General features: G+C 44.6%; 2 protein-coding genes and 1 long non-coding RNA gene across 8 annotated transcripts; 2 read left to right on the top strand and 1 right to left on the bottom strand.

Moving 5' to 3' along the window:
* Positions 1-21,281: 21,281 nt before the first annotated feature.
* On the top strand, positions 21,282-89,767 carry LOC138261680 (putative nuclease HARBI1). The gene is made up of 3 exons (XM_069210926.1): positions 21,282-26,540; positions 82,364-82,600; positions 89,355-89,767. Exons 1-3 carry the CDS (start codon positions 26,483-26,485, stop codon positions 89,735-89,737), a joined length of 678 nt encoding a protein of 225 aa, XP_069067027.1. The 5' UTR covers positions 21,282-26,482; the 3' UTR covers positions 89,738-89,767.
* Positions 89,768-187,675: 97,908 nt separating this feature from the next.
* Positions 187,676-834,190, bottom strand: NBEAL2 (neurobeachin like 2). Of its 6 annotated transcripts, none has more exons than XM_069210922.1 (55): positions 833,869-834,190; positions 575,516-575,604; positions 516,742-516,906; positions 491,572-491,653; positions 488,455-488,582; positions 482,238-482,320; positions 474,582-474,667; positions 473,434-473,740; positions 470,674-470,780; positions 460,540-460,626; positions 433,548-433,631; positions 429,296-429,394; positions 421,157-421,737; positions 418,877-419,009; positions 414,180-414,299; positions 400,183-400,507; positions 399,461-399,537; positions 397,160-397,252; positions 388,346-388,517; positions 384,154-384,287; positions 383,316-383,475; positions 369,553-369,655; positions 360,759-360,912; positions 357,145-357,303; positions 348,494-348,653; positions 346,777-346,865; positions 345,087-345,815; positions 342,488-342,666; positions 341,484-341,643; positions 336,043-336,180; positions 332,283-332,588; positions 320,413-320,562; positions 319,315-319,472; positions 318,889-319,013; positions 317,558-317,684; positions 314,823-314,980; positions 313,651-313,784; positions 308,792-308,899; positions 302,202-302,297; positions 300,467-300,591; positions 299,999-300,139; positions 299,482-299,612; positions 297,220-297,329; positions 276,448-276,565; positions 274,053-274,150; positions 272,686-272,802; positions 270,628-270,717; positions 268,536-268,645; positions 262,017-262,189; positions 253,379-253,473; positions 252,301-252,417; positions 251,580-251,741; positions 248,571-248,719; positions 212,038-212,173; positions 187,676-194,546 (listed from the first exon to the last, which is right to left on the bottom strand). In XM_069210922.1, exons 1-55 carry the CDS (start codon positions 833,917-833,919, stop codon positions 194,445-194,447), a joined length of 8,370 nt encoding a protein of 2,789 aa, XP_069067023.1. In that variant the 5' UTR covers positions 833,920-834,190; the 3' UTR covers positions 187,676-194,444. The 6 variants fall into 6 exon arrangements, with proteins under 6 accessions (XP_069067023.1, XP_069067024.1, XP_069067020.1 ...); XM_069210923.1 differs by lacking the exon at positions 833,869-834,190 and adding an exon at positions 831,674-833,715; XM_069210919.1 differs by lacking the exon at positions 833,869-834,190 and adding an exon at positions 634,858-634,974.
* A 13,284-nt stretch (positions 834,191-847,474) lies between these two features.
* On the top strand, positions 847,475-854,398 carry LOC138261678 (uncharacterized). Its single transcript, XR_011199136.1, has 3 exons — positions 847,475-847,659; positions 848,407-848,558; positions 853,021-854,398. It is a non-coding gene; the product is annotated as an uncharacterized lncRNA (long non-coding RNA).
* Positions 854,399-865,403: the final 11,005 nt, after the last annotated feature.

Genomic DNA, 865,403 nt, shown 5'->3' with positions numbered 1-865,403 from the left:
AAGAGCTGGATGCAGTCCAGTCTTTTCATGGAGCTCTCAGGACAGAAGTAGAAGGCCTTGGGAGGGATAGGGTGCTTTACTAGGCAGGGGAGGGATGTTAGGAATTTACAAAAGGGGTTGGGCGGATCAGCCTCTTCGGCGCCAGCAAGTCACGCTGCGCAGAGGTTGGCCACCCACCCGCCCTACATGTGAGAATGGAGAGATGGAAGGGTGGGGAGTGAGAATGAGTGACAAGGATGGGGGGGAGCGAGGGTGTATTGTTCATTGTCAGTTTTAGGGAAGGTTGCTCGGCACGGGCAGTGGATGGGGGAGGGTGGAGAGTCAGATGCAGGCTTGTCCACCCTTCCAGGGGGAGAGAAAGAAGCATGTGAAGGATGACAGACGGGGGGGGGGAGGCCAGAGTCAGCCAAGAGGTAAAAGGAAAAAAGGGGATGTGTGGAAATAGAAGTAGATTTGGTGAGATGTGAAGGATAAGTGGAGGTTTGAAATGCTAATGGAAGAAAGAGAGTTACAAGGTTAAAATAAATGTTGTTATAAAGTTCTGTTTATATTTAACGTGTTATGATCATTGAGCAAGCCTGTCCTAATAAATGGCCTTTTACACTAAGGGTGTTGGAGTCTATGTCCCGAAAAAGCTTTATTTTACCTGTCTCCCGTTTGAAATTGCCTCTGATTCAATGTATGTCAATAGAGAAAATGCACTTCCCCAATTGATTTGCAAAATCTTACTTCCCAATTGTAAAATGTTGCCATGTGTGTGTTGTGCTTTGTGTGATCCTGGGCTGTTCAGTTGTCCTATAGCCCACTTGCTAAGGCACTTATGTCAGATACACTGTACAAATGGCCTTCATGTGAAACGGTTTAGCAACTTCTGATATTATTTACAGCCTCCTGCAGATGTTTTTGTGTGTTGTGCTTAGACTAGATTAATATGGCGGTATTAATTGCAAACTTCTGAAAAGTAAGTCTCACAAGTATTAAGCGCAGATCAAGTCACATGTGTCTCAGTTTTGTCATACTCTGACACCCAGGCGGATTTGCAGATTGTGAACCACGAGTTTTCTAGATTTCGTGTTACATTGTTCTTTTTTCTGTCAACGGAGTTCAGATTCTGGCAAGTAGCACTTAGGCTTCCATCCGTCCGAGTCCAGCAAGTGGAGTACCATTATTGAGCAATGTAACATTTGTTACAAGGTTGTTATAAAGGATTTTATGAATAAGCATTAGCAAAGCCAGTAAATAGGATTTAAAGTGCTAACGCACGCAGTCAACATTTTTTTGCGTACCTGTGTTTTCAAGCACAGAAAAGGCAAGCCATTTGGCTTTGCCAATGCTTGATTTTTTAAGCTTTTGATTGAACTTGGACCGCCTGCACTCTGAACAAGCATTTGCAATGCAACGGGCCTCACGTTTGCTCATGTTAGAGCTGATCGCGTTGTAAACTCCTAACCCGACTTTTCACCTATCGGGCAAAAGTGCATTTACAGGGAGTGCAGAATTATTAGGCAAATGAGTATTTTGACCACATCATCCTCTTTATGCATGTTGTCTTACTCCAAGCTGTATGGGCTCGAAAGCCTACTACCAATTAAGCATATTAGGTGATGTTCATCTCTGTAATGAGAAGGGGTGTGGTCTAATGACATCAACACCCTATATCAGGTGTGCATAATTATTAGGCAACTTCCTTTCCTTTGGCAAAATGGGTCAAAAGAAGGACTTGACAGGCTCAGAAAAGTCAAAAATAGTGAGATATCTTGCAGAGGGATGCAGCACTCTTAAAATTGCAAAGCTTCTGAAGCGTGATCATCGAACAATCAAGCGTTTCATTCAAAATAGTCAACAGGGTCGCAAGAAGCGTGTGGAAAAACCAAGGCGCAAAATAACTGCCCATGAACTGAGAAAAGTCAAGCGTGCAGCTGCCACGATGCCACTTGCCACCAGTTTGGCCATATTTCAGAGCTGCAACATCACTGGAGTGCCCAAAAGCACAAGGTGTGCAATACTCAGAGACATGGCCAAGGTAAGAAAGGCTGAAAGACGACCACCACTGAACAAGACACACAAGCTGAAACGTCAAGACTGGGCCAAGAAATATCTCAAGACTGATTTTTCTAAGGTTTTATGGACTGATGAAATGAGAGTGAGTCTTGATGGGCCAGATGGATGGGCCCGTGGCTGGATTGGTAAAGGGCAGAGAGCTCCAGTCCGACTCAGACGCCAGCAAGGTGGAGGTGGAGTACTGGTTTGGGCTGGTATCATCAAAGATGAGCTTGTGGGGCCTTTTCGGGTTGAGGATGGAGTCAAGCTCAACTCCCAGTCCTACTGCCAGTTCCTGGAAGACACCTTCTTCAAGCAGTGGTACAGGAAGAAGTCTGCATCCTTCAAGAAAAACATGATTTTCATGCAGGACAATGCTCCATCACACGCGTCCAAGTACTCCACAGCGTGGCTGGCAAGAAAGGGTATAAAAGAAGGAAATCTATTGACATGGCCTCCTTGTTCACCTGATCTGAACCCCATTGAGAACCTGTGGTCCATCATCAAATGTGAGATTTACAAGGAGGGAAAACAGTACACCTCTCTGAACAGTGTCTGGGAGGCTGTGGTTGCTGCTGCACGCAATGTTGATGGTGAACAGATCAAAACACTGACAGAATCCATGGATGGCAGGCTTTTGAGTGTCCTTGCAAAGAAAGGTGGCTATATTGGTCACTGATTTGTTTTTGTTTTGTTTTTGAATGTCAGAAATGTATATTTGTGAATGTTGAGATGTTATATTGGTTTCACTGGTAATAATAAATAATTGGAATGGGTATATATTTTTTTTTGTTAAGTTGCCTAATAATTATGCACAGTAATAGTCACCTGCACACACAGATATCCCCCTAACATAGCTAAAACTAAAAACAAACTAAAAACTACTTCCAAAAATATTCAGCTTTGATATTAATGAGTTTTTTGGGTTCATTGAGAACATGGTTGTTGTTCAATAATAAAATTAATCCTTAAAAATACAACTTGCCTAATAATTCTGCACTCCCTGTATGTACATAACCCGAAAAAGTGAAATTAATTATGTAAAGCGCTCGACTTCTGCCAAGCGAGATCGGGCTCGTAAATGAGAGAAAAAGTAGTCCACGAGCCAGACGGAAAACAGCGAGCCTCGCATGTTTTCTGTACTTGGTTGCTGCGCTGGAGGAGGGCTAGCCCCCGGAAAAGGCATGACGTATGCGTGCCTTCGACTAATGAAAGCAAGCAGATTTTATTAGGCAAGCCCACGAACCAATAAAAAACACTGACATGACGTTGACAGGGCTCCGAGCCCTTTTCTAAACACTAAAGCGTCTCGCTGCAATACGCATGCACGAGCGCATTCAACGCAGGCTCGACCCTAATAAAAATGGAGCGGCCTGGCAGAAGGCAAGTGACAGTGCCTGCCGCGAGCGAAGAGAATAGAATGACCAGCTGGGGCAAAAGAAATAGCTAGGTGCTTTGGAGAGGGAGAGGCCTAGCTGAGAGTCCTGGCTGCACAGCCGCAAATGAGCAGAGCGTCCAGTGGAGGTGAAAGAAAGCCACATAGGCAGCTGCTTTGCAGAAAGAAAGTAAAGCAAACGTGCACTAGCATGGAATACTGAGTGTCAAATAATCAAAGAGTCCCTGTAAGTATGTAGTAGAAAGATACACCTCCATTCAGTACCCCCTTATACCGAAATGTTCCTGGATGGGACACATCTTAGAATAGGGAGGAAGGACATATAAAAAGGGGCAGACGATTCAGATAAACAACAAAGCCATTCAATCATGAGCACGGGACTGTCCCAAAGCGCACTTTGTGTATATGCTATTTGTTGGAAACAAACAAACCCACCAACAGCAATATTTTAATATGACTAGAACAAAAGTAAAGAATGGCCGTATATATTGATCATTAACTTAAGGGGTGCCTTTAAGTTATGCTGTTTCATTATTTCATTCTAAATCATGAACTTATTTTATACTGCATTACTGAATGCCCTACAGAATGATTTCAATGACTTAAACATTCACATTGCTCACACAAAAGCTCCACAAGGAGGATGTATAAAATAATCATTTGAAAAGTACAACACATAAAGAGCGTGTGTGGAGGGGTGGGTGTGTGTATAAATGGGGTGAATGTGTGTACATGTGGGTTGTGTGTGAATGTATGTGGGCAGGCACGCATCTTTTGTGGGTGAGTGGGTAGGTCTGCCTATGTGTGGGTAGGTGTGTTTGGGTTAGTGTGGAGGTTTACATATGATTGTGTGTGTGACTTGGGTACAACTGTAGTAGGTGTGTAGCCGTCGGTAAGTGTGGGTGTGTGTGCATGTTCGTGAAAGTGCATAGGTGGTTTATATGTGGGTAGGGTGTGTGTGGTGGTGTATAGGAGTAATTCTGTCTGTGTATAAGTGTGCATGTGCTTACACACAAGTGTTTATGTGTTTGAATGTCGGAGAATAGGTCTTTTTTTAAAAAAAATGTGTGTGTTTACATGTAGGTGTGGCTGATAGGTTTGTGTGCTTGTATGTGTGTGTAGAATCTTGAGCACAAAGAGACTGTACTGACTGTGAGTGTATCTGGAGCAGATTGTATGAACAGTGAATGTGTTGTATACTGTGTGTTGGCATTTGGGGCTGGGATCTGGAGTATGGAATGTTATGGTCTGGTTTACTTAGGCAGTTCTATAGATGAAAGTTATTTTTCGAGGACTGTAGGGTTAAGCTGCTGTGTAAAGTTACTGCTAATGACCTAGAGTCTATTTCAATAAAGCAGCGAATGCTTGAACTATCCCAGCTTTTTCCATTTCGAACAGTACCCTCTTTCGGTGTAGCCTAAGATCTGGGTGGAAAAATGGAGAGCACTATGGTGCTGACAAACCATGGAATTCATTGGAAATTAACATAAGGGAAGCAGGCAGAATGAGGAATCATCCTTCAGGCATATAGTGCAGGGGTACATTGAGCTTACATTGTGTGAGAGTATAAAAGAGTCATTTCTACGGAGAAAAGGACATCAGGGTCTTCAGTATGTGGGGGCGACATGATCTACAGCGTGATGGGCCTTCTAGACCTACAATGTTGAGGAAGCATCCTGGCCTAGAGTGCAAGGCAGCATCCAGGCCTAGAGTTCTACAGAGTGAGGGGACATCAGGATCTGCAGTGCCAAGAGACAATATGAACTATAGAGTGAGAGCCATGCAGCCCTATAGTGAGAAGGCACAAGAAAGAGTATCAAGTCCAACTAAGCAGGCTTGCTGAGTGAGGGAATATTAGGTTTTACAATGGGAGTGGATGTCAGGTTGTACAGTTGAAGGTGCCAACATGAACAACAGTATGGGAAGGTTTGTGAACTACAGTGTGGGCAGGCACCCAAGGTCTAAAGTGTGAGGGGGCGTTACAACCTATTGTGTCAGAGTGCATCATGAGCTACAGTGCGAGGAAACATTCATGCCTATAGTGTAGGAAAACATAGAAGCAGTAGGTCTCCAGTGCGAGGGACATTAAGGTGTACAGTGTGAAGTAGTGAAGGGGCACATCATGGTCTATAACATGAGGGATCACCCGGTCCTACTGTGTGAAAGAGGGTAAGCAGCCATCATGAATGACTGTGTGGCAGGACACCACAACTACCATGTGAGTGGGCACCAAGGACTACTGTGCAAGTGACCACGAGGACTTAAAAGTGTGAGCGAGCAAACAAGTGTATGGTGCAAGAAAGCAGCTGGGCAGTGTGAGGGAACAATAGGGCCTGATGTGAGAAAGTGAAAGGGCTATAATTCGAAGGAGTGGTAGGGCTGCATTGTGAAGAGTCATCAGTGGTAGGTCTAGGAAGCATCTGGGTTGTGAATTTGGGATTGTCATGGCATAAAGTTTGGATCTACTAGTCAAGGATGCATAGTAGCATCAAGCATACAGTGTAAGAGGGCATCAGAAAAAGCACTGAGATGGAGACCCAGCTTCACTAAACAATAACGCAACACAGCCCAGTAAGTAAAGCTGTGCTGCGTGAATGGGAGTGAGCAGAACAGCACTATGGTGGTCATTCCAACCCTGGCGGTCCATGACCGCCGGATTGGAGGACCGCGGGAGCACCGCCGACAGGCCGGCGGTGCTCCAATGGGCATTCCGACCGCGGCGGTAAAGCCGCGGTCGGACCGGCAACACTGGCGGTCACCCGCCAGTGTACCGCCGCCCATTGGAATCCTCCAAGGCGGCGCAGCTAGCTGCGCCGCCGAGGGGATTCCGACCCCCCCTACCGCCATCCAGTTCCCGGCGGTCCGCCCGCCGGGAACCGGATGGCGGTAGGGGGGGTCGCGGGGCACCTGGGGGCCCCTGCAGTGCCCATGCCACTGGCATGGGCACTGCAGGGGCCCCCGTAAGAGGGCCCCTAAATGTATTTCACTGTCTGCTGCGCAGACAGTGAAATACGCGACGGGTGCAACTGCACCCGTCGCACAGCTTTCACTCCGCCGGCTCGATTCCGAGCCGGCTTCATCGTGGAAGCCTCTTTCCCGCTGGGCTGGCGGGCGGCCTGAAGGCCGCCCGCCAAGGTCAGAATGAGGGCCTATATATACTAAGATGTGACGCTGTTCTGCTCTCTCCCTTGTGCTGGCATTCTTTAGGCAGCCATGTGCCAACGCAGACATCATTATGCCATAGTGCAAGGGTTTATGCATTGTGTAAATCATAATTTTTGTACCGGAAGGAGACTGTTCCAGCACAAAAACTTTGCTTTAAGGCACTCCCTAGTTCATATGTGTGCTGTACAATGCAGCACACTCGCAAATGGGGAAAATCGAGGAGAAAAGACATTTCTCCTCCTTATGCTTGCCTCCAGGATGCACAGTATTTTGGTACAAACCCCTGCCTACAATTCTGTGTAGATAGGGATTTGCATCTAATGTGATGAGTGATAGCAGGGATAGGCCCATGCACCACTCACGGAACACCCCCTTAACACAAAGTATCACAGTCTTGAATGGATTGTAAAACCCACCACAACACTTTGTGTTATGTATGTGTTAAAAAAAAGTATGGCAAAGTGTTTGTAATTCTCTTGATTTCGTTAGTGGAGGCATGCATACGTCATGCCTTTTCCTGTGTTTAGCCCTCCTCGAGCACTCTGGTAAAGTACTGAAAACGTGCGAGGCACCATGTTTTCCCTATGGCTTCTGGACTACTTTGTCTTTTTAGTTCATTGTCAGCCCGATCTCGCTAGTTTACTATTGGTGTTAATTTACGCTACTTTATTTTCAGTGAAACAAGCTTATACTTATAATCAGTGAACCGTAACTACTTACATTTAAATAAATGGATATCTTATAGGAAAATATAGATATATTTATGAAAGTTTGGAACAAAAAATGTGTTACTTTCCAGATGCTCCTGCTAACAAAGGCTGTGTCTTTTCTGAAACGGCAGCACAGTTGAGGAAGGCATCAAGCGTTCTAGTCCGCTGTTGATAGTGAATCGCTTGAATATCACAGCCATCTTGGGGCTGTCACCGCCAACTACACCGAATTAGCTGTAAATACGACATTAACTTCAACATACATAAAGCAACCTATAGCACTGGCTAGCAGGGTCCCAGTGACACATAACAAACATACTGAAAACATAGGGATTTCACTATGAGCACTGGGCCCTGGCTAGCAGGATCCCAGTGAGACAGTGAAATCACTTGACATATACTCACAAACAGGCCAAAAGTGGGGGTAACAAGGCTAGAAAGAGGCTACTTTCTCACCCCCCCCCCCCAAACGAAGGACAATAAGGCTAACCTTGGCCAGTTGAGACTTTATTGTCTAAGTGCTGATAAGTAGAGAGTAGCTCTGCAATAGACTGGTTACTCCCTTTATCATCCACTATATGGTTACTTCCCTGTGGGGATGTAAACCACCCTGTTTGAAGTTTTTTAGCTAAGCAACAATGTGAAGATATATTTTCAGAGTCTCTATCAGTAAGTTTTAGTTTAGAGCAGTGGGAATTGTCCACTGAACCTATTTGTAGTGATGAAAATGCCAGACAGGGATGCTGTCTCAGTAAAGCCGTAGCTGGGCAAAAACTTTGTCCATATGGGTGAAAGAGAGAACAGGGATGCTGTTTCTCTTTATTTGGAGCAGGGATGCTGTCCCATGAGCTCCACACTAGGGCAGGGATGCTGTCCTAAGTGTTGTGAGGCAGTGCAGGGTTTCTGCACTAAAGTTTCTCTGAGAGGGTTGGAGGGATGCTCCATGTTAACTAAAATGGTGCTCTTTTTCTCACCAATGTTAGTTATCCCACAGAGAAGTACTTCCACCTCAGGGAGTACAGCTATGCCAGCTGATGATTCCCTTGGAACAGGTGCCACCCCTGGAGAGGTTCCTCCCACCACAGGAATGGTATCCTGAATGGCAGAGTGGTTAGGGGATACTGTGATACCCTTTTTACCTGTTGATGGAGAGGGATCCTGAGTTTTCAGGCCTTCTCTCCTTTGCTTTTTCATTTCAGTAGAAATGAGAGGGAACAATTCCTCAGGGATACCCAGCATGGCTGCATGGGTATAAAACTCTACATCAGCCCAACCTGAGGCCTCTAGGTCATTACCTAAGAGACAATCTACAGGTAAGCTAGGTGATACTACCACCTGCTTAGGGCCAGTAACTCCACCCCAACTAAGCTGAACTATAGCTAAGGGAAGAAACTTAGTGGAGTTATGGACATCAATAATCTTATACTGTTGTCCAATGATGTGTTGTTCAGGAGCCACAAGGTTTTCAGTCACCAAAGTGATACTGGCACCTGTGTCCCTGTAGGCCTGAGCCTCAACACCATTTATTGTAACTGTCTGCCTGTACTTATCCATTGTAAGGGGACAAGCAGCCAGTGTGGCAAGGCCAATGCCACTAGGTGTGACAGAAACTGTCTTGGGACTGACTACCCATGTTTCTATGATGGACCCATAAGTGAACCCAACTACACCCTTAACCTGACTGTTGCCAGCAGTCCCACCACTAGTACCACTACTGCTAGGGGCACTAGAGCTTGATGTATTAGTGGTGGTAGGCTCAGGCGGTTTACCTGGACAGGACTTATCCCCTGGCCTATGGCCTCTGTTTTTACACACAAAGCACCAAGGCTTTTTAATGTGTGTGGGTTGAGAAGAAGTGGAAGAATTTGTTGTATCCCCACCCCCTGAAGAGTGTTTAGGATTTGAAGAAGGATCTTTGGTTTTACCCTTGTCCCCATGCTTATCCTGAGATTTCTCACCATCTTTCTTCTTGCCATCCTTGTCACCACCTGTATGAACTTTTCTGTTCACTCTTGTTCTGACCCATTTGTCTGCCTTCTTTCCCAATTCTTGGGGAGAGGTCAGATCTGAGTCCACTAGATACTGGTGCAACAAATCAGACACACAATTATTAAGTATATGCTCTCTCAGGATTATGTTATACAGGCTTTCGTAGTCAGAAACTTTACTGCCATGTAACCACCCCTCCAAGGCCTTCACTGAATGGTCAACAAAGTCTACCCAGTCTTGTGAAGACTCTTTTATGGTTTCTCTGAACTTCATCCTGTACTGTTCAGTGGTTAAGCCATAACCATCTAGGAGTGCATTCTTAAGAACTTTGAAATCATTGGCCCACTTTCTTTTACAGTAAGGAGCCTATCCCTACCCTTTCCACTGAAAGATAGCCATAGGATAGCAGCCCACTGCCTTTGAGGGACCTCCTGTACAACACAGGCCCTCTCAAGTGCAGCAAACCACTTGTTAATGTCGTCCCCCTTCTTGTAAGGGGGAACTATCTTGTGCAGATTCCTAGAATCATGCTCTTTTGCAGGATGACTATTTGGAATACTGCTGCTGCCACCATGGGTATCTAAACCCAATTTCTGCCTTTCTCTTTCTATTTCTAAGGAATGCCTATCTAAATCCAGCTGTTGCTTCTTGAGCTTCAGCCTGGATTGTTCCACTCTCAATCTATTGAGCTCCCTTTCTAACACTCTGTCATCAGGGTGGGTGGGTAGGGCATGTCTTGAAACAGAAGAATGGTGAGAATGAACAGAAGGAGACCTGGCACTAACAGATGTCACACTAACATTCTGGCCTATAGAAGTGATACTTCTACTATGATGAGAAACAACACTATTACTGTGATGTGAGACAACACTCTTACTGTGATGTGAATTCACATCAGTACCAGCCATGCTAGGTGGCTTGCTAAGGGGCAGGTTGGAAAGATTCCCTCCCAACTCTTTTGCTAGGGGTGCCCCAGAATCAGAATGGGAACCATCAGCTAATTTCTCACCAGAAGTGCCAACAAAAGTCTTGTCTTGTTCAACTAGCATGTTAACTAATAGTTCTCTAGAGGGGTTCTTCCCTACCCCTAAACCTCTTTCTACACAGAGACTCCTTGCTGCCTTCCAGCTAAGGTGACCATAAGCAGTCTTGGACAGATCAACAGTTTGGTCTGTGCCAGACATTATAGAAAGTGTTTAAGGGATAGAAAAAGAAAGAAAAAGTTTTTAGAACTTTTTAAAGAACAGGAAAAAAACTTTTTAAACTTTTTAAGAACTTTTTAGAAAGTTTAGAGGTACTTTTCAGCACTTAGCAAAGAAGTGAGAGAAGAAAAGCAACACTTTTTGGTTAGGAGTACATACACTGAACTTGTTTTGTATATTTTTCTCTTATGAAAAGTACAATGACAAAAGTGGTAAGTAGTTGCAAAGTACTTATCCCACCACTGCACAACCAATGTAGGAGGCTGGACTGGCTTGTAGTGAGTACCAAGGGGTACTTACACCTTGCACCAGGCCCAGGTATCCCTTATTAGTGTAGAGGGGTGTCTAGCAGCTTAGGCTGATAGAAAAGGTAGCTTAGCAGAGCAGCTTAGGCTGAACTAGGAGACGAGTGAAGCTCCTACAGTACCACTAGTGTCATATGCACAATATCATAAGAAAACACAATACACAGATATACTAAAAATAAAGGTACTTTATTTTTATGACAATATGCCAAAGTATCTCAGTGAGTACCCTCAGTATGAGGATAGCAAATATACACAAGATATATGTACACAATACCAAAATATGCAGTAATAGCAATAGAAAACAGTGCAAACAATGTATCGTCACACTAGAATGCAATGGGGGCACATAGGGATAGGGGCAACACAAACCATATACTCTAGAAGTGGAATGCGAACCACGAATGGACCCCAAACCTATGTGACCTCGTAGAGGGTCGCTGGGACTGTAAGAAAACAGTGAGGGTTGGAAAAATAGCCCACCCCAAGACCCTGAAAAGTGGGTGCAAAGTGCACCTAAGTTCCCCAAAGAGCACAGAAGTCGTGATAGGGGAATTCTGCAGGAAAGACCAACACCAGCAATGCAACAATGAAGGATTTCCAGACGAGAGTACCTGTGGAACAAGGGGACCAAGTCCAAAAGTCACGATCAAGTCGGGAGTGGGCAGATGCCCAGGAGATGCCAGCTGTGGATGCAAAGAAGCTGCCACCGGATGGTAGAAGCTGAGGATTATGCACGAACGACAAGGGCTAGAAACTTCCCCTTTGGAGGATGGATGTCCCACGTCATGAAGAGCCGTGCAGAAGTGTTTTCCCGCAGAAAGACCGCAAACAAGCCTTGCTAGCTGCAAAGCTTGCGGTTAGGGTTTTTGGATGCTGCTGTGGTCCAGGAGGGACCAGGATGTCACCAATTGCGTGACTGGGCAGAGGGGGCGCCCAGCAAGACAAGAAGCCCTCTCAGAAGCAGGCAGCACCCGCAGAAGTGCCGGAACAGGCACTACAAAGTGGAGTGAAATGGTGCTCACCCGAAGTTGCACAAGAGAGTCCCACGCCGCCGGAGGACAACTCAGGAGGTCGTGCAATGCAGGTTAGAGTGCTGTGGACCCAGGCTTAGCTGTGCACAAAGGAAATCTTCGTGGAGTGCACAGGAGCCGGAGTAGCTGCAAAACACGCGGTTCCCAGCAATGCAGTCTAGCGTGGGGAGGCAAGGACTTATCTCCACCAAACTTGGACTGAAGAGTCACTAGACTGTGGGAGTCACTTGGACAGAGTTGCTGAGTTCAAGGGACCTCGCTCGTCGTGCCGAGAGGAGACCCAGAGGACCGGTGAAGCAGTTCTTTGGTGCCTGCGGTTGCAGGGGGAAGATTCCGTCGACCCACGGGAGATTTCTTCGGAGCTTCTAGTGCAGAGAGGAGGCAGACTACCCCCACAGCATGCACCACCAGGAAAACAGTCGAGAAGGCGGCAGGATCAGCGTTACAAGGTCGCAGTAGTTGTCTTTGCTACTTTGTTGCAGTTTTGCAGGCTTCCAGCGCGGTCAGCAGTCGATTCCTTGGCAGAAGGTGAAGAGAGAGATGCAGAGGAACTCTGATGAGCTCTTGCATTCGTTATCTAAAGAATTCCCCAAAGCAGAGACCCTAAATAGCCAGAAAAGGAGGTTTGGCTACCTAGGAGAGAGGATAGGCTAGCAACACCTGGAGGAGCCTATCAGAAGGAGTCTCTGACGTCACCTGCTGGCCCTGGCCACTCAGAGCTGTCCAGTGTGCCAGCAGCACCTCTATTTCCAAGATGGCAGAGGTCTGGAGCACACTGGAGGAGCTCTGGGCACCTCCCAGGGGAGGTGCAGGTCAGGGGAGTGGTCACTCCCCTTTCCTTTGTCCAGTTTCGCGCCGGAGCAGGGCTTGGGGATCCCTGAACTGGTGTAGACTGGCTTATGCAGAGATGGGCACCATCGGTGCCCATCAAAGCATTTCCAGAGGCTGGGGGAGGCTACTCCTCCCCAGCCCTGACACCTTTTTCCAAAGGGAGAGGGTGTAACACCCTCTCTCTGAGGAAGTCCTTTGTTCTGCCTTCCTAGGACAAGCCTGGCTGGACCCCAGGAGGGCAGAAACCTGTCTGAGGGGTTGGCAGCAGCAGCAGCTGCAGTGAAACCCCGGGAAAGGTAGTTTGGCAGTACCCGGGTCTGTGCTAGAGACCCGGGGGATCATGGAATTGTCTCACCAATGCCAGGATGGCATTGGGGGGGCAATTCCATGATCTTAGACATGTTACATGGCCATGCTCGGAGTTACCATTGTGAAGCTATACATAGGTAGTGACCTATGTATAGTGCACACGTGTAATGGTGTCCCCGCACTCACAAAGTCCGGGGAATTTGCCCTGAACAATGTGGGGGCACCTTGGCTAGTGCCAGGGTGCCCACACACTAAGTAACTTAGCACCCAACCTTTACCAGGTAAAGGTTAGACATATAGGTGACTTATAAGTTAGTAAGTGCAGTGGTAAATGGTTGTGAAATAACGTGGACGTTATTTCACTCAGGCTGCAGTGGCAGGCCTGTGTAAGAATTGTCAGAGCTCCCTATGGGTGGCAAAAGAAATGCTGCAGCCCATAGGGATCTCCTGGAACCCCAATACCCTGGGTACCTCAGTACCATATACTAGGGAATTATAAGGGTGTTCCAGTATGCCAATGTAAATTGGTGAACTTGGTCATTAGCCTGTTAGTGACAATTTGTACAGAGAGAGCATAACCACTGAGGTTCTGGTTAGCAGAGCCTCAGTGAGACAGTTAGGCATCACACAGGGAACACATACACATAGGCCACAAACTTATGAGCACTGGGGTCCTGGCTAGCAGGGTCCCAGTGACACATAACAAACATACTGAAAACATAGGGTTTTCACTATGAGCACTGGGCCCTGGCTAGCAGGATCCCAGTGAGACAGTGAAAACACTTGGCATATACTCACAAACAGGCCAAAAGTGGGGGTAACAAGGCTAGAAAGAGGCTACTTTCTCACACCTGGTATAGGTGCTCACCACACACCAGGCCAGCTTCCTACACTCTCTACCTTTGTTTACGGTTGAGCAAACACCGCTGCAACTCCTTTGTCAGGGCCATCGGTCTGTACAATGAAATGCTGACTGTAGTCAGGTGCTTTCAGTATAGGTGCATTGCATAGCGCCTTCTTCAGTTCCTCAAATGTTTTCTGACAATCAATCAATCATAGCATTTGTAAACTGCCGCACTATCACCCCTAAAGGTATCTGGGCGCGGAGAGTGCTGAGTCTCTGTCAAAAAGCCACGTCATGAGTCTCCTTCTGAAGTCTGCCAGGGAGGGAGCTGTTCGGAGGTGGAGGGGCAGGATGTTCCAGGACTTGGCTGCTATGTAGGAGAAGGAGAGGCCTCCACTGAGGCTGTGATGGATGCGGGGTGTGTGAGAAGTTTAGCAAGGCGGAGCGTAGTTGTCATGTTGGGATGTAAAAGCTCAGTCGATGGTTGATGTAGGACGGCCCTAGGTTGTGGAGAGCCTTGTATGCGAGTGTGAGTATTTTGAATTGACATCTCTTCTGGATAGGGAGCCAGTGGAGATTCCTGAGGTGTGGGGTGATGCTTAGGGAAGTTGAGGATGAGTCTGGCTGCAGTGTTCTGTAGAGTCTGGAGTCTTTTAAGTAGCTGGGAGGACACTCTGGCATGGAGAGCGTTGCCATAGTCGAGATGCCTGGTGACCAGGGTGTGAGTGACTGTCTTTCTGGTGTCGGTAGGGATCCATTTGAAGATTTGGTGGACCATAAGAAGGATGTAGAAGCAGGAGGCGGCAACTGAATTTACTCGTCGATTCATAGATAGCTGGCAGTCCAGGATGATGTAGAGGTTTCATGTATGGTCTGATGGAGAGGATGTTGGTCTGAGATCTGCTGGTCACCAGCTGTGGTCCCATATGGAGGTGTTCTTCCGTTTTGTCTGTGTTTCGTTTGAGGAAGCTGTTTGTCCATGTTGCTATGTTGGTCATGGCGTTACGAAAGTTGGCTTTGGGGTTGTGGGGGTCTTCGGTGACTGTTAGTTAGTTGAGTGTTGTTTGCGCAGGAGACTATATTGAGTCCGTAGCAGCTGACGATGTCTGCAAGGGGGGTCATGTAGATGTTGAACAGGGTTGGGCTGAGGGAGGATCCTTGAGGTTACGCCGCAGGTGATGTTCTTGGGTGTTGAATTGAAGGGAGGAAGGCAGATGCTCTGCGTGCGGCCTGAGAGGAAAAAGGCGACCCACTTAAGGGTGTTTTGTTGAATGCCTATATTGTGCAGTCTGTTGAGGAGAGTGTGGTGGGAGACTGTATCGAATGCTGCGGAGGGGTCCAGAAGAATCAGAGCTGCTGACTCTCCTTGGTCAAGGAGAGACCTGATGTCATCTGTGGCGTAATCAGTGCAGTCTCTGTGCTGTGGTTGGCCTGGAATCCTGATTGTGAAGTGTTGAGAAGGTGGTTTTGTTCAAGGTAGTCGGTGAGTTGTTGGTTGATGGCTTTCTTACGCATTTTGGCCGGGAACGGGAGCAGGGAGATCGGTATGTAGTTTTTGAGGTCGCTGGGGTCAGCAGAGGGTTTCTTTAGGAGGGGTCTGACCTCTGCGTGCTTCCATTTGTCTGGGAAGGTTACCGTGGAGATGGAGGTGTTGAGGATGTGGGTTAGTTCCATGCTAATGGTGTTGACTCCAAGGTTGAAAAGCCAATGGGGCAAGGGATTGATGATATGATGGCTGCGGTGGTCTGTGTGGTAATAGGGGACCAGGAAGCTATCCTGTGGCTGGTGTTTGCTGCTTGGGAGATGTTGTCTAAGCTGGAGGTGGAGGGTTGGTGGTCGCAATTGTTGTATATGGTGGTGATCTTGCTCTGAAAATAGCCTGAGAGGGTGTCGCAGAGTTCCTGGGATGGGTGGAAGATGGTGTCTGTGGCTATTGGGTAAGAGAATTCCTTGATTATTCTGAAGAGTTCTTTTGTGTGGTTGGCTGCGGTGTCGATACGGACAATGATTGCTGCTCTTTTTGCCTCCTTGAAGTGGTGGTGGTAGTTGTTGTGGGCTGCCTTGTAGGCCGCACTGTCAGAGGAGTCCTTGGTCATGCGTCATTGTTTCTCGAGGTGGTGGCAGTCACATTTGGAGTTTCTGAGCTCAGGAGTGTACCATCTCACTGGCTTGGCGGTGTTGTTGGTTTTAGCTGGTTTCAGTGGGGCAACTCTGTCGGCAGATTTGGTGATCCAGGTGGTGAAGATTTGGGCAGCATGGTTGAGGTCGAGGTCTGCTGTGGGCTCGGGTGCCTAGGGCATGGGCCCATAGGGTCTCGATTACCTTGCCCCATCCTTGGAGGGGGTGCTGAGGTGTTTGGAGGTGGTATGCTGGAGATTGGAGATGGTAATGTGGACAATGATGCGGTCAGTGCAGGTGAGTTCACTCATCTGGGTGAAATTGATTCTGTCACTAGAAGTGAAGATGGCATCCAATGTGTGTCCAGCTTTGTGCGTGGGTTTGGTGACCAGTTGGGTGAGGACAATGCTGCTGAGGTTTGCTATGAGGGAAGTGGAGTTGGTGTCATTGGGGTCATTGGAAATGAGTGGAAAGTGGAAATTGAGATCACCGATTAGGACGTACTGGAGGGAGTCAATGGCGAGGGGGGCAATGAGGTTGGTGATGGCGTCGCAGAAGACTGAACAGAAGGCGCAGAAGTCTGGGCGTGGTCCCAGGGGTCCTGGGGATCCCGAGGGTCTGTATGCGAGGGTGCCTCACAGCGTGGTGTTAGCATCAGTCTGGAGTCGGAAGTTGAGGTACTCCATGAGGAGCATTGGGTCATAGTCGGTGATGGTGCATTGGATGGTTTCCTTGAAGATGATGGCCTTTGACACCACCATGTTTGTTGGTGCGGTTTCGATGTATCATCTTGTAGTCGCCAGGGGTAGCTGTGGCGATGTCGGGGTTTGAGGAGGGTGTTAGCCATGTTTCAGTGATGAAGGCGACATCTGGGGCATGGGTAGTGATGGTGGCCCAGAGTTCCATAGCGTCTTTACATAAGGAGCAGGCGTTTAGCAGGACTGACACTCCTCAGTCAGTATCACTTTTCTGAGCTGCTTCTTGGAGGTCAAAGCAGTCGATGAGGCCACCATACTTCAATAGTTCACCAAACATTCCTGTAATACCCAGTGAGTCCTAAAAAAGGTCCTCACTTCAGTTTGGGTAGTATACATGTTCCACTCCATCACAGACTGAATCTTGGCATCCAATGGACGAATCTTCCTGTTCTCCACATCATGCCCAAGGTAGACTACAGAGGACTGCCCCACCTGATGCTTACCTTGATGGTCAGTTTGGCATCCTGTATCCTAGCCAACACCTGTCCTAGATGTTTTGGGTGGTCCCACAATGAATTGTTGTACACCATACCAGGTAGGACACACAAAACTCTTGCAGCCCATCAAGAACATGGTTCGCCAGGTCTGAAAAGTGGCAGGAGCATTATTTAACCAAAAGGGCATCAGCCTAAACTGATATAGCTCTTCTGGTGTAGAAAATGCTGTCTACTCCTTGGCATTTTGTAACAAAGCAGTCTACCAATATCCACAGGATAAGTGTCATGCAAACCCTTAATTAGCCCGGTAGCTTGACACAGAGCAATCAGTCAGGCTTAACTTAGAGGCATTGTGTAATGTATTTGTGCAACACTTCAAACAGTAAAACAGTGGAAACACCACACAAAAAGATTCCACAACAGGTTAGAAAGACAGAACTTAGTTTAATAAATAAAACAAGACCAAAACAACAAAATCCAATAAGAACTTGGGTCATTAATTTTTAAATAATAAACGGTAAAATAGCGCTTAGAAGCAAGTAGAGCTAAACGGGGATATCTGGTGATGCCGGAAAGGGACAAGGTCAAATGCTTAGAATGTCAGCAATGGATCCTGGTGGCAAAGCGTTGCATGCGATCTAAACACAGAGGCATCGTGCAGCTGATGCAATGCATCCTTTCCAATATGCAGCAAGGCTGTGGTACGAGGTCCTGTTGACTCACAGAGTTCAGAGTGCAGGTGTAGGAACAGGGTGGTTGGAAGCCTTTTGTATCCCTGAGACGTCTGATCAGGAGGCCAGCCAGCTAGCCCTTGGAGTCATTATGGGTTCAAGCAATGCGGTCCAGTCCTTCTCACGCAGGCAGGGAAACAGCAGGTAGCAGGACAGCACAGCAAGGCAGGAGTCCAGTCAAGCAGCAGTCCAGCAGAGTGGCAGTCCTTCAGCAGCACAGCAGTTTTTGTTCCTGGCAGAGTCTTCACTGGTCCAGAAGTATACTGAGTTAGTGGTGTCAGAGGTCCAGCACTTATACCCAGTTGGGACCTTGAAGTGGGATAGACTTTAAAGACAGGCCTTTGAAGTGCACAGAAGTACTGCTGTTCCTGATCTAGCTCCAGACGCACTACAGGGTGTTATGCAGCCCTTTGTGTGGGGACAGGACACAGCCTATTGTGGAATAATTGAGACTATACCCGCTTATCCCTCCCATCCTCCCAGGATCGCCCATCAAGTCACACCTAAGCTACCATTGTGTATGGCTGTCTAGGGAGAATACACAAAGCCCAGCTGTCACCCACCTCAGACAGCAGAGACCAGCAGCAGGTACCAAATTGATAAAGTCAGAAAATGCCAACTTTATAAAAGTGGCATTTTCAGAATTGCAATTAAAAATCCACCTTCACCATAAGTAGTGTTTTTAAATAGTGATATCAGAGACACCAAACTCGAAAAGTTGATCTCTTCCAGATTGTGAATTACGCTTATAAAATGTAATAAGGTAATCCTAATGTTATCCTATGGGAGAGATAGGCCTTGCTGTAGTGAAAAACAACTTTGGGAGTTTTTACACTACCCGGACTTGTAAAACCTAAAAGTAAATGTCCTGCCTTTTGAATATACTGCACCCTGCCCTTTAGGTTGTCCAGGGCCTACCTTAGGGGTGACATGTATAAAAAGGGAATGTTGGGCCTGGCAAAAGGGTTACTTTGCCACAGTGACCTGACGGTATAAAACTGCATAAAACTGGTATAAAAATTTACCGGCCCTGAGCACATGCAGTGCACCATACTAGGGACTTATAAGTCAATTGAATATGCCAATTGGGGATAAGCCAATATTACCATTGCCATGTTTAGGGAAGAGAGCACAAGCACTTTACAACTGCTTAGCAGTGGTAAAGTGCACATAGTCCTAATTCCAGCAAAAACTAGGTCAGAAAACTAGAGGAGGTAGGCAACGTTTTGGGGTGAAGACCACCCTAAGGAGGGTCTAACAGTGCTCAGGTTTTGGTTACTTCATTGAGGGCTCGGTGGTCCACACAGAACCACAAGTCAGTTGTCTCTTGTTTTGGTACTAGAACCACAGGACTAGACCAAGGACTACACAATGTCTCAATAACCCCATGCCAGGCCCAACATTTTGTAAATCTTCTGAACTACCTTGTATGACCCACACCATTTGTCCTCAAAGCTCTGGACAAATAAGCTTTAGCACCTGCACCTCCTGACCTTCTTAATACCGAGTCAACATAACTTTCTGATTGTTCCATTCCTTCATCAGCCCTTAGCTGGTCTGAAAGGTTTCGTTTTGCCTGACTCATGTATTGTGCCATCAACTTCCAGGGGCCAATCTCATAGTCCACCACACCCTTCTGTGGAGACTCTGAGGTTGCTTCCCACCCTTTTTTGACTTAGGTGAATGATCCCTGCACTGGATGTCCATATAGAAGCTCAAAGAGACTGAACCCTATCCCCTTCTGCGAAAACTCTGTAGGCAAATAAGAAAAAAGGCAGGAGGTGATTCCACTTCCTGCTGAATTTCTCAGGAAGAGTTCCCATCATACTGTTCAGTGTCTTGTTAAAGTTCTGCACCAAACCATTGGTAGGTGTGTGTGGTATGCTGTGGAGAAGTGGTATGTCACACCGTCTTGCTCCCACTTCTCTCTCATGTAAGAAGAGAGAGAAGAAATTGGATCCCCAGTGAGAAATTACTGTCTTTGGAAATCTGATACAAGAAAAAATCCGCAGGAGAGCTCTCTCTACTACCCATGTACTCATGCTACCTGATGACCTGATCCACCACAACCATAATATACTTGTTGCCTGACTGTGAGGGGGTTTGTGGACCATTTATGCCTATACCCACCTGTTTGAATGGAACACCTACAACTGGTAGAGGCACAAATGGTTCCTTAGTTGTCTTACCACTCACCTGGCAAGTGGGAAAGGCTCTGCAGGACATTGTTGTATCTTTGCACTTTCCTGGCAATAGAACAGAGGGTCCAGCTTATTCTTGGTTTTCCTAATCCCTAAGGATCCTACTAAGGACACTTGATGGCCAGTAACAACAATAATGGAATCATGGAACTACAAGCCTCTTGCTAGTTCCTGGTTCAGGATTTACTGGCTCACTATAAAGTAGGAAAATATCACTCCAGAGAGGTAGGAGAACAACCCTTACAAGCCCCACTCATTCCTAATTCATAACTCAAACACACAAAATGTGGGGCTGGATTCTATTCCACTTCTGATACTTTTTTTAATTCTTGCTCTATACCAAGTACTTGGTCTTCCAGGAAGATATATCCCTTTTATGGATGGAAAGGCCTCACCCACTTTGTAGTTGCATGCTTCATCATAACTCAGTCCATCCCGCTGGATTAAGATAGTACTACCCTGGCGTCTCAAATGTAGCCCCAAAGGAGAGCTAGCTCCTTTTGGGACAGAATAAAGTATCTTCTGGTCAGTAGGGCACCAGTATCAGTAAAAAGAATAATTAAAACTACCGCCATATCTATCCAAAAACACTGCTTTATTCAGAATGATGCAGGGCAGGGTTTAAAAATTGCTAGTCCCTCCTATGCTACTGAGGGGCTGCTAATAGGTGTGCTAGTGATCTGCAGTGGATCGCTACACCTTCTCAAATACCAACATGTATTGACCTACTAAGGTACCTGTCTGGATTTTTTATCCTCAGACCTTTATTTCTCCATGTTACTTCCTCCTTATATGTGTGCTGGATTTTGCAGCACACATGAATATAAGAATATGCCTCAGCGGATTACAGCTCAGGAATATGCCTCTGAGGCATATTCCTCTTTCTATGTGTGCTGCAGAATGCCTCTCTGGGGCAGAGTAACGCAGCACAGTGATTTGGGCTGTGTTGCTTTACTCCTGATTTTTAAAGCCACTCAGGACCAGGCAACGTAGCCTTGCATGGCTTCATAAATCTCATTTTGGGCTTGCATCATCCTTCCACCATGTTGCGTGGTGCAAGAGCAACTCAGCTGGCTCCATAAACATGCCCCTTTGTTTCTGCATATGGCAAACCACATTAGGAAGTCAGTTACTTGCAGCTGGAATTTTATTTTTAAACAAACCATTTTATCAGAAGAACAAATAAAAGTGAAATTTAAAAACAAGTCCATTCTTTTCACATAGATGAAATTTGCACATCGTCCAGTTTCTACAAAGTAGTTTGTCAGAGTGTTGCATCAATAAATAAGCACATTCAGTTCTGTTTCTGGAGTTCTTTTTTAGCAAAATGTTGCGACATATTTGTGACATGTATCACACAAGAATTTATGAGCTGCTTTGTGCTATCTTATAGAGCAGCTGCAGACCCTTCACCAGTACAACTTGTAATCAATCAGTAGCGAAATCACAGAGTCAAAAGGTGCAGCAGCATATCATAATGTATATACTGCACTTAATAATGTGTGAGATTTTCTCAAAGTGTGCCCCCCTGGATGCAAATAAAACATGAAAAAGAAACCTGTTACCTTAAAACGAGGACAATAAAGGGAACATCTGGTTTATCGTTATATGCATGCTCAGAGCCTCGTATTACACAGCATGTGGAGGAAGGCAAGGCGGGTGCGCATCTTAGGGGGAACACTGCAATGGATTTACTCCTAGAATTGGTGACAGTAGTACCCTAGAAATTCAGGGAGCTCTACACACGTGAGGTATTCTAGAAACTAAAGGTGGTGAGAGTCTTGATGAAATTCTGGAAAATGCATTAGCGTACACACTCTGTGTGCCTGGGATAGATCTGTCCTGAAGGGGATCTATGAGCTTGGATCCACAGTGCTCTCTTCCTGGATTCCTACTACTGTTCGCTCCCCAGAGTTATCTACAGCCTCATCCCTTTGGCCCTGTGTCTCAAATGTGTCTCTAATGAAATTAGTAAGGACCGCTTTGTCCCTACTCCTGGGGATCCTAAACCCTCTCTTCCTACATATATAATTCATCTGATCTATGGACATGGTGCTAGGGTCTATTCCCAAACCTGTGTTTTCCATTGTCTGTGTGTCACCTTTGTGCTTAAAAAATAAACACTATACTGTTGTAGTGCTCGGGCAATCTGGAAATGGCCAATGGTACTCCTGCATACAGTCTGCTAAACTTTAGGCATCCCACTTCTGCCAACAGTTGTCAGAATGCTTTTCAGTGGGCTACAGGGCACACAGGTTACTGGGCCCAACCAAGGTGGTTTAAGCCGTTTACTACTGATGTCAAGGGGCTCGACCTATTATGGATCCTGAGCAACTGACCAAAGTACCCCTTCAGCACTTAACTCCCAGGAATAGCATGGTTCTAGACTTCCTCGTGGGAGGTGGGTACAGAGGAGTGAACACAGGCTCAGAACTCAAAATGTGCTCAGCAGCAACAATAAATCAGTGTCCAGCCAAAAACTCACTTTTATGAAAAAAGAGAAGTATTTTAATTTTACCACTAACAAAGAAAGGAATAATATGACATTCACAAACAACAACTCAGTCCCCCTTGGGTCAGGGCTCTAGTGTTTCTTTACACGATCCCTTGAGTCCCACTCTCTCCTCACTCCTAACAATAGTGGTTATTCCCTATTCACTAAAGGCAACATCCAGGGCAAGTTCCAGTCCTAGTCCGAGTCTCAAGAGTCCACTCTGACTGTATTTCAAAGTCAACAGTGTACAAGCATAGCAGCACTAACTAGCAAGCAAGTTCCCAGAGGCTGACTGGCCCAAAATCAGTCTTATCTGCACCTGCAGGCTTGGTGCGTTCAGAGGTCCTGATTTTGTCACATCAGTGGGTGTTCAGAGTAGCAGCAGCTGAATCAGGTGAGTTCTCTGCAAGCTGCCCGGTGGATTGCACTGAACTGGTACAGTGGCTCGGAGTTCCTCACATGGGGTCACGTTACCAAAGCGACTGGAAGTTCTTTGCGGCTCCTCTTGCAGGCCAGGTGTCTAAGTGATCTGACCGAGGTTCGGGGGGGGCTGTTGCGGCGATGCTGAAGTGGGTCCTTGAAGACGGTGCACAGGTGGTCCCGCGGTGGCCTCACTTCTCTGGCGGGGGGTGTCAATCAGGTCACAAGTCTTATTGCTCCCTGGGACCCCCTCTGGCATACGGACTCACAGTATCCTCCGTGTCATAGGCTCCAGTCCGTTTGGCACCGCAAAGTCCTCACCGGCATCCTCTCCTGGCATGCAGGTACGGCCCTCACAGCACAGCAATCTTCTTTCCACATCCCATCCTAGCATACAGGGGTGCTGGCTACTCACTTCACAGGGCTCTGGCTCGATCTGTGCAGTGATGCACACAGCTCAATTTACAGCAACCCACCGCTTTCATACAAGGATTTCCGACTTCATCCTGCACACGGGCAATCACACAAACACTGCAGCAGACATCCCGTCACACCTCGCAAAGGGAGTCCACCTAGCAGGGCTCCCCACTGGACCTTGTAATGTGGGGCCCTAGGCCCTCATGCTGGTAAGTAAGGGACGCAGACACGGTGGTAGGGTGGTACTAGACTGGCCTCAGGCACGTGCGCCTGGCCTCTTTTATTGGCAGGGTCACCTGACTGGTGACGCCTGTGTTGGGTGGGTGTGGGTTACATCTGTAAGACCAGCCCTCAGCAGAGTGGCTGGCAGAAAGACTAGAATGAGTCCAGCTGGACTCTACATCCCTCCCAAACTTTATTGAGGAACCAAACAAAAGTCCAACCTGTAAAAGAAACAATAACAAAGCACCACAATCAGTCTCTCGGCCTCGAAAAGGCAGACTGCAGACTTGCAGTGGACATGGTGCAGCTGGGAGCACCCGGACACCTCCGCACGAGTCCATAATTTAACCAGGTACAGCTGGGCACGAACACTGCGTGGACGAAGTCCAGATACTTCAGTTGCTTGTCCACGACCTCACAGTTCGCTGGATATTGTTGATCGGGTCCTGCCTGGGCTCATGTGGTCAAAGTCTATTTACAGTTTCTGATGCAGGTGCATCTGGAGCAGTGGGGAGTCCACTGTACACAGTTCTGGACGGCATTCTGACTCTGGAGATTGTCTACCTCCTCAGACTGCAGATGACGTGACGGCCTGGGGCGCCTGGGAGTCCAGCGGCAGAGAAGCGGCAGTCTTCCCTCTCGTGCCAGATCTCCATCAAGCAGGAGTCTCCTCGAGGCCCTTCCGCGGGCTTCCACGGGACTGCGTGGGCTGTGCTTGCCTATCTCAGGCCCAGCAAAGACGTCTCAGAGGAACAGCCTACAGGACCACATCCTAGTCTCGCATGGAGCCACAAGGGTTGTTGATGCAGGGTCCGCTTGCTCGAGCCATCCGGATTCAGGTGCTCTGGCCATAGTGCAAAGTCTTCAGGTGACCAGTCTCTCGATATGAGACCTCCATGCTTCCGGATGCCTGACGTGGAGCTGTCTCAGATGCATTCTCTCTCAGCGATATTCAGCTCTCACAGGAATTTGTTGGAGGCCCTTGTCCCTGGATTGCGACGGGACTGCGTGGGCTGTGCGGGCCAACGTTGGCCACGCCAAAGGAGTCTCTCTGAACTCCCAACAGGGCCACGTCCTAGTCTTGTGCAACCCCAAGGGTGGATGATCCAAATGATCTGGTCTGCTCTCACCGGCAGGTGTCTGGTTCACGGAGCTCATGGCAAGTGTTCAGATGATAAGTTTCTACGTTGCCAGACATGCCTTGTCAGCGTCGGTTCTTGTTGCTGACTGTCTCCACTCGGGTGGTGCTGTGGTCCTCCTTCGATGATTGGGCGATGCACCACATCATGATGATGATGTTTTTTTTCATCCTTTTGCAGATCAAACAGGTGGCGGCGGCTTCGTCAGCGGAAGGACCACTTGATGGACATAGTGGCCACGGCGGGTCTTGTGTGGCCTGTGCAGTCGGCGTCAGGGATGCCATCACAGCCAAGCAGCCGGTGACAGGTCGGTCGTACTGGGAAGCGTGGGGGACCACCCGCATCGCTGTCTTCAGTGACGTCTGCTCACCCCGGTGACTGTCTTGTACTGATGGGTACCTCCTCATCTGCTCGCACGAGTCCTCAGTTGTCACTCTACTTCCTTCCACTTTCACACCTGCGATGGAGTTGATCTGTGGTGTGACCGGTCTGTCACACTCCTCTCCTCATTTCTTGTTGGCATCGTGCCACTCTCTCTTCTCCTTGGTGTGGCGTCGTGCCACAGGTCACATGTTGTGGCACATGGACCTTGCGCTGCACCTCTGCTGGTACATCTTCCTCTTTGTCCTCGATGTGGCGTTGTGCCACAGGTCTCATGTTGCTTCACACGGACCTATCACTGCACCTTCGCTGGTGCATCTTCCTCTTCGTCCTCGATGTGGCGTTGTGCCACAGGTCGCATGCTGCCTCACATGGACCTATCACTGCACCTCCTCTGGTGCATCTTGCTCGGTCGCAGCCTCTCACGGGCTGAGTCCTGAGGGTAGGACATGATCTGCTCTTCAGGCAGACCTCTCCCGGTGTGGTCCGTTCCCGGATCCTCTTGGTGGACCTCTCTCTGGCAGGAGGGTCCCCGCTCTCTTCCTCCTTCTCTTCACTCGAGGGCGCCGCTCTTGCGCCTCGAGGCTGCGCTGTTACGGCGCTCACTCCTGCCATCTGCTCTGGCAGGGTTGGTCAGTTCAGATGACCTGCTCACTGATGGGCAACAGTGGCCATCTTCCATCGCTGCGCGGCCAGCTGACATGGCCTCTTTTCCCGTGCGTTACGTCACGCTCTCGGGTACTCTCTCCATCTTCACTGACTTTACCCATGTCGTCACATTCTCGGGCGCAGCTCTCTGTGCTCGCTGCGCACGTGTCAGTCTCTTTTTTTTTTTTTGGGCGTCCTGTGGCAACGCCTGGCATGTCCCTTTCTTGTCCTGCGGTGATGACCATCACTGCTGGGGCATGTGGCGTTCTTTCGTCGGTGGCGGCGGACGGCCACCAGGGGCTGCGCAGACCATGCGCGCTCTCTTCGTACCTCATGTGGCGCTGCGTCCGTTTCTCACCGTTGCAGCTTGGCTGGGACAGCTGCAGTCTTCTCCTTCCCTTTTGCAGCGTCGCCCGCGTCGCTTCCTTCTCTTTTGCAGCGTTGCCCGCGTCGCTTCCTTCTTCCTCGCCGTTTCCGTCTTTTGCGCCGTTTCTGTCCACGGGCGCACTCTTGGTTTGGAGCAGTCACTTTCTGAAGGTGCTGCTGTAAACTTCCCTTCATCCAAACTTCTTTTACCTTTAAAACAGAAATAGGGTGCAATACCAACTCTGGCCACTGGATGCCAGTAGTGCACTTTTTTTTCTAGCTTGAAAGACAGTCTTTCCTGTTACCGACTCGTTTGTTTCAACAGATGCCGGTGAGGAGGGCATGCTGCTGGGAGGACTTCGTCATGCTGGTGGGGGCTGCAGGTAAGTTCAATTTTATTTATTTTGTCACTTCTCTCCCTTTTCTCTTCCTCTTTTTTTTTCCTTTCTGTCCAATTTTTTTTTTTTTTTTTTTAAACTGCACAGCCTCGTTTGAAGAGGCATGCAGATGGCAGGACTTCAGTGAGGTGGGTGGGGGCTCCGGGCACTGTTTTTTTTCTTTCCTGTAGGTGCGTGTGAGCACCTCTCTTCTTTACTCATTTCTGGGAGGTGGGGTCGCGGCCCTGGGCACCTGGTGCGTGTCTGCACCATGTTATTTCGGTGCGTGTCTGCACCTCGTCCTTGAATTCCTGCTGGGACAAGGGGGGGGGGAGCCCCTGGGCATTTTCGTTTCATATTTGGTGCATGCCAGCACCATCGGTGATCTCAAGTTGCGGCCGCAGCAGTCCTCCGTGCTGCGGCCGTTTTCCGGCATTTTTGGGGTGGGGGCGGCCCTGGGCAAGTTTTCTTCGGTGCGCGAATGCACCATTATTTAAAAATGAAACGGGGCGACCGGCCCGGCCACAATACTTCTTCCCCTCACTGCGCACGGCTTGCTACAGCGCCAAATTAGAAGGACCAAGGGGGGAAAACGGCCCCGTCATCTTCCCTGTTGTCGGTGCCGATCGCCCCACATTCTTCATACGCGGCCGCAGCAGCACGGACACGCTGCGGACCGCGTTCATTTTTTTTTCCGGGGGCGGGGGCGACCGGGACCCAGTCATGGTTGGGCACATTCTCCTCTCCTTTCCACGGCGCGCAACAGCGCCATTTCCCCCCACATACCGCGCGGACCCAGCAGCTTTCTCCCACGCTGCGGGCCGCGCTGCATCCGACTCTTGGGGGGGCGCGGGGAAAAGCAGCGCTGCGTGCCTCGCATCGCTTTAATTGTTTTCGGCGCCCGCAGCCGTTCTGGCAGTGCTGCGGACGCTCCGATTGGCAGCACTCACCCCCTCATTAAAATTGGTGGGGCTGCGACAGCCTTCTTCTCCCCCAGCACATCGCAGAAGATACTCCTTGCCACGTGGGATCAAACCCTCTCGTCGCCAATGTAATGTGGGGCCCTAGGCCCTCATGCTGGTAAGTAGAGGGACGCAGACACGGTTTAAGGGTGGTACTAGACTGGCCTCAGGCACGTGCGCCTGGCCTCTTTTATTGGCAGGGTCACCTGACTGGTGACGCCTGTGTTGGGTGGGTGTGGGTTACATCTGTAAGACCAGCCCTCAGCAGAGTGGCTGGCAGAAAGACTAGAATGAGTCCAGCTGGACTCTACAGACCTCACTCCTGAGAAATCCATTCAGTATAGCCCATTAGAGAAAACATGACGCAGTACATGAGCAGATTCCTTTATTAACTCCAATGTACCACGAACCTGGGCAATGCTCACTCCTCAACAGACCCAATTCAAATCTCTCCGTCAGCCAATGTTCCAGATTCTAAAGAGATTTATGGTCATACATACCACATTACAACATATCCCTCTTCCTTAACAATGAACTACAAAAAAAATTAAAAAAGATAGAAAATATATTTAAATGGCGCCTCAAGGAAGCTTTATGTAAGCTAGTACCCACTAACCAACAGTTTACAAAATGAACAGTTGATACAACAATGATGACAAAAGCAACAATAAACTCCAACCCTCAAATTGAGCTTGCACGTTTTATTGTAACTACTGCCCAAAGAATAAAAGGAAAGACACGTTACTACAAATTCTTCCAACTTCTTGGCACAGTAATTCGACGTTTGCTCCTAATTGTAGTATTTTTCCTTGTGTCAAATTTCTGATCAGAATTCATTTTTTCAAATTTAAATTCAGCATCATTACGCTATGTTATATTTCTCATATTCCATCTTTTACTATCCTCTGGTGTTGCAGATTGTTCAAACACATGTTTTATACGTTTTTAAAGTACACCACTTAGACACACATTTTGTATGTCATTCTTTCATAGACCCAAAACAATTCTCCAATTCTGAAATCAAGGTTCTTCTTCTTAAACTCACTCTTCTCACTTCTATACTTGTCTTGCTTCTCCTTCACTCTTTTGTACACATCGGAAACATTCACCCTCTACACTCCTGTTCTTCCCATCCAACCAGCGATATTTTATTGCCCGGTAGCTAAACAAAAGGGGTCTCATCCGTCAAAGAATGTGGAGTAATTGTATAACTCCAAAGCATATTTTTGACTTCCTTCCTCTAGTGTAATCCAGCACAAACAGCCAACTGTACACACTCACCCAGTACCCAATGAAAACACTCAGCCAAGCCATTCTGCAAAGGATGATACAAACCCGTTCTATGCTGTTTTACATAATTCTCGAATTCCATGGAAACAAACTGTGGTCCATTATCTGTGACCTCTTCTTTGGGATAACCATCTCTCTGGAATACCTCCTGACAAGAAGCTACCACATTACTTGTTTTCACCTCATTCACAAAACTCACCTCAGACCGTTTTGAAAAATAATCAACTATCACAATAGCATACCTTTCCCTCATGCTAGTAGCAGAAAATAGACTACACACATTTACAGCTACTTTCTACCATGCATGCTCAGACACTTTTAAGGTACTATTGATGTTCCCTTCTCACGTGGGATTTCTCACTTGACGCACATGAAACAGCATTTCTTACAAACCTCTCCACTTGCTAGTCCATTCCAGGCCACCAGAAATCATTACTGGCTTTCCTTTTCATAGCAGATTTACCCTGTGTCCCTCATGCAGCAAGGTGAATAATCTGTTCTGCAGACCTATGGAAACCACTAATCTATAACATCTGCGTACAACTCTTACAGCATCACACATTTCTGACCACACAGCTTTATATTCATCCATACCACTTATAGCGGCCAAGTTCCTAGACCATCTGTTCGATAAATGTATTTTTATTTCACTCTTCACACCATCCTTTTCTGTTTCACACACCCATTGTTCATGTGTTGTTGCACCTGGACCTAGTGCAGTAATTTCCACCACCATTCTTTCAACATTATCATCCACCTCATCCAGTGTTTATACAAGCAACCATGATAGACAGTCAAAAATTTTAACACCAGAAACATATTGAATCTCTAAAGTATATTCTTGTAGTCTGTACATCCATTTGGCAAGTCTTAGTGTACCTTTCCCACTTCTTTTTGTGAGAAATAGGTCAATCAAAGGCTTGTGATCCATTCTTAAAAGGAAATTAACTCCCCATACACAATTCTGGAAATGTTAGATGCCGTACCATCATGCCAAAGCTTCTTTTTCAATTGTGGAATATGTTTGTTCTGCACTTTTCAAAGACCTAGAGGCAAATGCCACAACTCTTTCACGACACCCATCAGATTGCATTAATACCACCCGATCATGTTCAGTAGCTTATGTCACCACAATTGTTTGATCACCCATGTCTAGTGGTTTTTAGCTCAACAGTGCTAACAATGCTCTTTTTAATATCTAATAAAGCATGCTGACATTCCTCAGACTATAGGTACATTTCACCCTTTTTAATAGTACTCTTAAGGGTTTAGATAATTCTGAAAAGTGATAAACACATTTGGCATAATAATCTGCTAGGCCAAGGAAGGATCACATTTGATTCTTGTGTGCTGGACAAGGTGCCTTCTCAATTGCTTCCATTAATAGGAGTTTGGGTTTAACCCCATCATAAGACAAGATGTGACCCAAACAATTCACTTCTTCCACTGCAAACATACACTTATCAACTCCAATTGTCAAACCAGCATTTTCCAAAGCACTCAATGCCAACCTTTTATCATGATCACTTTTGGTGAAACTCTAAATAAGCTCACTCTCCTTGTAAAATTTTACATTATCCAGAGTGGCCAGTAACTTATGCATCAACCATTAGAAAACGGCTGATGCAAAAGCCAATCCAAATGGCATCTGAATGAATTGGTAAGCACCTTCATGGGTTATAAAAACTGGTATCCAACACCTCACATCTTTTGATGCATTGGACAGATCTATGACTGAAAATTATCTAACATCCTTCACACTCAACAACATCTCATTGATATTCTGTAAGGATATCTATCTCCCCATATATTCTGATTCAAATCCCTTAAATTGATGCACATGCATATGTTCCCATCCTTCTTCTGAGTGATCACTATGGGACTTAACCACGCTGATGCCACAATTGGCTGTATGACTCCTTGCTCACCCAATCTATTAAATTCCCTTCTTGTGGGTTCTCTCAGAACCAAAGGTACATTTCTCATTTTGTGAACCCTTGGAACCATTGTTTCCTTCAAAACAACCTGATGAGAAAATGTTTTACAACACCCTAACTTGTTATTAACCAACTTAGGAAAATACTGTTTCCATCTCTCAGCCTCATCTTGAATTGTCACCAATACTTGCTGAAGGTGATTAGGGTCCAACATGATTCCCAAAGTACATTGTTCCCTCCAGCCATAAATAATTTTAGCTTCCTCAACAACATACACCTCAGCTTCAATACATCTACCTTTGAACATTAACAAAGTGGTCAAATAACCCTGCATTGGCAACTTCACTCCACAATATCCTTTCGGTTCCACATCAGTTTTCAAATGCTCCATTCAGCCACTGCCACCTAAATACTCTTGTCAATATGTGTATAAGGTGAACAAGAGTCTGCAAACACAGGAATCTTTACCCCACATACATCAATAACACACGTAGGAGACTTATATGGTTCACATACTACACTCACCAACTATAATACCAAGTCTCTCTCGCACATCTGTGTCACCCTCATCACTATCAGTGTCACTCTGCTCCTTTAATAATAAACAAGCTTTATTCGGTCCATTGGCCTTCAAAGCAATACACGACAGTACATAATCCTTAATTAAATACATCATCAATATAATATAAAAATAATAAAAACAGAAATACATACAAGCCTATACAGTATCAAATTACAGTGAAAAAATTCATCTATTTTTGGTTAAACGTAAATTTCAAGCTGCAACTAAAAATGTACTAACTGCTAAAACTAAATCATTCGATTTATTGGTTTTTAAAACCCTTAATGAATGATTACAGCTGGTTAAACCCAATTATAAGCAGGTTTTACGGATCCACTTTGACCGCGGGATAAAATAAGCAGGGCAAAAAAACATAAAGTGCTCGATGGACGCAATCGCATGCAAGACACATATCAGTTTTAGAGGGCTGTCCCCATTTACTCATCAAGGATAATAAGGGCAATGCTCCAAATCGAAATCTTGCATATAGACTTTTACCCAGTAGATTTGGTATAATATCAAGATAGGGCTCATACTGCGGGAACCACTTAAAATCAAGAAAGGAATCGGTCAACCGACCATAGGAGTTACAAGTTATGTAATTGGCCCTGATATAGGACCAATAACTTGTCTTCAGGACATTTTTATGGCGCCTTTCTAGATTATGGGGGTTTTCCCAGTAATCGGCCAAGCCCAATAATCCAAGTCAATAGGAAACATGTCTAATTCAGGGGATAGTTTTTACATTCTGTCTTTTTAGCAAGTCGACTAGTGATGCTTTGTAAGAGGTCAATTTGGGGGTAGTCCATATCCTTATCCAAAAGATTAGGGGCCAGATGTAGGAAGCACATTGCGAGTCGCAAACGGCAAAATTTGCCGTTTGCGACTCGCAAATGCGTGTTTCCTATGCAGAAATGCATTTTGCGAGTTGGGACCGACTCGCAAAATGCATTTCCGAATCGCAAATAGGAAGGGGTGTTCCCTTCCTATTTGCGATTCGCAATGGTATGCAATTCCATTTGCGACCGCGTAAGCGGTCGCAAATGGAGTCGCAGTTACCATCCACTTGAAGTGGATGGTAACCCATTCGCAAACGGGAAGGGGTCCCCATGCGACCCCTTCCCCTTTGTGAATGGACCCCAAAACATTTTTTCAGGGCAGGTAGTGGTCCAAGGGACCACTACCTGCCCTGAAAAAAACCGAAACAAAAGGCTTTGGATTTTTATTTTAAGTGCAGCTCGTTTTCCTTTAAGGAAAACGGGCTACACTTAAAAAAAAAAAACTGCTTTATTTAAAAGCAGTCACGAACATGGAGGTCTGCTGACTACAGCAGGCCTCCATGTTAGTGAGTGCCCATAGTCGGTATGGGGCCGCAATTTGCGACCCACCTCATTAATATTAATGAGGTGGGTCTTTGCGACCCCATACCGACTCGCAGAAGGTGTCTGAGACACCGTTCTGCATTGGAAATTGCGACTTGCAATTTGCGAGTCGCTCCGACTCGCAAATTGCAAGTCGCAATTTCCAAAGTTGCTACATCTGGCCCTAGGGGTCTTAAAATAATCAAATCTGCTACACGTTTCAACCCTAAGTCTAAGAAGAGAGGAATCAAAGGTATACTGCGCGGGCACGCTATCAGGGCCCTAGCAAATGCATTCTCTCCCACTGTAATTTTAGTACTGCCCCCCGTGCCTTGTCTGTATAAATTTTGATTGCTGGAAGAACTGCTTTAATGCTAGAACTTTGATAAAAACGAAGAATAGAGGCAACTCTGTGTTGCAGGAGCCCCGAGCTCTTCGATATCTGATCCTCCCAGGATAGTTTACTGGATAGTCTAACACCCAAATAGTCAATAGAATTAACCTTATTCAATGGGACTCCATCGATAGTAATGGTGCAGCTTTTACTAGGCCCAGTGTGAAACACCATTAATTTAGTTTTATTAACATTGACCTGCAGTCCATGTTCTCTGCAAAAAAGATTAAACTTATCTACCAAGTTTTGAAGCCCCATTGGGGATTTTGATATGAGCAACGAGTCATCTGCAAATTGAAGAATAGGGATTTTTTGAGCATCAAGACAGGGGGCATCATTTTGGCAATGGGTCATGTACTTCACTACCTCATTAATGAATAAAGTAAAAAGTAAAAGAGCTAGCACACAACATTGGCGAACGCCCCTCTCAGTTGGAATCTGATCAGTCAATTCACCATGGTGCCCCCATCTCACTTGCGCATAGGTGTTTTCATGAAGTCTTATTAGCAAGTGCAATAATTCAACTGTGACTCTCAATTTTCCCAACACTTCTCACAGCTTATCTCTGGGAACCAGGTCAAATGCAGATCTCAAATCAATAAATACTACGTACAAACGCTGCTTGGCAAGGGCAACATACTTCCAGTACAGTACTGCCAACCTAACGCCTGATCCACTGTACTGGTTTTTTGTCGGAAACCTGCCTGGAGTGGGGAAAGAATCTGGTGATCCTCGACCCAATTAGTTAACCTCTGCAGAAGTTGTTTTGCAAAAATCTTCTGTAAGTTGTCTAAGAGGCTAATAGGCCTATAGTTAATCAGGAGGTTTACATTGCCCTTTTTGTGGATGGGTATGATTTCTGCTCCCTTCCAAGTCTCAGGAATTGGTCCCCCAGCAGCTATACTATTTGAGATGGTGTTTATATACCATGACCATAGATGTGGTTCAGATCTATAGAGATCACCTGGAAGCTTGTCAGGACCTGGTGATTTACCTGGTTTGAGGGAACTCACAGCTTCCAGGGTCTCTTCCAGAGAAAAAAAGATACAGTTGTTTGAATCACAATCACCTCCCCTAAATGGGGGCAGGCTTGGACTAGAATCTAAATTCATCAAGCGGGGATATAACCCAGAAGCTTCCATAGGGTCTATTGGGAGAGCATAGAGACTAGTAAAGTGCTCCACCCATCTTTCTGGTTGAATGTGAATGGCTGGAAGTGTCCTACCTCCTGACTGCCTTTTGGTCAGGAGTTCCCAGAAGAGCTTGTTGTCATTTGCTCTTGAGGATTCTAAAAGTTCTTGCCACATTGAATCTTCCCACTTTTTTTTTGCCTGGGTTGTGGTTCCTTTATAATTACGTCTTGCTTGCTGTACCTCCCCCTGCGAGCCACTAACTAATGCATCTTTTAACTCAATCTTGGCTCTTGAGCAAGATTCATCAAATCAGCCACAGCGACCCTTGTCCTTTCCATGCGACCCAAGTCTCCTTTCTTTTATAGAAGAACTTCTGTAGTTGTTTGGTCAGATTAACATGAATGTCAAAAATTGGAATATTGTCTACAGCTGGTTCTCGTATACTGCCAAATTATCTATAAAAGCCTCGTAGATTCCTCTAATCGCTGAGGGATTGGTCATCACTTTGGGCCATGTGACCTTAGTGAAATTACTGGTCCATCGCAGAGGGGGAGCCTCAGTTTTTAAGATGTTAGAAGTTCTCCTGAACATCTCCCCCGACAATGTAAGTAGCAGAGGAAAGTGATCTCTCTCACTTCTGGCTTCCACTCTCATATCCCTTAAGTGAGGCCATAACCTGACATCCACCAAAATATAATCAATGGTACTTATAGACATGCCCCGTTTGAAGGTCGGGGCGAGGTTTAGATCAGATAATGTCCTACCGTTGCAAGCCCTTAATCCAAATTTTAAGCAAAGGGAGGCGAGCTGAGTGGCCACACACGAGCGAGTGCCAAGTCGAGAACTGTTTAGCTGGGGTATCCCCCAGAGCTCATCTTCCTTGTCAGTTAAGCCACTGAGCAAGGAAGAAGGCTCAAAGGTGCAGTTCATATCCCCAGCTATAATCAATAAGGTAGAAGGATGCATGGTCTCCAGATAGCTAATTAGTGCAACTAAAATTTGGGATTCAGTATTCCGCGAAACTGGTCGATTGTACACATTAATGATAGCTATAGTTAAATCTTGTTTAAATTTAATTCGAATGCCCATTAAATCTACAGAGTCTATATTTAACAGCTGGAGGTCACATTGTACATTCTTGTTTATGCATAGCAAGAGCCCACCCTTTGCACGGCCCTTACCCCTCCCCGAAGGAGTCGCAGGGACAGAGAAAGAGGAAAACCCGTCTAAAACCTTATCTCTCTCTGCCCAAGTTTCCTGGAAAAGACATATGTCTATGTGTTTAATAAAGGCACCCCAGTCGGGGTCATCCAACCTCTTGTCGAGACCTGCTACATTCCAAGACAATAGAGTGAGTGGGTTATTAATTTGATCTATATTACAAGACAGCCCGCTAGTGGCCTTCTGTTCCATATCAGTACTACCTATGTCCCTCGCCTGTCCCCTGTTGCTCTCGTCGAAATTAAATATCTCATGGTTGATCATATTAGGTACCTTCGTAGCTAAGGACAGTCATACAGGGATTAGCTGTGAGGTACAAGATGAACCGTCTCTTCGTGTGTTACTTAGTGTATCGAAGTTTACTAAAGTAGGAGAATTACTGGGATCTATCATAAGCCTAGCCCCCCTTTCTTCTCCTCATACAGTCTGGTCCGCAGATCGAAGTCCATGAGCTGTGTAACCAGAAACTTATTAGCTAGGTAGATGGCAATCTTGTCCAAACTGGAACCAGGGACACTCCTTCTGTCTGCTGCCAATATGTCCGAACGAATAATAGAAAGGCAATTTCGTCGAGTACGTAACCAATGAGTCACTTTGTTGATCAGAGAATCCTGATTCTCCGTTGTGCCTGATGCTAATTTAGGAACATCTACCAAAGGGATGACATTGTCACCCTTCCTCTTATCCTTAGCCTGGGACATGTTTGCTACTTCATTTTGTTCTATACGCAAGGAAGAGTTATAGTTGCGGAGAGATTTAAAAAGTCTAGTACATTGAGAAGTAGTCGAAACCTCTGTTCTGGCTAGGTTTAATGAATCATAAACCCTGTCCCCTCCTCTTTCTACAACACCATCAAGGTAGTCTTTATTGCTTGTCCTGGAGTTTAATGTTTTGTTGTATCTAATAGATTTAACAGGTACTTCTGTATGACGTGGTTCTCCAAAGAGATATGGTGGATAGCCCCCGTTCCTGTCTAAAGTAAGTAAAGAATCACTGGCTATAGGCAGGGGCATCCCTCTCGTCGTATCCCCCATAGCTAGATTGGTTACTGTGGATGGTCCATCCCCTTGAGTCTTCCTACTGTCTCCAGAACATAGACAGCTGCAATGGCAAGTTACTTTCCCTTTTACTAAGGTGGTGAGAGCCAGAACCAAATCCCTGACTTCGTTAACTCTCTGATTGAAATTGAGGCCATATCAGTTCTAATGTTCTGGGCTTCTTGGGTTTCTGAGTCAAAATTAGGACTATATGACCTCACGGCTGGAGTAACAGATCCCGGCAAACGCGGCGTTTCATTAGTCTCCTGCAGTTGTTCAAAGCGATTAGAACATAATACGTTAGGAACGACCTTGATCACTGGACTCAGGGGAGGGGGAATGTACTTATCAACCTCAAGAGGAGGCTCGTTCCGTGGCTCCATAGAACTAGATACATTAACAATGGGGGTCCGCAAAGGTGCTACTAAGGGAGATCTATGGATATCGCTGTTCTTACCGCCGTCGGTCTCGGGAATAATGTCTAAGGGATGATTTTTGCCCTTCTGGTTAAAAATATCTGGTATTTTCCTTGCCCTTGTCTGTCCATCTTTATGATGCTTTTGATCAATTGAATGAGTACCTAATATAGTCTCGACCTCCTCAAAGAGGAGGTCGATAGCGTCTAGCGCATTATGGCCACTCAAGGAAGATTGATTAACATATTTGCCAGGACGTTTCTTGGCTTTCTTGGTTCCCTTAGGCGGAGCTGGCAAGTCTACGGCCTTCCTCTTCCCCATGGTATCTAAGTGGGGCGGGACAAAAATATAAGTAAAAGGCTTTACTTGAATTCAGCACAGGAAAGTTAAAAGGCCCTGCCCAGCCTCCTCGGGCGTTGACAGTATAATCCCCAGCCCTGTTGTATCGTGTTCAAAAGCCTCTTAATTACAGAATGCAGCAATAAAGAGATGGGGCCCGGCCTGGCCTTAGACGGACGAAGACGGGCGTAGACGGGCCCGTCTTGGCCCGGTCTTCGCCCGAGCGCACGCCAGGGCAAATCCCGCGGCTCCTTTATAGTGGCTGCGGCAAATGGGTGGGCTGGGGAGAGCGTCCTGTTCCCCCGGCAACTTTTGCAGTGTGTTCTGCGTCCCGCAGGGGGCGCGGCTCCTTTATAGTGGCTGCAGCGAATGGGCGGGCTGGGGAGAGCGTCCTGTTCCCCCGGCAACTTTTGCAGTGTGTTCCGCATCCCGCGGGGGGCGCGGCTCCTTTATAGTGGCTGCGGCGAATGGGCGGGCTGGGGAGAGAGTTCTGTTCCCCCAGCAACTTTTGCAGTGTGTTCCGCGTCCCGCGGGGACGCAGCTCCTTTATAGTGGCTGCGGCGAATGGGTGGGCTGGGGAGAGCGTCCTGTTCCCCCGGCAACTTTTGCAGTGTGTTCTCTGCTCCTTATTTCTCACATTGGAGCATGATGCATTCACATTGGGTTTGCTCTCACATGTTCTACTTTCACATGCTATAGAAAAGTGCCTAAATTTACCACATTTGAAACATTTGGCTCTTATCGTTAGTCACGTGGTACAAGTAGCAGATGTTTAGTGCTACCACATCTGAAATAAACCTTGTTATCACAATCAGTCACTATTTCTTTCTTGCATTCTCTTTTAATTTTGTTTTCTAAAACAACTTGTGGTTCCTCCAACACAGGTTGTGCATGTTTATGATAAATTTTGCACACTTCTTTTTTCACCTTCAATTCATTGCTCGAGGTGTTTTCAGTACTTTTGGCAACACTATTTGTTTTTTCCAAAGAAGGTTCCTTGAGACAACAATTTTTACTATGCTTTCAAATTGGAAATTCTGTTAATTAGTAGTTCCCTTATGTTATCATCACAAAGATCATTAAACTTGCAAGTTGCTGCTAACGTATGTAAAAGAGCCATATACTGTCCAACTTATTCAGCAGGCATCTGAGTTCTAGAAAATAACCGATATCCTTCTTCCACTATGCGTGTTTCCTGCCAACAAATTTCCTTCAGTGCGATAATAGTTATATTAATCACCAGATTCTTAATCCATGTCAGAGTTATGGTCACATTCAATATTTATCCTATTCACATTGGGAAGTGTTTTAATACTTTCCTGCCATCCATGCAAAGGCAGTGTTTCAAAATTGCCAGTTTTCCTTTTGAGACAAAATCATCACCACCCATAGCCTCCAGATATGTCTCAAAAGTTTCACACCAACCCTCCCAAGGAATGTGAGGTTCACCAGTAGACTCTAAAAAATTGGTGGACAAGACAAGAATTGCATTGCAGAATACATCTGTATTACATAGGCTTATTACTTTGACTTTGATTTTTGATAGAAGCTTCCACTACATATAGTAATTTATTAGCAGCTCATTTTCGGGATAAGATTACTAAAATATACTTGAGTTTTCTTTCATCCCCCTCTCACGACCTGTCAGATGAGCATGCCATGAATCCCCCTCTTGCTGGGACTCAGTTAACTAATTTTCCACCCCTCACAGATGCTTTAACTCTTTAATTTCTCTCTAACATTAAATCTGGCTCCCCCTTCTATTCTTTTGAAGGCTGCAGATATTATTGTCTCCCCTCTGACAAAAATACTTAATAGTTCCTTGTCTTCAGGCATTCTCCCCAAGTCCCTTAAACATGCTATTATAAAACCTCTTCTGAAAAAGCCAAAGCTTGATCCCTCCGTCTTGGACAACTACAGACCTATTGCTCTCCTTCCTATTCTAGCTAAGATTCTGGAGAAACATGTAAATTTGCAACTGACCAGTTATCTTGAGAGTCATGAGCTCCTACATCCTACTCAAATGGGCTTTAGAGCTCAACATAACACGGAGTCGGAGCTCCTTACGGTGACTGAGTCTGCTCGTCAACTTTTAGATCAAGGAGGTCATGTTGCTATTATCCTTCTTGATCTTAGTGCAGCCTTCGATACTGTTGATCACACCCTCCTTTGTGATAGACTCTCTAAGACAGGGTTAGGAGGCATGGTGCTTTCTTGGCTTTCCTCTTTCCTCATAGGAAGATCTTTCCAAGTTTTGGATCGTTCTTTTTTGTCTGATGTTGTCTCTCTGACTTGTGGAGTTCCTCAGGGCTCTTCCCTGAGCCCAAATCTTTTTAATATTTATTTATCATCTTTGGCCAAAGTAGTCACTCCCTATAATCTTTCAATGGTCACCTATGCCGATGACACCCAATTAGTGGTATCCCTTTCTAGTACTGGGGATTCTTCTTCCGCTAATTTGGCCTGTTGTATGAAGGATATCGGTGATTCGATGACCCAATCTAAACTTAAATTTAATGATGGTAAATCGGAAGTACTGATTGTAGGCAACGGCCCCCCTGCCTCTCCTTTGGCACCGCACTCGGAGGCCTTTAATAGTCTGCCTCCTCCAAAGGCACATGTAAAAAGCCCAGGTTTCCTGCTTGACCCTCGTTTGACGATGGAGTTGCAAGTCAAAAGAATCTCCTCGGTCTGTTTTGGTTTTATCAGAGCTTTTAGAAAGATTCTTAATCTTCTACCTTTTACAGCCAGAAGAATTCTTGTCCAAGCATTGGTTCTTTCCCGCTTAGACTATGGGAACTCTCTTCATCTTAGTTCCCCAGAGTACATAATAAGGAGGCTGCAGATTGTTACTAACTCCCCCCGGCATCTCTCTGCCAAACCGGCGCTTGTACCACTTCATTGGCTTCCGATCGAATAGCGTATTCATTTTAAATCTATGTGTATCACCCATAGAGCCTTACATAATAGGGGCCCTCTTTTTTATAGAAGGCGGATCTCTATTTATGTTCCCTCTTGACACCTGAGATCACTATCTACTCGACAGATTTATATACCTTGTGTCAAGAGATCATGGGGAGGTAACTCTTTTACCATCAAGGCTGCCCGTCTCTGGAATGCTCTGCCCTCTGAACTTCGCCACGAACCTTCAGAACTTCTTTTTAGGAAGAAGCTGAAAACTATCCTTTTTTGTAGTTAATCTGTTCTCTTTGGTCTTTCCAAGAGTCGTTGTGTACCTTTAGCACTGGGATGCCCCAGGGTAGCTACGCGCTTTATAAACCCATAAAACTAAACTAAAACCTTTGACTGCTTGATAAGCTGCAATACTGCTGAATAACCCTTCATTTGCACATTGGAAACACACTGACTCTATTTACTCAAGACTGTGAACAAGTTGTTTCACCCCTGATGCTTGCTAACTTTTCCTCAAGAAAATGCTTAAAACTGTATACAATATATTTACTCCATCTGACTTGTAGTATCCACAATGACTATTGTTCATGAACTCACTTGAACTTCAAGGGATCAACTGGGCATGTCCAACATCCAAAGGACAAAATTGCCCCAAAACAGAGGGCCTGGACTTAAGTCTGGGGGGATGAAGAAGGTGAAGTCCATTGTTCAACTCGTTACCACCAAGAAGTCCATTCAGTGTACCCCATAGAAAAAATAGGATGCAGTTAATGAGGAGATTTCTTTATTAACTCCAGTACACCATCAGCCTGGGAAATGCTCACTCCTCAACTGACCCAATTTGAATCTCTCCATCTGTCCTTGTTCCACATTCTAACAAGAATTCTGGTCATACATACCACAAAAACACCCTCCAACGCTTTCCTCTTCCTCACAGGGCACAGTGATCGTGGCAAGCAGGTAGGTGTGGTGCTGCAGGCTCCAGAGCATGTAGTCTAGGATTATCTGAGTGATGTCCCCTCACTCAGCAGAAAGACTAGCAGGCCTTGGACCCCAGTCCTGGTCACAGACAGAAGTCCTGCAGAGCTGAATGTCGGGACAGTGAAATGTATCAAAAGGTTAGCCCAGGACCACGACCCTACTCTTTATGATTCTTTTACCAGTCCCATCCCCTTCCGGAAATGTGCCCAGGCAACTTCACTGTGACCTCTCACTGAATCAAAGAGCACCCTTTGAGGTTTACGCGCAAAGCTTGGCTCTTCCCTCTCCATTGTGTGTCCCACCCAGCGTACAGGAATGCAGCAATACATACGTCTGTCTGGGGGTATTCCGCTATCTCCTTTCCTCATATTTCACCATGCAGGCTTGGGTCTCCCATAATGAAACTCAGGGTTTTCCAAATATTGTACCATTCACAGGCACACATACTCCTCGTGCATGTATAGAGCCTACAAACATAGCACAGCTCTGTATCCTCCCTGTTCTGTACCACTTATAAGCACACATACACTGAGCACATACATTTAACATGCATGCATTGCACAGCACTTTATCTTTCATGTACTGTACCACTTGTAGGCATACATACATCTAGCACATACATTTAACATGCTCGCACTACACAGCACTACATCGTTCATGAATTGTACCGCTTATAGGCTCACATACATCCAGCACATGCATTGAGCATGCACACACTGCACAATACTGCCTCATCCCTATATTGTACCCTTGCCAGGCACACGTACACCAACTGTACAGTAATGTATACATAGGAATGACCTGTAGTTGGCTGCAGTCAACACACCAGGTACCAGACTGGGGCACAGATATCTGAAAATAGAGATGCCAAAGGGTACAGTAAGTGGGCATTGAAGTGGGAGAATCTGCCTGCCATGTACAATGTCAAATACAAAACTGTCAATGCAAAGTGAAGTTACAGAGTCTTACCCCTGGGTCACTGGAAGTACTGTCGTATAATAGCTGTTCTGTTGTCCTCTTCCTCATCCTCTGACTCCTCATCTTCACTGTCCACAGGGTCCACTGCTGCCACACGCCCATCTCCAGCCTCATCCTCCTACAGAAAAGGCACCTGGTGACGTAAGGCAAGGTTATGCAACATGCAGCATGCCATGATTATCTGGCACACCTTCTTGGGTGAGTACAGGGATCCACCAGTTAGATGGAGGGAACGAAACCTGGCCTTCAGGAGGCCGAATGTCCTTTCTATGATTCTTCTTGTTCACCCATGTGCCTCATTGTAACGTTCCTCTGCCCTTGTCCTGGGATTCCTCACAGGGGTCAGTAGCCATGAGAGGTTGGGGTAACCAGAGTCACCTGCAAATATCGAGGGATACCTGTTAGCCAAACACTAACCCTTATGGCCAACACCATACCCATGCACCAACACCAACTGGGTGTGAACCATGGGCTCACCTATTAGCCACACCTGGTGCCTCTGGAGTTGAGCCATCACATATGGGATGCTGCTATTCCTCAGGATATAGGCATCATGCACAGATCCAGGATACTTAGCATTGACATGGGAGATGTACTGGTCCGTCAGGCACACTATCTGCACATTCATGGAGTGAAAGCTTGTAGGAGGCTGGACTGGCTTGTAGTGAGTACCATGGGGTACTTACACCTTGCACCAGGCCCAGTTATCCCTTATTAGTGTATAGGGTGTCTAGCAGCTTAGGCTGATAGATAATGGTAGCTTAGCAGAGCAGCTTAGGCTGAACTAGGAGACGAGTGAAGCTCCTACAGTACCACTAGTGTCATATGCACAATATCATAAGAAAACACAATACACAGATATACTAAAAATAAAGGGTACTTTATTTTTATGACAATATGCCAAAAGTATCTCAGTGAGTACCCTCAGTATGAGGATAGCAAATATACACAAGATATATATACACAATACCAAAATATGCAGTAATAGTATTAGAAAACAGTGCAAACAATGTATAGTTACAATAGGATGCAATGGGGACACATAGGGATAGGGGCAACACAAACCATATACTCCAAAAGTGGAATGCGAACCACGAATGGACCCCAAACCTATGTGACCTTGTAGAGGGTCGCTGGGACTATTAGAAAATAGTAAGGGTTAGAAAAATAGCCCACCCCAAGACCCTGAAAAGTGAGTGCAAAGTGCACTAAAGTTCCCCAAAGGACATAGAAGTTGTGATAGGGGAATTCTGCAGGAAAGACACAAACCAGCAATGCAACAACGATGGATTTCCAGTTGAGGGTACCTGTGGAACAAGGGGACCAAGTCCAAAAGTCACAAGCAAGTCGGAGATGGGCAGATGCCCAGGAAATGCCAGCTGTGGGTGCAAAGAAGCTGCTACTGGACAGTAGAAGCTGAGGTTTCTGCAGGAATGACAAGGGCTAGAGACTTCCCCTTTGGAGGATGGATCCCCCATGCTGTGGAGAGTTGTGCAGAAGTGTTTTCCCGCCAAAAGACCGCCAACAAGCCGTGCTAGCTGCAAATCGTGCGGTTAGAGTTTTTGGATGCTGCTGTGGCCCAGGAGGGACCAGGATGTCGCCAATTGCGTCTGGGGACAGAGGGGGCGTCGAGCAAGATAAAGAGCCCTCTCAGCAGCAGGCAGCACCTGCAGAAGTGCCAGAAACAGGCACTACGAAGATGTGTGAAACAGTGCTCACCCGAAGTCGCACAAAGGAGGCCCACGTCGCCGGAGGACAACTTAGGAGGTCGTGCAATGCAGGTTAGAGTGCCGTGGACCCAGGCTTGGCTGTGCACAAAAGATTTCCACCGGAAGTGCACGGAGGCCGGAGTAGCTGCAAAAGTAGCGGTTCCCAGCAATGCAGTCTGGCGTGGGGAGGCAAGGACTTACCTCCACCAAACTTGGACTGAAGAGTCACTGGACTGTGGGAGTCACTTGGACAGAGTTGCTGGATTCAAGGGACCTCGCTCGTCGTGCTGAGAGGAGACCCAGGGTACCGGTGATGCACTTCTTTGGTGCCTGCGGCTGCAGGGGGACGATTCCGTCGACCCACGGGAGATTTCTTCGGAGCTTCTAGTGCAGAGAGGAGGCAGACTACCCCCACAGCATGCACCACCAGGAAAACAGTCGAGAAGGCGGCAGGATCAGCGTTACAGAGTTGCAGTAGTCGTCTTTGCTACTTTGTTGCAGTATTGCAGGCTTCCAGCGCGGTCAGCAGTCGATTCCTTGGCAGAAGGTGAAGAGAGAGATGCAGAGGAACTCGGATGAGCTCTTGCATTCGTTATCTAAGGAATCCCCAAAGACAGAGACCCTAAATAGCCAGAAAAGAGGGTTTGGCTACTTAGGAGAGAAGATAGACTAGCAACACCTGAAGGAGCCTATCAGAAGGAGTCTCTGACGTCACCTGCTGGCACTGGCCACTCAGAGCAGTCCAGTGTGCCAGCAGCACCTCTGTTTCCAAGATGGCAGAGGTCTGGAGCACACTGGAGGAGCTCTGGGCACCTCCCAGGGAAGGTGCAGGTCAGGGGAGTGGTCACTCCCCTTTCCTTTGTCCAGTTTCGCGCCAGAGCAGGGCTGAGGGGTCCCTGAACTGGTGTAGACTGGCTTATGCAGAAATGGGCACCATGTGTGCCCATGAAAGCATTTCCAGGGGCTGGGGGAGGCTACTCCTCCCCTGCCTTCACACCATTTTCCAAAGGGAGAGGGTGTAACACCCTCTCTCAGAGGAAGTCCTTTGTTCTGCCATCCTGGGCCAGGCCTGGCTGGACCCCAGGAGGGCAGAAGCCTGTCTGAGGGGTTGGCAGCAGCAGCAGCTGCAGTGAAACCCCGGGAAAGGCAGTTTGGCAGTACCCAGGTCTGAGCTACAGACCTGTGGGATCATGGGATTGTGCCAACTATGCCAGGATGGTATAGAGGGGGCAATTCCATGATCATAGACATGTTACATGGCCATATTCGGAGTTACCATTGTGAAGCTACATATAGGTAGTGACCTATATGTAGTGCACGCGTGTAATGGTGTCCCCGCACTCACAAAGTCCGGGGAATTGGCCCTGAACAATGTGGGGGCACCTTGGCTAGTGCCAGGGTGCCCTCACACTAAGTAACTTAGCACCCAACCTTTACCAGGTAAAGGTTAGACATATAGGTGACTTATAAGTTACTTAAGTGCAGTGTAAAATGGCTGTGAAATAACGTGGACGTTATTTCACTCAGGCTGCAGTGGCAGGCCTGTGTAAGAATTGTCAGAGCTCCCTATGGGTGGCAAAAGAAATGCTGCAGCCCATAGGGATCTCCTGGAACCCCAATACCCTGGGTACCTCAGTACCATATACTAGGGAATTATAAGGGTGTTCCATTAAGCCAATGTAAATTGGTAAAATTGGTCACTAGCCTGTTAGTGACAATTTGAAAGAAATGAGAGAGCATAACCACTGAGGTTCTGGTTAGCAGAGCCTCAGTGAGACAGTTAGTCATAACACAGGTAACATATTCAGGCACACTTATGAGCACTGGGGCCCTGACTAGCAGGGTCCCAGTGACACATACAACTAAAACAACATATAGACAGTGAAAAATGGGGGTAACATGCCAGGCAAGATGGTACTTTCCTACAAAGCTCTTTCGATTTCTGAACACCTGTTCATTTCTCCAGGGGGTGGGGGGGCAAGGGCAATATGTGTACTATCAATAGCCCCAATTATGTTGGGGATATGTCCCATTGCATAGATGTCAGCTTTCACTGTGGCCAAATCCTCCACCTGGGGGAAAACAATGTAGCTGCGCATCTGTTTAATCAGGGTAGCCAACACTCTGGTAAGCACTATTGAGAAAATTGGCTGAGACATCCCTGCTGCCAAGCCCACCGTCACTTGGAAGAAGCCAGTTGCCAAGAAATGGAGCACAGATAGGACTTGCACAAGAGAGGGGATCACAGTGGGGTGACAGATAGCAGATATCAGGTCTGGCTCCAATTGGGCACACATCTCTGTGATTGTGGCCCTGTCCAGTCTATAGGTGAGGATAATGTGCCTGTCCTCCATTGTTGCCAAGTCCACCAAGGGTCTGTACACGGGGGGATGTCTCCATCTCCTATTCATCCGCAGTGGTTGTAATCTAGGGGGCAAAACGGTGAGCAGATGGTCAGTATTCCACAGTCCCAAACACTACACTGCATTGCATGTTGTGACTGTAACAGCATATTGTCCGATTGGGCCAAATGGTTCCTAGGTGTACTGTGACACAGTTAGGTGCCATGGCCTGCCCCCTCCCTGAAATGGCATCCGCCTGTCCTGTGTGGATGGACATGTGGAAATGAGGTAATGCTTCTGACGTTGTGCGCCGTTGCGGGAGGTGGTCGAGTACTGCCGTGCAACTCCTCATTGGTTGTCATTGGGCCCTATGGGTTACAGTGGCCAATGGTGATGTATGCCGGTGGTGACGGTATGCACCGCCGTGGGTGTGACCGCCATATTCTATCTGTTCACTCACTTGCTACCTGACCTTCAACAGGAGAGGACCTTCACTGCAAGTGCTGCTGTGACCTGTGCCTGGAACCGACCATGGCTCGTGTCACTGGGGAAAGGGCCCCTGCCTTCACCACTGCGGAGTTGTAGAGACTGGTGGATGGGGTCCTACCCCAGTACCGAATGCTGTATGGGGCTCCAGACCAACAGGTGAGTACACTGTGAGCACAATGCAAGGGGCATGAATGCATGGAGTGCTGTGTGTGAGGGCCTCATGTGGGGGGGGGTTGGTGGAAGGGTTCTGGACAGCGTGCTGCATGTATGTTTGGCCATGTCTTTGCGTAAGGAGATGTGAGGGCTATGGTGGGCCATGAGTGTAACAGGCCACACGGTATGACTGATACTTTTTTGTGTGTTTCTTTTCCTGCAGGTCAACGCTCATCAGAAAAAGGGTATATGGCGTGCCATCGCCAAGGACGTGCGGACCCTGGGGGTCTACGGCAGGTGGAGCACCCACTGTCGCAAACTGTGGGAGGACCTGAGACACTGGGCTAGGAAGACGGCAGAGGCCCAACTGGGGATGGCCTCCCAATGGGGAAGGGGTGCCCGTCGAACCCTGACCCCCCCTGATGGCCCGCATACTGGCAGTGGCATATCTGGAGCTAGATGGGCGCTTGAGGGCATCACAGCAGCCACAAGGGGGTGAGTACAGTTTCCCAATATGCTACTTGCACGTGGTGGGGTGGTCTCCCGGTGGGGGATGTGGACCTGTGGGTGCCCCTAGGCCAAGCCGGACATGCAGGGTAGGTCCCATGTGGGCAGGGGCTGATGAACACCACCTCCTACCAAGCTAGTAGGCATCCACTACTGGGCAGGGTTCTGTGGGTGTCAGGTATGCTGCTATTCGCGTTAGGTATTCCTGTCCATGGCCTGATGACTAGCATTGTGACTGGTAGTGCTTTGCCTAGTGCGTAGGGCTGTTCCATGTGTGTGTGTGTGTCGTGAATGCCAACAGTGGTGTTGTTGCTGCCATTGACCAAGTGTATCCTTTGTCTATCCCCCCCTTTTTGTTTTGTCACCCTGTCCTTATGTGCATTAGCATCATCTGGCAGAGGAACAGAGGTACCGGCGACGGAGGGAGCTGCATCCCAAAGGACCCAGGAGACCGAATCCACTGACGGTGAGGGCACCAGTGGGACGGAGGGCGAGGGGAGCACCACGGTGCAGACTGGAGGGGCTAGTTCTGACAGTGACACCTCCTCCGATGGAAGCTCCCTGGTGGTGGTGGACACCTCTGTGCCCACCCCAACTACAGGTACAGCCACCATCCCCCATACCAGCACTGCCCTCCCAGCAGCCCCTCAGAATGTTTTCCATGCCCGCTCACCCAGGAGGGTGGGCATCTCCTTCACCCCAGGCACCTCAGGCCCTGCCCCAGTTAGCCCTGCTGCCCTGAGTGAGGAGGCTATTGACCTCCTGCAATCCATCTCTGTTGGGCAGTCAACCATAGTGAATGCCATCCAGGGACTGGCAGCCCATTTGCAACAAACAAATGCATTCCTGGAGGGCATTCACTCTGGCATGGCGGCCCAACATAGATCAATCCAGGCTCTGGCCCCTCCCTGATGGCAGCCATTGTCCCTGTTTCTAGCCTACCCCCTCCAAACTTCTTCTACCCTGTCCCTTTCCCCTCTACCCCAACCTATCCCAAGCACACATTCAAACCAGCATGCACCCACGACAACACACAGGAGTGGCTCAGGCAAACACAAGCACCACACATCATCCCACAGGCACTCACAAAAACACCATACAGATGCAGACATACCAACATCCACTGCCTCCACCGTGTCCCCCTCCTCCTCGTCTTCCACCATCCTCCCAGTAGCGTCTCCACTCACACTGTCCATGCACTACAACGTAATCCACTACCTCCATCACGCCTATCACTACACACCCCTCACTGGCAATCACCACCTCCACATCCATGCACACATCCCCTGTGTCCTCCCCCACTGTATCTATGCCCCCTCCTCCCAAAGTACACAAACGCAAGCACTCAGACACCCAACAGCCGTCCACCTCACAACAGCATCCAGCCCATGCACCTGCACCCAAACACAGCAGACAGACACCTCCTACAACCACTTCCTCTTCCTCCACTCCCAAACCTTCTCCCTCTTCCCGCCCCAATGTCCCTAAGAAGCTTTTCCTCTCCACCGTTGACCTCTTCCCTACTCCTCCCACCTTCCTTCACGTCGGGCCAGGGCCAGGGTGGACAGAACCCAGGCAAGCACCTCAGCCACCCAGTCCACGGCCACAGTAGTGTCAGTAGCTACTGCAGGTGGAGAGGCTCCAGGGAACCAGCCATCAGCACTGAAAGTGTGCCTGCACCAGCTGCCAAAGGGAAGGGCAATGAGGCACCACCAGCTGCCAACCGGAAGGGCAAGGAGGCACCACCAGCTGCCAAGGGGAAGGGCAAGGAGGCACCACTAGCTGCGAAAGGTAAGGGCAAGGGGCCTGCAGGCAGGAAGGACAGGAGGCTTGGTGCTGGGACTGATTCTTAGCCGCCGCCACCAACCATGGCGGATTAGCCATCCGAGGCTGCAAGGGAAGGGCTGGAGCCTCCCCCCACCACCGCCTGCACCACCACCAGCAGCAGCAGCCACAGTGGGCAGCCGTCCGAGGCTGCAGGGGAAGGGCTGGAGCCTCCCCCCACCACTGCCTGCACCGCCACCAGCAGAGCCACCAGCAGCAGCAGCCCCAGTGGGCAGCCACCTGAGACTGCAGGGGAAGGGCTGGAGCCTCCCCCAACCACTGCCTGCACACCCACCATCTCCCACCAGCAGCAGCAGCCCCAATGGGCAGCCGTCCGAGGCTGCAGGGGAAGGGCTGGAGCCTCCACCCACCACTGGCATCCCCGACACCAGCACCACCACTGCCACTGCAGTGTGTAGTCCTGCCTCCATGGGCTGTAGTGTGTCCTGGACCCTGCAAATCCTGTAGGTGTGACACCCAGGTGAGAGACTGTGACCTTGCACTCCCCAAGTGCCTCATCACAGGGCACAAGGCCCCCTCCAGAACCAGTGGAAGAAATCATCCACTCACCCCCTCCTTGCCAGGATGAAGCACACTGGGCACACGGCCCCCTCCAGGACAAGTGGATGAAGCCATCCACTCACCCCATCTTTCCCAGGATGAAGAACACTGGGCACAAGGCCCCCTCCAGAACCAGTGGAAGAAGCCATCCACTCACCCCATCTTTCCCAGGATGAAGAACACTGGGCACAAGGCCCCCTCCAGAACCAGTGGGCAAACCACCCACTTGAGAGACTGTGGATTTACACTCCCCAGGACCAATCAGTGGGCAAACCACCCACTAGAGAGACTGTGGCCTTGCACTACCCAGGACCAAGCAGTGGGCAAACCACCCACTTGAGAGACTGTGGCCTTGCATTCCCCAGGACCAAGCAGTGGGCAAAGCACCCACTTGAGAGACTGTGGCCTTGAACTCTCCTGGACATCGCACAGGGCATGTAGCCCCCTCCAGGGCCAGTGGTGTTGTACCATCTTCCCCCTGAGGTGCCTGTGTATTTTGGACCTGATGCCCCTGCAGTGTTCTCTCCGTGTTGTTGCAGTAGTGAGGTAGGGCCTTGGCCTATGTGATGTGGCCCTGTGGCCCATGGACATTGAGGACTGGGCAGTGTCCCACCATTTGTATATATGTATATACTGTTTTGATTTTGAAGCATGTATTTCTACTTATTTATCTTATTACACTCACTTTAATCAATTCCTTTTGTCCTTGCATTATTCCTGAGGGGTACAGGGTGAATATGTAATGTTTGTGCATCTGGTTGTGTGTATGGTGTTGGGGGTGTTGCCTGTTGCGTGTGTGTGTGTCACTCTCTTTTTCCTCCCCCTTCCCTTGTGTGCTAGGCGGCAGTACTCACCGTGGTCATCTTCGCCAGAGGTGAGTCCTTTGCCTTCTGTGTAGTGTTTCCTCCGTGGTTTTGATGTCATTGGTACCGCCCCGGAAAAGGTGGCTGAAAGGTGTGTCATATTACTGTGGGTGAAACATTGCCTTCCGCCTGGCTGTTGACGGTTACCGCCACAGTGCTTGTTGCTACCGCCGTGGCGGTCGGTGTGTTGAAGTGGCTGTCTGTGTGGGCGATATCTGCCGTGGTCATTATTACAAAAATGTTACCACCGGCCTGTTGGCGGTATTACCGCCGCTTTATCACTGACCGCCAGGGTTGTAATGAGAGCTTATATTCTGTATGACTGTACTATGTGTCCCAATAATTTCTTCTGTAACATTGGAAAGCTGTGTCATTTGCCAGCCTCTCAATCATCGCTTCATGTTCTCACCATTTTTAAGGCATCCACTAGAGAAGGAACAATTGCTAAAAATATGTCAATGTTGTCTTCCCTTCATGTACCTCCTCTCATGATAAAAATGTGTACACCTCAATTGCTTATTGTAACATAAAAGTGGTGACACCAGATCCATTTAACAGAAGTCACTCTACCCTGCTGACAATCAAAAGTAAACTTTCTTTCCCCAACAATGATACATCTCTGTAAGGTTCTGTTTGACTAACGCATTACATTTTTCAGGCATATGAAAAATGTGTGAGCAATTACTCCCACCCACGTTAATAATCTCTTTACTTATTATTCAAATTGTTCCTATTTTCTGACACCAAATATTTAGAGTCAGATGTGTTAGTAGTGAAGCATTCTCTTTGGACCCTGTTCAATGTGAACTCTCAAAATTCCTCCTTCCATAGTCGTCTAGTGTCAAGTGTATTTTTTGTTCGGTGCCAAAAATCCTTTCTCACCTTGAGATATCGTGCACTGTGTGTCCTTAGGCATCGTAAACATATAATTCCTACTTTTCTCTTCTAAATTTTTAAACACTATGGGGGTCATTCTGACCTCGGCGGTAAAAGGCCCTTACCGCCGGTCAGAAGACCACCATAACACCGCCGCGGCCGCGGTAAACCGCCACGGTCATTCTGACCCACAACGGCCAAACCTCCAAAAATCCGACCTCCACTGCAGGCCGCCACATCAGCGGGCAGCGATAAACTGGAGATGACCAAACCTCCACCGTCACGCCAACAGAAATACGCCCATGCCATTACGACCCACGAATCCACGTGGCGGTCATTCAAACGCGGTATTCCATTGGCGCTACACACCGCCGCGGTCAGAATACACACACAGCACCAAAACACAGCCACATTGGACAATTTGAAATACACACACCTGATACACATACACACACCACTCCCACACAATCAACCAAGTATAAAACACACACCCACATCACCCACAAACCCCTGCGACCATAATAACTGAGAGAAGGAGAGAGAGACACAGCAGACAATCCATAGCAAGACACACTGAGGCACACTACACCATCACACACACCACATAGTAGCACAAAGCACCACTCACCAACATACTTATCATCACATACACCACCCCACACCTCACCCACACCACCCCATGGCACCCCAAAGGCACCCACGCTTTTCGGACCAAGAACTCCGGGTCATGGTGGAGGAAATCCTAAGAGTGGAACCCCAGCTCTTCGGCTCGCAGGTGCAGCACACCAGTATAGCTAGGAAGGCGGAGCTATGGCAGCGGATCGTGGACAGGGTCAACGCGGTGGGACAGCATCCCAGGAATAGGGAGGACATACGCAAAAGATGGAACGACCTACGGGGGAAGGTCCGATCGATGGTCTCCAGGCACAACATCGCGGTCCAGAAGACTGGCGGCGGACCCCCACCCACCCCTCCCGAATTTACATCGTGGGAGCAAGACGTCTTGAACATCCTGCATCCTCAGGGCCTCGCTGGAGTAGCCGGAGGAATGGACTCTGGTAAGTCCAATCTCAACTACTACATCCCCCCCACCCCACCAGCATGCCAACCCACACCCCCACCCTCACCCCCAAACCCCCAGCACACATCCTCCCTGACAATGTCTCACCAGCACAACCCACCCATCCCAACACCAACTCCTGCATGCCAACACAAATCATGGGCACCCATCACCTAAGCATGACCACTGCACTAACCCCCCCCCCCCACTAACTACCCTCACAACACCTCCCTCAAGGGAATGCCTGCACTGGGGGACAAGGGCACCCATAACACGCACGCTATTGCACACACAGAAACAATAACCAAACTCTCTTACCCCATGCAGGACCCGAACGACAACACACCAGCCAGGAGGGTCCAGAGATGTCCATCCCACCACCGGAACAGGCCCACACTGAGGATAGCAGCTCTGTCGACAGTGAACCTGATGACCAGCCCGGACCATCGGAGACCTCTGGGCAGTCGGTTCCCCTCAGGCAGCCACAGGCCACACCAGACCCGACCCCCTCTGCCAACACCAGCACAGCTCCCACCCAGCGGGCCCATGCCTCTGTCTCTAGGACAGCTCAATCAGCGGTGTGTCTGCCACTACAGGGCACCCAGGCTAACCCACCACCCCAACAACAACAGGGACCTGGGGGCAGTGGTAGCGGGCACACCGTCCAGGAGACAGAGGCCGGGGGAAACCGGGCAGCTCGGAGGGCTGCTGTGCGACAGGGGGGGGAGGAGAGGCCCAGGGAACCCACTCTCCAAAAGGCCCTCACCACCCTCATGGGGGCCTACCACCACTCCCAAGAAACGATGGCGACGGTACTGGCCAGGTTCACTGAGATCCAGGCACAGCAGGAGGAACGCTACATGGGGTTCAGGGAGGAGCTGAGAATCATCGGGACCGCAATGGGGACCATCGTCCTGGCCCTCAACAGGATAGAAGACGCGTTGCGGGACCATGGTGCACCACACAGGGCCCCTGTCACTAGCCCGGACCAGGAACAGCCTACCACCTCCGCCGGCGCTAGTGGACAGGAGGCCCCAACACCACGACAGCTCACCAGAACCCCACCTCCTGCTGAAGAACAACCACCCGGTAAGAGGAGCCTGAGATAAAAAAAAAAGACAGAGTAGGATGTCAAGACCCCCGCCAGCAGGACATACCCCCTCAAGTATTCCCACTGTCCCACATTGCCACCCTGTCCAACCATGAACTGCCTATGCTCCATCCTTCCACAGGCAAAAGGACAATGCACCTGTGAGACTGAGAACTGGACTCTGCCATGGATATTCCTCCACCCCCACCCATCACCCTTAGATTCACATGTACCGATATCTAGCACTGTAAATAAATCACATTTTGCACACAAATCAGTTTTGAGTCATGCTGTATTATTAACAAATGTATTACATATTACTGTTAAATATCTGTTCTGTCAATTAGTCATGACAACATACCAATGTCAATACGCTGTATTTCATGGGCAAACCAAGCAGAAGTCAGGCACTGAGTCATACAGCACTGAGAAGGGAAGGGAAAGGCAAAAATTAATGACAAATATCTGGGGGGAACCACAGAAAGTACAGATGCAGGAGGCGATAAGCAATAGTGAAATGTCGTGGGTGATTCTTACCTGTGTGTAACTGGAAATACTGTAGTATCACTCTGTCCCTATTGTCTGTGTCGTCCTCTGAGTCTTCCTCCTCTTCACTCTCCACAGGCTCCACGGCTTCTACAACACCACCATCTGGGTCATCCTCCTGCAGGAAAGGCACCTGGCGTCGCAAAGCCAGGTTGTGAAGCATGCAGCACGCCACGATGATATGGCACACCTTCTTTGGTGAGTACATTAGGGATCCACCAGTCATATGCAGGCACCTAAATCTGGCCTTCAGGAGCCCAAAGGTTCGCTCAATCACCCTCCTAGTACGCCCATGGGCCTCATTGTACCGTTCCTCTGCCCTGGTCCTGGGATTCCTCACTGGGGTCAGTAGCCACGGCAGGTTGGGGTAACCAGAGTCACCTATTAGCCACACACGCTGTCTCTGTAGCTGTTCCATCACATAGGGAATGCTGCTATTTCGCATAACATACGCGTCATGCACTGACCCAGGGAACTTGGCATTTACATGGGAGATGTACTGGTCAGCCAAACAGACCACCTGGATATTCATAGAATGGTAATTCTTCCTGTTCCTGTACACCTGTTCATCGTCATTTGGGGGGACTAAAGCCACATGGGTCCCATCAATTGCACCAATGATGTTGGGGATGTGTCCAAGGGCATAGAAATCAGCTTTCACTGTAGGCAAATCACCCTCCTCTGGGAAAATGATGTAGCTCCGCATGAGTTTCATCAGGGCAGACAACACTCTGGATAAGATCTTGGAAAACATAGGCTGAGACATCCCAGATGACATGGCCACTGTTGTCTGGAATGAGCCACTTGCAAAGAAATGGAGGACAGACAGAACCTGCACTAGAGGGGAAATTCCTGTGGGTTGGCGGATGGGGGACATCAGGGCTGGCTCCAGCTGGGCACACAGTTCATGGATGGTGGCTCGGTCAAGTCGGTATCGTAGTATTATATGGCGTTCTTCCATTGTCGACAGGTCCACCAGCGGCCGGTACACGCGAGGATTCCTCCTTCTCATCGCTAGTCCCAGCGGACGGTGCCTAGGAAGGAGAATATGGAGTACAGAGTCAATCCACTCACAGGTACGTACAACACAGCTTGCACAGTACAGGTAAATGTATGGTTTGATATGTTTGTATGTGTGCCATTGCAAGGCCTAGGCCTGTGTGACGCATTAGAAATTAAGCCATGTGGGCCCTTGAAATGGCCGATGCCTGACCTGTGAAGTGGGACAATGGGATGTGAGGTCACTGCGCTGGCGGGGCACACCGTGGCGGTAGGCGGTCGAAGACCGCTGTGCGAAGACGCATTGGTTAACATTGAAGCCTATGGGTTTCAGGAGCCAATGACGATGTGCGCCGGCGGTTGCGGTACGCACCGCCGCGGGCGTGACCGCCATTTTCTATCTGCTCAATCACTCGAGACCTGATCATCCACAGGAGAGGACCTATACTGCAAGTGCTGCTGTGAACTCGGTCTGGAAGTGACAATGGCTGCTGCTACTGGTGAAAGGGCCCCCGCCTTCAGTTCAGAAGAGTTGGAGAAGCTCGTGGACGGGGTCCTCCCCCAGTATGCGCTACTCTACGGTCCTCCAGACCAACAGGTGAGTACACTGAGTGCACATTGAATGGGTTATGCCTGTGTGGAGTGGGGGGGATGTAAGTTGGTGGGGTGTGGAGGGAATGAGGAGTGCAATGCACGACAGATGAGAGAATGGGAACCATGGCAAGGTTGGGGAGGGGGGGGCATGTACTCCAAACATGCAGATATGTGACGTTTTCTCTTTCCCACCCTGTACATGTCAAACAGGTGAGCGCCCATCAGAAAATCGATATTTGGCGTGCCATCGCCAAGGAAGTCCAGAACTTGGGGGTCTAGAACAGACGGGGCACCCACTGCCGCAAGAGGTGGGAGGACATCCGCCGCGGAACGAGGAAGACCGCAGAAACACTGCTGGGGATGGCCTCCCGACCTAGGAGGGGTGCCAGTCGCACCATGACCCCCCTGATGTCCCGGATCCTGGCGGTGGCCTACCCTAATTTGGATGGGTGCTTGAGGACAGCACAGCAGACACAAGGGGGTGAGTATCTGCACATTCTCCTATCTGTATGCGCATTGGAGGCGTCTGGGTGGGGGAGGAGGGCTTTGGGTGACATTAGGCCAGGGCGCTCTCTGTAGTGTAGTCCTCTCCCTTAGGCATGGCCCTGTGCCCCCGCCCCCCACCTCTGTAGGGTGCCAAGTGCAGCTACCCATGCTCCAGCATCACACATGTGCGCGTCTGTTGTCCCTAGACCTGTTTGCCTAGTCAGAAGTACTGAGTAGTGTACCCCAAGTTCGCGACTTAGTGCACGAGGCACCTGTGTCTGTCCTCTCCGCAAAGGGTAATGATAAGGCATGCACTCAACTTTGTTTAATTTCTCCCCCCACCCTAAATCTTTGTCTTCTTGTGTTTTAGCATCATCAGGCGGAGGAGATTTGGCGTCGGAGCAGGAGGGAGCTGCAGGTCACCAGGCCCCGGTGGGCACTGACACAGACACCGAGGGCACCAGTGATCCAGAGGGCGAGGGGAGCACCACAACGGGGGCCTGTGGAGACACCAGCGACACGGACACGTCCTCGTTTGGGAGCTCCATAGCGGTGGCGGCAACATCTGTGCCCCCCGCAACAACAGGTACAGCCGCCACCCAGCGCACCAGCACCGCCCTCCCAGCAGACCCTCAGTCTTCGCTCCGTGGCCGCTCGGCCAGGAAGGCGCGCGTCTCCTTCGCCCCAGGCACCTCAGCCCCTGCCTCTGTTACCCCTGCTGCCCTCAGTGCGGAGCTCATTGACCTGGTGAGGACGGTCATTGTTGGGCAGACTACCCTTCTGAATGCCATCCAGGGGGTGGAAAGGGAGGTGCATCGGAGCAATGCCTACCTGGAGGGCATTCATTCGGGTCAGGCTGCCCATCAACGAGCGTTCACTGCTCTGGCCTCAGCACTGACGGCAGCCATTGTCCCTGTCTCCAGTCTCCCTCTTCTATCTGCCTCCACCCTTTCTCTGTCTCCTGTACCTCAACCTATCCCATCCACACCATCAGACCAGCCTGCACCACCTCAACACCCAAGGCGAGCTCATCCAAACATAAGCACCACAGAAAACACAAGCATTCACCCAAGCAACACCCAGATGCAGACATACCAACAGTCACTACCACCTCTGTGTCCCCGTCCTCCTCGTCTCCCTCGTCCCTCCCTGTGACGTCTACACTCACACCTGCATGCACAACAACATCAGCTGGTTCTTCCATCACCAGCACACCCTCCACTACAGTCCGCACACCTGCAGTCACCACCCCCACTGCCATTTACACGTCCCCTGTGTCCTCTCCCACTGTGTCTGTCACCCCCTCTTCCAAGACACATAAACGCAGGCAGACACCCAAACAACAGCCAACCACCTCACGACAGCCTACGTCCCAGTCACTTGCACCCAAGGACAGCACACCTGACCCTCATACAACTTCATCCTCTTCCTCCACTTCTCTCACCACTACTCCTACCCCTTACCTTGGTCCCAAGAAATATTACCTCTCCAATTTTGACCTCTTTCCCTCCCCCGACCCACCCCCTCCAACTGGGAAAAGTCCCAAGGGCACCTCAGCCACCACCAGCCCAACTTCTAAAGTGCAAGTGGTGCATGGCATGTGGAGTCCACCCTTTGGCGGCAGTAACACTTCGGTGAGCAGCAAGGGGACAGCCAGCCCCCCCCAGGCAAGAGGACCCGGAAATTGAAGGTCCGCCGTGAGCGGACAGAGACGGCTGCCCCCAAGGAGGTGACTCCGGCCACTTCACCGGCCACAGCAGCCAGGGGAGGCAAGGGCCCGAGAGCCCCATCTAAGGAGCGGAAGGACAGCAGGGCGGAGAGGACAACCACCAGGAGCGCGGAGCAGGAGGGCCCCACAAGCCCCATCCCGGCTGCAAGGGCCCAGGACTCCGTCCCCGAAGTGGCCTGACACTGCACGGTCGGAGGGCGAGTGAGCAGGGTGTCCAGGCCAGGTCTGACTCCCTTGACATACTGCAAGAGCACCGCTGAACAGGGCCCCGCCGTGCAGAAGAGCACCGCTGAACAGGGCCCCGCCGTGAAGACAGGTACCGCTGAACAGGGCCCCGCCGTGCAGAAGAGCACCGCTGAACAGGGCCCCGCCGTGAAGACAGGTACCGCTGAACAGGGCCCCGCCGTGCAGAAGAGCACCGCTGAACAGGGCCCCGCCGTGCAGAAGAGCACCACTGAACAGGGCCCGCCGTGCAGAAGAGCACCGCTGAACAGGGCCCCGCCGTGAAGACAGGTACCGCTGAACAGGGCCCCGCCGTGCAGAAGAGCACCGCTGAACAGGGCCCCGCCGTGAAGACAGGTACCGCTGAACAGGGCCCCGCCGTGCAGAAGAGCACCGCTGAACAGGGCCCCGCCGTCTCAAGCACCGCTCCGCTGGGCCCTTCATCTCAAGCACCGCTCCGCTGGGCCCTTCCTCTCAAGCACCGCTCCGCTGGGCCCTTCCTCTCAAGCACCGCTCCGCTGGGCCCTTCCTCTCAAGCACCGCTCCGCTGGGCCCTTCCTCTCAAGCACCGCTCCGCTGGGCCCTTCCTCTCAAGCACAGCTCCGCTGTGCCCTTCCTCTCAAGCACCGCTCCGCTGGGCCCTTCCTCTCAAGCACCGCTCCGCTGGGCCCTTCCTCTCAAGCACCGCTCCGCTGGGCCCTTCCTCTCAAGCACCGCTCCGCTGGGCCCTTCCTGCAAGCACCGCTCCGCTGGGCCCTTCCTCTCAAGCACCGCTCCGCTGGGCCCTTCATCTCAAGCACCGCTCCGCTGGGCCCTTCATCTCAAGCACCGCTCCGCTGGGCCCTTCATCTCAAGCACCGCTCCGCTGGGCCCTTCCTGCAAGCACCGCTCCGCTGGGCCCTTCCTCTCAAGCACCGCTCCGCTGGGCCCTTCCTGCAAGCACCGCTCCGCTGGGCCCTTCATCTCAAGCACCGCTCCGCTGGACATCGCCATGTCATGCACCGCTGCGCTGGGTCCCGCTGTCTCAGGCACTGTTTATGGTTCACTGTGCCCACCATGCCTCCTCCTTGACCAGTGGAGACTGTCATCCACCGGATGGACTGTGGCTTTGCACTCCCCAGGATGGTACAGTGGGCAGCCCACCCACTGTAGAGACATTGAGAGACTGTGGCTTTGCACTCCCCAGGATGGTGCAGTGGGCATGGTGGCTCCTCGTGGATCTGGCGTCGTGGACTCATGTGGCTGTGGTGGCCCCCCCTTCCCTTCCCCCTGAGGTGCCTGTAGTTTTAACATCAGATGCCCCTGCAGTGTTCTCTCCAAAGGACTCAGGTCTCGTGTGTGGGCTTTGCCCTTGTTTCGCAGAACATTGGCCCACGGACATGTTAGATTCGTAGGATGTGCAGGACTTGTTACTTCAGTGATACACTGATGTGTATATATTTTTGTTTTTTGTAAATATTTATCACGGTTGCTCAATTATTTCCAGGTGCTTTTTTTGTACATAAATATTTATTCCAAATTTGGTTGTGTCATTGTATTTTTTACGGGTGTTTGGGTGGTGTCACTGTGACTTGTTGCTCTGCATTGGTGTGTACATATTGGGGGGGTGGGTGTGTCGCATATGTGTATGCCCGTAACCTTTCGTCCTCCCCCCTCCCGTGTGTCGTAGGTGCAGTACTCACCGTTGACGTCTGCGCCGGAGTTCGTACTCGTGGTAGATGAGCAGGTAGACGAGAGCAGGTATGATGTTCAATTCGGGTTCCATGCTGTCCTCCTTCCGCGTGGAGTGTCTCGAGGTGAGCGTTTTCCATTGAAAATGTCTGTTTCCGCCGTGTTTTTATCGGCGGGGCTCCCGCCCCGGAAAAGGTGGCGGATTGGTGGGTCGTGATAGGGTGGGCGGTACATTGTCTGCCGCCTGTCTGTTGGCGGTGACCGCCGCGCTGTTTGTTTGTTCCGCCGTGGCGGTCGGAGTGTTAAAGCGGCGGCCTGTGTTGGCGGTTCCCGCCAGGGTCAGAATTGCATTTTTTGGACCGCCGGCCTGTTGGCGGATTGGCCGCCGCTTTATCACCGACCGCCAGGGTTAGAATCACCCCCTATACCTCTTGAGGTTTAATATCGGTTGCTTGTAAGTCAGTATGGAAAGATAAATGGTGCAAAACAAAAAAAGAAAGAGGTCTTTGTGAATACACAACCTCTTCCACCAATGATGCAGGCATATGAATACATATCTAACAATACAAAATGATTATTATTGAATAATAAGTCAGAACCAAACTATTGTATTTTTTTCAATATTCGATCTGACCGTGCATATGCCTTCTCTCTTTTCTCAGTGTCCTTTATCCTGCTGAGTTTCATTGGGGTAGAGGAATTACTGCATGTATAGTGTTAAATGTACCATGTGATATAAGTTTGGGATACATAAAAGCCTAGGCGTGTCCTTGATTTGAGTCTTGCACAAACAGAACTGTTGGATGGAGGGTCCGTACCATTCACAAACTCAATAGAAAAGGATTTTACATTGTGAACTTTCTGACAAAAACTGCAGGAATTTGTAAGGAAAAAGGGTTCTGTCCCTCAAATCCACCCTGATTTTTTGCTTTTTGACCATCTGGTATGTGATATTTTTACTGTAGGTGAGCCTCACCTCCTGTGACTCATTCATGGTAAACTCATGATGAATTGACTATGTGTTTACCACCAATGTCTGCCTTTTAAGACAAGGCCGCTGCGACGCAGCAAGGGTAAAGGGCACTTGGCTGGTTATATGTGAACATGTGTGCACATGCATGTGCACATGTGTGAGGGCTGCACATGGGAGACCCCTGTCTCTGACATTCATAGAAAATACACATCCTTACGTAGAGACATTTTCTTAGAACACCAGCTGTTTTATTATAAAAACACTTCCCTGCCCCTTACTTGTTAGAGGGAGATTCCAGCCAGAGAACCACGACTGCTGATTGCCGAATGCTTCGCTACAACTGTTTTGCAGACTTCAGGCCTTTGCTCAGGTGTGGGGGATGAGGTCTTCCTAGGGAAACCTGAAGGGCAGAATTAGAGCTTAACACACTGTGCTCCATCATAGCCTAGGTAGGAATTAGTCTGTTGACTCTGGTGACAGTATGGTAGCATTATTTTTATGTTTTACTCTCCCTGTTACAATTTTAATCTTGTCATGCTGTATCGTCCTGGTTATTGCAGTCCACGCTTTGCTATCTAAGATGCAGTCGCTTTATTAAAGCATTATTGAAATACACACTGCCTCTTTTTGTCATTGAGTATGTAAAACTAATGTAACTGAGAGAAACAGATAAGACCTCAGTGACCACGGCTTCCCTGAGAAACCAGTTATGTCATGCACTGGGCTGCCCAATCATCCCTGTCCTTGGGTAGAGATGAGGCATTGCTAGTTAGCCGGAGCAGAACCTGGATTGGAGCGACAGGTGCACCTGTAGTGGGTTAGACTCAGTGTCCCACACCGCAGGCGATTCTTCCACTCGAAATCCAGTAGTCTCATTAGAATAATGAGAGCCTACATGACATGGCGCCGCCAACGTTTGGTCAGGCTCTACTTTTCGGGTCCTCCTGAGTATCTCGGTCTCACTATATACAAAGACACCTCAGTACTCTATATAAGGAGACGTCTGTGGTATTGGGGATTTCCTCCTTGGCTAAGTAGGTCGTCCTATCTGATGCTGGAGATTGTTCAAGCTTGAACCCTAAAAGGATAATCCCCAATTGGCGTGCCTTCTCTGAACAAATTTATCATCTATTATGGCGAATCCGCAACAGGTAGCAATTTCAGTCAATATGAGACAACCCCTGACTGCACATTTATTGGCAAATGGCCAAACGGCCAGGGGGGGTCCAGTCACATTTGTTGTTGACGCAGATGCAGCTTATAGAACAGAACTTTTCTACTCTTGGGTCACATTTCTAGCAGTTGATGGGAACACAAACACATCACTTGCAAACGTACCTGGACAATACAGAGCATATGCATATTTAGAAATACCTCTATCTTATCAAGAACATAATAATTGGCTTGATGGTGCCCTACCCCACACAATTTTACCAGTTAGGTTAGGTCCTTTAAGTAATGATGGTCCTACCTGGCCTTTATTGGCCACTTATACACTTCATCCTGCAGTAGCAAATTTAGCAGTAGCTGAGGTTCGTCGCATATATACTGAACTGACAGCAATATACAGACGATTAGTACAGTGTGTAATGCAAACATTGAATACAAACCCAGCAGGTGCTGCTCCAGCGCAACCACATGCAGTGACGCCAGGTATTAACCCTGAAACTGTACATTCAGTTATGGGTAAAGTACCCGCCAAATGAGAGGAAACTCCATTTTGGTTAGCTCAAAAAATAAATGCACTGGAAGCAGTATTTCCCCATACAGAACCTCAGGATAAACATAGAATTCTAACGATGGGCTTGCCATTTGGGATGGTCCCCACAGTAGATAACTGTAATACCTGGGGCATGGTACGCCGACACTTGCCAATTTACTGGAAGTATTGAAGCAAATTCAAGATGAATACGGGGCTGCCCTGGCCCTGGACTTGGGGATGCAATTAATGGGTAATTTTGCCATGGTATCCTCCATTATTGTAAGCAAACTTTTTTTTATTTTTATAAACAAATTTTTATTGTTTTCTGAGAAAAGGAAACAGTAAACAAAATAAGAAAGAATATAAGCACATCGAGCAGTCTAAGTAGAGCGATCATGAAACATTGTGACATTACAACAAGAGTTAGGGTCTATAGTAACAATATTGATCACAATTGCCTTTATGGTTGCAGTTGTGTTGCCTAGGTAATAACGGTGTTGGGACGAAAGTTTGAGCCAAAGGGTGGGCCCTAGTATACGTTTCAGTACTACATTGCTACAGTGTGAGGCCCGTCCCCATTACCACCTACTACATCATATCCATCCATTTCCCCCATATCTTTTCAAATTTTCAGGGGCAACCTCTTGATTCATATACCACTTTTTCTTGACTCGCACACCAGTCAACTCCCCTTCTCCATTTTCTAAGTGATGGGCCTTCGGGAGAGCTCCAGGCCGCGGCTATGTCTCTTTTGGCTATCAACAGGGCCGTGGCTACTAAAGCCCGATGTGCCCGTGGTTCACCCATTTCATCCATTACTCCCAGCAAAACCATTTTTGCAGAGCTCTGTATCGTCTTCCCCAGGACTCCACCCAATTCCCGGAGCACCCCATCCCAGAATGGTCGTATCACTCGGCAGGACCAGACCATGTGGAAGAAGTTTGCAGGCCCATCCGGGCATCGTGGGAATTGGGAGGCGGGGCGTAAGCCCGCTCGGTGCAGCCTGTTTGGTGTTAGGTAAGCACTATGTAAATAGTAGAATTGCACTGTGCGGAGTTTGGCCGATATTGCCAGCGACCTGGGTGCCATCATGGCTTCCCTCCATTCGTCTCATCAAGGGCGCCGACCCAGGATTCCCGTTTAGTTCTAGTGGCACCCAGGTCACCGGGCGTGTTATTTATCAGTGTTTTATAGATTTGGGAAATGCCTTTCCCCCCCAGGTTCCCCAAAATTAATTTGGCCTCTATTGGGTTGAATTCCAGGAGGGGGCCTGTTGTTGGTAGGTGAACCTTTAGGGCGTGTCTAAGTTGAAGGTATTTAAAAAATGGTGTTGGGGTGAGTTGGAACTCCCTTTGCAAGTCTTGGAATGATTTCATGGATTCTTCGGACCATACATCTCCTACCAGAGAGATGCCCACCAGGTCCCAATCTGTGAAGCCCTTTAGTGCTGCTGTAGCACTTATCCATTTCCCTCGCCCCAGGGGGGTCTGTCGAGTGATAACAGCATTCCAACGGGTCATTCTCAAGGCAGCGCGCCATGCTAGGAAGACCGCTTTTGATACTTCTCCGGTCCCCTGCGGGAGGGGTGTCCCATACATTACATTTAGGAGGTGTGGGAATCCCAGGAGTTCCAGTTCCACCCGGTAGGCTGGGTCCCCCCCACCCCCCATTAAACCAGTCGTGAATTACTATTAATTGAGTAGCCAGGTAATACAGGTAGGGGTCTGAGGGCGCCCAAACCTCCATCATATGTCCCTCTTTTACAGTGGTGAGCCGCTACTCAGTGTCTGTCTCCTTTCCAGAGGAATAGCCCTGTAGCGCAGTCCAATTCCCTGAACCAGGAGCGGGGGATAGGTTGTGGAAAGTTCTGGAAGATATATAGAAGCCTTGGCAGGATCTTCCTTTTGTATAGGGCTACACGGGCCATTACGTTTAGCGGTAGATTGTGCCATCGCTGCAGGTCCGTCTTGATATGTGTCAACAACGGTGCTAGGTTTTTGGCCCATGTCATCTTGGGCAGTAGGGACACCCATATACCCAGGTATTTGAAGCTGAGTCTGCACAGAGGAATCCTATCTTGCCAGTCAAAGCAGTCTCTAGAGCTTGCCAGTGGGATCAGTATTGACTTGGCAGGGTTCATTTTTAGTCCCGAGACCTGCTCATAACACCACAATATTACAAGGCTGCGTGGACCCGTTGTGCTGGGTTCCTCCATGTATAGTAGGACGTCGTCAGCATAGAGCGCTATTCTGTTCTCCTGTATATGGCCCCAGTTCCACCCTTGGTATATCGAGTTGCACCTGATCATCTGGGCTAGGGGTTCGATGGCTAGGGTAAATAAAAGGGGAGACAAGGGACATCCCTGCCGCGTGCCTCGGTGAATCTCTAATGTTGGGGATTGTGTCCCGTTAACTTGCACCCGGGGAGTGGGGCTAACGTACAAGGCTTGTACCAGACGGCAGAACCTCAGGCCCTGGGCTGCACGGCGGAGCACCAGCAGGAGAAATCCCCAATCTACCGAGTCAAATGCTTTTTCAAAGTCGATAAATAAAAGGGCGAGGTCTCGGGGCAATCGATGACCCTCGTCTAGGGCCACATGCGACGGATACAATGTCTGGTGCTGCGAGAGGCCATGAATCCACATTGGTCTGGGTGTATTAGGTGGGGCAGAACCCTCTTAAGACGGGCAGCGAGGATGGCAGCAAAGATCTTAACTTCAGTATTAATCAGTGAGATTGGCCTGTAGTCGGCATAGTGCAATGAGGGGGGTTGGGTCTTGGGTATTACCACAATGGTGGCGGCATCCAATTCTCGTGGGAAGGTGTCATTATTTTCTATTTCTGTAAAGAGATTTAATAAATGTGGTGTTAACTCTTCCTTGAAGGCTTTGTAATATTCTGAGGGGAATCCGTCTGGGCTTGGGGTTTTCTCAGTGCCTAGTGTTGAGATAGCTGTTTGTATTTCTTCTGCGCTGATGGGGTCTTCTAGGACTCGCATCTATGCCACTGGTAATCAAGGGAGGGGAGTGCTGTCTAATAGATGGCGGGCCTGATCTAGGTCCACCTTGTCCGATGCCTGATACAATGTTCGATAATATGTGGCGAAGGCGTTTGCTATTTCTGCGTGCCCCGTTACAAGATTGCCCTCCCTGTCTTGGATTTCGGGGACGATCCTGGAGGCCTGGTGATGTGACACCAGCCAGTATAACATTTTCCTAGTTTTGTCTCCCCAACCATAGATTTTCGCCGAGTTCGCCCTCCTCATGTGCTTTGCCGCCTCCAGGGATTGGTCCCTAATCTCTTCTCGGGTTAGGAATAGTTGCTGTGTTACCCTTTCACTTGGGTGGATTTCTTCCTCCCTTTCGAGGTCTCTGGCCCGAAGCTCTAACCGTTTGATATGTTGGGCCTGTGTGTGTTCTCGGTTGCGTATCAGGCTCTTTGCCGAGCCTCTCAGCACTGCCTTACTCGCCACCCATAGGGTGCCTGTGGAAGTAACTGACCCTACGTTTAGGTCAAAGTAATCCTGTATTGCCCTACGCAGCTGATCGGTGTAGTTTATGTCTTGGAGATAGAAAAGCATTCAGCCGCCACACTGGGCGGGTCCGAGACTGTGTTGGACCTATTATAAATCTAAGTGGAGCATGGTCAGAGATTCCCCGTGTCAAGATTTCGATGTGGGAGAGGGCTGTACAGTCTGAGCTTGGGAGCAGTACCAGGTCTATCCTGGATTGAGAGCCATGGGCTGCTGAGGTGCGGGTAAACTGACGCCGTCTTGGGTGCCACACCCGCCACGCCTCACAGAGCCCCGTCGCAGAGAGCCATCCCGTGAGCCCTGCCGCTGCTGTATGTCTGTGTGTGGAGAGTGGACCGGCTGCATCCATAGCCGGGTCTGGGGTAGCATTAAAATCACCGCCCACCATCGTGAGCCCCGGTGGTAGATCGAGAAGCAGCTGGGAGAGATCCTTGAGGGTTTTTTGGGCTAATGGCGGGGGGGGCGTAAACACTGACCACATTAATCATGTTCCCTTCAATCTTACCCGTGATAGCTATGTAGCGCCCCTGCTGGTCTCTTCGCACCTGGATGTGTGTCATGGGGAACAACGGATGTAATAGTATAGCCACCCCTCTCGAGCCACGAGTGAATCCAGTGTGGCATACCCTATCAAAGCCTCTACGTGTCAGGAAGGGGCAGTTGTCTCCCAAGAGATGAGTCTCTTGCAACAAGAGTATTTCTGGTTTATATCGGTGTATATATGTAAATATAGCTGTGCGTTTAATTTTGTCCAAGAGACCGTTAACATTCCAAGAAATTACTTGTGTCTGATTCATGGGGATATGTGTGTGGAGAGGATGTATTGTGGCTCTTAGGGCCTCCCTTAGTCAGCCCTTGGGTTGCAGAGGGTCTTCTCTTATGTGTCTGACCCTGGGGGGCATACGGTTCTCTAATGTCGGTGGAATCTCTATTTTTCTTACTCTGAGTGCTTGACATAAAACAAAAATGATATCTTACTTTAAACATCGTAACTTCGGCCTTTGGAACTAGGCCAGAACGCCCAATCCCCCCAACTCCCTTCCCTTCCCATACTTCCCCCCAGAAGCATCTGTCGCCCTTATACACCATCCCACTCTGCAACTAGTGGGATGAAACTTCAACTGATAGGGTGGTGGTGGCTGAGGTGGTGGACCCCTCCATATTTCCGGATCTGATCTAAGTAACACATAGTGTGCATTCGTAAGTTAGTTTTGGTGTAACCCAGGCCTTCCCTTCCCTGCCTTGCAATGTCTGTCTGCCTGGAAGATGTTGTGCCGGTGAAGTCACAGCACTGGACTGCGAGACAGGTCTGTGTCTTCCGGAGGTCCCGAATGGGCCCCCCCCCCTCTCTAGGTGTGTCCGGGTCTCATTCAGCATGTCCAGCCCCTTGGTCAGAACCCGGGCTGTGCAAGTCTATCCGGTGGGCTCCGGGCCGCGGCCCCACGGGGGAGGGACCCCCTGGTGTTCTGCGCCGTCTCGAGCGCGTGTGACGGAGTCGGTCGGACTGCTGGCCCCCCTGTCGCTCCGGCTGCGACCCCTGCTGGGACCCGGATCCTTTTGCACCACGGCCCAGGGGGATTTCCTCTGTCAGCCAGGTCCAGGCCGGAGTTGGGTGGTCAAAAAAGTGAGTCTTGTTTTTATAAATTACACAGAATCTTTCTGGAAACAAAAGGCGATTTTGAACATCCATAGCTCTTAGTTTTTGTTTCACTTCGGTGAATGACCGCCTTTGTTGTTGAACCTCACTTGTGTAATCTGGGAAGAGTAGGACTTTTGTTCCATTGCATATGAGATCGCCCTCCACACGTGCCTTTTGTAGCACTGCATCACGGTCCTTAAAATTAAAAAGACGGAGTATCACCGATCTGGGCGGAGAGCCCGGAGGAGGACTCGACTGCAGTGCCCTATGGGCCCGTTCAATCGCGAACCATGGCGTGAGGCGATCAGTTGGCATCCAGGAGCGGATTCAGTCCTCCAGGTATTGGGCCAGCGAGGACTCCGCCGCGCCTTCAGGAAGGCCCACCACATGGAGGTTATTGCGTCTAGATCTGTTCTCAGCATCTTCAGCTCTCCGGTGTAGATCGGAGGTGCGAGCCATCAGAGCAGCGACTTGGGTTTTGAGAGCGGTCACCTCGTCTTCCACCGTTGAGATCCTGGATTCGCCTCTGTGAGTTGGGCTGTGGCATTCCGGAGATCCTGTCGGACCAAGGCCACGTCTACCCTGACCTCCCCTATTTTAGATTCAACTGCCGCTTGGGATGTCTGGATCGCCTGGAGTATTGTCGCTAGGTCTTCAGATGTTGTTCGTGGTTCGCTGTTTCGGCCTTGAGCGCGGTCGTCAGCCCGGGCCCGGTGGCTCCCGTGGTAAATTGGTCCATACGCGTCTGTGCCGTTGTCTGTCGCGTTGGTTTATCTTTGCCCATGGTGGTGTCAAAGGGATTCTGGTCCCATAAGACCGTCAGGTGTTGATGGCGTATTGCAGCTCGGGGGGTCAGTGTTCGCAATTACGAGGTCAGGAGTGCTTTAGTTTGGTGGCCAGTTTCTCGGCATCCATCTGTGCCCAGCAGACCCACGGAAGGTCCAGGGGGCAGCAGCAGCTTCCAGACCCCAGTTTGCACCAGTCAGACACTCTATGGTCCCAGGTAGAAGGAGACCCAGTCACCACCTCTCCGTCTGGGGACACGGCCCCGGCTCGGATGTCCTCTCCAAGAAAGGTGCAGGGGGGGGGGGGGGGGCACACCGGAGAGCTGTCTTCTATCCCACAGCGCCGTGGATCTTGGTTCAGTGTTTGGGTGGTTATCCCAATCTATAGGTCGTTCTTGATTGGGGCCCTATAGAGTTTCCATTAATGAGGTGTTGTGCTCTTCATGTGTTGGGGGTGTTCTCATTGTGCGTTAGTCTCTATCCCTCCTCACCTTATGTTGCACCGATTGACTTTTGGCTTCGACCCGGGGTCCACCTCCAAGCCTCTCCACCGAGATGAAGGCCCGGGCGGCGGGGGAAGAGGGGGGGGGGGCCCACGGAGGAGCCTCCCTTGGCCCACGTCAGTATGGGTCACAGCTCAATGGTGAACAGATGTCCCGGTTCTTTATGCCCCCTCCTTGGGTGCCCCCCCGGAGCTCCGTGGAATCGCCGCTAGAACCTGGCGTCTCCTGGTTCATCAGGGTCACAGTGAAGGTGTCCCCAGCCCGTTCTGGGTCCGGCGTCACTATTGAGTCCTCACGCCGCCTTGGGCCGTTCAGGGCGCCGCAGCCGGCCAGGGAATGGCTGCAGGCCGCCGCCACGCCACAAAGCTGTGGAATCTTCTTCCCCGGGAGGGGGGGCGGAGAAAGAAAGGGCACCGCGGGCCCCGGTCCACCGCCAGCCCCGCCGGATCTGTCGGCCTTCCTCAGCGCGACGCTCCTCTCACCTTAGTTCAGGGCCGCGCGCTGCTCCAGTCGAAGCCGGGCCCCCACCACAAGGTATTCCGCTCCCCTTCCTCGGGGTCGCATGCCGTCACAGGCTGTTCAGGGTACCGCGGCCAGCCAGCGATTGTTTGCAGGCCTTCTCCACGCCAAGAAGCACGGGATCTCCGTGCGTCCTTATCCATGGTCCACCATGTTGGATGCGGGCGGCTCCCACGTCCCGGCAAGGGCCTTCATCGTCGCAAGTTGGGAATGATAGTTGTTTGTTTTCCCCTTGTCCCGGAAGGCAGTAAGGTGTCTGGAGTCACTCCATGGCTGTGATGGGATTGGATGGAGTGTTTGATGGAGGCGGATGACGGAGGGGTCCGGAGCACTATGAAAGTGCGACCGCCATCTTGACGCCTCGGCCATGCCCCCTATTGTAAGCAATCTTAAAGGGGAAGCAGTTGCACTAGCGATGCACATGCGGCTCCGTGATGTTCCTCAACAGCATCAGGAACGCGAGCTGCCCAAGATTATCGCAGAAACCTATTCAGGTATTGGTCGAGATAGCCTAGGGGCCAGACCAACTAAACCACAATTTCAGGGCAAATCTAATAAAGATTTTTCCAAGCAAGCTCCTGAGAGTAACAAGAAACGCTAGGATAAAAAACAACAAACTCCTAAAAAAGAAAGGGGAGAATCTCCGCATATGGAGACCCTGCAGAATAGATATAATCTCCGCAATAGAGATAATATAAAAATGCCTGATAGATATCAATATACTGATATACTGATACACGCCAATCTTGTTCCTTTCAGGACTCATCGGAAAAACGCAGTGAAAGAGGTGGGTGATCAGAGCGAAGAACAGAGTACGTGAAACCGAAACAGGAATCACAACGCTCTTCGGAGGTTTCTGTAAAAAAAGGAAGAGAAATTTCTCCAACAGAAACCCCAAATTAAAAAAAAAAAGTGGCAGCAGTTGCAAAACGACATGCCACTCAAGAAGAGGGTCCTCTTGAGGAAAAAGGAAGTGGGCACTAGCGCTGCTAGACAGTGCGGCAGAGGTCACAATAGTTCGCCGGAGTCTTCTAGAGCATCTGGAGGTGAAAGCAACTATGCCTTTCTACAAATAGAAACTCTGGACATGCGAGTCTCCATGACTTATAGGGTGTATAAAGTAACTACAGTTAGAAGGAGACATTGAACGCACAATAGACTGAATCTTTTGGGATTGCGTGGTAAATATATATGATATTTTATTGGCCGAACAAGACTGGCCACCGGAATTTGTCCGCACCTGCCCATATGGGGAAGAAGTTATTAAACCTTCTTTCTCGCCTCTTGTTCTGGAGGAACTCGCTGAATCCTACGCCATCGATTGGGCATTGGCGCAGGCACTCGCGTTATATCGCAACCATGTAGGATGGGATAAAGAATCCCCCTACCACGTAATACCTATTAAAAATGAACCTCAACCTCAGTATCCAATAACACATGATGCAAAAGCACCTGTGAGAGAAATCCTCATACAACTAGAGTACCAGGGCGTAATTGAACCCTGCATCTCCCCAATAAACAATTCTCTATTCCCTGTAGCTAAACCGGACCATTCATACAGAATAGTCTTAGACTACAGACACTTAAACAGTCATACACGCACATATGCTATTCAAAACTCACATAGCACAGCACTAATGAACAACATAGTGCGCAAAAATACAAAACAACACTGGACATTTCCAATGGTTTCTTCTGCCAGAATATAGCACCTGAGAGTAGAGACTTAACAAGTTTCAGCGCACTGGGCTCTCAGAAAAAATTCTGTTGTTTACCTCAGGGGTACAAGAACAGCCCAGGACTGTTCGCAGCTCGTGTGACTGCAGTTTTGCACGACATTGACCCTGAAGCTTTGTCCTATGTAGATGATATCTATTTTACGGATGATTAATTACTACCACATTTAAGACTGGTAGCCTGCATTGTTGTGGGATTTGCTGAATTTGGCTACAAATTCAACTTAAAAAAAACAAAAATAGCCTTCCTCAGCGTCCTGTTTCTGGGATATGAGCTATCGAGTGAAGGGAAGAGCCTAGCGCCACAATTCTTAGAAAAGTGCGCACAATTACAACCTTCAAATACGATTAAAGAAACTCCAATCTCTATTGGGTTTCCTAAATTTTGGCAGAACTTACATTCCAGATTATGCGTCACGCATAAAACCATTATATGACTTAATACGTCCTGACTTTTCAAGTAAATTTTGGACAATCAAACACACGCATTCTCAGAGACCTGCAGACAGACATGCTTGCAGTACAACATCTACACACAAGGGACAACAAAACAAACTTTGTCATCAGAGTAATTGCTGGTGCCATTGGTTTCACCTATGATGAATGAGCTTTAATGAGGGTGAGATCGTCCCGATTGCATACAAATCACATTTATACTCAGGAGCAGAACAACGCTTTGCTCCCACTGAGAAAATACTCACTGCTGTTCAGATGGCTGTCATTAAAGAAAGACCTCTAGCCCAGGGCAAATGCATTATTGTCGTTTTTCCCATCCCAGCCCTAGAGGCTGTCACAAAAGCCAGCCTTCCAAACGCAAAAGCATCACATCCACGTTGGATTCAATGGGCCACGTCTTTGACAGCCACTGATGTAGATTACATTTTTGACCCAAAGTTACAAACTCAAGAATTTTTGCAATACGAACTAGAATACCCACTTCCAGCAAACACACTGCCTATTGAACAATATCATAGAGTCATGTACACCGATTGCTCTGCACAACCTGCAATTGGCACAAAGCACCAATACTCTGCTGCTTGTGCAGTCGTAAGTGGCTACAAGGAGGATAATAAATGTTGTCCCTTACATACATTTACGCAAGCCATAGGGATTGCACAGCACAACTAGCATACCTGAAAGCTCTGGTGATGGCACTGGAACATACGGATCCTGCACAGCACACGCTGATTGTTTGTGATTCGTACTATTGTGTCCAGTCCTTCAATGAATACCTGCATTATTGGCACCAGAATGGGTTCAGAGATTCTAAAGACAACACCATTAAACACAGATTATTGTGGGGGAAAGTAGCGGATCAGAAGGAAACGCTACCAAATGTCCATGTTGTGCATACACTTGGACACCAATGCGTTGAAATACACTTGGCTGGGAATACACTGGCTGATGAAGCCGCAAAGACAGCAGTTGCTATGGCTACTGTTGCTTCAGTAACCCGCCCAGGAGCAAAACCGGATGCAGACATATGGGCTGCCGTGAAAGCTACGGCTAATGGTATGCCCTATCCAAAAGCATTTCCTGCTAAATATTCTTACTGAATGGGATGCTGTCTAAATACTAAAGTTAAGATACCAGGGTTCGAGAAATTCCCAATAAAGATAAAAGACCAGAGTTGATTAAAGCAGCGCATGAGGGGCCAGCATCTGCCCATGCTGGTGTGGCGGCTACAGTATCATTACTACAAGCCTGTTTTTAGTGGCCATGCCTATAGAAGGAGGCCAAGCAGTATGTCCTTTGTTGTGACACCTGCCAACAAATCCAAGTTTCCACTGCTAAACTCCCACCTCAGACACCCCTCCTAATTTCTAACAAACCTTTACAATGTGTGTACTTGGACCATTGCGATCCCCTAACACCGGATAGTGCATACAAATATATCCTAGTCGCTGTGGACTCCTGCTCCAGATTTCTATGGGTGTGGCCACAAAGCTCAGCTGACTCTAAAGATTTGTGAGTCTTTATCGGTACATATGCAGTTGCGGCTTTCCACTCAGACCAGGGCCCTGCTTTCGCCTCAAGGGCTTTCAGGGACGCCATGGCTTCATTGGGGGTCCAATTCCAGTACTCGCCTCTGTTTCATCCCGAGGGAAATAGTGTTGTGGTGTGATTAAACCGTGATTTAAAGCAATCCTTAACAGCCAGAGTCTTAGGTACAGGTTGTAGTTGGGTAAATCACCTGTATCGAGTCCAGAGAGCACTTAACAATCTGCCTAGAAGGTCCCTGGGGGGTCCTACTTCATATGAGTGCCTGTTCGGAACTCAACTGTATGCTCCAGATCTTGATGGTCCTGGCGTGGAGGCGGCAGAAACACCTTTTGACATAAATGAACGTTTCACTGTCTAACAGGAATTACAACAGTTCCGTGATGACAACTCTTCTGCTAGTGCTGCCTCCATAGGAATTAAGGATGTACCTGTAACTCCTACCGACTAGATTCCTACAGTGGGGGATCTAGTGCGTGAAAGAGTTGCTGTGAAAAAGGAATTTGGGCCTTCTTATCGTGCACTGGCCCCAGTTTTGGGAATACACGGTACCAGAACTGTCATTCTACCACCGTTGGCTGGTGCCAAAGAAAATCATTTTGTCTGCATCAACAATGTCAATCTACACCATGTGGCCGATCCTGCACAGCCCACCAAAAGGAACAGCCAGTAGTTCCCGAATCCCTCTCACTACTGGTCAAGAAGTTCCTCTGCAAGTTGTAAGCAGCAACACTGACACCTCTCCGGGCTTGGGGAGGCTGGAAAATGATCTTGCATTGGTTCCACTGAGATCAAATAATATGGAAATTACTGATCGATTTGACACAACTTCGACACAGACAGATGGTGCTATTTATTCTGTGCCACCGTGGGAAACCCCAACTCCACCAACAAACACAGCTCCAGTTTTTGCACAAACTGCTTCTGGATACTTCGCTGACATCAATGATGACTTTTCGGACTCATTCGCCTCTTCGACACCTGAGCTGTCAAAACCACGAAAGCTGATAAATTGGCTTAAAATAACTTACTTCATTCTTCCATGGAACTATCTGTGGCTTTCCTTGACTGTACTAGCCTTACTGCTTTGGATTGGGTTTGTCATCACAATCTTTTTGTTAATACATGGTCATTTTCTTCCTGAAAAATCAACAGTCGAACTGGTGGATGAGGTCCTAAAACCACATTTTTCTTCTCATAAGGTCCGCAGAGACTTGTCTTTTGTGAACATTTCCACTATATCAATTCCTGATGGGATTGTTTGGGATAAAGTAACTTTTGATATATACGGCCCTACTGAGGTCATTCAAATACCATATGTGTTTAAACTTTCAATGAACGATATAATAATACCCAGTTTTGTTTCTGATGATTGGGATGTGAAAACAGTTGATTCTATGATGACTGAATTGCAGTATTATACTGTATTTGAAAACGAAGATGTTTATCAATCTACAGAGAATTATGGTGATATGTTTTGCATAATTATTATGGGCACCATTTCATCCACAGAGCAAGCAGCCCAAAGACTGTTTTTAATTATACACAATGGGAACATTGTCCGACTCTACCACAAGGGAGTTCTAAAACGTATTCTGAAAAGTTTACATATTTTTCTGGGCACGATGTTAAAAATGCTGAGTTGTATTATTTTAAATAGCCACCTACAGAAAACATATGCATACTATTGACAAATATGAAATGTATATATTCGGATACCTTTGTTTCTCGATTGACTATAGAAGGCTATGAATATTGGCTAAAGTCGATTGACTTAAAAACTGCGTGGGGAACTAGACATTGGCAAATACGGGGGAAGAAAGCTTTATTTAGAGCATGCCTGATACCTGTTCAAATGATATTTTTAAATGAAACTGTACAACAAACGAGAGTTGTTTAGGCATAGAAAAGATTAAGGAATTGAACACGCTCAGTATACCTGCCCCTGCAAAATTTTATAAATGGCAGAAATATATAAATGCAACTGAAGATCAGCTCGATGAATGGGTCCAGAATGGCACATTTAATACTTCACTGACAAATCCTGGTGGGTGGTTATTGTGGCCAGTAGATACCAATGGGTGTCACAACCGTTTTGTCAACTCCTCAGGGGTTTTAGAACAAGTAGGCCAGACCCTCGCTATATATCGTCCGAACATGCAGGTATAGTAACAACGTACAGTGTAGGGAAACTATGCCAGCAATGGTTAAAGACTTCCTCACTAGACGCGGTTAGAGAACACCTCAGTCTCCTGTCTAATAACACCGACTTACAGGACTTCCTGTTAGGCCCCAGAAAACAACGTAGAAAATGCTTATTATATGAAGTATATAATGAAATTGGGAAGCTTTCACAACAAGAAGCTGCTGCCCGGTTAAGGCAAATACTCCAGGAAAATTTAAAGAAGGCATTAGCTGTTGTAGATAATGGGATTACTACTCTGTCCAACTGGATATATACCTTAAATAACATTGTCTCTTCTGCTATAGACATTATACAAACAGATATGTCTTCCTTACATCATGGACAGAGTCAGCTAAGGTCCATTATGCAGTTCAAACACTGAAGGCGGGTCGCGCTCCCTGGCAATATATCAGCGAGAGGGAGACATTTTCTTCTTTTAATTTTATGCAACAACAACAACTAATGGCTAAGAAAGAAGTGGCTTACGTCATGCTAAACATTGAAAAATTAGAAAAGTTGCTTTTTGCTGTGGCTGAAATACCATCTGCTGAGTGGTTAATGCGCTGGGTCATTAGTCTGCCTATTTCCACACTACAATTCACATCCTGTTTAAAACACATTTCGGTAGGCAGATACAAAAAACTGGGAGATAGTTACATCCATGAGGTGTGGGAGCTACCCTTCGCATACAAATGTCTCAGTGGCATGAAAGAAGTCTTTCTTAGCGGTAATGAATGCAAGACTTCTGTCAGCCATTCGATAGTTTGTAAACAGCTGTCATTGCATGGGGCTTGTAATGCGTCTGCAGCAAACTTGGCTTGTTATCTGAAGGGAGTTCCTGTCCCCATGATTAGACCTACGTTCCCGGTGCTTTCAAACGGCAGCTATGTTCTCCTCAATGGTGAAGACTGTTTTGGGATGCGAGCCGGAATAGTTTATGTTGTTTCGGTCTCTAAGATTGTTACATGCTGCGGGAATGTACTTTTTCCTCCCACTAAAACAAAAGAGGTAGCAGACATTTGGCCTCATATTGCTACTTCTAAGGTAGTTGAGTAGACTCAAGGCTTTATTGTAAGTTATTATATTACATGTGACTCTTACGCACTTCAGGTGGCAAGGTCATCAGCAGAGATACAGTCCCCTTTAAGTTCCATCTTTCCGAGACACTTTGATGAACTCGTGGGACGGATATTTAATGCGTCCAGTACTGTTGGAATCACAAATCTCTTTAAGGCTGTTGGTTCTGGTTTCGTTCACAACTTCTCCTCCATATTCGGTTTAATACCATCAGCCATCCACTCAATATTCTCCAGTATTTTCAGGGGATTTCCAAGAACTTTGGCTATATTAGTTGGCGCTTTGCTGTTGCTATTTTTTATACGCAATGGCTGCGCAATGGCTGCCCACCGCAATTAGAAGGAATAATCAGCGCAGCTGTGTCGTGAACGCATGATGCAGTATTTTGGAGCAACACTCCTGGAGCAATTGGAGTGTGGCTGGTCTCTGTCATTCAGACTGGTTTTACATTGTGTGCAACCAGTGTTTCGGTGCCTCGGGTGCTCTTTGGAATATGCACTGGAAGTTTGTCTTTCTACGCAGCACTTGCTTTCTTTGGACGCTGATCTGTTGATGTTCTCGCTGAGGGCTCATTGCCAGACATGCGCGTTAAAGGTGTGTTTGCTACTGGAAGCTACTTATGAGTTGCCCTTCCTGGAGGATGTGCCTCTTGACTCATCATTGGGCACACCACGGAATGCCGCCTTGGCTGAGGCTCAGGCTATGAAACACGGCTGCTCCTTGGTCCTTCTCGGCGATGCCTTTCCAACTTTAACACCTGCTGAAGTGGAAGATTTCCTGTCCTCCATTGTCCCGGAATCGATTGGAAATTCTAAAAATAACTCTGACTCTTGAAATTTGGTCCCTTTTATGCCGCATGTTAACAGTTTTAAATTGCCCTTTTATACGCTCATGTGTCCTTTTAACTTGACATTATTGACATTTTTTACATACATATCTTAGGTTGAGCTTAGTAGCTTTTAAGTATATTTAGGCTTTGAACCACCTTCAACCGACAACAGGAGGGTGTTGTGTAGCCATTTTAGTTATAGCTTCATGCACGTTATTTTAACATACTAGGCCTGCCGCTGTGCACTTTAACCTAGATATCTTTTATTTGGCTTTGCTTTATAAAGTGTTACAGTAGCCACTTTTACAGTCTTGTTTTATTTCCTCTCTATCTGACAGTTTTTGCCTAGGCCGGCACTCTGCTCTCAAACAAGACATTCTTGCTCACTCTGTGCTTCTTCCAAGGCTGCAGTAAGATAGGTTGCCGGTGAACGTGGTATAAGTTTAGTCTCTGACATTCATAGAAAATACACATTCTTACGTAGGGAAATTTTCGTAGAACACCAGCTGTTTTATTATCCAAAACACTTCCCTGTCTTTTACACGTTAGAGGGAGATTCCAGCCAGAGAACCACGACTGTATGCTGATTGCCGAATGCTTCGCTATAGCTGTTTTGCAGACTTCAGGCCTTTGTTCAGGTATGGGTGATGATGCCTTCCCAGGGGAGCCTGGAGGGCAGAATTAGAGCTTAACACGCTGTGCTCTATCATAGCCTAGGTAGGAATTAGTCTGTTGACTCTAGTGACAATATGGTAGCATTATTCTTATGCCTTACTCTCCTCGTTACAATGTTAATCTTGTCATGCTGTATCGTCCTGGTTATTGCAGTCCACGCTTTGCTATTTAAGATGCAGCCGCTTTATTAAAGCATTATTGAAATATACACTGCCTCTGTTTGTCATTGTGTATGTGAAACTAATGTAACTGAGAGAAACAGATAAGACCTGAGTGACCACAGCTTCCCTGAGAAACCAGTTATGTAATTCGCTGGGCTGCCCAATCATCCCTGTCCTTGTGTAGAGATGAGGCACTGCTAGTCAGCCGGAGTAGAACCCGGTTTGGAGCAACAGGTGTCACCTTTAGTGGGTTAGACTCAGTCTCCCACACCGCAGGCGATTCTGTCACTCGAAATCCAGTAGTCTCATTAGAATAATGAGAGCCTCTGCGACAACGCTTCCCCTGCAAGTGCTGGAAGGGGCCCAGGACCCCATCCCAGGGCCTCGATGGTCAAGGAAGACAGCCGCCACAGGATCGGGTACGGAAAGAATGAGCTCCAGCTCCAGTGGACGCACAGCGGAGTGTGACCGCATGGGAGCCGGCCTGGGAGCAGGCAGGGGTGGGCTCCCTGGACTGCCCCTCAACAAATGGAACACGCAGGGGTCCAAAAGAGGCAGGTCACACCCTTAATAAAAAAAGAAAAGGGCCACACAGTTGGAGCAGGATAACAAGGAAAACAAAGACGCAGCTCTCCCCGGCTCAGTGGGAGAGCCGCTAATTAAATATTCACTGCTCCCAGTGGTGCGCCCCAGAATGCCCGGCAGGGCTGATACTGACAAACACCTTTTTGCTGCATGTAGTTGTCGATGGGACCACCAAGAAGACCTAAAAAAAAGGCTCAGGGAAGCTGCGGAGCACCACCGCTTCCACCAAGCACCCAAGGAAGAGTTTAGGAATGTAGTGACCCTGAGTCTGCAGGATCTGGAACAAAGATGGCTACTCCAGGCTTTGGAAGTTTTTTTAAGCACTCCCCTTGGTGGATCATGGGCTCTACAGCTGGGAGTGCGGCTCATTCTTGGGGCAAGGTTGCAATTACTGTGGCTTGATAGATGATAAAAACTGTGCATGTTGTGCAGCACCTTGGAGGGGCAGAGTCTAGGGTTATGCTGTAATGTCCTCTGGGGGTTATTTTTATAATTGCATTTTCAATATTGTAAGTTTATAAAAAAAGTGCACAAATACATATGAGAATCATTTGTAAATGCTTTATTCAAAAAATAATGTTGACAGTTTTTGCTGCTCAAAAGTTATAAGCTGTATTGCCATTTTAAATGCTTTATTTAAAACTTAATGTTGACAGTTATTACTGATCAAAAAGCGCATGCTTTATTTTAATTTTTAAATGGTTAATTGTCGGAATAAAGACAACAGTGAATATTGATCAAAAGGTATGGGATTTATTAACCCTAATAAGTGCATTTACATAGGATTATTTTTGATTCTTGCATTCACTACTAAAATGATAATAATATGGCATGTGGTGTGTTGGTCTGGACCCCATTGGTAGGATCCAAAGTTTTTACGCGATGTCATCAAGAAGTATTTCCATCTGCCTTATGTATATTTATAAATTACTACATAGTATTGAGTAGTGTGTGTGTAATACACATTCTTTACCTTTTTCAAAAGAAAAAGCACAGACTGGACAATCATTTATTGAGTGCTATTATTGTATACATGTGAATGATGATTACTAGCCCACACTACCTCACTTGAGTAGGCCTTGGACTGCTTTTCTTTACAAACCTGAGAGAGTCAAGTGCTATAACGGGATGTTTGGTTCCCAGTGGAGGATAAATGTGGACCCATTACTATGCAAGCCACATACGAATGGCCTTTTTTCTTACAGAATTGCATTTATTTTGTGAACACTGTGACAAACACCAGAGAAAGGTGCAATACATTGCAAATCTCTAACAAATACAATATCAATTGATATTATAGTCTGTCTGGTAAATGCACCAGAGCGGTGAATACTCAGGCAAATGTATTAGTAAGGGGTCTTACATTGTCAGCTCAAGTACAATCAACGTGGCTTGTCATATTAAATATTTGACAAAAGCAAAGGTCATTGTATACTTTGAGTTTTCTTATAATGTTTGATGGGTCCACATAGTCATGTTTTTTTATTTTAACATTTAAGACAACAGGCTCGCTTTACTGAGTACTAAATTTGGTGACAAAGGCAGTAGCTCTCTCATTTAGGAGTTTAAATGACTTGACAAAGGGGCTGATTTAGATATTGGCGGTTGCACTGCCAAGCTGCATCGGCCGCGGACCCAAAAAGACCATCAGGTCGACTGTCTTCCACCCGCCATAGTGGCTGAGCTTCAGACCGTCATGACAGAGTCCACTCCATCACACAAGCTGCACCCCACAGGTGACGCGGTGGACTTTGATGCTGCCAAGCAGGCCCTCTGTCGCTGTCTTAACAGTGGGATTCTGCAGAGTCAATTTAGATCACACAGCCGTGCTGGTGGTGTTTCAGCGGCGGGCCCATGACAGCGGGAGTCCGTCGCCAGACTCGTTCAGTATAGTACCGTGGTTGTGGCCATTGGCTGGATGCTAGCAGCCCCCACCTGTTGTACATTGGACAATTGTGAACACCTGCAAAACACACTATAAAACACACTCCATTTCAGACCATGATCCTTTGCCATCCCAATGCAGCAGGCCATTTGTATGCAGGAATTGCCACACATGAGCTAGTTTTATTTCTCTGTGTTACTGTCCCTCTGTGTCTTTTGTTAATATTATTTTTGTAGATTATCCTTCATTTTTGTGGCCACTAGTTGTTTCCACAATTATTCACTATAGAAGGTGGAAAAATCCCAGTTTTTCAGAGTGAGAGTTGTATGTCATGATAGATGAAATCATAAGAGTAGAGCCACAATTTTTGGAGCATAAGTACAAAATACAACCATATCCCAGAAGAGGCAAATATGGTCCAGAATTGTTGACAAAGTGAATGCAGTGGCTAACAATCTGTGCATGCAGGAGTTGATTGGGAAGATGTGGAACAACCTGTGGGGGAAAGTCAGTTTACTGGCCTCCAAGCCCCACCTGTTTTCCAAGAGGACTGGTGGTGTTTCCCCCCTCCCCCATTACAACTCTTTCCCTGGGAGGAGAAGGGGTTGCAGATCCTACATCCAGAAGGCTTGACTGGACTCCCTAGTGGAGTGGAGTCTGCTAGGTTACACTTAGCAATGTCTCAACAATCACAAATGGAGTCCTGCTTTTAAGTCTGACATTTAGAATGCTTCAACACCCTTTGCAAATCAGATAAATCTAAATTTGACTCCACAAAATATTTTATTTCATACCAATTACTAGCATCATAATGGTACATGTCCTTTTAATAGTGTGCAATATGTATAGTCAAAATGTGTGTTGTTCCCCATGGATCATCCCTTGCATTTGCTCAACTCCATGCTTTCTATCAATGTTTGTTGTTGGTCTCCCCAAAACAGGTTTAAACTTGATCCATTTGCACAGGAAAGTATATTGTTTCTAAGTGGTATTTTCTCCTATTCACATCATACCCATATGTGTGTTCATGTTGCAAATGTGTGTTCATCTCCACTGTAGTCACTGAAATAGATATGTGTAATTCACTTTTTAAACAAGCATTCTCTATGGTGTCAACAGATGACTACGACTGCCAGGATGCCCTGTTTCTGGATCTGCCAAACAATAGTGCAATGCAATGTTGTTCCACCTTCCTTTACTTCCATATGTACACACATCCCAAAACAATAGGGCATTTGACAGTCACCATGTCATGCTATAGAATAAAATGTCACTTCTTGTGTACCTGAAGCATGTTGACTTATCCTAGCTACATTGAAGTGATGAAAATGCTCACATAATTCATTGTCTTTTGAAGCAAAGATTTCCAACAATGTGTTGTGGCATACTGAATAGAAATAGTAGCCACACACAAGTACATTTGTGCTGTCCATATCATGACCATATACAGTTTTATTTGTAAGTTGAACCACTTTGATTCCAATGTTTTGTAGGCTGCTAGGCCTTGAAATGGTCCAGTACTCCAATTTACTCACCACTGTGTTGGGTTGAATATCTGCTACACATAACACACTATTCTGAAATAACACTTTTGCATTTCAGGACATCTCTACAAGGTCAGCACTGGAGTTGTCATCTGTGTAAATCAGGCTGCATGTGTAAAATAATGAAAATCCCACAAAGACCTCATCAGTCTATCACTCTCTTTCAACTTTTTTGGGTTGGTCCATTTGTAGACAAAAGTCACATAAAATGCACATACTATATATTAATTACATATTCTCTGCAACCTTCTTAGGTCCAACCACCCAGGCTGTGGACCACTGTCTGCCAGGAAAGACACCTCTACTCCAGCCCAGGAGCAAGCCTTCAGTGAGGACTCCGATGCTGCAAGTCCGGATGTTCAGAAGCCACCTGGTTCATCTGGCCTGTCTGGCCAGACAGCTCCAGTCAGTCGCACTCAACCCACATCTCCCACCACAGCTGCAACACCATCTCAGCATGAAGATACCTCCACTCTCTATGTACCAAGGAGGTAAACACCAATCTTGTGTCCCCCAGTCCTGGCTGCTGTTGAGACAACACCAACACAGGCCCCAGTTCTGCCAAGAACCAGTGGGATTGGGCACCCTGCCTCCAGGGCACAGGCTAGTGGGGGTAGAGGTCATAGGAGGGAATCTGTGGGCCAGCAAAGTGAGGACCCTGGCGTCTTAGTCAGTCAGACCACCATTGGCCAAGTCTTGGGAGCCGTGCAACAGTCCCAAGGCATGATGGGTGAGGTTGTAACTGAACTCCAGGAGATCAAGGAGGTGTAGAGGGAGCTCATCTTGGAAATAATCATTCACACTGAAAAAATGAACTGCATGACTGTGGTGCTTTACGACATCTACCACCTGTGAGTAGGGCTTTTTCCATTCCATTTGCCTAGGTCTATGGTCCCTCGACATCTGGGCCATGTATACCACTACCAGCCACAGAGGTCCTGCCACATGAGCAGCCTGCTCCTCAAACCCCAATCTCTGCACTTGTGTCCCCCTGACCCGCAGAGGGGACAGTCATCGAGACCTCCAGGTTAGGATGACAAGACCACTACCACCACCTCAAAGACACACAGATTCTAATTACGACCAGTGTGTATCTATCATTCACTCTGTGAACTATTTCATGGACACATTTACCTTTCTGAGGAAAGATGTATTTTGTACATTAGACTCCAAAGTGTTTTTGGCTCTACCACCATACTTCATTGAAACAGGGTAAAAGTCATGTAAATAATAACTAAAGTGCTGAGTGCTTTCGTCAAGTTGGTATGGAAATTCGATAATCAAGTTGAATTGGTTCCATCAAAAGAAGTACAAGAGAACAAAATAGAGAATAAACAGACCTTAAACCACGTGCCATATTAAAATACACTTAAGAATACTGAACGTCAGAAAGGAAATGTTTATATTGTAAATTATTAAAGACACTCCAATAAAAGATTGAAAGGAGTGTTTATTGACAAAAGCAATGACAGCCTTTCAGCCACATCAGCTGTTGATAACATTACCTGAGAACCTTGTCAACTGTCAATATCAATGGTTCATTGAATGTTTGTAAGTACTAACTAAGAGTACATGGGGAATATGGGTGAGGAAGGAATAGTACATAAGTATATATTTAAACAGATAGATATAACATCTAAAATACAAAACTAAGGTTACTGACAAGGTTGTATTATTATATTAATATGTTAGACAATTGTGCTGTGGATAAATTACAACACTTCTCCTTCCCATAAATGAAAGAAGACATGACTCTTGTAGCATAACTCAGAGCATTACTCCTTCCAGAATTTTAGGGGAAAATCTAATCCTTCTGCCCAGCAGAAACTGCATGAGCTCCCACTGAGACCATGTCCATTACCACTTGACCCTCCGTGGGACCTTACATTGGTACACACAAAATCTTGAGCTTGGTTACATGGTGTTAACCTGTCCATGCTCCATATTCTACCATCCTCCAAAGTTACTACATTAATCTTCACATCTACCATTTTCACTGGTTTAGAGAACTTGCAACCACATCTTTGGATAGAATTAGGCAGTTTGATAATTACCAAATCCCCGACTTTCAAAATACCTGTCTTAGATCCCTGTTAATAATCATGCCTTTTCCTGTACACTTCCTAATACATTTTGACTTGATCACTCATTTTGTCTATGTATACCCATCTAGGTTCTCCACCACCATGCCATTTCAGGGTCAGCTTTATGCCTGGTATCCTACCCCTGAGTGCTAAAAATGGTGATACATTAGTGACTGAATTCTGCGAAGTATGATAGGACCAGAGCATTTTTTAAGGACTTTCTGACATGTGTGCATGTTGAATGTAATCTTTAATCATACGGCTAACACGTTTCTCTAAACAGTTTGCTCTTGCATTACAAAGCTGTTTTATGGTGTTCTGTAGACAATTTTTCAAAAAATTCTCGCATTTCATATGATGTGAATTGAGCATCATTATCTGTTACAATGGTGCGTGGTATACCTTCTGTCATGCATTGGTTAAGAATTTCACGAGAGCGCCAGTGGTGATGCTACTAACTACTTTGGTGATAATCCAATGGGAATGATAGTCTGCTAGTACTAGCATAATTTTACCAGCCCACATGGAAAATGTTAATGGACCAATGATATCAAGGCCAAGTTTGTCCCATGGCTTTGACAGAACACTCACAGGAGATAAAGGTGCACATCTGGTAATCTGGCTTTTATCTCTCAAAACACAACTAAGACATTCCTTGTCCTTGTTTTCTACCATCCTATCCATACTGGGAAACCAGTATGTGGGTCTGACTTTAGTTAGACCCTTAGCCAAATGATCTTCACTATCCAATTCTGCTATCCTATCCCACAAGTCCTTAGGTGATACCATCCTGTCCCCTCTCAAATTTTGTTATAAATTGTACCCAATTCTTGTGGTGCGGCCCAATAGTTCTTGAGGTCTTGATGTAAATTATTCTCCATGCAAGAGTCCCACTCTTTTGTGATGCCAGGAATATTAATCAAAAGCATAGGTTCCTCTGTCTTGTTTCTATCTATCTCTTCCCCTTTGCACGGTAACCTGGATAAGCAATCAGCTATGGAGTTCCTTGTACCTGGGACATATTCAGTTTTGAAATTGTATCCCTCCAATCCAATAAGTCATTTAGCTATACGAGTAGCATTCTCCCTCCCTTTTGTGGTAAATATATAAATATATAAATCAAAGGCTTATGATCCGTGCAAATGTGAAAGGTAAACCCCATAGAAAAAAATGAAAACGTAAAATAGCCCAAGTACAAGCTAGTGCTTCACGCTCCACAGTAGAATAGTTGCATTACTAGCATCAGTGGTTCAGACTTGTCTTCATCCTTGACAGAAATCAAATGCTTCACAGAGGTCAACAGACCTTTTGACCCAAAAAGAAGTGTGATGAACCATACACAAATTTACATCAATACTACGCCAACACTTTAGATACCATGACCAATGTGGCCATGGAAGGAAAATTCCAACCAGGAATAAAGTTAAAAACTTTATTTTACAACCACAAATTTAGTGTCATAAAGACAGTGTGTTAAATCAAATTATAAAGGTATATAAGCACCATAGGCTGCCCAAAGTGACAAAACAACTTCACATTAATTAGCATTAATACAATTAGGCATTCAAGAAGAACCATGCATATCATTAATAAAATTATCTGAGATGCAGAAATATTTCTGAGGTCAGATTTTAACAACATTTATCAAGTTCAATTAAGCAGAGTATGACATTTTCGGCTGGACACAGGCTGTCCCTACAGCTAATCAAATTAGGAAATGCATGTGTGGGGACAGACACATGCGGACAAAAATACCAAAGGAGACAAAAATAATTTGAAAAATATATCTCAGACTAAAGAATACTAGCTAGAAAAATAAGAGTGAGGGTCTGCATGATAGATTCTATTCTAGAAAACAGGACATGTCAAGGGGCAATGGCAATCAGCTGAGAGTGTACCTCTCCAAAGAACAGCATTCAGGGATTCTTCATTAACAAAGCGTCTTGATAAGCGGCAAAATTCTGTCAGGAAGGAGGCAGAGAGAATGAAGAAAGGGTCTAAAAAAAGTCTGATGAGGGACTGATCTAAACTTTTAAAGTTCATATCTAATATAGACACATAAATCATGTTGATTCACTGGACTGATGGTGTCAGGTCATGCAAAAGGGACATCATCCAATCATCGGCAACGGGTGATCTTGAAGTTGCTTAGTTATTTCCACAGCCTTCTTCAAGTCCAGATTTGCAGCCATTAGCTTTTTCTGTATTTTGAGATTGTTCGTGCAACAACCCGATTAGTCCCTAATCAGGGAGTCACATAGCAAGCCAAAATCACACACACCAGCCAACCCTTTCAATACTGCAATACAGATGGATACTTTACCATTCTTCCCTTGTACTCTACAGAATAAGCTTGTCTTTCTAACACAATATTCACTCTTTGACCAAAATGTTTTTCCAGTTTGGGAAATGTATTATGATATACATCTTCCTGGCCCTCTTCTTCTTCTTCACACTCAGAGTCTGGTAAGTTTCCCTAAACTTTCCTCTCTTGAATGCCTAAATTGTGCAGAAATATATGCTGCTTTCTTAATTGAGAGACTTTTTCACCTTCAATTGTGATGAGATATGAAATGAACAATTTTTCCCATTCCTTTCAGCGTATTACTGAATCACCTACCTCATCTAAAAATGGTGGGTACTGAGCCATATTTGCTGTTAACAAGTATTAATAGAAAATCAGGGAATGAATACTAAATTGGAAGAATACTGAGTATAAGTAATATACTGTGTGGTGGTTCCGGCTTCCTCGCTCTTTCCCTTAACTCTTGCTGGGGTTTTCTGGACACATTAAGTGCTAAAGTCCACTGCTTTAACCATAGTAAGCACTAAGGTCCACTGCTTTAACCATTTAAAATCTATGTCGCGCACAGCACTCAATAAAAATATGGACAACAGCTGTGCAGTCCACAGCAACCCTTCTTCTCCTCACCTCCATGAGGATGGTGGTGATGCTGTCACGCCACACATAGATTCCGGCAGGAGATTAGGAAGAAGTGGCTATAATAAATAGGGGAAAAGGCTGTCGATGCTGTCCCCAACACAGCAAATCGTCACCAATATTGTAAATTTTAAATACACTCCAATAAAAGATTGACAGGGGTGTTTATTGACAAAAGCAATGACAGCCTTTCAGCAACATCAGCTGTTGGATGACGTTACCTCAGAACCTTCTCAACTGTCAATGTCAATGGTTATGGAAAGTGGGTAAGAACCAACTAAGAGGACAATGGGAGTGTGGGGAGGAAGGAATAGTACATTAATATATATTTAAACAGATAGATATAATATCTAAAATACAAAACTAAGATTTTTGACAAGTTTGTATGATAGTAATATGTTAGACAGTTGTGCTGTGGATAAATTACAACAGTTTAATTGGACTTGCAACAGTCCAGCTTCTAACTGTGCGAACACCAATAACTTATTGTGGAGCAATATATTATGCAAGCAAAAAATTCAGGGGCATGTTTATACTCTGCTTGCACCGGATTTGTGTCATTTTTTTACTCAAATTCAGCGCAAAACTAACACCATATTTATATTTTGACACTAGACCCCGCTAACGTCAAAATATGTCAGTGTGCCCCATTTTCTGGATGCATGAAACCACCTTGCATTAATGACATGCAAGGCAGGCGTTCCCGTCCATAAAAATTACTTTAACACCCGCGCAAAAATTCCGCACGGCTGGGAGGCGGAGTCAAAAAATGACACACAGACAGATTTGAGTAAAAAATTAACACCTGGGTCAGGACAGGCGTTAAAATGGGGCAACCACACCAGTACTTCAGGAAAAGACTCAGAAGCAACATCAGAGCTCCAAAAGGAAGACTTGGAGGTGCTATTCATCCAGCATGCACAAAGACGCAGAGCACAGGACCAACAGCAGCAGCTTCCACCACACCAGTAGGGACCCCAAAGGCAACGCAGAAGGCAGGAGAGGATATTCCGGACCAGGACAACCTTTCAGGGCCTCAGGGCACATGACATCATCCAGAGGTATAGACTAAACTGGCAAGCCATACAGCAGCTGCTGCGCAACACTGAGCCACAGTTGGCACCCAGCTTCAGTCACCCAACATCATTCCACCGGAGACCAAGCTGCTAGCTGTCCTCCACATGTTGGCAAGGGGCTCTTTTCAAACAACTGGTGCCCTGGTTGCTGGGATCTCACAGCCCTCATTATCTGGCCGTACAACTTGGAAGATGAATCTTCCAATATCACATCAATAACACCCAATCACACACCCTTCCAAGCAATAAGTACTGTGTAAGGGGTGTGTAATGTGTTTTGCTGCAGGTCAAACACCATGAGACACATAGCATGATGATGATGACTCTAATGAAGGTGACATGGAAACATTGAGGCAGTACCAACATCTCACATCACTCCTGGGGTGCCATTGTCCGCTACCAAGAATGAATTGGAATGTGACAATATTGCAAAGTGCACATAGCTACACATATGGATTGAGACAATTACACATATACACAACAGCTGTACAGGCGCATGGGCCTTCTGACACCTAAACCTTCACCCCACAACCAAGTTAGCCAGCTTAACTGGAGCAAGTTCAGTAGTGTAGGTACACGTTTGTACAAGAGCCAACTTGGTGAGGGCACAAACATAGGTTTGCATAGAACTTGTCACACATGGGATATTTGTGCATTGTCAATTGTGAACACTTCAGTGCTGCAAACTTATGGAGATGTGTTGTACATTGTCACCTAGCCAAATCTAAGGGCCTCGCTGTGTTTTTCACATGCTATTACATATGTTGAATTGGATGGGATGTTCAGGCCATATAGTGCAGCCGTGTTACCACCACAGGGGAATCAATTCTGTGTGTGGAAGTATCATGTCACCTCCAGTGAAGGCACATGGACACTTCTTTCACATGACATAATGCATGGGAGATACACAATTAACTGCAAGTTTACAAATATACAGCTGATATCAGGGCAATCAGCATAACACCAGTTTAGATAAATAAACAACCCAATGCAGAAAGAACATCCTAGAAGCCTAGGGCCTAGGATCCCACACAATAACACAAACACAGATGAGTCGCAGACGACACAAAATAACAACTGCCATGCAAAGTGATAATCAAGGTGCAAGCAACATCCAAATATTTACACTCATTTTCTCTTTCAGCTGATCAGGGTTATGGGATCCAGCCATGGATCATGACCCCATTTGCCAACCCAAGCACAGCAGCAGAGCGTGCCTATAATGAGGCACATCAGAGGGCACGCACCATAGTAGAGAGGACATTTGGTATCCTGAAGTCAAGATTCAGGTGCCTCGACATCACCCGAGGCACCCTCTTATATTCACCTGAAATTGTCTGCAAGATCATTTTGACCTGTGCCATCCTGCACAACATATGTGTAAGGAGTAACATTCCCCTCTATGAACCAGACCCACAAATGCCTGAAGAGGAGGATGCTGTACGTCAACATGAGGGGGACCATCCAAACACTGCTGCGGGATTACGTTGGAGAAAACACATTGTACAAAACTTATTCGAACTATAGTCAGCATCACCACTTTCTTACCATGTGTCATTAAACACCTCACTTCATCACTCAATCATGCTCTGGGTTATTTTTTATGCATCACCTTATCCCTAGGAATCATAATCAGAGTTTAGCCTCATGGAGCATTGCAGAAATACAGAATAGAATACTGAAAAAGCAACATCACATTTGATGGGTGCGAATGTACACCCAACATCACACACAGTGGAAATGACATATGTCCTGTCTATTTCACATGTGAAGGGAAAAATCAGAGGACCACAGTTATGACACACATCCTTGATGCCAACATGGTGCATTGCAGCACATGACACACAACTAAGACACCATCAATCATAAGTTAAAAAAGTGTTTCATACATGAGGCAGTGGATGTGCTCTTGCGTTGCTAACAGGAATGTATGACAAGACCCTTGACAGCAGTAAGTGTGACATCAGATATCTTTGCAAGGAGCATGTGTAACAAGGAGTCCAACTACACAGAAAATGGATAGCACGAGTGCCCCAGGTATGACAAGCATTGCTCACAAGACATGCCCTCTGCAGTCCATCCCAGGTAATACGTCCTACCACTGCCATGTTTTCAGTCCCTGCCCACCCTTCTCTAGGGGGCCCTGTAAATTGACTCTCCTTACCCTGATCAGCTTCATCAACACACACCCAGACTCCCATTCTGACTCCTGTGTGCGTCCCTCTTCAGTATGGCATGCCATAGTCCTAGTTCAACAGTCTGCATGGACTTCAGCTCCGATAATGCACTGCCTGGTAGTCGGTAGGACCAGTAATCAGCTGTCCATTGCTTCCCATGTGAAAGGTCCACTTGGCCCTTTGAACTTGATTGTCAACTACAGGACTTGTGAGAGACTGAAGCTGCATACACCTGTGAGCACTTCCATGCAGACCAGCCATTTGGACCTGCACTGCCATTGCTGCTGCCTGGAACTGCTTAGAAGCTGCCATTGTCTGAATATCCTTGTTGTGCATTGCCGTATAAATCACTTGTGTAACACAGCCCTTGGGGGATTGTGTAATGTTGCAGCCTACATCGCAAATACAGTTTTTAGTTCCCACAGTGTTGTTCCAGCTTTTCCCAGTCAGAGTCTGCTCACTGTGTATTTGCCTTGTTCATGTTTGTTCCTGACAGAGCCTGCATCCTGTTAGCCTGACTGGTTCCTGTCTTTGTGTTAACCATAGAGGTTCCCTGTGGCTACATTTGTCTCATAGTTGCTTTCCACGCCCTCTCTTTCCTCATGGGGTATTGTGTCTGGTAGGTATACGATGAATCCTCAAATAGATAGTATAGTGTAATCAGTTTACTTATCGTATTATGGCGTGGGACATGAGTTCAAATTGCCTAATCCAGCCCCCATCCCTTGTCTGGGTTTCATGTATTCACGAATGACAAACAGTGACAGTGTACTATGGCTGTATGTATGGATTTGGTACAGTGCCTCCAGCACAACAAACAACGTTTGCAAATGTGTATGAAAGGACAAAACATGTTTGTGCCCTGACGGTCCACACACTGATTCACATTGGCCGCAACCTATTGATGGTGCTTGCGTGGTGAATAGCTGTGAGAATAATTAGCACAGAGGCACTGATGTTCCCTGTTGCAGTGGGAATTTTAGAGGCCACCCTGTGTACAAATGCTGTGATGAAACCTGCCTGTTTCATATTACTGATCCATAAAGCTTTTGAGGACACCAAGGTTGCCCTGTTGTCAGCCTTATAAAGGTTCTGCAGTGCCATAGCTGGACTATCCCCATGTGTGTCATCAATTTATCTTTGGCTTTAGGTCAATTCAGCTTTGAAGGATACTCTGTTAATGCAGGGAATGGCTCCACAGACTCATGACTAGACCTGCACGTAACTGTGACAACATGGAGGCCAATACTGACACAAGGTACACATGACCACACATTTGAACTGGACACCTTTGTGTAATGAACCACTAGAAATATGTGAACACATGCAGCATGGTCTGCTGGTCCTCCACTGCCACAGGAGATACATAGGTCATTTATATGACTCAAACTGTGGTGTAACATAACATTTTTGGAATGGTTTTGGGACTCTGTGTCACAAACACTGTACCTACCTAGCATGTTCAAACGCCTGACTCATGGGTTTTATACAAACAAGTGACCAGGAAGTGGTATCCAACATTCCAGTACATGTGATGGCTTACCCTTGTAACATTGCCATTATCAACCGCCCTCTATCTATCCTGTGCATAGTTTGTCACGGTAGATGTTTTGTCCCCAAAGTCAGGAAAGTTTGCACAGCATTAGACTCTACAGGTATGAAAAACACATATCCTGACTGTTGTACCACAATGAATGGCATCTGATGGTTATACACATTTACAACACATGCATACATGCACATTATTCAAAGCATGTCTTGTGTCACACAGAGGCACAACAACAATTGAAATAGCCAATTCACAGACATATACACACAGGCCATGAGTGAATGTATTAAGTTGCGTAGCCTTGCTATCCTCTATTGACGCCCCACCTGCTCAAACTAGGGAATACCAATTTTTATTCCAAATGTTTGGGTTGCTGTTGCGTCAGTTAAGAGTGCTAATCCAGCACAACAACATGAGTATTATGGTCCGCAGTAGTGTGGTCTGCCACATGTGCCCAAACACTGGAACACACACAGCAGGCCCTAACAGCCTATCTCTGTATAGTTACAGCTTTCATGTACATTAAAAATGAGAAAAATGACACAAACACAGTTAAAGACAGATATTTTGACACAAACACGTCAAAAAAGACGCATATGCATCAAATTTGCCGCATATGCGTTAAAAAATGATGCTCACAGCCATTATACATCCATTGGTCCCTAGCAGTAATTCCAGCACTGCACCCCATGAAATTGGTTATCCATAAAAAATATATTGATCTTTGAATGCAGGGGAATTTTTAAGCATTTGCGTCCAAAAAGTTTGACGCAAAGCCCGTAAGCGTCATAAAATGTTCACACATCAGAATATAAATGCACCGCATTTGAGACAGGAAGTGATGTAATAGGATATCCTATTACAGAAATGGTACAGTGGGTGTACTTTCACTTTGCAGTCTGTGATTCGTCTAGACTGTGGCTGTGCTGAGAGTTTTGTCTGTCCAAATTGTGCTTTTGTCTCCTGTATGCCATTCCAATTGTCATCTGTTGTTTTTGTAATTGTCTCAGTGAATCAGTGTAAGTGTGTATTTGTCATTTTTTGAGTCTGATTTTGTCTTTGTACTGTTGGGAGTGTGTAGTGGGTATTGTTAGTTGGGGTATAGTTGGGCAGTTTGTGGGTTAAGTTTCATTTTCCTCCCTCCTTTCCGTGCTTTTTCCCTTTTTCCTTTCCTATCCCTATTATTTTTGTCATGTGGGAAGGCCACGTCTGGGGAGAATGGGTGAGGAGGAGCTGGGGACTTTCATTTGGCTGGTGTGCCACTTCCTCCCCCTGATGTTAGAGGCTGGTGGCAGGGTGATACAGGGGTATCACACGGAGGTGAAGAGGCTCAGGTAGTCCAAGGTGCTGGTCCATCTGAAGAGAGTATTCAACACCCAGCGCACCGACCACCAACTCAAGCATCGCTGGGCTGACCTTGTTGCCAAAGAGCAAGTCCTGCTGGACCACCTGGATATGGTGATTGGTGGCCCTGTTGGTGAGTACAAATCAGACTAATGTGCACATTTAAATGCTCTGTAATGACAGTAGCAGATTTGTTGATATGCTGCATGCAATGTTTGGGGACATGTGGAAGGCAAGTTAAATATACAGTTGCCCTGATTTATACAATATTTGCTACACAGTACCGTCATTTGTTGACGCAAAACCTGCACAAACTTACAAAACACAACTTGATCTTGTCAATTAGTGCTGCTTTGACATCAATAGATGATGGTAATGCGGCTCAAACATATGTTTTATTCATGGTCTGTGAGTGTACCAGGAATGAGATGTATTTCACATGCTAAAGCAAGCAATGAATGTAGTCCCCAATTATTTGGAATACGTGTCTGAACTGTATTCATGGCCATACGTACAAAGTTCTTCCTAACCTCTGGTAATCTCTTAGGCTGATACTTTGACTTGGTTTGTGCAGCATTTAAGTTAGAAATGAATGCCAAAGTAATGCACATGGGATGATTTCTAAATGTTTGGGGAAACTTTGCATAGCTGTAGCGTAAAAACATGAAGCAAATGCTACACATTGAAGAAAAAATATATATCTTGCCCTATGTTCATTGTTCCTGTGTGTTTTAATTTGCCTTGGGCACAATTGCTGGAACAGAGCTGATGCATTTGCCATCTGTGTCACTTTATAGCCATGCAATTCTCATAAGTTAATGGGTCATCATGGGATACCTGAACTTGGTGAATGCATGGTCACAAACTATTACTTGCATGATGTTGTGCAAGGGACCCCTGACCGCTTTCATCATATATATAAAGTGACAAAATAGTTTGATAGTTTACGTTTGGTACACCCCTGCTGATCTAGTGCAGCAAATGTACAATAGTTAACTTCTCAGTATGAAGGCTATCACAGTCATGTGTGTATGCTAAGATCAGCAGACCAGCATTCCTGTGACTGCTGCCATTCCCAAGGTACATACAAATTGAGACCTACCTCATCAAGATTGCCACAGAAGAACATATGCTAAACCATGTTTCAATTAGAGGACAGTGTCAGTTAGTTGTATACCCACAGATCACCCAACTTGGCAAATGTAAGATGATGAATGTGGCTGTGATTTACAATACCTGATATAGGTACACAGGGCAATGAGTAACACATTTCAGGTGCAATGACTACACCTTTGCCAATGCATTTTGTCACGGATGATCAAAATAGACACTGTCAGCATATATTTCTTTGTCGCTTTGATTTAGATAAATGGCCAATCCATGTTTAACGTAAGATTGTCATCAAGTACCACACAGGATCCCTGCCATCGTGGTGTCATAGGGGGCATATACGGTTCTGGGCACACTGGCAATGTGGCATATGTAACCTACAGACAACACAGGCCCACATATAATGGACCATAGAAAGCATAATAATTCATGAGCTAAACTCAACCCACATGAGCATCACACAGTAACTGATTGTCCCTTGATGCGCAAGCCACAATACCCGAGTGACTGGTATTGCAGTGCACCAGGAATGTGGCTTTGCATGTCTCTCATAACAAATGAAGAAATGGAGTACCCTCTATAAATAAATCTGCACCCAATTGAGTAATCATGTTTGTCACCACATGATTGTTAGGGCCACTGCATGTGTGCATATGTGTGTGTATCACTCACTGGAGTGACAGGGTCAATACATGTTTGCAGTGGTATGTCTGTTGGGGTGTCTACATGCCTGAGGTGCTGGTCTATCATATATAATGTCAAAACAGTGAGTTTTTGTTCCAAGTGTTGTACAGTGCGCAGACATTGAGCACATTTCACCCTTCTATGTTTTACAGGTGGACCAGCCCCCTATACAATTGGAGAATTGGCTCGATTTGAGGACCCAGACATTTCCAGTAAGTGTTGATATGTTAGTTCTGTGTTGTGTTTGCAGCTGTTGTGTGATTGACTCCTGTGTGTCGGACACATAGCAAGGTATGATGTGCTGGCACATGATCTGATATATGACTTGACTGGAGTTTGACTTGTTTTCCATATTTGAGTTGGACAATCAGTGGCGGAGAGTCATATTTTGGGAACTAGTGCTGCGCTTTAGGCATGGGCGTGTGAACAGGGTGATATTTGTTGCTACATTTATGCCAATGAAAATTTTGGAGGTAGCCATTTTCATGATTTAGTCAGCAAGTCATACCCTGATTCACACAGAGCAGTGATGCCAAAGTATTACCCACAGACTTGAGCCTCCCTGTTAACTAATGAACATGTAGGACTGTATGTATGACTTCCTAGCAGCATCTAGCTCCACATGTTGTGCTATGTTTATGTGGCACTTGAGTAGAATGTCATAGGTGTGCACGCAGCTCAGGTCCAGATGGGTGCTTGCATCTATGTGCTTGTTTTTGGAAAGGTATTAGTGATATCAAATGATGTGGACAATTGTCCACAATTAGGAACATAAACATGGCTGTGATTGTCCAATGTTTGTGTCTATCCTAGTTGGAAGCCCTCCTTACCTGTGGTGGACTGCCTAAACCCATGGACAGCTGTCCACAGCTTCCTGGCTGTCCTTGATGTTTGAAAGTATGTGTTGCATGTCCATCACCCCCTGAGACACAGGGTAAGGTTTATGAAATATGTGTAGCTAGGTGTGAGGATCCCAGTGTAGAAGACAGACATGTAATTCCAACATTCATTTGTTCCAACCTAGGATACCCCCTCATGATTAGCAACTGCATACCGTCCTGGCAATTCCATTTACAAATCATAGATCTTGTGGCTCTTGATTGTCATCCAGAGGATAGTCATTGGTTGGCCTGTCACATGTGGACTACTTGCAGCATTTGTTATGTGACTAATGGCAGAACAATGATGCATAGATCATTTAAGTAGGTACACACCTTTTTGAGCATTGCTGTGCTGTTAGATAGGATATGTGTAGGCTACATTGGCATGTAATTCCTCGGGGACAATCTATGATATGTACTGTGATTTGGGCTGTTTAAGCTAATATGGGAAGTGTTTGAATATCATCAGTAGATGTATCACACAATGATGTAACTAATGTTTGGCTTTCTCTTTTTTTACAGCTGCCAACATGGATGCCAATAAGATCCGAGAATTCCAGAGGAGGGCGATGCGTTATCGCCACATTCTGGATGTGGAGTCGGGGTTCCACAACATGGCACGGCGTTATTGCCATGAGAGAGCCACAGGGGTCTGGAGGGCATTTGCCCAAGGGGGGCCATCCGTGCCCACAACAGCTGCTGCCACAACCAGCACCACCACTCCGACCACAGTGGCACCAAGGATGACGGCCACTGGTGCAGGTCCCTCTACATCATCAGCTCCAGGCCCACAGACAGCAGATCCTGCACCTCCCCCTCCATGCACGGCACCGGCACCAGCACAACCATCGACTAGTGGCACACAAACAACCCCTGCTGCAGTCATAGACAATGCAGAATTTATTAACATGAGACGTGACTTGCAACGGATGTTGCGCAGGATGGACAGGCTGCAGCAGGAGGTGTCCCGCAATAGCAGGAGACTGCGTGGGATAAAGAAGATCCGGCGGAGGGCAAACTTGTGACTTTGTGACCCTCAGCCATGATTCCCTCCCCTCCCTCCTCTTTCCTGGTTCTTATATTTAGTGGGTTTAGGGGGCTTAGTGGTAGGTTAGAATAGGCTATTAGTTTAGTTATTATAAGTGGGTTGGGGGGTGGAGGGGATTATATTTTTACATGTGTTTTGTTTGTGGGTGGCCGATGATGTTGGGGTTTTTGTGTATAAAAATTTAAAAAATACAAAAAAACATTAAAATATATATATATATATTTGTTTAGGATAAGATAGTATGTGTTTAGGTTAGTATATGTTGTCCTACATGTGTCCCGTCATATAAGGGGGGTGGAGAGTTGATGTTTAGAGTGTTTAGTTAAATGTGATAAGTACGTTTAGATTAGGGTAGTTAGGGGCAGTTGTGGGTAATGTGTAGTTAGGATAGTTTAGGTAGTTAAGGTGTTTCCCCTAGTTTTAGTATCCTTTTTTACTGTTGAATAAATATTTAGGTACTCCTTTACAGTATGTGTCATATGCTTGGGGATCAGGGCCTTGGCATGGGTTAACAGTGTCAATTTAGTATTAGCATTTGTGTTCCATCCTGCATCCAAATCCCATTATTGACATGGTTATTCCCACTTCCAATTGAGCTGTCACATTGGCAGCTACACCAAAGCTACTTCTCTATGCATCTGCCATCCATTGCACCCACCACTCAAGGTTACTATGGTTCCCAATGTGTTGTTAAGTTTGGATGTGTGTTTTCAATCTGTCATCGTTTGAGACCCGATTTGGAATCTTGGGCACTGTAGTACGTCTGCCTGCAGCCTGATGTTCATGTGAACCCTGATAAGGTGAGTGATGTTATAATCTTATGTAGTATTGTATACATAACTTGCACCCATCATTTCTTACATTGTACTCCCAGGTCACATATTTGTCCATACACTCGTACACATCCATTCCTGCTATATGGTGTGTGTGTGATGAATGTTTATAGTCAGATGTCACATACATAAAGATTGTCTAGAAGGGAATTTTGAACAGATTGATTTTCTGCTTAAACATCCCTTGAAACTGACTTTTTCAGTCCAACACAGCATTATACTGTTAGTTTTCTATTTACTTCAGAAATAAGCATCAGGAAGCGCAGATGATGATACAATCCAGACCCCAGTGCATAGTTATCAGCCCACAATCTTTCAAGGCAGTTGTCTTGACATTATATGGCCATTGACGTGTGACACTAATCTCCTACACGGTTGATGTGTCACATTACACAGAGACAAAGTGGTTGTGTAAGTGCTATTTATTTTAAAGTGCTGTACTGCAATATTTACATAGTCCAGGATTGTGAGTCCATTAGTGCGACGCATTCGATTGTGATACTATACAGGTGCAATGGGACATGTCATTGGACATGCTGGGGTGAAGTATCATACAGTGCAGAGGAACATGAATTGCCAATGAGGTAGTGAGAGACAATCACAGAGCATAGTGTCAAGGTAAACAGTGGGCTGGAGAACAGTGCATGTGAGCAGCTGTTGCAAGACTGGCATGTTAACAAGAACAGGACCTAGGATATAACTGCCCATTTGGCATGGACTTCTGCTACCGGGTACTCTTACGGGTGAAGGTGATCTGTTCCACGTCTTGTTCTTCTGACGTGTGTGTCGTCTCCTCTGCCCGTGGTGGTGGTGGGTTTGAAGGGGCAACACACACTTCAGTGTTTGAAGACGTGGAGTCCGAAATCCCGGTAGCTGCCAACTGTGGGGCTATTAAGGGCAGTACTGCAGCTAGGAGGAGCTGCTGGTGAGGAACCGGGAGAAAATGTCGCTGATTCTCTCTCAGCGGTGGAGGGACACCCTAAGTCCTCAGGGTATATAGTCATACATTACACAAACCAGACGGAGTCACCAACTGTAGGAGAAAAGATACGTTTTATTAGATGGTTTACTAGCCCGAGCCAGTACAGAGTCCCAGGACAGTCATAGAGACTTTCCTACGGAGGCTGCCCCTTCACTCTGGGGCACCCAACCTTATATACACACAAAACTGCTTAGTCAGAGGACAACTCCACCCCTAGTGTATTCACGGTCCTCTGCGGCCTTCAGAATATTTCAGGGATACACGTGTGGTGGGAGAAAGTACAGATGCAGCTGGCAGGAGGTGGCAACGACCTGTACGAACCTGTTCTGGCAGTTACTGATTAGGCACAAACATTCTCGGAACTACGGTTAGAACAAGTAAATTACAGCGATAAGAAGATTGCAGCCCAAGGCTGCGAGCACAAGGTCAATCATCAAAGTTCAGGAGGTTTGTCGAGCACATGGCAACATAATAAAGATAAACAGATGCCTAGCAGCTATGGTGTATGATTAACTTTATGTACATTTTCTCAATCCCTCCTTTTGCCATTGTGAGGCAAGTTTGAACGTCATTCAGTGTCTATGTTAATGGACATAAGGCCTTTTATCTCCTGCTCAAGGGACAGCATAGCCATGTGTTGAGGAGGGCGAACAGGCTAGGGGGCAAGGGATGCCATACAGCAACTGCACAAAGCAGGTAGGCACTGTACACAAAGACAACAGGTGAGGAATACAGCAGCGAGCACAAAAAGGAATATTAGTATCTTCCAGCCCCATTGGGAAATCAAACCCCAAAACCAGTCGGTTAAGGACCATGTTCCTTCGTCTTGGTATATTGTGGAAGCTATCGTATGCAACCTTTGAACACTGAAGGGGCATTGTCTGGTATATAAATGCAGCAGCTCGATCTGATCAAAGTACAGACTCCACCACGGTCTGCTAGTATGATGTCAAGTACCATTCTATTTTGAAGAGTAACAAGGCAGTCAGCAGCGAGTTCTGCAGTGATGTTGCTCAGGGCCCCAGCAGTCTCGTTAATTGTTGCCTCCACAACTCGTGTGAGATATCTGATATCCCTACTGTTCGTCATAGGGCCCCAAAATGGAAGGACTCCTTTAAAGTAGTCCAATGCTTCTTGTGCTGAGGTATCTTCTGCAGATATTACCCCTCTCCGAGTCCTGTGGTGTTGAGGGCCAGCTGTGTAAGTTGGTGGTAGTAACCAAGCAATGTAACACGTACCGGTCCAGGTGGGTACCAAGGAGGTGTAGGCATTATTACCACAAACAAAATACGTGTTTCGTGACGGTATCATGGTAGGCCAATCAGTTCCATTCAATATTATTGTAGTATTACAGTTGCTGGCACCTACACTTCTATTACCATTTTTCTGAAAACAAAGTGGAGCCTTGACCTGTATTACAAAAAATCTTCGGCCAATCCGGGGTGTGGTATTAAAGGATAAAAAATATATGTCAGTAGACCTATTTCGTCGGTCAGCATACTCTGACTTTTCTTCCTTTGTTCCATAGACTCTCGTTCCAGTAGGCCAACATAACCGGTATAGGTGGGTGACCAATAGTCCAGAATTAGTAGCATCCATTGAGGTAGCCCAGATGGCTGATAGTTCATAACAGGCGCTGCAGGAGCCATCGAAAGAAAAAGGAAATGAAATATATGGCAACCCTTTTTGCACGGAACTTGGTAGCAAGCCACATACCCAACAATTTGTTCTATTTACAGCCAGCTGATGTTGATGTAACATAGATATGAAGGTATTTTTTTTCATATTCCTTGCGTCGTCCTTCCTCATTGGGTGGTAAGAAAACATGGCTGTGTTCTGGAGGCGGTGACAGAGTTGGAGAGGCCTTTGAGTCAGAATCATGTATCAACCATCCAATGCAGGCCAGAAGTACCAGACATAGCACTGTTATGGTGAGGCAAGCGATACGCAGGCCCAATAGTCTTTTCCGATATTTTATTTTCTGCATTTTCCTCTTGTCTTCCTGTATAACGACCATTTCTGTTTATTGCTTGTCCCACTAGCAGTTCAGTCCAACCTAGGTGCTGCCCGTGACTGTTGGTTTCTTCACTGAGGGGTGATTCCAGCAGTCCTATTGACACACTCTGGTCCGCCCCAACAGACAAAATCACGGCCCTGCAGCCATTGTCAGACTTAGTACAGGGGACAAGCAATTAGTTCATGTTCTTATTTTCTAATTTTTCGTGGGCGAAAATTGTATCTGGTGGAATTCGGTACGGTATGGTCAGGAAACAACTGTTCAGTGGGACCAGGATCTGGAGAGGCCCCCTGCAGGGCACTGTCGTTCTGTTCTTTATTTCTTTCTGTATTTCTATTGGAACTGTCCTTCCTTGTTGGGCAGTCACCACCTTTTATGCCTTCACAGGATACAAACAGAGGTATTTTCTTGCAGTGTGAAGCATGTATCCAGTTCTTGCCTCCCTCAACTTTGACTGCTGTTCGAGTAGCCAGGAGGACCTGTTGCAGACCTTTCCAGCGGGGCTCAAGACTCTTTTTCCGTTGAAAATTCTTCGTGAGGACCCAATCACCAGGTTGCAAGTTGTGGCCTGGATCGGTGGGCACAGAGGGTAGTGCTTCGTGTACCTGCTGACGAATCAGACGTAAAGAATTAGTAAGTTCAGCGAGATAATCCAGCAAGACAGGATGCTCAATGTCAGAGTATCGACGAGGACGTGGAACACCCCATACGTTCGCCGGCCTCCCCATCACTATCTCGTGTGGTGACAACCCTGACCTAGAATGGGGTGTCATCCTAACAGATAATAATGCTAGGGGCAGTGCGTCTGGCCATGTAATACCGCGATCAGCACATATTTTTGATATTTTCAACTTGAGTGTACCATTATAATTCTCTACTAAGCCTGCTGATTGGGGGTGATTGGCTGCGTGAAACTTCTGGCGGAGACCTAGACCTTCGCAGACCTTCCTCATGACCTGTCCAGTAAAGTGACTTCCGTTGTCTGACCACACACATCGAGGGATCCGAATCGGGGAAAGAATTCTTTCAAGAGTATTTTAGCTGTAGTAATAGCAGTGTTGTCTTTAGTTGGGTAGGCCTCCACCCATTTACTAAACGTACAAACCACGACCAGGACGTATCTCACATTGTTAAACCTTTCCATTTCAATATAATCCATTTGTAACACTTCAAAAGGATAATCTGGGGGGCCAAAATGTCCGGGTGGGACTGGTGTACCTTTTCCTGGGTTATGTTGTAAACATATCATACATGTTCGAACCAGATGGTCTGCTGTCTTCCTGATACTATCATTAGCCCAAACAGGGTCAAATATGTCACAGATACTTTTGGCACTTATATGGGCTGGACCATGGGCCATCGTTACTACTGGTAAGATAAATGCATCAGGGAGCATCCATCTTTTGTTTTGCGACAGGTCTGTCTAACACTGTATGTCCTCGTCAAACTCGGCCTTTCCTCCCTTCCATGAAATCAGCTCTTGTTCAGTAGCCTCTGCCTGAATCCTTTGTACACTTTTCAGTGTGTTCCCAAATATCTCATGCTCAGAGACCTCCTTTCTATTTTCCACTATGTACATACATCCTATCTTTTCACGTGCTGTTTCTTTCGCTATCTGGTCAGCAAAGGCATTGCCTTGGCCGACATCATCGGTCACCTTTTTGTGTGCACTACACTTGATGATGGCCATGGTCTGGGGAAGTGCAAGAGCGGACAAGAGGTTCAATATCAGTGTCCCATGTTGAATATGGGTACTGTGTGAGGTCAGAAAACCTCTTTCTGCCCATAATCGACCAAAATTGTGTACCACCCAGAATGCATACTGGCTATCTGTGTAGATGTTGACATTCAGTCCTTTACTCAGCTCACAAGCTCGCGTCAGAGCTATCAATTCTGCAGCTTGAGCCAAATTCTTTGGTATCATAGCAGCCTCTATTATCTTTTCCATTGTTGTTACAGCATAGGCTGCAGAGGTGGTACCATCGGGTAATTTAAGGCATGAACCATCCACATATAGTGTTCCATCAGGATCATGTAATGGAGTATCTTGCAAGTCTACTCTGCCTTTTGTCTCATCTTCTGTACGAAGGATGCAGTCATGTAGATCAGTGAGGGTATCCTCAAGCTCCTCAGTGAGGGGCAGCAGGGTGGCAGGGTTGAGTGTGTTACACCTCTGAAGTGTGATATGGCTAGCCAGAAGTGTCAATTCATACGTGGTCAAACGGGCATTTGTGAGATGTTGCGTTTTTGTCTTATTCAGTAATGCACCAACAGTATGTGGAACCAGTAACATGAGAGGGGAGTCCATTACTATCCCAGCAGACTGGCGCACCGCAACTGCAGCCGCAGCTACTGTGCGCAAACATCCCGGGAGAGCACGGGCCACAGGATCTAACAGGGCCAAAAAATAGGCACACGGGCACTGTTTGCCCCTATGTTCCTGGGTCAATACTGACAGGGAACATCCGTCCTTCTCACAGACATACAACTGGAAGGGCTTACGATAGTCAGGTGTGCCTAGCACAGGTACTGTACAGAGTGCGTGCTTAAGGTCGTCAAAACTGGATTGGAAATCATCATCCCACTCGATGTTCTCAGAAAAATCCTTACGTATGAGAGACAAAAATGGTTTGATGAGAAGGGAATAAGTTGGAATCCACGGACGACAAAAGGAAGTGATGCCTATAAAGGCTCTCACATCTCTCTGAGTCCGTGGGACAGGTATGTTTCGAATGGCTTGTACTCGTTCAGCAGTCAAGGTACGTCCCTCCTTAGACAGGAGGTGACTGAGATAGGTGACCTGCTGTCTACAATACTGCAATTTAGGGAGAGAAACCTTGTGATTATGGTGAGCAAGGTGCTGTAGTAGAGACACTGTGTCCACTAGAAAATTACGAGGAGTACCGTTGACTTGTACTTCAACGTGAGGGCCATTCTGTTTAACGGGGATAGAGACCGGTCCCACCCCCCTCTGTCCTACGCCATCCTAATCAAAAGAGGACCCTTGTCCCTCCATTGGGTCATAGTCATCATTAAAAAATTGGCGCTGTGGAAGTTTGGAGGAGGGATTGTCAAAATAGTTCTGTCGCAGAGTACTGTGCGAGCGCGGTCCCTCTTGCTGTCTGTTTCTGTCAGTATTCTGTGGGGAAGGGCATGCGCGCCCACGTACTCTTTTATCCGGGTGGGTGATATTTCGGGAGGGGCCAACTTTATTTGGGCAATCATTTTTCCAATGGCCCTCCTCTTTACAGTACGCACATTGGTAATACCCTAGAGACGGGCGGGAAGGTGGTAGTAGTTGTTTGTTGTTAGATGGGCCCTGGGAATGGGACCTGGAAGGCTGTAGACGGGACGGCAGATATGCCCGTTGAATTATTATTTTTGTCTTCAAATTTTTTGTCTTTTTGTCCGCTTTCTCTTGCACCTCTATTTCCCTAATCTCGTAATATTGGGCCATTGTCAGAATACCAGTGGATGTTGTCACTGGCCAAGTACTTTCACAAAGTTTCAATTTAGCGTTTATGTCAGGTAACAGGTTAGCAACAAATTTGTCCACAAACAATCGGAGTCCACCTTCGGTGGCCATATCCTACCCACTAAAGTCAGAGAATATATTCTCAAACCTAGTGAAAAAGTCTAAAACACTCTCACCCTTTTTCTGCTTACAAGCTGACAACTTATCCCAATTTATTCTATGCGGCGTTCACATTGTTTTCATGAAATCTACAATGCGATCTGGGAGAGCTAATATTATTCGTTCAGGTTTTGCTCCCCCTGTTCGTGCACGCTCAGCTCCTTCAAATGCTGCCCAGGTACCCCCGAGTTCAGCAACATGGTCAGCACAGCGTATACGTGTCCAAATGTCAGGGGGAACTACCGCAGCCATCAATATGTCAATATTGGACAATGTCATTACACAGGAGTCTAACGTCTGTTTCAACTCCTTATAATAACCTGCTGGATTCTTTCGGGGGTTGGGTAACGCTGCTTTGAATGCATAAGTTTCGGTCCTCTTCCATGGGGTATGGACCCATATTTGTTGGAAGTGGCCAGGTACTGCTGTGTTGTTCACAACCGCCGGGACTGGTGCGTGCCAGACGGGTGGGACCTCCCTCATTGGGAACATGCTGGTGTCGGGACTGGAGTCGCATAAATACAGACGGTCCCGAAACGTAAGAAGGGTGACAACATAAGAAAAAAGGTCTGTCCCGAAGGGGACTCCGCCGGAGGCACGGTTTCGGAGGGCGACCAGGCACTCCGGGGTCGGTATTCCAGTATCTTCGTATTCGTGATGACTAATTTACACATAAGAGTGGCCGCGTGAAATTGTACTTGGGTCCTCCACTGCCTTATGGTCTGGTAAATATCCCGTGCCCCATACTCATTCCATTTAGTCATCCATCGGCGAGTCAGCTCGTCCACCACATCCTCCTCATGAGGACTGGAGAACAACTGACTCCGTAAAGTACTCTTTCGTGGAGTGGTGGGACGCGGGGTGTCTCGAAGGGATGGAGAAACTATTGACCCAGAAGTCGTAGGGCGTTCCGCGGACCATGAGACGGGTAATCTATTCAGAGGGGGAAGAATAGTAGCAGGAGGAGCAGTGGGACCATATTCCTGAGGCGTCTGTATCACAGGAGTGGTAAGGGGCTGTAGGGTGCGTGTATTAGACTCAACGGGAGGTGTGACAATAGGCGTGCCTGGCACCGGTGGTTAATTAGGTAAAACAGGGTATAACGGGGCATGTATATTGGTGGCTTATCTAACAAGTCATTCATAAGTGGGTCTTCTTCCATCGTTTTTTCCTGAAGTGTCTGGGAAGGGTAACATTTATCAGTATTCAAGCGGTGTGTCCTGTCAAACGCCATAATGCCTTGTTCACGTTCTGTCCTGTCTAATTCACCTGCTTTATCAGTCAGTGTCCTAGTCATATGTCTTTTAGCGTCCTTCTCCGCCTTTTTGCGTTTCTGGTTTGCTTCTTTCTGCCAGATCCGCAAAGAGTCAAACATGCCTGGTCTACTTTTAGTTGCAAACAATCGTTCCTGTGAATAATTAAGTTTACTTTCTTCAAAGATGCCATGAATAGGCCATTGTAGGTCTGAACTAGTGCTCGTTCTTTTCCTCCATATGTCAGACCAGACAATAGGGCCTATCTCATATTTAAAATACAGGTCATGGTTTGGAGTCCCGGCCGGAGGAGCAGGACACGTTTCCTCCAGGTGGGAGTCCTTGTTACACCAACAACAACACCATTTTCTAAAACGACTCAGTACCGGCATTATGTATATAGTACGATAAATATTGTTGAAATAAACCGTTCAATTACTTACATCAGTGGTGTTCAAAACAACTCAAATGCAAATATGCTTTCTCCTACTATATCATAATATATATATCAGACAACTTAGGTCAGTTTTACCACCGACGTCGATCTTTGCAAAGAGCGATTTTACCTTTTTCAAAGAAACAGATACAGACAGTTTTAGACAGGAATTTCAAATTCCTGTCCTTACCTGACACTCTATTTTCTCCGTCAGTCAGGGACTCTGATTACTCACAGAAGACAAAGACACCAGTCCAGACAGCGCCAGGAGGTGTCTCAGGCGACCAAAAGACCCAGTAGTCAAAGTCCGCAGGACCACAACAGAGAACGGTGCTCAGGATCAGATGTGGAGCGCCTCCCTTGGAAATTCGTCAATGAGTCCTCCGTCACCAGGACAACCCCCTGGATGCCTGGATGGTGTCCCTGTTCGGGCGCCAACTGAGGAACCGGGAGAAAATGTCGCTGATTCTCTCTCAGCGGTGGAGGGACACCCTAAGTCCTCAGGGTATATAGTCATACATTACACAAACCAGACGGAGTCACCAACTGTAGGAGAAAAGATACGTTTTATTAGATGGTTTACTAGCCCGAGCCAGTACAGAGTCCCAGGACAGTCATAGAGACTTTCCTACGGAGGCTGCCCCTTCACTCTGGGGCACCCAACCTTATATACACACAAAACTGCTTAGTCAGAGGACAACTCCACCCCTAGTGTATTCAAGGTCCTCTGCGGCCTTCAGAATATTTCAGGGATACAAGTGTGGTGGGAAAAAGTACAGATGCAGCTGGCAGGAGGTGGCAACGACCTGTACAAACCTGTTCTGGCAGTTACTGATTAAGCACAAACATTCTCGGAACTACGGTTAGAACAAGTAAATTACAGCGATACGCAGATTGCAGCCCAAGGCTGCGAGCACAAGGTCAATCATCAAAGTTCAGGAGGTTTGTCGAGCACATGGCAACATAATAAAGATAAACAGATGCCTAGCAGCTATGGTGTATGATTAACTTTATGTACATTTTCTCACTGGTTCTTAAGTATAGCAGCTACATCACTGTGGTAGGCAGCCAGGTCAGCCCTGAGGGGGTCATTATTGCATTTGTGCACGCAGTGAAAGGTTTGGTGTGCGAGGTGTTGTGGCAACTCCCTTACTGCAGTGCTGATTTTCTTTACACTTTGTTAAAGTTCTTGCAGGATAGATGTTCGCGCTTGCATGGCTGCTGCCTGTTCTGCAGATGACATCATGCTTGAACGCACCACCTCAAGGCAGGTTGCCATATTTTGCATTCCCACCCGCACCTCCTAGGCCAGCTCCCGCTGTACTCCAACGACAGATCCCCCTAAGCTGGTGCCAGTGTCCTCAGAGTCCTCATCTGGGTTGTACAATTGGGGTGGTGGGTGGGTCCTCTGTGATGGCTGCTACTTCTGTGCTCCTCCTTGTGACTGAAGGTGGGGTCTGGAGGGTTCCAAGGACATCTTGGAGGGTCTGTTGGCTAATGTTTGTCAGCTCGTCATCAGGGAAGACCAGGACAGGCATATACCCAGGAGAGCCATCGTCCTCTGCAATGAGATATTGTACAATTAGTGTGTCTGTGTTGTGGCATTTGTCATGTGACGTGCCTGACTTCCTATTAGTTGCACATTGTGATCTTGGTTCCTGTTCATTGTTCCTGTCATTAAGATTAGCAGTCTCCCAGGCATATGCCCCACCTGCATGTCACATGTAGTGTGGGCAGTTTGGGGAAATGACTGCGTCACATCCTCTAGGTGTAGGTTCTGCCCAAATTGTATGTTGCCACCTTCTTGTCCTACTCAACCCTCCGTCTCCTTCCATTATCATGGTGTGGCCTTGTACTGGCTGTGGGTGTTCTGATGGCACTTGCACCACACTTAACAATCTGGAACTGACTCAGTCTCTGATATTTCACATCCACCTATATGTTGCTGATACCTAGCATATACTATGTATAGCATTGGCATGGCACAATACAGGTGTCAGCATTGGTAGTGTGTACTGCTGATGGTGGGCAATGTGTGGTACATTAGATTGCACTGATGGTCCTAGCAGTGTTCAATTTCCTCTTATGACTGTGCGGGTGTGTTTCACTAGCTGGAAACATATGTCCTCCCCCTCAATGCTGTTGTCTTAGCACTATGACACTTGAGATGTTGCATGGCGGCATTGCCGCTATTGTGACACAGGCACATGGTAGACCCTGACACGTGCAGCATGGGTATGACATTACTGCTGTGTACCTCATAATGTTACATACAATACCTGATGTTTGTAGTGCCTACAGACAAGAGCATTTGACAGGATTTACTCATTTTTATTCATTACAGGGTATTGATAAGGTTGTCATCCTGAACCCTCTATTTTGGGTGTGTTTGATCCATGGGCACGTAACTGCCATTGGCTACTTGACCTGCACACACAGCAGAGGTGGTAGTGGCAACTGTTGTCATAGGTAAATACCACTTGCGGATATGGCCTGAGACTGGAAATTGAGCCCTAATTCATGTAGTGACAATACCAGCTGCCAAGTGACAGCAGGACGGTTTTGCGTTGTACCCTACCCTCCTGGACTGGCTTTGCTTTTCCAACATCCTTAGCAGAGTACCCCCATGCAAAGGTTGTTGGTGTAGTGATGTGCTGTGCCCCAGGTTTCCCCAGCACAGCCCATGCCCCCGTGCCCCCGTGCCCCTTTGCCCTTTCCACTACCTGATTATTATGGCTGACATGTATTGTGTTTGAGGTATGCCCCCCGCTTGCAATTAACAAATATGCATTTTTATTCCCCGTGCCACTTACCCTGCATCTGTGTTGTATCCTGGTAGTCGTCGCTGTCCTGTCCTTGAATCCCTGTGACGATCTCCTCTGGGATGACAGCTGCCACCATCTCCTCAATGTGGTCCAGGGCCTCCTGCGCGGTGCTGGACTCCCAACTCCAGTCTGCAGTGCTGCCTTCCTGTTCCTTGCCATCTTTTCCTTGGTCCTGGGCTTGCAGTCATGCCAGCGTTTCTTGCACTCAGTGACTGTTCTCCGTACTTCTGCCACACTGTTGATCTTATCGACAATTTGTTGCCAAATTGCCTCTCTCCTACCAATTGGCAATTTAGAGGTGACAAATAGTTGGTGCTGGTGTTCCGTCACCTCTTTCACCAGCATTTCATGCTCCTCTGCACTGAACTGACACTTCCTTTTCTTCTTCTCCCTCTCCTGGGTCTTGTGTGGGTCCTCCTGGCTGGTTCCTGATCGGTTGTCATCTTCCTGGGGTCTGTCATGGCTTCTGGGATCCATTTTGGGGCTACTTTGCACATTTTGCTGTGTTTGCACTGCTTTTTGACCCTATTGCGGGGAAAAATGGTGCGTATCCGGTTTGCGACATCGTAAACCGGATTAAAATCATTTTCTCCGCATTAACGTTGTTTTTCTTTACGACGTGGCGCATTGGTTTGAGTGAAAAAAACTGACTCTAAATAGTGGGTTGCGCCGCCGAGCATCAAAGTATAAATTTGACGCCCAGGTGGCGCAAGGAAATGGCGTTACCATTTTTGGCGCAAAACTGCGTCGGTGCAGTTTTGCGTCAAAAAGTATAAATATGTCTCTCAGTGCTTAACTAGTGTCTGTTCTGCTTTCCTGCCCTTATCTCATAACCGAGCTTACAGAACCTCTCTGGAATGCACTTCTGAGTTTAAAGAAGACATTTATTGTTATTAATTCTCCACCACGAGGTTCTTGAGAGACGAAATTAGTAGATTGGAAGCACACGTTCAAAAGTAGTTGCAGCAATGAAAGCAAAATATATCAAAGTACTTCTCAGTTGCAATGTACACAGCAAATATATGTGATTATATTATAGCCCTGTCTTGCATGTACCAGATCCAGTGTATGATACTAGCTTCCTGTGCCTGTCCTAAACTGTGAGATTTAGGTGAATTCATCAACCACTGCATGCTTGATATTTCAGTTTCCATACTCCAAAGTTCCAGGGGCACTCTTGTCTTCCTCTGTTCCTGATTTACATGTAAATCAGTGTTTCCCTCTTGCACTGCGCAGAAACCTAAAGTCTGAATTATTTCATTTGCCAAATCACAAGCACGCAGCTGCTCATGTTTTTTTTTCTAGTTACTTTATACCAAGGTATTAAGATTTCACTCAGATGAGGGCTATACTGTTTCCAAAAATCAAACAAGCTCATGAAACTCGGTGTCTTTTGCTTAGTGCAAACAGTAAGAAACTCTAAAATCTTTTGTTTTACTTGTGCCAGTAACTGCACATTTTGCGACGGTACTACTGCCATGTCCTAATAAATTTTTCTTTGCAGAAGCGGTCTGTAAATAACATTCTGAGCTCTGTTCTCAGTGTTATCTGTTAAGGAATGCGGGGTGTTTTGCTCTATGCTCTGCTCACACAGAGGCTCAGACTGGCTCACAGCTGTCTTAACCCCCTCATTACTGGAATGGGAAAAGCCAGATTCTTCTAAAACAGCAGTTTTATAGATTTCAGCATTATCTTGCATTAATGTGTCCTGGCTAATTTGCTCACGTAAATTCTTATTTTCATGTTCTAACTGCCTACATCCCTCCTGCATTTTTCTGTAAGCAGATAAAAGTATCCAAACCCTTCTGCCAAGAACAAAAGGAACATAATTTCTTTCAAAAGGCACATTTTCTAAATATGCTTTATCACAGCACTCATTTGAAGACTCATTCAGTCTTGATAAACAAGAAAACATGTTTCTCACAGCACCATAAGGCAGTTTAACTTCACATGCATTTTCAAACATGGTCTGCCGTGCTTCTTTAATTCGCTAAACCACAAAAAAACAATTACACTTTTAAATAGTGCACTTCGAAACTCCAATTTCCGACTCTGAAAACTGATGACTAAGCTAAAATGTTCTGCTTTCCTGCCCTTATCTCATAACCGAGCTTACAGAACCTCTCTGGAATGCACTTCTGAGTTTGAAAAATACATTTATTGTTATTAATTCTCCACCACAAGGTTCTTGAGAGACGAAATTGGTAGATTGCAAGCACACGTTCAAAAGTAGTCGCAGCAATGAAAGCAAAATATATCAAAGTACTTCTCAGTTGCAATGTACACAGCAAATATATGTGATTATATTATAGCATAACTTCAAAGCAAAGCATAAAAGTCAAAATTCATCACCGTATGGGCAAGGCTGTAGGGCCTATATTCAGCTTCATCTTTCTGGGGTCTGCAAGTTGATGACTCCGGTCAACTGCGAGAAAGAGATTTTCTACCCAAACGGGAGACAGGCAACTGACGTCTCCGTTCCTGTCTGAAGTCAAGCAGATTCAATCTACCCCTGCTGTAGCCCAGAGTCATCCTTAAAAGCAAACTCAGTGTGAGAACCGAAGAATCCTGGAGAGTGGCCAATTCTCCCGAGCTCCCTCGCTCTCAGACTGGATTGCGGGGTAAACACAAAATCTACGTGCTCTTATCAGCTAAGGTCTGGTGTGAACAACACTGCTTGGTCTACCATGTGGAAAAACACAGCTTGGAAAAACACAGCTCATCTGCAATGTCTCAACTGCAATGTCTAACCCCACGTTAAAGCCAATAGGCAGCTAACCTGAATACAGAATGTAATGGCTAACTCCATGTTAAAGCCAATAGGCAGCTAAACTGAACAAAACATAATGTGCTACTGGTGAACATTGAGCAACTAATATGCACAGTGGTGAAACACAAATCATTGGTCAAACACAATTAATAGCATCACAGTGTCTCAATGTAAAGTCCTGGGCCAGTACTGGCACAATTAACAGTCATCATGTAGAGACATTATAAGTAGAAAATGATGAACCTGCATTAACCTAAAAAGGTGTAGGAGGATGGACTGAAAGATCCCGAAGCTCACTTGTTCCAAGCAGATGCAATGGCAGTGAATAACAATGTTTTGAGAGTCAGGAGACGCAAAGAACAGATGTGCCTTGGCTCAAATGGGGCACACATAAGGAAAATGAGAACCAAATTAAGGTCCCACTGAGGTGTCACAAAGGGTGTATGTGAAAACATATTTACTAAACATTTAAGAAAGCGCACCACAACAGGTGACTTAAACAAGGACGCTTGCTCCAGTAAATGCAAACCGACAGACAAATAACATTTAACAGTGTCCACTACAAGACCTTGCAGGCTAAACATAACACAAAACGCAAGATAACCAACAGTGTGTAATGGGTCTGTATTGCAGGAACCACATCAGGCTACAAACCTAGCCCAGGGCCATGCATAGACAGATTTTTTTACTTGGATGCCTGGCCACCAAATGACGTTCATGACTTTGGGAGAAAGGTTGAATGTTGGCAACTGCTGCTGCTCCATCGCCACACATGGGGGTGTAAAATATACAGGCCCAGATGCAACACTCTGCCCTGCAGATGCTACAGAAGACCGTTTTGCAGCAGCAGCCTGATCGGATTACAGATGCTCATTCCCAGAAGTTCAGGTAACACCTTCTCCTGGCCCAATCCAAGCCACTATAATGACTTGAGTCCAGTTTTTCCTGATCTTCTTCAGAATTCTGGGTAGGAGAGGCAGAAGTGGGAAGGAGTACACTCAAGGAGGAATGTGTCTCCAAGGCACAGCCTTCTTTGGAATTTCAGTGTGTAAAACTGTGGACACTGCACATTCCCAGCAGTGGTAAAGAGATTGAGCCAGGGTCCTCCTCATTGCAGAAAGGTGCCCTGTTTCACCTTTGGCTACAACTGCAATTCCTGATCCGTTATCTGTCAATGGCGAGTTAGCCCCCCCTGGCATTCAAAGACTCGTTCAAAGATTCTGCCAAATGATTCACTACCAGGACAGTGCTGTGACTGCTCAGGCAGTTCCAGAGGCACGGATTTGTCTGGCACAAGACCTCAAATCCCACACATCCATGCTTTTTGCAATACCACACGGCTTTCATGTTGTCCTTTGGTACCTGAATCAGCCTTCCTTTGATGGTCAGACCATCGTCTTTGATGGTCAGATGGGCTTTCAACATCAAGTGAGTGGCCCACAACTCCAACAAGTTGACGCAGAGCCAGGTCTCCACATGAGACCAGATCCCTCTGACTGCCACCTCTCCCAGCTGCCCTCTCCATTCTAGCAGTGATGCAGCTGAAACATTAGGATCATAGTCCAAATGTCCAATACTTGTTAACCTGGAGGGAAGGCTCAAAACTGTACCATATCCAAAATGACTAAGGTGAACAGGAGCATCTTCAAAGGAGTCAGGTGTGATTTCTGTACATTGATCAAGAACTCCAAAGATGTTTGGAGGTGCAACATCACGAGAGGTGATCCACAACTTCCTACAGCTGCCAGTTGCTGAGGTAGGTGTAGATGGGTATACCCAACCTCCGAAGATGTGCTTCAACCACTGCCTTCACTTTTGGGAACACATGCAGGGCACTGGTGGCCAAAGGGGAGCACGGAAAATTGAAAATGCTCTGGGACCACCTTGAACTGTAGGTAATGCCTGAATGGCTGCAGAACGGGAAAATGAAAATAAGCGCAATGCAAATTCATCGCTAACATCCCGTTTCCTGGGTCCAGGGCAGATAGAATCTGGCTTAGTGTGAGCATCTTGAATTTGTCCTTTTTCAAGAAAAAGTTGAGAGGGTGAAAATCACAAATAGGATGAAGGCCTCCATTCTTCTTTGGCACCAGCAAATAATAGGAGTACATCCATTCCCTGTTTCCGACGTCAGAATCCATTCCATAGCATTTTGTCCCAAACAGCAGGACTTCCTGCTAACAACATCAACAAATGGTCCCCAGAAAGCTGCTCTGATGTAGGTAGATTATGCAGAGGGTCAGACAGGAAAGGCAGAGTGTAACCCTGCTGGACTATTTAGAGGACCAAGTTGTCAGATGGAACGCTTTGCCACCCTTTGAGGTAATAACTTATCCTTCCTCCTACAGGGTGGCCATATAAACTAAAGCAACTTGGAAGCTAAAAGGTGGGGGTTGAGGGACTGAGCTGTACTTTGTTCATGTTGGCCTAGATGTTAGCTGAATCTCCAACCCCGGCCTTGAAATGACTGGGGTGGCCTGCATTTGAGGTGGTGAGCTTTGATGTGGTCTGTAAGCCATACTCATTCTGAAGCCTCAAAGAGGGCAGTGCTGTTGGGGACACTGCCTCACAGATGCAGTGTCCCCAACTGCACTGCCCTTTTTGAGGCACTCCAGTGCCCAGTCTGCTCTGCTTCCAAAGAGGCAACCATAAAACCTATGGATCACCACCCGTGACACTGAAGCACCACGCTGGTACATGCTCCCCTGCCTAAACAGTTGGCAGTGTCCATTTCAGAACAAATGACATACTTTGCCGCATCTTGGCCCTCCTGAATAATTTATAGTATGTTTGTGTAGAATCATCAAGGACTGCTGGCAAGATCACGTTGACCATGTCCTGCATGTCTGTGGTCTGAATCTCATTCAAAAAAGGTTGAGGGGTGCTGTGGGCAATTCTTAGGTAATGGCAAGATTCTCTCTGAAAGAGGATGCACTAGTCGAGGTTGTGTTAGATTTGTTTTGGAGTCAGACAGAACTATCAAGTCCACCTCTGGCCCTGGTGATGTCGGAGTTGGCATCGACATGGCAGAAACTGGCATTAATCTTGGTGTCAGAACCTAAGTTGAATTGGGTGACAGCCCTAGAGTCAGACAGATCCCATAGTGTGGTCAGGAGACATAGATGTCGCTAAAGATAGACCCACTGATGGTAATCTGACTGTAGGCCTCCTTGGATCTTTGGGGCCGAAAGGCATGCCTGAGGAAGTTTGAATGTGCTGAATATTCACAACAAGGCTTTTTTGAAAGCATCTATGTGCTGGGATGTCACCAACAGACCCGGGAATTTGTGTTGCATTGGGATAATAGGGAAATCAGTTCCTTGGTAGGAGACTGAGACACAGAGGGACCTTGACGTCCACATGACTTGAGAATGGTGTGACAGAAAACAATCCTGCTTCGATTTGTTACTTTTTTTCTTGGAGTTCAACTTGCCTGTGGATTGCAAATGCGAGGAAGATCTTTCATGGGAATGGCCTCGAGAGTGAGAGTGGGTCCACACTCTAAACTTCAACCGGAAGCAATACTTGCGTCCCTTTCAGTGGGTCATTGCAACGTAAAGTTTGGCTCTGCATTGCTGATCATTTTGGGGCTCATCTGGGAGCAGGCCTCACAAAACTGAATCATATGATGATACTAGGCATCAATTACAGTTTGTGGCAGTCCCTACAAGGCTTAAACCCTGTGGTTTTTGGTGCAGACATGTTCTCTTGCACAGTGGATAATATTTTGAATAAAAAAACTTGTGAGAGAGGAGGAAAAAAGTTTGGGAGAGTTCCAGATCTGCTTCCAAAGGTGTGGAAAGAAAGGAGTAGATGTCAGCATGCAGGGACAGTGCTTATATGTGGCTCCAATGTCACTTCCAGTTTGGGACAAAGCCGGCGTAGAGCTACACAGCACCACTTGCTTGCGTGCAGGAGTAATACTCCTGTCTGTCTCCTGGGGGTTCTCACAATTCGAGGAATCTGTTTACAAATAACAATCAGAATGGGATATACTCCCTTGTATGGACCGAAGTTTTAATTATCTGGATTTCTTAGATGTTTCATCTACATAGAAACTGAGGCCCATATTTATACTTTTTGACGCAAACCAGTGCTGGCGCTGGTTTGCGTCAAAAATGTTACTGCCGGGTAACACCATTCCTACGCGCCATGCAGGCACCTTATTTAAGGAATTACGTTAGCTGGCGCGGCGGACTGGTCAGAGTAAAAAAATAAATGACTCAAACCAGGCAGCGCCGGCATAGGGGAAAATGGGAGTTGTGTGTCAAAAAATGGTGCAAGTCAGGTTTGAGGCAAAAATCATGCCTGAAACCGGACTTGTGCCATTTTTTGACGCACAACCCCCATTGAAATGACTACTGTCTTAGCAAAGACAGGAGTCATCCCCCCCTGCCTAATGGCCATGCCCAGGGGACTTCTGTCCCCTGGCCATGGTCATTGGGCACAGTGGCATGTAGAGGGGCCCAAATTAGGCCCCCCTATGCCACTTTAAAAAAATAATGGAAGTGAGCCCACAGGTCCCTTAACGCCTGCCCTGACCCAGGCGTTAAACAGCGCACATCAGGCTGTGCGCCGTTTTTTAAGGCCCGCCCCCTCTTGTGCGTCAACATGACGCTGGAGTATAAATAAGGCGCACAGGCCTTAAAGTAATTTTTTTTGGCAGGAACGCCTACCCTGCATGTCATTAACACAAGGCAGTTTCCCGCATCCAAAAATGACGCACACGGAGGAATTTTGACGTCCGCGGGGTCGGGCGTCAAAGTATAAATATGGGGCAAGGTTTGCGGCGAATGTGCGTAAAAAATTTTTTACGCACATTCAGCACAAACAGAGTATAAATATGCCCCTCAGTACTTTGTTAATGAGCCACCTTAAGGATATAGGCCAAGTTTGAAGGATAACATTGGGCACTGGAGTTGAGATCTAGACATATGTCACAATTCTGACAATTTGCTACAACTAGGCTTTGAGCTAATAGTGTGTGGGCACGCTGATACCATGAACTCTATTGACTGAATGCAGTGCATGCTTGAGACATAAAGTAAGTTATTGAGAGGCTCAAAGGTCCAGACGGAAGACTTCCTTTAAAGAATGCCGTTTTATAAAACTGTGGGAACTTTTCACCGGAGGGCCTGGGCCCCAGCCCTCCTAAAGTAAAGATACTGTACTAGGAATTAGTGAGATCCCACTTGAACAATATCAAAATACAAGTTCATCAAGTAGTTTATTTGTGAAATGAAAAGCTGTAGAGTAAACACACGACTTGTCGTATAGTCTTGGATTCAGAGTTCATAGAAGTATCAGCCTTAATCAACGAAATCAAAGGCTGTAGAATTTTTTTACAAGTTCATCAAGTAGTTTATTTGTGAAAGGAAGAGCTGTAAAGTAAACACACGAATCGTCGTATAGTCTTGGATTCAGAGTTCATAAAAGTATCAGCCTTAATCAACGAAACCAAAGGCTGTAGAATAATCATACGAATCGTGATATATAGTCTTAGTTTCAAAGTTCATTGAAGAGTCAGCCGACACGTGTTTCGCCCTTTGTTGCATGTACGCCAGGGCTTTTTCAAGGCTGTAAAAATATACATTCAAAAGTATGATGAAACACTGAGTAGAACGATGGTGATCAGCGGTGCTACCAAAAACCGTGAGTGGTGTATGTACATGCTGAAAACCCCAATATAATTACACTTTTAGTGCGTCCCATATGGTGAAAAAAGTGCTAGTCACTAAGAAAAGCTCATATTAGAGACTGGAGAAGCCCATACAAGAAATGGGAAAATATGCATTATAAGTGAGTGTATTGATAAGAAAAAATTAGGTTAACACCATGGTTTGAACTACAGGTGAGTTCTTTTAAAAGAAGAAATGAATTAAGAGTATAGGTACTAAGTCTTGCAAAAAAGGATACATGCTGGCACACTCATAATTTATCAGTAAAAAGGTAAGTGTTATATCTCAATATAGCAAGAAATGATATAGGTAAAAAGAAAGAAGTAGAGCTAGTTCCAAAGGAAATATTTTGCATACCAATTCTTATGAGGTGGAAAAATCCTCTGTTACAAATATCACATGTATTGAAGGTAATCTGGGTACAAAGTTGTATATAACATTTTAGATTTTTTTTTTTAGAAAAAATATACTGCCCCACATAGCATTTAAATAGACATACAGTTTTACAAATACGAGGAACAAGAAAAAGAAAATCCAAATAATGTAAAGCCCAAGGCTAATCAATACAGTTGAGGTTAGTACGGCGTCAATAAGATATTCGTTTTTATGGAAGTATTTGAAAACAAAAGAGAACCGCAATGGCAATAACAGGCGGGGGAGAGAAAGAAAGGACAGCGAAAAGCTCGGAGCACTCTGCTCCTTATGGTATGAGTTAATATAGCACAACGAATACCCATTATAAATTACTGGCTAACTTGATTAACGGATACACTTGCAGAAAATGCTCCATTAAAACGGACATTAAATCATTTCAAAAAGAAAAATGTACAGATTCGGCACAATTCTCTTACCGAACCATGAACTCGGAAATTCCTGATAGCGCGTCCCGCGGTAAATCGCTAGGGCGCGAAGGCAAGTTCCTGGTTAAGTAACTAATGTCCTTCCTCTGGAAAACGTTATGGAAACAGAGGAAGGACTAAAAATCGTAAATATCGTCAGGAAAAGTGCCGCCATATTTAAAGGCAGGAATTGGCTTACAGCTCAAGCTTTGAAGAGAGAAACAAATAAAAAAGGAGGTTTGGACAAATGAAAAAAGCGCGAAAATAGGAGAAGAAGAAAAAAGGAAAACGAGAAGGAAAAATAGAGGAAAAGAGAGAATTTTTTTTTTCTCCAACCAGATTTCTTAAGAGTTAACCCATGGCACGGTCTAACATGAAGATGGAATGATCGAGAGAAACCCGAGCCAAACTTATAATAGATAATGAGTCAAACGAATATACAGGGGACCATCAAGACAAAGATAACATAAATAGTAACCTACCAATACACAGTTACAGGTAAAGCATACACATCTAATGTATGGACACCTACAAGGATCTAATAATCATTCGAATAAAGAAAAAAATGAAGGCTGCTGAAATAAAAAATACAGAATACAAAACAAAGCAGTGTATCCATATAGACATAACAGGTCACGCAGTTGCTTAATCGGCCCTACAGATTATAAGAGCCAATAGTGCCATTCATGATCCTGGTTTAGTCCTTGATATACTTGTAATATCCTTTGATAGAGCCTTGCTTAAAAATGAGTAGTATATTCAGCACATGCGTAATTGGATACAGGAATTTCTCCAATTCAATAGAGGGAGTACTTCACCAGAGATAGTATGGGACGCCTTTGAGGCCGGAGCCAGGGGGTGACATTAAGCTTCCGTTCTAATCAGCAAAGGAAACAATCCCAGCTGCTGATGGCACCATAAAAGATACTAGCTGAAGCAGAAGCTCAAATAATATCCGCAGTAACTAGGGGTGGCAGCATTGGATAGTGTACAGCGGAAGGTGGCCCTAGCTACGGCACATTTAACAGTATCTCTGCTAAGAAAGCAGACAAAAAGTTCCTCGCCTGGCAGCAAGAATGCCAGAAATATAATCAGTGGGTGGGTCATCTTTTAACGGTGTGAACCAGACAGAAGCAAAGTCAAGGAGAAATTACAGAAATCAGGGACAACAAGGGCAATCTGGTGACGTCCCGAAAAGGAATTGGGGAGGTGTCTCGGTTTTACTATTAGGGGCTTTATTGCAAGAATAAGCAAAATGTGGCTGATAGCGGTACCCAATATTTAGGATCCGTACCAGTAAAGAAGTTAAGTGAAGGGAATTGAGCGTGTTTAGATGCCCCAGTGACAGGGAAATAAATTTTAGCAGCTCTTAGTAATTTGGGATCTGAAAAAGCGTCTGGTCCTGACCAAATTCCACTTGAATTTTATTACGTTTTTTTTTTTTTTTTAACAGTCTGAGGATACAAAACAAATCTATTTGTTCCGGCATAGTGGGCATCTGCCAATATTGTAGTCTTATTTAAAATGGGGAAACCCTCCCCAAGAACCCGGGTCTTACAGACCCATTACTTTGATAAATAGTGATTCCAAAGTTTACTATAAGGTGTTCGCCTCTAGACTTATCCAAATAATTGGCAAGGGTGTTTCACCATGGCAACATCGTTTCAGCCCAGGAAGAGGGACCACTGACCACACCTGCAGAGTAATCATGCTTTTAGAGGCCACCAAAGCCTCTGAGGACCCTATGGCCCTGATTTTGTTGAACACAGAGAAAGTGTTTGATAGGGTCTCCTGGAGTTATCTGTGGCAGGTGATGGACTGGGTCAGAATTGGATCACATTTTTATACAGGCAATGCCGGCTGCTTATTCTGAGCCAACAGCTACGCTGCAGATGATGGACAGACAATCAGGCCAGATTCAGATTCAGCATGTCACGAGGCAGGGGTGTCCGTGTCCCCTCCCCTTCTTTTTGCCCCCTATAAGGACCCCTTCCTTAGGAAGCTGGAGTTTTATAACTTAATCGTACCTGTTTGCTGTCAAGGTGGAGATACAAAGGTACTATCCTATGCAGACGACATGGCCACTTTTATGCTGGATCTGGGAGGGACCTTAAAGGAGATAGAGCAGGAAGTACTCCTGTTTGGGGAATTATCTGCGATCTACTGAATTACAGGAAACCCCAGATTGTGATTACAAGGAGCACAAAGTTTTAGGATACACGTATAGCCAAGAAGGTAGTATATTTAGGAGTTACTATTTCAGCCAATATGGACTCTATTGGGGTGGAAAATTTAACCCCAGTTATCGAAAAGACAAAATGTGAATTCTACTGGATAATTTACATCTCTCGATCATCAGCCGATGCAATATTGTCAAGATGCTCTTTCTCGCCAAAGTTCTATTTTCTTCGGGCCATACCTCTCTAATTTGAGGCTTGCTAGTTTCAGTTATTAGACGAATTGGATTCCTGATTTATTTGGGCCTATGCCAAGCCAATGAGGGCCCTGATATTTCTGACACTCATCAGGGACAGGGACAGGGGGGCTGGACAGCCCCAAATTTTAAGCTATATTATTGGGTCAGCTACTCTGCAGCCTAGCTGTGTCTTGATAGGGTATTCGGGAATAAGATAGATGGACAGGGGGTTTTGTACCTTCTGCTTACTCCCTTTTGATCGGAGAAGAAGCCCAGGGCTACTTTTTGAGACAACTGGAACACAGCTACTTCAAGAAAGTCTGGTTCAAAACCCTTCAAGCTACAGGTAAGGTCTGGATGGTGCTGTGTAAAAAACTTGGGCTGGGGCAGCTAAATCATACCCCCCCTCACAGGAACCCAATGCTCTCTGATATATCTAATGATCCTTGTGTGCAAACTTGGGAAGGTCACAGGTTACAGAGGCTGGGCGATTTTTATGATGGGGACTGTTTTATCTCCGACGAGGAATTACGAGAGAAGTTTAATGGTAGTCATGAAGGTCTGGGGTCACTGGAGGACCTATCATGACCTGCAGGACACACATCACACCGCAGTACTGGACACCCCACTTGCCTATCAGCCGAATGATCACCAGGCGAAATCAGATGTGACTGCTCTGGTAACATAACCCTCTAACTGCCTGACAAGCAACCCTCTCAGTCTATTTCCTGGCCCTAGTGTTAACAAGGAAGACAAGAACTGCACAACTGGCACTTTAAATACTGTTTCATCAGCTGGGTCTCAGGAGCATGTCTCCTTGAATGATTGAGAAACGTAATTGTTGTACTGTATTATTGCCACATTACTGGTTCCCAGGTTGCACAGAACTTAATGGACCCATGGGCATGATGGGACCTTACATGATTTACACTTTAATACTTCCAGTTAGTTCGCCCACAGGATTTTAGCATTCTATTTTTCACCAAATTGTATGGTTTAATGTAGTCTCTTCTTGTCTTACTGCCTTATAAAATCAATAAAAATATTTAAAAAATAAAAAAAGGATCTCACACCTTCATCAATTTATCCTCTGAAATAATATCCGGATCTTAATGACTATTTACCTTTGATGATTATTTAACTACTCCATATAAATAGGACTGCACATTTCTGTGTACTGCTGTCTCAAATCATCTGATTAGGCAAACGTACATTTGTGCGTGGCGATTGAAATACATTGTTTTGTTCAAATTTTGTTTCTAACTAAATGGTTTTTATGGGATTCGACTAATGTTACCATATTGTAGAATTGTGTAATTTTGTATATTTTCAAAAGATTATTCATTTAGGGTTTTCTTTTCGGGACTACCTGTTGAGTGCATTGGCAGCCGGTTTAGAGAGAAGAGTGCCCTTGACCTACAGTGGAATACCAATGTAATGTGATGTTCTAGTCATTGCGGTTTACCTGTAAATTAGTTTATTTTCTAATGAGGTATATAAATGTGGATTCTCTTTTGTTATGGGTCAGCTGTTCCCTCAATTCTGGGCTGCAAGCCTTTATGTCAGATGTCACTTGTTGACTTACACCTTATATCTTAGCGGTACAGGTCCCCGCCCAGGGCAACCTTCTTGCCATGCCATGCCATCCCATTACTCTGCTCGTGGCCGTGTCCCAGTTTCCCATTAAATGTAGCCCATATCTGTCCCCAAGTCTTTATGAAAGGCAGTATTTTGTAAAGAATCTGCTCGTAGTCATCTAGCCCTTTGTCCACTCCCAGTGTATTGCATAAACTGTGCTTAGTGATCTAGCAGTGCTCTGCCCATATAATATATAGCGCCTGTACGAGACGATCCGACTAATAAATGGTCTAGCCAACTATATATGCTAAGTAGGGGTGAGTAAAAAAAATAAGAAAAAAAAATAGTATATTCAGACTCTAGGGTGAGTCTCCCACCACACCTCTGCCAGGTGCATGAGCTTTCAGGTCTCTGACACCTGCTTTGAACATTTTGTGTACGCCTCAACTCTGGAAGGAGTGGACTAGCTAATATTCCGACATCACACAATTAAAATACCCTGCGTGAATCATTTGGATGTCAAGCCCTTGAGTACTGTGTTTGGGATGAAAGAACACTTGTCCATCAAGGACTCCATCCATCAGGATGGAGGAAATTAAGAAAAATAAATAAGATTACACTTTTCTTTAAAAAAAAAAAAATGTTATTATTTTATATTAGGCCGTATTTGCACTAAGCTAGATAAACCTTGGGCTAATGCCATCCTACCACTTCTATGTAATTTCTTGATACGTGCCTTAAGTAGGCCTGTGCAAAGATCACAAGCATTTTCCTTCACATCTATGTTAAGGTTTTTTTTCCAAACCTTGCAAAATTTATGAAAATTGAGAAGTTTAAAACAAACCAAAAAAGAAGGAATAATGATATTAGCAAGAGACTAGAAAGATACACATCCATCTAGGAGTATCAGTGGTTCCAGGAACTTTTCAACCAGTGTCCTATGGGGTTAGTCACCAGGTCAGAGAGGGGAAGCAAACGAATAATTTACATAAATGGGCACCGCTTAGTGACGGCATTTATTGGCGATTGGTCAGTAATGGCTCAAATGTATCTAATTAATTGCTCTCTCCCTTTCCCTCTCTTCCCTTCTCTCAGCCAGGGACAACCTTTTTATCTAATTTTTTCCTATAGTTAATTTGTTTTAAAAATGTTTTTGAGATTTATATTACTTCACAGAGGAATAGGGGGAAAACGTGATAAATGTGCTGCATTTGCGCATTTTGTGAATATTGTGAATTTTCCAGTTATTCAATAAAAATAGCACATTTCCTTCTGCTTGCTAGAAAAAAACTGCAAGAAAATAGTTTCAGTGGGAAAAGTCTCCTGCAAAAAAAACGTTTTATCAAATGTTTTTCACTCTTTTTTTGTTTAAAACATTTGTTCCTAAGTGAAGTTGTTAAACGTTACAACCTGTACAATGTGGTAAGTTTGCTTTCATCGCCCACCTAAATGGAAAACACATAAACAGTTCACCCACCTCTAACTCTGAAGCTTTAGGCCCTCTTTTCATAGGCTGCAAGAATCCTGATTCAGAACCAATAGTAGGCTGGTGCCCAAATTGAGATTCTAAAAGTGCAGTACTTACCACGTACAATGGGTCTTACCCTTAGCAGGTAAAACTGGTGTAATTCTTGCACTGAACACTATCAAATTCTGAGATTTGCATTTCAGAATGCCAGGAAAACACACAGTTTTACTTCGTTAATCCTCTTTCCCAGGAATGGCCTGCAGAATGATGTGTTAATACAACATCCAGTAAACACTACACACTATACTATTGGTGTTCACCAGATGCGATACCTCTCCACCGAAATAACGGTCCGACTGTCATGTAGCCAAAGTATTAGTATTGTCCCTCATGTCACAATGATCATCAATATGTGACAGTTTATGCATTACGGTAATCGAAGTACTAATAGTTTGATTATAAAGTGATGCACCGAGGAGTCGTAGTGTGCATTCACTCTCTAGACTAGATGTTAAACTCTAGGCGGTATTGAGACTGAAGAATTAATTTATCATTATGTTATTTTTTAGAATCTTAACTAATAGTCTACATTGTTTTATGTTAAGTGTTTTTAAATTCATATGCAAAAATAGAGAACTGCAGTTCTGCACCACAGTAACAGAAATGTATTGACAACGTTATTACATTTTAAAGTTATTGTAACATGAACGCTAATGAAGATTTATTAATGCTGAAGTTATGGTTTGCATATTAAAACGTGTACTGTTTCAATGATTCATGTGCTTTTCTTAATTCACACATATTAGCCTAAGTGAGGTTTGCTAGGCCCGGTATTCTTGACTGTGTAGAAACTGTCAGTTCATCTTGCTAACATGAACTTTTATTCCAGATTTTGCTCTCATGAGAAACCTAGTTTGGTAATAGATTTCTATTGTCTTACCCATAGTTTGTAAATTTGACCTTGAATAGGGAACATTTAGGACTGTGGACTGACAGTATACACAATTGTTGCCATCCCAACATGAAAGAACGTTGATGGACACTGTTATCATGGGAATGCCTGGGGATGTTTCAAGTTGTAGTTCTATGATCAATTTCTATTGGATGTTGTCCCTTCAACCTCAGGTGGGTGGATTTACAAACTGACAAATCAGCTTGCCCTATGAACTTTAATATACCTTTCGCCAGCTGGACTATGGGTCAGAGAATCCCTGGTGCTCCGAGAAGAACCGATTAGCTCTTTATCCTGTCATTGATTGCTGAACCCCTTGAACTCAAAGTTATTCCCCCCCTCTGCCCCTGCCCCTTTGAAATGCTTTGCAGAGATTTAGAAAATGTTCCCGTGACCAAGACGACGACTCGTGGCTGAGCTTCTAAATACTGATGCTGATGTGGAATCTCATTTTCCTGGGACCCATTTTGGGCCTGTTGGGCCCTGTGATACCCAATGACACCTAGGCCTGTTTCTGTTGAACAACTCATGACTTACACGAACTATGATTACTGATATATATTTTACTGTTGCTCGGAATGCATGTTAGAACAGCCTCCATGAAATATCATTGCATACCAGCTGAAGCAATCTTTCTTTAGAAATGTACCATCCTGTGTACGTGTTGTTCTTAGTTCTGTAGGAAAATGTAACACGCAATATTAAGACACGTAGGACATATTCTGCAATTTTCTTGTCTATGCTTTAATTTACTACATATCTTGCGTAATGAAGCATTAACGGTAACACCTTTAGCAATGTTGAAGAAATGATCATACGTCAATGTCAAGAACCAATGAAACATATGAACTTCTTTGTGGTTTGATAGCATAAAAGATCATGTATTACTTCCTTCTTTAGACTGTTTGGGCTTGATCTCACAGGCTGTTCAGTCTCCGTGTGCACGTAATAAATTACTTTATCTCTAAACCCAAGAGCAGCCTGGTCTTCGGTTTCTGAGCTGAGCTGAGCTGAATTAGCTTCAACATCTTTGTGAAGAATGCAGTGTTCGGATTGACGTTCTCCCCGGGCCGGCTCTGTGTGGGGGGGGCTGCACCCGTGGCTTTCCCACTGTGTGTCAGAGATGCCCCCTCCTGGACAGGGAGCCGGGGCCTGTCCTGAGTATCGGTCACTTCTTTGGCCACCTCTCGTTTTGCTTTTCTTGGCACCCAATTTGTGGGTTGCGTGGTGTGTTTTTGAAAGGGTGGATAGGGCTGGAGCATAGTGGAGCACCTTTGTAACTTCTTAAATGGAGCTTGGGGTTCTTTTGATATTGACGGTTTCTGTTCCATTAAGCCTGCTCTTCTTTCTTGTTATGTTCTTTATTTGCCTTCACTGGCATGCCAATAGCTCTGCCCCCACTCCAGTGGCTGCTCCGGATTTCCCGTTGGTGGCCATATGCCACTCATCGGATTCTGTGATTATGTATTAATGTCATTATTTTTTTCTCAGTAGAACATTTCCTCCCCCCTTTCATTTTCAGTGCTTAGTTCCCTTTTTTTCTTTGTCATTTTATATTTGGTATGGACGTCCTGTGTGGTTAACACCAGCCGGTGGGGCTGCGTGTTGTAGACAGCTGGAGGAGCTGTTTAGGGTCACAGCCAGAGGAGCTGTGACACCAGTGCCTCCAACCGGGAAGGGTTGGGTTGCAAGGCACTGGCATCCCCAGCCAGAGGGCTGGGGAGGAATACTCTGGCCAGAAGGGGTGGTAGTTTTCCACCCTGTATAATGGGCAGGAGGTGCCCAGGTGTTGTTGAGTGGTAGTTCTCCATTCCAGGGTTGCGGGCAGGAGGTGCCCGGGTTTATTGATGATTTTTGATTTATCAATTGCATTGAAGTTTCAGGATTATTGTTTGTTCTATACAGGTTTGTGTTTATTTGTGTGCCACTGGTGGATTGTGCGTTACTTTGAATGGCGTGGGAGTATGGGTGACTTCTGAGTGTGTTACATATGGTGTGGTGTGCTATACTGTTGACGGTTGCCTGTGTTTCATGATATGGATGAGTTGATAACATGTGCCTGAGGGTGAATGTGAGTGGGTTCCTGGTAGAGGAGGCTGACAAAATAAAATGGGGTATATTGGAACACAGTAGAAACTGACGGACTGAGGCTGCTATTATATCAGGACCACAATTTATGTTTGAAATTTTCATTATGAATATTGTGAAGACAGCAACATGGAAAATATAACAGATATGAGATTAAATACCTTTTGCCATCTTGCAATTATAATAATGAATTGTGTGATTATTTCCCTCACATTGTGGCTCCTGTCTGAGTTACTCCACTGTTAGGAATTCCCAGTGCAAAGGGTAGGAGGCACTGTGACGGTTCAAGACTAGCCCCCCGCTTTTTGTGTTATGTTGGCCTGATTGTAATTGTGTGTAGAGTTCACCGCCTATGCCCTGCCTGTGTGTAAACACCCCCGCCCTCCTCCCCCACATGGATTTGGGCTGGGTTTAAATTCAGGCAGGAGCGCAAGAGTGTGGAATTTTGAACTTCTTTCCTTACCTTTCTGTCATCTTTCTCTTTCTGGTCATACAAGGACGCCGGTAAGACAGCACCTTTGGCCTCTATCTCTTTCCAACTTGTGAATGCTTGCAGTGAACAAGAATCGAGTGTAGTGTGGTAAAATTGAAATGCACTCTGTGCTTCACTAATAACAAACACTGCTGATAGATGACTGTCTGATTGTTTGAGAAACCCATTGTCTGCTCCCTCATGTTTTACTGGGAATGAGCGGCAAGGACAGCCTGCCGACATCCTTTTGTTTTCCCACGTCAAGTACAACTGAATTGTTTATGTAGCGTCTTAAGGGACAGTTGCGGATAAGCCTCGGGGAACCCTCTTAGTAAGGAACATTTGGATACACAAAAGCCCAGCTCCCCTAAAGAGTCCCCAGCGCTTCAAGTAGCCGTTAAACAAGGGCTTCAGACATTACTGTTCCTTGACAAGTGGTATAAGTTGACGGCCAGGAGACCAGATTTGCAGTTTCCTAAGACTGGCACTTATGACATGAATAAGTTGTCATATTTGCGACAGATGCTGATTCTCAAAGGGAGGAAAGTAAGGAGTTTAGAATGGGACGCCTTCTGGATGTAGGACGCCATTTTGCGTGATTTGCGTGCGACTAGCGATGTGAAAAAGAAAGTGCATAAAGAATTGTTGGAATTGAAAAAAAGGGTTTACTCAGAGAAAAAAGGGAAAGAAAAATTGGAGGGATGGAGAGAAAAAAACACTTGAAGTAGTGGGACATTCCCATCACTTCCTGTGGTAAGTGCACAATCACAGGAACAAGATGCACAGGGGATGAAAGAGGAGGACAGGAGGGCTCACTCATAGAAGAAATATTAATGGGGAGGCTGGGGAATAGCAACAAGACGGTTGTTACTGATAAACATGAACAGCCCAAGCGCTCAGTGACAGGGACACAACCTCCTCAGCTGCCTTCAGCTGAGAAGGCGGCAGCCTGTGCCTTGGCACAGCACCTGGTAAAAGAGGAAGCACAAAGAACAGAACTCGAAGCTGTCACAGACCTTTTGTCGTTGCAGAAAATAAATGAGGAAGCAACCCATGCTGCACGAAAAATGAGCAAGACTGGCGAACAATTACTAGGAGACAGTGAGGGAAAAGGAGGCAAAGCGGCAACACTGTTAAAAACAAATTGGATGCAGAGGTTCGAAGACACCTCTGGGGATTGCGACATGGGAATTGCGGAAATGAAGTTGGTGATATTGGACATTAGCATATATGCACACCATACACAACACAATATTGACCTCATGAATAACTTTCTACAGAAAGTTGCAGCGACACCAGGGCACAGGGAAAACAGCATATCAGACACCCAGTCAAAGGGGAATACACCGCACAGCTATCCTGCAATACAGAAGAAAATGTTTCTCAAATCAATGCAAAATGCCATGCCACACTAACAGATATGATTGATAAAAGGTTGACACTTGCAGACATGGAAAGGGATAATACCAAGGTAAGCAGGGAATAAATAATTACCCTAGCACGGGCAGAGCTAATGGCCCAGGCTCCTCAAGTACACCGGAAATTCACACAGCACACCAAAAGTACAAGCCCACTGCCCCAGGAGTACAGCTGGGACACCTCCCAGTTAAGTTTTACAGACACAGAGTTGCATTCCTGGGACAATGCTAAATTGGCAGAGAAATTGAACTATGCAGTATTAAAGTTGATGCATGATGGGGGGCATCAACACAGCATTGTTTATCAAGGACCTAGAAGCAGGAACAGATTCGGAGACAGAAATAATTCTGTCCCTAAGAGAAGTACCAACGTTATCTACAGGGGAAGATGATCCCATACCGTCTTACGTCCATATACCTTGGACTCGGAGTGACTTATTTTCATTCCCCAAGGACTTTCCCAAATTACCAGAGGAGCCCTCCAAGTGGTACACAGAATTGAATAGGATAGTGGCAGTGGGAGGGTTACTTTGGAAAGACCTGCTTACATTATTTAATATAATAATACCAAGAGACTTATGGGAGGATGGCAAGAAAGTGGTGTTGTGGCCAACAGAGGAGCCACAGAGGGAAAAAGGGGGTGCACCAGGAGAAGAAGAGAAGGAAGAAAAAAGGTACTGGAATACATAAAGGGAAAGGTGCCAGAAGAAATGGTAGGTTGGTAAAAAATAATACATACGAAGCAAGAGAAAAATGTGAGTGTAAACAGTTACTATGATCGTCTCCTTCAGGTATACCAGCAAAGCAGTGTGATGAAAAATCCACTAGGAGAGGCAATGCCAGCGCTTGTCACTACATTTGTATACAGCCCATTCAGACACACAAACATCCATCGTATGCTGGCAACAGGACCCTTTAGACAAGCTATTAGCAGCAGCCAGGTACTGCGCAGACTATCAAACATATCTGCAGAAGGCAGATGAAGAAAAGACAAAAAGAGACAAGATTAAATAATGGTGGCGCAGGAACGGTTCTTCAGCGGTAGCCAGGGCAGAGGACAGGGCAGGGGGCAAAATGAGCGAGCATCCTCCCAACCACCTCTGGGCACCGCATGCTTTCACTGCAACCAGCAGGGACACTCGAAAGCAGAATGCCCCCTTTTTCGCCAGGGGACAGAGAGGTAGGAGTCAGCCGAGACAACAACACGTAGCACCACCCCGCCTTACACTGATAATGCATTTGATGCTCCTGCCAACTGCACACATCAAGACAGACCACAGACATCTCAACCCCCACTGCCACCTCAGACCAGTGGGGGACAATGGAACAGGGAGGACAATGGGCTCCCATATCCGCCTCCTCCAGACACATACTTCATGGGTGTGGTATTATCACTGGATAAAGACGGCGTATGTAGATGGGACAGTGTTGAGTAAAACAGTACCATTCTTAGTAGATACAGGAGCAACCAGGTCAATGCTGAAAGCATCCGACATTCCAGATGCACCACTATCGGGAACACAAATAACAGCTGTAGGAATGACAAGACAGTCTGTGTATGAATATCTAACACAGCCACTGGAATTTAAAGTAGGCTCTATCATTGTAAAACATCAATTCATCTTTGGTAGACATTGCCCAGTCAACTTGCTGGGAAGGGACCTCCTATGCAAGTTACAGTGTACTATCAGTAGCTCACCTGAAGGGAAATTTCTGGAAAGCAAGGAGAACAGGATAATGTTACAGGCATTTATGAGATGCGATCACCAAGAAAAAGTGCAAATGCAGGGCCTCCCACGAGAGTTACAAGACTCGATCCCTAGCGATGTCTGGGCACAGGGACCGAATGATGTGGGGAAGATATTGGACTACCCACCAGTGCGGGTGACACTGCGCCCCGGAGCGTCACTGCCACAGGTACCTCAATACAAAATAGCTAAAGGGCGGGAGGAGGGCATAGCCCTAGTAATAGAGGACCTCCTGAAGAAAGGATATTGCGGGAAATTCAAAGCAGCCCCTACAATACTCCAATTCTCCTGGTGTACCGATTTGTTCAAGATCTGCAAGAACTCAGTAAGGCAGCTTTACCATCATTCCTAGTGGTTCCAAATCCAGCCACCATCCTATCCAACATTCCAAGCACAGCCACCCATTTCACTGTCTTAGACCTCAGCAATGCTTTCTTTTCTGTGCCTCTCCATAGGGAATCCCAGTATCTTTTCGCTTTTACTTTTAAAGCAAGAAGACTAACATGGGAAAGGTTAGCCCAGGGGTTTTGTGACAGCCCCTCGATATTTTCCAATGTGCTACAAACAGATATGGCATTTTTGCATCTACCGGGAGGGTCCACGTTGGTACAATATAATGATGACTTGTTATTGGCCTCACCGTCATGGACATGTGTTCAAGATACAGTGGCCCTATTATGTCACCTAGCAAGGAAGGGCCATAAGATTTCCCCCAAGAAATTACAGTTCTGTCAATCGAAAGTGCGATACCTGGGACATGAACTGTCCCAAGGATCCAGGAGATTGCTGCCAGACTGGATAGCGACTATAACACAATATCCAAGGCCACAAACACAGAGGGAAGTTTTCAGGGAGTCCGGATCCTCAGGGTTTGCGCCTGTTCCCGATATGTCCAGTAATCAATGAACACATTGGTTATTTGGAATAAACTGTGAGAAGCTCATGAATGATACCACAAGGATACACTTTGTCTAGATCTTCAAGATTCAATTGCTTAAGAATTATTATACACTTTAAATATCAAAAATGTGCATCAAGATTTCAATGTCTAGAAATGATCGCGCTTTCTGCCGATCTGAAACACAAGGGTTAAATGCCAAGAATGACTTTCACACTCTGTCATTGATTCAACCATCAAGATCCAAATGTCAAAATACGATCGTGCACTCTGCCGATCCGAACTGTGAAAGTTAAATACCAAGAATGAATCGCGCACACTGCCGCCGATTCAACCACCAAGGTTTAAATGCCAGGATACGATCGCGCACTCTGTCATTGATTCAACCATCAAGATCCAAATGTCAAAATACGATTGTGCACTCTGCCGATCCGTACTGTGAAAGTTAAATACCAAGAATGAATTGCGCACACTGCCGCCGATTCAACCACCAAGGTTTAAATGCCAGGATACGATCGCGCACTCTGCTGATCCGAACTGTGAAAGTTAAATGCCAAGAATGAATCGCGCACACTGCTGCAGATTCAACCATCAAGGTTTAAATGCCAGGATACGAACTGCAAGAGTTAAATGCCAAGAATGAATCGAGCACACTGTTGCCGACTCAACCATCAAGAGTTAAATGCCAAGATAAGATCATGCACACTGCCGATCCGAACTGCAGGAGTTAAATGCCAGGAATGAATCAAGCACTCTGTTGCCGATTCAACCATCAAGAGTTAAATGGCAAGATACGATCGCGCACACTGCCGATCCGAACTGCAAGAGTTAAATGCCAAGAATGAATTGAGCACACTGTTGCCGACTCAACCATCAAGAGTTAAATGCCAAGATAAGATCATGCACAGTGCCGATCCGAACTGCAGGAGTTAAATGCCAGGAATGAATCGAGCACTCTGTTGCCGATTCAACCATCAAGAGTTAAATGGCAAGATACGATCGCGCACACAGCCGATCCGAACTACAGGAGTTAAATGCCAGGAAAACCATCACACATGCGATGTAACCAAAAGGCCCAAAACTCGAGTATTTCTGAAAACGGAGACGGGGGCCTAACCTGACCTCCGCCTTACCGCCCTGCTTGAAGAGCACCAGGGAAATTAAGACAGGGCCTGGAAATCCTAGGTAGGCCTTCGGAACAGGAGCTCAGGAAAATGCTGCTGCTCTGCACCGGGACCTCTGAATAGTGAGCACGTGGAGCTGGGTTGGGTCCCTTAAATAGACCAAGGCCCCGCCCACGTGCCACACCCAGCCAGGCTGCAGGAAGGGATTCTAGAAAGGCTTAGAATAGGGACCACACCCTAACCACACCTTGTAATACTGCAGCAAAGCCTTGAAAATGAGCAATACATAGCAAACAGCATTAATGATGTTTCAACATGAATCTCTGCATTGCAAAAAGTTAACATACAGCATTAATACATAATGCATGAATTATTACATTTCACAAGAGTTAGTTTCTTGCATTACGTCGCACGTAGAGCGTGCACTGTCCTGATGTTGACAGTACTCCCCCCTCCCGCACGCGCTCTAGGGCCTGGTTTGTCTGGGTTTAGGCGATGAAAACGTCACACTAGTCGTGGAGCATGAATGTCAAATGCAGCGACCCATGAATTGTCTTCAGGACTGTAACCTTTCCAAGAGATTAGATACCAGAGATTACAACCTCTAAGGTTTGAATCCAGAACCTGTTTTACTTCGTATTCCAATTCTCCCTGTACTATAACTGGAGCTGGTTGTGAGCGAGTTTTTTGGATTGCTCTTTTCAGGAGAGAAGTATGAAATACTGGATGAATACGTAGTGATTTTGGTAACTGCAGCTTATATGTTACTGGATTGATCTGCTGAATGACTGTGTAAGGACCTATATAGTTGGGATTAAACATATGTTTTTTCTTTAAATCAATACAGCGTGTGGAAAACCACACTCTGTCTCCTGGCTTATATTGTGGTCCTTTACAATGTTTTTTGTCATAATATTTGTTATACATTTGCTTTGCTTTCTCTAGGTGTTGATAGATTTGTTTCTGGGTTTGATGGAGTTGTTGTATTGTTTCTGACACAGCTGGTGCAAGTGAGCTTTCTTGTGGAATTGTGATTGGCAAAGTAGCAGGATGATAGCCAAATAGGCCAAAAAAAGGTATTGCACCAGTGGAAGTATGATACGAGTTATTGTAGTCTAGTTCGGCTAACCAAAGCATTGATTTCCAGGAATTAAGTGCTTTCTCAGCGTAAGCACGTAGATATTGTTTCAATGTCTGATTGAGTCTCTCAGTTTGGCCATCTGTTTGAGGATGATGAATAGTAGATAGTGTAGATGTAACTTGTAGTGTTTTGCACCACATCTTCCAGACGCTAGAGGCAAATTGTGATCCTCTATCGGAGAGGATCACTTTTGGTAATTCGTGATAACGGACCACTTGGTTTAAAAGTATTGTTGCCAATTAACTGGAGGTAGGCAATTTCCTGCAACCAATTAAATGTGCATACTTAGTGAGACTATCTACTACCACCAGGATTACTGAGTGAGATTGAACAACAAGCAGTCCTGTGATAAAGTCTAAGAATATGTGTTCCCAAGGTCGGAGTGGAGTTGGGAGAGGATGTAACAGCCTTTTTTGGTTTTGAGTGACTTGTCTTGATACAAGCACAAACTTCGCAAATTATCTACCATTTGCTTGACGTCTTTTGTCAAAGTAGGCCACCAAAAGTATTGTTGTATCAGTTCAAGAGTCTTAGGAATACCTGGATGACCTGCCATAGGTATAACATGTAACCAGTGAAACACTAGTTTGCGTAACTTGGTAGTTGGAACAAATAAACATGTACCATAAAAAGGTAGGCCTTGTTTGATTGATCTTTTGGGATCTGCTTGAGCCCAGTTCCTCCATTTCTCAATGGTGAAAGAGTTACGAATCTTTTAAAAAAAGTCTTCAGTTTTGATGATACAGAGGATTTTCTCTGGGGCAATGATAGCTTGTGGAGATTGGATTGCGGGTAACATGGTGGAATCTTGTCTGGACAAGGCATCCGCTTTACGATTTTCTTTACCGGGATGGAAGGTTACCACAAAATCAAACTCAGCTAAAAACAACATCCAACGCAATTGTCGAGGAGTCTAAAGTCTAGCTGAGCTCATGAACTGAAGATTGCGATGATCTGTGTATACTGTGATAGTATACTTGGCACCTAGCAAATAGTGTCTCCACTCTTTGAAGGCATCACAGATTGCTAAAAGCTGTTTCTCAGCGATGACAGTTTCGTTCAGCTTCATTTAGTTTTCAAGACATGTAGGCTATGGGATGTAGCTGACCAGTATCTTTACTGCGTTGTGATAGCACTGCGCCAATTGCCACATCTGAAGCATCTGCTTCCACAATGAACGGACGATCAGTGTCTGGGTGAGTCAAGACTGGGGCAGTGGAGAAAGCTTACTTTAAGGTGGAAAAAGCTTTGTCAGCTTCTGGGGACCATACAAATGTTTTTTTTCTTTCGTAATAGCTTGGTGATTGGTGCCACTGTCTGTGAGAAATGATCTATGAACCTGCGATAGAAGTTTGCAAAGCCTAGGAAACAATGAACATCTCGAACAGTCTTTGGAATTGGCCAATCAAATACTGCTTGTACTTTTCTTTCTGCCACGACCATGCCTTTAGGGGTAAGAATGACCCCTAAAAATTCAACAGTGGTAACATGAAATTCGCATTTAGTTAATTTGCAATATAGATTATGTTTTCAAAGAACAGTGAGAATCTTCTTGACATGTTGTACATACTCGACTTCGTTATCTGAATAGATTAGAATATAATCGATATAGACTATTGCAAATATATCTAGAAATTCTCTGAGGACATCATTCGAAAAAAATTGGAACGCTGCTGGTGCATTACAAAGTCCAAAGGGCATGACTGTGTATTCAAATAGACCATATCGAGATTTAAAAGCAGTCTTCCATTCGTCGCCTTCTCTCATTCTAACTAACTGGTAAGCACCTCTTAAGTCTAACTTGGTGTAGATTTTGGCCTTATTAACTTGATCCAACAAGACAGGAATCAAGGGTAATGGGTATTTGTTTTTTACTGTGATTTTATTCAATCCTCTGTAGTCTATACAGGTTTGAAGATCCCCATTAGCCTATGGGACAAAAAAAAGAGGAGATGCTGCAGGAGACTTAGAGGGACGAATGAATCCATTAGCTAGAAATTGGTCTAAGTATTTTCTCGGGTGTTGGTTTTCATGTTCTGACAGGGCGTACACACGACAACTAGGGAGTATAGCACCAGGAGTCAGATCAATTTGACAGTCATAGGGTCTATGAGGTGGTAAGGTTTCTGCTTCTTTTTCATCAAAGACGTCTAAAAAAGATGAATACTGCCTGGGTAACGTTACATTTTTTTCAGCGGCTGTGGCTATGTGAGTTTTGTGAGGAACTGCGACTCTCGCTGTCTGTAGACACTTTTCTTTACACATGAGTGAAGAAAACATGATTTTTCTCTCTTGCCAGTCTATCACAGGGTTATGCTGACTTAACCACGGCATGCCAAGGATGATCCCATACTGAGAAGCATGGATGATGTCAAAGATTAGTTTTTCTACGTGTTTGGTATCTTGATTCCCCCCTTTGCAGATCACAGATAAAGGGAGGGTCTGTAAAGTCACAGGACCTCCATCTACGAGCTTTCCATCTACGGCTTGTACTATTTCTGTTGTTTTCTTTTTCTTACATGGGATCCCCCATGTTCGAGTCAATTGTGCATCGATAAAGTTGCCGGTAGCCCCTGAGTCGACTAAGGCTTTCTTTAGATAACTCTTCTTTTTTACTAGCACTTCTAAGTCTAGTTTGAGATGTCTTGACTGTGAAGGGTCCATGGTTACACCCAAGAGCAACCCTTCTTTACACCTTGGGTGTTCTAGTTTTCCGACTCCATTTGTAAGTTAGCTGCCACTTTCTTGGTGAAAATTAGTTTGCCTTTTGGTTTTACTGTACATCCTTTGATGAAGTGACCCTTTCTACCACAGGATAGGCATTGGCCGTTCTTTCTACGTAGATCTTTTTCTTCTTTCGTCAAAGGTCGCCTGATGGTTCCAACTTCACTTGGTTCATGATTATGCTCTTTCTGAACTTGTGATTCTCTGCGTTCGTGAACACGCCAGGAATGTTTCACAGTCTTTTTGCGTGTTCCTTGCCGTTCAGAAAGACGATGGTCTATTCTTAAAACAAGATTTATCAAGTCTTGACAATCCGTGGGATGAGGATCGATCTGAGCAAGAATGTCTTTTAACTCATCTTTGAGTCCTTGATAAAACAGGGCTGCTTGTTTTTGTTCAGGCCAAGATGTTTCTGCTATTAAACGATGAAAGCTAGCCAAATACGAAACCAAGTCTTTATTGTCTTGTCGCAATTCTAGCAGTTCTCTGTCTGTGGATAAAGTGACAGTTCGATCAAACACTCTTTCAAATTCACAGACAAAGTTTCTCCAATTATAAAGCAGTGGACTGTCTTTACGCACAAGAGGAATTGCCCAAGTGGCCGCGTCTCCAGTCAAATAGGATAGCAGGAAGGCCACCCGGGATATGGCATCAGGGAAGGTGTTTGGTCGACAGGTGAAAAGCAATTCTACTTGAGTCAAAAAGGATTGCGCTTTCTGAGGATCACCTGAAAATCTTTTTGGAGGAGCCAAAGGGATGGCTGAGGGACCTGTGAGGTAAATGTTAGTTGGAGGACTTCCTCCTGAACCTTGAGTAGGAGGACCGAACCAACCCGCACCCAGAGGACCTTGCTCCTTCTTTTCTACTCTTTCTTGCAACTGACTCACTCTCTCAGCTAGACTAGTAGCTATATATTTAGATGCTACTACATCCGATTGGAGCTGCGTAATTACTTTAACTAGCTCATCCAATGTGGCTATATTGACAACGTAGCGCAAACCAGGAGGATTACAAATTTGTGGGCTCACTATTCTGTCAGGGAGTCCAGATCCTCGGGGTTTGCGCCTGTTCCCAACATGTCCACCTCTTGGCAGCTACAAAATCTACTAGCCGTTTTAGCACAGAGTTAAAGAATGGCCAAGTGGGGGAAGGGGTTTTAGGTTGGGAACAGCGTGGAAGAAGACCTGTGGAAGGAAAAGTTAAGAACACAGTAATCAGATTATGCACTTTGACTTTCATAAGCTTTGTTCAGGATAGTTATGGACTGATAACATGAATGATCAAGAGCCTTCATACATCATAACCTTATTAGCTCTGAGTACCTGGAAAATAAATAAGGATTCTGCAAACTTTCATATGAGAGTTTCTTTTGAATACAATCTGAGGCTCAGAATCTTGAACTAAATCAAGTTATTCTTTGAATAGAAACTACTTAATAACAGTGTTCAATCAACATATTAGTTTTCAGGAATAATATGTGTTAGGTTCATGAATGACACTGCAAAGGCACACTATAACAGTAATCAATGAACACATTGGTTATTTGGAATAAACTGTGATAAGCTCATGAATGATACTGCAAGGATACACTTTGTCTAGATCTTCAAGATTCAATTGCTTAGGAATTATTATACACTCTAAATATCAAAAATGTGCATCAAGATTTCAATGTCTAGAAATGATCGCGCTTTCCGCCGATCCGAAACACAAGGGTTAAATGCCAAGAATGACTTTCACATTCTGTCATTGATTCAACCATCAGGATCCAAATGTCAAAATACGATTGCGGACTCTTCCGATCTGAACTGTGAAAGTTAAATGCCAAGAATGAATCGCGCACACTGCTGCCGATTCAACCACCAAGGTTTAAATGCCAGGATACTATCACGCACTGTGCCGATCCGAACTGTGAAAGTTAAATGCCAAGAATGACTCACGCACCCTACTGCCGATTCAACCATCAAGGTTTAAATGCCAGGATACGATCGCGCACTGTGCCGATCCGAACTGTGAAAATTAAAGGCCAAGAATGAATCGTGCACACTGTTGCTGATTCAACCATCAAGGTTTAAATGCCAGTATACGATTGCGCACTCTGCCGATCCGAACTGTCAGAGTTAAATGCCAAGAATGAATCGTGCACTCTGTTGCTGATTCAACCATCAATAGTTAAATACCCAAATACGATCGCACACACTGCCAATCCGAACTGCAAGAGTTAAATGCCAAGAATGAATCGAGTACACTGGTGCAGATTCAACCATGAAGAGTTAAATGCCAAGATACGATCACGCACACTGCCGATCCAAACTGCAGGAATTAAATGCCAAGAATGAATCAAGTACAATGATGCCGATTCAACCTTCAAGAGTTAAATGCCAAGATACGATCGCGCACACTGCCGATCCGAACTGCAGGAGTTAAATGCGAAGAATGAATCGAGCACTCTGTTGCCGATTCAACCATCAAGAGTTAAATGCCAAGATATGATCGCGCACACAGCCGATCCGAACTACAGGAGTTAAATGTCAAGAAAACCATTGCACACACGATGTAACCAAAAGGCCCAAAACTCGAGTATTTCTGAAAACGGAGTCGGAGGCCTAACCTGACCTCCGCCTTACCCCCCTGCTTGAAGATCACCAAGGAAATTAAGACAGGGCCTGGAAATCCTAGGTAGGCCTTCGGAACAGGAGCTCAGGAAAATGCTTCTGCTCTGCACTAGGACCTCTGAATAGTGAGCACGTGGAGCTGGGCTGGGTCCCTTAAATAGACCCAGGCCCCGCCCACGTATAACGCCGTGCTCAGACATGGCGTCTCTTTCTGTCCTCGCGGATGGAATGTGCTACTGATACTCCCTTCCCCGCGTTTTTTGATTATACATTCTGGGAAGCATATATTTCGCTCCCGGTCACGCTACACCTACCTGTAGCCCTTTTTTCTTCTTTTTTGGTGGTGGGTTTGTCTGGTCTTTGTCTGTCTCTGTCCAGGTTGTGTCCATCTTGTCTTCTTCATGTTTTTTTGTCCCAGCATGCTCGGTTTTTCTTTTATACTACTTTCTTTTTTCCTATACTGGTCTATGGGCTCTTCCCAATTCAAGAGGGGGTTCTTTCCTTTTCCTGTGATGTCACTTCCCTTTTCTCAGTATATAAGTCAATCAGTCTTGTTCCACCTTGCGTTGCAAACACTTCCTTCTGCTTGTGCTGCTCGCTCCTGTTCTTTGTTCCTGCTTTTTGCCTCGGGAGAATTTTGCCTGTTATTTGTTTCTGCTTTTTGCCTTGGGAGATTTGCCTATTTTTGTTCCCTGTTGTCAAGTCCTGTTTTTTCTTGTTTTTCTTCAGGAGTTCCTGTTTGAGTTTTTTTCCCCAGTGTTGGTTTTTTTTCCCTCTGGGACTCCTTCTGGAGGGTACAGTCTGCTTTGGCGTAGCCTGTCAAGCAGCACTGTGGCTACTAGAAGGTGTTGCCCTTATCTGGGAGCATCCAGATCCTGTAGAAGACTTGGTGTACTCGCCAACCCGGTATCCAGAGGTGAGAAGTCCAGCGCAGTACGTAACAGATTGCAACGCCAAAAGATTCCACGTTGCGAGATCGCCATGGAAGATCCACAGGGAGAGGCGCCAGAAAATGCTCAAGCCATGTTGCAGGCTGTCCAACAACAAGCGCAAGACTTACAACAGTTACGGGCAGAGAACAGTGTGCTACGACAGGTCTTGTCTTCCCCATCAATGGACATGCCACCTGTATCTGCCACTACTCCTCAATATTCTGGAGATCCTCTAAAGATGAAGGAATTTTTGGACGCCCTGACAGTTTTCTTTGTCTTTTGTCCACTTCAGTTTTCTTCGGATAAGGCTAAGGTGGGCTATCTGATCAGCGCCTTGTCTGCTCCGGTGCTTGCTTGGGCGACTCCTCTGGTTTCTGCAGAAGACCCAGTCCTGGCTAACTATTCCGCTTTCCTGACTCTTTTCAAACAAATGTTTGGGAGACCTGGGGTAGAAGCAGCAGCTGAAGAAGCCTTATGTGACATTCAGCAGGGTAATCAGGATGTTCTGCAGTATATAACCCGCTTCAAACAGCAGGAAGCTGAAACCTCCTGGGTGGAACGCACCTTCATAACCCTTTTCCGCTGAGGCCTGCATGAAGAAATTAAAGATGAGCTTGTACATTCTTCTCCAGCTTGTTCTTTGAAGGAATTAATGGATCAATCTATGAACATCGAATATAGACTTCGAGAGCGCAAGATGGAGACGTAGAACGCGAGCTCCATACCAGTCTGGTACCTTTCGTGCTAGCAGTCGGCGAACGGAAGATATTCCATCCGAAGCCTCTCCACCTCCCCCTGAAGAACCCATGCAGATAGATCTGGTTTGTGGGCCATTAACGGAGTCAGAGAGGGAGGAACGACGACGAAAGGGACTTTATCTGTACTGTGGTAAGGCTGGCCACCTGATCCGTAGTTGTCCGGTACGTCCCTCAAGACCTGCGGGAAACACCAGCTCCCGTCCCCTGTAAGGAGTAAGGAGACGGGAGGAGCTGAAGTACCATCAATATGTTCCTCCAAAGAAAGCATGTCCACCCTGTTTATCCTCTTGGTCAAGTTAAAAGGTTCACAAGATCAAGAAGAACACCTTCTGGCTCTCCTTGATTGTGGAGCCAGTGGACTCTATCTGGATGAGACCTGGGCTACGAGTAAAGGAATTCCCTGCATTCTTAAAGAGACTCCTGAGCAGGTTCACACAGTGGATGGCTCTCCGTTAACCTCAGGACCTGTGATGGCCTCAACTCCTACTCTTTATTTGACATTTGGGGGGCATCAAGAACATGTTGGCGCTGATCTCATAGCCTCACCAAATCACATAATGATTTTGGGAATACCCTGGTTAGCCCGACACAACCCCTATATCAATTGGGACACAAGAACTATATCCCTAACGTCTTCATTTTGTCAACAGAATTGTTATTCCACTACTTCTTATTGGACTCCCAAAAGGTCCTGTCAGTCAACTAAGGATAACACTAACTCTATCTATATGATCCAGGGAGTTCCAGATTGTTATCAGGAATATATCAGGATTTTTCAGAATCCTAGTAATCCTATTTTGCCGCCTCATCGCAGTTATGACTGTGCTATTCCTTTAATTCCTGATGAAGTCGTCCCCTTTGGTCGAATGTATTCTCTGACAGACCAAGAAAAGAAGGTGCTAAAGGAATATTTAGACGATAACTTACACAACGGTTTGATTGCTCCTTCCACGTCACCTGCTGGGGCTCCTCTCTTCTTCGTCCCAAAGAAGACTGAGGATCTGCGTCCTTGTGTTGACTTTCGTGAACTCAACAGAATAACGATTAAGGATCAATATCCGCTGCCTTTAATCAGAGATATATTGGATGCCATTCAAGGAGCCAAGATGTTTACCAAATTAGACTTGCCTATCATCTCCTTCGGATCAAGGAAGGAGATGAATGGAAGACCGCTTTCCGTACCCCTTTTGGGCACTATGAGTACCGTGTTATGCCTTTTGGACTGACCAACGCCCCTTATGTTTTTCAACGATTTATGGATTCGGAGTTTTCTGATGTACTCAACCAATATGTAGTCATTTATTTGGATGATATCTTGGTATATTCCTGTGATCCTGAGCAACATATAGATCATGTCCTGCAAGTCCTGGAAAGACTCAAGAAAAACCAATTGTTTTGTAAACCTGAGAAGTGTGAGTTCCATAAATCTGAAGTAAAGTATTTGGGGTTCTGTATTAATCAACACGGAATATTCATGGATCTTGACAAGGTCAGTGCCATATTAGATTGGCCTTCTCCAACGTCCATTAAGGAAACGCAATGTTTCCTTGGTTTATCAAACTTTTATCGTCAGTTTATTCAGAACTTTGCCCACCTACAAAGTTTCCTAACACAAACAATTAAGAAAGAGAACCTGGAGAAGGGTTTCGTTTGGACCAAGGATGCTGAACGCGTGTTTCAAGAATTGAAGACAGCCTTTACCCAAGCACCCGTGCTGCGTCATCCTGACAATACCAAGAAATTTATCGTTGTGACTGATGCCTCAGACAGAGCTATTGGGGCAGTTCTGCTACAGAAACAAGACAACAATGGATTGGAACATCCTATCTTTTATCTGTCTCATATCCTATCAGAGGTTGAATGCAATTATTCTGTATTTGAACGAGAACTACTCGCTCTCAAAGTAGCTTTTAAAGAATGGAGGCATTTCTTGATGGGTTCCAGAGAGCCTTTTGAAGCCAGGACTGATCATCGTAATCTCCAATGTCTTCGGAGTTTTCAGTGTTGCAATAGTCGTCAGGCTCGATGGGCTTTCTTCTTTAGCCAGTACGATTTTGTGATCACGTACATACCTGGTTCCCAGAATTCAGTGGCAGATGCCTTATCCCGCAGATATCCTGACATAGCCCAGAACTCCTCTCTACATCTTATTGAGTCTAGCAGAATCATCGGAGCTACTCAATCTTTTCAAGAACGCGTTCAATCCGAGTACAAGTTTCTGTCTGCTTCTGAATGGGATAGAGTGACTCCTTTTTTGCAGAAGGACAACTACTTCTATCATCAACATGCTCTTTTCCTACCTACCAAGAAAGTGCAAACAGAAGCTCTAGAAATGTGCCATGATTCTCCTATAGCCGTCATCAAGGTATCAGGAAGACCCAGAGCTGCTTCAGCGATCTTTTTGGTGGCCTTCGCTTAAGACAGACACTGAAACCTATGTGTCAGCATGCCCAGTCTGTGCTCAGAATAAGACACCCCGAACTCAGGTGGCAGGTTTAATAAGACCTTTACCGGTTCCTTCCGCTCCTTGGTGTACTCTATCCACGGATTTAATATGCTCTCTACCTACTTCCTCTGGTAACCAAGTAATCATGGTGACCGTAGATTAATTCACCAAGATGGCCCATTTCTCAGCCTTAAAGAATCTACTGACGGCCCCAGAAATGAGTTGCATTTTTCTGCAGGATATTTTTCGCCTCCATGGTCTTCCGCAAGAGGTCATTTCGGACAGAGGAACTCAATATGTATCATGTTTCTGCCTTTTGTGCCTTATTTAACATTGAGATTTCTTTATCCTCTGGTTTCCATCCACAAACTAATGGGCAAACTGAAAGAGTGAATCAAAAACTTCAGCAGTATTTGAGATGTTACTGTAATGTCACACAAGGCAAATGGTCAGAGTATCTTGCTCTTGCCGAGTTCTCCTATAACACAATATATAGTGCGACCAAGACCACACCCTTTTATTTTACCTATGAATTTCATCCGAGGACTTTCACTACTGTTTCCCAAACATCCTCTTCTGTGCCTGCTGTCACTTCTTTTTCACAACAGATCCGTCAAATCCAGGGCCTCCTTCACACAACTCTCCTAGCTTCGAAACAAGCAATGAAACGAAAGGCGGATCGTTATCGACAAGCCGCACCTTTGTATCAAGTGGGCCACAAGGTATCTCTTTCTTCCAGATTTCTATCTTCCCAGTTTTCCACCAATAAGTTCAAGCCACGTTTTTATGGACCCTTTCAGATTTCACAAGTCCTGAATCTGGTAGTTGTGCGTCTCCGCTTACCTCATACCTGGAGGGTTCATCCTGTTTTCTATGTGTCCCAGTTAAAACTCTTTGTTCCTGATCCATACCATCGCCAGTTCCAGTGTCCACCTCCTCTTTCTATTAACGAACAGCCTGAGTATGAAGTCCAGGAAATCTGTGATTCCAGAATTTTTCAACACAAACTACAGTTTTTGGTCCACTGGAAAGGATACACTCTCTGTGACTGTTCTTGGGAGGAAGCTTCCTCCGTCCATGCTCCCCGTTTGGTCCGCCTGTTTTTTGACAGTCATCCTGACAAACCTGGTGCCTCGGGGAGGTGACCTACTGTAACGCCATGCTCAGACGCGGCGTCTCTTCTGTCCTCGCGGATGGAACGCGCTACCGATACTCGGAGCCCCGTTCCCCGCGTTTTTTGACTACACATTCTGGCAAGCATATATTTCGCTCCCGGTCGCGCTACACTTACCTGTAAGCCCTTTTTTCTTCTTTTTTGGTGGCGGGTTTGTCTGGTCTTTGCCTGTCTCTTTCCATGTTGTGTCCATCTGGTCTTCTTCATGTTTTTGTCCCAGCATGCTCTGTTTTTCTTTTATACTACTTTCTTTTTCCTATACTGTTCTATGGGCTCTTCCCAATTCAAAATGGTGTTCTTTCCTTTTCCTGTGATGTCACTTCCCTTTTCTCAGTATATAAGTCAGTCAGTCTTGTTCCACCTTGCGTTGCAAAGACTTCCTTCTGGTTGTGCTGTTCGCTACTGTTCTTTGTTCCTGCTTTTTGCCTTGGGAGATTTTTGCCTGTTCTTTGTTCCTGCTTTTTGCCTTGGGAGATTTTTGCCTGTTCTTTGTTCCTGCTTTTTGGCTTGGGGGACTTGCCTATTTTTGTTTCCTGTTGTCAAGTCCTGTTTTTTCTTGTTTTTCTTCAGGAGTTCCTGTTTGAGGTTTTTTTCCCCAGTGTTGGAGTTTTTTTCTCTCTGGGACTCCTTCTGGAGGGTACGGTCTGCTTTGGCGTAGCCTGTCAAGCGGCACCGTGGCTACTAGAAGGTGTCGCCCTTATCTGGGAGTATCCAGAACCTGTAGAAGACTAGGGTGGTCATTACAACCCTGGTGGATGGTGTTAAAGCGGCGGTAAGACCGGCAACAGGCCGGCGGAAAAAATGTGCTATTACGACCGTGGCGGAAAACGCCAACAAAGACAGCCACTCTAACACTCCGACCGCCACAGCGGTACAAACAGCGCGGCGGTCACCGCCAACAGACAGGCGGATGACAATGTACCGCCCACACTATTATGACAGGCCAATCCACCACCTTTTCCGGGTCAGATTCACCGCGGATAAAAACACGGCGGAAACAGGAATCCCGAAGGAAAAACGCTCACCTCTACACACCCCACGAGGACGCCATGGATCCGGAACTCCAAATTCTACCTGCAATAGTCTTCCTGCTCCTCTACCATGAGCACGACGCCGGCGGTGAAGACCATGGTGAGTACTGCACCTACGACACAGGGGAGGGAAAAAACAGGGACATACACACGCAACACCCCCACCCTCACCCACTACAACACACACACTAATGCATATCAATACATCACAGTTACACCCCTCACACCCCCCGGAAGAATGCAAAGACAATAGAAAATGAGTGTAACCATTGTAATATATTAAAAGCAAGTAGGCAGAAATATATATATACACCATGTACAAAATATATACCAAGCATAGTAGTCCAGGTAGTGCTCTAATAAAGTCCGTGGAACACTGGGACTACACGGTATGGGTATGGGCGAGGCCCACACAAGATCCCCGACCATGACGGAGGGAACACTGCAGGGGCATCAGAGAGCAACTAAACAGGCACCTCAGGGGGAGGGAAAAGGGGGGCACCTCAGCCGGTTGAGTTCACAACGCCAAATCCACGAGGGGGCCACATGCCCACTGTTCTATCCTGGGGAGTGCAAAGCCACAGTCTCTCAAGTCTCTACAGTGGGTGGGTTGCCCACTGTTCAATCCTGGGGAGTGCAAAGCCACAGTCTCTCAAGTCTCTACAGTGGGTGGTTTGCCCACTGTTCAATCCTGGGGAGTGCAAAGCCACAGTCTCACAAGTGTCTACAGTGGGTGGTTTGCCCACTGTTCAATCCTGGGGAGTGCATACCCACAGTCTCACAAGTCTCTACAGTGGGTGGGTTGCCCACTGTTCAATCCTGGGGATTGCAAAGCCACAGTCTCACAAGTCTCTACAGTGGGTGGTTTGCCCACTGTTCAATCCTGGGGAGTGCAAAGCCACAGTCTCACAAGTCTCTACAGTGGGTGGTTTGCCCACTGTTCAATCCCGGGGAGTGCATACCCACAGTCTCACAAGTCTCTACAGTGGGTGGGTTGCCCACTGTTCAATCCTGGGGATTGCAAAGCCACAGTCTCACAAGTCTCTACAGTGGGTGGTTTGCCCACTGTTCAATCCTGGGGAGTGCAAAGCCACAGTCTCACAAGTCTCTACAGTGGGTGGTTTGCCCACTGCTTTATCCTGGGGAGTGCAAAGCCACAGTCTCTCAAGTGGATGACAGTCTCCACTGGTTCTGGAGGGGGCATGGTGCCCAGAGTGCTTCATCCTGCCAAGGATTGGGTGAGTGGATGACAGTCTCCACTGGTTCTGGTTCTGGAGGGGGCATGGTGCCCAGAGTACTTCATCCTGCCAAGGATTGGGTGAGTGGATGACAGTATCCACTGGTTCTGGAGGGGGCATGGTGCCCAGTGTGCTTAATCCTGCTAAAGACAGAGGTAGTGGATGGATCTCTCCACTGGTTCTGGAGGGGGCATGGTGCCCAGAGTGCTTCATCCTGCTAAGGACAGAGGTAGTGGATGACAGTCTCCACTGGTTCTGGAGGGGGCATGGTGCCCAGAGTGCTTCATCCTGCCAAGGATTGGGTGAGTGGATGACAGTCTCCACTGGTTCTGGAGGGGGCTTTGTGCCCAGAGTGCATCATTCACCCCGTGACAGACTCAGTTGCGTCAGTGCCCTTGCCGCTCATGGGCCAGCGGTACTTGAGACAGCGGTGCCCTGTTCAGCGGTGTTTGAGATGGCGGTGCCCTGTTCAGCGGTGCTTGAGACGGCGGTGCCCTGTTCAGCGGTGCTTGAGACGGCGGTGCCCTGTTCAGTGGTGCTTGAGACGGCGGTGCCCTGTTCAGCGGTGCTTGACACGGCGGTGCCCGGTGCAGCGGTGCTTGAGATGATGGTGCACTGTTCAGCGGTGCTTGAGATGGGGGTCCCTGTTCAGCGGTGCTTGAGGCGGCGGTCTCCATTGCAGGGACTCAGCTGCTAGCGGTCCTTCATGGCCCAGCAGGGCTTTTGCTGGTGGTCCTTCATGGCCCAGCTGGGCTTTTGCTGACGGTCCTTTATGGCCCAGCGGGGCTTTTGCTGGCGGTCCCTCATGGCCCAGCGGGGCTTGTGCTGGCGTTGGCCTCCTAGGCAGGTGGGCTGGTGCTGGCGGGCCCCTCCTGGGCAGGTGGGCTTGTGCTGGCAGGCCTGTCCTGGGCAGCTGGGCTTGTTCTGGCCGTCCTGTCCTGGGCAGGTGGGCTTGTGCTGGCGGGCATGTCCTGGGCAGCTGGGCTTCTGCTGGCGGGCCTGTCCTGGGTAGCTGGGCTGGTGCTGGAGGTGGCCTCCTGGGCAGCGGGGATGATGGCGGTCTTCTCCGCCGTGCTGCTCTTCCCAGACTTGCCGGGTTTCTTGTGGCCCTTCCCCACCTTGGAAGGTGTCACAGCTGACTCCACACTCCCACCAGGACCCCTGGGAGCGGCTTTGGTGGCTGGAGTCTTCCCCCTCTCCCGCCGGGCACTGGCCAACTTCTGATGCTTCACAGGTGGGGGACTGTCTGTGCTGTGGCTCCGTGCCACACTGGCTGCCCTGGTGGCCGGTGCACTCCTGATTCCGGTGACTACAGGCACCACTGGTCCCAGAGATGTTGTGGCTGAGGTGCTAGTTCGGGACCTAGGAGACGGACGGGGTGGGGGAGGTGTGGGAAAGAGGTGAAGGTTGGACAGGAAAAGTTTTTTGGACACACTGGGACAGGTAGCTGGAGGGGGTTTGGGAGTGGAGGAAGAGGTGGTAGGAGGTGTTCGTTTGCTGACTTTGGGTGAAGGTGCATGCGCTGGAGGCTGTCGTGAGGTGGATGGCTGTTGGGTGGGTGTGTGCCTGCGTTTGTGTATCTTGGGAGGTGGCGTCACAGAGGACGTGTGAATGGTAGTGGGGGTGGTGACTGCACATGAGCGGGGTGTGGTGGTGGGTGTGCTGGAGAGGGACGTAGGGGCTGTAGAGGTAGTGCATGCAGGTGTGAGTGTAGACAAGACTGGGAGGGAGGAGGGAGACGAGGAGGAGGGGGACACAGTGTAGGCAGAGGATGTTGGTGTGTCTGCATGTGTGTGATGCTTGCGTGAGTGCCTGTGGGATGTGTGGTGCTTATGTTTGCCTGAGCTTCCCTTGTGTGTTAACGTGTGTGCATGCTGGTCTGTAGGTGTGCTTGGGATAGGCTGAGGTACAGGGGATTGGGTCGGGGTGGAGGAAGTTGGAGGGGGGAGGCTAGACACAGGGACAATGGCTGCCATCAGTGCTGAGGCCAGAGTCTGAAAAGCTCGCTGAAGGGCCGCCTGACCAGAATGAATGCCCTCCAGGAATGCATTTGTTTGTTGCAACTGCCTTTCTACACCCTGGATGGCATTCAAAATGGTAGACTGCCCAACAGTGAGGGACCTGAGGAGGTCAATGGCCTCCTCACGGAGGGCAGCAGGGGTGACTGGGGCAGGGCCTGAGGTGCCTGGGGCGAAGGTGATGCCCACTCTCCGGGTGAGCGGGCACGGGGCGAAGGCTGCGGGGCTGCTGGGAGGGCGGTGCTGGAAGGGGGGGTGGCGGCTGTACCTGTAGATGAGGGTGGCATAGATGTTGCCACCACCACAAGGGAGCTCCCATCAGAGGACGAGTCCGTGTCACTGGTGTCAGCTCCTGTCCCCGCCGTGGAGCTCCCCTCGCCCTCCGTCCCACTGGTGAAGTCCGAGTCCGTAGTGTGGCCCTCCATGGCCATGTGGGATGCAGCCCCCTGGTGCTCCGGTGCCACTGCTCCTCCGCCTGATGATGCTAATGCACACAAGAACAGGGAGACCACAAAAAGGGTGGGGGGGGGCGACAAAAGAATGATATGTTGAGTGCATGCATTACCGCTACCGTTGGCGGACACAACAGACACAGAAGCCCCCTGCATTACGCTGCGCTCTTGGGCTCCACTGTTCAATTCCTGGGAAATAGCCTACAAGGCTATGGATGACATCTTCACACATAGATGACACAGGGGCATGACTAGGTGTACTTGGCACTCTACGGAGGTGGGGTGGGGTGCCACATGGCCTGCCTTACGGAGGGACCTTGCTTACGGAACTCGCCCTGGCCTAGGGAAACCCACAGCCCACCTCCCCCACCCAGACACCTCCACTGCGTGCAAAGTCAGCAGAATGTGAGTGTACTCACCCCCTTGTGGCTGCTGTGATGCCCTCAAGAGCCCATCCAACTCTGGGTAGGCCACCGCCAGGATCCTGAACATCAGGGGGGTCATGGTGCGACGGGCACCCCTCCCACGTTGGGAGGCCATCCCCAGCTGAGCCTCCGCCGTCTTCTTGCTCCAGCGGCTAATGTCCTCCCATCTTTTCTGGCAGTGGGTGCTCCGTCTGTGGTAGACCCCCAGGGTCCGGACCTCCTTGGCGATGGCACGCCAAATATGTTTTTTCTGGTGGGCGCTGACCTACATGAAATGTACAGGGGGGAGAGTAAGTAATTCCCAAATGCACCGTCAAACTGATTGGCCCCCATCCCTACCCTTGCCACGTGGCACATACATTCACCGTCTTTCATGCACGCAGCACTCTCCCCCCTTCCTTCTTACATCCAGCCCTCTCCACACAGGCATAGCCCATACAACATACTCCCTGTGTACTTAACTGTTTGTCTGGAGGACCGTAGAGTAGCGTGTACTGGGGGAGGACCCCATCCACGAGTTTCTCCAACTCCTCTGATGTGAAGGCAGGGGCCCTTTCCCCAGACACTCGAGCCATTGTCTTTTCCAGACCGAGGTCACAGCAGCACTTGCAGTGTAGGTCCTCTCCTGTCGAAGATCAGGTATCGAGTGATTGAACAGATAGAAGATGGCGGTCACGTCGTCGGCGGTGCGTACCGTCACCACCGGCGTACATCATCATTGGCTCCTGGGACCCATAGGGTCCAATGTTAACCAATGCAGCATTGCGCTGCGGTCTTCGACCGCCAACCGCGACGGTGTACAACGCCAGCGCAGTTACCTCATATCCCATTGTCCCACTTTAGAGGTCAGGCAGCCGCCATTTCAGGGGCCCACATGGCTTAATTTTCAACTGTGTCACACATACCTAGGCCTAGACTCAACACACATACAGGCCAACTTTTGTGTATGAATGGAGTTCTGTGTAAACTGTGGGTACGTACCTGTTAGAAATGGGGTTTTTGGTTGGCAGTCAGGTTGTCCTCTGTCCAAGCAAGAACCCTCACTCTAGTCAGGGTAAGTCACACACAATCCAAAATCAGCCTGTGCCCACCCTCTGGTAGCTTGGCACGAGCAGTCAGGCTTAACTTAGAAGGCAATGTGTAAAGCATTTGTGCAATAAATCATACAATACCACAGTATAACACCACAAAAATACACCACACAGTGTTTAGAAAAATATATATTTATCTGGGTATTTGCAGGTCAAAACGATCAAAGATGCAATATGAATTTGTAAAGATATCACTGAAAAGTGATATAAAGGCCCTCATTCTGAACTTGGCGGGCGGCGGAGGCCGCCCGCCAAAGTCCCGCCGTCAGGTTACCGTTCCGCGGTCGAAAGACCGCGGCGGTAATTCTGACATTCCCGCTGGGCTGGCGGGCGGCCGCCTTCAGGCCGCCCGCCAGCCCAGCGGGAAAGAGGCTTCCACGATGAAGCCGGCTCGGAATCGAGCCGGCGGAGTGAAAGCTGTGCGACGGGTGCAGTTGCACCCGTCGCGTATTTCACTGTCTGCGCAGCAGACAGTGAAATACATTTAGGGGCCCTCTTACGGGGGCCCCTGCAGTGCCCATGCCAGTGGCATGGGCACTGCAGGGGCCCCCAGGGGCCCCGCGACCCCCCCTACCGCCATCCGGTTCCCGGCGGGCGGACCGCCGGGAACTGGATGGCGGTAGGGGGGGTCGGAATCCCCTCGGCGGCGCAGCTAGCTGCGCCACCTTGGAGGATTCCAATGGGCGGCGGTACACTGGCGGGTGACCGCCAGTGTTGCCGGTCCGACCGCGGCTTTACCGCCGCGGTCGGAATGCCCATTGGAGCACCGCTGGCCTGTCGGCGGTGCTCCCGCGGTCCTCCAACCCGGCGGTCATGGACCGCCAGGGTTGGAATGACCACCAAAGTGTCTTAAGTCTTTAAAAAACAAACAAAGTCTCTTTCAAGCACAAAGTACCTGGTTTCTGGTGGGAAATCTCCGCAGAGGGCCGCAGAAGAGGAGATGCGTGGAAAAATTGTGTGTGCGTCGGTTACGCCCCTTCACACATGGACTTGCGTTGTTATTTTTCATGCGGGGAGACGTGAGTCGTTCTACAGGAGGAAAAATGGTGTGTGCGTTGGTTGCACCCCTTCACACACGGACTTGGGTCGTTATTTTTCACTCGGGGAAGACGTGCGTCGTTTTCCGGCATGCGGACCGTCTCCTTCTATGGATCGCGGGGATTACCAGATGTCCCGGGTCTGTGCGTGGATTCTCCTGCTTGTTTTCAGGCTGCGTGTCGTTCCGCGGGGCTGTGCGTCGAAATTTCACTCTCACGGCAGGCGTCGCGTCGATTTCTCCTTGGAAGTCGGGCGGCGTTGTCCTTGAGAGGCCGTGCGTCAAAGTTTCGGTCGTCCCGAAGGCGTCGCGTCGATGAGCGTCGGTGTGCGGCGTTTTTCACGCCGCGGAACAAGCTGTGCGTCTAAAATTTTGGCGCACGAAGCGTCCAAGTGAAAGAGAGAAGTCTTTTTGGTCCTGAGACTTCATGGAACAGGAGGCAAGCTCTATCCAAGCCCTTGGAGAGCACTCTTACAGCCAGACAAGAGTTCAGCAAGGCAGCAGGCCAACAGCAAGGCAGCAGTCCTTTGTAGAAAAGCAGACAGGTGAGTCCTTTGAGCAGCCAGGCAGTTCTTCTTGGCAGGATGTAGTTTCTGGTTCAGGTTTCTTCTCCAGCAAGTGTCTGATGAGGTAGGGCAGAGGCCCTGTTTTATACTAAGTTGTGCCTCTGAAGTGGGTGTGACTTCAAAGAGTGTCTAAGAAATGCACCAAGCCCCCTTTCAGTTCAATCCTGTCTGCCAGAGTCCCAGTAGGGGGGTGTGGCAGTCCTTTGTGTGAGGGCAGGCCCTCCACCCTCCCAGCCCAGGAAGACCCATTCAAAATGCAGATGTATGCAAGTGAGGCTGAGTACCCTGTGTTTGGGGTGTGTCTGAGTGAATGCACAAGGAGCTGTCAACTAAACTTAGCCAGACGTGGATTGAAGGGCACAGAAAGATTTAAGTGCAAAGAAATGCTCACTTTCTAAAAGTGGCATTTCTAGAATAGTAATATTAAATCCGACTTCACCAGTCAGCAGGATTTTGTATTACCATTCTGGCCATACTAAATATGACCTTCCTGCTCCTTTCAGATCAGCAGCTGCCACTTCAACAATGTATGAGGGCAGCCCCAATGTTAGCCTATGAAGGGAGCAGGCCTCACAGTAGTGTAAAAACGAATTTAGGAGTTTTACACTACCAGGACATATAACTACACAGGTACATGTCCTGCCTTTTGCCCACACAGCACCCTGCTCTAGGGGTTACCTAGGGTACACATTAGAGGTGACATATGTAGAAAAAGAGGAGTTCTAGGCTTGGCAAGTACTTTTAAATGCCAAGTCTAAGTGGCAGGCCTGAGATAAGGTTAAGGGGCTACTGAAGTGGGTGGCACAACTAGTGCTGCAGGCCCACTAGTAGCATTTAATCTACATGCCCTAGGCACATGTAGTGCACTCTACTAGGGACTTACAAGTAAATTAAATAGCCAATCATGGATAAACCAATCAATAGTACAATTTACACAGAGAGCATATGCACTTTAGCACTGGTTAGCAGTGGTAAAGTGGCCAGAGGTCAAAAGCCAACAACAACAGGTCAGAAGAAATAGGAGGAAGGAGGCAGAAAGTTTGGGGATGACCCTGTCAAAAAGCGGGTACAACAGTACCTCTGAGTTGTTTGACTCTGTGCTCGCTGTTGTCCTTCATAGGCACCGTCCGCTGGGACATGTGAGGAGATGGCGGCATCCTCCGGTGTACCGACCGTTGGTGGACCTGTCGACAATGGAGGAGAGACATGTGATTATCATATACACGCTTGACCGTGCCACAATCCAGGAACTGTGTACCCAGTTGGAGCCAGACCTGATGTCAGCAATCCGCCATCCCACAGGAATCCCCCCTCAAGTGCAGGTGCTGTCAGTGCTCCATTTCCTTGCAAGTGGGTCTTTTCAAACAAGAGTGGCCATAGCATCAGGGATGTCCTAGCCTATGTTTTCCAACGTATTGTCCAGAGTGTTGTCTGCCCTTCTGAAACACATGCAGAGCTACATCGTTGTTCCTCAGGTGGAGGATTTGCCTACAGTGAAAGGTGATTTCTATACCCTGGGACACATCCCCAACATCATAAGTGCCATTGATGGGACCCATGTGGCTTTGGTCCCCCCCACAGGAGTGAACAGGTGTACAGAAACCGGAAGAGTTATCATTCAATGAATGTACAGATGGTATGTCTGGCAGACCAGTACATCTCCCATGTGAATGCCATGTTCCCTGGCTCAGTGCATGATGCCTACATCCTGCGGAATAGCAGCATCCCTTCTGTGATGGGTCAACTCCAGAGGCACTGTGTGTGGCTATTAGGTGAGCACCTGGAAGCAAGACAGTGGGAATGATTGTCTGGGTCTGGGGATATCCCTACAGGTTAGTGCGTGTCTAACAGCTGTCCCTCGCCATTTGCAGGTGACTCTGGTTACCCCAACCTGTCATGGCTACTGACCCCAGTGAGGAATCCCAGGACAATGGCAGAGGAACGCTACAATGAGGCCCATGGGTGCACTAGGAGGGTGATCGAGCGGACTTTCGGCCTTCTGAAGGCCAGGTTCCGGTGCCTCCATATTACAGGTGGATCCCTATTCTACTCACCAAAGAAGGTGTGCCAGATCATCGTGGCCTGCTGTATGCTTCACAACTTGGCTTTGCGACGACAGGTGCCTTTTCTGCAGGAGGATGGTCCAGATGGTGGTGTTGTGGCAGCTGTGGAGCCTGCGGACAGTGAAGACGAGGAAGCAGAGGAAGAAGACATGAACAACAGGGACTCAGTGATCCAGCAATATTTCCAGTGAGACACAGGTAAGAGTACAGACCTGTACTTTAACACTACTACCTCTCTACTGTGTCGTTTTCACCCAGTGTATGGTCACTGAGTTGTCACTTTCCCTTACGATTTCACAGATGTGGGTCCCACTGTGTGACATCTGCTTAGATTCCTCATGGACTCGAGCTGTGTGACATAGGTATGTTGACATTACAATTGAAAGAGCATTTTGTCACTGTAATTGCTAATACACTATTTCGAAATCACAGACAGGCTCCAGATTGTTTTGTGCTTTAAGTGTGTTTATTTAAGTGCTCAATATTGGAGGGGGTAGTGAAATTGTGAGGGGTGATGGTGGAGGAATGTCCATGGCAGAGTCCAGTCTATTAGTCTCACAGGTGCATTGCCCATATGGGCATAGGAAGTGGAGCTGGGGCAGTTTAAGGATGGACAGGGTGACAAAGTGGGACAGTAGGATGACAATCAGGGTGGTCTCATTTCTTGGCGGGGGTCTTGGTATTGTGCTCTGTCTTGTTCCTGGATCTCAGGGACCATTTGCGGGGTGGTTCTCCCTCTGCAGGGGGTGGGGTGCTGGTGTGGGGGTCCTGTGGCGGGGCGTCCTGTCCACTAGCACCCGCGGAGGTGGTGGGCAGTTCATTGTCCATGCTAGTGTCAGGGGCCCCTTGTAGTGCCACAGTGTCCCTCCTGGTGTTCACAAGTTCCTTCAGCACCCCTACGATGGTGCCCAGGGTGGAGCTGATGGTTCTGAGTTCCTCCCTGAAGCCCATATATTGTTCCTCCTGCAGGCGCTGGGTCTCCTGAAACTTGGCCAGTACCGTTGCCATCGTCTCCTGGGAGTGGTGGTAGGCTCCTATGATGGAGGAGAGGGCCTCGTGGAGAGTGGGTTCCCTTGGCCTGTCCGCCCCCTTTCGCACAGCAGCCCTCCCAGTTCCCCTGTGTTCCTGGGCCTCCGTCCCCTGGACCGTGTGCCCACTGCCACTGCCCCCAGGTCCCTGTTGTTGTTGGGGTGGTGGGTTAGCCTGGGTGCCCTGTAGTGGTGGACATACAGCTGATTGACGTGTCCTGGGGACGGAGGTATGGGCCTGCTGGGTGGGTGCTGTGCTGTTGTTTCCAGAGAGGGGAAGGTCTGTGGTGGCCTGTGACTGGGTGAGGGGAACCACCTGTCCAGAGGTCCCCGATGGGCCGGGCTGGTCATCTAGATCCAGTTGGACAGAGCTGCTGTCATCACTGTGGGCCTCTTCTGTTGGTGGTGTGGACATGTGTGGACCCTCCTGTCCGGTGCCGTTGGGTAGGGGTCCTGCAGGGGTATAAAAGGATGGTTATTACATCTGTGTGTGGCATGGTGTGCAATGGGTGGCTGACCGTGTACCCCAGTGCTTGCATTCCTGTGTGGGACCTTGTGTGATGATGGTTTAGGGGGTTGTATGGGTATGTGCAGTGGGCATGCTTTAGTAATGGGTGTCCATGCTTTGTTGTTGCATGCAGGGTTTGATGTTGGGATGGGTGGTTTGTGATGTTGGGACATATGTGAGGAGTTGGAGTGCTGGGGGTGAGGGTGAGGGTGGGGGGATGTGCTGGCATGCAGGTAGGGTGGAGGATGTAATAGTTAAGATTTGTCTTACCAGAGCCCATTCCTCCACCTACTCCTGCGAGGCCCTCAGGATGCAGAATCGCCAAGACCTGCTCCTCCCATGTTGTTAGTTGTGGGTGAGGAGGTGGGGGTCCGCCGCCAGTCCGCTGAACCGCCAAGTGGTGTCTTGAGACCACGGAACGCACCTTCCCCCATAGGTCGTTCCACCTCTTCCTGATGTTCTCCCGATTTCTTGGGTGCTGTCCCACTGTGTTGACCCTGTCCACTATTCTTCGCCATAGCCCCATTTTCCTTGCAATTGAGGTGTGCTGCACCTGTGATCCGAATAGCTGTGGCTCTACCCGGACGATTTCCTCCACCATGACCCTAAACTCCTCCTCCGAGAACCTGGGGTGTCTTTGCCGTGCCATGGGGTGTGGTAAGTGATGTGTGGGGTGGTGTGTGTGGTGATAAGTGTGCTGATATGTAGTGGGGTGTTGTGTGAGGTGCGTGGAAGTTATGTGGGTGATGGTGTTGTGTGCCTGTGGATGCTGTTCTTGCTGGTGGTGTCTCTCTCTGGCCTTCTTTCGGAATTTTTGGTAGTAGGGGTTTGTGGGTGTGTGTTTTATATTGTAATGGGTGTGTGGGAGTGGTGTGTGTATGTGTATCAGGTGTGTGTATTTCAAATTGTCCAATGTTGTAGTGTTTTGTAAATGTGTGTGTATTTTGAGCGCGAGTGTGTACTGCCAATGGAATACCGCGGTTGAAAGACCGCCACGTGGATTCGTGTGTTGTGATAGTGTGGGTGTATTTCTGTTGGCGTGATGGTGGAGGTTTTGTTTTCGCCAGTTTATCACTGGCCTTTGGTGTGGCGGACTTGTGTTGGTGTCTAGATTTTGGCGGATTCCGAACTGTGGGTCATAATAGCTGTGGCAGTATTCCGCGGCGGTGTGTTGGCGGTCTTCTGCACGGCGGTAAGCGGCTTTTACCGCCAATGTTGTAATGAGGGCCTTGGTGTATTCACCAACCCGGTAACCAGAGGTGAGAAGTCCAGCGCAGTACGTAACACCACGTGCCACACCCAGCCAGGCTGCAGGAAGGGATTCTAGAAAGGCTTAGAATAGGGACAACACCCTAACCACACCTTGTAATACTGCAGCAAAGCCTTGAAAATGAGTAATACATAACAAACAGCATTAATGATGTTTCAACATGAATCTCTGCAATGCAAAAGGTTAACATACTGCATTAATACATAATGCATGAATTATTACATTTCACAAGAGTTAGTTTCTTGCATTACATCGCCCATAGAGTGCGCACTGTCCTGATGTTGACAGAAGTGAGGGCTTATCTTGTGGTGGCAAGCTACTGTAGACATGGGATCCCAAATTTTTCCCCGATTGCACGCCCACTCCAGAACCTCACACACAAGGAAGTATCAGACAAGGGACCATGGCCCATAGATTGTGAGGAGGCTTTCCAAAAGTTGAAGAGGGAACTGCGCGCGTTACCAGCACTTGGCCTCCCAGATTATACCAAAGCATTCCACCTATTTTGTCATGAGAAAGTAGGCTGCTCCTTGGGAGTATTGGCACAGAAGCATGGCTCCTTCTACCGCCCAGTGGCTTATTATTCGGCCACCTTAGACCCAGTAGCGGCAGGCGTTCCGCCATGCCTGAGGGTGGTAGCAGTAGCCACTCTAGCAGTAGAACAATCAGAGAATATTGAACTGGCACACACACTGGTGTTGCATGTCCTGCATGCAGTTGACCCATTATTGACTACCACTAAGACTCAACACATCACAAATGCTCGTCTCTCTCGATATGAGCTAACATTGCTGGCACCGCACATCATAATTAAGAGGTGCACCACATTGAATCCCTCCTGCCTTCTGCCTGCAGAGCATGACCATGATGACCCCTCCATATACAACTCATTCCACAACTGCATTATAGCGGTCGACAGACAAACGAAGGTGAGACCAGACATCAGATACTCCCCGTTCCCAGATGCAGAGGGAGACTTGTTTGTCGATGGGTCATGCATTAGGGACCACACTGGGACGCTGCAGGCCGCTTATGCTGTAGGGACTGCATAAAGATTATTGGAAGGACGGAGGCTACCCACAATAAAAAGTGCTCTGGCAGCGGAATTAGTAACACTTACAAGAGTCTGCAAGTTGGCAGAAGGAAGGTCGACAAACAGTTACAAAGACAGCCAATATGCTTTTGGAGTCACACACGATTTTGGCCAGTTGTGGGCAATGAGGGGATTCCTCACATGGCCAACACATACGGCATGCATCATTGATTGCTGATTTGTTGTAAGCTCTACTTTTGCCAAAAAGGATTGTAATTGTAAAATGTACAGCTCACACCTCCGGTAGGGATTAAAGTTCCATAGGAAATGCACTCGTTGACAGGGAAGCAAGGAGGATAGCACTAAGCGGGTGTGACTATGAAATGGTACAGGTCATGCCTGCCCCACTGGCTAAGGAAGAATGTGCATACTTTGATCCCAAAAGTGTTCAACAGCAGGCTGGGGATTGAGAATTAGAAGATTGGTGGAGGGGCAGCTGCAGAGAGAATAAAGAGGGAGTATGGTAAGATATGTTTGCCATCCACGTTACTACCTTCCATGGCCCGCCTTTTTCATGGGCCCTCACATGTGGGGTGGGATAGGATTATCCGTCTGTTTTCCCAGTTTTGGTTCAATACCAAGTTTCGGCAATGTGCAAAACATTTGTGTAAGAAGTGCATTATATGTGCACAGTACAACACTGGCAAGACTGCACCCACTGTTCCAGGCCACTTCCCACCCCCACACAGACCTTTTGAGATTCTTCAAATGGACTTCATTGAAATACCACCCACGCACAAATTTAGATACGTCCTCGTAATAGTTTGCATGTTCAGCAAATGGATGGAAGCGTACCCCACCAAGAACTGCGATGCACAGACAGTTGCTAAATGCCTTTTAAAAGAGCTAATACCAAGCGTTGGGGGTACCGACTCTTAGGTTCTGACAATGGACCAGGATTAATTTCACATGTGATTCAGAGCCTTTGGAAAGGGTTAGGAATAACACAGAAGTTGCACTGTGCCACCTACCTGCAGTGGGAGCTGTTGGAAGAAAAAATGGGATACTAAAGAACAAAATAGGGAAAATATGCACTGTGACTGAACTGTCTTGGATTAATGCACTGCCACTGGCGTTGCTTGCTATGAGAAGCACCCCTGACAGGGTTACAAAATTAAGCCCCCATGAGGTGGTATTCGGACGCCCTATGCACATACCAGGCCACATGTCCGTTGCGCCACTGGCAGTGACAGATCTATTGTTACAATACTGCAGAAAACTAAGAGACATTACGTTATTTCCACTGCCAGGTGCTGCAGGCCTGGCCAGAAGAAGAGACACCACCATATCACGGACTGCAGCCTGTGGATTGGGTGTGTGTCAAGGCCCACACGAGGAGCCACTGTCTACAACCAAGGTGGGAGGGACCCTACCAGATCCTACTGACAATAGCCACAGCGGTCAAGTGTGAGGGGCTAACATCCTGGACCCACAGCTCCCACACCAAGAAGGCCGCAGGACCAACGGATCTCCAACAGCCACCTGCAGTGTTGCTAAAAGACCAAACACAACCACAGGGATACAATCTTTGATCAACAAGCCAGACAAGTCAACACTGAGGCGACTCTTCGAGCTGCACCCCCTACAGGAGCAGGGAGGTGCAATCGGGTCCTGCAGTGGCTCTTCATACGACTGCTCGTGCTACACACCTCAGAAGACACAGGATGCAAGCGGGACTTGTTTGCATACATCTACAAAGTACCTTGGTTGGCATCAAGTGCTAGTTAACCTCTGATATCACATTGCGAGGTACCACTGAGGGAACAAGAGGAAAGAAGACATCAGCATCAGGATTGCACTTGAGACTCCAGGTAACAACCCAAGAACAGCTACAGACCGTGATACTGTTTCATCGATAAGAAGGATAATTCCTGGAAGAAAGAAGTGGCCTACATATTATTGACTGTCATATGTACCCCAGTTCCAGGAATAATATTGACAATAATAATAATAGTATATGCAAATGAAATTTATGTACCTTTGTTAGGACAATTACATAAATAAAAGTGAACAAGGGCATGTGAATACTTCAGAGGGAAAGGACACAGGCCTGCTGGAAGAGGTGGGGAGCAGGGGACAGATATCGTGGTGCAAGGATGAGGAAACCTATGCTGATAACGTATTTGTACAAATGGGTAGATTGTATAAAGAAGTTGCGAATGTCTCGGATTGCTATATATGCACCCACCTACCCACTACTGTCCAGGGGACTACAAAATACACACATTTCCCGCTTAGCCAATATGTTGCATGCCATATAGTGAACAATATTTTAGAAAAGAAACTTAAGGGAAAGATAAAAAGCCGCACAAGAGTACGAAAGGAGATGGAAAGCGGCTTTACTGGTACAACGATTGAAAAGCTTTTAGAGAGTTTTAGACATCTGAAGAGGTGGACACCCCATCCTTAGAATAAATGAGAAGAAAAAGGCATCATGGTGCATTCGGTACCACATGGGCAATGACCCAGTGAAAAGTAAGTTGAATAGTGAAATATGCCCAGCACTTACATACTTACACCAGTTCTCTCCAACATCAGTAACATGTATGAATGCCGGTATATATTACAATATCAACATAGATGTGGGCGTCAGCGAATGCTACAAATATTCCAATTTAGACAAAATACGGGACGGTCTTAAGGGCTTCTCAGTGAGCCTCTCAGCGCCCCGGGATATTTTTTGTGTGTGAAATTCCATACTTTAAGCTGCCAGCAGGATGGCGGGGCAGCTGCTACCCAGTGTTTATATTGCCACGCATTTCACATGTGACAAGTTTGTCCCAAATAATGGATAAGGCCTCCCGGAGCATGCGCAGAAGGAGGACCCCGTCTTGGATAGGAAAGGCCATAGCCACATTAGGAGTACTGATACCACCAATATGGGTTGTCCATTCCGAATATCAGATACATAAGTTGGCGGGGTTAGTGGAAACATTGGCGAGCTCCACAGCAACATCCCTGGGGAATATTACTGAGAAACGTACAGATCTAAGAGCTGTTGTGATTCAAAATAGAATGGCGTTAGACATCATTCTAGCAAAAGATGGTGGTGTCTGTCACGTGATTCACCCAAAGTGCTGCGTGTATATTCTGGACAACAGCGGTAATATAAGAGGGGCAATAGGAAATATAAGGAAAGTAGAAAAGGGGGCAAAGAAGTGTCAGTTTCAACAGAGGTAGGAGGAATACTTGGGGCCTGGTTCCTTGGTTGGGGAGCACGGCTGATAGAAGTGCTGGTAATAGGGATAGTGGCACTCATAACTTTATGTATACTGATAAGGTTTTGTCCCTCATTCTTGACAGTCCTCATAGAGAATGCCTGCAGCAAGGCTACTGCACATCACTGCCAGCTAGGAAGCGAAGGCAATGCCAGAAGTGGCGACACCACAGAAATGGAAGTTTAGGTTGTCATTGAGTATCAGAGGGCAGAAAGTGGAATCGCATTTTCCTGGGATCCATTTGGGCGTGTTGGGCCCCGTGATACCCAATGACAACTAGGCCTGTTTCTGTTGAACAAGTCATGACTTACATGAACTATGGTTACTGATATATATTTTACTGTTGCTCGGAATGCATTATGTTGCAAGGCTTGCTCATAGGACCGCCCTCACTAAATATCATTGTGTGCTAGCTGAAGCAATCTTTCTTTAGAAATGTACCATCCTGTGTACGTGCTGTTCTCAGTTCTGTAGGAAAATGTATCACGCAATATTAAGACACGTAGGAAATATTCTGTAATTCCCTTGTCTATGCTTTAATTTACTATATATGGTGCGTTATGAAGCATTAACAGTAACACCTTTAGCAATGTTGAAGAAATGATCATACGTCAATATCAAGAACCAATGAAATGGATGAACTTCTTTGTGGTTTGATAGCATAAAAGATCATGTATTACTTCCTTCTTTAGACTGCTCAGGCTTGATCTCCCAGGCTGTTCAGTCTCCGTGTGCACATAATAAAATACTTTATTTCTAAACTCAAGAGCAGGCTGGTTTTTGGTTTCTGAGCTGAGCTCAATTAGCTTCAACAATATCTATTGTCTTACTCATAGTTTGTAAATTTGACCCTGAAGAGGGAACATTTAGGACTATGGGCTGACCGTATACACAATTGTTGCCATCCCTACATGAAAGAACGTTGATGGACACTGTTATCATGGGAAAGCCTGTGGATGTTTCAATTTGGAGTTGCATGATCAATTTCTATTGGATGTTGTCCCTTCAACCTCAGGTGGTTTACAATCTGACAAATCAGCTTGCCCTATGAACTTTAATATACCGTTCCCCAGCTAGACTTTGGGTCAGAGAATCCCTGGTGCTCCGAGAAGAACCGATTAGCTCTTTTTCCTGTCACTGCTTGCTGAACCCCTATGACTCAAAGGTATTCCCCCTTCTCCCCCTGCCCCTTTGAAATGCTTTGCTGAGATTTAGAAAAATGTCCCTTGACCAAGACGACCACTCCTGACTGAGCTTCTAAATGCTGATGCCTTCCCTTCCATTATTACTTACCTTTTGCCTACTTTAGTTAGTGACCGGATGCTTAAAATTTCCTTTTTCAAGTTCCTTTTTCAAGTTCCTTTCGTCCCTTTTTGTGTTCTGCCCAGCACATGTTAATCCCTGAGTGGCTAATTTGTAGGGTTTATCCTTGCCCAAACAACCGTATGCTAATGATCTGAATTACCTTAATGTTTATTCAAAATAAGCAGTGCTTGGTTTCTGTACATCAAGTGGTTTTATTGATGTTTTGTATGATCTTTGTTGATTGTCTTTTTCACTAAATGTAAGTTTGCCTTAACTGGTTTCATTTCCATGGACAACCCTTGGTGATACTGTATCTTTACAACTTTGTCTTGAGAATTGTCTACATGATTGAGCTTATGTTTATTGTTAGAAATGGGGTCTCTAGTTGGCAGTGTTTGGCACCCTGTCCAAGTAGGGGCCCTCACTCTAGTCAGGGTAAGGGAGTCACACAGCTAAGATAATCCCTCCTCACTCTTTGGTAGCTTGGCACGAGCAGTCCAGCTTATCTCAGAGGAAATGTGTAAACTATTTGTACACAGACAGTAACACACACAGTAACACAGTGAAAACACCACAGAAGTACCCCACACCGGTATAGAACAATAGCCAATATTGATCTGAGTAAGACAAGACCAAAATGACAAAAATCCAACATACACAAATAAAGATACATATTTTCAAAGATTTAATTTTAGTAAAGTGCTTAGAAACACAATAGCTCCAACTGGGGCTATCACAGCTTCTTGACGGAGTAGCTCCCAACAGTCCAGCACCAGACGCGATGGAGTGCAGACCAGACACAGAGTCAAATGGACCCCAGATACAGTACCTTGGAAAATGAAGAGGAAACAAAGACCTTGCATGGAGACGGGGAGACGAGATGTCGGTGAAGCCGGTGTGATGTTGGTTCCTTACTGTTATTGGGGAGGTGAGGTGTCGGTTCCTTACTTCCAGGCAGAGGAGGTAAGGTGTTGGTTCCTTACTGCCAGGTAGGAGACGTGAGGTGTTGGTTGCTCACGGTTGCAGGGGAGTTGAGGCGTCGTCTGTGGTGAGGCATCAGTTCCTTACGGCAAGGTAGGGTCGATGAATCCAGCAGGTCAAGATGCAAAGTGTTGACTTTGCAGTGTCGCGATCCCACCACAGCCACAGGTGCTGCAGCAGAGCTGTGTCACCGATTTCGGTGACATGGCACTCAGAACTCATGCTGTGGCGGGACTGCAGCCGTATCGTGCCTGTGCTGAAGGTCGCGGTTGTTGCACTCAGCGGGGACCCTGGTTCTGGTGCAGGCAGCGGCACAGGGTTAGACAGCTGCACCAGTTCTGAAGTCACTCTGGAGTCAATGTGGTAGGCAAACTTCAAAGAGAAGTTTTTATAGTGCACAAGACCCTGCCTTTTCCTGCCCTAGCCCCAGACACACTCCAAGGGGGTAGAGACTGCTTTGTGCGAGGACAGGCATGGCCCTATTTAGGTGCAAGGGTAAGCTCCTCCCACCACTCTAGCTCAGGAAGACCCATCAGCCTGGTGATGGGCCATCAGAATATGGAGTATACACCTCAGCTCCCTTTGTGTGACTGTCTAGAGTGAATGCACAAACAGCCCAACTGTTATCCTGACCCAGATGCATATTCCACAGACAGGCAGAGGCACAGAATGGTTAAGCAAGAAAATGCCCACTTTCTAAAAGGGGCATTTTCAAACTTACAATTCAAAAGCCAACTTCACCAAAAGATGTATTTTTAAATTGTGGGACCCCAAACTCCAAATCTCTATCAGCTCCCAATGAGAAATCACACAATGATATTTCAAGGCAATCCTCATGTTACCGTACAGGAGAGATAGTCCTTGCGGTAGTAAAAAATGAATTTAGCTGTATTTCACTATCAGGACATGTAAAACCCACCAGTACATGTCCCATCTTTTAAATACACTGCATTCTGCCCATAGGGCTGTCTTGGGCTTACTTTAGGGGTGAAGCGAATATATAGTAAAAGGAAAGGTTTGGGCCTGGCAAGTGGGTGTACTTGCTAGGTTGACGTGGCAGTTTAAAACTGTACACACAGGTGCAGCAATGCCTGAGACATGTTTGTAGGGCTTCTCATTTTGGTGGCACACTAGTAGCAAATGATTTACAGACCCTGGGCACACCTGGCACACCATACTAGGGACTTACTAGTAAATCAAATATGCCAATCATGGAGAAACCAGTCACCAATACAATTTAGACAGACAGCATATGCACTTTAACACTGGTTAGCAGTGGAAATGTGCCCAGAGACCTAAAGCCAACACAAAACAGGTCAGAAAAAAGAGAAGGATGAAGGCAAACAGTTTGGGGGTAACCCTGCAAAAAGGGCCAGGTTCAACATTTGTAATAAAACCTGCTAACTTTATTTTTGACTGGAATTTTCCTTATATGACCACATGGATCATATCATGTAAATTAAATGATTTGAAATTTGTTGTTTGGTTCTACCACACCCTTATGCTGGTTCCAAAGATCCATTGACTTTGTTGAGCATTGATTCCTGCAAAGGAAGAAAATGCTCAGCAGATCTGGTAGCAGACTGATGGTTTGTCCTACAAGGGGGAAGAACCATTTAAGTATAGTGCTAGGGAGATAGGATTTGTCCCATGCGATGGCCCAGCTCAAATGCTGCCCACCCCAAATTCTGTCCAATGGTTTGTTCTAAAGACTGAAGACGTTCCAGTGTCATTCCTGCGACAAATGGATGTGCAAGTATTAATAGGGTATTTGTGCTTGCATTGCCTTTGGCCTGAAGATTGCAGTAAAGTGTGATGGTATGAAGTGTTTTGCAGAGTCATCATACTTATGTGATTGTGACGCTTGTTGCTACAAAATGGCAGCAGATGCTGTTGATGGGTCTGTCCTGGCCTAAGATCCCAGGATAATGCACAAGTGTAGAAGACACTTGGTTAATTTATTGTCTACCATGAGGTGCTTGTTATGAGACGTCATTGACAGTGCCAATGGCTTCCCTTGAGTGAGTGCGGGTTGTGGTTGGTACTAAGTGAATCATGAGGGCCCATGGAGGATCTGCACCAACTGGAGTAAGAATTGCTGGTCAAGTTTCACTCGCTGTGTAATTGTGAAAGCTACAGCCAGAAAGGGTATCACTGTACAGCTTTGAAGTGTTTGAATTCCTACCCTGTAGTGTGCAGACAGGTTGTTGCATTTTACCCGTAATATTTATACATTAGGGGGCATATTTATACTCTGTTTGCGCCGGATTTGCGTTGTTTTTTTTTACGCAAATCCGACGCAAAGCTAACTCCATATTTATACTTTGGCGTTAGACCCGTCTAGCGCCAAAGATCTTGGAGTTTGCGTCATTTTTTAGCGTGGACACCTACCTTGCGTTAATGATATGCAAGGTAGGCGTTCCCTTCTAAAAAATGACTCCAAGGCATGTGCGCCTTATTTAAACTCCCGTGCAAAAATGACGCACAGGAGTGGGCGGGCCTTAAAAAATGACGTCCAGCTGCTTTTGCATCATTTTTTAACGCCTGGCCAGGGCAGGCGTTAAGGGACCTGTGGGCTCGGAAGGAGCCCAGAGGTGCCCTCCCATGCCCCCAGGGACACCCCCTGCCACCCTTGCCCACCCCAGGAGGACACCCAAGGATGGAGGGACCCATCCCAGGGAACTTAAGGTAAGTTCAGGTAAGTATTTTTTTTGTGGCATAGGGGGGCCTGATTTGTGCCCCCCTACATGCCACTATGCCCAATGACCATGCCCAGGGGACATAAGTCCCCTGGGCATGGCCATTGGGCAAGGGGGCATGACTCCTGTCTGTGCTAAGACAGGAGTCATTTCAATGGGGGTTGGGAGTAAAAATAAATGGCGCAAATCGGATTGAGGCCAATATTTTGCCTTAGACCTGACTTGCCCCATTTTTTGACGCCCAAGCTCCATTTTCCCCTACGCCGGCGCTGCCTGGTGTGAGTCATTTTTTTTTTACGCACACCAGTCAGCTGCGCCGGCTAACGTCATTCAATAAATAAGGTGCTTTGGAATGGCGTTAGCCGGCGTTAAAACTTTTGACGCACAACTGCGTTGGCGCAGTTGTGCGTCAAAAAGTATAAATATGGCCCTAGGTGTGTGTGACCGATTGTATGAGAGACAACTGCTAAGCGGCTGTGTTTCTAAAAGAAGTGAGTGTGACTTCATCATGCGACGTGCTGCTATAAGTCGGTTGGTGTGAAGCTGCTCTATGATTGGTAGACAGTGCTGCTTTGCTATTAGTTGAGAGCACTTAAAGAAAAGGACTGTGGGATTGAAATAGACTTCCTGATTCGAACAAAAAGTTATTTTGATTTATTGAATTTGATTGAAAATGAAATTCTTTAAAGCGTTAAAAAGTGCATTGAAAAAAGATGGGGTATTCCAGTGAGACAAGGTTCAGAGACCCTGCCCAAAGATACTCCAAGTCATCATGTAGCATCTGTTATGTTTGTGGCTTGAACAATGGTGCAAGATTACTTAGAAAGAAGGAGCTTTAGCATTTGCCCAAGATGGAACTTTTAATTTAAGAATTCTAGATAATATGAGATGAGTGCTTTATGAGATGAAGCAGCCTCCAAGACCCGCACAATCTGAAGCCCTTAGTATTTGGAAAATCATAGCGCATCAGAAAATGACAACTAAATATGAGCACAGAATGTACAAATCAATAAAGACACTTGCTGAGGCGAGATGGGATGCAGAGCAGAAAGTTTGGAAAGCAGACATAATTGAGGGAGTCAGAATGTATTAAGCTATTTCTAGTGAAGATGGGGAAAGTACTAAACCCAAGACTAAAAGAAAGACAGGAAAAGCAGAGCACGCAACATATACTGAAAATAAAAAGACTGCGACATACAAGAGTGATTCAGATGAAGAGTTTATAAATCAGATCTCATTTGAGGTAGGAGCAAGAAGTGAAGCTGCCCCAAATGTAACCCTGAGTGTGCCTACTGCTCCAGCTGCACAAACCTCGATTCAGAGGTACACCTGCAAATTCAATGACAAAGATTCCTGAAGCAAATCAACCCGTTCAGAGCTTTAACACAGGTCTGTTTGTACAGAATTCTATTGTGAATCAGATTGTGCCAAATTCTAATGTGAATCAGATGGTGCAGTCACCTTATGTGAATTAACCTATGCCAAATGTTGTTCTGAATTAACCTGTGCCAATGTTTAGTCCAAACCAATCAATGCCAAATGTTTCACCAACTCAAACAGGGCATAGTTTCCGTACTGTCTCAACAGGACATAGGGGGTGATTCTAACCCTGGCGGTCGGTGTTAAAGCGGCGGCCAACCCGCCAACAGGCTGGCGGTAAAAAATATGGAATTCTGACCCTGGCGGGAACCGCCAACACAGACAGCCACTTTAACACTCCGCCCGCCACGGCGGTACAAACAAACAGCGCGGCGGTCACCGCCAACAGCCAGGCGGCAGACAATGTACCGCCCACCCTATCACAACTCACCAATCCGCCACCTTTTCCGGGGCGGGAGCACCGCCGATAAAAACACGGCGGAAACAGACTACGAACGGGAAAACGCTCACCACTACGCACTCCAGGAGGAAGGAGGACAGCATGGAACCCGAATTAAACATCCTACCTGCTCTCGTCTACCTTCTCATCTACCACGAGTACGAAGTCCGGCGCAGGCGACAACGGTGAGTACTGCACCTACGACACACGGGAGGGGGGAGGACGAAAGGTTACGGGCACACACATATGCGACCCCCCCCCCCCCAACTATGTACACACCAATGCAGAGCAACAAGTCACAGTGACACCACCCAAACACCCCAGAAAAATGCTAGGACATAATCAAATTTGGAATAAATATTTATGTACCAAAAAGGTCCTGAAAAATATCGTACAACCATGAAAGATATTCACAAGAAAACAAATGACATACACATCAGTGTATAACTGAAGTAACAAGTCCTGCACATCCTACGAATTCATCATGTCCGTGGGCCAAAGTTTTGAGAAACAAGGGCAAAGCCCACACAGGAGACCTGAGTCCTTTGGAGAGAACACTGCAGGGGCATCAGATGTAAAAACTACAGGCACCTCAGGGGGAAGGGAAGGGGGGGGCACCACAGCCACATGAGTCCACGACGCCAGATCCACGAGGAGCCACCATGCCCACTGGACCATCCTGGGGAGTGCAAAGCCACAGTCTCTCAATGTCTCTACAGTGGGTGGGCTGCCCACTGGACCATCCTGGGGAGTGCAAAGCCACAGTCTCTCAATGTCTCTACAGTGGGTGGGCTGCCCACTGGACCATCCTGGGGAGTGCAAAGCCACAGTCCATCAGGTGGATGACAGTCTCCACTGGTCAAGGAGGAGGCATGGTGGGCACAGTGAACCATAAACAGTGATTGAGACGGCGGTGCCCAGCGGAGCGGTGCTTGAGATGAAGGGCCCAGCGGAGCGGTGCTTGAGAGGAAGGGCCCAGCAGAGCGGTGCTTGAGAGGAAGGGCCCAGCAGAGCGGTGCTTGAGAGGAAGGGCCCAGCAGAGCGGTGCTTGAGAGGAAGGGCCCAGCAGAGCGGTGCTTGAGAGGAAGGGCCCAGCGGAGCGGTGCTTGAGAAGAAGGGCCCAGCGGAGCGGTGCTTGAGACGGCGGTGCCCAGCGGAGCGGTGCTTGAGAGGAAGGGCCCAGCGGAGCGGTCCTTGAGACGGCGATGCCCAGCGGAGCGGTGCTTGAGAGGAAGGGCCCAGCGGAGCGGTCCTTGAGACGGCGGTGCCCAGCGGAGCGGTGCTTGAGAGGAAGGGCCCAGCGGAGCGGTGCTTGAGAGGAAGGGCCCAGCGGAGCGGTGCTTGAGAAGAAGGGCCCAGCGGAGCGGTGCTTGAGAAGAAGGGCCCAGCGGAGCGGTGCTTGAGAAGAAGGGCCCAGCGGAGCGGTGCTTGAGAAGAAGGGCCCAGCGGAGCGGTGCTTGAGACGGCGGTGCCCAGCGGAGCGGTGCTTGAGAGGAAGGGCCCAGCGGAGCGGTCCTTGAGACGGCGATGCCCAGCGGAGCGGTGCTTGAGAGGAAGGGCCCAGCGGAGCGGTCCTTGAGACGGCGGTGCCCAGCGGAGCAGTGCTTGAGAGGAAGGGCCCAGCGGAGCGGTGCTTGAGAGGAAGGGCCCAGCGGAGCGGTGCTTGAGAGGAATGGCCCAGCGGAGCGGTGCTTGAGAGGAAGGGCCCAGCGGAGCGGTGCTTGAGAGGAAGGGCCCAGCGGAGCGGTGCTTGAGAGGAAGGGCCCAGCGGAGCGGTGCTTGAGAAGAAGGGCCCAGCGGAGCGGTGCTTGAGAAGAAGGGCCCAGCGGAGCGGTGCTTGAGACGGCGGTGCCCAGCGGAGCGGTGCTTGAGAGGAAGGGCCCAGCGGAGCGGTCCTTGAGACGGCGGTGCCCAGCGGAGCGGTTCTTGAGAAGAAGGGCCCAGCGGAGCGGTGCTTGAGACGGCGGTGCCCAGCGGAGCAGTGCTTGAGACGGCGGTGCCCAGCGGAGCGGTGCTTGAGAGGAAGGGCCCAGCGGAGCGGTCCTTGAGACGGCGGTGCCCAGCGGAGCGGTGCTTGAGAAGAAGAGCCCAGCGGAGCGGTGCTTGAGAGGAAGGGCCCAGCGGAGCGGTGCTTGAGAGGAAGGGCCCAGCGGAGCGGTGCTTGAGAGGAAGGGCCCAGCGGAGCGGTGCTTAAGAAGAAGGGCCCAGCGGAGCGGTGCTTGAGACGGCGGTGCCCAGCGGAGCGGTGCTTGAGAGGAAGGGCCCAGCGGAGCGGTCCTTGAGACGGCGGTGCCCAGCGGAGCGGTGCTTGAGAAGAAGGGCCCAGCGGAGCGGTGCTTGAGACGGCGGTGCCCAGCGGAGCGGTGCTTGAGAGGAAGGGCCCAGCGGAGCGGTGCTTGAGAAGAAGGGCCCAGCGGAGCGGTGCTTGAGAAGAAGGGCCCAGCGGAGCGGTGCTTGAGAAGAAGGGCCCTGTTCAGCGGTGCTCTTCTCCACGGCGGGCCCTGTTCAGCGGTGCTCTTCTCCACGGCGGGCCCTGTTCAGCGGTGCTCTTCTCCACGGCGGGCCCTGTTCAGCGGTGCTCTTCTCCACGGCGGGCCCTGTTCAGCGGTGCTCTTCTCCACGGCGGGCCCTGTTCAGCGGTGCTCTTCTTCACGGCGGGCCCTGTTCAGCGGTGCTCTTCTCCACAGCGGGCCCTGTTCAGCGGTGCTCTTCTCCACAGCGGGCCCTGTTCAGCGGTGCTCTTCTCCACAGCGGGCCCTGTTCAGCGGTGCTCTTCTCCACAGCGGGCCCTGTTCAGCGGTGCTCTTCTCCACAGCGGGCCCTGTTCAGCGGTGCTCTTCTCCACAGCGGGCCCTGTTCAGCGGTGCTCTTCTCCACAGCGGGCCCTGTTCAGCGGTGCTCTTCTTCACGGCGGGCCCTGTTCAGCGGTGCTCTTCTCCACGGCGGGCCCTGTTCAGCGGTGCTCTTCTCCACGGCGGGCCCTGTTCAGCGGTGCTCTTCTTCACTGCGGGCCCTGTTCAGCGGTGCTCTTCTTCACGGCGGGCCCTGTTCAGCGGTGCTCTTCTCCACGGCGGGCCCTGTTCAGCGGTGCTCTTCTCCACGGCGGGCCCTGTTCAGCGGTGCTCTTCTCCACCGCGGGCCCTGTTCAGCGGTGCTCTTCTCCACCGCGGGCCCTGTTCAGCGGTGCTCTTCTCCACCGCGGGCCCTGTTCAGCGGTGCTCTTCTTCACGGCGGGCCCTGTTCAGCGGTGCTCTTCTCCACGGCGGGCCCTGTTCAGCGGTGCTCTTCTCCACGGCGGGCCCTGTTCAGCGGTGCTCTTCTCCACGGCGGGCCCTGTTCAGCGGTGCTCTTCTTCACCGCGGGCCCTGTTCAGCAGTGCTCTTCTTCACCGCGGGCCCTGTTCAGCAGTGCTCTTCTTCACCGCGGGCCCTGTTCAGCAGTGCTCTTCTCCACGGCGGGCCCTGTTCAGCGGTGCTCTTCTCCACGGCGGGCCCTGTTCAGCGGTGCTCTTCTCCACGGCGGGCCCTGTTCAGCGGTGCTCTTCTCCACGGCGGGCCCTGTTCAGCGGTGCTCTTCTCCACGGCGGGCCCTGTTCAGCGGTGCTCTTCTCCACGGCGGGCCTTGTTCAGCGGTGCTCATCCAGCAGGTCAAGGGAGCCAGACCTGGCCTGGACTCCCTGCTCAGTCGCCCTCGGACCGTGACGTTTCTGGACCCTTCGGGGACGGACTCCTGGCCTCCTTAGTGTCCTCCTTCCCAGCTGGGATGTGGCATGTGGGGTCCACCTTCTCCGCGCTCCTGCTGCCCTTCCGCTCCTTTGAGGGGGCTCTCGGGCCCTTGCCTCCCCTAGATGGTGTGGGTGGTGAAGTGGCCGCACATTGCTCCTTGGGGGCAGCCCTGTCGGTCCTCGCACGGCGGCCCTTGTTTTTGCGGGTCCTCTTGCCGGGGGGGGGGCTGGACGTGTCCTTGCTGCTGATCGATGTGTCACTGCTGGCAAAGGGTGGGCTCCAGAACCCATGCACAACAGTGACACCCGAAGCTGGGCTGGTGGTGGCTGCGGTGCTCTTGGGACTCTTTGAAGATGGATGGGGGAGCTCATCGGGGGGAAAGAGGTCAAGGTTAGCCATGAAAAGTTTCTTAGGGCCAAGGTAAAGGGTAGGAGAAGTGGAGATGGAAGTGGAGGTAGAGGAGGTGGTTGTAGGAGAGTCAGGTGTGCTGTCATTGGGTGAAGGTGCTGGTGCTGTAGGCTGTCATGAGGTGGATGGCTGTTGGGTGGGTGGCTGCCTGCGTTTGTGTGTCTTGGAAGAGGGGGTGACAGACACAGTGGGAGAGGACACAGGGGACGTGTAAATGGCAGTGGGGGTGGTGACTGCACGAGTGTGGACTGTACTGGAGGGTGAGGTGGTGATGGAAGCACTGGCTGATGTTGGGGTGCATGCAGGTGTGAGTGTAGACGTCACAGGGAGGGAGGAGGGAGACGAGGAAGAGGGGGACACAGGGGTGGCAGTGGCTGTTGGCATGTCTGCATCTGGGTGTTGCTTGGGTGAGTGTTTGTGGGATCTGTGGTGCTTGTGTTTGGATGAGCTGCTCTTGGGTGTTGAGGTGTGTGCAGGCTGGTCTGATGGTGTGGATGGGATAGGCTGAGGGACAGGAGACAGAGAAAGGCTGGAGGCAGTAAGAAGAGGGAGGCTGGAAACAGGGACAATGGCTGCCGTCAGTGCTGAGGCCAGAGCAGTGAACGCTCGTTGATGGGCAGCCTGACCCGAATGAATGCCCTCCAGGTACGCATTGCTCTGTTGCACCTCCCTTTGCACACCCTGGATGGCATTCAAAAGGGTCGTCTGCCCAACAATGAGCGTCCTTACCAGGTCAATGAGCTCCGCACTGAGGGCAGCAGGGGCAACAGGGGCAGGGGCTGAGGTGCCTGGGGCGAAGGAGACGCGCGCCTTCCTGGGCGAACGGGCACGGAGCGAAGACTGAGGGGCTGCTGGGAGGGCGGGGCTGGTGCGCTGTGTGGCGGCTGTACCTGTAGAGGCGGGGGGCACGGATGTTGCCGCCACCCCTAGGGAGCTCCCATCCGAGGACGTGTCGCTTTCGCTGCTCTCACCAGCGGTCCCCGTCGTGGTGCTCCCCTCGCCCTCCGGATCACTGGTGCCCTCGGTGTCTGTTCCTGGGCCCACCGGGGCCTTGTGTCCTGCAGCTCCCTCGTGCTCCGATGCCAAATCTCCTCCGCCTGATGATACTAATGCACACATGCACAAGAAGATGAAGAGAAAGGGTGGGGGGAGAAAAAAGAAGACCAGGTTGAGTGCATGCAATGTCAACACCGTTGGCGGAGAGGACAGACACAGGTGCCTAATGCACTAAGCCGCGCATTCGGGGTACACTACTCAGTACTACTGACTAAGACAACAGGCCAAGAGACGTCAAACGCGCACATGGGAGATGCTGGACCTTCAATGGCTGTACTTGTCACCCTACCGAGGTGGGGGCCGGGGGCACAGGGCCATGCCTAAGGGAGAGGACTACACTACAGAAAGCGCCCTGGCCTAATGTCACCCACAGCCCTCCTCCCCCACCCATACGCCTCCACTGCGCAGAAAGATAGGAGAATGTGCTGATACTCACCCCCTTGTGTCTGCTGTAATGTCTTAAAGCGCCCATCCAATTCAGGGTAGGCCACCGCCAGGATCCGGGACATCAGGGGGGTCATGGTGCGACTGGCACCCCTCCTAGGTTGGGAGGCCATCCCCAGCAGTGTTTCTGCGGTCTTCCTTGTTCCGCGGCGGATGTCCTCCCACCTCTTGCGGCAGTGGGTGCCCCGTCTGTTGTGGACCCCCAAGTTCCGGACTTCCTTGGCGATGGCACGCCAAATCTCGATCTTCTGATGGGCGCTGACCTATTTGACATGTACAGGGTGGAAAGGAGGAAATCATCAATGACCTGCATGTTAGATGTGATTGGCCCCCCCCTCCAACTTTGCCATATGGCACATGCTCTCATCTGTCGGGCGTTGCACTCCTCATTCGCCCCCCACCCCACCAACTTACATCCACCCCAATCCACACAGGCATAGCCCATTCCATGTGCACCCGGTGTACTCACTTGTTGGTCTGGAGGACCGTAGAGTAGCGCATACTGGGGGAGGACCCCATCCACGAGCTTCTCCAACTCTTCAGACGTGAAGGCAGGGGCCCTTTCCCCAGTCGCAGCAGCCATTGTATCTTCCAGACCGAGGTCACAGCAGCACTTGCAGTATAGGTCCTCTCCTGTGGATGATCAGGTCTCGAGTGATTAAGCAGATAGAAAATGGCGGTCACGCCCGCGGCGGTGCGTACCGCAGCGGTGCGTACCGCGACCGCCGGCACACTTTGTCATTGGCTCCTGAAACCCATAGGCTTCAATGTTAACCAATGCGGCTTTGCGCCGCGGTCTTCGACCGCCTACCGCCACGGTGTGCCCCGCCAGCGCATTGACCTCACATCCCATTGTCCCACTTCACAGGTCAGGCAGCCGCCATTTCAAGGGCCTACATGGCTTAATTTTGACTGCGACACACAGGCCTAGGCCTTGCATTGCCACACATACACGCCTTTCAACCCATTGCCATTCTTTAACTGTGCAAGCTGTCTGTACGTACCTGTGGTTTGGCTGACTCTGTGCTCCATGTTGTCCTTCCTAGGCACCGTCCGCTGGGACTTGGGATGAGAAGGAGGAATCCTCGCGTGTACCGACCGCTGGTGGACCTGTCGACAATGGAAGAACGCCATATAATACTTCGATACAGACTTGACCGTGCCACTATCCATGAACTGTGTGCCCAGCTGGAGCCAGACCTGATGTCCCCCATCCGCCAACCCACAGGGATTCCCCCTCTGGTGCAGGTTTTGTCAGTCCTCCATTTTTTGGCAAGTGGGTCATTCCAGACCACAGTGGCCATGTCATCTCCACCCAGAGGAGGGTGACTTGCCTACAGGGAAGGGTGATTTCTATGCCCTTGGACATATCCCCAACATCATTGGTGCCATTGATGGGACCCATGTGGCTTTGGTACCCCCAAAAGACGATGAGCAGGTGTACCGAAACAGAAAAAGTTATCATTCGATTAATGTCCAGGTGGTCTGTTTGGCTGACCAGTACATCTCCCATGTAAATGCCAAGTTCCCAGGGTCAGTGCATGACGCGTATGTGATGTGAAATAGCAGCATCCCCTATGTGATGGAGCAGCTACAGAGACAACGTGTGTGGCTAATAGGTGACTCTGGTTACCCCAACCTGCCGTGGCTACTGACCCCAGTGAGGAATCCCCGGACAAGGGCAGAGGAACGCTACAATGAGGCCCATGGGCGTACTAGGAGGGTGATTGAGCGAACCTTTGGCCTCCTGAAGGCCAGGTTTAGGTGCCTGCATATGACCGGTGGATCCCTAATGTACTCACCAAAGAAGGTGTGCTGTATGCTTCACAACCTGGCTTTGCGACGCCAGGTGCCTTTCCTGCAGGAGGATGGTCCAGATGGTGGTGTTGTAGAAGCCGTGGAGCCTGTGGAGAGTGAAGAGGAGGAAGACTCAGAGGACGACACAGACAATAGGGACAGAGTGATACAACAGTATTTCCAGTAACACCCAGGTAGGAATCACCCACGCCATTTCACAATTGCTTATAGCCTCCTGCATCTGTACTTTCTGTAGTTCCCACCAGATCTTTTTGGGTAATTTTTGTTTTTCCCTTCCCTTCTCAGTGCTGTATGACTCAGTGCCTGACTTCTGCTTGGTTTGCCCATGAACTACAGCGTATTGACATTGGTATGTTGTCATCACTAATTGACAGAACAGATATTGAACAGTAATATGTAATACATTTGCTAATAATACAGCATGACTCCAAACTGATTTGTGTGCAATATGTGATTTATTTACAGTGCTAGATATTGGTACATGTGATTATAAGGGTGATGGGTGGGGGTGGAGTAATGTCCATGGCAGAGTCCAGTTCTCAGTCTCACAGGTGCATTGTCCTTTTGCCTGTGGAAGGATGGAGCAGAGGCAGTTCATGGTTGGACAGGGTGGCAATGTGGGACAGTGGGAAGAGTTCAGGGGGTATGTCCTGCTGGCGGGGGTCTTGACATCCTACTCTGTCTTTTTTTTGGATCTCAGGCTCCTCTTACGGGGTGGTTGTTCTTCAGCAGCAGGTGGGGTTCTGGTGGCCTGTCGTGGTGTTGGGGCCTCCTGTCCACTTGCGCCGGCGGAGGTGGTAGGCTGTTCCTGGTCCGGGCTAGTGACAGGGGCCCTGTGTGGTGCCACATGGTCCCGCAACGCGTCTTCTATCCTGTTGAGGGCCAGGACGATGGTCCCCATTGCGGTCCCGATGATTCTCAGCTCCTCCCTGAACCCCATGTTGCGTTCCTCCTGCTGTGCCTGGATCTCCGTGAACCTGGCCAGTACCGTCGCCATCGTCTCTTGGGAGTGGTGGTAGGCCCCCATGATGGTGGTGAGGGCCTCTTGGAGAGTGGGTTCCCTGGGCCTCTCCTCCCCCCCCTGTCGCACAGCAGCCCTCCGAGCTGCCCGGTTTCCCCCGGCCTCTGTCTCCTGGACGGTGTGCCCGCTCCCACTGCCCCCAGGTCCCTGTTGTTGTTGGGGTGTTGGGTTAGCCTGGGTGCCCTGTAGTGGCAGACACACCGCTGATTGACGTGTCCTAGAGACAGAGGCATGGGCCCGCTGGGTGGGAGCTGTGCTGGTGTTAGCAGAGGGGGTCGGGTCTGGTGTGGCCTGTGGCTGCCTGAGGGGAACCGACTGCCCAGAGGTCCCCGATGGTCCGGGCTGGTCATTAGGTTCAGTGTCGACAGAGCTGCTGTCCTCACTGTGGGCCTGTTCCGGGGGTGGGATGGACATTTCTGGACCCTCCTGGCTGGTGTGTTGGCGTTCGGGTCCTGCATGGGGTAAGAGAGTTTGGTTATTGTTTCTGTGTGTGCAATGGCGTGCGTGTTATGGGTGCCCTCGTCCCCCAGTGCAGGCATTCCCTTGAGGGAGGTGTTGTGAGGGTAGTTAGTGGGGGGGGGGTAAGTGCAGTGGTCATGCTTGGGTGAAGGGTGTCCATGGATTGTGTTGGCATGCAGGAGTTGGTGTTGGGATGGGTGGGTTGTGCTGGTGAGACATTGTCAGGGAGGATGTGTGCTGGGGGTTTGGGGGTGAGGGTGGGGGTTGGCATGCTGGTGGGGTGGGGGGGATATAGTAGTTGAGATTGGACTTACCAGAGTCCATTCCTCCGGCTACTCCTGCGAGGCCCTGAGGATGCAGGATGTTGAAGACCTCTTGCTCCCATGATGTAAATTCGGGAGGGGTGGGTGGGGGTCCGCCGCCAGTCTTCTGGACCGCGATGCTGTGCCTGGAGACCATCGATCGGACCTTCCCCCGTAGGTCGTTCCATCGTTTGCGGATGTCCTCCCTATTCCTGGGATGCTGTCCCACCGCGTTGACCCTGTCCACGATCCGCTGCCATAGCTCCGCCTTCCTAGCTATACTGGTGTGCTGCACCTGTGAGCCGAAGAGCTGGGGTTCCACTCTTAGGATTTCCTCCACCATCACCCGGAGTTCTTGGTCCGAAAAGCGTGGGTGCCTTTGGGGTGCCATGGGGTGGTGTGGGTGAGGTGTGGGGTGGTGTATGTGATGATGAGTATGTTGGTGTGTGGTGCTTTGTGCTACTATGTGGTGTGTGTGATGGTGTAGTGTGCCTCAGTGTGTATTGCTATGGATTGTCTGCTGTGTCTCTCTCTCCTTCTCTCAGTAATTGTGGTCGTAGGGGTTTGTGGGTGATGTGGGGGTGTGTTTTATAGTTGATTGATTGTGTGGGAGTGGGTTGTGTATGTGTATCAGGTGTGTGTATTTGTAATTGTCCAATGTGCCTGTGTTTTGGTGCTGTGTGTGTATTTTGACCGCGGCGGTGTGTACCGCCAATGGAATACCGCGTTGGAAAGCCCGCCGCGTTGATTCGTGGGTCGAAATGGCATGGGCGTATTTCTGTTGGCGTGACGGTGGAGGTTTGGTCATCTCCAGTTTATCGCTGCCCGCTGATGTGGCGGCCTGCAGTGGAGGTCGGAATTTTGGAGGTTTGGCCGTTGTGGGTCAGAATGACCGTGGCGGCTTGCCGCGGCGGTGTTATGGCGGTCTTCTGACCGGCGGTAAGCGCCTTTTACCGCCGAGGTCAGAATGACCCCCATAGTGTAATAATGACAATTGCTCAGAGTCAGACAAATCATATTGGTCCTGATGCATTAACAGCTCCTGTCACTATAACTTCAGTTGTTTCCTTGTGTGCTCCAGGTACGTCTGGAAGAAATGCACATTCTTTAAATGTCCATGACCATCCCTGGCATTCCAGCTACATGCCCATGTGATGTTCCCACATGGTGTGCAGAGATAAGTATATTCTAACAACTCAGAGATGGAGAGAACTCGTTCTCTTGTGTGACCGTTAACCCTGTTGCGTATTGCAGATCCAACCCCAATGACAAGTCAGACAGGATTTACCCCTGATGTGAGGTTTCTTCAGAATGCCTCATCTTTTTTTGTGCCCAGACGAGACCTTGAATATTCATTGCAGCACTCCAGAAGGATGAATACCCTTTAACATGCCAGAGAGCATGTCTATTTTTACTACCCCAAATCATCAGACTGTAGGTCCGTTAAGAGCAGAAGTGTCACAAAACAATTATGTGAAATAATTCTGTGTTTGAGAGGTTTCACTTCACAGCAGCTAAATGATTGGTTAAATAAATTGAATCCTGAAGGTGCAACAGGTATAACAACTTGCAATGCTAGAACAGAAGAGACCCCAGCGAGAGAAAGTTCTGTAAATGTGCCCAGACTGAAACTGGAATTAAATGAGATGATATTAGGAACGTTAGACACAGCCTAATCGGAAACGCACACTGAAGATGAACTATGGTTCATGTGTAAAGATGCTACTCAACGAGCAGGACAGACTTTTAAAATATTAGCTGAAGTAGCTGAAAAATATGATGTGGATTTAGACAAATCAAAGCTCCTAAAGAGAAGTTACAGGCTTGAGTTTAGCATAGAAGACACAGCCAACATGAGATCCCCTGGACTGAAAATGCATATTAAAGAATTGATTACATACATTCAGAAATGGGGAGCTATAGACAAGTGCAACGGTAGATGGGTGAAGAAAAAAGATCAGAAGAAAGCAAAGACAAATGTGCCTCCGGCAGGAGCAATTCAAGCTGAGGCAAATGTAAAGATACTGCCCATGAGAGAAATACCAGGTGGAGGTTATGTTCATGTACCTGGAGTAGGAGTGATATTCTGTCATTCACCAATGATTACCAGAGATTGAGAGAGAAACCAGTGAAATGGTAGAAGCAGAGAGATTTGTGAATACATTGTTAGACATTGTGGTCCTGAGTGATTTGTGGACTGAATGCGAAGTCAGTGTTGATTGGCCAGACAGAGAACCACCAAGAGATCCAGTAACAGGTGCACCATCTCAGGAGGTGATGAAAATGCATTATAAAGAGACTGAGTTTCTGAAAAAACATGGTGTCACCAAAAGGCATTGATTGGCAGAGGACTGACAGGATGGCACAGGAATTGAAGGAGTTGATTCATGCGTACTATGAAAGACTGTTGCAGGCCTTCAAATAACACAGTGGTACAGAAACTATAGAAACCAAAGATATAGGTTATTCTGTATACAGATGTGTGCAGTGATTGAAACCAGAAAAATTAGAAATGATTTAGCAACATTTGATTTGTTGGCAGAACAAACTGATTGATGAGATAATTGATGAGATCCTGCGGTATGCAAAATAATGCAGTGATAAATTGGAATTGAAGCAGAAAAAGTTGAAAGAGAAAGTCATGGTCATGCAATTAAAAGCTGCACGGAAAGTCAGAGCCTGCAGATGATGGTGAACACTGGTGGTATGCAAGGAGTGCAACATCAGTGAATTAATGCCATTCAGCCTAGAGTTCAGGTTTTGATGAGAAGTAATCTGTGTTATAAATGTGGAAATTTGGGTGACTGGAGTGTCCCTTTAATAATGTGATAATAAGGTAAAAAATACTGGGGTTTTTCTAGTAGAAGGCAATAATAAGGTCCAAGTACAGAGAATTCAAAGACCCCAAGTGCAGAATGTAAATGTGCCCCAAGGACATCAGATGCAAGTACCGCAAGTCCCGATAACTCAGCAGCAAATTATTGTTCCCTAACTGAATCTAAATGAAATTGCAAATGCAAAGCAAATCAAATAGCATCGCAGTTTCTCCTAATGGAACTGTATGATGAAGGATTTTCATAACTTCTTTAAACAGATAGCTCAGATGACAAGAATTGCATGCTAGGTACATCCTCAGAAGTAGCTCAATGTGGTCCCTATGTAAATGCTAATGTAATGGGGCACAACGTGTCATTTATGGTTGTCACTGGGGCTACATGCACCACTGTCAGAACAGCAGAAGTACCAAATTTGCCCCTTTCAGGAAAAAGATTACAAGTTGGAGGAGCTACAAATAAACAGTTGACCAACCCTTTAATAGAATCTGTCCCTGTAAAAATAGGTTTATTTAGAAATGAGCACCAAATTGTGGTCTGTGATTCAATTCCAGTAAGCTTGCTTGGACGTGAACGATTGTGTAAGCTAAATTGTTGTATTAGCTGCACACCAGGGCAATTGCAATATAAACATACGAGGAAGATATGACTGTAAAATTGTGAAGCAGTACTCAAGTGTCACATTGTACCCAATGCGGACATGTGATAATTTGCCCGAAGATTTAAAAGACACAGTGACATCTGATGTTTGGGATTTTTTCAGAAAAGGAGCTAGGACTCATTAAAGGAGATGAGTTTGTAAAAAATAAAGTGAAGCCAAATGCAGAGTATCCTAAAACACCCATATATAACATGACCCCTGAGACAATTGCAGAAATAACTCCCCTGATAATTTCATTGAGCAGGGTATCCTGAATGAGATAATGGGAAGTCCATGTAGGTCTCCTGTTCTAGGACTGCGGATGCCCAGTGGAGAGTACTGCATAAACCAGGAGAAAAACCAATGAGATTGTTGTTCCATGTTATCCCATGGTACTGAATCCTGCAGTGATTTTATTCCAAATTCCATGTGAAGCAGAATAGTTTACAGTGATTGATTTGTGTCAAGCATTTTTCTCCATACTGTTGCACGAGAAAAGCCAATTCCTCTTCGTGTTCAAATTTGGCAGTCGTTGTTTGGCATGGCCATGAGCTCCACAAGGGAACACCGAGGATCTGTCCATTTTCAACCAGATGTTGAAACAGAATCGGGAATCACTTAAAATGCCACATCATTCAGTTTTAGTGCAATTTATTGATGACCCACTTGTGACATCAAACACTCGAGAAGCATGCAAAAGAGACAATTGCTCTCTTGAATCACTTTGGAGAAATGGGACATAAGGTTTCCCCAGCTAAATTGCAGTATTGCAAGAAAGAAGTCATTTATTTAGGTCACCACATTGAGAAAGGTGTGCTGAAGGTTTTGCAATGAAAGAGTCTCAGCAATTTTATAAATTAATCCCCCTACCACTCAGAAAGCAGTCCAAATGTTTCTGTGAATGCTTGGCTACTGTCGCTAATGGTTTCCAAACTTTTTCCTTATGGCAAAGCCTTCACAGAGGCTGACACACAAAGATGTTTCTGATTCGGTACCATTGGATGACAACTGCATACGTGCCTTCACATAGGTAAGGAAGCTTATGTCGTGCCCCAGCTCTGGGAATACTTGATTAATAGCAATTGTTTTTCTTTATTTTGATGTCAGAGGGATGGATGTGCTCTCTCAGTTTTGACACATTTGCATGGTAATGTAAACAATCCTGTGGCTTATTTTTCTGCCACATTTGATCCTGTGGCTTCTGTGCTGCCTGGCTGTTTGAAGGCGGTCCCTGCCCTAAGCAAGAGTGCGAAGGCATTGTTATGGGTCACCCTCTGAAAGTTTTGAACCCCAGTCGGTGGAGATATTGTTAACCCGAACCAAGACTCAATAATTAACCAGTGTGCTTTGGACCCATTATAAGAAGATTATCCTTGCCTGTCCAAAAGTTAATCTCAAAAGATGTACAGTTTTGAATGCTGCTACATTGTTGCCAAACCCTGTTGAAAATGTAGATGAAATGGTGGATGACTATGACTGTCTCGATGTGACTTAATTGTGCACCAAACCGAGACCTGAAATTTAAGCCATTCCCCTTACTGAATATGACTAGGTTATGTTTGTTGATGGCTCCTGTATAAGAGACAAAGATGGTACCCTTAGAGCTGGTTATGCAGTTTCCACAATCCCAGGTGTGATTAAAGCCTCCTGGCTTCGAGGAATCCTTTCTGCCTAAGTAGCTGAATTACTTGCTCTTATTAGAGCATGGTATTTCTGAACAACTGAAAGTGTTAATTTTCACTGATAGTCAGTAGGGGCTTGGTGACATTCATGACTCCGATAGTTGTGGTCCCAGAAAGGGTTTTTGACCTCCGCTGGATCCCCTATCCATAATGGAGATAAGATCTATAATTTGTTGAATGCATTACAGCTGCCTACAAAAATTGCTGTGTAAAGTGTGCCACTCATGAAATCTAGTGACTATGTGACCTTAGGTAGTACATATGCTGATGAGGTTCTGAGATATTGCCAAGCTGTACCTCCTTTAAAGGAGAATGGAACAATGACACAAATGTGGGGACAAGTCAAAATGTCCTGTTAACTGCTGTTGACACTTAGGAGGAAGTTAAAAGATTGCAGGAGGAAGTGATAGAAGAGGAAAATCAAAGTTGGTTTAGAGCAGGATGTGTCAAGAGAGATGAAGATGATATTTGGGTTTCAAGTGATGGAAGAGCAGTGTTGCCCAACAGCTTATTGTCACCCATGGCCAGACATTATCATGAACACACACATACTGGTAAGGATGCAATGGTCAGAACCTTTAGATAGACATGCTTTAACCCCAGATTCATAGTGATGGCAGAATCAGTGTGTCTCACGCCTATGAATGAATGTAGGAAAATGTACAGTAATTACATTGAGTCACTTAGAGTTGCCTGTATGCAATTGAACGAGATAAGTCTTAGTCATTGTATGAATTTTCTCGCGTTGGGACGAAGCCTACCCGACAAAGAGAAATGACAGTCTCACAGTAGCGAAGCTGTTACTTAGGGAGCTGATTCCTAGGTCTGGAATCCCGACTTCTCTAGAGTCAGCCTGAGGAACCCACTACAATAATTAGGTCATGAAATTATTATGTGTGGAATTGCACGTTGAGCAGAGACTACATTGAAGTTACAGACCCGAGGCTTCTGGATTGGTAGAGCAAGTTAATGGCGCTCTGAAGTCTAGATTGGTGAAAGTATGTGCATCCACCACTTTGAAATGATGGCCAGATGCATTGCCTCTTGCCTTGATGAGTGTACACAGTACACCCAACAGAAAAACTGCTTTGTCCCTGCATGAAATCATCATGGGGAGTGCCATGAAGTTACCAGCAGCGCCTGCAATTGTGCTTGTGAAAATTACAGATGCCCTGGAGCTGGATTATTGCAAAGGACTGGCTGATGTAGTTTATTCTTTGTCTTATCAGATTGGAGAAGCTACAGTACAGCTGCAGCAGGGGCTTTGCCATGACCTATGCTTGTCACTACCACAGCTGTGAAGTCTGCTGGTCTCCCTAACAAGGTACTTGCTTGCCACACTCACAAAGTTCCAGGTCCCCTAGATGATATAGCACCTGTCCCAAAAGGGTTAGTTACAGTGAGTGAGAGGGATCAGGTTAGCCAAGCTGGTGAGGCTGGGCAAGTGGTTGCTACTGCGCGGTCTGAGCAAGTTAACAGGAGTTGTTGGTACAGAAGGGTCGACACAGAATCCGTTGACTCATATGAGCTCGGATGATGATGAAGTACCAGTTTCTGTAACTAAAAGAGATATACCAGGAGACAACTGGCCTAGAGAACAAACAGTGCCATGAGTACAAGTGCGCCAAACAATTGGTGAAGACACTGAGGACACAAGCCAATTACATTGATGCCAAGGGTCGAGTAAACAGATGATCAAAGACAAAAAAGAATACCAAACCGAGTACCAAGCCGAAAATACTCAGCACCCGAATGGACATATTTTGTTGCCGATTACAGGGAGAAAAAGTTTACAACCTTTTGCGTTAACAATTTGAATCCTGCTCAATATTCTTAAGTGTGAAATTGCAGTGGAACTGAACTTTGAAATCTCACTGCTGCTTGATGAAACAAAACATTATGTTTTGGAAGTGATTATTAGTGTTTACGAGTTGTGCTTTTATTAGAGACAGTTTAACTTTTATTAGAAGCCATTGTGAACATTTGCAAGTAGAGGCATACTTGATTACCTGTCTAGAAAATCAAGGAACTTTTTGCAAATAATTTGAACTTTTGAAGAGACTATTTTTGATTGTCCTTTGCTCACCATTTTTGGTCTGAATTAGGGAGCGCATGGAGCTGAATAGAAATAGTGGTAGTAAGTGTAAATACATATGTGTCAGTCTAGTGGCTGTGATAGACTTCATGATCATATTATTGCTCATTGGACTGAGCCTACCCACAACAAGTGACTCAAAGAAAGTCCAATCTACAAGTGTTCCAAGCTCAGCAAATCCGATAGCAGATCAAGATCCCCTACACAGTGATGAGAAATATTTACACATTGATGGTTCTAGAGGAGATTTATCCACAAGTGTTTAGTATAAGTTGTTATACTAGCACATAGATACCATGGAGGCTAGAGATTGTTGCATTTGCACACTGTTGCCTTCATTAGTGAGTGAGGGAATCACCTATCATAGTTTACCTCTAACATGGAATTTCCTGTAGCCTGTTATTAACACTTTTGTATCAGCAGTATTATTACTCAAATTATGACCTAGTTTCTTCAACTGTCCCAATCATGAAATAGTTGAGCAAAATTGCAAAGATGAAAAAAAGGACACAGTGAGAGGTTGCTTTGAGCCTACATTAACATTTGGTACAGTTTACGCCAATAAGAGTAACTTGACCTGTATTCTTACCCCAGTAGACAAGGAGTTAATTGGACAAGTTGAAAAAGGATAAGAGCTATGTTGCTAAAATGGAAAAGATAATAGTTTTACAAAATTAGCAAAAAGATTAAATACATTCAGTAGCAGGATATCAAGGATTCCTGGCTTTAGGCTGGCAACATGTAAGGACGTTATGTGTATATAGACCCAGATCAAAGACTGACACACTTTTTGTAGGAACTAGTGAATGAAGACATGTTTTTGTTTAAGAGTGTTTGGATATTTATATTAGTTGGACAAGACCCTGCCATAGCAGGTGTTTATTTAATATGTGGAAAGAACACTTATTACAAGTTGCCTAAAGGTCAGTATGGTACATGTTACCTGGCAGTAGTTCTTCCTAAGATTGATCATGTAGACCATTTGAATGATCCAGTCTGGGATGAGAATTCAAACAACAGAGTCAAGAGAGGTGCTACTGCTTCAGATATTGTAGGAGATATTTTTGGCACCATAATTCTATCAGTAGGTGTTATCTTGAATTATCTCATCATAGATAAGTTGACAACTATAGTAGATAAGTTATCTACAGACACTGCAGTTGACATTTTATTAATAGACCCAGAAACAGTTGTTTTAAGATCAGTGGTTTTATTCTTCTCACAAAAGAAGGCGGAGTTTGCAAAATGTTGCAAGCCCAACAGTGCTGTTCTTTTATTTCTGATAATAATGAGGCAAGAAAGTATGTTGTAAATATGATTACCTTGAGAAAGGAGCTGAAAGAGTTAACAGCGACAGGTGCCTGGGAAGCACTGGGTAATGTTTTTACAGCGCTTGGGAAATGATTTGCAAATCTAGGGAAAGGAAATGTTGGAACCATTCTGAGACCCCTATTGATAATGGCTGTGTGTGCCCTAGTTGCTGTGGGCCTTTATAAATTATTCAAGAAGCTGAAAGAGAAAAGAGCCAAGAGTAACAGAGAATGAATAAAGTTGAGATGGAGACTAGAACGTGCATATATTACAGTAACATCAAGCAGTTAGAGGAGTCCAGAAGACCTTACCTGGAGCAACTTCTGACATTTTGAGCCGTCTAATTGAAAATGAGAGTTGGAGTATTTTGTGATGGCTAGATTCGCCATCAGAGTCCCTTATGTCACAATGATCATCATTATGTGACAGTTTATGCATTATGTTAATTGAAGTACTAATAGTTTGATTGTAAAGTGATGCACTGAGAAGTCTCGTTAGTGTGCATTCACTGTAGACTAGATGTTGAAATCTAGGTGGGATCGAGATTAAATTACATGATTGAAGAATTAATGTGTCATTATGTTATATTTTAGAGCCTAAACTAATAGTCTGCATTGAAACAATATTTGTTTTATATTAAGTGTTTTAAATTCATATGCAGAAATAGAGAAATGCAGTTCTGCGCCACACTTATGGACATTTATTGACAAAGTTATTCCGCTTTAAGGTAAGTGTAACATGAACCTTAATGAAGATTTCTTAATGCTGAAGTTATAGTTTGTGTAACAAAATATGTTTTTTTTGAATGATTAATGTGCTGTTTTAATTCACTCGCATCAGCCTAAGTGAGGCCTGCTAGGACTGGTATTCTTGACTGTATAGAAAATGTCTAGCTACAATGAACTTTTTTTCCAGATTTTGTTCTCGGCAGAAAACTAATTTGGTAATAGAAGTCTAATGTCTTATACATAGATAGTTTGTAAATTTGACCTTAAATGGGGGACACTTAGGACTGTGGGCTGACAATATATACAGTTGTTGACATCCCGCATGGAAGTACATAGATGGACACCATTCTCATGACAAAAATGGGAAAGCCTGTTAATCTTTCAAGATGGAGATGATCGATTTCTATTGTATGTTGTCCCATCAACCCTCAGGTGAACTAAATCTGATGAATCAGCTTACCCTATGAACTTTAATATACCATTCCCCAGCTGGACTTTGGGTCAGAGAATCCCTGATGCTCTGAGAAGCACCCATTAGGTCTCTATCCTGTCATTGCTTGTTGAACCCCATGGACTCCGAGGTATTCCTCTCTCTGCCCCCGCCCTTTGAAATGCTTTGCTGAGATTTAGAGATTTTTAACTTGACCCCAAGAAGACAACTCCTGACCGAGCTTCTTAATGCTGATGCCTTCCCTTCCATTATTACTTACCTTTTGTCCACTTTAGTTAGTGACCTGATGCTCAAGATTTCCTTTTCCAAACTCCTCTTGTCCTTTTTTGTGTTTTGCCCACATTTGCTGTCTAGCGCATGTATGACCACCTGGGTCATACTGTGTAAATTAAGTGGTTTAGATTGAAACTCGTTGTTTCATTCTACCACACCCTTATGCCGGTTCCAAAGAGCTATTGACCTTGTCGAGCATTGATTCCTGCGAAGGAAGACTATGGTTCAGCAACTGTAATGAGGACCAAACGGCACCACAATTGGACAACTAATAGCACAAACAGGACAGCTTTCAGACAATATAATGCAGCAGCAAAGCAAGTTTTTGTGGATGAAGTTAAGACATTAACAAAATAAACAAATACAAATTACATAAAAAAGACATTTTATTATTATTTCCAAAGACCACAGACACCATACATCATAGCAAAACCAGCTAAGTAATAAAAATACAAAGTAAGGCATTTGTTTTCAAGTTTAAGGCATTTTCATCAAGATTGTGCTTCTATTTTGGAAAGACAACAAGTGGTTATGTAACATATTTGGTTGTTTTTGTCTGCAAAATGTGAATACCAAATTGTCCTTCTGATACCTCACCATCCCATAGTATTTCACAAATTCTGATTGAGTAATACCTGATGTGCCAGTAGGGAATAATTGCATTTTGATAAGGGGTCTTGGCTTCATTTCAATTTAATACAAAGGCAATGGAGTGTACATGCAAATTAAAACTTTGCACTCTTTCTAGAATGTCTATTATTACCGTAATGTACTGCTCCCCATAATAAAATATTATAAAATCAAATTTTGGGATGTGAAAGCAATAAGTCCTGTGATTTAGCAGACTTGTGCTTCCAAAATGAGCAAGTTTCTGAGTCTAAAACTAGCAAAATTGATGCTAGAAAAACCAGAGGTTGTGAGATATTAGGTTTTGAATTCACTACAACCTAAAATCTAGACCACCATGATCTATGTTCAGACTCACATTCTCTAGCTTCTATAACTAGCTTTAGCATCTAGAACATGCAGAATCAAGGGCATGAAGGCTGTCTCATCTAAATCCTGTAGACTATAGATTAAAAGAAATGTTATGTTGTAGAATTCTAGAACATGGAGCTGCCCTGACAAACCTAACTCAAAGTGGAGACTTGTATTGGCAAAGTGGGCCAGAGGGGAAGCAAAAGAAAGACCCATATAGGAATATGTTTACTTTCTGTGTTTGCATAAGTCACATCTGCTTCGAAGTGGACTTCTGCATGGTGATTAGTAGTCATTTTTTTTAAAAACAGGGGAGCAATAATTAAGGTGTGGAAAATAGGAAACCATTTACTTTATCAAAGATGTGTGCCAATGTCAGGACTTTCCTGCAATGATGCTTTTCTCTTATTGGAAAACACCAGTCTAATGGAAACAGGCAAAAGAAAATTAGCAAAACAGATTGATGGGAGTTCTGGACTTTTCAAAGTTATTGCTAAGGCACCCTGTGGAACGCACAGATGTCACAACAGTCAATGTTACACGTGACTGTATTTCACAAAGTCTAGGAATTTCTGTTTCAACTTTTTTATGATCTGTACATTGGCTTAATCGTCCTTCCTACCTTCTTATGCCATGTGTGCCCAGAGATCTGCCTTCAAGTGTTTTGTGGGTCTCAGAGGATTAGCATATGCAGCCTAGCAGGCAAGTTATTGCTATGGGACCTGGGGAGTTGGGGATTCGGTCCTGTCAACCCCAAATGAATAAACTGTACAATCCTTGGCAAATCACTTTATCTCCCTGTGTCTCTGGTCCTTATCTTTGGAGGCAGTTGAAATCAGCACAATGGACACTATTGGCTGGGTAGGAGTACTGGTGCAAGTATATGGATAATAATGGAGGTTGAAGGGTTGGGCAGACACACAGAGAACAGGGGAAAAGTGGGAGGTGCGGGCAAGTACATGGACAACAAAATGTTTAGAGGGACCGGAGAGCAAATTGACAAGTTCATGGACAACAGAGGGTTTTGCAGGAGGGGATAGTGAAGCAGATGGATAATGCAGAATGGAGAGTGGTGGGGGAACACATGGGCACCAGAGTGTGATGAGGGGCTGTGGGAAGCACACAGACAATGGATGGTTGGAAGGGGAATGGGGAGAAAAAAAACAGAGGGGAGGAGACTGAAAAACACATTTCCCTGTCATAAAGTGCTTAGACAAAAACAAAAAATTAGCGCATAAAAACATAGCAGTGGAAGGACAGAGCAGTGCGTCCAAGCTCCAGGGGAGGGATAACATAAGAAGAGGAAGCAAAGCTACGAAGCTGACAAACAAGAAGCAAGCAAACAAGAGTGACCATGAAGCCAACCAATGGTAAGCAATATGCGGCTTCTAAAGGTTAAAAGAGACACTGGAAGATCTCAAAGAGATCATCTCTATGGACCAAATTGCTGAATCATCCTTCCCAAAGAGTGTACGGTAAGAAGACAACAAAGGATGAAAATCTTACTCTCTGCAGGCCAACACTGCACAAAATATAGTTGGTTTTGAATGCCCAGTCAGTCACATCTTTACTTTCAATCCACAAACAGCAGTGAAACAGCACAAGTAAAACTCCACCTGCATACTCCTTACTCCCACCTAAATGATGATGTTGCAATTTCACAGGCAATCAGCCTATCGCAGAGATGGTGATGTTTTTATGTGCATCAGTTATTCATGACAGGACTTGAGGTATGGTTTTGTTTTGAATTAAAAGTACAAAAAAAACTAATACAAAAGTGGAGGGCAATGTTTGTGGTAGCTGTGGACTAAACAAGCCATTTGGAAGAAAGAGCTTGTTCTCAAGGCCTGCTTTCATAGATTACAGCCGCTCTGTTGTGGAGTCCCATTTACCCTTTTTAGAATAGGAACAAATAGACATAGAAATACACCTGACTCCATTTTAATGTTCACAAGAAATCAATGGAATGTTCAGAGACAAAGCAACCAGGTGGACACCACCAGAAAAGCACTACTCCGATTTCCTAGAAAACGCTCTAAAATTTCCTTTCTGTCAAGAGCAGATAATAGAATCTATAAACACAAGAATATTCTCTTACATTAACTAAATTAAAGTCAAGAACCTTGTGAAAGGCAAAATGCAGTACATCCCAGTGGCTGGAAATAAAAAAAAAATACACAAGTCAAAATCCCTACACTTACAACATTCAAAATAAATGCCTTTAAAATAAACCTTTTTTTAAAACATTTAAATGTCTTTAAGAGACAGCCAACATTAACAAAAAAACAGTGAAAACTATGCTTTCTTTCACATGCAAATATTCCACGTTTGTGTGTATGGAATATTTTCACAAATGTTACTGGGCTATGAATGCATCATTGGAAATCCTTGCCAGAAGTTCTATGCACTGAAATTCACTGATGTCTGCACTTCAGTATCGCTCTACAAAACCCCTGACATACAATCTCATCACTTAGTGGGTCCACCATTCTGACCCTCTCAGGGAACATAACGGGCCAGTGCACAGTCCAGTGTTTATTTGATCATTTATTATCATTGTGATAATAAGCAGCACAGCAAGCTGTGCATCATCAAAAGTTTAGCAGGTGACCAACCAGTCTACCAGGTGATTATTCTCTGCCGTGGAGGACCATGCGCCATATTTAGAGATCTACGCTTTCCTCATGATGCTCAATATAAATCCGTCGGTAAATAATTATGAATGGTGTTATTTTAGAAATATAAAATTGCCATCAAAATGATCAAATCCCTTTGCTTCTCTGCCTTAGGGTGGATTAGTACACAGGATCTCAGTATGTTTCCAAATTGTGTCTGGCATTTCTCTTCTGAGCAAAGTGTTCAGTACTATGGGCTCAACCTAACATGGAAATTCAAAATGACTCTGATGTCACAATTTTCATAAAGTGACAGATTATGCGAAATAACTGATGTGGTAACATGCTGACTCCTTATATAACCTCCTTAAGAATGAAACACACATTAATATTTAGAAGAACCTTGTCCTGTGACAGAAGACCATCTATGGATGTTAACAATAACTTTTTCCAAAATGGTCCAGACATACATTTTTGAATTTATAAAAATAAACGACAGGAAAAAGATTTCCTTAATATAAATAAGTAAAAATCAAAGAACGTGCAAGGTCAATTGTGTACGCATTTCTGGTAACATTGATTTAAAATTATGTTTAGGTTTCATTGCCCTATATGCTATCAAAACGTCAAGAGTAGATCACTAAAACACTGGTCAATTGGGTCGTCTCATTAGTAATACACGAAATGAAGAAATGTACACCCCATTGTCCAACTGTTTGATATAAATGCATATTTCATACAAGCTGTAGAAATACAGACTTAGTTTTACACTGCCCAGTAAGTAAGCACAGTTGATGGTCTTTTTGCCCAGGATGGATGCCCACTCAGTGATCCACTGCCCACACATTTGCATGTTCTGTGGCTCCTCAAGCCGGAAGGCAAGCACACCAAGGATTACGCTGTCAGATAGGATTCAACATTTCCAGCATTCTGTAGAGTTCCACAGTCAATCAGTCTAGTGTCAGGAGCCGATGCACAATTGATAAGACCTACATTGCATAATGGGCAAACCGAATCATTTGAAAGGCTTAAAGGATCCACTTCCCATTGGGCTTGCACACCTGACGGTTCCACAGCCGAATAGGGGAGTACACATGATGGTCCTATATCCATGGCCCCACTTTAAAGCATGGACGTACACTAACAGTTCTAGTACAGAGGCAGATAATAGTTCTCGTAACTCAATGGAGGTGTGCACATACTGGTTCAACCGCCCTACAAACTATGGTATGAATGTCCATTAGGGATGCATACTCATTGCTCCAACTGTCCGGTATGGATGTATACTCAATTGTTTGACTGTTAAGTGGGGATGCATTCTCAGCTGCCCAACTATACACTGGGGATGTGCAATCATCTTTTTTTTTTTTTAATGAATGGATGAAACATTTCCACCCAAATGATCCAAGTTCCCGGCTGGAATGCACATATGATGGACCTGCTGCCTGATACAACACACTGTTACTGGTCCGACTGCCCAATATTGACATAATTCCTAATTCACGTACACAATCATAAAATATATCATAACGAATATCAAAGCAACTTACAGTTCATCAGTGTTAGAGTACAAAAAATATCTTGTGGTCCCACAAACGTACCACAGAACCATGATATTGTACAATAACACTAATAAACTAAGACATTCTTATTAAATCAAGAATGTCGTTGATTTTTTATATAAAACATTCCAATACTGTACACTAAAAAAATGCCCCAACAGTAATACACAAGTTGCAAGTCACAATACCCATAGAGTGATTTAAAACCGGAAAGAAAATAAATCAGCTTTGTATGCTGGTACTAATTTGAAAGACCTACACCTACCCATTCACGGTCCATCCAATCTCTACTACAATTAAAAAATATAGACAATATTTGGGAGGCTTTGGTTGCTCTTTGGATATCTGACCTATGATTCCTTTTGCTTGATTTATCTTTAGTTATGCTGTAAGATTTATCGCCTTCATAGAAGCAAGGCAATGCAAAAGGACAACTTCAAATCTTATGGAAGAGCGGCACTAAATTCAATAAAGATAACAGGTCCGATACAAACTCTTCTGTGGAAAGCAGTGCAATCTCAAGAATTCAACATCTTGCAATGCAAATAAAACAATAAAAGGTTATAAATACGCAAACCCAGGGAAGAAGAGAAATGGACTGGGCCACAGGGAAATGGGGCAAAATCCCAACAAGAATGTGTCTCTGAAAGACATTCATGGCTCGTTTACTGACCGGCGCAGGCTGCCATCAGCCCATCTCTGACCAGGCAAACTAGAATTCATTTCTGAGTAACTTTTTCCATTAGCCTGGAGGCAGAAGTTGCTTATAGTAGGTAATAAAAGGGACCGTGCCAGCCTTAACATTTAGAATGGGTATACACAAACCAACAAGTGACATTCAGTGATATGACAAATGAAAAATGAGGGGAGGAGGGATGGAGCAATATCAGCCACACATTCAGAATGATCATACAGTAGTAGAAACAAAGGACTGAGCAAAATATACCGTAGTATAAAAGGGTGTGCAACAGTACAGCAAATCCTCAAAGGCTACAGAGGAAATCCAAATCCGATATTCTTAGCACAAGCCATGTCTTTACCCCAACAGTGTTTGATCCAAAAATGAAAAAGTGCAAAACATTAAGAAATGGGATTACTTTTTAGAATTCTGAATAAAGGCAGAGATAAGGACGCTAGCCGACAGTGTTCACTTTCTGGAAATTCCTGGAAAACAGATGATGAAGAGGAGCCAAACTCTACCCAGTTAACAGTCAGGGTAAGTGTCAAACCTGAAGCAGCAGGGGACTTTAGAATGGCTTCTTTGGGGATTGTTCCCCTGCCATACCCAATACAAAGCCACAAGTTAAAACAAAAAAAATAAACGTTACAGTGTTCTGACCACATGGATAAAAAGCTATGAAGCAGACCCATTAACCATTAGTAAGGTGTTTTCGCATTCTTTGGTACAGTGTTGATTGTAGTGCAATTCGAGCCCTTATATCCCTTTTAATGCAGAACGGTTGATTTGTTGAACTGCAAAGCATTATTTTGCACTTGATTTCCTCTGGACTGTTAATCAGGCGCACACAAAAAATTCAAGATCCATAAAGGCACGACCATGTGAAATCCATTTTAGGGCGACAGACGCAGGTAGGAAGAGAGAAGCAGCAGATTGCGTACTGTCATTTGTGGTGGTTCTTGATAATGATTTTCAGTCTTCTCCAGAGTTCAGGCCACAGCACCTTGTGCTTCTTTGGATTGATGAGGAACCATCACCACAGTGAGCAGTACAGGGGCTTCAGCCCATCCAAAGGCTGACCCTGAGAGAGAGAGGGGAGGGCAGCCAAGTGCTGCAAGGGAGGCCTCGCTTAAACTACGCACCAATTGGCAGGCTGCAGGCAAGCAAAGGTCCACAACTTCCTGTTTCCTCCATTTTCAATTGTCCTGATGCAGACCCCTTTCCAGATTGTATCTGGATGCGTCCTTAGGACCGTTTAAGGGTTCACTTCCCTGTTGTGTAAGCCAGAGTGTGGATGTGTCTTCTACTTGGCTTCTGGTGGGTTATACTCAGTTTCCCCTGATGAAACCTGGGAGATTCGTCGGGTAGAACCCCATAGTCGTCTGGAAAACTGGCCTGTCTTCACCTGAAGAAAACAGAGCAACAGAGTTAGAGATTGATCTTACTGGTTAGAAGACTCATCATGCAGAGAGCATTTTTACACCAAGATCTTCCCTCACGCGACATTATTAGCTTGCAAGAACTAAACTGTGCAGGTGAATGGTGCATGTTGTCTATATTGGATGTGTCTTCTTTCCATAAAAGGACACAAGTAATACAAACCATGCTCATATGAATGACCAGTCAACAAGACTGACTCGTGCCCAATCAAACGTCAAAAGCTTTATCCTGCAACAAAAGCCAAGGAAAGAAAAGGTTATGCGCAGATTCATAAAAAGAGAGGGTAACTCAAAATTGGTGTTATGATGAGAAAGCAAATTCAGAATATCTGTAGACCTTTCAAGTTATAATTTCTTGGCCAAAATAGAAGACTTGGAATTTGTTGAGACGAGAGATGACAGCACTCTGTCAAATCTTTGCAGATGATATACATGAATAGACATCAAGCACTCAAAAATTTCAAACAGTCTGTTATTGGACTGAACCCCTTTAGACTTCACCCACTACTCTGTCCCTTTGTCCATTATGACTCTGTCTGCCTACATAGCCCAGCACAGTCAGACTGACCATTAACTCACTCTGTGTAGGAAAGTGCCTTTTTGTCATGGTCACCCCCACCTTTTGCCACTGGTACTGATGTTTTTCAACGGATGTGGGCTGGGTCCCTGCAAACCAAGCCCCAGTGCTCTTTCCCTAAAAACAAGGTAAAATAGTCTAATTGTAACCCAATTCGCACACACTTTAGCACCTCCATAAATTCCTAGTAAAGGGTACCCATGGTACCTGGGGTGTGGGTACTATAGAGGGTCCACAAGGGCTGGAGCATATATTGTGCCACCCTAAGGGACCCTCAGACAAATTTCACTCAGCATGCCATTGCAGACTGCCTGTCATGGTGCACTTGTGTGCCATGTCAAAATCACTGCATATAATATATGTAAGTCACCCATACAGTAGGCCTTAGAGCCCTAAGGTAGGGTGCATTATATTTTGTGAGGACATATCTGCACAAGCAGATATGCCCAGTGATGTCTAGTTGTATTCCTAGATGTTGCAAGTGAATAGGGAAGGCATCTTAAGCTATGTACTGGGGACTGGTCATTACAAGTTACCCAGCTACATAATGGCTTCACTGAAACCTATGGTGCTTGGTATCAAACACCTCATCTTCATAAGTCGATACTGATGCCGGTATTGGATTTATTATGACCTGCACCCAGAGGACACCTTAGAGGTATCCCCTAAAAACCTACTAGTCCTCTAGTGTGCTGGCTGACTAGTATCAACGAACAAGTTACTTACCTTCAGTAACAAATTATCTGGTAGAGACATATTCTAGTTGCAGATTCCTGACATTAGAATTTCCCCCAGGCATCAGTCTGGATCCGGAGATTTTTCTGGATGACGTTGTGGGTCCTATATAGGCGCCACCCCGGCTTGCTGACGTCAGTTCTTTTCACAACTTTCTACGGCAGAAGCACGGAGCCATGAAGGACACTGACACTGGTGCGCCAAAACTAGGGCCCTAAAGGGGATGTCTCTGTCCCTAGAAATCAGTTCGCAGAGCAGAAAGGATGGGTGGGTCGGTAAGGAATCTGCGACTAGAATATGTCTCTACAAGATAATTTGTTACAGAACGTAAGTAACTTGTTCATCTGATAGAGACTTCTAATTGCAGATTCCGTGCCTTAGAATAGATACCCAAGCAATGTCATCCCCAGAGGTGGGTTTGCGAACCAAAATTATACAAGGATATCCTGCAAGACCGAACAAGCAAAGTACCCATCCCTGCAGACCTGACTGTCCAGGCAGTAGCGCTTGGTGAATGTGACCACAGATGACCACATTGCTGCCTGGCAGATGTCCAGAACTGAAACTCTGCGTGCTAATGCAGTGGTTGCAGCTTTCCCTCTGGTCGAATGAGCATGCAAGCCTTCAGGGGGTTGCTTCTTAGCCAATGCATAGCATATTGTGAAGCAGAGAACAACCCACCTTGAGATGTTTTTCTTCTGCACTGCCCGACCTTTCTTTGAAACCACGTACCCTACAAAGAGTTGATCATCCACCCAGAACTCTTTGGCACAATCAAGATATAATGCCAATGCCCATTTGGGTCCAGGCAGTGGAGTTTCTCCTCTTCCTTAGAAGGATGTGGGGGTGCATAAAAAGTAGACGAGGTGATGGATTGGCCTACATGAAGGGAGTAACCACTTTCGGAAGAAAGGAGGCCCGTGTGTGAAGCACCACTTTGTCAGGATAGATGATAAGGTAGGGCGGCTCAGATGACAAAGCCTGTAGCTCACTCACCCTACGGGCAGAGTTATGGGCCACAAGGAAGGCTGTCCTGAGTGTCAAAAGCCTGACAGGGCAATTATGAAGTGGCTCAAAAAGAGCCCACATAAGGAAAGTGAGAACCAAATTCAAGTCCCATTGGGGCATGATAAAAGGTGAAGCAGGAAACATGGGTAAGGCCCTTAAAGAACCTACTGACAATAGGAGACGTAAGTAAAGAGGGTTGATGAGGGGGGCTTGGCCAACCGCCTAAGATGGCGGTCGCATAAACGTGGAGCTCCCGACCGGGCCCGCCGTAAAATTGCAATCCGACACATATCGGGGGTGGGGGCGCGACCGGAACCCAAACGCTAATTGGGAGGAGGTGTCGAGAGTCAAGAGGTGCAATCCAGGGCCCCCAAAGAGGTCGGAATACGTACAAATAAGAAGAAAGCTGAATGGGCCTGTACAAGACGAGCAAAGCCGTGCGATGACGGGACCAGCTACGGCCGAGAGGCGCTGAACGGAGGTGACTGGGGCTGCGCTCCGGGGCCGGACCGGTCCGGCACGCCCAGGGTGCCGACCCGGCAGCCCGGGGCCCCTCCCTGCCCCTGGTCAACTTGGGAGCCGGACGGCAGCGTGCGAGGAGTCCCGCAACACCTACAGATGCGGAGAACGAAACAGGCCTGGGGGCGAGGCACGTGGACTGACATGGCAGAGAAGCTTTGAGTGGGGGAGAGCGAGGATACGGCCGAGGGCCAAAAACCAACCGAATAACAGACCTGCTTGATGATCAGGCTGCCGGCGTCCCCCCCCCGCCCTTGAAAACCCCGGCAACCGTGCACACCACACCGAAAGGCCCACAGCATTTACAACCGCAGAACTAAGAGAAAACGCTCTAGTGCTGAGGAGGCGCTTTGGTCTGAGTTGGAAACTGGGCCTTGCTGCGGTTTCATTTGGAGAGCATGGCGACAACATCCTACAGTCGGAGAGTACAGAAGACCGCTGAGACGGTCGGCTGTGGCACGAAGGGAAGAGTGAAGAACTAGATTGCGTGATAACAAATGTTACTACAGTGCACACGAAAGGAATAACTCACAAAACCGTTCCCAAGACCTCCCCCTCCCCCCTGCTACACTCCGCGAAGTGGAATTAAGGTTCTGACAACCTGATTAAATGCTATAAAAACAACAGGATCTGACCCTGCAGTCCAGGGCCCTTCCCTGACCGTGGTCACGCTGGGAACCGGACGACGGCGCGCGAGAGGGCCCGCAGCACCTACGGATGTGGAGAACGGAATAGGCCTGGGGGCGAGACACATGGACTGACATGGCAGAGAAGCAGTGAGTGGGAGAGGCCGAGGGCGGAAAATCAACCGAATAAGAGACCTGCTTGTCGATCGGACCGCCAGCAGCCCTCCCCCCCTGCTCTTGAATGCCCAGACAACAGTGCACATCACACCGAAAGCCCCGCAGCATTTACAACCACAGAACTGAAAGACGACGATCTGGCGCTGAGGAGACGCTTTGATCTGAGCTAGAACCTGGGCCTTGTTGCGGTTACATTTGGAGGCATGACGACAACGTTCCATTAGGCGGAGGACCGGGCACAGGGAAACGCCCCAGTTGAAGAGTGCAGACGACTGCTGAGACAGCTGGAGGTGGCGCGAAGAGAAGGGTGAAAAACTAGATTGCGTAGTGACAAGTGCTACTACAGTACACACGAAAGGAATAAATCACAAAGCCATTCCCAAGACCTCCCCCTCCCCCCTACTATACTCCGTGAAGAGGAAGTAAGATTCTGGCAACCTGATCAAATGCTATAAAAACAATAAGACCCAAGAGCCCGCCAGGAATGAACGTATGAAAACCCGACCTGAGGTGTAAGACAAAAGAGCATTACAGGGAAGTTTGGTAATGGGCCGCACCAAGGGCAAAACATTGGAGGACGGTGTGACCCCAAATCCCCGGAGTCAGAACCAGGTGAAAGAGAATATGGATAAGCTGGACACTATACAAAAAGAAATTAGAGACTCTCGACAAGCCATAGAGAACAGATTAGATATGATCACAACGGACATGAATATAATGAAAGATGACCAAGCAAAACTCTCAGACAGGTTAAAACAAACGGAATCAACAGTGGCAGATACCCTCCCAACACACAATGACAATAAAAATGCCATTGCGAAGCTCCAGCAACAGATAGAAGCCCTGCAGGAAAGGATTGAAGACTCATAGGGGCGCTCACGGCGCAATAATATACGCATAATTGGGCTCCCCGAAGGCAAATAAGGAAACGACCCCATAGGATACATTGAGAAATGGCTGCAATCCATAGCCAAAGACAAACTCTCGATTCACTTTGTGGTGGAAAGAGAACACCTTATCCCTGGCAGAAAACCCATACCAGGAGCCCCAGCAAGACCTGTAATAGCACGAATATTGAACTATAGAGATAGAGACGTCGCCTTACAGGTTGCGAGAGAATTAGATCCCATTATAAAAGACAATGCCAGGATCTCACTGTACCCAGACTATACCCTGGCAGTCCAGAAACGCAGAGCATCCTTCCAAATAATAAAACAAAGACTACGCAAAATGGAGATAAAATATGCACTACTATTCCCAGCAAAACTCTGCATGTGTCACACATAACCAAAAAACACATTCTTTGACTCACCCGACCTGGTGAGTACCTGGCTCGACGAAAACTTCCCATACTCAAGGGCGGTGGAACAAAACAACGGCCACCACGCAGGACAACTTCCACAACATCATAGAGACAAATGGAATAAAGCCCAAACGTCGCAGAAAAGAACAGGCCCAACACTGCGTCAGGCCCTGGAGGGACAAAACAATGCATTAGAAACTGCGGGCTCCCTACAAGAGATGAACTCCTCTCCCTGCCGAACTGCTTCTTCAATAGATAGCATAGCGGCATCAGACTCAGAAGGGAGCATGGCTCTATTCCCAGACATTACTCCACAACTAGCTAGAGACTTTTAGCAGATGTAATCCCATACTACCATTCACAAAATATCTATTATATTTTCTGGTCGACCCCCCTGCCCCCCTATAATAATTGTAGCGGGCCCGGTTGGTAGAGCTCCTTGACATACTTTGAATTTTATTCTCTCACATTATCACTAACAAACCCGCTGGCAGTGGGACATATTCTTGATCCACGCCCCATTGCGTAGGCCCCTTCCAGCACAAATTGGCTGCTTCGTTGTAGCACCTAGGTTATGTATTACGTAATTGTTTGGCAAAGCAAGTTTAGGCTTTGCCTGGTATTTCTATTAGAGTATAAGTATGTTTCTTTGCTATTGAGACAGACATCTACACCTATGCCAGATACACTATCCTGCAGAAACTATAGACTAACATGGGGCCCTAAGCGGATGCACAGAACCAAACTCAAATATGCATACACAACGTGAATATAATATTGTTACTTGGAATGTGAGGGGGATGGAAGCTATCCAAAAAAGACACAGAATCCTTGCACAATTAAATCGCCGCAAAGCACATATTGTTTATTTACAAGAAACTCATCTTACTGCACATGAAGCGGTAAAACTTCGTAAAAAATGGCAAGGCCAGATCTTCCACACCTCATACTCGGCATTTGCACGAGGAACAGCCGTGTGGATAAGAGCTGGTGTTCCCTAAGAAGTGGTTGATACTAAGATTGATGTGGAAGGTAGGTTCGTTTTAATCAAGGGTAACTTAGATGGGAAACCAGTAGTGCTGGGCAGCATATACGCACCAAATACTGGCCAAGACTCCTTCCTAGAACGCCTATCCAGAGTGCTAACACTATGGGCACATATACCCTTGGTAACTGGGGGAGACTTTAATGCGGTTTTAGATGTTGTCATGGACCGGAACACCCGTCCAATGTCAGGAACAAATGCACGGAGACAAGCAGATGCACTAAAGAGATGGCTACAGGGATGGTCCCTAGCAGATGTATGGTGGGCAAGAAACATTAACATATAGGAATATTCCTTCTATTCCCACCCTCACAAAGTACACACATGGTTGGATAGGATTGTCTGCACTGAGGCACTACAGGCGCACATGACCAAAACCACTTACCTTGCGAAGACACTATCAGACCATAACCCTTTAGAAGTGACAATGAAATGGGGACGAACATCCACACCTATCCCAACATGGCGTTTACTCCCCATAATGTTAGAAGACACTGCCCTACGAGAGGAACTAGCGCAGACAATCAAGACCTTTTTCCATAACAACAGAGACACAGCTTCCTCCCCACTAATAGAATGGGAAGCATTCAAGGTGGTTATCCGAGGGGTTATAATAGGAGCAGTGATGGGAGTACAAAAAACTCTGGTGAGGGAACTGACACAGGCTGAAGAAAAGCTGGGTATCCTTGAGAAAGAATCGCTCATAAACCCCACCAACACTACAGCACTGCAGGGTCTCAGATCTGAACACGCCCGCCTGGTATAAAAACTCAAAAAATTTGATCATATTAGATATAAGGAAAGAATGCACAGAGAAGGTGACAGGGCAGGACCACTCCGTGCACGACTAATACGAGAAGAACTAGCCCTCACACCCATACTGCATATCAGGACAATACAACATGGTGATATAACTACCCAATTGGAAATCAATACGGCCTTTGAAGATTATTACATGGCTTTATACTCTACCCCGCCCCCAGTAGAAGAGGGAAAAATTGACTCTTTCCTGGCTACGATGAAACTTCCAACACTTAACGCAGAGGACCGGCAGATACTGGGAGCTCAAATTACGCAAGGAGAGATCAGGGAAACTATAAAAAATATGGCACACAATAAAACGACAGGAACAGACGGTCTACCAGCGGAATTTTACTCACTATTCAACACATAGCTCACCCCACACTTAGAGCGATTATATCAAGCATCCTTAGAGATAGGAAGACTACCAGACACAACGGGGCAAGCACTAGTGACGTCCCTACTGAAACCGGGTAAGGACGCAACGGATATGTCATCGTATAGACCACTATCCTTACTAAACATGGAATATAAAATCCTAGCAAAAATTCTAGCACAAAGGCTCCTACCACACATAGCCAATCTTATACACACGGACCAATGCGGTTTTGTACCAACGAGGAACACCTCCTTAAATGTGCATAGATTACACCAGGTAATGGATGCGGCAAGGGGGAAGCTCCCACACGCGGGATGTCTCTCGTTAGATTTCCGCCAGGCCTTCGACTCACTTAGTTGGGAATACATGATAAAGGTACTAAAGAAGTTTCAGGTTCCGCCGGACTATATTAAATGGGTCAACCTACTATATGCAGCACCAACAGCCAGAGCACGTACAGGACAAAATATATCAGACACTTATTCGGTACATAGAGGCAAAAGGCAAGGCTGCCCTTTATCCCCCTTACTATTTGCCTTAGCCATAGAACCGCTGGCACAGTTATTGAGACAAGAGGGCGAAATATGGGGCATTGAAATAGATCATGCACAACACGTAGTTTCATTATACGCAGACGATATTATATTATATATCAAGGATCTGAACCAAAAGCCTAACAAAGCGGCGTATATATTTGAAGAATTCATGCCCCTGTCTGGACTGGCCATAAACTATAACAAATCCATAGCTTTCTCATTCTAGGAGCCACATAGAGACAGCACGTTACCATTTGGAGATCACCAACTACAAGTTGCAATGGACACTTTCCGATATTCAAATATATTGCACTCCAGAAGACCTCCTGGAAGGTAACCTGAAAAGAGCCCTCTCCTCACTTAAAACATAGATCCAATTCTGGATTACGTTACCAATATCACTGCGGGAAGGTTGGCACTAGCCAAAATGGTGGCACTACCCCGCCTACTATACTACTTCACCAACCTACCAGTGAAAGTTTCGGAATCATATTTTAAACTACTCAACTCTATGTTGCTGGAACTTATATGGGGGAAAGGACGACGCAGAATAAGCCTGGCTAAATTACAGTTGCCGGTAGAGCAGGGAGGGATGAACGCACCAGACTTTAAGGCTTACTGCATAGCGGGGCAACTCCAGTGGCTGGTGTGCTGGCTTAGCGGCCGAAACCTACACCAAATAAACTACAATCAACAGATGCTAGACAGGGGTAATCTGCACTCCTTGTTATGCCCCGGAACCCTGATTCAGGGACACACCCCTCTCTTGTTGAAAATAGCACTCCAATATTGGCAACTAGCACTTCGATACACTTCTGGCACGATCCCATATTCTCCCAATATCCCACTGTTGGGATTACCAGTAACCATAGGTAATTTAACCCCTGCACAACTACAAAAATGGGCACAGGAAGGCGTGGAGTTCATAGGTGCTTTGTTTAAAGACCAACGTTTACTAACACACACTGACTACATCCATGAACACAACCTATCAACTTCACTTTTCCTCCTACATGCTAGTATTATGCATTACGTCCCTAAATACTGGGCCCCGAATAACACAGAACCACCTACACACGCACTGGTACACTCCATATACAGTATACTATAGGCCAAGGGACACATATGGTCAAATGGCTGTATAAAGGACTGAAAACACACCTATCTAAACCCCTGACGGAATTAAAAATCAAATGGGAAACAGACGTAGGAAAAGAGATATCAGAAGAGGAGTGGACTAACATACTAAACTACCCAAGCCAAATATCCCGTAATACAAGATTTAAATTCATTCAATATGCTATACTTCACAGAGCATATCTTACCCCACACAGACTACATATCTTATACCCAGAACTGCCCTCAATGTGCCCTAGATGCAGAGAGGAGGAGGCGGGACTCCCACACATGCTCTGGAACTGCCATGCCATCTCTGAATACTGGGAAAATATAACCAACTCCCTAAATACACTAGCAGGGAAGACTATATACTGTAAAATGGAGACATGTATACTGGGAATGCTCCCGCATCCCCCAAAAAAGAAAGTTCTCCCTAGATGGATAAACCTAGCACTCCTATTGGCTAAACGCCTACTGACTAGGAGATGGAAAGCCACGACAGCACCCACAGTGAGCCAATGGAGGGCGGAGGTAATAGAATGGAGTAAAGCAGAAGGAGTTGCCCTTAGAAGAGCAGAAAAGGCCAGGCATAGGAAATACCCAATAGCCCAGGAATGGGATGAATTAGTAGAAAAGTTCACATCATTGGATAAAGGTGAACATTACGAGGATGCATCCCAAAGATACCCATAAGATAATAATCACTAAGTACATAATAAAATCGACGAAACGATCCCACCCCCCAGAAAACTTTTCTCACATGCATCAATAATGTATAATAATTGATAATAGTCAAAAATGCAGCAATAGAAAATCTATCCTCAACACCAAGATGTCTGATTAATGGTCAACAGTTGGTAGTTAAGAATAATGTTCGATGTCAAGAACACAAGGTGACATAATAACTTGAAAACGCCAACGCGATAATACACATAGTCCACCATATATGACATACTGAACAAGACAGTTTAAGGACAAAAGAGTTGATATGTAAAGACACACAGAATGTAATAGCATATAAACTGGTGAAACATGCATATGTAAAACCATATATTCCTTATGTGCTCTCCATTGTTTCTTATGTTTATGAAAACAATAAAATATGTGTAAAAAAAAAAAAAAAAAGAGGTTTGATGAGGTAATCTCATAAAGGCTGAGATGGCAGACAAATAACCCCTAAGAGTCCCCAAAGCAGAGGCATGCTGAGTGAAAGAAAGTATAAACAAAAGGACCTGTGAAAGAGGGGCGGGGGGGGGTCAAAAGATTTATCTGTGCACCATGCCACAAATGTGTTTCATCTACAGGCGTATACCATTTTGGTGGTTGGACGCCTGGCTGCCAAAATAAAATCACAGACTTTGGGCAGAAGGTCAAAAACTGTAAACTGCCGCAGCTCAATCTCCATGCAAGAAGGCGGAGACTAGACAGGTTTGGGTTGAGGTCCCTCCCCTGCTGCAACAGAAAATCCTCCTGGAGGGGTAGTCTGGTCAGAGGGTCGATGGCCATGCACAATAGCTCGGGATACCAGACTCTTCCTGCCCAGGCAGAGCCACAAGGAGCACATGGGCCAGGTCATTCTTGCTCTTCTTGAGAACTCTGGGGAGAAGTGGTATGGGCAGAAAGGCGTACAGGAGGCCTGAGCTCCACTCGAGATAAAACGCGCTCCCGAGCGAGTGCCGCCTTGGAAACTCCAACACACAAAACTGATGACATTGTGCGTTCTCTACAGAGGCGAACAGGTCTTACCAAGTTTCTCCCCACTGTTCAAAGAAGCCTAGCACCACCTCCAGATGGAGACGCCATTCATGATCGACCAGGAACTGCCAGCTGAGTTAATCGGCTGTGGTGTTCAGGCAGCCCACCAAATGTTGAACCACCAGGGATATGCCCTGCTGATCCAGCCATGTCCAGAGGCGCAGAGCCTCCTGAGAAAGGGACCAGGACCCCACCCTGTCCTGCTTGTTGCAGTACCACATGGTGGTAGTATTGTCTGTGAACACCTGCACCAATTTCCTTTTGAGAGAGGGAAGGAATACTTTGAGCAGCAGTCTGATCGCCCAGAGCACCAAAAGATTGATGGGGAGCCCGGACTCCGCCGGGGATCAGACGCCTCTGATCTCAGCCTCGCCCAATCCCTGGAGTGACGCATCTGTCACTACTGTCAGATCTGATCGAGGAAGGGAGAGGGCTCTGCCTCTGACCCAATCGCTGTTCGTTAACCACACTGCATATCTTGCACAGTTCCCTCTTAGATCTGGACCAGATCGGAGAGATTCCCCTGATGCTGCGTCTCACTGCAGAGCCCACAGGATGCAGGAGGCCATGAGGCCTAGCAGCCTCAGAGTCATTCTCACTGAAATCAAGGATAGAGACTGAAACATTGGTATCATAGTCCTAACATCCTGGATTCGCCGCTCAGGAGGCCCGAAACTGCACTGTGTCCAGAACAGCTCTGATGAAAGGGAGAGTCTGTGAGGGGGTCAGGTGTGACTGGCACATTTATAGTGAACCCCAGCGAATGGAGGCGGTCAGCTATAGAATGGAGGTGGGAGATGACAGCCTGGGGCGAGCTCGCCTTCAACAGCCAGTTGTCGAGGTAGGGGCAGACTGAGGCCCCTGACCTGCGCAGATGAGCTGCGACCACTGCCATCATCTTGGTGAACACCCAAGGGGCACTGGTGAGGTCAGAGGGGAGCACTGTGAACTGAAAGTGCTTGTGGTCCACCATGAATAGCAAGTACTGCCTGTGGGCAGGCAGGACAGGAATGTGGAAATAAGTGTCCTGCAAGTCTAAAACTACCATCCAGTCTCCTGGGTCCAGGGCAGATAACACCTGAGCCAGGGTGAGCATCTTGATCTTCTCTTTCCAAAGGAATAGATTGAGGGACCAGAGGTCTAGGATAGGGCTGAAGCCTTTGTCATTTTTGGGTACCGGAAAGAAGCAGGAATAGCAACCACAACCTACTTCTGGCACAGGAACCCTCTCTATGGCTCCCTTGGCTTAGAGAAATGAAACTTCCTCGCGGAGAAGTGGCAAGTGATCCTCCATCATGTGATTGCAAAATGGTGGCATGGGCGGAGGGGTAGTCTCGAAGTGGAGGAAGTAGCCCCTTCAGACTATTTGCAAAACCTACTAGTCTGGCGTGATGGTCTGCCAGCGAGGCTGGTGAATGTGTATTCTGCCTCCGACTGATCCCTAATGGGAATGCATCAAACTAGGAAGGTTTGGAGGCTGCAGCAGAGGAGGGGACAGTAGACTAGCTAAACCATTGGCTCTCTGATCCATGTGGATGCTGGATTCCACGTCCTCGGCCACACAGTGCCTGTGCAGAATACGCAGCACGGTGGCTGGAGGGAAATGGACGTGATTGGGCACCCCTTCAGTAGCCACAAAAGGGGCGAAAAGCAGAATGAGGTGGGCGAGTGGCAGCTGCTAGCCCTAGGGACCAGGCCGTAGCCTGAGAGTACTTAAAGCACTCAAGCCCGGAGTCTGCTTTGTCTCAGAAGCGACGATGCCATCAAAGGGCATGTCCATATGAGTAGATTGGACATCCCCTGAAACCCATGTGTCCTCAACCAAGCATGGCGTCTCAAGGCTACCCATCGAAGCAACCGATCTGCCCAGCGATTTGTTCGTATCCAGCCCACAACGTATTGTGAACGTAGCTGCGTCTCTCCCATCAGCAACAGCTTGGGAGAGAGTGGCCCGGCTTCCTCTGGGACCTGTGGCAGCACACTGAATATGAAGCTCCCTCTTCCGTAGCCACGGTAAGGGAAGAAAAGCATGGCAGCGTCAGGGGAGGTGTCTAGACCACTGGTTTTGCCCAGTTCCCGAGCCCAGTCCATGGGGCCATCAAGCTGGTATTCTAAAGGGTCCAGGGACTCCTCCATACTGTCACCGTATCCGTGCCCATAGGAGTAAGGGTCAGGCTACTCCCTAGGGAGCCAAGTCCCAGTTGAAGTTGGAATCATAGGGTGACGCCGGTCCGGCTCCATGTGGGAGTCGACAATGAGTATGGGGCTGATGCCAACTGCGGGCCTGGTCATTGTCAGGACCGTCACCGTCGGGACCATCATCAGGGAAGGTCACAGTGGCACCACCGATGCTGGTTTGGATCTGGAAGCAGATCTCAGGGTGCCCTCTGGGGCCGGAGCCACTGGTGTGGAGCCCAGGTGGGCCCCTGCCGACCCTGAAGACACTCCAGCAGGATCGATCTGCCCAAAGAGGAGGCACATGGCCTCATAAAACTCAAGTAATTGGGCAGGGGTGGCTCTGGCTCCTGGAAACTAAGGGAGACGCAGAGCTGACCCTGAAGCAGTCTCTGAGGACAGAGGCCTAGAGCGTTGATGCTCCTTGTCCCGCACTGCGTCATCCAACCGATGGGGTGAAGTCAAAAACATTTTGACTTCAACTTCTTTTTCTTACCCGAATGTTCCAAAGATCTTCAGTGGGACAATGACGAGTGGTGAAGGCGCTGCGAGCGGTCTTGTGACCTTTTTCTCTCTCGAGCGAGACTAGAAGCAACGAGGAGTGGAGCGTGGGGCCACGATGAGCATTAGGGACTGTTCTCTCAAAATACTTTGGGTTCATGGCCCAGCACTCGGAGCACGACTTCAGGTCATGGTCACACTCCAAACACCACAAGCATACAAGGTGTGGATTTGTCACGGACATCATCCGATGAAAGGAGTTGCACGACCTGAAGCCGGTCTTCTGTGATGACATCTCGACACACCAGAAGTCAAAAGACTTCAACAAAAAAAAAAAAAAAAAAAAAAAACTGTAGAGTTAGCTCTTTTCTGAATCTGTGCTTAGGTTGGCGTGAAAAAAAAATAACTGATATCAACGCACCGGGGTGGTGCCTGTTTAGGACCCATGATGACATATCCAGAGACCAGGACACCAGCCATGAACGCGGAGTCGACCAATGCCTGCTGACGGCATGCAGAGTTACTGCTCAAAGAAAAATCTCCGGATCCAGAATGATGCCTGGGAGAAATTCTAAGGTAAGGAATCTGCAACTAGAAGTTTCCATCAGATCAGCCTGTCACCACAGATGAGTTTCTGACCCCCCCCGGAGGTGACAGCCCACGCTCTCAGAGGCCAGAAACAATGCCTACTCTGGAGGAATGTTTTATCACCTCCTCCAGCAGTATGGTTAGTAAATCAGCATATCTGGGTTAGAGGCTCCAAAGCATCTGCCACCTTTTGAGATGCGACAATGGCTTCAACCAGACATAAAGAAAGCCACCCCCTGCTTGGAGTCCCATCTGGCATCAGGACAGGTGGGAAATTAGCTACGCAGTAGGTGTGTTGCACACCCAGGCTAGTCACATTCTAAGACGAGCTGCTCTACAAAGCAAAGTTTCCACCATCTTGTTTTTGGTGTTATTAGGAATTCGGGGATAGTGTTTTGCCCACTCCCCACAGAAAGTGGTGGTGTAGTCATCCCAGGGGTAAGTAGCCCATTGGCTACTACCCTACACTCCTGTTAAACGCTCCTATCTTGAGTATATAGGTGCCCTCCTGACACCAGGAACCTAGATTCGACTGACTAAAGAAGAAGGACACAGAAGTGCCGGCCAGCTCGAGAACGGTTGACCATGTGTGAACCTTTGGTGCCAAACCCTGTTTAACTGCTGCTGTCCCGACAATCATAAGGACCTGACTCATCCTACAGCAGTGCATATTCCAAAAGTCTCGGATGGCTGCCAGCACTTCGCAAACCAGCCAGCATTTCCCTTGGAGTGGAGGAGACACTTCCCTGCAGCCTGCAAGCACCAACCTCAAAGTCCAGTTCACCGATCTGCTGACCACTAAGTCCACTAACGTAGCAGTCCCCCAGGAGGAGGTTGCCATGATCCAGAGGGACAGACCTGTCTCCCCACGAAATTTGAAGACCCTGAGGAGTTGCCCTGCACCAATACCTGGGGTACCAAAGCAGTTCCAAGCACCAAGGCTTGTTTGTGTCTAGACCAGACACCACTGCCCAACCTAGCACAAAAGAGTGTGTTTAGGGTTATTAATTTAAACCCTGTAAGCCAATAAGTCTCCTGTACGATCTGCGTAGGGTACCTCTACACTCAGTACACTGCATAGATAGCCAGTTTCCTATACTATGCCTAGCAACGATGTTTCAAGTTGCATTAAAGATTTTTGGTCCCGCACCATGCTGCTTTACATCTACTCCACTGCTGTTTGAGCTAAGAAACAAAAATGTATTGGGTGCAATGCTTGAATTAATCTCAGCCATGTGTAATTATTTGAGACTGCATTCAAGTACATTTTTTTTTTGCACACTATACAACTCTAGATAATGCTGGTTCAGGGAAACGTCATTTCGTTCATATGCATTTGTTATTAGGGTCCATAAAAATGGAAACATGTTTTTAAAGCTACATTAAGTTGGACACCTCTGCCATCCCAGTCATCTTGTACACAAACAACGGGCTCTCAACTGCACATCACCAGAGCATATTTCCAGAGTGCATCTCTGTAAGAGGAACACCCAGCTGTGGCAAGTGAATGGTCTTCGAGCCAGGTACCCAATATCTGCCACATCGACTCTTCTCCAACTGACCCATGCTGCTTACGTACCCAACTTCTGTGCACTTTCCCATTCATGTTTAAGAACCAACAGAGAAGTGTGATGATTACAGAGTATTGGCCTATCATGAAATCTCCCTATGATAACAACAAAAAATCAAGTGTATGATGGGACATTGATTCCTGAAGCGTCATTACACAGGTGATACAGTTTCAGTAACATTTAATAACCAAGAACGGTTTCCCGTGTTTGAGGCCTCTGGATCCTCAACCATCAAAGTAGCATTGCTCATACCAGAGTCCACTTGTCTCTCCATATAATCATTTTTTATCAAGGGTGGGCTTCCTAATTAGGAGCTCTCCATTGGACACTTGTTGGATATTCTGTCTCTAGCTGAAGGTAGCTTGTGTGTATCGCAACCCTTCGTTAATGCGCAATCTTCATTTCTTGATTATCATGAAACCCTTGGGAATCCTGCATATAACTTAGACAGATTTATATGAAGGTTAAAAAATGTCAGACACGAAGGATGAAAACTGTGCCTATATTCATAATTTGATTCACAAGTTGATTCACATGTTTCAGCCAATATGAAAGCCCCAGACTGGGTCTATAACAGGGTCTAGATCTCAAATGCTTCCTACGAAAAAAAACTATCTTTGTAGGTTTTGGTTTAATACAGTGTGTAGAATGATATATATAAATTCAAAAATGAATAAAAAATCAGTTTTAGGACCTGCTTCTGTGGTGTCACAAGATGTACGAGGACGACAGATTGGAAGGTGACATAGCTTCAGTAGGATAAACTCCTTTACCCTTTGTGTGTTGAATTCAATGGTTTCACCTGCTCTTTCCACAAACAGGTGAATGGTTCGCGTACCAGATGTGTGTCATAACCTCAGCATCCAACATACAATAGCTTTTAATTTGGTGTACCATTAGATCAACACTCCCAACACTGAAATTACCACGACTTCTACACCATCACATTGACCCTGCTCTCCTAAGTATAGGTTGACTGCTAAGACTAATAGACAATCTAATCCCATTGAATAAGAAAATGTAACCAGTCTTCATGCTAAACACAGTATAAAATAATAGTTAATTACATTTTATTAAATGTAAATTATGTAAAGAAAATGTTACCTCACCTTAACCCAAAAGCTAATCTTAAATAAAGAAAGACATCTTATCAAAACACAAGTGCTAAGTACAAAATGACATTCAATAAAACGAAATAAAATGCTTCCTTTACTAACCCGAACCTTTAAATAAATCAAAATATGTTATAAAATAGATTGATCCAATTGTAATGTTAATCAGGAACTAAATGTTTTTAAATTTAAAATAAAGACACTTTACTCAAAAGCCAGTCATAACCCTAAATTACATATAATTTGATTTAAAATAAACGTTTAGTATTTATGAAGCGCTGCTTATAAGTAAACGTATGTAGAAGTAGGGGCAATTCAATAGTCATATGTAGAATTAACGTTCCTCAAATAGTAAGGGACCACTCCCTGACCTATCTTCATTATTAAAGTTCCTGTTCTCACTGATTTAAAAGTATCACAGCTATAGTTGGGGCACTTTAATTGGTAGAACAGATATTTTTCATTTTACCTGTTAAGAGATTACAGAGTGTAATAGGCTAAAGCATAGGAGAAAAGGCAAAGACTCTAGGTGAACTGTAGAAAGAGCAATGGAGAGAGAAAAAGTCTTCCAAGGAGATATGGTCAGTTCAAAAGAAGGCATAAAGGCTAGGCTGAGAGGGTGAAAACAAAGTGGATTCGAGTGTTAGACTATGAAAGGGAAATGAAGAAGAAAAACAAGCTGGAAAACGCAACAATAACTAATGGTGAAATCATGATAAATTTCAGAAAGGCATAGAAAAATTATTAAGAAGAAAGGCAGAGACAGAGGGACGAATGGCTTAGAATGCAGGAAGTAACATCTGAATAAAAGAGAGCAGAAAGGCAGAAAAACAAACAAAATAAGGGGGGGGGGGCTGGATGAGACAATACTTACTCCTCAATATACCCAGCCCCTTATCCCAAGGAAACCGTGCTGAATTTAGTTCTCACCTCGGAAGGCTGCCCAGCGCCGACCACAATCAGCTTCCCATCATCCAGCCCAACAAGGATATGGCTATTTTCTTTGGTCACAGAAACGCAGTGGATTGGAACTTTCATTGGCATCGGAGGCACTGCAGATTTAAGACTGAAAAAAAACAGAAAGGACCCGTGACAAATACTGAAAATCTGCATGGAAAGACAAACAGCATTTATGCACTTTAAGGCAAGGAACTGGAGGGATGCACTGAATTAATATTCTAGAATCCCCCCAGAATGCAAAGTCCACCCTAAGGGTTCATCAAGGATCCCATACACACACTAAAATTTACCAACTAAAAGTACCTCCACTGAACAGCCACGGCCCTCCGTGGCATACAGCCATTAAGGAGACAATGAAAAATGTCTCTAGCCTTTAGAAGAAACAAGGACACAAGCCATGACTTCACTGAATCAGTAGAAACTGTCCATAATCCGGCCTCAAACATCTTCAGCACCAAGAAACCCTTCTTTCCACAAGGACATCCACCCAAGACCACAACCACAATGGAGTCACAGAAAAGGAAGAGGCGCAGAATGGTTTCTCAGAGAGCCACCTCACCAGAGAAGATTCTCACTAACGCTACAAAAGCCTTATAAATTTTGTCAAAAACAGAACAGCAGAATGTGAGTGGGTTTAGGAAAGAACACCAATGGCTCCTGAAATTAATAATGACCTCAGAAAGGTATCATAACAAAGACACCAAACAGAAAATTCTGCATGACTTCAAGAAAAAAACAATATTTCCTACAGACTCAGTTGGGAGAAAGTATAATGGAAGACTACCTGGAAACCACTGAACAAACAAGGTTATTAACAGCCTTTTAAAAGTGTGCACACAAGTACCACTCATCAAAACAAAATATCTGAAGGTAGAATCTCTGGCAAGAAACAGACAAAAACCCTTCAGCATGAGCTGGAGAGTTGGTGGAGGTAAAATAGACCTGGACTGCTCTGTAAGAGGTGTGCATTAAGGTCAGAATTTGCAAATGAAAGGGCCATACTTGCTCCCAGGATTCAAATTATAAATTTTTTCTTGACAAAAATTATCTTTCTAGCATGGGTCAGGAGGAAGAGGGGGTGATGCAATTATCTCATACAATCATCAATGTTGCATCTCCTACGACCTTGTTTACACTTGAAATACCCCATGAACTCAACACTCTGTAATAGACAAAACAATACATTTGCTTTTATTTGGGAACATAGGTGAATCTCTGCTTTGTACAAATACCCTTTAATCTCAGAGTTCCAATTTTACATGTGGGATGTCTAACATTGTGATGTAATAAGTGAGGTCACTGGTGATCTAATGCAAGGTCATATCTGTCAACTTGGAGAATATTAAGGTTCTATTAAATACCAAGATGTATGACCTTTGAGGTTTGCAATGTAATGTTTGCATCTCCCTAGATTAAAGGTTGTTTTAAGCAATATATTCTGCTTCTGTCATAACGTGCTGTCAAAGGCAGTAAATTATGAAACCTTTCCTGTTACACTTAGATTTTTTGTGAATATCTTTGTTTTTTAATGATTTGCTTTGAGAAGGTGTACCTCATTTCTGTACATTTTCAGCAGACTCTGAGACACACATACAGAATAGAGTCTACTTCCACATAACATGTTTATCTTACTTAGATCACAGACCACCTACTCACAGACAAGAATCTTCGTTCCTGGATCTGGGTTCACCTACGAAGAGTTGGGTCTCACTCCACCGACATTGGTTGACCTGTCTGGGCCTCGATTGGATAACTGGGAAGTGGGTCATTGACACCAACTTAACCTGTGTAGACCACCCTAAAAGCAACTACTAGGCTGGGCTGGTGGACGGGGTAAGTTGACAGGCCACTAACAATAAACATAACTGCTGTCAAATCACCTTCATGCAAATACAAGTGCTAGTTATTCTAGTGTTTTAGATTAAGCTACTGTAGAACAATTTATTGCTTCAGGTCATCAGTATTTAATCTGGCTACACCTCTGATGTGTTCTATTCATCGTTGTACTTCATTGACTGTGAACCAATTGTATAAATGTTGTTTGTATGTAAATTTACCTCATGTTTAATAAGTGATTAAGCTCTATAACAAATGACATTAATAAATAAATCTGATTTTGCTGCACATGTACTACTTAAACATGAGCCAGCAGAAGTAGCTCAACCCTCTACAGATGAGGTTTCCTGTGCAAGTCTGTGTCTCACTTTGAACAATGGCAAACCTTGCAATTTTGTTTCCACTTCAGTAGGCCAAACTCACACATTTCACTATGTGGAAAAGTAATCACTATGGCATTAGAGTCTGCCAACACAAATCATATCAGTACCAGCCATAGCCAAGATGTGAACATTGCAATCTTTGGACTGTGGGGAGGAAGGGTAGGTTGAAATGGATAACTTAAATAGCAAGTTGTCATACTCATATCATCTCCACTGAACAATGCACAGTCATAAGAGAAACTTCTCAATGTCCTGTCTCTGTGGAAAAACTGTTCACAGTATGAGATACAATTGTGTGATTTTGTGTGGAACATGTTCTGATGTGCCCATATACCAAACCACACAAACTGTGTTTCATAGTCTGCTAAATAAATAATCTATTATATAGCCTAGGTCCAAATTGGTAGGCTATGGAAGATGTGGTTACAGATGAAATATATAAACTTCGATCTTCATATTATTTAAATGTCTTTTTTTCATTAGCCCCGAGTTTTAATTTTGCATTATCATTTTCCAATGATACACTTATTCAAGGCTGCAGAGCACAGTGCTATTTGATTTTCTTCACAGAATGGCAGGACCACAATATATCATCTCCAGGAAAAAAAGGAACATTTGTGTCAAATTTGTTAAGGTTTTGCTAGCCATTTCTACATTCTCATAAACTAGTACTTCCATGGTACACTTAGTAGGATAGCACAATCTGGGAACTCCCAAATAACTGCCCCACCACCTCACCTCATCAAACACATGTATACATCTACAAATCCACATAACTAATCTACAGATAACGTTCCACAAAATGTAGATGTCTTCTATGGGAAGCCGTTCATGTCAAAATTACAGTTCCCCATATTGGACACCTCCTGAAATGCATAGCGTGCTGCAAAATGAATATGACACGCACCAGAATGAATGTTCTATGTGTCAAAATAATTATGATACCTGGCAGAGTGAATCTGAATTGAACCAAAACAAATATGAAACCTGGCAGAATGAATTTTCTACTTAGTGATTAATATGAATAACACACACACCAAATTGAATAAGAAATATATTGAAATATATATAAATCATACTGAAATTAATATGGCCCTTACTGTAAACAATAAAGCAATCACTGAAAGGAATACAATATTCACCAAAAAGAATGGGGCATTTCTTGAAATTATTCACTTATGCCAAGAGAAATATGACACACTTTGAAATTAATATGGCAAACTGGAAATAATATAAAGTATTGAAATGAATATATTATATTCTGAAAAGAAAACAATGCAGATTGAAACTAATACAGTGTACATTGAAATGAACATTAAACCTGTTGCAATGAATTTGAATTGTGTTGAAATCAATATTACCGAGATGGCAATGAATATGAGACACACAGAAATGAATAGGAGATGATTGAAAATGAATATGGCTTGTGTTGAAATTAATGCAATCTCATTGAAGTTGACATGCCTTCAAATGAGTATGACCACAGCTGAAGTTCACATGAGATTTGTTAAAATGAATATGACACATATTCAAATTAATATGACACATATTCAAATTAAGAATGATATATATTCAAATTAATATGATATATGTTAAAATTGAGAAGTTGCATCTTAAAATTAATATGACAAGTTTTAATATGAATATGACATCCATTGAAATAAACTTAACATTGATTGAAAAGAATATAACACATGTTAAAATGAATATGGCATGAGTTGAAATTAATATGACCTTCATTGAAATTAATTTGGCATGTTTTAAAATGAATACGAGTAACGTTAAAATGATCATGACATTTATCACAATGAATATTGCTTGCATTGAAAGTGATATAATATACATTGACATGATTATGATTTACGTTGGAATGGATATGATTCATGTTAAAATTAAGATGTGTTAATATGAATGAAGCATCCATTGAAAGAAATATGACACATGCTAAGATGAATATGACATGCATTGAAACAAATATGAGCTCCACCTAAATGAATTCAACATGTCTTAGACTGAATATGACCAATGCTGAAATTAAAATGAAACTTGTCAAAATGAATATGTTGTGCTTTCAAATTGATATGATACGCAGCAAAATAAATACTGCATAAATTGAAATTAATATGACCTATGTTGAAATGGATATGACCCGTGTTAAAATTATTATGACAGGTGTTGAGGTGAATATGACATCCATTGAAATCAATGACATTCATAGAAAGAAATATGACACATGTTAAGATGAATATGAGCCACTTTGAAATTAATATGACACGTGGTGAAATTAATATGGCCCACATCAAAAGTAATATGACATTCTGTACATGAATATCACACTTTTTTAAATGAAAATAAAACTGTGAGATAAATGTAACATGCTTTGAAATGAATTAGGCAAATATTGAAGTGAACACAAGACATGTTTAAATGAATATGACTGTTGTTTAAATGAATATGGCTTGCTCTAAACTTATGTTGATTTGCTTTAAAATGAATATTACATATTGAAATCAATGTTACATATTCTCGAAGGGTCGCATTACGGATTTGGCGGTTTGGGCACCACCATGGCGGCGGTGTGACCGCCATCTGCTTGGCAGTCAGACCACAGTATTACGATGCTGGCAGTCCCATAAGGAAAGACTGCTGCAGTCCCACCAGCACCACCAGGCAGCGCAGACCACCGCAGCCACGAGGCAGGCCAAAAAGGCTGACGGAGCCATTGTTTTGGATGGAAACATTATGATGTTGCCTACCGCCAGCATGACAGTGGCAGTCCAACCACCACACCCCAGCAGGTGGAAACGGAAAGCATAAAGGAAGCAACTCACCTGCAGGCAGTGTTACAAGACCTGCCACAGGTGCTGCTCATCGATGGACCCACACAGCACCCACATTGCAACACATTAGAAGGTCAATGGGATGCACACTAGGTTGTGAAACACATATCCAAAGCTCACAATGCAAACAATACCTGCATAATAGTGATGGCGACATCAGGAGCATTCATGGACACATTTCACTTTGCACAAGACCCTAAAACAGCATTTGCATAGGAACTGACCCTTCATGTATCTCAGGGACAAACAATATTTGAGCCAAGTGATATGCCTAGCTGCCAAATGTGTAAGCGCAAGTCAAGAAAGCACATACAACGGCAACAGCATGGTCCATACATCTAGATAATGTAGCTGTAAGGTACACACATCAAAGTGGACACATGGTCAGTCAAATCCAAAGAAAGCTACCACAATTTGACACCCTCCATGAGTGGACAAACAAAACTCTAGCTCCCGCACATGAGACAAAAGTACAGTCTATATCAGGGGACAAATCTACACCATAAATGCTGACATTGGCCAACAAAAGATGAAATACTTACCCTAGCAAGCATACCACAATGCAATGACACCCATATATCCATACAGTGAACATCTACCCTTGTCTTGGGTGACCAACACTTCCCACAAAGTCAGATATTGAAAAACAACACAAATGTGGTGGATGTGTCTGTGGGTGTTGTGGTGGTGTCTGGGGGTATGGTGACTGAGGTGTGTGGGGCTGTGGGTTGTGAGCTGTTGTAGGAGGCTGGCCTGGCTTGTAGTGGGTACCTTAGGTACTTACACCTTATACCAGGTCCAGTTATCCCTTATTAGTGAAATGTAGTAGTGTTCTAGCAGCTTAGGCTGATAGAGGTAGCTGTAGCAGAGCAGCTTAGGCTGAGCTAGGAGACATGCAAAGCTCCTGCAATACCACTTATAGTTACACCGTACTTATACACAATAAAAGACAATACTCAGTGTTACCAAAAATAAAGGTACTTTATTTTAGTGACACAAGGCCAAAATTATTTTAGAGGCAATACTCCTTCTGAAGGTAAGTATTATACACAATATGTACATTAGGCACCAAAATCAGGTAAGTAAATACTCATAGGATAGTGCAAACAATAGAAAATACCATAGAATGCAATATGAAGAAATAGGCCATGGGGCAACACAAACCATAGATTAAGAAATTGGAATGCGAACCACAAATTCCCCCCTAGGCAAGTGTAGTGTGTAGAGGGGCACTGGGAGTGTAAGAAAACCACAAAGGTTGGTAAAATACCCCACCCCAGAGCCAAGGAAAGTAGGAGTAAAATACTGCAAGGTTCCTCAGGACACACTAAAAGTTGTGAATAGAGTTATTGCAAGAACCAAGCAAGACTGCAAGCAACAAATGGTGGATTCCTGGACCTGAAGACCTGTAAAGAGAGGAGACCAAGTCCAGAAGTCACGGAAGATTCCAGGAAGGACAGGAGCCCCTGCCAACATAGAAGATGGTGCAAAAGAGGATTCTCCCGTTGGAAGAAGTCTGCAGGGGAGCACCAAAGAAGATGGCTGTGCATTCCTGCGTGATGCAAAGGATGTCCCACGTGGAGATGTTGGATGCAGGTGAGTTGTTGCGCTGGATTAGTCCAACAAGGCTTGGTTCAAGCAATGTCGCAGATTGTGTCAAAACGGCACTGCCTGGACCCAGGAGGGACCTGGGGGCCTCAACTCAGACTGAGGAGGCAAAGGGGGCTCCCAACACTGGAGGGAACCCACAGATGACCAGGTAGCACCCACAGATGTCCCAGGACACGGGGACAAAGAAGGTGCAAATTCCAGTTGCTGTAGCACTACAAAAGAAGGTCCCACGCCGCCGTAGAACAACTCAGCGAGTTGAGCTTCGCAGGATGCAGTGCAGGGGACCTGGGCCAGTCTGTGCATGAAGGATTCTTGCAAATAGTGCACAGAGGCCTCAGGAGGTGAAGATGATGTGGTGCATATGGGTTCTGTAGCAAACGGGGAAGGCAAGCTCTTACCTCCTCCAAATTTGGACAGCTGGATCTTAAGACAGTCTGTGTCGAAGGCATACATCACCTGTGTTCCAAGGAGCATGCTTGTTATCAGGAGAGGAGTCCCAGAGAACCAGTCGTCATCTTAGAAGGTGCCTGCTGGAGCAGGGAAGTGACTCTGTCACTCCACAGGAGATTTTTTCGGTCCTCCTGGTGCAGGGTGAAGACAGGGAGTCCCCAGAGTGTGCACACCATGGAAACTGTAGCAGTTGCTGGCTGGAGCTGAAGTTACAGAGTCGCAGTAGCCTTTCTGGATACTTTGTTGCAATTACAGCGGTTCCTGGAGCAGTCTGCGGTTGATCCGAGGTCAGAGGATGAAGCAGGAGTTGCAGAGGATTCCTGGTGGAAACTTGCAAGCCAAATCTGAAGAGGAACCCACAGGAGAGACCCTAAATAGCCCTGAGAGGAGGATTGGCTACCTACCCAGGTATGCACCTATCAATCAGGAGGGGTTTCTGATGTCATCTGTTGGCACTGGCCTCTCAGAGATCTCCAGAGTGTCCCCACACCTTGGAAAACAAGATATCTAACACCAGGGACACAATGCAGGAGCTCTGGGCACCACCCCTGGAGTGGTGATGGACAGGGGAGTGGTCACTCCCCTTCCCTTTGTCCAGTTTTGCACCAGAGCAGGGACAGGGGTCCCTGAACTGGTGTAGACTGGCATATGCAAGGAGGGCACCATCTGTGCCCTGTAAAGCATTTCCAGAGGCTCTGGGAGGCTACCCCTCCCAAGCCTGTAATACCTATTTCCAAAGGGAGAGGGCGTAACACATTACTCTCAAAGGAAATGCTTTGTTCTGCCTTCCTGGGACTGGGCTTCTCAGACCCCAGGAGGGCAGAACCCTGTCTGTGAGGTGGCAGCAGGTGTAGCTGCGGTGCAAGCTTCAGAGAGCTGGTTTGGCAGAACTGGGGGTTCATGGTGGAGCCGACAGGATGCATGGGATTGGACCCCAAATACCAGATTTGGAATGGGAGGACAATTCCATGATCCTAGACACCTTACATGACCATATTCAGAGTTACCATTGTGAAGCTACATATAGGTATTGACCTATATGTAGTGCATGCGTGTAATGGTATCCCCGCACTCCAATTTGGCCCTGGACTGCGTTGGGACACCTTTGCTGGTGCAAGGGTGTCATCACACTTAGTAACTTTGCACCTAGCCTTCAGTAAATGAAGGATAGACATCAGGTGACTTATAAGTTACTTAAGTGCAGTGAAAATGGCTGTGAAATAGTGTGTGCACTATTTCACTCAGGCTGCAGTGGCAGTCCTGTGAAAGGGTTTGTCTGAGCTCCGGATGGGTGGCAGAAGAAATGCTGCTGCCCATAAGGATCTCCTGGAACCCCAGTACCCTGGGTACCCAGGTACCATATACTAGGGACTTATAAGTGGGGTCAAGTGTGCCAATTGGAATTGGCGTATGAAGTCACTAAACTATAGTGACTAATTTGGAAGCAGAGAGAGCATAAGCACTGAAGTTCTGGTTAGCAGAACGTCAGTGACACAGTTAAGCACTACTGACAACACACACAGTAGGCCACAAACTATGAGCACTGGGGTCCTGGCTGGCAGGATCCCAGTGAGACAGTACAAATACACTGACATACACTCACAAACAAGCCAAAAGTGGGTGTAACCATGCTAGAAAGAGGCTACTTTCTCACAGGTGTTGTCTGGGTGTATGGTGGGTGGGATGGATGTGTCACTGGGTGTTGTGGTGGTGTATGTGGGAATGGTGGATGTGGTGTGTGGTTCGGTGGGAGTGCCTGTTGAAATGGTGGCTGTTGTGGTGTCTGTGGGTGAATGTTGAGTGCCTGCTTGCCGGTGTGCTTGGTAGAGTTTGTGTCGCTGTGTGCTGCTTGTGTGTGTTGAGGTTGGTGCATGCGGATGTGTCTGTGTGCTTAGTACAAGTAGGAACAGGGAATTTGGATAGGTAAGAGGCAGGTGGTGGGAGGGAGGATTGGGGATGGATTGGTGTCATCATTGAGGAGGGCAGAGCCTGAAAAGATCTCTGCAGGCCAAACACCATCAAAATCATGAGCACCATCCACTCCGGCTCTCCTTATGACCCCTGCACTCACCACATCCTCAGCAAAGCAAGCTCTGTGATCGCACCCCAACTACGGAAGATCATCAACAGCTCCTTCGAGTCTGCCACCTTCCTGGAGAGCTGGAAACACGCAGAGATCAACGCCCTCCTCAAAAAATCCAAGGCGGACCAAAAGGACCTCAAGAACTTCCGGCCTATCTCCCTGCTCCCCTTCCTGCCAAAATTCATTGAGAAGGCTGTCAACAGACAACTAACCCGCTACCTCGAGGAAAACTGCACCCTGGACCCTTCCCAATCTGGATTCCGCAGCAATCACAGTACGGAAATCAACCTCATTGCCGCCACCAACGACATCAGAACCATACTAGACAACGGTGAAAACGCAGCACTCATTCTCCTGGACCTCTCAGCTGCGTTCGACACCGTCTGCCACCACACCCTACGCTCACGCCTCAGCAATGCAGGAATCCGTGACAGAGCCCTGGACTGGGTCACCTCCTTTCTCACCGGCAGAACCCAGTCTGCCTCCCCCCATTCCGCTCGGAGGCCACCAAAATCATCTGCGCCGTACCCCAGGGTTCGTCCCTCAGCCTGACCCTCTTCAACATCTACATGGCCCTGCTTGCTAACATCACCCGATCCCACAACCTCAACAACATCTCATACGCCGACGACACCCAGCTGATCCTATTCCTCACCAAGGACTCCGCCAAGACCAACCTCCATGAAGGAATGAAGGCCATCGCCGAATGGATGAAGAGCAGCTGCCTCAAACTCAATTCCAACAAGACAGAAGTCCTCATCTTTAGCTCCACCCCCTCCGCATGGGATGACTCCTGGTGGCCTGCCACTCTCGGAGCCGCTCCGACTCCCACCGACCACACACGCAACCTAGAATTCATCTTGGACTCCCCATTATCCATGACGCAGCAAGACAACGCCATCTCCTCCTCCTGCTTCAACACCCTCCACATGCTCCGAAAGATCTACAAATGGACACCCACCGAAACCAGAAGAACAGCCACTCAAGCCCTCGTAAGCAGCAAACTGGACTGTGGCAATGCACTCTATGTAGGAACCACGGCCAAACTCCAGAACAGGCTGCAACGCATCCAGAACGCCTCTGCATGCGTCATCTTGGACATCCCCCGCCACTGCCACATCACAGACCACCTGAGAAACCTGCACTGGCTCCCAGTCAACAAAAGAATCACCTTCAAACTCCTCACCCACGCTCACAAAGCACTGCACAACCCCGGACCAGAATACCTCAACAGACGGCTCTCCTTCTACACCCCGACCTGGCATCTCCGCCCCGCCGACCTCGCCCTCACAACCGTCCCACGCATCCGCAGAACTACAACCAGTGGTAGATCATTCTTGCACCTCGCCACCAAAACGTGGAACACTCTTCCCACCCACCTGCGCCAGAGCAAAGACCTCTTTACCTTCAGGAAACTTCTCAAGACCTGGCTGTTTGAGCAGTAGGAACACCCCCTCCTTTCTCCCCCCCCCGCTCCTCAGTGCCTTGAGACGCTCACGGGTGAGTAGTGCGCTTTACAAATTTGTGATTGATTGATTGATTGACATTTCACTATGAATGTCTTCCAGGAAAGCATTTGTCTGAAGTTGGCTTACCAACCCCTGGATGGCATTCACAAAGGCAGTCTGCCCCACAGAAGGTTATTGACCTCCTGATACTCCTCTCACTCAGGAAGTCAATAGCCTTCTCAATCAGGGCAGCAGGAGTAACAGGGGCTGGCACTGAGGTACCTAGGGCAAAGGAGACGCCCACCCTGTTAGATGAGTCGGCATGGCCAACTGGGTGGGGAGCAAAGAGGAAGGTGGTAGTGATAGTACTGGGGGTGGCAGACAAGGATGGTACAGGAACCGTTCCTGATGGGTCCCCCACCACTAGGGAGTGGCTACTGGAGGTAGAATCTAAAGATGACAAGGTCGATCCTGTGTCCTCGGTGGCACTCCCTTCACCTTCCGCGCCACTGGGTCCCTCCGTGTCGGTGGTGTCATGACTGGAGGTACCGTGGCCAGATGCTTCCCCACTTGGTTTCGCCCTGTCTCCTTCACTTGCCTGGGATGATGCTCCAAATACAAAGGGGAAAAGGGTCTCTGCATGTTCCTGATCAAACCTGTACAAAAGCTGTGATTTACAAACAGTACCATGATGTCAAGTAGGCCCCAGTAGCAAACTACTTCAAGCTGGCTCCTACGTGAATCATACATATGCATGTATGTCATATGAACTGTCAACAGTTGCCCACAGGAAAATCAGGTCTCAGATCTCCAATTGCATGGGTGAAGTTGTGCAATCATAATAACCATTGAACAAGTAGAACACCATATCACCTTCAATGCTTTGCCTCATGGAACATACCTATTACCTGTTGTCATACAATAGTAGGCCAATGCCAAGTTCATTCCAACAGATCCCACGCAAGGTCATGCAGACATCTATTTGTCACATACGCAATAACACAACAATAAGAAATGATGCTCCAAATCCTGCCATGTTGCTGACAGCAGTACAGTATCCTGAAGAAGGTGACATGGAAATGCTCACGTCACACTGGAAACATGTCAACAATGCACACTTCATCATGTGTAAATTGTCCTAATTGAGTCATGGAGGTAGTACTAATGTTGCTCAGATATACTACATATTTGGCATGGAAATGTACACTGTAGTCAAAATGTGCAAATTGACAGGGAGATATGATGCTAAAATACATAACACAATGAAACAGCTAGCCCCCGGAAAATCACCACTACTATATGGCACCCCTTACATAGACAAACTCTGATTGCATCAGTAGAAGCCATTAGTTCTTTGTATATTGCCCAGGGATTTACAAGAACTTGTAGAAGGCCCTGGACATGTTGCCCCAATGGGAAGCTACATCACTGTCTCCATTTTGGGCCTGCAAACACAGATGTCCGTGGATGAATGGTTCTACCCACCCACATGTGATTCCAACAAAACTGCAAGTCACTCCGTGATGTGTGCCAACAGTCAGGCAACACATCTTTCCCATTTCACATGTGCAGTGCACTTTGCCACTTGATACCACATCAATGGCATGGAAATGGACATTGTGTGTAAAAACTCTAGTCCTACATGTCATATCTCTCATTGCTACTGAAGTTGTACATGCTAAATGACATGCAATGATGGGTGAGTGTATGTGTGAGCCAAAAATCAATGGTGACACACTCCTGTCTGTGGCACCACATAAAATGTAGCCTCATTGCATATGTCTAAGTCCAAAGACAGGTTGGCATGCAACTATATGTGAGGGAATACAGAAATATTCCTGTGAACACAGGTAGACGAAGCATGAAACAGCAGTGTACACATTTTGTTCAAAGAGAATGGGACACATGCTAACATGTCAGCACAAAGAATTTTGGCAACAGTGATGGGCCATAAATCGTGTCAATGGGCATTACCCACTTACCAAGGGAAAGTTTTAATCTGTAGCTGCACCCAAAGAACAATGTATGCTCTGTCACATGTGCAATGCCACCTTCACATGTCAGAGAGTAGTGAGGCACCAGCACTCATCACACACTGAAAACAAGTGGCCTCCTGGGAACAGATGTCAATTTACTCACTAGACCAGACACATGGCTGAGGACAGTGATCCATCACTTCTTTTTCTTTGGACTGTAACACTGAGGAGTAGTGGTCTGTTGCGTAGAATTTAGACCCACTACAACAACAACCCTTCCTTGATTGATCACTGTACAAAGCAATGTGTTGTCCCTGGAGAGCAATTGATTTGTGGATTGTACTCAGTTGTGTCCTAGGTCCCTGGGCTACTAGGCAAGGCACATCAATATGCACCAAATTACTTATTTACACAAACAATTATTCATCTTGTGTGTCACACATGGTCCACCCCCAGTCATCAGTAGTAGATGTCAGAACCTAACACATTAACTTGGCTGTGTGAAAGGCAGTAATATGTCCTGTACTAATTGTGGCTGCTGTGTTCCCTGCAAATGCCCATCAAGGTCTGGGTATGCTACTGCCAGAATGTGGGCCCTAGGGGGGTCATGCTTTGAGGTGTGCCTGCCCACATTGGGAGGACAGCCCTATATTTATCTCTGAGATCTTCTGGTCCAGCACCTCAGATCCTTCCACCTCTTGCAACAGTGGGCACTTTGCCGGCTATGGACACCCAGGGTCTGCACCTCCTGGGCGATGGCTCTCCAAATCTCCTTCTTTTGAAGGGTGTTTCCCTATATGGATGCAAGAGACAAATCAAGCAATTACAAACACAAGTTTTTGCTCAAATGGTTGTGTCACACTCGTCAGAAACACCAAGCATAAAATGGGGAATTTGTCAACACACCACAAGTGTGAAGCACATGCCAATAAGTACAGGGACATGAGTACACACTTTTGGATTAATCTCCAGACTAACCCACTACCCTGCTCAAGACCTACAATGACTAAGCAAGCCTAATGACATCAGGTATTTGATGCTCCAGCAACATGCACTGTGATGTGAGCCACAATGAAACACCACACAGCAATGTGGTTTCTGAAGGGTAAACTCGTTAGGCCTGACTGGACAAACACATTTACACTCTGCAACACTGACTCAATGCATACAGTCCCTACAGGCAACTATCATAGTACAGACTTCACCCTCACACTTGAGTGACAATGAAAGGGCTGGCATGGTGGGCACGGAAAGTATCTTCCCTGTGCATATGTGGACATGTGGCCTACCAAAGGCAGACTCATGTCACTTCAGAGTAGGTTTCGTGGTATGTACCTGTACCACAAAACACTCCTTTAAACATATGTTTCTAACCTACCAAGAGAACAACTGAGCAAGTTGAGCGTCACAGGATGGAGTGCTGGGGACCTGGGCCATGCTGTGCACGAAGGAATTTTGCAAATTGTGCAGAGGCCTCAGGAGATGAAGAATACGCAGTACACAGGGATACCGTCGCTCCCAGGGAAGGTAAGGTCCTACCTCCTCCAAATTGTGTCAGCAGGACCACAGGACAGCCTATGTCAATGGTGTCCACCCTCTGTGTCCTTAGGAGCACGCTCGTTGCTGTGAGAGGAGTCCAAGGGTAACGGTCGTCGTCTTGGAAGGTGCCTGCGTGAGCAGGGGAGTGACTCTGTCATCCCACGGGAGATTTCTTTGGTCCTTCTGGTGCAGGATGAAGACAGGGAGTCCCCAGAGTGTGCACACCGTGGAAACTGTTGCAGTTGCTGGCTGGAGCTGAAGTAGCAGAAGAAAAGTATCCCTTGTGGATACTTTGTTGCTGTTACAGCGGTTCCTGGATCAGGCTGCGGTTGATCTGAGGTCAGCGGATGAAGTAGTAATTGCAGAGGATTCCTGAAGGAAACTTGCAAGCAGAATCTAAAGAGAACCCACATGAGAGACACTAAATAGCCCTGAGAGGGGGATTGGCTACCTTATCAGGTAAGGACCGCTCAGGCGGGGTCTCTGACGTCACCTGCTGGCACCGGCTACTCAGAGCCCTCCAGAGTGCCCCCACACCTTGCAAAGCAAGATGGATGAAGTCTGGGACACACTGGAGGAGCTCAGGGCACCACACCTTGGGTGGTGATGGACAGGGGAGTGGTCATTCCCCTTTCCTTTTTCCAGTTTCGCGCCAGAGCTAGGGACAAGGGGTCCCTGAACCGGTGTAGACTGGTTTATGCAAGGAGGGCACCGCCTGTGCCCTTCAAAGTATTTCCAGAGGCTGGGGGAGGCGACCCCTCCCCAGCCTGTAACATCTATTTCCAAAGGGAGAGGGTGTAACAACCTGCTCTCCGAGGAAATGCTTTGTTCTGCCTTCCTGGGACTGAGCTGCTCAGACCCCAGGAGGGCAGAACCCTATGTGTGAGGTGGCAGCAGCTGTAGCTGTAGTGCAAGCCTCAGAGAGCTGCTTTGGCAGTACTGGGTTCCATGCTGGAGGCTCCAGGTTGCATGGAATTGGCTCCCTAATACCAGATTTGGAATGGGGAACAATTCCATGATCTTAGACATGTTACATGGTCGTATTCGGATTTACCATTTTGAAGCTACATATAGGTATTGACCTATATGTAGTGCACATGTGTAATGGAGTCCCCGCACTCACAAAGTCCCAGGAAACAGCCCTGAACTATGTGGGGCACCTTTGCTAGTGCAACGAAGATGGTACATTCCTACAGCAGTATTTCATTATCAGGACATGTAAAACTCCCCTGTATATGTCCTACCTTTTAAATACACTGCACCCTGCCTTAGGGGTACCTGTAGTATTGTAAAATAGGTAACTTCAGGTTTCATATTTGTATTTATTATTATTATGTTTTGTGTATTTCGCTTATCTATTATTGTATGTTGTATATGGTATCTCCCATCTCTCCCATTTGGTCTGCTGACTGTTCCACTGTCCGGAATGTGAGGATCACATTCTCTGCTGGACAGTTGGAGGCATTTTGCGAGGCTTAAGAGAAGATTGGAGTTCCTATTTACTTGAGAAGATTCACTGGATTAAACTTTAAGGAAATCATCCTTTGGAGTGAGGACTTCATTGTTCCGATTGGTTTCCCCCAGTTCAGTACCTTACATGTAGTAAAAGGGAAGGTTTGAGCCTGGCAAGTGGGTGCACTTGCAGGTTGAAATGGCAGTTTAAAACTGCACACAGACACTGCAGTAGCAGGTCTGAAACATGTTTACAGGGCTGCTCATGTGGGTGGCACAATCAGTGCTGCATGCCCAATAGTAGCATTTGATTTACAGGTCCTGGGCACACATGTTGCACTATACTAGGGACTTACTGGTAAAACAAATATGCCAATCATGGATAAACCAATCATCAGGTCAATTTAGACAGAGAGCACTTGCACTTTAACACTGGTCAGCAGTGGTAAAGTGCTCAGGGTCCGAAAGCCGGCAAAAACGAAATGTAGCACGTAGTCGAAAACATATATTTATTTTTGTTAATTAACTTGTGTTCATATCATATCCTTTCAGAATATGTAATATTAATTTCAATATGCATTGTTAATTTTAAAGGAAATCAACATCGATTCAAGGCAAGCCATATTTAAACAGTGAGCATTTTAATTTACACATGGCTTGTGTTCATTCCGATATGTGCTTTATTCATTTTAAAGCATGCTATATTTATCTCATATAGTTTTATATCCATTTTAATAAGTGTCATATTAATTTTAATGAATGTCATATTAATTTTGACATGGGTCATATCAACTTCATCAGATGTCATTCATTTGGAAATGGTTCATATCAATCTTAACATGTGTCATATTGCTTTAAATGAATGGTATATTCGTGTTACTGGATGTCATATTCATCTTAACACCTGACATTATAATTTTAACATGGGTCATATCCATTTCAACATAGGTCAAATTCATTTCAATATATGCAATTCTCATGTCGATATGTATCATATTGATTTCAAAGCATAACATTCATTTTGACAAGTTTCATTTTAAAGTCAGCATTGGTCATATTCAGTATAAGGCATGTTGGATTAATTTCAAAAGGGCTCATATTAATTTCATGTCATATTCATCTTAGCATGTGCCATATTCCTTTCAAATAGATGTCTCATTCATATTTACGCATGATATTGATTTTAACATGACTCATAAAAATTGCAACACATATCATAATCATGTCAATGTGTGTCATATCACTTTCAATGCAAATCATATTCATTTTTTTATAAATGTAATGTTCATTGCACATTATATTCCTTTCAGAATAATGCATTTCCATTTCAGTACCTTATATTCATTTCAAGCTGTCATATTCATTCCAATGTGTGTCATATTCCTCTTGGCATATGTCAGTCATTTCAAGAAATGTTGCATTCTTTTTTTACAATTATTGTATGTGTTTCAGTGATTGCTTTATTGTTTACAGTGAGGGCCATATTTATTTCAGTATGATTGATATATATTTCAGTATATCTCTTATTCAATTCTGAGTGTGAGTTATTCATAAAAATCACTAAGTAGCGTATTCACTTTGCCTGGTTTCATATTTGTTTTGGTTCAAGTCAGATTCACTCTGCCAGGTATCATATTTATTTTGACACATAGTACATTCATTCTGTTGTATGTCATACTCTTTTTGCAACAGGCTATGCATTCCAGGAGCTGTCCTATATAGGGAGCTGTAATTTTGACATGAACGGCTTCCCATAGTCTTCCACATGTTGTGAAAATATTGGTGTGGATTAATATTTATTAAATCAGACAACACTTTTGCAGCAAGAAAGTGCTTGTTTCATAGGGAAACTGCCCCACAGAGCTAGAGCTGTGAGATTAATTTGCATTCAGTGATAAGTTTCCTTCTAACAAATAAGAACAATGCAACCCCGGGGGCATATGTTCAGGTAAAAACCGCTGCGCTCCCTATATCAGCTCTTACCTGAACATTTGACTCTTGAGGTTGCATAGTGCTAATTTGTTAGAAGGAATCCTATCACTTAATGCAAATTAATCTCACAGCTCCGTGGAGTAGAATTCCTGGGAAGCCAGTGACATTTCATTTATTAACAACTAATATTGTCTTGGATGCCAACTGTAATTGTAGTTAGTCTAGTAATATTGTTGTACTTGTGATTCGGAAATTCAAAAGTGGGTGGGCAGTGGCATGACCCATACATACCCCTGCGGCAAAGGGTGGCCCCCAAATATTTAGGGGGCCAAACCCCTGAAGGGAACCCATTTCAGCTAAGACCAATGCATATTTGTGAGATATGGGGCCCAGCAGCCGCTCCTCTGTGAGAACTGAGGAGTGCTGTCCTGCTAAAAAAAAAAAATGCCCCCCAGAGAGACGTGGTGGACGTTGTGTGGCATGCTACTAAGGTAAGTGCCATTTTTATTTTATTTGATCATATAACAACCCGTATTTTGCCCGCCCCACCACTATTAATACTCGTCAGCCGCCACTGATGGCTCCTCTCATCACATTCTTCAGGGGGCCCTATCATTTTATGATAAACTACTGGTTGTACGGGGATTTATGGTTTTCGTGAAGCTGCGGTTTAAACAACGAAATGGAGAACTGGCTTTTATTGTTTTTGTGATCTCTTTTATAAAAATGAACAACAATCAGCAGAAAGAAGATTTTTTTCACTGTTTATTTTTGCACATAATTCATTACAAGACAGAAATAATCTTTCGGGCATGTTGCGATTCATTCCGAAGATTTACATAAAAACTCTGATAGTATCTTTTTGAATCAAAGTAACTGCTTTTTGGTGAGTTTAATTTTATACTACAGATCTGTTTTTATTCTTCATGACTCCAAAACTACCATCACTTTCATATGAAGGAGCACAACCTCAAGACAGTTGTGGGAAGAGTGATGGTGTGACCATGTATTATAAGGAATAACATATCCTCTGCCAACTGTTATAAGGATATTATATGTCACCTTGATGTTACATGATGTAGAAAGGAGCACTGCCTTCAGCCTCATTCCTCTATATGCTCAGGGAACTCCTGGGTGACCTGCAATATTTTTATAATGTGCAGCAGGGGTACTCTAGCCCAGTGGTTCCCAACCTGTGGTCCGGGGACCCCTGGGGGTCCATGAAGCCTCCTCAGGGGGTCCGTGACTGCTTAGAAAATTAAATATTATTACTAGATTAGGTCCCCAGCTTTCAGTAATGAATCAGTGGGGGGTCCCCAGTTCCAATAATGATTCAGTGGGGGTCCCTGAGTTCCAATAATGATAAAGTGGGGGTCCACAGAAGACAAAAGGTTGGGAACCACTGCTCTAGCCCATATATATTTGTAAGGTAAGTGATCTTCCTGGGTTTTGGGCTTTTGTCACTTCACAGGGGACTGATCAACAGCAACCCAAACTTTTTATAACACTGTTCTGGGAGAATGAGTTAATAATATTCCTCAACTTAATTTCACAGCTGAGCTGGACACTGAGCCCATAACATTACAGCAAGGGTATCAATATGGTTTCATAATGCATAAGTAACTGGTGGAACTACCCAACTGATTAAGGATTTCATAACAAATTGACCATCTCAAGTCTACTGGTGCCCCACTGTACTATGTAAAAGTGATCTTACATAATGTGCCAAATAGTTAACTCTTTGTTATCTCTACAGCAGTGTTACCAGCACCACAGTTCCCACCTCATGGGGAGGATCTATTCATTACTTTCTGTTCAAGAAGGTTGCCGAGGAGGTCCTAATAACTACTGCTTGATAACCTTACTTGAAAACAAGGAAAAAAGGTATACCAGTATCCTCTCAGAAGAATCAGAGCCCTTTAGCTACATTAGGAGATGTCATTGTTGTAAGCCTGCTTTAAGGACTTCAAAGCTTTTGATGCAGTAGAGGGTAGACCGAGGCAGACTACAGCAGTAGTTGACATATTGTAGTATACCATAAGCTCTTCTGCTGGCCAACACAAGTCTGCACTGCAATATATGGGCAAGGATCAAGTTGGGGAACGGTTCTAGAGTATCAGACAAAATTGATTCCTCCCACTGTTTGAAATAGGGATGAATTCTAGGTCAGGACCCGGAGGCGAGGATTAGGCTTCACTTTAATAAACATAAAACATTCCAACTACAGTTCCCATGAACGTTTCTCGCTCCATGCGGCCATTTTATATTGTTCTAAGGTTCTGGGCGCAATGTGGTTCCCCGACTGCTAGGGGACCCGTGCATTAACAAACGCACTATGCGCGTCCTACCCCTGGGCAGCCGGAGTGTCATTTCACTGTTCTCCTTTGGCTGACGAAGCGCTTCCAGTCACGTCGCACGACTCGGGGCTGTTTGTTGTTTATTTATAGCTACCTGGAGACAGACACCCGTGCGGTGGGTAAGATCAGCCTTGTGTGAGACTTTACACCAGGTCACGTCCCAGGCGATTATTATTAAGGTCCCAGCTATCTCCCAAGAATGCCACCCTTCTGCCTCTATTGGCCCTGAAAGTTCTCTGCAGAGACAGCTTCCTAAAATAAAGGTTTGTCCTACCAAACAAGCAATTCCCCTACACCCTGCATTGTATTAGGGCTACACTTTAACAGTGATTTAGTTTTACCTTAAGTAGGTGTATCACCTATTTACTTTAGAGGCCCCTCGTGAAATATGGAGGATCTGGGGGGAGCGCACGGAGGAATAGAATATCACTTACCTCCCTATTGGCGATAACTTCTGTCACATTATGGGCATTTCTATTTTTAAAGCTGTGTCCCAAGTCGTGGCGCACCTAGAGAAGAAAATACTACAGCTGCAGGCTCAATGCCAAAAAACCCTCGACCTGGGGGAAGACACCTCTGGGACTATGACCCACTTACCTCAGGGGCAGCCCTCAACATCTGATCAGGAGAATAAGCGCAAGCACCCAGAGGACCAGGGAGTTGATCAGGACACTTTTGAGAGCCTTAAAAAGGCTTTTATGAACTCACAACCTTCCCCAGCTGAACCCCAAGTTGCTGCCTCTAGAGGAGGGTCCTCAATCACCTCCTCCCCCCCCCCCCCCAAAGACCTGGAAGATGGGGATGATTCCCCCAATGCTTCCAACAGGGATGGGGAACCAAGTAGACACTGCCGTCCTTTCCCAAACCCTACGTCCACTAACAGCGACTCAGGTGTGCAACTGAATCCTCAGGATACAGCCTCAGACATGTTGGACCCAGAGGACCTTCTACATCCATGCTCCTCAGAATGTTACCCGACTCCTAAGGTGCCCACATACATTGCCAGTTACCTGCATTAACCTTTAGACAAGGAGGTCAGGAGTCACTTAAGAGTGGAATACGCCCTAGGCCTGCTATGGAGGGCAAAGTGGCCCTTACGCCTAGAATTGACCCTGATTAAATTTTTGGATGAAGTTTGTATGCGAACCTAAGAAAGGAATAGATCACTCTTGTTGCTCATGCCAGGACAAATGTCTGGACGTAGTAGGCACTTTGTCCAAGATTCTAGACATGGCTGAGGATGCCAAGTCATCTGGCTGTCTTATATCCCTGGATGCCTTGCCAGGCAGGGCTGAAAGAGCTTAAATATTTCTGGGAAATGCAAACTGTGCAATTTCCGCAGAGCGACTGAGGTCTCTTAATAAAAATAGACCCCAAATTGGGGGAACTTTCCACATCAGAGGCAGGACCCATGGCAGAGGGTGGTCTCTTTGGAGGTCCTATCATTCAGCAAGAACGCATCAACAACAACGCACACAGCTACAAGGAGCTCTTCAACATTGTGAAGGAGCTCTCCAACCCCGGCTCCAACATCAACGACATCCCCCCCATCGCAAGACTTCTGTGACTCCCTACCCACCTTCTTCCACTGCAATATCGCAGACATCCATGACAGCTTCAATACTCAGACCCCCCCCCCGTCAACCACAGACTCACGCCCACCAGCCTCCTGCTCTCCTGGACCCACGTCAACATGAAATCATGAACACCATCCACTCCGGCTCATCATCCGACCCCTGCCCTCACCAAATCTTCAACAAAGCAAGCTCCGTCATCACACCCCAACTCCGGAAGATCATCAACAGTTCCTTCGAGACCGCCACCTTCCCGGAGAGCTGGAACCTGCCATTGCCAAAACTAACCTTCACAAAGGAATGAAGGCCATCACCGAATAGATGAAGAACAGCTGCCTGAAACTGAATTCCGACAGAACTGAGGTCCTCATCCTCGGATCCACCCCCTCCGCATTGGACGACACATGGTGGCCTGCCAAACTGGGAACCGCACCGACACCCACCCACCACGCACGCAACCTGGGATTCATCCTGGACTCATCACTATCAATGACCCAGCAAGTCAACGCCATCTCTTCCTCCTGCTTCAACACCCTCCGCATGCTTCGTAAGATCTACAAATGGATCCCCACTAAAACCAGAAGGATGGTCACCCAAGCCCTCGTAAGCAGCAAACTGGACTACGGCAATGCCCTCTACGCAGGAGCCATGGCCAAGCTCCAGAAAAGACTGCAACGCATACAGAATGCCGCCGCACACCTCATCCTGGACATCCCCCGCCACTGCCACATCACAGCCCACCTGAGACCTACACTGGCTCCCCGTCAACAAGAGAATCACGTTCAAACTCCTCACCCACTCTCACAAGGCACTGCACAACACTGGACCAGAATACCTCAACAGACGGCTCTCCTTCTACACCCTGACCTGACAGCTTTGATCCGCCAACCTTGCCCTCGCCACTGTCCCACGCATCCACAGAACGGTCACTGGTGGCAGATCGTTCTACCACCTCACTGCCAAGACGTGGAACACTCTTCCCATCCACCTGGAACAGACAGAGGACCTATTTAGCTTCAGGAGACACCTCAAGATATGGCTGTTCGAGCAGTAGCAGCCCCCCTCCCATCAGCGCCTTGAGACCCTCAGGGGTGAGTAGTGCGCTTTGCAAATGCTCTGATTGATTGATTGAGAAACTGGGCAAATTCTTGAATACGTTCAATTCACTAGACAAAGCCCAAACCTATATCAAGCGCATTTTCACCCTTGTGTTTTTCACAGAGCTGGCTGTGGTAGGGGGAGCTCTACCGCTTTTCACCAAACCTCCGCCAAGGGCTCAGTCTCTCACCCGCAGACAGTGGCTGGAACTGTCCAAATTCAGGTACTTCTATCGCACCAGATCTTACCCCAGAAAGAAAGGGGCACGAGGGTGAAGCAACAACTCATTCAGTAATCCCCAAATCAAGTGTTCAGATCTCAGAGGGTCTTCACAATGGGGGCAGATTGTGGGAATTCTTTCACAAATGGCAACTGCTCACCTCAGATTCTTGGGTCCTTTAATGATCAGGGGCTAGAGTTTTACAGTTCTTCAACCCAAACTCTTTGGCCAAAATCCATATGTTTTTCCTCTGCTCAGGCGGGATAATAGATGTCAAGATCGGAAACTTTTGGAGAAGTGAGCAATCATTCTGACCTCGCTACATCCCCACTGTTTTCTTAGAAATCAGTTCCTAATGGAAAAAAGGGATGGGAACCAACGCCCAGTCATCAACCTCAGAGAGTGGTTGATTTATCACCAATCCAAGATGGAAGGCATTAACCTTCTCAGGGACTTGTTGCTGCTAAATGATTGTATGGTCTGCCTGGACCTCAAAGATGCCCATCTGACGATGGCCATTTTCCCCCCTTCACAAGCAGTTCCTACAATTTCAATGGAGGTCACAGATATTCAAATTTGTCTCACTTCCTTTCAGCCTGTCCTCCACTCCATGGCGTTTTACCAAAGTGATGAAACCAGTAGTAGAGCACTCGGGATGTCAGACTGACAGTCTACCTTGATGGCATTCTTATCTTCAATCAATGTCTGGGTCGTCTATACCTCCACTTACAGAACCTTTTGTAATCTCTGGGTTTTGTGATCACTGAACAGAAATATTCTTTAATTCCAGGACAGATCACACAGTTTCTGGGGCTCATGATAGACTCAGAGCTATCCTGAGCCTTCCTTCTCAAAAGCTCTCCAAGATCAAGCACAAGCTCAAAAAAACCCTCGCCAAACCATGATCTCTCTGCGTCACCTGGATCACCAATTAGCTGGCGTTTGGATCCCAATGCAGTAGCGACTGATGCCTTTCTCCAAGATTGGAGCAAAGAGAAGGGTTATGCCTTTCCCCCCTTTGAGATGATCTTGCTACTATCCACCCATGTATGTCGTCAGCAGATGGACTTAGTGGGGATTACCCCGGTTTGGAGGTCTCAAGTCTGGATTCCATTTCTGATGGAACTTTCTTGGGATTTTCCAATCCTTCTACCCCTGTTTACAGATCTCCTCAGGGATCCCCAAGGGAATCAGCTTCACCTGGTGCTCTGTCTCATGATGTGGTGGATTACAAGGAACGTTGGAAGTCCCAGGACGTTCTCAAAAAGCTGCTGCGATGCTCTCCAGAGCATGGGTGAATAACACAATTAAAAGATACCCCTCCACCTGGTCAAGATGGTTTGGTTACTGTAGTCAACGGCAGTTGAGTCCTGTGTGGGCAGACATGGTCTGCATCTTGAATTTCTTGGCATCCCTAGCCTCAGAAGGCTTGGCCTATAGAACTATGAACAAATTCAGATTAGCCATTTTTTCAGGCCATATGCCAGTAGATGGACATCCTATTGGAGAACATCCTCTAGTTCGTAAGCTTCTGAGGGACATTAGAATGTCATGTCCACCTCAGCCCGTTACTCGAAGTTGTGGTATGTTAATTCAGTCCTTCGCCTGTTGAAGTTATGGCCCTCCAACAAGTATTTGTCTAGGAAACAGCTGTTGGTGTAACTAGCGACTTTATTATGCCTGATATCTTGCTGCAGAGCTTCAAATGTGAGAGCCCTGGACTTAACAGGTAGAGTATTTACTCTGGAAGGAGTGACGTTCAATATTACTAGGAGAACAAAATGTAATTCAAGGGTAGTGTCATATCCTGCTTTTCCGGATGTCCCAAAATTATGTGTAGTTAGGACTATCCAGGCATATGAGTCAATGACGGAGGAAATCGCCTCCTCCAGGGGTAAGCCAGTTACTCATTGCTCTCATTATGCCTCACAAACCTTTATCTTCCCCTACCATTGTGAGGTGGGTCAGATAAACCATGCAGGGAGCGTAAATTGACACCTCCAACTTTGGAACTCATTCCTTTATAGGAGGCCATAGCCTCCAGACCTTTTTCTTTAGGAGCTAGGTTGGAAGATATTCTTAATGTAGCAGACTGGTCCTCAGATTATTCTTTTAAACAATTTTATTTTAAACCAGCATTGAATCTGGCAACTCTGGTGGTAGACAAGCTTTAAACTAGTCTAATCCTTGCCTCCAGGGTCTGGCATAGAATGAAAAATGTCCTAGCTATTGTAACAGAAAGTTTCAATTCTATTAAGGACTCAGATGCGAGGATTAACCCCACACTGTTACTCTTATGTACTGTACCCACCCAATGTAATGCATTCTAGAAGACGGCATTTGTTGTTGAATCTGCAAAATGGCAATATTGACATGTTTAAATGTTGTTCTTTAAGATGTAACATTTTTTTTGATAAAGACATTTTTATTGATTTTGCTGAAAAAATTAAATAATAGTACATGTAACTTGGTACCAACGGGCACCTAGCGACGGTCGGTCCCTTAGTTCCTGACAGGACTCTATAGACATTGTATGTACAAAAAATCATTAGGTAACATTGTAAATTCAACACCTCAGGACAGGGGAAAGAGGGAGGGGAGTGAAGAATTCCCATTGTCTATCCCCAACAAGGCCCTACTCATTAAGCTGCGTCCCCCCGAGTGGGCCAAGCACATGACGTGGCCTTCCACCTCCCCCACACCCTACTGTGTTTATTTGGGCACCCCCTAGCCTCATATACAAGTTTCTCACGCTGTGCACACCAGTCCACACCTTGTCTCCATTTGGCCAAAGTCGGAGCGGCCCCGGCCTTCCAGTCAACCATTATATCTCTCTTGGCCACCAGGCACACCACTCCCAGGAAAGTTCGGTCAGCTCTTCTCAGTCCAACATCTCCCAGGACCCCCAACAGCAGTGGTAACGGAGCCACCTCTATGTCCTCCTGCAGGACCCCAGAGACCTCCCGCATGACCGCCCTCCAGTAGGTCGTGATGATTGGGCATGCCCATACCATGTGGAAAAAGTCAGCGTTCGGATTCGAACATCGGGGGCAGTCAGCTGTGGAGCGGAGGCCCGCTCTATGTAATTTTGCGGGTGTAAGGTATGCAGTGTGAATGTAGAGGGTCTGAAGTAATCGAAATCGAGTAGCCATTGTCAAGGTCCTGGGGGCCATCAGTGCCTCTCTCCAGTCCTCCTCTTCCATGGGACCCACCCATTCCTCCCACCACCAGTGCAGTTCATCGAGGGAGCAGGCGGTGTTAGCGATCAGAGAGCGATAGATCTGGGAGACTCCGCCTCTGCCCAGACTCCCCATCAGTACCTTTGCCTCCATAGGACTGTACTCGGGTATAATGTCTCCTACTCTAGTGTATACTAGCAAAGCGTGACGAAGTTGGAGATACTTGTGGAATTGCGACTTGTTTAGTGAAAAGAGTCCCTGGAGTTCCTCGGAGGACCGCATATGCGACCCCCCCCAGACATCTCCCAGCGTGGAGATTCCTATATTGTCCCACCTCTGGAATCCCTCCAGGTTTGCAACCTCCTCTAGATATTTCCCGTGCCATAGCGGGGTCTGCCCAGTGAGACGACCCCACCATCCGGACACTCTCTGGGCTGCACGCCAACCCAATAAGACCACTTTAGTTACGTCTGGGACGTCCTGAGAGATCCGACCGCCATATAGGGCATCAAAGATCCGAGAGTAGCCCAACATTTGGAGTTCCAAACGGAATGCCGGGTCCGTCCAACCACCCCCATCCAGTCAATGATTACGAGCAGGTGCATAGCAAGATGATAGTATTAGATATTGGACATTCCCAGCCCTTCGTCATAAACGTCTCTCTGGCAGGTATTAAGCGCCAGTCTAGGATGGGTACCGCTCCATAGGAACTGGTGCGCCACCGAGTCTATCTCCCTGAACCACTTCCTGGGGACCGGATGTGGAAAGTTCTGCAATAGATAGAGTAGCCTGGGAAGGATCATCATTTTGTAGAGCGCTATTCTACCAAGCAGATTGAGGGGAAGGGTCCTCCAGCGTTGGAGGTCGTCCCTAATCCTTCTAGTAAGTGGTGTAATATTAAGTTCCCATGTTAGTTCTGGAAGCAGAGTAATATACACTCCCAGGTATTTGAAACTATTCCTCCTAATAGGGATATTATGTTGCCATTCCACACAGTCCCTGGAGCAGTGCAGGGGGACCAGCACAGATTTGTTGGGGTTTGGGGTTTAGTGTCAGCCCCGAAGCTTCTGAGAAGAAGTCTAGGATATGCAGAATGCGAGGACCACTTTTGGCCGGATTAGAGATGTACAAGAGGACGTCGTCTGCGTACAGTGCCACACGTTCCTCTGGACCAGCGGGCCAGGACCAGCCTTCGATCAGGGGGTCCTCTCGCAGCAGTTTCGCCAGGGGTTCTATTGCTAATGCAAAGAGTAATGGGGATAAAGGGCATCCCTGACGAGTGCCACGACCGATAGGGAACAGGTCGGAAACCACTCCGTTCACTTGTACCTGCTCAGTCGGGTTGGAGTAGAGTAGTCCCACCAGGCCTCGGAATTTAGGTCCAAGTCCGTTCCTTTGCAGGACGCGGTCGAGGTAGGACCAGTCCCCCGTATCAAAACCTTTTTCAAAGTTAAGCAGGAGTAGAGCTAGAGGGGATTGGGACAGGGCCCCGCGTTGTGCCAGGGCCGAATGCAAACATCTAATGCAGTGCCTAGGGCTACGGGTGGGCATGAAGCCGCATTGGTCGGGGTGTACTAACGAGGGGAGCACATCCCTCAGCCTGGTGGCAAGAATTGAGGACAGCATTTTGATCTCGGTATTCAGGACAGAAATGGGCCGGTACGGCGAGCATTGTCGCGACGGGGGTTGGGTCTTTGGGATTACCACAATTGTGGCTCGGTCGATCCCAGGGGGGAAACAGCCCTTTCTCTTTGCTTCCTCGTACATACTAAGCAGGTGGGGGCTCAGGCTATCGCCGCATCTGCTGTATAACTCTGCAGGGAAACCATCCGGTCCTGGGGTCTTGCCCGATTCCAGGCTCGCAATCGCTTAGGTAACTGCTACGAGGCTGATAGCCTCGTCCAGGCTTTCCTTTGTTGCCTGCGAGATTGTAGGGAGGGTTATATCATTGAGGGGGGGGGGGGAATTCCCTTTCCACAAGTGGCCAGGGGTGTTCCGCATATAGTCGTGCATAGTAGGAGGAAAACTTAGTGCGATTTTCCTGGGTGTCCGGGAAAGAGATCCCGAATCATTCATGATTTCAGAAACAACTCTATTGGCCAATGGTCGGGTGGCCAGCCAGTGTAAGAGTTTCCAGTTTTTGTCCCCCCAGCCATACACTCGGGCAGCCGACGCCCTCCAAATATGTTTAGCGGATTCCAACACAAGGTGTTTGAGCTCATCTCTAACCATGGTAAGCTGTCTCAGGCTAGAGGTAGACGCGGAGGTCACCTGATGGCGTTCAAGGCATAACGCCTTCGCCTCATGTTCCGATACTCGTGAGTTACGAGCACATTCGCATATGCGAAGGAGATGTTTGGCTCGTCCTCTAAGATTAGCTTTGCATGCGACCCAACCTATACCCGGAGACCAAACCTATCCCAGGTTCTGTTCTAAGTATTGAGCGAGGTGATCTCTAACTTAAAGAGTGTAGTCATTATCTTGCAGGTACCACACGTTCAGCCGCCACACCGGGCGTCTGGTGGGATCCGCACCACCCAAAAGGATTTGTATTGGTGCATGGTCCGAGACTCCAAGTGCTAATATTTCTACCTCTGTGACGTTAACAATGTCTAAAGCGGGCATAGACACAAGATCGATTCTGGCATGCGTCTGGTGAGCAGCTGACGTGTGTGTGTGTGTACTGGCGCGTCCTAGGGCGCCAGGTCCTCCATACCTCACAGAGGCCGAGACTCTCAGCCCAACCACTGAGGATTGATGCCCGGCTGCATCGGCCGGCAGTGACACCACCCGAAAAATCCAGTCTGGGATCTAGAGCGGCGTTAAAGTCCCCTCCAATCAGTGTGGTTCCCTGGGGAAGTCCTGCCACCGTCTGGCGGAGTGAGAGTAAGAAGGTATCAAGCCCGGTCGGAGGAGCGTATGCACACACAAGGTTGAGTGGTAATCCGTGGAGCGATCCCGAGACCGCTACGAACCTGCCCTGTGGGTCGGACTGCGTAGTTGTAATTACCATGGGCAGTGAACGGTGGAGTAGGATGGCCACCCCCCTGGAGCCTCTTGAGAAACCCGAGTGGTAGACCTTGTCATATCCTCCTCGTGCGAGCATGGGAAACTTAGACCCAAGGAGGGGAGTCTCCTGCAGTAGGACCACTGAGGGGGTGTATCTTCGGATAGTACTAAATAATGCGGACCTCTTGATCTTGTCCAGGAGGCCATTCACGTTCCATGAGAGGACCTGTGTCAATGAGGGCCACGCGTGGCTTGTGTGGATGTCTTAAATTGTCGAGTATCCGTCAGTGGGTGTAGGGATGACCGCTTCAAACATTGGAATGAAATGCTAAAACAGTAAAGGAAGCTTACTAAAACATTACTACTTAACCCCGTATTACTTCTCACCTCCCAACCACCCCCCACCCCATACTTCTACCCCGGAAGCATCTGTCGCCCATCTACCCAACCAAAACAACATAACCAGAAGGACTGTTGTTGGAGTAGAGTGGTGGACCCCTCCTTTCAGTCGGATCATCTGCAATCAATGGACGGAAGCCAATGCCAAACGTGATGAGCAGTAAACGAGATAGTGGGCCGCGGGTAGGGCTTTGGGCAGCACCAATCAGTCTCCGCGCATCACGGAACAGGCCACGTGACCCCCGTCAGCCAAGCACCGGAGATTGGCTCAGGCAGTCGCCATCCACCACCTGCGTTGGGCCCCGGCGGGGATCTCCTCCACCCGGGAGCCGGAGTCCCGATCCACCTCCTTGCTCGTAGGATCGCCACGACCTCCTCGCCTCCCCGGCTGAGATCTTGTGCATCTCCGGCCCCTCCGAAGTCCTCTCTGGGAGGAGGGCCCACCCCCAGGTGGGCCCCGCATCGGGCCCGGAGCCCCCTTCCGGGACACAGTGCCCCCCTCAGTGAGCCAGTCCCATGCCTCCTCTGGGGATTCGAAAAAGTATGCCTTTCCGGCCATAAGGACTTTTAATCGCGCAGGAAAAAAGGAGCATGTATGAGAGTTGCATCGCTCTGAGTTTTTGTTTGACTTGCTTATATGACCAGCGTCGGGTCTGGACTTCGCGAGTGTAGTCTGGGAATATTAAAATCTTGTGATTATCCCAGTGAAGGTCGTCGGAGCGCCTGGCTTCTTTAAGGATGTTGTCCCGGTCTCTAAAGTTGAGGAAGCGTGCAGTCATCGGTCTTTTTGGGCCACCCGGAGGAGGGCGCGGGGCAAGGGCCCTATGGGCACATTCGATTGCAAACCAGGATGAAAGGGTTTGATCTGGCATCCAGGTCCTGATCCAGCTTTCCAGGAATTCAGGGGCCCTATCTTCCTCTGCCCCCTCCGGAAATCCTATGAGGCGCAGATTGTTGCGTCTCGAGCGATTTTCTGCGTCTTCAGTGCGACGGTGCAGTTCACTGGTTTGGGTTTGCAATTGGGTCACTTTGGTTCTGAGGTCGGCTAGATCGTCTTCGGTCTGGGAGACACGACCCTCCATCTCAGTAATTCATCCCACTGCGTTCTTGAGATCCTGTCTAATGAGTCCCACATCTTCGAGCACCTCTCCAATCTTGGTCTCCACAGCTGACTGCGATGACTGAATTGCTTGGAGGATGGCACTTACTCCGTCCAGTGCCGGGGACCCGGATGTGGCATCTCCGTCACCTCGAGGGCCAGACGGTGTGGTGAACTGGTCGATCTTCTGTTGAGAGGCCGGTGGTTGTTTGTTCGTTCTGTCCTTCCCCATCACGCCTCCGGGGGCCAAGCCGGGCCTAAGCTGTATCATGGGATGACCTCCGTCGGGCCCCAATTACCCCATGCCCCCGTGCTCTTGGGGTCTCAGAAGGGGGAGTTTTCCAGGGGAGGGGGGTCCCGAACCAGTCCGGCTACCACCAAAGGACTCGCGAAAACTCAAATTTGTGTGTGGGGCCCAGCAGCCGCGGACCCGCTCCCAGCTCTATCAGTCCACGCCCCCGGGCAGGCGAAGAGGTTCCCCGCGGTCCCCCGGTGCGGGGGCCGTTCACCCCATCACGTCCGGATCCCGACCGGTGTCCCAGTCCAACTCCGTTAGGCGACCCCGGTGACGGGGGGCCCCTCCAATTGACTGTTCCTCGGGGGGAGGAGGGGTTTAAAAAACAGGCGGCCTGAGCCCCCAGTCGATCAACCCACTGTCCCCCGCTGCGCCAGCCGTCACAGTGCCTTCGTACTCACAGGGGCCCTGGGGAACCAACCGCACCCTCGGCTCCAAGGGGGGGGGTCCGTGAGACAGCTCACCCCCGGCAGTCCAGCCGCAGCTCCACTCGATGGCAGGTAAGAAGGGGGAGGGGGGTGGAGGACCTCCCGGCTCCCAAGCAATCCACTATTTACTTTATTTAAGACAGTAGCGGCCTTGGGCCCTGCATGTCTCAGGGTCTCGGTCCTCCTCAGACGGCCCCCGCGGCCGTGCTCACCAGGTCGTCAGTTTCTGTGTTGTGCAGCCGCGGTGGGGGCGGCTCACACCGCAACCTCGCAATTCAGCCCAAGAGGGCCCTCCTCTCCCGGGGCGGCTCCAGGTCAGCCCCCCGCCCGGGGGTCAGCCACCCCGGCACTCAGCACCTGGCCGGCCTGTCCAGGAGCACAAGGAGTCACCCGAGGCCACCTGGGCTCTCGCTCTTGGCTGCCGCCTGCGCCGCCTCTCGTGGCCCGCACGGGGACTCGCCTTTCAGGCCTCGGCACTAGTTTCCCCCCAGTCCTCTTGCGGCCCTCACAGCTCGGCGCGTCCGAGATCAGAGGCCGGCGCCACAGTCCAAGTTACGTTGGGTGGCCCCGTCTCCTGCCGCCATCTTGTTCCGTAGTCCAGATCGGGCCGCAACAAGCGCTCGAGCACTGCCTCCTGCCTCTCCGCAGTTCGTTGGAGTCCCCGATGACCAGGGGATCCACAGAAGTAATCAGAAAGGCTCCACTGGGAAGGGAATCAACGGCTTCCTTAGGCGGATGACGGAGGGGTCCGGAGCACTCTCAGAGTGCGACCGCCATCTTGACGCCGAAGCCACGCCCCCCTTTAAGATGTTAATTTAATAACTTCCTACCGTAGTAATTATTTTATGCTTTAAGGAGGGTATGTTACCTACGGCCATATGTACGAACACATTTTCTCATTGACACAGAATGGGAAAAACCCTTTGCTACATCTGGCCCCTAGTACCTTACACTGTTCTTTGTCTTATCAGGGAAGGATTCCACTAAACAAGTATGACCCTCTGATGGATCAGCTGTGTTTGCAGGAAGAAAGAGGAGGAAAGAGCGTCTCCAGGGAATATTATGGGGGTATTCAAAGCCATGATTGGATGAACTGTTTGTTATATTCCTTTCCCAGTGTCTCATGGGAAATGTAGTTGGAATGTTTTATGTCTGTTAAAATTCATGTCTGCTGGCTGAATAAATTGAATAAAGTGAAGCCTAATCCTCGCCTCCGGGTCCTGAATAGAATTGAAACTTTGTTACAATAGCTAGGAATTTTTTTATTCTTGCAACCATATTAATTAGTTTACATACTGCAGACCCCAGTCACGAGTTAGGTTAGTAAAATGCTTCCCTTCAAAACAAAGCCTGCTCTCGGTGGAGGTGTCACCTCCTCCTCCAAGAAGGATGGCTAGTTATCAGCGTATCAAGGCAGGAGGCTTCAAAGGCCTCTGCCACCTTTGTTATGCGACCCTGGCTTCCTCAGTCAGTGGAGATGCCACCCCTGCCCTGGGCCCATTTGACACTAGAACAGGTTGGACAATTAGCTAGTCAGTAGGCTTGTTCCTTATCAGACTAGTTCCAACACTGAGGTGAGCTACCTGATGTGAACACAACAGTTAAAAATTCCACCATCCTGGTTTTTGGTGGAATTAGGCTCATTGGGTCAGGGTTATGCCCACTCCCCACAGGAAATGGAAATATATAGGGTGTAGTCACCCTAAAGGTAGGCATCCTATTGGCTTCTACAAGTAACTCCACTTAGTGCCCCTAAACTGAGTACCTAGGTGGCACCCCTAATGCCAGGAACTCAGATTTGGCAGATTCAGAAGAAGAGGACAAAGAAGCAAGAACAGAAGACTTGCTGTGGACTTTTGGTGCCCAATCCTACCACCCTGCACCATTCTCGACAATCACAACAAAGTAACTCGTCCTGCAGCTGAGCATCGGCCAAGTACCTCAGTAGACTGCCAGGCCTTCGCAAATGGCCTGCAATCTCCCTTGGAGTAGAGGAGCTACTCCCCTGTAGTCCGTAGGCACCAAAGTAGCAGAGTCCGGTCCATCGTCTTGCAGCTCCCTGGCCAACCTGATGCCAAAGCCACCCAGGAAGAGGTACCTGTGCCCGAAAGTGTCAGACCTGTCGACCCACCAAGTGTGTAGACACCAGGACCAACTGGAGCCGCACAGCACAAAATCCCGGGGTACCGGAACCTCTGCACTAAATCAAGCCTGTGGGAGTCCAAGCCACCCTCACCCAGCAAGACAGACAACCACAAGGACCTTTGACGCACCCCTCCTCTCTACCGGCATAGCGCGCAAAGCTACCAGCCCGACAAGCATCTCGGCACTCCAGGGCAGGCAACAAGGAACCATTGGTAGTATTTTGGACTGTGGCCCCCTAGGGGTCTAGAATTTATTCTTGAGTGTGGGTCTCATTTATTGCCTCTGTGAGTATAACAAATGCTTATGCCTAAACTGCTCACCCACACTACCACAAAAGAAAGCATTTATTATTGCAATTCGCCCCTCTGTAAACCAAAAAGGGTTTGCCTGGGCTCTTTACGCAGCGTACCTCGTTTTGGTCCACTATCTAAAGAGTCAGCTTCCTACACCGCCATCTTGGTATGTGCCATTAGAAACCTTTACACTACCTCAACCCCTCGTCAACTCTCATCCATGTAGTCATAAGAGCTAAATTCCTGTCCACTTTGATGTAAGGGGATGACATTCCTCTATGTTAATCTTTGTCCTTTCCAGACCTGGCCCAATGCACTGTAAAGGGGTATTTGGCTTGCCATTAGGTTAGAGTTCCAAAATGACAAACCCTAAACTAGAAGCCCAATTTTTTAAAACCTGTTTTAAGGCTAGGTTTGGCATCAACACTTTAATACTAGCCACCTTTCGGGTACTGCTACAGCTATAGTACTATTGGTATGATGAATACTGTTATTACTATTTGGACCACAGTTACTGCTTATAGTACTAAGAGTATTGATGTCAGTACTACTAGCCCTACCACTGCAGGACCTGCTATTACTGATACTGCTACTACACATCATATCTTCAATCCTACCAGCACACTGGTATGACTCTTACTGCAACTAGTAGTATTGCTTATATTAATACTACTGATACATTCATGCTACTACTGCAATCGCTGCTGCTACTACACTAAATATTCCAACTCATACTACTCCTAAAATCTGCTATAAAATCTATCAGTGATATTATAGGTCTTCATATTACTAGTAGTACTGTAAAGATCTTCTGAAATTAGGATCATTACAGCTAATTCATTATCAGTACTTTTACCACTACTACTGCAACGTCTCTTACTGACAGTACTGATTGTGCTATTATTAGTACCACACCAAGTAACACTATGGCAAATTGTAATACTAGTACTACGGGCAGTTCTAACAATAGTAAAAGTAGTATAATCTCTAGTACAGCTTGATTCCCAAAAGTGGTACCAATGTTAGCAATCATAGAACTAGCAGTGATACCATCAGTTGTAATAATGTGTGTAGTACTACCACTAGAAGTATCCACAGCCAACAGTAGCAGTAGAATTATAACTAGTAATAGTTCACCTCCAGTAGTTTTAGTGCTGGTACTTGAAGTCTCCTCGGAGGAGGAGCTCAAGCTCTTCACCTGCTTGAAGAGATGAGCTGTGTCTTTAATTCCAAGAAATATGTACAATGATGATCACAAAATGAATTGTACACTGGATAGCACTTCCTGTATACATGACATGTACAAGAAATAGGAAGGAAAGACAAACTTTTTGAATCAAATATAACAGATTCCCATCATGGTGTGATACTAGCTAGGCTAGAAAAAGAGGAACAGGCGTAAGGAGACTGCATATAAATAAAAAAAACAGGATTAGTGAAAAAATAAATGAATGAAAAAGTAGTAGTCCGAATAGTAATACCATCATAGGTAGTAGCATTATTAGTAGGAGCAATAATAGCGGTGACAGGAGTGTAGTGAGCGTACATCATGATTTTCCATTCATTCATGTATATAGAGTTATTATTGTCAACAATATATGCAACTGTGCAAGGGTAAAACTGCAGTGTCTAGAAATCTGCATTGAGGGATATGATTACTAAGTGAGTAAACGTGCTACTGTAAAGAAAAAGAAAACACAGCCCTGTACTTTTCATCATTACTGCTCTAATGGATTTGAATGAAATTATATTTATTAAGGGATTTTATCCATAGGGCAACCTGGTGCTAAGTAGACTCAAAACTGAAGCGGGCAAGAAAGTTATGGCAATTGGAATAGCTGGGATTTAAGTTTTTTTGCCTAAATGTACAGTATTCTACTAGCTCTGTGTGAAGAGGTAAAGAGTGCCAGAGTTTAGCAGCAAGAACCAAGAAAGATTTGCATCTTTGTCTCGAAAACCTGATCCTGGGAATCGTAAGCTGATGAAGGGATGCAGAGCGGACATAAGTGAGAATGTAGCTTGTGAATTTTCTTTTTATTGAAGCAGGACCTATACTGTATACAGCTTTATATGCGAAAAAAGTGTGATGTGATTCTGCACTGGGAGCCAGTGTAATGCCTTGAGATGGGTTCTAACTGAGGATCTTCTAGGGATGTCAATTATCATGCAGGCTGCAGCGTTCGACAACCTGGAGATGCTGAAGGGTGCACTGAGGGATTCTGAGATATGAAGTTTCTATAATCAAGTCTTGATACTATAAGCTCTACAACCATAGTTTTACATGAACCTGTAGGAACTTGAAGGAACATTTTGTGCAATATGTGCACTATTTGGGTACAGGTGGCAGCCACATGATTTATAGTAAGTTGTTTGTTGAACGTTAGGCCTAGGTTTTTAGCCATTCCTCTAGACACCGGACCAGACCAAGAAGATTACTAGCACGCACAATGCACTTATTTCCCTCTTCTGATGTCACTTCCTATTGTATGGAATGGATTCTAGTCAAAACATGAGGGCCAGCCAAAGTAACAAATTTTCTTGTAAGTAACATTTTATTTAGCAAGAATGCCATATAAACAGGAAAAGGGCAAAGTTAAGGCTTTCCAAACTGGCCTGGGAGGTAGGATTTGCTATGTAACCTTACTGAGGTAGTTGCTTTTTGCAGATACGGTTATATCATAGTTATTTCAATCTACAGGAATCACAGCAAAAAGAGGTGCATGGAGCAGTAAATGGACCCAATAGTGAACTCAAGACAAAACCAAGATATATTATTTGGTAATTTTGCCTTGCCCACCCCAAAAATGTTATCCATACCTCTCAATCGCTATTATTTTTTCAGGAAATAGCACTTTACCTCTGAAGGTCTCTGATGTGGAGAGAACACTGCATAGTGCCAAGGACCACATACTCTTGTGTGATGCACATGTCGGTCACCTGCTCGTCCAAGGGAACAGAAGAGAGATGCTTGCCGTTGACAGAGTACAGATGCAGGACATATTTATCCTAAAGAAAACGATAAGGAGGAAACAAAGTAGGTCAAATGGACCCAAAAGGAGCTGCTTTGTAAAATGCCACTAAGTGTATGCACGAAATACTCTACAGCTTAACAATACAATACAATACAGGCAGCCAAGCAGGCAGTGCTTAAAGATGTAAGGACACTTGAATCATAAATACAAATAGGATATACTTTTCCAGATGATCCTTTAATTCAGGTACTAAATCGGCTGCTGCAGCACAAGACCTATTATTTCCAAGGCTCTCCATACTAATATGTGTATGTCGTTTGTTTGTGATTTACATAAATACTTGTCACTGTTGGTACCTCTGTCTTTTTAACATCTGAGAGAAAACAAAGGGAATAATGCCACTACATGCACCAATATGAGGAGGTTTGTAGACACAAGGGATTTCCTCCAAAATACTACTTATGGGCAACTGAGAGCAGCTAGCAAGCAGATGTGGCTCACTGTTGACATCTAGATGAGATTTTGAATCCAGGACTTTTCAGATCCTACTACACAATACAAAGGTACAATATTCGGAATGCTGTGAAACCCCGCCACTATGCTATAAAACGTGCCGTATAATGCATTACTGATCATGCATTCATCACATAAAGTTTCCACTGTCTCAGGATGGTTCCGGGTGAAGCCCAAGGCTAGTCTTGTGTTCATAATTAAGGATGGCAAATAAACAACAGTTCACTTCACAATTTTTTTTTAACACAGTTCATATTCAGGGGATGCAAAATCCACCCTAAAACGATATGCATTTGTGATTGATGCAGTCTCTTTAACTTTGAACAAAAACAAAGGTAAGGCCAGTGCGCTAAACAGGAAAGGGGGCAATGCTAAAAGAGAAAGCTTTTTCATACTCAGTTATGAAATGTTCAAATAGTGATCACACGGGGCAGAAAAAAGTGAACAAATGACAAAAGCCCAGAAAACATGATCTCCTCCCGATTTAGCCACGTTTATAGTGCCAGTCCTCTGCACTAATGACGTCCTACTGGTGATTTATCACTGGTAATGCTCTGTTGTTGCCCTAATTAACTCATTAAATTCATTATGTCACCACCCTGATTACTGAAAGCTTCTTTCTGTGGAAATAAATGTAGGAAGTATTCTCCGTTTTGGTTGGTTCATTGAAATGTGTTTTGATCTAAACTGTTTATAAAAATGTGCTTCGCTTTGGGCTGAATTCTGCATTGCCCAAATAAGAAACGTTATTGATAAAAACAGGTCTACAGTGAACCATTGTTTCTTTGACATTAGCATTGCCCTTTTTCCTGCTTACCGCATTGGGCTTACCTTTGTTTTTTGTAAAGTTAAGGAGACAGCATTAATCACTGAAAGCTTGATTCGATTGGTCAAGTATTTGGGACCAGAATTGTGTAAGGCTTTGTGAGTCAAGCATGCCACTTGGAGCCAGTTGAGGGCTCTGAGCGATGGGGGGATTCGTTCAAAATGACAGGTGCCTGTAGGAAGTCTTGCTGCTGCATTAATTGTCGCTTTCATTGGGGCTAAGCTGGTTTTGAGTAGGCCTATGAGTGTGGCATTCCCATGGTCTAGTCTTACAAGCACTAGGGATTGAACCACCGTTTTGAGGTCTTCAAGTGGTAAGAAGGGTTTTAGTTTTCTTAGAAAGTGCAGATACAGATTGGAGCTTCTGGTAGCAGCTTGTATGTGGGCTTGCATGGATAGATTTGAGTATAGAGTGATGCCTAATGATCTTACGGAGTCACAGATGGTTGGGGTGCAGTCAAGTTATAGGCTAACGGTAAACTGATCCGCTTTGGTCACCAGGCTGATGGTGATGACCTTTGTTTAAAAAGGCTGTATGTTGCTTTGTTGAACAGACGCAGTTTTCCTGCTTATCAACCTAAGCCACCAACGTCAGCTCAGCTACTTGAGACCGATTCCATTGTTTTCCAGTCCCAGACACAAAAACTTGGTAGATGCTGTCAGATGGGTGAAGTAGAAACTGAACTGCACATATTGTAATGTAAATATTTTAGTGGAACACGTTATGCACTTATTAGTCAAATGATAATTTCAATTAATATATTAACATAATCATTGCTTCTTGTTCACTCAACATTCTACTTAGGAAAACTGGACATTCAAATTCCAATCACTGCCTATTTTCTTCTAGCAAAGCTCCGCTTTGTGTAGCCACAATGTGAAATCAAATGCTGTTTTTATCTGAAACCATGTATTTTTGCCTAGATAATAACAATGTATCTTCTTTCTGATACAACCAAATAATAGCATTTAGTATTTTTTCATGTTAATTGCACCTTAATAAATGTATAATCTAAAAAGGTTTACCTCGTGTAATGTGTCCCTATATTGCCCAATCTACCATTCAGTCTTGTGGTTTATGACATCACCAACACATACATTGCACATATGTGCCTTAATGAAGAAACGTATCTCCTTAATTTGCACGTTGTGGGAGAATTTGAATGAACTGCTATTTTTAAATTAATGTTAAATGATTATAAGAATATTATTTATGATGTAAAATTAACCAAAATAAACAATTACTAAACTATATCTCACCCATGAACCTTACGCCTTAATTTACTGAAGTATGTTGTTGACTACTGATTTGTCTGTCATCAAATCCTCCTTAATTCATTTCTGATCTCCCCCAATAAAGAGCACCATTCCATTTTGCCACTTGTCCCACAGTAAATCTCCTACTCACACATTTCTGCTACTTTAGCTTATTGCAGTCAGCATCAAATTGGGTGTTACTACAATTTTCTGTCTACTAATATATATATATTACTTCTAAGTCTTTTTCCAACCCTTTGCCTCATCATATTCAAGCTATATCCCCTCCCCGAACTCACCTTAATAGATGATCTGCCTTCAATGGTGGTTTGGGCCACAATCTGTCCCTCCAACCCAACTACAAGATGAGAGATGGTCATTGGTAAGGTGCTTTCACTTGGAGGTTTTATGGACTTCATGAACTGCCCCCGGCGTAAAGTGTGGACAATGATGGTGCCATCCTGGGGAAATAACACAATATGTTTACACAATGAAGGATAACCAATGACTTGCATGCGCATGTTCTTCCGCAAGAATGGTCTGTTATGCTCAAAATATTTGATCATACTAGAGTTATTTACTGAGGAGCGATCTTGAAAGCTTCTTTCTCTCTCCTTTTTCCAACAGAAATGAAAACAATCATATATGCTGAAGTGAGTTTCCTCTGGACTTTTATTAAGAGAATACGGGGATGCTCAAGAGCTATCTAATTTCCTAGGAAATTGTCCCATTACACAGAAGGTGCACTGAAAGAAAGAATGACCCAGTGAGATTAAAAACATATTTACAGGCCACAGTCATCCCCTCCCATATTCCCAGAAACTATGACAAAGTAAAGACCTCACCGTCTTTGCCCAAGTCCATCCTATCTCCAAGCCCATACCACAGCGTCTATATCACGCCCACAGGCAGCTGTGTTCAGTGAAGTGTTACAACAAAATCAAGAGAGACCAATAGTAGAAATTAAGCCTCACATGCACTTTAGATTAGTTAATAGCACTATTCCTATCAAATCTTTACCTTTGATCCAGACACAGTCATGTCCAGTTCTGTGCTTATGGCAACACATGTGACCTCTTCATCGTGTCCATACAATACTTGCACAGGTTTTGGAGCCAAGCCACAGGAGAAACCACCCTGGGAAGACAAATACACAATTGGAGAAGAAATCAATTCTTATTAGGCTGCATAGCAATCAAGGCATTTAAGAAGGCATATTCTATAAGGGTGCCCCACGACCAATAGACTAACTCTGGAAGTTAATTTTATCAAGTTGCTTCGTGGGAGTAAACCATGAAAACAAAACCCATGCACAAGTGCACAGAAACACAATCCGCAAAAAGGCTAAACACTGGTTATCATACAGCTTCCTGTATCAAAAGTGAAACATTAAGGAAATTAATAGCTATGCACAATTATAACACCACCATATGTGCACCAAAGTTTTCACTCTGAATGACATCACGTATTCCATAGCATACACGGTGGCTGGGTTACATAGAGGGTGTGTGTTGAGTGATCACTAAATGATGACATTATGAACTACATATACCACTACATCTCTTGTGATGTCATATTTGACATCATAGGTATTGTGACAGTTGGTCCCCAATGGGAACAACGTTAAGGCTGGGTAAGAACAGTCATTTTTAATTTCTTTACATTTTGGATTTTGAAGGAAGAACATTGGTGGTATTGCACAAATGTTTTTTTTTATTTTTCATTTTTTAAGAGTTTTCTGATTTTCATTGTGTACATTTTCCACACCTGTTCATCAAACATGCAGAATAATGATAATTCCTGACTTCTGGATTTGTTCACCAACAAACATTTAGATTTATAATGGGCATGGTGATTATGGTCCTGATCCATCAACACACAGTTCCTTCTTTTGATTTTATGGATATTGTAGCAATTGGAGGCCAGATGGAGATAAGAGTTTCTGCAAACCTTAAACCTTTTTTACAATATTTTTAAATGAGAGTAAAACATTTTCTAAACAGCATTTTCAAAAGTAATATGTTGTCAAAAAATGTATGTACTTAAATACCCAATATAACATGTTTTTCAGGACTTAAAACAAGTCTGAGCTCCTCACCTGTTGCAGAACCTGCCACACCATGCAGGTGGTATCCCTTGACCCAGAAATGAGGTAGATTCCACAAAGGTCAAGAGCAAGACATGTGACAACATCTGAAAAAAGAAGGAAATAACAGAATACTTCAAGTCTCTCTGTCGAACAATGAGTTCTTTATGATGAACTGTCAGGTAAGCATATTGTATGCAGCCTGGAAGTGTCAGCACTTTCAAGTAAGTCCAGTCATGTTTGTTGCAGTACATATAGTGTAACAGCAGCAAGGGACAGCATAAGTTTAGGACTCTGTAAACTGTCAAAGTGAGTGTCACAAGATCAGCCTCACCGGTAGAAGATGGACAAGGCGAGTACATCAAATCTAACTAATACACTGAAAGCTGGAGGAGTGGAACACACTGTCAGTGTGACACACAAAACAGGCAGGATTGGTGAGACAAAATAGGCAGGGTTGGTATGAATGGCAAACAACAGTAATAGAAGCAGAGATGCTCAGATTAGATAGCATCAGTAAATTCAATACTGGATATTTTATTATATATATACATGTGTGTGTATATGTATTTGTATATCACCTAGTCGCGGTTGCCACTAAGTAGTTATAGCTAGTTAATAGTTTCAATAGAAAAAACTTTTTAGTTTTTCTAATAACTGACACCGCTTGATGAATCTTCATGACATTTCCCCCAAAAATACGATGCTAAGTTCAGAGGCTGTATGGAAAGTTTCGGGGCAATCAGTCAAGAAGGGCCAAGAAAAACACTTTTTCCCCATGCATTTTTCTATAGGGATTTTGAACAGGAACAGCATCTGAACCACAGGACAAAATCACACCAAATTTGCAGAAAGATAGCTCTTGGTCCAGAAAGCGCCCTGTGTTATTTGATATAGTAGTTTTTGAGTAATTAAAGAAAAAACAAATTTGTATATATAGGGATGCAAAGGCTCAGTGAACCCTCCCGATCTCATGCTGAGATCGGATTGGCTGCCAACGCTTCAAAAAGGAAGTGTTGGCAGCCATGTAGCGACTCAACTTTAGCAAAGTCCCAGAATAAATGATTTAAAACATTTTTTTTTAAAAAGGAAAAGGGCCAGGGTAGGGACACTTAATTCTGGTTCTGGGGTCCCAGAGGGAAACCCCCTCCCCCGGGCAAAAAAGCATTTTTTAAATTGTTGGCGAGAGTCACGGCGAATTAGCCAAAATATTTTCAAAAAGAAAATCACGCGGGGGCTCCCGCTCTTGTTTAAATGCAGCCCCGGATAGGCCAGGGGCATTAATACTGCAAATGCTCCCTGCAATCCCAGGAACTGCCACCTACCCGGGCTGCTGTTTAATCAACTGCACATATGCAAATATAAATGAAGTGTGGGCGGTGCCCGGCCCCCGCAGTCCCAGTGACCACCACCTTCCCGGGGCTAATATCTCATTAAATATGGGGGTGCCGCATGGCCCCTTTGGAGCCACAAGGACCTCCACCTCCCTAAGGCTTTAATAAAAATGATTGTGGAATGTAGGCGGGATGTGTGCCCCCCCGCCAGTACTGGGGACCACCACCTCCCCGGGGGCTATAATCATAATGGGGTGGGAGCATGCAAGCCCACCTGCAGCCCCATGGGCCACCACCTCCCTGGGGGTTTCAACAAAATGAATGCAGGGGTGCAGGGGGCCGTGGGGAGCCACCTCCCCGAGGCTTTAAATACAATGAATGAGGGGGGGCATGTGCCGCCCCCTGCAACCCCGGGGACCACCACCTCCCCGGGGATATAATCATAATTAGGGAGAGGGCACAGCCCCCCACCTCCCCCACCGGCAACCCCAGGGACCACCACCTCCCAAAGGCTGTTTAAGTTGGAGGGGGGCCACATGGCCCACTCGAGGAGCCAATGATGGCCCTAGGGACCGCCACCCCCCAGGGCCAGCTCCTACTATGGCCCAGGGTGTATCTCAAGTAACTATAACTCATTCCCTAAGGTAACTTAACTTGTGCCCTTGCAATGCACTGCTAATTACCACACAAATTACGGCACTCATGACATTTTTGATAACATCATTGATAACAGCAACGTAATATTTGCATTAAAATATTGACGGAAAAACTGTGCATGGCAGGAGAGCGAGTTAGAGTTACTTGTGATAACTCTAACAGATGAATTTCTATGGTTTTGTATGTTTAAAATGTGAGCTGAACTATAACGTCCGTGTAACCTGTTTTTTAAGTGAATATATATATATATATATGGAAAATGTCACTTACCCAGTGTACATCTGTTCGTGGCATTAGTCGCTGCAGATTCACATGCTGTGCACATCCCGCCATCTGGTGTTGGGCTCGGAGTGTTACAAGTTGTTTTTCTTCGAAGAAGTCTTTTTTCGAGTCACGAGACCGAGGGACTCCTCCCATTTCGACTCCATTGCGCATGGGCGTCGACTCCATCTTAGATTGTTTTCCCCGCAGAGGGTGAGGTAGGAGTTGTGTATGCTAGTAATAGTGCCCATGCAATGGAGTGAATACGTATGTACATAATGAAGTTTAAAGTAATATAATTACAAATTTAGAAATGTTTAAGATCAACTTCTAAACGGCTACAGGCTCCTGAGGAGGCGGGTGGGCGCATGTGAATCTGCAGCGACTAATGCCACGAACAGATGTACACTGGGTAAGTGACATTTTCCGTTCAATGGCATGTGTAGCTGCAGATACACATGCTGTGCATAGACTAGTAAGCAGTTATCTCCCCAAAAGCGGTGGTTCAGCCTGTAGGAGTGGAAGTTGTTTGAAATAATGTTCGTAGTACAGCTTGACCTACTGTGGCTTGTTGTGCCGATAACACATCTACACAGTAGTGTTTGGTAAATGTATGAGGCGTAGACCATGTTGCTGCCTTACATATTTCGTTCATTGGAATATTTCCTAGAAAGGCCATGGTAGCACCTTTGTTTCTGGTTGAGTGTGCCTTTGGTGTAATAGGCAGCTCTCTCTTTGCTTTAAGATAGCAGGTTTGAATACACTTAACTATCCATCTAGCAATGCCTTGTTTAGAAATTGGATTCCCTGTATGAGGTTTTTGGAAAGCAATAAATAGTTGTTTTATTTTTCAAATTAGTTTTGTTCTGTCAATGTAGTACATTAGTGCTCTTTTGATGTCTAATGTATGCAGTGCTCTTTCAGCTACAGAATCTGGCTGTGGGAATAACACTGGTAATTCTACCGTTTGATTCAAGTGAAACGGTGAGATCACTTTTGGTAAAAATTTTGGATTTGTCCGTAGAACTACTTTATGCTTGTGTATTTGAATAAATGGTTCTTGTATGGTAAATGCTTGAATTTCACTCACTCTTCTTAGAGATGTGATGGCAATCAAAAATGCAACTTTCCATGTTAAATATTGCATTTCACAAGAGTGCATGGGCTCAAAAGGTGGACCCATGAGTCGTGTTAAGACAATGTTGAGGTTCCATGAAGGAACTGGTGGTGTTCGTGGTGGTATAATTCTCTTTAGGCCTTCCATAAATGCTTTTATGACTGGTATCCTAAATAATGAAGTTGAGTGCGTAATTTGCAGGTAGGCTGAAATTGCGGTCAGATGTATCTTTATTGAAGAGAAAGCTAGCTTTGACTTTTGCAATTGTAGTAAGTATCCTACTATATCTTTGGCAGATGCGTGTAAGGATTGAATTTGATTATTATGGCAGTAATAAACAAATCTTTTCCACTTATTTGCATAGCAGTGTCTAGTGGTAGGTTTCCTAGCTTGTCTTATGACCTCCATACATTCTTGTGTGAGGTCTAAGTGTCCGAATTCTAGGATTTCAGGAGCCAAATTGCTAGATTCAGCGATGCTGGATTTGGATGTCTGATCTGTTGTTTGTGTTGTGTTAACAGATCTGGTCTGTTTGGTAGTTTGACATGAGGTACTACTGAGAGGTCTAGTAGTGTTGTGTACCAAGGTTGTCTTGCCCATGTCGGTGCTATTAGTATGAGTTTGAGTTTGTTTTGACTCAATTTGTTTACTAGATATGGAAGGAGTGGGAGAGGGGGAAAAGCGTAAGCAAATATCCCTGACCAGCTCATCCATAACGCATTGCCCTGAGACTGATCTTGTGGGTACCTGGATGCGAAGTTTTGGCATTTTGAGTTTTCTTTTGTTGCAAATAGATCTATTTGTGGTGTTCCCCACATTTGGAAGTAAGTGTTTAGTATTTGGGGGTGAATCTCCCATTCGTGGATCTGTTGGTGATCCCGAGAGAGATTGTCTGCTAACTGGTTCTGAATTCCTGGAATAAATTGTGCTATTAGGCAAATGTGGTTGTGAATCGCCCAATGCCATATTTTCTGTGTTAGGAGACACAACTGTGTCAAGTGTGTGCCTCCCTGTTTGTTTAGGTAATACATTGTTGTCATGTTGTCTGTTTTGACAAGAATGTGTTTGTGTCTTATTATGGGTTGAAATGCTTTGAGCGCTAGAAATACCGCTAACAGTTCTAAGTGATTTATGTGAAACTGTTTTTGCTGTATGTCCCATTGTCCTTGGATGCTGTGTTGATTGAGGTGTGCTCCCCACCATATCATGGAAGCATCTGTTGTTATTACGTATTGTGGCACTGGGTCTTGGAAAGGCCGCTCTTGGTTTAAATTTATACTGTTCCACCATTGAAGCGAGATGTATGTTTGGCGGTCTATCAACACCAGATCTAGAAGCTGACCCTGTACTTGTGACCATTGTGATGCTAGGCTCTGTTGTAAGGGCCACATGTGCAACCTTGCGTTTGGGACAATGGCTATGCATGAAGACATCATGCCTAGTAGTTTCATCACCAGTTTGACTTGTATCTTTTGATTTGGATACATGGTCTGTATCACATTGTGAAATGTGTGAACTCTGTGTGAACTCTTTGTGGACTTGGAGTGGCAATCCCTTTTGCTGTGTTGATTGTTGCTCCTAAGTATTGCTGTGTTTGACACGGCAGAAGGTGTGACTTTGTGTAATTGATTGAGAAACCTAGTTTGTGGAGGATTTCTATGACATATTTTGTGTGTTGTGAACACCGTCTTAGCGTGTTGGTTTTGATTAACCAATCGTCTAGGTACGGGAACACACGTATTTGCTGCCTTCTGATATGTGCAGCTACTACTGCTAGGCATTTTGTAAAAACTCCTTGTGCAGTTGTTATTCTGAATGGCAACACTTTGAATTGGTAATGTATCCCTTGAAATACAAACCTTAGGTACTTTCTGTGTGAAGGATGTATTGGTATATGGAAATATGCATCCTTTAGGTCTAGTGTTGTCATGTAGTCTTGTTGTTTGAGCAGTGGGATTACGTCTTGTAATGTAACCATGTGAAAGTGATCTGATTTGATGTAGGTATTTAATGTTCTGAGATCTAGTACAGGTCTCAGACTCTTGTCTTTTTTGGGTATCAGAAAGTACAGGGAGTAAACTCCTGTGTTTATTTGTTTTTTTGGTACTAACTCTATTGCTTCTTTTTGTAGCAATGCCTGAACTTCTAGTCCTAGAAGATCTATATGTTGTTTTGACATATTGTGTGTTTTCGGTGGGATGTTTGGAGGGAATTTGAGAAATTCTATGCAATAACCATGCTGGATAATTGCTAAGACCCAAGTGTCTGTTGTTATTTCCTCCCAATGTTTGTAAAACTTGGTTAGTCTCCCCCCCCACAGGTGTTATGTGTTGGGGATTTGTGACCTTGAAGTCACTGCTTGTTTGGAGGAGTTTTGGGACTTTGGAACTTTCCTCTATTCCTTTGAAATTGTCCCCCTCTATATTGTCCCCGAAAACCTCCCCGCTGATACTGGCTCTGGTAAGTGGGCTTTGTTTGTGAGGTTGCGGCTTCTGTGGTTTGCCCTCGAAACCCCCCTCGAAATTGTGTCTTTCGAAATGTGCCTCTGCTCTGTGGGGAGTAGAGTGCGCCCATGGCTTTGGCCGTGTCAGTGTCTTTCTTAAGTTTTTCGATCGCAGTGTCCACCTCCGGCCCAAACAACTGCTGTCCGTTGAATGGCATATTCAGAACAGCTTGCTGTATCTCTGGTTTAAATCCTGATGTACGCAGCCATGCATGTCTCCTTATTGTTACAGCTGTGTTGACAGTTCTAGCAGCTGTGTCTGCAGCATCCATTGCTGACCGTATCTGATTATTGGAGATACCCTGTCCTTCTTCTACTACTTGGTGCGCTCTTTTTTGGAACTCCTTGGGTAAATGTTCAATAAGGTGTTGCATCTCATCCCAATGGGCCCTATCATATCTGGCTAGCAAAGCTTGCGAATTTGCAATACGCCACTGGTTTGCTGCCTGTGCCGCCACCCTTTTGCCTGCAGCATCGAATTTCCGACTTTCTTTATCTGGAGGTGGTGCATCTCCTGAAGTATGAGAGTTGGTTCTTTTGCGCGCTGCTCCCACTACAACAGAGTCTGGTGTTAGCTGTTGTGTAATGTACACTGGGTCTGTTGGTGGCGGTTTATATTTTTTATCTACTCTTGGAGTAATGGCTCTCCCTTTAACAGGCTCCTCAAACACTTGTTTGGAGTGTTTTAGCATTCCGGGTAGCATAGGAGGACTCTGATATTGGCTGTGTGTGGACGACAGTGTATTAAAAAGAAAGTCGTCTTCAATGGCCTCTGAATGAAGGCTGACATTATGAAATGCAGATGCTCTTGACACCACCTGTGCGTAGCCTGTACTATCCTCTGGTGGCGATGGTTTAGCTGGATAGCATTCTGGACTATTATCTGACACTGGTGCGTCATAAAGGTCCCATGCGTCAGGGTCATCTTGACTCATTCCTGTATGAGTTGGGGATTGCATCATTGGTGGAGTGGCTACCGGTGATGGTTGCGGAGAGTGATGTGGGGATGGTGGCGGTGTTACTTGTTTAGCCACCTTTGCGTGTGGCTGTTTGTCTTTGTCTTGGAAGGCAAGCGTGCGTTTCATTTTGACTGGAGGAAGAGTGCTGATCTTCCCTGTATCTTTTTGAATAAAGAGCCGTCTTTGTGTGTGATCTGGCTCTATTGCCTGTAATTCCTGTCCAAATCTATGTGTCTTCATTTGTGTGGACAGTCCTTGTTCCTCAGTGTAGGAACTTGTTTTCGGTTCCGAGGTCGGATATTTCGGTACCGAAACCTTTTCGGCTGCTTTTTTCGGCTCCGACGAAACCTTTTTTACTTTCGGCGTCGTGCTCTCTCGGTGCCGACCCGTTTCGGTGCCGGTGTCTCGGTGCAGAATCTTCTCTGAGTCACTATCTCGGGCCCGAGGTTGCTGTGTGCCGGTATCTCGACCGGAGTCAGATGACTTCGACACCAGCTCGCCCTTTTTCGATGCCGATGAACGGTCACCTACTTTTCGGGTTAAGCCATGGCCTGTTGGCGGTAGCGTCCCCTGGGCTTTAGCGCTTTTCTCGTGAATTATTGGTTTCGACGTCTTACTCACGGTTTTCAGCGTTTCCTCTGGATCGATCTCCTCAGAGTCCGACTCCTGGGTGGAGAATGTTTCTTCCTCCTCCTCGAAACGCTCTTGTCCTGTCGGCGCCGACGCCATTTGCAGTCTTCTTGCTCTTCGGTCTCTGAGTGTCTTCCTGGACCGAAACGCTCGACAGGCCTCACAAGTATCCTCCTTGTGTTCTGGTGACAAACACAAGTTACAGACCAGATGTTGATCTGTATATGGATACTTGTTATGGCATTTTGGACAGAAGCGGAATGGGGTCCGTTCCATCAGCCTTGAAGAGACACGTGGCCGGGCCGACCAGGCTCCGAAGGGGATGGAAGAAAAACCCCGCAGGGCCACCGGAGCTCTTCTTAATTCGGTGTCGATCTGTTGTAACTAACCCGATACCGAACGCAAACAATACCGACGATTTTTCCGAGATTCTAACTAACTTTCCGACCCGAAACACGGAGCGAAAAGGAACACGTCCGAACCCGATGGCGGAAAAAAAACAGCCTAAGATGGAGTCGACGCCCATGCGCAATGGAGTCGAAATGGGAGGAGTCCCTCGGTCTCGTGACTCGAAAAACGACTTCTTCGAAGAAAAACAACTTGTAACACTCCGAGCCCAACACCAGATGGCGGGATGTGCACAGCATGTGTATCTGCAGCTACACATGCCATCGAACATATATATATATATATATATATATAGGTTTTTTTTTTTACTGAAAAGACTAAGATTAAAGGGATGTTATAGTTAGGTGAAAATGTCAGTTTAAATATACCATTTTAGACGGAAAAAACACATAAATTAACTTGGGCCCTAAAGTAATCATAATTTTCACCCCAAACATGCATAGTGGTGTTAACAATGTGATTTCAGATGTTGCAGTGATGTTATCAATGATGTCATAGAGCTGGTCCTGAGTGATGGAACATGTGAGGTAATTAGCAGTGCATGGTGAGACAAGTTATAGATACTTTGGGGGTAAAGATTATCACAAAAGCGGTGAGTCAGGATGGATATTGTCATGTACATAGTTGGAAGTGTCTGTGGCATATGTTATGCTGATATCAGGCATTAACTCATGGTTGGCAAATCCACACAGCACTTTCTAGATCCAGTAAACGTTGGCTGAAAGTTTCAACCCAAGACCCAACATTCATTTCAATATTTGTCCTGGCCACATTATGTTACCTATGTGCCTGGTGATGTGTCCTATGACCTTCCCTTTACTCAGTGAGGTGACACGAAGGCTGTTGTCCCAGTGTCCGGCACTGAAGAGCAGTTTTCCATCATGCGACACAGCCAAAGTTTGCGAAGACAACTCCACACCCTGGGCAAAGGGTCCATACAGGAAACGCTGCATTCTGCTCAAGAGAACAAATAATAACACATCACTGGCTGTATCCAAGACATAATTGTTCCATCCAACTCTTTGCCTCTATTTCACAGCACCTATTCAGCTTCTCTACATTCGTTCTCAGTAGGCATCCTTTTGTAATATGTTTCTGTGTTAGAACTTATGTCACACATATATCTGTTATCAGGAATGATTTACTTCAAACATCAATGGTTCGAAGTTCTATCACGTCCCTTGCAAACAAAAGATGGTGTCAAAGTCACCTAAAATACAATGCAAACTTTCTGGTGTGCCACTGTACCATTAATTGAAATTGACTGTGTTTTATATGTTAGAAGTGTTTTGGTCCATTAAATACAGCTGACACATTTGGAAATGCAGGGAAACTGAATGGAAGCCTAGATGGCATCATCAAAAACAAGGTGATGGAAAGAATATATAAATAAATATCAGCCATTGGTGATGGCACAGGGTCGCATTCCAAACCACTGTTTTTTTTACCCACTTTGCCATATTAGACAGACCACCTTATGTACTATCATCGGCTGGAAAGAGCAAATATTGTGTATTGGATATGTGTAATAAAGAATTAAGGTTTCTAACAGGTACAAATGTTCCTTAGATGTACTTTTTAGGCATCTGCATAGACAAATACACAGCAAAGTGATCTTTACTCAAACATTTCTGTTTGTAAGTTGTATAGATTATGCTACTGGTTTATTACAGTCATTTATAAATAAAATGTAAATTGCAATTATTTTGCGCAGCTGAGCATAATTATTATTTGATAATGTTTTATACATATTTAAGAATCCCATTGACCTACAAAAGGTATTTGCCTTGTGTACTTTAACAAGAATCGGCAGCTGATGATGAGAAATATGCATTTAAAATGTGCATTACTCATATCATTTGCTTTCAACAGGGTGTTATTTCCAAGGAGACTGCATTAGATCCTAACAGGTAGGCATCAATTAGTGAGTGCACTTTGGAATTCAGCATATGAAATAATGTAAGCATATGAAATACTGTAAGCATTGTGCCATGGGAACACTCGAACTCTAAGGAGTAAGTGAGAGAGAGCGCTGATCATCTGTAATAAAAATAAGTCTCTGGACTTCAAAAGAGAATTTCCAGCAAATGAGTTTATAAATAAGATTTCATCAACATGTTCACTCACGCACAGGAACATTTCTACAGAAGTGAACATTCATTACATTAGAGCGGCTGTGAATATTTTTTTGGCTTACAAGAAGGGCAAGGCAGACTCCAGAAGCTGATTGTGTGCTCAGAATTTCTTTCTCATTGAAAGGTGTTATGTAGTCTAAATTGAAGTAGATTCCCTCATGTCACAAAGGTCATCAGATATGCCTTATGTTGATCAAAGCACTGATGAGTAAAACTGCACTACGGATTACATTAAAGTTATAATGTATTTTAGACTCTAGACAAACAGTGCATAAAGAAACAATATCGGATTTCTGATGATGAATGAATTTAAAATGTATGCAAAAATGAGGGAAATGCACTTCTAACAGTCTGGTTAAGAGATTTAACTGCACCTTGAAGGGCATGATCATGTGCCTGTCAGAGCCCTTGAGGCGTAAGAGGGACATCCTCTTGCCATGCCTTCGGTTCACCTACAGGGAGGTGCAACAAAGGCTCTTGGATTTAGCCTTTTTGAGTGGTTGTATATCCAGCCTGTCAGGGAACTTTTGAGACAGGTTAGGGAAGGCTTGGACAAAAGCCTTCCCTAACCTGTATGTATTCAGTTACATGCTGGCTTTTAGGAACCAGACTGCCTGCTTCAGGAAGCACGCCAGGAAGATATGAAATGTAGTATGACCAGAATGCACCTTCTGATTAGTTTCATCCTGGACACAAAGTGTGGGTGATGGCCCCAGTGGAGATGCGTGCTCCCCAGGACAAGGTGACTGGGCCTTTTAAGGTGGTGGAACTCAAGAGTGATGTCACCCATCTGGTGAACTTGCGGACTCCCAGGAACCCTTTGAAGGTTCTGCATGTGAACCGCTTCAAACCTCACTTTGAATGGTCTGAATTGACAATGCTCCAAGCAACAAATATTGGGGTGGAGGAAGAGAGTGAACCTCTTCCTGACCTCCTGTCTGCTCAGAAGACGGGTCTGTGGAGGGTGTGAACCTCTCCCCCTCATTGACCCCAGAGCAACAGAGGAAATGTCCCCAAGTGTTACAGCAGTTTGCCTCTCTCTTCTCCCTGACCCCAGGGGTCACTCATCTATGTACATCAAGGAGTATGGCACCACTGTTGTTCCCTTAACAGAGTTAACTTCGAAGAAACAACCAAAAATAATAATCTGGACTGAGTCATACCAGACAGAGCATGGTGTGGGAGCAGTGTTGTCATAGCTAAATGAAGAGGGCCTAGACCAGCCTGTAGTCTTCATTAGTAGGTTACTTCTCCGGGAACGTAGGTGGAGCGCAATTGAGCGTGAAGCTTTTGCTGAGGTCTGGGCGCTGAAGAAGCCAAGACCCTACTTGTTTGGGACTCACTTCCGGGTTCAGGCAGACCACAGGCCCCTCAGATGGTTAATGCAGATGAGGGGTGGGAACCCAAAACTGTTGAGGTGGTCATCTCCCTACAGGATATGGACTTACGGTGGAACACCGCCCTGGAACAGAATATGCCAATGCTGCTGATGTCCAGATTCTTCCGCCTCAGTGAAGCAAACTCCCATGAGGTTGGGTAGATCTCCCCACTTTCAGCTGTGTGTGGGGGGGCATGTGTTAGACCTGGTATCCTTGGCTTGGTCTACCCTGTCTTTTTTGCCTCTGCTTCCCATGTTTTGACTGTTTTGCTGGTTTTGTTACTCTGGGCACGTTACCACTGCTGACAAGTGCTAAAGTGCAAGTGCTCCCTGTGTAAAAGGTACGTGTGACTGGCTTTTCCATGATTGGAGCATTTGATTTACTAGTAAGTCCCTAGTGAAGTGCACTAGAGGTGCCCAGGGCCTGTAAATCAAATACTACTAGTGGGCCTACAGCACTGATTGTGCCACCTACATGAGTAGCTCTGTAAACATGTCTCTCAGACTTGCCACTGCAGTGTCTCTGTGTGCAATTTTAAACTGTCAATTCGACCTGGTAAGTGTACCCACTTTCCGGGCCCAAACCTTCCCTTTCTGTACATGTAAAGCACCCCTAAGGTAGGCTCTAAGTAGGGTGCAATGTATGCTCAAGGTGGGACATATATTGGTGTTTTATACATGTCCTGACAGAGAAATACTGCCAAATTTGTTTTTCACTGTTGAAAGGCCTATCTCGCTCATAGGTTAACACTGGGCTGCTAATAAATATCTTCTAAGTACAGTTTCCCTTTGGGGGCAGATAGAGATGTGGAGTTTGGGGTCTCTGAACGCACTATTTAAAAATACATCCTCTTATAAAGTTGGTTTTTAAATGGTCAGTTTGAAAATGCCACTTTTAGAAAGAGGGCATTTTCTTGCTTAAACCATTCTGTGACTCTGCCTGCATATCCTGATGTGCCATCTGGGCTGGAGTGAATGGAGGAGAGGTTACTTACACCTGAATGGGCTGTGCTTTCCTCACACAATGCAGTCTCCAACCCCCTGGTGTGAGTCTGGAGCCAGGCCTAGGCAAGGCAGGATCTTGTCAACAACAAAGATTTCCTTTGAAGTTTGCCTTCTTCAAAATCAGAAAGGGGTATAAGTAGTGGACCCAAAACCCCAGATTTTCAGATTACTTCTGGAACCAAGAAGAAGAGCTGAGATGCTGGAGGAGGAGTACTGCCCCTTTGCTTGTGACTCTGCTTTGCTGGGCTGGCCTGCAGTTGCTGCTTCTGCCTGAAAGAGGACAAAGACTGGACTTTGTGGTATATTCTTGCTTGTGAAGTGTCTCCAAGGACTTGGAGACACCACTTTCCTCCTCTTTTGAAGTCTCAGGGCCATCAAAGGCTTCCTCTACCAGCACCTGGACTCTATGCTGAGACTCCTGCCCTGCCAAGTTGTGCCCTATCCAGTCCCTGGGCCCTTGAAAGGTGAAGCTGGTAGAACAATGACTGAAATCCAGGCAAAGGAAGCCCTAAAGAGAGATTTTTGACGCACCACCTGCAACGCGGCTGTAAAAAGGACGTGCCACCCGCCTCGTGACTGAAATCAATGCAACACCTGCATTGCGGCTGGGAAATTGACACATTACTTGCATCACGTCTGGGGGATCAACGCAAAACCCGCTCGTGGCTACTGAAAATGATGCAAACCCCAAGCAGCGCGGTTTTCCATCACCGTGCGGACAGATTTCTCAGCCATCATCGCTGGGCATCAAAATCAACGTAAAACTGTGCGGACCCGAGGTGCCCAGCATGAAAAACATCATACGGCCTCACTTGCGAGTGAGGAAACAAAGCATTGCTGATTTTTTGGATGCACGCTCGCCCGGGAGGCTTTATTTTTTACGCAAACCAGGTACTCTGTGTAACAACATTTCCATTGTATTCTATGGAGTAAAACTCTTTTTACTTTAAAAATTCATAACGACGTGTATGTTGAGTTTTGAGGTTTTGGTCTTGTTTGATTTAGATAAATATTGGCTATTTTTCTAAACTGCTGTTGTGTCCATTGTCTACTGTTTTCACTGCATTACTGTGTGTTCTGGGACTAATGCTTTACACATTGCCTTTTGATAAGCCTGACTGCTAGTGCCAAGCTACCAAGGGGGTGAGCAGGGGCTGTCTTAGGAGTGTAACTCTGCTACCCTGACTAGAGTGAGGGTCCCTGCTTGGACGCAGTGCAAACTGACTACCAACTAGAGACACCATTTCCAACACCATTCCACAAAATAAACGTGAACAGGGTAAGCAAACCAATTGCTAATACTGCACCTTGTACTAACCCTGACAGATGCAATGTTATGCGAAATCCCAAAAAACCTTGACTTGCTAATTTATTTACTGTAATCATTTTTGACTGTTCGATTCTTTAACATGCTTTCTGAATGTACTATTGTTTCCTAAGGTACATTGAGCACTCAGGCACCTCTTTTGGTCTGATTGGTGTGCTATGAAATTGTAAAACAATATAAAATAATTGTCTGGATCAATTTTTCTCTTAACAGTTAAAAAGACAGAAGATAGTGATTACGTAGGCGTGCTTAAATTATCTTAGTAATTACCTATGCATGCTTTAATTATCTATTTTCTATAAGAAGAATTTTCATAGGTGCACCTCATTTTAACTTGGATGTTTTCAAACTAAAAAAAAAAAACCTTTGACTCAGAGAAGGAGCTGGGATAGTTTGTTTGTACATTTATTTACATATGGGGCTACCCTTTGCATAACTTAAATCAATTAACCTATCCCCAGGGTGGTTTGAACTAGCTTTGTGCTCTAATGCTGGATTACTGAATGTTTTGGTTACTAGGTCATTGTATCCAACAATCCTGAACATCATATAGTTGTTACAAAGGCAAGCTGACAGGCATTTTTCTGTTCTTTATGTATGGGTTATAAAAATCTTAATAAAATTAAAAAAAGTCATACCATTTTAGCAATAATAAAAAGTTTGGGATTACTATAAAATAGCAAACATGTTAGGCCATATGAAATTGGGATTATTATTATTTAAACGTTAAGATTTTATTTATTGATTTTTTTGCCTCCTTTTATTTAAAAGAGACTATTGCCTTTTGGACAAAATGTCCCAGTTTGTATCCAATTCCTTTAGCAGCAGTGGAATAGAATTCTGAAATTATGGGACAATTTCACACTAGGCTTTATGTAAGAATCCTAAGTGGGTGTATTGCATCCCTACGCTTGGAAATGGGAGTAAAATTCACCTTTGTGTGTACATTTTAAAGAGTTATAATGTTTCTGTAATCCATTTTATTCTTTGTATATTTTAATGACAGGGATTATATATTGTTTACCATAGAGGTATTTCAGTAACACAACAATAATGCTGGAGTGGCCCATGGTGGCATGCCACTGTTAACGTCACTCATTTGATCATCAAAATATATAGCAGAGTAAGTACAATTGTGGCAGACTCCAGCATATCCATTTTTTGTTGGGAATGTCATCATTCCCTGTTTTTGTTGGTAAGAGCAGTGTCTTGATTTTTAGGAGAAAAAAAAGCAGTCACTCACTATATCTGGAGCCTTGTGTGCGTCTTCCTACAGATGTATGTATGCCGGAACCAGGCCAATTCTGACCAAGTATGTTTAATACCCTTCATACAATATGGAGCATAAGTGACAGACACTCAGGTAACAACTACTCGAACCACCATTGTTACCAACAGAACTGACAATTCACAACCTTCACACGTTAGACAAAATTGCATTTTGTGAACAATTACCTGACATTTGAGAGGGTGGGATCCTTGGTGAAGCTGAAATAGTTGGAGATATTTTTGTCATACGGTAACCACCCATGGGTTCCCAGCAAGCCATTTGCACTAACAGTGACCTGGGATGAGAGAGAGCGAAACAAACGGAGACATCTGAAATTAAGCATTTTTTCTCTCATTGCTTCACTTATTCTGATAAGTGCCTCAGATTTTAAAATGTGGAGGGCGAGAAAGATAAAAATGGTACGCAATCACTTGAGAAACAATAGATGTTTTTGTACTTACAGCACTTAAACTCAGTTGGTTTTAGAGACTCAAACAATAATTTATTTCCCAACTCAATGGTAGTCAATATAGCCTACAAAGAAGGTGATGTAGCCATGCTGGCATTGAAAAGCGGGGAACAGAGGAGTACATGCGAGTCTCATCAGTGGGCCTGCGACCCAATGAGCCTTCTTACCAGTTTTCAGTCATAACTTTAACATCAATTGGTAATGTAATGCTAGATGAGTCTGCACCACGCAGTACCTCAGAAAATTCAGTTACTGCATCCTCCTGGAGAAGTAGTTCTTACTTAGCTGGAAATTTAGAGTTTGTGGAGGACTTTTCTTTGATACAAACTATCAAACGTATCCCCTGATTCCCTTACTTTACTGAAAAAGAAACGTAAAAAGCCATTTTAAGCCAGAACATTTGGGACCTTTTCAACTTCTAACAATCATGAGGACACATGAAAACCGGAAATATTCATACCATTTGCAGCTATGGAAGAAATGCTTCTATCTCAAAGTTCTCATGGCAGAAGATCTACTAAATGACCAGGACTGATAAAAATCTCAATCTAGTGCTCATGTCTCTGCTGTAAATATTGTGCTATGACGGAGCAGTCAGGCCCATCTTTAGGGCAGTGCAACTGGTGCAATGTAAGGTTCACTGGCTATGGAGAGAGGAGAGGCACTGTCGGAGGGTGGCAGTGAGAGAATTTGTGTGGAAGGAGGACATTGAGGAGGCACCAAATAAAGACTGCCACACTAGGCGCCACCAGCACTAAAGCCGGCCCTGGGAGCAGTGATCACACATACTGCCCTCAAGCAGGATGATTGATGAACGTCTTTGAGAGATGTCTCTTTGAAGCCTAAACATTTCAAGCTTAATTAAATGGGCCTTTCACAGTTTGATAACAGCATAAACCCCTTGACAAATAGCCGCATGAGGGCCTGGGTGATATACTGATTTGTATTTTTGTTGTTTCTTCACTAAGCATAGTAGGCATTACCCATTTCCCCAGTATTAGGTTGCTCACAAAAATGCAGCAAATTTGGGCTGGATACCAATGTGTTTAGGTGGTGTAGTGACTATAGGTGTGCTAAAAGCAGCGCTATGGTTGCATAAGGTGACTATGGGACAGTGATAAGAGGAGTTTTTAGGGCCTTCTGTAGAATAATAGGGCACCTTTAAGGACCTAGAGACAGCAAAGGTATGCCTGAGGCAGCACTGGTGTGCTGAGTATAAGTTTTCAGAGGTCAGTGTTGGGAAGCTAAAACACGACTAGATGTAAGATACTGCAACAGGGTGACAGCACAACAGTGCCAGAGGCCAAAATATGGATATTTATAGTAAGGCACTAGGTGAGCCTTGATGATGCAAGTGGGCAGCAATGGGATGCCAGTGAAGTGCTAGACTGCTAGTGGAACCACCAAGCAGGTGATGGCTGCAGAGTATGCTAGGGCAGCACCAGAAAGCTAGAGACAAATGTTGAGTGTGTGATGAAGTGTCAAGATGCTATGTGCAGTGTAGTGGTTACATAGACAGCTTCTTCCCACTATGTGTAGGAGTAATAAGGCCAACCAGTGTGCAAGCGGCAGCACCCAGATGCAAGAGTCATTGCTGATGTGCAAGGGCAGTCTCAGTGTGCTAGCAAAGACACCTCAGTTAATGATGTGAGACTCAAACACAACCGAGCACAGAATGGGCTGCTAGCATTGAGATGGTAGTGGTGGGATGCTAGGGTCAGGGTGGAGGGCTGGAAGCCACTGCTTACCTTTCATACAGTGAATTATCTCAAGTTTCAAGATTCCATTAGAGATGCATTGAAACTTACCAGCACATCTGGGGATCCCTGGGTGATGAAGGAGTGTGCCTGGTTTTTAGGGACCACAGCTTTCACCAGGTGCTCTCCATCAATCATTCCCTGGAGAAAGAACAGTCACAATTAGTATAGTCAAATAAAACCCATCATTTTGACAAAGCAATGTTATGATAGAATATTCAGTTGACCATTCAGAGAGTGTAAACTTTGTCCACAGACACAACTCAAAGCTCCCCGCCTCCCATTTGTGCTTAAAGAGAATGGAAGAAAATGCATGCGCAAATGAACCGAAGGAGTTCTCACATGAGGAAATGAGGAAGTGTGTGAACTAATTGAACTACGCATACACATCTTTGCATGCCAACATTTTCACTTAATTTGTGGTTAGAATTGGGGTTGAGGAAGGCACAGAACAGCATGCATCACATTTTTTAAGGGGATCCAGGACGTTCCAGATACAAATGTCCCCTGACTACATTGCTAGCCCTGACACACCTACATAAATGCAGTAAGTATATTGAGATGGGCAAAGTGTTTTTTGCTGTCTGTGGTAAGAGGAAGCGAATCAAGAGGCAGATCTGACGTTTTCATGGCATCAGCTTCTCTTTACATGAACTATAAAAAAACGGAACAGCCGGCAGTATCCACCAGTGTTCCTCTGACAGATATGAGACTGCCAGCCTGCGCATGCTACAAGCAATCAATACCGGGGCTATTCTGATTGGCTGCCACTAACCAGAATGGTTGTTAGACAGCGTCCTATTCCAATTGCTTGAAAGGGTAATCAATCAGATTGCTGAAGTAAAAAGATGGTTAAGCATTTCTGACTTGACCACAGCGGCAGCTGGCGCAAATCTCAAGGGGAGGGGCAGACGGGAGGAGGGACAGTGGAGGGGAGGTAATAAAAAAAAAAGTAAAAATAAAAACGTAAAAAAAAAAAAAACGTATCTGTTCCTGTCGCCACCGCCTCGCTCCTCTGCTCTTCTTCTGGAGTCCCAGCATTCACTGGAACACCAGCACAGGCTTCACAGCTATTCTGGAGCTGCTTTCATGCTAACCCTAGCATGAGGGCAGTGCCAGGATTGGTCTGAGCAGCTTGTTCTGCTGCTCAGACAGTGCACTGGAGCCTGTGCAGTTTCTCCACCCCGGCTGTGTAGCTCTGCCGGGTTGGAGAAACCTAGGAGACCATGTGTGTTTGGCTGGCCTGAGATGGCCGGCCAGACACACATGCGCACTTAGAAGTGTGCAGACTCCACTGCCCCTATCCCCTTCCCCATCACCCCTCCCTTGGCCCAGCCCCACATTTCATATGCAGCTGGCTGAGCCATGAGCTAACAAATATAACAATAATGATATATCGTTTTATTTTTAAGCTCCTGGCTTACCTGGGGGCAACGTTCCTTCACCATTGCAAAGGAGCCGCATCTGCTTGACTACCCTTTTAATCAAAATTAATATCCAGAGTGGCAGGAACAGACAGAAGAGCTGTGGGTAGTGTGATTCCACAGACCACGTCATGTGGTTCAGGGTGACTCATGCATCCCAAACATAAGCTACTTTCTGCAGCAGGGTATACAATATGCACTATAAATGCGTTTGCAGATGGTGCCAGTTTTGACTGTTTTGAAAATAAATTTCACACTGGCTGTTTGCTAATAATTTCACTGACTCAATCACATAAGCGCAGATGGATAGGGTTTAATTTCCACAACTAATTTAAGTGTAGAAATGAAATGACAAATATTTACATCCACAGTGCCTATATAGCTGTGGTGTATATAGAGAGTAAGCACAGTAAAACTGGTATAAAACGCTATATTGAACAATCATTTTTTTTTTATACACACCATGAACTGGTGTCTAGCAATATACATCTTATCATGTAAGGTACAGTAGGTGAAAAATGTACTGGGTAACAGCAAACAGTATGGACAAACATGAAATTAACCAGTCTTCTGTCTTCCAGTTTGACCCAAAATGATAAGACATTCGTCTATGACTGATAACAAAACTAAAATAAGGGTGCAAGTCCCCTTGCAACGTGAGATAATAAGAAAGAGAATACATTACCTCAGCGAAGAAGGATTTCAGCTCCGCGAGGTTTTCAAAGACGCTGGGGGAATAGGCATCCAGACGGGCCAATCGTTTAGCAGCATGCAAAGCTGAGAGACGCGCTGGGTGCGGTTCCTTTGGGGGTAAACACATTGGAAATATCAGCCATATAATTACTGTTTGTGCTGAGCTATGCGAAAGGCCCCCAGTTTGACTTATTTGGTATTGCTACAACCTCGAATGTCCTCCACAAATGACCGTACACCACAAACCCACGAAGCTCACACAGTGCTAAGAACTATACCTGATTTCTGTCATTCTGATTAATAAAGGGAAGAACACTGCCCTACCAAACCCTCAGTGTCAAATCCCTGTCCTGAAATACTAGTTCAGATTGGAATTCTCACTATCACGGTTGACAAAACGAAGGCGTATTTCCTTTAAATGGTTTCATTTGTCAATGAGGTTAGACCCCCAAGCTCTCTTTCTTCTATTTCCTAACTGCGTATTCTCTGTCCACGAAGCCCTTCTCTTCCTCTGCCACCACGTTACTTTCTTTCTTCTTGGGAAGAGAAGAGAACTCGTTAGTTACACACTATGTACATCCTTGTTTTGCACAAACCTCTCTTCTACTCTGCCCCTTCTTCCCTCTCCTGCAATGCATCCATTTAGTTAATAGTGTGCAAATTTTTTTGCCTCTCTTCTGCCTCCATCACCTTCTTTTTTGTTTCTTACTCCACTCTACATGTTTTGTTCCTTGAGCCTCCATTATGCCAGAACATAGTAGACATAGAACATTTTCTACTGCAGCTCTTTTACATTTTAAGTATGCACTATTCTGTCCTCCTGTCCCATTTTAAATTTATTTTTTTCAATTACTCTTTAAATCCTGGCCTTGCTAAGAATTGTAAGACTGTTGAGCCTTTCTTTAATTGATCCTTAAGCTAGGTCTAGTGCTATTTTGTTCATTTTGATCTTTTGCCATCCTGACATTTTAATTTGTCGAATTGACATTGAGATTCATCAGTCCCAAGGTCACCAGACGATTTGTTCAACAGGCTCATTTGTCAAGTTGACATACCTCAAAACATGTCTATCTGGCGATCCCCCCCCCTTTAGATTATTATATACAGTTGTTAACTGCATAACACAACATCAAAAAACAACCTAATATATCAGGCTAGTGCAATAGGTCACATTGTAGTTACAAATCCCGTCAGACTATTACTAGCCCATTAAACAAATCCAAATGAATTTATACGAGTCAAAGCTTGAAGACATATGGACAGAGGGTGAGCAACACAACCCATGCATCCCAAAATGTTAATTCTTTATTCTTGAATAATTACGCAAAGTAATGACAGTTTTCTCTAAGATCCACATACCTTAAGCAGCTGGCATGGAGTCTGTCCAAAGTTACTGATGATTCCCTCCAAAGCCTTCCGCTCTGTCTCATCTGCAATGGCATCCAAGTCAACCACACCTATAAATTGCAAAAAAGATGCAATTCTGCAGCAGTTGTTTCTTGCAGAGTCTGACATTTTAGGCTCAAATGTTCCCCTTTGTTAGGTGAAGGCCTACCATTAGAGTTAATTCATCACCACTGGTGAGTCTACAGATGATCACATTTGGAGAGTTACCAACATTTCTGAAAGCTATACAGTACACCCTTTGCATTCTGATAGAAATCACTTGTGTACTATAACAGAAAGCTACAAACGTCAGGATTTTTCACACATCTTAATAGTGTGTTTTTTACAATTTGCAACGCTTCCCCACATTAAGCAGCAACTTGCTAGAGCTTCACTCGGGGCTCATACACAGCAGTGTTCATAGAACTTTGACATGCAGCGACATCATATCTACTTCATCCTGCAGCACATCCCAGCCATCAAAAAAGAAGACGATCAGTGAAATCCCCTAGGCACAAATATTATTCAGAGTGCCAGGTCAGAGAGCCAGGGAGATCCTCCATTTTACCTCATCCAGTCTACATCTAGAGTAATCCACATGCAGCCATTCTAGACGTCAATTATTTCTATTCCAGATATATATTGATGATATCCAGATATACATTAACATTTACAACTCTTACATTAAGAGCTGGAAGCGAGTGTCAAAAGGAGAAGGTCTCTTATGAAGTTTATGTTTCACAGTCCCTCCATGTGGAAACAGCTGTAAGACCTTACATGGAAATTGTCCCCACCCTCCTACAGGACAGAAGTGAGCATTAGGCTTAAACTAAGCCACTCACAGTTCCAGTTACCACTTTAAAAGATAGAGAGGCCGAGACTCACTGGTGACATCATCAAATTGGACTCCAAGAGATGTCAGTAGGGGGCATGCGTGCTAAATGACCATGCTGTGATTCGTTTTGGTCACTGTTCACTTTCCTTTGAATTCCACAAGTGAATACTACCCTGGTCCGGAAAACAAGTCAACTCATCAGTGCAATCATGACACTGAACCACTGCTATAGGCAACCTAATCAAGTTGGTTTTCAGAAAAAGGGATTTTAAAGTTTATTCACCTATAGACACACCACTGACTGCTTCACAACAGTGCCCTTCTTGTTCACGAGCTGGATGCTCCAGAGTAGGGAATTTGTGTTGTCCTTCTTCCATGACCCAATACCCTCTTTTTTAGGACAGTGCTGGGCTAGACCAAGCGTAATCCCTATGTGAATGTGTCTGTAGCGTAAACCTATGTAAGTTACACATGACATGGATGTGTCTTATCTCTGCCAAATAGGATTCCATCAAGTTAGACCCCAAATATGCTTCACACACATTTAAGGATGGAGCAGCTACGCTGATCGGTGGAAGTGGATGGTGGCTTTATGACATAATATCTGACCTCCTAAAACATGAATTGTAGGCACTAGTTATGGCTGGCTGGTGAAGGTTCTGGTACATAAAGCGCTACATGTTGTTTGCATCCCTACTAAGGCATCAGTAGCCACCTTTGGCCCTTCTTAAGAGTCAGGGAGCTCTGCTATGCTCTATGACCCTCATTCACAAAGTGTCCGGGGTAATGGATTTCCCACATTTCAAAACTGTGCCCAGATCTAGAAAAAAAAAATAGTATAAATGTTGAGGCCACCCATCCTCCAACTCACTCCACACTCAAGACTATCTGACATTTAGATTTCACTCTACATATTGTGCGAGTTTGTACTGAAGTCCAAGGTAAGCTGACTGATTTGGCGCAACGCACTCCGCAAATAAAATACTTGGGTTCACACAGAGTTCAACCACCAAAGGGTGCCATCAACAGAGATTAAGAGAAGATAGCATTGAAAGACATTAGGATCATGTGCCCAGAATCATCTCCATCCAGAGAGAATAGGTGTATGTCAAACCTACAACAACGCAAAGTAGCTCCGACAGATGAACCATCTCATGCTTGGATTCCGAGTGCCCAACAAATTATCTGTACCATGTACAAATCCAACACAATAAATACCTTGCCCAAGAACAAAAAGATGAATGAAATGCAAGTGAAAGCATAGATGCAAGCAATCTTATGGCAGAAAAAAATACTGCAAGCCCAAAAACTGTAGCATGTGCAGCTTTGAAAAAGTGAATGAATAATGTCAACCCTCTTCAATTAAAAGGAGTTCTCTTCATGGTATTATGTGACCTGTTTGACGCTAGCTTTCCCTGAACTCAAGAGGCACCGACAGTTTGGCATGTGTCAGTGGGAACTGCCAGCTTAGAGAGACTGACTTGCACCCCTCAATAGCTAGAGTTGGTGTCTGATGCAACAGCACCCTCTTACCCTCATAGGTGCAGTAGTAGAAGACGTTGAGGGCCTCCACAGCTGCTGGACCTCGTTGCTTGTACCCAAATATCAAGTCAATCCACTGATGGAGGTGCTCAGACACGTACTCAGATTCCTATTTGAAGATATTTAAAGAAAAAAAAATCAATTGCATAGGGTTCGATGCAGCACCCCGGAAAAGAAATAAGGGTGCCCAATGAAGAGGTTACTAAAATCTGGAAAGCACAAAACATTGACAAGCTTTATTTTATTTACTAAACCACTATCGTCATGTCTTTCATTCAAGTTCATATTTGGATTGTGCAGTGAAAATGTCAATGGCTGTCAATAAAATGTATTCAGTAATTGCTACAATACAAAAGAGGGAGCAGTATATATGATAAGCAAATGGGAGAGAAGACCAGCTTGCTGAAAAAGCAGGCAAAGGTAACCTACGATTCCTTGAAAGGGGATATGAAGCAAGGTTGCATGGGTTCTTTTTGTTGCTGTAAGGTCTGCATTTCTTATTCAATAGACGGTAAATGTAAAGAAAGGTTGTTGTGCCCTTGTATTCGAGTTGAAAGTTAAATGGGAATTACTTTTAATATATTCAATTTAATAAAATAAAATGATTGTACAATAACTTTCTATGTAGTTAGAGCGTGATCAATTCCCTTTATAGGAGGTGGATTCTGTTTTTAGAAACAGATACTGCAGTTGGCAGCATTAAAACCACACACAAAATTCCCTAGATGGATGACTTCTAAACAGAGAACTTCGAATTTGATCTATAATGTTTAAGTCACTATTTGTACCTTTTTCATCCTTTATAGGAAAGTCTGAATGCCCTGTCCGAAAGGTCGGCGTAGAAGATATTTTTAAATGTAGCTTTACTTTCTAAAAACTCACAACTTTGACACACCAGGTAAAGATGCGGCAGGGAGATAAAGCAACTTTCTAAAATTAAAACCATTTATACAAATGCGGAAGCTGGGATCAGCATGTTTCACCAAACATATCCATCTACATGAGAATTGTATATCACTGGTCAGATACCTCATTTTTCTTGGTACCAGAAGCTCCAACATATCCATCTAACATATCACTAGCGATTTACTGGCATGTTGAACTTTACCATTTTCAAAGGTTTGGTTCAGATCACCCACCAATAGAATGGGCATTAATGTCAGTTGCCAGCACATCAATGCCAGCTCATCAATGTATATAAAAACACCTAAATGGCTAAATGAAAATGTGGCAACAATACATTTATCAATAACCATATTCCAAAGTAACCCTTGTAAATACACACAAGAACTAATAATTTTTGTTGCAATATTTGTCACAAAAATATACAAATAAAGCATTTGTAACCATAAATATGTGTTTGAGTCTTTCTTTAACACTCTTCTGGCCACAAAATGTAGTACTATGGTACTGCTGTGGTACCTCAGTAACTAAAAAAAAATATTTTAGATTTGGGCCTCTAGGATCCCCAAGACCTAAGGGGTTAAGGTATACCTCCCCTCCCCCCATATATTTTGTTTATTCTTTTTTTTTCTCCAGGACACCGGGGCTCAGTCCCCAAAGCTGCCTTATCTTTTGATCTGCTGGTCCCGCTGTAATACAGCAGCCTGATATAGCTATACATTTCCAACCTAAAATTCTCAAAAACTACTGGACAGGTCTATAGCAAATCACAAAATGCACACTGTCTGGGTCAAGAAATAGCTTTCCTTCCAAATCTGGTGTAATTCCATTCAGCAATTCTGGCTGGAGCTGTGTCTAAAGTTCCTATGGGAAAATGTGTTATGGGACCCCCACCCCCACCATTTTCTTGGCCCTCACTTGACAGGGTAGGCCAAGGTAGGCCAAGGCTTTCCAGGAGGTAGAGGTGGTAAATGACCCTCTTTTGAAAAGTTTGGTGAACATTCATCTGAAGGTGCCAAAGTTATTAGAAAATCAAAAAAAGAGATTTCCGATGGAAATTCGGTCCCAACTATAACTACGCCATTGTGTGTGTGTAATATACATACATGTGAATATATATTAAATGTTAAGCGGCTTTTAGTGCACACATTTCTATGGTATAAATCACTGTATTTCGCAGGGCCCCATACATAATAAAAGTATTTCACAGGTCCATTATGACAGTCACCAAAGCACTCTGAAGAGCTTTTCCAAGGTTGCGCAGTCTGTCAATAAAGTACGTTTAGCATGCAATATTTGAGTGTCGGTGCGTGTGTCTGTAGAAGACAGGAGGTGGATTAAGCTGTCTCCAGGTTGCCGATGCACCCCTTACACAAATGCATTTTCCCTTTAATATCTAAAAAAACTACTAAACTGATTTACACCAAATAAGCAAAAGTATGATCGGCATACTGAAAGTTAGCTTTCTGCCAAATTTGGTCTAATTGCGTCAAGCGGTTTGGGCTGTAGACATGTCTAAAAGTTCTATGGGAATTAAAATGGGACCACTTTTTTCATCCCCCTCTAGTTCTCGGCCCTCCGCTTGACGAATGACCCCCCAAACTTCCTGTGCCCAACGACAATCACCGCACACATTTTTGGGAAAATGTCATGAAGATTCGTCAAACTGTGCCAAAGGTATAGGCGAGTGGAAAAACACTTTCTATGGAAACATGGCCCTAACTATAACTAACTAGTGACATCAGCCACTAGGTTATTTATATCTATCTATATATGTATGTATATATATATATATATATATATATATATATATATATATATATATATGAAAAAAGGTCACTTACCTAGTGTACATCTGTTTTTGGCTTGTAGTGCTGCAGATTCACATGCTATGCATAGCTCTTCCGACATCTAGTGTTGGGCTCAGAGTGTTACAAGTTGTTTTTCTTTGAAGAAATATTTTCGGAGTCACGGGATCGAATGACGACTCCTCGCGGTTTCAGTGAGCATGGGCATCGACTCCATTGTTATATTGTTTTCCCGCAAAGGGAGAATAAAGGAGTGATAGAGTATAGGAATACAAAGAGATGTCCATGCAAATGTAAACGTATATACATATGTACAAATGTAAAACTTAAATGACTACAGGCTTCCGGGGAGGAGGGAGGGTGCAAGTGAATCTGCAGCACTACATGCCACGAACAGATGTAAACTGGGTAAGTGACATTTTCCATTCAATGGCATGTGTAGCTGCAGATACACATGCTATGCATAGACTAGAAAGCAGTTATACCTCCCAAAAAGTGGTGGCTAGTCTGTAGGAGTTGAAGTTCTTTGAAATCATGACCTTGAGACAGCCTGGCCTACAGTGGCTTGTTGCTGTCAGAAAACATCAACACAGTAGTGTTTTGTAAATATATGGGGAGTTGACCATGTGGCTGCTTTACATATCTCAACCATTGGTATGTTCCCTAAAAATGCCACTGATGCACCCTTCTTTCTTGTAGAATGTGCCTTGGGAGTGATCAGAAGGTGTCTTTTTGCTTTTATGTAGCATTGTTGTATGCATCTAACAATCCATCTTGTTAAACCTTGTTTTGATATAGGATTGCCTTTATGTGGTTCTTGGAAAGCAATGAAAAGCTGTTTTGTTTTTCTAAAATCTTTAGTTCTATCTATAAAATACATAAGAGCTCTTTTGAGATCTAGGGTCTGAATAGCTCTTTCTGCCACAGAGTCTGGCTGTGGAAAGAAGACTGGCAATTCCTCTGTTAGGTTGATGTGAAAAGGAGATACTACTTTTGGTAGAAATATTGGATTTGTTCTAAGTACAACTTTATGTTTGTGTACTTGGTAAAAAGGTTCAAGAGGGAACGCTTGTATCTCACTAACTCTTCTTAAAGCGGTAATAGCTACAAGGAAGACGACTTTCCATGTTAGAAATTGTATTTTACAAGAGTGCATGGGTTCAAAAGGTGGTCCAGTGAGTCTGGTAAGTACTATATTTAAATACCACAATGGAACAGGTGGTGTTCTTGGTGGAATAATGCATTTAAATCCTTCCATGAAAGCTTTAATCACAGGAACTCTGAATAGAGAAGTGTGCTGAATAGTCTGTAAGTATCCAGATATTGCAGTTAGGTGTATTTTGATGGATGAAAAAGCCAAATATGATTTCTGCAAATGAGGTAAATAGCATTCAATATGTTGTATAGATGCTGTAAGTGGATCGATGTTGTTAGATTGGCAATAGAAAACAAATATTTTCCACTTGTTTGCGTAGCATTGTCTAGTAGTAGGTTTACTTGCTTGTTTAATTACTTCCATACGTTCTGGTGGAAGCCTTAGATAAACAAATTCTATGACTTCAGGAGCCAAATCGCTAGATTTATTGTATTAGCGTTTGGATGCCTGATTTGACCTTTGTTCTGTGTTAACAGATCTGGTCTGTTTGGGAGTTTGGAATGTGGTACTACAGACAAATCTAGAAGTGTAGTGTACCAATGCTGGCATGCCCATGTTGGTGCTATGAGTATCATGGTGAGTGAGGTTTGACATAGTTTGCTGACCAGAAATGGAAGGAGTGGGAGATGGGGAAAAGCGTAAGCAAATATCCCTGACCAATTGATCCACAGAGCATTGCCCTTGGATAGGAGATGTGCGTGTCTGGATGCGAAGTTTTGGCATTTGGCGTTTTCGCTTATTGCGAATAGATCTATGTCTGGTGTTCCCCAGTTTTGAAAGTACTCTTGAAGTGCTTGGGAGTGAATCTCCCATTTGTGTGTTTGTTGGTGATTTCTGCTTAGGAGATCTGCCAGCTGATTAAATGCTATTAAATTCATTTGACGGTGAATTGCCCATTTCCAAATTGTTTGGGCTAGAAGGGACAGTTGAGATTAATGTGTCCCGCCCCGTTTGTTGAGGTACTACACAGTTGTCATGTTGTCTGTTTTTATGAGAACATTCTTCTGTTTGAGAAGAGGTTGAAACACTTTTAGGGCAAGAAATACAGCTAATAATTCTAAGTGGTTTATGTGTAGCTGTTTCTGTTTGACATCCAATTGCCCTTGAATGATCTCATTGTTGAGGTGAGCTCCCCAACCGATCATTGATGCATCTGTTGTGATTATGATCTGAGGCACAGGGTCTTGAAATGACCGCCCTTCATTAGATTTCTGTGATTCCACCACTTGAAGGGACATATGTGTTTGGCGGTCCATCAACACTAGATCTTGAAGTTGACCGTGTGCCAGTGACCACTGTTAGGAGAGGCACTGTTGTAAGGGCCTCATGTTTAGTCTTGCATGTAGGACCATAGCTATGCAAGATGCCATCATTCCTAGAATCTTCATGATAAATCTCACAGTGTATTGTTGATTTGGCTGTATGAGTGGTATGAGATTTTGGAAAGCTTGTATCCTTTGTATATTTGGATAAGCTAAGGCTTGTTGAGTATTTAGGACAGCACCTAGGTAAGACTGTACCTGTGCTGGTTGAAGGTGTGACTTTTGATAATTTAGAGTGAACCCTAGGGTGTGCAAGGTTTCTATCACGTAATGAGTGTGTTGTTGGCATTGTGTAAAATTGCTTGATTTTATTAGCCAATCTTCTAGATATAGAAAGACATGGATGTGTTGTCTCCTTAAGTAGGCTGCTACTACTGCTAGACACTTTTTGAACACTCTTGGAGCTGTTGTTATGCCGAATGGCAACACCTTGAACTGGTAGTGTTTTCCTGCTATGACAAACCTGAGGTATTTTCTGTGAGCTGGATGGATGGGTATTTGGAAGTACAATATTTGAGGTTTAAAGCAGTCATGTAATCTTGTTTTTGTAGTAGTGGAATGACATCTTGCAGAGTTACCATGTGAACATTTTCTGACAGGATGCATAGATTGAGGGGCCTAAGGTCCAAGATGGGCCTGAGGGTGCCGTCTTTTTTGGGAATGAGGAAGTATAGTGAGTATACTCCCCTCCCTTGTTGAGAATGTGGAACTAATTCTATTGCTGGTTTTAATAGTAGATATTGTACCTCTTGTTTTAACACAATGGTATGTTCAGGGGACAACTTGTGATATTGTGGTGGAATGTTTGGAGGGGTGGAAATTAATTCTAGGCAATAGCCATTGCCGATAATTGACAAATACCCAATTGTCTGTGGTGGTATTTTGCCAATGAGAGTAGAATTGCTATAGTCTTCTCCCCACAGGAGATGTGTGAAGTGGAAGGGAGGGACGAAAGTCACTGTTTAGGTTGTATTGTGGTCTGCTTAGAGGTTTGGAATTTACCTCGGTTCCTGAAATATTGCCCTCTATAGGATCCTCTAAACCCACCTCTTTGATATTGGGTTTGTTGTCCCTGCTTTTGCGGTATCGGAGTCCATCCTCAGTTACTCAATAGTGGTGTCTACTTCTGGGTCAAAGAGGTGCTTCTTGTCAAAAGGCATATTAAGGACTGGTTGTTGAATTCCTGGTTTAAAACCAGAGGAGCGTCACCATGCATGTCTTCTAATTGTGATGGCAGCATTTACACTCCTTGCAGTTGTCTCAGCAGCACCGAGGGCAGATCTTATTTGATTATTGCTGATAGCTTGTCCCTCTTCCACCACTTGTTGTGCTCTTTTTTGATGCGCCTTTGGGAGATGCTGTATAAGATCTTGCATTTCGTCCCAATGGGCCCTGTCATTCCTTGCTAGGAGTGCCTGAGAATTTGCAATTCTCCACTGGTTTGCTGCTTGTGTGGCAACTCTTTATCCAGCTGCATCAAATTTTCTACTCTCATTAACAGGAGGAGGTGCGTCTCCTGATGACTGGCTGTTTGCTCTTTTTCTTGCCGCACTGACTACTACTGAGTCTGGAGGGACCTGATAAGTGATGTAATCTGGGTTAGTAGGGGCACGTTTATACTTTTTATAAATTCTAGGGATGATGATCCTAGCTTTGACTGGTTCATGGAGACATTGGTATCGGGAATGCGTAGAAGACAGTGTATTAAAGTCTTCTTCTAATGGCTCAGAATGCATAGCTACTCCATTGTAAGCTGCCCCCTAGATATTACTTGGGTGTATGCAGTGCTGTCTTCTGGAGGAGAAGGTTTTGATGGGTAAATGTCTGTATCATTGTCCGGGATGGATCAGGGTCATAGAGGTTCCATGGGTCTGCTGTGTCTCCATGTGAGTATAAAGAATGTGTTGGAGAAGGCGGCGGTGGTGGGCTGTTCTGAGGTGAGAAAGACAGCTGTGGAGATTGAGGAGGAGAAGCATGGAGAGGTAGTGTATTCTCCTTTTGTTTTTGCACCTTTGCTGGTGGTTGCACAGATTTTAATTCCTCTTGGAAAGAAAGCTTTCTTTTGGTTTTTAAAGGAGGTGCAGTGATGATTCTTCCGGTCTCCTTATGAATATGGATTCTGTACCGTCTCTCATCCATAACCTGTAATATTGGTTCACTCTCGGTAGTCTTATGAGATTCCATTATTGGCTTTGCAATCTGTTTTAATATCCTTGTTCCTCTGTATATGAGGATTTTTTCGGCTCCGAGGTGTGTATCTTTTTCGGTCCCGAAAAAGTAGTCGGATGTCTCGGCTCCGAAGCGGATTGCCGAATTTTTGACTCAGAGGAATGGGCTCTTTTACTGTAATCTGAAGTGGTGCTTTTAATGGATTTACTCGACTCCAAGGTGGATGGAAGGGTGGCCTTTTTCGGCGCCGACCTCGAAGACAGCCGCCAGCAGTCTTTTTTCCGGCAGTGGTGTACCCAAGGCCTTTGAATGTTTTTTCTGCAGGGTTGTAGGGGCAGACGTACTCACATGCTGGCCAGCTGTGATGGGTCTGTCGTCTTCCGATTCCTGTTCGGAGTCTGTGTCTCGGATGGAGACTGTTGTCTGCGCCTGCTCTTCCTCCATGACGTCGAGATGTTCGCTGCTTTTCTACGCTATTTTGAGTCTTCGGGCTCTGCGATCTCTCAGGGTCTTCTTTGATCGAAATGATCGACAGGCCTCGCAATCTTTCTCCCGACGGTCTAGAGAAAGGCAAAAAATTACAAACCAAGTGTTGGTCTGTATAGGGGTACTTCGCATGGCGCCAAGGGCAGAATCGGAATGAAGTCCGATCCATCAGGCTTTCCATGCGGTAGGCCCGAACAGGCCAGAGTTGGGCACAAGCACCCCGAAGGGAGAAATGAAGGTGCCGACGATACTACTGGTTCGATTCTAGATGGGAAACGTGATCGAAACAATACAGACGAATAAGAAGGTTTTCTGAGGTTCTCCGAATCAAATCTCGGATCGAGAGGAAACATGTCCGAACCCGACCGCGTAAAGAAAACTATCTAACAATGGAGTCGATGCCCATGCGCACTGAAACCAAGAGGAGGAGTCACTCGATCCGAAAAGACTATGCATAGCATGTGTACCTGCAGCTACACATGCCATTGAATATATATATGGAAAATGTCACTTACCCAGTGTACATCTGTTCGTGGCAGTAGTCGCTACAGATTCACATGCTGTGCACATCCCGCCATCTGGTGTTGGGCTCGGAGTGTTACAAGTTGTTTTTCTTCGAAGAAGACTTTGAGTCACGAGATCGAGGGACTCCTCCCATTTCGACTCCATTGCGCATGGGCGTGGACTCCATCTTAGATTGTTTTGCCCGCAGAGGGTGAGGTAGGAGTTGTGTATGCTAGTAATAGTGCCCATGCAATGGGAGTGAATGCGTATGTACATAATAAAGTTTTAAGTAATATATTTCTAAATGTACAAATGTTTAAGATCTACTTCTAAACGGCTACAGGCTCCCGGGGAGGCGGGTGGGCGTATGTGAATCTGCAGCGACTAATGCCACGAACAGATGTACACTGGGTAAGTGACATTTTCCGTTCGATGGCATGTGTAGCTGCAGATACACATGCTGTGCATAGACTAGTAAGCAGTTATCTCCCCAAAAGCGGTGGTTCAGCCTGTAGGAGTTGAAGTAGTTTGAAATAATGTTCTTAATACAGCTTGACCTACTGTTGCTTGTTGTGCAGTTAGCACATCTACACAGTAGTGTTTGGTAAATGTATGAGGCGTAGACCATGTTGCTGCCTTACATATTTCGTTCATTGGAATATTTCCTAGAAAGGCCATGGTAGCACCTTTCTTTCTGGTTGAGTGTGCCTTTGGTGTAATAGGCAGTTCTCTTTTAGCTTTAAGATAGCAGGTTTGAATGCACTTAACTATCCATCTAGCAATGCCTTGTTTTGAAATTGGATTTCCTGTATGAGGTTTTTGAAAGGCGATAAATAGTTGTTTTGTCTTTCGAATTAGTTTTGTTCTGTCGATGTAGTACATTAGTGCTCTTTTGATGTCTAATGTATGTAGTGCTCTTTCGGCTACAGAATCTGGCTGTGGGAAGAACACTGGTAATTCTACCGTTTGATTTAAGTGGAACGGTGAGATTACTTTTGGTAAAAATGTAGGATTGGTCCGTAGAACAACTTTATTTTTGTGTATTTGAATAAATGGTTCTTGAATGGTAAATGCTTGAATTTCACTCACTCTTCTTAGAGATGTGATGGCAATTAAAAATGCAACTTTCCACGTTAAGTATTGCATTTCACAAGAGTGCATGGGCTCAAAAGGTGGGCCCATGAGTCGTGTTAGGACAATGTTGAGGTTCCATGAAGGAACTGGTGGTGTTCTTGGTGGTATAATTCTCTTTAGGCCTTCCATAAACGCCTTTATGACTGGTATCCTAAACAATGAAATTGAGTGTGTAATTTGTAGGTAAGCAGAAATTGCCGTAAGATGTATTTTAATGGAAGAGAAAGCTAGGTTAGATTTTTGCAAATGTAGTAAGTATCCTACTATTTCTTTTACAGATGCGTGTAAAGGTTGAATTTGATTATTATGGCAGTAATAAACAAATCTTTTCCACTTATTTGCATAACAGTGTCTAGTGGTAGGTTTTCTAGCCTGTTTTATGACCTCCATACATTCCTGTGTGAGGTCTAAGTGCCCGAATTCTAGGATTTCAGGAGCCAAATTGCTAGATTCAGCGATGCTGGATTTGGATGTCTGATCTGTTGTTTGTGTTGTGTTAACAGATCTGGTCTGTTTGGCAGTTTGATATGAGGTACTACTGAAAGGTCTAGTAGTGTTGTGTACCAAGGTTGCCTTGCGCATGTTGGTGCTATTAGTATGAGTTTGAGTTTGTTTTGACTCAACTTGTTTACTAGATATGGAAGAAGTGGGAGAGGGGGAAAAGCGTACGCAAATATCCCTGACCAGTTCATCCATAGTGCATTGACCTGAGACTGATGTTGTGGGTACCTGGATGCGAAGTTTTGGCATTTTGAGTTTTCTTTTGTTGCAAATAGATCTATTTGTGGCGTTCCCCACATTCTGAAGTAAGTGTTCAGTATTTGGGGGTGAATTTCCCATTCGTGGATCTGTTGGTGATCCCGAGAGAGATTGTCTGCTAACTGATTCTGAATCCCTGGAATAAATTGTGCTATTAGGCGAATGTGGTTGTGAATCGCCCAATGCCATATTTTTTGTGTTAGGAGACACAACTGTGTTGAGTGTGTTCCCCCCTGTTTGTTTAGGTAATACATTATTGTCATGTTGTCTGTTTTGACAAGAGTGTATTTGTGGGTTATTATGGGTTGAAATGCTTTCAGAGCTAGAAATACCGCTAACAGTTCTAAGTGGTTTATATGAAACTGTTTTTGGTGAATGTCCCATTGTCCTTGGATGCTGTGCTGATTGAGGTGTGCTCCCCACCCTGTCATGGATGCATCTGTCGTTATTACGCATTGTGGCACTGGGTCTTGAAAAGGCCGCCCTTGGTTTAAATTTATACTGTTCCACCATTGAAGCGAGATGTATGTTTGGCGGTCTATCAACACCAGATCTAGAAGTTGACCCTGTGCCTGTGACCACTGTGATGCTAGGCACTTTTGTAAGGGCCGCATGTGCAACCTTGCGTTTGGGACAATGGCTATGCATGAGGACATTATGCCTAGGAGTCTCATTACTAATTTGACCTGTATCTTTTGGTTTGGATACATGGCTTGTATGACATTTTGGAATGTTTGGACTCTTTGTGGACTTGGAGTGACAATTCCTTTTACTGTGTTGATTGTTGCTCCTAGGTATTGCTGTGTTTGACACGGCAGAAGGTGTGACTTTGAGTAATTGATTGAGAAACCTAGTTTGTGTAGGGTTTGTATGACGTAATTTGTGTGTTGTGAACACTGTTTTTGCGTGTTGGTTTTGATTAACCAATCGTCTAGGTACGGGAACACATGTATTTGCTGCCTTCTGATATGTGCAGCTACTACTGCTAGACATTTTGTAAAAACTCTTGGCGCAGTTGTTATTCCGAATGGCAACACTTTGAATTGGTAATGTTTCCCTTGGAATACAAACCTTAGGTACTTCTTGTGTGAAGGATGTATTGGTATATGGAAATATGCATCCTTTAGATCCAGTGTTGTCATGTAGTCATGTAGTCTTGTTGTTTGAGCAGTGGGATTACTTCTTGTAATGTAACCATGTGAAAATGGTCTGATTTGATGTATGTATTTACTATTCTGAGATCTAGTATGGGTCTTAGAGTTTTGTCTTTTTGGGGTATCAGAAAGTACAGTGAGTAAACTCCTGTGTTTAGTTCTTGTTTTGGTACTAACTCTATTGCTTCTTTTTGGAGCAATGCTTGAACTTCTAGTCCTAGAAGATTTATATGTTGTTTTGACATATTGTGTGTTTTCGGTGGAATGTTTGGAGGGAATTTGATAAATTCTATGCAATAACCATGCTGGATAATTGCTAAGACCTAAGTGTCTGTTGTTATTTCCTCCCAATGTTTGTAAAACTTGGTTAGTCTCCCCCCCACAGGTGTTATGTGTTGGGGATTTGTGACCTTGAAGTCACTGTTTGTTTGGAGGAGTTTCGGGACTTTGGAACTTTCCTCTGTTCCTTTGAAATTGTCCCCCTCTATATTGTCCCCGAAAACCTCCCCGCTGATACTGGCTCTGGTAAGTGGGCTTTGTTTGTGAGGCTGTGGCTTCTGTGGTTTGCCCTCGAAACCCCCCTCGAAATTGTGTCTTTCGAAATGTGCCTCTGCTCTGTGGGGAGTAGAGCGCGCCCATTGCTTTGGCCGTGTCAGTGTCTTTTTTAAGTTTTTCGATCGCAGTGTCCACCTCCGGCCCAAACAACTGCTGTCCGTTGAATGGCATATTCAGCACAGCTTGCTGTATCTCTGGTTTAAATCCTGATGTACGCAGCCATGCATGTCTCATTGTTACAGCTGTGTTGACAGTTCTAGCAGCTGTGTCTGCAGCATCCATTGCTGACCGTATCTGATTATTTGAGATACCCTGTCCTCCTTCTACTACTTGCTGCGCTCTCTTTTGGAACTCCTTGGGTAAATGTTCAATAAGGTGTTGCATCTCATCCCAATGGGCCCTATCATATCTGGCTAGCAAAGCTTGCGAATTTGCAATACGCCACTGGTTTGCTGCCTGTGCCGCCACCCTTTTGCCTGCAGCATCGAATTTTCGACTTTCTTTACCTGGAGGTGGTGCATCTCCTGAAGTATGAGAGTTGGCTCTTTTGCGCGCTGCTCCCACTACAACAGAGTCTGGTGTTAGCTGTTGTGTAATGTACACTGGGTCTGTTGGTGGCGGTTTATATTTTTTATCTGCTCTTGGAGTAATGGCTCTCCCTTTAACAGGCTCCTCAAACACTTGTTTTGGAGTGTTTTAGCATTCCGGGTAGCATAGGAAGACTCTGATATTGGCTGTGTGTGGACGACAGTGTATTAAAAAGAAAGTCGTCTTCAATGGGCTCTGAATGCAGGCTGACATTATGAAATGCAGCTGCTCTTGACACCACTTGTGCGTAGCCTGTACTAACCTCTGGTGGCGATGGTTTAGCTGGATAGCATTCTGGACTATTGTCTGACATTGGTGCGTCATAAAGGTCCCATGCGTCAGGGTCATCTTGACTCATTCCTGTATGAGTTGGAGATTGCATCATTGGTGGAGTGGCTACCGGTGATGGTTGCGGAGAGGGATGTGGGGATGGTGGTGGTGTTACTTGTTTAGCCACCTTAGCGTGTGGCTGTTTGTCTTTGTCTTGGAAGGCAAGCTTGCGTTTCATTTTGACTGGAGGAAGAGTGCTGATCTTCCCTGTATCCTTTTGAATAAAGAGCCGTCTTTGTGTGTGATCTGGCTCTATTGCCTGTAATTCCTGTCCAAATCGATGTGTCTTCATTTGTGTGGACAGTCCTTGTTCCTCAGTGTAGGAACTTGTTTTCGGTTCCGAGGCCGGATATTTCGGTACCGAAACCTTTTCGGCTGCTTTTTTCGGCTCCGACGAAACCTTTTTTACTTTCGGCGTCATGCTCTCTCGGTGCGACCCGTTTCGGTGCCGGTGTCTCGGTGCCGAATCTTCTCTGAGCCACTATCTCGGGCCCGAGATTGCTGTGTGCCGGTATCTCGACCGGAGTCGGATGACTTCGACACCAGCTCGCCCTTTTTCGGTGCCGATGAACGGTCACCTACTTTTCGGGTTAAGTCATGGCCTGTTGGTGGTGGCGTCCCCTGGGCTTTAGCGCTTTTCTCGTGAGTTTTTGTTTTCGACGTCTTACTCACGGTTTTCGGCGTTTCCTCAGGATCGATCTCCTCAGAGTCCGACTCCTGGGTGGAGAATGTTTCTTCCTCCTCCTCGAAACGCTCTTGTCTTGTCGGCGCCGACGCCATTTGCAGTCTTCTTGCTCTTCGGTCCCTGAGTGTCTTCCTGGATCGACAGGCCTCACAAGTATCCTCCTTGTGTTCTGGTGAAAAACACAAGTTACAGACCAGATGTTGATCTGTATATGGATACTTGTTATGGCATTTTGGACAGAAGCGGAATGGGGTCCGTTCCATCCGCCTTGAAGAGACACGTGGCCGGGCCGACCAGGCCCCGGCGGGGATGGAAGAAAACCCAGACGGGCCACCGGAGCTCTTCTTAATTCGGTGTCGATCTGTTGTAACTAACCCGATACCGAACGCAAACAATACCGACGATTTTTCTGAGATTCTAACTAACTTTCCGACCCGAAACACGGAGCGAAAAGGAACACATCCGAACCCGATGGCGGAAAAAAAACAATCTAAGATGGAGTCCACGCCCATGCGCAATGGAGTCGAAATGGGAGGAGTCCCTCGGTCTCGTGACTCGAAAAGACTTCTTCGAAGAAAAACAACTTGTAACACTCCGAGCCCAACACCAGATGGCGGGATGTGCACAGCATGTGTATCTGCAGCTACACATGCCATCGAACATATATATATATATATATATACACACACACACACACACACACACACACACACACACACACACACATACACATACACAAATAACCAGGAAACAAAGATGGTTGCAGAGTGCTACCTAAGTGTCATGCTGTTGCTCAGATGGGCAACACCCAAACACCAAAGTTAGCTTTCTGCCAAATTTGGTGTAATTGCGCCCAGCGGTTTGGGCTGTAGACATGTCTAAAGGTTCAATGGGAATTAAAATGAAAAACACAACTTTTTTCACCCCCTCCCCCTTTTTCTCTGCCCTCCGCTTGACGAATCACCCCTGAACTTTCCGTGCGCAACAACAATCACTGTAACACTTTTTTGAAAAAATTTCATGAAGATTCGTAAAACTGTGCCAAAGATACAGGATAGTCAAAAAATACTTTTTCTATGGAAACATGGTCCTAACTATAACTACCCTAGTGACACCGCCACTAGAGTTTTTCTATCTATCTATATACACACACACACACACACACACATACATAAAATAAATAACCAGGAAACAAAGATGGTTGCCAGAGTGCTACCTCAATGCCCGCGGTATCATGGTGTTGCCCAGTTAGTGTGACTGCCGTCAGCTCCTTAAATTTCACACATCTCATCCTTGGTAGAGCAGAGAGTGGCACTCGATTAGCGGTGTAAGTAGCCTTTATTTAGCTTTGACCCAGTGTGTGCACATACGCATTTCAGGTCTCCCGTACTTGTAAATGAAGATGCACACCTTTGTTTATTTGGAGCATTTCCAAGCTTCCTTCATGTACATGCAAGGTGAAAGGGTTAAGAAAATTGGGAATTGTAAGCTGTGCCGTTGTGGTGAGAGTCAATGGCTTAACTAAAAAGAATCAAATATTTTGTGTATTCTGTCTTTTCACTTTTAGTTAACTGCATGTAAAAACGCACAAAACGTAAATGGAGGTTAAAATAATCAGTAGAAAATGCAGTATTTTACATTATGAAACATCAGTTAATGTGATCACTGCACATGTCTGTATTTGTGATCACAGAGCTTAAGTACGGAATCTTGATTTGTGCAATGGGGAATAGTGACTAATGTATGTATAGTGCTGCGAGGTCTCACCATGTAACAAACAGCACATGAATATGAAAGTCATTATATACAATTCTGTTGCACACAGTACAAGATAGGCTGCCTATTAGACCTGACTGCCTTAGGGTGGTCTTCCCCCCCATTTTTGACCTACCCCCTTCACTTTTCTGACCTTTTGCTGGCTTTAGGACTCTGTGATCTTTCCCCCTGCTAACCAGTGCTAAAGTGCTTGTGCTCTTTCCCCTGAACATGTTAACACTGGTGTGTCCCCAATTGGCATATTTCATTTAATTATAAGTCCCTGGTAAAGTGCACTACATGTGCCAAGGGATGTAAATTAAATGCTTCTTGTAGGCCTGCAGCAATGATTGTGCCACCCACTTAAGTGCCCTTTAACCATGTCTTTCCCCCTGCTAACCAGTGCTAAAGTGCTTGTGCTCTTTCCCCTAAACATGTTAACACTGGTGTGTCCCCAATTGGCATATTTCATTTAATTCTAAGTCCCTGGTAAAGTGCACTACATGTGCCAAGGGATGTAAATTAAATGCTTCTTGTAGGCCTGCAGCAATGATTGCGCCACCCACTTAAGTGCCCTTTAACCATGTCTTTCCCCCGCTAACCAGTGCTAAAGTGCTTGTGCTCTTTCCCCTAAACATGTTAACACTGGTGTGTCCCTAATTGGCATATTTACCAGGGACTTAGAATGAAATTAAAGTGCACTACATGTGCGAAGGGATGTAAATTAAATGCCACTTGTAGGCCTGCAGTAATGATTTTGCCACCCACTTAAGTGCCCTTTAACCATGTTTTCTGCCTGCCAATTGCAGAGCCTGTAAGTGAAGTTTTACCCAGCCATGCCGACCAGGCAAAATAACACTTTTACCAGGCCCAAACCTTCCCTTTTTACACATATAAATCACTCATAAGGCAGGCTCCAGACAACCCAGAGGGCAGGGTGCAATGTACTTTTAAGTAGGACATGTACTTTTAAGTTGTACATGTCCTGGTAGTGAAAAACTCTCAAAGTTGTTTTTCACTACAGCAATGCATATCTCTCCTATTTGGTAACAGGGGGGTTTAACATATTATTACATCTTTAAAGTGTAATTCTTAATCTGGACGATAGATAAACTTTTCGAGTTTGGGGTCTCTGGAATCACAATTTAAAATCACAATTTATGATGAAGTTGGATTTTAAATTGCAAACCTGAAAATGCCACTTTTAGAAAGTTGGCATTTTCTTGCTTTAGCCATTTAGTGTCTGCTGTCTGACTCTTATCACTTGTCTGGGGTGGGTGACAGCTGGGCTTTGTGTATTCCCTCTTGACTGCTACACACAATGAGACTTTAGGTGTGACTTGATGGGCCATCCAGCAGGATGGGAGACAGGAGCTGGCTACAGCCTCACCTACACCTCAATAGGTTGTGTCCGGTCCCCACATAAAGGGCTGCATAGCCCCCTGAAGTGAGTCTGAAGCCACAGCAGTAAGGTCAAGACCTCTGTGTACTTCAAAAGCCTGTCTTTGAAGCCTCCCCCACTTCGAAGGTCCAAATGGGTGTAAGTACTGGACGTCTGCCATCACAAAATGAGTATACTTCTGGACCTGCGAGTACTCTGCCAGGAAGAAGAACTGCTGTGCTGCTGAAATACTGCCACTATACTGGGCTGCTGCTTTGCTGGACTCCTGCCTTGCTGTACTGCCCTGCTGCCTGCTGTTCCCCTGCCTGGGTTAGAAGGACTGGACCTGCATCACTTGAACCCAGACTGACTCCGAGAGGCTACTCGGCTGGCCTTCTAATCTGAAACCTCAGGGACATAACAGACTTCCAACCACCCTGCTCCTACACCTGGGCATCTATGAGTCTGTACAGCCAAATAGTGCCACTCAAGTCCTGGACCCTTGGAAGTGGACCTAAGGTGCCTACTCCAGCAGAACCGATGCATCTTCTGCTGCGTGGGCAGAAACAGCACATCTCTGCTGTTGAGTGACCAGGACTGATGCATCATTGCTGCTGCGTAGAACAGAACCAGTGCACTGCCCTCTGAGCCAGCCCTACAGCACTTTCTTCAGCACAAGGTCCTCACATCCCAGTCAACGACAGCTTCAATGACAACGTGGACACTGCGCATGGCATCCTCTGCGCTATTTCAACTTGATATATCTCCTCGACAGAGCCGAAACCCACACCAGAACTCCAACACATCTCAGCACCGACACATCATCATTGCTGTGTGGGGAACATCGACGCATCTCCTCGACTGGGTGGGGAAAATCAATGCATCTCCTCAACGGCATGATTCAGCACCTACTCAACACTCCAAAGCCAGGATTTAAGCTACTTTTGCCTAGTGGGCCCAACTGGGTGCCTGTAGCCAGCCTGCGCTCCATCGCGGTTGGCCTAATCTGAACTTTTGACTTTGTCTTGGTCTGGCACAACCAGATATCCCCGTGTGGTACTTCTTGCTTCTATGCTCTATTGAATAGTTCAATCTTTAAAAATTCATAATTCAGGTTCCACTTATTGGATTGTTGTCATTTTTGTCTTGTTTTATTTATTAAATCATACTCTATTTTATAAACTGGTGGGGAATAATTTTGTGAGGTGTTTTTACTGTTTGAAGTGCTGCACAAATACTTTACACACTGCTTCTAAGTTAAGCCTGACTGCTCTGTGCCAAGCTACCAGAGGGTGAGCAAAGGATAATTTAGGATTTGCCTAACACCTTAACTAGGATTGTGGTTTTTGTTGGACTAAACTTTAAACCCCAGTTAACCATCAACTCAATTTCTAACACTGCCACAAAAGTATTTAATGTTTATTATAAAACAAGTGCTTGTAATGTGTATATCTTTCACATAAGTGCATAGTGCAAACATTGTTTTTGTGTCAATTGAAAGTACACATTCCAGAACTTTGATAAGACCTCTACATTGCTTTCAGGTAGCAGGCTCCTTGGTGAGAAGGCCTGTCTTCTTTAGCTCTCTGTCCTTTCTAAAACTTCACAGCACAGGAGACCCCAAAACCCTCTGCCACCTGCCCTTCATTCACTTTCACTCAGAGGTATATCAAGGTCTGCTTTCATTGAGGCATGGTTGTGTTTTTTAACAAAACGTATGGGAACTGTATTTGTAAAATTAAAAAAGCATGGGCATGTTGGTCCCAATAGATCTTGCCCACTTCAAGAACTGTCCAGATGTGTTTCTGGTTCATGAAGGGGGGCAATAGCAGGGTGGAGACCAACAGGGTTGCATTCATACCCAGGGCCCTTACAGTACGGACAACTGGGGCCTGATAGTAATATCCCAGGAGATAGCAGAAAAGAGCAAGATCTATGCATAACATCAAAGAGATGGCACAGGAAAGGGGACTATGTGGTGTCTATTTTTTTACAAATGGAAAGAGACAGCTTCCTCAGAGTGATGCCCTGAGGAAGGTAGGGTATTTTGGATCTCATTTTTCAAAGGGCAATCATTTCCATAAGTGCAGCAGGTTCAGTGGCACCAAGGCTAGTGCTTTGAGGGGCCACTGCGCCCAAATTATGACTGTATTATTAGCTAGAACGGAGTGGGGTCCATTTTCCTTACTTGTATTAGGGCCCGGGTCTCCACTGCTGCTCAGTGCACGAGGCTCGAGTAACGGGGTGAAAAGTGGAACTTTTCATTGCTTTTGTATTTTATTATTTTACACAAAGGAGCAGATAGCCTGCTTTGGGCTTAAGGCTTAGGGGTTGTGGCCCAGTGGAATGGGCAGAGGAGAAAGCCTGGGTTGTAAGGATTTAGGTATCATTAGTTCTGCCTGGCAGTGCTACCACAGCCCAGGGGCTTGAGGGGGCACAAAAACCCTATTATGGCTGTTGTACTATCCTTCATAACTTGCGCTAGGCCCAGTGCGCCTTTGTTTGCTAGGTCTGCTTTGGGTACTGGACCAATCTCCCAGAAAGGGAGAAAATTGAAGCAGAGAAAACAGCTTAGCTGGGCCCCAGAGAGATGGCAGAGAGGAGGATGAAGCAAGATGGGGGACCGTGTTTTTAACAAATGGCTGAGAAGACTGTCGGCTCGGCAAGGCATTAGCTATCATTAGTGAAGTAGGTGCAGTGGCACTGGTGCCCAGGAGTGTGAGAGGCCCAGTGCATCACAAATATGCCTGTCGGCACGGGTCTCATTTTCTATTGCTAGCATCAGGGCAGACGGCACACCTGCTGCAAAGAGGGGGAACATATGGGAACTCATTTTTTCTGAAGGAGACGGAAAGCCTGTTTCATGATTGGGGTCACAGCCAGGTATAGTGGGAAAGCCGTTAAAGACGCTGAGAAGACATCCTGCAACCTACAAGAGTGATGGGCTCACAACACCACAATTACGGAGAGAAGTGGTTTTTGGTCAATTTCTTTTTTTGTTCAATATCTTTGCTCTTTTATAAGCCTTATATTCAGTATGTATTATGAACTACAGAAAAGTTTACCCTGAAATTATCCTATAAGCCACACTTCCAGTGCTCGGCCCTGCCTCTCTCACTCCACGAAATTCTTGCTTTAAATTTTTGGAGGAGAGCCCGACTTCAAAGCATTTTACCTAGTGGGGTCACAACAAGAACATTTTTAAGACTTCTGAATGAACTCCTTCACCAAGTTAAAAAAGGAGTACGGAAAGGAGAGGCGCCATTGTAATCCATGTAAACGTACAATGTAATTTAGATTTCAAGGCCATATGAGTGTGCAAAAAACAGTGGCTGACGTGTTTCAGAAAACTGCCTTCGACTAGTCAGTCTATAATATATCACAATGAAAATAAGTGTCTAGTAGAGGAAAAATGAATAAATATTCTCAGGATTGTGGGTGTTTATGCAGGTTTTTTCATGCATAGTAAAATATTGAGAGAGTTTCACTTAGATGAGAGCTCACCACTGACAAGGAAGACACTACGAAGAGTCTGAATCCTCAGGAGATTATTTACAACTTGGTTTCAGATAAGGAGCTTGTTACAAGAAATTAGATTACATTTACACAGTTGACTCAGAATAATAGAATATATGCCCATGTGCCCAGTAATAGCTTCTACAAAAACCTTGGCCAAAGTGAAGTTAGTTATGACATTGCTTTGAAAGGATGTGGTATGTGGGAGTACGAAATCTGGCATAACAATAAGACTGACTGATCTAGAACTAGATACATTCTTCCAGTTTAAAAAGAAATTTAGCCCTTGAGCTACAGTGCTTTTGTAAAAAAAAAAAAAAAAAAAAAAAAACTTGGAGTCATGAAAGAGTGGCAGTCCCAACTAGTTCTCGCCTCATAGTCTGAGAACAGAGCGATAACAGTTGTTTTGGTCAGTTGGCAGAAGTGCATGTATACATGGAGGTCCTAGTATTTGATAAACTATACTGAATACATATGAAAACAACAGAACAACATAGAATGTTCAAGTCTATAATTATTTAACAATTTGAAAAATGTTTAATACTTTTATGGTCTTACCAGTGCTTTCCTATGTTTATAGATAAAATCTTCTCGAGATTCAGCCCACCTTGGAAGTACAACATCATTCACTTTCCCATTCGACATCTGAAGGCATCCAAGATCAAATCCTGCACATGAAATATAGATTAGTGCTCCGAATCACATTTCAAACAAACTGTACTTTTTAACACAAACGGTCTGTAATCCTAAAAATATTTCTATTCAACAGTATTTTCAAACCACTGAAGGTGTTATGAATAGAACAGAAATGCCTATGCCATTAAAGTGGTAACTGTCAGACTTACTGACTAGATACATAAATACTGACCACATAAGGAATGCCTGAACCTCTAGCTAGCCCATGTGCCAGGCTGCTTTAACATAATAGACCATACTACTCTTTGTCTCGCCCAGCTTAATTGTTGCATGTCAGAGTATTGTATACAAAAACACAGTCTGACATTACTATTGTGTCCTAAATATCATTTACTAAAAAAAATAATCTCCTTAAGTGTAGATTTTCTGTTATTAACTTGAATGGCACAATATTTATGTAAATGATATTTAGGACACCCTATTTATGACAGATGGCATTCTATGAAATTCTGGTACTACATTCATCTTAAAATCTGTTACTTATTTTCCCAATACCACCTGAGGTTTCTTTGAATTGCCTCACAAATAAGTGATCACCTAAATCCTTGGAACCAACTCTTCACCTGAATATGCTAATTTCCCCCACTTGATTAACACACCTCAGACAGCTAGGACGTGATTCACAAGCTGCATTACCGCATGTAGTACTACAATGGAGCTACTTGTTTATTACAAAATGCCATTCTCAAACCTACTGGTGCAAATCTTCAATTCTATACGTCAGTACAAAAATAGATATTGTATGCTAAAATATTTAATAACATTTGTATAAAAAAAATAAGTTCACCTATGCTTTGAAAAAATTATTATATTTAAACTAATTCTTTACATAACATTTATTGTGTGTATATATATATATATATATATATATATATATATATACATACACACATACATTTCACAATTCCGACCATATCTTATTTATATACATTTTGGCTTGTGTGCCCCTATAACCCAAAGTGACTTTTATACCATGGTTTGCATATAGGCTTCAAGTATTATGACACAGTCCATGGTTTCTACCAATGCATTTGCATGAGACAATATTATACACACTATAATCTCCCACTATATCTTTTTACACTCATACTAGAATTACTTTCACGCCTATTTTTCAAGCTTTTTGTAACTGAAGCTTGTGCATTATTATTGGTTCGTTCTCTTGTGGAGCGCAGTTCAAAAGGCAAATGAGTTTTTCTCCCTAAAAAAGTAATGCAAACTGAAATAGTTCCATTTATTAACTTAGAAAACAAATATGTTCTTGTTATGGGGACCACTGTCCACCAGCATGGAGTGTGCTCAGAATACGTGAAAGAGGAATATTTAGTTTGAATTAAAAAAAATAATAGTAAAGGGTATTTACTCCACTCATCTGCAATGGAACATGTAGCATTCTACGTTTGCTCCTTTAGCCACCCCATATGGCAAAACTACAATCACATGACGACTTCAAATAATTAGACAGCCAAATACACCAGTCAATTCGATTGGTCACACAATTTGTATCATTGCACCCCAGTAAAATAAGGGTGGGGTGAAAGCCTATCAGACTAGACGTTCATTCAATTTTAAGCCATTCAGATCCAAATTAAAGTCAGCTGTGAACCTGGGATTTTTGGACACCACATAAACACCCCCTTTTTATAAGTCCAAGGTCAACAAAGTATTTTACCTAATACAGTAAAAGCAAATGCCACAACATATATGAGCTGGCGCCATGTTTTATGTTCATGTTTTTTAACATTGGTTTACTGACTAGGTATTAACAGGCCTAGGAAAGAAAATTGTTACTGCATGTCAGCCCTATCATTTTACAAAAACACAGAACTTCCTCCATAACCAGTTGTATTTTGAGCCTGCTTTGGGGTCACAGAAGGTAGAATATCATGTAATGCAACCAGTATGGTGGTGCTAAAGATTCTACAATTTCCTGCATAAATGATTCTTAAATTCTTTTGCAGAGGCTCCTAGGATGGTATATTTGGTTAGGTATAGGTTAAATCTGTCACGTACTGGACTTCTTTCCACCTCCTTCTGAACCCAAGTATTTAAACTCAAAAGAACAGATTATCTGCACAAATACTGGACAACACCCTGTGGATAAAAAAATGATGAGGCCTTTACCATTTCCATTCTCCAGGAACTCTGGGAAATAGAAAAATTCAGGGATTAACTCTTTCACATCCACAGGGTTCTCCATTCGGGCCTGCCAGGCAGCAGGGACAGAGTGAAACTGGCGATCGGAGCAGTCGAACCTTAAATAAGGAGAACAGGGAAAAGAGAAAAATCAGGCAAAAAGACATCCTCAAAATGTTTCAGTTAACCAATTTCATGCAGTAGAGCAGTGAGAGCCAACGGTTGAGCATAAGATAATGGAAGGAAGAGTGGGCAATTTAAGGTTTATCGGTCCCACAGAAAACATCAAAATACCTAACACGTGGGAAACCTGTGAGTAGATGCTGTGGCAGGCAATTTAGCAGACACAGCTCTTTTTGTATCTGGAACTCTGTCCTATATCCAAACCAACAAGCTGTACAGATCTGTACTCAGAAGTAAATATAACAGCAAGGACACAGCAGAGCATAAAGGCATTGGGGTCATCACAAAAATCAAGTCTGCCTGTTTTTTTCCTGTCTTTTACCTTCCACTTTGTAGCTGTATGTGGAGGGTGGTAAAGGGCTCTGTCCGGATCATATAGTGCATCACGCCAGCTGCATTGGAATAGTGGGTCCCATAGTGGAATTTATCAACAGTGCCCGACGGGTCCTCGAAACTCTCATACCTGAGTAAACAGACATTCTTAAGACAAGTGGAATGTCAAAAGGTATTAAAATTAAAATGTGCCATAGGCAAATGTAAGTGTTAATTGATGAGAAGAATATTTATTTACATGACACCCCCAACCTTGTGAATGCGCTCCACATCAATTTAAGTTAAGGTGCACTGTCCAGTGGTGTAAATATCAGAAGTGTATTACATTTCCCTGAATAAATTGACTTCTTTCATCAGCAACCAGTTCATTGTAATAATAATTTTGATTTTGATTAAGAATAGCTGTGTTTCACCTTCCTATGCCATTCATCTAAGATTCACCACAAAAAAGACTCACTTTTCCTTCACTTCCTTTGCGTGCCTCTCATTCACCACACCAATCGGTTTAGAGAGATCCCGAAACACTTCCGGGTTATTCAGGTCCAGTGTTTCCGAGACATAGTCCCGCAATATCCAGGGAAACTAAAGGCAGGTAAAGAAACAGAACATGTGTCAAATACTACCAACAGGCTTTGAACAATAAGCTGAGGGGATATTTAGGCTGCAACATTTTTAATACGTTTCTCAGTAAATGTGAAAAACATTGTCCTTTAATTTCTATTTTTCCAAACTGTAAACTTGAGTTTATATCAACTCCAACAAAACGAAATACATTTTTGAAACATTCCTTTACCCGTTTGGGTTTGTATGATTTATGTATATCCTGCAGTTTCAGCCTATAACGTATTATGAATGTTTTAACACAACCAAAATCAATTCTGAGTAGATTACGGTAGACGTAAGAGGATCTCTTCAGATATATTGAAAACTTTTACCAAAGACTTTAAAGTAATTAGTATTATTTGTTGAAACTTGGTGATCAGACTTTTGTCACCTATCTGACTACTTAGAGCAACACGCTAATTGTAGGGTTTTTGAGCAATACTTATTCATGGGTACTTTGAGAAATATGTATTTATCTTAATTAAACAACAAGACACGTCTTAATAAAACACACTATTTAATTGTTTTGGTATTTTGATGAATAACTAAGATCATGATGATTTGAAATGTGTATGTACTATAGCGTCAGAGTTTCAATTGAATGTATGGCCTTTTCATAATATTGGTAGCTATTTAGAGACGATAGCAAAAGAGAGCTCGGGTTACATTTGAGGATTTAAAAGGAGCCAATGGAATAACCTTTTTTCTTATCAGTTACGCTGCCCCCACCACTACCCAGTGCACTAAACACCCTCCCTAGAGATGTTCACTGTAGTATCCATAATCTCACATAAAAATAAACTATTCAGCTCCCCCAGAAAACAATCATGAGCATCAATATGTGCGTCCCTGCACTGGGAGCCCCCACTCCTATGTCCCTGACCAATGATTGGATCCAAGTCACTCGCCATTCCAAGTATTCCTTCCTGTGGATACGGCGGCTCTGAGAAGCTATTGTATTCCAACCATTTGTATGGATTGGAAAGGCTCCATTGGTGCCAACGCTATGGGTAACCCTTCCATTTTTAGAAGGCAGTGGACTAACCCATAGGTTTGTCCACAGAGAACGAGCCCTTGATGAAACACCTACCAACAACCACACTTCGCCTAGTCAATTCTTGCTCTAGCCTGGCAGTCTGAATCTGATTACCCAGCTATTTAAGGTTGGTGTGAATTCTCCCTAATTGGCGAGGAAGCTTCGTCAAGCATAACGTAACAGTTTATGCACGCAAGTGTGTTGACCTTCAAAGCAAGAGCAATGTGGTAGGCAGAGCCTCTAACATGGCAGCTGGGCTGACCCAGAGTTCATCACATGCCAGGTGGACCAGGGGAAAGTCAATCACGTGCCAAGTACAGGTAATATTTTTGTAAACTCAACCATAACCCAACTTGCAGCTCAGAGATATTAGACGAAGAGATCTCTAAATTGGCCCTAGGACACAGCCTCTTGCTGTAAAAAGGTTGCAGAAAGGTTTATGCTGTCCTACCTATCACAGCAGAAAATATGCTCACCACTGCTTTAAAAGGACTGGCAAAAAAATGAAATTTAAGACAAAAGCATACATGGAAACAGAATAAACTGAGCTTACTACTGGGTACTGAGAGAGGTCATTGTAGGTCCTGCCAGCAATGGTGTTCAGCTGCATCAGATATTCAAAGTTCGAGATCTCCCTCCAGACCCATTTCTGGAAAAGAAAAATGATTTAATATTGAAGTGGAATCAGCTGAGGAATGAGACATGTACCACTTAGATTCTGAGAGGGAGGGCTGAAGGTTTCTGCTCGTTTTGAGAAATAGTCTGCTGTCTCGGATAAAACAGAAACTTAAACAATGGTTCTTTCGTGTTCATTCAAAAACGTTAATCAATTATAATGAATGACAATATAAAAGAATTATTTACCTGCAATAAAGCTCTTTCTATTAGATACTCTAACTACCTGCCGGTTCCTCACCTACACAGCAAATCCCAAGGCGTCCAACTGGACCCAGAAACTTTAAAGCAATGAGGGCCCCAGTAGAGGGCCCTGTACTCAGTTGGTGCTGGAAGTGACGTCATAACGCGCCAACCTTGTGCATTGATGTCAGTTTCTTTCCAGTTTTTCAAGCCTTTGAAACGAGATTGACATTAATGAAGCATTACAGTACAGAAACAATGCAAACTGGGATCTTATTAACTTTTCATATGCATCATCCATCAAACGGGGAGGGGGGGCAATAGCGGTGAGGAATCTGCAGTTAAAGTATCAAGAAAGAGTTACCGCAGGTGAGTAACTTTTTGTTCTGATGGATACTTCTACCAGCAGATTCCTAACCTGTAGAACACATTTCATAGCCATATCCAGATTAGAGGAGGGTTGATGGATGATTGGACAAGGAAATCCTGCAAGACTGGCCTGTCAAAGTATCCATCCCTGCACACATCTGTATCCAAGCGGTAGTGCTTAGCAAAGGATGGCAATTATGCCCACATCACTGCTTTAAAGATTTCTGTAATAGGGACACCTCAAGCAAGAGCAGAAGCTGTTCATTTAGCCCTAGTGGGATGGATCCAGATTCCCTCAGGAGGTTACTTTCGGTTAAGATGTAGCCAGTGTTAATTCTGAGGATGATCCAGTGAGATAGATTTCTCTTCTGAACCACCTTACCCTTTTTTGGCACCACAATAACCAACACAGATCTGGCCTTCTGACTGGTACTCCTTGATGCAGTCCAGATAGTAGTTCACGGTCTGTCTAGGATCCACCTGATGCAGCCGCTCCTCCTATTTTATGGGATGAAACGGAGGGTAGAAGGTTGGAAGAGGGATAGATTGGGCAATGTGTAAGGAAGTCATCACCTTGGAGAGAAAAGCATTCCTGGTTCGCAACACCAAATTGACTGGAAAGAAGGTACTAAAAGGAGATCTATAGCTAAGGACTTGAAACTCACTGACCCTCCTACCAGATGTTACTGCAACCAAAAACAGTTTTGAGGTTTAACATACAAAGATTTCAACTGTGAAAGGGCTCAAACGGAGCCCCCATCAGTTCCACTGAGGAACCACATAAAGAGTGGGAGGAAAAAGTGTTGTCTTGCTCTTAAGAAAGCACATGACAAAAGGGGAATTAAACAGGGTTAGCTGATCCCACAGACTAAGGAACACAGCCAGTGTATCTACATAACCCTTTAGAGTGCCCATGGCACATCCCCTTTGAGCAAGGAAAAGTGAAAATTGCAGCAATTGAGATAGCTTGGTCTGCAAGGGATCTACACCATTGTCCACACATCATGCAACAAATTTGCTCAATCGGCCAGAATAAGTAGGCATAGTGGAGGGAGAGGGATGACATGCAGACAAGATTACATCGACCACCTCTGGTGGCAACTGAAAGGAGCTCAGTTGTCCCTGCTCAAGCTCCAAGAATGTGGAGGAAGGTCTCGGAGATTGGGGTGCAGAACTATTCCCCTTGATTGGAAGATAATGTCCAACTTGAGTGGAATGCACTGCGAGTCACATATGGAGAAACACAGATGGTCAGCATAAAACACCCTTCTCTGCCAATCAAGGGCAATGAGAATGACTCAAGCCTGGTCTTGGTGAATCTTCCTCAGAACCCAAGCTATCAAGGGCATGGGGGGGGGGAATGAGTAATGCAGTTGAAGTTCCACCTCAACTGAAACATGTTCCCCAAGGCTTCCTTCAATGGTACTGGAGGGAACAGAACTGCAGGCATTGAGCACTTTCTGAGGAAGCAAATAAGTAAATTTAAGGAGTGCCCTACTGAGTAAAAATGTCCTGGACTACCTGAAGCAGAAGGTGCAACTCGTGATCCGCAAAGAAATGTGTCTAGGGCTGTCCGCTCTGACATTCAGAGACCCAGCTAGATGATTGACGGTGTGCTAGATCCCTTGGCTGTGTGCCCAAGACCACAGTTTCAATGTTTCCAGGCAGAGGAAGTACCACCATACTTTCTCTTGCTTGCTCACATACCACATTTGGTTGTGTTGTACATCAAGATCTGGCCGTACAGATTCATGATGGAGGAGAGGAAGGCCTTGAGAGCCAGCCGAATTCCCAGCAGTATGATGGACCCACTATTCTGGAGGAGAGGTCCCTCAACTCCAGATCCTTCAGACAGGCTCCTGACCCTAATTTGGAGGCATCCATCACTACTATAGTCATGATCGGAGGGTGAATGAAGGCCATCACATGAATTAGGTTTGGCTCATTACCTCACCAAGCCACTTCCATCGCAGTGCTGGGGGACATTACAATGGAATACAGCATGTCTCTCCCATACTAGACCCACTGCCTGTGGAGGCACCACTGCAGGGCCGTCTTATTTCAACATGTGTGCATGAACAGAATAACAGAAGAAGCCAGCAGCCCTATAAATTGCACGAGTCTCAGGACTGGACTCTTGTGTCTTCTGGAAAGATATAACAATCTCCTGGTTGTAGGTTAATCTCTGTGACAGCACGGAGAAGGGTAGTATCCAGTTCCAAGCTGGAGTGTTGGGAGGGCCACAGGTGAGACTTTGGCTTGTTGACTGAAAAAACGCAGGTTGAACAGCAGAGATGCTATTGACTGCAGCTGGCATGGCACCATTTCCTGTGAACTAGCTACGAGGAGACAGACATCCAGGTACGGGAAAATGGGGATACCTGATCGTCCGAGATGGGCTGCAACCACTGCTATCATCTTCATAAAGAATGGAGGGGCTAATTTTGAAACCAAATGGTAGTATCACAACTTGGTAGTGCACAGACTCCAACTTCCAATGAGATTGCAGGGTAGGAATGTGGAAGTATGCATCCTGCAGATCCAGGGGCACCATCCAGTCTCCAAGCTCGAAACATCAGTAGAACATGAGCTAGGGTCAGCATCTTGAACTTTTCCTTTTTGAAAAGAAGTTCAGGCTCCTGAGAACCAGAATGGGACACCAACTGCCATCCTTCTTGGGCACCAGGAAGTAACATGTGTAACAACCTTGGCTTCTTTCTGCGTCTGTTACCAACTCCACTGCTCCTTAGAGGAGAAGAACTGTCAACTCCTGCTGCAGAATGGCCAGATGGTTGGGAGGTGGAGACAAAGGCAGGAGAGGGGGTGGGTGGGGGTGAAACCCTTAAAAAAGGGAAGAGTATAGTCCTTTTCCACAATATGAAGGTCCCACCAGTCCGAAGTGATGGCCTTGGTAGGTGTAGATCTAGCACCTCGGCAGCCTTCAGCATGACCTTATGCAAAGATATGACCTCTGACATTGGTGGTCCAGTAGGTAGTCCATAGCTTACTCAGGTGATGTATTCAGCCGAAGATATGCATTGGAATCCCAGCAGATCCTGATCTGATTCACCCTCCAGAACATATTCCACCAGATCAGAATCTCTTCCAAAGATTTAAGGAGGTGTGATTTGTAAGCCTTTTCTTACAGAAGCCTCTAGGATTGTCGTCCGGAATGAACCGGAGGTGCAACATTGGGTTGGCGCACCAACAGGGCTGTATTTGGAACTGGAGGAGGTCGCTGTGGCGGAGAAGCTGTTGGTGGAAGTGGGATAGGTGCTGTCCACATTATAGGCTGTTGCATCGTGAGACAAAGTGCAGATCTGTGCAATATGGCACCGAACATCATCGATCAGAAGGGGGAAGAAGTGCAGTAGGCGTGGTGGCTTCCCTGGGCCCAACTGTTCATCAACCGGCACCAAGGCTTTTGCAAAAATCACATACATTACATTTAGAGACGTTGCTGGGTCTGATCCTAGAGCTGAGTACTCAAGAAGAGCCGGGGCCGGCATTGGTGGCTCAAGAGATGATAGCACCAGAGTAGGTGGATGAGGGCTCAAGAGATGATAGCACCAGAGTAGGTGGATGAGGTCTAGCTGGAGCTGGGTCCATGAAAGGAGCAGGGCTGCATTCAGGAGGAATGTTGTCTAACTTCTGTTACAACCATGAAAGTCCTGTTGGAGGCTTACCCTGGAAATGTTTCTTCTCCTTTCTCTTGTCCTTCCTCTTCTTTTCGCTGGATCACGACGATGGACAGTGGGAATGCAGTCTGGAACATTTTTGATGCAGACAGGCGTCTTTACTTGGGCCATGAAATGTTTGGCCTCTCGCTCTTTGATAGCCTTTTGGTTCATGCTGAGGCATGAGGAGCAAGATATGGAGTTGTGCTCGGACGTCAAACATCACAGATCGATGGCACTAGGGTTCATAATGGACACCCGTCCCTACAAGTTTCAAACCTGGACTTTGGCAGAGGATGCTTTTTTTGGTACTGTAAATGTATTTTATGTGCGGTAAAATCCTCTCAGATTTTTACACACCGGATGTGTGTCAAAGAAGCAGAATAAAGCGAACAAACATTGATGCACTGGGCTGGGTGCTTTATGGGTTCCGTGGCATCGCCTAACATCACTTCCGGCGCCAACTGAGTCTAGCGCCCTCTACCTGTGACCTCATTGCTTGGAAGTTTGCAGATCCAGTCTGATGCCGGGGATTGTTCTACAGGTGAGGAATATGCAGACAGAAGTATCCATCAGAAGATAAATTTTGCCATGAGTGGAATAGTCAAGATATATTTCAGTATAAGAATGTGATTGACAGGTACAAAGAATTGGGACTCAACCAACGGAGATAAAGATAACATGAAATAAGTATGGGAATGTATATAATGAATCAAAATAGGGGGCTACAAAAACAAGTATGGGTGATATGGCTCAGTGCTCATGTTCTCAAACCTGCAGATTATGTAAAAAGGGTAACATCTATGAATAAGTAGAACTTCAATGGCTACAATGTTTTGGATGTAACAAAGGATACATGACATTGAAATATCAATCTGAACTCCAGTGGTCTTAAATGGTGACAAATGTAGTCCAAAGATGGATTGATGTTAACGTTTCAAGCCCAAGAGAGTCATTTTTGTGCGGTCATTATCAGGGCTTGGCCAAGGATATTTGGGGGCAAGCAGCTCTTAAAGGCACGAGAATTACAATAATCTATGCACAAGACAAAAAGCAGGGAAGAGTCAACCTCTCAAATAAATCAAGCCAATGAAGTTAAAAGTAGTGGAAAACACAAGGCAGTGCACAGTCACTGAACAGCTGAAGAAACTCAGTGCTTAAGTTGGAAGGCTCCCTCCCACCGAGTTGGACAAGCCTCCTGAGTCCGGGATGTTAGTTCTTTGTCATGTATTCTTTGCTATACCAAAAACATTGTTGCCATTGAATTTGCACATATCTGTGTGCAGTAATTGTTTCATTAAATGTGCATGTGTGCACATTTGATTAGTCCATTTATGGCAACATGTATTGAATTGCCATTCAATTTAATGGCTGTGTGTTTTTTAAATTAACCCAAAGGAACTGCTATTTATGTCTTTCTATTAACATTACCCACATCCCTTTGATATTTAGATCCTTATTTGTGTGAGTTGCTCAGAACAGAAGTAAACTGAATTTACAATTATTTTAATGTATTACATGTTTTGTGAAAACCTTACCATTGATCCAGGACTTGAATATCATCTGTAAAACCAGCCACAACTTTTAAGTAGAGCATAAAGGCTTGTTTGGGGTATAAAAGATAAGATGGATGAAAATGTCTATCTTTGCCTGTGCTGTGGGTGCGTGAGCTACAAGGGACCCAAGCTCCAACCCATCTCTCTATTAGGGCAATAGTGGGGAGGAGGAACAGCTGCAGACTCCAGGAGATGGAGATCCAGGGCTGTAATTCAAGAACCCATCTCTACACTGGTGGGGCAGTATGTTTACTGTTTTCTTGACAACTTTCAGCTAGTAGCAAGCTCCTAAGAAACTCATTCAATGAAATAAACCATTAAAGGAAAACTCAATGATTCTCAGTGTTTTCCTTTTGATGAGGCAGCCTAATTCCAAGACAGAAATACATCACTGGTTTCTACTGAAGTGTACATATTCCCTCTGTCTCTGAAGATCCTAAGGAATGGATCTTCACTCTCACTAGTTCGAGGAAGAAAACTCTGGCAACATAAACAGCTAGATTACACACCTGACTTGCCTTACTCCATAACCCCTGAGTTTATTATAAAACATCCAACTCTGTGTGTATGTGAAGACATAATTTGGGATTTGCAAAATGGGTGAATCGATCCAATGGGCAGAACTGCAACTTCAGCAGAATCCCTCACAACTTTTTGAAAAAAACATGAGAAAAGAGAAATACCTGAGTAAGACCTGATGCTTTCAGTAGCTCCTGCGGAGACCGGCTCCCAAAATAAAACTGATTCTGTGGCTGAAGACCAAGTATCCTGGAGTAGACTTTGTTTCTAACCTTTAAAGATGCCAAAGAGAAAGGACATTAGTTGCTGAAATGTGATGCATGATAATATTATAACTTGTTTTTTATATAGCACTTTGTACCAGACTTCAGCAGTTTCCAAGATTTTTAAATAACAGCGTCAATTATTACCCACTGGTTTCTCATCCTGGTAGGAGAGAAGCTTACTAAAGTCAGCCTTTCAGAATTCCTACTTCTGATCTGCAGATCACAGGCTATCTCAGCAGTGAGCTTCAAGTCACTGAGGTAACCCGCCAGCTTGTTGCACTCTATCTTGATGATAAAATGCTAAGTGTAGCCTCAGGATTAAGACTCTTGGACCAAATGTCATACTGATCCTACTGGATGAGGACACTGACAACAAAACAAAAGCAATGGCTACAACATGCAGCTGTAACCTGTAAAATTGATGTTTTTGAAGAATTCAACTATGTTTAACATTTGCCACCTCACTGGTGCATTACAAAATTAATTACTGTGGTCTTCTAAAGATAATTTTCCAAATTTGACTCTGTGTGCTTTTAGTCAATTCCTATCCACTTGTTGCCTCTTTTTCATTTGGTGACTTTTTAATTACTTGAAAAAGATAAATAACCACCAAAACATATTAGATCAGTATGGCTCTATATTAACTCACAGGTCAGCAGGTTTAAGGCTTGTCTGTATTTGGACCAACCGACTGCCTTGTTTATTAGCCTCCTGCAGCTTATCCCACACTTGAAATGGACACTGTTGGTCTTCCTGGCTTGTACCTGCCGGAATCTGTGGCACTTGAGTGTGCTACTGGCAGGAAGAATGCTAACGTTCTCTTTCTTGCCCTTAGTCTGAGGTCTTTCTTTGGAAAAGACACCAGCTAAATTAATTAGTATTATTAAGGTCTCAGATACATACATGAGGCATTAATACCAACCTATTAGGTTTGGGGTAATAGAACTAGTGTAATTAGAGAAAAACTTCTACGTTGGTTGTAGAGAAGTAGGGTATGGAAGTGACTACGCTTCACATTTTCTACCACAGAAAACAGTGCATCCCCTGCTGTGCATCAAATCCATGATGATTTGAGACCGATACTTTTTTAAGCATATCAATGTTGTCTAGCACAGTTTGACTTTCAGAGAAATGGCAAAGCATATCAATGTTGCCTAGCACAGTTAGTATTCCAGAGAAATGACAAAACAACCTGTATTGATCATTTAGTCTAAGCTTAAAAAAGAAAACTGCATCTGGGAATGCACCAAAGTAAGACATACACATAAGACTAACATCAAGTCCCCCATAAAATTATGCTAAAGTACAGACACTGCTCAGCTTTCCGTGCATTTATTTCATGATGTTGGCCTTCTGTTACATAGAGAGAAATGTACTGATCTAACGAAGTCAAATTCGGTTCTTTCATTGTTTGCAGTCTTTCCCTCTTTGTTCTGTTGTAGGCTTGTGTGTTTATTGTTTTGCAGTTGATACTGGTGAGCATAATATTTTCATGTACAAATGGAGATAATGAATGTCTTAACACTGATGCATGCACTTCATACATTTCTGTCTATCAGTGAATCTGTTGTTAATTACAGTCACTTATTTGTCTTTTCTTCATTTGTTCCTCTCTAACAATGTTAATCTTTTACTGATTCATCTTCATTCTCACTCCCGCTTGTCACCTGTCTTCCTTCATCCCCATTTTTGTTGTCAATTTTGCTACTAGGGTACCCTGTTTCCCCTTTGTATTCCATGTTCCCCATTACTGCTTCTTATTCGTCTTCTCCATATACTGATCCCTCTTCCCCTCTTTTCTGTGTATATTTTCTCTTTCCTGTCTTCCCTCTTTTTCTTATAGTTATTCTTCTTATTCCATATTTGCTGCTGAGCTTTGAGATCCCCCCAACACTATCAGCACTCCATCTCCTCTTCCTTCTTTTACTCTTTCATTGCATTTCTATCTCTCTGCTTTCCTATGCTCTCTCGCTCATTCTATCATGCACAATTCCACTATACATCTATCTGACCTGTTTATCTCCTCTCTCTCCTTCTCTTCATTCAGTCTCCCTCTCCCAAAAGCTGTCAATTGTCAAGAGCCTTACTGTTCCACCTCATACTCAATATTGATATCCTTCCATCACATTTGGGCAGTGTAAGCAAATGCTCTAAAATCAGCGTCTGAGACTTAGTCCATTTACTTCACCGTGCACAAGATACTCTGGTGCCCCACAACCTCAATAAAGCAAGCTTTCTAGACAAAGATCCGTGTTAGCAATATTAAGAAGGTGACACACTATGATCTTCTTTCATGAACTTTAAAAATACTGGAACATGATATCGTCAAATAGGACATTTCTTTCTACCTGTAACTAATATAACAAGGAAAGCACTGCTTCTGTCTGTAACTCTGGAAAATCCTTTACAAAAAATTTAGGCAAATTCTTTTGATTTGCTTCATGAAGTGGCCCTTTAAAAAATACCTTCCTCTTGAAAAATGCAAGAGGCTTTCACAGTAGCACAGTATTGGAACCGCACCGGTCACAAAAGACAACCCTGAACTCTCATCCCTTCCCCACAACCTCAAAACAACTTAAACCCACAACAACTTGAACCTTCAATTTCAATTACTACTTATTATTGGACTCAGCCTTTGACCACTTCATTTTGCCCCTTTCTCTTTTCCCCAGAATATAAATGATATTATATTATTAAATTTTATTAAGAACTTGTACAATTATTTAAAAAAAGATTACAATACCAAAAAATTCCAATAAAGTTAGTATTCGATAAAAGCATTACAATAGCCAGCCGTAACTGGTTACCACTAGGATTCATGATGGTCCAATTGAACAATATGGTTTGATTACAGTGCCACAGTGATAAAGTCCATCATGTTACTAGGGAGTGGTATCATTTGATTACAAAAACACCAATCAAGAACATTAATTAAAAGACACTGCAATAACCAATCACAAGACTATTAACAAAGGTGTTCGTCCTACCACCACAATATAATCTACCTTGATTGGAAGAACATGTACACAAGGAAAATGAGATACTTATAGACCTTCGTGAAGTTATAAAAAATAGATTAAAATTAGGATGTAGCCCGAGGGTCATCCAAAGAAAACAGTTCAAAGTGTACTGATCAAATGGGTCCCCAGTATTCATATAGTATGGGTCTACACCTTGGAGCTGAAAACCAAGGATAAAACCATATCTTAAATCAACTGCGAGAGTAACAAGAAACCGTACTGTAGCCAAGCTCAAAGAGGAGGAAGATCATTTGATGGCTACTGCGGGGGCTTAAGGTGCTGTACATGCAAGGCGGTTTTGGGGAAATACTACTGTTAGTCGTGAACTACACTAGGCAGCAACCCGGGAGGGGTGGCCACTCTATAGGCTGCTGATTAATATGCCAATTAAGGTGCTTTAAAGTGCTATAAACACCAACCCTACATCCTGGGGCTAGTAAGAGGGGAAAGTCTAACTGCTGCAACAGTGAAAGAAGTGTTAATCATCTTTCCCCATTACCACTGTGTCAAATCCTCTCACAGCAAATTGCAGGGAACCTCACAAGGGGTTTCGAGACTCCTAAAGAACACTGTACTTCTAGGGCAGACAAAAGGACTGAAACGGCTACTTTTAGAAATTGCAAGAAACAGGCAGACTACTGGGTGGAGTTCCCCTTTAAGCAGCATTCAATTGCCTCATTGCAGGCATGTTTATACAGTGACCTAATTTAGGGCATAAGCAGAATTTTCAATGGGTTATAACATTTTGCAATTCCAAACTAACTACATGAATAGGAGAATCTGATCCCATGTGACAGAGTCTGCACTGTTTGTCGATGTTACTGCACCTCCTACCAATATGTTTTTAAGGGGATTGGGCCAAATCTTATTCTCATCATCTGTTTCTTCGGGCCCTTAGAAATGGGCAGACACAAGTACACTGGCTGGGTCCTGGGAACATATAAGTTAGCTGCCCAGCTGCCATGGAATTTCTTCTTCAGAATCTTCCTGTTGCAATCTGCCAAGATAATTTTTGCTTAGTTTAATAGGAGTTTTGAGGTCTGTTTTGGCGAAGGTTTGGCAGAATGTATATTAAGGGCTTCTAAATTATTCAACAAACTATCAAAGTACTGTGACCATGAGGAATTCTCCTGAGTTTCTGCCAGCCAAAGAAAATATTTTAAAGTCCAGACAGTGGCCCTTTTCAATTTTAAGCAATAGGACAGGAACTTTGCATTTAATAGCAGATGCTGTCTGGTCAGGTCATAAGTAATCTTCACATTCAGTTTGCACAATGTTGGATTTTGTGAATCCGTCCTGAAGTTTGCATGCAGAGCTCAAAGCTTTTTCCATGCATCAATAAGGTTTTGTCTTAAAGGGCAAAATATTCATGCAGCCTTTAATAAAAAAAATGACCATTATTCAAGTTCCAATCACAAATTCCAATTTTTCATTCTGCTTTTACAAACAGCCATATTTAGGGTATATGATTGAGACCGAGGTTTTGTGCGACAACATTTTCTACAAGGGAAAGAGGAGAGACAGGTTCATCTAGGACATGGCTGACACTGCTACAACCCTATCAGACATTCAGGGATACAACCCTGTCAGCTAGTCTACTGATTTCCATACAGGCCAACACACTTCTAGACACACTGTTATAAGGTCAAGGCAACTGTAAATAAACCATCAGACTTCATGGAAACAAAGGTGTCACCAAACCCCAAGTTTCAACCATCTTAGAAGAGAAGTACAAACCATTTTCTTGAAGTTCACAAAGTAATTTGCCTGGTCAATGAAGAAGAACTCCAGTGCTGATCTCCTGAGGTTATACCTACGTAGATGGACCTCTCGTAGTTGGGACAATGACCGTTTGAAATCATAGCCAATTCCTGGATGGTGGAAAAAACAAAAACAAAAGGTCAACAGCTGCTTTTGACTGCATTAAACATTATAACCTTCTCGATATTGGTGTAAATGGTCCATCTCCAATTAACTCGCCCCTATTGGTGATGAATGTGGGAATTTGTTTTCTGGAGTCAAGTTGCCTAGAACTGTTGTGCTCCTGCAAAAGAACATCACTGTATTGAGAGGTGGATGTCACAAATAATGGTTGCAAACAGGTGTCCACGTTTGAAGGCTTCTCAAGTAACTGAAACCATGAAGTAAATAAGTCAACCACAAAGTGGCAGAACAAGTCACAGCCTACACAATTTGTTTTTCCCCCACGAATAAATCTGCAGGTGAATGGCAAAGCACTAAGCAGGATATCCTATGAATTCACCAAAAGTGATGCACGTAGAATGCATTCACCTCTGCTGTTTGAGAGAAAGAAATACAGAATCGATACGGTTTTGAAAAATAATGGCCTACTGAAAAGTGTCTGGTCTTTTCCCTGGCTGCAGAATGGATTCAATCCCCTGTTATAAGTTTGCTACTTCCATTTCCCCAAAATTGTGAAAGTTAAACAGCCTATTTCAGGAACAGTGTATTCTCAGTGGACCAGTTTCAAAGTATCATCCCGCCACTACCTATGCTACCTTAAAAGTTATTTTAACAAATATTCTAGTTTTTGACAGTTCAACACATTTCACTGTCCTTAATACTGATCAAATTTCCCTCTCTCACCAGTCTCCAAAACCCTCTAATTTCAAACTCTCTTGAAAGCAGCCAGTCAGTCCATTCTACCTTATTGATCTCAAAGCAGTATGGCTGACAGCTGTGATGTACTGCAGCAGAGATCCAAGAAACTGCAGCTCCTAGGCCTAACATACAAAGAACAAAAGGGTTGCTTTGATTCACCATAGGACCGTGTGCCGCCTCCATGCCAATCCACTAGAACTTAATTGGTAGAGAAATCTTGAACAAAAGGCTATGCAACAAAACAAATCTAAAAAGTGATTCTCGACAATGAGGGAAACCAGAGTTACCTTCTTCAGTCTCCTCTTTCTCCACGCTGCAGTCATAGAAATAAACATGCTGAGTGGTGATCTCCAGCCGACCTGGGATCACAGCCACAATGGTGATCAGCTCACAGTCTTCTGAGATCACAAGCTTCTCCTTCTGGCTCTGCTCCTTGGGTTCATGCCTGGTGAAGTAAAATAAAATACAATATGAGATCACAAATGAAGACTGCAGAGCAGAATTGTTGGCTTTCAACAGCTCTCTGGTTATGGTGGACCTCTTCAAGCAATGCAATTTGAACGCCTTTATGATACACCCTAAGATTAAACTATTCCAAGAAACCCAGTAATCTATACAATAATAACGAACAGGGAGAGTTTTTGCAAGTGAAACTCCTACAATGTAAGCACTTACTATTACAGTACTCCAGTTTAAATCAATGACCTTACTAACTCATGTCAACGGGATACAAGGCCTACATTTCTACATCTCATTACATAAGAAATACACAATTTATTGTTAGGACAAGACTACTAAAAATACTATTTAAAGTGAACTCTTCATTTCCACTAGAATATCAATCCTTGAATGTAGCAAATGCCTGAAAAAACGTGGAACTTGCATAGCAGACCATCACTGAGATCAAATTAACAGGAGCAGTACAGCTACCATGTCCAGGCTTGACACCATATCAAAAACAGGACATCCAATAGTGCAGAGGACATTAAAAAAAAATTGAGATGCACAAGCTGAGGCAGCAGTGATTCTGTAAGAATTGGTGTTAAGAATGTTATGTAGGGCTCCAGCGTTCAAATCATAACATCGGCAGGAGCTTTTCCAAAGTACTGCATGGAGTAAGACATGTCATCTCAGCTAGGGTTCCAGTGGCTGTCATATGCTTGCTTATGTGTGCATCATCACACTGTACAGGACTTAGCCCAGCAAACTACTCCTTTGTGAATGATTTGGCTTTTGCTTTAGCTATGGGACTAAGGAACTGTGTGAGGAACAAAAGGCAAATAATATATCTTTCCCACTTTTGTTCAGGATTGTATTCTAATGGTGTTCCAAGAGAAATAGAAAGGGAACATTAAAATAAATGTCCATTTGTTTAAGCGCCTTCTACCAGTCACAAGACCTAATCCTTAAGTGTTGATTAAATCTTTTACCCCTCTGGGGTGCATACAGTCAGTACTTCTGAGGTATTGGAACTGGTTTACTTACAGCTGCAAGCCTGTGGCAAAGATGCAGAACAAAGAGAACACCGACAAGAAGATTAATAACAAATAGAATAAGAAATGGCAGCAAAAGAATAAGACGAGAAACATCTCAAAATAACAAGGCGAACAAGAACAAGACAAAGACCAAAAAAGCACAAAGAGAAAAAGGACAAAAACCGGAAAAAGTGGAAGAATAAGAAAAACAAGAATGGAACCAAAATTAACAAGTTGAACAATTCACCAGGGAAATACAATAGTAGGAACAAGATCAAGAGATAGATTTAGTGTTAACAGCGGACAGGAACCCAAACAGGTTAGTGCCAGTATTATATGCCACACAAAATACCAATATGGACGCAGCGGTGTGCACTAAAACAAATAAATATCCAAGTGAAAAAAGAACTGGCACAGTGTAACATACAGAACCAACTTTTTTTTTAAAGTGAAAAAATGAAAAGCAACATATAAAATGCAAAAGTAAATTAAGTGGAAAAACTTTGGGAAAGAAAAGATCATACATACAAAGTTAAAAGCAATGTTTCAAAACCAGGCACACTCATTAATTGAGGAGACTGCCCCATGGCCAATATGCAACTGTTCTAATACCTGACGGAAAGAGATAAGCAATGCTCTGTACTTTAAAGCTATTATGTTCTAGCTAGGTGCATTTCCTGGCCACATTCAGTACACACATTTTACAGATCAATAAATATAGCTCAATTGAACAGCCAGGTTACATTATTATCATCAGTGGCAGCCCCTTTTAGAGATCTTATGACAAGAACAAACCTGGAATAAGAAAACAACACTGCCACTGCTTATGATGGTTTAATCCAAGACAGAAGTGAGCGACTAGCAGACATTTTTCAACTTTTGGCCTGCAGGTAGAAGTGGCCAACTTATATTACAACGTTTCGGTAACATATGTTTGGATATAATACAACTTTGCTTTTGCCCACTGATTATAAGTGATAATGTACTGGAAACAATATGAGGATCCAGTAGGTTCCCTTGGAGTTCCATGGCTTTTTAAAGGCTCTCAGCCTTCAACCTCGTGCCTCACCTTACAGCCTTGGAACCCCAAGGGGTGACTTGCCATTTAGCTAATAAGAATATGTGTACAGCTTGTGTTTCACTATCTTCAGTATGGTGTCACAATGCAACATATATTAAATAACGTCCAAATAACGACAAACAAAGAAATAGTAAAAATCTGGGTATGAGAAAAGCAGAAATGTCATCATGAGGACATTATGGAGTGGCCTGTAAGATTTTACTTATGCCTAAGACTCCAACCAACAGATGTAAACAAAAACATGACACTGTCCATTGCGACACCACTGGTTACATTTTAGAGGTTCTGTGGCTCTTAAAAACATTCCTTGTTAAAAAGGGAAACCAGTCAGAGGAATATGTCATTACTGCAGTAGCCTTTATGCCCTAAAAATGGTTACCGAACCTACACAAATGCTCCACAATTGCCAATAAATCAACAGGCACTGATGGTAGACAACGCCGATAACATGCAGAGGACAACTTACTGATTAAGGTTATCCAAAAACTTCAAATCCTCGTCCCCCAGTTGGTCATCCTCCATCTCGCTGACCTTTGCCTCTTTGGCTACAGCCAATGGCAGGGACTCTGTGAGGTTCATTAGGTGGTCACCACCTGACAAATACAAAGATCATGTGAAATCTGGGACGTCACTGAGTCTTGCCTTCTTGTCAAATGTGACCACTCAACTAAGTACTGTGCGCATTCCCTTACACCCATTTAACATGAACAATCACTGTAGCAAGTGCCAGGACTCGATGAAAAGGTAAGTAGGTGTGAAATGTGGTACAAGAACTGATAGTAGATGGCCTTAGAAGAACAGCTCGAGACTTCCACTAGCCTAATGAATTCAGAGAGCCATCCAACCACACATCCTTTAGTAAATAACACAAACACTGCAAACTATGACAAACACATCCATATTATATTTAGTGGAGCTGTATTAGAAAGGTGGCCACTAAAATGGTCAGCTAATGAAAATGCCATCTTATAAGTGAGGCCCCACTTTAGACTCAAGGAGTGAGAATTTCCTTCAGTGCTTTAGGCAGATCTACTGACTAAGTATCTCTCATTGTGTTAAACAGACCAATGGGGGGGACAGCCTTCTATTAAGGTGAACAATTAAAACAACAAGTGACAATGTATCCCAAGAAAATTGATAGGTACAGTGAGTCAGGCTGTCTCATGGGATAGTTGGATGGGAGGGGTAAAGAGTGAAGCTGTCTGAATGGATTATGTATTAGGCAGATAGTGAGGACTCACATGTGGATGTGTTCCAGTTGGTATGTGTAAAGAAAGAGAAGGTTTTCAAACTAGTCAAGTAGGCTTACTATGTGAAACTGTCTTACAGCACGCGTTAGGCAGACTCAAGTACTATTTGAGCCTCTCAGCTGTTTTAAAATAAGTTAGGCAGAGTTTGCAAGTCGAAATCTATCAGATACTACATGGCCCGCAAGGTTAACAGGTGTGACTGACTTTCCATGGCAGACTTTTAATGCACATTAAAGTAATCTTTACGAAACACATGTATATATACAGTGATTATCCTGAATATCTGGCAAAGATCCAGCCCTTCGGACCTACACTGGGCACCCATGCCCTATGAGATGAAATGTGGAGACCACATAGAAACGGTTGAAAAAAAGGAAAGAATTTCAGTTCTTTGAGTCATAATTTAAGTAGCTCCAGGATGTCCCATCACAAGCCTTAATTCTAAACATCTGATGACAGAATTTTTTTTCACATTCTGTCTTAAATGAAGTAGTATAGTTAAAACTTGCAGAGTTAGCACTCCTGTAGTTGTCATGTATTCTCTCACCTGAATTGTCTCGTAGGGCACTCGCCTCGCTGTGAGGATCAAAGTTGTAATTTGGCACTAGTTTCAGCCTCATTCTGGAGTATGTTTCAGCACTCGACAACTTCCACTTCACATTAGTAAGGCTGCTGCCAGGGAGGAAGGTAGGAACGGTTTTGGAAAGGTAGGAAAGAGTAGGGCAGTTATTAATTAAAAACACACTTGTCAAGCATCCATCAGCGTTCACAACAGCATTCATTATCCAAGAGTAGAGATACCTTCATATTAGCATGCACACACAGCGATCACAGAAAAGGCCCACAAGACACCCCAAATCTGTCTATTATCCAACCTATCGTAAGACTAACATTCCTCACATAGTAGTCACTTGATGTTCACCATTCAGCCATACATTCCTTCTCATGTCATGACAAATTTACTACAACTCACCGCTCTGCCCAGGCTCCACGTGCAGACATCAGAAGCCGGCGAAGGGACTTCCACTGCCGCAAGACAGCACTGTGGTGGCAGCCAATCTGCTTCAAAAGATTGGCGTACCGCAAGCTTTCATACTTTGCTCGCTTCATTACTGGCTCCAGGACCAAATCCTGGGAGAGGAAAGTAGACTAATGTGAAGGAGGGCAGATTTAGAGATCAAGACAAAAGAGTCTAACTCTGGAGACCCACACTTGCCAATGTGTAAAAGACAGGGAATCCAGACCCAGCATAAAGGGCAACTGTGGTATCCAGCATACGTTGCATCGTTTCTGTGTGCTTCACATTTGTACCCAATGTCCAGCATACGTCTGTCTGTTTTAGGTTATGTCTATGCACTTTGTGCTTCTGTGGTGTTCTGACAACTTGTGTCATGCTAGTCTGAGGGCGATATAGTGATTGCGTAATGATCGCAGAGATAAGGGCACCAAGCAGAAATTACTTGTCCAGTCTGTGGCTTTAGTGGGTTTTTAAATGAGAATGCTTACATAGTCCTATGAGGTTCTCATTGTTTTCTCAAAGGATTAGCCTCCATCAAAAATGACCACCAAGCCAAGTCGAATTTAAATATATTGTGGAACAGTACAATAGGCAGGAGCAAAACTGCAGAACTGAATATTCAATTTTATTAAAGTGACAGCCCAATCTACACTTGATACAACTTGAACTTAAGTAACAATGCTCAGAAATGTCTAACAAGGCCACAGGTACTATTTACTTCACCCTTTAGAAGATGAGAAAAATTGTTCCATTAACTTAATTTCTCCAGGAGGATATTTTAAGTTCAGGAACTATTCACAAAGATATTCACCAACTAAGCCACTATTTTAAGACTAGATGAATTGTATACAACCCTGTGGGCAATAATGGGCTATGATGGTTTGAACCTTTATCTAAAATCATGCAACTGGCAACATTGGTTGGCATATGGTACAAAGAGAAACTTCCACCGTCAGACGCAAAGGCCTAGAGAAGCCTTAGGAGAAGAGATGTAAAAACAATCATAGTGAAAGCCAATTCAAGTTATTCCCAACACTATTTCCATGCATTCACCTGAAATCGGGCCCGAGACTCTGCTTTCTCAGCCTCGCGGCGCTGGGAGCTACTCATCAGGGTATCGTAACAGGAGTTCCAAAAGTTGGACATTTGGTCATGGCTCTTGGCAAAGGTGTCCATCTCAAACTGGGACATGGCGGGCTGCACCTGACAAAAGGATGAGAGGTAAATACCCAAGCAGAATAATTCACTGAAATAAAGGCAGTAGCGATCTACAAGGACTGCAGCTTTGCGTTTTGTTCGTTTCCATCATATTTGAATTTAGCTCTCAAAAACGAATACCTTGTTATTGACCATAACCATTACTCCAACAACTTTGCGAAAACAATTAGTTCCTGTTAGAAATGGGGTCTCTAAATGGCAGAGGTATACACCCTTGTCCAAATAGGGACAACAATCCTAGTCAGGGTAAGTCACACACAATCCAAATTATCCTGTGCCCACCCTTCGATACCTTGGCACTGAGCAGTCAGGTTTAACTTAGAAAGCAATGTGTAAAGTATTTGTGCAATGAACCATACAGTAACACAGTGACAACATCACAAAAATACACCACACAAGTTTAGAAAAATATAAGATATTTATCTGGTTAAATTAAGGTCAAAACGATAAAGATTCAATAAGCACAAGTTGAGATATCACTTTTGCAAGATTAAAAAGAGTTTTAAATCTTAGAAATCAACAGTTGTCACTTGGTTTCACAAAGTACCTAGTTTGCGTCAAAAATAACATGCACAGAGACTGCAGAGGAGGAGGAAAAATAGGTTGTGCGTCGTAATGTCCGGCATGGCACAGGCGTTGTGTTTCTTTCCACGTTGCAAGGGGCTCTGCGTAGATTTCTGGCACGCAGTCTTGGTTTCTCACTGCGATACGTGGATCTTTTGACACCCAGGGACGATGCATGGAAATCCTGGGTGTGTGGGACGAAGTCGCAGGCGTTGTGTCAATCTGGTAGGCAAAGCGTCAAATTTTCTGTTGCGCGGCAGGCGCTGCGTCGATTCTTCAGTCGGGAATTTGGGCTGCGCCATTCCGGTTCGGCTGTGCGTTGAACCGGTACGCTGTGCGTTGAACTTCCGACCGCAAGGCCGGCGCTGCATCGATTCTTCACTCGAGGAGTCGGGCTGCGTCGTTCCGGTTTAGCTGTGCTGTGATTTTCTTGTCGCAAGGCAAGCTGTGCGTCGTTTCTGGCAGGCTGTGCATCAATTTTCGATGCACAAGGAGTTCCTTGAAGAGATCAAGTCTTTTTGGACCTGAGACTTCAGAAAACAGGAGGCAAGCTCTATCCAAGCCCTTGGAGAGCACTTCTCAGCAAAGTCAGAGGGCAGGAGGGCAACAGCAGGGCAGCAGTCCTTCACAGCACAGAAGTCCAGATGAGTCCTTTAGGCAACCAGGCAGTTTCTCTTGACAGGTTGCAGGTTCAGAAGTGTCTGAGTTGGTGGGGTCAGAGACCCAGTTTATATACCCCAAAATGCCTTTGAAGTGGGGGAGACTTCAAAGAGTGGTTTTGAAGTGCACAAGGTCCCCTTTCAGTACAGGTCTGTCTGCCAGGGTCCCGGTAGGGGGTTTGGCAGTCCTTTGATGCGGGCAGGCCACTAGCCTTTGAAATGTGTCAGGTCCTCCACCCTCACAGTCCAGGAAGACCCATTCAGTATGCAGATGAGTGAATGTTTGACTGAGTATCCTGTGTTTGTGGTTGTCTGGGTGAAATGCACAAGGGAGTTGTCAACCAGCCCAGCCCAGACGTGGATTGGAGACAGGCTGTAAGGCACAGATGGATTTTAAGTGCAGAGAAATGCTCACTTTCTTAAAGTGGCATTTCCAAAATAGTAATATAAAATCAAACCTCACCAATAAGCAGGATTTTCTATTACCATTCTGGCCATACTAAATATGATGTGGTTGACCCCTTCTGATCAGAATCTACCACTCAAACAGTGAGGGTAGCCCTAATGCTATCCTATGAAAGAAACAGGCCTCACAGTAGGGAAAAACAAATTTAGGAGTTTTCCACTACCAGGGCATGTAAAACACACATGTACATGTTCTGCCTTTTACCTACATAGCACCCTGCCCTTTAGGTTACCTAGGGCTTACCTTAGAGGTGACTTATATGTAGAAAAAGGGGGTCTTAAGGCTTGGTAAGTACTTTTAAATGCCAAGTCGAAGTGGCAGTAAAACAATAGCAGGCCTGAGACATGGTTAAGGGGCTACTTATGTGGGTGGCACAACCAGTGCTACAGGCCCACTAGTAGCATTAAATGTTAAGGCCCCGGGCACATGTAGTGCACTTTACTAGGGACTTACAAGTAAACAGCTCTGCTCTACGTGTACAAGCAAATTAATTGTTACCCCTTTTCTAGATGTTATTAGAAAAAGTTGCAAATAATAGCACCTCTGTGTCCACAGTGTATCTTCATATCGAAGTAAGTGGCAGGTTTCCTAAATACTTTCTGCCTTTGATTTAGCTGATAGCTGAAGGTAGCCGGATGATTCTCCATTAAGAGCAAACACAAACATTTCACACTTTGGTCGTTTTACATACCACAGAGCGTTGGTTAATATTCTCATACTTCTGACAACGGTCAACAAAGCTATGTAACATACAGTTGGCTTTTCAGAGTGGCTGCTGCCTCATCATTCAATTTGCTCAAGTAAATGAGCTCACTACAACCCTCATTACAGATGATGGGCTACATTCAGATTCCTGTGAAAACATCTGTTTGAAAATGGATCAGAATTATGAGTTGGTTAATTATGGTCATAAATAGGGTTCTTAATTTGGGAGGAGGGTACTCCTACCAACTCAATAAAAACACTCTGGTTAGTTCAGAGCACAGTTCTCCGAGAATCTCTGCTAAACACCTGCTTGCTGTGTAAAAAGGAATAGGCGATCCCCAAAGAAGTGTGTATGCTAAGTTCAAACAGTACCAACAATTTTAAAGTAAAGAACTCAACACCACGAAATTCCCAACATCATTTAGAAAAAAAAGATAACTTTAATGTGCATCAAGATCATCAAAATAGGTTAAGGGAGCCAGAGTACAGATTTAGAAAGTTTTAAGACAAAAATTACCTATAAAAGTTCAAACAGTAAGGATAAATAACAGTTTGTGGTGGACCAGCATCTATTTCAGATGGGCTGCAATGCTGAGGAAGTCAGAGACACCAAGCATGTTGTGCCCGTCAAAGTGTTTAGCATTAGACTAAGCTCCAACTGCTGGGAAAGTTTCTTCTGGTCACTCCTACAGACCTTGACTGTCAGGATGGGTTTCTTGGCACCAGATCTCTCTCCACACAGGTTTCCTCGAGGGTCTTGACCTCTTTTTCAGCTGGACCCTCTTGTAGTCAGGAGTCCTTTTGCTTTTTGTGTCCCTGAAGCAGGTAAACAGGAGGCCAAACACATGACCCAGTGAGATCAGATCCAGTCCATGGGTGCTAGCAGGATTTAGGAGTCCTTGTGTGAGTCCTCTTCTTCCAGAGGAAGCTACAAAATCAGAATTCTTCTTCCAGCAAGGCCTTCTTCAGATGGAGACTTCCCAGGTCCAGCAATGTTCTAAGGGGTTTGTGGTGGAGCTCTCAGATTTATCCCATGCAATAACCAGTGACTGGAGGAATTCTACCACTCAATCCTAACAGTTTTCTCCCAGTCCCCCAACTCTTTTTAAGGTACTTTCAATTTGCATTACTATAAAATTACCCAGGAGCCCCCTCTTTCAAGATGGAGGGTTCCAATGTTCCACAATTTAAGCATGTTTTCAGCTGCTTGGCCCCTTCCCTACCTGATGGGGCAAAACTGTTTTGTCCTCCTTCTGTAACTGGAGCCTACCTCTCTAGGAATTTCCTGGGTATGAACAGAAGAAGCCCTCCTTGGCATCTCTAAGACAAAACAGTAAAGCTACCAACTGTTTCTGTCCACTCCAGGGAGCTAATCTCTGCTACGTGGTAGCAACTAATGCTTGTTGGCCTTTCCTGGCCCAGACGTAAGCCACTGTCCTCTGAGCCAGAGTCATTAAACCTTACAGCCAAGGATCTTTATTCTAGCTCTGGATGAGTGATTACTGCCAGAACATGCTTTAAGAATCACAGTTTTCTGATTTCTTTCTGCAAGAAAGGGTATTAACCAGGCCAGCGTATCTTAAAGACACCCTTGATGTTAAACATCTACTACAAGAGTTTGATCCTACAAGGCAACTCCTAGTGACTATGGATACTGGAGTTCTTATATAGAAAAAATCCACAAGATGTGACACTGGCAGCTGCAGACAAAGCTCTAGCTGTTCAAGAATGGTTCTACAATGCACTTCAGAACTTCGTATTACAGTGCACAGAGCTGGCATTGACAGACTTTATTTCAAATTTAAGGATCAGCTTTACCTTCAGGTATTCCGCTATCAGGGACAATCCATTGATGCAATGTTTGCAACTAGTCTAGACACCATTTATGTAGGCATGTTAAGAATCAAATTTTGTCTATGATGACCCCAACCATTGCTGTACGAAAAGATACATCGATGATGATTTGTGCATCTAGATTGGATCAGTGACTTATCTGAAAGTTAATCAGCTGTAGCTTAAACAAATAGACAAAAATCTACATTTTACGCAGAACACCAATCACCATTCCATCACCTATCGATAGCTGGATAGCAGCTAAAGATATAAGGCTTATGACTTTGCTACATCAAAAGCCTATACACTATGATTTGTTGTTACACTACACATCATATTTTACAAGAGCTCTGAGGGATAATTTACTAGTGGGCCAATTCTTTAGGTACCGCAGGAATTCTTCTGATATGCAGACCTTTGTAGAACAATCAACAATTTTAGAAAACTGTCTGATCCAAAAAGCATACCTGGACACGTTATTAATTATTACACTCAATAGGGCACTTGACACATGACAACTGGCTTTGCCAGAAAATAATCTCAAATACAAATCTGCATTACAGTGGTGACTGCCTACAATCTTTTGATCACTCAAGTGCTCCAGGCTAGCTGCAAGAACTGGTACCTTCTTAACCAGGGTCCACATCCTATCCCTCAACCACCTTTTGCCTTTCAACCCGTTATGCCTTGCGACCTGCTTCCATACTCATGGAGAAACTGGTCCATATAAGGATGAAAACTGAGCCTATGAATGTGGACACCTCTCTTCCCACAATCAGTGGTCATTACCCTTGCTGGGGTTATAGTGATTGCAAACTCACAAAGGTAACCCAGAGTATAACACTGAGTGATGGATGGACTTTGTTCCAGAACAAGATCAGCAACTGTAACTTCTGTTTTGCCAACTATAGACTGAAATGTCCCTGAGGGTTTTCTTAATATTAGATTGACCACCTGGAAAGTGAAGACAGGGATGCAAGAACAAATGAGCACCATATGAGCAGGGGGGACAGACCACGAAATTGATTCAGCATCTCAAGGAAGAACACGCTCCTATGGATTTTGACTGGGCGGTACTTTTAGTCTTGACTATACACTTAAGATTCCTGAAGAGGCACTGAATAGAAACGAGGCCAGGTGGGTCTTTTGTGAGCAAACTGATACATCTGGGCTAAATGATTGGGTGGAATGGCTCACGATACATATATAATGCACCGGGGTCAGTCATAATGACTAGAGTGCTCTCTTGTACACATGATGTTCTCTGGAAGCGATGTATAGGTTTGCTCCTTATTGTTTTTTATACTATCTCAAATGCTACTGCCTTGAGAATTGTTGTTCCTTTGAGATGTCCATTGTTAATGAGAAAAGAGATTAATCTTTTCAATAGTCTTGTGTTTTCTCTTGACAGATCTTGGCTACTGGTTCCTCATTGTTAGATCAGCCATATATTTTTAGGTCCAGTAAATAGTATTGCCCTATAAGTGGATCATAGTTGACTAATTAGGCCCCAGTCTGCCATTGACTAGAAGGGGATTAACACCCTCTTCTCTATATAAATGAAGGGGCTTACTGTATATTGGTTAATTCCTGACTGTTTCTTGTATCCCTCCCTATGCCCTTAAAGGTCTGTTATGAGATGTGGCCATCTCCTTTTTTATCTATACTCCAAAGACAGACGGCGCTGCTTACAGTCTGTGTTCTAGCTGTTGAGCGTGGGTGTGGTCTATTAGCAGGAAGCAATCCAACTATTTATTTCCTGCTGGTGCTGGTGCTGGTGTTTTACAGTGGAAACCAATGCAAGGTGGGGATCCACCAGCACCACAGGTAAGTGATGCCTGCCCTCTTGTGCACTTGTTTTGTATGAGGAATTTCTACTAATACAGAACAACTTTCATGTGGGTTTGCATGTGCGCCTCTTAGTCATATGCTTATGACTCTTGGCGTCTCCACTGGTTTATGAGTGTGTATGAGATACGTTTTTGACTCTTGGCACACCTGCTATTTGATGAGTGTGCGGGTCCTTTTATAGATTATCACACTCAAAACCTATCAGTGGAGGCTCACAGCATCCTCACTCTCTGACTAGTCAAAGATTTGTGTCACCTTTGATGGGCTTCTCTTAGTAAAGGCGTGCAAGCTTCTTTGTGCTCTTGATCTTAAGCTTCTGAACTCCTGTTTTAGTCTGGTATTGACAGAAAACATGCCCATGCCTTTGATTTTTTATAGCACTACGTTTGTTGTTTCATTACAGGTGGTTCAGAAAGCATGCATGCACACAGCAATTGAATCCATTGTCTACTGGTAGGCATTCACTCGGTTGCTGTTTGGGAAATGTACACACACTTTTGTAACAAGCTCCATTTTTGCTTTGTCTGCCAAATATGGGGGTTACCACCTCTACTTTTTGTGCTATTTCCTTCCTTTTTAGGGGCAGTGCACTATTGGGTGACAGTGAGGATCTGGTTTCCTGATGAATCTGCCGCAAAATTCTTTGCAATCATACATGTCAGTCAATCATTACATTTTGGTCAGGGTATGTAATTTGTTGTTAGCCATGCACCAGTGGTCTTGGGGCATATATATAACAACATTTTTGTGGTCGGTAATGGCCTGACCAACTGCAAAATTGCTAGTCCATATGTACAGAGCACAACTTACCATTCAGTAACATGGTACAGAATCGCAATTTGTGTTTAGCGATTCGGTATTGGAAGCGTTGTCTTTAGGGCGCCCCTTCCAAATACTGAATTTTAGTACCATGTATGAATGTTTTGTGACCAAATTACTCTTGTAAAATATTAATTTTTGACTGAAACCTCAAGGGTGGTAGTAACCAATTGCAAAGGAAAGTAGTCCCCATGGGACCCCTTCCCCTTTGTGAGTGTTGAAACAATTATTTTTGCCTAGTCTTAAAAAATGAAACTTGAATGTTTTGTTTCATTTTTTTGAAACACCCTGTCTTCCTTTCAACAAAACGGACTGCATTAAAAAGAAAAAGATTATGTTATTAAAAATCAATCATAGACATGGTGGACAGCTGAACCCAGCAGGCCATCATCCCTGTGATGGCAGCAATTCCTAATGGGTCGCAAATTTTATCTACTTCATTAATATTCATGAGGTGTGTCTATTGCAACCCCATTAGGAATCACTATTACCAACTTATACTTTTTTGTACATAAGAAATTGTGAATTCCTAATTGCAATTTGCAAAGAAACACAATTAGAACTTCCATAAATTCTTTATACATGACTCTTATTTGGAAGATCTAACATGACTAGCTGCATGTTTAAGCTTCGAGACAGTGATAGAAGGTCTCATCATAGATCTACATAAGGTAGACACCACTAGATTTCCCTATCACAGAACATTAAAATCAGATAGGATATATCCCTGCATGCATCAGAAAAAGCCTATGATGAGTTGTGACGCCTGTTGGAAACTTTTCCTAACAAGCTATTGGTGGTTGCTCACATAAGGCATCTCCTATGTTTCATTTAACGCACAACACCTTTGTGTCTGTAGGTTAATGTACACATCCCAGTTTAAATTACTGATTTACACAGGTTTGGGCCCTTACTAAGAAATATTTTGGAGGGGCTTATAACTTTTGTTCAAGAGGGGAGTGTAGGAGTTAAAGGTTTTTTTGTGGATAGAAATTCTTTTAAGCCACCTCTGGCTTGGCCAACCTAAAGTATATTTTCTGGTGATTAAGTAAAATTTTAAAAACTAAGCTTGGAATACATTTGAAGAATTTTTCTAGCCGTTTCCTAAGCACAGGTGGGAGAATAAAGGGTTTAATCCCACCTAGGGCTATTTGAGAAAAGTCTAGCCAGGCCTACACAGTGAAATAGATTTTGTTTTTTTATTTTAAAACTGTGAGGGCACACAAAGCCCAATAAGTAGTGCGCGCTGTCTTTACATATTGCCATCCTGCCCTGTGGGCTCAAAAGGTAGTCTTTAAAGATGACTTATGAATGTGTAAAATAGGCTTTCTCTACATGGCAAAAGCAGTACTCCATGTCAATGTCCATGAAGTAGATTTAAATGGTAGCCTGGCCATAGCACAGTGGTGCTCCTGGCATAAATCTGTTTTCGTCACATATGTGGGTGGTATAAACGTATGGAAGCCCCCAAACTACATTTAACTTTCCATGCTACAGGTGCACTTCATATCAAATCTGCTGCCAAACCTCCCTGGCTTTACAGGGCCCCAACCCTTATATCTGTAAAACAGATGTACTTCGGGGACCATTTACAATGTTTTATGGGTGAGATAAATAAATGAAATAGGGATTTCCAAAGTATAGAGCACATGCTGTAAAGGGGATGCACAGGCACTTTTACTGTTTATCAGTTGTAAAGAGCAGTAAAAATAGGGTCCAAAAAGATCAGAAATCTGGAGTCACAGTGCGGAAAAAGGCACATTTTCAAAAGTTATTAAACCCTCATAGCTTTCCTGATAAATTTTGACAGGTCAAACCTAATGGAATTTATTGGGGGGACAAGACTCAGAAACAAAGGGCAAAAAATGCAGAATTTGGTGTGTTGGAACTTGATTCTACATGTTATTCCACATTTTAGTTTGAAAAACTCACGATAGTAGGTATTAACCATAAGTGGTGAATACCTCACCCTGGTGAAATGGCATTTACCACGTGTGGTAAATACACTACCTTGTTTTTCTCAACATTTAATTAGCTCCTACTGCTACATTTATCAATTCAGTCTGCCTTCCCAGACCCTACTAAGGGAGCAGGGGGGCACAAAGAGACACTGTGGTGGTCGAGTTTGTTGGCCATTGGTGTCCTGGAGTCTGTCCTAGTATGGCTCAGCAAACTAGACCAAGTACACACTTTGCACACTTGACTCTCATGGTAGTAAGGGAGATTAGTCAAAGGCTTCAGAGGGAGTTGGTTTGGATGACAAGAGCTCAGAGTTCAACAGTCAACCATCAGACATAACTTATTGTCCAGTCCAGTGGTTATTTAAATAAAAAATAAAAAAGTACTTCGGTCACACAGCATCATGACTACACCGCACATATTTGGGGAATGTTACAACAGGTTTAAATTCTGTTTTACGATATTAAAGTGCTATGTTCTTCAGTACCCTATTTCCTCTAATGGATTCACCCAGGGTCTGTATTTCCTGACATCTAATCTGGGATACGGTTCAGTTAACGCAATCACCCCCAAGGCGTAATTGTATTGAACAGTTCAGTTTGCTTTTCACCACTTGTGGTTATTCATAAAATGTTTTAGTTCATTCAGCAGACATTTATCTGCTAATCAGTCTCTCTCACAATTATTAAACCCTGTAGTTACTTACATCTTGGAGCAGGTACAGGACAGATGCAATCAATGGTCCTGCTCTTGCATCTGCAGATTCTGAGCTGTCATGGTAGCAGCAGACTTGCTGGGAATGTAAGGACTTTGAAGATTTCAGTGCAACACTTTTCAGGAGCAGCTTCCATCTTCAACGGTTCACCTCTAGACTGGTTGCAGGTGGGACGCGGGTACACTGTTGTGGGCTCAGGCCAATTAGAGTGCTCACCTCAGTGGAGCATTCAGACTCCTACATCAGCAGCACCAGTCTGTCTCAGACATTGCAGACAGCCAGTCTCAATGGATACGTGATTTTTGCAGAAGGCTTAATTCCTTTAACAACCAGAACCCATATGGGGGACCCCTTGCATTCTCTCCGTCTCTCTGGCCATTGCCAAATCAGAAACAGGTTAGGGTTCCTTCTGAACAGGTTTTCCTCCTTCAAGACCATTAACAATCTTTCCCTTTCTCAGCAGGCAGGTTTCTAAGCTGACCCTCAGCTTCTCCTACAGAAGGTGTAGAATTCTCGTGATGTCCCCTCACCTCCAAGAGATTGGCTGTCATGCCGACACCATCCCTGGTCACAAAGCAGTCCTCTGAGTACTCTGCAGTGCACTCTATTTCTTGGAAATCAAACAAAGTGGGGTGGTTTACAAACACAGTTTTATACATACTTTCCAGACAGGCAATGTTGATCCACTGTCTATGGTTTCTGAACCAGCTTCAGGTGGTTCTTATTAGGCAATTCCTCAGGCACACTCTTTGTGCTAGATAATGGCTCTCACAGGAGGTAGCACTGATGCCAGCTCCAAGCATGAGTACCCAAACATGGGCTGAATGGTGTGTAAGATCTCTTCTCCTGGCTGTCATCAATCTTTCTGAATCAATAATCAGGGAAAGACAAATGGGCAGGCCCTACCTAAAAGCTTCCTCACCTTGAATTACAGAAATTGCAGTGGCACTGCTAACATCTACCTAATGGCAGTGCTCAGGAAAACCTAATCACCAACCCTTTGCTAACAAGGTCCTCATTGAATTTCTAAGGGATATCCTGTCACCATCTGCCTTCACTTCAGTGTCTGGGTTTTTACCCTCAGGCCACTAGAATACAGTCAACGCACTTCAGTCGGCTTTGTATGCTGTACGCACCTTCCATCTTCAGTCATCATAAACCAAGTGGCATCCAAAAACTATCCCACTGGTCCCTTTACTTAGACTCTTTCCACATACAGAGTTACTACCATACATGTACTGCACATAGAAACATTCAACATGCACAAAGGATGTCGGTGTAAATCTGGGGTTCAGTTAACAACTCAGCATCATATGAGGGGGTCAGTTGACTAGCCTCTCTGTAAGAGGACAAAAAGGTTCAGTCAGACTATTTACAACATTTGGTACACTGCCACCGCTTTGTGCATCTCACTGCAGGTCACAGAACAGGTTCTGGGCCTCACAATAACTGGGTCCGGCCTAGGCGTCTGTGCACATGCTGGATTAGTGTGATGGCAGGCCAAAGGAAAAAAGTCAGGAAACAAGTTTCATAAGCAGTAGACCACTTATGGCTGGAGTACACACCTGTTCACCAAGCAGGGGACACTCTTTAATTCTAAGCATATGAGAGGAATGTTCTATTCTGTTACATCTCTTTACCATCTTGGCATCCCATTACTTCTAACCAACTGAAAAACATTTTTATTAACTGTGCTATAACTACAAATTATTTCTACTTTCTTAACTGCTGCTGTACATTTTGCTTGAAACACAATATCTTTAATGTATAGTACTCCAAATCAAAACAAACCGCATTGAGCGATTAACAAATATTCTGGTGAATTATTCACCTATAATGCCATACTTGGCTTCTAGTGACATATGTAGAGTACAGGATCAGTAATTAATTATTCTACCATATGCTTCTAAGGCTTTACCAATATGTCATTCGTTGTTAACTTTTCTTCTCAAACAATTTTATTGAGATACATTCGATTACATTTTGGATTCAATGTGTACACAAAAATAGCAAAACTGCAATGGTACGATATATTTTAGTTATGAGAAAGTGTAAAAATGGGGAGTCTACATAAAAATGAAAAGTTTCCATCCATCACAACTGGAAAGAAGGGGGGTTTCAGAAGGTTGCTTACGTGCTTTTCAATGAATGTCTTCCACTCGAAAGTGTGGCAATAATCCTGGAAGTCCTCGTAGAAGGTGGGACTGCCATTAGTGGGTGGTAGGGAGGGCAGGTGGTACTGAAGTTGCAAGGTGTCAAAGCAATGGTCCATCAGTGTACGAATGATGGGAACCAGCCATGAGAACATCTCAGTCTTAGTGTGGAGAGACTGCATCAAAGGGGCTGCAAGCTTGCCAAGCAGATAGCAGGCTTCCTCTTTTTTCGTGATAGAGGCCGTCTGCAGCAGGCTGTGGAGCTTCACATATGCAGAGGAATGCATCTAGGGTTCAAAGAAAAATAACCTTTAGGTTGTGCATTAACCACATGTGCTTGCTTACTTCCAAAAAAAAAAAAACAAGACACTCTCAAAGACGCTATATAGTATTGTAAATTTAGTGTAGGAAAAACATGTCAGGCTGCACATTAATTTCTTATTTCGTGAAAAGCCAAAAAGCAGTCCCTTCAGAAATAAGCATTTATTACATCTTTAAATAAAATTTATAAAATTGAAATGCAGACTATGATTACTTGAACTTGAGACTAATTGCAAATTTAACTTTTATTGCTGAAATGTTGGCAGAGGAATTGGTTCATCAAACCAAGATTACTCAGTATGATATTTCACTGGCAGAGTACCAGCAGCAAATAGATGTACCGAAGCAATGCTTCTTCATGTAAAAGAGTAGCTTATGGTCCTGGAGTGATAGGAGATCCATAGTTGTGGTGACCATACTGAATCCCTCTGCCAGGATTGGCTCAGTGGACCCCCAGATGCTTTCTAAAAAGAGTATCACCCGGGTTGGAAGACCTTAAATTGATGTGTGTTCCTCCAGCAAGTAGAGGAAACAGTTTACAAGTCATAAATACTGGACATTTGAGACTCTCATGCTAATCAAGCTTAGTGCTCCATGACCTTAGATTTATGCAGTTGACACTTGTCTGAGTTATAGTTCCACCCAGGTTTAGAAATACCCTTAAAGATTGATTGAAAAAGAGCCCTCTCTGTTGAATGGAGGCAAATCAGGGGATTTGGTGGTCACCTTCACAACATCAAAAGGATCGGACAATGTTTAGACAAACACAGAAATAAACATTTCAATATTCAGTCTAGACCTGTCCACTCAGAATTACAATATTGTAATGCTGCTTATTTGGGTCTGAGAACAAACATACTGCTATGTTCAGTTGTTTTTGGGTCAGTTGTGTGAACTGCTCACTATTTTTCCCTTATTCTGCCTCGCTTCATGATTAGACTGCAGTTTTCTATTTTTACAGATTTTTTTGTGATGAATACAGACAGAAACATGTGTGTGTTTATTTTAAAAAGTGGACAAGTACAGAAAGATGGGCTTCTTCTGATTGACTCTTCACAAATTCTACGTCAATAGCTATGTAGGTTCACAGCACGGGAAGTTAGAAAACTAAACAAGGGTCCCTTAAATGACTAAACATCTCAACATATGCTTTTGCTATAATGTTAATATTTTCATGTAGGTGAAATTTTTAAATTTATTTTGCTGCATAATATTCTAAAGTAAGGCAATAAAGTAAAGGTGTACATTTATTTGTTAAAAACAATGTGGAAATATACCTATTACAACTTCACTTATGCACAAAACCTAAAATAAATATGGATAAATGCTGTTAAAGGTGCCAAAAATAAATATGGAAAAAGACAGAGGGGCATGTTATAAAAAATACTTTAAAACCTAAATGTATTGGGCCTTAGACTTTCACGGGCATTGGGTCTAGTGTTAGCCAAAACCTTATGATTTTACTAAAATGATATGTATAAATAAATTACTTACTTACACAGAACTTTTCAGTCAGCACTCTATCAATGTGGGTGTTGTGTTGCTCAGTTTTTTCTTTCAACAACTTTAGAATGTATTATGGGACATTGGACCAACCCACTTCAGCCACTGGCTAACTTCACTGTGACTGGTGGCATTCTGTTCTTCATAAGGAACACACAGCCACACAAAGTAGTTTCCTTCAGTGCCAGAGACTACTATGGCAATGTATGGTTTTTTTTTAGATAAAACTTTTTTTTTTAGTTTAGGACAATTCTTGTTGGTTTGGCCAGGTCCCAGCAGCACACTTGCAAAAGCTATGACAAACCACACACTGACAAAAAACCAAAAGGGTGTCAGCAAAACCCAGACCCACTGACTTTACTAATGTTTGTTTATTTATGTGGAATGTAGCACCAACATTTGGTAACCGTAACAAGCATGACTCACTAGTTCTCTATACTTTCCATATTACATGTTATTTTATTGCCAAGATGTCTTTTATTCTGTGTCACATTTGCTGAGGATGTTTATCTAAAGACACTGCTGTAAAAGGTTCATTTCGTGCAGCTACTGCTGATTAAAATGAAGATGAGACCCAGTTCAAAAGAGGGAGGCCTCGAGTCTGCTTATTCATGAACTTAATGATTTAAATGACTCCATGGTTGAATAGTGGAGAACAGTAAGGTTAGAACTATGGTCAATTATACTGGTGGATGAAGGGGCATGGGAAGCCTATGCCTAAGTTCATTCATGAAAAGTAGCACAGTGGAAAAATGTATTATATTTGCATGCCAGAGCAGAGAATCTTTCTGATTGAAACCGGAACTAGGCCTTATTCAAACTGCTCTCGCAATATTATGAAAAGTATGGAGTAAACAACTACTTTAACCAAAAGCCTCAGACTAATCTTGATGGACCTGCTCTCTTGAATGAGGCTGGAAACCTAGAAAGAAACTACTAAGGAAGATCCCCACAATTGTCTACTCTGTCTAAGGATAAAAAATATTTTTAATGAAGTAAATGTCCCCCTCTCTGTCCTCTTCAGGAGTTTCTTGTTGACTATGGTGAGCCAGTAAATTTGTCATATTAACCCCAAGGATGTGTTCTTGTTCTAGACAGACTGGTGGATTGGAGGATTCTTCAAATAGGTGGACAACTCGAGTACTTGCCTCCCCAAACAGTGAATTACATCAGTGTATTTCCACTAGAATCTATTGCTAAGGGAAATGAGCTTCACAATACAATAGCTGAGAAAACACAGGCCCTGAGGGGAGGGGGCAGAAGGAGGGGAAGTTACAGCTGGTGGGAACATACATAGACACGGTGATAAAGTAAGCACAGAAGGGGCCATGGTGTTGCAGGTGGGGAGAAGCAAAGGAAGTCAGACAGAGTAATGAAGGTAATCAGAAACACAGGAGGCTTCTCTACTAATAAAGTATAGATAGAGCCCACCATGAGTTACTCGATAAGTATGAGATCAAGAACACTCAAAGGTAAAAAACACTAATTCAATAAGTAGAACTACGAGCCTGACTTGATAAGTTAAAAACTCTGAGTCAGTGCATGCCCTACAAATAGCCTTCATTAACACACAATTTAAACATTCAATTACAGTAATGTGCAGTTGTTCTTCAATATATTCAACAAACCATATATCCTCCTTGTTTTTTTTTTTGTGGATTTCATCTCAGAATCGATATATGAGCAAATGTTTTGGGGATACACATGAGCAGCATTCACTTGCAACGTGAATTGTTCCAAACACCAAGTTATGTCTAAAGTTTCACCTGAAACTGGTTAGAGCTTTGGTCTTCAAACCAAAGAAACACAAATGGTGAGCAAGTAAAGTGGCATTTCTTAGTAAAGCAACCTGGTAAGGAAGTTGGTAAATTGGGATGCAGCTGCTCACGTGCAATGCTTCCCTGTGAACCTCTTTACCTGAGTGTCTTCCAGCATGATGTAACCGATAATTATCCTTATACCAATCTGGGCCATCTCCTTGAGGTCTGAGGTCCCATTGGACAAGTGATACCACACACCCAGTTTGTCTAGCAGGCTATTCACACCTTCAAAGACCTACACAAAGGAAAAAGAGAGTGTTGGAAGTTACACAATATGTTTGCCCTGACAATGCAAGAACCATCACCTCAATGTCCTTCCTTGTGTATAGCAATCGTACTTTAAAGAGAAATAAGCTATTCTAAGCAAAATCATCAATTCAACACCTACTGATTCCAGTGCAGAAACTAGGAAGCTGTAAGGGCAATAAAAAGGTCTTCACCCACCAGGGAGAGTCTAAACATAAGCCTTAATCCTCCTCGGCCATAACTGTCCATCTACCCGGGAGGCAGCTTTAAGTTTCAATCATTTTTATTGTCAATTTAGCTTTACACAGCATACAGTGTGAATACCAACCTGACTCACTCCTGCTTAACCCAATGCCCCCCTCACTTTAATCGGCCCCTATGAAACCTACCCTCTTAACCTGTTGCTACCCACTCACCTTTGCAACAAGCTTTCTGTTAGTCCATACAAGGTCACTCATTCTAACCAGTCTTTCTAAAAATTAAGGTATTGGTTACTTTCTATTGAGCCTAGTCCCTCCCCCCCCCATTATTTTGTGCATGTGAGGCCCCAGTTATCTGGGTTGACCTAGTCTAGAACTGGTCTCTACAACTTGTTCAATTTGTAGGTCTTATCCATTTTGCTATATGCCACTTCCTCGTCTCCCAATGGTGGTCTTACCTTCTGAAGCCACTGGGCATGTGACAGGACTAGTCTCAGGACCCATAATATGAGGATCAACTGTTTTGCTGCTAAGAGTAGGTGTGATATTGTCTAGCCATGTATGGAATAAATCTCCCCAGCAGCTGCCCCCTCCTAAAATGTTCATCTCTGGGAACCTCTCCATGTCTCTTCCTGGAGCCTGAGAGTTGCCAGACAATAACTCCACCCAGAATTGAGTAAACGTAGGGTGGGGGCATGGAATATGCATTACTGCTCCCGTTTCACCAAGGCATTTCAGTCAGTATTGGATTTGGAATCATCCATTCTGTATAGTCTTGCTGGAGTGTAAGTGGACAGATGATTGTTAGCTCATCCTACCACCATTATTTGGCGAGCTCCTCCAGTACAGCTAACAATTTTAGATATGCACATTAATTAGATACAACATTGGATAAAATAAAGTTAGTATTATCTACCCCAGAGTTGGTAAGGGGTCTTTTGTCCCTGGAAACGCAGAATCCCTTGCAAAATGGATCAAATATCTGTTTTAAAAGCTGTTGGCCTGCAGAGGATTCTTTGACAAGGTTGAACTTACCTGCCCCAAAGGAAACCCCGGATTTACCCAACAAACAGGAGTGTGCCTCCCAGAATGTGTTGCTTACTCCAAGGAGGCTTGCACAAGCGTCCGTGGCTGCAGATATTGATTGACTCCCCCTTGATTGGAATAATAGAGGGTCCTTTTGTAATACAAACTTACGGGCAGAAGGGGCGTTAGATCCAGAGTCCCCCTCTTTTCAGATGGAGGGATCGCCTTTGGTTGTTACAGATATACCATCGGTCAATTTTCCCTCCAGAAACCCTAATGTTAGCCCGTGCAGCTGGACACCTTCGAGGAAGGCTACCGCAACTCAGGAGTCTCTAACTCCAGAGCTCTTGACATGGAACGTGGCTGGAATTCGCAATAAATTAGTGGACCCAGACTGGGGGGAGTTTATTGACAAATTTGATATATGTTTGTTCCAGGAAATGTGGTCGACTACCAATGTTTTCAGACAAGGGTTTAATTCTTTTTGTAAAGAAGCTAGACCATCCTTGGCGGGGAGAGCGGCTGGAAGGCTTGTTATATGGTCAAGGATCTCAGATTTGGGAAAGATTCGAGAAATTTCAGTGGACTCAGAGGACATATTGGCTTTATCTATACAACAAAAGTGTGTTTTTTCCTTGTTGTGTGTTAATGTTTACAATAGATCAGGTCCACCAAACCAACTGTCCAAAACCTTTCAGGTGTTGAATGCCTTGGTGTCAGAATATATATGATTGCATTTCATTTTTGTTGCTGGGGACTTAAATGTGACGCTTGAACCAAATCACGTATTTTCTGAGGTCACGCAGTTAGAAGATGTATCATGGAATATTCCTCCTTTTTCTTCTTTGAAGAAACAGGGTAAATTAAGTGCTAGGGCCCTCCAGATTATACATTTCATGATAACACATGGTCTTCGCCCAGGGAATGGGCGTTTTCCCTCGGATACCCCCGCTAAACCCACATTTTTTTTTAGAAGGCTTTACAGTAGCATATTGGATTATGTGGTAATTGATGCGAGGATTTGGAACATTATCCAAGACATTTGTGTAGGAAATCAGTAGAACAGTGATCATGCTCCAATCCTAGTTACATATGATGGCCTTACTGCTAAAAGAACAGTTATGCAACCAAGTAAGGGAATCTCATTACCCCTAGCAGTTTCTTCCAACTAGCGTGCCTTGAAATGGGATTGTTTTAAAAATTCAAGAAAATTGTGGGGGACCATGCATGATTTAGTCTCAACCCACCAACTAGTGGAAGACCCTTGCTCATATTCCCCAAATGAGGTCATGAGTCTGCATGTGGATCTCTTCTCCACTTTGAGGGATCTCTTCCTTAGAACTGTTAAAGAATCGAAACGCCCATTAGTGGGTCCCCATCAGAGGTGGTTTGGCAAAGCATACAGGGAGTCTAAGAGTGGCTTATTCAAGGAAATTAAATCTAATGATAGATCCCTGATAATTAGCGCTAGGCGTGAGTATGCCCCAACAATAAAGACCTGTAAAAACAATTGGGAAGCGGAGTCCTAGCAGGATTTGCCGGTAGCGGCCAAGGAAAAGCAATCGAAACGTTGCTGGTCCCTGGTGGCTTCTAATGGGCGAAACCAAAACTTTAGAACTGACTGTCATATTTCATCGGAAAATTGGGTGGCCCATTTTACAAAGCTGTATGAAGTTGAAGCCGCTGATAGTGTGGCTCCTAGAATAGATCTCCCCTCTAATAATAGCCTTACTCTGTTCACATTGAACGAATCCAAAATGGCCATTATGGCCCAAAAACCAGAAAAAGCCCCTGGCCTAGACGGCATACCTGCCGACCTATATAGATCTGATTTAGATATATGGGGTCCATATGTTAATAATGTATCAAATGCCGCCTTGGCTAGTGGAATTTACCCTCGCTCTTGGAATGGCGCAATTATTGTACCCATCTATAAAAAGGAGAGTAGGGCTGCCCCGGCAAACTACAGGCCAATCAGCCTTTTGGATAATCTTCAAAAAATATTTTGCTACCAGGTCCTGACAAGGATTACGGAATGGTTAGGAGAGTCTCAAGTCCTCAGTGTCCTCCAAGCAGGATTCAGGCAGAAAATGAGCAAAATTGACCAGATATTTAGGTTCCTTACGATCAAATGGAAGTCTGTGTATCTGGATGGAGGGAACTCCTTTATGTGGCCTTTGTGGATCTTAAATCTGCATTTGACCTGGTCCCGCGTTATAAGCTGTGGGAGGTACTGGATGGAGTCAGATTTCCGAGTCCCTTATTAAACATAATCAAACGTTTTTATACTGAGAGTTTTGCAAAAATTAGATGGGGAGTAAAAGGGGAGGTAACAAGTGAAATTCTGATCAAAAGGGGGGTGAGGCAGGGGTGCGTTTTGGCTCCAACATTGTTTTTAATATATATTAACGCATGCATCCCTTACTTACTTGCCTGGGATAATGAGGCACCCAAACTAGATGGGGTAAATACCTTGTGCTTACTTTTTGCGGATGATACCTTATTATTATAACAAACTGCTTCTGGACCCACAAATTTACTCGTGAAGTTTGCGTCCTTCTGCAAAGATTATGGTCTTGAAGTTAACTCCATGAAAACTAAATAAATGATCTTTGGTGACAAAAAATGCACAGTAAGGAAGACAATTGTAATGGAATGGGAAGTACTGGAGAGAGTCACTGATTTTGATTATTTGGGGGTTAGATTAGAGGATATGCATAGATGGCAGGTCCAGTTACTAAAGGCTCATATGAGATTGAAACAGAATTTGGGTGGCGTTCTGAGATTTGCCAATAGGTCTCCCATATTTGCTATCTCTCCTGCAATGGAAATATATAAAATACAAGCAAGAGGGAGTGCCTTGTATGGAGCAGAGCTATGGGGGCACGGCAACTTGAGGGACCTAGAGCTCACTGAAAACTCATTTATAAAGGCTTTGCTCAAAATACCCACTAGTTCTCCTACGTTGCCTGTCCGGATGGACCTGAATTTAGACTCTATTGCGCATATAGCCGCTCTAAGACCAATATTGTACTGGATTAGGATATGGTCCACGGACATCTTCAGCCCTTTTAGGATATGGTTGAATGCCCTGATTAGCAAAAATGCTACAAGGGAAATCTCATGGTGCAACCACGTTGAAGATAGCTTGATTAACTTAGGATTGGCCCATTTTTGGTCAGCCCCATGTGGTCTTCCTAAAAATGGGGCGCAAATTGTCAAGGATGCATACTGGTTAAAAATGAAAGTAGGTAAATTGGCTGAGGTTTCTCCGCTCAGCTTGAAAGATAAGTTTACATCAGTCAAATGCCATTATGAATTCGAAAATGATATGGATCTGATCTTATCCCCTCGAGCACGTGCACTTTATATTAGGTTTAGGCTGGGATCGCTACCACTATGCACTTTTACCTGTAAATGGTCTCAGCAGGATTCTCAACACGATTTATGCCCTATGGGCTGTGGCTCACCAGAATGTAATGCGCATGTAATATTCCATTGTCCAGCCTGCGACAAACAACGGATTCAATGGATTATACCCCTTTGCAGATCTATGGGCTTTAATAATCGGCTTTTAGCTCTTAGGATATGCAAAACAAATTCCCATGGTATAGTGGTATGTGCGCTGGCTAGATTTTTAGATGCGATTTGGCATGTAAGAGTAAAACGCTTAGAGGCACTTTCTGAATAAGCGTGTGCTCACAGATAACAATGGAAATGCCTTTTTTTATAGAGACTATTTGATATTAATCGCTAACACGGGTGCACTTTTTTATCTTTTAATAATATTGTATTTCCTGTTTCGTACATTTTATAAGTAGAACGTATTTAATTTATGGTTTTATTCACGTTGATATGTGTATTGTGGGATGTGCTTTTATGCTATTGTTATTACTGAAATAAAGCTGATGATGATGATGAGGTACAACACTGTATACAGCAGAAAAGAAATGTTATTCTGTGGAGTTATTTGTTTTCCTGCCCCATTCTTCAGGTTTTGTCTAATAGAATCAGCCCCATAAATGCCTTATTATTAGATGGGCTGTGACGTGTTCAAACTACATACCTTCTCGCTCCACAGGGTCTGATTGTTGTGCCCTTCTGAGAATAAGAAGTCTTGGAGCAGTCGCAGCAGCTTAAGTACATTCTGAGTGTGGCTGGGCAAGGCTGCTGGTGTGGACTCCTTGATGTCTGTGAATGCGGATTCCAGCATCATCTCCAGGAGGCTGCAAGTGAAAAGATAGTGTCACTCAGGGTTGAACAAAGTATTTAAAACTGGTCATTTCACAACTGCACCCCTGTAAACACCCTGTCACTATGATGAGCCTTTTTACTATAGCCTCCTGTTAAGCCCTTTTCACGAATGCTGCTGAGTCAAGTATCAGCCAGGTCCTTGATTTTCCTTCTGAACAACATAGGAAATGGCACCCATTCTGCAGATCTTTCTGCATTCATCAGAAACGTTAGTCAGTGGATGAAAGATGTATTTATCATAAAATCACCAGTTTACTATTCAGAAACCTTTCAAAGTCGAGCCATCTAGAGAGAGGAAAGAAAGAACCCCAGTATTTCCCAAAATAATTCTGGATGCATGGTCTCTGAAAAATCAAGCACTTTTCCTCTGAGAGCTAGAAGAGATTCATTATTACCACGTCGGCTTGATTTTCTATCCTGGCCACATGACCACAAAATTTATTACTGGACTTTGTAAAGGTTAGGGTGCCCACTGAGACAGTGGGTGACTAATAATTCAAATGACCATTAGCTAAACCTCTCACATAAATGTTAAAAGACACCACAAAAACACTAAGAATGGAGAAAGCTGATTGACGAGTTCCTGATCATAGTCTATATGGATAATAAATTATTGTGGTGTCCATAATGTGGAGCAAATAAAAGATTCACTAAGCGCATGGCAACAAAGGACACTTGAAACACATTTCAAAGGTATTTAATGCCCATGACAGCAGATGGATCATCTTGACATAGAGGTTGTCCAATGCTTTCTGGAATTATAGGAACTGCACTTACGTGTTAGCAATTTCAGTTTTAGCTGTGCTGGACACTCACCTTCTTTTGATTTCATCCGGAGGCCGCACCAGCTCACAGGCCATGCCCAGCTTGGTCAAGACTGAAAACACCTGTCCCCTTTCCTTCCATGCCAAGTCATCGTAGCCCTCCACGCCTCGCCACGTCACAGAGAAAATGATGTTTGTGAGCAGGTTGCACAGCTCTTCCTCTGGTGTTTGCTGCCCACAAGAGACCCAGCAGCAGCAGGAAGAAGCAAATATAGAAGGAAATTGAATGAATACATTTGTTTTAGAGGAGTTGAGTTACCTTCACATTGCACGCAGGTTAGAATAAATTGGATTTTCTATCCCAGACACGACCACAAGAAAGATAGAGATATAGGACTATTAGAGTGAACGTAAACACAACTGCGTAGCTGCCCCATCACTGTTAGGTTGAGGCACCCCAATGTAAACAGCTATAATTAGCCCTCATGATATACTTCAAGCCTAACCTTCTAGTGCCCAAAGAAATACTATCAAATGAAATAAAGGAGGCTGGTGGCTAATTCTGCAGGCAATTTAGGTGAATTCTGTGTATAATACATTGTTAGGAGAGTGACATATTCAGTTCTTGCATACATACATCTCACATCAGAACCCAAACAGTTTTCCTTTCTAAACATATGCCTTAATCTACCATTCTGGTGCATAAGCTTTTGCAATCTTGCACATTTGAACAACTCTAAAATACTGTGAAATGGAACATTTTGAAAAGCTTCTAGCATGACAGCTCAAAGTCATGTGCATCCAAGGCAGACATTCAAGTCCGGCCTTCTGGTCACAGACCCTGGCAGGGCTGACATAACCTGTAATTCCAATACAGCCAATAAAATGTGAGTGATTGGTGGCAGTCACTGTTAGGAATAATAGCAGCAAACATTACTAATTTAGTTGAAGGTATGTGCTTTGCAAATAGTTCAAGATATTATTCTACTGTTGAATAATTAGTTTTTATCAGTGTCTTCTGGACAAGACAATTAGTAAATTCAGAAGCACCTCATCTCCTGGATTTAAATTACTGATTCGCAACAGCAAGTACATGAATTGCCTGCCATAGTAACATTTATAAAGTGTGTCCTGTCACCGACAGGCCCACAAGGTGCTCCGATTCGCTTTGGCTTCCTGGGGTCCTTTGTGGTGTATGGTTCATAGGGTAAGGCAGAATCAGTCTTATGTGGGAGGAAACAGGTGTGAGATTTCAAGAAGTCCTTCAAACATGGTGTGGCGAATGTCACAGCATATGAGCATGAGTAGTCATAAGAAAGCGCAAAGAGCCCAGTAAAGCACACGGTCCATATCCCAAAGACGAGACCGTGAGACTGCATAGTGTGTTGATAGGGAGAGTCCACTAATGAGTACGTTATACGGTGTAACATCACAGGCGACAGACTTAACCATTGGTGGCACTGTTAAACACCTGGAGCACATAAACATGCCACAGGATCCATCCAGCACACAACCGGTGGGGCTCTGTGAAACAATCAGTGTACAGACACCATGCCGGACTCACCTAGACAACCCCTCAAAGCCATGTCAAGCTTACAGGATACTTAAGGTGACAGTAAATGGGAATGGGCCTAATGCTGTCCAGTAACGCCTCATGAATGAGGTACAAAATGTGCCTCTGTGAAGCAGCACACAAACCGACACTCAGATGTTTTGCATGTACTACTAGTGCTGTGTTGCTTTTAAAAATGAATCACAAGTAATGCTCAGATGCATGGAATGATACTAACGTGTACAACTATGGGAATAGAATGCAACATTAATAGGTCTTAAATTTATATGGATAAAATGGATATTGAAAAGTGACAGAAGTGTTACTTGTGTATTATTTAGGTACTGCAAATAAACATGCGACACATGTTCATATACCAAATACCATAAACAAAGTGTCTGTATTATAGCTGGTATAAAAATAAAGGAGATAAATTACAGGCAAAGTCATTGTTTAGGTTACCAAGCGACACCTTCATTTTAGTCTAGGCAAAAAATTAACCTATGCAGAGGCTGTTCTAAAACTGGTTGGGGCTCGACACAAATATGTGATCATACCATACTGTATCTTATTCCTCGCTCAATTAACATAAAACATACACTTTTACGGAGTCTATGCAACAAGATTCCCAAATAACAGGCTGTTAGCAAATCAAGTTTTCCTGTCTTCACACATTTTTGTATGCACCATGGTACCACACCTATCTTTCCTTCCTGCTGCCAGTATACCTTTGTACTGTTGGGCTGTTGTGTGCTGCAATGTTTTCAGTTTACTTTATCTTACATTGTTTTCATCTATTTCTTTCCTCACTGTGCAACTGTCCACATCCCAAAAACTATACTTGCTCATATCACCATGATTCAAATATTTATTTGATCAACATTAACTGTGGCAAGCAAATGGAGGCTGAACTCTGATCACATTACTCCAAGCAACATATCATATTCTTGTTGGCTCAAATTCCTAATGTTCAATTCTTCAGATAGTCCTAATTTTTCAAATTCAGTAATTAGAGAAAAAATATACATACGAAATTGCAAAAGTGACAGTGTGGCACATTATCAGTCTTTGAGCACTAGTCAGAAGGGATTTACAGTACCTGGGGATTGCTGGTATTGGAGGTAGTATCGCTAGGCAGTGTTTCTTGGTAACTGTTCTCATCCAACACGTTTGACAAACTGGAGCTTTTCCGAGCCCGCAGGCCTGGAAATGGCTTGAAGTTCTCGAGCGGGGATGGAGTTCCTGGGAGACTGCCAGGTGTCTGGTTCCCACTTTCAATAGTAGCAATTGAGCTTGTGCTGGCAAGATCCAGACGAAGGTCGAAGGGGGACATGGAGAATGGGGAAAGTGGCTGGTACACGCTATCAAAGGGGAGCGTATCAGGTGAATTTGGTTCATCACACCCTGGAATGTCAATAGTGTTTGATGAAGAGTGGCTGGTGCGGTCTAAAGAGTCGAATGATTTGAAGTTATAGGGGTGAAACTGTTTCTCCTTGTCGATAGGAGACATGGAGTGGTCAGAGTACCCTTCAGAGATATCCTGGTCATTGTTTTCAAAGCAGAGCGGCATAAAGATATCTGGGTCTGGAGTGTCAGGCTGGGCACTGAGATTGTCTAGAATCTCTTTCTCTTCCACTGACCCAAAATCCTTGTGGTGGTTTGCATTCTTCAGCATCTCCAGGCAATAGCTGTTGGTGGAGCCCGAGAGACTTAGTTGTCGAGACTCGAAGGACTCTTTTACATAGAGCTTAGTTAATGTGTCCTGCCAGCCAGCTTGTTTTGCAAGGTGTCGCACAATGTCTTGTTGAGAATATATCAAGTGGAAGAGCTAAACACAAAAAAAAATTGAAATCTTTCACAAAGAATTTAAATGAAAACAGTTCATCTGCAGTGTACTACTACTATTTTGCTATATTGGGATTTGGCTACTGTGTTTAAGACATGGCAGGCTACTTTGGACTAAACTTCCAGCAGCAAAATCCAGGTGATGATGCTGAATGCTTCTCTACCACTGAGATAAAATCATCTCTATTGTAGGCAAGACTTTACGTGATATACACAGCAATTATGCCCAAACTAGGAAAATTAAGATCTAGCAACAAAGCACAGGGGAATCAACATATTCTACTCTAAGCATCAGTACACAAAAGTGGGAAAAAAGCAAATGGCAACCCTGAGATTGACAATGAAAACTTCTTCCTAGCCTGACTAAAAATTGTCAAACACTAACTGCGTTAGCATGACAATTTTACAATTCTTGCACAATCCTTTGTTTTAAGTGAGCACAAAGCATAGCTTTGTACACTTAGTGTCAGGTTATCACAAACATTTACATATGTTTTGTCTCATATCTATGTTTTGTGCTGCTGCCAATACTAATAATATTACAATTAATATAAAACTACGTTTTTGGCAAAAACTACAGAAGGCCGATTAGTTTTATCATAGATTATGCATAGTGCACAGGGCAGCTTGTCGGCATAATGCAGAGAAGTTCTTCTTCCTACTTTAAAGTCTGGGGATTAATTATGCATCGTTCTGGTACTTACAATATTAACTTACAACATGTAAAAGTATACACTAGAATAAATTAAACCTCTGAAGAGAAGGTCAATGGTGGCATTTCTAAATAGAGGAACACAGTCATGGCGTGATGGCTGCAGTAATCCTGAGGTACACTGAGAGATGCAGAGGAAGATATTCTCAGGTTCTCCTCAACTTCCTTGAAGATGTCATATTAGTATAGTAAATAATTGTGAAAACCTCTGGGCAATCCAGATTTACTTTACCTTCCGACAGACATCCAGTCTTACAGTCAACTCCGCCCTATGAGACAGGAACACCACGGCCACCAGATCTTTGTAGTTTGGATAGAAGTCTGTGAGAAGAAAATACATTCAGTATCGTAATTCATAAAGAGGTGCCGAAAATGCGGCAATAGACAGAAGCTCCATCCCCATCAGGTCTACCCATTTTCCTACCTATCTGCATACATACAGGAGTTACTGGATTACAAGGTTTGTGGCTCTGGACAAATGTCTTGGCCTTTTGTAAAATTCCAAATCACAGACTACTTCCTGTCCACGCTTCTGCTACATGCTTCCACCTGAATATCACTTGACAAATGAGGGGACTCTAGAGATGGAATTACTGAGGATTGACATACAATGTTCATGACTTTTATAATCTGTGGCTCCTTAAACAACACTGCCAACAACTCTCATCAGCATGTGTTGAACTGATTTGTGGTGGTTGGATATGAGGGTGAACTCTAATCCCACTGGAAAAGCAAACTTAGGTTTACCCAGAGGTCACCACCTGTCAATTCCTGGCCATTCCATGCAAAAACAAACTGGAAACATATCTGGTAGCAATGCATGCAGCCCTCCATCTATATTTTGTTACTAAGTTTTTACCCTATATTTCCTTCCTTCCTTCCTTTTAATGCCTCTGCTCCACCATGTTCCATGTTTATTCTGGTGTTTAAAAAAAAAAAAAAAAGACTCGGCCTGGAAAATAACCTTAACTTTGGTTGAATGAAGAAGCATGCAGGGAAGCTTCATTGTGCATAGTTCAGTTGTGCCTCCTGCAAAATATTTTCTTTTCATTGCATATGCTTAGTATAATCTGAGAACACCAACATGCTTTGGAAGCCCTATGGATCGAGTCTCGTCCCAGCAACAGACAGAGGATCTTTTCTCGGTCTTGACAGCTAAGTATCTATGTGATCATCAGTCATGGCGGCGCACCTGGGAGGAGTTTCAGAAAGAAGACTCGGTGTGCTTGTTCTACCACAAGGCATGACAAGAGACCTACAGCTGGGCATACTCTGTAACCATTATTTCAAGAATCTTTTCGAGTGACTGCCCTCCATGACTTCTGGAAAACCCACAAATCACTTTTTTTTAATTCTTCACCTGACCCTTTCAATGCTTCACTCAGTTTTGCTAGTGTCAAGGAGGTCATGGTCAGAAGGGCCTAATTAGCTTGAAAAATGGACACCAGGTCATTACAAGGTTCTCTGAGAAGATAAATACTGAAAACCCACATGACGGATACATGGAGTAACTCCCCTAAAGGCTATTAGGCTTAATAACACAATTTAAGACAGTTTAAGACACAGGACATTTCATCTAATCCCTCAGTTGCTGTCTTTGTACCTGGGGACCTCTGTTCTAATCATGACTTTGTCAATTGACTGATATGCAAAATTTAGAGCATTTGTAAACATGTGAAGGCCAATGTAATTTGTTAATTCAAATGTGTAAAGTCACAATTATTTGCAGCACTCCATTGCTCTCAATCTTGTTACTCTTTAAAAAAAAAAAATCGCTAGACATCTACAAACACAATGTAATGTGATATGTTTCAAAACGCTTATAGAATTGCCTTGTTTTAATAAAAAGAAACATGAGAAGACAGAATTATTCATGCAGTTCACTTGCAGTCAATTTCTTAGCTTATTTGCAGGTATAAATTATAGTTTTTAATCATTGGTGACCTCACCTGACCCAAGGACTTGCTCAGAGAGACAGCGAATGAGCAGCATTGACACTGAAATTTCATTTAGGAAAGAGATGAGCCCTTGGTAGCCAATGTCCTTCAGCTTCAGTCTGTGCTTGTATCGCTCATGGATCTTCTCAAACTTCAAAATCTTGTACATGATCTTTAGGGGTGCAAATGCAGGAAAGGGAAAGGGGAAGTTGATGGACACCAGTTACAAATGGTTTATTCCTTGTAGAAACAAAGCATGTTTTACAATGTTATAGTTGCAAATTGTTGAAAAGTGTGTACTATTATTTTGGGTAAGTTGAACGGGTCACATTGTTTCATTTTTTAGGAAATGTTACAAATTAAATGGACACTGTGGTAGGCCACTGTGATGATATTACAGAACATTCAGTACATTTAGGATTTACATTAAAGACGTCTTCTCAAATGGTAAATTATGTTGTTCTAAGGAATTTACCAATTGCTTAGGCAAATTCTATGATAATCTATATGCCCATTGCCTGGAAGATGGAGGTAATTGTGTATTAGCACTAAGTGGTAGTGAAGGCATTGTCAAGAAATCTGATCTGCATAAAATCAAAACTAATTCTAATTAGGGAATAATGTTGTTGAGAGTCACATGAATGCCATCTATGTCTAGCCAATGCTGCATGTATGAAAAATAAATGCTCTTATCAAATAATGTCTTATGTTGTATGCTTGTGTTAGTTGGTTAACAGTTAATGCTGCCTGGTACTACCTGATATCCAAATGTGTCAGGCTCATTCTACTGGAATGCTTGTGTTATGCGTTTGAAACCCAAGACAACTCTGGTGGTTTGCTATTATTTAAAGATTAAATATTTTACAAAACATTTTGGTTTAGTACAAGGATCTAAACAAAGGAACACACAGAGTAGATAGCAACTCACTCTTTTTAATAGTGATCAAATGATTCTGAAATAAGCAGCTATTTAATCTCCCATATAAGCACACTCAAAGGCCTTAGACAAACTGCTTACATGTTTGGAACGAAGATCACAATGTTGATTCAGTTGTAGAAACCCGCACGGTGCTCTATGATCACTAAGCCACTAATAAAAAAACTTAAAGCGAAGTTACATTTTAATATGTGAGACCCTACAGAGTTAAATAATTTGATGAATAGTGTAATGGTGAGGAGAAGGAGGGGACATTTACATTCAGTGTAGGTATATGCAGCACTGGGAAATGAGACAGACATTTAACATTTCTTGAATTACACAAAGATTAGATGGAAATATGGAGTGTAGAATGTAGAACTAAGTTCAAAAAGATCTGTAAAAATCATGATTCTTGAAAATATCAATATGTGAAATTGTCACAAAAATAAACACGGGTATCTTTTTCCTGTTGAAAACGATAGGCATGTGACTGCGCAAGATAAATGTTAATAACCACTGAAACAAGCACTGACAAAGGCAATAGGTCTGACCAGACTGTAAGGACAAACATGGGAGAGGAGTTGCGATGGTAAAAGGGCCTCTATTTAATGCAGAACCTTGGAAAGCAGCCACCTTCTCTCCTTCCAAAGTTTTCTGTTGAGGTTAAAATCACAGATAGAGACTTCCTTTCCATGCAATCACTCACTCACAAAGTAGCAATCTGTGTTTTGTTGAAGGATTGACTGTCCTCTTTGCAAGTTCAATTGAGTTAGATGGTAATAACCTCCTTTCAGGTGATTTTGGCTTTCATTAGGATGACTTCAAAGACACTGATATGTCTGAGTTAACTCTCCTGTACAATAATGACCTTCATTAGCTTTTTTCATCACTCCCTCATGTGAAAGATGTGATTCTAGACCTCATTATCTCCAAAATAATTGGAACTACGATTCAAGTGCAATGGTCTGATCAGTGTCTGGTGCCCAAAGATAGAGAGACTTCTCCCAAAAGCTGCAGTACTAACATGCACACACAGGACTATTTGAAAGGTGTCAAGTGTCTCCTTAAAAAAGGTCCCAGTTAGGATGCAAAAACACAAAGGGGAAAAAGATTATTTGGAAATTTTGCAGCTCTTGAATGGATATGAAAGTTAATATTGAAATGATCAGAAATACACCAAACTCCTTCTGAGATCAGGGAAGTAAAAAGATCCAAACACACTACCCAGTAGTGGAATCCAAAAGAAGGTCAAACTGTAAGATGCAAAACAAGAAGAGAAAGGGGGTGAACAATTTGTCAAAAAATCAGGGAACAACTGCACTGCCATGCAGCCATCACTCTGAAATGCTTCCCTATACATGAGTCAAACAGGAACTGATATCACAGGGAAGTACTGTCCTTTTTGGATTGGGAACTTTGGATACCATCCTACAAACAGACTACCATCTTGGAAAGAGCTGTATGTAAGGTTTGCTCAATCCTCTTTCCTGGGATCCATGTCATTTATTTGGCAAATGAAAATATAGCCCAAGTTTGACATTCCTCTCCCTGTTCTAATTTCACTTCTGGGTGACTGTGAGACAAAAACAGAAGAACAATCCAGCCGACAAGGACATCCAGCCATGGACAGAGCAGGGTGTCCTACAGCGAGCAGTCAGGCAGCTTGCGGAGTGTGCCTTCCTCTCCAAGTGCATGTAATCATTGGTAAGTTCTCAGAACTGGTTGCGGCACAGATTTAACATGTCTCCACAAAGTTAAAAGACTACTACAGTAAACCTGACACAAACTCGATGACAGACCAATATATTTAAATCATGACAGAATTAGCAGATTAACTCACCCCTGTCAAACTGAAAAGACAGAAGAACAATTAGTTCAACCAGTAATTTTCTAAACACTGACACAAAAAAGAGGACATTTCATAGGACGGCTGGAAAAAGAAGACGACAAAACACAACAATGCCTAACCTTCTGACCTTATGCACCAAGTAAAAAGCTTATGGAAAACACACATTTAATGCTAATGCATCATTCAGCAAAACAGAGGTTCATGAAGCAAAGAAAAACCCTTGAGAAACTATTTGAAATTGTACACAAGTACTTCAAACCACATGATCTACTAAGCTGCTATTAAGAACAACTGTGATAAATTCTCTAATGTCTTCCAGGATAAAAACACTCTATCAATGCAGAAGATCATATTGTAGCATCTATTAACTTATTAGGCATCATAGTGAAATGTGATCCTCCTTCTAGGAAATATCATAAGCATACCTAATGACCATCTTCTCATCCCCTACCTCTCGACAATGGTCAATTCCTCCCTGCTTTAAGCTACAGTTCTTAACCTTCTGAAAACTGCCCATGCCTGTTTTCTTCACAAAGCAAAGGGTGCAAATGGCAATGATCTGAACAGCTTTCATCCAACATATCCAAACTTACCTTCTGCTTCAAAGTTCTAGCTTGGTGTATCTCGAAACAACTGGACCATCTCTTAGAAGATTAAAATCTTCTTGATGACCTAAAATTGGGCTTCATAGTTGGCTGTAGCATAGAGATCACTGTGCTACACAAGTGCAACGGAGTATTTTGGACAATACAGAGTCATCAACTATTTAGGTGTTTGGACATGATCAACCATGACACACTCTTGAAGACCATGGAACAACTGATAGGAATCAGCAAACCAGTCTTAAGGTGGCTTGAAATCTCCCCATCCAAACTGACCAACTGCTCTCATATACAAACAGCAAACTCCCATTCCAGACCCTCACTCCAATACAGTTCTACAGGATCCATACTTTCCTGTGCCATTCTTTAATCTACAATTTGGAATCTCTTAGTCTTAGGTCATTATTGAGCGCCTCAAACATCTCATTCCATCCAGAGGCTGACAATACCCAACTTTATATGAAAATCACTTTGTCTGAAGGAATTACCAATCTTGCTAAGTATCTGGAGATCCTCCAATCATGAATATCTCTGTGTCACCTTAAACTTGATCTTTCAAGGAAGGGGTTCCTACTAATCGCTTCACTCCAGTTCATTCCTGGCTATAAGACTATATCAACTTACGTTTGACTTGTATTCCAAAAATGTACCTTGCTTCTTTAAAGGCTGCCCTCAATGCAGCTATTTGACTAATTGCAGGAACCAGACGATCAGACTATATAACCCCAGAACTTTATGTCACACAGCAAGGCACTATGGAAGATTTGTAAAATCCTAGTACATGCTTTATTCATAAATTATCAGTGCTTATGTGTATGCCATGATTAAGTGTTCGACAAAAAAGTAATGTTTGGAAAAAAGAAAAGACCTTAAGACAAACCATTCTAGATTGCAGCTTTAGAATTAGAAACCTTCTGTAGGAACAATTTCAAACCATATGGTGCAGGATCATGCATCCATAAACTTTTACAAATGCTAGATGATAAACCTCAAACATTGCCTCACAAATATTTGGGGACTAAAGAGGTCAGGTATGGTCTGGTTTATAGGTGTTGAAGGCATGGAATGCACCAGTTCCTTTCCACTGAGTCCTAATAGGTACATAAATGCTTGCAACATTTGCCGAGGTAGAAGGGCGTACAAGAGAACTGGGGGATTCTCCACATGCCATGACCTTTTAATGTCCAGTAGTGATAAGATAAAGTTATCCATATGTGAGGCTATATTCATTCCTGATGCAGTTTTATCTGCCCCCTTAAAAGCCTTCATCACGCAAAAGGAGCCATCATCTTTATAAATAACCTCACATCTTCACATAGTCAGTCCATCCATCGGAAATCATATGGACACCATAGTGGTCAGGGGTTACACAACACAGAATGAACAGTGCTGGAAATAGGAAATGTTTACTCTGGGTTTGCATAAATTGGGTGGATCAAAAAGCAGTCAGTACCAGAAGAAGTGGAGCCATGAGGGTTGGAATCATGAGAAGTGGAGCCAATGACGAATCAGCCTGTGCATTATTTCGCCCCACACCATAACAAACTGGGAACAAGTAGAATAATGTGGCTTACTTAACTGGTCACTAACAAACAAACTGTATTATTAGATAAATGGGGGGGTTAAGCAATGCTTTAAATAGGCAGAAAAACATGGTGGTCCCTTAAGCAGCTGTGGCCTATAATGAGTAACTAAGAATCATTTATGAGACATGTGGCCTTCTTAAGTAAGGGAGTGTCAAAGTACATGTGGCCTAGAATCAGACTGACCTCATTTTCCTCTTAAGCCCAGTACTACTCCCTTTCATTGGCATCATCACCCAACTGGACCACCTCCTGGTGCTCCTAGTGGTCTTGGTACTTGTACTCCTGGTCCTCCTCTGGGCAGTGGGCCATATACATGGCCCTTGTGGTCCCCCTGGTCATCCTCGTTCTGATCCTCTGCCTTATGGCGACATCCCCCACAGCCCAGGCCAGTGCAGGCACTACTCCCCAGCCTCTTGGTCATCCTCCTCATGGTGCTCCTTGGGGACCTGGTCTTGAAATGATCCTTCTGGTACTGGTCCTTCTCTAAAAGGTACTGGACCTTCTGGTTTTCATGTTCCTGATCTTCCTGACAGCCTTCATTCTGATCTTGATCATCCTCCAGGCCTTTATTCAGTTCCAGATCCTTAAGGTTGTAATCTTTGCCTTTCTGGTTTCACCCAGGGAAACACTATGATTAAATTACCGCCTGCTGAGATCAGTATGTAGAGTAAGCTTCATGGCACCATAGTGGTAAATTAAATCTGGTGGTTTTTGTGCTTACTTGAGAGAGATGTGTGCTCTGTACAAACTGGTGCATCATAAAATATCACAGATGAAGAATATGGAATATGCCTGCTTCAGAACACAATTTATAACATATAGTTCACATATCTGTGTTTTATGTAAGACAGCTCAATGGGCTAATGGTTTGTTGGCCTTTTGTTATTAGGTACCTAACATTCAGTTTATTTTGTGTGCTACATAAACGCGTATCATGACTGTACTAAAAAACATACACATATAGATACCTGAGGGTTCATACACTGCATGTACAGACCTCTTACATACATACTAAAAGTGAGAAAATCTACAACTTTCACATTGTTTCTTTGTCTCTTGGCAGGTTGTGAAGTGACAGGCTGGGCATATTACTGATTTACCTGATGGGCCATGCCTTAGGCTCCAGCTGTGCTGGGTAAGAACTCTACCTCACTAGCCAAGGCACAAGTCGCACAAAAAGGAATTGATCTTATGGGTTTTTTTTAAAACAAAATATTTGTATTAAAATTTTAGCAATTACAATCTGGATCACATAAATAACGAGCATGACCTAAGTACATAATCAACAGTGGGGGCAGAAAATCACAAGTATCATAACTATCCCTCTTCCATCAATCGCTGGCCCAACCTGTGGAACAGCTGACTGTTTCACACTCAATGTTAGTCCTGCACAGGGAGAGCCAGACCTCAAGTAAGCAAAGGATTGTGAGGTTAGTGCTTTGCATATCCCCAACATATTACAATTCCCCCCGCCCGCACCACAAGGCTTCACAGAAGAAGGGAAAATGCACAGCATGAGGACTAGAAGGGAGATTACTAAATTGCATAGGCCAGGACACAGCTAACAATGTGTGTAGCATCGAAAAAATCATTCAGGAATACAGTCCAAGTGGGTCCCAGTAGTCGGGTCCCCACATGGGGGGCTACCTGGGTCTTCTAGTACTGTCACCAGGGTGTGGGTCACCCCTCCCCATGTGAGCAGGATATCCGGCAATTTGGCATCGTGCCTAGTGTATAGCATGTAGGCTTCCTCAGCTCCTGCCCATTCTACAAGGTTGTCTGGGAGTAGGCCCAGTAACATATTTTTATTTGTCTAGGAACCGTCCAGCCAGTCACCGTCTTAAGATGTGTCAGTACCTTCTCCCAGAACTGTAGTATGACTTGTCAGTCCCAGACTACATGTAGAAAGTCTGCATCGCCCTTCACCACAGTGCACACTACGGGGGCTTTTCCATGGATGTATGGCATGGAATTTCTTTGGTGAGAGGTATATCATATGAATATAGTTATATTGAACTAGGTCGACCTGTGTGTTCACTGACACGGTCTTGACCCCCGCATGTATTTTATCCCACTCCTTAGGGGGGGTTCCTCACTCGCTCCCTGTCACCATTCCTCTACCCTGAGTTGCTTAGACTTCTGTCAGTACGAAGTGCCCGATAAATGTGTGTAATCAGTCGCTGGCCACTAGCAAACGCCAGTAAAGTAATCAGTGTCTGTGAGGGGACAGGGGTCTCAGCAAATGATGGTCAAAGCCAGCAGGCGGTAGCGGAGAGCTTTGCAAATGTTAAGAATTGGCCCCAGCCCAGCTCAAACATGTCAACGGCATCCTGCATGGGCATAAAGCGATTGTGAGATACAGATCGGAAAACATAATGCAGCCACCATCCTGCCATTCTTTCAGTGGACATTATATGGGCTATTTGGGCAAATGGATGAACAATCCATATGTCCAGTTTTAGGGGTGAAGGGTGTCCGTTTTATCACCTGCAAACGACATGCCAGGTGAATCACATGGGGGCAATGTGTCTGGGCCATTCCTTCCCCGCATTAGAGTTCTCCTAGCTGGTAGCCATCACAGGAACCAGCCAAGACTGCCCTCTCTCAATTAACCTCCCCATTCAGCCAGTGAACAGCATGTTGGAGATGTGCGGCCAAATAGTAGCGCTCCAGGTCTGGAACCTCGAGGCTCCCTCCTCCGCTCCCTCTTGAGCATGGCAAGTCCGACCCCAGAGCATTTCCCCAGCCCATAAAGGTTGTAATACGAGGTTATCTAGACCACCTCCCGGGAAGATTTCATACACGGCTCCCTGAAGAGCATATAAGCATCTTGGTAAAACCACCATCTTCAGTAGGGCTATCTTCCTCATCAAGGACAGCAGCCATGGGTTTCAAGAATTCTATAAAGGGGCGTAGTGCCTTCATCACAAGCCCAAGTTGAGGTCATAGGTTTGTTGTTCCTCTTGAGTTAGGTAGACACCCAGATATTGTACCTTGTCACATTCCCAAGAAATGCCAGTCACTGGAAGTTGCTCCGGGGGCACCGCACCCAATAATCGTATGGGGAACAATGCAGATTTAGATGCATTGACCAGCAGGCCAGAGAATTCCCCAAACTCCTGCAACAGATTCAGGAGGAGTGTGGCAGACAGGTTGGGCTCTCTCAGGAACATTAGTGCGTTCTCTGCATATAATGAGACCACCTGCAATGTGTATCCTATTGGGGCCTCCCGGACTCCCAGGACCTGATGAAGACGGCAGACAAGGGGTGCCATCGCCAAAGCGAAAAGGAGGGAGGAACAGCAGGCAGCCTTGTCGTGTGCCACGTAGGAAAGAGATCGGCCAGACACACAGCGTCCAGTACGGACTTGTGCAGAGGGCTGTTCGTACAATAATCTAACCCATTTTACACACATCTGACCCAGGTCAATTGATCCTATGCTATGTGAGCAGCATTTACATTTGCATCCTCCCTGCAGGCTGCTGCTCCACACAGGTAGGCACGCCTATGAAGGTATGCTGACCCTGGTCTGTCCCTGTGTCATCACACACTTCCCTGGGGCACAGTCCATATGATTCACTGAACAAAGATGATTCGAGATCGAGCTCACAAATAGCTACCGAATCTGGAATCTGGCTCAACCTCACTTTACTCCAGCAGCTACAATAAGCAAATAACTGACTCCTTGTCAAGAATGGTGCCTCACCTTAAACACCCTCTCGCGTACTTCATCTGAATACTTCTTTTGAACGAGCAGCCAGTAGAAGACCTCCACATTCCCCGGCTCCAGAAGACAGGAGTACAGCTGCTCCTGTGCTGGGCTCCCCTTCAGCAGGCTGTGGATCACCTCAAGCATACCACAGACCTGGAAGGTACAAGCACAGCAAGAGAGGAATGAGAGACAATGCTTTGACGCCATTATGGCCTCCACAGTGTGCATCAATTAACAATGAAAAGAGAGTAAAGTCCTCTTCAAAATACACAAACCAATCAATAAAAAAAAAATAGTGAATTCTATGGTCAGACTAGGGTAAGGGTATTTTTAGATTTTTATGGTGGTTAAGGGAACAGGGTGGTAAGTGTGATTTTAGGATTTAAGAGTGGGTAGGGGTATGGGGTAAAGGCATAGTGAGGGTTTAGGAGTGACTAAGGGAATTGGGTGATAAGGGTGTTTTAAAGGTTTATGTTTGGGTAAGGGAGTAAGGCGGTAAGGGTGTCTTTTAGGGTTTAGGGGTGGGTAAGGGAATTGGGTGATAAGGGTGTTTTTAGGTTTTAGGGGTGGTTAAGGGAATTGGGTGATAAGAGTGTTTTTAGGGTTTAGGGGTGGGTAAGGGATTGGGTTGTAAGGGTGTTTCCAGGGTTTAGATTGGGTAAGGGAATTAGGTGGTAAGGTCACAAAAAAGGATCGGTTTAGGGAGCCCCCCCATTTATTTTTTATAATAATTAAAAAGGAGGGGTGGGGGAGGGTCATTAACCAACTATAATTGACATAGGAATTATAAAAGGTTGAGTCTGTGACCTGTACAGCCAATCTCTACAGCAAATGAGTAGATGAAGACAAAACTTTAGCACATACTAAATGATCCTAGCATTTGGTAGCATGCTCTGAACATGAGATTGATGTGGACTGTGAATGTAGAAGGAATTCCCTTTGACTTACAATGGCATCTAGATAACATCACATGGAATTAAACTATAAGTTGGGTGGCAGAGTATCTCCTGTTGTCTGCTGCTTTGGACAGGAGCAACGAAAAATGAGATAGCCTCGTAAAGTACATTTTCAACACTTTGAAACCCTCCTCTTTATATACAGATATAGGATTTGGGAAATATAATGTGAAAGGCAGCTTTATTAGTGCATTTTAAGGTGAATATTAAAATGAGGTTTTCTCCATAAATCTGTTTTCTACGTTTGAGGGATATGCTAAAGCATTTGTGCATTGCCTTTCTTTGCTGCTACTGAATTTAGACAGTGCCTGTGGCTCCCAGCTTTAAAGCTCTGAAATTCTACCCATGCATACATACAAGGATGTGAGGAAGTCTGGTACAGGCGAAAGTGGTGCGCATACAAACTTGCCCCTTATTGTCCTGGGTGAGCAGTCTAACCATTGGTGGGGAGTTGGATGTGTCTCCCTTTGGGAAAAAAGCTGGACAAACACGGCAATCAAAGCATTGTACAGCACACTTTTCACATACAATTGCCAAAAAGAAAGGTTCCGAGGGTGTATCCCACAGATATTCTACCACTTTCTTACTGGGTTAAGCATGTTTCATTCTCTTCTTACGGGTTGGGAGTTTGACTGCCCAATGAAAATGATGAGAAAATGGTGGTAAAGTAGTGCATTGTTATGCACCTTTCCCCTAAAAATGCATCAACAGTCTTACATGATATCGGTAGTTCAGAAAATGCAATTTCACATAGCCCATTCTTCATCCAAAGCGGTGTTCTTCATTTCTACATTTCACTTTCGTTCATTTCTCCAGCTGCCCCTTTCTCCTAGTCATTCTTCATAACTGAGAATCTGACTGGAAGGGCCATGGTGGAAAACAAAACATACATCTCACGTCCTCGGACTGTAAACAGCTAACAGACATATTTTACGGGATCGTACTGCAGTGGTTTCACTCCAGACACATCCACATTAGAAGTCCAGGCAATAGAAGATACTCAAAATTACAAACAGCAAAAGTGATTATCACTCAAACATCAATATTAGGCAAATATGGAAATGCAACAACTCTATCCCCAAACATCAGATTTTCAGTACACGGTATTAAATACTCATCACAAGGTTTTCGTCTTTGAAAGATAATCTCAGTTCCCCAAAATACAGTTTATCACGTTATTTTTCTATGAAATAACAGGTTTTTATCATTTTGTAAAGAAATTCTTGGTACCCAAACATCCGTTTATCAACGTTCACCAAGGGTTGGCATTATCATGTTAACGATGTCCAGAATATGCCAAAAATTATCACAACTATGCAAGGGTCAAAATTACACAAGAGGTAGACACATCATAACATCTTCTCTTCCTCTCTCCACCATCCCACACACACCCCTGCACGCAAGACTTTTATATACTTAACCTCTGATGTGTTCCTCTGTGGCTCCTTTCTCCACCTTGCCCTGACTATCCTCCTTCACATAGGGCCAGATGTAGCAAACTATTTGCGACCCGCAAATGGCGAAAATCGCCGTTTGCGACTCGCAAATGCGTGTTTGCTATGCTGAAATGCATTTTGCGAGTCGGAACCGACTTGCAAAATGCATTTCCGGGTCGCAAATAGGAAGGGGTGTTCCCTTCCTATTTGCGAGTCGCAGTGGTATGTAATTCCATTTGCGACCGCGTACGCGGTCGCAAATGGAGCCGCAGTTACCATCCACTTGAAGTGGATGGTAACCCACTCGCAAACGGGAAGGGATCCCCAGGGGACCCCTTCCCCTTTGTGACTGGACCCAAAATTATTTTTTCAGGGCAGGCAGTGGTCCAAGGGACCACTACCTGCCCTGAAAAAATCCGAAACTAAAGGTTTCGGGGTTTTTTTTCTAAGTGCAGCTCGTTTTCCTTTAAGGAAAACGGGCTACACTTGGAAAAAAAAAAACTGCTTTATTTAAAAGCAGTCACGGACATGGAGGTCTGCTGTTCCCAGCAGCCCTCGATCCCCGTGAGTGCCCAGAGTCACTATGGGGGCGCAAATTGCGATCCACCTCAATAGCGACTCGCAGAAGGTGTCTGAGACACCTTTCTGCATAGCAAATTGCGACTTACAATTTGCGAGTCGCACCGGCATTGCAAATTGCAAGTCGCAATTTGCTATTTTCCTACATCTGGCCCTTAGTTCCCAGATCCTATGCTCAAACCAAACAAGGCCCTGCGCACACACTGATTGACAGTGCCCACTGGGTAATACAGCCAGTCACCATAACACTTACAGCAAGGGAGAGGAACACCCAAAAGGGGCAACAAAGGGGGGAGGAATGTCAGAAAACCAGTGAGAAAGGGCGAAAGCAGGAATGAAAAAGAACCTGCAGAAGTCATTGGAAGGGAGTTACTGGTGGTGAATTAAAGAAGCATATGGTGGAATCAAGACTACGCAGTCTTGGCATTTGCCACCCAACCACTGCCACAAAGTGCCGGCCCCAGCACTTGTTCTTTTACAAATTAAGCCCTGTGTAATCCACCCGTGGTATCAGTGGAGATCTTGGACTACACCTGTCATAGATTTAAACTTAAAAAAGCTAGAATTTAATTCGTAGCATACACTCCTTTATGCACTCATCAACACACGCCCACAAAACGCTATTAATGGCTGATACCTGGTCCTCATCATTCACTGCCGCCATGTAGCTCAAAGCACTGTGCAGCTCATCAGTTGAGAAGTTCTTTGCAAGGAAGTCTTTCACCAAGTTAAAGAGGGACATTTGAAGTGTCTTTACATCATCAGCTGTGATCTGATTTTCCTTGGGCGCTCTGAAAGACCACACAGAGGAAAGATTTTCATTTCTCATAGGACTCTGTTTGCATTTACTTCTTAGCACACTTACAACCCACTGCATGCAGAAACATAGCCACAATAATTTTGTTTTAAACACTAACATTGTTCATAAGATCTTAGGTAGTTTGGAAAGCAAGCATGGGGATGCACCATTAAGGTATATCACAATGTTGTCTTCAGTAATGACACTGCATCCGGCAATCCCCAACATCACCCATGATGACCATTTCCTCACACAGGTTCCTTTGAATTGTCCCCCAAGATTTTTCTGATCAATGCTTCTCCTTTCTCAGTGAGATCATCTAACTCTATCTCATAGCCCCCTCATTTGTCCAAAGGCGGTAATACCTGGTGCAGAAAAGTCTAAAATGAATTCTGATAGAACCATTTCAATGGACTATTTGTGGCTGAAAATATTCTCTTTACTTAATCAGTACTGCAGGTTCAGCATTTTCTTTTAAAACATACACTTAAAGTTAGCTAATACTTTTAAACTAGATTAATTAGAATTCTGAGTCCACTCCTGGACTATGTGAGGTAAAGTGGTTGCTGTAGTTCGAAGGCCCAGACGTCTTCACTTACACCATACTCTATAATACAAAAATAGTAAAGCAGTATGTTCGTTTGAATAATACTTGGATAGTTTCAATACAGTTCCTCTGAAAATGATTTTAGAGAGGAAATACAATAACGTGATCAAATGTCTATACGGTTTCAATTGTTAATTGTGGTGAAACTAGAAAAATCACTCTTCTAGCTCCAGTTTTAAGGTATTTCTCGCACGATGTATGTCACAGATCCTGGATAAAGCAGTCTTCATGTTGTAATTAATTAATATATAAATATTAGTTAGTTACTAATACTGGGAGATTTATTCATTGTTTTACTTAGTTATTTTGTGTAGAAAAAATGACCAGCGGTTTTCAAGTACTTTGGTTCTTTTCCAAATACTTAATAATAATTGCATGGGTAAAGTCCAACACCATCTGCAAGTTAGAGGAGGAGTCACTCTGGCCCTTTCTCTGAAAATGCTGACTCTTGTTTCCCTAATATTCGCACCCTCGAATTGAAGTCCATTTAGCAGGTTCTTTGTTCCTGTTGTCGATTCTGTCCGAAGTTTTTTTGTTTACATGATACTATTTGGAAATAATGGATAATTATGGCAAAAGAGGCTGCATTTCGGATTTTATACTGCTGCTAGTGGCACACATGGTTAGTGCAGAAGTCCATTTAACCCGTTCTGTGCCTTGGACGAGGTGACCTCGTCCAAGGCTACAGTTCCCATGTGCCTTGGACGAGGTCAACTCGTCCAAGGCACAGGAACTTGGGGGAGCGCTAGCGCACCCCCCCCCTGTGCACCCCCCGTCCCCCCCCCCAAGGCGGGGATGGAAGGGGAAGACCTTCCCCTTCAACCCCGGACCCCCCCCCCCCCCCCGGCAATCTGATGACGTCAACGCACGAACAGCGCGCCGACGTCATCAAGTGTTGCCGGACGCGCTGGAAGCCATTTGCTTCCAGCGCGTTGAGGGGAAAGGACCCATCGAGGTGAGTCCTTTCCTTTTTTGGGGTTTGGGGGGGGGGGGAGGGGGAACAGACACGGGGGAAAGGAAAGGGTTTTTCCTTTCCCCCTGTGCCTGTTTTCACAAGATTCCTGCTCCACGATCGCGGGCGGGAATCTCCACTAGCCACCAGGGATTTTTAGAGGTCTGTTTCTTTTGGGGGCGGCCCCTTGGGCAAGGGTCTCCCCCCTGGGGGGCAATTTTTTTTTAGTATTCTGCCCCGGGGGGGGGGGGGCGAAATCCACTAGACACCAGGGATTTTGTTTTGTTTATGTATTTTGGGGGCGACCCCTTGGGCAAGGGTCGCCCCCCCGGGAGTCAATTTTTTTTTGTGTTTCACCCTCCTACCCACACGCCCCCTCCCCCCACCCCCGGGGAGCAGATCGCCTTTTTTTCGGCGGAAATCCACTAGGGATTTATTTTTAGTGAAAAGTTTCTTTTGGGGGCGACCCCTTAGGCAAGGGTCGCCCCCCTAAAGTGGGGAAGTTCATATTGGCCATCTCTGCCTCCTTTGGGGGCAGATGGGCCTATAAGGAGGGTGGAAACCACCAATACGCCAGGGATTTTTTTTTTTCTTTTTTTTGTGCTGGGGTGCCCCCTTTGGGAAGGGTCACCCCCTAAAGGGGGCACAGAGGTGTTGCCCATTGGCCAATTTTTTTATACCCATCTACCCCAGAGGGGTGCAGGATCCACTTAGGTACCAGGGACAACTTCTAAGTTCTTGGTGGTGGGGTGTTTGTCAACTGGCAAAGTATTTGTATTTGTGATTATAACAATTTATTTCTTATTTTTCTTCTAGTTCAACGCTTTTGCTTCCTTTGCTGTGGATCCTTGCTGTTTTGGCAGTAGTTGTCCTGCGGTTTGCATAGTTGCATGTTTTAGGTAAGTGAAAGTAATTTACTCCAAAGGAGTATTGTTGACATGCATGAATGAATGAATGACATGTTTGTAGGTGGTGTACTAAATGCAGTATTGTGTGTTTGACATTGTCCTTTGATTTGAGCACAGTTATGTTTGTGTTGTCATATGTCTAATTTGCTTTTTTCTTTTTAGTGGGATATCATTGGTGATTGCTGTGTCTGTGCAGAGTAGTTGCTTGGTGAGTAGCTTTTTCAGGCAAGTGAGTGGTATAGTTTTTTGTAGTACATAACACTTTGTGATAAAGCTACACTTTGTTTATTACTTATTTTAGTGCTAGTTGTTGTTGGCAATCCATTTGTTGTTAGTGAGGATCATGGCTAGCCGCAGAGTGACCGCTCAGCAGGTTGTTCGCATGCTCTTTGAGTCGTCTTCAGACCATGATTACGACACTGACTCTGTATCTGAGGCATAGGAGGGAGCAGGAGATTCTGGAAGTGAGTTTTCTGTCCGAGAGTATTCTTCTGATGAGGAAGCTACTCTCAGTGCAGATGAAGGGCCTGTGTTAGAGGAGGACATTGATGTGCCAAGAGTACAGCAGCCTGAGGCTGAAGGGTTTCCCATTAGAAGACCTGACACCTGGATTGCCCCAAACATGGAGCAGCCACAGTTACCTGCATTTACTGGTCTCCCAGGGTGTAGAGTTAATACGGAAAACTTTTTGGCTGTCCATTTCTTTCACTTGTTTATGGACGATGTATTTTTGGAAGAGACTTTGGAGTAGACAAATGTGTATGCAGAGCAATATTTGCGGGACAACGCTGCCAGACTTAAGCCTCAGTCTAGAGCTACTCAGTGGGTTCCCACATATCTGGAAGAGATAAAAAGGTTTTTAGGTTTGACTTTTTTGATGGGGTTGATCAGGAAGCCGTCACTGGCTTCTTATTGGTCTACTAGTCCCTTGATGACAACCGCTATATTTCCTGCAACTATGACACGTAATCGGTATTTGCTTCTTCTTCGTATGCTGCATTTTGTAGACAATGCTTTAGCCTTGCCACGAGATCACCCTGATTGTGACCGTCTTTTTAAGATTAGGACTGTCCTTGATCATTTTGTGGATCGGTCTATGTTCCAGGCAAAGAGATAAGTGTGGACGAGTCTTTGGTCCTTTTCAAGGGGCGTTTAGTTTTTAAGCAGTACATTCCTAGTAAGAGGGCACGGTATGGGATTAAATTGTATCTGCTGTCAGAAAGCAGTACAGGATATGTGTATAATTTCCGGGTCTACACTGGTAGGGATTCCAGTATTGACCCTCCTGGTTGTACGGCCACTTTTGGAGTTAGCGAAAAAATTGTGTGGGAACTTGCTAGACAGCTGTTTAACAAAGGTCACCATTTGTACGTAGATAATTTCTACACTGGAGTGCAGTTGTTCAAGGAGTTGTTTAGAGTGGACACTGCTGCTTGTGGCACAATCCGTTCTAACAGGAAAGGCTATCCAAGGGAGCTTGTCGGTAAGAAACTTGTCAGGGGACAGTGCAGTGCCTTGCGGAATAATGAGCTGCTAGCTATGAAATTTTCAGACAGGAGGGATGTGTACATGCTATTGACCATCCATGATGAGAGTACTTCCTCTGTGGCTGTTTGGGGTCAGGTTGTGGAAGTGCACAAACCTGCGTGCATTTTGGACTACAATAGGCACATGGGTGGTGTTGATAGAGTAGATCAGAGGTTGGAACCTTACACTGCTCTTCGTAAGTCTTATGTGTGGTATAAAAAGTTGGCCCTACATTTATTTCATTTTGCAACTTTTAATGCCTTTATTGTATACAAGGATTGTTCACCTGAGTCAAGGATGACATTTGTTAAATTTCAGGAGTCGGTGATAGAAAGCCTTATTGTGGTGGAACCGGCAAGAGTTCCTAGAGTAGAAGTGGTGGAGGATGTGGCTAGATTGAAAGATCGGCACTTTCCAGATCACATTCCTCCCACTCCCAATAAAGACTTGCCCACAAAGAAATGTAGAGTATGTGCCCGGAGATTAATCCAGAGGGAGAGCCGGATGTACTGCCCCGAATGCCCTTCAAAGCCTGGGCTGTGTGTGCCCAGCTGTTATAGAAGTTACCATACAAAAAACAACTTCTGGGAAATACCGTGAGCGTAAGCTGTCTGTTTTATATTTTCATATGTTTCACGGTTGGCATCTTTGTCATGTATTTAGTTAGAGCTTTTGTGTTTGTAGTTTTGTGCTTATTTTATAATTAGTGGTTTCTTTGTTGTTTATAAACAAAAAAAAGTGATGGCGGTGTGCGTGGGGTGGCGCTTGGCTGGCGGTGTGCGTGGGGTGGCGCTTGGCTGGCGGTGTGCGTGGGGTGGCGCTTGGCTGGAGGTGTGCGTGGGGTGGCGCTTGGCTGGAGGTGTGCGTGGGGTGGCGCTTGGAAGGCGGTGTGCTTAGGATGGGGCTTGGAAGGCGATGTGATTGGGGTGGGGCTTGGCTGGCGGTTTGCTTGGGGTGGCGCTTGGCTGGCGGTTTGCTTGGGGTGGCGCTTGGCTGGCGGTGTGCGTGGGGTGGCGCTTGGCTGGCGGTGTGCGTGGGGTGGCGCTTGGCTGGCGGTGTGCTTGGGGTGGCGCTTGGCTGGCGGTGTGCTTGGGGTGGCGCTTGGCTGGCGGTGCCAGCCAAACGCCAGTGCACACTCCCATCAGCTAGTGTGTGATTCTTGTATCAGGCATGTGGGCGTATGTAAGTGATGGGCCCTTGAGTGGCACGGTCTGTCGATGTGAGTGTTGTAATGTGCTGGGCCCGTGGCTGGCGGTGTGAATGGTCTTGTGCGTGTCATGTATGAAAGGTGTGTGAATGGACTGTAAAGCGGTTGGTGCCTTGTCGCGGCTTTACAGCTCACGAGCTGTGAGACATTGGTTCAGTTTTTTTGCCTTTCAGTTATTAACAGTGCATTTCATTTTTGTGAAATCTGTTGTTAATAAAATTTGATCCACTGAACCATCACTCACCCTCGTGCCAAATCCAACCAGTATGTGTGGTAAAAATGACAAAACCTGCTCCGCTGTAATCAGGCATCGCAGCACAACTGTGACACGCTAGGTGCCTCGGGTGGGACCCCGATGATGAAGCATGCCACCAACTTGGTTGCTGGGTGAGGGGTCTTTTTCACATAACCTAAGTGTGTTTCTTTTCACAATTGTAGAGTTTGGCACATCACGGACGTATGTGCACACATCAAAATGATATATTACAAAAATACCTGTGTTTGGGGGGGGGGGGGGGGGCACCTATGTTTTTGGTCCTGGGTGCAGCCTTCATCTAGGGAAACCTACAAAACCCAGACATTTTTTAAAACTAGACACCCCAAGGAGTCCAGGGAGGTGTGGCTTGTGTGGCTCCCCCAACATTTTCTTACCCAGACTCCTCTGTAAACCTCAAAATTGCATAAAAAAGCATATTTTCCTGACTTTTCTTAGTAGGATCACCGCTCCAGCACGAAATTCCTACTCCCCAGTTTTCCCCTCAGTCTCCCAAGTAAAATGACACCTCACTTATGTGGGTCCCCAAAGCAGAGTCCGTCTAAAGATGAATAAAAGAATATGTCCTTTTAAACTGGCTGTGCTATCCTCTCTATCTCTACAAGTTTTGGGCCTTATTCTGTTGCAGGCACCTGGCCCACCCACACAAGTGAGGTATCATTTTTATCGGGAGACTTGGGGGAACGCTGGGTGGAAGGAAATTTGTGCCTCCTCTCAGATTCCAGAACTTTCTGCCACAGAAATGTGAGGAACATGTGTTTTTTTAGCCAAATTTTGAGGTTTGCAAAGGATTCTGGGTAACAGAACCTGGTCAGAGCCCCACAAGTCACCCCATCTTGGATTCCCCTAGGTCTCTAGTTTTCAAAAATGCACAGGTGTGGTAGGTTTCCCTAGGTGCCGGCTGAGCTAGAGGCCAAAATTTACAGGTAGGCACTTTGCAAAAAACAGCTCTGTTTTCTTTCAAAAAATGGGATGTGTCCACGTTGCGCTTTGGGGCATTTCCTGTCGCGGGCGCTAGGCCTACCCACACAAGTGAGGTATCATTTTTATCAGGAGACTTGGGGGAACATAGATTAGCAAAACAAGTGTTATTGCCCCTTTTCTTTCTCTACATTTTTTCCTTCCAAATATAGGAGAGTGTGTAAAAAAGACATCTATTTGAGAAATGCCCTGTAATTCACATGCTAGTATGGTCACCCCGGAATTCAGAGATGTGCAAATAACCACTGCTCCTCAACACCTTATCTTGTGCACTTCTTGGAAATACAAAGGTTTTCTTGATAGCTATTTTTTACTCTATATTTCAGCAAATGAATTGCTGTATACCCGGTATAGAATGAAAACGCACTGCAGGGTGCAGCTCATTTATTGGCTCTGGGTACCTAGGGTTCTTGATGAACCTACAAGCCCTATATATCCCCGCAACCAGAGGAGTCCAGCAGACGTAACGGTATATTGCTGTCGATAATCTGTCATTGCAGGAAAAAGTTACAGAGTAAAACGTAGAGAAAAATGTATGTTTTTTTCAACTCAATTTCAATATTTTTCTTTTTCAGTTGTTATTTTCTGTAGGAAACCCTTGTAGGATCTACACAAATGACCCCTTGCTGAATTCAGAATGTTTTTTACTTTTCAGAAATGTTTAGGTTTCTGGGATCCAGCATTGGTTTCATGCCCATTTCTGTCACTGAATGGAAGGAGGCTGAAAGCACAAAAAATTGTAAAAATGAGGTATGTCCCAGTAAAATGCCAAAATTGTGTTGAAAAATTGGGTTTTCTGATTGAAGTCTGCCTGTTCCTGAAAGCTGGGAAGCTGCTGAGTTTAGCACCGCAAACCCTTTGTTGATGCCATTGTCAGGGGAAAAACCACAAGCCTTCTTCTGCAGCCACTTTTTCCAATGTTTTTTTTTTTTTTAAATGAAATTTTCACTGTATTTTGGCTAATTTCTTGGCCTCCTTCAGGGGAACCCACAAAGTCTGGGTACCTCTAGAATCCCTAGGATGTTGGAAAAAAAGGACGGAAATTTGGCTTGGTTAGCTTATGTGGACAAAAAGTTATGAGGGCCTAAGCGCGAACTGCCCCAAATAGGCAAAAAAAGGCCTGGCACAGGAGGGGGAAAAGGCCTGGCAGCGAAGGGGTTAAAGGCGCTTTAAGTAATAATTGTGTCTGATATTTTTATGGACAAGATGGAACCATGTAATTTTGAAATTAGATTCAAGTTTTATAAGACTGAAATAGATTTTATTTGAACTTAAAGACAGGACCTCAGGTATGTTCGACAGCATACTGGAACTGATCAACTAACAGAAGTCAAGAATACGCTGTAATTGCAACATGTTTCTGCCCTTGTTTGAATCACCATTGTGGATACTTGGCTTTCGTCAGGACGGCATACCCCGTGTAGAGATTATTTAGAACTGAATGCCTTCTTATTGCGAGTCAGACACGCTGTAGTTTGGCAATAAAATGCATATAAATACAGTCCTGCATGCCACAATACCGGAAAAAACATATTAGTGCCCCTGGCTCTATAGGAAAACGTGGGAGGCACATCCCTGTAGTATAACTAGCGTCATGGGTACCGTGTCACCTATAGTTATGGCCTGCAGCAATCCTGGCCTTAAACAAGTTTTATTATAGGGACATTAAATTCCTAATATTTTCTACACGGATTATGACTTGTACCGATAAAAGCCCAGGATCCACACTGATCTATCAAGTAAGGACAGAAACATGTCTAGTAACTTACTATAAGAGGGTGTAGTGAAGATAATGTCATCTAACCTACCCAGGGAGTGTACGTTTTTAATCATGCCTAGGACTCCAACAATAAAGAGAACATGGGAGTTCCTAAAGGATTTTTATGCAACTGGACCCTCTGAGATGCTTCTTGAAAGTGCTACCTGGAACATGATTGGCCCCTCCAGGTTTACAGGGATCAGGACGGACCTAATGATGAAGCATGCCATTAACAGAGTGGATGAGGCTCTTGATGAAAAAGAACAGGGATTCAGAATATTGAATATCTACAGGATGGGATCATCGGACACAAACTCTGCTGTTGATCAGGACATGACACAGTCCTGCGTTCTTCCACTGTAGAACGATTTTTCCCAGGACAGGATACCTCAAGCCAGTTTCAGCCGTGCAACTCACCCATAGTGCTTCCTTACGGAGTCGAGGATATACTGCACACCATACTTTTTTCGAATCTTTTGCTTGTGGTCTTTGATGACGGATGAGAGATATTGAATATGTCCTGCAGAAGCATGCATAAAGAGCACAACAAGCAGAATAATTAGTAAACATAGCCAAAACATATAGGAGTTGTGTGACTAAATAAAATACAGGTTAGACCTGTCAACTGTACCAAGTTTATCAAAAATAAAACGATTATTCAAATCCCCATGATTTGTGTTCTGCAGCCTAATATAATGTTTTTATTTCCTTGGCCAATGCAACACGTAGGAAGGGTTCAGAGGTGAGCAAGTGAATACATCTTCTCTGACCAACAGTAACTCTTAAAAAATATTAATGCAAAATGTGGAGCCATTTTAATGCCATCTTTCTCTGTCAAGGGGAAACTAATCAGAACATATGAATGTCTGGGGGAAAAAAACAAAAAACATACCGTTAAGTATAGAAGTGTTGTGACTCAGTGAGAAAAGAGCAGACAAACTCAGCAGACTTTATTGTTTTAACATTTCATGCCTACCGCCAAATTCTGCGTTTCTATGTAGATGGAACAAGTGCAACTTCATTAAAAGTTGTTGCAATTTCTTCTCTATAAATGCTGCCAGGCCAGTTAATTATGCTATGTCTGGTTACGATACAGGCCTTTTGTCCTTTTTCTGCAACGTTTAAGAATAGCAATATGAGCATCTGAAAACCCAGAATGCCCTTACTGTAAGCATATACACTCGCACACAGCATGTACTTGTTGTACAGTCATGCACACAATATGTGAGCGCTGATGAACATAAGCTCAGCTACAAACTTATGATAAAGTCGTGGCTAACCAGTTCAGGTGACCCAGAGACAAGCCTTGGGCAAATTGAGATTTTGAGAACGTTTGTGTGCTCCAGGCGGTGCATACAAAAAATATGGAGTTCCTAAACTATTTTATCAGCAACATTCATTGGTTGTTTGGTCTGTTGAAGTTGTAACCAGGAAGATAATATGTTGACATTTGTTCTGCTCCCTAGCCTTTTTCTCTCCTCCTCTATTTTCAATCTGTTTCTCCTTTGATTCTGTAAATTTACAAATATTTTATAATGAATTTTGCTCCTTAGGACTTGAACCCTTTACCAGAGTATCCTGCAGCTAGCTCAACAGAAAGCTTAATCAAAGGCACAGATGAACTTCCTCACTGGGAGGCTTAGAGGCAAAATCGCAACCAATCAACTCGGATTTATAGAGAGCAGCTGATCACCTTAGAGCAGAGGTCTTCAAACTTTTTGATGCCAGGACCCTCTCTCAAAAAAAGTTAGGTGTAAGGACCCCCTCCTGACAAAAATTTCTAGAACCTGGTACTCATCGTCGACAATCATAAACGTCCCCAATTCCCACAGCAAATCATTTGTATGGTTAGGAAATAATATTAAACAATGTTTAGCAAGCCAATGGTCAGTGAGTGTGGGGGTATGGTCAAAGGTATGGCTAAAAATAAAGCTCCTAATTTATGAAGAATTGGCGTAGGGCAGTGCAGCAAGTCTTCTTGCTACACTGCCCTACGCTAATATAAAATGGCACGAATGGACCATATTTATGAAATACAGTTCCCCCGGCACTGGTGCACAAATTGCTGCCTAGTGCCAACAAAGGCAGGATTGTTTTTGTGCAGGAAGGAGTGCCTTCCTGCACAAAAACAATCCAGAGAGGCATTTTTCTCTTTCTATATGTGTTGCAGAATGCAACACACATGGAAAGAGGAAAAAATTAGGAGAAATTAAAACATGTTTCCTAAATATACCTGCTCTGGGATGCGTAACGTTTTGGCGCTGCTCCAGTTTATGTGATTTTGGCAATCTGGGGCAGTGTCAAAACCCAGGGGTGTTGCGTGGGAACACCCACCACAACGCCTATGGAACGCCTCCGTGTCGCAAAGTAAGTAAACACAGTGGCTTGCACTGCATTGCCTTACTCCGTATTTATGAGGCCATGCAAAGCCACGCAGCGTGGTTTTGCGTCAGCTCAGAGGTATGCTTGAGAAGCTTGTGCCACCGAAGCGTCAAAACGAGTGATGTCCCAGGGGGCGCAAGCCTCTAATAAATAAGCCCCAAAATATTATGTACGTTTTTTTAAGTCTTTCACAGTCAGGTAGCTACATATAAAATAACGGCAATCTTAAATGAAAAGTAAATAAAAGAAAGTTGTTACTCATTGGGAAATGTGTTGCAGTGCATTATAAAAACCTCTATTAGTTAATACACTGCAGAGGTCTGTGTGTAACTGGAGAGCAAGAGAATTAAATCTTAGTTTGTGCATCGGTCTGAAATGCCTTCGTGATCCCTAAGAGCCTCCTGTGCAACACAGGTATTCCTGCTTTTTGCAGGGGGCGCTTTAAATGTGCTTGTTTAAAAGGCAAAGCACAATATTAGTGAATAATTACAAAAGTATGTTTTTGTGGCTGTTTAGTACATGTTCATGACTGCAACCCATGACACCCCAAATTCTTGTCCCTAATCCCTAAACTTGGACTTGCAGGGAAAAACCGCCATACGTCTGGATTTGTGATATTACTAAATTCAGTTTCTTGGTGTTCATTTCTGCAGAGCTGAATTTGTGAACCAGAATTACAGAATCTCCATCAATGGATTTCTATTACACCTAATAAGTTCTTTGGCGCACAAAATGTCAGTAAATCCGGCCCAGGGGCATGCATGCACAAATCTAATTCTAATAACAATTTGAATACATTGTGAAAAATAGGAATATTTACTTATTTCTCATTGTCCAAAGAGAACTATTTTGTATAGGAATTTGCCAATGTTCTGTTGTGAACATCAGTTTTATTCTTCGAGAGAACTGGGACACACCTCATGTAGATACAGCATGGTCCTAAAGTTATACTTTGAACGTAAGTCACATTATGAAAATTACTTCAAAATGTGCGTCTGCAAAGTTCCTGTGTGGCTACTTAACGTCTTCAGAGTTAGATATGTTATGTGCCTGATACTCACTGTGCTTTTGAGGGAAATTTTTATTATATCTTATAACGTTAGCAAATTATCCTCCTTTTGAAGCTATTAAATATGAATTCTACTGCATTATGCACAGAGTGCACATATTCGACTTCCAAGAAACAGCAACCACATTGTCATGATGCAGCTCACATCTAAAAGGTACAGTGTTGGAAAAAATTGCTTAATGGGTGTTCTACAGATCTTGACCTTTCCACATTCAAAGTCGCATTTTAATGATCGGACGGATGAAGTGAGGCTGGGGCAATGAGCGACACCCTGCCCATGAGTTCACGGCCCCTCTGGGGGTCGCGAGCCACAGATTGAAGACCTCTGCCTTAGAGGGTATCCAGGTGCTGGGTTCTTGCTGGGCTCAGTCGAAAAGCCATGTCTTGAGCCCCTTCCGGAATTCCTGTAGGGAGGATATTGTTCGGAGGTGAAGGGGGAGGTTGTTCCAGGACTTGGTGGTGAGGTTGGAAAAGAATCGTCCTCCACTTTAGCTCCAGTGGATTTGGGGAGTGTGGGCGAGGGCAATGAGTCAGACTGCAGGTGTCTTGAGGGTTGGACGTTCAGGCGGTGGTTGATGTATGCTGGTCCTAGGTCATGGAGGGCCTTGTAAGCGTGTCAGCATTTGGAAGTGGCATCTTTTCCAAATGGGGGAGCCAGTTGATTATCCTAAGGTGGGTGGCGATGTGGGTCCGTTTGGGGGGGGGGGGGGGGGGAAGAGTTGAGAATAAATCTGGTGGCTGCGTTCTGAGTGGTCTGGAGTCTCTTCAGGAGTTTGGGTGGTGATTCCTGCACAGAGTGTCCAGCCAGCTGGTAACTAGGGCTTGAGTGACAGATCTTTTGGAGCATGAGAAGGGTGTGGAAGCAGGCAGAGGAGACTGCACTGATCTGACATTGCATGGTGAGTTTTCTGTCCAGGATGATGCTGAGATTGCGGCTGCAGTCTGTCGGTGTGGGTCCAAGTTTGGAGGGCCACCAGGTGTTCTCCCACAGAGAGGTGGTGTTGTCAAAGATCAGCACTTCGGTTTTGTCTGTTGCGCTTCAGGCAGTTGGTCTTCTTTCAGTTGCAGACACTCATTATGCAGTTGTGGAAGTTGGTCCTAGTGATGGAGTCATCAGAGGTTGAGAGGATGAGCTGAATGTCGTTGGTGTAGGATATTATGTTGAGGCCATGGGTTCTGACAATGTTGGCTAGGAGCATCATGTAAGTGTTTAACAGGGTGGAGCTGAGTGATGAGACTTAAGGGATACCGCAGATGGTGTTTTTGGGTTCCAAGGTGAAGGGTGGTATGCAGATTCTCCGAGTTCATCCTGTAAGGAATGATGCGGTCCATCTGAGGATGCCTCCTTGGATAATGATGTGGTGGAGTCTCTCGAGCACGTGGTGGGATATGGTGTTGAACTCTGCTGAGAGGTCGAGGAGGATCAGAACTGCTGTTTCCCCCCCAGTCAAGGAGTGTTCTGATGTCATTTGTGGCAGCGATCAGGGCAGTCTCTGTGTTGTGGTTGGCACGGAAGCCAGATTGGGAGGTGTCTAGCAGGCTGTTTCTCTCCAGGTGTTTAGTGAATTGGTGGGTAATTGCCTTCTCAAGGACTTTGGAGGGGAAAGGGAGCAGAGAGACTTGGAGGGTAGTTTTTGAGTTTGCTGGGGTTGGCAGATGGTTTCTTCAGGATGGGTCTGACTTCTGTGTGCTTCCATCGATTTGGTAAGGGGGCCATGGTGATGGATGTATTGAGAATGGCAGTGAGTTCGCCGCTGAGTTCTTTCCTCCCAAGGTTGAGTTGGTGGAGGTAGAGGTTCGTGGGGGCTCCAGAGTGGCTGGAATTCACGGTTCTCTGGTGTCCTGGGCGGTGAGCTGTTCCCATGCAGTGAGTGGGTGGATGTGGGTGTTGTCTGACTGTGTGAGGAGTTTGTAGAGGTTGGTAAGTTGGGGTTTGAAATTACTGTACATAGTGGATAGCTTGTTGTGGACTGCCAGGGGGCTGAAGAATTCCTGGGAAGGGTAGATTGTGTTCTCAGTGGCTGACTGGCAGCAAACTCTTTGACAGTGCTGAAGAGTTCCTTGCTGTAGTTTGAACTTGACTCGGTCTGCCAGAGCGCTTCTTCTTGTGTCAATTAGGCGAGGGTGGTATTTGTTGGGGGCCGATTTGAAGGTGGCTTGTTCTGTGGGATTTCTGCTGGTGAGTCATCTTCTTTTTAGCCTCCTTTAGTTGTGAATCATTGTCCTGAGTTCTGGTGTATACCAGATGGCTTGTTTGGTGGATCTGCTGGTCCTGGTTGGCTTGATGGGGGCAACTCTATTGGCGCAGTTGGTGATCCAGGTGGAGAAATTCTGGACAGCCTGTTCAGGGTCGGTTGCAGAATTGGACTGGATGGTGTTGAGGGTGTCTATCCATTGGGTCTCAGTTACTTTGTTTGAGTTGCCGTCAGAGGAGCTGGGGGGCCTGCTATGGTGAAGTGGACAATCGCATGGTTGGTCTGGGTGAGTTCGGTGACATGACTACTTGACTCTTTCGCTGCTGTGAAGATCCGGTCGAGCGCGTGTCCTGCGCTTTGTGTGGGGCCGGTGACTATTTGGGTGAAGCCAATGTTGCTCACGCTTTACAGAAGGTTGGTGGAGTTTACATCTTCGGGGTCATTGAGGTGGAAGTTGAGGTCACCAAGCAAGATGTAGTGCTTGGAGTGAATGGCGAATGGGGCGATGCAGAAAACTTGGGGTCTCTAGGCGAGGGTGATGGTAGTTTTACCATTGGTTTAGAATTGGAAGTTGAGGTGCTCCATGATCAGTGTGTCATCTTCAGTGGTGGTGCAGGGGATCATTCACACAGCTTCCCAACTGATTCTTAGATAGTACAAGAATAAATGGAACTACAGAGAGTAAACAGGCTATTAGACTCTTGGTTATGTTTTGTTTCTGATGCTGATTTATGACCCCTAAGGTTGGGGGTAGAAAGGGCACTTGCATTACAAGCTACAGTAAGGAGTTGCTATCTCTTGATATTGGAAATTAACTTTCATGTGGGCAAAGTACAAGGAGTGTCACCTCAGTGGTGTATGGTGAAAACTGTGCAAGCTGTTGTGTACATGAGCAGGATGTGTATTATCCATTAAATGGAAAAGCATTGTGCTGTGCTTTCTGTCATTTACTACAACCCAAAAGACAGCAATTGTTTTTTTAATGGTTCACGTCTACTTTATTAGACAGTAATAGAAAATAAAATGTTCTAGCATTGCTGTAGAAAAAACTAATTTCAGAAGAATTTTGGATATTGTGTATTAGAAAAATGTAAGGGATTTGGAAATAGTAAATTCTACAGCAGCGATTCCTAAACTGTGTGTCACGTCCAGACGATTTCAAATGGGTCAAGAAAGAGCAATAAATATAGATGCCTTTACATTTTGTATTTAGTTTGTCACCTTTGCTGTGCTCTGAAGATAGAGGTCAAATGTCTGGCTATGTCTTGAGACAAATTACTGCTTATTCTTTTAACAAGTGATAACTGTTTACTTTTCTTTCTCGGACTACAAAGGGGAGCTTTTAAAGTGTACTATGTGATAATCCTGCTGGGATACAGGAAGTGTGAAAGGAAAGGCTACATGATGTCATTTTTCATAACACACAACAACATTTAGATATCCTAAATAAAACACACATTTCAGAATGTATCAGCAGTTAAGAAAGCAAAAAATGAATCAAGTTTTTTTGGACTTAACTATAACTTGGCCCGCTAACGTGCACCGTGTTCTGATAAATGATGTAATTGGAGATGTCTTGAGTGTTGTTATGAATGCTATGATTTAGCATGCTATAAGTGATGCAATATAAAAAGGGCACAAGCAGTGTATGGGGAAGGCGCAAGTTATAGTTAATTTAGCTTGGCTAGTGAGGTAACAATGCTGTGAATGAAGGTGGGAGAGTTATAGTAAGTTTTGGGTGGGGCTCAAATTATAAATAAGTTCTAACCATACATTTTGTATTTCTAAGGTTTGTGTAGTTTATTTTGGTTTTGTATATAAATGATAGATTAGTTTTTCCTAACCATAACTTATCTTGAACCTTTGCTATTTTCATTGAATTTGTGTTTTTTTTTTTTTTTATTGTTTCAAATCATATAGTGAGTTTTTATGGTATTAATTATTTTAAAGTTTAGTTTTGGTAGCGCTGTACTTCAAGAAAGTTTAAAGTTAATTATGATCATCAGTGTCAGTTTCTCTGTAATATCTTTGAAGAAGAAATAGGGCACTAGTACTTTCCAATTTCTATGGTTATTGGCAGTATTTAGTAGCATTGGGCTGTGTTTATAGCCCAATGTGTGTTATGGACCAATCACATAATGCTTTACTTCTTAATAGTATTTCTTATCAAACTTTATATTTGTTTTTATTGTCATGTGGCCAGAAATGTGTATTTTAAATGCCTAATACTTGTTAAAGGTCATTGCTGCAGACTATTTTATTTTCTTACCTAATTTTGTTTTTGTCATAGCATTAGGCTACAGTAGTAGCCCAAATGCTATTGAAGCCAAAATTTATCCTAACTTCAAAATTAAGTTGTTGGTATGATGCAATTTCCAATTAGCCAATCATCTAACTCTTTATATATCTGGTTAATTGCCTCTATGTTCCTTATTCTTGTATGTCAGTGTATGTGCAAGATGGTTAGGGTTTGTTTTGGTGGGCCCAGTTTAGTTTTTTGATGATTTAGGCTTGAAAGGAGTTGAACATGAACTGGTAAAAGAGGTCTGAAATTGAATCAGTTACTGCTTCTGCTTTACTCTATTAGTATATGTACACAAATTTCAGCCCTTAGGCTATAACTACCCAGATAGCATAGAAAAAAACACTTTTTAAACTGGAAAGCACCAAAGACACTGAAATCTCAAAACCTTCCAGTTGCCTATAAGCCATTGTTCAGAGGATGACATGGAGCCATCTCATAATGAATGCACCCAAGACTGAAATACTCACATGGTGCACTTGGAAAAATTAGGACCCACTCTGCACTTGGCCTGACGATTTGGGACCACCTCCTAAAGTATCCAAGGAAGTAAGAAAACTTGGAATTATCATGGACTTCAAGCTATCAATGAATGCCCAAGTGGATAAATTAGCAAGATCATGCTTGATTACTATAAAAGCTCTGCAATGCATCTTCCCTCCCCTAGGATTTCCACACAAGGGCCAAGCTACTATTGCTCTTGCACTGTCTAAACTTGATTACACAAATGGTTTCTATTACTGAACATCATTATCAACTATGAAAAGACTACAACAAATTCAGAACTCTGCTGCTAGACTACTCCTACATGTAAAGCCACAAGCCCATTTCTCCCCTGCCTTGAGGGCCCTACATTGGTTACTGGATACCAGACGATCCACCTTGAAGCTGGTTTGTATCACACACAAAGCAATACATGGAACAGGACCACTTTTCATCAGGATTAAAAATCCCCAAATACATACAACAAAGGAACCTCTGCCCCAGATGGGCCCTCGCCTAAAAACCTCAGCATACAAAAAAAGAAAATCATGGGTGGTACATCTTTCAAGGTTCTAGCAGAGAAACACAAGATCCACGGATAACTATCTTATCTTGAGAAGACGACTCAAGAGTTGGCTCTTTCCTATATTTCCACCAGACTCAAAATACATTTTTACAGCACATGACTGTGAATGTAAACATGCATAATGTGATTATATGTATGTGTTTAGATATGTGCATCTCTTACAAATACGTATACTACTTCTATTTGATGCATATATTGATATTCTTATAGATCTACTTAACAAATGCATATATTACTTATGGTTAAAATAGAGATATATTATTTTAAGCTTAACATATATTGGCCACTGTACAGTTTACATATAGGGTATTTAATTATATGCTCATGGGTCTTAGTTTTATTTTATTTTATCTATCACAATGTGTGATGTTATATAAGTTATTTTATTATATGCTTATGAGTCTCTGTTTTATTTCATTTTATCGATCACAGTGTGTAAATATGATCATAGTTGAATCTATAAGTGCTTTACTATTAAAATATTGGAGAAAATATAAAATAAAAAGAATATAAACAAAAAACAAAATTATATTATTTTCAAAATAAATATATAAATAAATGATTTAAAAAATGCATAAATAAATTAGCTTTATGTTCAGCAACACTTGAAAGTCACCGTTTCTAACTAGTAACCCATACAGGTACATATAGGACTTTATTTAATACAAGTTTGTAACTCTATAAAGCTTCCATATACATGAATATCTTGCTTTGTAGTTAAGGATCTATATATTTATTACTTTACTCCTGCTGTAGAAAAGGAAAAAGCCCTTCAACTCTCTCGAATTCACTATTCAGTCTCATCCTGTACCTCGTCCAATATATTCTCTACCCCACTCTGATTTATCCCAAACCTCATTGAATTACTGTGATCTCCCTTATAAACCTTCCCTCCTTCGATTCCTACTAACCCTCTATTTACTACTATGATGGCTCAAATAACACTTCCCTCCTCTATCCCTTTTTATCTTATTCAAGCCAACTAACATGCCCACTGCTTGAATTAACAAATTATATTTCCCTATACAAATCCTCTTTGGGTTCCAGAGTTGTGTACTTTTCACCAAAAAGCCCTTCAACACCTTGTCAGGGGTAGTAAGTGCTATACAAATACAATTACAATGTGGCCATCCACACTTTGTGAGTATCCATTGTGGTGGCAATGACATAGGACACTTAACTGGAGCTAGATTGTAAAATGAGATGGATACATTTTTCATCTTAATGTTTATGTTTACATACACACATTTTGCGTTCTCAAATATCTGTCAGAGACAAAAGAGGAAGCAATCTTCTGTAAATGCTTCTAAGTTTGAAAATATTTTAAGACACATGAACAAGGCAATGTCAGAAATCTTTTGTGATTCAAAACTGCCTTCCATTTTTCAGTTAAATATAAATTATGATAATGCAGCACTGTATCATCCTGATGGTGTTCATTTTTCAACCTATCAAAACAATATTTGCATTACGAACCTAAAAACGCTGCTTGACAAACATATATGAATATGTTTACTAAAAAAAAAAAAAAAAAAAAAATCAAAGGCTCTTTCATGAGCTACCCTATATTATGTCTAATTTTATTTTGTCATATATATATTTTTAGATTTCAGTAACACTGCAGTAACTAGATACTTTTGAGAAAGTACAGTGGCACATCGTAAACTTTTTAAAAACATACATACATTAATAAAAATACTTTACCCTAACTCTAGAGAGTTTGCTAAACTCCATCATTTCTTCATATAGGTTACAAAAGAGTAATACGCTATACTTCACGTTAAAACACAAAAGTAAGAAAAAGTATGGTCTAAATAACATGGCTGCATCTTCACTTTGCAAGGGCTTTGATTAAGCAATAATATTGTGTTTCGTCATCACCATGTAGCGCACTTTAATATATCACTAGGTTTTTTCCCTTATTACTTAAAAATAACTGAACAAATTCACATCAAATAACAAAAAGACCCTTTCTACAGCATAATCTATTCCTGCCAAATGTCATGTGAATCGTTAAGCCATTTTGTCACTACACCCGTTTAAAAAGTCTATGGAAAATGCATTGGTGGAAAAACTTGTTTTAGGACCATCCTTTTTTCTTTGCACCCCTTATCTAATCACCAGAAGATTTTGAATGATGAGACAATGTAGAAAAATTGAATGGAAAAAAGAATAGATCTGCCAAGTTTGGTGCAGATTCATCAAACAGTGACAAAGTAAAAAGCAATCAAAAATTTGAGGATCCCTGTCTCTGGGAAACCCTGTCTTGGCCACTGTCTGATAAAGACATACCAAAGGGCAGGGTCTATGTTGTGACATTTGCAAACAATTGCTGTTAAAGAGGAACACAAAAAAGTTGTAAAAACTGTTATTTTGGTAATTCACAGTATTTAGAAATTTTAGCTGCTGGCCACTGCAAACAGACTAAATATGATTGAGCTTGTTGGGCTACAGTTCGTGTGACTTTTGCATTGGGGGTATGGTACCAGTTAGTCTCTATAGCGCCAAGATACCTGTCAGGTGAACATTTGTGCATTACAAATGCATGAAGAAAGAAAGAAAGAAAGACAGAAAGAAAGAAAGAAATAAGGAATAAAAAAGTAATCCGCCTCATGTCCCTCAAAGCTAGGCGGATCACAAAATTGTCATTATAAAAATTGGGTTCTGGTTCCAAAATATATAGGAAGGGCTGCTCTACAGTAAAGCAGAATGCCATTAACTCCCATGGCTACCATAAAACTTACCCTAACACTAGGATTATGATCCTTGATTATTGCCAAAAATATTTCTTTAAAAAATTGAAAAGGACGGGACTGTTTTACCTACATTGGTAAATTTTGATGTGCATTTCATGGGTGGCCTCGGAGGTTTGTGAGAACAGGAAAAAACACAAAATAACGAGTCTGGAATTGACGGCCGTTGTTTATTGCTCAAAATAGAACGTCTCTGGTATGTGCCTACTACGCTACAGTCCAACTATTCTGGTCCACGGCTCTCAAATAGTGGAGTACAGAATATGACCTCATAATCAACTGCCAGCCAAACGGATAGGCTTGTTGCAGCAAGTCACTGTTGAAGATGGTCGCCATATTTCCACTAGCAGGATTGACATGGATGAGAAAAATCACAAAGTTTGCCTTTAGGCATTGCAAAGGAAACGCACATCCAGAAAGAACACTTAAGAGATTCAGAACCACTTCAGCCCAAGCGGGCCATGACAAGGCAGGTGGTAATTAGCCCCTGGGCTCACTCATAGAGGGATCAGGGGTGGCGGGCGGCAGCATTATTTCAGCAACCATGGATTGCTGCACCGGCTGAATGAAGCAAGGCAGGTTATGCCAGGCCTAGACCCTCTGTGCAATATTTAGCACAAAAGAGCACCTCTTAGCAGTCCCCAGCCGCACACAATGAAGACACCCTCAGGCACCCAAGCATTGAGTTACTAAGGTGTCACTTGTCACAGGTGAGTTGTACTGCAAATGGGATAAGGTGGCGAGGGATAGGCAAGTATGATAGCGACCTTCCCAGGGAATATTACCAGCACTTTGTTCATGTTTTGAGATTCTGCAAAAGCCCAGAGATGATAAACAGGACTTTATCAGTCGCGGACCATTGCAACACATATTAAGGAGCATTACTCATAAGTTTGCTGTTTGCAGTTTTAAATGTACGCTGATAAAAGGAAAAATAGCTTTAGGTGAATTTTGTGTTGGGACATTAAAATACTAGCAGGCAGATTAAAAAACAGCCAAGTAGCAATGCTATAGGCTGGTTATGGTCACTGTATCTGGGGCCAGAATGGCTTCAACTGACTGGGTTGGCTAGATATTTATGGTGTTTGAAAGCACCAGGCGGGGATGACTGGATGTTGGGAATGGGCCTACTAGATGGGACTGGGCAGGACCAGGCTGGTTCTTCCAGGGGTTAATTGATCTAGAATGGACTGGGCGGGGCAGTACTGGTTCTGGTGGATATGAATGGGCAAAATAGACATTCAGCTGGCTGGGATGGTTCTGATGTATGTAAACAGGGTTAGAGTGAATTGAGCAGGCTTAGATCTGCTGGAAGTGTGCAGGGTTTCAACACACTGGGTGGTCCTGACTTTCTGATGCTGTCTATGGATTTGGGATGTACTGGGCGGGTCAGGCTACTTCTGATTGGGTGTTAATAATGTTAAAAAGGACAATATAGTCAGTTTAGTGCTTCTCATTGCTCAAAAGGTGGTAATTTGTGATATTTAGCTCTCAGTATTGACTTATTTCTACTGGTGAGAAAGTGTCACTCGTGTCACACATTGGGCAGCAGAATGTCACTCATAAGTACGCTAAAACCAATGAAATGTAACAAATAAGCAATCTGATAACTTGGCAGCTTTTTTCATGATTTTGGAAGGAAAGTAAGTAAAAATGGCACAAGGAAATGATAACACATTATAATAATATAACTTATTTTTCGATTTGAGCTAAATATTGGAGTTTTGACATTTTAAGCACTGTAGTAATTACCAGTTGTTACTTCTGTCCAATTTAACAGCAGTGTCTTCTCTGACTTAATGAGGGTGAATTGCTGAGTTGCCAACTGTAGCTTTTGGATCTTATGTTTACAATATACGTACACATACAGTATGTGAGGTAGCTTACACCTAAAATGTCTGTTTCCATGGACAGAGAAATCCAAAGATATGTGACATATTGTGACTAACGGTCAGGGCAGCAGTACTGACGATAGGAAATAATGTGACATACCAACGACTGCCACCAGATAACTCTTACGGTATCTTACTGAGAGGTGAGTGACAACAGATGTACTATCAATGTTTTGCTGTCATGAAGAAACAGAACACAAGAGACAGATGAGCACTTTGTTATGTATGCGTCGCCCCAATCTGTGCCATATCATTGTTTTGCAATAAAGAGACAAAACAGCCATTATTTACATTGCCGTTGGGGATTATTTTAAAACCAACCAATGCATTTTAAAAGGGATTGAGTCCAATGCCCAAATAATTAATGTGCGTCTCCTGAAATGTTCATAACATAACTCTAAATAGGCTGACACGCCAGAGACATGAACTGATACACTTATTTTACACCTAAAAAAATAAAATGAAGAATATGTGCAAAACCTTCAAAAAGTTGAATCCAAGACAGGGGCCAAGCTTACCTAGCCTCACAGCAAAGTCACTGTTGCTCCAGATGCGGAAGTCGAAAAGCAAGTGTTGGTACATGAGGTGCAACAGCAGGGCATTGCCCTCAGAGGAGACCTGGTCCATCAGTATCTGCGAAGCCATCAACACATTCATGTCCACCATGACACTAGAAACCTAAAAGAAGCAAAGGAAAGATGCAATGAGCCAAGCCAGATGAATGGTGGATCTAAGAAAACTGTATTGTGAACCTCAGTGGATAGATCATCAAGCCACTGTAGGTGCAGGAGTGCTATGTGCTTCCTCAGTTTTTTACAAATGCGGAAGTGGTACTCAAATGTCACTTATAGGCAAAAACAAGAAAGTACAGATTTGAGAAATTATGGACATTTGCCAAAGCCAGCATCTCAAAACTGAAAAAAACTGTCCCAATTGTCACGAGGTCCACCCCAAATTATTGTTAAAACATATCACAACCCCATCTTTTTCAAACCCCTCCAGTGTTTTATTTAATAATTCAAGTAATTTTAAATTTCCCAATCTGAAAGTAATTTTAAAATGATCTGATTACTACTTTAACTGTTTGACAACCACCACCTCAAAAAGCCTCCTAAAGAATTTTGAAAACTTTCACTGTGGCTTCAAAAGTTATATTTGCTTACTGATAGGAGACATTTTGCAAAGCCCTTAAATTGCAGATAAATCGAGGCAAACTACAGAGCAATTCATCAAAGTTCCATAGATGCAAGTAAATCTTTGTACCCTTGTGACATTACTTTACAGATGCCCAGCTTTTCCTACCTATGTGCTACCCACTCTAGCAAAGCATTAGGCCACGTGGTGTCAGTTTCTTACTTTTTGCAGCAAAGCGCCAATGATGGCTGGACCATGGCACTGCAGCATGCTCTCCTGGTTTACCGGGTGGTGCTGGATAAAATTCTTCACCATCAGCAGAAAAGCTGCCACACTATTCCTTTCCAGCCTTCCTTCTAGAGGTGAGTGAACACAAAGATACATAAGTCATCAATGAAAAAGCGAGAGGCAAGTACTTTTGAATGTAAATATGATGAATGTTGGAGAATAAGTGCCCAATTATGAGTTGAGTGGAGTTGAATGTCTCTCTGCTTTATCTGTATTTGCAGCTGTTCCTACACCCAGATTTACGAGGTGTGTGACTGGACCACATTTTTTTTTATTATAGCTGTCAAAATCACCTTGGATAAAGACTAAATTCTATCCCAGCCCCGTTCCCTGGCTGCCACCTGACACTCAGACAAGGCTAAGGAGACAGCATGGAATGTCCTTTCTGTCATCCAACTTTCTCCTCTTCTCTCCCACCCTTCTTCCTAAGCTGGCAAGAGACATCATTTACTAATGGAAAGGGTGCCTTTTATTTCCCCACAGTCTATCTCCAGTTAACGGCCCAACATTATCGCATTCAGGGAGGCTGGGAGTTGGATCCTCATAATTATTTCTATGGTCAACAGATCCTCTTCAGTAATCCTATATGTAGTCACATTTGTATACAAGATGAACCCTGTTGTGCCACATACCTCTTCAACTAAGGCCTAATCTTTCCTTGCTGATAGCAAGGCTGTAAGGTGGTTAAATCACTTTTAAGGGTGGAATGTCATCACACCCTATTAAAGTCTGTAGACAGGTATTTTATTACATCAAATTTCACATACTAATCTACAAGGCTAGGTGTTGGGAACCTGTTGCAAACTATGGAGGTAGAAATTTGCTGTATAATATTCCTTGCAAAATGCTCTTAAGGAAGGGTTGTGTATCGCTTTGCCAACAATAATTCTGTACTTATTTTTATGCATTGTTTTTTGCCAGGCTCTTGTAATTGCAACAATCATTTAAAAAAGGTAAGTGTTACTTACTCTGTAAGCATCTGTTTGTGGCAACTAGTGCTGCTGATTCTTCTATCAGGCTTCATTTAGCGACTGTTGCTGCTTACGTTCAAAACAGAGAACACACTTCTCTTTTCAAGTTTCCTGTTATCAAAGCTTTCTTGGAGAGTTTGAAAATTATTATCCCACCAAGTGTGCCATCTGCCTCTGTATGGAGCCTCAATATTGTTCTAAAAAGGCCTATGGGCACTACTTTTGAACATCTCTACTCTTGCCCTTTACAGTTCCATTCTTAGACGGTAGCTTTCCTGGTAGATATCACTTCCCTCAGGCGTGTAGGTGAGCTTCAGGCTTTTACTCTGGAAGAACCTTTTTTCCAAGTACACCACAATAGTGTGGTCCTGAGGACAAACCCCCAAGTTCCTCCCTCAGGTGGTCTCTACGTTCCACGTTAATCAAACCGTAGAACTCCCAGTGTTCCTCCCACATCCAAAGTCCGTAGCAGAACGAACTTTTCACATTAGATGTCCAAAGAGCACTCAAGTACTAGATTGACACGACAAAGCCCTTCTGTAAAACACAACAGCTCTTTGTCTCTTTTTTTTTTTTTAAACACACAAGGGGCATGCTCCCTATAAGGCAGGTATAGCACACTGGCTTGTTAAATGGCTGTCCAGTAGTTTCCTTTGTTCTTTTTGTATTTCATCTTTACATTATTTCCCTGTTTTAAAGGACATCTAGCATCTACTGGGCTTCTTGCTTGATACTCATTTCATCTGCAGTGCCACAAGACCATTGCTGCTCAGCTAGACAGCCATCTTGGAATAGCGTGCTGGACATTTTAAAGAATAATATACTCTGCACTATACCTTTCGAAAACCGACACCCACTGCTATGTTTAATTTCTACTACCTCTAGGTACTGAAATTTGTTTCCCTACATTTAGCGTTTAATTTATCTTGCATATGCAAAACATATGTAAGACACAACAGCTCTTCGTCTCTTTTTTTTTTTAAACACACAAGGGGTATGCTCCCCATAAGGCAGGTATAGCACACTGGGTTGTTAAATGCCTACAGCCCTGTTATGCCAAAGCCAAAAGCCCTTTGCCTGTCCCTCCCAGACTCCACTCAACCTATAAAAATGGAGCCTCCCTTGTGACATTTTGCCTGATCACATTTGCAGATCTATCTGAAAATTAGTAAGCTTCAGGGCTATTGGAGCTGTCCAGTAGTTTCCTTTTTTCTTCTTGCATATCATCTTTAATTTATTTTCCTTGTTTGCCTACTTTTAGTGTTTACTTTATCTTGCATATGCAAACATATGTAAGACACATATGCTTGAGTTTGTGTGAGCATTTTACTCTGGATGGGCGTGTGGACAAATGCAAGAACGAGTGAGCAGTTGGGTGAATGGACGCATGAGCTTGAGGAGGAGTCAAGAATGAACCACAGAATGAATGAGTGAGGAGTAATTGAGTGCCTAAACATACCGGTAACTGTATGGACACTTTCAGTTGTCAGCCAGAATTCTTGGCATTACAAATGCTTATTTTCCTTGGAACACAGGGTTCCAAGACTGATAACGTGAATGCACATTTCAAACCATAAGAGGTGTTTCCCAAAAACTGGAAGCATAATTTGTACACATTGCATAAATTCATCTTATTTTCACTGCTGAGTAAGGGTTCTTTGATCGAAACACTGAAATTCAAAGCAGGTTAAATATATTGTTGATGACATCTTTAGGTTTGTAACACTTTCAGGAGCCTTACTAGCATACAAAATGAAGAGTATAGATTTTCCCCGTGAGGATGGATGGGGACATTCACCTCTCTGGAGTGGAGATCAGCCCCTGCTGTGGATGTCAATTAGGGGCAGCTTAGCACAGCTGCTGCTACCTCTGACATTCCCCTTGGTACCAGTGGTCTCAGGGCTCATGAAGGACGCAGCAGGAACAAAACAGTTAACAGAGCTCTGAATTGCACTACCTATTGTTTTTAATGCTCACAGCTTGTCCTTGCTCTGCCCATTTGAACTGAATAATAGGCTGGCTGCGGGCAGGAGTTATGGGTGGACTTAGGGCCTGTCAACAAGTATAAGGAAGGGCTGTTGAGGTCTCTTCTTTATGAGGAAAGGGCAGCTCCTCCTAGAAGGCACGGCACATGAAAGGTGTCAAATCGCTCCATAGGAGGTTACAAGTTGGGAATTGAAACCTACAAAGGGGAGAAACCTTGGTAATTTTGCAGCTCTTGAGTAAAGATGAAAGTTAATACTGAAAACACAGCAAGGAATGAACTCACTGTGACATTAGGATGGATAAAAAAAGCTGAACAAGAATTCCAAGCATAGAATCCTGAAGAAAATCTAAATGACAAACAATAATCGGGTACAACAATAGTAACAAATGGGTGAAGAACAAAACAAAAGATATGGAATAATTATATTGTGGCACATCTTTCCATTGTGACGGACTCCTCAATGATTCAAACAGGGACTGACTTCACAGAAAGAGACTCTACCTAATTTTAGATTGGAAATCTCGAATATCATCCTGTTGACAGACCACCATTTTCAGAATGGTTAGTTATAAGTCATGTTCACACCCCTTTTCACAAACACTATAGCATTCCTTAGGTAAACAAAGAAACACTAACTTTGACATCCTTATCTCCAACACTGTAGTCCAAATTTCCACCACTCTCCCTAAATCCTGGCACCCAAGCCAGCTTGTGCAACAGCCCTGTGTGTGACGGGGAGCACAGGCATGTCAGATAGATCTGTGTGGTGCAGACACTCAACCACACGCTTAGAGCAGTGTTCAGGAACATCCTGTGTGAGAAGCACACACATTCTTGTGGTAACATCTTGACACTGCTCTCAACAGAGATGAAAACAAGGTAATTTCTATGACACATTGGACGGAGTAAGGGCGAGGTCAAGAAGAATGCGATGGCCCTTCCACTACACATGCCACTTTTCTGAATAAATGCAACTGGCCACATAGTAAACAATAACAGCTGACGCCCATGTATATAATTTTTGATTAGGAAGCTTTGAACTGTAAAGTTAAAAAGTGTCACAGGCTTAGATTACTTAGGGTTCGAATGTATGCAAAGAAGCTGTCCTTTCTAAACCATCTGCACACTGTCAGTTTCTAGAAACAACAATCAGTGCTTCAGTCTTTACCTGCTGATTTTCCCAGTGGGAGAAGCATTCCTTGGGCATTCTTTGAAGATGTTAATTCTGGGCCAACAAGGTCATGTGTTTCTTGATTTTCGTCTGTTTCTTTCGTCTTAGAAGCCATCTGTTCCAGTAGTGGGAGCAGTACCCCCATGCCACCAACACAGTTCACAACATCCTAAAAGGAGAAATTGTGAAATCAAATCAGGGATGCTATCAATACTACACTAAACATCTTTAAAAATATTCCTCTTAATGTAAAGACAATATGAACATGGCTACTGATTCTGCTGCCCCTGCTTATGAGTACCTACAAATACCCAAAACCGAAAGTACCCTAGAAAAAGAAGGAGTATGCTGCAGGCAAAAATATGTCTAAAACAAGATACTTACATGCGTAGTTCAGTGTGGGAAAACTGGGATGATTGCAGAAGCCCCCTCACTTTTTGTCCCTATTTTTAGCTGATACTGGTGTTTTCTGACTCTGACTGTGCCCTAGGCACTGCTAACCAGTCCCCGGGCCAGTGCTCCGTTTAAAATGGTATGCACAAATTAGGCATAATGCTAATTGGCTCTGACAACCTACCTATAAGTCCCTACTATATGGTAAGGAATGTAGGTTTAGGGACCCCAGGGTAGGTAGGGCACCATGGGTGCACTGCTGTGGTCCCTGATGTAATTGTACAGACAAGTCTGCTTTGCTGGCTGCTTTTAAGTTAAAATAAACCCCAAATTCGACTTTGGAATTAAAAGTACTTCCAAGTCTGAAACTACCTTATTTTTGCATATGTCACCTCTAAGGTCTGCCCTAGGTGCCACCAGGGTTGGGTGCAGCATGAATATAAGCAGGGACCTTATAAAAGATGTTTTATAAGCCCTGTTGAGGGAAAAACTTCCAAATTCGTTTTTCCCCATTGTAGTCAATAGACTCAATAGGCTAATATTGGGAGACTTTATTTTAAAATAATAAAGTCTCAGTTCCAATAGAGATGAGCTAAATATAGCAAGTTTGGTACCACATTAATGTTATAATAAATTCAACAACTTGCCAATGTTTCATTTAATACAACTAACTCAGGGTATGATTTTTATAACTCTTTCTGAAAGTTACCAAATTTAGCCTTGTAGTGCCCTTTCCAGATTGTTCATCCTCTGGTAGCCTGAGCCAGGCTACCTCAATGAGATATGAAGTGGCCTGGACTGAGACAAAGGAAGCATCTGGTGGGCGGGGAACTGCTGCAGCAGATGGCACAGCAGGATGGTGGAAGAGTAGCAAAAGTGGTCCTCAAAGGAAGGAAAGCCACTTGAGACAGAAACTGGACCTCTCCCATTTCCTTCTCCCCCAGACAGATGGGAGCCCCACTGATTAGATTAGGAGAGGGACTGGAATGGGTGTGTTAAGAGAGACTTAGCCACACCAGTTGGTGGACTAAGACAGATCTAACCTCGAAGGATGGATGTTCGCCAGCTTGGATTTTTACAGAATGCTGCTTTCTAGGATTTATTTTTTGCCACACTTCACAGGAAGTGGTCACCTCAGAGGGTGGTTGCCTGCACCCCATTGGGCAGGAGCACCCCCCTGCTTCCCACCCTAGGAGCAAGGATAAATATGGCAGAGCTGCTCCACAATTTAGATCCCTGCTGGAAAAAGATACTGGAGAAGAAGGACTGCCCTGCTTGACCCCTGGCTGCACCTGGAGCCTGCACTCACAAGGACTGCACCAGTTGCACACTTTGGGTTTCACCAAAAACAGGACTTTGCCTTCCTTCTGCATCTCCAGAAGTGGATTCACTGTAAGCTACAGGTACAAAGGAGCTGACCAGAGTCCCCTGCATCAAGTCCAGCAAGAAGAGCCCAGCTGACCAGTGTCCAGAGACCATTTTGGGATTCTGACCAGGTGCCTTCTGGGAATCGCAGTTCTCCCTTGGAGCCCCAAGTTGTGGACACTTCAAGCACCCAAAAAGGACCTCTGGAAGAAGATCCAGAAGTCTGGAGACAATTGGAGCAACGGTTGTAAAAAATATATATATATTAAGCTGAAGAGGTGCATTTTGGGAGTTGTAGTCCCAGACTCCAAGAGGCAAACCAGAGCCTCTGAACCCTTGGCTGGTGCTGTGGACCACTTTCCTGAATCAAGAAACACTTCTGAAAGTAAGTATAACAGTGTTGCATCATGGGTGGCCTGAACTCTGGAATGTTTCCCTGTCCAGTGGACCTTTTTTTTTTTTTTTTTAATCCTTTGAGCGCTCTTTGCTTCTCATCACTAGGTGTACTTTAATCTTAAAAAATTCATATCTCTGGTTCCCCACATTGGAGTTTTGTAATTTTGGTGTCATTTTACAGATAAAAATATTTCCCATTTTGATAAATTGGTGTTGGATTTCTAGTGTGTGTTGTGTTTTACTTAGTTACTGTTTTGTTGATATTAAATGCTTTACACACCTGTCTCTTAAGTTAAGCCTAACTGCTTGTGGGCCAAGCTACCAAGGATTGAGCAAGGGTTAATTTACTGAGACCTTGACTGGACCTGCTGGGAGGGAAGGGGGTTGTGGCCTATTGCTAAGTGCCGGTACCTCCCTGTCATTACCAATAATCTACTTTCCAACATTCAGAATATGTTACCAAGAAATGGAACAAATTTGTGAAAAACAGAAATAATATAACTGCAGGGGTTTATTATTTAGGTCCCAGCTGAAGATGTTTACTACATATTGACCCGAGACACAGAGCACACAAAACGATTGAGGCCCAGAGAGACCACTACAAAGTTACTGATGCAATATAAGGTCAGTCCTGGGGATATAAATATTTGCTTTAATGCTTATCGACAGTTACTGTTGTACTTTAATCAGACTAAGTTATTGTTGTTGGGCTCAAGGACAAGTTCTGAGTATGTTGGTGATGCATTGTTTACATGGTCTAAGTAAGATCTGCTCATCTGTTCTACACATCAGCTACTAAGCCCAAAGCATCCATTGGCAGTTATGTAACAACACATTTATTTTGACATTTTTCTAAATAAGTACTGTTTCAACTGCATAATGACCACAATTATTTTGTTATTCGGACTGTCGCCAAATTAAATTTCAACTACTTCACAGGATATCAATTTTTCTGTCATATATTTAACACAGAGATTAGCTGCAAATATTCTCCCTGGTCACTTCCTTATTTCCACATGTCCTTATGTAGTCTTCCTGACTCTGTATCTCCTTCAGGTATTATGTCCCAATTTATCATGTCATACCCAGTTAATGTGCCCTTCCTCAAACTACCTATTGGAAGTGTCTCAGATGTTGGCGTAATGCATTGAATCGCAACTCCTTTAAACATGAGCATGAACCACATTCTTTATACATCCGAAATGTACACCATTCCGCAAGTAACTGTAATTCTTGGATCTCATGAAATTACTTCTCACAATAGTAGTCACTATCAAATAACCCAACCTCCTACTAACATTCTCTTCAACACCTATGCACAAATGGTGGTCCCTTTGGTGTAATTTGTGTCCAGGAGAAGAGAGCTCTTTTTGGTTTGAATCTCTAGCATTCCATCTAAGATCAGCTGTAGTCGCCCCTGTGGCATTGTCCTCCTGGTGGTGGGCAAAGTGATGTAATAAAAAATGATCTCCCTCTTGCAGAATAGGCTGTGAAATCACATTAATAAATGTTAATTTGGCTGGTTGCAGTGTAGATTCCCCTGCATAGGTACAACATTGTACCCATGTACAGGTACATCATTGTTCATGCAGAACCCAGAGCAAGTGCCACAGCTTTTGAAAAGCATGAAAGAGTAACAGAATAAACTGCTGCAGCATGCTTGTATCTGCTCCTGCCTCAAGATGACTGATGATCTGCGATAAAAACAATAAATATGGGGAGGGTAGAAGATAGAGAGAAAGGAGGAAAGAAGTTGGCAAAAGTATTAGTCTTTATGAGGGAATATGCCTGTGCAAGAGTGTGTGCCTTTGAGGGAATGTGTGTGATTGAGTGTGTGTGTGTCTGCATGTGAGCCACAGAGAGTGCAAGGGAAGTGACACAGGAAGGAGCAGACAGGGACCTTTAACAAGATCATAAAGTGCAGAATTAAGCAAAGGGATCCCATCATAACAGGGCCCTCTGGTATTATTTCAGCAGGTGTCCCAATTCACAGCAGCGCACCTGTTTGCAGTTGCTGCCCAAATTAGCACAACCACCATGTCAGTGTTGATGCTGCTTGTGAAGGAGTGAGTGGGGAAACAAATCTTAATATGCAGAATGAAGTGACTGGACCCAGGAAAACCTGGACCTCCAGTTCTCGCAGGCAACCGCCATTTCTCAGCAGTTTCCCAGAGTGCACTGTGCTGCTCACAAAGAACACTTCAACAACTTAATACAGCACAGTATTAGAAAACATATCTTACTAGTATGAATGATGTCCTCTTCAGCAAGAACTTTTTCTTAGACTTCCATACACTCATGAAGCCATCATGAAATGCAAAAATGAGGTACATAAAGATTCCAGCAAACTTTCCATGTTCACTTCTGCACCATCTACATTGATTTACATGACATTCTCCAAAAGTAGCTGAAATAAGGATATATGCTACCCTGCATCCTAAAATTAAATTATAATAAAGTCATCACTTACATTCTGGAAAAATACAACAAATGGCCTGCATTTCCTTCAAAGTCTTGCAGCTGACCAGAATCCCCTGCATCAAGGCCCACAAGAAGAGCCCAGCTGACCAGTGTCCAGAGGCCATTTCAGGATTCATTCTGGGAATTGTAGTTCTAATTCCCAAGGAGCACCTCGGATTAACACGACAATGCTGCCCACATCAAATGTACATCAATAATGGAGTAGTATGCTTTTCAAACTATCGTCCTCTTTGGCAGACCCACATGTTTCTATATCAATATCTACAGCATGGCACATCTCACAAATGATTTAAATTGTATTTCCATTTTAGAAACACAAATTTAATTATGGTTCTTAGGAAAAATAGGATACACACATGAAAACGGAAAAACCAGATCAGTGTGTCAGCCTCACCATACACATTCTTTGGCTCTCCTGGTGGATTTTATATGGGATGCAATTCACTTCACCAAGTAAATGTATTGAGAGGACCTTTCTAGGTTCATCTCTCAATGCTTCAATTCAATTGTTGCTTTTCACAACTAAAATATTTTACATTTTCATGAATAACTATGAGCAATCCACATCACTGTATTTCACTGAGCAGCCTATATTGTCTAACCCTCTTTCTATATCAAGATATTTAAATACTAATCTGACTTTCAGTGACAATGTATGATGTGTACTATATTTCTGTCAACAACTGAAACAGAATAATTAACACTTGTCTGTATTCAATTTAAACATTACATTTTAGATTTCAAACATTTTAAGATCGATACACAGGTAACTGTCTTCCTGCTAAAACAGTGTATGACTCTTGTGTCCATGTCTCCCTTACATAACTCAAAATGATTTCAGTTAGTTCTGCAAAACCAGCATACCAGTTGGAAGAAGTCTATTTGTCTCCTACATCGAAAATATATTCAATAAATCAACTTAAAACAGACACCTTTGTATTTCTGTCAGATGATGTAACACTATTATTCTTATAGTTTCTACATCACATCTTCTAGTATAACTTTTTAAATGTTACTACAGTCACCCTACTCAATTCATTCTTCATGGCATTCACATCTGAGCAGCTTTACATCTTACCTTACAATTGTTAGACCCGACAGCATTAGGGAGGTCATCCCCCAACTTTGTGCCTGCCTCCCTCCACTTTTCCGACACTGTTTTTGCTGATTTCAGGACTCTGCACACTTTACCACTGCTAACCAATGCTAAAGTGCATATGCCCTCTCCCTTAAACATGGTAACATTGGTTCATCCCCAACTGGCATATCTGATTTACTTATAGGATCCTAGTAAAGTGCACTACATGTGCCCAGGGCCTGTAAATTGAATACTGCTAGTGGGCCTGCATCACTGATTTTGCAACCCACATACTTAGCCCCTTTTAACCATGTCTCAGGCCTGCCAGTGCAAGGCCTGTGTGTGCACTGCCACTTCAAATTGGCATCTAAAAGTATTTACCATGCCTCAAACTCCCCTTTTTCTCCATATGTCACCCCTAAGGTAGGCCCTGGGTAACACATAGGGCAGGGTGCTATGTAGGTAAAAGGCAGGACATGCACATATGTGTTTTATATGTCCCGGTAGTGAAAAACTCCTAAATACTTTTTCCACTACTGTGAGGCCTGCTCCTCTCATAGGCAATCATTAGGCCTGCCCTCATATACTTTTTGAGTGGTAGATTCCGATCCGAAAGGGGTAACCAGGTCATATTTAGTATGGACAGAACGGTAATAGAAAATCCTGCTTATTGGTGAGGTTGGATTTTATACTACTATTGTAAAAATGCCACTTTTAGAAAGTGAGCACTTCTCTGCACTTAAAACCATCTGTGCCTTACAGCCTGTCACCAATCAACGTCTGGTCTGTGCTGGTCAACAGCTGCCATGTGCATTTCACCCAGACAACCACAGACACAGAACACTCAGTCACATCTGCATACTGAATGGGTCTTCCTGGGCTGGAAGGGTTGAGGGCGTGACACTTACATTTCAAAGGCTAGTGGCCTGCCCTTACACAAAGGACTGATAATTCCCCACTGGGACCCTGGCAGACAGGACTGGGCTGAAAGGGGAATTTGTGCACTTCAAAACCACTCTATGAAGTCTCCCCACTTCAAAGGCATTTTTGGGTGTATAAATTAGGTCTCTGACCCCCACCAACTCAGACACTTCTACAGCCGCACTTGAACTCTGTCACAAGACCTGCCTGGCTGCCCAAAGGACTCTCTGGACTGCTTTGCTGAGAAGGACTGCTGCCCTATTTGTTGCCCTGCTGGCCTCTGACTGTGCGGGAAGGAATCTGCCTTCCCCCAAAAGAGCTCTTCAAGAGGTTGGATTGAGATTTCCTCCTGTTCTGAAGTTTCAGCGACAGCAAAGACTTCAGCTACTAGCTTTTTTGCTAGTAGTCTACTCCAGCAACTCTGGAACGACTTCAGCGACACCAGCAATGCCGCAGCCTGCTCCCGCTCCGTGGACCTCGCTGCATGCAACGACGGCAGCCTTCAACGCAAGTCCGACATTGCCGCGACTCTGCTGACATCACGCAGGGTCATCGCGACACTGCAAAGTCAACACATGTCCTGACGGACTGGAACCAGCGATTTCGCTAAGTCATAAGAAATCGACGCATCGTGGACGATGCCTCATCATCTCCCCCTGCATCCAGATGGAACCAACGCCTCACCTCCACCTGCTTCACAGCACGGAATCAGTGCTTCTTTCCTCTGAAGCTATAAGGGACTGACGCCATACCGACCCCAGCGACGCCTCTTTCCAACTCGGTGTGACATCCTTGTTCTTTGTTTTCAAAAGGTACTGTATCTGAAGGTCTGGGTGACTCTGTGACCAGTGGTGTTGGATTGTTGGGAACGACTTAGTCAATGACGCTGTGATAGCCCCAGTCGGAGATATTGTGTTTCTGGGCGCTTTTGTTGGATTTAATCTTTAAAAATTCATAACCTTACTTGTGTACATTGGATTTTCCTCGTTTCAACCATATTTTATTTAGATAAATATTCTCAATTTATTTTTTCACTGTGTTATGATATATGTTCTGAACAAACACTTTACACATTGCCTTCTAAGTTAAGCCTGACTGCTCAGAGCCAAGCTACCGGAGGGTGGGCACAGGATAATTTGGAGGGTGTTGTGACTTACCCTGCTTAAGATTTTGGTCCCTACTTGGACAAGGGTGTATACCTCTGCCAACCAAAGACCCCATTTCTAACAATGAAATCAGAATTTTCTATACAGTCCCTAACGCTATATTTGCTCTGCACCAATACTGCATGTGAACACACAAAAACATTAGGTCTGTACAAAATCTGTCTACATGGCACCAGCATTACATTGCCATCACGCAGCCATTTTAAGATAATACATACATTTTACAACAATCGTGATTGTGTGTGTGTGTCCATAAATATAAGCACACGCACGTCTATACAGCTATATTGAAAATGAATGTAGCTACCTTACTGTGCAGTAAATAATTCATTTTGCATAGATTAATTGTATATAATTATTTGTCTAATACTTCTTATTTTATCGCGTGGACTACGATAAATATCAGGTGGTCTAAGCGAACTCAAATTAACAAAATCCAAATGATATTTCCTGCTTCATAGTTCATGGTGTTCAAGTAATGTTTTGCACATTGATTTTATTTTTTTCTCCACAGAATACATCAAGAAAAACAGGCTTCTGAAGGGGTACACATGTTGTACAGAATGCAGATTTGCCAAGAAATCTGCATTACAGGGTTCCTCTGTGCACACCCTATCCTAGCAACCGTACAAGCTTTATTCCAGCAGAGATCAAAGTGGACGTAAGTGATGCAGAACTCGGCCCAACATAATCACTAAGCACATCAGCAACACATATATTTATTTACTTTCTCTCGTTTTAAAGTTATGAGTGCATTTAATGTTTCAGCAGTAATTAGTAATGGTGGAGACGTCTTTCTTCATACCCAAAATATTGGTAGAACCCAGAGACAATGCAAAGCAAAATCGGGTTATCTTGAGATCGGTTAAATCTCAAATCAAATGGTTTTAAACTGGAGAATTTAGCAGCTAAGTGCTTAATAGCCAACAACGAAGCTACTGGCCCACATTCACTCATTTCACAAATTAAATGCAAAACAAAAGAAATTAGGACACAGAAAAAGGGCCTTACCTTGATGTCCCAATTCACAACTTTGTGACCAGTGAGTCTGCCATCATACAAATGATTTGGAGATAGGTCCAGACAGATGTTATTTTTGCAGGCCTGCACAACAGCAAAAAAAAACCAGAAAAAAACATGAATTTATGCGTTGAGTATGCTCATATAATTCTAACCGGCCTCTGTCTGCCAGCTTCCAAGTGTGATACTACAAAGGAGTAAGGTCACCACATGATCACCAACACCAATGTCACTAATAGTTTGAACAACACCCAGGAAGACAAGGTCAAGTGAAGTGAACTCCATTCGCCACAGAGACTCCTCTTTTTCCGTGGTCAGTGCTGTGCTGAGTCCAGGCTGGCTGATGTAGAAAAGCTTTTTTAAACTTAATACCAAGTAGAACTGAGTGGTGACAGGGTTTTTATAGCACACAATCTTTAGACAAGGATTCCAGATTTTCGATAATACATAATATGGATGCAGAAACCAAGACACTCTGTGTTGTGTATGCTAAGCAAACAGCTTATGACAATCACCTTCTAAATGGGGGGGGCAAAACATGCGGAGCATCCACTGTATGTAAAAATCACAAAAAAGTCAGTGGTCTTTTTGTGCATCTGTTATAGACAGGAACCTGACTCAGCATAGTTGCCAGGTAAATCACAGGTGTGAGCAACAGCAAGCACCCAGAGTGACAATACTATTGGGCATCATACCTGGTAGTAGTGAATGAATGGCCATTCAAACTACAGCCAGATTCTTCAGTGAGGTAGACGGACATTGGAAGATGCAGTAGAGTGACATGCTAGAAAATGTACTGGCTAATCGCCTGTTAAAGGTGCAATCCTGTAATACATCCTATCAGTCAGGCTTTAAGCTAAAGAGAAACAATAACTATATGGAACACTAATGTAAGATGACAGAACCATCAGTTGTCCTCTTGGTGGATGCCGCTAAGGTGTACATCTCTACTAAATGGCTGCATATGTTTAAAGTTCTAGAGAAGATTGGATTTGGGCCACTGTTCTTATCTTGGTTCCAGATGCTTTACATGGACCCCGTGGATAGGGTAGGGGTTAGGGAGGGGTTGTCCGAGACATTTAATATTGGCAGAAGCATGAGACAAAGATGCCCTCTCTGCCCACTGCTTTCAACCTCTGCCGTGCTGGATCAGAGGGACCGGCTTATTTGATGGATGAGGTGGATGCCACCAGAGGAGAAACTGCCGTATGCTGCTAATATCATTATACACATAGATGATGCAGTCCACAATTTCCTGGACATACCAAATCATTTACAATATCAACAATATGAGACTACAAAACAATTACAGGACTGATACAAATAAAACGGTTCCATAGCATCCAATTTTTTTGAGTCCAGCTAATGAGATCTGGGAGGCTGCAAACAGTTCTTTGTGGCAAAAAATGTGAGCAGGTTGCCAATTTTTTAAATTTAATATGGTCATGTCCTAAGATCGGGTGTTACTGGAATGGTGACGGTGGCTACCTGAGGAGGATTCCAGAACAACTCTGAATACAGATGCAAAAATAAAGCTTTTAACAAGTTGGGCTGACGGCACTTTTTAATTTATGAAACTGATACGAGCTATTGGGTTGATAATTGCCTGTTGGGACTTTGTTAGAATCTGGAGACAGTAGACCTGCCAACGTTGAACAAGCATTGATCAAACATTGACTGGTGCATGATAGTGGAGAGGTAGGTATATGAGGGACTCATGATAGAAATATGTAAAAATATAAGGCCCACTGCAGGGCAGTCATGGTCAAAAATAATGGCTACCTCAATGGAAACAGTGCACGTAGAAGATTACGGTTAATGTACAATTGTTAATAAAAAGGGATGTCTTTGTATGGGAAAGTTGCTCTATCACTTGTTTGATGGGCATTCTGAGGAGGAAAAGATGGGGTCAACCTGATAGGCTCGCTTGGGCTGATGACGGTTTATGACTACAGTTTAAAGTTTCTATCGGCCTGGCATTAAATGTTAAAATAAAAACAACATTTAAAAACCATAGCAATAGAAGACTGTATGTTTTCAGCAGGTTGTGAGAAACTAAGGCCTAAGCAGCCTGCAGGGTAAAAATACAGGTTACAGAGGGAGGGTTAGAGCTGAATAATTAAAATGGAGATGGGATACAAAATGATCTCTGCATAACATTATACAATAGTAAACATGAGTGAGCTCAGGTTCCACAAGAGATTGGAGACTAGTTTTACACATAACCAGTCTTATAAAATTATACAGATGCCCCTACAGTCAGTCCTCCTTTTGTGCTCAGTGTTTCCTCACCTGTGGAGTGTAGCATAGCAGAAGCTTATTTGTCAGTTCCGAAAGCTCACTCTCTGGTTTAATTTGTGAGTTTGGTCCTGTAAAAGGAAAGAACAGTGTTGTTAGCGCTAATGAAGAATTGTGGGTTCTGTCCCTGTGAGTTGGTGAATGATCATGGCTCCATCTCATTGCTTCACACTATGAATTGTCATAGCATACCACCTGAAACAGTAAGATAAATCGGCAAAGTTATTTAATACAAAGAAGAATAGCTACCATAACATACAGCCCTACTAGTTTTCTGCAGTGGATAAGTCAGTTGAGGTGTTTTTCATAAATATTTTTCCAAAGGTCAATGAATATTTAGTAGTCTGAAAAGTGTTAGCTTGTTTGGTTACCGGCTACAGAAGATGTGTGCTTCTATGCCTTTATCCTTCTGCCAGAATTTTTTTATTTTTGTTTGGAAATGTAAAAAAATTATTTAAGAAGTGTGATTTCAGAATTTAGATCAACCTAAAGGAGGCAACGTCAAATAATTTAACACATGTCTAATTCTATCTATGCAGGATTTATTTCTGCGAGAGTATGTATGTCTGTTACTTGACTTTTACCACAGATTCAACTCGCAGTACTTTGGAAGATTTGTGGATTATCATTCGTTCATGCCTAATGGTTTCAGTAATTAAATAAATTGACATGATAAAGTGGAAGAACAAACATGGAAAGGAAATGTTTCCTCTCACCTGAGCAATGAAGTGCTTTGACCTGGCCTGGCTGAAGGGCTTCGTGGAAAATATAGACTGATCCCAGTTGTCCTTGCAGAGATGTCGGGGTCCCCCACTCTGTGTCTTGGGTCCCTGCAGCAATGGTGGACACCAGGCCTTCTCTTGGGTTTGGCGAAGTGCCCAAGCCCCACCCATGGGCCGGTGTAGCTGTAGCTGGAAAGGACTGCGACCGACTCAGTGGGGAATGCGAGGAGAAAATAAGGTCCGCGGAATGAGAGTGAGATGTAATGACAGTCGTGGTCGTGCGGTGTCCTGCAGAACCAATGCAGCAGGAAGTAAAGGACTAGGAGAAAAAGAAAAAGTTGCTGAAGATTAAAACATATTCACCCTGTAGGCATGCAGGAATTTGGCAGCCATCTTACAACTTACTTTTGACAAAGCATAATAAAACCCATTGCAAGCTGGCCACTCGTACATCCACACTCATACACACACGTGGGCAGATATCTTTGAATGTTTTTTCTTATATGTTAATAAACATCTGTAAAAGGAACAAGCACTGACCGAGCCAGTAGCCTAGCAGCCAAAACAGGTCCTCCTTGAGTCAAATGTGCTTTGAGTATTTGATGCGATCAAGGACTCTTCTCATCTTATATCAAGTCAAAGTTCTGTGACTGTCCTTTTGCTCTTGCTTCCATCTCATATAAACTGAAACCCACCATATACAGTAGTGAACATATTATTCAGATTTCCAGTATTGTCAATTGTCCTTGTGGCTACTGATGCTTTAACAAAAGGTAGTCTTTGTTATGGATGACTTACTCTTGGGTGCGTCTGTAACAATGAGGGGCTTTGGTCTATCAATGCAGTGGAATGCTTGTATGCAAGTTATTATCTTGATTGAAAGCCAGACTTTGTGACAGAAGGCCCTTCTTTTTCGGCACTCCAATAAATACATTCTATGTGTGTCTGACAAAGGATTATGGTAGTACAAAAATGGATCTAAATAAGCATACCTGAACTTGCATGCTTTTTCTGCTGGTAACAACACCAAATCGATAAGGTGAAATAAGGTCTGGGACAGGCTGAATGCGTTTACGTTTTTTTTTTTAACAAATAATTCCCCTAGCCTCTTTAGGAGTGACCGCTAGCAAGTTTTACAATACTTTTTTTTAAATAACCAAATTTTATTGATTTTTATTAATTTTGAAAACAGTGTACACACAACATGTTCCGACAGTGTCAATAACAGATACAGAGCAAAGGGCACATTCCACTACTGGTCCACCAATATTAAGTATTACATTACAATAGAACACAGTGGTAGGCCCACCACTTCTCCCATATTTTATGTTTTCTGGGCCAGCTGCATAGATCGTTTTTTCTTGATGCGCACACCAATCCACCCCGGCCTCCATCCCGCCAACAAAGGGGCCCCAGGAGGCCTCCACCTGCAGGCTATATCTCTTTTGGATACAAGACATGCAACCCCTACAAATGTCCGGCCAGCAAGGCCTCCCCCCACCCCAATTCCTCCAGTAGCCCCAGAAATGCAACCTTAGGACTTAATTCTATGGAACGCCCCTCTGCTATTTCTTTACCAATCCCCTCCCAAAAGGGCCATATTTGAGGAAAACTCCAGGTCACATGGAGGAAGTCTCCGTCAGGGAGATCACACCTAGCACAGGTGGACAGGGTTCTGCCGGACATTCTTGACATTCTCACTGGGGTCAAGTAAGATGAGTGAAGGTAGTTGAATTGTACCATTCGCAGCCTAACTGAAATGGCTATTAACCAGGGGGCCAGTAATGCCTCCCTGCAAGTTGTCGTCATCCACCTCCCTTACCCAGTGTGCCTACTTCTTATCGCCGGTGGTCAAGCCCATCCGGGGCATTCGTAAGTAGTGACTTATACACTTGGGAGACTGCTTTTCTCCCCAGGTTCCCAGTTAACAATTTCGCCTCAAGCGGGTTATAGTCGGGGAGTTGGGTTTTCGCAGGAACGTGGGCACCCGTGGCGCAGCTGCAGGAATCAAAAAAATTGTGCCTTGTATAGCCCATACTGTTCTCGCAGTTCCTGGAATGACATAAAGCTACTCCCTATATACACGTCTGCCAAGTAGGTGATCCCTATTGAATCCCAATGCTGAAACCCCTTTAGTGTATTGAGTTGGTGCAGCCATTCTCCATGCCACAGTAGGGTCATTTGATTAAAGCACCGGTCCCATTTTATGAGTTTTTGGGCCCCCCTCCAGCAACCCACAGCCACCCGGGTGCAGAACGCTGTCTGGACAGAATCCTGCCTCCATAAAGCATACCCAATAGGCCACCAAAGCACACCTGGTGGATCTCAAGCTGGTACACCGGGTCATCCCAACCCCTGCAAACATGTCATTTATAGGAACCACCTGGGCCGCTAAGCAATAGATGTATTGATCTGGGACTCCCATCCCCCGTTGTCAGGAGACTTCCGCGCAGTGTTAAAAGCCACTTTGTGCCGCCCTCCATTCCATCTGAAATTAGTAAATTTTGATGTGAGAGCTCGGAACCACACCCTCGGTAAATGGTAGGGATTGTTTGTGAGGACATATAGGAAGTGGGGGAGCCACATCACTTTGAGGCGGGCAGTATGCCCAATAGGATTTAAGAGGAGGACTTTCCAGCGCTGCAGGTCCCTCTCTAGATGTGATAACAAGCCCCTAAAGTTTAGTGCCCACACTAATTCAGGTAGAAGGAAGATGTGGATCCCTAAATATTTAAACACATTCCTCTGCACTGAGAATTGGGAGCACCACTGTCGACCCTCAGCATCCCCCCTTACTTCCACCTGTGTTGATTTTTTGGCATTGACTGGAAGCCCAGACACCTCCCCAAACCTCATCAATAGTTCCACACATCTGGGGCCCGACGAAGGTAGATCTCCCAGAAATACCAAGACATCGTCCACGTACAGTGCCACTCTGTCCTCCACTCTGTCCCCCATCTCCAGCCCCACATCAGAGGATCGCTCTGCAGCAGGCATGCCAGGGGCTCAATCACTAGTGCAAAGAGCAGAGGGGATAAGGGACATCCCTGACGCGTTCCCCGCTGAATTGGAAATGTCCGGGAGAACACTCCATTCACCCGAACCTGGGCCGTGGGGTGCTGATACAGGAGACAGATCATTCGGCGTAGCAACAGCCCGAGCCCTATACGTATTAGGTTTATCTCCATGTATTCCAGTGAGATCGTGTCAAATGCCTTGCAAAAATCTATAAGAAGAGCCAGAGGACCACTGGATTGTGAGCCACAGGATAGGGCCAGCTGAACTCTGCTGATGCAGTGCCACATACCCCTGCCTGGCATAAAGCAGCATTGATCTGGATGAATGAGATGGGCCAGCGTACGAATAAGACGTAATGCCAACATTTTGGCACATATCTTTATGTCAGCCTTGATGAAGGAGATTGGCCGATATGATGCACATTGGTCCGGGGCTGTCCCTCCTTGGGCAGGACCATGATTGCGGCCCAGTCAAGTTCAGGGGGAACGGCTGCTCTCGACAGCACCTCAGCATAAAAATTCAGGAGATGAGGTGCCAACAGTGAACGGAATCTTTTGTAGTACTCTATTGGGAACCCATCCGGCACCACGTTTGCCCCCCATTAAGCTCAGATATGTCAGCATCCACCTCCTCCACCGTCAATGGTTTGTCTAAGTGCTGGGCAAGAGTAGGTGGGATAGTTGGTACCGGAAACGTCTCACACTATAGAGCCCTCCTCCACCAGATGCAGGAGGGGGTCTTTAGCATACAGGTCTTGGTAGTAAGTCGCAAAGGCCTGAGCTATTGCTACCAACTCCACTTGTTTGTTCCCCTCTCTATCGTGTATGGCCAGCACAACTCTAGCTGCTGCCCCGCGCATTGCCAGCCAACAAAGCAGCTTACCTGACTTATCACCCATCTCATACACTCTCCTGGTCGATGCCTGCCAACACTGTTTGGCCTCCTCAAGGGATATTTGGCATAGTTCTGACTGCCCCAGGGCCAATTGACGCTGCACCATCGTGCCTCCAAGTGTCTAGTTCGTCCCACCAGCTCCAATATCTTGGCCTCGAGCTTGGCGCCCTCTGATGCAGTTTATAATACATTTCAAGAGAAGATGAACAATGCCATTATATTTCTCTTGGAATATGTATAACTTTACAAAGCGTCACTGATGGAAGTCACAGCCTTGCCAGACTTACAGATGCGCCAGGGCCGGGCTGGAAACCGAAAGCAGCCCTGGCAAATATGTTCACATCAGCCCTGGTCCTTCCTCTTCGCTCTCTTATCTCTTATCTCTCTCTCTCTCTCTCTCTCTCTCTCTCTCTCTCTCTCTTTCTCTTTCATGAAGCCGCCCCCCATACCTGCTTTAACCTCCTCAGGAAGCTAGAGAAAGTGTACGAAGCATCAGCAGAGGCCACTGGTCCAACAAGCATTGGCAAAACCAATAGGTCTCACATACGAGAACTATTGGCTTTGACAATATTTTGTAGCCATGCTGTACTGCAGCATGGATGCTTTACTGTGAGGCAAACAATTATTTAAAATGTGGTATGATGCAGCCAGGGGTAACTCATTTTTTTCCCCATAGTGCATTAGTTCTGGATGTATCACAGTCCTTTTTTATTCTTTTTAGCCACGCTGCTATACAGCATTGTTAGAAATCATTGCCAAAATCGGCAAAGGCCCATGCTGTACAGCATGAACAAAAACCAATGGCAGAGTTAAAAGTTTCAAAGGTGAGACATACTAGTTTCACCAATGCTTGTAAGGTCTCAGCATAATACCCCTGTGATTCTGAGCAAATCAGTTAATCCCCCCCATGTGTGAAAAAGAAAACAAATTTGATGTAGGAAGTTGGCTCTAAATATACTATCTCAAAGTGAGAGATAGTGTGCATAGAGTCCAAGGGTTCCCCTTAGAGGTTGATAGTGGCAAAATTAGATAATTCTAATGCTCTATTTTGTGGTAGTGTGGTCAAGCAGTAGGCTTATCAGATGGTAGTATTAAGCATTTGCTGTACACACACAGGCAATAAATGAGGAGCACACACTCACAGACATAACTCCAGGTCAATAGCTTTTATATAGAAAAATATATTTTCTTAATTTATTTTAGAACCACAAGATTCAAGATTTGAAGTAAATACATAAAATGCAAGGTACTCCACATCGGTAAGTAAGGAACTTTGAATTAGAGCAATAACATACACAGTATAGGTTAAAATGGCAATAAGCTATTTTAAAAGTGGACACTGTAACAAATCAACAGTTCCTGGGGGAGGTAAGTATTGGTTAGTTTCTCAGGTAAGTAAGACACTCACACGTTCAGTTTCCTGGGCATAGGCAGCCCACCTTTGGGGGTTTAAGGCAACCTCAAAGTCACCGCACCAGCAACACAGGGCCAGTCAGGTGCAGAGGTCAAAGGAGGGCCTAAAACACATAGGCGCCTAAGGAGAACAGGGGTGCTCCGGTTCCAATCTGCCAACAGGTAGGTACCTGTGTCTTCGGAGGGCAGACCAGGGGTGTTTTGTAGAGCACTGGGGGTGACACAAGTAGGCACACAAAACACACCCTCAGCGGCACAGGGGCGGCTGGGTGCAGTGTGCTTAGCAGGCGTCGGGTTTTTAATAGAAGCCAATGGAGGGACCCAGGGGTCACTCTAGCGGTGCAGGAATGGCACAGGGGGGCTTCTCGGGCCAGCCACCGACTGGGATAGGCAGAGGGTCGTCTGATGGTCACTCCTGCACTGGAGGTCGGTTCCTTTTGGTCCTGGGACCTGCGGGTGCAGTGCTTGGTCCAGGAGTCAGGTTCTTTGTTCCAGGCAGACGCGGTCAGGGGGGGGGCTCTGGATCCTCGCTGCATGCATCGCTGTGGGGATGACGGGGGGTGTCGTCTCAGGTTACTCACGAGGTTGCAGTCGCCTGGGAATCCTCTCTGCAGTGTTGGATCTGTAAAGCTCATGCCGGGTGCATCAGGTGCAGAGTGTGAAGTCTCACGCTTCCGGCAGGAAGAGTGAGTTCTTTGGAAGTTGCTAAAAAGTTGCAAAGTTGTTGCTGTTTTTGAACAGTGCCGCTGTTCTCTGGAGTTTCTTAGTCCTTCGGGTCCAGGGCAGTCCTCTAAGGCTTCAGAGTTCACTGGTCCCTGTCGGATGCGTCGCTTTGCAGGTTCTTTGAGTCTGGAGACAGGCCGGTAGGGCTGAGGACAAATCAGTTGTCGTCTCCGTTGTCTCTGCTGGGCTTTCAGGTCAGCTGTCCTTCTTTGTGTAGATTGCAGGAATCTCATTTCATGGGTTCTGGGTCGCCCCTAATTACTAGATTTAGGGGTGTGTTTAGGTCAGGAGGGCAGTAGCCAATGGCAACTTGTCCGGGAGGGTGGCTACACCCTTGGTGCCTCCTTCCTGAGGGGAGGCGGACACATCCCTAACCCTATTGGGCGAATCCTCCAATCTCAAAATGTAGGATTTCTAAAGGCAGGGGTCACCTCAGCTCAGGGCACCTTGGGGGCAGTCTTGACTGGTGGGTGACTCCTCCTTGTTTTTCTCATTATCTCCTCCAGCCTTGCCGCCAAAAGTGGGGGCAGTGGCCGGAGGGGCGTGCATCTCCACTAGCTGGGATGCCCTGGAGTGCTGTAACAAAAGGCATGAGCCTTAGAGGCTCACCGCCAGGTGTTACAGTTCCTGCAGGGGGCGGGGGGGGGGGTGAGAAGCACCTCCACCCAGTACAGGCATTGTTCCTGGCCACAGAGTGACAAAGGCACTCTCCCCATGTGGCCAGAAACTCGTCTGGTTGTGGCAGGCTGACAGAAACTGGTCAGCCTAGCACTAGGAGTTGGACTGGTATTCAGGGGGAATCTCTAGGATGCCCTCTGGGTGCATTTTGCAATAAATCCCACACTGGCATCAGTGTGCATTTTTTGTGCTGAGAGGTTTGATACCAAACTTCCCAGATTTCAGTGTAGCCATTATGGAACTGCGGAGTTCGTATTTGACAAACTCCCAGACCATATACTCTTATGGCTACCCTGCACTTACAATGTCTATCGTTTTGCTTAGACACTGTAGGTGCATAGTGCTCATGCACATATGCCCTCACCTGTGGTATAGTGCACCCTGCCTTACGGCTGTAAGGCCTGCTAGAGAGGTGAGTTACCTATGCCACAGGCAGTGTGAGGTGGGCATGGCACTCTGAGGGGAGTGCCATATCGACTTAGTCATTTTCTCCCCACCAGCACACACAAGCTGTGAGGCAGTGTACACGTGCTGAGTGAGGGGTCCCCAGGGTGGCATAAGACATGCTGCAGCCCTTAGAGACCTTCCCTGGCATCAGGGCTCTTGGTACCAGGGGTACCATTTACAAGGGACTTATCTGGGTGCCAGGGCTGTGCCAATTGTGGGAACAAATGTACAGTTTAGGGAAAGAACACTGGTGCTGGAGCGTGTAGGAGGCTGGACTGGCTTGTAGTGGGTACCAAGGGGTACTTGCACCTTGCACCAGGCCCAGTTATCCCTTATTAGTGTATAGGGTGTCTAGCAGCTTAGGCTGATAGATAATGGTAGCTTAGCAGAGCAGCTTAGGCTGAACTAGGAGACGTGTGAAGCTACCACAGTACCACTTAGTGTCATATGCACAATATCATAAGAAAACACAATACACAGTTATACTAAAAATAAAGGTACTTAATTTTTATGACAATATGCCAAAGTATCTTAGAGTGTACCCTCAGTGAGAGGATAGGAAATATACACAAGATATATATACACAATAGCAAAAATATGCAGTATAGTCTTAGAAAACAGTGCAAACAATGTATAGTTACAATAGGATGCAATGGGGAAACATAGGGATAGGGGCAACACAAACCATATACTCCAAAAGTGGAATGCGAACCACGAATGGACCCCAAACTGGGACTATTAGAAAATAGTGAGAGTTAGCAAAATAACCCTCCCCAAGACCCTGAAAAGTGAGTGCAAAGTGCACTAAAGTTCCCCTAAGGACAAAGAAGTCGTGTTAGAGGAATAATGCAGAAAAGACACAAACCAGCAATGCAACAACTGTGGATTTCCAATCTAGGGTACCTGTGGAACAAGGGGACCAAGTCCAAAAGTCACAAGCAAGTCGGAGATGGGCAGATGCCCAGGAAATGCCAGCTGCGGGTGCAAAGAAGCTTCGACTGGACAGAAGAAGCTGAGGTTTCTGCAGGAACGAAAAGGGCTAGAGACTTCCCCTTTGGTGGACGGATCCCTCTCGCCTTGGAGAGTCGTGCAGAAGTGTTTTCCCGCCGGAAGGACGCCAACAAGCCTTGCTAGTCGCAAATCGTGCGTTTGGCGTTTTTGGACGCTGCGGGGGCCCAGGAGGGACCAGGAGGTCGCAAATTGGACCTGAAGAGAGAGGGGACGTCGAGCAAGACAAAGAGCCCTCACTGAAGCAGGTAGCACCCGGAGAAGTGCCAGAAACAGGCACTACGAGGATGCGTGAAACGGTGCTCGCCGAAGTTGCACAAAGGAGTCCCACGTCGCCGGAGACCAACTTAGAAAGTCGTGCAATGCAGGTTAGAGTGCCGTGGACCCAGGCTTGGCTGTGCACAAAGGATTTCCGCCGGAAGTGCACAGGGGCCGGAGTAGCTGCAAAGTCGCGGTTCTCAGCAATGCAGCCCAGCGAGGTGAGGCAAGGACTTACCTCCACCAAACTTGGACTGAAGAGTCACTGGACTGTGGGGGTCACTTGGACAGAGTCGCTGGATTCGAGGGACCTCGCTCGTCGTGCTGAGAGGAGACCCAAGGGACCGGTAATGCAGCTTTTTGGTGCCTGCGGTTGCAGGGGGAAGATTCCGTCGACCCACGGGAGATTTCTTCGGAGCTTCTGGTGCAGAGAGGAGGCAGACTACCCCCACAGCATGCACAAGCAGGAAAACAGTCGAGAAGGCGGCAGGATCAGCATTACAGAGTTGCAGTAGTCGTCTTTGCTACTATGTTGCAGGTTTGCAGGCTTCCAGCGCGGTCAGCGGTCGATTCCTTATCAGAAGGTGAAGAGAGAGATGCAGAGGAACTCGGCTGAGCTCATGCATTCGTTATCTAAAGTTTCCCCAGAGACAGAGACCCTAAATAGCCAGAAAAGAGGGTTTGGCTACCTAGGAGAGAGGATAGGCTACTAACACCTGAAGGAGCCTATCAGCAGGAGTCTCTGACGTCACCTGGTGGCACTGGCCACTCAGAGCAGTCCAGTGTGCCAGCAGCACCTCTGTTTCCAAGATGGCAGAGGTCTGGAGCACACTGGAGGAGCTCTGGACACCTCCCAGGGGAGGTGCAGGTCAAGGGAGTGGTCACTCCCCTTTCCTTTGTCCAGTTTCGCGCCAGAGCAGGGGCTAAGGGGTCCCTGAACCGGTGTAGACTGGCTTATGCAGAATTGGGCACATCTGTGCCCAAGAAAGCATTTCCAGAGGCTGGGGGAGGCTACTCCTCCCCTGCCTTCACACCATTTTCCAAAGGGAGAGGGTGTCACACCCTCTCTCAGAGGAAGTTCTTTGTTCTGCCATCCTGGGCCAGGCCTGGCTGGACCCCAGGAGGGCAGCTGCCTGTCTGAGGGGTTGGCAGCAGCAGCAGCTGCAGTGAAACCCCAGGAAGGGCAGTTTGGCAGTACCAGGGTCTTTGCTACAGACCACTGGGATCATGGGATTGTGCCAACCATGCCAGGATGGCATAGAGGGGGCAATTCCATGATCATAGACATGTTACATGGCCATATTCGGAGTTACCATTGTGAAGCTACATATAGGTAGTGACCTATATGTAGTGCACGTGTGTAATGGTGTCCCCGCACTCACAAAGTTCAGGGAATTGGCTCTGAACAATGTGGGGTCACCTTGGCTAGTGCCAGGGTGCCCTCACACTAAGTAACTTTGCACCTAACCTTTACCAGGTAAAGGTTAGACATATAGGTGACTTATAAGTTACTTAAGTGCAGTGTAAAATGGCTGTGAAATAACGTGGACGTTATTTCACTCAGGCTGCAGTGGCAGGCCTGTGTAAGAATTGTCAGAGCTCCCTATGGGTGGCAAAAGAAATGCTGCAGCCCATAGGGATCTCCTGGAACCCCAATACCCTGGGTACCTCAGTACCATATACTAGGGAATTATAAGGGTGTTCCAGTAAGCCAATGTAAATTGGTAAAAATGGTCACTAGCCTGTCAGTGACAATTTGGAAAGAAATGAGAGAGCATAACCACTGAGGTTCTGGTTAGCAGAGCCTCAGTGAGACAGTTAGGCACCACACAGGGAACATATACATGCACACCTATGAGCACTGGGGCCCTGTGTGACAGGGTCCCAGTGACACATACATATAGGCCACAAACCTATGAGCACTGGGGTCCTGACCAGCAGGATCCCAGTGACACATAACAAACATACTGAAAACATAGTGTTTTCACTATGAGCACTGAGGCCTGGCTATCAGGATCCCAGTGAGACAGTGAAAACAGTAACAAACACCCTGACATACACTCACAAACAGGCCAAAAGTGGGGGTAACAAGGCTAGAAAGAGGCTACCTTCTCACAGAGCGTAACTATGCCAAGGAGGCATTTCCTTAAACAACCCCCCCGCCCAAATGAAAGAGGATGAGACTAACCTTTCCCAAGAGAGTCTTCATTTTCTAAGTGGAAGAACCCGGAAAGGCCATCAGCATTGGCATGGACAGTCCCAGGTCTCTGTTCCACTACGAAGTCCATTCTCTGTAGGGATATGAACCACCTCAACAGTTTAGGGTTTTCTCCTTTCATTTGCATCAGCCATGTGAGAGGTCTGTGGTCAGTTTGAACTATGAAGTGAGTACCAAAAAGCTATGGTCTCAACTTCTTAAGGGACCAAACCACAGCAAAGGCCTCTCTCTCAATGCTGCTCCCTGGGGAGTAACCTCCTGCTAATAAAAGCAACAGGCTGGTCAAGGCCATCATCATTTGTTTGGGACAGGAATGCTCCTATCCCATGCTCAGAGGCATCTGTCTGCACAATGAACTGCTTAGAATAATCTGGAGCTTTCAAAACTGGTGCTGTTCACATAGCTTGCTTCAGGGTGTCAAAGGCCTGATGAGTCCACGGTCCAGTTAACTTTCTTGGGCATTTTCTTGGAGGTCAGTTCTGTGAGGGGTGTCACTATTGATCCATATCCCTTCAAAAACCTCCTATAGTACCCAGTCAAGCCAAAGAATGGCCTGACTTGAGTCTGGGTTTTTGGAGCTACCCAGTCCAGAATAGTCTAGATCTTGGATTGGAGTGGCTGAACTTGGCCTCCACCTATCAGGTGACCCAAGTAAACCACAGTACCATGCCCTATCTGACATTTAGATGCCTTGATAGAGAGGCCTGCTGCTTGCAGGGCCTGCAAAACCTTCTTCAGGTGGACCAGGTGATCCTGCCATTTGGAGCTAAAGACAGCAATATCATCAAGATAAACTGCACTAAAGGACTCCAAGCCAGCAAGGACTTGATTCACCAACCTTTGGAAGGTGGCAGGGGCATTCTTTAACCCAAAGAGCATCACAGTAAACTGGCAGTGCCCATCAGGTGTAAAGAATGCTGTTTTCTCTTTTGCTCCAGGTACCATTTTTATTTGCCAGTACCATGCTGTTAAGTCAAAGGTACTTAAGTATTTGGCAGCACCTAATTTGTCTATTAGTTCATCTGCCCTTCGGATGGGGTGGGCATTTGTCTTGGTGACAGAGTTGAGCCCTCTGTAGTCCACATAAAACCTCATCTCTCTCTTGCCATCTTCTATGTGAGGTTTGGGGACCAAGACTACTGTGCTAGCCCAGGGACTGTCAGAATGCTCAATCACTCCCAACTCCAGCATCTTGTGGACTTCCACTTTGATGATTTCCTTAACTTGGTCAGACTGTCTGAATAGTTTATTCTTGACAGGCATATTGTCTCCTGTGTCCACATCATTGGTACACAGGTGTGTCCGACCAGGGGTTCAAGAAAAAAAACCTCTGGAGGACTTGCCTGCAGGCAGCCTGCTATTGGCCAGAGAGGGTGTCAGAATAGATCACTCCATCTAATGAGCCATCTTTAGGGTCAGTGGAGAGGAGATCAGGGAGAGGTTCACTCTCAACTTCCTGGTCCTCATAATTTACATCTGCCCTATCATGAAAGGGTTTGAGGCGGTTCACATGGATCACCCTTTTGAGTTTTTCAGGGAGCCCCATGATCATGCCTTTCAATGTCTTGTTAAATCTCTCAACAAGACCATTGGTTTGTGGATGTATGGTGTGGTGAATTTATAAGTCGTCCCACACTCATTCCACATGTGTTTCAGGTAAGCTGACATGAAGTTGGTACCTCTGTCAGAAACCACCTCCTTAGGAAATCCCACTCTGGTAAAAATACCAATGAGTGCTTTGGCTACTGCAGGAGCAGTAGCGGACCAAAGGGGAACTGCTTCAGGGTACCTAGTAGCATGATCCACTCCTAGTAGGATATACTGGTTCCCTGATGCTGTGGGAGGTTCCAGTGGATCCACTATGTCCACTCCCAATCTCTCAAAGGGGACCCCCATCACTGGAAGTGGAATGAGGGGCGCCTTTGGATGGCCACCTGTCTTACCACTGGCTTGACATGTGACACAGGAGATGCAGAACTAATTTACCTTCTGGGACATATTGGGCCAGTAGAAATGGTTGACTAATCTCTTTCATGTCTTGGTTTGTCCCAAATGCCCAGCAAGGGGAATATCATGGGCTAAGGTCAGAATGAACTCCCTAAACTCCTGGGGCACTACCACTCTCCTAGTGGCACCAGGTTTGGGATCTCTTGCCTCAGTGTAAAGGGGTCCAGCTTCCCAATAGACCCTGTGGGTTCCACTGACATTACCTTTTTCTTGCTCAGCTGCTTGCTGTCTTAGGCCTTCAAGGGAGGGACAAATGTCTTGCCCCTAACACAGCTGTTCCCTTGAGGGTTCCCCTGGGCCCAAGAGCTCCACCTGGTAAGGCTCCAGCTCCAGTGCCTTGTCGACTTAGTCATTTTCTCCCCACCAGCACACACAAGCTGTAAGGCAGTGTGCATGTGCTGAATGAGGGGTCCCCAGGGTGGCATAAGACATGCTGCAGCCCTTAGAGACCTTACCTGGTATCAGGGCCCTTGGTACCAGGGGTACCATTTACAAGGGACTTATCTGGGTGCCAGGGCTGTGCCAATTGTGGGAACAAATGTACAGTTTAGGGAAAGAACACTGGTGCTGGGACCTGGTTAGCAGGGTCCCAGCACACTTTCAATCTGGCATCAACAAAAGGCAAAAGGTCAGGGGGGTAACCATGCCAAGGAGGCATTTCCTTACATATGACATTTGGCAAAAAAATCCTACCACATAAAGAAAGCAATTATGCCCATGTCCATGTCTTTGTGAAAATACATTTGGAAGCAGATAACATCTGTTGGCACAAAAAAAAGCACATAACATCTGTCACTGTAAACATCCATTTGAAAGTGCATGTGGTATAGTAAAACATCACTATAAATGCCAAGCGGTCCAATAAAGACAACAGGGAAGAAGAAAAAATAAAAGTATTTCCTAAATTGCAGCGCAGTCAGAAGAACAACAGCAAACAAGCTGAAGCATTCAGTGCTTGGCCCTTGCTCTAACGAAAAAAAGAGGAAGTTAGGTCAGTATGTGTTGGCCAATTAGAAGGCAGCAAATAAAAATGGCAATGAAGCTAGCAAATTATGGGCCATAGGCCGGCTGAAAGCCCCTTGTTGAATACAATACTTCTCACAAGCAAGAGTGCATGCGCTGACCTAAAAAAATGACCTCCAAATGCTCAAGCCCACCAGGAAAATTCCCCGTGGAAAAATCTGACAGTCCTAGCCTGGAAGCTGCATTCTGTCTGGTAATCTTCAGGGGCCTCCTTTAAGGCCAGCTCACAAGCATGTGCAAGGACAGACATACCCAACACAACACAAGCAATATGAAAGCACCTCTGAGCCACACCATCACCTACCTCGTTGAGGGAGGGAAATCGCAGCTGTGCTGTCTTGCGCAGTTGCCCTTCCGTGTACACATTCACCAGATTTTGTCCAAAGGGCCGCCGGCCAGCCACATGAACGATATCTACGCAGTGCTAAAAAACAAAGCACACAGAAGATCAAATCATCAACCAAAAAAAAAATATGACCTTATATAAGGTAATCTGGTGCTCATATAAGACCCTCTGATACCTTTGGGCCAAGTTTGTGTTGTATAAAAATGCGAAAAATACAATAAATAAAACCATGTGACATTACATGATAAGCCGCTGTGTGAGTGGTTGCACTCTGCATAGCACTTACCGCAAGTCATATAAACATTTCATATCTTCATATTCTGTGTGTTCCTAATTCGGAAATGACCACCTGGCCCACACAGTCTACATGTCATCGTCCGCTGTAGCGCCTGGAGTCCACTACTCCAGTGGTTCTTAACCTTTGGACTTCTGTGGATCCCCACTTTACCATTCCTGGAACCCAGGAACCCCCACTGAATCATTTTTGGACTCAGGAAATCCTCCCCACTGACCACGACGTAAACATTGTCAATGATTTGAACGGAAAAACAGTACACAATAATACGGAAACAAGCATTCCATCAAACACATGCACAAACGATAACTAAGTTTACTTAATTTGCAAACAAACAAATTAAAAAAAAAAAATAATAATTAATAGGAAGTTTGGAGCTTTTTTAAATTCAACTGCAGCCGCACACCAACCATTCTATATTGTATTTGATGAATCTGCCCATGAATCAATCTGAAGATACTAATCACATTTTTAGCCTCCAATTTTCCAATTCCTTGTCATTTACAGTATGTTTTAAAAATTTCATTTGTACATTTTGCCACTCTAGTTGTGTGCACTTTATTATTCTGTTATTATTTAATTTTCTAAGTCATTACTGACGCCCTGAGGAGACTTCAGGGACCCCGTAGGGGTCCCCGAACTACTGCCCCACTCAAACTCACAGTTTTAGAAATACTGCTCCATTTACAGGTACAAAACATTATGAATCGTGCTCTTTTGGCAATGTATTCTTTCTTATTTAAAGCCACCTTAATTTTCCTGCATGCCTCGACTTAACACATGGTGACCACTTTATTCTCCTTGCTGGAGAAGATGAGGGGAAAAAAGGACGAAAAGTATAGCACGCCTTACTTTCAGATACAAAACAGAAGGTAAAGTAAGAGGACAAGCAAATGACACAGAAGCACCCCAAAACGAGACCCCCACCTTTAAAATAATTATAAAAAAAGGAGCGGAGCACCAAAAATAGGTGATCCTGAGCGTAGCAGATTTGATAAATCGTCACATACTGGGAAGGGATACTATTTTACAACATTGTTTAACTTGATATAACCCAGAGGATGCTTAGTATTATTCATTATTGGAAATCCGTACCCGCATACCGACTAACTGGCGAACCCAAATGCAGCACATGCTGAGCTCCGGGAACATCTTTGAGAGAAATCTGTTTTTGTTTGATAGACTCGTGCTTAAAGACACGCTAGACAAATGCATGGCGGTACACTACGCTTTCACTAGGAATCACAAAGGCTAAAGTGGGCCTTTTACCTCGTGCTTTCATTCCTGAGTAAAAGAGAGAGACATGTAATCTGATGGATGGAAGTTGGGGGATGTATATTTTCCAGCATGGCGATTTTACTTTTACCTCTGAAGATACTTGGCATGGTGACAGTGGACCTGCTCACTGCACAGATATGTAAGGTGGTTTTAACATTGCCTTATGGGGGAAACAACCAAAAGAAACTCCAGGTTGATACGGAAACACAGGTGTGCCCACCCCGCTTGCCTCTCAGCATATAAAGCTCAATGTCCAGCGTTTAGGTGACAAGACCTAAGTTGTCATCGAAAGACCTATTGTGGAACAAAACTTACACTGGCTTTGGACCAGTCCATTGCTTACCACTGGTGGTCTTTCTTATCAATTGTTGCTTTCTTATTTGATGCTTCCTACTTGTGTTTGTCCTTTCCGTGGAGCATAGCTTCTTTACAAGCCTTTCGGTTGGCTGACTTGTTTCCTTCCACTGCTCATATTAGCACTCCGTAAGAGTGCATATGAAATCTTGCTTTCCCTTGTGTGTGATTTCCACCTCAAATATCCAAACCCCCAACTCGAGCGCTCTGTATTGCTCTATCCTCCGATCCCCACCCCCAGCTTATCCATTGCTTCCCACACCTCATCTTTGTTTTTTTATAAGGTATTTCCACCCCATCAACGCCTCAGACTCCTGGTGATGGGAAGGCAGTGATGTAGCTGGAGGGACAATGAGATTATGACATGTAAATGGACATCTACATACATACCAACAGACCTGATTCAGCAAGGGGATTCAATTTTTGAGCCACAAATGGCTTTATTTTGGCTCTCCTTCAATACTAGTCAAGAGATGCGATACATACCCTCCATTATTTTTTTTTATCTCTCACTTTCCTTTCTTAAAATGTTGGCATTTATTCATGTAGAATTTGTCTTGGCACAGTGCTGTTCCCCTGACCAATACACAATGCTCACCCCCAGGGGTACCATGTCAAAATGGCTGTTGTGTCATGATCTCTGCACACGCATGAGTGGTGACTCATGCAAGCGCATACATCATCACATTTGGCTACCATCATCTCATGACATGTACTCGTGGATGCAAGCCATACGTCATAATAATCTTTTTTCATTTTTTGTTTTTTTGCCGGCGCTGCACGGCATCGGCAAAAGGCATTTATTTTTGCCAATGTTCCACAGCATCAGCAAAAAGCATTGCCGCAGTCATTAGATTGAAAAGATGAGACCTTTTGGGTTTGTCAGTGTTGGTTTATATTGCAGTCTATTCAGGGCATTAGCCTTTTTAAATGGCCTCACAATATATGCGCAGAAAAGGGAAATGGAAGCCCAGGCCTATAAATTGATTTCTTTAGGATCACAGTGTGGTAAAGTTGAAAGCACAGGCATTTGGTTTTCTATTTTCTCTTTTTACAGGTCCCCTTCCAATTTGTTCCTCCTCATTTATGTTGCTTATTTTATCCATAGAGCTCTCGGCAGCCAAGCTAAGTTTTACATGTAATGTGAAATTATTTTTGTCCATCTGGTATGAAAATTAAAATGAAATATGCTGGGGCCATACAAAGAGGAACTACCTAGAGCTGCTATTCTCTGAAGGAAAAGGGAGCTGGTCTACTGTAGCTGGAGCCGCTATGGATCTCTGACAAAAACACAATACCAGCTGGGACCTTAGCAAGGGAAGCTCCATGAACAGCCAGCCACTGAGCCACGAAGATCTACAGTTTTGCTGACTTGGCTTTGAGGCCAACAAGAAGTACTGCCAATCACCTTCTAGCATCCAGGACAAAGACAAAAATGATCATAGATAAGTTGCAGAGGAGACTATGATGGGAGTTTGCAGACGTATGTTATCATAGAGATCATCAGCAGACAGCACTAAAGGACTTTTGGCGAGCCCTCAGCCCAAGACCCTGGGTGCCAGATCCAATGCTCCCATTCAGCTCTGAAATTTCCTCTATGAGGTGCTGAGTGAATCCCTCCTAGGCTTCACAGGATATCAGTACCACTCATTTTCTGACCCATCTTATTTATGCAGGTCTTTGACACGCAGACCAATTAAACATTATCCCATGATGTATGTTTAACAAGTTATGTCTATTTAAATGTTTGTTGCCACCCTGACCCTAAACAGTTGTCCCCCTATTGCCAGTGGGGAAACCCTGTGCTCGTAGGTGCATCCGGACAGCTGAGTACCAGCAACACTAATTTATTGATGACGAACAGTAGAAACTAGTATACATACTAGCTTCTGGACTTTCTCTGTACCCTGAAGTGCCAACCACAGGGTGCTGGCCTATTGCTCAGCCCTCCTTGGTACCCCAGATTGGAACTCTAAATCCGTGTGACAACTCTCTTGCATGAATCACGTTAGGTGCCCACCCGGGTACCAGAGGTATCAAACACTTATTCTTCTAATCTCCCAACAGCACCTTGTTCGTAACCAGAAGCATCCCCTAGTTTACATTTACTTCAATCTATTTTCGTGGGAGGCTCTGCATGCTTGGCAGAACAGCTTTGGATATCTTGACACTAGGCTGGTCTCTACCTGGTATCAGGGAAAGGTCATACAGATATAGACCACATTCTTACACTTTCCCTTCAGTCCCTTTGAGTTATAAGCTCATGCTTCACTCCTGGGAGCATAACCAGAGTCTGAAGATCCAAAGGTGCTCGAGATTGCAGACTCTTCGCACTCGTCAGTCCACAAGCTAATACTGAGATATAGTGAATTAACATCTGACATTACGGCTATTCATTTTTTCACTTTTTGATGGGACATGGTGTTCTGGTGTGTATTCCTCTTCTTTTTGATATTGCACACGAAGTAATGCTACTTTTTAAAGGAAATAACGTTGATTAGACATTGTCTTTTACAGCCTAACCTTAATTTATATTTCTTTATCTAGAGCAAAACCGATTCAACCTTATGAAGTAAGCACCATTAAAAAGTCAAGTACAAAAAGTAGGAATTGGCCAAACATTTGCAGAGCACCACCCTGGACCCTACTAATAAATAACAATAACCTCCAAAGATATTGTCCAGCATTCAATGACGGTCCCAGGAACTAGAAAAAAGGCCCTACTCACCCACGCTGAGTCGTTGAAGTGGCACTCTGGCAGGGCCACGGTCATGTATTCTTTTTTTGTGCATACTGCCACGACCAGCATCCCATCTGGAGTGAAGAATGCTTCAAAGCCTGTTCCGCTTGCTGTGAAGAAACTGATGAAATACAAGTGGCTGTTATTAAGCAGTATTATTAATAATGTGCAGCTAAACCACCGTGATCAAGTGGGGCGGGGAGGAACGCCACAAGGGTTCCAAAAGGCATTGATGTGTTTTGCATTCGGGCAGCTTGCCAGGCCCAGGAGAAGTCAAGGAACCCCGCATTGAAATATCAGAGGGTGCCGGCGGATCTTCATGGGTGTTGCAGATGGGTACCTAAGCTGCCAGTGAATCCTGCAAAGGGATATTACGAGCTATGCATGCAGTGTCAGGAAACCCTGTATGTGGAACAAAGGAGAGCCGTTTGCATGGATATTATGGGTGCATGCGAACCTCACACGGAGATATTACAGAAAGCACGCGGCGTAATTGTGCAGTACACACATTACAGTGAGAACTAGAGGTTCCGTTGAGCCACAAAACGTGCACCCGGTTTTCCAGTATGAATGACGTGCCAGGGAATCCAACATAAACACGGTAGAGTACGTAGGCTGCAGCAGCCCATCGATATTAGAGTGGGTACTAGACGTTCAATGGAGCTGGGCATTTATATTACGAGGGCACACGAGGTGCCAGCTAGCCCAGGAGGTGCAAGGGAGCTGCACGGGGTGTTGGGAAAGTGTTCTCCAAAGAACACCTAAATATCTCGAAGGAGACATGCCCTATTGAAGTTAAGGTGGAAGAACGACGGCCCATAAGAGATGACTGGTGGGGCACTGGGCTCAGTTCAGAAGGCATATGAATTTCTGAGTAACAATAATGGTGGGAAATTAAGAAAACTCCCTTTGCACGGGAGATATTAGGACATGAAACTATCCTAATTAAACGGGGCCAAACACCCACCCTCTCCCATGGGCCGGGCCCCCGAGACCCGGTATCTCTGATTCTGATACTGCTCCCAGGTAGACGTGGACCTACTAACCCACCTGGAGACAATGGACTAAACTGATTCAGAGTCAGAAGTAGTTTCAAAGTGAAGTGTTATTACCTTAAAAAAAGTCTCTAAATAGTAGGGGTTATTTAAAGAAACACATCTTGCTGCTTCTATCCACTTCCTAACACTCACGTTGAGCTTAAAGTTGTTTTCACTCTACGTAGAAGTACGAAAGACGTTTTAAGGCTTATAAAAGGCAACTTTTTATTTAAATAAATACAGTGCTTAATTTGTGCTTGTTGTTTCCGGTGCTGAGCACCGGCACTTATTTTTGAGAGCCGGGGCTTATTATTCTGCCTCAAGCATTTGTTGCGAGCAAAAGACACATATGGGAAAGACGGATGAAGTGAAAAACAAAAACGAGCGCACAAAGGGAGAAATTAGAAAGCTGCAAGAGTAAGCTGAAGGGGCAGGGAGTGGCTTTATATGGATTAAAGAGGCCCGAGATGGCTCCAGTACTACGCCGCCTCAGTATTCCATGTTCACAAATTTAATTGCAGGAACCGCGTGTTTAAGTTCCTCTTTGAGCACCGGCACCTTTTTATTTTCAAATTAAGTACTGAATAAATACACTTAACAGGTTAAGAAAAGAGAAAGTAAATGCTGAATGGGTTTTATTAACATTGAAAGTGCTTTCAAGAGCAAATAGCGTTTTTAACTCTTTCCCAAAAACAAGTGTGTGCCAATTTTTGTGGCTGCTGGAAAGATTTTTGATTCCCTAGGCAAAGTAACTTTTTACCCCTTACCTCTGCAATGAATCAATCCCACCCCCTTCTTGCTCCAATCACATCTAACATCTGCCCACTACTAAGTTGTCTTTTAGGACAACAAAACACAATATAGAAGGTATTTATGGGGGTGTCCTTCAAAAATGTTTTACCAACAGAAGAGAGTTATATGGTGCACGTTTAGTGAACTTTAGGATGCGTTTTTCAAAGTAAAGAAACATAACAAATTGTGCTTGGGACTTAGGTTACTATCAGACATGTTGTTTACAGGACAAGAACCTAATAGCAAATCTAGAAAACATTTGTTTCCCAGGTTTTTTTTAATGACACAGGTAAGACAGCAGCCAGATACAAATAGAAAACAAATCTGCTTCATGTGATGTACACCTAACGACTGCCCTTCTGGTGGGGGCCTACACTGCTCTAGATTGGAACAGCCCCATCCTCCCATGAGCGCATGCGCACTAATGATGTCCACTAACCTATAGAGCTGTTTTCGCTTCAGTCCTACAGGAAGCTCTTGGCCATCTGTCACTTCCTCGTTCAAACAAATCCAGGCGTGGAATGCAAACCCACTTCCAGGCCACCGCTGAATTACAGGAACCATGATGCCTGACATACTCGGCATGAGATCAAAGTACTGCAATGCCCTTTCTGGCCCTTCTTTTCTGGCCATGGCCGAGAGCGCACGCACCACCTGCGTAGCATACGGGTGAGTAGCAACCTTGCCTTCCACACGCAGCAACTTGATCATCTGGCGGAGCTCCCCAGGTCTGATGGAAAGCTGGCCCAGGGCCTGTAGCAGATTTATCAGGTTCTCTGCGCACTTGGCATCCAACTCCTGGTTGGCACCTAGTGCTGCTAGTAGACAGCGGACCATTCCAGCCTCTACGCATGTCATACGGTTCTGCAAGGATGAGTCACATAATTTTTTTAACCAATCAGAGATGAAGATCTGGAGATCATGGGAAGTCAGATCCGGGATCCACTGTACCAGGATCAGCAGTGGCTGTTCATTGCGGATGAGTGGCACAGGAGTCGAGCTGTGATCGCCCTCCACAGCCTAAAAACAAACATATTGCACACATAATTAGACAACAAGTGCAAAAAAAGAAAAGATGACAATTGAGGCACATCAAAAAGCATGAAATAAGAAAACAGCAAAAAGTAACAAAAAATGAAAAATGAGTTAAGAAAGATGGGTTTGCAAATAAAAACATGAGAAAAAGAATAAATATAGAAAAGAAAAAACATCTGAAAAAAGCAGAATAAAAATAATGAAGTGGAAAGTTAGTGAAAATGACAAAAAAAAGGTAACATAAGTGAAAGACAGACAGAACGAAAGGAAAATAGCGGAAGAACAGGAGTAAAGGTAGTGCGAAAAAGAAAGAATTTAATCACAGGTCGAATGTGAAATAAAAAGATGAATGGCAAAATAAGAATGGTAAAGGAAAGGGAAAGAAAGGAGGAAAAGAAAAAAGACAAGAGGAGAATATAGAAGCAAAAGAGTGTAATAGAAGAGAATGGCACGCCATTACAACTATCCTGAAGTATGAGATCAATTGCAGTGGAAATGACCAATCTCCCGCAATGAAACAGTGATATCACAACGATCCTGAAATAGGACAAGAACCTCATAACAATCCAGCAACAGGAAATTGCATAACAACAAATGCACAATTATTCTGCAACATGGCAATTCTCATTGGAAATAGTTGAAAGTGCTGCGCGTCTTCACTAACCGACCCCGTAGAATAATATTAATAATAATCAGACCAGGAACTTCAAAGTGAGGAGCAGGTACAATGTGTACAGACTGCGTGACGAAAGAGTACCCGAACGGGTAAGTGCAGCAGCCCAGAGCTAGTCAGGCCGGTGACAACTTTCACGTCCATGGCCGTGAAGCCACGTGCTCTCGCGCATGAGTTAAGAACTGACATTTCTTCTGTTTCTAGTTGCACTCGCAGATGATGCGTTTAGTCTCGCGTAGAAACTCTCCGGGTTACCTATTTTCTTATCCGACTCCGAGGCTTTTTGGAAGAATCCTCAATGTTTAGTTACAATCAACATTGTAAATACATGCCAGCATTTCAGAGGATGAGATTTGGAAACATTCTAAGTAGGAGAATTGAACGTCCCTATTGACTTCTGTTGAAGCAAAAATAATTCCAGCTGGGGGCACCTGTGGAACTTCGGGGACTACGAGTCCCACAAAAACGTTGCCAGCAAGGACCAGGGGGCGGAGCCCATACCCCCGTTAAGCGCTTACAGCACTGGTCAGCTTCCTGCAGCACGGGGCACCTGTGGAACTTCGGGGACTACGAGTCCCACAAAAACATTGCCAGCAAAGAGCAGGGGGCGGAGCCCATACCCCCCCTTCAGCGCTTATTGAACCGGTCAGCTTCCCGCGGCACGGGACACCTGTGGAACTTTGAGGAATATGAGTCCCACAAAAACTGTGGGTGCTTTCTGCGAGGAATCAGAGGGACTCCTGAGGCCCCAGTAGCAACCTGTGAGGATGGGCAGGAGAAGGTCACTGCTAAATGGGGAGCATAGTGGAGGGGGAAAGGAAATTCTACTCTGGATTCTTTTCTTGTACGTGCTGTTGGGGTAGTTACTAGGGAGATTGACTATGCAGAAAGAAGACTTTCACTGGAAATGGGTGACTGGCAAAAAAGTTCCACAGAGGATGGGGGTTTGGGAATTATGGAGGCCGAGGATGGACAGCCTCAGATCGGCCAGGAGGAACTGCTCAAAACCCCAGTACAAGCAGAGACAGAGTTATCAGGGCCTAAGGACTTGGAAGTAGGTTTAAGGAAGAATAAGAGGCTCTTGATGGTCTCTCCATCGGGCAGTAGTAGCCCTCCTCTGAAAAAGAATAAGATGGTAGAATGACCCAGAAACAAAATAAAATTGCCCCTGTCTGTCAAACCTCAGTCAAACCCCCTGGGCCCTGTAGAACAGTGCCCTGGTCTACGTTTAGAAAATCTACTGCCAAAATTCAAAGAAATGATTGAGTCTTGTCTGGCTCCGGTTATGGAGAAACTGCGGGTGCTTGAAACAACAGTTTCCCGGTTGAGCGGCAAAGAATGGCCAAGGTTGGCCCCTGTTATAGAGGGCCCTTTGGACTCTAGGTGCCAAAGTAGTTCAGCTGAGGGGATGCCTCAACAAAAAGAAAACCCCAGTCCCCTCCTGAGAGAGATGCAACCTCCCCCAAGCTATCCTATCCTGGGGGCTGCTAGTCATCGCGTGGAGACTGCTTCTGGAGATTCTTCAGCAACTTATAGGACAAACTGTAGAGGGGGGGTCTGGTGTGGTGGATTACACTGTAGTGGGCTTGCTGGGCTTCAAGACAGTAACAAGTCCCAAACCCCACACTTGATGAAAGCCCCCCCCGTTCGCTTAGAGCTCCCCCCAGCTTGTGTACCTTATGTGGTAGTGCTCACCGATGTCCCCCACCTTAGCTTCGGGCATAAGTGAGTCCATGGTTCAATTAAAGAATAAGACCTGCCATTGGCTGAGTAAAAACTGTGACTTTATTTGCAATGATTTTGAGGATATCTTATTTGTTAGAAGAATTGATTGGGTCGGGCCCCGGGTAAAGGAAAGGAATGGGGATTGTAAACTGCAGATACCCAGCCCTGGCCCAGAGGATCCTTTTGTCACAACGTCTGTCATTCCAGCTGAAGAGCAAGATTGGTATGGTCCCTTTGTTTTTTTTTGTTTTTTTATAACCACATCCAGTCGAGTGGTGAAATCTCAACTAGGGAATTTAACAGAGGCCAGGGTGGTTTGCAGCCAACTAGTATGGGTAATGAGCTCCCTACCTCCTCGTAGCTGGAGAGGGTGGATTGACACCATGTGCAGAGACACACAGACGGGGAGATAGAATCTCCTCTCAATGCCTTGATTATGGAAGGTGGGGACAGTCCAAATTTTAAGTGTTGTCTCATCTCATGGAATGTAGCAGGGTATGACTCTAAGCTCCTGGATAGTAATTGGCTAAACTTTGTGGCACATTATGATTTTATCTTACTCCAATAGACCTGGTCGGATGGGTTGGCTGTGCGGGATGGTTTCCAAAGATTTACAGTACCCACCCGTAAGGTCTCAAGGTGGTCGTCCTAAAGGGGGTTTAGTCACCCGGATTCTATCCTCCAAAATAGCAAGAGCCTATCATAGTATATGTAAACATCAGGGTATCTTAATCACCTGGGTAGTCTTTTCTAACAATTTTAATGTTGTACTGGTAAATTTCTATATTGCTGTTTGGGACGCTGGTTGACAAACTGAAGTCCTATTTTTTGTCTTGCAGAAAATCAACTGTAGACTGAAGGGGCTTGGGAAGGCTTTCTGTGCTGTGGTGACAAGGGACTTTAATGCTAAAATTAGGAGCCATAATACTATGGAGAACCCGTTTGAACAGGAATATAGGATAAACTCAGCTGAGGGATTAAATGATGCGAGGGGTGGGGCCTTGATTAAAGGCCTAAAGAGTTTGGGCCTTTTGAATTTCTGCGATTTGGGAGTGGTGGGTACACAGCAGGCCCCCACTTTTGTAGGTAGAGGGGCTGGAATAACTACTGATTATATTTTTGTGTCCCCACCCATAAGGAACATGGTCAGAGGCGGCGAAGTGGTGGTGCAGTATTTTAGTGACCACAATCCTCTTAGGATTTCTTTTAATTTTCCTGAGACGATGTGGAAGTTAGTGCGGGTGGGCAAGCCTTAGTGAGACCTAAAGATCAGGGTAGACTACTTGGCTGGAAGCAAGTTAACATTCAGCAAGTAACAGAGAGGGTAGTGGGGAAAAACTTAAATATGTTCTTAGGTACTCTATTGGCTGACTCTTCCAGCCCGGGGTAAGTCATGGATGCTATATCCAAAGTAAATAGGGATATCAAAGAAGGTATGACCAAAGTCGTCCAGCCTCGGTGTAACCAACAGGGTGGCTGGTTTAGTAAGCCCTGTTATGAGGCTAAGAAATTCCTGAGGAAGGAACTGAAAGAACAACAGAGAGATATAATTATTGTAAGAGATGCGAGGGCACACTATAAATCCGTCCTGAGGGCCAGGAAGCAACAACTTAAGGAGCAGGCCTGGGTGGAGTTGGAAAGAGCATCATTACTCAAAGACCCTGGCCTGTTCTGGAAGGTGGTTAACAGGGGCTTATTTGAGACGGAAACCTCTGAGGGTTTGGGATGTATTATTGCACCTGAGAGGTGGGTGACCCATCTCTGTGAAATTTTCTCGGGGTGTCGTATAGGGGATTTAAGGGGTGATCAGCAGGGACATCCCCCCGATTTGCCCATTAGGTTTAACCTTGAGGAGGTAAAGGAGGCTCTGCAATGCAGCGCAAGTCACAAAGCCCAGGGCCTCAATGCTATTCCAATGGACCTATATAAATATTGTCCACAGTTGTGGGCTCCCATGCTGCTTAATGTCCTCAACGCAGCGGTTAGTGCAGGAATTCCAGATTCCTGGAGATCGGCATGTATTGTACCCGTTTATAAAAAGGGTAATCGCAATGACCCCAAGTCATTCCACCTGATTTCATTACTTGACTCTTCAGCAAAAATTTTAGGTCAGATAATTCTAAGACGTATTGAGGATTGGATGTCTGACAATAAAATCCTGAGAAGGGTTCAATATGGTTTTAGGGAAGGGTTAGGTACCCTAGAGCAGTGTCTGAATCTGCTTATGCTGATTGGCAAATATACACAAGCCAAGAGGGGTACCCTGTACCTTGCCTTTATTGACCTAAGCTGCGCTTTTGATAAAGTAAATCGCAGTAAGCTCTGGGATAGGCTAACCCAAATGGGGTTGGATTCTCATATTGTGGAGCTTCTGCGTTAACTTCATTTAGGCACCAATGCTAACGTGAGGGTGGGGGTGCATGGTGAGAGTACAGAGCTTTTTTAATCAAATGGGGGAGTGCGACAGGGGTGTGTTCTGGCCCCTACCCTTTTTTTGTTATATACAAATGGATTGTATGATTTTTTAGTTGAAAGATGAAAGGACGCTCCTAGAATCAATGGCAAGAGTATTCCAGTTCTGATATATGCAGATGACGCTATTCTTATGGCCCGCACCATGAATGGTTTACGTGAGGCGGTCAAAGCATATGATACTTTTATGTCAGCCCTGGATTTATACATACATTGTAGTAAATCTCATTTTATAGTCTATGGCAAACCTTTGAATAAGGTGGGCGCGCTGAAAATAAAGGAACAGGTAATTGGAAAGGTACAAGAATTTCCTTATCTTGGAGTGATTTTTGATAGGGTCACCTGGAAAACCTGCATCTCTAAGAGAGGGAGACTCTTTAATTCAACTGTAGGTGCCACGTTCGAGTTCGCAGCCAGGGTGGGCAACGAACCTATCAAACCCCTGCTGGAGATTTATAGACCTAAATGTCTTCCAGTTTTGACGTATGGGGCCCCACTCTGGGGCTATATGGAAAACAGGGTCCCTGGGATTGAAGAAAATCGATTTTGTAGAAGATTATTAGGTGTGGTCCAAAACACTTCTGGGTTCTGCCTGCATGCTGAGATGGATCTAGATTTTATTGAAGATGCTATTAAAATTGCTCCCATTTTATTGTGGATCTCAATTTGGTCTAATGAATTTGCGTCCCTTAACAGGGAAATCCTGCGGGATTGTCTGACCTGCGATCATGCTAAGAAAATTCCCTGGTTGGCTTATGTAAGAAAGGTAGCCAGAGCTTTGGGACGTTTAGACATCTTTGATGCACCAGAGGGTCTATCTACCGCAGATAAAAATGGGTGAAGGAGAATTTCTTAAAAATCACAACAGCTAAGAGGGAGGAGGTGGAGTTAAAGAAGGATTTTATCATGATAAAGATGGGGGTGGGCCCACAGACCAATCTCCTGGAGGTCAAAAATGTATGGGAGAGGATCCTCATTACGCAATTCAGTTTGGGGGTAATTAGAATCAATTTGTATTTCCCCTTAGGGAAGTTTGACCCGAACTCTATAAAATTGTGACCGTGTGACGGTGTATCCCCACAGACCCTAATCCATTTTACTATGTTTCGTGAATTTTATGCACCTTTCAGGCAACGATACTTAGTCCAACTTTTGAGGGAAAGGAGTTTTGTGCGATACCGCCCAGCTTTTATGTGGCTGAGTATGACCTCTGATGCGTTGGTCTGGCATGGGATTGGTTCCTTTTTAAAGGGAGCTATAACCTGGCGGAACAATGTTCATTTTTAACTTTTTAAATTTTGGTTAGTGTTGGTTTTAAATTGTTGCTTTTTATGGAACCATTATTTATATAGTGATTTTGTATGTAATCTTTATTTTCTTAACTGTTTAAAAAAAAATTTATCTGGGGGATATTGAGGCTAGAGATTTTGTGATGTATTGTGTATTTATATGTATTTATATGTATTTATGGTAGTAAATTTTTAAACCGAATAAATAAATTATTGATTGATTGGCTACTAGTGTACATCTACATTGCCTACAACAACTAAGTACATCATAACTGACATACAATATTGAAACTTTATCACGGATCCTTTCCAGCACGAAGGTGACATATCAACTGCTTTGCAATAAGAAGTGGACATCGCAGCTAAACTGAAATGTTATATTTATATTCCTGTTGTCCTACGGCAAAAAGGTTACACCACAACTGTGATTTTTGTTACAATGCCGAATTGTTTTTTTTTTTTTTTTTTTTTTACAAATTAAACACGGGCAAAACATACTCACAAGGACATGGAATTCAGATGCACTTTGAAATGTAAGTCGAGACACCATTTATTATTTGGTGTGGAAAATACAGGACATAGTGGACTAGAGTCACAAAGAAAAGATGTACATTTACACCAGTAGAGGTACCATTACCAACAGGTGTAAAAGTATGACATTTGTGATTTCACAAACATCTCAGTAGTACGTCTGGAGATGAAGAAATTTAGTCCTATGAGTGAATGTAGATTTTTTTCCTTACGGGACATGGCCCTTCCGCTGCAAACTTAGTTACCCCATATCTGGTCCCAGGGTGGAAGGGGGTAAGAGAGGAGATTAGAAATTCCAAAAAACTTATGAAGCAAAAGTGTGGCTGTTTAAAAACTCTTATGGCAAACAATGCCTTGAACCTCTAAGTCACCACACCTTGAGAGGCGTTTAGTACTACATAACTCTATGCATCTGTGGCCTACAATTATGTACTATTAACATTTACGCTTGACAGGTCTGCTTTTGTACATAGGTGTCAGGCACAAATGGAGTCATATTCGGGCTAAAACAAAGGTTTACTGATACAATTGTCTTGTGAAATGAGTCAGTGTATTGTAAGGAATGAAATACCACAAACAGAATTGTGATGGTATCATCAGTTTTCTATGAAATCTTAAATGCCTCAGTGTGGAGGCAAAACTCGCCAAGAAGGGTACTGTCAGCATTACATTTGTTTGCGGACTACTCTATCTACTAAACATTTCTGATGATAGCAAGCACAGACAGGGAAAAGACGCTGTTCAGAGACTCATAACGTTGCTAGAAGAATGCACTTCGGAATCCAGCAATCCCTGAAGATAGACTGAGGTCTTAGGCTCAGTACCAGACCATCCACATTTTGTCTCTGCTTACCATGTTGAGTAGCTCTTGAAGAAGGCTTTTGGTTGGTTGACTTTGAGTCTTCAGGACTTCGTACAAGTGAGGGTAGCCTATTCGTTCTTTGAACACCTCCTGCAAAAGTATAAAGAACACATTAAAACATTTGAATCCATAGAACATTTCTGTACGTCTGAACTATTGCTACACAACCTGTGCGGAACATTTTGAACAATTTGGCTAACTGGCAATTGTGTCAAACCTCGTCCAATCCAATCTAAAATTACCTAGTTATGGTCTATGTATTGTCTATTCAGCTGTTTTCAATGTCTAGTCTCTTCTGTTGTTTACTTGTGTAGTAAACTCTTTGTCTAACCTACTCTAATTTAGTCAACGTCACTGCTTCAGTTACTGTGTGTCCGGTCAAATACACGCTGTCATGTTTTTCAAAGTGTTGGGTAATCTATGCCTATTATTACTGAGCCTAATCTAGTTTATTCTATTCCCTTCTGATCTAGTCAACTTCGTTCTCCTTCACCGCAGTCTATTTTTTCTATGGTGTTCCATCACAGTATATGCAAAGTGCAAACCATTCTGGTGTACCTTATTTTAAACTTTTACTATTTTATCCTAATCCACTTTGTTCCAATTAATCTATTCTGTTCTAGAGCATTTTATTTGTGTATCATTCAGTCTTGTCGCTTGCATTCTATTTTCGGTTATTCAACATTACCATTACAGCATATTATATTATCTCTAGTTTTAATGACCACAACCTAATAGATTATATGCTTTTATAATTAGGTCCCTGCCGTTCAGATGTAAACTTTTTACTCACCGTTTTATTGTTTTCTTTTTCATTACTTATATGGTAATTAACTCTCTTATATTCAAGTATTATGAAATATAAGTCCAGGACTCTATTGCATTCTAGACTGCCCTGAGCAGTTAGGTTCCAGTCCAATCTGATTTGTGCTATTATATTATCTTCCCTTACAGTCAACTATCTCCCAATCTAGTAATTTCAGTTCCATTCTGATATAGTATATTTTGTTGTAATCTACTGTTTTTGTATTTTCCTGTCTCTATCAGTACAGTGCCTCTGCTCCATTGTATTCATTCATTCCGTCTGACATTGCTCTTACCATTTTAGTTCAACTGTTTCAATCCCTTTGCCTTCACTTTCTATCACTTCTCTTCAGCAATAGCCCTGCATAACCTCCTTAACTGTAAACTTTATGTAAGGAAATGCACCTTTTTACATTTTCACCCCCACTGATGCTGCTGGTTTTTCGAATTTGAGAGTGTACTGAGGCCTGCTAACCAGATCTCAGTGCCAGTGTTAACCCTGTACAAAAGTATGTTTAATTGGCTATACCTAATTGGCAAGCACTGCCTTACTTATAAGTCCCTAGCTTATGGTACCCAGGGCATGTAAGGCAGAGTGTCCACATAGGACTGCCACACTGTTTGTGTCATTCTGCATGTACAAAATGTGAAAGACACCTCAGCCTGCCACTGCAGACTGAAAGGGCAGTGTTCCACATTGATAACTCAACTTTGCCATTACCCCTAAAGGCAAAGGGATTACTTCCCCTAAGTATATATGTTAGAGTTGCCTAAAGCAGGCCTACCAAGTCCTATGGCAGGGAGCAATATTTCCAGCAACACTTCCAAATTGTCATTTTCCTGGGGAAGGTTAGAAGCCCCAATGGCCAACACATGGTTAAATGGTTTACACTTAAACAAGTCTAACACCTGAATGGAACCACCTAGGCAGGTCAAGTAAGATTTCAAATTAATGAAAAAATTAAACCTGATTTGATGGCCAAATCGGATTTAAGGTCACTATTAATTTTAAGCAACTTTCAGAAAGTTGCTACCCTGCACTCCAGCTAGTACAGTGGCCTCACAAAGGCCATTCACACAGACTTGTTTCTGACCACCTGGGGAGATACGTGAATGACTTCCAGTCCTGGGAACAAAAGCATTACATGTGGAATGAGATATGACCTCCTCGCATAGGAAGGCTACAAATGGTCTTGGCACAAAAGGTGAGCTTCAAAGGTGAAGCCGCCTTTGAAGGGCTGCTGGTAACAAGACGCCTGAGCAAGATACCTTTTGTTCCTGCAGACATCTAGGAGACAGGGCCAAGAGGGGGGAAACCAGTGTTGGAACTGGTTTTCCTGTGAGCATGTAGCCCACTGGTAGCCACACCCAGAGGGTGGGCTACCCTGCTCCTCATGTCTAAGGAAGGGTTGTGCCATTTTGACACAAATGGGCAAGAATGGGGCACTCTGGGATAGCCTGGAGCCACATATCACAGGACCTGCTTCATTAGAGAGGAAGGGACCCAGTAGCCCATTGGCTAATGACCACATGAACCCCTTGGTGCATGTTTCTGAGACCCTTACCCTTAGTTCACGATTGGAGAAGAAGAAAGTACTGAAGAAGGCTTCTCCTGCTGGCTTTTAACTGCACAAAGAGAGGCTGCACCTCCAAGAGGAATGCACCTGCTAGACTTTTGGGCCAGTGAGGGGGGCCTTCCCTCTGGCCGCTGACCTAAGGAAAACTCTGTTTCCCAGCTTTGCCAACTCCAGTGACTCCAAGGATCAAGTGACTGGTCCCATTGAACCCACTATGAAGACACAAGAGCAGAAAGAGCCCAACTCAACAAAGTAGTTCCCCATGTGGAAGCTTCCCTGTTACTTGTCACCAGGCACACCAACAAAGGAATCTAAGACAGCCAAAGTCTGCACCAGAGTCTGCAGGAACCCGGAGAGCTGTCAGTGACCAGATTTGTTGGATTATAATGGTACAAGACCCCGACCAAAGGTTTTGCCTCCAACCGTGGTGTGTCATCACCAGTAGTACAGCCGTAGCTGTGCAACTACAGCAACAGAGGACTTCGAGGGACGTCGATCTAAGTGACCAAGTTCGCCCCACCACAGAATGAACCTGTTGACTGCATCACTACCAGAGCACCCTTGTGAGCATCTTTCCCTGTATCCCCCAGCATCGGGACGGCTCAGTTTTTCCCCTGGCAGTCTTCTATAAAAGTTGGGAACCTGCTTTAAAATCACTCTGGCAGCCAGATAACTGTGTAAAGTATACTTTCTGACCCAAAACACCTCGTTTCTGTCAGATTTGGTCGGGCAGGAATACTTTTCACACTTTCCAAAAGTTTTCAAACTTTACTTTACCAATGCTTGTTTGCAGTTGCATTTAAAAGTTCTAAAATATGTAATTTCAGAACCCTTCCTCCAATTTTGATGATCAAGCACTCTAAAAATTCACAAAAGTACACTTAATTTATATAAATTGTGGTGTCTTTTTACTGGTGTGTGATTTTCTTATTTCGCTATAAAATGCTGTTAAATGCTTTAAACTAAATTATTTTCTTGAGCCTCACTGCTTGCAGCCACTACACAGAGTTGAGCTAGAGTACAAGTAAACAATACTGCTCTTTCCCAAAAAGGACTCTGCGAGTGTACTCCACTATGAGACTACCTAGCCCTACCATATAGTACACCCAGATCCTCACACTTTACTGTGCTAATCCCTATTTTTAGTTTTTACTGTTATAGCTTCCTGCAGCCTGTGATGTTTTATTCTATTCATTGTATCCTAGTGACTTTCACTTATGCCCATACGACTAAACTCTATAAACAGAGGGCTACATTATCCTATGCTTTTTTAGCCTTGTCTATTCACTTCTCTTCTACTATCCCAAAATATTTCTATTTCAACATATTTTGAGCTCTAGTTTCGTGCCTTTGCCTAGTCTAATCTGTACTTCTATTATATAAGCTCTTATACTGACTTCTAATTTATCCTATTATAACCACTTATATATTATTTTAGTATATTCAATTACAGTTCCATTGGTCTAGTTTCTTCTACCGTTTTCTAGTCTCTATTTTAGTATTGTATTCTAGTCTATTCTTACATTTATTATATTATAAGCTCCTCTACTGACTTCTAGTTCATCCTATTTTAACCAGTTGTTTCTTATTTTTTCAGTCCTAGCCTCATAAAGTGCCTTCTATCAGTATCTAGCCAAATGCAGTCTATGTTATTCTATTGTAGCATTTTAGATTTTGTTATAGCTTCATACGTTCAGCTATCCTGCAACAAATTCCCTGCAATAATTTCATGAATAACAATGCACTGAGGTGTCTTCCTCATACTTTACCATGCATTACACCACCAAGCAGCAGTCCTCCAGGGAGGAGAGAGAGAAACAGATACTGAAGACAAATAGCCGCATGCGCCCAGGTGGAATTACCTTTGCTGATGGGGAATTGCACATGATCGACGTGAGGACTCGGATGGTGTGGACAGTGATGGAGTCGGATCCATTGTCAAACACCTGACGATGGAGAAGAAATTATCAGCACTTGCTGCTACAAGCAACATGTTTGTCATTTCCCAGGCTGCCACCAGCACACACACTGATCTAACAAGGAGCCCAAAACACAGATGTTAGGTTCTACAGAGAAGCAGAAGGATGAGGAATATATCCTAATGTGGGTGATTGTTCACAATTAAAGCTGTGTAGGTACCTGGACAACAATACCTGGGCTTATCCTCTCAGCTCCATGTAAACACAAAGCATCATATGAGATGAATGAGAGAGCATGGCAAAGGATTTTGCTTGTTGTCAATACAGCTTGGTGCGTTGGGTGAAGCTCAATGAGCACAGCATGGCACATGCAAACTGCAAGTCACAGGTTGTAATTCAGGTAAAATTAATTATATTTCCCATCATTTAGAGATTGATAAAACAGGTGCCGCTGTGTTAGGTAAAAAAAGACACCAATAATTTACGGCCAAAATTGGGTTTGTTAGCGGCTTGGCAATATCAATAGCATTAAAAAAAGGTTGAAGGTGGAGTAATACAACCGCAAACAAAAATGTAATTTTTCCTTCCAATTCTAATCCAATGATCATTTTCCTCTATGTAAAGGCACTGTCCCTTTACTGAATCTTGAGCTACGTACACCCACGCTGTAGAAGACATGTTTGGGCCCAACCATCGCTTATCAGAATTCGTAAAACATAGTCAATTAAAGAAAATCTACACATTAAAAGGTGATGATCTGTAAAGCAGATCAAGGTATTCTCATTTCTTACAGGGAGAACAAAAGACGTTTGTTTTTTTACTCCCGGATAATCGAAAAATCCATCATAAAACTATTGAGAAGTACCACATCTACAAGTTGGCAACAAGACCTGCTTGTGTTCAATCCTCTTTACTAATATACTTTACCCGTGAGAAAGCAGCTGCTTTAGATGTCAAGCCACTGGCTACTCAATTGGTACTTGTACTGCAGACTGTTGTGTCCTAGCTGCATTGCTTTACTTACCCTGTTGTCTCCAAGTCTCTTTTTGTATGTATGTATAGCATTTGTAAACGCACTGCGACCAAACTGGTATCCTGGCACTGCAACGGTTGTAAAAAAACAGAGAGGAGCAGATAAGGCTGAGGGATAGTGAGATATGAGCCAGTTACTGTTTCGAGAAAAGCCGTGTTTTCAGGGCTTCCCTGAAACGCAGAAGTTTAGTATGCACTCTCAAGTCGTGGAAGCGCATTCCACATCTGGGCAGCTAGAAGAGAGAAGAAATGGCCACCGAAGGAGGCTCTACGAAATCTGGCAACCTGCAAAAAAACTGCAGTCACAGAGCCCAGTGGTCTCATTGGGACAGATCTTTTCAGTCTGTGCTGCGGCCGCGCAGGGCCCTTACACTGCATGGCTCTAATCATGATGCACACTGATTTAGAACAATGATTCTCTGTTTTAAGGGAGCCAGTGTGAATCCCTGGCAGCACCGGAGGCAGATGATCTATGCGGCCTATTCAGCAACAGCAGCGCAGCAGCAGATTGGACTCTGGAGTCTCTGAATCAAGGCGTCAGGAGTTCCAAGGGGGCTGGCTTTGCAATAACTGAGCTGGCTGAGTATGAAGCCCTGTGCAATTTATGATTTAGCAGGTATAGGTAGCACTGAAAGCAGTTTTCTTAAGCCAGGCAACAGAGCAAAACAAACACCAGCCCCATTGTTTACATGTTTCTCAAGTAAGAGATGTGCATCAAATGTTACACCAAGGTTGCGGAAAGTTTCTGAAGAGCGCATTTCAACTTCAGTGGGGAGTGGTCAGAAATTGAGGGGATGGCGATATCTTAGACGGGGAGCAACAGAGAAATTCTGTTTTAGACCTGTTCAGTTTAAGGGAGTTAATGTTCATCCACTTTACAATGTCAATCAGACAGGCCTAGAAAGAAGTGACTGCTCCATGCTGATTAAGAGACTGAATTAATTGAGTATCATCGGCATAGTTAACTACTAAAATATTATGTATTTTTACTAAGGAAATCAGTGGATTCATATATATATATGTTAAACAAGATCAGACTGAGTACGACCCCTGCGGTATCAGCCCCCCTCACCCCCCACAAGACAGGAGCAGGTTAACCTGCCTAATAGAGTAATTTTTCCTAATGAGTTACCTAAGCATGGTGCTAAATCAGGTAAAATTAAACATAAAATAGGCCAGGTACTTGTTTGATCAGTGAAAGTGAAATTAGTCAAGACAGATCAGCTGAGCTTACTTCCCTTGGTGCAACTGCATTTTATTATTTCAATCACATTCGATTTAATCTATTTCACTGGTCTTCAGTGATTTCTCAAAACCGCTTCTTTTTTAACTTTTTAACGCGACCCCCTGAAACACAAATTTCTGATTCAGCTGAATTCTATGTTACAACTTTCAAAATGCTCACCTACTGTCTGGCTTTTAATTTTCTTTATTATTGCAAACATAAGTTAAAATAAAGAAAGGCCATCTGTTTTACTATAAAGGCTTCATGGTAGTAAGACAGAATGTCATGAACATAAATAATGCTAGAGAACAGCGCCAGGTTACAGAAAACCTTAAAGCCATTAGAGCAAGAAATATTTGTCAATTGCACAGATGCGATGCTGGTCTAATGATTTGCTACCTGTATGGGCTGAACTGTGATGTTCCTGAAATGTTTTGAGTCCTTTACCATGGAGGTAGCTCCATGGGATGGGAAGGTCATTGTTTTTAGAAATCCCAACAGCCCACTAAACAGAAGGGCACACCATGAGCACTAGCTCATCAAAGTATATAAACGAATTCAAGATGTCCATATGATGGAAAAGGGAGAAGCGACTGATAATCATTTTGCTCCAACCCCAACAAACAATATTCACATATTGATATAGTTTTGTGCTCCATTCTTCTTCTCAGAGAGGCTCAGATCTGTATGTGCCTACATTTGCATCAGATGATAAACCTACAACAATTTAATCGAGTGCCCGTAGGGTGTAGCGCTGTGTGAACCTTCAATCAATGTTTACTACAGGATCTGGAATATAAATACAGCCAGAGCTAGGCTGAGATAATGTTTTGGTTTTAATTTAAGATTAACATCCATATCAGAGATTTGGGAAACCCTTAAACCTTGTATAAGATGAGGCACAACTGGATATTCCACAGTCAAGAAGGCTAAATATAGACAGGCTACGTTATTAGCTAAATTACATCTCCATAAACTGAAGAAGCAGCATTATTGAGACACTAGAAATTGACACCCCTCCCAGAGGTGATAATGTGCCAACAACTAACCATGGCCTGTGCTTAGGTTTGGAGAATTATCACAAGAAAGCTGCCGATGTGTAGAAGGTAGAGAGAAAAGGCTTATGAATATAGCAAATGTCAAAGGTGAACACTATCCTTGAAAATAAGGGAAGCTGGAACTGGAAACAGTGCTTTAATACTGCAGGGTCACTGGTAGTCATGCCCAAAAATATTAGAGCAGTGTTTGACAAATGTTACCATAAATTATATTAGAATGTCTAGCAGGTATATTTCTAGACAACCTAATGTAGTTATAGCAAATATTCAAGTGTTGTATGCTGGGCCTGTAGCAGAGATGATACTGATGGGGGCTACGTGAGATTGGTAATGGTGACCCATGGGTACCTGCCCGGGGTGCATGATCTCACCTTTGCATTTATGTGGTACTCTTTGAACCCCTATCTCCTTATAATGAGAAATTTATAAAACAAAATGGCTCATAGAAAGGATTTCTGATAAAGGCTAGAGCAGCTGATGATTATGATATTGCTATGTTCACCAAAAACGTGGACAATCCCCTCTGCCGCAGAAAGGAAAGCCAATACTGTTTGCATATTAACTGGATATTGTCTGAATGCTAATAAAACCCTGATTATTTGTAATAACAGGCTACTCACTGACCCCAGGGCCGTCCATTCCACTACATTCCAAGGCATCAGTTAGACTACTGATACTCAACATCTTTAGGGCAAATTATGTCCACGCTTACAACATTGCTTCTTTTTATCCACATCAGCTGCTCTACCATTGAGAAAATGAAAACAAGGTCTAAGTTTGTGTCTCCGTTTTAGTAATCCTGTTTCTAATCCTGAATGCTTAATTTCAGAAAGTTGATTCTGCTTTTAAAAGTTTTATATGGGGATGTAGGAGACCATGTCGGGCAGTGAAATTTTCTGAAATTAGACTAGAAGGCCTAGGTTTATTTATTTTTGGGCCTCGATTGGGGGAGGAGGGGGTTCCAGTGAGGCACTGGTGGATGAGCTGAGACCTCAATGCATCAAATAACCTACATATGCTAACGTTGGTGCACACAAGGTGTATTGATAATTGATAGGGACCTCCATGGTGACTGACATTTTTTCATAATGCTATTTATTAATTCCAGGTTACACACGTGCAGGAAACTGAGGATCTGGGCCAACTTCTAATTATTTTGGGATGATTTAAAGGCAAGGACACAGGCTGAAATGACTTAGAGAGTTTGCTCTGAAACAGATTAGATCCCCTAGGGATAGAATGAATAGGGACCCTTTCATCATGATTACGTCATCTGCGGAGGTCCTTAACCATATCAGTCTAAGGCAGTGGTTCCCAAACTTTTTTGACCCGCGCCTCCCTTGACCTATTGGCTATTGGCCGCGGCTCCCCATTATGCTATTTTTTTTGGGGGGGGGCCGGTGGGAGGATGTGAGCCGGGCCTCAGGAGTACTTACATTTTTCACGCTGAAAATAATTGGGATAAAGCCAATGAAGGTATTATAATCCTAGATGTATCAACATAAAAATATAACAGTTGTTTAATTAAAAAAATATATAATTGGTTAAGTCAGAAACAATATCAACTATGCTTAGAAACCTGTACTGAGGGGAATGTCTCCAGTACTAATCCTATGCTAGACAGCATATGCTCTCCTCTGCACTCTGGTGTTTGACTGTGCGTCGCACAAAGCAGCCTATTTGTGTGCTAGATCTGGGAGTGACACCAGCAGCATGCAAAGTTTTGCATAAATGGTGCTGCACTCTGTTTTCTCTTTAATGCAACAATGCACAGCAAAATTTGAAGTTTATTCACATTGTGTGAAATCTTAATAAACTTGAGCCTGCAGGTTTTTGTGAATAGAACTAGTGTGTACTATAATTACTACCACTAGATGGTGTTTGAGGATTAAACTTCAAGGCCCTTCCTTGCTGTATTTCAATTTCTCACTCGAAATTCCACAATCACGAGCTGTGCACTCTAAACAAGGAAAACGGCTTCTGACTTTTTTTAATGGAGGGGATTATCTAAGTTCTAATTTGCAGCTGCAGAATTAGGTCACTGCTATCGGTAATGATGCAGCTCATGGCGCCCCTGTCTTGTTTTGATGGCGCACCTGGGCGCCGTGGCGCACAGTTTGGGAACCACTGGTCTAAGGTATAATATATATAATTGTTACAGCTATCCCATACAAATAAAGGAGAACGGAAAGACATTCCCGAATAGTCCGGCCACTTTGGGGCCAGTCCTAAATGGCTCATGTTTTGTATTTCAGCTTTGTGCTTTTGTATTATGTATTAGGTAATTTTCAAACATTGCCGCTTTGCGCAGTTCATATTTTGTCCTTAACTTGCCATGAGCCTCAACTTCCTCTTTTTCTAGGTTCCATTCTCTACTTGGAAAGCAAACCCCTCTTTCACTTGGCGCTTATGTTTTCCACGATTGGACTGCAAGGCTCATGCAGATTTTCATGACAATCTCAGACTACTTAGACATGTGTATCTCTCTCTCTCTCTCTTCCTATCCCTAACGGCGGGTCCGAATTCTGGATACGTAGTTCATTCATCAAAATACCTCCACCAAACTCCTGTGCAATTAAGAAAAAAAAAAACCTCTTTCAATCATTATCAGGTCAACAAGTCTCAAACCTTTTTGTTCACAAGATACTTTTTTATTTGGATTAGTTCAAGAGATCATAAATAACATAATTATATTAACTTTTTATTGTTGTGTTCAGTTCTTTTTACTTTCACTGTATTTTCATGGGATCCCTGTTAAAAAACAAAACAAAAAAAAAAACATAATGGTGGGCACCATTGTTTTTTATTAAAATGACTCTGGGGTATTGAGTAAAAATTGTGAGGGGTGAGTTGGCCCCTGTTAGACTTTTCATCCTTGGCGTGGTCTCCCTTAACTTTTTGCCTCTGTTCCCCAGGTTGTTGATGTGTGCTGGACTCAGATTGTACTGTTTTTGTTACTCTGGGCACTTTACCACTGCTAACCAGTACTAAAGTGCAAGTGCTCCTGTTTATAATGTGTATGTAACTGGTTCTCCATGATTGGCATATTTGTTTACTGTTAAGTCCCTAGTAAAGTGCACTAGAGGTGCCCAGGGCCTGTAAATCAAATGTTACTAGTGGGCCTGCAGCACTGGTTGTGCCACCCACACAAGTAACCCTGTAATCATGTCTCAGACCTGCCACTGCAGTGTCTGTATGTGTATTTTTACACTGTAAATTCGACTTGGCAAAGTGTACCCACTTGCCAGGCCTAAACCTTCCCTTTTCTTACATGTGAGACACCCCTAAGGTAGGCCCTAGGTAGCCCAAAGGACAGGGTGCAGTGTATGGATAAGGTAGGACATATAGTAATGTGCTTTATATGTCCTGACAGTGAAATACTGCCAATTTCGTTCTTCACTGTTGCAAGGCCTGTCTCTCTCATAGGATAATATGGGGGCTACCTTTAAATATGATTAAAGTGTAGATTCCCCCTAGAGAGTAGATGGACATGTGGAGTTTGGGGTCCCTGAACTCACAATTTAAAAATACATCTTTTAGTGAAGTTGATTTTAAGATTGTGCGTTTGAAAATGCCACTTTTAGAACGTGAGCGTTTTCTTGCTAAAACCATTCTGTGACTCTGCCTTGTTTGTGGATTCCCTGTCTGGGTCAGTTTGACAGTTGGGTTGTTTTTCACCTCACACTAGACAGTGACACAAAGGGAGCTGGGGTGTAACCTGCATTTCCTGATTAGCCATCTCTGCTAGGAGGGAGGGGTGGAGTGGTGTCACTCATCTGAAATGGCTGTGCCTGCCTCTGACAATGCAGACTCCAGCCCCCTGGTGTGTGTCTGAGGCCTTGCCTGGGCAAGGCAGGATTTCACAAGTAGGTGTGAGTCCCCTTTGAAGAAAGGTGACTTCAAAGACTAAAATGGGTATAAGAAGGGCACCCAAATCTACAGACTTTAGAAACACTTCTGGAACCAAGAGGAACCTCTGCCTGGAGAAGAGCTGATAGCTGAGGAAGAAGTGCTGCCCTGCCTGTGACTGTGCTTTGTGGAGCTTTCCTGCAGTGCTGCTTCTGCCAGAGTAAGAGGGCAAAGACTGGACTTTGTGTGCCTTCCATCTTGTGAAAAAATCTCCAAGGGCTTGAGTTAGACCTTGCCTCCATTTGTTTGAAGTCTCAGGGACAGCAAAGACTTCTCTCTGCCAACACCTGGAGTCTCTGGAGAGACTCCTGCTCCGACAAGTGGTGCCCTATTCAGTCCCTGGGCCCTTGAAAGGAAAGCTGGTGGAAATCCAAGAAAATCGACTTCAGACGACTCCGGACCGCCGCCGCTGCTGAATCCGGTAACGCCGCCTGCACCTGACGCCGTGACCTTCGCTGGAACGCGACGTTCTTCGCAGGCCCGACGCCGCTGCAGCCCCGCTGAAGTCTGCGGCTCAGTGGAAGTCGCCGCACCCCGTTGCGACCGACGCCGCTCGAAGCGCGTGGATTAAACGTTTCGCACAGACGCCGCGATCCCCGACTTCGCGCATCGGCTTGTTTTCACTCTTCACCAAAGGTACTGTACTTGGGGGTCTACACGACTCCGTGTCCGGCGCCTCTGGTGTCGGCTTGTGGGGAACGACTCCATCACGACGCCGTGTTAACATCTCATCAAAGCATTTTTTGTTTCTAAACGCTATTTTTGAGTCTAACCTTTAAAAATTCATAACTTGACTTGTGTATGCTGGATTTTTGTCGTTTTGGTCATGCTTTGTTTAGATAAATATTTCCTATTTTTCTAAACTGGTGTTGTGTCATTTTGTAGTGTTTTCATTAAGTTATTGTGTGTGTTGGTACAAATACTTTACACCTAGCGCTCTGAAGTTAAGGCTACTGCTCTGCCAAGCTACCAAGGGGGTAAGCAGGGATTAGCTGAGGGTGATTCTCTATTACCCTGACTAGAGTGAGGGTCCTTGCTTCAACAGGGGGTAACCTGACTGTCAACCAAAGACCCCATTTCTAATAGCCCCCACCTCTCCCAGCCGATTTCATCCCCAGGGACCCTATCCCGGGCACATGGTTAAGAAGGGGAGGGGGGTGTTGGCCAATTACTGCCCCTGTGACTCCATTCCTCGGAGCCCGATGAATTTCTGAAAGGGGAGGGGGTGCACAACCCACATCCAAAACCCTGTCTCAGCCCAAGGGACCCCATTTACCGAGGCACAGCACATTTTTAGAAGGAGAATGGGGTGTGCGCCCCCCACACCAAGCAGATCACGGCCCAGTGGACAGCCATATTTGTGACAGGGTGAAGTGTGTGCGGCTGCTCCCAAACATAGAAAGGCCCCAGGGACCCAATTCCCCAAGGCTGCTATTTTAAAGAAGAATTCAAGCCAAAGCCACCATAAGCCCCCATCCCCCGCAACCGACTCTCTTGTTCTGTCCGGGAGACCACACATCCAAGACATTGCTTCCGTGGTCTCACTTGTCGGGAGCTTCAAAAATGCTCCCGCTGGTTGGGAGCACACATTTGTTTCCCTGCCTCCTCAGCTTTATGTATATCATCAAAATATTACTTTACATTTGAAAAAAAAAGAAATATAAATTTAATGAAAAAACTAAGGTTACAGTGACATTATAAAAAGTAATTATGACTTACAACTGTAACTCAGCCACATGCTGCTTATGACCTCACATATTACATCAGTCATTACATGTTTTTGACATCACTGATAACGTGAATGCAACATTTGAAATTACATCATTGATGACAAGAATGCATGATGGGGGATCGAGTTTAGTACAAGAGTTATAGTTACTTGAGAGAACTATAACTGGTGAATTTTATTTGTTTTCTCAATGTAAAATGGCACGTTTTAACTGACATTATCACCTAACTATAACATCCTTTTAACCTTTTTCATTAAAATATTTTAGATATATATTTATACAGTTTTTTGTGTTTAAAATGTGAACCATAACATCCCCGTAAACTTTGCTTTTTTCCAGTGAATTTCTATTCTTTTTTGCGTTAAGTGATATTTAATAACTTTACGTTTATCCAACACCCGCCGCAAACAGCTTTCAGTTGTGCACGGCAGGAGTTGGCCACAGGCCAGGCCATATGGCCAAACCCCCCCCCCTAAGCCACCAACCACGCACAGTTTGCAGCAATGCACAACGGGGGTTCACCACAGGTCTTGGCCCCTGCGGCCAGACCCTCCCCATAGGCACCCAATCGCACTCCAGACACAGCCAGGCCTTGTAGCCACTTCCCAGCAGACACCCACTCCTTTGGCCATGCTCGATGGGGGAAGCCCACCCCCATATATAGTCAACCCAGGAGAGTGTTATACTTATCGGAGGAACTATAACTTGTGCTGGAGAGTAACTTTAGGCCACAAGTTATCATTTTATAACATAAGTATAACTATAAGTGCTAAATTTCTATGGTTTTGAGTGGGTAAAACATGAACATAACTATAAAGCCCTTGTAACCTTTCAGTGATTATATGCATATGTGTGTGTGTGTGTGTATATATTAATTTATATATAACTATTTGCGTTGCTACTAGGTAGTTAGGTCTCATTTTCCACATTTCCATAGTTGAAGCATTTTTTGGTTTGCTAATAACTTTGGCCCCGTTTGACAAATCTTGATGAAACTGTCCAAAAAGAACAGTCCATTCACCACAGCTCCTTCCTGGAAAGTTTTGAGGCGATCCATCGAAAGGGGGCTGAGAAAAAAGGGGGTCCCAAAATGTAAAATCTCCATGCATTTTCTAGACTTCGTTCGGCAGAGCTACAGCAAAAACTGCTGAATAGTGTTGCACCAAGTTTGACAAGAAGCTGGATTTTGGTCCACAGATTGTGCCTTTGGTGTAGATTCCTTTCAATAGTCTTTGAGAAATTAAGTTAAAAAAATAATTGAAATTTTTGGCAGTTGAGCTTGTGAAAATCTCGCATGCCTCCAGAGAGAGCGCAAAATAAAAAATGAAGCCTTGTGTCAGCAGGGCCTTGTTTCCTGTGAGCCTTCACACTCTCGCAGGGGCAAAAGCCTCCTCTGAGTGCTCTACTTGGCTGGCTGTTGCAATGCTAGAAATGAAATGGCCTCCATAACTGTTCACTGTGAAAAATTGGAGGTCATGTGGAAATGAAGTTAAAAAGGCATATAAGGGGCAGCAGAAATTTGTGCTGTGCCCCTAGATTTAGAGAGGAGGTGTCTAAGAAATAACTACTATGAAGACAATAAATGTATGTTGTTTTTAACAAATTTTTAGGATCTTGAGGGACCGTGTATAGTAAAAAGGAGTAGATGAGTTCTCAATACAGTCTTAGTAGTAATGCATATTGTGGTCCTTGTGTTTGAAAGGAAGTGTGTAAGAGATAAGTACTGTGATGAGTAGATGGGTAATTTGTTGTTTAAAAAAGTTACAATCTTGAGGGATTGTGAAAAGTATAAAGGAGTAGGTGATCTTTGAATACACTGTAGTATGCACACTTGCTACTGTAGGAAGGACTCCTATCAGAGTTTACTATTTGCACCCATTGGCTTGGTAAGAGTTGTGAGTAGAGTACAGTCTCTACACCCCATTATACACACCCGTTGTCAAGGAGAGGTATTGTAGTGGGGGGGGGGGGGGCGGGTGCTTCGATAGGGCACACTAAGCACATTCATCATCCAAAAGAGCAGTCTCTGTGGAAAGGCATTTTTCTCTCCACACACCTTAGGATGCACACCTATGGTCTGAGAGAGAGGTGTGAAAGGACAGGCCTGTCCTTTTCCACACACTACCTAGCACACCCGTCATCTGAGAGAAAGAGGTCTGACAGGAGAGGCCAGTCCATCCACACACCAGTCATCTGAGAGAGGGGTCTGAAAGGGGAGGTAGCCATCCACATACCTTACTACACACAACTGTCATCTAAGAGAGAGGACTGAAGGAAGAAGCCAGTCCTTCTCCACCCCCTACCATGCTCAGCAGTCATCTGAGAGAGAGGTCTGACAGGAGAGGCCAGTCCCTCCCCAAACACTACTACATACAGCTGTCATCTCAGATAGACGTGTGAAAGGACAGGCATGCCATCCTCTACACACTACTACGCACACCCATCATCTGAGACAGAGGACTGAAAGGAAAAACCAGTCCATTCACACACCCTACTACACATACGTATCATAATGGAGAGAGGTCTGAATGGAAAGGTTAGTCCATCCACACACTGTGCTACGCACACCCATCATCTGAGAGAGAGGTCTCAATGGAGAGGCCAGTCTCTCTCCACACCACCTGCAATGCACACCCATCGTCCGAGAGAGAAGTCTGAAAGTAGAAGCCAGTCCCTCCCCACACCCTACTACGCTCAGCCGTCATCTGAGAGAGAGAACAATACATAATACATTTTTCTACCTTAAAAACATGTCTAATGTTAAATGTTGTCCAAAAGTACAGCAAATCACTGTTATTAACTTAATTCTAAATGTACGATCTTGCGAGTGGCTTCCAACAGCCAAACAGGAAATACATCATCCTCCGAGTCCATGCAGGGGATTGTGCATCCAACTTCAGCAGCCGTCTTGCAAGAGCGATCACTTTTTAAAAATATATTTAAATCCAACCATCTTTTATTCACTACTCATTATACATTAGCATTAAATAATAACTAAACACATGACAAAGAACCATATACAATAGATGACAATGAAATTTAGAACTTTACAAGCTTGTGAGCATCTCGCGAGGTTCTCACGAGAGTATTGGAACCTCAAAAAAAGATTGCTGGTGACATGTCTCAATATCATAGTTACAATAACTGAACAACTAAACAATTTCAATTGAAATATTGAATATTTATCGGTTTCATACTCACACACATTTTAGAAAGATTTTGCAAACTGTGAACCATATCCTTATATGTTAAATTAAAAAAAAAAAAACTTTTTACTAAAATAATGTCTGAACACAGCATATATTATGGAGTGATTCTACCATACCTACACTCACAAAAATAATTAATTTACTTTAAAAAAAAAGCCCCTAGAACACCACTGAAAAAAAGTAAAAGTAACATTATAGTTAGGTGTAAAAAAGAAATCTGTCTTTGTTTAAAAACAACCTTAGAAATTCACTGAAAAAACAAAGCTTAAAGTAACCTTATAGCTAGGTAAATTTCTCACTGACCATGTGAACATTTTGAATTAAAACAAAATACAGAAATTCAGTAGTTATCGTTAGCAGCACTAACTAAAACTTGTGCCCCGTAAAGCACTGCTTATAAACTCACATGACATCACTCATGACATGCTATGAGATCATCTATGACCTGACTGATGACATCTCAAATGACATGGCAGCATCTTGCAATTTCCTAATTTTTTCAATTGCAATTTCTTAATTAATCATTCATTTATTCAGGTAGCTTTTTCTAATTTATGGACTTTTCATAGATTTAATTGGCTTTGCTTTATTCTTCTGGTTTAATTTTATCTTAATATCCGTATGCCTTAATATGTGGAAGGGGCGTTTTTCTCTGCAAAGTGCCCCAAAATACCTGAAAGAACACCTAGGTAGGAACATCATACGGATCTGTTTGTTGCAAATAACTTTTCAGAAACCTGACCTAATTTCCACAAAAACGTAGCACAGCATTTCAATTCACACCACTATTTAAACACATTTAAAATATATTTGAAGGTATTCTTTATTCCTTGAAACACATACAAGAACAATGGACTTTAATACTAACCCAAGCAACTGGCAATCTGAAATAATACCTTGATCACATTTTGTGCTTTTGTTGTTCTTTTTTCCTTGACATGCATCACAACAGAAAATACCATGTTACCTCTTCCTAAGTCTGTTCTTTTGTTGCTCCGTCAGCCACTGTGCACTCACAGTCTTGATTGTGTTAGGTTGCTCTGTGACCCCATGGCTCACAGCCAACAAGGCTTGGATCACATTAGGCAATGCAACCACATTTAACCAGATCTTCTGGGCATTTAGAATCATTTTCCTTGAGATAAGATACTTGAAATCTCCTTCACAATTCTGGAGTCAATGTCAATCAACACACATGCAGTATCTTCCTCATCAGGTTAAAAAAAAACACACGGACCAATATACAGTTGAGGCCATTCAAATGAACATGCAGGATTAATTTGCCAACGGTGGCTCAAGCGGTGGAACTTTTATTGTGAACACATTCTGAAATGTGATAAATTTAAGAGAATTAAACCACTGACATTGCACATCCCAGCCATGCTTTTTGACTTTGAGCTAATTTTACACTCCCTTGCCTACATAGATCTTCTTTCCAAAGTTTGTAAATTTTTTGTGTTTTGAGCTGAGGCAGAAGGACCAGAAAGCTGGGGCACAATTGCAGAGTACTCCTGTCTGACACAGCCTTACTTGCCTTTTAGAGAGCTGTTCTCCTGGGAACCAGATCACTCATCTCATCGCTGACAGAAATTATGTTTTGGAACTCGGGAATATCTTAAGAAAAGAAATTCACTGTGTGAGGTTACAGCTAAATTGCAGAGACAGTGACTTTTTGTTAAAAAAATTGAGGCTGATTATTAATATTTTGGTAATCTGTGTACAACTCTCTCAACGAGGTGCCCCCGGTCAAAAGATAAGTTGTTAGGCGAGAAAGGGAGACAACAAACTTTGAAAGGATAATTTAGTAACCAGTAGCTGTAAGCTACTCTTTTAGTTATGGTCAAATTCAGCTATGCGAAAAAAGATTTAAAATAAGCTCACGTTGTACTCTTCTAAATTATCCTTAACCAAGCTTGGCCTCGTGTTAAATACCTAGACTCATGGATGGCTGAGAAGTACAATGTGTCAAAAGAATGCTTGAAATAAAGATTAGCCACCCACCTTGCATGGTTATCTCAGAATCCACACAAACACCCTCTGTTAGGCCAGCTTAGTGTGACTTACTCTTGGGAAAGGTCCACTGGATAGCCAGTGCCCAGGAGGGTAGCATCTCAACAAACACTCCAAAGCCACAACAAAAAAGACAAAGAAACAGAAACTGACACAAACACAAGGTCAAGCAGCAAGACACATTAAACGAAACGTGACACAGCAAGAGGCTAGAGCAGTCCCACCCTACACCAACCAGTGATGTCAGCATGCATGGGACAAAGAAATGATGAGCGGCAATGGGGGTGAAAGGATGGTGTTACCGCAGAAGAAACTGAGGCAAGTCCTACAACTGAAACTCTATATGATCTCATACAAACCATTCTCACCCTGTGGGTCATTTAATTTGCTTTTAGTGCATTTCTGCGAGAGTTAAGCACTAAAGAAATATTTGCTTTGCGACAATCATGATGTACCAGGGACAGCAGAATGGCTTTTAGCACTTAAGATGCATGGAAGACACTGAGGTGCTGAGAGGTATGGGCAGGCAGTTTGATCAGTTTGGAACATAATGGAAGAAACATCAAGCTGCTCTGGGTACATGGACAGTGCAGGTAGCTGGTGTTCATAGACAAGTTACAGGCCTGTCACAAATCGAGCACCCACAATGCTGCACAATTTCCAGAAACTAAAGCCCTAGCAAATCAAGACAATTCAAATTCATCTGTGCACTATCTGAAAACTATAGTTACCCTTTTAAATAGGCTACCTTCTTAAGGGCTTGCAGCCTATGACAGTGCTGCTGGATCACCCACAGAATTGAAGGTGACAGATCTTAAGCCCCTCAATGCTAACTCAGTATTACATCCTTAAATTGACAAACGTAGTATTTTAAGTTGGGAATTAATAAAACATATTATTTGATTACCTATCGGATAATTCAACTTGGTTTGTGAGCTTCATAGTGCATGCAGTCAATATTTATTACTATAAATATTACTGTTATCATCAATGTGGTTATTATTGCTATTGTCCCCACAATTATTGGGGCACAGCACTGATATTGGGGGAAAATACTGTGTTTCAATTTTTTTGAAAGTAGATTCACAAAGATTATTTTTGCAAAAATAAACAGGTTGAACTAGATCATCATTTCGCCCTTTTTGAACTCTACTAGCAATCAAAATGTAATAAGTACATAGCTAAGCAACTAAACTATTTAATTACACTAAATATACATGGTTAAGTTCTGTGCAGTTGGTTATCAATACTAACTCCAAAACTGTACTGCCTAGGGCGATACACAACTATTCTAATTATGCAACTATATGGCAAAGCATAGAGAAAATGAGAATGTTAAATAGAAAATCTTAGTAAGAATATTATTGTAAGCTTTAGTAAAGGTCTTAAAACATTCCTTTTCAGAAACTAATTATGTTTCAGTATTTCCAGTATCTTTGGGGTTCTGTTTTTACTGGAATAATGCATGTTATTTTACATTATTTGTAATAGATTTTGGCACCTATAGACAGTCAGTTCTGTAGCGACCCTACAAACATGAATATGTAAAAATAAATAATCTCCATTTTAGGGACATATCTATACTAATGCTAAATGACAAAACCATAAAACTCCCACCTATCATCTACAGATAGAGAGATGCCAATCTTATCCAAAGGCTTACCATTGGAAAAAATTCAGACACCAAAATGGAGATTCTGCAATCCATGATAAAAAAACAGGTTAAATGTATTTTTCCCAGATAAAGAAAACACAGATCTGAAGAGATCATGGGCCTACATAATCAATCCACTTTATTTTCTCCACTTACTACAATATCATTGGAAGCAGTTATATTTGAAAAAATAGTATTAGAAGATCTTCTAAAAATACCGAAAAAAAAGCAGTAAATTAAAACAAATCTAAGGAAGAGTATAGAGTGATTAATTCTTTAGCAGCTAAGAAAGAAAGAAGTAATAAAGCCAGATGATAAAGGTGAAGGCATTGTTATTGATTAACTGAACCATGTAAAATATTAAAGTAACTAAATATGGATACCGCCAGAGAAATACAGGAAGTGATAAATAAAATGACACAGGAAGCATTAGAGAATGACTGTCAGTCAAAACGAATATGATTTTCTAAATATAAAAAGACTATGAATACCAATTCTCTACTACTCTTCTACATTTTACCAAAAACACACAAAACTTTTGAAATGCCCCATGGAAGACAAATATTCTCTGTATTTGATTCAATATTAGAGCCTATCTCTCAGTATGCTGATTTCTTTCTAAATACCTTTGGGACCGATACACAAGCATATTTAAGAGAGTTTATTTGTTTTATAAACATGCAAGAAAAGTACAGATTTTAATCCCAACAATTAAATTCTAACTAGTGCTGATACTGAAGTTCTTTATAACAGTGTCCCACACAATGAGGCTGTAATCAGGCTCATTTTAGGTAAAAGAGATGCAGCACATATGGTTCCTACTGAGTTTATATGTAATCTGCCTAGAATAACCCTTAAAAGCACTTCTTTATGTAAAACAAATACTTCTATCCGCAAATAAAAGGTATGTTCATGAGCTTCATCTTTGTACCTGAAATGGCAAACCAATAAATGTCCTTTTTGGAAGAAAAATAGGTCTATGCAAATTAGAGGCCAATTACAAATCAGATCTTTAAATGGATTCTTGCACTGATACTATGTCATTTAAATGGTCTACAAGACGATCTGCTCACATTCGACAAATGGTTCAATGCCAGAATTACATACTCACATTAAATTATGACAAAAGTGGGCTCTGTTCTCTAAATATTCATGTACAGTGGGAAGATAATATATTTTACTTGGGGTCATGAAGCCCACAAGTGGCAACATATGATTACATTTTCTAGTTACCATCCAACAATTTAAAAGAAAACCGTCTATATGCACAATAGCTGGCCACACAAAGAAATTATACCAAAAAGTTTATATTATGCAAGCCAACAATTTACAGAAACAACTTTTTCAAAGAGGACATCCTACTAGACTAGTTCATAATGCAAAAGGGCATGGTACACCCTCCAATAGACAATACTTAATGGATGCCCATTTATATGTTTTACCACATTCAGCCCAGCCTCTAAGAAGGTGAAATAATATTACAAGCTTGCATATTCTTCAGTCCCCAAAATGAATCAAACGATTGCTTGCCATCAAGTAGGGATGAAATCTGAGAGACTAATTAGTCAAAGCAAATACTTATAAGGAAAAAGAGAAGAAAAAAAAAATTATGGGGTGTAAATAAGATAAAAGATCAATAATTATGTTTCCAATGTAGTGTATGTCACTTCACTGAACATTCTAAGAAGGCACAAACTGGAGATAAAATAGTGTATTAAAAAGACTCCTCAAATGTAACAACAAAATAGTTATTTATAGCATTACTTGCCCCGGTGAAACACCAACACTGGCACAACCACCCAGCCAATAAAAATGCATTATAGAGCACAAAGCAAAGATTACATTCAGATGGCAAAATACTCAATTTGTTAATCACTACATGGAAGCAGGCCATCAGCCAGATGAGCTAAAATAGACAGTGGTGTAAACTTTACACACAGACCATAGTGGTGGCGACAAAGGGACCTAGTGGCCATGGATCTAACTGTATACACGTTAGGTACAGCCACTGAATGTGTGAATAGTTTTGAGAAACTCAACAATTTAATAAAATTAGAAACCCTGTTAATTTAAATGTATCTATTATGTTTAGCACAATACTGTATTAGAGATTTGGAGTTGGCACGCCTCAACATTTTATGTAATTTTACCTTAACATGGATGTTCAATATGGTTTCTTATTTGTTTGGAACAAATAGTTAAGTTTGGAGTATGCACATATGTTCTATTTTTATTCTTTTAAAGTTTATATGGACTCTGCAATAATTAAATGCATAGATTGAATAATTTACAAAGTAGTAATGCTAGGTTTAAAGAATGTGTATACTGGTACCTGGCTCCCTAAAAGAGAAGTGCCTGTATAACAATCACACAAAAAGATTCTTTATAATGTGGTCTCTGAGCTTATATTATAAGATGGTTTATCTATAGATATTACAAATGATTCGGTCTTACATACATAGTGGCTTGGCAAATACTTTTAAGGATGCAATGCCAAGGTGCTTAAAGAACATATACTAATGTAAACACAAATATATATAGGAGCCTTTATAATATCTTAATATCCTCGCCCAAACTGGCCATTAAATATTTATGTAAAATACAAGTTGCATTATTTACATAAAAACTATGCATGCTAAAAGGCTATAATGATGAAGATCAATTGTTTTCTGGTATTTTTTTTTTACTGATGGTATGAATATAACAATTTTATGTCAAGATCGAAGGCTCCTATTATGCTTTTCTTGCTTAAATTTAAAAGCAGCAGTCAAGAACAACAAATAAACTACAAATCCCAGATGGCGAACGTTACAAGCCAATGGGAAGAGAAACATAGTACATAAATGGTAACCAATCAACACATCATACACAGTATTATGACATCACTTGACTTTTTGTGCTGCTCGCAGTCAAGTACTTCACTGGTTTTCTCTTTATAATTATTTAATTTAATGTTCATATTTTGTATATAAAGTATTAGCAATGTTTTTCTAATAAGCGCCACGCGCCATTTTTACTTTGTTTCCTATTACCGGCAGATGGCAAGTTGCCACATTGTTCTCGAGCCCTGCCATTCTCGCGCTCTGAAATCTACGGTTTTAACCGTTCCTCAGACAGCGGTCTCCATTTTATTCCACTTCTGTGGAACGATTCCAGGGTTCTCCCAGCGCTGCATCAGGTTGTCTCTCCTTTTGCCCGTCTTCCCCTACACCGACCTTTTCCTGCTTCTGTCCCGGTGGCAAGGTCTCTCTTAGCCACGCCCAACCACACCCATTCACCGCCTTCTGCTCTCTTTTTACCGCCCATAGGAGTTTGTTTATTTTGCTTTCACCTCCTGTCATGGAGATTGATACGTCTCCTTTGCTGCAGGATGGTCTTGATGAGGAGAATACAGTTAAAGAGTTGAATAATTGTATTCAAGCCTAGGTACACCAGGCAATGCCAGCCTCCATGGACAAATTGTCAAAAAACATAGAAAATTCTGTTATCAATATGATGTCCAGGACGATTGTGGCCCAGTCTGCGGGGGAAAGCAGAAAGCGCCCTTCAGCCAATACTCAACCCAAAAAACTCAAAAATTGGCGTAATGGTTAGTGAGGTTTCCTCACATAAAGCAGAGGACGTGGCTCCTTACACAGGCCTCTTTCTAAGGAGGGTAATATACAGAACAGAGAAAAATCAGGCATGAAATGCAAAACAAAGTCCAGACACATCACGTCCCCTACCCTAATCTCCTCCATTCCAGGTACGGACGACGATTTGGCTGACATGGATTCAGATAATGACCTATCTGACAAGGACAACTGAGTTTTATTATCTCCTCCACCCAACAAAAAAAAACAAAAAAATCTCCACAAGATATTTCTAAGCCTAAGACCGTCACAGATTCGGACGGAACCCCTATGTTTGATCCCAGTCATATTCATCACCCAAACTCCATGGAGTGGGTTGCTGGGGATCATGTTGGGGAATATATAGCATCTAGACTACGTTCTCCTCTGGACAAGCAAACTATGGCCAAGTTACATTCTGAATGCCCGCAACCTTCTTACCCTCAAAAGATCACAATTACCCCTACCATTGATCCAGCTCTCCTGACCTTTTTTTTTTTTTAACCAAATTTGGCAAGGATCCACAAAAGGGTGTGGATGTGGCATGGTCCTTATGTCAGGACAAACTGTTAGATGTGGTTGGTCCACTTACCCGCATTTTTTACCTTGTCAGGGGCAGGAAACACCTGAAACAATGACTCCTAAACCACAAAGTCGTGGAAAACGAAAGCGAAACAACGGTTTCGTTTTCCATGACTTCCTGGTTTTCGGGCCTTAACCACGCAGGTGTGAACAACGTACATGCGTGGTTAAGGCACAGAAGAAGGGAGTCGATGCAGTGAAGGAGGAGGAAAGTTGGGCTGGGACTGGGGCTGTTTTTTTGGGGGTGGGGTAGGGGCTCGAGGTGATTAGGGTTTAGAGGGGGGGGAGGTCAGGGTTTAGGTTTTAGGGGTGGGTTGGGGTGCTTTAGGTTTTAGGGGCGGGGTGGGGACTCTGGTTATTTTTAGTTTTTGGGGGTGGGGTGGGAGCTTGGGGTGATTAGGGTTTGAGGGGGTCAGGGTTTAGGTTTTAGGGGTGGGTTGGGTTGCTCTAGGTTTTAGGGGCAGGGTGGGGACTCTGGGTATTTTTAGTTTTTGGGGTGGGGTGGGGGCTCGGGGTGATTAGGGTTTAGGCGTGGGGGAGGGGGGTCATGGTTTAGGTTTAAGGGGTGGGTTGGGGTGCTTTAGGTTTTAGGGGAGAGAGTTGGGGTAATTTTGGGGGTGGGGGTTGGGGTGGTTGTGGGGGTGGGTGGGTTGCGGTAATTTTAAGGGGTAGAAGGCTAGGGGGGACGCATGCTGTAACCGTGCATGCTGATCACTAATGCCTTTACCAGAAATGCCTTTACTACGAAAAATCGTTGTAAGGGCATTCGTGGTAAAGGCATTAGCGATACCAACGAGTTTGTTGTTCCGATCTCATTGTTGAGGCATGGGTGCTTTAAGCACTTGTTGTTTCAACATATAACCGACAGGGGCTGCTAGGTTAGAAGATTGTGCAATTGATCCTGAAGAGCCTTCACTTTGGATCCAACGAGCATTTTGCTTACTGGGCAACGCTAACTCGGCTCTCACACATGAGCGCAGAAAAGGACTTCTGCTTAAACTAGATCCGAAATTGGAAAATTTGGCAATAGTGGACCCTGGTGTCAAAGCAGATGGTCTTCTCTTCAATTACTCTTTCAAGGAGTTGAGCAAATACGTGTTTACCTTTGCTTCTTTAGACAAAGTCCAGCAGTCCCTGAAGAAAATGTTTTTTCAATGGGTGTTTGCCAGGGCTGGCACAGGCAGGAACCGCTTTGCTGGCTGCAGTTACAACAACCAAGGTTCAAGCGGATCCTTCAATGCCTTTTACCAAAAGCCTCAATTCTATCTACAAAGAGGCAGAGGATTCCGTAGCAGAGGTTTTAAAGGTTCCAGATACACAAACAGGTGAGACTATCTTCTGGCTTCCCACCTGTTGGGGGTTGTCTTTTCTTTTTTCTTCCACAATGGTTGTCAATCATCGCAGATCCTCGAGTGTTAAACACAGTACAAGGTTAGGCTATCAAGCTTTACTCAAAACCTTTTCAGCCTTCCCTACCTCTTCTTCCATGGTTTTCAACATAAATGTTCAATCTTATTTCTTTAGAAGTACAGTCCCTTCTCCAATAGCAAGCAATTGCCCTTTGTCAACCCAACCCGTCGGGTTTCACCAGTTTCATCTTCTTAGTTCAGCAGAAAAACAAAAAGATGCATCCAGTAATCAACTTCAAACACTTCAATAATTTTGTAGTCTATTGACATTTCAAAATGTAAACAATTCTTCATCCCACAGACACCCTGCTCCAAAATGACTGGATGGTTTGTTTGGATTTGCAAGATGCATACCTCACCGTTCCTATACATCCAGATTACAGGAAATTCCTACAATTTCAGAGTTTAAACCAATTCTTCCATTTTACCTCCCTTCCCTTTGGTCTTTCTTCAGCTCTGTTGTGCTTCACCAAATTAATGAAACCAGTGGTAACTCTCCTCAGAGCTCAAAGAGTCAGACTTATAATTTATCTAGAAGATATCCTTATAATGAACCAGAGTCCTCTTTCCCTTCAATCCCACATCATTCTAACGTGCTCAGACCTAGGATTCATACTCAAAGAGAAATCCTTTTTTTCTCCAACCTAACAAATAGAATTCTTGGGTTTCGAATAAATTTGGTATCGGCCACACTTCATCTCCCTTTGGCAAAAGTAAAATCCATAAAATCTGAAATTCTTCAGGTTCTACAAAGCTCTTTGATTTCTCTAGGATCTCTAACTCGAATTGTAGGTCCCTTCTCCTCCCCTATCCAAGCCATTTTCCCAGGACCTCTGCATTATTAGGCATTGCAAAGATGAAAAATCCAACATTTAAGAAAAGGTTTAATGTATTTATACACTATTTCTCTAGATCAGTACTCCCGCATAGAACTTCAATGGTGGATAGACCATTTAGATGCCTGAGTTGGGGGACCCACTGTGGTCCAATATGGATTCCAGGTTGCATATCAATTGTTTAGAGATGCTTGCCGGCTCCTTTGAAATTAGAAGCTTTGCAAAAATAGAGTAGGTTGTGCTATCCTTCTCAGGATGGACAATATTTCAGCAGTAAGGTACATAAACCATCTAGGAGGGAAAAAATCCAATCCCCTAGCAGAACTAGCAAAAGGCTTTAGGGAATTTTGCCTTTCAAACTAAATTTCGGTTCATGCAGAATATCTTCCAGGTGATCTCAATTCTGTAGTAGATTGGCACTCACGTCATCTTCAGGACTCAAACAACTAGAAGCTTCATCCCTTGATTTTCCAGTCATTCCAGAACAAGTGGGGTCCTTTGATAATAGATCTTTTGGTTTCTCATCTCAACTCCTAACTTCCTCAGTTTTACAGCTGGCGCCCAGATCCATTAGCGTTAGCCTCAGATGCCTTTTTACAGGATTGGTCAACTTCTCTGAATTACACCTTTCCTCCTTTCCTCATGATCAGCAGGTTACCTGCACAGGTGAGGCGGCAACAAGCTACTCTGGTACTCCTAGCTCCATTCTGGCAATCCAAGGTATGGTTTCCAACCGTTCTGGAATAGTCCATAGACTTTCCCTTTCTTCTCCCTTCATTTCTGAAACTCCTGTTGGACCCTCTGAATCACCCTCACAACCTAATCTTAGACAATCTTCCTACTCTTTTCGTTTGGAAAATTTCGGGAATCCTCAACCTTTCCCACTCATTTTGTCAGAAGCTTCAGAATATATCAAACAATCCTGGGCTCCAGGAACTACAAAAGCTTACAAGTTAGCTTAGTCTTTATGGCACAGCTGGTGCTTGGGAAAAGACATTAATGCCCTTTCAGCAGATGTAATCTTTATTATTAACTTCCTAGCGGCAGAAGCTAGCAAAGGGAAATCTTATTGTACTATCAACATTTTCAGGTCAGCAATTTCTTCCAACGATCCCTTCATCAATGGAAAACCAGTGGGAGAACATCCTCTCGTCTGCCGGCTTTTGAAGGGAGTAAAACTCTCTAACCCCCCTCTTCCTAAATGCAGTCAATTGTGGGACGTAAACATTATTATAAATCTGTTTTTGTCATGGCCTGATAATTCTATTCTCTCTCTAAAAATGCTATCTGCAAAACTAACAATGTTGTTCTTCCTCATTTCTATTAAAAGATTGTCCGACGTTAGAGCCTTAGACATTTCTTCTCATCAATTTACTCCAACAGGTGTTTTGTTCACAGTGGTTCGACGTACCAAAACTAACCTCACATCGATTTTTTTACCCTTATTTTCCTGATCGTCCCAAATTGTGTGTTGTACAATGTTTAAAGATTTATGAACAGAAAACTGCTGATCTAAGATCTTTCTCTGTATCTAAACTCCTTATCTCCTTTACAAAACGCTACAAACCAGTGTCTTCCCCTACTCTGGATCGCTGGGTAAAATGGATCACTTCCCTTGCAGGTATTGCTACTTCCATTTTTGGGGCTCATTCTTCCAGGGGAGCTATGGCTTCCAAGGCATTCTGGGCTGGTTCCCGTTTGGACGACATTCCTAGATGAGATGATTGGTCTAATGACAATGTGTTTAGAGTATTTTATTGTAAACCTGTTGACAATGCTTCTACAACTGTGATTAATTTGCTTTAAACAAGCATAAAAGGAGCTTCTGGTCTTGACATAAAATGTAGATTTTCCTAGTAATTTATGAAGGAAAGTCTTATTTTATTAAAGACAAGGAGACGAGTATTATCCCACTAAAATGTTTAAACTCTTGTTTTCTCCAACTCTGACAGCAATTCCGACTCCTTCTCAACCTGCCCCATAACCCTGCTGGCAATTTCGTGGATTCCAAACATGATGATTCTCCTTCTTCATGACTCCTTAGGAATCCTGTTGGTTCTGCCTTTCCAGACAAGTTATCGTTTCCTGGATTTATGAACTGTTGTCATAAACTTCTCACTCTTATTATGGCTCTACTTATTTTATTGTTTATTTTGCTGTTATTTTGTTCTTATTAACTTCTCGAGCAAGAAAAGAGGCTGTTCACAATCAAGTGATGCCATAATACTGTGTATAATGTGTTGATTGGTTACCATTTATGTACTACGTTTCTCTTCCCATTGTCTTGTAACGTTCGCCATTTGGGATTTGTAGTTTATTTGTTATTCTTGACTGCTGTTATTAAATTTAAGCAAGAAATGAAAAGCATAATACTCGCCTGCATGTCTTTAATATAATAAAGACTGTCCTTCATAAATTACTAGGAAAATCTACATTTTTATGAGTATGACATCTAATAAAATTTACATAATGGGAGTCATTACAAACCTGGCAGTCTCATGACCATCAGGTTTGCGGATGGCGGTCGGCCTGTCACTGTGGCGGAAGGGCTGAGGTGGGACTGCCAGCACTGCTGGCAGTTGCGGCGGTCCTAATCCAGCAAGGGCAACGCTGTAAGCAGCGCTGTTCTGGGGATTACAACCTCGTTCTCTGCCAGCGATTTCATGGTGGCAGCAACACCATTGTAAGGCTGGTGATGAACGGGTGCAGGGGCCCCCTGGCCAGCACCCTGGCAATAACACTGCGAGGGTGCTGGGGAACCCTGCATCCTATAGCATTACTGCCAGCTCGATTACGAGCTGGAGACAATGTTGTAGGGTGTTTCCTGCTGGCCAGCAGGAGAAAACTTACGTTTCTGCCCACTGACCTAGCAGGAAACTCTTAATGGCCCCAGCGGGGAGGTAGCCACTATGGTTGCTACCTTCCAGTTGGAAGTGCGGCAGAGTGGCAAAACCGTCTGTAGAACTCGTAATGAGGCCCTATATGTTTGTAAATCATGCATAACTGTGAAAAGAATAATAATTTCTTATATAATTCCTTGTTTATTGGCCACAGAGCACCTGAATAGAGGAGTCTTACAAGTGTTAACGTTGTACGATGCCATGTAGATTTTACAAGTACAGGAATGGCAGAGCCATCTCTCCTCAATATCTGCCTGAACAGGCTCTATCACTTCATATTGAAGACCTCCCTGATGGCAATGAAAGAAAGCAAGGCTGTGTAATGTGTGCACCCTCGGCATAATACCCAAGATGCCCTTCGGTGTCTTCCTTTGTGCACAATACGGGCTTACAGCATCTTTTTACAGCTATAGCGGCTTCGATCTTCTCTAATATGACATGGTCATGGATGGCATGGTACATCCAAAGCATCCTGTCAATCAAGTAAAGAAAACTGCTTCCAATTTATTATAGTGCGGAATGATGAGGCAATACAACTTGAACTCTACCCTTGCTTTGTTTTTGATAGCTTTCCGAATTAGAAAAAAGGAATCAGGTCATCCTTAGATGCACCCTAAATGCTTGCTCAAGAAATATAACTGGTTTAACAGTTGTTAGGTCTTCTCAAGAGGGCACTGTCATGTACCACCCAGCCAGAATTTATGAGCGCCATAAAGAGGAAAACAGTAATAAACAAACATTAATGCACGACCTCCTGTGGTCAGTAAGGGTAATGCACCCGTTTCCCTAATTTTTCCAAACACAGGCAGATAAATCTGCCCACTCTCTGACTGTCCCTTGCTTCCGACATTCAGCCTAGAATGCAAGTCTACAACAATATTTAGAGAAAGCATTCTGAACACTGTGATTAGATGACGCAATCTCAATTTTCTAAACATGATGCCACGAAATATTGATGCTCGGTGTTTGTGATTCTATATGCAAGTACAGTTCATCACACTGTAGAGGTTTTCTGATAAGTTTTGAAAACATGCCTGAGGGATCAAGAAATAAAATATTTAAGAGGAGGTGTGACTGGCCCAGAGTTTTTAACAACACGGAGTAATTACGTCACACTTTAAACTTGATCACAATAATAGCTGTACTGCACTTAAAAAAAGTAACAGACACTATAGGCCAGTTCTCTGACACACTGCGCCATGACATATGCACTAACCATTTTTCAGAGGGTACGCTCTCCTGCCCACTTCTTTATGACTGCTTGTAAACACTTCCTTTGTGATGGTGTGTGTGTTTTATTAGCAAATCGACTGGCACACAGGTTTTAATGAGCACAGCATTTTTACAGACACAAACTGTTTTATGTACAAATTCCACTGAGAAATACTGTAAGTATACTAATTATACAACTCTGGGATCTGTGCGGAAATGCAGCTTAACTATTTACTCTAATTACAGCCATGCAACAGTACTGCACAGTTACACTATCCAGCTTTGCTATGTAATTAAACCATCAACTACTTTTACAATGTTTACAAGAGTATATGTAGTACCTATGCATCAATAATACGGGATCTAAAACAACTGCATTAGGACTTGCCATTTAAATTGTAAGAGACGGTTTGTTGCGAGTGTGACACGAATGGTCACTGTTATCTGAACCTATTTTTGTGAAATGATTTAGCAGCCTGCTGACATCACAGGTCCCCGCAGAAGCAGAAGAAAGAGAAAGGAAGCATTTCCCACTATCCCACAAGCAGCGTGCAATACCTTTTGGATATCGATTTCGGTGAGCAACCGAGTGGCGAGGTCACTCCCGCCCTCCTCCGGCTTACGGCAGCTACCACGCAGGTAGAACTGTCAGGAAACGGGGTTAGAAAAGTCATGTCAGGCAACAGGAGCATGGAATCAGCAAAACACATCAGGCAGTGAGGTATGCAGCAGGTAACAATAAGGCGTACACGTAGCATCCACACCATACAAGGGGTCCCAGTGAGGAGGGAACGCCCCTCATCACAGGTGGCTCCGGCAGCAGACACATGTAAAGTATCTCTAGCACAGAATAAACTTCCTGGAAACTGACTTGGAAAAAAACACATAAGGATTATGCCCAGCAATTTACTACCACCTCACCCTCAGCCCACCCCAACCCCACAAAAGACTGCAAAGATACATCAATGCGGTGAACAGCCACTGATACAAGGGACACAGTAAAGAGAGGAGGGCTTTCTACACAAAAACACGTCAAGCTTCTAATTTAGCACTAACAAAATAAAACATTGAGAATGCTATTAAAGATGTTTGTAGCTGTCAAAAACTCATTGCCAGTGCTCTGCTGCTCTCTAATTAGGACACTGCTCCCGAAATACCTAAGCGTATGTAGAAACATAGTAGAGTTTTCGTAAACATGAAACACATTTCACCTTGGTGTCCCTGATTTTATTATACATCATTGGGTTGAAACCATGCCAAAATCTTTTAACATCAATTTACATAATTTAACAGTTCCACATCAGAAACCAATGTCTGAACATTTATCAAAATGTCAGCTCTGCTCTTTGTTACTTCCTTTTACTTTCTCAAGGTTTTCCATCATACATTAATTTATAAATTAAACATCCAAGTGTTTTCAGCTTTGGGATTTGGATGGTGAATTGTCAAGATAGACCTGTACATGAACACCTAAAAGCACAGATAAGGACACATTTATTGAATTGGTATACCTTAGTCTGAATGATACAATTTGCAGCTAGGAATCTGCACACCTGGAATCTGGGGACAATGTTTTGAAAAAGCCAATCAGACTTCCAGAAATTTGTCTGTAGGTGCTTATATAGACACAGCTGTTAGAATGTATCTGATTGGGACCAGTTCTAAAGTCTATTAATCCATTTATGTTTCCTACAGTGTTATGCTGACAACTCGAATACGTCTTACATGCCCAGGGAACCCACTGTGAATCCAGGACTTCAAAAAGCCATTTGAGTGTCCAACTGGTCCATCAGAATCGTACTTCAGTATCTCAATGATGCAGGTTCAGACCTGTCAGCATCCTAGACAAATACAATACCCTCCCATCCTGGCTAATAGTTCGTCCGGATGATCTGTTCTCCCCTGTTTTGTTCACTGTGGGTCCAATTCTTGCATCCAGCACCCTCGTTTGAAAAACTTATTGTATAACAAAAGGTCAGCAGGACTGACGCTGTAGAGGTTATACTAGCAGCCAGGAGTTAGCCACTGTTAGCAGTTCCAGGGAGACCTACCCTGAAAAGCCTGATGTGATTTGTGGGGTTAGTAGGGGAAATGAACCTTGTCACAGTTTAGGTGGGTGCAAGCAAATACAGCTTCCTTTGAGTATGTTAACAGCTGTTCATCCACCTAGGCCCTTTGCTTATCAAGCTAGGAACGTTTATTGATCAGAGTGATCTAATTGTTATGCAAGAAACATGGGTCCTGAATAAACCACACAGACTGGGATACTCTAACTATAGTATTGAGGCAGTACCTTTTAAAAAAAAGGGCGTCCATCCGGTGGGTTGATAATATGGACTAAAAATACCCGTGACCTAGAGATTAAAACAGTAGATGTGAATAGCCATGTCATTTTGGGCTTGGCGTGAGAGGAATAGGGGGTTGTGGGTGCATATTTATAACATCTATAATTGCACTACACAGCGTAATATGGAATCACCAATTTTAGTGGTGCTGGCTTGCCACATGAGTAACAAGAGAGAAAATTACCCCCAATATTAGCTGGTGATTTTAACACCACCTTTGAACCATAAGAGGGTTTAGCATCAATATATTGTGCTGAGGATGTGGCTAGAGGTATCCCTGCTTTACGGTCCGAGCCCCTACTGTCTTGGCCCGTGGCTGCTATTCAGCTTGTGTCCCTTATACTGAAGCTTGGTATACATGCGTTCAATGGGAGGTTTTCCTCAGATATGACGCGCTGTCCTACCTTCTTGCATGGGTCTGTGACAGTAAAGATGGATTACCTTTTCCTGGATTTGGATCTCTGGCATTTTGCTGTGGATTTTGCAATTATAAGACGGATTGACAACGATCATAATGGGTTGCAACTTATGCTGAAGGGTCTTTCAGGGAGCATAGCAGCGAAGGGACTTAACTCAAAAGCTACTTCATCCTTAAGCAACAACTGGAGGACGATTAAATGGATAAAGCTGTGCCTGGACCGGGAGTCCCTGACTGGAATTTGTAATACTTTTAATAGGTGTTTGAGCATGACCAGTGATGGTTCCCATGACAATCTATCAGTAGGTGACCAGCATGCAGTCCTATTCGCCTCTCTAAAACAATTATATAAAGGACTATGCTGGAAAGGCCCCTCTATTGTACTCGCCCAAATGGTTTAACAAGGAATGTAGAGAGGCCAAGAGAGATTATTAGGGCCATTAAGAGTGGGGCACAACAGAGGGTCAGGGTTGCTCGAAAAAATTAGAAACAGTTAATCTCTAATATAAGCAGAGATGGGTAGACACAAACTGGATGGAGCTGGTAGGGGCAGCCCATTGTAAGGATCCCAAGACCTTCTGGCACATATTTGCTCATGGGTGCACAAGATCTAATAGCCCAGTGGAGCTCGTAGTGCAACTTTGCCAATGGGTAGATAATTGCTCGACAATCTATGCTCCTTTCCCCATAGATGTAAGAGAGGATGGAACAATAGCTACAGAGCAAGACTCTGGGATTGGTGTAGTGGCTAAGCCACTATACTTTTCGCTAGAGGAAACACTCCAAGCCATCCAGGCTATGCCCCCAGGTGAAACACCAGGGTCAGGTGGAATCCCTGGGGAGCTGTATAGATAAGACCCTTATTTAAACCGGCTCATTATCATATAGCTGCAGGTGGGGCTCTTCCAGAATCCTGGACAAATGCAGAAATAATACCGGTCTATAAAAAGGGAGGTAGGAACATTACAAATAATTACCATGTGATTAGCCTAATCGATCATGTCCAGAAGATCTTTTGCCGTCAGGGACTGGGTAGGTTGCAGGATTTGATGAATGAGATTTCAATTCTTTCACCCTTGCAGATGGAGTTTAGATCTAGGGTGAGTACCATCGACCACATTTTTCAGTTCAATCTCAGTTTTGAAATATCGGAGGCAGGCTGGGGACCATCTATACTTGGCCTCTGTGGACTTAAGGGCAGCCTTCGACTTAGTTCCAAGGCAGCTCTTGTGGTCCACCTTGGCCAAGATGAGTATTCATGATAATTTGTTGGACGCCCTTATATGACTCCACAGTAACACAATTGCCCAGGTGACGTGATGGGTGAATGGAAATCTGACAGAATCATTCCGGTGCATCGAAGTGTCTGACAAGGATGAGTCTTGGCGCCATCCCTTTTTGCACTATATATCAATGATTTTGTTGATATATTGCGTGAGTGTGTTCATAACTCACCGAAACTGGCAGGCATTTCAATCCCTGCATTGTTATTTGCCGACAATACTCTGACAATTTCCTGTACACCAACTGGCTTTCAGAACCTCTTGAACAAATTTACTGAGTTTTGTGAAGCCCATGGCTTAGAGGTTAACACTACAAAAAAACAAAATCCAGTTTTTTAACCGGCATAGATCTTGGTGGGGGAGATTTACCATGAAAGGGGAATTATTGCAGCAGGTTGATTCATTTTTTTAAATTAGGGGGTAAGGATTGACAAATGCAGATCTTGGAATTCCCATATAAAGAAAAGTGAAATGGGGTTGGTACATGCTGCTTCTGCTATTATCAAGAGGGTTACGGGGACTACCTCAAAATCCGTCTCACCAGCAGTAGAAATATTTAGGGCTAAGACCCAGGCTGCTGCCCTTTATGAGGCAGAAGTGTGGGGATTCTCAGATGTTAGGGGCTTAATCTTTAGAGAAACTAATTTTATAGGTCGCTATTTTCCCTGCCCCAGAGTAATCCAATTCTCCCATTATGTTTTGAATTAGGGCTTAATAGGGTGGACCTGGTGGCCCCTCATACCCCTTTTACATTGGGTTAGGCTATGGTCTATAAATGGGCTCCTTGTCTCTAGGTTGGCTGTGGAAGAAGTATTGAGCCTGAGTATGGCCCATTTATTGTCTTGGTTCAGATTGGTTAAGCATCATCTTGCCAACTTGGGTTAAGGGGAGTATTGGTCTCACCGTAGATCTTCAGGTTTGGGTGTCGGAGGGCTTGTTATTACAGCCTTCTGGCAGATGAACGTCCTTGAATATCATCATAAGGCCAAGCCAGGAAGTTTGGTGGAGGACTTTTTAAACTGTAAGGCATTTTCATGAAGAGCCCTATATGGATGCCATCCAACCATTGGTAGCCAGCACACTTTATGTCAAATTGAGGCTGGGAAATCTCCTAGCCAATACATTTGCTTGTAAATACAAGACCCTGCTTTCTACCTCAGCTTTGTGTCAGTATTGTGGGTATGCCATTGAGGACATAAAACAAGTTATATTTTTTTGTCCAAGGTATAAAGAGCCGCCGCAAACCTGGATCAAACCCTTGTGCAAAACTATTTGGGTGAGAAGTTACCAAGAGGCATATAGGATATTGTGCACCGACCTGGGACAGGTTACCATCTGTTGGGGGGGAGGGAGGGGTCAGCCGTTATCTCTATGCTGTATGGCTGATTAGAAAAAAGGATGGAATGATGTTTTAAAATGAATTAGTACTGCACTGTCTAGTTGGTCTTATCATATGTTTTTAACAACAATTAATGATGGATCGATTTTTTCGACTTATTTTATGATGAATTTTAATTCTTTGTTTTTTTACTTTGGATATATTCTGTACTGCTTAGTTTTAAGAAGTTTTATTGTTTTATTTGAGATGCTGTGTTGCCCGAAATAAACGTATTACTGATTGATATTAAACAAAAGGTCACATGCTTATCATGGACAGACCATTGAATCACCTTGGTGGGATAAGACAAGGATAGGTGAGAATAGGGCGCACTCGCTGTTTCTTGGCACTTTTATGAATTAAATGGAGATACATTTTACTAGGGCAAGAAACCATCCGTCAAATAGAGGATAATGAACCAACAATAACTGCTGTTCATCTGCCCTTTCAATTAAGATTACAACCAACAGGGAACATTTCCATTTTGATATAAAACATACCGTTCCACAGACAGATTCGACCATTATACAGGGGCCAAATATAGGGACAGGGATCCCTGTAGGACTCTGCCCATCCTTAGATTTATTAATATCTATAACAAGCAGGAATCTCATGACTCATAACTTCATTTTGCAGGTAGCCATGCAATTCTGCCTTATAGCACTGCACCCAGATGAACAGTTCTACCTATCTACCAGAGGCAGAATGGCCTGACATTTTTGCATAAGGATGGATCTCCAAAAGGCCGGAGAAGCTGAGACAATCAGAACATGTTAAGCAAGGGGTACTGGGGAATATCCCCATAACACATATAACAGATGTGTTTATCAGTCTCTCCATTATCTTCATCCCTGTCCTTGCTGTAAACCCACTGGGATAACATTGCACACTTAAGAAACATTATATTCTAGAGGGTTGTTCCACCCCTCCCTCTTCTTACCTGCACCCATTTGATAAAATGCACAAACAACTAATGGAACAAGGAGGCATTTCAAATTGAAATCTTACTTTGAATTAATGAGAGGATGGAAACAATTTTGTTTGTACGAAATTCCTGCCCACCACCTCCCCCCTTGAGGGAGAATTGAACTAGTCTGAAAATGTTCACACAGCCATTTCTGTACATGCATGTATTTCAGATGATCACTGTGCAATGAAGGGGTCTATATACTTAAAATGATTATTCACCACAATGTACAATCAAAATCATTTGGGGGAGGTGGGGTGGTCAGGCCTTGAAAAACTCTGAATATGGCCCACATCTACCAACATTTAATATTCCAATATGGAAACTGTGTGATCTTTTCACATGCCAATTGGTAGATTGGGGTTTTTCTACTGAATTATGCAGTTTCCCGAGTCCACATTTTGAAAGTACAAATCTGAATGCTGAAAAATGTACATGAACTGTTAAGAGAACCCTTCACCTGATTTGAAGGCTTCTCAATGTCCATCCAGAACGGAAAAATGATGTGGATGTAACATCTTTTGTTGCACATAGTGCTCATTGTTAGATTAAGGTAGACATAGCCAAAGAATTTAGATGATTAAGGGAGGGTGGTTTTCGTGATAACAGACGGATGGTGTATTTATGGGTGACTAGCCCGAAATTGCCACAATTTTGCAGACTATATTTACTAGTAAGGATGCAACAGGATTGTTCCTTTCTCTCGAATCAAACCCGCACTTTAATTGCACCTATCCATCCCAAATATATATTCTTAACTTTAAGAGGCAATCATAACTCATTACTAAATTAGTACTTGCAATCAAGTGCCTAAAAGCATCTTTGTGGAGAGGCAATACTATTCCTCTCACAGTGGCACATTACATGAAACTAAATCGGCCTACAGCTAACAAAGACAGAACATTGGATTTCTGCATCTCCTACAAAGACTGTGTGAAGCCTGCAGTTCATTGCTTAAAGGCTATAATACCAACTCAGTTTTTCAGCCTTTTAAAATTAAAACTATGATTACCCTGATATTGGTAATAGTCACTCCACAAAGCTGAAATACTGTCAATACATATGATTTAAATGCAGCAGATACGATTAGTTTTGTACCAAATTATGAATTATTATTCACACTCATTTATAAAGTGCACATTCACCTCACAGATATGATGGTGCTACAGCATACCGTAAATGCAATGAGATTGACACAACCTGAAGATACCAAAATTACAGTTGACACTTCTACAGCTTAGGAAACAGCCAAGTTTCTAACTTTCTCCTGAAACTGTACAAGTATCCCTCCTTCCTAAAGAAGGGTGGTAATTTGTTCCACAACTGGGCAGCCTTCACCTGAAAAGATCTGCCACCAACCTTCTAATATCTCGATACAGAAATCAGATTTGCAGATGAAGACCTTAACTGCCTCTGTGGCCTAAACAGCAAAACTCCTTTTTCTGGAGTGATGGACCAACTCCATTTACAGCTTTAAAAACAATACACATTGCTTTAATAATAATCCTTTATTTTACTGGTAGCCAATGCAGCTCTCTTAGGGCCACCGAGGCTGAGTCAAATCTAGATTTGTTTAGCGCAAGCATAGCGGCCACTCTTTGGACCCTGTTCAATCTTTTCCAAAAAGGCTCAGGGACACCTAGTAGCAGCGCATTACAGTCATCTAGTCTGCTAAGCACTGCACTTTGTAGCACTAGTCTCCTCCTGGTTGAGTTACTAAGGCAGTGATTTTCCTACAATTTATCAGTAAGCCATGGCATGTTGCTACTGTTCTATTTACACACGTGTCCATCGTGAGATTACTTTCCATTAAAACTCCCAAATTACGAACACTTTAAGCTGTCAGTGCTCTCAGAAGTGTTCCAATGCCAGAAATTGCTTGGGAGGGGAAATAAAACTTTAGAAGGTTTACAGCAGATGAACTTTGTCTTGCTTTCACTGAATTTTAAATTGTGTTTAAGCCATCTTGCCATCTCAAACAGACAGGTGTGCCTTACCCATGTTTAAGGACTGATTATCGACCTTCAATAGACCTGGATATCATTGTTCTGCCCTGTCTCTCCAGACCCCACGCAGAACAGGGTCCAGCGAGGAGCCAGAGGAAGTGAAAATGGCTAGTTCCCTGAAACACTTTGCCACTCATGGTCTCTATGTTGTTTAATTTAGTACCTAAATCTATTTCCTTGCCTCCTTAATCCAACAGTAGGTTCTCATGACTCAATCTATCTTCCAACTGGAGTTTATGTTTCTCTGCAAGGTCAGATTCTCCATCTATATCCTTCATAATTGTTCCAATTTTATTATGGAAAACGTCTTACAGCTTATAGCATAATTCCTGCAATGGTATCACGGTACCTTTCAAACAATCTGGGTCAGCCAGAACTCCCACAATCCAAAACATTTTTTTTGTTTTATTTTCAGCTTCCTTAATGGTGGTGGCATAATACAATTCTTTAGCTTTCCTGATTTCAATCTTATAAAGAATCAGTGCATCTTCAAAAGCTCGCTTTTCCCCATCTGAGTAGGTTCTGTGCCATTACCTCCCCAGTATTCTACACTTGTGCTTGGTTTCTTTTAAGTTTTTCGTATACCAAGGAGCTGATTGTCTAGATTTAATCTTTACCAGTTTCAGGGGAGTTATTCTATCTAACGTCTCCATGATTGCGGTGCGGAGAGGGTCATCATTTTTAGAATTGTATCAACCTCTTTAAAACAATCTGGTAGGTCAAATATACTAACATCCTTAATCTTATCTAGCTTGAACCAGGCTCTACTGTATCTGATTTTCTTGTTTCCTCTCTCAGCTATTCCTGGCTTGGATCTGTGTAATTCAAATATCACCAAAGCGTGATCAGGCCAGCATAGTGCAGCCAATTCCTTGACTGCAATCAGTTCTGATGGTGCCGTTATGAGGTTTAGGGTGTGGCCTCCTTGTTGTGTTGGGCCATTAACCAATTGCTTCAGACCCAGAGAATCACAGGAGTCTAGCACATCCCGACTCTGGGGGCAGAATCGACTTGCTGCCCAAATATTAAAATCTGCCAATCCCCAGAAATAAGCATGTGTCAGGGCAAAATTGGTGAGCATCTTCAAAAATGGTTCCGTAAATTCCAGCAGGGGCCCCAGGGCTCTATAACATAGAAGACCAGAGAATATTGCTCTACAATTCTCTTTTAGGACAAAGCCCAGTAATTCAGCCCCTTGAATTTTATCAGTTTAAAGGGTAGTCACATCCCACTTATCTTTCAAAATAACAACTAACCCTCCCTCTCTCTTTCCTATCATTGATTGGTGGATTGTTTAATGGCTAGATGGTCAGATAAAGCCCAAGTCAACTGCTGAGCCCGGTGGGATCCAGGTTTCGATGACAAAGAAGATCCCATACATATGACTCAAGTATAAGATTTAATTCAACGTGATGTTGACCTCTAATCTCTTGGTCACGCCACCAGCATTTATTAAGTTGGACCTACGGCTAAATAATTCCTTACTTGAGCAAATGATTATCGGGACCTCCTGTTCTATACACCATCTGAACTAGCAGTATAACTGGCGATGGACACTTAAGGGACGCTGATGGGCACAGACGGCTTGCCTTAGGCACGCCTTTAGCGCCATCCACGCGGTCATGCCAGATTGCTCCTTTTCAAGCCCCTCCAAGTCTCAGAAAACAGAAACTAGACCACAAACCGCTCTCCTCAACAGAAGATGGCGGCCATCATGCAGCAGTAAACAACACAAAAGTATGCCACGTTCACCCACCAACAACAAACAGCACTTTTTAAAGCAATTCCTCCTGTTAAAAAGTACCCTTTAAAAAAATTAAAAAACAGTGCAGGTTAGAGCAAAATCAGCAAGTATTACTGGCTGCGTGGTTGTGCCAGATTGCTCCTTTTCTAGCTCCTCTGGGTCTTCAGAAAACAGAAATTAGTCTGCAAATATCTCCCTTCAACAGAAGATGGCGGCCAGTATGCGGCAGTAAAAAACACAAAAGTATGCCACGTTCACCCCTAACAACCAACAATTTTTTTTTTTATAATTACCCCTGTTTTAAAAAAGTCCCCCTTTAAAAGCTTAAAAAACAGTGCAGGTTTGTGCAAAATAATTACTGGTATAAATAAATCAGCGACTATTACTGGTAAACATACGTTACTGTGAATAGTTCTAGATTCCTTTCTTTAAAAGCCACTAGTACATTGAGAAAACTAATCCAGTCAATTGCTGTATTATTCATAGATGCAACAGTTGCCCATCCCTACCCACGTTATCCTGGATCATCTCAAACTCCTAGACCATATTACCTTGCTGTTCTGGATCAGTCTGATGATATGCTCAAAGCAGTTGTTGCTCAGGAACAGTGCTTGTAGAACAGGCCGGTCTCCACAGTTCAACATTTCTGGAATAGCACCTAGTTGAGGGACAAGTGAGACAGGAAGGACAGGTGGAAGGGAAATGAAAACATGAGCTGAATATACTCTTCTGAGCCACGTCAAAGAAGCAACTTGTGAACTTTGATTAGCACACAGTAATAACAGCCTGGTAGGTTGAGAAATACCTTTTTACCACCCCTATGAAACAAGGTGAACTAGAAAAATGCTTAAGTCACAAAATTCAGAAAAGTAACATAGGAGTATGTCAAGTCACAGATCGCCCCAAGCCCAAACTCCTTGCCTTACAGAGGATCAGGCTTGATGCAAGTTCTCACATCCCCCTATAGCCTTTGTTAAAATAAAATAAAAAGACATGCCATCATACTTCATGATCACAACATACAGATGTAGCCTTTTGCCTAGGATGTGTAAGATGTTTGCCATAGCAATGGAGCCAACGGTGTTGTACCTGCCCTTCTGTTATTAATTTTCTATTAAACACAATGGGACTATTACAAACAATACATTGATTTTCTTTTTTAACACTGAAACTCCATGTCCACATTTACTCATTTCCCTATAAGAAGATATTTTTCTACAACTGTGTATGTAGCGTGTGCCTTTATTTATTTAGTGTTTCCAATTTGTATACCACTCACTGCATAACTGAAATGCTGCTAAGTACCAGTGAGAAAGCAAGAGGAAGTGGAATCGCTAGCGATGTGAGGGGATTCGAATAGGCATTTTTTCATTTGCTTTCTGAATGCAGGGACATTGTTGGGGTTGCATGAGGACTGAGGGGGGTTGTTCCACAGGCGAGGTTCAACAGTCTGCAATTCGTTTTAGTGACTGGGAGGAGGTTGAAGTCACTTGAGCTGAAAGGCTTGGAAGAAGCGTATTTGTTGCCTCTCTGAGCCAAACAAGAGGCAGAGAATTTTGAATGCGACTCTTTCCTCAACCACCAGCAAGTGGAGATTTCTGTGATGAGGTTTTAGCTTATTACTGAGCCAAGGATGAGGAGTAGGACTGCATTTTGTGCTTTTTGAAGTCTGTTGATTCGGTAGAAGGACAAGCCATAGTAGAGCGAGCGTCAGTAATGAAAGTGAGAGTTCACTAGATTGGACAAAGGACAGCTGGTGTTGCTTAGGAATGAATAATAAAATGTTTTGTCCAATTTTAGATGAGAAAGGAGGATTTTACTACAGAACCCATCTGGCAGTTAATGATTAGGTCAACACATCAAAAGGTGCCTATGTTCCTCTGCTAGTTTGTGACTGCTTTTTGAGCAATGTCTGAGAATTTAAATTCAGTCTGTCTACCCCTGTGTCTTATAGTCTGTCCATATTTAGCACTCAGGGGCCTTATTGACCCCAGGAGGGGCTTTGAAACTGGTTTTAGGCTTCTAAAAGCATGATAATGGCAGAAGTGAGAGAACCACTGCACTTAGATATTTGGTACCGATATCTTCATGGGTTTAAAGGGTTTTATGCACTATGACAAGCTGCAATGCTGGAGCTGACAATTCCACAAAGGACTTAGAAAATATGCATGTACCTTTGGAGGCCCAAATAGGGGCTGGATGCCTACTTGCAGCCAGCAAATCTACTTTTAAAAAAAACCTCTATTACAGGACAAGAAGACATGCAGAAACAGGCAACGTAAATGTCACAGGGAAAATATCCCTTTCTTGACAACACAAATATGCTTTCCAGTTACCTTTATAACATTTTTTGAGTGGTGGCCCTTTGACACGCTCTAGGACTCTTCATAGTCAAGTGATCAGAAACTCAAGTCCACGATATTGTGGCGAAAGCTGAGACTAGACTTCCGTGGAGACACTCAGGATGAAACATGAAAAGCCCCAAGACCAGCACCTGTGTCCAAGGATAAAAGTCCAGCTGGTCCTCCTTTACTGGTCTAATGTTGCCCTAAGTTCTGGCCAGTTAGAGTACATCATTTACTACCATTTGTTTTATGGGTCAAGGGCTGGCCAGGCAAGGGTGAGCCAGAATTCAATCCATGCAGGAGTGGAGCACAACAGACAAAGGAAGCAGTGAAAACGCTGCTGTGGCTGGTCTAGGTCACTCGCATTAATGAGAAACTAGGCAACAGTACACAATCACACAGGTACAATTTAGTGAAGGGAGTAAAAATAAGTTAGCTGAACAATTGATGAATGAAACTGAACAGTCTAAAACAGTGGATAAAATTGAGATAGTGATGAATGTATAAGAAATTGGAGTTTCTGGTCACCCCCAATCTAATTATAGACCACGCCAATAGTGAAAACACTCAGGATGCTTTTACACTAATTAAGATATCAAGAACAAGCCACCAAAGAGGTCAGAAATGCAAACATGTAAAATTGTTGTAGCAAATCACAATATCCAGACCCGGGGAGTTCTCGAGCCTCTTTATACTGCTGTTACACAACCTGCCCTCAATAAAGCTTCTAGTGGACTGAAGATCAAACCTAGCCGTGTCCATTCCCTGACACATCCTGCACAATTCTGTCATCTGCACAATGGTGTCAGGGTACAAAATAACATAACAGCCCCATCTTGCTGCTTTTTAACAGGTCAGCCTTTTGTACGCCACTGATCCAAACACACACATCTGCCAATTGTGTTGATTGTTTGCCTTCTGACCTACAACAGATATTCAGACCCACAAGCTCAAAGAAATACGTACTGAGCATGCCGATCCTGAGAGTCAGGAGCCCTTCCTCCCACTGGCACGCAGCACCGTCATCCGTGCAGGCCACAGGGCGATCCGAGTTGAGGACCCTAAAATAGCTGTCCAAAATAGTCCTGATCTCCACCTGCCGCTGCGCCGGGCTGCTGCTGTGCAGGATATGGACTATAGCTATTAGATTTTTTAGGGTCAGCTGCAGCAAACGGGCGTCTGTGGGGTCCCTATTTCCCAAGCAACACCAGCGCCTGAGGACCAGCATCAGGACTTCCACCGTGACTGGCGTGATGAGGAGTAGTGCATTTTGCTGAAAAATAATTTTTGGGAAAAGTCAAAGATAAGTACAGAAACATCATACTCCCTGAATATAATAGCAAAGTAATCTTTAAAGCGGTCAGGCGGCACAATGACCCGGAATTATAAAACACTAATCTGCATAATGACTTTATGATTACTGCATGTAAGAATATTATACAATACGTACATAGCATTGTGACCAGCAGTAGCCACTAATCAACACATGTTCTCCCCTCCCCAACTCTTTAAAGGCATGTGGGTAGATAAACTCTGGCGATGCAGCCATGAGCTTGGAGAGGTACACAGAGGTGGCATACACTGAAAGCGACTTTGCAAGGCCCACCACACACATAGGTTGCTCATAGTTCATGAGTCTACATAGCTTGAAAAACGTGCCCAGAGATATTCAACACTTGCTCTGCAAACACTGGTTGGAAAAGACTTGATTCATTTTGAATATGAACACTAGTGAGGTCTGCATCTGCCGGAGTGCCTATGGTGAACTGGTGTGGGCGTGCAGGCGGAGTGCTCCTCTCCCCCGATGTGTTCATCGACTCAGATCCTAGAGGAAAGTGGAAAATATAACACTTCTTGCCAGTAGAGTGCCTTGCTAGATGGCATCAGTGGCACTTGCATCACTCAACCTTCAATCCCCATAAACACTCCGGTAAGCATGTTTCAAACAATGTACACTGAACATTCGTGGCTGCAGCAGGTGCTGTCAAAGTAGTACAGCATGTTGAGCTGTAATGCACTGCTTTTGCCTCCAGCTATTATCCCTCTCCTTTTTTTCCCTGTTTTAATTGCCTCTAGTTTCTTGAACCCAATACCAACATTTAGACCAATATTACCTTGACACCGGAGATGATGGCGCCAAAAAGATGGATGAGTCGCACCTTGAGTAGTTCTGGAAGGTGCTCCCCCTCCTGGAAGGTTTCTGTAAAAGAATAAGGCTCGAAAGTAATGTGATATGCAGCAAGTGAGTATACCTCCTAATGATGGACCAAATTAATTTCTAAGCACCCACAGTTTTGGCAGATAATTGAACTGATACCAAGGGAGATGAATGGCCCAGAATCACTTAATTTGATCATGGGAGCAGGAAAGACAGTCACTGTGCTCTGCTACCTGAGAAGTAGACAACTCAGTCTCTACATTACATCTCTTGAGCTACGCAACACTGAATGAAGCTGATGCAGACATGTCACATGTGGCCAGCTTTCAGTTCCAGGATTGAGAGCTCTTATGAGTGAATAGTGGTGATTTGTTCCCTACAAACTGTATTTACAGAACGCGATTTGAGAAAGGCACAATAGAAAGGAGAAAATTAAAAAGACAACTTTATCCTGGATGCACTCTGGTCAAAAGGGGAGATTAAGAGATTTTATGGTCAACATTGTCTGAGTGGGTGGTAGGGTTGGAAAAAAGCAGTTACATGTCAGGCTTGCAGGCTGGTACCTCTGGAATACTGACATGTCTAAGGCATTGTTAGTCACATGTCAAAATTAGTCTGATACATAGCTGACCCTTCCTCCGTGCTAACAGCTTTCTGGGGCCCTGGCCATTTAAATTGTCTCCACTTTCTGTGGCCCGAAGGTCTGTTTAGAATTGTAAACCTTTTTGTACCATGGTTTATTCACCTAAGAGTGGCAACTTATCAATGGGTCTGCCTAAACATGCTCTATGACAGTATATCCAAGTATATATGTCTGCTTCATATAGAATAATTACTAACCAAAGAACTAGTCAATAGTGCAAATTATAAGCCTTTTCACGATTCATAAATCTGAGCTGCAGATGACACAGTACAAAGAGAAGGGGCAATAACTACATTTACTAACTAGTGCCAAGATTAGTAATGACAACTGCATGAACCTGGTTGACAGCACTGTTGCTCAATCTATTTACCCCTTCTCTACTCCCTCTCTTACTCAAACAGTTCCCCTCTGCTCTTTGAGAAAACATGAAACAAACTATAATCTGAGAGAAATTCTAGAGCAGCCCATTATCAGCAGCTATAGACCCCATCCTGAGGGGAGTGATTGGCTGCCTATTTTCAGCACTGCAATGACTGAGATAAGTCCTTCTTGTGCCCATAAATGGTCACACCCAATAATACATTTCCACATTTTTTTCTTTATAGTTGAAATTGAAAATGAGAACTAAATTATCGTATTTTATTCTCTCAACTTCGATTTTATTTTTGGGTAAAACTTCATAATATAGGGTTGCACTGGTCTGGGTGACTGCCAAATGGGGTCGGAGACATTGTTTTCTACTCTACAATGAACTGATAATTTCCATGTTAGTTACTCCCAATAATATGTCAGTATTTGCTAACAATCGCTCAAATGTTTCAACTGGTTGTACAGCCCAGTGTAACAACGTAAAATGTCATCAGTGACTGTAAGCCCTATTGTCAGATTGGTCAATATCTGATCCAAAATGCAGGATATTGCTGCCGCTACATGACTATGTCTGGCTGATCTATTGGCGTAGAACATTATTTCTACCATCTAGCCACGGTTGCCCATTCACCCTCCTTTTCTTTCAGTAGATTTTTTTCAGAATTACCATTGTACATTTTAAAGAATTTTTGAGACTTCTGAGACGATGGTCTCTGAAAGCTGGGAGTTTTTGTGATAGACTTTTAAATAATATTTTCGTATTAACAAAATATAGGAGTAATTGAATATAGCTACTTAAGGCTGTTGATGCCATTTACAAAATGTGATTGTTTGACTAAAATGTAATATAGGGTTAATATAAAGTTGGGACTAGCGATTCAAGCATAGCATTTCACAATTTTAAGGCTGTATTCACAAATATAACATTCACACATTGAGTATGCTATGGCTGTAAATATGGGAATATATTTATAACTCTATTTTTTTAAAGTGCTTAAGAGCCAAAACAGTTATAATGGGGCTTGTTAAAGTAGTTTAAGAAAGTTGTATTGGTAAAAGGTTTTACGATTATTTAGGGTGTTAATAAAGAATAGACAACTTAGCCGGCATAAATGTGTGGTAATTTTGTAACTAATTTCAAGCTACTTTCAAAAGTTCCTAATTTCAGGTGTCATTACAAACACATGGCAGAGCGTACTGCAGTTGTCACCTAACTATCTCTGCAAACTGTGAAGATTTTACTAACTACTTTAATAACTTAATAAGATAGGGATGCATTATTTCGGGCCTCTTGAATCAGGTTAGGGGCTATGTGAGTTGTGTGATAGACACTGACTCAAAGAATATTAAAAAAGATTTTAGATTTTTAGCAAATTATTTTGAAGATGTTTTTAGCTTTCTCAGCGACTTCCTTCAAAAGGCTTGAAGAAGGCTTTAAAAACAAATAATCATATATCTTGAAAGGCTTTACTGTTAAATGCATTTTTCTAGATGACCACATGGCCCATCAGTTTTACTATTTAAATCAGTAACAACCGCCCCTCATATATCAAATATTTCTTCTGAAGGCCAAGATGCTGAATCCTAATTTACCCTCTTCCTACTGCCCTAGTTTTCTCACGCCGTGTGCTGTGGTTCATTGATGTGTGCGGTGTCTCTAGTCCAAGTCTCACCTCTTGTGGGATCCTGTACCTTGAAGATTCATGCTGCTAGGGGCTGGACCAAACAATTCACATCAGGCAGAGGTTTCCTCACTAAGCCTCTGCAAAAGGTGAATATTAATCCTTGGTCGCTCTAGGGCGCGATATTCCGCTGCTGCCTCTGCCTTAATAACTGTAATGAATGATGGTGCCTTGGTTGACTTATGGAGGGTGACGCATGGGAGTCAGAGGGAGGGCACGTGTGTCAATTATGTACACAATAGCTGGACCTGTATAGATCGATGGTTGGGTACGAGGGATGTGGAGCTTTGGACACGATCTGTGAAGCACTTAGCCCGGACCCTCTCGGATCACACAGCAGTTAAGCTGGAGCTGGTGATCCCCGGGACCCAGAGTGCCGCGTTTGCTTGGCGTTTGCCGCAGGGGGCCCTCCGATATGTGCTGTTTCGTGAGGAGGTTTGCGAGGCTATTCTACACTTTTTCAATGAGAATATTGGATCGGTGAGCTCTGCCGGGACGCTCTGGGAGGCTTTTAAGGTGGTCATTCGCGGAGTGTGTCTTTCTAAGCAACATGGTGTGCTTCGTGCACTGCGGCGGGAGCTAGCCGAGTTGCAGTCGAAGATTGCTGAGCTGGAGGCGCAACTGGTGGTGGACTGGGCTGGCGACACGTTGGCGGCTTTACGGGGCGCGGTCTCTCATTATGAAGAGGCATCCCTGCGGGAGGTCTGCTTTCTGGGGAAATATGCAAGAGCTCGGCGCTACAGGGAGGGAGACAGAGCCGGGCGGACACTGGCGAACATGTTGCGCAAACCCTGGGCCAGTGGATATGTCACCGAAATAGATGGGCCGGAGAATGAGGGGGTGGCAAGGACGGAGGGCGTCATGAAGGTTTTCACTAGATATTTTATGGATTTCTATTCTGCACCCGCTGAGCTGAACTCTGATGCAGCGCAGGCCTATTTTTCTGAGATTAGTTTGCTCTGGTTCGAAGACGCACATAGAGCTTATTTTGATGAGCCCTTCTTGGTGGAAGAGGTTAAGGCGGTGATTGGTGGACTGCCTGGTGACAAGTCCCCGGGGATAGATGGCTTAACTCCTGCTTTCTATAAAGAGTACTCTGACATTTTGGCCCCCTACTTGCTGGAGGTCTATGCTGAGGCGATGGAGACCGGGGCTCTGCCTGCTTCCCTTCGAGAGGCATTGATTGTCATGATTCTTAAGCCTGGGAAGGATCCACATAGTTGTGACTCGTATCGCCCGCTCTCTACTATCAATGTGGAAAATAAAATATTAGCTAAGCTGATAGCGGTGAGGCTGCAGCCATTGATGCCGCAACTGGTGCTTCCAGACCAGTCTGGGTTTGTACCGGGGCGGTCGACGATGCATAATTTGCGCACGTTTTTTGCGGTGCTGGGCGGCCTTGCGGTGGAGGAGGACGCTGCTGCTGTGTATTTAGATGCCACAAAAGCACTTGATTCTTTGGCTTGGTCATATTTATTTGCGCTGCTGGGTAGGGTGGGCATGAGCACGCGTTTCGTGAAGCTGATTCGCTTGTTGTATACCAATCTTGTTGTTCGGTTGCGGATGAATGGTATAGTTTCTAACCCCTTCCCAGTGGCCCGGGGGACCTGCCAGGGATGCCCTCTATCCCTGTTGCTTTTTGCAATCGCAATGGAACTGTTAGCGGCCTTTCTGCGGCAGCACCATAACAGTAGGGGGCTGCCGTTCCAACAGCGTCCTATAATAATTTTGATGTACGCCGACGACATTGCGTTATATGTGCGTGAGCCGAGCAAGAACCTTGATGTGCTGCTAAATGAGATTGTCAGCTTTGGTGCCTTCTCTGGCATAACGATAAACTGGTCTAAATCGGTTGTGCTGCCCCTTACAGCTGGGACTGTGAGTTTTTCGTCGCGATATCCCATTGAATGGGCGGATGGCCTGGTTAGATACTTGGGAGTCTGGCTGAGTTGTGATTTAGAAACCCTTTGGCTTGCCAATTATGGCAAGTTGGTAGCTTGGCTAGAGGACAGGATTGAGGTGTGGCACTCGTTGCCGCTGTCACTTATTGGGCGCATTGGCATTGCAAAAATGGTAGTGCTGCCAAAATTCCTGTATCTCTTCGTTAACCTTCTGTTGGTGCTTACTGTGGGCTTTTTGCGGCGGCTTCGATCGGCGCTGGTGCAGTTGGTATGGGCGGGCGGGCAGCCCAGGATTGCTTGGGAGAAGCTGACGCAGCCGTTTGAGATGGGGGGGGTCTTGCTTCCCCCCACCTGGAGCTTTATTACTATTGTGCGCAGGCCCATTTCGCTTACTACTGGATCCGCCCCATGAAGTACTTACCTCATGTTGCGCCTGAGAGTGATGCGGTGTGGCCGGATAGGCTGCCGAGGGTACTTGGGTGCATGTCTCGGCCCCGGTCTAGGGGGGGTGAACACAGTTGCATTCACCACCGGAGCTTGGGTGGCTTTGCTACGCCGGTCGGGGACGTGTGAGCCCTTTGCTCCTGCGCTGCCGGTGTTAGATATTGCCGATGAGAGGATGTCCCGGGATTCACGGTTACAAGACTTCCTGATCAATTCCGACCTGGCATCGTTGGGAGACTGGTTCAAGGGTGAGCGCTTGATTTCAATGGAGGAGGTGCTCAGCGCTGGACCCGAGAATGCGTTGCATCGGTTATATGTGTTGCATGTTTATGCTATGCTCCGTGCGCAATTTGCTTACCTCCCGGTGATGCCAAAGATTTGCCAAGCGCTGGAGATGCTGTGGCGCACTCAGGCGCCACGTAGGCGCATTACCAGGCTCTATGGGTGTTTGCAGGAACAGCAGAGCGATGTTGTCATGGCTGCTAAGGCTAAATGGGAGCTGGATGTTGGGGAGGATATCTCCAAGGCAATGTGGAGAAGCTATTGTGCGCACATGAAGTACCGACTGCGGCTTATTCACTTTACATTTTTACATAGTTTGTATTACACTCCCCGCAGTTTGCATGCTATGGGGCTGCACGCAGATGCACAATGTGACAGGTGCTGCGTGCCGGATGCTGATTTCATGCATTTAGGTGGGACTGTGGAGAGGTGCGACCCTTTTGGATGGAGGTGATGCAGGCAATAGCGGGAATGACTGGCTTGGATCTGCCTCTTTCCCCTGTGTTGGCACTGCTTGGACTGATGGATGGGGTGCCGCCAGTGTGGTGACGACTGGTGGGAATGCTGCTTTTGCTGGCTAAAAAAAAGAGTGGCGATGTGCTGGGGAAGAGGCAGGGCACCTCGAGGGGCTGATTGGATGCATGACGCAGTGTTTTGCCAGGAGCAATTATCGCCATTTTGGGAGCTGGCCCCTGAGTGCTCTCGCCCCAGGAACATCTGGGCACCATTTCGCTCCTTCTTGGAGTCCTAAAACTGAAATGTGATTCGCTTGTCTTCCTCTGAAGGGTCATGCACATGGAGGTTTGTCTTATTGTTTCCCTTCAGCATCTTGTGAGTTGGCAGGTTGGAGATCCTGCTGCACGTGGCAGCCCTGCCGCTCCCATCATTATCTTGTTGGTGTTGTTGTTGGGTTTCTCGCCCTGGGAGAGTGATGGCATTGGATTCTATCTTGCGGTGTGATTTAATGCTATTCCCTTTGCTCAGTATACAAGATATTATCTGGAGTCTGATGATTCGAGCACGCTGGGAGTCTATACTTGTTGTATCACATTCTTGGTTGATCCCAATGGCAAATGTATGTACACTGATGGTTTATCGCTGTATGTATTTGCTTTGCTCCTGGGGCGTTATTGTCTCTCTTAAAAAATTGCATAAATAAATAATAAAATAAAAAAAATAATGCTTGGTCGCTGCCCCATCCATGAAATATGCTGCTGAAACAAGTGTCCTTACTCTCTTTGGTTGAGGATCTTGATCTCACACGTGTCAGTATTCTTAAGGATATGCTCCAGCAGTCTACATAGAGGAAACCTATGCACATACCTCTTTGCTTCACAACTGGTCTCCACCAATTATCTCCCATCATGTTCTGCTTTGATCCTGTCTGTACTTGTTTTATGTTTTATTATTGGTGCCTCACATGGAACTGTGGGGAAGTGCTTTCTTCTGCGATCCTTCTTGGATATTACACTTTGCTCCTCCCTGGCACCTCTCAACACGGCTAGTTTTCACTTCTAGAATTCAATTCTACAGATTTCCCCATAAGGTACGGCATTGGTAGTAAGCTGCATTCATTTAAGGAGCAGAAATCCCCTCCTACGCTATGCAATAGCTTATCATGCGTGTGTCAAAGCTCCAGCTTGAATTAATTCTTGACATGCATAAGAATGGGCTACATATCTGTAAACAGCATGTATACATTCTCATTGCAGCCAAACAGGAACTAATACTAGTAGAACACAGGTCAGAGTGCATAGTATGGATTTAGAATTGTACTACGTAATCATGAAGACAGCACTAGATAAAGATGTTTATTTCACAAAAGACCACCTTCCAACCTTCTGTAACAGGGCTTTGAAAGGTTCTCAACCCAATTTCTTTTTATCCAGGCAAAACATACATTTTGCATTACAGTTTAACAAATATATATGCTAAAAGCCATAGATTTTACAGGCCGTTTGAAAGACAAAATATTTAGAAACATTTGAGTTTTGCCTTTTACCCAGGAGTAAACGCTTACCATAGCAACAAATCATATATGTACCTATAAAACAACTGTGTTGTGCATAATGATGACTGTTTTCCAGGGCAAGTGGTCTTGAAGATCCATCTCTCTAGCGAGCCCTGAAGGAAGTCTCCTGTGCACCCAATAACCCAGAGCTCAACTTTTATTTTAAAGGCACCTATGTATCGGTACATATCAGGTTCACTAATATGGCACTGCGGCTTAGCTTTCAGGACTATTCTGCGAAAGGCAGAAGTACATATTTCTGTTTTAGTTTCATGCTTACCTTGGAAGTAAGTGCTAAATTGTTTTGGAAGAACGGCCGGTACAAACTTGTATTTGTTCCTCTCTTTCATGCTCACAACTTCTCTGGAAACATAAAAAGACACAGTGTTATGTGTTAGCAGCAGGACGTGCAAGAGGAACTGTGACTATCAACGAACAGCATCACTGTTGCATTGTAACCAAGTATGATTCCTATGATGACGGGTTTGCAATACCCAAGTAGAAGATTAAGCCAGGAACAGTCAGTTCACCCACCGTTATCTATAAAGATCGGTCTTTTGAGATATGAAATGGTGAATAAAGATCCGTCATCAATTCTATAAGATTCAGGTGGAAATAACAGACTTCTTAGTAGGAGGTGCCTCTTGTGCACAAAATGTACAGGTTACAATTGTGGACTTTCCCCGCCACCCTCTGCCGCATGCTTTCCCTCTTTTTCAAATTCAGTAACAGATGATCACTCAGTCTCTAGTGAACACTGGAGCACGGATAAGGGCATTCTACTGAATCTTCTCCCCCGGAAAGAACCAACAAAGTGTCATGGTCAGGCATTCTCTGGCATGATAACTGATGGTGTGGAAGCCATTTATGGGTCAACAGAGAATGAAGCTATGGACTCGACCCTTCCATTTGTAATTGATATAGCTGCCATTTAATGGTTAGGTAAGATGTTTGAGCTGTTGACTAATTAAAAAATAGTTTTAGGATTCTCAAACGAATGTAGCGCACTCAAGGTATGTCATGTCACTTCTTTGGACATCAGTAGGGTTCAAGGTCATGTGATGTCACAGGGGTAAACCGATGTCCAATGTTGCTACTGCCATAACCCTGCTTTGTTCAAATGAAACCAACAGTCCCTGTGTATTTTGACAGGTTTTCTAAAAAGGGGGTGGGTCATTGTAGTGATCAAGACTACAAGTGTAGGTAAAGTAAATATCTTTTAATCTGTAAATAGACCGCTGCGATGTCGCAGCTACCGCCTCAACCGTCCTCTTGACTCCGAGTGTCTCGAGCTCTCTCTAACACGAGCTCGAGACGTAGAACAGGAGTCACGAGGACGCGGCACTACTACATTATCTTCTTCCCTTACAAACGAGGAAATAACAATTTAACCATTACTCAATAAGACAACAGTCTACAGAAAAACAATAACAACAAAAGAAATAAAAATAAATTTAAAGATACAAATTATGAAGAAAGATGAAATCAAAATCATAACTCAAATACATGACACAGAATTAACGGTATCTCAAAGGTTTCACTCTTTGTCTGCCACTCCTGCGTACATAATGTTCAAAAACAACTTTATCAACATCCGCAGGATTCATTTCATCAGTAACTGGTTCACTGTGAGAAGGTTTGTTGAGACATTCCATAGAAAGATCAGACTTACACATTTTGTTAGGAATTTCCTTAACTTTAACTACCCTGTCAACATTCCACCAATTCCGCAAATTAACCCTAACAGCATTACCACATACTTTGTCAATTATCAAGGGTTCTGAAAATCTCTTTTCTCCTTTCTTCCTGTGAACAGGAAGTTTGATTCTAATCTTGTCCCCTACTTCAAATTCATGGGAGTAGACCCTCTTTGATAAGTCAAAGTATTCCTTCTGCTTAGTTTGTGCCCTCCGGACATTATTTCTGACAGTATCATCAATTACACTCCAATCACTTTGTTTCACCCACTTAGACATCCAACCGGGACAGATCCTTGAAGATGGTTTCCTTCCACGCAACAGTTCAAATGGAGAAACACCTGTAGAAGAATGGGGGGTTGTGCGATAAAACCAAAGCATAGTACGTACAGAAATTTGAACATTTGACTTGTTAGCAATAGCCCATTGTACACAATTTCCCAACACTTGATTCATGCGCTCTACAAGGCCATTGGTTTGAGGATGATATAGTGAACTCCTTATGTGTTTAACATCACCTTCTAGTAAAAATTCTTTAAATTCCTGACTAACAAATTTCACACCATTGTCAGAAACAATGGCCGAAGGGAACCCCTCCCGTAGAAATACATCTCTCAAGAATTCAATCACATTTTTTGATGAAGGTTCACCTATAAACTGGATTTCAGGCCACTTAGAATAGTAGTCAATTAAGACTACAGCAAATCTACATGGACTTGGCAAAGCATAGAAAGGACCAATAAGATCAATTCCCAGCTTTTCCCACGGCCTAGCGGGTAGTTCAATAGGTTGTAACGGTGGAGTCCTCACCTTGAGCCCCTTTTCACAACTGTTGCAAATAACACATTCATCCACACAGACATCAACACATTGGTCCATTCCAGGCCACCAAAACGTTTCACGTAATCTGCGCTTGGTAAGTGTCCTACCCAAGTGTCCCTCATGCGCATCAGCAACTATTCTTTTCCTCAGGCTCTCCGGGGGAACAAATCTCTCACCCCTCATCAGAACGCCATCCTCAACTGACATTTCACCTGACACCTTGACAAAAGTTTGAAATTGAATAGGTACATTTCTTTCTCTGGGCCACCCTTCTTTTATAAATTTCACAATTTGAGCCAACACCAAGTCTTTCGCCAATTCCCTTTTCCACTCACATTCACTTATTGCGCACATATCTTCCAGATCAACAGCTGCTATAAAACAATTATCAACATCATCTTCATCTTCATCCTCACCAACACCCGCACCCTCAACCAGAGGAAATCTGGATAGAAAATCCGCTCTAACATTCTTGTTACCTGGAACATAACGGACTTCAAAATCATATTGCAATAATTTTGTGACCAATCTACAAATGCGAGGTGTTGATTCTCTGATTTTGTCTCCAGTCAGAATAGGAATAAGAGGACTATGATCTGTGCACAACACAAACTTGTTTCCCCAGACATACGGATGAAACTTCCTTATAGCCCACCAACATGCCAACAATTCTTTCTCAATAACAGAAAAGTTTAATTCAGACCCTCTCAAAACTCTTGAGGCATATCCCAAAGTTTTTTCCGTACCTTCTTTCACCTGAGTCAACACAGCACCCACACCGAAACTGCTCGCATCAACAGTTATGATACACTGCACGTCTGGATCAAAAGGTTTCAGGATTTTAGGCCCAACTAGTTGCGACTTAATCCACTCAAACGCTTCCTGACAATCCTTACTCCAAACAAAAACAACATTTTTCTTTAACAAATTCGTTAAGGGTTTAGTTTTAGTAGCGTAATCACTCATGAACTGTGAATAAAATTCACACAAACCAATAAAAGACTTCAATCCTGTTTTGTCTGATGGTGGAGAAGCATTCATAATCGCTTTGACCAACCCTGGTTTGGGTTCAATCCCTTGTTCAGAAACAACATGTCCTAAATATTCGACTCTATTACGCAAAAATTGGCATTTATCACTTTTTAGGACCACTCCTTTCTCCTGCATGATTCTTAACACTTTCCTTACAATGTGATCATGTTCCTCTTTGGACGCTGCATGGATCAACACATCATCTTGAAATACAGCTACCCCTTTTATGTCCTTTAATATCTGAGACATTACTCGCTGAAAAACAGCTGCTGCTGAGGCTAACCCAAAAGGCATCCTGCAATACTGAAATGTGCCTAAAGGTGAAACAAAAGCAGTAAGATGCCTTGGGGCCGGGTCTAGAACAATCTGATGATATGCTGTAGCTAGATCCAACTTGGAAAACCATCTTGATTCACCAATAGTAGCCAGCATTTCCGTAATATTAGGTAAAGGATGCGAGTCTACCCAAATATGTTTATTCAAACTGCGCAAATCCACACATACCCTCAAATCGCCATTGTTCTTCCTTGCAATAACCAAGGGAGACAACCACAAAGAGGAATCTATAGGTTCAATTATACCTTTCATACACAAGTCCTTCAACTCCTTTTCCAATTTGTCCCTCACACTGAATGGTACACTCCTAAATTTGTGTTTCACTGGAATGGCTCCCTCTTTTACTTTTATCACATGAGCAAATCCTTCAATGGTGCCCAACGTTTCAGAAAACACCAAAGGAAAATCCTTTATCAGACTGGCTGCATAATCGTCTGATTCTACAACAGATACCTGTTCCTTAGTGCCTGGCCTCAAAACCATTTGGAATAAACCTTGATGGAACCAACCTAAAATGTTTAGTCCCTTTATCGCCACATAAACCTTGCCAAAAATTCTTCTTCCCTTGAACTCAAGTACATCTTTGAAATAACCAGCCAATTCAATCTTTCTCCCTTCATAAGAGACAGGTGCTCTGTCAGGTGCACAGAGAGTTCTCTCTCCCCAAACCTCCTTGCACAGCTCTTGAGTAATCATTGTGATCCGAGCTCCAGAATCCACCAAAAGTTTGATCACTTTGTCACCAACACCAATTTCAACATAAGGATCCACACACCTAGTAGGATCTCCAGTTACTATGTGATCCTCTGTGACAATCATCACCATGCCTCTGAATTCTTCTTGGATTCTATCTACATCATTATCATCTACTTCTGTAACATACGCCACCCCTGAACTATTTGAAAACCTCCCTGAACCCTGTTGATAACCAACACTCATTGTGCCACTCTGACACACTTTGGCAAAGTGTCCAACTTTGTTGCACTTCCTGCATGTGGCATTCTTAGCAGGACATCCTCTGCCACTCTTAATATGGTTCTGATTACCAAACCGAAAACAGATGTTGCTTTGCTTAAAAAATGGTTTGGAAGAAGTCTTAGTTGATTTTAACATTTTTCCATCCTGAGAATTCACTAATCCTATATTTTCTGTCGTTCTGGATTCCAGTTCCTTCACAGACACTTTAGACGTCTCAATACTCTTTGCCAATCGTAATGTCTCATCCAGTGACGGATTGCTCAAAGAAAGAAGTTTTTGTTGGATAGTCTTGTCCGTGCATTTAGCAATAAATTGGTCTCTGACCAGCTGGTCACTAAACGCCTGAAACTGGCAATCAGCTGCAAGTTTTCTCAGTGCTGATACAAAGGTATCCACGTCTTCACCAGGATTTTGTTCTCTTTTGAAAAACTTGTGCCTAATAACGACTAAACTGGGTTGTATGTCAAACCTCAGTTCCAATTTTTTTACTGTTTCGGCATACTCATCAATCTCTTCTCCTTCTTCCAATACCAAGGCAGGAAGATATTTAAAAACAGATCTCCCTTCAAATCCCAGGGAATGGAGTAAAAGATTTTTTTTTCTTTCAGGACGGAAGCGTGCTGCACCAATTGCTCCTAAGTACATCTCAAATGCATCATACCAATTTTTCCATGGAATTGGAGGGTTACCCGGTGTTTCCAAAAAAAATGGAGGTGGATTCACAGACTGCATTCTTAAAACAGTACAAGTGCAGAAGGTAAGTAATATCACAGGGTGTGTGACGCAGAGGACAATGAAAGCTGAAGAAACCCAGTCAGAATTTTTACTTAACCTCCTTTACTTTTACGCCAATATCAATATAAGATCCACAGCAGATCACAGTTAAAAAAAAAACGCTGAAGTTTCCTTGTAATATAAGCAGCAAACAAAAAAACGAACTGTCAAAATTAATTTCCTTCATAAAATCAAAGTGCAGTACCTCTTAAATCCATGAGATGGCAGAGTTGGACCAAAAATTCCAACTAACTGCTTCAGTTCTTTGTGAAAACAGAAAAGAAATAACCAATCATGAACCTAGATTGACGTTATTATTAGCTGTACTTCCTGCTTTGTTTTGACGAGGAAAATGGGTCCGATGCAGCGATCCCATCCTCGTCGCCAGAAATACTTGTAGTGATCAAGACTACAAGTGTAGGTAAAGTAAATATCTTTTAATCTGTAAATAGATTGCTGCGACATCGCAGCTACCGCCTCAACCGTCCTCTTGACTCCGAGTGTCTCGAGCTCTCTCTAACACGAGCTCGAGACGTAGAACAGGAGTCACGAGGACGCGGCAATACTACAGTCATGCTGTGAAATATGCAACTACCAAGGTTGATAAATGTGCCAGAAAAATGTGGGTTAATTTTGAAAATGGCTGTATTACAGAGAAATATGTCTCTTATCGTTTTAGTGATGAAGTCAAAGACTGCAATGCCCGCTGCTCTGACATTACATTTTTTTCTGAATCTATTTATACTATGGACCACCAAAGGTGGAACGTTTGTGGAATCTTGAGTTGTTCCACTTCTTCGTTCAGCATCTATACAGTGTGTGCTATACAACAAAAAAACACCCATTTCACAGACTTACCCAGTGAGCTGCCTTCTCCAGGTCTGATAGGGATCAAACAGGCACTCACACAGGTGCAATGCATAGATGGCGATGTTCTCAAACTGAGACAGTGGTGGGAAGCCCTCTTTATGGCTGTGGTCCTTCAACTAACATACAGAAGAAAAAGAGGAAAGACTGTCACATACACTGCAACATATCTCCTAAAACGCGGCTACGCACCCATTCCTGTTTTGTGCTTAAAAGTTACCAACTGCATGCATCTAAAATCTTTAAATCCTTCTACAAATTTGCTATGTGTGACTTTGTACATCAACATACTGAAATCTCTTTGTATAACAGCATTGCTGACAGAACTTTAAAGAGAATATCAGAGCAAAGTTATTGGTTATGAAACAAGAACTGTTCTATTGGCTACCTTTCCATCTTATTCATTTTCCTTAGGTTTATCCCTTCCTTGTCTCATGTTACCTTTTCCTTCCCTGGTTGTCCGGATCTTGTCCTCCCATATACGGTCTTGTGCACATTGCCTCATCCCACTTGTGCGTTTTGAGCAGGAGTTCGGATTTTATTGGTAACAGAATGCAAGCAGAAGGGTTGTTCATGGCACTAAGGTATTTTCAGAATAAATAGTTGACTACAGTTTCTGGTCTCCTGACTTCTCAACAAGACCTAAATTCTTATTCCATATTCAACAATTGACCAAATTGTTAAACTGTCAATATTAAGCACTATACAAAAGAAAACTAGGAATTTAGTTATATTCTCTTGTAGTTCAGCTGAATTATAAAACCAGCTTTTTAGCAGGGCCAGCTCCTCCGCTATGGCATAGAGTGTCGCATCACTTCTGAAAGGCAGAAAAATAAAATTATAATAACAGTACTTTATTATCATTTTATTTTTCCACGGACTGTAGGTAGGAGCGGGGCCAGCAACCGCCACGTCACCAAGGAGGAGGAGTGCTAAGTACGCATGTCAGTTTGGTCAGACGCATGAGGCATGCCAACATGCGCACTTAGAACTCTTTGCCTGAGCTGTATTTTACAGTCGGTGGAGACCAAGTGCAGGCTCCCACTCCCTTCCTGAGCAGCATTTCAGCCCACTTGAGCCAATTCCGGCATTTCTCTCACGCTGTGTAACAACATGAGAGAAGTGTCTGGATTAGGTAGGGAGGGCAGCAGAAAAGCACTGAGGCGGCGTCCAGCAGCGCGGGTAAGTTTTTTTTTCTTCTTTATTTTCCCCCACCCCCTGCCACCCACCGCTCCACACGCTGCCCCTTTGGCCATCCCGGGCAGCGGCTGCCACTGCTTCTTAGCTGTTAAAAACATGGTAAGACATCTGCACAACCACGTAAACTTTTCGTGTTGACATGATAGTTGCGAACGAGGCGCAAAACCAAATTGTCACTTTCTTGAATTTACAAAACCCAATTTATCAGGGATAAAGTACCCCATGCTGTACATTATAAAGATATCACAAGTCAGGGAGGGGTTCCTTTATAAGGTTATGGAACTCCAAGTTCAACACCTCAGAGTATGTTACTGGGGGAGAGGAAGGCACTAGCCTGTGTTCAAAAGGGTGCTAGAAGTGCATTCCTGCCATTGGAAGTGTAAATTGGTGTCTGTGTTTGAAGTGAGCACTTGGGTGTTGCTGAACATTGGGAACTAGCAGCCTCTGTTAGAAGTTCCTAATCCTGTGCCTTGGCTCTCAAGAGGTGGGCACAGATATCCACGCTCATGCTTAGTTCACAAACACAGAAGACCGTGGCAGATAAACACATGACATACCCCCCTCGTGGATAGCTAGATTCTCCACAGCAATCTGGTCCATGCCACCTCTCTTCTCAGACTACTTTCCATAGCTGGGCACCACCAACAGACAATGGGAATAAGGCAGGACATTTGGAAACAGGACAGAGCTTCTGGAAAGCTGACTGGGCTACATTAGAAAAGACCCTTGTCATCAGAGGGTAATAGCCTAATTTAGGTTTCTGTTAGCTCAGGCAGACGTTTGCATCACTTCTGGTAGTTCTGCTCACTCCTCAAGCCTGTGAAGACTGCAGAATAATGGCGGTACATAATACTCGGAATTAAAATCCTAAATGAATAGTATTAAATGAAAATATACATATTTTTATAACATTAATCAGCCTCTAGAGGTCAGCTGTACGGTAGAGCTACAGCCTTCAAATAATTATCTCACGTACTGGATCCAAGTTTATGAATATGGCCAGAGTTCTAAAACAGACTATTATTATAGAATTTCTAGCGACAGCTTTAGCCGTCTTGCTAGCCTCACGTAATTACATCAATTGATGAATAAACAAAAATGCAAGTATACCTACAGAAAGCCACTTCAGGCTATCTCTCTTCATCCATTGGTCAACTGTTAATCTAATTTTGCTTTTGCCCATCACAGCAAAAAACATGGGGAAACTGTCAGCCCCCTTTCAGACTGTGAATGACAGACACCATTTGTCCTGAAGACATGCACATATCAGTGTAAATAGAGGTGTCCTCACTGCAGAGGTTCAGAGGCCAATAATTTACTTTCAATGCTTTTTTTTATTTTTTTTTTACTTTCCATTCTTTATCATTTTATTTGTGCATTTAAACTATGCATTTTAGTTACAGTAATTAAATGTCAATATTAACTTTGTTGCATCAGTTAAACATTTTTCCGTGATGTGCATTAAAACTAAAAGAATGTCTATGGCTAGTAAGCACCCGCACAGTCCTACTGAAAATGTATGCAATGGTCATTTTATTTTAATTTAAAATTTTAATTTCAAGTAAGAACATGAGCACCACATTTAGACAGATACAGGTTTATTTTTTCCTTTCTTTTTATTTTTGTGGTATTTGCTTGGAAAAAAAAAAAAAGAACCACTGCGCCAATTCGCGCAGGCCAGAACTACTGACCTTGCCGATGCTTGTTTAATTTTCTCGCAAGGAAGGGGCACGGCTTGACAAAATGAGGCAAGACCACCTCACACGCTTCCCACATTCCACTTCGCTTCCAAATGACAGTCCACACACTCAATTCAATCATGCAGCTGTCCCCTCCAGCTCCCAAGCGCTGCAATGCTCAAATTATGAGAGTCTGAAAGGTGGTGCGGGTAACACCCAGTTTACTCACCCTGGATGTAGAAGCTGAGAGCACGTTAATAACTTCGAAAATGAAAAACGGCGTGCGGTCCCCCTCCACGTTCTCCAAATTTCTGTTAAGGAAAGAAAAAACACGTAGTATTCGGTGGTCTTCTAGCCTAGCAGAGACTCCAAGCTTCCACATAGTGCCTTTGTGCACCGTAAACATCCCCACATCCTGTTTTAGCTGCCAAGTGAAGCAAAGGCAGGTCTGGAGACCTAAAACTAATCATTCTGTGCAACTACCCACACTCAAGAAGCAGAGGATATTTAAAATAATAAAAGAGCAAATTGAAGAATAAAATAAGACCTGCAAAAAATAACAGCGAAGCGCAAATAAGCATGCAGTGCCTGACAAAAGCTACTCACCTGTAACAGCTACATGTATGACAACCATACAATGGTCCATGTTATTTAAGAGACAATGCACCTTTTGGTGTGCACATGATAAATGTATTTTCACCATTCCCTGTGCTTCAATTGTCATCATCATTTTTATTGTTATTATCCATAATAATAATATTTAATTATCAATGTTATTAAGGCGGAAGAAGCATGCGTACCAGAGCATGCCCTGCAGGGCCTGCAATACTTTTCTTAGGGACAAAAGGGGTCATCAATTGTTTTATGGCTGGCCAAGCCACTTTAGCATGGGGTGGGGGGTTATTTGTAGCTGGCTACGTGGACAACCAGGAGGAGTGATGGGCTCCATCCTCATTACAAGAGTTGTGACTTTAAAGGCATTTGGTTGCAGTTTTCAGAAAAGATTCTTTTTTCTTAGAATATGAGCTATTACCCAAAAACTGGACTCAGTTTACCAAAAAAAAAAAACTATCCATTTTACTTGTGAGGTCACTCGCACCCCGTTCTCAGCATGCACAATGGTCAAGTATTTTTTCTCAACATCTACTTTTCTGGTTAACCAGACAAGTGAAAGTGGATATAATGAAGGTGAGCTCCTGAGCTGGCAATCCACACCCCTCGGAGAGCAGAGAGTGTTTCTAGTGTTATCATGATCACTGTGTGAAAAGTAAAGATTTAGACTTGTGTGGGACAATTCCAAAGGATGTTACCGAGGTTTGGAGGCCTGGCGCTGCCAGTCTTTAGTCAGCCACGTTACAAGGATGGTACATGCGGCGCAGCGTGGACGACAACCCATGCTGGCATCGTTTACCTAAACTCTCCTGCAAATGCCCACCACAACATCACAGCGTGTCTGAGGGGGTGACGATGAAGTGCCCCCGCCCTGGGGCCACGCGCAGCCTATTTGCTGGCGCAGCGGTGGGTGCAGCCGCGCAGCTGCCGGAGCCCTGATTTCAACAGCATTGAAAGATGGCCGTCTGCGTTACTACAATGCTGCTCCCAGCGGCCGGCCGATGCAGAGCGCCCCGGGGGAGGGGTGTGGCTTGGGGTGGGGAAATGTTTGAGAGGGTAGCGAAGCGCTGCTAGCAGGGTCATCAGCGCCTTGTGAGTATCGTGATGCCTGACAAGACACACTCCCTTCATTGTGACACAGCTGGGCTCATTTTAAACTTGTTTTGCCGGCAGTTAGACTGCTGGTTACGGGGGACCTTCCCTCGTGGGCTCCTCACGCCGAAAGCTCCATAGCCCCCTCCTCCATTAAAGACGTTATCATGCACGGTGACGGTGCACAGGGGCTGCTGACGAGGCACAGCAGGCGGACGGCGATCCGATCTCTCTTGCCCGGCAACGCAAGGGGATCTCCAATCCTCCTCCAACAGATGAATATGGACATTGCAGCCCTGACTAGAGACGTCATCAGGGCGCTTGCAGAGCTTGACCAAACAGGGAAGGGGATTGAATCCGCATAGACCTGGTGGTGGCAACGGTGGCACGGCAAGATCAGGTGTAGGACGATCTGATAGGGCGTCAGCTCTCAAAACCCAACAACAAGTTCTAGGAGAAACCCTAGAGGACTATGGGAATCGATCCGGCTGCAATAACATCCGGATTAGAAGTGTGAGCCCCTCTGTGTCCAATGCCAAGCTTGGCAGCTACAGCCGGAAGTTGTTCCAGCATATTCTTCAGGACTCTGAGGGCTGTGATCTCATCCTTGAACTCAATCATCATGTTTTTTCCATGTACCAACATCAGAACTACCTGGCACTTGATGTGCCCCCCAGAGTCCACTTCTACATGGTCAAAGAGGACATTCTGAGCACGCCCCGGAAGAAGGAATCCATCATCTTCAGAGGTGATAATGTCTCCCTTTTTCAAGACCTATCCATCCAGACCTTGGCCAAATGTCGCGACTTTCAGGATGTTTTGTCTCACCTGCATAACAAGAAAATCCAATATCGTTGGGCTTTCCAGTGTCCTTGCGCTCCACAGATGAAGCCCGCACTCTACTGCACATGGATCCTCCTGCTGGTACCGGAGGCGTCCCATCTGCATTCCCCCAGGTCCCAGTGCCCAGATAAATGGCAACGACCACCCTCAAAGGTAGACTGAAAAGCTTCTAAGAAACGTACTCGTTGGCACAATCAGCATGCGGATCAGCTTGACCCAGACACTGCCTGAAAGTCTTCTGGATGATTGTTACCTCTGTGGTCGGCATCAGGCCTGAGGAGGAGGCAATTGCGGATTCGTTTGCTTCCACTGGCTAAACTATTCCTCCTTGTGGCGATCATTCTTTGATATCTATGGTCCCTCTGTGGATATGTTATCCTTCTTTTAAGCAACAGCTGTAGACTTGTGGGAGCTCTGGGACGCCTTCGAGAGTGACCCTTTTGCCACAGCCCATGGTTATCACCCAGCTGCCAAACTTTGTTCTGTTTTTTTCGTTGACTAATGTTGTTTGTAACCTGTATTGAAGATTCAGTCATTTCCCTCACACCCTGGTCCAGGGCTCGCACCATTCGCCAGAGCTCAATTGGTTTGGACATGGGATTTTCCTGGGGGGTGAATCTCTTACTTGGGCTACCACTCCTGCAAAAGATTCCTGGGATTCATGGGCTGGAGGTAGATGGCAAACAATATAAATTGGAAGTCTTTGCCGATGACGTGTTATGTTTTCTCACACACTCGAGGCATCACTTACACAGTTATTGGACAAATTAAGATGCTTAGAAGAAGCCTCAGGCATCTGTACCAACTACTGTTAATCCACGGGCATCGGGGTAGGTGACCCAACCCACAAGGTTCGCCCCTTACTCTCCACATTTGGCTTGGGGATCTACTTCTCCTTGCTATCTAGGGATTCACCTAACAGTTCGTAAGCTCCATGACCATAACATTTCACCAGTGCTGGATGCTCTACTAAAACACCTCTACTGCTGGTGGCAAGGTGGAGATATTAATGCTATGAAGATGAACTATGTTCCATGTCTAGTGTACCTGACGCCTCCCTTGTGCCTGAGGACCCCTGTGAGACCATCCAATAAACTCAACAGCAGCTCCTGCACTTTGTGTGGCACACTCAACCGCCCATATACCTAAAACAACACTTTATAACAAGTCTCTAGAAGGCAGGTTGGGATTTCCTAACATAGAATATTATATTACGCCGCCCAATTACAATCTGCCATGGACTGGCAGAGCCCTCCCTATATGAAGCCTTGGGTGCCCCTCGAACAGGGATGCTCATTCCCTTTGTTGCAGCATATTAGTGGGTTGAGGCCCTGTGACTGATTTCCATCTTCTCAAATAACTCTATACTCCACCACTACCCTTCTCAGGCACTGGGACAGTATCAACCATAGACAGGCGGCTACTACTTACCGCTCTCCACTGTCACCCATAGTGCACAACCCGGACTTTATGCCAGGCACTCTTGACGCAAACTTCACGGACTAGGGAAACGGGGTGCCCCATTTATTGAGAGACCTATATCATGATGGAACCCTGCTAGACCGGCATACTTGCAGGTTACGTTTACACTTGACCTCTTCTAATGACTTCCAGCTTAACCAATTGCTACACTGGGCAAATTGGCCCACAATGAAGGCCATGGCTAGGAGAGCCAAGACACCCCTAGAACAACTCTTTGTACAGGGGTCTACTAGGAAGGGTATTACCCGCCTGTACTTAGTTTTCTGTGATGTTTTTCAGCCATGCAACATCCATACCAGTCGCAGTGGGAAAAAGATCTGGGCATCATTCTTTCTAACAACATCTGTCAGTGGTTGTGGGTGTGAGCGGCCAAGACTTCTATCTGGCTACAACACAAAGCAAATTCTTACAAACTCCTTACAAAATGGTATTTAAGTATAGTTCAGTTGCATGCTATGATGGGAACTCCTAACCGTTGGCAGGGCTGTGACATGTGGTGGGAATGTGTACATGTTAAATGCTTTTGGGCGGGGGTACTCATATGGATCTCCCAGATCTGCTCATCAACCATGCCATTGGAACCCTTGGTGCTTTTATTGGGAGCGGCTTGGAAGGACTCTGCCTATTGAAACAACCCTCTGGGGCAAACTCCTTACCTTTTTCTGACTAGGGATAGGATACTATAGCTCCCACCTGGAAAGGCCCCTCCCGCTAAGTCTAGCTTTGTGGTGGACTAAGGTAGGGACATTTACGCCATGGAACGACTGGCTACTTTGGTTGCAGATACGATGTCTAAATTTGAACGCATCTGGTCACCCTTTAAGACATATGTCACAAGAGACCGGGCAAGTGTGAATCCTACCATTGCTGCACCACTTCTTCCGCAACAGGTTCATATGGAGGGTCTTCGGTTATTCGATGGTGAACTGGCGCAAGAAGACTGACTAATGACCACGACAAGCCTTGGCATCAATGTTCCCGTGTAATGATTTTTTATTGTAATGCATTGCACTATGTGCTATTGCGGCACTGTTACTCTTTGTGCTCACGCCTCTTACCTGCTTTCCCCTGAGTACCAACCAGTTAATATCTTTGACTTAATTACTCAGACTCACCATCCTACTGGTTAGGGTCGATTAATTTGTTTCTACATAAAATGTGACGTTTCAAATTCAAATCCCATTAGGTTGTTAGAGTTCAGTTTAAAAAAAAATCAAGTTACCAATTCCTAACACCAATTCACTGGAGGGGAAAATGTGCTGTAAAATTATCTAAAAAGGGATTGTGAACAAGAGCTTCAGATTCTTTCTTTTTTTAATGGAAGGATGGATAAAGCATTATATTCTCACTTCCCACTGAAGCTTAGAGGGTCAAAGGGTGACACGCAGAGAAGCCACCTCTACAATGCTCCATTTTCAAGGTAATGTCATTATTTTAAATAAACAAATCAAGCATGATATACAGAAAAGAGACTACAAGGAGCTTGCTGGTGGTCAAGGTGACAGTCTTTCTTCACAGCAAGCATTGACAATACGTAGACCTAAGGCTTTTGTACACTGCTGGTGGTCCCAGAGGAGTTACTCTGCGTTCTACAGTGGTTAACTTTCTTTCAGTGAAAGTGGAAGAAAAAAAGTGCAATGTCAGAACTGTGTCATTTGCCTTTTTTTTTTGGAAATGCAAGCTTTATTAATGAATGCACTACCATTAAGCAAATTAGTATGTATGGAGGATGACAAAGAATTCAAAACATAAAAAATACTTTAGAAAACGGCGCGATGACCAGTAAATAAAAACCAGGGTGAAGACGAAGTAAAATCAGAAATGAAAAAACACTCCTTACCCTAAATACCATCTGTCGACAGTTTGTTTGTACTCATATCCCCAGAAGTATAGTATTTTGTTAAACCGGACCAGCAGTGACTTAGAGTCAGTTTTTCCACCACCCTTGTCGGCTGGTTTCATTAGGATACCTTGATTTTTGCTTCGAGACATAAGTTCTTCCTTCTCTATTTTGGTCAAATTAAAATCTTTAAGTGGTTTGTCTTTATTCATGTTCATCATTGGTTAGTAAACACAATAGCCTTCTTGTAGCTTTCTTATGATGGGTGCTTCTTCTGCCCCTAGAACTTATTCATGACTTGGTTTAATATTTTAATATCTTGCACATTCATAGTTTTATGAATATTATATATATATATATATATATATATATATACACACACACACACACACACACACACACACAAGTATGCTAAATCTACCCAGCTCGAGGCCACAATTAGCCGTGTTTGGCATGACATGCACACTCATTTTGGGTGCCTTATTACTTAAAAGACAAATAGTATGCAATTTGGATTGTTTCAATGTGATCTTTCTTCCTAGGATTGTGGCACATACAAGTGGCTCAGCCTACCCGTCTTGAGGATCACACTTTTCAATTCCAGGCACTGAGAGGTTGGAAATGTCAATGTTTGCCCTATTTTTTACCTGTTTGTTTTACTTTAAATCTGTTTAATAAAGTTCCCACCCAGGTGCCTCAGTTGGGGAGGGATGAAATGTGCAGTGGCCTCAGTATGCCATGTGAACATGCAACAGCAAGAGGATTCCACCTCTGTGAGGTGCCTCTTCGGGCGCACGCATAACAGAAGGCAGATATGACTGCATCTAAGTGACGAAAAATCTCACAAGAAGAGATTCTTGTTACCAAGACATTGTATATAATCAGGAACCACGGCTTACTGAGCGGTCTTGAGGGCATAAGAGCGGTGAGAAAAGCCACAGAAAAAAGCAACAGTACATCCTCCATGGAAGGACAGCAGGAGGATGAAGTAGTTACTTTCAGTAGTTATGGGCTATAGGCCATCATCGCTGATGCAGTAAGTAAAGCCTGGGTGGAATCTTCAACAAAATTATAAAAGAATGATGTGATCAAAAAGGAGGCAGAAAGGGGAAGTATTTTCAATGTCCCCATTTGCACGTCATAAATGAGTTAGGTTTCCATCTAAGAGGTTGTGCAGGATAACTTCTTTGCTTCTTTGCCCAGAACAATGCACCAATGTTGGACACGTTACTGTTTAATGAAGTGGTAAAGATTGTGGTACTTAAAGAGTGGAATGGTATTGATAAATATTTTTTTTAAGGGTTCTGTCAAAACGATCAAAACGATAGCCATTGAAGGATTCTGAAACAAACTTTCTACAGATGCTGAAAGGAATTCAATTGGGCGAGCATGGCGTCTTCTTCTTTAGCATCTAAAGAATCACCCTTGCTGGATGCAACAGACAAAAGTTGAAGGATTATTGAAGATCATATGCAGGTTCTTATTCTTTCTTTGAAGGAGGCGACCTATAAAGCATATGTGACCCAGGCCTCACTAAAAGATTTCCATTTGGTTTTGGACTATCGCCAGGAAGGGAATAACTCTGCAGGCATTTTAGGGAATATGGACCTTTTATCCAAATTCCTGCCTGGTGTATTGTTTAATATGTTAGTGGCCTCTTCTACGTCGGTGGGTGTAGACGTATCAGGAAGAAGACGCCTGTGGCTTAAATTATGGAAGTTGGACTCTTTATAGGGGGATCTAGTTAAAAAATGTCCATTTTGGGGCAATAAGCTATTTGACTCACAACTGAATTATTTAGTTCAGAATTCAGCAGAGGAAAATAAGATGCTGCAACTTTTCAGCCCTTCCCCTTGAAAAAATATTTTCTTTAAAATAAATCAATATAAGGGTTAGAAGAGGGAAAACAACCCTTTTGTGGCCGTGTTCGAGGTTGGGGGCTGCACTGTCTGAAATGTCCTGACTATAGACCTCCATTAATAAACAGCAAACTCCAAAATCCTTAATACCAGAGCATTAGGGTGTGTGTGTATGTTGGCAGGAAGCAAAATACTGTTTTCCTCAGTGAGAAACTGACAAGTGGGTCCTATCCATGGCAAGGAGGGATATGGTATGGAATGCCACTGCCCTCCTACTAAACTTTGGTTGGTATGAACTCAGTTACCAAAGGTCGGACACAAGAAAAAAGCCATGTTAGCAGAGGGAAAGGACCTGCTGGACAAGGGCGCGATAGAGGCAGTCCTGGAAACAGAGTTCTATCAAGGGTTCTATTCAGTTATATTTCTAGTTCCAAATGTGAAGGGAAAATATTCTCCTGACCTGCAATTAAAGGCATCAGACAAATCTGTCCAGTATGTTCCCTTCAAGATGCTCACCTCAAAGACAGTAATCCTCGTTAATTTTGAAAATGAAAGCTTTTGATAACCTTAGACTTACAGGATGCTTACTTTCACATGCCAGTACATCCATACAGCCAAATATTCCTGTGATTTCTGATGTACAATCATCACTTTAGGTTCACCGCTCTTCCTTTCGGACTCTCATCATCCCAGGTGGTCTTCAAGAAGATATTGGCTCAGGTAGGTACAGCTTTGTACTTTGCGGGAGCTCAGCTATTTTCATATCTCTACGATTGGTTAGTTATGAAAATATGATATGACTTGTCTTTTTGTTGTTGTTTGTTTTTAAGGCTGAGAAGATGGGGAAGACAGAATGTCAACTCTTGGAATCACTGGTTTTCCTAATAATTTCTTAAACATCATAACTAAAACCAGCACAGCAGAGTCATTTTCCACACAGAAAGGGGCAAATGTTTCTCCAAGAGGAGAATGAAATTTTCTCATCAACTAATTCTTCCAAACGCTTCCGCTCATCTTTGGTTAATAGTACAGGCGTTAATGGCCTCAATGGCAGTGGTTGCTCCATGGGCTTGAAACTACCTAAAACCTATGGGCAAACACTTCTTAGATCATTGACCTCCAGAGTCCCAAGACATCAGTCACTTGGTACCTGTTCCATCAGAGAGAATTCAAGATGTTCAGTGGCAGTTGATGCCACAGAACAAAGGCCCTATCCAGAGCCCTCTTCTCTTGAAAATCTCCACAGGTGCAGGCCTCTGGGGATGGGGGTGCAACTCTATATTTGATGGGAATAAAAAAAAACTTTTGGACAGAGTCTGAGAGTTGGCAGGGATATGGTACAATATTCAGGGGGTTCGCTCAGTATATTGTGGAAAACCCACCTCTCAGAAGAAAAGAGAACCAAGTCGCAAAATGATACATAAATTGTCAAGGGGGAACGAGAGACAAATCTCTCTGCTTTTCTGGCAAGCTCCATTTATTCATGGGCAAAGGCACATTTGCTTCCCCATAAGGGCGATACATATTAAAGGGAAAGGCAATACTCATGCGGACCGATTAAGTCAAAACATACTATTTTGATAGTGCTTCAAATCAGCCAACAGGCATTTCAGATGTTGATCGAACATTTCAATCATACTTGGTTAAACCTAGTTGCGTTGCAGTCAAAATCCATGCTTCCTCAATTTTGTATAAAGATCTGGTATCAAGAAGAATGGGTAGGGTAGATGCTCTAGCAATTACACGCCTAGACAAGTTATTCTGTATTTCCCTCCAAATCCCCTCCTCCCACAAGTTTTGAAGAAGATTTGGGAAGAGAGATTGTGCATAATTCTGAGAGCTCCTTTTTGATCCGGCAGGCAGTGGTTCCTGACATGGAGGTTGCCATAATGCAGTCAGGTGTTTTTTTCCTCATCATTCTCCTTCAGTGTAATTTCCATCCCTATCTCAGAAGTAAGTTCTGCAGCTTGGAAGTTGAGAGGACTGGGATGCAATAGTGAGGGTGTTGTGAGGATTTGGCATTAGAAATGCAGGCTCTCAGAAAACAGTCCACCTTGAAACCAAATGCAAAACCCTAGACCAGAGATATCCAACCTTTCTGATAGGAAAGCTATTTCTTATCAATGAAAACCACCCCGAGTCACTGTCTGACATGGATATTAATTGGAAAAGAGTTAATAAAGACTGAGGGCCATATGTATGAACACATTTTCCCATAGACACAGAATGGGTAAAACCCTTTGCTACATCTGGCCCTAAGAAACTTGAACTCTGTCCCTCGGAAGTCTGTACTGAGTTATGCTGCATCCGTCCCATAGCTGCTTAGTAAAAGGTTTGCCCATGAGGTCCCAAGGATCAGTTTTGTCCTTTTCTTCTTGTTTATGAGTTTCTTCTTGTTTGTGACTCACCTCTCAGAGGCAAGCATATCCCTGGGGCTGGTGGTCCTTGTCATCAAAGATGTGGGATGACACTACTCTCTCTGTAAGAGCCAGGGCCAGAAATTCTTCCATTATGTCCAAGGGTCCTGAAGACCATTGCTAGACGTCCACAAACAATCAGGACTTGTAAGCCCATCTACATGACATACTTAGCTGGGAAGGATGGTTAACAATGCTATATTTTGCAAAGTACGTGAAGACTTCATAACTTTCCTCTAGTAATCATATCTACGGATATAGACGTCATGCAATCATAAAACACGTTACCAAAGCGGACACGGCCTCAACATGTAAGCGACTGTGACAAGGAAATGGCACAAAGGTAATGAAAATGATTAATGAGTAAATGATCATTAACCATGAACAACGCATTTATTATTAACCATGAAGTAAATATGTCGAATATGCACAATTGTAGTCTAATTTCCCTAATACATATGGGCAGTGTGGTCTGTTAGAAACCTGTGCTACAATCTAAACTGGTTCACTTCAGCCATTTCACACTTCAATCAATAGTTTATTCGGTCCAAATTTAGGCCATTTTTAAAAGTAAACATACATACATAGAAATAAAAACCATAAACCAATGTATAGTAAAAGAAAGGATAAGAAGGGGTCGTATAGCTAAAATATTTCCATAAATAGTTGTAAAAAGAAGAATACTCAGGGTGGTCTCCGGATCTTGCCCTGTACATAATGCTGGACACTAAAATAATACTAATCAATTATTAAAAAGATAAAAACTGTTCTAGAACCAATCTAATCGATTATTAAAAAGATAAAAACTGTTCTAAGACCAATCACTATATAAAATCAGACATTAAAACTCCAGAAAATAGCACAGATTAAAAAAAAAGAAAGTTAAGAGGTCGGGCCATAAGGAATGGTACCCATGATTGGTCAGTTCTATTAAATAGATTGGTCAGAATAGGATATAACTTAGCATTTATAAAATTATATAGTTGTGGTAACCCACTAAACAGCATACTCGGGGATACAATCTAATATCCATGATAGGTCTCGGTTTTCGTTAGAGTCCCAGACTAATATGATCGAATGCTGGTTTACTGGCTGCTAGACCGCTCTTCAACTGATGGATTGGGATCTGAAATAATCCTGCTGCGAATTTTCCATGCTGCTGCCAAATATTTGGAAACAGAGCACACTGTCAGTATGGAAGTATCATATTTACATATTCTGAGTACACTATTGCGAGATGGCGAGGGCAGTGTTCTGCACAGAGGGGTAATCCACTTCCCTCGAGGACATTTATACAGAGGGCAAAAAAATAGAACGTGTTCATAAGTTTCCTTACATAGGTGACAGTTTATACATTTGTCCGATGGAGAACTGTTAGTCGACCAGCCGGCCGTGAAACTGTTGACTGCCAATGTTCCGTACCTAAGTTGGAGTAATAAGGAGCGAGCGTGGGCTGGTATAGGGAGGTCCAGGAAGCTTTCAGACAGAGGAACATGCTTTACCAGCAGGAACTCTGCTGTCAGCCGACCTGAACTATTTGAGCCGAGGGATTCCTCATAGATCTTTTCCCAATAGTGGTCTTTGATCAGGCGTTTAGCATTGCCAGGAATCATCTCGGGATTCTCCCAATAATGGGATAGACTCAGTTTGGTCCATGCTGCTTTCATCTCCCTAAGCCACCGTACTTTTCCCCATCCATGACGAGGTGGCAGTAGTTCTTTAACTGCTGCCCTGTAGGGTTCGAGTTCATCCGTTTTCCATAGTCTGACCCAGTACAGGAGTGGTCTTAGATATGCTATGTCTTTGATACTGTGTAGACCCAGGTCCAGTCTGAGGGGGAGCATTGGTGTGCCCCTCCCCAGTCTGGCTATGTGTCTGAAGAAGTTATTTTCTTTGGTTTGAAGAGTATCCATTTGTCTGTGGGATCCCCAAAGTTCTGCTCCATACAGGGCCGCAGCACGGATTTGTACTTTGTATATTTCAGAGATGAGGATCAGAGGGGGGCTTGTTGCGGTGCTAGCTTTACGTCCTATTACTCCACATCTTTGGCTGATTGTTAATGCCCCTTTCCTTATAGCTGGATCCCAACCGCCCTTGTCAGATAGTCTGATGCCCAGATAATCATATTCCGTTACTCTCTCCACAAGGATTGAATCCATCTTTGTGTTTGCGCTGAGCTTCTTTTTCCTGGCGCTGTATATCATGAGTTTGGTTTTCTTAAGATTAATGTCTAACCCAAAGTCTCTGCAGTATGCACCGAACTGGTTGACCAGATTTTGTATTCCCATAGATGATTTAGACAGAAGAATAGTGTCGTCTGCATAGAGTAAGCAAGGGACTTTGGTTCCAGCCTGCATGGGGGAGTCATTTGTGCAATTTACTAAGTACTTGATACAGTTATTAATATATAAAAGAAAAAGAGTTGGGGCCAACACACACCCCTGTCTGACTCCTCTCTCGATAGCCACTGGTTCAGTAAGATCACCATTCTTGCCATTCCTAATTTGGGCATAGGTATTCTCATGTAGTCGGGCGATAAGTTTCAAAAGGCCATGCGGGACACCCATGTTGGCTAGTGTCAGCCATAACTGATTTCTAGGGACCAGATCAAACGCGGCTCTAAGATCGATAAAAACTACATAAAGGTTACCCCCTCCTACTTCTACAGTATTCCATTTTATTGTTAGAAATCTTAGTACTTGATCTATGGTACTGATTGCTGGTCTAAACCCTGCTTGTAAATCAGAAATGGCATTGTTTTCCAAAATCCATTCCTCTAGACAAGACAAAGTTTGCTTTGCAAAAAATTTTTGGAAGTTGTCGAGTAAGGAGATTAGGCGGTAGTTAGCAGGGTTAGAGGGGTTGCCTTTCTTAAAAATGGGAACTCTCTCTGCTCCTAACCAGGAGCTCAGAACAGGTGCTCCTGCAGCTATCACATTAGAGATGAGGTTTAAATATGGAGCCCAAACATCTGGGTCAGTCTTGTAGAGATCACCTGGTATTTTGTCAAGGCCGGGGGCCTTTCCCCATTTAAGTGAGACAATCGCAGCCTTGGTTTCTGCCAGGGAAAATTCAATTTTGGGGGTCTCAGTGGTCATGATGTGGGTCAGTTCCCTGGCGGTGGCACCAATGGTCCCAAGATATAATCGGGAAAAATGATCGGTCCACTCTACAGGGAGTATTGAGGCGCCAGGCAAACAGTTAGGTTCATCGCTGGCATCAGCCACCAATTTCCAAAATTTAGAGGTGTCGTTTATTTTAGCAGATTCCAGAAGGGAGACCCATCTTGATTCGTCCCATTTCCTACGGGCTCTAGCTTGTTCCTGTTTATAGGCTTTCCTAGTTTCCCTTATAAAGTCTATCTGACCTCCTCTTAGAGCTCTCAGCAATTTGTGCTGTGCTTCTCTACATGCGGCGTTGAACCATCTTGCATTACATTTCTTTTTAGGTTCTCTCACCGACTCTTTGGTAAATAGATTTTTTAAGGAGTTAAAAAATTGTGTGTGGGCTGCTATAAGCCCACCACTATCTTCTGGAAATTGAGATATATGGTCCATATGATCTGCCAGCTGCCTATACGCCGTTGTCAAAATGGTTGTGTCAGTGTTCAAGGATTCCCATCTGACATTACGTCTATTGTTGGACAGTGCGAGCTGTTGTCCGTAGGTCTTGGGACAAGAGACTTCAGGAAGGGGTAATAAATTCCTAAGAGATAAAATCAGTGGTTTGTGGTCACTTTCCTCATGTTCTACAATGTTCATGTCGACCATATGGCCCCACAAGCGGATATCGAGCAAGATATAATCTATTTGGCTCTTCTGTGACCCGCGCCTAAATGTAGGGTGGAGATTAGGGTCCGAACGGGAGCGACCATTACAGGCCCGCAAGCCATGTGCCAGTGTAATGTCCATGACCTGGTGAGATAATCTATTAATTTTTGGTCTTTTTCTTGACACCAGCTGGGGAATACCCCAATAAGCGTCTTCATCTTTATATAATTCCTGGGCCAGCGAGTAGGGTTCAAAAGTGGCATTAAAATCTCCAGCAATGAGAATAAAATGAGAAGGTGATTTATAAGTAAGAAAACTATCCAAAATAGTCAGTGCGTCGGACTCATACTTGCTGCCCAGACTCCTATTGTAAATATTAATTATTAAAAATGGTTTCTCTCTAAGGGATGGTATTAATAAACCCATTAAATCAGGGCAGCCCAAGTCAATTATTTCAATCCGACATTTAAAAGAGCAACTGAGCCATATTAGCAGGCCGCCTGAGGGCCTCCCTGAATTCGTCTTAATTGCTGGGACCCAGTAGCTTTTATAGCCAATTCTATATTTGGGTTCCAGTGCCCATGTTTCTTGGAAAAGACATAGATTGTGTTCGTCTATAAATTTGCCCCATTCAGGGTTATTCATTTTGTTCTCCAAGCCTGCAATATTCCAACTAAGGATGGTAACTAGGCCGTCTATTTTGTCATGGGGAGCTTCAGCCACAGAGTTCTCTCTTGGAGATCGGGTACCGTGGGGAAATTTTATACCCTTTTCAATCGAATTTGGAATTCCTACTACGTTAATGCCCGGGGTGTTTCTTGCCCCATCTGAATCGGAGAGTAACCTGAGCTGTTCGGATGCCTGGAGTGGGGGCGGGTCTCTGTGTTTGCTACAATCTGGTAAGTCTGTGACTAAGTTAATCTCAGTCACCATACGCTCCTTGTCTGCACCCCCGATAAGGATTTCAGAACTCTTGGATGGATCTAACTGAGCAAGTGCGGGAATTGGGATAGGGTCACTAGTGTCGATGGTAAAAGTATGTTCAGCCGCATGATTGTTTTGCCCAACTTCATAAGTTTCAATTTTCCCAGCTATAGGAGACTTTTTATCCTGGTTGTTTGGGCCTTGGGAGTAGGGTAAACTGTACATAGTGCTTACTTTTAGTCAGTCGTTTTCAGAAAGTGTGGGCGAAGAAGCATTGCAACTTGGCCGAAAATCAGGCGACGTCTGTGCCCTAGAAGGACCTCTGGGTGAGATTGTCACCCCCTTAGTGCTTGGTACAGCTATATGAGGGTAGAAAGCCTGGAGCCTACAGAGTGAGATTACCCCCCCTAGGGGGTTAGAATGACACACATTTAGAGAAAGCTGTTGGACAAGGGAAGGCGTATCAAAATTAATAACGATACAATCCCCTGTACCAGGGTTTTTGAGTGGGCCCACCCAACCCACCCTCCTCACCATCAGTATTGAGGGTATCATATGAAAGGCGAATCTAGCGTGTCTGTGTAACCAATGGATGACCTTGTTTTTCAGTTCTGTGAATGATTCGGAAATGTTGGACTTGAGCTTAGGAACATTCGTAATAACTAGTACATAGGGGCAAGCTTCCGGTGGTAGATGTAAAGTTCTCAGGTTAGTTCCTGGATCCCTACACGTCTGGGCTGCTGGAATATTGGAATGGTTCCTGTGCAGTTTAGTGCCCATGTTTATGGAAGAGGCAATTTCACCTGGCCGCCTTGGGTAAAGGGGGTCACTTTTTGGGTGCCAAGTTTTAGGGGGATTGGCCAGGTTAGGTGTGGAAAGCTTCGCTGGTAGGTGGAGAGAGTCAGAGCAAGGTGGTTGAGGCTTATGAGCCGTACTTGGGGGTAAAAGAGGAATACTGGCACTGTTAACAGGGGGACATGGGAGAGAGTGATATTGCAAATAATGCAGGTCCGATGAGGAGGAGGAGATTGGCTGGTTAAATTTGATGAGAGCGTCGAGTTTCTCCTCAATGGCTGATAAACGGGTTATTATAGGGTGTAATTTTTTTGAGAGCTCATCCTTTATAAAGTCTGTAATGAAAGCTGTGTCCAGTTTGCCGTAGCAAGTAGTTTCGTCAGGTGTGCAATCCTTAGATCGAGTAGACACAGGATGATTGGGGGAGTCCAAAACTCGGGGCCGTTTGTTCTTTAGGTTCACCTCCCCTCGCTTCCTTTTACCCTTTGAGCTATGTTTTGGGGAGGATACGGGCCTGTTTGACATAGGCTGGGTAGTTTCTGAAGGGTGCATAGCTCTGCCCGGGGGTTCTGTATTGGGTGTTCGGGCAGTTAGGATGGTTAATGGTGGTGATGCTGCCGGGGTAGGCTGGGGAGCTGGTGGATAAAAAGATTGTAATGAGGTTTTCAGTGGAGCGTCAGTTGATGGTGGAGCGGTTAGACGGCGCTCAACCAGTTCAATTTCTTTTTCTAATGCCCCTACCGCTTTTTGGAGGAAGCCGTCTAAAGTCTTGTTGTTGGCTACTTCTTCCAAAGGCTTCCCCCCCTTCCGTCTACCCATCTTGATTTGGTAAGGTACTCAGGACCAACCCCAAAGTTTAACAATCTATTTCCAGAGATGCTCTTCCTCGCCCTTTCTCACCCTATCTTGCTCTATCTTGCTCTACTGGAGTTTTTATTAGGAGAGACTGAGAAGCCTGAAGGGCCTAGAGAACTGCTCACCTATATTACAAGAGTGACTGGGTGGGTAAAAGAAGGTCGTCCGCTGGTCAGCTGCCTTGGGGAGTCCGGGTGAGAATAGTGTGGCCCGGCCCGGGCTCCTCAAATCATGCGTTTGGTTTAGTAGGGTTTCTGACCTTCGAGACCTCCCGGGTGGTCTTGGCAGCAGCGTGCTTCCTGTATGTGAAAGAGGGGTGGCCCAGCCCAGCCTCTTTCGGGCAAGGACGGGCCCGCCCTTGGCCCGGGCTTCGCCCGGGCGCCGCCCACGCGCGTCCCGCGACGGCGGGAGCGCGACTCAAGTTTTAAAGGGCTCCTGCCCTGGCTGGACGGCTCGCGTCACTCCCGGGGCTTCCCTGGCCCCAATCAGCGCTTCCCGCGACGGCGGGAGCGCGACTCAAGTTTTAAAGGGCTCCTGCCCTGGCTGGACGGCTCGCGTCACTCCCGGGGCTTCCCTGGCCCCAATCAGCGCTTCCCCTTGTTGGGAGGCCGTACATATCGGTGCAACAAAGTTTGAACTAAGAAAACATTAAAAGACCCAAATTCACTCAAAGCTCTGTTTTTTAATAGAACCCAGATCAGTACGACTATCAGGAAGGAGCGTCGCCCCCCCGGCTGGGCCAGCAGCCGAAAAATAAAACTATAGTTTAGTATCGTGTTATTTTTCTGCTGCTGGCTCAGCCACCGGTGTAGGGAGGGGTGGGAAAGAGACTTCCACGCAATAGTGGCCTTCACAAAGCTGTTTAACAATCGCAGACAGTTTTCACATAGGGTGGCCAACCCACACTGTGTCATTAGAGACACAGCTTCCATTTCTTGCACTTTAACCTATGTATCATTGCTATTAGATGCCCATGTCTAAATAGTTCAAATGGAAAGAAAACAAGTCTACAACACCCAGAATGCACTCGGTTGTCAGATGAAAGTAACCACAGAATCCACTTAGCAAACCGGTTTTATCTTCTTCAGTGGCATTACACACCTGCATCATGAGCTCACAATCACCTTACTGATTACTTCTTGAAATTCGGACAGTGCAACACATGCAGAACCCTGCAACACTAGAGTTACTGTCACATTTCCAGTCTTATTTTTTAAGACCACGATAATTAAAGGACACCAAAAACAAGCCAGCGCCAAGTGATCAACTTCGGAGCCCTCTTCGATGTATACTCACGTTCAGACAACTGGCCCTCTTTGGGGACTTTGGGAGTCCACAGTGGTGATACAATGTGGCACGCACCTTTTCAAAATGTTGGGACGCTGCCAGCCAGGATACATTACTCTGTCTGCTGCCAAACACCAATCCACGTCAGAACACCAAATGTCTAATATAGGTGTCAGCAGGCTTGTCCACGTCTGGCTACATCTGTGCAAGCCACCACTAGACCCACATTAACCAAACATCTACTCTATCTTGAGATCTCTCGTTTGCACTATACCCCCAAAACTGTTTTGGCCCACAACTCAAAAGAGAATCCAACTATTGTGTGCTCCAGGTGTATTATTCCTGGCAAGGAGGACAGTAGTTTAGGGACACTGCCAGATTATGGGATTTGAAGCGCCCTTAGGTACACAGACTCTTTCTTGGGCATGCTGCTTCGTGGGAGTGTCCGCGTTTCGATTCCAGTTCACAATATGCTACGAATGACAAAAAATGTGAGGGCCGCATGATTTTATTCTAAATTCTCTGCTGCTGCTGGATGCCACGACGGCCGAATACCAAGGCAGCCTTGCTCTTGATTCCATCTCATGCTTCTTTCACCCACCATCAAGCACTTCCTATATCTAAATCACTCCTGCAGGTTCTTTCCTTTTTGTTTTCTGTCCTTCACACTCTTACCGTAGTCAATCTGATATTGAACAATAAGGCCTGGTGCTAGGCATCGTAAATTAAACAGTTGTATTAGTTACCTTTCTTAAATCTTTATTTCTGAGTTTCAACTATAAGGGTCATACCTGCATTTCCCCGAAGGTGGCGCCAAAGGATAACACAAATACAGTACTTGGATATATTTTTCTGTACCTTTGTTGTCATTTGCTGCTGAATGTAGAATAGTTGCTAAACTCTGCTCGGTCTCTGAAGAGTAAGGTACCTCTCGTGATCACGTTTTTGTCATGCGGTTCTCGGCTTGTTAGTAGTTTTTTAAAATTCGTAAGTAATACGATTCTGCAACTTTTTTCATTTCTTTGCTATTATTTTCTATTGTCGCTTTTACCATTTTCTTTGACTTTTCAGTCGGTTTGTATTCAAGGTTGATCTTGTCAGATTCACAAATATTACATTGTGGGAGTGCGGATTTTTATGTGCTGAGTCTGACGGTTTAATAGATTAATCAATCCGTTCCAGGGATCTTTTTCACCACAGGGTCACAGGTTTAATCTTCACGGGCCCACTCTGCGTTTCATCCTTAATAGATCGATAGCAAGAGTACCATTGCGTTTTATGGCAAATAATAATTATGTATCTGTTACCAGTCCCAACAGATTCCATAGGGAGTTAACTTGAGCTCGACGCTTTTATGTCAACGAAAGAGTACATGACCGCTTGATTTAGCTACGAATAGTTCAGCATATCGATGACTGGGACTCTAATCCAGGTACAATCAGTGCTTTAAATGGGAAAAAATAAGTGCAGGTACTCACCAAATTAAACCATAGGCTGAGAGTGGGGTTTTGGGGCGGAGTTTGGGGTGGAGCTAGGGGCGGGGCTAAGAGGAAATGCCTTATAAACAAAATTAAGACTTTCTCAGTGCACAATTGTGCACGAGGATACAGAAACATTTCTACTATCTGTATTATTATTTTTGCATGTGCAAAAAGATACATTTAGCAAAGTTTTTCAAATTTCAAACGCGTGCAGATTGTTTCTGCACTTATGGCATCTGAACAACTTTTGAATTTTCACTTATCCACTGTAATGGATACTGTTTGCAGTATGAGAAAGAAACCTAGACAAGAACATACCATGATCCCATTCTTGTGGACAGATTTTGCCTCTCCTTATCTAGATTGTTACTGGTTATTCAACTTTGATGTTTCCTTTAAAGTAGCTTTTGTAATTATCTTGAATTCAATAATGTTTATTCCCCTAAAGTGGTAGTTGTCGGTTTAAAAGTTATGAAATAATGATGCACATTGATGTAAAGTATTTAAAGAACAAAAAACAAAAGTTGTGGTATTCCATGTGGTGACTAAGAAAATAAGCATGGAAGATTTATGTAGTTTTTTTATTTCTTTACTTAATTATTTATTTATCCTATTATGTTGCAAGCCAATTGACTTCCTGGCAAAGTTGAAACTGTAGTCACAGTTTCTCCTGTGTGCTTTTATTTGTATTTAAATGGCCCAGGAGCCTCTTGTGAAGATTTAACATGAATAGACATAATTGATTCATTTGTTTTTCATTTCAGCATGTAACTTTGTAAGAGGACAAGTAGTACTTCAATGAATGTTGGCGCCAAGCTACTTCTTCAGAACGTGGAACCCCTTTAAAGTGATGCATTTTAATTCATTCCAAAATCAAAAACTGCAGGTTTTCCATCTCCTTTTCCTTCATTCTTCCTTTTCCTTCCTCTCTCATCCTTTCCATCAGTCCCTTCCATCCTCCTTTCTCTAATTATATTTCTGTGACTCCCTGTCTGAATCTTTCTGTCTTCTACTTAATAATGCTTGCATTCACCCCTCATTCTTTCTTCTATCACTTTTTCTCATCTGTCTCGGTCTCTTTCATTAGTACCTTTCCTCCTCACCGTCTCCAACCCTTATCCTCAATCCTGTTCCTCCCTTTCAGCCTATCTCCAGATTGTTTCTCTTCTCCTTTCTATCTCCATCTCCTTTCAAATGGTATAAATGTGCACATGCAAAACTCGACTGACATTCATTCATATCATATACCAGAAAGAGCTTTCTGCCAGAGAATCAGTGGCAAACAGTATAAGCCTTGTCACAGGGGTCAAACACCCGGCACATGCATTTCAGGGCACTGGTTTGTAACCCTATTTTCAGGGACACTGGAATTATGGAATTCTGCAGCTCAGGCACTTTCCGTATAGTAATGAAATTGCTCCATTTGTCACATAAACCATTATCTGCTGCATAATCTGCAGATTATACCCAAAATAATTTTTCCAGCTTAAACGGTTCAAAAGTTGCTAAAAACATGGTGACAAATGCTCCTGTGCAGTGGAAGGCCCTTCGCAAAGGTTTGCTGATCATCTTTGAGTTTCTTATTGCTGTTTTAGGGTAGTAAACTGGTACTAATAAGGTGAAATCCTTTCTCATACAGTGTTACTATATGTGAAAATGAAAATATAGTGTAGGAATACCATCATAAAACGTGCCGCTTTAGGCCTCCTAATTTGCCTCTTCTTGCTGCATAATTTAGTTATTTCTGCCGCATAATTTGGTCCTCCTCAGCACCATAATTCCAGTGGCCCTGATTATAGTGCAAAACATCCTTTTAGAAAACACTAGGGCTGGACGCAGAACGAAATGCACCATGCTGCAGCAGAACCAATTTAAAGCATGACCGTGGCTTACTTTGGGCACAAGTGCATCACATGTTTAACGGTTAAAATATCTGAAAAAAAAAGAATGGTGCTGGAAGGGAGCTTAATTGATATTTCACAAAGGGTTACTGTTTGATGAAATCATGCCTTATTAGGTGTTGACAAATTCCATCAGCATGGAATTTGGCTCTTCCTGACTTCACTCCACACTTTATCTCGTTCTCCTCTCATTCTCTTCTCTCACATATTTCTCTCCCTCTCTTACAGGGCTCTGAGGAAAACTAAATGCAGCTTCAATATTTGTCCTTGTAAAACTGTGTCCACACAGAACTGGAATGTTTTTTTCACCCTGTCTTTTGCCTTCCAAACTCTACTGTAGCACAAACCACTTATATCCGCTAAAAAAGCAGAACAGTTCACACGTTGGATTTAATGTCCTGTTTAGCATGGGACAGGCAATGGTCCCTGCATCACACATGTACAATAGGATTAACTGCACATGGTCAATGGACCCTGCACTGTGAATCTCTTTACGATGAAAGCTGTCTGAACTGCAGGGAGCCCTGACAATGCAAATGAGCTTTGAATAACACTGATACGCGACTGTGGAATGTCGCGCTCACGTTCTCACTGTTCCTCTGAGTACCGGTACTCTCCTTTGTGAAGGAGAAGTTCCGGAACCCAGAGGGTTAAAACTGAAAAGTGCCGGTACTCAGTACCGGTGAGTACCGGCCCATTTAAAGCACTGGGTAAAACTTTGTAGCAATTTAGAGGCGGGTGTGCAACAGAAGTCGTGACATCAATCAATACGCTTGTCAAGGCCTAATGTATCAAAGGGTTTTTCAAATTCGGTGTCTTTTAGGAAAAGCTTTGGTACATAAGGGCCTTAGTGCTTTACTAGAAAACGCATTTTGATGCGCTCACTGGCAGACTTGCATAAATGTATACGCTTTGTCAAGGCTACTAAGCGCTGTATAAACGCAATTTTAGTATGGCTGGCAGTGAGTGTAGCGACATGAGTGGTTCACAGCGGGTGGGAAGGCCCATCACGCCTCTGAATTGTCTCAGAGCGGCCCCTTGGAGGCGTGCCCTCCCGCCGCTGCAAAAAACTTGCAATTGACCAGTTTCAAATGGTTTCTATTGTGAACAGTTCAGTTTTTGTTTTTTATACATTTACCTTCATATGTCCTTACTAGGCAAGGTCATGGAGCGCAAGGTTACACTCCATCTCCAAAGCAACATGGTGAGAGCGCGCAGGAGCTTGAATTTACACCCGTGTCCCAAGGGTCAGGAATAGATAATTGAAGTTCAGTTCATGTATAGAGTCGTTGATTACAGATGATTGAGATGAGATGATCGCTTAAACAAGGGTTGGCGTTAAGGTTTGTGATATGTTCTTAGGCCCCAGGAGGTGCTCCCTTTCGATTTCCTACAGCTTTTGGAGTTTTTCTTTTGGCATATGGCACTCTTTGACGTGGCTCCCTTTGTGGATTGGTGTACAGCAGATAAAAGATTGCTGGTTATGTTTTTTGATGGGTCCTGTTTTGGACTGAAGACCCTAGAGAGGTGACCTGTTCTAGCTGCTGTCTGCAGGAACAGATGTGACATGGGGAGTTAGGTGGTTCGTAGTGGGCTGTTGGCTCGGGGGCCATTAGATATTAGTTTCTCAATATTACATTTATTTTTGCAGTTTTTTATAGCGCAAACCTGACTCGGAGATACTGGAGTGCTTTACAAGAGCACCAGTTATATTAAACAAGGTCATATTATTATTATTTTAGGCACCTGGAGGTTAAGTGATTTGCCAAGAATCACAGGATGTTGAGCCGACTCAGAGACTCGAACCTCGTGCCTCAGTTTCATAAGTCGAAGCTCTGGTTGTAATGTCACAATCTATCCTCAATCAGTATATGTACCAGTAAGGATATGCCACAGCTGGTACATGTCACAGTATATGCCGCTGTCCACTTTTGTTTGCTTTCTGCTGACATGTACACCACCGAAGAAAGCAGAATGTGGTATACTCCATTAAATCACAAACAGTACTACGTCGTTAGGTCGATTCGGGAGGGAAAGTGAGCGTAGCTAGGCTTCCAGGTCTGCTCTCAGCACAACAATCTGAAAACAAGGTCAGCATGTAGTTTGTATTAAATGCTTCAGTGTTACCACCTACTGTCAAGGAGGCAGTAGGTGTTATCCTTCAATGAGTGTCTCAAAAACGTACTATGCCTAACCTTAATACTTGATAGTGAGGCCTGAATCCCTCCATTGCCAAATTCACAGCTATCTGGAAGTGAGTGAGGGACAAATGATGGAGGCTTGAGTGGACTTTTCTGTTACTGAGAGAGGATAGTCAGCTAGAAGACACCATTCTGCCATTTGCTCATCTACCTTCAACCAGGCCAGGCATCATGCAGCAGACCACCTTCAGAGTGTATATAATACTTTACACCAGGAGGTTATTTGGCACACACACACTGGAACCCCAGTTTTGCAATCTGTAAAATGCTTTCTAAACACTCCGGGCAGAAGGGCTATGTTGGCCCCAGCTTCACTGACAAGCACGTAGTTGATTGTATTTGGCTATAGCTGAGTAATATGATTCACTCATAAGATTTTGGACCTGATTTAGAGTTTGGAAGTTACTGCATCATACAAGTGCCCAATGCCCCATCCACATTATTGCAAGTGCCTCATATTCTGTAGCATTTGTAGTATGGAAAACCTGATAGCCCTCACTGTTTTGATGAGGTGGTCTATCAGCCAAACTCTACATCAGGACCTTTGTACATAAACATATAATCGATCTATTAGTCTGCATCCTGGTCTTGTTACACATCATCGTTGAGCCCCTGTAACAGTTTTATCAAGGACTGTGTAGCCCTGCTATTCCACTGCAAAACCACGCAGCTTCAGCCTCATCATTACTCGAGATGCAACATCAGTCAGTGTGATCTTCTGACTCTGATGCCTAAAAGAAGATTGGTTGCAAATGGGGATCATCACAAAATATATAGAGCCAATCTCAGATGTTTGTTGCTCCGGACCATCACCTGACCATTAACTCATTTGAGGCATGCCAGAGGAGCTAACTGCATTAAATATGTTGTGGTTGAGGGCCAGATAGATGGCAAGGTATGTGTAAACATTCTTACTAATTAGCATATCTAAAGGTAAAATTGTTCCTAAGGCTGTGTTGTGCAGGACCTCTTCTATGATGCAACCTATCTGTCCATTTACAGTGTAAACCAGCCCTGAGCCATCTGCGGCCCTTATGCTCTGCTCACGTTCACAGGATGGAGGGCTGTGAGGGACATCATGCATGTACGTTCAAGGCTTCTCAGTCCACCCTTGCTTTCTCTTGGTTTGACCAGTGCAGAAGATAAAAGTACCTGGAATGCATGAGGAGAGTACCTCATAATTGACTTGTCAGCAGAAAAGACAGGTGCAACCTGACTGAAGACAAAGCAATGCCTTTGGTGTTAAAACCAGTGGGTCCTTGTTAAGTGGGCAGAACGGATGTCCACAGTGTCATTATCTGTAGAGAATTGTAGGTCTGGATTAGTTTGGGAATCCTTGTCTGAAAGTAAATGAGCAAACTACATGGGGTATGGGATTTCTCCTCACTGAAACGAGAAATCTAGGTGGGTCTGGTGACCTGTGTGTGTAACAGTACCCAAACAGTCAGAAAATGCACAATGAACACACACGTCTACATCATTGGTGTTGTCATACATTCTACATCTCAGTGACTAAATAGCACAGATATGGCTAGGGTGGCGTGTTATTGGCTGTTGTAAGTGGTCAGAATGACCATTACCCTTCTGCTGGCCATGGCCTCAACCTTCAGCGGCAGACATTTTTACCCTTGTAGATCGTTGTGTCCCCGACAAAGAACATGCAAGTGCCATAGTGTCATAGGCAGAAAAAAACAACATCTCAGCTTAAACAGCATGCCAACTAATGGGAAGCTGCTTTGGCAAGCCATCTGATAGCAACTGTTGAAAGGCTGGCTCCATAATGAATACTAAGATATAGAAAGTAAAGCAACACAAAAATGGTAAGCTACTGAAGGAAGAAGTGGCGGGCGCTACTGCACTATGCCACCGTCCAAACCTCACATCCCAGCCAACGACCTCCATATTGTTCAATAATCTTACTGAACTGCCATTAAAGCAACAGAGGGAAAGCAGGGAAGTGGTAAAGTCAGTTAGCAGTGATGAAATAGGGGACAAAGAGAACATTCCAAGCAACGCAGTGCGCGCCAGACCATCATGTACCTGCAGATGATGATAAAAAACTTGATGAGAAGGAGTCCCTGGCAGAGGCCAGCCTCGGCCGACTCCTCGCTGGAGAACCTGTGCACACAGTTGCCCAGTTGCTGGCTGAGGACCTGCAGGACATCCCGGGGCAGAAGGGGTATCTCAGACACTGAATCTTCTGGCCTGTAAAGGAGAGCAAGAGGGAGATGTTAAGTTACCCGTCCGTATTACACAGAAATGGGGTAAGCATGGCAGGAAAAGACACCATGAATGGTTAGGCAAAGCTCGTTGCATGCAGGATATGCAGCCTCTCTCAGTTTTGACTAAACTAATTCACAAGAAACAATTTTCTAATGAATATGTGATAACACAAACATTTTTTATGACATATTCAAAATGCAATAAGGATGTTTATAATAATTCTAATGAAAGGTAAACTTTCTTTAAAAAAACAATTAAACAATTGACATAACTTAATAAGAACAGAACAACCGTGCTGTGACATATCAGTATTTTTACCCTCAATTTCCATGCCTCCGATTGCTCCCTGACAGTTCTCTCGGATCTGGCAATTCTCATAGGGCACCCCGTTTAATCTGGATATTTTCCATGGTAAAAGTTCGATTTTAACCAAAACTGATTTTTAAGGAGTTAGAAAAATGTTTACTCCCCTTCACCAAACCATCACATGCCTCGAAAACATAGTTTGTGATTTACAGAAATCGTAATTTTTAAAAAAATCCAGTTTTCTGTCAGCCATACTACAAATATATACAGCATGGTAAAGTGTTTCAAAGCCACAAAGCATTTTGTTCAAAAGCTGGCATCTCAAAATCTACTCACTGGATTTACACCAGTCCACAAAAAGCAGGCCCTCTGACTAAAATTCTGCTAGGTTGACTTACATCCGTTCAGCAGTTTTTGCTGTAGCTGGGAGCAAAATTTCCTATGGGAGCTAAAATGGGTAAATATGTTTAAATTCCCCCTTTTGCATCGAACCCCACAGCCAGGCTGACCCTCCTCTTCCTCTCTTAGCTTCCGTTTCCCTCCATTTCATGAGGCTTCCTTAGCTGCCGGTTAAAAAGAGTACTCAATTTATCGTCCTTTGCTTTGCCTATCAAGTAATTTACAACGCAGGCGGGATTAACAAATTTAAATTATATTGTCCTTCACGAAAACTGATGTCCACGTCTACCCTATCAGTCCCATTTATTAAGACGGGACTGAGCGGCCGCCCTGTCTCGTTCCTGGCTCCTCAACATTGGAGCAACCCTCCTTTACCCTCGGAGAGAATTCCGGATCGCTTCCTTTTCTGGAAAAACTCCAGACCTGGCTTTTCAAGTAGCCTTCTGTTATTCCTTGTGTCTGCTGTTCGCCTCCTACCGTGTACATCCCTCGGGTATCCGCATGCTTTAGCTATCAATAGCGCAGTAGAACGGCCTTTGCATCTTGGTCAGAAATTGCCTGCACTTGGCCAGATGTGGTAACGAGCTCCACCAGACCTCCACATGACAAGCACAGCCACTAAGACAAGACAGAATATTCTCCATGGAGAGCTTGAGTGTGGGGTGACTCGGTGTTTGGCTCAGCAATCAGGTCAGACTGTGTAGCACAATTTAGTTTCGATATGCAAGTCCCACTGTAATCATTGATTACATAAAAGGAGTTTTAAGTTACTTTAATTATGGCTATGAAATCTGGGCACTTGACAAGAAGATGAAATGGTCGGGGTGTATGGGGAAGACCAGGGATAAAGGAGGCAGACTACAGAGTAAAATCCATAGCACAAGAGTGGGCGGAGTGATAGGGGTGCAATAGTTGCCTAGGTCCACAGTGCATCCTATAGTATCAATAAATTGAAAGATGTACACAGGTTCTGCTGCCTGGATATTCTGTGAGTCACTAAGTGCAGCACCACTTTTCTTAAATATGCCCCCACATGCTTTAGCTGGAGGTGTTTGGATTACAAGTGAGAGGGCGTAGTCTGGTTGAGCCATTATGCCTCTTAAAATGTGAAATGAAAGGGGGGTTGTTTTTCTGCTTCACAAAAATAAATGTTTTTCTTTAATGTGGTACAAGGTAAATCATACAAGCAAAGGGTACAAATGAAGTTAAGATTTTATGTATCCTATATGTTACTATCATGAGAGAATGTTTATGTTACAATGATTCAGACTTATCATTCTTTATAATCATCATATATTTGACATAAGAGACATAGGGGGTCATTACGACCTCAGCGGTCTTTTCAGAAGACCGCCGAGGCCGCGGGAGACAGAATACCGCCATTGCCGGCGGTATTTCTGTCTCCCTATTATGACATTTCCGCTGGGCCACGGACGGTAACAGTGTTACCGTCCGCTGGCCCAGCGGAAATGTCACATCAACATTGCAGCCGGCTCGTAATAGAGCCGGCGGCAATGCTGATGTGCAGCAGGTGCAGTAGCACCCATCGCGCATTTCACTGCCCGAAATTCGGGCACTGAAATGCGCAACGGGGCTATGCCTGGGGGCCCCTGCACTGCCCATGCCAAGTGCATGGGCAGTGCAGGGGCACACCAAGTCCCCTTACCGCCAGCCTTTTCATGGCGGTGTGTACCGCCATGGACAGGCCGGCGGTCGGGGACTCATAATCCCCAGGGCAGCGGTGCATGCACCGCTGCCCTGGGGATTATGACCGCCAGGCGGAATCCTGGTGGCAAAGTGGAGAGGCTTTTCCGCCACGGTCATAATTGCTGGCGGAACAGCGCCAGCCTGTTGGCGGTGTTACCGCCAACATACCGCCGGCCGCCAGGGTCGTAATGACCCCCATAATTTGGTAACTTGAAAGAGTGTGCACTTGGCCAGAGTGAAGGCCTATACAGATATTTTGTGTGTTTTAACCTTCAATGTGCATTCTGTTCTTGAAAGTTTTTCTGAAGCTGCAGGTGTCAGGATCAGAGACAGAGGTACTAAGGGTGCTCATTGTTTGCAGCTTTAACTCTTGTGAAATTTCAGGCCGTGAAGGTGTACCCAGGTCGACACTGAAACCCAGAAGGCCAAAAAGCCAATTAAGTATGTTTGATTTGTGGTCATGTTTTCGAACAAGAAAGAGTTTTGCTCATGAGATAAGCCTTTGGATGAACAAGATTTAAGTGTGGTTTAGTTAGGGGTGAGATTCAGATTCCCTCTGCCCTTAGCTGAGAGCGGACCTATTTTGATATTTCTCCTGAATCTCAATCCGGCTTCATGCTGCCATACCTCTCTTGATGGAAACTTCTCCAGAAGTTCTGTTGTGCCAACTACTTTCCTGAACCCCTAGAATATTAGTATAGTTAGGATTTAGATTAAATAGTTAGGCAGGAAAAAATGGATTCATTATCAAAGTATCAACTGCTTTTCCTTATTTTATTCATTATTGCTATTAAATTAGTGGTCGTTTACATGTTAGTTAAATTTCATATGGTGCGACGTTTTGATTCGCCTTTGCTTATTTTGTATATCTATACAATGATTTTGAGACTCAAATATGTAACTTTGAGTCTAAATAAAGCCCTTTCAACTATAGGTTGGTCTCAAAATGTACCTTGAAAATATTTTGAATAATTTGATTTACTGTCTCCTCACCCTTCCGAGCAGAGAAGAATTTAGAATTATGGCCCAGAGCTGGATCACAAGTTACCAGACAGCAAGAAGGAATGCACTCTCAGAGCTGTCACAGTCTCCCTTTCCCTTTCACCCTACTTTCCCACCCCCCTCTAAGGGGATGAACTGTGGCACTCTATGAGTTTTCATTAGTTGTGAGTGATAGGTTAGTAAGGAAAATGGGTGTGGAAGAATCTAAACTGAGTAAGGCCGTACCTACAGAGACTCCTGGACATTTATATGGCAGTATATCAGTATGGCAAAAGCATATGTTGGTTTATAGAGAATTCCTTTCCAGAGGAAGGCATCTTTGAAATGGAACGGTTAAATAGCCTCAAGAAAAGACTGATGAAGCTTAAAAATAAACAAGCCTCAGAGCAATGGTTGGCCTTCCTGAACTCATATGAGAAAACTGTAAATTTCAGGTGAGGGGTGTTCAGAGCACCCAGGGAAACAGATGCCAAATTAGCTACATGAAGGATAGAAAACAAGATGGTGCAACCCACAGTACGTTTGCTCAAATGACTAACAATATCTTGTAAGACACTGAAGAAAGGGGTAAAGCCTTATCAAATATTTGGTATTTCTCAACAACAGAAGCACGCAATTGGTTGCACCCAGAAACGGTGACGTACCAGCTTATTATGGGCAGGCTGAAGGGTTGCAAACAGAGACAGCGCAGGCATGAGAAGTGCAACTGTGCGCAGCGAGCAGCAGCACGGCAACCAGTAGCGTGGCGGAAAGTAGTGCAGCAAGTGCAAGGACTAGATGTGAGGCTTGCAAAACAATTCCTCATTAACCACCAAGACTTAACCAGGACTGACATGATCTTGACAGATGCCCCACTGCTCCAAAGCATATAATTGGAATGGCAGGGCACGGGACCAAATATCACCCGAAATAATCTGAGATCGACTGCAAAGCAAAGGACTCAAGACTTTGAATGCATTCACTAACATGACATACTAGCTCAATTCCCTTGTAGTTATGACAGTGACAACTCTATTGACTTCTCCAGTGCTCAACCTGATGCAACAGTATGCCAGCCTAGGAGAATGGACTTGAGGTACCATTTATATCTCTTGGTCTGATCTATTGACTAAAAATAATTCCCAAGTTTTGATAAATTCAGGGAAGAATTGCAAACTATTTTCAAATGCAATAGGATTGACAAAAGTCAACTGGTGTGTATAGTTATGCAAAGATGGAGTCTCACCTCCTGCCCATAGTTGAACTTCTGAGCCCAGAAGGGAAAATCCTCCCCACTACCTGAACCTGTGATGTGTCTGGAAGGACCTCTTCACTGCAAGTTTGTTTGGTTGGTTCCTTGTGTGGATGTGTATCGAAAGAATGGGTGGCGGTCCTGAAGAAGTCAACTGCACAAGGCCACTGCCCACTTCTGAATTAAGTTTTCTTTTTACAAAGTCAATACTTTCCTGCAGATCCTGTACCACCACAAACAGGACCCAAACCTTTCTTCATGCTGGCTGTGTTCCCAGGTCCTTACTGATTCCATTAGAGCATGCTCATAATTCTGATTCCTTCCAAATGGGAAGAGCAACATGCTGATCTTCACCTGCATGGGCACTTTACCCCTGAATGCAACAACTGGACAACCCATATTATCCTTGAGGGCCCAGCTGTGTCCTTTCCAAACCATAAACTGCTATGCCCTGTTATTCACTGAGCCTCATCTGCTAACCTCTGGTCTGTGAAGGAGGAAATGGCAGCATCTTCATGGGCCGCTGTCACTTTCCTAAGCGAAGCGACCCTTAGTTTTCTAGTTGTCACCCAAGTTAAGATTCCAAGAACTATTATCTGTTTACACCCAAAGGGGTGTTTACTGTCAAACTGTGACTATATTTGTGGCATTAGAGCTAGCATGTAGCTACCAAAAGACCGGTCTAAACACTGCTATGCTCAAAATGTTGTGCCGGTTATCAGAGATTTTGTCGCACACATTTCTGCTGTGTCTTTTAATAAACACTTTCATACTCAATTGTAATGCAAGGTAGTTTTCTTCGAAAATCATTAATTACTTCAAGCACAAAACAAACATGGAAAACATCTTTAACTGCAAGCGGTCACATGCAGTCACAAATGGCAACTAAAAGCCACACGTCAAAAATGTCACCAGCATCTAGGGACAGATAGAGGCTGACTTATGCTGCTAAAAACGGTCAAAAGAGGTCAAAACAGCCACATGCTGCCAGAAACCCAGATACAATCACAAATCTCGAAAACAGTTACAGAATCCAGAGGAAGCCCCAAATGTTCAGAGTCAGTCGCAAATTATCAGAGACGGTCACAGACTGAGGCAACTAAAAACATCCAGACACTGTCAGAAACGGTCAAGTGTGCCAAAGGGCCAGGCGCCACCACAGTCTGCCAAGCACTGCCACAAACATGCAGGCACTGCCACAAATGGCCAGGTGCTGCCACAATTAGCCAGGAATGGCCAGGTGCTGCCACAATTAGCCAGGAATGGCCAGGTGCTGCCACAATTAGCCAGGAATGGCCAAGTGCTGCCACAATTAGCCAGGAATGGCCAGGTGCTGCCACAATTAGCCAGGCGCAGCCACAATTAGCCAGGCGCAGCCACAATTAGCCAGGCGCAGCCACAATTAGCCAGGCGCAGCTACAATTAGCCAGGCGCAGCCACAATTAGCCAGGCGCAGCCACAATTAGCCAGGCGCAGCCACAATTAGCCAGGCGCAGCCACAATTAGCCAGGCGCTGCCACAAAAGGCCATCAGCAGATGAGATTGACAAGCAACCCAAGCAATAATAAGGTTTAGGCAGGCACAAAGACAGTAATTAATGACATTTTTTCCAATCGGTTGCACATTCTTTCACTGCAGATTACCCAGACTTCCTGTGAGACAGGAACCCCTCCTTTCCCTGAGACCAAAGATGTCAGACCTAGCGTGCTTGTAACATTTGCACCCATACAGTGGGTATTAAAGCAGGAGTAGTGCAAGCATCAGGAGCGCAGACTGTGGGGCATAGAAAGACCAGGCTTTCTGGCCACAGAACCGGCCCAAACTTGTTAAAACAAAACGTACCACACACTGATCTGTCAGATAAAACCCATCGAGGACTGCCTGGTTGCCCTATAGGACAGTCCGAACCTGGAGAAGTGCTACTCTTAAGTGTTCACAGCCTCGGTTGTCATTTAGTACACACGTGCCACAGTGAGAGCTCGTCATCACTGATGCAGTGCATTTGTGGAGCGAGCAGTGAAATTCCTGGGTTTTTATCACGGAAGGTTCTCAATATTGTTTGAGATTGTTATTGACCCTTTTGGGGTCCCTTTTGTCAAAGAGACTGATAAGAAAAGGCATTGCCATTTTAGGTGTGTTGAGCCCCGTTCGTTAAGTCAGTGGTGAAGCAAATGAGGACCCTTTGAGCCTGTGCATTCCTTAATGAGTAGGGAGAGATTGACAGTATCAAATAACACTGAAAGATCTAGACGGCCCAGGGTCAGGGTGCAGAGTTCTTCATCTGCTGCCTGGTGTAATACAGTTTTTGAACTGCAGCCCTGTTTAAAACCGAACTAAAACATATCAAAGAGTTCATTGTTTACATTGTGTTGGGGACTTGTGATGCAACACAGCTCTCAAGAACCTTTGACGGAGAAGACAGCCCTGTGGCAGGACATTAATTGTTGAAAACCCCGCATCAAGTTTCGTTTTCCTCAGCATAGGTGTGACAACTCATTTTTATGAAAATCGGGGACCATTCCTTGTGAATCTTCCTTCCAAAGTTTCGAAGGGTAATAAGTGGTTTTAGGCCTTTAGCAAATTTCCTGGTTACCTGTTCAAGAAATGATTTGAGGGTTAACGTTAACTATGATTTTTTTATAGATCATATTCTGGAACAGGGATGACCTTGGTCCATTTTTTCTTGGATTCATATGAGATTCAGGGCCTTCTCTGAGTGTGGGAGGCGAGGAAGAGATGGTTCTATGGAGTCAAGTTTCTGTTCATAGTATTTGGTGAACTCTACAGACTTGGCAGTGGGGTCTTAACATCTGAGGATAGTAGGAGGATTATTGGCAGCTTTTGCTATATTAAAGATCTGTTTTGAGTCGTTTTCAGTGACACTGATCAAGAATTTTATATGGATGCGTTGACCTTGAAGATATTACCCTTGTGAGTTTGTCTAGCTGACCTTAGGGTTTCGAGGTTATGTGCGGGCGGAGTGAATGGTAGCAGTAGGATTCCTGTGTCCTTAAGGATCTGCGTTCTGCAAATGGGACTTTAGAAAAACAGGGAGAAGATTTTTTACACCTTCTTTGTTTACTTTTAAAAATGGCTAGATCGTCCAGACCATACGCCAATACTTCAATCGCATTAGCAACAGAAGTATTGACATCATCATTAGGTTTGACTGGAGAGAGGTTATCTAAAGCCTTTGCAGCTAGGTAGTTGACATCATCATTCTTAGTAACTTTAAACAAAGTAAGCACCTTTCTTATTTGCCAAGAGGGTATATTATGTTTCAAGGAATCATGTAACAAGTGGACTGATTTACAGGAATTTGGTCACTAGCAGAAATAAGTCCCCTTAGTGAGTATGAGGTCAGTGGTCAACCCTTTGATGTGCAAAGGCTTAGTGCAGTGTTGAGTAAGGTCGACTCCAGAGAGGAAAGATAAGAATAAATTTACTTTGCTGGCATTAGGGTCATTACAATGGAGGTTGACAACCCCTACAAAGATTCTTGTATCTGATAGAATAAGTTGATTGGTCATGTACTCCATGCACTCTTCAAGAAAAGTTGGGTTGTTGTCAGCTGGGTGGTAGATGACGTCAAGCCCAATGAAAGATTAATGCTCTGATTTAATTTCCATGATCAAGTATTGGAATGAAGAGAAAAATGTTTGACTTAGGTATTTTAATTTTTGGTCTAAAATAGCCTTTAAGGCCACTCCATGGGAATTTCTAAGTCATTCTGATACGTTTCCTTAGTGTTGCCAACCCCTACCTCTCCCTGATCAGTGCAGACCTTTGAACATTAAAATCGTCCTTATAAAATGCTACGTTTTAATATCAGCATCATGTTGTAATGTGTGAACCTAACCCTATAGGGGTTTGCTGGGACAGAAAGGGGGAAGGCAAGGCACATAACCATTCTTCCATTTTCTTTTGAAAATGTAACTATTTTAAAGCAGAACATTCTACATACACTGGTTAACCTATGATACGCTTGACTAGCAGCTCTCAGAATATTTTATGGGATTCTCCTAACAATTCAGGTTCTGGCACAGTACCCAGAAGCATAATTTCCCTGAGCAGCAAATCACCTATGTAGGTCTAAAAATATGAGTTCTTCCTCCAAGGATGGTCTGAGGATCATTGGTCCACTCAACCTGGAAAGCAGACACCAGGCCTCAAGTTTACTGGGGTTTCCCCTGCGCCTCGTAAGGTTCATATAGCCCCAGAACCCCCTTGGCATTATTTAAGCAGGGTCGCTGTTGTCATTAGGGTAGTATGTACAATGGCAACAGGGCCCAAAGTTGTGACGAACCACTGTATCCCAATTATGGCTATGGTTTTTCTTTTCACCCATCTGAAGGCTCACTGTCAGGCTTCCTTGCCCATGTTTGCATTATGGCTTATAGTACCTATGTCAAGGTCGTAACTTTCGTTCAGATATTCCTTTGCCCTCCTATCAAGTAAGGGCTTGACACACTACACTAGCAGGGCTGTAAACTGTGAGAAAGAATTCAGTCAAGGGCGGTTTTGTTCACAACAACCCAACTAGCCTGACCAAAGAGGACAAAGAACAATGCCGCTGGCAGCCGACACAGGGCTCTTCTAATCTATGGATCTTCATGATGGGAACGGTCACTTCCTTCCCACATCTAACTCAACTCAAAGAGATTTTATCGCTGTGGCAAGTTGCACACATACTGGCAATACCATTAAACAGCATATCATGTAGAAAACAATGAGTCCAGTATAATTACTCATATTTATATTTCACTAAGCACTCTGTAGTGGTGGTAAGGCATGCTACAACTCACACCACGCTATGCAAGTCTGAATATATATATATATATATATATATATATATATATATATATATATATACACACACACACACACACACACACACACATACATACACACACATATATACATATATACACACACAATTCATCCCTCTGTTTATCAAGTATGCTTCTTTTTCTCACTGATTATATATAGGAAGGGAAAATACCTGGCTTGTAACTTCTCTGCCACACTGAGGGAGCACGGCCTCCCTGAAAAAAGCATTTGTTACAGAGACTGGGCTCACTTGGGATCTCTACTTTCACACCAGTTGCAGAGCCCATCCTGTCTATTACATCCTACAACTCTTCCCAGAATCCTGCCCACCCTGATTCTCAGATGACACGATGGCTGCAGAGTTTGGCCTTGCTTTGTTTCCCCTTCTCTAAAAAGATCTAGTCCATCCTGGGCCTCTGTGGGTTTAAACTTGTGTTTGATTTAGTTTGCTTCAATCTCCAGTTTGTGGTCACTGGGTCTGTATCAGATGGGCATCTACCTAGCTTGACTTTTTCCACAAGCATGGTTGCAGCCTAATAGTCTGCTTGGCTGTAGTGACTGTGTGGTTGTCAGAGTGCCTGACTTTACACAATTCCTTTTGTGTCCTTACTTAGGTAATCATTCACAAGAACCCAGTTACGGACCATTTCTTAATGGTTCCCACGAGGTCACCAGCACAGACCCTCAAGAATGCCTCCTCCACGCATCCTGTTTAACTAACTAAACAATATCATGTGCAACTACCACCTCCCCTACCACTATGGGTCAAAAACACACAGTCCACCCTGCATATCACCAACAAACACAATCGACGACATGTCCTGGAATGCTATTTGAGCTGCTCTTATTCCACTCCAAATGAAACACCAACCCTTTTACCACCTCATTTAATACCTGATCTGCATTTAGTAGAAATCAGGATAGCCCCAGATTTAATGTTTTACTATATTAAGTTCACACTCTATCTACACTGGCCACCTAATTTACTAAATACCACTTTGCAGAAGGGTACAGCCAGACTGGTAACTAACTTGGCAACTGTGGTGCTGTTAGACCTGGCAGCTTTTGGCATGGTTTCCCTGTAATTTTAGCTTCTGAGCTCCTGTTTTTGGATCCTGTGCTGTAATTCGTTTTTACTTGTTTTGATACTCTGGGCACTTTACCACTGCTACCCAGTGCTAAAGTGCAAGTGTTGTATGTCTAAATTATATTGGTAATTGGTTTTCCATGATTGCAATATTTGATTTACTAGCAAGTCCCTAGTAAAGTGCCCTCGAGGTACCAAAGGCTGGTAAATCAAATGCTACTAGTGGGCCTGGAACACTTATTGTGCCACCCATATGAGGAGCCCTGTAAACATGTCTCAGACCTGCCACTGTAGTGTCTGTGTGTGCAGTTTTGCACTGCCAATTCGACCTGGTAAGTGTTACCACTTCTCAGACCCAAACCTTCCCTTTTACTACATGTAAGTCACCCCTAAGGTAGGCCATATGTAGCCTCATGGGTGGGGTAAAGTGCATTTAAAAATGTAGGAAATGTACTGGTGTGTACTACATGTCCTGGTAGTGAAATACTGTCAAATTAAGTTGTCGCAATTGTAAGGCCTATCTCTCCCATAGGTAAACATGGGAATTGCATTTAAATATCTTAAGTGCAGTTTCCCATAGGGAGCAGATAGAGATAAGGAGTTTGGGGTCTCTGAACTCACAATTTAAAAATATACCTTTTGGAAAAGTTGATTTTTAGATTGTCTTTTTGAAAATGACACTTTTAGACGGTGGGATTCTTCTTGCTTAATCATTCAGTGCCTTTGCTTGGCTTCTGCATACACATCTGGGTCAGACTGACAGTTGGGCTGTTTGTGAATTTACTCTAGACAGGGACACAAAGGGAGTGGAGGTGGAGGGAGGAGCTGTCACCAGCACTTGAAGGAGCTGTGCCTGTCTTCTCACAATACAGTCTCCACCCCCCTGGTGTGTGTCTGGGGCAGGGCAAGGGAGAAGCAGGGTCTTATTCACTACAAATGCTTTCCTTTGAAGTTGGCCTACTTAATGGCAAAAATGAATAGAAGTATTGGACTGCTGACTCCACAACTTTAAATTACTTCTGGATCAAGAGAAACCTTTGCCACGGAAAAGAGCTTGATGCTTGAGGAGAACCTGTTACTCTGCCTGTTGCTTTGCTGTGCTGGCCTGATGCTGCTGCCTTAAGAGGGAAGGAACTTGGATTTGCTTTCTGAAAACCTGCTTGTGAAGTTTCTCCAAGGGCTTGGACTAAGCCTGCCTCCTGTTCTGAAGTCTCAGGGACATCAAAGACTTCATCTGCCAGTGTCTGTGCTCTTCTGCTGAGAGTCCGGACTTGCTCAGTGGTGGCAAATTTAGTCCTGGGCCCTTAAAAGTGGAAGCTGGTAACCTGCAGGAGGAAATCCACACACCGCTGTGTGCGTGTAAAAAAAAAAAATCAAAAAAAAAATCAATGCAGTGCCTGTCATGCGGCAGAACATTTGACGCAGCGCCTGCCTTGCGGTTGGAGAATTGACACAGCACCTGTTCTCAATGCGGATCCTTTGCACAGACCGTCAGAATTTTCCACGCATCGACCCTGAGCATCCAAATCTTCAACATCACCACACTGACCTGAGGCTGCTTGTCCAAAAATTAATGCATCCCTTCCTTGCGAGGAAAGAATCGAAGCATTGCTTGCCCTGTGAAAAAAGAATTGACACGAGGCCTCACTTGCGAGTAAGGAATTGACGCACTGCTTGCCTTTCCGATGTATGCTTGCCAGTGTGGCTTTATTTGTGACACATACCCGATACTTTGTGCTAAACCAAGGCATCCATTGATTTTAATAAAAAAAAATCATATCTCTGCTTGTGTACGTTGGATTTTTGTTATTTTGGTCTTGTTTGATCTAGATAAAATGTATTATTTTTTAGTGTGGAGTCCTTTTGGGGTGTTTCACTGTGTTAATGCAGGTGTTTGTGCAAATACTTTACACAGTGCCTCTGAAATAAGCCTGACTGCTTGTGCCAAGCTACCAAGGGGGTGAGCAGGGGTTATTTGAGCTTTGTATCTCCATTACCCTAACTAGAGTGAGGGTCCCTACTTGGAGAGGGTGCAAACTGATTGCCAACTAGAGACCCCATTTCTAACAGCCCACAATAAATTTCTACATCCCTGTGATTAAGCCAGCACAGGGGGATAGGGTTTCCAGGGCTTTTCTAGGCTCTGGGCAGGGTGGGCCACATGTCTTCCTCCCTAATACATGAAAATGTACCGCTACCTTGCCCAGGCCCTGCCTAACCTTAGAAGGGGGTGGTAAGAGTAAGGTTAAGCATGAGAGCCTGTGCTTTTTTCATTATGCCACAGATATGCGGTTTGAATGCAACTTTTCTGCAAAAGTTATTATTTTTATTTTTTTTTATTGTTTTTGGCCCTAGAATGGTTCCCACCCACCAGGTATAAGGGAAGGGGGGGGGGCAAGAGATCCCTACCGTGTCCCACTATGTTATGTTTTATATAGCAGAAGTCTGAGGTCTCTTATACTGCCAGCAGAGTAAACCTAAACAGAGACAAGTTTTTTTTTGTTTTTAAAGACAATTTTAGCTCTGTCCTGAGACAATGCATGTGCTGTTGCTCGCAGAGATCTTTTGTTATTGAAAAAATGTAAAAGGGCTTTGTCCACCCCTTACTTACCATTGGTTGGCTTCATCATCACATTCATTACCTCCCGTCCCTCCCTCGCCTTCCTTTCAACCAATGAGGCTTCCTGCCTCCCTCTAGACCCTCCCTTCCCCTTTTAAACCCCCCCCCCCCACCCCTTGCTGTTTTTTTCTGTCTAGCCCACGCTAGACTTACCTTTCTCTTTTCCTCCACGGCGGGACCTGGGGGACATCGATTCCTGCACTCCTCGGGGCGCGGCGCCCCTCGAGATGTGCTCTGGCCGGTCGCGTCTTTTCCAAGCAGGCGGGGCTGCTCGTGAGACACGTCCTGGGAGTCGGCTGATGAGGTCAGCCGGCTCTTGGTGGCTGGGGTGTCCATTTCCGGTTCACCAGCCCGCGGAGCCGCGCAGAGGTGCTGGTAGGCATTTTTTGGATACAGGACTGGTAGGACGGCGTTCTGCCCGCATTTTTAAACTAAATTCGTTAATTTGGATCTTTATTGGGATTGGTTAATGGATGTTTAGTGGGAGGCCCTGTGCCCTGTATATTTGGGATTGTATTCAGTACGGTGGTAGTGCTATTTGATTCTAACATGCCGAAGGTGCCTGCAAAGCGACGTAGGATTGTTTCTTCCTCCTCCTCAGGGGAGGAGGGTGCTGCTGACATTTCAGCCCCTGGGGGTCACCAGGTTCCGGGTGGTGGTGCTGTGCCACTCATGTCCAGGGAGGAGGTGCAGGACATGATCGAGGTGGCTGTTTCTAGGGCTCTCCAGGCAGGGATGGCCAGGCCTAGCCGGTCTAAGGCTTCACATCCACCTGCTACTGCGGAGAGGTCCTCCTCAGAGGATGAGGAGGGGGAGGCTCCATCTACTTCCTCTGGGGGGAAATATGTCTCCAGGGAAGAGATGTGGGAGGTGATGGCACATGTACGGGACAATTTAGGTTTTCCAGTGTTTCAGCCTACGAGCTCTGACTCCCACTTGTTCCCACAGTATCAGACGCCTTCTAAGTTAGCCATGCCTTTTCAGGGACCTGTGAAGGATATGGTGTTTCGGGAATGGAAGGATGTGGATAAAGCTCAGGTTCCACGATTCCTTCAGAAACTTTATTTGCTAGAGGGGGAGGATGTACTGCCTTCCTCTGTTCGCCTGGATTCTATTTTGTCTACCCTGATTGGCAAGACGGCTGTCAATCCAGAGGATTGTGTGCCTACTGATGCCACGGACCGTAAGGTGGATTCTGGGCTCAAGAGGGCTTTTGCTGCTGAAAATCTGGCCCTGAGAGCAGGTATTTATTCTGCTTATGCGGCCCAGTCGTTGGTGCAGGACTTTGATAAGCTGGCGGTTGCTGTTCAGGAAGGTGCGGAGTGCTCCGAACTTCTGGCTGGTATGGAGCAACAGGCCAGGTTGCTGGCGGATGTCTCATCGGATGTGGTCCGTACTTCGGCGCTGGCATCTGGGGCTTTGATTGGGGCCTGTAGGTCCCTCTGGTTGCGGTCATGGAACGCGGATCCTGGGGAGAAGTCTGCTCTCCTGAGACTGCCCTTTGAGGGTCGTAGCTTGTTTGGTGATCAATTGCCTTCCATGCTTTCCAAGGCGTTTAAGGAAAGGAAGCATGCCTTACCTTATAAAGGGGGATCTGCATCTGGCAAAGGGTAGAAGAAGCATTCTCGTTCTTCTCCCAAGATGGATGCAAAATCTTTTTCTTTTAGGAAACGTCGTTTTCAGCCCTGTTTTTCACCTAAGAAATCTGCTCCTTCGAACCGGGGTGGGTTCAAGAAGTGGTCCTGACAATCACTGTGGGCCTGGCAGAGGGGAGGTTGGGGGTCGGCTGAGGCACTTTCTTTCCGCTTGGCAGGAGAGTGTCAGCGATCATTGGGTGCTGGACATTGTGGCCAATGGTTACGTCATCAATTTTGATGTGGTGCCTCCAGATTCGGGGGTGCGTCCCACTCCTCTGCCTGTGGTCGGGGCACGGAGAGAGGCGTTGTTGGACGGAGTCCGGGACTTACTTTTAAAAGGGGCCATTTCCTGCGTTCCTCTAGAAGAAAGGGGTCAGGGCACTTCTGTTTTGTTTCTCGTTCAGAAGGTGTCAAGAGGTTTTCGGCCTGTGCTCAATCTAAAAGGTGTGAATGCTTGGATCAAGACTGTGCATTTCCGCATGCTGTCTATTCTGACTATTTTTCCGATGGTCAGTCAGGGGGATTTTCTGGCGTCACTGGATCTGCAGGATGCATACCTGCATGTGCCGGTGGCAAAGACTTCTCAGCGGTTCCTACGGTTTGCTGTAGGCCTGGAGCATTATCAGTTTTGTGTACTGCCTTTCGGCCTCAAGTCTTCTCCCCGGATTTTCACAAAGGTGCTGGCCCCCCTGGTGGCTTTGCTTCATTCAGAAGGGGTGTTTATTCATCCTTATCTAGACGATATCCTAATACATGCACCCTCGCAGGGCCAGTTGAGAAGGCAGGTGGCCCGGGTATTGGTGGTCCTGCAAAACCACGGGTTTTTAATAAACTGGGGGAAGTCAGATTTGGTCCCTTCCCAAGATCTGGTTTTTCTAGGGGCTCGTTTCCGGACTCTTCTTGGTTTGGTGACAGTGTCGGAAAAGAGGTTAGGTGTACTCCAGTCCCTGGTGAGGAAGGTCGTTTCGCAGGCTGCCCCCATGCTCTTCTTTGGTTACGTCTGCAAGGTCATTTGGCGTCCGTAATATTTCTTGTTCCTTGGGCTCGGTTCCATCTTCTTTGCTTGATGAACTGGTTCCTGAGAATGTGGGCGCCAGGGTCTGGTTCTCTGATGACGCGGATTCCGGGGTCAGGAATTATTCGCAAGGAGTTGGGATGGTGGTTGGGGGCCACTCATCTTCGGATAGGCGTGTCTTTGTCACCTCTGAGCCCGGTGGTGGTTACAACGGATGCCAGCCTCTCGGGTTGGGGGGCTAGGATGAGGTCGGCACAGATTCAGGGCTTTTGGTCCCCACTGGAGGCCAATCGATCGTCGAATTGGCGCGAGTTGAAGGCGGTATTGTTGGCTCTAATTAATTTCCAAGTGTCCCTGAAGGGAGTTGCGGTTCTTATTCGGACAGACAACTTAGTGGCCAAGGCTTATGTGAACCGACAAGGGGGGACCCGGTTGCGGGCATTGTTCAATCTGGCCAGGGAAATTTTTGTGTGGGCTCAGGATTGGGTTCATTCTCTCCGGGCTACCTACATTCGGGGGGTGGTCAATGTTCGGGCGGATCTGCTAAGCAGGGTGATTCCTTCCTCGCAACTTTTCTCCCTCCGGAGGTCGCTGTTTCTTCATCTTGTTCGTCACTGGGGGCTTCCGGTGTTGGATGTGTTTGTGTCACTGGAGAATGCGAAACTCAGTCGCTTCTGCTCCCGGTTTCGGTGTCCTCAGGCTTGGGAGGTGGACGGGATGTCCGTGGCCTCTGGGCCTTTTATACGCTTTCCCGCCATTTCAGCAGATCCGGGCCTTTCTGTTGAGACTGCGGCTTCTGGAAGCCAGAGTTATCTTGATTGCATCCCATTGGCCGAGAGCGAATTGGTTTCCATTGCTGCAGTTGATGGCATCCGGTCGGATGTGGCCTCTTCCTCTCTGTCCGTCTCCCCTGGAGTTTCCTTGCCTCTCGCAGGGGGCATTGAGGAGGTTACACTTGACGACCTGGAAGTTGAACGCCGGTTTTTCACGGGTCTGGGTGTACCTGTGGCTTTGAGTTCTACTTTGCTGGCTTCATGAAGGCGTTCAACTTTGATTTCGTATGGTAGGCAGTGGAAAGTTTTTTCTTCTTGGTGCTTACGGCATAAATTGGATCCTACCGTCGCTTCTATTTTTGATGTGATGCAATTTTTACAGGATGGTGCACGTTTGGGGTTGTCGGTGGCTTCTCTGAGGGTGCAGTGGGCAGCTATTCAGGCATTTCGGGGTCCTTGGCGTAATCTGTCTGATGACGGTCATTTGATGCCTAGGTTTTTTCAGGGGCTTCTTAATTTGTTTCCTCGCCCTGTACGGTCTTTTCCTTCCTGGGATCTTTCCTTAGTTTTGGATGCATTGACGGCTGCCCCTTTTGAACCTCTGGGGGACTGTGACCTGCGCCATCTTTCTTTGAAGACGTTCTTTTTGGTGGCCATTACTTCGGCCCGCCGTTTAGGGGAATTGGGGGCCTTGGCCTGTTCTTTTCCTTTTTGTAAGATTTTTCAGGATCGTGTGGTGTTTGTTCCGGTTCCTTCTTTTATTCCGAAGGTTAATTCTTCTTTCCATGCTCGCCAGGAGGTCATCCTTCCTTCGTTTTGTCCGGATCCTTCCTCGGATGAGGAGGTTCGGTTACATTCTTTGGATGTATGCAGGGCGTTGTTGGAGTATCTGAGTGTGGTGACTCCTTTCCGTAAAGGGGACTCCCTTTTTGTGAATTTTGGTCCGGCCCGGAAGGGTGAGAAGCCTTCCACGGCTTCATTAAGTCAGTGGGTGAGATCTTTGATTCTGTTGGCGTATTCGTTGAAAGAGGTGGTTCCTCCCCAGGGGATTCAGGGCCGTTCTACCAGGGGTATGGCGGCGACAGTGGCTGAGCTTCAGAGGGCTTCAGTGGTGGAAATTTGCAGGGCCGCCACTTGGGCCTCTCCTTCGACATTTGTTCGGCATTATAGGCTGTCGGACTTGGGTAGTTTGGAGTTGGTGTTGGGTCACCGGGTCTTGTCCTCTATGAGGTAATAGGGGGAGGGTCTCGGTGGTTTGTGTGCACTGTAATAAACTTCTTGCATCTCAGTATCCGTCTCCTGTGTTTCTCTTGCTATGTCTCATTGGTTGAAAGGAAGGCGAGGGAGGGACGGGAGGTAATGCGTCCATTTCTTACGATAATGGCATTACTCCTAGTCCTACTCCCTTGCCTTCCTTTCCGTTCCCTCCCGCCCCCCCCCCGGTACGGACTGTGAGTTGCTGCTTGGGCTTGTTTTTGTACAGGAGGTGGTAGGGGTGGGAGGGATTTAAAAGGGGAAGGGAGGGTCTGGAGGGAGGCAGGAAGCCTCATTGGTTGAAAGGAAGGCGAGGGAGTAGGACTAGGAGTGATTCCATTATCGTAAGAAATGGACGCATTTCTTTTCAATGGTCAGCAGCAACTGGTTTCACGTTGCCGATCTCACTACAGACACCTGTAGAGGATTTGTGTTACACTTTATTTAGATTATAAACACACACACACACACACCAAAGCCAGTGCTTAATTTGAGTTGGTGGTTTCCAGAGTGGAGCACTAGCACTTATTTTTTAGGGTGGGCACTTTGTTTTCTGCATCAGACATTTTCTGCGAGCAAAAGAAACTAATGGGAAAGTCCAAGGAAGAGAAAAATTAAAAAACGTCATAAAAGGAGAAAGGAGAAAGCTGCAAGAGTGAGCTGAAGGGACAGGGAGTGGCTGTAAATGAATTAAAGAGGCCCCAGATTGCTTTAGCAATACACCTCCTCAGTATACTTAGCTTGCACATTTAAAGGAAGCACCCGCGTGTTTCATGGGATAGCTCTGGGCACCGGCACATTTGTATTTACAAATTAAACACAGACCAAAGCACAGCAGGGAATCAGCTGTGTGTGAGTTACAACTCCCTTTCCGTTGTTACGTCCCTGGCTTGTCCTTCGTTGCATCTTCCGTCATCGCGCGCTCTGTCATAGTACGAAGCCATCTCCTCACAAGAGTACAAACAGGAAGAGGCCAGAGACAGACGGGTAAGGACTGATAGGTCAAATACTGAATGAGCAGCGACGCACCGACGCACACAAGATAAAAAGCACCCCCTCGCGGTCCTGAGGCAGTCTTCCAGGGGTTTTGGACCTCACTCCAACGTAAATTGCTGAAGATGACGCTGGCAAACATCCGGTGTCCTGCACTGAGAAAATAAAACATCTGTCAACGTGTTCAAAGACACAATCTCTAGACGTGTGCTCAAGCACGTGTGCTTTGTGCGACGGTGCATCTAAATATATACGCAATATCACGAGTCTGGTTTTCACTTCATGGTCGTGCAGCCTCAAACTCGCCTTCTCATTAGTGCTGCGGAAATCCCATCTGCCTGGCTTCTGCCATACGCCGCCATGAAATGGTGCTGTTCGCATCAAGGCCAGTGGGCTGCTGCCAGGCTGATCCAGGGATACCCCCTCCCTATACTGTCCCTACAGACCACTCACTGTCTAATGCTTCTTCTATGCCAACAGGGTCGGACTTGGACAGCGAATTGGCCCGGACGCCACAATAAAAGTGGCCCTCATTAGATTCAGATTGCTAAAAAAATAAAGTGGCCCACATATACAAATCGGGTCAGTTTTGAACTTATAATGACACGTTCTACAGGTGTTTTACAATGGGATAAAGCTTGCATTTGTGCTTCCCACTGGCAATATTTGTGGTACTACCATAGAAAGAACAGTACAACTGGCCATCCAGACCATATAACAGGCCCACAAACCGTCACAAAACTGGCCTGCCCGCTGACCTCTCTGACCAGCCCTTCAGGCACTGCCTGGTTGCCTTGGAAGCCAGTCGAACGCTATATGCCAACTTGCCATGGGCACTGTGTGACTGTGCCCTTTAGGATTGGTTACAACCTTTCCTCCTACTTATAGCACGAGGAGTTTGAGAAATATTAAGATGCCTTTTAAGTGGTAGCTTTTTTGGCAATGTTGTAATTCTGCTGTGCAAGTATGGTTTAAATAAAAAAACAACAGCATAGTGATTGCAACACCATAGACCATGCTTTAGCGCTTTTATGTCGAGCATAGCAGCGCACAAGCGCTGGTATTCCAACGTGTTATGTATTTGGGCTTTTAGCTACGCCCATCACTATCACTGGTTCATGGGCTTGTCCTTCACAAATCTTTTGTTATAATTGGTAAATGCTTTACACTTGTCCCTGCTTGGTGCGGTTTGGTTACCGCCCTGCATCGACTCTGTTACATGGCTAATTGCACTTTTGCCGAAACGTTTCACTGCGAGCGAACTTTTTTTTCCTTTTGTCTCTCTCCTTTGCGCTGATGCTCACGGCGGCCGTAGCGCTTTGAATCGGCTCACTTACGTGAAACTGTATTATTTTTCGTTTTCAATTTATGTGGTAAGAAAAGTCCAGTTAGGAGTTTACAACGTTAATAGCTACAACTGGAGCAAATACATGACCCATTGCATCCCAAATGCTTGTTCGGCTTTTCACCATGCTGCACAGCAGTGCATTGCGGTACAACATGTATAAAAAAAACACAGTAACAAAGCCAATAGATCAAGCATAGTTTACATGTATGCTGGAGTGCAACACTACGTTTCAGTGAAACCATTTTCCTCTGCACAGTACAAGGGGCAACATTTATAAAAAGACAATCCTGGGATTCCATGCAAGCTAGTATTAGTAATTGTTGGTGAATAACATTTCCAATATGTTCTGCAGATTGCGTGAGGCTTGTGTTATTAATTTTCCCATATGGGCACTACAGCGCCCTCCTCTATCAACCTGAATTACACTTTCTCGATCAATATTAATTTCACAGGCTGTGACACATACCACACATAATTTGCCGTTGTTTCTTACTTTAGTTAGAAGAAGTTTAGGTAGAGGGTGGCGCTGTAGCTGTAGTGCCCAGTCCTTACTTTAGTCATATCTGCCACTCAGTGCTTAATTTGTAAATAAAAATTTGCCGGTGCCCACAGCCCTCCTCTTAAACACGCGGCTGCTGCAATTAAATGTGCCAACACTGAATACTGAGGCGGCGTAATCCTAAAATCATCTCGGGCCTCTTCAATCCATTTACAGCCTCTCCCTGTCCCTTCAGCTCACTCTTGCATCTTTCTACTTTCTCCCTCTGTGACGCTGTTTCGGTTTTCTCTTCCTCCGCCTTTCCCATACGTGTCTTTTGCTCACAGTAAATGCCTGAGGCAAAAGAATAAGCCCCGGCCCTCAAAAATAAGTGCCGGTGCTCAGCACCGGAAACAGCAAGCACAAATTAAGCACTCCTGCCACTCAGTGTAGTCATCCACTGCTGCGTAATTCCAGTGATGCTGGTTATGATGAGGTTAGCCCATTAGGCAGGTTGCGATAACACAGGAGGTGGGTAAGAGGACATTAGAGTCCCTCGATTAAGTATTTATGTGTCCCATTCGTGTAAGGAGGGAGCCTTTTCAACCAGACAGCATCGAGTAAAGGTGCAGCGGTACAGTAACGAAGGAGCAAGTACCATTACTGGCGAAAGAAAGCAGGTATGGCTGTTACTCTACGGGATAGGTGCCCTGATGGAGTGGTTCTACCAATCACAGACAGTGTCTTAAAGGCTGGATGAGTTTTAAGACATTCTGAGGAGCTTCAGTGGCAGAAGACATCCTATGACGGGGGGGGGGGGGAGGACAAGTGTAGTGGATAGTCCATATTGTGAAGAAAAAAGAACCTGGTTGAGTGGTCAGTGATGTAGGAAAATATATCCTATAGCCACACTGGCATATCAGTCCACACGCCAGTATCAAAGGTCCCGTAAACGTCTTTCACCATAAATGTTTTTCTGTTATGTTGGAGAATACTCCTGCAGCGCACCCTGTCGGACGTAGTGAGGTTCACAACTGTGGGCCTATCGGGACTACGGGCATAAAACGCAGAGCTGGCCCTTCTGCTCTCACCACTCAAGGCCCGTGCTTGGTTACTACCAGTGGCTGCAGGTGGTGGGCACTGGCACGCATGTTCAGGAACCAGTACTTCTTTCAGCTCATCTCGGTTTGACTCCACACAAGTGGGTGAAAGGCAGAAAAGGGAGAAAGAGAACGTCAGGAAAACTGACAAATACAGTAGGGATTAAAAAGAACCTTCAAAGTGCGCTAAAGTGACAAAGCGTATAAAAAGCACTCCAAGTTGGTGGATCAGTCATTACCTCCTGTCCCTCCCTTGCCTTCCTTTTAACCAATGAGGCCTCCCCCCTAGACCCTCCCTTCCCCTTTCAAAACCCCCCCCACCCTTATCCCCTCCTGTTCTTTTGTCTAGCCCACGCTAGACGTATCTATTTCCCTTTTCTTACCTGCACGTCGGGGACTGGAGGTCGTCGAAGGAGGCGCTCCTCGGGACGCGGAGCTCCGCGAGGAGTGCTACGGCTGGGTCGCGTCTTGAACGAGCAGCATGGCTGCTGGAGAGGCGTGTACTGGGGGCGGGCTGACGGGGTCAGCCGGTCCTCTGTGGCTGGGGCGTTGGTTTCCGGGTTTCCGCGCCGCGGAGCCGCGAGGAACCGAGGAACTTCGATTTTTGTGTTGCTTCCAGGTAGGACGGGCGTTCGGCCCGTGGTTTTTATGAAATGTTACAAGGAGGTTGACCTTTTTAAGGATTGGTGGAGCCCTGTTGGGGGAGGACCGGGGTCCTTTATATAGGGTAGTTTTTTGGGATGGAAGTCAGTGTTTTTTGATGGTTTACCATGTCTAAAGCTCCAGCAAAGAGACGTAGGATTGTCTCTTCTTCCTCCTCGGAGGAGGGAGGTGAGGGTAGCATTGCTCTTCCTGAGAACCCACAGGTACCTGACAGGGGTACTCCCCTCATGTCTAGAGAGGAAGTGCAGGATATGATTGAGGTAGCTGTTACCAGGGCACTGCAAGCTGGCGTGGCCAGGTCTGGTCAGCCTAAGCGTGCGCACTCATCGGTAGCAGCAAGGAAATCCTCATCAGAGAGTGAGGATGAGGCCCCATCAACGTCATCTGGGGGGAAATATGTTTCCAGAGAAGAAATGTGGGAAGTGATGGCACATGTTCGGGACAATTTGGGTTTCCCAGTGTTTCAACCTACAACCTCGGATTCTCATTTATTTCCTCAATATCAGACACCTTCAAAGTTTGCCATGCCTTTCCAGGGACCTGTGAAGGATATGGTGTTTCGTGAGTGGAAGGATGTGGAGAAGGCTCAAGTTCCACGATTCCTTCAGAAACTTTACTTACTTGAGGGTGAGGAGGTTTTGCCTCCTTCAATACGCCTGGACTCTATTTTGGCTACTCTAATTGGCAAAACGGCAGTCAATCCGGAGGATTGTGTGCCTACGGATGCCACAGACCGTAAAGTTGATTCGGGTCTTAAGAGGGCTTTTGCTGCGGAGAATCTGGCGCTGAAGGCAGGGATTTATTCTGCTTATGCGTCATAGTCATTGGTTCAAGACTTTGATAAACTGGCAGTAGCTGTACAGGAAGGGGTGGAATGTTCAGAGCTCCTGGCTGGTATGGAGCAGCAGGCCAGATTGTTGGCTGATGTGTCTTCTGATGTGGTCCGTACTTCGGCTCTGGCTTCTGGGTCTTTGATTGGGGCTCGTAGGTCTCTCTGGTTGCGTTCCTGGAAGGCTGATCCAGGGGAGAAGGCGGCCTTGTTGAGACTGCCGTTTGAAGGCTGTAACCTGTTTGGAGAGCAATTGCCGTCCATGCTTTCCAAGGCATTTAAGGAGAGGAAGCATGCCTTACCTTATAAAGGGGGTTCTTCTTCGGGTAAAGGGTGGAAGAAGCATTCCAGATCTTCTCCTACTAGGGATGCTAAATCCTTTTCATTTAGGAAGCGACGTTTTCAGCCGCGTTTTTCGCCTAAAAAGTCTGCTCCTGCGACCCGGGGTGGTTTCAAGAAGGGGTCCTGACAATCACTGTGGGCCTGGCAGAGGGCCGGTTGGGGGAAGACTGAGTCACTTTCTTTCAGCTTGGGAGGACAGTGTAAGCGATCATTGGGTAATAGACATTGTGACCAATGGTTATGTCATAGATTTTGTTGTGGTTCCTCCAGATTCAGGGGTACGTCCCACACCTCTGCCTTCAAGGGGGTAACGGAGAAGAGCATTGTTGAACGGAGTGCGAGACTTACTGGTCAAAGGGGCCATTTCCCACGTTCCGCTAGACGAACGGGGTCAGGGCACTTATTTGGTCTTGTTTCTTGTACAGAAAGTTTCAGGGGGATTTCGGCCTGTGCTCAATCTAAAGGAGGTGAATACCTGGATCAGGACAGTGCATTTCCACATGCTGTCCATTCAGACTATTTTTCCATTGGTCAGACAAGGGGACTCTCTGGTGTCACTGGATCTGCAGGATGCTTACCTACACGTGCCTGTGGCAAGATCCTCTCAAAAGTTCCTGAGGTTTGCTGTGGGTCAGGACCATTTTCAGTTTTGCGTTCTGCCTTTCGGTCTAAAATCTTCTCCTCGGATTTTCACAAAAGTGCTGGCTCCTCCAGTGGCTTTGCTTCATTCAGAAGGGGTGTTTCTGCATCCTTATCTAGACGACATTTTGATTCATGCCCATTCACGAGACCTTTTGCAGAGGCAGGTGGCCCAAGTTCTGGGGGTCCTGCAAAACCACAGGTTTTTGATCAATTGGGAGAAATCAGACTTAGTGCCGTCCCAGGATCTGGTTTTTCTAGGGGCTCGGTTTCAGACTCTTCTAGGGTTGGTGACTGTGTCCGAAAAAAGGTTGGATGTACTCCAGGCTTTGGTAAAGAAGGTATTGTTACTGTCTGCTCCCAGAGCTCTTCTATGGTTGCGACTGCAGGGTCATTTGGCGTCAGTGATATTTCTGGTTCCTTGGGCACGTTTCCATCTCCTGTGCTTGATGACGTGGTTCTTGAGGAGGTGGGCTCCAGGGTCCGGTTCTCTGAAGGACAGGGTTCCAGGGTCCGGATTGATTCACAGAGAGTTGCAATGGTGGTTGGATGCAGACCACCTGAGGGTAGGGGTGTCTTTATCGCCTCTGAGACCCGTGGTGGTGACGACGGATGCCAGCCTCTCCGGTTGGGGGGCATGGATGGGGTCAGCTCAGATTCAGGGGTTTTGGTCCCCTCGGGAGGCGAGTCGGTCATCAAATTGGCGCGAATTGCGGGCAATATTCCTGGCTCTGGTCCATTTCCAGGATTCCCTGAGGGGGTTGGCGGTTCTGGTTCGCACAGACAACTTAGTGGCCAAGGCTTATGTCAATCGGCAAGGGGGGACCAGATCGAGGGCTCTGTTCAATCTAGTCAGGGAGATTTTTGTGTGGGCTCAGGAGTGGGTTCCTTCTCTCAGGGCTACGTACATTCGGGGGGTGGTAAATGTTCGGGCGGATCTACTGAGCAGAGTGATTCCTTCCTCTCAACTTTTCTCTCTCCGGAAGTCTCTGTTTCAGCATCTGGTTCGGCTTTGGGGTCTTCCAGTGCTGGATGTGTTTGCGTCAGTAGGGAATGCGAAAGTGGAGCGCTTCTGCTCCCGGTTTCGGTGTCCCCAAGCATGGGAGGTGGACGGGATGTCATGTCCTTGGCCGCAGGGCCTTTTATATGCGTTCCCTCCGTTTCAACTACTCAGGGCGTTTCTGTTACGAGTGAGGGATCTGGGGTCCAGGGTTATCCTGATTGCGCCACTTTGGCCGAGGGCGAATTGGTTCCCATTGTTGAGGCTGATGGCGGAGGGGAGAATGTGGCCTCTGCCTCTTTTTCCTTCTCCCCTGGAGTTTCCCTGCCTCCCATTGGGGTCATTGAGGAGGTTACACTTGACGGCTTGGAAGTTGAACGGAGGGGGTTGACAGGTCTAGGGGTGCCGGTGGCTTTGAGTTCTACCTTGCTGGCTTCAAGGAGACGTTCAACTTTGCTTTCTTATGGTAGACAGTGGAAGGTGTTTTCGTCTTGGTGCTTAAGTCGTGAGTTGGATCCTACCTGCGCTTCTCTCTTTGAGGTGATGCAGTTCCTGCAGGACGGTGCTCATTTAGGGTTGTCAGTGGCATCTCTTCGGGTACAGTGGGTGGCTATTCAGGCATTTAGAGGACCGTGGCGTAATCTTCAGGATGAAGGGCGATTGATGCCTAGATTTTTTCAGGGGCTTATTAATTTATTTCCTCGCCCGGCACGTTCTTTTCCTTCATGGGATTTGTCCTTGGTTTTGGATGTGTTGACGGAGGCCCCTTTTGAACCATTGGGGGACTGTGATTTGCGACATCTATCTTTGAAGACGTTCTTTTTGGTCGCCATTACTTCGGCTCGTCGGTTGGGGGAATTGGGGGCATTGGCATGTTCCTTTCCTTTTTGTAAGATTTTTCCCGATAGGGTGGTTCTGGTTCCGGTGCCTTCCTTTATTCCAAAAGTCAATTCTTCGTTCCATTCCAGGCAGGAGGTCATCGTTCCTTCATTTTGTCCAAATCCCTCATCAAGGGAGGAGGTCCGTTTGCATTTGTTGGATGTACGTAGGGTTTTGTTGGAGTATCTGCGGGTGGTGGCTCCTTTTCGTAAAGGGGATTCACTGTTTGTTAATTTTGGTCCGGCGCGCAAAGGTGAGAAACCTTCCACGGCTTCCTTGAGTCGGTGGGTTCGATCTTTGATTCTGTTGGCCTATTCCTTGAAAGAGGTGGTTCCTCCTCTAGGGATTCAGGGGAGATCTACCAGAGGCATGGCGGCGACGGTGGCAGAGCTTCAGGGGACTTCGGTGGTGGAGATTTGCAGGGCCGCCACTTGGGCTTCTCCTTTGACGTTTGTGCGTCATTATAGGCTGTCGGACTTGGGTAGTTTGGATTCTGTGTTAGGTCACCGGGTCTTATCCTCTATGAGATAATGTTTGGGGATGTTCTGGGTGCAGGATATTAAATAAAGGTCTTGCAACTCGATGTCCGTCTCCTGTGTGTTTTTCTTGCTATGTCTCATTGGTTAAAAGGAAGGCGAGGGAGGGACGGGAGGTAATGCTTCCATTTTCTTACGATAATGGCATAACTCCTAGTCCTACTCCCTCGCCTTCCTTTTCCGTTCCCTCCCACCCTCCTGGTACGGACTGTGCGAGTTGCAGCTTGGGCTTGGTTTTTGTACAGGAGGGGATAAGGGTGGAGGGGGGTTTTGAAAGGGGAAGGGAGGGTCTAGGGGGGAGGCGGGAGGCCTCATTGGTTAAAAGGAAGGCGAGGGAGTAGGACTAGGAGTAATGCCATTATCGTAAGAAAATGGAAGCACTAATGCATCCACCTCAAGAACATGTGTTTGACCTCGGGGTCACAGGTTCGCATCCCGGTGGGCCAACTCAGCCTGTCATCCTTCCAAGCTCAATAAAATAAGTAACATTGAGTTGGGTGAATAAACATCTGTTATTTCAGCACCAAGAGTCCAACAGATGAGCAAACATGTTTTGGCAACCTAGCTATTCAGCGGTGCTGTGACGGACTCTTAATTAAACCCTTGCGCGCCTGCTCTTATTTATTTTACAAATTAAGCTCACGAGGCTAGCCAATACAGTTATGATGTAAATACTATGAAGGAGGACGGACGCTCTGTCCAGACAGAGCCAAAAAGTAATTTTCAGACCATCCCACTTAATTTCAAGATCAGCAAGTATTACTAACAAGTTTATTTCATACAAATCAGCAATGGAACACTGCGCGGACTTTGCCAGTTGAAACAACATAGATCTTAACTGTCTGCTATCGCTGAGAATATATTTTGTATATTTCATTTGATTATACTGAATTTTGTCAACACTTACGATAAATGCTCAATACATTTGAAAGTCGAACATGTCATACAAGGCAAATTGTATCCCATACCAACGTGCACCCATGCGGGGTGGCAGGGAATTTAGATGTGACAGACAAGAATACTTGTAGGGTAAGAATACTTTAAAACACAGAAAGGGCTACAGAAATAACTCCCTCTCCTGTGTAGTCCACAGAGCAAAGACTGTCGTAAGATGTACGTAAAACAGTATAATAAAAATTATGAGATCGATCTATCAACAGAAAGCAAGTAACTAACAACTCTCAAGTAATCTAAGTTACACCTAGATCCACGAGAGAAAAAAAAAATCTATCTATTGTCATAAATCTACTTTGTGCTAAAATGAGGGACCCTTTCATCCTGAAAGATGAACTCCACATTAGAGGCAATTGTTATTCTTAAAGAGGCATTCCTACTGTCTCCATTGCAATATCTCCCCACTTACTGAGTAATGCGGTACTCAGCGTGGAGGACTGCGTTGACACATGTTTATATAAGTTGGTGACCAAGTGGAGTCGTGTAGAAAAATCTGTTTTAAGATTTATTATTTCCGGTTGTGTGATGGGATAGAGTTTCGAGAGGGGTACCCTCCATTTCAGAATTTGTAAATACCTAAGTTTCACAATTCAATCAATCAATCAGTCAGTCAATCAGAACACTTGTAGATCGCGCTACACACCCGTGAGGGTCTCAAGGCGCTGAGGGTAGGGGGGGGTGCTGCTACTGCTTGAACAGCCAGGTTTTGAGAAGCCTCCTGAATGTCAGCAGGTCTTTGGTCTGCCGTAGGAGCAATGGGAGGGTTTTCTAGGTCTTGGCGGCGAGGTGGGAGAAGGACCTGCCTCCGGTGGTCGCTCTCCAGATGTGAGGGACGGAGGTGAGGGTGAGGTCAGCTGAGCAGAGCTGGCGGTTTGGGGCGTAGAAGGTGAGTCGTCTGTTGAGGTAGGCTGGACCTGTGTTGTGGAGTGCCTTGTGTGCGTGGGTGAGGAGCTTGAAGGTTATCCTTTTGTTGACGGGGAGCCAGTGTAGGTCTCTCAGGTGGGGAGTGATGTGGCTGTGGTGGGGTACGTCGAGGATTAGGCATGCAAAGGCGTTTTGTATACGTTGCAGTTGTTTGAGGAGTTTTGCCAGGGTTCCTGCGTAGAGGGCGTTTCCGTAGTCAAGTCTGCTGCTGACGAGGGCCTGGGTGACTGTTCTTCTTTTTTCTGTGGGGATCCACCTGTAGATCATGTGGAGCATGCGGAGGATGTTGAAGCAAGAGAAGGAGACAGCGTTGACTTGCTTGGTCATGGAGAGTGTTGAGTCGAGATAAATACATTTACATGTATTTTCTATCTAGCTCTAATGGACACCATGAGTGGCTCTATAGCCACCAAAAACAATAGCAGCCATACAGGATAACCCTGTCTTATTCCTTGACCTAATGGTAAATTCAGTGAAGAGATCCCATTTACTCACATTATTGCACTGGGGCCACATAATCACTGACATATATTTTTGACCAACCTTAACTTTGAGAATACTACTCTGGGAAAGACCTACAACACTGTCAAACACCTTCACATCTAATGCAAAGGCCAATCAATACCCGAGAATTAACCAATTTTCAATTTTAATTATGTGACGATATAATCTTGTCTCATCACTGCAGTATCTGTCCCTAACAAAACCAGTTTTGCAAGAGTGTATGGTAAGTGGTACATCTTTCTTTAGGTAGTTGGCTATCATGAAGGCATACGTTTTATAATATACGTTTATTAAGAATATCAGATTATAGTTCTTTGGCAAAAAAAATACCTTTCTCTGCCAGGATTTCTTTTCAGCAGAGATGACGAGGTTGGGCATAGGAGTTACACTAGGCTGCACCCTTTCATGCATCCCTCATCTTTATTGTTTACCATATCTTTTCGTTCCATCGGTTATGTGGTTCACCCACCTCCCTTCCATTCAGGTTGTATTGGGTTCTTAGTATCTTCAGATATGTTATCTCTCTCTGGTTTGCTGCCTTAATTCCTGTCCAGTTTGGTTTGCATTGGCATCCTGGGGCCTCCTTCTGGTATTCCGGTTTAGAGTAGGTTTGTCCTCCGCTGAAACCGGTAGTCCAAGTGTTTGCTATGCTACACTTTTCCATACTTAATGTGGCCTCCAAATCCTTTGCAGCTAGTGCCATCCCATACTCATTCTGTACTGCGCCTGAACTGTGCACGATCCAGCCCAAGAAGAAATTCTAGTCCAGTGTTGCTCTTTCGCTTCCTTAACTATCCATCCTGAGTGGTTATAGGGAGCGAGTAGTTCTTTTCCACTAAGTTCAGAGGCAGCAAGAATGTTCAGCAGATCTTCAAACCAGGAACATTATCCTCTTTTTGTAGAACCATAAGCATGGCTTCTGCTGCAGTGTCTAACTATGCTTACATGAGAACTTTCTTGAAATAGGTTCACTGTCATGTGAGCGATTTCTTCAGAGTACAATCTTTGGAAAGGAGCCGAAACCCCATTCAGGCCTAGAGCTTTCCCTTAAGGGATAGAGTGAATAACCTTAGATAGTTACTTGTTTTGATTGATTAATCAGTGTAGTCAATATATCTAAAAAATCACCACTTTCTCTGACAACCCAGGCAACTCTATATGTTATAGATTATCCTCGCAGTTGTGTGCAACTGAATGTCTTTACTTTTAGTGTAAGGACAGGCACAGGATTCTTTAAACCTTGTAGTGATCTCATTCGCTTGAGCATTAATTTTATTATATCTTTTATGATTTTGGTGGCATTATGAATAAAATGATAACTCCCTTTCTCTTGGACTATGTAATCTCCATCTCTTTTACATTTTGTTGGAAGCATAGCTTTAACATCATTTTATGTGATATAAACTGCTGAAGCTTACAAGTGGATTACTACTCAATAGGCCATCTGGTGGCAAACTATAGTCCCTCCACCCACATTAGTAAGTAAGCATCAATACGTAATTCCGTTACCATTTTATTAAGTGCTGTCTAGAAATCTATGGCACATACATTTACCACAGAGCTCTGAGTCATCTTTCTGAAGCCTCATAATCAGCTAATGTTCATGTGTAACCACCTCCAGCACGAGTATTTTAAGGTTAGATTTAAAAAAAAAAATATTAAAGTACTCACTCAATATCTTTTATTCATCAACTGTGAGCACATAATTTCCTCCGCCAAAGAATAATATTAAAAAAAGCACAAGTTTCAGAGATCATTTAATCTCTTGCTTTGGTTCTGTGGCAGATAACTTAATCCCTTGCATCGGTGCTATGCCACATTTCAGTCTTCAGCAATAATTCAACACTCTCCACTCCAGTGGGTGGTTCAAGCCCTTAAGATTTAGGTGATATGACTTGCAGTAAAGCCATCTGTTTGAGATAAGTATGATCCTAAAAGCACAAGTATCAATAGACTAACCCAGCTTATCTTGAATAAAGCCACATCTATCTAATACAGAAATACATGACTTAAAATCAAGGGGTCATTCAAGGTAAGTAACTTAATGTGTCTCACGTTAGTTTCCAAGTCTTGCATCCTCCAAAAAGGGGTTCTAAGATAACGGAATCTGCAACACTTCAGCTAAAGAAGAAAAGGCAATGACACAGCCACAAAACACAAATAATGAAACTCCAGTCTCACAACCGAAACCTCCCCCTAAATTGAACCCCATCTGCTCAACTAATGTCAAGAAAATATATATACAAGACCAAGAGATCTTTAATACAAATAATAATACAAACAAAACTTAGCCATATGACTACAAAAATAACTATTTGCGACACTTTCAAGCTGCAAACAAACCATTATACTAAGAAGATCATACTAAATATCTTAATAGAGCACCTCATGTACATTCTATGGCAATTCCATATTAATTCTGTATCCTCAATTTATAATTTTCCAATCTCCCTCAAATTCAGGACTAAGAATTAATAGTAATCAACCACACCCAGCATATAGTTATTAATAAAGCACATCACATTTACTGACAATTATCAGATATATGTACCTAATCAAGTCATAAGTGAATTGACAATGCTCATTGCAATCCAATACCCACATAGAGGGAAAAGCAGACGAAAGACAGATAAAGGGTAAGTGATAACATCAGATTCTGATGTATTTGAAAGAAAAGCTACCAGGTCAGCAGGTGCCCGGAAAATGTGAAATCTATCCTGATGGGTAATTCTGAACCTTAATAGGTGAGCAAATTAGTAGGTAATTTTCCTTTTTCTATGTCTATTTCTTAGGCCTAAAACCCATTTCTCAACTTCGCCACTTATTCTTGCACTGTCCTCCAAAATACCAGTCATCACTCCTTTCTAGGTGTTTTGTTGCTCTTTTCTCTTGTGGGATAGGGCCATTTCAGAATGTTGATATCTGAGATGTCAGAATTTCATCCTTCTCAGGAATTTAGCATTCTTCAGCTTTTGTGATGGGACTCTGTGTGCCCTCTTTTTCAAAGACCTTAAAGAAAGACAAACCGAGAGTGAATGGTAGCCAAGATTCCAAGAACGCCACACAGGAGATAGCTCTATCTTTCGACCGTTTTCAAGATATCAAAAATTCTAAAATTACCTCTTCTATTGCGATTCTCAACATTGATGTAGTCTTTAAGTAGATTTATGAGCTGCACAATGGAGTGATCATTATGTTTTTTTTTCCCCAGATAAGCTCCTGTTCCTAATGACTTAGCCTAGATTCAGTTCTTGAAACGCTGGATGTCAGTACCTTGAAGAAATTCCCGATTCCTTTCTTTCCACTTGCTTCACATCTGTAGGTTGGTACTTTGAGCAATATTGTGCATAGCTGTTAATGCTTTTCATTATGAAGTGCATATTAGTTGGAGACCTGTTCTTTTTTTCCCCCCAATCGCTGTATCTGCTATCTGTGGTTCAACCTTAGAATGCTTTAGGGCCTATTGTTTCGACTGCTTGCCTTTGTGTTCACCCATTGTATTTTGGTGCGACTTAGCCTAGATTTGTGATATGCTATCAGACTATGCATGGGCCTGTACAGGAGTGTGAGTTTAAAAGTGCTTGTGCTTAAACAGGTTGGACGAAAGTCTGTCCCATGTGCACCGTTTCACATCAGACACTGTTTCATACAAGTATCATATTGATTTTGGTGGTCCTGAAGTAACCAACATGATACATAAACTATGGTATGACCTCAGCCTGGTCTAACAGTGTGGATGAATTAGATCATTATTTTATGCCCTTGATTCATACTTTCCACACATTGACAGGGGTGTTTCAACATCTTTCCATCAGAATATAGTTTTCTTGTCCATTACTTATATATCTCATTTATTTGGTTACTGGGCTCAGTGGTGTGGGTGCTACTGAAGGGACGTGTATTTCTCACTGTTTGTCGTTGATGTGTGATATTTCCATCATTCCTTCAATGTAATCACACCTTCGTGTCTCAGCCAATCCTCCGTTCAGGCGTTCACATTTTGGCGGCTTGAGATTCTCCTCCTTACCATGGATCTTGGTAGCCAATCGTGGACCGGAGCTGGAGCAGGATCAACTGTTTCAGCCTCTCCGTCTCACCTTTACTTGGGCAGTGGCACAGTGGACTACAGCAGGAGCGGAATCGGCTGTACTATTCTCTCTTTGACAAAACCCTCCTTGTTCAGTCATCCCAGTCACTGGCCAGCGTGGGTCCCCTGAGATGCCAGGCTCCTTTACGCATCAGAACAGAAGTCACATATCTTCAAGAGTGATGCATCCAATTCCATCTGATATGTCTCCGCATCGGTAGAGCTCCCTATGGAGTTTGGATCTCATTTCACCCATGTGGTCACCAACTGCACAGCATCACGGATGAAAACTAAACTATGTTGCCATTTCCCTGGGGTCCAGGCCACGCCCCTAACCTTTCAATTGTGCTATCTGTCTAAGAAACAAACACTATATCACTGTTGTAACTTCCCAACTATACGAGTACTGTTAACATACTCTGAAACTTTTTTCATACTTTACTATGTAAGTACATTATGCAATCTTACTGACCAAATAACACAAATGGTACTACTAGGTAACGTGGGACGTGGATACGTCACCTCCCACTTTAAAGCATTTTCTAAGATAACTTGGTGGATTTAGGACCTTACGCAGAGATCTGTGAGTGGTGTTCAGGCACTAGAAGGCCAGTTCACAAGGAACCACTGTGCGACACACTGCTTCTTCAGGGGTGACTCAGTCAAGAGCCACTAAACCAGGGTGAGCTGGAAACTTGCACACAGTATGAGTCTAGATCAGGAATGGCGCTCTGCACATCGGGAATCCAATTAAACCCTTCCCTAAATAGCGGAGGAGGCTCCCGATGACTTTGTTCGTGTTGTGGGAGAAGGTAGGCGTTACGGGCAGTGAAGCGTCCAAAGTTCCCCTTTCCATGACCCTACCCCTACTCCCTGCTCGAGCACACCCTGGATGTATTTCCATAGGGTGGCAGGTCTGAAATGGGTCCACAACAGGAAGGGGCAAGTGACTCAGCCTTTTAACATATACTGATAGTACCCTCTGGTAATTCGTCATGGATAGTACGCAAACATCAATGTCATAAAAATGATCCCTGGCTGCAGGCAGGTCAACTGAGGGCAGACAAGAGTCTTGGTAACATCTTCTGGGTGGTTCTCCGTCACCATCAGATGTCTTCTTGCTATGGTCTTCTAGTATTAGCGAATGAGCGCATGCAGCAAATGAGCAAAACGTCCTTAAATGGGGCAAATCTGCCCTTCGTACTCTTCTCAATTAACACCGAACTTTCACTATTGGAACAAACACCCAATATTGCTTTGCATTAATATAAACTGGTTAAAAGTCTCATTACTTTCCATTGCCTTTGTGCTCTGACTCCAGGTCTAGGAGAACAGCAACAACTGTCTCGCACTGTCGGTGCCCCTGCAAGTCTGGCTCTAGCAGTCATATCTAGGCCAGGGCAGACGGTACAAACCCTTGAAGTATTCATTAGGCCAAATGTAGCGCTAAAATACAACTTCCAACTTAGTAAATAACAAAATACTATGAACTAAATAAAAACAATAAGGAAAGTGACTGTTTCTCCCCCTTACACTGCCTTCTCCTGAAGAAAGAATGTAATGTACATCTTATGAGAAAACCAAGGGAACAAGATTGAGGGATGAGGGGTGCCATAAGGATAATTCACTAGTCAAATTTACAAACAAAAACAAGTTAAAGCCAGGGCGTCCATCACTACCTATAACCAGAGGCTGCATTGGTTTGTCAATTAGCTTTGAAACAGGATCTGAATATATCTACTATCTAAGGTTCCTGCTTCCTCCCCCTCTTTCCTTCCCCCGCAAACTAACATGAGCGACAACACGGTTTGGTAAGAGGAGGTGCAAGTTATTGCCACACAAAGGATGGCACTGCAATGCTTTTTGCAATCTGTGCTCACAGTCCGTACATCTTCATTGCAACTTCCTGGACATGTTGCCGTGTAGCAAAGGCAGAAAGTGCTAACCTCAGTGTGGTGTAGGTCGAAACGTTTTAACTACGCAGGTTACACAGAGACCTAGACAGTGACGTCAGACTAAGGTAAGACCAATTGGCTCATCTTGTCTCTGCGTGGGTGACCCAGTTCTCTGCACAGACAACAGCAGACTGACAAGTACTGCACTACTACAATTAAGTTTAATGTGTTAGAGTCACGGGTACATGTAAAATACTCAAGTGTGAGGGTCATTTGTCTGCAAAATACTCAATTGCGAGGGTGATTTGTAGGGGAGGTCTAAACAAGGGCCCTGTTGCTTTCTAGATATTTTTGTGCTCTACCAAAACCTATACATACATAGAAGTGGAGCCTACCTTACAGGCCTGACAGATGGTCAGACCCTTACACCCACCCCGTATCAAGCACACTGACCAGTCAAATGCGGATGTTTGTTAGCTTCCTCTCTCTACTGGACAAGACTTACTATCATATTTAATCATGCAAGCGTAGGGCACCTAAAAGACTGACCTCAATTGAATCGTGGTGGACCAATGTCAGGTTCTACCCATTCCCCATGGTTACCTGCCGCCCTTCAGGACACTTCTCCCCCTTAATATCCAGAAGTAAAGTGCAGTGGCAGAACAGAGGCATGTAGCACATTATTAAAACTGTAATCAAATCAATAGCATGCACTAGCCAAGCCATAAGGTAAGGCCTTTTTGGGCAAGTATTTGGTAATAGTAGCGTGGCTGCGTGTTGTCCTCGCCGATATCCTACAGGAAACATTCCTTAATGAAACAACACCTTGAAAGCTTGGAGTATTGTCATTTGATTAGCAGACTGAATTAGCAGAGTTAGGCTGCACCCTCACAGAAGAGTGCTATGAAAGGGAGCGAGAAGATGACGTTTGCTCTGTAATGGGCGTAGGTTGCTTTGTGAGAGGTGAGTTTAAAAGACATACACACCAAAATATTGCATTGTAAATAATTTTGACAAATGGCCAGTATTTGTATTGCATCTTAAAGAAAGCCTGTGTGTGCACGTCTTTCTTTAGGAACAAAACAAGCTGTAAATCCAACAACATGTTGTCATGGCAGCAAAATGAAACAAATGAATGTTCGAGGATGGTTAATGAATAGTACTTTGCTTTTATGAAGGGCTAAGGCATCATAACAATCACAACAAAAATGCCATAAGTGGGCACTATGAAAGGGAAAATATGTTTTGTAATCAAATACTCCATTTCTGGTTTATAAATATATTAATTAACTCAAGAAGACTGGTTAGTAAGCGCCTAAACTTAGCTAATACTATTTTATAGAGGAAACCGTGCAGGCAAGGCCTCGACAGAACATCTGCACAGCGACAAATATCTATACATATCCAGAATCCTTTCCAAAATCTCAAACACTTGATGCTCATTCTCACAGGAAATACACTCCTTCACGGTATTAAATACTAACATTTGAGCACAGCTTTTTCCATCTTATTGTGTGAGTGGATAATGTGCATAACGTATTTTCTAATACCGTGTCATCATTTTCGTTCATAATATCCATTGCAAACAATGAAATGAAACAGCGCTCACGTCTGAGATGGGAGACTTTGGGTGGATGAAAGAGCATCAACATAAAAGATGACTGACATTTTAAGCTATAAAGAAAACAGCAGTCTTCTCGGAGAGGTTTTTTTATGGTCAATGAAAAAGCCTAGTCTAAGATGGCAGACAATTGTTTTTTTTACTGAGCGCGCACACTGCGTACAAAGAATTAGAGCGGCACACGTAGAAAGAATTACAGTGGCACATAAAGGCTGCAACGTGACGTGGAAGAAAACCACAACAGCACATGCAGCCAGCGACGTAAAGGCACCAACAGATATTAAACAAACAGAAAAGCAACAGGCCCGACTTGAAAAGGAACCAGCTGCTGCGACTTGGGAGTGAAGCGGGAGCCAAAGGAAAGGCACAGCTGATTAAGAAAATTATGCAAATACCGGATAATATTCAGTTGAAATGATTTTCTTTTAAATTAACAGGACACATACTTTAGACATTTTCATAGTTATTTCAGAAAGCTACTTTCTCCCCAAGATTACCTTGTCATTCACCAAATAGTCGTCGCTTTAAGGTAAACAGTGCAATTAGTATACTGCACTGTAAACGCTGCCTGGAATATGAATGATACAAGAAACAGTCACTATCAGGAGGTGAGCGGTGTATACTCCTCTGGGCTGATCCAACATGTGCTTGAGAAATGGCTAGGTGAGCCTTACTCTCGGGATTTGCTGTAGTATAGTTACGCAAAAGTACAGCAAAACTATGCCAGATTTCACCGAATTATGTGAGGAGCATAACCCAGCATTTAGATCCATTTTCTTAACTCAAAATGCACCCTCATGTCTAAAATGGATCCGAGGACGCATTTTGCAGAAGAAAAACAGCACTAAATTCAACAGAACACGAAGAGCAGCAGCCCCTCGTGCTGTTTGTTGTTCCAGTGCCCCTGCAGGAGGATCTTGAGCCACATTGCTCATAATTATGCAAACAGGCGTAATCAAGTACTTTTAGCTAATTTTGTATCAAAAGCGTAACGCACAATCACTCTTATTACACAGCCATAATTAAAATTTTGCCCAGGGGTAAAAATGACTCAATGAGGCTCACCCAATGGGCACTATGTATATTGAAAATAATAGTTCATGTGGACTGCTGCACTGTCAAGCTGTACCTAAATCAGATCAGAGACTTCAGGAAGGATAAGGCATAAAACCTGGAACAATCAACTTGATGAAATTCTCTTTTCTTGAGAGAATTCCTGTGGGATACAAAGTACCCCAACACACACACTAGATCCTTGGTCTTGAAATATATTTCATTTTCATGTATGTTTCAGGCCTGGCCGTAGATTTTTGTTTATTTGTTGCCCATGCCCCTTCAAGCATAACATACAAAGTTTCCTCTAGGCTCACATCTGACAAAGAAGCTGAAACCCATCACCTTGAAGTCTCCAAAGACATGGCAACACAGGGTCCTATCTCTATTCAGCAGATACATAGCTTCTCCATAGATCAGCATTCGAACCTCATGTGCGGAAGTGCAAACCAACACTTGTTGACTTACCATCTACCTTGCCAATAATGTCCAAATTATGTTCAGCAGACAGATCGCCCCCCAACCATATTCCGCAGCACACCTCCACAGCCCACTGGTCCTTGCATCTCCCATTGTGACATGTGGCAACATAGATGACATAGTAGCAATAGGCGCTCCCCACATACCGTGGCAGGCAATGCCTAATTTGTAGAGCAATTAAATAATAAAAACATAAGCTCAGTTTTTCTTAGGTACCTAGTGGTGATGCTGATGAATGTCAGGATTGCTCAATACAAAGGATGTCCAGTATTAGTTGAACCTCAAACCTCTTTCTTCCACCACCCTACACTTCTCATCAATATTCCACTCTTGAGGATTCATGTCCATCCCTTCTTTGGCCCTTTAAAATTGTTTTCCTAATAACTTGCTCTTTCCTTTTCCGATTTTCCCTAATATGCTTTGGCTATGATGGGAAATCCACAGCCCCTGAACATGAGTGGCAGTGCACACTATGAAGAGCCATGGGCACACATTAATCACAGCCTGCCTATGTCCCAACCAACTTGGATCCTACCAAACCCTGCATTCCTCCTAAATTGTGCTACCCAGCAATGCACATTGAGGGAGCTATGACAGCCCGGTGTGATCTTACACCACTAGTCCTCTCATTGTGCCCTCCTGCTATGCCTGAAGTTGGTAAATGTGTTGAGCTACCTACTAATAGAGCTAGTAACGACAATACTGGTTCAGAACTGAAAATCCGCTGAAGATTAGGAGGAGGATAGGATATTGTAGGAACACAGAAAAATGTACCCAGATGAGCCAGGAGTCTTTAATTAAAGCCCTAATAACAAATTGAGCCCAACTCCACGTTTTCCACCTAGGGGTGGGGTCCAACAGGCCAAGAGCCCATGTTATACTCTCTTCCCCAAGTCTGCAAACAGCACATGTGCTCTATCTGCTCCCGTTGTTGGAGGCCATTTTGAGATCCTATTATGAGCGCCCACAGTACTTTACTTTCAAAACATAATTGCCAGCCCTATCATGATCGAGACCTCAGCATTTCCTACTTTTGGACTGCAAGAACACATGAAAGCATGGCTGCAGACATGCAGAGTACAGAAACAACTGGTGATCTGCTATGACCAGACACAATGAGATGTAAACACTTGCTGTGCTAGAGGTGGAAATGCCCCATCTTAGGTTCATGACAATTAGCCTCTGAAGGCTCATAGTGATTTTTCCATTCTCTATAAACCATCAGTGGTGGAATCATAATATGCAGAAAAATGAGTAAAAGAGGGTGGGGCCAAATACTCATCCAGAGTGAGAGACCGAGCTCTGTTTGACATTTAGGAGGCCTCAAGAAAGCTGAAGGCAAAAAATGTTGATCAGACGCACACAAAGCAATTTGAGAGTGAAGTTGGAAACTGGTAGAGCCCCCAGATGTTGAAATAGATCAGGAAATGAACAGCCATGATTGGCCTTGTGTTCGTTAATATGAGGTCATGTTCAAGGACACTATGAAGGCAGCCATTTCCATTGTATTTCCATAAGTCTACATTACTGCAGGAGAAGAATATTGGGCATTTAAAGATACTTCAATATACCTCCCGTACAAGTATCCAAGCAGTAGGTACAGCACAGAGTGGCCCGACAATTTGCAATGAGAAACAAGTATTGGCAAGGCCAATACGTCCCGCCTATGCAAGAGCTATTGGCTTTGACAATGTGTTTTAGCCATGTTTTACACCAGCGTGCCTGCTGTTCTGTATGGCTATAAGTTAGCGGCATAGAAGAGAGTGATGTGGAGTAGAGGCAGCAGAGAGTGTCATTTATTGGAGTGGCATAGCACGGAGTCGCGAAGAGTGAGATACACTGGAGTGGCGTAGAGTGGACTGGTGTATAGTGCACTGGCAAAGTGTGGCAGAGTATAGTGGGGTAGAGTACGGTGGCACTGAGTGCAGTGGCATTGAATTCAGTGTCATTCAATGCAGGGTCGTTGAATGCAGTGGTGTAGATTAGAGGGGTGCACAGTAGAGTGCAGTGGTGCACAGTAGGGTGGCGCAGAGTGCAGTGGCATAGAATGCAGAGTAAAGGAGTGTTGTAGAGTGGTGCAGAGTGGAGTGGCATAGAGTTGAGTGATGCAGAGGGCAGTGGCGTAGAGTGCAGTGGTGTAGAGTGAAGAGTAGAATCGAGGGGCATAGAGTGCAGTGGCTTCGAGTGGTGCAGAGTAGAATAGCACAGAGTGATGCAGAGTACAGTACAATGCAGCAGAGTACAGTACAATGCAGTAGAGTGCAGTGGCGTAGAGTGGAGTGGTGCAGGGTAGAGTGTAATTGTGTAGAGTGGCATAGAATGCAATGGCATAGAGTGCAGTGGTGCAGTGTAGATTAGAGTGGCGAAAAGTGGATTGAGGCGTACAATAGATTGGTGCACAGTGCAGGGGCATAGAGTGGAGTGTTACAGAGTAAAGTGCATGGACGTAAAGTGGATTGGCATAGAGTACAGCAGCAAAAAGTGCAGTGTTGCAGAGTGTAGGAGTAGAGTGGAGTTTGGCATAGTAGATTAGTGTGGCCTAGACTGGCAAGTGTAGAGTGCAGTGGTAAAAACTACAGCAGTGTACAGTACAGTGGTGAAGTAGGGTAATTATTTGTTTTGATCATATTAAAGTATTTGTTTTTAATACAATTCAGAAGTAGCAAAAATGTGCTCCATTGTGTTCCTAATTCTGATATATTCTGAAATACTTACAGTTCATTTAAATGTTGTTGTGTGCTACACCCAGTACAAAGAAAGATTGTCACATAAATCCTCTCACTTTGAAGTCAGAGAAAGAAAAGTAAACAAGCACCCTCAGAAGACAGAGCCTGACATTTGACCTTGTTCTTCTAATTAACAGCAAATGTAACGAGATAAGAACAAGATTTACAGGCCGGTTTACAGAAAGGGAGCAGTCAGGAGGATACTGTATAAGATTTTGGCTACAGAAAGACTGAACTCAAGCGGGACAGCCTAAAACAAATAAAGTCAGCAAATGGAAAGCAAGACAATGTGAGTTACAAACCACAAAGCCGATGGCAAGCAGCAAGTAGAATGCATTGCCATGTCAACTTTCTGAATATCCCCAAGATGTCTTTACCAAACCAGATAGCTGCACTGTCTGGTAGACTATAACCTAAAAATGACTTTGTGGGGCCTGCACTTGAGATCAATGCTGTCCAGCAATGCAGCATACTACTGCCCTAAACACAAGCCTTAAAGGACCCACATGTCTTCTGAAAATTGATGAAGATCAATTATTTTCTAATACAATATCTCCAGAATCTCTTCACTATCCACGCTTCTCGAATCAGATAGCCCAAAAGGGTCATACAAATGGCAAAATTCCATAGCATATCATAGCATTCTACTTTACCAAATGTCTCAAATCTAGAGATGACTGTGGTGCTATGGTGAGCGGGCAGCAGGAGACATATTACGATGCCCTTTAAAACATCCCCATCTTACACTCATATTGTTAGAGTGTATGTTCCATCACATGCAGCAGACCCAAGCTATCAGTCCAAGTTTGTTTCCTCTGACTATCCCATGTTTGACCCTTCGCCCAGATTTCCTGTCCTCACCCCGGTTTGCTCCAGCTGCTATTTCTCTGCAAGACTAGTATTGTTTAATTCCATGTCGCCCCCAGACCCCTTCCTGCTTTCCTTGCACCAGCCCCCACCTGATCTTCAACCCATCTCTGAATTTCCCATTGTGCACCTCTATTTTTTATACTCATCTCCAGATGTCTTGTAACTCTCAATCAGACTGCTGTAATGAGGGGTGCAGTCAGTAGTAATTACAAAAATAAGTGCAAAAGACCAAAGTTTTCTTTAGGAGAATATATTTGAGACAGTATTCACACCCCATGTATTGTCTATTCATTGCATCAGTATAGCAAACCCATACTTTCTGAATCATAGTGTACATGCACCAAAAAAAACAGAGCGGTGACTGACATAAATGAGTGTGCAAGTGCTATTTACAATATATATGATGCTAGAAACTGAAACTTGATACAACTTTAACAACAAGACTCAAAGTCCGAGTATAATGTGTACATTATGTCCATTAGTATCAGACCAATAGTGATATATAGTAAACGTTTCGACCTCAAAGGAAATGTTATATGGCCATCATCAGGGCCAATGTGGTATTAGCAGAATAAGCTCAATGGCTAGATTTGAGCACTGAAGATGTGCTGGAATAACTGGACACAAAAAAATGATCACAACAATTGATATTGAAATGGGCCATCAAGAGATCAGTGAAAATCCTCCCGCTATTGTTCTGAGTCATGGCCAGACGCCATCATTGCAAGCAGCACTCTAAATCCATCTCATGCCTCTTTCTTCCACCATTCAATAATCCCTGTCTCCATCTCACTCCCATGGGTTCTATATCATTCCCACATTCTTACTTTTTCACTGTATTCCTATCCTTCTATCCTCCTCCTTTCTCCAGATTTCTTCCCATTGCTCTAATTCAAAGTCTGATGATTAAAAGTAAGTCCAGGTCCCCAAATACGAACGTTCATGTCAACTACCTGCAACCACCAGGACCGATTAAGTTCTGGGCACAGCAAGAAGCTGGTACTAAAACTTAAACAGAGTGGAAACAAGGGCCATATCCTCCATGTAAGGGTCATGTGAGACCTAGACATGTGTCCTGACTCTCAGTTTCCAGTTTCACCCATCAGTTTCCAGCTTTATCCCCCATATTTTCTTTATCGTCTGACTATAATTTTCCTATAGTCTCTTCCATCCCAACAAACTGGAGAAACAATCCTTTTAAAAATCACTGACAAATATATGGTGCTGCTCTCACGCAATATTGGATGAACAATCCAATGTATTGAAGAATTATAAAAACATAAGTAATTGCCCCATGGGAGGAAATGATAAAATGAGGAACCCACATCAACAATAAAATAGCATGAGATTTAAGTAGCCTGTCATTTTGCTACCAGCCTCCAATACGTTCTATAAAGAGCAATCATTGTTATTATCAATTTACTGGCAGTCAATTTAACAATCTCCCAAGGATAAATGTCTGCGCTGACCTTGCCAGGAGTCAAACCTGTGGCATGCAGGCCACCACGTTTTTGAGCAGTGAGCACTCAACTCAGTTAGCCACGCTGTTGGCTTAAAAAGGAGCACACATGGGTTCCCCTATACGCACAGGTAGGAAGCTAAATTGACTTTCCCAAAAACTGACAGTCTTAAAACTTCTCTATGTAGGGTTTCAGCTAACAAACATAATTTACTCCGTTTACTCTGCGGGTTGCGGTCCTATGATTGGGAGACCAGTGAATTTCACTGTTTGACTTTTTCAGGTGGCTCCCTTGCTAGCCCGTGGGCCTGGTGTTTGCCAGGGACAAGTAAGCTTGTCCATTATAAAGTATCTGTCCACCTGTGTACCTTTTTGAGCACTATCAACCATACACCTTATTCACCCAGGCCGATTGTCTACAGCGCACAAGATGTGATTTTCTTTCCTTCTTCCGAGCCACACACACATTGATTCAGGTCCTTTAACTATCTCAATGATGAGTCTACTCATCAGCTTATGTGCTCTAACTCTTGTTTATCAATTGATACCACATCTTTGGGTCATTAGATAGTGTGTGTAACCTGCAGGTGCAAGTCCTAGAATTGTATACTTCGACCAATCACCCTTACAAATCTGATACACTGAGCACCACTGAGATGGGTTATGATATCTATGGGTTTATTTTTATAAAGCGCTACTCAACAGGGAGGGATCAGTGTGTTGTACACATTAACATTTGTGGTACATGCATGTGTTATATGGAATATATAACACATTTCGGATCAATAAAAAAAAACTTCAACTCTAAACGTTACAGACATTTCAGAGAAAATTGTCCAAGCGCAGTCAAGCAAGGCTGTTGTGGTAGCAAAGAGAACTCATGGGAGAAGAAAGTGTGTGACTACAATAGGAAGCAGAAGCAAGAATGACGAGGTGGAGAGGTGAGAGATATTATCAAGTAATATTGTCAATCGTAATTTTTGGTCAGCCCCTTTGTTTTACCCAGTTTGGCTTGTTGGCTGCTCTTTGTTTCATCAGATTAAAGGAAGTTGAATCATTTTCACTCTTGGATGTGGTCCTGAACCATTTGCCAGTGACAGTGGGCAGCTGCAGTTTTAGTGTGGTCTGAAAACTTACCTTTTTCACACCATCAAAGAATAAAAGCCTTTGTGGAGTCAACTACATACACACACTTCTAATAAACATTTACGCATGCCCACTGAATAAAGCCTATTCTGCCTTGTGGCAGCCACTTCCATTTGTAAACCAAAGTCACTTGTTTGGTGTTGAGGCACGAGAGGGGAAATTGAAGCCCACGTCCGGTTGTGTCGCCAATGTCCTGCCATGGAAGAAGAACAATGGCTGGCTAGCTTCAAACGTGCTTAACACAAGTGACCCTTCTGCACAAAACGTCGCTTAAACTCTGCTAGCATTAGTGACTCAAGTTAAAAACGTGGCTTTTATTTTAGACAACCAACTGTCACTTGCACCACAAACAATCCATGACAAATCACAAGCCAAATAGCAACGCGAGAAACATAACCCACAACTGTGATGAGAACCATGTTCTGGACAGATTGTTGTAAAGCTGCGAGCACTGGGATGCCCTCCAGACTCAGGACCTAGCGACCCAGAACAGCTACTATGATCCCAATGCCAGAAGCCAAGGAAGCTAGAATACTTTTCCTCCCACAGTTAGAAAAAAAAAATACTAAGAAAATACATTTCCCGTAATTCCCCAGTTTTGTGTAGCTTCTTAATTGGGTTGCAGTATATGCCACTTTACCGTACCCCCAGGTTTTTGTTGTTTAATCTCTCCTTCCCTTGTAATTACATCTAATGCCTGAAAGAACATATCATCTCCCTTACTCACTTCACCAACCAAATGCCTATTTATAAAAGTGTTCTGAAGTAGTCAAAAGACAACATGGCTGCCAGTATACAAAGCAAAAAAGACAAAAACAACAAGCATTGGCAAAGCCAATACGTCTGGCCTTGACAACCGTGCACGTATGCAAGTTATTTATTATGAAAGCTTTGGTAATAGGCACTAAACGTTCAACAATAAAATGCCACTGTCTAAAGGTGACATGCATATATTTGCACACAAAAAATACACAGCGAAAAATAATTTAAAGAATATACCTGAAATGAAAACAGAGTTTGGCCCACCAGCCACGGCACTGAAGTGAACTACCTTCTAGGTATATGTTCATGCTTACAAGATAACATTTCATCACTCACAGTAAAGAAAGCCTATGACTCAAGTGGGTTGACCCACTGTCCCATGCTGTATACCTTGGCGTGCAGAAGTCAAATATATATATATATATATATATATATATATATATATATATATATATATATATATATATATAACATTTGTCGGTGCCTTTACTGGAAAAAAGGTAGTGGCATAAAAACCCAAACTTCACAGGGATCATGAAATATTTTCCAAACTGTGCAGACATTACATCATAATGATAATCTTTCCATAGCCTCCCCACCTCATCACTGTCTATTATTTAATTAGTAATCTCTAAAGCAAAACTGGAATTGCAAATTGCTGGAGAAGCTTCAAACATGTCTGAGCTTAAGCATTGTTTAATTAGCAATCTATTTATGAAAGCTTATAAAAATCTAAAAATTCTAATAGCACTCAGGGCTTATTACTAGTTGTTGGAAATTGGGTTACTGGTTGATGGGGGGTGAAACCCCGCTCAAGCGCTAATCACAATTTCTGTCAGGGAGAAGTCACAAGCAAACCCCAAATTAACCTGTGCTTAATCCTCTGTTAACTTGCCACTAAGCAGTCAGGCCTAACAAAGTCAATGTGTAAAGTATTTATGCAGCAATTCAAAAAGTAATAACGTGAAAACACAAGAAAAATCCCACAACAATTTAGAAAAATTGAGTAAAATGTAATACACTATTTGACACCAAAACAAAAATCCTATCAGTAGAACCAGAGATATGCAATTTTAAAGGTTTAGGTAAAAATAGTGCCTTAAAGCACAAAGCACCAACTGTGGTTACCTGGTCGTTCCGGACCAGGACAAAGTCACATGTTCAGGCCAACCACAATGTGTGTGGGCCAGATGCAGAGACCAAGTTAGAACCGCTGAACAAAGTACCTTAAATCCTGGTTTGATGAGCTTTGTGAGATCCTGCGACAGGGATGTGTCACGCAACAGTAGTTGCGAGAAGTGCAGTGAGGTTCTGCGTCAAAGATGCATTGCGCACCATCAGTTCCCAAAAAGCTGCGGATCTGCGATGTGGAGTTCTGCATTTTCGTTGACGATGGCGTAAACGAGGGGCTCGCGACGTGAAGGCCTGCATCGAGGATACAGTGTGCAGAGGTGGTTCTGAGGAGACTCCAGACTGCGACATGAGGTCCAGTATGGGAAATGTGTTACGCTGCAGCCGTTCCGAAGTGGAGCTGCTATGAGACGCATGACGCTGTGCCGGCTCGGACCACAGCTGGGCTGGCAGATCACATCAGGCCCACTTCTAAAGGTCTAGGAGTAGGGTAGTACCACTTGGATGGCAAGACATACAGCAAGTAGAGCCTAGGTGCTATGTTCAAGATAGTTGGAGCTTTTTCTGTCCCTAAGGCTCTGATCAGGAGGCCAGACAACTAGCTCTTAGAGTATCTATGGTAGTCCTGGAATCAAGATGTCATTCTTACTTAGGCAGGACAAACATCCGGTACACAATGAAAATCACTCCCCAGAGCAGTGTGTGCAGTGGGTCCCAAAAGAGTACTGGTGTTAGTTTATCCAGGAATTCCAGCTGACTAGTGTTGGGAGCACAGATGGCCACTAGTGTGAGGGGAGCCCCATCAAGGTGACCCTCCAAGCTCACAATGTGCCCCTCTGTATCCATCTTGTGAGCATCCAAAACAAATGGGGTCCCAGGAGCAATCCATATGAGCACCCCACAGGCGTCAACCAATACTGATGTGACATGGGAAACATCCTGAACAACTAGGTCTAAACCACTACTTGCCTGAACCACTACTGGTAAAGAAAACCTTACCTTAAAATTAGTTGTTCGGGGAATTGCTATTCAGGCACAATTGTTGTTTAGACAGTAGTTGTTTAGTACTTAGTTGTAGAGACTTTTTAGTTGTTTAGCAGTAGTGGTTTAGACTATAGTTGTTTAGGACCTAGTTGTTCTGTCACATATTCATGTGACATACACCTGCCCCCTCCATTTCATATGGGTCTTGTGCAGATCCACTAATGTGAAAGGAGTTTCTCTGACCATGGTAATGTGCATGTGATGGTGTTTAAGGTATTAATAAATGCAGTATCTTTTAGCAGGAATGGCCAGACCGTGGAAATTTCATGCAAGGGTGTCATATTGCGGGGTGTGTAAGGTAATGTGCCCATCATGTTATCTTGAAAGGGGATTCACGGTGAAGGATATGGTCTCCTGTCAATAGTGACCCACAACCAAAGAGGCACCTCTGGCCAGACAAGATGCCCCCCTAAGAGCACGTGTAATCTCTTAGCAAACTCAAACAAAACAACAATGTGTTCCCCTAAAAACAGCTAGTCAAGACGGCTACATCCAGTCCCAGGAGAGTGGACACATGCGTCCATGTCCAAAAGTCCCCAACTTTCAAACCAAAATACAACAAGAAAGAAAAACAGTCAAACAAGTCCTCACGGAAGCACTGGCAGGACGTGGTGCAGCATAAGGGGTTATTTTCTGTCACCCGGGCCCACCTCGAAGGTCCAGCATCCAACCCACCAAAGCCAACATGAGCCCATACGATGCAGGGAAGACGGAATGCTCCAACTGGGCATATAGGTGAGGGCCCAGTTGTGAGAAGAAGGTCAGAGTAGGTCATCTACTGATTGCGGTGTGATTTTAGGACCTGGTGTGCTGCATGTAGTGGATGTCTCAGAGGTGCCTGTGTCTGATCCAGAGTCCAAGATTGGCTCAAAGCACAATACTGTAGAAGGGTCCATGTTATGCAGGAAGGCCGCCTCCACCTCATGGGCCTGTTCCACAGCTACTTGGTCCTAGGTAGGCTGTGCTCATGCTGCCCCGCACCTCCTGCGTTTAGGACACGGAACCTCCCAGTCTTCTCTCTGCTTGTTCGTTCTCCGCTGTGCGCACAAGCCCTTTTGTGTGGAGCCAGGCTCAGACATCCTCAAGTGTAGAGAAGATGTGGGAGCATTTACCATCCAGGACCTTAAGTTTAGCAGGAAACATTGCATAGTGAAGTTGCAGTTCCCACTGACGTCGTTTCCCCTTCAGGTAGGAGCCCCTTAGGTACTTAACTCGGTTGTGAAATCCAGATATGCTGCTATTTCTGTATTCTCATAGTGACAGGGACTCTTTATGTGGGATCGACAGCACCACCCCGGACGTCGCATTCCTCACCTAGACCAACAACACCTCAGGCCAAGACATCGCCATCCCCCAGGGACACAAGATCACCCGGAAAGACCACCCCAGATGCCCTGGAGGGGAGGAAATCGTCCACAGGTCCAACCTCCGCCTAAATACACACTCTGAAGACTCCAAAGAAGCCACAAACCTGATGGAACACCTTCACTTCAAGCTACACACCATTCCGACATCCACCATCACAGGAACCATCATATACCTCCCCCCGGACCTCGCACACCTTTCATCAACTCCATCACAGGCTGCACCTCTGCACAAGTCATCGCACCCACCAACTACACCCTGCTGGGAGACCTCAACTTCCACCTTGAGAATCTACAAGACCCCAACACCGCATCCCTCCTAGACAACCGCCACAACATAGGACTCCAACAGACATTGACAGAGCCAACACACTCAGCAGGACACACCCTCAATCCTATCCTCACTACAGGAACCTCCGCTACCTTCAGCCACACCATGGAACTCCCATGGACAGATCACTGATGCATCCACTTCACCTTCAACACACCCTCCAGCACTAGACCCCAACTCCAGCCACCACATAGAAACTGGACAAGACTAACCGACGATCAGCCCACCACTGCCATTGCCTTCGCCGCCCCCACCATCGCACGCAACGACGACCCAAACACCGGAGCACGCACCTTCCAAAAATGGATCACGACTGTGCCAACACCATAGCCCCCCTCAAAAAGAACACCACCACCCACGTAAAGAGAGCCAGCTGGTTCACCCCCCAACTCTGAGAATTGAGAAGCACTTGTCACCGCCTCAAGAAAATCTGGAGAAACACCAAAGCCCCAGAAGCCCACAGCAACTTCAGAGCCGCCACCACCGCACACCACCAACTCATCAGAAACACCAGAAAGAAGGCTATCCAAGACAGGATCTCCTCACAAGCACACAACAGCAAGGAACTCTTCAGCATCATCAAGGAGTTCACCCAACCCAGCAGTGAAACAACGGACATCCCACCCTCACAGGACCTATGTGACAGACTGAAAACCTACTTCCACCACAAAATCAAGATCATCTACAACTGTTTCAAAAAGGACAACCCACGTGCAGAACCCCCATTCCAAACCCCAACCCCAACAAACCTACAATCTCTACCTGGACGCCCTTCTCCACTGAAGATACACTGAAAACAATGAAGTCCATACACCCTGGGGCCCCCACAAACCCATCTCATCTTCAACAGAGCTGCAGACACCATCGCCTCCAAGCGCAGCCTCACCACCAACTGCTCACTAGCGGCCGCCACCTTTCCCGATGACTGGAAACATGCCAAGATCAATCCCCTCCTCAAGAAATCCTCGGCAGACCCCCACTGACCTCAAAAACGTTAGGCCCATTTCCCTACTTCCACTTCCTGCGAAAGTCATTGAATAAGCAGTCAACAGCCAACTCACCACGTTTTTAGAACACCACAACATCCTTGACATCTCCGAATCCGGATGAAAGTCAAACCACAGTACCGAAACAGCCTTCCAGGCCGCAACAGATGACATCCGCTCCCTACTGGACAAGGGAGAGACAGAGGCACTCATCCTATGTGACCTCTTGGCAGCTTTCGACACAGTCTCCCATCAAACCCTGATAAGAATGCTCCACGAAGCCGGCATCAGAGACAAGGCCCTCAACAGGTTCTGATCCTTCCTCTCCGGAAGACCGCAATGAGTTAGACTCGCCCCCTTCCTCGCAGATCCCACACCCACTACCTGCGGAGTGCCCCTGGGATCCTCCCTCAGCCCCACGCTGTTCAACGTCTACATGGCCCCGCTAGCCAGCCCTCGTCAGAAGCTACAGAATAAACAATCTCCTACGCCGACAACACCCAACTCATCCTCCCCATCTCCAACGAACGCGAAAAGGCCAGACACAACTTCCATGAAGGCATGAAAGCAGTCGCCAACTGGATGAGAGACAGCTGTCTTCAACTCACACAAACAAGACAGAAGTACTCATCATGGTCCTTCAACCCAACGCATGGAGCGACTCCTGGTGGCCACCCACCCTCGGAAACCCGCCCACCCATGCCAGCCAAGCCCGCAACCTAAGAATCATCCTGGACCCCGACCTCAGTATTAACCATCAAATCAACTCAGTCACCTCCACCTGCTTCCGCACCCTCTGCCTTGTACGCAAGACCTTCAAATGGATCCCCCTCGAACATAGAAAGACCGTCACACACTCCCTCATCATCAGCAGACTGGACTACGGCAACGCACTCTATGCTAGAATCAACAAAAAACTCACCCGCAAATTGCAAAACATCCAGAACGCCTCCACCAGACTGATCCTCGACCTACCCCGACACTGCCACATCTCGCAACATCTACGTACACTGCACTGGCTCCCCACAGAGAAAAGAATCACTTTCAAGATCCTCACCCACACACAAAAAGCCCTTTACAACACCGGACCAGCCTACTCGAACCAGCAACTCAACTTCCATGTACCCAACAGGGCCCTACGCTTAGCCCAGTTCTCTCTCGCAGAAGTACCCTGCATCAGGAAAACCATAACAGGAGGATGCCCCTTCTCCTACTTGCTGCCATCGCCTGGAACACCCTACCCATCCACATCAGACAACCCACCTCCCTCCCAGCTTCATGAAGGAACTGAAGACGTGACTTTTTTAATCCACCTCACCGGTACATGCTACACTCCCCCTCTTCCCCCCCAGCACAGCAACGGGGGAGTAGCTGTGCTTTACAAACACTGATTGATTGATTGAAAGTTAAGGAAGCGTGCAACAAGTGGACAAGGAGATGCTGCAGGAGGTGGACAACCTGGGATGGAATGTGCTAGCTACACTCAACAGCTTGGGGACCATGATCTCCAGCATAGTGGCCATCAGCCAGTCCTCAAGGAAGAGTTCAGCGCTGGGGAGTTCAGACTCCACTGGAAATACAATGTTGCTGCACTATGAGTGCCCCTTGGCATTTTCCGCAAAACGTTGCAAAGAGGCAACTTTCTCTTTGACAATGTCCACACTGTGGGGCCCAGAGAGGTCAGCACGGATTCCGCGTCATCAACCCAGCTCGCCAATTTGTGGCAACCTGCCCTCAGCAAGTTCACGTCCAGAGATACTGCATCAATTTTCACTTCCAGCTATGTCTTTCTATCCAGAAAGGCGTGGAGAACCTTCTCTAATTGCGCCGAGTGCTTATTAAGGGTCGATTCAAGGTGTTGCAGGGTGCCCATAATTTGGTCTGGGGAGGTCGAGGGCTGAGCCAGGGCACCAGGATCGGGTGTCAGAGTTCTGGTAATTCTTGTTTTCCCCATCATGATAGGGTGAGAAGCAACCAGTAAGACTTGCAGAGCAAATGCAGGGGAGGATCTCCTAGGCGTGCTGGCTCCTCAGGCGGATGCAGTGAGCAATAGGGAGGAATTGCCACAGTCACAGCCCTCCAGGAGAGCCCCAGCAGGGGAGCAGGGGGTCCGCTCATATAGTCCAGTCAGGTAGACAGCAAGGTGTGATCCCAAATGCAGCTAGAAATAAGCACCTTATTAAGCAGCAGGGCCCCAGATTCACAGGTGCAGAGTGCCACCAACAGAGTGCTTCAAGTGGGCAATGTCCAAGCCAACACTGCTTCTATAGCACATACTCCAATCTAGAAGGTGCCCATTAACCCATGGAGGTCACTAAGGTGTGGGCACTAAACTGCTGGGTGACAAGGGGCCACTGACACTCCAGGGCACACAGGGGGTGCTCACCACTGTGCTCCTACATCCTGTACCTGGTCAAGTACCTGACAGCAATGCAGCAGGCTCCATAGTTGATGTGGGGGCTTCAGGAAACTGGGCTGGGTCTGTGCAGCTGTGCAACCATGCCACAACCACACTCCCTGCACCTCCACCGAGAAATCTAAGCAGCTGCTAAAATGTTCATGTGATCCAGGAGCACCACAGTCTTCGTGTTCCAGTACTGCCCCTATCTCTTTTGGGGGAAGTCACAGCTTCCTTATCGATTGTCCGAGCCCATGGTAGCCCAAAGGTTTGCCCGCCCAGGCGATGGGGCCACATCCAAGCAGCAGCCTGTTATTTCGTGGTAGGGTTCACCTCAGGTGGCAAAACCACTTCGTAGGGGTCCGGACTGCTGGTAGTGCTTTGTAACCATGCCGCAGCCATTAACTGTTAATGCTGCATCAGGGCTTGTCACAGTATCGTGCTTCAATAGCACCACATTCAAATCCAGTCCAGCAGCAGCAGGCAGGGATGTTTCAGGCCTTACCATCTGTCACGATGCTTCAGGAGTTTGAGTTGGTTCTGCTGGAGGCGTGGTACCACCACAGCTGCGGTCCACATACTGCATGCAGGGATCAACAATAGCGTTGCACTGGAGCACACCCTGTCTAGGGCCTCCATCATCTTCACGCTCCGCCGCCACCTCCAGTAACCACCCACTGGTCCTCAGCCTGCCCTCTTGGAGACGAGGTCTGCAGCAGCACTAGGAAGGGCCGGGACAGATGAGAGGGCCACGCCCCCCATTTTAAAGTTGAGCACCACGACGGTGCACAACGCAAATGGCGGAGCCTCCTGTGTTAGGATCAATTCACCCCTGCAGCATGGCCACGCTCCACTCACTACTCCACAGGACGGCTCAGTGCCACTCGGTGTCCACGGAGTGCTGCTGGCCACAGACTCCAGCGCTGCCTCTGATCATCCCCAGAGGGGTCCCAATCATGTGTGCAATGGTTCAGACATGCAATGGCAGCTGTGCAATGCAGCGTGGACAAAGGAAGGCACGTCAGTGGGCAGATGCCGCAGATGGAACACGTTCAAAAAGCAGCCGATGCAACAGCCATCTTGCCCTTGCCCCCAGTGTTAAACTAATCTAAGAGTTTTTCACTACCAGAACATGTGAAAGTTCAAAGTGAATGTCCAACTTCTTAAATACACTGCACCCTGCCCTTTGGGCTGTTAAGGACCTATCCTAGGGGAGACATATGTATTAATAAGCACGAAAAGGAAGGTTTAGGCCTGGCAAAAGGTTTACTTTTCCAAGTCAAAATGGCAGTTTAAAACTGCACACACATGCACTATTAACATGCCTGAGACATATTTAAAAGGATATGTAAGTGGGTGGCACTATTCATGCTGCAGACCCAATAACAGCATTTAATTTCCAGGCCCTAGCTACGTGTAGTGCCACTTTACTAGGGGCTTACAAGTGAATTAAATGTGCCAATTTGGTTGTAATTCAATTTCACCATGATTGAAGGAAAGAGCACAGGCACTTTAGCACTGGTTAGCAGTGGTAAGTGGGAAGAACCCTAAGGTCAACAAAAACGAGATCAGCAAAAATGGCAAAACGCTTGGGGGAAGACTACCCAAAGACTGACAGGACTAACCCTAGCTCTATGATACCTTCACCAATAACTATTTTTATAGCCAGAAAATGCTTTTACGAAAGCAAAGCCTTTTATCTGAATCTGTGCATTCATAATTGCATATTTAAATGTTTTTATCCTATTTTTAATATAGGCACTCAAAAAAGTATAGTCCTGTATGCCACTTTCAATAAACTATTCCTTATTTGGAAAAAAAGCTTTGTTTTGATGATAGCTGTACCAAAGTAAACAGGTAATATAAAATACACATAATGCGTAACTTGTGTTATATGTTCCTTTATTGCCTTATTTTCTCTTTGGCTAAAAGTACATAGAACTTGTCTCTCAAACAGACATAAAAATAAAAATAATAAACTAGAGAGCGTGTACAATTAAGAAAGCAAGGGCCTACTTTACAAACCTTTGCATCAAACTTAAAATAAGGGTACAAAAGGTTTAATCTGTGTCTCAGTGTCGTAGGAGGGCCTGGAAAAGTATTAATGGTCACATGATTAATTGTTTTTATTCTACTCCCTTGTTATTTATGGACTTAGTCTGAGGAACCACATAAACTGAATGATAAACTACGCGGCCACCATACCGTGGCTGCAAATGACTGATCTCAATTCACAGACTTGCAATTTGGAGACATTTACAGGATCAGGTTGTAGCTACAGAAAAACTGTCGTGGCCAGATTCTCTGCAAGTGAAAATATAGAGAAGGCTTGGGGGCAGGGCAGTGGCCGCTGTGGAAAACATATAAAGTGAAACTTTTGTGCATATCCCCAAACATCAACAATGCCTTTTTTCTTACCCTCAATTCACACAACGTTCTTCCAAGCAAAGCTGAGTGCAACAGTTCGATTAAGGTATTAAAGAGTTCCAAAACCCTTACATTTCCTGTGGGGCACAAGGAAGAGATTTTCCCACATGGAAAAGAAAACATGGAAGTAAAATTGTCGTGTTGACGGTAAACCTGCTGGCAGTTGGGGCAAGCAGGTGTATTGCTGCAATTTTCTGAGATTTCCAAGTATATTCCAGAGAATGCTTGTGAATTTCAAAAATGAGCAAAGCCAAAACTCATAGATCTACTTATTCCTCATGAAATTGGCAAAAGGGATTATACTGCATGTGTCTCTAAACCACTCTGTTGTTTTCCAGGTCAGGCGACTACTCAGATTAAAAGAACTGTCTTGTACCTTGGGTCGTCTGGATTCCAAGCGAGTCCTCCTCCAAGAAGGATTCTTAGCCCAATCGACCTATTTCAATACGTTGTAGGTTTGTGATGAAAAAAACCCTTACACCACTCGTGCAGCACTCAGAGACACAGTCTCACGCAGACAACCCTGGAAGACCACTAGAAATGTATAAAGATTTCAAACATCCAGCCAACTTTAGATTGACCTCCTTTTCTTATTTTATGTCAGAGCCTCCATTGTATCATCTTCTATTACTCTTTGTTCAGCAGTCAACACTTTGAAAAAGTCTCAGGGGTGCAGTAAGTGTCACACAAATTACAGTATGTTAGATGCATTTCGGAACCATTGATGATAACAAAACATTAGCTAGCATTTTATACATACCTATGATACAATCAAGTATGCACGAGTTGGCGCCATTATTCTGTGCAAGTGAAATTGTGAAGCAGAAAATAGCAGCTGCTTGTCCTTTGTGTAACAGTATGCTGTATGTCATATCCCAATATAAATGACTGTACCACTTGCAACACAGTTGAAACTCTCTGTAGGCAAATGCTAAAGGTCATTTATCTGTGACTTCTCTACAAATACTGAGCACAAATCTACAAATGTGGCAGACAAAACATGACCATAAACTGCAATCATGGCCTGGGTGGTAAATGTGCTACCGACACAAATGGTCCTTTCCGAGGAAAACTGATAGAAAGGGCAGCATTCGCCCAGATGTCACAATTCATTGAAGACAATTCCATACTTTCAGACTACCAAACTGGATTCCGCCCAGGAAGAGGCACTGAATTGGCACTCAGAGCAATCTGGGATGATCTTAAAAACACAGTCGACTGCAATGGAGTTGCTGCACTACTTCTCTTGGACCTCTTGGCTGCCTTTGATACAGTTGACCATGACACCCTAATTCAAAGACTTCACGAAGCCGGCATACAAGGGACTTCTCTTCACTGGATTACATCCTGCCTTCAAAACAGAACATTATCTATTCTCCCCCCTTCTCACCCAAACTGTACCTCACAAAAGCAGGGGTCCCCCAAGGGTCAATCATCTCACCTTTGCTTTTCAACATCTACATGATATCTTTACCAGAACTGATAAATGATTTTCAAATCACATGCTACAACTATGCAGATGACACACAAATACTACTTAAATTGGAATGCCCCAGAGACATTGAAAACTCACAAATCTTCAGTTGCCTCAGAGCCGTTGATCTGTGGATGACTTGGAGCCATCTCAAACTAAATACCTCCAAAACAGAAATACTCATATGTGGTGACTGGAAACATTATCACCCACTGTGCGCCTTGCCTGACGATCTCAGACCACCTCCTCAATTATCCGAGGAAGTTAAAAACATTGGAATTACCATGGACTCCAAGTTAACAATGAATGCCCAAGTGGCCAAATTACCACGAAAAAGCTTCATCACCTTGAATAGACTGTGACGCATCTTCTCCCACCTTGGATTTCCACACAAGGTGCAGGCTCCTATCTCTCTTGTACTATCCAAATTGGATTATGCCAATGGCCTCTACAATGGATCATCTCTATCTATTATGAAAAAACGACAACATATTCAGAACTCCACTGCCAGGCTACTATTATATGTAAAGCCACAAGCCCACATCTCACCTGCCTTGAGAGTACTACACTGGTTACCCGTTGCCAGAAGGTCCACCTTCAAGCTGCTTTGTATCACCCACAAAGCTATACATGGAACAGGACCGCTTTTTATCAGAAACAAAATAACCAAGTACATTCAACAAAGAAACCTCCGCTCAAGATTGACACCCCACTTTAGAACACCACAATACAGGAAAAAGACTATAGCTGGTACATCCTTCTCCATTCAAGCAGCCAAATTACAGAATTCATTACCCCCAAATATAAGATCCACGGATAACTATCTTGTCTTCAGAAGACTACTCAAGAGTTGGCTCTTTCCTTCATAACCACCATATTCAAACAGCAATGGGCTGCATATGCCTGTGTTGATAAATATTTTTAACCTGATTATGTGTATATTCTAGATATGTATAGTTCTTTAGGGAATATGTATCGCTACTATGTCATAACAATCAATTACACACATACTCTTCAAACCTATTTAACAAATGTATATTTACTCCCGGTTAAATATATGTGTTTGTATATATATATATATATATATATATATATATATATATATATATATATATATATATGTGTGTGTGTGTGTGTGTGTGTGTGTATATGTATATGTGTGTATATACATGTTTATGTTATTCTATGTTTAACATGTTCATAGGTCATTGCACAGCTCCTAGATAAGTTGTTATATTAGATACTTATGAATCCCTGCTCTCGTTTTTATATCACACTGATCAAATGTTTTATTATCATAAGCATTTCCCTATTCAAAAATTGAGGAAAGATAAATAAATGTTAGAAAAGTACTTATTAACTTCAAATATTACAAATCCTGAAAGTCTGTGTTTATACAATATTACTTTTCTTCTCATATCATTATATCCATTATTATATTCCTTGAACATATATTCCATTATGTATTTACATATCTATTTATCACTTATGAATAAAATTTTAATTATAGGTAAATTAATGTAAAAAAAAAAATAATGAATAAATAAAATAAAAATAAAAATAATAATTTAAAAATGTATATATATGTCTATATATATATATATATATGCATATATAAGTACAATTATAAATAAAAAAATAATATAAATGTACTCCCTTGTAAGCGTTACTTTGTCTACCCATCACCATATGTCATGTCTCTATCAATCTATCCTCCACCCCACTCGGACTCATCCCAAACCCATTCTACTACTTTCATCTCCAAAATAACCCTGTCAAAACTCTTCCCTCCTCTTCCACATCTAGCTCATCCAAACCTCAGTTTACTACCATGATCTCCCAAACAACCCTACTAAATTCTCCCTCATTTATCTCACCTTTGACTCATCTAAAACCCCTCCTGGTACTATAATCTCCCTAGCCCTTTCAACACACTCTTCCCTCCTCAATCTCTCCTTTACTCATCCCAAGCCTCATCCTATTACTATAAACTCCCAATTAACACTTCTGGATTCTTCCCTCCTCTATCCCGCCATAACTCTAGTCAATCCAACTACAAACTCACATATCCTGTGCTCAAATGAACTCATAATAATACTAAAACTGTACTCATATTTCCATATACTAATCCACCACTAAATCCTCTTGGTTTCCGGAGTAGCTTGCTGCTCGCTGAAAAGCGCTTTGACGCCTCATCAGGGGTAGTAAGCGCCATATAAATACTATTACAATACAATACAAATTGTCAAGTCACCGTAACAACACGCAATAGCAGGATCAGACGCACCTTCTTGGTTCCAGGGAGTGCACAGCGATGACCTTTTCAAAGCTTGCCACAAACACCTCCAGCCACTGCTGCAAGTAGTGCAGATCTTTCTGGAAAAAAGAAAATCAGAGTGGTACAGAGGTAAGAAACAGAAATTAAATGCAGTAAAATATGTTATAGAGTAGACAACATAACAGAGAACAATATGAATGTCCATAAATCGGCCTGCAAATTTTAAAGATACCCACATGGAATAATATGCATGCAAGAAATAATTTACAATTAAGGGTGTCCAAAATGGTTCCTGGAGAGCAAAATTCAGGCCAGGTTTTTAGAACGTCCACATAAGATACACATACATGAAATTAATCTATTATAATAATATTTACATAGGAAGGATAGGATTCAGACAGATTTTTAGACTCATCACTGAATACATAAATTAGTTCCATCAAACTGTATTGTATGTAAATTTATGTTATGAGGATACTCTTAAAATGTGGCCCGGGTGTGGCCCTCTGCGACCTATGCAGACAATATTAGGTACCCACACTAACAACATTCCCTTTAATTTGTAACTTTATCTCTGCTTCTTCAAGCTCCATGAACTAGTTCAGAATAAGCAATAGACAAGGCCAGACTAAAAACAAAAAATTTAGAAAGTTTCTCTTATATTTACGTCCCTGGCAACCTTTATTCAAACTCAGTTGACCAGTTGCCTGAAAAAGACAAGAAACTGCACTAATGGCCGACATGAGATGAGATCTTATATTTAAAAAAGGCATCTAGAAAAATCGGTGAAATCCATCTTTGCCTCACAGTTGAGCCTCAGATATCACATAAAATAACTTGCTGGGCCCTGTTGTGATGTACTTACTTAAACATGCATTGCTCCTACACTCCAAGGAATCCTTGGTCGTACTCTCCCATCTTGGGTGCTACCACTGACTTTACATGGAGACCGGTGGAACTGAAGTCCAATGTCTGCATGTTGTATTGATCTAAGGCAGTGCTTAATTTGTAAATAAAAACATGGCCATGCCCAAAGCTCTCCTCTGAAACATGCGGCTGGTGCAATAAATGTGTGAGCATGGAATACTGAGGCAGCATAATCCGGACGCCATCTCGGGCCTCTTTAATCCATTTACAGTCACTCCCTGCTCCTTCCGCTCACTCTTGCAGCTTTCTGCTTTCTCCCTATGTGCCACTTTCTTTTTCCTCTTCCTCTGTCTTTCCCAAATGTGTCTTTTGCACGCAGTAAATTCTTGAGGCAGAAAAAGAAGTGCCAGCCCTCAAAAATAAGTGCTGGTGCCCCGCACAGGAAACCACTGGCTCAAATTAAGCACTGATCTAAGGGTATGTTGTATAGTTAGCGGAAGTCCTTCATTTGTATGATGTCTGCTCAATGCTGTACCCAATACATGGGATCCCAAAGAAATACCACTGCTCTCTACAAAGTACCACACTGAAGAACATGTAAATGACGAACAAGAATACCAACCAGTCTACAAGGAAAGAAAGCCACAGCCATGCTACTAGCTAGCACTGGACACCAGAAGACCACAGAGGCAACAAATCCTATACTCAAACTGCCCATGCCATGGTACTTACTTCCACTACCAACGTGACGGCAGGAACCTCATTTCAGAGACAGTAGAGGTTTCACAGCGAGGTCTGGTGCCACAGTGGACCAATGTGTGTTTGACTCCAAGGCCACAAGTTTGAATACTGGTGGATCCACTCAGTCTTTCATCTTCCGGAGGTCAATAAACTGAGTTCCAATGAGCTGAATAACAATACACTTCAGTTTTTGATCTATATCACCAAGGCACCACCTTGGGAATGAATGCTGTGCAGTTCTCGTCCTTATTATGCAAATGCGACTCCAAGGCTACAACACACAACACTTGTGAGATGCACAGAGCCCGATAGGGGAATAAGCTACAACCTCGATGTAAACGAGAACCCACCTCTACCCTCAATACAAACAAGACTCAACTTGAGGTAAGACACTACACCCATAATGAATACAAGACTCAAAGGAGGGCTAAACACTATACCCTCTATGCACTCCACAATCGATATGCTCACAAAACTTCATCCGAGTATGAAACTCTTAAGCCTTCATGACGAGTAACCTCTTAATTCTAATGCAATTACTGGAATCATCAGAATTAAGTGATCGATTCACTTTTACGCCGTGATTTTGGCTGTTGAAAGCAGCATAAATATCTGGGGAGAAAAGAGGAATTTTCTGGGGAAATCATACCCGAAATTAATGATTCCACCAGTGAATTTCTCTTTTCTATGAGGGGCCTTAGGGTACCACTTGTATTCCTCCAGAGTTGCCAATACCCCTAGAATCTATAGGCAGAGGGGGAAGAGGGAAAAGGTATTGGAATGTTTATTGGGCTACTTGTACTGAGTGACCGACTACTCAATGCACGCTAGAGACTCTAATTGAGTATCAACCACTTAAAAAACTGAAATGTTCCATTGTGTAGAAGTATGAATGTTCAAGAAAAACCATGTAGGATATTGCACTAGATGATACAATTATAACTAACACGAGGCCGAGAGGAAGGGAAACGTTGAAATAGAGCATGCTGCTATTTTCAGCTGGTGTGGGTTTAACTTCTTAAAAAAACAAAAAAAACAAGCATTAGCAAGACCAATATTTCTCGTCTTTGAGACCTATTGGTTTTGCCAATTTTTTTTAGCCATGATGTAGTAGAGCATTACAGCCACCGTGCAGCATGGTTCTAAATGAAAAAAACACATGAAGATACGGCCGCCATCCTCTTTTCATAGATATGCACATGCGTTCAACACGTCATCATATGCATACAAAATGAGACACCTTTTTTTCTTTTATTTACTAATCTGCGATGGATCTGTAAATTAAAAAAAAGTAGGTCAAATGCGCTTTTTTAAAATGTAGCACAGCACACTGTTTTAAAATGTAGTGGAAAAGATCTTTAAAAAATTAGTAGGATGCGTGGGTTGGGGAGGTTATGGATGGATTAAGCAACACTGTGGGGGAGGGGGAAATAGGGCGAGGGAGAGAACACAGGGGCATGGGAAAACAAGCATTTGCAATACAATGGGTCTCGTATTTGCTATTGGCGTTGTAAATTCCTAACTGGGCTTTTTTTGCCACATAAATTGAAAATTAAGTGTAAAACATTAGCTGACATTAGCAAGGCGAGTCAAAGCGCTGTGGCTGACATGAGCAGATGGACAAAGGAGAAATACAAAACGAAAAAGAAGTTAGCTGACAGTCAAACACGTTGACAATTGTGCAATTATCCATGTAACAGGGTCAGTCTGCAAGGCGGTATCAAAACTGCCCCAAGGTGGGCCAAACGTAAAGCAATTTATTTACCAATGATAACTGTTTTTTGATATGCAAGCCCAAGAGCGAGTGGAAGTGCTGGGTGTGAGGTGGGTGTGGTTAAAAGCCCACAATTCTTACAACAGGTCAAAGCGCTTGCACACTCGACCAAAAAAGAAGCAATACAGAGGGTAAGACAGAGCAACTTGAGTGCAAGTGGGTGCAAAGAAGCACATGGGCAAGAGACAAATGTGGAGGGTGGAGAAAAACACACGAGGGAGACTGGTGAAAAACATGTGCACTTTCATGGAGTGCCTAAACAAATAGAAAAAATAAGTTCCCTAAAAGCGAGCAGTGAAAGCACAGAAACCAGCCAATCTGAAAGATGGTAAAATCGCTATGCTCCCTGGGAGGGCCAAACAGAAAATTGACAAGTTGGGACACAAAATCCCATCACATAAGAAACAGGCAAATGAGTGACAGTAAGGCTAACCAATTGTAAGCAATGGGTGGGCTTCCAGGCCTTGTATGTTCTTGGAAAACCCACAATATGTTGTTTGCAACCAGGCAGCTTGCACGATCTGGCATATTCAACTAAAATAACAGAAATCCTTTGCCAGAATTGAGCCCACAAACAGATTCAGTCTTGTAACCAACAACAACCTTCTGGGTATTCCAACGCATTCCACCATTTGGCTTCGCAGCAACAGAGCATAAATCCACCACGGATTGATACTTATAAAGCTTTTGGCTACACATCGCTTCTGGGCGGCATGGGCCCTTTACTAAATGCCTGACGCCAGTTAGTCGCAGGGGCACAGTGGAGCCTGTGTTAGAGGTAAGTGTGGGACTGCAGCGCCCACTTCCTCAATAGTACTTGAGGAAGTGTTTGTTGGGTTATATTTTGTCACTTTAAATTGCAAAATAACGATGAAAAAAGTTGAGCACCGCTATCAAACACCAGGAATGGTGACCACATACTGTCAAGAAACATGCATTAAACAGGAACCTCAGCAGTACTCTGGGCCAACAATTTACTGCCAAGAGTGTTGCTGTGATATTTTATCAAAAGATAAAAACCGCTCAAATGATGAGATCGAGGTTATGTCCTTCAGGCAGGGAATTGGCATGGCCAGTAAGATTGGAGGGGTGTGCGCTTCGAGTTTTTCCAACCAATAGGACAAGCAGGGCGCATGTGAGGGGCCTAAAGGGAGAAGAGTGTGGATTGGCAGGGGTAGTAAGGGAGTGAAAACATAATATTTTGTAAAATAACCAACATTTTTAAGTCACTAAAAGCAGAGAGGGAGAGAGAGTGTGTGTTTATGTAAAAAAATTCCTGGTGAGATCCGACAGACACCTCACTATACCCTACCGAAAGTACCTGTGCTCATCTAATTGCCAGAAAATAGATTTATTAGGGGGGTAACACTCCAAATACCTCCCTCTAAAGATGCACCCCTGTGTCCTGGACTGGTTGTTCTGTTACCAGCATATGAAAAGATTGTGATTTGGCACCCAGTGGCATCTCTAGATGTGATTTTTAGAGGTCATACATACATGTACAAATGCATGCAAAGTCATATGCTCATTTTAAGAAAACTGTGAACTGAATATTACTAAGGTCTGTGGAAGTGGGTCGTGGTGTTCAGGTGTCTCAATGACTCCTGTGCTCCTCTTCACACCAATGTCGTCCGCGGTCTCTGGGTTAGACACTTACAGATTTTTCTCCTGATATCTTCCTGAAACCCTCCATCAGCACATCTCACACTTGAACTCTTACCTCTACACATCCTCTTCCCACTCTTGCCTGCACGTACGTTCTTGCATCTCCTTGCCTTCAACTCCCCCACTCGCCTGCAACCACTGCATTTTCTTTACCTTTCACCCTGGCAATATTTTGACAGCTGTGTACCTTCTTCACACATTTTTGCATAAAATCACAATTACAACAGGTACACCTGACCTTTGAACTTTGCAGAGAGGCCGAGAACTGGATAAGCATGTATTCTGAACCCTTTTATTGCCCACTGATGGGCACAGTAAAACATTTGCACTGCCTTCGGCCTGAAGTCCAACTGTGGCCTGTTATAAACACCCACCCCAACCTAAACTCACACAGAGGCAACTCTTTTCACAGTACGCTCTATACATGAGTAATATGTAACATGAAAAAAAGATAGAAACTACATCCTGGGAAAAGCAAACACTCTTAAGGAAAGAAAGAGCAAGTAAAGCATGGAATGTAAATAGGAACATTGCTTTTCCCAGGCTGAGAAGGCAGTACCTGTTTTTATCCTCTGTGGCTGCCAATGGGAGGGTACAAAGGGAGGGGGTGGGCAAGACAGTTACGGGTGGGGCACAGGTTCCAGCTGTCCCCTCATCACCCCATACCTTAGCAATGCCACTGTCTGGCACAGGGGCTTAGGATGCAGCTGCAGCAGTCCACCTGCCACTATAGGACCTCAACTCTCTGCCACAGAAGAATCCCAGCCACTCTTCCACCAAAGAAACCTGGACCCCTCTCTTTAATCATTGGAGGCCCTGTGTACTCCTTTGCTGCCATACCAGGGACTGAATATCTATCCACATAGTATTTCTCCATCATATCATGTCCTTTCATGACTCTGTCATCAGAGATCCTCAAACATTTAATACCATGGGAAAAGTCTAAAACACAACGTCCTTCCTCTCCCTCTGTCTTTCTTCAAGGGCCCTAACAACCCATACTCCTGTGTTATTTGACCTACATTTCGAAGCATGGTGGTCTGTAAAGACATTTCCACTTGTGTGGTGTTTTTAAGTCGCGCCTACAAAGAACCTTTACCTGTCTGTTGTCGAAGATCTATTGTGGACAATACTAATGCTTAGAATGGGCTTTGTGTCACTCACTGGTTACCATTTCTTGGCTTAGTCACTCATTTTCTTGCTTCTTATTTGATGGTTTACCTTTTATTTCCTGGTTTTGACTTCCCCTGGAGCCTAGCTTCTGTGCCACACGTTTGATTGGGAGATGTGTATCCTTCCACTGCTTACATCCATAGAAACTACTTGTTTCTCTTCCCTTCAGCACTCCATGCCAGTGCATGCGCTTTCTTGGCCTCTTCCACTTTTGCTGCTTCCCCACTGACATGCCTGCCCCAGACTCACTATGCTGCACTGCACTCCCAGCTCAACTCATCTTTTCCAGTTTTGTCTGTTTTTTACATGATCTACCTCTCCCTCAAACATCTTTCTTTGCTGCCCCCATCACCCCCTACAGCAGTTGGCGCTCACAACAACTCCCAAAGACTCAGCTACTCCTCTCTCCTCACTCTGTCTGTTTCTTTTTTTTTTTTTTTTTTTTTTTTAACACGCATTAAAATAATTGAGGACCCTGAAGCTGTAGTTTGCAGATGGGCTGGTCTTTTCTTTAATTAAAAAAATGCGTGTTTTGGCTCAACTTTTGTACTTTTTATTTTCTGCTCCAAAATGAGTGTCCACTATCTTGGAACAGTACATTAAATCAAAAACCAAATGACTGGCTCGTCATGACAGATGCATTATGCGCAGGGCCACTGGAATTAGGCGATTGTGCGACTGCGGCGATTTTTGCAGAGGTATAGAGTTGCCGCATATGCCCCAAAACCCCTCATCGGCAGCATAATTTGCTGATTTTAACAAAACAAATGTTTGTTTCTAACTCTAACGATTCAAAAGTTGCTTAAAATGCAGCAACACGTGTTATCACGCAGTGGAATGCCCTTAACAAAGCTGGACTGGTCCCCTTTCTGTTTCCTATTGCTATATTTGGATGTTAAAATGGTACTAATAGTGTGCAACCAGTGTCCATACTGAGTTACAAAGTTTAAAGATGCAGAAATACTGAAGTTATTCTATTACAAAATGTGCCACATTATGCCACATAATTTGGCTTTATTTTGCTGCATAATTTACTCAACCCTGCTGCATAATTTGGCCCTCTCCTGCCGCATAATTCCATTGGCCCTGATTCTGAGGCATTATAGCGCATATGTATTCCTCACTGCACTGCTTTTGTTTTTTGCCTATGTATTTTGTAATAACAAACAAGCATTTTTTTTTTATTCCAGCCAATATGGCGCAGCCTCAGCAAAAAGCTTTGCTACTGCTTGTTTTGTTACAGCTGTGCTTAGATGTGTGGATTTTGTAGGTGGTCCCTTTGGGTTTACTTTGGTGTTGCCAATGATGATATTTCACTCGCATTCCTTGCTCAGGTTTATTTTGATATTGAGGTTTTGAGTTGCAGCCTAGCTGGTGTTTAGTTGTTGAGTGATAATTGAAAGCAGGCACTTAGCATTGTGTATTTTTCTGGCACTGCATTTGGAACGGTACCTCAACTGTTGAAATGTATTACTCACCTAGCTTGATAGGTCGCCCTTTGCTGATGTTTTTGCTAATGCTGTTTTTGGAAATGTTTCTTTAGCTAGTTTTTTTATTGACATTTGATTAAACACACGCTGGCCGTTGGTATTTTATGTCGGTGCTGTTTGGAAATGTGTTGCATCTTAAAGTCGTTTGCTGATGCTGCGAACAGAGATCCGTGTTTTAATCACTCGACTTATCTGCTCGGCATGAAAATAATTTCCAAAATAAAAATATGATTTCACACCAGAGGGACACATTAAAGGTAATTAAAGGGAGAGCGTGTGGGTGGTCATGCGAGGGACAAGGCGTTCAAGCTCCCACAGGCTTCTTTCGCTGCTGATCCAAGTCATGCCGGCCTGCACACCTTCTGCACTGCTGTGTGGACGCGTGTGATGGACTCGCCGACTGCACGACTCCAGCCGGCGTCACTGCTTACGTGACCATCCCAGCACACCGCTGCACTGCTGTGCGGACGCGTGTGATGGACTCACCAGACTGCACGTCTCCAGCCTGCGTCACTGCTTACGTCACCATCCCCAGCACACCTTCTGCACTGCTGTGCGGACGCGTGTGATGGACTCACCAGACTGCACGTCTCCAGCCTGCGTCACTGCTTACGTCACCATCCCCAGCACACCTTCTGCACTGCTGTGCGGACGCGTGTGATGGACTCACCAGACTGCACGACTCCAGCCTGCGTCACTGCTTACGTCACCATCCCCAGCACACCTTCTGCACTGCTGTGCAGACGCGTGTGCTGGACTCACCAGACTGCACGACTCCAGCCTGCGTCACTGCTTACGTCACCATCCCCAGCACACCGCTGCACTGCTTTGCGGACGCGTGTGATGGACTCACCAGACTGCACGACTCCAGCCTGCGTCACTGCTTACGTCACCATCCCCAGCACACCTTCTGCACTGCTGTGTGGACGCGTGTGATGGACTCACCGACTGCACGACTCCAGCCTGCTTCACTGCTTACGTCACCATCCCCAGCACACCTTCTGCACTGCTGTGTGGACGCTTGTGATGGACTCACCGACTGCACGACTCCAGCCTGCGTCACTGCTTACGTCACCATCCCCAGCACACCGCTGCACTGCTGTGTGGACGCATGTGATGGACTCACCAGACTGCACGACTCCAGCCTGCGTCACTGCTTACATCACCATCCCCAGCACACCGCTGCACTGCTTTGTGGACGCGTGTGATGGACTCACCAGACTGCACGACTCCAGCCTGCGTCACTGCTTACGTCACCATCCCCAGCACACCTTCTGCACTGCTGTGCGGACGCGTGTGATGGACTCACCAGACTGCACGACTCCAGCCTGCGTCACTGCTTACGTCACCATCCCCAGCACACCACTGCACTGCTGTGTGGACGCGTGTGATAGACTCACCAGACTGCACGACTCCAGCCTGCGTCACTGCTTACGTCACCATCCCCAGCTCACCTGCACCGGCCAGCAATGAAACGGCTGTAGACCATAAGCGGCCTAAGGGGTCCTCAAACCTGCCATCATCCCCTGAAACCCATGCCTTACAAGACATTTCAGGGGCCACCCTATATTGTGCTGACCGACTGCCCTAACCAGCCCTGCTTTTACCTTTCCAATACTCCGCTTACTCCGTCGCCGTTCCACTTTAACACTCATTCTTCATCACCTCACAATATTCCTCGCCACATCGCTTTTGAACAGTTGTCTGATATCCTGACACACCAACTTGACAACAGTTCGATTCGAAATCCACTGGGCATGTTGAAACCACAATTCCTAGGATCTTTATGGGCATGCAGTCATCAACAAAGCACTGCCACCCAAGCAACTGCCATGGCACATCCTCCAAGGGCACTGCCATATCCCCCAGTTCATTGCCAGCCACACAATGATCCCCATGGCACTACAGCCATGCAATCCGTAGGATAACTGCAGGGCACTTCCCCTCATGCAACCCCAGGGGACCTCCAACCACTATAAGCTCACTGAAACCCATGCAGTCATCCACAGGGCACTCCCACCCATGCAATCCCTAGAGAACTTCCAGACGTACAATATGCCAGCCATGCGATCATCCCCTGGAGAACGCCACCCATGCAATCCGCAGACCACCTGCAACCACACAATATCCAGGTTACCGCCAGCCACGTAGTGCCCATGGCATTGACAGCCATGGCAATGCCAGCCACACAGTCATCCACAGGGCACTGTCAGACACTCAGTATCTAAGGCAGGGCAGGCATGGCACTGCCAGCCATTCAATATCTAGGGAATCACCAGTCACACAGTCCCGTGAGGCACCACCAGTCATAAAATCCAGAGGTCACTGTCAGACACAAAATCTTCAAAGCACTTCTCGCCACATAGAGCCCATAGCACCACTAGCCAACCAATTCCTGTGCCAACAACAACTTTATATTCCACAGGACTTCCCAGATGCATGGTTCCCACAAAACCCCTACTCTGACTCTCACATCACACAGGAATAAACCTGTTTTCCGAAGCACATGGTTGGTTTCTTACATCAGCAATGAACTACTGATGACACAGCCTCTTGATCACAGGTCCAGGGGACCTAAACAATCCTACCAAGTAGGCCAGTAGCAGTCTTTGCTAGCTGTCCGGGTCTCAGTTTGGGGTCCTGAAGACAGTGCTATTTACCATTCATGCAATGATGATTGCTGGATCCACAACAACATTCAGCCATCAACAGAGCATGTGGCCAAGGTCCAGTCTTGGGACACACACATCAGATGCATAAAAAAGGCGTCACATCCAACACAAAGATGCCTCCATGCAGTGGCAAGGCCTACATTCAATGCGCAACTCCTGATAACCAAGACGTGATGAAAGTGACTAGGATAACAACTCAGTCCACTCAGATTGACTAGTGCCACCAAAGAACATCACAATATACACATCCATTTTTATGGCACACATCACAAACCGGATGATCTCGTGGAACATTAAATAACAGGTGTTATTAACCACTAACCAACTCAATTCAATGTAACTCATGTTATCACTTTCAAGAGTAAATTGCAAAATCTTCCAACCAAGGTGGGAAATCTTGGTGGAGTGCAGTGACCACCGGACCACTGAACTACTAGAGACACCATTCTCACTCTACCTCCAGTTCAAACTAAGCACAGGTTGGTTGAGAACTACCACTGCACTGCTCTGGAATTACCTCACACACTTGGGCGTCCATAGTTCTCCTGTATTTGCCCTGCTAGACTCTTTCCTTCAATAAATGGTGACGTCTCCATTCGCATAGATCCCTCTCTCCTCCTTCCAATGTTCTGGTAATAACGATATAAGGTTTATTCAGTATGAACAAAAAATACATGCTTATAAAAAAAAGATAGTGTGAGTGTGTGTATATATATATATATATATATATTTTTTTTTTCCATTCCACAGCTACGGTTTTCTACGACATTCAATAGAAATTCACTTGTGAGCAATCATTGGGATTATTTACATTCATTGAATGCTGCATGTCATCCATATTAATACTGACTTCCAAAGCCACTAATGATTACATCAGCAATACCATCAATAACACAGAATTGATACTTGTTTTCCATTGTTTCCAAATAATCCACACATTTTTAGGAGGTGAGCGCAAAGCACTCTGTCCCCTGCTGTAATCTCTCTGTGGGCTTCTAACCACGCCCATGTCACTTCACTCACTTTCATTGGTTCGTGGGCTTACCTTTTAAAATTGGCTTGCTTTCATTAGTGAAAGGCACGCATCCGTCATGCCTTTTCTGGTGTGTAGCCCTCCTCGAGTGCACCAACCAACTACTGAAAACATACGAGGCTCGATGTTTTCCATCTGATTTCAGGACTAATTTTTCTCTTTATTTCGCAGCGCTAGCTTGCTGGGCAGCAGTCGAACGCTTTGCATGACATCGATCCTGTTACATAGGTAATTGCACTTTTGCTGGTTATATAGATAATTGCAATTTTGCCGGTTACATGTATAATTGCACTTTTGTCAATATGTTTCACTGCGAGCGAACTTTTATTTCCCCTTGTGCGTCTTCTTTGTGCTGATGGCGGCCATCGGCTCGTTTTATTATAGCGACTAGCCAACGTTTAACGCCGGGATTGAAGTCTCCTAGGCGCATTCATTGTATGAGGGATTTCACATTTGATGGCTTTGTCACAAAGTCTTGCAGCTCCGGCGAGGGCTGTATGTAGGGATGAAAAATAGCACAAGAGACGTGCTGGCACGGATCACGTAGGTCTATCGGCATTGCTATCAAGGGTCGCATTTGTTGAACAAAGTGAACTTTGCGGGCTGTTTAGTGCAAATAGATTATTTTATTTGCCGCATTTCTTGGGGAAAAAGCAGCAGGAGGGCGACGAGTTCTGACGGCTAACAAAGGAAATCACAAAGCAGTTAAGACCAGAAAACCACGTATTTTCTCCTTGGGCAGAGCTGCGAAGAAAACTCGAATGATTCGTAATTGCGTATTCTTCTATCACCCAATATTGACTTCCAACACTTGCCGTTACACTCTCTATTAATTATCAGATTGCTAAAGACGCAGTTTTCAGTCTCTGTTATGATTTTGTTGGTCGAGTTTTGTAATTCGTAATTGTTTTCGTATTGTCAGAGGCAATTTACAAACAAGCATCATCCTTGTTTCTAGGTGAAATTGTCAAGCATTTTTTTGAGCGGCAAATGCTTTTAAAATGGCAGCGTTTAGCATTCATATGTTGTCAAAACAAAAGCAGTAAATCACAAAAGCAGTAAATCAGAAAAGCAGAGATAACTGCATTTGTTTCTGTGGGCTTGGTGAATACTTAAAAATCAAAGTAATGATGTGCCTGTTTTTAGAGGCCATTGCTGTTTTGATTGGGCCATCATATCAATAGAGACCCTCAGGACTGATAAGCCGCGCTATATAAATAGGTAAACACGCGATGCAAATATTAACATTTTTTCTTAACATGCAACAAATGCATCTCATTTTAAGAAGAGAAATATTGTGAAATACGTTTGCTTTATTCTTCTCCCTGTAGCAAATACATATCTCTCCATTCCATATTATACAAGCAGAAAAATGGGTGCAAGTGTGCTTTCTTTTGCACTAGTGCAAAGTTTCTGTGATCCTGCCCTGAACTGATTCTTCCTTATTCCATAATCATGACTCTAACAACATTTATCAGGAGGAGGCTAAGTGTTACAGTTTCCTCAGAATGATTGGCATCTTCATACCCCTCATATGCCACTTAGTGCCAGCATGACTCCAATGGCAGCCGTGTAGCGCTTTCTGACTGTTGGATCCCCTCTTGTAACACCCCCCTTCTCCAGTGCACTTACTGCACTATTAGTTATTGTGTGACGCTGAAACGTCTCAACGCATTTGACAGTAAATATTTCCTGTGTTATTTTGCCCCTAGGCATGTTGGCTGTGCAGCTGTTGCCGTAGTTAGCTAATTAATTGTGTCACATTGTCAACAGTGGCAACGACTGGTTGTTTGCTAGACCTCCACGCAGTATAATAAGCCCCTTTACAGTCATTTTCATGCACATACTTACATAAGATCATAGTGGCATCAGAAAAAAAGCGCTCTAGGCCCATCACATTCTCCGAGTTCCGCAGGTAGGTAGCAACCGCACATTGAATATATCAATACAGACATAAGCACCCACTGGCAGACCAACAGGTCCAGTCTTGTTAGGTCGAGCATAGCAGCGCACAAGCGCTGCTTTTCCCAAAGTGCAGTTCTCTATTTGGGTTTTTAACCACGCCCACCTCAAGCCCATCACCTTCACACTTCCTGGGCTTGTCCTTAAAAATCCTTTGTCATTATTGTAAATGCTTTAAGTTTGCCCATCCTTGAGGCGCTTTGGTTACCGCCTTGGCCATCGCCCCTGTTACATGGCTAGTTGCACTTTTGCAGATAAGTTTGGCTGTGAGCTATTTTTTTTCTTCTTGTGTGTCTCCTTTACACTCATGCTCATGGCGGCCGTCGGCTCGCTTATCTGAAACTGTTTTACTTTTCAGTTTCAATTTATGTGGCATTAAAAGTCCGGTTAGGAATTTAGAACGCCTGTACATCTAACCCGAGCAAACGCGAGAACCATTGCATTTGAAATGCTTGTTTTCCTTCTGATTCCTGTCCATGTACCATCTGTGTCTAAGACAGGCAGTTGTTACAATCCCAAGTGTTAAAAAATGATGGCGATCAACTTTTTTTGGGGGGGGCTGGGGGAGTGGAAAGCATTGGGACCACGTCTCCCAAACCGACACATTTATTACTGATACTCTTGGGTTTGCTCTCAGGGCATTTAGAAAATAGAACTTTTGCCATTTAAATGCATCAGTTTAACAGATTAATTCAAATTCTCTCTAGAGAGGCTGCCATTCTCTGCACCAAAAATCTATATTTTTCCACCGAAGTGCTTTGTGCAACGTGTATACAATCTATGGAGATCACTGATTTATCAGCTCTCACATCGCCAGGTCCGCTGTCCTAAAGCCCAACTCTTATTTAATTTGCTCGAGGAGCGCGCTTCCTCAGTAAAAGAGCGCTTGCCCATATCTTGACTAAATTCGGATTCTTTTTACAATCCAGGTACCTTGTGGGTCAGAATAAACCATGGCCTCAGTGCCCTGAGCAGTGTAAACCTCGCTTTCACGTTCCCCCGCTCTCACGGTTCAAAGCAGCACCAAAAACACTATATCACTAGGACAACACTCAGCGAGGTCGGTAGAAGAACCGGGAATCAGTGTCCAGCAGGCGAGAGAAAAACTGGCGACACTGACAATCTGTAACCGCATGGAGGGATTCAGAGGCCTGACCCAATCCGCACCAAGGATCCGTCTTTGACTCCGTGGTCACAGGTTCAAACCTTGGCGGGTCCACTCAGCATTTCATGCTTCTGAGATTGATAAAATGAGTATCATCGAGTTGGGAAACAATAAATATCTGTTATCCAGCGGCTCGCAGTACACTTTAAAAACACACGGCAATTTAAAAAATAAATAAGTGCAGGGGCCTAATGTTTGATCTTAGAAGCCCTCCACCACGGTACTGTGGTGCTGAATACCAAGGCTGCAGTCTTGATTCCTTCCACCTCAGGCCTTTTTCTTCCCCACCCCCACCTTTACCGTGTCTTTATCTCACCCCAGCAGGCTATTTGTCACCCCTGCTTCCTCTCCTTGTCACTGTGGCGTAACAAAGGCCCCCGCAGCACCCGTGGTGCGGGGGTCCCATAGCTCCTGGGGCCCCCTCAGTTCTGTTCCCTGGCTTGAGAGCTCCTGAGTGAGTTCCGGTGGGGGTGTTTCCTTGTACTTTGCAAGGGGGCCCCCTCAAGTTTCGTTATGCCACTGCCTTGTCACTGACGTCATATAATTCTCTCTGTTCTTTCTTGCTCTGGACCAAACTCTGATAAAGAAAAGCAAGTCCCATTATCATAAAAGATTGCTGGTGCCCACCACCTGCAACCACCGGCTCAAATTAAGCCCTGTCTAAGCGTAACGATCAAGAAGGGCAAAGACATGGTCTCGTGGCCTTGCATGAATTAAGTTTTCTAACACTGGGCCTAACCGAAAGGTAGCAGGCTAAAGGTTAGAAAGCCCAAACATATTTTCACATATACTTTTCAAGGTTATGATTTTATTTTTATAGCGCACATCCACGAAGTACTCGGCCTCTTAGTGCTCTGTGGATTTGACTACGCACCATAAAATAAACTTACGATACCCATCCAGGAGGCAAGTTTGTTTTCTGCCCGCTTCCATCCCACAAGAGCAGTGGTAGAAGGGAAGGGCTATCTTCTGATATGACTATGGTATCACCGAGCCCCTATCAATCACCTTGCGAAAGAGACTGTGCTGTACCGAACTCTGCAGAAGGTCATCCAAGGTCGGGAACACTCTGGCTCGAGCCTGCTCGCAAGGCCAGATCTCGATAGGGCTGTCTGCTGTGATCTGCAGGATGAGAGGACAGCCGAAGACAGCGCGGAGCCTGAAGAAGTTACACCGCGTGGGATGTTTGTTTTAGAAAAGGGGTAACAGAAGACAGATGTTGGACGCGCATTCCCCCTCCCTCGGGTTAGATGGCACAGTGCAAGGGCAATAGCTAATCCAGCTGTTGGTCTGGAGGCAGTGAGGGTGGGGCTGGGGCCCCGGGGACTGTCAATAGAGTGAGCTGGTTCAGTTTAACAATCTAGGAGGCCATTAAGGACAGGCAGGGAGGTGACGTTACACCCAAACCTGCGACTTTGGAACTGGGGCACCAGCGTCCAGTCCTGAACTGGCTCAAAATGCTATGATCCTTGGCAAATCGCTTTCTTTTTCTGGGATAAAATAAATAAATAATAAGCTGACCTCGTGTAATGTAAATGGTGCTCCCCAATGCCACTGGGCAACGGTTGCGCTATATAAAACTGCAAAAAAATGAAAAAATACAAGCACTGGCGACGCCAATAGGCCTGGCTTTAAAGGAATATAGTACAGTAATGTGAAGCACTACAAGTAGAAAGCATTGGAATGGATATGTCCATGTGTGGAAGCAAGAACTGCAGAATAAGATTGGTGTAGGCTATGAGGTCAGGCGACAATTGCACTGTCAAGCCAGACCTAAAAATCCATATCTGTTATGGACTGCCCTTGTGCTTCTGTCAGCGTAACCATAAATTATCTAGTTAGCTAAGACACTAATAGCATTACAATGTAATGTGTGTGGCCCTGAAAGTTCAAGCTCATGTGGCTGGATAAATAAACAAAAAGACCACAGCTGTCTGGCGGAGAAGCACCTTTTTTGTGGAAGCACACAACTTCTGCCCAACTAAAACATACTTCTAGCTCCCAAAAGTGGGCAGAGCCAAAGCCCCTCTTCAGGTGAACCCCACAAAACCAGCATTGGCAATGCAAATAGGCTTGGCTTTAAAGTGTGAAGCATTACAAGCAGTGCTTGAAATGGAAAAATTAAAGTGCAGGTACTCTGTGCCGGAGTACCTGCATGCTTCCGAGAAGTGCCGGCACTCTCCAATTAAAAGTATTACGTTTTTCTTGAGATGTGCCGGTACTCTCCCTCTCAAAATAAAAAAGTGCCGGTACTCAGTACCGGACAGTACCGGCCCATTTAAAGCACTCATTACAAGTAAATAGCGTGACAATAGATATGTATTTCTGTGGAAATGGAGAACTGTAGAATAATATTGGTGGAGGTTAAAAGGTCAAGTGACAGTTGCACTGTCAAGCTAGACCTAAAACTCCATGTAGGTTAATAACTGCCCTACACCCATCTGTACTCTCGCCAGAGAAAAACAACATAAAATATCTTGTTGTCTATGAATTTAATAGCATTCCATTGTCATGGGTGTTCCCCTGAAAGTTCAGGGTTAGACTGATGGATAAATAAAATGACCACAGCTGCATGGAGGGCAAGCACATTTCTTTGTGGATGCACACAACGTCTGCACATATGAAACATGCACTCCTGGCTTCCAACATGTGGGCAGAGCCAAAGCGCCTCTTTGGCGCTCACATATTTGTCTGGCAACAACTGCACTGTCAAGCCAGACTATAAAGAGAACGCTCTTTCACCCAGATGGCATTCACTGTTGTCATTCACAGGGTGGATCTGCATCGAGACTTTCAGTAGCCACAGTATGTTTTTCCCTGGTGGCAAAAGTAATCCATAAGCATTATGGAGGCCAGGGTCTCATAACTTGAGGAGGGATTAACCTTTAGGTTGCCAAATAGCTTCTCATTATCAAGCCTGAAAGTATCCGTTCGAGCCACTGGAAGGCACAGACCTCAAATTGTTGACAATCAAGGCTACGGTTTTGGTGCTTTTGCCAGACCCCAGTGGTTCCCCTTCATCCAGGACAGTGTTCCTGGTGCTTCATCAGAGGTTTGACTTGATAATCAATTGCATGATATTTTTCTTCCTTCGTTTTTATGCCCTTAGAGTCTGAAGAACAACAGTCAGGGTACTGGGTGCTGGTTATGTAAATTGAAAAGCCTTTTGTACCTTAGCAAATCAGGACTATTCAAACACTTGTGCAGGCTCGTCACCACTTTGGCTACTACTACAACGGGCTTACAGGGTTCAATTTATTGTATCAGCTCCAATTCTGCATTAGTTTACTCCATGGCACGGGTTTGTTTACATTCAGGGGTTCATCAGGAGAGTGGTCGCATTTAGTGTGGAGATTCATATTACTTTTCTGTCCCGGAAAGGAGGGCCTGCAACCATTTGCTCACCATTAGTGAGCACAGGAACAAGGAAGTTGGCATTGGAAGTAGTGCTCTGATGACTTACTGGCACTGCTCAGTAAACCTAGTCCAGCTTTTCCTTGCCAAGGTCCTTGACTCCAACCCAGCAGGACCTTCTACTCAGAGACACTATAAGTAATGGGCAAGTGGGCAATTGCCTGGGGCATGACTCCCAAGGAGCCCCCTGAAAAAGTGAACGCGCGCTCTCTCTTTGATCCCCGTCTGTTCTGTTTTGCTATCTAAACCTCTCTTCCTCGGACTGTCTCTTAACCCCGTGTCATTTTAAGGATTTTTGGGGCCCCTGTAAGACATATTCCAACTGTTTTGTATGACCCTGTTGAATATAATTTAGTATTGTATGGCATCATGCGGGCGTGGATTAGCAGGAAATGGGTAATAAAATTCAGAATGTCTTCCTTGCAGGCGTCTCCGGAGTATATCTTGACCAGAGCCCCCCTCCAAACTACTAAAATGACCTTGCTTCTACTGTACATGTTTAGGAAGTTTCTATGATCCCCAGGTGTCATTGCAGAAGTCCAGATTGGATGGGTGCTGCTGAGATTTCATAAGTATTTAGATGCTGAAGTACCTGTCGCGGAAACATGTTGCACCTTCTCAGTAAGGACCGTGATGAGAAAGATGTGGGTTTCGAGTAAGGATGCTAACCATTCACTAATCACAGTATGTGTTGTCACCCCAATCCACCAACTCTCAGTCAACACTATAACCTCCACATCATCCATATTCAGAGATCTAACCCATCCTGACCCTCAAACCTTCTTGGACCCCTAGAAATTCTGACAACTGCCCAGACTATCAAGCCAACCTCATTATTATAAGGCTCTAAAACCACAATGCAGCAACTAAGCGCTAGAGTAAGACGCAATGTTCTCTTCAGTATCAGGGCCACTGGAACTATGTGGCACAAGAGCAGGGATGTGGAATTCCTATCGCCCGACGCCCGGGACATCTTGTTTGGGGTCAAGGGCAACAAGTTTTTATGTTTACTTTGTCCTTGGGACAAGTAGGCCCAACCCCCTGCAGCACAAACCCTTTGGCTGCCTGTTTACAGAGAGTGGAACTCTCTGCAGTTGAGGTAATGTGTTTCCAAAAGATAATGCTGTTCGAACTTGTATTTATGGTTCATTATTTGAAAACCTTCACTATTAGGGTGAGTGCTGTAAATAAATGTTTTAAGGTCACACTTCACTACTGACGTTGGTTCCAGTACAAAAACAAAAAAAAACGTGTATACACATGTTTGAAAAGTTTAGGCTATGAGGCTAAGTATAATGCTCCCAGAATGCTCTCCGATTATATGCAAATGAAGTGTCATTTAGTAAAATGTTTTGATGCATGCTAGTATTTCCCAAAAATATTTCTAATGGAAAATCAGTGTAACCATTTTCAACACGATTATGGGAAGCATGAAAATAAACAAACACTGACAAAGCCAACTGATCTGACATATTTTTATAAGTCTTTTAGTTTCATCAATGCGTGTCTTGTTTTGACATGGCTTTTGTAACACTTTATTGTTGTGGGAGCTACCAGGCCCTCAACATTGTAACAAACACTGGCAAAAAACCCCCAAAACTTTTTTGAACTCTAAAAGCACATGTTGCCACCAGTGGCATAACAAAGGCCCCGCAGCCGCCCTCCAGGGGGCCCCTTCAGCACAGCACCTGCCCTGAGTGAGTCTGGAGAAGGGGCTCCTCCATGTTCTTTGCAAAGGGGCACCCTCCAGTTTCGTTACGTCACTGATTGCCACTGTAGTTCCTGACACTGAAGAAAACTACTTTGTGTGCCAATATGCTCCTTGTGGAAGAGAAGAATGCGATCACTCACAGTAAAGCCAGCCGAAAGAGAGAGAAATAGAAGTTTAATAAAAACAAAATGTCTTTGTTAACACCAGACCTAATTAGGGACCAAGACCCACATGTAGGTAGCTTTTTGCATGTCGCACACAGCGACTTTCGCTGTTTGCGACGTACAAAAAGCACATTGCGATGCACAAACACAGTTTTGCGATTCGGTAACCTGGTTACCGAATCGCAAAACGGGTTTGCGACTCGCAATTAGGAAGGGGTGTTCCCTTCCTAATTGCGACTCGCAGTGCAACGTAGGATTGTTTTGCGAATGCGGGCGCAAACCAATGGCAGTTTGCACCCATTTCAAATGGGTGCTAACACTTTCACAAAAGGGAAGGGGTCCCTCTGGGACCCCTTCCCCATTGTGAATGTCACTGTAAACATTTTTTCAGAGCAGGCAGTGGTCCTGGGGACCACTGCCTGCTCTGAAAAAATGAAACGAAAACGTTTCATTTTTCGTTTTTGTAATGCATCTCGTTTTCCTTTAAGGAAAACGGGCTGCATTACAAAAAACTGCTTTATTGAAAAGCAGTCGCAGACATGGTGGTCTGCTGTCTCCAGCAGGCCACCATCCCTGTGAGGCCGCCATTCGCAAGGGGGTCGCAAATTGCGACCCACCTCATGATTATTCATGAGGTGTGCATTTGCGAAGCCCTTGCGAATCACAGATGGTGTCAGGGACACCATCCTACATTCGGATTTGCGACTCGCAATTTGCGGGTCACAAATCTGAACCTACCTACATGTGGCCCCAAATTCTTAAAGAAAGTCACAAAAGTGCACCCATGGTATATGTCGTACCCCTATAAAATATTTGTGAACTGTATTTTAGCATGGGTAAATACGCATGTGTAGATTTGCTCATGTGAAAATCTATTGAGCATTTGCAAGTTCATTTTCCCTCCAGCCACTTTCTTCCCAACCCTGGAAGAAGTTCTAATCCTGCCATTGTCAGGAGTAAATGTCCACCCTTTCTTATTATGGGAAAATATTAGAGAGAAGCTGGTGAAAATCTTTAAAACATGCAGGTTAGTAGGTTTGCAGACTCAAAGGCATTCCAGCCCTGGAACTATTGCTTTCTGCTTCCTCCAGCCCCAGTATGCAGATCTGCAGAAAGGTGGAAAAATAAGGAAATTGCTACAGTAGGGATTGAAACTGCAAATATTCAAGCCCTACTATGGTAGTAGCCCTGGCATACTCAGAGAGGCTATTATCAGAGCTCTTACATAATGAGATTGCTGCTATAATTTGGCGCCACACTACATGGCACCAAAGGGACAAGTAGATCTTTTTACAGGACAAGTAGATTTGAGAAGCAACCTGTCCCGTGGACAAGTAGATATTTTAATAAATTCCACACCCCTGAAGAGGGACAATTTATGTGGTATGGATGACTACATTTTATGACTAGAACAAAGGCGGCTGACGCACATGTCAAACGGGGACCGGGTGGGAAGGAAGGGGGTAACACAAATAATAATAACAAAAAACTATCGTTCTGATGCCGCCTGCCGCCTTGCTCCTCTGCTCTCCTGGTGTCCCAGCAGTCACTGTGACACCAGCAGAGGGCTCCCCAGGCAATCCTGCTACTAGGCAACACAGCCAGGTTGGAGAAACCTAAGTTCGCATGTCCGTTTGGCCAGCCTAAAATGGCAGGTCAAACTGACATGCGCACTTAGTGCACTCCATCCTCCTCCCCATGCCCAGTCCCGCCCCTCCCTGCACATGCTAGCTGAGCCAGCAGCTGAAAAATATTATTTTTCAGCTGCTAGCTCTTAGCCAGTGGGCGACGCTCCTCCACCATTGCTGAGGAGCCGCACCTGGACAAGAATAATCAATTTATGTGGCATAATGTGCCACATTTTGTGATAGCATTACTTCATTATTTTGTCTTTTTTCCTTCTGGTGACACCGTTTGAGCAAATATTCCATCTCAGTATCAATTTAACAACCAAAGTCAGCACCAAGCAACTGAAAGACAACTAGTTAACCTTTGCAAAGGGACTGTCATGGTGCTGGAACACGTCACAATGCTTTTTGATAACTTTGACCCGACTGGACTATTTCATTTTTTTCTAATCTGAAGGTTATGCATTTTGTGTTGGATTATGAGGCAAATCCAGAACTATGCCGAAAACGCCGCTACAGCAGAATAACTGCAAAGGCCCTGCCTTAAACGACAAGACGCTACCAAAGAGCTTTCGGTCGTCAGAAGAAAGTTGAGGAATTAGCAGTGCTCCTCCCCTGGAGAGGGCCTGCAACACAATTTGCATTTTATTGGAAGGGAGAATTGATGATTGCTAATTTCTCGTTTTGTTTTGCAGTCTGTTGAAACCCACCTGTCACACACACAGTAGGTGAAGCGCTCGAGGCAGTGCCACAGCAAGGGCACCTTAGGCCCTAGTGCGAGGGAGGAAGCTGGGCCCCCGGCTGCTGTTTAGATCTTTAAATACAGCAACAAGCACAGTGAAGTGAGTGGGTGGGTCCCTTAGAAGCCCGGTGCCACTGCACCCGCTGCCATTGATGGCGGCTCCCTGCCTGTACAAACACAGTGGCACACAAGCGTGTATTGTTACTAGACAAGCTGTGACCTGAGTATTTTATCACCGATACCACAAAATCGCGTACGGAAAGGAAGAGTACTGGCACTCGTCAGCACAGGAGTAAAGTTTATACTAGGAAAGTAATAGCACTTCTCAGCATAGGAGCAATGCTTGTAATGGAAGACAACTGGCACTTATAAGTACAGGAGCAATGCTTATACTAGCACAGGTGCAATGCTTACGGGCTCATTGCTTATACTGGGAAAGTGCCAGCACTTCTCAGCAGAGGTGCAAAGCTTATACCAGGAAGGTACCGGCACTTCTCAGCACAGGTGAAATAGTTATAATGGGAGAGTATCGGCACTTCTCAACACAGGTGAAAAACATATAATGGGAGAGCCTATGCACTTCAGCATAGGTGCGATGCTTATAAAGGGAGAGTACCGGCACTTCTCAGCACAGGTGCAATGCTTATACCAGGAAAGTACCGGCACTTCGCAGCATAGGAGCAATGCTTGTAATAGAAGAGTGCTGGCACTGCTCAGCACATGAGCAATACTTGTAATGGAAGCCAACTGGCACTTATAAGCACAGGAGCAATGCTTATACTAGCACAGGTGCAATGCTTACGGGCTCATTGCTTACACTGGGAAAGTGGCAGCACTTCTCAGCAGAGGTGCAAAGCTTATACCAGGAAGGTACTGGCACTTCTCAGCACAGGTGAAATAGTTATAATGGGAGAGTATCGGCACTTCTCAACACAGGTGAAAAACATATAATGGGAGAGTTGATGCACTTCAGCATAGGTGCGATGCTTATAAAGGTAGAGTACCGGCACTTCTCAGCACAGGTGCAATGCTTATAATGGGAGACTACCGGCACTTCTCAGCACAGCTGCAATGCTTATAATGGGAGAGTACCGGCACTTCTCAGCACAGCTGCAATGCTTATAATGGGAGAGTACCAGCACTTCTCAGCACAGCTGCAATGCTTATAATGGGAGAGTACCGGCACTTCTCAGCACAGGTGCGATGCTTATAATGGGAGAGTACCAGCACTTCTCAGCACAGCTGCAATGCTTATAATGGGAGAGTACCGGCACTTCTCAGCACAGGTGCGATGCTTATAATGGGAGAGTACCAGCACTTCTCAGCATAGGTGCAATGCTTATATTTAGAGAGTACCGGCACTTCTCAGCACAGCTGCAATGCTTATAATGGGAGAGTATCAGCACTTCTCAGCACAGGTGAGATGCTTATAATGGGTGAGTACCAGCACCTCTCAGCACAGGTGCAATTCTTAGAACGTACCGGCACTTCTCAGCACAGGAGCAATGCTTATAATGGGAGAGTATAGGCACTTCTCAGCACAGGTGCAATGCTTATAATGGGAGAGTATAGGCACTTCTCAGCACAGGTGCAATGCTTATTAGGGATAGTACCGGCACTCAGCTCAGGTGCAATGTTTATAATGGGAGAATACTGGCACTTCTCAGCACAGGTGCAATGTCTAATGGGAGAGTACAAACACTTTTCAGCACAGGTGCAATACTTATGCTAGGAGAATACTGACACTTCTCAGCACAGGAGCAATGCTTAAACAAGGAAAGTACCAGCACTTCTAGCACAGGCTCAATGCTTATAAGGGGAGCGAACCAGCACTTCTCAGCACAGGTGTAATGCTTATATTAGGAAAGTACTGGCACTTCTCAGCACAGGTGCAGTGCTTATAATGGGAGAGTATCAGCACTTCTCAGCACAGGTGTGATGCTTATAATGGGAGAGTACTGGCACTTCTCAGCACAGGTAAAATGCTTATACCAGGAAGGTACCGGCACTTCTCAGCACAGGTGCAATGCTTATATTTAGAGAGTACCAGCACTTCTTAGCACAGCTGCAATGCTTATAGTGGGAGAGTATTGGCACTTCTCAGCACAGATGCAGTGCTTATAATGGGAGAGTATCAGCACTTCTCAGCACAGGTAAAATGCTTATACCAGTAAAGTACCTGCACGTCTCAGCAGGTGAAATACCTATAATGGGAGAGTATTGGCACTTCTCAGCACAGGTGCAATGCTTATAATGGGAGAGAACCAGCACTTCTCAGCACAGGTACAATGTCTAATGGGAGAGTACAAACACTTCTGGGCACAGGTGCAATGCTTATACTAGGAGACTACTAACACTTCTCAGCACAGGAGCAATGCTTATAATGGGAGAGTATCTGCACTTCTCAGCACAGGTGAGATGCTTATAATGGGAGAGTACCAGCACCTCTCAGCACAGGTGCAATGCTTATACCAGGAAAGTACCAGCACTTCTCAACACAGGAGCAATGCTTATAATGGGAGAGAATCGGAACTTCTCAGCACAGGTGCAATGCTTATTATGGGAGAGTACCGGCACTCAGCTCAGTTGCAATGTTTATAATGGGAGAGTACCGTCACTTCTCAGCACAGGTGCAATGTCTAATGGGAGACTACAAACACTTCTCAGCACAGGTGCAATACTTATGCTAGGAGAACACTGACACTTCTCAGCACAGGAGCAATGCTTAAACAAGGAAAGTACCAGCACTTCTCAGCACAGGTGCAATACTTATGCTAGGAGAACACTGACACTTCTCAGCACAGGAGCAATGCTTATAATGGGAGCGAACCAGCACTTCTCAGCACAGGTGCAATGCTTATATTCGGAAAGTACTGGCACTTTTAAGCACAGGTGCAGTGCTTATAATGGGAGAGTATCAGCACTTCTCAGCAAAGGTGTGATGCTTATAATGGGAGAGTACCAGCACTTCTCAGCAAAGGTGCAGTGCTTATAATGGGAGAGTACCAGCACTTCTCAGCACAGGTGCAATGCTTATACCAGGAAACTACCCACACTCAGCTCAGGTGCAAAGCTTATAGTGAGAGAGTACAGGCACTTCTCAGCCCAGGAGAAATGATTATATTAGGAAAGTACCGGCACTTCTCAGCACAGGTGCAATGCTTATAATGGGAGAGTATCTGCACCTCTCAGCACAGTTGGAATGCTTATACCAGGAAAGTACTGGCACTTCTCAGCACAGCTGCAATGCTTATATTAGGAGAGTACCAGCACTTCTCAGCACAGGTGGAATGCATATTACAGGACAGTACCAGCACTTCTCAACGCAGGTGCGATGCATATAATGGGAGAGTACTAGCACTTTGCAGCACAGGTGCAATGCTTATAAAGGGAGAGGACCCACACTTTCTCAGTGCATGTGTAATGCTTATAATGTGAGCATACCTACACTTCTCAGCGCAAGTGAAATGTTTATAATGGGAGCATACTAGCACTTCTCTGCACAGGTACAGGTGCAATTCTTTTAATGGGAGAGTACTGGTATTTCTCAGAAGTAAAGAGGCACTCTGGCAGAATAGCTAATTATTCAATGTTGAGTGTAACTATTCAAAATTTGCAAATAGGTGATACTCTTCTACAGTTAAGCAATATTCTGAACTTATTTTTCACAAATAAAGTTGTTTTGCCACTTTCTTGGAATCTCTTTATTATCCTTTATACTTCTCAGAAGTGTGCATAAATTACATCATGTTGTGTTATACAGTTCTAGTTATTAACATTCTTCACGAAGCATATTCACATTGTACTGTGCAAGTTTCTTAGTTGTGAACATACCTTGTGAAATGTATCCAAAGTGACAGAGTATAGTCAATTTGGGGAAATCACTATTATCCACTGATTAGAGAACCAGTCCTTTAGTATGTTCACAATTATCCATTTGGATATTAAAACAACCGACACGTGTTTCACCCCGTATTTTGGCTTTGAGGTCTGGGGCTTTCTCAAGTATACAAGACTGCAGAGACTGAAACATGTGGGGATTAGAGGCCATGATGGATTTCACTTTACTGGAATACTGTATTATATGAAAATACGAGCCTTGAAGAACTTTTTGGACAAGCTCCCCTGAGTCCGAGTGATGCAAATAACTAAGGAACTGGACTGCCAATAGGAGTGGGCTCCTTACAGAACAGAAAGGTTTTTACAAATGTCAAGGTTGGATCTGTTGCAAATATATTCGAAATGGAATTCAATCATTTAAGACATGATACAACTCGATGAAGGAATATAGGATAGAGACATTCATTAACTGCAAAACCACCGATCGTGTATATTTTCATCAATGTATGTGAGACGTTGTATATAGGTTCAATCATCATAATGTTGAAAATTGTGGCATGGACACCTAAGAACAATTAAGAATGGAGACAAAATATACAGATCTGAGCTCTTTGACGTAGTGAAACAACTATCGGACGTGAAAGAAGAAGTTGGGACATAGAACATGTAAGAGGCAACAGGAGGGAGCGTGATGATGATTTTTTTTTTTTTTTTTTTTAATGAAAGCGTGAAGTTTGTTGAATAGAAAAAATGGGTGCTTGTTAATCAGGTTTAAACACAGACAATGAATTGTGGCTGAATAGAACATAATTATAATTTATCAGGTCCACTAGTGTATTCACTCCGCCTACCACAGGTGTGTTTTTAATGTCTGAAGAACTTGTATCTTTATCTAGAGAAATCTTCATGAATTTCCTCAGATTGCTGGGAATGGATCATGGGCTGTTTGTATATGTGTATCGAACACTCCTGGCTATCTGGAGCGGGTTGTCTGTTTTTTGTTTCCTTTTCTAGAGTTCATTAAAAGAATACTCTTCTTTTGTTTGATTGTTGGAGGTGTTACTGTTGTATTATAAATCAATCTGCCATTCTCTCTGATGAACTGGGTTTATTTATAGAGGATCGCAAAGAAGTTTTTGCATTAAAATGTGAGAATAGTGATATGATTATTTGTAGTGAATAATAAATTGGTCTTGTGACTTTATATGTTCACATTTATTGTTGAGTGGTGCGAAAACTTGATAATATAAAGATAGTGAAAAGTCTGTTGATCATTGAGAGCCAAGAGGAGTGGAATAAGGCATTAACATTAATGATTCAAACATAGCTGCAGGCCGGGAGTTACATTCAAGAAAATCAATTCACCAAAATGCCAGGGGTAGCAGAAGTGACATCACACAACTTAATGCCATCACAGGAAGTAACATCATTTGACCTTCAATAGCACCAGGAAGTGATATAACATGGACTGAAGACATTACACTAATTGTCATTGCTTAAGTATTGTATTTGTATGATTACTATAACACAACACAGACAAATGTCCATTTAAGAAAACACCTAGATATGGACGCTGACATGACCTTTGACAGTGGTGGGAATTAATACTTGCCTTGAATTATTACAAGCCAGACCTCTTCTAGGAAGTCTGGGGAGTTCTCCCCCGAGGCAATTTTTACTTAAATAGGATCAAATAATGTATTTAAAAGCTCAAGTTTCACATAGTTTTGTTAAAAAGCCACGGATTCTGAGAGGGCACACATTCATAATAAAGTCCTTTCATGGTATATTAAGGCAATGAACCTGACACTAATGAGAAGACCCCATTGTTTTCAACATTTGGTGTGGGTGCAGCCACATGTCAAAGATTATCTCCATTGTGCCAGGGCCAGACGTTCATCATGCACGCCTTTCATATTCCATGGATGCCCCCTTATGCAAACAACATGCCGGTATCAGAATTTTGCAGCGAATTCCAATGACAGATCTTATGTCAAAGTTACCTCTAGTAAGTCTGGGCCGGTATTTTATCCTGCCCACCCTCCCATGTGCCGCAGTTTTCCTCTCTTATGTCAGGAAGTACCTTCAGTGAGCTAGCTCCATCAGTGCCCCAATGCCAAAACTTACCTCAATTATGCCAGTGCCAGCATTTTTCCAGGGGTGCCCATATTCCAAGAATTAATCCTGGTTTGCCACTACCAGTATTTTACTGAAGGGGGACCATTATGGCAATAATTACTTCCAGCATGCCAGTGCCAGTATTTTGTTACAGTTGCTTGTGATGCTAACAGTTGCCTCCAGTTTGCCAGCAGCAGTATTTTTCCTGCATGCCTGTAAAGTCAAGAGTTACTGTCAGTATGCCAGGGCCAATGTTAAACACTACGGTCCAGTTTCATTACATTGTGGCGCAGGGCAGCGCAGGAAGTCACCTTGCTGAGCTTCCCCGCATCAAAAGGAAAGGGCAGGAATGTGCCGCATCTATGCAATACAGCACATTCCTGTCCCAACTGTGCTGGTGCTGTTTTGGGTGCCTAGCGCCAACGCAGGCACCCTTGCAGCATGGTGCAAAGGTGTCCGTTTTGTCGGCAGCATTGTTTTTGTATAGGAAGGAGCACCTTCCTGCACAAAAACAATCCCAAGAGACTTTTTCCTATTTCATGTGTGCTGCCACACAGAGGTAAAAACGAGGAGAAATTAAAATATTTCTCCTTGTTGCACCTCCCATAGGGTGGCGTAAGGTTTTAGCACATCCCCAGTTCTGCAGGCTCTCGTAAATCCGAGGATGCATAAAAATCCATGGGTGTTGCAAAGGGAAACTCAAAGCAATGCTCATGGAACATCTCCCTGGTGCAGAGTAAGACAAGGCAGCCACTTGGGCTGCCTTGTCTTACTCCATATATATGAGGCTATTCAAGGTAACACGAAGTGGCTTTGCTTCGCCTCAAATATGGTTGAGAGGTGGCGGCAGAAGTCTCACGTAAATATGCCCCTAAATTCTTACCCACCTCACTTACACTCACACCCCCATTCTTTCTCACTTAATTGCACTCATTCACTCTTATTCAGTATCTTGCAATCACCCTCACTCACTGACTTTCAATCATCCTCACTCACTACCTGTCACTGACTCTCACTCACTGTCACTGACTCTCACTCAGTCACTCACACATCCTCACACATATAGACACATTCACAAACACATACTCTTACACAAACACACACAAAACATACATTTAAAATAAGTGTTTAAATAAATCAGGTGCAACTGGCGATCTCCTTCCAGCTCTTGGTGCTCCATTTTACATTAAACAAATAGTAAATAATAAACTATTATTGGCTATTAGTATAATGAAACATGGGCAGAAAACAAGGATAGAGCACAGGCGACCATAGGATCAGGCTGCCTCTGTCTTTCTGGCACTGACTTTGCTACCTCTGAGGCCAGGGGTTGCAAAGGCAGTGCCAGGGGGTAACAAAGGGCAAGCCAGGGGTCTCAGCTGCGACCCCTGGAGACCCCTAAATGACGTCCATGATTGGATTCACCCCATTTCACTTCAGATTTATTCAGTCTTTTTTGCTCAGATGGGTTTATGTATTTGGCGATAAGGAAAAAGTTTGTGTTTTTTCGTTATAATGAATTGTATAGCTATATTGATGCGTTTATCTTTTGGCGGACTTGACTATATCTGGTCGAGAAGTAATTGGTCTTTATGTTTTTCTTTTTGCCATTACTTGTCTGGCATGACCATAGTGCAGCTTCCAAAGACATACGTACTAAGGACTGAAATGTGGCAACAGGCCGAGGGTTCGATTCCCCCATTATCAGTTCCACTTCGGTTAGGGATTTATTATTGGACTTGTATTTTGGGAATTGAATTGATGTAGCGGATTCAACTTGTGAATTTTTAATTCATTCAAGATAAAGGCAATGTTGGCGTAGCTGCTTTTTTTTTTAGCAAAGACTCTTATCTCTGCAGCCCCTTTATGAGTAGAAATCAAAAGTTAAACAAGCATTTACAATGCAACGGGTCTCGCATTTCGTTGAGTTAGAGCTATTAGCGTTGTAAACACCTAACCGGATTTTTCCTGCCACATTAATTAAAGAAGAAAAAAAAAAAAAGAGCGCGGTCACGCTGCGAAATAAAGAGAAAAAGAACTCCAGAAACCATACGGAAAACACGGTTCCTCATATGTTTTCAGTAGCTTCTCGGTGTGCTCGAGGAGGGCTAAACACCGGAAAAGGCAAAAAAATTGGAAAAGTCCTTCGGCGCATGTACCCACACATATTAGGTCCCAAAAATCACAAACCAGGTCTCAACAAGTCACATTCTTTTAATTAACCAACATGAACCATTTCTACAAAATGCTTTGGGGGCCACCCACAGTGCTCCTTGATTTAGTTCAATACGTATAGCCAAACCTATAAAGAAAAGGCAACAGGCTCTGAGAGCATTAGGAGGTAATACACACCTTAGAACCATGTTACAGAAATGCTCATATTATAGCAAAACAACTGCCAGGAATGTAAACAAATACAACTGAGGCGTTACTAAACTTAGGGTGAGTAGGAGGCAAAGCCTAAGACCTCCTATGTCCCAGGATGCAGTGACTCAGAAAATTCAATGGTGCATGACAATGCTGGGTTCTAGTCCAACAGCATCATAAACGAGGCTTTGAAACTTCTCAACACCACCAGGTTGAGCTGCAAAATAGTGGCAATTTGAATACAACATTGGTTCTTAACCTGGGGACACCTCGTGTGTTCACAATGCTTTCTCAGGGGTGTGTGACTGCTTAGAAAGTTAAATAACAACAGATCACTATAGTGTATATAAATAAAAAAGCAGCATATAAAACTGAAAATTTTAAAACAATTCGTAAATGTGAAGGAATTTGAAACTGGAGACTAAAAATTAAGTTGGTGTCCTTAAACTGATTTGTGGGAGCAATGCAAATGCGTCAAACAGAATGGTGTGCAAGAAAGGTGGCCTCAGTTCAATTTAGAAAAGCCCTAACATCCCCATTAAAATAAACATTGAGTTTTTTTTATATTTGTTTGTGAATTATCCAAAATATTTAATAATTTCTGTATTAGGTTGAATACTTATTTCTATATTTTTATGAACTGCTATGAGGTTCAAATCATCGAAATTGCTTAGGTAGGGTCCCAGCTTCCATTAAGACCTCAGCTGGGGGTACCAGGACTCCAATAATGATTCAGTGGGGGGTCCCAGAATTCCAGTAATGATTACGTGTGGGGTCCACAGAAGTCAATAGGTTAAGAACCACTGCACTACAGGAACAAAAATAGAAGAAAAAAAGAGAGCAGAGGGGCGAGTATCAAAAAAATCAGTTTCACTGATTCTTAAACACAGGTTCCACATGGACGGGAGAGGAGCAGAGTAACAGATGGACCACTCCCCAACTACAGAAATATGACCCAGAGGGAATGAGTTACTCAAGTGTTCAGCACTAGTTTGGACCCATGTTTGGTCCTCACTAAGGGATCTGCTGCTCCATTACCACAGGAGGTAGATCAGTGCAAACAGATGCAGCTGACCAGCCACAGTTTTGTGAGGGAGCTCCTGCTCCTAAAATTACATTCCACCGGCTTTACAGATATATGAAAGACTTCGGCAAACCGGGGAGACCAGTCTCCCACCACACAAGGGGGAAGCCTGACAGGGTGACAAGTGACAACCCTGACTGGAGGAGGGACATTGCAGTAGGCATGTCTTCAGTTAAAAAAGACATTCAGCCACAAGAACCACTTCCTGCCTCCCAAGTCGTGGATTCTTGAGGAACCTTGATCAGCATGAAACCTTCACCCAGCACGGCGAACCCAAACCACACAGTTCAGAAAATGCAAGTTTGTTTCCGTCATTGTGATCTGCTCTATTTTTTGGGGGTGGGGGGAGGGGGGGTGTTTCTCCCCCAGACGCCAGTGGTTTCTAAGATGTCCTGTGCTGTTTCTGGAAGCTTTGTGTTGCATATGTTGCTAAATTTAAGCAAGTTCAGGAGCAACTCTAGGCCTTTCTTTGAACTTGTAGGAAATTAAACAAGCACCGAGTTGAAAGAACCTACAAACTATAAGTAATGCTAAAACAAACTACACAACATGCTTTCTTCAGAACTTAATGCGCCATTTACTTTCATTGCGTTGGGCCTTTGGTAATGAAGTAAATCCTGCATTACACACTAGGCAAGTCTGTTCAGCTGCAGGATGGACGCATGCACCAGCCTGTGGAACGCACTAGAGTGTAGTAAAGCAGCAAATTCAGCTTCTATTAAGGGGAAAAGACTATAAAGGGCACATTTGCTTCATTTCAATTTGGCTATTGTATCCATTTCAATATTTTCAGACTGGAAAGAGGGAGATTTTGAGGGGAAAAAAAATCGGGGTACTGGATGTTCCCCATTGACTTCGGCAGAAGCACAGGTCATTTTAGGTGGGCTACTGCTAAAATAAAGCAACTTTAGGCTTTACAAAATCATGTGATTCCTGTCTCTTGGTACGTATGGCATTAACAAATTGACATCTGTTGTGTCACATCATAGGAGCTGTCACTCTGTCATTTCAGGGAGGCAGTGAGGTGTCCACCAGGTCCACCCACCTGGATCCATCTAGGCCAGAGGTCTAGAAACGTTTTTGCCCAAAGCCCTCTCCCCTCCCCCAACCAAAATGTTTTGAAGTCTGGGCCCCCTCCAAACATTTGTGGCAAGAATGGGGAGAGTAGGAGGGACAGGGCTAACCTCTGGGACGGCACATAGGAGATCATCTCAGGGGTATTTCTCTGTAGCTCATAATCCACATTATAACTGAGACTTATAAAAGTGCAAATATATCAAACCAAAACAGAAATTAACCCAAAACACCAGGCCCCATAATTGGGGTGTGTTGTAAGTACTTCCCAGATGCGTTTATTCTTCAACATGAGTTTAATTTCACGACGACACAACCTGGCGTTCAGCCATTAATCTCCCTTGCGTCAACCGTCTTCTTCCGAATCCGCCCTCTGCTACCATTCTAGAACCTAAAGCACATCATAACACATCCTCTCTCGTTCAATAACAAACATTAAATAAGAAGGCTATTTCACAATTACATAAAATTCAAAACTAATAAATACTAATTCTAAAAAAATACAATAAAAATTAGAACATTAAAAATAGAAGAAATGACAAAGAATCACATGAAACCTAAATAAAATGAGCAAGACCTTTAGCAATAGAGATGTTTTCCCAGTTCAAGTCTACTCATAAGGCTGCATGTAGCAGTGTTCATCTAACAAAATCTTTCAGGTAAGACTGTGGCTTTCTAACTCTCTTCCGAAGGAGAGGAACTTCCTCACTCCCAACGGCGCCTCTAAACTGATTTGAAGACTCTTCTTCTCTGAACACATTCTCACCAACCACCTCCCCATCACCCATAAACATTGCTCCTGAGCAACTTTCATCATTCTTCTTATCAATTATTCCCCCTTTCTGATATAGGGCTACATTTCTGAAATTCCACCTCTAACCACTCTCTAAAATTACAAAATTTGTACCAACGTGTTTAACTCGATGTGGGCCTTTGAACTTTGATAGCCCTCCTTGTATTCAGCCTGATTTCACTTTTACCCAATCTCCTACTTCCACACGAGATCTTTTGGAAAGCCTGATTGAATCATTAGAAATAGCCTCCCCATCAAAAAAAATTCTTAACCACCCTGGAACCAGCTTAGTGCCTGGTAATTGCCCCCTCATATCCACAAAAGGAACCCTCTGAGTAACACTGTGTGGTGTGGTACGGAAAGCCCACACCATATCAAAAATGGTGTCCTTGACATCACACCGATTTGTCAAGGCTAATTGCAGAGTGCCTTTAAGCAACCTAACAGCTCTTTCAGCTGCACCATTGTCTCTAGGATTATACAAGGATGTACAAGAATGTCTGACTCCCAATTTTCTCAAAAACTCCACCATATCGAGCAAAGTAAGTTGTGTGCCATTATCCGTAATAAGAACTGTTGGAGCGCCTTCTTCATTAAAGATTTTTTTTAAGACTCTAATGGTGGTTTTCATAGTAACACCCCTCAAGAACTCTACCACCAACCATTTTGAGTGAATGTCAACCACCACCATTGCAAATTTCATATCTGGAGGCAACTCTCTCAGTGGTCCAATGAAATCCAAACACACAGTGTGCCAATGTTTGCCAGGATCCACCAAATGTCCACCATTGCATCTTTCAAGGGCTACCCTCTTCTCACTCACTTTGCACAGGCCACAATTTTGCACCTATTCTTTGATCTGATTGTCCATACCTGGCCACCCAAAAAAAATTCTCACTCTCATGGTAGTAACTCAGACCAAGATGACCCTCATGCGCTAGCTGAAAAATACGAAAACGTAACCCAACGGGGGTACGAAATGATCCCCTCTCATAATCACATCATCACCACACACGGAAAGATCCTCCATCACCTTCAAATAGGGCCTCACTGCTGGAGCCAAAACACTTTCTCTCACCCCTCCACACCTGATCATTTTGACTACACCTTTCATCACAGGATCTTCCTTCATCTTTTCCTGCCACTGTATTTCCGAAAACGAGCCTGTTCCACAATTTACTGCATCATGCACAGTGGCAACAGCACCTTCCTCATTAGCTTCCCTCACACCCACACCATCCTCTTCCTCCCAGTTCAAAGACAGTCTGGATAAGCAATCCGCCTGGACATTTCTCCATCCTTACAAGAACTCAACAGAGTATGTATATTCCTGAAGCCTGGCCGCAAGCCTAGCCAATCTGGCTGAACCCTTCCCTGCACCACCTGGAGCCAAGATTCTAACCAACGGTTTATGATCCGTCCGCAAAACAAATGGCAAGCCCCACAAATAGATTTGGAAGTACTCAGCTCCCCAGGCTGCAGCCAAAGCTTCTCGTTCTATGACCAAATAGTTTCATTCAGCCATAGTCAGGGTGCGAGAGGCAAATGCTACAGTTTTTTCCACACCACTGTGAAGTTGCGAGAGCACCACTCCCAAACCAGAAGCACTGACGTCAGTGAGAATGGTTTTAAGATCCCTATCAAACACTGATAATATACCAGCCTCACATATCTCATTCTTAATTTTGTTAAAACATAGTTGTTGTTCTTCCAACCACTCAAACGTATTTCCCTTTCGCAACAATTTCTTCAAACTCTCTGTTTTTTCTGCAAACTTCTCAACAAATTCAGCATAGTATTCCACCAACCCTAGGAATTATCTTAATTGGTCTCTATCCTTTGGGACAGATGCTCCACTAATGGCATTCAATAAGGAACGTTTTGGCTTGATTGAACCCATAGCCACACTGTAACCTAAATACTCCAATTCTTCAGCTAAAAAGGTGCATTTTTCTTAATTAAGTGTGAGACCATATTCCTCCAACTTTCTCAGCACTAGACGTAAAGTAGCATTATGCTCTCCCTCCGATCTCCCCATCACCAAAACGTCATCTTGAAAGTAAATTACATCTTTCACCCCTTCTAAGACCTTTGTCATGACTCGTTGAAAAACGCTGGCTGCGGATGCCGACCCAAACGGCAAGCGTGTAAACCGAAATGTCCCCTCAGGTGTGATGAATGTGGTAAGAGATTTGGAGTTCTCATGTAATCTTATCTGATGGTACGCACTCCTTAAATCTAGCTTTGAAAAATATATTTTATCTTTCACCCAAGTAAGCAGTTCACCTATATGGGAAGCGGAAACACATCCACTACAATACTCTGGTTGACAGAGCGCAAGTCAACACAGAACCTTAGGCGACCATCAGCCTTTTTGGTGATGACTACTGGCAATACCCACTCCGACGCCTCAACAGGCTCAATGACTCCAACTTCCAAATTCTCTGTCAAAAGTTCTCTCAATCCCTCACGAACTGATAGTGGAACTCGCCTTAATTTATGCTGTACTGGGGCTGCATCACTTAACACTAACTTTATGAACATTCCCTTTCAGACATTCTAACTTCTTGTTAAATACATTTTTCACTTCAGACAACGCCTTTGTTAGCGTGAGCTCGCCCACAATTAGTACCTGATTAGGAGCTCTGGGATTTAATATAATGTTCAAATCAAATTGATGCATCCACCCTAGTATTGCATGTCCCTCAAGCGATATATACACTTTACCTCTTGTACTCCTTGAACCATACTGTATATTGCCTTCCATGTACCCCAGAATGTCAATGGCTTCACCCTAGTAACCACCTGGGTTTATATCCTTTGGCGAAAGTTTAACATTCTGATAAACATCATCCAAAGGCTGACCATTAGGGCCCATTGCCACCGGCAAGTACTTGAATATTCGCTGCCCCTCATTACCTAGAGAACTTAATAAAATTGTTTTTTTCCTGGGCGCCGAAAAATTCTGACCATCAAGTGCTATAATATGATTTTCTGAAACTTCAATCCAATCCTCCCAACAAATATCAGGTTGACCCGCATGTTGAAGGAAAAATGGTGGTGTAATAATATTCCCTACAGAAGCCATACCCAGTGAACTGTGTTTTAATATTATGGTTACCCAAAACACCTCCCATACCAAGAATTGGATGAGCAGCTTACAATTGTTGAAATAAATGTAAACAGTATTGTCCGGGTTAACAGTCTTTGAACGTTGTTTAAAATGCTTTAAATGTCACATAGAACACTTTCAGGCAGCATTGAAACAAATATCAGAGCGTGGTACACAGCACTGTGTAGGACAGGAGACCTTTACAATGTTTGTGTTGCTCTTAAAGCCCACACAGAACACTTACAGGCAGCCTTCTAGTGTTCCTGTTCATTTAATCAGAACTCCGCCCCCGCGCTACCAAAGCACGCTGCGTACAATCCAGGCCTCCTCCTGCGTGTAAAAATAGACGTCCTCTGAGCGGAGTACTCCTGAAATGTGCCAAACTCACCTCCGCACATATAAGGAGAGAAACGTCATGGGAATGAGAAGTGCCACACTCATCACTGCTTGTTTGGGCCTCCCCTTGGTCGTTGCCGATGGCACACTCGAACCTCGCACTTCCAGTTTGACAGCAGATCGGGAGTCAGATAAGTATCCGGCCAACCCAGGTTGTGCCGTGACTGCTCGTCGCCAAAAATGTTGTAAGTACTTCCTAGACGCGTTTATTCTTCAACATGAGTTTAATTTCACGACAACACTACCTGGCATTCAGCCATTAATCTCCCTCGCATCAACCGTCTTCTTCCGAATCCGGGCTCCGCTCCCATTCTAGAACCTAAAGCACATCATAACAGGGTGGTGTGAGCCTGGGTCCCAATGCAACTGCATCTGCTGCAATAAAGGCCTTTACAACAACAAAAAAACGGTCCCCATGGCATCTCCCAAATAGTGCCCTTTCCTCTACTTAAGGTTTCTGAGTTAAATTATCTATAGGTAACTGAAAGTGAAAAACAAAACACTTGAAGAATATTTTATCATTTTTACCCACATTTTTGAACCCTGCCACCACCTGAGGGCAGTGGTGGCAGAGTCAAAAACGTGGGCAAAAAGAACAAAATATTCTCGGTCGTGTGTTTCACGTTCATTTAAATTTAATACAGAAACCTTAAACGAAAACTAAATGCAAGTTAAGCTAACTGGATAGAAATACATTCTTTTACATTATAAGATTCCCTGTGTATTTTTTAAACACATCCAGGATTTCAAGTAAATGAAGACAGCCTGGTACCAAACCAAGTCACGCTTCCGGGCCCTCTTCATGTACAAGTACATGTATAGACATTTGTGTCCCCCTGGGAATGCAGCTGCGGCCCCCACTGGGGGTCCAGCCCCACAGTTTGGAGACCTCTGAGCTAGACGGTCCCAGGATCATATAGAAGAGAGTCTCAGCAGTGCAAGAGCCCAGAAGGACTACTTAAGATAACTTCAACACTCAGCTGTCTGGACGAGTGAGTGCATCTTTTATTTTTCGGACAGTGAACAGAAGCAAAAGCCCACTCTTTGACCAACTCTCTCTGGGTCTTGACATACAAGTTGCCATTAACTCAGCTACTCGACAGCCTGTGGTCAGAAGGATGGTCAGTATTCACTGCCCCTGAAAATAATTTGTTTCAAGAGTCCTCACCCAAAGTATGTGTAAACATTTTGCCTGTAACACCAGTTTTGCAGTTTGGTGTCCTGAAACAACAAAGTCTGTACATGGGCAAGAACATGAATCATATTTCCTATTGAACTCTAAATTATCACGGACTCTCAAGAATTATTTGATAAGTAATTTCATTTGAGGTTACAATGTTTGAGCAAAGGAATTAAGCAGTTAAAAAAGGTCCTTGTAACCAGGTCAAAGGAACAATGAGGGGAGGTGGACAAAGAATAATAGGCGGTTCACGGATTTTGAGAAAACGTTAAATGTGGCATTTGAGTATGGGGGTGATCACTAAACTTTCAAACTTCTTCATGTGCGAGAGACTCCAGTAGTCTAAGGCTCTTTGGGAAAGGGACTTGATCAAATCCCAATAATAAAAATCTCATGACCAAAGCAGATGATTTTTTGCCTTGTTCCCTTTCCATAGTCTTGATGACGGCAAGCAATGAGCTACTCTATCAATAGAGAGATGCTCCACACAGGTTTGTATGGGATACACTCAGGATTAAGACTAAGAATGTGGGGGGAGAGGAACCTTTTATTATGGATGATAAAGTTGTAGGAAAGCTCAAACACACGGTTAGGAGGTCCCACATTGGGAAAGGGATATATGGGGGTAACTGTCCCATGTAGCATAGAGATAATCAAGTGGAGGATCCCAGAAAAATATAAGCACAAAACCTACTACTGTTCATAGTAGGAAACTGTGTAGAGCAGTTTGCACCACACCAAGGTATTCAAAATATAACACAGAAAAGAGGGGGAAATCCCAAGAAAGACATGGGTCATGCTCTGAACGATGAAAAATCTACTACACTGAAGAAAAAAAGGCCAGTAAAGACAGCCCGAGGCTCCAAGCTGTAGAGTAACTGGCATGAACCAAAGCCGGCCTAAGTCAAAGCACAAAAGACACCCAAAGCATGTCAAGTAGTCCTTAAGTAGTGAAAAACCATCAAGTTGGTTCAATTAATGGATGAGAAACGATGAAGTTGAGTAGTAAATTGAGGTGTTTATTCCACAAATTTCAGGCAGCCGACACGTTTCATATCTACGATGACTTTGTCAAGGCTACAAAATCAACATTACGAACCAAAATTTAGTTTATAGATAAAAAATCAATTTAAAACACATCAACTATCCTGTACCCAATTGATCAGCATACGTTTAGAAGCAATCCAGAAATGTGAGGAAAGTTTCGGTCGCTGAGAGGAATCAACAAAACACCCCAAGAAGTATCATGTGTAAGGAGTGTAAGGGAACCCACGCACAAAAAACAGCGAAGATACCACAAACAGAATGGTCCACAAGGAAGGCACCAATCACGGATAAGTATCTATCATCTGAGAGCAAGCTGATCGCAGGTGTAGTGCCTAAACGGTATAGAGTATTACCTGTATGAACGAAAAGTAGTGACCGTCAAATCTGTACGCCTGGTGTCCTGAAATGGAGCAAGATCAGTAATGTTCCTGATTTGAATAAGGAATTTGGTAAAGAAACGCATACCTGAAGGCACAGTGTGCACAGGGAAAACCATGATAAGTACCAGAGTACTGTAAAGTAAGGTGAAAGAGCGTACGAACACTGTTCGCAATTAGAGAAGACCGCCATGGTCAATTGCAAAAAATAGACTACCAGCCTGTTGGCAGTCTTACCGCTGCTTCTCCGCCGTCCGCCAGGGTCGTAATGACCCCCTTAGTGTTACAATTGATGAAAGAATTGATAGTTTATTTAGTCAAAGTATTATACTGAAAGCACTTGAGTCTTTCTAGGGATACAGGACACCTATTACAACAACCACACTTGAAAAAACTCTGAGGTTGTGCCAAAAGCCAGCCATAAGCATTTTGTCTTTTATCCCGGGCCAGGAAACTGGGGCGCATTATATTGCATAGAGTTCTGCCCCTGCTATAGGTGATCAAGGGTTTGTTGGAAACAGTCTTTAAGAGATTTGCCTAAGTTTAGTAAATACCAGTGTCGAAAAATAATTTTGTAGAGAACATGACTGTAACTATGGTATAGTGTAACAAGTGTCATTCTGGGTGCCCCCTTCGGAGGCTTAGGGCTTGCTTTCAAGCAAAGTTTGATGTTTAACTTCTAAAATCTTCTGTTCCGCTTTAGCGATAACTGCAGATGGATAGCCCCTGGACATAAATCTTCTCTCCAGGTTGCTGAGTTCAGTACGAAAGTGGTATCCTCACTGCAGTTACGCCCAAGTCTGGTCATTTCCCCACAGGGGATGGAGTGTACCTGAGACCTAGGATGTGAGCTAGTGGCGTGGAGAATAGAAATGCAGGCAGTGGGTTACCTGTACAGAGTAGAAAGAATCCTGGCATCCTTGCTATAGGGAGTGACGTCCAAGTATGCTGTTTTTGATTGAACTGGTGAGTGAAATAATGTTTCAGGAATTGTTATTAAGAAAGGAGACAAATTCAGATAATAGGTCTGCATTCCATGTCCAAATGACATCTATGTATCTCCCCCAGAAAACCACATGTTCGATAAGCCTTGGCGGGCATTTTGACCAAATGTATATCTCTCTAACCATCCCATGTTTAGATGTGCAAATGAGGGAGAGAATTTAGAGCCCATTGCCAGGCCTTTGCATTGGCGGAACCAAGTGCCATTATGAAGACATTGTTGTCCAGTATCAAGGAGATCATGTCAATCAACATATTGGTGTGTTCAAGTAAGATTGCATCTCTTAAGAAGAGAAGGCACTGCACTGCTTGTAAATCCTCAGTCTTAGGAATAGAAATGTACAGAGAGACTATATCTAAAGTCACAAACCAACAGTCCTCAGTCCACGTGAAGTTCAGAGTTGATTCAGGATGTCCTTCTTGTCCTGGACAAATGAGGGCAAATTACATACATTTGGCTGTAGGAATATGTCAACATATTCAGTAAGGCATTCTGTGGGAGACCTGATGCCTGAAATTAAAGGCCTGCCCGGGGGAAGGCTCCTTGTTTATGTATTTTGGGTATGACAAATGCAAGGTGCCTTAGATCCCAAGTCTACAACAGCCACGGAACCAGGGGTCAGAAATAGCAAAATTCAGAATGCATGGAAGATGGTACAGAAGCACACATGTGTACCGACCATCAGATTTTTTTTTCTACTCAATAGTGCCAAATAGAAATGTGGTAGGAGGGGTTGTATGATGGAACCCCGCATGCCATTACCACGCGTGCTTTTTCAAAGCGCCCGGTACATCCCAGGTACTGTTACCTTGCATAACCTTTACCATGCAGTATTTTACAATGACTATACTTTTACTACGCATGCTTTTACAACAAATTAAGGCATGAATGATGAAGGCATATCCGTGGTAAAGGTTGTGCAAGTAAATGTGAGTATTTTACAGTTAAGTATAAACCTATGTATATATATATATATTTATATATACACACACAAACCCACAACCCAAAAACCCATACCCACCCTACCCCCTAAAAAAATTCCTTGCCACCCAAAAACCCATACCCGCTCTAAACCCTAAAATTATCCTTGCCACACAAAAACTCATACTCACCCTAAATCCTAAAATTACCTCTTCCACCCAAAAACCCATACCCACCCTAAACCCTAAAAAAACCTCTTGCCACCCAAAATCCCATATCCACCATAAACCCTAAAAAAATCAGTTTCCTCTCAAAACCCATAGCCTCTTTAAACCCTAAAAAGTCCTTGCCACCCAAAATCCCATACCCACCTTAAAAAATCTCTTGCCACCCAGAACTCATACCCACTGTAAACCCGAAAAAAAAATCCCTTGCCACCCAAAAACCCATAGCCACCCTAAACCATAAATAAATAATGTTACTAATGCATAGAAAGATAGATAGACAGATAGATATAAAAACACGTAATGCTTACCTGCAAAATACTTACCTTTACTAGCAAAAACTTTTATCACGCACATGTCTTTACCATTTATGCCTTTACAACGAAATTCATTGTTAAGGCATGCGTGGTAAAGGTATAGTCGCTGTAAAATCCTGTGTGGTAAAGGTTACCCATGGTAACAGTACCCGCCTTGTAATGGTACTGTTGCGTTGCAATGGCTATTTCCTGGAAGGAGGTGGTGCCATTTGCTACATAGTGAGAATCGGAAGAGAGGGATGGAACCATAGTTTACAGATGACCATCTGCTGAGATGGCTACAATATAAGTCACACATTTTAACCTGCAATACTTTTGCACTCTTTTTAAACCGTGGTCTCTTGCACTAGTTTGTTATTGTATTGCTTTCTATCTCGCTTTTGAGGTCTCACTTGAGACAGCAAAGGCACTATAGCATACCTTGGAAGGGCTTAGAGCTCGTCCATTACTTACTACTGGTTGACTTCAACCTCACTCATTTCCTTGCTTCTCATTGGTAAGTTTGTGTCTGTCATTTTCACTTTCTTTTGTTTGTCCTTTCGATGGAGCATGGACCAAGTACCAATGAATTGCTTTATTAGTGTCTTTTCACTGGTCGCTTCAGATTCAGGTACTTTTTACTCGTCATCGTTGCATGCCCATTGTTGCTTGCACCTGCCCACCTCCCATAGTTATTGTCTTCCCCCTCCCTTCATCGTTGCTTGCACCCCCTCCCTCCGTCATCCTTTTTTCTTGCCTCCCTCCCCACTCCCATCCTGCTGCTTGCTTCCCTTTCCCTCCCTCTCCTATTGTTGTCCCTCTCGCACTCTCCCTCTGTCGTTGCTTGCCACATACTCCTGTCCCCACCCTTGTCATGGCTCGCCCCTTTCCCTGACCCTATTAGTGCTTTTTCTTTTCTGACAGGGCAAGGGGCAAACAACATGACACAACTGTTGCTGGTGTTTCTTTCCTAAGCATTGGCAAAGGCAACCAGTCTCTCCTAAGCAAAATCTATTGGCTCTGTCAATCTTTGTTTTGGTAATGTGGACAGCAGCAAGGCTTCTATGCAGCATGGCCTAACTGTTAAAAAAGAGATATAACGTTAACACTGAATGCCTCATAGTGCTTTTTTTTATTGCATAGAGGAGACCTATTGGCTTTGCCAATGCTTGTTCTTAAAGAAGGCGCAAGTTAAGGCCTCTCAGTCCATCACAGTATCCAAAACCCTCCAGCTTGACCTTCTCAGACTTCTTCTTAGAGTATATTCTTATTTATAGAACAGTGGCCAAGACTGAACACAGTATTCTGAATGCGGTAAGACCACTCCTTGATAAAGAGGAACTATCACTTCCCCTTCCCAACTCGCTACATCGGTTTTAGACAAATCATTCCAGGGAAGCCTTTTGCTAGTGAAAAACACTGGCTGCTCCGCTCCCTTTAAGCTGGAACTTTTTATATTACAATCTCCCCAGCTATGCACGTTGCTATTACTTATATTCAGGATCACTGGAATTGTGCTGCAATGGAGGACCAAATTAAACAGCAAAGTTGACTAAGTTATGCAGCACGAAAAGGCAAATTTTGGGACATAATGTGGCGCATTTTCAGGCAGTGTTATTACAGTATTTTTAACATTTTCACACACATTTCTACCTTTTTACCTTATTACTACTAGTTTGTCACCCATATCACTGAGAAGCATTATTTCAGGTGATCTTTTGCTTATTAGAAGATTTTGGTCTGTTTGAGCTAGAAAGAATGTTTATTGCTAACTGTAAATGATGCACTATATAGCACGTACGGTTAACCCATAAGTGTGCTGAAAATGCAGATTTGCATGATTCTGGTGGCCCTGCTTATATTTTGGATCAATGGTATCCAACAGTGGTCTGAAAGGCTGGCAGTAATGGCATGTTTACGTACATAACTAATATGTACATTACATAAAATGAATGTTAAACAGAAATCATTTGCAGAGTTGGTGGTCAGTCTCTGGATCTTGAACTTGTGGACCCCATTTGAACACCCCTCTTCTAGACTGCAACACTTTAGGCACAATCAAAAGACAACTCAATAGATATTGCATTGAAGTTTATGCAAGATTGGAAAAGACCTTGTCAGCCCAAGCCCTACAAAAACTAACTGTGTCCCATTAATAAGCCAACTGAGAATTCCGACAGACACATTTTTGTCCCTTTCGGGAAACATAAATCCTGATCTTCTGTTTAACAGCAAGGAACTCCTATGATAGTTGGCAAGAGACCTAGGGGGTTAATACAACTTTGGAGGAGGTGTTAATCCGTCCCAAAAGTGACGGTAAATTGACGGATATACCACCAGCCGTATTACGAGTTCCATAGGATATAATGGACTCGTAATACGGCTGGTGGTATATCCGTCACTTTACCGTCACTTTTGGGACGGATTAACACCTCCTCCAAAGTTGTAATAACCCCCAAAGTGTGATTCATTGTCAGCAGGTGATTCATGCTCAGATGGCCTGTATGGACATCAAATGCTCACCCGAAAGGTTAGGCTTTGTATCCTGACTAATATAACACAGTCAAAATAGTATGTATTATTAACAAGTATGGTACTAAACCTACTGATTTACAGCGGAATTTATTTCTTTAGATTACAGTAGGACATAGTTAAAATCGTCCTGATACTCCTGCAATAGATAACCTGGTCTCCTGTATGGGGGTGCCAACATTTTGTGCAAGATCAAATTTGACAATAAATGGATAGCTTCCGGATATGGAGAATTTACAAATATATAACATTTTGCTGGGGAATTGAGCTTTTTTTTTTTTTAATTGACCCATCCAGAAGGGACAATATAAATTGTATTAGACCAAAACATATTTTAATTTGTCAGCTTTTGATCAAGCATTAGTAATTTCTTCCATTAAGCTATCCACGCAGCATTAAAGTAGTTTCCACTGGATGTGCACAATCTTGTATCAAATCCTGACACTCCTTATTAAAGTACAGTGCACCAATGAACCCACCGAGGCTTATGCTACATAAATACCAACAAATACATACTTTGCATCAAGATTTCCAGCCAATAATACCCAAAATGTGACATTCCAACTAACATCCTGTTACATGTAACCTTTACGACAGATGGTTTCTGCGGGGCATTCCTATGGAATATGTTTTGGTATCTCCCAGTCCGACAGTGAATGTGGCCTGGTGGAGCATTCCAAAATTGTAAAGATATTGTACACGTTGTAAAGGTATTGTAGAAATTAAGATACAGTTTTGAGGTCAATGGAATATCTTTTATTAAGCTGTCTGAACTTTTTCCCTAGAATTAAATACCAAAGATCTTAGTTGTGTAAGAAAAGTACAAGTTCTAATAGAAGGTACATGTTTAAATAAGAAAATGTGTTGGTTAATTTGATAAGGTAAGTATGAAGCCGGAAAAAATGATATGTAATTTGAAGAAATACTTAAAGATATTCATTTTTATTGTAAAGTTAGGAAGGTTTACTTATTTGAAGAACTACTTACGTAAACAGTGTGTCTTTGTGATCGATACTGTACCCTCACAGTGTTCTTTCTAACCCTAACCCATCCATTTTTAATAGGGGTGTACCAACTACACACTCTGGCACAGTATGTAAAATGAGAAAATGGGAACTTTGTCCAGGGTGACGCAACAGGGTAACGCAAGAAAGGAATAATAGATGCTGGATCTCCAGGCTTGTCATTTCATAGCATAACCAGTAGTCTGCACCTGTTACTGCACTCAGGAGATGCTGCACTCAGGAGATGCTGCACCTGTGGCTTCTCTCAGTCCGGATCACTTCATTTGGTGTAACTTATTCTACGTTCTTATTTCACGATCCATAGCCAAATATCAATGATAACAGTTTTTCCAGTCCACAGATTAGTTTGTCACATGAACAATCGCTGAAGTATTGACAGGGCTAGACGTTTGCCAGCAACATTGTTAAGTTGTTATAGAAGGAGATCCGATAGGGAAACTGCGAAATTTTGTATGTATTGGTGCACAGTGTTTCATGATCTAGCGCCTTAAATTGACTTGTCTCGAGGAGCTTGACAAAGTGAAACCCATAAGCAAATAAAGGATACCCATTAATCATTGTAAGAGGCGGATTTGTGAGTCCACAAATCCTCCTCTTGTAATCCTTAATCTAGTGAATTTAGCGTGGAGGGTTTGCCATTTCAAAAAGCGTGAGCAAGAAACAACCTGCTATCGCTCTCAGCGGTCCGTCCCTGGCATGTTTTAGTTCATCCACTCTGTTTTAGTCTAAAAACTGAATGACTTCTTATATACGGCAGATATGCTGCCTCTGCGTAAACGGTGACTCCTAACTATCTATATAGCCCCGGAATGCCAAGGTTAAACAACCCACAAAAAAGACGATTTATGAATTCATCATCTACGTACATGTGAATAAAGTTACATGTTTAGTCCGTTTTACGTCCGTCTCAGCTCACTAAGGCAACCTTCCAGTGCCGCGAGGTGCTATATACAGTCATCAACATCACGTCATTGTGTCATTTAAACACTGATAGCTCGAGGCTGGCCTCCAGCTATCTATCAGTCATCGGCAGAAGGCCTTGACAGAAAGGCGTCCGGTTTCCCAGAAATAGGATCTCGCCGCATCACCGTGATAAGGCGGCCGAATCGTAGGGCCAGAGCGCCATCTAAAGACTCACAGTTTCCACTTCCTTTGTTCTCGTCTCAGTAGTGACAATCACGTGGCAATCACGTGGCGCCTGCGCTCCACCCGAGGACACGTGACCGGTGCCACTGAACGGCAAGGCGGCTGCATGGATGCAGCCTGGAGATATGAGGGGATCTATAGGCCACATCTATGCCTCCCACCCCAACCTGGCGCTGCTATTCAGTGTTCGATCCCCTGCTGCAGTCACTTGTGTCTCTGGAAGTCGTTGTCGATTTACGTTGCGGATTTTGCCCCCCCAACCCCCCGCAATCCTAGGCCGCATGGACCTCATTTATGGGTCGCAGCTGCGTCCCCTGGCTTGCCCCTTCCGACCCCTGGCGCTGTCTTTGAGACCCCTGGCTTCAGAGGTTGCAAAATCAGTGCCATGAGCACAATGGCAGCACGTCCTTGCGGACGTCGGGTGACACTCCTTTCATGTTGTTTTCTCTCATTTCTTTATTGCACGAATAGTATATAATGTTTAATTATTCTCCATTAGTGTCATAAAAATACAATTAGCTGGACTAAGGCCCTCCCTGGCTGCATGTTTTTAAATGCATGCTGGGTGTGTGCTTGAGAGTGATTGTGTGTTTGAGTGAGCGAGTATGTAAGTGTGAATGTGAGTATGTGTGAGCATGTGTGTGTGAATGGAATTGAAGGTCAAAGAGCGTATGTCTCACCCATCGTCCGACTCATCAGGTAACAATTTTGTATCTCTCCGTCCTTCAGTCTGTGAACCCATTGTTAGATCCTTGGAACATTGCTTTCTCACACACTAAGATTTACATTGTATCAGTAACTATTACACGATTTTCTAACAAGCAGTTCTTATGGGAAAAGAAAATCATTTGCTAGCGTTTGGTCAACTCAGTGGAAAAGAACAATTCATGTATTAATTTCTTCAAGCGAACATTTCTCACAGCAGTATCTTAATGGTACAATTTAACATGAGGCTGTGCTAATAGGCCCAAGACCTCGCTAACTTAAGGCCTACAATTTAAGAGGCAAATACATAATACGTAATCATTAATATAACACACTACTACATGACTCTATACCTGAGAACATCAATTCATTTTACTAAGCAATTAATAAGGACACTTTGTGATTACTGACGGCCACTCAAGTAGGCACCTTTACCAAGTCGTGCATTATTTTCTATATCAAGTCAAATTCTATGCAGATTCAGAATACATGAATATTCATCAGTAAGAATTCGCATTCATACGGATGAGGAACAAAAAGGTGGGAGGTAGATTCAAAACTAAGCAGCCTTTGCAACCCTGGCATTTTTCAGCAGCAAAGGCGGGCGCCTAATAAAATGTTAGGGCTCCTGCGATAATTTTTCTATTTTGTACAAATTAAGCTTTCTGTGCGCAGGGTACACACTCTGAACAGGCCTGTTTTGCAATCCCCATACCCAAGTCTCATAGTAAAGGCATGATCGGCTTCTGCCACAGATCACACCAAAAGCATCACATCTTGAAAACGTTTTAAAAAAACAGTTGCTCTGTTGGGTGCAAGGTTAGCATCTACGCTACCACCACAGAGTAGGTGACAAATCTAGCAGCAAAACCTCATGCATGAGCTATGAATCATTGCCCGATCATGAAATGACATACATTTATACACGTTGGATGCACATTTGTCACTAGTAGATACTTAGTGTGAGGTTTCAGATGGAAAAAATCATCAGCCTTGAAAGAAAATAGCTCGACGCATACCAGTTCCTCTTGATGACCGAAATCTTCCCCCTCGTGCTGCTCACACAGATGTTCCATGAGGTGAAAATATCTCCAGTAGATCAGCAGTGGAGCCTTACTGAGACTCACATGTGCACATTTAGCAGTAACTGTGGCTCTTCAAACATATAAAAATGTTTGTACAAACAACAATCTGCCCTCAAACGTAAATTGTTAAGGACAGAGTGGTCCTCTGTAGCCTCACGGTGTTCACTGATGGACAGTGATAGGTAAAATGTTGAGTTGCAGCTGCTAGGGACCTCCAGCCTCAAGCAAATTCTGGGGTTTAGGAGTTGTTCAAAGCAATGAAAGCACTCTGGGGGCTGCTGAGGTGGGTGCAGACAACACAAGTATCTGTAAGCATGTCTTTCATGTCATCACACTCTTATGTGGGAAGCTTGTTGAAACACATTTGGTAGGCCTCTGGACACCAATGTTACAATTGATGTCTTCGCTCACACTGACATGCAGTGGGAGTCACCAAGAGAGTCATTCGTCTATTATGGACCACAACTGACCTGCACATTGTCAGTCCAGGGGGATTTTCTATCAAATCACTCAATGGAGTGGGCTATTGACTAAGACGGTAGCAGATGACGGTGTGATTTAGGGATAGAGACCGGACTAGTGGTTAAGCTGCCCACTGTTAAAACCTGGAGACTCGAGTTCTAGTCCAGTCTTCCACACTACATGACCTTGGATGACTGACTTCATCCTCCGGCTCACTGGGTTTAACATCAACTGTCAAGCAATGTGCGCTTTATTAACCCCTTCTGTGCCCAGGCCGTAATGATTACGTCCTGAGGCACAGTGCTTGTGTGCCCAGGACGTAACCATTATGTCCCGGGCACGGAGCCCAGAGGGAGCGCTAGCGCTCTCTCTGTGGGGTTCCCCCCCAAGGCAGGGATGGAAGGGGAAGCCCTTCCCCTTCCACCCCCAACACCCCACGTGACGTCAGCGCACGATCGCGCGCTGATTGTCACAAGGCCTCCTCCCATCGCGCTGGAAGCTCAGGTTCCATTGCGATCGGAAGAGAAATGCTTTGCATTTCTCTCCCGATCACGTGGAGGAGGCCGGAGAGGCTTCAAAGGGAAGGAAAGGAATTTCCTTCCCTTTGAAGTCTCTCTCAGCGTTTTACCAGCCGGTTTTCAAGCAATCCAGCTGCTAAAACACCCACTAGACACCAGGGATTTAGTTTTCAAAAGGAAACTGGCATGAGGGGAGCGACCCCTTGGGCAAGGGTCGCTCCCAGGGGGGCATTTTTTTTTAAGGCCTTTCCTGCCCCCCCTGGGGGCAGATCGGCCTATTATTAGGCCGATCGGGGGGGGGGCAGAAACCTCTAGGCACCAGGGATCTTTTTTTTTTTTTTTTTGAGGTGGGGAGAGACCCCTTAGGCAAGGGTCGCTCCCCTAAGGGGCAAATTATATTTAGGCTATTTCTGCCCCCCTTGGGGGCAGATTGGCCTATTTTTATGAGGCCAATCTGCCCCAAGGGGGACAGAAACCACTAGACACCAGGGAGTTTTTATTTTCTCGTTAATTTCACGCAAGGGGAGCAACCCCTTAGGCAAGGGTCGTTCCCCTGGGGGGCAAATTTATTTTAGGCCATTTATGCCCCCCTGGGGGGCAGATCAGCCTATTTTAATTAGGCCAATCTGCCACCAAGGGGGGCAGAAACCACTAGGAACCGGGGATTTTTGTTGTTGTTTTACAGATGGGGAGCAACCCCTTAGGCGAGGGCTGCTTCCCTGGAGGGGTAAATTGTATTAAGACCATCGGCCGATTTTGGGTCAATCTGCCCCCAAGGGAGGCAGAAACCACTAGGCACCAGGGATTTTTTTTTTTGCGCCAACGTCACGCAAGGGGAGCGACCCCGTAGGCAAGGGTCGCTCCCCGGGGGGGCAAATTTATTTTAGGCCATTTCTGCCCCCCCCTCCCGGGGGCAGACCGGTCTATTGTTATTAGGCCGATCTGCCCCCAGGGGTGGCAGAAACCTCTAGGCACCAGGGCAAATTTTTTTGGTGTTTTTTCTTCTTTTTTTTTTTTTTTTTTTTTTTTTAAGAGATGGGGAGCGACCCATTAGGCAAGGGTCGCTCCCCTGGGGGGCAAATTGTATTTAGACCATTTCTGCCCGCCTTGGGGGCAAATCGGCCGATTTTAGGTAAATCTGCCCCCAAGGGGGGCAGAAACAACTAGGCACCAGGGATCTTTTTTTTTGCGCCAATGTCACGTCAGGGGGAGCAACCCCGTAGACAAGGGTCGCTACCCAGAGGGGCTGGGGGGGGGGGAACTTATTTTAGGCCATTTCTGCCCCCCTGGGGCCGGCTGAGCTAGAGGCCAAAATCCACAGGTAGGCACTTTGCAAAAAACACCTCTGTTTTCTGTGAAAAAATGTGATGTGTCCACGTTGTGTTTTGGGCCATTTCCTTTTGTGGGCGCTAGGCCTACCCACACAAGTGAGGTACCATTTTTATCGGGAGACTTGGGGGAACGCTGAGTGGAAGGAAATTTGTGGCTCCTCTCAGATTCCAGAACTTTCTGTCACCGAAATGAAAGGAAAAAGTGTTTTTTTGGTCAGATTTTGAGGTTTGCAAAGGATTCTGGATAAAAGAACCTGGTCAGAGTCCCACAAGTCACCCCATCTTGGATTCCCGTAGGTGTCTAGTTTTAAAAAATGCACTGGTTTGCTAGGTTCCCCCAGGTGCCGGCTGAGCTAGAGGCCAAAATCCACAGGTAGGCACTTTGCAAAAAACACCTCTGTTTTCTGTCCACGTTGTGTTTTGAGCCATTTCCTTTCATGGGCGCTAGGCCTACTCACACAAGTGAGGTACCATTTTTATTGGGAAACTTGGGGGAACACAGAATAGCAAAACAAGTGTTATTGCCCCTTGTCTTTCTCTACATTTTTTCCTTCCAAATGTAAGGCAGTGTGTAAAAAAGACTTCTAATTGAGAAATGCCCTGTAATTCACATGCTAGTATGGGCACCCCGGAATTCAAAGATGTGCAAATAACCACTGCTTCTCAACACCTCATCTTGTGGCCATTTTGGAAATACAAGGTTTTCTTGATACCTATTTTTTACTATTTATATTTGAGCAAATGAATTGCTGTATACCCGTTATAGAATAAAAACCCATTGCAAGGTGCAGCTCATTTATTGGCTCTGGGTACCTAGATTTCTTGATGAACCGACAACCAGAAGAGTCCAGCTGACATAACGTTGTATTGCTTTAAAAAATCTGACATCGCAGGAAAAAGTTACAGAGTAAGACGTGGAGAAAAATGGCTGTTTTTTTCACCTCAATTTCAATATTTTTTAGTTTCAGCTGTTATTTTCTGTAGGAAACACTAGTACGATGTACACAAATGACCCCTTGCTGAATTCAGAATTTTGTCTACTTCTCAGAAATGTTTAGCTTTCTGGGATCCAGCATTGTTTTCTCACCCATTTTGGTCACTAACTGGAAGGAGGCTAAAAGCACAAAAAATAGTAAAAACGGGGTATGTCCCAGTAAAATGTGAAAATTGTATTGAAAAATTGGGGTTTCCAATTCAAGTCTGCCTGTTCCTGAAGGCTGGCAAAATGGTGATCTTGCCACCGCAAACTTTTTGTTGATGCCATTTTCAAGGAAAAAACCGCGAGCTGCCTTCTGCAGCCCTTTTTTCCAATTTTTTTGAAAAAACTAAATTTTCACTGTATTTTGGCTGATTTTTTGGTCTCCTTCAGGGGAAGCCACAAAGTCTGAGTACCTCTAAAATCCCTAGGATGTTGGAAAAAAAGGACGCAAATTTGGCGTGGGTAGCTTATGTGAACAGAAAGTTATGAGGGCCTAAGCGCGAACTGCCCCAAATAGCCAAAAAAAGGCTCGGCACAGGAAGGGGAAAAGGCCTGGCAGCGAAGGGGTTAACTCATTCAGAAAAGGCGGGTTTTGTCTTTAAAGAAATTCCCAAATAGGGCGCTAGGTACGAAAAAGAGTCTTTTACATGACTTGGGAGGCCAGCAAACCTGTGGAAGAAAAGCTTTCTGTTTTTAACGTTACAAAAAAAACCTTGAGTCATCTAGCTCCAAAACCACTCCATTGATTCGGAGGGGCACTTTATGAAACCACCTGTACAGCACTGTGGAGACTTCCTCCAACTGCTAAGAAAGCTTGAGTTCTAAAATGAAATGTGGTAAGGATAAATGAAATCCGTTGCTACTACAAATTATAGATTGACATACTTCCAAAAAAGTTATAAAGCCTCCCTTTTCTCCTGCCGCTTCGGATTTCTTCACCACAAGGCAGATGAGAGAATTGAGTATGCGTCTGTAGCCTGAATATACCAATTCCAATTCTAAATGTACTCCTGCAGCTCGGGTAGATTTACTACATTTTAGTTCATCACAAATTCTAAAAAAGGCCCTTTAAAAAACTACAAACACTGACATTTTCAGGCTGTCTCAATATTTCTTCTACCTTACTACTGCTTATTGCTCACAGTGCCACAAACTGCAGGTTCAGATGTACGGTTACGGTAAAACAACACTTTTTTCCCCGAATTATTGCTGCACACGCTTAAGAAAAAATAAACATGGAGGCATCCCTTCCCCTACATCACTGAAAATGTAGGAGTGTTTGGGATACATTATCACCCTAACTGGAATAGAGTGATGGCTGTCACTGGTGGAGAACATGTATTTTCAGTGTTTGGGTGCACATACAAAGCTTTCACTTGATATGGGTCCTCAGTCGCCACCACATGATCCTCTCAACTGTGAACACCGGTTATCCCAGCCCATTTCTTAACTTACAACTGCAGGGATTACCCATCCTGGCGGTTTCTGTGATAGTTAAATTTTCCATCTGCGCATGGAAATATCTGCATATCCTGAAGCTCATGGTTCTGCCATATAAAGGCAAGGGTGACAATTTTTTCACACCCATGTGTAGTAGCTTAGTTGGCCCAAAAATACATCCATATCCAGAACTCTCATTGCACAGGCTCGGCCCCCCAGAAGCAGAATATCCGTTTTTCAGCGCCAACTGCAGGCAAAAGCAGAAGTTGTACATCTACTGAGAATGCGTGTCATTAGACGAGACAGCAAAAGCAAAAAGCATAACCTGAGTTCTAGTGATGATTTTAATCACAAACAGGCGCCATTCTCTAAATAGGAGCGAATTACAAAAAAAAGAGGTTTGTCAAATGTTTTACTGTAGCTTAGTCTTGCATAGACCACCATTAGGCAATCTCAGTCTGTGGAGTTTCCAGTCTTCCTCTACTGATGCACCTGCACAGTCTTCCCATGGACAACTGCAATTCCCTTGTTAGTGCTCAAAACGGTTGTGCCTCTCCGGGGTGGGGCGGATACATATGAAAATAACATTTAAAGCCCTTTTGATCGCAACTTTGAAACTGGATGCATGTTGGAAATCTATTTGTCTTGAAACTGCTTCAAAGAGACACAAGAAGTCCAGATTTGAACATCAAAACATTATATGCAGAAAACTGTCAACTACAGCTAATAATCGTAGAATGTAGGAGAACATCTGGAAGGCTGTACGAGAAAAAATGTGCATGTTCCTACAACCCAAAAATAACTCCGAACAAAGAACTTGCCCTCTTCAAGTGTGCAAGGACAGTCGATATGGATACCATAGAGAGTATTTTGTGTCACCAATAAGCACAAATGCTTGCCACCCAGAAAAGCCCGTCACCAAATTGAAAAAAAAACAATTTTAAATATCTTCATATTCTCATTAAACTCTTCACTTAAATGTTACAGTGCTGGGCCTGACGTCCTGAGCGTGGTTTTCCCCCCAACTTTTTGCCAACTTTATTTGCTGGCTTTTGGACTCTGACCAGGATGCGGTGCATTTCAAGTTTCAAGTTTATTTATTTCATTAATTGGAACTCCTAAGAGGTCCACATGCTTAACCAATACATAAAATAGCATAAAACATTAGTTATAAGATTCCAGAGGGAAACAAAGAAATATCAATTATACAGCCATAATACTAAAAGGAGAAAATAATAATAATAATAATACCCCTCGGTATCATTTACAAAGTGAGATGTACTTTTAACTCTTACATGTCCTGGTAGTGAAAAACCATTAACTTACTTTTTAAATACTGCAAGGCCTACCTCTTACATATGATAACATTGGTTACCTTATTACATTTAATAAGTGATAACTTTCAACTGGGAGCAGGTGGTAATCTCAAGTTTGGTGTCTAAAGAATTGTAACTTAAAGCCCACTTTAATGATAAAGTTGGATTTTAAGTCTCAATTCTGAAAATGCCACTTTTAGAAAGTTGCCATTTTCTGGCCACAAGCATTTGGTGCAGCCTGTTTACTGGGGCATGTGACTAGGAGTAGCTTGTAGTTAGCGTTTGTGGATTGCTCCCAGACAGTAAAACAAAGGGCCATGTGTTGGTAGGATGGGCTATCCCGGACTTGATTATGGGGAGGAGCAGTCACCTACCACACTTACACAAGACAAAGGCTCTGCTTAAACACACTCACAAAGGAGGGGGTTGACACTTGTCTATTTCAAGCATTTCTGGAGGTAGAAACCTCAAGAACCTTCTATACTTCAAAGTGGGCATAGTTATAAATATTTGACCCTTAGACTAGGGGTGGGCGGTGAACTCTGCTTGCAGAGTTTGTCCCACTCTGCGTAGCGTGCAGAGTTCTGAAAAAAACTCTGTGTAGCGGAGCAGAGTTTATTCCTCATGCGCACTTGCCTGCATTAAGTTGGCGAGCGCAAGAGAGGAAAACCGCTACCTCCCAGTGTGTTTTCTTAAAGCGGGCGGTTGCGTATGATTGCTATCGCCTGCATTGAGAAATCTTCCGTTTGCGTTGAGGAAGTTGCCGCTCAAGTAGAAAATCTACTTGAGTGGCAGAAAAGAAGCAGCGCCCTCTTGGTGCTGTTTGCACTGATGTTTCAGTGTGGGACAAACACTCAGTACTAAAAATCAGTGCGAACAGCAAGACCTACTGCACTCCACCACTTGCGGAACTCCGCATAGCACAGCAAAAAAATTGTTGTCACTTCGTGAACTCCGCCCTGACCTACCCAAGACCAAATTCTTCAGTACACCTCTGGACTTGTGCAAGACTCAAAAGGACTGCTGTGCAGCTCTGCTGCAAGAAGGACTGCTATTCTGCTGCTCTGCTGCATGAGTGAAGGATTGGGCCTACATCTTGAACCCAGGATTCCCTAATTGCCTCCAAGGGCCATTTGACTGGCCTTCTGATCAGAGATCCAGGGGCAGAACAGCCTCCGGTACATAACAGGCTCCAACAACCTTGAACCCAGCACCTGGACCCTGAAGGCTGTGAGTCCTGTCCCCCGATGTGGTGCCACCTCAGGCCTGGACCCTTGGAAGTGGGCCTGAAGGTCTTCCATTAGCCTATCTGTGGCCACAGCAGAACTGACACAGTTCATGACATCACCTCTCTAGACTCTGCATTGGAAGCACTGCCTGACAAAGGACTTTACAGCTCAGCCCCTCTGAACCCCTGCTGTGACACACACCTCTATATACCTCAGCACGAGACTTTGCAAACCTTGCAACTAGGATTTATAGTACTTTTGTTCAACAGGCCTAACTTGGTCCCTGTAGCCAGCCCACGCTCCATTTTGGTCAGCCCGAACTTGTGACTTTTGTCCCAGTCGAGTGTGACCAGATAAACACAGTGGGTGCTATTTTCACTTAAATCTTTAAAATTGCATGTCTATGATTCTACTAATTGGATTTTTGACATTTTGGGCTCAAATAATTTATTGTTTTTTACTCTATATTCCTAAATTAGTGGGAGTTTTCTTATGTTGTGTTTTTTCTTTAGTACTGTTTGGAGTGTTGCATAAGTATTTAACACATTGCCTCTCAGTTAAGCCTGACTGCTTTGTGCAAAGCTACCAGAGGGTTAAGCAGAAGTTAATTTGGGATTTGCTTGTGTTTCACCCTGACAGAGATTGTGGTTCCTTCTTTAGTAGGGCTTTCACATCCACCAATCAGTAACCCAATTTCCAACATGGAGCATGACTATTTGCCATTCCTTTCCAATATGTGCCCAGATTTGTGCCCGTTCCAGCAAAGGTGTCCACAGCTGTGCCCAGAGTTGCCCTCTATTTATTCCCTTTACTCTCAGATTAAAACATTTCAGGCATGAAGCTCTTGTTTGGTTTCTGTAAAAGCATCACCCAGCATCAGAGCAGTACACAGAGCAAGTACCAACCAATCAGAGCCCAGAGGAAAACAGGAAGGAAATAATAAGTCACCACTTCTATCACCTCTAACCAACTTTTGCACTGAGAGGCAATGAATTGTTGAACATGCCAAAATAGCAAATTACACAGTGGCTGTTTTTAAATGATATGCACGGAGCACCTGGGGCTAACTTGTACATAGCGTAAATCTGCACTTATTGCATGGGAAACAACATGCTATATAAAAGGGCAGCAGTAACACTTGACAACAAGGATGTCATACTTTGAATGGAATCCAGTGCCTAATTTGTGCCGGTGTTTGCAGGTTGTGGGCACCAGCATTCATTTTTAGGGACCAGGGCTTATTGTTTCCCCTCAAAGTTAGGCCCAGAGTTAAAGAGAGGATGTCAGAAATGGGAGAAAAACGTAAGAGAAAGAGAGAAAAAACAGTGACAGAGGGAGAAAGCACGGATGAAAAAGAACCTGCAAGAGATAGGACGTGTGGGAGAAAGAGGCCGAGGTGAACTCAAGACTAAGCACCCTTTGGCACTTCATAACCCCAACATTCAGTAGCACCAATGATAGGCTAAGAAAAACTTTGAGCACCTGAAAATGTTCTTTTTGGATTGGAATTCCCTCCAAAGCGATGTGTTAAATAGAACAACACTACCTTTGGGTAGCCCATCCTAAGCTACAAAATCTAATTTAAACGAGTGTCAAAAAGAGGTGCCCCAAAACGGTCCATCCCATGACTCACACAACTTCCCCTCACAGAGTCAATTGAAAATGTTATCCTACCCAAACCATTTTCATGGAATGAGGTTTTCTATGAAGCAGAAATTGATATATATAACGTCGCTACCAAAAACAAACGAGATTCCTTTTGCTGCAGCATCAAAACATCGCTCTGGTGCAGCGAGGGGCCACCCCGGATGCATCCGAGGGCTCGCTCTGGACCGACAGAGATCACTCGGGGCGGACACAGGAGCCCATTATCAGGGGCCACCCCGGATGCATCCGAGGGCTCGCTCTGGACCGACAGAGATACCGACAGAGATCACTCGGGGCGGACACAGGAGCCCATTATCAGGGGCCACCCCGGATGCATTCGAGGGTTCGCTCTGGACCGACAGAGATCACTCGGGGCGGACGCAGGAGCCCATTATCAGGGGCCACCCCGGATGCATTCGAGGGCTCGCTCTGGACCGACAGAGATCACTTGGAGCGGACGCAGGAGCCCATTATCAGGGGCCACCCCGGATGCATCCGAGGGCTCGCTCTGGACCGACAGAGATCACTCGGAGCAGACGCAGGAGCCCATTATCAGGGGCCAGTTGCGGGGCACTTCAGGGCTCTCAGGGATAGGGGCAGTGAGACCCGGGGCCCTCGGCTGCGTGACCTTTTGCGCCCTTGCAATGGGGTCATATTCAGGATCTCTGGGCTGACTGCCACTTGGAGCCCCTGGCGTCCTAGGTCACCACCCTGGACAGCTTTGCGTGGTACCGCCATGCTCAGCGGGCTTCCGCAGATTCGAATAGGCATTCTTATGGGAACCACCAAAATGGGCAGATTAGAAGCCTGGTGGGGGAAATCTTCAAAAGAGTATACAGTGCCTTACATCGAATCACCAAGCAAGGAAACAGTGCCCGAATCGAAACTTCAATCAAGCGGACAGTGCACTTGAAGTACACTTCAAGCAAGTACACAATACCACACAGTGGATCGTTAGTGGGGGATACAGTGCCATGCATGGGCTCTACAAGCACTGGTGCAGTGCCACACCGTGGACGACTGAAGAGAGCACGCAGTGCCCAAATATAATATTCACGGGTTTGCAAAATGCCCCACATAACTACAACAAGGACACTCCCATAGCTGGAATCTCAAGCGAGCATGAACGCCCTCAATGAAATCTTGTCGCTGGTATATATAGACCAGATCGAATCTTCAATCCACAATACAGTGCCAAATATGGAATTATTAATCGAGTATACAGTACCTTAAAAAGAATGCTTCAAGCCAGCATACCATACCCCAAAGGCAATCTTCACACAAACAAATGGTACAATTTGTGGACTCTTCAAGTGAGCATCCAGTGCCCTAAATGGCATCCTCACGCTGCACTACGGAGCTCTAGTGACAGGATCCAAGTGTGCATACAGTATTCCACGTGAAACAATGAAGTACACGGAGCCTTGAGGCAAGGATCCAACTTTAAGTGTTCAGTCACGCATACAGAGCCCTACATTGAAAATGTAAGCAAGTATTCAGTGTCATCAAAGAAATCGTCAAGAGAACATACATTGTGCTATGCAGAATCTTCAAGTGAGCATGCACTGACCTCCACGTAATCTTTAGTGAATATTCAGTGCACTGCATGGAATCTTCACGTAGGTACATACTGACCTCAGTACATACATGTGAATGTAGAGCACTCTTCATGGAACCAATAAATATGCATGCAGTCGTTTTCACAAAACCCTCAAGTGGGCCCACCGCGCCATTGTAAGTTTTATTTAAGGCACTGGTGGTGCCCACCACATGCTCTATAAGTGAGCATACAAGTCCTACACTTAACTGGCAAAAGAGCATATAGTGCCCTCCAAAGACCCCATAACTAAGAGGAATGCCCTCTATTAGACCTGCCACCCGTGCAATATGCCAGAGTGTTTACCTGACATGGAGGGACCATCAGTCGCTGGGGTCCATCTTGTGGCTCGGATATCCGCGGGGTCCCACCATGTGCCTCCATTGTCCGAACAGCCCAGCTGGCAGAAGACTATGTTGCAGCAGTGCCCCTGGGCACCCACCGAGCCCCTAGGGCTCTATCCATCCTGCATGTAGCTGCATGGCCGACACCACCCAGAGACCTCCGTCGCTCGGCCAGGGGTAGAACCTGCAGGTCACCCAGCGAAAGCGTCAGTGCCAGGGGAGATCATCACACGGGAGGAACCGACAACCTTGCACACTTGTGCAAGAGAGACAAGAACCAGTAAAAAAAGGAGCCAGGAAATGCCAAGTCACTTAAAGCGAGAATGACACTTCCTCCCCCACCCCCTCTCGCCCCCCAACGACTGCGCAAGAAAACCACCACTGGAACATTTCATTCTTTGAGCAAGCATCGCTTCCCAGCAGCGTATCTGCGCCCACCTCCCGACGGAGGAGCAGTCGGGGCACCGTGACCCGACCCCGTCGACAGAAGGAAACGCGGAGCAGTAACGACTGCGGGAGGAAAGGGGGGTATTCAAAGCAATAACAAAAAAGGTGGTCAGGTGTCTCCACTATCAGAGAGGGCCAGACATAGGAGGGAATATTCCTGCATAGCACACTGTGCAAACGAAATCACTTCTAGGTGCTTGGGGGCGCTTAGAATGAGGACTTGTTTCAAAGCAACGGAAAAACGATGCCTCCACAGCAGTGCCAGCTTCTTACACTGTCCACCAGTGCTAGCTATTGACACTGCCCCAACAGTGCCGGAATTTTACAGCACCTACCGGCTTCACACAGCACCTTATCATAGCGCCCCCTGTACTGCCCCCCACGCACATTAGTGCTCCGTCCTCACACCTGGCACCAGTGTCTGCTTCTCACAGGAATCCCCAGTGCCAGAATCACTGACTGCAAGTAGCAACCACTCGCATCGCCAACCGCCTACTAGTGCCCACCATGGTCGACTTTACACAATGCCTGCTCGTGCTAGATGCTCACAATCCGCCAAAGTGCCGGCTCCTCACACCCGCTACCAGTACCCGCACCCCACTGGGCCTGACAGTACAACTCCTAACGCTGTTTATCAGAGCGGGCCCCTTACACCTCCACCAGTGCAACCTTCAGTGTCCCACCAATGGCGCCTCTTCATTCGCCCCCTCCCCCATTGCACAACGATTGACTGCTTGCTCTACCAGCACCAGATTGGGATACTGCCCGCCAGTGCCAACTCCTTGCACTGCTGACTAGTACAGAAAGGAAGGCACACTACCCACCCAGTATCTACTCATAGTGCCAAAACCTTACACTGACCATCGGCACACAATGGCACACGGTCCTGCCAGTGTCAACCCCTTACACTGACCATTGCTGCAGAAGGCATGGAATACAGTCCGCCCAGTGCCAGCCCTTTAACCTGCAAACCAATAGAGAATGGGAAACCACCACACCGATGCCAGCTCTTTACACTGCCCACCAGTAAAGAATGGCAAAATGTCACACCAGTGCCAGAATGGCCCACAGATCCCTCAAGTACCAGCTCCTTAGACACCAACCAGTGCAGGAACAGCACACCACCCTATCACTGTCAGAATGGTACACTGCCACACCAGTGCCGACTCCTTCATACTGTGTCCTTCAGGTTCAGAGTTAAATCTGAACTAGAGATTATAAAGAACAACATATATCACAGCGTTGATGCCCGCTGCCAAGTCTATATTGGTTGTTAAAGGCCCTGGACCTGAGTTATAGGCCCGAGCCGCAGGCGAGGGACTGTAACTAGGGTGGGGGGGCGTTTATATACAAGTATAGCCTGAGGCAGAAGAGCTATAAGGATATTAAAACATTCCACCCAATAAGGCTAGAATGTCCTAAATTTAAAAGTGAGTAACAGAAAGAAACATTGGAATCATGGAGCAGAATGCTTATAGCAGCCATTATAAGCCTAGAGCTGCTCTATTGTCTTCAATGGAGTTCTCAACACTCCAGTGAAGGAAGAAACAAGCACAGGGTGGAGAGGGTGTGTGACTTACAAACCCTCCTGCTACAGTAGTCAAGACCCAGCCCAGCATCTCACATGTAGGTATGAGTGCTTAGGAGCCAGGTACACCAAATATTGCTGGAGCTCAGTTCATATGAGCAGCGCTGAGAAGCGAGATGAGTTTGCCACACAGGATGCCATTACATGCACGATGTTCCATGGAAATGACCCTGAAATTATAGAACTCTTCAATCAAGAACAATAAATAGAAAACATATGTATCATTTTGTTTTTAGCCAGCCAGTCACTGCTGGACACCAAGCCAGCCATCCATTGAACCCTGAAGGCAGGGACCACATCCTAATAAAAATATAGGGAAAAATTAGCACAAAGCAATGTGAATCAATATCAATTCATCGAAAGACGAATTCACACCTTACTTGGCCCTCCGTTACAGTCACAGGCAAAGTAAAATCTTAGAAAGGCATTATATATGCATGTAAACTTACCGTCCACAATGCAAATGTTCATAGATAAACCTCATGCAACGGTCTACTAGCATTATAACGATGTTTTCCCTACATATTGATGCCCTGAAGAGGTACTAACTATTTGAGTAATAAAATAAGTAAACTAGAAGTTATCCCAACTGGAAATATGAAAAGAACGCTGACTTTATTTTACTAATGTAAAGCACTTGCATATTTTCCACGTATTGAGGAGATGACCTTGTGGAGAAGTCAAAATGACACTTCTTAACAAGGCTTGGGCTTGTCTGGTGCATTTAAAAGGGTCGGTTTTTTAGCAAATAAAGCCAATGTTATGCTTTGAATGTATCATGCTTGGGTGATACAAGTATGAGAAATGAGAGATGGCTTTGAATCGTGGCCTTATGTGTATTTGATACCCCTTTAGAAACGTTGATCACTTTTTCAAACCTTGATTTTCTGAAAGGCAGCACCCAGGAAATGCAATCCATGAGCCTTGCGCATTGACAGGCAGTAAACACTGTGAAAGGTCCAGGCCCAACCCTTAGGCTCTTATCATGCACTACTGGCGGGGCCCAAGCCTCACAATCCTTTAAAAGTGGGAGCCGGTGTATGAGTGTGAAGGGCGAGCCAGCAGGGAGGGCAGGAGAGGGTATGGTTACCAAGTGCCCCAGTTTTGATAGGGCAGCACCGGTTTTTCATGAGCTGTTCTGACAGATTCCAGCAATTTTGGGTCATGTCTCAGTTTTCAGTGAGGGTCGACTGCAAAGAGGGCAGACACGTTTTTATGTGTTAGGAAGCTGTACTAGTTAGCAGCCCTTACTAGCAAGATATTTAAATATTAAGTATGATACTGGGTTTAAAAACAGACTTTTTATTATTCCCTTAGTGCCTCGTCTGTGTTTCTATATTGATGAGTGCTGTCGTTCTGTGTCCCTCGGATGATGCTTAATTGAGTCCATCTTCTATTTTTGCAAAAGTCCTGATTTTTGGCTTTCGAAATCTGGCCAACCTAACAGATGGGCATTCCATTAAAAAGAGCACTAACGCCCCCTGCACTGCAGTTCAGCTGTGGAGTAAAACCGCAGTTTCCCCGAATAAACTGTGTCTGCTTTAGGCCACAGCAACAGAGGTAGTTAATGAGGTTGCGCTGTGGTAGGAAGGTGAGTGCGCCTATGGGGGTGAAGAGATCCGAAAGAAAATACAAGAAAAGGTAGGCAGTTTCAATGTGGTTGCTGATACCAGTGGTAGAGACCAAGCAGGGCAAGGAAGCGGGGCAACTGTGGGATTGGGCAAGTGCTAGAACAGGTATCAAATCTGGAACCCACAAGTCAAAGGGGTAGAAAGAAGGAAGGGCGGAGCTATTGTTAGCAGAGCTGATGAAAGCCTGGGTTCTGCCCGTACAAATGCATTAATTTTTTTATTTAGTTATTTTTCAATTTATCATCAAACTCTGCACCCAAGGAAAATGGCTAAGAAAAATTAGATGGTTTAGTTCTTTATTGGTCATGAACACACCACATTTTTAAGGAAAATGGGATGCATTACCAAAAAATAAATTGTTCTACTTAAAAAATAAAATATTAAAAAATAATATTAATGAGGCAGGTCCCTTGTGACCCATTTGGGATTAGTAATAGTGTCCGAGACACTGTTGTACATTGCAGTTTGCGATTTCCTAATAGGGAATCGCAAACCACTTTTCTCGTACATCTGGCCCAAGCTACTAAGCAATCTGACATTCTGGGTAAATAAAGCTTATGAAAAGCAGTGAGGCCAGCGTTTGAGTCCATTAATGGTTTATTCACTCTCTTCACCTGTAATCTGTGTATGGGAATTGCTGCTGTTTCTACTGGATTCTTCAGCAGCATAGGTTTTGGAAATCCAATATGTGGTAAGCAGAAAATTGTAGTTGGTTTTGGAAGACTTCATGAAAAACCTATTAGTTTCTAGTGTTTCAGATTGTATTTCAATTTCACATTTGTTTAGCCTTTGCTTTTCCACTGGACGTGTTATGCTACATGGAACCTAGTGAAAACTAACTGTAACTGATCCCAGCACTTGGCTTTGTTCCTCTATATAGTCATGGAACTCTTTGGTAGGCCTGGATAACATTTCAATTATGCTAGCGTAATTCACGTAATTTTAGGAATTTTGCTTTATGCAAAATTCCAGAAATTATGCCATTATCCCATTTCACTTATTTACACGCCTTTCACAGTAAAGAATTAGCATGAAATGCATCATTCACAAGAACAATTTACTACAAGCGCACAGGAACCAATGAATAAGAGCTGCTGGTAGCGGTGATTTTGTATTTGCACATTTTATTGAGTGTGAAGTGTATCCTTGCATCAAACGTTTATGTGATGATGCATTTTGTGCTCAAACAGAGGAAAATGAAAGATGTGAATTTTGCACAATTACTTGTAATTGGCCAGAATTTCACAAAAGCAAATTACAAGATTTTGCACACCTCTACTCCTTGGGCACTTGCAATACACTTATGATGTATGGCAGAAGGTACTTTATCTCATGAAAAATAACAATATCAATGATAACTTCAAAAACAAATCTTTGCAGAGCAGAGCAGTGACTAATATGCCTTGCTCTGGGGGCCATACAAGTAGTAGGGTGCCATTTGTGCAGCACAGGTTGCATCATTATTTTCTGTTCTGGATGAGTCACCTTCAGAAGAGCATTGATTGTAAAGGTCTACATATAAGAACAATTGTGGTACAGGCTGTATAACGGATAAAGGGCCAGATGGTTCAACATTAGGAATTGCGATTTCCAAGTTGTGATTCTCACCAAATAGCAGTTTGGAAATCGCAATTCCTAATCTATGAGAGTTTTGGTTTTGAAAAAGTGATTCCTAGTCAGTTGCAAATCTACCAACCTCATGATTATTGTTGAGGTAGGTTACAATATATGATCCACTACGAATCACAGCCATGACAGGGATGGTGGCCTGCTGGGGTCAGCAGACCACCATGCCTGTGATTGCCTTTTGGTAAAGCAATCTTTTTTTTTTTGTTTTTAAATGCAGACCTTTTTCCTTACAGGTTGTGGTTGTGATTTTGTGAGGGTGAGGGTGATTGACAGCGGACGTCCGGTTTGGTAACGCGGAAGCAGAGTCAGGAATCTGAACCGGAGCGACGCTGCTTGAGCGGGCGGCGGTCAGCGCTCGCACAGTGTTCCCTCGGAGCCGGCACCCTGATACAGTTCATGCGACGTAACAGAGGTGCGTAAGGCAAGTCAAGGCACATCCGGTTCCCAGGTCTCCAGGCACCCTCAGACTGTAAAGCCTAGATTTCCTGGGACAAAGAACACACAACTGGCAAACTAGCAGCAAGCCAGTGATCACGAATTTCCTAAAGCACTTGGCGGGACACCGCCCTTTCAGCGCTGAAGCAGCCAGAAATAGATCATCGTGATTCGCACACACATAATCTAAAACCGATCACCAGTTGAAAGCACTCAGATATTGCCTGTCAACCCAGGGGTAGCAGTAAGGATGACATTAACACATGGAAGGAAAAAAGCAGTAAAGAGGCAAAGGCAAGACTCCCCGGGGAAGGCCAGCATGAGCCAAAAAATTTATCTACAGAAAGGAATGTATGGCCAAATCAGGCACAAATAAAGAAATCACCTTGCAAATCTCCATGCAAGGGGAAAAAAGCAGGATACAAAATCACAGACTTCTTGCTCACTAAGAAGGAATCGAATCCCACCAGCACCTTAATGGGTATAGATCTTGCTAACGACCCAGAGACAATATGTGCAGCTGACGTAAAGACTGCGCAGGACATTGAAAGGGCCTGTGTGGACCTGGGAAAAATCAATATACCAACTCCCCAGTCAAATAAAACCGGCGTAATGATCAGCGCAGAAATTCAGAGATGTTATCTTGATGATACTTTTTCCACTTTAAACTTCAGTAATTGGAACAACTGGGTTGAGAGCCTGTGCTGCACTCCTCCTCCTAAACATCCTTTGCAAGTAGAGAACGACACAGACTGTATCATAATTGAGGAATTCCGCTGATAGACCTTTCAGACACCTGCTCAGATACACCTCTGGGCATTCAGATCACAAACAAAACAAAAATGAGATCTACCTGTAGTACAAGCTCACCACGAAAAGATCGCTCATCTTGTAATATAACAACTACAACAACATTCGACACCCATGTATCCCCAGCTGTCTTGGCAATGGAGCAACCAGAGCAACTAGAAGAACTTGAAGACTCATTAGACCACACAACTGGGGATAAAGTAAATGCAGCACCATCAACATCTGGCGACTCGTGGAAGGCCTTGTTAGCAACAATGGACGCAATATCAGCAGCCATCCAATTTCAAGCAGACAAGCAGGACACTCAGGTAGACTTACTTAACATCCTGGCCATCCACATTGTGAGCATCGACAACAAGCTACACTCCTTGAATGATCTGATAAAGAGGGCTCAAACCCACTCATATACCCAGCAGGTGACATGTCAGTGTTCCGTCACAGACGATATCTCACAAAGATCCCTGGATATCCTAAATGACATCTTGAAAGAGGTAAAAATCCAGACCCTTAGAACTGAAGAGCATCTTATTAGCAGTGGCAAGAAGATCCCAAAAAACCTAATGAACAAGGAAAACCCACAAAACGTAAAGAATTCCCACGAGGAAAGCAATAACATCAAGGATATTCATTCATCCGGACAGGGAATGTCTCAGAGCAACACAGAGGGCAGATCATGTCTTAGTACACAAGAAATGGGACCCCCCATGGGCGGATCAAAGGATATAATCCCCGAAAACACAATAGCAGAGGAATCATCCCTCACAAAACGGGAAAAGAAACAAAAAAGGAAGGCACGGAAAAAAACAAAGGGGGTCCAGCAAAGCTGTATATGGAAATCATTTGCCAAATCAAATGGTACACAGTCTAAGGAATCAGATAGCACTGAAAACAGCAATAAGATCTGCCACTCTTGATAGATCAGGCAAGAATGGCCAGCCAGCGAGGATAATTCCACAGGCGAACCAAGTGCCTTAGTTAATCAATCAACATCGCAGCAACAGTCTCCGAAAAAACCCTGTTCTAGTATCAAGCAGAGTAGCAGCCTACTGCATGGAGAGATGGCCTTAAGAGAATTCCAGGAAATTGAACAATCATCAGGCAATGCCCAGAACAGGCAACTCAGCGGTCTACTGAAAGGCAGGAAACTGGCAAACCCAGGGAATATAACCCTCAATGCACAAGCACCGCACACAACACGACCGTAACAAATCAACCTGTAGGTAGCAATAAACAGACTCTAGATCATGGTTACCATCCTTGGTCAGACGATTACACAAACAGCGCGGCACAAAAAAGAATCCCAGGACACCAGATTACGCAGGACAATGCGGCCTCAGAGGAAAATAAATTACTTTTCATTCCTTGCTATAACTCGAAGGGGGCTTTTCTCATTCTAAATAGAGGCACCATACTAAAGTTAATAAATGCGTTTTTGCCCCTGGCTCACATTTCAACGACAGAACTGATGACTGTGGAGTTTACTCCACATCCAAACAATAAAGACAAAGAGGCAACGCTGACATCCTGGGCCACGTCTGCCATCATTGATCAAATTCTAATACATCAAGACATGTTTAGTGCATGGGGCATCGTCCTGCAAAAACTAGAACCGCCCAGATACCCCAACCTTCTGGTACCGCAACAAAAGAAGGGCGACTCAATCTTAAAAGGGGACGTGGGAGTAGAAACCTCCCCAAGCAGTTGGGACCACATAACAATCGTAAAGCACCAAAGCATGCTCCATCCTTCATTGACACTTCCTCAACAGTCAAACAGGCTGGAAGGCAAAATTTAAAAGACCACAATCATAAATGGTCCTGTTGAAAACCCAGAATATATCCACATTTGCTCCTGGAATACTCACGGTTTAAAAAATCTGGTTACCGACAGGGCGGCCCTGAGTTTCCTTCAGCAGTTTGAAATTGTCATGTTGCAGGAAACATGGTGCATGGAGCCAATACAAATTTCAGGTTATTCTGGGATAGACGTCTCTGCCAAACAAGCTCAAAAACATGGACACCCCAAGGGGGGACTTACAATGTATTGCTCCACAAAAATCAACTGGGTGATCAAACAGATCGAGCTGGGAATTGACAGGCTGCTGCCAATAAAACTGGAACATCGGGCACCATCAGGCAACAAAAGAACTTTACTATTGATCAAAGTATATATACACATCCTAACAAAACCCGAAATAGTGGAAACATTGAAACATTGACCAGTATTTTAAAAATGCTACAGAAACAAAATAAGGACGCAATACTCATCTTATCTGGCGACTTCAACTTTGATTTGAGAAAAGGCAGCACAAAATATCCTAACAGAACATGCACAAATACTACGTTTGAAACCCTGGGTTTGCGCTGCTTGTCGCCTCTCCCTGATGACGCCTCATCCGCACAAGTAACCTTTTCAAGCGGCACAAAAAAAATCCAATATTGACTTAACATTAATAAACGAAATCGCATTGCCACTGGTCTCAGCATATAGGATCCAACAACACACCGAGAGTGATCACTTTCTACAACTTATTAAGATCCGGAACGAATGGAATTGTCTCCCCACCGCCAATATCATAATTTCAGCCCCCGTGACTTATGATACCAAAAAACTGAAATGGAAGGGGTCAGGCCTGGACAAAGTAATGGAAGTAGTGTATCACAGTGCAGGCACAACAAAAGAGCTCAAAGAATCACTACGAGTGCAGGAACTAGTAGACCACCCCCAAGGAGATCGAGTGATCGCTTGGACGTACTTGTGTTATTCCCTAATAAATACATTTTCCATTAAAAAAAGTCCTCCAATTTTGGTCACAGAGTCAAAAAACAAAGTAAAGAGTTGCATAGGAGAAAAGCCATGGTTCAATGGGACACTGCGTAATCAGAAAAATCAAGTCTCGAGAGAACTAAAAAAAGTCTTAAAGGACATACACTGGGGGAGGAACTCTGATGACAGAAGGCTTTCTGAATTAAGAGCCAAATATAAGAAAAACTGCTGGATGGCAAAACAGAGTTACTACGAGGATCTGTGGACCAAGTTGCTTATGTCCAACAAACAGAAAAATAATAAAAAGTTCTGGGAACCAATAAACGGACTAACTAAGAGAATAAAATCGACACACGAATGCAGGTATCGATGCAGCCACATGGGAAGCCCACATACAGACAATGTTCTCACTCCCAGAGCACCATGTGAAGGAGGAGGCCACACAGATAGCCAATGACTTGAGTAAGATTAATTTTGGCTTCCGAGTGACAACGCAAACAGACTTACTTCCAAACGGAAATTAAGGGAAGCACGCACTAATGACCATTGATATAGAAATGCTGACAAGCCTTATTAAGAACCTAAAAATGGAAGGGGCAGCTGGTCAGAACGGTATTCGGAACACCTTGTTTAGAGGAGACCCTTCATTCAGGGCTTATTATTTGGCCCTGCTTTTCAACGATCTCCGAGGCACTATGGGTCTCCCAGATGCATGGAAAGGCAGCATAATTCACCCCATATATAATGCGAGTAACCCCGCAAATCCTTCAAACTACAGGCTAATTGCATTGATAGATGTGGAAGCAAAACTCTACGCATCCTGTCTACTGCAACAACTAGTAGAATGGATTCATGACAGACAATTAATTCCACAATGCCAGCCAGGCTTTAGAGCTGGCATGGATGCTTCCACCAACCTGGCAACCCTGGCCCTGCTGGGAAACAAAGCCAGGCTTAAGAAAAAAAGGCTACTTGCCTGCTTCATTGATCTAAAGGCAGCTATTGATTGCGTACCAAGAAACCGCCTATGGGAGAAACTGAAAGGTTGGGACTTACCATGCAGTCTTCTTGGCGCAATGATGGACTTGTACACAGGTACTTGGGCGCCAGTAAAAATCGGAGAGGGCAGCCACCTCACCAACAGAACATTAACAGCAAAAGGACTTAAACAAGGGTGTGTATTGGCCCCCACGCTGTTCAACCTATATCTTGCAGACCTAGCCGAGGCTCTAGCTCCTGTAAATAGCCACCCGCCAGTCTTGGCCAAGAAAGGAATTGCATGGCTACAGTACGCAGACGACATAGTTTTGGCTCAGCCAAACACCTGTTGGGCTACAGCATAGCATTGATGCATTTTATACATACATAACAATGCAAGGCCTAGAACTGAATTTGAGTAAAACTAAGGTTGCCCGCCTAGTTGACAGGAAGGTTAAATCTGCTTCATGGTTCATAAATGGATCCCGGGTGGAGGTTGCACCCAGTTATAAGTAGTTGGGATTCACTATGGACAGTCTCTTGACTTTTAAGACACAGCTTGTTGTCGCTCAAGCAAAAGCCCTCTCACTGACCTACGGTTTTAAAGTTCTAAAACAAAAACTGAGCTGCCCTTCATACATTCACCTGCTTGCTGTTATGGCAGCGCGACTAATGCCCACCATCACCTATGGAGCCGAAATCATGCTGGGGAAAGAGGCAGTTTTTCTCATTCAAGTCCAGACGAAGGCCTACAAAAGAGTTTTTCGGATACCACGACCAGCATCTCCAGCTCAGGTCCGTTTGGACTTTGGTCTGAAAAACTATGAATTTCAGAGTAGATGTGACTTCATTAAACTATGCTGGAGGATGCGTGCAGCTGAGATTGGTACTCTAAACAACCTATGTTGGATGGAAATTGAGGAGCAACAGCGTCACAATTAAAAAAGCACCTGGGGTCATCACTTAAATAACTGCATTAAAGTACTAGGTCTGCTAGAAGCCTGGGACCGGAACCTGGACAAAAAGGAGTTTTCGGAAGGCAAACGCTGTCACTAAGAAGAAATCTTTAAATTCTGACAAACAGAAATTGGCAAGCAGACAGTATACCTGGACTATAATATCATCATACAAAACTTTACGGGCACATTAATATCTAGCAGCAACCTTCAACCAGTCGCTGAAACATCGGTTCATGCTTTTCCGCTTTGGATTGATGGAAATGAAGGATATGGTCCCTTCATGGAAACAGCAGGACCCAACACATTCCTGTCGACTGTGGGGGTACAGAAGAGTCATTAGAACATATTTTTTGTGTGTGCCCGGCTTTGCTAAGCCACAGGACATTATATTCGAAAAACATTTTTAAGACACTGAACTTACGCTCATGCAGACCGGCCATCAGTAGCTGGCTTAGCAGACTTTCGATCCTGTTTTTATGTCGAGGGACTAAATTCATGGTAAAGGCCCAGAAAGAATTAGTGAAGAAAGTTGAAGCTGAGAGTGCAAGGGCCACCACTTAGGATTCTCACTCGATTACTATTATCGTGTTCGCAAGGGAACAAGAAAGTCCTAAAGTTAAGTTCAAGATCAAGGTTGGAATTAGTGGAGAACATTTTAGATTGCACAACTCTTTAATCATATGTTTTAGTTTTAAATAAGTTATTATGTTTTTTATTATGACTCTCCGCCAAACATATTGAATAGGCAAAGTATTAATATAATTATGCATTTTGGAATTGTGATGGTTTTAATTAACCGTGTCAATAAACTTACTTACTTACAGGAAAATGGGATGCCTTTAAAAAAAAAAAAACACAAAATGAAATGTTTAATTTCCTATACCATTCTTATAGCACACACAAGACTGAACTATCGCCGTGTCTAAATGCTGCTGGGGCACTAGAGCTGTGAGGGGCCCAGCCCAAATGATATGCTGTCATTCGTAGTTTACCTTTTCCCCGGCAACAGGGCCATTTCTAGGACACTTGTAATTTGGTGCCCTCTTGTGGTGCCCCCATAGCGGTCCTGAACTCACGATAAAACAACACTGGTCTCGGAGTCAGTGGATAATGCTGGTTATTGGTCCACACGTCACGTCTCTGCATAAAGTCATTGTTTGTGTAAGAGTTTCAACTGACTGTCATTACGTTACAGGCTGTATTCCGAGCAACCTGATTGGCTGTCTTGCGCTCAGCAGTCAAATGAATATGGTAAGAGATGCCATTGCTATATAAGTGCAAATACATACTCTGTTCTCTTTGCTAAATCCTGCACCCCAGCTGTAAGGATAGGATAGTGTCACCCTGTTTCCAAGAGTACAGCTGGGCTCTGCGCTATACTGTGGCACGAATCACTGGGTAGAAGGCAACCTAAACCACCTTAAAGTAACTCCTTTTATAGCCCACAGAAGGATGAAACAAGGAGGCTGCCCTGCCGAGGACTCCGGTTCGCCACAGATCTCCACAGGGGTCTTCCAAATAGGTACATTCAGCTGCACTTTATACAGCGTTTTTTGGAAGCAAGGATACCTTTGCAGATACTAGATACCTTCGGAGTGTGCATTTCCGTTCACTTGTATGCGCGGGGGTAGATATTTTAGGCATCAGCCGTACTTGTCTCGAGGAACACTGACTAGGTGAATGCATTTTTTTTATTGATAATTAAAAGTCATATTAAAAGAGGAGCCCGACTAACCGATGTCTTTGTTATACCCGCTAAAGCACCGTGTAAGAATTATTATTAGTATACGAAGAGACGCCAGGGCTCGCAATAAATGGCCAACTTCGTGACCCGCCAGGTAGAAAGGTGCTGATGCACAGGACGCGAAACGTTCTCTCACATCAGAAGATGAAAGTTGTTAGAAAAAGATCTCACTTGCTAGGAGACAATGTCGGTTGTGTAGCTCAAATATTAAAATACTTGCACACAATGTTCTTCTGAGATGGCATGGAGGCCTATGAACCTTAAGAACATTTAACATTAGGGCTCTCGGGCTCGGTAACAGAGAAACGTCACACAGCATTCTTTATGAATCCTAAACAGCTGTATGCATGTAAATCTATTGGGATGTTTAACGGTTTTCAACAAATAGGCTTCTAAATGGCACGCATTTAATGACGTTTATTATGGTTTATGTTAAACTCTAACGAACGTAAATATAAAACATTGCAATGCAATGGTCTTGCGTTTACTCTAGTTAAAGCTATTAGTGTAGTAAACTCCTAACCGGACTTTTCTTGCCACATAAACTGAAAAGTAAAACAGTTTCACATAAGCGAGGTGACAGCCGCTCAAAGCAAACACACAAGAGGAAACAGAAGTTCGCTTGCAGTGAAACGCATTGGCAAAAGTGCAATTATCCATGTAACCAGTGCTTTAAATAGGCCGGTACTGCCTGGTACTGAGTACCGGTACTTTTTTATTTTGAGAGGGAGAGTACCTGCGCTTCTTGGGAACAACATAATACTTTTAAGTAGAGAGAACCGGCACTTCTCAGACACAAGTACCTGCACTTCTATTTTTCCATTTCAAGCACTGCATGTAACCAGCAAACGTGCAATTATCCATATAACTGACAAAAGTGCAAATATCCATGTAACGGGGTCAATGTCATGCACAGCGCTCGACTACTGCCCAGCAAGATGGCGCTGCCTACGAAATAAAGAGAAAAAATTACTGCAGAAACCATACGTAAAACCTGGAGCCTCGTATGTTTTCAGTAGTTGGCCGGTGCGCTCGAGGAGGGTTAAACACTGGAAAAGGTATGATGAATGCATGCCTTTCACTAATGAAATCAAGCTAATTTTAAAAGGCAAGCCCACGAACCAACCAAACTCCTCTCCGTGGTTACAAGCCCATAGAGAGAAAACAACAGGGACAGAGCACTTTGCGCTCGACCCTAAAAATGGTGAGGCGAGCATTTAGTATCTATGCAATATATCTTACCTAACAAACTTTGTAAAGACCATGCATTGATTTCAAGCTGGACGCCGCAGGCCAAGTGGCACATATGATGGCACAAATGACCGCACAGGAACAAACTTCAAGATCACAGGGCCAGGCTCTGCGGGACACCCCCCTCTGCAGCATGGCAGGTTCAAACATTCAACCTGTTTACATAACATGATGCTGCATTCCAGCCAGGAGAGCCAAAGCTCTAGCATCCACAGGCGGGCTGAGCATGCGCACAGCACTCCAAATGACCCCGGAAGCCGAAAGGTCAACACTGCAAGTGAAGAAAATCGGGAGTGAGCCCTGGGGCTGTTCCGCAGACACTCTGCATTGGTGCATTAAAAGCATTTTTTTAAAAAACAACAGGAAAATCTATTTGCACCATTTTGTGATGCTTGTATAAAAGGGAATAAGGAAATCAGTATTTGCTGCAAGCTAAAGTTTAGCCTCGGGGCTAAATATCAATTAGAGTGGGCGCTCACCATTTGTATCATGTTTCTGGAGTAACAAAAATGGAAATAATACATTTTATCCAGTTTCTAAATAGGAAGGGTCCAATACTTGAGTCAAAATAGGTTTGTTTCATTTTACTACCTCATTAGTAACGAAAATAGGTAAAAGTTAGTTTTTGCTGAATTTTTAACTGAACCTAAACACCTCCTAGAGCAGGTTCGGTCTGTTAAACTACAGCTAGGAGGTGATAGGCCAAGAAACCTGCAAAGCCTGGACTGGTGTAATAACTGCAACCGACAGTATCCAGGGCCCTAGTGCGGTAAGGGAAACACAGTACCAAAACACTGATACTCCCGAGTACTGTTCATCCGCCCCTGACCTGGGGAAGCCCGACACTGAGAATAGGCTGGTGCTCCCCTGTACCAACAGACCCCTTGGTTTTCCTCTTCTCCAACCTGAGAGATAGCATTGCTGTCCTATGCAGGAGCCCGTAAGAGCTCAGTAGCCTGTAGGGTAGTTATACTATTGGTTACAGACATGTTACAGGTGCAAACAACTCTGTGACGGCTCTATGGATTAGTGCTTAATTTGTAAATAAAAAGGTGCCGGTGCCAAAGCCCTCCTCTTAAACACGCGGCTGCTGAGACAGCGCAATCCTGAAGCCATCTCGGGCCTCTTCAATCCACTTACAGCCAATGGACTGGAGGGCGCGGAATCAGGACAAGTGGAGTCAGGAAGGACAACATCGGGAGTCATCGAGATTAATCCTAAGGGTTTTTATTAACGAACCATGCGCCAAACAAAATACATTCAAGGATAATGTGGTAGTAAAGCTAACGTTCTGGCTCACTTGATTGATCGCACACTGCATTTTAGGATAGTTTGGGGAGAAAAATGGACCCTGCTTCGCAGACCTTGGTGTAGGCGGCAAGTTTCAGGGTGTGATACTGATAAGATCATTCAGTGCTCAAGGCATTTGGGAGGAAGGGTCTGTGGGTGCTCTCTTTCCCAGACTGAACCGCCATGGAAGAGCTTAAAGGAAAGGGACGGCAGCTCCTCAGGGCGTAGCCCCGCCACCTAATTCACTGAACCTCTGCCCACACTTGCAATAAATGTAATTGAGCAGTGTTCGTGCAAACCCGACTTTTGTGTTTACATAAACTCTGTAACACAGAAACTCTGCAGTGCGCAAGTCAGCACTCTCGGCCTCTCCACCAGGCTCCTGGCGATAGGTGGAGTCGGGGAGCTGAGCAACAATCCAGTTAGAGCTGCATGCACAGAGGCCCTGGTGCAACTGCACCTGCTGCATCATTAAAGAAGAACATCTGTACCCCAGGAATTCATAAACAAGCCCTGTACACCAGTAGTTGTGAGTGAAGGGACAGTGATTGTGTGTGTGTGTGTGTGTGTGTGTGTGTGTGTGTGTGTGCAAGTGCGTCTGAGTGAGAAATAGTGAGTGTGAGTTTACGTGTACATGTGTGTGAGGGTACCCACAGCAAACTTTGACAACAATGCGGTGAACCTGTGGCACGTATTATGCCCCACCACTTTCAGGAATTACCAGCCCCCACTGTTGAAGGGTTCATGTGCTTGCAGCAGAATGGCTTGCATCGTAGGTCGTACATTATTGCTTTCCGTGTGATAGCTCAGGGAAATACTAACTTTGTTGTGTTATTTCCAGGTCCCAATGTTTTAATCCATTGACTTATTAGGCAAGTGCCAGCAGCTGGCTGCCCGTAACTCTCAAAGCTTACATTTTACTCAACAGAAGTTTTAACATAATGTTTGATGATTCCAGGGTTGATAAAAAAACAAAGTTTCCGAGGGGTAGTAAAACAACATCTATTGTCAAGTGCCACATATCCGTTTCCATTGTGTGGTATACAAACGTGTATTAATACACTAATAATAGCCAGACATACTACAATTCTTACAGAGCACAGATAGCCCTGCACATCTTCCATAACTACAGAGCATGAGAAAGCTCAAAACACTTTAAAATCTTAAATTGCGCTTTGGCACGTGTGAAGTGGCATGCTAGTTGTATGTTTGTTTCCTCTCTCGGACTGCATAGGCTGGGAGAAGGTGTGGGGTTTCAGCTGGCCACCACTTGACCTCCAACTGCTTCCAGCTCAGGACACAGCTCTGACAAAAGATGTACTCATTTCCCAGGTAGGGAGGCACTGAAGGCAGCCATGCTGCAAATGAAAATAAGGGCTCTCCACTCCCGCCTCATGGCTGCGGCTTTACACGGAGAACCAGACCTGGAACCTGCGCGGACACTGCTCCTGGCCTCCGGGTGTCAGCGGGCAGCACCGGGACAGGGCAGGGATAATTCACTGTAATCTGACTGACTGTCCCCCTAGGGCAGCAATGCGTCAGACGCAGGGACTTCTGAGACACATACACTGGCGGACGTCTGAGTATGTACAATTTGTGCAAGCTGGAGGTTAGGTTTGTTACCTGAAGCCCGACATTTCTCCCTGACGTGGTTAAACTGAGACCGAACAATGTCTGAAAGCAGCGAGACGGCTCGAGACTTTGTAGGCCGAGCGCTGAGCCCCTCCCTGCCGCCCTCTTGACTTTCAAGCTTTGACCGTCATGGCTTTAGGTACAGGGGGCCTCAGAGGTGAGTGTTTTTATTCACCCTCCCTGTTCCCGATGGAGAAGGAGCGACACCGTCCGGTTTTATGTTTAGATTTCAAGGAGCAACGTCTGACGTAAGGACCTCCCTCCAGGTCCAACTTTCCCACCTTTCAAGCCCCCGCCCACCAGCACTGCGGGGCGACCTTAGGGCGACAAACAACATACGAATACCCAGTGTTTAATTTGTAAATAAAAAGGTGCCGGTGCCAAAAGCCCTCCTCTGCTACAATTAAATGTGCGAACACAGAATACTGTGGCGGCGTAATCGCTGAAGCCATCTCGGGCCTCTTCAATCCATATAAAGCCAGTATCTGCCCCTTCAGCTCACTCTAGCAGCTTCTACTTTCTCCCATTATGACGCTTTTTTCGTTTTTCCTTTCCTCCGTCTTTCCCATACCTGTCTTTTGCTCGCAGCAAATGCTTGAGACAGAAGAATAAACCCCGGCCCTCAAAAATAAGTGCCGGTGCTCAGCACCGGAAACAACAAGCACAAATTAAGCACTGCGAATGCCATTCTAAGACGACCTGGCCTCAGAGAAGGCCTGAGATAAGGAAGACAGAATCCGCGTAATGAAGATTACTTGTAAGGAGCTTGCTGGTGCCAGCTTCTCTAGGCTTGAACACTCCAGCCCTTTGCAAACACAATACCAACGAGGCAAAGAGAGATGGGGGCAGGGAGTAGCTGCTTATCAGACATTATTTATAGAAAGAGTGGGCCCCCTTCTCGGGGATGTCAACCTCACCACCTCTCAACTATTGTGGCAAAAGCCAGGCACCAGGAAATGAAACCCTGGAAACAGGTGGCAGAGGTTTGTCTAGTCTGCAAAGCCCCACATAGGGGGTAGGAGATGCTTGACGGTTCATGAAATGGGATTTCAGGCACAATGGAATACCAGAAGGGAGTTATGACCAAGAAGGAGGGAGGTTTAAAGATAAGTAATATCAGACGAAGGGAGACTGTGGGATTTCAGACAAAAGAGGTCTCCAACAGACAGAATATGGCATGGAGGTACACATGGGACAGAAAAGAGTTAACTGCAGTATAGGAATGACAGAGGGCAAAACCAGACACTGGAATAAATAGAATTTCGCTAGAGATTTTTCGTACTAGAACTGGGTATCAGACACCAAGTACTCTCATCAACCACGCAAGGGACAGTAATGGCGGACATAAGAATACTTCGCCTAGCATAGGTGCATGAAGGACAGATCCATGTCGAGTTTAAGGATAAGCACACAAGTGATGTGTTTATAAAATTAATCTGAACGTGATTAATTTAGTTTGCTGCTGCCTTGAAAATATGACAAGGGCGGGCCCTGCTAGGCGCATGATGGACACCCATTTGTTAAAGCCTTGAAAGATCAGGGTAAAATTGTCTGAATGTAACTCCCCACATTTGGTAGGTGTCACCACCTTTTCACATCTTTTCACCCAGCTTTTGCAATGCCTCCATGACTTCAATGGAATCACACACTTTTCAAACCTGTGATGCTATCAAAAAAATTCTGATTCCCCATTGACCTTAATCTATTGCATGCTGAGGACAGAACAGTTCCGTCCTTAACTGCAGTGGGCGTGTGCGGAGGACAGAACCATTCCATCCTGGCACCCACCAACAGTGGAAGCGTTGGGCCACCCCCTTGGGTCACCCATTTCCACCCCCCAAAACCAGGGATGGCAGAGTAAGAGCTTCCACTGCAACCCCACCCCGTCAGCAATCCGATGATGTCTGCGCGCACACAGCATGCCTATGCCATCAAATGCAGCAGCCTGTGCTAGAAGCAGAAATGTCAGTGGAGAGCGGCATGATAAGTTCTTCTCCGAGGTCGGGTGGGGGGGGGGGGGGGAGGAGGATTTATTTTTCAAAATAGACACGGGGAGGAGGAAGGAGATGCTCCTTTCCCCCGTGGCAGTTTTGAACTGATTCCAGCTCCGCTATTGTGGGTTAGCCCCATGATCGTGGAGCAAGAATCAATCCACTAGGCCGTCAGGGATTTGTTTGGTGCATGTTGAGAAGCGAGCCATTAGGCAAGGGTTGCTCCCTGGGAGGCAATGTATCATTGTATTTTGCCCCCCCCGGGAATAAATCAACTGTTAATTCAGCCGCTCTGACCCCCCGAGGGGGTCCGGGGTTGAAACCACTAGGCCACCAGGGATGTTATATTTTTTGAAAAAATAAGGGAGCGACCCCTTAGGCAAGGGCCGCTCCTTGGGGCAATATTTCTTCTGTGTTTTGTCCTTCCCCTTGGGAATATATCGGACATTTTTTTCAACCGAAAATCCAGGCCCAACCAAAAAGGCATCTAAACCACATCTGAAGAGTGTGGCGTTGAGGGAGGGGCAATAGGAAAAAATTACTGTGTCTGTCAATTTTAAAGACGGCATGTAAGTGATGCATAAATATACATGAGGCTGGGTTCGCAAATTAACAAACTATATTTGTTTCAGTTAATAACACTATTCGTCTGATATTTAAGTGCAACTTATAATAAATAAACAGCCCCAATAACACATGCCTAATGCTAAAATTGTAATGTTAATACCTTGTTATAATTTTGCACTTTTGGTCACTCTTCCAACTTGTAGCACTATAGCTGGAACAATTATCCTCATCTAAAGTGCTCCAAACAAAGTGCAGTTCATATCAGGAGTTGCACCGAAGCAAAATGTCTGGGAATCAGTGCTTAATTTGTGCTTGTTGTTTCCGGTGCGGAGCACAGGCGCTTATTTTTGAGGGCCAGTGCTTATTTTTCTCCCTTAAGTATTTTACTGCGAGCAAAAGACACATATGGGGAAGACGGAGGAAGAGAAAAACGAAAAAGCGTCACAAAGGGAGAAAGCAGAAAGCTGCAAGAGTGAGCAGAAGGGCCAGGGAGTGGCTGTAAATGGATTGAAGAGGCCCGAGATGGCTTCAGGATTAGGCCGCCTCAGTATTCCGTGTTCGCACATTTAATTGCAGCAGCACCGTGTTTAAGAGGCGGGCTTTGGGCACCGGCACGTTTTTATTTACAAATTAAGCACTGCTGGGAATGTATTTCGACATGAAATACAAATGAGCATAAATACAGTAGAATTTTAATGTATTGGCCATTAACCCAAGTGCTTAGTGAACTTACGATGTAGACAAGTAACTGCAAAATATTTAAAACAGGATACCAGAAAAAGAGCATGGGACTCTTTTGCCCTGACACAGAGCTGAACGTTATTAAATCGGGAATGTGTAGAAGACAAAGGTAATATTACTTCACAAATAAATAGGGATGGGTGTTCAAACTACGAGACTCCCGGTTGGGGGGTAACACACGGAGATTCTCACCCGAAAAAATAAGAGCTGACGGGACAACCGCGTGCATAGTGAAGCACTAAGGATAGCCAATCTATGGAGACCTCGGAATCTATAGGATTCAATTTAAGGAACTGGTGCCAGACGTTAATGCTGTAATGGAAAAAGGTGGTTTTCAGGTGTGAGACTTCGTTAAAGCCACTGTGACTGCAGAAACTGGGCCAGGGTGAGGCTGTATTCCATAATGTGAGACTCACAGCCAGCGTATTTTATTCCTGTAAAATATCAGACGCAACCCGCTCTGTACCAGACCTAGACAATTATAAAATCCAGGCTGGTGCCACATTCCCGCCGCAAGAGGGCACCAGACTGCAACGAAACCTCAAAAAACTGCCTTCTTCAAGGGCGTGTTAAGCAAGCAAAACTGGTGAAATGTAATTTTTCCTGCGTTTCTGAAAATCTCGCCCCGCAGTATGAGGCACAGTGGGGGAGCCTGTGATTCATGGTATGAAACCCGTACCCAAGGAGTCATTTAACTTCTCCCTAGTTCACTGATGCACTTTTAAAAAATAGAAGCTGCATAGGTACTTGTACTGCGATGCCACTTTTGAAAGTCAAGTCAGGTGAGGTTGCTTAGAATTTTTTTATATAAAAACAACCGTGGTGCCTAGGGTTGTGGATCTGCGGTATTTTTCATATTGAGAAGGGGTAACAGCTGGGGACGAAAAATTTGTGCCAATGTATGGACATGACTGGCATGAACAAACATGTTAGGTACAGCTGAAACTTGGGGTGTACATATGTACAATGGGGTGGCGGTATGGAGAAACTGGCCAATGAACGGATCGGATAGGCTGAGACAAACATAGTATACAGAAGCTTGAGAGCAGTGTGCATATTCACATCACAGGTGTAATTATTTGATGTACAAAAGGTCAGTTATCATCCGTGCCCCATATCTTGAAGCAGATGTCTGTAGTGGGATATTTAATACCTGAAGAGATTGAATGGAGCCAGTGATGGGTGGGAGGGAGTTCCAATGCAAAAGGAAGTGGACGTCCCGCCCCCCCCCCCCCCCCCCCCCCGGAGGCAGCACAGAGTGGTTTTGGTAGTGTTTGTAGGTTGTGATTGGCAGAGCTTAGTCTCTGAGTTGTATTGTATTGTATTGTATTGTAATCGTATTTATATAGCGCTTACTACCCCCGACGAGGTGTCAAAGCTCTTTTCGGTGAGTAGCACGCTACTCTAGAAGCCAACAAGAATTAGTGATGGATTAGTATCGGGAAATAATGAGTACAGTTTTAGTATTAATATGAGTTAATTTGAGCCGCGGATATGAGAGTTTGATAGCTAGATTGACTGGAGTAATGGAGGGGTGGAGGAGGAAAGAAATCCAGAAGTGTTAATTGGGAGTATATCCTTAATTTACTCAACCCAAAGGCTTGGGATGAGTAAAGGGGGATGGAGGAGGGAAGAGTATGTGGAAGGGTTAGGGACAGCATAGCAGCAGGGTGAGATAAATGCGGGAGATTTTAGTAGGGTTGTGTGGGAGGTCACGGTAGTAGAGTGAGGTTTGGTGAGTTAGATGTGGAAGAGGAGGGAAGAGCTTAGGCAGAGTTATTTAGGAGATGAAAGTAGTAGAAAGGATTTGGGATGAGTCAGAGTGGGAATGGAGGATAGTTTGATAGAGACATGACATATGATGATGGGTAGATAAGTGTGATAAGATGAGAGCAGTAATTCATAGATATCTAGTACAACAACCCACCCAGGAGCCATGCAATGACCCACGAACATGCCAAGCACAGAAACAACATATACACATACATATATATATATATATATATATATATATACACACACACACACACACACACACACACATGAATACACACACATATGCACATACAATCCATAATTAGAACCATGGGTAAAATATACTTAGTCAAACAGGTTTAAAGAGAGTGTGTGTGTATTTTATTGTTATGACATAGTAGCAATACATATTTTCTAAAGAAACTATACATAACTAGAAATATACACATAATCTGAAAAAAAGTATTTATCAACATAGGCATATGCAGTTCATAGTTGTTTGAATATGGTGGTTATGAAGGAAAGAGCCAACTCTTGAGTAGTTTTCTGAAGACAAGAAAGTTATCTGTGTCTCTTCTAGTTGGGGGTAATGAATTCTATAGTTTGGCTGCTTGAACGGAGAAGGATGTACCAACTATAGTCTTTTTTCTTCTATGGTGGTGTTCTAAGGCGGGGTGCCAATCTTGAGCGGAGGTTTCTTTGTTGGATGTATTTGGTTATTTTGTTTCTGATAAAAAGCGGTCCTGTTCCATGTATAGCTTTGTGGGTGATACAAAGCAGCTTGAAAGTGCATCTTCTGGCAACTAGTAACCAGTGTAGTGCTCTCAAGGCAGGGGAGATGTGGGCTTGCAGCTTTACATGTAATAGTAGACTGGCTGCGGAATTCTGGATACGTTGTAGTTTTTTCATAACAGATAGAGATGATCCATGGTAGAGGCCATTGGCATAATCCAGTTTGGATAGTACAAGCGAGATAGTAGCTTGCACCTTGTGTGGAAATCCGAGGTGGGGGAAGATGCGTCGTAAAGTCTTCAAGGTGATGAAGCTTGTTCGTGCTAATTTGTCCACTTGGGCCTTCATAGTTAACTTGGAATCCATGGTGATTCCTAGGTGTTTAACTTCCTTGGATAATTGAGGAGGTGGTCCGAGATCATCAGGCCAGATGCACAGAGGGTCATAACTTTTCCAGTCACCACATATGAGTATTTCTGTTTTGGAGGTATTTAGTTTGAGATGGCTCCAGGTCATCCACTGATCAACGGCTCTGAGGCAACTGAAGATTTGTGAGTTTTCAATGTTTTTGGGGAATTCTAATTTAAGTAATATTTGTGTGTCATCTGGTTAGTTGTAGCATGTGAAATGGAAATCATTGATCAGTTCTGGTAAAGATATAATGTAGATGTTGAAAAGCAAAGGTGAGATAATTGACCCTTGGGGGACCCCTGCTTTTGTGAGGTAGGGTTCAGACGAGAAGGGGGCGAGTGGATGATATTTGATCTTTTTTGAAGATAGGAAGTAATCCAGTCGAGAGCAATCCCTTATTTGCCTGCTTCGTGGAGTCTTTGAATTAGGGTGTCATGGTCAACTGTATCAAAGGCAGCTGAGAGGTCCAAGAGAACTAGTGCAGCAACTCCATTTCGGTCGACTGTGTTTTTAAGATCATCCCAGATTGCTATGAGTGCCGATTCAGTGCTTCTTCCTGGGCGGAATCCAGTTTGGAAGTCTGAAAGTATAGAATTGTCTTCCATGAATTGTGACATCTGGGTGAATGCTGCTCTATCAATTTGCCCAGGAAAGGTCCATTTGTGATTGGTCTGTAGTTGTTGGGGTCTTGCGGGTCTAGGTTTGTTTTATTTAATAAAGGTCGTATGTATGCCTTTTTCAGGTCTACAGGAAAAGTTTCTGAAGTTAAAGAGTTGTTGATGATTCTTCTTACAGGTGTGGCAGCAGAAGTAGATAGAAGAATGTTCTTGAAGATTTGTGGTGGGCAAGGGTCAGAAGGGCAACCAGATGGTCTGCTTGCTTTGACCAAATCCATAAATTTATCTTGGGATATTTGTTTGAAGGACTGTAGAGGTTGGGTTGGTTTATTCTTAGAGGGTATTTTGGGAACGAGATTGGTGCTGATGTTTTTCTTCTGTTTTAAATAGGAGTCCAATGTGTCTGCCTTGGTTGTGTAGTGAGTTGCCAATTTGCTTGTGAAATCTTGAGTAGTGGGATGACTTCCTTCCATGCATGTAGGTTTTCGAAAATTCATGGAGAATTTTATAAAATTCCTTGGTTGTAGATTGAGCATTTTGAATTCTGTCTGAGTAGTACCTTTTTTATTTTTATTTATTTTTTAGCTTTTTTGATTGATGATTTGTATATTCTGTTAAGTTTGTGTAGCTGCAGTTTGTCTTGACTGTTGTTTGTTTTGAGCCAGGTCCGCTGTAACTTTCTGATTTGTTGCTTTATCTTTTTAAGTTATGTGTTTCTCCAGGGTGTTGGTTTTCTTTTGTTGTGTTTAGTTTTTCTGAGTGGCATTAGGATATCAAAAGCTTCCTGTAGCCACTCAAAGTTTTGGCACAGAATTAATTGTATCTAGATCTGTGTTGGCTGTTAGTTGTGTTTCTAAGTCATCCAAATTGAGTTTGCTCCATGTTCTATAGGTGTATGTAAGTAAGTAGTTGTGGGGTGCGTTGATTTGTGGAGTTGTATGTCGGAAATTTATCAAATGGTGGTCTGACCTAGTGATTGGCGTGATGCTATAAATAGTAACTAGTTCAGGCTTAGTAAAAATGACATCTAGGATGTGATCGGCGATGTGTGTGGGATTGTGTACAATCTGATATAGGTTCAATGCGACTAGGCCAGTGGTGATAGCTTTTGGATGGGGCATATTGGGTTTGTCAAACCAAATGTTTAGATCCCCAAGAATGCATAGGTTGGAGTATAGTGTAATAAGGTTTGAGATTGTGTCTAGAAAAGCATCTGGGAATGTGGAGTTGTTAGGTGGAGGTCTGTAAAGGAGGAGAAAGTTACAGGAGGAAGTTGGAGTAGAGTGGCATCTGGAAGGAGGGCTTCACAACCTTGTATGAAGATGTTGTCTGTTTTACTGAGGTTCAATGCCTGTTTGAATATAATAGCTAGTTCACCTCCTCTCTTGCCTATACGGTTTTGTGTGATGGTTTGATAGCCCGGAGGAAGGGTTTCGTGCAACACTGGGGCCATGTCATCTCCCAACCAGGATTCAGTTATGAATAGTAAGTCAGGTTGTGTGTCTGTGAGCAGGTCGTAGATGTGGTGCTTGTTTTTTTAGAGTGATCGAGCATTTATGAGCTGGCAGTTTAGAAAAGGTGTGTTAGTGGTAGTGTTGTTTTGTTTAGGAGAAGGGTAAGTAGTATAATGTGAGCTTGAAGCAGGAGTGCTGCTAGTTGTGATAACTGTTTGAGGCTCACAACAGTCTTGCTTTTCAATATAGTGTTCCTCTTCCAGCAGGTTAAGGAGGCATTTTGTTGGGTCTGTGTGTGTGGGTGGTGGACTTGGTGGCTGAGAGAGCCATGAGGAGTGTACTGTTTTTTGTAGGGTAGTTGTATTATGTAATAGACAAGGCGATGCGAGGTTGCTATGAGTGGATGTTTTTTATTTTGTTTGCGTTTGTTTAGTGTGGATGGAGTATGGGTTAGGTGTGGTGGAGGAGCATGTGGATCATGATCTAAGGCTCTAAATTGCGCAATGGAGGAGAGGCGAGTGAAAGAAAGTTGCTGGGTTGGGGTGCTTGTGGTAGGTGTTTGTGAAGAGTGAGAAAGTAGGGGTGGAGATAGGATGGAATTTGTATTCTTTGTGTAGTCCTGAGGGTGGAAGTGGGTATGACGATAAGTGTAATGTAAGTTTGTGTTGCTTTGATGTGCTGATGTTTGTGGTCGGTATTGTTTTTGTGGAATAGTGAGAGGGGATATTGGTGTAGTTGTTTTTGGTGAGGGATTTGTATGTGAGTTAGTGCTGGTGAGTGGAATTTGAGTGTTAGATGGGGTGTTGATGTGTTTTGGAGATGAATGTACAAGGTGTGTCAGAGGTGATGGATGTGTTTCAGGGGAGTTAGTGTTAGTTGCGATGACTGGAAGAGGTAATATGTGTGGTGGAGTGAAATATGGGGATCGTATGGTTGTGTGTAATTGGTGAAGAGAGGGGAAGAGTGTTTGTAGATGATGTGTTTGCAGTCAGGGTTTGGGCATTGTTATGATGACAGGTGGTCTGTGTGGAGCAAACAGCGGATAGTGTTGTTGGTTAGTATGAGCAGAGAGTGTGTTTCTGGAAGGCTGAGACTGAGAGAAATGTATACTGTAGTTTTGTGTTGTGTGGGTGATAGTAGGTTGTGTTAGTGGGAGTGGACAGAGTAGTGTTTTCTGTGAGAAGGCAGGTGTTTGAGTGTAGTAGTTGTGGGGGATATGTGTTGTATAAAGGGTATTGTGTTGGGTGATGGGGCAATGCAATCTGTCTGTGGTCAGTTTGTGATGCATGAGTTGGATGCCTTTGTAGAATATGTGTTTGCATGTTGAGGGATATGCAGGGGCTAGAACCATCCACTGAGAATTGGGCAGCATTTCTGGCCCTAGTCCCTACCTGTCTTGAACAGGCCCAAACAGGCAGCTGCCCTTGTCCTCACCGCCCTTAGCCTCGACGCCCGGGCTGAGACGCCCCGAGTCCTAGCCTTTAATAGCCCTACTGGCCAATAAGAAGCTGGCCCTAACCCTAGCCAATCCAATTTCAAGCCCTGATTCAACCAACTAATGGGAGACCCAGCCCTAATCACCAATCATAGCCCTATTCCTGACCACCAATCACAGCCCCAGCCCTAAAACCAGCAACCAATCAGAACCCCAGCCCTATCCACCAATCACAGCCCTAGAACCATCAGCCAATCAGAATCTCAGCTCTATACACCAATCATATCCCTAGAACCATCAGCCAATCAGAATCCCAGCCCTATCCACCAATCACAGCCCTAGAACCAACAGCCAATCAGATTCTCAGCTCTATCCACCTATCACAGCCCTAGAACCAACAGCCAATCAGATTCTCAGCCCTATCCACCAATCACAGCCCTAGAACCATCAGCCAATCAGGATCCCAGCCCTATCCACCAATCACAGCCCTAGAACCAACAGCCAATCAGATTCTCAGCCCTATCCACCAATCACAGCCCTAGAACCAACAGTCAATCAGATTCTCAGCCCTAGAACCAACAGCCAATCAGATTCCCAGCCCTATCCACCAATCATAAACCCAGCCCTGGACCCAGCAAACCAATGAAAGACCATCTCCCAACAACCTATCACAACAAGATATGCAACAACCAATAGGAACTTATATAAGGAGCAAGTTAACTGAAGTCCAGTCCCTGTGGTCAGGGGGAATGGCAACTGCTGCTCTATTCAGAATCTCCTTGAATACAGACAGGCTGAATCCACACTTCCAAGCTAGCAGAGTCTACTTTCCAGGTAAGGGAGAGATTGTTTAAAAAACAAACACTGTAATACTGCTGGGTGCGCACTCTGAAATCGGGCTTTTTTAAAGGCAAAAATACAGGGGGGGGGGGGAAGACAGTTTTTAAGCACAATTTAAGTCTCAGAAACAGATTAATACAGTCTCCTAAAATCACACTCTGCAAGATGTATGGAGCCTTTTTACTTAGAAGAGAAAAATGGGGGTGCCACAAACTAGCAAAGCAATTCACACAGTTACGCCAAAAACGAATTAAAAAGATACCACCACTTTAAAAGAGGCCAGGCTGCCTGAACACAGAGAGTCCACAGTAAAACAGACACAGGTAGCTGAAATAAACACTTTTGAACAAATACTATTTAGCCAGAAAAATCTCAGGGCTCCTTACCTAGGTCTTTTTGCAATCCTTGAACACTGGGCTGTATCAGGACACAGCGGAGATGCTCAGAGGCTCACAAAATGGAAGTGGCTGTCTTGGGCTTCCCTCCACAAACTTAAGGGGCCAGAGCAGGTGTGGGGGGCGGGTCTCAGGTGCAGCATGGACTCAGGGAGCCAATCAGCTAAGTCCAGTCCCTGTGGTCAGGGGGAAAGGCAAACTGCTGCTCTATTCAGAATCTCCTTGGATACAGACAGGCTGAATCCACACTTCCAAGCTAGCAGAGTCTACTTTCCAGGTAAGGGAGAGATTGTTTAAGAAACAAACACTGGAATACTGCTGGGCGCGCACTCTGAAATCTGGCTTTTTTAAAGGCAAAAATACAGGGGGGCAGACAGTTTTTAAGCACAATTTAAATCACAGAAACAGATTAATAAAGTCTCCTAAAAACACACTCTGCAAGGTGTATGTAGCCTTTTTACTTAGAAGAGAAAAAGGGGGGTGAGGGGGTGTACCACAAACTAGCAAGGCAATTCACACAGTCACGGCCAAAACGAATAAAAAAAAAACCACCACTTTAAAAGAGGCCAGGCTGCCTGAAACATGGTGTGTAGCACAAACAGTGTGTTGGAAAGGTAGTCAGGCTAAGGTCATTTTTCAGTTTTAACTATGTTGCTACTGTTTTGAAAACGGTCCTGTTTTTGGAGGTTGCCTCTGGTTGTGCCACGTGCATAAGCAATGCTATTTCAGCCTAACACACTGCTTTAAGTGGACAACGGACCTGAAAGACGGAACCCTACACACAGACATTGAACAGGGTCCCTGGGGACCCTTTGTTTTTATCCTTCTCTGACTGAAGAAAAAAGCTGTACTTCTCTGTCATAGACTGGCCCTGCAATGCGGTGTGCCGAGAAGTCTCCTTTGTGGCACAGTACACTGTGACACATCCAAAGCGACACATGAGACACTGCCCTTACCATTGCTGCCTAGTGTCTAAGGTTCTATGTTATCTAACTGCATGCCCAAGTTATTGCTACTTAGTTTAATATTTACCTTGTCACCTGTAATATTGTACATGGCTAAGGATAAAGGCGTGACAAACTTGTTTCCTGCTGTTTTGATTATTCTCTGTTCCTTAAGTCTCTGTTTAGAATTCCATCAAGCACAGAGTTTTGCTTTACATGTATTATGTCATGCCATTAACTGACATATGAAAAAAGTGATTGACAGAATGCTTGAATTAATCCCAGCCACTGATAACTACTGTGTGCTGCCTTCCAGTCCATATTTATTTTGCCCACCATGCCAACTCAGTTTGGACCTAGCCATATGTAAATAAGCCCTGAACTGCTGAGGCACTGAACAAATAGACAGTGATTTGACCCACAACAAGAGTAAATGCGAATACATGAAACCCACTCTTGTTTTTCTTGTTATGTATTCAGTGCAGCAGGATGCTGAACCACACCATGCAGAAGATAGTTAAGTTCCTGCAGCTACTTCTATCTTAGAAGTTGCTAATTTTTAGGGATTAACAACATTCTGTGGCCGTTGATCCCTAAACTGGCCCTGATGGCCAGACCATTAAAGGAGCTTCTGAAGTCAACCTCAGAGTTGCCATGCACTGCAACAGAGTCCATTTCAAAGGGTCAAAGATCCAGATGACTTGACCTACCTTGGATTCTTTCAATCCAGAGAAGTGCACTTCTGTCTGTATGGATGACAGATCAAGTGAGCTGGGACCAGCTGTAATGTAATTCTACAAGGGAGATGAGCTAGGCCTATAGCTTATGTCAGTATTTATGTCATTTTAACCAAGCAGAACTATCGAAAGATAGAGTGAGGGAACTAAAAACCTGTGGCGTGTTTTCATTCCCTCTACTTTTGCAAGCATTCTAACCATCACCTTTTATTGCCTTAATGTGACGCCCTAAGTTTGACCTGTTTGCCCCGATTAGGATGCTATGCATGTTGTGCCACAAGAACCAAGCAACACTTCAATTATGAGGCCCAACATAGCTTAAAATGTCCGAGGGTCGCTTGTGTTACCCATTCAGAAGGGACATAGTTTTCTATCCCTTGATGGACTCTTTCTATTCATTTTACAGAATCAGCAGCTGACCCTTCCTTTTCATCGCAAGACGGAACCTCTAGATCCAGGGCATAGATTTGATACAATGAGCTGGTTCTAGGAACTCAGCGACCTGGGTCAATGGTGCTTGGGGTGTCTTAAGTGGAGCAATACGGGGGCCCGGCGAGGTTCGAGGTGCCCGCGCAGTGCACATCAAGAGTAACACTGCACATCTCTAAAGTGATGGGAAGCCATGCAGAGCCATCCTCCCTTCGAAATACTCGTGCACTAACACTTTTGTGCGAGATAACAGAGAAAGGAAGATTTCACGACTATTTTATGTTATCTGGCATGGGGAAGCGAGCAACTGCCTCTAGTTTGGCACGCTGGCACTCTGCCTGGGGCGAATACGGATGTGTCTGCTTATAGAAAAGTGTGGTTGTAGTGTGGCCTACATGGTCAGAGTTGGGTGATGTGCATGAGGCTGTGGCACGTTTGCTCGTGGCCATGCTCGTAAGCTTGCGCATGTTTAAAGGATCTGTAACCGAGATTGATAAAGGGTCAGGCAGCTTTCCTTGTTTTACCTGGAATTGTTGAATTCACCTCTGGGAGAAGATTATCCTGATTTACATCGTAGCGTCATAGTTTTGGGTGTTTTTCTTGGTAGTAGTTTCTGAATTTCTTACAGCCTGGAAATTTGACTGGACTGTTTCTTTCCTGTCAGGGAATACTCTTCTCGAAACATTTGTGCTTTTCCTCGAGTTGCATTATTATGCTAACGTGTAAAGAGCACTTACAAAGACATTAGGTCTCACCTTTGGTACCTATTGGCTTTGCAAATGATAAACCTCACTCCACAGCACCCCTGATAATGTGCAGAGTGGCTAAAATGTTACCAATCAGATCGGAAACAAAAAATACAATAAAAATCACAAGTGTTTTTTTTTATTTTATTTTTTTGTTTTTTTTAAACTTAAAGCAGGTGGGAGATCTGAACCAACAAGAGCATGGAAACAACACAGAGGAGGGCGGGGGCATGTCAAACCAACATGTCCAAAGGACATGGCGGAGGCGACATGATGGCATAGCACCATATGATGCGCAAGCAAAGCAATGGAGGGTGGGGGGCGCTGGAGCAATATGGGAGAGTGCACAGGTGGGAAGAAACAACATGTAGGGAAGCAGCGGAGCAGAAAGAGTCCAGACGAGCGCAACAGGGAGGGAGGGCAGGAGAAGCACATGGGTGACAGAGCAACACAGAATGCAGGTGGGGAGAGCTACGCGAGGGAGAGAGCTAAAAAATACATACATTTTGACGGCATCCTTAAAACAAAAGAAAAAAGTAGTGCTTGCAAAGCAAGCAGTGGAAACTGAGATGCCAGCCAGTCAAAGATATAGTGAAGAGCAAAGCTTCATGAGAGGTAGAAATACAAAATTGACAAGCTGCGATATAAATAAGAAGCAGGCAAAGAAGAGTGTCAGTAATGGTAACAGGTAGGCGGGGTCCAAGCCTCTCTGCGTTCTTGTAAACCACAATATGTTTGCAAATGACTGCCCATGCACTGCCTAGTATATTTGACCTAAAAAGGATGACATGAGTAAGACATATAATATTGCTGCAAGGAAAAAATAAAACATTGACCCATGCTTTATGCAGTAGTTGGTGGAATAAAAATGTGAACAGACCAGAGTACCAAAAGGACGAGCCGAAAGCCCCTATATGTATATTACATATAATTTAAATAAAAATCAAAGGTTCTGGCTAACGGCCAGAACACTTGTTGTTGAAATGCACACCAGGCCTACGTGCCCCAGCAGGGTCACTCATCACTCAAGTTTGTGTGAGGTGGCCTTCAATGTGTTCCTTACCTGAACAACCAAGATGACACTGTTTAAAACCAGAGCTGGAGCCTTAAAGTATCACTAAAACACTTCTATATTTTAAACAATACTTCGCCACCGAAGGGCTTAAAAGCAGACCCGGGCCAGCATGAGACGTTCATCCATCCCTATTTTTCTCTATCAAGGACTTTTAGTCACTGGTCTATAATAGAAGAAAAATCTAAATTACAAGCCCCAAAAGGCAATGAAAACAAGTACTTCTTAAGGTACTCCCATCTGACAATGGGAGGGCAGCTTGCTAGTTTTGTTGACACACCATGGAATAGAAACTCTTGCTTGTTAGACCACATAATATGTTCAATGCTCTGACATGGAAAGAGCATGGTGTGCTCTCAGCAATATGTTTACATACATTAAAAAAAAACTTATAGTAAATGTATGTTTACTTACTATACCCATAAAACAGATAAACACCAGAGAAAGTGACTCATTTATAGGGGCTATTAACTGCTACCAGCGGCTGCTTCTAAGCCACTTCAGCTGTTCCCTTTTGCTGACGGGATCCAGGGCGAAATTGACCTTGAAATGAATGGTTTTGGGCCTCATTTAGAGTTTGGTAGAGGGGGAAACATGACCGATATCCATCCACCAAATTATGATCCCACTATAGCCTATGGAGTTCGTAATATGGTGGACAGAATATCCGTCATGCATGACCTGTCCACCAAACTCTAAATCAGGCCCTCTGTTTGGTAAATCCTCTTGAATGACAAGGGTTCGCTGGTTATCTATGGGTTTCTAAGCAGAGGTCCAACAATAAGCCTGCCAGAGTATTCAAGGCACGTTAATGGCCAATCAGTATTTGAAATGGGCAGCTCAATCACCAGCACAGCAATCAGCATTCTTAACCAAACATCTAATAACAATTTTGCAGGCGCGGCCCCTCCTTTAGGGTGGAGGGGCCACGCCCCCCCACCTTTTGCCCCTCATGAAGAGTGTCTGTCATTTCATGTTCAGCTCAGACAGCCAGGAGTGAGACATGCGCGATTTGCGCAGACTCCTGGCTGCCTGAGCTGAACTTTGCTGGGCTGAGGTCACAGCTCCCATGGGCGTGACCTCCTTGGCTCAGCAAAGGTGCCTCGAGGCCCTCCCCTGGGTGACGAGGAAAGCGATACCCATTTAAATGAATGTTTGGTGTGTGCACGCATGTTTGAATGTTATGAGTGTTAATGGATGTGCATGCGTGAAAGAATGAGTATATGTGTGTGTGTGTGATGTTTTAAAATGAATGTTTGCTGCGTGCGTGCATGTTTGAATGGTATGAGTGTTAATGGATGTGCGTGTGTGTGTGTGAAAGAATGAGTGCTTGTGAACTTTTAAAATGAATGTTTGGTGCGTGCATGTTTGAATGTTATGAGTGTTGTTAATGGATGTGCGTGTGTGAAAGAATGAGTGCTTGTGAACTTTTAAAATGAATGTTTGGTGCGTGCATGTTTGAATGTTATGAGTGTTGTTAATGGATGTGCGTGCATGTCTGTGTGTGAAAGAATGAGTGTGTGTGAACTTTTAAAATGAATGTTTGGTGCGTGCGTGCATGTTTGAATGTTATGAGTGTTGTTAATGGATATGCGTGCGTGTCTGTGTGTGAAAGAATGAGTGTGTGTGTGTGTGTGTGTGTGTGTGTGTGCTTCCCACCCGCCCCCCTCCCTCCTAAAGCTGCCGGCCTCCACTGCAATTTTGTAAGAGTAACAGAAATATCAAATGCCCGGTGCTTAACAGAGAGCTCACAATAGTTTTCCACTCCCTGGTTATTTTTCATCCCTGCTGTCTCTCCTTGTAGGTGTTTTCTTTTCACTTCCTCCTTCTTTAGCACTCGTCTGCCTTTTGCTCTCGGTCCACGTCTTAAGATGAAAAAAGAATATGCAATGTCACCCAAAAATGAGTGCTGGTGCCCAACATCTGCAACTATTGTCACCAGTTAAGCACTGCAACATGCCCGATTACACCAAGCAACAGTCTACAGAACCAACCTAAACTCCCAACAATCAATAAAAACATCAATTCAAAATAAGTTCCAAATGACCGACACAACGCAAAGAAATTACAAACAAAAGCCAATCAGAGCTTTGAACAGCCACAGGAAGCTCCAAATGACCAAATAAAGGTTTGACTCGCTAAACAAGATTTAGAACTCCCTACAACCCCAAAGGCAAAATTGTTCATTTCTTACATGCTTTAATTTAAAACCATATTTTATGGATTTTGAATTAAAACTGTTTGAACTGTAAAATTGGGGAAACAAACTCCAAGTACCCAACATTTTAAACATTTTCTGTTCTTCAATCTCAGTGGCCTGACTTGGCTTGAGCCAGGCGTGGAGTACAACATTAGATCAAGACTAGAAATTATTAACAGAGAAGGTAAACAATGTTTGGAATGCTCTGCAGTCTCAGTATGCACTGGACAGGGCTGACCCAGGTGGTGTGGTGCCAGTTACCGTTGGGGCTGGCGCCACCGGAGCCCGCGCTGACTGGAGACATTGCACAGCATCAAACTTGGCCTACTTCCAGTATTTTGCATTAGTCCCTACTCAAAATTGGTCACACACTTTTCGGAGATACACAAGCCATGAAACCAAATAAATAGTGTTACTCTGTGGACTTTCTTAAATATCTTAAAGGCAGAATAAGGTCTCCCTCTCTCCTGTGGGATGTCCTTCAATAAACAGAATTCAGCATCTATGTTCAGACCACAAGTTTGAGCAATGTGGCCGTGCACACACTTTACGGTGCAGTGCACATCCTGCACTATATTGCAAGTTAATTTCTTATATGTTGTATTGAAACCCTTTTATGTACTCGAACATAGTCACACCCTTATCGTATAATGTGGACACAAATACAATATGTACATGATCATGCATAAAAATAGTTATCTTCATTTTAACATTCTCCTTCACATCTTAGTAGCACTTATGCGAAGGTAAATTCAAAACACCCAATAAACACAGAGGTCCTCATTACGGGTGTGGCGGTCTTACCGCCACGGACCCGGCGGTGAAGACCGCCGCATTACAAGTTGGTTGGTTTGGCCGAAGCCAAACCGCCACAACTCCGCCCGGCCTGCTGGTGCAGTCGCACTGACACGGCCAGTGGTGAGTTCCTCCGGGCCGGTGGCAGGACTCGGACTGCAGGCCGTATTAGGAGGCAGCATACTGCCAGGCTTTTCGTGGTGGTTGCACCGCCACGAAAAGCCTGGCGGTAATACACCCGGGGATAGGAATCTTCATTCCTGTTGCCAGGAGACACCCCCACACACCTGCACACATGTACCCACACTCTTTAAAACACGCACCCCCTGCATTCGCTACATACACCCAGATTCACTCTGAGACACACACTCAAACACGCATACTGAATCACACACTTACCCGCACTCAGGCACACCCATGCAAACTCTCTCACACACACATGAATACCAACATTCATGCTCACACAAATTCACATTTGGTCACATACACACACTCATTCACCACCACCCTCCCCATACACACATTCATTCACCACCCCCTCCCCATCTGCATACACGCACCCATACTACACCCTGCGCATACATGCACTCATACTACACCCCCTCCGCATACATGCACTCATACTACACCCCCTCCGCATACATGCATCCACACACACAGACACCCTCCCGCCCCCAATCTACCACACACACAGACACGCACACACAAACCCCCCTACCCGTCAGACAATCAATTACCTTTTCTGTAGAGGATGTCGTCTGGGAGGGGACGGGTCCCTACACTTCCACCGCCAGCATCGCACTGCCGCACCGTATTACAGCTCGTAATATGGCATGCAAAGTCTTGTTGCCATGGCGGTGCTGGAACTGCCTCTTTGACTCTATCGGCCAGGCTTACGGAGTCGGACTCTTGCCCATAAATGGGCAGAAGTCCAAACAGGACTCCTCATATGGCGGTCAGCACTTGCGGGCTGTTGACTGCAGTGGCTTCGGCAGTCTGCTTAAAAGACCACCAAAGCCGTAATGAGGCCCACAGTGTTCATCCTAAGAGTGCAGCCCTAGTAAGCCAAGAATGTGTTCTAGGTAAATGCATATTTTTTAGGGATCACTGGCTTCTCATCCTTCTTCTTTGCTTTTCCTGATACTCCAGGCTGCCTTTAGGGCAGTCCGGTTGCATTGGATGCTGACCTGTAAAGGGGGGGGGGTACTGACCTAAAGGACAGCGCTGAGTTTGATATAACTTAGGATTAAAAAGCATCCGCTGCAGAGTTCCTTGTGTCCAGATTTTAGGCAGCAAAAAAAAAGGTCAAGTTAACTCTAGTAATTAATTGTCCTGCTTGAGAGAGAAAGGTTTGTATAGTGGCAGTTTTGACTCACCATAGAGTGGAGGGTTATTATGCCTGCTGCAGAGAACAGATCTGTATGCTTTTGCCGGGTGGTAGTGAGGGAATCCTAGGAGGTCATGGATGGGGGCAGCATAAAAAAATTGTCACACCTGGCACCACTACTGCTAAGGCCGGCCCTGCTGATAACAGCATGTTTTTGCAAATACTCTATTATTACCCACCCATTCATATGGAACAGAAATAATGACTGGTGCAGAGACTGACCGTCTGGACAAACGAATAGTAAGGTCATACAAACAAGTTTGTTGGCTACCTAGATCAGCATCGCCTGCCCAAGTCATGCTGGAATTTTCACTAGTAAGGCAGTCGCTTGCTAGCTCTGCTGCATTCATAAAATGCTGCCACAAACTGTGGCAATCTGCCACAGGAACATTGGCAAACCTAGTATGGACAAAATCTTAAAAGGGGCAATGGGGATTATAAAAAAATACCTTGAAGAAAGTATAGATATGCTTGAGCCGGGTGACTTGTGGGACCTTAACATATCTGGTCAGGCCTTTAGGAAAGCAGTAAACAAATTCATCAAACTGTAAAGTCGGACAGAAGATAAAGAGAAAGTGTTTAAGCAGTCGCATGGGTGTCTGGTTCCAAAATCTTTTAAAACCCTTAAATAGTCGCCTATCCTGGACACCTCCTACTCCCTGAAGATGAAGCAGAGATTACTGACTCTGAGATTTGGTGATATTCTAACTCTAGACTTTCAACCAAAGTGGAGGAAAGAAGTCCAAGTAGGAGACCAGACATTATGCTTATGCCATCAGGCTTATGAGACGTTGCTCCATGTTATCTGCATATGTCCAGCCCTGGCCCCACAGAGAAGAAGTATGCTGCAAAAAAGAATTTAATGTATTGAGGATCAGATCCTGTAGACCAACCATTATTGAGTCATTTGACACACGGAATATAATGCTGAACATTAGGCTGGTCCAGTTTCTGGAAATTTTCAAATCATTTATTAGGTAATGTAGATGAATGACGAAGAAGGCCCCTAACAAAAACATTTTGCGCAAGTCTGTACACCGTAAGCTAGCTAGCCTAGACAGCCTTAAAAAATATATATATATATATATATATATATATATATATATATAAGTTAGCTTGGCAATTACTTAATATTTTGAAATATTTTTTTAAGACCAAATACCTGTTCTTTTGAACATCTTGCATAAGCTTCCATATTGTAAACTAGCCTGGACTTCTTCCTAATATCTTGATATGCGTTCGCCTGGCTATTCATCTAGTATTTTAATATTGTTTGTTTCCACATTTTGCGTAATTTTGCACATCGTACTTTTTAGTGAACGTATTAACACTGATAATATGTACCGTATCATGTGAGCGGTTTCTTTTTCTCTCATGTTGTTTATGGTTTTTACTAACTAATAAACTCATTTTTACTACTAATAAATAAACACCCAACAAACACAGAGTGTTCATCCTAAGCGTGCACGTTTTAGCAAATCCTCTTTCGTGTCAGTGCTGTAGGTGCCGTTGTGAACAGCTTTGGACTACCCTACCCAACAACAGGGCAATGCTAGAGGCGCTGGCTCAAAAAGCCAGAGTAGCTACTTTTTGTGCCAATATGGACTATTTTTGGGCCAAAATGGGCGGTTTTCTTATTGGTTAAAGATTTACTGTTACAAAGATAGAGAATGGCAGTTGTGATGAGGCCAGAAAATCCTGCATCTTGGGACAGACAGTCACAAACAGGCGCACACAATTTTTTGGGCCAGCTAATCAATGTGCATGACAACTAAGCATCTGCCACGAACATTCCCTAAAGTACATATAGTGAATAGTCTCGGTAATTCAACTTCTGCAAAATCATATTTGCCCTATGTGCTAGAAAATGCATAAAAATGCAACAATGCAAACAATGCGCCACAAAAAGTCTTGAATCGTGGTTTGTAAACCGTATCAATTTTCTTTTTTGTGCCCAGGCCTGTTTCTTCACCCTCGCCCCCAAACCTGCCCCCCCACCACCGACCGATACAAATAAGCAACAACAAAGGACAAAGGTATGCGGACATAAATAAATTATTGGACAAAGCAAATTAAGCATCACAACGTGACATTAAAGGTGAATTATATGGCATTAACTGTATTCTGACGTTGACTTATTGATGCAAAACTGATCCAAATGCTGTAGAAAAATACACAGGTTTCCTTCAAAGGAAAAATATAAACACTTAGGCAGCCAAATAACAAGACCTTTTGGAGCGATGGGGGGTGGGGTAAACCCTTCTGTGGGATTCATTGAGCCCAAGGCCTATGTATACCTAAAATTTGGGAGTCTCAGGGTCCCTCATTGTGTTCACCAGGGATGCTGCATCATAAGTTATGCCACTGCTTTCAGCATACCCAATTGAAAAGTGTTCTTCACCGACAATCTGTGATTCTGTTATGTACAGAAACATTAATAAGCTATTTAATACTGCAGAGAAAATAGCTTACTATTGTACTCTTAGCAGAAAACAAGCATACATAAACAGACTGTGTAATAAAATGTGAGCCTCTTTCATTTTTCACGCCTCAGCTATGTTTTAAAGCCTTTTTGGAACTCAATATCAGTTTTATTTTATGTTCTCGCTATATGATTTTCAGTTGCACATCTTTAAAATAAGAAACCATCCCGCAGAACAGTATGACACGCTCCACGTATACATGTATGCTGACTAACAGACAAGTTGAGATACAGAACACCAGTCCTTGGAAAATAAGAAAAATGTTTGGGATTCTTGTAAACTCATAATACTCTCTTGAAGAACGTGAATTGCGTAAATAGTGGGGACAAAACACTTGTGGTAAATATTTTCATCAGTCTTTTTACTCTGTTTGATTAATTTTCAGAAAACAGAAGTCTGCCTCGCAGTTCACCATTTAGGTAAAATCCACTCCTCTTTAATGACTGTCAGCTTTCACTTAGTGGTTGCAGTAGCCAAAGTTACGTTTTCACAAAGTAAGAGGAGATAAGTTGCATTCCAGGTGCAGGTTTTATGCAACTTATGAACCATTTGAGCTATAAACAATGTTTTCGTAGAAATCTATAAATCATCCAGAAAACTATGGCTTCTGAAGCAAGGACATCAAATTATTAATAATGTAGAAAACACATTTATCTCGGTGTTGCATTCTTCCAATCAACCTGGACGTACCCAATTTACTAAAGAAGTGATGTACCAGAAATTAGAGCACCTTAAAAACGCTAATGATCCCAGCAACAAACCTAGTGCAACACAGTGTCTGACTGGTTTGACAGGTCAGTGTGTGGGATGGATTTTGGTTGTTTTTGAGTCTGTTACTGTTGAATTTCCTGATAGTGCCACAAGCATCGCCCTGTCCCTAGCACAAATGCCATCAGTCTCTGCGACTTTGCAAAACACCTACACAGCCTTTGTTACCTTCATAACCGCCCCAGTTTACAAATGCGGAGCACATTTTTAGCTATTGGATTCACTGATGCGGGCCTATTTTCTGTTTCAGTCCGACCCTCGGCACCCATCAAAACCATAAGGAGCAACAGGATTCCGGTGCATCGCTCCCAAGCTGTAACCTTCAGTTAAACCTAACTTTATAGCCAACTCGAGTTTCCCTTCTAGGACTCAGTTTTGCTTCTTCTCCAGTCCCAAGGCTACTATGTGCCACAATACAGGTAGGGAAAATGGGCCAACCACCCCGTGGTTTGGTAGTAAGAAAACGGCATAATTGGGATAGATGGTTCCCCCGCTGCACTTTTGATAGCTGCCCCCTTCTTCTCAGTAAGGCGCTACAAGTCTCAGCATGCCAACTTGCATTTTGTTTTAAAAGCCAGGACTGGCTGAAAGAGTCACACATGGCAGCATCTTAGTAACTACACCTCTACTTGCACCCACCACGTACTACGCAAATGGCCCGACCAGTGGTATAACCAAAACTGCCCCACAAAATCCTGCTCTCTACTCTTGCAGGCACCATCAATATTTTTTCTTTTTTGCAGTTTAATACAGCACAAACGTGGGCCAAAGGCATTAGAGAGCTTTGCAAGAGCACCAGATTACATTACACAAAGTCAGATTTTGTTGTTGTTAAATCATGGGAGATTAAGCGATTTGTCCAGAATCTTATGATGTTCAGCCAACGCAGGCATTTGAACATGGTCCCCCAGTTCCAAATTCAGCAGGACTGGCTGTAAGGCTCCATACAGATTTATTTTCCTTTATGCGAACAAAAATACCTTCAACAACCAAAAAAGATAGTTTTCCAATAGAAATCTATTTTTAATCATGTATAAAACCTTCTCTTAGCAATAAAAACAAATTTTTCTACTGCTGAAAATGTAAATCACTACCAATCTTAAAAAGTAGGTTGTAAAATACTCAGCTATTCAATGTCTTATTGGCGGGGAATTTAGAGCTCATCAAAAGGTGCAGCCCTCACGTTTCCCAATGAGCTCTAACTGTGAAACGTTGCAGCAAATGAGTGTGTGTAATCCTAGCCGGGAAGACCAGGCTTCCTGCCAAAATTAGTTTTTGACTTTCAAGTTACAGCCAACACAGCCTTTCGTCCATTCCCATGCGGATGCATTTAATGCAGCTAGCTTGGGTTATAGTAACATGTTATCTACAGCTGTCAAACACAGAAAAACTGCGGCGTCAAACTCTGCCTGGGTGTTTCACGCATGCACGGAAACGAGTTCTGCTGTCATACCGGCAGCGACAGAAGCCAAATGGAATTGGCAAACAAATAACCGTGTTTCATGTACGCCTGAAGTAACAGAAACTTGTCCTGCTAACATCTGTGCTGTAGGTTTTCAAAATGTGTATTTTAATGATAAAAGCACCAATCCCAAGCAGTCACCTCTCGCACTTTAACTGTACATGACAGCAGGGGCGTAGGAGACACTAAATTTCTGGGGGGGACAGGGACAACCTTGAGGTGAGCCCCCTGCACAAAGTTTGCACACAGAAGGGTTGCTGTGGGGGGTGGAGGGGGGTAGATAGGGGAAGGGGATCACTTCCAGTCGAGTCCTGTGAGGCCTGCAATTCCCTGTCTGCTGGACCCTTTGCTGCCTGTTAGACAGCGATAGGCTCTGTGCTGCTGTTCGCCTGTGTGAAGTCCTAAGAGGCTTGTGCTGCCTGCTGAGCGCAGTGCTTCCTGTCGATTCCTGTGATGCCTGCCATGCACTGTGCTGCCTGTTGGGCGCTTTCTTTCTTGTCAGGCTGTGTCAGAGTCTGGGTCCCCGCCTGCCTATGAAGGCCAGTAAGGCCTATGATTGCTGCTAGGTCCTTGTCTGACTGTCAAGTGGCAGTGCTGCTACCTTCCTGTGAACTGCTGTGCTGTCTGATAAGGCCGGCCTTAGTGCTGGTGGTGCCCTGTGCGACACTATTTGTTGGCACCACCCAGTGACCACCTCTGCCACGGATTTCCTCACTACTATCCATCACCACTCTCTCTCAGATGCATTTCATTAGTTTTATAGCACCACTCTACAGGGAAATATCCCTTACAACGCAATCAATGCAATGCAATGCAATGACCACACTGCCATTGCCACACATATGGGTCTAGCACACATGCCTTTACCACACGTCTTTACCACGCATATGCGTGGTTACAGCACAGAGAGCAGTCTAGCAGTCTGGGTGGAACAGGAAGAAGTAGAGGAGAGAGAGGTAAGTAGGGCTGTGGCAGGGTTTAGGGTGGGATGTTGGGGTCATTTTTAGGATAGGGTAGGGTCAGGGTAGATTTTAAGTCAGGGTGGAGTAGGTTTTAGGGTTCAGGACGAAGGCATGGGGGACAAGTAGCTTTTAGGACAGGGTGGGGGTCATGCAGTATTTAGGACAGAGCAGGTAGGTTTTAGGGTTCAGGGTGGGGGCAGGAGCATCAATGTAGTTTTTAGGGCAGTTCAGGGTAGGTTTTAGGGTTCAGAGTGGGGGTCGGGTAGTTTTTAGGACAGGGCAGGGTTACTTTTAGGGCTCAGGGCGGGGGGGTTTAGGGCTCAGGGCAGAGTCAGTTTTAAGTGCTTGGGCAGGATGGAGTATGGTATCAGGTGTAAGGGGGCAGGGCGGGGAGAATTTACCACGCATGTTCCTTCACCAAACATGCTTTTACAACGAAATTTGTTGTAAAGGCATGCGTAGTAAAGACACGGTCGTTGTTGAGACCGCGATGTTAAGGCATGCACGATATACGCATGTGTTGTTCCATCATTCAGCCCTCATACCAGTCTAGGGTGTCAAAGCACTTTACATCACACAGACATTACGCAGAGACAATCATCATGTGTGTGTAAATCGCTGTATATGAAATGTTACATAAGACAGAGGACTACAACGTGTGGGTTCATAGGTCATCCATACTGGTAGCAGATATAGTTTAAGAGTGCTTTATCTGGAGAAGCGCAAACTCTGAATTTAAAACATAACACCATGGTTCAATAATAAGAATTGATTTGCGCTCAAATTAACTTGTTTTGCAACATTGTTAATGAAAAAGTGAGGGGAAATCATAACACTCTAATCTATACCTTGATGTTTGCATGCAGCTCTTTGATGAATTAATTGCTCACTGTTATATATTCAGTTTTAATTTATAACTTGCAGGGGACAAAAAATGGAGCTCTCTGATGTAGGAAGCTGGCCTCGTGTGTGGTGAGTACCTATGTATGGTATTATCACCTTGTACCAGGTCCAGTTATCCCTTATTAGTGTAGTGTAGGCAGTGTCTAGAAGACAGGCTCTCTAGAGGTAGCTGTGGATGAGCAGCCAAGGCTTATCTAGTAGACATGCAAAGATCATGCAATACCACTGTAGTCACACAGCATTTACACACATGAAAGAAAGATGTGTTACGAAAATATAGGTTCCTTATTACAGTATCACAAACACTAAAACACCAGATAGGCAATACTCCAATAGGATGTAAGTAACACACTATTATATGTACAGTAGCAATCAGAAGTTGGCATAAATAGCAATAGAAAACAGTGAAAAGCAATAGGCAACACGGAAGGCCTAGTGGGGACCAGACCATATACTAAAAAAGTGGAATGCGAAAGCCGGGTCCCCACCCAAGGAAGTGGAATCGGTAGAGGGGAGCTGGAGGAACTAGGAAACCCCACAGGTAAGTACCAGAGTGCCCCCCACAGGAGAAAAGAGGTAAGTTACTGGTTTTTCCCCAACCCACCTAAAGGACTTCAGAGAAGGATATTGCAAAACGCAGACAAGATTACAAGAAACCAGAGGTGGATCCTGAAAGAGGAAGACCTGAAAAAGCAGGGGACAAAGTCCAGTTTACGTTGGAGTGTCCAGTAGTGGCAGGAGCCACTACCCACCGTCTGTGGATGCAGGAGTTGGTTGACGGGGAGACGAAGACGGTCATTAATGCAGCACTGGAGCAGATGAAGTGTTCCTAGGTGATGCAGTCGATGTCTCATGCCGGATGAAGAATTGCAGTCATTCTGTGGTGTGGAAAACCCACCAACAAGCCTTGGCAAAGGCAAATGTCGCAGCAGGAGAAAAGTGGAGCTGCCGGGGACCAGCAAGGTCAAGGGGGACTCAACCCAAGGAGGGGAGTCCCAGGTGACCCGCAGCAAGGCATAGAGTCTGGAGAAGGAGAGGCAGCCCCCACAGAAGACCCACAGGCAAGGAGCCCAAGAGCTGCAGAGACGCCCACGCAGCACACCTAAAGAGAGGTCCCATGTCACAGGCGAAGCACGTAGAGGGCTGTGCTTCACAGAAAATAGTGATGGGGCTACACAGAGCATAAAGATCCCTTGGAGGAGAGGTCAACAAGCCTTGGTAGCTGCAAGAGACGCAGTGCATGTGGGTACTGTGCTGCATGGGAAGGCAACGACCTACCTGCTCCAAAGTTGGTCAGCTGGTAGAGAGGACCAAGGAGACCACTCCAGACTACTACCCCTGATGCAAGATCCACGCAGTTCAGGAGGAGAGGAGATCCACGCAGCCAGCTGTTGTTGCAGTTGGTGCCTGCGGATGCAGGTAAGGGACTCCTTCACTCCAAGGAATTTTCCTTCTTTCTTCTCATGCAGACTGAAAACTTGCTGCCCTCAGAGGAAGCACAGCCCGGGTAAATGTTGCAGTTGCTGGAAGGAGCCAGAGAAACAGTGTTGCAGGGCGAAGTTGTCGCTGGAACTGCAAATTGTAGGTTACTGTAAAGTCCAGTTGCGGTTCCAGTGGCCAGAAGTCAAAGTAAACATCGCAGAGGAGTCCTGCTGGAATCTTGCACGTCGAATCTGAGGACCCATCCAAGAGGGAAACCCTAAATAGGCCAGAAAGGGGGATTGGTCACCTAGCAGGGTGACCACCTAATAGGGGGCTGCAACGTCACCTGCCTGCCCTGGCCACTCAGATGCTCACAGAGGCCTCTGCCCACCTTGGTTTCAAGATGGCAGAATCAAGTGGCTACCTGGAGCAGCTCCGGGCACCAGCCCTGGGGTGGTGATGAACAGTGGAGTGGTTACGCCAATTTCCATTGTCCAGTTTCGTGCCAGAGTAGGGGCAGAGGTCACTGAACTGGCACAGACTGGTTTATGCAAGGAGGGCACCAAATGTGCCCTTCACAGCATACCAGTAGCTTGGGGAGGCTACCCCTCCCAAGCCTTGTAACACCTATTTCTGAAGGGAGAGGGTGTTGCCTCCCTCTTCCAAAGGAAATCCTTTGTTCTGCCTTCTTGGGCATGAGCTTCTCAAGCAGCAGAAGGAGGGCAGAAATCTGTCTGAAGGGTGGCAGCAGCGTGGGCTGCCTGGAAAACCCCAGAAAAATAGTAGGAGCAATGCTGGGGATCCTCTAAGGAGCCCCCAAAGTGATTGGAATCATACAATCAATACTGACAATAGTATTGGGGTATGATTCTGACATGTTTGATACCAAACATGCCCAGGTTCGGAGTTACCATTATGTAGCTGGACATAGGTAGCGACCTATGTCCGGTACACATGTAAAATGGTGACCCCGCGCTCATGAGGTCCAGGAAAATGGAGCTTGGGTTTGTGGGGGCACCTCTGCTCCGGCAGAGTGCCCTCACACACAGGTACTTGCACCCAGCCCTCGGGGCTAGGAGGGCCTACCATTGGGGTGACTTACAGTGACCTGTAGTGAAAGGGTGCATGCACCTTTTCACGCAGGTTACAATGGCAGGCCTGCAGACACATTTTGCATGGGCTCCCTATGGGTGGCATAATACATAATACGTGCTGCAGCCCATGGGGAACCCCTGATCCCCCAATGCCCTGGGTACCTGGGTACCATATGTAGGGACTTATAAGGGGCACCAGTATGATAAATGTGGTGTGTGTGTGTGGTCCAAGCAACCAAATTTAATGGGACAGAGCACTGGGGTCCTGATTAGCAGAATCCCAGTGAACAAAGTCAAAACTTATTGACAACAGGCAAAAAGTGGGGGTAACCATGCCAAAAAGAGGATACTTTCCTACATCTGACAAAAGCAGTAACCCACTGACATATTCACATTATATGCACTTTGTGATCTGCATGTAGACGTTCTTGCAGCAGGCATAGTAATCCTGTACGTTATGATGAGTCAAAACTTCCACTAGACAAAACTTCAATCTCTCTTCAGACCATTAATCACCGGAATTATCTTGAGATTTTTATTGTTGCCTGAAAACTGTTGGTGGCAAGGAACACCCAGCAGGTGCTTTTAAAGCCACGACATACTTGCAAACATGGCGCCCCCATCCTAAGTAAGCACCTGGTGCAGTGGTACCAGTTGCATCGCCCTAGAGCTGGCCCTGCTGACTTACCTGGCCCTGTCCATCTCTCAGCCCATCTGGTTCTTTCTGGGACCCATGCTGTGTGCTGGTCTCTCCGCTGTCTATCCAGCAGTGTCAGGCTCTGTTCCACCACAGCCTGTGAAGTCCTGTAAAGCCTTTGAGTTGCCACTATGCTGGCTTTGCATCTACAGGCCATTGGCAGGAAATTAGATTTACAGACAGCCCTTGGCCTTCAGAGTGGGCTGTCACAAATGCCAGGATGGCTGAGGGAGAGACAGGAGACCGGAATGTTGGGGAGGCAGGATGTCGATTTAGGGGACAATAATTAGCACTGGGGTAGGCAAGCTGAAGACAGAGGAGAGAAGAGAGTGAGAGAGAGGCGACAGAAACGGGGGCCCTAACAAACATTGTCACATCAGCGCGCTAAAGCCTGCCCTGCTCATATTTCACAGTAACTCAACAATAATGTATTTAAAAAGGGAGATACTTGGCAACACAACACTGTATTTAAAAATAAGGGGAGATACTTGGAAATACTTTATTTAATTACCCAAACCTCCACAAGTCTTGCTGCTGTCTTCAGGGTTCCATCTTCAAGGGACAGGAAGGTCTGGCTCAGGAGGGACGGGATGCAGACGCCAATCAACAAAGGGCCAGGGCCTCTCTCATCTCCCTTTGTTTTCCGAAGTGCAGACTGCAGGCAGCTGATGGCAAGGTGAGAAGGAATCCCTTGTGTGCTGCTGCACAACAAAAGGGCAGTGGGAGAGTGTCCTGGAGGCAGGTCACAGGTCAAGTGCAGGGCCAGTATAGGTTGCGCTTTCATGCGCTAATGGCCCTGCGAATTACGGAAGAGAAGGGAAAACTCTTCTGTCCCCTCGTCCCCCCCACCCTTGTCCCCCGTGTCCCCCCCCACTCCAAAATCTGGGGGGGACATATCCCCTGCATCCCCCACACTTCCTACGCCCATGCATGACAGTAACACAAATGAATCAGTGGTGTTTTACTTGAGAAATTAAGGCCGGATATTTCAATCAGCTGGAACCTTTCTTCTCAAATGTAAAAAGCTTTTTTCTCTCTTTATGGTGATGTCTTCTGTTTTTTTCTTGCACACTTTGCTGCCAGTCAGATAATATGTTTATTGCGGCTTTTGACTTGCAGAAACGAATAAATAAATGGATACGTTAGAAACTACAGCATATAGAGGACATGTTTCTTGAGCCAACATGCTAACGAACAACAGTTTGGCTATGTACAAAGACAAAGTTGCTTCACTGGGACAGGCCTGGTTATTTATGCAAGAGCTTAAAGCCAAACAAGTCTCTGTTTAAGGTACCAAGTAGTGACCGTGGGCACTGAGATAGAGCTGACCAGATCGAGCTCGCCCCGTCAGGTTACGGTGAACTATGACCCCAGTGCACCATGGTGTTGTGTCATTGCATCCCTCCTAAATACTTTATTGAAGGAAAACAAACAAGTCCAACCTGTGGGAAAGAATGAACAAAATAAAACACCCCGGAGTCTTTTCAGGCAGTCTGCAGGACATGACAAGTGGACAGGTGCCGCTGGGATCACCTAGCATCGCGGCACGCATCAGTAGTTTAACCAAAAGACTCTGGACACGAAATGCAGTGTGGATGGAGTCCAGATCTCTCAATCACACGTCGGTGGAGTTTCAGTCCTCCTGGGCGATGTTGTTAGGTCCCACCAGGTCTCACAGTGTTTGTTGGATTCTATTTACGCAGTTCAATTTGGAGGTGCATCAGGAGCAGTGGTGAAGTCTGCTACAGAGCTTTCTTTGGAGGCGCTCAGGCTACCTTCAAAGACAGGGACAGCGGTGCTGTGGTAAGACATCTCTCTCTGAGGCCTTGGTGCCTCCCGGTACCTGGTGTTGGAGCAGTTGCTTCAGACTCATCTCTTGTGCCTGGATCCTCTCACACCAGAATTCCCTAGAGGCTTTTTGCGCTAGGTTGCCACAGGACTGCGTTGGGTTTGCAGGGCCCTCACATAGGCTGCACAAAGGGGTCACTGCGGAACTCCCAACAGGGCCACGTACAAATTGCTTGTGCAACCACAAGGGTAGGTGATAGAAAGGTTGGGTGTGCTCTCTTCCACAGGACTCAGGTGCACGCGGCGTCTAACAAATGGTCCCTGGGTGATGAGTCTTGCACGGCTCCAGGAAGGCCTCATTGGTCTCTGGATGTTTCGCAGACAGAAGGTTCCACTCTGGTGGTGCGATGCCCTGTAGATGGTTCTGGTGATACACCTGGTAAAGATGACAGTTTTACCATTCTACAACTTGTTCTACAGGTAGCGATGTCTTACTTGGCGTGAGGATGACTGGTGGGTCTTTGTGGCCACTGGACTGGTTACATCTTTGGTGCTGTTCTTTGGCATGATGTGCAGTCACTGGCAGGTATGCCACGTCTCTCAAACAGCCGGTGACAGGTGTCTGGACGGTCGCACTGTGAAACGTGGGCCAGCTACGCGGTTCATGCACTCGGGCGGTTTACTTTCAGAACTCCCTCTGTGCTGTCTCCAGTGACGCTGCTACACCCTGGTGGCTGGCTTGTGTAACTTGATGTAGTCTGTAGTTGTTGCACAAGTCCTCGCTTTTCTTCCTTCCTCCTGCACACCTGTGGTTGTCGGGATCTTCCCTGTGACAGGTCTGTCACACACCTTTCTCTCCTCTTCTTTCCTCTTCTTCTTTGCTATGTGGCATTGTGCCACACTCTTCCACTCACCAGTGATTTCCTGTGACATGGCATTGTGCTACTCTCTCCTCTTTGACTCTTCTGCTGCGTGGCATCATGCCACGCTCTTCACTCTTCCGACCAGGACTCTCACTGTGATACTCTCTTCTCGGGTACCTCTCAAGTCACGTCCTTTTCATAAGACTGTTTTTACCTCTTTCTCCTGACCAGGCCTCTCACTGTGAGGATCTCCGCACAGGGGCCTCCCTGGTTGTGTCCTGTTTGTAGGACTGTTTCTCCTGTTTGCCTCGGACCTTTCAAATGTCCTGTCCCTTCCTCATGGATATTCTTGATGCTCCGCTCCCTGGATGGAGGGTCACCTTTCTTCTATCTTCTTTTCACTCAAGGGCATAGTGCTTGCACCTCAAGGCTATGCCACTGTGGTACTTGGTCCTGCCTAAGTGCGGGAATGCTTGGCACGGTCTCTCATTCGATGCGTCATACTCAGTGCCAGGCCAGAGGTGGCCATTCGGTGCTGGAGGTGGCCGGCTGGTGCAGCCTTGTTCTTCCGACATTACTTCTCGTTCTCTGAGGGCTCTCGGGGGTTTTACTGTCTCTTCCCCTTTTTTCGGCAACAGCAGGCAGTCAACACAGGGCAGGTGCCGCTCTATTGGCCAGTCTCTTGCTGTTGTGCCTGGGAGTAGTGCTCAGTCCTTTCAGCTCGTCTTCTTGCCTGTGGTTAGGGGCTTTGGAGCAGTCTCCTCACTGGCCAATGCCCCACGGGATTCTCTCCCCCACACCCACTGTGGGGCGACATCCTGGCAGTGTTTTTGCAGGGACATGAACAACTTCTCTTCTATTGTTCTGGCAGCACGTCTGCTAGGTGGTGCTGCAGCTGCCTTTCATGTGCGCTGCAGCATTCTTGAAGCTGGGAGCCATGCTGAGCTGGAAATGCCGGTGCAGTGCTTCCTGCAGTGCTGTGACCCTGCTTGTGTTGCTGGCTGGTGGCTTCAGAGAGGGGTGGGAGCCACAGGCTGCTCACACTGGCTCCCCTTACCTCCCCGGCAGCCTTGTGTGTGAAGGGAGCTCCCGCTGCTGGCAGTTCTTTACACATGCAGGGCGGCATGTCCCTTTCAAAGTCCTAGCTCTGTCGGGGCTACTTCATGGTGGTCACTATCGCCAGGCGTGGTGCCAACACACAGCAGCTAAGTGGCGCTTCAAGCACTGCAGGAGGCTGCAATAGCCGCTTCTCTTCTCAGCCTGTGACAGCTTCCCTGCCTCTAGAGATGCCAGCGCGGGGGGTTGAAAGCAGGAACGGCCTCAGGTCTTGGCTCTTCACCCCTTACTATAGGGGCTGGCAGTGTAGCCCAGCGCCGCATGACTTACCGGCTCCCTGCCAGGCCCGCTGCTTAGGCAAAGTCAGTAGGGGCAGCTCCACTGACTCTCCTCAACATGCCAGATGTGTCCTTCCACTGTTGAGTGCTTCTACATACGGCACCTCTTCACTGAGACGGAGGTGGCAGGCAGGGACAGTATACAGCTGCCACAACAGGTATTGGCAAAACGTTCCGACATGCAGGAGCTGCTGGGCGCAGTCCGCTTTGTTGAGAGGGCATTTCTCCCTTCTTTTCTCGCTGAGGCAGCTTACAAGCGCTGCATCAGGTAGGAGGCATGGCATTGTGTGGGCCCCATCATACCTCAATGGGCCAGGATGCATTCAGTGTCAGTGCTGGGGCCTCCTTTTCACTGGCACTTGGGCTATACGTCCCCTCCTCTCCGAGGAACAGCAGAGCCGCAGCCAGACTACACATGGGTCAGACCCGCTCGATGCTATTGTGCCTTAGGCCCACATGCTAGATAAATGACCACACAGGCACATACGTATACTGTCTAGAACTGGCCCAAGGCTCGTGTGTCCAGCCCCTTTGTTTGACAGGGTCACTTGACTGGTGACGCCGGTGAGTGACAGGTGTAAGGTGACTATGTCAGGGGAAACACTAGAACGTGTCCAGCAGGACAGTACACATGGGAAAGCAATGCTCTTCACAGGGTCTCTCTGCGTGTGGATGAAGCGAGACAACAGAATGTGTCGGGCGAGGGAGGCTCACCTTTGTGGGCGGGAGATGCCCTCGCCACAGTGGTTTCAATACTGAGGCCTACACCATCACCGACCACGATGGAAATGTCATTAATGTGTGTTTGAGGAAGGAGCACAATCGCTAAAACTGAAGCCGAATATGTTAGCGTAGCACAGGAAAGCAACGTAAGTCATACAAACGGAGCCCAGTCAAAGGTACTTTGAATGACACTGTTACTTTCACCCTGCTCAGGTCACTTCCAAGGCACCCAGCCTATGCATCCAGTCTAGTAGTAACATAATTATGTCTGCCAGCTCCTCACAGTAGGGCCACATTCTGCCTGCTGTTGACAGACTGCCTACATAGATACCAAGCTTTGCATCTCACAACTTTACTGCTACTAGTGGCAAGCGTCTAACCCAGGCCTCTTTCAACTCACATTCTGCTTCTGCCCCCACCACTTATGTCAGGTTTTTATTATATGCCTTCTTAGCTATATCATGTAATAAATATATACTATATATGCAGATGAGCATAGCGAAATAAATAGCAGCAAACAGATTTTACTAAGGACCATATAGAACAAATTATCAGTTGTGACTAGACAATAGTTCAGAAGATTTCCTTCTAGACCTGTTGATAGGGTTAAAACGTGGTATCCAGATGCTATCAACTTATGTTTATTTGAATTCAAAATGCAGAACAACAAAAAAAAAACACACACACAGATTAAGACATCCATTCGAAAATAAAAACGGAGTACCAATACTCGAACAAAAGTTATCAAATTAAATTAGGGCAGACTAAACTATCCATCACAACTCAAAAGTAAAAAGCACTGAAACGCATACACAAGTTATTACATTAAAAAGAACATTTAATCTTTGCTTAAAACTGCCCAACACGGACGACCAAAAAGACATGCACACTTTGTGTGCACATAGCCCTCCTTGGGCCCTTCCCCCCAGCCCAGCCCCACAAGGAGAACTAAAATGATAATAATGTAACGTACATTATCATTTTATTTTTCCTTTTTGGAACAACCAGTAGGGCGACGGTACTCCGCCTTAGCGGAGGAGCCCCCCCGCATACCCAGCGCAATATGGGCCTGCATTAAAACAAGTCCAGGGCTCATTTAACCCAGTCCAGTCCTGTAGTGTCAGATGGGGCACTAGGCTCTCGAACTCTCCATTTTCACAGTTCCATACCCAAATAGCTCATCAAGGCCAGATCTTTTCTTTAAATTCTGCGACTTGTGGATCTGTTTAACATCCTATTAAAACAGTACCACAGGCCCTAGAATGCAGAATAAATCCGGACTGAATGTGCTACGGTAGCTTGGGCCTGGGAACTTTGGAGCTCTGTACTTTTACCTCAGAACAGTAAAGTGGATGGTTTCTGACTCTTTAGCTTCGGCACAGTTTTGTGTCCTCCACTCACGTGAAACACGCCCATGGCCTTTCTGACACTTTCAATTCTTCAAGATCTGTTTGCACAGTGTGACTCACTGCCTTGTCTTGGGTGGGGGCCTACATCTACGAACTTGTCTTTTAAAACATGTCAAAGCTATAAAGTTCACTGGCCTCAAGCCATGGCAGCTCCTTTGTGCACCCCACCAGCTACCACTGCACCACCTCACACCAGTCAGCCTTTTGTGACAAGAGGAACACAAATACACATATCCAATTTATCAAACGTTCTGTTGTCATTTCTTAAAGGCTGGCACAGAGAAGAAGTCAAGATATAAAAGCAACAGCAGGGATATGAAGACATTTTAGCCAAGGGGCACATTCTATGTAATTTGCTAGGTATGAGCCTTTCATTTGCGGTCAATGTCAGAAGGGCCAACTGGGTTGATGCTTCATTAAGTTAACTACATGCAATAGTGAAGACACCACAACTCATGGGCTGGGTACTGTGCACATAGCAGTGCGTCGCCGTTAGTCGCTGTATGGGCAGGAGCTGGAGAAGGGTCTCCAGAGGCTATGTTCTCACAGGGAGTGCCGTCATCTGGGATGCCAAGGTTTCGGGGTCTTAAGACATCGGTGGACCGGGAGAACGGTCTCTGTTTGTTGACCATGCAGCAGTCAACAGCTCCAAAGGCTCCAGACATGCGCCGGGCCATGGTGCCTGATGTTGTGTGTTTTGAATCAAACTGTGCATATTTTCCATCTCTCACTTAGAGGTGAAGCTTGTATAAATGGATGTTGATGGCATTATTTTCCCAAGAACCCTTACTGGGAAAAGTGAATTGTTGGCATCAGGTGCCTGCCCCTACAGGGGACGTAAATAGAAAGAATTTGCTGGCTGCAAAGCACCTATGAATTGTTTATCACTGGACTGAGGAATCATGGCTAAATCCATTTTAGATCATGTATTTCAAGACTCACTTGCTGTACAATCTGTGTGTTACCTTCCTTGCTTCTTATGTCTAACTTGTTTGTACCTGCCATTTAATTCTTGTATTGTATTTTGTTTGATTGAATAGGTACATCTTGGTAGAAATATACACTTTAAGTATATCTCTCAGTCACTATAAGCACACTAAGGGCTTCTGCAACCACAAGCCAACTAATAAGGACCCCCCCCCCCTGCAATCAGAGCAGCTCCCATTATCAACACAAAGCTACTTCTCCATTGCGCTGAGGGTGTGGGGAGGCAATTTTAAGTACTGCTTAAACAAAAGGTCATGGCAGAGCTAATAAGTATCAAAATTGAGACCTTGTTGTTTTGCCAATGCTTGTTTGAACAGTGGTTCAGAACCATCCACACAGAGAGTGAGCTACAGGTCAAGACCTAACCTTGAGGCTAGATAAGGCACTACATAATACAGGGGACGTCGTGGGATGTGTTTCAGATAGCCATGGCTGCCCTCTAACTGCATTTCACCCAAAACATGTCGACTATTACACTTAGGAGTCTCACCTCAGGCATAAAAGGTCTGTGAATCCTAAAAATCTTTGAGGCATGCCAGACAGGAAAACCAAGTTTATATAAGACAATTGTCAAGAGTGTTTCCAATAAGTTATACAAGAAAAAATAGGCGCTCTCCAGGCAGTTTGCTTACTCACACGTCTGCATTCTTGATTTTCGGCTGAATACTGCAAGTAAAGTCCTCTAACAGGATTTGGTTTGGGGTTGGGTCAAAGGATGTTGTCTTTTCTCCTGCATGAATTCAGGTGAGGAAGATTCAATTTTCCCTTCATTGGCTCTCTGAGTATTTGTGTTTCTGCGACCTTTTAAGCCACCATGCTGAGAAGTACATCTGAGTGGAAAAGCAGTGGTCAGGCTGTTCCTTTTGAGGTGCTATTAGCTCATTCAGTCCTCTCTTTCCTCCTTTGCTTTTTTATATAAATTCAGGACTCCCGAGAGCCAATTCAAAGAAAATAGGGTGGGTTGTGCCTCTAACACTCACACATGGCAAAGTCAGTTTGAAAGCTCCGATGTGGTGTTTGTGACTAACTAAATTGTGAAGTCCATCAGTGAGGTGCAATGTTTGAACACCGTTGTGACACCTGTAGTTTACTAGCTAAGAGACACTGGAGTATTAGGCGCGTGGGCGTTGCTTCAGGGGCAATGTTTGGGGTGTTGCACCCCCCCAATAAATGTATTTTCTGATAAATAGTTGTGGACATGGCTTTCAGTCGGATATGGTGAGGTGTCTGTCGGATTTCACCAGTAATGTTTATATTTACACAGGGAGGAAGAGCGTGCGTGCGCGTTTTTGTCCGTTTTGAAAGTCCTCAAAAATATTGATTATCTTGCAAAATATTGTCTTCTCTTTACCAATCCACATTCCTGTCCTTTCCACTACCCCATAGGCCCCATTCATGTTCCCTGCTTGTTATATAATGTATTTAAACATTATATGCCCAGCTCATTGTCGGAAAAATATGAATCTCGCACCCGCCCAATCTGACTGACCAAGCCACGCTCCTGGCTAGGCACTACCTAAATAGTCAGAAGTAAACTCTAGCCATCCTCACTCGACGAAAGCGCTAAAAGCCCTTCTCCCAAGCTAAATAAGACCACCGTTTGCAGCTGGAGGAGCATTACCTAAGAGCTGGGTGCACCCACCTGTCAGGACAAGGACTGGGTGTCAAGAAGCTTTCAGGCACCCAAGGCAGGTAGGCCATGGCAGGAGGCTTCCTCTGCACCAGTACAAGTCAGGTAATCCTTCAAACTCTGCTTGATCCAGAGACAGGCCATGTGCAGGGAAAGGCCTTCAAGGCAGGTCAGGGTTCAGATGGGGTCATTCCAGTGACATTAGCAGACCAGGAGCACCGAGAGAACAGGACAGGCCAGCGATAGGGCCTAGTAAGCCCAATGGACAGGATAGCACGTGATGTCCTGAATATTTTATGGTCAGTGAGCAGTGCTGTGAGAAATGATGTACAAAGATCAAACACGTACAGGGATAAATTTCAGACAAACTAGGCATAAACTGTACAGGGAAAGCCAAACACAGTGAAGAGTCATGCACGCATAAAACACGTGCATCTTTATAGCACAATGTAGCCTCCTAAGGAGGTGCCCCGAAGCTATTTACAGATTCAGATGTGTATTACTACCCAACTCAGTAGCACTCGTTGTATCAGCCTTGGAAGGATTAACGGCTGAGTGACCACATCAAAATTAAAATTTGTGACAACGGGTCCAAACACAGATCCCTGGAGTCGATACAGAAGTCCACTGAGCCACTAGATCTCGCCATCCATGGACAGGCCCGGAATTGGACAGTTTAGTAGATAATGAGCAATACGGATATGCCTGAACACTGGTAAGGACGGCCAGGGGTTGGGCAGCTCCCGTGAAAGGCCATGCAGTCGTAAGGCACACAAGCAGGTACAAGGATAGGCCACAACCGACCCGAGCCCCTGTGCACTGCTGAAAGAAGAGCTGGGCCCAGGCACCTGATAACCGCCCCTGAGCTCTGCCCGCATAGACTAGTATCTCACACAGGACTTCAAAGCGTCTTTGCTCAGGTTTGTTGTGAAACGGCAGGAAGTGGAGTGCGTGGGAAATTCGAGAAACAACGTCAATTATTAAACCTACTGCAACTATGACGTGAACGCTCTTTTCACGGAACAGGTGGAGTCTGTTAATCTCATATGGGTGGCTTGGGTCAGCTTGTCTTTGTTACTGAACCAAAACTTCCGAGGACAACTCGAGCTCTAATGATTTGGCGAGAACACTCAATCTGCTCTTTAAGGCACATATTATTTAGAACACTAAAGGGTGAATTAGTTTGTAGTTTGTTATGGTCAACAATAAAACTACGTCACTTATCCCTACTGCATGTAACTTTAACCAAGTTCCCAGGCAAATAAAAAAATATACTTTTCAACGCGTGGGCCACAGGTCTCCCGCCTTAAATGACCTCTGCTTCAATATAGGTCAATGAGAAAAATACACTGTCCCGATTTTTTCCCCCAACGGCTTCCTTTTTCCAGTTTTAAAATGTTGTTGAATTGTATGCGATCTGAAAAAAATAGTAATTCTTCGCCGCTTCCAACCGTATAGCTGACCCACACGAAAACTACACCGAACCAATTCCAGTTGAGTCGGAAGAGAAAGTACCCGTCCCCTTGGGTGCCCAATGTTCAGCCCAAGTCCAGCTCTGTTGCCGACGTCCGCCCTGAGGGTGTGTGAAGGGGCGGGCCCACCACATGCCTCGCCATTCTTCTGCATGGGCCTGTGGCGCCCGAGGGAGCGCAAATCGCAGTAATACCACCCAGTTCAAAATGGTATTTTGCACTCCTCTGCAATCTGAACTTTTTGTTCTGTTTCACAGCTCCACCCTCTAAGACCCTGCAGCTAAATTCTCAATTTCACGCCTTTAATTTTCAGGTACAGGCACTTGACGGGCGGATGCATACATCGAGAAATAAGTCGCGCCTGGAAGGTCTTCCAAGACAGTCTGCCTAAGAACCTGATATAAAAACAACATCCGCGTAATCCCGAGGGTGGGGCCTGTAGCCAAAGACGCAGTTAATTACCGACGTGTCGGTCACAAGGCGTAGACTCGGTGACCACAAGGCGGATGAGGCGTCTGTCTGATTACAGATCTGTTGACCACTACACTACCCCGCTTGTGGAGAATTAACTGGCAAAGCATGCTGGGAGAGTTGAGCATCCCACGCCCTAACACCGCCAGGGCCTGTTGAGAGTTAAGAGGAGCTTTCAACGACTGACCTAACCTTTAGAAAGGTTTAACCTCAGTGGCTGAGTCACACATTCTTACGGGCTTATGGGAAAGACAACTTGGCACCAAAACGCAAGTGGGGAGAACCGCATATCAGTAAAGGCCTTAAAGTATCGAGCGCCACCTGCTGAGGCGGGTGTATACCTGCGACTGCACGATTCAACGTTTCAGCAGGGACGATTTGGGTTGTATCCTTCCGATGCCAATCAAATGAGAACCACTGGTCGCAAATCTGTTAGTGGCATGAGAATGATGTCCCGTTAATACGTTAGGACGGTCTTCATAGCCATTTGTTTATTCCTCTGGTTCATCTTTATGCGAAACAAGTTGTTAGCAAGAGGACCCTGTGTGCTGGGGGCAATATCTCTACCTCACTGGACGATTTCTGGTCAGGGTCCATAGGGCACGTGACTGCTTCTGTGGCAAAGCTCCCTCTTTAAGTACGGGGCGTTCTACCTGTCGCATCCCTGGGACTGTAGCACGGGCCCCTCTTCAAGGCACAGGATATTCACTCATGTTCTTGCTTTGTTCATGTACAACTTCTCAGTGTGTGCAGCCCTTGAGCACACCCTGCCTCAAGGTACTAAGATGTAGAATGTATGAGGCACGATGCCCTGCAGTGCTACGCACCTTACACCAGCTTTTCACCCATTAGATTTGGATGAAGAACAGGCCCTGCTATTTAGCTGGTAAAACGTTTCAAGTGGGCTGCCACCCTCAGCACTGCATTGTATTCAAGTATCTGCTCCAGAGTGAGCCACCGCAGTGCGCAGTGTTCTATATTCTCAGGGGTGCCTAGAACAATTTATAAAACTCACTTTAAATGCATCGCTTTATACTGCCACGAGTTTAAGTAGCGCTTACCACATAATTATTCAGCCCTAGGCACTTTGGAGAATTTAGGTAAAGGGTTTTGTGGTGGCCAGGAGGCTGTTGAACAGCACTACATCTACAGTCTAGCCACAACAAGTGGTCAAAGTCTGGAAGGCCAAAACATGTCTGCCCTAAGGAAAGAAATTAAATAACTAAAATTCATCAGCAAAGAACAGTTTTTGAGTTTTTCTTCATCTTACTTCTTATTTTGTTGAGCAGAACAGTACTTTTGGAATAATGTATTTGATGGCAGTTTTAAAATAGTAACACAACTTAACTGCAATGTTTAAATAGGTCTAGACCTATTTAAACATTGCCAATTTATTAGATTAATTGTGAAAAATTGGGAGGGGGGCCCTGATTTTTTTTTTCTTCACTGGGGGGCCGCAGCATTGAAAAGTTTGAAGACCATTGGTCTACAGATTACTGAACAGCAGCCCTAACATCATGTGCACCCACAAATCATCTTTAAGGCAGCCTGTGGATCAGGTAAGTGTCAAAGACAAGTCACTAAAGCTCCAGACAGATAATGGACAAAGAAAGATTAGTCAGAGTAGAATACCAACCATCAAGATGGAGCAAAATATAACCGATAATTTTTATTGAGCAAAAGACAACTCTGAACTGAAGAAGCACAGGGGGCTGTGATAGAGAGAATAACATTCCTCCGGAGAAGAAATATTGAGGGAGGGAGAGAGAGAGAGAGATTATATATACATATATATATACATATATATATATATATATATATATATATATATATATGCTGCACATAAAATTTGAACGATGGCACTTCATGCAGATTACTGTCCTTTATTTATATCCAAAATTCCATATCAATCCATATAACTCAGAAATCAAAGATGTAGGGCGACGCGTTTCAACCATCACGGTCTTCCTCCTTGGCCCTCCAAGTATTCAAGTCATGTGACCCATTCTACTCTTTATATAACCACTGATCCATTGCATACATAGAAAAAAAAGAAAAAAAAGCGTTTTTTTAATTTTTATATATTACTGTGTGTATTCTACATCTATTTTGATTTTGAAATATTAATTACCCAAGTACCCAAATCATCTCTAGTATTCACCATTTTTCATCCAACCTTCCAAGTTAACCTAATAAACAATGTGTCAATATCTTCAACATTGTTTTCGAACTGGTGGGGTGACCACATGACTTTACTAACAAGATTACAAAATAATACTGAAAAATACACAACTCTGAAACCCTGACCTAATTCTCCCAATTCTTAACAATATCTGACTATCCAATATGAACATGAAGTTCTTCATCCTTATTCAGTCCCCAGGGGAAACAACAGTTTAATCGAATAATGTATTCCGATTCTAACTTCCTCAATTGTTTCTCTCTGTCACCCCACCTTGGGGTACCCACTACCCTGTCAATGCCAAAAATTAGCATCTTATCCAGTTTTCCATCATGTGCTAGGTTGCAGTGGGTGCTACTGGGTATGTGGTGTCCTTATTCACTATTGCTCTCCAATGTTCTAAAATACGTTTTTGAGGGGAAAAATTGTGCTTCCAACATATTGCAGCCCACATGGGCACTCAATAACATAAATAGCAAAATCTGAAGTACAAATAATGAATTTCTTAATGTTCTCTTTCTTGCCCGTGGGTAATGTATACTGTTTACGACTGGTGCTATATCTGCATGCTTTACATTTGGAACATTTGTAGAAACCTAGTTGTGTATCTAAAAAGGTTCCCTTCTTTCTCCTTGCATGACTATGTACCAAGATATCTCTCAAGGAGCTACTTTTCTTATATGTTATCATCGGTAGAGGGCTGCCTAACTGACCAATCACTTTATCAGCCTTAATTAGATGCCAATATTTCATAAGAATCTTTTTAATTTCCAATGAGTATGCATTAAAGGTTGTCACAAATCTCGGGGAATTAAGGTCAGTATCCTTCTTTTTTGGAACTAATAGCTTATCCCTTTGGACTGTTCCTGCCTTACGGCAGGCGTTCTTGATCATTTTATACGGATATCCCCTGGATCTGAACCTCTGTATCATTGTTTCTTGTTCCCTGTCAAAACTTTGTCGTGTACTGCAGTTCCTCTTTGCTCTAAGCAATTCCACATAGGGAATGCTCCATTTAACACTGGGTGGATGGTGACTTGCGGCGTGTAGGATACTGTTTCCCTCTGTGGTTTTCCTGAACAATCTAGTGTGTAAAGTGCCTTCTTCCACACTGACCTCTACATCTAAAAATTCCATGATCTGTCTGTGTATTTTATGTGAAAATTGTAAATTCAAGTTGTTATTTGGTAAAGAATTCATAAATTCATATAACAGAGATTCAGAACCATCCCAGATCATGAATATATCATCAATATATAGTGTCCAGAAAATAATATGCTGGAACCATTTCAAATTCTCATCCGCCATCACCCATTGTGTTTCCCACCACCCCATAAACAGAATAGCATAACTCGGAGCTAAGCAACTCCCCATTGCAGTCCCAGTTGTTTGTTTAAACCACTGATCCTCAAATATAAAGACATTATTTTCCAAACAGAACCTTAACATGCTCAGAAGTAACTCAGAATGTTCCAAGAGTCTAATAGGTTTGTCTCTGAAAAAATGTCTGCACGCCTGAATTCCCTTCTCATGTGGAATGCACGTATACAGCGATACCACATCTATAGTCACCATAATGTAATGAGTTTGCCATGGGATGCCCTGTATTTTTGTCAAAAAATCCATAGTATCTCTGCAATAAGAACTCAAATTAAATACATATGGACTTAAGAAATGATCTAAGTAAATAGAAGCATTCTCTAAAAGGCTACCTCTTGCTGAAACTATTGGTCGGCCTGGAGGGTTACAGATATCCTTGTGTATCTTAGGTAACAGATAAAAGCAAGGTGCCAATGGTTTCCGTACCAGTAAAAACCTGTACTCGTCCTCAGAAAGCAGACCTCTGCTAACACTGTCAGACAAAAAATCATGGAACCTGCTTATAGATTGCCGATACGCTGAAACAGTGGATATCTCATAGCAATTTGAGTCTAACAATTGTCTCTTGGCTTTTTTTTGATATTTCAATGCATCCCATAACACAACATTACCCCCCTTGTCTGCTGGTTTAATGACAAAGGAAGATGCTTTATTTAGGGATATTAATGCTGACCTTTGACCTGGGGTTAGATTTTGTGCAAATACATTGTTCGCTTTCTTCCACAATTTAAATAAATTGAAGATCACAGCTTCGTGAAAAGCATCAATGTTATCATGTGGCAATATTGGATCATATCTTGATTTAGCTTTAAAGCTGCTACCACTGGTACTACCTGTCTGCAAACCCAGATCACCCAATAACTCAGTATCTGTTACCCATGTTTTTTCACCTATTTCTAATTCTCGTAGGGCAGCTAGGCCTTCTATATCACTGATCATTAATCCTGAAGTACCATCCATATTATCCACTTTCTCTGTCTGTGTTGTGACTGCTTCTTTTTGTTGCACAAAGATTTTCATTAACTTCAATTTCCTAGTTAAATGGAACATATCAATTCGTGGGCATTGCTTTGTCGATGTAAATATCATTGTTGTGTTGGAAACCTAACAGGTAAAAACTGTCCGGGTGTACCGGCAGTAGGCGGAAGGCTGACTCCACATCGGCTTTCGCCAGTAGTGCCCCTCTGCCTGTTGCCTTAATCATGTCAATTGCGTCGTCAACGGTGGCATACCCTACAGAGCAAGTTTCTGGAGGGATGTTATCATTCACTGATGTGCCATCTGGGAAAGATAGATGGTGTTTGAGCCTGTATTGCCCTTCTTCTCTTTTGGGTACCACTCCCAGTGGGGAAATGATCAGGTCCTGGGGGAGTGGAAGTGGCAGAGGGCCCTCCACTTGTCCCAGTCTCAGTTCTTTATTGATTTTTTGCTGAACTACCTCCGGGTGCTCCCTGGCTGATTTTAAGTTGCCGCCATTGCCCCCTCTAATTTTGCCCTCCACTGGGATGGGGAAACCTTCTTCAAATCCCTTCACCAATAAATCTGCATCCTTTTTGTTGTGGTATTCGTTTGCCAATTTTCTTAATACGTGTAATTTTATGGGGGATCTAGCTAGTGCGTATTTCTTCCAGCTGGACACCCTTGCCTGGGCTGGTATGTTATTATCAATGTTTCTTCTTCTTCTCTTTCTTGTCTGATCTCTGTCTGTTCTTCTTGCATGCTGAGGCAGGGTGACCCCCCCCCCCCACAAGATGAGCAACAGTGCCTGAATTTGCAACTATGTCCCCAAGTGCATTCATCGGTTTCATATTTCCAGCAGACCGCCTGCGCTGCCTTTTCAACCAACCCTTTATTACTGGTCCAGGGCTTGTGCCTGTGGGCTGATCTGTGCTTCTCGTACTTCCCCTTGAAGTGTGTGCTCCGAAAGGGCTGTTCTACCCTTCCTGCCCAGGACCTAACCTCCTTGGCTACCATCATCTTATGGATATAGCTGGACATGTCCTCCTCGCTCCATTCCATTTCTGGGTGGGCCTGCATTTTAAGTCTGAAGCTTTTGTCATATTCCAGCCATGCATCCCCTGGGAATTGGCGGTGAGCCTCATGTATCTTAGATTCATATAACCAAAGGTCCGCTGCGCAGCGCAGGAATTTTTCTACTATTACGCATGCCATGATCCTGAATGCGTCAAGCCAATTTTCAAAATTCCTCTCTTTCCTGGCTCTCTTTCTTTCGCGCCTGTCCTCATCTTTCTTGTCACATACTGTTAGATCTAACCCCTCTACCTGGATTTCTAACAATGAGAAAATGTCTATAAATTCTTTCCGCCAAACCCTCTTTAACTGTCAGAGGGATGGCGTTGGCTAGACCTGCAGCCCTTGTTGTCATGGCTTGGTGACCTAGGGAAGGTCTGGTGTATACCTCTGGAGGCAGGCCCACTGATTTAAATGGTTCACTCTCCCGGTTTGGCATGCCCCAAGCTGGCGTGGGATACCCTGGGGACGCCCGGTCGCTGCCCTGTGCCTGCGCCCCTGATCCCTCCCCTTTGCTGTGGTTTTCTTGGCTCTTCCCTTTCCCGGTATAATCTGGACCTGACCCTGGGCCGCCACTTTTTAAATAACAAGGGAGTGATGGATTTAAGACATTCTTTGATAATGGCGCTTATATGCTCACCATCCGTTGACTTGTGCGAACTGTTGCTCTCAGGTGTCTTGGGGGCCACTGGGGATGCAGTGTCTCGTTCTGGGGCCCTTGTCCTTTTCGAAGGCTTTCTCGCTGGCTTCCCTGCCGACTTTTGTCGCTTGCTTGGCTTTGGCGTCTGTTCCCTGTCCTCCTGTAGGTCGCCGATTTCTAGCCCCGTGAATGCCTGCTGATCCTCTGTGAGAGAAGGCCCTCCTTCAGGTGTTGTGTCCTCCATCTTTTTGCGAAGCCAGTCTTTGCCTCGTTTGAGGGCCTCCGACCTCATCTGTGCCAACATCCTCTCTAGGTCATCCTTTTGGTCTTCCAAAATTATTTCCTCCATATTTATGAAAGATTGCAGATTGTTCAAGCCCCCAAAGGAAGGTTGAGGAGTGTTTTGTTCCTAGACAAGTGGTGTGTCCACTGATTACTGCTTAGGTGACTGCTCAAAAAGGAGGCCTTGCAATAGGAAAGATGCTGTCCTAATTATTAGTCTCTTTGCCTGCCTCGTAAAATGGCCAAGGTTGATGTCTTTTGGTCCCCGTGGCCTCTGGAACCTCCCTGGTCTGGTGTAGAGGAAAGGGGAACGTGGCCGGGATAATGCGCTTTCTTTTGCCTGCTCTGTGAATGAGCCGGGATTACGTCTAGCTCAGCCCCCCCGAGGCCTCTAGAACTTGTGGCCCGCCTCTTGGACACGTGTCTTGGATGTTTCGGAAACATCTCTGTGAGAGAGAGCTCTGGTTCTATGGTGCAGCAAGAACGGGGAGCGCGGAAGGCAAAATGCGCTTCCCCCGGTATGAAGTCCCGCTCGCCAAATTGGGACTTCTGAACTAAGCGGGCCCGCACCTAGCCAACGAATTGCTGGGGAGTCGCGTCGCCTCTAGCAGGCGGTCCTCCCTCTTTAACCACTGCGCGGCGCACAGCGCGCGTGGTAACTTCCTCGCCCTGCTCGGCGGTCCTCTCTGCCAGGAAGCTTACCGTGGTTTCCTGATGCCGGATCTGGGGATCAGGTGACGGCCGGCGCCCCAGGAAATCCGAGCCTTCACCGAAGGGAAACCTCTGGTCGCGCTGCCTCCGGGGGTGGGCGCGTCACCCTCCTCGAGCCCGTATTTGCTCGCGTGCAACGCCGCCTCCCAGCGTAAGTCGCGTCGCTTCAGATGGGCGGTCCTCCCACACTCGCGGATGCGTTGCACTGCCCGGAATTAGCCGAGGATGTCGGTCTTCCTCTACGGGAGCGCTGGATTGGGGCTGAAGAGCCGGGCAGTGTTCGCGTCGCCCTATTGGCGGTCCCACTGACCCTGAACTCCTGGAAGGTGGGTGAGGATGTCGGTCGTCCTCCACGGGAGCGCTGGACTGGGGCTGAGGAGTCGGGCAGTGGTCGCGTCGACCTATTGGCGGTCCCACTGACCCTGAAACTCCTGGACGGTGGCAATCCCCTCGGGCTGGACAGGGAAGGATCGGGGGTAGCCCGTGGTCGTGTCGCCCGGCCGGGCGGTACCACGGGTGCTGAGAGTGAGGCCGGAGTTCAGCGTGAGCAGCAAGGAATTTGAAGAAGGTAGGTGGGTCAGACTTGGCTCTTCTTCCTGGCGTCTTATTTTGCTGCTCCTCCAGCGCGTCTTACCTGGTCTTGATGTCCGGGTGTGCTTGCTTTGGCCCAAGAGGGGGCTCCTTAAATGTCCCCCCAACCTTGTTGGGCTCTCGCTGTCCTGGCGCTCATTGGGAGGTTTGAATGCTTCAAACCTTCCCCATTGGTCGCCTTCCCTGGTTCTTGGCACCTTCTTCCCCCCCCTTTGTTTTTACTGTGGGGGGGGGGGAGGAGGCGACCCCCTCCGGGTGAGCGCCAAGATACTAAAAACCGGTAGAACCGGTTCCTTCCTGGTCCCAGGCAGCCATTATGGCGCCGGCCCGTGATGCCCCCTGCGGGGGCAGCCTTTGCTCTTCTCAGCGAGCTCCTCGCCACTGGCACACGTTGGCTCTCTGGGCACCACCCCGATACACACTGGAATCAGATAATAGATGGTTATTCAATATATTTAGTCTTACGTCAAATACATAGCAGTTAATAAATAAAGCAGACCACTTGTATTAATTTGTGGGACAGAAAAATGTAATAACGTTATAACAAAAGAATCAGCTTAACTTGTGATAAATATACGCCCGAAAATTAACTTAATAAAGAAGCAGATCTTTGTACCGTGTTTTTAATAAGCATTACACAACGGAGTGTAATTTTCTATGGGTAGAAAAGACACCAGGAAACGAGCATTGACAAGGCCAATAGGTCTGGCTGGTAACAAAGTGTGTTTTTAGTAACTGGTGAAATTAAGCATTCAATAAGTCATCATACAGACACAGCTATTCATTCCTGCATTTATGAATCCATTAATCTATCCACCAATTAATTCTTGTATTCAAACACTTATCCCATTCCCAATAAAACAGACATACACAGACGTAAGTACATAATATATGTGGAAAGTATATCTGTATTAAGAAACACATGCTCTAAATTAGTTTATAGTTCCGCTGTTTACTTTTTTCTAACCATGCATAACTAATATTAAAGCATGCTGGTTAGATGCAGCATCATCAAGCTAAATAATTTAGTCCAACCTATAGTTCCAGTATGAGAACTCAAATACAGATCTGCCAAAGCACCTCAGCCGTTCTCTTGAATACCCACTGCCATACTGGTACTGGAAACAACGTAACGCAGACCTCTGCCAATGCATTTTAATCATGGCCTGCTGCACCTCGTGCTGTTCTAGGATATCGCCCCATACACAGCTCTGTTAAAGCATGTCTATCCTGACCAAGAGAATACATCCTTGTTAGAAATGGGGTCTTTAGTTGGCAGTCGGTTTGCACCTTGTCCTCGTAGGGACCCTCACTCTAGTAAGGATAATGGCGATACCCAGCTCAGATAACCCCTGCTCACCCCCTTGGTCGCTTGGCACAAGCAGTCAGGCTTATCTCAGAAGCAATGTGTAAAGCATTTGCACATAACACACAGTTACACAGTGACAACACTACAAAAGGACACCACACCAGTTTTAGAAAAACAGCCATTATTTAACATGTAAAACAAAACCAAAACAAGAAAAATACAACATACAGTGGTAATTTTGTAAGATTCAACTTAAAAATACAGTTCCTTGAAGTCAATAGCTCCACATGGGGCTATCATGGCGTCATGATCAACAAAACCAACTGTTCAAGCCGGCAGCAGCGTTGCGGGCCAACTATTGAGTCAGGAAGACCCGCAAAGAGTACCTTTGGATGTTCAGGGCGTCATGATCCTTGTGGTGAACTCAGGACAGCGGCGTCTGTTCTGGAGTCAGTGCAGGGGTCGTCCGCCCCTTAAAGTCACACATTGCAGATCGAACTCTGGGATGATGAAGTCAGGAGCGCAGACGTGGATGGCATTGGGTCTGTGGTATGAAGCGGGACGATGCGACGTGCGTGCCCACAGGTCACGGTGCAGACAGCGGCTCGGTGACGGCTTCCAGTGGCATTGGTGAGACCAGGGCTGCGGTGTGAAGCGTGGTGGTGCGTCGTGGTGTCACCAGTTCATGGTGCAGGCAGCGTCGTCGTTGCTGAAGCGCTGTCGTCGGTAGGCCAAAGTTGGCGGAGTGCGTCAGAACGGCTCCGGGTGGCATCTACGGGTTGTGGTGCAGACAGGGACATCTGTTGACGACATTTGTGCTGGCGTCTGTGGATCGGGGCTGCAGTGCAGGTGGTGCTTCGTGCTCCTCACGAGTGGCGTCCACAGGCTACAGTGCAGGCAGCAGCATCAATGTCAGCAGGAGCGGCGTCGTCGTCAGGGATGCCCAGGCTGTGGTGTGAGCAGGCAATGCCAGAATGCAGGGCCCACAGGTCGAGGTGCGAGCAGCATCTCGGTGAAGTCTTCCGATGACTGCGTCAGTGAGACCAGGGTCGCGGTGCGAAGTGGGGCAGTGCGGCTCCGTGGGGAGTCTACAGATCACAGTGCAGGCCAGGGGCATGGTTGACAGCGTCACTGTGGTTTTTCTCCTTGAACAGCAAAAACATACACAGTTCCAAGTGCTGTAGGAAGATGAAACTGAAGTCTTTGAAATCCCTGAGACTTCCAACAGGAGGCAAGCTCTACTCCAAGCTGGAGAACTTTCCTAAGCAGGATACATAGAAAAGTTCACCATTTGCTCTCTTTTAAGGCAGAAACAACAACTGCAGGCCAATCCAGCAAAGGGACAGTACTCCTCCTCCAGCTCTTCGGCTCTTCTCCCGGGCAGAAGTTCCTATCAATTCCAGAAAGGTTCTAAAAGTCTGGGGTTTTGGGTCCACTACTTATACCTCTTTCTGCCTTGAAGTAGGCATACTTCAAAAGAAAGTCTGTTGTTCACAAGATCCTGCCTTGCCCAGGCCTGGCCCCAGACACACACCAAGGGGTCGGAGACTGCACAGTGTGAGGGCAGGCACAGCCCTTTCAGGTTTAAGTGACCACTCCTCCCTCCACACTAGCCCAGATGGCTCATCAGGATATGCAGGCTACACCCCTGCTCCCTTTGTGTCACTGTCTAGGGGGAATTCACAACAGCCCAACTGTCAGTCTGACCCAGACGTGGACTACACAAGCAGGCAGAGGCACAGAATGGTTTAAGCAAGAAAAGGACCACTTTTCTAAATGTGGCATTTTCAAACAGACAATTTAAAAACCAACTTTACCAAAGGGTGTATTTTTTAATTTGGGTTCAGAGACCCCAAACTCCAAATTTCTATCTGCTCTCAAAGCGAAGCTGCATTTTAGGGTTATTTTAAGACAGGCCCCATGTTAACCTATGGGAAAGATAGGCCTTGCAACATTGAAAAACACATTTGGCAGTATTTCACTGTTAGGACATGTAAAACACATCAGTACATGTCCAACCTTTAACATACTCTGCACCCTGCCCATGGAGCTACCTAGGGCCTACCTTAGGGGTGCTTTACATGTATAAAAAGGGAATGTTTGGGCCTGGCAAGTGGGGACACTTGCCAGGTCGAATCGGCAGTTTAAAACTACACACAAACACACACAGGCACTGCAGTGGCATGTTTGAGCCATGCTCACAAAGCTACTCGTGGGTGGCAGGCCCACAAGTAGCATTTGATTTAAAGGCCCTGGGCACCCCTGGTTTACTTTACTAGGGACTTACCAAGTAAATCAAATATGCCAATCATGGAAAAAACAATCACCAATACAATTTACACAGAGAGCATATGCACTTTAGCACTGATTAGCAGTGGTAAAGTGCCCAGAGTCCTAAAGCCAACAAAAACTGGTTAGCAAAAATAGGGGGAAGGAGGCAAAAATATTGGGGATGACCCTGCAAAAAGGGCCAGGTCCAACAATCCTTTATTCGAGTACAAGGATCCACACAGATACTCCAGCCATACCCTGCAACACCCTCTGTCATTCCAGCATTGTAATAGACACAGATCTGAGCTCTCCTTATGCACTACCGTCAGGAACTGGAGCATTCCCTGGTATTCCAGTATAGGGACCAACAAACAACTTTGCCAGTACACTCCTATTCCTAGAAGGAATATCCTCAGCTATACCAAATCCTGGATTGACATATAGCAGAGCTCTGCCAAAGTGCTCTCTTATTTGGACCTGCAACACCCCTTGCGATTTTAACACTGTACCCAACACACAGTTGGGTTCTGCTAATGAATTTCATTAATAATATTCAGCATTCCCTTTGCACCAATAGTGGGACAGACACAGCTCTGTCAGTCCCCTCAATCCCGATCTGCACCACCCCTGCAATTTCGGTTTTTGAGACATGTGAGCAGCACCCAAACCTTTACCTGTATCACATACTCTTCAAATAATTGAAGCCCCCCACACACACGTCAGTGCCACCTCATTCTGCTCTACAAGTCCCATTACTGTCTCAGTACCTGATTGCACATACAGCTGTATTGGCCTGTACCACTCTCCACTGTTCCTGGGATACATACACAGCTCTGACAATGCACTTCAGACATGACTTACACCCATCACTTACTCACTTTACTGGGACACACATGCACAGGTCAGCCAATGTACCACAGTAATGCACTGCTCCGCCCCGCTTTTTCATTTCTCTCGATAGCTCCTCTCACACATACTTTTCATTTGTTTTAAAGTGCTGGTAAAGGCTGGCTTTACTAATCCACTTAGATATCCACATAAAATACAAATCTGCGCTTTGATGCAGGCATGGAAACCCTCTGCGCTACTTTTTGGAGAGTCAGAACTGCCACTAGACAAAACTTCTGATCTCTCTGTCTCTCTAGAAGGAAAATTAATTACAAGAGATAGCTTGACCTTTTATTGGTGCCTGAAAGCTGGACACACAAGGAGCTCTGCAGTAGGTGCTTTTAAATTGTACGTTATTGCTAAACACAGCGCCCTCCCCTGCGCTGGTTGGTGCCCCCCCCCCCTTCCGTGTCAGTGCCCAGTGCGGTCCCACCTAAAGCAGGCCCTGCACAGAAACAACTCTTACAATTCTGCGACCCTTCACCTCTGGATGTTGCTGTTCTCATAGCAGCTATGTCATGATTGAGGTCATACACACAACTAAGTGGCTGTGTTATGTGACTGACAGAGTCAGACAAAACTGGGTTTTTGGCCATGAGCACTGTGCGCTCAGGGAAGCAGGGTAATGGCCTTGCACAGGCACTTCATGAGCACGTAAAGGCTATTTCCAGTGCTTTAAATGGGCCGGTACTGTCCAGTACTGAGTACCGGCACTTTATTTTGAGAAGGAGAGTACCTGCACATCCCAAGATAAACGTAATACTTTTAGTTGGAGAGTACCAGCACTTCTCAGAAGCCTATTTCCAAACAACACATCGCACAAAAAGGGACATTTCAGACATCTATTTCAATACTTGAACATAGCTATTTCGTTTTTATTGCACTAAATTGTCAAAGTATCATATGTAATGCCTCAAAATGTCACGCATATGCACGCTGAAAACCTGGAAATGTCACATAAAAACACAATTTGAAAACACAGCAGCAATGGCAGCCATCCTTTCGAGTTCATTAAAAATGCCATTATGTTCAGAGGCTGGGCCTACATTTGTAGCATGCACTATTTATAGAGTATTCTTTCTTCTATTAGCAACAGTGCTTTGGCACCAAGCACCGACACGCTCTGCAGACGGACCTAAAAGAAGGAAACCATGTAGAACTGTGCACAGCACATCGACAGGGTCTAAACAAAAATGCTCCCACTCTGGCACAGGCTTTCAACATAGAGCTAAAGATAGCATCTGGACCTCTGCCAAAACGTCCTATCTTCAGTTACACAGGCTACCAGCACTGCAAACTATTCACTGGAAAACTGAAGGCACATTTTTGGACCAGGAAATGATCCCTTGGCCGGCCTGAATGCTGAAGGCCATCCTCCTGTCAAAACATCAACAATTTAGCCGATCTGCACTTTTCTTGGCTTATGCACTGTGCACTCGTTCCCACGTTTATAAAGTAGTTCTAATAAAGTATTAACTCCTAACAGCGGGCGTGAAAAGATCTCAATATGCAGAGCCATCGTCAAGCTTTTAGACCCTAAGGAGCTACACAGATCCAAGTTCTTAAACGCTAACACCTTCCGCAAAACAGTGCTTGAACACTGCGTCTCTGCTTAGACAGCAGTGCTTGGAAGCTGGCTCTGAACAGATCTGGCTGCTTAGAATTTAGAACCTGAACCAATCGCTGTTTACATGGCAGACGCTGTAAAGCCTTCAAATCCAGGTAAACTCCAGCAACTAGGCCCTCGGATCTATGCAAAGCCTGTGCTTCTAAGCACGTGAATACGAGCTATCTTCCTGCATGGACGCTAATGCGTATAAGATTGGCTTATTCATACATCCATACACTTAGAAGGTAAGGTGCTGCACAAATATATGTACTCAGACGTCGGGGCTCAGCATGCATCCTGTTGTTGAGAAGCTGGGGATCCGCTAAGATCCACAGGCTTAGAAAGCTTGTTAACCTATAGATCCAAGAGTTTAGAGGCGGACAGTCCGCTGGATTCTAGCTCCTAACTCCTTAGTCGTGCATGAACACAAATCCACCTTCCTAGAAGATGGGGCTCCATGCCTAAGTATTTGGAATCTTGAAATCCAGCTAGATCCACGGCTTCAATGACTGAGCACTACACAGGTCCCTAGCCCAAGACTCTAGTACAGTTACCTAGTGTTTACAAATGCTGCTCTCCAAAGTATGCACTCATAATTGGGAATGTTGTCCTTCTCATTAATATTACTTCGAATTTGCTACTCCTCAGTTGTTTATTTATTGTAGTCTTTACTTCTGTTATCACTTTTACCCTCACTCATTTTATTTTTAGTCAAAATGTACCTCCCCCTTTTTAGGTTGAGCCTACCAGACAGAGCAAGATGTCTGAATGAAAGGACCTATTACCAGCTTCCCAGGAACTTAAAGTGGTCTTAAAGCCCCATCCCCCAATTGCTTACCATTAGTTTTGTTGTCACTCATTTGCTTGCTTCTATTCAATGCCTTGCCTTGTCAATCCTAAATTGGCCCTCCCCTGAAGCATAGCCTCTTTCCTTGTGTTTCCCCAGTCTTCACTTTAGGAAAATACTTTTCTTCTTTTTGCTAAAGTACTTCATGAAAACACATGTTTTTTCAAACAGTCTCGTTTGTCTGCTTCTCCCAGTGTACTTTGTGTTGCCCTCTCTCGCCCATATACTTCCCTATTCCACTCCATGTTGCTCTTGCCCGTGTGCTTCTTCGTTTTCAACAGTGCTGGTCTCTCCCTTATGCATGTCTCTAACGCCCTCATTGTTGCTCCATCCCTCATTTGCTTCTTTTCCCAAACTCACCTCACAAACCATAACCCCACCTGCTTTTCCGTTGCCCTTCTCTCACGTCCCTCCCCGATACTCTTTTTTTCACATTTATTTTTTTGAATTGTCAGGAAGAAAACTCCGGACAGCCCTTCTGCTTTAGAAAAAAAAGCTTTTTCATTTTCATATTTTTCTTTTTTAATTATTTACAGATTCATCTTGGATCGATAAATAAAAAAAGTTAGTCTGTCATGTGCCTCCGTCATGACACATTCGAAAACCTACAAAATGACATGACCTACCAAGCTATATAATCACATTTTTTTGGTTCCAGCTTTACAACATGCTCAAAGGCATTAGCAAAGCAAATAGGTCTCAAAGATGAAATCTATTGGCTATGGCAATGCCTGTTCTTTCATTTTCACCGTATTCCCAGGCTTCTTTGGGATTGGCATTTTTTTTTTTTAATAGGATGGAAGCCACCATAACCCATTTTTTCCTTCCCCTTCCCCTCTTCTTTTAACCCGTTTTTTCTCCTTTCCTTATTTTGTACCCTAATTTTCTCCTTTTTTTTATTTTTCTCTGTTGAATTGACTGATATGTCAGTTTTCATTTTAGAACTTAAACTTAAGAAGTACTAAACCGAGAAGTAAAAAAGGATGTAAGTGTTGAGGTAATGTCATTCACCCAGTGGCATTGTGAAAAGACAGGATCTTGTTGCTCAAAATGAAAAGTGAAGATGGGGTTACAAACTGGGAATAGAAGGAGATTAATATTGGATTGAGGTATATCCAATGAAGAAAGATCAAGATCGTTATATCCCACCTGGGCAAAGGTTCAGGGTCCACTAGGATTGCACCCTTCATACCCTATTTTGTCTGAGGTCACAGTATGTTTTATCTTTGAAATCAACACATGGAAGAAAATGTGTGAACCCATGGGGAAAAAAAGGACCTTTAAGGCACCAAGGATTCTAAAAACAGTCTAAAATACAAAACCTCAATGGACAAATGACAATCAAACTGCTGACGAAAACTTGAGAACCCAAAACCTCAAAAAGAGTACAAGACTCCACTGCCACTTAAAACATTTAAGAACCCCTTATCCCTTAAGATCAGGCCAGTTCTAGCGGGTGGGGCAGGTGGGCCGGGCCCACCCAAACATGACATTTGGCCCTCCCGGTAACAGCAAAAGAGACAAACGGAAAAAACACCCGTTAAGTGCTTCCTCCCTGTTGGCAAATGTGATTTTTGTTTTCACTTCTGGTTACTTTAATTATCAGTTAGGGGGCAACAAGAAATAAGTGCATTGTTTGAATAATAGCTGTTTTTGTGTACTGATAGGGAGAAAAATAACGCCTTTAGATGATTTTCCCTATTTTTCTACAGTCTGAGACAAAACTGGGAATGCACTAAAAAGAAAATAGCCTGTGGGGAGCTTAGCTCATGTCTGAGGCAAGCTGCAGTGAGGTGGTGTGTGTTGAGGAAGAGGAGACCAGGGGTTGCCTGCCAATGATGCAGCAGGTGCAGGTTTAGGCTACCTCCAGAACTGTCCTAAATTGGGCACACATTGGCCCACCCAAAGGCACCCTAGGGAAACCGGGCCTGCTTAAGATCCACATGACCTCAATGCCAAAAAGGACTCAGAATAACCTAAGGTCTGGGAGGCCCCGCTAGAGTTCAAGGCCTCAAATTACACTCGGGAATCACGGCCCCCAAACACACACAGGAACTCAATGTTGAAAGGACACGAGAACCCAGATACTGACAGATGCTTTCCACCTCCAGGGCTGTGTGATTACAAATAAACCAAGATACATTTTCAGCCAGACAAAAAATATACTCTGACACCGTCCCTAACATGTCTGAAGAAGTGATGAGGGAACAAGTATTTGCACAGACATGTGCGGCTGTTCTACTGCCTAGGCCTTATTGTTAGTAGATACTTGATTTTATTGGAGGCAAAGCAGGACATGGGTCCAGTAATGGCTTGAAAGCAATCATTCCCTGATCCACAGCTCTGTGGCCTTCAGAAGCAGGACCATGGAGCCACGAGGGCATGTCATTCTGCACCTTGGCGTGGGCCCTCGGTGACCAACACACTCGGCTGATCTGCCACAGAGAGTGGAGCCATGTTCCCACTAAAGACCTAAACAGTGCTATACTAGGCTTTCTCTGATGGCTCCAACAAAACCAGCACTCTCTGACCCTTAGAAAGGTAATTCTAACCCTGAAACCAGGCTAGGTCTGCACCCAGACCGCGTTCAGACAAACAGACAAAGAAGGGAAGAGAAGAAGAGCACTCGGGCCGGGGCTTCCATAAGGAAAAGGAACGCAACTGTGGTGGCTCCTAGTGAACGAAATTGAGTTATTAATCATTCTTTGTGGAGTGCTCCAGGAGGCAAAATGCTATTTCCCTCGGGGGCTGAAAATCCTTGAACCATTCCCGACAATACTGGCTGTAATCATTAGTCTGTCTGCCAGGCACCGTTTTCTGCGGGAGTTCCCGGCCTCTGGCAGGTTGCTTCCCCAAAGAGGATACAGAATTTATCCACGACTAATTTTCACTTATTTCTAATTACGGTACCAAAACAACCTCTCGCGACCACCCTTGCTAAAAAACAGTGTGGTGAAAAAAAAATCTTGAAAATTTTTTCCAGTCATATTGGTAACATTAGCAACAAAACTTCAAACTTCTTTTCTGGTGGGCTAAGGTTGATTGTGGAAGTTTGAAAATAATATTAGACACACTCAAGGGTGTGCCAGCTGTGGGTGATCAGAGCAAGTGAAATATGTACAGGAAAGAAGAGCACAAAAGTTATCAGCAAACAAGACGCGAAGCATGACAGTGCGCGCTGTGACTTCCCGGAGCTGTACGCCGCTCAAGACCCACAAATGTCCACAAAGATATAAAAAAAAAAAAAACAAGCGCTTCTTGAAATACAGGAATTGCAGCAGACTGATTCGGCCTACTCCCATCCACTCTTCTAGACCACAGACGGGAGAGGGGGTGGTGGGTGCCGGTGGGTGAGGCCCAACCGGCACACCTGCAGGGATTTCAGAAATGCGCTCTATAGGGTTGGGCTCGGCCCCTGCTGACAAAAAAAACCATGTCACGTGGATACCTTTAGGAAGTAATGGCTTGTTAACCAAAATCAAGTTGTCTGGTGTGTGTTTTTTAAGCTCGGTTACTATGTAAAATATAAACTACAAGTCCCAAAATGCAATATGATGAAGGCTTCAAAGTCAGGACTGGCTGAGACTGCTACACAAGGTAGGGGCCACCGCAGCCCCTGTATGGTTCCTATTAGGGTCATATAGATCTAAAATAGGCACGAGAGTGCTTCATTTGAGCTGATGGTTGCCTGTGCATGTCATTGTCACTTATTTTTGGGACCAGCACATATTTTTCTTCACCAGAGGGAAAAATAGACAAAGGGAAAGACGGTCAAACTGTCATAAAGGAAGGAATGCAGGAACCTACGAGAGCGAGAAAAAGGGACAGGGCATGTCTGGTAGTGGACTAAAGAGGCCTGGGGTTGTCTTACGTCTGCCGGCCTTGGTATTTGGTGTGCTGAGATGTAATTCCACCAGGCTGGCTTCTGAGCACAGCTGTGAGCACCAGCTTTACAAATTAAGTACCGGGCCTGGACCCCAAAATAAAAGTGCCCCCCATTTGTGAATTAGGTAGCTAAAGAAAGCGACCCATATTTGCAAATTGCAACAGTGTTAAACTTGTAAAGAGAAGCCATGAGCATACCTGATTTTCAAGGTAGGGAAGACTGCAAGGATTTGCAGTTGATGCAGGCAATGTGTGCTTTAATATCTGAACATTAATACTGGCACAACAGACCATAAAACTGACCCCACAGACAGACAGAAAACGGCCAACACACTGGCCTGATGAACAGCCAGAAAACCAGCCCATACACTGGCACGTCACTGCCTGATTGCCCTATAGGCATGGGCGTCGATTCACCAAAATGCCAGGGTTAGCGAAAGTGACATCGCATACCCTTTGACCTTGACAACATCGCAAAAGGTATATCCAATGACCATAGAATCACAACATTTCACATCACTAAAGTTTCAGAATAAGTGAATGATTAGTATAACAGCATAACAGACAAATGTCAATTTTAGAAACTACCTATATTATGATGCCATCTTGATCTTTCAAAGTTCTGGGGCATAATACTTGCCCTGAATTGTAGTGAGTGAGCAAAGCTAGTAGACCCAACATTTTCTAGGGGTTTTCTCTCCCTCAGGAAAATAAAGTGTTCAAAAGAATGGCATGAAAGTGCATTTTAAAGCACAAATTCCACATATACTCATTAAAATGTAAGGTGCTGAAAGGTCAGTCATTAAATATTCAAATCCTTCCATGGTGTGTGTTAGAAATGCGTTCCTAGTTGGCAGTGGCTTGCACCCCTACAAGTAGGGACCCTCACTCTAGTCAGGGTAAGGGAGTCACACAGCCTAGATCAGTGGTTCCCAACTGTAAGGAAATGCCTCCTTGGCATGGTTGCCCCCTGACTTTTTGCCTTTGCTGATGCTATGTTTACAATTGAAAGTGTGCTGAGGCCTGCTAACCAGGCCCCAGCACCAGTGTTCTTTCCCTAACCTGTACTTTTGTATCCACAATTGGCAGACCCTGGCATCCAGATAAGTCCCTTGTAACTGGTACTTCTAGTACCAAGGGCCCTGATGCCAAGGAAGGTCTCTAAGGGCTGCAGCATGTCTTATGCCACCCTGGAGACCTCTCACTCAGCACAGACACACTGCTTGCCAGCTTGTGTGTGCTAGTGAGGACAAAACGAGTAAGTCGACATGGCACTCCCCTCAGGGTGCCATGCCAGCCTCTCACTGCCTATGTAGTATAGGTAAGCCACCCCTCTAGCAGGCCTTACAGCCCTAAGGCAGGGTGCACTATACCATAGGTGAGGGTACCAGTGCATGAGCATGGTACCCCTACAGTGTCTAAACAAAACCTTAGACATTGTAAGTGCAGGGTAGCCATAAGAGTATATGGTCTGGGAGTCTGTCAAACACGAACTCCACAGCACCATAATGGCTACACTGAAAACTGGGAAGTTTGGTATCAAACTTCTCAGCACAATAAATGCACACTGATGCCAGTGTACATTTTATTGTAAAATACACCACAGAGGGCACCTTAGAGGTGCCCCCTGAAACTTAACCGACTGTCTGTGTAGGCTGACTAGTTCCAGCAGCCTGCCACACCAGAGACATGTTGCTGGCCCCATGGGGAGAGTGCCTTTGTCACTCTGAGGCCAGTAACAAAGCCTGCACTGGGTGGAGATGCTAACACCTCCCCCAGGCAGGAGCTGTAACACCTGGCGGTGAGCCTCAAAGGCTCACCCCTTTGTCACAGCCCAGCAGGGCACTCCAGCTTAGTGGAGTTGCCCGCCCCCTCCGGCCACGGCCCCCACTTTTGGCGGCAAGGCTGGAGGGAACAAAGAAAGCAACAAGGAGGAGTCACTGGCCAGTCAGGACAGCCCCTAAGGTGTCCTGAGCTGAGGTGACTCTAACTTTTAGAAATCCTCCATCTTGCAGATGGAGGATTCCCCCAATAGGGTTAGGATTGTGACCCCCTCCCCTTGGGAGGAGGCACAAAGAGGGTGTACCCACCCTCAGGGCTAGTAGCCATTGGCTACTAACCCCCCAGACCTAAACACGCCCTTAAATTTAGTATTTAAGGGCTACCCTGAACCCTAGAAAATTAGATTCCTGCAACTACAAGAAGAAGGACTGCCCAGCTGAAAACCCCTGCAGCGGAAGACCAGAAGACGACAACTGCCTTGGCTCCAGAAACTCACCGGCCTGTCTCCTGCCTTCCAAAGATCCTGCTCCAGCGACGCCTTCCAAAGGGACCAGCGACCTCGACATCCTCTGAGGACTGCCCCTGCTTCGAAAAGACAAGAAACTCCCGAGGACAGCGGACCTGCTCCAAGAAAAGCTGCAACTTTGTTTCCAGCAGCTTTAAAGAACCCTGCAAGCTCCCCGCAAGAAGCGTGAGACTTGCAACACTGCACCCGGCGACCCCGACTCGGCTGGTGGAGATCCGACACCTCAGGAGGGACCCCAGGACTACTCTGATACTGTGAGTACCAAAACCTGTCCCCCCTGAGCCCCCACAGCGCAGCCTGCAGAGGGAATCCCGAGGCTTCCCCTGACCGCGACTCTTTGAACCTAAAGTCCCGACGCCTGGGAGAGACCCTGCACCCGCAGCCCCCAGGACCTGAAGGACCGGACTTTCACTGGAGAAGTGACCCCCAGGAGTCCCTCTCCCTTGTCCAAGTGGAGGTTTCCCCGAGGAATCCCCCCCTTGCCTGCCTGCAGCGCTGAAGAGATCCCTAGATCTCCCATTGACTTCCATTACAAACCCGACGCTTGTTTCTACACTGCACCCGGCCGCCCCCGCGCTGCTGAGGGTGAAATTTCTGTGTGGGCTTGTGTCCCCCCCGGTGCCCTACAAAACCCCCCTGGTCTGCCCTCCGAAGACGCGGGTACTTACCTGCAAGCAGACCGGAACCGGGGCACCCCCTTCTCTCCATTCTAGCCTATGTGTTTTGGGCACCACTTTGAACTCTGCACCTGACCGGCCCTGAGCTGCTGGTGTGGTGACTTTGGGGTTGCTCTGAACCCCCAACGGTGGGCTACCTTGGACCAAGAACTGAGCCCTGTAAGTGTCTTACTTACCTGGTTAACCTAACAAATACTTACCTCCCCTAGGAACTGTGAAAATTGCACTAAGTGTCCACTTTTAAAACAGCTATTTGTGAATAACTTGAAAAGTATACATGCAATTTTGATGATTTGAAGTTCCTAAAGTACTTACCTGCAATACCTTTCAAATGAGATATTACATGTAGAATTTGAACCTGTGGTTCTTAAAATAAACTAAGAAAAGATATTTTTCTATACAAAACCTATTGGCTGGATTTGTCTCTGAGTGTGTGTACCTCATTTATTGTCTATGTGTATGTACAACAAATGCTTAACACTACTCCTTGGGTAAGCCTACTGCTCGACCACACTACCACAAAATAGAGCATTGGTATTATCTCTTTTTGCCACTATCTTACCTCTAAGGGGAACCCTTGGACTCGGTGCATGCTATTCCTTACTTTGAAATAGCACATACAGAGCCAACTTCCTACACCAACCTTTTGACTTCTGTGGACCCCCACTTTATCATTATTGGAACCCGGGGATCCCCACTGAATCATTATTGGAATTCGGGGACCCCCCACTGAGACATTACTGTAAACTTGGGATCTAATCTGTTAACAATATTTAATTTTCTAAGAAGCCGCGGACCCCCTGAGGAGGCTTCGCGGACCCCCAGGGGTCCCCGGACCACAGGTTGGGAACCACTGGCCTAGATAACCACTGCTCACTCCTTTGGTAGGTTGGCACGAGCAGTCCGGCTTATCTCGGAGGCAATGTGAAAAGTATTTGTACATGCATAGTAACACAGTGAAAACACCACAAAAGTACTCCACCCCAGTTTAGAAAAATAGCCAATATTTATCGCAGTAAAACAAGACCTAAACAACAAAGATCCATCAAACACAGGTAAAGATACACATTTGTAGAGATTAACTGTAGTATAGTGCTTAGAAACACAATAGCTCCAACTGGGGCTATCATAGCATCTTGCAGAGTTGCTTCCAACAGACCAACGCCACTTGCGAGGCAGTGTGGGCAAGTCACGGAGTCACAACGACCCCCCGGTACAGTACATTGGAAAACAATAAGGAAACAAAGATGTTGCACGGACTCAGGGAGGTAAGGCGTCGCTGGAACTGATGCGGCGTCGGTTCCTTAATGATACCGGGGTGGTCATGTGTCAGTTCCTTACGGTTGCAGTGGAGGTGATGCGGCATAGGTGGTGAGGTGTCGGTTCTTTATGACAAGGCGAGGTCGGTGAATCCAGCAGGTCACGATGTGAGGCATCAAATTTGCGGTGTCGCGATTACACCACAGGGCCATAAGTGCTGCGGCGGAGTCCGGTGTCACAGACGGTGACATGGCACTTGGGACTCACGCTTTGGCAGGACTTCGGAGGTGCTGCGGCGGCATCGGGCCTGTGATGCATGTCTCATTCATTGCACTCAGCGGGTGCAAGCAGCGGCGTAGAGTTGGAGAGCGACACCGGTTCCGAAGTAGCTCTGGAGTCGGTGTGCTTAGTTTCTTCTTGGTTGCACCAGAGCTCACTTCCAAGGGTCCAAGAACCAGATTTGGCCTCACTTGGCAAGTCAGGACTCTCAGCAAGAGATCCCAGGTGCTAGCAGGTGAAGTCTTGGATGGATGGCCCTGAGACCTCTTAACAGGAGGCAAGCTCAGTTCAAGCCCTTGGAAAACCTTGGAAAACAGGATGTAAAAAGCAAAGCCCAGTCCTTTCACTCCCAGAACAGAAGCAGCAAGCAGCAGGCCAGCACAGCAAAGCAACATGCAGACTGGCAGTCCCTCCTACAGCATCCAGCTCTTCCTCCTGGTAGAATGCCCTCAGTCCAGAAGCGTTCTATGTTGTGTCAGAGGTCCAGTACTTCTACCCAGTTCTGTTTTTGAAGTAGGTAACTTCAAAGAGAAGTCTTTGTAGTGCACAAGACCCTGCCATTCCCGCCCTGGTCCCAGACACACTCAGAGGGTTGGGGGCTGTTTTGTTTAAAAACAGGCACAACCCTATTTAGGGGCAACTGTCAGCTACTCCCACCACTCTAGCTCAGGAAGACCCAGCAGCCTGGTGATGGGCCATCAGGATATACAGGGCACACCTCCGCTCCCTCTGTGTGGCTGTCTAGAGTGAACACACAAACAGCCCAACTATCATCCTGACTCAGATGTGTCTTCCACAGGCAGGCCAGAAGCACAGGACGGGAAGCAAGAAAATGCCCACTTTTTAAAAGTGGCATTTTCAAACGTACAATTCAAAAACCAATTTCACCAAAAGTTGTATTTTTAAATTGTGAGTGCAGAGACCCCAAACTCCTCACATCTATCTGCTTCCAATGGGAAATTGCACTTATAAAGATATTCAAGGCAATCCCCATGTTACCCTAGGGGAGAGATAGGTGTTTCAATGATGAACACATTTAGCAGTATTTCGCTTATCAGGACATGTAAAACACACCAATACATGTCCTAGCTCTTAAATACACTGCACCCTGCCCATGGGGCTGCTTTAGGCCTACTTTAGGGGTGACAGAAATGTAGTAAAAGGGAAGGTTTGGGCCTGGCAAGTGTATTCACTTGCCAGGTCGAAATGGCAGTTTAAAACTGCCCACACACACATTATAGTGGCAAGTCTGAGATGTTTACATGTGGATGTCACAATCAGTGCTGCAGGTCCACTAGTAGCATTTGATTTACAGGCCCTGGGCACACACAGTGCAATATACTAGGGACTTACTAGTAAATCAAATATGCCAATCAAGGATAGACCACTCACCAATACAATTTAGACAGAGAGCACTTGCACTCTAGGACTGGTCACCAGTGGTAGAGTGCCCAGAGTCCTAAAGCCAGAGAAGATAAAAATCAGCACAGGATCAAAACAGGAGGTCAGAAGCAAAAGGGCAGGGAAACCACACCAAGAGCTGACAGGTCTAACAGTGTGCCAGGCCAGAGTAGCCTGAATGTTTCCCACAAGTTGACATGTTTTTCTAACTTTGGTATTTGTGCCCCATATATAAAAAAAAAACCTTCACTGTACTAGGGCCATGATTTTGTCATAGGTGCCCTAGTTTTCGGGCGGTGCCCCTTATACCAAAACAAAAGAGAGAAAAAATATGCTAATGATAGACTTTTGCAATTTATGACATCCATATACCATAGGTGACTCTTATGTCAAATGTTACCTCAGTATGTCAGGGCCGGCATTTTCCCTTGGATGCCACCTTCCTGTATTACAGGTTAACCACCATTAAGCCAACAATTACCTCCATTGTGGTAGAACCATCTTTTTACAGCTTTTGTCCTTATGCAGATAATTTCCTCAAGCATGGCAGTATTTTTCCACTGGTGCCCTTTATGCCAATAATTACCCCTATTTGCCACAGCCAGTATACTTCCACAGGAGTCTTTCAGGCTAAAGGATTGCTGCAAGTATGCCAGTTCCAGTATTTTGCCCTGGGTGTCTCTAAGACAATTATCTTCAGTATGCCTGGGGCAGCAAAAAACTTGCAAGCATCACATCACATTCTTGCTCATACCCACATTAACACACTCATTCTCTTACTCCCCTTACACTTATTCTTTTCATTCTCACTCACTTACTGGCATTCACTTCTCATTCACTCATATACTAACTGACAGTCAGACCCAGGTTTGCATCACTTTTGTGATATATATATTACCCACTGGCGGTCACCAGTAGGTATAATTAGGACCTAGTATCTATAGAAAATGCAATTTTTTACTTGCCCATATCCTTGGCACCAGTTGATGAAGCTTCACAAAGTTTCCCCAAAAAATTGACACTCATGTCAGCTGCTGTCTGGAAAGTTTCTGAGTGATCCGTCAAGTGGGGGCCAAGAGAAAAGGAAGGTAAAAAAAATTGTATTTCCCATGCTAATTCCTGTAGGGATTTCTGAACAGGAATAGGGCCCAAACTACTGGACGGAATTACACCAAATTAGAAAATATGTGTGTGTATATATTTATATATATATATATAAAAACATATATTTTGTATTAGTTTGATATTTTGATTTGTTTTCCTTTTTGGGGTAATTTATGTTTATCTTAATAAAGTATAATTATTATAATTTTGATAGAATAATGATCAATTTTTTGATGGCTATTTTGTATTTTTTTTTACATTGGAAATGTTATGTCTATATTTTTCCTTTAAAACGTCTGATTTTTTAAATATTTATTTAGTCGCTGTTTTATGTTCTGATAGTTGTGTAGATTTATGTTTATTTAAAGGTTAAATTAAAATTGAGTCAGATCATTTTGTTACTGATAGCAGTGAAAGTAGATATTTAAGCCAATGATATTTTGGTTACTGATATTTATATTAGTTAAGCATAAGAAGAAAATATTTTTGTAAATTCTATTTATTTTCCGATATTTTAGGGAATTGATACTATGTCAGTGATCCAAGTGATGGCATGTAATATTCTGCTTCTGATGTTGGTGAATTCTGCTCAATATGCTGCTTGCGAGAAAGTTCTGATGAGGGTAACTCTAAGTCAGTCCTTAGTGACCCTTATGTCAGGTGATATACATTCACTACACAAATTCCAAAAGAAATTGGAGAAAACAAATTCTGTGTCTGAGCTGCTGGGTTTGCATCACTTTTGTGATGTAAACTGACACAAAGCGTTCTGGTGGGATTTGCTTCAAAGTAACGCAAAGCTACGCTATGCAGTGCTTTGCATCAAGGGGCGTTCAGTGGGTGTTGCATGGGGATTCTCATGGAACCACCTATCCGTTTTGATGAAAATTCGTATCTACATTCATTGAGAAAGAGGACTTTACACCACAGTCTTTCTTACACCTCCTCGAGGCAGGCATAACAAAGAAAAAGTGTTTTCCTGCTTCTTCTAAGTTTGCATGTGTGCTGCACTGTACAGCACACAAACAAAGTGGGAAAAGCCTTACAACATTGGTTTCATACTAGAAGGGACCACTTCCTGTACAAAACCTATGCTTCAGAGAACGCAGGCACCCTTTCACTATGGCATAATTGTCTGTGCATTGTCACATGGCTGCCAAAAGTCCACCAGTACACAAGGAGAGAAAAAATGCACCATATCCTTTTGGATATGGTGCATTTGTTTGCTCCCTATTCGAAGTAAGCACTGTCTGCATCAAAGAATAGTACATATGGGCCTAAATTTCACAGTTTTACTGCCTATCACTGACTCTCACTCCCTTTCACTCACACAGTCAGATTCACACATGCACACGCTCTCTCACATAAAAGTATTCTCACCAGCAAGCATGCACACAACAATCATCTAAAATTATTTTTACTGATCACAGCTGCCACCAAAGATCCCATCCCAGCTAAATGTGCTCTATTTTTTAATTACACTATTAGTGAATAACTGGATATTATTCACTATTAGTATAGTTAAAAACTGACAGAAAATAAGGAATGCGGTGCTGTCCCTATGTTCTTGGCATTGATTTGCCACTTCTGAGATCAGGGGGTCTCAAAGACAGTGCAAGGGGTTGCAAGAGGCAAGCCAGGGGTCGCAGCTGCGACCCCTGGTGACCGCCAAATGACGCCCATGCCTATAGGCCAGTCCGACCCTGGTTGCTATGAAAGCCCAGGGTCCTTAGGGAAAGGCGATCACGTTAAGAAATAGTCAGGGTCAAAGAGCAATTTGGTCCAAATAAGCCAAGTTCAGCACTCTCAAAATGAGAGCGTCTCTCGCCGGGGCCATGGGATCTGAATTAGGGGAATGAAAATGATTAACAATGGAGTAAGTAAAAGACAGGAGACTGCTGCCCTGTCGTATGACCAAAGCAAATCTGATGACACCTCACAATCTGGCACATGAGTTGTGATGAGCTATCATCCATCACAGGAACAATGATGAGGATTAATAGCTGTAGCTTAATATTGAAAGCAGGAGTCATTTTCCTGTCAGACATTTGTAGATTGTTTTCACTGAGGCAGGTAGTTGCACCAGCTACTCCATCTCGCATCAGTGCATCCGCAAAGCTGCCAGCTATCCCCAGGTCATGTAACATCTGAAAACCAGTCCTGAACTTTTAGCCAACTTCGTTTTGCATGCTAGGATCTTTGAGCCCATACTTTCAAAATTAAACACAAAACCACAAGTCCCACGATGTGATACCTGCTTGGCTAAAAAACACAGGATTGCCTGAAGGCGTCACACACATAATATGTGACCCCTTGACACGATGTGACCCAGTCAAACTTTTTATTGAGTGCATACTTGTCTGATGGATACCTATACAATTTGCTCCCTCAGAGAAATATGTTCTCGAGTTCTGAGCGGACCATAAAGTATTGAAATATTCCACTAGTTCCTCTTCAGTAGTTCCTGGAAAAACAACGGCTCTCACAATTATATTCAGAACATTGTGCAGTTAAATGCACACTTTCCCCCTTCATAAGGGCTGGAATGACTCGAGGCACCTGCTCACTCCTGCTGCTATTGACAGAATAAGTGATTAAACCACATCATTCACTTCAGGGATGTTCAACGTTGGTCTATGTCCAATACAGATTTTTAGGATAACCTTTGGGATAACCACTGACTAAGTAATAGAGAGCCATAGGGATTGAGTGCAGGACAATTAATGTTATACAGCTATCTTGAGTAGATCTGGCCATCCTGGAAATACACTGCACACCCTTGATTCAGGGTCAATGATATAGGAACCAATTAACAGTATTCCGAAGCATGAAACACACAAAAGAATTACTTTTCAATGCGGTCAAATCTTCATGTGTCGGATGAGCCATCTAATTTACTGTAGACTTTAGTTTTAAAAAAAAAAAAAAAAAAATCAATCTTACAGATTTTTCATGTGACATGTCAAGCCCACCAGCGATGTGTTTATTAGCAAAGGTTTAGCCACTTCACTAATCTCCCTCAGTTACCCGCACAGTGTGACAATCTTTCTAAACGTGATTTCACATTTGTTAACGACTGTAATACTTCCCAAATTTAACGTTTCGCCTAAAGAGAGAAACTAATCTACTGACTCCATTGTGTTATTGGAGTTGCAGGTTTTTACGTTTTTGTGTGTGTTTTTCTACGGACAGCCCAGCAGTGGCGGCCAGTAATTCGAGCAGGAAGGGGGGGCGGGGGGGGAGTGGGTTGAGGGGAACACGCGCACACATACTCCCACTCACCCATCTACATACACACCCATGTTTTCACAAGCGTGCAGACATACATCCACCATTCACAAGCACACACACCCACACCTTCATTCACAGTTTAGCATGAATACACATTCATAACTACACAAACCCACCAAACATTTAAAAAACAAAAAAATTTACTGGCCGCAACAGTGATCTCAGTTGGCCGGAGGAAACCTTCAGTGGTTCCCAGAGGATTGGGACTGCTGCGTCCTCCCCCTGGGTGACCTTGTAATGGGTCAGCCAATAAGAGGAGGCAGTAGTCCTTTACTCATAACACAGTGGGATGTAGCCAGTGAGACTGCTGACCCACCCCACTCTGTGGCAAGCGTCACAGATGGGCAGTCGGCCCTGGCCACTTCAAGGCTTGTAACTGAAGCAGCCAGGGCCGAGTCTATCGGCGATGCACCCCTTGTCATGATGTGGGGACTTCCAAGCACTTTGCTGGGCTGAGAGGTCATGCCCACAGGGCTGTGCAATGTTAAGCCTGGTAAAGTCCAGCTATAGCAGCCAGGAGCCTGCGGATTAAGCACATGTACAGCTCCTGGCTGCCTAACATCAACATAAAGAGCGTCCATCAGGCTCACCTTTACTCAGCCTAACAGACACTATTCACTTTGCAAAAAGGTGGGAGGGGTTTAAGCCCCGCATCCCTTAAGGACGGGCTGCTACTGCATGCCAAGTTTCAAGGGCGTCAGGGCGCTGAACAGCATTGGCATCAATTTCAATGTAAAAAAACAAATAAACAAGTACATACTACATAGAAGTAGGTGAAAGTGCAAATAAATGAAAATAAGTACAAAAAAAATTAGGCCAAAATCCAGTGAAGAAAGACCATAAAGTGTCAATGACACAATGGTTACAGGAGAGGAAACCAAGACTGGATGCTCAAGTGACATACTGGGAGATGGCCCAAAAGCCGTGCCTATGACTGCAAATGAGATTGCTTGATGAAAAATGCAAGTCCCAATATACACTGGCTCTATGCTCACACAGGGAAATAAAAGAGAGAGAGAGAGTACTTCGGGCATAAAGGGTTCTTAAAAGGCAGAACCAAACAAGGTAATATAAAGCTAGCCAATGAAGATCCCCTTCCACAGGGACCAGTCCAGTGTTTGGGATGCAAAGGATTCACTGGGTCAAACCTAAGTTTACTGATTCTGTATTTATTGGGAGTTACTGTGGTGGACTCCTTGCCTGGCTACTGAGGCCAGAATAGGATTTACCAAAGCCCATATAGCCCAAATAACCTCAGTTAGCAGAGTAATTCAACCTAAGAAGGCAGAAATAAATAACACCTTCACTCAATATTATACTAATCTTTATTCTTTCCCCATGCCAGAGATAATGGACCTAACAGTCTATCTAGCTACAATTCCAGCCCGCAATTAAACACAACAGGCGGAAGGTCCTAGAACTGCCTCTTTCACTATAACTGAAATTACTAATACCATTGAGCAACTGGCAAGGGACAAGACTCCAGGCACCTAGTGGCTGCCACCTGAGTTTTACTCCCCCCTATTAACTAAAAGTCCCACAAGACTTCATGCAATTTATTTGGAGGCATGTAACACTGGGCTCCTAACCAAGTGAACCACAAAGACACTAATACTGGTGCTACTGATACAAGGAAGGGCCACCCTAGATGTAGGATCCCAAAGGCCTCTCTCCCACCTTAACTCTGAGTACGAAATATTGGGAAAGATAACAGTGAATAGGCTGACACCAAGTGTTAAAGACTTGGTGCATCATGATCAGTCTGGCTTCATACCTGGCCATAATACACACACCAACCTCAGAGGCATCGTTCATGTCCTCAGTCATACAACACCGCTGGGTCAGTTTGCTGCAATAGACACAGAAAAGGCCTTTCATATGCTCCTCTGGCCATATCTATTCAAGGTGTTAAAAAGCATGTGGTCTGGAGAAAACAATGAGGTTGATAAAACTCCTTTATTCCCAGCTATTGAACTGGGTTCACACTAGCTGTGTGATCTCGGCTCCATTGGAGATTGGCCGCGGGAGGAGGAAGGGCTGCTGGCTGTCTCCACTGCTCTTCACATAGGTGATGGAGCCACTAGCCTGCATGATTCGTAGTAGGGGACTGCACTGGGGCCAACAACTGCCACATATATGGCAAACTATATCACTTTACACAGATGATGCCCTATTGTTTCTCAGAGCTCCTGCTAGTATCTTACCTGATATTATGTCCACCCTATACAGGTTTCAGATCATCACAGGAGTCCGCGTTAACTTAGGCAAATCATGGCTCTTCCTGCTGAAGATGAGTACACCCGGCTTACCGAGACGAAGTTGCTTATTGGATCCGATTGGAAAGGGAAACTTAAGTATATGAGGATACAGGTGTACCATGGAGAGGAGGATCTTAAAGATGGAAAGTTAAGGAAAGCATAGCTGATCAAGCAGCTATTTCCTTCCTGGAAGGAAGTTTCGTATACTCTAGCGGGAAGGACTGCGACTGCAAAAATGATAATCCTGCCCAGGCTGTTCAGACTATCAAAAAGGAGACCAGCTTTTATATTATTTTTTTGCATTACCCATTATTCTCAAGAAGATCCTGTTTAAAGAGCCTCAGGGCCTGCTCACTGAATGTGTATTAAGAAATGGAAGGAGCAGAGTATCCGTACGCATAATCATGCACCGATTAGACGCGGGAAGTTTGGGAGCCCCAAACTCTGAGGGTTATTATATTAAAGAACAACTGCAGTGGCTGATGCACTGGATGGGTCCCACCACTGATCCGGATGAAATGGAAATAGAGGCAAGCCTAAGAGGACACACTTCGCATCAAGTAAAAAATATCACACTGCGGACAGTGGTGATGAGCAAACAACACTAAAATATATATATATATATATATATATATATATATATATATATATATATATATATATATATATATATATATATATATATAAAAAAGAAAAACTGTAATTGGGTACTATGCAGCCCACCTTGTAAGGCATTCATTGCACGTAACATGGGGCATTTACACCCTGACAGGGACCCTGTGCCCTTCGATATTCAGGCGGGTACTAGTGCCTGCTGTTCTGCACCGCACTCAGCACTGCTCAAACCACAGCTCACCCTCCCCTCTTCCTGCCCACTTTTACCCCGTCTCAGGCCCTTACTAATCCAAACCACCCACCTGCACCTCCCGAACAGCCCCTCCCTCCATCCATCCATCCGCTCATGCCATACACCTTCCAAGGGACCGGAAGGCCTGTCGCCAGCTTTTCACTGCTTCGCCCAGACACAACCTTGGAACACCAGCAGGGGTAAAGAGGCAACGGGGCACAAAGGGAGGGTCGAGAAATGTGCCTCATTCCACTCTGAGCAGAGACCCTGGAGTTATGTGGCACGTAAGAAGAAAGTTGTGCGCAGGGATGACTAAATTGTGCTGCAAGAAAAGACATCTCATAATGAGGCACATTCCGTGGCAGTTATTACGCTATATTGTCATTTAACCAGTGGCGGCTCCTCCCCTCACCCAATGGGGGCAGCAGCAGAAGCTGCAAACCTTTCACAAGGAAGGGACATGTCTCTTCCTTGTGAAAGGGGCGGGGCCATGGGGTGAAGAGCAGTGAGGGGAGTGCACTGTGCACTCCCCTCACAGCGCATGTATGTTTGGCCGGCCATCACGTGCTGGCCAAACATACATGTGCAGAAGGCTGTCTCCAACCCAGCAACACAGTTGCCGGGCTGTAGAGAGCCTGCACAGGCTCCTAGTTTGCCTGGGAGCCCCCTGGCTGGGCGCTCCCAGCTAATCCTAATGCTGCTCTGAGCAGTGTCAGGATTGGCGCAGGGCAGGCTGGGAGCCTGTGCCTGCCTGCAGGACGGAAGAGAGAAGCAGTGCAGTGAGGAGCGGCGCAGAGGTAAGTTTATTTTTTATTTTTTTATTAAAATTTCTTTAGCCCCCTGCCCTACACCCCAACCCGCCTCCTGTAGCCCTGGCGAACCGCTGCTGCATTTAACACATTAGTACTGCATGAGCAAAGGAGACACATCATTACTACCAGTTTAACACCTGAAATAAGGTAATCACTAATGAGCAAAAGTGACCATTTTATCTTTGCAGAGCGCCTGCCTCTGCACAGCACCTTGCAAACAGCCTTTTTTTGTTTTAATCTTTTAGTAACATTTTTTCCGTTGTAGCTAGAAATCTATTTGATGATTAAATCTGCAAAGTTTGTAGCATATTGCGGATTGTGAACCAAGGGTGGTAAATCCATGACCATGCAGAAAACACGACTGCAGAATCAAAATTCTAGTGAAACTGAGTATGAGTCACAAATTAGAAAGCTTAGCTAACAATTGTGGCCACCAAGCTAAGCTTTCTGATTGACTGAGATGATCCAATCATTCCATCCAGGGAGCTAAAATGTGATATGCTGATTATCCACCTAAGTCTGTGAAAGTCATGAAAACTTCAATCCAAAGAGACTATGCCACTGCTATTCTAATTCAAACCATCCTAACTCCAGCATTTCTTGGGTCAGCAGAAAGGTCCCGATTATGTGTCCATGTCAAACACGCTCTTCCATCAAAGACTGATATTTCCAGGATAGCCCAGCCATGCGTCCAGCATACACTACATGGACCTTCCTTTGAAGACTGCAATCTTTACAAGATAGCCCAACCAAAAATGTCTTCTACCCATCATGGATCTTGCACTCAAGACTACAGTCTTGAATCTTTACTATCTAGCATAGCCATGCATCTGTCATACTCAATAAACCTCTTCAGATTGGAACTGTAGCCAGGATACTTGATCCATCGAAAATTGTATACTTTACTATCCAGCCCTAATCAACCAGACTGTACTCCGTACAAGTAAAAACATGACTAGCCCCTTAGTCATGGCTTTATGGTATTCAGTGAGCAACACTTCAAAATCAGTATACAATAGGTATCTGTATAATTCTCTGCAAGAGACAGAAATGATGCACGTGTGGGACTCCAACATCTCATATCCACTGTTGTGTTGAGCGCTAAAAAAGGAAATAGGATTGCAGTCCTTTCTAGCTGATAAATCTAAATTTGCACCACGCTCGCACGCCTGGCTTCTTATGCACACTTATACCACCTTGGCGCCATCACAATATCTGATCTCAACTTTCGCACTACATATTAAGCGTTGTTTGCTGGCTCTTCGTCTAGGAGCTCTACCATCTAGAGCGGACCAACCGTTATGGAGGAATGGAGGAGAATCTTCCTGTAGGTTATGTAGAGGCCCCAAGGAAGACATGGTCCATCTGATTTGTATTTGCCCGGCCTTAAAGAAAGCACAACGCCAACTGTTAAAACCAGTTTTCGAGAGAAATGGGACTCGTTCTTGTCGGCCAGCAGTGATGTCAATGTTTGACCATCACGATGCACAGTCAATCTGCAGATTCATAAAATCTTTGACTGTCCACGCCACGAATGTAAACTTGCTATTTAGGACACACGTTAGCTGACAGTTGGCTCCCTTTTAAGCGTTCATTTATTTTATTAGTTGCGTATCAAAGTTTTGACAACGTTATAGCACGTGGAAGGACTTATTTCAAGATGACTCCATTAAAAAGGTAAAAGAGAAGCCTGCAGGCATAGCAGCAGGTCCCTGGGCTGTACACATTGAGTTAGCATGTAACATCAACCGCACATCGGACATCAAGTGTTTGCAAATTTAGTTTAATGGTCACTCCGTCCCTTGACTGCTTTAGAATTGCAAGCTATCAAAAAAATCTGGCACATCGCACTTTAGTTGTATATTTATTTTAAAGATTTTACAGAATTCTCTCCTTCTGTTTGGCCTTTTTTACAGAATTTTATATATTGTATACAATGCGTTGAGTGTTATGGTTTTTATTAACTAAACAATAAAGATTACTTACTTACTTACAGACTGTACTCCGTCAGAGTTCTTTCCTTGATATGGCACAATCTTGAAGACCTCATTCCATGTCTCCCTAAGTATTTTAGATTCCAGAGGGACTGCCATTACTTTTTTCTGCTTCGTTACTAGTGTTTGATTTGGTTGATCACCAGAACTTTACAGAACGTATCCTCCCTTGATTACCTGGATATCAGGCAACCTCCTTGTGTACCCTCCGTCAGGGTCATATAGAAGTTGTTCACATCCAGAATCAAACTACAAGCTGGAGATACAGGTCTGTCAACATTTTAGTTTTTAAGCATTGTAAGTAGTGATTCTAATAAAAACAAGCACTGGCAAAGCCAATAGGTCTCGCTTATGCAAGAGCCATTGGCTTTGCCAATGTATTTTTGCCATGTTGTACACGAGCGTGGCTGCTGTTCAGCATGGGTAAAGCTTAGTGGAATAGAGGAGAGTGAAGTGTCGTAGAGTGGAAAGGTGTAGAGTGGAGTGTCATGGGATGTCGTGGAGTGGCACAGAGTGTTGTGGAGTGGCACAGAGTGTTGTGGAGTGGCACAGAGTCTTGTGGAGTGGCACAGCATGTCGTGGAGTGGCGCAGCATGTCGTGGAGTGGCGCAGCATGTCGTGGAGTGGCGCAGCATGTCGTGGAGTGGCGCAGCATGTCGTAAAGATGAGTGAAGTGGAGTAGAGGGAGTTGCATACAGTGGAGTTGAGTGTTGAAGTGTGACATACGGTAGAGTGGAGTGTTGCAGAGTAGCATAGAGCGGAGGGGTGTAGAGTGGAGCAAAGTGGTATGGAGTGGCGTAGCATAGAGTGGAGTAGAGTGTTATAGAGTGTTGTAGACTGGAGTGGCATAGAGTGGGGTGTCATGGAGTAGAGTGGAGTACAGTGGATTAGAGTGTTGCTGAGTGGCGTAGTGTGGAGTTGAGTGTCGTAGAGTAGCATAGAGTGCCATAGATTGGCATAAAGTTGAGTGGCATAGAGGGGTACAGAGGAGTAATGTGTCAGAGTAGAGTGGAGTAAAGTGGCATGGAGTGGGACAGAGGCAGTGGAGTAGAGAGTGGAGTAGAGAGTCAAAGAGGGGCATACAGTGGAGTTGAGTGTTGAGGAGTGGTACATAGTGGAGCAGAGTGTCATAAAATGAAGGGGCATAGAGTGTCCTGGAGTGCATAGCGCGTAGTAGATTGTCAGAGTGGAGTGGCATAGAGTGAAACAGACTGTCATAGAATGGAGTGGCACAGAATAGCGTGGATTCGCATAGAGTAGAGTAGAAAGGAATACAGTAAAGTAGAGTGGCATAGAGTGGGTGGCGTGGATTGAAGTGTTGTGGAGTGGCATAGAGGGAGTTGTGTACAGTAGAGTGTAGTAGAGTTGCATACAGTGGAGTTGAGTGTTGTCAGGTGGCACAAAGTGGAGTAGAGTTTTGTGGAGTGGAGCAAAGTGGCTTGGTGTGGGGTGGCGTAACAGAGTAAAGTGTTGTAGAGTAGAGGGATGTAGATTGTCAGACTGAAGTGGCACAGAGTGGCATATAATGGAGTACAGTGTTGTGTAGTAGTGTGGGATGGAGTAGAGTGGTGTAGAGTGTTATAGACTGGAGTAGTGTCAAAGTGGAGTAGCATACAGTGTCAGAGTGGAGTCGCATCGTGTCGTAGAGTGGTGTGGGGTAGAGTGGCACAGTGGAGTAGTGTGTCATGAAGTGGCATAGAGGGAGTTGCATAGAGTGTTGTAGAGTAGAGGGACGTAGATTGTCAGACTGAAGTGGCACAGAGTGGCATATAATGGAGTACAGTGTTGTGTAGTAGTGTGGGATGGAGTAGAGTGGTGTAGAGTGTTATAGACTGGAGTAGTGTCAAAGTGGAGTAGCATACAGTGTCAGAGTGGAGTCGCATCGTGTCGTAGAGTGGTGTGGGGTAGAGTGGCACAGTGGAGTAGTGTGTCATGAAGTGGCATAGAGGGAGTTGCATAGAGTGTTGTAGAGTGTCAGAGGGGAACTGAGTGGAATTGAGTGCTGTGGAGTGAGACAGAGTGGAGTAGAGAGTCGTAGAGTGGAGGGGCATATAGTGTCAGTGTCGTAGACCAAAGTAAACTTTCGCAGAGTAGAGTTTCATGGAGTGGAATAGGGTAGCGTAGAGTGGAGTAAAGTGTGAGTGGCGTGGACTGGCATAGAGTGGCGTGTTATAGAGTGGATTAGAGTGTTGTGGAGTAGAGTTTCATGGTGTAAAGTGGTGTGAGGTAGAGTGGAGTGGCGTAAAATTGCATGGAGTGTTGTGTCACAGAGTGTTTTAGAGTGGAGGGGCATAGAATGACATGTCAGAGTAGAGTGGCATGTTGTGGGGTAGAGTATCGTACAGTGGAGTGACATGGCATAGAGTACAGTAACGTGACATGCTGTAAAGTGGAGGGGTGTAGAGTGGAGGGCAGTAAAGTGGAGGGGCCTAGCGTGGAGTAGAATGTTGTAGAGTGGAGTAGCATGGTGCGGAGTATGCATGGTCTGATAGTGCACTGCCATCACAGACACATTTTCAATTGAAATTATCATTACATTTGCAAAGACATACACTTTTACTGATAAAGGTTTTCAGCACAATGTTTCAGAATGTCATCAACTAACATATTGATTAGAATTAATCATATTAAAATATTTGTTTCTACCACTATGCAGAATTACAAAAAATGTGTTTCATTTGTGCTTTCCTAATTGTGATATATTCTGAATTATCTGCACAGTTCATTTACAGACATTTAAATTTTGTTGTGTGCTAGAAAAAAAACCTTTCATAGCAAGATTGTCAGATAAATCCTCTTACTTTGAAGTCGGAGAAAGAAAAGTAAACACACCACGCTGCCTTTGAGGATAGAGCCTGATATTTGGCCTCTGTCTTTAATTGCACATCAAATATGACAAGATATGAATATGATTTAAAGGCCTGCTTACAGAAAGGGAGCACTCAGTGGAAGAATACAGTAAATGGATATGCTTCAGTGGAGGAAAGAACTAGAGCTGGACAGCCTAAAACAAATAAAGCTAGCAAATAGAAAGCAAGCAATGTGTGTAACAAAACACAAAGTCAATGGTAAGCAATGGGCAGAGTGCATTCCCAGGGAAGTTTTCAGAATGGTCCCAAGATGTTGTTTGCAAACCAGACAGCTGCGCTAGAAAGGCTCTACTCCAAGAACCTATTTTTAGGTACGGCCTAAAGTCAACATTTGAATTCTAGTTGGCCTATGTAATTAAAAAAAAAAAAACTAAAAACACATGCCTTATACATAAATAGAAGGGCTCTCTTCGTCCAATGTTAAACTGTCAATCGCCTTTTGCTTCTACCCAGCACAGCTTACAAAATAGAGCAACAGGTCAGCCCATTTCATCCGTTGGCTCTTGTGTACTAAGTGGTGGTATTTTTTTCCAGATCACGTGTGCACATCTGCCTAAAAAGAAATGCACTTCGGTACTAGAGCTGGAAGCCCTAAACATCACTTTGCTAACCCTTTTTTAGTTGTATTATTTATCCTTTTTGTTGTCTTGATGCATTTCAAATATCTTGCTTGGTTACAGTTTAAGTCAACTGCATAAACAAATTGTTCATTTCCTCTGATGTGCATTCAAATTGAAAATGGTTTCCATACGTTTTGTGAGTGCACCTGCCTGCTATGAATCACACCTGCATAGGACCACTACTTTTAGGGGGAGCATGTTTTCCCGTTCCTGCTTCTTTTTACTTGTGTGGCCTATGTTTGCAATACAAATGTACCCACCATTCCTTCTTGCCAAGACCAGTCTTGTTCTTTGTGGGACTCCTCAGGGGTCTCTCCTACACACTTTTATAGTTCAATGTTATATCAAAGGTTTGCATATACGGCCAAGTCTTACACTCTTATGCTGATAACATTCAACTTTAGTCAAAGTTCTCCTTTGCCTTGGATAAAACCCGGAGAGTCTCCAACATACTGAAGATAAGACAGAGGGCAGACAGAGGGCTTTCCGATGGGAAGGAAAATATTGAAACAAGCCCATGACTCCTATTCAGCCTATCTTCAGTCTTCTTGTTGGATTTAACCAGACGTCAGAAACACGGGGTGTAGTGTACGGTGGTGGGGGGGCGTGTTAACTGCTGCCCATAAATAGCTGGTTGTGATTCTGAACAGAATTGCAACCTAAGAGGTATATACAATTCCTAATCTTGTATTAGCTTAGCTTTAGGTAATTTTAAGAACAGAATGTTTCTACCCGTCACCAGTCAGTTGTTAAAGCCTCAGAAATTCAATTAAGATCTTTTAAAAATCAGAAGCACACAATGGCATGTCAGCTGAGTCAAAGTTTCTATGAAATCACCATCTGAGAGGCCATGAAATGACCACATGGGTGATGTCACTTCAGGCACTCCTGGGACTTTATTACACCAACTCTACTATTGATAATATCTCTAAATTCGAAATGCTTCTGTTAAACTCCCATCTACCTCTTCAATGCAAGCTGGTACAAACCTTTCCCTTGAAGGCACACCATTTGACTTGCCCAAGCTGTTTATTATGGAGCAAACTGGTTTTGGCCAGAATCATGTGGATGCAGTTTCTCACATCATCTGCAAGATGTTCTTGTTCAGGAGACAAGAGGTACACCTATTCTTCTATTAGTCATGAGAGAAGACCATGTGAAACCGTGAGACCACAGCAGATGCTCTTTAGAACCAACATATATCTGAATACTACAGAGCAACAGCCATTACTAGCAATAAATGCCCAATACAACTAACAGATACCCAACACAAACATTGTAAGCATTACATACCCACTGTGCGCTATATCAACCAAAAGACACCCATAACAACAACCATCAGATACCACACTGCAAGCAACAGATATCTAATGAAACTAACAGAAACCCTTTGGAAACAGATGCCTGTTAAAGTCAGACAGCAGTTACAGCAAAGGCACGTGTTACAGCCAGTTTTACCCTTTAAATTCAATTGATACCTAATGTCACAAGAAAACATCAACTGCAAACAATTGATACCAAAACCAAAAGATACGTATTTCAGCAAATTAGTTACAAAGAACAACCAATAGATACCCAATGCAACTAACAAGTACTTATTACATTTATTATATTCCCATCACAACAAGCAGACACAAATTGCAAACAGACACATACTGGAACCAGTAGCTACCTATTTGAACCAAAAGATACATATTACAGCAAACCGATCCCCACTACAACCAACAGAGGTTGACAGCAACCAACATACACTAATTACAGGCAATAAGAGCGAACCACAAGCACACGTCAATCAATACCAGAACATGACACTGAAAAGCTGCTTTATTGAATAACCAACTCAATCGTCCAGTGTCGACCATAACCCAGTTCATGACCTGCACACTGCTCTTTTCCAGGAGCGTTTGTTTGAAAACTATTGATGTATGTGATCTGAGAGCCATATTGCTACCTTCCTGTGCTACTGAATCCCGCAGCAGCGCAGGAAGGAAGGGGCCGGGCAATGCAGAGTTCCCAGAAGAGCAGAGACCCAGCCTACGCGTGGCTCCCATTGCAGGCTGTGGAAGCACTATCAGCGAGCCTCAGTGTGAGGTGGCAGGCGCAGTGTGTCAGCCTCCGGTCTGTAGATGGAGGCCCATCGCCAGTGAAGTCTCCTCAGGCATAGAGGGGTCAGACAGGGTAGTCCCGACTTCCAACCTGTGGCACTTTTGCGGCCCACCAACCATATCCTCCCACGGCGTCCGTGAGTTCAGTCAGTGGAGCCGACACTCGGATATAGGGGGTCAAACGATATGTCAAAGACATGGAAACATCAGCAGGTGGCGAGTGTGTTGGGGAAAACACAAGTGAGGCAGAGCGGCGGACTTTGTCCCTTCAGTAGCAGCTGTGTGAGCAGACACTTTTACTGTTTAAAGCCCACTATAAACCTCCTGCATGTAAACCATTTCCTTCCTTAATACTCACACTGAAAGTAAACATCAGGTCTGCTCCGTAAGAAGGAAAAATAAAGATGTGCCACAGGTGGTCGACTTGAGAAAACACACAGCTGCTGTTGTACACAATCTAGCACAGCTTGCTAGCGACCCTCAGCTGGCAGGCCCCACCGTCTCTTTATCCCCAACTCTCCCCACTTTGACTAGTTCTAAACTGTGACCCCCAACGACCTTTATCTTTTCCAATGGAATTCAATGGATATGAGATTGAACTTCAAATAAAGATTGTTGTATCAGGATTTCAGTATCGGAGGGTCCCGATGGATGGACAAAACATACCCACCCCCCTCCCCAAAAAAAAATGGTCATTCTCTCCATAGAGGGAAACATTTGCATCACACAAACGTATCTTTTTGACATGAAGTCGCATTTCATTTCACATTAATGTTTGCAAGCATTAAATCGACATTTAGAACTTTTTAAAACCGGTAAATAAATGCTGAAAAGATTTTTGCACAATTTGAAAATACATTTGCCGAAAAACATTGCAAAGGAAATTATATAAAAAAATACATGAAAAACTTGCACAGGATTGTCACCAAAACCGGCAAACTTAGAAGGAAAAAGGATCATGGCCCAACTTGAAATACTTATGTGGGTTGGTGTGAATGCTTGCAGAAGCTTTTTAAATATAATAATTTGTAAACTTATAAAGCTGTCAGGGCGGAGCCAAAATTCGAGAACACAGAATATGGCAGACAACATCAGCTTCATAAGTTTAGTAAACATATTATTTACAAATAAACGTATTTTTTTATTTTCACCACCGTGAGTTGAACATTATGTAGGACAAGTGAAATGTAGACAGGAACAGTGGTGTAGCTGCCACTGGTGCAGCAAGTGCAGTGACACCCAGTCCCACAGCTCTGAAGGGCTCAGTGAACCCCGTTAACTGCTGGATTTTACTACCCCAAATGCAGTCAAGGGGCCATTTTCTTGGCTTTCACTAGGGCCCACGCGATTCTTGATACGTATTGGACAGGAACCACCAGACATTGGCCCTTCAAAGACCAGATTGTCTGTTCCCTACTGAAATCTTAAAAGAAACCCCATCCAGTGAGCTGGCTCCTTATGTCAGTCTGTGACTTTAAAAAAACACATACGTCAGCCGCAAGACTCTACTGAGCCTTTAGTGAATGCCGCCTTTAAAAGACATATAATCCTTTGATAGATTCATAGTAAGTAAGCAGAGGTAACCTAGAGTGGGGGCAGTTCATCCTTTTAACTGTGACACCGAGAACAGAAGAAAGGTGATCTCTGGGCGAGAAGGAATGAACTGGTGAATTTAATGCAGGGTTACAGACTGCCAACCATTTAACAAAAGTCGGCAACAAGACATTTCATCCCTTGTTGGATGTCAGCTACAGTACGAGACAGCTAAATCTATGACGGCTGACGGCTGGCGTAGGGGACAGGTGATCAGACAGATGATATCTAGAGTACGGACATTTGAACATCTGTCAGATGTTATCCCTTGGTAGGAGATCTGCTAGAGTAGAGGCCAGCTGATTATTTCTTGGTATCGGCTCCAGTCGAATACAGCTGACCCTTTGTCAGGTGTCAGAGAGAGTAGAAGACTGTCGAGATGGTAACGGTCATCTAGAAAGGACAGTTGACTGCAGGATGCAATTCATGTAAACATGAAGACAGATGATTGGCTAGAAGCTAATCCACCATGGGGAGTCCCTTTGCATACAAGAGATCACATTTTTGATGGATACCAACTCAACCTAGTGGCAGCTGCCAAGATACTGGTCATGAGAAACTAAAAGTAGACCTTGCAATCTTACCTCACTTCGTGAGAGGTCAAATGCAATTCCACTGTTTACCTAGATCACTCACAGAAACATGGCCATTGCAGCTACTCTTGTTTGACCACATTTCACCTCTCACCGACAACGTTTTGTTTTTGTTTTGTACCTAAAAGAGAAGAGAACGGGGAGGAATTGGGCATTTGGGATCACCACTGTTGTGAGGTAGCAAAACCACCAAGTGAGGTCTTTGACGAAAGATTCGCTTTGAGGCAGATACCATGCTTCTTAATTTGTTTTCAGAAGTAGTTTCTAAATTGTTTTGATCAGCACTGGAATTTGTATTATTCGCCAAATGTGTTTCAATTTGCAACGTTAATTTTAGACACGCCTGGCACAGTTTCAAAGGCTAGCCTCGACATGAGCAAGTTTTCTGAAAGACAAGCTTTTAAAGTCAGTTTTCAAAATTCTAAGGAGGTAATATAGAATTTTGGCTTGAACACAAGGAACGTATCAAATGCTGTACTAATAAAATGCTCCGGAGGTAAATGTGCAATTCACACACCTCTTTAAGCAGTGGTTGCTTATAAATATTATCTGTACAGTACTGAGATGAATTCCTCATAGACGCCAGCAAAAGGAATTCCTGATAGTTGGGTTGCAAAAGTAATCACCTATTTGGTAAATTACTAAATATGCATGGATGTCATATCTTAAAAAATGTGCAACGTCCAGCCGTCATGAAAAGTGTCTGGTTCCCATGAAAAGTCCTGATGCCCTTAGGTGAACTTTGCGCTACATAAAACTGCTAAAAATATTGTACATGATAAATTAATCTTACACTGGCGATGGCAGCTATTCTTAGCCTTGTGAAGTTGCGATATGCTCTGCACACAGCCTATACCTAGAGGCTGTTCCTACTACAAAAGGGTCAAAACAGCTCAGCAAGACTACTACCAGACATGAATCCAAGGGGACGAGAAACAACGGTGCTCCATGCACTCAACTGGCTGTCGACAGCTAGATGCTGCCGCAAAGGCACTCTGCATCATCCACAGATCCATCTAAGACAAACGTGCGCAATTCCAACCATGGTCCAGAACGGATACCTCACTCACACTACCACACCGACTAAACTGCCTCCCATGAGGGAAACTAGCTTTGGAGGAACGTCATTCTCAATACCTACAATAAAGCTTTTGACCTCTTTACAATACAAGATCCAAAGCACACAAGACCATCTGAAATTCAGGAAGTAAATAAAGACTGGCATCCCCCCCCCAAACAGAGGTTGCAGAACCTAAAAGACATGTTGGCACCACCAAACAATATATCCGGTTAGAACGCTCTTCTGCAGAGTCCTCTTAGAATGACTCGGGGAGAAGACCAGCCACTAGAAAAAGATACCAGAGTTAGAAAAGTAGTGCACCACCACGGATGACTATAAACATTGCAGGCCATAGACTAGACCTATACTTCTCCTGGTTGCCCCTATAAAACATCTATTCTGGCTGCCTGTAATCAAGGTGGTATAATCAAGGTGGTAAGGAGGGTTGCTTCACATCTCCAGAGGGGACCACCAGAACATTCCTATCAAGGCAGCCACCTGCACACAGACACAAGCAGCAGGTTTTGAAGATACAGATTCTAGGGCAGTTCCCAAATTAATTATGTCATGTGCGAGGTCATGAGAAGCTCTAGGAGACAAGATACACTTCTCAAAGGCCTCCCCATGAGTGAGTACTCTCAAGAAATCAAACTCTTTCTAAATGGGGGGCAAACGTATCACTGAGAAACCCTAATCTGCCTCTCGGAGGAGTCGGGTACCTGAAAAGTGGTTCTTTCTAAATGTTTCCAAAATGAAGTGCCTCTGAAAAAGGGCCAGAGAAGCCCCACGTTCTAGCGATTCCTCTCCACACAAACACACACACAGACAGACCTAATCACCATCATCATAGCATTTTTATAGCGCACACTACCCAAGGGTTACATTCCCTATGCATCATGGTTGGCCCGTCTCTCTCCTTCAGGCCACCACATCCACAAAGTCACAAACACATATACTGGCCTCAAAAACGTCTGTACAAGCCCGCACCCCTTACCTACAAATCAATTTCACCAGAGCCATCCTTTCCCTCAACGAACCTTTAAGGCCTTCAGCAGCAAACAGGTGGTGCTGAGTGGTCAACACTGTGAAGATTGGGGTTAATAGTGGGACGTGGTTTCAGTTAGCACTAGTATTTGTGGGCACCTATGCCCAGGCACATGAAGTCATGCTGAAATGAAACAAATGAAAATGTATTTATGAAGTGTGCATTTACCACAAAAGGGGCGTCCTGTGCTATACTGAAAAGAAATGATGTTAGTCGATGCATAGGTGGAAGCAAAGAAAAGCTTTTTTTTATTTTTATTTTTTAACAGTTTCTGTAATTTAGCTGAACTACATTCTACTTTTAGCCTAAGAGGGCATTCCATGCTTTGGGTGAAACACCTTGCCATTTCCTTCTTAACAAATTTCCATCTTTGGCTGCGAAGAAAAGTGCTGATCAAAATTAGCATGACAGGGATGCTCATCGTAGGACAGGCCCATTTGTCTACTACTTCCTCATTCTCTCAATCTCAAAATCTTAAGAAACATCTCAAGCCGCCGCTGCTCAGGCCCAGCCCCGAAACTGTGATATGTCTTCCTGACAGGTATCCAACTCACACTACAGCTTCTTCAACCTGGGAGTTTGATCAAGACAGGCGCTTTCATGTTGTAATGTAAGTAAAGCGGACGATGGTCAATTAATTCAATTTAGATCTATGCTTGGTGGGCCCTTTTTAAGTCAGAAAGGACTAGACTTGAATAGCCATGTAAAGTCAAATGGAGCCAGATTAGACAGGCCTTTTATCTTCCCGCTGGACCATCCTATGATTGCATGTATTTCTGGAGCAAGAAAAACTCCATCCGGCCATGAATGCGACAGCCAGACATGCCCTTCACATGCAGATCATATGCAAGTCCAGGCTTGATTTCCGTTTCGTGTTATTTAAGCAGGAGAAGACAAACCCTCTCAGGTGACCTGGGGCCAGGCTAGGCCAATCATTCAAGTTACATAAGTCCTGTTGCGAGAGGAGCATTACATGCTGCTATAGCTTAGAAGATAACGGAGTATGCTATATATATATAAATAGGTTCCTTGGGCTGTCTTCTCATGTCATTTAGATTCACACTAAACTCGCCATTTAATTTAATCTAGATCCTGGCTAGACAGACCCTTTAATGTCAGGTAAACAGAACAGCTCACTCATTTTAGTTTAACTAGATAAGCCACTGAATTCCATGTAGACGAATGCCGCTGTGCCCTTTAGTTCCATGCAGTTGCGGCCTGGATATGTTTTTCCTTTCATTGGTGTGCAGATTAGACAGCCATGCCAGAGACAAGCAAGTCATTCACTCCTGTTTGTAATTCTGACTTTGTCAATGCTGCTTGTAGCAATCAGTCTTTCCAAATCCTATTGGTGCTATACAGTTTATGGAAAGGGGAATGGAATTCACAGCTTTGTGATTTATTTAGTGAGAGGGAAGCAAATGTCATGTTTGATGAATGGAGTTTAAACGGTGCACCTTACGAATATGCCACGGGCCCAGGGCTTTATTTGAGCAGGGGGGTGGGGGGAATCATCGGCACATCTATAATATGTACATTCAAAACTAAATGTATCAGTGGACCATATTAACATGTTAATGAAATGTATTTGCTTAAATTACTAGGCATAGAGTAATTATGAATGTCATGGGCCTAGTCGACAGGGCCTCATGTTAAGCTTCATGGCATAAAATACATGTTTGTAAATGTTTTCACCTTGTTCTTTGTTCACACAGTGCTGACTTAATAGATGTGTAATGTTGCCACGTTAAACTAGTCAATGTCTTAAACTTTCTTGTGAGAACGGTCTGCTGTAATGCAATGTACTAGCAGCAGAGACATTTGTACCTTTTGTGCGTGAGAAGCTGAAGTTCCCAAGACATGACAATGGCTTCAATGGTGGGAGTTATGAACTGCAACTAAAAGTTACCTGACGGAAACTGGTGACAGGAACAGGAGAAGAGGAGCCAATCATCAATGTGTGAATGACTGTAACTATATCACACATTTGAAAATGAATGATTATTGGTTCTACTTCGAACGTTCGATATTTTGACCAATGACGACATGAGAAAGAACAGTTCAGTTCGAGGAGGAGAAGCAGTTAGATCGCAAGTTAGTTCCAGTGCAGTTCCAGATTCCCTTTCTTCCTAGCTTTTAGCTTCATCTCCTAGTTTTATTATTAAAATTGTTAAGGCTATAGATGCAGTCTCCTTAGCTTGACTACCTTTTCTAAGTTGGCTCAGTTAATTTAAAGGCCAGTCGTGACTGAACCAATCCCCTTCATTTTCCCATGCCAATGCTGACCAGATGGACGTCCAACTGACAAGGAAGTCTCTGTTTGCTGATCCATTCAGGGGAGTTATAATGAGATGAAATTGTGTTTTGTCATAGAATTTTGTTATTTCTTTTCTAGGTACCAACCGCTATATTTTTCCTTAAAGCCATATTTAGATGTTTTCCAAATTAACGTTTGTCTGTTTTTCTTTTTGCATGCAAGCCAATCATGCCATTCGAATTAGAGGGTTACAGCATCCATGTCCCAAAATGTTTTATTAACAAAGGATTGATTTTATTTGTCTGTAGAATATGAATGTATGCCATTTCTACTGTTCAGATATTGCTGTTATTAATTTGAACAGTGACTCTGTAATGTTTAATGTTAACTGCTTTGGTTAAATTGAGTTTTTCCCACGGTTTTGGTAATTCTGTATTTGTCATATATGTTTATCATTTGGTTTTAAGATTAATTTACGTAATATTAGCATTGTTAATCTAGGGAAATAAACTTTCCAAATGTTATCAAAAGGCATGGTTGTTTATGGTCACAGGGGCCATGGTGTGTAAAAGTTACTGACTCAAAGCTTTTGATAAATGTTTTATTGTATTTAGTTGTGTTATGGTTAGTAGGGTGATGAACAGATATTGTATCCATGGTGGAACTCTCTTAACTGAGTCCAAAGGTCCATCGAACCTCTAACGCTTCACCTTAGAGAAATTATCAAAAATAAAATAAGGCCAGACGCACATGCACCGTCTAAAAATAAGCACTTGCTGTATCCTAACCAAATGTGATTTCTCCAAAGAGGGACTGAATTTTAAAGTGGACATCAAGCCCGAACCTACCCTGAACCAAGTAAGCATCCGTCCCTTCTGTCTGACCCCAATCTGTCTTGTGTGGTGCCTTACTGTCTGTTGGGTGAGACTGAACATGTGCTGCCTGAGTGTGTGAAATTCTGTGTATTGATCTCTGTGCATTTGAGACCCGAATCTTAGCTGGATTGTGTGCATGGATAATGTGTGTCTGGTTGTCTGTGTACATGTAAATATTATGTTATGAGTTGTGCTACCAGTCACAGTGCCACAAAGCTTGTGTGTGCACGCACTTAAAGTTAGCATATCCTAAAAAAGCGTTTGCGGACATGGGCACTTATATATCTGGTGATATGTGTCTAAGGGAGATTGGACACCTAGCTGTTTATCTGCATGGGTAAATACATTTCTGATTCTTTTTTGGGCATCATACTCTTTCTGCATATATGCACTTAAGCGTGCTTTGAGCCATTGTGTCCTTGGACGGTGTGTGTCTCTGTGGATGTTCCATGTAAATGCTAGACCTATGAGCGTTTTCAATGCATTTTTCATCAGATTTTTGTACATCCTGTCCTGCATTTATAAATGGGAAAAACAAAACTACAAGTACCAGAATATTAAAGAACAAACATGACTGTGAGCTTATCACACATGATGTGTAGCAACTCTGAAGCTTTTTATTAAATTATGTTAAATTATAGGCCTCTACCAACACAGCCTGAGGATTATTTATTCATCCCATCCTCATCAGAATTCGGATTCTATAAGCCTACACTGCTCAGCATTCTGACAGTACTTCCTGATAACACTCTATGAAAATGAACAATCACGCATAGGCCAAGATTTGCATGAGCTGTTATCAGTGCTTAATTTGTAAATATAAATAAACGCAGGGACCTGAACTTTTTGTTGGGAGCCCGCTGTCCCCTAATGAAAGCCGCCTGTCTGCTAAACACCAAGACTGGTCTTGATTGTATCTAATGTCCAGTGCTTAATTTGTAAATAAAAACGTGCCAGTGCCCAAAGCTCTCTTCTTAAACATATGGCTGCTGCATTTAAATGTGCATGCACGTAATCATGAAGCCATCTCATGCCTCTTTAATCCATTTACAGCCACTCCCTATCCCTTCATATCACTCCTGCAGCTTTCTGCGATCTCCCTTTCTGACGCTTTTTTGCTTTTCTTTGCCTCCGTCTTTCCCATGTGTGTCTTTTGCTCGCAGTAGATGCTAGATGCAGAAAAATAGGTGCCGGCCCTCAAAAATGAGTGCCGGTGCCCCATACCAGAAACCACTGGCTCAAATTAAGCACTACTCACGTCACTTTCGTCCACTACCCTATACTTCTTGCCACTTTATCTCACGAGTTCTTTTTCGACCCTGCTTTCTTCCCCTGTCAGGGTTTTCCTATTTTCCTTTTTTTCCCTATTTTGCTCTTTTCTGTCCTTTTTCTTGCTCTCAGACTTTTGGTGCCCACCACCTGCAACCACCGGCACAAATAAAGCAAAAGGTGCTACAGGGCACACACACGTTTAAAATCAGTGCATGGAAGTAATTTAGGGGACCCTCAGCTTGCCCCTAGCGATCCCTGCTTGGGGCTCCAATTCCTTGTTTTCAAACAGTTTTTTTTTTAATTACACTAATAATGAATATTATCCTATTATTCACTATTAGTACAATAAAAAAAATAGAGTACAGTTAGCTGGAACATGCTCCTTGGTAGCCGAAGTAAGTAAAAAACACTATGAATGTTGTGTTTATACCTGCAGGTGAGAGTGTGCTTATGTAAAAAAAGAGTGCGCGTATGAGTGGTTGTAGTGAATGTGGGTGTATGTGTAAGGATGTGTGTATGAGTGAAAGTAAAGATGAAGTGGCGTGTGATGTCACGCCCGCTAACCCTGGCATTTTGGTGACTTGACGTCCATGCACCTGTGTACCTCCACAATTACCAGGGAAAACGGATTCGTGTTCCATGTTTAAGAGCATGCTGCAGGCACGCCTCAAACTTTCAGCGATGTAACGCCATTTTCTTTCTATAAGCTCACCGTGCGATGACCCCCACAGTCACAGTTTGTCCACAACACAAGTAATGACTTGACTGACTGTCCAGCTCCTCCAGGCTGATGACCCAATACCCATATCTGGGGAAGAGAGTGGAGGGGTGCAAGAGAAGCAGAGATCAGATTAAAAAGGGCAAACAAGGCCGGAGTGCAGGAAAAAGCTCTTAAAAAGCAAATAATAAAACCGCATCGAGCAGACATTGGCTTGGGTTCCCAAGGCAACACACCCACTGCGCGCCGCCCTCAGCCTTCCCATGGAAGCTAAAACTAGCTCGGTGAACAGGTCCCGCGTGGCAGGGGCGAGGAAGAACTCAATAGTTATTTAGCAGCTTGAACGGTAGAGCCAGAGGCCTGCCTGCCGCGATCCATGAAGAGCCACCAGGACCTCACCTGCAATATTGTTGCGGCCTAGAACCCGGAAGCAGAGTTTCCCTCCCGCCTTTGTGCTGTAAAACGAGCAGGCACAATGGATGATGGTCTGAGGATGAGGAGTCTGTAGGGCACAGGAACGAGGAGTTTGAACGAAAATGTAATGGTTTAATATATACCTTCAAAACAGTTTAGATAAATGCAGTAAGACGGGCATCAGACTCTACTCCAGATCACCAACCAAAAAGGTCAGCCAATACACACCGTAAACATTTGCTGGCCAATGTGCAAGTCTGTCAAATAAGATTGCCTAGAACTGTGGTGACACCAAACTTATAACACAAAGGTATCAACAACACACTGACTTTTACAAATCACATCTCACTGGCACTATCATACATGCCGACAGACCCGATTCAGACGCAGGACTCCCGATTTTTGAAACCAAAGCATGGCTTTATATTATCTGTCTCTCATCTGAAATGACTGCTGAATTCAATAGAAATCAATGGGGAAAATCCCTTCTACCGATTTTTTTTTCAAATCTTCCACGTCCCTGTTCCAAAGATGTTGGCATGTATGCATTACCATAGTGATGCCTGACTCGGAAACTACAAAACCAGGGAAAGGAGACACAAAACATACTACTGCTGTGAGGCTGCACCTGCAGTGGAATGTCTTTCAATCAATCAATCAGTATTTGTAAAGCGCGGCTACTAACCCGTGAGGGTCTCGAGGTGCTGGGGGGTGGGAGGGAAGGGTCCTCATCCGAAGAGCCATGTCTTGAGGTTCTTCTTCAAGATGATGAGCGACGGGCTTTGTCTGAGGTACAACAGGAGGTTGTTCCAGCTCTTTGCTGCAGTGTAGGTAAAGAATCATCTTCCGGCGGTGGTTGGGCGGATGCGAGGGAGGGTGAACAGGGCTATCTGGGCGGGGCAGAGGGATCTGGCGGGGGTGTGGAAGGAGACGCAGTGGTTCAGGTAGGCTGGACCTGTGTTGTGTATGGCCTTGTACATGTGGGTGAGAATGTCTGACATACATACGTATAATGTAATAAAACACATGAGTCCTAGGACTTTAAATGTGTACATATATAAACATTCAAATAATTCCCAGGTTTAGGATTTCATTAATGTCAGTAAGGTCCTGGGGTCGACTGTGCCTTTATACAATCACATTTAATGTAAGAGACATGAGGTACAGAGACATCAAGCTAGCATCATCCCCCGGTGACACTGAAGGGTCTTGTGGCAGAAGTTAACAATTTCACCAAAACCTGATGGCTCATAAAAGCGATATTCAACAAGGCCACTGCAGCTACATAAGGTTCTGAGAGAATGCACCTGGGAACTCGATCCTAGCTGCTATTCGCTCTGAATATATAATTTAACCAGATTCAGAAAAGCCATCAAAACCTGGCATTTTCACCAATAGTTTTCTTCTGTTAGAGTACAGTAAGTTCGCTCTAGAACTAAATATAACATAGCTTGCCATACCTGGCCAAGAGCTGCATTTTGTCTGAAAATGGCAGAGCAGTTTTCCTTTTGGGTGTGAGTCTAAGACTTGAGCCTAGCACAAAACAAGTGAGACTATATCACATGACGTGACAGCCACACCGAGTAGCACAAACTATGCCCAATGGTGTCAGATTCTCAATAAAAGAGAGAAACGCAAGGTGGATGGTACTTTCCTGCGTACTTCCAGCTACCACACTATTTGTCAGTAATGCTGTGGCTTGCAAAAACGATGGGCTGATAAGTTTCATCAACATGATTAACAAGCATTGACAAAGCCACTAGGTCTGGCGTTGGCTGCTTATCTTTTGGCTTTTCCAACGTTAATTTTGTTTGTGAACGTTTTATGTACGAAAACGTGTCACACAATTTGTCAGAAAGTAGTGTTGAAGGATCATTTGCCTAAGTAAAACAACCATTTTCTAAAAGCAATTTACTTTAAAATGTAAAAAGCAACGGTTACATTAGTAATTACTGGCACAATAGGGGACTGCTTACTGTGCAGATGTACACACTGTGTATTTACACTATGCCACTAATCACAGACCGTAAGACAATGGCTGAAATATGTTTTGAAACTAATAAAACAGCTTAAAAAAAAAGACAATGGCTGAAGAACGCCGATTGATGTCCCCACGTCCCATGTGGATTGCTGCGGGGGCAGAAGCAAAATGTGAATACCACTATGGAAGACCGTTGGATGGAGAGGGCAGTCAGAAAAGTCCTCTATGCAAGTAAATCTAGCATTTGTATTTTGTATTTAAAAAAAGGTTCTTGGTTAACACCAGACCTAAACATTGTTTGAGTTGAATTTTAGAACCTCTCCTGAAAAAAGGAGATATGTATAGAAGGCATCTCCTATGCTGCTGCAACTCATTTACAGTATATCAGTCCTTTGGGGAATACTATCATCATTCAGACACTGGCGTTCCACAGTTGGTAATCATGATATAGCAGCAAATTCACAATTAAATGGGAATTACATCTCACATTTAAAAGTGCAAAGACACCTCCAGCTTGTTGCTGGTGCCAGTAGGCATGGATGTCCTGTGCAGAGAAGTGATATTACTGCCTGCTTAACGCTGTCATTCCACATTCCCTAAAAAAAAAAAAAAATAGAAATGCAGAGAAAGGCCCTTTCTGACCACTTTGCATAATTTCCCCACCTCCTGACAAACAAATTCAAAATAAAAGCCTAAAGATTTTGCATTCCTTGCTGTTTTTGAAAAAATAATAATCACAAGCTTTGTGATTTACATATTTAAATACCATACAACCTTGTCGTGTTTTGTATCTAGATTTTAATTATGGAAATATCTTTTACTTTATTATTGTCAGTATTTGCAAATGTACAAACGTAACGCTTACTACTTATGAGGCGTTGAAGCACTTTGCGGCAAGTAGCACACTACTATGGAATCCAAGGTGAGAGGTAAATAAGTAGTAAATTAATAACATGTGCTTCCTTTTCATTGTAGGATTTGTTGTGTCAAGTTTGTGCTCTTGAGAGGCATAGATTATTAACTGAAGTGGATTTGTAAAGGGAAGATGTGAGACATTATTGGAAGTGGTTGGCGTGCTCCTGGACATGGGATGATTTGGACAGAAAAGGGAAAAAAGTGTGGAAAGAATGTGAATCCACAGTAGTCAGAAACCTTTGGGATGAGTCAGAAAGTGAGTGGAACGACCGTTTTGTAAAAAAAAAAAATGAAAAAAAAAAAATATGACATGCATACACACATAGCAGAATATAAACACATATATAGACGCATATACACATTATACTTAATCATAACTTTATAAAAGGCATAAACCCATAAATATAAATAGTTCAGTTTGCACATACATGTAATAATGTTGACATGGCCAGACATACACATGCATGTTGTGTAGAAATATACATAGATTATTTTTTTTACATTATATATATATATATATATATCCTTATAAACAGAAGCATAAACAGATATACATACAGACATGTATACGGCTAACCTCACCTACGTGATCAGACAATTATTTTGTCATGTTAGAATGTTCATGCAGTGATTTTTTTATTTTACTTTGTATAAATATTTAGTTATGCCCTTATAGAAAGCATAACCATATTTATAAAGTGTATTTAGTGTGACACCTGTATTATAATACAAAGAAGCATAAAACCCATATACAGAGACTTGTGTACATATGTTATGTATACTATGACAAACGCAGAGGTAATGCATAAACATATTTATTATCATATACACAATTTAATTTATTTTTGGTATATATCATTCTGATATTCATATACAATGCATAATCACAAGAACATAGGTACATCTACATGTACAAAGCCATACTGACATAGCCACACATGTCCATCTAAAGAAAACATGCATGGATTCTTCTAATCCAAAAAAGTGTTTTTTTGTGGAGAGTACGCCCCTATAAAAAGGCTTATTAAATGTTAATGCCCAAGTGTCTATTCATGCAACAACATATTCACATAGTGGGTAACTATACACCCATTCCAATGTACTATTGCTGTACATTGTGTTGTGAGTTTTGGAATAAATGTAGAGAAGAGCCAGCTCTTGACTAGTGTTCTGAAGCAGACCTAGTTCTGATAGGATTTTACCACAGGAGTAACAAATTCCATAGTCTAGAAACTTGCAGAGAGAAATATGTTCCGTCAAGGTCTGCTTTCCTGAATGCTGGAATTTTCAGATGGGATGCCAATCTACAGCATAGGTTTCTTTGTTCTGTGTATCTTGTGATTTTCTTCCTGAGGAAAAGTGGCCCTTTGTCATATATTGATTGTCCTGTGGGTGATAAAAAGCAGCTTGAAGGGGCATGTTCTGGCAAGTAGTAACCAGTGGAGGGCCCTTAAGGCAGGGGATGTGTAATGGCTTATTGTTTAACATGTAGTGGTCTGGCAGCAGAGTTCTGAGTTCTTTGTAATCTTCACATGGTTGATAAAGGTGAGATGTGATCTAGACCATTAGCATAATCTAGTTTTTATCCTAAGTGCAGAAGATGCATTACACTGTTTTCATGGTTACAAAGCTTGATCTGGAGAACTTTGGATTCCTAGACAGCTTAAAGACCATGGTAAGTCCAAGTCTCTAACTTCCTTGGTTAATATGGACAGTGGTGCTAAATAGACAGGCCGGACGCAGAGGGAGTCACAGGTTTTCCAGCCGCTACAGGTGTAAATTTCAGCTTTGGAGGCTTTCAGATTGAGGTGGTTCAATGTCAACCACAGTTCCATGGTCCAGAGGTGACTGGAGATTTTGAGGTTTACAATGTCTTTGGAGCTTTCCAATGTTTAAAAGTATCTACATGTCATCTGCATAGTAGTAGCTGGGGAACTCAAAGATATTGATCAGTTCCAGTAAGGATTTCATGTAGCTGTTAAAACAATTGGTGAGCTGATAGAGCCTTGAGGGATTCCTGTTTTTACACGCTAGGGTTTCAAAAAGAAAGGAGGAGTATGGATCACATTTGTTCTATTGTGTCTAAGATGAGATCAAAGTAAGAGCAGTACTCTTTATACCAGCTTCCTCGAGTCATAGGATTAGTGTCACATGATCCACTGTGTAGAGTCAGCTGAAAGGCCCAAGCGAATTTTCAGTCTACTGTGTTTTTAAGGTCATCCCAGGTGGACATTGTTCAGTGCCTCTTCCTGGACGGAATCCAGTTTGGAACTCTGAAAGCAGGGAATTTTCTTCAATGAATTGCGACATCTGGGCCAAGGCCTAGGAATGGTTCATTTCCAATAGGTCTGTAATTGTTGGGGTCTTGAGAGTTAGGGTTTGTTTTCTTTAATAATGGGCATATATATGCCTTTTTAAAGTCTTCTTTAAGTCTTCTAGAAAAACCCCTCATTGTTAACAAGTTATTGATCAGTATTCTGACTGGAATCGATGAGGAAGTTGTTATGATGATGTTTTTGAAAATGTGTTGGGCAACAAGGGCCAGCTCTCTTTTGCAAGATCCCAAAACTCAGATGGTGTCAGTTCTTTGAACGAGTGCAGCGGCTGTGTTAACCTTCCCCTGGAGGAGTTTGTCGGAAGGTATTAGTTCTAGGGTAAGTTGTGCTGTCTTGTGTTGCAAGGCAACCACGTGGTGGTGTGACTATATGCCTGAAGTAATCCTTTGGAATGTGACTAGGTCTGTGTTGCCACAAATTATTTCTAAAGTGTGCCCAGCAATGTGTGTGGGTTTGGGAAAGAGCTGTTGTGGGTTGAGCTTGTCTAGGCCAGTAAGGATTGTTCTGAAGTGGGGCATATTAGGTTTGTCAAACCATATGTTCAGGTCACCAAAAATGTATATGGCAGAGTATTTTGAAGCAGGTTTGGAAACTGTGTATAAAGATATCTGGGAATGTTTGATTGCTAAGTGGTGATCTCTAAAGAAATAGAATATTACAGAAAAATGTTGGTGTAATGTTGCATATGACAAGGACGGCCACACAACATTTTAAGGAAATAGCTTTAGCTTTAAAGATTTGTTTTTTCCTTAGATAGGACTGCAAAGTGACTCTTCTTTTGCCTATGCAATTTTGTGTAACATTTTGATAACGTGGTGGAACACCTTCATGTAACATTGGAGCCATGTCGACCCCCAGCCATAATTCAGTAATGAAACGTAAGTCAGGTTATGGGTCTGTCAATAGGTAGGTGTGGGTGAGAGGTGGTGGTGGAGCATGAGGGTCTGGATTTATGGCTCTGAATTCAGCAATGGTCGATAGACTATTAAGTGAGTCATATTGTTGTGTATGGTTGGTCTGAGTGGTTGGTGACTTTGTTGCTTAGAACCTGTGAGGCGTGGATGGGCTAATGTGGTGCATTCATGTTTTGGCATTAGGTGCAGTGGCACAGCGGGGGCAGCTATAGCGCACATCACAAAATGAATTGCCTCATGGTGCTTAAATAACTAGATTTGCTAACACTCATCTCAATGGCACGTGCTCCATTGACCTTGAAAAGATAAAAGACGGAGTCAGGCTCGCCAGGATTTGAAGGTTACAGATAGGTGTCTGTGGCAGCTGCTCATCCCACTGACAGTCAGCACAGATTCTGTTTCTGTCCTCTAAGATGTTAAACTGTCATGTGGATTACATTTTCGAGGTCTAATAACTAATAATAATTGTATTTATGCAGTGCTTTTATCCAAGTGTTTTTTTTTTTTATATAAAACAACTTTATACACAGCCGGTACTGGCGCTCATTAAACCAACTTTGGAACGAGAAAAGATTGAGTCAAATTCACGGGGATTTAAACCGGCGACCTGACGATTAATCACAGATCATTCTCAACAGTGACAGCTCATCTCGCTGAGCTATCTTGAGAATTTAGGAAATCTACACTCCCAACGACATGCTCACCTGAGCAGGCTCGCATTGTGGGTCTTTTAACTTGAAAGATAAGAGGACAGCACTGCCAGGAATCACACACTGTCAGGATTAAAACGAAATATTTACATTTGCGAGAAAACCAATTTTGCAGGAAGCAGGAGCTGTTGATAAGCGGACTGTTGGCGCTCCACGCCCCCAGCAGCCAGTTCCTGTTCCCGTGCAAATAAAGGCACGTCAAATTGCTAAGCAAACAGAGAACATATGAGTCCTTTCCTTGTTCTTTAATTACAGGTTTTGTACACTTTGCTGCACTTCAGTTAATTCTTCTGTTGCTGAATCACATAAAACCTGGACAGGGACCACGGGAAGGGATGTTTACGGCAAGAGAAAAGCACCGCGCACATTTTGCAGGAAAAGTGGTGGGGGGGCTGCGAGTAGGCAAGTGTGCCAGGAATGTGCCAGAAGCCAGCGGCGGATAGGCCGCTCGAGTGGACTGCCACTGCTGGGTGGGCCTCCTTGAAAAGGGCCAGTGTGGGGTGGGGGGCTGTTTTCTGGTCCGTCGTGGTCCACAGGACCAAAATACGGCGCACACACTGGTCATTTTAAGCTCTGCCATCTAGTAGCGTCAGTGTACCCGTAAAGCTTGTCCAACCCTGACCAGGCCGTTCCTCAAGGTAGACAACTCCCAACAGGAAGTCGTTGACAGGGCCACAAATGGGTCGTAGCTACGCTGCATGTCATCAGTCCCAGCCTGGAGACCAAACCTGTGGGTCTACCCTCACTGTCTAAAAGAAGTCTCTCTCCTTGCTCCGGCCCTTTCCAAATGTCAGCTCTGGTTGAAGTTGGAGCAGAGCTGAAGAGACAAGATGGAGTCCCTAGATTTTTACCTGGTGTCTCAATTAGTAGGACAATCAGTTGAGCGCATGAAGCCCTCTGCTATCCCCCACAGCCTTTGAAACTGTTTCGCAGGGCATTATGTACTGTACAAGTATCCTACATGAGAACTTCCGTTCTTCCTCTTTCCCCTCCTTCCAACTTTCCTTCTTCTACTATTAACTGCTGAGCTCTAAAGCAGCCTAACATCAGATTTAACTGCTATACAGAATGGCTTCATGTTTATGGAAAGGACAGATATACACCAACTCTCCACAAATACAAGCTCAAGTGGATTAATCAACAGCAGCAGTCTCTCCTTTAAAACTCTCGTCACCAGGACAGAAGACAGCCTGGTACCAACTGTCCCTTCTAGACAAAATTGCTTATCTGCCCTAATCAGATTCCCAGACCATTGCACAAGCCCTGGTCCTCTCTTGCTTGAATTGTGGCAGTGTCCTACTCACTGGAGTGCCAGATTCCAAGCTATCACAGTGGAGGGGCATCAGACACCGCAGCCGGCACCAAGGATCCAAGGCTTATGACAATATCATTTGCACTCAGAGCATGGCAGAAGTAGCAGAAGCTAGTGCGCTCTCCTGGCAGATATCTTTCCTTTACAGGGTGCCAGCCCAACAGAACAGCCCACTAACACTGCTGGATTTGAACTTAAGAAGGGTAGAAAGTAAAAGTTGCAGAGCACTGCTGCTTCTTAGCTGGGTTAACACCTTTTAAGAGCTGATACAGAAGCAACCAACATGACTATGACAGTCTCTCTCACAGATCCCTTTTAGCGTCTGCATGGCACCGCCTGCTAGCATGGGCTGTTACTTACTTCCAACCCCCAAATCCATCTCGCAAATCAGGAGGGAACTGAGATCCATCACCAAGATCTCGTTTGCCTCTCTATTGGTGCACCAGAACAAACTCTGCCTCACTGAGTCACAAATCCAAAATCTTGTTAGCAGGTCAGATGGTTTCCTGCAGCCTTTCCCTCCTGCTCGCCATCATACAAGAGCTACGTCCTGACATGATATTGCAGAACCTCAACGACAAGTGATCCTTAATTCAGAACTGATCTTAACAGAACACATCAATATCCTCCAAAAATCCTTGAATCACAGAATACTTAACATATGATTTAGTTGTACATCTAGAAAGTAAACCAAGGCAGAGATTGTACGAGGCCAGATCCTGAACATGAGCCCAGAAAAACAATTCTGGGTCATTTTCAAAGAGGCAGAATTTTGTGGGTGAAGATTCGTAACCTGTCCAAATGCAGTGTTCACTCAAGAAACAAGTCTTTGGACATTTCTAAATTTTCAGGTGTGTTGGGGCAGTTCAGATGTTCCTGGGGATATTGTTCCAGGACATGTGACAGTAGGAGAGCGCCCTTCTTCTGATTTTTTTACACTTTGTTTCCAGTTTAGCAATGTCCTGGTTTCTGCTGCAGCACTTAACCAGTGGTTAATTTTGACAACAGGTTTAAGGCTATATTGGGTTGTCCTGATCATCTTGTTCTCATATGTTTTATATAGCATTAAAATGCTAATTAAAGGACCCTTAAAGTTGTTTTCAGACACTAAGCATGCACACATATCAAAACAAACCAGGATTCAGACATCCATAGGGACGATTGCGTAAACATCAGTAGCCACTACTCACAGTCTAGTAGCCATGGAGCCCCAGTCAAAACACCAGACCACACAGGACAGACCAGATGCCACAGGCATGTTTTCTTTAATGGAATTGAACACTCTCTGATGAAGGTGACCTTCAGCCTCGAAGCACGCTAAGTGCAAATGGTATGTCAAGGAGTCATATTATGATACACCTAGTGTTACAAGCCTTTGCCGGTGGCAGTGACCATTGTAGGGATCTGGAACTATGTTAGTTCCAACTCGGACTCTTTTGTCTGAAATAAGGTGGATACTTTCAGCTGCTCGGGGTAGAGGACTCCAGTGAGTAGGCAGCAAAGCAGTGCATAGCTGTTTGGGGGAGAGGGGGGAAGAGTGTGAGTACAGCGATCAAAATACTGTTCAGAGAAGCTGGGGAAAAGTGAATCCAGTTTCAATGTTTAATTTAGGGGACGTTGAGCATTTGGAAGGTTTGGAATCCATTTTAATATGTATCATACCGTTGCACTCCCAAAACAATTTGTTCTGCACATCATACATAACTCACCAAATCCAAGTTCCAGCTCTGCTTTGTAAAACTCTTGGTTTTACAAGACTAAGGTCTCAGTGTTGCAAGTAGAGGTGGGTGAACCATTAAATTAACAGAGAGATGAGCCAGAGCCAAGCCAGTAGTCTGGCTCGCCTGTAAGAGTCCGTGCACCAGTCGAGCCCCAAAAATGTTTGCCTTGTGAATCATGCAACAAACACCATGCTAAACTATGAGAAAGTTGAATAAAAAAATGTTTAAAGTGTAATTGTGTAACATGCGTAAGCATTTCACCTTAGTACATCAGTTTATATCACACTTTATTGAGGGGTATTTATTGGGCCTGGGCGGAGTTCGCGAAGTTGATTAAAAACTCTGTGGAATTACACAGAGGCGGAGTTCCGTGAGCCATGGAGTCCTGAATGCACCCGATTTTGGAAGCCTTAAGCAGTCAGGCCTGGTTAGCCAGGCCCAACCCTGCTTAGCGCTTTTGAGATCGGGCACACTCAGGAGAGGGGCGTAAGCAGTGAAAGCTGCCGTTTCAGGCCTCTTGTGCACCAGCCTGTCCCGTGTGCACTGCACACGGGACAGGCTGGTGCACAAGAGGCCTGAAACGTCAGCTTTCAATGGCTACGGCCCTGACCTGAAATCAGGCCAGGGCCACAAGCAGTGAAAACTGCTGCTGTTTCAGTCCTTGTTTGTGCACCAGAGTGCACAAACAAGGAAAAAAAAAAAAGGAAGAGACATGGACTTACCTGGGTCCTCCAGGGGGTCCTTGTCGCCCTCCGCAGTGGCCTGGCTCTCTGCCTCCCTCTGCCCCCTGCTCCCGGCTGCTGTCAGAGGGAAGCCTGGCCCTATCGCCGGTGCACACTGCAGCCCAGTTATGTGCTACACAGTGCAAGCGTAGACTGTCTGCACATGCGCTATGTAGCCCATAACTGGGCTGCAGTGAGCACGAGGAGAGCTCCACTCCGCTGGCGGAGCTAGCAGAGTTTTTGGATGAACTCCGTGCTCCAAGTGAAGCGCTGAGTTCCAAAAACTCTGTTAGCTCCGCCAGTGGAGCAGAGCTCCCCACCCAGCCCTAGTATTTATTAGAAGCAATAGTTTTTAGTAACTTTTTCCTGTTTAAAGCCGCTGTTTAATGCTTTGTCTTGCATTCTTGGTGCAGAGGGTTACACAGTGGCTAGCAGGCAGAAGCCACATGAAGGCTTGGCTCGTTTTGGGCTATATGGTCCTGCATGACCTCGAGCTGAGCGACAGCCAATCATCTGGCTGGAAGTTTTAGTGACTTGCCCACCTCTAGTCTCAAGTGGACTATCGCAACACCATCTACTTAGGTCAATTAGCCAATTCCTTTAGCAAATACAAAGAGCCCAGAACTACAGATCTTGCAAGTTCTCACATCACCCAGCCACTGCAGATTGAGAGAGATCGCAGTTAACCTGAATATTAAAGTCGGCCTCCCTCAAGCTAGTGCCCATTTGCCAGGCTATGAGACAGAGAAGGACAGCTTAGACCCATGGTTCGTCTGCTTGATTCCACCAACTTCTCCAACTCTCACTGAAAGGCAACTTTAAGATTTTTTTTCGACTGAATAGACATCACTTTCTAAAAGTCTACGGCCCAGCCACCATCTTGGGAACACCAGGGCTGATCCAGCACCAAACTCTGACACTCACTTTTTCTTCCTTCTTTTATGCCTCAATTGCTATGTGCTCCTAAGGTGATTGGGAAACAGCTACGTCCCCATCCCCAAAAGAAAAAGTATTGCCCTCCCCACCAGCAGCAAGCGCTGCAAGTTCTTTAACAATAAAAGGATAATAAACTAAGTTTATTATCCTTTCATTGTTAACGCGACGGGGCATTGGGGATGACGAGCCCAGAGGGGCGAGCACAGTGCACTCCCCTCAGAGCACATATGTCTTTGGCCGGCCATCTCGGGCCAGCCAAACACACATGCGCTGCATGCTCTATCCAGCCCGGAACTGTGTTGCCAGGCTGGATAGAGCAGGCCAGGCTCCCAGCCAGTCCCGACGCTGCTCTGAGCAGCATCAGGGTTGGCCGCAGGGCAGGCTGGGAGCCTGTGCCTGCAGCCTGAGGAGACGGAGGAGCCCACTTCGGCTGTTGACTCTTCTCACTGTGAGTGACTGTGTTAAGAGTGCACATTCACCTAAAAAGCAGTTTATTTCAGTTTCAGAGTCAGTTGGCCGGTCTCTCGGTTCATTTGGTGTTATCATCTACATTTTTTGCAGTAAATAATTTATATTTTTTTCCTATTTTGGAAACAGGTGTACCCCACCTTTTTAGTATGGCATTTTCACTTGTGTTAGTTTTAAACTTTAAATATCTATTGCACCAGTCTGCAAAAAAATTTATATAAAATAAAACATTGCTGAGGTGACAAGGCCAGATATAATGTGTTTGAAAATGTTTGTTCGACATGGTGTAGTTTTGCCTTTCGAGTGCAGCTAACAGTAGTCTTTGTGGAACACTGTGTAGTTTATAGAGCCTTTGGTCTACAACCAAGGTCAGACTGGACTTTAGGCCACATTGGCAGTGCCAGAAGGGCTGGTATGACAGGCCAGTGTGCATGCTAGTTTTTTGGCTGTTTGCTGGCCTGTTTTAAGGTCTCATGGGCTGGTTTTTACTCTTAATGGCCCCGATGTTCCCACCAGTGCTTAAGGTGGCTGCAGGTGGGGCCCACTGGAACTTATTACTGGTGGCTAGGACTTATTTTATCTCAGCAGACAAAGGCACACAGCAAGAGCAGAAGAAACCCACAAGGGGGAAAGGAGGAGAAAGAGAAAAATTGAAAAAATGTGACAAAGGGAGAACGCAGGAACCTGCAAGAGTGAGATAAAGGACAGGGAGTGTCTGGTGGTGGGTGAAAGGGAATCAAGACTACACAGCATTGGAATTCGGCACACCTGGCATTCACTATTGCGTACCTGAGGCTTCTGAGCAAACCCCTTTTACAAATTAGGCACAGATTACTGCAAACATTGCCTATAGCAAGCACAAATGCATGCAGCCTCCCATACCCTGCAAAGCACATTTACAGCGTGTCTTTACAAGTTCAAAACTGCTCTAATTTGCAAATGCAGACCCCCTTTTAAGCTATCTCATTCCCTAATGGGGGTGAGGGGACACTTGTTTTCGTACTGGACCTATTTATTGTCCCAGTTCGGCTTTATCTACAACTTTCTATATTATTACTAATGTTCCTCTCCAGTGATCTTTTGTGACTGGCTAAAGAGTGAAGCAGGGTCGGGTTTTGAAAAATAGACCGTGCTCTCGCTCTGCAGACCAAAATGGGGCGCTGCTTGAACTAGCCTGCCCTCCACGCAGCTTCTTAGTGGATGCTTGCGATTTCATGGCCAGAAAATCCTATGAACAATATTGTTAATCAAACCTTCCTGCGCAGGATTCTATACTCTGCCTCCAAAGCAACACCCTTTGGCCTTAATGCTGCCAGGGCCGATTACACTCGCATTCAACAAGCTACATTGACTCCAGTAATACGAGAAGCCAAAAACCAGAAGCCATAATTAATCTTTGCGGCCTCTACCCGTTTTATGACTATAGGACGCCAGTGCGAATGCCCCGCTTATTGCACTTTTTTATTTGCTCCAGAACACCTCTTTAATCCGTGAACAGCCGTCCCTAAACTGATTACGGAAAAAAATAAAAAACGAATCTCCTTAACTGCACATCCTTTGTTCAAACAGCCTGCATGTCAAATATAAATCAACCTTTCACCTTCCATTCCCCACCACTGAATTCTTCCTGTGCTCTTATTTTCTACTCAACGTGCCCGCAGCTTCCCCATTTGTGTAAATGCTTAACCTCCTTTCTGTGCATTGTTTCGCTTTTAGTTCTGCCAGTAGAGACATCTCTAGATGCATCACAAGACCAGGGTTTTTCCAAAACATATCACACATGTTAAGGAGTTACTTTGACTTAGGGCTCAAGAGCAGCACAGGTCTTTGCCCTAACTATTCACATAGTCAACAAAAAACGAGAAATGGCAAAGATCATAGGCTTATTCAGGTTCGTTCTAAGCATCTTTTAGGCAACTTTGTACTTTCTAATGCCCCAAAATCCGGCATGACGGAAAAATACAGCGACGTCTGCTGGCCACGTAGGCCAGACAGAAAAACAATACTTCTTAGTAGTTTCTTCGAGGGCGCCACATGCCGGACACTGCAAATCAACCACAGTCTAATTATTGGTCCCTTTGACTGTAAAAACATGTAACAGTAAGGTCCCAAATCAAAATAATAGAAATAAACGCTTGGCTAAAGGAGGCTCAATTTAATCGAAAAAATATTCTCTGTGATAAAAATCCTTAACTAGGAGGAGTGCATCCGTCAATAAACCAGAACTAGCCTGAGTATGTATAAAAGAGTCTTTAAACTGCCAATAGGATTTCTTGATAGTAGATTTAGAAAATGACTGAGCCTCTCTCTGGCACTCCACACCCATCCCAGCCAATCTCCCCCAGGGTGGCTTTCACAAACTTAATCCAAGATAAGCTACTAGAGCCCGCAAGGGTGAGAATTTGTTGAAGCCCATCACAATTTCGCTGGAGTTCTGGGGTAGCCCATGTCCTTCTCAAATAAAGGACAGTGTCGAAGCCCTATCTTGTCCAACAAACCTCTTACACCAATATCTAGCCCAAGGGGTATTAATGGTGCACTGATAGGGACGTTGACCAGTACCCGCAGAAAACGATTCTCCACTAATTCTAGGGTGCCTGCCTCCAGGTGCCCCCACAACACAACTCAAATAGGCTCCATAAGTAGCCACCCCCAGGGCTTGATGGTAGTACATCTGTAGGGATGGCTGCACAGGGCAGAACGTAGAGTTATGTGACATCTTAATTATTCCACCCACAACCTGTTCAAATGTAGGCCTCCACTGTGTGGTATGAGCCTGCCATCCTTGATATTCTATTAACATGATTTCTAAGTAAGTGGAGGTATGGACTCTGTCAAGCAGAATCCCTGCAAGTGTTGGATTGGCTCTCATGGAGGGAGTTTGATTAAATATCATGTGCTTGGTCTTACCCAATTTAATTTCTACGCCCCACTCCATGCAGAAGGGCTCAAAATGATTCATGAGCTTTTGAAGGCCCATAGGGGAGTTGGCAGGAGGAGGGTATCATCATCAAATATGAGGGCCAGAATCCTCATGTTCGCTAACTTAGGAGTGTCATTTTCCCATTGGTCCAGATGATCAATAAGACCATGGCCAAAAAAGAATTCCTTTCTCTACAGTGACAAAGTTGTTTCCAATTGTGCTTAATAATAATATTTTATATTAACCTCAAAGACTTAGGACCTCGTCATGAGGCTGACGTTCTTGAGACTGACAGCCTCACAGTGGTGATGGGACTGCTGCACTCCAGACGGTTCAACTGCCAAATTTACAATCCTGGCAGCCAGACCACCAGGGGACTGCCGCCACCACTAGGAGCTTGATTTCCGGCGGGTGGCGGCCATCAGAGTTGTGGTCACTGCTGCCATGCCGATCACAAGCCCATGTCATAGGAGGGGAGGGGCCCCCCTGCCCAGCACCCTCGGAATGCACACTGTCTGCTACAGCAGACAGTGTGCATTCCGAGAGTGCTGGGAACACCCTCTGTGCGACAACATTGGCCTCGGCTCCATGAGGAGCGAGGCTGATGCCGCTGTACGGTTTCCACAGGGCTGACCGCCGGAAACCTCTGATTTCAGAGGTTTCTGCCGGTCAGCCCACTGGAAAGCTCGTAATCAGCCCACGAGGTTTCTGCCGGTCAGCCCACTGGAAAGCTCGTAATCAGCCCACGGGGGCACCGCCAGATCCGTGGTGGTCTTCTCTCCACTGGGCTGGCAGGCTGACGGTCGACCCGCCAACATCATAATGAGGCCCTAATTATTTATTTTGCATGCACTTCAGGTGCCCTTTTAGATGGCGATTAATTTTCCTTCTCTTTTATAGTTGCTGTCATAAGGTGTTTAAGTGATGCTGTAACACTGTAGGCTGCCTACAATAACAGTGGTTTGTGAGATTTGAATTTAATCTCGTCTCCTTCTCAAACAAAAAAGGAATGCAAGGTGAAACCTAAGGCCTTTTTAATTTAAAAGCATACCTAGTAAACCAACCACATTAGTAAATGTTTACTTTCATTCTCTTTTCCTCCCTTTTTCCAATTACTGCCATTGTTCATGTCTTTTTCTCACCTGTCAATTTCTTGGGCCAACCTTTTTGCCATCTTATTATTTACTTTCCTCGTTCACTTTGTTTTTTTTAGGTTGAATCTTTTTGGACACCACAGCTGTCTGGTTTGCTAACAATATCTTCAAGGCATTCTGAAAGCTTCCTTGGAAAAGCAGAGTCCTTAAATCTGAAAGTCATCTCTCTTATCAGAATGCTGGCACCAAAAACAATATAATCTCAAAAAATGTACTTATAGCATCCTATTTACTCTGTGAAAGATTCATTGAAATGTACTAACCAACCTATTCTCACCCATAAAACCCCTCCCCCGTTTTAAAATATTGTTACTGCTAGTCATATTTAAGCTCAAGTACTTCTTTATTTATGGAAAAGAGACGTGTGGCAAAGATGTATTTTTTCATGCTTTCATGTAGCACTCATGCAATCTAGGTGAGCTTCAGAGCACTACTAAAAACGTAATGTAATCGGGGGAAGGAGTGCAGTATAGTAGGAGTTCTATGCAACACAGCTTCAGAAACTGCTTTACCTTTAGAGATGCTAATAAGGAGGAATGCACACATCTGACATGACGCTGCCCTTAACTAGCAGAAGATGGTCCAAAAAGCTAATAAAGCAGCAGGTTGGGGAGCATTAGCCAGATCGTCCTAATAGCTATTCCTTCCTCTGGATTGGGCTGCCATTTTTCTCAGACATTAGCCTGTCATCATTCTTCAAACTTTCCAACAGCTCTGGGCTTATCCCAGAGCTGCCAGGCCCTATGAGGCACTGACCTGTTGTGGTATCGCAATAGGACCCAGGTTCACAACGGTATTGGTGAAGCCCTGTTCAACAAGTGTGTAGCTTCGAGGGGGGTAAGAGTCACATATAGGCGTGGGCGAAGAATTCCGTTCCGCTGGCGGTGTTCACAGAGTATTGCCCACTCCGCGCTCCACCCAGATCGCAGAGTTCCAAAAAACTCGTTGGAGAGCATGAGCAAGATTTCTGAACTTGGGAAGTCGCTGCAGGTAACGCCCACCCACGTTTAGAAAGCTGCTGCACGTGCTGAGGAAGCTGCCACTTGAGTAGAAAATCTACTCGAGCAGCAGAAAGAATTTAGCGCCCTCTGGCACTACGCATGATGCTGTGTGTGCTGATTTTACAGCGCAGGAGAGACTCCTGGCGCTGAAAATTAGCTCGAACAGCACCACTTACCCACACTCAGCCGCTTGCGGAACTCCGTGTAGAGCGGCTGAGTTTTTCTGGCACTTTGCGGAATTCCGCATAGCAGAACTCTGCAAACTCCACCTAGTCCTAGTTACATACAGATACCTGGAGTGAAGTGGATGCTTTAATCTACTAAACTACCACACCAGTCTGTAGCAGTTAATCCGCCACAAAAAAGAGCTAAAGTGCAGTGATTCGTGCAAAGCTCTGTTTGTTTTCCATTGTTAAATACCCAGAGTTTAGAGTCTACTAACTTTGGTAAGAGGCCTGTTTACACTTTTGAAATTACTTTGCATTTATATTTATTGAGGCGATTTAGACATTTTGCCATAAGTGTGTAATATTCGGTGTTAACCTGTTTCTCAAATAAATTTATGCTTTTGTTATTGGGATTACTGAAGCAAAAAAGGCACGCTTCTAATAGAGATGCTGAACAAATGATCACAAGAAGTTTTATTTACTGCAAAAATGTGTAGGGCGCTGCATCGTCTTTTGGTTATTTTATGGCACTACAAGCAAAACAGGTTCAGTTTGCGTGGATGCAAGTTGCAGAGTGGGAGGAGTTTGAGTCTCATTATCGATTGAAGGCCTAGTCCATATACATTTCTTTGCAGTTCATTAGTTAAAGGTTCACTTAAAGGCAAGCAGGTATTGGTCAATTTGCACGCCCTTCCTGTAAAACATCTAGGGGATTATTCACAAACTGCATTTTGTAGTATACAAAGTAGTACTACTCCTGTACAACAAAACGTAATCACTAACCTAAGGACACAGAGCCTTTCCTTTGACTCTCCTATCTTTTTGAGGCGGTGCTCTCCGTCAAAGTGTTGAGATCTATGCACATGTCAAATATGCACTTAGTAGTAGGTGTAGAAGAGACCATGGGGAGCAACTGGAAAATGGGGAATACTTACCGCACAACAGGAGAAGGTTAGGGGAGGCTAAAAAGAGAGGGCGGGTTAAGGAGGGACATGCAAATACACATACCCACCCACAAAAAAAGCAAGATCAGTGCTTAATATATACTAAACTCCTAAAGTTACTACAGCCACTTAAGGGTCATAAATGTACTCCAGTGGAGCCTTGGAGTAAGTCTTGCACCAGACATGGCCACTGGCTGGTACGCCAGTGCAACCCCACAGACAATTATAGTGCTGGGGCCTTAAAATAAAACTATATAAAATGTTAATTTAATTTTGGCTTCAATACCAACTATATACATAATTATTGGTAGTGTTAGGTGTGAGTTGAAAAATCTAAATTGGCTGTGCCCCCATGAATGACCAGGACCCAGAAAGTAGGCCTCACACAGTATGACCTGCATCTCTACCACACTGTAAATTAGAAATACAATGTTTAGTGCATATAATCAAGCACCAGATTCCTACATAGAATCCTCTGGTGCAGAGGAGATGATAGAGTAGAGGATGCCCACTTTGTAGCAGGGGCTCTGGACAGATGTAGCTGCTGTCCCAAAGTCCACTAGGAAGGATTCACATTTTTGAAGATGGCCTTTTTTGTAGCAGTGCTCCTTGACACAGTGGAAGAGTGTCTTAGTGCAGAAGATCCAGGAACACAAAAGTGTAGATTCCTAATGCGGTACATGTGTGTCTTGAGTTGAAGAAGGTTGTGCGGAGCAAGTGGGGTAACAGATGAGATATGATTCTTGATAAAGGCAGATTCCAGACCATGAACTGGTTTGCACACTGCAGGAGAGTGGAAGGAGTGAAAAAGAGCTGTGTTCATGGACAGCCAGTCAGGATGCCAGTTGGGCTAGTGGGAGGAGTTCAAGGGATGTTGAAAAGGATGCATGTTGCTAAGTTGAGGACTTTGTTTGGAGCAGGGATATTCAGTGCACGTCCAGGTGGACTGGAGCCCTGCCTGGTTTTCATGGTATCTGCTAGAGATTAATTTACACAGAAAGAATCTAAACGGATATCATTCTCACAGGAAGCTGTTAGCCTACAAAATTGACCTAGAACGAGCCTTCCTGGTCTGACGTTGGAAAGCCCTGCTGTAGTGGAACACAGGAGTGTTGAATAAGATGCACGAGGAGGCTACTGCAATAGTTAGACTTGCTCAGGTCTACAGTGTATTTGGGCAACGGGAAAGGAAGGTATGTTTGGATGCTGCAGACATTGGGGAGACAGAAAGCAGGTGCCCGTCACTCTTGGGACAGATGAAAGAGGACACTTTTTTGAAAGTCTAAGGTCCATGTAATGAGATGGACGCATTAGGGAAGAGTAAAAAGATGAACCCTTAGGGGAGAATTAAATAGATGAATTAGCAAGAGAGGTACATCAATGGATACCTCCAAACTTGATATCCCAAATCACATGCCTGGGAATATGACCACTCCAAGCTTTGCCCGGGAAAGCCAAAAGGCAATCACCAAGTAAGATGCAGGAAAAAAAAAGCCTGCACATTACTACCAAGATCAGCTGCCATCACCCGTTCATAATGTCACAGCCTGGGTACTCAGTCGCTCATGCGAAAATGAGTACCACTTTCTGCCAAATCCTAGGAGATTTTAGCCCTCTGTTAGTGAGCAACGTGCTGTAATGATGTACAGCACTGGTCAGGAGCCTTGTTGCAAGGATTGCCTGCACTAGAAAACATATGGGGTGCTGCTAAACTTATAATTAGAGTAGTTTCTCAATTGGACTCTGCTCCAGGGTCTTTCCATCCTATATAGCGGATTAGCTAGTTGAACATGTGCCACCCTAAGGTTTTGGAGACTACAGCAGGAGTTATACTGTGTGCTATTTGGAACGGTTTAACACCTAAATCATGCATCCTCCCCAAGTAAGGATGAATTTGTTTTGGTTGGAAGGAGAACAAATTATCTCCATCAGGAGGGCAGTCAGTGAAGAAGCACAACCAACAATAGCATATTTTAAATAATTTAATCTGATTACACTTCACCGCCACCAAAGCCGAAATAGTAAAATATTCACTGTAATCACATGGTGCAAGTATCTACATAAGGGAGGAGCAGAATTAAAATAACAGCAGCGGAACATACGGCACTGGTGAGGCACAAGGTGAAAAGACAGGGCTGCTTGCAGAGTTAGGGAGGAAATTAGGTGGATGATGTAATGCCCTTTCTCCAACGCCCCCTGCTCCGTCAGGGTGTTCGTTGATGGACTACTTAAGCTCTGCCCATCTCTAAATGATGTGGATGGACTGAGAGGTAAATGGGATGGGTACCCCAGGGAGTACTTTGTCACCAACCTTTAAATTTAGCCTGAGGTCTTGACATCAATGGTTGCAACAATATGACCCCTGAAAAATATTAAGTAGTGCCTGACCACAGTGGGAAGCTATGTTCCCTTTAGAGTAAAAAAGGCCGGTCTACTGAGACAGCATCCAATCACTGCCCACCCTGGAGAGCTTCTGTACATTTCCAGCTCTCAAGAGAACTCGGGCCTGCCAGAACCTGTCAGGGGAGCAAGCCTCTCCGTGCTGCTCCCAACACTGCCTGTCCCACCGACAACATCAATACCTGCAGGAAAACACGGACTATCCCTGCAAAGCACCATAAACCTTGCACATAAATTAGGCCCAACCTACAACACAAGCCACAACAGCAGGAAACCAACAGGCCATTCTGGAAGGGAGAGGGAAACAGACAGGCCATGCTGCAGGGGGGAAAAAAAAAACACACAGGTTACGCTCAAAGAAAGACTTATAAAACCAGAGCATAAATCATGCGCAGTTATGCATGTTTTGTTTACTACCTGGAATGTACCAGGTTGCGAAGGGGTGTTTTCAACAGCGTGGGTTGGGAGCACGCAGGGTAAACTACCCTATGAAACGAGCGACGCATGGTTTGGTCATGACGTCACGTAAAGTAATAAAAGTGCCGGTTGGCTGGGCGCCAACACGCAGAAATCTGAGTAACCCTACTAGTGTGTGGTGTACTTATTATTTGCGCCGCATTTGTAATCACTAAGCCTGCTTATGTCGTTTGACCTATAATGAACACTACAAAACTGGCGACGAGGGAGTGAGCCGAACGCCACTCCACATCACACGGGGATCCTCGCCAAAAGAATTGATTCCTGAATCGAGCGCCGTGTGTCCGAACGCTCGAGTGCTCCAGCGACTGGACGGGCCCACAGTCTGAGCCTGCACGAGAGCGCTGAACCAGCCGGCAAGAAGAGCGCCGGAGTCGGGGTTTGCCGCGACGGCGTCATGAAGCAGGTGAGAAGCGGACACATCCCCATTTCTTCCACTGGTGCCGGGAGCTCAGGCGGCAGCTCCTTCCTCATCGGGAACCAGAAAGGAGTGGCCTGTGTGGCTGGAACGCACGCCCCAGGTGAGGCAGACGCCGTTCAGCAAGCGGGTGAAGCACTGTCAGACAGTGCCAACGAGGGGAAGCCTCAAAGGGAGTGAGAGCGGCGGCCCCACCCCCAACAAAATAAAAAAAAAAAAAAAAAAAAAAAATGAAGGGGAGAAATAAATAAAATAAGAAAATAAATAAGAAGGAAATTTGGGGGAGCCAGAAAAAAAAAAAAACACATAACACATATGAAAGAAGGATAGCACAAGGCACGCCCATACACAACATTTTGACCCTACGGGCACAACATAAGACTGCAAATTAGGTTTTGGGACATAAAACAATAGCACAAGCTAACCCAGAAAGACAACACCATGGCCACATTTCCAATATTAGAGCCTTTTGTCATGGAGGGGCCCCCATCAGCTCAAGCAGCAAAATGGAAATCATGGGTGGAACGTCTAGAAAATTACTTTGCAGCAATTGCACTAGACCCAGACAGACAACGACCGATGCTTCTTCACATGGGAGGAGCGATGCTCCATAGAATTAGCAAAACAGTAGCGGAAGAAGGACCCCCATTCACATACCGAACTTTAAAAAAGGCAATAACGGCGTATTTTGAACCTCTGGCAAATCCAGATTATGAGCGTTTTCTTTTCCGACAAGCCAGGCAACACCCAGATGAGTCTGTGGACACATACTACGCAAGGTTAAGGGAACTGGCCAGTACATGTACATTACCGGATCCTGAGGATGAAATAAGAGTGCAATTTATTCAAGGATGTCACTCCACAAAACTAAGAGAACACATCCTACAGATCCCTGGCATGGCAATGGCGGACATGCTGACCATGGGCAGATCCAAAGAACTATCCAGAGTAAGAGCAGCACATATGGAATCAGCACTCGCACAAATCATCAAAACCGAACCGGTAAATGCGGTTACCTCAGGAATCACGACAAAAAGAAAAGACAAGATGAAGCCAACTAATACCCACCGATCCTGCTACACGTGTGGAGGGACTTTTCCACATCAAGGTAAATGCCCGGCTCTAGGGAAACAATGCACAAATTGTCAAAAATTAAACCACTTTGACAAGTTTTGTCGCTCTAACTCCAGAACAAAGGGTGATAGACAGAAAATGAGTCACGGAGCAAAGGCAATACAAACACCAGATGTAATCCCCGACATGGACGATGATGATGAACCGGAAAGGACCATTTATATAATCCACGCCACAGAACCAGGTAGCCAGACCAGGAAGAGAATCCCCAAGTGCAAAGTGAAGGTGGCAGGTCACCAAGTAGCCGCCCTGATTGGCACTGGGGCTTCAATTAACATACTAGCACAGTCAGCATTGGACCAAATGCCACATCGTCCATCTCTTCGCCACAAGGCAGTGCAGGTATTTGCTTTTGGGTCAACAAAACCTCTCCCACTGGCAGGAGTTTTCATGACAGACATCACTCATGATGACATAACTGGGCAAGCAAAGGTGTATGTCACGAAGATAGGAACTGGAATGTTACTTAGCTGCTGCATCGCTGAGGAACTAAAATTGGTGTTTTTCGCATTTAGCATACACATGAGGGAGCTACAGAGTCTGCAAGAAGAGCATGCTGATCTGTTTCGAGGAATTGGATGTTTGAAACATCGTCAAGTGAAACTGCATATCGACAAATCCATAGAACCAGTTACCCTCAAACACAGGCGCATAGCTTTTCACCTTCGACCACAGGTGGAGGCGGAACTCCGAAAGCTAGAAGAGGCAGACATTATTGAAAAAGTGGAAGGACCCACCCCATGGGTGTCACCCATTGTGGTCACCAGAAAGCCAAAACAACCAGAAGAGGTACGCATCTGTGTAGACATGCGCCTTCCAAACGTGGCCATTAGGAGAGAACGTCACCATACCCCTACGGTTGATGACATAGTGGCGGAAGTCAGTGGCTCCAAATGGTTCTCCAAAATGGACCTGAGGGGAGGGTACCATCAGCTGATGCTAGCTGCGGAGTCTCGTGCAATAACAACGTTCTCCACCCATGTCGGACTGAGGAGATACCGACGCCTGAGTTTTGGGACTGCCAGTGCGGGGAAGTATTTCAGGACACAATAAGAGGTATTTTGGAGGGTGTCATAAACGTGAGCGATGACATCCTGGTGCATGCTTCCACCGTAGAAACACACCTACAGAGGCTATGAGCTGTTTTTCAACGACTACACTCAAATGGATTAACATTATACCAAGAGAAATGTGAATTCTTGAGGCAGGACATTGCATTTGTTGGGTATCACTTCTCAGAGAAGGGTGTTCGACCTGATCCGGAGAAGTTGGCGGACATAAAATCAGTGCCTGCCCCCACATCAGTCACTGGTGTTTGCAGCTTCTTGGGAATGGTGACATATTGTTGGAGATTCATTCCAAACCTAACTTCCCTCACGGCCACACTACGGGAACTTACAAAAACCCACACTCCGTGGGAATGGAATCTGACACAGGAAACTGCATTTCAAGCAACCAAACAAGTACTATCTGCAGAGACCACATTGGTATTCTTTGACCCTGCAAAAGAAACAGAACTGTCAGTAGACGCCAGCCCAGTGGGCCTTGGAGCTGTACTGTCTCAAAAAGGAAAGGAGGGTGAATGGGCGCCGGTGGTTTATGCCTGCAGAGCGGTGACTGCAACGGAACAACAATACTCTCAGATAGAAAAAGAAGCACTTGCGGAAAACTGGGCATGTCGCCACTATCATTTGTACATTTATGGTCACCCGTTCGGAATATACACGGACCACAAGCCACTAATACCGTTGTTCAACAAGACTGCGTCACAGCCTCCCCCAAGAATCAAGAGATGGATTCTCCAGCTACAAGGGTACCAGTTTTTGGTAATATACCGCCCAGGCACTCAGAATCCAGCGGACTACCTATCACAACATGCCAGACCGGTCACTGCATATGAAGAAGATGAGGCAGAGAACACTGAGGAATATGTAAGGCTGGTAGTGGAGAGGTCGCGTCAGTGAAGGAAATACAAGAGGCTACAAAGGATGACGAAGTACTGCAGCTGGCGATGTCATGCGTCAGTGATGGAAGATGGCATCTGTTAAAACAAAACCTGTCATTGAGGACCACGGAGGCAAACAACACGTTACAAGCACTGTTCCACGCCCAACATGAATTGGCTGTATCCTCAGAAGGTTGTCTCCTGCGAGGTAACCGCCTTGTCATCCCTGAAAGTCTGAGACAGAGAACGGTCGATTTGGCTCATGCCGCTCACCAGGGTATGGTAAAAACAAAATCCAGGCTACAAAGCAAGGTGTGGTTTCCTGATTTGGATGCGCGGGTGGAACAGACAATACAACAGTGTCACGTGTGCCAACTGGTAGGCCCGACAGACCCTCCTCCCCCCATCATCACAGAACCAATTCCGTCTATTCCATGGCAAAGAGCCAGTGCGGACCTAGGTAGTCTGCCCGATGGACGGCACATGTTGGTTGTAATCGATGACTTCTCAAAGTACCTGGAAGTGGAGCTGCAAGAATCCACTGTTACCGAAAAGGTAATACCATGTCTGGAAAAGGTAATGGCTACTCATGGGATCATACAAGAGCTACGAACGGATAATGGTCCCCCGTTTTCAAGTCACGAGTTTGCATCATACTTGGCATCTCATGCTGTTCAACACCGCAAGATCACTCTGCGATGGCCTCAAGCCAACGGAGAAGCTGAGCGATTTATGAGGACTCTAAATAAGGTGTTACGTATTGCAGTAGCAAGAGGGAGGAACCTGGACTGTGCTATTTTTGAATTCCTGAGGGAATATCACCTGACACCACACAGCACGACGGGAGTGTCCCCGAGCTCAATCTGCATGCAGCGGGAGGTGAGGGACACGATCCCTCAAGTTAGAGTCACTACACCAACCCAGAAACAAGTGGAAATGAAACTCCGAAACAGACAAGTCCAAAATGAACGAATGTCAAAAAAAAGGTGAGCCAGGGTGAGACATCTGAAAGTTGATGATGTGGTACTGATGAAGAACAGGTATCCGGGTGGAAAATTCAAGACACTTTTTGAGCAAAACACGTGGACCGTTGCTCGAGTGAAAGGAACTCTAGTGACTATCAAGCGGAAGGATGAGACAGTAACCAGAAACATTTTGTGTTTCAAGCTGTACCATGGAGAGCGACTGGAATCTGAAGGAAAGGAAATGGCTGAGAGTCATGTGAGAGAGAATGAAGTGGTCAGGAGGCCCTCATCACATGGGGAGGCATGGCTGCCAAGCTGTCCGTCCCCAGCTAGCGAGGAGCGTGAAGGAATGGATGTTGCCTTGCACAGAGAGCCTGACCAAGATGAAGAGACAGCACATCACAACAGGTATCCTGAAGTCACGAACCCGGAAATCATCCCGCGAGGAGGCACGGACAGGTACAATCTGAGACCCCCCCATTTCGGCCCCGAAAAAATTCAATGACTGTGTGTTTGTAGCTGGACCCTCAGAAGTTGATAGTACTTGGAGTTCATGACTAAAATGATCTGAGTGGTATGTCAGTATTTGCATCTGCAGTTTATGTTGGAAGTCATCACTAAATGACTCTTGTGTTTTTGTGTTTTTCAATTCAATTTAAGTTGAGGAGGAATGTTAGGTTTACGACCTGGAATGTACCAGGTTGCGAAGGGGTGTTTTCACCGGCGTGTGTTGGGAACACGCAGGGTAAACTACCCTATGAAATGAGCGACGCATGGTTTGGTCATGACGTCACGTAAAGTAATAAAAGTGCCAGTTGGCTGAGCGCAAACAGGCAGAAATCTGAGTAACCTATTATTTGCGCCGCATTTGTAATCACTAAGCCCGCTTATGTTGTTTGACCTATCAAACGAAATACTGTTAATGAACACAACAATGCACAGTCTACCAGTAGTAAATATACATGCTGTGAAAAAACAGACAAGAATGAATCTAAAAGAGGCCCCAGGTGCAGAAAAACATAGGTCACAGGTGAAAAGAAAGTATAAAAAAAAACTGAGCATATACCGGACCCACCCTATCCCCAGCAAGAACCTCGGCTTCGTTAACACAGGTTATTTTAGCAGATAGGCGAACACATGCTGTAACAGCAAGAAAAAAAAACATGCTTTCTCGGCAGGAAAAACACAAGACAGAAAGCGTCATGTAAGTCGAGCATAAACATGGTGTGTGAGCAGAACAAATCACACACATCGTCATACTGGCACTCTAACATCAGCAATAACAAATGCCGGAAACAGTCAATAACTGGACCAACACGATGAACCGTGAAGGAAGCAGAAGCCCAAACTAAACGGCAAGGTCAATCCATACGCGCACCAAAAAACAAACACAATTAAGGGTTGCCATATCGCTTTCACGTTACGAAAGCGCCGTGTGTTTACTTTTTATTACAAATCATGTTTAGCCCATCTGTTTTACACGAAGGAAAGATTAAAAATCCAATCCCACGAGAGAATAAATGCGTGAGTTTTTGTTCCCACCTGTCGTCTGGTCATGCGCATGCGCGCAGAGGAGCGGACACACCTGGATTCCCATGAGCCACCTCACCCTGCAGACACAACAGCATTTCATCACCACGCAACGCGCATTGTTAGCCGAGGCAGTACAGCGGCAGTCGCAGAGACACGGCGGCCTCAAAGGAAAGTGGGAAGGTTCCCAGCAGGCCAGTGCCCCCGTGGCAAGCAAGGCTGGGGCAGTGCTAGTCACGGATCAGCCACAAAATGTTTCTGCTTTCTTTCGCATGGTAGGAACGAGATATTACCAGTGCTTTAAATGAAAATATAGAAGCCCGGGTACTCGCTATTTAGAGGGCTTGTTTGCTTCGGAGGCGTGCCGGTACTCTCTCCTTAAATGTACTGCAGCAGTGCTGGGAAGTGCAGGTGCTTTCCATTACAAATTTAAAAAGTGCAGATATTCAGTACTCATACATGCCAAGAGAAGTGATTCAGGCGGTAGACTCCCAATTTTTGCAGCCCAAAATGTCTGTTTTAGCCTCTCCCGCCTGAAATTGCCTCTGCTTCAGTACGAATCAATCGGAAAATCCATTCTCCCGATTTTATTTTTCAAAATCTCCCATTTATCTGTTCTAAAATGTTGGCATGTATGAGTAGAGGTCAGTACCTTCCCATTTAAAGCACTCGGTATCATATGTGGCAACACTGAGTATTGAAATGGCATAGCACACGCTTACTACAGGCACATCATGCAAATATAGTAGGTACAGTTAAGAGAAGCACAGTAACAGAGTAATGTTGAATAGTTATTCTATTTACACAGTACAAAGACATATTTAGCAGGACTAGGAAAGGCCCCTCACAAGGAGACCATAATGGGCAATAGGTGGGTTGCCTCATCTGTTGCATCTATGGAGGGCATCTCTCCCCAGGGACCAGACTGTTCTCATACCCCTGGATTTAGAGAGGTCAGCGGGGCTGAGGCTGCTATTCCCACCGGACTCTGAATTCCTCTTGCCAAGGCAGATTTGAAGAAGGATCTATGCACTCCGATATCATTTTGGTCCCCATCCACAGATACGAGAGCACACACACCTGCAAGAAAGATCGCAGGATAAGCTACAGCCATAGGAAAGGCCCAGGCTTCCTGGAGGACCCAGGAACTGTCAAGGCCACCTGGCCCGACTCCAGAAATGTTTATTTGGGTGGGCCAAGGGTGCATTCGGGAGGGCCACTGTGGGCCCAACTTGTCACTTTTCGTGGTAGCCTACAAGCTGTATATTACAGCATATCTAATTGCAAACCTACACCATCATACAGTGGATACATTCTCCGTGCATATAGAGCATGTAGAGAGTGATTTGAAAGTAAAAGCAATGTCTGTACCCAAGTGTAAACCCTCATATTCCAGCAGGCCAGGCTTCAATGCAGGTGCTTGAATACCAGGCATATTGTAATAGTAGTTCAAGATTAAGGCTTATTACCACACGAAAGCCTCAACATCATTGCACTAGAAAGGCTGCTATTTACTCCTTGCAGTCCGTCCAACACTTATTTTTCCACAAAATACAAATTATATATATTTTTTTATTTTCTGGTCATTCTTTTGTGCTGTACTTTCATAGATCATTTTTTTGAAAAACAGCAACACATTTGAAAAAAAGAAAGGAGTATGCCTACCAATGGCAAAACTTCTGATTGCAGTCTTAGAGGTAACCTTCTGTTGTTCTTTGAAACTCCCTTACAAACTCATCCATACATAGGTTTGCAGTGAGCTCCTTCTCAAGTGCTAAAATAGTCCTATTCTGTTTCCGATCATGAATAATTGTGCGCCAGAAAGGTGTGAGGACACTGGATAGGATTGAAAAGGAGCTCTCACAGGCTGCAGTTGAAAACCTATAACCAGTGCAGATACATACAGTTCATGCAGTGATGGGAAAGCTTCAGCATAGTCATACACCAGTTCACAAATGGTGGTAACATCAGCACCACCTGTGATTTTTTTTGTAATAATGGTTTTGCAACAGTTAGATCTTCTGCAAGAGTAGCTTTGCTTATATTATTTAGGTCTAGAAGGGGTGTGTAGGAGGCTGGCCTAGCTTGTAGTGGGTACCAGAGGTACTTACACCTTGTGCCAGGTCCAGTTATCCCTTATTAGTGTAGAAGAGGTGTTTCTAGCAGCTAAGGCTGATAGAAGGTAGCTATGGCAAAGCAGCTTAGGCTGAACTAGGAGACATGTAAAGCTCCTACTATACCACTGGTGTCATATGCACAATATCATAAGAAAACACAATACACAGAGTTACTAAAAATAAAGGTACTTTATTTTTATGACAATATGCCAAAAGTATCTCAGTGAGTACCCTCAGTATGAGGATAAGTTATATACACAAGATATGTACACAAACCAAAATTATGCAGGTAATAGCAAGAAAAGTAATGCAAACAGTGTAGAATTACAATAGATTGCAATAGGAGCACATAGGTATAGGGGTAACACAAACCATATACTCCAAAAGTGGAATGCGAACCACAAATGGACTCCAAACCTATGTGAGCTTGTAGAGGGTCGCTGGGACTGTAAGAAAACAGTGAGGGTTAGAAAAATAGCCCACCCCAAGACCCTGAAAGGTAGGTGTAAAGTGCACCTACTACCCCCAGAGAGCACAGAAGTCGTGATAGGGGGATTCTGCAGGAAGAACAAACACCAGCAATGGAACAACAGTGGATTTCCGGACCTGAGTACCTGTAAGACAAGGGGACCAAGTCCAATAGTCGCAACAGTGTAGAGAGTGGGCAGGAGCCCAGGAAATGCCAGCTGAGGGTGCAAGGAAGCTGCCACCTGTTGGAAGAAGCTTGGAGTTCTGCAAGAAATAAGAGGACTAGGAACTTCTCCTTTGGAGGATGGATGTCCCACGTCGCAATGAAGCTTGCAGAGGTGTTCTCATGCAGAAAGACCGCAAACAAGCCTTGCTAGCTGCAAGGGTCGCGGTAGAGGTTTTTAGGTGCTGCTGTGGCCCAGGAGGGGCCAGGATGTCGCCACTTGGAGGAGGAGACAGAGGGGACGCCCAGCAACTCAGGGAGCCCTCACAGAAGCAGGCAGCACCCGCAGAAGTGCCTGAACAGGCACTTGGAAGAAAAGTGAACCGGAGTCCACCCAAAGTCACAAAAGGGAGTCCCACGACGCCGGAGGACAACTCAGAAGGTTGTGCACTGCAGGAAGGAGTGTCGGGGACTCAGGCTTGGCTGTGCACAAAGGAAATCCAGGAAGAGTGCACAGGAGCCGGAGCAGCTGCAAATCACGCGGTACCCAGCAATGCAGTCTAGCGTGGGGAGGCAAGGACTTACCTCCACCAAACTTGGACTGAAGAGTCACTGCACTGTGGGAGTCACTTGGACAGAGTTGCTGAGTTCCAGGGACCACGCTCGTCGTGCTGAGAGGGGACCCAGAGGACCAGTGATGCAGTCTTTTGGTGCCTGCGGTTGCAGGGGGAAGATTCCGTCGACCCACAGGAGATTTCTTCAGAGCTCCTGGTGCAGAGAGAAGGCAGGCTACCCCCAGAGCATGCACCACCTGGAAACAGTCGAGAAAGCCGGCAGGATGAAGCGATACAAGGTTGCTAGTAGTCATCTTGCTACTTTGTTGCAGTTTTGCAGGCGTCCTGAGCATTCAGCGGTCGATCCTTTGGCAGAAGGTGAAGAGAGAGATGCAGAGAAACTCTGGGGAGCTCTTGCATTCGTTATCTGGTGAAATCCCCAAAGCAGAGACCCTAAATAGCCAGAAAAGGAGTTTTGGCTACCTAGGAAGGAGGATTGGCTACCAAGAGAGGTAAGAGCCTATCAGAAGGAGCCTCTGACGTCACCTGCTGGCACTGGCCACTCGGAGCAGTCCAGTGTGCCACAAACACCTCTGTTTCCAAGATGGCAGAGGTCTGGGACACACTGGAGGAGCTCTGGGCACCTCCCCTGGGAGGTGCAGGTCAAGAGAGTGGTCACTCCCCTTTCCTTTGTCCAGTTTCGCGCCAGAGCAGGGCTGGGGGATCCCTAAACCGGTGTAGACTGGCTTATGCAGAGATGGGCACCCTCTGTGCCCATCAAAGCATTTCCAGAGGCTGGGGGAGGCTACTCCTCCCCAGCCCGGTCACCTATTTCCAAAGGGAGAGGGTGTTACACCCTCTCTCAGAGGAAATCCTTTGTTCTGCCTTCCTGGGCCAGGGCTGCCTGGACCCCAGGAGGGGAGAAACCGGTCTGAGGGGTTGGCAGCAGCTGCAGTGGAGACCCCGGAAAGGCAGTTTGGCAGTACCCGGGTTCTGTGCTAGAGACCCGGGGGATCATGGAATTGTCCCCCCAATGCCAGAAAGGCATTGGGGGGACAATTCTATGATCTTAGACATGTTACATGGCCACGTTCGGAGTTACCATTATGACGCTATACATAGGTAGTGGCCTATGTATAGTGCACGCGTGTAATGGTGTCCCGGCACTCACATAGTCCAGGGAATTTGCCCTGAATGATGTGGGGGCACCTTGGCTAGTGCCAGGGTGCCCACACACTAAGTAACTTTGCACCCAACCTTCACCAGGTGAAGGTTAGACATATAGGTGACTTATAAGTTACTTAAGTGCAGTGGTAAATGGCTGTGAAATAACGTGGACGTTATTTCACGCATTCTGCAGTGGCAGGCCTGTGTAAGAATTGTCAGAGCTCCCTATGGGTGGCAAAAGAAATGCTGCAACCCATAGGGATCTCCTGGAACCCCAATACCCTGGGTACCTCAGTACCATATACTAGGGAATTATATGGGTGTACCAGTATGCCAATGTGAATTGGTAAATTTAGTCACTAGCCTGTTAGTGACAAATCTGGAAAGCAGAGAGAGCATAACCACTGAGGTTCTGGTTAGCAGAGCCTCAGTGAGACAGTTAGGCATCACACAGGGAACACATATAGGCCACAAACTTATGAGCACTGGGGTCCTGGCTAGCAGGGTCCCAGTGACACATAACAAACATACTGACAACATAGGGTTTTCACTATGAGCACTGGGCCCTGGGTAGCAGGATCCCAGTGAGACAGTGAAAACACCCTGACATATACTCACAAACAGGCCAAACGTGGGGGTAACAAGGCTAGAAAGAGGCTACTTTCTCACAGGGTGCACATTTATTCACATCAAGAAAATAAGACAACAAGGGAACCAAGATAGAAATGGCTTCAATAAGATCAATATTCTTCTGGGAGAATCTGGTATCCATTGCTGCTATTGCTCTGTCCCACATGTTCAAGAGAGGCTTCCTGAGCACTTGCTGTTGGGAAGAGGAATAGTCATGTGCAGAGTGTCCAACTGTTGCAAGCACCACTGAATCTGCAAATTGGCAGTTGAGAGTCCTCCTCCTTTTTGGACCATGATTAACATGTGTGGTTTCATCTGATACATCAAGAGAAGAACAGTACCCTGGTGAAAACATTGGATCTGCATGCATTGCTTTCCAGGCACTAAATGTAGACTGTATAACTTCCACTGAAAAAAGACAAATGTGTTTGCTGTGCTAAAACACAGCATTAGCAGGTTTTAAAGCTAAAAGTAGATCTTGTAAAAAAATTCCCAATAACATGAACACTCTCCCTTTGAATATGAGATAATAAACCATAAGCTTCTGCCTTTAACTCCGATGTGGCATTGTCATCATGATACACGTCCGATATAAGATCAGAAAGTGTGTCGATGTTTCCAACTACACATTTGGTAACCTCATAATGGCTAGTCCATCGAATTTCAAGAAAACCTTTGAGTCTGTCCATTATATCGTTGACTCACATAATAATGATGAAAGCAATTGTACAGCATATTACAAAGATCAACAAATCACTTTGGCCAAGGTCCATTCTGGATTGCATGTATGACAAAAAAATGAAGCTGGTGGTTGTAACAGTGTATGTGAGGAATACATTTATTTAATATTCTCTGTATCAGCCTGAACACCTCCATTGCATCCACTCATCATTGATGCTCCATTCTAACACTGACTTAAAATGTCTTCTGGTTTGAAATCACAGGCAACCAAGTGGGGTAAAATCTGATCGCATCTAATTGTTCAATCTGCAAAAGACCAATTAAATGCACCTCAGGTTTGGCTTTGCACACAAAATGCACCATGAGGGATAGATTTTCAATATTACATTTATCACGGGTGCAATCGCCTTTAATACAAAAACTTTATGAATCACGACTTTTGTACTGCTTTTTGACTTGTGAGAGAACCATGTCAGTTAAAGTATCAATTACTTTCTTTTGAATACATTTAGAGGTATAGAGTATAGTTTCAGATAGCCTTTTATCTTTTTTCAAAGTGTATTGGAAAAATAATAATCCACTTGTTGAATCAAAAACATTGTCTGTGTCACCATGCAGGGGGAGTTCATTTACAATAAGAAAACCTCTCCAAATGACGAATCTATCCATGATGCCCAAACTTGGCTTAGAAGCAACTGAAAAAAAAAAAAAAAAAAAAAAAACACTGATTAGTTAAAAATGTCCCTGAAAAATCAGGTCAAAATACCACAGGTCAAACACATAAAAAAAAAAAAGTTACAGAAAATTCATAATAGTGCCCGTACAATGATTAGAAAGATTTGAACACAATTCCTGAAGTGTGATTGGGATTAAACACTATAAAATTCCTCAATAAGCAGTATAAAATTGCAGCCATGGATAGCTTTAGTATCATGAAACTATCTAGGTTTACAGAATAGACCCTGCTCTTTCTGGTGAGGCAGGCCTGCTATGTTGCACTTTGCATTAAAAACAAGAATCTTGAATTGTGAATCCCCAAATGAGGGTACAATGCTGCGTCAACAATGAAAGGGTGCACTGTAGTGTGGCCTACTTGGGGAGTGTTTCATTATTGTACATGAGTGATCAGAGTGATGCTCTTATGTTTTATTAGGCCATTGCAGTAGATGGTGAAATGAGAGAGTGAAAGAAAGTGTGTGCAGGGGTGTAACTTCCATTGGTGCAGCAGGTACAGTGGCACCATGGCCTAAGGACTCACTAAACCCTGTTTATTGTAGCATTTTATAATTCAAGTAGCAGCTGCAAGGCTCATTTCCTTCCTGCACTAGGGCCCACAATAAACTGGCTAGGCTACTGCTATGGGAGAGAGAGGGAGAGAGCAGGCTGGAGGAGTGAAGACATATGAAAACAAGAAACTACACTCCTGTATGTCGTAGCAGGGGCTGACTGGTCATTTACTTCTTTGGGAATATCCACATGAAGGGGAGGCACAAATGGTCTGGGGACAATAGAGGCGTGCTTCTGAAGGCCCAGGCCCAGGGCCACCTTCTAGCTGTGCTGGACAGAAGTGGGCAAGCTACTGAAGGCTTGAAGGCTTGACCCTCGCAACCAAATAAGCCTAGCTTTCATTTGGCTCCCCCTGCTGCCCAGGCAGTAATGTCATATGATGCAAACAGGAGAATGAGATACCCATCTAGTGGCTGAATTGGAAAATGTGAAACTATAAAACCTGGGATCAGTCCTGGCTTCCCTGCTTGACAAAATGTACGATCCTAGCCAAATCTCTATTTCCCTGAACCTCCTTTTTTATTATCACATAAGAGAGCACTTTCAAACACGTGTGCACTGTACAAAAACCTTTTCTGTTCATTTAGGGTACTATCACAGTGCTTCATCTACACTAAGAAACTAAGCCACAAGTAAGGCGCACATGACAAAAGGTTTGCCTTTTACTTCACTGAAAGCTTTGAGTGGGGGAGGAGGAATGAATGTTTCTGTTGATTTTAAAAAACTATCACTTCTAATAAACACCTTTCAATGCAGGGATATAATCTGATGTACAATGGTGAATCACTCCGGCATGTTAAATAAAAGCAGTTTTTTGTTTTTTTTATGTTAAAGCGATTTAACCTGAGGTATGTTGTACAATTTACAATGCACACTTTTTCAGAGCCCTGCTTGTTGCCAGGTTGTTTGACCACGCCAAACATTTGGCTCAAGTGTCTCAGCTCTTCCTGTTAATATGTTGTCTCACCCACCTCTAGAGCTGGTCCCATATGTCTAGCCAGGCCTGCTTCAGGTTCCTCCTTCATCTCCCCTTAAGCATTAAAAGGCCTAGTAAATTGCTCTCTTTTCCAAATCTCTTTCTAAATGTTAACACTCTGAAAAGTGTTTTTTTCCTCCATTTAATGTCTTTTTGAAGGGAAAAGGAGGCTTCAGTGGTGGGAGTATCAGGCAAGTGGCACTCCTGGGGCAGCCTTCAGAGAGAATCCCTCTTCATTACTACCTCCTCCTGACCCCATTCTGTTCTACGCACTTCTTTTCAGGTTTAATTATCCACTTTTTTACTATCCCTCTCCTAGATGCCTTATTTAACAGGTGACCTTGGGCCCCAGCCCCATATCAGCCACCATCCGCCTCCACCCTCAGTCATAAAATCCCCGTCAAGCTTAAAACAATGAATATAACAGTAAATATAATCAGTTTGCAATTTAAAATATGTTCAATATTGCCCTAATGACTTGGCTGCTAATTAAAGAAAACAAAAAAGGCTATTTCAGTGCTGGCGCTAAAGTCTTTTTTGGCACCCCACCAATGACCTTTCACAAGAGATACCATTACCACCACCCTCTAACAGTGCTCTTCCTCTCCATAGCCCCTCTCGTATACATGCATTTCATTTCATGTATAGCGCTACTCATATCAGTGTAGGGTGTCACAGTATTTTCCATCACGCAAACACTATACAGAGACAATGAATCATACCAGTATGTGAATCAGTCTATAGGAAATGTCACATAAGACAATGAGCATTACAAGGTGTAGGAATCACATGTCATCCATACTGGTGGGCAGCATATGTTAAGAGAGTTTTGTCTAGAGAAGCACAAACTCAGTGTTTAAAGCATACACCAGTGGTTGGGGATGGGTTCACTAATAAAAATGTATAGCTGCCCAAAAGAACTCTTCAGCAACCTTATGATAATGAAAGGCTGGGGGAAATCAGTACAGTTGTATCGTATACCATTCAGTTTGCATGCAGCTCTTTGACGACAGTTCATAGGCCACGGGCCTATGTTAGGCTTGTAACTTATGAATTGCAAGTAACAAAAGTATCTCTGTGACAAAGGCAGTAACCCACTGAGCTATCCACACAGTACAGTTTATCTGCATGTCGAATCTACCAAGACAAACCTCTGATTGCTCTCCACCAGGATCAGTAATCACCAGGTATCTTTACATTTTTATCTGTGCCTCGCATCCATCCTGCCAGGTCGGGGCTATGATATCAATGAAAACAACAGATTCGAAACACATGGACAAATAACCACACACTCCAATAATGTGCAACTCTGCCTCCAGCGCAGTCTGATAAAGTAGCAGCTGCAGGGGTCACGAAAGGATGAAGCTGTAGCAGGATACATTTATTTTCTCTGCTGAATGTAAAAGTAAAAGGCAAGATCCACACAGCAGCCGGACATCAGGAACACGTTACCTGGGCGCCAAAGGAAAGGATTTGTTCCCCACTATTGTACATGCACTAGTGGCGGGGACACAGCCCACCTTTCTAAATGCAGATGGTGATTGGGTCTTCCTGCGAGATAGAGCCCTGGCCCGATCACGCAACTCCTGGAACAGGCAGAAAAGCGAAAAACAACGTTGGAGGAACGTTGTTGAATTAGAATGGCTATTTTCTTTTGACATTCATGCCATCACTGGGAGGGCCAAGACTCATGTTTGGGTGGGCCTTGCCCACCCGGCCCAACTGCTAGAACCGGCCCTGAGGGCCACTCTGGAAGCTGTGCCTGGATAGGGATGGAGGACTGGCTGCTAGGCTCTACTAGAAGCTGAGAATAAATAGGAAATGAGGACTGGCTGCTAGGCTCAACTAGGAGCTGTGCACGAATAGGGATGGAGGGCTGGCTGCTAGGCTCTGCCAGAAGCGGTGCACGAATTGGGATGGAGGACTGGCTGCTAGACTCTACTAGAAGCTGAGAATAAATAGGAAACGAGGACTGGCTGCTAGGCTCTGCCAGAAGCTGTGCACAAATAGGGATGGAGGACTGGCTGCTAGACTCTACTAGAAGCTGAGAATAAATAGGAAACGAGGACTGGCTGCTAGGCTCTGCCAGAAGCTGTGCATGAACAGGGATGGAGGGCTGGCTGATAGGCCCTACTAGAAGCTGTGCATGAACAGGGATGGAGGACTGGCTGCTAGGCTCTGCCAGAAGCTGTGCGTGAACAGGGATGGAGGGCTGGCTGATAGGCCCTACTAGAAGCTGTGCGTGAACAGAAAAGGGGGACTGGATGCTTGCTCTGTAGTAGTTTTTGGATTCTGATGGTCTAGTGACCACCTGGAATTCTTTCAGAACATTGGAGGGTGTCTAAACCTTGAAACCATGGGTCTTATGAACTCAGAGTAATCTTCTGGAAAGAAGGAATGGGGCTGTGTGAAGTTCATACTCACAATGGATCGAAAAGCCTACCTTTTTCTATGATTGACTAGTAAATTAACTAAGTCCTGCAATACAAGGGAATAAAGTTTCCCTGAATTTCTAAATGAATTACAGATCAAACATTTTGTAGGAAAATATTCAAGAATGAGATTAGTACAATATGTGTTTTGGAGTTTTACAAAATATATTTTGATGACTGTCCATTTTGCACATGGCACTCTACTCTCAGGAACTTTGCTATCTTCCAGGCTCGCTGAGGGGGAAGAGTGTGGCCATACATGAACTTTAATGAGTTTATACTAAACATGATTAATATGATATTGGGATTCTAAAATGTAAGATGCTTGTCTCACATAAACTCATGTCTCACACAAGTCTATGTTGAAGAGGGTGTGATGTAGGGGTGGGAGAAGAATCCCACTCCGCAGACTGAGTTTGCAGAGTTCACCCCGCTCTGCATGGAGAGCAGAGTTATGAAAAACTCAGTGAAGTGGCGCAGAGCAGAGATTTCTGAACGCGAACAGTAGGCCATGATCACTCGCGATGTGAAAGCTGCCACTGGCATTAAGGAAGCTGCCACTCGAGTAGGAAATCTACTTGAGTGGCAGAATGAAGTTAGCGCCCTCTGGTGCTCTGCGTGATACTGTTCGTGCTCATTTTACAGCGCAGGAGAAACTACTGTGCTGAATATCAATGCAAATAGTGCAACTTACCCAAACTCCACCACTCACAGAACTCCACGAAGCACGGCAGAGTTTTTTAAGCCCTTTGCTGAGTTCCGTGTAGCAAAACTCTGCAAACTCCACCCAAGCCTAGTGTGATGTGGAGCATTTGAGATCAGTCTTGTACCACAGGTTTGATCATTAGCAGTGCCTCTGGCAGTTCAATGCACTTAAGTGCTTGGGTGGCGGTGGAAGGACACAGCCAACAGCTGTAGATAAAACATGACTACTTCTCTGGGCTGAGCCAATACGTCTCTGACAAAGAATAAAGTCAATGGCTAAAAGAGGTTGACTGACAAAAGTCAATGCTTGAAAGAGGCTGACCCAAAGCCCACTCTATTTGTATTGTAGGCAACCTGTTTTACTGTTACTGATTTCATAACATATACACCACACATATACACCATACAGGTATTATTATTTTTCAAGTAAGTACTATAATACCTGTACATATTGTGTCCAATGGTTACTGCATCCTCATACAGTCTATGAAAAACTCCAACAGTATAAAGTACATAACAACGACCGCAGCACCTTTATACATCAGCAGTAACCTCAGGATTATCTCTCATGTCAAGTATGCAATTTGTATTTTCCATTAAAAATACCTCTGCACCCCATCTGTCAGAGCAGAAGCCACACAGGAGCTTGCATATCAATTTCTATACCCTGTTCACCCCATCTGACACAATGTGTATGGGTATACCCTCTTCCACTACACCTGCTCTTCAGAGTTCAGCTGGTGTCTTCCCACCATAATCACCAAGGGCACCTGCTCACGGTGGTCTGCCATGAGAAGGTCATGCAATAATCTAATCATCTCAGCCCATGTAAAAATGTTACCTATCAATTTTTCAGCAGTTCCTCCACTGAAGCCCATTCTAACATATCTCTTGTTGAGACTTCAGCTTTTGGCAGACAAGCACTAATCCAATGCTTAGTTAGACTCCTCTTCCCAAGGACCACTGCCAATAACTGACTTTTCTATCCATTTTTCCTTCCTGTTTTTTGGGGGTGTTAGTCCTAGTCCTAGTCCTAAAATGCAGTGTCTAACCGAGGGTTGCACTGCTCGGCCTGTGCTATTTTCAAGCAAAGTTAGCACCTCCAGAAATTCTTCATCCACCGACAGTTCTAAGTAAGGTGTATAAAGTCCATCCCTTCCTCCTGGCATCTCAGACACCTGGAAGAGCACTCTGGGTAAGTTCTATCAAGCATGACAGAGGTCAAGTAAGTCATACGTACATAACTGTATTGTGTAAGTTTGAAGTGAGCATTACGCACTCCTGTAACTCCCATAAATATTTTGAGTCAGTCCACATCCATGAGTAGATCAGGAATTCTCTCCTGCCATTTGTCCAGCTTCTGTAATGGTCTATCAGCGAAGGGCTCTATACAAAAATGTGATCAACTTTCTACAGTTCGATAAAGCAAACAAATCAACCATCACTGTAGTTGCTGTAGGGGTGTCTGGGAAAGTGTCCCATATTTTGTTGGCCGTGAGTACTATTTTTGCATATTGCAGCCCTCACAATAAACATCTCTTGTGCGTCCAAAGAGCTCAGAAATCTATTGTTAGGGTACAGGTCTGCAAGAGTCTGACAGTCCCCTTTTCCAACTGACATGCTATGGGTACTTTGTGTATCCTTGTGTGTGGAACAAACCGAGAGTAACTAAATCACTTTCTCACATACTATACAGACCCGGTTAACAACAAATGGGGGATGTACAGGCACGCCCCTGTCTTGCATTAACAAACTGTCTAACACATGATTCCATGGGTTCCCTTCAATAGTGAGTGTGATTTTACTTCGTTTTCCAGCCTACATTATTTCTACATGGATCAAGTCTAGTTCCACATACACCTTGTGCAACAACTCAGTCATTGTGCCCTGAAAAACATAAGCGCTGTGGCAGGAAGACCATTTTTGACAGTGCTGCTTTTCCCATTACAGATGGTGGCTCGTTGTTTCAAAATCTTAGAGGCACGCAGCCTCATCACCATCCGTCCCCTTATTCAGGTTACAGCTCCCCAAGCCATCATGCAAGACAGGTATCCACAGGTAGTGAAGGTGCATGGTAACCGACGCAAGGACCATCCTCGGCAGCTGCTGCATCTCGAGACCTATAAAATGGCCCAGCTCGAATAATCTAGACCAATGGTTAAGCTGCACTGCCGATATCTACCCATGCTCCTCGAAGGTGTGCAATAGAATTGAGATCGAATAGGTCGGTTGTTGCATATAAATTAATGCATCGTCTGCATACAAGGAGACAACATGGGTAATCCTTCCCTCACTGTATCCTGCAAAAGACATGGTTGACAGCAGCACTGTCAAACCCAGACCTAAAAACGCAGTACAGGTTCAAACCAGCTGGGATTGACGTGACCACATGATCAGTAATCTTTGACCCTTTAACCACCATGTTCATCTGCTACTGACGCAAGAAGCCCTAGAGCTCTGTGGTGGGGGCGAACAAGCAGATTAGCCGACTCCAGGCTGCATTCCTTGCAAAAATTCAAGACTATTCAAACAACCCATCCCTAAAGCGGATTACAGAAAACTGGCACATTATCGCCTTCAGTTGACACTGTTCAGCAATCGCTATACTTTCTGGACTTCCAAAGAGAACTTTAGTCAGAAGGCAGGAAATTCTAATTTCGTCCGACCTGCAGAGTTTGTAATCTGCTCTCCGGTACGGATGAATTAGCTCTTGCAGTCCGAGGCATCTGCGCAAAGAGACATGAGCAGGTGCACAGATCAGAGGTGCCACCCAGGCCGTACCTACCGAGACTACCGTCCCCGGACCCACTGGATTGATACCTGATCACACCTTTGTTCTTTACAGTGCTAGGAAGCAGCAATCCCGTGGCAGTAACGTCTTTATAAATAAGGCTTCTTAGTTTTCCATTTTAACTCACTCTTATAGGTAAACACAGGCAGAAAACAGAGTTTCCTTTCTGAATTTACAATAAGAAAATGAAAAAATACAGAAAATTGTGCTAGATTTGGGCTACTCTCCAGGCGCTTCTTTATGACTTCAAGGAGGACAGTCCGGACTGGCCGTAACGGGCATCTGGCATTTTTCCGGGAGGCTGGAAGGACAGTTTTTGTTACTGGGGGGTGGGAGGGCAGGTTTTGTAGCAGTGCTGCATTTTTTAAAAGCCCTGCAGAACACCTTGTATATACAATAGTTTTCAAGCAACAGTAAAAACGCCAAATTAACTCTGGTGACTAATATACCTGCTGGAGAGAAAAATAGTTTTGTCTAGTTCCAGTTTTCACTCATCTAAGGTAGCGCAGAGGGTTAATGTGCCTGCTGCAAAGAACGTGTACCATGCAGATTACAGACCAGTAAAGCTCCATTCTAGTGGTCAGGTTCACTCACTATGTACCCAATGGAGGCTGGTCTGACAAAATGTGTAATGGCTGCGGTGGATTCCCAGTCCGGCCCTGAAGGCCGTTGTTGTGCAGATTGACAGCATGGGGAGTGGGAGAAACTGATGAGATTTCCATACATTGCGTACTTGGGTTGATACCATGACAACATTTGCATATGAGTGTACTGTTGTATTGTATTTGGCTGCTAAGAGTGCTATACCCCAACAGAGATCAAAGTTTGAGTGCACACTTATGGGTTAAATGTCAAAATACACTAGTAATGTCAGTTTTCCCCAAAACACAACATCTATGCATAAGAACTAATAAGATGGTCAAAAAATAGTTATGAATGCAGGTATATTAACAAATTAACTGTAGTAAAGTTGAGAGCTTTACTTATATAAACACACGCTTGAAGAGCTGTTAGTGTGGGACATTTTCCCAGATCCTTGAAGCTGTAGTGACTACCCAGATCTATCAAAAGGTGAAGGTTTTTCATACTGGCCAGGATGCTCCGTACTTCCTTTAGACTGTGGTTAAATGGAAATCTAGAAGGGCTGGTACTCGCTGTCGTTACTACCTGCTTGCTCCTGAGAAGTGCCAGTACTCTTCCATTAAATGTATTACAACAGGGCTGAGAAGTGCAGGTACTCCTCCTTCCAAATTAAAGTAGTGAATGTGCTCAGTACCGGTCAGTACCTGCCCATTTAAAGCACGGCCTTTAGTCGAAAGGTTGGACCTCCACGATCTCCTTGGCAGGCCTGGACGGCCTTGTCGAGCTGTGAAGGTCTAGTTAAGAGGTGAAGGTTGAAACTACGTAGACTATAACACAGTGATCACCCAGACAGGTTTTGTAAACGACTAGTCAGAGCTATCACTTAAAAAGAAATAACACTTTCGTTCAGGTTAATAAACACCTCAGATGTATAGTCAGGGCCACTGCAATACGAAGCAACAGAGAACTAAATATGTGGTAAGAAAATACTCACTAGACAATATAATGCTGCATACTCTGTGGCAGTATTACTCAGCTTTTTTTCATTTTAACTCCTGTTCTAGGCACAACGTTTATCTCATTTGTACCAGTTTAAAACCTAAATACAGCTTTCGACACTGAAGAGGCCCATTAACTTGTGCAAAGATCTGCCATTGCGCATTACAATGTGTCAAACTTTTTTTTAAGTATCTTTTGATCCGTTTAAGCTAGAAACTGATTTTTGTGAATCTCCAAATTCTGCATCAGATGGTGGGTTATGCTGAAAGTGCGGTAAATGCATGAGTATGTGCATAATACCGCGATTAACACAACTGCCACCGAACAGTGGCCCTGCGTATTGACATTTGAGCGCCTGGAATGGAGAAACCTCATGAATTTTAGACATGCGTGAACTCAGGCCATCTTCCTCGTCATTTTATGGGCCACGCAGGTAAATGTTACAATCAGGAAAGCTGTCGGAGATCTGACAGGAAACAATCCCAGAGGACAGATGATATCTGCTTTCTACTTCCCTGGGGTTTCCCTGAGCCCGGTATCATTTTACTTTAATTTGATTTGATTTTTAATTCCCTAACAGATCCAGATTCCGTTACCAGACAGTGCGTGCGGGCGAGATGTACTCACTCATGACCCAGTTCCACTTCCCTCAATCCTTCACAGCAGCGGTGTGTCCTAGTACTGCACTCCCAGACCCTTGAATCATTTCGCAGGTGCGGTCACCATTCACCCCACCCGCCACTGCTGCCCCGGCCTTCTATGCCCAAGGCTGGATGCCCATTATGCACTAACGCTCTCCAGCTGGAACTGCATGGGTTTTTCTGGGCAGATCTTTCCATTCCAAGACTCTTCCTTCATGTCCTCTCCTGACCTTCTTTCCTCCCACCCTAGCAGCGTTTTGAGACAGCTTGAAGGGCTGCATTAAGCGCTTAGCAAGCAACCAACATAAAATAATTCTGTGCATGTCCTGATGTGAGGGGACAAACTGTTAATTTCTGTACACGGCTCATGTCCTCATATTCGTTAAGATGAGGTGGAATAAGGTGGTCGTGTGTCTGGTCTCTATATGAACAGGGACAAGTCTCTTTCTTCTTGGGAGGACTCTGACAAAAAAGGTCCCCTTTAGCGCCTGAAGGCAATATTCAACCAATAGAGAACAAACAATAGGGAAGAGAATACATTTCGATATCTGGATATACAGACTGATCACTCAAAAGAGGAGGGTGGCATTGGGGAAGATGTTGGACCGCTCCGGATCCTTTACTTTTTCTAAAATATTCAGAGAGCCTTAAACTGGAGCTTCTTCTACCTCTGGCGACCGCTGGCAGATTTGTGTAGAGAACCAGGAGATGTAGAGATCAGCAAATATCAAATAACTGCACAAAATGGGTTCCTGTCCTACTAAATAAGGAGCGGTTATTGGTGGGCAGTGCAACTGTGGCTTGCAGAACAGTTGAATAAAAGACCTAAACTGTGAGTTAGAACACTGAACCGCAGAAATCACCAGCCTTCTCCTCCAGGATACGTCAACGCATGTAGAACTGCAAGCGGTCAAGTTCGTAATGCAGGCATTGAACAGAGCCTGCAGGAAAAGGAAACTGGATACAGAATTAAGGTACATGCCCAAAAGCCCAGTGTGTCACCCAAACCCTCCATGATAGTAGGGGTTTGTAAAATCTGTACGTGTTTTTCTTTAGAAGCAGGCACAGTTTTTGTGAAATTACACGTTATGCAAAATACTTTCCACTAATATCAGGAGTAATTGTTCTCCATAAGGATACACGTTACACAGAAAACAGATATGTGACGCCAGCAGTAGGCTGATATAAGGAGAAAACATCTTTCTGTGTGACAATTTTCTACTGAAACTGGTCTCTAGCAAGAAACAATTACAGAAAATGCTGTGTTATGTGAACAAAAATGTCAGGAATTATGGGAGATTAGAAGATTATGGTGTAAAAAAATCCTACACAAGCCTACATGAAAGCTGCTAGGAAAACAAATACAGTGGTGTTCAAGAAACGAGAATGGACCTAGCAAGTACTTTTATAGACCGAGACTGGAATGTTAAGTGAATAGTAGATGAGTTAGGCATAGCAGCTACATATAGACTTTATTATATATATGTTCTATTATGGTAGAGTGGCGAGGGTGATGAAGTCTAACACGCTTCAAAATGGTGCATTGGATAGTCCTGGTAATCTTCAGGTCAGCCATGATACTTGTTCAGGTTTTATGGCTTATATAAGTGGACAAAGTGGGATCAGTTGGACCCTATCAGAGATTGAGGTTCTGTTGCCTCCACTTTGTGAGTGGCAGATCGGGTATCCCTTTCCAGAAAAGCTCCACTGATGCTAATTACACTATGGAGGGCTCAATGTGACGTGTTGGATGACCCATACAATGTGCTTTTGGTTACAGAGGAAGCAAGGGAAGACACTTCTGAAAAAGACCATTATATGCGATTGTTGTCATACAGTGAACCTGCAACACACAAAACAACTGGTGTGTGGAGATGGATGCATCACCTACTGTATGTTGTAACACATTTAGTCGGATAAGTAATTGACCTAGAAACAAAAACTATTTTCACAAAAAAATTAAAGTGCCCAACCTAACCCTTAAACGGATATTGAAAAAAATTGCTGAAGGCTTAGGAGCTTGCTGACCAGTTTGTTTTGGTGTTTGATTATTACTGAAAACAGCTCAAAAAAGCAATGGGTCAGTGTTGGCCTATGAGAGTACATCACCATGAATAGATCATGAACTATCCCTCTATAGTGTTAAAAGTACTGAAAGCTGTGGGCTATGTCACAGGGGTTTGGTAGTTGAAGGCGACTGACCACAAAGTTGTGCCCTGTCCCTGGGGTACTCAGGAAACTTTCTATTGGAGTTGTTCAAGAAATTAGCCAAAGTCAGATAAAGCTTGGTTGAATATTGAAGTATTACCGTTCCTTGTGATTGCATTCCAAATACATATTTCAGTCCCCCTAGTGAACTCGGATCCCTTGTTAGCAAATGATCGGAGTCAGGGTCATCATAAGGTGCTGAGCCAATGTTCTTAGTTTCTTCTAGTCATTGTGGGACAATGCTAGTGGTAATGGGATGCCAAGCTAGCCTTTCCGTTTTCAATTACCCAAAATAAACAAGCATCGGCAAATCCAATGGGTCTTGCATTTGGGACCTATTGGTTTTGCCAAGGCCTTTTGGCGATGTTGTACATCTCTTGTAAGTTTTTGGTAAGCCGTAATAGGTCTTGCGTGATCTGGTAGGCTTGACCCAAAAATTGCATTACCTTAGCACCTGTTAGGCATGGTTGTGAACGAGTTTGGGCTGCCATGATGGTCCATAGTCTGTCTGGGTTAGGGACTTCAGTTTTGTGAGGACAATTCTAGAACAATCCAGGGATCCTAAAGAGTCCATTAAAAAACTGATGGGGGAAAGATCTAGCACCACTCCATAACAAGTGATTTTTAACCCAAGCACTCATGGCTAAAAGTCACAAACTGTCTTAATGGGCTCGGATTCTAGGGGTCCTAGGACCCGGATTGTTTCTAAACCTTCAGTTTCTGACAGGATCATGGTCAAACTAGAATACAACTTAGAGACACTCTTCAGGCACCCTGACCCAAATCTGGCCGAGGGTGCATGCTTAACAGGGGACAGGAATGATATAAGGCTGAAAGGCCTTCTCTTCCATAATCAAAATTCAAGGGGCTGTGCAGGAGAGCATTCTTCCCAGACACTGCTCTTGAATCAGTCACCTGCACTGAACACATCCCATCTGTTTCTGGTGACACCTCACTGAAGTGCTACAAGAACATCCCTAGAATAAGAGGGCCTTACAGTGATAGCCCACAGTAGATACAGCAGGTAGATCTCCAGGCTTGGTACCAGCAAATATTGGAGTTCAGTGGCACATAGCTCAGAGTATCCTTGAAGCATGTTGGATATTCACAGGTAAAGTTGGAAGGAATCTCCAAATTGCTGGAATGAAGCCCACAGTTCAAGGAAGTGGGGCCGATGCCCGCTTCAGGCATAGAAGGCTGTGTATATTCCAATTGTGGATGCCCACCAATCAACTTTTATGCAATCTTTGTTGGCTTTCTTTTGCTTCTGGAGGGCTATGATTGGCTTTAGCTGGATCAAATATATTACAGACTCAATCTAGACAAGGTAAAAACATTCCTTGGATGGAGGTGTTTTCATATATTCCTATGCATGCTTCTGCCCACATTTTCAGAGAGGCTTTCTAGTGGAAAGGTGTGTGCATTCATATAGACAGAGGAGCAGTCTGAAAGAATTTGGTATGGAAAGTGGCACTGGCGATTTGCCTAGAAAGCATATAGCCACTATTTTCATGCACATTGTTAGCATATTATGCACAGTACACCCTCGGGTGGGCCAAGAGGTAGGTCCCTGTTATATCTGGATTCTATACTTTCTCCGGGGTAGGGTCAGTAGTCCATGGCTCTGCAATGCAGCCACGCTGTACTCCCAAAATCTATTAATCACAGGCACCAGCCAATAGCGTCAGAGCAAAGGAGGCATATGCAGGGTGGCAGGGCACCCCTTGTGACTGATTGCAGGAGGTGATTTTGGTGAACCTTCCTAACCGAAAAATCAGCTTAGGTGTCTGCTAGGGAGAACTGATGGCAATGTCCTAGTGGTTACTGAAATTAGGGGCCACCAGACACACCAAAACAAGGGATCCTTCAGCTGAAACAACGCTATTAACTTTTGCCCTCCCAAGATCAAAACTGATGAAACTGACCTTTCATGAAAACTTTACTAAGAAGGATTTTACCTTTGTTTATGCACAGGTAAAAGTAAACAAATGCTTAATTAGGGAAAGCATTAGAGAGCTGTAATACAGGAAGGCCATACATGGATATATACTTGGACATAGAGCATAAAACAACTGAATTCTATCATGCCGCTTAAATAGATATTTTTATTTACTTTTACATCTCTACCCTATGATTCATTCTATACCTCTTTCACGCTGTCCCCCTACGTCCACACTCTGGCTCATCCCAAACTTCTCATACTACTATGAACTTCCAAAAAACCTTTCCAAACTCTTCCCTCCTTTACCTTATTCATTACCCAACTAACAGGCGCACAAGTCCACCACTCCTAATAACAACTCAGATTTTCACTCTATCATCACACCATTAATCCACTTTGGGTTCCGAAGTAGCGTGCTACTCACTGAAAAGCATTTCAACGCCTGGTCAGGGGTAGTAAGTGTTATATGAATACAATTTACAATTACAATTATCCAAATCAATTGTATTTATGTTCTGGACCTCGGATGGGTAAAAAAAAGCAAGAAACCTAGCTGTGTCACGCATATAAGGCAGTGTGCAAACAGATCACTGAGCCAGTTTACATGAGATTAGTTTTAATAACATAATTGATTGGGATATTATTAATCTCCTTCTGCAACCAAAGCACCGATTTTCCCTTGTTTTTAAGCATTTAAATTTCAAAATCATCATTTAGTTTGCCCTTAAAATGTCTGAAAGCTACTTAAAGTTATGTTATCCAGTCAACTTGGAACTTCAACAAATGCACATCACAAATGTAATCAAATCAGAAACAGGAAGTGCAAGACAACGAGGAAGGAAGTGGGGAAACCGCCGAGTCCTCGCCCATCTGAGGCCGCGGGCGGGGCACTATCCTCCAATCAGCACCTAAGATGCCTCAGCAATTAGCTGATCTAAGTCTGAAAGTTATGTACGGCGGCTCAGAGTTATGTAGAAAGAATTATCGGGATTGTCGGCTTCAGATCTTAATCCTCGGCTGCTTTTTAGAAATCCGTATTTATATTCAGTCAGAGCAGTTAAAATGCAATGTGGGGACAAAGATGGCTCGCGCTCCTGGAGGGTTGGGAGCCGGGTGGAGTAGAATATGTCTTCCCGTGCTCCACCACCAGAAGGGATTGAACTGTGGGTCACTGAGCTTGCCTCCAGTATCTCGCCGATGTATCAAAACTGTCTCGCAGTAAATGCAAGGCAACGATCAGCTCTTTATAAAAACCAACCAAACAAATAAAATATTAAATAAATAACCACAGGGAAAGGTAATATCAACAAGAATAACTTAAGTGTAAAGAAAGCTCAACTGGTTATGTGTGCTGTAAATTGTGAAATAAATATTACAGTAGGCAAGAACTAAATGGGCTGGGTAGCCATTTGTTCCACTGCCTTAGTGAAAGTTTTAGAAAACACTAAGAAATGAGGGTCGGACTAGGACTGAAAATACGCCACGGCACCATAATTATGGAGGATTAGTGAATTAGATAACTCAAAAAAGAGACCATGTTATACTTTGGAAGACTGCATGGATAAAGGTCCATAAGCAGCCAAACAAGCATTGGGCACGACAACAGGTCTCGCTTATGAGAGCTATTCGCTTTGCCACTGTCTTTTTTTTTTTAAAAGCGCTATGATGTAGCAACGCTCGACTTCATAGTGCTATTTTTTTTAATATTCAGTCCTGTTATCCAGCCTCTACTGTGCAATATGGTTGTAAGTAAAAAAAAAAAAAAGGCCGCTGTGATGCAGAGCGTTGCTGTATCATGGCGCTTTTCTAAAATAACGTTGACATGTTACACGGCAACTGTGCTGCTGTACAAAATGGCTGAAAACAAATTGAAAAAAGCCAATAGCTCTCAAAAGCAAAACCAAATGCTTGCTGTGACTTATCTTCGCCTGGCTTCATTTATCCCTCCCAAATGTTCAGGAAACAATACATAGGACTCACTTTTATATTGTCAATTGGGATACATAAGGGGTAAGGGGGAAAACTGAACGATGTTGACATGCCAACTCACACGGTGTCGTAACGTGTCACACGATTGTCTCTCTCTTCACAGAGTCACCCGTGGGAGCAGCCAAAATCAAACGGTTGTCTTTGAAAAGCAGCAGATGTACTTTAAGGGGTGAAAAACACTCCAGGACATAGGCGGCAGCCTCAGCGACACTTTTACTTAGGGGGGTGGGGGGCTTGGTGGAGGGCAGTGTCTCTCTTAGGTAGGCCTCTTCACCAGGGCCCGCCCACTTCACGGCCATGGAGGGGCCCGCGGGAAGTAAGAGCAACGCTCTAGTCTTCCCGCGGGACGATTCGGGAAGGAAGTGACGGCGAAGAGGACAGGGATTGGGGGAAAAGGTAAGTGGGGGTGGGCTTAAGGGGAAGGAATAAAAGGGGTTGGGGGTGGAGGGACCGGCCTCTTTCCGCGCTCCCATCGCGCGTTTTAGTTTGGCCTCCCACCCACCCAGCAATTAGAAGAGCGATTGGCAAGGACGGAAGTTAGAGTCAATTAGCAAAGGGGGAGGGTAATTGTCAGTTAGGGCAGGTTGTAAGGGCGAGCAAGCAGTAGATGGGGGAGGGTGGTGAGTCAGATGCGGGCTTGGCCACCCTTCCAGGGAATAAACAAGCAGGTGAAGGCTCTGAGTGGGGGTACGCGCAAACCAAATGGGGCATGAAAGGAAAAGGGGAGTGCGTAGGGGAATGGAAACGAGATAAGGGTTTGAAGGGGAAGAATGAGCGAGGAGATGTTAATGGGAGGGCTTTACTAAAGTTACGGTTACGTTTAAAAGTTAATGGTTATGTTACTTATGCAATCCTGTCCTAATAAATGACCTTTTACACTAAATCAGCTGTCACTGAATTATTTCCCGATACGGACAGTGAAACGCCTTCCAGGCTTTGGCAGTAGCATACAGAAATGTCATCAATTCCGGTCCGAGTATATCGTTGGATAGCCAACAAAAAAGCCAGTGCTGTTAAGGATAATGCGACACATGCACAGTTTAAAGCACGATTTCATAAAGGCAGGTCCTAGAAAAAAAAGGCAATGGCACAACCAATAGCTCTCGCCTATGCGCTGTGTGGCAACACAGGTCGCCATCATTTTAAGAATTCTTGATTCGTTTGAGCTAGAAAAACACTTGTTTTGTTTTTATCTGCAGATTATGGAGCAGATGATGGATCAAGTGGCAAATCCGCAATTATGTGGCATTTACATTGACCAGATAAACTTATTCTTTTACCTTTTCCCTTCTTGATGCCTGGAGGGGCTTGGGAAGGTGGGTGTACTTGCAGTGACGTGGCTCCAAGCGAGATAACGAGAGGGGAACTCAAAAGCCACTGAGGGTATTTCAACCCACGCGTCGTGTCACTCCCCTTTATGGCTACTTCCAGTCAAGAGTAAGATGATGTGCCCCTCCCACTCCCTTGTGCATGTCACCTGGATTGAATCAGTGGCTATCCTCAGAACTCTGGGGCAACTAATGCCACCCCAAGGCCTTTAGCAGGGTGCTTGCACCAGAACTCTTCCATCCTGTTCAGGAGGTTGTTGTGCGGAGTGTTGGGACAAAGCTCTTCCAGATTCTTGCTATAATGAAAAGAAAATGTATTTTCTAAAGCCCGCTAATGCCCGTAGGCGTCTTGGCTCTGCCATTAACAAAAGGCAAAAGTGAAATAAGAGAAACTCTATAAGGAGCCAGAAAATATTGCGATATCAAGAAAAGAACCTACAGATTAAAAAGCTGTGTTTTAGTGCTTTACTGAAAGGAAGAAGGCCTGTGAAGTTGAGAGGAAGAGTATTCCAGAGTTTGGCAGTGCAGATCACAAAGTTTCTGCAGGCCCAGTATGATCTTCCAAAATTAGGAATGACCACATTGTTGGCCCAGTAAGAACGCAAGTACCTATATGGAGCATACCATAAAGAATTGTGTTTTATGTAATCGGGGTAAGAGTCATGGAGTGCTTTAAGGGCAGCACACAGAACTTTGAAATCAATGCGCTTCCTCACGGGTAACCAATGTAACTGAGTTAGAGTGTCTGGCTGACTGAAGCAGCAGACGAGCTGTAGCATTTTGCATGAGTTGCAGTTTATTTAAAAGTCTCTGCTGCATGTTGGTATAAAGGACATTGCAATAATCCATTTTGGATAGCACAAGAGCAGTGACAACTGTCTACTGCAGCTCTTGAGGAACGAAGAGGGCACTTTCCTGAAGATTTTCAAAGGAAAGGAGGAGGATAAGGTTACAGCATTGATTTGATTTTTGAACGACAATTTGTCATCAAAAAGAATCCCTAGGTACCTTCCTTTAGTCACACGTACTGACAAAGTACCCAATTCCTGCGGCCACCATCTTGGAGACCAGAAGGAGATGTTATTGCCTATCAGATGGACCTCAGTTTTACCCGAGTGCAGTTTCAGACAGCTGTTGTTTATCCAGTTGCCTATGTGTAACATGCAGTTTTGAAATCTAGCTGAAGTGTCATCTGGATTGCCAGACACTGAGACCACAATTTAGGTGTCGTCAGCGTAGTAATTGACAGAAGAAACAAATGTTTTTATAAGCCTGGCCAGAGGAGTGACATATAGATTAAAAAGGTTGGGACTCAGGGAGGATCCATGAGGCACAGCACACGGTAAGGAGAAAGGGTTAGAGGGGAATTCATTCAATGCAACAAATTGTTCTTGTTCCGACAAGAAGGATTTCAGGAGAGCAAGCGCTGCTCCACTGATTCCGATGGAGGGGAGACAGTCAATCAACAAATTTTGATTGTCCGAGTCGAATGCTGCAGAGAGATCTAAAAGAATTAGGGCTGCATTACCTCCTTTGTCCAAAGTGGCTCTTATGTCTTCAGATGCAACAATCAGGGCTGATTCGGCGCTGTGCTCACCTCTAAACCCAAATTGGGTAGGGTCGAGAAGATGGATGGTATTATTGAAAGAAGCCAATTCTCTGTTAATAGCCTTTTCCACTATTTTGGCTGAAGAAGGAAGGCGTGAAATGGGCCAATAATTGCTGGAGTCCAGTGAGCCAACATTGGCCTTTTTAAATAAAGGCAGGAGTGAAGCTTTTTTCCATGCATTAGTGAAATATCTGATGCTAAACATTTTGTTAAAATTTTTTGCCAGATATCTAGCTATTATCATATCGGGCCAGTTAATTTATTTTTGAGGGCCATGGATCCAGTAGGGAGCCTGATTTAAGGGATTTAAATAGGTCCAAAACCTGGTCGGCAGTGAGAGGTGAAAAGGAAGACAGCATTGCTGAGCTGATGGGAGAAGAGAGCAAGAGGATGAAGCCAGTGTTTCTGTGCTGGAATCATTGGGAATGTCCTTGTGGGGATAAATAGACTGCCAACTATTTTCAGTGACGATATCGTAAATATCCTCAACCTTCGCCTGAAAGGAAGGCTAAGGTTTTACACAAACATTGGTTGCGGTTGGTATTATTTTTGTTTGAAATGCTGGCAATTTTTTTTTTTTTTTTTTTTACTGTCATGAACAATTCTTTGGTGGAATTGTTAGAGGTCTCAATCTTGTGGATGAAATAAGAGGAGTTTTCCTTTTAAACATGGATTTGTTTTCACAAATATTTTGTTAGAATGTATTCTTTGAGTGTGTCATATTTTTCCCCCCACCTGCTCTCATGTCAGCGACAGAGTTGCATTTCAATTCTAAGTTTATCAGAGAGCCATGGGGATGGTGCAGCTCTCCGCTTGGATGCACTTTTTCTGGGGCTAATTGGTTTACTGCTGTATAAAGCCATTTATGGTATTAGGCAGTAGCTGAATCAAGATTTATTTTTTGACATTAGGCCTGGGTCTAGCTAGAGCCAAATCTAGCAAAGTAGAGTCTATTTTGTGCCAGGGAATGGCTTTTCCTGGCTGGATGAGAAATGTTGGCCATCGTTTGTTTTAGGCGTTATTCGTAAGTCAAACCTGACTGCCATGTGATCGGATCATGTGAGTGGCAATAATACTGCAGAATGGAGGTAGAGATTGTCTGAGAAGATTCAGTGCAGCAAATAGCTGGCGCCATGAGTTGGGGCGTCGACCAGGTGGGCTAAGCCTAGACCGGCCATCATGTTGATAAATAATTCTGAGTCTTTGTCAAGTATCTTCTCCAAATGAAAATTAAAGTCCCAGGGGACTGTATAATCCATGAAATTGACTTTGGATTCCAAAAGACCACTAAAAACCTGGGTAAAAGTTGATCTAGGGCTTTGGGAACGGCAGATTAAAAGTTCATTAAAAGGTAGTATTTTTTTGGTAGAGTTCAATTTTGAAAGAAAATGCTTTGCACTCAATTGAAGGGGGAACACCTGAGAAGGTGGCAGTAAGTTAATCACTGTGAATTATAGCGTGTCCCCCACCCCACTTTATTGTTCGGGCCAGCCTAAAGATGGTGCAAACAGCTGGGATCACAGAGACCAAGTCAGGGCCAGAGAAAGCATCTGACCACGTTTCCGTTATGAATGCTAAATCTAGTTTTTGGGACTCTAAGAACTGTGAGAACTCCATCTTATTTTCCACCAAAGATCTAGCATTGATTGAAACGCAAAGGATTGTTTTCTGAAAAGCGGGCTTATTGTTTGCTGAAGACCTAACCAAGTTGTTGGTACCACTTTTGAAGTTTGTTAACCTAAGACTGCAGCCCTAGCATTTCAGAAAGTCAGTAATCTCATGGAGGTCCAGGGTGGCACAATGAAATGTTTTTACTTGAAGATTTGTACTTCAGCAATTCTTCCCTCGTATATCTAAGTGAGGTGTTCAATTAGGGCAAGAAACGGACAGGGGGGCTGGTGCTGATGGCTGCAGACAGACTTGCCTTTGGTGCGCCTTTGGTACAGATACAGTGAGTAAATTATTTTGAGGCCTGGTATCCGGAGGGCTCGTCAGGGGGCATGAACAATCAGAGATACTTAGCACAAAGTAAAAACAAGGGAGGAAAAACCAAACAACGGTCCAGCAACCCCTTCTACACAAGTTCATTTGTGAAGTATAGGTACTTGCAAACAAGAAGAAACTAAACTAGATTGGATAGATAAGAGTTTTTGTTTCTTTAATTCCAGGATTTCTAGAGTATGCACTTCTTTGTTCCCTGAGTTTCTGATTTTGACTTAGTTTCCAAGCAAGGTAGTAAGGAGAGCTATAGCGAAACACTATGTTCATGAGGCACGTGGACATAGGGATATATTGTTTGTTCCTTGAAAGCCAGTTTAGGGATTTTAGGACTGAGCAGAATTAGTCAGTATTTTTTGTGGTAAAGAGGAGCCTTACATCTACTGCGTTCAGGAGTTGAAAGGGTTGATTTGATGATGTATGTGAGCAGTGCAGTTCTTTAGGCTAGTCTAGATAGAACTAGGTGCTGTCCTAAAGCTTTCCGCTGTTGACTTCAGGCCACTGTAACTGGCTAGGATTACATTTGTGTGTTTTGTCCAATCTACACACCTTCTAATAACACATTTGTTTTTTATAAATGTGGTAAGATAAATATGGAGTATGCTAAGGAACGTCTATGCCACAATTTCATTATCCCCTCGTCCTTCTACGCTGTAAGGTATGTGTCCATATATTTTTGCCGTGTATGTGATAATAGACGCCCAACAAAGCGCAGTAAAGTTTGTTTAAAAAAAAATAGATGTACATGTTTTTTTGGGTACATGGCAATTCAGCATTACTCACACAATACAGCCCTAGAAAACGAGGAACCCACCACTGTCTGATCAAAGCAGTTCTTCAAAGACAAAACATCTAAAACACTAGTTGGCTGGGTGGGAGCCAATAGGACTTCCAGCATACCAATTTAGGAATCTAGTGTTCTGAACAGCTGCCCAACATTCAACAGAGTGACCCAATATCCAGCATAGCAACCCAAATTTCAGGAGCTGTCATTTGACAAATCAATCCAACATTTGGCATACCAACATAGAGATTCAAAAATGAGCAGATAAATCCACCACTAAGAGCAACCTAGAAACCCAACATTCAGCAAAGCAACACAATTTTCGACTCAGCGAATCAGCATTCGGCACAGCAAACCAATATTCGGTAGATTAATCTAACATTAAGTAGATAAGTCTAACATTTAACTGAACAATCCAACATGTGGCACACCAACCCAGAGATTAAATATTTGGTGGATGCATTCATCATTCAGAAGCTCAACCAAGCAACCCAATATTCACATTTAACAAAGCAGTCCAACTTTTGCCATGTAAGTCCAACTTTCAAGCACACCAATCCAGCAATCCAACAACCAGCAGAGTAACAAAACTGATAACTGTATGAGGCTGGCCTGGCTTATAGTGGGTACCTTGTGGTACTTACACCTTGTGCCAGGTCCAGTTGTCCCTTATTAGTATATTACAGGTGTTCTAGCAGCTTAGGCTGATAAAGGTAGCTATAGCAGAGCAGCTTAGGCTGAACTAGGAGACAAAGCTCCTACTATACCACTTATATCATATAGCACTATATCACAAGAAAACACAATACTCAGAGTTACTAAAAAATAAAGGTACTTTATTTTAGTGACAATATGCCAAAAGTATCTCAGAGGATATACTCCCTTAGGAGGTAAGTAATATACACAAATGATATACACACAAACCAAAATCCGGTAAGTAACAGTTAGAAAAGTAGTGCAAACAATGTAGAATCACAATAGAATGCAATAGGGAGAAATGGGCCGAGGGGCAACACAAACCATATACTCCAAAAGTGGAATGCGAATCATGAATGGACCCCAGGCCTAGTGTAGTGTGTAGAGGGTCGCTGGGAGTGTAAGAAAACACTAAGGGTGTCCAAGATACCCCACCTCAAGACCCTGAAAAGTAGGAGTAAAGTTACCCATCTACCCCAGAAAGACAGTAAAGTCGAGATAGGGGATTCTGCAAGGACAACAACTGACTGCAAAACACTGAAGACGGATTCCTGGACCCGAGGACCTGTAAAGGAAGGGAACCAAGTACAAGAGTCACGCAAGTGTCCGGGGGGGGCATGAGCCCACTAAACCCCGGATGAAGGTGCAAAAGGGCTGCCTCCGGGTGGAAGAAGCCAAAGATTTTGCAACAACAGAAGGTGCCAGGAACTTCTCCTTTGTTCAGAAGATGTCCCACGGCGTGCTGGAGGATGCAGAGTTGTTTCCACACAGAAAGACCGCAAACAAGCCTTGCTAGCTGCATGAGTCGTGGTGAGGATTTTGGGTGCTGCCAGGGCCCAGGAAGACCAGGAGGTCTCCCCTTGGAGGAGGAGACAGAGCAGGCACTCAGCAACAGGGAGAGCCCACGCAGAAGCAGGCAGCACCCGCAGAAGCACCTGAACAGGCACTTAGAAGATCTGAGGACGACGGAGGGTCCCACGACGTCGGAGTGCAACTCAGCGAGTTGGGCAATTCAGGACGGAGTGCTGGGGACCTGGGCTAGGCTGTGCACAAAGGAGATCTTGCAAAAGTGCACAGAAGCCCGAGCAGCTGCAGTTCACAGGATTACTGTCTGGCGTGGGGAGGCAAGGACTTACCTCCACCAAATTTGGACAGAAGGGCCACTGGACTGTCGAAGACACTTGGACTCAGCTCCTGTGTTCCAGGGACCACGTTCCTCAGGATGAGAGGGGACCCAGAGGACCGGTGATGCAGAAGTTTGGTGCCTGCGTTGGCAGGGGGAAGATTCCGTCGACCCACAGGAGATTTCTTCTTAGCTTCCAGTGCAGGATGAAGGCAGACAGCCCTCAGAGCATGCACCACCAGGAAACAGTCGAGAAAGCCAGCAGGATGAGGCGCTACAATGTTGCTGGTAGTCTTCTTGCTACTTTGTTGCGGTTATGCAGGCGTCCTGGAGCAGTCAGCCGTCGATCCTTGGCAGAAGTTGAAGCAGGAAGTGCAGTGGAACTCTGGTGAGCGCTTGCATCCGTTATCTGGTGAGATGCCCACAGGAGAGACCCTAGAGGAGGATTGATTGGCTACAGAGAAAGGTAAGCAAATATCAGGAGGGGTCTCTGACGTCAGCTGCTGGCACTGGCCACTCAGAACTGTCCATTGTGCCCTCACACCTCTGCATCCAAGATGACAGAGGTCTGGGAAACATTGGAGGAGCTCTGGGCACCTTCCCTGGGAGGTGCTGGTCAGGGTAGTGGTCACTCCCCTTTCCTTTGTCCATTTTTGTGCCAGAGCAGGGCTGGGGGGATCCCTGAACCGGTGTAGGCTGGCTTGTGCAAGGAGGGCACCATCTGTGCCCTTCAAAGCATTTCCAGAGGCCAGCGGAGGCTACTCCTCCCAGGCCCTTCACACCTATTTCCAAAGAGAGAGTGTGTAACACCCTCTCTCAGAGGAAATTCTTTGTTTTGCCTTCTTGGGACTGGGCTGCCCAGGCCCCAGGGGGCAGAAACCTGTCTGAGGGGTTGGCAGCAGCGGTAGCTGCAGAGGAGACCCCGGAAAGTTAGTTTGACAGTACCCGGGCTCTATGCTGGAGACCCGGGGATGCATGGAATTATCCCCCCAATACCAGAATGGTATTGGAGTGACAATTCCATGATCCTAGACATGTTACATGGCCATGTTCGGAGTTACCATGGTGACGCTACATATAGGTATTGACCTATATTTAGTGCACGTGTGTAATGGTGTCCCGCACTCACAAAGTCCGGGGAATTTACCCTGAACAATGTGGGGGCACTTTGGCTAGTGCCAGGGTGCCCACACACTAAGTAACTTGGCACCAAACCTTCACTAAGTGAGGGTTAGACATATAGGTGACTTATAAGTTACTTAAGTGCAGTGTAAAATGGCTGTGAAATAACGTGGACGTAATTTCACTCAGGCTGCAGTGGCAGTCCAGTGTAAGAATTGTCTGAGCTCCCTATGGGTGGCAAAAGAAATGCTGCAGCGCACAGAGATCTCCTGGAACCCCAATACCCTGGGTACCTATGTACCATATACTAGGGAATTATAAGGGTGATCCAGTGTGCCAATTAGAATTGGTCAAATTAGTCACTAGCCTGCAGTGACAATTTTAAAAGCAGAGAGAGCATAAACACAGGTCCTGGTTAGCAGAGCCTCAGTGATACAGTTAGGCATCTCACAGGGAAGACATACAGGGCATACTTTATAATAATTGGTTATTTTTTAGGCAATTCGCAACTGTTGTAACAATGGCTAATCTAGCCTTGTCTTGCAGTTATACTGTATCCTTTCCAGAGGTGAACCCCTGCCGTAAAATCATAAAAGGGAAAAAGCAGACGGGGAGAGCCTCTGGCTCCCGGAACCGAGCTACTCCAAAACACATGGGCAGAACTCATGGCATGGCACGTTAATATCACACTGTGAGTGACAAGGAAACCTACCAGTGCGCAAGAGCACACAGTGAGTGAAGCTGGTGAACAGACAGCCCTGAGATCACGCAATATGCTAACAAAGTAAACTGGACATGTCTGGGGTTACACACAGAGGAGGAAAGCGAGAGGTTACAAAGTGAGAGAATCCAGTGAAGTGGTTGGCATACAAAAACAGCATTGGCAAAGCCAGATGGTCTGATGTTGGCTTCTGCCCTTTTGGCTTTGGGAGTGCTCGCTTTGCTAAGTTTCATTTTTTTTTTTTTTTTTAAATCAAATTTTGTTCTGGGAGCAGCTATTCGCTCATTATTAATAAAAGAACATAAAAGAAAAACAATAATGTATTTGGTATTAAAAGCACACGCCACCATAGTAGTCCCCAGCACAGAAGCAAATACTTAGTAATGGTGAAAGAGCAACCAGCTGTCACTCACAGTGAGGTCAGCCAAAGGCTCGAGTGGGCTGACCCACTGCCACGTACTCTCTGCTGTGGTGGGAGCCATTAGAGGTTGAATGACACAGCAACAGACCAATGGACTAAGGAGGCTGGTTGAAAGCACCAGAAGGATATATATATAACAGTTTACTAAAATCAAACAATCGTGGTTAACGCCCGCCCTACAAATGTAGACTGCTTAAGAGCAGACAGTACGTGAGGCAGGTAAAGAGGTGCGCCATGGTCATATCACGCCGAGTCACGCCTTCGTGAATTTATATACACTAAAATTGCGACACGACACCGTTAGGCAGAGCGGCGAGAGAGCAGAGCGGAGGAACGGGATGTGCCTAAAATCACACAAGTCATTGACTGTGTGTAGTGGCAAGTATGAAGGATGCGAGGCAGCCGGGTTGCATTGTAATATTATTTATTATCTTGCCACAAGAAATAAGGCCCACGAGGAGCCGGCGAGCGCGCAACAGCCGCGCTTCGTCCCGCTTCACTCCTTTGTCCGCGCGCCGCCCCCTGACGTCACGACCGTCCTGGATACGGATTGGCCGCGACGTCATGAGGCGACCAAACATAGAAGACGGACCAAACTCTGTCCCTCCCGGTCTCGTACGTTAACTCACGTACGACATCTCCCCTTTTAACAGAACAAGAGAACTTAAGGAACTTCACCTCATAACAAAATCTTCGAACCTCTTGGGAGCTCGGATATGCCTAGTTGGCCTGCTCGGAGTAACATACTGGGGTGAACTCGCCCTGACGGCGCACGCATCCTCACGGCCTGAACCCGTTACGTTATGACTGTCGCTCTCCGCAGGTTCGGGCCTGCAACCATCCTGTCCTTCGGCATCCATCAAGCCACGCCATGCTTTCTCACATCGCTCTGCACTTCCATGTAGGATTCGTCCTCGCCCGGAAGGCGTTTTCGCATACTCCTCGTCATCAGTGCCTACATTCCTGGCTTCGTGATTTTGCCACTCATCAACATCGTCCGTGCTCTCGGCCCCATACACACGACTACCTCTCATAATGATTTCCTCTTGACCAGCCTTGAGCCTGACTATGTCGTCCTTGCTCCGCCACCCCACTCCTTCCAAACAGACTGCCCCTCTTGTCACTCCTTGCACACGCATAGGGGTTTGGAACACAGACTCCCCTTTCATCACCCTGTTGGGTTTCTTCACCAATACCCAATCCCCTTGCGCTATATTTTTAGTTTTGGCTCTGTTCACAATGTCAGCGTACCGCTTGTTATTTTCCTGTTTAGCCATTATTCTTGTTTTGACTCTCAAACTCTCATCAGATACCGCCTCAATTTCCTCCCTCATGTCATACCACTTATTGTATTTGGGGGTAAGCTCACTCATGCATCTTCTCCCTCTCATCAAATAGAACGGAGTGTGTCCAGTAACTTCACTGGGCGTGTTATGGAAAGTGTGCACCTTGTCCGCCAGAAACGCTTTCACATCCATGTTGGAAGCGACTGCCTGTTGCACGCCCTCTTTGAGGAACCTATTCATACGCTCAACCTGCCCATTGCTCTTCGGGCTGTAAAGCGGGGTCTTCTCCTGCTTAATCCCTAATCTGGACAGAAAATCCGTCATCTGCCTGGACACTAACTGGGTGCCATTGTCAGACACCATGATCTTCGGCTGTCCCTCAATCGCAAACATTTTCGTCAATGCCTTGATCACTCGTTCAGTGGTAACTTCCCTGACGAACTTGTAGTGAATCCATTTGGAGAAGTTATCAGTAAGGACGATGAGATGTCTACAATCGTCTGGTAGCATGGTAAATGGGCCCGCGAAATCAATGGCAATCTTGTTCCATGGGCCAGCTGGAATGTCCACCAGCTGCAACTCTCCTTTTGTCGTCTTCCAGTGCTTATCGGCCCTTAAGCACGGTCCGCACCGATCAATGAATCTGCCGACGTCGCTGCACATACCTGGCCACCAGTAGTACTGTTTGAGGAGATTCTTTGTAGCGGTACTGCCCGGGTGACCCTTATGGGCAATCCTGATTAACTTGTCTCTCAAACTTTCCGGAGGTACAAACAGCTCGTGTCTCTTCACAAAGCCACCCTCGATGGTGAGTTCAGAACTAATCTGTTGAAAACTCCTGAGTGCCCGTGCAAGTTCCGGATCGGGGGCCAATGAGCCTTCATGTGGTCCATCACCCTCTGAATAGTCACGTCCTTCTCCTGAGCCGTCAACCACTCTTCCTCTGATATGGATCCCTCGCACATGGCTGTTGCGTCAACCATTGCCACGACGCACTCCGTGTCATCCAGAGAGTCATCCTCCTCACCCTTGACCGGTATGCGCGATAGGCAATCCGCCCTGCAGTTGAGACCCCCCTTGATGTGTCTGACGGTGAAGTGATATTCTTGCAACTTAGACAGTAGACGTAGGAGCCTCGAGCTGGCTTTGCCATTGCCACGTCCTTCACCATCCATCATGTATATCAAGGGTTTGTGGTCGGTGACCAATTCGAAATCCCTGCCCCACAGATAATTCCTCAGTTTCTCCACGGCCCAGACGCACGCGAGCGTCTCCCGCTCGATGGTGCTGTAGTGCTTCTCTGCTTCGCTCAATGACCGAGATATAAATGCGACTGTGTTCTCCTTCTTCCCTTGGAATTGGCAAAATACTGCACCAATACCCTTGGCACTAGCGTCAACCGTGATTACATTCCGGAGGTCCTTGTTGTACGGTTGTAATACCGGGGCCGCGGCGATTGCCTGCTTGACGGATTCAAAGGCAGCGCTTTGTTCCTGCGTCCACGTGTATTTTTCGTTCTTCCATAGTAGTTTCCTTAGAGGCTCCACGGTGGCTGCGTACCCTTGCATGAACTTGGAATAGTATTCGCTGAGTCCCAGGAACGATCGCAAGGCGTCTTTGTCTCCTGGGCAAGGGGCATCTCGTATGGCCCTCACTAAATCATCTTTCGGCGCAATGCCATTTGGGGTAAGCACATGCCCTAAGTAGTCTATCTTCCCTTCCATGAATTTGCACTTGTCTTTGGAGACCGTCATCCCCCTTTTTTTTAGCACCTCCAGCACTCTGCCTAGCAGTTCAAGGTGCCCCTTCTTGTCTTCTGTGTGTATCAGAATGTCGTCCTGAAAGGCTTCAACTCCCTTCATATCGCAGAAGAGGAGGTCCATTAGCTTTTGGAAGACGCCCGAAGCCGATGCAAGGCCGAATGGGAGACGGACGTATCTGTATGCTCCAAACGGGGTAATAAAGGTGGTCAATTCCTTAGAATCTTCCGTGAGGCATACCTGGTGGTATGCAGACTTCAGGTCTATCAGAGTGAAAAACCTCGATCCAGATGTGGAAGATAATATCTCCTGAATGTTGGGTAGGGGATGGCAGTTCACCAGGATATTTCTGTTCAAGGATCGCAGGTCTACGCACAACCGAATGTCCCCTGTCCTCTTCTTCTTGGACACCACGATTGCGGACACCCACTCTGATGCACCTGCTTCCTCTATTACTCCTTCCATTTTCAACTTATCCAGAACAGCCTTCAGCTCCCCCCTCACAGAAAGAGGAATCGTTCTGACTTTGTGCTTAATTGGTAGGGCACCCTCTTTCAATCGTATGGCATGCACAAATCCTCTTACACACCCTACCTTGTTTTCAAAAACGGAATCAAATATTTCGAGTACCTCAGCTAATCCTTCATGCAAATCCTCAGGCTGCATATAATTGACCCAATCGTCTCTCAGAACTATGGGATCTTCTGCCCCAGGGACTAGCACCACACCTAGCTTCGCCAGGTCCTTCCATCCCACGAGGCTCCTCCCTTTTTCAGCCACATATATCTTTGTTCTCACAGTGCGCTCTCGAAAGGTGAGGGAGTCCCAGAAGTACCCTTTCATCACTATGTCGTGTTCCCCGAAGGCCTTTGGACTCACATCCGTCTCATGCAGTCGTACATCCTGCCATTTCGAATCAAATGTCCTATCAGAGATCAGGGTAAGAGGGGAACCAGAATCAGCCGTAAATGGCAATTTTACCGCACCAATCATGACGGAGCCAATAGGCCCCTTCACTCTTCCGTCCTCACCATCAATGGACAATACGATGTCCGCATCCACATCAGTGTCACTCTCGCTCACCGAGCTCACTTTCATGCCCGTACTGTATTTCTTGGCTTTACACACTGCCGCAAAGTGGCCCAACTTCCTGCATTTAGAACAGCTTTTGTGCAAGGCAGGGCAGGCCCTGCTATCCGCTAAGTGATCCTTTGACCCACACCTGAAACAAAGGAGCGGCCTCCTGCCTCCCCCTCTATCGCTCGCCGCCCTGTCTGGAGTCTTGAGCGCATGTTTACGCTTGTCCTGCACATAGAACACATTTGAAGCCTGACTAGTGCTCGCCAGTTCCTTAGAAGACACCATGGATCGTTCCACTGCCTTTGCAATGGCTATCACTTCCTTCAGTGAAGGGTTCCTGCATGAAAGTAAACGTTCCTGCACTTTCTTCGAATGGCAGTAGAACACCACCTGATCTCTAATGTACGTATCAGTCATCACCGCAAATTCACAATCTTGGGCTAGAACTCGTAGACATGCAATATACTCTTCGATAGTCTCTCCTTCCTCTTGTTTCCGCAGTGCGAATTTATGGCGCCCCACCATGATGTTACACTCCTCCGCATACTGCAGCTCAAGTCGCCGTACAGCCTCCTGGTATTCGTTCATTGGAGCTGTGGCCCCATGGGAATTCACATAGACCGGCAGGCTATCGAAAACCTCCTGTCCAGCCTTCCCAAACAGTCCGAATAACAGCGACTTTTTCCGCTCGGGGCTATACCCCTGACCATCAATGGAGACGATATAATTCTCAAATGCGCGCAGCCATCCTTTCCATTTCATGCATGGCTTACCAGGAGAGTCCAGGAAGAGAGGAGGTACGCAGATATGACCGGTCTGCGACATGGCCGGGCAGCGGGCGCCACACCTGGAGGTATCCCGTGATACAGGCGCAGCATCCACTATGGGAGGCTCCTGGGCAGTGCGGAATGATAGCCCAGCACGCTGGATAGCCGGGGACCAACTTTACACTGGACATTTCCCAGAAGATGTACATACGTGGACAGAAAGCTCAGAAGCGAGCCTACTGCCTGGTCCTCGAAAGTAGGAGTCGTCGAAATCAATCGTATGGAGCTCCAGCATCAGCTCATCTTAGGAATTGCATGTAGTCCTCCGAGAGGAGATATCAGCGCGTCTCATTGGCCTCACGAAACATCAGGTAAGGTGAGCTACACTCGTGGGCCTTGGTATAAGCTGTGACCCTCGTCGCAATTTGTAGTGGCAAGTATGAAGGATGCGAGGCAGCCGGGTTGCATTGTAATATTATTTATTATCTTGCCACAAGAAATAAGGCCCACGAGGAGCCGGCGAGCGCGCAACAGCCGCGCTTCGTCCCGCTTCACTCCTTTGTCCGCGCGCCGCCCCCTGACGTCACGACCGTCCTGGATACGGATTGGCCGCGACGTCATGAGGCGACCAAACATAGAAGACGGACCAAACTCTGTCCCTCCCGGTCTCGTACGTTAACTCACGTACGACACTGTGCCTAATCCTCATCTATCCACGTAAAACTTGGTAGCAGTCTACGGAGAAATCTCTCGACTTCCCCTCTAGGGCAGTACACGTCTTCTGGCACCTCCTCAACCATCCGCCCGAAGCATTGGCAGCAAATATTTGCACACCTTTTTCGAGGCTCGATTCGGTCCGTCAGTCATGTCCGCTTGTCCGTCATCTCTAGGCACCGATTCAAGCCACCCTGGCCTATGGGAGCGGTCACGGCGAACGTCACGCTGTCTGTTTTATGCCAACCATGCGAACACAGGGAGTCACGGGCGCCCCACTGCACAGGGCAACTGAGCGAGGCCACAGCCACTGTTAACGGTCGAGTGTTTTTAAAACAGTACGGGGCCTAAAGTTTTTCCTAGGAGCTTACCTCAGGAACTGCTGAACACCAGAGTTACCCAAAACCAAAACTGCCTGGTCTTGATTTCTCCTCCCACGTGCCTCGACAGAAACAGGAACTTGGTGACACAACGACCTGCAGGCCAATTTCATTCTCTGCTAGATTTTTGGATAATATGCTATGCTTGCGGGGATGTTTTAAGTTTAAATTCAAATTAAAAATAGGAAAAATGAAACTACTAGTCCAAAAATGTTAGCCCACGATGGGTGAAAATCCAGGAATGCATTAGGATGACCCTCGTGCAAGGGAGTAACCAGAACAACACTCCTCCTCCTGACTTTGACCCGTACATGGCAATAAACGCCCCAGTAAAGTGAGCAATCCTAACCCTTTCTATGAGGTGTCATGGGATTTGTACCCTGGGAAAAATGTGCAGAAAATGTTGCAAAATGATGAATATTATAGAATGATTTTAAAATGACTTCGGCCAAAAACTACACATTTACCTGTATTGACATATTTCTCTCATTCATCCTCTCCATTGTCTTTCTTCCCATGCTTCTTTCTTTCACTCCTTTTTGTTTCTTTTCTTCTTTCCTTCTTTTTATTTTTCTCATTCCATCATTCCCTATTCTAGCTTTTTACCTTTCTTTATATCTGTTTATTCTTATGTTGCTCCTGGCATTATGTCACACCTTCTTCGCATCTTTTCTTTTTGGGCACCTTCGATTTGTTCATTCTCTTCTTTCTTTCAATTGCCCATCCTTTCACCTCACATTTCTTCTTTGCTATTTCATTATATGTTTCTACTTTCCTTCTTTCCCTGCTTTCATTGTTATTTCTTTGAGCTTTCGTTTTTTCCACCCCTCTTCCTTTTCTTTTTCCTTATTTTCTATGGTAATTTGTGCCCTTTTTCCTCAATGCTTTTTTTTCCTTTGCCCATTATTTGCATTTCACTTGCTTTTCTTTGCGCTGTCTTCCTCCATTGCCCTCTAACTTTTTTTGTCCTTTTACGTTAGCTTTCTCTCCCTCACCAATTTAGGCAGCTTTTAGGTTTTCTTTTGGTCCCCACCCCTCAGCTATTTTTTTTATAGTTTATTCTGGCAGACTTTATTAGTTTTAACTTGGGACTTTCCATGAGCCAAAGTTAAAAGTTAAGAAGGGCAATAAAACAATTTAACCTGCTTCAGTTGGTATAGCAGGTGGTACACTATGCCCTGGCCATCATGATACATGGCCAGTCCATAGCACGCCCCCCCCCCCCGATGGTGAATAAGAGCTTATCTGGAAACTCTCTGCTTTTGGTCTCAAGGAAAATCACCTATCTATGTTGGGGTCAGGGACACATTCAGACCCACCTACACATCTTCAAGGTACATCTGACTTTTCCTGCGTTTTTTTTATAGATTATTTTTTAACCGAGTCAAACTGCATTTTATTTAACCTGTGTCTATCATATTTTCCCTCAAAAATGCTAATTTTGTGATGCAGATGATAATTTTTAGTTAGGCAGGTTAATGTTGGTAATTTAGTTAATCCAGGAGGCACTCAACAACAATGATTTCAAGGCTCATGCGATACCAGGGTGGGATTTAAGGGGTTTGGGTCAAGCATTCAAGTTTGAAAAAAAAAGAAAAAAAGAAAAACAAAAGTTTTTCTTCTCTGGTGCGAGACTGCACTGATAATTGTGGCCATTAAGATGACAGTTTCTGACTCAAACTTAAAACAGTGAGAGAGGAGATACCTAAGGGGTAACTATGTAGTATGGTCCAATATTACCATCAGGGTGTTCTGGTTTATAAACCACGAGGATGAAGGACGAGTGGTTTGTAAATGTTATGAGAACCTCAAGTTTACAATACTGAACTTAATTAAACATGCTACCAGTCAAAACCCCTTTTAGAGGGTAACAGGGCATGCAGGGGTTAATGGGCCCAACCGTTGTGGATTTAACCTTTTGTTCCTGATGTCCTAGTGCCCAACATATTATGGATCTCAAGCAACTGGACCAAGTACCCCTTCTGAACCTGACCCTCAGTGGTAGCTGTGGAGGAACATAAAAGGCTCACTCAAAGTGAGGGGGGCAGGTGTAGATAAAGATGAGAGGATACAACTCATAACTTAAAGTAGACCTAACTAATCAATAAATCAAAGTCCAGGCAACTGCTTGCTTTTATAAGAAAAAGTGGTATTTGATGTAGAACTCCACACATTCAAAGGAATAATGAAATTCCTAAGCAATAACAACTCAAAAGTTCCCCTTTGATTCTTCAAGAATTAGTTAAAAGTGTCTATGGTACCACAGCACTGTCAGCATGGAGAAGACCTGCGCCCCTAAACCCAGTTCAAGTCATACGCGCTGCTGCACTTTGGAATCATTCAGAAGTGTAGAGAGTGCCCTTCCCCGGGGCATTCAAGTCCTGATCTTGTTCAGAGAAGTCAGGCTGCTCGCCGCACATGCTGCAGCACCCGGCAGGCAAAGGTTCTCTCCCTCAAGCAGTGCTGCCGGCTTTTCTAAGCGATCAGAGATGCTCCCAATCTGCGAAGATGAGGTAACACACAGGAAGAGTGGAATTCGATCTAGGTTTTGGTGTGCTGGCTCGACCAGCCGTTCACAGCTGCAATCTTCTTTCCAGGCATCAACCTGAACTTCTGGCAATGCTGGTTCCAGCAGCTACTGCTGGCATACGGGGTTGCCATAGTACCTTCCGGCTTAGGTGCATACTCCTATGGTGCAACTGCCCACAGCGCAGCAGACCCCATGGCATAAGTGGGCGCTGCTTATAGTCAAACAAAAGTCTGGACGAGCTGGCAAGAATAAATTCAACTGGTGCCACCTCTGACATACAGGAGCTTCGTAAAGAGGTGGTGAGGGCCTAGCCTTTCCCACACAGCTCCAGACCCACAGCAGCCTTCTCCTGGCATACAGGGATCACCGGATCACTAATGCACACAGACAACAACTGGATCAGTGCACTCCCAATTGGACCTCGCTCCCTTCAGTGTGCTCCGCTTCTTCACAGAGCACCGTGGTCTTGGAAAGCAGGCAGGCAGGCAGGCAGGCAGGCACTGGTGGTTCAGGCTCCAGAGCTGGTGATCTTGGTTTCACGGAGTGATGTCCCTTCACCCAACAGGGAGACTAGCAGCACTTTGCCCCCATTCCTAGTCACAGGCTGAAGTCTTGCAGCCTTTTGAAGTGTAAAGGGGAAGCCTACTTCTTTTCTCCTCCAGCGTGTGTCCCATCCAGCTCACAGGAATGCAGCAGTACATAAATCTGTCTGAGGTGAGTCCTTCCTCTGCTCCTCGTGTCTTCACCAGGCAGACCTGTGCCTCCCATAATGGAACCCAGGGTCCTACATGTAATATAATATTGTAAGCACACATGCACTCAATGTACTTTCACAGCACACATGCTTTCAAATACTGTTACCTCCATGCATTATGCCACTACATACATGCATTCAGCACACTTTGTTATTCTGCACTGCTCAGTACTGCAACGGTTCTGTATTGCATCAGGGTGTGCTATTTGCACACAGACTGCCAGCACACACATACACGTGTATTGAGTGCTGCACAGCACCTCACCATTCATATATTGTACTTCTTGCAAGCACACATACACCGAGCACATGCTTTTATTGCGCACACAAACTGCACAGCACTACATCTCTCATGTAATGTATTCCTCGCAAGTATAGATATATCCAGTAATCACACATATACTACACAGTACTACTATACCCTTCCCAGGCACATATACATTCAGTGCAGTCACTACTACCGTGGTATGCAGCACTCTTCATCTATCACATGTAGGCCAAAGGTGAGTTAAGCACATCAGTGGAACTTTAAAAAGATGAGTGCGCTTATACACCTCACTCTAGTGACAAAGGGTAAAAAGGACCAGTTCACTTCTACTGATCACTACACAATATGCTGTCACCACTGCACTCATGCTGCTTAACTCTTGGTGAAGGCGATAGATTTCTACCTCGGTGAGGGTAGCACATTGGGTGCCCCTCCCAGTCCATCAAGCCCACAATCCGTGACAGGCGTATGTCATGGTGCACATGCATGATCCGTTTGCCTATGACAACAAATCAGCATTAGGAATCCAGACAACAGTACAGTTGGGCACAGCGCAAGGGTGCACATCTTTTACCATGCAGAGGACTTCTCTGTCCTAACAGTACCCACTATGTATTCTATATATTGCACGTTTATTTATGGGTAGTTAGCTTGAAAAAGCTTTCACCCCCCCTCAAAGAAAAGCCAACAATGGACAGAAACTGGAGTCAAAATGTTCGGATTTTGTTTACATTTCTTCTCAATTGTTGATAAAAACAATGGCAAATGGTGTGGATTAGAAGATTCTGCATCATCAGCATTTTCTACATAAATATTTACCATATTTGTCACATAATTTTCAGATTTCGGTTTCTAACTCAAATGGCCGAAACTAACACTGCCAGAGAATGGTCCACATAAAATGCATTTTTGCTGTAAAATTTAATTGACCTTGCTGCGTATTCTAGTCCTTCATGCATCATAATCCTAACACACACACGTATACATATATCCAACCGGTTTCGCAACAACGGGGAAGCATCCAGATGTCAGCGAGTGCACGGAACATGGTGCGACATACCGTGTATTCAAATCAAAGTAATTTGCTCACCTCAGAACAAAAAGATCAGTATTCCAAGGGTCAACAAAATTCGTGCATTTGTCAAATGGTGGTGCACAATTACACCAAGACAATGCGTTTTGTCTTTATCAACAGCATTTTTCATGGAGAACAAGGCTGTTGGCCCAGTCGACTCACGTTGACTTGGGCATTGTTACGCACCACATTTTGACAAATAAATAATAAAAATCTTTCCGACCCTTGGAGTCCCGATCTACACCTATCTATATATTTTTTTTCTTTCTCTCTCTCTCATCAGTACTAAACATATGACCGCACATATTTATATTCTTTCATTGGTTGTTATGGGTTGCGTGTCCCAGCTGGGCAACTTATAAATGAGGGGAGGGTTATTTTACTTTCAGAGAACAGTTTATTTCTTCTTCTGTTTATCAGAGCACAATATTCACTGTGCAAATATGCATTTCGCTTCATCAAGTAACATCTGTAAATATTTATTAGCGACCGCTTCATTGTTATTTAAAAAACTTATTGAAGATAATGTCAAAATGTATACAGGTCAAGTCTCTAAAAGGAGCCCTGGTTTGTTTAAATCAGTAAGGCAAATTTAAAAAGTCTCCATCATGCAACTGTGACTGTAAGCCACTGGAAACTACATTTATCTGTGATGTCCCACGAGGCAATGAAATAATCCATGGCGAATATTCATCAAATGCAACGGGCAGCAGACCGTATAATCATGTATTTGTTTTCTGAAGGACTGACGAAATTTGATGTGCAGCCTGGTTTAAAAAACAATAAGCAACAGGACACTAATACAACAATCCTTGGTATTACATACCAACTTCCTCTTGGTTACATCACTTGAACAGTCATCCTGTCCAGATTACGCAAAACTTATTTCACAAGCATCAAATGAAAAATATGTAGCCAAACAAATAATGTATGGTCAACAATAAAGTATTTAATTCATATATTAGCATCAAACATGCTTACCTTAGGTACACAATATTACATTAGGTAAATATAATGACATCAGAATGTCGCTTACAAATGCCCTAACAATAAACTTAAACAAGATGTTAAAACATTAAAAAGAGGTCTTAAGGTTTTCTAAAAAAGTAAATTCATAGAAAACACAATTAGAGCTACTACAAAGAAACAACATTAAAATAACAAAGGATATGAAGAGAGTTGCCTCAGCTAACAAATCTATAAATAATTGACCAACAAAGAAGGTAAAAACATTAAAAATTGTTCTTAATAGTTTCCAAAAATTAAAATTACATAAGTCAAACACAGCTTCTGGAAAGATGCAATTTTTAAATTGACAAACTACAATTCCCTTCGCTAACAAAAGCCTAATCATGCAACTTTAAAAAAAAAAATAGGAAAAAAATTGGTATTATGAATTTAGAAATTAAAAAGTCAATCAAAACACAAGACAGAGCACCTAGAATGACCCGATATCGAAATTGACATAATTGGTATTATAGAGCTTCCAAAAACTAAAGTCATGCAGACACTCAATGTTCAAATCCATATAATGCAATCTTTAATTGGGAAGCCAGGGATCATGGTATCTTAGTCTTAGAAGGACATGGATCCCTCAGTTTACAGAATCTGTATGTTTCTTCATACATTCCCAGACTCTACAGAAAGTGTGCTACAGCATAACTGGTGTCCAAGCACTAAGCATGCAGCTTTTCCCTTCCAACTGAAGACAGGAATTAACCTTCTCCTGAGTAATGTTTTGCAGAAGGGAAAGCACAGCTTGTCCAGGAAAGGTGATCTTAATACGATCACAGATACCAGCTCCAGGAGAATAGTCCCAAATTACCACATATCTGCGTCTATAATTCTCTTGGCTTCCTTCCATTGATGTATGGTTCAGTGTCCCATGGGAGTTTAGACTAGGGGTGGTACTATCCCCCACCCCCGAAAAGTAGCACCGGCTGTGAGGCACATAGCATGTTCTTCACCTTTCAATTATGTAGATTAGCAACAACGTTGGAGTTACTTCATCCTACAGTAATGCAACCTCTCATGCCATCAGACATGGAGGTATGACGTGGAGTGGTTTCTAGTCTACAAGGCTATTCTGGTCCCAGGAACAGCTATGCCATTATGTCTTGAATTGTTATCTTTCTTGTGGCGTTTCAAAAGGATTACCACTGTCTGCCATCTTTCTCCAGACGTTAATCCTTTGGTCCATTTTACCCAGTCCCAAATTTCACTTCTATGCATACATTGATGTCCAGATCATATTCCATATGGATGGTGACCTGAACATAGTTGTTGCTAATTTTTTATTAGTATATGTTGGTAGTATGGGACTAGGTCGCTAAGCCTCAATTCCAACAAAACAGATGTCATGATTGTGAGTATCAGAACAAGACCCAACCCCCCACTCTCAGGAACTTCACAAACTACTGTAGACTGTAATGACTCTGAAAAGCTTGGAATTTAAGGCTGTTCCTATTTGGCACTGGAACGTGCAGTTTCTGCTACTGCATCCTCTCAATTTCCCCAATTTACGATTCCATGTAGGAACTCACCCTGTCAATGTTCCTGGTGGAGTATCAGCAGTCACCAACTTGGTTGCATTATATCTACTTTTGTGCCAAGGCACCTGCATGTTCTTCACAAAGCAGTGACCCACCTTGCTACTGGCATCTATAGTTTCTACTTTACTATCTTTCTACTACTTATTCTGTACAGATTACCTGCGCGTCCCATATCACTCAATCAGTCATCTGAATTGTGCACAGATCTAGCAATGGATGTTCAACCATCTTACTAGGGCGCTTTCTACATAACTGTCCTGATACCTTCCCAGTCACAAGATATTCGTCTGCAGAAGACCTCCAAGTTCTGAAAACAATAAAAAGCGTGGACGATCTCAACTCTGGCTCCTTTCACCTGGAGTAAGTTTTCCTTTCACTGGAGACTTATTTCAAATCTTTGAGCTTTAGAAAAAAGGTCAGGGACTGGTGGTTTTCAACTGAAGATTTCTGTACCTAGCGCCATGACCGCCCTTCCCCATGGGTTTAAATCATATTATTAAACACAATTGCTTAAAATGGCACCACATATCAAGTCTGGGATCACAATTAAATTTAGTGAATGTAGTGAATAGAATAAGTGGTCTTAACTGCCTGGTGTAACTTAATGCAACTAAAGTGACCACTATGGGCAATTAAACATCTGTTTTAACTACTGATACCCATGAGAAGTTCGGCAGTAGGTTTTAGATCTTAGGAGGGTGGAAACAAATTTAAACCATCTGATCAATGTAATGAGTAGTTAAAATGTAATTTTGAAGAATTGCTATTTTATAACCATTTGATTTAGTAAGGTTGATGTTTGAGCCAATAAACATTATTATCAGTTATAATTTTAAAATAGCTTTGTCTTGTCGGGGGTAGAATGTTGTGGCGCTTCACTGCTCAGTCATTGTTATGAAGTGCCTATAATTGCTACAATAACATACACCAATACAGACACAGCGAGAGGCTATAAGCTCTCAAAGGGGCACAAATTATTTTAAGTTGAAGGAATAAATACAAGTATTGGGATTTAGCCAAAAGACCATGTCAAAAACCAATGATTTCAAGAGCTGAAAGTGTGTCTATTAGTGAAAAAAACGAGGCTCCAATCTCATGGATAAAGTGGTTATTCCTAAACATGTATAAAATAATCTCTGTCAAAAAAGGTATTAGCTGAGAAATTATTTATAATCAGCATGTCCACAAAGAGTGATGCCAAAATGGGTTTCCATTACCACCTTCTTGTGCTATGGGTAGCCTAACGGGTCTAAGCTTCAGTTACCTAAGCCTCCTTAAAAACTGCTAACTTAAGCCCGAGACGACTGTCTTTTCTCTTCAGTCCCCATGACAAGTTCAAGAAGCCTTTGCAGAAAGCCCTCAGGTAATCAAATTAAGTTGCAGGTTCTAATGGGCTGTGGTTACAAGAAACCTTATGTATATTCTATATTTGTGACCCAGAAGCATCATTTTTGGTTAAGAAAAAATAATAACTTTTATACTTGGCACAATAGCCAGAAAAGGGTGTGGCATTCACTAGGGGGGGGAACTAAATTGCATTAACCACAGAAGGTAAAATAGGGCACCGCTGCAGATATACAACAGAAATGTCAACATTTACATTTGTCATCACCTCGAGGATTTGTTCCAAGTAGACTAACTACTGGTGCCAGTACCAACAAAAACCCTCAGCAAACAAGGAGGTTTCCTTAGAAAGGGCTTATAGTTTCACCTCTGCAACCATTGCATATTTTGGCAAGATGTAAAGTTAAAAACATGAGCTTGAGCGTCTGAAAATCCTTCTCAATTGGGCAAGGCTTCCTTCCTGTTGGTGTGTCTTTCCACGGAGTTAAATGTAGAGTAGAGATAAGAGTCCATCTTTCTTAAGAAGCACATACTTTAAGGAGTACCTTTATTACTGGAAGCTGCCCTGTCAACATGCTTTCATCACCTGAAGCGCTTGAAGAAAAATCTAATGTTTTCCTCGAGGATTCAGAGAACTGTGGCATCTGCCTCTACTCTTTTTGCGCTCCACTGTCCTGATGCGTGTTACTTGGTTATTTCCACTAAGCTGCTTTCTAGACTGTAATTGGTCCAGAATATGGTAATGGCATCGGTTTCTGGACCACATACATTTGATAAAATGACAGTCTCGAGGTAAACTGCATTAGCCATTAGTAGAAGAAAGTTTTGTTCAAGTCTATATTTGGGATATTGAGCCCTATTCAGAATCCATGCCCTTCCGATTCAGTCTTGGATCTCAAGGTGCCTCCGGACCTGTCCCCTTTTTTCTTGGCATCTCATGCTATGGCCCTAGATCCTTATATATATATATATATATATATATATGAGAAATCCATATTTATATATATATATATATATATATATATATGGATTTCTATCATATATTAGTCTATCTGTGTTTGGAAAAAAATAATTCTCTGTTCTAGCTTCTAATACTTGGAATCAACATCCTTTAACACTCAGCCAGAAGGTGTTTCACAAAAGTCAAAGTACCACCTTCTTAATTAGATGGCAGGACTCCTGTGCATCTACTCAAATCTCTCAGGTTGATATTTCTTAAGGAGCCCTTCATTTCTCTACTTTATTAGCGCCAGGATGTTCCTGGGTGCAAGTTGAAAGTATATATTTGTCATTCATTCAGTACACTAAGTTTACATGAAAACAGTGACCAACCATGCCAATTCCTGGTGCAAAACATACCTGTACATGGGGAAATTATCCCATTAGAATCTATTCATGGAGGAATTCAATTTGATAACACCTGGCCAAATATTTCCACAGAGGAACCAATATAAGCAAAAATAAGCAACGATCAGCCATCTTTTGAATCAGAATTATTACTGCTCACTTGACCTCTTCTAAGATGAGGGTATCCTGCTGGTCAATAGAACTGGATTCGAGATATCCAGGAGGAGGCAGCAAAATGCAATCTCAAGGTCACTTTTTAATAGGCCATTCTAGAATACAATTTGGGCTGTTTGGTTACTTTGTTTTTTTTTCCCCCAGATAAGCCATAGAACACATCCAGAATAAAAGGGTCTATTTTAAATGGATCTCTGTCAGAATTGTTATGCCTGGCAACACCAATACTGTATTGAACTGATCATTGGAAAAGGGCTATGCACACTGAAAAAAATGATCCATCCATTAAGTGCTATCAATTGGAGAATCAATCCCGAGAACAAGGCCTTTTGTTCAACAGCCAATCAAGGGTTGGACGTCCTCGCCCTCTCTAATTTACATGATTTTCTCAAATCATAGCATGCCAGTTTGTTAGCCTCTGTTTCTTGTGAAGCGGTAATTGATCTAAGGTCATTCACAATAGAGAGATCCGGGCCAGTGGTCTTATTCACTCAGAGGGAACTTCAAGTGCTTAGGAAGGTTGTGTTCACATATAACACAGTCATTGTTAAAGTCTCGTTAAATAGGCTTTAATGTGGAATTTTGAAAACTGTCCTGCAGTTAATATCTTCGATAAGGCAATGAAGGTATCGGGTACACTGCTGGGAGCAGCATAGGCATAAACCCCAGAACATCAAATCCTTATCAAAAGGCCTCCACTCTGTAGGATGTACTATTAGAGACATCTTCAAGATGCATCTTGGGTATATCAACTATTAAAGGTGATTTATGGTTAAAACACAGCGCGGAGGTCAAAGTAGTTCTGAAAGCTTTCTAGTCTGGAGATAAAATTAAAGTATTTCATCTGGCACCATTTTTTAATGCTAAGTGGGGCACAGATAATTATGCCCCTAACATGAAGATCCAAAAATGCATACACGGCAAACGTATCAGATTGACATCTACTGTTCAATGTCTAAAGATCTTCTCAACAAACCTGCCAGGTGTGTTTATCTTTTTGCTACAGTTTGTAGAATATGGACATCAAAAACCATCTTTGCATGACAGTAGCCTCACGAGTTATCAATATCATGCAAGATAAACAACAATCATTGGCAAAGCAACTTGGACACCCCTTTGCGACCTATTTGCTTTGCTAATGCTTTTGCCAATGATGTGCAGCATCAGCAACAAAAAAAAACAACAACAACAAAAAACGCATGATGTTTCAGCAGCCTCATGAGATGACATCTGCATGTGTCACCACACATCCAATGAGGCTCTGCAAAATGCGGACATCATTCATTTTTTTTTTTTTATTTACCATTACAAAATAAAGGATGCCTCTAGGAATCGTAAACAAAAAAAACAAAAAAAGAAAGAAAAGTATATTAAACATGTGTAAAAGTGAGTTTCATGAACAGAGCAGCCCGGCAGCAATCAGAAGTTCCTATGCACTCCAAAAGTTGTAAAAACATTTGAAAAAAAAAAGGTTTAAAGTCTGAGACAGAAGACGTTGGGAGCACAGGATGAGCGAATAAGGGGATCAGATGGGGAGAAATCAATGAGGGAAGTGACATCAAGTAGTTGGTAGTGCAATGGAGGAACCTGATGGGAAGGAGGGAAATAAAAAAAAAATCCATACAATTTTGTTTTTAAAAGACATGGTCGCATTGAAGCAATGGACGAGGTAGGGGTGGAGTGAGGGAATAACAGAGAATGAGGGTGGAGGGTTTTTGGGTGGGAGCTGCACAAGAGGGAAAGAGCAAAAAAATATATGCCGTCTTACTGAGTGCTGAAAGAAAAAACAAGCCAGGGCAAAGCCAATCAGACCTACCTTTGGGACCTAGTGGCTTTGCCAATGCTTTTTAACAATACTGTACAGCTTCCCAAATGCTGTGGCCATAGCTAAAGAGGAATAAAAAAGAAAAGCCTATGACGTGGCCGATTGCATTATTTTGTAGGTGCACACCACACATGCATGGCACCTACACAATGGTTTGGGTGTTTTTGTTTTTTTTAGGCGAGAGAGAAAGCAACCTTGAGCTAGAGGAGAAGCACACAGGTGAGATTTAAAATGCAAGGGAGAAGCAAGCACGAGGGAGCAAGATGGAGCATGGTAGAGGGGATGAAGAGAAGTGCAGAAGATAGACAGCTTGAAAACACATGCACTTTTATGGAGTGCTTACCGAAAAAGAAAATAAAAGTAGCACCTAAAAAGTAAGCATGTTAAGTACTAAAGACTTGCTCAAGAGGAGGGACAAAACAGGAAGTTAAGCCCACACAAACTTAGAAATAAGAAGCAAGCAAATGAGAGTGACAGTAAGCCCAACCAATAGTAAGTAAGGTAAGACCTAAAAAGTAGCTCCCTGAATATGAGCAGCTGAAGCACCGAAGTCACCCATTAAAACAGATGCTAAATAGACTATGTTCCAGAGGAGAGGTAAAGACAAGAAGAGAAAGGGAAGCCAATGAATAAGAAGCAAGCAAATGAAAATGACAAGGAAGCCAACTAATGGCAAGCAATGTGACATCTTTATAGTCACTCTAATGTTTTGGTTTGGTCCACAAGAGGTCTTTGACATACAGATGGTTAAATGCTGAATGTAAGCGAGACATAAAAAGGCAAATACAATAGGAAAGGATTAGTCTTTGTGGCTGTTAGCATACACAAAGCACCAGACAATACACTAGTTACTTTACGTTCTGTGGTGTATGGAAATAACTAAAAGCTTAATACATGAGTTTTCAAAAAACCTGTCATACAACGTATCTATCATGACGTTAGCAAATTACTATGCCGTTGACATGTTTGGCCAACTGCTGAGGCTTCAGTCTGCCCAGTTTTTAAATGTAGTCCCTGTTCTGTATATCTTTATTTTGTGACAAAGTCAAAATATGACGGAAGATCAAAGTGTTAATGAAGTGGAATGATTTAAATCACTGTTGTATTGAACTTGCTCGTTACTACCCGTGATTAGACAGGAGATGCTTTACTTGAATAGAAAGAATGAGTAGCGGTAATGACATGAAGCCTAATTTATCTGTTAAAAAAATAAATAATGCCAGCGGAAGCAGCCCTGCAAAAGTTCCTACCATCTCTTTTCACAGCAAACAGTGCACAGTGACAGGCAACGCATATCTGTCTCTTCGCAAAACATCAGAATTATGTGTTAGCGCCAAACTCTGCCCATGCCCATGGTGACGCTGGTGGCCCAGCTCTTCTTTAAAAGAGAGATACACGTAGTTTACAGAGCCTAGAAAATCAGTTTCTGCTTTTAAACAGATTATTCGCCTAATTCTAGTTCTAAGTGTCTCCTCTCAACTTTAGGGAGGTGGGTGATATTTTAAAAACTAAAATAAGCAGCAATGCAAAAAATTTTATTCAAAATGTAGTCTACCAGTTCACTAGTGAGCAGCGCTACTTTGAACCTAGTATATGCCAAGGCAGAAAGCCTGCACTTCATATTCGACCCTACAGCTGCTATGAGATCCCATATAACATGTGACAGATGGAATACATGTATTGCTAGAGACAGTGTCTTCCTAACAAGTGTCCCCAGTGAGCCAAGAGTTCAACAGTGCACCTCCCGGTGGCCAAAATATTTGACTAGTCCGAGCAAGGATCTGATCAGTGCGGGGTGAGCCAGTGTGGCAGAGAGTAGGTTAGCACGCGTTAACAGGATCAGAGGACGCCAGTGGCTCCCAGCGAGGGGGAGAACAGTCGATAGGAGTGTGCTCCTACACCACAAATGGGGAACTGCAGCTCAAATGCACCATCTTTCAAACCCTTCAATGCACACAGGCAGCGCAGAGTTTGAGGCTGTACCTCCTGGAGTATGGACCCATCGATGTGGTGCTCACGGGCGCCTTGATCCAGAATGCAGAGGAATTAGTAATGTTTCAGGAAACACCTAAGGCATGGTTAGTTCATAGTGAAATGTTCAGCAATTCAACCCCCATTCTTCTTTTATTAATTTGTAGGGTTTTTAGCTAATTAACATTGACCCGACATAACCCAACAGTGGGTGCTAGGCCTTGAAAAATACTGGCAAAGCCAACGGGTCTGCTTTAATGTGCCAACGTATGTAAACAAGCATTTCACACAACATGTTTTTATCACATGAAAGCTCTGACTACTGGCTTTGCCAATGCTGGTAAAAAATAAAATAAAAGACACAAATGATGGCTTCCTTCATAATAAAAAAAAGCTTTAAGAACATAGAAATTAATGTGGCAAACTGCATGTTGAATGTAAGTATGTTTCAGATGTAAAATAGTGGTACATGCATCTCAAAGGCAGTATTTCCTGGAAGGTGGAATGATGAACCAGCCAGTAGCATGAGGTGATACAGTAAACTCCACTGGGTAGAGCAAAACCAACTCTGTATATTTTGCAGAATTCCTACCATTGTGTCCTGCAGACCTGAAAACAAGAGGCAGTAGTGGAGACAAATGATGCCACTAGATGGACCACATTACTCTGAATAAATCATGCTCTTGCGCAAACCTACAAGTAGCTACGTTTTCGATTCCCCACAGGGCCCCCTCCATCGCTGTCAGCCTGTGAGACCGATTAGGTAAGGTTCATGTTTTTCTGTTTTGGCTCCTAGAATGAATTCAGCATTGGGTGAGCGCTGCATTAGCGGTCAGTATGCCAATTACTCATTTTAACTACATGCCCAAGCAACAGGGATGTAATGATCCCAAGTTCAAACTACAGTTTCATTACAGGAGTTAATGGACAAAAACTTAAACAAGGTCTCATATAGTTGTAAAAACACAAACATAGAAGGTGAGACAAGCCATGTAGATCCAGCCTGTCTACCTCCTGCAGATAAAGACGGACAAGCCTCTCCCATACAGAGCTAGCCTAATTCTGCGAGCCTCGTGCAGAGCCACACTGAGATGCCAGCATCCCCAAGCAGCACCGTGCTGAAGACCTCTTTACTCAACATATGAAACTACATGTTATATTGGCACCTGGATATTTACTGCCATGAAACTCCAGCGGCTGTGCATACCACAAATAGTGGCAACCTCTTCCAGCACCTGTCTTTGAACTAAGCAATACAAGTATTTCAGTGGACCTGTTTTTTTCAAATACAGAAGGTTACCTTATCAAAGTATTTTATTTTACAAGCTTATGTATAGCGCTAAACCCTAATGACAGAAATGCAGCACCAACCTCCTTCTTGAGCACTGGCTACTAGAATCAAAAGCTGTGCACCTTCAAAACTTTCCCGCAAGGATAGCAAATGTCCAACACCCCTGAGCGTTCAATATATTTCAGAGTGAGTAAGTAGCCTGTATGATCAGTTGACCCAAGAAAAGTCTACTCTTTGTTTACTTTAAAACGCCTGCTAACATTAGGTATTGCTGGTGGAGTGACTGGAATATCACCTTGGTGCTGGAAGTAGCAGTGAGAGTGGTGCTGCAGCACCCATCTTATAAACATGCTGGAGATCAGCGGGTGAATGAGTGATCAGGATTCCTTTACATTTGTTTTTATCTTGTCACAGAGGTCAACTGTTAGGGTGTCTTCTGACAAAGTGAGCTTGTTCTTTTAACAGGGAGATTGGTGTTTACTTAAGTGAGAGGATTTTGTAATGTGAAATCTTACTAAATGTGAGCAGTAAGGCTGTAGGGTGTTATTTTTTTCTCTCAACACACCAAAACCTGAACTGTACAAATATTTCAAAATATATCTGCAGTTAGGAAAACACAAATGAAGCATTTTCTTTTTTTATTTTGAAGTATGATGGAAACAAATATTTTAATAGAATCATAACATATTTACTTTGAGACGCGCAGTGATATTCACTGAATCTTGATCTCTAAAGGTTACCAGTTGTGCGCTCTATAGATTTATTTTCCCAGTCTGTGCAAGTTTAGTGGCCATTTCTATGGAAAATGAGCTGTCTGTAAATTACAGTGTGCCACCACCTCATGCCTTAATAATATATTTGCAACAATGTGCTCCAAAGTGTGCTACCACCAATAGACCACACGCTTACCACTCTGCTGCTGAATGGGTGTGCCTCATTTAGCATACTTGTAATATGTATGAAGCTTGGATTTTTCACAATCCCTAGGATTTTAGTGACACACTGATGGCAGCATCCCCACTAAGAAAACTGTTCCAGCTCGGAGGTCATCTTCCTCCTTTTCTTTTTTCTTTACTATCTTGTTTCTTTCCCATTTCTTTGCTTTTGCAAAATTAATGCCTATTTTTTTCCTTGTTACAGCAGTTGTTTATTAATACTTTTTGTTATGCAACTTAGAATTGTTACTTGGAATGTAAAGGGGCTTAAACACCCCATTAAACGTCAGCGTGTCTTATCTCACCTAGCTCGTTTGAAATGCCACATTGCTTTGTTGCAAGAGACTCACCTCAACGACTCTGAGGCAATCAAGCTTAAAAAAAACAATGGGTGGGGGACATTTTCTACTCCCCTTCCATCACAAACAAAAATGAGGTAATTATGCTCTGTCATAAATCTCTCAAACCTACCATAATTTCACAGCATCAAGATACAGAAGGTCGCTGGGTACTTGTTACACTTACAATTGACAATAATTCTCTTACTATCCTAAATATATACAGCCCCACACATCCAGATCCACATTTTTGGAAGAATATTTCACATATTGTCTCTGAACATTCCTCAAACAATTTACTAATATGTGGTGACTGCAACCAAATTCTCGATCCATTTTTGGACAGACGTTCCACATCACGTTTCATTCCACATGCCTCCCACAAAGCTTTTAAAAACTTTATTTTACAGCATTCTCTCTCTGATTCCTGGAGAGTATGCAATCCCGACCTCTTGGAATACTCTTTTTATTCTCCTACCCACCATTCCCATTCTAGGCTTCATTATATCTTTCTGAGTAAAGGTTTATTGCAACATATGGTCAACTCTGAAATCGGTGCTATTTTGATCTCAGATCACACACCTATGATTACTGACCTTGATCTTTTTCTTAATGGTTCTAAAACATCTCCATGGAGGTTGAATAACTCTCTACTTTCAGATGCTACTTTTATTGCTTCCTACAGTAAGTTTATAGAAGAATACTTTCACAGCAACGATAGTGATCAACTATCATTTCATTTTGTGTGGGATGCATTCAAAGCAGCCTCTAGGGGTTTCATCATAAGTTACGCTCACTCCAAAAAAAAAAGTCTGCTCAACAAAAATCGACTTCCATCCTTGAAAATATAAAGTCCCTAGAACATGAATACTATACTCACAAAACTAGTAAATCACATCTTGAAGCACTAGTCTCAGCTAAAATGGAGTTTAACCAATATACCACTGAACAAGCATGTGGCACCCTCCTGAAAATAAATGCCAGATATTATGGTGGTAACAATAAAGCTGGTTCTCTTCTAGCTCGATATTTGAAACAAAGAAAAGAAAAAACAACTATTAAATCTATCACAGATAACAATGGTGTTAAACACTTTAGAGATAAATATATAGCATTGTGTTTCGCTTCTTACTATAAGGACCTGTACACTCCAGAACACATACCAACAGTTGAATCTCTCAACCAATATTTCTCTAATCTCAAACCAAGAGACCCATTGCAGATTGACCTCTCATCTTTAGAGCAACCCCTACAACTTACCGAACTATATACAGCTTTACAATCTCTCCCCAAGAGTAAGGCTCCAGGCCCCGATGGCTTCACAGTAGAATTCTTTATTCAGTTTGCTAAGCCTCTTTTCCCCAAACTCTTTCAATTACTTAATCACTTTATAATGTCAGGTTCTGCATCTGGCTCATTTACGGAGGCCATGATATGCCTTATTCCCAAAAAAGATCGGGATGCGACTGACTGTGAAAATTATAGACCCATCTCTTTAATTAATACTGATTGTAAACTCTCTGCCAAAGTTTTAGCTCTCCGTTTACTCCCATATATACCTGACCTTATTGATTCTCATCAATCTGGTTTTATCCCTAATAGAAATGTAGCAGAAAATTCCCATACTTTTTTAAATATTATTAACAAGGCATCTAAACTTAAGATTCCTCTGGCAGCTTTATCATTGGATGCGGAAAAAGCCTTTGATAGGGTCTATTGGGGTTTCTTGTCGAAAGCATTGGAATGGCATGGACTAGGTACTAAATTCCGACATTTTATATCCATTCTTTATTCCTCACCATGTTCCTCGGTTATAACAAACGGTATCCGATCTCCTTTTTTCCCTGTTAAAAGAGGTACTCGTCAGGGATGCCCAGTATCTCCTTATCTATTTATTTTGGCTCTCGAACCTTTTCTATACCAATTAAAAACGTCTGAACTATTTACTGGGTTTCAAATTAATAATGCACACATCAAATTTATGGCATATGCTGATGATATTCTTTTGTTCATGTCTCACCCTGACACTTCTCTTCCTGCATTCCTGCATGAGGTCAACTTATATTCTGATGTATCTGGCTATAAACTTAATATAGACAAAACAGTGGTCTTACCACTTAATGCTCATTGCACTGGCTCTGTATTCCTTGATGCAGGATAATCTTGGAATTCTTCTAAGATTAAATGCCTGGGGCTATGGTACTGCACTACTCTTAAGGATACATTAAGGACTAATTTAGAAATCTTATCTGCAAAGCTTGTAGATCTCACACAGAAATGGTCGCCGTTATATCTCACGGGGTGGGGCCGCTTGGACACCATTAAGATGATACTTCTCCCTATCCTTAACTTCTTCCTTATGATACGAACTATTTTTAGTTCAATTGATAAAATTCTATCCAAGTTCCTGTGGAACGGTAAACAATCCCGAATCTCTCTCTCAAAATTAAAATTTCCTAAAGTACAAGGTGGAGTTAATTTCCCCCTCTTTATAACTTATCACAAATCTTTTGGCATTAAGCAAATACATCCCTATTTATCTACACTCAATGATTCCCCTCAAAAGCTATGGTTCTCTTTGGAAGAAACATTTATTTCTCCCTTTTCCCATAAACACATTATATTTATGTCTAACCCCCCAAAATTCTGGTTGCCCAGCACTATCTCCCATTCAGTCAACTTACTGAAACCTTTTTTTATTTCGTATCTTACCCCCATTAATCAATTCTTTAACAGTCCTATTTGGCACAATAGTTCGCTTAGGAAACAAGGTAAAACCTTGTGTTGGAAGGCTTGGATGACTAAAGGTATTCTTCTCATTTCCCAATTATATCATAAAGACTATCATTCCTTTTACTACTCTCTCAGTAATTTGTAATCTCCCTATTCGCATTAAATCCCAATATATAATTCTTTCTACTCTAGTCCAAGAGGCCCTCAATAAACTTATACATCATAATCATTCTTCTCTTGCATCATCTCCACACCCAATTGTAACTTCTAATTATCCTAGGGCAGCTGGAATTTATAAACTTTTAAGAACGTCTGCTTCACCTAGACTCAAATCACCTATTGAGACATTGTGGGAATCAGATCTTGGTGTTGTTTGGCCAACTTCTTTATGGGTTAGAATATGGGATAAGATACATTCCAATGCACGCACTGCAAGCCTCACACAGACCCTATATTTATTTCATAATAGACTTTTCTACACTCCTGTACACCTTTACAAACTTGCACAAAATGACAATTGTTGGCGCTGCCACGCTCAGCAGGGTACTGACTTTCACATGTTTTTTTTCCTGTCCATCCCAATCTACTTTTTGGTCCTGAATATGGTCTCGCATTTCAGCAATAGCTCAGATCTCCTTACCAATGTCATATGAATTACTGTTTTTGGGGGGCATACATGATATCTGGAGTTCATTCAGGCCTCTTGGAAAATTGGTGGACCTTTTGCTTTCTATTGCAATCTCTATTATTACTTCTAACTGGAAATCTTCGGAGAACATTACTCTTAGACAGTGGTGGAATTCTGTATGTTATCATCATAGACTTGACAGCTACAAGCTTGATTGAACAGGAACTTTCTTCAAACGTCATCATCTATGGTTGCCATTAAGTAACTATCTCTCACGCACTGCGAAGGAAATGGATTTTTCTCCTCCTTTTTAAAAATGTCAATATATTTCCTGTTTTTCTTCTTATATATACTTATTTCATCTTACATTCGCTGTAACTAATGTCTATTACCTGTCTCTGCACATGGCTATCACTTGATTCCCTTTTCTATCCCTATAGCTCTTCTCCCTCTCTCTTTCTTTATTCAAACTTGGAGTCTTTGATACTATGGGCCTGATTCTAACTTTGGAGGACGGTGTTAAACCGTCCCAAAAGTGGCGGATATACCACCTACCGTATTACGAGTCCATTATATCCTATGGAACTCGTAATACGGTAGGTGGTATATCCGCCACTTTTGGGACGGTTTAACACCGTCCTCCAAAGTTAGAATCAGGCCCTATATTGCTGTATATGCCTAATTCATGTACATGTTTAATATGCATTTATAAGTACAATATTCCTTATGCATATATATTCACAACTGCATATCTCTGTCCTGGCAATGTTAAGTTAATGTTCTGTACTTGACTCAATAAAAAACATCTTTAAAAAAAAAAAATATATATATATATATATATATATATATATATATATATATATATATATATATATATATATAAAAACTGTTCCAGCGCCACACTAAGATTCAGCATGGAACTAGATCTGCTCAATTATAAATATTTTCATTGTGTTTGGGGGTGGGGGGGGGGCCTCATGCGGATATCTACCTCAGATGGACTCTATGCCCCCACCACAACAAAGATCCATCCCCTTTCAAATAAACAAAACAAACAAAAGGTCACTCAGAATGTTGCCTCTGTCATGGGGTGTGTTCACACACCTTAATGGTCATCGGTTGCATACAGCCTTGAAAGACACGCTGAAAAGACACTTTGTGCAGTGGTTTTCAGCTCAACTTGCCTGTCACAATGTAATCTCAGCTCCTCACTTGATGATCATGTGAAAACAGCCAAAATTGTGTGATGTACGGCGGTACCGTGTCAGTTGGCAGGTCTGAACCCTGGAAATGCTTTATATAGTACACAGACCCTACAATATGCCACATTTGGTAGTCCAGTGCAGTGAATGGGCTGTACAACCATCATTTGGCAAATGGTCATTCTACACCCAGATAGTATTTAAATCCCTCTTGTGCGCTAGAAGCGCTTTGTCCAGCCTATGCTAGGATTGCTATCCACAAACAGACGTAGAACACACTGGACTACCATCAGAAGGATAAAAGGCTGCAGAGCAAACCCCAAGGCATCAAAGATGGCAGTCCATGTAGCTTAAGCTTGAACAAGGCCCTTCCCTCCCACTAGGAGTAAAACCCACAGTGCTGCAGTTACGCATAGATCCTGAAGCAGACACAAAAATTATGGAGACCTGCCCACAAAGCAGGCCTCGAGATCCCAGAGGGTATCTCGCCCACGGTCACAGAGCCAAGATGGTGGAAGATGCAGGTGGAGCAAGCATTGCCCAGTCCCAACTTTAGTGCAACCAGAAGAAGCAGCAAGGCACCACGTGGACAGGAATGAACTTTAAGATATGCACGTGAAGCACAATACCAATGGGGATCAGAGGGTCCAAAGGGAGACACAATGTGGGATTTAAAGTGCAGCATGGGGACATACCTGGTATAACAAGAGCAGCCAGACACAGACATAGCCACCTAATCACACCTCAAAAAGGCAGACATGCAATGTTGCAGTTACAAGAGGAATAAATGGCAAGCTCTGCAGGGTGGCTTAGCTCCACGGTCGGAAGCTAGATGATGCGAATAACCCTTTCACGCGAGAGGAGTTACAAAAACCTAGCTAATTACCTTGGTTTGTCTGATGGCGACAGCAGTACAACATGCAGTGTGGAGTGGTCTGTGGCAAAAGACACGGCACTCAGCCCAGGCCCGCTTACTGGCCGGCTACATGCCAGACATGGTAGGGAGTTAAGCCCAGTCGCAGCTCGCATTAACTGAAAGGGGCGCGCGTGGGGGAATTAAATGAAATAAAAATAAATAAAAAAATTTTAAAAAAAAACAACATTTACCGCTGCTCCCAGGCCGCTCCTCAAGTCTTGCTGCAGGCAAGAACAGGCTCCCAGCCTGCCCTGCGCCAATCCTGAAGCTGCTTAGAGCAGCATTAGGATTGGCTGGGAACGCCCAGCCAGGGCGCTCCCAGGCAGACTGGGAGCTAGTACAGGCTCTCTCCAGCCCAGCATCTGTGTTGCTGGGCTGGAGAAAGCTCTGTGCGCATGTGTATTTGGCCAGCCCTAGACGGCCAGCCAAACACACATGCGCTGTGAGGGGGAGTGCCGAGCACACCTCCTCACTTCTCGTCAGGCCCGTGGCCCCGCCCTTTTCCCCCCAAAAAAGGATCATAAACACAGTTTATGATCGTTTTCTGGGAAAAATGTCTTGCAGCTGCCACTACTGGCAGAGGGCGACGCTTCTCCGCCCTTACGGAGGAGAAGCCCCTTAAGCCTCTCCTAAATGGGGGACCCAGGACTGCACCCAGAATAAGAATGAAAAAACTGTTACTGCATGACAATCCGCAAAGTAAACAGCTTTTGACAGTCCGCCTGAGAGTGAGACAGAAATATTAAATGTGAACTAAAATGTAGCATTCACTCCTCTAACAGAGTTTGACAATTTGTGTGTGGTCGCAGGAAGCGGGAGCTGGGCCGTGTGCTGGGGTTACCGCTCCTCGTCTGGAGCTGAAACAGCACCTCTTGTCCTCCGTGGAGCCCGCCGGCCGGAGGGGGTGCCGCCAGCCCTGGATGCGTGTGCGCCATAGCAGCATGCTCTCCCACCAGGTCTGTGGAATTACAGGAGGTGCCATAAATGACTAACAGGGGGAGGGGGGCCGCCAGTTAGTCATGAACAGTGCGTTGCTGCGAAACCTGCTTTAAGGTTTCATTTATTGAACCATATCCTCTCAAAGCCGGTCCTACAAGGAAGACGAGAGGGCTCAGGCAGCCAAGGACCACATCCAACCAGGTGTTCAGCCGTTTTATAAATACTAAACTGCTGCTGGGCTGTAAATGGGCCGGTACTGTCCGGTACGGAGTACCGGCACTTTTTTATTTTGAGAGTACCGGCACATCTCAAGAAAAACGTAATACTTTGAATTGGAGAGTACCGGCACTTCTCAGAAACAAGCAGGTACTCTGGCACAGAGTACGTGCAATTTTTTTTCTTCCATTTCAAGCACTGGTGCTACTTAACGATACTCGAGGGGCTACTATCCGGCAGAGACGTAACGCAAAATAATGCCCCGCCCCCTTCAAAATATGACGAGAGCACAAACATTTCACTCAAGGGCGCAGCTATGAACAGTGCAGCAGGTGCAACGGCAAGGGGCACACTGCATCCCAACAACAGCTGCGTTTTACTACTAAACCGGAGGACTGGGGACTCTTTCATTAGGGCCACTGATTTCCTTTAGGCTGGCCACCTGACGCATATACAAAACCACTTTAAGTGGGGTTACCAAATGGCTCCATGTCCCCAGAACTCCACTTTCCCAGACGTGAGCTTTCTTTTCGCAGAAAACTACTTTGAGGTGTGCCGGTGCTATGGTTTCAACATCACAGAACTGAACCACCACTCCCAAATGCTCCGATTTGTATACGAGTAACCAAGGGGCATGGGACCATCCGGTAAACCCACTTATGGGCCCTCCTTTGTGGCAGGGGGCAATTCAAGCACAACATGCGTATTGAAGAGTGCAACACAGCCTGTCTCCTTCGGACAAAGGCCTGGTCAGCCTGAAGTGAACATGTTACAAGAGGCCTGTGTATCCTGAGTGCAGGGCGCTACGAAGGCTCTGGGAACCCTAGGGAGTGAAGGCGCTGCACCTTCTCAGGGCACTAAGGTGAAGATGCTACACAGTGCCTGGACACACATGGGGGAGGGGTGCTACTCGGTGCCCGGACACACTGGGGGGAAGTGTTACACAGTGCCTAGACAACCTGGGTTGAAAATGCTACAGTCACTGAACAGCCTCTGTGCTGCGAGGTGGGACATGGGTGTCCTACACAGGAACTGTGTGCACTCGACCTTAAAGTAGACACAGTGGGAGGAAAATATTACACAGTGCCAGGGCACAATGGCCTCAAAGTGTCACACAATGCCTTGACGCACTGGTGTGAGAGTGCTACACAGTTGTTGGACTTTCTGGAGTGAACATGTTACACTGGGTCTGGGCGCCCTCGAGGTGAAAGTTCTACACTGGGCCTGGGCACCCTGGGGCGAAGGCGCTACTTACAAGCCAATCCCAGGACAAACACCTCAATCAGCACAGAGTTCGAAGAGGGTGTGGACCCAAAAGTTAACATTCCTACCTGAGCTGGCATCTGCCAGTCACGCAGAGACCCAACGACTGGTCGGTGAAATAAGTGCGGCGTCAGTGGTGATGCTGCCCCCTGGTGAAGGTCCCTAATCCGAGGGGATGCTGGTTGCCTGAGACTGGCCACTCACTCGGAGCCGTACCCGGCCTGCTGGTCTGCTTACTTTGGGCCACTCTTCGGCTGGTCGACCAGTGCTCTCCTCACAGTCTGTGGCACTGGCACCCAGGCGATCTTCCCTCTGCGGCAGACGGCTCTACCACGCCCGCTCTGGGCTCACGGGTTGTCGTGGGTGTTTTTTATTTTGCGGTTTGACCATCCCTACGATGAATAATCACTGCTCATTTTCCCTCTATTCCACTCCTTAAGGCTCTCACGCATGAGTAAACCGCCTCCTCCACTCCAGCACCCCAGCTTCCCCCGCTGTAATGAGCGCGTTGAGCGGGGGGGATTTGACATGATTCTTCCATGGTGATTGTCCCGGAGTACCCCCCCCTCTCCTTGCACGTGCTTGGCACAGGCCGCTCCGCCAGCCCCCTGTCCTCGGGATGTTACAAGTTAAGCACAGGTGCCCTGGCCACTCTCTATAGCCATTCCATCGGTTGCAAGCAGTCCGGCCCAGTCAATAATGTGCACTCTCTAGCGTTATTATTATTATATAGCGCTCATGACGCTCCACAACCCCTTCACGCCGCTTTTCCTGGAAACGCGACTAGCTGTTTATGTTGCGTGGTACACACAAGACATCACTGCGATTGACGGCTCACTGAGGTTCTGGGGCTACTGGCCACAAGCAGGGGGCTGTATGAATAAAATGTTCTATATAGCACCCATTCCGACAGGGGTATCTATGTACAGGTGTCCTCCCTAGGCGCAAATGTTTCTCTCTGCACACAGGTTTCTCGTTCCATGCACAGATGTCCAGGCGCAAATGTTTTTCCCTATTCCAAGTATCTCACTCCATGCGCCGGTCTCTCTTCCGCTGAACAGGTGTCCACCCTAGCGAGGATGTTTCTCACTATACAAAAGCGTCTCACTCCATACACGGGTCTCTCTTCCTCTGAACAGGTGTCCACTCTAGGCGAGGATGTTTCTCCCCGAACAGGTTTCTCGTTCAATGCACGGATGTCCAGGCGCAAATGTTTCTCCCTATACAAAGTATCTCAACCCATGCACTAGTGTCTCTCCCTCTGCACAGGTGCCCACCCTAGGCGCAGATGTGTCTCCCCGTAGGTATTTCGTTCCATGAACAGGTGTCCAGGCGCGGATGTTACTCCCTATTCAAAAGTATTTCACCCATGCACTAGTGTTTCTCTCTCTGCGCAGGAATCCATCCTAGGCGCCGAGGTTTTTTCCCTTTGCAAATGCATCACCCCGTACAGTGGTGTCCCACTCCATGCACGAGTCTCCCCCTAGGCGCAGATGTAACTCCGCGGCACAGAGCCTGCAACCATACAAGGATAGTCCTCTGACCAACCTCAATTCATTTCTTCCCCAAAATACAGGTGTCAATACACATAAAACTGAACTCCTTCCCACACACGTCCAAGTATCTAATACTTGTCTTTCACACGTGTGCGAAACTCGGGACCAAATGTCGGTGCTCGTGAGGCGAACACACAGACGTCTCTTCACCTTACACAAGGGTCTCCCCATTTATAAGTGTGTTTTCCTTTCAAACCTACCACCGACTCGAGGAAAAGAATCACCCATCTCAAACAGGTGTATCCAACACACAGCGTCCGCCTCCCGGACGCAGAGGTGTCTCGCCTCTCACCCACACACGCGTTTCTACACCGAACACACGTGTTTCTCCCGTGCCTCCTTAAAGCCCTACGCACAGGTATCGAAGCGAACTCAACAGGTATCTTTTAAAACATTCGCCTCTCCGCTGCCCAGCACAGGTGTCTCCTCCGGTACATGTCACTTCCCAGGCGCACGCCTCTTTCTCAATTCGCTTGTTTCCCTTTATGTGCAAGTATCTCCCCCACCAATAGTGTCCCACCCAAGGTCTCCGGCGCCTTCCCCTCTAACAATGTCCCTACGCAGAGGCGCCCCTCGCTATACAAAAGTATCCACCCGATAGTCGGAATTCTCTCACCACAGGTTGGTGACCGCCCTCTAAACAAGTCTCTGCCTGCAGTCGGTGTATCGCCCGCAGGCGCAGGCGCCCCCCTCCCCGGCAGCCTCACCTTGGTGTAGTACAGCATCCAGAGTTCGTACAGCCTCTCCTTGGAAGCCATGGCTGCTGTCTCCGCTCGAGGCTGCGCCTTCGTCCTCCTCTCACCTCTCCTTCCTCCTCATCAGGGTCATGGCTGCGCAGGGTTCCGCGATGACACCCTCCGTGCGCTGCTGAACCTTCGCAGGGGTCCCCACACACCCAAGGATAACTTCTGCAGGCTCTCAGGGCTGCCCTCCTCTGCGCTCCTCACTCCTGCCCTCCTGGACTGCTGTCTCTCCAGTCCCTCCCCCGGCAGAGGCTCGGGGGAGCTTGTCGCGGCCCTCTCTTGGCTACCTGCGGAATCGCAGCGCTCTCAGAATATTTCCAACAGCCCTCTAGTGGCCCCTGGTGGTACTGCGGACGCCTGTGTTAAGCGGCAACAGCCACCTTCAGTCTCGATTCCAGTGCACATCCTCACAGCACGCTGTCACTCATTGGGTGTGAATCTCACGCTTTGCGAGTCCAAGTCTCTCACCGCCGACCAAAGTCTTACATGTTAGATACAAGCATCATATATTGTAGCACCTTATATTTTGAGTATAAACCCCGCGCAATGGAGCCCCAGAGTCTGTCTTGTTCATTAGAGGTACGTTTTGAAACATAGTCCCACGAGGTAAGAGTCTCTCACTCAGGGACATCCTGGCACACCCCAACACTTTAATAGTTCGCTGGGAGGTGGAAGGCAGAAAGGGCATTAGGACGTACCCTAACAAAACATTTTGAGCTGTTTACTGTTCCAGAGGGTATCTCGCCCACGGTCACAGAGCCAAGTTGGTGGAAGATGCAGGTGGAGCAAGCATTGCCCAGTCCCAACCTTAGCGCAACCAGAAGAAGCAGCCAGGCACCACGTGGACACAAATGAACTTTAAGATATGCACGCGAAGCACAATACCAATGGGGATCAGCGGCGCCAAAGGGAGGCACAATGTGGGATTTAAAGGGCAGCGTGGGGACATACCTGGTATAGCAGGAGCCGCCAGGCACGGACATAGCCACCTAATCACACCTGGAAAGGCGGACATGCAATGGTGCAGTTACAAGAGGAATAAATGACAAGCTCCGCAGGGTGGGTACGCTCCACGATTGGAAGCTAGATGATGCGACTACCCCTTCCACGTGGGAGGAGTTACAAGAAGCTAGCTAATTACTTTGGGTTGTCTGACAGTGACAGCAGTACAACATACAGTGTGGAGTGGTCTGTGGCAAAAGACACGGCACTCACAGCCCAGGCCCGCTTACTGGCCGGCTACACTCCAGACATGGCTAACTGAAAGGGGCGGTGCAGCACGCACGTGGGGGGGGAGAAGGGCAGGGTGAATTAAATGAAATAAAAAAATAATAATTAAAAACACTTACCTCCGCTCCCGGGTAGCTCCTCCAGTCTCGCTGCAGGCAGGAACAGGCTCCCAGCCTGCCCTGCGCCAATCCTGACGCTGCTAAGGGCAGAGTTAGGATTGGCTGGGAGCGCCCAGCCAGGGCGCTCCCAGGCAGATTGGGAGCCAGTACAGGCTCTCTCCAGCCCAACATCCATGTTGCCAGGCTGGAGAGAGCCCTGTGCGCATGTGTGTTTGGCCGTCCCTAGACGACCAGCCAAACACAGATGCACTGTAAGGAGGATTGCTGAGCACCCCTCCTCACGTCTCGTCACCCCCGTGGCCCCTCCCTTTTTTCCCCAAAAACGATCATAAACACAGTTTAACCTTTACTTTGATCAGAGAATCTGGTCTCCAAACCAAAGGTCATAAATGCCACTGTCAGCAGTGCTTTAAATAGGCTGATACTGCCCAGTACTGAGTACCTGCACTTTTTTATTTTGAGAGTGAGAGTACCTGTACTTCTCAAGATAAACGTAATACTTTTAATTGAAGAGTACCTGCACTTCTGTTTTTTCATTTTAAGCACTGCCTGTAAGAGAATAACATTATGAACCAGAGGGTTGTCATAGGGAAACAAGCATTTGCAATGTAATGGGTCTTGTGTTTGCTCAAGTTAGAGCTATTTGTGTTGTAAATTCTAACTGAACTTTTCTTGTCATATAAATTGAAAAGGAAAAGTAAAACAGTTGACATAAGCAAGCCGATTCTAAGTGCCATGGCCGCCATGAGCATGAGCATGAAGGAGACACGCAAAAGGAAAAAGAAGTTTGCTGGCAGTCAAACATATCAGCAAACGTGCAATTATCCACGTAACGGGGTCGAATGCCAAGGCGGTAATAAAACTGCCCCATGGATGGACAAACGTAAAGCATTTATCAAAGATAACAAAGGATTTTTGAAAGGCAAGCCCATGAATGAGTGATGGGTGTGTGGTGGGAGTGGTTAAAAGCCAACAGATAGATTACAACAGGCCAGAGCCAGTGGCGGCTCCTCCATTTGGGCAGAAGAGCGTCGTCCCCACTGCCAGCAGCGGCAGCTGCAAAACATTTACCAGAAAACAATAATAAACTTAGTTTATTATCATTTTTCTGGTGAAGGGGCAGGGCCACGGAGGTGACAATCAGCGAGGGGGAGTGCACCGCACTCCCGCTCACTGCACATGTATGTTTGGCTGGATGTCTCAGCCAGGCCAAACACACATGTGCAGTAGGCTCTCTCCAGCCCAGCAACACAGATGAAATAAAAATAAAAAGAGGGTAGGAAAGAAATATGAGAAAGGAAGGAAAGAGAAAAGCAAAATACTGCAAGAATGAAAGGTGAATGGAATAAAGAAATACCAAAAGCAAGAATCATGAAAGTAAGAAAGAAAGAAAAAGGTGAGAACAAACTTAGGAAAGGGAGTTGCAAAAAATACACATAGGAGGGGGAATAGTAAAGAAAGAAGCAATCATATAGGAAATGAATGTGGTAAGAGAAAAGGAAGTAAAGAGAGAAATAAGGACAAAAGAAAAAAGAAATAAAAGGTAAGGGAAAATGAGACAGAAGAATAGAAGGGTGCAAAATGATGAGAGAAATAAATAAAACATAATGAGTGGAATGAGTAAAGAAGGAATATAAGCTTGGAACAGAAATCAAAGAAAGAAGTTCAAGAAGATGAAAAGATGGAAAACTGGAAAGGAAAATGAAAATAAGGCAAGCAGTGAAGAAGAAAAACGATTAAATGAAGTTAAGCTCTGAAGAAAAACTGAAGATGAAAATAATGACAAACACAGGAAGAAGAAAAGACAAATTTAAAGAAAGACATAAGAGAAACCTGGAATGAAGCAAGGAAAGATCAACACAAGATGGAAACAAGAACTGAAATATTGAAGAGAAGAAGGAAAGAAACTAGAAAGAACGGAAGCCATAAGGAAAAAAGATGAGTGAAAGATGAAAAGAAGGAACGTTAGATTAGTTGGACACCACCAATATCTCTTGAGAGGACATGCCTTGTCTTGTGCACTAGAAATGTATCAGAATATTTCATGCCCCCCCCCTTCAGAACTGCCTGGAAAACGTATACTTTTTTAGATTTCGATTACAGACCGCTTCAGCTTCATTTAGCCAGACCTATTTCTTTCCAATATGCATAAAGTGGGCTTTGGCTGAAACCCTTGCTTTTTATAGGATGGGTTTCTTTGTTGCCTGTCTCGGCTATCTCTTCTTGATTTCATGGCTTTCCTCCATTTTCTTGTGTATGTCCCACCCAGGAGGATTTCAGTCTCAATGTTTTTATTGGTCGACTAGTAGTCGGGGAACTACTTTTTGGATTTTTTTGGCACTCCATACAAGCGTATGGGATTGTATATATGTTTTTGTTCTCTCCCCCATGTGCTGCTTCCCCTGGCTCTCCATGAAGCTTTCCTCCCCTGGCTTTTCTTTATGTTTTTTTTTTTAATTTGACCCGACTCCCGCTGTTGCCACCATTTATTTCCCCTCTACCCCTACCTCCAATGCCTCTGCTGCCCCAACTTTTCCTGTCTCGTCTGTTTTTTCATTTTATTATTTTATTATTGTTGTTTTTATTTTTTTGGAGGGCCTTGCAACTGCAATTTGTTGCCAGGCCACTCTTTTCTTAAAATATGCTTTCGCGCACACTTAGTTCTTTTTGAATTTACCACTCCCAGACTGGTGTCCGCTATGTAGGAGTGGTAAAAAAAAGAATAATGGCAGCCTGGTCATGACGTATATGCACCAATGCGCCTGATACGATACACGTGCTTTTGTGCCTTGACTTAAAGCGGCCATTTTGCAATTGGGTTCTTTTAATATTAGTCCATTCCAAGACATCCCAACATGCGTGCTCACTTTTTATATATATGGTGAAACTATCAGTAGCCGAATTCATTCCTCCTACATGAGCTTAGTGTTCGGCTTCCACAGTTGTAAACTTATTTTTTACAGCTAGTATGCGCTGGTATAAACCTTTTTTACTGAAGAAAGTGTTAATCTCTTCAGAACCAAGACCAGGGATCGCAAGTAAGGATCACATTACATGACCCAACGCGCCACTGTAATTGTTATGTGGTAGCTTACATCCTTGGCATCAACAACAACATTAACTCCCTAGCTGCAGACCAGTAGATAAGAACAACTATTTTCCTTAATTATTTTCACCGCTAATGTATTTTTTATAGTACTGATTCTGAACAAAAACCATAACCAATGTAAATGACATATACATTTTTCATGTTTTTAAAACTAGGAGAACGATTTCTCACACAAATTTCAGTATTTTGTTGTGAAATTGAAACACTTAAATCAACCTTACTTTTTTACGAATGTCACAGGGATTTTAATTCACACATTCTAAAATTGTGCAATTATAGGAGATAAAAGTGCTAATGTTCTTTTTGGTAGAATAACCACTGGTGAAGCACGTTTCTTTAGCTTCAGATATCATCAGGTCCTTATTGTGCTGGTGAATGCTGTGCAGATAAAAGTTTGTGGAAAGTAGTGCTTAATCACATAGCTCTAATTATAAATTAGAATGCCCCCAGTACAGTTTTATTTGGTAGATAAAAGAGCTGAGCAGGGTATAAACAGCTGCAGTCAACCAACTCCTTTATGGGTGGTTGCCATAGGGAGGTTATTGGAGGAGGGGAAGAAGGCAATAGGGACATGGAGCCTAAAAGAGCTGTAAAATATTTAGTTGGGGTGCACCCATCAGGGAGGAGAGGAAAGAGGGGCCAGGGGATCTGTATTGCTCTTCATTAGGTATTTTTTTTGTCTTTGAAGACAGTGACAACCCCACAAATACCTCATTTGAGAAGTCTACAATTTAAATTTGATCTCTCAATAAACTGCGTTGATTGGCACCCCCCTGCCAGCCCACACCATCTTCCAAACTACCTGCATCATGGTGGCGTGGCTTGTGTAGCCAAGATCACGGACGCGCGTTGAGTAAGCTCCAACAACTATCCCCATCAAACTGTTAGTTATCCTGATCGGCGCTAGACATCCACTTCATATAGGCAGGGTCCCTGTCACCCATGCACTAAACAAGCAAATCGGCCAGTTTTGGTGACTATTGGTGAGATGGCGGACGGAGGAGAGCGGCCTGGCCTAGTGCAGCCCATGGCCTAGGGGTGAGCTACGCTCGTTGCTTGCGTGCAAAATGCACATTGAGCAGCCCCGTCTTGTAGCACTTGCCTGGAGGGAAATAAATTACTCTCTGCACACCCGGGGCTGCCTTGGGCAGCTTGTGGAGCTGCAGCATGCCAGCAACCCTCTTCTGATGACCTCAGCACCCTTGAAGCTAGGCCACTCCTAGGGCCCAAGATAAGGGTGGAGCAACTAGCATGGGACTCAGGGGGCTTAGCAGCAAACCGTAGGTAGCAGGGGGCACAGATGCAGTGGTATTTGCAGAAAAATGGATATGTGGCCTTCTTCCACCAGAGTCAATATCCCTTTATTTATCGCTTACTGGCCTACTGCAACATAGACTCCATTTTACGTGAACCTCAGAATCTCAAAGAAATTATGATGGAGAACTCCCAAGTCATGTTTTTCCCAGACTACACTCTGTCGGTGCAAAACTAGCATGATTCCTATATGGCAGACAAGCGACATCCGCTACTCGCTCCTTGCTCCTCTTTCCAGCATGGCTGAGACTGGTTGTTAATGGAAAAACCCATTGCTTTGACTCCCCAGAGGCAGTATGGGAATGGTTAGAGTCCAATGGCCCTGCGTCCTGACTCACAGTGAGCTCCGGCTGCGGTCATCTACGGACTCGTTTGGGTCCTGTTGCAAAGGACTACTCGAGTGTCACATCTATAATCCTCACCTGAACTGGAACAGGTCATGCAGGAGAGACGGCAAACCTTGAAAATAGCTGCCACGATGCATGAGCCTGGGCAGAAATCCAACCACGAGATGGGATCCACCAAGTCACTGAGCGACAGTAACACATCTACCTGGGCATCTGGGGTGGATTGCCTACCCACCCCCCCTCACCGAGGTGATGCCACAAACAGAGGAACATATCACATAAATGTTATTATCTAGCACTTGTAGGACTAGGAGGTCCTTATTAGCGCTGGACCCACTCACGGATGAATCCGCCCAAGTTGCTCTACTAATCTGCTACCCACTATGGGAGGGCCTTAAACTATAACTCTGCATTTTAAGTCATGACTGTCTGTGCTAGATACAGTGGCTCAGTAATGTCTACCCAACATAGCCACACCAACGCAACTCTGTGACCGACCCACCCTTAGACTCAGGGGATAGCCTCCTCTGGCTGCCGTACTTAGCGCCCCTCCTAGCTTTTCCCTTGATATGGTATACTAACTACACCACCTATGTTGTTTGGCTGTTTGGGCAGATATCTGTTGTACCTCTGCTCTTTTGGTATTCATGATTTGATGATTGTGATATGCTATGATTCTACTCACTTGACACATATGCTGCTAGCTCCTGCCCATTCCCTGACATGGTTAACCTAACCCACCAGTGCCTGGATAACCTACTATGTGATAACCTCTCGACAGCCCCCATATTCTGCACCTACGACCCTCCCTTAATATAATCACATGGAACGTGAGGAGTATGCACACCACCTCATGATGCTGTTCGGTGAATTCGTACCTCAAAAGTCACTCTGTTAGCATAGCCCTCCTACAAGAAACACATCTGTCACAAACTGAGGCCTCCAGACAACAGAAGCGTTGGAGGGTCAATTGTTTGCTACTAATTTCCCCTCTTACGCTAAAAGTGTGCTACCATGGGTTAGGCCAGGAACTCCCTTTGTAGCAGACAATGCTGTAGTAGAAAAGGAGGGAAGATATGTTTTTGTCTGTGGCTAACTAGACGGCAGTCACATCTTCCTGGGTTCAATATTTGCCCCTAATTCCGACCAAGCCACCTTTCTTCATACCCTATCAGGAGTACTATCTCAATGGGGGGACCTTCCATGGCTGATAGGACAGTGTGGTAGACAACACCCGGACCTCTCCTCTCCACCCTTATCAAAAACACCTGCCACCTATCATGCATTGGCACTACAAAACTGGCTTCACCATTGACTGCTAGCTGACATTTGGCCTTACCGCAACCAAAATTCGAGGGTATATTCGTACTACCCAGCTCCACACCAATAACATATGTGAATCAACAGATTACTTGGCTCTCACTCCCTACTGTCTCTTATATAGAATACATTGGCCATACCCACTTGGACCATAACCTCAATGCTTGCGCTTAGCCTAGGATGCGCACCCTTCCCCTATCCCCCAGTGGCAACGGCAGCCCTCATTGCTGGAAGATCCACAATTCAGGGCATCACTTGAAATTGCAATTTCTGACTATTTTGACACCAACACTGACACAGCCTCCACTACATTCATAGAGTGGGATGCCTTTAAAGTTACAATAAGAGGACCCTGCCTGGTGACACAATGGTCCACGCACCAAGTGATTAACAGAGACATCTTGAAAATTGAACGCACACTTATGCCTCTATCTATAAGTCACCCGAACACAGCATCCCATCTAGCAGAAGCCAGATGAGAACCCTCATCCTTACAAGAAAGGCTGCGCTGCTCAAATTATGCTGCACACTCGGCACGCATGCATGCAGCTGTGGACAAATCTGGCTGCTTGCTGGCATGGTTACTTAGACAAGACACACCCCATTTCCCAATAGCATCACTACGCTCTGCTCAAAACTCGTTGGTTTATACCCAGCTTGAAATACATAACAAACCGACCACTCACTACAGGAAGCTATTCAGTTCAGTCTCCACCGTGGACCCCACTGACTTCCATCACTTTTTCTCTGACATTACACTACCCCACATTACACCAGAACAGTGAGCAGAGCTTGATGAACCTATCACACAGCACAAAGTCTAGGATGCAATACGGTCGCTTGCTTCCAGTAAAATTCCTGGCCCAGATGGACTCCCCACTGAATTTTATGAAACTTACACACCTCTAGTGACCACACCCCTACTGAAATTATACACCAAGGCACTTTCAGCCAGTTGCCTTCCTACCTCCCAATGTGAGGTACTCCTTATCTCCCTCCAGAACCTGATAAAGACCCCATACTAATGGGATCCTATTGACTGCTTGCCCTACTTAACACAGATTACAAATATTGACCGAAATATTCGCGGATCGGCTGGCCCCTCTAGTCCTGACCTTGGTGCACTCTGACCAGAATGGAGTAGTCCCTGCCCGAAGCACTTTGTTGCATTAAGGTGCTTTTTCCGTGTTATGATCTAGTCATGATCGCGCTGCCTGGTCTTAGTCCTCAAAAAGGCTTTTGACTTGCTGGAGTGGCCTTTCTTGTTTTACACACTTGTGCTATGGCATTGAAAGTGTTTTTTACATCTAATACAGTTGTTATACACACAACCGACATATGTAAAATCAGGCTCTTTAATCTTAGACCCCATTCCAATACACCGAGGCACCAGAAAAGGCTACCCTCTGTTGGCCCTCCTATTTTCCCAGCCACTGAACCGCTTGCCATGAAACTCTGGGATTTAGGCGAGCACTGGGGTATACCACTAGGGCATGGCGACCACATTATTTCACTCTATGCTGATGACATATTACTTCACTTCCATGACACAGAGGACATTCCTGTCAACTTAGCGTCAACCCTAGAACAATTTGCGTTCCTTTCGGGGATAGAAGTTAATTGGTCGAAATCATATCTATACCCCTTCACACTGGACTCACCTAACCCCCATCTTATACTTGGTAATGCTAATATTCCTTGGCCTCCCACGACGTTCAGATACTTAGGGTCACAAATATATCACTTCATGACCGACTTATTTGACAGTAACATTGCATGAGCAGTCAAATCCTTACGATCCCAAATTACCTTTTGGCACACTCTACCACTAACAATAGCGGGATGTATAGCACTTCTGAAATTGGTAGTATTACCCCACTTTTTGTACTATTTCACTAAGCTCCCCATAAATATTCCAGCATCATTCTTCTGCTCCTTCCAACAGTACACAAAGGAGTTCATCTGAGACACTTCTTGTTGCAGAGTAGCTTTGAGGAAGCTGGATGCACCAGTAAACCAGGCTGGTCTTGCAGTCCCACACCTGGAACATGATTACCTTGCTTCCCAAATCCCGTGGGTGGCAAGATGGTTTGCCAGCCGAGAGCCATGACCCTTCCAGCTTGGAAGCTAGATGTCCTCCTCAGTCTGTTCCACCCGACCAACAAAGCAAAGACACCTGACCGACTTTTGTTCTGTTGCTTACCATTGCTACCGCCGATGCATTTACATTATGCGAACACTAACCCCTTATGGCAGTGGTTCCCAATCTGTGCGCCGTGGCACCCAGGTGCGCCATCAAAACTAGCCAGGGGCGCCCTCATCAAGCACTCAATTTAGGAATGAGGAATAGCTATAAATATCTGCTGTCACTACTTGCCCTGCCCTGCTAACTGCAGTGTTAATGGATGACACTGAAACATAAAACCATTGCTCAACTCCGAGTTATTTAACAGGCCCTGACCCTGAGCTAAACAGTTGAGAAGAGTTGCTCCAGTGAATTTTAGAAATCCCTTCATGCAATTTAACAAAACCTTTTGTGCAGTATAATTAAAATATACATGCTAATTCTTATAACTTCGACATAGGTAAAGAGGCAAGGAAGTCTGCGTTATAAAGGTCATTAAGGGTGAATGTGAATAACATTGATTTAATACACAAGCTCCAAAAATAAAATAAACGGTTAAGAAATATACAGTAAAGCACTGTAAAGGGCATTTCTCCTGCTCAGCAAATAACGCATACTCAGGCCTTCATGGAAGACCTGCTGTCACAGACAACTAATTCTGTCCCTACAACGATAGGTCGCAAACACTTCACTCGGAATAAGCCACCCTAAGACAAACACTTTTGAAAAATGTGTGCAGTACAGATGCATTGTCTGTATGTAGGTACCTTTATTGTCGTGTGCACTTTGTTTTTCTTGTCAGCAGGACCCCACAGATAGGCAGTTTATTACACATCTAACACTTGTCTATAAGACAAAGATCATAGGATACTCAGCTTAGTGACTGCAGTCAGACCTTGGCTGGATGCCTGCTAATGCACCACAGCCCACCTTCCACTGCACTCTTCAACCATACACGGTATGTCACAGAGACAGATAGAGCTGTAAACTATTGTACAGATAGACATTGCACCTTAGCAGGCCAGTGAAACAGCAATAACATGCTTATAAATGCCAGGTAGTGCATGTCAGCAGTGTATGATCGCCTTAAAACGTGTAAATATTACCTATTTCAGCTGCGTACATGTGATATTCAACCAACTGAAGCAAGTTGCAATAGTGCTTGATTAAAGTCCCTTACTTCAATGTGATCTGTGCATGAAATGGAAAGCACATCCAGCTTTACTAGCACAGATTCTTTGTTAGAAGTAAATGAAAGGATTTGTTCTCTTATCATCTTTATCTCATTCTGTCATTCTTACTTTCATCACTTTACTAGCAACAAAGCTTCTGCTTACTCCAAATGATATTCCTTCTTACTCTTGCAGCTGTTCACTGTTGGTTACTCTGCTAAATTTTCCTACTCTTAACTCTACTTCCTCCTTCTTACTCTGAATACTCATAGTCTTACTCCTACTGAGTCCCTCCCACCTGCAGCAACAGTTCCTGCTCTAACCTGCATTTCAGCAAAGAGGGAGATGGATGCCTCAACTGCTACAACTTTGCATGTGTGAGAAATGCAGGGATGAGCACAGGGTTTGGATAGCCATCTTAAAGGGTGCTCAGAGGTTTGCGCTGCCCTTCTTTTCCTTTAAGGAAACCAGTGACCTGCCTGCAGCTGGAGGAAGGTTGGCTTCCTCAGCATCAGGTTCATGTCTGAGTGGATTTCATCTTCTTAGTGTCCTGGCACTGAGACAGTTTGAATAGGAACCTACTCCCATTGCATTCAGCTATGTATGGCATTCGGATGCCATCTGAAACAGACTTTTTTTTATCGAAGTGTCCTTCTACGAATGTAACCAACACTGCCCTTTTCAGATTTCTGATGTTAATGCCAGAATTCCCAAGAAAATAAATGTTTAAATTGGCTGCTCAGTAATTGTGTTATATTTGTTGCTTAAGATTGTCAGAGATATGCATTTTATTTAGACTGTGACATGCAGAATATGATGCAAGCTGCTGCCACTGAAGAAGATGCTTTCATGGCAGGAACATGTGGTTTAAGGCTTCAAGGCCCAGAGTAAAAAGGAGAGGTGGTAAAGTGAGTATTTGTTGCTGATAAAGTGCTTGATTACAGCATCAGTTCAGTGACAAAGTAGATCACAACTACGATTATAATACCTTCATCACAATTATTTTCAGGGAAGAAAATGTAAGTAATCCCTATGCCGGACTTACATCCTCCCACCTGCCAAAAAAAAATAAATAACATAATGGCGAGCCATGGCCAACTGCCAAAAGGTCAAGGGAGCCGCGGGTCGAAAAAGTTTGGGAACCACTGCCTTCTGCACCAGTGCTGATTCTCCTTGGCACCCCCAGGAGCCTCATCTCCACAACAGCAGTGGAACTAGCCACAAGACATACTGCTGGGATACAACCCTAGGCGACCCATACCAAGACGGCACACTTCTCCTGTCTGCCCTACGTATTGCAGAGGAAGGACTCCCACCTGGGCAATTCTTACTATATAACTCATTACTAACCTCAATGAGTGATCATTGGGGCGACATGAAGACAGAACCTTCTACGCATCTCCTGTTACACTATATACACATGATGGGAGCTGGTTGCCGCCTCATTTGCGGTTTGCGGGCTCACTACGTATACACACTGCCCCAGCACTAACCACTTTACGCCTGAGATGGGAAACTGATTTAAAAAGGCCCTACATGGATAAAGATTGGGCTGCGCTGTTAGAGGGCCTGACACATGTTCACCGTAATGCCCGGTTTAAGCAGATGCAGTTTTATATCATACACAGGGCTTTCCTCACCCCAGTCAATGTTAACCACTTCTTCCGCCAGACAGACACCGCCTGCCACCGATGTCAACATGTGGACGCAGATTTGCTTCACATGCTATGTCAATGCCTTCGATTGCAGACCTACTGGCAAGGTGCAACGTCCTCCCTATCTGAGTGCACCAAACGCCCAGACCTGCACATTTGGGACGTCTGCCTATTAGGTTTATATCGTAGACCTGGGCTTCATAACAGTCAAACCTCTTATAACATGACGCAGGAAATCACCTGAACACCCAGCATTGAAAGCCTGGTATGCATCCTCACTCACACGGGCCCAGGCAGAAAGCGTAGCATTACACAAGGAAGGCACATTGCGCCTCAAGTAATGTTCCAGCAACGAAAATCAAATATATGCAGGCATATCCCAACCAGAATTGCCATAAAATGGCGACTTCAACAGCATATCTTTGTTTACATGTTATAACACTGAGTTAAACTGTTCTGTTTTGCTCTAGTTGATATTAACATGTAAGATGTATCACCTTGTAGCAGGTCACCTTAGTGACCCCATGTCTGTTAATGGCAATGATAAGGTATACCATGAGTCAATCACTAACAAGACAAACCTGTAGGTTTTCCTTCATTTGGTAAATGCTGTAATATAACAAAGCTAAATATGTTAATAACAAAATTTATTAAAACAGATTTAAACAAAAATAAAACTACCTGTATCGTTTACCAAACCATCACAACCAGCACCCTCACTTACCTTGCAGACAAACTCACCATCTGTGGTGGTTCTGAGTGTCGGGAAAAATATATATTCACATGTATGTACCTATAGATATGATACTTTAGTTCCAATTCTCTCCTCCATTATCTGAAACCCAGTAAGACTTCCGTACTGACCTCTTTGACACCTATGCCAGTTGTACAAACAAACCTCTCCAAGCCACGTTGTTAAGTTTAGCTCGGTCTCGCACTTTTAGTTCAGCCAGTCAGCAACCCAGCCCCTTTCCTTTAAGGACCACCTGTTGTCTGTTCACGTGTTCATGCTCACACTGCATTATGTATATTTTACACTATGGACTTTAAGTTGTGTGTATGCAGCATTTCTTTTGTGCCCATGTTTGGACTGTGTCCTCTTTTGGGGTTGTGCTGTGACAGCACTTATTAACATATATAAGTGCCTGACTTATATGCTTCAGGGCAGAAGATGCCAGCTTGTAAGATGTAACACTGGGATGTGCGTCTGCCTTCTGCCTTGGCATGCCAATAAACCTTGGTACCTCAAGACACATTTCATCTGTTCCGGAGACTTGCCTGGTGTTTGTGTTTTCTTTGTGCCACTCTGGGGAGGGTTGAAAAATAGTTTCCTAACAAATGGCGTCAGAAGTGGGATACCACCGGTAAGTTAATTAAATGTCTGTTGTTGTGGCCTTTCAACGCTTAGCTAAGAGTTAAACTGGGGATTGATGTAAATAAAAATATAGCTGGCTATTTAATAGGTGACTGAGGAGTAACTAAGTTACCCGTATCAATACGTTAAATGAGAGTGGCAAATTCGTACGGCGAATTGTAATTCCACGCAGGAGAACCTGGCCAGATGGAAGATAATTTTTTTCTTAAAATAGGTGACTGAGGAGTAACAAAGTTATCCGTATCATTGCTTTAAATGATAGTGGCAAAGTCGTACGGCGAATTGTAATTCCACGCAGGAGATCCTGAACAGAAAGACGAGAATTTTGTTTTTGTTTTACGGGAATCCCAGAGAGAAAATAAATAAATTCATTAATTAATTAAAACCCTCCTGGAGTGTAGCTTGGGAAACATTAAATCAGCTAGCACCGGAACACAGGAAATGATTTTGAAATGTGCACAAACAAATAGTCTGTCATTTATCAATGGCTGTATTTGAATTATGTGTTGATTATTAAGTGTAAATGTGTCACTATGTTTCATTGCAATGTTTTTGAATTATTTGTAAAGTAGTGCAGCACTGCATTAGACAAGAAAAACGTTTTATGTTGTGCCTCTAAATTGTCAACAGCTCCTGTTTTCTCTATCTCTCTGTCTATCCACCACTGCATAACATTTTTTTTTCCCTGTTTAACAATTTTTTTGCAGGATACAACCATTGTGTTTATTTTTTCCAGGTTGTAAAATTAAGAGGGAAGGGCACAATGGGCAGCGGCAAGTCTAAAGGAAACGTAATGGTGGTAAGCACTAGAATGCTGAAAAAGACAAAAAAGTTGTTTAAACAGATGACAGGAAGGAATGTTTTGACCAGATAGCCCCATAGAGCAAGGTAAGAAGGACACAGACTGTGTAACAAATGTAAACTAGTTTGCGTGCTAATGTGGACAAAGAGAGGTAAAGCAGAGTGCAGCTGTAACAAAGCCTGGGTTTTAAAATCAGGCTGCATGCACACAAAACTGTAACAGCAGACAAATATCTACATTTTAGGAGTGACATTTATAACATAGTGATGATAAAACTAACTTTAATGGTAAAAGAGCACTCAATTTAAGAGGAGTAAACCTCACAGTAGTGAAAGAAAGAAAAAAAAAACAAATTAACCAAAAAAAAAAAACGAATTTGTGCGTGACACCACCAGGACATGTAAACTTAAAAGTCCATGCCCCACCAACCTAGCGCCTACCTTAGGGGAGACTTATATGTAGCAAAAAGGGATTTTTACGGATTGGCAAACGGTTTTAAATGCTAGGTCAAAGTAGCAGTAAACTGCGCCCACAGGCTGCAGTGGCAGGTCTGAGACAGGTTTTGAAAGGCTACGTCTGTGGGTGGTACAACCAGTACTACCGCCCACTAGTAGCATTTAATTTACTGGCCCTGAGCACTTGGTTAACTACTTAAAAAAAAAAAAAAAAAAGACCTTTCAAATATATTTGTGGTTGGATGGGAAATAATTACTTATTTCTAAAGGATAAAATAAACATTTCTAGGATTCAGTAAGGGATCATGTTCGCAGCAATAAAGAGATCAACCTAAAATGTAAATTCTGAATAAACACTTATTACAGTGTGAAGCTAAGACCTTAAAACACTTTTCAGTAATGACCAAGGCTGAATATGGCGGAATATGGCCAACTACCACAATGTTTGCTCAATATACACACATGTAAATTATTCTTAAAATTTATTTTACTAAAATCGTTTTTGCACTTTCATGATGTTTATTATGTGTAATATCACTACTGTAAATATGAGCTATGTAACTAATTCCCATACATTTTTGCACCCCTTTCTTCTCATGGTGTACTACAATGTAAGGCAACAGAAAGGCTAAGGCACATCATTAGAATTTCATTATTCTGTCCACATAATGATTTTAAATCGTCTTTTTCATAAGTATTCTGTTATAACATCTTATTAAGAAGCAGTTAATGTTTTGCATTTCTATGGCTTCAAAAACACTTTTAAGGTGCTGCTACTTTTCTGTGTCATTTTTCTCACATTATATACTCAGATTTCTGGGTCTAAATAGGTAAATATCTTGATTACAAAATAGGATAATTGTGAGCTCTAACAATGCCAATATTTCTGTAACTTAGAGACAAAATTAAAATGTGAGCTTTAGTTTCAATGTGGCCTCATGGCTGCACTGTTTCTCAAGAACCCCAGCTCCTGGCCTGCTTTTTGCACAGGATTTCTATGGGCCAGCTTCAGAACAACACATCTATAGCTGTAGCACCATGATTCTACCCTACAAATTTGGGCCCCATGGTAACTAAGAATTGTACATTTCCTTTGGGAGTTGTGACTGTGTTGGGAGATGGAGAAGGATGGTGTTGAATGCTGTGTATGCTCAGAAACGACAGGGCTGTAGTTTTTGACAAGCTTGAAGGGAATATGACTTTACAGCTGACTGAAAACAAGGTCCTAGAACAACTGAACTCAGAGGTTTGGGCAAACACAAAAATGAGACAGGATAATTAAAAACACACTTTCCCCACAAAGTAACGCTTAAGAAAAATGCAGAACTACCTTATGTGCGTCAATATAGACTGTCACCTCAGGCAGAGGAGGGAATAAAAAAATGTGATTGAGTCTATCTTATAAGAGGGCATCATTAAAAAGACAAATAGCCCCTGTAGTCCAATAATTCCATTGCCCAAGGGCAACACTGGGCAATATAGATTCATACAGGATTTACGCCAGATAAACTACATCGTGGTTCCCTTAGCACCTGTTGTGCCTGACACCAATACTTTATTATCTTCTATACTTGCAGAAGCAGAGTACGTTTCAGTTAAGTCTTGCAAGTGTGTTTTTCAGTATTACGGTCCATCCAGAGAGTGAGTACCTCTTTGCCTTCACAGTAAATGATACCCAGTGCACTTTCACAAGACTGGCCCAAGGCTTCACAGAGAGTCTATGCACAGGCAGTAAAGAGGGACCTGGACAGCCTACACCCGGAAGGCAGCAGTGTAATCTTGCAGTACCCTGGTGATCTCCTTGTAGCATCTCCATCACTTGAGGCTTGTGAAACAGACACTAGCTCTGCTGAACCACCTCCAGGAGAGAGGACACAAAGCCTCATTGTCAAAATTTCAGTGCTGCCAAAAAGAAGTGACTTACCTTGGTTATGTGGTATCCAAAGGTACACGCTGCGTATCACCTGACAGGATAAAAATGATTCAAAGCATGAATGACAGAATGATGTCCTTCCTGGGGATGATGAACTACTGCGCCAGTGGATCCCTGGGTACAGATCCTATGATGCATTCTTGAGGAAATGCACGCTATAAGATGCATCTAACAACATTGTATGGAGTAATAAACTTGCAGAATGTTTCAAGAGACTGAAAGGGACATTGTGTACTGTGCCAGCATTGGGGCTGCCTGATTACAAACTGCCCTTCCATCGCTATGTGTCAGAGCAAAATGGCATTGCAAATGGTGTACTGACACAGCAGCATGGCTCTGGAAAAAGACCTGTGGCGTATTACTCTGTGACTTTGCCTTCTGCAGTGACTGGGCATCCAGCCTGTTTGAGAGCAGTGGGGGCAGCCGCTGTGATGGTAAAGAGGGCGTCTCCCATTGTGATGGACTACCCTTATTTTGTTTATGTGCCACATTCGGTACAGTTGTTGTTGTCATCAGCAGCAACACAGCATTTTTCAGCAGCCAGGCACACAGGTTATGAGGTCACGTTGTTGTCTATTACTAATATTACCATTAAAAAATGTAGCCTGTTAATTTGTCAACATTATTACCTGCCATAGGTGATTCTGATGAGACCCATGACCATGATTGTGTTGAGGTTGTAGAAACATGCACCACCCCCAGACAAGATTAACAACAGACACCTTTAGAAAAGGCAGACTATGAGTGGTACACTGATGGTTCCTCCAGTAGACTAACAGACACCGATTACAGAGCAGGGTATGCGATAACAACAGTAGACACCATAATTGAAAGTGAAGCTCTGCCCCCTGGCACATCTGCCCAGCAAGCTGAGCTGTATGCTGTAACAAGAGCATGCATCCTAGCCCAGGGGAAAACTGTTAACATTTATACTGACTCACGTTATGCCTTTGGAGTTGTCCACGATTTTGGCCAGCTGTGGCAGTATTGTGGTTTCATAACAGCAGCAGGGCGCCCCATCCAAAATGGCCTTTTAGTAAAGAACTTGTTAAAAGCAATACTACTACCCAACAGCATAGCAGTCATAAAATGCGAGGCACATACAGGGGCTAACACCAAGATAGCCAGAAGAAACGCCATGGCTGACACAGCAGCAAGAGAAAGCATGTTACAGCCAGTACAAATGGTGCCCCTAATAGCAAAAAGCATTCCAAAAATTCAGCTTATTCAGAGATAATTGTTGCTAGCTGATGTAAAGGAAGCACAATGGTCTGCAACACTAGCCTAGGAAAGAGTGTGGACTGATGCTGGGTATTTGCAAAATGATGAGGGATTATGGGTCCACCAGGACGGGAGACCTGTGGCTCCACGTAGTATGTTCCTTCCTCTTACAAGGCTTGCTCATGGACCCACTCACATGGCACAAGGGGGGATGAATGAGCTAATTAGACTGGAATGGTTTGCATCAGGGGCCGTTTACCAATGTCCAAATAGACTTTGCCTATATGCCCCCAGTGAATGGATTCAAATATTTGCGGGTGTGTATGGATCAATTTTCAAAATGGGTGGAGGCGTTTCCCACAAGGAAGAATGATGCTGCAACTGTGGTGCGATGCTTGCTGAAAGATACCATACCCCTAATTGGGGTCCCCCAGGGCATTAATAGCGACAGAGGGGGTGAATTTGTGGCTGCAGTGGTGCAAAAGATGTGTGAATGTTTGGGAATAGAGTGGAAACTGCATGCCCCTTACCACCCGTAAAGTTCAGGACAGGTGGAGAGGATGAACTCCACTATAAAAAAAATAGATTAGCAAAAATAACTGATGCAACATGCCTGAAATGGCCTGATGCGCTGCCTTTAGTGCTGCATGCCATAAGGGCAACTCCATCTAGGACAACCCTTTTGTCACCCCATGAGGTACTGATGGGGCCGCCTATGTCTGTGGGGTTGAGGTTGCCTCTCCCAGCATCTCAAGCAGCACTGCTGTGGGCAGATGAAAACATTTCTGACTATGCTATAAAATTGTCATCAGTCTTGAGGCATCACCATCTCCAGGTGAAGGAAGCTTTGCCCCATCCGTCCTCAGAGCCTACACATCCTTTTAAAGCTGGAGACATAGTCATGGTGAGAAAAATAAAAGATGTTTCTCTGAGTTCTAGGTGGACTGGACCACACCTCGTACTCCTGGTGACACGGATGGCAGTGAAGGTACCGGGACTTCCTGAATGGATTCACGGCACTAGGTGCTGATCCGCACCAACAACAACCAAGACCGACGTGCCTGCAACAGATGAGCACCTGAAACCTGTGCAGCAGCGCAACATACCAGGAAAGGGGAAGACAGACCAAACCATTCCTAAGAACCACACTGAGAGCTCCTCATCAAGTGTCAGGTGACACCAACTGATGCAGTTGAGGGAAACACACAACGTAGTCTCGAAGAAAGGTGATAGTCACACTTGCAGAAAAATAGACTGAAGAGGACACCACAGGGCAGGTCCATGAAGCGGCCCCTGAACAAAACGACTGCAGACCAGTAGGAGAAGCAGAGGACAGCACACTCCGTGCCATTGCTTCACTGACAATTAGAGAAAGTAGCTTAGAACTGAGTAACAGAAAGACTTCATATCTATATCTATAACTTTTGCAGTGCGCCAGCAATTCTGTAGTAAAAGCAGCTATTCAATTTCTGCAGTTAAAGTTCTTCCTCCTACAGAGCAGGAGCTAGCTCACAGATATCTTAGAATACAACAAGATGTAGAGGAAGCACATAAAGAAATGTTTGATATAATGGCTATAGACCCATAACACATGAATGCATTGGATACTAGCATATCATTTTGTCTATGTTTAAATAATGAATACCTCATAGGTGTATACCTAGATGACAATATATGTGTTTCATCTAAACAAAATGTGTAATGCCATCCGAAGATATGTATTTTATTGCTACGTTATTACTATGCTTCTGCAATGTATATATATATTTTTGCAATCAAGTATGATATTACTATCAAAAAGGAGAGATTGTCGGGAAAAATATATATTCACATGTATGTACCTATAGATATGATACTTTAGTTCCAATTCTCTCCTCCATTATCTGAATCCCAGTAAGACTTCCCTACTGACCTCTCTGACACCTATGCCAGTTGTACAAACAAACCTCTCCAAGCCACGTTGTTAAGTTTAGCTCGGTCTCGCATTTTTAGTTCAGCCAGTCAGCAACCCAGCCCCTTTCCTTTAGGGAGCACCTGTTGTCTGTTCACATGTTCATGCTCACACTGCATTATGTATATTTTACACTATGGACTTTAAGTTGTGTGTATGCAGCATTTCTTTTGTGCCCATGTTTGGACTGTGTCCCCTTTTGGGGTTGTGCTGTGACAGCACTTATTAACATATATAAGTGCCTGATTTATATGCTTCAGGGCAGAAGATGCTAGCTTGTAAGACGTAACAATGGGATGTGCGTCTGCCTTCTGCCTTGGCATGCCAATAAACCTTGGTACCTCAAGACACATTTCATCTGTTCCGGAGCCTTGCCTGGTGTTTGTGTTTTCTTTGTGCCACTCTGGGGAGGGTTGAAAAATAGTTTCCTAACACTGAGCACACCCACAGCCAGGACACCATAAGAATACTAAGGAGTGCAAAAAACGCAAAAGCAAGACAACTGGCCTTTGTCATCTATGGAACCAGGATCTGGAACAACATCCCTTTTGTATCGAATTCAGGAAATCAGTCAGGTAAGTTTAGAGCAGAAGCATTTTAATTATGCAACAAATCTATGCAGATTGGTATCCAGAATCACATTCAACTGTCAAAGTAGAATGTTCCCGCAAAGAAACAAAAATCCCAGGATGGAAAGGGACGGAGAAAAGAAGGAAAAAGGAAATTTTTCAGACCATATTTTATTACACATTAACCTATTAAAGATAATGTAACACATCTTCCTTTTATAGAGAACAATTAAACAAAGATTACAAGGCATTAGACATCTTGAAGAGCTTAAGATGGAATCTGTACTATGGTAAATTTTTTATATTCTCTTCTACAAACTTATATTCAACTAATGAATCCCCCGAACCACTGGAATCAGAAGATTCAGGTACTACTTTGGGACAGATTGGGGAAGGAGTGTGAATGGCCTCAATGTGTTATCATGTGAATTGACATTTTGTGTGGGTCAATGGACCCAAAAACACAGATAGATTTATGATTTCAACATTTCAGTATTTACAGATGCATTACTGTCAACAAACATAGATACCTTTCTTAAATTCCAGGATTTACCATTCTGTGTTATGACGCTACTCTCATTTACTTTAACCGCTCTCAGAAGCATGAAGAATCTACTTCTACCTTTTTCCACAAGCCAGGGAATGCAAACTCTGACAAAAGCACCTTTTAATGTCAGAATTACGTGATTTGTGAATGTAATCATACCGGACTTGGATTTGTTTGAAAATGAGAAATGATATTTTTAATGATAGAAGAATCCCTGTATAATTGGTCTCATCAGACTTGGAGAATTTGGATTTCAGCCACCACAGACAAATATTCAAAGAAGGTTGTCTCCCTTTCAACTAAAGAAGCACACCAATGTCTGAGTTTTGGATTATTCTGTAAGCCCATAATATTTTCCTGATTGAAAGAATAAAAGGAATGTTAACAAGTGCAAACTGAACACATTCTGAGATATTTATTGAAGCATTCTCCCTGTCGGTTGCATTGGGCATCATATAATGCTGTTCTAAAGTGTTTTAATATTATGTGTTTGTAAAAGTTCTGTCATATCTTTAGAGCAAAATTAAACACCTTTACCAATAACTATGTATTCAGGAAACCTTCTCTGCTGAAAACATCCATCAAGAATTCCAGAACTACTTTTGTTGTAACCCTATTGGTGAACATAATTTAGAGACACTTAGAATGGTAGGCTATGGGTACCAATGCATATTGAATGTTTTGTTGAAGACTTTTGAAAGGAGCCGAAATGTCCAGCCCAACTTTTTACCAGACACAGGTTGGCCACAGAACACTTTACATAGGTGGAGAAATAATTTAGCAAATTTTATCTGAACCAGCACAAGTGTTACAAAGCCTGACCTATCATTCCGCATCAGCATCAATACCAGGCCACCAAAAGTACTTTCATAGTAGATTCTTGACAGAGGAATGCCAATATGTCCTGGATTACACTGATTCATGAGGAATTTACACACCCCTTTAGGAGGTACACACTTCTCACTCCGGAAGATCTATGCGTTGACCACGCTCGAATCAGCAGGCATTTTAGAAAATTAGTGGAGTACCTTTCAATGTTTCAGGGGATGTCATACAGTCACAAATGTACTTTCGTTCCAGGTTAAACTCATTATCTTTGGCTTCTTCTGAAAGCCACTTCTTCTCGCTCACATGGCTACCATTTACTCACACATTCCAGTAATACATACCACCATTTCAAACTCTTGATCATTGATGTATAAACCTGCAGAGCATTCACATGGAAGCCTGGATAAAAAAAATCTGCTGGTTGATCACATCCCCCAGGCACATGGGGCCAACACAAAATTCTATTCTGTAATTTCTGAACACAATTTAGCTATATGTGCAGAAGAAGTAGCACAACCTGTTGTTGAAAATATCTGCACAAGATGCTTATAGTTTGCATGGCACAAAAATTGTTCATCCATATAAAACCCCTGAAGAGATCTACTGCACAAAAACACACAAGAAATGAAGAATGAAGGAATACCATTTTTATGCCTCATTAAGAGTTTTATATGCACGCGCCACAGTCCGATGACTATTCCCTGACCTTTGTAATAAACCCCCCCAATCCATATGCACTTGCATCTACCAAAATTGTACAATGTTTTCCACTTGCTCAAAGTTGCACAGTGTTTGCATTATTCGTGTTTTGGTATTTTCAAACGTGTTCTGCTACTCTTCTCTTCATGCATATTCTACACCCTTTCTTAACAGTTTGTGAAGGGGTTCCATCAAAGTTGCTATATCTTTAACAAAATTACTATAGTATTCACAAAGGCCTGAAAATGTTTTGAATATAACTTTGTTATCAAGTTCAGGTGCTAGTCAAATGGCATCAACTAAGGACTCTTTTGGTGTTTTGTCCTTGGCTGAAATGCTGTGACCCAGGTTATCTAGTTGAGTGTGAAACAATTGACAGTTGTCTGCACTTAGTATAAACCATATTAACCCTGCTTTTTCTAGTACTTTACAAATTTGAAATATGCCAAATGGGATAATAAACACAGGGAAACATCTGGAGGGTTTGGATAATTCTACTTGGTGGTATGCACTGTGTAAGTCTAACATACCGCTGCGCTCAAAATACACACAACCTAACAAAACAACACCACATTGGACAATTCAAACTACACACCCCTGACACACATACACACACCACACCCACACACCCACACCACTATAAAACACAACACCACATTACCCACATCCCTTTGCGACTAAAGAAAATTGACAACTGAGGGAGAGAGACTCCAAGAGCACCCACACAACCAGAGCCACATAACACCATCACCCATCCACATCCACGCGCCTTACAGCACACACCCCAACACATCACCCCACACACCCTCACACACACCAGAAACACTACACCCATAGTACCACAAAGACACCCCAGGTTCTCAGAGGAGGAGCTAAGGGCCATGGTGGAGGAAATCATCTGGGTAGAGCCACAGCTATTCGGATCACAGGTGCAGCAGACATCCATCCCTATGAAGGTGGAGCTATGGCGGAGAATCGTGGACAGGGTCAACGCCGTGGGACAGCACCGCAGAACAAGGGATGACATCAGGAAGAGGTGGAACTACCTACGGGGGAAGATGCGTTCCGTGGTAGCAAGCCACCAGATAGCTGTACAGAGGACTGGCGGTGGACCACCGCCTCCTCCCCCACAATCAACAACATGGGAGGAGCAAGTCTTGACAATCATGCATCCTGAGGGCCTGGCAGGAGTAGCAGGAGGACTGGACTCTGGTAAGTCAACTCTCTATTACTATCACCCCCCTGCCTGCATGCCATCACATACTCCCACCCCTGCCCTCACCCTCATCACCCCACCACCTCACATACACCCCACCATCACAACCCATCCATCCCAATACCAAGCCCTGCATGCACCACCAATGCATGACATCACTCACAACCCTGCATGGACACCCATCACTAAAGTATGCACATGAGAGAGAATCACATAGCCCACAAAATCACTACTCACACAAGGCAAAGCTGACAGAGCAATCACAACCATACAGGGCAACACACCCATGCACAAGATGTCACACGCAGAAACAATAACACTGCATTTACATCCCCACAGGTCCCCCACACAATGTCATCATAGAGGAGGTGCCAGCAACATCCAGTCCCCCAACTGAAGAGGCCCACAGTGATGACAGCAGCACTGGGCGCCTGGATCTGGATGACAAACCTGGCCCATCAGGGATCTTCGTACAGTTGGTTACCCAGGCACAGTCCCAAACCACCACAGAGCCTCCCCCTGAGGAAACATCAGCACAGCACCCACCCAGCGAGCCCATACCTCTGTCCCTAGGACACGTCAATCAGCAATGTGTTCACCACTACAGGGACCCCAGGCAAACCCACAAACACAGGCCGACCAGGGACCTGGGGTCAGTGGCAGTGGGCACACAGTTCAGGGGACAGAGGCACAGGACAACAGGGAAGCTGAGAGGACTGCTGTGCGACAGGGAGAGGACAGGCCCAGGGAACCGACTCTCCAGGAGGCACTCACCAACATCCTGCGAGCATACCACCATTCCCAGGAGACGATGGGCCAGATACTGTACAAGTTGTAGGAGACCCAGCTGCTGCAGGAGGGACAGTACCTGGGGATCAGGGAGGACCTGAGGGACATCCACACCACCCTGGTCACCATTGCAGTGGTGCTGGCAGACATGGCCAACACCATGAGGGAGGCAGTGGCACACCAACGGGCCCCTGACACTAGCCACACCAATGAACAGCCCTCCACCTCCGCTGCCGCTAGTGGACAGGAGGCCCCGCCACAGGACTAACAGGCCACCAGTACCCCTCCCCCTGCAGAAGGAGAACATTGTCAAGACCCCCACCAGGAAATAAGACTCTCCTGAATGTCACCCATGTATCCCACTCTGTCACCCTGTCCACCTTGAACTGCCACTGCTCTACTTCCTATGCCCCCTTGGACAATGCACCTGTGACACAAATAGACTGGACTCTACCCTGGACTTTCCTCCATCATCACCCCAGCCCATTGCAATAGCCCCTCGACTTATTAGCACTTAAATAAACACCCTTGGAAAAATACAATTATGGAGTCTGTCAAATGATTGAACTATGTATTTGTTTAACAAGCTGAAAACATTGCAATTCAACTGTACAGTAATGTATACATTGGTATGACCTGTAGTTGGCTGCAGTCAACACACCAGGAGCCAGAGTGGGACACAGATGTCTGATAATAGAGATGCCAAAGGGTACAGTAAGTGGCCATAGAAGTGGGAAAATCTGCCTGCCATGTACAGTGTCCAACACAAAACTTTCAATGGAAGGTGAAGTTACAGTGTCTTACCTGTGTGTCACTGGAAGTACTGTTGTATGATTGCTGTTCTGTTGTCCTCGTCGTCATCCTCTGCCTCCTCTTCTTCACTGTCCACAGGATCCACTGCTGCCACACGCCCATCTCCAGCCTCATCCTCCTGCAGAAAAGGCACCTGGCATCTCAAGGCAAGGTTATGCAACATGCAGCATGCCATGATGATCTGGCACACCTTTTTGGGTGAGTAGTACAGGGTAAACCTGTTAGATGGAGCAACGAAAGCTGGCCTTCAGGAGGCTGAATGTCCTCTCTATTATTCTTGTTCACCCATGTGCCTCATTGTAACGTTCCTCTGCCCTTGTCCTGGGATTCCTCACAGGGGTCAGTAGCCATGAGAGGTTGGGGTAACCAGAGTCACCTGCAAATATTGAGGGATACCTGTTAGTCAAACACTGACCCTTATGGCCAACACCATACCCGTACACCAACATATACTGGGTTGGAACCATGAGCTCACCTATTAGCCACACCCTGTGCCTCTGAGTTGAGCCGTCACATATGGGCTGCTGCTAATCCTCAGGCTACAGGCATCATGCACAGACCCAGGATATTTTATGTTGACATGGAAGATGTACTGGTATACCAGGCACACTATCTGCACATTCATCGAGTGAAAGCTCTTTCGATTTCTGAATACCTGTTCATTTCTCGGGGGGCAAATGCAATTTGTGTACCAGCAATAGCCCCAATAATGTTGGGGATATGTCCCATTGCATAGAAGTCAGCTTTCACAGTGGCAAAATCCTCCACCTGGGAGAAAACAATGTAGCTGAGCCTGTGTTTAATCAGGGCAGACAACACTCTGGTCAGCACTATTGAGAACATTGGCTGAGACATTCTTGCTGCCAAGCCCACTGTCACTTGGAAGGAGCCAGTTGCCAAGAAATGGAGCACAGCTAGGACTTGCACAAGACGGGGTATCCCAGTGGGCTGAACGATAGCAGATATCAGGACAGGCTCCAATTAGGCACACAGCTCCGTGATTGTGGCCCTGTCAAGTCTGTAGGTGAGGATAATGTGCCTGTCCTCCATTGTTGCCAAGTCCACAGGGGTCTGTACACAGGGGGATGTCTCCATCTCCTTTTCATCCGCAGCGGTTGTAATCTAGGGGGCAAAACAGGGACCACATTTCCAAACACTACACTGCATTGTATGTTGTGACTGTAACAGTATGTTGTTGGATAGGTCCAAATGGCGCCTATGTGTACTGTGATGCAGTTAGGGGCCAAGGCCTGCCCCCGCCTGAAATGGCGGACGCCTGTCCTGTGTGGAAGGACATGTGGAAATGAGGTAATGCCGCTGATGTTGTGGGCCGTTGCTGGAAGCGGTCGGGTACCGCTGTGCAACTCCTCATTGGTTGTCATTGGGCCCTATGGGTTGCAATGGGTACAATGGTGATGTGCGCCGGCGGTGACGGTACGCACCGCCGTGGACGTGACTGCCATTTTCTATCTGTTCACTCACTTGCTACCTGACTTTAAACAGGAGAGGACCTACACTGCAAGTGCTGCTGTGACCTGTGTCTGGAACTTACCATGGGGAAAGGACCCCTGCCTTCACTACTGCGGAGTTGGAGAGACTAGTGTATGGTGTCCTACCCCAGTACCGAATGCTGTATGGGCCTCCAGACCAACAGGTGAGTACACTGTGAGCACGATGCAAGGAGCATGGATGGATGGAGTGCTGTGGGTGAGGGCCCCGTGTGGGGGGTGGTTGATGGAAGGGTTCTGGGCAGAGTGTTGCATGTATGGTGGGCAATGTCTGTGCGTAAGGGGATGTAAGGGCTTTTGTGGGCCATGAATGTTTCAGGCCAGACGGTATGACTGATACCTTTTTCTATGTTTATTTTTCTGCAGGTCAGTGCCCATCAGAAAAAGGGTATATGAGCTGCCCTCGCCAAGGACGTGCGGGCCCTGGGGGTCTCTGGAAGGCGGAGCACCCACGGTGGGAGGACCTGAGATGCTGGGCAAGGAAGACAGTGGAGGCCCAGCTGGGGATGGCCTCCCAACGAGGAAGGGGTGCCCGTCAAACCCTGACCCCCCCCCCGATGGCCTGCCTACTGGCGGTGGCCTATCCGGAGCTAGATGGGCGCTTGAGGGCATCACAGCAGCCACAAGGGGGTAAGTACAGTTTCCCAATATACTACCTGCGTGTGGTGGGGTGGTCTCCGTGTGGGGGATATGGGCCTGTGGGTGCCTCTAGTCCAGGCCAGACATTGCAGGGTAGGTCGCATTTTTGGGCAGGGGCTGATGAACCCCACCTCCTACCAAGCTAGTAGGCATACACTACTGGGCAGGGGACTGTGGGTGTCAGGTATGCTGATCTTGGCGTTAGGTATTCCTGTCCATGGGCTGGTGACTATCATTGTGACTGTTAATGCTTTGCCTAGTGCGTAGGGCTGTTCCCTGTGTGTGTGTGTGTGTGTCGTGTACGCCAACGGTGGTGTTGATGCTGCCATTAACCAAGTGTATCCTTTGTCTCTCCCCTTACTTTTTGTTTTGTCACCCTGTCCTTATGTGCATTAGCATCATCTGGCAGAGGAGTGGAGGCACCGGCGACGGAGGGAGCTGCATCCCACATGGTCCAGGAGGCCGAATCCACCAACGATGAGGGCACCAGTGGGACGGAGGGCGAGGGGAGCACCATGGCGGAGACAGGAGGGGACAGTATGGACAGTGATAACTCCTCCGATGGAAGCTCCCTGCTGGTGGCGGACACCTCTCTGCCCACCCCAACTACAGGTACAGCCAGCCACCACCCCGTGCCAGCACCGCCCTCCCAGCAACTCCTCAGCAAGTTACCCATGCCCACTCACCCAGGAGGGTGGGCATCTCCTTCACCCCAGGCACCTCAGGCCCTGCCCCAGTTAGCCCTGCTGCCCTGAGTGAGGAGGCTATTGACCTCCTGCAATCCATCTCTGTTGGGCAGTCAACCATTGTGAATGCCATCCAGGGGCTGGTAGCCCATTTGCAACAGACAAATGCATTCCTGGAGGGCATTCACTCTGGCATGGGGGCCCAACAGAGATCAATTCAGGCGCTGGCCTCCCCCCTGATGACAGCCATTGCCCCTGTCTCTAGCCTCCCCCCTCCAACTTCCTCTACCTAGTCCCAGTCCCATTCCCCCCTCAACCCCAACCTATCACAAGCACACATTCAGACCAGCATGCACCCAAAACAAGACACATGAGTGGCTCAGGCAAACACAGGCCCCACACATCATCCCACAGCCACTCACACAAACACCATCCAGATGCAGACATACCAACATCCACTGCCTCCACTGTGCCCCCTCCTCCTCCTCGCCCACCACCCTCCCAGTAGCATCTACACTCACACCTGCATGCACTACATCCTCATCCACTACCTCCATCACCAGCACACCTATCACTACACACCCCTCACTGGCAGTCACCACCCCCACATCCATGCACAAACCCTTGTGTCCACTCCCACAGTACTGTGCCCCCTCCTCCCAAAGTATACAAACGCAAGCACTCAGACACCCATCAGCCATCCACCTCACAACAGCATCCATCCCATGCACCTGTACCCAAACACAGCAGACAGACACCTCCTAAACCAGTCCCTCTTCCTCCACTCCCAAACCTTCACCCTCTTCCCACCCCAGTGTCCCTAAGAAGATTTTCTTCTCCGCCGTTGACCTCTTCCCTACCCCTACCCCCCGTCCTTCATGTCGGGCCAGGGTGGTCAGAACACAGGCGAGCACCTCAGCCACCCAGTCCACGGCCACAGTCGTGCCGGCAGCTACTGCAGGTGGGAGAGGCTCCAGGGAACCAGCCATCAGCACTGACAGTGTGTCTGCACCAGCTGCCAAGGGGAAGGACAAGGAGGCACCACCAGCTGCCAAGGGCAAGGAGGCACCACCAGCTGCCAAGGGGAGAGGCAAGGAGGCACCACCAGCTGTGAAAGGGAAGGGGAAGGGGCCTGCACCTGCAGGCAGGAAGGACAGGAGGCCTGGGCTGGGACTGATTCTGAGCCCCCACCACCAACCATGGCAGTTCAGCCTCCCAAGGCTGCAGGGGAAGGGCTGGAGCCCCCTCCCACCACTGCCTGCACCGCCACTTGCAGCAGCAGCCCAAGTGGGCACCCGTCTGAGGCTGCAGGGGAAGGGCTGGAGCCTCCCCCCACCACTGCTTGCACCGCCACCAGCAGCAGCAGCCCCAGTGGGCAGCCATCCGAGGCTGCAGGGGAAGGGTTGGAGCCTCCCCCCACCATTGCTTGCACCGCCACCAGCAGCAGCAGCCCCAGTGGGCAGCCATCCGAGGCTGCAGGGGAAGGGCTGGAGCCTCCCCCCACCACTTCCTGCACCGTCACCAGCACTGCCACCAGCAGCAGCAGCCCCAGTGGGCAGCCGTCCAAGGCTACAGGAGAAGGGCTGGAGCCTCCCCCCACCACTGGCATCTCCGACACCAGCACCGCCACTGCCACTACTGAGCAGCCGTCACCGCTGGTGGGCAGTGTGTAGTCCTGCCTCCATGGGCTGTAGTGTGTCCTGTACCCTGCAAATCCTGTAGGTGTGACACCCAGGTGAGAGAGTGTGACCTTGCACTCCCCAAGTGCTGCATCACAGGGCACAAGGCCCCCTCCAGAACCAGTGGAAGAAACCATCCACACACCCCCTCCTTGGCAGGATGAAGCACACTGGGCACAAGGCCTCCTCCAGAACCAGTGGAAGAAGCCATCCACTCACCCCCTCCATGGCAGGATGAAGCACACTGGGCATATGGCCCCCTCTAGAACCAGTGGAAGAAGCCATCCACTCACCCCCTCCTTGGCAGGATGAAGAACAAAGGGCACAGGGCCCCCTCCAGAACCAGTGGAAGAAGCCATCTACTCACCCCCTCCTTGGCAGGATGAAGCACACTGGGCACAAGGCCCCCTCCAAAACCAGTGGGCAAACCACCCACTTGAGAGACTGTAGCTTTGCACTCCTTAGGAGCAAGCAGTGGACAAACCACCCACTTGAGCGACTGTGGCCTTGCACTCCCCAGGACCAAGCAGTGGGCAAACCACCCACTTGAGAGACTGTGGCCTTGCACTCCCAGGACCAAGCAGTGGGCAAACTACCCACTTGAGAGACTGTGGCCTTGCACTCCCCAGGACCACGCAGTGGGCAAACAACCCACTTGAGAGACTGTGGCCTTGCACTCCCCAGGACCAGTGGTGTTGTACCATCTTCCGGGTGGGGTGCCCCCGTTCCTTGTCCCCCCGAGGTGCCTGGGTATTTTCGACCTGATGCCCCTGCAGTCTTCTCTCCGTGTTGTTGCAGGAGTCAAGTGGGGCCTTGGCCGATCTGATGTGGCCCTGTGGCCCACGGACATTCAGGACTGGGCAGTGTCCCTCCATTTGTATTTATGTATATACTGTTTTGATTCTGAAGCATGAATTTCTACTATTTTATCTTATTAAACTCACTTTAATCAATTCCTTTTGTCCTTGCATTATTCCTGAGGGGTACGGGGTAGATATGTGATGTTATTGCATCTGTTTGTGTGTATGGTTTTGGGGGTGTTGCATGTGTATGTCACTCTCTTTTTCCTCCCCCCTCCCTTGTGTGCTAGGAGGCAGTACTCACCGTGGTCGTCTTCGCCGGTGTTGGTGTTTATAGTGAAGAAGAAGATAGACAAGCATGAGAAATACCTGCAACTCAGGCTTCATGGTGGCGTGGTTCTTCCTTGAGTCTCCAGAGGTGAGTCCTTTGCCTTCTGTGTACTGTTTCCACCGTGCTTTTGATGTCGTTGGTACCGCCCTGGAGAAGGTGGCGGATAGGCCTGTTGTAATACTGTGGGTGGTACATTGTCTTCCGCCTGGCTGTTGGTGGTTACCGCTGCAGTGCTTGTTGCTACCGCCGTGGCGGTCGGTGTGTTAA

This window comes from Pleurodeles waltl, chromosome 10, assembly GCF_031143425.1.
Source record: "Pleurodeles waltl isolate 20211129_DDA chromosome 10, aPleWal1.hap1.20221129, whole genome shotgun sequence".
In the NCBI taxonomy this organism is placed as follows: Eukaryota; Metazoa; Chordata; class Amphibia; order Caudata; family Salamandridae; genus Pleurodeles; species Pleurodeles waltl.
The sequence above is the reverse complement of the archived record's forward strand: the minus strand, read 5'-3'. Positions and strand labels throughout refer to the sequence as shown.

Coding starts and splice junctions, on each gene's coding strand:
- LOC138261680 (XM_069210926.1), top strand. CDS start 26,483: ATGCCGGTGAGGAGGGCATGCTGCTGGGAGGACTTCGTCATGCTGGTG. Junction 26,541..82,363: donor CATGCTGGTGGGGGCTGCAG/GTAAGTTCAATT, acceptor CAACCTTCTTAG/GTCCAACCACCCAGGCTGTG. Junction 82,601..89,354: donor ACTCTCTATGTACCAAGGAG/GTAAACACCAAT, acceptor TTTCTCTTTCAG/CTGATCAGGGTTATGGGATC.
- NBEAL2 (XM_069210919.1), bottom strand. CDS start 634,935: ATGGAGGCACATGGTGGGACCCCGCGGATATCCGAGCCACAAGATGGA. Junction 319,473..320,412: donor AGTCTCGGGCCCGATTTCAG/GTGAATGCATGG, acceptor TTCCTCTCCCAG/GATTTGGTCCTGGAGCCAGT. Junction 272,803..274,052: donor CTCCATGCCAGCTGCTTAAG/GTATGTGGATCT, acceptor TTACCCCCAAAG/GAACCGCACCCAGCGCGTCT.